Below are 1,089,877 nucleotides of genomic sequence, written 5' to 3'. Positions count from 1 at the left end.
TTAAGATGCAACGAGAAGAACTTCATCAGACGTGGCCCCTCCATCTTGAACTTCTCTGCCTCCAGATTCAAGAGCCAAATAAACTTCTGTGGCATTCTGTTACAGCAGCAAAAACATTCTAAGACAATACCTAAGGTGAATTAAGGCAGCTCCCATAGATGTTAGCACCTAGAAGTAATGCAGTCCTCATTCTGGCTTTAGGGAGGCCATCAACATGGTGATTAGCTCCTCATCTGCTCACCTTAAAAAGATGCCTGCCAGTTCAACAGGCCAAACCCAGAGAGTTCTTCATTAGCCTTCCCATTTCCCATTCTTAAATACCTATAAACACTCAAAGGCATCCCGACAGTTCAGGAAAAATAGCAGTTTGAAAGAGGAAGCCCAAGAGAAACTGAATAGGAGCATCATTCAAGTTCAGTGATTTGTTTTTTTTTTGTTTGTTTGTTTGTTTTTTTTTGAGACGGAGTCTCGCTCTGTCGCCCAGGCTGGAGTGCAGTGGCGGGATCTCGGCTCACTGCAAGCTCCGCCTCCCGGGTTCACGCCATTCTCCTGCCTCAGCCTCCCAAGTAGCTGGGACTACAGGCGCCCGCCACTACGCCCGGCTAATTTTTTGTATTTTTAGTAGAGACGGGGTTTCACCGTTTTAGCCGGGATGGTCTCGATCTCCTGACCTCGTGATCCGCCCGCCTCGGCCTCCCAAAGTGCTGGGATTACAGGCGTGAGCCACCGTGCCCGGCCGTGATTTGTTTTTAAGAACAAAATCTAATTAGTAGGCACACTGGGATTTAAAGAGCTATTTAATCCATAGATCAAGAATAGGAAACAATCAAAGAAATGACTAGTGTACATAAGACATTAGTTTTGGAAATTAAAAATATGATTGCTGAAATAAATATTTTAATAGAAGAGTTGGGGAGCAGAGATCTAGAAAACCTCTCAGAGCATAAAAGCAAAAAGTTGAAGGGATTAAAAACTATGAGCAATAAAAATAAGAGATAACAGGAGCATCAAACCAGGAAGTCCAACACCCAACCAACAGAAGTGCAAAATGAAAGATGCCAAATGAATTCAGAGGAGACAATTGTCAAAGAAACAACCAAAGACATTTCCCAGAGCTAAAGGGAGAAGTGAATTTCAAATTGAAAATACAAAATGGATGGAATAACAACGACTTGCACCTAGACATGTTATTGCTAAAAATGATTCTTTTCATTTATAAAGTCTTTATAAAACACATTAAAATAAAACTGAAGTTTACAGGAAAAGAAGTGGAGGTTTAAACATAACATAGTTATGTATAATTTTGATATGTATGTATAAATTTGATATATAATATATAAAGAATATATTATATCTTATATAAAATATATAATATATAATTATATATTATATATTTATATTATATATAATGTATAATTATATATTATATATAATATATAACACATATATAATATATTATATATAATATATATTTTACGATATATAATATGTATACTATATATAAAATATAAAATTATAATATAATATATTTTATATATAAAATATATTATATTATATATAATTATATTATAATTTTATATTTTATATATATTTTATATATAACGTATAATATATATTATTATATGTTATATATAAAATATATAATTATATATATTATATATTATATATGTTAATATTATATATGTATTATATAATATTATATGATATATGTATTATATAATATTATATTATATATGATATATTAATATCATATGATGTATTATATATTATATTATATATTAATATTATATTATGTATTATATAATATATTATATATTATATATTAATATTATATTTTAATATTATATTATATTATATATTACATAATTATATAATATATGATATAATTATATAATATATAGTATAACAATTATATATTTTATTATATATTATATATTATGTTACATAAAGATATATTATATAAAAATGTAATTATATATTATATATAAATCTTATATATAATATATAATATACTATATATGTTTTTATTTAGTATATTTAATTTAAATATATAATATATTAATTAATATTAATATATTTATATAATATATTAATTAATATTAATATATTAATATAATATTTAAATATAATATAATATAGTATATGCTAATATGTTATATATTTATATATTTATAATTTATATATTTTTATTTCTATATTTATTTCTATATAATATATATGATATTTATATATTATTTTGTTTTTATTTATATATAAACGTATATTATTTATATATAAAATATATAATTTATAATTTATATATAAAATATATAATTTATAATTTATATATAATTTATAATTTATATATTATATTTATAGTATATTAATATTATTTATATATTATATTTATATAAATATATAATAAATATATTTTATACATATAATGAAACGACACAGGCATATTGTTTGTAAAAGAAACCTGCTTGGCTGGGCGCGGTGGCTCACGCCTGTAATCCCAGCACTTTGGGAGACCGAGGCGGGCGGATCACAAGGTCAGGAGATCGAGACCATCCTGGCTAACACGGTGAAACCCCGTCTCTACTAAACAATACAAAAAAAAATTAGCCGGGCATCGTGGCGGGCGCCTGTAGTCCCAGCTACTCGGGAGGCTGAGGCAAGAGAATGGCATGAGCCCGGGAGGCGGAGCTTGCAGTGAGCTGAGATCGCGCCACTGCACTCCAGCCTGGGCGACAGAGCGAGACTCCGTCTCAAAAAAACAAAAAGAAAAGAAAAAAAAAAGAAACCTGCTTGCTTGAGCATTCTAACTGGATGTAATTAGCAGTGATCGCTTCCAGGGAGTGAGGTCTGGGTGTGGGAGGCATGGGGCAGTTAAGACATTCATGAGCATTGAGTGAAAATGATTATACCAGTGTAACCATCTCCCAGGTCAAGCAATGCACATCGCCCGTAGCCCAGAAGTTCTGTTCATGTCTATATCCAATCAGGACTCTCTCTCTTCTCCTCTAATCTGACTTCCAAATTTTAAAGAATTTGCTTCCAAATTTTAAATTTCCACAAAGGAAAAAAAATCTTCTGAAATTTTGTTTGGTATTGCATTGGATCTATAGATCAGTTGCATGGTCTAACACTAACTAACATTTTAATAATATTTAATTGTATAATCCATGAACATGATATAGTTCCATTTATTAGGTCTTAATTTCTTTCAATATTTTATAGTTTTCTATGTAATAACCCTACACTTTCTGCATTAGCCATAATTCTAGGTATTTGGTATTATTTTATTCTATTACAAATGACATTTTTAATTTAATTTTTTGACAATCTATGCAATTGATTTTTAAAATATTGACATTGTATCCAGCCACCTTACTAAACTACTGTTTAATTTAAACATTTTATCCGTAGATTGTTTTGCATTTTCTATACACATTAACACAGCATCTGCAAATAAAGGCAGTTGTAAACCACTTTACCTTTTATTTCATTTTCTTCCTGGTTATACTGACTAGAACACCTTGAACAATGTTGAATAGAGGTAAGATTAGTAGCATTTTTATTTCCTTTTCAAGTTAAAGGGAAAAAAATTCAACATTTCACTGGTAGGTTTGATTTTTGCTGCAGTTTTATGTAGATATCATTTATCGGATTAAGGAAGTTTTTTGTTCTTAGCTTGCTGTATTAGTTCATTCTCACACTGCTATGAAGAAATACCAGCGACTGGGTAATTCACAGTTCCACATGGCTAGGGAGCCCTCAGGAAACTTACAATCATGGCAGAAGGCACCTCTTCGCAGGGTGGAAGGAGACAGAATGAGAGCTGACCAAACAGAAAGCCCCTTATAAAACCATCACCCCCATGATTCAATTACCTGTCACTGGGTTCCTCCTATAACATGTGGGGATTATGGGAACTAAGATTCAAGATGAGATTTAGATGGGGACACAGCCAAACCATATCACTTGCTAAAAGATTTTGTGTGTTGTTGTTGTTTATCATAAAATGGTGGTGAACTTGTAACTTTTTTTCTGTTTGTTGAAACGATTGTGTGGTTTTTCTCCTTTATTCTATGAATTGATTTTGGAGTGTTCACTAATCTTGCATTCCTAGAACAAACCCAATTTGGTTGGAACGTATGATTCATTTTTTTTTATCACCAGGTCCAGTGTGCTAATATTTAGTTACCATCTATTTTTAATTTTTGTATCTATTTTCAAGGATGAGATTAGCCTATAATTTTCTCTTTTTGTACCAATTTTGTCTAGTTTTGCTATGAAAGTAATGCCTCATAAAATGACTTGGGAAGTGTCCACTCTTTTTCTCTTCCCTGGAAATGTCTGGGTACATTGGTCTCACATCCTCTTTAAATGGGTGGGTAGAAGTCTTCAGTAAAGCCATGATGAAGCTGAAGTTTTATTTGTGGAAAAATTTAAATTATGGTTTCCATTTCTTTAATATTTATCTGGCCATTCAACAGCTAAGCTAAGACTATTTCACTTGTCTGCTAACATTTTAAATCTTGTCTTTAATTTCCTTTAACATATCAGCTAAATTATCTTAAAGTCTGTATCTAATAACTCTATAATCTGGATATCCTGTGGATTTGTCTCTATTGTTGTTTTTCCTCTTAATTGTTTGTATTCAGATATGCTGCACCTGGTTGGTTGTAATTGCATGCTGGATGTTATATGTGGAGAACTGTAAAGATAAAGTCTAAAATGATGCTATTATCTTCCAGAAAGGTGTTTTGGTTTGCCTTTAGTACACAGCTGTGCTAGGGGAAATCCTGCCCTCCTCACTTTACCCTCACCACTTAATGAAGTTGTTTGCACCCAGCCGTCAGTGTTCTGCTTTCTGATGGACTTACTCCCACAGGTACCCACTCCAGATCTCATCGCAAAGCTTTTTTGGTGGGATCTAAACTTCAACTTAATCCCCTGGCCACGTGACTGTCTCGAAAGTTCTACTAAGCTTGACAAATTTTAGCTGCCTCTTCTGAATCTGCAAATACCTCCAGGGAAAATGTGGCCCTAACTGCCAGGTCACCTCTCTGAGCTTCCTTCTTCTTCCATCATCTAGCTCCATAATTCTTCACTGAGAACTTCAGACTATTTTTCTTTTACATTTTGTCTAGTTTTTCTAGTTGTTATCAGGAGGAGCATGGTTCTGAATCTAGACTGCTATCATTGCAAGCAGAACGCTGTCATCCAGTATTATCTGATTTTTAACTATGCACATGTACTATTTTGATTTAAATCAAAACCAAACAAAATTAGGAGTAAGAATTAAAGAATCAGAATTCCTGTGGACAAAGGCTTACAAATTTGCCTTTTTAAAACATCCTGAGATGTTTTAAATTTGAGAAGCAATACAATTTGAGAAGCATGATCTTACACCATTACTATTCACCAATAACTACACACTGAAATTGTCTATCAGTTAAACGAGCTAGGAGTACAGTTCCAAAAGTGTCTAGGTCACAAAAGAAAGTTAGTTGGGGGTGTAGGTGAGGTGAGAGGACTGTACTCCTTTCAGGAAAAGTGGGGGTGAGTGAGAGGGGTCATGTAAAAGGCCCTAGTCAGGAGGAAGGGCCTAGTGCTTGGCAGGTGTGTGGATGTGTGGATGTGCGTGTAGACGGATGGAAAGAACTGGATTTCTATGGCAGTGGCTAAAAGGATCGAGATCACAGGATCAGGTCTTGTCCCTAATGAAATGAAATCGACTCCCTGCTACACTAAATACAAAAGTCTGTAGGGAAGCAGTTTGCATAGCAATCTATACTGAAAAGAGATTCCTCTCCGGTTAGATTGAATTCCAAAAGAAAACACATCCATGATGGGTGAAAATAGAAAAACATCACAGTCAAATGAGAGTGGCTCCTACATCACAGATGAGACCCTATCATAATGATGTCTGGTATGGAACGGGAGCCACCAGAAACCAAACCAAAACAAAGAGTGTGAACCCCAAGTTTTGGACACTCAATGAATGGAATAGAATATTTATGCTGGTAGCACCCAGAACAAAGCCGGTGGCTGCAGAGACGGGAGTGACTGTTCATTCACTGCTTCGTGGGCTCTGTGTTATATTTGGAGTCAGCGCACCCATTCCTCTGCCTTTTATTTAAAAGAATTAAAACCATAAACCAAGAGTCCCGCTCTCCTGTGTGTTTGTTTTTGCTCTGACTCTGTGTTTGACTGCTTGAGAGAGGCAGGCCATGGCTGGAGCGTCACTCACAAGCACATGGTTTCTCTGACTCGGCTCCTTCCTTACCAGCTTGGGAACTGGGAGTAGAGGGAAGAACTGGTTTAATGTTGGCACCAGTGGGTATTAGGTGCCATCACATTTGCCTTTCTTTTGACTTTTTCTTTTTTTTTCTCCAGGGTTCTATAGGGGAGAGCTATGGGGATAGGATGAATATCATGTTGGGTGTTTTGACTTCTATTTTTCTCCATTTGCAAGTTACATTCTCTCCCCCAGTGACTGAGAGGGAAGGAGCTTGCTCCACATGGCACATGGACACGGGCCGCTCTGGCAGCTCACCCTGAGAACAAAGGGATTTGCGTAGGCCTCAAGGGGCTACCTGAGAGTAATAGACCCAGGACGGTGACTGATTTCACAGTTGATCTATGGTGACAATCCTAAGATAAGGGTTAGAACACTTGGGTGCATCTTGGGGCAAACCCCTTTACCTCTCCATTTTAATTAGCTAATATACCTGTGTTGCCTCCCTAAACAGAATTGTGAAGGTAAATAGGATTACAATGCTAAAGCAGTGACTTACACTCTATCAAAAGCCAGACTGAGAGGAGCAATGCTTCTGGAGTACAGTGTACTGCATCATGAATATACTCTCTTTTTCTTTTCCCAGACATTCTTTAATTTATTCTTCAATTAAGTCATCTCATTAAAGAAAGCACCTGGGCATTACAATATTGCTCCCCCACTTCCACCTACCCCCTATAGAGTCATTCTTGCTGAAGGATCCTTTGGCTTGGCACACAATGAAGAAAGAGTATCAAAAATGGTACATAAAGCATGGTGTGGTCTCTACTCCAGTTCTAAGTAACACTGCATTCTAGTTATGTGGTGTTCAGAAGAGATTTTTTCTCTTAGTGTCAGGAATCGCTTATACTAAATCATTTTATTCTCCTGTTATTAACCTTGACTCAAGGAAGTGATCTGGCTTTCACTTTCATGTTGGTTGCTAGAAAGCTTAGAGCTAACTCTGGAGTTGTACCGCATAGAAGATGCAAGCGAGGACATCCAAGCTGGATTGCAGAGCGAGGACTGGGGCTCTACCACTTACCAGCTGCATGATTTGTGGCTGGTTACCTAACCTGTCTGTACTCTTTCTCCAACCAAAAATGGGGATTACTATAGAACTAACCTCATGGGATTGTTAGGAAGTTTAAATAGCTTCATATGAGCTTAGAACAGTGGCTGATATGTATTAGAGCTTGTAAAGAAAATAAACTCTTCAATATGCATTTCTGTATTCACCCTACTTGGAGCTCCATTATATGTCCTTATCTTTGCTTTATATTTTTTGTTTCTTCTCTATTTTACTATTTCCATGGCTAATATGCCATTATAGATGTACACTGAGATTTTAAAAAATAATTCCTCTACTGTTAGATAAGTTGTAATGCCTTCTTATTATATTTCATTGCAATTAGCATCTTTGCACATAATGCCTCTATATTCCTGGTAATTTCCTTGGAATAGATGCTCAGGATTAGAATGACTGCATCAAAGGGTATAAATGCATTTGTATCAGTATATGTATTATTCTTCTATAAGCAGTAAGTAAAAGTACTGATTCTTCACAGTTGCATAACATCAAGAATTAGCTTTAGAAAATAACATAAAATCAGAGGCTATTTTAAAATGAGAGTTTCTTCTAGTGTGGCCCTCAATTTTGGAAATTCCAAGGACCCAAGGGGTTCAGAACTTTTGTTTCCTCATTGAAGATGATAAGTGTGATGAATGCAACAGTATTTTCCAAGTGCTAGAAACTCAATGTTACCAACTGGCTCGTTAAATATACTGCTTATGTCACTTTTGTGAGCTGCTATTTTGTGATATTAGTATATTCGCATTTTCCCACATTATTATAAGCAGTTTGTAAAAACTTCATTGTCTCTAATGGTATAATATTCCACAATATGAATATGTCATGTTTTACTTAGTCATTCCTATGTTGTCATTAAAGCCTATCCAATTTTTGGTTATTATATATGATGCTTCAATAGACATCTTTGTGCATAAAGTCCTTCCATGATCTAGTCATTTTTGTTATACTAGATTGCAAAATAGAGTTACTGGGCTAAAGCATGAATATTATCAGGCTCTTGATTCATATTGTCAAATTGTATGAAGAACATTAGAGAGGCAATTTTAGAAACATAAAGTAATGTGATTGGGGAGGAGGAAAGGGTGTTTCATTTATCTAAGAGGAAAGCATCCCTGCAGAAACTGACTTACAGTGAAGCGGATGAAGTATGAGCTGCGGGCCCTCACTGGCATGCCCCTGCCTGGGCTTTGGGCGGAACCCCAACAACATGCTCATCTGATCATAAATTGTTAGTTTATTTAAGCTGATGAAGTAAGACATTTTAACTCAATTTTCAAGACTGTTGTCTCTTCCCACTCCATCTTCTACTTCAACACACCCCCGATCAGGTCAGTGATATAGAAAAGTTCATGGGCATTTTGGGGATATGCGTAAGAGGAAGTTGAGTACCCAATTTTGTTTTTATGATTTTTCTTAAAAAGAATCCCTAAAAATTATGTGAGATTTCAGGCCCCACAAAACTTGGATCTGCATCTGCATTTCCATTTAAGATAGACAAGTTGAAAAAATGCCAGGATCTGTTTATCAAACCCTATGGAGTACATATTTCCAGCCAAGCATAACTGGTTTTAAGAAAAGCCAGGAGTTCTTCTCTGGGCCAACCTTTGCATACCAGAGCAGGATGAAACCTCTTGAAATCCTGTGCTGTTGAAAGCTGGCTTTCCTGGGCAAATGAAGAAGAAGTCTGCCAGAGACTGGCCATTGAGAGGAGAGGAAAGATTCCACCAGCATCCTTGCTCTGGATTCTAGAAATAGGACCCAAATTTCTTTCATCTGGGTGGCTGTGTCCACAGCTCTTGGCACCATCCCAATGATCACCCTAGGGGCAGGGCTGGCCAAAGCACCAGGTCAGGGCCAGTGTTCAGTGGCACTCATTGTGCCAAATGGAGATCAGAAACTACCTGGAAGTGGCCAGGTTGCTCAAAATCCAAGATCTGGTCTACTGGAGCCGGCCAACTCCATCTTTTAGGGCTTGGTTAGAAACACAGAGTGGAGAAAGACGAAAAAGCAATTGCATCATCACATACTACTCTTTTTCCCCATCCAAAGTCTTTTGTTTTTCCTTTACTCTTAAAGGAAAATGTGCACTTGCAATGGGACAAAAATAGATTGAGGAAGAAAAAGAGATGGTGGTAGGGACATTCAAGGCCCATTGGACATGGAGGGTAAGGGAGAGACATGTAAAGCTGGCCAAAGGGCAGGCATATGTCCTTGATTTGGGGTAGCAGTCTCCATTCTTAACGTTCCTTCCTGTTGTCTTGATTTGGGATTCTGAATGGATGAGACAGATCTCTCTCCTTCACAGCCCCATCTTTGCCATTGTAAAGAAGGGCTATAAAGAGAGAAGACAAGAGCTGAGTTTGAGAGTGAAGCATGGTGAGGGAAATAATAGGAGGCCAGGGGCTTGGGAAGAAGAGATCACAAACTTCACTGAGTGCAGGGAGAAAGCCACAACTTTCATTTTTGAATTTCAGTTACATGCAAAGTTTTGATACATTCAAGCAAAAATAAATTTCAAGTTTAAGTCAAAACTCTGCTTACACAATAATAAAAAAGTAAACAATAAATATACAAGCTAAAGCTTTCTAAGAATTGATTTAAAAACCCTATCAGAAAGCAGTGTCTCCTTCAACTCACCCCACCCCTGCCCCCAGCACCGGGTTCCAAAGCTCCAACGCCATGTCAAAGGGAATATCTAACCCCAGACTTGAAGGAGAGGGAAAATCTCTCCTAGTCCTTGGAATGTAATTACCATTAAGGTTGAAAAACGAGGGCGATGAACAGTAGTGGCAGGTTTTTTCAAGTTTATGTAAACACTGGCTGCAGGGAGAGGGCTGAGACGTTGGAATCAAAGCATCCTTGTCACATCAGTGCTTTAAATCTCTAAGCAACTCCTTGAAGATCATCTGTCCTCTGTGAGCATAAGCAGCTGATAAAAGATGCTGCTAAGCTCACTTCTTATCTACTCTCACAGGCAGACTGCCCCAAAGTTGCATCTTAGGGAAACCAGCCACTGAATGGTGCTTGGAGATGCCTTCAAGCCACAGGATGGGGCAGGCTTCTGGGGTGCTTCCCGCAGGTGTACTGGGCTCAGGAAGGACCTAGTTCTCCTAGGGTGAATCATACTTGCTTCCTTAAATCTCCTCCAGGGCCACATTTGTTATCTTTGGTAAAATGAACTCCTAGGGTTACCAAAAAAAAAAGAAAAGAAAAAGCAAGAGGGATACAAGCTACCTGTGGAGAGTGAATGGGTCTGCATCCTTGACTTAAAGATCAGGAATCTGTGACTTGAGCACAAAGCAAAAGCTTGGCCCAGGTCTCCCCCTGACCTTGTCCACCAGAGAACACACTGAAGTACCCTTTTATTTTATTTATTGAAGTGAGCTCAGTACCCCTTGTGGGCCTGATTTGGTGGCTTAGTTTTCTGGCACTGCTCTTCAGTATTAATATTAAACCATCAAGACAAACCTGAAAGGGGAGGAACAGTCCCTTAATCTCAAGTCAGAAAGCAACCAATGACCATTAACCATGCAGATCTTTCAACTGAATGATTTCAGCCAGTTAATCCAATTTCCCCTCAATTGAAGGAGATTTGAGACAAAAACAACCAATGTAAACTACCTAGCATAGTGTCAAGTCATCAATAGATGTTGGTTCCTACTTAACACCTGTCTGAGTTTCTTTTGTGTGAATGGCTCTTGGATCACCTAAGCTCAAAGGAAAGCATGGCATGTAGGGTAGCTGGGGCAAGATGCAAGATTTCACTTCAGCTATTGAGATAGGTATTGTTAGATCAGTTACTAAAATTAACCTTGGAAAACTTTTAAAAATGAGTGTATTAGTCCATTTTCACACTTCTGGAAAGAATACCTGAGACTGGAAAATTTATAAAGGAAAGAAGTTTAATTTCCTCACAGTTCTGCATGGCTTGGGAGGCCTCAGGAAACTTACAATCATGGAGAAGGCAAAGGGGTAGCAAGACACCTTCTTCACAAGGCAGCAGGAGCAAGAGAGAGCACGGGAGAAACTGCCACTTTTAGAGCATCAGATCTCATGAGAACTCCCTCCCTATCATGAGAATAGCATGGGGGAAACCCCCCCATGATCTAATCCCCTCCCACCAGGTCCCTCCCTCTACACATGGGGATTACAATTTGAGATGAGATTTGGGTGGTGACACAGGACCAAACCATATCAATGAGGAAAAGTGAAAATCAGAAACAATTTCTTTACAATGGCATGGGGTCTATTATTCCTAATGAAAAAAAAATATATATATATGTATATTTATAAAGTTTCTGATGACACTGGCAAAGCAAAACAGGCAACATTAGGTTTGGCCATGAGCCTGAGATTATGATCTGATAGATTCATTCCATTCTTTCAGTATTATCTATTCTGGATGTTGAGTGTTAAACCTGGAATCATGTAAAGAGTCTCACATGGGCCATCTTTTTACTTTCTTTAAACATGATGCCAAAACCATACCAACTGTGTAGACTACAAACACTCTTAGGCAAAGCAATCATTCTAATTTAATCTACCAAGTCAAAATGCGATGATCACAAAAACAGTTTTGAACTGATTTGTCTATTCTAGTCAAGCAAGCATTGATTCCTTTGTTCATCCACTGATTATTCACTTAATATATTCCAGGAACTGTTTTAGCACTTGAATACAGAGATAAATAAGACCTAGCCACTAACCCACTGTTCCCCACAAGTGCACATGTAAACACGCAGACACATACGTGCATAGTATACTATAGTCAGAAGGGGAGATGTTCATATAAAGGAAGAATCACACCAGTCTGATGACTAGCTTAACAGAGTGTCCTGCTGGGCCCCTGTTAACTTCAATAGAGATGGCACCAGGTTCAAGAGGTGAAAGGAGAGAACCCAGAGCCAGTGAATGAAACATAGAGTTTATTTGGGGGAACTTACAGGGCAGTCCAGTGGTGCCGGGCTGGACAGGAGAACTGCAACTTCTTATCTACTCTTATAAGAAGCATGCAGTTTATATAGCATTTTCACTTAGCACCCTCCTGTCAGCAACCTTCATGTGGCAATCCTCATTTCTTAAGTTATTGCTGTCAAGTGCATCTACTATGCACAGAGATGTGCCTGAAGTTTCTGAGACCACAGGAGAAAGGATTGCCAACCCATCTGGCCAAGTCTTTATAGAAGAGTTGACCTTCAGCTGGCCCTTAAAGCAGCCGGTTTGGTTTGCATGTCTAAACTTCCACCCTAGCCAGCCAAGCAAGGACAGCCCTGGTATCCAGAGAGAAGCTCACCTCTTGCTGGTATGAGAATGTGATGACAGAAAGAAAGAAGAGTGGAAAGGAAGTCAGAGAATATGGACTGACATTTTAAAAATATCTTCTAAAGTACACTAATATATGTAACTTCCTTGGAAATACATAAAAAGGGAAAAAAGAATTTTTGAATGGATAGAGGGATAGATAGATGTAATATAAACCACATAAAGTTAAATGTATTGTAGAATCTGAGTGAGTATACGGGTGTTTGTTGTACAAGTCTTTCAACTTTTCTGTATGTTTAAAATTGTTCATAGTAAAATGCTGGAGACAATCACCTTGTATAAAGCTTCCCTGAAGAATATATGTGATTTTAGATCTTATTTATCTCTCATTAGTTGTCCATAGCCATTTTAAGATGTCCATGAAGAAATACTTTTAAAGGGTTTTATTCTAATTCTTTCTTCTGAAAGCCCTCCAGAGAATAGATTGGGACTTCTTTGATATCTAGGGAATCCATGGACTCTAGAACAAGAACTCCTGATATAAACATTTCATTTAGAAATTAAAAGAAATTTAAATTAAAGAACTCCTGATATGGACATTTCATTAGAAATTAAAAGACAATTAAAATCAGAATCTAGATACTGGTGACAGCTTCCAATTGCTAAGCCTGTAGAACCTTACTTATGGATTAAAACTAGGTGAAGACTTCCAGTTCAATGTGACAGACTGATGACAAATATTTACCTCCTCTCTCTCCCAAAATTCATCTGAAATGACACAAATGATATAATTAAAAAATAAATTTGCTACACCTTGGGGAACAGGAAAGGATACCGCCAGTAGACCATATGTTTGGGAGAATTTCTGGAAGTTAGAAATCTAGTAAGATCAAACTGATAGAGAAATCAGAATGAAACAAACTGCAACAATAAAAAGGGGCTGTTGCAGGGAACAGAGCTGCTCTTCCCAAGGATTCTAGAACCTCCAAACTCAGAGAATACTAGCACAGGAAGGTGGAGTAGTCCCTGGCTACAGGGCAATCCTCAGAAAAATTAAGTAAAAGACTGCTGGTAGAGCAGTGGGGCTGCTGTCCCCATGCACCTCTGCATGTAGATGAGAGGCCTGCCTTGGTGTCTGCCAGCTTCCCGTGGAGGCAAGACCTCTCTGTTGGGAGGAGGGGATGGAGAGGAAATTTTTGAGTTTGGAAAAAAGAGAAAACTAGAGCAGAGCTCCAGGAAATTCTAGTCCTTTATAATGGACCACGCAGCGTAGGTGGATAGGTAAGAAATGGGGCTCTTTCAGGAATGAAAGCCCTAAAAAGTTTTCTAATAGCAGGGTAAAGTCTTCCTTGTTTTGGCAAGGTTATAAGACCCTGACTTCCCTCCCTCTTTCACTCTAAAAGAGAAATATGCCCATTATGAGGCCCAACCTTTAGTCATTCCTTCCATTCGGAGAGAAATCTAGTATGAATACAAATATGCCCAAGAAAAATGCAATCTATGCATTTATAAATAAAAACGGTCAATTAAAGATTACTAGACCTTTGAGAAACACCAACACCAACGAAAAGAGCCAAAATGAACAAGCAGAAAAAATGTTGAAGAAATTGAAAAAAGCAAAAGTTACAAAAAACAGAAGAGAAATTTCTAAATAGCATCCTCAGAAGCTCTCAGGAGGATGTTTTATTCATGGAAAAAGAGCAAGGTGCTATTTTTAAAGTAGTAATAAAAAAAGAAGAAGTAATTGGTCAAAAGAAATGCTAAAATGTAAAGTAATAAAATGGACCATCCAAGGACCAAATTAGAGATCTGGAATATAAAGAAAAGAAATTTCCCAGAAAATAGAATAATAAACAAAGAAATTTAAAAAATTACAAAAAAGGCTTAGGGAATATATTTAGAAGATTCACTTAATAGAAATTCACTAAACTATCTACTTAACAGAAAGAGAAGAAAGAAAAGGCAGACTGGAGAAGGGGGACCAAATTAAAGAAATAATAGAGGACAATTTTACTGAAATGAATAAAGATTTAAGACCTCACTATTGACTACTGAACAAAAGTGATGAATAAAGAAATTTACCTAATTGTATATTATATTTCTAAACTAATCTTGAAGATGAAAGAATGAGTTATTTACAAAGGAAATAGTATTTGACCAAGGCCCAACTTCATTTTTGCAACACAGAATGCTGGAAGACAATGAAATTATTACTTAGCATGTAGGCTAAAATTAACATGTTTAAAGAAAGGCAAGGGCTTTAAAAGTTCATCATACATGTGCCCCTTCTGAAAAAAAAAATGAAAGAGAATTCCTCAGCAAAACAATAAGTAAAATCAACAAAGAGGAAGACTTCAAATAAAAGCCTTGCTGGTAAGTAAACATAATGGCAGAAGATTAACTAGGGCTAAAGAATTGTAATGTGGCTGTGATTTTGATGCCATTGTTAGTAATATTAAGGCAAAATATTTTTAAAAGGTGAGCAGTCTTGAAATAAATTAGATATGATTTCAACTACACACAAAATTTGTAGGGGCAGAGACTAAATATATTATACCATATATGGTATAGTCATATTTATATGGAAAATTATGTGTATACTTATTTATGCATCAGTAAGTTTGGAAGTATATTTATTAATGATTGTCCCAGGGGTGTGCAGACTTCCACTTTTACTGTTTAGACTTCTATATTAATAGATTTTTAAACAAGTTTGTGCTGCTTTTATAATTTAAGTACCCAACAAATACATTTCCATGTTTATAAAAATGTTAAGAACAGTCACTCAAGTAATTAAAAGATAGTGCTCACCAAAGAAGATTTACAGATGGCAAAGAAGCATATGAAAAGATGCCCCACATCATATGTCATTAAGGAAATACCAATTAAAACAATACATACCTATTAGAATTGCCCAAATCAGAACACTGACAACACCAAATACTGGCAGGGATGTGGAGCAACAGGAACTCTCATTCATTGCTGGTGGGAATGCAAAATGGTGCGTCTACATTGGAAGACAGTTTGACAGTTTTTTTTCAAAATTAAACATACTCACTTACCACAATAAGTTTCCTTGGTATTTACTCAAATGAGTTGAAAATTTATGTCCACACAAAAAACTATAAACATGGATGTTTATAGCAGTTTTATTCATAAATGCCAAAACCTGAAAGTCACCAAGATGTCCTCCAGCTGGTGAATGGACAATATAAACTGTAGTGCATTCAGGCAATGGAATATTATTCAGGCTAAAAAAAAATGCACTATCAGGCCATGGAAAGACTTGGAGGAAACTTAAAGGCATATTACTGAGTAAAAGAAGTCAATCTGGCAATCCGAAAAGGCTACATCTGTTTGATTTCAATTGTATGACATTTGGGAAAATGCAAAACTACAGAGACAGTATAAAAAAAAAATTCAGTGGTTGCTGGGGACTAAGGAGCAGAGAGGGATACATAGGTGGTGGAGCACAGAAGGTTTTTAGGGCAGTGAAATTATTCGGTGTAATACTACAATGGTGGATAGCTGTCATTGTGCATTTGTCAAAGCCCACAGAATGTATATCAAGAGTGAGCCCTAATATAAACTATGGACTTTGGATGATAATGATGCATCAGTGTAGGTTCGTCGGTTGTAATAAATGCAGTACTCTGGTGGGAGTTGTTGATAGTGAGGGCTGTGCATGTGTGCAGGCAGAGGGCATACAGGGACTCCGTACTTTCTGTTCAATTCTGCCAGGAACCTAACACTGCTCTAAAAAGTAAAGTCTGTTTTTAAGGAAAGCAAATAGTGCAAATTTTCAACTCGCCTAAGGGGGAAGAAAAAGAAAAAGAAAACTCCATACAACCAGTAAACACAGGAAAATGTGAAAATGGTAGAGACACATGGTAAATAGAATATATAAAATAACATCGAAGTAATTAAGTCCAAGTACATTAAAGATCAAAATAAATGAGAGTAGATCAAATTCCTATTTTAGAAAACTGTCTTATGCTATAATACAACTAAAATTAACTCATATAGAGGAACTGAAAGTAAAATGATAATCAAAGAGATGCCAAGCCAACATTAACACAAAGAAAACAGAAATGACTATTTTAGTGGTAGGCAAAATAGATTTAGAGGCAAATGGCTTTAAATAAGAAAATGAGATTTTTTTACAATGCTAAAAGACAAAAATTCAAAATATAGATAAAATAGTTGTGTACAAAAAAAGTATTGCATTGAAATATATAATGATGCTGATGATAGTATTAGCACTAATTCACAAAATTACAATAGTAGTGGGAAAACTTTGAAAGACTTTTTAAAAGTAAGTATACAGAGGATTGAACAATTTAGTTTGATATTTGAATATATATCTGCATATATATAGAATTTTCTATCTCCAAATTAGAAAATTCTTTGCAAATATCTATGGGAATAAAAATTGATTGTGTAGTAGGCCACAAGAAATCCCTATAAACTCCACTAACAGAAGTCACTCAGGCCACATTCTTTGACTACAAAGTAATGACATCAGGATTATTTTAAGTTTTGACACACAAAAAAACTATCCACTTGCAAATTTTTAAAAACTTCTAAATGAGGCCGGGCGCAGTGGCTCACGCCTGTAGTCCCAGCACTTTGGGAGGCCGAGGCGGACGGATCACGAGGTCAGGAGATCGAGACCATCCCGGCTAACATGGTGAAACCCCGTCTCTACTAAAAATGCAAAAAATTAGCCGGGCGAGGTGGCGGGCGCCTGTAGTCCCAGCTACTCGGGAGGCTGAGGCAGGAGAATGGCGTGAACCCTGCGGGGGCGAAGCCTGCAGTGAGACAAGATCGCGCCACTGCACTCCACTGGGCGACAGCGAGACTCCGTCTCAAAAATAAAACAATTTAAAAAAATTAAAAAAAAAACCTTCTAAATGATTCTTGCATTAAAGACAAAAACAAAATTGAAACTTTAAACTATTTAGATAATGAAAACATAATATTTTGATATCTATGAAATGTGTCCAAAGAGTGCTCAAAGAAAAATCAATAGCCTGAAAACAAATAAACTAAACATTCAATAAATGAAGCTAAAAAATTAAATGAGGAGGCGTTTTGTTTCTGTTTTTGTTTTTGTTTTTTGAGATAAAGTCTCACTCTGTCACCCAGGCTGGAGGGTGCTAGCATGATCATGACTCACTGAAGCCTCAAACTCCTGGGCTCAAGTGAGCCCACCTCAGCCTCCAGAATCGCGGGGGACTACAGGCTCACACCAAAACGCTCAGCTAATTTTTAAAAATTTTTTATAGAGGCAGAATCTTGCTATTCTGCCCAGGCTGGTCTTAAACTCCTGTCTTCAAAGGATCCTCCTGCCTAGGCCTCCCAAAGTGCTGGGATTATAGGTGTGAGCTACCACAGCCAGCCTAAAGAAGAAATTAACTAAAAATAAGAACATAAATTAATAAAATAAAAAATCTACAGAAAGAATAGATCATCATAAAATTAAAGGCCATTATTTCTAAGGTCAGTTAAAAAGTTAAAGTTCTGATGTGTCCAGTCAGGAGAGAGACAGAAGAGTGAGCACACAGTTGCAAAAATTACAAGTGAAAAAGAAATACAACTACAGGTAGGTAGGAGGTTAATTTTACCAGTAAATACTATGTACAAATACCATGTAAAGCTTTAAATTACTAAAATTGTTGTAAAGATTTGAGAGGCATTAGAAAATGCACAAATATCTAAAAAGTGTATCAAGTTGGGAGTTGGAGAGAGACCACAGTGTTTTGTTTTGTTTTTTGAGACAGAGTTTCACTCTTGTTGCCCAGGCTGGAGTGCAATGCACGATCTTGGCTCACCACAACCTCCGCCTCCCAGGTTCAAGTGATTCTCTTGCCTCAGCCTCCCGAGCAGCTGGGATTACAGGCATGCACCACCACGCCCAGCTAATTTTTGTATTTTTAATAGAGAGGGGATTTCTCCATGTTAGTAAGGCTGGTCATGAACTCTCGATCTCAGGTGATCTGCCCACCTCGGCCTCCCAAAGTGCTGCGATTACAGGCATGAGCCACCGCACCCGGCCCCAAAGTGTTTTTGTAAACAAAAGTTATAATTGTCTAACAATTGTCTACCTAGAACATTCAAGAAACCACTTTAAAAAGTATTAGAATTAAAACACAATTTCAAGGAGCTGGCTGACATAGAACAATATGGAAAAATTAATAGCTTTACTATACACCAGCTCAAAAATGTAACATTTAAATTTTTTAAATCTCAATACTGAAATCAAAGATATTATGAGAAAACTACAGATCAATATCTCCCATGAAGGTAGATTTAAAAATTCTCAGCAAAGTATTAACAAATCAAATCTTGCAATATGTAAAAAGAATAATACAGCACAACCAAGTGGAGTTCTTCCCAATAATGCAAATGTAGATTCACATTTAAAAACCAATTAATGCATTTCACTATATTAGCAAACTAAATAAGGAAAAGCTTATGCTCATATCAATAGATGCAAAAAAACCATTAGACAAAATCAACATCCATTTATGATAAAAAGCTCTCAGCAAACCAGAAATCAAGAAGGATTTTCTCAATTTGATAAAGAATATCTACAAAAATTGTGCAACTAACATTATACTTAATAGTAAAAAACTGAATGCTTTCTCCCTAAGATTGGAAACATAGCAAGGATGTTGGTTGTTTTGTATTCTTTTATGAGATTTTCAGATAGGTATGAAAGACAAAGGAGAGATTGAGAAAGGCAAAGTTTATTATACTCTCAGGTCCTAGAGATAGGAGGCATGGCAATCCACACAGGGTCACATGGGAAAGTCATTGGAATAATCAGGAGGCAGAAGACAGGAGAAGGGGAAAGGTTTAGGCCACTGCCTTCATTGGGGTTTTTGAGACGAAGGCAAGACAGAGCAGGGTGAACAGTTTAGGACTGGCTACCTTAAATAATTTTGGCAGGCTTTAAGCCACAGAGGTGGTCCCTAGTTGCCTGGCACCTGGCTCTCAGATGGTTAAAACAGAGGAATATTGCCATCTGGGGTGTACAGCCAGTTAGAGGAGATGTGGCTGTGAATTAGTGAGTTTGCATATTAAAGGCATGCTCCTGACTAAATTGGCTAGCCCCAGGAGGGGCAGTCTGGCCCTGGTCAAAAAGGGTTTTTTGTTTGTTTTAGGATATGAAAACATTATGATAATATACAGGAAATTAAAAAATATTTACAATACATCAACTTTTGGCACTCTTATTCAATATAATACTAGAAGTCCTAGCCAGCACAATAAGGTAAGAAAAGGAAATAAAAGACATATGAGTTGGAAATGAAGAAATAAAACTTTCCCTATTTGCAGATGAAATGATTGTCTACATAGAAAATCCCAAGAATTCACTGACAAAAATCCTCGAATTAATAAGTGAGGTTAGCAAAGTTGCAAAACTCCAGAACAACAAACAAAAATCAACCATGTTTCTATAGAAATGAATATGTAAAAACAAAAATTAGGAAATGCAATACCAGTTATAATTACTCCAAAAAATGAAGTAGTTACATATAAATCTAACAAGATATGTACAGGATTGGTATTTTGAAAATTACGAAAAGCTGATGAAAGAAATCAAAGATTGAAATAAAGAGACATACCATTTTCATGGATTGGAAAACTAAACATAGTGAAGATGTTATTTCTCCCCAAATTGGTCCATAGATTGAATGCAATTTCTATAAAAATCCCAGTAAGGTAATAAGACAAACTTATTCTAAAATTTCTGTGAAAAGACAAAGGAACTAAAACTTGAAATAGAAGAAAAAAGGGAAAAAAAATCCACTTTACAGACTTCCTACATGGCTACAGTAATCAATAGTGTTTTTCTCTGAAGATAATTTTGAGGATTATAAAAGATAATATATGTTAAGAATGTAGATGGGTACCTTGCACACAATAAGTGCTTAACACATGGTATGTATTAATCAATATTTTATAGCTCAGGAAGTGACATTTGAAAGATGTAAAGTAAAACGTCCACTCTAGATAGTCAGTGTTAGGGCCAGAATTTGAGCTAAGACCTCTTGATTCCAAATCCCAGGCTACTTACCACCATACTGTAAACATTACCAAAAAGAAATTACCATTCTAAACACCACTCTAACCTTCCCACTCATTGAGTCTTATTTGTCCATGGATGATAGAAGTCCAAGATCTCTTCAGATATCCCAATTTGCAAATAGTGGAATCATTTGTGGTCCCAATTTTTCTGGCTATTCAAGTTATTTTATTTTTATTAGTGTTTTTTCTTGCCAGGAAGTCAATCCAGTGGTCATACTTGACTCCTTCAATAATGGTACTCTGATACATATTTAAGGAGCCAAAAATCCCATTCTGTAAAACATAAAATGCCTTGTCCCTTTCCTATAAATGATTCATCACAAGTATTATTATCCCAACAAGCCCATGATCAATAGGAACATCTTCATTTGTGTGTAAATGACGCCCGTCTTCTCGGGCCAGTGCTTTCTCTCACTCCTGCACCTGCAGAGACTAAAAGAGATTAAATGGGTCTCCTCAATACATCCAATGAAATATTGATTAAAGGTCTAGTTAAATAAGTGTATTAATGTGGACTTAAAGCACTCAAGTGAGTAAGAACACCCCAAGGGGAAACGTTTCTACCAAGAAAGTGAGACAAAAATTGGATACTTTGAAAATGGTGAGAATGTTCCTGGGTACACAGATCCTTTTTGCAATCTCACACAGCAAAGCAGGACTTTTATCAAATGATCCCAGTGATAAAAGCCTGGCCCTTGGAGGGAGGGCTAAGGTGGAAGAGGGGAGATGTTAAAAATGAAATGAACAGTAGGCTAGCAATGACATTATAAATTATTTCTCATCCAGCTCACTTAAAATTATACAACTTTTTACTCTCCCCTTTTATTTGATCTCCTTCGCATTCCCACCCAATACAAATAGAAATGAGTCACTATTCAGGGAAGGAAAAAAAATAAGAAGAAAAAAGATTCTCATCAGCCCTGAAGGAGCCACAGTGCCTACAATTCACTAAACATTACTACTCATATTTAGTTTCTTTGATAATCATCTCAGACTTAAATTTTTCTTATGATTTTTGGGGGTGCACTTAGTCTTCTTTTTAGAATCCAGAGAGCCCATTACTATTTCTTTTACTCAGATATTAAAGAGCCAAGGGACATAAGAGCTGAAAGAAATCTTATAGAACTTTCAATCCTTTTAACTTTCCAGATGAAGAAATAAAGGTCTACGTAGGTAACATGATTTGTCTAGAAACTCACAGTCTATTACTAGCAAAGCCCAGTCAGGTACAGGATTCTTGAACACCTACCAGTGGCCCTAGATGGAGGACAGCATCACCCCCCAGAGAGCACTGTTAAACAGTGACTAAGGGGGTGCTACTGCCCTAACCACTAGGCATGCTAAATGTCTTGCATTGTTCAGGGCACTCCTCGGAAGAAGAGTTGTCCTCCCAAAGATGCCAACACAGTTCCCATGGAGAAACACTGACATTAGTATCCCTCCCTCCACCATACCATGCTGATTTCTTATGACCGTTTTCCCCTGGTATTTCTGTGGGCACTACTATTATCAGTTTTTTTAATATAATCTTGCAGCTTCTTAGTAAAGCTCTGCTAACATCTCAGTGCCCAAGATCAATTTCCCTTTCTTCTCTAACTCCAGAATGAATTCCTTTCCTCTAAATGCCAGAAAAGGAGGACCTCCCAAATAGTGTCTGTGGCTGAGACAGCCTCAGTTCCATACCAGGGAGGAAGGCCTTGAGAGTATCCCAAAACTGTATCAAATATGTGGTAGTTTCTGTCCTGTCTCTTGTGCCTGGCTTTAAAACATATAAGAACTTTCCAGATTTATTTTTTGTTTCAACCATGGGGATGTGATATCAACCTATATTCTACTAAAACTAAGTCCTGAACATCTACCAGCACTCTATGAACTGAAAACTTAGAATGAATCATTTTATACACCCAAAGCCCAGAGCACATCCCAAATGATGACCAATGATATCATGATTCTCTCAGAGGCCATTATTCAGAAAGAGCTGCCTTTGTCCATTCGGTTTCCAATAGTCCTTCCCCATTTGCGAAGCAGCTATCTTCATCAGGGCAGAGTCCTCATGGATACTATGATTGTTTTGGTTGAAGGGGCACAGATCTCACTTTATAATTTAAATGCTTGGAGGAGATGTTGAGCTTCTTTCACGTTCAAAACAATGTCAGCCAATAGCTGGACAGCTTGCAGTGTTATTGTAGATGATATAATCTTGCTTTAAAGCATCTTATGTCTTGAAAGATATTTATCTCCTACCTGGCAGGAAGAATCGAGCCACAAGGGCTTAAGATTCTTGGTGACACATCGTTCTACTGAAACCTGAACATCATGGAGACAGTTAGATTTTAACAGACAAAAACCAGGTAACTGCCATGTTGAGTAATTATCAGTGCCAACTCCTCTCAGAAGGAAGAAAAACACCAAGAGCTGCTGAGAAGAATTTAATGAAAAAATAGGGATTTGCACTACAAACTGAGATAAAAAGAAGACATAGTTTTAAACTTGAAGTTATAAATAATAATTAAGCCTGTCTTACCTCTTAATAGAAATAAATTCCCAAAGAAAAGTCTGTGAATAGATGTGAAAGAATCTTTTATCTCATATTACTGAACTCTTCCATACTACCAATAAAATACCTATTGCCTAGATTATTTATTCAATTTTCATATCACCATCATTTGATGGCATGCCGGGATACAAGGGAGATCAAAGATCAACAAGAGGCAGTCTTCTTCATCTGCTCAGAGTCCACATGGAAGAAATAAACAGGTAAAAGCTCATAAAAATAGTATAGTCAGGACTACACAGGGAACTTTATCACCCCAACCTTGAATAGGCTACAGAAAGAACTGGAATCATGTCAGCAGATTTTTAAAATCTGGGATAGAAGTGGGGAAAAGGTTGTCATCCTTCAGAAGTAAATTATCCTTAGATAAAGCCCAAACAGAAAAAAAACTCTCTCCCACATCACAGTCCCAAATGTGCATAGAAGGTTGAGAATCCACACATGGCCACTTTGCTGCCAGTCACTGGGGACTACAGAAGGAACGGAACAGCCCTCGGGGCATTCCGGGTGTGAGGGCAATCTGGCCTGACATTTCTCGTGTGTTAGGAGTCAGGGTGAATAGGGCTGATCTGGCTGACTAGGCGGGTCTCCCCTGCCTGCCATCTTCTGTGCTCCGTCTGATAAGATGACTGTCTCAGAAGCAAAAAGCAATGCCCCAGAGGACCCTGTCTTGTCTCTGACTTGTGTGGGTACCATCCAGAGACACAGGAAGGGCTTTTCCAGCCAGTAGGTCAAATAAATCTTACTGTCTACAACCCCAAGCCAAGCTACTAACTGGGGTCTAACTTTTTTTTCACAAGTTTAGTTTTATTTCTCTAACATAATACCTTTCACTGCATAAATGGGTCAAATGTTCCAATTAATGGACAAAGATGGTCATATTGGGTTTAAGAAGAAAAAGATACAGTATGTAATTTATAACACGCATGTCTAAAACATAAGGAATAAAAAAGACAAAGTAAAAGATAGTTATATACAATATATATAACATCTTATATATAGTATTTACATATATTCTATGAAAACAATAACCAAAGGAGTGTTGGTGTGACTAGTATATCAATATTAAACTAGGTAAACTTTAGGGCAAAAATTGTTACTAGAGATTAAAAATATGCTATATGACAATAAAAGGTTTGTTTGACCAACATGTATACACCTAAAAATATGGCCTCAAAATATGTAGAGAAATGTTTACAAAGCAAAGAGGAGAACCAGACAAATCTATAGTCATCTCTCTCAGAAACTGATTGTTATTTGTGATTATGTTATTGAAATCTTCTGTTTTCTTACAGACAGATAAACATTAGGAAGAACATAAAAGACATTAACAACATGATTATATACTTATATCAATAGGCATATAAAGAACTCTACCAAATTCAAGTCTTTTGATCACAAACGAAATATTTTTTAAAAAGGAATATATGACAGGTCAAAAAGAAACTCTCATCAAATTTGAAATGATTGAAATCATATGGAAAATAAGAAAACACCCATATATTAGGAAATTAAGAAATATACTCCTAAAAAATCTGTAGGCCAAAGAAGAAATCATAATGGAATTGGAAATTAAGTCTGAATGTAATGCTAACAAAAAATGTACTTTTAAAACTTGTGGGCTGCAGCCAAAGTAGTTGTAAGAGGGAAAATTATAGCCTTAAGTGAATATAGTAGAAAATAAGAGCAACCTGCTGTTTTTCTGATCAGTTTTGCCAACTGATTTCTTGATCAATTTTGTTAGTATTTTCAAATAGCAAACTTTGGTTTTGTTTATCCTTTTTATTTTATGTGTGTTTTCTATCTTAATAATTTCTACCCTCATCTTCATTATTTCTTTCCTTCTACTTTATTTGGATTTATTTTGCTGTCCTTTTTCTAACTTCTTAAAATAGATATTGGTTTAAGTCAAACTGCTTCTCAATCTCCCCTGAAAATTATGCTGCAGTCCCTGGAGGAAGCCAATTACAACTCATCTGTCTGGGAACTGAACAACATGTCAATTGGCTCAATTCAAGTTAAAAATGTTCATCAAGAATTTCATCTTTCTGGCCAGGCTCGGTGGCTCATGCCTGTAATCCCAGCACTTTGGGAGGCTGAAGCGGGCGGATCATGCGGTCAAGAGATTGAGACCATACTGGCCAACATGGTGAAACCCCATCTCTACTAAAAATACAAAAATTAGCTGGGCATGGTGGCACGCAGCTGTAGTCCCAGCTACTCAGGAGGCTGGGGCAGGAGAATCTCTTGAATCCAGGTGGCAGAAGTTGCAGTGAGCCAAGTTTGTACCATTGCTCTCCAGCCTGGCAAGAGAGTGAGACTCTGTCTCAAAAAAAAAAAAAAGCAAACAAAAAAAAAAAAACCATTCATCTTTCAAAACAATTCCAATTTTTCCAACAAAACAATGTAAAATAAATGACATGAGAAGGCTAACAGCAAATCATACTGTGTCCCAGTCCGAAATTTTTTTAAATCAGAAATACATATCAGAAAAATATAACAAGGACCAAAAAAAATTTTACAGGAGACCTTATTAAAAACCTCAGTATTTGAAACTATGAAACAGGATTCACTCTTTCTGGCACAGTAGGGTATATCAATGAGTCTACCACAGTGGCTGGAAGAGTAGCAAATATTTTCTTCACCTCTCCATGAAGATAAAGTGATACGGCTGTAGGACTCATTCATGATTTTATAGAGAGATGCCATCCGGATCTGAATATGAGATCAACACTCATTCCACAGGCCAGAGTCGTGTGGAATATTCCCCTCAATCATTAATCATTTCTTAATCATTTTTCAAGCTAATAATAAGTATAAAAGCAATCACTAGAAACAAATGAACCTATCTCCCCCAAGCAGACTGAGTCATTTCCCTTGATTCCTGAGAAGTGTCCAGAGGCATCTAAATATTGCTAAGTTTCTCCATGTCTTCTAAGCAATAAAAAAAAAAAAGAAATCACAGTTCATTTCACATTGAGTAATTGCCCAACTATCCATCAGCTCTATCTGAAAGAATAAAAATACACGCAACTGTGACATTCCTGCCTTGCTAATGTTAAATTTTCCCTCTTCTGGAAGGTTTTCAATTAAAAAAAAAATCCCTTGGGGTCTTTGGAGGTAAATAATTCTGCCTAAAGGATGATATGTACTTGGGATCAAGGACAGGATGTTAGAAGTGTTGGGTTTAGCTTTGTCACCACCAAATTATGTGACCATAACACTGTAAATGTATATTTTTCACTCATGTGTCTAGCCTTCCATGTAGTATTTCAGGGATGCCAGTTCTTTTCATCTTGTGCTACCATCTTCTAGGATTTCCTGAGTCTTCCCCAGGATCCTTTGCATTCAGCTAATGAGTGAGAGAAGAGAACTGTGCTGAGCTTAAAATGACTCACTTCACCTTTGCCCACATCCCATGGGCAGTCATGTACTCTAATCTAACCACATGTTTGGGAAATGTAGTTTTCCTGGGCTCCCAAGACAAAGAAATGAGACAGATGAGCATCTAGGCTGTCTGCCATAGTGAGGAAGCATGTCAGTCAAGCCCTCTGGCACCCAGTGTCATTATCTAAGATGAGCTAGTGGAACAAAAGGATCTTTAAGTTCACACCCATTTCTTGCATTCTGTGATTCTCAAAGATGAGAATATCCCTAGCCTGGGTTCATACATCTGCTAGTTGTCATAAAAAGGGTATTACTACTCTGCTATTATCACAGACTTTTCTTCAACTTCTTGATATGGCATTTGTCTTCAACTGCCATTCAAAAAATTAAGAGAATACCGGTGATAAAGCCAGCTGGGCTATCACCAGCAAACCAAGAGTCCCTCTTAGCCCTAGTATTCTATCATCCATTGAATCATGCTCCTCATTTAGCAGAGAAGTTATGTAAGAATTCCTGGGATTAGAAAAATCATGTAGGTTTTTTCCCATGGTCTTGGTAGCAGTGATTTTACACAGGCTGAGCTCCATGGTTACTGCTATGGTTGCAGGAGAAAAGAGGTTAATGATGTTACCAGACTTAATGTGTGTGTTTTTCTGAAGATCTCCAAAGCCTGATTATCTCCATGGCTGAGTAACATTGCTGAGATGAGCATAAATTAATAATTTGACATTGATGTGTATCTGAAAATTACTATCAAGATATGAATAAGCATTTAAATCAAAAATAAATGTGAAATAAACTGGTTAACTAGAAAATAAATCAGCCCTATGCAATTTCCCCTCGTGTTTTATTTTCTTTATTTGTTTTACATTATTAAGATAAGAGATAGAGAGTATCAGTCCTAATGATTTTTTCCACTTTACTTTATCATAATAATTAGCCCAGCTCTCTTGTTTACATATTCTAAAAGTCAATCTGAGAAAAGGTTTAGATAAGATAACACATTTTTTACCTAGGATCATGTGAAAAGAAACAGGTAAGTGCATTTTTTAATAGATATCAGATGTGGTGTTTTCACAGCTAGAACTGCAACTGTGTATCAGAAAAAGATTTTTTATATATCAGTATTTTATGAAACTTAGTTAATAAAGGAGAATTTGCAAAAGAAAAATGTTAACATATGCTTTTAAAGCGCCTTTTTTTGGTCTCATTTTATAATTTAACCTTAAAAAAACAACTGTTTCCATAATATTTGTTTGTGTACAAACTGAAATTTGTATGACAGAATTTTCCTTAGAAGTGCCTCTCTGGAGATTATTAAATTCTATGCATGCATTACTGAATATTCAAATAGATTATCAGTTGACTAATGTCACCTTGAACCAGAGCCGGGCAGTTTGATTATCTAATGGGAACTAAAGCACCCTGATAGGATATGGTGAAATTCTCATTAGCACAAATCTGTTTTCTTTTAAGTGTTTTTTGTAATATATACATCTAACTAGTCAGCTGAAAGCCAGTAAGTGTATTAGGCTGAAATTCTGAAACCAGTTAATGCATCACACTATACCATGACCACATTACAATTATCCTAAAAATGTAAGGGTCATTTTATCAATTAATATAATTTTTAAATTAAAAATTCAAAGGAGAAAAGATCATGTAATTATCCCCATAAAAGACAAAAAGAATTTTGTTAACAGTCATCAACGATTCCTGTTTTAAGCTCTTTCAACACTAGAAATAGGAAGATATTTTCTTAATGTAGTAAAGGAAAGCTTTCCAGATCAGCAGCAAACAACAAATTGAGGCGAAACACTGTAGTATTTGTATTAAAGTCAGAAGCAAGCCAAGGATTCCCACTCTCACCACTGTTATTCAACACTGTCCAGTGACTTTTGGCCAAAGAAGTAAGTCAAGAAAAAACTAAGTGTAAATGTTAGAAACAAAAAGAATCAGGCAGTAGAGCATAGTCCAAATTAATATCATCTCCTTTTTGTTTGTCCTTGTTGTTATAACTACTTCTCTGGGTTCCTAGTTTAAGTCACAGGTCTAACCCCTAGCCTCTGACTATTTTATACTTGAGATTTTTTTAAATGTTTTCTTTCTTTTTAAGTCACTTAGTGTTGGAGTTGGAAAATAAAGACATAATGCACTTGAGCTTAAGTCTCCCAAATGGAGTTTCTTGGAATGCAAGTATTGAGTATGCCATGGAAATGAGGTTCTATGGCTAAATAAGTTGAGCAAATTCTACATAAAACAGGATTCTTTCCCTGCAGGACTTTTCAGAACCTATAATATGCAACTCTCTATTCTGAATATCTCAGAGTGAATATCCCAAATATATCGGATCACAGAGCCACCAATCCCTTTTTTGAGAAGTGTCTCAAGGGGTCAGTGTTCCAAGAAACACATACTGGGAAACATGCTTCAAGGCTCATCCCCCCATTTCACAGACAGAAAACTGAGGTCCAGGGAGAGGCCGTGCCTTGCTACAGGATTTTCTGTCCATCGATAGCGAGGCAGAGACTAAAAGCCTGCTCACTCCTCTCAGTCCCATGCTGTCTCTACCACATCCCGCTGCCTCTCTGTTTGGGAGGCTCCTGTGTCAGCTTGCGGTCCCCAACCCCACCCGGTATACTTAGGTGCTGAATTAGTCTGCTCTGGCTGCTGTAACAAAACACTACAGACTGGGTGTCTTATGCCATAGAAGCTTTGGTTCTCACAGTTCGGAGGGCTAGAAGTCCAAGTTCAAGGTGTTGACAGGGTTGGCTTGTTAGGTGGGTTCTTCCTTGCTTGCAGATTACTGTCTTCTTGCTGTGTCCTCACGTGGTCATTCCTCAGTGCACACACCTGTCTGTGTCCCACTCTTCTCTTCAATAGGACACCAGTCATATGAATTAGGGTCCAACCATGTGGCCTCATTTTACCTTAATTACCTCTTTAAAGGCCCTATCTCCAAATACAGCCACATTGTGAGGTACTGGGGGACTTAGGGTTCTTCATTTGAATTTGGAGGAATACGATTCAGCTTGTAACAGGTGTCATTTCTCAGTGTCTGAAGTGCCCTGTGCTTCTCTCAGATAAAGCACAGAGCTCAGTGAGTATGTGTGAATATGATATCTGTCTCCCCTAGTAATCTATGAGCAATTCAAGAACAGAAACTGTGTTGATATCACTATCAACAATTCTAGTACAGATCCTAGAATTTGCTAGACGCTCAAGCATGTTTGTCGAATACTGAGTACATAAATTGTGAAGTCAGAAGACCTGACTCCATCCAATCTGTGTTCTACAACAGTGTGATCACCAAGGCAAATGGAGATAATAAGTACCTCCCATAGTTTTGGTGAGAATTCAATAAAATATACCCCTGGCAAAGTGCCTAGCACATAAATAGAGCTCCATAAATGTTAATTGAATCTGAGGTTGTATCTTCTTCCCAGAAGTCTATAAAAAACTAATTAATAATAGTAATTGCAAATGCTTAGTAATTAAATTGCTTTACGAAAACAGTAATATTGAGGCATGCTAATCCAGGCCACACAGATACATAAAGGATTTGTCATCAACAACAATATTTCATAAATTTTATCTCACAGGTTGAAGCCAATTTCAAAACTGGGTAATGAAAAGCCTCTTAGCCAAGGACTCTGTTTCCTCCTGACACGCTGTGGAGGACACCATGCGACACCTTTTTAGGCAAAATGATGAACAACTTGCATATTTCTCTGCCTCCTAGGGAAGTGGAATGTTGGGTCTGTGGCATTTTTGTTAGGATATTTCCAGTTTAGGGACTGTAGTCAGCAGAGAACTTTTTAAAACTTTAATGTTATTCAAGGAAAAGATTCTGCTGTAGTTTTAATCAAAGAGGCATGCTTGGTGAAAAGAGATCAAGCACAGGACACAACAAAAATCCCTGGAGGCTCAGAAACCTATTTGCTCTACAGAGCAGTTCTCTATTGCCCCAATAATGCTGCATGGCAAACTGCCCTGTGCTGCTCAGATCTTCTGCTGAGGGGACTAATGGTCTAAGCTGCTACCCTTCTTTATTCATCCCCAATTTCCCGTGGAGGCCATGCTTCCCCCAGGCTGCTACCAGCCAGAGACTGAGCCCAGTGAGGCCAACATCTGTGATACGCAGGGTTCCTCAGACAGTGACTTCCGCTCAAGGACTACCCATCAGGCTGACCAGAATTTTCCTAGAACTGTGCTACAGTCTGAGACTCTTCTATTCAATCCTTCCTTTCCTCTCTTTCGTCACGGAAATAAGACCTGCATCTCAGGCTGAAGTTTCTCCTCACCTCTCTCTCTTTTTCTGCTTTATCCTCCACAGGCATTTCATCCAAAAAATCTCTTGCACATCTAATTCCATGTTGGCTGGCATCTGCTTCTCAGATGATCTAAATTAACGCTTTCCCCAAAGTTAAATCACTTAAAGCAATAAGCATTGCCTTTTCTTTCCCCAGAGACAGGATGGTGCTCTGCCACCCAGGCTGGAGTGCAGTGACACAATCACTGCTCACCGCTGCCCCAACCTTGCAGGCTCGAGCAATCCTCCTGCCTCAGCCTCCTAAATAGTTGGGATCACAGGCACGCACCACCATATGGCTATTTTTCCTTTTTCTTTTTTGTAGAGATGGGGTCTTACTATGTTGCCCAGGTTAGTCTTGAACTCCTGGGCTCAAGCAGTCCTCCCACGTTGGCCTCCCAAAGTGTTGAGATTATAGGCATGGGCCACCTCACCCAGCCAGCATTTCTTTTTTTTTTTTTTTTTTTTTTTTTGGTAAGTCTATAGGTTGGCTGGGCAGTTGATGTTGGCTGGGCTTGCTCATGCATCACAGTCAGATGGTGGGTCAACTGGGCACAGAATGGTTGTAGATGACCTCAGTTGGGAGACTTCAGCCTTTCTGCATGTGATCTCTCATCCTCTGGTTTGTACACATGGCATTATCTCAAGAGATAGACTATAAGTGCTCAGGCCTCTCAAGATCTGGGCTTGGAACTTACATAAAATTACTTCTACTGCACTCAAGTGGCCAAAACAGGAGGCCAGCCCAGAAATAAGAGTAAGGAAACATCCCACCACTTACTAGGAAGAGCTACAAGGCCACATTGCAAAGGGCATGGCTATAGGGAGGGAATTGCAGCCATTCTTGCAATCAGTTCCTCACACCCCATTTTCTGGCATTATTCCCAAACACGTTGACCATGTCCGTTGCTAATAACTGCCTTGCCCTTTGGAGAACTGTCCAAGTGGACTTGCCCAGTAAGCTTCTCTGGTCTCTTCGCTTGGGCTTGGGTGCTCATCACAGGGGCTAGCCATCTCCTGGGCAGAACTCCCAGCTGATGTAAGCCACGTTAAGTGATAAACACAGCCCTTAGGAGCTGTTTCTAGTGTTCCAGTCTTCCTTGTGGGGAACTTGAAAAGGTTTACTCTGAGTGCAATGAGTCTCTTTCCCGTCTGTTCCCTGTCACCCCGCATCAGTTTCAGGTCAGGAATGCTAAGAGAAAACAGGCCACATTGGCATTTGAACTCAACCTTACTTTCCAGAGGAGCAAACTGACAATTAGGACCAGGACCTGCATCAAAAAAGAGCAACACAGCATGAAGTCTGTCTAATTAGTCATATGAACAGAGAGCTTCCCCTCCACTTCCTCAAGAACATACGCTTGTCAGATCTTGTAAGGGAGGCTTTGCTCCCTGACGTGCTATTGAAAGGGGATTGGGAACAGGTAGTTTCATGTTAATACCATCAGTGCCTCTCTCTGAGCCACAAAATATTCCTCTAAAAATTACTTTCAGATTTTTCGGGGGGCTTCTTGAGTTGCAAAGGAATTTGTGAAGTGAGGCTTTAAATTACACTGCAAAAATGGACCTATGAAGAAAACCGAGCACACTGTTCAAAACCCCAAACTTTTGAATACCTTGTCTCATGTTAATGGGAAACTGAGCAAGATGAAGGATTCAAGACGAAGGCTGGACATGGGCTGCTAATCCTGGGGACTGGATTGTTTAAGCTTCTGCACTTTATATATTTTTTCCCTTAAAAAGTTTAAGTGCCATTAAAGGTCACCAGACCTGTCGTCAGAAAAGATTAGAGAAGATGTCCATGCAGCACCTTGCTGAGGCAGCTCCAGGCATTGCAGAAACAACTCTCCTAGTTTGGAGGGGCCATTGAGACCCAGACCTCAAGGAAGATAAGCTCGGAGTGGGTATGATGATATCTAGTTGCTGCCTCAATTCTCACAGTGGGATGGCTTGGCATTCCACAGTGCGTTTGTGTTTTATTTCTTTCAAGCCTCAGCTTTCTGGGCAAGCCATATCTCTCTCTGCAGGCAGCTCCTGACCCAAGCACATTGTGACCACACGACTGTTACTGCAACTTTAGTCACTAAAGTCACTTATTTTCTTATTTGGAATTCATGCTCATCATGTATAAAATGACTCTCTTTCCTAGAGCCACAAGCAGACAGACACAGTTTATGTTTGCATTAAATTGCTAAGCAGAGATGCATACAGGGTGTCCCATAGTGTGAAGAATGAGAGGCAGAGCATAAGAGTCCCTTCCTCAGGGACCTCCCTTCACTTTCCCAACTCTCTCTTTCACAGCTGGATAAAGCCACTCAATAAAGAAATTCTTGCCTCACCAATTCTAGCTGGCTTTGTGGGTTAGTTAGCTAGGTTGCAAACTCCTAGGAAACCTTCCCAGGCAACATTTCCACACCTTCCCCATGTCTCTAGTGCATAGTACCTTGAGGTGACCATTTCCTTCCATGTCAAATTCACCTGTGGGTCCAGAAGTAGGAGCCTCTGTTGTACCAGCTGTGCAGCCTGGGACACCTGGAGGCAGTCACTACATTTGCCCAAGGAAGGAAAAGAGGGAAGCACAGATACACATATGTGGACCTAATCATTGCTACAAAAGAACAGAAACTGTACACTCTGAAGCTCTTCCATTGCACTGCCCAGATATTTAGTTTTGATGGGGCCACCATGGGCCTGCCCAAAGAGGCTGACTTGCCCAAGTGCTGAAAGGTTCTCCTCTTAAAGTAGCCTGGCAAAAGGGCCTCTTGGGACAACATTAAAATGGAGCTCCAGGGCCTCAGCATGGCTCTCTATACTCCAACCCTGCTGTCTCACCTGCTCCCAGAGAATGGTTTGTGATTGGGATGAAGCTTCTCACAGAGGGGGGTCACACCTGCCACTTCCACTTGCTGGCAAACCCCACACTCACTCCCATCATCTGACTTCAGCCTGTTCTCTCTAAGGTCACCAATTGCCTCCCTAATCTCCAAATCTTTGACTCTTTTCTTTGAGTGTTTGCTGCTAGTAGGCACCCTTGACTGTCTTGAAATGCTCTCTTTCCATTAATGTGTCCTTCCCCTAGGACTCTTTCCCTCAAATGTCTCACCAGCTCATGTGGTTTCCAGCTTTTGTCTCTTTGAGCCTGCCTCTCTGTGTAGTAACTTACTTTAAAATATTTCTGTATGTATGTGTCTATGAGGCATATGCATGTGGTTAGCTAGCAGTTGAAAAGCTCAAATGAAGAATTCACACCCTTAGTGAAGGGAATGGAGTGAGTGCATGACAAACACTTCTAACGTTGTTATTAAACCCACATTAGAGGGAGTACTGTTTTGCACAAGTGCCTTTAAAAATCATTTTAAATCTGTGGAAAAAGTGGCATATAAGATTAATGGTTGGCTAGAGAGATTTTATGGGCTCCACTACCCTTGCAGGGATGAAGTACAATGAACACTTTGGCTGACCCTCAGTTTACCTCTCTGCCCACCCTGCATCCATCTCCACACACATTTAATAGATGACTTTGTTGCCTGCAAAAACAGAGTCCAGAGGGTGGCTGCTCCTAGCATCAGAATATCATTGCATCTACCTCATAAAGAATTTTTTTAGTGCCTAAGGATAGAACAGGGCTTCTCCAAGCTTTCAGGAAAAGCCTTTATAATTGTTTTGCACCTGCTTAAATGTTGAGATAAGCCTATCTGAGACTTTACTTTTGTTGTACCATTTGTACCATACCATCTTAAAGAAGGATGGGGGGAATAAGGAGAGGACTGTAATAGCCTTTTCCCACCACTGATCCACAGAGGTTACCCCAAAACACTGACAACTCTTATTTCTACTCTGTTTATATGGCTTCACTGCAGTACCACTCTAGCTTGTGGTTCATTTATGTACAGATGTTCTGATTAACACACATTCACAAACTTTCATACCACACTTGCCATTTTTCCCACAAATGGCTCTCTATCCTGACTTCATGTTTCTATGCATGGTAAAGCCATTCTTCTATTCAATGAGGTACAAATACTGGGAATTGTCTGGACATTCACCTCTCCACCTTCCCTTCCCTTCCAGACCTCACCCCACTCCCCCAAAAAACATCTTTGTAACCAAAGGTTTGTTAGGCCTTCTTTAGAGACTTCTCCCTCATCTGCTTCTTGTGTGGCCCCACGTCCTGAAATCTAGACCACCAAACAGCCACCCTGTTCCCCACCCACAGTTCCCACTCTGTCTATCCCTCTTTTCACCTGTGCTGGGTTAAAACCCGCAAAGTTCACAACTCTATTCCAACAGGATAAAACTCTCTATAAAACACCTTCCTTCCTTGATTATCTTCAACCTGACTTTTTTGCCTTTTGATGCTTATGTCCTCCTCTAGAATTTCTCCTTATTTCTCTTCACCCATAAATCCTATTTATCTGTCACTTCCAACTTAAGTCCACTTGTGATCTCCCCAGCCTCACTTTTAGAATTTAATCACATTCTACTTTTATATTACTAGGTGTTCAATGATACATCCACCAAGGGCAGGAGCAAAGTCCTACCCTTCTTTCATTTCCAGATGCCTAGTACATCTATCAATTATGTAACATTCACTCAGCAAACTTTTACTGAATACATCCACATGCTGGCACCTGAGGTGCAGCATCTGAGATGGGGTTTGATTTCATGTAACTCATGTAATTCCAGATTTATATAATTCATATTTGTGTTCATATAATTCCTCAAATGCTGACACTGCACAACTCTGGATTATCCAGAGGGCATGCCTTATAGAGTAACAAGTTTCATGCTCTAGGGCTGCTATCATTTTCCTCACTTATTAATAAGCCACTGCTATTCATCTGACAGAGAGGTGGAGGCATTTCACTGTGATGAGTGTCCTGTGGCTAACTTGTCACCACAAATCCAAGAGCCAAGCACATTCAGGAGAACTTCCTTAGCACTAATTTTCTCTCCGCAGCATTTGCAGGATTACATTGACTGTCCTGAGAGAGTATTATTCAAAGGAATGTGAAATAAAAGGAAGGGAAAAATCATGGCAGAAATTCATCCTGAAGCATAGCTGGGCTGCCGCATTATTAGATAGTATCTATAAAACCACAAAGGACATTAATAAAACATTTCAGATACTGTAAAAATATTTCATGTGTATTAAAGAGTATAAACCATAATTATGAATAATATTATGACAATTATTATCATTATTAACGGTTACCATTTATTGTCTTTTGGATGTCGGAGACTGTATATATATTAAATAGTTTTATTCATCACACAACTCTACAAGGTAAGTTCTAGTATCCCCAATGTACGGGTAAGACAACTGAAGTTCAGAGAGACTAAGTAACTGAGTCACAGACTTTCCACAGCTAGCAAGAGAGGGAGCGAGGATTCACACTCTGTTATGTCTGATTTCATGTTCTTTTGAATGTGTTGCTTATCATGGCTAGTTATTGTATTTTTACATTATAGTATGAGGATATATTGAATGTAAGGGTGATCTATCTGGAGCATATATTGCCCTGTTGATTAATAAGATTGATTCATACAAGTAAATTATATTATCACTTAACACAAACTTGTTTTACAAAATACCTTTCTTGACCACCAGAGTTGATTTACATAAGAACATTTTAGATATTATATTCCTTATTTACCAAGATCACGATATTAAGCAAAGTATACCAATCTGCATTAGATCAGTTTATAAGTCACATACGCAAACAATTGATTCCTTTAATTTATAATTATATCTCCTTTTCGATTTATTAAATATGTATTGCTGGTTACAGAAAGAAGGTCTGGATACAAATTAAGTGGACTCATTTTATTAGCAAAACTTGTCTAACTTTTCATCAGAAACTTTAGATATTAAAAGACAACAGAATTGCATTATCATTGATATTCCACTTTCTAATTTCATCCAACATTGCAATGGAATGTTGAATGAAAAAACATACCCTGACCAACCTAGAATTTTACAGTTGGTGGAAATCACCTTCAAAAATAACAATGAAACTGTCACAGTCACGTGAAGACTAAGAATTAGGTTTAAATGTAATGTGATATCCCAGACAGAATCATGGAAGAGAAAAAAACTAAAAGCTGAAGAAATCTGAATAAAACATAGACTCCAGTTAATAACATAATAATGTTTTAATAATGGTTAATTATTTTTAATAAAATTTACCATACTAACATGAGATGTAATAATAGAGGAAACTGGGTATGGTATATTTGAGAACTCTGCACTTTCTTTGCAAGTTTTCTGTAAATCTAAAATCTGTTCTGAAAGCTAAAGTTTGTTTTAAAAAATAAAGATGCCATAAAGACAATGTCAGACAAACAAAAGCTGAAAAAATACATTGTCATCAGACCTGAACTAGAAAATTACTAAAGGAAGTTCTTCAGACTAAAAGAAAGAAACCTCAGATGAAAGCATGGGACTTGGGGGAAGAATTACGAGCACTGGAAAAGGTAAATGTGTAGGAAATTGAAAAATAATGATTGTTTAAAACAATATCAATAATATTGTCTTGGGTCTGTGACACATGTAAAGACAGATCCAGTCTTTGGCTTGAGGGGAAAGCAGGTCCCACTGCCATAAGTATATATTGTAACTCTTTCTTCACACCTTTCCCAAAGGGACCTATGACTACTTAATTTAGTGACAGTGCACCAGGAATGGAAAAAGTAACAATAATACCAAGACCTTTCAGAAGTTATTAGACCTTGAGTTTACATTAATTTCTGGTGACCCAAAATTTCACTGTGGTCCACTGGTCCAAGTGAGAGGTATATGAAAGTTACCCCTAAGGTGATAAATGAAGTTTGGGCCCTAGTCAACCTTAGAATAGACCTAGAGGATCCACCGCTTCACCCATATTGCGTAGTTGGAGGACACATAATACTAGGGAATTGGAGACTATCCTTGTTGGCTCCCTAAATAATGTAAGGGCTATTGTGGTAAGAAGGGCCAAGTTGAAGACCCTGAGACTATCCCTTTCTGCCAAAATAGTAAACCAAAGTAATAGTACATACCTGGAAGACTTGCAGAGATTAATGTCAACATCAAAGAGTTAATAGATGCAGAGATGGTGATTCGTTATACATCCCCATTTTAACCCATCATTTTTTTGGCTTCAGCAAAGGCCAGAGACAGAATGACTCCATTTGGATTGAGATTATCCTTAAATTAATAAAGTGGTGTATTAATTACAATGTAATTCCAGATGTGTGTATACATCTACACTACCCCTGTTGGATGAGCAGTTTGCAAGTATTTTCTCCCATTCAGGATGTTGTGTCTTCATTCTGTTGATTGTTTCTTTTGCTATGCAGGAGCATTTTAGTTCAATATAGTTTCAATGTCTATTTGTTGTGTTGCCTATGCTTTGAGGTCTTAGTGATAAAATATTTGCCTGGACCAATGCCTTTAAGAGTTTTCGCTATGTTTGCTTCTAGTAGTTTTATAATTTTGGGTATTACATTTAAGTCTTTATCCATCTTGAGTTGATTTTTGTATTGGTGAGAGACAGGTCTAGTTTCATTTTTCTGCATACAATTATCCAGTGTTCCCAGTACCATTTATTGTAGAAGATGTCATTTTCCCAGTGAATGTTCATGATGACTTTGTCGAAGATCAATTGGTTGTAAATATGTGTATTTATTTCTGGGTTCTCTATTCTGTTCCATTGGCCAATATGTCTTTTTTTTTTTTTTTTTTTTTTTTTTTTTTTTTTTTTTTACCAATACAATGCTGCTTTTGGTTATTATGGCCCTGCAATATATTTTAAAGTCAGGTAATGTTATGCTTCCAGCTGTGTTCTTTTTGTTCAGGATTATTTTGGCTATTCTGGCTTTTTTGTTCCATATTAACCTTAGGATGATTTGTTTTTTATTTCTCTGAAAAATTATATTGGTATTTTAATAGGGATTGCATTGAATTTAGATTTCTATTTCTATTGGCAATATGATTGTTTTATCATGGGTTGGAAGAATATTCATTCTTGGAATGTCTTTTCATTGGTTTGTGTCATCTATAATTTTGTTCATCAGTGTTTTGTAGTTCTCTTTATAGAGATCTTCCATCTCCTTGGTTAACTGTATTCCTAGATATTTTTTGTAGCTATTGTAACTGGGATTGAGTTCTTTATTACATCAATCACTTGTATTAATCAGTATTTGTGTACAGAAATCTTACTAATTTTTGTACATTGATTTTGCATCCTGAAACTTTATCGAAGTCATTTATCAAATCATATCTAGAAAACTTTTGAAGATGCCTAATATAAGTTTTCTAGGTATAAGATTCTATCATCAGCAAACAGATAATTGACTTCCTCTTTTCCAATTTGGATGTCTTTTATTTCTTTCTCTTGCCTGAGTGCTCTGGCTAAGACTTCCAATACTATGTTAAATAAGAGTGGTGAAAATGGGCATCTTTGTATTGTTACAGTTCTTAGGAGGAATGCTTGCAATTTAGGAGGAATTTTGCCAATTTAGTATGATGTTGGCTGTGAGTATGTTATAAATGGCCTTTATTATGTTGAGGTAGGTTCTTTCTATGTCTAATTTGTTGAGTGTTTTTACCAAGAGATGCTGAATTTTATCAAATGCTTTTTCTGCATCTGTTAAGATGATTGTATTTTTTCCCCTTCATTCTGTTGAATCATGTTTATGATTTATATATTGAACCATCCTTACATCCCTGGTATGAATCCCATTTGATCATGGTGTATTATCTTTTTGATATGCTGTTGGATTTTGGTTTGCTAGTATTTTGTTGAAGATTATTACATCTATGTTCATCAGGAGTATTAGTCTGCAGTTTTCTTTTTTTGTAGTTTCCTTGTCTGGTTTTGGTATCAGAGCAAGACACAATTAGCTTTCACTTGGTAGGAGCAAGAGTATAACTTCACTGTCTTTCCTCAGGGCCATGAGAACTCTCCTGCTCTCCATCATAATATTGTCCACTAGGTCCCTGATCATTTTGACACTCCAGAGAACATCATGCTGCCCCATGATATTGATAATACCAAGTTGACTGGACCTGGCGGGCAATAAGTGTAAGTATCTTAGCTGCCTTAGTAAGACATAGACATTCTAGCAGGTGGAAGATAAATCCCATGAAAATTCATAATTCCTGCCAGTTTCAGATGTTCAGGAACATGCTGGTGAAAAACAGTAGAACATTTTGGTGTAAATGAAAGACAAGTTCATTCACCTTGTTTGGTAGTAAAAATGCTTAGTGGCCATATTTACATCTTGAAGGCAGCAGGTCCCACATTTAAATTTGATGCTTCAAGTCTTTTACTGAGTTACTTGTAAGACTGCTAGTTTTGAGAAGCCTCTTTAGTTTGTCCAAGCTGGAGTGTAAGCTGCTCTGCAATTCAGATCTTCTGAACTTCCAGAGAAAATAATGCTTTAAGTGTCTGTTGCAAATTAGGATGCTATGTGGCCCTTTGGCAAGCCACAATAGAAGGATCCTATACAGATCCTAAATCTTGGAACATAGCCATAGTCCTATTCTGCTGATATATATATTTTTCCTTTTGAAAATAGCTTCTCACTTGCTAATGGGTATTGGAAGAGACTGAATGCTTAAGTATAGGACACAAATGACTATGCTACAGAGCCACTCACATTGAACTGAAGTGTTGTGTATCCCATGAAGCCATAAATTGGGGAGGGCACAAATGTAGTGCACCATTAAGTGGGAATGGTATATATAGATTTGGACTTGAACAGGTCTGGAAAGCTCAAGTAAAATGCTTGAACAGGTAGGTGTCTTAGAGTACCTGGGCACTTTTTCAGTGAATCACCACTTCTTCTTTAGTACATTTTATGGTTGCATGAAGAGTTCCCTATGGCCAGTCATTGAAGGAAGAAAACGCTTGACCCTGGTCTACATATAAATCTGCATGATCAGCTGTTTCCAACTGTGAGTTCCAGCTAAGACATTAATGTTCCACTCTAAGGAGGCCTTACAGACAGTGAAGAAGGGAACTCTCAGTGGAAAAACAAATTTAAGCAGTATATTCTGTTGTTTACTTTGCTTAAGAGATGTCCTGAGGTATAGATCTACACTTATTCAAAGGCAATGGCAATATTGCCCAATTAATCAAAGGCTTAGAAAGAATGAGGTTGACTGCAGGAGGCATATGGGAGAGGTGGTTGCATTACTTAGAATGACTATAGAATATATCACCTGGTGATTCTACACTTTGAAATGAGTAGTCATGGACTTTGAAATGACTGATGGGGCTTTGTGTTTCCCTTTCAAGGATGGGTAAGAGTCATCATTGGTATGAATGATGGAAGCATGCCTGGGAAATAAATGTAGGTAGGAATGTGAGAACAGATGCTGAGTAGCAAAAGAGGCAGATGGTGATGCTCATTTGTTTGCCCTCTGATCCATTTCCCACCCTTCTCCTGCTCTGTTTCATAAGGGGGCAAATTTGGCAGGTTACATTTCCAAGGTTCTCTTTATAAACGGATTCTGGTTAGTTGACCAATGGTGGAGACAGGCAGAAGATCAGGCCACCTGTAGAAGAATTTCTCTCCGTCTCTCTCCAATTAGGACAGCATCTCCAGCAGTGGCTGCTTCTCTGTGCATTCATCTCTAGTCTCATAGCTTTCATTGTCATTCCAGTCCCTGTCACATGGCTCACCTAATTTCTCCAGTTATAGAAGTGATAGAAGCTTCTTGGTATTACTAATCTGGGTTGCCTCCCCATTCCCTATTTGGCTTTTGCCTTTTTCAGTCTCTGTGGCTGGATCCCCATGTTAAATTCCCTCTATTGAGCTATTGTATGAGCTCTGTTTTCCTGACTAGAACATAGCTAAAACATGTAAATATGTTGCTCCTCAGTGAATTCCATTTCTCATGCTGCACAGTAGCCTCAGCTGTGTGCTATGATTCATCAGGGGCAATAGCAACATCAAAACATGTCATTAGTTTAAACTACTATATATTGACATTTTGCCTCTAAATCCTTATCATAGCTAAACTGATGAGTAAAGAAATATATGCCCAACAGGCTTTCTTGGTCAAGTTCTTTCTGGTCAAAAGAATTTATCATCTGCATTTCTGCCATTTTCTTTCCCTGATAGAACCTATACAAGTTATCTATTGCTGTGTAACAAATTATAACAAAACTTAGCAGCTTAAAATAATAAACATTTATTATTTCATACTGTGTCTTAGGGTCAGGAACCTGGGTACAATTTGCCTGGTTGGTTCTAGCTCAGGATCTCTCATGAGGTTGCAGTCAAGCTGATTGGCAAGATTGAAATCATCTAGAAGCTTGACTTGGGCTAGACGATCTGCTTCTAAGCTAGGTTACTGGCAGGAGACTTCCATTTCTAGCCACGTGGGCCTCTGCATAGAGCTGCTCATAATATGGCAGATTGCTTCCCAACAGAGGTAGAGATGAGAGAGGGAGGGAGATATATATACATATATATTGCAGTATTTTATAACCTAATCCTGGAAGTGACATGCCATCATCTCTACTGTATTTATTTATTTATTTATCTATTTATTTTTTGAGATGGAGTCTCGCTCTGTCGCCCAGGCTGGAGCGCAGTGGCGCAATCTTGGCTCACTGCAAGTTCCGCCTCCCGGGTTCATGCCATTCTCCTGCCTCAGCCTCCCGAGTAGCTGGGACAACAGGCGCTCGCCACCACACCCGACTAATTTTTTGTATTTATAGTAGAGACGGGGTTTCACTGTGTTAGCCAGGATGGTCTCAATCTCCTGACCTCGTGATCCACCCGCCTCGGCCTCCCAAAGTGCTGGGATTACAGGCGTGAGCCACCGCGCCCGACCAACCCCTACTGTATTGTTTTGGTCACACAAGCCAATCCTGGTATAATGTAGGGATGAGGAGGCTGCACAAGGATGTCATACCAGGAAGTGAGTTCATTGGAGCTATCTTGGAGGCTGGCAACTACAGAACCTATAATTAGTCATCAAGAAAGATCCATCTCTAAGCCTTTTTGACATTATATATAATTTTTTATATCAAGAAAGCTGAGGCTAGTAGGAGAAAGAGAAATGAAACATGCTTTGATGTCAAAATAGTCATGCAAATTCTGTTAACTAAAGTTTCTATATGCCTATTGTAACCTTCCAAAATATCCTTTGTTAGCATCTGTAATTTTCAAAGGGGAACTTTATATCTGTTATTTCATTTGTGCGTCACAAAAGTGCCATGAACTTTAACTACAATTAATTTTTAAAATACCATGAGGAAGGCTATGCAGATGTTTTTCTCTGCCTCTTACAGATGAAAAAGACTAAGGCTCCCAGACCTACTCAGGTCACTCAGAAGGAGCCAGGAGAATCCCAGTTTTCTGACTCCTAGTCTGGCAGCCTCTTCACTACACTTTGCTACTTTATCTTTTAAATGTAAACAGATTTCAAATTTGTTAGGTTTTTGTTTTAAAACAACACTCCACAAAGGACTCAAGGTGGTTCTATTTATTGGTGTAAAATCACTAATGTAAAATAAGACTCATAATTGGTCTCCTGGATTATCTTTCCAAAGCAACAGTTAAACTGGTTATCTCCCTTTTAAGAGGGCCAGTCTGTGTACTTAGCAAATCCACATAATTTATTCTAAGAGGTCTAAGGGGATTTTCATTTTCAGGTTTCTTTTACTCTGAGGCCTTTTAAGTTAGAAGGCTAATCATTTTGCATTGTGGTTAGCATCAAGTGAAGAATAGAAGGCTCTCTGTACTCGCCATTCCCAGCCCTGACAAGATAGGGGTGTGTGTGTGTAGGAGAATATTACTTTTTTTTGCTATCACCAACTATTTGAGAACATTCAAGATAGTCCTCCCTTTCCAAAGAAAGACTGTCATCATTAAATTCCATCTACTTGACTTTTTCTTTTCCAAATAAATTCTGCTAATTTAAATGAAAATAAAAATGCCTATGAAGACCTCATCTGAAGCAACTAGAACCTAGAATAATGGTAGATTGGTAATTCCTCAACATGCCCTGAACTTCCATGTAACCTCTAAATAAAATGTTTCCCTCCACTCACCTTCTGTCGTGTAAGAAGCAGATGGTCCTTATGGTCCTGGCTTACACAATCAAGTGCACAGATCAATGAGAGAGCTGGCTTTCTGTCATTAACAAGCATAAAAAAAAGAAAACGGGTAGTGCTTTTCCAGTCATGTGATCCACAGCGTCACGAATGTGGTTTGAACAGGGTGTCTGACACATCACACGTCACAGTGCAGATTCCCCACTCAATTAGGGACATGAGTGTTCTATTTCCACAGCTGCTCAATTCTCCATCTTTCCAGGCTCTCAGGCTGTCTGCTCCTTGCTGTAACTGAAACCAAAGTTTTGATTCACATTCTGTAAGCCCCAAGCCCCATGTTCACTAACAGCCCTTCATTCCTCTCTTTCTTAGTTCTAATATAAGAGTTGCATGTTTTTGAAAGGTTAATTCTTCAGAAGTTTTCCACAGTTGGAAATAAAGATAAAAAATCTGAGATAATTGTCCATCAAAGAAAGGACACAATGGGGGGAGGAAGGAAAAAGAAATGAAACAGTAAAAGGGCTTAATGGAGTTTTATAGAAAGGATTGGTTTGCTACTACATGGAGGATATAAAACCCAATCTGTCCTCTTTAAACCTATCTGTACATGAGTAGATCTGGCAGGTCCTAAATGCACAATTCAAATGGGAAAGACGGCATCAATTTGCTTGCAATCAGCATGCCTAAGTCACTGCCTTCATGTAAAGTCAAGATGCTATAAGCAGCATTCATTCTCTGGAGATTAACCAAAAAATAAATAATCCTTCAGCCATAATAATTAGATGATTAATGACTTTTTAAAATATGCTGTTAATTCTTTGTCAAATAAAAGTTACCTGAATCCCATCAGCACCAAGGTTAACTGTCTGGCTAATAATACCCAGTCCTCCATGAATTTGTCATTGAATCTCTGTTAAAGCATCTAGATCAGCCGGGCGTGGTGGCTCACGCCTGTAATCCCAGCACTTTGGGAGGCCAAGACAGGTGGATCATAAGGTCAGAAGTTTGAGACCAGCCTGACCAACATGGTGAAACCCTGTCTCTACTAAAAAAATACAAAAATTAGCCGGGCGTGCTGGCGCAAGCCTGTAATCCCAGCTACGCAGGAGACTGAGGCAGGAGAATCCCTTGAACCCGGGAGGTGGAGGTTGCAGTGAGCCGAGATCGTGCCACTGCACTCCAGCCTGGGTGACAGAGCAAAACTCCATCTCAAAAACAAACAACAAACAACAACAACAACAAAAACAAAATCTAGATCAATGGATCAATGGTTCTCAAAAGAATCAGAGGAGAACTTATTTCACATGCAGATTCTCATCCCCCTGCAAAAATGATTCTAATTCAAGTGGGGGAATGATCAGAGAGGAGATCCTCTGAGGCATTTTACAACAGGATATTAGAAGAGTAAATGAAAAATCCTCCAAATGTGGTCCATGGACCAATAACTCAACATCACCTGAGAACTTGTTGAAATGCAGAATCTCTGGACTGACCCAGACTTAGTCTACATTTTAACAAGATCCCCAGGTGCTTTGCATGTAAATTACAGTTTAAAAGAACCCTTCTAGAGTCAGAGTCAGCAAACATTTTCTGTAAAAGGCCAACTAGTAAATATTTAAATATTTCAGGCTTTGTAGGCCATGTGGTCTCTGTCACAGCTACTCAGCTTTGCCACTGTGTTGCCAAGGCAGGCAATACAACAGGAGTCTGCAAAGCATGGCCCATGCAGGCCAAGTCTGGCCACTCACCTGTTTTTGTGCAGGTTACTAGCCAAGAAATGTTGTTGCATTTTTAAATGGCTGAAAAAACATCAAAAGAAGACTAATACCTTGTAATATTTGAATGTTATATGAAATTTACATTTCTATGTGACAAATTAAATTTTATCAGAACACAGCTATATTCATTTGTTTACATATTGTCTATGGCTGCTTTTATGTTACAAAGACAGAGGCAGACAATAGTGACAGAAATCATATGGCTTGCAAAACCTAAATATTTACTATCCGGCCCTTTAAAGAAAAGGTTTGCCAATCCCTCCCATAAAATTTTATTTTTGGACACTGATGTTTGAATTTTGTATAATTATTATATGTCACAAAATATTAGTCTTCTTTGGATTCTTTTCCTAACCATTAGAGAATGTAAAAATCATTTTTAGCTCTTGAGCGGTACAGAAACAGGCAACATCTGAAGCAACCCATGTTCTGCAAAGGTTCATTTGAGAAATACAATCCAGGTTTCCTGAAAAGAAAAAAAAATATTTTTATGCAAAGTTTCTCAATCTTGGATATGGTTGTCACATTCCAGAGCCTCAGATTCTTCTAAAACGAGTTTGACATTAGATTATCTCTTATTTATTTATTTATTGAGATGGAGTCTCGTTGAGTCACCCAAGCTGGAGTACAGTGGCATGGTCTCAGCTCACTGCAGCCTCTGCCTCCCAGGTTCAAGCGATTGTCCTGCCTCAGCCTCCTGAGTAGCTGGGATTACATGCACGCACCACCACACCTTGCTAATTTTTGTATTTTTAGTAGAGATGGGGTTTCACCATGTTGGCCAGGCTGGTCTCAAACTCCAGGCCTCAGGTGATCCACCCACCTGGGCCTCCCACAGTGCTGGTATTACAGGTGTGAGCCACTGTGCACCCCCCACCCCGCCCCCCCCCCCCACCCTTACTACATTATCTCTGAGATCCCTTTTCGGCACAGACTTTTTCTCTTCCTACCACTTCCCCCACCTTGCTTTAATTCTCAGCCTCCTAATTTCTCTCCTGCTAGCAAAGGGCCATTTAAATTGTTCCGGAAAGAAATAAGGTTTGGAGGACAGAATCTGCTGTGACAAATCCTCACTGACTGCCATTTTTGGTCATTGTGGGGATTTGCATTGTGTCTGTTACTCCAGTCTTTTTTAAATTATGCTGGTGAATAAAGATATTCCTTCCTGCCTTTCCCACCTCCCTTGCACATGCTGGTGAACCACTATCGATGGTCTCCCCAAGGCCACTGTCCCTTCTCTTGTCAACAGTGATCTCATTTCTCCTAAATGAATTCAGCCCTTGTCTGGTCTCAGTCCTGTGGTTTTGGAGGACTTCCCCTGCCCCAGATTCTAGGTGCAGGCACTGATTTGATTTGATCCCAAATCAGGGTCAATAAGATGTAAAGATATATTTCTTGGACTCCTTTCTCTGCATGTGCTTCTGTGAGAGAGAAACTATTTTCTAATGGGTACAAACAAGGAGAAATATGGCCATGAGACCTGCTGAAGCCATCTTGTGACCCCAGAGAGAAGTCTGACTAAAAATAGCACCAACTCCAAGATGCCAGAGATGAGAAATAGAGAGGATTTCCTTTGATCCTTGGATCACATTTCACCTGAAGCTATTTTTAAACTAAGTGGATGGGCCAACAAATTTATTGTGTTATTCAAACCAGATTGAAAATAATTTCTCGCTATTCACAGTATAGAATCCTAATTGATGTACACATTATCTCAACTAACTCCTCTTCCTTAAAAGTTTTGTTTCAAATACTTACATTTTATCTGATCATATGTAAGTGTTGCCCCATTTTCTCCCCTCCAAAAGAGTGAATTCCAGGTGGAGTTCTGTCAAACTTAAAATACAAAGATGACTGTGGTGCAACCCAGATGAGAAGAAGCTCCACCAGAAGTTGAATCCTTGAAGGCAAGCAAGGACAAGACTCCAAATTTTTTTCCCTGCTCAAGGCCAAATAAAACCATGGTGCGAAATTCAGTTTCAGTTCTCAGAGCAGTTTTTCCATCTTCACGATCATCACTAAAAAGCCCAATATGTGTGAGCCACCACACAGGAGAGGTATAGTTGCACAAATTAGGAAACCAGAGGTAGAAAACGAGAGAGCTTTCTGCTTTTCCCAAGGAGTGTTCATGTAGAAGGGCTTATGTCAAGCATTAATTTGAAGTCAGGATTCAAAGACCTGACCAACCGTGTGGCTCTGGACTTGTTACTTCCTGACCTAGGCTTCAATTTGCAATTTCTTCATCCATAAGATGAGAGGTGGGGTGGATTTTACTGACCCTTCTGGTCTTTTCAAACATTCTGAAATGTCTTGGTCCTTGCTCTGTAGCAAGACAAGCTAAGGAGAGTCACCTCAACGGTGCCCTCTATGTAGAGTGTATATGGGGGCAGGGAGTGGGGTGTTGTTGGTAGCTTTTCTGCAGTCATGCATGCTCCTGCAGTATCCATTCTTGAGAGAAACAACAGACTTATCAGAACCAGAAGCCACCTTTTTGGGTTAAGGGTGTGATAAGAAATGATGAAAGTTACAAATTGCAATGTGGTATTTTCTGTGTCATCCCAAAAGCTTCTCAGCAGAGATGGGGAGTTCCTGTTTCTTTTTCTCTAGTCAAGTAAAAAACTAAATGTGGCCAATAGAAAGAATGTAGTGCCATAAGGAAGACTCAGAGTTCAGCAGCCTCTTTTTTTTTTTTTTTTTTTTTTGAGATGGAGTCTTGCTCTGTCACCTAGGCTGGAGTGCAGTGGCACAATCTCGGCTCACTGCAGCCCCCGCCTCCTGGGTTCAAGCAATTCTCCTGCCTCAGCCTCCTGAGTAGCTGGGGCTACAGGTGCTCACTACCATGCCCGGCTAATTTTTGTGTATTTTTAGTAGAGGCGGGGTTTCACCATATCGGTCAGGCTGGTCTTGAACCCCTGACCTCAGACGATCCGCCCACCTTAGCCTCCCAAAGTGCTGGGATTACAGGTGTGAGCCACCACGCCCGGCCAGAGTTCAGCAGCCTCTTAGGGGTGCTTGGTTAAAATGTAAATTCCCCCCACTCTTCACTTCAACTCCTAGGGCCCACAGTCCAGGGTCTCTGGGTGGAGCCAAGAAATACACACAATTCTTAGGTGCATTGGATTCAGATAGACCTTGAATCATGCATTGAAAAATCACTGTCCTAAGAAATGTATTTCTTCAGAATTTTAAGAATAAACAATAGTCATTTCTAATAAATTCTGTTCTAAATACTTACAAAAGTGTGGCTCATTGGATCATCCTTGCAAAGCAGACAGTATTTATTATAAAATAAAATTTATGAAATTTATTTGAAAATGAAACGATGTATATAAAAACCCCTCCTACAGGCTTTGACACACATTAGGTCTCACCAGATGTTAGTTATAGGATATATTTAACAGTTATACAACATAAGAAGTGACCCAAAGGTAAATGACAAGAAGTCATGCTGATTAGCAAATGTACTCAGACCCCTACCAGGTATGGTATCCTCCACCCCTAGGTGCCTCGTTAGATGCAGAGGAATGTTCTGAGGTTTTCTGTCTGTTTTCCTCCCAAGTAGTTGAGTTGCCATCAGTGTCAAAGTATTTTCAGGGTGCAGAAGAGTAGGGGCTAATAGAGCTGGGGGGTAGGAACATAAGAACCTTGGGAGAAAGGCAGACATTAGTTTCAGTCTGTGCTCCACCACATATTTGCTGTGTAATTTACAGTAAGTTACATGACATCTCTGTGCTTAATTTCTTTATCCGTAAAATGAGGAGCATCAGATGACATAATCCAAGTAAGTTGCTTAGGCTACTTCCTGACACATACAAGCTCTTATTATTATAAGTCACTTGCTTTACATGTCAGAAGGAGAGAGTCAATCCAAAAACAGGGCTAGGCTTTCAGGGACACTGGAGAGCTGGAGCCAGTCCTGGCTCAAGCTGAGCATGATAAGAATCCCCAGGCAGTTCATAGGGTTGGGCCCTGTGCCCAGCACATCCCACTTAACGACCATTCACAAACATTCACTACTTAGAAGGTCACTTTAATAATTAGCCCTGCTTTGCTAATTACACTTTACTGATTAGAAGCTATGCTGACAATACTGGAGTTGCTGTGAGTGCTTCTTTCTTTTTTTCCAGACATCTGAAAACAATAGTGACTGATTTTGATGCTGAGCTTTTATCTTTAAGTGGGGCATCAATAGGGCATTGCGCTGGAAATGCAAAGAAAAAAATGGGGACCAGAAGATGCTGTTATGAATCGCACCCCCTTTCCTCTAAGCCTAAACCTGGATGATCTCCCCTTCCTGACATAAATATCCTTTAGGATTAGGAGACAAGTTGCCTGCTTGTAGATCTTTTAAAAGTCTGATGTTGGCCTGGAGCAGTGGCTCATGCCTGTAATCCCAGCACTTTGGGAGGCTGAGGTGGGTGGATCACCTGAGGTCATGAGTTGGAGACCACCTGGCCAACTAGGTGAAACACCGTCTGTATCAAAAGTACGAGAAATTAGGCGGGCGTGGTGGTGTGCGCCTGTAATCCCAGCTACAGGAGAATAACTTGAACCCGGGAGGCAGAGGTGGTAGTGAGCCGACATTGTGCCACTGCACTCCAGCCTGGGCGACAAGGTGAGACACCATCTAAAAAAAAAAAAAAATCTGATGTTTGTGGTTTGCATAAACGTTTTGCTAATAACACACATGGAGAGCCCAATCTGTGCTCAGCATTCTACTGTTCTACTGGCACCGCTGTGAATCGTGCATGACGGTCCAATGAAGTTCTAGTGCTCATCCTTTGAAATGCCTTGCCCAAAGTCACATAGGTAGTGGATGCTGGGGGTGAAACTTGAACCCGGTCAGTTGCGGGGAAAACCAGCAAATCCTTAACCACTGGACCTCTTTGAAACATTTGACCGTGGTCTTTCTCTTCCCTTCCTTTTTAATGAAAAAGGGGGACTTAAAAAAAAAAGCAGATACAATTCTAGTGCGTTGGTAGTAATAACACCATTTAGCGCGCCAGGTCCCTGCATTACACTTCAGATGCCTCATCTTATTTAATGTCTACAACCTCGAGTTATGTATCTATCTGGACCAATTTTACAGATGAGGAAACCGAGATTCAGACAAGTTCAGTGATTTGCTCCAATGGCACAGAAGTTGGTCAGGGTCAGATGGGAAGCTAGAAAATAAAATTCTAATAACTCGTCAGCCTGAGAGTGGCCGGGTAGAGAAGGCCGGAGCCACCAGGCCTGCCTTTCTCATAGCTCCCCAGAAAAGCTGCAGCTGGCCGGGACCGGCGGTGGCCTCAGGACCCAGCCCCCAGCCTGCCCTGTGCTAATGGGGGTAAAGCTCGGCCGGCGCCATCCTGCAAGCCCTGTCTGATAATAGCTCTGATTAAATGGCCGGGCAGCCAAAGGAAGGCCCCCGCCGCCGCCAGCGACACCGTCACCGCGCCGACCAAGCAGGGACCTGCAGCGGCGGGGCTTCTAACTCGGCGTCTGTGTCCCGACCCCACTGCAGCGGCTGGAGCCCAGAGCACTGTCCTGGGTGAGAGGCTGGAGCGCCGCGGGCAGAGCAAAGGTTTTGGTTCTGCCTCCGCCACAGTCAACCGCTTGCAGGGACCCTGATAGCGTTGGCTTGGGAGGGGTCTTTAGAAGTCAGAATCCACTTCTGGATCCTGGCGTACCGCGCAGTAGTCTCCTGGGCTCTGGGCCGCCTTGGTCTCTCCAAGGTAGAGGTCTGGGACCGACGACAGCTGCTAAGGATGGAGTGGGTAAGCGGGATAGAGAACCCACGGATCCCCGACCCCAGTGGCGAGAGCGCGCCTTGCAAGCCTTCGGGCTCGGGGTGTCGGCGTCTCTCCATTGCAGAGGAAAGTGCTTCCCGCCATCGCATCGACCTAACTGGAGCAGCCTGCATCGAGCGCTTGGCCAGCACCTGGCATCATAGAAGACGCGCTCCACATCCCGCCACCGAGCAATCCGCACAGCCTTTCGGAGAGCTCCGGGCCATGGTCACACCCTCCCTCTTCACAACTAGGGAAACTAAGGCTCCGAGCAGCCCAGATAGCCTAGGGTCACACGGCCCGCAGAGGACACAGCTGGCTTCGAACTCTGACAGTCTGCCTACAAAATTTGGGGTAACGCGGGAGGCCATGGGTGCTCCGGTAAGGGGCGCACTGACCTGAGCGCAGGCCAAGTGAAAGCACAGACCTGCACTGAGCGATGCGCGACCCCCCTCACCACCTTCTCCCCCGCCCCGCGGCAGTCTCTGTTGCACCAGAGGAACCTGCAGAATACTAGGTAATTATCTTCAGAAAAGAAAAAATAACATTACAAAGGCCGCCCGGGCCCGTTGTCCACGTGCGGCAGAAAGACCTTTACTTGGCCCGCCTTCTTCTTCCCCTTTGCTCGCCTGGAGAGTGAAGGGCTGGACTTGCGGGTCACAGCTGCCTGTGTTCTTCTAAAGCCCAGAGTCCCTATGGGCCGACAACAAAGAAATGCACATGTTTCTGGGCTCTGGGGCTGCTAATATTATTTACAAACTCACCAAGAAAATCCAGCCCTCTCCTCCGAACAGCTTCTTCTAGAACAGAGATCTGACCAAGTTAGTGCTAGAAACCGAGAATAAGATTAATTGAGGTTAAGATAGAAATGGAGGTGAAGATTGAGAAGTGAACAGGGTTGGGTCACATAGACCAGGGTCGCTTCCCGCTCCACCCTGATTTGAGCAAGTGAGTTCCTTAGCCTTCTGAGCTTCATTTTCTGCAATTTAAAAATGTACACAATAATGGTACCCGACTTATATTATTATCAGCATCATCATATATTTCATGGAAAGCCTCTAGTGCAGTGCCTGGCACATGCTAAGCGTGGCTCAATGCTCTCTGTAATGCACTGAAAAGCTGGCATCAGGGCTTGAAATGTACGCAGACACCCTCAAAGTACATGAGTTAAAGAAGGAAAATCCAGCCCTGAGGCCTGTTGTGGGCCTCCAGCAGTTCTAGCCAGGGCATTCACAGAAAACAGCCCCACTGTCTGTGCATCTGCATAAAGCCGCTCTTCTACTTAGTGGTACACGGTTTTCTTCCCCCACTGCAGAGCTTCTGAGACCAACCTACAGACCCCAGAGAAGGCTGCTTCTCAAACTCCTTGAGCGCAGGGTTGACACTGGGGCTCTTGAACACACCTCCCTGATCAGATCGAATTTATATCATCCCTAAATCGAAAAGGGAGCTTTCCCCAGTTCCAGGGCTGGCAGGCAGTAGTGTCTGTGAAGTCCTCTGCCCTTACACGGAGACATTGTTTCATTTAATTTTCACAACAAACTCTTTGATATAAGGACATATGACTATCAGCAAACATATTTGACAGATGTAAAAACAGAGGCAGCATAGCCTGGTGCTAGACCCCAACATCTTCCTCCACAACTTTTATTCAAGTTGTTTATTTCCATTAAGCCATTACACCCCTACAGTCTAAGAGTTCTTTAGCAAAAATATTGAGGGAAATGTAATGTATGATTGCTATACGGACACTTTTTAAAATACATCTCCCAGCTAGGCTTTGAACACTTGAGGGGCATGGATTATATGCAAATTGTCCAACTCTGTCCCCACTCCCAACAAGCCAGTGCCTGATGAATGAATACCAACAAATGTGAATTTTTCCTTAAGTCTTCATCACAATTTGTACTTCTTGTATTTGTTTATATGTTTATTATCAGTGTTTCCTACCAGACTGTGAGTTGCACAATGCAGGAATTTTAGGGTCCAGATCACTACTCTATTCTACTCCCAGAGCCTAGCACAGTATCCAGCTCAGAGTAGGTGCTGTGTAATGCTGGATGACTGAACAAATCCTCTACATTCGTTATCTTTTATTACACGCATACATCTTTGTTTCCTTGCATACGACATGTTTCAAGTCGTCTGGAGCACGTCGACATTTGGGAATAGGCATCCAAGTGCTTACAGTATGAATTTTGCCACTGTTGGGAGTAAGATGAGGTTCAATCAACTGCTTCTGGAATGACTTACTGTGGGAGCTAGCAGCAGAGACCTTGCGGGGCTGCTTCCTGCCTGGGTCTTCCCCACCTTGATCTCTCAAAACTCCTTACAAAAACAGCTGACTCTGGCTCCCGGAAAGCGAAGGTGAGAGGTGAGTGCAGGATGTGTGGGGATGCTCTAGCAGTCACCAGAGGGGACAGTGCACAGTTGCTGGTGGAAGGCTGGATCATTTTCCCAAGTGAAGCGATTCCAAAGAGAAACTCTCACTTAGTTTGAGTTTGTTTTTAAACACCGGAGGAACTGCGCTCAGGAAGAGCCCTCGGGCAGCCTGTTTGGCTGCAGCGTGCGCCATCCACGCAGGTCCCACGCGTCCGCCCGGGCAGGCCAGGGCACCCAGCCAACAAGACCTTCATCTCGAAGCAGGAAACGTGTCCCTTGTCCGCTTTTCTCCCCCTCTTGGGGTTCCAGGTTAATAGTCCCGTGCGCGATGCAACGGTAGGAACAACGCTTTCGAAGCCACAGATTTGCATTGGAAGCCCGGTTCTACTGCTTATGATCTGTGCAATTTCGATGAAATTCTTAACTTTCCTGACAGGCCCGGGACCGGGGTGAGAACCCACAATTTAGATGTCAACAAACTCAGTTGTCAAGAAAAATATATTTTAATGCAGTAATTCTAAAAGTCAAAATTCATACAAAAATCATGATATACAAAATAAATAGTATACGTCAGCAGCCGGGCCCTTGGGAAGGCGGCGATTGCCCAAGAGGAAGGTTGCAGAAGGAAGGTGGGAGCACGCGTGGAGGAGGAGAAGGAGGGGAAGGAGGAGAAAGGAGGGTGCAGGAGTGTGAGGAGAGTAGGCCTGGCTTCCAAGCCCACAGGATCAGAAGAGATTTTTCTTTTCTGTTTTCTTTTGCAGTTCTTGATCACGCTGCGAGTTTTGCACACAATGTTAGCACGCTGATTCTTCCACTGCCGGGAGGAGGCCCGGGGCTCTGAGGGCCGGTCCCTGCGGTAGTGAGCTCGTGGGGGATGAACGGGGAGCGAGTGGCCGCGGGGAGGAGCGAGAGGGTCGCAGCCCCGAGGGCTGTCCTGTGAGCAGGCTGCGGGGCCTGGCGCGCGGGGACCCGGGGAAGACGCTACAAGGCCTGGAGGCGCCGCGCCTTGGGACCCGGAGGAGGCCCAGGGCGGACACGTGGGGTGGCCTGGGGTCCCCCGCCCACGTAGCGCGGCTGCTGAAACTACATGTGCCCTGGGCTGCCCGCCGCCCTGAGCCTGAGGCCAGGCGGGTCAACGTCGCAGCACCGCGGGCTTCTGCCAGAAGGACATTTCCCCTCACCTCCTGACCACATCGGCCTTGGAGATGGGCGCGAAGCGCCTTACGCCCACAAGACATCCCTTTATCGGCTCTATAGCTGGGCGAGACTGAGGTCTCGGACGGAACGCGCGCACTCACACCCCATCCAGGAACTTCAGTGACACTCAGGGGTGCTGGCTCTTTGCTTTGCCCTTCGAGCAAGACTTGGGTAAGGGCTCCTCGAGCTTTCTGGTGCGGAGGCTTCCTGGGTCGGCCCGAGGCCTGTAGGTTCCCGGCCACTTCTTGCAGCTTGGCTGCGAGGGAGCGCTTCTCCGGGACCACTTTGGCTCGATAAACTAAAACCCGCGGGGTGTTCGTCGGAAGGATCCTGGGAGGCAAGGCTCAGACCCGCCCTCCCGACTCGCGGTGAAATCCAAGGCCGCGCCGCGCGCTCCCCACGGGGCACGGAGCCGCGCGCTGCTCTCGGCGCGCCCCGGGAACGCGCCGCAGCGGCCTTGGAGGGGCTGCAGTTCCTCTTCTCACTGTTCTTGGGAAGTCTTTCCTTTTCCGTAAACCTAATTTAGGAATCCAAAGGCACCGAAGCCCGTTAATGTCGCTTTTAAAGTGTCTACCAGAAAGAGCTGGAGGGAGGCTGTGGACAGGAATCTCCGGCCATGTTCGGGAGTAGACAGATGCCCTTGTGCTGAGAAGCGGGTCTCCCTTCTCCCATTCTCTCCTGCCGCCAACGGTGGCTGCCAGGCTGTGCCCTCCGCTTGGCACCCTGCCCCGCCGTCTCGGCTCTGCTCTCGACCACGGCGCCTGCGGACGGTTGGTTAGACCTGCCGGGACCGGTCCCTGCAGCTCCCAGCTAAGGGAGCATTCGTTAGCATTCGTTAAGCGAGGGACCATTGTCCAAAAGCCGGAAACCGATTACTTCCTGGACAGTTTTGGGGGTCGACTGTCTTCTGAGTTCCGGGAGCTACAAATGAGAATTTGAAAGAGTGGTGTATATAAGGAGACATCTTCCAGTCTTCCATATAATCAAATTCCATATAAACAAACTCAGATGTATAACAAAATTTTACATTCTTAGGCGCCAAAGTTTAAACGGGATGTAAATAACAATCCAATACCCTCCTGTGGCCCCAATGCTCTTTGTACATTCCAAAACTATCTACATTATATATGAGCACCCGAGAGACATGTTTCTCCAATCGCGAATTTGCAGTTCAAAATTAAATATGATTAAAATTCTGTATTATGCTTTACTTATGTTGGGTTTATTGTGAGTGTTAGGCTTTTTATACACATTAGGGCATTAATCCAAAGAGCTATCTTCCAGGTAGGAATGAACTATTGGCCCTATTCTAACGCAGATGAAGAAACTGAAGCTTTGAGAGGTTTAGTAACCTACACAAAGTCTCCGGGCTAATGCGTGTGTTAAAGTTAACATTAAGACTTCAGCAGCTTCCGCTGCCAGCAGTCAGCCTGAGAAGGGCCTAGAGAGATGTGTTAACGTGCTTGTTTTGTTCCAACCCCCGGGTGGTTTTACCTGTTAACCTGCGCTATCAGTGGCGTTTTGAAGGGACCTCAGAACTCCCCACTCTCCGCTTTGGGAAGGCTTTGAATCATCCTTCGACAGCACCTCTCTGCCCAGAACCGGTTCCCCGTTTTTATGGCATCATATTGATTTGCAAAGGCAATAAATCTAGGAGGAGGGACGGTGTGCCCCCGATAATAATGTTGCAGCATATGTTTTACTGCCGAGGTTTCAACACCAACAAGATGCATAGCCTAGAGATCCCCAAACGGGTCACCCGGATTTGTTTAAAGTGGCCTTTTCAATACCTCTCGTTTGCCGCCTGCCTCCTAACGATCACTCATCTTTTCTTGTATAGTATTTTACCTGTAGTAGGATGCGCAGTCGGGGTTTCCTGCACACAAGAGACACAGAGCTGGGCTAAGGCCGCGTAGGCACTTGGAAAGGAGGAGGAAACAGATTTGTGGCAATTCAGTTTTTCCCTTGCTTCATCAAATTTTCTGAAAATGTTCCTCTCATGATATTATTCATATTCCAGTCAAAATCATTGAGGTAATTAAGAAAAGACACAGTTGTTTTCCTCTGTGTAGAAAAACAATCAAAAGGGTTTTTTTATGAAGTATAATTTTGCGGCAAGTTTTTGAAAACTAAATTCAGCTAACAAGGTTTGCCACACCCTGTTGAAGCATATATCAAGGTCTAGACTAACCATAACATTCCCCGACCTTCCAAAATCCCCACTTCTTGAGGGAAATCTTTCTTTCTGGACAAATCCTAAGCATTTGATATAGGAAAGGAATCAGTGTGTGCCTTCCACTCAATACAAAGAAATGTCACTTACATTGAGAAGGTGTGTCTGGGGAGAGACAGGTTGGGGCGGGGGACTTTAATAACCAAAAAAGGGGTCTGGATTGGGTCTGGGTTGTCCAAAACCAGCAAAAAATTTAAGAATAGAAACGGATCCTCAGATGCATCCTGCGGTTTAATCTGAAAGCCCTCTGCTTGCCAGCCGTCGTTAACTCTACTCTGGCTCTTCAGCTAACAGCCCAGCCACAGCTGCAGGGCCAGGGGCTGATGAGGGTCGGGGCCCGGAGTGTGAGTCCTGCCCTTCCGTCTGCTTCTAGCCGCTGAGGTGGACTGGGGGGAGATGCGCGCTCTGCCACGTCGGGCCCTGTTTTTCTCTCTCAAACGCACATGGAGACCGGCTAGAAGACAGCGTAAATTCCTTCCAGCACCAAAGTCTATGGTTTTACGAATTTCCTCAAACATTTATAAATCGACACTTCGAACTTCGATAGTGATATGAGAATGCATTTTTTAGTCACCTTCATCCAGCACCTTGTTAAAAACTATTGACACACGATGACCAAGACAGGCTGAAATCACGACTCTTCCAGATGTCATCATTTTGTTCACACAAACGTTTTCGACAGCTATTTTAACTTGCCGTTTTCCCTCACAAATTTATTTCAGGAGTAGGGGGTGGTGCAGTGAAAAGTTGGAGTTTTAAAAATTATTATTATTATTTTAATTTTAAGACCCACGAAGAGGCTTCTAATAGCCAGACCGACTGGCTGGAAAAGAGAACAAATATTTACATATACAGCTTGAGTGTGTATGTCAGCCTGAGTTTACACGGCTCCAAGCGAAGCGGATTACCCTGCGAATTCGGAGAATTTGAGTTATTCAGGCTGAGCAGGGCTAACAGGACGCCCTCCAACAAGGCCGTGGGAAGTCCTCGTCACAGCCGCCTTTGTAAAACCAGAGGGGTCTGTGTCCGCTTAGTCCGGGCGCTACCATAAGGTTCGCACTCTCCCACTACGCGTCGCGTGGTTACCGTAGAGCTCCGCGCCCTGACCTTCGCCTTCTCTTCGGCAGCCGTCCCATTTTCCAGGGTCCCTCTAGGGAAAATAGGAGCCCCAGGCTAGAGACGCACTGGTGAGGAGCAGAAGCCACGGTTCTGAGAGCAGCATCCTTTGCCAAATGCCCGCAGCTCTCGCTAAGCTTATCTTTTTCAGGGCTGCATTTGCTCAGCCCCACTGTCAAAGAGATCAAATTTGGGACCATCGAATGAGAGTCCCAGCCCTGGGATCTGCCCCGAGTATGGACCTGGCCAGTTGGCGCCGGCTCAGAGGCGCCGGATTCTACTGAGCGCTTCCCTACTTTCTTTTGGAACTTTGAGCGCAGGTAAGAAAAAGAATGGAAAAAGCGAGAACTCCCGAGGCTTCCACTGGTCTGGTCATAGCTTCCCCAACTGGGCCATGCCCGGATCTCGGGCGTTAGGCCGCGGTGATGTGTCCTCTCCCGACAGCGCGCACCGCCCTCCCGCCCGGGGCTGTGAGACCAGGTGGGGATGTCCATGGCTGCTGCGTCAGCCTAGTGGTGGCACCCTTTTCCCTGAACCTGTGCTGGGGTACCGAACAGCCGGGGCGACAGGCCACGCGGGCGCCGCACCCTGGGCGCGCCCTCCGCGCCCGGCCCGCGGCCCCGCCCCCGGCGGCGGAATCAGGAAGCGGTGACGTGAGACGGCGCTGACTGGCTGCGGGCCTCCGGGATCGCCGCCGCCAGCAAATTAAGGCGCAGGGCAGCGAGCGCCAGGGCTCACTGTCCGTAGTTCCGCGCCGCGCTCCCCACGCCAGCGTCCTAGCAGCCGCGCTCGGCTGGTGGCCACCTCAGCCTGGGACATCCCGGCTGTCCCCAGCCCCAGAGGGAGGAAGGACGCGGAGGGGATGCTCCAGGACCCCAGGACTTTGTGCAGTTGATGCTCGTTTCCGCCTTCGGGCTGTGCAGACTGTCGTCCTGCCGAGCGCCCCGGGGCGTGCGCACCCGCCGTAGTGCTCGGTGGGCCCTCTCCTCTCCGGCTGCCTTCGAAGTCTCTGCGGCTCTGGGGCTTTGCGGTGGGGAATAGAGGCCAGTGTGCAGCTCTGGAGTCGTTGGAGCTGACACTTCTGGAGTCCCTGGCCCCGCTGTGACTGCTCTCGGAAACTTTGAGCTGTGTTTCGGGTCTTTGTCTCCCTTGGGGAATCTGGACGGCAGTTCGGACGACCCCGTCCCTGGCCAGGACCGCGTGCTGGGGACCATGGAGTTCACGGCGTCCCCCAAGCCCCAACTCTCCTCTCGGGCCAACGCCTTCTCCATTGCCGCGCTCATGTCGAGCGGCGGCTCTAAGGAGAAGGAGGCGACGGAGAACACAATCAAACCCCTGGGTAAGTTGGGCTACCCGGCTGTCCGCCGAGGACTGGGGATGCTGCGCATCCGTCTGTGCCCCTGGCTGCAGGCGGCTCGCAGCAACGTCTGATGCTCAAGCCATGAGCCATACATCGCGGGTGGGAGATCTTTTTCTTTTGGGTCCAAGTTTTCTTTGGAGGCTTCAGTCTGTTGAATGCTGTGAATGTGCATCTTATATCTGGGCCCGTCGGTCTCCTAAGTTGTCTAGAATCCATATATCAGATCAGACATATGGTGTGTGTGTATGTTTGTTGGGTTAAAAACATTCATGGAAAAATAATAATAAAACCCCTTTTAAGGCTCAACAGGATTTACTGTGCATGTAACACCTGCTTGTGCGTTTGAAACGGAGACGCTAAAGGACTTCATAAGAAACCAGTTTAATTTTGGTTTTCCTCTGACTTGAATAGACAAAACAGAGCAAGCTCTTTGAAACCACTGTAAAGCAGAATAAGCCAGTTCTCCCTACACGAACCATTTTATTCACTGAAGCTCTAGACTTATCACCAAGACATCATTTTATAACTGTCGTCATTTTCAGTTGAGGTTGGCAAAAACACTAACCAGTAACCATTTCTCAAATTCCTCTACTTTTAGTTATGTTGTTTGTTTAACAACCTTTACCATTTATAGAAGACACTAGGCTAGGAGTAAAGGGAGAACAGGGATTATGTTCTTCTTAACACTAGTGAATTACATGGAAAAGAACCACCCCAAGATAAATATTTAAGAATCTCTTTACAACTGAGGGAAAAAGAAGTGTTCTCATCATTGCCTCGTGGATCCCCAGGAAATAATTGTTACACAGCCTGATCGTCTGGTATCACTACAATGTGAAAATCAGATAGCAAACTTAAGTTAATTTTTCTTTTTTAACCCTCCCCAATTTTTCCTTTCTTCTCTCTGTCCTTCCCACACTTAACATATCACATCCAAAATAATGATAACATGAAAAAAAGGAAGTGTTAGAGATCAAAAATAAGGTGTTTGGGCTTAAAGATGAGAGAAGTAAAATTCCTGTAGCTACTTGAAACCAAGGAAAAAGAAACTAGTAGATCTGTAGAAAACAGAATGTCAAAAAAAAAAAAAAATCTGTCCTCTAAGTTTTCACCCCCTTCCCCTGGTTCTTCCCACCCACCTCCCATCTAAATCTAAACCTGCCAAAGAATGGAGACAATCAATCAAACAAAATCCAATTGTTTAGAAAAATATAACTAACAATTTCAAAGTTATATTGTGCGACTTCTCAACATTATACATTGCTGTTTAGGGGCCCCTGAATTCTTTGTAAACATCTCAGCTTGTTACATAGCAGGAAAAGAGGATTCCCGACAGAAGTGTAGACAGCAAATTGGGAAACATGCCAGCCCCAGCTGCACTGTCATTTCAACATTGCTTCCTTCTCTCTTTATTTTTCTGAGAAAAGCCACCTTATATCGAAAATTCTAAATCTTGAACTTTAAAGCCATGCCCAGCTCACAACTCCAACCCTACCCCCATGCCCACACACACATATAGGCACTAGTATAAAATGCATGTCCCTCTCCTGGCTTTTGAGATGGGCTCTGAAAGAACTAGCAGGCGTTCTTGTCGCTTACACTGGCCAGTTCAACAGAGGTGACTGCAAGCCAAGGACTCTATCAAGAGAAACACCTAAAAGTTCTGTTAAGAGAGAATGTGGGACTTTTGTTGAAGCAAACTATAGAGTGGGGAGGGGGATTCCAGTGTGTCCCAGGATTGCCCTTTTAAACATACAAAGTCTATTTAAAGGAACAGCTTCAGTCTGCTGAAGCATTTCTATTTCATTTTCTTCCTCTCCTACTTCCCATCCTGATGCATTGGTCAGTCTGGGGCTTAGGGAGTTTGCCTCTTTCAGTTGTCAGAAAAAAAAGTCATTAACACTACTTCTTAATTCCCTCCGAAGACATTATGTGAATGTGTTTCTGAAAATATTAGTAGAAAATAAGATTTTGTTATGGTATGGTTTCCTTTCGTTAATCTGAAAAAAATCAGGATGGCATTTAATTTGATTATTCTTAAGTTAAAACATTTTCATGGGTTGGATTATCATTGCATGAGAAGTAAAAGTAAAACCACTCTGTTTCCTGTTTTCTTCATGTACGGATGTGTAGGAAATAAAACACCTTATGATCTGTGCGTGTCCCATATGCCCACACACATCATGTACATGTACATACATACATTTAGAACTGGCTTTGATTTCTTGAGGGCACTTAAGAGATCAACTTCACATTGCAAATTCAAGTAGTTTCTTTTTTAAGGGATGGAAGATAATTGGGACAATTACAGAAGTCTCCCTGTATTCCATCAAAGTGACTGGTGTAGTCCCAGGCCCTTATCAGCTGTGGGGGAGAATGTTTGGTTCATAGGCAGCAGTATTCCAACCTGGTGGTGGATGGCAGAGCATTCTTCTCACTTTAATACACTGCTGGTCTGGATTTGAGGTTGTTGTCCTCACTTCTAGGACCTTTCTGGGAGAAAGAAAAATTTTATACCTCACCCCTCAAGTAATTGTTCTAAGCCTCTTCTGAAAATGGCCCACAGAACCTGCTCCTGTGATTTAGCAAGCTGTATGCTAGCATCTTTCATAAGATCTCAGGCTGGGAAGAATATTATAAAAATGTTCTAACTCTCATCATAAAGCCTAGAAAACTGAAAGTCAGGCACAGAGGTGAAGTAACTGATTTTTTGTAAACCACATTCCCCATTTTTCTTTTACCCTCCTATCCTCCTTTCCTTTTCTCTTATGGAGAGAGGGCTCCAGGAAGGAAGGAAAGTTCCTCTCCAGGTGAGGAAGGTGCTGATCTCTTCACTCCCTTTGTCTCCGTTGAGAAAAAGTTCTCCTGGTTGTCAAAGAGGCAGGACTGGCATCAGTTCCATGAGCTACGAAGTCTAGAATTTGGGAGGGGTGACAATAGGAATATTTGCTTTTCATCCCTCATGATCATCACCCTTCCCTTCTTCCACTCTTACATTTTTATTTCCCAAAGTGGGCTGCAGTACTGGTGGTGAAAAGCAGTCATTCTAGAACTCACTAGCTTGGTCAGGAAACACTGGGCATGCTACTCCGTGGGAATCCCAGGTAATTTTATACAGTGATGATGGGTCATCCCTACAGCCTGCCTGGAGTTTCTGAGCTTAACTTTTCCTGAGTCAAATCCAAGTGACCATTTGGTTATGCTGTTCTTTCCAGATCTTTCCTTGTTGAACAGTGTCAGCTGTCATTCACAATTCTCTTTACCTCCAGAGCAATTTGTGGAGAAGTCGTCCTGTGCCCAGCCCCTGGGTGAGCTGACCAGCCTGGATGCTCATGGGGAGTTTGGTGGAGGCAGTGGCAGCAGCCCGTCCTCCTCCTCTCTGTGCACTGAGCCACTGATCCCCACCACCCCCATCATCCCCAGTGAGGAAATGGCCAAAATTGCCTGCAGCCTGGAGACCAAGGAGCTTTGGGACAAATTCCATGAGCTGGGCACCGAGATGATCATCACCAAGTCGGGCAGGTAGTTGGGACTTGGGGGTTGGGGGTTGGGGGTGGAGAGTCAGGACACTCCCTGGGTAGTTGAGGGTGCTTCCAGGAACTAGATGAGAGCTGGCTGGTCATGGAGCGGAGAGACAGCTTGGCTCCAGGGCAGCTGCTTTCCACCAGCTTGCATTAGGAGCTACAGGATGTCTAGTCATTTGCGTTCTCAGGATTTGGTCATGGGAAGCCCCACCCTGGCTTTGTTGAGAAGGGCACAGGGACCAGGGAGACACACTAACCCCGAAGGGTGTGGTCTGCTTTCCCTGGAGCTGGAGAAGGTTTGGCGGGTGGAGGGTCGGGATCTGGAAGGAGGAGGAATTTGTGCCTGGGTGCCTGGTGAGCTGCTGGGTGCTTCTAGGTAGGTGAGTAGCTTCCCTTTTATCAGCCTCAATTTGCAAAAGCTGCCAGCTCCCATTAAAAACTAAAATTAAAACCTGGGCGGAAGAATGAAATTTGAAACGATAAAATTCCCTGTAGGAAGGAGCACTGCTCGGGGCCTCTTGGCGCCAGAGCCGGGCGGGCTTTGGCCAGGCAGGAAGCTGCAGGGCTGCAGGGAGGTTGGGATGGGGCAGAGGCTGGCAAAACTTGGTGGCTCTAGCTCTTGGGACTACAGAAAATACCTGCAGGGCATCTGAGAAATCCTTCCCAGAAACCTCTGCTTTTGGCTTTTATTTTGCAAGAGCAGAGTTTTCTGGCTGGGATGCGGGTGAGTTGTGTGACTGGGTCAGCTCCAGGGACTTCGGGTCCTGGGACACTTAATGTGCTTGATCGTTAAAATGCATGGGATTTTCCCTAATCACAGACCTTCTGGAGTTAACACATACCCCCACCCCCACCCCCACCTTTTCACCTAGCAATTAACACCTGCTTAAAGGTGACACTTAAAATTATCTAGGCTTGGAAGAAAACCCTGTCTCTGTATTCACTTCTCTGAGGCTTTAAACAAAACAAAAGAGGGGTTTGTGGACCGGATAGAGAGGGGAGTCAGACCCTTTCCCTCCTTCCCTCCCTCCCTTCCTCTCTTCCTAATTCAGGTCAGTTTATTAGGCAGCATAAACAGGGCCCATTCTCTCTCTCTCTCTCTGTCAGGAGGATGTTTCCAACCATCCGGGTGTCCTTTTCGGGGGTGGATCCTGAGGCCAAGTACATAGTCCTGATGGACATCGTCCCTGTGGACAACAAGAGGTACCGCTACGCCTACCACCGGTCCTCCTGGCTGGTGGCTGGCAAGGCCGACCCGCCGTTGCCAGCCAGGTTCGTGCCTCCAGATTTTTCACTGAGAAAACTGTTAGTGCATCTGTCAGAATGTTTCTGGCTTGTGTGAATTTTAAGCAAGTGTATTTTTAAAGCAGCGGGCTCTGGCAAGAGAGCATTCCAAGCCTGGACACTCCAGGATTGACTACACAAAACATGGGCTAGGCTCTGAGAAAGGTAGTTTGTGCATAGAGAAAACACTGTCTTTAAGTTTATGTTTCGTTAGGCAGTAATTCATTTCAAAGTTTTTCTTAAATTTCAATTTGAGTATTCATTAGAAATGTGGACCCATTTTGTATAAATATAAATATAGACATCCTCTCTAATTGCTGCTTAAAACCAGAGTGAATAAACCTACTGATGAAATGGTTGTCCTAAAATCCTTTTTAGAAGAGTGTATTTTAGTAAAATCGTTGCTTACAGTAAGTATTTGTTAATCATATGGTTATAACTGCATATAATAAACAACATTTAGGTAAAATTCAGTTGTTTTTGACCAATAAAGGTTCAGAGATTTTTAAGTAAAAAAATAAAGCCAAGTCTTATTTTCTCCCTTTATAATTTTAGTGGATGAATGTAATTCAATAACTGGTTCTTTTACATGAAACATTCCTCAGTTAACATATTAGGGATCATGCATATTTACTCTTGTGAAATTCATTGCTAATAATACAGTTTTTCCAGGAGTACCATCCTTAAAAAAGCACATGCAAACCTTTACTGTTATTATTTTAACTAAATGAGAGTTCTAACAGGAAAACATATACTTGCTTATATGAAGAATAATAGATGAAGTTACAGGAATGTAACTGCCTACTTTAATACAAAACAAAACATATTAGCTGACTTTATGTTTGGGATTTTAAAACCCAGCCTCATAGCTTTTCTTTAATGACTAATTTTTGTTGTTTATGTTTAATGACTAATTTTTGTTGTTTAATGACTAATTTTTTGTGATTGATTGAAAGTTTGTATCAGAGCTAAGAACTTATTTAAATGTACAGATTTGGGAACTGTTAAGTTACGGCTGGTACTTTGTGTCTAGTCTGGAGTCATAGTCAAGGCAGAGAATCAACAGACAATTACACATATGGTTCAGATAGAATATTCAGCTTAATTAGTAGTTTATTATATTATTGAGTTTATCGTATGCTAAGTGCACTAGAAAAGAGATTAAAAGCAATCTCTCAGAGTTTTCCATTCTCGGAAGAGACCAGAAAGGGCGTCTTCCCAGCCCTTTCAAATCAGTATATTAAATAACAGTCAAGACTAAGAAAATCTAAAAAACAATTGCTATTAGTTTTTTTTTAGTTGAGCAAGATTCACCAGTTTATAATAGATATTAAAATTAATAAAATTAGTGTTCTCTTCTATTTACTGTTAAATAGTTTACTATTATTCTTTAGCTACCTTCCAAACTTTTCAATACCGTTTTAAACCTGAGAGAGTATTTTGGCAGATTCCTAACCATTTTCTACAAGCAAACCCTCTTTTTTTTTTTTTTTTTTTTTGCCCTCCAGTCTTTCCTCTAAGAAGTTAATCACTCTTATTAAACATACATTTTCTTCCTATCTGAAGGTATGGGGAGCTGATGCAGGCCAGCAGGACTTTGGAAATATGACATGCCTTGTTTATGTTACTAATCTGTTCTGGTTGGAGAAAAAAAGTGTGTACCAATACACTATCTTAACTGAAGCATGTTTAAGCTATTGCTGGAATTTTAAGTCTCTGGGGGACTTGAGAGGAGGGGCTTCCTGTATATTTTTTCATTAATCCTAGTTCAGCTTTTTTAGATTGATATTAAATAAAAATGTTTAGCTTATTATGGGATAAAAAATAGATAATTTAGCAACTATTCTTTATTATTATTAAAATAAATAGTTTGCTACTTATCTATCTCCATAAGAGAAAAACGAAGAACTTGGGAGATGATAATTTTTATACTGATGGCAAAAATTTCCCATGGTTTTAGGACTTTGAAGCATTTTAGTTCAGGCTGAAGTTCATTGGTCAGTCATTCCTAATCGGAAGAAATAATGCTTGACAGTATCACTTGATTGTAATAATAAGCAAGATATTACTTATGATCTAAAATAATGTTACCTTTTCATATAGGACATCTCCTTTTCTTTAAAGTACATAATATTTAATTACATTAATATTTTATTAATAGCCATTACATGTGGTGAATGTGATCCTTAGAGAGGGAACATTTCATCAACTTTAGGACTTTAAATAATTTTGGACTTTTTTAGAGGGAGGAATGTGGTTCTGATCAGTAAAACAATTGCACCTATAAAGCTACAGTCTTGGAAGGATGGTACTTGAAAAGTGGTTGTGTTATCAAAGAATAATTGAAAGGCAACTGTGAGCAATCCTCCTAAAAACAGTGGAATTAACAGGCAGACAAATGCCTGAAGCCTTTACAGTTCCTCTGTAGGTCTGGTAAGAGTCTTTGGTGCTGTCAACCTTTTTTGTGCATTGCTCCTGGTGGGCTTTGTAAGTTTCAGCATTTGTACAGAATTCTTCTATTCGTAGTCCTCTGTGTGACAAACCATGGAACAGATTTCTTGTTCTTTACATGAATAATGCAAGAAAAATTTTATGACTTCTTATCCCTTGCTTTTGCCCTAGTAAAAATATTTATGTTTAATTGTAGTTATAAGGATCCTATATAAAATTTAGGTGTAAATAACCTTTTACGTGGATAAAGGAATTTGTCCTATTAAATCAAGGATTTTGCTTCCCCTTCATTAGTTCTGTAGTCTCTCTCTGACTTCAGAAAGACTTAAGTCAAGAAGATACCAGGATGGGGACTTACAAAGAGCTGCATTTAAGGCGTTGTCACAGGTAGAAAAAGTGACCTGCATTTAACTGTGAGTGCGTAAAAGATGTGAGAGCTTTTTTTTGGCTTACACTGTTTACAGATAAATAAATTGAATAATGTGAAGTGTGTCTAGCTTGTTTTAACTCTCATTTAGTGAGCACATAAACAGATAATGATGAAAGCAGTAGTGTTTAATGTAACAGGAAGAACAGAATCCTAGCTGATCGGTGGACTACTGGGAGTTCTCCATGTCCCTATATTAAAATTGCTCCATCTTATATTTACAAAGAACACAAACTTTAAAACTTTAAGTTTAAATAAATGGATTCTCTAAAATTATTTTCTCTTTTAAATTATTTATGTTTTCACTGTTATTTAAGAGATGTTTATAATAGGAACTCATGCGATTAGTGTAAGCTAGTTTTTCTTTTGAAAGCACCTTCAACAAGAAGATTTTGCGTTTGATCGAAGCAGACCAGTAGTTGACTAGATAGATGAAAACACACACACACACACACACACACACACACCCCTTTAAACAATGCCTTGCTCAGCTTTTAATAGAAAATTTGTTAAGTATTATCTCATTTAGATAATTGGTACATGAAGAAATAATTAGACATTTTTCAGTTGTTTTGACATTGCAATAGTAATAAATTTGAGGTATATAGGGCAATAAAATTTCCCACTTATATATGGTTTATGTGTTCCCTTAGAATTAGAACATTTTATAACCTACAGAGACAGACTTTTTAAAGAAGTCTCAATAAAGTTTTCTCCTAATTTTCTTAGGCTCTATGTGCATCCAGATTCTCCTTTTACCGGTGAGCAACTACTCAAACAGATGGTGTCTTTTGAAAAGGTGAAACTCACCAACAATGAACTGGATCAACATGGCCATGTAAGTACCATGCCTTGGACTGTGCAGGTTCCCTGAGGTAGAATGGACAGGTCGCACAAAACTGTCTCTCTCTGAGTCCCTTCCTGCCTTCCCTATCCCCTTCCCACCTTCTATCTCTGAGTCATTTTATGGGAACATTTATGTGTTCTTCAGGGGACCTTGACTGATTTTGTAATAGGTCATTTACGGGAATGCTGTGTGCCATTTCTATGCAAGAAGGTCAGGGATCTTCTGTTCCATGGAATTCCTAAGGCTTCTGAAATTGCTGTACCACCCGAGCCAACTAAACTAAGGGAATATACATTTTTGGAGGCTGCTACAGCCTGTTGTTGGGTTAAGCATCTAATTTCTGTCAGCAGCATAGCAGATAATAAAACTTAGAGAGAATAGGGCTAGGACCTCTGATGGGGGTTTCCCAAAGTGTAGTCTATAGAACATATGTATGTGAGATGAAATAACAAAAGGATTTTATGTCCAAATCAGTTTGGGAAAGTGCTGTTTACTCATTATGTAACCATTTTTTTTTGGAGAGTTTCATGAATATTAAAGCATAAAGAAGCCCTGTAATTAAAAACAAAACAATTTGATTTTGTGTCAGTATAAAGTTTATGAAAATGTGGAAAAAAGAAAAATTAACTCTGTGTTCTTATCAGTAGTTTAATAGAACAAATAGTCAATGATGCAGGTCCTTACATATTTGATAAAATGCCTTTTTAAGGCATTGCTGGGATGTTACTTCATGCTGTTAAATAAAGATACACATAAAAATTCTGTCTTAGATTTTATGCTAAGAAAACTTTAGATGGACTTCCATAATTTTTTTCTTCTTTTAATAATTTTTAATTGATACATAATAATTGTACATATTTATGGGGTACATGTGATATTTGGATACATATATACAATGTGTAAGGATCAAATCTATGCAATTTAGAGGAAGTGTTTGAAGACCTTTCTCAACAAAGATGGTCATAAGGAGATAATAAGAAAGTTCTAGGTTTGGTTTCATATGGTTGGATTAAACCTGGAACTAAATAAATCACTTTAGGCGCTAGCACTATCCCTCTGCCCACAGGAGACTGTGTTTATTACAACCAAGTCAGGGTACCCACTTAACTCACGACTCTACTGGTGGTGCTGTTGGGATATTGGAAGTAACTTAATATGCTTCTGTTTTTTTGTGTATTGAAAAAGAAAGATAGTTGATCTTTATCTTTAAGGTTATTGGCATAATTTTCTTTTGTTTTTTTTAACATGCTTCCACTGATAAATTTTTTTTCAGTTTAGAATTTATGAAGTATGGAGTGATTTTTTTGTAGGTCAGTGATCATTCTTAATGTCATTTATATTAAAATTTCTTGAACTTTAATGGAAATTTTTGCAGGGAAAGATGGAATTCTTTTATGATTCTAGAATTTTCTATAAGTGAAGCTTTTAGAGGAATTATTTGAGTCTTTCCAAAAAGACTTCAGAGTCATTTTGAGATCCATTGTCCATAATTGAAATGCTTTCCTTTTAGCATCAGCTTCGTTGGGTAGTAATAGCTCTAAACCAGATTTCAGAAGCTCTAGGGTCTAGCCTGATTATACCAAGATTATACCTTAAAAAACTGGTTAGTCTTAGATGGTTTCTTATATGCATTTTAGCTTTAAAACTTTTATACTGGCCAGGCACGGTGGCTCACACCTGCAATCCAGCACTTTGAGAGGCTGACCTGGGAAGATTGCTTGATCTGAGGAGTTTGAAACCAGCCAGAGCAACGTAGAGAGACCCCATCTCTATGAAAACAAAACAAAACAAAAAATTAGCTGGATGTGGTGGCATGCACTTGTAGTCCCAGCCACTTGGGTGGCTGAGGTGGGAGGATCACTTGAGCCTGGGAGGTCGAGGCTGCAGTGAGTTGTGGTTGTGCCACTGCAATTCAGCCTGGGTGACAGAGCAAGACCCTGTCTCAAAAAAAAATTATATTTAATATAACCCTTTGTCACCAGAATTAGTGTGTTCTGAAACCTATTAATACAAGGAAAGATTTTTAGATCTTGTGTTGTTAAGCTAGCTTCTTTGAATAGGTTCTGAAGAAGCCTCTCTTATAGATGCAGTTTTAGTTTCAGAAAAGGAAACTTTCATATTCTCAAGAATTATTTCTTGAGTGAAGCAGAGTCCACGTTTCTATTAGTGTTCCTTAGTCTTCAAGTCACAGGAGGGCTTGAGCAGAGATTCAGGGAGCTCTGGGGTCTTAGAGGCTCAGTCTGGGGTCTGAGTCTGTCCAGTAACCTTTCCCAAAGGAAATTAACCTTCAGGTGGTAGAAGTGGGGAAAGAAGCAGCTTATTTAAAGCTTAGGGCTTGTTCCATTTTGGTATGTGTACGTATGGGTGGGTGGGTGTGATTTGAAAATTCTTCCTATCTTCCCAGTAGAATATATGATGAATGTTAATTTTTTTTTCTTATATTAGTGATAGGAGGAAAATGTTTGGTTTTGCTGCTTCAACTTTATTCAAGTATTTGGCTGAGGATCAATCGCTTGAAATCCTTTGAATAAATGTATTATGCAAACAGATCATATTATCATTCAAAAACATTATTTTGATTCATTTAAAGATCTCCTTTGTTTCAGTTATTCCTGTTCCAGTTTGAGATCATAAAAAGGCAGCATGTTCAAAATTCAATCGCAGTTAAAACCCCGTAACTTTAGGCTGGCTTACATCTCAGCACAGAGAGCGAGCGATTATATATCAGTTATCCCACAGTGACTAGTATTCAACTCTGCTAAAGTCAATCGGCAGAAACACTCATGCCCCTTGCCCAGGTTAGCCAAGAAAGCTGGGGAGCCATCAGTTGCATGACTAGCAGCAGCAACCAGCAGAGAGTGCCATTGCTCCTGCCAGGCTGTTTATAGTCAGATGTCTCCTGAGAGTCCCGCTTTCTGCTAGCTCCTTGGAGAGGAGGGCATGCAATGTGAGCCCTCTCATCCCCGGAAAGACATACCCCCAAATTTTGCAGACTTAGATAGCTGTCTGGGTGACAGGAGGGAAGATGTGGGAAACCTTTTATATCTGAAATTGAATTTTATTGCCCTGATTCATAATGGCTAGCTTTTATATTTTATTTAAAAGATATATGAAAAATACTACCTATTGGCTGCCTTGTTAACAAGGGTGTGTTTATGATTTCTGAGTACTTGGCAACTTTTACTAGCTGCAGAATGGAAGATGGCTATCATGATTCAAGTTTGGTTTAATAACTAGAAGTTAGAAATCAAGGAAGCTGTCATAAATACTCCTTCTATTACTAATAATAATACAGTTCACATTTACTGAGCACTTCCTGTTTCCTCTGTGCCAGCCCTACAAGGTTAGTACTGTTTCTGCATATGAGAAAACTAGGAATTGGGGAGATGAGATCACCTGGCTAAGGATTAAAGGACTAGAAACTGACAGATTCAAAATTTTTACCCAAGTCTGTCTAACACCCCACTGCTTTTCTAAACTCTTTTATTTTTTTCTCCATAAATAATAATCTGGCCTCTTAGAATATGTGATTTCTTATTTTAGAAAATTTAGACATGCGTCCTTTGGTCTAACTAGACTAGCAAACCAAAAGTATTTAAAAGACGTGATTTTTAAAAATAGGTAAAACTTATCCTTCAGATGACCTCTCCCCTTACCATTTTAGAAAGGACACTTGAAACAACCTGTGTGGTTTGCAGTTGTTTTGGTAAAATGTGATTCACAACAATGACTCTGCAGTATCTTGTGAAAATGATTTGCCTTAAGGCTGGAAAGGGTAGATCCATATCTTAAAATTGACTTTGAAATTGTAGACCATTTGGTTCTTTCTTGCCTCACTGTAATTTGGCCTGTTTAGCAGTATAAGTATGTAAAATTCAGTACTTCCCATCTTTTTGTTGTAGATAATTTTGAACTCAATGCATAAGTACCAGCCAAGGGTGCACATCATTAAGAAGAAAGACCACACAGCCTCATTGCTCAACCTGAAGTCTGAAGAATTTAGAACTTTCATCTTTCCAGAAACAGTTTTTACGGCAGTCACTGCCTACCAGAATCAACTGGTGAGTGTACAGTTCACAATTTAGTTCCTGCATAAGAGAAGGATTTAGGAGGTTCTTATATTTTCTTGGAGAGAAGAGATATCCCAGTACTCAAAATGGATGTTCACTTTGCAGAGAGCTATTGAGTTTCAGGGCTAGGAACTCTAAGAGTGTGTTGAGTGACTGTGTATTACACTATAGTTTCTAGAATCTCTACATTATGGGTCAGGTTTTTAACTGCCCACTTCCCCACCCACACCTACCCCAATCTGCCTTCTCACATTTTCTTCTCCAGAAAGTTACTTGCCTCCTTTTCCTCCTCCTGGTAACATGTATAACCATGTTCTTGTTGCTTCATAAAATTTAAAAGTTCAGTTTCTCTGCTCAATTAAACACACCTATTCTATCCAACTGCCCAAACTGCTGATACTTTAGATATTTTGTAAGGTTTATTCAGCTATAATTTAGGGTGAGATAATTCTGGTAAAATGATTTTAAATGTCTTTTTAGATAGTAAACCATAGTATGTAACATCAAGATATCTAATTTATATTATTGAGTTATATGCAGGGTGAGTATCCCTAATCCAAAAACCCAAAATCTGAATGCTCCAAAATCTGAAACGTTTTTGAACATTGACATGACACTCAAAGGAAATGCTCACTGGAGCATTTCAGATTTTAGATTTGTGGATTAAGGATGCTTAACCTGTAAGCATAATGCAAAATTCCCAAATCTGAGAAAATCCGAGATCCAAAATACTTTTGGTTCCAAGCATTTCAGATAAGGGATACTCAACCTATGCTTTTTACTCTCTGTTGTACATCACATTTAAAATTAATGCATTTTTGGCCAGGTGCGGTGGCACATGCCTGTAATCCCAGCACTTCGGGAGGCCAGGGTGGGTGGATCACCTGAGGTCAGGAGTTCGAGACCAGCCTGGCCAACATGGTGAAACCGTCTCTACTAAAAATACAAAAATTAGCTGGGCCTGGTGGCAGGTGCCTGTAGTCCCAGCTACTCGGGAGGCTGAGGCAGGAGAATCGCTTGAACCTGGGAGGCGGGGGTTGCAGTGAGCAGAGATCTCACCACTGCACTCCAGCCTGGGTGACAAAGCGAGACCCCACCTCAAAAAAATAATAAAATTAAAAAAAAAAACTTAAATTAATGCATTTCTTCATCCATAGGGCTTATTCCAACTTAGTAAATATTTATCAAGGCCATACTAAGGGCCATGTACTGATAGACACTTCCCATACATTTTCTTCTTTTGTGCCCAGCGTAAGCTTAAGGGGCTGTGGCAGTACTACACTCCACAGGTGAGGAAGCTGAAGCTAAGAGAGGGTGAGTAACTTCTCTCCATCAGAACGGACCAGAAATAGAATTCCTTTTCATACACTTCAATATAAAAGGAAGTCACATGCTCAGTTTACTTGACACATTCAGTTGTTTATGACCTCTCTGTGTCTTTGTATCTTGTGTTTGTTTCATTGGTCATAGGTAGCCAAGACTATTGCTCTCCTCTTGTCTTGATGTTGTTAGGTTTTGGGTTCTGAGTGAGTAGCTATTAGATGCTGCCTGGTAGATGGCTCAGAGTCCCGGGGAGGATGGTCACCTGAAAGCGAGGTGGTGTGGAGACCCTCGGGAAAGGCAAGATGAAGCTGACATCACAGCCAGCCTCACACAAATGAGGTAGTAGAAGCCTGGAAAAGGGATGTGGGCAGATGGCCAGAGTGGATGTATGTAAGGCTTACTCTCCTAGGATTTCTATACAACTTTGAGTAGATTTCATTTCACCAGTGGCTGCTGTTTTCCTTACCTAGATATTAGGGCCAAGAACTGACCAGACCATTTTAGGGGATTGCTGTGAAGATCAAATGTAGTTGTGTGTGTAGGCTTGTTTAAGCCTTTGGAAGCTGTAAGGTGCTCTGTAAATAAGACATGTGGTTATGATGGGGCTGTCTCAGAAATGTCAAAAAAAGAATTTGTCACCATTTGTATTTTAAAATTTTAGTGGTGTATTAATGAGATAGAGAAATTAATGCGTAATTGTTATCATGCCGATCATCTTACAGTAAAGGCAAGTACTGTAACCTTTGAATTATCTCCAAGATCATAACACAGGAGTGGAAACATTCAGAGAATGCCCAAACTAAAAGTTGGGGTTTAGATGGAAGCCTACAAAGGCCTAAAGCACTAATGCTGTTTCTCTGCGAATCTGGAACACTGAAACCAGCAATCCTGTTTTTAATTTATTTGAGGGCACGTGGAATGCAAATATCATAGGCTCCAAAAAGATTCCGAAAACATTCCATTCATTTATACTAATTGATTTCATAGCTTTTATAATGTACACCATGCTAATATATTATAACAATTTAAATTTATGCTCACTTAAGAAACCTTATTGATGTTTGGGAATGGCATAGACACTTCTCATGTGGAAACCTCATTGCTTTTATCATAATTCTTTTTAAAGAGGGCCAAAGCAGGAGGAGGTAAATTGTTTTCCTCTTTATTTTTTTTAGTGAAAATTATAGAGATGAACAAAAATTAAAGTTTCTAGTAAACTTTAAAGTATAATGCCTGAGATTTGGTTTAATAGGTGAGAGACCAAGACTGCGTAAGTGTTGGCGGGACCTCTCATATCATAGGAGGGTCTTATTTACATAATACAAATAACAACTAACATTTGGGTACTTACTATGTGCAAGACACCACTTGAATTCATAATCATACTTGATCTTCTCAATGATATCATGAGATAGGAACAATCGTATTTTTATTCAGCATCGTACAGTTGGGGTAATTGAGGCACTAGTTAAATAAGTCATCTGAAGTGACCTTGCTCCTCCCATTGCAGATTTGAATTCAGGTGGTTAAGATTCAAGAGGGAGTGCCCTTAACCCCTAAGCTGTGAGTGCCTGCTGTTCCCAAAGAAGCAGAACTTCACCCTCTCTCAGCTCTTGGCCCTGATAGACTCTGAGACATTGATTTTAGAGAGCATCAGCTCTTTATGCTCATTTTTTTTTTAAACAAATGTGCTGCTCACACCACACATCAGCAAGTGTAACACGATGATGATCATCCTTAACAGGAGGTCAGAATATCTGCTAGTACTCGCTGTATCCAACTGGAACCACATCTTTAATGACATTTTCTAATTTAATTCTTGTTTTTCTACTTGATTTTTTATTTAGAACAAATTTCAGATATACAAAAAACGAAACAAATAGTAAAATGAACCTCACATGCCTTCCACCCAGATTCAGCAATGCCAAATTTGCTTTCCCCCAAATTTTCTCTTTCCTCCCTCTTCCTCTCTCTATATGCAAACGTACTTCCCCTCTTCCTTCCCAGTTTCTTCCCTCCCCTTTTGAAACTAAGTTGCATGCCTCCTGACACTTCTAAACACTCTTTAAGCATATTCTGACAATGAGAACACTATTTTTGTAATCCCAACATCTTTATCACAGCTAAGAAAATTTATAAGAATTTGTTCTTTATATCACCTAGTATTCAGTTTATATTAAAATTTTCAGGATAGACCAACTGCCCCTAAACCCCCTCTGAACTAGGATCCAGCTAAAATTCATGGTTTGGATTTATTACTTTTAATTTAGAAAAATCTTTCCACATTTTTTTCTAAACACCTCATTTAATTCTGACACTGTATGCCTTGAAGAAGGCCCCACGAGTCCCATTTTGTAGAATTAGAAACTGAGGTCAGAATGGTTAAGACATTCACCCAAGGTCACAAATCTGGTAAGTGACAGAACCAGTACGAGGTTTTTGATCTTCTGGGTTTTAATTCCTCCTTTTTGGTGGCATCATGATAGATTGCAAGGCCAAGGAAGTGACCACTGACAGTGTCATCAAAAACTGACTTTGAAAATATGGGTAATGAAAATAGCTGAAGATACTAATATGCACATTTCAACACAAGTTGCTCCTTTGGCAAGGTTTATTTCTAATTAATATCATAAATGGGATCAAAATCTAGCCATCAGTGCCCAGCTATTCTTTCTTGCATTAAGTATAGTATTAATATGATTAGTATGTCATTTCATTGCTGAGTAACCACAATGGAAGTGACTAAATTCAGAATTAATTTTCTCATAGATTCTACTATGTCTGAGTTTATTTTTCGATATCCACCTTTAAAACCATAGCCGCTTGCACAAAGCCATATGCCTTTAAAATAGAAATCCAGTTAATAGTCAACAATTTGATTTTATATCCTGACAGGGCAGTTTCGCAAATGGTTTATGAACCTCATAAGACCAATCAAAATTCCTCTTGTAGGTGCTCAGTAAACATATGTGCAGTGAATAAATGAACTTGTGGGTTAGCATTTTCATTAGTCCTATGTCATTTTCTAAAGTTATCCTTGACTCTTTCTAGGCCTTCTACCATCTACTGTGACTTCACTTCTCTACCAAGTTTGTGTAGTAAGTTTCCTATAGCATACAATAATATATCCTGCAGCATATAATAGCCTATAACATATAATAAATATATAGGAAATAAAGTAAATATATACTAGGTATAGTATTAGAATTTTTTCACATACAAAGAACAAAGAGGGAGAAGAAAAGAGAGGAAGATTTAAAAATTCACATTTAGGACCACTTTCATATATCTTAAGCTTTGGATATGACTGCTATTTTTATGTGTATTGAAATCCAAGTCAGAGTTTCCAAAACAATTTGTGAAAAAATTCCTCATTTATTGTGCCTTGTAGTTTCATTTGTAAGTAATGAAAGTAGGACCTTTTATTTGCTATTTCTTTCTCTGGTTTTTGTGAGGGAATGATTGCATTTCTTTACATTATTGGATAAAAGCTAAATACATTACACTTTCAACAAACTATTTTATAATTTAAGATTGAAAGGTCATGCATTGTTTTTGAGCAGGCAGACCATTGCTGTAGAGTTGAAGTGTAGGTCAAGTTTCATTTTTAAATGCCTTTGGTCAGATATTTTCCTGATAATTGGAGAAATGGTCTCTGAGGGCCAATTTTACCTTGTGGCTGGGAACCCTAGCTGGATTCAGAGTCCAGTGATATTATACAGAATAACCACTGCAAAAGGTCCCCTTCTCTTTTGCACAGCAGGTAGTGTCAAAATCTGCTCTCCACACATTTACTTAAAGATAATAGAGATGCCAAAAGAGTGAACATTTTGGTTAGGAATTGCATTATGTTCTATATTATTTAAATACACGAAAAAGCAGGGTTGTGTTTTGGACTGAATTAGTAACTTGGATATATGTAGACCCACACTAAACAGTAGCATTTCTTAAGCACATACTACTAACCTTGCTTGTTAGTGTTTTCTCTTGATGAAGTGAGAAACATTGCTGCTTTTAAGAAGTTGTGAGTTATAAAGAAGCCATATCTCTGGTTTCTGTACATACAATGTTTGGTAGCTGATTTATTTTTGATACTTCTTTTAGGATTACTTTTGATAAACGTGATTTGTTCAACAACATTACAAGCTGCAGGCATCCTCTATTCGGACATGAATGAAATGGTGTCCACCTGAAATCACTGTCTGTAACTCAGCTTCTTTTTCTCATTAGTTCTCAGTGTTGTTTTTTTTTTTTTCAGTTATCCCAAATTTCATAAAGAGATGTAAAACTACACCTTAAAAATGAATTTCTATATAGCTACTGGTCTTTATTTAAATATTGTGGCATAAACTCTATGTCTGACCTTTTAAAACGTATGATTACCTAGAATGTTAAAATTTTGCTATTTAAAAATTATTTTATCTTAAAATTTAAAAAGTGAAATGCTTTTCCTGTAAATTCATGGTTTCACTTAGTTCATAATTGGTGAAAAGGTGAGATCATATTTCTCACTGTGCTTGTTCTTGAGGTAAAGCTCAACAAATACTTGTGGGGTTCTTATTGTGGACACCCTAGTAGATTCAGAGTCTAGTGACAGTGGGCTACAAGGAACATGGTGGGCTCACAAAGAAGTTTAATCCACAATCTCTGTGCTGCTAATTATTAATACCCCATAAAAGCTGTTCAGGAATGTGTAGCATCAACCCAGAGCTCCCATACAATTTTAGTGATAATAGATCCATTCAGTTTTTTCCTGTTCTCACGTGCAAAAGCAATTATTTTCCCTAGAATTAGATTAAATAGAAATAGAGAATGTAATTGTTTTGAATTCTTTTTCTAATTAGTGCACTAAAACTAAATCATTGCTGTGGCTAATTGGTAAATCTGGGTGTATAAGAGCACCTGTACTATTCTTGCAACTTTCCTGAAGTTTGAAATTATATCAAAATGTAAAGAAATTTCCACTGATACTCCTAGGATTTATGAAAGTTGGATTAAAATGATATTAGCAGTAGATAATTCTCATAATGAGAGAAAATTCGAAGACATTTGAAAACTCATGTTGAATTTAAGTTACTCCTTTGCTCAAAGTATGGCAGTATTATTAGATATGGTGACACGTCAATTGAGCAACATGTGTTTTGAGAGTATGTATTTTCTGTGGTATTAGAGCACTGGAGAATTTAAGATAACTTCTCAATCATATTATGAGCCAATAGTCTTTATCTTTTGAAAAAAGAACAAGAAATGTGATTTTCAAAATTCTTTTCAGAGATAAAATATGTCAAAAGTCCATCTTTAATCATTAGAACAGATAGGTAATACCTTCTATCCTTTTCATTTGTAAAGACTCAGAAAAAGCTTGATATGATTCATATCTTAGAGAGATGGCTGTAAAAAGTTCTTTCAAAATGAATTTTTTATCAGATATATTATCTGTTGTCTGTAGAAAATTTTATCCATTGGCAAGCCTGTTTACTTTTCAATTTTATAAATGTGCTATTTAAAGGCAGCCTTACCTTTATTGCTCCACCTCACAGTTTCAGTTTGAAATTTTCATGTGGGTTTGATTTACCCTTAATGTCTCTAACTGTTTGTTGGAGGTGGTGCCACCTTCTTTAGCATCATTTAGAGCCAGTTCCAGCTCTGATTAGCTGTGCATGTCATCCGACATCTAGCGCAGTGCATGTGCATGGTGATTTATCCTCATTATTTGCTGATGAATTATTGTGAAAGCATATTAATGAACTATAAAGTACTGCAGAAGTAGAACGCATTTTAAGTATAGTTGTTCATTACAAAGAGACATAGCTCATGTCCTGGAGGATTTAAAAATCTTGTTGATATTTGTAATCGTAGACTGTATCAATTGCCTGGGCTTTAGAGGATGTTTATAATTTATTTCAAACAAAAAAATATTTTCCCCTTCCCTCCCAAAACTGACTTTCAAAAACAAGTCCTAGTCGGAATAAGTGGATGAAACAAGGCTTCATTCTTCAGAGAGTGGTAGCTGTGTGTGAGAAGGTTCTCTATAAACTCTTTCCTGTATCTCTCTTCATATATATGTCTTAGCTGTTGCTGTCCATGAGAACAGGTTTCTGATTTATGTAGTTTATTTGCTTCCCTGTTTACCAATGCTCATAGCATAGCTATTTTCTTCTAACTGCTCAGCAGTGAATGTTCATGGGCTAAAAATGAGCATTTCTGAGGCACTGTCAAATGTTTTTTAAAATTAGTATTATCAAAGAGTTAATCTTATAATTTGCCAGTGTTATTGATAGAGGAGTCTTTCTGGCTGGGTTAGTATGTGAGGTTTCATTTTAAGTGAGGCATAAATAGCTTCTTTGCAGCTTGTGCCTTGGTTCTGAAAGTGTTCAGAAACCATGAAAAAGAAAAAACCACATTTCTTTTGAAATGAAAAAAGAAATTCCTCACGTGTTAACAGTTTAAAGTGTTCTATAGATATACTTTGACTGGGGAGAAAGTTGCTTTTTGGCAAGAGTATTTCTTCTTTTCTTTTGAGACAGAGTCTTTCTCTCGCTCTTGTCGCCCAGGCTGGAGTGCAGTGGCGCGATCTCGGCTCACTGCAACCTCTGCCTCCCGGGTTCAGGTGATTCTCGTGTCAGCCTCCTGAGTAGGTGGGATTACAGGCTCATGCCACTATGCCTGGCTAATTTTTTATTTTTAGTAGAGACAGGGTTTCACCATGTTGGTCAGGCTGGTTTCGAACTCCTGACCTTATGATCTGCCCACCTCGGTCTCCCAAAGCGCTGGGATTACAGGCGTGAGCCACAGGCACCCGGCCTGGCAAGAGTATTTCAAACTATCTGTTTTGATTGTGTATTCCTTACTTTGAAAGAAGAAGACATACCTGTAACTTTTTTCCCCTGTTAAGAATCTTTAGCATGCATTTCTCTCTAGAGATGAACATGGGTTCTAATTTTGATACTGAGAAGCTATGATTCCATAAAGGTTTTCTTGGTTCTAATTAAGTTACTGACCAGCTGAATCTTGGCCCTTGTGCTCTTTGAGTCTGTGTGTGATTATCTGTCGGATAAGACCATGGGCTAGATGGTCTCTCAGCTTCCTTTCAGCTCTAACAATTCCAGTATTTTCCATGTTGAGTATCTTTTAATCAATGTTTCCTTTATTTTCTTGTTACAACTTAACGTATTCTCCTTCAGAGTCATGGTGCATATAATTTCATGGATCTTTCTACACTAATAGTAGTACTATGGGAATTCTGAATACCACAGCATGGACATTTAATATTTTAGACTGTGATTATTATTAGAATGTGTTTTTCCATAAAAACATAGAGTTTATAAATAACATTTCATGGAGGGATAACAAAAGATGGACTAATTTGATTCTGATTTAGTCAAATGGAAAGGGAAATAGGAGAAAATTTGTATTCAGAAGGCTTTATGTCATGTATTTATGTCATGTATATCAATATCATATTGAACATGAGGCTATTATTGGCCATTTTACCTTTTATCTATTATGGTATGTATATGTACTCACAGTACTAAAAAAGATGTCACCAAGTCAGATGCATTCTTACTTTCATTCTCTACCGATGCTGGAATTCTGCATAATTCTCCCATTTAGGTGGTTCTCCCATTCCTCTGTTCAGCCCTAGCCTTTGACATACTATGTAATATATTAAATACTGCACACCCCAGTTCACATCTACTTTTGCCTCAAAGGCTCCCTTCCCTAATTGTATCTATCTGTCAACCTCCAGCCTGTCCTCAATACCTCCTCTCTGAGGCCTTCCCTTACCATCCCACCTGGCTGGGATTTGTCCCTCTTGTGAACATGTGTAGCATTTTCCACCCTTCTCAGGACACTGAGAAACATTAAGATATTCTTGGTGTGCTATGGAGAATGAACAAACTATTTCTGATTTTACTTCCTTGACCTCATAAATGATACTGTTTTGTACCCATTCTTTCTCCAGATAACGAAGCTGAAAATAGATAGCAATCCTTTTGCCAAAGGATTCCGGGATTCCTCCAGGCTCACTGACATTGAGAGGTAATGAGAATTTTCTGTTTACTTTCTTGTTCAGATAAGATCAAGAGAAGAGGGAGTTTGTAACAACACACTCCTTTCGACACCAGAGAATCATAACCTTACTATATATAGTCTTCTATTCTCTGCACCCCATTCCTTGTACATATGCAACTGCTTAAGTCTGACAGCTACTGTGACTGGATCTATTATATGCTTAATTTCTGAGTGAAATAGTTTCTTTGGTCAGGACATTTATTCTACTATAAAAAATAGGGCTTTGTTGTTATTAAAGACTTAGTCCTCTTGACATTCTTAAGCTTCGTGTCTCAATGAGTGGCAGTCTATAGAGAAACAGAACCGTGATAGCCTTTTACCTTCCCAAGTAGATATATTTGCTAACACAAAGAGTGTAAGGGTAGTTGGGAATTTTGAAACAAGGAGATGTAATTTAATTCAAGGTCACATAATTTTACCAATGTAGTAGACTGCTTATATTTAATAGGAGAGACATCAGGCAGGCCTCAGGACCTCTAAGAAGACAAGTGAAATCATGTGCCTGTAACTTACCCTACTTTTTACTCAATTAAAATGGTTCATGCAGTTTGAGACCATTGAGGTGATGAGTAATGACTATATGGAGATACATATTTTGCCCAGTATGAATGTCAAAAATTGTTTTTCAAAGAGAAGATTTTTAAACCTAATTGATTATTTGTACTTCTTAAACACACTAATTCTTTTATGTGGTCCAATGTCTTAATTGACCAGGGAAGTTCCCTAGCCACCAGAACCACTGATTTTCTTATCTCTACATCTGTGTAATTTCCCTACTAACTGCTGCACATTTCTGCTGCACTCTTTGTTACCTATATAGCCACATCTCCTGACCTCAGCACTTCTGTCTAATCTATCTTGGCAACTCAAATTAAAAGATAATTACATATTTTAACAACCTCTGTCTCAGCCTTCCTAAGCCTTCCCAAATGGCAGAATGTGAGGGGGAGGTTTGATTTAGGGGAACAGACTTAGAGGCTCAGTGGGGAAGCAGAGGAGCAAGCAGGAGAGGCTGAACATTGGCCAGGAACTATGGGATTTGAGCAGAAAAGAAAGATTAAATAGTTGGAGAGCTTGACAAGTTGGTTGGAAGTGTTGAGATCAGGAAAAGAAACTTGAGCTTGTGATTGAAAATCCATTGCAAAGTCCAGAGAGAAGGCAAGTGGTAACTCAAATTAGGTGGGATACAAGTCACTGAGAATGTGGTACCAGCAGTATGGACCACAAAGGAGTCCACTTGCAAAAGGCAACTTCATTTAGGCATGACTTTATTTCCTGTTTCTGAGGGCCAGAAGCCCTGCTGCAGACCGGGTTTATGTAGTTGGGATTGTTATAAGTGAACTTTTTCTCAGTTTTATTCAGGTATTAAGTAAGAATGGAGACAATGATGCAGTGGGGTGATAGTGATCCGTTTTTATAGTGTGTGTCGTATTTTCTGTCTCAGACCATGGGGGTACACGTGATATATTGGGAGAAAAAAAAAGTTAGGGCTTAGAGTCTCACCTCTGCCTTTTCCTGGGTGAGTGATCCTGGAGAAGTCACCAGACTTCTGAGTCTGTACGCTCATCTAGAAAATGGAAAAAATAACCCTGCTCACCTCAGAGGTTTATTCTGAGAATCAAATAAGCTGGCATTTATGACAGCATTTTATAAATCTAAAAATGTAAAATAATTACAAGTTCTTCATCTTGTTATATGAGCATTTCATCTAACAACTTTTATCCCATGTAACTCTATGTTTCATAGTCTTAATAAACTACTCCTAGAGTAAAAATAGCCTTGTAGTTGCACATTGGTTTACAAGATAGGAGGTACTCAGTCTGACTGCTCTTTACAACGGCAGATTTGATAATGCATGTGGCCACATTTTCCACTTATTGGATAAGCATCCTGATGTGGGAGCACTCACATGTACATGAAGCTAAGTAGCTTTCAATGGTCTGAGGGCAAAGACAGCACTCTTACATGACTAGCTGAAAGTTTGCAAGATGACCTAAGTAGTGTGAAATTGGCCGAGGTTTTGGATTTCATTTCCAGATATTTAAGTCTGAATTTTTCATAAACAGCCTTTGGGGATGGGACAAATCAGATCAATTGATCTTTAGAGACCTAAAGAAATTAAATTAGTCTGGAGTCAGTTACTGCACTAAACCATCTAGTAATTGAATTGCTCCTTGTAACTGATTGAAAACAGCCCTATCCTTAACAATATAGGGAGCTTTTCTTTATAAGAGATCTGAGAGAAAAACACATATTTTTATGACATGATGACAGATATTGCACTTTTCTAACCTAATTGAATATGATGTTATAAATATGTGACCTTAATGATTTCAAGTTTCCTGTTTCAGATTTACAGCTTAATGTGTGGGACACCCAAACAAAAATGCCTTTGGGATTGGATCTGTTTGCCTGTACCTCTAAATTCACAGTTTTAATCCTTCTACAGCTACACGAGCTTTTGAGATACTCTTAAAGGTGTTTTAGTTTTCTTGCTCTAATTTTACTAGCTCCCATTGAGGTACTTGAATGTCTCACTTTGTGTGTAGCCTTACTCTTCAGGGACATCGTCTTCCTCATTTCTAAAAGAAAACCCACCTCACTGGCAAAAATAGAAAGTGTTTTCATTACTGCTTTGTAATATACCTACTGTGGTCAACCGAGAAGCAAACCAAAAGCCCAAAGGGATATCTTTGTATAATCTAATGTCTAGTTTCTCAGATTGGGGAAACAATTATTGGCTGGTTCCGTATAATAACAAGCTTTAGACAGTCATTCAGTTGGCATTTTATGTTTCTTTTCTGGGGGCATGCGGTTCACTTTGTCCAGTACACAAAGGCACAGTGTTCCTTCTGAGAAAAGAAAAATAACTGGGAGGAGTTATCTATGTTTTATTCAAAATTAAGTTTCTTTTATTAATTTTTTTTCTTTTTACTAAAAGAGTTTGTGTGCATTGCCAAAAAATCAGAAAATACGGACAAGTAAGAAAAAGCATAAAAAAGCAGTTAAACCCCATTTCCTTAGAGATGACCTCTGGCAAAACCCCATTATATATTCTTTCAGATACTTTCTTATGCACGTATGAACATTTACTTCCTTTAAAGTTTATCTGGTCAACCATATTATTTTTAATTATTTCCCCTTAATATAAATAGATATATGTCTGCAGCACACTTTTTATTGGCTTTCTAATTTTCCATTATGTGCTGTAATTTATTTGACTAATCCTATGCATTAGTTGTTTAGGTTTCTGATTTTTTGCTGTCACAAATAGTGCCAGGAGGAAAATACATATCTTTACACATCTTCTTAATTATTACCATAAGATAAATATCCACAAATTAAAATGCTGAGTCAAAGGATGTTTTTTTTTTTATCATAGTATTATTTTTAATTGTTTAAAAATTTGGAAAAGGAACCCAAATATTCAATAATAGGAGAATGGTTTAATAAAATTCATAATCATGCAATGGAGGTTTTAGAAATTGTGTTAAAATATACATAACATAAAATTGACCATTTTAACCATTTTAAAGTGTACAATTCAGTGACATTAAGTACATTCATGATGTCACATAACCATCACTGCTATCCGTTTCCAGAATGTTTTCATCATCCCAAACAGAAACTCTGTACCCATTAAAATAACTTCCAATTTACTCTCCCTTCGAGACGCTGGTAATCTGTATCCTACTTTCTGCATCTATGAATTTATCTAGTCTGGGTACCTCATGTAAGTGGAAAGATGTATAGTCATGAGTCACTTAACAGAAGGGCTGCATTCTGAGAAATGCATTGTTTGGAGATTTTGTCATTGTGAAAACGTCATAGAGTGTATTTACACAAACCCAGATGGTACAGCCTACTACACACGTAGGCTATTTGGTATGGCCTATTGATCCTAGACTATAAACCGTACTGTGCTGCATGTTACTGTACTGAATACTGTAAGCAATTGTAATGCAAGGGTAGGTATTTATGTACCTAAACATTAAAAAGGCACAGTAAAAAGACAGTGTAAAACAAAAAAAATGGTACACCTGTATAAGGCACTCACCGTGAATGGAGCTTAAGGTCTGGAATTTGCTCTGGGTGAGCGGTCAGTGAATATGAAGGCCTAGGACATTACTGTACACTACTGTAGACTTTATAAACACTGTACACTTAGGCTACACTAAATTTATGAAGAATATTTTTCTTTAAGAATAAATTAACCTTAGCTTATTATAACAGTTTTACTTTCTAAACTTTTTAATTTTTTTAACTTTTTGACTCTCCTGTAACATTTAGATTAAAACATACACATTGTACAACTGTACAAAAACATTTTTTCTTTATATCCTTATTCCGTAAGTTTTTTCAATTTTTTTCAATTTTTTTTTTTTTTTTACTTTTTAAACATTTTTGTTAAAACCTAAGACATAATCACACACATCAGGCCTACCCTGGGTCAGGATAATCAATATCACTGTCTCCCACCTCCACATCTTCTGTCACTGAAGGTCTTCAGGGGCAATAACACACATCTCCTGTAATGATAATGCCTTCTTCTGGAATACCTGCCAAAGGATCTGCCTGAGGCTGTTTCACGGTTAACTTTTTTTTTTTGATAAGTAGAAGGAGTACACCGTGAAATAATTATAAAAATTATAGCATAGTACGTATACAAACCAGTAACATCATTGTTTATTATCATTAATCAAGTATGATGTATTTTATACAAACGTGAGTAACATGTTGTGTTGCTGCATTATGATGGCTATGATGTCACTAGGTGATAGACATTTTTCAGCTCCGTTCTGATGTTAGGGGACCACTTTCATATATGTGAAACGTTGTGGGCTGAAACATTGTGATGTGGCACATGACTGTATATGTTTTTAAGGCATTTTATGCATACTGCCAAGTTTCCTTCAGGAAAGGTTGTTCACAGCAGTTACCATTCCTTTACATCTTTGTCCGACATGATCGTTGTCTTTTCATCTTTGCCAGTTTCGTAGGTGAACATTTGTATTTTCTCCTGGGAATTGGCCTGTTTATGTCCTTAGGTTTTTTTTTTTTTTTTTGGATTGTTCACCTTGTTCTCTAAATGAGCTGTAAAAGCTACTTATGTATCAAGAGTATTAGTATTTTATTGTTCATATATGTTGGAATCATTTTACCAGTTTGAAAATTAGCTTTTTATTTATGCTTTTGATACATAGATGGTTTTATCACCAAATCTGTTGCTCTCGTTCTTTGATTTCTATCCTAGAAAACTTTTCTCACTCCAAAATAATACAAACATTTACTATAGATTTTTTAATCATCTTACTGCTTTTTAGTTTTTCATTTAAACCTTTGACTTGTGTAGTATTTATTTTGGTAAACATTATAAAATAGACATACAACTTTATATTTTTTACAAGTGGCCTGAATACTATTAATATGTATTTACTAATGTATTCATTTCCCACTTATTTTTCATTCTCCCTTTGTCACATGCTGTACCAAATTCTTATGCATACTAGTTCTTACAGTCTCTTTGTTGAGCTGCCAGTATCATATGGTTGTAATTTTCATAAATTGTAAATATTTGATATTTAAATATCTGATATGGCAAATCCCAATCGTTTTTACTTGTCATTTTAAAAGTTTCTTGATATTCTTTGATCTTTATGCTTCCAGTCTTTGAAATCTTTTTGTCAGGTCTTCTACATAAATGTTACAGGAATTTAGCTTAGGCTCGTGTTGAATTTATATAATAACCTGGGAGGGAAAATCGATATCTTTACAGTGATATCAGTATTCAAAGACACATATTCCTATTCTCATCTATGAATATGTAATATGTTTGTCCTCTTTCTGAAATCTCCTGTGTTATGTAGCACTTTGCCATTTTCGAGTTTGTACGTTCTGCACAGATGTTCTTAGGCACACATCTAGGCCTATGAGAGCTGCTCTGTCTGATACAATAGCTGCTGGCCACAGGTGGTTAGTGAAGATGTGAAATAATACTGTTTAGTGTGCAAACACACAAACAGGTTAACTAACTACCAAAAACCACTAGAATTTGAAGACTCAGTATGAAAAAAATCATTTAAAAAATATCAATTAGATATATTGAAATAATAATTTGGGTTATTATGTTACATAAAGTATATTTTTGTATTTTTTTTAATGTGGCAACTGGGCGTATCTAAAATTACATATGTGACTCACATTACATTTTTATTGGAAAACACTAGAGAGATTTTTGGAGATGCTTACTTTTGTAAAGAGAATTTTAAATTAGAAATCTGCCTAATTTAGTCTGCAAAAAGCTGTTGATTCCTGTGTCTCTGGCATTGTGCCATTTTACTGAACTTAAAAAATCAGTTTTAATAAATTTTCATTTTAGTCTCTTGTGTTTTCTAGTTAAATTGCTATATCATTTGCAAAAATGATGATTTTATCTCTTCCTTTCTAGTAGTTATACTTTTAAAAATATCTTTTTCTTGTTTTATTACACTGATTGAAATTTCTGGGACACCATTGAAGGATAATAATAGTTGGTATTTTTCTCTTGTTCTTGATTCATTGCATATGGTTTTTGGTGGCTGTTGGTTTCAGAAGAATATTCTTTATTATACCAAAGCAATAACTTTCATACCTAAATTAATAATTTTTATCTTAACATTAATTGAATTTATAGTAAATGCTCTTTTAACATCTATTGATATTATTTCCTTTTTTAAAAATTTTAAATGACATTATAATATAGTCATATTGTCTCTGTTGAACCATCCTTATATTCCTGCCTGGAATTTTTTTTTTTTGGAAACAGAGTTTCGCTCTTATGGCCCAGTCTGGAGTGCAGTGGCGCGATCTCAGCTCACTGCAACCTCCACCTCCCAGGTTCAAGCTATTCTCCTGCCTCAGCCTCCCTAGTAGCTGGGATTACAGGCATGTGCCACCACGTCCAGCTAATTTTGTATTTTTAGTAGAGACAGAGTTTCTCCATGTTGGTCAGTCTGGTCTTGAACTCCTGACCTCAGGTCATCCGCCTGCCTCGGCCTCCCAAAGTGCTGGGATTAACAGGCTTGAGCCACTGCGCCCAGCCCTCCTGCCTGGATTTTATTTGTTTTTCTTAAATTACTGGATTTAAACTACTTATATTTTATTTAAGACCTTTTGTATCAATCTTGAAACAATTAGTTGGTTTTGTACCTTCTCTTGTCAGTTGCTGGTATTGGTTTCTGCTAATTTGTTCAAATTAATTGAAATCTTTTCCTTCCTTTTATTGTTAGAATCAGTTTGAAAAGCAAAGAAATGATCATTTACCTGAAGATTTTATCAATCTTGTCCATAAATTCACCTGGGTGCAGTATTCTTTTGGGGAATACCACTTTAACAACTTTTTTAGTCTGTTCCATTGTTTGTTGGTCAAATATATGTTAATGTCTGTCCCATGTAATTGTTTTTGTCTCAAGTTCTACTTTAATCTTATACGGCTACCCTTTTTAAATTTTTGCTTTCTTTTGTTTACCCTTTAATTTTTAAAAATCCATAGGACTACAGCAATATTCTCTCTCTCATCAATATCCTGTCATTTTCATTAAGAAGAAAACAACCCTTTCTTGACCCCATTTGTCTTTTGAATTACTGACTTTCCCAGTTCTCTGCTCCTTCTTAAAGTTCCTCAGAAAAACTTTTGTATGTTCTCTTTTCCCATTTCTTTCCTTCCTTTCTGTCTTCTACTCTGCCTCTGAGACATTCATCCCCACTACCCTCTAGTCCACCCTTGTCAAAGTCACCAGTGACCTCCTCATTGCTAAACCCAGTGGTCAGTTCTCAGACCTCATCTTCCTTGGCCTGTCAGCAGCCCTTGGCACAGTCATTCATTCTGCCCTCTTTCCTTTCTGGGCTTCCCAGACCACTCAGTCTTCTGTTTTTTATTCCACTTCATTTACCATGCTTTCTGTGTGTCCTTCATTGGCTCCTCCTCATCTCATTCATCTGTAAACACCATGTGTTCCAGACCTTAGTCCTTGCACTTCTCTTCTCAGTCTACATCTGGTCTCTGGGTGCCCTGTCTCGGTTTTATGCCTTTAAGGACCAAAGCTGATGACTATTGAACCTACATTTCTGGTTCTGGCCTCTCCAGATTCAAATATCTGACTGGCTATTGCTTTTAATTTTCCCTGTCCCCCTAAGAGCACCTCAGAATTCACACACCTGTAACTGGCTGCCTAACCACACTCCTCCACACCTACTCTTCCCTTACTGTTCCCATCATAGCTGCTCATAACCGCATCCTTCCCAGTGTTCTGGCCGAAAAACTTGTAGTCATCTTTGACTCTTCTTTTTCTCATATTTTACACATCCAAACATTAACTCATCTTGTCAACTAATCCTTCTAGTCCAGAGGAGTCCAACTACTTACTGTCTTCACTGCTACCACTCTTACCTAGGCCACTGTCCTTTCTTTCCTAGATTATTACATTAATTTTCTAACTGATCTCTCTGCCTCCACTCTTATTGGCCTTCATTCAATATTGGCCTTATTTTTATTCAATACAGCAATCAGAATAATCTTTCCAAAGAAAGGAAGTTTGATCACATTGCTCATACTCAGAGCCCTCCAATTCCTCACCTTCTAATTTAGGGTACAATCCAAAGTCCAGACAAGGCCTCAAAGGTTCTGTAGAATCTACCCCACCTGACCCAGTTGCCTCTCTGAACTCTCCTCTGCTTGCTGGCTTCACCACACAGACCTGATTACATTTCTTGAACATGGCGAGGGCTGTCCCAGCCTGAGGGTCTTTAACCTTCCTGCTGGATTGTGCTGCACTGCACAATGGTCAAAGCCTTTGTGTTTTGTTTCCTGACCATATCCTCAGATCCCAGAATAGTGTCTGGCACACAGTGAGCACCCAAATATTTGTTGAGTGAGTGAATGATGTGTCTTTATAAAAACAGCATACAGAATAGCTGCATTTTTAAAGTCTTATCTAAGGGTCTTTATTTTTCAACAGAAAAACTTAACCCAGCTTCAAGCATTATGATAACTGATATGTTTGGTGGTGCTTCTTTGAACCATTTCTGCTTTCTGTTCAATATAGCTATTGGCTTTAGTTTTTAATCTTTTTCTGTCTTTTGTTATATTTATCAAGTTTTTTCCCTTTATTATTAACAATAATGGCCAACACTCCACATGTGCCATGTGTCAGACAATGGGCTATATATGTATTTTTTATTTCAAAATAATCATATAACAAAGAAACTTATTCTTATTTTGTAGATGAGATCATGAAAGCTTCGAGATACTAATAATTTATCCAAATTCACATGATTTGTGATAGCTGAACCTTAAACCCAGTTTAGTTCATCTGAAACCAAAATCTTTTCTCTAATCTTCATTATATTTCTTTTTAATAATTATTGCCTTTAAATTCCAGTAGGACATCATTGTAACATTGATATTTCTCAATTTTTTGCCAAGAATTAAAGTATATATTTTGTTATCCTATAAAATAGGATACTACTCCTCCCTCAGCCAGTAATTTTTGTTTAAATAATCTGGGACTTAAAATCAGATTTTTAGCCCTTGGTCTTTCTTATCATCTTTCTTAAATTATTTTCTTAACGAACATCAGGATTGTGATAGATTGGCCACAATTATTTTTAATTTAATTGCAGGCATATTCACTGTTTACTGCTCATTTCTTCTGTACTCTCTTCAATTATTGGAATTGTGTTCTGACTTTATTGTCAGTTGTTGGTAAACATTGAGTAATTGGTTGAGGAAGGATATAAGTGGGTCATCTTCTTTATGAGTTCTTGCATAACTGAGAGGCTCCATTGCCGTTATGTATGAACATGACTAGAGTCACAGTCCTTTTGCTTAGAACTCTTTTAACCTTCCTTTTAAGTATTGTCATCTAGTTTTGAAGTATTGTGGAATAAAAGCTAATGCCAAACCCATTGTCTTTCTTTGTTGGAAACTTACTTGTTTCTTCTCTGTCTGGACAAAATGTTTCTAGAAAGTTTTCTCAATCTTTGAAATTCAGAAATTGTATCTCTGTTCAGTTGTAGTGTTTTTATTAGTATTTAAATATAATTGAGCCTTTACAATTGAAAATTCAAGTCTTAATTGAGCTCAGGAAAATTTTCTTCCTTTCTTTTTCTTTTGATATTTGTTTTTTTTTTTTTTTGCCAGACCGAAAGTGTATATTTTGTTGTCCTATATAATAGGAAATAGAGATTTTTTTTTGTACTTCTCCTCCCTCAACGAATAATTTTTGCTTAAATAATCTTGGACTTAGAATTTTATTCATTGGTCTTTCTTATCATTTTTTAGAAATTATCTTCTTAAAGTTAATGTAAACATATGTTGCATCTCCTTAATCTATTCCCCATTTATCTTCTCTCTTTAGATTTTTACTCTGAATTTTGGGAGAACATCTTATATCTTCTAATTTGCTGATTCTGTTTTCTGCAGCATCTAATATTCTGGCTTCTGTCTTTACTGAGTTCCTTTAAAATGTGAGAATTTCTGTTGTGTTATTTGTAAGTGTAATTTTACATGCTCAGATTGTTTCCTTTTCATGGCTACTAGTCCCTATTTTATTAATACAGGGTCTTCTTAAATCTTACTAAAATTTTAAAAGCACAAATTAGAGATTTTAAAATGTGTCCTTCTGTTTCTTGCAATAAGTCTGCTTCAGAAGAAGTCATTTGTTCTGCTCTGTTAATAACTTTTCTTCTTTTGAACTGTTGAATATTTTGTAATGTCCAGTTATTTTTCTTTAGCTCATCTGTAGAATAGAATGTCTGTTTAATATTAGGAGCTGAAATTGATCCTGAGTAAAAGCCTGAAGCTGTTTGTTAGATCTTCCAGGTATAGATTGAAGAAGGGGCAATGCATTTATTGCCATTTTACCAATGTGGAAATTCTGTTTAAGTTAGAGAGTTGTCGCAGATAGATAAGGAAGTAGTTTCTGAAAAAGGAGTGTTGACCTGGCATTGATGTGGCTACCCTCTCTGTCTCAGCAGCTAGAAACCAGCTGGGGCAGTGCTGGTTCCCTCACCTAGCACAGCAGCCTTATGCCCTCCTCCAGAGCTGGCCATGGTGATGGCCCACACTGTTCAGTGTGCCAAATACACCATGTGCTGGCTGGGAGGGCTGCCGTGGGATTCCTTCCTCCTAGACTCCAGCTGTGTGGCAACCTGTTCCCCAAAGAACTGCTCAAAGATCTGCTTTCATCTTTAACCCCATTTGCTCCAAGTTGGGGTTTTGATGAAGTTCCAACAGAAGCCTTGTTTATTTCCACCCCGGGTATCTTTCTTCCTTATGTGCTGATGGATGGCATGCCGGCTGGTGCTGCCCTTACTCCTTACCTGTCTGTGGCTGAAATATTTTAATATATAGTTGGCACCCTCCCTCATTTCTTGAGTTTCTCTTGTTTTCTTGTTCATATTAGTAGGTCAGGGAATTAAATATAAAGGCTTATATCACCCTATTGGTCCAAAATTCATGCTAAGAGTCTCTATAAAAGTGACTTTAAAACCACTTGCACTGAATAAAACTTTCAAACACATGAAGTTTGGACATAAGCCCAGTGGGATTTGGCCCTTTTTGCTCAGAGCTCAAGTGTACTCTATTAGTTTAGGTGAGGAAGGAGACTTTAGGAAAGCAAGTTGCAAATCTAATATTCTGGGAATTTGTGGAAGTTTTATCTACATCAACATAATGAAGAAGTAAATGTTTTGGCAGAGTTGCTAAAGAAGTTCATGGTTGTGAATAATTCCTGGATCTTTCATAATAATTTATGGTGCTGGAAAGAAAGTGGTGTTTGGTTCTAACACAGCTCTAGGCTGGGTTGTAGAGTTTTCAAAGCGTGTTTCCTTAGGAGCAGTGCAGGGTCAGTGGGGCACACATCTAATCAGGTAAATAGCCTAAAGCAGGGGTTGGCAAACTGCAGCCTGGCACCTGCTGGGTACAGCCTAAAGCTAAGAATGGTTTTTTACCTCTTTAAATGGTTGGAAAAAATTTTAAAGTAATATTTCCTGACATGTGAAAATAATATGAAAGTAAATTTTATTGCTTACCAATACAGTTTTATTGGAACACGGTCTGTTTTTTTGTTGTTGTTAAGTATTGTATGTGGCTGTTTTTGTGTTACAATGACAGTGTTGAGTATATGTGACAGAGACCATATGACCTGTAAAACTTAAGATATTTACTATATGGCCCTTTACAGAAAAAAGTTTTCTGCCCCCTGCTCCCACTGACCCACAGTGTTCCCCTTGAGACCCACATTCTGTAAGAGGAGTCACAGAGCAGACTAGGCTTCTGAGATAGAGGAGGACAGCTGCATCACCTCTGCTTGGAGGGATAGGATCCAGGAATACAGTGGTGCTTAGATGTATCTTAGTTCAACTGGGCTGTTATAACAAAAGACCATAAACAAGGTAGCTTATAAACAACATTTATTTCTTACAACTCTGGAGGCTGGAAAGTCCAAAAGCAAGGTACTGGCAGGTTTAGCATCTGGTGAGGACATGCACTCTGCTTCATAAATGGTGCCTTCTTGGTGGAAAGGGCAAGTAAGCTTCCTCAGGCTCTTTCATAAGGGCACTAGTCTCATTCATGAGGGCTCCACCCTCTCATCCTAGTCATCTCCCAAAGTCCTGACCTCTCAATATTGTCACATTGGTGATTAGGTTTCAACACGTGAATCTTTAGGGGACATAAATGTTCAGACTATAGCAGATGTCAGAACAAAGAGACAGAAATCAAGGAGTGTAAATTGAATTTTATTTCTGGAATATAGAGCAACATATTATAATATTATAATCCTGTAAAAATGGAAATAACTTTAATTATTAGTATGTGCTTTATTCTTTCTCACATATTAAAAAAATAGTAAAAACATATTTTAAAATTATATACTAAAGTGTACCCTGGTATTTTGATTTTAAACTTCCAGAATATAATTAATTGGTTTTCTAAGAAGTATGTATTTTGAAGTTAGAGTGAAATTTAGGAGTTACCTAGTTTATCTTTGTCATTATAATCACACAGCAGTTGGGGCCCCAGGAGCTCAAGTGACTTGCCCAGTGCCACACGAATAGTAGAAGACCTGGGGCTAGAACTCAGGGTTTTTTGCAACTAGTACTGGGATTTTTCAAAACAGTTGTTTTAAAATTTTTACTTTTGTTTATATATTTACAGATTTATAAATCATTAAAACCATAGTAAATCTTCAAGATTGTCTAATCCATTCCACCACGTCTTTGTTTTATAGAAGTTCTTTACTTTATGGAAGATACCAAAGCCCAGATATAGATAAAGAATCTGAATGCACAGCTTCTTGGGAAAGAAATAATTTTCTTTAAATCTTTTGCAAAGATAGACTTAGTATAAAAGTCTGCATGCATAAAATGGAAGCAGATTTGCTTGGTAGACAGATTAAAGTCTGCTTTTGGGCCGGGCGCAATGGCTCACGCCTGTAATTCCAGCACTTTGGGAGGCCAAGGTGGGCGGATCACCTGAGCTCAGGATTTTGAGACCAGCCTGACCAACATGGAGAAACCCCGTCTCTACTAAAAATACAAAATTAACCAGGCGTGGTGGTGCATGCCTGTAATCCCAGCTACTCGGGAGGCTGAGGCAGGACAATCACTTGAACCAGGGAGGTGGTGGTTGCAGTGAGCCAAGATCGTTCCATTGCACTCCAGCCTGGGCAACAAGAACAAAACTCCATCTCAAAAAAAAAAGTCTGCTTTTAAATAAAGTATGTTAATTTAATAAAATCAAAATCTATTGACAACAACAGTAAGAAAGAAGGAATGGCGTTTAACAGAACTAATTTTTTTCAAATTATAGAAGGGGTCACCACAAAATATTTAGTTAGCAAGATGTGTTTCTGCACTTAAAATGCTACTCATTTATCCACAGCTTTTTAGAGGAAGCATTTATTTTATAAAACCGTATGAACTGGAAGTGCCGGACCAGTGAGTCTGATGGAGTAGAGTTATTCACAATTAACTTACGGTTGTAAATTATCCTTCTTTTCTTGCTGTGTCTTTCCTTCTATCTGTGTATGAAGAATATTTGTTGCCTGCCTCACAGTTTACTGATGTTTATTTCTAAGCTGAGTAATCTGTACTTTGTCAGAATTTTTTATATGGTTGTCACAGCCATACAACTTAGAAAACTAAGCATAATAGTTTTTGGGTTTTTTCAGTGGTACAGTTTACTTATTTAAGTTTCTAATGATAATACAAAACCAGAAATGTATATTACTGAAAAGAAAAATCAGTAAGATTAAGTCAAATAATTAAAAATAAACTAAAGCCTAAAAGCTTTTTAAAAGATTAAGTTAGAGTCATTTTGTTTTTCCAAAATGGATTGTATATTTCAGTTCTCAAATTAAAATTAATGATTTATAATACCTCCTAAATTGTATTATCTAAAGTTTTCATTTATTAAATATTTCGTGGAAGTTACGAATATTGATACATTGTCTTCCAGTAATTTATAATATATCTGTATCAATCTTTAGAAAAATATTGTGACAAGGAGTTATTTACAAAGACTCAGTAAGATGTGATGTAAAAATGAACAAATTAATGAGCAAAAACAACATTATATATTTTGTTTTTTATAAATTATATTTGATTTTCATGGATTTGACATTTTCTCTTTGAACACAGTTTTGCCAGGTCTATATTTAGGAGAGAAAATGAGAATGTAAATTGAAATAACATTTAATATTAATTTCTTCTCTGGCATGTATAAGGAAGGAAGGTTTAAACAAAGCATGGCAAGTTATAGAGACTGGTAGTCTCAGTTTCATCTAAAATGATTATCATCATGTAAGCACCTTCTGGAACACATAATCTCAATGCTCAATAATAACAATAAAGATAATTTAATTTTGTTATCTATAAACATTTATTGAGCACTTATGTGTCAGGTACCAATTAAGCTCTCTGTGTATTAATTCACTTAATCTTAATAACTCTAAGAGCTTTATCATATTGATATCCTTATTTTACAGATGAGAAAAGGGAGGCATGAAAAAGTGGAGTAATTTGCCCGTGAGCACACAGCTGGCAAGTAGCTGGGCAGGGTTCAAGATATGCAGACTTGCTCCAGCAAACATGCCCCTAACCACTTCACTAGGGCAGTGATTCTCAGCAGCATCAGCAGCACCTGGAACATATTGAGCAACACCTTCTCAGGCCACACCCCAGACCTACTGAGACAGAAACTCTAGGATGGTGCTTGGCAATCTGTCCTTTGATGAGCCCTCCAGGTGCTTCTGGTGAACACTAAAGTCTGAGAACCCCTGCCTAGATCAAGAAAGTAGTAGTATTACTTTCAGTCAAGGGCCAGCAGCGTAGTAGTGGAGACAGACCTGAAAACGTATAATTGCCATCAATCTAGTAATTGCAGTAAAGGAGGATTGTATTAGGAACAATGGTGTTGCAAAGGAGAATGTGAGGGGAAGGGAAAGTTTTGCTTTTTGAGCATTGAGAAATTTGCACTTTAGTTTCAAAGCTAGAGGAAGGGCAACCAGTTTCAGTACTGATAAGAGTGCAGGTTTTGCTTGTCTAGAGGTTGAATAAGTAGTCCAAATGACTTCAAATGGTTCTGAATGTTTTGGCAGAGCAGGATAATCATTGTAGTGATCCTCTGTTTTGCCCATTTTCTGGCCGTGATTGTGTCTCTGACGTGTGTACCATTTCTGAAATTGATGGTTACAAAGTAGTCAGAGGAGATGTTTTAAAGATCAAAGAAGGTAATGATGCCCTTTTTTTTGCCTAGAAAAAATATTTAGCATTAGATGTTAGAAAGACTGACCTTCAATAAGAGTACCCACTTTATCTACCTTATTAAATCCAAAGTTAAGTCTACTAAAACTACAGTCTGTTGCATTGGGATGTGACAGAATTAGCATTACAAGATAGTGTCTTAGCTTGTGATACCTAAATCACTTGACCTGTTCGGTGAGCCATTCTCATTTTTCAGGGTACAGTATTTTAGAAATTCTCACAGTGGGCTTCCAGGCTAAACAGATTCTTTGCACTTCTCGTTCTGCTGGAAACAGGGATTAGACATAAAGTAAACATCATGGCCTGACTACTCTTTGTAACATCTTCGAAGAGATGGCCCTGATATGCACCACTGTTTTCAATCACTTAGGCAATAATTCAATTATGCCATCCTTTATATAAGAACTGCCATTGCTTTCAGTTCACTTCCAGGCCTAACACAAGTAAATCACTTCAATAAAATCCCTCTTTTCCCCTCCTAGAGACTAGCGTAAGTAATGATACCAGTGATCTAGCAAGGGCAAAATGAATATAATGTTCTTTCAGAAAAGCAAAATGTTTCACTGTGTTACTTGGGAAATTATTTGTCTTGTGTGTGTTATGTGAAAGATATTTAAATGATCTTATTAAGTGGGCTTTTTAGAGATGTAACTATTACACTCTTTTTTTAAAAAACAAATTAAGTGCATGAATTTAGCAGTTATGTGCAATTTGTGGGAAGAGGAATACACCTTAGAAAAACACCATCCAGAATTTGGGCCCATGGACAGCAAATCCTTTATAAATGTACAAAAAATATCTTCCAAGATATTGAAACAAGTTCTTTTGCATGTGAAAATAACCACCTAATTCTTTCCTACGTTCATGTAAAATTTTGTTAATATGACTTATGCTTCAGACTTAAAGGACATCAGCTTGAATGTATGTTATAGTTGTTGTTTTATTAGCGGTTGCTCAGCTCACTTGACTTTCTTCTTAATGACCTCAAAAGATGGTCACTCTCTAATATTGTAGTAAATTAAGCCTTTGAGTAAATAACATCAGCTGTTTAGGCTGCTGGGGTTCAACATTATCAGGTGTTTGTATATAAAGATTAAAATATATGGCAGCTGGTAAATTAATTAGGGTCCGTGTTATGCCAGATTATCCTCCCCATTAACTTTTGCTTTGAATATATTCACCAGTACCTCTCAGTGAATGATAAAATGTTTTCATTTCAACAAGCCTAACTCATGGGATTCAATAAGTCTGTTCAAGGGATATTTAAAAATAGGTTACACTTTTAAACAAGTGATAATGGACTCACTAGAGCTTAACATTTCTCTTTGATGTCAGATATAGTTTTATAATAGAACTGCAAGTAATATTCTAGTCAATTTCTCCACCGACTTTAGCATTCAGTCACTGAGAAAAATCCTGTTTGGACCACATTATTCTGAATTAGGATTATACAGACAGGCAGAATAAATTGGAAAAAATATAATCTAAGAGGATAAAATATTTTTACCTGTTTTAGATATACTTTTAAAGGCACTTATATTTACCATCTTCTATGTGCCAGACACTATTTTAGGGAATTCAAATGCATTTTCTCATTTAATCCTTATAGTAATACTTCTTATTGTTATTCTCTGTTTTATTTTTATTTTCCATAGCACTATTATCAACATCTAACATACTACATGTTTTTCTTATTCTCTCCCCCACTTTTCACCCCAACTCCCAGTCTTCCCTTTACCCTCATCACTCATTAGACAGGGAATTTTTTTTTTTTTTTTTTTTTTTTGCTATCTCTGCAATTCCTTGTTCATAGTAGTGACTCAATACTTCTTTGTCAATGAATGAGTGGCCCTGTGAGGCAGATGTTAGGCTCCCCAGTGTACAAATGAAGAGAGGTTAAGAAAGTAACAAAGTCAGAATGTGAAAATGGTTGTAGATGATCACCTACTCATCTATTCATTCATGCATTTGATAAGTGACATTAAAGCCCATGATATTTCCAATATATTGCACTGCTTACCATACATAAATTACATTGATAAATCAGCATAATTATATTTTTTAACCAACTCATTATAATGGGTTCCCAAAGTACCAATGTTAGACCAGCAGTTCTTTTGTTTTTGTTCATTGATGGGTTATCATAGTCTCATTTTGTAATGTGAAATTAATTTTAAATAAATAATACATACATCCAAAATTCAAAAGTTATACAGGAGTATATGGTGAAAAGTATCCATCCACACACCTATCTTCCATTTCTAAACTTGCCTGCTCATTGGAATCACCAGGGGGGAATGTTAACAATTACTGAAGCCTGTCTCCCACTCCCAAAGATTGTGATTTAATTGGTATGGGAGTGTGGTGTCAGCTTTGGAATTTTTAGAAGTTCCCCTGGAGAGACATTGCTTTTAGTAAAGGTAAAGCCACAAGGGCCAAATATACCCTATTTCCTGAAACAACTAAGAAACATACAAAATATGCAAAACAATGTTTTTTATGACACTGGATATCAGGCAACAAAAGACAATAATCTCTGAGGGATGGGAAACAAATGAGGTGAGCCCTGTGATGATGCAGCTTATTTCCTGAGGGGGTATAGACCATGGCAGTGGGGGAGAATACAGGCAGAGCCCACCAGACTCCCTGAGTTGAGAGGTCAGAGCTGAGTTTGCAGAGACCAAAACAGTGAGAATTCATAGGACAGACAATAGAAAAGGTGAAAGCTGCATGGAAAAAGCACTCAAAGATCTACAGAGGATCCCTAAAGAACTCCAAAGATTTATAGAGGATCCCTTTTGAGTGTTCAGCTGAGATTTGCTAAGGGAATCCATACGATGAAACTACCAGAGGCTGCAGGGAAGAGTATCTGAAAAGATTAGGGGGAAACAAACAGTAACTTGTGGTCACCCAGGGATAATGCCTGATGTAATCAGCTGGACTGGAAAACCTTGTGATTTAGAAGGCATTTGGTAGACTATTCAGAAGGGTTTTGCTTCAGTAGTGAGGAAGAATTAGCCCTCAACTAAATAGTGTTCCAGTCCTACTTAAAATATCTTGAAAGCAAACTCCCAAAGGATCAAATTATTTCCAGGTAACTTAACTATATCCCAAAAGAAACCTCAAGACATGTCTTATATTTATGTCCTTATAAATAGAATACAAACATATTCAGCACCTGACAAAATTCACAATGCCTAGTATCTAATTAAAGATTACCAGGAATGCAAAGATGCAGAAAAACATGACCCATAGTGAAGAGATAATCAGTTGAAACTAATTCAGAACTCACATAGATATTCTAATTAATAACAAGGACATTCAGACACTTAGTATGATTGTATTCCATACATTCCAGAAATTAAGGAGAGATGTAGAAGATTTACCAAAAATCAAAGTCACAATTCTAAAGATGAAAACTGCAATGTATAAAATGAAAAATATACTGGATGGGATTAGTGGCAGATAGACACTGCAGATGAAAAGATTAGTGAACTTGAAGATATAGTGATAGAAACTACCCAAAATGAAACACGAGGAACAAAGATAAATTTTTAAAAATTGAAAGAGTGTCAGTTGTGGGAAAATTTCAAGTGGCCTAATATCTGTGTAATTGGAGGCCCTAAAGGTGGTTGGGAGGTGGGACAAAAAATATACCCAAAGAAATAATATCTAAAAATTTTTCAAATTTAATGACAATTGTAAACACAATCCAAAGAAGCCCAACAAACCCAAGCTCAAAAAGCATGAAGAAATAATACCAAATTATGTTATAGTCAAATTGCACAAAACTAGTGATATAAAGAAAATATTAAAACAGCCAGAGAATGATAGACGTATTACATAAGAGGAACAAAGATAAGGATGAGTACAGATTTCTCATTAGAAACAAAGTAAATTAGGAGACAGTGAAGCAACATCTTTAAAGTACAGGTGCTCTTTGACTAACAATGGGGTTATGGTTGGATAAACCCATCATAAATTGAAAATATCATAAGTCAAAAGTGTCTAAGTCCAGATATAACACCATCATAAGCTGAGGACTGTATTGAATGCCTACTGCTTTTGCACCATTGTAAAGCTGAAAATTTGTAAGTTGAACCATTGCAAGTTGGGGATCATCTGTACTGAAAGAGAAATCAAGTCTGTTAACTAGAATTATTTACCCAGCAAAAATATCTTTCAAAAAAACAAAAGCAAAATAAAGACTTTTTCAGACATACAAAAGGCGAAGAATTCACCACCAGGAAACTGCAGTACAGATGTTTTAAAGGAAATCCCTCAACCAGAAAGAAAATTATACCAGATGTCAATCTGGATGTAAACAAAGGCATGAAGAGCACAGGAATAAGAACTACATGGATAAGTAGATTAATTTTTTATTATTTAAATATTTTAAGAAGATAGTTAACCTTTTAAACAAATATAATAATAATTAGAATGGAGTTTATATAAAAATAAAATGTTTGACAAGAATGGCACAATGGCTGGAAGGGAGAAATGAAAATATATTATTTTGAGGGCTTATACTAACTTGAAAGATTTAGTATCACTTGAAGGTAGATTGTGACAACTTAAAGATATTTACTATAAATCCTAAGTCATTTACTAAAATAACAAAAGAAAGTTATATCTAATAAACCAACAAAGAACATGAAATGAAATCATTTAAAGAAAACCCAAAAGAAAGCAAAAAAGAGGAAAGAGATAAAAAAGAACAGATGGGACAAATAGAAAACAAATAGCCAGACTTCAACTTAACTATATCAATAATCTCATTAAATATAAATGCACTACACATCTCAAAAAGCAGAGATTGTCAGTTTGAATTAAAAAGTAAGACCTGATTATATGTTGCCTACAAGAAATGTGCTTTCTATGTAAAGACATAAGTTGAAAGTAAAGCAATGAAAAAAAGTAGCATGTTAACAATAATTTTGAAAAACTTAAGAGTTGTATTAATATCAAAGTAGATTTCAGAGAAAAGAATTTTACTAGGGATAAAGTAGATAATTTCATACTAATAAAGAGCTCCATTCTTCAAGGGTAATATACAGTCCTACATCTTTATGTCTGATAGAAGTATAAAAAAACAGACAAATATACAATAATGGTTGGAAATTTTAATATCCCTTTCTTAATAATTGATAGAGCAAGTAGACAGAAAATGAGTAAAGACCCAGAAGATTTGAACAACAGTATCAACTAACTTGACCCAATTGATGTTTAGAAAATATTATCTAAAATTAGGCCAGGCACGGTGGCTCACACCTGTAATCCCAGCACTTTGGGAGGCTGAGGCAGGTGGATCATGAGGTCAGGAGATCGAGACCATCCTGGCTAAAATGGTGAAACCCGGTCTCTACTAAAAATACAAAAAAATTAGCCAGGCGTGGTGGTGGGCACCTGTAGTCCCAGCAACTTGGGAGGCTGAGGCACGAGAATCACTTGAACCCGGGAGGCAGAGCTTGCAGTGAGCTGAGATTGCGCCACTGCACTCCAGCCTGGGCGACAGAGTGAGACTCCGTCTCAAAAAAAAAAAAAAAAAAGAAAATATTATCTAAAATTAGCAGAATATGCCTTCTTTGCAAGTATACACTACGCAAAAGAAGTCTCAATAAATTTAAGGGCATTCAAGTCATACAAAGTGGGCTCTCTGACCGTAATGGAATTATATTAGAGAAAATAACAGGAAGATATCTCAAAAGTCCCCAAATATTTGAAAGTCAAATAACACATGTCTAAACAACCCTTGGGGGAAGGAAGACATCAAGAGGGAAATTAGAAAATATTTTGAACTGAATAAAAATGAAAATACAACATATAAAAACTTGCAGGATTCTGCTAAAACATTACTTCCAGAAAATTTATAGTGCTACATCTCTGCTTTAGAAATGAAAGGTCCCAAATCAATAACCTCATCTTCCATCTCAAGAAACTAGGACAATAGTGAATGAGACCCAAAGCAAGTAGAAGAAAGAAAATAATAAATATCAGAGTAGAAATTGATGGAGTAGAAAACAGGGAAGAAGTAGAGAAAAATCAATGAACAAAAAGTAGAGATTAATAAAATTGACCATTTGGTGGCCAAACTGACCAAGAAAATAAGGGAAGAAAATATAAATTACCATAATCAAGAATGAAAGGAATAATATCACTACAGATTCTACAGGTATTAAAAGGAAAGATAATAAAGGAATATTATGAATACTTACAATTAAAATGTTAACAATTTAAACAAAATGGACAAATTTCTTGTAGACAGAATCTACCAAAGCTCATTCAAGAGAAAACAGATACTCTGATAGTTTTGAATTTGTAGTTAAAAAACTTTTATAAAGAAAACTCTAGGTCCAGATGGTTTCACTGGTGAAAGATACCAAACATTTAAGGAAGAAATAATGACAATTCTACCTGAAATCTTCTAGAAAATTGAAGAGGAGGGAAGAGTTTTAACTAATTCTATGAGACTAGCCTTATCTTGATACTAAAACTAGAGAAAGACCAATATTCTTCATGAATATACATGGAAAAATTCTAAACAGAATTTTAGGAAATTGAATTAAAAAAACGATAATATGTCATAAATAACTAGGGCCTAGTTCAGGACTGCAAGGTCGATTTAACATTTGAAATTCAATGGATGTAATGACCATGCTGACAAACTAAAAACAAAACTATATGATTGTCTCAACAGACACAGAAAAAGCATTTAGCAAAATTCAACCTCTATTCTTGAAAACTCTCAGCAAACTAGGAATAGAAGAGAACCTTTAGTCTAGTAAATTGTATGTACAAAAAACCTAGAATGAATATTATATCTAATGGTGAAAAATTGAATGCTTTCTGTAAGATAAAGAACAAGTTATTGATGTCTGTTCTTTTTTTTTTTTTTTTTTTTTTTTTTTTTTTTTTTTTTTTGAGACGGAGTTTCGCTCTTGTTGCCCAGGCTGGAGTGCAATGGCTCAATCTTGGCTCACTGCAACCTCCAGCTTCTGGGTTCAAGTGATTCTCCTGCCTCAGCATCCCGAGTAGCGGGGATTACAGGCATGGGCCATCATGCCCAGCTGATTTTGTATTTTTAGTAGAGACGGGGTTTCTCCATGTTGGTCAGGCTGGTCTTGAACTCCCGACCTCAGGTGATCCGCCCACCTTAGCCTCTCAAAGTGCTGGGATTACAGGCGTGAACCACTGTGCCTGGCCCATTCTTACCACTGCTAATTCAACATTGTACAGGTAGTTTTAGCCATTGCAATAAGTCAGGAAAAATCAAAGTCATTGTGATTGAAAAGACAGAAGTAAAACTATCTTTGTGTACAGGCATCGTGAATATCTATACAGAAAACCCAAATCTCCAAAACCCACTAGAACAAATAAGTGTTTGGCAAGTTCACAGAATACAAGATCAATATACAAAATAAATTGTATTTCTATCTATTATAAATGAATATCAGAAATTGAAGTTAAAAAGCAATATTTACTATAATACGAAGTAGGGAAAATCTGGAAAGGATATGCAAGACATATATACTTAAAACTACAAAAACATTGTTGAGAGAAATTAAAGAAGACCTAATGAAACAGAAGGATGTACTGGTTCATGATTTGAAGGATGCAATATTAAGATATCAGTTATGCACAAATTGATATGTAGATCTAAAATAATCCTGACCAAAATCACAGGAGTCTTTTTTGTAGAGATTGACAAAGTAATATTAAATTTCATATGGAAATGCAAAGAACTAGAATAGCCAAAACAACTTTGAAAAAAAAGATAGAGTACTAATACTACCTAATGTCAAAAGTTCTAACACTTTTATTCAGCTACAATAATCAAGACAGTATAGTTTTGGTGTCAAGTTCCACGAACACATCAATAGAATAAAGAGTCCAAGAGTAGACCCACATGTATGTGATGGAGAAGGGACAGTCTTCTCAACAAGTAATGTTGAAATAATGGGATATTCATAAGCACAAAAATAAACAATTCATAACTCATTCATATATAAAATTAACTCAAGATGAATCATAGACACAAACATAAAACCTCACACTATAACACTTACAGAAAAAAACTAGGAGAAAACTTTTGTGGTCTTGGGCTAGGCAAAGATCTTAAAATATGGCACCAAAAGCGTGATCCATAGAATTACAAATGGATAAATTGCACTTCATCAAAATTAAAAACTCTGCTTTTGAAAAGAAACTGTTTAGGAAAGAGAAAACGCAAGCCACAGCCTAGAAGAAAATATTTGCAAATCATATATTCTATAAACACCAGTGCCCAGAATATAAAAAGAAATCTCAAAACTCAGAAAACAAATAACCTAATTTTTTAAACAGATTATTAACAGCTAGAAATATGGAAGCAAATAAGCACAGAAAAAGATGTTCAACATTGTAGTCATTAGGGGAACACAATTAAAAGTATGATGGAATACCAGCACATGCATATTACAATAGCTAAAATTAAACATTGACCATATCAGGCATCAGTGAGAGTATAGAGGACCTGGAGTTCTCATACACTGATGGTGGGAATGCTAAATTGTATGACTACTTTGACAAATAGTTTGGCAGTTTCTTTAAAAATTGCACATATATGCAATTTAGTCATTTCATCCTTAGATGTCTTTCCAAGATAAATAAAAGTATATGTCCATTTGTTAAAAAGTATGCATGAATATGTGTAGCAGCTTCATTTTAACATTCAAAAACTAGAAACAAGTCAAATATCCATCAATAAGTGAATAAACCATAATATATCCATGCAATATAATGCTACTCAGTACAAGAAATATTAATGTATGCCCCAACATGATAAATCTTAAAATATGCTGAGTGAAATAAGCCAGATAAAAAAGAATATATTAGCTAAGATTTCATCTTTGTAAAAGTTTAGAAAATGCAGACTAATCTGCAAGAACAGAAATTATATTAGTGGTTTCCTTGGAAAGGTTTGTTGCGATGGGGACCATGGAGCATAGGAGCTTGAGGAAGCTAGCTTTTGTAGGTGTTAGATATTTTTGTTATTGTGCTTGTGGCAGTGGTGTCAGTGGTGCGTACATATGCCCAAACTGATCAAACTATACACTTTATTTCTATTTTTATTTTTTTAAGATGGAGTTTCACTCTTTTGTCTAGGCTGGAGTGAAGTGGCACGATCTCGGCTCACTGCAGCCTCTGCCTTCAGGTTCAAGCAATTCTCCTGCCTTAGCTTCCTGAGTAGCTGGGTTTATAGGTGCCCACCACCATGCCTGGCTGATTTTTGTATTTTTAATAGAGACAGGGTTTTGCCATGTTGGCCAGGCTTGTCTTGAACTCCTGACCTTGGGTGATCCACCCGCCTGGGCCTCCCCAAGTGCTGGGATTACAGGTGTGAGCCACCGGCCCCGGCTCCGGCCCCATACACTTTAAATGTGTGCCACTTTTTGTATTTTAATCATATCTCAATATAGTTTGTTTGTTTCAAGATCCCTAGTTGATTCAAACATACACACAAATTTGAGAATCACTACTCTAATCCTTCAAGTCCCTGATTTCACCCTGCAGAGGCAACCTCTTCTAGGCAGTTTCTTGTTCTGGAAACTGGAACATTCTAGAAATCCTGTGCACATGCAGGCATATATGAACATACATATCCTGTGTTCTAACTTCACAAATGGTAGCATACTTTACATAACATTCTGTATTTTACTTTTTTCACTTACTATATCTTGAAAATTATTCCATATCTATACATATGGAATGACCTCATTCTTTTTGACACCTATGTGTTAATGCAGTGGATCTGGATCCTAATTATTTTGACTATAAGAGGTGGTACTTTATTCTTACTCTAAAATAATTTGAGAATAGAGATGTAACTTAAATAGTTGCAGAGTTAATTTTCCTTTTAGGCATATCCTTAAGTCCTCATAGTCATAGTCATACTATATATTATAAAATGCCTTCATCTATGTGGGTATATAAGCTTTCTACAACACCAAATTTACTATGAATTAGGTAGTAATTTTTCACAGGTAAAGTTTGCATATTTATGTGAAATGTTGACAAGTGTTAACATTTTAAAAAGTTATTATGACATTTTATTTGCTTTGCTTATTCCCTCAATATGAAATGTGGTGTTTGGTTGTCCTTCCTCATTTAACACATATTTTATAAGTCTTCTTTTGTCCTTTGCTGGTCAATTTGGCATTGGTCTTTGGGCCACAGCTGTTCCAGAAATGTGTGCCATGCAGACTAATCTGTTATCAGTATGCACTTTTGGCGAACAAATTGGCTAAAATTGTACTGGCTTTTTTTTTTTTAAAAGCAGAAGGTCAAATTGTCCAATGCCAAATTTTTTTTTTATTTTTTAAAGTTAACCTCACTGTTTGGTTGATAGACTATGTTACAGGAGGAAGACCATCTACAAGACAATGTACCAATTTACCTAGAGGCTAAAACTCCTTATTGGTCATTTGTGTTTTCTTCATGGGTTTTTTGTAATTTTCAGTCTTACAGCAACAAGGATCTTAGTGTTCATTACCCAAACTATCTATATTGTACTATAATCTATGAATTTGTTTGATTTCTTGGTGAATATTAGAGTCTTTCGCTGACTAATGATAATTTGAACTTTTTGCCAACATTTCATTGGTTGTTGGATCAGTGCAATTTGTATCAACTGAGTATTTGTTTTGTATTTGTTAGCTGATGAAGTCAGTAAGAAGAGTCATTGCAGCTCCTTGCAGTAAATTCATTCACTCATTATTTTTCACATCATGGAATTTCATATTCTTGTGGTCAGGTTTCATAGCTCCTGTTCACCCCTTTGTCCTTCATTTTAAAGTATTTCAGGGGATTGTCCTTGTCCTAGTCAGTCATGTTTGCTTGCAGTCATACACCTGAGGTCATGTCTCTGAGGAGTCACTGTACAACAGAATAAATGTACATGTTTTGAATTTCATCTTTCTGTGCAGTGGTTGCTTTTTGGCTGAGAAAATGGTTTTACTGATTAGTGAGTTACCTCTAAGACCTCTCTGTATCTCTGAGTCCTTTACATTTTACTTAACCTGTGATATGTCACTCTAACCTAGGGAAAGTGTGGAGAGCCTGATTCAAAAGCATTCCTATGCACGCTCACCCATCCGTACCTACGGAGGAGAAGAAGATGTCTTGGGGGATGAGAGTCAGACAACCCCAAATCGAGGTAAGGTAGTTTCCAAGGCCATGGAATTGCTGGGAGGCAGAGCACCTAAAGGAGAATGGGGGCAGGTCGTTGATGAGATGGCCAGTCCTCAGAGTACACGATGCCGGGAAAGGATTTCAGGAGCCTCCTTGGGAAGGGAGAGCCCCGACACTGATCCTCACAGATTTCATTATTTTGCCTTTGAATCATAGGCGATGATGCTGCCTGCAGGTTTCCTATGGTTTGTTTTTTTTTTAAGTGAAAGAATACTGAGCCTTTGAGTCAGGGATCAGGAGTTACTTGTCCATGACTTAGTACATAAGAGCTGTTGAACTTTGGGGGCAGTCACCAAGTCCTTCTGAACCTCAGTTTCATAATCTGAAAGTCAGGGAATATATCTGTTCCATCTATGTCAGGTATAATTTGTTAGAATCAAAGACCAAAATAGAAAACACTTTTAAAAGAGGATTGTCCTAATGAAGGATATTACATAGAGGAAGTGGCCCCAGTGTTGACAGCAGGAACTGAACAAAGTTTCTCTGTTCCCAAGGCTTAGAGAGCAGCCCTCTGCATCTGGGAAGAGAGTCCAGAGAAAAGAGCCCAGAGGGGCTCCATTCTGGGAACAGTAAAGTTCGTATGGGGAGAGAGTCCTCTGCATTGTTTTATGTCCTTAATATGAAATTATATAATCTGTGAAAACATAGGACATTTCTTATTACTCAGTCCAAGTGAACCACTAGTATTACAGTTGACTCTTGAACAACACAGTGGTTGGGGAACCAACTCCTGTGTGGTCCAAAACGTGCATATAACTTTTCACTTCCTAAAACTTAACTGCTAATAGCCTACTGTTGATCAGAAGCCTTACCTGTAACATAAACAGTCAATTCACACATATTCTGTATGTTACATGTATTACATTCTGTATTCTAATAATCAAGCTAGAGAAAAAGTTATTAAGAAAATCATAGAAAGGAAATATATTTACTATTCCTTAAGTGGAAGTGGATCATCATAAAGGTCTTCATCCTCATCTTCACACTGAGTTGGCAGATGAGGAAGAGGAGGGGTTGGTCTTGCTGTCTCGGAGGTTGTAGAGGCTGAAGAGGTGGAGGAGGTGAAAGTGAGGCAAGAGGGGTCAGGCCTACTCAGTGTAAATTGTAGTGAAAAATATCTGCATGTAAGTGGACCCGTGCTGTTCTAACCCCTGTTGTTCAAGGGACAACTGTATACAGTCAGAAAATTCATTGTCAACTCTATTCTAAATTTCTGGATGCTGTGGTGGGAAAACTTACTTTCTTAGGTTCTCACAACAGTTTTGGAAACCAGACAGCTTGGTAGATATTTCTTACATTCAGCCTTCCTTAGGACACTACAGAGGTCAGAACAGATATCAGGTATTTGCAGCTTTTTTTAAGAGAATCAGGTCATTACCTGCAGGCAGGGTATTAATGTTTTGGCCAGTCTGTGGGAGTGTACAGGCTATCCAATGAGTTGTCTTTTTCCATTTAGTAAATTCTCTATTCCATGCAAGGTGTAAATATCATCTTCTTACCTAGAAAAGTAGATTTGCCTCGTGACAGATCTCATATGTGTTTGTCTTTCTAAATTACAGACGTATTAAATATTCTTAAACACAAATTGATCTTTACAGATAATTTAATTCTTGATCTGTACATTGACACAGTGTTTCCAGTCTAATGAGTGTTTTTCCTTACAGGGTCAGCCTTTACAACATCTGATAATTTGTCTCTCAGCTCCTGGGTATCATCTTCTTCCAGTTTTCCTGGGTTTCAGCACCCACAGTCCCTGACTGCTCTTGGCACCAGCACAGCATCCATAGCAACACCCATTCCTCACCCCATCCAGGGTTCTCTGCCACCATATAGCCGACTGGGAATGCCTCTGACACCATCGGCCATTGCCAGCTCCATGCAAGGGAGTGGCCCCACATTCCCTTCATTCCACATGCCGCGATACCATCACTATTTTCAGCAGGGGCCCTATGCTGCCATTCAAGGACTACGCCATTCCTCTGCTGTGATGACGCCATTTGTATGACTCTTCTAAAAATGGGAGAATCCAGATCCAGAATGTGCAAGTGGGTATGGAAATATAGGACAGGGCTGGGTGGGTGGGATGTGGGGTATCGGAGCAGGGGCTTTCCAGGAGACACAGGACCTATCAAAGAGGAGAGCCAGACTCACAATAAAACCTACCACTGAGGGAATGCACCACGGACCAGGATTCATCTGAGGGACAGCTCTTGGGTTCAGGAGAGAATCCATGTAAAGTTCTCAGCCAGCCTGAAAGTTTACTAATACAAGGCTGATGAATCTTAAAGTGCATTATTCCTCATGGTTAAAACGCTGTGTTCATGCAGTAATGTATAAAATCATTGTGTGTAGGGTTTCTTCCTGCTTTTCACAGGATAAAAGAATCTTCAAAGAGGCCATACTATATAGCATACTGACCATAATGACTAACTGAAGTCAATTTATCCCTGTAGAAAATGGGAGCCAGTAGAGAAATATTTGTAGTGCTGTAGCATAAGCATGTTTAGTTTTCTTTTATGTTAGTCTGCTGGGGAAGGAGCTGAGATAATGCTAATGCATCCTGTTTTGTGGATGAATACACGGTAATGACCTCACAAAGTTCTGTTTGTAATATTGAAGGGCCAGTAACCAATAAGCTCAGTTTTCACAGTCTTCTTTCTTCCTAGTTCTCTTTATTGCAAATACTTGCCAGAGTTAGGGTTGGGGCTAGAGTTATGGAGGAAAAATCTTCCATATACAGTTTTGAAGCAAGAGCCTCTCTATATTACACGGTAAAACTGAAGTTTGATTTTTCTGGGCTGCATTCTAAACACACTACTGACTAATTCACTGAGGAACACTCCAAAGCCTAGGCATGATGTTATGTGAGGCTCGCTTTCACTTACAGCTGCAACAGAAGGATGGTTGTTCTATTCCAGAAGGATTTCTCTGCCGTTGGTGCCAGAGATCCCTTCATTTTCACTTCAGTTTTGGAAGACCTTGTGGATGTTAAAATGCATCTGGACAAATTCTCATTTTCAGTAAATCTGCTTTGTTGTTGCTGCCGCTGATTGACAAGGATTTGAGAATGACCATTCTAAATGCCAGGATAGCCATGATTTAACTTATGTTCCTGAGTGGAAATGTGTCCATACATCTAATTTGGCCTTTTTCCTTACTGTGTTACATTTAGTGACTCCTTTACCATTTTGCTAGGTCTGTAATCTTAAATTGCTTGATAATGGAATGGCTCCATAACTGAAATGTTGGCAATTCTTATAAGTAATCTAAAGCATTCTTCCACTTTATTTTCAACTTTTGCTATCTTCTTAAGCCTTCCTTTAATGTTTATAATAGTAACAAATATTTTAGTTATATATGACCTGTATATTGTTTTTGAACAGCATATATATATATATATATATGCATTTACAGTCAGGGTAACACATTTGGCATTTTGCAACAATTTATTTCCCTAATAACATAGTTTTAATGAAATTAATAGTTTTTCAACTTTAGATTTAATGCACTTCAACTACAGGATGCAACCTGTCGTCTTAGAAAATTTCTCCAAAACTCTAATTTAATTTTTATATGTAATATTCATTCTACTCTTCTTGCTACAAAAGTATTGAATCTGTTAAAAGGGATGGGAAATATTTCTACTGACAGTAGAAGTGTATTTGGGGGGAAATGCAATATACTTATCACATCAGACTCCCGTGGGATTTTATTTGGTGGTTTTAATGTTAGCCTTTTTCATATCACATGCCTTTCTGGGCACTTCCAGCTTGTGAAACAAGGCATCATGGCACAGCCTGTCTAGGTGATGCTGTTGTTGGATTTTGCCCTTGCTATTCTCCACTGTACTCCAAAGTTTACTTACAGAAAAGCATGGGCTGCGTTAACAAAGCATCTCACGATCCTACAGCAAACACTGTGGGCCAATTTTTAACTTGTTGCATGTTATGCTGTAGTATCCATAGGTAGTTTGTTTTCAAACAAAGTACAGGTGTGCATTTCTTTAAAAAAGCAGTTATGAGTAATGTTTAAACTATCCATAGAGCTAGGATAGGGGTTTACTATTTAATAGCTGGCCTGTTGCCAGTGCTCCTTTGAATATAGAGTACTGCTGCTTAAAGCAGGAATAACAAAAGATGCTGTTTTACATAAGGCTACTCAATACCCTGATAAATTACTGGTCTACTAAGGTGAATCTGTATCTGAATTTTATTTTCAAAGAGGATGAAAAGATTGTTTTAATACATACTGTTTTGACATTTCTACCAATCTGTGTGTCTCAAAGAGATTTGTGTGTTTTTGTTGAATATGGTTTTACCTAGTATTTCCTGACTTCATAATTTTATTTTGTAATTAAGCAATATAAGACTATAAATAAGAGTGCTTAGAGAAAACAAAGACTAGTCAGACCTAAAATTCTAAATTGGGTATATATTTTTAAGTATTATTCGAACCAGAGAAAAGAAGCACAAGTGAAATAGAGCTTAACCTCATCAGAGTCACTTGATCCATGGAAACCAAGGGGTAGAAATTTCCCCTCCCTGGGCCTTTCTGAGGTATCCTGGTCATTGATTCTTATTAAACCCTTGGGAGTTTAGTATTTAAAATTCCAAAGCCCATTCTGGCAAAAGTAATTTCAAGAACTACCTATTTAATGGGAAAGCCAATTGAATAATAAAGGCCATGAATTATAATATATTTAGAATATATTCAGGGTTCCTCCCACGACTCCCCCCGCCCCCCGAGTATATTATAGTGTCAAAAAGCATGGCTAATGGGAAGTGCTGCTAAAAAGAGGTCCTGCCAGACCTGCTTTATCTAATCCTGAGGAATTAATTCAGAACTTAATAGGTTTTGCAGTTGTGGTTTGTTTTTAAAATATCAATAATTCTGAGTAGATTCAAGGTCTTTTTTTTGTTTTGTTTTGTTTTGTTTTGTTTTTGAGACGGAGTCTCACTCTGTTGCTAGGCTAGAGTGCAGTGGCATGATCTCGGCTCACTGTAACCTCCGTCTCCTGGGTTCAAGCAATTCTCCTGCCTCAGCCCCCTGAGTAGCTAGGATTACAGGTGTGCGCTACCATGCCCAGCTAATTTTAGTATTTTTAGTAGAGACAGGATTTTACCATGTTGGCCAAGATGGTCTCGATCTCTTAACCTTCTGATCCACCCACCTCGGCCTCCCAAAGTGCTGGGATTACAGGCATGAGCCACCACACCCGGCCTCAATTTTTTTTTTTTTTTTTTTTTTTTTTTTACTAACTTAGTCTTCTCCTCTCCTCTGTCTACCCTTAGCAATATATAGGTAAACATATCCAGCTTGTCTAACACATCACAGATTATTAGTTAACAAGGTGTAGATTAATGAGCTTATATTGTATTGCTGGATCTTTTGAGTTAATAACAATGGTAACTTGTCCAGAAGGCCTATCATCATTCCTAGTAGGTGGGCACAGAGTAAGAGATATTAAGAAGCTTCCTGATGAGTCATCATCTAGCGAAGGCCCTGTGTAGGGCTTTATTATAGGAGTTACATTGACTTCTGGGGCATTCAAAGGTCTCCCCTCTTATCCATATCTCTGTCATTTTGCTTCTCCAGCCACGACAACACACTTTCCTCTCCAACTGCTCCCTCCCCACCAAAAAAGAAGACCCTCTAAAAGGCAAAGGAATAAATATTCTTAGAAGTAAATTATCTTCATCCCATGCTGCCTTTTTCAAAGAGGTGTTAGGATATTTATCCTATTTCTGTATTTCACAGTAGCTTTTCAGGCTGTCCTGCTTATATATAAGCTGATTTATATTGAGAAAAATCACTTTTGAATAAAGAGGATGAAATGACTTTACACCCCATTAAATACTCAGTCAAGCTTAGCCATGACTCAGTAACTAAAAAGTTCAAAAAATCCAGTTATGTAATGTGCAGAGTAACAAATTGCAAGAAAAACAACTTAATCTTCCAGTGACTAAGTAAGAAAAACTGTTGTCACTATTAAACATGTAGGAAATTGATAATTATTACAAACAAAGCAATACTCTACCCTAAATCTAGACAAATCACTGGACAGATGATAAGATTTTCAGCTTTCTCCTTTAAAGAGCTGTGCCAATGTACAGATTTTTTTGTAAACATGCAAAGGGAAGGTTACAAACTCCTTAAACTTTAAAAAACCATAAATCCTTTCTTTGCTACTTATATTCTATGCCAATTATAATATTCCAAGACTTACCTTTCTTCAGAATGCTTACATATGGAAAGGTTTATTTATAAATATTTGATAGGTAAATATTCCATATGTATTTTCTAGCCCGTCTTTCTCTGTCCCTCCCTCAAATAACTTCATTACCCTCTCCTTTTTAAACGAAATATCTTGATAATAAGAAAACAAAATCATTTTTTTGTGAAATAATACATATGGACAAAAAATACAAGTTGTATTTTACTTCTGGTTCATTAAAATATTGTGTTTAGTTGGATTTTTTCCTCCTTTATTTTCAGAAACATAAAAGAAATTGTTTTATTTCCTAAAGGATAAAATTGGATATAGCCTCTTTAGTAGACACTATCACAGTTCTGTTGTTTGCTGTGTTCATTTGCTTAATGAATTGCGTGAGAACAGTCACTGTAATGAAATATGTGTGCTGGGGGTGGGGGGAAGGGCATGGGAAATGTTTTATGAAAAAAAGTTATAAGCCTAATACTATGAAGTAACATCTAATGCAGTTCTTTTTAAGTGCAATATATTTATTTCTGCTAGAAATATATTATCAACCTTATGTAATATTTGAAGCATTACATATTATTTGTAAACAGCTTAAAATTATATATTACCCCAATTGTACATAAGTACAAATGTGTGGATATTAGTTTCTTTCATTAAAAGTGGTGTTTTTTTAAAAATACATTTGCACCCATTTACACCTTTCATTCACTGACACTGTTTTATGATGTTTGGTACCTGTTTCCTCACCTGACAAAAAGGATTAGATAAGATTGTGGGTCCCAGCTGGCCACTCACAGGCTGGACACAGCCCGGGATTACTGCATAGTATTTTGAGTTTGTCTTTAGTTGCATTTGAAAGCCTTGGAAAAGACATTGCTCTCAAGTTCCCACTATTTTCCATTTTCTGCACCCAGTCCCCTTCATTCGTGTATGCTACCCAATGAACCCTCAGAATCACATGATTTTGCACCTCTCTGTACTGAATTATACTGAAGACTCCATAAAACTTAAAAACGCCTGTATCTCATTTCAGCCATGAGCACTTGGATATGCTGTGATGATATTACACAAAGCAGAATGACACCAAATAAGATTAGCCAAATTATAAGTCTTAATCCTCCTTCCACATGACAGTCCTTCAAAATATTTGATGTTATCATTACCCCCTGCTTTCAAAAGTCTACTCTATTACCCTTAATTTTTTTGTGCATGCCTAACACCAACCTTTTAGAAATCTTTTATTTGGAAGGATTTCATGCTTAAGGAAGAGTTGCAAGAAGACCATAAAGAAACTCTGTACACCCTTTATGCAGATTCACAATTGTTAACCTTTTGCCCTATTTACTTTATCATGTGCATTTACAGTGAGTAGTGTGTGCATAAACACACATGCACATGCATGTGTAATATATACAAATTATTTTTCTGAACCCCTTGAGAGTAAGTAGCATGTCATGCCCCATTATCTCTAAATAATTGAAAGTGTATTTCCTAAAAAAAAGATTCCACTAAATAATCACAGTAGGGTTAGCAACTTCAGGAGATTTAACAATGATGCAGTACTTTGACGTATCATCTGTATTCCAGATTTGTCAAATTACCCAGTAATGTCATTTGTAGCATATCTTTTCTTCAGTACAGATCCACTTCAAGATCACATATTGCATTTAGTCTTCATGCTACTTTAGTCTCCTTAAATATAGTATAGCTCTTCAGCCTGTCTTTGTCTTTCATGGCAAAAGGATTCCTATTGTATTAGAAATCATGAATTCATACTGATACCTCCAATTCCAATGCACTCCCACAGAGTCCTCTTTTCTTGCTTTGCCCCATTCGATATCTGTATGGAATACAGTGGAAGAAGGCTCAACAATTACCTCAACGTATTTATTTACTCAACTCTACCATACACTTAAAACTAATTTCAGATTGCTTCACCTGTACAACTACAATACACAAACCTTCTAAAAAGAGGTCAGGGTTTGTTTGCGTTGTTTCCGTGCTACTCAACTAACAGTATATAGCCAAATGATATGTTCAGCAGTTACTTTGATTAATTCATTTTTTGTCCTCCTGGATAGTTATGTTACTCATGCGCAATACAAGTGGGTTTATTTGTTCGGTTTGTTTGGAGTTTTAATGGATCTTTTCCTTCCTATTTTTATTGATATTTTTAAAAAATAGAAAATAATGTGCTTTCAACAAACTCATAGATCTAATAAGTGATTATGGCAAGGTTGAATTATAGCAAGGTTAGAGGATACAAGATTAATACTTTAAAAGACCGTTGCTTTCCTATATACCAGAAATGAACTGTTGGAATTTGAAATCAACAGTTATATCATCACTAAAGAAGGAAAAAACAACAAATAGATATAAACAAAATATTCACAAAAGCTATATAAGGTAAACTACAAAACTTTGATGAAATAAATCAAAGAAGATCTAAATAAATGGAGAGATAGTCCATGTTCATGAATAGGTAGACTCAATATTGTGAGGATGTCTGTTCTTCCCAACTTGATCTATATATTCAGTGCAAACACAACCAAAATTCCAGCCAGTTACTTGTGGCTAAGAACAAACTGATTCTAAAGTTTATTTAAAGGCAAAATACCCAAAATAGCCAACACAGTATTAAAGAAGATAAGCAGTCAGAGGACTTACACTACCCAACTTCAAAACTTACTACAGAACTATAGTAATAAAGAGTGTACTATTGGCAAGAGAATAGACAATTAGATAAATGGAACAGAGAGCCCAGAACTAAGCCCACATAAATATGGTTAAATGATCTTTGACAATGGAACAAAGGCAATTCAGTGGAGAAATAATAACCTTTTCAACAAATGGTACTAGAACAACTGAATATCCACATGCAAAATAATAAGTCTAAACACAGACTTTAAATCTTTTGCAAAATTAACTTAAATGGATCATAGACTTAAATACAAAATGCAAAACTATAAAATTTCTAGAAAGTAACAGGAGAAAATCTAGGTAGTTTTGGTTTTTTAGGTACAACACCAAAAGTACAATCCATTAACAAAAAAATTAACATGATGGACTGCATGAAAATTAAAAACTTCTGTGAAAAACATTGTTAAGAGAATAAAATGACTAGCCACACTCTGGGAGTAAATATTTGCAAAAACATATCTGATAAAGGATTCGTATTTCAAATATACAAAGAGCTCTTAAAACTCAACAGTAAGGAAAAGACAAATTATGGGCAAAGGATCTCTCTGAACAGATACTTAAAGATATACAGATGGCAAATAAGCATATGAAAAGGTGCTCAACATCACATGTGATTAGGGAGTTGCAAATTAAAACATGAGCTACAACTACATACCTATTAGAAGAGCTAAAATTCAAAACACTAGCAATGCTAATGCTGGTGAGGATGTGGGGCAATAGGAACTCTCATTCATTGCTGGTGGAATGCAAAATGGTACAGCCATTTAAAAAGAAAGTTTGTCAATTCCTTTCAAAACTAACAAAGTCTTATCATATGATCTAGCAAGTATGTTCCCGGGTATGTACCCAAGTGAGTTAAAATTTTATGTCCACTTAAAAATCTGCACATGACTCTTGACAGCAGCTTTATTCATAATTGCCAAAACTTAGAACTAAGATGTCCTTCAATAGGTAATGGATGAACAGTCTGTGGTACATCCATTATCCATACAATGGAATATTTTTCAGCAATAAAAAGAAATGCACTATCAAGCTGTGAAAAGACTTGGAGGAATCTCAAATACATATTGCTAGTGAAAAATGAGCTATACACTGGGCGGTTCTAATTATATGACATTCTGGAAAAGGCAAAATTACAGAGATGGTAAAAAGATTGGTGGTTTCCACGGTTTGGGGGGAAAGAGGGAGAAATGAAGGGATGGCGCACAGGTGATACTTAGGCCAGTGAAATAACTCTGTGATGCTACTGTAGTAGTAGATACATGAAATCATGCATTTGTCAAAACTCATACTACTGTGCAACTCAGAGTAAGCTGTAATGTAAACAATGGACTTTTTGGTCAATAATGCACCAATATTGGTTCATCAATTGTAACTAATGCACTACAATAATGCAGTAGTTTAATAATAGGGGAGACTGCCAGTGTGGGGGAGAGGGGATATATGGGACTTCTAGATTTTCTACTCGATTGTTCTGTAAACCTAAAACTGCTCTAAAAATAGCCTCTTAGTAAAACAACAACAACAATGAGATACCGCGTAAGAACCACTGTGATGGCTATAATTATAATTACAATAACAAGTTGGCAAGGATGCGGAGAAATTGGAACCCTTATATATTGTCGGTAAGAATATAAAATGATGTAGTCTGGCCATTCGTGAAAAGGATAAAAAAAGGTTACTTACTATATGACCCAGCAATTCCACTCCTAGGTGTACACCCAGGAAAAATGAAGAGGTATGTCCACACAAAAACCCGTACACGAATGTTCATAGCAGCATCATTCATGATAGGCAAAAAGTGGAGACAACCCAAATGCCCATCAACTGACAAATGGATAAATAAAATGTGGCATATCCATATAATGGAAGATTATTCAGCTATAAAAAATGAAGTATGATAAATGTTACAGCATGGATGAACCTTGAAAACAGGATGCTAAGAGAAGCTGGTCAAAAAGGATTACATGTTATATGATCCCATGCATGTGAAATGTCCAGCATAGAAATATCCATAGAGATGGAAAATGGATTAGTGCATGCCAGAGGCTGGAAGGAGGGAGGAATGGAAATGACTGCAAGTAGGTATGGGGTTTCTTTTAGGAATAGTGAAGATTTAAATTCTGTTAACACTTATAACTAAGACACTGCACTAGCCCTTTAAATATTTCCAAATTTTAATTTTTTAAAAAAAAGTCTACCTTGCTTTTTTTGAACCCAGGCATACAGCCTTAATTAAGAAATATGAAAGCTGCAAAACTCGATGGTTTTTCTACTAATGGATTATAAATTCTCACTAATAAGTATCTCAAAAAGGGTTTCAACGGATGGTACCAAAGATGAGAGCATTTTAAAGTTTCATATTTATCTTTAGGGGATGGGTCCATACTTATGCGAAAGCAGAGCTCTGCTGCCCCCAACAAGTCTGGTGGTCTTGATGTAAACACTTATTATTTATTTAGGGCTGTCTCACTCTCCTCCTTATTCTCTAGTTGCCATTTAGGCTACTAGTAGATAGAAGTAATTAGAAAATAGGAACAAGGAGGCCCACCCTACTTAGAGACTGGGCAGTGCAGGTGAGAAGGAATCAGAGGAATAAAGTTCAGGGATAAGGGGGAGGCCAGGTTGGGGCTGGGCCGAAGAGATGAGAGAGAGATGAGCTCAGCCCTCTGGGTGGGCAATGACAAGTGTAGGTACTAGAGGACAAACTGTGGGATAGATTGCAGAGTAAGACCCTCAGGGTGGAGTCTGAACACATAGCTGGAGGCAGAGGAGGAGGGAAGGAAAAAAGTGGTAAAAAGAGATCTTAGTACAGGCCACTGTATGACTTAGCAGGTGCATCTACCTAAATATTTGTACAAATACCAACTAGAATCAAGTAAGTTTAAAAGACCTTATTTAGGCCATGTCATCCAAAGTATTTTATAGTTGAGGAAATCAGAACTAGAGAAACAAAGTAAATTGGCCAAAGCATACTGGGCCTAGTCTAGTGATATATCTTCAACTCTATATTATAATCAAAGTTCAATCTTAAATCAACCTAAAATATTATATTATGTAAAATACAGCACACAGATTCATTATGTATCATTGGCACTTTTACTATGTTTTGCATTTAATCTGCCCATAAATATTCTGAAACTCATTCTTTAAATCATTTCCTGTTTGCCCCAAAAATACTCATCTCTAATCCTACTGTAACATCATCATCTACATTTCTGTTACATTAGGATTAGAGACAAATTCTGTTTATAAATAACTCTAAGAACAGTTTTTATATTTTATTTTCATGTTGAAAATCAGTCAGATTTGCTTCAGCCTCAAAGTGTTTATGTAAAATTAAATGAGCACTGGCAGCAAGCTGCACTTTTTTTTTTTACTAAATGGGGAAAATGGACTAACATAGTAGAGGCTTTTGCTTATTAATATTGAATGTAGTAATTCTTACATTAGTTACTTTGGTGGTAAATAAAAATAATCTCAATATGATGGAGTTTGTACATGGTATATTACCATCAAATCCAGGGAAAAATGGATTTTGTAGATTTGGGGATGTGGTACATGTATATAAGTATTGTTGTGTATATGTTGGTTAAGTCATTTAACAGTGATAACTGAGTACCAATCTGGTTCAAATGAATGTGCATATACTATTGAATTGTGCAGTCTCTCTACTTGGAGCTGAAAGAATCTCCCAGTTAATTTATGGATCACCTCCCTCCCTTTGAATAAGACACGCCTTTATAGGCATGTCTTATCTGATAAAGGCCTGGAGTTGTTTATAAGGTATGTCGTATCTGACATAGGCCTGGAGCACTACACGACCGGGGCATGGGTGGCTTACAGAGCTCTAGTTTTTTGGTTTTGGGGTTTTTTTTGGGGGGTTAGGAGTGGGGAGTGGATAGCCCCCTCATGGACACAGAAAATAGATTGGAACTCTTGGAAATTCCAACTTGTTATTACAGATGCCTTTCTTCCATAGTCCAAAAGACAGCATTATGCAAAGTATCACTTACAGATGCATTTACATCTAAGCTTGCTGTATGCTTCACGGCAAGTTGGTGTCTTTCCACTTTCTCCTTGATGAAGACCTGCATCCAATATGAATTTAAAGAGGCTCTGTAAAGTAATTCGACAGCAGCAAATATGCTATTTAAAAATGAGTCAATCCAAGATATGTAAATCCAAGAAAGGTTTTAGACTGAAGCAGTTGTTTTATAAAATACACACGTCCAAAGACACTTTTTTTAGTGGAGGCAACTTGCTGAAGAAGAATTTGAAAGGATCTTTTAACATTTATAAGCAGACCAATTTGAAATTACCTAGAGAATAAGTAAGCTCCAAGAAGAACATACCTATGGCTATCCTATTTTTGAAGGCAAAAATGGAGCTACAAAATTAAACAAAGGATGTATTTCATGTTTGAATTTGTAGAAAAAGTCTTAGAAAGGTATAATGAAAATAAATAAAATTACTAAATAAAATAACTATGAGATCCTAAGAATTTTGCCACCATCTTTGGGAATAACTAATGCTGATAAAGTACAAACTAATACTTTGGTGCCAATTCCAACTCCTTGCACGGTACAAAGGGGGAAAAGTATCTTAATGCATAAGAAATTATGAGACAGCACAAATAAAAACCAATCTTTTATGCAGAAAGTTTCAATTAAAGTGAAATTCATATTTTAAATTACGAAATTATAACCGGAAAAGTTTGTAATGTTTTCAAAATGGTCTTCGCTAAACCACCTCTATCTAGCCTGGAGGCTAGAGATGGAACTTAACTATCCACTTAAATTATATCTATGTATTTGTGCAAAGTTAAAACTTTAAATCTAATAAATTATTCGAATCAATTAAAACAAAGTCATTATTATTTGGAAAACTAAATCTTGGCCATGATGAATATGTTAATTATTTTGACATATGAAATATGCAATGTAATTTTTATGTGGGGTTACATTTGGAATTTTCCTACATTTCATATTTAGTAAATGGATTTATTATAAGAACAGTGATTTTTTTTAAAGAATGAATTTAATAAGTAACTAAGTTTTGAAATTTTGATTTACAGATCATTATTGCCATCTGCTGGTTACATAGTTTAATTGCATTTTTTAAAATTCCCAATTGTTTTACTAAAAGACAAAGGAAAAACTGAGGCAAGTTTTAGATATCCATAACCGGATTAGAGATTTCTATGTAAGACAGATAATTTGCAGCCAGGTGCAGTGGCTCATACCTGTAATCTCAATACTTTGGGAGGCAGAGGCGGCAGGAGTGTTTGAGGCTAGGAGTTTTAGACCAGCCTGGGCAACATAGTGATACCCCATCTCTACAAAAATAAACAAATTAGCTGTGTGTGGTGGCCTGCACCTGTAGTCCTTGCTACTCAGGAGACTGAGGCAGGAGGATCCCTTGAGCCCAGGAGTTCAAGGTTTCAGTGAGCACCATCACACTTTAGCCTGTGTGACAGTGAGACCCTATCTTGAGAAAAAAAAAAAAAAAGCTAAATCATTTGCAGCCAACAGACACATGAAAAAATGCTCATCATCCCTGGCCATTAGAGAAATGCAAATCAAAACCACAATGAGATACCATCTCACACCAGTTAGAATGGCGATCATTAAAAAGTCAGGAAGCAACAGGTGCTGGAGAGGATGTGGAGAAATAGGAACACTTTTACACTGTTGGTGGGACTGTAAACTAGTTCAACCATTGTGGAAGACAGTGTGGCGATTCCTCAGGGATCTAGAAGTAGAAATACCATTTGACCCAGCCATCCCATTACTAGGTATATACCCAGAGGATTATAAATCATGCTGCTATAAAGACACATACACACATATGTTTATTGCGGCACTATTCACAATAGCAAAGACTTGGAACCAACCCAAATGTCCAACAATGATAGACTGGATTAAGAAAATGTGGCACATATACACCATGGAATACTCTGCAGCCATAAAAAATGATGAGTTCATGTCCTTTGTAGGGACATGGATGAAGCTGGAAACCAGCATTCTCAGCAAACTATCACAAGGACAAAAAATCAAACACCGCATGTTCTCACTCACAGGTGGGAATTGAACAATGAGAACACCTGGACACAGGAAGGGGAACATCACACACTGGGGCCTGTCGTGGGGTGGGGGGAGGGGGAGGGATAGCATTAGGAGACATACCTAATGTAAATGATGAGTTAATGGGTGCAGCACACCAACATGGCACATGTATACATATGTAACAAACCTGCATGTTGTGCACGTGTACCCTAGAACTTAAAGTATAATAAAAACATATATAAAAAAACATATATATATATAAATCATGAGGCATCTCTGTTTCAAAGATGATAAGATAATGCAAGAATATATTGCATCTTATCTAATTATAATGTGCTATTTTAATTGTCAATTAATCATAGATTAAATTATCAACCTAACTGCTTTAAGTTATTGTCATTGGTTAGTATACAGCTAAAATGTGACTCAAATAACCATTCAAAATAATGAGGTCAAAATAAGTGACCACTGTTACAGAAGCTGTAAAAACATGAAAACATCCATGATTCTATTCAACTGCACATAAAACTAAGTGTCATGATTTCCCTCTTATATACAAATCTACTCCTCTCCTTAGTAGGAGTAGATACATAATGATTTAGGCAACTATCTCTCAGTTAACTAATGAACCTAAAACATGTATTACTGTTTAATAATTACTAACATATCACTTGATGACAAAGAAACCAAGTGAGCAAAATATTAATTGGAAGTATTGGCAAAAATAGCAATTACTTTTGCACCAACCTAAAAATACTCACGAGTGCACTATAGGATGGCCGGTCTAGAACATAATAAAGGAACATTTGTTTAAGCATGTGGTGTGTTTTTGATGCTTTACAAGCATTAATTCATTCAATCATACCATCAGTAAGACAAATATAACTGTCTTCATTTTTCAGATGAGGAAATTAATCCTAGAGTGGCTAAATTACCAGCTCAAGGTCATACATTGGTAATCTTCCTATATGAGTCCCCTGTGTAAAAGATTTAGAGCAGCACATGGCACACAGTTAATTTTGTGTGTTTACTAAACATATGAATCATAAAATATATCCTGCTTCTTTTTTCCTTTAACATTATATCATGACTATTTTCCTATATCATTAAATATCCATGCAAAATGACTTTGGTGGCTGTAATGCTTCACTATATGAATGTTTCATAACTTAGTGTTTGATACTGAGGCCACTTCTATTTTTTAACGATATAAATAATAGCACAATGAACATTCTTATAAAAAGATTAATTTTTTAAATGATAAAAATGACCAGATTTGTACTTTCATGGGCTAGACCATGGGTAAGAGCATTTTGTATCCCACCAGGACACCAAGTGATGCAAAAGGCAATTGGAAACTCCAGAAAAAACAAACTGACCAAAAAGAAAAACAATAGCTCCACTTCACTTATTGTTCCAAAAAACATTAAAACAGTCATATTTTAAAATAAGGTGCTTTATTTTGAGTTTGCCTAGCCATTCAAGAATATATTCTCATCAACCACAGTAAATACTTTGTATTTTAAATGCAGTATTGGACAGATAGAATTTATTAGCTGTTAAAACTTGGGCAAATAACTACATCCTGATGCTTGATTTAAAATTTGCATACAGTTATTGCATGAATTGAGAAAACATTTTGAGCACCAAACACAATGCCAGGAATGTAGAAATGCTCCTTGAAAAAAATCTCCCAAAACAAAAAATGAGCAGTAGTAGCACTTACTGAATTTAACTGAGTGACAAGATAAATAGTACTGTCGGTTAAGTGCTCTAGACCTTCAGAAAAAGCATAATTAATATGGGCTGGAGAAATGGGCTGGGGCTTGGAAGGTGACAGCTTTCAGATGGGCAGGGAGAAAAGGATGTAAAAGCCAAGGGATGGCTTTTCCACATGAATAAAGGAATTCAGCAGTTATGATGTCTCAGGCTGTGGACTTCACCTGAAATGACTGAGATGGAAGATTTTGTGCCCGAGGAAGTGGGAAATTAAAGTTGAAAAGGTATATTGGGCAAATATTGAAGGCATTGGTGAGCAAGCCTAGGACTTGATTTGTGGGCCACGAACATTTTTGTGCTGTGTTGCATCAGGAAAAATTAACCTGGCCACAATGAGCCATGCTTTAGACTGGTGAGTTAGGATATGGGAGTTCAATGTGATCCATCATCAAACAGATGGCAAGTGAAGCGGTGTGGGCTCCAGCATGTGGCCCGTGACAGAGGACATGGAAAATGTCAGTGGCCCCAGTGCATCTGTGCCAGCCGCTTTGGCCTCTTGTAGGGCTGCGCGGTGACTGGGAGGTAAGCGCTCCCCTCTTAGTTGGTCCTGGCTGGTGCTGAAAGCGCTTGAGCACACCGCTCCTAGGGCCGATGACTTCTGAGGAACCTCATTGGAAAAGCATTTTGCTCTAAGATTCAGTAAACGCTGTTCCGTGCCAAGGAAGTGGCGTCAACCTGAGGCTCTGGGATCAGACCCACCGGACTCACGCCGGCTCTGCCACGTGTTGCCCGCAGTCTCCGCCCGTTCCCTCCGCGTTGGCAACGGGCACTGACTGCCCGATACCTCAGCGATCGTAGAGACTTTCCTAATGCCGGGCGCACCACCGGCGGGCCAGCGGTTCCGTTGGCTTCCCTGACACACTTCCTACAGTCATTTCTTTCAGCTGAGATCTTCCCCTTTAATACCTCGTTAATTAACGTGTAACCTTTTGGTTAAAATGTCAGAGCTAAGACTAAACCTGAAGAAAAGAATGAAACCACAGGAAGTTCTTCAGACTTAGTCGCCAGCAAGGTTATGGCCCGAAGCGGTGCAGGGGCGGCGCGCCGGGAAGCTACTGGCAGAGCTGTGCGCACTGGGGGGTGCTGCAAGCGCTGGGGAGAGTGTGGAGAGGCTGCGTGGAGCTGCGCGCTCGGGGTGGGAGCTGCACTCCCAATGAAGCGCGTGAAGGGCAAGCGGTGATGGGTTCTGCGCCAGTGGGGCTGGGAGCGTGTTGGGGGCTGTACGTGGGGCTGCGCGCAAGGTGAGAACTGCGCATGTGGGCTTGGGGACTGCGCGCACCGAAGGCTGCAGGCGCTGGGGAGGGTGTTGGGGGCTGTGCGTGGGGCTGCCCTCACCGGAAGCTGCACGCTCGGGGAAGCGCAGAGGCGGGGTGCTGCGCGCGCTGGGGAGCACGTGGGGGGACACGCAGGGGGACACGCAGGGACTGCCCGCGCGAATGGCTTCGAACGCATGCGCTCCACCCTACATTTCACAGTCGCCATGACGACCGGGAGGTCCGCTCGTCAACGGCTAGTCAACGGCTGCGGGGACAAGTCCGTTGAGGCTGCCAGGCGAGTCAGGCCTTTCTGGACCTCGCCTGACTCGGATGGGCTGTGCCTGAAATTGACCCAGCTCCACTAGGGATTATGAAGAAACAAGGAGTAAACCCAAAGCCGCTGCAATCTTCCCGCCCCAGCCCGTCTAAGCGGCCGTACGGGGCCTCCCCCGCCCGGGAGCTGGAGGTGGAAAAGTCGGCCCTAGGCGGCGGGAAACTGCCAGGGGGCGCCAGGAGGTCCTCCCCGGGGAGGATCCCAAATCTGAAAAAGCGAAAAGGCTTGGAGCTAAAGGTGGTGGCCAAGACCCTTCTCGACCCCTTCCAGTTCGTCCGTAATTCCCTGGCGCAGCTCCGGGAAGAGGTGCACGAACTGCAGGCGCGGTGGTTCCCCAGCAGAACCACTCTCAGCATCGGTAAGGAGAGGGCAGGAGAGCCCTAGGAGGGAGCCGCATGGCGCTTTTCTTGAGTCTTGAAGGAGATCAGTTTAACAAGCAAGGGTTTGTGGGTGCCTAGTAGGAAATAATAGCAAGGTCTGAGTAGAAAGAAGTTGGCCAAAAATCTTGTCATTGAACCAGAGGAGAGAGAGAGATAGGGAGTATATTGGTTTGAAGGGCTGTCAGATCGCAGAGAGTGTTTTAAGGTCTAGGAGTTTTAAAGGCTGGGGGCAAGGATCAAGGGAAGAGGATGAGATTAAGATTCCAAGAGAGGAAATAATTAGTGGAGCAAGTCTTGGAATATTTGGAGGGGTAGAGTTAAGGGCACAAATTTGATAAGCTAACTGTGGAAAAGAGGAGAGAGACTTCCTTTTCTGAGATGGCAGGGAGTAGAAAAGCGAGAATTACTATATGGAGAAATGTTAAAGTGGAGATAAAAGAAGTTGGGAGTGCTGGCGTCTAATGGTCTTTGTTTCAGTGAAGTATGAGGCTGGGTCACCTTCAGAGGTGAGATTGATAGGATGCCGGGGTCCGGGGGACATGCTTCTGTCACAGCTTGGAAAGGGCATGTGATAAGCCCTTCAAGCATTTAGAATACTGGCATCGTTACACCATATCATTTTTTTCAGATGTGGTATGTGGGTTAAGGGAGGGAGTGAGAGACACAGAAAGATTTTGAGCATCTTTGGAAAGCTAGATGAATTTGGTACTATATTTGACCTTTTCCTTATATATCATCTGAAGAGTTTTTTCAGTGTATATAATTGTTAGGAGAATTAGAAATAGGATACAAATATAGTTGAACAGGATAGTCTCTGTATATTTTAAAATTAATGAAGCCTAATAAACAGTTATGAGCATCTTTACAACCATTTAAAGTTTTCAACCTTTTAAAAATTATAGCAACCGTGCTTGCAGACAGTCCAAAAATACACCATGGGCCATACTTTGCTTATCCTGGTATAAAACAAGTAAATCTTCCGGGAAGTGTTTAAGATAAGCCCAGGACAGTTAGTAATATAGGAAAAGATCTGGGTAAGCATGGTTGAGAATTTCAACATTGCAATTTTTTAATTTTTAAAAATTTAATTTCTTCAATAATTATTGAATTAATTTGCATTTATTTTGTTAGCCAAGTGAAGTAATTTTTGAATTTTTAAGAGGCTATTATTGGTGGTTTATAAGATGACTTGCCAAGTATATTTGGGATAACCATAAGAAATACTATTATAAAATCTCAGAAGGGAGGTAGGACTTCTGGAATAGCCAAGAAAATGCACTCCTCCATGACGACAATGAAAATACTTGGAAAATTATCAAAATCATTTTCTTCAAACTTTGGAAATTAACCAAAGGTTTACAACAATCTAAAGGGCATTAATTCAAGAAAAGCTGCTGAACCTCTATAAGAACAGCAGAGTTTGTGGTGTTTTAACTTGTTCTATTCCCCACTCTTCTCTCTCCAGGGGAATTGAAAACAAGCAATTCCCCAACCAAACAGGGGCACAGGCTGCGTTTGCAGCTCCTGTAAAAGCTCCATACCCAGAGCAGTGTCTCCCAGCTCCCAGGTGAAGTCTTATGTATACATGGGGCGTTGGCCCACGTGACTCCAGACTAGTCTCCTAGGCCATCTAGTAGCTTCTAGGTCTGGGCTCTTGCAAAGAGCTTGCAATTCATCAAGGGTTGAGCTGCACATTGGGGCTTTTAGATGTGCTGCTGAGGAAGTGATTTCCTGCGTTTAATCATCTTCTGATGAATGGTAGAGAAACTGATCTAGAGTGGCTCCTCTTGGTTAGAACTAGCTGAAGCATACTGTATATACTTACTTCTTTTAAAAATTTCTTATAAAGGAATAGAAAATAATACTGAAAAAAAAACAAAAAAGGTCACAATCTTCCATAATTCCATCACTCTTACCAATTACCTGAAGTAAAAAAACCCTCTCAAGTTTCTCCCTTTACTTGTCGAGCCCTGCTGCAGAGAGGTAAGCTCTGTTCAGAATTTGCTTTGTGTCCTGGATTTTTTCCTATGCTCATAGAGACAGGATTAGCTGGCTGTCTTGCTTTGTGTGCTATCTTTCTAGACATGTAAAATAATACATTTGAAATACTTGTTTTAATGGTATTTTATAATAAAGCAGCTATTAATAACTTTCCTTTTTTTTTTATTCCAGCCATCTTTGTGGCAATTCTACATTGGTAAGATTTAGTTTCAGTTTGAAATATTTAAAAACTTTTGAATTAAAAATCGCCATCACTCTTTGCATACAGTAAAACAATAACTTCTGGCTATATTTGTAGAACATCTTTATGTGCACCAATTTATACATGTATTTTGCTTTTTTACAAACCTCATATGTGAAACAGCATTTACAAAATAGATGCATTAGGGGAATAGTAACTTACGAATTAAAATATTTTTGCTTTACCAAATAATTCACCACACGTTTCTTTAAATATCTGGCTTCTCTAGTGTATTTTGCATGTGTAGTTCATTTAAAACCTTCCTTTATTTTATGGTAATTATATGTTGCTAGTGAAATAACTTTTTTTTTTTTTTTTGAGACAGAGTCTTGCTCTGTCTCCGAGGCTGGAGTGCAGTGGCGTGATCTTGACTCACTGCAACCTCTGCCTCACAGGCACCAGTGATCCTCGTGCCTCAGCCTTCCAAGTAGCTGGGATTACAGGTGTGCACCACCACACCCAGCCAATTTGTTGTATTTTTGGTGGAGACAAGGTTTCACCATGTTGGCCAGGCTGGTGTCAAACTCCTGGCCTCAAATGATCCACCTGCCTCGGCCTCTCAAAGTGTTGGGATTACAGGCATGAGCCACCACACTCAGCCAGTGAAATAACTTTGGTGATAAAGTTTTAGTAACACCTGCCAATTGGAAATCAGGTAAAAAAGAAGATAAAGATTCTGCAGTGGTTATATGGTTAAATGGCTCTGAGTCTTTCAGTGTGCAAGTCTGTGTACATTATTTTACAAAAATGTTTATAAAAATTTGTAAAATAATACTTCCTTCTGGAATATTTTCTTTTTACCTGTGCTCAGTGATTTCTACCCTTGGAAGGTATGAGATCTGCTCCTATGTTCTGTTGACACAGTGCTGCTCTAGACATTTAGTCTGCAGGGAGCTTTTGATGTTAGAACTGAGGCTGCAATGGTAGGGAATATTCCTGCAGTTTTTGGTAACCTGGCATATAGCCTACATGTAAAGAAGGGTTAGTGGAAAACAGGGTTAATATATGGAACTTTGCTTTATTTTCAACTTCACTGGAAAGTACTGACTACATAAGTTAGCTATAGCATAATTGTTGGCCACAGCTAATTTTGTTTATCACATATGCTCCTTTCTTCACTGCCGACAGCTGTTGAGTTTCACTACTAAAAGGTCTTCAAGTACACACCTGTATTCTTTGGCACTTGAAAGTTGATCCCTTATGTGATATTATACTTATTGTAAGTCTGCTTTGATCTAAGGTAATTTTATTTAAAATTATATTCTGAACCCTTTTCAACAGTTACGGAGGTATTTCCCAAGGCTGGTACATTAGAATCACTTGAAACTTAAAAAACAAACACTAACCTGCCTCTGTTCTGATTTAGAGGCCTGGGATGGAAGGAAGGGTGAAAAAAGCCACAAGAATTTTAGATATACAATTAAGGTGTTTTTTTTGTTTGTTTGTTTTTTTGAGATAGAGTCCTCTATCTGACTCCCAGGCTGGAGTGCAATGGCATGATCTCTGCTCACTGCAACCTCCACCTCCTGGGTTCAAGAAATTCTTCTGCCTCAGCCTCCCTAGCAGCCAGGATTACAGACATGCACTACCATGGCTGGCTAATTTTTGTGTTTTTAGTAGAGACGGGGTTTCACCATGTTGGCAAGGCTGGTCTCGAACTCCTCACCTCAAGTGATCTGCCCGCCTCGGGCTCGGGCTCCTAAAGTGCTGGAATTACAGGCATGAGCCAACGCACCCGGCCACAATTAAGCTTAAAAACCACTGAGTTAAGGAGTTTCAGGTGTGTGCCATACTGGATTATAAATGCCTAAAAACATACAAGTTAGTAGGCAAATTATAAAATTAATATTATAATAATTTATTGTTTTCTTTTTTATGGCTTTCTTATTGCTTATTTTACTGTTAGTTTTGAAACTTGTTCTTATTGTAATATGATACTTAATTTTTTTCTAGGTTACATTTAGTAACACTTTTTGAAAATGATCGTCATTTCTCTCACCTCTCATCTTTGGAATGGGAGATGACTTTTCGCACTAAAATGGTTAGATTTCTTCTTCTAACGAATTAATTTGTGGTTTAAGAATAGCGAGACTATGAGGTAGAAATGTATTAGGAATTGAAATGAACTTTTGGTGAATTGCACTGTTTCATAAGCTATAACCCAGGTTTATTATTTAAATAGTAAAGTGTTTGAGATTATTTTTCTTTTACTTCATTATCTCTCACCCTTTCCTAATGCAGACTTCTTTTTAAGATAATAAAGATGAATTATAATAGCTGAGGAAGGAGGACAAAGAAAGCACTGAAGAAGTGATAAAGGGGAATGAAATGAGATGTTATCAGAAATTGCTTTCTCTTTGGCTACAGTTAGGAGATCCCATGTTTTACCTGGGCCTTTTAATGATGACGATTATTATTTGGCTCTCTTTTGATTTCAAGATAATCTCTTCTAAGAGATAACTTTTGATATAATTTTTAAATAATTTTCTGTTTTTCAATACTTAATCTTTAAAATGGAGTTTTCTGCCGTACATATCTCACATAATTATTGTGAGGAGTAAGTGGGATAGCAAATGCCAAAATTGCGCAATTTTACATTTAGAAGACACCACAACCGTCCATCTTCCAGATCTGCTCACAGCTGGTCGGGCGCCTAGTGAAGCATTGAAACTGGCTCTCCTCAGTCTAGCCATTGCTTTTTGTTTAAATTATGGTAAAACTTAGATTTAAATTTGTAATAAAAAATTTCAATGTTTATCCTTTAAGCATACAATTCAGTGAGATTAAGTACATTTATGTTGTCTTGCAACTATTACCACTGTCCACATCCGGAACTTTTTGCTATCCCAAACAGAAACTCTACCCACTAAACACTAATCACACCCAGCTCTATTTTCTGTCTCTATGATTTTGCCTATGCCAGGCCCCTCAGTCACTGCTTTTTAATTTTCATCCCTATATTGCCCCTATAAAGTTTCAAAGCATTGGATACATTAACATATGTATGACATTTGAACATTTTAAAGGTATTTCCAAAGACAGAATATAAAATATTATTAAATAAAGAGCGTAACTGTGGCAGAGTCTGGACTTTGGTGACAGATCGCTGGATTCTAATAGCAGTTCTGTGCTTTATTGTATGATGGCTAGTCAGGTCACCTCTCAGATTCTCAGTAATCTCGTCTGCTCAATAGAAATAATGCCAACCTTAGAGGGGTTTAGGGAAAATGAAGGGAGATAATGAATGGCAACACATAGCAGAATACTTAACACAAAACAATAGCTGTTATTAGTAACTTATTTATATATTTAATATTTCCCTAAATATAGTCTTTTGCATATTAGATATCCTTTAATTGTTGTATTGCTTTGTTATCCTCCTAAGCAGAAAGGAAAATTCTTTATGAATTCATATTTTGCCAATCAACTATGAGGTAATGGCCTTTCAGACATCAGCTAAAACAGACCTGTAATTTAGTAGTTACTCGTGTTGGATGAGGCAGATATGATTATAGCATATAGCATTTTTTAGGGAGAATGCATTTTAAACAATGTGGCCCTTTTTTGCTTTTAGATTTTAGGAGTGAAAGCAAGAAATTGTTGGGGAAATAAGACACAACATGCTGTTGTTAATCCATGAATTTTAACTCAACAGCACTTTTACTATCCCAATGAAGCCTTTATTTTATATGCTGAAGTATAAGACACTAAAATAAGCTGCTTTTTAGTACATAGCATTTGTGAGCAACAATAGTCAATTGACATTGAGCTTTCACTTTGCACAGAGGATTAGATGGAGCTATGAATTAAGCTAGAAGCACTGGATTCCTTGCTCGTGATGCTTATGGTCATTATATTTTATTTCCTAAGAGCATGGGAAAAAAAGTAATTTTCTATATGCAAAGTTGTACAGAGGCATGAAGGCATCCCTGTTTATGATAGAATTAATCAGATATCAACCTTCAAGCATCTCAAATGTGGGGGATAAAACCAGATTTGGGAAAATCAAACATATACTGTCTACACATTTTAAGACATTATTAGAGAAACTCTTTAAATTGTTTGACCATCCCTCCAACTCTTTAGTTTGAAAGCCTATAGAAAATTTGAAAGAATAGTACAGTGATCACCTGAAAATACGTGTTCTTTAAAGTCCAAGAATGCAAAATAGCGAGGAGTGATTAAGAAGTCTTATTATTAACTTTTTTTTTCAGAAAAAAAGTTCTAAAGAAGTGATAAAAATAAATATTTTAAAGTTTTAATTCCATTGACAATATGTGCCTTTTTTTTTTTTAAAAAGGGACTTTATTATTCCTACTTCAAGACCATCATTGAAGCACCTTCATTTTTGGAAGGACTGTGGATGATTATGAATGACAGGCTTACTGAATATCCTCTTGTAATTAATACAGTAAAACGCTTCCATCTTTATCCAGAGGTGAGTCATAATTTGAGACAAATAATATTTGTAGAGTGATCCTCTTTGTCAGATAAAAATAGTAAGCACAATCTTGTTAAGAAAGGGAGGGGACGTTTCAGGTTTACTAATTGTATGTATCCTTATAGTTGAGTAGAGTATCATAAGTTCCTCTCTTAAAATTTAAAGACCCCAGAAACTGTTCTCTCATGAACTCAAAGAATGAAACTTAGTGTGTAAATAATGGCCAGGGTAATAGACAAGCCAAATGGAAAAGAGAGTCATGGGAGCCAAAAAGTTCTAAATAGGGATGGGCTTTTGGCTTTGGACACCTCATGGGTGAGCACGATGACCACGTGAAGGGACAGTGAGAGTGATGAGCTTGAATAGTGATCTTGGAGTTACGTTAGTAAAGTAAGATTTATTTAGTCACACAGCCAGAAATCTATTACTATTTTCCAACACTTAGCCTAAAAGAGTATGGTTGTTATAGTAGTCTATAAATGCTAGAAATTTGAAAAACGGAGACAAAATTAGTGAACTCAGTTTGTGAACTCAAGATAAATGCTAAATTTGACACCATAGTAAATACTACTGTTGAGTTTAAAGTTGTCTCAGAATCCAGCATATTAATGAAAAGTTACTGCTTTCTAGTCCTTTATTCATATTTTTATAGCTTTTAAAAATTATTATTCTTTAGATTTTGAAATGCTTAAAGCTACAGACTTAGAAAATAATATTCAAATATGTGTGATCAACCATTTAAAATAAATAAATGCTAATCTTTGTCATTTTTGCATCAGCTATTTTAAAATAATTAAAATATTATAAATACAGTTAAAATCACCTTTGTTCTGCTCCTAGTCCAACTTATACCTTTATTAAAATTTGGTGTGTGTATCCATCCAATCTCTGTTTTCAGAGATTGTTTTATTATATGCTTTTAAGTCCACATAAATGATCTCATACTGAATGTGTCACTGTAGGATTTTTTTCTTCAAAATTGCATTTTTGAACTTTCTGTATATATATATTTCTTTAATTTTAACCGTTTTATGAATTGTAAAGTTTATGTATTTCCCCATCTTAATATATTATTTCCAAATTTTTGATTACAAGCAATGTAATCTAAAATGTACATTTTTGTATGGTTTTCTTCTGTATATGTGCAATATTTTGTCTAGGATATATACCTAGAAATGGAATTGTTGTTATACAGTGTGTGCTTTTTCAGCTTTACCAGATATTGGTAAATTGCTGTCTGAAGCAAATGTGGCAGTTCACACTGCTGTCTAGAATTTTCTCATATCCTTATTAGATTTTGAGTTGTCAGACCCTGTGATTTTTACTCTTATGATGGCTGTGATATGCTTTTTTGTTTTAATTTGTACCTCCCTTATTATTTATGGGGATAAATATATTTCCATGTTTAATAAACATTTGGATTTGTTCTTCTAGCAACAACATATATAAATCTTTGTCACCAAATCAGCTTTTTTGAGGTATGACTTACATGTAATAAAATGTGCCAATTTTGAGTGTACCATTCTCTGAGTTTTGACAAATGTATGAAGCTATATATCCATGACCACAATTGAGTTACAAAACATTTTCGGAATGCCAAAAAATGCTCCATTGTGGTAACTGTCTTTTCCCCCATTGAATTAATTGTCTCGGTACAATCGTTGAAAATTGGTTGACCACATTATATGTGAATCTGTTTCTGGACTCTGTTATTCTCTTGATCTATAATTATGCCAATACCACACTGTCTTGATTACTGTAACTTTAGAATAAATCTTGAAAGTAGATAGTTCTCCAACTTTTTCCTTTTTAAAATTGCATTTCTATCTAAATATTAGGGTCAGCTTATTAATTTCTCAAAAAAAACCTGCTGTGATTTTGATTGGGATTATGTTGGATTTGTACATGTATTTGGGAAGAATTGACATCTTAACAATATTGAATTTTCCAATCCACGATCACGGTATAGATCTCCATTTTGTTGATTATTTTTAATTTGTCTCAGCAATGTTTCGTATTTTTTCAATGTACAGTCTTCCCCAGTACTCTTTTATTATAAATGGTATTATTTTAAAATTTTTATTTTTCCATTTTTTGTTGCTTTTGAATAGAAATATAGTTGATTTTGAATATTAACTTTGTACCTGCATCTCGATGAAGTCAGTGGTTCTAGTAGCTTTTTTGTAGAATCCTTTGGATTTTTCTATGCACGTGATGATATATTCTGTAATTAAAAGCAGTTTTACTTTCCAGTAGATATACCCTAAATGTTTTTAAACAGCTTTATTGAGGTATAATTGACATATGATAGCTGGTCATATAGATGAAGTGTAAAGTTTGATTAGTTTTGGCCCACCTGTAACACCATCACCAGTCAAGACAATGAGCATATCCCTCATCCCAAAGTTTCCCTGTGCTCCTTGGTAATCCCTCCTTCCTTCATCTCTCTTTGCCCACATCCCATCCCTAGGAAACCACTAATATTCTTTTTGTCATTATGGTTTAGTTTGCATTTTCTAGAATTTTATAGAAATAGAAACAGAGTTGTTCTGTGCCTAGGTCTTAATGTATGCAGTTGACTGAGTGATGACACAGATAGATCAGTGCCGCTAAAGAAGAATTTATGAGTAATAATTTCTTGGAGAAGAGGACAAGTCACATCACACAGAGCCACAGGAGAAAGACAGTTTGGTCAGGCAGAAGCAGGACTGAGGGTAAAGCCTAGACCATCACTTTTATTGGGGTTTCTATGGGAAAGGCAAAACCGGGCAGAGTTTAAAAAAGAAAAGAAATAAACAAAATCAAAAGACAGTTGACAAACTGGGAAAAGATATTTGTTTGGTTTCTTTTTGTTTGTTTTGAGACAGAGTCTCACTTCATTGCCCAGGTTGAAGTGCAGTGGCGTGATCTCGGCTCCCTGCAGCCTCTGCCTCTTGGGTTCAAGCGATTCTCCAGCGTCAGCCTCCGAATAGCTGGGATTACAGATGTGCACCACCACGCCTGGCTAATTTTTATATTTTTAGTAGAAACGGGGTTTCACCATGTTAGCCAGGCTGGTCTCAAACTCCTGGCCTCCAGTGATCCTCCTGCCTCGGCCTCCCAAAGTGCTGGGATTACAGGCATGAGCCACCATGCCTGGCCAGGAGAAAATATTTGTAATATATCTCACAGATAAAGGGCTAATACACCTAATATATAAAGAACTCTTAATTCTTTATATATTTAGCTTCTGGAGGCTTCAGGTGTCAATTTGGTGATGAAGAGAGCTGGAATGATGGCACTCTCATTCCTACAACAAGGAAAATAGCTGGACAAACTGCAATATAACACCTATTCTTGAACCCTTCAGAAAACTGAGGTCAGAGGACAACCAACGCAAAATTTCAAGAAGGACAGTTGCCTGCAGAAAGCACAAAGAACTGAGCATTCTGGAATAGGAACTGCTTGACTGAGATAGATGCTTTTGAATGCCATATAAGCTGGTACAAAGATTAAACCAGAAATTTTTTTAATGAACTGCTACAGGCTTATTGTGAGCTGGTATGAAATGTGAAGGTGAGCAGACTCTGTCAGGGAAGATTGGGGAAGTATTTAGAGAAAGCTTTCCCTATGGTGCTGGCTAGGGGACAGGAAAAGCAATCATTGCTCGGACTCTACTCACACCCATGTTGTGAAATCTCTCCTAAGGAAAAGAAAGCCATGATCTGCAGGGAGAACGGTATCAAACCCATTGTCTGAGGACACTGGTGGGTATCCAGTGAAGCTGGTGAAAGAGAACAGGCAGGAAAAAAAAAAACCTAAATGTTAAAAAACAGTCACATTCCTTGAGGAGGGAACACTTATGAAGGGTACAGCCCCCAAATAACAAATTCACAGTACCTGTCTAAGATTGAGGCTTAATTGGAACATCAGAAAACCTGTCACTCTTCCCCCATTACATTAACAAGCCTTTGGTAAAAATCACAGTGGAATGTGACTGAGTGAGTTTTGCAAGGCATTTTCTTTCTAGGGAGCAGCAAAAAGGAAAACCCAAAACCAAGTTCAAAACAAGGTACCACTAGAGGAATTTGAAATCACTAGCGTCCATAGCGGCAACAAACTCCAGCTTTGCTAACTATAGCAATTACAAACTTCAAATCCAGCCCACCCTAACTAGATTAACACAAATCCCTACAATAAAGACCTAACGGTAAGAAAGATGTTCTTAATTTCAAGCATAAAAATACTGACCTCTATGTCTACTGTCTTATACAACATGTCTAACTTTCAGCAAAAATTATGAGGCATACCTAAAGGTAAGAAAAAGCACAGTCCAAAGAGACAGAGCAGTCATCAGGCGGACCCAAAGAAGATACAGATACTGGAACAACTGGACAGGAGATTTAAGTAACTATGATTAATATTTTAAACACCCAAATGGAAAAGACAGATGATATGCAAGAGCAGATAGATAATTTTAGCAGAGTTGGACACTGTAAGAATCAAAGGGAAATGATAGAAATAAAAAAAAATGAAGTAAAAATTGCCTTACATGAGCTCATCAGCAGACACAGCACAGCAGAAGAAATAATCAATGAGTTTGAAGATAGGTCAATAGGAATGCAAAGAGAAAAAAAAGTGGAGGAAGGAAATGATAGAACATCTAAGAGCTGTGACACCATATCAAATATTCTAATATATGCATAATTAGAATCTCAGTGGGAGAGGAAAGGATGAGGAAGAATAAACATTTGAAAAATAAGTGACTGAGAATTTTCCAAAATTAGTGACAGATACCAAACCACAGATCCAAGAAACTCAGAGAACATCAAAAAGGATAAATATCAAACAAATGCATGAATGAATAGATAAACAAACCAAACATGCATATGCAAACCTAGGGGTAAATGTAAACACATTAAAGAGTATGAGACAGAGACTATCTCACAAAGCCTAAAATACTTATCGTCTGGCTCTTTATAGGAAAAGCTTGCTGACCTCTTATCTAACAGAATGAATAGACTAGGGATATAATGTGAGTTTCTTGGGCAGCACCAAGGGCTTCATTTGAGGTGGATGGTCTTGAATTGAGAACAAAACCAGCCAACAGAATTGTGTTCCTCCAGCTATAATCAGATTCCCAAGTATAAACATGGAGAAAATGGAGAGTTGGATTTAATCATGTCAGGTCAGCTTTCCCTTGGATGTAGAAAGCCAAAAAGAACATTGCTCGTGGCCTTCCAGCAATGTCAGCAGCAACAACAACAAAAGCCAGACAGTCTTCAAATTTACAACTTTTCCTGAAGCAGTCAGGGAGCTGAGGTCACAGGGCAATCAAATAACCCAAAATAAATTAAAAAGATAAAGCATGTGCAAGGAGAACAGAAACAAGCATTTAATTACATGGGTCATGCCACTAGACACAATGGTAAAGAATTCAGCTCAAATTGTTCACCAGTCAGTCGGTAAATGCCTAGTGTGGGTTAGCAAGGGTATTTGCAATTGCTTACAGACATTTTTACACAGACCTCATAAGGTGCTGACAAAAGATTAGCAAGAGTGCTCAGAAAGCATCCTCCATGGTAAAGCCTGGGAGAACAGGAGCCACTTAAAGAAAGGCAGGAAACCCACCCACCCCCCTCTTCCTTATCTCCCCTATAAGTCTTACACTCTATTATCTTAAACTGCTGGGGGGAAGGTAACAATGTCCTTTTCACATTACTGGTACAAAAATAGGCCACAGGCCCTGATATGGTCCTTGAGCCTTTTGCTAACCCCTTGATGCCCGTTTCCATATCTTCTCTCTCCAGTTATCCCAAACCTCCTGTCCCCCTTTCACTCTCAGCAAATGACCTTGTTTTCTACTGTTTTCCCGGGCCTATTATGTATTTCCTAGCTGTATCCCAGGTGCCTACTTCCTGGAATATGGAGTTGATTCAATATCATATTTGTTGAATGAATGAAACTATGCAAATTTCCTTGTGCTACATACTCAGTAGTCAATAGATACAACCTAAGCACAACCAAAATTAGGTTTATCTGTATCCTTACCTGCATTTGGTATTGTCACTATTTTTTATTTTACTTATTCTTACACATATGTAGTGATGTATCATTATGGTTTTAATTTGCATTTCCCTATTGGCTAATGATGGTGTACATCTTTTTGTGCTTATTTGCCATCCGTATGTGAAACGTGTCTTTATGTATTTTGCTCCATTTCTATTTGAATTGTTTGTTTTATGAATTTTGGATCTTAGGATGTTCCTTACATATTATAGATGCTAATTATTTTTCATATATATGGCTTGCAAATATATTTTCCCAGTCTGTAGCTTGCCTTTTCATTCTCTTAAACAGGGTCTTTTGTATAGTGTTGTTGAGTTTGTCTCAATTTTGGGGGAATTTCTGTCTAGTTCTTCTATCAACTAAAAGAATTAGTTGAAAATACTAATTCTAGTTTTTTGGCAGAGGGATTCTGAAGTCTGCTAGTAAAATTAGGTATATGTACATTTCTCCATTGACACCTATCTGTTTTTCTTCACATATTTTGTAGCTCTATGTTTGGCGCATATGCATTTAGGATTGCAGGGTCTTCTTGTTGAATTTTTTAAAAAATAATTTAACGATGACTTTTTCTTCCTTCTCTGATAATTTTGCTTCCTCTGAAGTGTGCTTTTTTCTGATAATGACATCGTCACTTCTGCTTTCTTTTCATTACTGTATGTATGATAAATTCATCATTGTCCATCCTTTCACTTTCAGCCTGACTTTATTATTATATTTGAAGCAAGTTCCTTGTAAACGGTTGGGTAATATTTTTAAATCCAATTTGTCAGTGTATCTCTTAATTGGTATGTTTACCAATTGACCACTTACATCTAATATAGTTATTAATATGTTAGAGTTTAAGTCTGTGATTTTATTTTGTGGTTTCTATTCTTGGTTTTCAATTTCTGTTTGCTTTTATTTTAACCTTCTTGTGGCAGAACATTTCATTTGAACATTGTTTAGAGTTATATTTTGATTTATCTATTTTTTAAATATATCACTTTACAAAGCTTTTTTTAGTGGTTCTAGCGATTGTATTAACACAATTTATTACAATCTGTTGCTGCTGTCATTTTACTGTATGTTTTAATCATCAAACTTATTTTAAACTCAAGTTTTACACACATTTTATAAACTCAGGAAGAAAGTGAAAGCCTGTTTTATTTTATCCATGTTTTTTATTTCTTCCTCTTTGATGTTCCAACATTCCTTCTTTTATCATTTCATTTCGGTTTAGGGGATTTTCTTTAGCTACACTTTTAGAATAGATGTCTGTTGTAAAAGTTCTGCTGGCTGCATTTTTTTTTATTATACTTTAAGTTTTAGGGTACATGTGCACATTGTGCATTTTTTGTTTAATTTTTAAATTTTTTTAAAATTTTTTTTAGTTTTTCTTAACTCAGAGAATGCAGTTGCTTTTCATTACTGAAGGATATTTTTGCTGGAGATAGGATTCTGGGTCGATAGTTCCTTTCTTTCAGCATTCAGCAAGTGTTGTGCCATTTTGTTCTGGCCCTCCATAGTTTCTAATGATAAATCTGCTGTTAGTTGAATTCTTTTTCTCCTTTAGGTAAGGTTTTGTTTCTCTCTTGTTGGTTTCAGTATTTTTTTAAATTTAGTCTTCAAAAGTGTATCAAAGTATAATGTTCAAAGTTCAAATGTTTTCTAAAGTATGTTGTGTTTTAGTGTGGATTTGTTTAGATTTTTTCTGTTTGAGATTTGCTCAGCTCCTTGAATATTTAGGTTTATATCTTTTGCCATATATAGGAAGTCCAGTCATTATTTCTTTTTCTTTCTTTTTTTATTTATTTATGTATGTATTTATTTATTTATTTTGAGACAGGATCTCACTCTGTCGCCCAGGCTGGAGTGCAGTGGTGAAATCTCAGCTCACTGCAACCTCTGACTCCTGGAATCAAGGGATCTGCCCACCTCAGCCTCCTGAGATGCGCAACCACCATACCTGGCTAATTTTTCTTAATTTTTTGTAGACATGGGGTTTTACTATGTTGCTCAGGCTGGTCTCGAACTCCTGGGCTCAAGCAATCTGCCTGCCCTGGCCACCCAAACTGCTGGGATTACAGGCATGAACCACCGGGACCAGCCTCAGTAATTATTTCCTTGAATTCTTTTTCAGCCCTGCCTCTTTCCCGTCTCCTTCCAAGACTCCAGTGACATGAATGTAGGATCCTTTGTTAAAGTTCCACAGGTCCCTAGGGCTGTTTTGTTTGTTTATTCTGTTAGCATCTGATTTTTCTCTTTTGCTCAGATTGAGTAATTTCTATTTTTCTGTCTTCTAGTTTACTGGTTATTTTCTTCTATCTCTGCCATTCTCCTCTTGTGCCATCCATTAAGGTTTTTTATTTTGATTATTTTATTTTTGAGCTCTGAAAATTTTGACTTTTCTTTATGTGTTCTATTTTTCTGCTGACACTTTTTCTTCTTCCAACTTCTATTTTAGGTTCATGGGATACATGTGTGGGTTTGCTGTATAGGTAAATTGCATGCAGTGGGGGTTTGGTGTATGGAGTATTTTGGCACCCAGGTAATAAGCATAGTACTCAATACGCAGTTATTCAGTCTTCACCCTCCTCATACCCTTCACCCTCAAGTAGGCCCCAGTGTCTGTTGTTCCCTTCTTTGTGTCCATGTGTACTCAGTGTTTAGCTTCGCTTATAAGTGAGAACACACAGTATTTAGTTTTCCGTTCCTGCATTAATTCACTTAGCATACTGGCCTCTAACTCCTTCCATGTTGCTGCAAAGGACATTATCTTGTTCTTTATAATGGCTGCATAATATTCATGGGGTATATGTACCAACACATTTTCTTTATCCGTTCCACTATTGATGGCATTTAGGTTGATTCCATGTCTTTGCTATTTGCTATTGTGAATAGTGCTGCAGTGAACATACATGTGCATGTGTCTTTATGGTAGGCTAATTTATATTCCTTTGGGTATATACCTAGTAATGGGGTTGCTGGGTCAAATGGTAGTTCAGTTTTAAGTTCTCTGAGAAATTTCCAAACTGCTTTCCACAGTGTTTGAACTAGTTTACGTTCCCACCAGCAGTGTATAAGCATCCCCTTTTCTCCACAACCTCACCAGCATCTGTTATTTTTTGACTTTTTAATAATAGCCATTCCGATTGGGTTAGTGTGGTTTTGATTTGCATTTCTGTAATGATCAGTGATGTTGAACACTTTTTCATATGATTGATGGCCACATAAATATCTAATTTTGAGAAATTTGTGTTTATGTCCTTCACCCACTTTTTTTTTCATGTTTTAAAAAAGTGACATTGTATTATTACTATCCACAGGTGGGGCCTGCATGATGTGGTAGGTATGCTGGGCTCAGGGGACATGTGGGCTGTGAGGAGGAGATGATGACAGAAAGGCTGGAAGGAAAGGGGGTGGGTTTGAAGGCCAGGCCCAAGGGGTCCTCAGGTCCACTTCTGGGAAGGGACAGCCTTGAGGAAGGAGTCATGGCAAGCCACAGCTAGGCCACCAATCAGATTAAGAAATTTTGGGAAATCTAACTGCCCATCGCTGCTGACATCCAGTTTCTTCATGCGGTCAAGGACACCGGGGTCCTTCTGGTTCTTTGTAAAGGCAGCCAGCTCTGTATTCATGAAGCTTAGGAACTCCGTCTTGGAGAGATTGCAGTTGTAACCATCCTTTCCAGCATACTTCTGGAAAACAGCAATCAGGGACTGAATGCACCGCACAGTCTCTGTAGGGCTGGAGATTTTTGCCATGTTGGAGCTGAGCAAGGCATGGGAGGCTGTGACTGGGAGTGGCACGGAGTACCCATTTTTTAATGGGGTTTTTTTTTTTACTTTCGATTTGTTCCTTATGGATTCTGGATATTAGACCTTTGTCAGATGAACAGTTTGCAAATATTTTCTCCCTTTCTGTAGGTTGTCTGTTTACTCTCTTGGTAGTTTCTTTTGCTATGCAGAAGCTCTTTAATTTAATTAGGTTGCATTTGTCAATCTTTGTTTTGTTACAATTGCTTTTGGCATCTTCGTCATGAAATTTTTGCCAGGGTCTATGTCCAAAATGGTATTTTCTATGTTTTCTTCTAGGGTTTTCATTGTTTTAGGTTTTACATTTCAGTCTTTAATTCATCTTGAGTTGATTTTTGTGTATGGGGAAAAGAAAGGTGAAGTTTCAGTCTTCTGCATATGGCTAGCCAGTTATCCCAGCATCATTTATTGAATAAGAAGTCCTTTTTCCTATTGACTTGTGTTATCAGGTTTGTTGAAAATCAGATGGTTCTAGGTGTGTGACTTTATTTCTGGGCTCTCTATTCTGTTCCATTGGTCTATGTGTGTGTTTTTGTGCTAGCACCATGCTGTTTTGGTTATTGTAGCCTTGAAATATAGCTTGAAGTTGGGTAGTATGATGCCTCTGGCTTTGTCCTTTTTGCTTAGGATTGCTTTGGCTATTTGAACTATTTTTTGGTTTCATATGTGTTTTATTTTATTTACTTATTTATTTATTTTAACCTTATTTACGTTGAAGGAGTATCCATATAAGTTTTAGAATAGTTTTTCTAATTATGTGAAAAATGTCATTGGTAGTTTGATAGGAATAGCATTGAATCTGTAAATTGCTTTTGGTAATATGGTGATTTTAACAATATTGAATCTTCCTATTCATGAGCATAGAATGTTTTTCCATTTGTTTTTATTGCCTCTGATTTCTTTCAGCAGTGTTTTGTAATTCTCATTGTAGAGATTTTTCTCCTCTCTAATTAGCTGTATTCCTAGGTATTCTTTTATAAGTTTTTTATTACTTTTCTGTGGCTATTGTGAATGAGATTGCATTCTTGATTTGGCTCCCAGCTTGGACATTGTTGGTGCATAGAAATACTACTGACTTTGGTACATTGATTTTACATCCGGAAAGTTTGCTGAAGTTTTAAAAAGACACATCTAGGAGCTTTTAGTCAGAGACTGTGGGGCTTTCTAGGTATAAAATTGTATTGTTTACAAAAAAGATAGTGTGAATTCCTGTCTTCCTATGTGGATTTATTTTCTTTCTTTCTTTTGCCTGATTGCTCTGGCTGGGACCTCCAGTACTATGTTGAATAGGAATGGGGAGAGTAAACATCCTTTTGTTGTTCCAGTTCTCAAGGCAAATGCTTCTAGCTTTTGCCTGTTCAGTATGGTGTTGGCTATGGGTTTTTCATAGATGGCTCTTATAATTTTGAGGTATGTTCCTTCAATGCCTACTTTGTTGAAGGCTTTTAAAATGAAAGGATGTTGAATTTTATCAAAAGCCTTTTCTGCATCTATTTAGATAATCATGTGGGGTTTTTTTTTAGTTCTTTTATGTGATCAATCATAATTATTGATTTGCCTGTGTTGAACCACCCTTGCATCCTAGGAATAAAGCCTACTTGATTGTGGTGGATTAGCTTTTTGATGTGCTGATGGATTCAGTATGCTAGTATTTTGTTGAGGATTTTGCATCTATGTTCATCAGAGATATTGGCCTGAAGTTTTCTTTTTTACATTGTGGCTTTGCCACATTTTGGCATCAGAATGATGTTAGCCTTATAGAATGAGTAAGGGAGAAATCCCTCAAGTTTTTGGAATAGTTTCAGTATGATTGGTATCCGCTCTCCTTATATGTCTGGTAGAATTTGGCTGTGAAGTCATCTGTTCCAGGGCTTTTTCTGGCTGGTAGGCTTTTTATTGGTGATTCAGTCTTGGAACTTGTTATTGGTCTATTCAGGGTTTTCATTTCTTCTTGGTTAAATCTTTGGAGGTTATATATTTCCAGGAATTTAGCCATTTCTTCTAGGTTTTCCAGTTTGTGTCCATAGAGTTGTTCGTAATAGTCTCTCAGAGTTTTTTGCTTTTCTACAGGGTCAATGGTAATATCTCTTTTGTCATTTCTGATTGTGTTTATTTGGGTCTTCTCTCTCTTTTTCTTTATTAGTCTAGCTGGTGGTCTATTAAATTTATTCTTTCAAAGAACCAACTTGTGGTTTTGTTGATCTTTTGTATGGTGTTTTGTGTCTCAATTTCATTCAGTTCATCTCTGATTTGGTTATTTCTTGTCTTCTGCTAGATTTTGGGTTGTTTTGCTCTTATTTTTCTGGTTCCTCTAGGTGTGATGTTAGGTTGTTAATTTGAGATCTTTCTAACTTTTTGAAGTGGGCATTTAGCTCTGTAAATTTGCCTCTTAACACTGCTTTAGCTGTGTTCCAGCGATCCTGGTATGTTGTATCTTTATTTTCATTAGTTTCAAAGAATTTCTTGATTTCTACCTTAATTTCTTTGTTGACTCAAAAAGTCATTCAGGAGCAGGTTGTTTAAATTCCATGTACTTATGTGTTTTGAGAGATGTTCTTAGTATTGATTTCTGTTTTTTTGCTGAGACTATTTCTCTGGTAAACTTTTCAATTTTTCCCTTTGTTTTAAGCATGCTCATTAGAGTATATTTATGATTGTTGCTTTAAAATCCTTGATAATGCTAATATTTCTTTCATCTCAGTATTGGAATCCATTTATTTCTCATTCAGTTTGAGATCTTTCTGGTTCCTGATGAGTGATTTTCACTTGAAACCTAGACATTTTGAGTATTATGTTATGAGACTGGATTTTATTTAAACCTGCTATTTTAACTAGATACCTCTGGTATCACTCAAGCAAAGGAAGGGGAAAAGGGGGAAGGCACCATCTTGTTGCTTTCAGGATCACCTGAGGTCAGGAGTTTGAGACCAGCCTGGCCAACATGGTGAAACCCTGTCTCTACTAAATATACAAAAATTAGCCAGGCATGGTAGTGGGCACTTGTAATCCCAGCCACTTGGGAGGCTGAGGCGGGAGAATTGGCTTGAACCCAGGAGGAAGAGGTTGCAGTGAGCCAAGATCACGCCACTGCACTCCAGCCTGAGTGAAAAGAGTGAGACTCCATCCCCAGAAAAAAAAAAAAAGCCCAGGGAAGGTGGAAGTCTAGCTTCCCCACTTGGCCTTTGTTTATACGGTAGGGGTAGAGCCACATTTTTTTTACTTTTGACTTTTTGGGTACTTTTTGTATATTTGTCTTAGTCTGTTTTGTGCTGTTTGAACAAAGTATCTGAGACTAGGTAATTTATAAAGAATAGAAATTTATATCTCACAATTATGGAGTCTAAGAATTCTGGAGTCCAAGGAAGTCCAAGATCAAGGCACCAGCAGATTTGGTGTCTGGTGAAGGCTGCTCTCCGCTTCCAAGATGGTGCCTTGATGTTGCATCTTCTGAAGGAGAGGAACACTGTGTCCTCACATGGCAGACAGTAGGAGAGTAAGACAGCTTTAATCTCACTCATGAGGGGGGAATCTTCATGGTCTAATCACCTCTTGCAGGTCCCATCTGTTAATACTATCACATTGGCCATTAAGTTTCAATACCTGAATTTTGGATGGGACACATTCAAACTATAGCAGTGCCCATTGGCATTTCTGGATTGCCAGCCTCTTTAACTCCAAATCTGAGAAAATGAGGCACAAAGAGAGCCCACGGAACTCATAACCATATGAGTTATGGTACATTTCTAAATGTACATTTCTGCTTCTGGGCTCTACTCTATTGCAGTTATCTATTCGACTATTGCTATGCCAATATCATAGTGTCTTTTTACATTAGCTTTATAATACAGCAACAATTGATAGTGCAAATCCTCCTTTTTCAAGAATACCTTGACTATATTTGGCCCTTTGCATTTCTGAATAACTTTTAAATCAGCTCATCAAAGTCAACAAAAAATATGTTGGAATTTTGACTGGTAGAGCATTGAATCTATAAAGCTTTTTAATATCAAAACATGCGGTGTTTGGTTTTTTTGTCCTTGCGATAGTTTGCCAAGAATGATGGTTTCCAGCTTCATCCACGTCCCTACAAAGGACATGAACTCATCCTTTTTTATGGCTGCATAGTATTCCATGGTATATATTATTATTATTATTATTATTATGAAGAGAATGTATTTACCTCAATTATCTCTTTGTTTTTATCTTTTTTAAGGTAATCATAGCTGCCTGGTATCGCACATTCATAGGAATAATGAATTTATTTGGACTAGAAACTAAGACCTGCTGGAATGTCACCAGAATAGAACCTCTTAATGAGTTCAAAGCTGTGAAGGCATGTTTCCTCCAAAAATGCTGTCATTTGTAAACATTCATAAACATTTAATAATATTATGATTCACTTTTAAGAATTATTGTAAAATTCTGTTGTTGATTTAAAAAACATTAGAACTGACTCACCTCAATGAGTATTTTTACATTTTAAAGTAGTTTTCTGAGAAGGCTGTGTACTTAAAAATTTGAGTATAAATTTTGGAATTTGAGTATTAACGTATCCCATTGTAAGGCAATCTTGACTATAAGTTAGTCTTCTATTTCAGAATGAGAAGATACAGAAAGATGTTTTTTGGGGTAGCTTCAATATATAAATTTTGAGGATACATTAAATAGTCAAATATCTATTTGTAATAGCTAATGTATAAATTTAATTATGCATACATATTTGAAAATTGGATATGCCATAATAGATTGATTTAGAAATATTACTTTTTTATATATGCTCATAGTCCATGAGTAGTATTAATAAAACTCTTCCTATTTATCTTCTACGTTGGTTTCTTTGTCAAAGAACCGCTTTTGGAATCATCTAACAGCTTTCCAGGATACATAGTGGTCACTTCCATTTAAGATGTTTGCATTTCAGTACTTTTACAATTCAAGTATGGTGCTGTCCCTTGAGACTCCCGTTCAGAGCCACTTGTATCTATTTTCATAACACTAACACTGTTGTTTTTTCTTTATTTCTTCAAATTCTTAACAACATGACTTACTATATTTTATGAATAAATTTTTAGACTTGTTTGTAACAACATTCAACTCTTGGGACATAAACTAAATCTATTTTCCTTACATTTTTTACTGATTCCCTCAGTAAAATAGAATTGATGAGGATGTTTGAGGGGCAATTACACTTTTTTGTGTACAATGTAAAGGTTTGGAGAAAATGCCTCATAAAATGAAAGACTTTGCAATGATTCAGTCAGCTAGAAGGTGTGACCCTGTCTGAGTGGTGAAAATGATCACCTAAGTATGGTATTAGTTACATTCCCAATAAGTGATAGGTTAGTGTTTGGCACTTTGGACACAGAGAAGAACCAGCTAGACGTGGGGCCTTATCCTCATAGAGTTTATGCTGTAAGGGGGCTGTTAGCAGTTACAATTGTGATGGATATTACAAATAAGAAAATAAGGTTACCGACACTAGGAGTAAGAGAGGATAAGTATTTTAAGAATAGGGAATAATGTATTCAAATATGCTGAAGCAAGAGAGAACTGAAAAAAGGCTAGAAATCCTAGAAGCGATGGAGAAGAAAAATGATGTGAAATGGTGCTGGGAATATAAGCAAGGATCAGATCATGAAAGGGGTGCACTGGTGAAGGATTTTATACTTTATCCATTGAAGAATTTTAACAGAGTTCCATTTTAAAACATTATTTAGTCAATGGTATGGAAAAAATATTAGTAAAGGAACAAAAGTAGGTTAAGGGAGGCCAGGTAGGAGACAATTATATTCTCAGCAAGTGATTGCAGGAAAGATAATGTGGAAATGCCTGGATGTGAGAGAGATTTTGGAAGCAGAATGGACAAGACTTGGTAATTGTTTGGTAAGAGAGGAGAAGGTGAATGAAGAATCATGTGAAACACAGTTTGGTTTCTAGCTTAAGTAACTGAGCTCCTTTGAGTGATAGGAAACATTTGAACAGCAGCAGGTTTGTATTGTTATGTTTCATTGTGTATTCATGAATTTGAGGTACTTGAGAGACCTCAGAGTGGGGACATCAAGTGGCTATCTGGGTATAAGAATAAGGAGAAAGTTCTGGATTAAATGTAGAGTTGGAGTCATCTGTATATAGATCATTGGAGCCACGGATGTAGAAGAATTTCCTTATGGAGAATATGCAGATGGAGAAATGAAGGGGGGATATGACAGAGCCTAAGGTGTTCCAATATTAAAGAGTGGTACATAAAACAAGAGAAGTTACTAGAACTGACTGAAAGGAGTGATCAGAGAGGCAGGGGGAATCAGAAGGCCAGCTTTCAGACCTTGGCTCCAGCCAGTTAAAGTGAAATAACCTTTGACAAGTTGAATATCTTATGTTCTGTTTTCTCAACCGTAAGAAAAGTATTTTTATACCAGCTAATATCATAAACTTGTTCGGAGAAAAATGTGGGATGATTGTTAAGTACATATTGCCACACACACACACACACGATCTTCTATATGGAATATACTAAGATTCTAGCTATACATAATAATGGATCAAATGACTGGATCATTTCATATAGACTAAAGCTGTACCCTAAAGTCAAAACCATATCTTAACTCTTCCTAGAACCTAGAAAAAGATAAAAATAATGTAATGGATTTTCTTTTGTATTCATTAAGTGGTTCTACAGACAGTTCCAGACACTGAACACTAGCAGCATCACCTAAATAAATGTGAATCCCCAACAAATCATTACAGTATAATAGTAATTCATTAGAGGAAAGTATAAATGCAATTATAAAAAGTATAAAGTATAAGTGTAACTATATAATTGCTCATTAGGGTGAGCTTACATATGTGTATGTGTATATATACACACACATATATATACACACACACATATATATGTGTCTGCAAGCACACACACACACAAACTGTTATAAGGGTAAAGAATTAAACACAGTGGCAATCTGGAAAGCAAATGCTTTCAGCAAATTCATGAGCTCTTGATTGCAAAGCACTGAGATAATTATGCCCAATTGCTTTAGAGTCATATATTCATTAAACACTGATTATCTGTATCTTTTCAAAGGATTGGGAGATCCTGCTTGCTTTTATGTTGGTGTAATCTTTATTTTAAATGGACTAATGATGGGATTGTTCTTCATGTATGGAGCATACCTGAGGTAAGACTACTACTGAATTAAGGGACCTTTCAGTGGGCTTTTACAGACTGGCTGATATTCGTTGATTAAATGAAAAGGAAAATTAATGAGATTGATTCATATCAGGAAAGTTTGTGGATTTACTTGATTTTTCAGAAGCTTAACCAATATCATGTAACCAGAAACTGGAGATGTCACTAAAATTCTATCTCAAAGTCGTCCCTTTTATTCTGTTGTTTAAACAGATTTCCTAACAAAGTCTTTAATGGAATATCTCCTAGTTCATGTGTAAAATTAATAAAACATTGGAGGAGATCTTTGGTTAGCAGTAGTAGCAGCTTATTTCTAATTGTATTCTCTAAGGATGAAATTAAGAAAGCAGTAGGAAAAACTGTGAATCACATGTGGCAGGCACTTACATCTGCTAGCATGTCTGTCTTGATAAGAGTACCACGATGAAGCAGCAGCGAGACCAGTCTCAGGTGATAAGTTGAAATTAATCTCAATGGTCATGTGTTTTGCCCCCACACTTAATTGCTCCCTGAGATAGCCATATCAGCTAGTTTTTGCCAATGAAAACTAAGTTGAAGTCAGTTTTGGTTACATCTAATAAAGTATCTGCCTTTCTCACAAAAGGACAGACTTAGCTGCCCCTTCTCTGTTTCTTCCTGCTTTTATTGCACTAGGATGTCATGCCCAGAACTGTAGCAGTCATCTTGTGACCATAAGGGAAAGGTCATAAAAATAGCAGATATATCTGGCCTACCATCCTTCTGCTGCTGAACCAATGCCAACAGATACTTATCTTTCATTTTCTTGTTGGATGATACAGTAAACAACATCCATATTGTGTAAGCCACTTTTGTTAGGTTTTCTGTTTCTTTCAGTGGAGCATATTCCTAGCTGAATCATCAGATTTCTTTACAATGTTATTCTTATCGTGCAAAATATTTAAAATTAAAATTAAAATTAATTGATAGCTTTACTCTTTCAACAAATATTTATTGAGTTTTCATGGGGCTTATGTCAATATAGAGATTAGTAAATATACACACTCTTTGTTTTAGGAAGTTTTCAGCATAAAAAAAGACTAGCATAGAATCAATGAAAACTAGTGACATAGTCAGTATTGTGCCAGGGATACTATCCAGCATGGTATATAAAAAGAAAAGTAGTAATAAGTATAAGGATTGGAAAACTTGAAAAAAAAGAAATGTGTTCTTAAAAGTAGATTACATCATGTATCTAGAAAAATGTTAAAAGTTTATGGATACAGTATTTGCAATAATAAGAAAATTTACAATGTTACTAGATGTAAGCATTAATATTAAAATTCAAAATTATAAATTTTATACTTTAGCATCAAATAGAAAATGAAATTTTGAAAGGATGCTATTTAGAATAGCATTAAAAGCACGATATTCCTCAGAATAAACCCAACAAAAGATACATATGACAGCTATGGGAAAATGATTAAAACATTCCTGAGATATGTCTAGGAAAATCTAAGTGGAGAGATATTCCACATTCATTGATTGAAGACTCGATATTAAAAAGCTTTATAGATTCAGTGCTCTACAAGTCAAAATTCCAACATATTTTTTGTTGACTTTGATGAGCTGATTTAAAAGTTATTCAGAAATGCAAAGGGAGAAATACAGTCAAGGTATTCTTGAAAAAGGAGGATTTGCACTATCAATTGTTGCTGTATTATAAAGCTAATGTAAAAAGACACTATGATATTGGCATAGCAATAGACAAATAGATAACTGCAATAGAGTAGAGCCCAGAAGCAGAAATGTACATTTAAAGGCATTTGATATATGGAAGAGTGGGTATCGCAGATTGGTGAGTAAGGACAGGCATTTTAATAAATAGTGCTGAAATAATTGGGAGATCATATGGAACAAGGAGAAATTGGAACTATATAAGTAATAAATCCAAGTTGGATTAAACACTCAAATATGAAAGACAAATTTATAAAGTGTTCAGCATATAATATAGAAAAAGTCACTTAGAATAAGAAATGATTTCATAAACAAGATAGAAAAATCCAGTCATGAAGAAAAACTGATAAATTTGATGAAAGGAACTTCAGTTCCTCAAAAGAACTGTAGGATAAAAAATAAACTGCAAAGTGAGTGAAGATATTTACAAAGTGTATACCCCACCTACTATCCAGAAATTTCATTCATTAATTTGATAAATATTTATTGAAAGACTGTTGTGACCAGGAGCACTGTTCTAGGTGCTTGGAATACAGGACAGAAATCTCTGTCCTTGTGAAGTTTATATTAGAGTGGGAAGATAAGGAAGAAAGACAACCTGATAGAAAAATGGACAAATTGTTTATGAACTGATATTTCCCAGAAGAATACCAAATGGTCAATAAACATATGTAAAGTTGACCACCATCATTAGTCATAAAGAAAATACAAATTCAACCACAGTGAAATACCAGCTCACATCTAATAGATTGATAAAGGAGCTTTCATCCACCACAGGTGGACATATAAATTGGTACAACTATTTTGGTAAACAGTGTACATTATCTGATAACGTTCAAGATATAGATACCTTGTAACTCAGTAATTCTAATTTAAAGTATATATTCCCAAAAAAGTGTTGCACATGTGTACTGGGAAGTACATGCAATAATATAGTAGCATTATTTGCAATAGCTTCAAACTGGAAACAACCCAAATATCCATTAACAGAGAAATGAATACATTTTGGTTTATTAACATGGTGGAACAGTATACAATAATGAGAATGAATGAACTATGCAGCTACACACAACATGGTGGAATCTTACAAATATAATTTTGAATGAATGAATCCAGGTACGAAATTAAAAAAAATACTCCATACTTCCATTTGTATGTTGTTTAAAAACAGATTAAAGTAAATCATAGTTTGATATGTATATAGAAATGGTTATGTTGATGATCTCAAAAATCAGGTCAGTAGCTGATTCTTATCTTGGAGGCTGGCAAGTGGAGACTCAGTATAATAATTTCTCTATTTCAGTTAATTATATGGTGACTACATGGACGTTCCTTTTACAATAGTTCTATAAGCTAGAAATGTTATGCACTTTTCTATATGCCATATAGAAAAAATATAAGCTCATTAAAGTATTTTGAGGGAAAAGGATTGCTTTGAGATTGTGTGGGCAGCTTTAAAAATGTTCTTTTTTTAAAAAAAGTTCTGTTTTTGGGCTGGGAGCAGTGGCTCACTCCTGTAATCCCAGCACTTTGGGAGGCCGAGGCGGGCGGATCATGAGGTCAGGAGATCGAGACCAACCTGTCTAACAAGGTGAAACCCTGTCTCTACTAAAAATACAAAAAAATACAAAAAAAAAAATTAGCCGGGCGTGGTGGCGGGCGCCTGTAGTCCCAGCTACTCGCAAGGTTGAGGCAGGAGAATGGCGTGAACCCGGAAGGTGGAGTGTGCAGTGAGCCGACATCGCGCCACTGCACTCCAGCCTGGGCGACAGAGCGAGACTCAGTCTCAAAACTAAAAATAAAAAAATGAATAAATGAATAAATAAGTTCTGTTTTTGAAAATGGTTTGTATTTCTTATCTTTTTTGTTTTTTCATATGGAAAATGTTACACAACAATGACTAAAACTTTAAAAATCAGTATATTTCATTAGGAGGGCTACCGAAGAGGTGCTAGTCTCTCTAAATTGGTTATATAGTCCTGGAATATAAAATACAATATTAGGCTCTATCTAGGCTTTAATAAGGATATACAGAGTCAACGAATATTGACTGAAGAGGTGTCATCAAAACTGTGAGGAGATTGGAAACTGGCATTCGAGGAGCAAAATAAATAGAAATTTGGGGAAAACTTTTGTATTTGTTACCATGGCTACCCTCCCCACTGACACTAACTGGGAAGGTAGATATGCTACTTCTATTCTTTTGGTGGCTAACCATAAAATTTTAACATACAGATATGATTTGTTCAAGTATAAAATACATTGATATCTTTCCCCTTCTTCCAATCAAACAAGGAATCTTGGAATGCTTTTCTTCAAAACATCCTCTTGTATCTTTTTTTCTATTATTATTATACTTTAAGTTTTAGGACACATGTGCACAACGTGCACGTTTGTTACATATGTATACTTGTGCCATGTTGGTGTGCTGCACCCAATAACTCGTTATTAACATTAGGTATATCTCCTAATGCTATCCCTCCTCCCTCCCCCCACCCCATGACAGGCCCCGGTGTGTGATGTTCCCCAAACTGTGTCCAAGTGTTCTCCTTGTTCAATTCCCACCTATGAGTGAGAACATGCGGTGTTTGGTTTTCTGTCCTTGCGACAGTTTGCTCAGAATGATGGTTTCCAGCTTCATCCATGTCCCTACAAAGGATGTGAACTCATCATTTTTTATGGCTGCATAGTATTCCATGGTGTATATGTGCCACATTTTCTTAATCCAGTCTATCATTGATGGACATTTGGGTTGGTTTCAAGTCTTTGCTATTGTGAATAGTGCCACAATAAACATGTGTGCATGCGTCTTTATAGCAGCATGATTTACAATCCTTTGGGTATATACCCAGTAATGGGATGGCTGGGTCAAATGGTATTTCTAGTTCTAGATCTTTGAGGAATTGCCACACTGTCTTCCACAGTGGTTGAACTAGTTTACAGTCCCACCAACAGTGTAAAAGTGTTCCTATTTCTCCACATCCTCTCCAGCACCTGTTGTTTCCTGACTTTTTAATGATTGCCATTCTAACTGGTGTGAGATGGTATCTCATTGTGGTTTTGATTTGCAGTTCTCTGATGGCCAGTGATGAGCATTTTTTCATGTGTCTGTTGGCTGCATAAATGTCTTCTTTTGAGAAGTGTCTGTTCATATCCTTTGTCCACTTTTTGATGGGGTTGTTTGATTTTTTTCTTATAAATTTGTTTAAGTTCTTTGCAGATTCTGGATATTAGCCCTTTGTCAGATGGGTAGATAGTAAAAATTTTCTCCCATTCTGTAGGTTGCCTGTTCACTCTGATGGTAGTTTCTTTTGCTGTGCAGAAGCTCTTTAGTTTAATTAGATCCCATTTGTCAATTTTGGCTTTTGTTGCCATTGCTTTTGGTGTTTTAGTCATGAAGTCCTTGCCCATGCCTATGTCCCGAATGGTATTGCCTAGTTTTTCTTCTAGGGTTTTTGTGGTATTTAGGTCTAACATATAAGTCTTTAATCAATCTTGAATTAATTTTTGTAAAAGGTGTAAGGAAGGGCTCCAGTGTCAGCTTTCTACATATGGCTAGCCAGTTTTCCCAGCACCATTTATTAAATAGGGAATCGTTTCCCCATTGCTTGTTTTTGTCAGGTTTGTCAAAGATCAGATGGTTGTAGATACGCAGCATTATTTCTGAGGGCTCTGTTCTGTTCCATGGGTCTATATCTCAGTTTTGGTACCAGTACCATGCTGTTTTGGTTACTGTAGCCTTGTAGTGTAGTTTGAAGTCAGGTAGCGTGATGCCTCCAGCTTTGTTCTTTTGGCTTAGGATTGTCTTGGCAATGCGGGCTCTTCTTTTGATTCCATATGAACTTTTAAGTAGTTTTTTCCAATTCTGTGAAGAAAGTCATTGGTAGCTTGATGGGGATGGCATTGAATATATAAATTACCTTGAGCAGTTGGCCATTTTCACGATATTGATCCTTCCTACCCATGGGCGTGGAATTTCTTCCATTTGTTTGTATCCTCTTTTATTTCATTGAGCAGTGGTTTCTAGTTCTCCTTGAGGAGGTCCTTCACATCCCTTGTAAGTTGGATTCCTAGGTATTTTATTCTCTTTGAAGCAATTGTGAATGAGAGTTCACTCATGATTTGGCTCTCTGTTTGTCTGTTATTGGTGTATAAGAATGCTTGTGATTTTTGCACATTGATTTTGATTCCTGAGACTTTGCTGAAGTTGCTTATCAGCTTAAGGAGATTTTGGGCTGAGACAATCGGGTTTTCTAGATATACAATCATGTCATCTGCAAACAGGGACAATTTGACTTCCTCTTTTCCTAATTGAATACCTTTTATTTCCTTCTCCTGCCTGATTGCCCTGGCCAGAACATCCAACACTATGTTGTATAGGAGTGGTGAGAGAGAGCATCCCTGTCTTGTGCCAGTTTTCAAAGGGAATGCTTCCAGTTTTTGCCCATTCAGTATGATATTGGCTGTGGGTTTGTCATAGATAGCTCTTATTATTTTGAGATATGTCCCATCAATACCTAATTTATTGAGAGTTTTTAGCATGAGGGATTGTTGAATTTTGTCAAAGGCCTTTTCTGCATCTATTGAGGTAATCATATGGTTTTTGACGTTGGTTCTGTTTATATGCTGGATTATGTTTATTGATTTGTGTATGTTGAACCAGCCTTGCATCCCAGGGATGAAGCCCACTTGATCATGGTGGATAAGCTTTTAGATGTGCTGCTGGATTCGGTTTGCCAGTATTTTATTGAGGATTTTTGCATCATTGTTCATCAGGGATATTGGTCTAAAATTCTGTTTTTTTGTTGTGTCTCTGCCAGACTTTGGTATCAGAATGATGCTGGCCTCATAAAATGAGTTAGGGAGGATTCCCTCTTTTTCTATTGATTGGAATAGTTTCAGAAGGAATGGTACCAGCTCCTCCTTTTACCTCTGGTAGAATTGGGCTATGAATCTGTCTAGTCCTGGACTTTTTTGGGTTGGTAGGCTATTAATTATTGCCTCAATTTCAGAGCGTGTTATTGGTCTATTCAGAGATTCAACTTCTTCCTGGTTTAGTCTTGGGAGAGTGTATATTTCCAGGAATTTATCCATTCTAGATTTTCTAGTTTATTTGCATAGAGGTGTTTATAGTATTCTCTGATGGTAGTTTGTATTTCTGAGGGATCGGTGGTGATATCCCCTTTATCATTTTTTATTGCATCTATTTGATTCTTCTCTCTTTTCTTCTTTATTATCTTGCTAGTGGTCTATCAATTTGTTGATCTTTCCAAAAAACCAGCTCCTGGATTCATTGATGTTTTGAAGGGTTTTTTGTGTCTCTATCTCCTTCAGTTCTGCTCTGATCTTAGTTATTTCTTGCTTTCTGCTAGCTTTTGAATGTGTTTGCTCATGCTTCTCTAGTTCTTTTAATTGTGATGTTAGGGTGTCAATTTTAGATCTGTCCTGCTTTCTCTTGTGGGCATTTAGTGCTATAAATTTCCCTCTACACACTGCTTTGAATGTGTCCCAGAGATTCTAGTATGTTGTGTCTTTGTTCTCATTTGTTTCAAAGAACATCTTTATTTCTGCCTTCATTTCGTTATGTACCCAGTAGTCATTCAGGAGCAGGTTATTCAGTTTCCATTTAGTTGAGCGGTTTTGAGTTAGTTTATCAATCCTGAATTCTAGTTTGATTGCGCTGCCATCTGAGAGTCAGTTTGTTATAATTTCTGTTCTTTTACATTTGCTGAGGAGTGCTTTACTTCCAACTATATGGTCAATTTTGGAATAAGTGTGGTGTGGTGCTGAGAAGAATGTATATTCTGTTGATTTGGGATCGAGAGTTCTATAGATGTCTATTAGGTCTGCTTGGTGCAGAGCTGAGTTCAATTCCTGGATATCCTTGTTAACTTTCTGTCTCGGGGTTCTGTCTAATGTTGACAGTGGGGTGTTAAAGTCTCCCATTATTATTGTGTGGGAGTCTAAGTCTCTTTGTAGGTCCCTCAGGACTTGCTTTATGAATCTGGGTGCTCCTGTATTGGGTGCATATATATTTAGGATAGTTAGCTCTTCTTGTTGAATTGATCCCTTTACCATTATGTACTGGCCTTCTTTGTCTCTTTTGATCTTTGTTGGTTTAAAGTCTGTTTTATCAGAGACTAGGATTGCAACCCCTGCCTTTTTTTGTTTTCCATTGGCTTGGTAGATCTTCCTCCATCCTTTTATTTTGAGCCTATGTGTGTCTCTGCACGTGAGATGGGTTTCCTGAATACAGCACACTGATGGGTCTTGACTCTTTATCCAGTTTGCCAGTCTGTGTCTTTTAATTGGAGCATTTAGTCCATTTACATTTAAAGTTAATAGTGTTATGTGTGAATTTGATCCTGTCATTATGATGTTAGCTGGTGATTTTGCTCATTAGTTAATGCAGTTTCTTCCTAGTCTCGATGGTCTTTACATTTTGGCTTGATTTTGCAGCGGCTGGTACTGGTTGTTCCTTTCCATGTTTAGCGCTTCCTTCAGGAGCTCTTTTAGGGCAGGCCTAGTGGTGACAAAATCTCTCAGCATTTGCTTGTCTCTAAAGGATTTTATTTCTCCTTCACTTATGAAGCTTAGTTTGTCTGGATATGAAATTCTGGGTTGAAAATTCTTTCCTTTAAGAATGTTGAATATTGTCCCCCACTCTCTTCTGGCTTGTAGAGTTTCTGCCAAGAGATCAGCTGTTAGTCTGATGGGCTTCCCTTTGTGGGTAACCTGACCTTTCTCTCTGGCTGCCCTTAACAATTTTTCCTGCATTTCCATTTTGGTGAATCTGACAATTATGTGTCTTGGAGTTGCTCTTCTCAAGGAGTATCTTTGTGGCGTTCTCTGTATTTCCTGAATTTGAATGTTGGCCTGCCTTGCTAGACTGGGGAAGTTCTCCTGGATAGTATCCTGCAGAGTGTTTTCCAACTTGGTTCCATTCTCCCCGTCAGTTTCAGGTACACCAATCAGACGTAGATTTGGTCTTTTCACGTAGTCCCATATTTCTTGGAGGCTTTGTTCGTTTCTTTTTATTCTTTTTTCTCTAAACTTCTCTTCTCACTTCATTTCATTCATTTGATCATCCGTCACTGATACCCTTTCTTCCAGTTGATCGAATTGGCTACTGAGGCTTGTGCATTCGTCATGTAGTTCTTGTGCCTTGGTTTTCAGCTCCATCAGGTCCTTTAAGGACTTCTCTGCATTGGTTATTCTAGTTAGCCATTCGTCTAATTGTTTTTCAAGGTTTTTAACTTCTTTGCCATGTGTTCGAACTTCCTCCTTTAGCTCGGAGTAGTTTGATCATCTGAAGCCTTCTTCTCTCAACTCCTCAAAGTCATTCTCCATCCAGCTTTGTTCCATTGCTGGTGAGGAGCTGTGTTCCTTTGGAGGAGGAGAGGCACTCTGATTTTTAGAGTTTCCAGTTTTTCTGCTCTGTTTTTTCCCCATCTTTGTGGTTTTATCTACCTTTGGTCTTTGATGATGGTGACGTACAGATGGAGTTTTGGTGTGGATGTCCTTTCTGTTTGTTAGTTTTCCTTCTAACTGTCAGGACCCTCAGCTGCAGGTCTGTTGGAGTTTGCTGGAGGTCTACTCCAGACCCTGTTTGCATGGGTGTCAGCAGTGGATGCTGCAGAACAGTGGATATTGGTGAACAGCAAATGTTGCTCCCTGATCATTCCTCTGGAAGTTTTGTCTCAGAGGAGCACCCGGCTGTGTGAGGTGTCAGTCTGCGCCTACTGGGGGGTGCCTCTCAGTTTTGCTACTCTGAGGTCAGGGACCCACTTGGGGAGGCAGTCTGTCTGTTCTCAGATCTCTAGCTGCGTGCTGGGAGAACCACTACTCTTCAAAGCTGTCAGACAGGGACATTTAAGTCTGCAGAGGATTCTGCTGCCTTTTGTTTGGCAATGTCCTGCCCCCAGAGGTGGAGTCTACAGAGGCAGGCAGTCCTCCTTGAGCTGCGGTGGGCTCCACCCAGTTCGTGCTTCCTGGCTGCTTTGCTTACCTACTCAAGCCTTGGTAATGGCAGGCGCCCCTCCCCCATCCTCGCTGCCACCTTGCAGTTTGATCTCAGACTGCTGTGCTAGCTATGAGGGAGGTTCTGTGGGCATAGGACCCTCCGAGCCAGGTGCGGGATATAATCTCCTGGTGTGCTGTTTGCTAAGACCGTTGGAAAAGTGCAGTATTAGGGTGGGAGTGACCCGATTTTCCAGGTGCCTTCTGTCACCCCTTTCTTTGATTAGGAAAGGGAATTCCCTGACCCCATGCGCTTCCCAGGTGAGGGAATGCCTTTCCCTGCTTCGGCTCATGCTTGGTGCACTGCACCCACTGTCCTGCACCCACTTTCCGACAATCCCCAGTGAGATGAACACAGTACCTCAGTTGGAAATGCAGAAATCACCCGTCTTCTGCATTGCTCACGCTGGGAGCTGTAGACTGGAGCTGTTCCTATTCAGCCATCTTGGCTCCACCCCCAACCAACTCATCTTACTTTGATTTATCCACATTTCCCCAGTTCCTCAATGTACAACTGGTCGTTGCTGCTCACCCATTCTTTCTTTCAATTTCTTCCTCTTTGAAGTTCATCCTTTGTATTTTCTCTGTGAAACTTTATTAAATGGTAAATCATTTCCCATGAGCTTTCCTCTGCTGTTTCCTTCCTTTCTTTCTTCATTAATTCAACCAATATTTATTAATCTTCCAAGTGTGAAGCTGGGGATATAGTAATGAACAAGACAGATAAAGAACCTGTCCCTGTCCTCATGGTGCTTAGAATGTGTTAGACTAGGGAAGTGGTGTATGGAGGGAAGATAAATGGAAGCATAGAAACACTACACAGATGTGGGATTGAGCATCTGCATTCTCATACACAGACATGATCACAAAAAGGCAATTTAAGAAATGGTTTTTGGCCAGGTGCGGTGGCTCATGCCTGTAATCCCAGCACTTTGGGAGGCTGAGGTGGCCGGATCACTTGAAGTCAGGAGTTTGAGACCAGCCTGGCCAACATGGCGAAACACCGTCTCTACTAAAAAATACAAAAATCAGCCAGGTGTGGTGGCATGTGCCTGTAATCCCAGCTACTCGGGAGGCTGAGGCAGAAGAATCGGCTTGAACCAGGGAGGCAGAGGTTGCAGTGAGCCGAGATCGCGCCACTGCACTCCAGCCTGGGTGACAGAGCGAGAGTCTGTCTCAAAACAAAACAAAACAACAACAACAACAACAAAGGTTTTTATCTTTCATCTGAATTTTGTATTCTGCGTTATTGCTTCTCTGGGACTCAAGTAAAGAATATTTGCAGTAGTTTAGACAGTTCTAAGTTAATGCTACGTGAAACTGTTAGAATCTTGTCTTCATCTCTCAGTCCCTTAAATCCAATTTCAAAAGATAAAATTTGCTTTTATTCAGAGTATTCAAAGGATGTGATCTAGACTCTAAAGTGCTAGCCTGCTTCTTAAAAATGATTTTATGTGGCCGGGCGCGTTGGCTCACAATTGTAATCTCAGCACTTTGGGAGGCCGAGGCGGGTGGATCACGAGGTCAAGAGTTCGAGACTAGCTTAGCCAACACGGTGAAACCCTGTCTCGGCTAAAAGTAAAAAAATTAGCCGGGCGTGGCAGCATGCGCCTATAATCCGAGCTACTCAGGAGCCTGAGGCAGGAGAATCGTTGGAACCCAGGAGGCGGAGGTTGCTGTGAGCCGAGATTTCGCCACTGCATTCCAGCCTGGGCAACAGAGCAAGACCCCGTCTCAAAAAAAAGATTATGTTCACACCTTATGTATTTTATTTAGAAAGTATTTTAGCTATAATAAATTATACAATTGAGATTAATTTATACATACACTTTTTAGAATTGTACATTCAGAATTTAAACTTCAACCACATGGGTATGGTTTAGTACTATTATGTTTTAAATATAGAAAACTGTGATTTTAAATTCTGAGTTAATTTTGTGAAAAATTCACTGTATTTTACATGAATTTTGATTGTATACTCTATTTTTTTTTTTTTAACAGTGGGACTCAACTGGGAGGTCTTATTACAGTACTGTGCTTCTTTTTCAACCATGGAGAGGTTTGTTTTCTAGAAAGCAATTTTTAAGAAATAGAAGAGGCTGTAGAGGAACAAGGAAATATACTCATCAAAACAATATTTAATTGTATACTACTTATGACTTCACAATATTTTAAAGACCCTCGTGTTGTAAGTTGATATTTTAATCATGTTGATTGAAATGTTTAAATAGCTAGAATTTCAAACATGAAATCTCTTGCCTTAATTTTAGTAAATATGTACATATACATATATTCTGTAGAGAAAAGGAAATATTGTACTTGTTGAGTTGAATCATATTATGCACATTATCTGATTTATTCCCACTAAACTTTTTTTGTGGGTGGTGGTAGCCTCACCATACAAGTTATGAAATTTGAATTTAGAGAAAGTTAAGTTACTTATCCACATTCCACATTTACTACATGATGAAACTGGATTTCCCATTCTATGTCTGTCTGCCTCTAAAACCTCACATATATATTAATTTATATTTTATAAATTATAAAATTATAGTTATATTTTATAAAAACTTATATATTATATATATAACATATATATTCAACTTTTTTATTGTGGTCAGAATAAGTAACATATGATCTGCCCTCTTAACAGATTTTTAAGTGTACAATATAGTATTAACACAAAGTTGTATAGCAGATCTCCAGAACTTATTCATCTTGCCTAACTGAAACTTTGTATACATTGCACTCCCCTTAACAACAATGAAAGAGGCCTCAGGCCTGACAGCAGGGATACAGTTAAGACACTGCCACCTGCTCCCTCACTGCTTTCTGTTACATCATGCTGTCTGTTCAGTAATGCAAAATGCTGAATTCAAAATAGACATTAACTTACTAATTCAGCCCAATGAAACATAGTCCACCTAAAAAAGAGCTCATAGAAGCTTATTTCAAATACAATGGATTCATTCAACAAATTATTGAGTACATAGCATGTCCATGCTCTGCTAGATGCTGAGGATATGGCAATGAAAAAGAGAGAGATTCTGACTACTAGCTCTTGGGAGCAAAACATTTAATATGTTATAACACAGGTTACATAGGGTAGAAGTACTTTTTTTTTTTTCAAGATGGAGTCTTGCTCTGTCACCCAGGCTGGAGTGCAGTGGCGCTATCTCAGCTCACTGCAACCTCTGTCTCCCAGGTTCAAGCAATTCTCCTGCCTCAGCCTCCTGAGTAGCTGGCATTACAGGCATGTGCCACCATGCTCAGCTAAATTTTTGTATTTTTAGTAGAGATGGAGTTTCACCATGTTGGCCAGGCTGGTCTCAAACTCCTGACCTCATGATCCACCCACCTTGGCCTCCCAAAGTACTGGGGATTACAGGCGTGAGCCACCACGCCCAGCCAGGGTAGAAGTACTTTTATCCATTGCTTTTGGGTTAATTTTTAAAAATCAGTTAGGTAAAGGAATCATAAAAATTATACATAAAAGCCTTATATATATTATTTTAAAGCAAACAAATGCATTGTCACTCAACAATGTGCTGTCATAAAGACAAAGGTTTTTCTCTGAGTGTTCCAGACAACTGTTGGTATAAGTTGACTTTCTTATATGTATCATAATTCCTCTTCCAACATTTACAATTTTGGTATCTTGGAAGAGAAGCAATAACTTTTAAGACTCTTGCAAAATAATAAGAGTTCACATTCTTTCTAGAATTTCAGAATTTTTGATGGAAAATTTTTCCAATACTCTGACCCATATGTCTTAGAAGTAATTTTAAAGTTTGTATGAAAATTTAATACTTTCATTACATGCATCACATTTGTAGTTCCCAAATACTTCTAGTTGTTTTTAAAATATATACTTAACCTTTTTTAAGGTACATTTTACAAATTCTGAGGCAATCATAGCTATTCGAAGTGTGTATTTATATTCATTCATACTTGTTATGTAGAAACTCTCTCAGTGCTTGCAAATGACCTAGGTGACATTTGTTTAGCTATTTGTCTTGGCATGCATATATCCCAAAGCCTGGGATGCCAAGAATCATATGCCAGGATCATACTGCGGGGCTGGGCTGTGGATCTAGTTGGTCAGTCCCAGAATTCTCACAACTCTTATACGTACAATCTTATTTGTCCCTTGGGTTTCCTTTTGCTCGGTCTGATATATCTGTTGCTGGTTTCTGGACATGGTAGTTAATTGCTCTCTACATAATGGCCTCATGAGTTAAGAGAGCTTCAAAAACTGAGAAGCTATGCCAGACACTCAGAAATGGGATCTAGTGAGCCTAGTATTAAAATTACTAAAACAAACTCACCCCTGGTTTTTTAATATGTTTGTTGTAGTAAACAGGATGTAAAGTGGGCATTTTGTTGATTGCAGGCCACCCGTGTGATGTGGACACCACCTCTCCATGAAAGTTTTTCCTATCCTTTCCTTGTACTTCAGATGTATATTTTAACTTTGATTCTCAGGTAACTTTGATTTGTAAAACAAAGGCAAATAAATTATAATTTAAGTTTCTTAAAATATACTTCAATTCAGCACTTTGGGAGGCTGAGGTGGGTGGATCACTTGAGGTCAGGAGTTCGAGACCAGCCTGGCCAACATGGTGAAACCACATCTCTACTAAAATACAAAAATTAGCCAGGCATGGTGGTGTGCATCTGTCATTCCAGCTACTTGGGAGGCTGAGGAAGGAGAATTGCTTGAATCCGGGAGGCAGAGATTGCAGTGAGCTGAGATTGTGCCACTGCACTCCAGCCTGGGCAAGAGAGCAAGACTCCCTCTAAAAAAATGTAAATATATATATTACATATATATACTTCAATCTATGAAGTTGTAATTACCAAATTTAGACCACTTTTTAGTTATTTTAAAAGTAAATTGAGTATAGAGTTAAGAAAATAATTCAAAATTGCTATGTAAAAATTGCTCTCCATTTAAGAGTGTAGGCTACAGGTTTTAGATAACTACATTATGTTTTAATAAACCAAAAGGTATGTGTTTGTATATAGTTTGCCAAGATTCAAAAGTTTTTGAGAAACAATTACATTTTCTCTTCACAGTCTAAGTACTCTGACATTGTTTTCTAACCTGTGGTTTTGATAACTGTGCCATGAAAAAAATGTTCTCTGGGCAAATGAATTTGGGAAATGCAGAGTTAGATGGATAAGGAGTACATATGTTCACATATTTATGAAGCATTTCTGAACAACCAATGTTTCTAACAGGACAACCAGTTTCATTTCAAACTTTTTTTTTGGATACACTTTTTTTGTAGGGATTACATTTATAAGCACTTTAGATATTTAAGAGGTCTGAGAAATGAACAAAAAACCCCATAAGTGGTAGAATAGTATAAATAACCTTATCAGAGAAATAAGTTTGATAGAATACTAATGAGAACTCTCACTGAATGAAATAATGATCACTATCTCCTCCAAACTCCCAGAGGACCCCATTCTTCACCTACTAGTCCCTGGCAGATTCTGCCTTATATAAAAATCATTTGTTTGTCTTCCTTGTTTTTTAAAACAGTAAACTTATGAATCTTCCACACATACACAAATCTTTATATATTTATTTAGAGATGAGGTCTTGCTCTGTCACCCAGGCTGGAGTGCAGTGGCACGATCGGCTCACTGCAACCTCTGCTTCCCGGGTTCAAGCGATTCTCCTGCCTCAGCCTCCCAAGTAGCTGGGATTACAGGTGCACGCCACCACCCCCAGCTAATTTTTGTATTTTTAGTAGAGGCAGGGTTTTACCATGTTCGCTAGGCTGGTCTCGAACTCCTGACCTCAAGTGATCCACCCACTTCAGCCTCCTAAAGTGCTGGGATTACAGGTGTGAGCCACTGTGCCTGGCCAATTATATGTATTTAAAAGTACTACTGGAAACAGGGACCATGCCATATTTATCTCTTTAACCACAGAACACTGCACACGTCCATGCAAATATTTGTGGCATTCAGATAAAGCTAATTGAAGAGTGGTAAATAGTAGTGTACTGGGGTGGCACAAACCTTGAGAATGGAGCAGGCTAACTTCTGATTTCTTACCAACCTGACAAGTATATTCTGGGGTTGAATTTGGATTTAGGAACCTCTCCTCATTCAGATTTCTATAGCTTTGCTCGGCACTTTGCCTTCTCTCAAAGATTAGGTGATGGAAGCTGCCCATTCTTCATCACCCCTTGCTATTCATTCCCAGTTTAATTCCTACGAAGGTGGGTTATTTTTATTTTTTTGAAGTGATATCAGTCTGGTCAGTCAGGGGTTTCATGGAATAAAATGTCTTAATGAGAACATTTAGGGTTGTATCATTGAGGGCATGTGCTATACTCTGTGTCTTAGTCAAAAGTAATTTTTGTCTGAAAAATATAAGATTACAAAGTACATAATGAGTATTTTATGATAATATTGTAAACAATATGAACATTTAGAATTTTGTTTTTGAAAATTTATATATGATTGTACAAAGATTCATCAAAATCCAATACAGAATTTATAAAAGGAAGAGTTACAGTTTTATTATTTATGTAAAATGTTTGTGTTTCTTTTTTCATATCTAAAAGTTACTGTAATTCTCTGTGGTAAAAGGTATTGGTTCCCAATACATCTCAGTAATGCAGAATGGACAATTTAAACTTCCACATGCTTCAGCTGAATTCTAGAATGATTTTTTAATTTTTTAAGATTCCTTTTCCTTAAATTTTTCCCATAGTTTTTAACTTATTACTTTGTCAGCACTTATATTTCTCTTCAATGTTTTTTGAAGCACAAAAGTGGTGGTATACAAAAGTTGTTGCTACACATACAGGAGAAGCATGTTGAGGTGTGCAGGGGTAGCGCCGCATCCTATTTTCTGACCTCCTTGCTGGAGTAATAAATTTCTAATGTCATGCATATGTAGAGGAAAAAGAGCTTTTGTATTTAAAATATTTAATGGTAAGTTACAATGTTAATTTTAAAACTCTAATTTTGATTGTTTCATGCAAGGAATGAAGTATTTCAAGTTCTTTTTAGTATACTTTAAAAAGTTAACTATATTTTGTTGTATTATAGTAAAGGTAATGGAATAATGTAGATTTTATCATTTTGCAATTAGTCTTTCTTTTCAGTGACAGCCCATTTTTAGGGTGAAACTTACTGGTATCAATTCTCTCTATTAAGGACCTCAAGCAATGATAGAAGGCCCTTCATTGCACTCTGTCTTTCCAATGTTGCTTTTATGCTTCCCTGGCAATTTGCTCAGTTTATACTTTTTACACAGGTAAGATGATTTTTTTAAATTAATTTTTATTTTTATTTTAAGTTCTGGGGTACATGTGCGGGATGTACAGGTTTGTTACATAGGTAAATGTATGCCATGGTGGTTTTTGCATCTATCAACCCATCACCTAGGTATTAAGCCCAGCATGCATTAGCTGGTTTTCCTAATGTTTTCCCCACCCCATCCCTTGACAGGCCCCAGTGTGTGTTGTTCCTCTCCCTGTGTCCATGTATTCTCATTGTTCAGCTCCCACTTATAAGTGAGAACATGTGGTGTTTGGTTTTCTGCTCCTGTTGCTGAGGATAATGGCCTCCAGCTCCATTCATGTCCCTGCAAAGGACCTGATCTTGTTCCTTTTTATGGCTGCATAGTATTCCATGGTATATATGTACCACATTTTCTTTATCCAGTCTATCACTGATGGGCATTTGGGTTAATTCCATGTCTTTGCTATTGTGAATAGTGCTGCAGTGAAGACATGGGTGCACGTGTCTTTGTAATAGAATGATTTATATTCGTTTGTGTATATTAATTAAGTTGAATGCAAGATGTACTTGGTTGTTTCCATAGAAATTTTTAAATATGGTTACATTTACGCCCTAAAAGATTTTCAAAATAGGGAATAAAGTTTACTTAAAGGTATGATTTTTATGAAATAATATAATTCCACATTCTTTTACTGTATTGGTTAGTTTGACAGATTTTAAGGCTCGACATGTGAAAGACTTTTTCTATTATTTTTATTCACAAATGTTATTTTTGGTGTTTGAGATAATATCTGTATATATCTACCTATAGATTTTCCTTTTGTCCTGAGAATCATTCTGGGTGCCAAGCTACGCAGCATGCTAAGGGCCAATCCTACTCTTCACAGCAGGACGTTCTGCTTCTAATTCAGCTAAATGTTGGCTGTTTTGTCTGTAGAGCAGAATTTTACCTGGAACCATTTCTGCGAGCTTTAATCATAAAGCTCATCATTGCTTAAGTGAGCTGAGCCCATATCCTGTTTCTAAAGCAACTACATAACTAGTAACAAAAAACTGAACTGGGGAAGCAGAGAGTAAATGGAGAATTTTGATGACATTTCATGATACTAAGATTTTCCATCAGAGCTCCTTCCTACATAACAAATGCTGATGATAATAATAATATTCTATATTGGAAGTGAGAAATTCTGCCAAGAAGTCTCATGCTGCCAATAGCCTACAAAGAATGAAATTATAACCCCAGCTCAATTGGTGCTTCATGTTTAAAGTATTCCCTCTGTTTTACTTCATAATAGTTGGCCCCTTTCAGGTTATAACACAGACATTATTCTATGGTTTTCATTATTTGCACATGCCAACAGAGTAGAATAGATTTTTAATGAGCATCATTTCATTGCAAGCAAATTTATTAATCCAGTGATACTGATGAAACTAAGAAGCTCTTTGGGGCCGGGCGCGATGGCTCACGCCTGTAATCCCAGAACTTTGGGAGGCTGAGGCGGGTGGATCACTTGAGGTCAGGAGTTCAAGACCAGCCTGGCCAAGATGGTGAAACCCCGTCTCTACTAAAAATACAAAAAAATTAGCCGGGCATGATGGTGGGCTCCTGTAATCTTGGGAGGCTGAGGCAGAGAATTGCTTGAACCCAGGAGGTGGAGGTTGCAGTGAGCCGAGATCGCGCTACTGCACTCCAGCCTGGGTGACAGAGTGAGACTCAGTTTCAAAAAAAAAAAAAAGAAGTTATTGGGTAAGTTTGATATTGCTGTTAATGATTTTCTAGTCATTCTCTGGATATATACTAGTCTTTTATTTTTCTTTACTAGTGTATATAGTTTTGTTTGTATGTGTGTGTTTCATGCTTACAGAGGGATAATTCAATGTTATTTTCTGGGAGTACTTTAAGATTTTATTCTTAATTGTGTTTTTCATAGATTAAGGTTAAAATTAGTTCATTGTGCAACCACATCTGGCTAATTTTTTAATTTTTTGTAGCGATGAGGTATCACCATCTTGCCCAGGCTGCTCTTGAACTCCTGGGTTCAAGCAGTCCTCCTATCTTGGCCTCCCAAAATGCTGGGATTATAGGCGTGAGCCACCATGCCTGGCCCAATTTTTTTTTATGACTTCTGTGCTCTCCTGGAATTTTCAATCCTATCAGTTACTTCCTTGAACATTTGAAGCATAGTTTAAAGATATATCTGATTATGCCAGAGAAGTGTTTGAGTGATCTCCAAGCTAAGAATAGTTTTTATATATTTAAAGGGTTATAGAACAAAAGTAGAAAAAGAATATACATACAAGAGACTGTATGTGACCAACAAAGCATAACATATTTATTATCTGGCCTTTTATATAACAAGTGTGCTGATCCCTGATCTAAATCTTTTGTGGATCTATTTCTATTGTGTTAGTGATAGTGTCTTATCTCCATCTATGCTGGGTTATTTTTGATGTGGTGCTGGACATTATACATGAAAAATTGGAGAGGCGAGTAAAAAGCACTAATAAATCTTGAACCACTTTTATGCAATCAGATTGAGATGATCCATAGATGGGTTTCAGTCTTTCTGAGGGCTGCTTGATTTCTGGTTCACTATTATAGTATGGACTTTTGAAACTCCAAACTAAAGCACCCTTCTTGGTGCACTCTGACTGCTGAATCTGCTGAAATGCCTGCTCAGCTTGTTGGTCTCCCAACTGCCTCTCAGCTGGCAGGCATCTGCCTCTGTTGAAATTGGCAGATACCTCTGGGAGAAAAGTGGCCCAAAATGTCATGCTCATCGGTATAGATTGCCATCTATCTTTTTAATTCCTCATTTGCTTTGTTAATAGTCTGTGGCTTTTATACATATTTTTAAAATATTTTTATTTATATATTTATATTTTTCCTAGCCATTCTAGTTCTTAGTGGGAAGGTTGGTTCAAATTCCTTTGCTTACCATTATTAGAACTGTAGCCCTCCTCTTATATTTACTTTGCCTGTGAATAGTAAAGTGTTAGTTTTCTATACTTTTTTTCACTTTTGCTTTTTTATATTATTTCAGATAGCATCATTATTTCCCATGTATGTTGTGGGATACATTGAACCAAGCAAATTTCAGAAGATCATTTATATGAACATGGTAACATTTTTAATATATATAAGTCAAATATTAAGATAGGTTCTCAGAGTTTATAAAATCGAAGTGATTCTGTTTTATAGGGTACCTCCTCTTTGGTAATATTTAATACATATGGTATTGGTGATATCCCGAAGGAAAACTGGAAATGTATATTATAGATGACATATTATAACAGATTATACTTTCAACTGGACTGTAGATGTGTTTTATTCTCTAGAACTTTTATTTTTATGTTTTACTTATTATTATTACTACTTTTAAAACTGCCTTTTCTTTCTCAGACATGAGATTTTTAGCATTTTGCCTGAATATGACACTCTAACTGAAATTTTATATTCTTGCAATTTTGTTTTGGGCTTAGGTCCCAAACATAGCTTCCTTAAAAACATAAAAAGTTAGTAAAGCTTCATAAATAATAGAAGTCCTGAAGTCTAACAAAAATATGATTAGTAAAACTGGTATTTATAACTAAGTCTTTCTTATTATATTACTCCATTGTTAAAACAATAGAAATCATAGACTTATTTTTCATTGTTCCAAGTAGCAGATGGAGAAAAAGTTAAATTCTGCCAGATAGAGTTTATGGTCTTGAATTTTAATACTTAGAATCTAGCAGTGACTTGAAATTCTATTATCATTTGGCCAAGAGTCGTTCATCTTTATGCAAATAAATTTGCATTAGAAATGGCTATATACCTACAAAATATGCATTATGCCAATATATGTAATAACCATAAAATGTATTTTTTTCTTTTTTTTCAGATTTCAGTTACCCTTAGTTTCATTTTGATGTTTGGAAATTCAATGTACTTATCTTCTTCTTATTCTTCATCTTTGTTAATGACGTGGGTAAGTGTTTAGTTCATAAAGTTGGGTTTTTTTAACCTGCCAAATAGCATGTTTTCCTGTCTAAAACAGGTATAAGAGAATAAATAGGCCCTTTCCTGATTATCACTCAACATGACAAAATTCTTCCCAAGCAAAGCTTTTTATCTATCTTATCCTTGAAAAATATTATAGTAGGAAGTTTTTCTTTTTAAGACAGTGCCCAAGTAAATATTTAAAAATGATCATAAAGTAATAAGACTTACTTTAATCATATCCCATTTTATGACAAAAATGACTTCTTTTCTCCTAAGTCACTTGAGGATGTTAAGTACTCATTGCAGTGACACTGCCATTGCCCAGAACATTTTTGGAACTTCTCTGAGTTTCCTTCACAGACTATGGCACATTCTTTAGTATGTCTTGCCTTTCAAGAGTGGGTTTGATCTTTGGAAATGACCAAAATTTTCTGAATATTTTGTGTGATTGGGCTGGGTAATACAGATCTTGCTGAAACGATGGTGTGACAGTAAAGTCATAAGACCGATTATTTTGCACCTATAACTAAATTATTTCTGAAGGCAGTTTAGAAAGTGTAGTTCCAAACTACTTTGAGCGATGGCAAGATAATTAGAATAAATGTGCAGTCTCTTCATGGGAACTACATGGAATGACACTCTTTTGGATATGTGTTTGGAAGGGTGGTTTAGTAAATCAGTTCTATTACATTGTAGTTATACTTCTGATATCTATAAGCCAGAACCTAGAATATTGTCCTGTACCTCCCATCTCCACACTGATCAGAAATGATACCAACTACGGTAATGCCAAAATATAGCACTTTTCCATGTATGGTGCAGTGATTTAATCTTTTGGGATTGCCCTTATGTTTTAACATTTTTGCTTTCCATATCCTTTTTCCCTCATAGTAATCCCTCCTCTTTCTCTCCCAGAAAAAATGCTCTTTCTTTCCAACATTTTGTCAAACTATTTCACCATTACAGAGTAGAGGACTCCTAATAGTGTGCTCATCTACCTCATTTAATGAAAACTTTTTTATTTTGAAATATAGTACAGATAAAACTGCATAAAGCAAATGTTTTGTGTGCTGACTTAGAGCTGGCTAATACTGATGAGTACAATGTCCCCTTCGTGTCTGCAGGGATTGATTCCAGGACACCCCCAACCCCTGTGGATACTAAAATCTGCAGATGTTCAAGTTTCTTATATAAAATGGTGTGTTATTTGCATATAATCTATGCACTCTTCCTATATACTTTAAATCATCTCTAGATTACTTATAACGTCTAATGCAATATAAATACTATGCAAATAGTTGTATACTGTATTGTTTTTTCATTTGTACTTTTTAAACTGTTGTATTATTATTATTTCAAATATTTTCTATCTGCTGTTGTTTGAATCTGCAGCAACTGGAACCCATGGATGTGGAGGGCTGACTGTGTTATGTATTATGTGGCAAACATTCTTAAACTACCATTATATCAAAATTATAACTTTCTAAATGAGTGTAGAAGCCTCCATGTGACCTGTCCCAAAGCACTCCCTTGTACTGCCCTAAAACGATAATGACTATCTTGACTGCTATGATAGTAACTTTCCAGCATTCCTTTATAGTTTCATCACTTAAGTTTCTCTTTTTAGCTACAAGTTTCCTGCATATCTGCCTGGTTTTATCCTCATGAAGTTTATTTGTTGAAGAACCACAGTCATAGAACATGTGGAGGATTTCATGGTCCAGATTTTGCTTTTTGAGTTCTTGTGGTATAGCTAAGCATGTTCCTTTGTCTCATGGTATAGCTTGATCTATTAGAAATTGGATCTGAAACTTGGATTGCTTCAGGCTTGATCACTTTTGCAAGTCTTTAGTATTGTTCTTTCATTAAAAGGCACATAATGTCTCTCTTTATGGTACTAGCCTTCAGTGCCTTATGCTGGATCTGTTAATTCATTAGGGATTGCAAAGTGGTCACATTCTAATCTGTCATCTAAAGTTCATTTAGGAAAAGTAAAGTAAATGTTGATTTACCTCTTTATTTGCAAGTTTTAAAAATAATGAATTGATTCCCTGTCATCTTCCAAATGTGGGCTCTTTGGGCTGTGTATGTGTGTGTTTAGGTTTCATTAGGAACATAGGGATTTAAACATTTTTGATGTATTTCAAGTTAATTGAAATTAATATCTTTACTCATTCTCAGATTGTTTCTCTGTTGACCAGGGGAGCCTCTTTATATTTCTCCTAAGTTCTCTGACATGACACTGGTGGTCTGATAGCATACTTGTGTCATGTATGACAAGTTTTTCCAGGTCTCTCTTGTGTACTCCTGCCCAAAACCTGGAGGAAGCCATTCCTGCAAGGCACCCTTCTTGCCTTTATTGGGGAAATGGTGTTTTAAGACTGCAGTCTGGGACCCATGGATGCTCATTGCTACTAAGTAGGTCATTGTTTCTAGGCCTTATTAGTGGGCAGAGCTAGGAAATATTATAGGTTGCAGGCTCGCTCTCTTTCTTTAAAAATATACCATGAAAATATGTGTGTGTGCATGTGTGTGTGTGCATGCATTTATGGTAAACTAGCTCACAAGTTCTGATGGGTATTTCCAAATCAAATTCAAGAATATAGGGTTTTTACTTAACTCTTTCTATCCTGTATTTGTTTTTTTGTTTCGCTTGGGTCTCAAGAAGCCAGGGGATGATAGAATATCATATATCCATTTGCCTTCTCCCAAAGTGTATGCATGAGAATTGCTATACTGCACCACGCACATGATTATGAGAAATAAAGAATTTTTTGCATATCCTTCTTTCATTCTCTTCACCCATTTTTTTTACTAATTCTGTATCTATATTGTCAGAACATAGAGTATTGCATACTGTATTTTCTGCCTTATCAATCTTATTTCATGTTTTTATGTGAACAAATATGCATTTATTTATCACCAGTCTTTATGTCGTTATCTCCTAGTTATCTTGGTTATTTTAGTCTTGTTCTACAAGAGAATTCCTTCAATTCTGATGTGTTTGTCACAGTTTGTTTTGTCGCCTTTTACTTGAAAGTGAAGTTGGCTCTATGTAAAATTCTTGTCTCTTTTATTTTTACTTTTTCTTTCTTTTCTTCTTCTGTTTTTTTTTTTTTTTTTTGAGACGGAGTTTCCCTCTTGTTGCCCAGGCAGGAGTGCAATGGTGCAGTCTTGGCTCACTGCAACCTCCAACTCCTGGGTTCAAGAGATTCTCTTGCCTCAGCCTCCCGTGTAGCTGGGATTACAGGCGCCTGCCACCACGCCCAGCTAATTTTTGCATTTTTAGTAGAGACGGGGTGTCACCATGTTGGCCAGGCTGGTCTCGAACTCCTGACCTCAGGTGATCTGCCCGCCTCTGCCTCCCAAGTGCTGGGATTACAGGTGTGAGCCACCACACCTGGCTGTCTGTTTTATTTTTTGCTTTGAGTACTTGTTTTACTTCTGTCCAAAAGGGTTGTTATTAAAAGTGTTACAAGTTTTGATACATTATAAACGTATCGCTTTCTCTTGAATACTTTTTATCTTATTTCTTTTTTTATTTCTAAAAGTTTCTTCTCTTCACCTTTTATAGCTCTTAAGGCATTATTATTATGTTCATTTCCTCATATTCCTTCTAGTTTTTTATGTCTGAAATTATTTTTGTTTTATTTCAAATTATTTGATTTCTGTCAGCTCATTTCTCAGTTTTTCTAATTTTGATTTGTGTCATTCTTTCACATATTTTAGTATTTTTAAATATCTTATTTTAAATGGCTCATTTTGAAATGTAAGTTTTGCTTAATTGTTTAGTCTTTCATCCTTAAGTAACTGCGTTAGCTATAGGATTTTTCAGAGAAGCCCTTTATCAGGTTAAAGAAGTTCCCTTCTGTTCAGCTTGCTGAGTTTTTTCAAAAATGAATTTTGAAGATATGATATCATATAGTTTCTCTTTTCTGTTTTGTTAATGTGCTGCATTATATTGGTTGATTTTCAGATGTTGTGGCATCTTTGCATTCCTTGAATAGACCTCACTTTGGTCATGCTGTTTTATTATTTTTTGTTGGATACAGCTTCCTAAAATTGTACTTATGATTTTGCACCTAAGTTCATGACAATAATTGGTTCATAGTTTTCTTGTGACATCTTTGTCTTATTTGGTATCATGGCAATGCTGGCCTCATAAAATGAGCTACGAAGTGTTCCCTCTTCTCCAGTTTTCTGAAGAATTTGTGTAAAATCCTTATGATTTCTTCCCTAAATATTTGGTAGAATTTACCAGTGAAACCATCTAGGACTTTCTTTGTAGGAATGTTTTTAACTACAAGTTCCATTTCATTAATAAGGTATAAGGCTATTCGTGTTATCCATTTCCTCTTGAGTGAACTTTGGTTGTATCTTTCAAGGAATTTTTTTATTTACGATGTCAAATTCATTGACAAAGGCATAATATTTTATTTCTTTTATGTATCTATAGTATCTGTAGTGATAGTTCCTCTTTCATTCCTGGTATTAGATGTTTGTGTTCTATTTTTTTTTTTCTGATCAGTCTGGTTAGAGGTATATCAATTTTATTAATTTTCTCAAGGAACCAGCTTTTGTTTTCATTGATTTGCTCTACTGTTTTTGTTTTCTGTTTCATTGATTTCTACTCAATCTTTATTACCTCATTTCTTTTGCTTACTTTGGGTTTTGCTCTCCTTTTTTTCTAGTCTTTTTTTTTTTTTAAAGGTATAAAGCAAGGTCATTGACTTGAGACCTTTCTTGTTTTTTGTTTTTTGTTTTTAAACACAGGTGTTTAGTGCTATAAACTTTTCTCAAAGTACTGCTTTATCAACATCCCACATATTTTGATAAAGTACATTTTTAAATTTATTTCATGTTGTCATACATTTTACTTAAACGTGATATAGAAATCTCAATAAATTTTTGTTTTTATTTAAACAGTAAATTACCTTTTAAAAGTATTTGAAATTTTTAAAATGTTATATATTTACCCTGTAGTTACCATTTTCGGTGCCTTTTACTTGTGTACAGCCAGATTGACTTACTGTATTCCTGCTGTCTGAAAGACCTCCTTTAACATTTCCTTTAGTGCAAATCACCTGGTCATGAAGTCTTTATTTTGCCTTCGTTTTTGAAAGGTATGTTTCCTGGGTGTAGAATTGCAGGTTAACAGCACTTTTTTTTAAGAATTTAAAAGATGCTGCTTGACTTGTCTTGTTGTTTGCATTTTTTTCTTATGAAATCTGTTGACATCCCTACACTTTTGTCTGTAAATAATATGTTACTTCTCTAGCTATTCCCAGCTAGAGATAAGATTTTCTCTTTACCACTGATTTTGAGCAGTTTGTTTATATAATGTGCCTTACTATAGCTTTCTTTATGTTTCTTGTATTTAGGATTAATTGAAATTCTTAGATCTTTAGGTTTACAATTTTTATCAAATTTGGAAAAATTTTGGCCATTATTTCTTCAAATATTTTTCTGCCTCCCCACCTCACTTTCATTAAGGGACTCTCATTACATGCATATTGGGCTGCTTGAAATTGTTCAGTGGTTCATGGAGCCTATGTTTATTTTTGTTCTTTATTTAATTTTGGATAGTTACTATTGCTGTGTCTTCAAGAGTTCACTAGTTGTTTTTCTGCAGTATCTAACCTGTTGTTAATCACATCCAGTGTATTTCTCTTTTAAGTCATTGCAGTTTTCATACTAAAAGTTCATTTTGGATCTTTGAAGTATTTTTGTGTGTCTAGTTAACATGTTCTTTCTCTGTTACCACTTCTTCACCATGTGTAATACAATTATACTAACTGCCTCAGTGCCTCCACCTGCTAATTCTGTCATCTGTGTCAGTTTCAATTAATTGTTTCTTCTTCTCATATCAGGGTTGTGTTTTCTTAAGTGTTTGCATGCTTGGCAATGTTTACTTTGATGCCAGGCTTTGTGACTTTTACCTTGTTAGCTGCTGGATTATTTTCTTATTCCTATAGATATTCGTGAGCTTTTTTCTGTGATGCAGTTAAGCCACTTGAACATAGGCTGATCTTTTCAGGTCTTGCTTTTAAGATTTGTTAGCTGGAATTAAAGTACTGGTTAGTTTATGGCTAATATTGCTGCTCTCTGAAGCAAACTCTTCTGTGTAGACTACCTGATGTGCCCTTTGGCTGCACTATTTTATATTCCCACCAACAGTGCATAAGCATTCCAATTTTTCTACATTTTTGCCAAGACTTGTTACTTCTGGTTTAGTTTTGGTTTGTTTTGTTTTATAATGACCATCCTAACAGGTTTGAGGTGGTATCTCATTGTGGTTTTGATTTACATTTCCCTGATGATAAGTGATGTTGAACATCATTTTAAATACCTGTTGGACATTTGTATTTATTCTTTGGGGAACTGTTTATTCAAGTCCTTTGCTCATTTTTAAAAGAAATATTTGTGTGTGTGTGTGTGTGTGTGTGTGTGTGTGTGTTGCTATATTCATCAGAGATACTGGCCTGTAGTTTTCTTGTAGTATCTTTTTCTGGATTTGGTATCAGAGTAATGCTGGCCTCACAAAATGTGTGTAGAAGTGTTCTCTTCAGTTTTTTGGAAGAGCTTGAGAAGGATTGGTGTGAATTCTTATTTAAATGTTTCATAGAATTCTCCAGTGAAGCCATCTGGTTCGAGGTTTTCCTTTGTTGAGAAATTTTTTATTACTGATTTAATCTCCTTATTATAGATCTGTTGAGTTTTTTTTGTGTTTTCATAATTTACTCTTGGTAGGTTGTATGTTTCTAGAAATTTATTTCTTATAAGTTATCTAATTTGTTGGCATATAATTGTTCATAGTTGTCTCTATAATCTATTTTGCTTGGTATTTTAGTTTTTTAGGGTAAGAAAGTAAATGTGGTTCCTGTTATACAAACTTGGACAGAAGCAGAAGTTTCATTCTGATTGATTTTAGTTACTTTGGGTGAAACATTACCATGTTTCAATGAGGAAGATATATATATATATATATATATATATATATATATATATATAAAATTATACTCAGAAAATACTTCCCACTATTCCTTCCAGCACATTCTCTCCACCTTTCTTTTCACCCTGTTACTGTCTATTCCCTGTAGGTAAGAAATCTCATTAGTTTTCTGGTTGACCCATTTAGTTGGCTTTTTAAAGTACTAATAACTGTTACATGTATATTTTTTATATCTCCTCTTCTTATATTAAAGATAGTCTTTTGACTTTTTTTTTTTTTCATTTAACAACCTATCCTGGATATCAGTTCATAGAGATTTTCCTCATTCTTTCTGGTAGTTTCCTAGTGTTCTGCTTTGGATTTACTGTAATTCAGTCACTCTCCTATGTCTGGGCATTTAGGTTGTTGCCTAACTTTTGCATTTACAAACAATGTTGCAATGAATAATCTGATACGTTTATATTTTCCTATTGGAAGTTTAGTAATCCTGGCTAACTTTGGGAATTTCTGCACCAACTAAATGATAGAAAATTGGAGTCCAAGTCTAAATAATACCCAAGTCCGAGAATTCAGTTTCTCATGAGAGCACTGTTTTCACCCCAAACTTGGGAATAAACAAATAACCTATCAACTTGTAGAGATGGTAGGTGAAGTATTCTTAGTCACTGTGTGTCTTAGTCAGTTTGGGCTGTTATAACAAAAGTACCACAGACAGGGTGGCTTAAACAACAGGAATTTATTTCTCACAGTTCTGGAGGCTGAGCAGTTCAAAAATCAAGGTGCCAGCTGATTTGGTTCTTGGTGAAAGCCCTTTTTGTGGTTTGCAGACAGAAGCCTTCTTACTGTGTCCTCACATGGTAGAGAGAGACATCAACTCTCTAGTCTCTTGTAATACAGGCACACTAATCCCATTCATGAGGGTTTCACCCTCATGACTCAATTACTTCCCAGAGGCCCACCCTCCAAACACTATCACACTGGGGATTAAAGATTCAGTCTGAATTTGAGGTGGACACAAATACTCAGTGCATAGCACTGCAGGTATAGTTTTGAGGACCCTAGCTTTATGTATTAGTCTCAATTCCAACTTCTTACCTTGCATAGACCCAAGGCCTCTTCTGCTGCCCTCCCCCTTACAATACAAGGCTATAGTTGGAACCTTATTCTACAGGCCTTTATAAAGACTGCCAGGGGTGGTAGTTCTCTGCTGATTAATACTGTATTTTTTTAAAAATAATCTTTTTTCTAGCATCGGAGAAGTTCTTTCTCTTTCACATGAGTATACATTTTTTAAACATGTTTAAATATTTTATTCGGCAATTTGGAGAGGAAGGATTTTCATGTTAGTTTAGTTCACGAACGTTGCTGGATAACTGACATACAGACTTGCATGGATGCTCTCATCTGCTCACATACCATTTATCTTTGTAGAGGAATTATCCTGCAGAAAATGGACAGGGTATTTAAGTGAGGAAATAACGAGGCAACTTTTTGACACACAAACCATTTAACTTTCACCTCAAGGGAATTTGCCAAAATTTGTCAAAAATTTGAAAAATCAACAGTTAAGGAGGAAAATGGCTGGTGATAGCTGAGATGGAACAGGGTGGCTATATAATTTTTGAAATGTACCATTTATACAAAATATAAATGTTAATTGTATTGAATTGTTTCATTTTCCCTTATGTGCATTTTAGGCAATAATTCTAAAGAGAAATGAAATTCAAAAACTGGGAGTATCTAAACTCAACTTTTGGGTAAGATTCAATGTTTTTAATGCAGTTTATTTAAATTCTACTTTTTATTTCTGTAAACTGAACACAGTTAATATGCTTTAAAATGCTAATGATTTATAGTTAATAAATAGCTACTGTCTTAAAAATAGTTACTATCTAAGGCAGATAGATATGTAAAGAAATAGTCCTTAGCAAGGACTAGAAATCATTTTCAGGAAGTTAGCTCACATATTTCACAACTAACTTTCAGGCCACTCTTCCTTTATGTTTCATTCTGCTATATCCATACAGCCTTGCTTTTTAAAATTTGTTTGTCTTGAGTTTCTCTCTTTAGCTTCAATTAACCTTCCCTTCAACATAACTCAAGTTTGTAGTTTCTTGCCAGCTTTCTCCTTTTCTTTCCTCTGCATCTGTCCATCATCTGTCTCTCTTTCCTTCTGCTTCCAACTTCAGACTCCATTACTTTTGTCCTTTTAACATTTTCCTTATGGTCTCCCAGCCCCTTCTAATTTGAACTCAGCCACTACCTAATTTTTGTTTGGCTTCTTCCCAAATATGCAGATGGATGGCCCATATTACCTCCATGGTTTCCTAGTAAAATAAGTTATTAGGCAGGTAGTGGAACTCCTAAATTCTCTTAATATGAGACAGACAATATTCTTTTTCTCTGGTCTGTGATGTTCTTCTATTAAAAAATAAACCCTGGGCCACACACACTGGCTCACGCCTATAATCACAGCACTTTGGGAGGCCAACGTGGACAGAGAGCTTCAGCCCAGGAGTTTGAGACCAGCCTGGGCAACATGGCAAAACCCCGTCTCTACAAAAAATAGAAAAACTAGTTGGGCATGGTGGCATGAGCCTGTGATCCCAACTACTCAGGAGGCTGAGGTGGGAGGATCGCTTGAGCCCTGGAAGGTTACAGTGAGCCATGATTACCCCATTGCACTCCACCCTGGGTGACAGAAGAAATGAACTGTATGTTTACATGTTATATATTGAAAGGATAAGTCTGGAAATGTTACAAGTTGAGGAGATAGGTTCCTACCCACAATACAAGAGAACAAAATGGAAGGAGTTGCTATTTTCTTCTTGTTGGAGGCATTCTCCCATCCTTTATGGTGAAAATATAGAAAGATTTGTCCACTAAGTTGTTGAATGAATGGCATGATGCTTTTTTTGTCTTTTTATTATTCTTTGTTGGTTCTACCAATTTGACTCTTTACCCAGGCCACCTGTCCTTAGGCAGGCAAGCTTTGTAGAAATTCACATATTGACATTACACTTGTAATATATAATTCTTTCACTTCAGAAAAATTGAGCAATTTAATAACTCAAAAGGAGGTCAGAATTTCAGTTGCAAACTATTGAAAAATGACAATAAATAGAAGAGTGTCCATAAACATCAAAAAAAATTCTGCCAAGGCTGCACTCAAAGGAAAATTAACTGTCTTCATTTTCAACAACATTTTCAGTAGTAGACTGGAAAGAACATGAATTGACTAAGTTTTAAAATCAAGAATATCAAAGAAACAAAAAATCTAAGGAGGGAAAAGTTGAGATTTAACCAAATGTTCAGCTTACATGTTTTTTAAGCCCCCTAGGTATTATTTTCTGTTTTTAGCTCTGTATATCTTTGGCAAAAATAAGTATTTATTACACACAACCTGAACAAGGTATTTTTAGATCTAAGTGATTCATTTTAGAGTTTAACGTCAATAGAAGCAAATTCACTATTTAATGGGAGACTCCAGTTTTTGGTAACAAAGTAATTATTGAATTGAGCTCATGCTGAAATTTACAAAATTTACAAAGGGGAACTTTGTGTGCATCATGAGGCATGAGAATCATTACAAGAAGGGAAATGGAACCTCCAAGATAATCTGAAGCTCAGTACTAAGGCCAGATAAGGATAGTATGAGAAAGGATATTCTTACTTGTGAGCATAGATTCAAAATTTCACCTAGATTAAAAACATTCCTTACACACAAAAGTGTAAAAGATTAGTAACTCAAGAACAGCCATATATGTGATAAAGATAATCCACTTGTGATAAATCTGGCTTATTCTAGGAATCCAAAGACGTTTCTGGAAAATCCAAAAATGTAAGTTATCACACTAACAGATTAAAAGAGAAAAAATCTTATGATCATCCCATTAGATGCAGAAAATAAAATTGATAAAATTGAACACCCATTTATAATGAAAACATGTAACACGATAGAAATAACAGTTTTCTCAACCCAGTAAAATTCTTCAGCAGTCATTAGTCTTACCGATAATAAGGTATTTAGAGTGTTCTGTTTAAAATCAATATAAAGATAAATGTGCTTTTTCACATTTTATTAAAGGTCCAAACTAGCCTAGTAATGCAAGAAAAGTAAATAACAGGAAAAGGAAAGAAACAGAAAGAAGCAAAATTTATTATAGTATTATATTTACCTAGAAAGAATAAAATAATTGACAAATTATTAGAAATTAGAAGAATTCAATACCATGGCTAGATATAAGTTTAATATTAAAAAATCAATTGCATTTCTATTCTTTGGCAACACACAGAAAACATATTTTTTTAAAATATGCCTTATGTATTAGGAAGAAAAATGCATAGGATCTGAATGAATCTAACAAAATACATACAGTATTTGTATGGGGAAATTTATTTTAAAATTTCTAAGATATAAATAGAAAAATAAAACACATTTATATGTATGAAGGTTCATGTAATTCAGTTCTCCCCAGTTGATGTTCAGATTCAAAGCAATTTCAGCAAGATTGTCTTGCAGGTCACTTTTCACTAAATGATGCTGGAATAGTCTATCTATATGAAAAAAACCAGATGTTATACACAAATATCAGTTCCAGGCCTAGCCATTTTGAATGTTCCTAAGCTGGATGTCTTTTTGACATGTCTTTATAAATTTATAATGCTCCAGGCTTTTCTTGATTTTCCTCGTGCTAGCCTTGGAATCAGCCATTTTTCCAAGGAGCCCTGGTTCCTTTTAGAGGAGAATGGTATTTGGAAACCAAGACCTGAGTGGTATGTGCACTCATTACTACCAGTGTGTCCTTGTTTCTAGGCCCTTTCACTGCACGTATGTGCACACGTGTGTGTGTGTATGAAATAATTATTTCATAATTATAGCTCCAATCCCAGCCTAATGCTATAGAAAGGCAGACTAGTTAGGTACCTCAGAACTCACAGAAAAACACTACAGGCTGCCATCTCCTGAAACTCCATCCAGTGGCAGAAGACACTCAGAAAGAGGGTCCAGGGAAATGCTCTCCATGCTGTGGGTCTGGTATCTACTATTCCCTCCAAGAAGGCTGCCCATGCAGGTAGCAGCAGCAGGGATCTAACAGATGCCCTGCTAGGACTAGGCAGCCCAGGAAAGAGCCCTCTGCTCTTTACCGACCTCCTAGCCCACAATCCTGGTGTCTCTCAACCTCCACCTCATGGCAACAGGACATGGGAAGTACATTCTTCCTACATTGGTAGCATGATTTGAGGCTGAGACGGAGCACCAGGGCACCAGATGAATCAAGCTGACCAGAATAGCACTGGTACTGCAAAGGCTCTGAAAACTAAACTGTCATTGTAACTATAGCAAACAGAAGTAGGCCAGGACTTGCATGATAAACCTAAAAACAAAGTGACTGTCTGCTGAAATAGAAATTTAAAATAGGATCCACAGTCTCTAACATAAAAAATGTACTGGACACAGTAGAAAAACCACTCATCATAGCAAGAATGGAGAAAATAACAACTTGAATGAGAAAAGACAGTCAACAGATGTCAACACTGAGATGAATAGGATGTGGGGATTATGTGACAAGGGTTTTAAAGCAGTCATCATAAAAACACTTCAAGGAGCAGTTTTAAATACTCTGGAAGCAAATGAAAAGGCTATAAAATCTCACCACAGAATTTTTTTTTTAAAGAACAACTTGGTGATTATAGAACTGAAAAATACAATAACTGAAATTAAAATTTAATAAATGGACTTGGTAGCAGAGTGAATATTACAGAGGAAGCAATCAGTGCTCTTGAAGACAGAACAATAGAAATCTCCCAATCTAAATTGAGAGAAAATCACAGGAAAAAGGACAGAGCCTCTGGGACCTATGGTGTAGTAACAAAAGATCTAATATTTGTATCATCAAAATTTCAGAAGGAATGGAAAAAGAGAGTGGGGCTGAATAGCATTTTAAGAAATAATTGCTAAAACTCCCCAAATGTGGTGAAAGACACACCTGCAGAGTGAAGATACTGAGCGATTCCCAAGTAAGACAAACCCAGAGAAATCCATGCCAAGATACATTATAAGTTAACTTTTAAAATGAAAAGAAAAAAATCTTGAAAGCAGGTATGGAGAAATGACACATCACCTACAGGGCAAAATTGAGTTGAATTGTAGCAGACTTCTCAGGTGAAAGTAAGGAAGCCAGAAGGTTGGGGCAGAACATTTGTCAAGATGAATTACATATCCAGTGGATGTTTCCTTTAGGAATGAAGGGGAAATAGACATTCTCTAATCAATGAAAATTAAGATAATTTGTGGCTAGCAGAGAACCTTAAAGAATGGTTAACTGAAGTTCTTTTGTAAGGTTTGTGGAAGACCAGATGGTTGTAGATACGTGGTTTTATTTCTGAGTTTTCTATTCTCTTCCATTGGTCTATGTGCCTGTTTTTGTACCAGTACCATGCTGTTTTGGTTATTGTAGCCTTGTAATATAGTTTGAAGTGAGGTATCCTGAGGCCTCCAGCTTTGTTCTTTTTGCTTAGGATTGTCTTGGCTGTATAAACTCTTTTTTGATAGCATGGAATCAACCCAAATGTCCATGAATGATAGACTGGATAAAGAAAATGTGATACATATATACCATGGAATATTATGCAGTCATAAAAAGAAATGAGATCATGTACCTTGGCAGGTACATGGATGGAGCTGGAAGCCATTATTCTCAGCAAACTAATGTAGGAACAGAAAACCAAACACTGCATGTTCTCACTTATAAGTGGGAGCTGAACAGTGAGAACACATGGACACAGGGAGGGGAACAACACATACTGGGGCTTGTCAGGGGAGGGTAGGGGAAGGGAGAGCATCAGGAAAAATAGCTAATGAATGCTGGGCTTAATACCTAAGTAATGGGTTGATAGGTGCAGCAAACCACCATGGCACACGTTTACCTATGTAACAAACATGCATATCCTGCACATGTACCCAGAACTTAAAATTTAAAAAGTTCTGGAAACAAAAAGGAGATGCAAGAAGGAATCCTAGAATGTAGGGAAGAAATATAAAACAGCAAAATAGATACACAGAGGGGTAGATATAATAGACTATTCTTCTCATGAGTATTTCCTTTCATGTACTTTTTTTGCTTTATTTTGTTATTCTTTATTTAGATTTTTAAGTCAAGGATTTAATTCATTTATTTTCACTCTTTCATTTTTATTGCTAAAGCTTTTGAGGCCATGAATTTGCTTCTTATCCTTGCTTTAAATGTCTTCCTTAGTTTCCATATGGAAATGGCATTTGCCTGCCATGCTGCTGCCATCATTCTATTTTTCACCTTTCTGAATCTGTTTTTGTTTGTCTTCCCTGTGTAGCATAAATGGAGTCTGTCTTTGCTTTGTGAGATAATGTGAAAACCTTTGTTGTAAGTTTTATGTGTATTTGACTATATTTGCTTTGTTTCTGTATATGATTCTCCTTTATTTTAAACTTTTTGAATTTAGGAAAGTTACTGTTATTTCCTCAATTGTTGCATATTTGAAACTTTTTAAAATAACGTCTGTACTTGAATGACAGATTGGCCAGATATAAAATCCTTGGTTCTCAATTTTTAAAGTTTCTTAAAAATGCATCTACACCACTGCTTTGGTTTGTATGTTTCTTTTAACAAGTCTGATGCTAGCCAAATTCTTCTGTCCCTTATAAATTATGTGACTTTTGTGCCTGGAGGTTCTGAGGAATTTTTCTTCATTTTTCATAGTTCTACTGAAAGATGTCTTGAGTTAGTTTACCATACCAGATTAATTTTTTCCAGTACCCCCTGGATCCTTTCCAAATGCCGATTCAGGTCTTCTTTTATTTCTGGAAAGTTTTCTTGGATTATAATTTAAACACTAGTTTTGATTCATTGCTGTGGTTTTCTTTTTCAGGCACTCCAGTTATAATTATGTGCCTTTCTTCTATTTCTACCACTTTCTCTGATACTTCTCACTTCTTTCTCTGGTACTTCTCACTTCTTTCTCTGGTATCATTTTCATTCTTCATCATTGTTTTAGTGCCTTTACTTCAATTCCTTCATTATTTGAATTTTTCTTTTTATCATCTTGTGATTCAGTTTTTATTTTTTTTTTTTGATAGTATTCTCCTTTTCTTCCATTCCCTTTCTATGTCTAATAAACTATTTCTTTCTTTCTGCTTTTTTCCCCATTTCTGTTCTTGGTTTTTGAATTTCTTGTTTAAATTGCTTTTTTAATATTTCTGAATGCTCGTTTGAGGATATTTAGTTCAACTTTTAATTCTGCATAATTTTCTTCTGTTTTGTGAGATTTTATCGTTCAGTGGTGTGGATTTCATTAGCTGAAATATTTGACTTTCATGTTTGTTATCTTTTTAAAGAAGCTTTGGATATTTATATAGGCATTTTTTCATCTATTAATTATTTTGTGTTTTCTAGTCCAAGTGCAAACCTCTTCTGAAAATGTAGCATAGTGTGATTTTTTTCAATGAATAACTTTTTTCTTTTTTTGTGCATGATGGCAGTAGTGATGGATAGTCTTTTGGTTTGGGTTCTCATTTTTCCTGCTGGATACTTTTTCCTTCTTGCACTCCCCTTTTTATCCTCCTTTCTTTCCAGAAATGATGCCTTTCTAACATCAGTGTTTTTGTCCCTACTCACTCTTAGGCCCTGCTCTGTACTCCCATTTACCAATCTCCCAGAGCTCTTTTTACACATAGGATGGACTTTTCTCTTTCTTGGGTTATTTTATTTCCAATTTTGACCCCTGTCTTTCCTTTTCTTCTTTATCCTTCTATGGGTCTCCCCTCATTCTCTGCAAAGGCTTAGGTCAGGGACTTGAGGTATAACTCTATAGATTCGTTGCCTCCTTTTCGATTCATAGGTAATTTGAAGTTTTTTTGCCATGTATGTGGTTGTATTGCTCTACTTGTTGGTTGATATATGCAGAGATTTGAATTTAGGCTGCTGTAACTTTCCCCAGGCTAACCAGAAGTACACAATTGTTCCCTTTTTAATCAAGGCTAGTCAAAAAATAAACAACAACAACACAGAAGCCTCATTGCCGTTCTAGTTCATATTCCTCTTTCTTAAAGGAAAGCTTAAGTTTTCACATTTCAAACTGTTATTTCTTGAAGATGGGCTCATATATTTCCACAGGAGTGGTAGAAGAACTTTTAAGGTAGTGTTTTAAAAAATGGATTTTCAGCTGAGAAATAATATTTGGAAACAAACACATAAACACTCCCTTTTCTTAACAGAAATCAAAAGGAAGTAACCTTTTAAAACTTCCTTTAGATTGGCTGGGTGCAGTGGCTTACGCCTGTAATCCCAGCACTTTGGGAGGCCGAGGTGGGTGGATCACGAGGTCAGGAGATCAAGACCATCCTGGCTAACACGGTGAAACCCCGTCTTTACTAAAAATACAAAAAATTAGCCGGGCGTGGTGGCGGGTGCCTGTGGTCCCAGCTATTCGGGAGGCTGAGGCAGGAGAATGCCGTGAACCCGGAAGGCGGAGCTTGCAGTGAGCAGAGATTGCGCCACTGCACTCCGGCCTGGGGGACAGAGCGAGACTCCGTCTCAAAAAAAAAAAAAACTTCCTTTAGATTTGGGATACGTATAAGCAGCCACTTTTCCGACGCACACGGGGTTTTTTCTTTGTTCAAATCCCCCCTTCCTCTGTCTCTGTACGGGGAGCTGTTTTCTTCTTCCTTCTTTCTTTCTTGGCTATTAACCTTTCACTCCTTAAGACAAAAAAAAAAAAAAAAAAGATTTAGGATATATAGAATTCTAGTGTTGCTATATATTTTATACCAGTGTCATCAGTTTTAATTCTTTGCTTTTAAACAAGATTTTCTAAAGGAACTTTTTTAAAAAAACTTCACCATTTATACCTCACATAATTAAATTTTTTCTATGTCATTTATAGATATAATTGAATACTTTAGCTGGGTGATTTGTAGGTTTAAATACTGGACTTCTATTTTATTTTCTAGCTAATTCAAGGTAGTGCCTGGTGGTGTGGAACAATCATTTTGAAATTTCTGACATCTAAAATCTTAGGCGTTTCAGACCACGTAAGTACTTTTTAGGTAAAACATAAAAGTTCTTATAAATATGTAGCTGAATGAAAACTTTGAAACCATCTATTCCTATCTCTTCATTTTACAGAGGTTAAGTGCCTTCTTTAAGGTCTCTAGACGAGTTATTGGCAGAGTCAACAATAAAGTCTTGCAGTTCAGTGATCTTTGCAACCCACTAAAAAGAAAAAATATTCATGAATGCTGACTTGCCCTTTTAGTAAAAAAAATACTAATAGTTTGTTAAGTAGTTATTTGTTTATATTTCAGTTAAAATACAAATAATTAGTTGTTTACATCATAAGTTATCCATTTATTGCAGATGTTAACATATGGGAGGCTGTCCCCAGCTTTGAAAATATAGAACTCTTAAAATCTCAGTATTGTTTTATTTATTTATAACTATGGACTAAAATCAATGTATGATTTGATGTTTTAAGGCCTTTCTTGTTATATAAAAAGAGAATGTTAAAAAATTTTGATCTTTTCATTTTCTAGGAAATAAATGCAGAGCATTTATCTCTCATGTAGTATTTCTGTTTGTTAATGTTTTAAAGAGTAGCCCTTTTCAAGGCCTAAGTCCCTGCTTAACTAACTGGTTTAGGGAATAGAAAACAATGCATGAATCTACTTTTTATTTCTAGCACTTTCTGTTTAGAAATAAGCATACATGAGTATATCATACAATAATCAATTTTGAAATTTACCTCATTTAATGCTATCCAATTAGGGCCCTATTTGATGCTGAAATTATGTACTTTGGCAAGGGATTATAGTATTACTTCTCTAAAAGGTCAAATGCTGTCTCTATGCAATATAACATGCAACATGTTTATATTAAATAAAATTTCTAAATGTAAACATTTGCCATTTATTGCTAGTTTTGCATGGTGGTTTATTAGTTTATTTGTTGCTGCTGTTCTCTGGCATGTCTGACACATTTCCCCATTCTCCTTTCCTTTTTATTGTTTTTAACTTTATTATATATGTCTTATGATAAACTTTATTTAGACCTTCTAAGTTATTTATTTGTCTGTTAAGTTTGTTCATGATTATGTTTCTTGCCTTACTTCACATTGACCCCCAGCTCTTTACAAATCTAAATCTTTTTTTTTTTTTTTTTTTTTTGAAACACAGTCTCACGCTGCCACCCAGGCTGGAGTGCAGTGGCCAATCTCGGGTCACTGCAACCTGCACTTCCTGGGTTCAAGCGATTCTCGTGCCTCAGCTTCCTGAGTAGCTGGAATTATAGGCACGTGCTACCACACCCGGCTAATTTTTGTATTATTAGTAGAGATGGGGTTCCAGCATGTTGGCCAGCCTGGTCTCAAACTCCTGACCTCAAGTGATCCGCCTGCCTTGGCCTCCCAAAGTGCTGGTGATTACAGGTGTGAACCACCATGCCTGCCCTACAAATTAAAAAAAAAAAAAATGCAAACACACTTCCTTGGTAGTCCTGAGTGACTTCCTTTATGTGACAGTTAGGAGGAATACCTGAAATTATAGTGGTTTGGTTAAATTACTGTTAGTCACCAGGCCTATTCTAAATTAGAAAAATAAAGTGCAACTCTAAATTATCCTTGAGTAGTGGTAGATTAGGAAAAATAATTGAATGAAAACCACTCATAATCATCAAATTTGTTATAAAATAATTTCTGTCACTATAAAATAATTTGAATTAAGAGTTTACTTGCCAAATATTTTCCTTTTTCTGGCCTTCTGAGGATGCTGTGGAAAAATAATTGTCTCACCAAGAGCAGGTTGTAAATAATCAGTAGAAAAATAGAAGTTCTGCATTGGGTTTGGTTGTTAGTATCTACTTTTAGCCTTGGAGATCAAATAGCTAAGTCAAAGATAAAAGTGGTATGTATAATTGTTGTAATTCTTATGAGGATCAGGTCTCATATTCAATGGTTTGAATATATGTCTGTAAAACATCAAGAAGTACCAAATATTGTAATCAGTCTGCGAGGCTTTGTGAAAATGACAGTGCACAGAAAGCTTATGACCTACAATGTATGTTGAAAGAGATTAAGTAAAATAGTTTTTCATGATAAATTGTCTTATTATAAAATGTAATTAACTACATGGTGGTTTCTTCTCAGCAGATATTGATTTTAGCTCACTCTTTATCATCTTCTCTTTATTTTTTCTGACTTCTTTCTACTTTTCATTTTTCATGATATTTCTCTTTATTTTCAGTTATCTTGAGAAGTCAGCACATGGTATATTTGGTTCACTGTAGTTTTTTTCTTAGAGGGATGTCTAAATACATTGGATTTATCTGCTCTATAAACTTTGTTATTCTTACATCAATAAAGTATTACTGGCTGTAGGCTATAATCATTTGTGTAATTTTAATTCATTTTACTTTATTTTCTCCCAGATTCGCCTGAGTGATCTTATAGCAGCCAGAATCTTAAGGTATACAGATTTTGATACTTTAATATACACCTGTGCTCCCGAATTTGACTTCATGGAAAAAGCGGTATGAATGTTTCCTTTTTCCTTCTTTACTAATATGAGTTTTTGCTCTAGGTTTTTTTAAAATCTGAAACTCAAAATTTTTGCACAGAAACAGTCAACTTATTTTATTTTTTTTACTGTAACTTTTGCTAATCTACCTTCCTCACTTGTTTTTTTGTCTGTTAAAAAAAAAAATAGCCTCTATCTTATAGAGTTATTGATGATGGTTAAATGAGATAATCGGAGAAGAGTGTTTAACATACTATATGACCCATAATAATTACTATTATTACAAATCAATTACTTTTAATAATCTAGGCCACTTGGAAATATGGGACCATTCAGGAAAAAGTCTAAATTCTTGTTTCTGTTTTTAAGAAATTCAGTTTTATTACAGTTAACACCCCAAATATTATAACATTTTTAACAAGATGTTATCAAGAAAGGTATGCTACTGATGAGTTTTAATGAACATATAAAAATTCATTTTAAATTATACAAATGCAAGGTATTATTCTTTTTAAAAAGTTAATGTTATAAAGCTTTAAAATATAGGCTGGGCGTGGTGGTTCATCCCTGTAATCCCAGCACTTAGTGATGCTGAGGCGGGTAGATCACTTGAGGTCAGGAGTTTGAGACCAGCCTGACCAACATGGTGGTAACTCCATCTCTACTAAAAATACAAAAATTAACCAGGCATGTTGGTGCATGCCTGTAGTCCCAGCCTGAGTAGGAGGCTGAGACAGGAGAATTGCTTGAACCCTGGAGGCGGAGATTGCAGTGAGCTGAGATTGCACCAGTGCACTCCAGCCTGGGTGACAGAGTGAGACTCTGTATCAAAAAAAAAAGAAAAAAGAAAAAAGAAAAAAAAATTGGCCTCTTTGTAGAATCATGGAACACAAGATCAGGAAGGGCTCTTAGAGACCATGCCATATAGTTCTTTCATTTGCAGATAAAGAAAAGCTTAAAAGATTTGCCTAAGGCACACACAAGCCAAGATCAGGACATGGATTCTAATGGATTCTAGAACTCTCAATCCAGGGCTGTTTCCTCTATTTGTAGCTTAATTTTCTTCATAGAACATAACAAAGTTGCTACTGGATTGATTATTCCTTGTGTAATCATTATGAATTCTGAATTAGTGGTAAATAATAAAATTTTACATCCTTCTCTTATCCATCCAACCAGTCATCCCATTCATTCAAAAACTATTATTGACCACTAGTTATCCATGAGGCAGTTTGCTATAGCACGACAAAGAGGAAAATGAACTGGTTTCTTGCTTTTAAGAAATGTATAATTTAGTTACCTGGTAAATTACTCCTTATCATCACAATAACAGGTCATCAGAATTAGTTAGCCAATGTTATTTCTGTACTTATTCATAGTTTTAGTCATTAACTTTGATTAGCTTTCTTTCTTGTTAGCTCTAGTTTCACTAATGAAAATAATGGAGCTGTGTAGTACAGAAAGTTACAATGTAGGACCCAGGGATCGGTAAACACACATTTTAAAACTTAGTATTATGTAAATAAAAAAAGAAAAGAAAAAATAGATATAGCAATTCTAGTTTTATTAAAATAATAAATTTTTCATTAAATTTTTGGAATACTTTTTATAACTATTTTTATAATTTTAATTATTTTATTAAGGCATGGAAGATAATAAATATATATTCTGCTGATGACAAAGAAATTTAACCTTTTACTTTTAAGGAATGTTATCATGGCACTTAGTTTGACATAGATGTTTACTAATTTAATGTAAAAATTGTAAGTAACTATTTTGAATAATTTGGTATATTTCAGACTCCACTGAGATACACAAAGACATTATTGCTTCCAGTTGTTATGGTGATTACATGTTTTATCTTTAAAAAGGTATTTTTAAACAAATTATTATTTGTTTTTGGCATCAATATAAGGACTATAATAATGCAAATTGCTCAGAATTCCATGTTATTTTTAGGATGAACTCTTTCTGTCTCTAAAAGTTTGCTTTTTGTTTAGATCTTTCATCATCGATCTTTTTATAAAAAGCCATGATAAAAGGTATTCTTATTTTTTCTCTCAAAAGATATATACCAGTCACCAACTGTGTATCAAGGACTACATTAACATTGTAGGTACACCCGGACAAATAAAACGTGGCCGCTCCTGTCTTGGAACTTACAATCCTGGATTATTGGGGGTGGGGGTGCAAACATGAAGCAAATAATCACACAAATGTCTAAAGAATTAAAATTTTTATAGGTGCTATGATAGAAAAGTCCAGGGACAACAATGTTAATATCTTTCAAATATAAAGCACGGTGAAGTCTTGATCTGTTTTGAGTGGGCCTGCGTAGAAGAAATTTGTATAGCTAATTAAAAAATACTTTTCTACATGTTCACTGTTTTCATGACAGAAGAAAAGAACATCTCAATGAAAAAAATAATCTTTAAAATACCACTGGTAGGTTTTCTTGGTCTGGGTGGAGTTTTAGCTAAAAGCATGGTTAAAGACAGTGGGTATTTTTTTAAACAGTCTTGAGCCATCTTTATTTATGTTACTTACAAGCTATCAAGTCTTAAGCCAGTATGTATTTATTGTATACTTTTAAGCAGATAACAATAACGCAATTTCCCTACCACCATACCAGTTGTGTTCTTGTTGAAAGTTTTCTGTATTTACAGTCAAATTGCATATCTTCTCTATGTAGTTTTAGTTGCCACACTTCTCACTCCTTTGTTTACACAGAGATGTGAATAATTTAGGAGTGAGAAAGGCATCTCCCTCGACACCTCTGTGGTTTCACCCTTGATCCAGTTCCCTGCGGACCACGTGGAAAGAGTCAGGATAAAGGAAACAAGGAGGAATGAGTAAAATGTGAGCAGGTTTACCGCCCTGCATCATTTTGGCCCATGCTGGCTTAGAATGAAGATTTTCTCTACTGGCCTGTTTCTTTTCCATCAAGGCAAAATGTCGAGTTATTCTTCTAAGGCTCCACTTAGAGGGACCAATGCATGAATTAACTATTCAGTGGAGAGTCAGCAATGTGAGAGAAACTGATAGCTAGATCCGCAACTCCTATATTTTAAAAAATTAAGATCCAAGACTTATAAATACATTCCTAGTTTCCAGACACACCACAACCTGAATTATGCATGTGCACTAGCAGGGGCATGTGCATACACACACACACACACACACACACATACACCCACACACACGTCCCTGCAGCCAGTCAAGTTTCATACACACACACACGCACGCACACACACACATACAAACATCCCTACAGCTAGCCAAGTTTCATACATGCATACACACATACAGACACACACACACAAATCCCTGTAGCCGGCCAAGTTTCATACACACACACACACACACACACACACACACACACACACACACTCTTTCTCTCTCTCTCTCATCCCTGCAAGCCAGCCAAGTTTCACTCCTTCCTTTCTGCTTTCTTATAAACCCCCCAGTCTTTATTTGTCCTATTGCGGCTTATTTTTCACCCCAAGGATACTTCTGATGGTCATTTAGTTTTCAATGATGTGAAGTCACTTCTCGGAAGGAGAAAAGGAAGGCATCTTATAGTATGACTGTCCTGTTCCTGAGGACTCCCTTAAACATTAAAAAATACTTCTTTCTTTGGCGGAGTGTTTATATAAATGAATCAGAGCATTTTAAATATTGCAGTATTCCTTACAAAAGTTTCATTGATTTGATTCTATTCACAGACTGTTCGTGATATTTCGTGTGTTTTAGCTACAAACATTTATCTAAGGTAATTATATCATCATTCTTTTTAAAACATACAGTATTCCATTATTAAATAACATACTATAACATTAATTTTTCAAATGAATATGCATTAAACTTTAGCATTATGATTAAGAAAGGAGATATGAACCAAACTTAAATGTTTCCTTAAAAATATTATTCTTACAGATTTCTTATATGTATTTGGACTTGTTTTGGAGATATTTATATTTGTGAACTAACTCAAAGTTTAAATTGATAAATTATAATATATATTAGAATTTAAAGTCAGTAAGCTAAAGATTTATTTATTTATTTTTTCATTATTATTATACTTTAAGTTTTAGGGTACATGTGCACAATGTGCAGGTTGGTTACATATGTATACATGTGCCATGCTGGTGTGCTGCACCCATTAATTTGTCATTTAGCATTAGGTATATCTCCTAAAGCTATCCCTCCCCCGTCCCCCTGCCCCACAACAGTCCCCAGAGTGTGATGTTCCCCTTCCTGTGTCCATGTGTTCTCATTGTTCAATTCCCACCTATGAGTGAGAATATGCGGTGTTTGGTTTTTTGTTCTTGCAATAGTTTACTGAGAATGATGATTTCCAATTTCATCCATGTCCCTACAAAGGACATGAACTCATCCTTTTTTATGGCTGCATAGTATTCTATGGTGTATATGTGCCACATTTTCTTAATCCAGTCTATCATTGTTGGACATTTGGGTTGGTTCCAAGTCTTTGCTATTGTGAATAGTGCCACAATAAACATACGTGTGCATGTGTCTTTATAGCAGCATGCTTTATAGTCCTTTGAGTATATACCCAGTAATGGGATGGCTGGGTCAAATGGTATTTCTAGTTCTAGATCCTTGAGGAATCACCACACTGACTTCCACAAGGGTTGAACTAGTTTACAGTCCCACCAACAGTGTAAAAGTGTTCCTCTTTCTCCACATCCTCTCCAGCACCTGTTGTTTCCTGACTTTAATGATTGCCATTCTAACTGGTGTGAGATGGTATCTCATTGTGGTTTTGATTTGCAGTTCTCTGATGGCCAGTGATGGTGAGCATTTTTTCATGTGTTTTTTGGCTGCATAAATGTCTTCTTTTGAGAAGTGTCTGTTCATGTCCTTCACCCACTTTTTGATGGGGTTGTTTGTTTTTTTCTTGTAAATTTGTTTGAGTTCATTGTAGATTCTGGATATTAGCCCTTTGTCAGATGAGTAGGTTGCGAAAATTTTCTCCCATTTTGTAGGTTGCCTGTTCACTCTGATGGTAGTTTCTTTTGCTGTGCAGAAGCTCTTTAGTTTAATTAGATCCCATTTGTCAATTTTGGCTTTTGTTGCCATTGCTTTTGGTGTTTTAGACATGAAGTCCTTGCCCATGCCTATGTCCTGAATGGTAATGCCTAGGTTTTCTTCTAGGGTTTTTATGGTTTTAGGTCTAACGTTTAAGTCTTTAATCCATCTTGAATTGATTTTTGTATAAGGTGTAAGGAAGGGATCCAGTTTCAGCTTTCTACATATGGCTAGCCAGTTTTCCCAGCACCATTTATTAAATAGGGAATCCTTTCCCCATTGCTTGTTTTTCTCAGGTTTGTCAAAGATCAGATAGTTGTAGATATGCAGCGTTATTTCTGAGGGCTCTGTTCTGTTCCATTGATCTATATCTCTGTTTTGGTAACAGTACCATGCTGTTTTGGTTACTGTAGCCTTGTAGTATAGTTTGAAGTCAGGTAGTGTGATGCCTCCAGCTTTGTTCTTTTGGCTTAGGATTGACTTGGCGATGCAGGCTCTTTTTTGGTTCCATATGAACTTTAAAGTAGTTTTTTCCAGTTCTGTGGAGAAACTCATTGGTAGCTTGATGGGGATGGCATTGAATCTATAAATTACCTTGGCAATTTTTGGAATTCCTCCCTCCCTCCCTTCCTCCCTTCCTTCCTTCCTGCCTTCCTTCCTTCTCTCTCTCTCTGTCTTGTCTTGTCTTGTCTTTCCTCTTCTCTTTTTTTTTCTTTTCTCTTCTCTTCTCTTCTCTTCTCTTTTTTCACAGAGTCTTGCTCTGTCACCCAGGCTGGAGTGCAGTGGCATGATCTCTGCTCACTGCAGCCTGGACATCCTGGGCTCATGCAATCATCTCATCTCAGCTCTGCCAAGCAGCTGGGACTACAGGTGTGCATCACCATGCCCAGCTAATTTTTGTATTTTTTTGTAGAGAGGGGGTTTCACCATGTTGGTCAGGCTTTTCTTTTTCCTTCTTTTTTAACTTTCAGAGGGGGTATAATTATTTGTGTTCCTGAATATTTATGAATTTTCTTCTAAACTTATTGTTAAAACTATTTATTGTATAACATTTTTGGATGCTTTTAGTAATGTCACTAGCATAAGCAGATGCCAGCAAAATGTATCATATCAGTCACACATAAGTAAATTGCTACAAGACTCAAGAAGTAAATTGTGAAGAAAATTTCCTTCTGAGGGAAATATGATCTCAAATGACATGTTTTTTAGTGTTCAACTTTTATTTTAGATGCAGGGGGCACATGTACAGGCTTGTTACATGTGTATATTGTACCCAGGTAGTGAGCATAGTACCTAATAGTAATTTTCAAGTTACATTTTATATTTGTAAATAGAATATTTGATTTTATTTTGTGACTTCTACTTTATAGAATAGTTTTAGATTTATAGAAAAATTGTGAAGACAGTAGAAAGAATTTCTATGAACTCCATACTCCATGCTTGTATTTTTAATAAACAGCTGTGTATGGTTGTCAGAAGAGCTAATTAAGCTCTTAGGTGCATCTGTTGAAATTGTTTCCAAAATAAAAGGGATAATAGACCCATTCTATATTGTTCAGGACAGATGGAGCCCAGGGAAATGTGTCTTGGCATTCTAAAAAAGAATGAATGGGGAACCCTGGACACTGTTCCCATAAGGAGTGCATGAAGGGACTTGGGATATTTAATTGGATAATAGAAGATTGAAGGGTATGTGGCAACTGTCTTCATATATTGCAGAGGGTGTAATGTGGAAGCGACAGACTCGGAGGGGTCAGTGGATGGAAGATAATTACTCAGAATATGGAAGTCTATGTATTGATTACATATTTGAAAGTGACAGGCCTGTTGTGTAGGGGCAGAGGGTTCCAGGTTAAATCTCAAAAATAATAATAGCAGGGGCTAGTAGTAATACATTCTGAAAAACCAGTGTATCAGAAAGAGAGGGAATACTCCCCTCTCTTAGATCTGCTCCCCTGGGTGCTGATTGTAAGTAGCTTTGTATGTTTTATTTTAGAAAACACATATAGAAACACAATATTTTTAAAAAATAGAATTGTATTCTTCTTATTCTGCAACTTGTTACTTGTATTTAATAGTGTGTCTTGGGCCTCTTCCTTGATCTTCATTATATTTTATAATGGTCTTAGGATTTTATTGTTGACCATCATGCGTGACTGCCTTTCCCATATCAATGAAAGTTTAGATTATATATAACTTTTGTCATAAAAAAAACCAATGTTTTGAGGATTGAACATCCTGGTTCGTGTATCTTGGTACACTTATTCTAAGTATTTCTATAGTATAAAATATTTGAATTTGGACTGCTGATTATGAGGCCTGCATATTTTAGAATTTGTTAAAACTGAGAAATTATAATGATGAGAGTGTCCATTTCTCTGCAACTCCACCAACATCGTTATCAAGCTTTTAATTTTTTCTGATAGGTAAAAACAATTCATTTTATTGTGTAAATTCTTTGTCAGTGGAGTTTTGCAGCTTTTCATGTGTTTGTTTACTATGTTTCTTTTTGACCTTTAAAAGTTGTTTTGTGGGTTTTTTTTTTGTTGTTGTTGTTTTGTTTTGTTTTGTTTTTTTGTCTCGCTGCTGTGTATGCAGTGGCACAATCTCTGCTCACTGCAACCTCTGCCTCTGGGGTTCAAGCAATTCTCCTGCTCCAGCCTCTGGAGTAGCTGGGATAACAGGCACCCGTCATCACACTCAGCTAATTTTTGTATTTTTAGTAGAGACAGGGTTTTGCCATGTTGGCCAGGCTGGTCTCGAACTCCTGACCTCAAGTGATCCAGCCACCTGGGCCTCCCAAAGTGCTGGGATTGCAGGCATGAGCCACTGTGCCCAGCCATGTGTTATGTTTTTGCTTTTTCCATAGACGTAACATTTTGTCTCTTATGTGTATTACATAGTTTCTTCCAAGATGTCAACTTATAGTTCATTTATGGTCTCTGCTTTGTAGAACTTCAAAATTTCTGTACAATCACAGTTATATATTTTTTCTGGGTTGATATGTTGCTTAGAAACACTTCCCTAAACCAAAAACATGAAAATATTTTTTTCATATTTTCTTTCATAAGTTTCTATTCACATATAGGTTATTTATTACTCTTGCATTAATTTTGTGGTATAGTGACATAGAGGAGTCTACCTTTCCCCCTCTAATGAGGTATTGTCCCATCACAGTATTGCATAAATCTTTTTTCCAAAAGTCAGCTTTTATCACTTACCAGTTCTCATTGTACTTGAGTCTGTTTTAGATTGTCTCTTATATTGATCTTTTAGTTTATAGGAAAGCTGCTTTACTTTTTTTTTTTTTTTTTTTTTTTTTTTGCAACACGTTTTTATCTAGCCACGTTACCAAACTTTCTTTCTGGTTCTAATAGTTTTTCCATTGATGCTCTGGATTTTCTAGGCAGGTTATCATATAATCTACAAATAGTAATAACTTTCTAATATTTATACTTCTTTACTTTCTTGTCTTGTGTATTAGCTAGAACTTCCAGAACAACTTTGAATTGCAGTGATGATGGGCTTGCCCTTATTTTGTTTCTGACTCTAAAGTGAAGAATGCCTTTAGTGTCTCACTGTTTCATTTGCTGTTATTATATAATAGATAGCCTTTATTTCATTAAGAAAGTTTCCTTGGCCAGGCGTGGTGGCTCACACCTGTAATACCAGCATTTTGGGAGGCCAAGGTGGGCGGATCACGAGGTCAGGAGATTGAGGCCATCCTGGCTAACATGGTGAAACCCCGTCTCTACTAAAAATACAAAAAATTAGCTGGGTGTCGTGGTGGGCACCTGTAGTCCCAGCTACTCGGTAGGCTGAGGCAGGAGAATGGCGTGAACCCAGGAGGCGGAGGTTTCAGTGAGCTGAGATCACGCCACTGCACTCCAGCCTGGGTGACAGAGTGAGACTCTGTCTCAAAAAAAAAAAAAAAGAAAGTTTCCTTTTGGTTTATATAAACCAGGATAATTTTAAAAATTAAATTAAAGATAGATGTTGAAAGTGTATAATGTGTGAATTGTAACTCAATAAAGCAGTAAAAAATGAATGTTAAATTTTTAAAAAATGGCTTTAAAAATATTTTGGGGATTATTTTATATTTTTTCTCCTTATTAATAACTACACTTGTTTTTAAAATTTGGTAAGAATGCTTAACATGTGATCTACCCTCTTAATGATTTTTTAATTGTATAATACAGTATTGTGGACTATATGTATAACATTCTATAGTCTATCTCTCGAACTTATTCATCTGGCTTAACTGAAACTTTAAGCCTGTTGACTAGTAACTCTCCATTTCCCCTCGTCTCATCCCCTGGTGACACCATTCCACTCTTTCACTCTTTTATAGTCATTTGACTTTTATAGTCAAAATGACTTTGACTATTTTAGATACCTCATGTAAATGGAATTTTGCATTATATACCTTGTGGGGTTGGCTTATTTTGGTTAGCATAATGCCCTTCAGGTTCATCTATGCTGTCTCACATTGAAGAATTTCCTACTTTTTTTTTAGGCTGAACAATATTCCATTGTTTATGTATGCCACATTTTCATTATTCATCTGTTGATGGACATTTAGTCAGTTTCCACATCTTGACTACTATGAATAGCACTGCAGTGAACATGAGAGTGCTAGTATCTTGTTGAGATTTTGATTTCAACTGTTTTGGATAAATACCTAGAAGTGGGATTACTGGATTTTATGGTAGTTCTACTTTTAATTTTTTAAAGATTTTTTTGGTGAACCTCCATCCTATATTCCATAGCAGGTGCACCATTTGAAATTCCACCTGTGCAGGGATTTCAATTTCTCTACATTCTTGCCAACACTTACTACCTTTTTTTTTTTGGATAATGTCTATCCTGACATGTACATTAGAGTTGTAATCTTTCTGCTGGTAGAAGGTCTTGCTTCAATGGTGATAGCTTCTGACTGATCAGGTGGCCGTAGCAATTTCTTAAAATAAGACAATGAAGTTTGCCACATTGATTGACCCTTCCTTTCGTGAAAAATTGCTCTGTAGCATACAATGCTGTTTGATAGCATTTTACCAACAGTAGAACTACTTTCAAAATTGGAGTCAGTCCTCTCAAACCCTGCCATGCTTTATCAACCAAATCTATGTCATCTTCTGAATCCTTTGTTTTCATTTCAACAGTGTTCACAGCATGTTCACCAGGAGTAGATTCTATCTCAAGAAACCACTGTCTTTGCTTATCCATAAGAAGCAACTCCTCATCCATTAAAGTTTTATCATGAGATTGCAGCAATTCAGTCACGTCTTCAGGCTCTACTTCTAATTCAAGTTCTCTTGCTGTTTCCACCACATCTGCAGTGACTTCCTCTGCTGAAGTCTTGGACCCCTCAGAGTCACCCATGAGGGTTGGAATCATTTTTAATATTATATGAGAAGAAAACATTCTAAGAAAATGACAGATAAAGTAGAAAATAAGTTGGAATCAACTGCTTCCCATCTCTTATTGATGTCAGTATTTTGACCTCCATCCATGAATCACAAATATCCTTAATGGCATCTAGAATGGTGAATCATTTCCAGAAGATTTTCAATTTACCCAAATCCATCACAGGAATCACTATCTATGACAGCTATAGCCTTATGACATATATTTCTTAAATAACAAGACTTGAAAGTTGAAATGACTCCTTGATCCAGCCTGCTTTCCTGCAACCTTAATCTCCTTGTCAATCTCTATCAGAGCTCTTGGGTGACCAGCCGCATTGTCAATGAGCAATAATATTTTGAAAGGAATCTTTTTTTCTGGGAAGTAGGTCTCAAGAGTGGGTTTTAAATATTCAGTAAATCATGCTGTGACAGATGTGCTGTCATCCAGGCTTTGTTGTTCCATTTGTAGAGTAGAGGCAGAGTAGATGTAGCATAATTCTGAAAAAAGGCCTCAGGAATTTCAAAGTGGTAAATGAACATTGGCTTCAACCGAAAGTCACCAGCTGCATTAGTCCATAACGAGTCCATTCTTTTTTGGATTTTTCATAAAATCAGCTTTTGGTTTTATTCCTTATATTTATGAAAGTTGTTCTCCATTTTATTAATCTCTGCTTACATGTTTATGTCCTTAGTTTTTCTTTTGGTGCACTTTTGTTGTTTTTCTGTGTCTAAAGTTCACATCATTTATTATCAATCATTATTGTGTCCTAGTAAATACATTTAAAGTTATAACTTTTTCTCTGAAGAAAATGCACACTGTATCCCATGATGTGTGTAGCATTACCATTAATGTTGATTTCTGTGTAGTCTGTGATTTGAGTTTTGATCATTTAATCCAAAATCACTTAGAAGAATGTCTTAAAATGTCTAACTAGTTTTAGGCCAGGTGCGGTGGCTCATGCCTATAATCCCAGCACTTTGGGAGGCCAAGGCGGGCGGATCACGAGGTCAAGAGATCGAGACCATCCTGGCCAACATGGTGAAACCCCGTCTCCACTAAAAATACACAAATTAGCTGGGCGTGGTGGCACGCACCTGTAATCCCAGCTACTCGGGAGGCTGAGGCAGGAGAATTGCTGGAACCCAGGAGTCGGAGGTTGCAGTGAGCCAAGATTGCCACCACACTCCAGCCTGGCAACAGTGCGAGGCTCCGTCTCAATAATAATAATAATGATAATGATAATTTTTAAAAATGTCTAACTAGTTTCTTCTGTTGTATATTTTGCCTTTAAAATTAACTTGCTATTTATTGAGATGGATGTTCAGTTTTAGTAAATGCTCTGTGAGGATTTTTTAAATGTTCATTTCTTATTTAGGGGAAGTTCAAAGTTACATGTTATATCATGTTATTAATAGTGCTATTCTAAATGGTCTCTTATTTTTCTACTTTTTCTGTTTTCTTAGAATGCTATCTTCACATGCAACATTAAAAATGAATTTTTCAAAATTGTCTCATAATTTTAATAGTGTTTGCTTTATATAGATAGTGCTGTTGTTCATTGCATGATTATTATAGGATTGTACTTTTATTATAAAGGATATTCTTTGCTTTACTTAGTGGTTTTTTGCTGTAAATTTTTCTTTGTGTAAAATTAATATTGCCACCTCTGCTTTCTTTTTTATAGATTTTCCTGGTTTACCTGTATTTATGCTTTTTTTTTTAACATTTTTGTGACATTTTGGTTTAGGTATATTTCTCATTGTTAGATTTTTTCTATTCAAATTCCTCTAATACTCGTTTTCTAATTGGTGAATTTAACCCATTTTCATATTAACGGTGATAACTGCTGTGTTTGTACTTCTCCCTGCCATCTGATTTTATGTTTTCTATTCATCATGCTTTTCAAAAATTATTTTCTTGATACTTGCTGAATTGTTAGCTATATCCCATTTCTATATTTCCTGGTGGTTTCTCTTAAATTATTAGCAAATATATTCATCTTGATATTAAGAATTCATCAGCATCTAAAACCTGTTACCACCAACGATAGTAGCTAACAGTTATTATTTCCTGTGTGTCTGACAGTATTTTAAGCTTCTTACCAGTATTAACTCAATAAATCTTCACAGTCACCTTGTGAGAAGGGAGTCAGTTATTCCCATTATTTACAGATGAGGAAACCAGTAAGAAGGTAAGTAATTTTCTGAAAGGCACACAGCCAGTGAGTAGTGGAGGCAGAATTCATACTCAGGCTCTGTACCTAGAGACCTGCTTGCTTCAGCACTGAGCTGTTGGAATATTTCTACTTGTCCCTGCCTAGACACCCTCTCCTTCCAGGTTATGCTGAAATTTACTTTCTAGATTGTTGTCTTATCTGTTATGTTTTAAGAAGTCTCTAAACATTTACATTAAAGACACCAGCAATCTTTGGACTTGACTTCAAATTTTACTGATTTATTTTTCCTTGACATGTAGAATTGGCATGCTTTCTGGGTGCTTTCTTACCTGAAAAATGGCTTTATTTTGCCCTCATATTTGATTGATAGATTGGTTAATAGATATTTGTGAGTTTCATTCAACATTTTGTTGACATTGCTTCTTTGTGTTCTAGCATTGAGCATTACAGATGAAAATTCCTATATAGTTTTTCTCTCTGGAAATTCATAAGGTTTGGAGGGGTGATGTGTGTGTTGTTGTTGTTCTCTTATTCTTTCACTTTAGCCTCTCTTTTTTGAATTTCTGTTATTGCTTTTATCATATTATCTATTTCTTTTCTTTCTGTGTTCTCAGAGAATATCATCACTGAGTCTTTAATACTGTCAGCTTCAGCTGTGTGCATTTTGCTCTTCAACTTTCTTTTGAGGCTTTAAATTAGGCAAATATATTTTTCTTAGAATTTCTGAAAACTCCTTTTCACTGGAGCTTATTTTAATTATATGGATGCATTATCCTCTTAAACTTCTGTGAAAACAATAATTGGAGTTTTCATTTGCATTAGCTGTTTCATGAAAGGTCAAGTTTTTTGCTTATTTATTTTGATGTTTCCTTTTCATGATATTCGTGTCTTGGGATTTGGTTGTATATTCACATTTTTAATTAGCTACTTGATTTAAATAAAGTATCAGTAGTTACTTTCAGGGTTCTTGGTGATTATAATAATTACTCACCTACCAGGCTTCTTCCTTGCATGCAGCTCACTACAGGAATCTGTTGTGCCTAGAAGATTTCGGGACAAGTGGGGAAACCACACTCCGTTAACTGCATACACAGGGAAGGAGCTACGAGGGAGATAGAATAATTTGGTCTCTACTATTACCTTAAGAGACCTTCCCCTGTCTTCGATTTAAAAAAAAATTACTGCATACAAAGGGTAGGAGCTACAAGGGACATAGAATAATTTGGACTCCACTACTACCTTAAGAGACCTTCCCCTGACTTCTCTTTTAAAAAACCTATGGGTCTCTGCACCCCTGAACTTACTTTCTACACCTATTTCTCTCTTCACCCCCAAAATCCATATTAGAATGCCCCTGCAGGCTATAAAGCCTTTCATAAAAGTAAAATACCCAGTCTTTTCAAGAGAACAATAAAATAGGCAGTCTCCTACCTCTTGTCTTACTCTAATATAAACTCCATGAAGATAAGTATTGTCTCCATACTGTTCATGCTGCACAGCAGTTGCCCTTATCTGCAGGGCGACGCATCCCAAGACCCCCAGTGGATGCTTGAAACTGCAGAGAGTAACACACGTGATTGCCACCATCGGAACACATTTCTGTGCACGTCTTCCACCCACAGATTTAATGCCTTTTCCGTCTTAACTAAGCACTCATCATGGACTGTGGCCATAACTTTTGCAGTTTTAGATGCAACAGCAAAACTAACATTAATTTTTCCTTCTTCTTCACAATTTCATGGGTAGATTTGTTCTTACCGTAGATCTTAGCAACCTCAGCATATGATGTTTTTTCTTTTGAGAACTTTCACCTTTTCCCTTAAAGAAAGCACTTTACAGCTTCTCTTTGACATATCTCAACTGCCATCATCACTGCTCTTGAACTTTGGGGCCATTATTAAGTCAGAAAAGGGTTACTTGAAAACAAGCACTGAGATACCACCAGAGTCCATCTGATAACTAAGATGGTAACTACATGACTAACAGGCTGGTGACGTATACAGCATGGATATGCTGGACAAAAGGGTGAGTCATGTCCCAGGTAGGATGAAGCAGGGTGACTTGAGATTTCACTATTCAGTGTGGTGCACAATTTAAAACTTAGGAATTGTTTATTTCCTGGAACTTTTTTCATTTAATATTTTTGGACTGCAGTTGACCACAGGTAACTGAAACTGTGGAAAGTGAGGATCAGAGGATAAGCAGGGACTGTGGTATTCATTTCATTGCACAGTGCCTAGAATACAGTAGGTGTACTATAAATATTTTGTAAAGGGACAACTTTGCTGAAACTGAAAATATTTATGTTTTACCCAATAATTTTTCTTCTGGAAATTTATGCTACGGAAATATTCAGAGATGCTTACAAAGTTTTATGCATGAGTGTCCGTGTTATTTGTAATTGTGAAAAATGAAAATAACTCAAAAGTTTAACAGTGGTCATCTAAAGTACTGTATACACTGTATATATAGGTCGAATAGAAGGTCATCCTATTCATTTATTAATGAGAGGTACAATCTCCAGGGATCTGTAAAATCTATTTTGTCTTAACCAAAGAACAAATTTTTGACATATCTTGAATAGGATGACTATAAATTATGACTATAAATTATGACTATAAATTATGACTATAACTTTTAAATTGTTATAATTTTTGTACTATTATCTGATATTTTTATTTTTATGTATGTTCCTAAGTAGTTTAGAGATAGTCACATTTTAAAAATCTAAGATCAAACAAATGAAGCTTATTTTTATGTATTCATAGTATAAAAGACCTTCAGTAAATAGATAATATTTTTGTTTTATTCTAGAAAACAGCTCCTTGAACACAGTGAGGTAAAGCTTTCATTTTAATCTCTGGTAGACTTGTGTATTAAATTCTAGTTTGAGGGTAATTGACAAAGGTATAACCTTGCTGCTGATGCACCATCAGTAGTGAGTTGTTCAGCATTTGTGATAAATTTCTGCCGATCCTTCTCACTCTTTCATCTGCTGTTACTTTTGAATAGTAATAAGGATTTAAAAGCTAGAAGGCTGATTTATGACTATAGTACAGAATTAAATTAAATTGCATTCATTTAACAATAACAAGCATTTGGTTTCTAGCCTGCTGAGCTAATCAGCTACAGTCCATTAGGGCAGGCACCCTTCGCCCTGTGACTGGTGGCCATCTGCCACCATGTAGATTTGCTGGTCAGTAAGTGACAAGCTCAGAAGTGTTGAAGGATACAAAAGATACTAAAGTCATGTTCCTGCCCTTCAGTATGTGTAATTTTACAAAGGAGACAAATAAGACAACATTTTATATGGTGTAAAATTATTTTGTGGCATACAAAGGAAAAGATCAGTGTGGGCTGGAAATATTTCCTATTTGATAGAACTTTAAGTGGGTCTTGAGGTAAAGGTCAAATTTACAGGAGTGGGTAACTGAATTTGAACTTAATAGAGATAGTTTATGACACATGTTGAGTATCCCTTATCCAAAATGCTTAGGACTAGAGGCGTTTCAGATTTCAGATTTTATTGAATTTTGGAATATTTACAATGTAGTTACTAGTTGAGCATCCCTAACCTGAAAATCCAAAATCCAAAATGCTTCAATGAGCATTTGTTTTAGCATAACCTTTGAACATCATATTGGTACTCAAAAGTTTCAGATTTTGGAGCATTGTAGATTTCAGATTTTTGGATCAGGGATGCATTAGTAACTTTGTCACTTTACAGTGAGGCCCACTGTGTTGGTCCTCCACCTCCTCACACCACCTCCTGCTCTCCCTAGCTCCTCTGCCTGCTCCATTTTCTTGCCAACTGCACTTATTGCCTTACAGTAGACTATGTAATGGATTTATTTATTTGTTATTTCTATGTATTGTCTTTCATTACTAAATGTAGTTAAATGTAATACAAGGACAGAAATTGCTCACTGCTGTATCCGAAGCACCCAGAAGAGTACCTGGAACATAGTAGACATTCAATAAATTATTGTTGAATGAATACTGATAGGCTTATTACTTAGAAGATCCTTGTCTTAATGAATAATATAGTTTTAATATACTTCATTAATTTAAAAATATGAAAAGTAACAATGTGATTTTGTCTTATTTGTGTTTTTATAGCTGGCTTTTCACACATTGCAGTTGTTAGCGTTTACTGCCCTTGCCATTTTAATTATGAGGCTAAAGATGTTTTTGACGCTGCACATGTGTGTTATGGCTTCCTTGATATGCTCTCGACAGGTAAGGGATTCATTCTTGTATAACAATACTATAAAAACTATAGCAGCTATACTTAGTAGTTACCGTGGCTTTGCTGACTAATTCAAAATATAAACACACTAAGTGTTTTTAACTTAACTAAGTTAAATGATTTAAAATATTACTTCATGATTCACTATAAGCAAGAAAAGCAATTTCAAGTGGCTTTGAAAAGTATTTCTGGATTTTAATTGATATTTCTATAACAAGTGATTAGGCAAACATTTCCCCTCTGTTAATATCCTGTCCATGAACACAACCTTTTAGAGTTCAGGTTTGTGTAAGAGTGCCTGGCACAGTGGCTCACACCTGCAATCCCAGCACTTTGGGAGGCCGAGATGGGCAGATCACTTGAGGCCAGGAGTTTGAGACCAGCCCGGCCAACATGGTGAAACTCCATCTCTACTAAAAATACAAAAATTAGCCGTGTGGTGGCGAGTACCTGTAATTCCAGCTACTTGGGAGGCTGAGGCAGGAGAATCGCTTGAACCTGGGAGGCAGAGGCTGCAGTCAGCCAAGATCGCACCACAGCACTCTAACCTGGGTGACAGAGTGAGACTCTGTCTCAAAAAAAGAAAAAGAAAAAAAAAGAGTTTCCTGGTGGCCAGGCACAGTGGCTCACACCTGAAATCCCAGCACTTTGGAAGGCCTAGGTGGGCGATCATTTGAGGTCAGGAGTTCAAGACCAGCCTGGCCAACATGGTGAAACCCTGTCTCTATTAAAATACAAAAATTAGCCAGGCATGGTGGTGTGTGCCTGTAATCCCAGCTACTCAGGAGGCTGAGGCAGGAATATTGCTTGAATCCGGGAAGTGGAGGTCGAAGTGAGGTGAGGTTGCACCACTGCATTACAGCCTGGGAGACAGAGTGAGACTCTGTCTCAAAAAAAAAGAGTTTCCTGGTTCACCAAAAGTACCCTGAAATACTCATCCAATACCAGAGTAGATGCAGAGTAATTGCCCTAATATGGTCCTGTTTGGCTTGAAGAATCTATAAGAAATTCTGGGGTTCTATCAGTGTTATCTAACATACAAAAGAACTAGATAAATTGCTAGAATATTGGGCCTAAGGTACTTCTACAAACACCTCACTTAGTTTTTATTATGAGTGTATAGCCTTAAAATATCATAATGCCTGTTTTCCTGAGAAGAATCTATATATATCATGCTAATAGGGCTTCCCTGTCTACTAACCATGTCCACAAAAGGCAGCCAAGGATGAAAGGATTTAGTTCTAAGATGTTTCACAGTTGTGATTTGTTTATTTTAATCCTTAGTAGTAAATTAGTACTAGAAGGATCAGGTATATCTTCCTTAATTCTTCCCAGGGGAGAGAAAGTCCCATTTTCACCTGGGCCCTGTAATGCCAATATATCCGTTGCTTTAGAAACAATCGGAGATGATAATTCTGTATACATGTGTGCTGATATCAAAGGGTAATTCACGTTGGTTTGAGTAACAAGGTGAGAATTTATTGTTGACCCTATAGTACTCTTCATATAAGAACTAGAAATAAATGGTTTCTTTCGTTTCAGCTCTTTGGCTGGCTTTTTCGCAGAGTTCGTTTTGATAATGTTATCTTTGGCATTCTAACAGTGATGTCAATACAAGGTTATGCAAACCTCCGTAATCAATGGAGCATAATAGGAGAATTTAATAATTTGCCTCAGGAAGAACTTTTACAGTGGATCAAATACAATACCACATCAGGTGTGTAGGTATTTGGTTATATGCTAGTTTTATACAAACATACAGACACATTTGTGTATACTATATATAATTATTGTCATTTCTGATATATGTATGTATGACAGATTTACAGATAGGCATTCATACTCTCACAGACTTTGAGCAGACTATTGCAATGTCAATCAATTAAACCCTTCCAAAAGGCAATTTTGCACCCCCTTTAAGCCCCTCCCAGATAATTATCAAAGAATTTAAATCAGCACCAGGAAATTAATGATTTTTCACAAGTTATGTCCTTTAACTCTCAGACAGCATTATAGCATTTTAACCATAACAATGACAAATCAAAGAAGTAAATCTTTAAAAATGAAATTTCACACCTTGTGCCAGACTACAGCAGAAGATACTTTTGATGGTGGGGAGTTAACCGGCACCGCTTCTGTCACTCCCATCAGTGCTGTCTCCTCTAATTCTGTAAAACAGGTCATTGGCAGAAGAGTTAAAATCTTGGATATTCTATTTTCTTCACTAAATCATCTCACAGAGATACTATACATCCTACTTTTAAATACTCCAAAATTTTCTTTTTAGCTTACCTTCTTTTCTTCCTGTCTTTATTCAGAACTACCTCAAGCAGATAGATATTTTTAAATACCTTTCCAGAGAATAAGTCTATAACATTTTCTGTAACTAAATTTGTAAATCAAAGATTATTTTTGATATTTAGAAACTTACTCTGGCACAAGTTCTTCACTATGATTTATTTAAATTTTCTTATGACTCCTGAGCTTGTTTCCTTTTATTTCTTATTTGATAGCCACTTTTTTGCTAATTAACCTTCATTAAGGTAAATCTTTATAAGCTTTAAGTAAGATATTTGGTCTATAGCTTTCAAAGGGTGTAGGTGACAGTGCCTCATTAAACTGCCAAGCCAGTTTAATTAGAATTTTAAAAGTAATCCCCAGCTGACTTTTTCCACATAGGAGCTCAAGGTAATCACTCCCTTTCTTTACTCTCCCTTGCCTGCCCCTCCCCAGTTATAGCTATTTTTCCCAAGCTTTTAAAAATAGCTGCCCTTTTAATCTTTTCTTGTGTCTTTCTTTGTTCCGGTGTTTGTATTGGGTTCCTGACAGAGAGCCTACATTTGGCAACTTATCCTTCTAAGATAACTGCCACAAACCCCTGTCTCACTTTTAGATGCCTCGTCTTTGATCTTCTTTTCAATCTGTCTTATTCTCCTTTTAATTACTCTTATTGTGAGTTATCTCATGGTTACCACATATTAAAAGCTGTAGGAAGTTTTGTAGTATTAGTGGAACTAGTGCTTATATTGAGGTCTGCCATATACGGTTGTATAGTTTGTGCACTGCACAAAGGTGACCAATTGAGAGGATAAGTGAAAGCTTAAATCCAGCTTGTGGTCCACTCATCAAGCCAGGTATAATGGGGCTCTGTCAAGTCAGGGGAATACCTTTTTCTAATCTGTGTAGTAGGCTAAATGGAGACTTCCATACAGTGATAGGAAAATATCTGATTTTTCCTTGTTATGCTCATTTACTTCACAGCCAAAAAGATAGAAAGTGGAGTGGGAGGGTATTTCTTCCTCTCTGTCTGCCATAGGTGACAACTCACTGGGTCCAGCTCTTGCTGGACAGGTGTGCCTAGTTTTTTTTGGAAGACCCTGGCCCTGGGCTTTCAATTCTTCTTACTCAGCATTTCCCAACCTTAGCACAGTTGACATTGAGGCTGTCCTATGTATTACAAGAAATCCTTGGCCTCTATCTACAAGATGCCAACAGCATCTCCTCCCTCCTCCCCATAGCATGACATCGAAAAATGTCTCCAGAAGTTGATAGTGCTCCCTAGGGAGCAAAATCATGCCTGCCTGAGAACCACTTCTCTAGCTTAACAGCTTGTCATCATTAATTATTGAGTCTCCAATAATAAATACACATTCTTTGACTAGCTTACATATTTTCAAATTTGAGGCATATAAAGAAATTTTCATTCAAAGTTGCATTTAGAATGCTTAGTTATACTGGAAAGTAAACTCTCAGGGTTCTCAAAGTTTTTAATTTATGTGGGTACAGAGCAGGTGTATATATTTATGGGGTAGATGGGATATTTTGATACATTGATACAGGCATACAATGTGTAATAATCACATCAGGGTAAATGGAGTATCCATCACCTGAAGCATTGATCCTTTGTGTTACAAACAATCCAGTTATACTCTCTCAGTTATTTTTAAATGTACAGTAAAATTTTGTTGACTACAGTCACCCTTCTGTGTTACCAAACACTACATCTTATCCATTCTATTTTGTTGGTGCACATTAACCATCCTCACTTCCCCTCCACCCCCTCACTATCCTTCCCAGCCTCTGGTAACCATCATTCTATTCTTGATCTCCATGAGTTCAACTCTTTTAATTTTTAGCTCCCACAAATAAGTAAGAACCTGCAAAGTTTGTCTTTCTGTACCTGGCTTATTTCAATTAATGTAATGACCTCCAGTTCCATTCATGTTAATGGATAGGATCTCATTCTTTTTTTTATGACAGGATCTCACTCGTTTTTATGTCTGAATAGCACTGCGTTGTTTCTATGTACCACATTTTCTTTATCCATTAACCTGTTGATGGACACTTAGGTTGCTTCCAAATCTAGGCTATTGTGAGAAGTGCTGCAATAAACATGGGAGTGCAGATACCTCTTCTAAATATTTATTTCCTTTCTTTGGGGTATATATCTAAGAGTAGGATTGCTGGATCATTTGGTAAGTCTATTTTTAGTTTTTTGAGGAACCTCCAAACTCTTCTACATAGTGGTTGTACTAATTTACATTTTCACCAAAAGTGTATGAGAGTTCCCTTTTCTCCACATCTTTTCCTGTCTTTTGGATAACAGCCATTTGTTATTGCCTGTCTTTTGAGTAATAGCCATTTTAACTGGAGTGAGATGCTATTTCACTGTAGTATTGATTTGCATTTCTCTGATGATCAGTGATGTTGAGCACCTTTTCATGTACCTGTTTGCCACTTGTATGTTTTCTTTCGAGAAATGTCTATTCAGATCCTTTCCCCATTTTTAAAGTGGATTTTTAGATTTTCTTTTCCTACAGAGTTGTTTGAGCTCCTTATATATTCTGGTTATTAATTCCTTGTCAGATTGGTAGTTTGCAAATATTTTCACCCATACTTTGGGTTGTCTCTTCACTTTGCTGATTGTTTCCTTTGCTGTGCAGAAGCTTTTACACTTGATGTGATCCCATTTGTTCATTTTTGCTTTGGTTGCCTGTGCTTCCCAGGTATTTACTCAAGAACTCCTTGTCCAAACCAAAGTCCTGGAGAGTTTCCCCAAAGTTTTCTTGTAGTAATTTCAGAGTTTGAGGTCTTAGATTTAAGGTTTTTTTAAAATAGATATTTAAGTCTTAATAAAGTAGATAATTTAACTTTAATAGGTGAATATAGCAATAACAATGTAGTATCTACTAAAAAAGAGTAACTTCCCTCCAAAAAAACATTTACAAGCAATGGACTTATAGATTTCCTTCAATAATCAAGAAATGTGAAATATCAACAAAATGTTCAATGACATAGAAAAATGGGGGGGAACGAAATTTTTAACAAAACTTTTGTAAATCTGATATATAATCTGATAATGGCAACAGTGAAGAAAATTACAGAACTTCTTTCAGATAAACATATGGAAAATCTTAGAAAAACTTACCAATATATTAATAGAAAGTAATATAAAAATCAGAATAAATATCATAAAATTATTGAACAAAACTCAAGATTGATTTCTGATTAAAAAGAAAAATACAGTTATAGGGAAAAGTGGAATTACTAACATCTAACTAATGTATTAAGGATGCCAATCTAAAATTTGCTAATAGCATCATATTTAAAAAATAATAACTATTAACATGAGAAGGAATGTAAGATTTTTTTTTTTTTTACTTTTTTTTTTATTATACTTTAAGTTTTAGGGTACATGTGCACATTGCGCAGGTTAGTTACATACGTATACATGGGCCATGCTGGTGCGCTGCATCCACTAACTCATCATGTAGCATTAGGTATATCTCCCAATGCTATCCCTCCCCCCTCCCCCACCCCACAACAGTCCCCAGAGTGTGATGTTCCCCTTCCTGTGTCCATGTGATCTCATTGTTCAATTCCCACCTATGAGTGAGAATATGCGGTGTTTGGTTTTTTGTTCTTGCAATAGTTTACTGAGAATGATATTTCCAATTTCATCCATGTCCCTACAAAGGACATGAACTCATCATTTTTTATGGCTGCATAGTATTCCATGGTGTATATGTGCCACATTTTCTTAATCCAGTCTATCATTGTTGGACATTTGGGTTGGTTCCAAGTCTTTGCTATTGTGAATAATGCCACAATAAACATACGTGTGCATGTGTCTTTATAGCAGCATGATTTATAGTCCTTTGGGTATATACCCAGTAATGGGATGGCTGGGTCAAATGGTATTTCTAGTTCTAGATCCCTGAGGAATCGCCACACTGACTTCCACAAGGGTTGAAATAGTTTACAATCCCACAAACAGTGTAAAAGTGTTCCTATTTCTCCACATCCTCTCCAGCACCTGTTGTTTGCTGACTTTTTAATGATTGCCATTCTAACTGGTGTGAGATGGTATCTCATTGTGGTTTTGATTTGCATTTCTCTGATGGCCAGTGATGATGAGCATTCTTTCATGTGTTTTTTGGCTGCATAAATGTCTTCTTTTGAGAAGTGTCTGTTCATATCCTTTGCCCACTTTTTGATGGGGTTGTTTGTTTTTTTCTTGTAAATTTGTTTGAGTTCATTGTAGATTCTGGATATTAGCCCTTTGTCAGATGAGTAGGTTGCGAAAATTTTCTCCCATTTTGTAGGTTGCCTGTTCACTCTGATGGTAGTTTCTTTTGCTGTGCAGAAGCTCTTTAGTTTAATTAGATCCTATTTGTCAATTTTGGCTTTTGTTGCCATTGCTTTTGGTGTTTTAGACATGAAGTCCTTGCCCATGCCTATGTCCTGAATGGTAATGCCTAGGTTTTCTTCTAGGGTTTTTATGGTTTTAGGTCTAACGTTTAAGTCTTTAATCCATCTTGAATTGATTTTTGTATAAGGTAAGGAAGGGATCCAGTTTCAGCTTTCTACATATGGCTAGCCAGTTTTCCCAGCACCATTTATTAAATAGGGAATCCTTTCCCCATTGCTTGTTTTTCTCAGGTTTGTCAAAGATCAGATAGTTGTAGATATGCAGCGTTATTTCTGAGGGCTCTGTTCTGTTCCATTGATCTATATCTCTGTTTTGGTACCAGTACCATGCTGTTTTGTTTACTGTAGCCTTGTAGTATAGTTTGAAGTCAGGTAGCAAGATGCCTCCAGCTTTGTTCTTTGGGCTTAGGATTGACTTGGCAATGCGGGCCCTTTTTTGGTTCCATATGAACTTTAAAGTAGTTTTTTCCAATTCTGTGAAGAAAGGCATTGGTAGCTTGATGGGGATGGCATTGAATCTGTAAATTACCTTGGGCAGTATGGCCATTTTCACGATATTGACTCTTCCTACCCATGAGCATGGAATGTTCTTCCATTTGTATCCTCTTTTATTTCCTTGAGCAGTGGTTTGTAGTTCTCCTTGAAGAGGTCCTTCACGTCCCTTGTAAGTTGGATTCCTAGGTATTTTATTCTCTTTGAAGCAATTGTGAATGGGAGTTCACTCATGATTTGGCTCTCTGTTTGTCTGTTGTTGGTGTATAAGAATGCTTGTGATTTTTGCACATTGATTTTGTATCCTGAGACTTTGCTGAAGTTGCTTATCAGCTTAAGGAGATTTTGGGCTGAGACAGTGGGGTTTTCTAGATATACAATCATGTCATCTGCAAACAGGGACAATTTGACTTCCTCTTTTCCTAATTGAATACCCTGTATTTCCTTCTCCTCCCTTATTGCCCTGGCCAGAACTTCCAACACTATGTTGAATAGAAGTGGTGAGAGAGGGCATCCCTGTCTTGTGCCAGTTTTCAAAGGGAATGCTTCCAGTTTTTGCCCATTCAGTATGATATTGGCTGTGGGTTTGTCATAGATAGCTCTTATTATTTTGAAATATGTCCCATCAATACCTAATTTATTGAGTGTTTTTAGCATGAAGGGTTGTTGAATTTTGTCAAAGGCCTTTTCTGCATCTATTGAGATAATCATGTGGTTTTTGTCTTTGTCTCTGTTTATATGCTGGATTACATTTATTGATTTGCGTATATTGAACCAGCCTTGCATCCCAGGGATGAAGCCCACTTGATCATGGTGGATAAGCTTTTTGATGTGCTGCTGGATTCGTTTTGCCAGTATTTTATTGAGGATTTTTGCATCAATGTTCGTCAAGGATATTGGTCTAAAATTCTCTTTTTTGGTTGTGTCTCTGCCCGGCTTTGGTATCAGAATGATGCTGGCCTCATAAAATGAATTAGGGAGGATTCCCTCTTTTTCTGTTGATTGGAATAGTTTCAGAAGGAATAGTACCAGTTCCTCCTTGTACCTCTGGTAGAATTCGGCTGTGAATCCATCTGGTCCTGGACTGTTTTTGGTTGGTAAGCTATTGATTATTGCCACAACTTCAGATCCTGTTATTGGTCAATTCAGAGATTCAACTTCTTCCTGGTTTAGTCTTGGGAGAGTGTATGTCTCAAGGAATTTATCCATTTCTTCTGGATTTTCTAGTTTATTTGCGTAGAGGTGTTTGTAGTATTCTCTGATGGTAGTTTGTATTTCTGTGGGATCGGTGGTGATATCCCCTTTATCATTTTTTATTGTGTCTATTTGATTCTTCTCTCTTTTTTTCTTTATTAGTCTTGCTAGCGGTCTATCAATTTTGTTGATCCTTTCAAAAAACCAGCTCCTGGATTCATTAATTTTTTGAAGGGTTTTTTGTGTCTCTATTTCCTTCAGTTCTGCTCTGATTTTGGTTATTTCTTGCCTTCTGCTAGCTTTTGAATGTGTTTGCTCTTGCTTTTCTAGTTGTTTTAATTGTGATGTTAGGGTGTCAATTTTGGATCTTTCCTGCTTTCTTTTGTGGGCATTTAGTGCTATAAATTTCCCTCTACACACTGCTTTGAATGCGTCCCAGAGATTCTGGTATGTTGTGTCTTTGTTCTGGTTGGTTTCAAAGAACATCTTTATTTCTGCCTGCATTTCGTTATGTATCCAGTAGTCATTCAGGAGCAGGTTGTTCAGTTTCCATGTAGTTGAGCGGTTTTGAGTGAGATTCTTAATCCTGAATTCTAGTTTGACTGCACTGTGGTCTGAGAGATAGTTTGTTATAATCTCTGTCCTTTTACATTTGCTGAGGAGAGCTTTACTTCCAAGTATGTGGTCAATTTTGGAATAGGTGTGGTGTGGTGCTGAAAAAAATGTATATTCTGTTGATTTGGGGTGGAGAGTTCTGTAGATGTCTATTAGGTCCGCTTGGTGCAGAGCTGAGTTCAATTCCTGGGTATCCTTGTTGACTTTCTGTCTCGTTGATCTGTCTAATGTTGACAGTGGGGTGTTAAAGTCTCCCATTATTGTGTGGGAGTCTACGTCTCTTTGTAGGTCACTCAGGAGTTGCTTTATGAATCTGGGTGCTCCTGTATTGGGTGCATATATATTTAGGATAGTTAGCTCTTCTTGTTGAATTGATCCCTTTACCATTATGTACTGGCCTTCTTTGTCTCTTTTGATCTTTGTTGGTTTAAAGTCTGTTTTATCAGAGACTAGGATTGCAACCCCTGCCTTTTTTTGTTTTCCATTGGCTTGGTAGATCTTCCTCCATCCTTTTATTTTGAGCCTATGTGTGTCTCTGCACGTGAGATGGGTTTCCTGAATACAGCACACTGATGGGTCTTGACTCTTTATCCAATTTGCCAGTCTGTGTCTTTTAATTGGAGCATTTAGTCCATTTACATTTAAAGTTAATAGTGTTATGTGTGAATTTGATCCTGTCATTATGATGTTAGCTGGTGATTTTGCTCATTAGTTAATGCAGTTTCTTCCTAGTCTCGATGGTCTTTACATTTTGGCTTGATTTTGCAGCGGCTGGTACTGGTTGTTCCTTTCCATGTTTAGCGCTTCCTTCAGGAGCTCTTTTAGGGCAGGCCTAGTGGTGACAAAATCTCTCAGCATTTGCTTGTCTCTAAAGGATTTTATTTCTCCTTCACTTATGAAGCTTAGTTTGGCTGGATATGAAATTCTGGGTTGAAAATTCTTTCCTTTAAGAATGTTGAATATTGGCCCCCACTCTCTTCTGGCTTGTAGGGTTTCTGCCGAGAGATCCGCTGTTAGTCTGATGGGCTTCCCTTTGAGGGTAACCCGACCTTTCTCTCTGGCTGCCCTTAACATTTTTTCCTTCATTTCAACTTTGGTGAATCTGACAATTATGTGTCTTGGAGTTGCTCTTCTCGAGGAGTATCTTTGTGGCGTTCTCTGTATTTCCTGAATCTGAATGTTGGCCTGCCTTGCTAGATTGGGCAAGTTCTCCTGGATAATATCCTGCAGAGTGTTTTCCAACTTGGTTCCATTCTCCCCGTCAGTTTCAGGTACACCAATCAGACGTAGATTTGGTCTTTTCACATAGTCCCATATTTCTTGGAGGCTTTGCTCATTTCTTTTTATTCTTTTTTCTCTAAACTTCCCTTCTCACTTGTTTCATTCATTTCATCTTCCATTGCTGATACCCTTTCTTCCAGTTGATCACATCGGCTCCTGAGGCTTCTGCATTCTTCACGTAGTTCTCGAGCCTTGGTTTTCAGCTCCATCAGCTCCTTTAAGCACTTCTCTGTATTGGTTATTCTAGTTATACATTCTTCTAAATTTTTTTCAAAGTTTTCAACTTCTTTCCCTTTGGTTTGAATGTCCTCCCGTAGCTCAGAGTAATCTGATCGTCTGAAGCCTTCTTCTCTCAGCTCGTCAAAGTCATTCTCCATCCAGCTTTGTTCAGTTGCTGGTGAGGAACTGCGTTCCTTTGGAGGAGGAGAGGCACTCTGCATTTTAGGGTTTCCAGTTTTTCTGTTCTGTTTTTTCCCCATCTTTGTGGTTTTATCTACTTTTGGTCTTTGATGATGGTGATGTACAGATGGGTTTTTGGTGTGGATGTCCTTTCTGTTTGTTAGTTTTCCTTCTAACAGACAGGACCCTCAGCTGCAGGTCTGTTGGAATACCCTGCCGTGTGACGTGTCAGTGTGCCCCTGCTGCGGGGTGCCTCCCAGTTAGGCTGCTCGGGGGTCAGGGGTCAGGGACCCACTTGAGGAGGCAGTTGGCCCGTTCTCAGATCTCCAGCTGCGTACTGGGAGAACCACTGCTCTCTTCCAAGCTGTCAGACAGGGACATTTAAGTCTGCAGAGGTTACTGCTGTCTTTTTGTTTGTCTGTGCCCTGCCCCCAGAGGTGGAGCCTACAGAGGCAGGCAGGCCTCCTTGAGCTGTGGTGGGCTCCACCCAGTTCGAGCTTCCAGGCTGCTTTGTTTACCTAAGCAAGCCTGGGCAATGGCGGGCGCCCCTCCCCCAGCCTCGCTGCCGCCTTGCAGTGTGATCTCAGACTGCTGTGCTAGCAATGAGCGAGACTCTGTGGGCGTAGGACCCTCCGAGCCAGGTGCGGGATATAATCTCGTGGTGCACCGTTTTTTAAGCCGGTCCGAAAAGCGCAATATTCGGGTGGGAGTGACCCGATTTTCCAGGTGAGTCCATCACCCCTGTCTTTGACTGGGAAAGGGAACTCCCTGACCCCTTGCGCTTCCCAAGTGAGGCAATGCCTTGCCGTGCTTCAGCTCGCGCACGTTGCATGCACCCACTGAGCTGCGCCCACTGTCTGGCACTCCCTAGTGAGATGAACCCGGTACCTCAGATGGAAATGCAGAAATCACCCGTCTTCTGCGTCGCTCACGCTGGGAGCTGTAGACCAGAGCTGTTCCTATTCGGCCATCTTGGCTACTCCCACTATAATTGTTTTTTATACAAAAGTACCAGGAAGTAAGCATTTGGTCTTCTGATATTTCAAGAGATGAAATGGAAGCCAGATAGATTTTGATGTATGTCTAGTTATGACCAAATTTATACATGTTATTACTCCAAAAAGTACTACTAGCAAGTAGTGAAATGATTTCATGACATGTATAAATGGTGTCAAGTCAAATGGTAACTCTGAGAACTTAATTAAAGATGATCTGAGGGAAGAAAACAATGTTTTCCTTTTTTTATGGCACATCCACAGGACTACAGTTCACCAGCCACAAAAGTCATTGGAAAAAATGTCCCATGAGACTTGCCCTTCATGGCAGTCTCTCAGCTCCTGGCATTTCACATTCTTGGAACAGATGTGACATTTTACATTCTTTTTGTTTCATGTGTGTCTGTAGTCCTGCTGTTAGCATGGTGCTCTAGCATAGCAGGAAGCTTTAGTGAAACAGCTAAGAGGGCAGGCTCTGGAACTTCCTAGCTGTGCAGTCTTGGGCAAGTCACTTAACTTGGCTGTGTCTCTTCATCATCTACAACAGCAGTCTGCAACCTTTTTGGCACCAGGGACTAGTTTCATGGAAGACCATTTTTTTCCACAGAACTGGGGGGTAGGGGGTGGTTTCTGGATGAAATTGTTCCACCTCAGACCATCAGGCATTAGATTCTAATGAGTGCACAACCCAGACCCCTCACATGCTCAGTTTGTAGATTCTACAAAGTAAGAACAGAGGACCTACCCCTTAGAATTGTGAAAATTAAGTTATTTCTTGTTAAAATATGGAGCACAATTTCTATCACCAAGATAGCATTTAACAAAAGTCAGCTATTATTGTAGTAGATAATGAATAACTATTGAGTTAATAAAAAGAATGAGGTCCATGGTCATGTAAATAGGCATCATCCTTCTTAATTTGGGTTCACATATTAGAGGTAAGTTTAACTTCTGAGTTTCTTTAATACATTTAATTGAAGAATATATCCTTTTTTTTCAGATGCTGTCTTCGCAGGTGCCATGCCTACAATGGCAAGCGTCAAGCTGTCTACACTTCATCCCATTGTGAATCATCCACTTTACGAAGATGCAGACTTGAGGTTGGCAGCTGATGAGTATTTCTTCAAGACTCACTTGGCGACTCCCAATTCTTAGGAATTGGGAAAATTTTTACACACACACAGACACACACACACACACACAAACTCATCCTCATTTTCGTACTGGAAGTTAAAAAAAAATGACAATAACCATCCAGAAATGACAATATGTACCTGTTGCCTCTGGAGCAAGCAGACCTCTGAAAACTGAAAAATGCAAAAGCCAGTTTTTTCCAAAGTGACAAATGTGTCACATATTTATGATGTGTGCGTGTATTCCAGTAAAACTACTAGGTAGTTGGAAGAGTAGGTAGGATGGATTTTACTCACAGCCATGGTTTGCCAACCCCTGCTCTACACCACAAGCCCCACTCTGATTTAAGAAATGATTTCTAGATCTTACTGGTGGCCAATGACTAGCTTTTTGTGACAGGTAGAAAAAGTACATGAAAGTTGCTATTATATAGTACGTGCTTTCATGAAAATTTAGAGTATTTTTGCTAGTCGATTATGAGAACTCTAGTTTCCATTGATGTCTAAAAGTTTTGCTTTCCTTAAATGGCTGGTTTAAAAAATTATTTTGGTTATTCTAGTAGTTGTCAGGGTAATCATTTTTAAAAGTGGATTTTTGGCCTATTGTTAGAGGCAAATGTTTAAATTATTTAAAAGTTTTAGGTCTTCTGTCTAGGAGCCAGGGCTTGGAGTCAGACACCTTAGAAGTGTACCTGATGCTCTCTCTGTTCTACTGTGGTGAACTGGCATGGAAACCACTGTGGTGACTGAGCATCCCATATGCTTGAAATTCTAAGCAACATCCAATGCATAAGTGATAGTTTGTCAGGATTTTGTAAGAATTCCCACTACGGTCAAATCACCTATTGTACCATATTTTGGTGACCATCCCCATTTCTCAAGATTCTGTGAAGGTGCTTTTCCTACCTCTTCTGATACCGTGGATGTCCATTGTCTAAGTGTTCTACTTGATACACTAAATTTCAATTCATTTATTTGTCAGAGCTTCTTTAGATGAAATTAAGCATTGAAAGATGTGTTTTCACTACATTCAGTCTCTGTCAGAATATATTCTCTGAAAACTGTGTGAATTATGAGAAGAAAACTGTATATCCTAAGCTGCTCTCTGCTACCCAGTACAACTTTAGACTATCTTATACAGTAATGAGCAGTATATGCAAAATTAAATTGCTGTAAGTTTTATTACATTCAAAATATAAGTAGGAATGTGGAAACTGCCATCCCCAAAATAGTTGATGCTGTTTTGAGTCATGTATATCAGTGTTCCATCCAGTGAGTATTGAGATTTCAATTTGCTAGTAAGATTTTTTTAGTCTATTCTATTATCATTTATTTTAAAATCTTTTAAACTATTGTTTAAATTTAAAGGGCTCGGACAAAAATAGTTTATTCTACATATAGTCGAAAATCTGCCAAAGAAGTAGGAGAGAAATTGTTGGAGTTACATGTGAATTATTATGTTTTAGAAGAGGCATGGTGTGTTGTGAGAACTAAGTGAGTATTAACCCTATGCTATCTGATATGGTACATTTTTGAGCAACAAATGTTTCACTTTATTACAGTAGTCCTGATTCTTTAAGAATTTTTATTTTAAATTTATTAAAATAATATCCTGGTACCTTAGTTTAAGTTATTTCATCTAGGGACGTAAAACTATACTATCAATGAAGTAGAATTTAATTCCAAACATTATAGTATATTTAATATCCTGATTTTTCAATTTAACATCTTCCACTTAGCTTTTTTCATAATTTTTGAAATATTTATGAAAATTTTTATTAGATATCTGAAATATGGATTTGAATTTACAGCAAAGTGAGATATTGGCATTCTGTATTATAGCTGAATTATATTGGATTTATAAGACTTAAAAGAAAAGTGACAAAACCCAAAATGACATAAGGAAAACATTCCTAATTAAAATTTTTTAATTTCTGAATTTTGAATCTCTAAAAATCATAAAATTCTAAGATGTGTAATTGATCTTATGAGGACTTTGTTTAGACTCCTAAGCACAGATATTAGCTGCTGCACATGACAGGAAATTCAGGCACATTAATTGTCTCCTAGAACGACACATTGGCAATCAGAAGAACAAAACAGGTTCTACAGTCACTTCAGTATATCATTTACAATGTGCAAAAGGTTTCAGAGATGCAAACTGAAATGAGAAAGTATGAACAATACTCTGAAAAAAATAAGTTAATAGAAACCGATTCAAGTAGGTCCAGATGTTGGATTTAGCAGCCAAAGACTGCAAAGCCACTATTACAAATACATTCAAAGGCTTAAGAAAAATGTATTCAATGAATTAAAAGAAAACATGGTATCCATTAGTGAAGAGCTATGGAATCTCAGCAGAGAAATAGAAACACTCCAGCCCCCACGGAAATTCTAGAGCTGAAAAGTATAATAAATGAAATGAAAATCATTTAAATGTACTCAACAATTCTGAGATGAAAACAGAACATTTGAACAGAAAATGCAGTGAATTTGAAGATAGATCAAGAGAGAATAGTTAATCAAAAGAACAGGAGCCAAAAAGATTGAAAAATAACCAAAGTCACAGACCTATGTAACATTAAGTAGTTCAACACATGCATAATTTTAGTATTAGATGTAATGAAAAAAAGAACATGACAGAAAAAATATTGAAGAAATGTTGGCCAAAAATTTCTCATTTGATAAAAGCTACTAACTGAGAGATCTGCTAAGCTCAACAAATCCAACTGGGTGAAGCCCAAAGAAAACCAAAGCAAGGAACATTATAGTCAAAACGGTAAAATCAAAGATTAAGAGAAAATCTTGAAAATAAGAGAAAAAAATTATATGCTATATAAACATCTGACTTCCCAACATAAATAGTGGAAATTATCAGACACTGGAATGATAATTCAAAGTGCTGAAGAAGAAAAATCAACAATTCTATATTTAATGAAAGTATCTTTTTAAAATGGAGGCCAAAAATATTTTTCAGATCAACAAAATCTAAGATAATTTGTTGGTAACAGATTTATACTTCAAGATGGACAAGAAGTTCTATCAGCTGATGAGAAATGATGCCAGATGGTAACTCAGGTATACAAGAAATACTGTGATGCGCTGGAAATGGTAAATATGTGGATATTAATCACTATACGTTTTTCTTCTCTGAAAATCTTTAAAAGACATTATTTAAGGCAAAGGTGATACCATTATATTTTTTAGTTTATGACAGAAATTAAATATACATGACAATAGCACAAAAATTGAGTAAACTGTGGAAATGTACGATTTACTAGAAATAACCCAATTTAAATGGTAAGTAAATCATGATATGTTAAAGATGCTTGTTGTCATCCCTATCAAAACCACTCAAAAAATAAATAAAACAGTGGGGAAAAAAAGAGCATAATGGCAAGCCTAGACATGGATGAGCCTGGATACATTAAGTGAAATAAGTCAGCCACAGAAAGATGAATAGTGCATGTTGTCACTCATGTGGAAGCTCAAAGAAGTAGCTCATAGAAGTAGAGTAGAATTGTGGTAATTAAAGGCTGAGTGGGAAGGGTAGGGAGGAGAAGAAGATACGGAGAGGTTGGTTAAGAGATACAAAACTACAGATAAATAGAAGGAATAAGTTATAGTGCTCTCTGGCACTGTAGAGTGAATATTAGTTAACAGTAATTTATCTTTATATGTCAAGAAAGCCAGAACAGAGGATTTTGAATGTTCCTAGCACAAACAGATGGTAAACATTTGTGGTGATGGATATCCTAATTACCCTTATTTGATCATTACACATTGTAATTATGCATTGAAATATCACTCTATACTCCATAAATATGTACAAGTATTACTTGTCAACTAAAACTAAAAGGGGAAAAAACCTAAACATATAACTAACTTAAGACCCAGCAGTTGTATTGGGCATTTTTTCCCAGAAAGGTGGAAAGTTATATTCACACAAAATTCTGTAGAAAAATGTCTATAGCAGCTTTATTTGTAATAGCCTAAACCTGAAACAACCCAGATGTTTTTCGCAAGGTGAATGATTAAATAATAGTGATCTATTCATACCATGGAATACTGCTCAGCAATAGGATCAAACTATTGATACACTCAAGATCCTGGATGAATCTCCAGAGAATTGTTTGAATGAAGAAAAGACAATCCCCAAAGGTTACATACTGTATGATTCCATTTGTATAACTGTCTTCAAATGACAAAATTATAGATATGGATGATTTGTGGTTGCGAGGGGTTAGGGTGGGGTAGGAATATGGGGGGAGTATAGTATGTGTGGCTATACAAGGGATCTCTGTGGTGATGGAAATGCTCTCTATCACCATTCTATCAATGTGAATTATCTGGCTGTGATATTATACAAATGTTGAAGATGTTACCATGGCGGAGGACACTGTCTAAAGACTGTACAAGAGCTACTTGTATTATCTCTCACTTAATGTGGATCTCCAAATGTCTTGAAATAAAAAGTTTTTTTAAAAAAACAAAAGAGCACAATAGCAAGCCTATATCAAACCATATCAGTAATTTCAAAGTGAAAGAGGACTAAATTCTTCCAAACAAAAGGTGGAGATTGGCAAACTGAATACAAGAGCAAAACCTATCTATGGACTGCCTGCAAGAGGTGCATTTTAAATACAGATAGATATGTATATTGGCTGAAGGAAAAAGAATGGAAAAGATATCATGTGAGTAAACATTAGAAAAGCTGAAGTGAAAAATGTATAAATATCAGAGAAGATAGATGTTAAGACAAAGAATATTACTAGAAATGACTATGTTTTATAATGCAAAATAGTTCAGTACAGCAGAAAGATACAATAATTTGAGTGCATATGAACTTAAAAGAGAACTTCAAAATATATGAAGCAAAAATTGACAGAATGCAAAAGGCAACAAACAAGATTAAAATGGAATTATAAAAATCACTCAATCCAAAATAAGGCAGAAGAAGTGGAAAAGGGAGATGAAGATCAGATGGAACAAAGAGAAAACACCGAGAAGACAGACTTAAATCTAACCATATTAATTATGACATTAAGTGTAAATGGACTTGTGGTAGGTAGGCTGAATAATGAGCCCCCCATGATGGCCATGTCCTAATTCCCAGAAATTGTGAATTACGTTACTCACATGGAAAAAGGAAATTTACAAATGTGATTAAATTAATGCTCATGAGATGTGGATATTATCCTTATTATCCAGGTAGGACAAATGTAATCACAAAGTCTTTATAAGGAGGAGGCAAAAGAGTAAGAGATCAAAAAGGCGATGTGATGGTAGAAGCAGAAGTTGGAGTGATATAAGGCCACAAGCCAAGGAAGGAGGCCAGCTTCTAGGGCTGGAAAAGGCAAGGAAGTGGATTTTCTTCTAGAGCCTCCTGAAGGATTGGAGCCCTGCCAATACCGTGATTTTAGACTTATGAGCTCCAGAATTTGAAAGAGAATAAATATATGTTGCTTTAAGCAACTGTTTGTGGTAATTTGTTATAGCAGCAATAGGAAACGAATATAGCTCTAAACACCACAAATGAAAACCAAGAATTGTCAGATTGCATAGCAAAGCAAGACCCTACTATAGGCTACTTTCAAGAAATTTACTTAAATATAAAGAAACGAAGAGGTTAAAAGTTAACAGATAGGAAAAGGACATGTGATGCTACTACTAGTCAGTGAAAGCTGGGGTGGCTGTAATAACATCAAAGTACATTTGAATGCTAAGAATATTATCAAGGTTAAACAAGGAATTTTAAATGAAGAAGGGATCTATATTTCAAGAGGATGTAGCAACTCTGAACATTTATGCACTTAGATAAGAGAGCTTCAAAAATATGAAACACAACTGATAGAACTTTAGGAAAAAATAGACAAATCTACAGTATAGTTAGAAATTTTAATAGCCATGTCTAAATAATTTGTAGAACAAATAAAAAGAAATTTGGCAAGAATGTGGAAGACTTGAATGACGCCATCAACCAATATGACCTAATTGACATTTATAGTACACACCACCCTAGAACAGCAAAATAGACATTCAAGCACACGCAGACTATTTATCAAAAAAGACCATTTTCTAGGCCACAAAGCAAGTATTGACACATTTAAAATACTTTAGATCATGTAAAGTACAATCTCTGACTACAATGAAATTAAATTAGAAATCAGTAACAGAATTCTATATGGAAATTCCCTCAAATGTTTAGAAACTAAGTAATACACTCAGATAATACATGGTCAAGAAGAAACAAAAGGAGGGTTAGTTTCAACGTATGTTGACCTAAGGGAAAATGAGAACACCATCCCGCTATTTGTGGGATGCAGATACAGCAGTAAGAGATTTGTTTTTATGTTGAATGCCCATAATAGAAAAAGAAGAAAGGCCTCATATCGGTCACTCAGCTTCGCCTTAAGGAACTAGAAAAAAAAGAATAACTAAACTCCAAAGTAAGGAGAAGAAAAGAAAGCATAAAGATCAGAATCAAAATCAGTGTGTATTTCCTCCCAAAACAGGGAAAAGTCAGTAAAACCAAACACTGATTCTTGAGAAGATTAATAAAATTGATAAATTCCTACCCAAACTAAAAGATTGAAGACAGAAATTACTAGTATCAGGAATAAGAAAGATTTTATCACTACAGGAATCTGAAGAAATGAAAAGGATAATGAGGGAATTTTAGGAACAACTTTATTCCACTAAGTAGGACAAAATAGATAAAATGGACAAGTTCCTTGAAAGGTGCAAAATCAAAGCTCACTTAAGAAATAGAAAATCTTATATCTATTACCTTATTATGAATGACCTTGTATCTATTAATAAAATTATATTTGTAGTAAAAAGAATTGTCACAAAGAAAACTTTAAGACAGATATCTTCACTGGAAATAATTCCAATTCTACAAACTATTCCAGAAAATTCAAAAGGAGGGATTACTTCCCAACTGGTTCTGTGAGGTCAGCATTATCCTGATACCAACATGAGAGAAACATTACAATAAAAGGAAACAACCAATCAAAATTTATCATGAACACATATGTGAAATTTTTAAGTAAAATTGCAACAAATGAATCCAGCAATATATTAAAGAAAGACAATATATAATGTGCAAGTGGAGTTTATCCCAGGAATGCAAAGTTGTCTCACTATTTGAAAACCAATCAGGTGAATTCACCATAGTAACAAACTGAAAAAGAAAGACCGCATCATCACGCATCATCCTCTCAGTACATTCAGGAAAAAGTATTTGACACAATTCAGTATCCATAACTGATTAAAAACCCTCAGCAAACTAGGAGTAGAAGGTAACTTGCTACTAAGAATCTAAGAATATAAAATTTCTAGGAGAAAATATGGAAGAAAATTATTGTAACCTTGGATTAGGCTAAGATTTCTCAGATACAGTAACATAATCATGATCCACAAGAGAACACATTGATAAATAGGACTTCATTAAAACTGTAAACCTCTGCTTTTTTATAAACAGTGTTAGGAAGAATTAAAAGATAAACCACAGTCTGGGAGAAAATATTTTCAAAGCCTATGTCTGATAAAGGACTTTCTCTAGATGTATTAAAAACTCTCAAAACCCAATAATAAGAAAACAACCCAATTAAAAATGGACAAAACAGGCCGGGTGCAGTAGTTGGCTCACACCTGTAATCCCAGGATTTTGGGAGGCTGAGGCGGGTGGATCACCTGAGGTCAGGAGTTCGAGATCAGCCTGGCCAACATGGCTAAACCCCATCTCTACTAAAAATACAAAAAGTTAGTTAGCCAGGCGTGATGGTGGGGGCATATAATCCCAGCTACTCGGGAGGCTGAAGCAGGATAATTACTTGAACCCAGGAGACGGAGGTTGCAGTGAGCCGAGATTGTGCCGTTGCACTCCACTCGGCGACAGAGCAAGACCTTGTCTCAGGAAAAAAAAAAAAAAAAAAGGACAAAAAGACAGATGGCAAATAATCACACAAAAAGATGCTTGATGTTACTAGTGATTTGTGAAATGCAAATGAAAATTACAGTGAGATGTAACTAAACACTTAATAAAATAGCTATAATTGAAAAAAAAACTGCCAAGTGTTGCTGACACTATGGAGGACTTAGAACTCTCATACACCAGTGGTGCAAAAGTAATATGGTACAACCACTCTGCAAGACAGTTTAGCAATTTTAGAAAAAGTTAAACATACAACTACTGTATTTATTAAAATAAAAGAAAGCATATATCCATCCCAGTAATTGTACACAAATGTTCATAGCACTTTATTTTCTGTATTAGCCCCAAACTGGAAACAATCCGCTTATTTATCAGCAGATGAATGTATAAACACACTATTAGAATATCCAAACAATGTAAATATTACTAATAAAAATGAACGGACTATTGTTACAGCAATATGGATGGATCTCAAAATAATTCTACTGAGGACAAGAAGCCAGACAAAAAAGAAAGCACACAATAATTAGAATTACAAAAGGGCAGAAGTAAACTTTTGGGAGAGATGGATATGTTCATGATTTTTATTGTGGCTGCTGTTTTACAAGTATATACCTATGTTAATATGTATCCAAGTGGATACTAAATATGTGCAGCTTATTGAGTAATTATTGAGCAATTACGCCTTAATACATCTGCTAAAAAAAATCTGGCAGACTTTTACCCAGAATATACAAAGAACTCTCACACCTCAATAAGAATCAACACAAAATTTGGCAAAATATTTGAATAGAAATTTCACCAAAGAAGATATTTTGAATCATCCATAACCATACTATAATGATTAAAATTACAAAAACTGATACAACTTAAACTCTCATGCATTGTTGGTGGAAATGGAAAATGGTGCATCTACTCTGGAAAACAGTTTTGAACTTGCTTATAAAGATAAATCCACACTTAATCATACATAACCATGCAACCCAGCAATTCCACTCCTAGGTGTTTCCCTAAGAGAAATGATAACATATGTCCACAAAAAGCCTTGTCCATGAATGTTTATAGTGGCATTGTTCATGGTCACCAAAAACTCAAAACATCTCAAATGTTCATTAACTTGCAAATGGATAAACAAATTGTGTTCTCTATATACAATGAAATATTATTTAGCAACAAAAAGGAAGGAACTACTGAACCACAACAGAAGTTGTAGGAACTACAGCTCAGATATGAGTATCAAAAACATGCTATGGTAAAGAAGCCAAAAATGAAAAGACTACATAATATATTTATATGAAATTCTAGAAAAAGAAAACTATAGCGCAGAAAGTACAGTAGTTGCCTGAGGCCATGTTTGGGGAAGATGGTAGATTGCAAAAGGGCACAGGGAACTTGTGGGAGTGATGGAAATTTTCTGTATTACGATTGTGGTAGTGCTTACACATCTATACACATTTGCCCATACCTGGCAAACTTTACACATAAAATAGGTGAAGTTTTATTGTGTATAACTTATACTTCAATATAGATGTTAAAAAATTAGAAATCAATTTTGTCTGACTCCTTCCCTTTAATGACTGCCATCCAGGATTACTCTCTAGGGAGGAAAGTGTCTCATTTAGCCCAGTCATAGAGCCACCCAAAATGGGAAAGCATTGAAGAAAACAAATTGCCATAAGAGTCTCCTGTCCCTGCCTTGGATCATTTCATGCTAATCCAAGGCAGTTTATGCTAAAAAATGTTAAATTTATCAGGAATTCGATTAGGTTTTAATTTGTCTATTTTACTACAAATGGGCCTTATGTTTAGATGGTGATGGCACTTGGAAATTATATTTATGTTTGTTTCATCTTGAAAGTGTGCTTTTACATATATATTTATGAATGTATATTGAAGCTTTATTATTAGGATATGTCTTTCATTTGGTTAAATGAGATGTGAAAATGCAACATGCTTAATTTCATTCTATTTTTTAAATTTCTAAACATTGAAATTGTTTTTTGAAATGACGCTTTAAAATATTTAACTTATGAAATAAATTTGTCTCTGAAAATCTAGATGTTGTGTTATGTATCTATTTTCTCTAGACAGGAATACATTTCTAATATGGATATATATGTCTGTCTTTTTTCAGGCCTGGTTGCAGTATGCTTGAAATCTGTGATGTGGAAGACCCTTCCAATGCAGCTAACCCTCCCTTATGTAGCGTCCTGCTCAAAGATGCCAGGCCTTACTTCACCACAGTATTTCAGAATAGTGTGTACAGAGTATTGAGGGTTAACTGAGAAGGAAACTACCCATTACACTATGGCACAATGTGGTGTGTCAAAAACAATCACCCTTTGGCTTATTTACATTAATAAAAATCACAAGCTTTAATAACAGACACTTAAAAATAAGATAAAAATGGATTGAAAGTTTCTCTGATTACTAAAAGGTAAATTACTTTTCTGTTCATTGAATGTCAGCCTTATTAAGCTTGTCATATAAGTTATTAAATCATTCATGTCATACTGCATAAACAAATGTTCATTTCAGAATTTTAAAGAAAAATGTATATAAAAGAACAATGAATTTTAATAAATCAAGGGTACGTAAGTCCTTTTTCATCCAACTAGGTGAATTGCTTCAGATTTTCCCTAGTACCAGAGTGTACCTGCTCAAACTCTTTGAACCACTTAAGGGAGAAGAACGCAAGCTCTGAAATGACATCCTTAAAATGCTGATACTGATCACAACCTCTTTACCTCTGTGAGCAAATTGTAACAGTGTGTCTTTTAAGGTGTTTTTATTTCACCAGCCCTTAAGAAAGATCTCTAATACCTTTTAATACTTTTTTTTTATAATTTCAAGTTGAAGTGTTTTTAAAAACACCTTGTTTTGTAACGTTTTGAATCTCTTGAGATGTATTTACCCCACTAGATACATATTTGCCACTGGTTAGTTCTCCATCTAAGCTCAAGAGGTTATTCATCTCTCTTTAGATTCCAATGGTTTTTCTTTTAACATCCAGGTAAAATAGAAACTGCTATGGTATACAACCAAATTTTGGGGTTAAACATAATCAGAAAAGAAAATCCAGTTAAATTTATGAAGTGAGATTTTCAGATCCTAGATCTTGAATAAAGCAAACGGCTTTTCATCTTGATGGCCCCAAAGCTTGTTGGTCATGGTCTTTATTTCTGGCCACTATCATCTTCTTAAATAATATATTTTTAAGCCCTCATTTATTTTTGGTTTTGGATGAGGAAAGTCATGTTTTCTAAGTCCTCTCCCCTAATAAAACCTACCCAACAATAGTGCTTTGAAAAGTGGTAGTTATCTTGAAGATAGATACTCTTGCCAAATGCAAAGATAAACATTCTTTTTGTCTGCTTTATAAATATGAAATATGCCAGATCTATAGTATTTTAATGTGCATCTACTTTAAATGAGTCATCTTGGGGTTTTTATAATTCCCTTACATTCTTGCCCCTCTACACTTGAAATAACAAAATGCCTTAATTTTATAGATTAGTTCTCTTATAGCAGACAGGCAGCTATATGCAGCAAAACCAATAAAGTTATTTTTCAACTTTAATAGTTGTAAAATGTTATAACAGAATACATAACAGCTAAGAAAACATGCCACATTTTATTTTAGCATTTTCAAATAATTTGTTTTTGGTGTAAGCACAGGATAAAAAAGGAGAGCGTCAAAGAAAAGAGACTTAAAAAAATAACATTCATAAAAATTAACAAAGTATATTTTGGATGATGTTTTTACAGGAAATAGTTTAAGTTGGTAGAATTTTTAAAATGGTACTGTATTAGCTAATAAAATATTCAGTACATATATATGTTTGGATTTATGCATTAAAAAACTAATAAAATTATTTCCAACTTTTGTATTTGTAAATTATTTTGGTACAGGAGACAAAGCATCTAAGAAAGCATGCCGCACATTTTACTTATTTTAGCATTTTCAAATAATCTGTTTCAGTGATGTGTGGGACAAAAAAGGAAAAGAGACGTAACACCTAACATAAAATTAAAGTAACACATTTCAGATGATGTTACAGTAGCAAAGACTTGTAACTAACCCAAATACCCATCAATGATAGACTGGATAAAGAAAATGTGTCACATACACACCATGGAATACTATGCAGCCATAAAAAAGGATGAGTTCATGTCCTTTGCAGGGACGTGGATGAAGCTGGAAGCCATCGTTCTCAGCAAACTAACACAAGATCAGAAAACCAAACACCATATGTTCTCACTCATAAGTGGGAGTTGAACAATGAGAACACATGGACACAGAGAGGGGAACATCACACAAGGGCCTGTTGGTGGGGGGCAAGGGGAGGGAGAGCATTAGGACAAATACCTAATGCATGCAGGACTTAAACCCTAAATGACGGGTCGATAGGTGCAGCAAACCACCATGGCACATGTATACCTATGTAACAAACCTGCATGTTTTGCACATGTATCCCAGAACTTAAAGTAAAATAAATTTTAAAAAGTCAGTAGAACTCAACAAAAAATGGATGAGCTGTACTAATAAAATGTTCCATACACATACGATGTTTTCATATATATTTATGTTATTTTCATGTACTAGCTGTGTTAAGTAACTGTAAAGCCCTTGAAGATCCTGTTTTCTGTCTTTTCTCATCCTTCACAATGCATACATTTTGAAATTGAAATTGTTCTCATATAAAGGGAGAAATAGGTTGCTGGGCTTACTAGCCATGTTTACACTGGCAGTGCTCTTTCTTAGCCATTTAAAAATGATTCTGTATAGTCTTACACAGAAGGCAATATACTATGATGGAAATAGTGTGAGCTGTGCAATGAGATGTATCGAAGTTTGAATACTGCTTCCATTAGTTAGGTACCTACCATGTATTCAAAAGATATTCATTAAACACTTACTGTATGTCAGGCACCATGCTATGGTTGGTCATGTTACTTAACTCCATGAGCTTTCTTCACCTGTAAAGCAGAACTCACAATACCTACTTGGCGGAGTCATTATGAGGATTAGTGAAACAAAGTTTTGAAGTACCTGGCACATAAAGGCACTCAACAAACATTAGTTTCTTCTGCACTACCCACTACAACTCACTAATAACCATTTCAGTAATATCAAGTTGCAGAGTGAGGTTAGCTCATTTCAGAATTCCAAATAGTCTCCCCTTTATTTGATGTCAACAAATAGGAGTACTGGGCTGCAGCTTGTTCTTATACAAATTGTTCTACTGAATTCTTGCCTGTATAAATTTTATTTTTTATTCTTTTGAAACATGAGGAGATTTTCACTTAATTCAATGAAGCTTTTTCCATAGTTTCTAGGATCCTATGTTTGCACACTAATCTGCAACTATGGCTAGAAGTGAGGTGCACACAAGCTGCAACAATTCCTTCATCTGCTTCATCCGGTTGTCAGAAGCAAATGCACAGCTTCAACAGTATCTGTGTTCTACCACTTTGCTGCTGATAGACACCAAAAATCTGAGTACTTTAATAATAAAATTATGTTTATATTTTTATACATTACATGTTCCTATTATACACGAAGGACAAACTCACAGAAAAATTAGTTTTGAAAAAAACAGGACATTTTAAAGAAGGGGACAATTATATATATACATACACATAGCAGCAAAAATGGCAATAGCTCAAAAGTGGTTAAGATATACATACAGACACTGCAATGAACATCTTAGTGCATACTTTATGATTTTAAAGTTATTTCCATAGGAAAGATTTCATAAAGTTAAATTTCCTTAAAAAAACTGTGGACACCCTTAAAGCCTTCAATGCAGTTAGCCTCAAATTACCTTTGCAAAGGTATGTGTGCACCTTTTGGATTGTATGCACCACCAAAAGTTAGTGTGTATAACAATGCTCATTTTACAACACTCTCACTGGGATTAATTAGCCTTATTAAGAATATATTTTGCTAATTTGTGAGGCCCAAAATAGTATTTGTTATTATTCTCATTTGTATTTGTTCTATGTCCAGAAAAACTCACCATATTCTTTAGAAAGTGTATGTCTCTGAAGCTCTGTATGGGTTCATATTCTTTAATTCATCGAGTCTGTTCATAAAGGATGGGGATTGAGATAAGGGGAAAGAAAAATCTTTGAAAATTCTTAATAAGAGAAATATAAGGACATTTTCAAAAGGACAGGTATATATATATAACTTCATGCACAAAAGTCAAATTTAAATGGGTCAAGGACTTAAATGAAAGTAAAATGTTTAAAGTCTTAGAAGAAAATAGGGAAATACAGATTAAAACCACATGGTAATATTTACATTCAGATAAGAATTGGTGAGGACAGGGTGCCACAAGAACTCTCATGAAATTATAGTAGGAGTGTAAATTGGTACAGCCACCTTAGAAAATAAGTTGTTAATTCCTAATAAGTTTTAAAGTATGTAGTCTCTGCAATTTATAGTGTCACCCTAAAGAAATGTTGTTACAAATATACCAAGGAAACCAATTACAAGAATCTTCATGGAAGCATTATTTGTACCTGAGGAAAAAAAGCTGAAAACAACTCAAAGGCCCACCAACAGAATGGATAAAATGGATATTTCCATACAACGTAATATTGTAAAGGAATGAATGTGATCTACAGTGACAAGCATCAGTGGGAACCAATGTCAAATAGACTGTTAAAAAACTAAGTCATCAAAGGGGATGTGTGTGCATGTCAATATATATGCCATTTACATAGGGCCTAAAAGCAAACAAGACAATATTATAGAAGATATAGTGTGGCAAAACAGCGAAAGCATAGGCATAATTAATTCAAAACATAGGCTGGTGATCACTTCTAGGAAAGAATGCAATACAGGAGAAGCCCTGGGTGCTTCAATGTTAATATTCAATTCCTTGGTGTTAAGTATACAAGTGTTCATTTTATAATTCTTTAAAATGTGTGTGTATATATGTATATAATGCTTAATATATATTTATACTCTTCAAAGTAGGGCTTTGATTCCTCATCAGTGGTTCTTAAACCTCATGTTCTCTTTAGGTAACTCTGGGAGCCTAAATAAGCATCAAGAGTTGTTCTGATGACACGTCCAGCTATTCAAATAAATGTTCAAATTGTAGATTTTATTGTTTCCATTTGTGCAATGTATTTTTTTCCTTCCAACTTCTATTTTAGGTGCAGGAGTACATTTGCAGGTTTGTTATATAGGTAAATTGCATGTCATGGGGTTTGGTGTACAGATTATTTTGTCACCCAGGTAATAAGCATCGTACCTGATAGGTATTTTCTCAGTCCTCGCTCTCCTCCAACCCTCCACCCTCAAGTAGGCCCTGGTGCCTATTATTCCCTTCTTTTTGTCCATGTGGGCTCAGTGTTTAGCTCCTACTTATAGGGAGCACATACAGTATTTGGTTTTCTGTTCTGTGTTAGTTCACTTAGGATACTGGCCTCCAGCTCCATCCATGTTGCTGCAGAGGATGTGATCTCATTTTTTTATATGGCTGTACAGTATTCCATGGTATATATGTACCACATTTTCTTTATCCATTCTGCCATTGATGAGCATTTAGGTTGATTCCATGTCTTTGCTATTGTGAATAATGCTGCAATGAACATACATGTATATGTGTTTTTATGGTAGAACAATTTATATTCCTTTGGGTATATATCCAGTAATGGGATTGCTGGGTTGAATGATAGCTCTATTTTGAATTCTTTGAAAAATCTCCAAACTGCTTTCCACAGTGGCCAAACTGGTTTACATTTCCACCAGCAGTGTATAAGTGTTCTCTTCTCCACAACTTCACCAGCATCTTTTTTTTTTTTTTTTTTTTTTTTTACTTTTTCATCATAGCTATTCTGACTGGTGTGAGATGGTATCTTACTGTGGTCTTGATTTGCATTTCTCTAATGATTAGTGATGGTGAACATTTTTTCATATGCTTGTTGCCTACATGCACGTCTTCTTTTGAGAAGTGTCTGTTCACACTTTTTGCCCATTTTTAATGAGGTTGTTTGTTTTTGCTTGTTGATTTAAGTTCCTTATAGGTGCTGGATATTAGACCTTTGTCAGATGCATAGCTTGCAGGTGTTTTCCTCCATTCTGTAGGTTGTATGTTTACTCTGTTGATAGTTTCTTTTACTGTGCAGAAGCTCTTTAGTTTTATTAGATCCCATTTGTCAATTTTCGTTTTTGCCGCAATTGCTCTTGGCATCTTCATCATGAAGTCTTTGCCAAGGCATATGTCCATGGCCTTTCTTGTTTTCTTCTAGGGTTTTGATAGTTTTAAGTTTTACATTCAAATCTTTCATCCATCTTGAGTTGATTTTTGTATATGGTGTAAGGAAAGAGTGGTACGGTGTCTTAAAAATTACCAGATTGTGTTTCATAGGATTTTGAAAAAAAGATGTCATTCATAGAAATTGCATTAAAATTCACATCTCTCAGGATGTGTTTCTTCATCTGTACATAGGTGATAATACCTACCTCATAGAATTACGAGGATCAAGCCAAGTGTTCCATGTCAATGTGCATTATTAAGGGCTACACATGTGATCCACTTTAATACCACCAGACAATAGGCCAACTTTGAATTGGATGTTAATAAAAAAGCTATGATGTATTCATAATCCAAAAGAGCAAATAAGATTATTTATATTTGACTTAGAATAATTTTTTGAGGAGCTTTTGCAGCTACTGACTTCTTTAGTATGCTTGCCTGAGATTAAAATAGATATTGACTTCCTTATTGTGCTTTTCTGAGATTAAAATTCTTTCATATCCTTTGAGCCCATATAGATAATGGCTTTTACTTTTAAAATTTTCTTCCAAGAGATACATATAACTCATATGTAAATATTGAGATTATTCAGATGAAGCTGCAAAGCCAGTTCACAGACTATACTGGATTGAATCATATCCAAGAACCTATGAATTTTATTTAAAAAGCACCTCAGCTATTGAAAAGAGCAAGACTGTTTACACAGCTTCATACAGACCTAAGAAATACAATGGAGATCATACATGAGAGTTATTTCTTTAACAAGGATGGTGTGGCAGCCACAAAAGTACACCACCTTTAGGGTACTCCTCTGAGAACCTGCTGTCCAGCTGCAGGGAGCAGAGGTAACTGACAGCCTTCAACTGTAGCGCCATCAGCATGTGCATGGCATTCACTCTGGGTCACATTCTTCCTGGGTAACCCCCAGCCAATGACTGAGCAAGGAAGATATACTAGTCTGTTCTCACATTGCTATAAGGAAATACCCAAAACTGGGTAATTTATAAAGGTAAGAGGTTTAATTGACTCACAGTTCAGCATGGCTGGGGAGGCCTGAGGAAACTTACAATCATGGCAGAAGGTGAAGGGGAAGCAAGCCACCTTCTTCACAAGGTGGCAGGAGGGAGAAATGAGCGCAGGAGAAACTACCAAACACTTACAAAATCATCAGCTCTCGTGAGAACTCACTACCACGAGAACAGCATGGGAGAAAACACCCCCATGATTCAATTACATCCACCTGGCCTCTCCCTTGACATGTGGGTATTATGGGGATTACAATTCAAGATGAGATTTTGGGTGGGGACAGAGCCAAACCAGATGAGAAGGGTACTGTAGGGCCTGGCTGTTTCAGCCCAATGCTGAACTGCTTCATCAGGCAATCTTTGCTCTGAAGCTGCTCACTGAGCAAGCCAAGCCCTGGTCAGCCGTCCTTTGCAGCTGGAGGCTCTCCCGCTTTCTTCCTCTTTCATAGATGTCAACGGGCCTCACAGCTGAAGGCTTTACCCACCCAGTCCTGCTCCCCATCCTCTAACAGCTATGACACCTTCCTAGTTTCACCCCTTCACCCGTTCCAGTTTTACATAAGTTTTCCTCACTACACAGAGATGGTGTGGTGCCACCAAGATCATTATTCATTTTACAACCTTACTGGGATCCCCTGATGATATCCCTCTGAGACTGCAGCACAGTAGACCCTGGCAGAAGACAGGACCCTGTACCTATAAGATGCCTTTTCTATCTCACAGATCCAAACCATTGTCAGATTTTAGAGTTCCTAGTATGGAGAAAAGTCCCTTGGGAACAGTAGAGCCTGGATTGAACTCTTTTAAAATAAGTAGGAGGTAGGCGCTTGTGGTCCCAGCTACTCGGGAAGCTGAGGCAGGAGGATCGCTGGAGCCCAGGATGCAGAGAAACACGATTGCGCCACTGCACTGCAGCGTGGGCAACAGAGTGAGACTGTCTCAAGAGAAAAAAAAAAAGTGAGTGTGCAAAATGTTCATTTTATGTATACTTAGTGCCATCTGCTGGCTATGAAATATGATAGCATTTGTCATGAAATTACAAAAAGTGTTAAGGTGCTAGTTTGCACGTTTTCATGGAAAATGGGAGAAAGCAAGAGAACTCAAGGACATGCACTACATTTTAGTTTTGTTTGAGTTGTGATGATCTCAGTGGCTCTTCTCTCCCTCACCCACCCACCTCTCCTATTTGTTCAATCTCTCTCCCTCCTCTGGTGCCTTAAAAGGGTCTCCATGCTTTGCATCCCTCCTCCACTCCACGATCAGGGACCCGCCCGGCATCACACGTTCTGCTTCAGCAACAATGAATTGCTGGAAATTTCCAGCAACTCTTTTTCCTGCCAGTGCTCACACTGTACCCTTGCCTGTTAAGGTCTTACATGTCTTCCTCCCACACCCCTGCCTCTCACCTGCTCAGATGTCCCCTCCTGCCAGCAGCCAGTCCTGACCATCCCCTCTGTGCTCTGCTAATGCCACTCCACCTGTCACATAGTTCGATCATTTAAAAATGATCTGTTTTCCTTTGAAGTCTTTCATTGAACTCTGAATTACTTAATAAAAGGGTTTGTATATTATTTATTCCTGTTTTCCACCCGACACCGTACCTGGAACATAGCAGATGCTCAGCAAACATTGCACAAAAGAATAATGTGGAAAATAAATGGTTAAAACATAGAAAAATTTTAAAGATAGGGTATTTGGGTCACTTTTACTGTTTTCTGTCCCTACAATATGGCTGAATCATCCCCCATATGGCTCAACATTTTCTTAGTTCTTTTAAAAGTACCCAACACTATATTGAGTGCTCTGGGGATCAAAATAATAGTATATATATTAAGGCTGGGTTTGAATCCCTGCTCTACCATTTACTAGCTGGGCAATTTATATAACACTTTAAAATTTCATCATCTGTAAAGTGGAAATATTAAAGGTATCTTCTTCAAAAGTGACATTTGGAAAAAAAAATAAAGTAATACATGTAAAGCATATGAGATTCAGTAAGCACTGGGTTAGTGGTGAGTTGTTTTTGTTGTTATTGCTAAGACCCAGGAACCCATTGTTTGAAGATCAGCATAGAGCACTTACTGGTTGGGTGGGATTTCTGTTCTCTACTCAATGGTTTGTTTATTCTTTAGAGACTGTCCCCTCTAGAGTCTATTATTAATATTTTCTTATGCCAATTTATGGGAGTTTTACTATTGTGCTGTTTCTCTAATAATAGCTAATTTATATCTTTAATTTTTAAAAGCCATTATGCTGGAAACAGAACATTCATACAAACAATACATGAATGAATGTAGGTTATACTGCAAAATAGCTGGTTACTATAATGTAGTGGTATTCCATGGCTTTAAGTTTAAAAATAACTTCACATTTACTAGAGTGGACTTACCCTCCAGGCATAAAATTTTAAAACCCAACAACTCCAGGCCTCCAGAGTCTTTACTTCCCACTAACTTCTCACCAGTGAAGGCGAAGCTAATGAAAAAGGATAGATGACTGCTTCTCAATTGGAAATGGATCCAAATACCATCAAGGGAATTGGTGTTGGGTATACAGATTTTACCTACTGTCACAGGCTGGCTGGGTGGAGGATGGGGAAGGTGGTGGTATCGGTCTACTTTTAGAGTTTTAAATGTTTCTCTGAATTCCTGTAGCAGATAATTTTGAGAAAATTTTGCCTAGAGAAAGAGTCTGAAACCAAAAAGCTAATCAGAAGCAAAGGTTTGCAGCTTGGATCTTTAACATTAATAAGTCTATTGCTTTTTCCTACCTCCCACTCCTGCTACCTGAAGAAGGTGAGTAGGAGGGGAGGGATTTTGAAAGAAGAGGGATGTGGAGGGAAAAGGACATAAGTGGTGGTTGGGTAGATGACAGATAGTGGTTGTCTGCCTGCCACCCATCTAGGTATGTCTCCACGGGTGGCCTCTGCTTTTGCCCACAGGGGACTCATTCACGCACAAAGGAAGATGACAGACAATTGGCCAGAACATAGAGCACTGAAATGAAACACAAAGGCCACTCTTGGGCCTCTGTGTTTCATCACAATTATGTTAGTTTGCTAGGGTGCCATCATCAAGTACCACAGACAGGTGTCGGAGATCAAGGTATCTATCAGGAGGGTTAGTATCTTCTGGGATCTTTCCTCTTGATTTGCAGATAAGTGTTTTCTCCCTGTGTCTTCACATGATCTTTCCTCTATGCCTGTTGTGTCCTAATCTCCTTTTCATATAAATTCACAGTTGAGCACATAACTCGTATTTAATACCATATGTTGGAATAAAAAGCCTTATAGCAATGCATAGGATAGAAATTCTTTTCTTTAAAACTTAGTTTGAGTATTTTGCAGTAATGAAAAATGGTCCTGACATACAGAATGCCATCTAGCTTACACCTGCATGGGGCATGCATGGCATGAGGCATGCAGAAGAAAAAGATGAGCAATCCTTACCTGAAAAGAGACCACCCTCTCCTTTAATGGGAGGGGAAATTAAAGAATAATTTAATGGGAGGGGAAATTAAAGAATAATGCCCATAGTTTGCTGCAAACACTATTGCTCAATTTAATACTGTAATGGAATCTACAATGTGTGTACAATCATTGTTAACTATACCTTTATTATCTTTATAATGTTGAGGTAAAGAGCTTTCTGCTATTATGCATTAATAACTCCATCCCTAATGCCATCATGGTTCTAGTGTCCAGGGAAGGAGTCTGTATTAGTCTGCTTTCACACTGATATAAAGAATGCCAACAGAGACTGGGTAATTTATAAAGAAAGGAGGTTTAATTGACTCACAGTTCTGCATGGCTGGGGGGCCCTCAGGAAATTCACAATCATGGTGGAAGACAAGGCACATCTTACACAGCAGCAGGTGAGACAGAGAGAGAGAGAGAGAGAGAGAGAGAGAACGAACCAGGAAGTGCCACACTTTAAAACCATCAGCTCTCATGAGAACTCACTCACTATCATGAGAACAGCATGGGGGAAACCACCTCCATGATCCAATCACTTCCCACCAGGTTCCTCCCTTGACATCTGAGGATTACAATTTGAAATGAGATTTTGGTGGGGACACAGAGACAAACCATATTATTTCACCCCTGGCCCCTCCAAAATTTCATGTCCCTTTCAAGTTTCAAAACCAACCATTCCCTCCCAAGAGTCTTAAAGTCTTAACTCATTCCAGTATTAACCTGAAAGTCCAAGTCCAGAGTCTCATCTAAGACAAGGCAAGTTCCTTCTACCTATGAGTCTGTAAAATCAAAAGCAAGTTAGTTACTTCCAAGATACAATAGGGGGCCAGGTGCAGTGGCTCACACCTGTGATCCCAGCACTTTGGGAGGCCGAGGCAGGTGGATCACCTGAGGTCAGGAGTTCAAGACCAGCCTACCCAACATGGTGAAACCCCATCTCTACTAAAGATACAAAAATTAGCTGGGTGTGGTGGCCGGCGCTTATAGTCCCAGCTACTTAGGAGGCTGAGGCAGGAGAACTGCTTGAATGTGGGAGTTAGAGGTTGCAGTGAACCGAGATCACACCAGTGCACTCCAGCCTGGGTGACAGAGGGAGACTCCATCTCAAAAAGAAAAAAAAAGATACAGTAGCGGTACAGCCATTGGGTAAGTATTCCCATCCAAATGGGAGAAATTGGCCAAAATAAAGGGCCCACAGGCCACATGAAAATCTAAAACCCAGCCGGGCAGTCATTAAATCTTAAAGCTCCAAAATGATCTCCTTTGACTCCATGTCTCACCCAGGGCACGCTAATGCAAGGGGTGGGTTCCCATGGCCTTGGGCAGCTCCACCCCTGTGGCTTAGCAGGGTACAGCCCCTCCAGCTGCTTTCATGGGATGGCATTGAATGCCTGTGGCTTTTTCAGGTGCAAGGTGCAAGCTGTTGGTGGATCTACCTTTCTGGGGTCTGGAGGATAGTAGCCCTTTTCTCACAGCTCCACAAGGCAGTACCTCAGTGGAGACTCTGTATGGGCGCTCCAACCCCACATTTCCCTTCTGCACTGCCTAACAGAGGTTCTCTATAAGGGCTCCACCCCTCTAGCAGACTTCTGCCTGCTTTTCCACACATCCTCTGAAATCCAGATGGAGGTTCTGAAAGCTCAACTCTTGTCTTCTGAATACTCACAGGCCCAACATCATGTGGAAGCTGCCAAGGTTTTGGGGCTTGCATTCTCTGAAGCAATGCCCTGAGCTGTACCTTGGCCCCTCTTAGCCACAGCTGGAGCTGGAGTGGCTGGGATGCAGGACGCCATGTCCCAAGGCTGCACAGAGCAGCAGGGCCCAGGGCCCTGAGGACATTTTCCCTCTTAGGCTTTTGGGCCTGTGATGGGATGGGCTACTTTGAAGATCTCTGAAATGCCCTGGAGACATTTATCCCATTGTCTTGGTGATTAACATTTGGCTCCTTGTTACTTATGCAAATTTCTGCAGCTGGCTTGAATTTCTTCCCAGAAAAATTTCTACCACATAGTCAGGCTGTACATTTTCCAAATCTTTATGCTCTGCTTCCCTTTTAAATGTAAGTTCCAATTTCAAACCATCTCTTTGTGAGCGCATGTAACTGAACGCTTTCAGAATCAACCAGATTACCTCTTGAATGCTTTGCTGCTTAGAAATTTCTTCTGCCAGACACCCTAAATCATCTCTCTTAAGTTCAAAGTTCCATAGATCTCCGGAGCAGGTGCAAAATGCTGCCAGGCTCTTTGCTAAAGCATAGTAAGAGTGACCTTTACTCCAGCTCCCAATAGGTTCCTCATTTCCATCTGAGACCATCTCAGCCCGGACTTCATTGTCTATATCATATATCACTATTAGCATTTTGGTCAAAACAATTCAACAAGTCTGTAGGAAGTTCCAAACTTTCATTCATCCTCTTGTCTTCATCTGAGCCTTCCAAACTGTTCCAACTTCTGCCTGTTATCCAGTTCCAAAGTTGCTTCCACGTTCTCAAGTTATCTTTATAGCAGTACCACACTACCTTGGTACCAATTCTCTGTTTTAGTCCGTTTTCACACTGCTATGAAGAATACCACCAGAGACTGAGTATTTATAAAGAAAGGAGGTTTAATTGACTCATAGTTCTGCATGGCTGGGGAGGCCTCAGGAAACTTACAATCATGGTAGAAGGTGAAGGGGAAGCAAGGCACATCTTACCTGCGGCAGGCAACAGAGAGAGAGAGAGAGACTGCAAGAGAGAGAGAGAGACAGAAAGCGAGTGAGCGAGAGCAAGCGTCAGGAAGTACCACACTTTAAAACCATCAGCTCTTGTGACAACTATCATGAGAATAGGATGGGGGAAACCACCCCCAAGATCCAATCACCTCCCACCAGGTTCTTCCCTTGGCACCTGAGGATTACAATTCAAGATGAGATTTCAGTGGGGACACAAAGTCAAACCATATCAGAGTCTTCCTCTTAAAATTCATGGAAAGGTCATCTCTATCTAATCTCTCTCTGATGCTTCTTTTGGCAGTATCACTAAAGACATTTCCATCCCAGAGAGTAGATGTGGAGGATGTCAGATTCAAAAAGAAAAAATTATTTGTCATTGGTTACAACCACAAAACCATTTACTATAGTTTTAATATTGTGAATATCTGTTCTGATCCCAAGAGATCATCAGTCAAGTAGAGAAAAATAGAACAAACTATTTCTAGAGTGTCTAAAGCATTCATTCTATCATTTTAGTAGATGATATACATGAACATCAACATCCAGTCATTTCCTGAATAAGACAAGACATTATAATTTACCTTAGAGTGAAGCTGTTCTCATAGAATTTACATTGTGCAATTTTGCTTTTTCACATGAATAAATTAGGGGCTCAGGAAGTAGAAGGACAAATAAGGCAGAGAACAAGCAGGAAAAATAATTGAGGTAGGACCAGTAATCCATGGAGGATCCCCAAGTTCAGGTGAAAGCATAGAATATATCTGAATGTGAGAGTTGAGCCAAAGATAGACTCATTTAGCCATGGACTCACTGATGTGTGATCAAAGAAAAATAAGTCTGAAGAGCACTGGAAACCCAGGCAACAGTCATGGAGGAAATGGATAGTCAAACACTAGTAAAAATAATAATAATAGCCATCATTTACAGGCTTACTCTTTCCTAGACTCTTTATATATTATATAATTTAATCTTCAGGACATCTTAGTAAAACTGTTTTGCAGATGAGAAAATTGGGTCTCAGAGATGTCAAGTGCCTTTCTTAAGGCCCTCCAACTAGACAGGGGCAAAGCTTGCCATTAGATTTGGGCCTGTCTAATCCATTAATACAATCAAACAAAACCACTGTGTCCTGGATGGAAGTCATTAATTTAAAGGGAAGTAGAACTAGACACCTAGAAACTAAGAGATCCAGGAGTTCTCATTGTATATTTGGGACTAGGTGGTAGAGGACATGAAGAACAAGGAATAGCTGGCTGGGAATGAAAGCACTGACCCTCCTGCAAGAGAAAAGTAAGACAGAAACCGTGTAGTTGAAGAACCCAGATTCCAAAGGTTATCTCAAGCATTGTTTCAAAAATTGTTGACCAAGCAAATTACTCAGCTCTTCTCATCCAGAACCTTCTCGGGCTTGGTGTAGACCTGGAATCCAGGGCAGGACTGAACCTCAGGGATGGGGACCAGTGTCCACCAGTGCACACAGTGGAGAGGGGAAGGGAAGAAAGCCAAAAGGCCATTAATTAAACCCAGGGACTCCTGGCTCCCAGCAGGATCCTATTCTTTCTCTTCCCACAGTAAGAAGCTAGTGGGGAGATACAGACGCCAGGTGAATCCCTCAGCTGACTAGTCAGCTGTAGGATAACTGGGAAAGTGAGAGGATCCTGCATCCTCTTGAGGAAGTGCAGCTTTCTGCTGTCCAGGCTCTGGAGTCCCTGCTAGATTTGCTCACACACAGGACTTGCACTGGGCAGAAGTCTGTGGCACATGCCTTCAAAGCATTCCATTAGCTGGAATTTAAAATTCTCTGACGGAAATCAGAATCCTGTCTGAAGGCAATTTTGCAACAGTGTGAGATGTGCATGAGGCTCCTGAGGGCCATGGAGCTGTTCCAGGCAATTCGATGAATGGAGCGTTCAGCCGGACAGGGCAGGCACTCAATTTAAAACATGCAGGTGAATGACTGATGGGACCTCTTGCTCAAACATCTCGAATGCATTTTGCCAGGCTCTCCAAGTGTGTAAAAGTCTTGGAAGATAACATGAAATTGCCTTGACTGCACTCATAAAATGGCTGGATGTAAATGCCCTTTAAAAATAAAAAAAATAAAAAAACTAAAGAGCATTTTTAAGGCTTTTGCTTCACAATAGGATGAAAATGATTTGAGCTGGGAGCACGATGATGTCAGTGAAGTGTGGCTCAGCCACGCTTTTGGTAGTTAATGCAGTCAGAGACACAGAGAAAGTCAGAAAACCTATTCTAAAATGATGTCTTAATGCAAAAAGAAAAAGCAGTGATGTGTAAATAGATACTGAGTTGTGTATTCTATTACGCAGTTGAAGGAAATTGAGATCAGAACTGCCATTCTAAGAAAGAGTTGACACAGATTCTCCATTTCAGTTTCTTTGAGGTGCTTAATAATCTGAGTTTGAATACAAAGACACCTGACTTTCCCATGCCTTGATTTACCTATCTCTGAAGCAGAGAAGACACAGTGTGGCCACTCCATGATACTCCTGTGTGTAGTGTTTACCTTTCTCAGGCATGAGATGGCTGCAATTACAAGATGGTTCTCAGAGATGTGTTGGGTATTTTTATCATACTTGTTTAAGACAAGAAAAATGTTATCCCTCATTCCAAGAGTATGAAATTCAATTTTAAAGCAAGGTCACAAATTTTAAAAAAATTATTATGTTCCTTCTATGTGCCAGAATTTGTGCTAGGAGCTCAGAAGGCAGAGAACATTCTCTGTCCTTAAGGAACCTCAAGGAGGAGACAGACATATAAACCAGCAATTACACTAAGTATTGTAGATATAGGTGGCAGTAGTAGTACATGTTTCCAGAGTGTGAACATAAAAATGGGATACCGGATCAACATGATTTGTGTGAGGTTGAAGCTACCAATATGCAAATGAGTCCCAAGTAGATGCCAGAAAACGCTTACCTAACAAAGCTGTTTCCACCTCTCCCAGTGAAAACAGAAGTCATCCCACAATGTCTCTAAAATTCCCACTATCCAGCATTCTTAAAAGCCCTCCTAAAGAGGGTAGGATAGGAGATGCGAGTTGTACATGGAATTCAATAATTATTAGATGTTAAATATTACTGAGACCGCCATTGCCGGCCAAGATAAAGTCAGCCCTCTATAGCCTGTCTCTCTCACAGATTACAGCTAAAAATGAATACAGAAAGAAACTATTTAAGGACTCTGAAAAGTAAACACCAGAAGATAGTTTGAAAGTCAAAATTTGAAGAAAAACCAGTATTAGGATGAGAATCCTGAGTTATTTTTGCTTTTGTATCTCACTGCTTTGAAATGAAAATGGCCCTAATTATGGAACTGAGCAGTAGGAGCAGACATCAAAACTCAGAGAAATCTCCTTTGTTGAACCAAACAGATACAGAGACCTCTGTAAGCTGAAAAGTGTAGAATATATTCCAAGGCTTTTTTTCTTTCTGTTTTTCCCCTCTTTTTTCCTCCTATCTCTAAGCGAGGAGTGGCCACAGTCTAGAGCTTCTCTGCAGCAGTTGTGGCATGAACACCTGAAACACTGAGAAAGCAAACAAACAAACCACTGTCTCTCTTGTCAGAGGATCTTCAAAAGAGTTCCCTAACATCCCAAGTGGATGGGGGAAAATTTTTGTTTTTGTTCTCTTTGTCTCTCCAGTTGTGTGGAACTGCATAACAGGGTGGTCATTATGGAGAATCAATATTCTCTAGAGGATTTTAACAGGACTCAGAGTCTCACAACATAATATCAGATTGTCTAAAATACAATCCGAAACTACTTAACATACAAAGAACCAGGAAAATGTGACCAGTAGTCAAGGGAAAAACCACTAACAGGTGCCAACCCACTCCAAAACAGCAAAACACATTCTTTTCAAGTACCTATAGAGGACACATTCTGAACCATTAAATAAACCTTAACAATTTTAAAATAATTGAAATCATACCAAATATGTTGACAATAATATGTATGACCATAAATGGTTAAAGAAAAAAATAAAAAATCAAGGATATCTAGAAAATACCTAAACATTTGGAATTTAAACAACAAAGTTCTAAATAACGCATTGGTCAAGTAAGTTTCAAGGGAAATAATAAAATATTTTAAAATAATTAATAATAAAAATACAATTTATAAAAAATTGTGGAAGTGCTTAGAGAGAAGAAAATTATAGCACTAAATGCTCATATTAGAAAAGGAAGTCTCAAATCAATAACTTAAGCTTCCACAGTGAGACATTAGAAAAAAAGAACAAACAGCTGAGCACGGTGGTTCACCCCTGTAATCCCAGAACTTTGGGAGGCCGAGGCGGGTGGATCACCTGAAGTCAGGAGTTTGAGACCAGCCAGGCCAACATGGTGAAACACCTTCTCTACTAAAAATACAAAAAATTAGCTGGGTGTGATGGCAGGCGCCTGTAATCCCAGCTACTGGGGAGGCTGAGGCAGAAGAATCTATTGAACCTGGGAGGCGGAGATTGCAGTTGAGCCAAGATTGTGCTATTGCACTCCAGCCTAGATGCTAAGAATGAAACTCCATAAAACAAACAAACAACAAAAAAAAGAAAAAAGAACAAACTAAACCCAAAGCAAGCAGAGAAAATGAATTAACAAAAATAAAAACAAAAGTCAGTGAAAATGAAAGCAGAAAAACAATAGACAAAGCCAATGAAAATATCAATAAAATGCATAAATCTCTAGTTATACTAAGCAAGAAGGAGAGAGAGAGAGAAGACAAAAGCTATCAATATCAGGAATGGAAGAGTGGATATCACTACAGAAAAACAAATGACTGTATTACCACAAATTTGTGTTTAAATCAGGGTTAAATCAGGAATTAAATGGACTAATTCCTTGAAACATACAAACTACCAAAGCTTGGTGAAGAAATTAGATAACTTGATTTGTCTCATATCTATTAGAGAAATTGAATTTGTAGTTAAAATACTTCAAAAAAGAAAACTCGACGTCCAGATGGTTTTACTGAGTAATTCTCCCAAACATTTAAGGAAGAAGTAACAAATCTATATAATCTTTTCTCAAAAATAGAAAAAGAAGGAAATACTTCACAACCCATTTTATTAGGCTAGAATTAGACCAGCATTAAAACCAGACCAATATCCCTTATGAACATAGGTGAAGTAATTCTGAACAAAATTTTAGTGAATCTATTCCAGCAATATTAACAAAGGATAATGTACCATGACTAAGCAGGATTTATCTTGGGAATGTAAGGCTGGTTCAACATTTGAAAGTCAATCAATATAATTAACTATATTAACAGGTTAAGAAGGAAAACCACGATTGCTTCAGTAGATACAGAAAACACATTTGAAATTTTCAATATCTATTCATGATACAAATTCTCAGCAAACTAATAATGGAAGGAAATTTTTTTTAAACTGATAAAGGGCATGTAGAAAAAACTGTATAGTTGATTTCACACTTAATGGAAAAAGACTGCATTCCCCTAAAATAGGAAACAAGAGAAAGACTTTTGCTCTTACCACTTTTTTACAACATTGTTCTGGAAGGCCTAGCCAGTGCAATAAGGCCAGAAAAAGAAATAAAAGGCATTATGTAGAAAATTCCAAGGAATCTCTAAGAAAGCTCTAGAGCTCATAATCAAATTGACTAAAAAGATCAATATATAAAAATTAATTTTGGCCAGGCATGGTGGCTCACACCTATAATCCCATCACTTTGGGAGGCTGAGGCAGGCAGATCACTTGAGGTCAGGAGTTCGAGACCAGCCAGGCTAACATTGTGAAACCCCATCTCTACTAAAAATAGAAAAACTTAGCCAGGCGTGCTGGCACACACCTGTAATCCCAGATACTCGGGAGGCTGAGGCACGATAATCACTTGAACCCAGGAGGCAGAGGTTGCAGTGAGCCAAGATCATGCCACTGCACTCCAGGCTAGGCAACAGAGCAAGACTCCATCTCAAAAAAAAACAAAAAAAACAAAAAAAAACAAAAAAAAAACAAATGTATTTCTATATACTACCAATAAATAATTTTATTGAACTTTTACATTATGCCATTTATAATAGTGCCATAAAATAAAATATTGAGAGTAAATGCAATATCCGCAGGATCTATATGTTATAAACCCTGATTTAAAAAAAAAAATCCCAAAGAAAGGCCAAATAAATGGGAAGATATACTGTGTTTATGGGATATTCATAAGATGTCAATTCTCCCCAAATTTATCTATAGGTTCAATGCAATCATAATCAAAATCTCCACAAAATTATTTATATATATTGGCAAGCTGATTCTAAAGTATATAGGGTAAAGCAAAAGAATGAGAATAGCAAAACAAATTTGAAAAAGAGCAAAGTTGGAAAACTCATACCACTTTATTTCAAGTTAGTGTAATCAAGCGTGATATTGGCAAAAGGATAAACACCTAAGTCAATCAAATAAAATAAAGTCCAGAAATAGACCTATATAAATATGGTCAACTGAATTTCTAAAAACATACAAAGGTAATTCAGTGGAGAAAGGATAGTCTTTTTAACAAAATTAATGCAAAATGAATCATAGAGCTAAGTATAAAATGTAAAACTATAAACTTTTAAAGGAAAATATAGGAGAAAATTATTACATCCCTAAATTAGGCAAAAATTCTTATATTAATAACACCAAAACAATACTTTCAAGGAAAAAAATTGGTAAATTAGAATTCATTAAAAATTAAGAATTTGCTTTGCAAATGACATTGTCAAAATAATGCAAAGAAAAGCCACAGACCAGGAAAAAACCATCTGTGAATTACATATATGACAAAAGACTTGTATCCAGAATATAAAAAGAACTCTAAAATGCAACAATAAAAACACAAGGAAATTTTTTAAAGAATCAACATTTTGAACAGACACTTCAACTAAAATACATATGTATGGCAAGTAAGCGCATGGAAAGACAGTCAACATCAATAGTCATCAGGGAAATACAAACTGAAACCACTACCTGCCAATTAGGAGGCTAAAGTTTAAACACAATATGACAGTACAATGTATTAGTGAGGATTCAGGCCACTGGAACATTTGAACAACAGTTTGGTAGTTTCTTATAAGAAACTTAAATACACACTTACGATCTGATCCAGCAATCTCATTTTAAGGTACTTATCCAAAAAAATGAAAACTTATGTTCATATAAAACCATTATGCAAATGTAATATAGCAGCTTTATCCATAATCACCCAAAGCTGGAAACAACTTAAATGTCCTTTAGTGAATGGATACACAATGAATAAGCAAATTCAACCATAAAAAGGAACAAACTATTGATACATGCAACATGGAAGATTCTCAAATTCATTATGCTAAATTTAAGAAGCTAGGCTCAAAAAGCTACATATGGTAATCCATTTACACGCTACCCTGGAAAAGGCAAAACTACAGGAAAGAAGAACAAATCAGTGGTTGCCAAGAGTTTGGAGTGAGAGAAGTTGCCCCAAATGGGGGACAGTTAGAAGGAACACTTTGGGGTCATAAAACTTGATTGGGGCCCAGGCGTGGTGGCTCACACCTGTAATCCCAGCACTGTGGGAGGCTGAGGCAGGCAGATCACGAGGTCAGGAGATCAAGACCATCCTGGCTAACACAGTGAAACCCCGTCTCTACTAAAAATACAAAAAAATTAGCCAGGCATGGTGGCAGGCACCTGTAGTCCCAGCTACTTGGGAGGCTGAGGCAGGAGAATGGCATGAACCCGGGAGGCGGAGCCTGCAGTGAGCCGAGATTGTGCCACTGCACTCCAGCCTCGGCGACAGAGCGAGACTCCATCTCCAAAAAAAAAAAAACAAAACTTGATTGGGATCCAAAATCATACAACTATACACTAAAATCAGTGAATATTACCTTATGTAAATTAAAAATTAGGAAATCAAAAGAAAAGCATACATATAAAAAAGTTTTTTCTAAGCATTTCTCATTTGTAGAGTGTCTTAAGTATGTTGTATGTTGTCTCATTTCACCCCCATAACAAATCTATGAAAGAGGTACTTTTATCCCCATGTTAACGTGAATAAACCCAGGTTTGGAAAAGTCGAGAAACATACTTACTGTCATATAGTTAACAAGTGAGCAAGCAGGGATGTGAAGCCAGATTCCTCTGACTCCAAGGTCTGAGTTCTTCCTCCTGCACAGTGGTCAATTGGCTAGATCCACATAAACAGCATGCACAAACTCACCACTCACACATACATACCCACAGACACACACCACACAGATGGGATACATCTCACAATCACATATATGGAATGAGTGATATGCAAATATAAAATTGCATTATTTTTATATTATTCTTATTTTATATAAATCCTACCACGAGGCATAGTCTGTCTCATTCATTCATTCATTTATCCATCCCTTCATTTATTCCCTCATTTCCTCAGGAAATAGCTTCCTTTGTGGCAGGTGCTATTCAAGACTCTGGAGATACAACAGTAAACAAAACAGAATAAACTCAAAAACTCTAAAATGCAACAATAAAAACCAAGGAAATTTCAAAAAGGATCAAAGTTTTGAACAGACCTTTCAACTGAAATACATATGTAGTTAATACACACAAAAAAACAAGTAAATAACAAGTGGGAGATCTGGTAGTGACAAGTGCTACACTAAAGCAAAGTAAGAAGAGTGAGTAAGAGGAGGAACTGTTTTAGAGACAGTGACCAGGGAGGCCTCTCTGCGAAGGGGAATTGAAGCAGAGAATGGATGGAAGTGAGGCAGGGAGTATTGGGAAGGTCTGGCGGAAGGTTTTTCCAGGGCACAGGAATAACCAGGAGAAGCCCCTGAGGCAGGAGTCGCTTGGCACGTTTGAGGTACAGCCAGTGGGCTGCTCGGCTTGGGTGAGCTTGCAGGGCTGAGAGTGGGAGGAAGCCAGGGAAGCTGTAGGACTTTCCTACTTACGGTGCGTACTTGTAGCTGTTCTTCAATTCTCCAGTATAAGTGTATCTCCCTGGTTAATTGCAAATTATTTACAGGACCATGCTTTCTATTTTTTAAATGAATCTCAGTCTGTAACTGGCACTTCACTGGGCATGGAGCTAATGCCAAATAAAAACGTGATGGTTGATGAGTGCTGTTCATACACATTTCCCAGTGGTTCTACCCCCGGGAGGCAGCTATGTGATCAATAAATAGGATGCTAGGAGAGTGGGAATTTCCAGCAGTGCTTCGTACTGTCACCTTTGAGACCTATAGAGAGTTCTGCTGAGGGCAAGGTTTTGTGGTATAGGAGGTCATCCTGATGAGGGTTTTGTTTTTGTTTTTGTTTTTAAATGGTGGCTTTTAGCGTAAATTGGCAGGGATTGATCAGGTGTTTCCTCTGGGCTAATGCTCCTTGGGGATCATGGGATGTGGTCTGCACCCTCATCTGAGAAGGTCCAGTAATGGCAAGGCAGTCACCAGGGGACCCATGTCCTCAGAGGACCTGGCCCCTCGGAGAAACTGCAGGTTCACTGGGGGAGATTATCAGGATTTTAGACCTCAGGATGAAGAGACACACTCCAGGAGGGGCTGTGGATAGTTACTACAGTGCCCCAGAAAGGTGTCAGGGTAGTGCATGGGGAAAGTCCCCCAGGGTCCTGGCCAGCTTAGAGGCAATGGGGAGGAGCATGCTGGGTGACTGTGCGGGGTCCAGTCATGATCAGCCTAGCTCCTGAGGGGCTTTGCGTGGCACAGGTGTGAGGATAAGAGCAAAGATTCCAGTAAGGAACAAAGAGACAGTGAGTCTCTAGGAAGCCTGGACTTTGATTTAGCCAGACTTGGGTTTGCAGCCTGGTTCCTGCCCAGGGTAGAGTAAGCTCCTGTCACCACCACCGCCATTACAGGGGAATCCTAACAAATCTATGAGAGCCAGAAGCTACACACAATGCCTGGTGCTTAGTGCTCACCATATACTTGTCCTTGGATAGCCAATATCAAGTTAAATTTGCCAGAATTGTCACTCTGGGCCAGAAAGAGCTGTGTCCTGGCAATGGTGGCAGGGAGTCACCAGCAGGATCGGGTAGGACCCATGGTCACCACAGTGGCTAGTGCTGTGAGGAGGATGGAGATGAGGGAGAGTTTGCTCCCATAGGGCAGCACCATGGTGGGGCCACTGAGACTGAGACCAGCGCACTAAGGGCTGGGCTGGCGGTGGCCCCTTTGCACAGGCAGAAGAGCCTCCTGGAAGAGGACTCAGTCTGGGCCCACTATGGGGGCTGACTTCTTGTAAGGAACGGAATAGAGCACCAGGGGAGAACACCTCCCACATGAGGTGGTGCCAGAGCAAGACGCTGGACCTGACAACAAAGCTTTCAGTGGTGAAGACAGCAGAGACTCCAAGCTCCCTGTGAAGGAAGTGACTCATCCCGTCCCTAGGCCAGCTCCTTTCCTAAGGAGGAAAAAGGTGAGAATTCCAAAAAGAAAAACTCTGTCAGTAAATTCTAACATGGGAGGTCTCAAGGAGCCCTACTCGGCCCCCGTCCAACAGCCAGTAACACAAAAAGCTGGCTGCTCAGAGACCACAGCACAGTCTGTTCTTAGGACAGAAGAGCAGATGGGTGGCACACAGGCCATAACCACCAACATGGAGTTGCTGTGCCAGGTGGAGCCAGGGCCTCACTCCTGCACCCCATGCAGCTGTGACAGCTGGTGGCGGGCATTCTGGTGACAAGTGAGCCATGAGCAGGCTTGCGTGGCACAGAGAGTGGGCTTGTTCTTACATACCCATGAGACACCCTCCGGAGAGTCCCAGAAATACTGGCCTGGAGCTTACAGGTGGAGGAGGTGTGAAGGTCTGCAGATGCAAATGAGGCCAAGCAGTCAGTGAGATTTAAATTGGTCCTGTTAACCTGACCTCATTTGTATTCTCAGTATGAAGACGCTTTGGGAAGATAAGGCAAGAATAGTGATGATCAGTAATAGCATCTATTTGTTGAGCACCTATTGCAGGCAGGCACTAGGCTTAATACTCTAAACGTATTTTTTTACTCTTTATCCCAACCCTGAAATAAGGACATTTGAGACAGGAGGAAACAGGCTGAGCATTCATGTAAAGGTTGCGGCAGCATCTGGGAGAGGTGTGGGAAAGCACAGGAACAGGACCCAAATGTTCACAGCAGAAGCAGTCCCTAGCAGGGGCCCTTCTCTGGCATGCTCGCTGCTCCCTCTGGACTCGGCAGGAGTCTCCAGGCTCCAGGAAGGACATGGGGCAAAGCTCTGCTTTTTGACCTGGGCATCTCATTTTGAGGGAGTGGTGAGTTAGCCAAATGGGGCATGGAAATGACTGTGAAAATGGAATGGCAGCTGGAAGAAGGTCATGATCCAGTAAAGGGCATGAGGAGGGCAAACTGCAAAAGCCTGAGGCACTGCAGGGATGGGAATGTTGAATGGTATAACGGCACATCAGGGTTTCCATGACTTTGATGCAACGGGAAAGCGATTTTCACCTCAGACTCAAACTGGAAGTTTTTCTCCCCACCAAAAGGCAGGATGCCAGAGAAACAGACCTTTTCCCTCCTGGGTAAGAGTTTGGTGTTTCTCCAGTGCTCCACTCTGACCTAGCAGGGAGCTAGCAGAGACCATCGCACAGTCACCTCATCCAGCAGAGGATTTTCCACATGTGCCATGGGCTCTGTTCCTCAGCGACTTCAATAACAGAGGTTTAGCATCTGGGGGGTGCCAGGCTAAAGGAAGTCAATCAAGCTTCTTGTTTTGTGTTTCATTTTGCTTTTACCCTAGCATTTTCCAGAGCCTTTAACATGCTAAAACGAATTTGTCACTCACCAGGAGTGGAGATGCAGCCGATCCTGAATTTATCTGAAAAATGAAAATCTTTATTTGGAAAATGCTTATTAACATCTTAGCGAATTGGCGTTCTGGGGAAGATGATTTAGGAAAATCTGCTCTATGCATGTCACTGCCTGCTTCATGATTGCTTACTGCTTAATTTGATGCAACTTTTTTTTTTAACCAAAAGTCAAATAATAACCCAGGTTTACCATTTGCAAAGCTTCTCCCTACTCCCAACACACACACCTTCCTCCTTCTTCCTCTTCTCCCTTTCCCTCTCCCTCTCCTTTTCCTGCCCTTTACTGTACAAGAATGCCTTGAATAAACAAAACCTATAAAAAAGGAATATAAATTTGGCAGTGATTATTTAATTGGCCTTTGATTTCATGACAGGCAAAAATAAGTTGGGCCTCATATATATATATATATTTTTTTGCAAAAAATGATACTTTAAATACTAAAGGATTTAAAGGATGCTTGGTAAATATTTGTTGGCTTAATTCATGAAACATGTGGATGTTATGTGAAAATACATTATCTGTATCCCAGGAATAAAAAAAAAAAATATCCTTTTTCTGGCCTAGAGCATAATACTTCAGCCCTGGGGACCCCGCTCACCTGCTATTCTATGTATATGGTGCCCCCTGCAGCAGCCCTGGGCTCATTACAAGTAACACTGATTCTTAGGTGTTTTTTGCCTTTTTACCAATCTCTTTAGAGGAAGCAGATGGAAATTTAGAATTTTAACAGGGAATGTTTACCTGAGGACAGAAGCTAGATGAAAAGATCAGCTGGCACCCAGAACACATATTTTTCCTGACAATCCAGCCAAATGTGAATCCAGGCACTCGGTGTAATTCATCAGAACAAAGCAACACTGCAGGCAGGTTATGTGGTACCCACTTGCCTTTGTAATACCGCCATGCTCAATTCCAAACACAGCCTGTCAATTCATCAGAGCAGGACTGGTGAGAAAGCCAAGGCTGGCAGCAGGTTTGGTGCCACCTCTTGGTGCCAGAGCCACCTGCACACAGCATGGAGCAGCGGAATAGCCAGGGTGCCCTGGAGCCAGTTCCTTCCAGAAGCCAGCAGCCCTAGGGCTCCTCTATCCCACTCCCAGCAAGAAGGAGCTGCCATGACTATGAAGGCAGGAAGAGGAAGCTCAGACCAGGGGAAGGCTTGGGCTGTGTCTTAATTCTTCTCTGGTCCCCAGGGCCCAACACAGTTGTCTGGTTAATACTGCATTAAATGCAGCGAATTGATTCTAGCCCCAGTTCCACTAAGAAATTCCTGAGTGATCTCAGAAAGTTACTTCTCTTGGAGCCTGCAGCACAACAAACCACTCAGAACTTAGTGCTATAAAACAACAGCAAGCATTTGTCATTACTATCTTTCACTTCTTTAGGGGTTGATGGGGCTCAGCTAGGCAGTTTTTGGTCCTCATGCAGTGACAATCAGACAATGGCTGGGGCTAGAGTTCTCTTGAAGGCCTGTCCATTCATACTCTCTGGTGCCTGACTTGGGAAGACCTAAATAGCTGGCGGCTGGAACAGCCGGGGCTCCTCAGGCACCTCTGTCTATTACAGTGTGCTCCCTCCATGTGGACTCTCTGTCAGGGTAGCTGGACTTCTTACATGAAGTCACCTGTCCCCGGAGACAGGCTGGTGGAAGTCAATAACCCATTGTGATCCAGCTTCACAAGTCAAGCAGTGTCACTTCCACCATATTATATGCATGCCGACAGTCAAAAGTGCTACCCATGTTCCAGGGCAGGAGATAGGTCTCTCTTCTTGATGGGAAGAATGTTAAAGAATTTACAGACTTGCTTTGAAACAGAGACTTAATTTCTCCATATCCTCTAAATGAGGATAATAATACCTCATGGGCCAGTTTTTTTTGGTGGGGGGGATGGAATGATACTTGGGGCTAATGCAGATGAACTCGTGTGGTGAAAATTAAGGTGCAGTCCAAACATAAGAGATGGACAATTAGAGCTGTCTGAAGTTTCAAATTCTTAAACCGGAACATGTTATAATCTTTCAGAGGCCGAAAAAGTTTTCTTGTTGGCATTCTTCTCTTCAATAAATAAATCACCTGAGTTGCAAAAATACAATTTTCCCCATAAGATCAACAATAAAGCCATTTTGAATGAGAGAGAAATATAGCCTGTAAGTAATTTTTGCTTTTTCCTAATTTTCTCTTGATCAAAATAAGGTTGCCCACCATTGCTATGCGTCTTGTTACACTCACTGCCAAGGCTCAATGTCTTGCAAATGTTGCTGTGTATAAATGTTTATAGTGGAAAGGATTTAAGAACGAAAATGAGTTGTCATTGGCCTATTTATCATTAAGTACAATTGACATCTGTACTCTATTTGTATAAGTAAGATAGGTTAAAATTTGTTCTGTACCCACTTCCATTACAATGCCAATGACAAGTTATTACACTCATTTATTAGTTGGAACTCTTGGTTGCAAAGAAAAAAAAATCAAGGCTAAAACCACAAAAAAGGAAATGTAGGGGGGCCTCAAGCACTGGGGTGTTGGAATGCGGCTGGAGGGTCTGGAACCAACAGCTGACGGGAAGCAAGGCTCTCCAGGATTCATTCAGTCATCTAATGATTCATTCTCTCTTCCTCCCCCATCCTTGTTTCTCACTGTCTGCTGCACTCTACTCTGCACACTGATTATTTCTATATTTCTACTTCTCAGCCAACATGACAAGCAGAAGTGGCTGCTCCATAATCTTCAGTTTTGAGTCTGTCATTCACCAGGCTTGCCCAGGCTAAATTAAAACTCTTAGCTAAAGGTTCAAATTCTTGGGAGAAACAATGTTGCCTGGTTGTGCAGGGGCCAGTATCCATTCAGGGCTATGTCACATAACACAATTGTGCTGCAGGCTCCTGGGCATAGAAGGGGAAAGAGTGCTGCTGGGGAGGGCCTAAGGGATTCTTGGTGAAACGGAGAGCCACTCCAGAGGGTGGCAGCTACAACGTATTTACACACACACTTTCCTGCTCTGCTAGACTTGTTTTGTTCTTCTCTATCCTCAATATCAAGCCCAATCCATAGTAGGTAGTCAATGCATGCTAAGCTTTATAAGTGGAAGTTCTTACAGTCACATTTCTTAAACAGCAAAAGCACCTAGAGCTCTGGCGCACTTTGAGAATCTTGTGGTAATTAGCACACTAAATGGTGTTATCTCTTTTAAGTCCATCTTCATAATTTGAAATGTAACCCAAAGGCACATGTTGATGTCTGAAAACAAACTTCTCTAATGTAATTATGCCTCTTTAATGAAATATCACAAAATGCATTTTAAGTGGTAATGGAATGGGGGAAAAGTACATAATGATCAGGGAAAGTATGCAAACACAGTATTTAGATATATAGATATGTCTTTGGCTTACAATTTAATAATGCTAATGTATGTCTTAGTGTCTGCGGACTAGAGATGCAGTAGGGCTCTACGAAAAGTCCATTCATTTGAAGTAATAAAGATTTGGGGGTAAATTATTGGGAGATAATTGAAGGCCAGAGGAAAATATGCAGTGAAAATCTAGCAATCAGAGCTAGACATTCTCAAAGGTAATCAGAATTTTGTACCAATCTCGTTTTATTCAAAGTATCCCATATTTTTTGAGTTGGAAGGGATTTAGGGAAACATGTATTTCATCCCCTCCTGGTAACAACCAGTGACTTGGCCAAAGTCACATCAATGTCTTGGAGGGTCAAGGGACCAAAATGCCTAAGTGGAGGCACACATGTCCTAGAAGAGTTGGCTCATTCTTTCCCCCATGGCTTGCCATTTATTCCTTTAAAGGGGGAAATTCTCAGCTTGGAGTGATTTAATCTTATGCAACAAATGCTGTGGCTCCTGGGACTTATGTAGTCTTGGGAGGCAGCAGAATGCCCCAGAACGTATCTCTACAGGCTCACCCACAACACTGATGTGTTTGCTTTGTCACCATCTATTTTTCCTGCCCATTTTCCAGGAAGGCCCTAAGCTGGAGCACCTGACACACACTGCCAATGTCTAGCTTGATGCACCTTCCAGCTACCTTCTTCAACTCAGTTACATAAATATCTTTCTGCCTAGGTCTGTTTTCCAGGCCAATGGTTCCCAGCCATGGTGGTATCACAGCACACTGGGGTGTTGCAGTGAGCTGGGGTGTAAGCCATTTGTTACTAACAACAGAGTTCCAAAGTCTGCTAATGACTTCCTTTGTGATATATAAAGAGAATTCAAGTTAATCCCCATAATTTGCCACACTCAATTGCACCGAACATACTTTCTTAGGATGGGCTGTGATTCTTAGCATGGGCTCTTAGCATCTTTATTTTCAAGGAAGCAATTTTTAGCTTTTCAGGGAAAAAAACTCATGTTGTTATCTTTTATGAATTGTCCATCTCACAAGACAGTGTAGTGTCAAGGGTTAGGAACAGTGGCCTGAGTTCATACCCCAGCTCCACCCCTAACTAGTGATATAACCTTGAGCAAGTTTCCTCAGCCTCTCTGAGTTCTTTCTCCTACAAATTGAGGATAATGAAAGGATGCATCTTGTAGGCTCCTGTGAGAATTAAACAAGGTAGTATATGTGATATCCTGAGACAGTCCCTAGAACTTGGTAAAGGCTAGTTTTGTAGGGCTGTTTTTATTTGCTATTGTAAGGCTTTTCCCTTTTCTGGGGGTTTTCCTTGATGGTGTATCAGTCTTCTTATTTTGGGGCATAAAGAACAAATGTATCATTAATGCTTTGTATCATGCCCATACACAAATCTATGGGCTGGCTAAGCCTGGATTTCTTTTGTTTTCTTGACTTTTAAAATTCCATGGGCCTGTTTCTTGGCTGGCTCCAGAAATGCATCTTGTGTTTGAGTAACTCCAGGAAAAAAGGGTATTTGAGAAAATTTTCTCCAAGATATTTCATGACTCTTCACCAGCTCTCACTCTTGCACCTTGATTCACTTCTCCCTTCCTCCATCCATCATCTTCACGCTCTTTCTGTTTCTCTTCCAGGGAGAGGGGAGATAGGGTGAGTCCTGCTCAGGTTGCCTGCGCTGCAGCCAAGCTGGGGCCGAGCAGAGGAGACAAGCGGGGGTCTGGGAGGCAAACCTCTGGCATCCCAGGTTAAAGTTTCAAATCATTTTCTAGCCAATACTGTATATCTACTGTGCCCTGTGGGATACATTAGCATTCATGAGCTAACCTAATTGTTGTAGAGGCTACAAAAGAGGAGCTCAAATAGAGATCAGTGCCAGGAACGAAGTCCCACCTTTGATGTGTGAAACCCACTTCCACATTTTGACTTGTGATCAGAGAGACATTCTGCATTATTTGTTACCTCATTAACTTTTCCTTTTACTGTACAGACCTTGGGTAAAGATAAATTTACTTTTAGATAGATATGTTAAAAATCTATCATATCATAAGGAATGAGCAAAGAGGTCATTTCTCTTTTCCCTAAAGCTGTGGATCTCAGGCTCCCCACTTGGCAGAATCACCTGAGAAACTTCTAAAAGGTACAGATGCCATCCTTTTCTGATTGCATTCGCCTGGAGTGACATCTGGGCACCAGCATTTCTCAGAGCCTCCTAGGTAATTGTAATGTTGCCAGAGCTGCAGGGATGAGAGGCAGCGGCCTATGGGTATCCACTGAGCGTGTCATTACTCCTTTTGTCCCCCACTTTCAGGTTCCAAAAAAAGGGTTAGATGACACCAGCTCTGAAATAGTGTAACTCCACAGATCCCAAAATAATATATCTGTGTAACCTCTTAATAAAGTTTTATAAATAGTACATGTTCTATTGTTACCTACCTCATTCTCTTGGCAAAAATTTTAAGACTTGTTTCCAAGATTCATCTTAAACTACTAAAACAGAATTATGATGGACATTCAATAGCTATTCCTCCAAAATATGACTCTAAAAAAAGGGGGGGGGTGCTGGGCACAGTGGCTCACGCCTGTAATCCCAGCACTTTGGGAGGCCGAATTGGGCAGATCATGGGGTCAGGAGTTCAAGACCAGCCTGGCCAAGATAGTGAAACCCCGTTTCTACTAAAAATACAAAAAACAGGCATGGTGCTGGGCGCCTGTAATCCCAGCTACTCAGGAGGCTGAGGCAGGAGAATCGCTTGAACCTGGGAGGCAGAGGTTGCAGTGAGCCGAGATCGCGCCACTGCACTCCAGCCAGGGCAACAGAGTGAGACTCTGTCTCAAAAAAAAAAAAAAAAAAAAAAAAGCAAAAAAAAAAGGATGAAGGATAAACTGTGGAAATACGACTCTTTTTTTTCCCACGATTTCTTAAAATTTTGTTTACTTTTTCTGAATGTGTCCTTCACAAGTGTATAGATTATTAAATATTCCTAATAGAGGAATATGAGAAAATATTTGTCCTCAAAAAATGGAATACAGGATCAAAAAGTTAAAAAAAATTGAAAAACCTTTGCCAAGTGCAGTGGCTCATGCCTATAATCTCAGTACTCTGGGAGGCTGAGGCAGGAGGATTTCTTGAGCCGAGGATTTTGAGGCCAGCCTGGGCAACATAGTGAGACTCCATATCTATAAAAACACACATACAAAACAAAAAAAACCCCTTAAGTTAGTGAGAAGTGTGACCTCCAAACACTCAGAACTGATTCCTTTGGAGTAATGACCCTTAAACCACCTTTCAGGCCAGCATTTTGCAAGGTGTGGTCAAGATCCGTGTGCATCACAGTCCTCTGGCTAGAAATGCAGACAAAGACCTCACCTGAAACTCATTCTCTAGGGACAGGAGCTGATGAAGCGCATCTTAAGCAAGCTTCCTAGATATTTTGCTTGCCTTTATTTTTTATAGCAGCATTGCCCTCTTTAAAATAAAATTATGCCTGGAATCCCAGTGAATAAACTAGGTGAAGGGATGATGCAGGCTTGGGGTTCAGCAGTGGCCTGTTCTGGGGCTCCAGAGAAGTTTCCCTGAGGCATCATACCCAGCCACACGAGGGACTCCAAACATCAGTGTCACCTCTGCCTCCAGCTTCCAATGAGCTGCCCATCCCTTAGCTTTCCTCCTCTCCCTCCATCATGTCTTCATTCCCTGGGCTGCCTTTGTTAAGGTCCTTGGTCCCCTGGTCTCGCTATACTCTTTCTCCTTTAATCGTCTTATTTGCTCCATGGTTTCTGGATTGCATGCATTTGTCCAAAATAGTCACAGCAGAAAAGAAACTCAGAATACATAAGGTTGGAGTGAGACAAATTAATTTTTTTGAACGTTTGCATTTAACACACTGAACAGTGGAAGTTTAGCATCCCATCATTTCATTGTTTACCCACTTTGGCTGGAGTGGGCTTCAAAGATAGCCAAGCATTCTCTGGCTGTTCAGGATTGCTATGGAGGGCTGAATCTTGTATTACATGGTTGTCTGCATTATGTAAAGTAACTAACATCAGATTCTCCATGCAAGTCTAATTCTCATGAAGAAAATAATATTGCAGATTAGAACTTTGAAGCTGACATTGAAGGAATTGTGTGTCAGTTCTTACAGTCCTAGTTGTGCTTTTTTTTTTTCATGAGAGATGAGGAAAGGAGAACAAACACCAAGTCTGCGTGTGAATTGCAGTGCTATGATAAGCATAGATTGGGCAGTTCCAACTAGCTCTCAAGGCTGTTTAAGATCCAAGTGTGACTAAATGCTGATCGCACAAAGCAAGACACATCATTTGAAACAATCACTGGGGGGTATTATTGTGGCATCTCTTTGGGGGAATCCAGAGGCCCAACTTAACCCTCTCTTACTTCCACACATTGAACAACTGAGTATTGAGAGAGGCTCAGGATGAGGAAAAGCACACTGGCCCTAAAATATCATTAATATCGTTACCCAGCCCCGCAACCCCAGTCACCCCCAACCAGAGGTGGAAACCCTCAAAACATGGGTGGAAGTCCATGGACCAACCATGGAATTTTGGGCTGTGTGCTTAGCTGATGCCACTTCTTCCTCTGTGTGCTTAGCTGATGCCACTTCCTCTTTTGTCCATTGCATCCATAAAAGAAGCCATTTTGGGTAGGCCAGAAAGGATGGGAATAAGCTCTTTTTTTTTTTTCTATCTTCTATCCTCCAATTCTCTCATTAACTCAGGGCCAATGGCAACTGGGAATCACTTGTTTTGATTCCTCCTGAGACTGCACAGAACACACATGGCATATTCCTCCCAAAGCTGCTAGAAATCTAGCATGGTGTACACTGCTCTGCAAGCAAGATGCCAATGCTAGAGCGCAATTTCACTGCACTTTATACTTCAGCTCTTGTCAGAGCAGCCTTGACTCCTCCAGACACAATGTTCATAGTTCAGGTGCAAAAATCAGGTGCTGGAATTCATGTCAGTTAGTTTTCTTTTAAAAGCAAAAGACTCCTTATCAGCAACTCCTCCCTAATCTGTTGCCTGCTACAAACTGGATACTGTAGTAACAGGGAGTTCTTGGCTGGCAAAAGTAAAAGTAGGGAGTTCACCCACTCCAGCATTGCTGAGCAGAGTGTGCTTCAGGTCATCTTGCCATGGCAATGAAATGTTTCCAGCTATTTCCTTAAGGTTCATTTCCTAAGAACAAACCATGATTCATGGCAATGGGTGGACGGGCGGGTGAATTGAATTAATGCCTGATTGGTAAGTAAAACAACTAAATCTCTTAGTTTTAAAATATATCTGCAAGATTACTCTAAAGTAACTATAGTTTAGAAATGTACAGTGAATACTTTGAAGGTCTAGACTTACACCAATCTGTTTCCTAATCATTAGGAATCTGTATTAGAGTTCTGTCAGTCAAGATTTGATTCACTTATTTATTCAACAAATGTACTATGCATGTAGTGTGTGCAGCTACTGCCCTAGGCACTGGGGATGCAGTATTGCCTTCAAGGAATTTACATCTAATCTATTACTTAATATATTCAAAATGGGAGAATCTTTGCTTGAACCTATTAATAGTAATGAGGTCAAGTACAATTATACATATTTTCCAGAGTTAACCTTTCAGCTGGTCTCATATTTGTCCTGTCATGCTCTAAACATTGTATTACAGGTGTGCCATACCTCATCCTTCCTGTTAAATCAGCAGCCTCCCAGCCCCTAGGATTTCTTCCCGTCCACATTCTTGCTGTCATCTCAGCCATCCACACCACCCACGTCACAAATTTACTCCCTCATAACATATCTACTTGCACAATGTTCCTCAAATCCTGTTTAAAATCCATTAGTGTTTTGCTCAAGAACCTTCACTAGTTTTTTATTTCTAAATAAAACATTTACCCTTCTTTAAGGCCCTAAATCTCGAGTCATTTAACGTAATTAAACTTGTTTTCTGTGATTTAATTAATTCATTTAATCACATAATCAATCATTAACCAACAAAGATTTAATAGGCACCTATGGTATATGTGGTGGCCCTGAGCCACCAAAGGTATTGGTAGCAGATGCTGTGGTGGCCACCCAGATTCCTCCTTCAGGTCTGAAGCCCTCCTCCCCTCAGCATGACAGGGGTGTTGGTGGCTGAGGGCTTCCAACTCAGTCCCTCTTTGGCAATTGCTCTTGGCTGAAGGGAGCTGCCTTCCCGCGGTTACTCCCGCTCACTGGAAGCAGTCAGCACTGATAATAGGTTGATGTGAATGTCAAAGGTTTGGGATCTTTACTGCAACTTGCAATGAGTTTGAAGGGGCATCCTAGCTCCAGAGTTCCCTATTGGATTGGACTGAAGTTCAACTTCTCTCAGCCCAATTCCACTTTCCTCACCCCATAACAGTCTCAAGAAGCTTACAGTCTAACAAGAAATCAGACAAATAAGTAGACAAATAAAACAGTGTGGTAAGTAAGGCTCATGCCTGTAATCCCAGCACTTTGGGAGGTCGAGGTGGGTGGATCACCTGAGGTCAGGAGTTTGAGACCAGCCTGACCAACATGGTGAAACCCTGTCTCTACTAAAAATACAAAAATTAGCTGGGTGTGGTGGTGCGCGCCTGTAATCGCAGCTACTCGGGAGGCTGAGGCAAGAGAACCACTTGAACCCGGGAGACAGAGGTTGCAGTGAGCCAAGATTGCACCATCACACTCCAACCTGGGGGACAAGAGCGAGACTTCGTCTCAAAACAAAACAAAACAAAAACAGTGTGGTAGGAGATATGACAGGGGAAGGTCTAGGTTACAGGAAGAGAAGAGTTCCTGCAGGATCTGAGTTCTAAGTGAGATGTGAAGACTGAGCCAGAGTCATCCAGGAGAACTGGCAGGGCCTGGGCAGGACAAAAGGGTGGCCATCCAAGATAACAATATATGTGCATGTCCAGGGAAGAGAGGGCATTGGGCACTGAGGAATGGTGAGAGGCACTGGGAAATTGTGAAGGGCACTAGGGAATGGTGAGGGGCACTGGGGAATGGTGAGGGGCACTGGGGAATGGTGAGAAGCACTGGGAAATGGTGAGGGGCACTGGGAAATGGTGAGGGGCACTGGGAAATGGTGAGAGGCACTGGGAAATGGTGAGAAGCACTGGGGAATGGTGAGAAGCACTGGGGAATGGTGAGAGGCACTGGGAAATGGTGAGGGGCACTGGGAAATGGTGAGAGGCACTGGGAAATGGTGAGAAGCACTGGGGAATGGTGAGAGGCACTGGGAAATGGTGAGGGGCACTGGGAAATGGTGAGAGGCACTGGGAAATGGTGAGAAGCACTGGGGAATGGTGAGGGGCACTGGGAAATGGTGAGGGGCACTGGGAAATGGTGAAGGGCACTGGGAAATGGTGAGGGGCACTGGGGAATGGTGAGGGGCACTGGGAAATGGTGAGAGGCACTGGGGAATGGTGAGAGGCACTGGGAAATGGTGAGGGGCACTGGGAAATGGTGAGGGGCACTGGGGAATGGTGAGGGGCACTGGGGAATGGTGAGGGGCACTGGGAAATGGTGAGAGGCACTGGGAAATGGTGAGAGGCACTGGGAAATGGTGAGGGGCACTGGGGAATGGTGAGGGGCACTGGGGAATGGTGAGGGGCACTGGGGAATGGTGAGGGGCACTGGGGAATGGTGAGGGGCACTGGGGAATGGTGAGGGGCACTGGGGAATGGTGAGGGGCACTGGGGAATGGTGAGGGGCACTGGGGAATGGTGAGGGGCACTGGGGAATGGTGAGGGGCACTGGGGAATGGTGAGGGGCACTGGGGAATGGTGAGGGGCACTGGGGAATGGTGAGGGGCACTGGGGAATGGTGAGAGGCACTGGGAAATGGTGAGAAGCACTGGGAAATGGTGAGAAGCACTGGGGAATGGTGAGGGGCACTGGGAAATGGTGAGAAGCACTGGGGAATGGTGAGGGGCACTGGGGAATGGTGAGAAGCACTGGGGAATGGTGAGGGGCACTGGGGAATGGTGAGGGGCACTGGGGAATGGTGAGAGGCACTGGGGAATGGTGAGGGGCACTGGGAAATGGTGAGAGGCACTGGGGAATGGTGAGGGGCACTGGGAAATGGTGAGAGGCACTGGGAAATGGTGAGGGGCACTGGGGAATGGTGAGAAGCACTGGGAAATGGTGAGGGGCACTGGGAAATGGTGAGAGGCACTGGGAAATGGTGAGAAGCACTGGGAAATGGTGAGAAGCACTGGGGAATGGTGAGAAGCACTGGGGAATGGTGAGGGGCACTGGGGAATGGTGAGGGGCACTGGGAAATGGTGAGGGGCACTGGGGAATGGTGAGAAGCACTGGGGAATGGTGAGGGGCACTGGGGAATGGTGAGGGGCACTGGGGAATGGTGAGGGGCACTGGGGAATGGTGAGGGGCACTGGGAAATGGTGAGGGGCACTGGGGAATGGTGAGGGGCACTGGGGAATGGTGAGAAGCACTGGGAAATGGTGAGGGGCACTGGGAAATGGTGAGAGGCACTGGGAAATGGTGAGGGGCACTGGGAAATGGTGAGAAGCACTGGGAAATGGTGAGGGGCACTGGGAAATGGTGAGGGGCACTGGGGAATGGTGAGGGGCACTGGGAAATGGTGAGGGGCACTGGGGAATGGTGAGGGGCACTGGGAAATGGTGAGAGGCACTGGGAAATGGTGAGAGGCACTGGGAAATGGTGAGAGGCACTGGGGAATGGTGAGAGGCACTGGGAAATGGTGAGAGGCACTGGGGAATGGTGAGGGGCACTGGGAAATGGTGAGGGGCACTGGGGAATGGTGAGGGGCACTGGGAAATGGTGAGAGGCACTGGGAAATGGTGAGAGGCACTGGGGAATGGTGAGAGGCAAGGCTGGAGAAGAAGGGGCAGGAAGAGGGTGTGTGTCATAGATCCTGAAGGCCTAGTTAGCCATGTCAACAGATTTGGAAGTGGTGAATGGTTTTCAAAACAAGGAGTGACAGGATTCGATTTGTATATTGGAAACAGCTCTCTGGAAGATTGATGGGCAACAAGAGAAGATGCGAAGAGGTCAGTTAGAGCTGCTGCTGAAGACCATGGGAAAAATGACTGTGGATCATGGCATTGAGGGTGGAAAGCAATGAATTGATTTGAGGACCATTAATGAGACAGAATCAGCAGGATGACTGCCTGGATAAAGGAATAGGGGGAATGGTAATGCCACTTGCTGGAGTAAGGAGACTGGAGGAAAAGCAGGCTTGGGCTTTGGGGTTTCAGGTGACTAAAAGACACCCCATCACAAGGAGGAGCCCCTCTTCTGGACACAGCCAACCTCTCTTCCAGGGGATGGTGCTCCCTCTACTAACTAGCTGCTTGGTCATCTCTCCACTCTTCTGGCTGCCTTTCTACAGTCTTAAGCATGCCCAAATGACATGGCTGTTATCTTCATTAGAACTCTCCACTAAACCAGCATCTCCCCAAGGCAACCACTAGATCTCTCTCCTTCCTTCATGCATAGACATCCTTGGCAGAGTACCTTATACTTGCTATCTCTGCTTCCTCAGAGGCTTCTAGGAGTCCTTGTGCTTTCCACAGAATGATTTTCCAGTCACACTCAAGTTAACAGAAGTCTGGCATCTTCATCTAATACTGCACAGAACTGCTCTAACAAAGATGGTTAAAGACCTCCATGTTTCTGGTTCACAGGACACGCCAGTCATTATCATGTCAGCTGACCACTTCCTTCCATTGATTTCTCTGACCCACATGCTCCTGGGTTTTGTGATCTCTCTGGCTGCTCTTTTCCAGTCTCCCTTACAGATATCTCTTGTTCACAAACATCGATGTCCTCTAGAGTTCAAAAACTAGGCTCTTTTTACCTCACACACATCCCCTGGGTGATCTCATTATTGTCTTTTTGTTGAAGATTTCCAAACCTGTGTCTACAGGCCAGCTCTCCTCAGTCTCAGACCCATACACCCACCTGCCTGTTCAGTGCTTACACTGGGGTAAGAAGCAGACTGTTTGGTGAGTCTGAGGGTATGTGGCAGCTCCTTCTGATGGTGCCCAGTTTCTCCATTGAGTAGGAGGCAAGGCCATGTTTAGGGGAGTGGGAGTGGGTAACATGGTAGCAGGTTTAAGAGACTAGTGGACATTTGCTGTATCTTCTTGGGAGAATGGAACTAGGAGAATGTAGAAGGCAGTATGTGGGATCCAGTTGCTAATGGAAACTATGAATCCATAGGGTTCCTGCCTTCTATGTTGTGGGATTTCTCCAGCACTCCAGTAAATAGCATGGGTACGGATCCAAAGTTGGATAGTAACATTCTGCCACGTGGATGAGACAGACGGACCAAGCAAGGAAAGATCCCGGCAGAGGGAGTTGCAGTGACAGGCCCTGGGATGAAGACAGAATACCAAACAGACTTGGAGACAGTAGAGGATTGGATGTTTGAATTTTAAAATGCAGAGGCAAAGCCAGACTGGGGTGATGATATGGTGCAAGGTGAGACCGTAAGTATTGGTCAATGACATGAAGTGGGAGTGCAGGTCCCTGGAGATGAGGATGTCAAGGGGCTGAGAGGCTCAGTGTTGAAGTCATTCCTAGCACTGGTAGGAGCTGGAAGGACTGGGGCCAATGCTGGTGAGGTCAAGGGGGAGCTAATGGGCAGTCTGCACAAGACACTAGTGACAAAGAGCAGAGATAAAAAGGAGTTCAGAGGAGTTTTCCAGGAGGGAGAAAGAGGGCTTGGGGAGGGAGGGAGTGGAGCTGTGGGAGAATGAACCTGTCATAGGAGAAGGGTCTTCTGGGAAGGGGTGGAAGCTACAGAGAAGAGCTGAGTGTATCAGGAACAGATCGCTGACCCCAGGAAGCATAAGGCAAGGTTGAGTAGAGGGAACAGCTTAGGAGTCAGAGGATACATTGTGTGATACATCCAGGTTCCCACCCTAGATAATGGAGGTAGGAGATTGACCAAACGGTGTCCAACTGAATTGGTCCCAAATCTTCCTGTGTCTGGGGGCAGGTGAGAGGAAGGTTCAGGCCTCTGAAAAGGAGTCAACAGAAGCAAGCTGGAGGAAAGCAAGTTCTGGCCCAAAGAGGAGGCCAGAGGTAGAATTTTTGCCTCCCAGTATTCCTAAAGCCACCTTCATAGTAGGGGGAACTAAGTACCCTTGGGGGAGAAGCCTGCTCTGGCCCAATTAGATTTGGGGAACTCTGAAAGCCAGGCTTCAGATGGGGTAGTCTAGGCATTTCTTGTTCCACTCATTAGTTACCTCATTCATTCACTCTTTAATCCATTCACTTATTCCTAAAACGTACATTAGTTGTTTCTTCCCTTCCTTCCTCATCTGAAGAGGCTTAAAGTGTTCATATTAGCACCGACTGTGTGCCAGGCACTGAGCAAGGGTTTTTAGAAATATATAGCTCCCTGATTACACTTCCTTTGCCATGTTCCCTTCTATTAAAACAAAATCTAGCCTTCCAGCATGGCCTAGACCAAATTTCACCTATTCCCTGAAAACTAAATCACGTTGGCCATCATCTCTTCCCTTTGGAAATCTTTTAGTACTTATTCTCTGAATCACATATTTTGCTATATATGTTTTTCTAGCTTACCCTGCCTGTCCAATGAAACTGTAAGCCCTTGGGGATGGGGATTTAGTATATGAATTTTAAGTGTCTCTAATATCTACTAAAGACACAGTAAGCCCTCAACAACAGGAATTACATTCTAAAGAGACATGCCTCTCTGCAACAGAGTGGTTCTTGATGATGCACTATAACTAGACCTAATAATGAACTCTGAGTTCCTCAGGAACACTCATTGGAGCATGAACAGTTTAAATTACAAGGTCAGCTCCAGGAAAGACAGAAGATAAAATGTGAAGAGCAATAGAGTAGCAATTTACATTTGTTCTCATCAGACTAAAAGAATATATTATAATATAGTGTCAAGTTAATGCTGGAGCTTTGGAAAGTAGAATGTTACAGACATATTTTGTTGCACCCATTTTAGGTTTCCAAGAAGTGTGCTGGAATTATGCAGGTTCCTCTCTTGGAATGAGCAACTGCTTAGCAAGACAAATGTCAGATTCTAGAACTTGACCCTAGGACACTTTTCCAATACAGTGATCAAGTGACCTAGTTCAAGGAAATGACAAATAAATGTCATGGATTTCTCATTCAGCTGTCACTCTATGGGTAGGAGAGCAAGTAGGAGGAAAAGGGGAATATTTAGAAGTTCTAAATGGGGCCTTTAAAATGCCAATGTGGAGACATAAGAAAACTGGTTCCCAACATAGTCTTCCCTTGACCAAATTTACTTTTTTCATTGCCCATCTGACAATGTTTCCCTGATTCCTATACCTTATTATCACTAAGCTTTATTTCTCCACATCTTGTTTTCTTCTATGATTTTATGTTCTTGCTTTTTATTTTATGCTCATTTCCTCCTTATAATCTCCTCTGTCTCCATCCCCAAAGTTTAAAAGATATGTCTTTTTAATTAAACATTTTTATTTCAATGCCCAAAGTGTAACTTGTAGTGAGAAAAAGACTCGGCTTGCACCCCAGGGGCCAGGGCAGCAGCAATTCTTTATAAGTGGTTGCCCTTTCAGGTTCCTGTCCTTAAAAATCTGTCTGCCCTGACCCAGTATTTCTATAGCATCATGCAGGAAGTACCTTTCTGGTGCATCTGGAACTCCCAGAAAAAAAGCACATTAAAGCTGGTAATTTTAATGCTTAATTTCATTATAATCTTAGATCCGTTCATAGATCATCCATGTACAAAATGTTTTTTTAATATGCAGCTTTCAGTTTGCCAGAGATTTTTTGTTTTTTAGCATCCACCGCTATGTGTGGCAGGCACTGGTCTACAGATACATATAGAAATTAACTGCATTCCCATTCTCTGCTCTTGTGGATCTCGTTGTACTAAGGATAAAATGAAATCTGGCACATAATCTTCCATGACTGTTCTGGTTTCCATTCCTCCACCCTTCCTGTGTGAAATGCCTCCCTTTTGGGAGGGGGCACGAGGAGTTGCCTACTATTTTATCCAGGCCTAAGGACCCATGAGATGGGCAACATTTGTAAAGCATCTGTGGAAAGCAGGAAACCATTCAGGCACATCAACTGCCCAGAGAGCTGAGAAGCTTGAAGCCCAGCAGGCCTGGCTTAAAGATCACGTGGCTGTTCTTGCTCTCCCGCTCAGAGTGGCATTCTCCCCTTGCTATACCCCAACTTGGAATGTCAACTTCAGGTTCTGGGAGGACAGAAGTTTGCCACTCTCCTTAAACGTCATCCACTACTTTGAACACTTATTGAGCAACTACCAACATCCAGACAATTTGAACATTCACTGAGCAACTACTTGGATATATGTAATTGTTAGATGCTTTACACACATTGTCTTATTTTTTACAAACCTGTGAACTAGATGTTTTTGTTGCCTCCATTTTAAGAATGAAGAAATCCAGACTCAAAGAGGTATAATACCTTGGTCAAGGCTGGTATGGGTCAATGTAGTGGCTGCAAACTGGATCTAAATTGACCGTGTTTAAGAAAAAAACAAACAAAACAAAAAAACCAAAAAACTAATACCTCACACTGCCCCTCTCCGCATGGTTGCCAAGCCGAGAAGGGGAACTGACAAGCACTTGTGGAACTGCATTCATTCACTCACTCATTCAACAAGTGTTTTCCTGGTACAAACGGTACCAGCTTAAGGGAGGCAGTTCCTGAATTCAGGGCCTATCACATAAAGTAGACACACAGCAATCTAATAATTCAAATGTTGAACCTCTTTTTCCATGCGTCTTTCTAATCATTAAAAAAAATCCATCATTTGTATTATTTTTATTTATTTATTTTTTTGAGATGGAGTCTCGCTCTGTCGCCCAGGCTGGAGTGCAGTGGCGTATCTCAGCTCACTGCAACCTCCGCCTCCCGGGTTCAGGCGATTCTTCTGCCTCAGCCTCCCAAGTAGCTGGGACTACAGGCGCCTGCTACCACGCCTGGCTAATTTTTGTATTTTTATTAGAAACAGAGGTTCACCATCTTGGCCAGGCTGGTCTTGAACTCTTGGCCTCGTGATCTGCCCGCCTCGGCCTCCCAGAGTGTTGGGATTACAGGCGTGAGCCACGGTGCCCGGCCAGTTATTCGTATTATCTTTAATAGGCATTGAATTAGCTTTCTTTTAACTGAATACATTCAACATTAATCCCAGAGGTAGCATTGAGTTCAGCTGACACAATGTTTCAGAATCCAAGCCTTCTGCATCCTACTTTCAACCATTATTTTTTAAACCAGTGTATAAAAATAGTTGTTCTTTGCTCCAATAAAGACATTGGAAAATCCAAATTCATAAACTAGACAGGGTATGAGGGAGTATTAATTAGCATGGCAAACACCCTCCCTTTACAAAATAATCCACTGTCTCTTAAAAAGGCTAACAATGAACGAATGCTGGTATTAGTAAAGAAATCACTGGGCAAAGAAACAAAGAGCGAGAAAGCCACGTGAAGTCCCTGGAATTACAATAGAGATAAGCAGAACGATGGGCCTTGATTTACAACATTGGGACTTAAAGACAACTTTTTGGAACAAGCCACTGGGCACGGCCAGGAAAGGAACCTCCCAGTTGTAATCCATGCTGTTGTAAGACTGTGTGCAAAGAATGCAGGGGTGGAGGGAGAATTGGGATCTACCTGGGTTTCTAAATTTTCCCGGGTTTAATTTACTCGTGCATTCTGCTATGTAAAAGAAAACATATTTTCGACTAAAATCTCCTATCTTATCAACGCCAAGTTTTCCTGCTTCCTATTAAGCAACAAGGTTACAGCAAGTGTAACAAACTGAATGTACTTATTGATGATCTTTCCTGCTCCAGCCAATCCATCCTATCACCTTCAGCCTGGCTCCTACCCTGGTCTTCAGTTTACACTTGTGCCTCGTCCCTTATCAGCTCCCCATGAGATTCCAGGCTGCTATTTTAATACTCTGTTACTATCTTAAATCGGGTCGCACCCGTTCTTCTTGTCGGTGAGTGAGGGGCTGCGCTCCAAGTTGCGCGACCACACTGCGGGGAGTAAACGGAGACGGTGACTTGATTGCCACCCGCGCGCTTCACATCGGTGGGGCCGACCAGGCGCCCAGGGCGCACGCACAGCGCCCCTAAGTGGCCGCTCCGGGCGCCTTCTCCCTGCCCCGCCGCGTCTCGCCTGCGCGGGCTCCAAGCGCAGCCTTAACAGGCTCCGAAACTTGAATCAGCGCCCCGATCCCGAGAGGGCTCTTCCTTCGGCCCCATCACTCCCACAATGGAAGGGCGGCCGCCTCCGGAAGGCCGTCCGCCCCCGCGTCCTCGCACCGGCCGAGCCCCGCGCGGGCGCCGAAGAGGTGTGGGTAGCCGGGCGCCAGAGGGGTCGGGCCCCGCCTGCGCCGGAAGTCCGCGCGTGCGCGCTGGCCGGCCTGGAGCGCGCGTCCGGCGCAGAGGGGCGGCGGGGGCGGGGCCGCGGCCGCTCGCAGGGTGTCCCCGCCCCCGCCCCCCGGCGTTCCGCGGTCGCCGTGACAACCGGAGCGGCGGCAACGGCGGCGGGCTAGCAAGTCCGGCGCCGCCTCCCGGCGGTACTGCCAGCCAGGCAGCAGCCGCCCGGCCTCCACGATCTCCCCGCCTCCCGGCCCGCGGGGAGGGACGAGCCCGCCCTCCACCCTCCGCCCGCCCGCCCGCTGGAGAGTGAGCTGCGCCCAGCCGCCCAGCCAGCCCGCCGTTCTCTGGCCGCCGTCCGGGCGCGCGCAGCGAGCGGGCGCGACTATGCCAAGATGGTCCTGCAGGCGCGGAACAAGCACCGGGAGGCGGCTCCCAAGCCGCCCCAGCCACCCCGCGCCTCACAGTCGCCGCTGAGGGGGGCGTCGGACGTCGGCGCCGGGGAGCCGGGGCCCGAGCGCGCGCCCCTGTCCCCGGGGCGCAAGGGCGCCGCGGGCAGGAAGGGGCCCCGCGCCGAGCCCGGCGCGCCGCCCGCCGGGGGCGGCCTTGGGGGGCGCCTGGCCGCCCGGCTGCGCTGGGCGCTGGGCCTGCGGCGCGCGGGGCGCGGCCGGACCTGGACCACGCTCCTGTTAGGTGAGCAGCCCTAGCGCCGGCGCCGCCGGGACGCGGAACTTTGAGGCGCTGGCCCCCTCCCCTCCCCTCCCCTCCCCTTCCTTCCCCTCTCCTCCCGCTTCCGCCGCGCCGAGCCCCGCCAGCCGGACCAGCCAGTTTGCAGCCCTCTCCGACTTTTTCTCTGGGACATTCTTACCTTCTCCTCCCCGCAACTCCCTGGCTCAGCTCTCCTCGCACGCTTCCCACCCGCGCTCTGCCTGGGCTTTAAAAGAATGGCCCGGGGATCAACAGCTGCCCGGCCTGGCCGCGGGCAGCAGGTCTGCGCTAACGAGACTTGAGCGCTGCTGATTGGTACGACTGGCCGCCTTCCCGTTATCTCGGCCTCTGACCGCCAGGATGGTTTGCTTTGGCTTGGAAACGATTCCGTGGAGCTCAAAGCAAACGCACGTTCCATGTCGTAGAGAGTTGCTTAAACTTATAATTAAATTTTAGCGTACTTTTTTCTTCCTGGCCGCAAACGCCGCTGGTGGCACTTTATTTGTGATTCCCCTCGACACGTCACTTTCTAGGTTGTGTTGTGTTTGGGGCGCCCGAGCCTTAATCCTCCCTGCTGCCCTTGGAACCTTTGGTGAGGAGGGCTCTCCTCCCCTCCCTCTGCCATTTACCAAATGGATGATGTGTAATGATGTGCTGAAAAAAAAAAACAAAGTTGACGCATTCGTATGTTTCGGACTGACTTCAGGTTTCCTCTGTTTCCTGGTTGAATTTTGATAAGGCAAGTTGTAGCAGTTTGGATAACAGGCCTAATTTTTCTAAGTCAACTAGTGAAATGCTGTTACATTGCTTTTTTCTATATGCCTCAGTGGGCTTTTCGCTACTGAACTATTTAATTACTGTTGATTTATCCCTTAGTATATTTTCAGATTCCCTTGGTGACTCAAAGTTCCCTTAGCCAGGAGTTGGGGTCCAGTATAAGTCAAGGAATAGGACACAGCAAATTGGCTTCCCCTGAGATCACAGCCACAAATAAAAGCCACTCAGTCATAAAAAGCCAGTCATCTCTGTATGTTTTAATGGGCTCAAGAAGGTTGTTCCTAGGGTACTTTTTTTCCCCCCATTGCCGATTCAAGCCTAGAAAAACCAAGTTTGTTTTTCTTTGTTTGTTTGTTTGTCTGTTTCCAGCACATTTCCCCCCGCCCCCTTTTTTTTTATCTCAGTAGCAAGCTTGAAAAGCTGGCTAGTATGCAGGTTAGAAAAGCTCACCTTGGGGAGGCAGCACGATACAGTGGATGAGGCAGAGCCTTCAGATCTAGTACACAGCGGTTCAGTTTGGTTTAAGTTTCAGGTTCCTTTGTGAGTCTTTCGTTCTCTGCTAGTGGGGGGTTATCACATGGCGAATTTACTCCACAGGGATCCACAGGATCTGTTAAGGATCATAACTAAAAGGTGTGGGTGATACATGGGAAGATACTTTGTGTTTAGAGCACTTGACACATTGTAGTTGTTGTAATAAAAGAAAGTGTGTGATGCTGATTTGAGATCTGATGACAGAATGGAGTTGCATTTTTATTGAATGACTAAACATTAACCACTTTGTAGTAAAATATAGAATGGCATTGCTTCTTCAGGGATGTTACAATAACAAATCTTAGAATAATGATATTTATTGCTATTTTCTGCATATTTTCTTTTTTGATTGCGTTTCCTTTGAATCTTCTTTGGATGGATGCATGACTTATATTTGGATGACTTACCTTTGGATTTAGTAATTCCCATACCTAAATACAGTTTTGTATTAATGTAACAGTATAGCACGTTGCTTGACTTGCCCCTTTGAGCATTGAAAGGAGGTACAGTGAATGTGGTAGATTGTATTTTTGGGTGTACCCTGGACCATGGCCATCAGATATATGGAAGTTGGATGAACAGACCCAGGTCTAGAGACTTTCTGTCCTTGTTAACCCTCTGCATGAGGCCCCAGGGCACCTTGAGAGATGATTCTGCTGAATGATTGGACCTGGGTTGCTTCTTTCTCTGGCTCTGTACCGTCATAAACTGATGTCAGACCTATTTCTTCCCCACGATTATGCCCTGCCACAGCGTCAAAAAACCACTCAGATCCTGCAGAGAGGAGCAGAGTTTAGACATTTTTGAAAGCTGCCTTATTTCCTGTTTTCTTCCCCCCTCCCAGAATGAGTGAGAGTTGAGCTGACATTATACAGTATTTCAATGTGGGACTTTAAAATAGCTGTTTGGTTTTCCACATTGCATTGCATATTCTTTTGTTCATCAAGAGTTCATTTGTAACTGATCAAAAAAAGAACAATTATAACAACTAAATATTAAGCTAGACAGAAATGGATTCATTTCTATTTAGAAAGTAATTTTGTAACTTAAAGCTCCGTGATAGAAACACACATTTTCAAGAGTTAGAAACTGTCTGGGGCTTTCCTCCATAGGTTCTAATCACTGATGAGGAACTCACTGCCTTCCAACATGGTCTTTCCACTGTTGGGCAGGGTTAAGCATTGTTGAAAAGTCTCTTTTCATAAATATATGTTTTTCTTATTGTGGGGCATTATTTGCTACTTATTTAGTGCTAATATTTGTAAAGAGGGGTTCTTGACATGTTTATTTTTAGAAGTTTCAACCTGATAGCTTCCTCATGCAGAGGTGGCTGTGACATAGTAAGAACCTTGACAATGTTTCCCAAACTTTTTTGACCACAGCTGACATTGTAACAATACATTTTATATTAAACCTGTTCACACTTCCACAATGCAACTCAGTACATATATGCATAAGTCTATATGTCTGTTGGTCTATTTATGTATGCCAGTGCTCCGTCATGGAAACAATTGTGGTAGTAAAAGATACACCCATTAGACATGCAAACAAAGCATGTCTGTGGTGAAAGACTAACATGAGATACTATATACACAACAATAAAACAAGAACCTGAGTATGGGAAAAGTGGATGATAAAAACTACCTTTTCCCCCCTTTGCATTAATCCTGTTTGACTCATTCCCATTGCCCACCTGGTTCCTGTGGTCAATGGCAAGGGTACACCTGCTATAACCTGGTTCCTTATTGACAAGGCTTTGCAACCTCAGCATTGTGGCATTTTGGGTGGGATAATTTTTTTGTTGAGGGGGCTTTCCTGTGCACTGCAGGATTTTAGCAGCATCCTTGGCCTCCACCTACTAGATGCCACTGGTATCTCCCCAGTAGTGACAACGAAAATGTCTCCAGATTTTGGCCATTGTACCCTGGGAGGCAAAATTGTGTCATTTGGGACCACAGCTTTTATTCTCTACAGCTTACGAGAACCTTGAAGCCCATATGGTAGGAAACACTTGCGACTTCTTAGAGGCAGAAGTGGTCAGAAACTGGGTGGAGGCAGAGAGTTGAATCTAGCTGTTGGGGACTAGATGGGGGGAGCAATGTGGTGTGGTAGAAGCAGCATAGCCATATCAACACTGGCCTGCATTTGAATCCTGTTTCTGCATTCGAGCTGTTCTACACTCCTTTAATATTTCTCACCCTTAAAATGGGAATAATAAATGCTTTGTCTGATTATGGTAAAAAATAAATGAGATAATACATGTAAAATAGCACAGTAAGTTCATTCATAGTCAGTCATACCATATCATTGAGCGTCTACTAAGCCAGATGCTAGTTGGTGGGGTAAAATGTAGAATGAGACTCTGTCACCCCTACCTTCATGGAACTTACATTCTGGAAGGGGGGATGGTAAATAAATGAAAATAATTGCACATTGTGAATGAGTGCACTGCAGGAAAGAAACAAGCTGAGATAGAAAAAAAAGGAAATACCCTCTTTAAGTAGGGTCAGGAAAGGTCTCTGGGGAGGTAGCCTTGAAGCTGAGACCGATAGAAAGAAAAGATGTCAGCCGAACAGAAGAGTATGACAGAGCTTAGCATGTTGAAAGAAGAGAGGGTGGAGGTGCATCAAAGTGAGATGGGCATGGGCCAGATCTTGAAAAGGAGCTTGGGTTTTATTCTCAGTGCAACAGGAAGCCATTGAGGAATGCTCAACAGGAGGAGAGTGACATGATTAAATTTTTACTTTGAGAAATCTGCTCTTGGGAAAATGGGTGGTTGCACTACAAGGACAAAAGTGGAGAGACCCATGAGGAGGCTGTTCACGGACCTAGCAAGAGGGTTGCTGGCCTAGATGAAGGCGGTGGCTGTGGAGATGGAGAGAAATTGGTCAATTTGAGTTGTATTTTGGAGGTGAAAATGATAGGACTTATGAATTGGGCTTGGATTGAGGGAAAGGAAGGAGTTATGAATACTTTGTACATTTTTGGCTTCTCTAATTGGGTAAATAATGCTGGCATTCACCAAGATAGTGAAGACTAGGGGTATGGATGAGGGAATGGGTTTGAAGGAAAAGGTCAAGAATTTCGTCTTGGACATGTTACTTTTGGGACATTTGTGAGATGTCCAAGTAGAAATGCCAATCAGTGGTGGGATATGAGAGAAAAGGTCTGAGTGGAGATGTACTACAGGGAGTCATCAGCAAATAGGTGGTTTTCACATTAATGGTAATTGAATTTGTATTCCCATTGAACTTCTATTTCCATACTTAGGGGAACAATAGCATCTTATACTGATAGGGGGCTTACTCTTTGCCAGGCTTTGTTGGAAGTGCTTTAGATGAACTCATTTAACTGTTTACTCAGTCCTCACCATGACACTATGATTACTGTGCTTGTTTTACCACGTGGGGGGAATCTGAGGCACAAAGATATTAAGTAACTTGTCCAAGGTCACCCCTAGAATGTAGAAGGGCCAGGATTTGACCCAGGCAATGTGTTTCCTAAGTTCATGCTCTTAACTAGTATGCTATATTTCATCTCCTCTAAGGGGACAGTACAGCAAAAGAAATGAAACCCTAGAGTCCAATTCTGAGAAACCCTAACATTTTGTGCTCAATAAATGTTAGTTTTCTTGTTTCTTCCTTCCCCAGGAAAAAGAAGGAAAAGAGGGTCATACTTAGAGATACAGGAACAACAAGTAGAAAGAGCATATTAGGGGTGGCATAAGGGCCAAGAAAAGCTAAGGAAGCATGAGGCACAGGGACACAGGCCATCTTGGTGTGCTTGCTTTCAAACAGACACATAGACCCAACTGAGCACCAGCTGTGAGAGTGTGTTTATGTTAATTCATAGAGGTTATGCCAATGGGAATTTGGGATTTTAAAGAATTTCTTTAATGTTTACAGCCATTTTTTTTTCTTTCTAAGATAGACTTCTGGCTAACTCTAAAGAATGTTTATAATCACCTAAACATATTTTATTATTAACAGATACAGTTAGAAGTTTTCTGAATATGTGATGCTCATTAGCATCCAAATAACAAATTTGATAAGTTTAGTTTATGTAAATATAAGCATATGTTATCTATTTGTGATTGATTTTTGGCCAATAATATGGCATCAATACTGAAAGCACATACAGTTTTATTTATGTACATATGGGTATTTGGATGTTGCTAATATTTGAACCGTGGCTGTTATGCATTGTAAATACTTATCCTATTAGGCTGTATTAATTTCTCTTAATGAGTGTGTTAGGTATATTAATGTTTCTTAAAGTTCATGCTAATGAGGCAAGTTGTTACTTAGTAACCCCGAGGGATTGGTTCAAGGACCTCCCTCCGATATCAAAATCTGCAGATTCTCAAGTCCCTAGTATAAAATGGCATAGTATTAGCCTATAACATACACACATACTCCTGGATACTTTAAATCATGCCTAGATTACTTAGAATACCTAATAGAATGTAAATGTTACTTATATATTTGTTACACTGTATTGTTTAGGGAATAATATCTGCATGTGTTCAGTACAGATGGATTTTTTTTCCGCCTACTATTTTCAATCTGAGGTTGGTTGAATCTGCAGATGTGGAACTGACAGATATGGAGGACTGACTAAATCTACATTGTCATAGAGACCATAAACCTGTGTACATAGTTCCAAATGGGGTAGCTTTAGGCTTTATTATTCATATGTTTAATCCTAAATTCCTGTTTTGCTAGTTCTTTTGCCATCAGCTTGTACTTCAGCCAAACCATTGAGACATTACTCTTCCAGGGGAAGAGGCTGCTAGTTTTATTTAGTTACTGTTAGAACTGTTTAGTTATAATGGTTACTAGTCATCAAAGCTAGTAAAAATTACGTCTATATCTGGGTCTAGATGTTGTTTAATCTCATAAAGGGCAGTTTCATTTCATAGGGAAGATCAGTTCTCCATGGAGGACCTTTCATAATTCAGTCAAGAATCACTGAATATAAATACATTTAAAAAGCAGAATAATTTATTTTCAGAATACATAAATCTACAACTATTGTAGCTTGATTTTGTGCTTTAATACTGCTTTCTATTTTCTCAGCATTCTCACTATTATTTTTTTCCTGAGAGCTCTTAATAGCTGTTTGTGTTTTTCTGGCATCTTTCTCCATATTTGTGGCTGATTGTCAGGTGTGTTTTTCAGCACGATCACTATCACATAAAGAATGTTTGGATGGCATTTTGTAATTTTAACTTTATTAAAGCAGCAATTGTTAACATAATAGCGTAGCTGTCACCAAGACCACTTACAGAAGTTCTAGTATGGTTTATTGTACTGATCATGAAAACGTGTGATTTTATCTACTAGTTTACAGTAGCACTAATTGTAAACACAGTTTATAAGTCACTTGACCAGTTACTTTTGAAAACTTGTTACCTAGACAAATTATTAGTTTAGGGAGATTGTTGTAATTGAGAAGAGCGAGGCTTTATTAATATTTTTAATACTAAAATTTGTCCAAAGTGCTACTACTCTGCCCTTTGGGCAAATACTTTTCCTATTTCCTAACAGTAATTACTACTTTTTATAATATAGCTTTTCAGTGTTGGAGTTGTCAACAGCAGAATCTTTTTCTGCGGGTTTTCATATTAATCATAAAGTTCTTATGTAATTGTTTTCCGCTAAGTTTAAAAAGTTGTTGTTGTTTTTTGAAAATGAGACCTTATTTCTCACTCTTTTCTCATCTTTCATATCCATGGGAATGTTATAAAAATGTAGAACTTAAAGGTTACCCTCTTAGAATTTTCTTGGTGAGAAAACTAAAATAGGGCCAGGTGAATGGCCCAATGTAATTATTGAGTTCAGCAGGTGAAGTTTGGGATTGAAGTTGAGTTCTCTTGTCTTTGTTAATTACATCCGTGTAAAATTGTAGGTTTCAGATCTAAAGTCTAAGGCATCTGTCAAAGGCACATTAGTGGGAAGTTGACCTCATGTGTCCCATGACCCTAGAGCTCTTTTGACAAGAGCTTTACTGGCTTCTGGTCATTTGGGGGAATCACTCTTTTATATCTTTATGGTCAACCTGTCAGTCTCTGGGGTTTTTTTATATGATTATTTTTGAAAACTATTTAATTGAATTTTTTTGTGTTGGTTGGCTTGGCAATGATATAACAACACAGTAAAATAGTAAAAAACTGTCACAGTTTTCTTAGTCACTTAAAAGATAAGCAAGATTTGTGATACCCAGGGGAAGCTTGCAATTTGAGGGGAATGCATATCTTACCATTGGAATGGGTTATCAGTTAATGAACTTGTTAAATCTCTTGCTGAATATGATGGGGCCTGGACGTGTGTTGTAGGTGTGTGTGGTTCTCTTTTTACTCTAGTGGAGAGATGCAGATTCTACACTTTTTCCATTAGGTTTACTAAAGTTTTACAGCTTCCCTATGCATGCTCAGAAGCAGATCATATTATCTTGGTTGTGTATCTTATCTAGCCATTTGTTCTTAAAACAATAAAATGCACTTTTTTAATAAGAAGAAAGTTACTTTATGAAAATTACTAATGTAGATTACTGTTTGATTTTGAAATGTTTGCGTCAAAGTCATTCGAATCAGAGCAAATCCATTTCGAATGGAGGCTGAGTAAAATAAGGCTGAGACCTACCAGGCTGCATTACCAGAAGGTTAGGCATCCTAAGTCACAGGATAAGATGGGAGGTCAGCAAAAGGTACAGGTCACAAAGACCCTGCTGATAAAACAGCATGCGGTAAAGAAGCCAGCCAAAACCCACTGAAACCAAGATGGCGATGAAAGTGACCTCTGTCATCCTCACTGCTCATTATACACTAACTGTAATACATTAGCATGCTAAAAGACATATCCACCAGTGCCATGACAGTTTACAAATGCCATGGCAATGTCAGGAAGTTAGGCTATATGGTCTAAAAAGGGGAGGAACCCTCAGTTCCAGGAATTGTCCCCCCCTTTTCCAGAAAACTCATGAATAATCCACCCCTTGTTTAGCATATAATCAAAAAATAACCATAAGTATGAGAATACTATAAGTATCCTTAGTCCAGCAGCCCAAACTGTTCTACCTATGGAGTAGCCATTCTTTATTCCTTTACTGAATGAACTTGCTTTGGACTCGCCCGGAATTCTTTCTTTTGCAAGATCTAAGAACTCTGTCTTGTAGTCTGGATCAGGACCGTTTTCTGGTAACATTTGTATTCATATTATGTGAGGATAAGACTTTTAAGGGAAATTAGAATTTATTGTCTTCAAAACACTTACGTTGAGTAGTTGTATTAAGTATTGCCTAATTTAATATCTGTACATATATACATATTTAAAATATGTGAACATTTACTTAGTGTATTTCTCTGTTTAGAAGCCTAATTATATTCCGCTTTGGGATGGTGATATATACTTTCCATGCTCTCCTGTTTTCATATACTGTATTCACTTTAAAATAAATCGTTTTGTCCTTGATGCTCTTGTGATTTCTAAGGCATTTCCTCCTGTGTGCTAGTGCATCCTCTTCGTTGAATGTGCTTAACATCTTCGAGCCTGAGCTTGGAGTCAGAGAAACCCAGCTCTCCTCCAGGCCTTGCTGTATCCCAGTCATGTGCCCCTGAGCCTCATGGGAAAATAAGACCCATATCTGCCTCAAAGGCACCCCTAGATCATTTTTGCTTAATATGTGAAAGGGCTCTCTAAACTGCAACTGACAAACAGATGTTAGACATTTTCATTGTAATTAAGTTTTCTAATTTTTTCTTAACTGTTGGAAAGCACAGTTTTGCTTAATGCAAAATATATGGAGGAGATTCTGATTAACTAAAGTTGTGCTTAAAACCATCATCATGTAGACCACTGATTTCTAGATCTTACTAGGGGCAGTAGTTTCTTCAGATCATGACTGAATTTTATTTTTATTTATTTATTTTTTGAGACGGAGTTTTGCTCTTGTTGCCCAGGCTGGAGTGCAATGGCGCAATTTTGGCTCACTGCAACCTCTGCCTCCCAAGTTCAAGCGATTCTCCTGCCTCAGCCTCCCAAGTGTCTGGGATTACAGACATGTGCCACCATGCCCAACTAATTTTTTTTTTTTTTTTTTTTAGTAGAGACGGGGTTTTGCCATGTTGGCCGGGGATGGTTTCGAACCCCTGACCTCAGGTGATCCACCCGCCTCGGCCTCCCAAAGTGCTGGGATTACAGGCGTGAGCCATGGAGCCCGGCCTTCATGACTGAATTTTAAAAGCAATCTTGCTTCTCACTTTGAAACTCAATATCTCTATTAATAGAGTACATTCCTTCTTTTCCAATTCAAAATAGATTTCTTTCCCTATTCAAAATAGAAAACAAATTAAAACTGCCAAACCTACCAAGGCTTTGTAGTTCGGGGAGCAGGAAAATCAAAATGAAAACAAAATTCTCAGAAAATAGCTGTGCAGTCCACCTGGGAGAGTACAAAGCCCAGCGTGTTAGTGATAACAGCTGTAGGTAGCTACTCAAGGTCGTTAAGTGCTAGGGATGGAGACAACCAAAGAGAAAACCCTCTTTTTTTTTTCTTTTTTTTCTTTGAGACGGAGTTTTGCTCTTGTTGCCCAGGCTGGAGTGCAATGGCGCAATCTCGGCTCACTGTAACCTCCACCTCCTGGATTCAAGCGTTTCTTCTGCCTCAGCTTCCTGAGGATTGAGCAGCTCGGATTACAGGTGCTTGCCACCACACCCAGCTAAATTTTTTGTATTTTTAGTAGAGATGGGGTTTCATCATGTTGGCCAGGCTGTCTTGAACTCCTGACCTCAGGTATCCACCTGCCTCGGCCTCCCAAAGTGCTGGGATTACAGGCATGAGCCACCATGCCTGGCCAACCCCTCACTTTTATACTTGGTGAAAATGAGACTCTGAGAGGCTGAATAACTTGAAAGTCATCTAAAACCTAAGGAATAGTTCTTCTTAAGAATGACTTTCTTACGAGGGAAGTAAAAGAATTTGAGTTCTTTCCCTTTCTTAATCATTATTTTCAGCTATCACGTTTTGCCAACCTCTCCCTCAGTGTATCTTTTGAATTTACTAATATATTTCCCTTTTCCTTATAAAGCCCATTTCATCACTAGTCTCCAGGTCATCTTACTCCTGGATTGTTACTATATTCTTCTCATTGGACCTTCTGACATAATGACACTGCTTCTCAAAGTTTGGACTGTATAAAGTCACCCAAGGATGTGTTAAAAATGTAGATGTCCAAGCCCCAAGTGAGATCTATTGAATCAGGATCTCTGAGAGTGGGGGCCCAGAAATGCAGGCTTAACAAGCTCCTCCTAGGTGGGTTTTCTTTACCTTGGTTGCACAATCACCAACCCCCATGCCAGACATAGTAATGTGGAAAGCTCCCAGGTGATTCCAGTGTGCTGTCAGTGTTGAGACACTGCTCTTTAAAGTGTCTATGAATCACCTCAGGCATCTTGTTAAAATGTGGATTGGGAATCAGGAGGTCTGGAATGGGACCTGAGACTCTGCATTTCCAGCTACTCCCAGGTGATACAATTACTACTGGTTTCCAGGACACTGGGAGTAGCAAGAAGCTGATTCTCACATTACATTTTGTGAAGAACTACCTAGATTGTGCCCCAGTCATTCTCTGTACCAATGATAATCAACCTTGACTGTATGTCAGAAGCACTTATGAATATATAAAAAAAAAATCCTGGAGTTCAGATTTAGGGGCCCTGGATTTATACTCAGACACCTCTTATCTTTAGTGCCACTGATGATTCTAATGCAATACCAGAGTTTGGACCACTGTGGCTCTCTATTGCTGCATTATGATGTTGTCTTTGAAACTTGCTTGGTTTCTCTGTTGACCAATGTCAGTGCTTCTCAACCTTCCACATAATGGCATGCAAAGAAAATGGTAATATTTGTGTGGCACAGTGGGGTAAATAGATGGTATCTTCAAAACCAGGAGGTTACTGGCCCCAGGGACTCTGGCTTTCTTATTCTTGGCACTTCCAGGCCTACTAGCTGGAAAAATCTGGCTCTTGCTGTTCTTGGAGTGCTGAAAGCCTGATGTACTGTGTATATAATGAGTGGACCTTCAGTAAATATTAGACATTATTATCATTCATATTCTATATCATCAGTATAAGTGGTGGGAATTCTTTTATCCAAGTCCAATATCTGGCTGTATTGTATTTGTCTTTTCTGGCTGTTTGCCATAAATCCACACCTAAGTTATATCCATGTCTTGAGGCTGCTACTCCCACCACCTCCCCCACCCACCTCTTCTTAACCATCTTAGTAAACCGTGCCCTAAGGTCATTACTGATCTGCCTTCTCAGGTTTCTTATAGTTCTTAGACTTTATGCCATCTGCTTGAGTGCTTAATGTGTTCTCTTATTATTTTATGTACCTAAATCTTATCTCTCAAAGATTTTATCTTTAAGGGCAAAGATATTGGCTATGTTTCTTTAATGTTTTTGGTTCCTAGGAAAACGTGTTGTGCATCTAATAGGCATTTAGATACTTGTTGGCTTTGAAGCTACACAAAGCAATCCACACAAAAATCTAGGCACTAGGAGGAGGAAGAAGCTGAGCTTGTGGGATCTGTGACTGCTTTCTCTTTCTCAAGCTGGATCCTAAAGAATGTCTTTTCATTTGTTCGCTATACAGAAACTGGGCTTTGATTCCAGGTACTTTAATTGTATTGTATATATAAAAATAGATATTTACCTTCATGTAATGGGAATGCTTCAAATAATTTGGATTGTTGAGAAAGTATCTTTATGTGTTAAGATTTTTGTTTAATTGAGTGCATTCTATAATTTATCTTATATGGTTGTAGTTAATAGTAATGTAACCGTTTAACTCAGCGAAGTGCCAGGCATGATACTAGGTAGTGTAAAGATGAATTATACACAGACTCAGCCTTGAGGCCATTGCATTCTAGCAGAGGAAACTGGTATGTGTGTAACTAGCTATTTAGGTGCTGTAATCGTGGTATTATAGCTAGGATAGCTGGATAAGCAATACAAAATGCCACATTTGAAGTCTTTTGATTTTGAAGGACAAATTACAGATTTTTAAGGCAGGAAGAAAGGCACAGAATCATTAAAGCACTTGGGGTTTTAGGGGATTGTTGCCCAGTGCATCTAGAATGAAGGGTGTGTGGTGGGATTGACTGGAAATAGGCCAGTGTGGGCTACATGTTGTGTGTAATGGGAAGTCATGGGGCTTTTCAAGCAAGGGGATGTGATGCTTAGAGGTGTATGTTTCGAAATTGACTTCACCCCCTAGGATGGATTGTACTTGTGGGGCAGGGAAACCAATACTGATGACTTCAGCTTCCGGAAAGAAACTTTAAAACTCAAAACGAACCCTTGTAACAGTGAGAAATGGCTAGTAATGTTAGGAAGGGATTGGAAATAGAACTTGTCAAGCTTGATTTGAAAACTTTATCCAGATAGATTTAAGGAGTGTCCTTAACTTCTTTTTATGTCATTTTGTCACTTGAGGGTTAGTAATGCCAAAAGTCTTTAGCGTGCTTTAGGTACAGATGAACCTCAATTTAGGAGTAGGTTGAATTTTTAAGTTTTCACTTACTCAACATGATAATGTGTATCATTTTGGACTTAGAATACATTTCTTCGGCCGGGTGCGGTGGCTCATGCCTGTTATCCCGGCACTTTGGGAGGCTGAGGCGGGGGGATCACAAGGCCAGGAGATCGATACCATCCTGGTTAGCACGGTGAAACCCCGTCTCTACTAAAAAATACAAAAAATTAGCCGGGTGTGGTGGCAGGTGCCTGCAGTCCCAGCTACTCAGGAGGCTGAGGCAGGAGAATGGCATGAACCCGGGAGGCGGAGTTTGCAGTGAGCCGAGATCAAGCCACTGTACTCCAGCCTGGGTGACAGAGCAAGACCCTGTCTCAAAAAAAAAAAAAAAAAAAAGAAAAGAAAAGAAAAAGAATATATTTCTTCATATAAATATTGTTACAAGACAAGGTCATTAAATGCCCAGCATAGAGAAGGAGGCAGCTCTGTCACAGTGGAAGGAGCTCAGGCTGGGAATTAGGACACCTGGGTTCAACCATCTCTAGCCACTTACCAGCTATGTGCCTTGGAGGGAATAGCCTCTTAGAAGCCCATTCTTTCATTTGTAAAATGCTGATAAATACTCACAAGATTATTGTGAAAATCAAGTTTGTGAAGGTGCTTTATGAATTTTAAGGCAAATACTATTTATGAAGTGCATGTGTAAGAGGAAAAAAAGTAATTTTTTTAACTTCTGGATGGGAACGTTGATTTGTGGTCAGAAACACACCTTGGTGGCTGCAGTTGTGGGAGAGCAGCCTGCAGGTTACAGAGAGGCACATGGAGAAGCCCACCCTGGCCTCATGGCGCCCTCGCACCTTGGGGAGGAGAAAGAGAAAGGACAGTGAGTCTCAAACTTTAGCTTGCCTTAGACTCAACTGGGGAATCTTAAAATTACAGATCCCAGCATTCGTACTTCCCAGTGACCCTCAGGACGGCGTCTAGGAAGGGCCCTGGCTTGGGGTAACTGGGAGGGGAAGGGGTAAGAGCAGGTGGGGGCCCGGGTGCTGGTGGGAGATGGAATGAGGTTTGGGGACTTGGAGGATGGTTTGTTCAGTGTCTTCGTCCTTTCCACCTGCCCTGCTCTCTACCGGCCAGACATGGGGGCCTGGGGTGGGAGAACTCCCCTCCCCACTTGCCCAGGACACTAGATATGCTGGGAAGAACGATGGCTTCCAGGGAGCTGGGGCAGGAAGGAAATGGCCACAGGGAGCAGGCCGGCTGGGGACAGGGAAATCTCTCCGAGGGGAGTGTCCGCCCAGCCGCCAGCACCAAGGCGTCCGGGACCGGGACCTGGGACCCGTGCCCCACTGCGAGAGGGCAGGGAGCTGGCTGCCTGTAGACCAGGTGTCTAATCTGCACAAAGTAAATGGGGGCTCCATTGGTGAAAAAGGATGATGTGTGTGTGTGTGCGTGTGTGTGTATCAAAATATATTCAATTGAGGTTATTAGGACATGATTTTGGATTATTTCATTCCTCCCCTTAATTATATCAAGCTTTATGCATTAATTCAGCAAACACTTGAGCGTGCTCAGCTTTGTGCTAATAAGTACTGTAGTAAAGTTTGGTAAATGTTGTTTCTACCCTCAGGGAGTTACAATCTGTTTTGTTTAAACAAGAGTCTAGTAACAGGAGATGAATTATTTTCAGTAGAGTCCTCTCAAATCCCGTAAGACTGAAAATTGATATAATGTGTCATATAGTCTGGTGAAAATTTTCTTTAATCAGAAAGAGTTAATGCAGCATCCTAGAGAGTCTAATTTAGCTTTAGGTTGTAGGTAATTTCTGTGCTTCCAGCAAAATTATGAACCTTACAAAATTCTTAGCCATAAGGATTGTGATTTTTTGAATTAGGTTACACAGCAAACCTTTCCTTGAACACCTTTTTCTTATAGAATAGGTTTGGATTTTTTAAAAATATATTTTATGTTCTGATTTTTTAAAATGCCATATTTATCTTGGTTCCTTAGAATGTAAAAAAAATGGCATATGTGTTTAAGTGGAAATAAATGGATTATCAATTTTGTTACACTCTCAAAAACGTCGATAAACACTGGAATAAACTTAGAGAAAATCATTTAAAATATTATTTTTTTGTAGGCAAGAAGGCTAGAAAAGCTCTTTAGGGGTGCCTTCAGAAGTTTTTGTCATTTTCCGTTTTTATTCTTAAATTATATGCTCACAACTCAGTATTTGCTTTACTGGGACTTTCATGTTCAAGTGACATACATATGTGTAATGTATTTCAATTTTTAAGTAAAATATATCTCCAAATTTTATATAAAATTAATAGCCTCTATAAAATATACTTCCTATATCAACAGATGAATTGCAGCATTTTTTTCTTTCATATTTAAGATTAAAAAAGTAAGAAGGAGGGGAGAGTAGGAATACTTTAGGGTAAGTAGGCCTAGGCTTTTGTTTCATCTGTTCCATCCTCTTTCTACAACAGCCATGCAGTGCAGGGCAGAATTCCTGAGTCCAGCCTCCCTTACTGGGTTTACTTGGTGTGCATTCTTATGCAAGTTACTCAACTACTCTGTGCCTCAACTTCTAGTCTGTATACTGTGGAAATATTTGTACATATGACATAAGGTAGTTGTGAGGATTTATCTGGCTAGTACAAGTAAAGTACTTATAAAGTGTTGGGTGTGTAATAAGCATTCAAGTGTTAGCTCCATTGCTCTCATCATTGTTACTGAGTTGAAATGAAAAAAAGGAATTCAAAACATTGGGCAGATGATGAATGGACCCTGGAGACTGTGAAAGAGTGTCAGGAACTCCAAGTGTTGTCCTTGTGTATTGTCTAAAAGGCACCAGAGGCCTCTTGCACCTCCCATCCTTATTCTGAGAAAGCAAGGTATTTTAAGGACATAGAGGGATGATGACCTTGATAAATCCTAGTTAGCACTCCAGAATTGTGAAGGTCAAAGGCCAACTTAATGGCATAATAGGAAATGCATTGCTGTTAAAGTCAGCAGAAATCAAGAATGCCCCCTTTGGAAGGCAGCTATGCTCACCACTATACCACCAACGCCAAGAGTGCCCCCATTTACCAGAATTGTTTAGTAATATTCTAGAAGTTTATTGTTTTTGTCAGGAATAAGAAACTAATAGTAAAATTATAAAACAGGAACAAAATTATTATATGTAAATAATACTGTTTAAAATGAAGAATTAGGGCCGGGTGTGGTGGCTCATGCCTGTAATCCCAGCACTTTGGGAGGCTGAGGCGGGCAGATCACCTGAGGTCAGAAGTTTGAGACAAGCCTGGCCAACATGACCAAACCTTATCTCTCCTGAAAATACAAAAATTAGCCAGGCATGGTGGCATTTACCTGTAATCCCAGCTACTCGGGAGGCTGAGACAGGAGAATCGCTTGAAACCAGGAGGCGGAGGTTGCAGTGAGCCAAGATCATGCCACTGCACTCCAGCCTGGGTGACAGAGCAAGACTCCTCAAAAATAAAATAAAATGCAATAAAATGGAGAACTGAAGATAAGTTTAAAAAACTATATGAATTAACAGTTTAGTAAATGAACCAAAAATAAATACATTGCAAAATAAATACTCTTCAAAAATAAATGCCTTAACAATATCCAATAATGTATAATAAAAAACATTTTATGAATATTAGCAGGAAAAAAATGTTTAACTCCCAGGAGAAACTTCATAAGAAATGCATATGTTAACAATACCTGTAGAATTTTTCTCAAGGACTATCGAAAAACAGTTTGAACAATTGAAGATATATGTTATGTATATATACACATACCTATATATACAACATATGTATATACCCACACCACATTTATGGATATGAAGGCTCTATATTGTAAACGTGTAAATTCTTCCCAAATTAATTTTATAAGTGAAAATCCAATTATAACCTCAGAGTGATTACCAAAGTAGAAGCATGGCAAGTCTTCAGTATGATAAAAGTTGCATTTACATTCAATGGGAGAAAAATAATTTATTCAGAAAATGATAGTTGAATCATTGTGAAAATAAAGACCAAATTTTATTATGTTAGGATTATTATTATTTTTTTTCTTTAGAGACAGGGTCTTGTTGTGTCATCCAGGCTAGAGTACAGTGGTGTGATCATAGCTGACTACAACCTCAACCTCTTGGACTCAAGCGATCCTCCCAGCTCAGCCTTCCTGAGTAGCTGGGACAATAGGCTCGTGCTTTGTAAAGACCTGATCTTGCTGTGTTACCCAGCCTAGATTTAAACTCCTGTCCTCAGCTGATCCCCCTACTTCCTCCAGCCGAGTAGCTGGGATTATAGTCATGAGCCTGGCAGATAAAGTTTTTAAAGACAGAAACTAAAAGGAAGCAAATGGTAGATTTGTTAATAAGAAAAAAATTTAAAATTTCAAAAGATCAATATATCTTATTAAAAAAAGTCAAATGACAAACTAAGTTAGATATTTGTAACTTCAATTATCTAGAAGTAACCATTCGTATTTCCAAGGCAAAATGGATTTTTAAATGAAAAAATATAACTGACTTTAAGAATAAAACAATAAGATCTGATCTATTTGGTTTTCATTTTTCTTTCCTTCTCTTCCTCCTTATTCTTCCTTCCTCCTCTCTTCTTCCTTCTTTCCTCTTCCTTCTCCTCCTCTTCTTCCTTCTTTCTTCTTCCTTCTCCTTCTCTTCTTCCTTCTTCTTCTTTCTTTTTCCTTCTTCTTCCTCCTACTTCTTCTTTTTCTCTTTCTTTTGTTTTTTTGAGAAACAGAGTCTCAGTATGTTGCCCAGGCTAGAGAGCAGTGGCTGTTAACAGTCATAGTCATAGCACACTGCTGCAGCCTTGAATTCCTGGGCTCGAGATGATGCTGCCTCTGCTTCCCCAGTAATGGATACTACAGGCATGTGCCACTGTATCTGGCCTGGGTTTCCTTTCTAGGAGTATTTTCATAGGTTGATTCCTTAGTTAAGAGTTATTTAATCAGAAGCCTGCCATCAGCTGTATCTTGTGAGATAAGAAAATTGAATGGTGTCTTCCAGGTTCATCTTAGTATGTTCTTTCTGCTTGGACAGATAGCAAGGTATTGATTTTCATATGAGACTGATTTTATTACTAGCTTGTTTTCTCTCTCTTACCTTTTCTTCTCCTTTACTCATTTCATTTTAAATTTGTTTAAAGACACGGGTTAATATTTGTCATAAAATTTCAGGCATTGCAGCAGTATATCAGAAGTGGTAGTTCCCTTTTTTCTTCCACCCCCAATCCTGTACCCCTCAGCCACCATATTTCTTTATTCTAAGTTATCCTTACCTGTTGATTCCATTCCTCTCTCAGTTCTATTAGCAATAGTTTCCATCTAATGGTTTCTGTCTATTAGCGGATATTAGGCCTTCATATATTTTGTTGAATGAGTGAGTGAGTGAAAATGGTGGCTGTATGCTTAATTCCCTTATGAGCTAGTCAATCACAATTTTAAACGTAGCCCTGGGACTTTTTTGAAGACCCAGTATTCTTTTTTACACATTTCAATATTTGACATGCTTTATCTTTGAAATGGCTTTTCTGTAAGATGAACATGTTTATGCTAAAATTCTAATTTAAATTTCTTTTTTCTTACAGCTGTTTTTGCAGCAGTGTTGCACTGGTAAGATTGTTTTTTTCTCCTATGGTATTTTATGCAGACGTTTATAACTTGCTAAAGCTATTTCCCATACATTTAAAGGAATAATTTCAGCATGATCAGTATGAATATATATTACATGTAACACAATAGTCTGAAAAACTAGTTTAATTGATAAATCAGGGTCAGAATAATATAATTGTTTAATAAAAAAGAGATTCATTATTAAAGAGGCTATATTTGAGACTCCACTCAACATTAATATGTTCATGGTGAGAGAGAGATTAATTTATTTAATCTTCTAGATAGAAATATGAATTTCATTAGATGTTTCTAAAATGGTAACCCAATGACATTTACAGTTTAATCTATACTTTTATTGTACTTCACTTAAAATATTCTGGTTCATTTTAATTTTAAAATCTAATTTGATTTTTTAGAGAGGGAAATTTTAGTATAAATGCAATACATACTGAGTGAAAAAAATATAGATACTATTGTATTTGAGTGTTATTACAAAATTATCTGCAAGTTAACTGATACTTTTATTTTTGCTTTTAGCTTACTTTAAAAAATAATACTTAGAGTGTAAGTTTTAACACTATTGCTTTGTTTTGTTTTTCCAGGAGCCATATAACACACCTCTTTGAAAATGACCGTCATTTTTCTCACCTCTCAACATTGGAAAGGGAGATGGCTTTTCGCACTGAAATGGTTAGTTTTTATTTGGGATTTCATCATAGTACTTTAGGAATTTAAAAACATTTAATATTTTTTATTATGGAAAATTTCAAGATGTTCCAAAGTAGAAAGAGTAGATGCTCCACCTTCTACAGCTGACAGCCACAGCCAGTTTTCCTTCATCTACACCCCCACTCACTATGTCTTTTTTATTTTTTATTTTTATTTATTAATTTTTTTTTCGAGACGGAGTCTCGCTCTGTCGCCCAGGCTGGAGTGCAGTGGCTCCATCTCGGCTCACTGCAAGCTGCACCTCCCAGGTTCACGCCATTCTCCTGCCTCAGCCTCCTGAGTAGCTGGGACTACAGGTGCCTGCCACCATGCCCGGCTAATTTTTTTTTTTTTTTTTTTTTGAGACGGAGTCTCGCTCTGTCGCCCAGGCCGGACTGCGGACTGCAGTGGCACAATCTCGGCTCACTGCAAGCTCCGCTTCCCGGGTTCACGCCATTCTCCTGCCTCAGCCTCCCCAGTAGCTGGGACTACAGGCGCCCGCCACCGCGCCCGGCTAATTTTTTGTATTTTTTTAGTAGAGACGGGGTTTCACCTTGTTAGCCAGGATGGTCTCGATCTCCTGACCTCATGATCCACCCGCCTCGGCCTCCCAAAGTGCTGGGATTACAGGCGTGAGCCACCGTGCCCGGCCAACTATCTCTTTTTAAAGGGAATCCCAGACATTATATCATTTCATGCTTTCATACTTTCATAAGTGTCTCTAAAGATAAGACTTTGTTTTAACTATGGCACAAAACCATGGCACAAGACATACTGGAAAACATTTAACAATATCCTTAATATAATCAAATAGAAATCAGTATTTAAATGCCCTGTTTGGCACTTTAAAAAAAAAAAAACAAAAAAACAGTTGATGTGTTTGAATAGGATCCAAACAGTGCCTACACATTGCATTTAGTTGATGTGTATCTTAAGTCTTTTAATATGTGAATTTCTTTACCTGTTTTTGTTTTGTTTTCCTGCTATTTGTTTGTTGAGAAATCCAGCTGATTTGTCCTATAGAATTACCCACAATAATCCTCATTCTTCAATTATGTTCCTGTATCCCAAGTTTCCTGAACATTTATGGATCAGAAGATTTGACTTATTTTCTGGCAGGAATACTTCCTAGGTGGTGCTGTATACTTCTATTGTATCAGGCCAAGAGGCACATCATATCTGGTTGTCTCACTTTCTGTGATGTTAAGAGTGATCACTGGCTTTAGGTATTGTGATGCTGATTCCTCCTATAGCCTAGCCATCAGCCTAGGTTAGTTATTTCATTATCCTTCTCAAACTGTGGTACCTAATCTATCATTTTTTTCTTTGCACTTATTAGCTATAATTCTTCTATTAAGAACTTTCACACAATACCTTTTGATTTCTCCCTGAGGTATATCATAGAGGAAAGTCAGAAAGATGCTTTATTCTTTCTTTTTATTTACTAATATTCAGAAAAATGAGTAGCTTCCCTAGCATCTTCTAGTAGTGATCAATGGAGTACCTTCTTTTGGAGTATCATTATGATATGATGGATTTTAACATATTTTGTAAACTTTCCTGTCTTTAGCTATTAAAGCCCTTGCAGCTCTCCTTGTTTGCCCTTGATGTGACCTCACTAGTATCCATGGCTTCCTTACTTTCAGGTACTACAAGACATTTTCTTCTCAGACCTGGCATCAGCCAGTTTTCCCATGAGCCACCATTTCTGTCAGTGGCAGATGCTCATTGCTACTAGATTGGCCATTGTATTTTGGCCTTTTTACTGAAGAGAATTAGGCTACAAAAATTTTTTTAAAGAGAAAAGAAATCATGAATTTATATTAATTTTTTAAATGGAAACAAGATTAGATTTTTTTTTACTTATTTGATATTAATCTTTTAGTTTGAGAATCTTGGTTTCAAATTATTGATTTGTTAGGAATAAAAGTACCAAAGGTATAATTAAAAATGTGATTACTGAAAAGAGTTTAAGATTTTCTTGCAGTTCGCTTCTTCACAGGGCAACCCCCAGAATTGGGGCTCAGCCCAGGAGGCCATGTGGGTTCTTGGCTTTGGGCAGGAAGGAATTCAAGAATGCTCCAACAGAGTAAAGTGAAAAGAAGTTTACCTTAAGAAAGTAAAGGGATGAAAGGGTGGCTGCTCCACAGGCAGAGCAGCTGTGAGGGCTGCTGGTTGATTGTTTTTAAGGTTATCTCTTCATCATATGATAAACAAGAGGTGGATTATTCATGAGTATTTTGGGAACAGGGAGGGGAATTCCTGGAACTGAGGATTCCTCCCTCTTTCAGACCATACAGGGTAACTTCCAGAGGTTGCTATGGCATATGTAAACTGTCATGCTGCTGGTGGGAGTTTCCTTTAGTATGCTAATGTATTATAATGAGCACTAAGGATGACCAGAAATCACTTTAGTTGCCATCTTGGTTTTGGCAGGTTTTGGCTGGCTTCTTCACCGCATCCTGTGTTATCAGCAGGGTCTTTGTGACCTGTAACTTGTGAAACCAGTCCTGCCAAGTTCCTGGGCTCCATTTTAACCTTAGGATATAGTCCACTAGGGATATACAGTAAAATTACAGTATCTTAATGTTACTTGAAATCTTCTTCCAAGTTGATAAATAGTTAATTCCTTTCTTTCATTTTTATTTTGATATTTAGGGATTTTTAAATTTTTGTTTTATAATTAAACATATGTTTCCAAAATCAAACCTACAAAAGAAGGAAGGTATAGTTTCCTAGGGCTGTCATAAAGAAGTGCAACAAGCTAGGTGGCTTAAAACAGCAGAAATATATTCTCTCACAGTTCCAGAGATTAGCAGTGGGACATTAAGGTGTTGACGGGCATCTTGTCTCTGAAGGCTGGAGGGGAGAGTCCTTCCTTGTCTCTTCTCAGCCTCTGGTGGTTGCTGGCCATCCTTGGAATTCCTTGGCATGCTGATGCCTCACCCCAGTCTCTGACCCCTCTTCACATGGCCTTTTCCCCTGTGTGCCTGTAGCTTTGAGGCCAAATATTCCTCTTTATGTAGGTACATCAGTTGTGTTGGGTTTAGAGTCCACCTTAATCCAATATGACCTCATCTTAACTTGATCACGTCTGCAAGAATCCCATTTCCAAATAAGATCACTCCACAGGGTCTGGTGGACATGAAATTTTAGGGGACACTATCCAAATCAGTACACAAGGAAACATAATTTTAAAAATAGTGGTATCAGAGTCGATACATCAGAGTATCAAGACCATTTTTTTCTTTTTCAATAAGTTTCTGGATAGGCATATCTCTTTTGTATTTGTGAGTCTTAAACCCAGTTTAAACTTTGGCAGCTACTGGTACTGGCTACCAGGGCAGCTCCAGGGAAAACTGAAGATGCAAATACAAGACGTAGATTTATCTTGTGTTTCTGTCTTCCCTCATACTGCCACTTAGACTCTCCGTTAGGCTTCTAGTATTTTCTTGTTTTTTTTTTGTCTCACATATTATTTCACCCTTGCTATCTTTCCAAAGTAGTGTGCCAAGCTAAAAACTGTCTCTTTTCTTCAAAAGAGGACCACTCCCCACCCTTATCCCCAGTCGCACAGGGTTCTTACCTTATGCTGACTTGATAGGAGGGAAAATAATCTGTAAAATTAGGTGGCACCCGAGTGAAATTCATATGTAATAATACATCAGTGTGTAGCCTTCTCAACACATTTGCATTTTTGCATGTAAATCCGGAGGAAAAATGACTGATAGTGTCATTTTGGGGATTAAAATAAGCAGTTAGAGGAGTATTTTTGGCTTGAGATTTCTTGGTTCATGATAAATTTTAGTTCCATAATAAACCACTCACTCTATTCATAAGATAGCATTTTCTAAGAGTGATATTAGTATAAGTAATAGGATTTTCTAAGTTGAAGTATGCTGAGTCGTATTATTTTTTAAATGCTGAAACTTTTTGAAGCTATTTTGCATTCAGTTATTTCAATTAAGATGCATTTATGTGAAAATACATAGTTTTTTCACAACTTTAGGATTTATCAGTGATCAGAAACCTGTGAAATTCATTGTATTAATAGCTATTACTTAATTGCTTTGTTTTTCAAAAACAGTGTATTTACTTAGAAGTGGCATCATAATTATGTACCTTTTGTTATTTTAATTGAGCATATCTTTATTTCAGGGACTATATTATTCCTATTTCAAGACTATTGTGGAAGCACCCTCATTTTTGAATGGAGTATGGATGATTATGAATGATAAACTGACTGAATACCCCCTTGTCATTAATACATTAAAAAGATTCAATCTTTACCCTGAGGTAAGGTACTTTTTCCAATTGTGATTTTTCACTTTTGTAAAAACTTTTTTGTATTAAACGCTGATTCTAAATCTAAGATATAATTCAATATATTAAATTGTATTTAATTTTTTAAAAGAAAATATGTATCTTGTGGAGGAATATGTAAAAAAGATCATTACTGATTTTGAGGAGAGGGCTTTAATTCTGTGGGGAACTGTTGATTTGATTGCATTGTTTAGAAAATATAAAAACTAGATTTGGTGTGCTTACAGGGATTATACCAAGGGAGCGCTGTTACTTTTACATGTCATTTGTTAAATGTTTTCTTCCCTTTCCTCATTTAATTGAGTGCACTTTCTTGAGTGGGAGTGGAGGGAAGGTGAGCCCAATCCAGCAAGTGGAGATGACATTTGGCCTCTCCTTTATCCTCCTTGCAAAACTATAAATTTGTTGATGTGGAACTCTAGTTCAATAGAATATATATTTTAATGATTTTGTCAGAAGGCTTTCCAGATAGATATTGAACTATCCACCAGCAGTGTTTTTGAAACTACTTATTTACCTGCATCTTTGTTAATTGGATAGACAAATTGGTCACGTGATGTATTTCATTCATTGATTTTATATATATATATCAGTGTTCTCTATATATGTATATATAACACACATACATATATACATAATGCATTTTTACTTTTAAAAATAATTGCCAATTCATGCCTTTCATCTATATTTCTGTTAAAATTTTATAAGTTCATTTATTATATACTGGATATTAATATAATGCTATATAATGAAACATTTTCCCCAGTTGTTTGCCCTTTAGCTTTGTGTATGATGTCTATGTATTTTTTTCTATACAGAAATATATCTTTGAATCTTTTTTGTCTTTTATACATACATGTAAAAAACTTCATTTTTATAATCATAATTTTTTTTAATTTACATTTTTAATTTATCTGGAATTGGTTTTGATGCATAGTGTGGGGTAGGAATCTAACCTTGAATTGTTTTTTGAAAATGTATTGTGTGTAACCTAACACTGATGAGGTGTCCATCCTCTCTCCACTGATTTGAAGTAAGCTTTTTTCTTTATATGCAAAATTATTATACATACATGCTTGCACGTGTTTCTGGATTTTGTGCTCAGTATTGCCTTAGGTTGAGGTCCTGGAAAGTGGACTTTGAGATGGAGATTTGCATGCAGGAAGTAGTCGAGGGAGTGTCCTTAGGGCCAACACCTGAAGGGGGATGAATGAAGCAGAATGAGGTAGGAGGAAGAGGAGAGCTTTGATACAGTCACTGTGAAGGCCTCATCCAGTCCCTGGGCAGCTCTGGATCTGGGATGGCTTTGCAGAGTTGTCCTACCTTGTGAGAAGGGCCCCTGGCCTTGATGTCTTTCCCTATTGACTAGTCGGTCATCAGATGCAGATTGCCCGTGGGTAGGGGATGTCACCTTGAGTGAATTTACTTTCTTCAGCCATGGGCAGTTCCCATGGAGGGACACAGCTTCAAGCTTTCAGGCACCAGTCTTCTAACCAGCTGGAGGAATGAGTGCCTCAGCCCGGAAGAGGGAATCTGGGGTGGCTTGCCACCGCTTGTACCATGGTTATTGATCTGTCTAGCCATTCTTGTGCCAGTATCACACTATTTTAATTATTAAAAGTGGTAAGACTTAATATCTGTTAAAACATTCCCTTTAATTTTCTTGTTAGTTTTCTAGATACATTTTAGACACTTGGAATTTTGACTGGAATTATTTTATGTTTATGAATTAATTTGAGGGAGAATTCATATCTTAAATAATTCGGTCTATTCCAGTAGACCCAGTATCTTTTACTTGTGCAAATCTTCTTTTGTGTCTCTTAGTAGAGTTGTAGAGCTTTTGAAAAACATAAATTTAGCACTTTTTTTTGGCCCATATTTTGTCCTTACCCATGGATGAACAATTGAAAACTGACCAGTGAAGAATCTGCCTAGGAGATTCTGAGCCTTGTTTTACTACATTTAAAGGGAGCCAAGTGGATGGTATGGAAAGGGAAAATATGGTAATTGTCAAAGTATCTCAAAAGTATTCTAGTAATGAAAATTGTTTAGTATATTTTCTTAAGATGCCTCTGTATTTTTTAAAATAGGTAATTTTGGCCAGTTGGTACCGGATTTATACCAAAATAATGGACTTGATTGGTATTCAAACCAAGATATGTTGGACGGTTACCAGAGGAGAAGGACTCAGTCCTATTGAAAGCTGTGAAGGTAAGTTTCTTTCTGTAATATTGTCCAGTTATCTGTTGTAACATAATAAACTTATCTAGCATAATAAACTTACACTGTAAACTTAGTGGTATAAACAACACCCATTTTATTATGCATATATAGATTCTGCAAGTCCAGAATTTGGGCAGGCTTTAGCGGGGCTGGTTTATGTCCATGATTTCAGGGACCTCTGCTACTAAGACTCAAATGTCTGGGAAGGCTGGAATTAACTGAGAGGCTACATTGCTCACATTTTGGCTCCTGGGCATGGAGGACTGTGAGGCTGAGCTCAGCTGGAACTCTCAGCTGGGACACCTACATGTGGCCTTTCGGGGTGACTTGGGCTTTTTGAAAGCAAAGTACCTCAGAGTAGTAGTAAGGCTTTTCCTATGGCAGCTGAAGGCTCCAAGCTGGACACTGTATGACCTCTTATGACCTAGCCTCAGAAGTCACATAGTGTTGCTTCTGCCATACTCTGTTGAAAGAGTCACAAGCCCAATGAAACTCAAAAATGGGGGCTATAGACCCCATACCTCCAGAGGAGGCGTATCAGTGAATTTGCAGCCCTGTTTTAAAACCATCATTGCTAATTACCCTGGTCTCATCTATGTTCTGCAGTAGTGTTGTGTTTTCATGTGGGAACCAAGGCAGCTATTTAATATATCTGGCAACCATTTTCAAAATGAACACAATTTAATATAAATTGCTAGACACGTAAGGTAATTTGGGTTAATGTGATTAGAACATATGTTTTGTTTATTTTTAAAGGATTGGGAGATCCTGCTTGCTTTTATGTTGCTGTAATTTTTATTTTAAATGGACTAATGATGGCATTATTCTTCATATATGGCACATATTTAAGGTAAGAATATTTTAGTATGTGTTTATAAGATATACTAAAATAAAATAGTTGATTAGTTAATAGTTAATCATTGATTAATTTATAGTTCAGTTTTATGAAAATATCCTAAAATATCTTATTATCATAAAATTCATTATTTGCATGATTTCACCACTGCCATGGCCCATCACACTTAAGATAGTTTTAGAGATGTAAATAGAATTGGGAATACTTGATAAATTTAATTACTTTTTTTTTTGAGACAGGGTCTCACTCTGTCACCCAGGCTGGAGTGCAGTAGTGTGATCTCTGCTCACTGCAACCTCCGCCTCCTGGGTTCAAGCGATCCTCCCACTTCAGCCTCCTGAGTAGCTGGGACTATAGGTGCACGCCACCAAACTCAGCTAATTTTTTTGTATTTTTTGTAGAGACAGGGTTTGCTATGTTGCCCAGACTAGTCTCAACTTCCTGGGCTTGAGTGATCTGCCCATCTCAGCTTCCAAAGTGCTGGGATTACAGGCATGAGCCACAGTGCCTGGCATAAATTTTGAATATTCATAGGCATTTGAACATAAGCAATATATATTCCATATATTGTTATGGAATATCTAATATATTGTTATGGAACAGTATATTCCATTTGCTGTATGTACGTGTATACGTGTGTGTGCTGAGATGTGTGAAGTCTTACTTCTTACTGTAGTTTTGGTGTAAAAAAAGTCTGTAGACTACTGCTTAAGGTAACATGAGGGAGCAGCTTTTACCTTAGAGCATTTGGGTCTTTCTAGATGGCTGTCTGTGGTTCTTCTTCCAATGTCAATGGCTGTAGATGGTTTCAGCTCCATCCAGTATATATTGTTTACATAAAATATAAGGGAAAAGACCACTCATTATCAAATGATATTAATAGCTCTTTATTAATGTTAAAGTAGAAGTATCTTCTATGTAATATTTAGAAGTGTCTTCTGTACAATATTTAGTATCTGACCTGATTTACTTTACAGTTGAGCAGCATTCCTAAAACTAAAAGACTAATTTTTTAAGGCTTTTTATGTTTACTTCTTTTTTGCCAATTTATTATTCTGTATATATGTTTGAAGTATTTTACCTTGAGATTATCTTTAGAATTTTCTTCCTTGCTGCTTATTGATTCTTTGTAGTACAGAATTATGAGAATTGTATATGATTTTCAATTTGGGATAATGAGTTTGAATTTGCTATTATCGCATTATCTCCTTTCCTTTGGAAGTGTGGCATTTTCAGTTTAGTACCTCAAAGATGTGTTGAGTTTCTAGCCCACCGTTTGAGTATCTAGCAGTTACTTGATAAGCATTTGTCAAAAGAGGAAGCTGTTAGAAGATCAATGTAAAATATATTTGCATATAGATTTAAGACACTTTGATGTTACTATTTCTGACTTAGGTCTAAGAAAATTCTTTTGTTTAATTGGGGAGACTAAAATAAAAATGCATGATTAAAAGATGATTGTGAAAGATTTTGTTTTTGAAACAAGATGCAGGGAAATAAGTTAAACCAAAAGAATATGGTAATGAGAAAAGGAGGCTGACTTGAGGGAAAGTGGGCCTGTGTGCTTGCATCGTAATGAGCCAGAGGGAGAGAAACTTGGTGGTGTCTATTCATTTTGCTGAGTACTGCCCATCTGTCTATGGGTAGCTTTATTACATTTGGGAGATTAGATTTTACATAAGAGAAGTTAAAATATGAAACATGGCATTACTGCTAAGCTGCTAATCTGCACTTATGCTACCCTTTTTTTAAAAAAATATGGGGTCTTGCTATATTGTTACCCAGGCTGGAGTCTAGTGACTATTCACAGATGTGGTCACAGAGCACTATAGCCTCAAACCACTGGCTTCAAGCAGTCCTCCTGCCTCAGCCTCCCAAGTAGCTGGAACTACAAGTGTGTGCCACCATGCCTGGCTACTTTTTTAATTGAAAGAAGAATTTGTAAACATCCGTTAAAGCATTCACATTTTCTTGTAATGCTTGTTATAACTGTTTTTTCAAAGGCAGAAGGCACAACATCTACTGAAGAGAATAAAAGTTCCTGGTTTTGGTTGAGGGGTTTTTGGTGGTTTTGGCCCTGACCTGACCTAACCCTGTGGTGCCTGGTAGACAGTTTTTTGTCTACATGGGAGATGCATATTCAGTTGTTCAGTCAACACACACTATTCATACCAAGTAGTTTCTTAAAACTCTGGGCTCTGAGAGCATGGGAGTGCAGCAGGGTGTGTGTGAATGGAAGATAGACAGGAAGGAAAAATTAAGTGCTTAGAACTTCAGAGGCAGGAGAAATTTGTTCTGCATGGAGGGGCTACTTTAGTGTGACCTTGTAGAATCAGAGGTATTTGAATAGGTGGAAATAAACCATGAAGATAAAAGCATACCAGGGAGAGACAAAGGCCAAAATCTAGTATGTGGAAAGCAGGTAATAAGCAGATCAGTTTTGCTGGGATGCATGTTCTTCAGGGAGTGTTGTGGAGGATTCAGATTGGAACAGAGGTTGTGCTGGATGATGAAAGGCCTTGGTAACTGACTGGGTTGAAACCTATTCCAAAGCAAGTGAAATAAGTACAAAAATTGACCAGTATAAGAACAGGATTCAAGCTGAAGTATGATCTCATAGAACACTTGACTTTCCCCAGTCCCCAAAGTCAAGCAGTGACTACTTCAGCACAGTGTTTGTCAAATTGCAGGGCATCACTTATTAGAGAGTTTTAAAATTGATTCAGTGGGTTGAGCCCATTTCATTTTAGATGAAGAAAAAAAAATGCTGCAAAGTAAATAATATCATATACCACACTAATAAGGATAGATACTATTTAGAGAAACTTCTATTTGCTATAAATATATATATACACACACACACACACACACACCACACGTGTGTGTGCTGAGTTGTGTAAAGCCTTCTTACTGTAGTTTTGGTGTAAAAAAGTCTGTAGACTACTGCTTAAGGTGGCATGAGGGCAGCTTTTACCTTAGAGCATTTGGGTCTTTCCAGATGGCTGTCTCTGGTTCTTCCAATGTCAGTGGCTATAGCTTGTTTCACTCTGCCCATTTGACTGCTTTGTGCTTTAGCTGGCCCCTTCTGTGTTACCCAACTCTTGGACCCCATGGTGGTCTGCACTAGCAGCACATGTTTTCATTTTTCCAGCTTTCCTTTTGTGTTTGTGGGCTTTTTCTTAACCCGGAACCATCTCTTTAGCTCTATTCAAAGGCATCGTTAACTGAAGGTTCTTTCCAAAATTGATCCTGATGTATATTATTTTGAATAGAGTCTCTTATCACTTCTTTTCTATCAGTGTTTTTCATTGCATTTTTGTATGTTTTTTGACCTGAAGTACATTTAGAGGTTTCAGATTACTAGTTAGTTCTTAATATTTTCTTCCTTGATGGTTAGTCACCCTTGTAATTTTATGAAAGGGATAAAGCTGCAGACTTCTTAAAATATGGGTTAAAAATAAAGAGGAGGGTATCTAAAGTTGTTTTTAGGATTAAAAAAATAAATTGTATTATGTACTGAGAAATAAAAGTTGAGATTTGTCTAGCAGGTTAGAAATTTGCAGGCAGATTGACTGTGACATTTTAAATTCAGAAGTATATTTGTTTTGAAATAATATACATATAAGTTTTTAGAAGCCAGGTAAGCCAGTCCATTTCGCCAGAAATGGAAGAAGGGAAAATAGAAAACAGGCAAATGGTGAATGGAGCCAGGCTGCCAAGCTCTAACTTGAGGAGATGAAGTGAGATCTGTTTTGCAAACACAGCCTACTCATGGTATAATTCTTTTTCTGGAATTCTCAGTATTTTAGTATTTTTTTTAAAATACTCATTGTTAATTATTTTTTGAAGCTGTATTGATTTATACTTACGTTATGTATTTCATAAGATACCCTGATATTTCTTAGCCACAGACTAACAGTTTCTGAAGGCCAGTTTCTTAAGACCCAGTGTGTGGAAATCTCTGTTCTGCAAGTAAGAAGGAGCATTGGTTGTTGGACAGTTAGAACTTTCCCCCTAGTTTCTTCTGGAGGAAATTCATATATGCTTAAGTTTCTCTTATTGATAAATACAAAAAACTTTTGGTGTTGGACTCTAAGGCAGATATCAAGCAGGTGATACTAAAACTTTTATTCTTTGCACTTTAGTGTGATTTTAGTATTATTTTGGAGTTCGGGGTTAGCTAGGTTATGGTGCATTGTTGAGGAAGAATAGATTGGATAGTGTATTAAGCTGTTAAATAATGTATATGTTTAACAGTTCTCTGGAAAAATACATATGTCTATAAAGTTTATTATAAATTTTACTGCTATGTAAGGATGAGTGCAAACAATAACAGGGTTTATAAGCAGGAGATTTTTTCTTTCTCTTTTGAAAAGGGTGCCAGAAATACTCTGACTAGCTGAAATAAAAGAGGGAGTACAATACTGAGATACAGAGGCCTGGTGGAATCAGAGAATCATCGAAAAAAGTGCCTTTGTTTAAGGCTCATTCCTTTGTAGGTATTAGATTTATCCCTACTGGCTGCCAGTTCTTTGCCTGTTGCTGTCCTTCAGGCTTGCTTTCCTGGTTCCTTCCCATCCGCCTCAGAATGTGTTCATCCCTTACCTTCTCTCTCACATGACAAAATTAAGACAAAACTTTTTTTTTTTTTGAGACGAAATCTCACTCTGTTGCCCAGGCTGGAGTGCAATGGTGCGATCTCAGCTCACTGCATTTTCCACCTCCCGGGTTCAAGCAATTCTCGTCTCAGCCTCCTGAGTATCTGGGATTACAGGCGCGCACCACCACACCTGGCTAATTTTTTTTTTTTTTTTTTTTTTTTTTTAGTAGAGACAGGGTTTTACCATTTTGGTCAGGCTGGTCTCAAACTCCTGACCTCAGGTGATCCACCCACCCCGGCCTCCCAAAATGCTGGGATTACAGGTGTGAGCCACTGTGCCTGGCCAATAAAACTTTTTAATTGGACTTCCCTTGGGTCCCCTTGCTACCCCCATCTAGTCTCCCACCCCTTCCTCCTCTCCCCAGCAGCGAGGCCCTGGTCCCATTCACCTCTCCCACTGCTCTGCTTGTGCAGCTGCTTACTTAGCAGCCCTGCCTTTGATTGCTTGATTTGTTTTGAATCTTAGGATGGTGAAATGATGCCTGAAACCACTCAGGGTTTTCACAGACCAGGCCTGTGGCTGGCCAGAGAGGACTCTGGTGCTGTCTTTTTGAGCTTCATTTCTTTGTATCGTTCTCCCCTGATTACTGCTGCCTCTGTCTTCAGAGTTCCTACTACTCTCCTTAAAACTGGAGCTGAAGAATAGACAAAAATTCCTTTGCCTAAAATAAGAGAAATATGGTAGAATTATAAAAGTACTTAAGTTGATTTTTAGATCTTATGTTAGACTCTGAGTTCTTTCCCATTCAGTATCCTATCTGAGGTTGCCCCCAAAATAACCCATTAGATTTTTAGACTCTTCAGCCTTTGATTCCATTCTAGAACAAGTGCCATCTGAGGAGGTCTTCTGGAGAAAACAGTGGGCAGTGAGTGTGGCTGATGAGTCATCCTGGGGGAGACAGAACAATGCCCCTGCGGAGTGTCTCATTATTGACTGACAGCTGCCCAGTCACTGCTGCCTACTTGGACTTTTGTTTATTGTATCCCATGCAATACTTTTACTGGAACTTTACTTTTAAATTATCCCTTCAGTTTATATTGAGGATCTTATAAGAAACAGCTGTGTGAAATTTCTTACTTTATTTTATGCATTGCTATCATATGAGTGTATTATCTATGACCCAGTAAATAAATAACCAGTAAAATACTTTTTTATGTGTAAAATGTTATGACTATGGAATTGTGTAAAATCTTTATATACATGTTTAAAGATTAGTAAAATGAATACTTATGTACCCATGACACAGATTAGAAAAATAAATAAATTATCAGAGCTTTCATACCCTTAAAATTCCTTCTTAATACATTCTCTTTCCTTCCCTCAACCCTCAGAAGAAATGACATCCTAACTTTTGGACCAATGTTTTCCTTGTTTTTCTTTATGATTGTGCCACTCATGTGTTTACCCTTAAATATGGTGTGTTTAGTTTTGAAAAACTGAGTATCAGGCACAAACCTAGCTGCTTAAGGGGAGGACACTATTGCCCTTGTTAGATGAAAGTTCCCAGAAGAAGAGAATTTCTGAGTCATGGTCTTTAGGTTCCCTGAGGGAACTTTCTGAGGCTGTCAGGAGCGCAGCTGAGCTAGGGGAGGGAGCTGAGCTGCCAGGTATTGGAGTGGCTGGTTAAAGCGACAAGCCAAAAGTGAGAGTTAAGCCTTTAATCATTTACTGTAATGGTATACGTGAGATGTGACGATCAGGATGTCTCACCCCCATCAAAAGGGAACAAAAGGCTCCTGTAGTTTATGGTTCTTGAAGTGATGGGGCAAAGGAGAAGGGCTAGGAGCCAAAGAGTGCAGAGTCTGAGTCAGAGTGGGGAGCGGCCTGTTCAAGGAGCCCCTCTCCGCCAGGCCACAGCAGAGAAAAGGACCAGGAAATAAAGGTGCCTGGGCTAGGAAGGCAAATATAAGAAGAGCTTTATCACCCAGAAGTGGCTGAGTCATTGACTGCAACTCCCCTGAGAGACTACAGTACACTGGCTCTGCACCAAGCCTGGTGTGTGAAGGGCTTCTTTTCCCTGTGAGGCCTGTCAGGCAAAGCCTTGCATATGGCCAGGCCTGAGAAATCCCATATAGGTTTTCAACCAGGAGCCTGATTCCTCAGGACATCAGTAGGCAACGTCATGAGCCTGGGATAAATGTAGGACTCAGTCGGTAGGGACATCTGGCAGAAATGTAGTGGCCAGGTACTGAATATCCAGCAGAAATATCATGAGGGGAAGAGCTGTTCCCTCTTTCTAAATTCACCACTGTTTACCCTGGCTCTCTGGAGCATATCAAAGCAGAACAACTTCTGTGAGTGATATAAGTGTCTTTAACTGATGCCAGCAGTAAAGTATGTGGAGCCAAGATAAAATACAGACAAGAATCTGGTCCAGGCTCATCCAGGCTCACACAAATAAAATGTGGAGATTTTGGGCATGAGTCAGTACTTGGTTCTGGACTGGCTACCTTCCATGGTTTGTGTACATCTGTCCTTTTGGCATCCCATTGGGATTTCCTTGACTGCTCTCCCCTGTTGGATCCCCTGTGCCCTTATCCTGTTTGTTCCTCTTTCTTGGTTTATTTTCCCTCTTTGGTAGACCTCATCTTCTAGTAGGTAGGTCTTGAGAGTAGATAGCTGGGAAGTAAACATTTTATGAAACTTTGCAAAATGTGTTTATTTGCTTTCGTATTTGGTTCACTGTTTGGCCGAGTGTTGAACTCTAGACTTGAAAACATTGTTGGTTGCTGGCCGGGCACGGTGGCTCACGCCTGTAATCCCAGCATTTTGGGAGGCCGAGGTGGGTGGATCACAAGGTCAGGAGATCGAGACCATCTTGACTAACACAGTGAAACCCCGTCTCTACTAAAAAATACAAAAAAATTAGCCAAGCGTGGTGGCGGGCACCTGTAGTCCCAGCTACTCAGTAAGCTGAGGCAGGAGAATGGCGTGAACCCAGGAGGCAGAGCTTGCAGTGAGCCAAGATTGTGCCACTGCACTCCAGCCTGGGCGACAGAGCAAGACTCCGTCTCAAAAGAAGAAAAGAGAACATTGTTGGTTGCTTCAGATGATGCTATTCAGATGTTCCTAAGTTATTCAAATTTCTAAACCTTTGTATGTGACCTTTGCTTCCCCTTCCTCTCTCTGGAAGATTGTAGAATATCTTCTTTGTCTCTATGGTTCTGAAATTTCAGAGCAATATGTCTCAGTGTAGATCTGCTTTCATGTGTTCTCTTGGACACTTGATGGGTTGTTTCAATCATGCCTTTGATTTCTGAGAATTTTCTTGAATTATTTCTTTACTTATTTTATTCCCTTTGTTTTCTGATTCAGAACTTTTGTTTGGATGTTTGTAGTTTCCAGTCCTCTAATTTTCTTTTTTTTCCCCCCATTTTTAAGCTCTTTGGCTTTGTTCTACATTCTAGAACATTTTATCAGCCTTATTTTTTCCAACCTTCTACTGAGTTTTTATTTTTCATTATCATGCTTTTAATTTCCAAGAAGTTTTGTTTGTTCTATAAACATTCCTTTTTAAAAAATAGTATTTTATTTTTGTTTCTTGGATTCAATAAATATTCTCTCTAAGGGTATTAATGATGTTTTTACCCTCCCAGAATAACCTTGGCATCTTCTAGCTTGTGTGTGTGGGTTTTTTTTGTTGTTGTTTTTTGTTTTGTTTTTTTTTTTTTTTTTGAGCTGGAGTCTCGCTCTGTTACCAGGCTGGAGTGCAATGGCACGATCTTGACTCACTGCAACCTTGGCCTCCTGGGTTCAAGCAATTTTTTCTTGCTTCAGCTTTCCAAGTAGCTGGGACTACAGGCACGCACCACCACACCCAGCCAATTTTTGTATTTTTTAGTTGAGAGGGGTTTTTACCATGTTGGCCAGGATTGTCTCAATCTCTTGACCTGGTGATCCGCCCGCCTCAGCCTCCCAAAGTGCTGGGATTACAGGTATGAGCCACTGTGCCCGGCCTAGCTTGTTTTTTTAAACATCCTTTGGTCTCTACCTTCCATGTTAGGTGCCTTCCTTAGATGTCTGGCAAACTTAGGCTGTCATGATTAAGGCTAGAAGACCAAAAAAAGCTGTATAGAAGCTCTAAATTGTGGGTGGAATCTGTTAAGGTTGAGTTTTTATATAGTTTGAATAAATGATGTGAGCAGAACTTAGAGTGACTGCCAGTTCTTTGGTTTGCCTTTAAATGTAAAAGAAAATATAAAGTAACAGAGGTCTTTTAGGGTTGTAAAAGGGAGGTGCAGTGTTTTATTAGGTTAACTGAAATGGAAGATTATAGATGATTTTTAAAGAAGTGATTGAGTAGAGGGAAGAACACCTAAATGAGTTTAAGAGACTCTGTCTTCTATGTGAGAATGGAATAAGGTAGTGTTTGCAAGTGACCCAGAAGAATGCTTGCCTTCCAAAATATTTTTTGATTGAATAAATTAATTAATAATAAAATATTGAAAGAAAAACTTAGCTTATGGTTGCCATATATGAAAGGCACAATAAAAACATATTATCTATCACATAAGCTTTACTAGCGTTTACCAATTTAGGAAGTATTTTTCCAATGGACTCATTCTGAAGCTTTCCTTCTGCAGATTCCAATCTTCACTGAAGACTGTTTTTGATTGCAGAAGTTCAGTTCATGTATGACGCTTATGTGCGAGGCTCTAAACTCTTTACTATCAGAAACTCATTTAATCCATATGGTTTTCCCATGAGATAGGTAAACCGCTTTATAGATGAGGAAACTGAGACACAAGGATATTAAATAACTTTTCCGAGGTCACAGAGCTAGTCACTGGCAGAGTAGGGATTTGAGTACCAACAGTGGCTCCAAAACGTGTGCTCTACTGTCTCTGAGAATACATTTTAAGTGTTCTTTCCACAGCAATTAAATTGTCTGCAGCTTTAGTTAATTTTTGTTTAAAGATCCTGCATAATGAAGAAAAAAGTGTTTATTTCATTGCCAAAGTAAGTGGTATTTATATTTCATAAAAAGTTTTACTTAAAATGTTTTAAAGATACATGACACTAAGAAGGATCTAGACTTTCCGTTCTCTTTTCTGTTCTGATGTTCCAGAATATTACTGTTCTGTAATAATTCATTTCCGAAGGATTCTGAGGTCCCAGGATTTTGCTGTTCTTCAGCTGATATTTCTGTATGCATTGTTTTGGTTTGATAGGTGGAAGTTTACTCTTTCTAATATTGCCATTTTTCAGGATCCTATTGTGCTCCATTTTTAGCTGTCATACATGTAATTTTATAATTATTCTAATAGTTTCCTCAGTTAATTTTACTTAGACTCATTTATTGAACTAACGACACATTGGAGGGAAAGGTAACATACTGCATGTTGGGGGGCGGATTCTTAAATGTCTGCTTTTGTGATTACACATTTCCCCGACTCCTCATTCTCCAGGTAAGATGACTGTAACTCCATACCTTCGCATGATCTGGTAGTTTGTAGTTGGTAATTTCAGTATGGAAAGTTTTTCTTTTTTTTGGAAGGTTTTTCTTTAATGGTTTTCAAGCCAAGGTTAAAATATACTGTATTATTTCTTTTGGTGGTGAATACGAACAGCTATTTTAATGTTATCTGGAACATTTTTATGATTTGTTCCTTAGAAGTATTTTTTGGCAAAGATCAAGAGGTCTCCATGTAAGTTAATTGAACAACTTTCTTTCTATTAATGTGCTCTACAATGGGTATGTTAGTTATTAGTATGTTTTTAAACTGAATTTTCACTGCTTTGTATATACATGCATATCTTTTGGCATTATTCAACTTTTTATAATCAAGTACGTCAGTGGTCCCTTGCCCCATCTGTCTTCCCCACCCTGTGTATCCCTTTGTCTAGGGAAAGCCACTTTCAGATCTTTGGAAACTCAGCAATTCTGATACGTAAAACCATAGTCCGCAGTTACATTATTATGACTGTAAAAATATTGCTTACTGCTGAATTAAGTGGTATAAATAATTGTTTATTTGGTAACTTAAAATTTTTCCTGTGGTTAATTATTGCTAATATTTTGTTTTCCTTGGTGTTCTGTATGCTGATTAATTCCTCTCCAGATCTACAGCTGAACTGTAAACACTTATTTTGTACTTTGTCAAATGTATAAAATCCATTATTTCAATTCTCCCACTCCTATCCCCTGGGGCCTCCCTCCTGGAGCCTCTGTCTCTGGTTCCATCCTAGACCCGTCCTTCCCTGGGCTTCCGTTTAGCGATTCCCTTGGAGTTTTGTTTACCACCATCCTGAGAATTCCCCTTTCCTCTCTTGCATTGGATTCATTGTGTTTTGGACCCCAGGTTGGTCTCTTTCTGGTCTGTTTCATCCTTTTGAGGATCATATCCTCAGGTAATTTCCAAGAGAGTCACAGAGATAATTTTAAAATACATTTGTCTGACATGTTTGAACATTTCCTTTTTTATTTTTGTACTCAATTACTGGTTTGCCTGGTTGTTGATTTTTATTTTTCCTCAGACTTTTAAAGGCTTTGTTCGACTGTATTCTAAGATGGAGTGTAGCTTTTCAAAAGTCTGGTGCTATTCTACCATTAGTTCCTTTTGTGTGTGGCTAGTTGTTTTCCTCTGGCACCTTTTGGGTTCATCTTTCTCTCTTTAGTCCCGTAAAAGGTCATGATGTGGTAGATATTATTTCATCCTTCTCATCGCATACTTTGTGCGCTCTATCTGGGCACTTACTTTCTTCACTTTGGAGGAAAACTTTTTTTAGTATTATTTCCCTAATGACATTCTCTTCTCCATTTCTTTTTTCCTGTTTTCTTGAAAGTTAGTGATTGGATATTGGACTTCTTGAAGTCGAATTTTCTCAGGGTTTTTCTCCCTTATTTTATTTTTACATTTTATTGTCATTTCTGTTAGATTTCCAACTTAAAGAATCTTGAGTTTGAAAATTTCTCTGCCTGTTGCATTGTCTTTGTTACCTCTAGGTCCCCCTTCAATTTGTATTAGTTTCTATTTTTCACATTGGAAGCTTCCATCCCCACAGCCTGCTGATTCCTAGCTTGACATTTGTATCTAAGAATGAGGAGCTGGTTGGAAGATTGCAAAGTGGATGGGTCTTAACTGACTAGTGGCTTTTATTACAGCATGATGAGGGTGTAAACTGCTTTGTTTGGGGAGACCCAGGCTCCTTTCATCTTGTTGCTTTTTCGTTTACCAGCCTCAGCTGCTTCTGCCTGTGGCCAGAGTCCGGGAGACATATCTGATTCTTCACGTCAGTGCAGAAGTGACACCCAGTGCCATTGACTACTCCTCCCCCTCACCCCTGGTCATATGCAGACACTTATGCATGAGGGCTGAGCACACACTTTCTGAGGCAGGGTCAGTGTTCCCTTTTCCTTACTTCATCCCCTCTCTGGCGATGAGGTCGCTTTTTGAAGAGAACTTAAATGATCTTTTTCACGAACTCTACATTTAATGGGGGCTGCCCAGAGTTCCTGTGGCCCCTCTGATCTGTTCCTGATCTCCTCCCCCTCTTTTGAATTTTTACCGTTGTCTCTACCCAGTTCTTCATTGTTTCTGAGCTTTTGTGAGAAGAGCCTGGACGTCCTTTTGTAGACATAAGTAGTCAGCAGAAAATGCCTTTTCTTCCACATAAGGAACCAGCTAGTCAGAGGACAATACCTTCATCTTCCAATTTTCTGTTCTCTGTTATCTTCTTTGGTCATTGGAGGTTCAGAGTGGTTTCTCTGATATCTGAGAGATTTTTTTAAGCTGCTTTATTTCTAGATATGTTCCAGAAGCCCTGAGGGCCTGGATGATTAGTCTGTATGTCAAAGCCCTTTTTAATTTTGCTTGATGTCCCCCTTTACATCTGGAGTGAATAGTCATCATTAACACAGTTAATCTTCCTACCTTCTCTTCCCGTGATCCAACCAAGTTGCCTATGAAGTATTCTTAGGCTCTGTAGCAGAATGGAATAGTGTTTTGTATTAGTTTTCCACTCTTCCACTGCCCTCTACCTGTTTTAAGGAAAAGTTGAATTTCTTAAATTTTATGCCAGTTTTGCTTCCATTATTTTGCATGATATTTTCTTATTCTTTATTTTAAAAAAATCAAGCATTTGCTGCTTATACAGGCTGGATTTTTGGCCAAAAAACACATCTTAAATAGGCTGTGAATCTACCATCTCAAAGTTTTCCAGCTACTTTTTTTTTTTTTTTTTTTTTTTTGAGACGGAGTCTCGCTCAGTTGCCCAGGCTGGAGTGCAGTGGCGCGATCTCAGCTCACTGCAAGCTCCGCCTCCTGGGTTCACGCCATTCTCCTGCCTCAGCCTCCCGAGTAGCTGGGACTACAGGCGCCTGGCACCACGCCCAGCTAATTTTTTTTTTTTTTTTTTTTTTTTGTATTTTTAGTAGAGACGGGGTTTCACCATGTTAGCCAGGATGATCTTGATCTCCTGACGTTGTGATCCGCCCGCCTCGGCCTCCCAAAGTGCTGGGATTACAGGCGTGAGCCACTGTGCCTGGCCTTTTTTTTTTTTTGAATTAATATTAACTTGGCCTGCTAACATATCTTTAATCAAACCCATTTGGTCTAGCAGTTGTGTATGAATATTTAAAAGATAAGTATTTTTATTTAGTATGCATAAATTGATGAAAGTTGTTGGTTGGCAATATTGGCATCTTTTCTCCAAAACCTTCCCCTTTTTATGTCTTCACTCTCTCAGCAAATGACACTTCTGTCTACTCTAATGCCCAGCCTGACCTCTAAGAGATAGCCATGACTTTCCTCTTTCCTCTGTAATCCAAGGAGTCACAAAATCCTATTATTACTGTCCTGCTTCAGAGTATCTCTGGCGTCCTTCCACTTCTCTGCCAGCCCATCCTCCTGGGATGACTCTGCATCAGCTCATGTGGCTCTGCTCCCCACCAGTCTTGCTCCCAGGCTGCTCTGCACACTGTTGTCAGTGTGGTCTTATCATTTGAGGAACTGTGATGAGGGCAGTGCAGCTGGAGAGCAGAGTGTGGGTAGGAGGAAGAATAGTGAAAGGAGTTGAGGTGTATGCAGGGGCCAGATCCTGCGAGGCATTTCGGATATGTTTTGGTGTTTGGATTTGACCTTGTGGGCAGGGATGCCATTGAAGGGCTGTGTGCATGGAGTGGGATTGGGTCCATTCATTGTTAAAGACAACACACTCTGCAGTGTAGAGGGAGCAGGCTTTGGGTAGGGGGTGTCGGAGGCTGTAGCAGCCCAGGGGAAGACGATGGGAGCCTGAGCTGGTATGATGGTGGTGGGATGGAGGGAAGTGGACAGACTCTGGAATACTAGGAGGGAGGCTCCAGGGGAAGCATTTGTTCAGAGGAGAGTGATATTTCTAGGCAGGAGAAGGAGGAAGCATCTGGGAAGAGGCTGCAGTTGTTGGATAGGTAGTTGTTCACCATGGAATGAAGGGCCTGGAGCACACAGTGGAGAGGTCTGCGTAGGAGTTGAGGAGTGTGGTGTTTGGGTCAGAGCAGAGGCTCACCTGAACACATGGTCCTGCCTGGTTTTTGGGCCAGTACCAAGAGCAACAATGACATGAGGTGTGGTGTGTTTGGCTGCAAGCTTTCAAAAAAGGAATGCCAGCAGTCTTTTGATTGAATAGTTCTATTTTCAGATACCCTTTCATTTTCTTTCATGGACAAGACTTGGTGCTAGGCACCATGGGTGAATTGAGGAGTTCACAATCTAATAAGTAAATAACTTCAGTTAGAATCGGCAGATAGAGAGTTAAATTAACGGCGTTAATCACTTGCTTGAAACAGACTGGAAAGGACCAAGCTGAGAACTTTTCTCACCCTTCCCGATTCTTATCCTCATTCCTCATCTTTCTTTCCTATCTCTTTACTTAGTAACCAGTGAATCCCCCCCACCGCCCCCCCCACCGCCGCCATGAGTATAGGGGAAGGTTCTCAGCTCTGAACCAGGCCTGCTTGGCATTTCTTCATTGGGCTAGGAAGGTGCCCAAGCCTTCAGTCTCCAATTTAAGATTGGAAATTATCTTAATTTGATTATTTCCAAATTTTTCTCCATTTTCTCTTTCTTAAGCATTTATACAATAAGAAAATCGTAAGAGTTATTTAATATAGTTTTGAATTAACTCTGATGGCTTTTTTCTCTTCAAAAGTTTAACTTTGGATGGTTCATCATTTTTGTAAATAGAGATAAAAATCTCAATGATTAATGAAACCTATCAAAACTTGATAATTGATTTAAATCTATACAACTGTAGTAGGTAGGAAAGAAGATAATTATAGAATTCTTAAATTTTAGAACTGGAAAGTATTTTGAGGTCCTTTTTAACTTTATTTTTTATTATCCCTTCATTTTATATCTAAGAAAAATCAAGGTTTAGGTGAATGAGATGTATGAGTAAATGTGGTAAATGTTTAGCAAGCTTAGAATGTTTTAAAATTTGCACAGTAGGAGGTTTCATATTTTCTGACAGTCATATTGCAGAAGAGACTTTTTTTTTTTAACCACTAGGGAATGCTAAAATATCAACTGATCAACTATAGTGGGGAGAAAAATTTAAAAATTTTAGGTATTCTGATTGCTGCATCTTTTCTGTTTAGCAAAATAAAAGGACTTAGTAGCCTCTATGGATTGGGGCGAGAGGGTGGACATGGAGAACACCATTTTAGATTTGTTTCAAGTCACATCATTTCACAGTGTTTCTAACTCAGAACATTCCTTGGAGATAAATAAATTTTATTCTCCTCCTCTAGCTTTGCAGTTCCCAAAAGTGTATAGAAAAAAATCGGCCTCTTTTGTTAGTTAAGTAAAGCTGGGCCCATATTCATGGAAGATGTTGGACCATAACCTGTATTTTAGTAATTTGGTGAAAAAGGAATGTTGTCACCGTGGCTCTGCCCTCAGGAAATTGTCCAACCTCAGAGCCTCCCAGGTTGTATGGCAACTGAGTGAGGGTATGCGACTTCTTAGGCAAACCTCATCCTGAGATTTGGTCGGGGAATTGGATTTTTTTTTTTTTTTGAGACGGAATCTTGCTCTGTCGCACAGGCTGGAGTACAGTGGCACAGTCTTGGCTCACTGCAAGCTCCACCTCCTGGGTTCACGCCATTCTCCTGCCTCAGCCTTCCGAGTAGCTGGGACCACAGGTGCCCACCACCACGCCCGGCTAATTTTTTGTATTTTTAGTAGAGACGGTTTTCACCATGTTAGCCAGGATGGTCTCGATCTCCTGACCTCGTGATCCGCCCGCCTCAGCCTCCCAAAGTGCTGGGATTACAGGCATGAGCCACCGCGCCCCGCCAGGGAATTGGATTTGTGAGTCTTTTGTTCTTTCTCTACCTTTACTCTGCCATTTAGAAAATTAAAGTTATTAAATTTCCATTTTGATTCCTCGTTGTTCAGGGAATTTTTAAAAGGAAATTTTACATTAAATTCCCCAAGTGTCATTTTTTTTAAAAACTCATCTTTCGTGTTTTAGGTTGTTTTAGATTCTAATCAGAGAATGAGGTGCCTTTGCAACTAGATGTTCCAGTGACATAAGAAAATGATGTGTAATCTCTGTATAGTCACGACATTGAGCTTGTTGATTATCTCCTTCAGATCCCTAATATGTTTCCTTTAGCTTACTTGACCTGTTAGATTATGAAAGAATTAAAATTTTCTACTGTGATCAGATTTTATCATGTTCTCTTTGTATTTCTAGAAGTTTTAACTTTTAGTACTTGACTCTTACATTGGTTGTCCAAAAAAATTTTTATTTTTTGAGACAGTTTCACTGTCACCCAGGCTGGAGTGCCACGGCGCAATCTCAGCTTATTGTAGCCTCCACCTTCCCGGTTCAAACGAATCTTGACTCTCAGCCTCCTGAGTAGCTGGGACTACAGTTGTGCGCCACCACACGGCTAATTTTTTTTTTTTTTGTATTTTCGTAGAGATAGTGTTTCATCATGTTGGGCAGGCTGGTGTCGAACTCCTGGCCTCAAGTGATCCACTTGCCTTGGCCTTCCAAAGTGCTGAGATTACAGGCATGAGCCACTGTGCCTGACCCCAAACATTTTTATTTAAAGGAATACAGTTAGAATTGAGTAAATGGAAAGAGATATACTGTGCAACTGAATGACCATCATATAAATGACAGCCCTTCCCAACCCAAATTATATATAAATTTAATGTCATTCTGATCAGAAGTCTGACAATTTTTTCTTGGGTGGGGGGGCAGGGTTGGGAGACTGGTTCAGATGTTATATGTAAGAATAAGTTGGTAAGAATTACCTAAAAAATCTTAAAAATAAGAGTAGTTGGGGGTGGGTAGCTTTTTAAAATCATGTGTTAAAATTACCATAATGCTACAGTAATAAAAATAGTGTGATAACAAAAAAAAAAATACAGAATTAAGTCAGTTGAATGAAATAGAACAGAGTCTAGCATTGTAAGAAATTAAGATAAAGGCTGAATTTCATTTCGCTGGTAAAAGGGATGTTTACTTGATAAATGATTTTAATATAATTGGCTATTTCAAAGAGAACAAAATTAGGGAGAAAGAGCTAAGTGGAAAATGCAATTTATAATATTAGAAGAAATTTTAGGAGACTATAGTTTTAAGGTGTGGAAGACCTTCAGAGACAAGACAGGAAGTGCAGAAGAAATAAAGGAAAATATCAACATATTTAAATACATAAAAGTTTAAAAATTCTTTCTGATAGAATACGCCGCAAATTAGATCAGAATACTTTGTCACACATATGTGTTAACTTAAAATAATCAAAAGGATCAGAATCTAAATAGCGTTTATTCAAGCACAAAGTGTGAGGGTAGACCACTCAGGAACACGAACTCCAAAGGAATGAAGTCAGACTTTGGAAGTAAGGAAGTTTAGGTTTCATTTATATAGGCAGAGGCAGAGACATTTTTAGCAGGAATACAACATTATTCATACAGGTTGGCACATAGTCACAGCAGTTTGATTGGTTATAGGTGTTATTTCTTTTGGGGAAGGGTACAGTTAAAAACATTTTTTTTTTTTACAGAGAGTATAATAATGATGGGTTTTCTATAGTCTGATCTAAGCAAAGTAAAACAACACAGGGAAAATTAATCTTTAACAGGGGTTATTAACTACGAAGGCAGGGTCACACCTGTAGTTTCAGCTACTCTGGAGGCTGAGGCAGGAGGATTGCTGGATCCCATGAGTTCGAGGCTGCAGTGAGCCATGATTGTGCCACTCTACCCTAGCTTGGGTGACAGAGTGAGACCCAGTCTCTGGAAAAAAAAAAAAAAAAAAGGCAGGAAGGTTTTGTGCCTGACATTGTTTAATTCTCTAGTCATTGTACTGAACAGGAAAAATAAGAAAGCAAGTTAATCTATAATCTGAGAACGGAAGTTGTAACCATATGTGACTCAGATCACAGTCACATCTCTCTCAAGGCTTAAAGGGGTTGTTTTTTTGGACAGCTTTTAAATGTTATTTTCACATTTGACAGTCAGAGGTTTGATAACCTTAATTTTTAAGTAGGGAACAGTCAAATAGAAAAATAGACAAGAATATGAATAAGCAGTTCACGGAAGAGAAAATGCATGTTGTCAAAACAAAACACTAAAATGCTACTGCATACAAGTAGGCAGTGAGAAAAGGGTTTTCACCTATCTAAGGAGAAAATTTGAAAAGCACATGAGTCTGCACGAGGGGTGGAGAAACGACCTCCTGCATACTCTGTGACAAGAGTGTGGACTGCTGCAGTGCTTCCGGGCACAGCTCACATCCTTTGACTCACGTGTCTCACAGTTAGGTCCCTCCTGCCGAAACAAACGTGCCAGCATTTACATGTACGAGGATGTTTAACCATTTTTTATTATAGCAAGAAACTGAAAAATATTTATATGCCCGGTAATATGGAATGGACTAAATAAATATATTTGTACTATACAGTATTTGCCATCTATAAAAATAATCCCTTTAAGTTTACATACATTGATTAGGAATAATCTTTATGCTAGAATAATTAGAAAAGGAACAAATTTCAGAGAGATGTTATATTGATCACATAGAAAATATATGTTTGTGTGGTTAGAGAGAGAGATTTGGAAGAACAGACACATACTAAAATGTTCTTAGGTGAATAGGATTGGGAGAGGGTAGTGAGAAAATCACTTTTTTTCCCCTATAAACTTCTATATTTTTTGTCTTGTTAGAGTAAGTTCAAAACACTAAAATGTATTTATTTGTTTTTTAAACCGTTAACTCTATCTTAACCTTTCTAATGTCTAATCACTTGTGATGAAGCCTGGGCCTAGCCTGTGTGCTTCTCTTCTGAAGAAGATGTGGTACACCTTTCAGGAGAGAACCCTGGCGTCCACTTCCTGGCCTGTACTGCTTTCTAAGCTCCTCTGTCTGATGCTCTCATTTCAGTGATCCATCACTTCAGACACTTTCTGGCTTCAGTTTCTTTGCCCCTTTATATTTCATTTGTGCTGTCTAGGCTGATAATCGGTAGGCAAAAATCACACAGTCTTATGATTACTGACCCTGTAGATTTGTGTTCTGCAGCCTCAGTTGTTCCCCTAAGATATCCCAGCAGCACTGTGTTTTCCCCAGTTACCACTCTCCTGAAATGTGAGTGGTATTTCAGACATTTCTGTCTTTCCTCAAACGTTTAATGCTGCCATCGTTTCACTCTGGCAGCGAGTGGCTGTGTCTTCTGCTCTGTGGGGAACATGGAAGCTCCACAAAGTACTTACCACTAATATGCAGTCTTCCTCCTCTTTTGCCAAGGCAAACAGGCCACCTGTGCTGGGGTCCCAGCCCTACCTGTCTCCTTCTGGATACTCCCTACATGGATTATCCCTGCTGGCCATTGCATCTCTTCCTCTTTTCCTCATTGATACATCACAAGAGTAAATACAAGGCCTTTGATGCCTATACCATCTGGTTCTTTGTTTCCTCTCTGACCTCTCTGTGGTATACTTATAGATAGAGAAATAAAAGGAAGGTAGATAGAGAAAAAGAAGGAAGGATATTTGGGTAGAATAATGAGAAAGCAGCATGAGCTAAAATGAGTGAGAAGACCTCAAGAGTAAAAATGCAGAACATGATGAAATAAACCTAAAGATAGCCTTATGTCCCCTACCCAGACTTGGGGGACAATAGGGAACATATTTCACTCTCATCTGAGCAAATGAAGGTTAATTGTTAGAACTACCAGATTATACCATTGTAATTTCTTACCTAGAGTTATAAGCCTGATTGTCATACTTTGATATTTGTGTTCTATTCCAGTTTTTGAAATCAAATGAAACATAAAACTTTATAAATTGGTATTCCTCAAGTGTATTCTGCAGAAAAGTAGCTTGGGGATGGGATTTGGGAAATATAAAATTAAATCTTTAATGTGTGGAAGTGCCTTGTGAATTTCTAGGAGCAGGTAGGCAGTGTGGGGTTTTCCATCCTTATGACCATGGATCCCTTTCCTTGCACGTCTTTCTCTCCCTTTTTCCTAATGTATGTCATCTGTCCCAAGGAAAGCAGTTTGAGAAATGTTGAAGGACATAAATAAATATGAGGTACTAAAGAAAATAAAAAGAAATATCAGGTTGCGTGATGTACAGTAATATGACTACTAAGAATTTTCTATTCCCTTTCAGTTTGCGTGCTTTTCTGAGTCTATACATTTTGAAGGTAGCAAATGATTTTTAAAAAATGAGAAAAGATTATTTTGACTAATGATCTTTTGGAGGAAATAAACTATTTTGTAAATAAGCATAGGAGAGTTCTAGTATGACTATAAAATCTTATATAATACCAGTGGTTATGATATTATGTGTTTTAAGGTTTTTCTTAGGATTGACCTGAATTTTTGTTATTTGAGTTATGTTTTCTTCTTTTCCAGTGGCAGCCGATTAGGAGGCCTGGTTACAGTGTTGTGCTTCTTTTTCAATCATGGAGAGGTAGGTAATCAAAAACTATTCTCAGAATTACTTCTGGAAATGCAGTTTTCTTCTTTAAATTTAATCTATAATGGCATTCTTTAAATGTTTGATCTTATTATTTTGATTCAAAATTTAAACACTAGCATTCATTTGAGTTAACTTTTCATGACCATTGTACTTCTTATGTGATATAAGGCTTAGTAATTTGATGAAATAATGGGTCTGTATCAACTGTATCAATTCTGTTTTTTTTTTTTGTTGTTGTTGTTGTTTTTGTTTTTGAGGCAGTGTCTTTTTTTGTTGCCCAGTCTGGAGTGCAGTGGTAGATCATAGCTCACTGCAGCCTCAAATTCTTGGGGTCAGGTGATCCTCCTGCCTCAGAATCAGCTTCCAGAGTAGCTGGGACTACAGACGCTTATCACCACACTCAGCTAGTTTTTTAAATTTTTTATAGAGATGGAATCTTTCTATGTTGCCCAGGCTGGTCTTGAATTCCTGGCCTCAAGCAATCCTCCTGCCTTGGTCTCCCAAAGTGTTGGGATTACAGGTATAAGCCACCACGCCTGCCCTCAAGTATCAATTGTTTGTATAATTTTAAAACTGTGAAAGCTAACAATTTAGTTATAATGGAAGTAGGTGGTAATTGATACAACTTTCTTTTGTAGGGATAACTTTTTGTTGCAGAAACTACACAGCATATTCTTATTTTAATGTATTAACATTTGATACTCTTTTAAGTACTTTTTGCAAAATATTTTAGTGTTCAAGGGCTTTCTAAAGACAACAGTATTGTAAAAAATATAGACTCTGGATCCAGGTTGCCTGGGTTCAAATCCTGACTGCTATGTGGCTCTGTGACCTGAGCAAGTCATTTAATCTCTCTTTGCCTTAGTTTCCTCTTTGTAAATGGGCATAATGATGTTACCCACCTCATAGGATTATTGCAGAGACTAAGTGAATTCATATGTGTAAATGCCTAGAGCAGTGTTTGGCACATGGTAGCTGCTATGTAATTGTTAGCTTGTGTTATTACTGTTATTGACTAATTAACTTAGTTTAAATTCTACTATAAATTCAGAATGTCAACGTTTCTAGATTAATCATAGTTGTAAATGAATTTCTAATACATCTGTCTAGATTTCTTTCATGATAAATTTTGTATGAGGGAGAAAAGAATAAAGGTCAGCTTGCTTTGTGTGAAGTGACTTTGTCCTTCCATGCATTTTATACACTCAGTGCCTGCTGTATTTGAATATGCACATGTTTTAACATGTGCTATAACAGTAATCATCTCCAAACATAATGCAGAGTCAATGCTGGACTTCTTTTTAGTCAGCGAGTTACTAATGGATACTTAGCTAATATGTTCTTAGTATTTAGAATCACAGAAATGTAAAGCTAGAGTAATTGACAAGTGGTTGCAACATGACATCAGTTAATTGGTATAGTATGTGTTTAAAAAAAAAAAAAAGATTTGGTTTTTCCTGACTGTGGATCCTGCACATTGTGATAGTGTGGACCATGAAGCACTTTGAGCCACAGATTCTGAGGGAATGACCTAAGAAACAGGGAAATAACCATTTAATAATGGAAGAAAGAAGCATTGTGTGTTAACAATAAGGTGTCAGAGGAAAGAGGTTATTCAAAATTTTGGAACCTAGACCACCAGGAAGACCACTGTTTGTAAAGTGCAAAGGTCTATCGTGCTACCCTCAGTGTATACTATGGTTTTTAATTCTTCGTCTTACGTTTTCTTATAATTTTGATACTCATGTGGCATGAACATCATTCCTTACAAAGTTTTCTTAAATTTTAACAATGGAATTCAGACTATTCAACTGGCTTTTCAGGCTGATGAATTGTCTTTTTGATACTTTTCAGCTACTTGGTGTAGCTGAAAAGCATGCTTAGACATCACTTTTTTAGGAAAAGGTAAACCGAATATCATTAGAATTAGAATTTCAGTTTTACTGAAATAGTCAAGTAGATAATTTTACTTACATGTAAAATTACTTGTGAAAATACAGGTAATGGCATTAAAATTGAGAGCATAAACTGCAGTTTTGGGTAAAATATTGGTGAGAACTCAACATATTTTCGTTTTAGGTAATGAGATCTTCAGACCCTATTTTTTTCTGATTTTTAAGTATATACTTTTTCTATGGACAGAAATATTTACTCTGGTAGTACCTATTTATGTATTTAGTGAGCTTTTGTAGAGCATTGCTCACTGGAAATGCCACTGGGTTACTAACCGGTACCTTACTTTCTTAGGAGAGTTACTTTGATCACATGAGTGATTGGTTTATGTTGCAAAGAATAGTTCTCAATTGTTACTTGCATTTAAGTTCTATTTCCATTATGTAGTTTGCTGTGCACTACATGTGAAGATAGCATAGGTTTACTTTTTTAAAATTTTCTTTTTCCTCATATGGTTTTATAAGGGAAAATTTTTGCCTGAACAAATTATTTATAAAATGTGTAGCATGAATAGCTTAATAGATTATTAAATAAATTATTTAAAACACATTTAAAACCTTCAAATCCGAAACTTGTGAAATGCAGTAAAAGGGTTTATAATAATGATCAGTAATGTTGAGGTTATACATTCTATAATAAAAACTATGCAGATGTTTTCATTGATCAAGCTTCTTTAGTAAATTTCATTCAGTCACAATTGAGAATTTTTGCAAAGATGAAAGCTAGCAATTTTGTTTTGCCTTTAAAATGTTTTCTTTTACAAGATGCACACAACATGTGTTGATGGTGCAGGGTTTTGGCATGCTGATAGAAAAGCACATGAATGTGTATTAAGAAAAACCTGAATACTGTATTTTTCTCCAATTTTTTGATTGTTAGAAATTCTTTTTTTGTGAAATAGGATTGTTTAGCTTTTTCATGATAAGATTAAAAAAATTATTATGAAGCATGATTGATGCTGTTTTATGTAAAAGATGTTCACATATATAAAGATGTACACATATGAAGAGGAAATTCCTTACTTTGTGTTTTTTAAAAATAAATACATTTTAAAAAAGTAATTCAAAGTAAATGAAAGGATTGCCCCCGAAAGTACTTCAAAGTAAATTAACGGATTGCCTCCAAAAGTAATTTAAAGTGAATGAAAGGATTGCCTTGAGGTTCATATCTAATTAAACCATTTTTATGACCTACAACATATTTCTGACCCATATTTCTTAAATATTTTTCCACTGAACTGAGACTAAACTATAAACATACATGTTCCTAATTATTGAAATAGTTATGCCATTTATATAAGATTTGGAAAAGAATTCTTAGAGCACTTTGAAAACAATCTCATTAATTCTTATTCTTATATGGTAGGTATGTAGTGAACATTCCAATATCATAAAAATGGAAGCACTTAAACATTAAGTGATTGGCTCAAGGTTACCCAGCAGGGAGATGATTTTATTTATTTGTATTTTTAAAAAATTATTTGTTTTAACTTACAAATAATAATTGTAGATATTAGTGGGGTACAGTGTGATGTTTTGATTTATGTATACATTGTAGAAAGAGTCAATCAAGCAAGTTAACATATCTATTCCCTCACCAACTTAGCATTTTTTGTGGTGAGAATGCTAAAAATCTCTTAGCAATTTCGAAATATGCAATACATTAACTGTAGTCACCAAGTGGAACAATAGATCATTAAAACTTATTCCTCCTGCCCAACTGAAACTTTATATCTGTGGATCAACATCTGCACATTACCCATCTCTCCCCTGAGCCTCTGGTAACTACCTTTCTGTTCTCTGTTTCTGTGAGATTGACTCTTAGATTCCACATATAATTGAGATCATACAGTATTTGCCTTCCTGTGCTTGGTTTATTTCACTTAGCATAGTATCTCTGTCAGTTCCATTCATAGTGTCTCAAATGACATAATTTCCTTCTTTTTTTAAGGCTGTGTCATATTCCGTTGTGTATGTATAGCAAATTTTCCTTATTAATCTCTTTATGGACACTTAGGGTTGCTTCCGTGTCTTGGCTATTGTGAATAATGCTGAAATGAACATGGGAGTGCAGATATCTCTGATGTACTGATTTCAGTTCCTTTGTATATATACTCTGAAGTGGGATTGCTATTCTATTTTTAGTGTTTTTGAGGAAACTTACATAGTTTTCTAAAATGACTGTATAAATTTACATTCCTACCAACAGTGTGCAAGAGTTCCCTCTTCTCCACATCCTCTCCAACACTTATCATTTGTCTTTTTTGATAATAGCCTTTCTAACAGGTGTAGGTTTCTCACTGTGGTTTTAATTTGAATTTCCCCTATGGTTTGAGAAGCTGAGCATTTTTTTTTTTCATATATCTGTTGGCCATTTGTATCTTTCCTTTTGAGAAGTGACTTCAGATTCTTTGCCCATTTTAAAAATTGAGTTGTTTTGTTGCTATTGAGTTATTTGAGTACCTTATATATTTTGAATATTGGCCCCTTATCAGAGGTGTGGTTTGCAGATATTTTCTCCCAATCCTCGGGTTGACTGTACACTCTGTTAATTATTTCCTTTGTTGTGCAGAAGCATTTTAGTTTGACGCAATCCTATTTGGCTATTTTTGCTTTCCTTGTCTGTGCTTTTGCAGTCTTATCCAAGAAATCATTGCCCAGATCAATATTGTGGATCTTTTTGCAGAGAGAGGATTACAAGTTTCCTGATTCCCCATTAGTCTCTCCAAATACGAAATTCTTAGGGGAGTAGCATTTCAAAGAAGACATCACTATAATTTATCTTTTACAAATGAAAGGTGCAGAGACCTTTTCTTGCCAATTTGTGGACCTCTTACTTCGTTTTTCTTTCATTCTTTCTTCCCTTCTTTCCAGTGTTGGTAAGGTTTTGGTAAGGTTGGTAAGAAAGAAAGTCCCTTCTTCCCAGGTACTTTTTGATGCTTGAGATGTGCAAGTAAAACAAAGACTCCTATCCTTGTGAACAATCATGTGAATGAAGTGGGATAATCTTCTACCTTAAAGCAGGAGAATACTGGGCAGTAGCAAGGATGAGCAGAAAGTGATAGCGGATAAGGTCAGACAGTTAATAATTGGAGGTAGGATAGAGTGGGAGCAGATTTCTGTAGGTCATTATAGGGTCTATTTGGAGTGGATGGAATGCCACTAGAGGATGATGACTAGTAGAGTGACATGATTTAAATTATGTTTTACATGAATTTGGGAAACAGTGTAAGTACAAGATGTATAATTTTATGAAGGCTATTCACTGGTGTGTCTATGGATTTGTGAACTTATTAAACCTACAGTAACTTCAAAAGTTCAATAAAAACAGAGCATGTTAATCTTAGCAGCATATCTGCTGATGTAAATTTGAAAAGCAATCTACAATAGAAAAGTAGCCTACAACATCTGTTATGACCTTGCCCAGCTGGATTTCTGATTTTGTCTCACGTCACTCTTCAGGCTATTTTTGATTGCTTTGCTTCAGCCCTATTGGCCCTTCTTTCTTCTGTTTCCAGAAAGGACTATTCCTTTTCCTTCCTCAGGGCCTTTGCACATGCTGTTTCCTATGCTTTGTATATGCCTCTGCGCCCCTCATCTTGACGTGTGCCTAATTAACGCCTAGTCATCCTTCACAACTGGGCATTTCAGTTTGCATCTCAATGGTGTTCTTAATTTCTTCCTGCAGATCTGGATTTCCATCTGACATAATTTCTCTTTAGTTTTAAGAATTTTATTTAGCATTGTGATAAAGATCTGCCAATAAGTCCCTTAGTTTTTGTCTGTCTAAAAATGTTATCTTGCCTTCATTTTTTGAAGTATATGTTTGCTTAATAAGAATTATAGGTTGATAGCTTTCCCTTTCAGCACTTTAAAGATGCTATTCCATTATCTTCTGGCTTCCACCGGTTTATAAGAAGTCAGCTATAATTCTTATTGTTCCTCTGAATGTAATGTGTCTTTTCTCTGTTGTTCAGAGATTTTCATTATATATTTGGTTTTTATTGGTTTGATGGTGGTAAACCTAGACGTGCTTTGTTCATTGAACACTTTTGTTTTCTGGGTTGGTTTTTATTTTTAATCAGTTTTGGAAAATTTCTAGCCAAGATCTTCTTTTTAAATACTTTATTTTCCCCATTCTTCCTCTCTTCTTCTTTGGGGATTCTAATTACATGTATGTTCAACTTTTAAAAAATACTATCTCACAGATTTTTGACACTGTTCCTTTTTCTCCCATTTTTTTTTTTCTCTCTATTCCTCCCTTTGGGTATTTTCTCTTGCCATGTATAGGAGTTGGCGGTGCTTTATTCTGATGCATGCAGTCTGCTATTATCACTATCTGGTAAATTTCCATCCCTCCCTCCCTCCCTCTCTTCTTCCCTTCTTGCCTTCCTTTCTTCCCTCCTTCCCTCCCTTCCTCTCTTTCCCTTTCTTCCTTCGTTCCTTCTTAGAATTTCCATTTATTCCATAGAGCCTCCATTTTTCTGTTGAAATTTCCTGCCTCTTCATCTCACTAATATTTTTCTATACGTTTTAAAATCTAATTATTGTAGTTATTTTAAAGTCTGTTTTCTAATGCCAACACCTACATTATCTTGGAATTTAACTCCATTGACTGTTTTTTTTCTCTTGATAATGGGTCATATTTTCCTGCTACTTTGCATGTCTCATAGCTTTTTATTTTATGAAGACAATTTCTGTAAAAGAATGATGAAGGTTGAACTAGATAATCATTTTTGCTTCAATTTCCCTAAAAAGGGAACATCTTTTATGTCAAGCACCTAGGAAGAGAGACTGAGAATTTGGATCCCACATGAAGCCCTGCCAAGCAGGGCAGTAGTATAGTTTTAATTTGTTTTAGTTTACTTCCAGTTTCAAATGAATTACAGTGATTTCTTTTTTCTTTGTCTCAGTCTCCAACTTTCCAGGTGCTTAACTCAGGGGATGATTCCTTTGATCTTACCATTCTTTAAACTGGGAAGGGGTTAGTTTTCAGCTTTTTAGTTAATTTTAATCCATCTCCAGATTCAGCTGTGCCAAGGCCCCGAAACCAAATGCTGTGTGAGATTGTGATCTCACAGAGTTCTGACTCTCCCCCACTCCTCTTTATCTGCCAGATTCATGTGTGTGTATGTCTGTGTGTGTCCCAGGTTGGGGGAGGGGTGGCTGTCACAACAAATACTCATTTTTGTGTTTGTACCTTTTTCAGATTCTTATTTATATGGTTAGAAGTTGTTTGGTTCCAGCAAAGACTCTCTGCCTATGGCAGATCCTTACCTAAATTATGCAGTTGTTCCCAGGTGTGATGGTAGAGCCAACAGCTGTTCTGTATCTTCACTTGGGCTATATCTAGTTTCACTGTAAATCTTGTACTAAAAAGGCAGTACAACAAAAGTGCATTTTTCTTTACTGTTTTTTCTCCGGCTTTTTATTTTGAACAAATTGAAACTTACAGAAATGCTCTAGATTCAGTTTCATTTACCAGTTTTAATATTTTGACACATTTGCTGTCTCTCTTATACAAACACTGACACAGACATTTTTCTAATCCGTTTGAAAATGAGCTGCAGATATGATGCTGTCTCACCCCTAAATACTTCAGTATATATTGCCTAAAAGCAAGACATTCTACATAATCACAATACTGTTATCATACTTGAGAAATTTAACACTAATAATTACACAGTAATACCTTAATACAGCCCATATTCTCATTTTCATAGTTTATTCCCATAAATTCTTTGATGATTTTATTTTGGATCCAGAATCTGATTAAGGATCGTACATTGCATTTAGTTGTCATTTTATTTGGAAAAGTTTATCTCAAACAGTTTCTCTTTGTTTTTTCATGGCATTAACATTTTTGAGGAGTCTAATTATTTTGTAGACGTCTCACAATTTGGATTTGTCTGATTGTTTCCTCGTTAATAGATTCAGATTAGAAGACTATTTTATTTTATTTTATTTTATTTTGAGACAGGGTCTCACTCTGCTGCCCAGGCTGGAGTGCAGTGGCACAATTTTGGCTCACTGTAGCCTCTGCCTCCCGGGTTCAAGGATTCTCATGCCTCAGCCTCCCAAGTAGCTGGGATTACAGGTGTGTGCCACCACGCCTGGCTAATTTTTATACTTTTATTAGAGACAGGGTTTCACCATGTTGGCCAGGCTGGTCTTGAACTCCTGGCCTCACGTGATCTGCCTGCCTCAGCCTCCCAAAGTGTTGGGATTACAGGCATGAGCCACCACGCCCAGCCAGATTAGACATTTTAATGAAGAATATGGCACATATGATGTTGTGTCCTTTGCTTTGCATTACCTCTGGAGGCATGCAAAACCAATTTGTCCTGTTATTGAATTTACAAAGTTAAATCACATGGTTAAGGTGGTGTCTGTCATGTCTCTATTATAAAAATGCCCTTTTTTCTTTTAATTAATAGGTGAAATGAGGGATGATACTTTGAGACACTTGAATATCCTCTTCCCCCATAACATTTACCAACTGATTATGCATCCACTGATGATTCTTGCCTGAATTAGTTATTACATTAGCCATTGCAAATGGTAATTTTCTAATTCTGCCATTTCATCTACATTTAATGGTGTTCTATAAAGATAAATCCCTTCTCCTGCCATTTTATTTTATTATATTTGCATAGGGTTTTTTTAATTCAATGTTTTATAATCCATTGCAGTTCTTTTTGATGCTCCCATTGTCACAGATTTGGCTGGTAGTAGTCTCCCCACATTTTAATGATATATACTTTTCACACATTAAGATTTGTATATTTTAACTGTTCAGTGGATCTTTACATATGTATACAATCTTGTATCCAGGAACTAGATCAATGCATAGACTATTTCCAACCCCCAGGCAGGCTCACCTCTGTTCCTGTCCAATCTGTATCCCTCCCCATCCTTCAAAACTCTTCTATCTCTATCACTATTGATTAGTTTTGCCTATTTGGGGGCTTCATGTGAGTGGAATCATACTTTCTTATGCCTGAAGTCTTTCTCTCAACATATGTCTGTGATATGTATCCACATTGTTTTCCAAAGTGCTTGTACCAGTTTTCACTCCCATTGGCAATGTACGATAATTCCAGTTTCTTCTATCAATACATCCTTGTCAGTGCTTGGCTTTGGCAGTCCTCTTAATTATAGTCATTCTGATGAGTGAAATGGTACCTTATTATGGGTTTAGTTTGCATTTTCCTGATGAGTAATGATATTGAGCACCTTTTAATATGGCTTATCGGATTTAGATACTCTCTTTTGTTTAATACCTAAGTCTTTACCCATTAAAAAATATTTGGGTTATTTTATTCATATATGGGAACTCTTTGTCAATTCTGTGGAGTTCTTTATAGAATATATGTTCTACAAGTACCTTCTCACCACTTAACGACCTGTCTTTTCCTCTTTTTTCGTTTTTTGATTTTTATCTTTGTGTACACAGATCTTTTTGAGGTTTTTTGATGAAGTTCTTAATTTTCATGAAGTTCCATTTATCAGTCTCTTATGTTGAGTCCTTTTTGTGTCTGATTAAAAAAATCTTTGCCTACTGTAGGTCATGAAGGTTTTCTCATATTTTCTTTTAGAAGCTTGAAGAAAATATAAGGGAAAACCTTGGTGTAGCTTTCACATTTTGGTTTGTAATCTGTCTAGAATCTTGTATACAGTATGAAATAGGTTCCAGATTCCTTCCTCCCCTACCCCACCCCAAATAGGATGTCCAGTTAACCTAGTACCACTTGTTAAAAAGAAGATTTTTCCCCGCTGAATTGTAGTGGGCCTTGTATCATAAATAAAGTGACTATATAGTTTTGGATTTATTTTTACATTCTCAATTATGTTCTATTAGTCTGTTTATCTTCAAGCCAGTATCACACTGCCTTAAATATTGTAGCTTTATAAGTTCAATATCTCATAGTGAAGATCTCCAACCTTGTTCTTCGTCAGTATTGCCATAGCTATTCCAGGTCCTTTGTGTTTCCATATAAATTTTAGAATCAGTTTGTCACTACTTCCCTCTCTTTCAACACATACACAACTTGCTGGTTGTGTTTTGGATCTCTAGATTAATTTAGAATGGACATTCCTGAATATACTAAATCTTCCAATCCATAAACAGATTTATATTCGTCTCCTTTAATTTCTCTCAGGAATGTTTAATGTTTTTCACATATTTTATTAATCTCTAGATATTTTATGATTTTGGCACTATTTTCTGCCCTTTTGATATATCTCACTGGTGTCTGAACACTTCCTTTCAAACTCAAAAAGGTTCCAGAAACAAATTATTCTGTAATACACACAAAATAGTTTCAAAGTTACTACACTAATGTCATTACCAATAACAATCCTACCAAGTATGGTTCAGTATTTCTCCAGTTATTTTTCTCCTAAGAGTATATTCTACTAAGGAGGTATAGTCAGAATATAAAGGTTAAATAATTTAGAAGCAACCTGAATTGTTTTTATTTCTCCATGTTGTATTATCATTTTGACAGTGCAATTTGAATCATTTGTTTCTGTTTCTATTTATATTGCCTATATATCTTGGTTAATGCTTTCATTTTGTAGTCAGAATTTTGGTTATGTTGATAACCTTGAGCAGTGTAGTTTATAACCACATGATAAAGGTGGTAGAGTTGATACTGATAACATCTTGCCAGATATATTTTCTATTTTAGATGAATAAGCAATGGTCAAGTTCGAGTCATTGCAACAATGGATGGAAACATGGAGGTGTACTCACCGCTTTTTCAACAAAGTTTCACAAAGGTTTTTTGTAAATTTGGATAGGATATACTGATATCTTAGATTTTCAGAGACAAAAAGATCAATGTTTTCTGTCATACAACCAGCTGAAATTCTTTATAAAGATAGTACAGTTTAAAATAGCATTTACATATCACTGACACATTAAATCCTGTGTGAGCTAAAATTGTATTATAAGTTCAGATTGAAATATGTAACTGGTTAATTGAGCAGCTTATCAGTACAGGCTGTGCATAATATGAAAATCTGCAGTCTGAAATACTCAAAAAGTCCAAAACTTTTTGAGTGCCAACATGACTCTCAAAGGAAATTCTCATTGGAGCATTTCAGATTTTGGTTTTTTGGATTAGCGATGCTCAATCAGTAATTAAAATGCAAATATTCCAAAATTTGAAAAAATCTGAAATCCAAAACACTTCTGGTCCCAGGATTTTGGATGAGAAATACTCAACCTGTGTATGGTACAAAAATAGACCAAAACTCCAAGAAAGCAACCAGGCTTACTTATTATCAAGATACAGTGCCCTGAGATGCACAAAGCTTACTCCAAACTAAGGGTCTTCCTAAATAATGGAACTGCCCTAAGTAGCATCAAACAAGAGATACTCAAGCCATGTCTCTTAAACCTAGCATGTTTATGGTTACTATGTGGACAGCAGGATTCTTAACACCTATAACATTCTCTGAAGAGAGGTAGCATAACCTTCATGGTGCCAGCAGTCTTTTAAGGAAGCACTCATAAATATAGTGTTTAAAGCATTATTATAGTTAATATTAAGCAATATAAAGCAATAGTATAATCAGTATAGAAAAGCAGCAGGCAGAGGTGGGTAATTTGTTTTAAACCTAAACATTATAGTAACAAGTTAGGATTGATCCAGCAAATGGCAACTCTAGTAAAAACTCTTGGAATAAATCTTAAACATGATCTGTTTGATACTAATACTAACCACAATTTATAACTCACTAGTCAATTGTTCTTCTATTTATTTTGAAGTTATGAAGATAAATCAATTAGATCATACTGTATTCCCAATATTATAAGTTAATAGTTTGAAAATAGAGATTGGAAAATTAAGCTACTTTTGAGATTCCTTAGTTATTGATTCTTCAGTGAATGATTAAAAATTATTAAGCAGAAAATAAAAGCCTATTAATATCTACACAGTATTATGTTGCAGTATAATCAGTGTTATGAAATGTGTGCTAAAAATTATATACTAGATAGAAGTTTGTGCAACATAAGATTTTTATTGAATTTATTTTCACAATAAATGTATTTCTTATACTTAGAAACAACATACATTTGTATAACCCTTTTTTGAAGCAGTTCACATGTATATTTCCTTTAATTCTCAAATTTCAAAATAATGCCTTTAAAAAGCATTGGCATTTTAAACTGTCACACTTTTTATTTTACATTTAAAATGAGATAAAGAAAAAATATTTATTTTGTTGAAACGTAAGGCATGACTAAACCAAATCTCTTCACTATTTTCAAATTATATGGCATCATCTGGAATGGCAATTATGTTTGTACCAGACCTAGTAAAACACGTTGTGTTATTGGAGAAACAATAGAAAGCACTTTCATGGACATTTGAATTCATGTACTCAGAATTTTGGAGGGAGAAGACCTTGCCCTTCATTACAGTCCTGTAATTGGGTTTTCTTGTCCCTGCTTTCAGAGGATATAATTCAGTTTTGGTGAACTGAGTGACTATAGCTATTAAAAGCAACGAATTTTGGAGAAATGATAATGTCATTGAATGTGGGTAACAAATGTGGGGGAACTGTCTGCATGAAGAAAATTCTCAAATTGTACATTACATGGTTGGAATACTTGCTTGTTTGAATACTTGTTTTTGTACAGAGACTGATGACTTTACAAATTTTGATCATACAGGCATACTTCAGAGATACCGTAAAATGAATATCGTAATAAATCAAGTCATACAAATTTCTTGGTTTTCCAGTGCATATAAAAGTTATGTTTACACTGTACTATAGTCTATTAAGTGTGAAATAGCATTATGTCTAAAAAACAATGTACATACCTTAATTTAAAAATAAGTGGCTAATCCCAGCACTTTGGGAGGCTGAGGCAGGCGGATCACCTGAGGTCAGGAGTTCAAGACCAGCCTGGTCAACATGGTGAAACCCTTTCTCTATTAAAAATACAAAAAAAAAATTAGCTGGGTGTGGTAGTGGGTGCCTGTAGTCCCAGCTACTCGGGAGGCTGAGGCAGGAGAATCGCTTGAACCCAGGAGGTGGATGTTGCAGTGAGCCGAAATTGCACAGCTGTACTCCAGCCTGGGCGGCAGAATGAACTCCATCTCAAAATGCACAAACAAACTGCCAGTGATCACCTGAACCTTCAGCAAGTTGTTCAGATGGAGGGTCTTACTTTGATGTTGATAACTTCTGACAGAGGGGTTGCTGAAGATTGGGATAGCTGTGGCAATTTCTTAAAATAAGATAACAATGAAATTTGCTGTATTGATTGATTCTTTCTTTCACAGAAGATTCCTCTGTAGCAAGTGATGCTGTTTGATAGCGTTTTACCCACACTAGAACTTTCAAAATAGGAGTCAGTCCTCCCAAACCCTGCCACTGCTTTAGCAACTAAGTTTATGTCATGTTCTAAATCCTTTTTTGTCATTTCAACAATGTTTACAGTATCTTCACCAGTAGTAGATCCCATTTCAAGAAACCACTCCTTTTGCTCATTTAAGAAGCAACTCCTTATCCTTTAAATTTTATCATGAGATTACAGCAGTTCAGTCACATCTTCAGGCTCCATTTCTAGTTATCTTGCCATTTCCATCACATCTGCAGTTACTTCCTCCACTGAAGTCTTGAGCCCATCTAAGTCTCCCATGAGGGTTGAAATAAACTTCCAAAGTCCTATTAATGATGATATTTTGGCCTCCTTCCATGAATCAGAATGATTTTAATGGTATCTGAAATAGTTAATCCACTCCAGAAGATTTAAATTTCATTTGTCCAGACTCATCAGAGGAATCACTATAGCAGCTAGAGCCTTATGAAACATATCTCTTAAATAATAAGACCTGAAAGTTGAAATGACTCCTTGCTTCATGGGCTGCAGAATAGATGCTCTGTTAGCAGGCATGAAGGCAACATTAATCACCTCATCCGTCTCCACCCGAGCACTTGTGTAACCAAGTGCACTGTCAATGAGCAATAATATTTTGAAATGAATCTTTTTTTCTGAGCAGTAGGTCTCAAGAATGGGCTTAAAATATCTGGTCAATCATGCTAAAACAGATGTGCAGTCATCTAGGCTTGTTGCTCCATTTGTAGATCACGTGCAGAGTATATTTAGTGTAATTCTTAAGGGTCCTAGGATTTTTAGAATGGTCAATGAATATTGGCTTCAAGATAGTCACTGGTTGCATTAGGTCTAACAAGAGAGTCAGCCTGTCCTTTGATGTTTTGAAGCCAGCCACTGACTTCTCTCTGACTAGGAAAGTCCTAGATGGCATCTTTTTCCAGTAGAAGGTTTTTTCATCTGCCCTGTTGTTTAGTGCAGCAACCTACCTCAGTTATGTTAGCTAGATCTTCTGGATAACTTGCAGCGTCTACATCAGCATTGCTGTTGTACCTTGTACTTTTATCTTACGGAGATGGCTTCTTTCCTTAAACCTCATGAACCAACCTTTGCTAGTTCAAACTTTTCTTCTGCAGCTTCCTCACCTCTCTCAGCCTTCATAGAATTGAAGAGAGTTAGGATCTTGTTCTGGATTAGGCTTTGACTTAAGGAAATGTGGCTGGTTTGATCTTCCATCCAGAACATTAAAACTGTCTGCGTATCAGCAATAAGGTTGTTTCACTTTTAATTTCCTTCAATAATTTTTCTTTTGCATTTCTGACTGTTAGGCATAAGAGGCCTAGCTTTTGGCCTCTCTCGGCTTTTGACATGCCTTCTTCTCTAAGTTTAATCATTTCTAGCCTTTGACTTAAAGTGAGAGATGAACAACTCTTTGTATTAATTGAACACTTAGAGGCCCTTTTAGGCTTATTAATTTTCCTAATTTTAATATTGTGTCTCAGGGAATTTGGAGGCCCGATGGGAGGGAGACAGATGGGAGAGTGGCTGATTGGTGGAGCAGTTAGAACACACACATTTATCCATTAAGTTTGCCATCTTATTGGGCATGGTTCAAGGCACCTAAGGCAATTAGAATAGTAATATCAGAGATTACTGATCACAGATCACCGTAGCAGATATAGTAATAATGAAAAAGGTTGAAATATTATGAAAATTACCAAAATATGACACAGAGACATGAAGTGACCACATGCTATTGGAAAAATGGCACTGATAGACTTGCTTGATGCAGGGTTGCCACAAACCTTCAATTTGTGACAGACGTTATCTGTGAAGCATGGTAAAGGGCAATGAAATGTAGTTTGCCCATGTATCTTACTGTCAATCATACTGAACTCTCCAGTTAATCTAATAAACTAACAGCTTTTAAAAATTGCATTCTAGTAACAACAGTATACATTATCAGGGGACCTTTTCAATCTTTTCAGCATTCTCTTGTGTGAGTAGTTCATTCATAAATAGATATGTATGTCAGTTTCATAAAGGATGGTGAGCTTGTTAGAAAAGAGCAGTAAATTGGCTCAGTCTTTCTATAGCAGCACTAGAAATATTCAGTAGTCTGAGGTACAGCGAAAATATAGGAAACACTTATTTCTGACATGGTCTTTGTCATTCTGTGGAATCTTTTTAGGTACCCGTGCTTGCATTGAAAGACATCATTATTTTAGTGTGACTTAATAATATCAGATTGCTTGCATTTAATTGTATGCGGTTTTCTGTCGATGGAAGGATGAACTTACTAATATGTTTAGTCTATATACAGTAAAATGACATTATTACAACTGTGATAGTACATTGCTTAATTATGTCCAAAGTGAGCTTTTCAGAAAGGTTTATACTTAACAATTTCAGGACTTTTGTTACTTAATTTGATTACACTGCCTACTTTTAAATATTTTGCAACCCAGGGCAGCTTAGGCAAAGAAGTAAAACCAAAAATGGAATATTCCTTTGTAGCAGCACAGTGAATGAAAATACTAAAATTGATGACTAGAAAGAGTTCTCAAGTACTGGTTATGGATAGTTTTGCTGAAATTCATGGGAAAGAAGACAAACAATAGATAAATAATCAACTCAAAATATTCTAAAATTTGGCAGAACGTTTTCTTGCTGGTACTTTCCTCCCTTTCCTTTTAAGATGTAGTTGCATCTTTTTTGGTATTTTCTTCCTGACAATTCATGATATTAATGCTTTACATGATCTTAAGCCACATGTGTCTCTGTCAGTAATATTTGTCACATGCTAGTTTTGCTGTTTATGGAATAAAGTCCAGTAGTTTGTTTTACAACACACCGTTTAAATTATTTGTTAAAAATAATTTTATTTATAAATAGCAATTTTTACTTGGAATGTCTTAGTAAATTTAGCAAGTATACTATACTACAAATTTTTTTTTTCAGTGTACCCGTGTAATGTGGACACCACCTCTCCGTGAAAGCTTCTCATATCCATTTCTTGTTCTTCAGATGTTGCTAGTGACTCATATTCTCAGGTAACTTTGACTTAACCTTATTTCTTTTTGCATTAAATAATTTTAACTAAAATTTCTTAAGCTTCCATAATAAAGTGAACATAATAAAATAATTAACCAATATGATGCTGTTATTAGTAAAAATATTATAAGAGTGTAACTTAAAAATAGTATCAAAAACATTTCTTCTATCAGCCTTCTGTTCCTCCTCCTTTTTCTTGGTAGTCTACAGTGATTGCTTGAGAAGGAACAAATTGCTTTCACTTCTCCTGTCATTTCCACTTTCTCAAGTCTTCTTCTGTTACCACTGTAACCTCTTGAAAATGAGCAGAAAGAAGGTAAAGGCTGGTCATGCTATAGTGTATCCTGTAAGATACAATCCTTTGGGGCAAAGGATAATTCACAGAATTCACACTTCTCTCCCTTTCTGCTGACAAATATTGAATATAGCTGCCTTGCTCCAGAGGGTAAAAAGGAAACCAAATGGGGGCTATGGAAAAATGGAACAAAGCATGATAAAAATCTGAAGATGACTCAGACTGATAACTCCCTTCAGTGATCCTCCGAATTCAGAAGAACTTTGTTGAAGGCTGTTATGCCAAACCCTTTGGGCAATCTATTTCCCTCTGATTGTTACAGCAAGTATAGAACCATCACATGGCTTTTAGTCTCCTATGTAGTAGTGTCTTTAGACAGACCCTTCATAGAACATGGGATGGGTAATGTTTTTGCATTAGCTTTTTAAAGTCTGTGTAGCTCCAGCTTTATTGCTGTCCCCTAAACTCCTCTTTTATAGGGTTTAAAACTTCTTTAGCACCTTCAAATAAGGTGAACCTCTATGAATTCATAACCTTTAACTGTGCCCTGTTGGTTCTGAGGCATCTTGAGCAATGGTCCCTTCTCAAACATCTCTGTAAGAAGTGTTGTGCTGTAGGAGTCTTTGATTCACCACTACAGATGCTGTTTTTCCACATTCACATTCTTGACCGTGGCTTTTTTCTCCAGTATAGTGCAGACAGCAGACTGCCCATCAGTCTCTAGTTCCTTCCTGCTTTTCTACCTCTGCTCCTGTCTTAAATCCAGCAAAGGCAAACCTTTGATTCTTCTTTCACTCACTGATCCGATCTGTCCCTAAGTGGGCATGGGGATGCTGCTCCGGGGACTGAGCGCTGCTTCCTTTAGTCCATCTGTACCATAGAAGGTAGTGTTAGTTTCCTGTTGCTGTGTAGCCCATCACCACAAACTGGGATCTACTATCTTGGAGTTTTCTAGCTCTGAAGTTTTAAAATCAGGGTATTGGAGGTGCAACCCTCTTCCTGAAGGCACAGAGTGGGAGGGGAGAGAATCAATTTTCTTGGCTTTTCTAGCTTCTAGAGGCTGTCTGCATTTCTTGGGAGGCTGCCTGCCTTTCTTGGGAGACTGCCTGCATTTCTTGGCTTGTGGCTCCTTCATCTTCAAAACCAGCAATGGTAGATTAAGTCCTTCTTTGTCAGTTCACTCCAACCTTCTCTTCAGCCTCTCTTCTGCTTTTAAGTACCCTGTGGTTACATTGGGTCCACCTGGATAATCCGGGATACATTCCCTACTGTGAGGCCAGGTGATTAGTCATCTTCATTCCATCTGCAGCCCTAGTTCCCCTTTGCCATGCAACATGACATGTCCACAGGTTCCAGGGATTAGGACACAGGTATCTTTGGAGGCCATTATTCTGCCTACCAGGATGGGGCCTCTTCAGTTGCTGTTTCCTGCCTTCAAGAGCTGCCTTCTGTTGGGTTCTTCTCTGTTTTTGGCTCCAGGTGCTTCTGTGACAAGCTTTTTATGTTTTCTTTAGTCTCTTATCATTGTCTTTTTCAGCCTTACCCACGTCTTAATACCTGTCTTTACTTTTTGCTGAGAAGTTTTAGAGAACTTTCCTTTCTTTAGAGCCTTCTTCATTGTCTCTGTTTATATTCCAGTTGGCATTTCTGTTCTCATATTCCAGGCCATCTGAAGCTGCATCAGCTGCTGCTTTCACCACTCCTGGTTCAGATCCATCCCATCTTGATCTTCCTCGCCATCTTCATTGGCAGCTTATGACTTCTGATTGCGATGGCTTTCCTGGTTATGCCCCTTAGTTGTCATGGCTCCCTGCTTGCCTGCTGTGGCTATCTATGACTGGTTGCTTGGAAGTGTGGGCTTTCATTTTGCTTTCTTGGACACTGCAGTCTTTTTAGGAGGGAAAACCTGCTAAACCTCCTTTCTTGAAATTTTGGCAGACATCTTGTCTTTTTTCTGAAGGATAGTAACCTTCTCTCTATTGGCCATCTTCATCTTCTGATATTTCATCCTTATTACTGACATTGTCTCCTTTGGAAGAGCAGCCATTTCCTTTAGGTCTTGGTTTCTACCTATAGTTGACATATTGTGACATTAGAGGGAGGTGGTGGGTGGCGATGGCTTGGTGGAGGCAAGAAGAAGCTGAGCAGTGTTGATGCAGGCTGCAGTGCTGAGGATACTGTTACAAAACCAGAAAAGAGACTATTCCTTAATGCTAGGAATCATTTATAAATAAGGTTAGTGGTATGTTTTAACAAATTGGTTTTGTCCAGTTTTGAATTTTAAGCATTTTTAGAAATTCAGTTTATATACCCACCTAATAGTAGCACAGCTTAGCTTTTTCTTGGTTGTTCTTAGCTTTTTTTTTTTTTTTCATTCTTGGCAATATTTATGTTTCCATTTCTGTTGTCTTGGGTCAGAGCTATTTTGATCACCAATTGGATTTTCTTTGTTTTCTGTTCACTCCTATCTCCCCACAGCGCATTCTTTATCCAACTGCCAGATTGGTATTAAATTCTGCTTGGAAATCTTAATGTCTCTTGTTACCCATAAAATGAAAATCATATTTAGTATTCAAAAGCAGTAGAGAAATGCTTTATTTTAGATAGTGGCTTTCAAACTTTTGGACTATGATCTATGAGAAACAAGAAATAAGTTTTACACTGCGGCTTAGTATACACATACATGTATGCACACAGCTGAAACAAAAGTTTCACAGAATAGAACCCCTCGTAAGTAGGATATAGTCATATATATTCTGTTTCACTCTGCTGATCTGCATTTTTAAATGCTGAATTTTATTCCATAAGTTGATTTCATAACTCATTAAAAGGTTATCTGGAGTTTAAAAGTACTTTTGTTGGATTAAAATAGCAGAGAGGGATGTCCTTTGGAGAAGGGATACTTGGGGAAGTGAAGAAAGGCATGTCATAATGGTGCTCTATGCTCCAGGTAGGTTTATCTAGCCAGGATGTCTTTACTGTATCTGAGCTGCATACACCTCATCACCTCAGTATATCAACATGCACACTCCACTTCTGTGAAGATGGACATGTGTGGGGGCTTTGCGTTGGCTCACAGGTTTAGAGGATAAAATCATCTTACCCTCCTAAAAATCTCCTAAATTACAAGTCAGTACCAAAATGAGATCTCTAAAGGTTGCTTCAGAATGGACCCCATATCTTTTCCTCCACTTAACTTTTCTGTGTTCTCCTACCTGTGCCAGACCCAACTTTTTATCTCACATGCTTACAAAATCTCTCTCAGCCGCTTACCTCTTATTCTGCATTATTGCAGTAGTTGTCTGCCTAATACTTAGCACTTAGAATATGCTGCTATCATCTTTTTGTAGGCATCTTCTGCCTTCCTAATGAATCTGTTGAATCAGTATTTTTAAATATTCAGTCATGGATTCACCAAAATATAATTTGAAAAAAATGTTCATGGATATACTGACCCACCCTCCTTCTCTCTGTGTTATTGTTAGCAAATGGGTATTTACCTTTCAAAGAAAATTGTTGTAATTGAGTATCAGGAGGTATAATTTCTAACCCATTGGTTCATTTTATGTTTAGGTTGTGTTATAACCAGATCATATATATTTCGAGATTCTAATTTGCAGCAGTTTGGAGCCATGCTAGACTATTTCGTGTTTAAACTTACTAACACTTATTTTATCTTTTCAAGGGCTACAAAACTTTATAGAGGAAGCTTGATTGCACTCTGCATTTCCAATGTATTTTTCATGCTTCCTTGGCAGTTTGCTCAGTTTGTACTTCTTACTCAGGTGAGGTGATTATATTTTAAGCTGTTTTAAGCTTAGCATGTTTGACTATGTGAGCTCATTTGCATAAAATTACAACTGAGATATTCTATGGTTCTAAGTCCTAAAACACTAAAACATTTTCTAGGAAAAATGTTTTTCTAAAACATTTTTTAGAAATATTGAACAAAAGAAAGTTCAGGGTAGAGAAATATGTTGGATTATTTATTAATGATTGTTAATTATTTACTTCCTAACATAATGCATTTATTGAACTCAAATTTGTAAGAATGCTTATCTTTGTTATTCAGTATCGTTAAGTGCTTAAAAGAGGACTAGTGCTATAACTTCAAGTATTTCTCTTAAGTTAACTATAGTATTTCTGTTACCTAAAATGTTTCTTTTATGAATAGTTGTGTACATTCTTGCATGTAGAATAAAGACACATAGGATTACAGGATAAATAGCTAACCAGTTCATCTCTTATAAAATTCTCTCTACCAGTCTGGAAATTTATCTATTGTCTTTCCATGTACTCTTGCCCACTATAAATGGAGGTAGCTTGTTGAGAGAGGGAGTAAATTACATATTCATTTTTCTCCCTGCGTACTATTTTTTTTTATTGTACTGATATATTTGTATAAAGCAGTTGAAGAGTTGCTTTTTTTTTTTTTTTTTTTTTTTTTTTGCGATGGAGTCTTTCTCTGTCGCCCAGGCTAGAATGCAGTGGCGCAATCTCGGCTCACTGCAACCCCACCTCCTGGGTTCAAGCGATTCTCCTGCCTCAGCCTCCCAAGTAGCTGGAACTACAGGCACGTGCCACCACACCCAGCTAATTATTTATATTTTTAGTAGAGACGGGGTTTCACCGTGTTAGCTAGGATGATCTCAATCTCCTGACTTCGTGATCCACCCGCTTTGGCCTCCCAAAGTGCTGCGATTACAGGCGTGAGCCACTGCGCCTGGCTGCTTTTTAATATTTTTTAGAACATCTTGCTTGGGAAATGAAGTTAGACTTGGATTTGAGTCCTAATTCTATTCACTAGCCTCTTAACTTGGATAAAATAGTTAACTTTTCTTAGTTTAGGTTTTCTCATTTCTGAAATAGAGATAATAAAAGAACCTACTTTATTGGGTTGTGGATAGGACCAGATGAAGTAATGTATATGATTCTTAACACAGTACCTGGTACTTAGTAGGTGTCAGTAAGGTTAGTTGGTTTTATCATTATTTTTTAAAATAGGCTCTATTTGTACTTACTTTTTACTTTGATCTTGTCTTGTAGACTCCTTTGTCTAACTTAGTTCGATGACATTTTCAATCAGTTTCTGGTTTAAAATTGTCTCTGAGATTGTCTCTTGAAAATTCTACCCTGTAAATGTACTGTGTGTTGCTTAGCCCTTGGGGTGAAAAGGGAGCATTCTCATTGCTTCCTGATAGTGGAGACTGCCTGCTTTTTTGTGGAGGTAAGGGTCAGGGGAGGTATTTTGCCTCCCTGTGGGGCTTATGTTGAATAATAACACACACTTCCCCACAGTTGTTATGTCATATCAGGCACCCTAAGAAATGCAGTGTTCTCCATGGGTAACTCTGAATAAAGGGAAACTTTGTTGTTTTTCTCACTAATGGAAAAATTTGTTGTAGATTGATTTAGAGATTAAAAACTTGATGAATGAAACTTAAGTTATATGTTTAAGTATTCAGCTATTTTGCAATCTGTTTATGCTATGCTTTTGTAGTAGGACGGGAAGAATTTAATTTGAATTGCTTTCTCTATGAGGAAGGGTGTAGAGGCATTGTCTGCTATATTACCTCTATGTAATAGATACTATACCATCATTTAATCAATTAATTCATCTAAATAATTCCAGTACTCTTAGAATTATTGATATATAACATACAATTTTCTTCCAAATGGAAAAGAAAGTTAAAAATACCTTTGCAGCGAAAGTACTCTTAATTTGAAATTGATAAATTTGATTATAACTAACTCTTGAATATTTGTATTAATGAAAGAACATTAATGGAGATACTTGTAAAGAGTGACTAGCAAGCAGAAATTGAGGTATTTTTATGCACACATGCATTGCATAATTATTTTTCAGTTAAATGTACCTTCCCCAATTATGTATTAGTTGTCATGTTATAATTACATTTTCATCTTTTTTGATTGGACAAGGCACTTTTTAATTGTACATGTTGACAGTAGGGTTGACCTGAAGTTAAAATGAGTATTGTTTTGGACAGTTGACAAAGTAGACAATTCACATGATTGAGAAAGCTGTGTGTCAGAGAGAAAAATCAACCAATATTTTCTATACTAATATATTGACTATATTTAATAATAAATTGTCAGATAAAAGGAAAACAGAAGAACTCACTCTGTGTGTAGATATAAATCAGTTGAAACAACAGTAAATATATTCTTCATTCTTGTAGCTATTCATTTTATCTTTTTTACTTCTAATTTCTTTTTAAATTTCAGATTGCATCATTATTTGCAGTATATGTTGTCGGGTACATTGATATATGTAAATTACGGAAGATCATTTATATACACATGGTAATAATTTTTTATTGTTCTTTTCCATTTAGTTTGCCCTTAAAACTCCTGATTAATATTTTATTTGTTCATGGTTGAAACTAGTTGTAACAATTTCATAACTAAAACAAATGTTGTTCAAACATTGTGATATAATCAACAGACCTCATTTTGATAGACCACTCACAAAAATTTAATTTGGGTCATATTATCTGATTGAAGTTGTGCCCAACTTATGCAGTATCAGTAAAAGAAATAATTTATGAAACGGAAACATGGGGCTGATATATTATCCAGGAGCTGTCTGTTAAAATGAAGTAGAAGGGCCCGACATGGTGGCTCATGCCTGTAATCCCAACACTTTTGAGAGGCCAAGGTGGGGTTCACTTGACGCCAGGAGTTTGAAACCAGCCTGGGCAACAGAGCCAGATCTCATCTCTACAAAATAAAAAATTTTAGCATGGTGATGCATGCCTGTAGTACTAGCTACTTAGGAAGTTGATGTGGGAGGATTACATTAGCCCAGGAGGTTGAGACTGCAGTGAGCTAAGATCACACCACTGCACTCCAGCCTGGGCAACATAGCAAGACCATGTCTCTACAAAAAAGAAAAAAAGTTCATTAACTGAGCGTCAACTGTCAAGGCATGTGGAATACACCAGCATTCATATTACTACATTCTAACAGAGTGGGGGAAAGAGGGAAGACAGAAGATAAATAATAAACATAGTAAATGGGTAAATTATGTAGGATGTTAGAAGGTGATAAGGATTTGAGGCCAGGTATGGTGGCTTGGGGAGGCTGAGGCAAGAGGACATTTGAGCCCAGGAGTTTAAGACCAGCCTGGGTGAGACCCCATCTCTATTAAAAAAAAATACAAAAAAAGATTTTAGAAGAAAGAAAAGGTAAGGGTAAGGCAGATCAGGAGCACCAAGATCAGGGGGTAGGAGAATGGAAAAATCAAATGAGGTGGTCAGGGCAGGTCTTCTTGAGAAGGGGAGTAGAACAAAGATTGGAAGAAGGAGAAGGAGTTAGCCAAGTAGATATCAAAGAAACTGATCTCTAGGTTGGTGGAACAGCTGGAACAAAGACCCTAAAGCTGGTTGGTTGATGTTCTTGAATGGTTATCCTTTAAAAACAAACATTGTCTTCTCTCATTAGTTTTTATAATTTTGATGTTTTCTTTTCCTGTTAATTTTACAGTTGTCATAATATCCCATTATTTTCATTTTCTTAATAATTTATACATATAAAAGAACATTTATAATGTGTAAGGAAGTTATAAACACGGTCATAAAATAAACAACCAGGAGCCTACTCTCCAAATGGATAATAGAACTTTATTGTTACTTTTAAGTCCTGTATGCCCTGAGCTCATCCCCTCACTGTTCCTAGAGGTAACCACTATTCTGACTTTTTGAATTGTAATCAATTTGCTTTTCTTTATAACTTTACAATATGTGGATTACTAAATAGTACATATTTTTATTATTAAATGTTCACATTCTTTGTAAGGTTTATGCAAATGGCATTATTTTATAAATACCATTTTTTCACTCAGATTTCTGCTACTTACATGTAACTAGAATTCAAATATTTTCACTGCTTTATATTTTCCATCATATAAATAAAGCATAATTCATTTATTCATTTTCTTGTTGAAGGACATTTAGGTTCTCTCCTCTCCCCCCAGCTTCTTATTTTAGTTATAAATAATGCTGTACATTCTTCACATATCTCCTAGGGCACATATGTTGAGAGTTTCTCTAGGGTATTTACCTGGTAGTAAACTTGTTGGGTGGTAAATTATGTACATGTTCAACTTTATAAATACTAAATTGTTTTTCTAAAATGATTGGACTACTTCCAACAGCAATATATAGCAGCTTATGTTATTCTACATCCTTTTTTATTTTATCAATCTGGTTCGTGTAAAATGGTATCTTGTAACCTTAATTTGCATTTTCTCTGATTCATAATGAAGCTGAGCATCTTTTGGTTTGTTTATATGCCCTTCATGTTTCCATTGTTGTAAATTCCTATTCAGATCTTTTACCAGTTTGTCTTGTGTCCAAAAGAAAATGACATCTATTTTAGTCAATGCAGTGTAATCCATTATTTTTGTTATTTATGTTGATGCTCCAATTGTTCCACACTTGTCCAACTATTTAAGCTGACTTCTCTTTCCTTTTAACATGTCCTCATCATGCTTTGAGCACTTTTAAAAAGAAATTAATAAATGTTAAGTTTCATGAAATGCTTTACTACATCTGTTTAGATGAATCGGTGTATTTCCCCCTCTTCAATCGGTTACTATAATGAATTAACATTAATTAACTTTCTAGCATTAAATAAACTTGCTTTTCTGGGCTAAACACAATTTTTGCATGTCGCTGGATTCACTTTGCTGTCATGTTGATAGGATTTTTACATCCTTGTTCATGAATGAGTTAGACAGTAATTATATATTTTTTAGACTTGGCTTATTTTTTCCCCAAACTATTTAAAATAGTTTTTTATTTTGTAGTATAAATCAGATTAAATGTTAAGCCTTCAGAGTTGGCTGGTCACATAGGCAACTATGGCTGAGGGCCTTGACTCAAAGTTATAGTTATAAAATTATAAAATTACACAATGTAGTTTGCAGCAAAACCTACTTTGGGTAAATGATACATACTTTATTATATGACTTACTGTTTTCTATCTTCTTCCATTATCGTTTTATAAATTCCTAAATTCTTATAGTTATAAAAAGAAAAAAATATATAGAATTATTTCCAAAAAATTATTTTTCCATTTTTTATTGTGGTAAAATACATGTAACTTAAAATTTACCACCTTAAGCATTTTTAATTATACAGTTCAGTGATATTAAGTACATTCACATTGTTTTACAACCATCACCACCACCTATTTCCAGAACATTTTTCATCTTGCAAAACTGAAACTTTATACCCATTAAAGTCCTTATTCTTCCATCTTCCCAGTCCCTGGAAACCACCATTCTACTTTCTGTCTTTGTGATTTTGACTACTTTATATATGTCATGTAAGTGAAATCATACAGTATTTGTCTTTTTGTGACTGGCCTATTTCAATTAGCCTACTGTCCCAAGTTACTTCTATGTTGAAGCATGTCAGAATTTCCTTCCTTTTTAAAGCTAAATAATAGTCCATGGTGTGTACACAGACACACACACACACGCACACACACACACGATTCTGCTTATCCATTCAATCTGTCCATGGATACTTGGATTCCATTGTGTGTACACACGTGTGCACACACGCACACACACACACACACGATTTTGCTTATCCAGTTCATTCACGGATACTTGGGTTACTTCTGTGTTTCAGCTATAGGAAATAATGCTGCTATGAACATGGGTAAACAAATATTTTTTGAGATCTTGTTTTCAGTTGTTTTCAGTATGTACCCAGAAGTGGAATTGCTGGATTGATCATATGGTAAATCTATTTTTTAAGGAACTGCCAAACTTTTCCATAGTAGCGGTACATTTTACATTCCTGTAAACAGTGCACGAGGTTCTATTTTCTCCATGTAATCACCAACATTTATTTTCTGCTCTTGGATGGTAGCCATCCTAATAGGTATAAGGTGATATCTCACCGTGGTTTTTGTTTCTTAATTAAAAATCTTTATTTTTCAGAGAAGTTTTAGGTTTATAGCAAATTTTTTTTTTTTTTTTTTTTTTTTTGAGACAGATCTCGCTCTGTCGCCCAGGCTGGAGTGCAGTGGCACGATCTCGGCTCACTGCAACCTCCGCCTCCCGGGTTCAAGCGATTCTCCTGCCTCAGCCTTCCGAGCAGCTGGGATTAGAGGCATGTGCCACCACACTCAGCTAATTTTTGTATTTTTAATAGAGATGAGGGTTCACCATGTTGGCCAGGCTGGTCTTGAACTCCTGATCTCATGTGATCTGCCCACCTCAGCCTCCCAAAGTGCTGGGATTACAGGCATGAGCCACTGCACCCAGCCAGGTTTATAGCAAAATTAAGCAGAAAATACAAAGTTCCCATATACCCCCTGCCCCCAACCATGCACAACCTACCCCTCTATTGACATCCCGCACCAGAGTGGTACATTTGTTACAATTGATAAACCTACATCACACATCAGAATCACCCAAAGTCCGTAGTTTACGTTAGGCCTCACTTTTCTACGGGTGGTTGTTGTGTTTTGTTTTGTTTTTTTGATACAGGATCTTGCTCTGTTGCCCAGGCTGGAGTTCAGTGGTGCAAATATGGCTCACCACAGCCTTGACCTCCTGGGCTCAAGGGATCCTTCTGCCTTGGCCTCCCAAAGTGCTAGGATTGCAGATGTGAGCCACCACAATCGGCCTGGATTTTGACAAATGTATAATGACATGTGTCAACCATGTAGTATCTTGTAGAACAGTTTCACAGCCATAAAGCTCTTCTGTGCTCCACCTATTCATCCCTCCTTCCCCCTAACCCATGGCAGCCGCTGATCTTTTTACTGTTTCCATAGTTTTGCCTTTTGTATAGTGTCATGTGTTTGGAACCATACAGTATGTAGCCTTTTCGTATTGGCTTCTTTCACTTAGTAAAAAGCAAATAAGTTTCCTCCAAGTCTTTTCATGGCTTGATAGCTCATTTAGATCTTGATTATTATTAACATTTTATTAACATTATATGGATGTACCACTGTTTATTTATTTGCCTATTGAATAACTTGTTGGTTAACTCCAAGTTTGGGCAATTATGAATAAAGCTGCCGTAAACATCTGTATGCAGGTTTTTACATGGATGTTTCAGTTCATTTGAGTAAATACCAAGGAAAGTGATATTTGGATGGTATGGTGAGAGTATGCTTAGTTTTTAGGAAATTGCCAAACTGTCTTCCAAAGTGGCCATACCATTTTGCATTACCACCAGCAATAAATGAGAGTTCCTGCTGCTCCACATCCTTGTCAGCATTTGGTGGTGTCACTGTGGATTTTGGGCATCCAGTAGATGTGTAATGGTATCTCATTGTTTTAATTTGGTTGAACATCTTTTAATATACTTTTTTTTGCCATCTGTGTATCTTTTTTGGTGAAGTGTCTATTAAGATCTTTTGCTTATTTTTCCTTGGGTTGTTCATTTCCTTATTGTCGAGTTTTAAGAATTCTTTGTATATTTTTGATAACAGTCCCTTATCAGATGTGTCTTTTGCAGATATCTTCTCTCAATCATTGTCCTGTCTTTCACAGAGCAGAAGTTTTTAATTTTAATGAAGTTCAGCTTATCAATTGTTTCTTTCATAAATTGTACCTTTGTTCTTTTATCTAAGAAGTCATCACCATACCTAAGGTCATCTAGGTTTCCTCCAATGTTATCTTCTAGGAGCTTTATAGTTTTGCAGTGTGCATTTAGATCTGTTGTCTGTTTTGAGTTAGTTTTCATGAAGGGTGTAAAGTCTTATGTCTAGATTTATTTTTTTGTATGTGGATCTCTAGTTGTTCCAGCACCGTTTGTGGAAAGGACTATTTTTGCTCCACAGTATTGCCTTTGCTCCTTGGTCAAATATCAGTTGACTATATATGTGAGTCTATTTCTGGGCTCTGTATTTTGTTCCCTTGATCTGTTTGTGTCTTCTTTCACCAATATCACACTGTCTTGATTACAGTAACTTTATAGCAAGTCTTGAAGTGGGGTAGTGTCAGTCCTCTGACTTTGCTCTTCTTTGGTATTGAGTTGGCTCTATACTGGGTTGTTTATATCTCCATATAAACTTCAGAATCACTTTATTGGTAACTTGCTAGGCTCATTATTGGGATTGTGCTGAATCAAGTTGGGAAGAACTGACATCCCTTCAATATGGAATCTTCCTGTACATGGAATAACACTTCATGTATTTATAAAGTTCTTTGATTAGTTTCATTGAAGTTTTGTAGTTTTGCTCAGATAGGTTTTTTACGTAGTTAAATTTGTATCTAAGTGCCTCATTCCAGGAATGCAGGAATGTGTTGATAATAGAAATTCTATTAATATGATTTATCACATTAGGAAGTTTAAAAAATCCATAATAATTGCCTTTGATATTATAAAGGTATATGATAAAAGTCAACATCTATTTTTGGTGTTTAAGACCATAATCAAGTAAAAATAGACGGATATTTCATTGAAATTTAAGATACCCACACCTCAAAAGAAAAACTAGTATCACATAAAATGATGAAGCCATAGAACAATTTCCTATTTCCATTAATGCCAGAAGCATGGTAAATATGCCTACTGCCTCTCTCATTACTTAACATTATTGCAGAAATGTCAGCTAATACAATTGACTGAAAAATAATTCAAAGGAAAATGTAAAAATATCATTGTTTGTAGTTGATATCATTTTGAATACTTGAGAAATCCAAATAAACTACTACTGGAAACAATGAAATCATATTCATTGATGCATATTTAATATAATTTTTCTGTATACAAACAATCAAAATATGAAGATTCTTGATAAAACAGCAGCAAAAATAATATGCTTTAGAATAAACTCAAGAAAATATGCAGGAATCTATACAAAGAAAACTATACTTGCTAATGCATGTAAAAGAAGATTTAAAGAAATGGAAGGAACATGTATTGCTTTGGGATCTGAAGATTTGATGTTGAACAGATATAACTATAAATAACACGTTATTGAATAAAGTAATTTTAATTAAAATTTTAGTTTTTGAAGCTTAATAAGTTGATTCTGAAATTCACATGGAAATTGATATATATGGATCAAAAATAAAACTTCTAGAATATGGATTATTTTATTTTTAGTGCCTTTTAAATGACAGATAAATCCAAAGACCTAAAGGAAATGAAAGATAAATTTGCTAACATAAAGATTTAGAAAATAACCATAATACAAAAAATACTACAGAGGTCAAAAATGAACTGAGAAAAATATTTACAATATGTTTACTTGATAAGGGGCTAGGTTCTTTTATATATATATATATATATATAAATATATATATATATATATATATATATTTATATACAAATAAACATATATATTAAAATATATATATATACTTTAAGTTCTGGAGTATATGTGCAGCAAGTGGAGTTTTGTTACATAGGTATACACGTGTCATGGTGGTTTGCTGCACCCATCAACCCGTCATCTACATTAGGTATTTCTCCTAATGCTATCCCTCCCCTAGCCCCCCAGCCCCCAACAGTCCCTGATGTGTGATGTTCCCCTCCCTGTGTCCATGTGTTCTCATTGTTCAACTGACAGTTATGAGTGAGGACATGCAGTGTTTGGTTTTCTGTTCCTGTGTTAGTTTGCTGACAGTTATGGCTTCCAGCTTCATCTATGTCCCTGCAAAGGACATGAACTCATCCTTTTTTATAGCTGCATAGTATTCCATGGTGTATATGTGCCACATTTTCTTTATCCAGACTATCATTGACAGGCATTTGGGTTTGTTCCAAGTCTTTGCTATTGTGAACAGTGCTGCAATAAACATATGTGTGCATGTGTCTTTATAGTAGAATGATTTATAATCCTTTGAGTATGTACCCAGCAATGGGATTGCTGGGTCAAATGGTATTTCTAGTTCTAGATCCTTGAGGAATTGTCACACTATCTTCCACAATAGTTGAACTAATTTATACTCCCACCAGCACTGTAAAAGCGTTCCTATTTCTCCACATCATCTACAGCATCTTTGTCTCCTGACTTTTTAATGATCGCCATTCTAACTGGCATGAGATGTTATCTCATTGTGGTTTTGATTTGCATTTCTCTGATGACCAATTATGATGAGCTTTTTTTTCATATGTTTGTTGGCTGCATAAATGTCTTCTTTTGAGAAGTGTCTGTTCATATCCTTCACCCACTTTTTGATGGTTTTTTTTTTCTTGTAAATTTGTTTAAGTTCTTTGTAGATTCTGGATATTGGGGCTATGTTCTGTAATATATGAAGAGAGCTGTTAAGGAAAATAATGAAATCCCAGTAGACAGATGGGCAGTGGGAATAAGCAGTTCACACATACACACAAGACAACATAACCAGCAAATAGAATAAAAGGTGCTGTGTCTCATCTACTATTAAAAGAATGGAAAAGTGAAACAATGAGGTAACATTTTTTCCCTACTGGATTGGCAAATATTTAAAAGAATAATACAGTGTTGCCAGAATATATATCCATAGGAACTCTCCTGCCCAGTTGGTGGGAAAGTGAATTGCCACAATCTTTTTGTAGGCCAATTTGTCAATATTTGTATTGAATTTAAAAATGTGTATATCCTTGATCCATCAATTTCACTTCTAGTAATTTATTCATAAATGTACTGACATGCACATAAGGTATACACATAAGGATGTCTATCATAGCAGTGTTTGTATTGGGAAGATCCAAACAAAACAAAATAGAAGTGGAAAGCACTTAAGTGTTTCGCAGTATTCGGAGGACTAGTTAAATAAATTAGGATACATCTATAGAATAGAATACTTTTACCAGTTCTTAAGCAGAATGTATTAGATTGGCTTGCATGTGTATGGAAAGCTCTCTGAAACATATTACGAATAAAAGCAAGAAATAGTACAGCTTGTGGGGTAAGTGTCCATTTGTGGTTTTACAAAATATATAAACTAGAATTTATACATGTTGTCTGGAAGGATAAACAGGAAACTGTTGATGATGGTTATCTCTGGGAGTTTGAAGTGTGAGATGGAGAATGGGCTGTTTTATAGTCCCTTTTCAACAGTTTGAATTTTGTTTATTATGGGCATGTGCAGTTTTCACAATAAAAAACAAAGGTTTTTTGTTTTATGTGCATTACTTATATTTTTTTCTTGGATTTTTCCAGATTTCTCTTGCACTTTGTTTTGTTTTGATGTTTGGGAACTCAATGTTATTAACTTCTTATTATGCTTCTTCTTTGGTAATTATTTGGGTAAGTATTCCTTAACACTTATATGGCTGTTTTTGAAACTAATGGTTTAACAATTTTTTCTTCACTGGCTTAGGATTCATCAGGGTTTTCTGTAGGAACCATCTTAAGTGTCTTACTGAATATTCTAGATGTATGGTGTTCAAGTACTCAATTCTAAAACAGGGAAAAAAAAAACAAGGAAAAATTAGTATCATTTCAGAAAAGTTTCTATGCTTTCTTCTCCCTTCCTCCTTTGCATTTTTAATCCTACTCCTGCTCCACTTTTTGAACCCCTTTCCTCTCATTGCAATCTTGTAACAGCCACCCCTCTTCATTCCACTGTGCTCAGAAGATCAAGGCCTTGGTTACTTTTTCTTCTGTTTTTTGTTTTGTTTTGTTTTTCTTGTTTTGTTTTTTGCCCCTTGTCTACTTGTATGGACTATTCAGATGGTTTAAGTAAGGTGATGATTCAGTTTTATTTTGCTAAATCACTACCAAGAACAACTTTAGATTATGGAGAGATTATTTTACAGAATTAGAACAAATTGATGGAAGGTCATCTAATTCTTTCTGCTACATATGGCAGGATGACTTTGTTTTTTTGTTTGTTTGTTTTGTTTTGTTTTTTTAAGGTGGAGTTTCACTCTTGTTGCCTACGCTGGAGTGCAATGGCGCAATCTTGGCTCACTCCGCCTCCCAGGTTCAAGCGTTTCTCCTGCCTCAGCCTTCCAAGTAGCTGCGATTACAGGCATGTGCCACCATGCCCGGCTAGTTTTGTATTTTTAGTAGAGACGGGGTTTCTCCATGTTGGTCAGGCTGGTCTCTAACTCCTGACCTCAGGTGATCTGCCCACCTCGGCCTCCCAAAGTGCTGGGATTACAGGCGTGAGCCACCATGCCCGGCTGGCAGGATGACTTTGTAAGTCTAAAAGTCTTCTGAAATTTTAAGACTGCCTTATTTTTGGTGGATTTCCATTAAAATGTTTTGCAGACTTGTTATTCCTTATGTTTAAAGTACATGTGCTTTAGTTTCCCTGTGACTTTAAAAGCGTATTGCACTGTCGTAATTGGAATATATTCGACTTCTTGAGTAATTAAGTTACTCAGATCATTTGGGGTTTCTTAATTTCTAGAACCCATTACATTTGAAACCTCCATTTTCATTTATTTTACAAATGATATTTATTTAAAAACCCATTTTTCGGCCAGGCGCAGTGGCTCACGCCTCTAATCCCAGCACTTTGGGAGGCTGAGGCAGGTGGATCACGAGGTCAGGAGATCGAGACCATCCTGGCTAACAAGGTGAAATCCCATCTCTACTGAAAATACAAAAAATTAGCCGGGCATGGTGGCGGGCGCCTGTAGTCCCAGCTACTCAGGAGGCTGAGGCAGAATGGCATGAACCCAGGAGGCGGAGCTTGCAGTGAGCTGAGATCGCGCCACTACACTCCAGCATGGGCAACAGAGCGAGACTCCATTTCAAAAAAAAAAAAAAATACCCATTTCTCAAAAATATGCCTCTTCCCAGTGTGGGCCGCCACCCTTTTCAGGTTGTGCCTTGAGTATACTTAGCTACAGAAATTAGCAATTAGCATGATGCTATATTTTCAACAACAACAACAAGAAAAATCATAACTTTGGGATTAATAAGTATAGTTCTTCAGTTCTGTGTTCTCTGTTTATTATTAGGAAAGGTGACAAAGTACTCAGTTGTATATTTTACATATGTATTTTCTCATGTACTGCTATCACCCAGGATAAAGTATATGAATCTTGGTACTATGGACAGGGAAACCATTGAATCGAATATTACATACAAATAAAATCTAATTTAAGTACATTTTGTAGGAAATTTCTTTTCAGTTCTATATGTCAGGTATGCTGCTAGATGCTTCACACTGAGGTGTGCCTTAGGTACGAATTAAGCATATTTATGTATATTCCATATATTTTGGTGTATAAAAATAAATGATAACAGGGAATACAGCATGTTTGTGCATATTTAACTATAAACACACATTTGCATATATTTATAATTTCACTTTGAAACCTGAATTGTATCACATTTTGTATTCTCAGGTATTTAGAAACTTCCAAAAAGATTTAATTTGGTTTGAAGTATTTATGTTTTGATCTCTAATCATATTTTTGCCATGTTTGAAGTAGTTTTAGCTCCCCAAGGGTAATACAGTTTGGAAGCATTACCACCTGAAAATACTTCAGAGAAGTATTTAGTTGATCCATTAACATTTCATTTGCTGTTTACCCTAAGAGTCAGTAATTTTTAGCTAAAGGAAAATCTTATGCCTGTATGACTACTGTCCAAAATTCTGAAAATGTTATATACCTCATGGCTCAGAGATAAATCAGATATGTCAAATCAGTCATAGACATTTACATATGGTGATTCCTTTTTCAACTTTAAAAAGTCACGCATTCACCTAATTGACTTTGGATAATAGGGCTATACCTTGAAGTCACTGACTCTAGAAATGAGCATGTGGATGGTATGTGGAAAGTCAACCATGTGCTAAATTTTAGATACTTGAGAATCTTATTATTTAGAAGAATTTTTTGGTACTTGAATTTATGTCTATAAGTATTAACTGTGTATACTATGTTATTTTTCTCTACTCAGGGTATTCTGGCAATGAAACCACATTTCCTGAAAATAAATGTATCTGAACTTAGTTTATGGGTGAGAATCAATCTATTTTAATGCTTATGTTTTTTCTTCTCTAAAATATATCATTGGTTTTATGTTTTACTTTTAAGAAAATGATCTATGCAACTCAGGGGATCCAACAGTTTTATAGTATTTTAGGGCTCAGTTTTAATGTACCAAATTGCCCTTTTTATGAAACAAGTTAAAGTTAATCCTGGGTATGTAGTTTAAAAATTCCAGTTTTATTTATTACTCATGTTTCATCTGAGAAACAGTGCATGTATAAGAAACTGTTAAAGGGAATTTAACTGCAGTGGTTGTGTAAATCTTCTATAAAATATATTAATTTTGATAAGATTGTATGATTATATTTTTATTTTTAGTTACTGTCCCTTGATTTTGAGCAACATGCTTGATTTTAAATTGAGATGCATTTTCTAGCATTTTCTCTTGTAGATAGTAATATGTATTTCATGTATGATTAAAGCATTTATTTTTTTCTTCCTAGCCTATGTCTGTGGAATATGAAGCATCAAAGTTATTTTTGTTTTCTTTTGTTTAGGTTATTCAAGGATGTTTTTGGTTATTTGGAACTGTCATACTTAAATACTTGACATCTAAAATTTTTGGTATTGCAGATGACGTAAGTGCATTTTTTACTTAAATTTGAAAGACTTGAAAAGAATCGAATAGGCTAAGAATAAATTGAGTTATTCAAGTATCACTATTAAATGAAATTCTAGGATGAAGTCTGTTCACCTATTATTTTATTTAATATAATAGAAAGTAAATGTAATTGTATATAGATTTTCGTTCTCCAAAATTAGTTTCTTAATCTCTTTTTTTATTGGTCCTTCTATGTCACTAAAATTTTAACGCAGGAAAACTGTAGATAATAGATTAAAGATCGAATTTTAAGCTCTATACAGTCATTTTTCTCTAGCTTCTTTGTAACTGGTAAAGACACCATCTTTAGAGCCTTAATTGGAGATCGTATTATAGTCTCATTCTTTTTTCTCTCCAGTTTTCAAGTCATTACTTGTAAAAGGCTTTTATAAGCCTTTATAGATAATGTAATCCAAGTGAGTCTTATTTAGAGAAGATTTTTGTTTATTTTTGGTATTAGGGTAGAAGGGAAGATAAAATGGAGAAGTCTGTCTTATAATTTTAAAGATTCTCTCTGTCCATAATTGCTTTGCCTATTTTATTTTGGTGTTTTAATCAGCACATCCTAAGTCAGGAGGCTATCAAAGATTTAATTTAAAAAAGCAGCACAAGAACCAACATGGAAAAAATAAACTATTTTTTTCCTATAGTGTATTTTTATTGGTGATTTTCTTCTTTCTGTACTAGATTAATGCTATGGTTTTGAAACTGGGTTATGTGAAGTCCTAGGACTTCCCAGGAATCTTCCCTGAGGGCTGTCTACTCCCCTGTCTCCTAGCCTCTCTTTTACCCAGGGCAGTTTAACCTCAATCTCTTTCATACAGGTTTTCATAAGAACAAGGGTTATTTTTGCTTAAAAGATTGAAAACACATGGACCATTAAATGGTTGGTCTACAATCTGTGGAAAGATTTTTAAAACTATAAAACTATAGTTGAAAATGTATTTATTCATTCATTCATTCATTCAGTACCTCCTGTGTGCCTGACAGTGGAAAGTATGCTAGAGATACCAAACTGAGTAAGGTATGGTCTAGCGGAAAATTCGGAAAATAGGAACAATTCCTAGCAGTTACAATACAGTGTAATAAAGGCTATGATAAAAAATGACGTACAGAGTGCTGCAGGAATACACAGGAGGAGCATCAGGGAAGGATCCTGGAAGTCAGCTCTGAGGATGAGAGCTGAAAGGTGGGTAAGTCAGCCAATATGCAGAGCGTGATCAGGAAGACAAGTGAAATAACCCTAGTCCTGCGTTTATAGAATCTGTTTTACTCACTGGGGGAACATGAACCAGTTAAGGTATTAATTCAGGTTAAAGCTATTATTGTCATTTTCTGTCATAGCCTAAAATTATGCAGGGCCAAAAAAGATGCTATAAACTATGTTATTTGCAAATTAGAAATAACTTAGTTGTAACTTTAGTATTTTTAGAAATACGTAACGTTGATTAAGGGCATTGGCTCATAAATTCTTAATTTTGACATTGGTTAAAGGAAGATAGTGGCAAGGCTACCCAGCCTTTTATTTCCTACTGAGTTCTCTACTTTTACTGATAGTGCCTCTGAGCGTAGGTTTTTAGCTGTCCGCCCCAAATCAGGTCAGCCTGTTCCAGTAGTACAGGTTCTTTTTATGAGTAGCCACACTCGGTCCTGCCCCCTTCAAAAGAACTGTTGGACTAACAGTATGGGGGAGATGGGGGTGGTGCTGAGGTGGATGGGAGCAACCTAGGTAAAAATGCCACAGACTCCCACTGTTTTTACCCACAGTTTCTCAGTTTTTTATGAATGAATGCTTCCCACATTGTTGCTTCCTTTTGGTTAATCTCTAGAACCTGATATGAGTGTTTTTTTTATAATTTTGTCCAATTTTAAAGTGGTTTTGGAGAATGGGAGTTACCAGTTTCTTCACTCTGCCGTATTTGGAAGTTGACACATTTTTTTGATATATGAGTGTTGATCTAGTTTGTATCCTGGGATAAACCTCACCTGCTCAAATGTAGTATTTCTTTTCTATATTGTTGGATTTGGTTGGCTAATATTTTTAAGGTGTTTTTCGTCTATTACTCATGAGGAATATTTGTTGTAGTTTTCTTGTAATGATTTTGTCTGGTTTTGGTTTCAGGGTAATGTCATCTCCTAAAATTATTTGCAAGTGTCCTGTCTCCTGTTTTCAGAAAGATTTTTATGTAGAATTGGTATTATCTCTTCCTTAAATGTTTGGTAGAATTTAACAGTGAAGCCCTCATGGCCTGGAGCTTTCTTTATGGGTAGGTTTTTTACTACAAATTCAATTTCATTAGGAAGCTCTCCAGTTCATCTGGAGTGAACTTTGGTAGTTTTATGTTCTTAGAGGAATTTTTCCCATTTTATATATGTCATCAAATGGATAATGCTTTTTAAATTTAGTCAGTTAAAATTCTTATTGGAATTTTTGTGTATATGCATATTTGGGAAGTGATCTTTTTGTTCTTTGGTTGACTTCTCCTTATTTGGATTTGGAATTAATATTGGTCTTCTATTAAGAGCTGTTGTGGGTTTTTTTTTTGTGGTCTTTTTTTTTATTTTTCCTACTTTCTGGCAACTTAGGAAAGTTTTTTTTTTTTTTTGAAAGTTTAGTAATTCAATGTTAACCATCTCAGTCTAGGGCTTTTTGGGAGGGAAAATACTTGATTTCTATTTCAGATATTTGAATGCTTTTTGTTCTATTCAAGTTTTCTATTTCTTTTTGTGCCAGTGTTGGTGTTTTATGATTTTCCAGAAATGTATCCATTTTACCTAGGTTTTACAATTTATTAGCAAATTGTGTAGCCTATTCTTCTTACTATGTTGAGTCCATAGTTATTTCTCCCTTTTTCATTTTGCTTTTTGTTTGCATCATTTATTTCCTTCATTAGATTTGCTCTAGAGGTCTATTGTTTTAATATTTTTAAAGTTATATCTTTTTTTAGTCCTCTTTGGTTTTATTGTGTTTCTCTTTGTCACCAATTCCTGTCCTCATTCTTATTCTTACTTCTTTTTGTTTCCTGTCTTCTGATGCCCAAGGGAAATACTTAGCTCTGTTGTTTTTACCTCTCTTATTTTCTGATCAATGCTTTTAAAGCTAAAATTTTCTTTGTAAGTATGTAGTACTCTTTTATGTATCTTATAGATTGTCTATTTGTGATTTTTTAAAAGGTTAAGTTTTATGATATTTAACTTCTAATCAAGAATTTTTAAAGCAATTTCTAGGTATTTTCTAGTTGTATTGCATTTATAATCAAATATATACATATTTTTGGAATTTATTGTTACATGGTATGTGAATATTCAAAAATATTTCACTTGTGTTCAAGGATAATGTGTATTCTCTTTGTGAAGTTTATATTTTCTGTTTGTGAGCTAATTGATTGTATTCACCTTTTATGTTAACTTTTGTCAGCTTTTTTATTCAAGGAGGCAGTGTTTAACATTTGCAATGAACACTGTCAACTTTTCTATTTCTTCCTTTAGTTTTTGTCAGTTCTTATTCTGTGTACTTTGAATCCATATTTTTAACTGCAGATATGTTGGCAATATGTATAATCTTGCTTTTTTGTTAATTTTACTAGCATATAATATTTATTGTCTCTTTTCATATATTTTTTGCTTAAATTCAGTTTTGTGAGACATTATAATTGCTAACAGATTTCTTTGTTTTAAACTTACCTGGTATATCTTCTTCCATTCTTCTGTTTTCAACCTTTCAGCATACTTTTAAGTATTTCTTTTGGTGACAATATAATATTAGATTTTTTCCCTTAAGTCCAATTTAAGCATCTGTCCCTTAATTAGTGAATTTATGCTCTTTACATATATGGTAATTGTCATAATACTAGGACTTATTTCTTTCATTTTGTTTGGGATTTGTTTTCTTATGCTATTTTAGGTGCTGTATATTCTTCCTATTGATTTCTTATGCTTATCAGCATACATTTCTTCTCCCAACAAGACATAGTATTTTGAAATGCTTCATCACATACCTGCCACCATCTAGTTCCTACTCTTACCCTGTTCCTTCTGCTTCATGTAGATATCATATAGAATTTTAGTCATGGTTTGTCCTAGATATAATTTCTCCTCTTTTCTTTGGTTGTTGCTTTTTTAGACTATAATGAACTTGAACATTTGGCAAATGTTTTATGTCTTTGTGCCCTAGTTTTCTTATTTATAAAGTGAAAATCCACCTTCCTCACATGGCTTTTTGTGGGAGGTAAATGTGGCAGTGTGAGTGAGAATCCTTGATAACATGTGAATAATTATATGAGAGGTGATTATCAGTCAAGAAGTACCTTTTATTCCAGTACCTGCCCATTTCTACTTCACTCAAGTACTCTTTTCAATCTCCTTTTCAGAATTCGTATTTCTTTTTCTTTACCCCATAGTCCTTTGTGCTTTTATGATTAAAAGAAGTCTGTGTGTGTTCCCAAGCCCAGAGCTGCTGGTAGGCTCCAGCAAGGGAGATGCTGTGCGGCCTGTTTCACCAGGTTTAGCACAGTAAGCTGGGAAAACCCAAGGGAAAAAGCCTTTGGGATGTCGATGAGTGTGGAAGGTAGGGTGTCATTGGAGCTATCACTATTCAGCAAAAGAAGGGAACTGTGAAGGTGGAGGATATAGCATTTCCTTCTTTAACAAAAGCAGGCTTGGTGTGGGAACAGTGGGCTCTATAATGTAATGAAAACTATTTTCAGATACTATTGAAATTAAAATATATTATTGCAGTGTATGGCTTAATATAATGGTAACTTTATTTCTTACCAGGCTCATATTGGCAACTTACTAACATCAAAATTCTTTAGTTATAAGGATTTTGATACTTTATTGTATACCTGTGCAGCGGAGTTTGACTTTATGGAAAAAGAGGTAAGATGTGATTTCTAGTTCTGTTTCCTAAGGTTTTGGCCCATACATTTTTCATAAGGAGTGCTCCTCTTATATCAGACTCTTTATGTGCTGTTATCTCAGTTTGAAGGAAAAGGAAAATCTGGCAGCTTAGAGGAAGATTTTTCTGTTTACTTTAGTGCAGCTCCCTGAAATATATGGCCTTTACTCATTTTGATAATTTAGAAATACACATTCAGACTAGCAGTGGTTTTCTAGGTGAGTAAACACAGAGGCATTTCAAGTTGCCATTTTTCAGTGATAGCATTAATTTAGTCAAGCTCTCAAACTCTTACATTTCCACTCATTTTGTGGTTATTTAAATAGATATTTGCTTTGAAACATCAAGTCCAAGCTTTTCATTCCAACAGCATTTTTCTTTCTAAAACTGTATTCAGAGATTTAGAAGGAAAGCAGAGAGTAGTTTAGTGGATTGTGAGACAGAAGCCTGTAATTTTGCTTGATGTTCTTGAACAAGCAACTCTCATTCGTCGTGTTATAGTTTACTAGTTTCTAGTAGCATGCCATAAACAGATATTGTGAAGACAAAATGAGATAATACAAAGGAAAGTACTTTGATATTTTAAATAAGTAAATATTTAAATAAATAAAATATTAATTTGCAATACTTTATGAGCTGGTTTAGTTCGACAAGCATGTATATATGTGCATTTTTAACACCATCCATGTGGTACTGATTAATTATATTATCTGTGTCACTCCTTCAGAGTGGTATGTGTATGTATATGAAACTGGCCAACAATACTCTATTGACATGTTAGTTTCCCTCATGATCCCACTGTGTTAGCCCAGTGTCCAGAGTTCCAGACCAGTGGATGAGAGGGCACCACACAGGAAACTTTTATCTACCGGCCATTTGGAGTTGAGTGTGTTCTGCAGAGGTACTGTTTACTCCAGTGGCCTGTCAGTCTTCATTTATTGTGTTCCGGCAAATGGTTTTGACACACAGTGGCTGACAAAGGTATATGAGTTTTAGTGTTAAACCTGCTGAAACAAACAAAGGAAGCATATCTTGCAAGACATTGAAATGCATGTTCATAGGGGTTCAAGACTCCTTCAAATATTAGAGAATTAGGATGTGGTGAAGTTGTTTAATGTTATTGAGAACATCATACATACTGCTACAGTCTGAGAGTATTAAACATAAGCTATGTGATGAAAGAAATAATTTATTGAGACATAGCATGACTTCAGCTAATTTGAAGAAAATAGCAAAACTGTTTCCAGCATACCATTCCTCATCACTGTAAGTATCTTAATTCATAGGGACTGTGCTGTAGAGACAGAGTACTGTCAGTTCAGGGAACATATGTTCCAATTATGGTACACCTATACAGTGGAGAAGAGGGGAAAATTTAACATGGTATTTCCTAATATGATATCATACTGACATGGAAAGATGCTTAAGATATATAAGGGAGTAAACAAAATGATATAGTCTTATTAACCCATAATTAACACACATAAAAGTAAAAAAAGTATAAAAGCAAAATTTTAACAGTGGTTTTTTGGGTGGAGAGATAATTGAGAGGTGCACAGGCTCACAATGTGTAGGGCTTTGTTATTAAACTTATTTCTATTTTTTTTCTGCTACTAAAGAAAATGTAAAAGCCTTTTGTTCCCCTCAAACATAGATCATTATTTTGTTTATGCGTGAGAAAGTGTGTGTGTGTGTGTTTCAAGGATAATATTTTTATCCCCCACAAAATATACAGGAAAAGCTTATTCCATTTAAGGAGCTTTACATACCTTAGATGAATATTAAGTTGGTCTCTCTAGTTAGATAAGTAGCATGCAAAAAGTGAGCAGTAATCTCTTCAGTGACATTTCACACTTACAGGTGTTTGGGTACTGTATTTTTAGTGTTTCAACTCAGCATTTTGGGGAAGTTCATTTCTATGGAAATGCACCTTCCTTTTTATGATGGCAGTCAGTGAGTAGATTGGTGAATGTTCATATTTCTCTACTTTCAGAAATTTACCTATTTCATTATTTGAAATGAAATTTTGTTTGGTTAAAATGTTTCCTTCTAACAAAACATCTCTTTGAATTTCAGACTCCACTGAGATACACAAAGACATTATTGCTTCCAGTTGTTCTTGTAGTGTTTGTTGCTATTGTTAGAAAGGTATGTCTATCACTTAAGAGCTCTTTCTTATAATAGAATATTTTCTTGTTTTTACATAGTAGTCGCATATACTTGGCCACATTTATCTGATACAACGTTTTGTATGGGCTTACTGTAACATATTCTATGTTTTCTTAATGATAGCTTTTGATAGACATTTATATAGCTTCAAAATATTCTATCTGCTAGCATAAAACAGACATCAGAAAAGGATGGCTCAAGTTCCGATAGTCATGTATTTTGGAAGGCATGATCAGAGACCATATTGACCCAGATACAACTTGCCTGTGTAAATTATTACTGGCTTTTACCTTTAATGTAATATTTCCCTAAAATATTTAAAATATACCTAAGTGATTTGTGCAGTGTGCAATAACTCCTGGATTGTGTTTATTATTAATCAGAAAGAAAAAACAGAGTATTTGCAATGTGTTGATGAACTAGATAAAATGTTTAGGTCCCCAAGTTGGCTTTGACGATAAAATTCAAAGCCCAGATATAAATAAGATCAAAGCAAGTGTGATATTCCCTCTCTTTTTTTCTTTAAGAATTGTGCACTCTGTAACCAAATGTGTCTTAAGAGAATGAACAGAAGTTAATCTGTGATGGAAAAAGAGACGACAGACCTTAAAAGTTTCCTGATACGTGGCCAGTGATTTCTGTGTTAACACAATGTCATTTATTTGTAGAATATTCTGTATTATAACAATTGTTCATATTATATATTTGTACTCTGCTTTGTATAGAACATTTTCACATGAGTATTTAAATTGGTTATTCAACAGCCCTATGGGGTAGACAAATGTTATCTCCATTTTAACATACAGAACTGAAAGATCAAAGATGTTGTTAGGAGCCTCGCATCATGTCCACTTAAAAGCAAGGGAAGAGTGAGACTCGGGCTCTGCACCTTCCCCTATCGTTGGGCTATGTCTGGTATTCAGCTGTGTACTCCGACAGCACTTTTAATCTCTAATCAGTTAAGAGTCAGTTCCTGCTGTGTGCTAGGCTTTGTGTGTGCTTTGCACTTTTGTATAGTTTATGTGGGTTTGCACCTAGTGGGTACTCAAAAAATACTAAGCATTGGCCATCCAGAACATATGCAAAAGACAGCAACCTGAGTGGTGAGAGATGATGAAAACTATTAGCTAGGCTGTTTCGTTTAAAGAAGAAAAGATGTAGATGGAAAGCGGATAATTACTTTGAAATATGGTAAAAGCCTGTGCCTTGAAAATAAGGTTACACACAATCTGGCTCCTTAGAATCATGGCCAATTCCAGGAGGTATGACTTTTGACCAGAACTGATCTCGACTGATAAGGAAAGTGTTATAGATTCAAGCAGCAGCTGGTGGATTCTAAGGGCTGGATTACAGCCTGTCATCAGTGTTGTAGAGAATATTTGTACTGGAGATACGATTTTAGATTAGATGACCTCCTCATTATTGCTGAATATGAAAGCACAGTGACTGTGTTTTGAATGCTTCCAGCTGTGATTATCAACCTCTGAGCCAGCTCTCCAGTTTTCTGAGTGCACTGTTAAGAAGAGGTGTTGCCAACAACGTTGGCATGGTGGAAGCAGCGCTGAATGTGAATTTGAAGCCAGAAGATCTGGTTTCAAGACTGCAGTGCTTCTTAGTAGTTGTCTACCTACAGGGCAATCATTTAATCCATATGAACCTGTTGCTCATTTACAAAACGAGGATGATATAATCTACCCAACAGGGTTGTTGAATATTAGCTTTGATCAGATACTATACAAATATAAGATTATGTTGTTGTGATTATTATTTTCTGAGTTATCTCTATACTTATATTTTCATTAAAAGTTATTTTACAGTTTAGAAGATACTTTATTTAAAATATCATTTTTCCCAACACAGCTTTTCTAAAGTGTTTCAAAATCTATTTACAGATTATTAGTGATATGTGGGGTGTCTTAGCTAAACAACAGACACATGTAAGGTAAATATGCTATTAAGAATTTTATTACCTCCTCTGTTCATTTATTAAATAGATATTTACAGTGTATTAATTGTATACTTACATGTTGTGTACCTAATATTTGATAATTGATGTTTTTATTGTGGTCATTTCCCTTCCTGGCATTTCTTCTTATTTCCTATCTGTGCAGAACACAGCACATCACTTATTCATCCTTCAGATGTTATCCAGTACAGTCTGACAGTAGCCCTGCACATAATCTACACTCAAAGGACACAGTTTTGTACTTCATTTCAGCAGGGAAAGTAAATTATTACGTGAGTGGTTTTAGGACCAGTGGACTGCCTTTTTGGAAATGAGCAGGGAAATATAAAACTGGATTCATACCTCACTTTTTACAGAAAATAAATTTCAGATGAACCAGAGAATTATGTATAGGAAAAAAAAAACCCAAAATTAACCAAGAGGGTTTGTTTATAACCTGAGAGTTAGAGAGGCCTATAGCATGCTTGGTATTTTCCACCATCACACCCTTTGTCTTACTCTCTTACCATTTGTCACCCTTTGTACTTAAATGTTGATGTGTGACCCGTATCTCCTGAAGGGAGCGATCATTTTTGTTCAACAGTTTATATACAGTGCCTGCAAGATAGTAAAGGATAGTAGTTGAATGAGTATTTACATATGACTAATGAACATGAAAAGGTAGTCTTGATCCTATGGTAAAGCCATTCAGGTTAAAGTGAAGACCTTTTCACTTCTTATATTTCTAAAAATTAATAGTATATCCAATGCTTGCAAGAGTGGGAGGTAGTAGATGGGAGGGAAGTTTGGCAATACACAGTAAAACATATAGTGGGCCTGTCCTTTAGCCCTGCAGGTTCCACCAGTGCAAGTGTACCCTCTAGAGATGCTCACAGAAATACAGAGATGATGGGGAGAGATGCCTTTTGTAGTATTGTGTGTTATGTGAGAAATGGAAACATCCAAAATATCTACTATGATACATAGAGTGGAATGTTAGGCTATCTTTCTGGAAATAGGTCCAGTATACATTATTGAATTTTTAAAATTGCCAGTGTGTGTGTGTATAGGATAATTATACTTCTCTTTAAAATTTAGAGATTTTTATGTGTTTGTGCATAGAAATGATCCGGAAAGATAAATCCTGTAATTATTAAGAGTGGGATTAGAGGATGGAGTGAAGGTAGTTTTAACTCTACTTTTATTCTTTTGTGGGATTTTGGGGGGAGAAGGATTGTCGAATGTGTATGTATCTATATTTTCTTTTTTTTAATTTTTCTTTTTTTTTTTTTTTTTTTGAGACAGAGCCTCACTCTGTCACCCAGGCTGGAGGAGTGCAGTGGCACGATCTCGGCTCACTGCAACCTCCGCCTCCCGGGTTCAGGCGATTCGTCTGCCTCAGCCTCCTGAATAGCTAAGACTACAGGCGACCACCACCACGCCCAGCTAATTTTTGTATTTTTAGTAGAGACGGGGTTTCACCATATTGGCCAGGCTGGTCTTGAACTCATGAACTCGTGATCTGCCTGCCTTAGCCTCCCAAAGTGCTGGGATTATAGGCATGAGCCACTGCGCCTGGCCCTATATTTTATTTTATAATTTGAATATACACACCCTTGTATTATTCCCTCACCTCCAAGTCTCTGCCAACATAATGATAAATTATTGCACATACTCCTGAGAGAATCCTTGTTCTCATTTAGAAACAATTTACTGTAACATATACAGGTATATGTTTATACCTGTAACATTTGAGTTGAGGGCTAAGGGGGAAAGAAAAACGTTCTGGTTTACAATGCCGAAATTTTTCATTTGAGGTGAAATTATTTTTGAAGAGCTCAGGAAGAAGCTACAAAGTTTCAGCTGTAGTATGCAACTCTGGAAGAGGAAGGTGGAACTTCTCACAGAAACAAAGCTGTCCCTTCAAGAGTAATAACTCACCTATAGAAGTAATTATAGGAAACCATTGAGCTTCATGGAGTTGTCAGTTCAAATAGGATCAGAGCTCTTTTTTGGAAGAGGAGTGGCATGTTGACATTTTATTTTGCATAGCTACCAAAGCCAGTGTAAAAAGGAGAAGAGTAGGACATAAATTTTAACTATCAAAGACATGAATGCCAATATTCTCTTTACTCAAAGACCCAGGAAGTAAAGTGGGATAGAGACAGCATGATGTAGTAAAAAGTATATTGGCTCTGAAGTCAGTCAGAATATAGTCCTGGCTGCCACTTACTAGCTCTGTGATTCCTTTCCTTGGCTGTAAATTGGGGTAATAAATGGTTGTAGGATTAGAGTTAATGGAATGTACTAAGCATATTAACATTGTAAGTACTCAACAAATGGTAACTGATAGTTTTTACTTGGTGTGAAAGAAGAATAAAGAACTGTTTCATCTCCTTCACTAGCCCCTTATGTGTCCTGAGTTTGCTAATATATCAGTCTTTTTGAGGCTAGATTCTCAAATTAGATTATATGCTACCTGGATTAACAGTTTATTGATACACTTGTTCATTCATTAAAAATGTTGAGCTCTAAGTGTCAGGTATTACTCTAGGTCTTGGGAACATATCAGTGCTTAAGAAAGAGAAGGTGTGTGTTGTCAACTCACACATTTCTGTCTCTGACCCAGACTTCTCCCTTGAACTCAGATTTACACATATAACCACGTATTTGTTATCTCTACTTGGTTGCCTAGTGAAAATCTCAAAGGTTTTTTTCATTCCATGCTTTGCTGGGGTATCACCAGTGAGGGAGCTGGGACACCACCGTGTGCCTTTGTTGTCCTAATAAATACCCATGTAGTCAAATAGGATATAATACAACATTGTCATTCTTCATAAATTTTCTTAAAATAGTATAGCACCAGTTTTGGCATGTGACTTTTAGTTATTTTGATTTGCCTGTGTGTGTCCTGAGAGAATGTTATAGAAGTTGTAAAACTCCTGTTTGCAAGATGAAAATGCAAATATATGACGTAAGTGCTTCAATAATGAATTGATGGCAATATATTTTTTTCTGTTCCAGAAAACACCAGTTTGATCATGGAGAGGTAAAGACTTAATATGACTATAATTTTACTTATCTTAAAGTTGCATGCATTTGGACTTTCCTTTCTAGTTCCAGTTTCTAACTTTGTTGGCAATTGTCAGCAATCATCTTGAAAATAGCCTGTTATGTGTTTTTATGAGAATGCTATATGCAGATTCACTGACTATTCATTTGTTAAAATTAACTAGGAAACTCATATGTTCTGCTCTGATCATCTTTACACTAATGGCAGTTGATTTCTGGAGCCCATTTAGACATATGTATGAGGTGTCTATTGCATGATTGGAAATCACTTTCCTCTCTGCTCACCTTGCTTGAGGCCTCAGAGATGTGATTGGTTACTGCTCCCATCTCCTAGTTGTCCAGTCTGGTTTTGAGGGCAGTTCCAAGGTGGAGCCCTCAGATCTTGAGGCAGCAGTCATTTCTTTTACCACTGTCTTTTCTTGGTCTGATGGTAGCATCAAGGTTGATTAAAAAATGTGGGCTTTATTAACCACAGGTTTGACTCTGAGAATCACAGAAACACTTGCCTTAATGACTTTATAATTTTAGCCTTCCACTAAAATGGAACAGTTTGAAAGTGAATTTTAAGAATTGTTTTCGAAGTTTCAGAAACCTTAGTAGTATTTTTTGTTACTAAGGAGAACGTACCCCTTTCTGCATATTGCCAGTTTAGTATTCTTAAACTTCACAAACAGTAGGAGTAAAAAACATTTTCTTCTTTCTTTCAGCTGGTTTACCATGCATTGCAATTGTTAGCATATACAGCCCTTGGTATTTTAATTATGAGACTAAAACTCTTCTTGACACCACACATGTGTGTTATGGCATCACTGATCTGCTCAAGACAGGTAACATGTTATGTTGGAGTATAGCTACTATGATAATTTTAGCCTTTATTATTGAGTGGCCCTAAAATAATGAATTACAAAGTCTTTTAAGTGATTATAGTTAAAGCTCTTCATGGTTTTGTACTTATCTTTCTTAAAGGGTAAGGGCCAAAGCTGATCATTTTCTATCTTTCTAAAGATTTAAAATAGTTGTTGGTGTACAACTAATACCGATTTAGTACAGACTGAGTTCATGAGTGATTACTGCAGGTGCTGATAGAAAGCAGAGCTTAATTGTACAAATAATAACTTTTTTTGTTTTGACATTCATATCACAAAGAAATCTAATAATTTCAGGTTATAAGTGCTTGAAAATTATATGTTCTTTTTTTAGTATCAAACTTATTTTTTTTTCAGTTGGTGCAATTTGTGTGCACATTCTTGACTTGTGCTTTTTAAAATTTAGTTTAAGCCTTCCTTGGTGGTTTGCTGCTTATTTTTCCTGGATAGCTGCCTCCTTGTTCTGTATTCACAGATTTATGCTTCTCCATAGTGTCACCTTTCCATCAGTCAACCAGCCTAGGTACAACAGCAGCACCTCCCTTAGACGTAGCAGATAGTCACTAAGCACCTACACTGCGCACTCTAGGGATGGAGGAGAGAGTAGTAGACAGAAAAGTCAAAAGCCAGTGTTTATAAGCCCTCAAGAAACTTGAAATCTAGCTCTGTAGACATGTGGAGAAAGATCAAGAGAACAAAGTGTTGTTATGGAGTGTGGACTATTTGGATGTGGAAAAAATTAGCCAGCCTTGAGGTTCCCAATCAGTATGTTGTATTATGTTAGAAAGGCACTACTTTCTACCTTTCTGACCCCTTCAGGCTGGCACAGGAAAGGAGGCTGGTTGGAAGCCTTTAATCTTGAGTCTTATCCCACAGCATGACTGATGATATAGGTTGGTGCAAAAGTAATTGTGGATTTTGTCGTTAAAAATAGCAAAACCCGCAATTACTTTTGCACCAACCTAATAGAAAGTGTCACCCAGGGCAGGTTTTCCAAGTGTGGGGTTCCTGCTGGTCACACAGGACCTCACATTCAGGACCCTGAACTTGATTGAATGTTTGCTGCTGCTGTTTTGAACGTCTTAATTTTTTAACAAGAGACCCCACATTTTTGTTTTGTACTGGGCCTTGTAAATTGGTTGTGGCTTTACTTGAATCTGGGAGTAGTGAAAGCAGGTTGAGAAAAGAGCTTCCTACATTGTGTTCCACTTATATGAGGCTGATGGTAGAATCCTTTTGATCCCAAAGATTATTATTTTGGGGCTTTTTCTTTAGGATAATTAATCCTTTATTTGGGACTCTAGCAGAGGCCTTATTCTTCTCTGGGAAGAAGTTTTGCATAACAGATGCATACTACTTATACTAACAATTACCAATGTATTCTTAATTTGGTTTCAGCTATTTGGATGGCTCTTTTGCAAAGTACATCCTGGTGCTATTGTGTTTGCTATATTAGCAGCAATGTCAATACAAGGTTCAGCAAATCTGCAAACCCAGTGGAATATTGTAGGGGAGTTCAGCAATTTGCCCCAAGAAGAACTTATAGAATGGATCAAATATAGTACTAAACCAGGTAAAAAAAAAAAAAAGAAAAAAAAAGTCATATTATTTAGCTGTTTTTCCCACAATTTTATATACCACTGCAAACTCTTAAACCCTAGTTACTTCCACTGATCTCACTCTTTCTATGCAATGTTGCTTTTAGAATATCTAAAACAAAGGAGATATCAATCCTGTTTAAATGGTTTGCAGGGGAAATGTTATACATATGTTCTTAGTAATTTATTCTGCCATTTTTTATAGATTTTAATTTTTTCAAAATTTATTCACAGTCATAAATGCCACATTTAAAATAATTTTTCCTGTGCTTATTTTCTTAATGAATTTTTAATATTAGTCCTTCACATTCCTTCTTGAAATAAACTCATGGAATGTGACATTTTATTCATGTGTGGAAAGGGAGACTTTGTTGTCATCTGAGTATCAAATGATTGAATACTAAATCATCTTCCAGAACTCCTTGTTACTGTAAAGCTTTCCTAGTCCATTTGATACTTCTTTTTTAGATTCAGGAAAGATTTCTAAGATTTTTTCTTTAAAGAAAGAAAGAAATCTTTAATGATGAGATGATGAAGCTCTGTTTTCCAAGGAAAATAGTTTACCCAGGCCTGGCTGCCAACTGCTACTTTATCAGCCATCTGACTTCATGCTAGTTCTGCCATTGAATCTTGAAGTCATGAACCTGCTGGGCTTCCGCTCTGTTACCTGTGAAATAATTGATTTACACTTGAAGGAGACACCTTCTCGCCTTCACTGAGTGTCTTCCTGAGACATTCCTCTTGCCTTCCAGATGCAGTGTTTGCGGGTGCCATGCCCACGATGGCAAGTGTTAAGCTCTCTGCACTTCGGCCCATTGTGAATCATCCACATTATGAAGACGCAGGCTTGAGGTCAGTGCACAGTCTTGCATCATCAAAACAAACCTCCCATGCAAACAGACAGTGAGTGGAGGACACCAGCAAAGTAATAAGGAATGTTTCAAAAGGATATGATGAACTGAGGCTTATCGAGTCAGGGAGCAGAAAGCTGAAATAAGACCGCTAAGCTCTAAACAAATCCGTTAAAGCTTCACAGGGCAGGAAAGTGACAACTTTGGGGGCTCTCTTCTCTACCAGGCATATAAACGAAGTCATACTATAGCACTTTCCCACAGGTTAACAGGGCTCTAAAATGTCCAAGTCCTTTTCATCCTGTAACTCCCTGGGGAGTTTAGCTTAGAGTGTTTATTAAGGTTTTCTCATAGGTGATTTTTCTTGAGTTTGGAGAAGTCATTTGAAATAGAATCCCATTCAAAGAGGAGTTTATTCTGGTTTTCACCAGTATAGCCTGTTAGAATGATCTTGGGTGTTTTATGTTTTTTTAGATTTTTTTGAGACTTTAAAAAATAATTTAGAGATGTGTTGTCCAAATTTTTTTTTAAAAATTTAATTTTTCTTGCAGTTTCTAAGGCAGGTGAAGCTATTCATTTTCTAAGTGATTAGGTGAATCTTATTAGCATCTTCTTTTTCATAACAATGGCATGTACATTCACAAATAAGCTTTTTCATTAAAAAATCAATCTCATCAAGCTAATTTCCAGACCAATTTTGTTAAATAAGTTTAGTTTTTCTTAAATCTAGAAATAAAATGAAGAACCATTTAATGTGAATTATTGTTGATGTCTAAGTTGGGACTGTTGCAGCTTCACAGTAGTCCTATAGTTGTGTTTGTTGTAGTTCATCCCTGTTCACACACAGGGTACCTTACTCTTACATGTGATAGCGAAGTGAAGAATTTAAGACAAATAAATAAGTGAACAAACACAAAGAGACCAAGTTTGGGAATGTAGGGGTGTGTTAAAGGTCACCCTCTTCTCCACAACTTGTCCTCCTCCTGCCTTCTGCTTTTGACCTCACTGATGCCCCTTAGCGGGAACTTCCATGGGGAATTTCCTCCTGACTGGATTCTTCTTCATCGTCTTCTAGTCTAATTCAGTGCTTTCTTCCAAATGTGTTATTGTATCGTTTTAGTCTTGAAAATTTTATGCCCAATTATTTTTCTTTAAAGAGCCAGAACAAAAATAGTATACTCAATGTATAGTCGGAAAGCAGCCGAAGAAGTGAAGCGAGAACTGATAAAGTTAAAAGTGAACTATTACATTCTAGAAGAGTCATGGTGTGTAAGAAGATCCAAGTGAGTATCAACACAGTTAACATTTTATAATCATAAGACATGAAGGTTAATTCAAGCACATGGCACATGCTTTGCTGGTGGCGGGGGTGTGTATATAACATAAAGTATACATGGAAAAACTTCTTCTTTTTTTTTTAAACAGGCTCTCACTCTGTTGCCCAGGCTGGAGTGCACTGGCATGATCTGGGCTCACTGCAAGCTCCACTTAATTTTTGTATTTTTAGTGGAGATGGGGTTTTGCTGTGTTGACCAGGCTGGTCTCAAACTCCTGGCCTCAAGTGCTACTCCTGCCTTGGCCTCCCAAAGTGCTGGGAGTACAGGCGTGAGTCACCACGCCTGGCCTGAAAAAACTTTTTAGATAATGATTTGGAGACTTTCTTTTATAGTCTTTATAAATATCTTTTTTTTTTAAATAATGATTTGTATGTGTATACTACCTTAAAGAGATTTTATTGGCACTAGTTGATAATCTCCCAAATTGTTCATATTTGCCTTTGATGTTTTAAAAGAAACTTTTATTTAAAGTTGGATGTATTTTCTTTCAAAAGACTTCCAGGGTCTGAAACCAAGTAATGGGGAGTCTCTTTTGGTGAAGTCAGGCAGCTGAGCACCAGGGGTCACATTATCCTTACTGGGTCTCTGTGCTACACCATGTCCTGTCGATGGATGGGATACCCTGTCAGCAAAAACTCAGAATGAAATTTTTCTTTCCTGGTGTTTCACATCTTACTTGAATGGGAAAATGACTCTACTGTGACCCACTTTCTCTTGGGTTTATAGTTTTTAAGTTTCTATTTCCACAGAGATGTTTACTAAGCTGAGTATAGCTCCAAGTGACAGTAAGATCTTCAAAGCAGATGTGAATCTAAAGCTATCTAGAAATGTGGCACGTAAGTGACTGGACACCAGGTGACAGTAGCCTGCTTTTAAAGTACCAAAACATTCACTTCATGAAGAGCACAGTACAGGAACAATTTTATCAGAAATAAACACTATTTTATGGAATAATAATATTTTTTAAATTCTTACTATTCTGTAACTAAACAAAAGCGTTCAAGAGATTGCTATATTTGTGGCTTGATCACACTTTCCCACCATATATTTCAATGACACATATGGTATTAAGACAACATTGTTAAATACTGAGTCGTGAGTGAAAAATAGTTCTGTGACATAGTATCTACAGCTTTGCTCACAAGGAAACTAAAATAATTGTTGATTATAGAATGATTCTCCTATGAACGTGTGCTACGTGGTTTGAATTCAGTCAGGATTTATAGAAAATGTTATTTTGTAATAATTCAGAAAATGTTTTAAGCGTTTGTGAATATGTATATGAAATTCACATACTCACCTTTAACATTGTTATATAAATTTAGGACAGAAAAGTTCTAAGCATCTCATGACGATCTTAGGAAATTATATGAAATGAATGATAGGCTGACATTTGCAATAGGAAGAACTCAGTTCTTAGCATAGCTTTCTACCAGAATGGGGATCTTCTTTATTTCTTTGGGCTTCACTCTCTTGAAACAACTGTAAGTTACTGGAACATAAAAATAATTTTCGTAACCTTTTTTCTCCAAGCTAACAATGAGCCTTTGAGAGTTCATATTCTGCCTAGACCCCTGCATAGAGTTTGAATATGTGAAAGTTGCAGAGGCTTTGTGCTGTAGAGTGTTGGGAGAGCTCCCTGGATTTGCATAGCTCTAACAGTCTCATGTTTGGGTAGGCAGAGCACTGTTTTACCCACACAAGAAGGGATATGAAGGCAAATTCAGGATGTATGGCAATAAACTTTGCACACTAAACAAAATCAGCAGACATTGAACTGACTTCAAGTCACTTACGAGCAATCAGACTGAGAGTTGGGGTGCAGAAGAGGGTGTGCTGGATTTCCCCATCTGGACCTTGACTTGCCATTTATTGTGTCTGTCACAGCAGGAGTTGAGTGGGAGGAAGCTACGAAAGTGACTCTCTCATCTGTTTTCCCCACTCATTAAAACAACACTCTCCATCTAGTACAAGATCTAAGCCAGGCTGATGACACACTGTCAGGAAACCTTGGACAGGTCCACTCTGCTTCAACCTTGACACAAAACAAAAGCTGTGCTTTCTGTCCTGACAGGGAAGCAAATGGGGAGTTCAGATAGGAGAGGAAAGTGAAGAATGACTAATATTTATCTAGTGTTTACATTTAGAGTAGGAAGTTTCTTGACAAAGCTTTCTGCCTGGTTTGGGACCTTCCTTATTTCCTTGGCCTTCACTCTCCATTTCAGTTATGATCAGCCTGAAACCCCTGTAGATTGCTGGGACGTGAAAGTATGTTGGAATGGGGGAAGCAGATGGGGAACTCAGTTAGGAGAGGAAGGGGAAGAGGGACCAATATTTATCTAGTGCTTAATCTGTGCCTGGCAATTGGTGAGCACTATGTTTAAATGATCTCATTTACAAGTGGCTTAATTGTATGGCTTGATTATTCCTTAAATATTTGACACTGTGTTTAAATATAAACACTCAAATATATTTGCATGCAAGTTGTAGATTAGTTTTAAATTAACTACAGTTCTCTGCTTTCTTTTACTCCAATAATAGAGTTGACATAGAATACATGTATTTAGAAGGAAATTATTCAGATTTTCACTAATGCTATTTGCAGATGGCTGGCCTGGGGAAACCTTGGGAAACTCAGATGAGGACTAAATAGTGTTGCACAAGGCAAACAGAGCTCCCCAAGACAGCTGTTTGCCCTCTCTTTTTCCTAAAAGCTGTTGAACTCAGGAAAACTGTGGGTCGTTCTCTACTTTCTGTGTGTCTCACTCTCTGCCACCGTGGGCCCTCAGTGTTGTAACAGTTCAGCCTTGACGTGTATGAGAAAATTACAAGGTAGAAAACCCATGCCCAGCCATATGATCATAGGTGTTCCATGTGAGTAGAAACCAGTGTCAGCAAAGGTGTGCAAAAAGTGTGCACTTGAGCCCTCTTCATGGGAACACTCACTGGCAAAACATTTCTAGGGGATAGTTTGATGAAGGGAAGGTAAGAAAAAAATTGTGCAGTCCTTTGGCAGAGTGATAATGTTGCCTCTAGAGCAGGGGTCTCCAAGCCCCCGGCCATGGACCAGTACTGGTCTGTGGCCTGTTAGGAACCCAGTCTCACAGCAGGAGGTGAGCGGAGGGTGAACAAGCATTACAGCCTGAGCTCTGGCTCCTGTCAGATGAGTGGCAGCATTAGATTCTCATAGGAGTATGAACCCTATTGTGAACTGCACATGCGGGGGATCTAGGGTACGTGCTCCTTATGAGAATCTAATGCCTGATGATCTGAGGTGAAACAATTTCATCCCAAAACCATCGCCCCCACCCTCCAGCCCATGGAAAAATTGTCTTGCAGGAAACCAGTCCCTGGTGCCAAAAAGACCGGGGACCGCTGCTCTAGAGGTTTAGTTTGCAGAAGGGAGCTCTGCACAAGACTGTTTGTAGCTGCATTGCTTTATAATGGCAAAATGGGAAACAATTAAAGTATCTGTCTGTAAAGAATTGGTTAAATAGTACATATGAGAACTAGCAGCTTTTAAAAACAGTAGAATAGATCTTTATGCACTGAGATGGAAAAATGGTTCCACGTTTTATTGTTCAGTATACAGTCCCAGAATAATTCCATTTTTGTAAAAACAACTCAAGAGCATCTGCCAGGGTTTTCCAGAGGGACAGAACTAATAGGATAGATGTGGCCGGGCGCGGTGGGTCACGCCTGTAATCCCAGCACTTTGGGAGGCTGAGATGGGCAGATCATGAGGTCAGGAGATCGAGACCATCTTGGCTAACACGGTGAAACCTTATGTCTACTAAAAATACAAAAACTTAGCTGGGCGTGGTGGTGGGCACCTGTAATCCCAGCTACTCAGGAGGCAGAGGCAGGAGAATGACGTGAACCTGGGAGGTGGAGCTTGCAGTGAGCCGAGATCACACCACTGCACTCCAGCCTGGGCGACAGAGGGAAACGCCATCTCAAAAATAAAAAAAGGATAGATGTATATATGAAATGGAGTTTATTAAGGAGTACTGACTCACACGATCACAAGGTGAGGCCCCACAATAGGCCATCTGCAAGCTGAGGAACAAAGAAGCCAGTCTGAGTCCCAAAACTTCAAAAGTAGGGAAGCTGACAGTGCAGCCTTCAATCTGTGGCTGAAGGCCCAAGGTCCCCTGGCAAACCACTGGTGTAGACCCAAGAGTCCAAAAACTGAAGAACTTGGAGTCTGATGTTCAAGGGCAGGAAACATCCAGCACAGGAGAAAGATGGAGGCCAGAAGACTCAGCCAGTCTAGTCCTTCCACAATTCTTTTGCCTGCTTTTATTCTAGCCATGCTGGCAGCTGATTAGATGGTACCCACACAGATTGAGGGTGGGTCAACCTCTCCCAGTCCACTGACTCAAACATTAATCTCCCTTGGCAACACCCTCACAGACACACCCAGAAACAATACTTTGATCCTTCAATCCAATCAAGTTGACACTCAATACTGACCATCACAGCATCTATGTATATAATGATATCTGTGTCTGTATGTGTGTCTGACATTGGAGAAAGATACAGCAGATAGCAAATATTGTATGTTCTCACTTATAAGTGGGAACTAAGCTACCAGGATGCGAAGCATAATAATGGTACGGACTGTGGACTCGGGAAGCGAGGAGTGGGGTGAGGGATAAAAGACTACACATTGGGTACACTTTACACTGCTCTGGTGGTGGGTGCACCAAAATCTCAGTAACTGCCACTGAATAACTTATCCGTGTAACCAAAAACCACTTGTTTCCCAAAAGCTATTGAAATAATTTTTTTTTTTTTAAAAAGGTCCAGCAGGATATATGCTGGATTGTTTATAGAAGTCACCTCTGAGAAATGCTATTGGAGATGATGGTGACTTTCATTTCTTAAAATGTATGTAGGTCTATATTTTGATACTTTTATAATGACTGATTATTATAAATTAAAGGTGTTATTTAAAAAGGGAAAATGATGTACATACCTGCTACGGTGTTTGCCTCATGGTGGAGAGTGAGGGAGGGACTGCTACTAAACATAAGAGGGACTTGGGAATTTTTTTCTCTTATTTAAAAATAAAAAGGGATGCAATTATGACAAACATGAGCAGTTGTCAATTCTCTATAATTTTCCCATGTTTTTCTGTTTTTTAAAATTCCTCAAAAGGTAGATAGCAGCATCCAACAGTTATATCCATAAAACTGTTCTTGATTTAAGATAAATGGTACTGTTATTTTGAAGGACTTATTTAGGCAAATGTCATATGCCAATTTATAAAGATATGTTGCTTTTGAGATTTAATTATGTGTTTAAGATGTATGCTCAACACTACCAGAATTTCTTTAAATTGATTCATTCTAGAATATCGACTGTCCAATTTAAGATGTTTTGACCTACTGATTTTTTTACTTTATGACAGTGTTAAAGCCATATGCATTCAGTAGAAAGCATATTTCAAATACCCATACAACCATTCTGTTTTTCAGTGTCAGTACAGCATTCAATAAATTACATGAGATATTCAATGTTTTGTTGTAAAATAGCATTTGTATTTGATGATTTTGTCCAACTGTAAGCTAATATAAGTGTTCCTAGCATGTTTAAGGTAGGCTAGGCTAAGCCGTGATGTTGGGTAGATTAGGTGTATTAAATGCATTTTCAACTTATGATGGGTTTATTGGAACATACCCCATTGTAAGTTGAGGAGCATCTATACAATTAATGCAGCTTCCCTGTGAACTAAGCATATTTGTTCATTATAATTTTTTAAATCAATGTCATACGTTTTTCTGTGTGAATGGTGCTAGATACCTGGTCTCTCATAATCCTCACAACAAACCTATGTCATGGTTGTTTATTTCCCCATTTTACAAATGTGAAAACTAAGACCAAGGGAAGCTACCTGCCCAGAACCACATTCTTGATAAGTAGCTGAGGCAGAGTTTAACTGAGGTGTCTCTTTCCGCAACACCTGGATATATGTATCTACAGGTCTGTTTCTTTCCTTATAGTCACCTTTGCTGCATTGACCTTGTCCTAAGGTGAGTCATGGCAGCTTATAAAAACATAAATAGCTATGTAACAGGATTGTTTAAAAACTAAAGTAATTTAAGGGGAAAAAAGGAATTGAGGTCAGGAATGTAAGAAGTGCTCTGCTTTCTCTGCAGTTATATAATGCATATTGATTTTTAACATGTACATTCATTTTTCTAGGCCTGGTTGCAGTATGCCTGAAATTTGGGATGTAGAAGATCCTGCCAATGCTGGGAAAACTCCCTTATGTAACCTCTTGGTGAAGGATTCCAAACCTCACTTCACCACTGTATTCCAGAACAGTGTTTACAAAGTCCTAGAAGTTGTAAAAGAATGACTGCTACATGACCTGCTGCCTACGGAGAACTACATCTGTAATGGTTTTAATGTTTTGCTAAGTCATGTGTTGTTCATATCCCAAAAACTTTTATAGGTAACTGTTTTCAAATAGAAAACGTTTTATTTGGTCAATTTGAATGTCATTCTAATTATAAAAATGACTTACACCTTTATCAATTGGTTACTATTTCAATGCACCCTTTAAAATTTGCTATGCAAATGAGTATATGCTTGTACTTGACTTTAATATTTGTGCTAAAGTGAGCAAAGCTACCTGTATAAAGAAAACACAGTGGGTTGTGACAAGGATGACATGAAAATACAGGACAATTCTGACAATGTAGGGGCTGATTTTATAGTGTAAGAACTATTAATGCCCCTTGCTTCTTTTTTCTGCCTCTTGCTCTTGTCTTTTGGACATTTCAGTGATTGTAAGTTCTTCGGTCATGTCAGCCCCTGTCATCAACTTGAGTTACAGTAGATGGGGCAGACATGGAGTGTTTGCTATATAGAACTATCTGTTTGTTTTACTTCCTTGTGCGCTTTTTGTTCTCTGTTCTCTTGTTAATGAAGCTTTTCCTGCCCATTATTAATCCAAACTCTTGGACCTTGTGGTTAGGAAATTCCCTTAACTTCCAGCCATATGGCATTATCGTGTCTCTTTCTCTCTCTCTCTTGCTCTCTCTCTTCTCCTCTTCCCCATATTTTCTGTCAAATAAGTACTGTTTACTCATTTAGTTGCTTATCAAGTACTTATTCTTGGTTTTAAAAAAAATTAATGGTAACTGTATTTTTCTCATTTTTAGCATTATTCAAATGTTTATATTTTAATACCTTTAAACCACTTTAAAGTTTTTTCATGTTTAATTATAGTTTTAAGAAAAACTATTTTGAACAACCCCAAATATAGTGCATCTAGAAACTAATGTATATTTGATTAGACATCATTTATAGTGGAACAGTAGACTGTAGTACATGGTAATTTTTCTTTTACTATTAAGATACAATAAAACATGACTAATTTTGCTGTCAAAAATGTAAAGAATAATGATAAATGGAGTTTTTATATTTTACTTTTAAGATTGCCTGTCTTTAATAAGACAAAGCCTTAAGCCTTATGTTATAATTTTGGTTCTAAAAACCATCATTTCAGTATAAGGAATAAGTATATTTCGTCCTCCTCTTTAGTTTTTTTCTTCCTATTTATTTTTATTTTGAAAAATTTCTACACCTTCTTTGAATTCCTTGTATGAATTTTTGTTTCTTAGAAGTTAATTTGTGTGAAATGAGATTCTTCAAAACGATGAAACCTCATAGCTCTGAGAAAAGGTTTTAGGGTTTTAAATTCTAAGCAAAGCGTGACTATGGCTGACAGACTACACATTTAATTATACAGCTTCTCTTTCTTAACCACAGGCAGATTAACCTCATTGTGGATTGTCCTTCAGACCTTAGTCCTCAGGCATGGTTTCTGGTGCCCACTCCTGGAAGCCGCTGTTCCCTTTCTACCTTCTTACCAGAGCCCAAGGGCAGGCCTGGTCCCGGGGAAGCAGCAGCTTGCTGACATAAGTCAGCTGCAAAGGCTGAGGAGTGTGCCCTCAGAGAAGCACCGCCCCCCAGTCTTGTGCCAGCGCCTAGAGCCGCAGCTCCCAGGGATGCTCCTTCCCTGGAGGCAGCCCAGGAGAGGGACTCTGGCAGCGTTCTTCAGATTTGTGGCCACTGTTTCTCATTTGCTGGTTGACTGTTTTTATTTCTTAGGCTTTTGCTAGTTTTAGAAAATAGGGAAGCAGCCCTTGATTTGTGGATTAAAAGCAACATTTGAGCGATGATGCACAACAGTCCAGGAAAATGGGCGGTGGACACTTGAGGCTGAGGATGGGAGTTGACATGAGCAGGGAGAGGGAGGTGCGCGCTGCTTATCTGTGATTGTTGCTCACCTGAGTGTGGCTGATTGTGTACATCCAGCAGTTACAATTTTTAAAAATTATACTTTTACATTTATTTTATATTTTTCTCACCCCCAGTAATTTCCTTCCAAAGAAGTTCACATGTAATAAGTAGAAATTCTGTATAGGAAAAAAGCATTAAAAATACTATTATAACTGCTTCATTTGCTGGGAACCATTAAAAGTAATATAAATTAGCTTTTTCCAGAAGGATCCTTTTGTAGCAGTGTTTATGAATGTAACCCCCAGCAAAATATGGCTATATATTAGGGGAGCCAGTTTGGAGCAGAGGCCTGAAGGTCCCTGCTATGCAGCCGTGGCCACAGCTCGCAGCCCAAGCACTGTGGAGCATCCACACCTTTGATGGCAATGCAGATTGGTAGCAGGTTCCATAGGCGTACAAAACAGTATTAAAGCTCAGTGTTTTGCATATTGTTAGCATTTACAAATATTTTTGCTTTAGTATGAGGAAAGTAAGGATGGGCAAAGAAGCGATCAAAATAGCTATTGCTACAACATTTTCGAAAACAAAGTTGGGGCTGTATTTCTTTAAAAAGATAAGCCTCTAAAAATGCTTGGCAAAAAAAATATAGTGTTAAAATAGGCCAGTGATATTAATGAGAAAATGAAAGTATGTATCAGGAATAAAGTGATATTGCATAGGAGTATTGTATTTTTATGAATTTTATGCCAGTTGTTTACATGTACTATATATGTTAAATTAAAAAAAATCATGAGTAATGAGGGAAGTGTTTTTCTTGATTGTTATTTTCATTTTCACCTTGATTGTGATCAAGTTCAGCCTCGTTTTGTAGTCAGATAGCCATGAACTGGTTTGAGTCAGATGGCAGTCCTGAGAAGAGAGGGAGGGATCATAAACAGTGGGGGTAGACTCTTTGGTCTTGTTGTTGGTAGTGGTAGGTACTGAGGTTATCCAAACTTTTCCTGTATTTGTGGTAGAGTCACTTACATTCCTTTTTTATCCTTTTCATCAAGGGACACAGTAATTCATTCAAACTATATATTGGGAATAATTAAAGGGTTGCTAAAAGCTGTTTTAATGTATTTAAAACATACATTGGTATCAACATTTTCTAAATTGTAACTCAATGTGTTTACTTGATACAAACATCAACTCTTGGTTCTTTCTCTATGTAGGAAAGACATTTCAGCTCTGTTCATTCCTGTATAATTTCTTAACACAATGACACCTTGATTCTGACATCTTTGGGGAGTGAGGTGTTCTAATACAGTGGTTCTCAAAATTAGCAGGCATCAGCATCACCTGCAAGGCCTGTAGTTTGCTGGGCCCCACCACAGAGGTTTCTGTTTCAGTTGGCCTATGGTGGGGCCCCAGAACTTGGATTTCTTAACAGTTCTCAGGTGGTGTTGATGCTGTTGGTCCAGGGACCATACTTGAGAGCCTCTGCTCTAATCGATGGGAACAGACTGGCTGGATGACTGGCCTCCAGGGGGCGCTCCATTCCTGACAGCACATCCCGCCAGAGCTGGTTGATGGACACTCTACCGGGAGCTGAATTTTACCACGTACCTTCTTTGCCTGTTAAGGGCACTGCTTCAATGAAACTTGCAAGGAGCAAAGAACAGATTAGGTAATTTTTAATTGGAACACTGATATGAGTTATAGGTTATTTAAATATTTTGAAGCTGCAAACTGCCCCTTGTTTCTTTTCAGTTCAGAGATGGAAAAGGAGTGAAAATCCTTGAAATAGAACTTCCTTTTGTAGGATTACTTTGCCTAGAAGACAATAGATAAATTCAGTGATGTGTGGGGATTGCAAAAATTCATTTTCCACTTTATTACTTTCGTTTTGGCACCAGAAATCCGAATCTTCTTCCTTTATTAGAGGTCAGCCAATAATCAGCGCTAGGTCACAGATTGCTTGCTTCTCTCTTCTTCCTCCTTTTTCTCCTGCCCCCAGTTAGAAGTTTCTAATTTGAATCAATAAAATTGTTCTCAGTGCAAAAAAGGAGCTACTTTTAAACTTCATTACATTCCTGATGTGGTCTTTATTTCACAGCATTGTATCAGGACAAATACGTTTTACATTAGAAGTTGAAAAGGATATTAAGGTACAAAAAGGTCTTGAAAACTTTCCTTTTACATTTCCTCCCGTGAGAGAGATTTTAAAATTCTGAATGAGCATATAAGAGTTGAAGACTCGATTTGATTGTAGTGTAATTAAGAGATAGTTTTCTTTTTTTTTGGCAAAGAGATTAGGATAACATTGATACTGGCTTCACTTTCAAAGCAATGTTTTCTATAGTTTTCTATACACAATTATCTTTAACCCAAAACTCTAAGTATGCACAGTGTTGTCAAAATGACTTTCAAATAAATGGTAGCACTACATGGTATTCTGCTTCATAGGCATGTTCTTTTAAATGCAGCATAATATCATTTCATTAATTTTTTTAAGTACCTGGTGGGCTTTTTTCCTGTAGGCAAATTTAATATCTAGGCAGGGGGAGTTGAATTTTGCAGACTTCAGCTCGTTTGGTTGTTATGCTGATTACTCTGACACCCTTAGTCCTTATACATTTCTGAAAAAATAGATATGAAAATAAGAAATGGCCACTGCTAAGTAGATTTGGGATCATGTCATGAAAACTGGGAAAGAAAGATGCCTGCAGGCCACCTCTGGCTCTGCCCCCTGCTGCTGATATCCTGGTCTTTGCCAGGCTCCTCAGGTCTTCACTCTGGTATCCGCTTAGTGACCAGACTTCAGATTCAGAGGCCTCCCTCTTGCTCTGGAAAATTCTCTTCCCAGAAGAGTACAATTTGGTAATCCCTCGAGCCCTTTACATGGGTAACGAATTTGACCTTTTTGAACAAAGACTTCTATGGCCGTAATTCTCAAACTTCTCTGCACATTGGAATTACTTGGGGAGCTTCAAAAAATCCTGAAGCCTTTTTCCCACCCTTAGAGATGTGTGGCCTGAGATTTGGAATTTTTTTTTAATCCCCAGTAATTCTAGTGCCCTAGGGCTAACAATTTTAGAACTTGCCCTCCCTACTTCACCTCTGAATAACAAGGTTTCCACGTCTCCATCCAGTCAAAGAAGGAATGGTAAGCAAGTGTCTATCATGTACACTTTATTAATCGTGATTATTAATTTCTACATTATTTCTAATCATGGCACCTAGTGTTGAGTAGACTCTTTAGGAAAGAATTCTGTCTTCAGTTATGGATGCTGCCAATGGCAGGGCAAAGGGGGAGAGTGGCAGTGCAGGTGCCACGTATTTGTAAGCCCTGATTAGAATATGAAGAAGAAATGGGAATATAGCAGCAAAAAGAAAAAGAATAAAAATCACTTTGAAAATTTAATGTGTGAGGAATAATGTGTCTTCTCTGCAGATGCTTTTTGCCCCTCCTGGAATATGCTTTTCTTAGTATGTATTTCAGATGCAACTCAAATGTCATCTCCTCTGTAAGGCCTTTCCTGACTGCCTGCCATTTGGTTGAGTGCATTGCCTCCCACTGCCCACGTGCCTATAACCCCCATGCACACATTTATCAACATGACTTTTCCCCCACTCTATTGTGTTCTTCATAAAAAGAACATGTCTTACTCCATTCTGAATCCACAGTGCCTTCTAGCACAGTTCCTGGAAAGTAGTACTGCTTAATGATTTTTTGAAATAAACCATACTTTATTCAACAATGCAGTAAATTCCAGATGGCAATAAAAGTTTTTAGGACTAAAAGACAGTTTATGTTCTCCAGCCATGGAGAAGAAATAACAAGGAAATTCAGGACAACATCATCAGATGAGATAAATATCGTAGGGGAAAATATCCTTGTCAAACAGCTAAACAATAATTAACCTCATAGCATATCCTTGGTAGGTACTTTCAGACATGGCTAGTGACCATATGAATTTATTGGAAGGCAATATGATAAAGACACATACATCTGTCCAGGGGCGGGACTCATTGACCTGATTTCAGTGTGTGGCTCAGGATACTGTGGTGACCAGCCATAGACACATTTGCTGCTGAACAGGGAGCAAGGAACTCTGGTAATTTGATTAAAAGTCTGGGAAGAGGGATTTTCCAAAGGATGGGAAGGTACTGGTGTGTTATTATTGGGTGTAGATATTAGGGAAAACAGATGACAACAGTTGCACAATTAATATTGTCATAATAGAGACCAACTACGCTGGAATCCATAATCCATCCTTTACAATCTTAGTGAAATAGGGCATGTTTCTTGAACATCAGTTTCTTTTAAAAGAATATGGCTTTTAGGATAGTAATTAGAAACGAGAAATAGACAAAGAAACAATCACAGCAGGAAATTTTAATATACCTCTCCTTAGAAATTGAGATAATAAGCAAAAATCAGTAAGGAAATGCATGATTTGAGTAATAAAAGCAACTTGATTTAACAGTCATATGTAGAACTGCACCCAACAAGTGAAGAGTATACATTCTATTCAGGTATATGGGACATTTCCAAGAATTGACAGTAGAACATGAGCTCCTGGCCAGGCACAGTGGCTCATGCCTGTAATCCTAGCACTTTGGGAGGAAGAGGCAGGCAGATCTCTTGAGCCCAGGAGTTTGAGACCAATCTGGGCAACATGGCAAAACCCTGTGTCTACAAAAAAATTAGCCAGAGTGGTATGTGCCTGTATTGCCAGCTACTTGAGAAGTTGAGGTGAGAGGATCACTTGAGCCCAGGAGGTTGAGGCTGCAATGAGCTGTGATTGTACCACTGCACTCTGGCCTGGGCGACAAAGTGAGACCCCTGCCTCCAAAAAACCAAAAAAACTTGAACATGAGCTCCAAGAAAGCATGACTTTTTGGCCTATTTCGTTTACACCTGTAACCTAAGCATCTAGAACAGTACCTGGCACATGTGGGTGCCCAATATTTGTTAAAGGAAGTAATTGATCATACCTGGAGCCAAATGGCAATTCTTGGGGAGGAAAAAAACAACCTTAAGGACTGAAAATCCTTTAGTTGGAAATCACAAATGAAACAGTTTTAAATATTAATTCATAATTTATGATGAAAATTTGAGAAAAAATAGAACAATTATATGCTACAAATTGCATGTGGAATATGACTAAAGCAGTTCTAGAGATACTTTTTTTTTGGACTTTAGTCTAAAATGCATTCATTAAGCCAAAAATCAATAAATATCTGTATCAGGAATATAAGTAACAGAATAGTTCCCCCACCCCAATTTGAAGGGAATAATGAGCAGAAATTGATGAAACAGAAAACAGATCAACAAAGTCAAAGTTGGTGTATTAGTCCTTTTTCACACTGCTGATAAAGACATACTTGAGACTGCGCAATTTACAAAAGAGGTTTAATGGACTTAAGTTCCACATGGCTGGGGAGGCCTCACAATCATGGCCGAAGGCAAGGAGGAGGAAGACACATCTTACGTGGATGTCAGCAGACAGCTTGTGCAGGGAAACTCCCCCTTATAAAACCATCAGATCTCATGAGACTTATTCACTATCACGAGAACAGCATGGGAAAGACCTGCCTCCATGATTCAATTACCACCCTTCAGGGTCCCTCTCACAACACGTGAGAATTCAAGATGAGATTTGGGTGGGGACACAGCCAAACCATATCAGTTGGTTATTTGAAACCTTAATCAGGAGATAAGAGAGAAGGTATAAAAGATAAGGAATGGCAAATTACAGAAGCTGCAGAGAGTAAACAGGTAATGGGGATATTATAAACTGTCAATAAATTTGGACACTTTGATAAAATGTCTAAATTCCTAGAAAAAACAGAACTGATCCAAGAAGAAATAGAAATAACAGTCATCCCCTGGAAAGAAGTTGGATTAACAACTTTTTTAAATCTTCCCTTGAAGAAAACAACATATCCAGTTTTATAAGCTTTTCCTACTGAACATTCAAGATACTGATTATTCCAGTCTTACACAAACATCCAAAGAATAGCAAATAAACTCATTTCTTTATTTAGGTGACTGCAACATTAATACCAAGAGCACAGTAGGGTCAATGCAATAAAGAAAAATTGCATGTCTATTGCAATCATTAATAAAAATGTAAACAAGAACCTAGTAATTTAACAAGATATAAAAGTATCATTTCTTAAATTTATCTAAAGTTTTAATCAAAATTTCAGTAAGACTTTTTATGGAGCTTGACAAACTAAAATTTTTACAAGTAAAGAAAAGTCAGAAGAACATGAGATATGGGCATTTTTCCTATAAGATGTCAAGATTTATTACAAGACCTGTAGAAGTATTGGCACAGGAATGTTTTAAAAACTGACTAATAGAGCAGAATAGATGGCTTGGGAGCAAGTGTGCATACATTTAATAAATGAGGCTGTAATAATTGATTATCCATATCAAAAGCAATGGTATTGAGTCCCTACTTCACATTATACACAAAAGTCCCCAGATGAATCAAATATCTAAACATGAAAAGCAATATTGTAAAACTTAGAAGACAATATAGGATAATATCTTTACCTTCTCAAGGAGATTTCCTTAAAGAAGGACTTCCTGAGACCCAAAAAACACTACCTGTAAAAGATCAATAAATTCACTGTTACGGTTAATAACTTCTGTTCACTACAAGATATCAAAAAGAGTGAGGTAAGCCATGATGTGTTCAAGATATTTGCAACTTGAGTACCTGACAAAGATTAGAGAATAGAGAACTGCAAACAGTAAGAAAATGCAAAGAACCCTTTAGAAAAACTCCAAAGACATGAACATTTCACCAAAAAAGAAATATAAACAGCTCATAAACATTAAAAAAACCCAACCTATTCATAATTAGGGAAATGCAAAATGAAACAATATTTATAACTCCTAACATTGGCAAAATTTTTAAGTATTGAGAAATGTGGAACATCATGAACTCTCCTTTACTCCCAGTGGAGGGTAACCACTTTGGAAATAAATGGCATTACCTAATAAATACAACCCAGCATCTCCACTCCTTAGATACATACCCCAGAAAAATTCCTACACGTATGCACCAGGAGCATGTTTAACATGTTCACAGCTGCATTGTTCAAAAAAGCAGAAAACCCAGAAATCACTTGAATGTGTGTCTGGAGTAAATAGTAGAGAGGATAAAGACATCGAGTATAATCATCTAGTATGATCCTATGGAATATGTAAAATGGTAAAATAGCGATAGGCAACAACATGGATGACTCAGGAAGATATTGTTAAGGAAAAATATGTGTATATAATTTGCAGAATAATACATGTGATGTGAGTTTGTTTATAGTGTCTTATTTATGAGGCCAGCAGTTGCTACGTAGGATAATAAAACCACAGAGTATTAGAAGAAAGTGTTTGCCGACAAAATTGAAGCCAATATCTTCTTTTTTACAAATGAAGAAACTGAGACTCTGGGAGGGAAAGAGATTTTCCCAAGCTCACACTAATATTTAGTAGTACAGCTGAAATTAAAAAATTGGTCCCTGGGTCCTAACCAAGAAACCGCATTCACCATGGGCTTGGGGATATACTGAATCTGCTCAACACTTAGCTGTGTGAACCAGCACAAGTCAATTACGTTCTTGAAATCACATTGCCTCCTGAGTGAAATGTGTACAAGAAATAATGAGAATCTCATATGGCTGTTAGGACATTTGCATTGAAGTACTGTATGCAAAAGTTTATAGTCCAAATGTAATGAATCCTGGTTCTTTACATCCTACCCATGATAGCAGCAGACAGGGAGAAAGCTGAAATGGTATGGTGCCATCAGCCGAACACACACCCAGGCAGGAAAGCACCATACTCCAATGACAGATAAAGAGCCCAGGACCTCTCTGGGTATGCTTACACACAGGAGGGCATATAGGTGTTTCTAATTAAGTGTCTTTATGCCCCTTGACTTTTGCTTTTGATACTCATGCTGAATTTATTTCTATTTCTGTTTCCAGATGACTAGACATTCACTTTGCAAATAATTGTTGTGACTCTATGTTTGCTCCAGACACAGAGCTTTTATTGTCACCCAAAGATGCCTATGGGAACCAAAAGAATCAAGCTGAACCAAGATTTCTGCCAGAATCAATTTCCTCAAGCCAGAAGGCTTTATCATTCAGTCTGTGCAACGGATTTTTTTTTAAATAAAAACAGACTTCTTTGTTGATTTCTCCCTTTACCCCGCCTCTCCTTGCCCCTTATTTTGCCCTGACTTTGGGATCTCACCCTGCGTGGAAAAGGATTGGAGGGCATTCCTACTTTAGGGGGCAATATGTGACTCCATCTCTCAGCTCTGACTCAGGACCTTTGGCTTGGCCCTAAGCAGAGGTGTGGGAGGCTGGGGCTCTCTGATGCCCACACAGGGTCATTGGGAGGTTGGCCGAAGGATACCAAGCAGATTGCTGCCCCAAAATATGACTCCCTTGCCTATCCAGGTGTCTATAAACCTATCATTAGAAACACAGTCTTTAAGACTCATTTCCAGTACTTTCTGAAAAAGAGAGCAAATTCCCCTGAAGGCATAACATACTAAGCCCCTCTCAATCAGCAGTAGAGAGAGGCTGGGCCAGTGGAAAGGTCAAAGTCATGAGCCAGGTGCACCCGGCTTCTAATTCTAGCTTGGCCATTTACTATCTGAAATCCTGAACTTCTGCGAGCCTGTTTCCTCATCGGAAAGTATGGAATCAATACTACTGAGCTTGCATGCTTGTTGTGAGAGGCAGGGACAAGAAACCCAATGCAATGCCCAACACTCACATCAAAGGGATCCTATACATAGACACCATGATTTTCAACATCTTTGTGGAAAGTCTCCCTTCTTAAGGAGGCTGGATGGAGAAGGCACAGCATTCTTCTTAATAGACATCCACATTGATGTGGGTCTAATGCTAGGGAGTGATGTCAGGACTCTGGACACACTGTGTTCTGAAGCAGCAAACAGGCAGCAAAAAGACAGCTGAGCCAATGGGACAGGAGCAGCCTCTGTCCTGGCCAAGAACTGTCACTCAGCTCTCCACAAACCAGGAGCACCGTCCCACCCAGGATGACTTCTGGGCAAGGCAAGGCCTCCACGGGTCCCCAGAGGAACACGTGGCATATGTGAGACTCGAGTCAGACTGGAGTGCATGTTAAGGCAGGGAAGAGGAGTGATGTGAAAGGAAAGGGTTGACAGGTAGAGCCTTCAATAAGATGTGGCATGCCTTCACTGGAGAAGCCAGGAGGATTTCTGACTACCATCTCACAGGAAGAGAATGTAGACCAAGGACCATGAAGGGAACTTTGTAGGATTATGGAAACTTCATCATGTCCTTCTGATGTATTTCTGTGCTTTTCTGAAGGGTTCAGTGATTTGCCCAAAGTTATTTGAATCACCCCATAAGGGGCAGAAGCATGTCTCAAACCCTCTGGTGGAGCTTTCGTTTCAAATGGGGAGAGAAAATCTAGGTTTCATTTGAAGAACTGCCATTTAGACTCCTAGGCTGGGGAAGCACAAGACAGTACTCAGCTGAACAGCTTGCTGAGGAATATGGGCTGGGAGAAGAGCTTGGAAAAATGCGTGGCAGCCTGACTTCACCCATGAGGGTCAAGAGGTGAGCAGGGCAGAGGGGCTGAAACACTCAGAAGAGAGCAGCCCAGACTCAGACTCCTCAGACTGGGAACCAGGGGAGACTAAAAATCAGGGAAGAATGGGAAACTGGCCAGAGAGGAAATGCTGTTTACATCCAGGCCGGAGTTTCAGGCCTGGGAAGGCAAAGAAGACCTAGGGCGGCAGAGTCCAGTAGACCTTTCTGCAACAATGGCAGCGTTCTACAACTGTGCTGTCAGTAAAGTGGGCACAAGCCACAAGTTCTTATCAAACCCTTGAAATGTGGCTAGTGTGATCGAGAAATACTTTTAATTTTATTTAAATTCAATTAATTTAAATTTAAGTTTAAATAGCCACATGTGGCTAGTGGCTACCACATGGGACAGTACAGCCCTAAAGAGTCAGGCTGTTTAAATTTTGCAACAGCAGAGGACCCTTGAATTGATTATATTTGATAGAGTAAGGGTGGACAGCTCCTGAGACTCAAGTTCAGGCAGGGAGGTCTGGGACCAATTGAGATGGACGTCTGTGCTGGAAATTCTAAGAACTGACCCACATTAGCTGGAGAAAGAAGCCATTGTTCCCTCCCATGCCTCCCTGCTTCAGCCTTTGCCTTTACTGAAGACTTGGCACTTGGCATCTCTCACTCATTGGTCAGGTGACAGGTGTTACCTGCCCAGTAACTAGTCCTTACCCCCTCTTCCTTCCACTCAGCTGGGAATCCTCCTCTGTGCTCCCCTAGCACCTGCAATGCCTCACTTCTAGTCTGCTCTTTATTTGCTTGACTAGCTCTACGCTGCACATAGCAGGTCCTCAGTGAGAGTTTACTTAGGGCTGACAGGGGTCACATGATAGAGCATCACATTCTTGCTATATGACCTCAGGCGAATTAATAACTTTTGAGCTAGCTGGGGAATATTCTTCATGACAGAAATAGTAGGACTTCATTTCACATCTGTGTTCCAATTTAACATACTCAGATTGAGCACCTGCTGCATGTCAGGCACCAGGCATTATAGAATGAGTAAGTCAGACTCCCTACCATCAAGGAGATCCACAGTTAAGTTCAAGGACATACAAGTTTTATTAAAAGCAGACTGGTTAAGAGCACATGTCTTGGAGTGGGTCAGAGCAGGGTAGGCAGCCTGGCTTTGCCATGCTCTAGAGGCAAAGGCTGAGTGATCTTAGGTGATGAATTCACTTTCTCAAGTTCTGTTTCTGTGTCTGTAAAATAGCATCATGATTCTGTCCGGCCCAGGTGTGAGGTTTAAATGAGATCTTACTTTTCTTACCAAGTTACTGCCAGCTCTCAGTGCTTAATCTTCCATTTAATATAACAATAAAACCAGCTGGGGATCCTGACACAGGTCCAAGTCTCGCTCTTGCTGGCCTTTGATCACAGCAGCAGCATCTTTCCTATGGCTGTTCTCTCCTCCTCACCCTGCACCGCAGGCAGCCTGTTTTCCTTTAAGCCCTCCAAACACTGCCAACTCAAGACGCAGCATGTCACAGACTTGCACTGAGGTTTGGGACAACTGGAAGCACTGGGTCACAGTTACTGCCATCATGTTGTCATTTCTGCCACAAGGAATTTCTTGCTGACTATGCTTCTTCCCCGGCCCCTGCCCACTGCCCTTCTGTGGGGCACTGTCTCTTGCTCCCCCTCGCTTTCATTCCTCCACTGCTCAAGAGACCCCACCCCCACTTCCAGTCACTGGAAGCCACTTCTGGCCAAATCCTAGATTCCTCTGCATTATGCAGGACAATTTATTTCCTTTTTGTCTTACTTTCTTATCTAGGTTATCTGTTCCTAGGAGGCTTCCTGTTCATAATCAAATGTGTCAATTCAGTTGTTTTTCCCAGTCAGAAAATCAGAACTCTTTTTAAAGATTGATTCACTGACCATCAAGCTTAAGTAGCAGGCAGCTTCAGAAAATAACATTTCCTCACCCCCTTCCCTTTCCTTAATCCCAAATTCTCTAGGCACAAATGAGCAAATCTGTGGGCTGGGTGGGTCTGATTACTAACCATTTTTAATACCGCAAACCCCTGAGGTTTTCTTTTTGTGCATTTCTTCCCAGGTGCCATCCGGAATCATTTCTTACTGTTCCTCTTTGCTTTTTATTGAGAATAGAAATAATTCACCCACACATATGGAGATAAAATAGTCTTTTGGAGGGGAGAGGGGAGAAAGTGAATCTTCTGTCAAAATAGTCTGGGCCCCACATCTGCCCCTTTCACTCAGCCTTTGCTGAAAGTGGGCCTGGCTGGGTGGGGTAGCCGGGGGCTCTGCTGAGCACAGCGTCTGTCATTCCCAGCAGAGCCAGGGCTGTCTTCAGAGCTGGAGCACAGAAGTGACTAAGTGATGACAGAGAAATAGCTGCCAATTCCAAGTAGAACTGCCACCTCTGAGGAGGCACAGCATTGTCTTTTCAGATGGCATTTTCACAATGAGCTAGCTGCAGAGCCTGAGGCCCCGATTGGATTCCTGTCCAAATGCCCAGGCATCCACTAATTCACAGAGTTGTAGAGTTTTACGCTAGGAAGAAACAATCAAACTTGATAGTGAAGGGCAAAGTTGTAGGCCGTGAGCTTGATTTGGAGAGATAGAAAATTCCTAATGAAAATTTAAAGAATACCAAGATTTCTGGGTGAATGCTGAGGAAAGAAGAGTAGTCTTATTCTAGAGACTTCAGTATTAGCTGCTGCTCTGACACTAACATCCTGTGTGATCTTGGACAAGTTCCTTACTTCTCTGGGCTTAAGTTTTCTCTCTTATAAAGTGAGGACATAGGATGAGATTAATAATTTTCAAATTGTGTTCCAAGGATCTTGTAGACAATATGTTGGGAAAATCCTGGGATCTATAACATAGAATAGTTTGGTAATGACTTTCTCAGAAACTTTAATGTGCTAATATGCACCCTGACTTTCCAGAACAAAGTTAAAGTGTAAGTTTTCATAAGCAACTAAAAAGATTCTAATGGAAAAGATGGCATCCAAGCCACTGTGTCCTTATTGACACAAATGATGCTTGTTTTGGACATCTGGCTACACAGTTCAGGAGGGTGGGGAGAAGCTAAAGCAGGTGGAAAGACGAACAGCACAAGTCTTGAAGACGCAGAAAGTGAATCCCATGAGAAGAGAAAAGTCAATAGTAAAAGGATGTTAAATTAAAAGGAAAGATGAGTAAAAGACATTGGATTCATCTCCATTTATATAAAGGACTTTAATGAAGAATTGGAGATTGTGGAGGACCAGTTGAGAAAGAGGTACTTAAAATTTAAATATTTAATAGTAAGAAAAAAAAGTCCATATTTGTTCACGTTATTACCATTCCCAGTGCTCTTCATTCCTGTGTGTAAATACAGATTTCCATTTGGTATCATTTTCATTCTGCCTGAAGGATTTCCTTTAACATTTCTTAGAGTGTGTGTCTAGTGGTGATGAAGTCTTTCAGCTACCGTATGATTGAAAATGTCTTTATTTTGCCCTTGCTTTGGGATATATTTTTACTGGGCATAAACTCTAGGTTTACAGTTTTTTCTCAGTGCTTTAAAAATGTTTCTCCACTGTCCTTCTACTTTCACTGTTTTCAAGGAGAAATCTGCTGTAATTCTCGTCTTTGTTTCTCTGTGTGTAATACATTGTTATTCTCTGGATGCTTTCAGGATTTCCCCCTTTTCACTGGTTTTAAACAATCTGATCATATGTGTCTTGGTATAGTTTTCTTTATGTTTCATTCAGCTTCTTTGATCCATAGATATACAGTTTTCATGAAATTTGGGAAATTTTCAGTTATTATTTCTTAAAATATGTTTTCTGTCCACACCTCTCTCTCCATTATCTCTTGGAGGCTCCAACTGCATAGGTATTATGCTCTTATAATTGCCCTGCAGCTCACTGATGCTTCTTTTTTTTTCTTGCATTTTTTTTGTTATTATTATACTTTAAGTTTTAGGGTACATGTGCACAATGTACAGCTTTGTTACATATGTATACATGTGCCATGCTCGTGTGCTGCACCCATTAACTTGTCATTTAGCATTAGGTATATCTCCTAATGCTATCCCTCCCCCCTCCCCCAAACCCACAAAAGTCCCCAGAGTGTGATGTTCCCCTTCCTGTGTCCATGTGTTCTCATTGTTCAATTCCTATCTATGAGTGAGAACATGCAGTGTTTGGTTTTTTGACCTTGCGATAGTTTACTAAGAATGATGATTTCCAATTTCATCCATGTCCCTACAAAGGACATGAACTCATCATTTTTTATGGCTGCATAGTATTCCATGGTGTATATGTGCCACATTTTCTTAATCCAGTCTATCATTGTTGGACATTTGGGTTGGTTCCAAGTCTTTGCTATTGTGAATAGTGCCGCAATAAACATATGAGTGCATGTGTCTTTATAGCAGCATGATTTATAGTCCTTTGGGTATATACCCAGTAATGGGATGGCTGGGTCAAACGGTATTTCTAGTTCTAGATCCCTGAGGAATCACCACACTGACTTCCACAATGGTTGAACTAGTTTACAGTCCCACCAACAGTGTAAAAGTGTTCCTATTTCTCCACATCCTCTCCAGCACCTGTTGTTCCTGACTTTTTAATGATTACCATTCTAACTGGTGTGAGATGGTATCTCATTGTGGTTTTGATTTGCATTTGTCTGATGGCCAGTGATGATGAGCATTTTTTCATGTGTTTTTTGGCTGCATAAATGTCTTCTTTTGAGAAGTGTCTGTCCATGTCCTTTGCCCAATTTTTGATGGGGTTGTTTGTTTTTTTCTTGTAAATTTGTTTGAGTTCATTGTAGATTCTGGATATTAGCCCTTTGTCAGATGAGTAGGTTGCAAAAATTTTCTCCCATTCTGTAGGTTGCCTGTTCACTCTGATGGTAGTTTCTTTTGCTGTGCAGAAGCTCTTTAGTTTAATTAGATCCCATTTGTCAATTTTGGCTTTTGTTGCCATTTCTTTTGGTGTTTTAGACATGAAGTCCTTGCCCATGCCTATGTCCTGAATGGTAATGCTTAGGTTTTCTTCTAGGGTTTTTATGGTTTTAGGTCTAATGTTTAAGTCTTTAATCCATCTTGAATTAATTTTTGTATAAGGTGTAAGGAAGGGATCCAGTTTCAGCTTTCTACATATGGCTAGCCAGTTTTCCCAGCACCATTTATTAAATAGGGAATCCTTTCCCCATTGCTTGTTTTTCTCAGGTTTCTCAAAGATCAGATAGTTGTAGATATGCGGCGTTTTATTTCTGAGGGCTCTGTTCTGTTCCATTGATCTATATCTCTGTTTTGGTACCAGTACCATGCTGTTTTGGTTACTGTAGCCTTGCAGTATAGTTTGAAGTTAGGTAGCATGATGCCTCCAGCTTTGTTCTTTTGGCTTAGGATTGACTTGGCGATGCACTTCTTTCGTTTTGGGGGGAACAAGAGGAGGGATCCTTTTTACTTTCATTGTTTCACTTTAAACAGTTTCTATTGCTATGCCTTTCAGTTTAGTAATCTTTACTTTAGAAATTTCTAATCTGCTGTGGATGCCATCCAGAGTATTTTTTAAATCTAAGACATGATAGTTTTCATTTTCTCAAATTTCATTTGGATCTTTTAAAAATATCTTCTATGTCTCTACTCAACTTTGTGAACATACTGTAGTACAGTTACAACAAATGCGTTAATGTCCTTTTCTGCCTGCTCCATCATCAGTGTCAGTTTCTATTGATTGATTATTCTCATTCTGGGTCATATTTTTTAGCTTCTCTGCATTGCACATTTGATAACCTTTGATTAAATGTCAGACATTGTGAATTGTACCCTGCTTGGTGCTGATTATTTTTATATCTCCATAAATATCTTTGAACTTTATTCTGGGATGCAGTCAAGTTGCTCTGAAACAGTTTGATCCTTTTGGGTCTTGATTTTGTCATTGTTTATGTGGGTCCAGAGCAGTTCTCAGTCTAGGGCTATGTATTCCCTACCACTGAGGTATGACTTTCCTGAGTACTCCACCAGTCTACCACAATTTATGTTTTTTTCCAGTCTGGCTGGTTAGAACAGGCACTATTCACTATCCTGTGTTTGCCCTGGACACTGTTCTCTGATCCTTCCAGGTGATTTTCCCTCAGCCTCAGGTCATTTCCTTAAAAATATATGCTAATCAGTGCTTTGCTGAATACTTGAAAAGGAACCTCCACAGATCACTCTCTGTGCAGTTCTCACCTTTTTGGTACTCTGTCTTGCAAACTCTACCTCTCTTCATCTTTCTAGACTCTCAGCTATGTTTCTTGACTTCAAGGAATCTGTCAAGTTCTATCTAGGCTTTTTCTCCTGATGCTATAGCCTGTGAACTCTCTGAAAAAGGTATTATGGACAATGACAGGGCTCACCTCATTAGCTAGTCATCTCAGGAATCACTCTATTTGTTGTCTAATATCTAGTAACTTGAAAACATTTATTTCATATATTTTGTCTGTTTTTCTTGGTTATTTCAGTAAGAACATATATACAGTTCCTGTTACTCTATATCTGGTGGAAACAGAAGTTCTTAACTTTATATTTTAGCAGAAAGTTTAAGTTAAATGTAATTTTGTTTTTGCTACCACTTATTATAAAAACAAAAATCATTGAATTGAGAGACCCAGGAATATTGTAGGGTCCTCATGTTTGGAGATCTTAACAAAGGGGACAGATGGCATTAGTTATGGGTGATTGTTTATTAAGAATTCCTTCTGATGTATGTGACAGAAAATGAATGCAAACCTTCAGCAAACACGCACACACACACACACACACACACACACACACACATAGACAACTTTTTGGCTTAATACAACTTCTGGGAAGTCCAAGGAGTTGGGCCAAGCAGATCTATCACTCAAAGTTTGAATGACAGTTCCAAACACACATGTTCTGTTGACCTGTGAGCCAAGATAAAGAGAACAATCCTCTTCTCTACAGAAATAGTCTGATTATCCCTGTTTGAGTCATGTGAACACTTCTGGATTAATTAGTTTCCAGAGAAATAAATATTTCAATTACTCTGTGAGTTTAGTTTAATTTGGATTTTGTTCTCTAGCCTCTCTGAATTCCCTGACTCCCCACCTATCTCCATGATTGACAATCTCATTAGAATCTCATGCAGTGGGGGAGGGACCCTGGCTAGTCAAAAATTTACCTGTGAAACAACAGGGAGCTATATCAGATGATCTGGCAAGATTTCCACCTACTCTAAAAATTTATAGTTCTAAGGATCAAAATGTTATTAAAAGGATTTGAAAAATGTCAACTATAGGGCTTCAAACAATGCATTATAAATTGATTCTCAAGAATCATTTCTTAAATCTTTAATGTTTTTCTAATTTTTAAAGTAATACACGCTTATTATTAAAATTTTGGACAATTGAGAAAATCTCACTACTCAAAGAAGACCCCAATAACATTTCAGTGTATGTCTGAATTAATAAATAACTTGATTTATTTGAATTAAAAGAAAGAAGACCTTAATAAAGACTGTGAGCGCTCTTTATTTTACATGCTTATAGGTGGAGTTGAACAACAAATCCTGTCATTTATGCACCCAGTAAAAATGAGCAGATTTTTCCATTAATTCTGGCATATGTGCGCTTGTGAAAGTCTTATGCCTCTAATTACTTGCTAGTGTCTGCTCTGCCCTGTGCACTGCTCAATAAGATGCACATCATTCAGATCCAGTCATTGTTGCTGTATTCTATTGTGTCCAAGCTTCACTACAATTTGCATTTTATCATGATATATTTCAGAAGAATCTTTTTATTTATTTATTTATTTTTTAATTATTATACTTTAAGTTTTAGGGTACATGTGCACAATGTGCAGGTTAGTTACATACGTATACATGTGCCATGCTGGTGTGCTGCACCCACTAACTCATCATCTAGCATTAGGTATATCTCCCAATGCTATCCCTCCCCCGTCCCCCCACCCCACAACAGTCCCCAGAGTGTGATGTTCCCCTTCCTGTGTCCATGTGATCTCATTGTTCAATTCCCACCTATGAGTGAGAATATGCGGTGTTTGGTTTTTTGTTCTTGTGATAGTTTACTGAGAATGATGATTTCCAATTTCATCCATGTCCCTACAAAGGACATGAACTCATCATTTTTTATGGCTGCATAGTATTCCATGGTGTATATGTGCCACATTTTCTTAATCCAGTCTATCATTGTTGGACATTTGGGTTGGTTCCAAGTCTTTGCTATTGTGAATAATGCCGCAATAAACATATGAGTGCATGTGTCTTTATAGCAGCATGATTTATAGTCCTTTGGGTATATACCCAGTAATGGGATGGCTGGGTCAAACGGTATTTCTAGTTCTAGATCCCTGAGGAATCACCACACTGACTTCCACAATGGTTGAACTAGTTTACAGTCCCACCAACAGTGTAAAAGTGTTCCTATTTCTCCACATCCTCTCCAGCACCTGTTGTTTGCTGACTTTTTAATGATTGCCATTCTAACTGGTGTGAGATGGTATCTCATTGTGGTTTTGATTTGCATTTCTCTGATGGCCAGTGATGGTGAGCATTTTTTCATGTGTTTTTTGGCTGCATAAATGTCTTCTTTTGAGAAGTGTCTGTCCATGTCCTTTGCCCACTTTTTGATGGGGTTGTTTGTTTTTTTCTTGTAAATTTGTTTGAGTTCATTGTAGATTCTGGATATTAGCCCTTTGTCAGATGAGTAGGTTGCAAAAATTGTCTCCCATTTTGTAGGTTGCCTGTTCACTCTGATGGTAGTTTCTTTTGCTGTGCAGAAGCTCTTTAGTTTAATTAGATCCCATTTGTCAATTTTGGCTTTTGTTGCCATTGCTTTTGGTGTTTTAGACATGAAGTCCTTGCCCATGCCTATGTCCTGAATGGTAATGCCTAGGTTTTCTTCTAGGGTTTTTATGGTTTTAGGTCTAACATTTAAGTCTTTAATCCATCTTGAATTAATTTTTGTATAAGGTGTAAGGAAGGGATCCAGTTTCAGCTTTCTACATATGGCTAGCCAGTTTTCCCAGCACCATTTATTAAATAGGGAATCCTTTCCCCATTGCTTGTTTTTCTCAGGTTCCTCAAAGATCAGATAGCTGTAGATATGCGGCGTTATTTCTGAGGGCTCTGTTCTGTTCCATTGATCTATATCTCTGTTTTGGTACCAGTACCATGCTGTTTTGGTTACTGTAGCCTTGTAGTATAGTTTGAAGTCAGGTAGTGTGATGCCTCCAGCTTTGTTCTTTTGGCTTAGGATTGACTTGGCGATGCGGGCTCTTTTTTGGTTCCATATGAACTTTAAAGTAGTTTTTTCCAATTCTGTGAAGAAAGGCATTGGTAGCTTGATGGGGATGGCATTGAATCTGTAAATTACCTTGGGCAGTATGGCCATTTTCATGATATTGATTCTTCCTACCCATGAGCATGGAATGTTCTTCCATTTCTTTGTATCCTCTTTTATTTCCTTGAGCAGTGGTTTGTAGTTCTTCTTGAAGAGGTCCTTCACATCCCTTGTAAGTTGGATTCCTAGGTATTTTATTCTCTTTGAAGCAATCGTGAATGGGAGTTCACTCATGATTTGGCTCTCTGTTTGTCTAGGAATGCTTGTGATTTTTGCACATTGATTTTGTATCCTGAGACTTTGCTGAAGTTGCTTATCAGCTTAAGGAGATTTTGGGCTGAGACAATGGGGTTTTCTAGATATACAGTCATGTCATCTGCAAACAGGGACAATTTGACTTCCTCTTTTCCTAATTGAATACTCTTTATTTCCTTCTCCTGCCTAATTGCCCTGGCCAGAACTTCCAACACTATGTTGAATAGGAGTGGTGAGAGAGGGCATCCCTGTCTTGTGCCAGTTTTCAAAGGGAATGCTTCCAGTTTTTGCCCATTCAGTATGATATTGGCTGTGGGTTTGTCATTGATAGCTCTTATTATTTTGAAATATGTCCCATCAATACCTAATTTATTGAGAGTTTTTAGCATGAAGGGTTGTTGAATTTTGTCAAAGGCCTTTTCTGCATCTATTGAGATAATCATGTGGTTTTTGTCTTTGGCTCTGTTTATATGCTGGATTATATTTATTGATTTGTGTATATTGACCCAGCCTTGCATCCCAGGGATGAAGCCCACTTGATCATGGTGGATAAGCTTTTTGATGTGCTGCTGGATTCGGTTTGCCAGTATTGTATTGAGGATTTTTGCATCAATGTTCATCAAGGATATTGGTCTAAAATTCTCTTTTTTGGTTGTGTCTCTGCCCGGCTTTGGTATCAGAATGATGCTGGCCTCATAAAATGAGTTAGGGAGGATTCCCTCTTTTTCTGTTGATTGGAATAGTTTCAGAAGGAATGGTACCAGTTCCTCCTTGTACCTCTGGTAGAATTCGGCTGTGAATCCATCTGGTCCTGGATTCTTTTTGGTTGGTAAGCTATTGATTATTGCCACAATTTCAGAGCCTGTTATTGGTCTATTCAGAGATTCAACTTCTTCCTGGTTTAGTCTTGGGAGAGTGTATGTGTCAAGGAATTTATCCATTTCTTCTAGATTTTCTAGTTTGTTTGTGTAGAGGTGTTTGTAGTATTCTCTGATGGTAGTTTGTATTTCTGTGGGATCGGTGGTGATATCCCCTTTATCATTTTTTATTGCATCTATTTGATTCTTCTCTCTTTTTTTCTTCATTAGTCTTGCTAGTGGTCTATCAATTTTGTTGATCCTTTTGAAAAACCAGCTCCTGGATTCATTAATTTTTTGAAGGGTTTTTTGTGTCTCTATCTCCTTTAGTTCTGCTCTGATTTTAGTTATTTCTTGCCTCTGCTAGCTTTTGAATGTGTTTGCTCTTTCTTTTCTAGTTCTTTTAATTGTGATGTTAGGGTGTCAATTTTGGATCTTTCCTGCTTTCTCTTGTGGGCATTTAGTGCTATAAATTTCCCTCTACACACTGCTTTGAATGCGTCCCAGAGATTCTGGTATGTTGTGTCTTTGTTCTCTTGGTTTCAAAGAACATCTTTGTTTCTGCCTTCATTTCATTATGTACCCAGTAGTCATTCAGGAGCAGGTTGTTCAGTTTCCATGTAGTTGAGCGGTTTTGAGTGAGATTCTTAATCCTGAGTTCTAGTTTGATTGCACTGTGGTCTGAGAGATAGTTTGTTATAATTTCTGTTCTTTTACATTTGCTGAGGAGAGCTTTACTTCCAAGTATGTGGTCAATTTTGGAATAGGTGTGGTGTGGTGCTGAAGAAAATGTATATTCTGTTGATTTGGGGTGGAGAGTTCTGTAGATGCCTATTAGGTCCACTTGGTGCAGAGCTGAGTTCAATTCCTGGGTATCCTTTTTGACTTTCTGTCTTGTTGATCTGTCTAATGTTGACAGTGGGGTGTTAAAGTCTCCCATTATTAATGTGTGGGAGTCTAAGTCTCTTTGTAGGTCACTCAGGACTTGCTTTATGAATCTGGGTGCTCCTGTATTGGGTGCATATATATTTAGGATAGTTAGCTCTTCTTGTTGAATTGATCCCTTTACCATTATGTAATGGCCTTCTTTGTCTCTTTTAATCTTTGTTGGTTTAAAGTCTGTTTTATCAGAGACTAGGATTGCAACCCCTGCCTTTTTTTGTTTTCCGTTTGCTTGGTAGATCTTCCTCCATCCTTTTGTTTTGAGCCTATATGTGTCTCTGCACGTGAGATGGGTTTCCTGAATACAGCACACTGATGGGTCTTGACTCTTTATCTAATTTGCCAGTCTGTGTCTTTTAATTGGAGCATTTAGTCCATTTACATTTAAAGTTAATAGTGTTATGTGTGAATTTGATCCTGTCATTATGATGTTAGCTGGTTATTTTGCTCGTTAGTTGATGCAGTTTCTTCCTAGTCTTGATGGTCGTTACATTTTGGCATGATTTTGCAGTGGCTGGTACCAGTTGTTCCTTTCCATGTTTAGCACTTCCTTCAGGAGCTCTTTTAGGGCAGGCCTGGTGGTGACAAAATCTCTCAGCATTTGCTTGTCTCTAAAGGATTTTATTTCTCCTTCACTTATGAAGCTTAGTTTGGCTGGATATGAAATTCTGGGTTGAAAATTCTTTTCTTTAAGAATGTTGAATATTGGCCCCCACTCTCTTCTGGCTTGTAGGGTTTCTGCCGAGAGATCCGCTGTTAGTCTGATGGGCTTCCCTTTGAGGGTAACCCGACCTTTCTCTCTGGCTGCCCTTAACATTTTTTCCTTCATTTCAACTTTGGTGAATCTGACAATTATGTGTCTTGGAGTTGCTCTTCTCGAGGAGTATCTTTGTGGCGTTCTCTGTATTTCCTGAATCTGAACGTTGGCCTGCCTTGCTAGATTGGGGAAGTTCTCCTGGATAATATCCTGCAGAGTGTTTTCCAACTTGGTTCCATTCTCCCCATCACTTTCAGGTACACCAATCAGACGTAGATTTGGTCTTTTCACATAGTCCCATATTTCTTGGAGGCTTTGCTCGTTTCTTTTTATTCTTTTTTCTCTAAAGTTTTCTTCTCGCTTCATTTCATTCATTTCATCTTCCATTGCTGATACCCTTTCTTCCAGTTGATCGCATCGGCTCCTGAGGCTTCTGCATTTTTCATGTAGTTCTCGAGCCTTGGTTTTCAGCTCCATCAGCTCCTTTAAGCACTTCTCTGTATTGGTTATTCTAGTTATACATTCTTCTAAATTTTTTTCAAAGTTTTCAACTTCTTTGCCTTTGGTTTGAATGTCCTCCCGTAGCTCAGAGTAATTTGATTGTCTGAAGCCTTCTTCTCTCAGCTCGTCAAAGTCGTTCTCCGTCCAGCTTTGTTCCGTTGCTGGTGAGGAGCTGCGTTCCTTTGGAGGAGGAGAGGCGCTCTGCTTTTTAGAGTTTCCAGTTTTTCTGTTCTGTTTTTTCCCCATCTTTGTGGTTTTATCTACTTTTGATCTTTGATGATGGTGATGTACAGATGGATTTTTGGTGTGGATGTCCTTTCTGTTTGTTAGTTTTCCTTCTAACAGACAGGACCCTCAGCTGCAGGTCTGTTGGAATACCCTGCCGTGTGAGGTGTCAGTGTGCCCCTGCTGGAGGGTGCCTCCCAGTTAGGCTGCTTGGGGGTCAGGGGTCAGGTACCCACTTGAGGAGGCAGTCTGCCGGTTCTCAGATCTCCAGCTGCGTACTGGGAGAACCACTGCTCTCTTCAAAGCCGTCAGACAGGGACATTTAAGTCTGCAGAGGTTACTGCTGTCTTTTTGTTTGTCTGTGCCCTGCCCCCAGAGGTGGAGACTACAGAGGCAAGCAGGCCTCCTTGAGCTGTGGTGGGCTCCACCCAGTTCGAGCTTCCCGGCTGCTTTGTTCACCTGAGCAAGCCTGTGCAATGTTGGGTGCCCCTCCCCCAGCCTCGCTGCCGCCTTGCAGTTTGATCTCAGACTGCTGTGCTAGCAATCAGCGAGACTCCGTGGGGTAGGACCCTCCGAGCCAGGTGCGGGATATAATCTGGTGGTACGCCGTTTTGTAAGCCCGTCGGAAAAGCGCAGTATTCGGGTGGGAGTGACCCGATTCTCCAGGTGCCGTCCTTCACCCGTTTCTTTGATTAGGAAAGGGAACTCCCTGACCCCTTGCGCTTCCTGAGTGAGGCGATGCCTCGCCCTGCTTAGGCTCGCGCACGGTGCGCGCACCCACTGACCTGCGCCCACTGTCTGGCACTCCCTAGTGAGATGAACCCGGTACCTCAGATGGAAATGCAGAAATCACCCGTCTTCTGCGTCGCTCAGGCTGGGAGCTGTAGACCAGAGCTGTTCCTATTCGGGCATCTTGGCTCCTCCCCGCTTTCAGAAGAATCTTATATACATGCAGGAGTGGTGAGGTATGTGTTGAATGAAACCCATGGTTAATTTTGTGTTGATTCTACTCATCTATTCCTGCATGCATCCTTCATTTACTCATGTATTCAATTACTTTTTATGGAATTCATACTATGTTCCAGGGACTTACAGGGTAGTTGAGAAGTAAATGTGAACAAAACAGACATAATTTATTTCTGCTCATAGCTTGACATTTAGTGGAAGATATGGAAAAAAATAAACAAGTCCACGAAATAATTGCAAACTTCCATAAGTGCTATGAAGGAAGCAGAGTGTTGAGACTTACAGAATTTAGACAAGGCAAGGTTCTTCTCTGCTTTAAACCTCCCAGAGCTCCCCATGGGCTGGGTAATGCAGTTCCAAGTCCTTAGCATGGCATTCAAGGCTCTTTAAAACATCACATCTTGCCTGATGTTCCCGGCCACTGATGCTCTCAATACTCCAGGCACAACTAATTACTGGCCACTCCCTGGACATGTGTGTTGTGCCAAGGAGCTCAGATATTGACCTGTCAGTGATAGGAGTGGTTCTAAGCATGATGGTGACACAATCTCATCCAATGTACACTGTCGATGGTAATTCTGCAGAGTGTGTAAGAGGGCCTGGTCAGGGAGAGACACGAGAACCTGTTAGGAAGCATCAGTTAGGGCTTCAGCAAGAGGATGGCATGGCCTGAAATGTGAGTGGGAAGGATAGATCTATGAGATACCGAAGTGATCCATTCTTAATACTCTGTCATGGATTGGCTGTGAGGGCGAGGAGAAGGGGATAGCAAATGACTTCCAACTCCTAGCCTTGAACAGGTTGTTGAGCTGCAGACTGAGGCAGTAAAAGTGGCAGAAAAGTGGTCTTAAGATGGTAATACTCCTTTAATCAGTGTATAAATTCTCCCAGAGAAAAGTAAGAAATAGTTTTTTTTCCTCTGGGACTGGTTAGAATCTTACGAGAAAACTATCCAGACTTCTTGCCAGTGGTGCTTGCACATCAAAGGGCGTGGCAAGAGGATTATGTTACGAGCCTCTCATCTGGGGGTTCACGACTGTGATCTGCAGGCTGCAACTTGCTTGTAGATAAAGAGCTAATTTTTCTTGCATTTTTAAACCAGGAAGTTCTCCATAGAATTCCTACTTTTCATATTTGAAAAAACAAGATGATTTGCTAGTGTTCTGACATGACAACAGTTGGCTGAAGTTGAGGGGTCACCTTCTTCTTACAAAGGCGTCTGCAGCTTTGGTTCACCACAAACCTCACCACTCCCTAATGTCTATCTCGACTGCAGACTGAGTCCTCAGTGACTGCCATGTTTCAGGGCCCCTGTGTGATAAGTGCAGGGACATGGAAGTCTGAGACCACAGAGCACATGGGTGATTACGGCTGTAAACACACAATCAATCTTCCCTAATTGCCAAGGAGGCTTGAATTTCCTCCAAGGTGCTCCACCAGCTGCCTTTCCCCTGGTAGTGCTCCCAGGCCATAGCTGCTCTCCCTACTCCCGTGTCTCTCCCCAACCAGTGTGTGCTGGTGTCTTGGTTGGATTGAACTCAACACTGCACCCTGTACCAAGGAGTCCTGCAGGTTAACTGCAGCCTATCAACTATTTAAGCACTATTAACAGTAATATTTTCCATATTAACAGGAACAAGTATCAACCACTCATTATATTCTAGGCACTCTTCCAAGGGCTTTGCATGTATACAGGACTCCTTGAATGAACCTGGGGTAGACACATTATTCCCGTCTTATAGATGTGGAAACACACAGAGAAGTACCTTATGCAAGGTTACATGGTGTGTGATTAGTGAGAAAGAGGATGCTAGATTAAACCCTTGGCAGTACTGAAGTATCTCTTGACGTGTGCTATTGTTTTTAAATACAATACTGTTATTTTTAAATAAAAATTATTCCTGTTTTGTTTTACTGATTTTTCAAGTTTAGCGATGCATACTTGAAATCTTCCAATGGTCACATCAATCTGAAATCACTGATTCATTCTAAATGGTGTGCCATATGGAGCTTTCCTGTCCTGTGTCTTTGTGCACGTGTTTCTCTCACAAGAATTGTGGTTCCCTCCTCCTCCTCCTCCCATGCAAGTCCTGAGTCACATGTCCTCTGTTCTGGGCAGCTTCTGTAGCAATTTGCATATGTCTTTTACAGGTGGCATGGCCACATTTTCTGAGACAGTCTTGATTTTAAATATTTGGCCCCATTGTTATACTTTCTCATAACTTGGAGCCAGATTGTGGATCCTTGATTCAGAATATGTGACTATGAAATGTTTATAGCCCTTTCTATCTGTATTGAGGTTTTACAAAATTATGTACAAGTCTCCCCTGTGAGACAGTGAAGTCTTTCAGAGCAGAAATCATGTTTTTCTCATTGCACATTGCAGCATGGAGCCCAGCTTGGGACTTACACATAAGACAAATGGTATGGAGAATATTGCATGAAGTGGCAAAAAAAAAAAAAAAAAGGAGAAAATCTTGTACCTTTCTAGATCTCAGTTCTATGTCCTTTTCTTTACTTAATAGCTCATACGGTTTCCTTTTTCTCTCTCCCTTCAAACCAGCTTGGTTGAAATGATGGAAACTCACTTTGAGGCTGATTACAGCTTTGTGTGTTACCTCCCTAGGCACTTAATTTTCAACCAGCATCAAAGGCCTCAACCAGAAGCACCCATATATAAAAGGGCAGTGACCAGAATCCCAAGTGGGTGAGGGAAAGTGTGTAGTAAATGCATAACCATGCTGAGTTTAGAGCAGCGGTTCTGAGCCAGGGGTGATTTTTTTTCCATCCCTCCTCTTCCACTCCCCCGTCCTGGGCAATGTCTGGAGACATTTTTGGTTGTTACAACTTGGGAAGGGGAAGATCTACTGGCATTTAGTGGGTAGCGGTGAGGGATCCTACTGCATATCCTACAATTCACAGAATAGCCCCACAACAAAATATTTCCCAGACAAAAATGGAAATATTGCTGAAACCAAGAAACCCAGGTTAAGAGAGTATATCGGTTTCCTGTGTGCTGCTTCCAGTGCTGCTGTCACAGTGTTCCACAAACACAGTGGCTTAAAACAATACAAAGTTATCATCTTACAGTTCTGGAGGGCAGAGTCTGAAATGGGTCTCTCTGGGCTAAAATCAAGGTATCAGCAGGCTGCATTCCTTCTGGAGGTTCTGAGGAGAATCCATTCCCTGCCTTTCTTTGCTTCCAGAGGCCACCATATTCCTTGGCTTGTGGCTCCAGTCCTCCATCTTCAAAACCAGCAAAGTCTGCCAAGTCCATCTTAGGCTGGTGTCTTTCTGGTTCTCCCTTATCTACCTCCTTCTTCCACTTACTAGGACCCTTGGGATTACATTGGGTCTACCCAGGTAACCCAGGATAATTTCTTTGTTTTCAAGTCACCTGATTAGCTGTCTTCATCCTATTTGCACCCATAATTTCCTTTTGCTGTGTAACCAGCATGTTCACAGTGTCTGAGGATTAGGATGTGAACATTCTGGTGTGCCACTACTTTGCCTACCGCAGAGGATCTGCCCTGGTTAGGCAAGTATTGGCCACAACTCAATCCTAAATCAAGCCAGTAAATACATTTATCAAGCCGGTAAATACATTTGATTTACGATTGAGTTGTGGCCAATAGTTTACTTGACCAATGTTCAAGTCATTTCAATAATGCCCAATTACTATAATGTGATTTCACCAGAATTAAGTGTAGACCGCTCAAACTATGTAATTGATTTCATTTCCTTTCAATTAGAGTTACTCACTGACCAAGGCCTGCCACATGACCTCCGATGGCATTGTTTTCTGAGCTGTAGAAGCTGTTAACAGCTCTGAGCTCAGCCACGCCTGCCTCTCACTGTGATTACCAAGTGAGAGGCTTATACACAAGGATTAATAGCCAAATGGAAAGGAATATGCCTATTAATTAAGTGCCAGATGCAACGACTTCCAACGCAGAGATAGGAGAGCCCAGAGAGACTTCGCTCTCCTCTGAAATTTTAAGACACCAGCCTAAATCTGCCCCTCAGTTACAGGCAGAGTGGGGGTGGAGAGAAAGAGCCCTGACTAGTCTCCCCTGAGAAGGAGGCTCAACCAGGTGTGCTTACCAAAGGGAACAGGGACATGCATGAGTGAGTGCACAGGAACATGGACCTTTAAGGCCCAGTAACTCGGCCCAGTAACCTGGCCCACTAATAAAACATGGCCAGGCGGATGCCCTGGGCTCTGACCAATCAACGATCACTAGACAGTGCTCCCTTAACCCAACTTAGACAATTAGGTGAAAAAAAGACTGGCTGACATGGATTTAGGTAGCCCCAGATTGCACTCTTAGGAGGCATGCAGTAATTTGGGGGCCTTGGGCAAAAGGATCATCCACATAACCTCTGCCTCAGACAACTGCCTTCTACAGCCTGCTGGGGCCTGCACTGGGGCTCCCCACTGCCATCCTAAAGCCTGGTGTTCCAGCCCACTTCAAACAGGGTAGGTGCCTACAAACTAATATTCCCTGGAACATACAATGGTCCTTATTTTAGGAGCACGGTAGGAACACAGCTATTAGGTTGGTGCAAAAGTAATTGAGGTCTTTGCCATTACTTTTCATGGCAAAAACCACAATTACTTTTGCACCAACCTAATACAATTGCAGGCATGCTCCAACTCTTGACAGGAAGACTCTAGCGCTGCCTTGGCATGCAATGGAGACTGTGGTGCTGTTGTCCTTGACCTTGGGGTGTCACGTGAGCCCAGATAAATATTCTCCTTTAGAAATGGCAATATGATTTATTTGAAAGTGTACAATGAACATGTGCTTCAAATGAAAGAATCAGGATGATACTGTCAGGGCTCAGCCTGTTAGGCTAATGCTCTGCAGGGAGGTAGCTTGGAAATTGCTTTTAGCATGAGAATGGGCCACACAGAGTAAAGAAAGAGTGCTTGCTGGCAGCCAGAGGTCTCCTGTCTCTTCACCTTCAATGTGCATGTGCCTAGGATGCCAGCTACAGTTGGCAGGGCTGTCGTTAGTGAATGTTGTTGCTGGATGCTGACCTCACGGGCTGTCTGGGCCTGGAGAGTTGGCTTCCTTTCATTTGCTATTGGCCTGAACTCGCTGTCCCTGGCTCTCTCTGCTCTATCTAGGTGTAAGCTAAGAAAGAAGAGCAGACTCCCTAGTGCCCCCTACAGTACAGAGTGAGGCAAGTCATGGTTGAATTAAGAGGTGTGGTGATTGGTTGAGTAGTTGTGCCTCACTGGCACTAACAAGTGCATTACTGCCAACCTGGAGGAGGATTTCAGAGAGGTCTGGCCTGGAGAGAAGGGGTGAGGCCTCAGGAGGGGATGACATCGCCATATACAGAGCTGACCAGCAGCATATCTTGCCCCCTGAAGTTTTGGCAAAGGCCCAAAGTCTCCCATGTGCACCCATCAACCCCCCTTCACTATATGGGAGTGTATTAGTTTCCTATTACTGCTGTAAAACAACTATCACAAACTTAGCGACTTCAAGCCACACAACTCTATTCTTTTACAGTTCTGGAAGTCAGAAGAAAGCAAGGTGTCAGTGGGGCTGTGTTCCTTCTAGATGCTTCAGGGAGAATGTATTTCTTCATCTTTTTCAAATTCTAGAAGCACCTGATTCCTTGGCTCAGGGCCCCCTCCCCACCTCACTCCGACCTCCTGCTTCTGTTGTCATATCTCCTACTTATTCTGATCTTGCTTCCCTCTTATGAGGACCCTTGTGGTGACCTTGGGCCCACCTGGATAACCAAGCATACTCTTCCCAGTCCATGGTCCTTACTTTAATCATATCAGCAAAGTCCCTTTTATCATGTAAGATAACAGGTTCCTAGATTAGTGCGTGGACTTCTTTTGGGGGGCTCTTACTCACCCTGCAACAGGGGACCACAGCTGGTGGTGTGTGATGGGAGACCACAGCACACCTGCACAATTTGGCCCTGCAATGGCATCTCATCTGACCCACACTGGAAACCAAATCAAATGCCAGCACCAGCACCCCCTTGCTAGTCTAGGCCCACATTAGCAGCTCTCTAAGTTCTCCCTTGCGCTTGAATCTGCTCATCTTCACCGTCCTGGCCAAGTGACCTTCCTGCTCTTTTTCTCCTTCTTACTTTTTTCTTAATGCCCAGAATGGTTGTGTTATGCCATTTCCCTGATTCTGTTTAACCTTGGATTCTCTTATCCATGCTCTGCCCCTCCTCCCTGTGGCCCCACCACAATTGAACATTTCCCCAGAAAGCTCTCCATGGTCCTACAAATTCTGTAAAGTGTGAGCATTTCAATGCTCACATGGAAAGTCACAAGTATGTGATCTCTGGAAGCCAAGGACAAAACTTGAGGACAGCAAGTGTGAATGGGGATGAGGTCACAATGCTTCCTTCTGTCTTTTAAGCAGAGCATCATGCAGGATGAGCAGGGGCAGAGAAGAAATGGAGCACCTTGAATGACGTGGGGACAGAAAGTAGAGAGCTTTGCCATAGGCTAGTGTGCCCCAAAGGGAAATCTGCTTAGGAAAGACTTGAAAATAAATGAGGAACATTCAGTGGGAATCGGGGGAAGATGCTGATGAGTGACTCTGCTCAGAGGTCTTGTCTCTTTGACACAGACAATAATTGCTTAAGACATCCGGGGACACCCCCAGAAAGCAGGTTATGAATCCAAGACAAGAGGACCAACCAGAAAATAAAGACCAGGAGACTGGGAGGGTGAGCTTGGATTGGAACGAAAGGTGGTAGCAGCAGGGACAGACCAAAGAAAGGAAGCAAACACAAACATCTGGCTGCTGTGTGAGACACTAGGCTGTCATGAACAAGCTGTGTAATTGGAAATTGTCTACCTCAACAGTCAGTCCTTTTCTCAAATGACATAAAAATGATTTAGCTAGAGGTGGCTGAAAAAGAATTAATTCCCTGGGAAAAAGGAAAGAATAGATTCTGAAGCATGGCAGGGTGAATGCCAGGTGGCCAGGGTTTGGGGAGTGACTGAGGGGTAAGGGATGGGGTCCCTGTGTGTGTAATGATCACTCCAGGGGCCTTCTGGAAAAGAGAGCAATAGGGCTATGGCTGAAGGAGCACATGGGGCAAAAATGGTGTCTGTTTTGTTTGGAGGCTGCTTGAGTGCCGTTGGAAATGACCCAGCACCGGCAGGTGATGACAAAGCCAGGGAGAGGAGATGGCCTGGACCTAGCCTTTGCTCTAGCACCGGCTGTTTCCTTTAGCAGAAGCCAAAGATTCCTGACTCCTACCCTCCAAGGATTCGCTTGATTCCAATCACTGTCTCCATCCTTTTGTTCATTTTCTGCTCCCCCATTTCTGTTCTAAACACTCTCATACCAGAGGGTCTGACCCACCATTAGGCACAGACGCCTGGGTGGGTGGCCAAGGAGGTGGAGAGAAGTGTCAGGGAAGGGAAGCATGAGGGCAGGGTTGAGTTGAGTCAGGGATGGGAGATGAAACAATAGGCAATGAAAAAATGGGTGGGGAGAAAGTGGTTTTGGGGGCTTAGGGAGTATGGGTTATGGGTCAAGCTGGCAGGGGGTGCAGGGGACAGAAGCTGTGAATAGGCATGAGGAACAGGGAATTCACAACCAGCCTGAGAGTGAAGCAGAGAGGAGCCAGTTCCTCCCACCTTGAAGAAGTAAGGCCCTAAATCACTCAGCCCCTCAGACAGCACCCCCAGAGGTGCATTGGCTGCAGCCTTCACAGGGCCCCCAGGGCAAATTCTTCCATTTGCTTTCTTGTTCTCCTCTGGATCAGTTCCAAATGTTTACCCCCTCCCCACTTCCACCCCACTCTGTCCCTTTCTCAACACAGACTGTACTTAAAAAAAAAATCCAAAAATCCTGTCTGAATGTGGTGGCTGTTGCCTGTAATCCCAGCACCTTGGAAAGCTAGCTTTGAGCCTGGGAGTTTGAGACCAGCCTGGGTAATAGGATGAAACCTGGTCTCTACAAAACATAGAAAAAAATTAGCTGGGCATGGTGGTTCACACCTATAGTCCCAGCTACTTGGCAGGATGAGGTGGGAAGATCACCTGAGCCTGGGAGGTTGAGGCTTCGGTGAACTGTGATTGCACCACTGCACTGCAGCCCGGGCAATAGAGTGAGACCCTGTCTCAAAAATTAAAATCCCAATACAAAAAATCCCTTGAGAAATGATCTCCCTCAGCTTTCTTTATGAATTAATTTGCATCGAAATCACCCTAACCCTTCCTTTTGGTGCAGAAACTAAAATACATCCCAGTTTAAGATCTGTGCTCTCCAAGAGGCTTGATCCCCTCTTCTTCCTCCCTTGCCCCAACACTTTATCCTGACACTCATATGTCATCAAAGTCTCCCAGGAGTCTCCGTTAAGTTGTAGGCTGCTGAAGTCTCCTCTGCCCTTGACTGTGGTCCATCTCTCTCTGGTGACATCCCCTTTCTCCTTCATTCTCTGCCACGCATCTTTTAGAAGTTGTTTACTTTCTCATCTACCACTCAACCCGAACCAGGGCCACTTGCCTTCTGCTCCCTTGACTGCTAACACCACCACTGATCACATCTACCATCTTTAATCTGTGGACTTTTCATGCTGTATCTTCCCAGGTTTCTGCCCTTTTTACTACATTGACCACGCTCATCTTCTTGACGCTATGCTGCAGCTTCCAAGACATCCTACACTCCTAGTGCTGCCCTTTCAGCTTTGCCTGTCGCTTTCCCGTCTCTTGCCTGGGCTCCTCTGCCCACCACATTCATGATGATGTTGCTCAGGGTTCTCCCCTTGACACTTGCTTTTTCCAGTCTTTGCCTACTCTCTGTGATCTTAAGGGCCTCCATGCTGTTGACTCCCAAGCATTTATCTTTGTGTATTGCATCTCCGTGAGCTTTAGATTTACACACTCAACTGTCTGCTGAACACATTTGCATATTCCTTAAGCTTCCCCAAATCAGCATGTCAAAAACTGAATTCATAAACTCCCTTTATTCCCCAAACTGGCTTTTATTACTCATTTTTGCTGCAAAATCACCATCCACCTAAGTTTCTCCCACTATGTTGTCCCCCCAACATCCAACCAGTCACCAGATCTTGCCACCTTTGTCTCTCGTATATTTCTGGCAGCTGTCACCTCTCTCGCACCCTATTTCTGTGGTCCTGGTTAGGCTCAGGATCCATGGCCTCTCACTGGGGCCATGACAGTGGCCTCTCACTTAGGGTCCTGTGTGGCTGGCTCCTGCAGGCTTCTCCAGACTGCAAGTCTATAGAGCAGATCTTGCCTTCTGTGCCCCAGTGGCTTTAAGGGGGCTGTCTTTACTGTTCCCACTTTTATGGCTGGTAATTCCCACCACACACCTTGTTTCAGTGCCTATTCATTTGCTAATTGGTTTCCTTATGTTGATGTATTAGTTTGCTAATGCTGCTGTACAAAATACCACAAACTGACTGGCTTAAAACAATAGATGTGTATTCCCAAACAGTTCTGGAGAGTAGGATTCTGAAATCAAGGTGTCAGCAGAGCTGTATGAGTCCATTCTTGCACTGCTATAAAGAAATACCTTAAACTGGGTAATTTATAAAGAAGAGGTTTAATTGGCTCATGGTTCCATTGGCTGTTCAGGAAGCATAGTGGCTTCTGCTTTTGGGGAGGCCTCAGGAAACTTACAATCATGCAAGAAGGTGAAGGGGAAGCAGGCACGTCTTACATGGCCAGAGCAGGAGCAAGAGAGAGAGGTGGGAGGTACCACAAACTTTTAAACAAAGAGATCTTGTGATAACTCACTCACTATACCATAACAAAAGGGATGGCTCTAAATCATTAATGAGAACTCCACCTCCATGATCAAATCACCTCCCACCAGACCCCACCTCCAACACTGGGAATTACAGTTAGATTTGAGATTTGGACAGGGTCATATATCTAGACCATATGATTCCATGCTGCCCCCTCCCAAATTTTATGTCCTTCTCAAATTTCAAAATACAATCCTGCCTTCCCAACAGTCCCCGAAAGTCTTAACTTATTCCAACATTAACTCAAAAGTCCAAAGTTCGAAGTGTCATCTGAGACAAGGCTAGTCATTTCCATCTATGATCCTGTAAAATAAAAAAACAAATTAGTTACTCCCAAGATACAGTGGGGGTACAGGCATTGGGTAAATACTCCCAAAAGGGAGAATGTGGTCAAAATAAAAGGGCTACAGACCCCATGCAAGTCCAAAACCCAGCAGGTCAGTCATTAAACCTCAAAGCTCCAAAATAATCTCCTTCGACCCCACGTCTCACATCCAGGGCACACTGGTGCAAGGAATGGACTCCCTCCCAAGGCCTTGGGCAGCTCCAATCCTGTGGCATTGCACGGTTCAGCGTCTGCGGCTGCTCTCAAGAGCTGATGTTGAGTGCCTGCAGCTTTTGCAGGTAGAGGGTGCAATCTGCTGGTGAATCTATCATTCTGGGGTCTGGAGGATGGTGACCCTCTGCTCACAGCTCCACTTGGTAGTGCCCCGCTACCCAACCCCACATTTCCTCTCTGCACTACCCTAGTAGAGGTTCTCCATGAGGCTCTGCCCCTGGAGCAGGCTTCTGCCTGGACATCAAGGCTTTTCCATACATCCTCTGAAATCCAGGCAGAGGTTCCCACACCTCAATTCTTGCACTGTGTGCCCCTGCAGGCTTAACACTATGTGAAAGCTTCTAAGGCTTATGGTTTGCACCCTCTGGAGCAGCCACCTAAGCTATAAATGGGTCCCTTTGAGCTACAGCTGGAGCTGGACTGGCTGGGATGCAGGGAGCAGTGTCTGGAGGCTGTGTTGGGCAGTGAGGCCCTGGGCCTGGACCAAAAAACCATTCAGTCCTCCTAGTCCTCTGGGCCTGTGATGGGAGGGGCTGGCACAATGTTCTCTGAAGTGCCTTCAAAGCCTTCTCCCCATTGTCCTGGCTGTCAGTGCTTGGTTCCTCTTATGTAAATTTCTGCATCCAGCTTAAATTCATTCCCAGAAAAGAGGTTCTTCTTTTCTACCACATGGCCAGGCTGAAAATTTTACACTTTTACACTCTGCTTCTCTTTTAAATATAAGTTCCAGTTTCAGGTCATTTCTTTGCTCATGCATGTGAGCATAGGCTGTTTGAAGCAGTTAGGTCATATCTTGAATACTTTGTTGGTTAGAAATTTTTTCTGCCAGATACCCTAAATCATCACTCTCAAGTTCAAGGTCCCACAGATCCTTAGCTCTTTGCTAACACATAACAAAAGTGACATTTTCTCCAGTTGCCAATATATTCCTCATCTCTGTCTGAGTCCTGGGCCTCATTGTCCATATCACTATGAGTATTTTGGTCACAACCATTCAGGAAGTCTCTAGGAAGTTTAAACTTTCCCTCATCTTTCTGTCCTCTTCTGAGCCCTCTGTACTCTTCCAACCTCTGCTCATTACCTGATTCCAAGGTTGATTCCACATTTTTAGGTATCTTTATAGCAATGCACCACTCCAAGTACCCATTTTCTGTATTAGTCTGTTCTTGCATTGCTATAAAGAAATACCCAAGACTGGGTAATTTATAAAGAAAAGAGGTTTAATGGCTCACAGTTTTGCAGGCTGTACAGGAAGCATAGTGGCTTCTACTTCTGGGGAGGCTTCAGGAAACTTATAATCATGGCAGAAGGCAAAGGAAAAGCAGGCATGTCTTACATGGCCAGAGCAGGAGCAAGAGAGAGAGTCGGGAGGTGCCACACACTTTTAAAAAAACAGATCATGGGCACTCTCCCACTATAAAACCAGTACTAATGAGGGATGGTGCTAAACCACTCATGAGAACTCTGCCCCCATGATCCAATCACCTCCCACCAGGCCCTACCTCCAACACTGGGAATTACAATCTGACATGATTTTGGGTGGGGACACAGAGCCAAACCGTATCAATGGCCATGCTCATGCTCCAGTTTCTGTGGTTGCAGGCAATTCTTGGTGTTCCCTGGTGTGCAGTTACATAACTCTAATTTCTGCCTCTGTCATCACACAGCATTCTCCCTGTATTTCTGTGTCTTCACATGGCATTCTCCTCTCTGTGTGAGTCTCTGTGACTCTTCCTCTCTTATAGGGACACCAGTCATATTGGATTAAGATGCACCCTAATGACTTTATCGTAACTTGATTACATCTGCAAAGACCTTATTTCCAAATAAGGTCACATTCTCAGGTACCAGGGTTAGGATTTCGGCATATCTTTTTGGAGACACAATTCAACCCAAAACGGTTGGGAATATCTTTCTTATATTTACTTGCATGCCAAGTTCTTTGTTAAGATTCAAATCTCCTCTCAGGTTTTCTTTCCTGCAGGAAGAATTCCCAAGATGTCTTGCTCCCATTTCCATCTTGGTGGCACCACCATATCACATTGAAGTTATATTTTTATATGCCTTCTCCCCTATTGGACCACTAGCCCCTCAAGGCCAAGGATATTCATATATGCCTAGGGAAAAGCCTGGTGTCTAATAGATGATATTCAAAGCAGAATTTAGATTTTGTGTGTGTGTAGTTTAAATCTATTTTTTCTTCATTGCGAGTTCTTATTGTGAAAAGAAAAATTATGTTTTCCAAATCATATACCCTGAAGGCACCCAAAAATATCCATTGGCATGTAGAAATAATACATTAAAATATCTATTTACATATTTTATCTCTTCCTTTAAAAGCTTTTTGTCAAATGTGTATTATTATGTTTATATTATATTTTGTACATAGTACAGATATAAAATCTAGAAATATTAATAAGTAATCAATAACATTAGTCAATAAATACAAATATTGGCACATGCTAACATATATCTCTATGTTTCCCTTTTAAATGATAGCAATTACTAATTTAAAGTGGCTTCACCAGGGTAGGCAAAAAAATCACATTTGCAAAAACACTCAGCACTCCGGCTCACATTCAAATGACCCATCCTCTTCTCTGATCCATCAGAGCCTCAACTCCTGTTGTACTGAGCCTTTGGTTTTAAAAAATTAACATTTTCCACTCCAGCCTGGGCTATAGAGAGAGACCTTGGCTCAAAAAAGTAATAATATTTAAGAATACATGAGACTTAATACCTCCAGGAATATTTTCATAAAATTTTTCTTGTGGAAAATGTCAAACATTGACACAAATAGGAGATTAGTAAAATAACCCCCTGTGTGCCCACCACCCAGCTTCAGCAATGAACACCCAGACAATCCTGTTTCGGTCACTCCCCACTCCCACCCCCGCATCAGTTACCCCTCCTCCCACATTATGATTTTTCAAAAAGGTTTGTTGAAGTATGATGTACATGCACATGTATACATATACACAGGCACAGAAAAGCATATGCTATAAAATTAAAGCACAGTGAATTTTCATAACCCAAAACCATTTGTGTAAATGCAAATCCCAGATACCCACCTCGTCCTATCTACTGGTCACTATCTCCACCCTCCGCCCCACTCTCCTCACCTCAACAGCATGGGTTTATGATTTTCTTTTTGCTTTTGTACTTCATGTAAATGAAATCATACCCATCCTGCATTATTTGAAGCTAATCCCACAATCATATGATTATATTTGTAAATATTTCAATATGTGTCTCCAAAAGATAAGAACTTTAAAGAAATGACCACAATACTGTTATATAATTAGATTTCTACCCTCTGTATTTCCCTATTCAATCTTGGCTGCCACAATCAGACAGACAGAAAATGTAAGGTCACTTTTTTCTTGCATCTGCAGGGGAAACCTTAGCAGCAGATAGTAATTATTCTAGTCTGTCAAATAGATGCAAATGTAATTGAATTTTTAAAGAGATGTGTTGTTAATACCAACATATCACTATCTCTGGGAATGAGTGGAGGAGAGAGTTGTGAGGGTCATTTACTGCCAGCAGTGTCAGTTGGGGCATGGGGCAGGTTGTTTACTGCGCCATGTTCTCCTCTGCCCCTTCGTGAGGTTTTAGACACACCAGATTCAACAATGACAGGGCTGGGGATCAAATGTCTCCACTCACACCTGTGCTGGTTGCTGATGTTTATTCTGTAGTGTGTTTCTCCTAAGGTAATTACAGAAAGTCCTCTTTGGGGAATTGGAAGAGCTGGAATTGGGGGAAACTGATCCTGGTTATGACTTCAGGTGAGGATAAATCTGCTTGTCCTGCTGTCCTTGATGACTGCACCGTAGAGGAAGAATGTATCTTTTGAGCATTCATGTCAAGGATCCTTGACTGGAGAAATCCCTCTACAGCTGCATTCAAGGCATCTTGTAAAATGTATGGGTAAAGCAGAGATCTGCTGAGGTTCTTCACTTGTCAGAGACATAAGTGCCCTTGACTCAAATGCTCCAGCACCCTGCCCTCAGAAGCTTCTAGAGCCCTTGCCCTAATGTTGGTTCTATTCTAAGTCCATGAATGGAGCCTCTTGTTCCAGTCATGTCAGCCTGTGGAACTCAGTTCTGCCAGATTTTCACAGAAAATGCAATCACACTAGCATTGTGTGAGCCATTGGCTTAAGGCTGAGAGTGCAAGTCAGAGGCCACACCACCTCCCAGACAGCCTCCTCCAGCTCCAGACTTCTTCCCCCACCAGAAAGAACTTAGGGGCTCATTCCCTCAGGAGCAAACACATTCCTCTCTTCCCCAGGATGAGTCATCCCACTGCCTTACTTTCCAAATCCCCTGCCCGCAGACTCTCAGCCAGTTTTCAGACTGACTTGTCAATGATTCATGTTCAAATATTACAGAAGTCATAATAAGTGGTCAATAAATATTTCCAGAATTAAACTCTCCCTGCAGGTTGGCTATTAAAAGAGGAAAGAAACTAACATTTGCTGGGTGCTGTTATATGCCAATCATGATGCTACAGTCTCTCACAAATAATATCTTACTTAATTCTCTCAACAGCCTTGTGAAAAAGGCACTATTATCCCTGTTGGAAAGATAAGGAAACTGGCCAGGTGCAGTGGCTCATGCCTGTAATCCCAGCATGTTGGGAGGCCGAGGCTGGGGGCAGATCACTTGAGGTCAGGAGTTCGAGACCAGCCTGGCCAACATGGTGAAATCCCATCTCTACTAAAAATACGAACAATTAGCCAGATGTGGTGGTGCACGCCTGTAATTCCAGCTACTCAGGAGGCTGAGGCATGAGAATAACTTGAGCCCAGGTTGGGGAGGTTGCAGTGAGCTGAGATTCTGCCATTGCACTCCAGCCTGGGAGGCAGAGCACGACCGTCTCAAAATAAATAAATAAAAGGAAACTGATGCTTAGAGGGATGAAGTGATTTGCTTGCGGTCATCCAGTTAGTAACTGAGGACAAGTGCTCAGATCTCTGTTCTCACAGTCTTACACAGTAGTTGTATCACTGTGGATAACTTTGTCCAGCTCAGGTTGCTTGGAATGCTTCCACAACATCCCCTCTGAGTGGGTGTCCAGTCTTGGCTTCTTTGTCTATGAGGGTAGAGGGCTCACCTATTTGAGAAGCCCCATTTCACTTGCGAAGAGATCTGTAGCTAAAAACATCTGACTTATATTGAGCTGAGTTATAAGTCTTTGAAACACTAATCACTTGATACGTACTCCTTCTCAAAAAATAGCACACAAAAAATAAGATCACACAGGGCATGGTTGCTTATGCCTGTAATTCCAGCACTTTGGGGGGCCAAGGTGGGCAGATCATGAGGTCAAGAGATAGAGACCATCCTGGCCAACATGGTGAAACCCTGTCTCTACTAAAAATACAAAAATTAGCTGGGTGTGGTGGCAAACGCCTGTAGTCCCAGCTACTTAGGAGTCTGAGGCAGGAGAATTGCTTGAACCCAGGAGGTGGAGGTTGCAGTGAGCCGAGATTGTGCCACTGCACTCCAGTCTGGCAAAAGAGTGAGATTCTGTCTCAATAAATAAATAAATAAATAAATAAATAAATACATAAATAAGATTACTTTTTAATATGTGAGAAGAGTCTTGTGTTCTCAAGACCAAGATGACAAGTATTCCAATCCTACTAACACTGCTGAAACTTACATAAGCATACTACTTATGAGCAGATAAGGATTGCTGATCAATCAAATAATTCAATGATAACCAAAAGATGGGAGTTCTTCATTAGATATCAAAGTAGACAAGTGGTATTTGTTTGACTCAACATTCTCTGCTTTAGGAAATCACCTCTTTCTATGTGGGTTTGAGGGATCTGTCAATCATATTGCCTCATCCTCTTGGCAGATACGGGATACCACTCAACTCAGGATGGCCACTCAGAATAGTCCCTTCTCAGGCACTGGGCTGGGTTCTAAAATCTGGGGTATCTCATGGCTCAGGCCAGTCTCATTGTCTTTCTCTATCTACTCTCAATCCTTAGGTGATGTCCAGTCCCATGGTTCTAAATATTATCTAAATATCAGAAACTTGCATATGTTTTATATATATATATATATATATATATATATCTGTATAACTCTCTGTTCAATATTTCTCCGTGGCTGTCTAACTGGCATCTTACATTTAGCATGTTTGAAACTTAGCTCTCTGGCCCAGTGTGTTGACTCACAACTGTAATCCCAGAACTTTGGGAGGCTGAGGTGGGAGGATCGCTTGAGATCAGGAGTTCGAGAACAGCCTGAGCAACATGGTGAAGTCCTGTCTCTACAAAATATACACCACTGGGCATGGTGGTGCGCACCTGTAGTCCCGGCTGTTTGGGAGGCTGAGGTGTGAGAATTGCTTGAGCCCTGGAGGTCTAGGCTGCAGTGAGCTGTGACGGTGCCACTGCACTCCAGCCTGAGTGATAGAGCGAGACTCTGTCTCAAAATAATAAGTAAATAAATAAAACTGAGCTCTCTAGATCCACCTCACTCATTGTATGCCTCTCATAATTTACCACATTTTGATAAGCGGCAACTCCATTTCATCACTTGGAAAAACTCTCAGAAATCACCTTGAACTCTTTGCCTTCTACACACAATCTATGAGCAAATTCCACCTCTAGCTTCAAAATATGCTCCAAATCATACCTCTTTAAATCTCTTGAAATATTGTGATTTTGCTGGAAACCATGATGACAATTGCATCCATAGCATCAGATAGGAATCTGATTCCCTGACCCTCCCTTGTTCTCTGAGGAAGAGAAAAGCAGCCCCTGATAACTGGGATCTGCCTGGCAGTCACACACAGAACACTCACATTCAGACAAAGCCACTCTGTGACTATGATGGATTAAGATAAAAACAAAAACATTGTCCAGAAGCAAAAGTGACCAAACATCTTCCTAGCTTGGTTAATATGAGTGATTGCTGCTTCTTTACCAATCAAATTTTCAGCCTCACTCTGTTCTTTCCACCTTCAAGATAAGAATGATTAAGATACACAGCTATGGATTAGCCTGATGGCACCCAAAACCCCACTTCCTTAATCCCCACTCTCAAATCACCTGACAGGATCCTAAACCCTGCAGTAAGTTACACCCATTTTTTTAAACCGAGACATTCCACACTTCTCCTTATTGCAACAAATAAATAAAACCAAACTACAGACTGGTGGTCTTTGGCTGGAGGACACTCATACCCCTACAATCTAATCTCTGCACAACATCATGTAGAACCTTCTAAAGCATCGGAACACATCACTGTTCTGCTGAACACCCTTCCATAGCATCCTGTCTCACTCAGGGCAAAGTACAAAGTCCTTATTATAGTCTATAAGGCTCTATATGATAGCCAACCCCAAACCCCAAACCTCATCTCGTACTACTCCCTTCTTTGTCCTTGACTCTCTAGAGGCAATGGTTTTCTTGCAGTTTCCTAAGCATGATGTACAGCTTCCAATCTCAGGGCCTCCATATTTGCTGTTTCCTAAATCTGGATTACTCTTTCTCCAGATGTGGATATTCATGGAGCTTACTTTCTCACTTCCTTCAGGTTTTTGCTTAAATATCAATATTACATCGTCAGAGAGGCTGTCCCTGCCATCCTATCTGGAAAGAACCCCTCACAATGACACCTTATCACCTTACCATACTTTTTTCTTCTTTGTCACATATGTCATCACATGACATGTTACATCTCAAAATCTTAAGCTTCAAGAGGCAGAAGAGTGATTGTTGTCACTGCTGTACCTTCAGCACTAGAGCAGTATATGCCACACAAATTAAATTAAGGTTTATTGAATAAATGAATTAATAAATAAATCTGAAGGTGGACACATGGACTAAGCTAGGCCAATAAGAATCCTTCCATGAGATACCCTCCAGGAGCACTGGGAACAGAAAGCTCTTCTTTTGCCAATCACAATTCAAGGGTCTAAATTTGAGACTGCCAGTGGCCTTCTTTTCTACCAGGGGTGGGGTGGGGAGACTGCTGCTGAGAGTGAAGTCAACATTCTGAGGGAACGAGGTGGAAGGAGGGCACAAGACAGCCCTGATAACATCACTTGAGCCCCTGGATTCAGCTGGGCCTAAGGCAGTTCTACTACAGACTGTCCAATTATTTGAATCAATAAATGCTATTTTATTGCCTAAGTGAATTTTTTTTTGAACAGAGTCTCACTTTGTCACTCAGGCTGGAGTGCAGTGGCGACATCTCAGCTCACTGCAATCTCAGGCGATTCTCATGCCTCAGCCTCCTGAGTAGCTGGGTTTACAGGTGCACACCATCAAGCCCGGCTAAATTTTGTATTTTTAGGAGAGATGGGGTTTTGCCATGTTGGCCAGGCTGATCTTGAACTCCTGGCCTCAGGTTAATCTGCCCGCCTGAGCTCCCCAAAGTTCTGGGATTACAAGCGTGAGCCACCACGCACAGCTATTGCCTAAGTGAATTTAAGTCACTTGAAGCAGAAGGAGTTCTAATTAATACAGACACCTTCCTAAAGTATGGCTTGTGGGTTTGACTATGATGTTCCGGGTACATCCAAGTGACAACACAGGGCAGAACAACAGGCCTTTATCTCCTCGTTTTTTAGACTTCACACTTCTGTGATCACAGCCTGAGATGATGTTTTTCTATTGGCCAGCATATCACAATGTTGGTGCCTATTGAGCTGCTTCTACAGAGGTACCTTGTTTCCTGGAAAAAAAAAAAAAAACAAACAAACTCCTCCTTTACATCCAGGTGCACATTGTGGAGGGCTAGATGGTTTTTCCTTATTGCTTAGGTGACTATTTCTATGAAAGAATGTCAATGACATCACCTGCAAGACAGGTTCTACTTTCAACAGAGGAAGAGTATCAGTATGCTGGGCCTTTGTCCAGAGAGAGAACAAATTCAGACTGACTTCTATGCAGGTCTTAGAAAATGCCCAATGGAGGGAAATGTCAATGGGAGATCCTTGAATGGATAAGCAGTTCATCCACTTCTCCATGCACACCATCATCCCATTCATTTACAGAAGCATTGTTTCGGAATTGTCTTAATTATTTGCCTGAGGCTTTCATCAAACAAAGATAATTGCAAGATATAGTCATTATTGCATTATCTCTGCAAGACACAGTAAAAATATTATTGCATTCACCATCTATTACATTTCCACGTTAACTAAGTCACAGGAGAAATGACATTTAAAATTAATACAAGAGAACACTTGGCTTCTCCTGAGGAAATGGCATGCTTTCTCCTTGTGATACTAAGAATAAAGTAACTGATTCTGCTTGCCTTTCACATTGGCTCCTGGGAAGCTCAAGGTCAGTCTTCTTTTTTTGTTTGTTTGTTGAAGCTTAACTGTAGACATTCTCTTGGCTCTGAGGAGGGTGTCTGTACATTTCATTAGCTTTTTTGCTTTGATTCTAGTCTCCTAATTTTAATAGTATTTTCTCCAAATCCTGTCTTTATTTTTTCTTTTTTAAATCATAATTTCATTGAGTATGTTCTTGTCACTATGACCTAATTTTGTGCATGTGTTTATAACAAAGCCCTTTCAGCTGGGTCTGGAGTCCTAACACAGCATTAATCATGAGGAACTAGATAATAGCTCTTGGACAAATTAAATGATCTCCTGAGATCTCATTTTCCTCACCTGAAAAATGAGGTCATTGGGTTCTTTCAGCCCTAACTTCCTCCTTAATTGGATAGAGACCCAGAGCATTGATGGATTTCATTTTCTTCATAGATGTACACATGGGCATCACCAGACTGTTCCTCATTCCTGCAGTGATGTAGCTGTCAGCCACGAGACTTACATTTGTTTTAGAGTTTTGCTCAGTTTTTAATGGAATGCATCTCTAACCATCTGCATTAGTCTTCTCAGGCTTCTGTAACAAATTTTCACAAACTAATTGGCTTAGCCAACAAAAATTTATTCTCTCAATCTGGAGGTCAGACGTCTGAAATCAGTATAACAAGACTGAAATCAAGGTGCCAATAAGACTGAGATCCCTCTGCAGGCTTTGGGGAGAATCTGTCCCTTGCCCCTTCCAGCTTATAGTGGCAGCCAGTATTCCTTCATTTATGACTACTTCACGCCAATCTCTGTGGTCACATTGCCTTCTCCTCTTCTTCATGTGTTCTCTTAAGGACACTTGTGATTGCATTTATGACCCACCTTGATAATCTAGGATAATCTCCTCATGTCAAGATCCTTAATGTAGTCACATCTACAAAGACTCTTTGTCCTTACAACATTTACAAGTTCTAGTGGCTAGAACCTCATATTTCTGAGCTAACTTCACCATTTTATACCAGCCTTGTCAATGCCAGGAGCAAGGACAGGAGATAAGTGGTTGCAGTGGCATTTCAGCCTCCGAATCATAGCTGTGACCTTTGTAAAATCAATCATAGAGATGGTGTCAATGGGGATGGCTCCAACATTCTTAAATGCATTGAACTTTTTCAGGCAAAGAAGATAGAGAGCAAGTCTATGGATCTAGGGTCTAGGCTTCCTGTTAAGTACACGATGAAACCCTCAATGCCCCAGCACCCTGCTAGAGACAGGAAACAGATGACCTGTTCAAAGATCTTTTGTTCTTTTCTCCTCTAGGTCACTATTCTGAGTGAGGGTGGTGTGGGAGGGAAAAACTGCAGAAGCAATTGAAAACCTTCCATAGGCAATGTTTTACTGGAAATGTAAAGTTCTCAGATCCATGATCTACCAGCTCCCAAGACTTTGGCTTTCGGCTTTCTGCTGTCTCTCTCTCTCTATCTCTTCCTTTTTCCGTGCACACATGGCTGATAGGTAAGATTGTTAATAAACATTTTTTTGATTTAAATACATTAATTCAAAGTCCCAGTCTCAAAACTCGTTACCTGGTTTTTCCCTGTATTACACTGGCAAGTCACTACACCTTTCTGGACCTCAGTTTGCTCATTTGTAACTTGAAGGGGATGAGCAGTGAGGGCACAGGCAGGAAGGGATATGCAGCATTGTGAAGACTGCATGATGTAGTGGAACAACCCATGCATCAGAGCCAGGCAGACTAGAATTAGAAACTTGGCTCTGACACTCTGCTAGTAGGGAGCTCTGAGCAAATTACTTTTCTCTCTGAGTCACAGGCTCCTCATCTGTAAAATGGGGATACCAATTGGTATGAGAATTCATGGAGGTAAATTGTCTTGTATAGAGCCTACACATAGGCATTCTCTGTTATCTATATCTAAATCTAGAACTATCAAGGATATAGATAGATAGCTATAGGAAAATTGTGTATATGTGTGTGCATATGTGTGTATATATATATATATATATATATATATACGCACACACATATATATAATAGGATGTCCATAGGTAATATCTATCTATCTATCTATCTATCTATCTATCTATCTATCTATCTATCATCTATCTATCTATCTCTCTATCTATCTATCCATCCATCTGATATGGCTTGGCTGTGTCCCCAACCAAATCTCAACTTGAATTGTATCTCCCAGAATTCCCACATGTTGTGGGAGGGACCTAGGGGGAGGTCATTTAATCATGGGAGACAGTCTTTCCCACGCTATTCTCGTGATAGTGAATAAATTTCATGAGATATGATAGGTTTCTCAGGGGTTTCTGCTTTTGCTTCTTCCTCATTTTCTCTTGCTGCCACCATGTAAGAAGTGCCTTCACCTCCTGCCATGATTCTGAGGCCTCCTCAACCATGTGGAACTGTAAGTTCAATTAAACCTCTTTTTCTTCCAGTCCTGAGTATGTCTTTATCAGTGAGAAAATGGACTAACACAGTAAATTGGTACCAGGAGTGGGGTGTTGCTGAAAAGATACCTGAAAATGTGGAAGCCACTTTGGAACCAGGTAACAGGCAGAGGTTGGAACAGTTTGGAGGGCTCAGAAGAAGACAGGAAAATGTAGGAAAGTTTGGAACTTCCTAGAGACTTGTTGAATGGCTTTGCCCAAAATACTGATAGCGATATGGACAATAAGGTCCAGGCTAAGGTAGTCTCAGATGGAGATGAGAAACTTGTTAGGAACTGGAGTAAAGGTTACTCTTGTTATGTTTTAGCAAAGAGACTGATGGCATTTTGCCCCTGCCATAGAGATTTGTGGAACTTTGAACTTGAGAAAGATGATTTATGGTATCTGGCAGAAGAAATTTCTAAGCAGCAAAGCATTCAAGAGGTGACTTGGGTGTTGTTAAAAACATTCCATTTTATAAGGGAAGCAGAGCATAAAAGTTTGGAAAATTTGCAGCCTGACTATGTGATAGAAAATAAAAACTCATTTTCTGGGGACAAATTCAAGCCAGCTGCTGAAATTTGCATAAGTAGTAAGGAGCCTAGTGTTAATCCCAAGAACACAGGGAAAGTGTCTCCAGGCCATGACAGAGACCTTCACAGCAGCCCCTCCTAACACAGGCCTGGAGGCACATGAGGAAAAAATGGCTTTGTGGGCCAGACCCAAGGTTGCTGTGCTTTGTGTAGCTTATGGACTTGGTACCCTGTGTCCCAGCTGCTCCAGATGTGGCTGAAAGGGGCCAATGTATAGCTCAGACCATGGTTTCAGAGGGTGAAAGTCCCAAGGCTTGGCAGCTTCCATGTGGTTTTGAGCCTGCAGGTGCACAGAAGTCAAGAATTGAGGTTTGGGAACCTCCGCATGGATTTCAGAAGATGTATGGAAACACCTGGATGTCCAGGCAAAGGTTTGCTGCAGAGGTGGGGCCCTCATGGAGAACTCTGCTAGGGCAGTGTGGAAGGGAAATGTGGGGTCAGAGCCCCTACACAGAGTACCTACTGAGACACAGCCTAGTTGAGCTGTGAGAAGAGGGCCACAATCCTCTAGACTCCAAAATGGTAGATCCACTGACAGCTTGCACCGTGTGCCTGGAAAAGCCACAGACACTCAATGGCAGCCTATGAAAGCAGCGGGAGGGGGGCTGTACCCTGCAAAGCCACAGGGGCTGAGCTGCCCGAGACCAGGGGGAACTCACCTCTTGCATCATTGTGACCTGGATGTGAGACCTGGAGTCAAGGGATCACTTTGGAGCTTTAAAATTTGACTGCCCTGATGGATTTCAGACTTGCATGGGCCCTGTAATCCCTTTGTTTTGTTCATTTTCTCCCACTGGAACAGCTGTATTTACCCAATACCTGTACCCCCATTGTATCTAGGAAGTAACTAGCTTGCTTTTGATTTTACAGGCTCATAGGCAGAAGGGACTTGCCTTGTCTCACATGAGACTTTGGACAGTGGACTTTTGGCTTAATGCTGAAATAAGACTTTGGGGGACTGTTGGGAAGGCACAATTGGTTTTGAAATGTGAGGACATGAGATTTGGAGGGGCCAGGGGCATAATGATATGGTTTGGCTGTGTCTCCACCCAAATCTCAACTTGAATTGTATCTCCCAGAATTCCCACGTGTCGTGGGAGGGACCTAGCGGGAGGTAATTGAATCATGGGGGCCAGTCTTCCCCGTGCTATTCTCATGATAGTGAACGAGCCTCACAAGATATGACGGGTTTATCAGGGGTTTTCACTTTTGCTTCTTCCTCATTTTCTCTTGCCACCACCATGTAATCAGTGTCTTTTGCCCCTCACCATGATTCTGAGGCCTCCCCAGCCATGTGAAACTGTAAGTCCAATTAAACCTCATTTTCCTCCCAGTCTTATGTATGTGTTTATCAACAGCATGAAAACACACTAATACACCATCTATCCATCCATCCATCTATCCATCATCCATCCATCCATTCATCCTTGCATCCATCCATCCATCCATCCATCCATCCATCCATCCGTCCATCTATCCATTCATCCATCCATCCATCTATTGGTAGCTCAAATCCATACCTTGCTTCAGACACTGATGAGCTGCTGAGAACATGACAGAGATCAGTACAAGAAACTGCTACTTCCTAGAACTCTCACCCTGAAGTGCTTAAAAAACTTTTCATTTTAGAGAAGTTCTAGATTTATGAAAAAATTATGAAGATAGCACACAGCTTTCCCAAATGTCCCACACCTGGTTTCCCCTGTTACTAACATCTTACAATGTTAGTACATTGTTACTAACATCTTGTGGTATATTTGTCACAATTAATGAACCAATTTTTGATTCACTATTATTGACTAAAGTTCATAGTTTTTAAAAGATTTACTTAGTTTTTTCCTAATGTCCTTTTTCTGTTCCAGGATTCCGTCAGGATATCACCTTATAAACTTAAGGTGATATAAGTTGTTGTCATAGTTCGAATTGTATCTCCAAAAAAGATATGTTGAAACCCTAACTCCAGTACCTCAGAATGTGACCTGATTTGGAAATGGAAATAATGTGGATGTAATTAGTTAATATGAGGTCATACTGGGGTAGGATGGGTTCTTAATCCAATGACTGGTTTCCTTACAGGAAGAGGGAAATTTGGACACAGACAGAGATGGAAGACAGAGATGGAAGCAGAGATTAGAGTGATGCTCTGTGAGCCAAGGAACACCTGGGGCTATCAGGGGTCAGGGAGGCAAGGGAGGATCCTCCCCTAGAGACTTCAGAGGGAGCTTGGCCCTGCCAACACCTTGATTTTAGACTTCTAGCCTTCAGAACTGCGAGGTAATAAATTTCTGTTGTTTTAAACTACCCAGTTTGTGGCAATTTGTTATGGCAGCCCGATGAAATGAATACAGCCACCATGTTTCCTGAGGCTGCTCTTGGATGGGGCAGTTTCTTAGGCCTTCCTTCTTTTTGCTGACCTTGACTGTGTTTTCCTTTAAAGATGTGGGAGGGGTAGCAACTGAGAAGGGCACAAGCAGGGATGAAGGTAGGGTTATCTGGATGGTGGTTACAAGGATGTGCCCTCTTTGTCATAATTCATCCAACTGTATACTTAGGATTTGTGCCCAGTTTTGTATGTGTTCTGTAGTTCAATAAAAAGTTTACTTCAAAAGGTATTGTTGGTCTAGATAGAAGACATTGGTAACTTTGCTTCTGCCAATAAAGGAAAATGACTAAGGCAAGTCTTGATCATTTTAGGAGGTTTATTTGCCAAACTTAAGGACACGCACTCAGGAGACAGGTCTATGCCTTTCTCCCAAGATAATTTTGAGGGTTTCAAATTTAAAAGGGAAAAGGTGGGATATTGAAAAATACAGTTTTCATGTGGGAGGGGTGGAGGGGGAAAAGAGTCATTCATGCTTTTGTCTGGCTCAGTGAATCTGCATTTTTACATAAGATAACATAGACAATAGGGCAGAGGAAACAATCAGATATGCATTTGTCTCAGGTGGGCAGAGGGATGACTTAGAGTTCTTTGTCCCCCACACCTGTGAAGGTAAGCATTCAACTTACATTGCAAAGGAACTTCCTTGTGGGTAAAACTTGAGGGAGGCATGTAATTTTTCACTTTTGTAGTCATCTTATTTAAGAACCAAAATGAGAGGCAGGTTTGTGTGACCCAGTTCCCAGCTTGACTTTTCCCTTTGGCTTAGTGGGTTTGGGGTTCAAGGATTTATTTTCCTTTCACACTTCGAAGAGGTTGTAGATCAACTGTGATTCTAAAAGTAAAATTTATTCTTCTGTGTCAGTTACATTTGTCTTCAAGACAGAGAAATCTCAACTCAAGCTGGTTTAAAAAAGGACTTTATTATCTCAGGTACCAGGAATTTGTGAGATAGGCACATCTCAGTGGCAGCTGATTTGTTGGCTTGGTGATGGCAGCAAAGACCCGGGTCTTACTCTCTCAGCACTGGCTGTGTCCTCAGGCTGGAATGTGATGGCTGCAGTCATTCCAGACATCACATCCAGACCCTTAATACTCAGTGTCGCTTCCTGTGAGTCTCCCTCAAGAGCCAGGGACCTTTCCAGCAGTTTCTCCCTCTCAAAAAAGTTTTCCCCTCAGGCTGCCTCCAGTCAGAAGTGAAACAGAGAATGAAGAATCTCAGTATTGGTAACAAATATTGTCTCAATGGCTGAAGGGGAGAAAAAAGCAAACACCTCCTCTAAATATCTGGCCCCAACCCTGAGTCTTCAGAGCAGGCCCACACTGTCACTCCATCCTGAGGAGGGTGAGTGGCGATGGGGTCTTGGGAGCTGGACAATGGTCGTGACCAAGAAATCCATTGAGTAGATGCTGTTATCATCCCTACTAGATGAGAGGAAACTGGGCTTAGTGAAGGACAGTAACATCCCTGAGTGTTCAGTGCCAGACTCAGATTTTGAATCCAGTTCTTTCTCACTCCAGAAACTTGTTCTTCACCAGTGTGAAGCACTCACACTGGACTCATACCAGATCTTCTCCCCTCCTGCCCCAGGGAGAGCAACTGCAGACTCAGCCCTGGCATGACGCTGCTATGGCTTGACAGGGGTCTGGGGTCCCCAGGGAGACCCCTGGCACCAGGCACAGGGCGACCTGCAGCACAGGGGAGCCTCCGCACAGCAGCCTCTCCTCCCCACCATGTTGATATCAACCTCAGTTTCCTTGCTCAGCTCTTTCATTTCCTGCTGACTAGAGCCCTATCCTGAATGCATGCCCAGCCCCCCAGCCCTGATCTCTTCCTCAACTCTTGTGGAAAAAAAAAGTCAATATATTAATTTAATTGAGTAAAATGAGTGTTCATTTACAAAAGCCAGCCATGCAGTCTGCTAGTCAGAATGAAGAGTGTATTGAAACAAACACATACAAACACTCTTCAGAAGAAAGGAAGGGGACAGCACGCCTCTCTGGGAGGCGTTGCATTTCTAGGAAACCCACACACGGAGAGTCTGAGCTAAGCCACTCTGGGAGTCCAAATATGTCATAATCTGCTCCCCAGCACTCACAAAATCATATTTTCATTACGAACAGAATACGTGTTTATTATAGAAAGTCAGTTGAGAAAGGAATAAAGAAGAAAAACCTCTATCATCCTACAACTCAGATATGTGCGCATGCTTGAGTGTGTGTGTGTTTACAGAATCGGAGTTATACATTTATTATATACTAAAAAGTATATTGCATATATATTTACAAAATTGGACACACACTCTTAGCTACCTTTTGTGAAGTTATTTTTAATATTTGGATAGTTGTATTGTTTTGTGTAGATCAATATTTTCCAAATTTGGCCGTGCTTCACAATTGCCTGCGGAGTTGAAACATTTTTGCAAATTCCTGGGCTCTTTCCTGCATGTTATTGCATCAGAATTTCTAGGTTTAGAAGTCTGCCTTCTTTGCCAGGCACGGTGGCTCACACCTGTAATCCCAGCATTTTGGGAGGCTGAGGCGGGTGGATCACTTGAGGACAGGAGTTCAGCACCAGCCTGGCCAACATGGTGAAACCCCGTCTCTACTAAAAGTACAAAAAATCAGCCAGGCGTGGTGGCAGGCGCCTGTAATCCCAGCTACTGTAGGGGCTGAGGCCGAAGAATTGCTTGAACCCGGGAGGTGGAGGTGGCAGTGAGCCAAGGTCGCACCATTGCACTCCAGCCTGGGCAACAAGAGTAAACTCTGTCTCAAAAAAAAAAAAAAAAAAGAAAGAAAAAGAAGAAGTCTGCCTTCTTATAGCCCTCCCTGGTGAATCTGATGCAGGCCATCCTGCTGTGACCCATTTTGGGAACCACTGGTGTCCTTGTGCCCTGGTAAGCAGTGAGAAGTGGCACCAGGCACAGGGCCACCTGCAGCACAGGGTGAGAGCTGTCACCTTGGAAGAGCCCAGGAAGGTACACCTGGCCAAGTACCCTTCCAGTTCTCTCGTTGAGGGCAGAGCATTAGCGCAGCCTCCTGGAGCTGACGGAGACGGATGACCCTGGGAAAGAAGAAAGGCTTATTGAAATGTATAGGGACCTGGGTCTTCCTATTTGCATAAAAGGAAGGAATGTGTGACCTCACTGTGGTCATTTCTCATAAGATATAGTCTACCTCCCGCCTCGGTTCTTCACTTTGTACTTAATACCACCACAAATAGCCTTTTATTTTGGGTGACAGCTCTGCTTCATTCATCTTCTCCAACTCTTCCCTAAGGGCTGGGCCCTGCTGCCTCTTCTGGGTGTCTGTTTTGAAGTGACAACTGGCATTGTGGCCACTCCAGCTGAATGTGGACAGCATCTTTGAGCACCTGACTCAAAGCCTCCCTGGAGGCTTTAGAATTACTCTAGTGACTCTGCAGCCATTTCAGTTTTATGATTCTAATGGGCACCAACATGTTCTTCCATATCTGTCACCAATTCTACCCTGACGGCCGCCTCTCAGCCAACTGACCCCTCTGCCTCTGGTCTCCCTGGACTCCTCGAGTGGGTGGACCAGTCCTCATCAGGTGTGTGTAGTCTGCTACCTGGGCACTCACTATTGCTCCGTCCAGCTTTTCTGAGGCTGTGCCTCTGACCTTGACCTCCATCCCCTTCCCAGACCCCCAAATAGTGCAGTGACACTTGTCCCAACATCTGGGGCCTGGCTGCCACACTCTCTCTAGAAGCCCTTGTCTTGTCTTCCACTGCCCTCTCCTCAAGACTGTCTGCAAGGAGGCAGGAGTGGGCCACCTTCTTTGTGTCAGGTTTTGGATAAGGGGCCCTAAGGGCCACCATTTTGATCTCAGCTTGGCTCTGTGCTCTTGCCACCCCCACACCCCCATGCATCCAAGTCCCACCACCTGTCAGAACATTACCTTCCTGGCCCCACCCCATCAGAATTGTGGCTCATCAGTGGTCAGTGGCTACACTGTCCATGCTGAGATCCAGATCCTTTCGGCCATCAGAATGATTGTCATCTTGGTGGCCCCATCTTGTGGTTCATGAACCAAATGTAGACCTTCTAACTTCCCAACTCCTATGGAGCAGTGGTTACGGGTCTCTACTGTCCAGGAGTGGGGGGCAGGCCCAGGTTGTGTGTCTGTATGGGGGACTCAGGCTCTGCCATGTGACCTGCAGCCGTGACTCCCAGGCCTGATTCCCCAGTGACTCCTGCCACCCACTGACCCTCACTGCTGGAGTCCTGCAGCAGAGCTCCTGGCATTCCAAGTCTTTTTCTGCTGTCAGAGCATTTCTCTCTAACCTTGCTCAAAGAAAGCTGGATTCAGATCATATTCAATGGTCTCAGACAGAGGCTGAGTAGGAAAGTGGTCCCATAGAGGTCATGACTCAAGAGATATCAGCCTAGGTCCTTCTCGGACCTCCTGATACCATTTCCATGATTAGAGAGTCTTTCTTTTGAAACAGAAGCCATTGACTCTTTTGAAGTCCCCACTTAAATACAAATATTAGGTTGTATTAAAAGTAATGGCAAAAACTGCAACAGCTTTTGCACCAACCTCTAATATGTTGAGATGAATCATGCCTTAAGCCTTTCTCAGGGGGTGACATGGGCAGGACTGGGGCGGTGCTGTATGTACTAGTTGACAGGCAAAGGAAGCAATTTTTAGTTCTTTCTGAATTAGAATTCACAGTTTATGTGTCAAGAACTGTGCTAAGTACTTTCCTATGCTTCATTTCAGTTAATTTCATTGGCATATCACCACGTACAGCTAATATCAGCATCTGCATGTTGCAGACCAGGAAAATGAGATCCAAAAAGCATAAGCAAAATGCCTTAGTCACATAGCCAGTATGTGGGGTAAGGGTTTTGAACTTGGGCTTCCTGACATCTTGCTCCATGATGTGGGACAGCAGTGATATTTCCCTTCCCTCTTCTTTCTCTCCTCCCTTCCAAGCTGCAGTACAACATTTACAAATTCTGCCGTCTGCATCCTTCCCTGATCCGCTTGTGGTCTATGGCTGTCACCTCCTGTCCCACCTGTCTTTTGCCCCTTCATCTCTCCCTGCCCCACCATCCCTACCAGTCCCTGGCAAAGTTTGCTGTAGCTTTCCACCCTTTTCCTTGAGGAGAGACAAATAGGCCTTGCAGTGTGTCCAAGGAGCCACAGTGTTTCTGAGGAGGGTGGTGGGGCTCAGGAGGGGCTACAGGAACAGTGGCCATTATAATAGGGCTTTCAGGACTGGGCTAAGCATGGTGCACACACAATGCCTTGACTTTTGTCTCTTAATCATTTCCTGGTCCATTTGACTAGTTTCTGCCATTGAAATCCTTTAATAAAGGGTCATTGTGCTTCTTTCCCAAATAGAATTGGGTATGTCATTCCAAATGCAGATAGGAGCCCCGCCTTTTAGTCAGCATGTACAGTGCCACTGTCCCTGCAGCTCCTCATTCTCTCCTAACAATAGCAGCCAGGTGCTGCCAAAAGCATGACTCCGCACAGCTGGAGGCCTCCAGGAGGCACTGGGGCTCGACACCCTCTCAGGGAGCGCTTGATTCGTTGCCTCACATTTGGGGATCTCTAGGCCAATCTGGGGTGGAGGGTAGACTGATGATGGAGCCCCAGGGCCAGAGAACTTAGTGATCTGCCTGAATTTGCAGCCTTCCATCTCATTCCTTGAATCAGACCCTTGAGGTAGGGCGCCGGAAGCAGCTAAACTCTCTGGAAGACGTTACCCCTTAGAAGAGGGCTTCTCAATCTTCAATGTGTGGGAATCATCTGGGGATCTTTTTAAAATGCAAGTTTAGATTCAGCCTGAGAGTCTGTATTTTTACTAAGCTTCCAAGAAAGACCAATGTTGCTCCAAGGGCCCTGTTTTTTACTAGCAAAGGCTCAGGAACTTGCTCAGTATGGTCACTTTGACCTTTAATTACTTATGTGTGGGACTAGGGCCTGAATTTCATTGTCATGAAGAGTTCCATGCATTCATTCATTAATTCATTCATCCAATAAATATGCAAAGAGTGTCTACTATTGTTTTGGAATGATAATGCCATAGGGACGAGAATAGAATATACCTGATTGTAACTGGTCAGTGGTGGAAGCAGGCAATTAAGCTGATAATTAGGTATAGTGCACCAGGTGAGATAAGTGATAGAGGAAGTACTTCCCAGGAGCAGGATCCTTGAAAAATACATCTATTGCTGAAAAAAGCAGAGGTAGTTGGAGCCAGGAGAACAGAGGAAAAGGGAGAGCCAATGGTCTGCTTAGCCTTGATGGAGCAGTAAGTCCAGAAAGGGGAAAGGGAACCAACATGGCCTGCTGGGGTCATTTAACTTGGTACTCACATGGGACCTGGGTTTTCCTGTTAGTTTCTCATGCAGGGAGAGTTTGCCTGGCTCTGCTCACTTTAAATTATTCTCTCCCTACTCCCTTCCTCCCTCATTCACCATTCCTAGGGTCCTCAGAGGATGTTACCCAGAAGCTCCAAAGATCCAACCCTTTCAGCTTTCAGTGGTTTTAAGCAATAAGACAAGATGGTCTCACGGTTTAACTGAGGTTTCATTGAACATCCCATGAAATAATCCATTTCTGACTATTGCGGCCCTTGCGCAATTCCAGGGGTAGGACCTGGGGACAACATTAAATGACACCCCCACCCCCAAATTATCCCTCCTTTTTTTATTTTAACCGGTGCCCATTTTCATCAGGTCTCTACCCAGGAATCTTTGAATTCCTTGTAGCAGCCTGATGGTAGGGTGAATCTTAGGGTAATGTGAGCTCAAATATGACACCACTATGTTTTAAAATATTAAGTAATTTAGTTCTTACAAGAAGATCCTGACAGGCAATATTATTGTTTCTACATTACATTTGAGCAAAGGGAGGTGCACACAGATAAGCACTGCAACTTTCCTAGCATCACTGGGCTGGTGGTGGCCAGCATGCCAAGGCTCCCCTTAGCTGACTGGGTGAGGACCGTCCTCTAGTTCCAAGAGCACTGGGCTGGGGTGGGAAGCCAGATTCCAGTCTCAACTTTCTGCTTGTTGGGAAATTTACTCACTTCTCTGGGCCTCAGTCTTCTCCTCTTTCAAGAGAAGACTGTGTATCATTAGGGCTCTTGCCAGCTCTAACTCACCATGGCCCTTACAGGTATGAGTTGTTATAACTTTAGTTATCAATGATCAGTTAGGGGCTGACAATAAGGCCCCTTTGCTGCACTCAGGGGAGGTTGAATGATGAGGAGCCTGCTTTGTTCTGCACTGCTTCCTGCCGTCTTGTCTTCCTGCCTCCTGCCTAGGCTGTTTCTGAAGCCTGTTCCTGGCTTGCCCCACCTAGTCCAGCTGTCTTGGCTTTCATCTCTGTTATGGTTTGGATGTTTGTCCCCTCCAAATCTCATGCTGAAATGTAACCCCCAATGTTGGAGGTGGTGGCCTGGTAGGAGGTGGCTCCCTCATGAATGGCTTAGCCCTATCTGCTTGTTGAAGAGTGAGTTCTTGCTCTGGTAGTTCATGTGAGATCTGGTTGTTTAAAAGAGTGTGATACCTCCACCTCTCTCTTGCTCCTGCTCTGACCATGTGACACATTGGCTCCTCCTTCACCTTTCACCATGGTGTAAGCTCCCTGAGGCCTCCCCAGAGGTGGGTGCCAGCACCATGCTTCATGTAAAGCCTGCAGAATCATGAGCCAATTAAAGCTTTTTTTCTCTATAAATTAGCCAGCCTCAGGTACTTTTTTTTATAGCAGTGTAAGAATGGCATAACACAAAATTAGTACTGAGGAGTTGGGCATTGCTAAAAAGGTACCTAAAAATGTGGATCCAGCATTGGAACTGGGTAATGGGCAGAGATTGGAAGAATTTGGAGGTTTCAGAAGAAGACAGGAAGATGAAGGAAAGTTTGCAACTTGTAGACTGGCTAAATGGTTGTGACCAAAATGCTGATAGAGATATTGAAGTCCAGGCTGATGAGGTCTCAGATGGAAATGAAGTTATTAGGAACTGGAGTAAAGTCACCCATGTTATGCTTTAATGAAGAGCTTGGCTGCATTTTGTCCAGGCCCTAAGGCTCTATAGAAGTTTGAACTTAAGAGTGATGGCCTAGGGTATCTGGCAGTAGAAATTTCTAAGCAGCAAAGTGTTCAAGAAGTGGCCTAGTTGCTTCAAACAGCCAGTGTTTATATGTGCAAGCAAAGAAATGACCTGAAACTGGAACTTATATTTAAAAGGGAAGCACAGCATAAAAATTTGGAAAATTTTCATGCTAGCTGATATGGTTAGGCTGTGTCCTCACCCAAATCTCATCTTGAATTCCCATGTGTTGTGGGAGAGACCTAGTGTGAGATAATTGAATCATGGGGGGAAGTATTTCCTGTGCTGTTCTTGTGATAGTGAATAAGTCTCATGAGACCTGATCGTTTTATAAAGAGGAGTTCTCTCTCTCTTTGCCTGCTACCATCCATGTAAGACATAATTTGCTTCTCCTTGCCTTCCACCATGATTGTGAGGCCTCCCCAGCCATGTGGAACTGTAAGTCCATTAAACCCTTTTTCCTGAATAGATCACCCAGTCTTGGGTATGTCTCTATCAGCAGCATGAAAATGGACTAATAAACAGGCCATGTAGCAGGAAAGAAAATCATTTTCAGGAGAGAAGTTCAAGCACGCTGTGGAGCAACCACTTGCTAGGCAAATTAGCCTGACCTAAGGGGAGCCAATTGTTAATACCTGAGAGAATGGGAAAAAGGCCTTGAAGGCACTTTAGAAGTCTTGGGGTGGTCCCTTCCATCATAGGTCCAAAGGCCTAGGAGAAAAGTGGCTTAGGGGGCCAGGCCTACGGCCTTGCTTCCCTGTGCTGCCACACTGCTCCCTGCATCCTGGCCACTCTGGCTTCAGGCATGACTCAAAGGGGCCAAGGTACAGCTTGGGCTGCAGCTCTAGAGGGTGCAAGCCATGCCTTGGCAGTTGTCACGTGATGTTAAGTCTTCAGATGCTCAGAATGTAAGCATGAATGAGGCTTCCACCTAGATTTCAGATGATTATGGAAGAGCTTGGTGCCCAGGCAGAAGCCTGTTGCAGGGTGGAGCCCCAACAGAGAAACTCTACTAGGGCAATGGCAGGGGGAAATGTGGGATTGGAGCCTCTACACAGAGTCCCCACTGGGACACTGCCTAGTGGAGCTATGGGAAGGGGGCCACTGCCTTCCAGATGCCAACATGGTAGATTGGCAGCTTGCAAACTCTGCCTGGAAAAGCCACAAGTACTCCACTCCAACTCTTGAGAACAGCCATGTGTACTGCACCCTGCAAAGCCACAGGGGTGGGTCTGCCCAAGGCCTTGGGAGCCCACCCATCATACCAGGGTGCGGGACATGAAGTCTAAGGGGATTATTTTGGAGCTTTAAAACGTGATGACTGTCCTTCTTGGTTTTAGACTTGTGTGGTGCCTACTGCCCCTTTCTTTTGGTGAATTTCTTTCTTTTGGAATGGGAATGTTTACCCAATGCTTGTGCCACCATTGTATCTTGGAAGCAAATAACTTGTCTTTGATTTTACAGGCTGATGGTGGAAGGAGAATGAGTCTCTGATGACTTTGGACTTGATGCTGGAAAGACTTAAGACTTTGGGGGACTACTGGAAAGGTATGATTGTATTTTGTAATGTGAGAAGGACATGATATTTGGGGGCCAGAGGTGAAATGATATGGCTTAGATGTCTGTCCCCTCCAAATCTCATGTTGAAATGTAATCCCCAATGTTGGAGATGGGGCCTAGTGGGAGATGTTTGTGTCGTGGGGGTGGATCCCTCCTGACTGTCTTAGCCCCATCCCCTAATGATGAGTGAGTTCTTGCTCTGGTAGTTCACATGACATCTGGTTGTTTAAGAGAGTGTGGTGCCTCCTCCCTCTCTCTCTTGCCATGTGACATACTGGTTCCCTGTCACCTTCTGCCATTATTGTAAGATTAGTGAGGCCCTCAGCAGAAGCAGATGACAGCATCATGCTTCCTGTAAAGCCTGCAGAACCATGAACCAATTAAATCTGTTTTATCTGTAAGTTACCCAGACCCAGATACTTGTTTATATCAATGCAAGAATGGCCTAATATAATCTCACTTGCCACCTCCACTACTAAGCCATTCACAACTTCTGCTTTCAGATATCCATCTATCTGTTCATCTACCCTTCCTTTCATCCATCCATCCATCTATCCATCCATCCATCTATCCATCCATCCATTCATCCATCCATCCATCCATCCATCCATCCATCCATGTTACCCACTTCTTCCTGATTAAGCTGTCAAATTAGGCCACCCTGTTTTTTCATGTCTAGATGAGACGAATTTAAAGCCCTAGCCCAAGGATTCTGGAGTATCCAGAGCCTCACAAGATTTTCATAAATTCCCAGGGGGCTTATTAATTGTGGTCACTTCTGGCTCCAGCTTCCTTATTCTGAGCAAATTCAGTCTAGGGATCCCCATGCTTGTGGCTCATATCTTCCCTGTTTGGCACCCCATTAACTCAGTTATAGAACTCAGCCATTTTTCTTAACATTCACCAGTCCAACCATTTACATAAGGCATTCACATTGTGAATATCTTGTAGGTATGGAATAATTTTAGCTCAGAAAAGGAAATCTCAATGTTACATATTACTATACCTAAATATCCCATGGTCATTTCCACAATTTGGGCTCATTCAACCTCATACTTGATTCCTTTCCTAAAATGAAGTCTGATGACAGCTGTTAAAATAAGATACATATTTTTTCCTGGCTCCAAATGTATTCAACAGGAATTTATTTTAGAGTGGTCCAGGAACTGGGCCAGGCACTGTACCAGGGGCTGGGGATATTGATGAGTCATGCCTGACTCATCCCTGGCTCCAAGAAATTTACAGTACAGTGGGGTGACAGTCACATGACTAGGTAACTGCTGAAGGTGTTCTGGGTGTGCGCATGGTACAGAGGCAGCTCAGAGGGAGGAGGAGTCTGCTCGCCCTCTTGAGTCCAAAACTGCTTTGATATTTGAACTAAGTCTTGAAGGTAGGTATTCATCAGGCAGATGACAAGAAGAAGAGATTTCTAGGCACAGAGAGCAGCCTGGACTAAGGTACAAAAGTATGCTGCTAAATGTTCACGTACCTGTTCTTGAAAAAGAAAAAGCCTAGTGTCTGCTTATTTGTAGTGACTTCTGATTTCCACGGTGTAAATATTCCCACCCAGGTTGATTTCAAGCTACCAAAGCAATGTCACTGAATGCAGAGTAGGGAAGAGATGTGCACCCTTGGTCTCCATGAGCTGGTAAAAACCTGTGCCCACACCACTGAATGCAGAAGAGCTGAACACAGAGGGGTGCTAAATTTTGCCCACAGAATGTAACTTCCTAAAGTCAGGGACTTTTGGTCTTTGGTTTACTGTTCCCTACCACTCTTAACAGTAGTCTGGGATAGAGTTGGCACTTGATAAATATTTGTTAAATGAATGAATGAATGGATGGAGGCTGTTATAAGGCCTATAATGTGTGTAGACTTTCGCCCCAAGGGTATAGGAAGTCCGGGAACATTGCTAGAGGTAAGGAGGGCCCTGATGAGTTTGGAGATTTACACTGATTGTTGTGAAAGCAGTGGGGAAGTGGAGGAGTACAGTGAGGTGACACTGGTGACAGTCAGAAGACTACTGCAATAATCCTAGCAGTAGTTCATTATGTCTGATAGAAGAGGGTGTGTGGGAACGGAGAAAAGGCAGAGATTTTAAATAGGATCTGATGTCATCAAATTTGCATTTTAGATTAATCACTTTGCAGTACTGTGAATGACTGGGCCTTTATTTCCTCCCCTTGAATTGTTTTGTTGTTTCACTTGAATCGTTTCATTGTCTAATCCACGCTTCCCTGGTTTTTGCCTCCGCTTGGTTATGCAGGACACTTTCTCCCCATGGTTTCCAGAGGCTGTCATTGATGAAAAGTCCTGACTGCTACCATACTGTGGCAGCCCTGTCGTGGAGTAGACATTCGTTCTGCCAGTGTTGTGGGACTCATTTCCCCAGAACCTTGAACTTAAATGTGAAATAGAGTGGTGCATGCAACATCTTTCCTTTATCAATGATAGAAATGATAGAAACAGTAGGTGCAATGAAAGACAGCAAGGGGCAGGTCCTCAGGAGTGGTTGGTCTCCTCTCCTGCTGAAGTCCTGTCTTCTGCAAGCAGGCTTGTTGCAAGTAGCCAGTTTGTTGCCCCGGGCCACCCTGATTCAGGCCTTTGGAGATTTGAGGGTCAGCCGCACCTCTTTCTCCATCTGTGTTATATTTTGTCAGAGGGGGACAGAGTAGTCCTAATGCCTCACAGACTTCTAGTGACCCTGCCTGCCTGCCCCCAGGGTTTAAACGGGAGTCCATGGAAACCGACTCAGGGGGCAAACACGAGTGACCAAGACTACAATACTGTGAGAGCTGCCCCTCTTATTTTGAGGAGAAGGTTTGTCTTACTGGGCCAATCTCATGCACCCAGCTCCTTCTTCCCTTAGTGGGAGGTTTCTCTCTTCTGCCGAGAGCAAGTTCACCCTGACATGTCTGCTGGACAAGCGTAGACACTACTGTGCCTAGTGGTGCATCCTGCTGAGGGTCATGCTAGATGTTGAGTGCAGCTCTGTGTCCAGATCTCATTCCCTTTCCTTGACTTTGGGGCTTACTTTTTGCAGGTTGACCCTCAATCTTTCTTGGTCAGGAATGCTGTAATTCCCAACTTTGATTTTCTCCTTGTTTGGGTTAGAGTTACTTAGGTCAGGCTAAGGGAGAGACTAATAGGCCAGGCGGGAGTAACAGAGTGTTGTGTGGTGCAGAGTGGGGCTGCTGCCTGGTCCCTCCCTCCCCAGGGCTGGCTTTCTAGTGAAGGGGGAGCAGAGGTTTTAGACCCTTCCTAACTCTCACTTTTGGCTATCGCTGAAAGGGTCTACATCCCCACATTCCCTGGGCTTTGAAACCAGCTGACTTCTTGCTCTTTAATAAAGAAAATTCACCAGAGGTTTATTTAATAACAGTCCACTCTCCCACTGTGCCTGCAGATTATTTGGCGATTTGGCTAGTTGAACTGTCAATCTTAGATTCTTCTCATTTGATTTCCTCCCTAATGTCATTGTTTTTGGGGAGACTCAGATACTTCAATATAGTACAGCTTTCCATGTTATAAATTTTAAAGACTGAAAGTTTTTAATAATACTGGCTGGACTTTCTCCATTTAGGGCAGGCATACCTTATTACTTTATTTATTCTACAGATTTTGGAGTTCCTCCTTTTCCATAGGTGAGCTTGGAACTGAGTGCCAAACTATTTTAGACTTATCCTGAAAGGCTGGGAGTGCAATGCCACAGACACCACTGAGCAGGGGAGCCACTTGCTTTATAATTTCTTAAGAGAGATTGCTTCTTAAGGAAGCAATAGTTCTATTTGTCTCCCCAGTGACCCATTACTTATTTCCAGAGCAAAAATCAATCATCCCTGTTGCTCCTGGGGTGATATCGGAAATCTTCAGGAAGAAAGATGACACTACTTCACAGCTATGACAGTTGTGAGTCACGGGGACTTGGATGTGTTTCCAGTGGGCCCTCTGATGTTACTGGCCAGTGGGCATTGCCCCAGGCCTGCCTTCCTTGGGCTGAGGAGCTGGCCTGGCCAATTGCCTGTTCCCTTCAGCTGCTGGCTTCTGGGCTCCAAATAGCCTCAAGCCTTTACTGAAGATAGAAACAGGAGGCGCAATGAGAGGCAGCAAGTGAGAGGATTTGTGAGGCATCAGCTGGGATATCCTATCTCACATGGGACTCCACATCTACCACGCTTTCCACCTGCCACTTTGCCATCTTCTCCAGGGCTTGGCTTGGGAATAAGCCTTCTCACCATCCCTCCTCCCATCTGCTCTGTTTTGGAGGTTGAGTCCACAAAGCCTTTTGGCTCTTAAACTCTGTCAGGACAATCACTCCCTTTCTTAGAGACATTCATTGGCTTTGATGATGAGGGTTCTGGGTTCCTATGTTACCGCAGCCCATGTTTATGGGTACTTGTGCTCAGAGCCTCTTTCACCTTTGCTTGGAAGGGTCTTATTCAGGCCTCAATGTCCCACAGTGGAAGGGCTCAGTCTTGCTCCTGGGTGGAAAGATGACACTGAGGCCTGGCTTTAGTTCTCCCATCCCCAGAAGAAGAGAAGTCAAAATCTTTTATCTTTTATTATTATTATTTTTAACCAGCACCATGATTTCCTTGAAGACCTCCCATGTGGTCTAAAGAATTTTTCAATTTGGCATGGGTTTTGCTGCAGGAAACTTTTTTTTCTAACTGTAACCTCCAAATCTCATAGTAACCTAAAGAATATCCCAATAATTCACCTAGCTTACTCTCCTTTTCCCTAGAGTGCAAATCTTGCAAAACTATCTAGTGCTTATTCATACCCTTTTCCCAAAGTTTTTACCTCAAGGCATCTGCTATTTTAGGTAGGAAGAGGAGAAGCCCATATGATCATGGTTTTCTAGATCACTTATCACAGTCTAATTATGCAATTGTGCAACTGAGTTGTCTCAATCAGGCAAGACATAGTGACCTTGACCACCCAAGTCAGGTCAAGGAAAAAGGGGCTTATTATAAACATAGACATGGAAAGAAAGCACTGAACAACGGACAGGTTCTGAGATATCTCTGTGAATAGTTTCCTCCAGGCTGTGCGCTCTGCCTCCTGTCCCTCCGCTATCCTCTCATCATTTGCATGTCTGTCTACAACTGTGCCCTTGTCCTTTCTCCATGAGCTGACTTCCTCTGTTTACTCACGGGTCCTGCTGTTTCATGGTTTTGAGATGGTTCATTGTGACTTATCTCATTTGAATTCTACATCATGAACTTTGGGTTTCAATTCCCGTTAACTGGCTTATCTCTCAGCCATAGTGTGCTGACCAATCCATCGGCATCCACCTCTGCCTCATCTGTTTTGGTTGGGAGGTGGAGGCCGTGTGGGACAAAACGTAGGTCCAAGTATCCAGGGCTATGCAGGGTATTGTCCCTCAGTAGGGACTACAAGCATGGCAAGCACATTGAAGTGGATTCATCCCAGCATTAGTTTTGTTATGATGAAGATTGGAGCCTTTCTCTCTCCTTTTCAAATAAAGGCAGGGAAGGAAGGTGGGTCTGTAAAGCAGGTGGACTCTGGGCATTGCTGTGGGTGCAAACTTCCCTTAGGAAGAGCCTGGTGATTTGTGAGGAAATGACCTCATTGTTAAAAAGAAGAATGCATCCAGGATCCTTATTATGTCTGCTGAGAATGACCCTTCATGGACTCTGGAATCTGGAGCAGGTGGGGAGAGAGGTCAAGAAGGGCTGTTTCTCCTTTAACTCTCACCCAAGCTTGCCCAAAGGGGACCATGTGACTGGCATTCATGGGCTAGTCAGAAGAGAGAAATGTAGTGCCCCTCTGTCTTATACCTGCTAAGGATGCTAAGGGGGGTGTGTCTTGAGAAACAGTATATAGAATCTGATGGGGAACAAAGGGAAAGATTTCTAGAGATCAAGAAAAGAGCTGCACAAAAAGAAAACACATTTTCAGTGGGGAGCTGTTTCCTTCCATGTGGCGCTGTGATTATTTTAGCCTCTGGAAAGAAGCTCCCTCACTCCTACCAGGGAAGAAAGAGGGGCTTAAGTCGCTTGGATTGAATGTGGAAAGATTCTACTGAGCATGCTCAGCTCAGCCTCGCCCTCTTTTTCATGGGGGGAGCTGTCCATAGGGTCAGAAGTTTCTTCCGCGTCTCTGTCTCACCTGAGCAGTTCACTTCCTGCCACAGGAAAACCTGTCCCGCATCAGCCCTTCCAGAGATTTTGTGGGTGTATCAGGCAGGATAGGCTAACCAGTGAAACAAACAACTTCCAAACATTCCGTAGCTGAGCAAAAATAAATGTTTGTTTCTCACTTATATCACCGTTCAATGAGGATTGGTGGTAAAGAAACAGGCTCTATTCCATGCAGTAATGCTGAGACCTAGTGTTCTTCCATCTGGTGGCTTTGCCCTCTTCTAAGCCCTGAGAGTCCTCTTCATTCAGCTTGCAAATGAGGGGAGGGTGTGAAAGCATGAAACACACTTGAGAAATTTTTATGGACCATATTAGGAGGGTGCGCAGAATTTTTTTCCACGTTCCATTGGCCAAAATTCAATGACATGAACAGAGTTAACCATAAGGGAGGCTGAGAAAGATATAGTGTAGTTGTGCCTGGAAGAGGGGACAAACACAGGCATGGGTGAACAGTAGCTGTTTATGCCACAGTGGGGAAGACCAGTTCCAGAGTTCATTGTTAGCAGGCTTTCTTGCCTGTAGGCACAAGTCACATTTGTTAGTAATAAGGGTGTTGTTTTAGTCTCTTCTCTGTTCTCTTTGTTTTATTTTATAATCTGTTCAAGATGCTCATGAGGAAAAAGGAAGTTATATTTGGACATCTCAACTCCAACATTTTGTGCATGGCCTAGGAACATTGAGAAATATAACAAAGCAGTTGGATAAGAAATTGGGATATATTTTGGACATTAATTTTCTTTGAACTTTTAATTACAAGGTGAAGAGAATATGATTTTGGACTTCAACTCCTTTGGGGTTTAATATCTTTGTACATTAATCATTGAACTTAATCATTTAATTTTAATTTCAGAAAATTCATGATGAGAAGGAGTTTATATTCAAATTTGGAACATCTTGTAATTGGTATTTTATTGCTGGAGTGTCTTTTTTTTTTCTTTTTTTTTTATTATTATACTTTAAGTTCTGGGATACATGTGCAGAACGTGCAGGTTTGTTACATAGGTATACACGTGCCATGCTGGTTTGCTACACCCATCAACCCGTCATCTACATTAGGTGTTTCTCCTAATGCTATCCCTCCCCTAGCCCTCCACCCCACAACAGGCTCCAGTGTGTGATGTTCCCTTCCTTGTGTCCATGTGTTCTCATTGTTCAACTGACACTTAGGAGTGAGGACATGCAGTGTTTGGTTTTCTGTTCCTGTGTTAGTTTGCTGAGAATGATGGTTTCCAGCTTCATCTATGTCCCTGCAAAGGACATGAACTCATCCTTTTTTATGGCTGCATAGTATTCTATGGTGTATATGTGCCACATTTTCTTTATCCAGTCTATTGATGGACATTTGGGTTGGTTCCAAGTCTTTGCTATTGTGAACAGTGCTGCAATAAACAAATGTGTGCATGTGTTTTTATAGTAGAATGATTTATAATCCTTTGGGTATATACCTAGTAATGGGATTGCTGGGTCAAATGGTATTACCGGTTCTAGATCCTTGAGGAATCACCACACTGTCTTCCACAATGGTTGAACTAATTTACACTCCCACCAAAGTGTAAAAGCGTTCCTATTTCTCTACATCCTCTCCAGCATCTGTTGTTTCCTGGCTTTTTAAGGATTGCCACTCTAACTGGCATGAGATGGTATCTCATTTTGGTTTTGATTTGCATTTCTCTAATGACCAATTGATGATGAACTTTTTTCATACGTTTGTTAGCTGCATAAATGTCTGTTTTTGAGAAGTGTCTGTTCATATCCTTTGCCCACTTTTTGATGGGGTTGTTTTTTCTTGTAAGTTTGTTTAAGTTCTTTGTAGATTCTGGATATTAGCCCTTTGTCAGATGGATAGATTGCAAAAATTTTCTCCCATTCTGTAGGTTGCCTGTTCACTCTGATGTTAGTTTCTTTTGCTGTGCAGAAGCTCTTTAGTTTAATTAGATCCCATTTACCAATTTTGGCTTTTGTTGCCTTTGCTTTTGGTGTTTTAGTCATAAAGTCTTTGCCCATACCTATGTCCTAATGGTATTGCCTAGGTTTTCTTCTAGGGTTTTTATAGTTTTAGGTCTTACATTTAAGGCTTTAATCGATCTTGAGTTAATTTTTGTATAAGGCATAAGGAACGGGTCCACTTTCAGTTTTCTGCATATGGCTAGCCTATTTCCCCAACACAATTTATTAAATAGGGAATCTTTTCCCATTGCTTGTTTCTGTCAGGTTTGTCAAAGATCAGATGGTTGCAGATGTGTGGCATTATTTCTGAGGCCTCTGTTCTGTTCCATAGGTCTACATATCTGTTTTGGTACCAGTATCATGCTGTTTTGGTTACTGTAGCCTTGTAGTATAGTTTGAAGTCAGGTAGCTCGATGCCTCCTTGCTGTAGTATCTTAATGTCGTCATTGAATTTCACTGTAGAACATATGATGGTCTATATTTACAGTGACCATATAATTTATCACCCAAACTAGATAGTTTTGAGAGAGAAAGGAGGCTATATTAATAATTTTGCTGGGATAACAGGCAAAAACCTGGACTGTCTTGGGTGCATTGGTGTGTATGGTCACCCCACTTATATTGGACAATGTGGAAGGGCATACTTAGGAAAGAGAAATGGAATAAGCAATGGATTTGCACTCTTGTAGAAATTTAATTAGTAAATTTTCTGACCCACATCAGAGCTCCCTGGGGATGAATTCTAACTTGTCCACTGATGTTCCCAAAAGTATCTACAGAGAAGCTGTATGAGTTAGGGTCCATCCAGGCAAAGAAAGAGAAACCACACTAGGTATTTTAGATAGAGAGACTCAATGCAGGGAACTGATCCCATGGCTATGGGAGGAATGAAAGAGCAGGAAAGAGAAGTAACATAGAGAGTCTAACTGCAGAAAGCTGCTAATATTCCTAAGACTGGAGGAACAAAAAATAAAGGGTAGAGTTATCCTAAGAGTTCAGAGGAGGCCCCAGGGCTGATTCTGGGACTCTGGGGGTGAGCTCCATGCAACTGAGGACAAATAGTGCCTGGATGCTGCTAGTAACTGAGGAGATGGCAAGGCTGGGGCTTGGAGGAAGAACTGCCCACTGCCACCCCCCAACTCCCACTCCCGCAATTACGCTCTTGCTTGCTTCCAGTCTCCTGCCTATCTCCTTTTGGCAGACAGGAAGTCAATGATTGAGGTAGTCTGAGAAATTTGGTTTGCAAAGTACTCACCCCACCATCAAGAGAAGTGAATAAAAGGGTGGCTTTGGAGCTGAGAAACAATAAGGAAACAAAGGGTGCAGGTGCAATGGTTGGCACTGGGGGAGTGCCTGTTGAAGAGGGAGCAGAATGCTCTTGCTGGAATTTCTGATCACTGAGGATCACCACAGGCTTAAACTGAGCATGGGCTTAGGAGTTGAATGCAAATGAGTTAAGAACAAACTGTTAGGGATATCAGGGGTGGGTTCTTCTTTTCCATTCCTGATGTCTTCTTTCACTGTGGAGATATCACATTCCCAATTCCTATTTGCCCTTCAGTCACTCTGATGAAAAGGAATGGCTGAACCATGCATCATGAATTTGCAGAGAATAAACCAAGCATGCTTAGCTCTGCCTTCCCCTTCTCTTGGGAGTAGGCTGCTTACAGGAAGCTGATGTTCTCCTCTGCCCCTCCATGTGTAAATATTACCTGTGCGTTCATTAAGCTAATATTTATTGGTATCTACTCTATTTTGGGTGTGGTTCTGTCCTTGGGAATACAACATTGAATAAAACAAAGATCTTTGTCTCATGGGAGATATCAACAATAAACATAGCCAATAAGCACATTGTACAGTATGTTAGAAGGCAATACATACTACTGCAAAAGAAAAATGCCAGATAGTCGGGCATCCAGATTGCTGGGCTGGCAGCTGCAGTATTAAACAATGTAGTCTAGGTGGGCCTCTCTTAGAAAGCACCATGTGGGCAAAGATCTGAGGAAAGCAAGGATGTTGGACAAGCAGATATCTGAGGGAAACATATTCTCAGAAGGGGAACTGCTCAAGTGCATGGGGAGGTGGCTCAGAGGCTCATTCTGACAAACACGAGTGCTGTTTGTTGCTCAAACTCAGAACCCTGGCAAATGCCATCAACTTTGAGGTGAATCTTGACTATTCTCTTCCTCAATTCAAGCAATCACCTGTCCCCAGTGTGAGTAGGGCATTGGGCTTTTGCCTCCGGCAGAGGCGGGTTTAATCACCAGGTGAACCTGCTGAGGTGTTTGTTGCCTGGAACGAAGCCTCAATCAGCATTGGCTATAAGTTAGCGCTTTCACCAGCTCTGCAAATGGATACAAACAGTCCCTTAGCTTGCCTGCCTCATCCAGCTCAGCTTTGTGTCCAAGAGAACAGTGTTACAGCAACGGCTGTCTATTGGCAAAGAAAGGAGCACACTGCTTTTCTTTGAAGAATCAGTCTTCCGTCTCCAAAGCATGGTCCAAAACTAGGATGGGAGTGGGGAGAGTGGGGAAGGAGGGGCCAAGTCTGAGAATCCTGGGGGTCTGTGAGGTCAAAACTCTTTTTACAACAGTACTAAAATGTTACTTGCCTTTTTCATTTTTGTTCTGTCATGTGTACAGTGGAATTTTCCAGAGGTTACATGGCATGTTATAATGCAACAGATTAAGTGCAGAGGCAGATTAAAATACTTTTTTTCTGACCACATATTTGTGAAGACTGATTTTCCTTATATATTTCCATCAAAACAGCATATTGCAACAGATTGAATGCAGAAGATATGAAAATCTGTCTTCTATTAAGTCAAACTTAAAAAGATTTGCATAAAGTTAAAACAATGTCACTTTTCTCACTAAATTTTGTTGAAAATAGTTATTTTCATACAAAAGATATTTATGTTAATATAGTGAGTTTATTATTGTTATTTGTAAATGATTTATAAACAAATATTTTTTCAGTTTTAATTTTTAACATGAATGGATTATAAATATCCATGTAAATATCAATGCATACAATACACATAAGCAATCATAAAGGACTTGTTTGGTCTTTTTGAGGCCAAAATATTTAAGAATGGCTGCTCTAGAGTGCTTTGATAAGGTATCACATCAGCATGTGGGTATAGCCCTCAAAACACCTCTGCAGAGGTGTCCTTCCTTGTTCCAAGACATCACATCAACACATGGCCATATTTCCCAACTTGGCTCTTGTTTGGGCATTTATATGCATGCATAACTACATTAGATTAAAGTCCATCTTTATGTGAAAAAAATGCATTTAAATCTCTAGTGGAAAGAGGAAGAATTAGAGATGTCTTGAGTTTTACTAGCAGATATCTAGATGGTTAGAAGAAGCAATAAAGTTGGACTCAGGAGATAACATTCGTGTTCCAGTTGGACCAGGGGAAACCACTTAGATGTAAGCAAAGGAGGCCTACACAGTTCCTGGCCATGAGGAACTTGAGCTCTGACCCCCGGGGATGCTCCTAAGTACCAGCCCATTGAAGAGTTGCACCAGAGCCACCTGGATGAATCGCCTGGGTGAGTTGCTATAAATACAGATTTCCATGTTCTACCCAGAACCCAGTAAGTCAGAATCTCTGGGGTTGGGGGTTCAGAAATCTGGATAAAAAATAAATTCCTTGAGTGATTCATGATGCAGCCAGGTTTGAGAACATTGGATTGGCCTCCTTAAAGTCTGTCAGATAGTTATGATGATGTTTGAGTTACACTCTTTGCCCCAGATAACTCTTCCAGTTGCCTACCATGGGCCCAAAGTCCCAAGCTTTGGTGATTAGTTCTTTGGAGTTAGGGCAGCAATATCTCCAGTGTTCCCTATATAGAGGATGAATCCTCTCCTGAGGAATGCTGTGTTCAGCTGTGCTCTGGGGCTAACATCACCGCATAGTGGGGTATTATGCACTTCAGATCTCCACTCTGGGGGACAAGGAAGGGCAGAAAGAATGAAAACAAGCAGGAGGAGACTCTTTGGATGAATACTGAAGTGGGAAACCAGGAGCAAAACTTAAGGATTCCAGGTCCCCTTGGCAGGCAAGAAGAGAACAGAAGATGGATATTGATTTCTTCTGAACTGACTCACAAGGCTCTGTGGAGGGGCCAAGTCATTTCTGCAGACTTTGAAAAATGTTGGCATCAATGTTCCTGCTATCACTGGATGCTAATGATAGATGATGGCTCTGAACACAGAGAAGGATCTTTCAGCTGTCTCTGCTGTTTTCTGTATGTAACCAAGACCCAGTTGATCACCTCCCTGTTTCTAGTCTGGCTCCCTTCTCTGCACTGCTTCCAAAATAAACTGAACACCCTTGAACCTGCCACCTAGAGCAAAAAAGAGACTCTGCCAGCCTCTCTCTGTACATCTCCTCCCTCTCCCCACAAAGATATTTCAATCTGGACTCTTATAAAAAGTGATTTCCTGCTTTGCTTTAGAGTTTTGTCACTGATATGGTTTGGATCTGTGTCCCCCCCCCAGATCTCATCCTGTAGCTCCCATAATTCCCACATGTTGTGGAAGGGACCCAGTGGGAGATGACTGAATCATGGGGACAGGTCTTTCCTGTGCTGTTCTTGTGATAGTGAATGGGTCTTACGAGATCTGATGGTTTTAAAAATGGGAGTTTCTTTGCATAAGCTTGCTCTTTGACTGCTGCCATCCATGTAAGATGTGACTTGCTCCTCCTTGCCTTCTGCCATGATTGTGAAACCTCCCCAGCAATGTGGAACTGTAAGTCCAATAAACCTCTTTCTTTTGTAAATTGTCCAGTCTCAGGTATGTCTTTATCAGCAGTGTGAAAAACGGACTAATACAATTACCTATGTGTGCATTGCTAAATATGATAATTTAATTTTGGTTAGTTTTGAATTTCATATAAATGAGATCATATGTTATCTTTAATGTCTCTGTCTTTGACCTTTATATTATGTTTTTAAAGTTTTTTTATGTTGCTGCAAGCATATGCAGTTTCTTCATTTTTTTGTTGCTGTAAAGTATTCCATTGTATGAAATACACCATAATTTATTTATCTATTCTACTGCTAATAAGCATTTGTTTTGCCTCCAATTTGAGGCTCTTATAATTAGTGCTATTACAAATATTTTTCATATCTATTATGGTGCACATAATTCACACTTCTGTAGGGTGTGTACTCAGTGTGGAATTTCAAGGTCACGGGAAACACAAATCCTTAGTTTTACTAGTTTAAGGCACATAATTTTCCAGAATAGTTGTACTAATTATTCTCCAGTTCACACAAGATAAGCATTTCTGATGCTGTACATCCTCAGCAACATTTGATATTGTCAAAGGTTTTAAGTTAGGCCAATATGCATACTCATATATCATTGTGATTTAATTTACTTTCCCTTGCTTTTTAATGAGATTAAACACCTTTTCATAGTTTTTTGTCCATTTGGATAACTTCTTTTCTGAAGTTAATTCTTGCCCATTTTTCTATGTCTTCTACTGTCTTTTAAAATCTTTTTCTTACTGATTTGCAGTAGTTTTTATATATTACAAATACTAGATCTTGGTCAGTTATATATTTTGCAAATGTCATTTTCCATTCTATAGCTTGTCTTTTCACATTTTTAATATATTTTGATGAACAGAAATTTCTACTTTTAAATAATTAAATGTATCAATATTTTCCTTCATGAGTACAGTGTTTTGTGTTTTGTCACATTATTTTTTCAGCGTCCTATTGTCTTGTGAATTTAGGTCTATAATCCACCTGGAACCAATTTGACATATAATCCAGTAGGTTTTCAGTAAATTTTCTCCCACATAAATGTCCAATTTTTTATATAATTGAAAAGAACACCCTTTCCTTACTGCTTTGCAATGTTACCACTGAAACAAATCGTTTACCTATATGTGGGCATCTTTCCCTGGACTCCTTTTCTATTCCATTTGCTAAGTTGTCTACTTTAGCGCCCATACCACAGCTTTCATTATTATTCTTTCATGATAAGTTTGATATGTGGTTAGTTAAGCTCTCCCATTTTTTTCCTTTTTAGTCAACAGTGTCGTGGCTATTTTTGGCCCTTTGCATTTCCATATAAATTTTAGAGACAACTTACCAAGTTCTACCAAATTCCTCTTGGCATTCTACTGAATCTTCAGAGATCAATTTGAAAATTGATTATCTTAGGATATTCAGTTTCTGAACAATAGTCATGATATATTTCTGCATTTCATTAGTTTTTAGAATATATCTCAATAGTATTATAATTTCTCCATAGAGATTTACATACCTTTTTATAAATTTACTCCTACGAATTTCATTTTTTAAGGCTATTGTAAATAACGAATGCAGGAGCTCATGGAACTTTACCCTAAAATATGGCTTCATGGCATTATAATATATTTTGAATTAAAAGGCCCTTAGAGATCAGCAGATGCTAGAAGAGATTTCCCCCCCCATCTACATAAAGACTGGACCAGTTTTCAGTTCTCTTACCAGGGAGAACAATTGTTTCTCCTCTCCCTCCTCCTGCCTCTCAATCATGAAGTTTCCTTATCTGCCTAATTCTAGACTTACCAAAGAAGAAAACAATGACTTGCGGTCCCTTCCCCGAGTTTTCATTAACTGAACCCATATCACAAGAAGGAAGACTAAAGTCTATCAACAAACCTGGACAGACTTTTGTCACAAACAAAAGTCTGCTCTGTGAGTCCAACAGACTCTGTCCTGGACCATTGTTTTCTTCAAGCACACCAAATTCCTAAAAATCATTTATTATTCCCCTAAAATCATCCACGCTTCCCCATCTCTCTTTCCCCTAAGAAGAAGGCTCTACAAGCATCTGTACCCATTGAAGTATTGGCCAATCACTCCGATTTTCCCCGTGTGCATAGGAGTAATAAATTTTATGCTTTTTCTCTTATTTTTCTGCCTTTTTATGACTTGATTTTTCAGTGAAGCCTCCAAGGGCAAAAAGGAAGCTTTCCCTTCATTGCTACAAAACTTTAAAAATTAAATTTTTTATTTATTGCTGCTATGTGGAAATAATATTGATTTTTGTATCCTGCAACCTTATTAAACCTTGTGATTAATTCTAATAATTTATCTGTATATTATTTTGGATATTCAGCTATATATTTATATCTATATTGTCAGTTTTTATTATTTATTATGAATCCATATACCTTTTATCTTATTTTTTTTTCTTGTTTTACTACATTGACTAGGATTTCTTACAATGTTGAACAGAAGTGTTGATGCTGGCATTCTTCACTCATTCTTTATTTCAAAAGGAACATCTTCAAAGCTTCACCATTAAGTATAGGTTTCCTGTAGCTTTCTTGCAGATAAACTTTAAGGTTTAAGAAATTGTCTTCTATCCCAAGTTTGTGAATATCTTATAATTGGAGCTCAAAAATTTTTATCAAACATTTTTTTCTGCATCTGTTGAGTTTATATATTGTTTTATCCTGTAATCTATTAATGTAACGAGTTGAGTGATTTTCTAATAGTAAGCCAACATTGCATTCCTGGAATGAAACCAGTTTTGTCACATATGTTAGCCTTGTTATATTTTGCTGGACTTGATTGGTAATTTTTTTTTGGAATTTTTGCATGTATTTCTGCGGCAAAATTGACTTGCAATTTTTTTCTTGTAATGCCTTTGTAGCATTTGATATTGAGGTTTTTTTAGCCTCATAAATAATCTGAAAAGTCACACTTTTTCTATTTTACTGAAGACTATAAAATTGGTGTTGCTTTGTCCTTAAATTTTAGTACAGCTCACCAATGAAGACATTCTCTTTCTTTAGCAGTTATGCTACTATTCTGATTTTGTTTCTTCTTGGGTCAATTATATGTTTTCCCATTCATCTATATTTTCAATTTGTTTTGACATAAGCTTGATCATAATATCCTTTTATTATCTTTTGATTGACTCTAGGATCTATAGTGATATCATTTAAAGAATACTGTTTATTTGTGCCTTCTCTCTTTTTCTTCCTTTGATCAGTCTCACCAGAGGTTTATTAATTTAATTTTTTTCAAGAACAGAATTTGATCTTTGTTGAGGCTTTTTATTATGTTTGTTTCTTATTTCATTAATTTTACTCCTATTCTTATTATTTTATTCTTTCTACTTCCCTTGAGTTTAATTTGGTAAATGTTTCTAACTTCATAAGATAGATAATTTGTTTATTGATTTTTAATCCTTCTCTTTTTTCTTTAAGTATTGTTTTATTTGTATCCTATACATTTAATACATAATACTTTCATTAACATTCAGTACAATTGTTTTCTAATTTTCATATGCTTTCTTCTTTGGCAATAAGTTGTTCGGAAGTGTATTTCCTAACTTCCAAACCTATTTGAATTTTCTAGTTATCCTCTTACTCTTGAGTTCCAGCATAATTATAACATGATCAGAAAAACTAGACTATATGAATTCAATCTCGTGGAAGTGTTGAAGCTTGTTTTATGGCCTAGCATGTGGTCAACTTTGGTAACTGCTTCATGTGTGCTTGAAAAAAATGTCTGTTCAGGGGTGGTAAGGTAAAGTGCTCTTCCTGTGTTATTCATGTTGCTCAAATTATCCAGATCATTCCTGATTTTTGTCTGCTTTAATGACTGGCATTAAGTGTGATAAAATTCCCCATTAGGGTTGTGAATTTTTCTATTTGTTTCATAGTTCTGACAACTTTTAAAAGTATATATTTTGAGGCCATGTTTTTAAATGCCTGGAAATTTAGAATTATTACTTCATCTTATTAAACTAAAATCTTTATCATTACGAAGTGTCCCTGTTTAACTCTACTAATACTTTTTGCCTTAAAAGGTATTTAGTCTTTATTAATATAGCCTTACCAGCTTTCTTTTAGCTACAGTTTCCATGGACTACCTTGATCCATTCTTTGATTTTCAAACTTTCTGTATCCTTGTGTTTTAGGCATGTCTTTTGTAAACAGCAGACAGTTATTTATTTTTTAAAAAATCAGTCTGATAGTCTTTGATTATTAACTGGGGCATTTAATCTCTTTGCACTTATAATTACTAGTAAGTTTGGATAAAAAAACCACCATCTTCCTATGTGTTTTCTGTTTATCCCAGCTGTTTTATGTCCCTGTTTCTCTCTTTTCTTGCTTTCTTTCAAATTGTTTGAGTGACTTATCACTCAGCTTTCCTTCTCTTTTACTCTGAAAGATGTATGTTTTTGCATTTCTACTATTTTAGTGATGACCCTGAAATTGTAACATGCATTCTTGGTGTATCAATGACTAATAATCCACATTTTGCATGCAAGATAATTCAAGGAACTTGAAACTAACTACATTTAATTGCCTCTCGATTTCTATGCTATTGTTGTGCGTAATAATGTTTTTTTTGTTTTTTGTTTTTTTTTTTTCCAGGCAGAGTTTCCTTCTTGTTGCCCAGGCCAGAGTGCAATGGTGCGATCTCGGCTCACTGCAACCTCCTCCTCCCAGGTTTAAGTGATTCTCCTGCCTCAGCCTCCCAAGTAGCTGAGATTACAGGCGGCCCGCCACCATACCCGGCTAATTTTTGTATTTTTAGTACAGACGGGTTTTCACCATATTGACTGGGATGGTCTCGAACTCCTGTTCGAACTCAGGTGATCCGCCCTCCTCGGCCTCCCAAAGTGCTGGGATTACAGGCGTGAGCCACCATGCCCGGCCGTGTAAAAATATTAATATTGAGTCACCTCCTTGGAACAGCTTTGGAGTCTCCGAGCAATCTGAAAACCATGAGACCAGCTGATATAAGACTCCATCCACTTTAACATTCTGTAAGCCTGGAATTGCACTTTTAAAATGTTAACTGAACCAGCCTGTTGCGGATAATGTATTCTTAAAATGCAATTGCAGAGAAATGAGGCATGGGTTTTTCATGTTTCCAAAAACACAGAGATTGGCACCTAAACAGTTACGGCCTTCTCCCTTCAATTAAATGCAATTGGAAAGCTTCAGGGGACACTAGTCGATCTGCATATAAGATGAGGTACATTCAAATGATGACGAGAAAATTGGAGTTGCCAGCAGGTCTGTAGCTCACCTAAGATAATTCTAGAAGAGCAGAATCACTTTATTTCCTGCTAAAGATATTTTTGTTTTCCTTTTTTCTCTCAGACTCAGGCTTGTGGCCTTTTCTGATTGACACTGTGAATGCAGTTGGAAGAGGCAAGGTCATTTCTGTATATGAGTATACAGAATTTTCCAAATGAAGCTAGGAAGTTTAAGCTGCGTGTTGGGCTGATTTAAAAGGGCCACTTTTTTCTCATGATTATCCACAAATGAAAGTCATTAAAAAGGTGTTATCATTTTCTGGGGGAAAAGGTGGGAGATGTTGCTTAGTGAAAGTAAACTTCAACTAAATTATGTTCCACATGCACCCTGCAAGTAGAGAAGTTTTTACCATTCATATTTAATTTAGTTCAGTAAAGTAGAGTCACTTATTTTCTATAGTATGGCTGAATATAGTAAGCACACCTACTCTGGCTCTCCTAAATTTTCTCCTGTCCCTGATGCCATGCAATAATGTAACCGTAGACTTTTTGACATCTTGGTGCAGGAAGTAAGCACCTTTATTTTAGGTATCGTCCTGCTGGCTTCTCTGATTCCACATGGGCATCAAAGGCTACAAACAGTAACGTCACAGCACTAAGCTTCTAATTTTCTCCAAGAGCTCAAACTGCATTTCTCAGTTGGGAAATGATATTTCTCTGCATTCATAGTGATAGATAGGGAAGTCACACCTCTAAAGGGCAAATGACTCAGCATTAAGTCACTGAGTCATTGGTCCCCTGGGGAAAGAATTCCAGAAGCTCTCAGTCTCTGGACACAATCTCAGAGATTCCTCCCTGTGTCTGGGAGGAACCACCAAGATCCTCTGCTCCAGCCTGATTTTGTCCCCATCTTGCAGATGAGACCATCAATGCCCAGAGGTGTGAAATGATTTGTTCAAGGTCACAAGACTATTAATTACCAGTTCTTCTTTCCTTCCTTCCTCCCTTCCTCCCTTCCTCTCTCTCTCTCTTTCTCTCTTTCTCTCTTTCCTTGAGACGGATTCTCGCTCTCTCGCCCAGGCCGCAGTGCAGTGACGTGATCTCGGCTCACTGCAAGCTCCGCCTCCCAGGTTCATGCCATTCTCTTGCCTCAGCCTCCTGAGTAGCTGGGACTACAGGCGCCAGCCACCATGCCTGGCTAATCTTTTTGTATTTTTAGTAGAGACAGGGTTTCACCGTGTGTTAGCCAGAATGGTCTCGATCTCCTGGCCTCACGATCCGCCCACCTCAGCCTCCCAAAGTGCTGGGATTACAGGTGTGAGCCACTGTGCCCGGCCAATTACCAGTATTTTCATAATGCTTAAATCATGTTTCTCCAAGCTCAGCAAATACATGGAAATGACAATTCCAGAATCCTTACCAATATAAAGCAAGTTTCATTTAAATGGTAGATTATCCTGCAGCAACCTGTACCATTATCTTATTGATCTCCAGTCTTCTCGGGAAATGAGAGAGACAGCATCACAACTAAAAAATCATGTTCACAGTTTCTACAGATCACAACGCCCCTCACTCCACTCTCTCCTTCACTTTGAGACTCTACTGATGGATGAGGTAGGCATGTAATGTATTTTGCAGACCAGACTTGACAAAGAATTAAAGCATCTGTCAAGAGAACCTGGTCCTCCTGTTTTGCCATGTAGGACATCTGCCAGATTTTGCTCTGTTAATTGGCTCCTATGCAGCCAGCTATTTTAGCAACAGTTCCGTGGGTCTTCTGTGGCACATCTTGATTTAAAGTGAAATGTTGAAAAGCATTTCTCAAATGCTCAAAGCTTCCAGGGTTGCTCAAGTTTAGCTGATTGGACAGAGAGGGAGGCAGCCTTCAAAACTGTTGTGTAGAAATAAAACTAGATTATTCAGGCTCCTCAAATTCAGAGAATAATTCTCCGAGAGATGGTGAGTGAGGAGTCTGATTTCCTCCTAAAGAGATACTTTCCCTAAGGTCAGATCGAATTGAAAAGAGTTTATGAAAAAAAAAAAAAAAGCCCACATGACCTTAAACACGCAGACTTTGAGTTGACACCATAATGAGGAATGGAGTGCTATTAAAATATACTGAACAATTTAATGACTCCACTAGCAGTATGCCAAAAAAAAAAAAAAAGATTTAAGCTCTGAATAATTCTGGGAAGGAGGATTTTGCCAAGGAGATTTTAATGTCAAGAATATACGTGAAGCTAAAATAAGGTGTTCACGTGCATACCGGAGCCGTGGGTGGGATGTATATATGATCAAATGAAATTATTTCACTTCCACTTGTGGAAAAATCTGATAGGAGAAATTGACTAGAAAACATTTAGTCATATTTCACTTGGATTATGCTCATAAGTACCAAACTCCAGATCTGTCAAAATAAGCCCCACCAGCACTTCCTGGCCGAGGTGCTAGACAAAGGCTGTGACAGGCAAAAACGATAAAGATCTTAGAGAAACATTAAGCCTGGAAAAGCCGCAGGAACCTAGCTCCTAACTAAAGAGAGTGTTCAGGGATTTAAAAACGGGAAGACTTGTCCTTGAGGTGTGAGGAATGGAGCCCAGAGTGGCCCAAGTGTTAAATACAGAGTGAGAGGTCTCAGAAAGCCTCAAGGACAGGCCGGGCGCGGTGGCTCATGCCTGTAATCCCAGCACTTTGGGAGGCCAAGGCAGGCAGATCACGAGGTCAGGAGATTGAGACCATCCTGGCTAACACGGTGAAACTCCGTCTCTACTAAAAATACAAAAAATTAGCCAGGCGTGGTGGCGGGCACCTGTGGTCGCAGCTACTCGGGAGGCTGAGGCAGGAGAATGGCATGAACCCGGGAGGTGGAGCTCGCAGTGAGCCGAGATCGTGCCACTGCACTCCAGCCTGGGCGACAGAGCGAGACTCTGTCAAAAAAAAAAAAAAAAAAAAAAGGCCTCAAGGACATGTGTGTTCTAGGGACCAGCTCTCAGAGGCTGGAAGTCAGGGGCCCATGGCTTTTTAACACAACTTGTTTTCTATCAGAACCAGTATCCCTTCATTTCACCTTGTTTTGGAGGGCCAACAGCATGCCCTTTCCACAAATCATTTGTTGATGGAATAGGAGATGCACTTGGCTGCTGCCAGCACACCCATCTGCAAACCGAGGCTATCTGCAGAAGAGGTGCAAAGCACCAATGCCTGGAAATGAATTTGTTGGCATTTCAAGGACAAACACTTTCTTGGCTACAAGCACTGAACCTCCAATCCAAAACTGGGGGAAAAATATGGGCTTAATTAAGTCTTTTATTTTCTTCTATTGTAATGAGAATATTCATGTATAACCCAGCTACCTTTGTCCCCTCTGCTTGCCTGTCTACTCACTGGCTCCAAGCCAGGACCCTGGACCACTAATGCCTGTGTTCACTGGGTTCAGGTGCTGGCCAGTGGGAAGGAGGGCTGGGAATGGTGGGGAAGGAAGGCGTTTCCTTCCTGGCTGGCATGAATAACTGGGGAGTTCGTGTTGGCCAATACTTAAGCAGTGCATGCAGTCATTAGAACATTTGTCTTGTGCATCTCCCAGGTAATGACGAGGGTGGGGTGAAGTTGGCTCGGGTTCCATGCACGTGCCCAAGCAGGTGACAAGGACCTGGGAGAGCTGATGGTGCTCAGCCTAGCACTGGCACTGCCCTAGGGTCTAGATGAATTCTGGCTTGGACAGAATCTGCATCTCATGCCTCTCAGTTCTCTCCCGGAACGTCATTCTGGAATCCTGTGATCTTTGCTCCCTGGAGAAAGTCAAAATAAAGCAGGGAGGGAAATAATTTGACCTAATGAAAAGGCAAGTAGACATGTTAAGAGACAATAGTTATGAAAAATGTATTAAATGTCAGACAACTGTGCCAGGCACTTTACATGTAATACCCTGACCTTCCTTCTCCATGACTCACAGCTCTCCTTCTCACTGGTCAGCACCAGAGCCCAGAGGACAGAGACATCACAGGCCAACAGGTAGACACTGCTATTAGCCCTGTTTTACAGATGAAGAAGCTGAGGTTTACAGATGTTAAATAACTTGCCCAAGGTCACACATCGCTACGAATAAACAATGGCAAGATATAAACTTCAACCACTGGCATTAAGCCCAAGACTTAAATCATTCTCCTCTTGTATCTCCTATGGAATTCTCCACCTACCCTCTGTGGCTTATGCAGGAAAACAGCTGAAAAACAGCAGAAAAACAGAAGAATGACAATAACTGTGGGAGGGATTTAATTTCAGCTCTGCTAATTATTCATATAAACTCAATGATGCTATTAACCATGTAAGATTTACTTTGTTTATCTGTAAAATGGTAATAAGGCTCCATGTCCTATTATTGTCATAGAATTGTATTGAGGCAATTCATGTGAAGATGCTTTGAATAAAAGCAAGGTCTTCTAGATGTGTCATGATTAAGGCGGTTTCTATAGGAGGTGTTGTGGTATAGGAAAAAGCACATCAGCTGTGGCCTGGGCCAGGGTTTGAATCAGCCATGTTAGTGGAATCTTTCTGACTCTCAAGCCTCTCATCTATAAAAGGGGGATCCTGTAACCTGCTGGAGAGTTTGGACATGAGAAACCCACATGTTGGCAGAATCCCAGTGCAATGGCCATCAGTGTGTCTGACCCATGCAAGAGCTCCCCTTACCTGCAGGGGAAAGAGATGGAGCTGCTGAAGACACAGTAGATGAGGGGGTTGATGGCACTATTCAATGCTGGCAGGTTCTGAATGATCACAGAGGCATAGAAACGCTCCTGGGTGTCTGGAAGGAGGTTGAAATTGTCCAAAATGTCAAACAGGAAGTATGGACTCCAACAGCAGATGAAGGCTGGGGGAGAAGAGAGCCATTAGCATCACAGCAGGTAGCAGTTGAGGGGTCTCTTTTGGTTGGTCCTGACTGGACTTTTACCTGAGAGGTTCTTTGGGACCTGGAATTTCTCAGAAATATTGGAGTTTGATGTTGTTTGGAGCATTGATGTCATATTCACTTAAACACATACACACATATATATGGACACATCTTACAGACATGTTCCTAAAACTGAGCAAAGGTTGTAGAGCTTCTCTATCTGTAAAGAAGGGTCAAATTTCTACTGCTGTGGATTCTTTATAGAAACCCCAGGAACAAGTGACTATGGCCATAGCCTCTCATCAAACACAGGGATCAGGAAAAAACAGCAAAATACTTTGAAGACTCTCTAGGAAAAGACAGAAGAACAGGAAGCATTTTGACCACGTAGTGACTACTGGTTTTAGGTTATGTCAGGGAGAAGGGGTGATCACAATATTTTCTAAGCACACCCCAGTTTAATGACAGTGTTCTCTTTCACCCCTAAGTTGGCCTCTCCAGAAAACACCCACACTATGCCCTTCTCTAAATCCATTAGTATGTGTGAGACACCAGTTTATTTGGCCCCAAATTCTCAAAAGAAATGGATGAAAGGTGGGGATTCAGGTGTGATGGTTAATTTTGAGACTACTTGACTGGGCTGCGGAGTGCTCAGATATTCGGTTAAACGCTATTCTGGCTGTGTATGAAGACGTTTCTGGAGGAGAGTAACATTTGATCTGGTAGAGTAAGAAAAGCAGATTGCCCTCCCCTGTTTGTGGGCCGCATCCAATCTGTTGAAGGCCTGAGTCATAGAAAAAGGTTAAGTAAGAGAAGATTCACTCTGCTTGCCTGTCTTCGAGCTAGGACGTTGGTCTTCTCCTGCCTTCACACTTGGAATCAAACTGAAATGTACCCCATCCATTCTCCTGGTTTTCAGGCCTTTGGACTCAGACTTGGACTAGAACCTACACCATTGGCTTTCCTGGGTCTCCAGCTTCCAACTGCAGCTTGGGAATTCTCAGCCTCAGTAATCACCTGAGCCAATTCCTTCTAATAAACCTCTCTCTCTCTCTCTCTCATTTTCCTCTGGAAAGCACAGACTACGACACAGAGCTAAACACTCCTAAGTTGACTGGAAATACACGCATCTCTCATTTTCTCACCATAAATTCTCCACTCTCCTTCTCCCACTTTCTCATCCATAGAATTTTTTCTCGGAGTAGAAGTTTGGCTTCCTTGGCTGTCTGCATGCAGGGACAAGCTTTCCGTCATAACTGTGTAATGTGGATTCTGTAACTTGTTGGGAATTTTGGAATGATAAACTGACTCATGTTTCCCCTCTCGACCCCAGACCTTGGCAATGTATTAAAGAGGAGCAATTCAAACACAAAACCCACTAAGTGTTCTGGATCCTGATTAATTAACCCAAACACTGGCGCTGAACAGTATTTGGGGCACTAAGGGGGCAAATGGCCTTGTGTGCTTGGGTGTTTCCATGTGTGTGTAAGTTGGGTTGGAGGATTCAAGTTTTCACAGGGATACCAGTCCTCTGGCATGGTACACGCAGCCCAGCCAGCAAAGATTTGTATCTACTTTGAATGTCCATTCATGTAGAGGAGAACCCTCTATATAGTTATCCCTGACTTTGTTTTACACATAAACACAGGTATTTTAAATAAATATTGAAATTTGTAGAAATGCAATTCTGTTGTAAATGGAGGAAAGATTACTTTGTTTAATTCAAAATTTTACAAGGATTTTTTCTTTTTGCCGGCTGAGAAAATCAAGTCACTGACAGTAATACCGCTTACATTTTTTTATGTCTCCATGAAAATACACCTGTATTGGTTTTCATTGTGGCTGTTATTATGTCACGGTGTAGGTGTGACTACTTCATTATTCTTCTAGTGTAGCTGTGCTTATGTTTTTACACATTAAAATTGGTATACATTTTAATTAATAAAAATAGTATTGTTTCATTTTAGATTATTTTCTTATTCCTCTTTTATATTATTTTTTGGGCAATATATTAATGTTTAAATGATCATGGTAGGTAGTATAAGTAGGCATTTTATTTCAAGGTGGGAAAGGGACATTACAAAGTGTTTGCTATAGAAAGGGCCCTTTTGGTCTGGTAGGGCTGTCAATATTTGCTGACCCTCTAGAGGGTGTTCCTGCTTGCTGACTGAAGGGATCCCACAGGGCCTTGGAGTATGGTTGCTGATGATAAAGGGCTATGCAGGCTCTGGGACACACTTGTAAACATACATTTTCCAACTCAACATCCAGGGAAGGTGCATCTGTGCTTCTGACTATCTGAGAAGACAGAGGAGTCTTTGATCCACTTCAGAAGCCTCTCAGAAAGTTTTTGAGCCCTGGTGGGTTGTATATGTTTTATCCCAGTTCCGCCTGCAGTGTTGTTTTGTGCCTACGTCCTGCTGGCTGAGTCATGCTGCATGTGGTCTGTTTGGCATTTTGCAGTTGCGTTTCAGAAAGGTGAGAAGACTGTTCTGGTGCTTTGACATGCAGCTAATGGGAGATCTATACTTCCTTGGAGCTTCAAGAGCTGCCAGAGGGGCAAGGAGGGGGTATTTAAGCTAAATAAAAAAGAAAATAGCACAAATCCCTTTCCTTCTTGCATAGTTTCATTCATTCATTCATTCATTCATTCGACAAATGTTAATTGAGCAGTGTGTAGGAGACCCTATTTTAGGTCTTGGTGATAATATAAGTAACACAAAAGCCAAAGTCATTGCCCTCATAGATTTATTACTCCAACAGGGGAGACAGACTATAAGAAAATCAATCTATATCCTGTAGTGTGAGGTAGAACCAAGAAGAAAAATAAGGCAGAGTAAAGACTAGAAAAAGGATATTTAAAAAGACTTATCAAGGAGCCCTCAGGGAGGTGGCGTTGTTGGGGAACAAATGAGATTAGGAAGTAAGCCGGGGCACCACCGGAGAGCAGAGCATTTCAGACAGGAAATAGTACAAGGTGACTTTATGAGTCTTAAGAGTAGAGAGAAAGGAAAAGGAAAGGGCAGAAGACAGGAGGGTGGAAGGACAGGTAAGGTGCCATAAGGGGGAAATTTGTAGTGAACCTAACATCAAATATTCAGATAAGGTGGAAAGTCACTTCTATCTTCTTTTTCCTTGTGAACCCCAGCCCTGGGGAACAGTGTGTCTTAAAGGAAGTGACTGAGTTAGCTGGTGATGTGAGCATCCACTTCAGCTAGTTAGGTCCTAATCAGATTTTCTCCAAATTATTCAACCCATAGCCTTGGCAGGCAGCTGTATTCATAAGGAGAGGGATTAGGAACCAAATGTCAGCCCTTGAAGGAACCATGAATGGGCTGATGAGTTTCACACATTCCTTTCTAAGCAGACCGATGTAGAAGTGCCTGCTGGCAAATTCCTTTCTGTCACCAGGTCCCAGGAGCAAACTTGCTTTTGGGACGTTCATACCACTTTACAGCTCAAGGAGGGACATTGCTTACCAAGAATGATGATGATGCTATACTTGATAGCCTTGATTTTTGCCTTTGAGATGAGTCCTCGGTTATAGCTGCTGCACAGTTTCCCATCTGTAGATACAAGAGGGGAATAGTAAGATGAAGTGTTCAAGATGTGACAGTTTCTGTTTCAGCCAATAGGAACATTAAAGGTTAGACTCCAGTTTTCACTTATATCCTGTGCATTTATGCCCAGATGGCCTTCCTTGGAAATTTTTAGATTAAAGTTGGTTCTGGGCTGGTTTCTGGAGAATGCTCAGTTTACACCTTAATATTATATGAAAATGGTATGGAATGCTCAGACTCTCTCAAGAGACTTGGTCAGATGGCCTGAACAGCTGCAGCTGAAATTAGACTATGTGACCATGCAGGAGCTGAGGGCTTCCCTGAGGAGTGCTACTCTCTAAGCCCTGGCTATGCTGAGACACCCATGTGGCCACTTTAGCAACCTAGGCAAAGTTACTTTCTAAAATGGTTGCCCCAGACAAATACATTCATCAAAAAAAAAACAAAAAAACAAAAACAAAAAAACGCTCTCAAGAAAAGCTCAAGCCAGGGGTATCAGAACTCTCCAAAATAGGAGCTTGGATATACATTTTTTTCATGTAGACTGTTGTCTGATGGTGAACACTGAGGGGTAAATATAAGAATCTACTAGATTGATGAGGACAGGGGCTTTGTTTTTCGCACTCCTGTAGCCTAAACACATATTCAATGACTAACACAAATATGTTGAATGAATCAATAACCACGTCTCATTAGTCGAGCAGTGGTAAAACAAAGAGATAAGATTAGGCTAGGCAGGATCCAGTGCAATAGGTCTTAGTTAAAGTAGTGATTACCTATAAATTTGGGGATAAAAATGTCAGATGTGGTGTCCCTTTCCTCATGGAAGAGTTTCTACTGTCAGGGCTTCCACCAGCCCATATGCCACCTTTGTGAAGTTTTGGAAAAGGGGCCCTTGCTCTGATAAGCACAGGCCTGCCTAGAGCACACATTCAGTGAGGGAAATATGAAGAGAATGCCAGCCCCACACAACTCTCAGCCAGGAGCCACCCAGTGGGGCTCAATGGGCACAACCCTAGTGGTGGCCCTGGTCAGAGGCCCACTCAGTGCGTCGAAGTCACATGGAGTAGGGCAGCTGTGCACTAGAAAGGCAAACTGCTGTGCTCCATTGTCTTCACTGCACTGCCCAGCTCTCACGTTTGAAATTTATTTTAATGCCCATGGAAACCAGTCAGATGTTTACCTTTGCAATATTCATTCAATCCCACCTCCAATCTGATCTAGTCCAACCCCACAAGTATAGCACATCTGCTAAGAGATAAGGGCTGACTAGAAGGGCTGAAATATAGTACTTGTTCTCTAAGAATTTTCAATCCAGCATGAAAGATCACACACTCTCCATAAAACTGGTTGAGATGAGCGAGATGCTGCTATGGTTTGAATGTCCCTGCGAAAACTCATGTGTAAATTTAATTGTCATTGTAACAGTATTGGGAGGTGGAGCCTTTGAGAGGTGATTAGGCCACCAGGGCTTGGCCCTTATGAATGGATTATTGCTATTATTGTGTTATTGTGGAAGTGGGCTTCTGATGGAATGGACGAGTTTGGCTTGACGTTCTCTCTGTCTTGTGTGCTCGCTTTCGCCCTCTGTTTTCTGCCATGGGATGACCTTTGCCAGTTGCAAGTGCCCTGCTCTTGGATTTCCCAGCCTCTAGAACCATAAGCCAAATAAATCTCTTTTTTTAAAAATAAATTTCCCAGTCTGTGGTATTCTGTTATAGCAGCAGAAAATGGACTAAGACAGATAGAAACCAACTGTGGACAGAGGAGAGACCCATCCTTCCACCACTGTGCTGGGGAGGCTGTGTGGGAGATGCAGAGAGCATCAAGTGAACTCAAATGACATAAGAAGGATTCCAAGACAAAGGCGGGGTGCAGCGTGGGAATAGGAGAGGTGGGAGGCAGAGAGTGAACATCCTCAGCCAAGACATGGAACAAGAAAATGTAGGATGCGTTTTAACCACAGTGAGTCATATTGCTTGGCTGTAGCCTACAAATGCGTGGAGAGTGGAGGAGAGAACTGAAGGCAAACTGGGGAGGCCTTGAATGTCTTTCTGAGGAGCTTGGGCTGAACTCCTGAGGCGGCCGCAGGCCATTGAAGTTTCTGAGTGTTTTTGTAGTGTGAACATTTACTCATTGCAGAGGACAAATGATTTTCAAGAGTAACAGGAATAGGGGCTCTTTAAGTACAAAGGAAAACTGCTAATTATAATTAATTCATAGTTCTTAAAGCATACCCTGTAAGGCCACTCCTAACTACTATTAGGGTCTTCAAATTATTCTGTGCGTTTCATGGGACCACGAACCTCCGCCTTGTAAGAAAGCAAATGCTTCAGAACATTTAGAGCAGTGATTCTCCATTGGGGGTGATCTTGCTTTACAGGGAACTTTTGGCAAAGCCTGGACACATTTTTAATTGTCACAATTGTGTGTGCATGTGTGCTACTGGCGTCTAGTGGGTAGAGACCAGGAATGTTGCTAAACATCCTTCAATGCACAGGGCAGCCTCCACAACAAAGAATTATCCAGTCCAAAATGCCAAAGGTGTCAAAGGTGAGAAACCTTGATTTCTAGGATGGGATCTTGGGAAGGACACAGGCTTTAAGATCAGACTGGAATGCATCCTCCGTCTCTACCAATTACTAAAACTTTGTAAACTTAGGCAAATCGTCTAAAGTTCCCGGCTTCAGTTCTCCCATTTAAAAATTGAGGTGTAGAACACCTAACTCACAGAGTTACTTTGAAGATTAACATAAAATAATATATTCAAGGAACCAAGCCCCAAGCTTGGATGTTGGATATCTTATCAGTTGAGATGAATGCAGTTTTAACAGTATTTCAGGTGGAAGGTGAGCCATCTTTATGAAAGTGAACAGAAGGTATTATTACGTTTGATTGTCTATTATACAAGGTTGTTATCTGTGTAAGAATTATGTACAGCAGAAAATGATCTGGGTGAGATTATACCCATGGGCTGCAAGTAAAGAAGACAGCAGACCAAATTATATTCTTTCAAAGTGTCCCCACTGGCTGTTCCTAGGCAACAGCTGGCCCCTAAACAGTATGGCTCTGAAGACTAAGTTGGTCTTTCAGAAAAGTTTTCGAGAATGACATTTGTGCTCTGAAATCCCTTTAAAATGGAAACCCGCAGTGCTTCCCACAGGGCAACTGGGTGACAGTATAATCATCTACCTGCCCAGAGATCAGTGAAAAGCATCTTTAATCTGACCATTCCAGGAAATGCAAAGCCTCTAGCTTCTAAAGATGGCCCTTCAGAGAGAGCTGAGCTACGAAATGCTGGTAATTCTCCTTTATTGGGAGATAAAAGGATTATTTCTACTCAGGCCTTGGTGCTGAGCTGCAGTGAAAAGCAGTTAAATTCAGCTGTCACTGTGCATTAATCGGGCTTGGGTAGCCTGAAAGTGGCACGTCCATTCGATTTGGGACTGGGAGAAGCACACTGATGTGGACTGTTTTAGTTCCACAGTATATCCCTAATGGGGACACATGCTGAAAATTTAGTCTCCAAATGGCCATTTCTGGCTCTTCACCTTCCCAAGACCACAGGCCTCTTACAGAGCCACTGGGAACCCATTCTTCATGCAGGCTGAGCACCTGAAGTGGGAGCAATTGGTACCTTGGGATTTCAAATGGAAGCAGAATTGTTTCCTGGGAGGTAGTGGGGGGAATTCATCTGTGGACCTATAAAGAGTGCAGGTGATTTGTTTAGAAACATGGAAGTCTAACTGGCAATATTTTAAAATAAATATGCTTCCTATATTAGAAACTTTGTGTATGTTAGGTTGATTTTTAAAAACTTCAACATTATTTTTAGCAGTTTTTCCTGATTTCTAAAATTCTTGAAACTTGAAATTCATTTTGAACAGTAACATTCTCTTTACTAATATAGCTTGAATACCCCCTGAACTCATCAGTTCAGTATTTTAAGCACATTAGGTCTCATCTGTTTAGCTGCAGGACTGCAGTCAGTTTCTTCCCAGGGTGTCTTTGTCCCTCTAGTTTTTCTGAGAGACCCAAGGAGGTGTCTCAGTGTTCCAGGATCCACCCAGGCCACCGCCTGTGCCTCTATGGTGACGCTCTCTGGATCCTGCTTTCTAGGCTCGCTGCAGCTGCCCTGGGCTGCCCCAGGTCACTTCACCCAGACCTCTTCTTTGCCAATGACTGCCTCTTGAGGGGCTCCGGCTGGGCAGCAGATGCTCCACAGCCACAGTCACTTCAAAGCCACATTGTGAGTCCTCTTCATTATTGCTCTTGACCCTGAGCAGTTGCTTTGCTCTTCTGCTCCACCTCTCAGGGCCTCAGTTCTGTCCCTGGGCTGTGGGTTATTCAGCACTGCTGCTCTTCCCGGGGATACCTGCTCTCCAAGTTCTTCTGCCAGGAAGCAAGGGAATGGCCTCTCTCCTCTGTGCTGTGCTATTCCAGGAGCTTGCAGCAGACTCTCTTGAACTCCCAAGAGTTTCAGCTTCTTTAGCCCACCACACAGCGTTTTCCTCCCTAGATGCTGACAAGTGGCTAGACTGGTTAGGTGGGAATGTTCTTCTGTGACCCAGAACTTACATTTCCCTTTGACCTTAAGGCACTCGTTGTGCCTGACTCTGTATTCTCCAGAATGTTTTCACATTCAGGGATCTTATTGTCCCTTTCTTGTCATCTGAGGTGCTCCCTCTCTCCCCATTAGCTGGGCATGGCTGCATATCTCTGAACCTTCAAGTAGGAAAGTATTTTGCATTCCCTTTCAGGAGGTTTTTAGCCCAGAGCCAACTGTAAATTGTAGCTAGATATGAGAAGATTTCACCTAACCCACCAGATAGCCCTTTCTATACCTCAGCACCTCAGCTCAAGCAGAAGCAGGAGCCCTGACAACCTAAAATAATTATGCAAAGACAGACGAGCTGTTCACAAAACCCATTCCTGTTTCCCCAGGGCACACAACTAGACTACAATTCCCAGCCTGCCTTCCAGCAGTGTGTAGTCATGTGACTAAGATCTGCCTAAGGGACGCTGGGAAGAGTCAATGTCTACCACCCCAAACCTTGCTCAGATACCTCTCCTGAGCAGTCCTCCACTCTCTCTCTTCCCCTGCCCCTGCTTGCTGGAGGGAGGTGCTGAGGAGTACCTTAGCAGCCCTCTGTTAAGCGTGGCAGAATCTCCACCTGCTTGAATTTCTGAATGACTGTGTGGAACAATGCCTTTCCCTCTGGTCTTTATTGCCAACTGGATTTTAATTAAGACATAAACTTCTATGTGGTTAAGGCTACTGATATTTTGGGTTTACACAGCTGCTAGTGTTTCCCTTCTAAAGTAGAGATTGGTACCTCATATGCAGTGCTGTCTTAATGAAAACCTGAAACATGTAGCATTGGATTTGTGGGCAGGCAGCAGGTAGCAAGGAAACTGAGGTTTCCATTTGTCTATTGTGCCAATACCGCACTCTGACTTTACAATGCATTTCAATATTTGGTAAACCGAACTTTCTCTACCTTGTTCTGCATCTCTAGGAATGTCTAGGCTACTCATGTCTCTTGAATTTTCCTTGTCTATTTTAAAATAGGCTTGTGAAGCTCAATAAAATGTTTCAATTCAATTTTGATTGGAAATTTATTAACTTGTAGATCAGCTGGGGAGATTCAACGTCTTTATGATATTGAACCTTACTATCCACGAACATGTCATAATCTTCATTTATTTGTATCTTTATGTTTTTCTGTCACATCTTTTATTAAATGTAGTTAATTGTAGAGAAGCCATTTTATTCACAGTTACTGATGAAGAAGCTGATATGGACAGCAGTTAATGGGCTTCTCTTAAATTTTTTAAGCTAGAAAGTGAATAGGGCTCTAACCCAATTCCTAATCCATAGCTTTTTTTCTTCACTCTAGTATGCCTCATTTAATTAAAAACATGGAATTTGGATATAGCATGGATCATATCCACCAAGCCATGATAGCTAGACATAGTTATAACGAGAAATTTGTCTGTTCCATGGGTACACTTGCCCATGCAGTAAATGTTCTAGTTTGTACAAGTAAATCCTCCTGGACATCAATAATATGCTCATTTATGAAAGATAACATACAGGATTGGAAACCCCATCTCCTCCACGTCTTGCCCTCCATGCTTGTTTATGGGAAAGTCTTTAGATAATTTATGATACAGTTCTTTTTCTTTTCCTTTCTGTCAGCCTTTGACTGGGAGAAAATAGACATATTTGCCAGTAAGAAGAGTGGTTCTCGCACTAAGGATGGCTTGAGCTTTTTAGCCAGTGTTTACAAAGTGAGCTTCTGTTCACACTAATCATGGCTAATGTCCCCTTGTTGATGAGCAATAATCCTGGCATGCGGACCCAGCTGGAGATCCGATTTACCTGCCAACTCCAGAGCTGCTTGGCTGTAATGACAGATGGGAAATCAACTGTGTTCCTTTTACGAATAAGATATAGAGAGCATATAAGCTTCTGAGAATACCAGCTGCCCTCATTTCGGGATGAGGTCACTAATGGTAACTGAAAAATAGATATAATGGAGATATAAAACTATATTAAAGAATAAAAAGTGGCGGTAGCCATTTCCACCTTTGGGAGGGAGTAATGGCATACTCTATATCAGTGGGAAACAGACCTCCAAGTGGCTTTGTACAGTTTCAAGGACTGGAAGTCAGGGGAGCCCAAGAGTGCAAGGACTGGCATATGTAGTAGCAGGAGACATGGGAACTTTGGAGAGAGCCAGGAAGTCAGCCTCCCTGGGGGGAGGCATGCTGAGGAAGGTGGTGAGCAAGGGCGGTGCTGCTGTGGAGGGAACAGGAGAGCTGTAGGAGGTGAGACAGTGAGAGTGAGTGCTCAGAGGGACAAGCAGGGAGGAGCATGTCAGACCCATGGAATTGGCAGAAACCACAAGACAGGGGTTTACACCAATCTGATTCGTCTGAAAGTACAGGAAGACCTTGGCTACCTCCACAAAATTGGTCTCCACACTGCCAGTCATGACTCAGCCTTTAGATTTTAAATATATCAAAACAAAACCTTCAAGAGATGAGGTAGGAATAGCTCTCTGAAGGCAGAGCTCTGGAGGGAGTGTCCAGGAAAGGAAGCCACACCCAAGACCCTGAGTTTGTGTTTTTAATTTTTAAAAAGTCTTGTCTTTATGTGTGCATTCGATATGTGTGCATTTGAATACCAGTTGTGTCACATGCTACCTGTGAAAACAAGCAAACTGCTTAACCTTAGAGCCTGTCTTCTGTCTGTGAGAGACAGTTAATAACACCACCTCAAAGAGTTGTGGATTAACCCATTTACTGTTTAGAAAAAAAAGTGCAACTCACTGCCTGTGCAGTATTCTCAAACGGGAAATGGGTTAAATGGGAAATGGGCAATGGGCCATGGGTGAAATGGGGCAAACAGGAAATGAGTTAAAGGGAAGAACACAAGGAAAGGACCTAGCAGTGGCAGACAGGAGCTGCTCCATCTGTCCCTCTGACTTGTCTGTCTGTGTTGAGATGAGTGGACGATGGCTTTGAGTGGGCCTTAGAGGGTCTAAGCATGACATTTATACAGAGAAGTGCATGGCAAATATATGTTTTGTGGGGCCTGACTTGATGGTTTTAAAAAATGAATATACATATATACATCTAGGATAATATTGGCTGTTTACTCAGGCTAAAGGGCCACAGGGCAATTGTTTCAATTGTATGATTTAGGTAACTGTAGAGAATTTTAACACATGGCTAAGTGGAAAACAGAAGAAAACAAAAATCACCTAAAATTCGACCACTCAGAGATAACTGCAATAACATTGATAACATTTAGCTTCTTGATATTTTCCATCTCCCTCTCTCTCTAGCTATCATCTGTCTATACAGGCACATATATATTCCGCTAAGTAAAAATATGTGCACATATCTATAAAAGGGATACCATACTGCTTTCTTTTTCTTAATGTACTATATTGGAGAAATATTTCTATGGCAATAAGTACACTCTCTATAATAATTTTTAGAGCTGTAGCATTTAATTGTATGGCTATATAATTATTATGCTCAGTTCCCTCATTGTAGGATATTCAGATCTTTTCAGTTTTTCATGAATATAAACAATATTTCCTATATTTTTTTCTTTCTCTTTCTTCCCCCCCGCCTCTCTTCTTCTACCCATCTTTCCTTTCCTTTCTTTCTTTTCCTTCCTTCCTTCCTTTCTCCCTCCCTCCCTCTCTCTCTTTCTTTCTTCTTTCTGTCTTTCTTTCTCTTTCTTTCTTTCTTTCTTCTTTTCTTTCCTCACTCTTTCTCTCTCACTCTTTCTTTCTCCCTCATTCTATCTTTTGTTCTTCGTTTCATAAGGAGTGTATTTCCTTGTAGCATATGATACAACAATCTAATATATGATTGTTTCCATATGGGCAGTTGTCTCAACATTAGTAATTAAACAGTTTCTATTTCTCTATCAGTTTAAAATACTTCATCACATTCTAAATTCCTGAGGTTTCCTTTGGCATTTCTGTTCTGTTGGATTTCCCTGTCCATATAATTCTCTTTCAATGATTTTAGTATTATAATTATAGTACTTACTGCATTTATTTGATATCTGATAGAGGAAGGATGTCTTCATCCAATTTTTTTTTTGGACAAATATTCTAACTTTTAACCAAAGCCAACTGCACTGAATAGAATGAATTCACTTGTGTTTATTCTCTCTGATTGCTTTTGCTCTTCCAGAAAAACCAGGGTGTGGAGACTGCACCAGTGGAAGGGAAGCACTAGGATCTGCATGGGGGCTGGAATTAGCCCCAAGCTGAATGACTGGGTCTTCGTGGGTTGAAAATTTCCAAGCAGCCTAAGCACATCTCTTGGTTACACTGGTCAGTCAGTGTGAAGGTCAGCCACCTATGACTCTGTGTCTCACTGGACCAGATTGTCAAACCTGGTTGAACATTAAAAATGCCTGAAGAGCTTTTCCGAAATAATAAAATCCATGCCCCACTCCAGATGGAGTGAATCAGAATCTCTCAGGGAATGGTGTCTGGGTTTCGGTGCATTGTAAAACCTCCCCAGGCGATTCTACTGTGTAGCCAGGGCCAAGACCCAAGGCCCTAGACTGTAAGCTGCCTATAGTCAGGAACCATGCTATTCATTCTTTGTCATTTCCAGTCCCTGTACCACTCCTGACATGCAGAAGAGTACAGAAGAATTGAACTGAATTCAGGTGAAGAACCCAGACTTATGTATCTCCACTCATACTTCTAGGGAAAGAGACACAAGTTATCAGTGCCCGATAATACTTGTGCATCCTCTTGGTGGCCTCACAGTCTTATTGGAAAAAGTAGCTTTAAGAGGGAGAAAACAAGCTCTGTCTTGGTCCAACAAAAGTTTAGCTCACAGTCTGAAAAGAGGAGGGCTTAGGGAGAATCCAGTCTATCCCCTTATTTTAACCTCTTGGAGCCCAGGGATTAGATAACTTTGCCAGGTGGCACAGCTCTTAGTGGTACATCTGGAACAGAAAGTAGCTCTTCTTATTCCAGATATTTGTGGTATAGCTTGTTGTCCTTGTGTGAGTGCATATAAGTGTGAGTATGCATTGTTAGTGTGTGTGAGACTGAGTGTGTGAAGGTGTGTGTATTTGTGTATATGAGCCTACATTGTGTGTATGTGTGTGCACAAGGAATGGGAGGGGTGTGGAAGCTGAGCGGAGCCAGTCTTCTTCTGCAGACCTATCACATTATAGCAACAGAAAACTAGAAGCCCTTTCTTCTTTTGGCCCCTTGGTTTGCTGTGTTTTCTCCAGGTTGACCTTGGTCAGGTCCAGTAATGTTTTCCTGGGAAGCAGGGTAGGCTTCCAGGGCTCAGAGTCTATTGCATACGAGAGGCTCTGCATTCAGGTTTACTGAGAAGGAATGTGGGGAAGAGTTGTAGTAGGTGGTCTTAGGCTTCATCTGGTTTGAATTGGTGTGTCAGTTGGGAAAGCATGGACTACCGTGCCTTTACTGGCTAAGGGTCCAAGATTGTTCTATGGACAGATGGCAGCTTTATGTATCTGAAAATTCAAGCCAATCAGAAAAGCCTATGCTCATCTTTGCTGAAGGTGTGATGTCCTCCTTGGACAGTCTGTCTTTTCTTATCTGTGTCCTCCAAGGTGCTTCTTTGCTAGATCTGAGGCTGGGGTAACCCTTGGATCCTAGGTCAAAGGCTAACTCTCTGCTGGCATAGCTTGACCAGGTCCAAAGTGCCCCCTTCCTTCTCCTAGATTTCAGGGAGGTCACATGGGGGAAGACAGAGCCCGCCTGTGACAGCCTTTGGTGGGTCTGGTCTGCCGGCTGGGTCCTGATATGATCCTGTATGCTTGTGTATCAAGGAGTCCCTAGCTCACATTTGCTAGAAGAAAACCTCTGGAGAAGCAAATTAGCCAAGAATTGGGCCATGCAGAGTAGAGACTTACCTGAGCAGTTGGAAATCACTGTTTCGTAGGTTTTGCTTTTAATCCAAATAGTTCGGATCACAATGCCATACATGATGCTGCAGAAAGAACCAAAGGTAGTATTAAAGTGACTGGTGGATCCCTACTGTGAGGACACAGAGAAGACCACTCCCACCTCCCCGAGTGCAAGGTGTGAAGGGACAGATCTTTTAACCATGCCTGCCCCCTTATACTTGCTGTTCATAGAATTGCAACTGAAAGTGACCATGAGGATCCACTGGATGGAGTTACTTCTTTCTTAAGTGAGGAGGCTAAGACCTGGTAAAGTTATGCAGTTTCCTCAAGGTAGCCCAAATGGTTTGAGGGAGAGCTGTGATTAGAATCCAAAAACAGGCCTTAGAGTCAGAAAAACTTGGGTCTCCTCTACTTGTCTGTTGTACAGTCCTGACTTTAGACAGTCTTTTAAATGACATCTATGATCCCTGATTCTGGCATTCATGGCTTTGTTGATCCTCACCCCTTTAGTGTGGGAAGAGCAGGTGACTTGCCTCTAATCAATGCAATGTGGCAAAGGGGATGGGACTGATTACATAGAATGTAGTGCCTGTCTTGTTGGTGTCTCTATGCATTGCTGGCTTTGAAGAAGCAAGGTGCCATGAATCCCACAGCTGCAAGAAAATGAATTCTGCTAAGGACCTGAGGGAGCTTGGAAAAGAGCCTCTCCCAGTCCAGCCTCTGATGACCCCTGCCCTGGATAAACAACTTGAATGGCTGCCTTGCATGAGCAGAGGACCCGGTTAAGCCACGGCCAAATTCTTGACCCACAGAAACTGTGAGATAACAAATGTATCTTGATTTAAGTCACTAGGTTTGTGGTGATTTGTAATGCAGTAATAGATAACTACTACACTGAGCCTCAGTTGAGGTTCTACAAAATGGTGTTAACAATACAGACCTCTCGAACTTTTTGAGTATCAGATGTGACAATATTTAAAGTGCCAAGTACGGTGCTGGAAAATTAGTAGAGACTAATTTCCTTTCTCCTCTTTTTTGCCTATTTTTTATACTATATCACACCAATTCTTACATGATTTAATCTGTGCCTAACAGGAAAACAAAGTGTTAAGGATTCAAAAGTGTCAGCAAGTTTTCTATCCTAGGTACTCTTTGATAAATATAAAAACTACTCTTCTTTAATATTACTTGATATTTTGACTACATTAAGCATCTTGACTAAAAACTTTGGGACAAAGCAATGCTTTATTTTAAAACTGTGTATCTTCCCTCTTGAGAATTATTTTAAAAAATCAGAGCTTCAGTTTGCAGTAGCCGACAAAGCACTAATTGCTTTTAATGATCTTTAGAATATAACTTAATTAATGGCAATGTTAAAATCTCTGCTTCTTACTGCCTTTTCCCATTCTTGCTGAGTGAACCCCTCCAAGTGCTCCAGGAAAGCTCAGGGACTTTTTTGGAGCATCTCCATTCTTTCTTATATAATTGCCCAGGGACTATTTTTGCAATTTGTATGCCTGCAGTAAAGAAAAAATGAGAAAAATGTTATTAGTGAGTTCAACCCTAAGTTGACTATTTGCTAGAACAGGGAAACTTCTTCCCCAGAAAGTGAAATACTGTGCAAGGTAAGGTTACACTCACCATGGAAAGTTAATGGTTATGTCAATTGCAACCCCAGTATTTAATTGACCAATAATTCAAATATTTATGGTTATCAACCATGTACACAGGGGAAAAGTTAAGAAATGTCTTATGCTTTAGGGATTTGGGCCTAAGTCACCCCTCTTTTTACTTAGGGCCAATCAGATGAGTGAGAACCAGTACCAGCTTTTCTGTTAGCATGGCGAACACCTAATAACTAGGGTATTATTGCCAAATCAGACTACTTCTTGGAGCTTAGTGATCAAGCATCAAAGAGACATCTGCGTTGCTGTGTGTCCCCATTTTTTTTTGGACACAGGGTTTTGCTCTCTCACCCAGGCTGGAGTACAGTGTCAGGATCATAGTTCACTGCAGCCTTGACCTCCCACCTCAGCCACCTGAATAGCTGGAACTACCAGTGTGCGCCACTATGCCCGGCTAATTTTTGTATATTTTATAGAGACAGGGTTTCACCATGCTGCCAGGCTGGTCTTGAACTCCCGGGCCCAAGAGGTCCACCTGCCTAGGCCTCCCAGAGTGCTGAGATTACAGGTGTGAGTCACCACACTTGGCTTTGTCTCTTTTCCTTTTTCCTTTATCTGATCAATCAGATTGCAGATAAGTTTTGTGGATTGTCCCTGCAAAATGACTCCATAATCTGTACCTTCCTCTCCATCCAGGTTTTCAGCATTAGTGGAGACCCTTACAATCTCTCTTTATTCATTTTGATGACTACTTTTATTGTGGGCCCTGTGATCCTCTTTGACCTTGGACCTTATGCCCATGGCCAGTGCTGGCCAGGTCCCTGGGGCGCTTTTACCCACCATGGCCATGTATTCTATCCACAGGGCTGCACCAACCTGGCATGGGGCTTTCCCACAATGTGATCCCATTTCCTAAGCAAAATAAATGAATTTTTCTCACATATGACAAATCAATGATCCATGACTAATGTGCTTTTTCCACTTTTTTTTTTTGCAATTGTCGGTTGTGAATCTCTTCTGCTTCTATCTTTATCTTACAGAGATGAAAATGATAAGAGAATGAAAAATCAATTAGGTAGCAAGAAAATAAGCACAGCTAAAGTAAAGCAATTACACCAGGGCTAATAACCTCCCCAGCAACAATTAGACAGTTATGTCAAGTGAATTTCAAAACAACTCCTGTTGTTTTGACCCAGAAAAACAATGTATTGCCTTTGCTGTCAGTCACTATGGTTTCAACTCCTGGGAGCCTGATTTAGTGGATGATGGAACAGCTACATCTTTATTCATACGCAGCTCTCATGAGAGTTTGCCACCAACAATACAACTGCCTCTCTCTCTCTCTCTTTCCCTCCCTCCCTTTCTTCCCCCCTCCTTTCTTTTCTCCCTTTCTTCTTTCCTCTCACATATATTTATGGAGGAGCTATCATATGCCAAAAACTGATCTAGGCATTAGATAGCCAGAAATTTCTATATTAGCAGTATGTGTACACGTGTGTTTGTGTGTGTGTGTGTGTGTGTGTGTGTGATGTGTGTGAGAGACAGAGAGAGAGAGAATGAGAGAGGGAGAGAAAGAGTAGAGAGAGTGACATGACACATCTGTTGTTCGGTGCAATTTATTGCGTTATTCATTCAATCTAATATTCACCAACTGTTTAGTGTGTGCTGGATGTGAAATCCAGAAATGAAGAGGCCACAGTCCCTGCACTCATGAGATACAGTCAAACTGCCATGAAGTCTAGATGACGACATGGACAAAGTGAGGTTGGAGGTTAGGGAGTGAGGACCTGAGGTGCCTCTTGGTCCAGGGTTGGCAAGGGAAGCTCTACTGTGGAGTTGGTATTGGAAATGAGACACAAGGGATGTGAACTAGTTGGGTGAAACAAGGCAAGGTGAGCTTGGCAGAGTGTTCAGGCATGGGAGTGATGCACATGGGCCAGAGGGGTGTTTGTTCCATGGCTGGAGCTGGGAGTGCAGGTGAGGCATCAGCAGCTCACCATGAAGCAGCCAGGGAATCTTTGAAAAAAAACAAGTAGATCTTGTCCTAGCAGATACTTAAATGCATACGAAGCTGGGCAATAAGTAAAACAATGAGGTATTTGTGGCAGAAAAGCCACTGAGTTAGTTATTTGTGCTTTTTCTTTTTTTCTTAATTACGTCAATCACTACTTTTAATAATCAAAAACAAAATAAAACCATACTCAATAGAGAGGCAAATGACAAATTAGGAGAAATATTTGCAACATATGCAAAAAGAAAAAGGTTATTGTATGAATAATTTCTAAAGATAGAGAATAGAGAAAATAAAAACATTTAAACAAGAAAAGTGGCATTACTTTCAATGGCAAAGTCCGCAATTACTTTTGCACCAACCTAATAAGTACTTTAAAAAAAACAAAAATGGCAAAAAGCATATAAAATATATTCAATCTCATTTGTAATGAAAGAAATGCAAAATAAAACAACTAAGATATGTTTTTTTTTCTGTCAATTTGGTAAATGTAGCATATATAGCATGCATGAAGGAGAATGAGGCATGGTGAACACGAGTGAACACTTTCCTTGAGCTGTTTTCCTTGTCTATTTAAGCTTGAAATGAAGAATTTAACCTTACTCAGAGAATTGAGCCCAGGGGGCCAGAATATAGGTAATAAAGACAGAATAAGAGTTGAACCTTATATCTGAGATGAAATTGTAGCACCTATGCCAGGTACTAGTTGGAAACAAGTTCCTCACAAAACTCGCCCCCCCAGGGCCTGGTCTTGTTTGAGAAGATAGTTGTTGCTGAAGGAGGTAGAGGATGTTAGTCCCCAAGAGAGAAGTTGTTTCTTCAGCAGCAGGGAGCCACGAAAGAGGGAAGGTGATGGAAGAGGAGCCTCTTGTCAGGTAGGAAATGCTTCAGAGAAGCTCAAGGATGGCTGGAGGTCATGGCTGAGTTTTCATGACCGTCACGGGCTGGAAGCAAGGAGCTAGGATCTGGCCTTCCAGAGGCTTTAGCTTGGTGAGAGCTGAGGGAAACCAGTTTTTGAAATCATTTCCCTCAATCAGCAAACACATTGTATTTTGCCCTTTCAAGGACACGAAAAAGACACACTAGCTAGCCCACAGGCAAGTTTGAGGAGAAGTCCTGGTGGAAAAAGCAGCCCAAATTAATGGGGAAATCATAGATACAGGATAACCTGAGCTGCGTGGTCCATGTGCTGCAGCATCCACTCTGCTGAGCGGGGACTTTGACTGGAGTTCATTTCTTGAGTTGATGGGAAATCAATCAGCAGTGAAGCCAGGACATGTGCTGCCACTGAAATCGATGCCTCAGTTGCTCAGGATGACACAAGCCACTTTCTTCCAAATGCTCTCTGACCGCTGTGGCTCACTTGCCTGTCTCCTCTGCCATGGGCCCCTTCCCATGCGCTGTGACTTACCTTGGATAGTTGTCTAAATAACCTTTTCTCCTTCAAACTTTCTCTCAAGCTCAGCTTGATGGAGTGGAGGGCAATAAGTCAAAATAAAGTGTTGGTGTTAAGTTGTCCATTCAGCAGAGATGACTGGACAACACCCCATTTTGGAAAGGCTGCTGGGTTGGCTTTTGAGGTCACTATGTGCTTGCCCATCTCAATCTCTGATGAGGGGGCGGGGGCAAGGCAGTTAACTTCTTTTAGTCTTAATTCTACTCTTATGAAAAATTCAGGGGTTTGACCATATGATGGATAACGTTTCTCCCAGCTATAGTATTTTATTAGACTAAAGATGAATAATGAGCAGGAAAAGGTGACTCCCACTGTATCAGAAAACACTTGAAAAACATGCCACCAGCTTAGTAATTAAAGAAATGCATATTAAAACAATGAAATACTTTTTAAACTCTTAGGTTGGCAAAGATTTAGTAAGGTAATAGTGCTACCTTCCATTGGGTCAGGGGAGCAGAAAACAAGAGCCCTTGTATGGTATTGCCCAGAATATACCTTTTCTACAAGTGATCTTAGCTAACAGGCCAAGAAGCAATACAGCTTTTCTCAAGGGCAGCTTGTGACTCTGCATCAAAAGTTTTAAAATGTGCATCATCTTTGATCTATACCTTTGATCTAGTAATTCCACAAGAATGAGTTATGAGGAAATAACCAGAGACTCATGTACAGTTTTAAGTACAAGGATTTTTATCACAGCTCTCTTTACACTATCAAAAACAAAGGCTGATAATCTTCCTTTGCTTACAATGTGTTATATGACACACTATGGCAGGCTTAGACCTACCCAAAAGGTGCAGCATCATCATGGCTCAAGGATACACACAATGTGCCAGGTCTCTTCCTGTAGTCTCCCACCCCATCTACACATGCAGAGCCCATTTCAGAGGGTGATCCTGCCACATGGCATGGCCAAGTGAGACCCTACCTTGACCAGGTTGTTGTGCTAATCTCTGTTGAAAGACCCTCTACAGCTCACCATTGGCTGCAGGACAAAGGACTTCCTATGACTTTTTTGCCAAGGTCATTCACAACTGAGCCTCCCCCAGTCACTGGGAGGAGCTCACTGCCAACTTCTGTCCCACTGGCACTGTGTACCTGTCCACTCTGCCTCTACACTCACTCTGATTTCTGGTCATCACAGACTCTGCTTCCTCCCCACTTCTCCCTTATCCTACCTGAATCATTTCCTCCTTCAATGGTGGCTTCCAAAATATATTCCCTGCCATTATCTGACTCCACTGCATAGACAGTTTAGCATATTAGTGCATACTGAGTTTTGTGTTCAGTTTGTTTCAAGTATGTCTATCTTTTCATTTACAAAATCCCTGAAACTGGTAATTTGCCTTATATTTGGAAGGCTGCGAGATATAAAAGAAATAATATGGTATGATTTCAGAAAAACCTGGATATCAATCCTGTTTGATGTTGAATAAGTTACTTAATCACTCTGAGCTTGAGTTTCATCATTCATTAAATTGGGGCAATGGAAATTATTTCACAGGGTTATACTGTGGCTAATGTGATAATTGTTAGCTATTTAGCACAATGCCTGCCCTATATACCCAGTAATTGTTAATTCCCTTCTCCTTACTCTACTTTGAAGAAATTGGGCTTAGCCTATGGTAGCTACACATAAAATCTTGTGGCCTGGTCAGTTCCCTCAAGGGCACTAGGAAAAATGGGTCTGTTGGGGAGGAGAGCAACAGCTGGAGAAACAGGAAAGCCCCCCCCGCCCCACCCCCCCGTGTGGTCCTGTCCTGACGGCTTCTTACCTGATGATTGTCAGAGGGATGAAGTACACCAGGAAGGCCACGATGGTCATGTATGGGGTCCAGTAGGAGTCGTCAGGCCACAGGGCCCAGCACTGCACTTCACCGTTGGACAGTGTCCTCTTCCCAAATATGATCAGGGTGGGAATGGAGAACAGAAAAGACAGGCTCCAGGCGATCACAATGAGGACCCTGGCTTGCTTTTCTGCCCAAAGAAAAGAGAGGAATGTCTGGGTATGTGGCAACCATTTTTGGGAGCACAATGGAGTCTGCTATAGAAAAGGATCACTGTGGGGCAGCCACCCTGGACCTCAAAGAACCTCCCAGAGCCTCAGTTTCCTTCTCTGTAAACAGGGATACAGTATCTCCATACATTGTCAATGTGAAGATTACAAAGGGAAGCTTGAACAGAAGCCAGCACATTGCCTGGCCTAAGGTTGGTGCTTTTTCTTTCCTGATTTACCCATCTGACTTGAGATGCTGACGCATCCATTCCTGCAGTATTAGGGAGCTCAGTTTGTACCATGTACATTTGGTAAGTTGCGGTGCAAATGCTGAGTTGTGTCTACCCATATGCAGTCTCTTGTTACCAGGCAGGGCTACAGCCTTTGGTCCACGTGGCATCTTTTCACTGTACCCAGCACTGCAAAGCACTGGGACAGTTTTTGAGAGTTATTTGCCAAATGGGAAGGAAACTTCTTTCTTTTTTTTTTTTTTTGGTAGGAACATGGGTGGACTTACAAGGCAGAGAAAGAACACTGAACTTCGTTCTGGAGAGTAGGGTGCATTCAAAACCAGCCCAGAAACCTGGTAGCTATGTCTGCACACTGGACTTTAGTTGCAATATTCTGACCTTGGCTAAACCATGCAGTCTCAGCCTCATCTTTTCTTTAAATTGGTATAAAAAATACCTGCTCTGGCCACCTCAGCTGGTTATGATGGGGCTGGAGAGAGACAATTAATACATAAGCAAGTACCTTTAAAATACACCCGTTGTTATGATGTGATGCTTTCTGTCAAGCTGTTGTTGAAACTCTCATCTTAATCCCTCACCTAGCTGGGCTTTCTGTGCTCATTGGCTCTGGGACCTTCTTCCAGAAATAAGAGGCCACCTTGCTCCCCTACTTTCAACTTGGAAAGCAGGTGTGTGTCTTTGGGTGGGGTTGGAATGTAGAGTCAGGTGGTGTTGTTCGACAGTGTGTTGACTGTGGTCGAGCTACAAGAAGTGAGAAAAATCTAGAGGAAACTAGGGACTCTATTAAAATCCAAACCCAAAATATTTAGGAGAATAATATCTAGGGTTCTGTTCTTCCTGAATTGTATGCACTGAAAAGAGATATTAGATTCATGTAGAAAAGAGTTGTTATTGGCCCACTGAGCAAGCAGGAGTCTTGGGGTAGAATTATAATAGCAATCTGATTAAGGTCTTTCCTGTTCCTTACATGCAACCGGTAATCCACTGGGGACAGGGGGAGAGGTTTTCCTGCCTGCATTTGGAAACTCGAGTCCCTTGATGTTAGTGATGACTCACAGGTGACTGACACATTAAGTGGTAAACATTGGTCAATTTAATAATTACATGAAAATTAGTAATTAAAATCCTAGATAACAATAAAAAAACCCCAAATTCCCAAGAAGATTTCAAGTTAAGTCTTTTCTCCCTAGGTGGGCTTGCTTCAAGTAGGAAGTCCAGCAGAGGTACCAGCCCTTCTGCTTTCTATCCTTGTCTGCTATTCCTCCTCCTCCCCCAGGTTGCTATCCACATTGGGGTCTCTCTGGAGCTGGGGTACAGGGAACCAGGAGGAGGAAGAAGACAGAGTTCTTGCTTGACTGCTGCTGTCATCAGAGGGCTTTGTGCTCTCTGTGCCTGGCTGCATCCAAAGCTGATTCTTGGTCCCCTGAGGAACTTTTCTGGGTCCTTTGGAAATTATCCTGTGGGGTCTTGCTGGTGGCCACTTCCTTGACTTGGGCAGTGACCTTCCACCCTCCCTGGTGACCTTCAGGGAGGCCTCTTTCTCTGGCAGAAATGTCTGGGGCAGGATCTTTTTTAACACAGCCTCAGGCAAACTTCATGATGCAGGTTTTACATCAGCCCCCTGGGCTAGGACCACAGCGCCAGCCAGCTTCTCTTCAACATTCTCAGGTGTGATGTAGTCATTGGTCCACAATGCTTTCAAATGCAGGGAACATGTCAAGCTCTGTGAGTCATCATGTGAAGCCCTCTCACTAGACTTAGTTTATGTAGACATCGAGTCACCTGTGATTAGGACAGTATGAAAGGTGAGAGACTGAGAATAGTGTCAACATCTTCACTGGATGAGGGCCATGGCCATATGGGCACAGACATATGGGGAGGTGTTGTAGAAGGTAGTCTAGACTGATAGCATGAGCATCAGAGAAACAGAGAGGGCATGCGTATGCAATACTGAAGGAGAAAAGGCCTGGAGGTGGTCTAGAACGGTAGGAAAATGTCTTCACCACCACCAGGCCATGAGGTACCTAAAAAGGAAGGTTGAGGAGCATCCTCTTGAGATGTCTTAAGGGAATCAGCCACCTCAGGAGGCAGGAGGTGGAGGGAGCCTCCCATTAGGAGTTTGATGGCATAGGGGAGCTGGTCCCTAAAGGAACAGAGAAAAACCAGGCGTGGAGAGAAGCAGTGGGAGTTCAGATTAAGAAAGAAGCAGGGTGGGATGAAGAGGGCAGGTAATAGGACTGGAGGGGGTTCTTCTTGATGGTGGGGGTGTGAAGCCTGATGGGTTTCTATGGTCCTGGGTGACATTAGTAGCTGCCCCCTGTGCTCTTGTTCTTTCAATGGTTAGAATTCTAATGTCATCTTCTTCTATAGGTTCCAGGGCACTCTTAAGGGCAACGTGTGACTCCTGGGCCCCACAAAGTTTCCACTTGATGGATGAACAGTGCATTCACTTTTGAGAGGGATGGACAGGGAAGAGAGTATAGAATCATACTTTAGAATCAATTCTACCAAGGTCTCCGAAGATGTTTCCCCAAAGGCCCAGCAGGGTATAGGCTTGGAGCTGTTTTTCTCTTACTGGTGCTGGGGCTACACTGTGAAAGCCCCACTCTCTTAGGCTGTGACGCAGCTGCCACAGCAGGGAGACTGATGGCCTTCCAGGCAGCTGAGCCCATTTGCCATGAAGAGTGACTTCTCAGGGCTGAAGGATCCAGGATCGAACAGATGAAATGCAGGTTTGCATATAAGGTAGACTGTCTCATGTTTCTCACCCCCGGAAAGTCAGACTCCCTCTTCCATGTGCTCTTGTCCATTTCTGTACTTCTCTGCCGCTTAGCCTTCCTCTTTTCCATGTAACTCATTTACCTTTTTATAAAATCGTATAAGTTACACACATTGATTATAGAAACACTAGCAAATAAAAATAAGCGAAAAGGAAAAAAATCCATAGTGGCACCAACCAGAAACGTCAAGCTTAAATTTTGATAACGCATGCATATATAATACATAGATTACACATTTAGAAATGAGATCATGATACAGATCCTACCTTGTAACCTAATTTTTTTCCTCTGAAAAGCCTGTTATGACCATCTTTTCCTGTTAAGAAATATGAACTTGTACAAGTGGCATTTTTTTTCAGGTAGTAAGATCCTTTCTTCAAATATAATTTTATCTCGAACCCAGTATAGGAAAGTGTTGAAAGCTCAGGTATCTTTGGTTGAAACTGAGACAGCCAGCAGCTCCCAGATCTGCCCTGGAGCAGGCCAGCAAAATGAGCCCTCTGGGGGTCACTGTGGGAAGTGCAATTGGAAAAGCACTGATAAATAACATTTTTTCCGGTGGTTATACTGTACTCCAATTTTATCAATAGCCGATTATTATCTAAGTTGTTTTCCATTTTTTATTATAAATAATTTATATTCATCTATTTTTCTCAGTTCTTGTTATTCCTTAGGATAAACTCTTAGAAACAGAAGATTTATAAATTTTGACAAATATTGTTACATTTCCCTCAAAAGTGCCTACTATTTATGGCTCTCACTGTAACAACAAAAGTACCAATTTCCTTATACTCTCCTAATAGTTGGATAATTCTTCCTTTTAATCTTGTTATGTGGTTGGTAAAATTTTGTATCCAAATGTTCAATTTTGCAATTCTTTAATTAGTAGTCAAAATGAATATTTCTATACATTTTCTATTCATTTATGGTGTTGTTTTTTTTTTTTTTTTTCTGGTGAAGTCTTGCTCTGTTGCCAATGCTAGAGGGCTAGAGTGCAGTGGTGCCATCTCCACTCACCGCAACCTCCGCTTCCCAGGTTCAAGCGATTCTTGTGCCTCAGCCTCTTGAGTAGCGGGATTACAGGTGCATGCCACCATGCCCAGCTAATTTTTGTATTTTTTTAGTAGAGACAGGGTTTCACTATGTTGGCCAGGCTGGTCTCAAACTTGTGACCTCAAGTGATCCACCCACCTCAGCCTCCCGAAGTGCTGGGATTACCGGCGTGGGCCACAGCGCCTGGTCTCATTTATGTTTCTTTGTTTCTTGTTAGTCTGTTCATGCCCTTTGCCCATTTACTCAATTAGAATGTTTTTATTTCTTTGCCAGACTTCTTTATAAAAAGGATATTTTTCTTTGCCTGTTACATAAAAATATTTTCCATTTATAATTTTGCTTTTTAAGTTTGTTTATGGATATTTATTATTTACATAAATAATTTAAATTTTTATGTAGTAAAAAACTATATTTTCCTTCTTGCTTCTGCTTTTGATATGGTTCCTGGAAAGGCCTTTCCTTCACTGAAATTATGAAGGTGTTACCCAAATATTCTTTTACTCCTTTTATGTTTGAAGTGTTAATTTTTTCAATCCAACTAAAATTTACTTTGTTATTAGCTATGGTGGGTGGTGATCTAATATTCTGAAAAAAGGCCAGACAGCTATTTCAACACCGTATACTAATTCATTTTTTGCCAACTGATTTGAAATTTTGTATGATTTATATGTGTTATTCTGGTTCCAGCATTGTTTTAATTATCAAAGTTTTATATTACATTTTAATATAACACTGCATATTTCTCTTTATTATTTTGATATTTTTCTAATTATTCTCATATTCATTTTTGGTGAAGACCTTTAAAATTGTCAACTTTTCTGGAGTTGCTGGCTAAGAAAAATACTGCTTCAGTAAATAGCAGTAAAAAATAAATAAAATATGGCCTCCCCTCAGTTAAGCGGCCATTGCCTTGTGCCTGCACAGCTACATTTGACTCCCTCCTGGTTTCTCCCTGCTCCATGACTCTCCCAGAGAGCCCTGCCACTCTCGGGGAATCTCTTCTTTCTACGGCTTTCTCTCAGCTGAGCCGCATAAACTCCGAACCCTGCCTCTCAGCTGCCCTTAAATTCTGACAAGCTGCGGTACTAAAATGACTCCCGCGTTGGGCTTCCTGGAACCTCTCGTGTCGCGTTCTCACCGGCTGCCCTCACCCTATAAACTTGTGAGTATCAGTTCATCCTCTACAAGGCCAGGGAGTTCTCCCGGGGGCTGAATTATACATTATACACTTGGCTTCCGTGTTTCATCTGCTCCCTCGTGTGCTGGGAATTCTTAGAAGTTTCTGGTATTTGGATGGCTTCTTTCCTTGGCTCTCATTCCAGATGCAGGTCTCCCCCTGTTTTTAGATTTCTTCAGTGACTTTCGTTGGGCCTGGGCAGAGGAAGGCAGCTGGCTAATGTGTTTCTAAGCTTTCATCTTTCCCAGAAGCTACTGATGATGAGGATTTTCCAAGCACCTTATGTTGAGCCTCTCTTAATTTTGTAGTGAGGGAATAAGTTGTTTTACATCTTTAGAAAAGCACTATAATATTAATTGCTGCCTTTCTGATAATTTAGGACACTCTTGATGATATTACACAGTGTCTCCCAGAACTAGACATATTTTCCACGAGCAAACAGCTAATTTTTTAACCTAGTGAATATGGTGAAACATGTAATTCATCATGTCACCCTCTGGCTATGGGTCTCAAGTCTGTACCTCTAACAAGTTTCCTGGGACTTCCCTCCTGCAATTTCCTATACTTATTTTTCCTTCACTTATATTTCTTCACCTTAAAATACTTTGGCGTCGATGTCCTTTTGTCCACCACATTCAACCCTTTCTAAAGTCGGCTAGGCATAAACAAATAGATGGATAAATAAGTGTATCACGGGCCAGGTGCAGTGTCTCATGCCTATAATCCCAGCACTTTGGAAGGCCAAGGTGGATTGCTTGAGCCCAGGAGTTTGAGACCAGCCTGGCCAACACGGTGAAACCCCATCTCTACTAAAATACAAAAATTAGGCGTGGTGATGCACACCTGTAATCCCAGCTACTCGGGAGGCTGAGGCACAAGAATCACTTGAACCTGGGAGGCAGAAGTTGCAGTGAGCTGAGATCGCGCCACTGCGCTCTAGCCCGGGCGACAGAGTGAGACTCTGTCTAAAAAAAAAAAAAAAAAAAAAAAAAAGTGTATCACAAATCCATGAATGTAAACCAAAAATAAAGTTATAAGGCCCCCCAACCTTCCGAATGGATTTCCTCCTCAGCCAAGGCTCTTTTAAGATTTAACCTGAGAGGCTGTTCCAAGCCATGATGGGCAGTGCGGGTTCAGGTGTGTCTCATTATACCTCTCCAGCGTTAACATCAACACAGACTTTAAGTCTGATGAGAAACATTTTACAACATAGTCTCCCTGAAGAGGAAACCTAAAAGTTTCCCCTGCAAATAAGAAGTTTGGTCTCCACAATTCTTTGTCTTAACTCAGACATTCCTTTTTGTTGATCCCAGGTCTTTAGATAAACTCAACCAATTGTCAACCAGAAAAAATTTAAATCTAACTATAATCTGGAAGCTTCGCCCACCCCATCCCCCACTACCCAACCCTGCCATTTCGGACCAACCCTATGTATTTCTTAAATGTGTTTGATTGAAGGTTCATGTCGCCCTAAAATGTATAAAACCAAGCTGCACCCTGACCACCTTGGGCACATATTCTCATGACCTCCTGAGGGCTTTGTCCATTGTCACTGATATTTCACTCAGAATAAATCTCTACAAATATTTTACAGAATTTGATGCTTCATTGACACATTTTTGCATACCTATGTCACGAAATGTCTCTCCTATCTCCCCTGCCTCATCAATTTCCTGCCTCCCCTATCATAATAACTAGGGCTTTACAGTGCCCAGAAAACTTGGTACAGGTCTCAACCCTTCACAAAACAGACACACCAAATGACCGAGAAGAAACCCAGGAAACAAGTATATTTTCTATTTTTAAAATTAACTTCTAAACCACTTTATTGATGTATAATTGGCATATAAAAAGCTATACATATCCAATGCATACCACTTAATGTGTCTGGAGATATGTATACATTCCTGTAACCATCATTACAAGCAATGCCATAAATGTATCCATCACCTCCAAAGGCTTCTTCCTGTCCCCCTTTAGTATTGTTTTGTTTAGTTTTTTCCTTTTGTGGCAAGAGCACTTAACATAAGGTTTATCTTGTTAGCAAATTCTTTTTTTTAAATTATCATTGTACATGTGAACAATGTGCAGGTTGGATACATAGGTATACATGTGCCATGTTGGTTTGCTGCACCCATCAACTTGTCATTTACATTAGCTATTTCTGCTAACGCTATCCCTCCCCCAGCCCCTCACTCCCTGACAGGCCCCGGTGTCTGATGTTCCCCACCCTGCGTCCAAGTGTTTTCGTTGTTCAGTTCCCACCTATGAGTGAGAACATGCAGTGTTTGGTTTTCTGTCTTTGTGACAGTTTGCTGAGAATGATGGTTTCTAGCTTCATCCATGTCCCTGCAAAGGACACAAACTCATCCTTTTTTATGGCTGCATAGTATTCCATGGTGTATATGTGCCATATTTTCTTAATCCAGTCTATCATTGATGGACATTTGGGTTGGTTCCAAGTCTTTGCTATTGTGAATAGTGCTGCAATAGCAATAAACATACGTGTGCATGTGTCTTTATAGTAGCATGATTTATAATCCTTTGGGTATATACCAGTAATAAGATTGCTGGGTCAAATAGTATTTCTAGTTCTAGATCCTTGAGGAATCGCCACACTGTGTTCCACAATGGTTGAACTAATGTACACTCCCACCAACAGTGTAAAAGTGTTCCTATTTCTCCACATCCTCTCCAGCACCTGTTGTTTCCTGACTTTTTAATGGTCACTATTCTAACTGGCATGAGATGGTTTTTCATTGTGGTTTTGATTTGCATTTCTCTGATGATCAGTGATGATGAGCATTTTTTCATGTGTCTGTTGGCTGCATAGATGTCTTCTTTTCAGAAGTGTCTGTTCATATCCTTTGCCCACTTTTTGATGGGGTTGTTTTTTCTCTTGTAAATTTGTTTGAGTTCTTTGTAGATTCTGGATATTAGCCCTTTTCAGATGGGTAGATTGCAAAAATTTTCTCCCATTCTGTAGGCTGCCCATTCACTCTGATGGTAGTTTCTTTTGCTGTGCAGAAGCTCTTTAGTTTAATTAGATCCCATTTGTCAATTTTGGCTTTTGTTGCCATTGCTTTTGGTGTTTTAGTCATGAAGTCTTTGCCCATGCCTATGTCCTGAATGGTATTGCCTAGGTTTTCTTCTAGGGTTTTTATGGTTTTAGGTTTAACATTTAAGTCTTTAATCCATCTTGAGTTAATTTTCGTATAAGGTGTAAGGAAGGGATCCAGTGTCAGCTTTCTCCATATGGCTAGCCAGGTTTCCCAGCACCATTTATTAAATAGGGAATCGTTTCCCCATTTCTTGTTTTTGTCAGGTTTGTCAAAGATCAGATGGTTGTAGAAGTGTGGTGTTATGTCTGAGGGCTCTGTTCTGTTCCATTGGTCTATATCTCTGTTTTGGTACAAGTACCTTGCTGTTTTGGTTACTGTGGCCTTGTACTACAGTTTGAAGTCAGGTAGCTTGATGTCTCCAGCTTTGTTCTTTTTGCTTAGGATTGTCTTGGCAATGCAGGCTCTTTTATGGCTCCATATGAACTTTAAAGTAGTTTTTTCCAATTCTGTGAAGAAAGTCATTGGTAGCTTGATGGGGATGGCACTGAATCTATAAAATACCTTGGGCAGTATGGCCATTTTCACTATATGGATTCTTCCTATCCATGAGCATGGAATGTTCTTCCATTTGTTTGTGTCCTCTTTTATTTCCTTGCGCAGTGGTTTGTAGTTCTCCTTGAAAAGGTCCTTCACATCCCTTGTAAGTTGGATTCTTAGGTATTTTATTCTCTTTGTAGCAATTGTGAATGGGAATTCACTCATGATTTGGCTCTCTGTTTGTCTCTTATTCATGTATAGGAATGCTTGTGATTTTTGCGCATTGATTTTGTATCCTGAGACTTTGGTGAAGTTGCTTATCAGCTTAAGGAGATTTTGGGCTGAGACAATGGGGTTTTCTAAATATACAATCATGTGGTCTACAAATAGGGACAATTTGACTTCTTCTTTTCCTAATTGAATACGCTTTATTGCTTCCTTTTGCCTGATTGCCCTGGCCAGAACTTCCAACACTATGTTGAATAGGAGTGGTGAGAGAGGGCATCCTTGTCTTGTGCCGGTTTTCAAAGGGAATGCTTCCAGTTTTTGCCCATTCAGTATGATATTGGATGTGAGTTTGTCATAAATAGCTCTTATTATTTTGAGATATGTTCAATCAATACCTAGTTTATTGACAGTTTTTAGCATGAAGGGCGTTGGATTTTGTTGAAGGCCTTTTTTGTATCTATTGAGATAATCATGTGATTTTTGTCATTGGTTCTGTTTATGTGATGGATTACGTTTATCAATTTGCATATGTTGAACCAGCCTTCCATCCCGGGGATGAAGCCGACTTGATCATGGTGGATAAGCTTTTTGATGTGCTGCAGGATTCAGTTTGCCAGTACTTTATTGAGGATTTTCACATCGATGTTCATCAAGGATATTGGTCTAAAATTCTCTTTTTTTTGTTTTGTCTCTGCCAGGCTTTGGTATCAGGATGATGCTGGCCTTATAAAATGAGTTAGGGAGGATTCCCTCTTTTTCTATTGATTGGAATAGTTTCAGAAGGAATGGTACCAACTCCTCTTTGTACCTTTGGTAGAATTCAGTTGTGAATTGGTCTGGTCCTGGACTTTTTTTGGTTGGTAGCCTATTAATTATTGCCTCAATTTTGGAGCCTGTTAATGGTCTATTCAGAGATTCAACTTCTTCCTGGTTTAGTCTTGGGAGGGTGTATGTGTCCAGGAATTTATCCATTTCTTCTAGATTTTCTAGTTTATTTGCATGGAGGTGTTTATAGTATTCTCTGATGGTAGTTTGTATTTCTGCGGGATTGGTAGTGATATCCACATTATTATTTTTTATTGCATCTATTTGATTCTTCCCTCTTTTCTTCTTTATTAGTCTTGCTAGCAGTCTATCAATTTTGTTGATCTTTTCAGAAAACCAGCTCCTGGATTCATTGACTTTTCGAAGGGTTTTTGTGTCTCTATCTCCTTCAGTTCTGCTCTGATCTTAGTTATTTCTTGCCTTCTGCTAGCTTTTGAATTTGTTTGCTCTTGCTTCTCTAGTTCTTTTAATTGTGATGTTAGGGTGTCAATTTTAGATCTCTCCTGCTTTCTCTTGTGGGCATTTAGTGCTATAAATTTCCCTCTACACACTACTTTAAATGTGTCCCAGAGAATCTGGTACATAGTGTCTTTGTTCTTATTGGTTTCAAAGAACATCTTTATTTCTGCCTTCATTTCACTATGTACCCAGTAGTCATTCAGGAGCAGGTTATTCAGTTTCCATGTAGTTGTGCGGTTTTGAGTGAGTTTCTTAATCCTGAGGTCTAATTTGATAGCACTGTGGTCTGAGAGACAGTTTGTTGTGATTGCTGTTCTTTTACACTTGCTGAGGAGTGCTTTACTTCCAATTATGTAGTCAATTTTGGAATAAGTGCAATGCGGTGCTGAAAAGAATGTATATTCTGTTGTTTTGGGGTGAAGAGTTCTGTAGATGTCTATTAAGTCTGCTTGGTGCTGAGCTGAGTTCAAGTCCTGAATATCCTTGTTAACCTTCTGTCTCGTTGATCTGTCTAATATTGACAGTGGGGTGTTAAAGTCTCCCATTATTATTGTGTTGGAGTCTAAGTCTCTCTGTAGGTCTCTAAGGACTTGCTTTATGAATCTGGGTGCTCCTGTGTTGGGTGCATATATATTTAGGATAGTTGGCTCTTCTTGTTGAATTGATCCCTTTACCATTATGCAGTGGCCTTCTTTGACTCTTTTGATCTTTGTTGGTTTAAAGTCTATTTTATCAGACACTAGGATTGCAACCCCTGCTTTTTTTTGCTTTCCATTTTCTTGGTAGATCTTCCTCCATCCCTTTATTTTGAGCCTATGTGTATCTCTGCACATGAGATGAGTCTCCTGAATACAGCACACTGATGGGTCCTGACTCTTTATCCAATTTGCCAGTGTGTGTCTTTTAATTGGAGCATTTAGCCCATTTACATTTAAGGTTAATATTGTTATATGTGAATTTGATCCTATCATTATGATGTTAGCTGGTTATTTTGCCCGTTAGTTGATGCAGTTTCTTCCTAGCATCAATGGTCTTTACAATTTGGCATGTTTTTGTAGTGGCTGGTACTGGTTGTTCCTTTCCATATTTAGTGCTTCCTTCAGGAGCTCTTGTAAGGCAGGCCTGGTGGTGACAAAATCTCTCAGCATTTGTTTTTCTGTAAAGGATTTTATTTCTCCTTCACTTATGAAACTTAGTTTGGCTGGATATGGAATTCTGGATTGAAAATTCTTCTCTTTAAGAATGTTGAATATTGGCCCCCACTGTCTTCTGGCTTGTAGGGTTTCTGCCAAGAGATCTGCTGTTAGTCTGATGGGCTTCCCTTTGTGGGTAACCTGACCTTTCTCTCTGGCTGCCGTTAACATTTTTTCCTTCATTTTAACCTTGGTGAATCTGACTACATGTCTTGGGGTTGCTATTCTCGAGGAGTATCTTTGTGGTGTTCTCTGTATTTCCTGAATTTGAGTGTTGGCCTGCCTTGCTATTTTGGGCAAGTTCTGGATAATATCATGAAGAGTGTGTTCCAACTTGGTTCTGTTCGCCCCATCAGTTTCAGGTACACTAATCAAATGTAGATTTGGTCTTTTCACATAGTACCATATTTCTTGGAGGCTTTGTTTGTTTCTTTTTAATCTTTTTTCTCTAACCATGTCTTCTCGCTTTATTTCATTAATTTGATCTTCAATCACTGACACCCTTTCTTCCACTTGATTGAATTGGCTATTGAAGCTTGTGCATGCCTCACGAAGTTCTTGTGCCATGGTTTTCAGCTCCTTCAGGTCATTTAAGGTCTTCTCTACACTGTTTATTCTATTTAGCCATTCGTCTAACCATTTTTCAAGGTTTTTAGCTTCCTTGCAATGGGTTTGAACATGCTCCTTTAGCTCGGAGGAGTAGTTTGTTATTACCGACCTTCTGAAGCCTACTTCTGTCAACTCGTCAAAGTCATTCTCTATCCAGCTTTGTTCCATTGCTGGCGGGGAGTTGCAGTCCTTTGGAGGAGAAGAGGCGCTCTGATTTTTAGAATTTTCAGCTTTTCCGCTCTGGTTTCTCCCCATCTTTGTGGTTTTATCTACCTTTGGTCTTTGATATTGGTGACCTACAGATGGGGTTTTGGTGTAGATGTCCTTTTTGTTGATGTTGGTGCTATTCCTTTCTGTTTGTTAGTTTCCGTTGTAACAGTCAGGTCCCTCAGCTGCAGGTCTGTTGGAGTTTACTGGAGATCCACTCCAGACCCTGTTTGCCTGGGTATCACTAGCAGAGGCTGTGAACAGCAAATATTGCAGAACAGCAAACATTGCTGCCTGATCCTTCCTCTGGAAGCTTTGTCCCAGAGGGGCACCCACCTATATGAGGTGTCTGTTGGCCCCTACTGGGAGATGTCTCCCAGTTAGCATACACAGGTGTCAGGGACCCACTTGAGGAGGCAGTCTGTCCATTCTCAGAGCTCAAACGCCATGCTGGAAGAACCACTGTGCTCTTCAGAGCTGTCGAACAGGGACGTTTAAGTCTGCAGAAGCTGTCTGCTGCCTTTTGTTCAGCTATGTCCTGCCCACAGAGGTGGAGCCTATAGAGGCAGTAGGCCTTGCTGAGCTGCAGTGGGCTCCACCCAGTTTGAGCTGCCGGGCCACTTTGTTTACCTACTCATGCCTCAGCAATGGTGGACGCTCCTCCCCTAGCCAGGCTGCTGCCTCACAGTTCAATTTCAGACTGCTGTGCTAGCAGTGAGCAAGGCTCCAGACCTCCTGAGCCAGGCATGGGAGAGAATCTCCTTGTCTGCTCGTTTCTAAATCCTTGGGAAAAGTGCAGTATTTGGCAGGAGTGTCCCAGGTACAGTGTGCCCCAGCTTCCCTTGGCTAGGAAAGGGACATCCCCCAACCCTTTGTGCTCCCCAGGTGAGGCGATGCCCTGCCCTGCTTTGGCTCACCCTCCATGGGCTGCACCCACTGTCCAACCAGTCCCAGTGAGATGAACCAGGCACCTCAGTTGGAAATGCAGAAATCACCTGTCTTCTGCATCGATCATGCTGGGAGCTGCAGACCAGAGCTGTTCCTATTTGGCCATCTTGGAACAGATCCCCAGCAAATTCTTAAGTATACAATTTAGTATTTTTACTCATATGTCTTATGCTGTACAGTAGGCATAACAAGCATGATCAAAATAAATTCATTTTAATTGCACACAACACATTGATATGTTCTTCATGTAAAAATTACCACCTTGCATATAAGTTCCTGTGGTGGTCACACCACTGGTCTAACTCCCATAACTAGAAGTGAGGTCAAATGTCAAGTTTTGTGTGTTTTTGCAAATAGTTTTTTATTTTTCCTGGAGTTTTCTTTTGTGTGTTCTCTCTTTCTGCTCCTCTCTGTCTTTCTGTACACAATATCTAGCATTGTTTTGAGTTTTTGACTTTAATGTTATCGTTCACATGGATTTTTGTGCATATTGTTTTTGTCACTCAGCATACAATATGGATATGTTCATGTTGATGCATATTACTGCCCATGGCTCTACCACTTCCACATTGAGAGGCAGGCTATATAGCATTTGAGGGCGCTGGAGCTAGACCCAGACTGTGTGGGTTCAAATCCTGTTCCTGCACTTACTAGCTGTGACCTTGGGCAAATTACTTTCACTCTTGGAACAACGATTGCCTTACCTGTAAAATGCAGATAATAATAGAGCCCACCTCACAGAGATATTATGAATATTAAAATATTTAATATGTATGAATCAGTTAGAATCATGAATGACACCTAGTATGCAATCAATAAACAGAAGGTACTGAAACTTCTTCCATAGACTAGTTAGCCATTCCTCCACTGAGACACACCAAGGTTAGCGATGAATTCCTGCTATTGTAGGCAGTGCCACAATATACATCACATATGTATACATGCACACGTGTGGGTGTTTCTCCAGAGCAGATACCAAGAAGTCATATCAAAGGGCTGCACATTTTATATTTCAATAAGATGTGTTTACTTATACCCCTGTCAATAGTAAATGAAATTACCCTATTTCACTCCACTTCTTGTAGATCCTTGATGACGTTAATTATATTTATCCTAAAATTCTGCTACTTCTATTAAATTTGCTTCCCTAGATCCAAATTGTGTGGAATGAGATTTTAAAGGTATTATCTGTTTTCTACAGTTTGGATTTTGTCACTTTTTAAATAATATTTGATTGCACTCATTTTTGTGGTCAAGATTTTTTGTTAGGTTCTTTATCAGTTTTCGAAGTTATCTGGAGGAAGGGAGAACAGGTTGCTAAACAATGGCTTTGTATTTGCTTTCAGGGTGTATGGAGGAGAGTGGTCTCTGATTGTGGGCAGAGCAGTAGGCAGCTAGTCTTGTGAATATGTACTCACCCTTCCTCTAGGGCATTACTGCTCCCCAGGGCCCCTCTCTGCCTCTTCAAATCCAGGGAAACTTGCTGTGATTAATCCTCTGTGTTGTACTTCAGAAATCACCTTGTCAGTTGCCTCGGGTCCTCTCCTACACTCCACATTGATGCAGCCTGTTCAGGAAGTGCTCCTAAGGCCTCCCATCCCACTTCAGCATCTCCTAGGGGTTTTGTGGGCTGTGTGGTCTCAGCCTTCCCTCTGACCCATCTGCTTCCTTTTCTTAGGGATCCCTAACCATTTCTGGATCAAAGAGAGTTTCCTTATTTTTTTTTCCCAATACGATGATCAATTAAAAACATCTTTCCAATTATTTCTATGGTTTTGGATAAGGAGAACAAGGTGTTTGTTTCTGGAAAATGAGAAGTTAGTGTGGGAGAGTTCATTTCTTTGGACAGGTATGCATGTCAACACTGCTCTAGAGGAAAAAGATGGAAGCATCAGCATCAAGCTGAATGGTCACAAAGTGGGTCAGCCACCCACCTTCCTTAGTGGCTCTGGGCTGTCCATGGGAACCATCGGCATTTTTCCAGGCATCTAAGTTTTCTTTTGTACATCTTTTTAGACAATCAGACCCATGAAGTGAGGAAAGAGGTGGAAGAGGAGAATGAAGAGAGAAGAAAGAGAAGGAAAGAGGAGGAAGATCACTATTATTAAGAGTAAAATATTAGTGAAAATGATCCTACCCTCACTCAAGGACAGTTCTTTATGAAAGAGCACCTGGTAAAGCCAGCTCACCTCCTTGAAGGAACTTCATGGGGTAGACGATGGCATGGTATCTGTCTATGCTGAGGGACACCAGGACGTAGGTAGAGGCGTAGAGCAGCACAACCTAAAGACAGAAATGAGAGGAAGCTTATGACTTCAGAGAGGTGAGGGAAGGCACATAATGGAAAGAATAGCACCTTGTGTTATTTAGAAATCTGAGAGGTGAACCAAAGAAGGGGTGAGTGTTGGATTAGGAAGGGAAATAACTCTCTTACATGGACAAGAGAAAGGGAAATACTGGGTGAAAGAGGGCAGTTTCCCAGCAAAGACCCCACCCTCAAGCCTGGAAACCAGTGGTCTTAAATGAGAACAGGTATTCCTGTTTTTGTGCCCAAAAAGTTGCCTTTTGGCCAGCTACATGCCCCTATCCTGTACCCATATAAACCCCAAATCCCAGGCTCCAGGAGGAGATGAGCAGACGAATGGCAGAACAGCATGGCAGAGAAGGAGAGAAGAGAAGGAGGGTCTGAACACTAAGAAGAGTTCAGCTGGGGACAATCAGACAGGAGAATGGCCCTGGACAGCCAAACTCCAGGGGAAGATCATCTTCCCACTCCATCCCCCTTCCAGTTCCCCATCCATCCCACTGAGAACCACCTCCACCACTCAATAAAACTCCTGCATTCATCCTTCAAGTCTGTGTGTGACCTGACTCTTCCTGGCCTATGGACGAGGACATGGCCACCAAGAGGGCACTGAGCTGGTTACCACTTAAGCCATCTGCAGATGGCAGAGTTAAAACAGCACTATAACACTGGGGCTTCAGGAGTCACAGGCACCCACCCCAGACACTACTGTGGGGCCGGAGTTCAATGCACTTGCCCTGGCTCCTGCACCTACCCTTCTGCATGCTCCCCCTCCTATAAGGAGTTTGAGCTTGAGGAAGCTGAACAGAGAGCCATACCCCTGTCCCATGTCCTGTGATGGATGGACCAGGGAACTCTCCCTTTTCATCTCCACACCAGGAAGCAGAGTTTGGTTCCTGGTGCTAGAATTTGTACTGCTGGCCATGATGAGTGACAATGCTTCAGTTCTTTCTTGCTCACTTATTCCCTTGGCCTCTTGGAAACTCCATATTTCAGGATCAGTCCTTGACATTTGCATGGTACATTTGTTTGGAATTGACTTTTAAAGCTAAACTAATTTTTTCTGCCACAATTGACATTCCAGAATAATTAGAAACAAAAGTTCATTTGCTTTTTATCAGTGGGAGTCAAGAGATGATAGAAGGGTTCCGGTTTTAGGGAGCCTATGTGCGGTGTTGAATCATTTATCATCATCAGCACTGACACCATCAGAGAGCTCCCCTTTTTCATCCACTTCATTAGGCTCAGGATCTGGGTCTCCTCTTCCTTCCCACTGTCTCTTTTATTAACTTTACCCACACCTTTTAATTATCTGTGTACAATCTTTTTTTGCATAATTAGCAGAAAGGGAAATTGGGATTTAAGAAGTTAATTTCTCTTATGTGAAGAGCATATTTAGAATGTGATTAAATGAAATATATTTGAAGGGATGATCAAGGTGGACATTTTTCAGGTAACTTGGAGCCTCATTTCTATCAAGAGTCTGGCTGTATCTCCACTTTGTAACATTAGGTTCAAATCCAGAGGGAGTAGAAGAGTAACTTGTAGATTGAAGTCTAATGGAGAGCATTTACTTCACTTTCTTCTTGGCAGTTATCTTTGTTCTGAATTCGTGCCTTTTTGTTCTTTCTCTGGCTCAGACAAATAACAATCAAGCACATTGTGGTTCTTTATGATTTGTTATTTCTACAAATGCATCTCAGCACTAATGTTGTGAAAGCCACCATAGGGAGGAGGTTCTGAGGAATGATTAGAAATTGAAGGCTCGTAAGAAAGAATGAGATAATGTGCTTTGCAGGGACATGGATGGACATGGATGGAGGGCATTATCTTCAGCAAACTAATGCAAGAACAGAAAACAAAATACTGTATATTCTCACTTATAAGTGGAAGCTAACTGATGAGAACACACAGATACATAGAGGGGAACAAAACACACTGGGGCCTATAGGAGGGTGTAGGGTGGGAGGAGGGTTAGGATCAGGAAAAATAACTAATGAATATGAAGCTTAATCCCAGCACTTTGGGAGGCCGAGGCGGGTGGATCACGAGGTCAGGAGATCCAGACCATCCCGGCTAAAACGGTGAAACCCCGTCTCTACTAAAAATACAAAAAATTAGCCGGGCGTAGTGGCGGGCGCCTGTAGTCCCAGCTACTCGGGAGGCTGAGGCAGGAGAATGGCGTGAACCCGGGAGGCAGAGCTTGCAGTGAGCCGAGATTGCGCCACTGCACTCCAGCCTGGGCGACAGAGCGAGACTCCGTCTCAAAAAAAAAAAAAAAAAAAAATACCTGGGTGATTAAATAATCTGTACAACAAACCCCCATGACACAAGTTTACCTGTATAAGAAACCTGCACATGTACCCCTCAACTTAAAATAAAAGTTAGAAAAAAGGTTTAAAAAAAGAAATTGAAGGCTCCTCTGAAAACTAAAAGAAAAAATTATCTCTTGGGAAAAGGTGACAAATAGAGAAAGAGAAAAATGGAAGACTAGCTTTAAGAAAAAAAAAATCGATCGTCTACTTAGACAAAACTGGGGTTTCTACCTGTGATCCATGAATTTAAAATTATTAAGGCTGGCAACAAACAGAGGAGGAGGTGGCATCAGAGAAGGATGAAAAAGAAAGCACACAATGGCAGAACCCTGTGGAGTGGAACATCATGGTGAGGTTATAAGGATCTTGGGGCTCTGTGGCTGTCTTGAGGGAGGTGACAGGCACAGTTCAGAATCTGGAGCAGGAGGAAGAGCCATAAATAAGAGTGTCCAGAAGAGCAGTCAATGTTGATAAAAAGATGCTGACTTTGAGATACAATCAAAAGAGTATTTAATTTCAGAGATTAACCATCTTCAGGCATTTAAGGCAGGGTAAAAAAATTTAAAAGTTACCTAAAAGAAATGCATCTTAAATTATCATACCTCTTTCCCACAAAAAGTAATGCCAGAAAACACTATAACAACATGTTCAGAGTTTTGAAAAAAAATTGTGATTCAAGAACTTTGTAAATATGATTTCTGTGCCAAGGCACAGAACAGTTTTCTCAGATATATAAGAAGGAAGAAAATATAATATTTTATAGTCTTCCTGGCATACTTCAGCTAATTGAGAATTGAATTAAAATTAAGAATTCAAGAAGAGGGAAGAGCATAGAATAATAACAACTATGGTAAGCAATGAAGTTAGAAACACATGAAATGCTTACAAAATAATTATAAATATGACTATGGAACATTTCAGGAAAAACTTAAGGGAGTTGAGTGAAGGGACAGAGTACAAAGAAAGACATCATGTTCAATTTTGTTATGTATTTTGGGTCTCTCTTTTGTTTTTTAACCTTGATAGAGATATATTAAAGCTAAAAGTTAAAGATAAGCTATGATAGAGTAAAATAAAAATGGAGAAATTTTAATTAGTTTCCTATGGTGGCTGTAACAAACTACTACAAACTTTATGGCTTAAAACAACATAAATTTATTCTCGCACAGCTCTGGAGACCAGAAGTCCAAAATTAGTTCTACTGGGCAAAAATAAAAGTTTGGCAAGCCCATGAGTCCTCCAGAGACTCTAGGGGAGAATCTGCCCCTTGCCTCTTCTGGCTTCGGGTGACTGCCAGCAGTCCTTGGCGTGTGACCATATCGGCCCAAGCTCTGCCTTTTCCTCTTCTGTCTGTGTGTCACACTCCCTTCTACCACCCTGTTATGATTACATGTGGGAATCACTGGGATAAACCAGAATAATCTCCCAGTTTTAAGATCTTTAATTTGATTACATTTGTGAAGTTCCCTTTTCTTATATAAGGTAACATCACAGGTTCCAGGGATTAGGATACGGATTTTGTGGTGGTGGTGGTGGTGGGGGGTAGGGGCGGGGAGCTTTTTTCAAGCCTACCACAATTGATAATCAAATAAAAAGAAAAAACAAGTAAATAGCAACAAACAAACAAAAAACCCTTAATATAGAAAGACTAAAATAAGGAACTGAAATTACACCAAACCAAAACACTATTTGTCGCAATACATGTGAATGACTTAAGGTCTTTCATTAAGAAAATAACTTATTTTAAAACTTCCCTAAAATCTAATTCTATGCTGTTTAAAAGAGAAAAATTTTAAACCACATCACTTAGATATCTAAGTGTGGAAATAGAGGGATGGCCAAAGGTATATCAAGAAAGTAAAAATTAAAGAAGGCATTCATTACAACATTGCTATTAGACAAATTAAATTCAAAGCAAACAGCATTTCATGTGATAAAGGATTATTTATATTGATAAAAGATACAACACATGATGGCAATAGGATATTCACAAAGTTATATGTAACAAGTAACATAATGCTAAATATATAATGAAACCGTTCAAAGTTTTACAGAAGAATAAACAAAAATATACAGATAGAAAAAAATAGACTTCATAACATAAGAATAGTACACATTGCTATAAAATATCTAGACATTTCAAAAATTGGCGATATACTAAACTACCAAGAAAAAAAACCCTCTCAATAGCTCTAAAAAGTAAGACTTACGCAAATCACATATTTAAAACAATGAGCAATGAAGCAGAAATTAGTAACATGTTTTTTTAAAAAATACCACTTGGAAATTTAAACACCCTCATAATTAACTCGAGTCAAGAAGGAAATCAAAGTACAATTATAGTCAATTCATAAATGTCAACAATGAAAACTCTACACATCAACAACATATGGGATACCATTTGGAGAACAGATGGCAGCTTGAGGACATATGTCTGAATTCTCACTACCCCACCCCTTAATTCTGACAGAAATGACCTAGGAAATATAAAACTAAAGAAAATCTTGCACAGAGAAGTGAGACTTAAATGCTGGAAACAGAGAAATTTTACTTAGCAAAATGCCAGATTGTATTCATATAAAGGAGGATCCCTGGACTGACTTTAAGAAAATAGACTTTATTTTTCAGAACAATTTTATATTTACAAAAAATTGCAAACAACACAGAGGGTTTCCCTATGACTCCCTCCCATCTATATACTTTTCCTTGTCATTAACATCTTGTAGTTCATTTGTTAAAACTGATGAACCAATATGGATATATTATCATTAACTAAAGTCCATTGTTTATATTAAGGTTCACTCTGTGTTGGACAGTTCTATGGGTTTTGACCATTGCATAATGTTATGTACCCACCATTATAATATCAGAAGAGTTTCACTGTCCTAAAAATCCACTGCTTTTATCTATTCATCTCTTTCCTACTCCAAATCTCTGGCAACACTGGTTTCTTGCTCTTCTACAGTTTTGCCTTTTTGAGAATGTAATATAGTTGAATCATTTAGTATGTAGCTTTTTCAGACTGGCTTCTTTCACTTAGCAATGGGCATTTAAGATTCCTCCATGTCTTTTCATGGCTGGATAGCCCATTTTGTTATATCATTGAATAATATCCCATTTAATGGATGTACCGCAGCTTATCCATTCAGCTTTTGAGGAACCTCTTGTTTGCTTCCAGTTTTTGGTGATTATGAATAAAGCTACAATAAACATTCTTCTGTGGATATAAGTTGTCAACTCAACTGAGTAAATACATAGCCTTACAATTGCTGGGTTGTATGGTAAGACCATGCTTAGTTTTGTAAGAAACTGCTAAATTATCTTCCAAAGTGACTGTACTATTTTGAATTCCCAGCAGCAATGAATGAAAGTTCCTGTTAATATTCATCCTCATCAGCCATTGGTATTTTCAGTTTTTTTTGAATTTTAGTGATTATCTAATAGATGTGTAGTGTTGTCTCACTGTTGTTTTAATTTGCAATTCCCTAATGGCATATGATTTTGAGCTTCTTTCTATCTGTTTACTTGCCATCTTCTTGGTGAAGGGTTTATTCAGATCTTTTGGCCGTTTTTGAAATGAGTTGTTTTCTTATTGTTGAGTTTTAAGAGTTCTTTGTACATATTTGGATACAAATCCTTTATGAAATATATATTCTGCAGATATTTTCTCCCATTCTGAGGGCTGTCTTTTCATTCTCTTAAACAGTGTCCTTTGCAAAGTTGTAAATTTTCATAATGTCCAACATTTCAATCATTTTTCATGGATTATGCTTCTGGTGTTGTATCTAAAAACTCATAGACAAAGAGTAGGTCCCTTAAATCTTCTCCTATGTTATCTTCTAGTCGTTTTATATAATAGTATTGAGCATTATGTTATATCTATGATCTAAACTGAGTTGGTTTTTGTGAAAGGCATAAGGTCTACATTAAGTTTTTTTTTTTTTTTTTTTTTTGCATGTGGATATTCAACCACTCTTTCAACTAAGACAGCCATTCTTGAAAAGGCTATCTCTCAATGCCTTTGCTCATTTGTCAAAGACTAGTTGACTATCTTTTTGTATGTCTATTTCTGGGCTCTCTGTTCTGTTTCATCAATCTACTTGTTGATTCTTTTACCAATACCATGCTGTCTTGATTATGAAGCTTTATAGTAAGTCTTAAAATCAGGTAGTGTTGGTTGTTCAAACTTGCTCTTTTTCTTTAATATTGCATTGGTTATTCTGTGTCTCTTGCCTTTCCATATGATTTTAGAGTTTGTTTATATTGATAAAATATCTCGTTGGGACTTTGATTGGAATTGTATTGAATTTATAGATCACGTTGGGCAGAATAGACATCTTAACAATATTAAGTCTTCCTATTCATGAACATGGAACATCTCTTCATTTATTTAGATATTTGCTTTTTTTTCCATCAGTTTTGTAGTCGTCTTCAATAGATCTTGTATATATTTTGTTAGATTTACACCTAAGTTTCATTTTTTGGTGTTCACATAAATGGTATTGTGTTTTTAATTTCAATCTCAACTTGGTAATTGCTGGAAAAAAACAACTGACTTTTGTATATTAACCTTCTATTCTTCAGTGTTGCCATTTTTTTGCCTACTAGGTCTGGAAGTTTCTTTTTTGTTTGTTTTTATTTTTCTTGTCTATTCTTTCAGATTTTAATATAGAAAATTACAAATTTATTAACAAAGACATTTTTATTTCATCTTTTCCAATGTATAAACTTTTTATTTACTTTTCTTGTCCTGTTAAATTATCTAAGACATCTAGTTCAGTGTTGAATGGGAGTGGCGAGAGAGGACATCTTTACCTTGTTCCCAGTCTTAGGACAAAAGCACCTAATTTCTTGCCATTAAATATGAGGTTAACTGTATGGTTTTTTTAGATGCTGTTAATGAAGTTGAGGCAGTTTCTCTTTGTTTCCAGTTTGCTGAGTTTTTATTATAAATGGATGTTGAATTTTGTTAAATGCTTTTCCTGTGTCCATTGATGGAAAAATCACATAATTTTCCTTCTTTATCTTGTTTGTGTGATAGATTATATTAATTGATTTTTAAATATTTAACCAGATTTTCATGCCTGGAATAAATCTCACTTGGCCACGGACTATAATTCTTTCTATACATGATTATACCTTTAAACAAAAATTTAAGTTGCTAATATTTATTGAGAATTTTTGCATTTATGTTCATGAGGGATATTGTTCTGTAGTTTTCCTTTCTTTTAATATCATTGGTTTTAGAATTAGGGCATTTCTGGCCTCATGGAACAAGTCAGCAAGTATATGAATTAGGAATGGTTCCCTTTTCATCTGTTTTCTAGAGAAGACTGCAGATAATTGTTACCATTTTTTTTTTAAATGATTGACAGAATTCACTAATGAACCCATCTGGGCCTGGTGTTTTCTTTTGTGGAAGATTATTAATTATTAATTCAGTTTCTTTAGTAGGTATAGGCCTATTCAAATTATCTATTTCACTTTATGTGAGTTTTGGCAGATTGAGCTTTTCAAGGAATAGGTTCATTTCATCTAAGCTATCAAACTTGTGGGCATAGAGTTGTTTATGGTATTTATTTATCATTCTTTTAATGTCCACAGAATCAGTAGTGATGACCCCTCTTTCATTTCTGATATTAGTAACTTGTGGCTTCCCTCTTCTTTTTTTTTTTTCTACTCATGCTATCTTTTTTTAAATTTTATTTTATTACTATTATACTTTAAGTTTTAGGGTACATGTACACAATGTGCAGGTTAGTTACATATGTATACGTGTGCCATGCTGGTGTGGTGCACCCACTAACTTGTCATTTAGCATTAGGTATATCTCCTAATGCTATCCCTCCCCCCTCCTCCCACCCCACAACAGTCCCCAGAGTGTGATGTTCCCCTTCCTGTGTCCATGTGTTCTCATTGTCCAATTCCCACCTATGAGTGCGAACCTGCGGTGTTTGATTTTTTGTCCTTGCGATAGTTTACTGAGAATGATGATTTCCAATTTCATCCATGTCCCTACAAAGGACATGAACTCATCCTTTTTTATGGTTGCATAGTATTCCATGGTGTATATGTGCCACATTTTCTTAATCCAGTCTATCACTGTTGGACATTTGGGTTGGTTCCAAGTCTTTGCTATTGTGAATAGTGCCGCAATAAACATACGTGTGCATGTGTCTTTATAGCAGCATGATTTATAGTCCTTTGGGTAAATACCCAGTAATGGGATGGCTGGGTCAAATGGTATTTCTAGTTCTAGATCCCTGAGGAATCGCCACACTGACTTCCACAAGGGTTGAACTAGTTTACAGTCCCACCAACAGTGTAAAAGTGTTCCTATTTCTCCACATCCTCTCCAGCACCTGTTGTTTCCTGACTTTTTAATGATTGCCATTCTAACTGGTGTGAGATGGTAGCTCATTGTGGTTTTGATTTGCATTTCTCTGATGGCCAGTGGTGGTGAGCATTTTTTCATGTGTTTTTTGCCTGCATAAATGACTTCTTTTGAGAAGTGTCTGTTCTTGTCCTTCGCCCACTTTTTGATGGGGTTGTTTGTTTTTTTCTTGTAAATTTGTTTGAGTTCATTGTAGATTCTGGATATTAGCCCTTTGTCAGATGAGTAGGTTGCAAAAATTGTCTCCCATTTTGTAGGTTGCCTGTTCACTCTGATGGTAGTTTCCTTTGCTGTGCAGAAGCTCTTTAGTTTAATTAGATCCCATTTGTCAATTATGGCTTTTGTTGCCATTGCTTTTGGTGTTTTAGACATGAAGTCCTTGCCCATGCCTATGTCCTGAATGGTAATGCTTAGGTTTTCTTCTAGGGTTTTTATGGTTTTAGGTCTAACAATTTAGTCTTTAATCCATCTTGAATTGATTTTTGTATGAGGTGTAAGGAAGGGATCCAGTTTCAGCTTTCTACATATGGCTATCCAGTTTTCCCAGCACCGTTTATTAAATAGGGAATCCTTTCCCCATTGCTTGTTTTTCTCAGGTTTGTCAAAGATCAGATAGTTGTAGATATGCGGCGTTATTTCTGAGGGCTCTGTTCTGTTCCATTGATCTATATCTCTGTTTTGGTACCAGTACCATGCTGTTTTGGTTATTGTAGCCTTGTAGTATAGTTTGAAGTCAGGTAGTGTGATGCCTCCAGCTTTGTTCTTTTGGCTTAGGATTGACTTCGCGATGTGAGCTCTTTTTTGGTTCCATATGAAGTTTAAAGTAGTTTTTTCCAATTCTGTGAAGAAAGTCATTTGTAGCTTGATGGGGATGGCATTGAATCTATAAAATACCTTGGGCAGTATGGGCATTTTCACGATATTGATTCTTCCTACCCATGAGCATGGAATGTTCTTCCATTTCTTTGTATCCTCTTTTATTTCATTGAGCAGTGGTTTGTAGTTCTCCTTGAAGAGGTCCTTCACGTCACTTGTAAGTTGGATTCCTAGGTATTTTATTCTCTTTGAAGCAATTGTGAATGGGTGTTCCCTCATGATTTGGCTCTCTGATTGTCTGTTATTGGTGTATAAGAATGCTTGTGATTTTTGTACATTGATTTTGTATCCTGAGACTTTGCTGAAGTTGCCTATCAGCTTAAGGAGATTTGGGGCTGAGATGATGGGGCTAGATATACAATCATGTCATCTGCAAACAGGGACAATTTGACTTCCTCTTTTCCTAATTGAATACTCTTTATTTCCTTCTCCTGCCTAATTGCCCTGGCCAGAACTTCCAACACTATGTTGAATAGGAGTGGTGAGAGAGGGCATCCCTGTCTTGTGCCAGTTTTCAAAGGGAATGCTTCCAGTTTTTGCCCATTCAATATGATATTGGCTGTGGGTTTGTCATAGATAGCTCTTATTATTTTGAGATATGTCCCATCAATACCTAATTTATTGAGTGTTTTTAGCATGAAGGGTTGTTGAATTTTGTCAAAGGCCTTTTCTGCATCTATTGAGATAATCATGTGGTTTTTGTCTTTGGTTCTGTTTATATACTGGATTACATTTATTGATTTGCATATGTTGAACCAGCCTTCCATCCCGGGGATGAAGCCGACTTGATCATGGTGGATAAGCTTTTTGATGTGCTGCAGGATTCAGTTTGCCAGTACTTTATTGAGGATTTTCACATCGATGTTCATCAAGGATATTGGTCTAAAATTCTCTTTTTTTTGTTTTGTCTCTGCCAGGCTTTGGTATCAGGATGATGCTGGCCTTATAAAATGAGTTAGGGAGGATTCCCTCTTTTTCTATTGATTGGAATAGTTTCAGAAGGAATGGTACCAACTCCTCTTTGTACCTTTGGTAGAATTCAGTTGTGAATTGGTCTGGTCCTGGACTTTTTTTGGTTGGTAGCCTATTAATTATTGCCTCAATTTTGGAGCCTGTTAATGGTCTATTCAGAGATTCAACTTCTTCCTGGTTTAGTCTTGGGAGGGTGTATGTGTCCAGGAATTTATCCATTTCTTCTAGATTTTCTAGTTTATTTGCATGGAGGTGTTTATAGTATTCTCTGATGGTAGTTTGTATTTCTGCGGGATTGGTAGTGATATCCACATTATTATTTTTTATTGCATCTATTTGATTCTTCCCTCTTTTCTTCTTTATTAGTCTTGCTAGCAGTCTATCAATTTTGTTGATCTTTTCAGAAAACCAGCTCCTGGATTCATTGACTTTTCGAAGGGTTTTTGTGTCTCTATCTCCTTCAGTTCTGCTCTGATCTTAGTTATTTCTTGCCTTCTGCTAGCTTTTGAATTTGTTTGCTCTTGCTTCTCTAGTTCTTTTAATTGTGATGTTAGGGTGTCAATTTTAGATCTCTCCTGCTTTCTCTTGTGGGCATTTAGTGCTATAAATTTCCCTCTACACACTACTTTAAATGTGTCCCAGAGAATCTGGTACATAGTGTCTTTGTTCTTATTGGTTTCAAAGAACATCTTTATTTCTGCCTTCATTTCACTATGTACCCAGTAGTCATTCAGGAGCAGGTTATTCAGTTTCCATGTAGTTGTGCGGTTTTGAGTGAGTTTCTTAATCCTGAGGTCTAATTTGATAGCACTGTGGTCTGAGAGACAGTTTGTTGTGATTGCTGTTCTTTTACACTTGCTGAGGAGTGCTTTACTTCCAATTATGTAGTCAATTTTGGAATAAGTGCAATGCGGTGCTGAAAAGAATGTATATTCTGTTGTTTTGGGGTGAAGAGTTCTGTAGATGTCTATTAAGTCTGCTTGGTGCTGAGCTGAGTTCAAGTCCTGAATATCCTTGTTAACCTTCTGTCTCGTTGATCTGTCTAATATTGACAGTGGGGTGTTAAAGTCTCCCATTATTATTGTGTTGGAGTCTAAGTCTCTCTGTAGGTCTCTAAGGACTTGCTTTATGAATCTGGGTGCTCCTGTGTTGGGTGCATATATATTTAGGATAGTTGGCTCTTCTTGTTGAATTGATCCCTTTACCATTATGCAGTGGCCTTCTTTGACTCTTTTGATCTTTGTTGGTTTAAAGTCTATTTTATCAGACACTAGGATTGCAACCCCTGCTTTTTTTTGCTTTCCATTTTCTTGGTAGATCTTCCTCCATCCCTTTATTTTGAGCCTATGTGTATCTCTGCACATGAGATGAGTCTCCTGAATACAGCACACTGATGGGTCCTGACTCTTTATCCAATTTGCCAGTGTGTGTCTTTTAATTGGAGCATTTAGCCCATTTACATTTAAGGTTAATATTGTTATGTGTAAATTTGATCCTGTCATTATGATGTTAGCTGGTTATTTTGCTCGTTAGTTGATGCAGTTTCTTCCTACTCTCGATGGTCTTTACATTTTGTCATGGTTTTGCAGTGGCTGGTACCGGTTGTTCCTTTGCATGTTTAGTGCTTCCTTCAGGAGCTCTTTTAGGGCAGGCCTGGTGGTGACAAAAGTCTCTCAGCATTTGCTTGTCTGTAAAATATTTTATTTCTCCTTCACTTATGATGCTTAGTTTGGCTGGATATGAAATTCTGGGTTGAAAATTGTTTTCTTTAAGAATGTTGAATCCTCTTCTTTTCTTGATTAGCCTGGCTAGAAATTTATCAATTTTATTATCTTTTTAAAGAAACAGCTTTTGGTTTCATTGATTTTTCAGTATTGAATTCCTGTTTTAAATTTAATTATTAATTTTTTCTGATTTTAATTAAATTTTTAATTGAAAAACAAAATAATATACGTTTATGCTGTATAACGTGTTTATGTATACATGTGGAATGGCTAAGTAAAGCTAATTAACATATTCATTACCTCACATACTTACTCTGCAGAGAAAATTTAAATTCTACTTCAATTTAATAATTTATGCTCCAATTTTTATCATTTCTTTTATTCTGCTTTCTTTAGGCCTACATTTCTTTTCTTTCTCTAGTTTCCTAAGGCCTAAGATTAGTTTATTAATATCACATTTTTTTATTTTCTAATATATCCATTCAGTGTTATAAATTTCACTCAAAGAACTGCTTTTACTGCATCCTACAAACTATGATGTTACATTTTCATTTATTTCAAAATATTTCTTGAGATATCTTCTTCAATTCACTTATTACTTAGAAGTGTGTTGTTCAATCTCCAAACAGTTTGAAAATTTTCAGCTATCCTTCTGTTACTGATTTTTAGTTCTATTCTGTGTGTTCTGAGAGTATACTTTGTGTAATTTCTATTTTTTTACATTGTTAAAATGTGTTTTATGGTCCATATGAAGTTTCTCTTGATGGAAATCGCATATAAGTTTGATAAGAAGATATATTCTGCTATTACTGGATGAAGTATTCTACAAATGCCAATTAGATCCATTTAATTAATAGTTCAGTTCACTTTAACTGATAGCTGTTCAGTTAAATTGTATTTCTCTTTGCATTCAACCCCCCGCCCCTTTTTCTTAGACAGAGTCTCACTCTGTCACCCAGGCTGGAGTGTAGTGGTACAATCTTGGATCACTGCAACCTTCGCCTTCCGGGTTCAAGAGATTCTCCTGCTTCAGCCTCCCGAGTAGCTGGGATTACAGGTGCGTGCCACCACATCTGGCCTATTTTTGTATTTTTAGTAGACACGGGGTTTCACCATGTTGGTCAGGCTGGCCACAAGCTCCTGACCTCAAGTGATCCACCTGCCTCGGCCTCCCAAAGTTCTGGGATTACAGGCATGGGCCACCCGTGCCTGGGCTGCATCTCTTTTAATATTGTCATTCAGTTCACTTATCCTAATAAGTGGTAATAATGATTACCAATGCATTATTGCTATTTTTGTGTCGAGCAACTATCTATAGGTCAATTAAGAGTAAGAAAAGTAGCTTTAATTTGCCTTCATTTATTCCTTCTCAATTGCTCTTCCTTTATATTGATTTGTGCTTATTATTTTATCATTTTCCCCTTTATCTGAAGAACTTCTTTTAGCATTTTTTGTAAGAAAAGTTTACTTTTGAGAAATTTCCTGTTTTTGTATGTCTGAGAAAGTCTTTATTTCTTCTTCACTTTTGAAGAATAATTTCACTTGATAGAGAATTCTAGGTCAGGGGGATTTGTATTCTTTTCCCACTTTAAATATTTTATTATACTATCTTCTTACTTGGCTGATTTCTGATAAGTCAGAGGAAATTCTTATTATTGTTTATTTATCTGTAAGTTTCCCCCTCAACTTCTATCAGGATTTTATCTTTGTCTTTGGTTTTCTGCAGTTTGAATATGATATGCCTAGAGGTACATTTTTTCTGACATTTATTTTGCTTTGGTGTTCTCTGAGCTTCCTGGATCTCTGGATTGGTGTTTGCCATTAATTTAGAAAATTTTTCATCTTTTATTTCTTCAAATACTTCTTCTGCTCTTTTCTTTTTTTGGTATTTCTGTTATATGTGTGTGCTACACTTTGTGTAATTGTCCCACAGTTCTTGGGAATTCTATTACATGTTTAAAAGTAGATTTTATTATTAGAGCAGTTTTAGATTAATAACATAATTGAGCAGAAGTTACAGATTTCCCATAAACCCCCTGTCCCCCATACACAGAGCCTCACTCACCATCACGCTTCCATGCAAGAGTGGTATATTTGTTACAGTGGATGAACCTACATTGACACATCATTATCACCCAAAGTTCATAGTTTACATTAGGATTCACTCTTGGTGTTATACATTGTATTTTGACAAAAGTATAGACATGTGTCCACTGTTATAGTATAGTACAGAGTAGTTCTACTGCCCTTTGTTCCCCCTCTGTGCTCTGCCTCCCTCTCCCCAAGCCCTGGCAACCACTAATGTTTTCACTTTCTCCAGAGTTTTGCCTTTTCCAGAATGTCATAAAGTTGGAATCTACAGTATGTAGCTTCTCAGACTGTCACTTTTGCTTACTAATATGCATAAATTTCTTCCATGTCTTTGCATGAGACACGTAACCTTTAAATAAGCTTGACAGCTCATTTCTTTTTAGCACTGAATAATATTTCATTGTATGGATGTACCACAGCTTATTTCTCCATTTACCTACCAAAGGACATCTTGGTTGCTTCCAAGTTTGGAAAATAGGAATAAACATGATATAAACGTTTGTATGCAGGTGTTTGTGGGAATATATGTTTTCAACTTATTTGGGTAAATACCCAGGAGCACAATTGCTGGAATGCATGGTAAGAATGTAATTTTGGAATAAACCACTAAACTGTCGCTGAAGTGGCTGTGCTATTTTGTATTCCCACTAGCAATGAGTGAACGTTCCTGTTGCTTCACATTCTCAATAGCATTTTGTGTTGTTAATGTTTTAGATTTTGATTATTCTAATAAATATGCAGTGCTATATCATTGTTTTAATTTGCAATTCCCTAATAACAAAGATATTCATAAGTATATGAGCATCTTTTCATTTACTTATTTGCCTTCTGTGTAATTTTTTGGTGAGGTGTCTGTTTTTTTGACCATTTTAAAATCAGATTGTTCATTTACCTATTGTGCTTTAAGAGCTCTTCTGCATATTTTGAATAACAATCTTTTATCAGGTATGCCTTTTGCAAATATATTCTCTTTAGTCTGTGGTTTGCTTCTCATTTGCCTTTTGCAGAGCAGAAATTTTAATTTTAATTTTAATAAATGCCAGCTTATCAGTTCTTTTTTTCATGGATCATGCCTTTGGTGTTGTATCTAAAAAGTCATCACCATACTCAAGGTCATCTAGGTTTTCTTTTATGTTCGTTTTTGTCATGGATATAAGATCTGTGTTTAGATTTATTATTAGGCGTGTGGATGTCTTCTTGTTTCAGCACCATTTGTTAAAATTATGACCTTTTCTCCATTGTATTTTGCTTTTTTGTAAATATTGGTTGACTATATTTTTGCCAGACTATTTCTGGGCTTGCTATTCTGTTCCATTGACCTGTTTGTTCTTTCACTAATAGCACACTGTCTTAATTACTATAGCTTTATAGTAAATATTGATTTTGGGAAGTATCAGTCCTTCAAATTTGTTCTTCACCTTCAATATTATGCTGACCATTCTGCATGTTTTGTCTTTCACATAAAGTTTAGAATCAGTTTGTTGATATCCACAAAATAACTTGCTGGGTTACTGACTGGGACTGTGTTGAATCTACATAGAGTAAGTTGAGAAGATCTGACACCTTGACAATATTGAATCTTCCTATGTATACATGGAATAACTCTTTATTTAGTTTTTCTTTGATTACTTTCATTCAAGTTTCGTAGTTTTCCTTGTATAGATCTTGCACATATTTTATTAAATTTATACCTAATTATTTCATTTTCAGGTGTGCTAATGCAGATAATATTGTTTTTTAATATCAAATTATACTTGTTTATTGCGGTTATATAGGAAAGCAATGAACTTTTGTATATTAACATATTCTGTAATCTTGCTTTAATTGCCTATTAGTTCTGGGAGAGTTTTTTTGGTTAATTATTTTAGATTGTCTGCATAGACAATCATGTCACCTGCAACATTTTATTTCTCTCCTCCAATTAGTGTGTCTTTTATTTCCTTTTTTGTCTCATTGCACTAGCTAGGACTTACTGTACAATGATGAAAAGGAATGTGAGAGGGAAATCCTTGTTTTCTTCCTAATCTTAGCAAGAAAGCTCATAGTTTCTCACTATTAAATAAGATGTCAGATGAAGGCTGTTTTGTAGATGTTATTTTTCAAGTTGAGGAAGATTACTTTCTATTCCTAGTTTACTGAATTTTTTTTGAAATCATAATAGGTGTTGTAATTTGTTAAACACTTTTTAAAAATCTGTTGTTATAATCTTGTGACTTTTCTTCTTTAGCCTATTGATATAATGGGTTACATTAACTGATATCCAGTGTTGAACCAGTCTTACTTTTTTGGGATAAGCCTTACTTGTTTGTGGTGTATAATTCTTTTTTCTTTTTTTAAGAGATAGGGTCTCACTCTGTCACCCAGGCTGGAGTGCAGTGGCACAATCATAGCTCACTGTAGCCTCTAACCCCTGGGCTCAAATAATCCTCCTGCCTCAACCTCCCAAGTAGCTAGGAGTACAGGTATGCACCACCATGCTTGGCTAATTTTTGTATTTATTGTAGGTACAGTGTCTTGCTATGTTGCCCAGGCTTATCTCAAGTGTAGAATTATTTTTATAAATTTGTTGGATTGACTTGCTAATATTTCTTGAGAAATATTGCATCTATATTCATCAGATATATTGATGTGTTTTTTTCCTTGCAATATTTTTGTCTGCTTTTGGTATTAGTGTAATGCTGACCTTATACAATGAGTTAGAAAATATTGCCTCTGCTTCTATATTTTCAATGCAACTGTAGAGACTTGGTGTAGTTTTCTTTCCTAAATGTTTGGTGGAATACTCCAGTGAACCCATCTGGGCTTGATGCTTTCTGTTTTGGAAGTTTATTCAATAATTAATTCCTTTAATACAATTAACAGTATTTAGATTGCCTATTTCTCCCTGTATGAGTTATAATAGACTGTATCTTTCAAGGAATTGGTCCATCTTAACTAGGTTATAAAATCTGTGAGATAAGATTGTTCATAATATTCCTTTCTTAACGTTTCTAAAATTTTATTTTATTTTCAATTGAGCCAGAATAATCGTACATATTTATGTGGTACGATATGATGTTTTGATATGTGTATATATTGTGTAATGCTCAAATCAGGGTAATTAGAATATCCATCATCTTAAACATTTATCATTTCTTTATGGTGAGAACATTTAAAATCCTTTCTTCAAGTTATTTTGAAATATATAATACACTATTGTTTTTTATATTCACCCTGATGTGCAATAGAACACTAGAACCCGTTCCTCTATTTAACTTTAACATTGTACTCATTGACCAGTGTTCTCCCATACCCTCTTTCACTTACCCTCACCAGCTTCTGCTAACCACCATTCTACTCTCAGCTTCTATGAGATCAACTTTTTAAGATTCCACATATCAGTGAAATCATGCAGTAGTTTTCTTTCTGTGTGTAGCTTATTTCACTTGACACAATGTTCTCCAGGTTCATCTATGTTGTCACAGATGAAACAATTTCTTTCTTTTTTATGAATGAATAGTATTGCATATTATGTATATACCAAGATTTTTAAATTCATTCATCCATTGATGGACATAGATTGTTGCCATATCTTGGCTATTATGAATAGTGCTGTAATAAACACAGGACAGCAGATGTCTCTTTGACATACTGATTTCATTACTTTTGGGTTTATACCCATTAGTGGGATTGCTGGATCATATGGCAGTTCAATTTTTAATTTTTCAAGGAACTTCCATACTGTTTTTATAGTGACTGTTCTAATTTACATTCCCACCAACAATATGTAAGAGTTTCCTTTCTCCACATCCTTGCCAACACTTGTTATCATTTGTCTTTCTGTAGTAGCCATTCTAACTAGACTGAGGTGGTATCTTACTGTGGTTTGGATTTGTATTTCCCTGATGACTAGGGATGTTAAGCATATTTTCGTATACATGTTGCCCATTTGTATGTCTTCTTTTGTATATATATTTTTTGAGAAATGTCTATTCAGGTCATTTGCCCATTTTTTGGATTGGGTTTATTTTTTGTTTTTTGCTATTGAGTTGTTTGAGTTTCTCATATATTCTGGATATTAACTCCTCATCAGATGCATAGTTTGCCAATAGTCTCCCATTCTGTAAACTGTATCTTTACTCTGTTGATAGTTCTTTTGCTGTGCAGAAGCTTTTTAGTTTCCTGCAATCCCATTTGTATACTTTTGCTTTTGTTGCCTGTGCTTTTTGTTTTCCTAGATGGGGGTCTCACTATGTTGCCCAGGCTGGTCTTGAACTCCTGGGCTCAAGCAATCCTCTCACTTCAGCCTCCCATGTAGCTAGGACTACTAACTCATGCCAATATGCCTGGTTATTTATTTTTATTTTTACTTTTTGTAGAGACAGGGTCTTGCTATGTTTCCCAAGCTGGTCTCAAACTCCTGGTCTCAAATCCTCCTGCTTTGGCTTCCCAAGGTGCTGGTATTATAAGCATGAGCCACTGCACACAGCCTATGTTTTTGTTTGTTTGTTTTGAGACAGGGTCTCTCTCTGTTGCCCAGGCTGAAGTGCAATGGTGCTGTCATGGCTCACTGCAGCCTTGACACCCCGGGTTCAAGCAATCCTACTACCTCAGCCTCCTGAGTAGCTGGGACTACAGACACACACCCACCATGCCTGGCTAATATATATATATATATATAAATATATATATATACGTATATATATACATATATATATATACATATATATAAATATATATATACATATATATATACACATACACACACACACACATATACACATATATACACACACATATATACGTATATATATACACACACACATATATATATATGTACATATATATGTGTGTGTGTATATATGTACATATATATATATGTGTGTGTGTGTGTGTTTTTGTAGAGATAGGGGTTTGCCATGTTTCCCTGGCGGGTCTTGAATACCTGCGCTCAATCCATTCACCAGCCTCAACCTCCCAAAGTACTAGGACTATATGCGTGAGCCACCATGCCTGGTACTATTTTTTAAATTGAGTTGTAGATGTTTCTAATATATTTTGGATATTAACCCTTTATCATATGTATGGCTTGTAAATATTTACTCCCTTTCCATAGGTCACCTTTTCATTTGATTCATTGTTTTCTTTATTGCACCAGAGTTATTTAGTTTAATGTTGTCCCACTTGTCTATTTGTGGTTTTGTTTCTTGAGTTTTTGGTGTCTTATCCAAAAAAATCACTGCCAAGAGAAATGTCAAGGAACATTTCCCCTGTTTTTATCTAGGAATTTTATAGTTTAAGGTCTTACATTTAAGTCTTTAATCTGTTTTGAGTTGATTTTTTTCTGTATTGTATAAGTTAAGGGTTAAATTGCACTCTTCTCATGTAGATGTCCAGTTTTCCAACACCTTGTTGAGGAGACTGTCCTTTCCCCATTGTTTATTTTTGGCACCACTGTTTATTTTTGGCATCACTGTTGAAGATCAGTGGACCATACATACATGGATTTATTTCTGGCTTCTTTATTCTGTTTCATCTGTCTATATGTCTGCCTTCATGCCAGTACAACACTGTTTCGATTACTGTAGCTTCATAATATATTTTTGTAAGCAGGAAGTGTGATGCCTTGAGCTTTGTTCTTTCTCAAGTTAACACTGGCAATTCTGGGACTTTTGTGATTTAATTTGAATTTTTGATTTTTTTTAATTTCTGTAAAACATGCTGTTGGGATTTTGATAGGGAATGCATTGAATCTGTAGATAGCTTTGATTTATAGACACTTTAAAGTATTAAGTCTGTATATTTATGAAAACAGGATGCCTTTCCAATTTTTGCCTAGTTTAATTTCTTTCATCAATATATTATAGTTTTTTTGTATAAGTCTATCACCTACTTGATTAACTTCATTTCTACGTATTTTATTCTTTTTGGAGTTATTGTAAATAGATTCTATTTTTTTTTGGATAGTTCATTGTTAGTGTATAGAAACATTACTGACTTTGCATGTTGATTTTGTATCCTGCAACTATAGTAAATTCATTTGTTAGTTTTAACAGTTTTTGGTGGTGTTTTGTGTTTTGTGTATATATATTATATATTTTATATATTATCTATATTATATATAACTTATAACATATAATATATAACATATAACATATATAATATAATATATAACATATAACATATATAATATAATATATAACATATAACATATATAATATAATATATAACATATATAATATATAACATATTATATATAATATATAACATATATATTATATTATATAACATATTATATATAATATATATAACATATAACATATATAATATAATATATAACATATAACATATATAATATAATATATAACATATAACATATATAATATAACATATAACATATAACATATATAATATAACATATAACATATATAATATAACATATAACATATATGATATATAATATAACATATAACATATATGATATATAATATAACATATAACATATATGATATATAATATAACATATAACATATATAACATAACATATAACATATATATAACATAACATATAACCTATAACATATATAACATATAACCTATAACATATATATAACATATAACATATATTATATATAACATATAACATATATTATATATAACATATAACATATAACATATATTATATATAACATAGAACATATATTATATATAACATAGAACATATAACATATATTTATAACATAATACATATTATATATAAATTATATATTTTATATATATGTAGGATCAGGTCATCTTCAAACAGAAAATTTAAGTTTGTCCTTTCTGATGTGAATGCCTTTCTTTTTTCTTTTCTTTTTTTCTTGCCTTACTTCTTTGGCTAGAACTTCCAGTACTATGTTGAATAGAAGTTGCAATAGTGAGCATTCTTATCTTGTTCCTAATCTTAGAAGAAAAGCTTTTAGTTTACCACTGTTGACTGTGATGTTAGCAGTGGACTTGTCATATGTGGTCTTTATTTGTTGAAGCACTTCTCTTCTGTACCTAATTTGTTGAGCATTTTTACTACAAAAAGATATTGAATTTTGTCACGATGTTTTTCTGCATCTATTAAGATGATCATATGCCTTTTATCTTTCATTTTGTTAATGTGGCATGTCACATTTATTAATTTGTGTATGTTAAACTATTGTTGCATTCCAGGAATAAATTACACTTAATCATGGTGAATAATATTTCAAGTGTGCTATTGAAATATGTTTGCTAGTATTTTGTTGAGGATTTTTAAACCTATGTTCATCAGGGTTATTGCCCTGTAATTTTCTCATAGTATCTTGTCTGACTTTGTTATCAGAGTAATGCTGACTTTGTAACATGAGTTTGGAAGTAAACACTTTTTTCACTTTTTTGGGGGAAGACTTTGAGAAAGATTGCTATTAGTTCTTCTCTAAGTGTTTGGTAGAATTTTGCAGTGAAGCCATCTGATCCTGGTCTTTTCTTGGAATGGAAACATTTTATTACTGATTAAATCTCCTTAGTATTGGTGTGTTCAGATTTTCCATTCCTTCAATACTCAAAGTCTTGGTAGTTTTTGTGTATCTAGGAACTTATCCATTTCCTCTAGGTTATCTATTTTTTTTTTTTTTTTTTTTTTTTGCGCACTGCAACTTCTGCCTCCTGGGTTCAAGCAATTCTCTTGCCTCAGCCTCCTGAGTAGTTGGGATTACAGGGGCCCGCCACCACACCTGGCTAATTTTTGTATCTTTAGTAGAGACGGGGTTTCTGCATGTTGGTCAGGCTGGTGTCAAACTCCTGACCTCAGGTGATCTGCCTGCCTCAGCCTCCCGAAGTGCTGGGATTACAGGCATGAGCCACTACGCCTGGCTGACATTTAGTTTTTCATAGTCGCTTGTTATGATGCTTTTTGTTTCTATGGTATCAGTTGTAATGTCTCAGCTTTCATTTCTAATTTTATTTGAGTTTTCTTCTTTTTCCTAGTTATTCTAGCTAAAGGTTTGTCAATTTTATCTTTTCAAAGAACTAACTCTTCATTGATCTTTTCTATTGTTTTTCTATTCTCCATTTGTTTTCTTTCTTCTCTAATTTTTATTATTTCTCCCTTTTTATGAAAGGGAAACCCTGACTCTTCTTCTTCTTCTAGTTACTTAAGTTGTAATATTAGGTTATTTATTTTAAATCTTTTGTTTGATGTAGGTATTTATTGGTATAAACTCCCCTCTTAGACCTGCTTTTGTTGCATCCCATAAGCTTTGTTATGATGTGTTTTCATTTTCATTTATCTTAAGATATTTTAAATTTTTGCTTTTAATTTCTTCTTTGACCTATTGATTGTTGAGGAGTCTCTTGTTTAATTTTCACGTTTGTAACATTTTTGAAATTCCTTATATTATTGATTACTAGTTTCATGTCATTGTTTTTGAAAAAATAATTTATATATTTCAATCTTAATTTTGTTGTGACTTGTTTTGTGGCTTACTCTATGATTATCCTGGAGAATGTTCCTTGGGTGCTTCAAAAGATTATATATTCTGCTGCCACTAGGTGAAATGTTCTATATGTGTCTATTAGGTCCATTTGGTCTAAAGTGTAGTTTAAATCCAATCGTTCTTTACTGATTATCTGTCTAGATAATCTGTTTATTAAAAGTGGGATTTTGAAGACCTATGATTTTATTGCAGTCTATTTCTCTCTTCAGGTCTATTAATATTTGCTTTATATATTTAGGTGATCCAGTGTAGGGTCCATATATATTTATAACTGTTATTTCTTCCTGATGAAATAATCCGTTTATTATTATGCAATGACCTTATTTGCCCTGTTTTACTGTTATTGACTTAAAGTCTATTCTATGTGATGTAAATGTAGCAACCCCTCATCTATTTTGGTTTCCACTTGCATGGAATATCTTTTTTCCATTTTTACTTTCAGTTATATGTGCCCTAAATTGCCATTTTAATAATTATATTCTGGCTATCATATATTTTTTTTCTGTCTTCCACTCTTTCTGCTTTGTGTGTTTTTTTTCCTTTCTTCTATTTTTCCTGTCTTCTTCTGTGGTTGATGCTTTTCTCTAATGGTATGCTTTGATTCCTTACTTTTTATCTTTCATGTATCTACTACAGGTTTTGCTTTGTGGTTACCTTGAGACTTACAAAGGAATGTCTTATAACGAGCGATTTTAAAATGATAACTTAACTCTGATTACACACAAAAACTCTACACTTTTACTCTACCACCCCCATTTTAGTTTTTGATGTCACAATTTAAATTTTTTATATAGTATATCCCTTAACACACTACAAATATACCTCATTTTGTCATGATTTACTTTATTGTTCTTCACAGATAGTGCATTTTTTTTACAAATTGAAGGTTTGTGGCAACCCTGTGTTGAGCAAGTCTGTCATTTTTCCAGCACTATGTGTTTATTTCATGTCTGTGTCATATTTTGGTTATTTTGAGCTTTTTCATTATTGTTATTATTACGTCCATTAAGGCTATCTGTGATCAAGTGATGTTTGATGATACTATTGTAATTGTTTTGTGGTGCTGTAAATCACATCCATATAAGGTGACAAACTTAACTGATAAATGTTGTGTGCATACTGACAGCTCCACCAACTGGTTGTTCCTCCATCTGTCTCCCTCTCCTCAGCTGTTCCTATTCTCTGAGACACAGTAATATTGAAATTAAGCCAATAAATAGCCCTGAAATTGTCTTTAGGTGTTCAAGTGATAGGAAGAGTCACACATGTCTCACTTTAAATCAAAAGCTAGAAATGACTTAGCTTAGGGAGAAAAAGCATGTCAGAAACCAAGATAGACCAAAAGCTTAGTTTTGGGCCAGTTAGCCAAGTTGTGAATGTAAGGGAAACTTTCTTGAAGAAAAGTAAAATGACTACTTCAGTGAACACACAAATTACAAGAAAATGAAACAAGCTTACTGCTGATATGGAGAAAGTTTTAGTGGTCTGGATATATGATCAAACTAGTTGCAACATTAAGCCAAAGCCTAATCCAGAACAAGTTCTTAAACTCTCTTCACCTCTATGAAGGCTGAGATAGATGTGAAAGCTGCAGCAGAAAAGTTTGAAGCTAGCATAGTTTGTTTCATGAGGTTTAAGGATGGAAGTTGTCTCTGTAATATAAACATGCAAGGTAAAGCATCAAGTGATAATACAGAAGTTGCATTAAGTTATCCAGAATATTGAGGTTAGATAACTGATGAAGGTGGCTACAGTAAACGATAGTTTTTCAGTGGAAACAAACAGTAAAATACTAGAAGAAGATGCCATCTAGCGCTTCTATAGCTAGAGAGGAGAAGTCAATGCCTGGCTTCAAAGCTTCAAAGGACATCATGATATTCTTTTTAACAGCTAATGCAGGTGGTGACTTTGAGTTGAAGCCAATGCTCATTGATCATTCTAAAGATCCTAGGGCCCTTAACAATTAGACTAATCTACTGTGCCTGTGCTCTATAAATAAAACAACAAAGCCTAAAGGGCAGCACATCTGTTCACAGCATGGTTTACTGAATATTTTAAGCTCCCTGTTGATATCTACTGCTCAGAAAAAAAGATTCCTTTCCAAATATCACTGCTCATTGACAGTGCACATTGTTACCCAAGAGCTTTGATGACGATGAACAAAAAGATTAAACTTGTCTTCATTTCTGCTAACACAACATCCATTTTGCATCCCATAGATCAAGGAGTAATTTTGACTTTCCAGTGTTATTATTTAAGAAATACATTTTGTAAGGCCATGGCTGCCATAGATAGTAATTCCTCTGCTGGATCAGGACAAGGGAAATTGAAAACCTTCCAGAAGGACTCACTACTTAGATGTCATTAAGAACATTCATGATTTATGGGAGAAGGTGAATGTATCAACATTTACAGGAGTGTAGAAGGTTGATTCCAACTCTTATGAATGACTTTGATGGGTTCAAGATTTCACTGGAGAAAGGTACTGCGAAAGTGGTGGAAATAGCAAGAGAAATAGAATTAGAAGTGGAGTGTGTACATGTGACTGAATTGCTTCACTTTCTTAATAAAACTAGAATGGATGAGGAATTGCTTATTATGGATGAGCAAAGAAAGTGATTCCTTGAAATGGAATCTACTCTTGGTGATAATGCTGTGAACATTGCTGAAATGATAACAAATAATTTAAACTAGTACATAAACATATTTGATAAAACAGTGGCAAGATTTGAGAGAATTGACTCCAATTTTGAAAGAAGTTCTACTCTGGGTAAAATGCTATCAAACAGTATTGCATACTACAGATAATTTTTTATATGTAAGGAAAAGTCAATTGATGCAACAAACTTTATTGTTGTCTGATTTTAAGAAATTGCCACAGCCACCACAACCTTTGGCAACCACCACCCTGATAAGTCAGCAGTCATCAACATCAAAGCAAGACCTTCCAACAGTAAAAAGGCCAATATTTGATGAAGGCTCAGATGACTGTTAATCTTTTTATTTTAGCCATTAAGTATTTTTAAATTAACATGTATACTTTTTAGACATATTATCACACATTTAAAAGGCTACAGTAAAATGTAAACATAACTTTTATATGTACTGGGAAACAAAAATATTGTGATTAGCTTTATTGTGAAATTTGCTTTATTTAGGCATTCTGGAATTGAACCCACAATATCTCTGAGGTATACCTCTATTGTAGCTATTATTATTTTTAATAGTTTTGTCTTTTAGCCTTTATCCTAATGATATCAGTGATTTACACACCACCATTACATTATTAGAGTATTGTAAATGTACTTACTTTTAACAGTGAGTGATATATACTTTTATATATTTTCTTTCTTTTTTTATTATACTTTAAGTTTTAGGGTACGTGTGCACAATGTGCAGGTTAGTTACATATGTATACATGTGCCATGCTGGTGTGCTGCACCCATTAACTCATCAATTAGCATTAGGTATATCTCCTAATGCTATCCCTCCCCCCTCCCCCCACCCCACAACAGTGCCCAGAGTGTGATGTTCCCCTTCCTGTGTCCATGTGTTCTCATTGTTCAGTTCCCATCTAAGTGTGATAACATGCGATGTTTGGCTTTTTGTCCTTGCAATAGTTTACTGAGAATGATGATTTCCAATTTCATCCGTGTCCCTACAAAGGACATGAACTCATCCTTTTTTATGGCTGCATAGTATTCCGTGGTGTATATGTGCCACATTTTCTTAATCCCGTCTATCATTGTTGGACATTTGGGTTGGTTCCAAGTCTTTGCTATTGTGAATAGTGCCACAATAAACATACGTGTGCATGTGTCTTTATAGCAGCATGATTTATAGTCCTTTGGGTAAATACCCAGTAATGGGATGGCTGGGTCAAATGGTATTTCTAGTTCTAGATCCCTGAGGAATCGCCACACTGACTTCCACAATGGTTGATCTAGTTTACAGTTCTGCCAACAGTGTAAAAGTGTTCCTATTTCTCCACATCCTCTCCAGCACCTGTTGTTTCCTGACTTTTTAATGATTGCCATTCTAACTGGTGTGAGATGGTATCTCATTGTGGTTTTGATTTGCATTTCTCTGATGGCCAGTGATGGTGAGCATTTTTTCTGAGGAACTGGTACCATTCCTTCTGAAACTATTCCAATCAATAGAAAAAGAGGGAATCCTCCCTAACTCATTTTATGAGGCCAGCATCATCCTGATACCAAAGCCTGGCAGAGACACAACAAAAAAAAGAGAATTTTAGACCAATATCCTTGATGAACATTGATGGAAAAATCCTCAATAAAATACTGGCAAACCGAATCCAGCAGCACATCAAAAAGCTTATCCACCATGATCAAGTGGGCTTCATCCCTGGCATGCAAGGCTGGTTCAATATATGCAAATCAATAAATGTAATCCAGCATATAAACAGAACCAAAGACAAAAACCACATGATTATCTCAATAGATGCAGAAAAGGCCTTTGACAAAATTCAACAACCCTTCATGCTAAAAACTCTCAATAAATTCGGTATTGATGGGATGTATCTCAAAATAATAAGAGCTATCTATGACAAACCCACAGCCAATATCATACTGAATGGGCAAAAACTGGAAGCATTCCCTTTGAAAACTGGCACAAGACAGGGATGCCCTCTCTCACCACTCCTATTCAACAGAGTGTTGGAAGTTCTGGCCAGGGCCATTAGGCAGGAGAAGGAAATGAAGGGTATTCAATTAGGAAAAGAGGAAGTCAAATTGTCCCTGTTTGCAGATGACATGATTGTATATCTAGAAAACCCCATTGTCTCAGCCCAAAATCACTTTTATATATTTTCATGTCACTAATTAGCTCGCTCTTTTTTTTTTCCTTTAGCTTGAAGATTCTGTGTAGAATTTTTGGAAAATAGGTTTGGTGGTGATGAACTCTTTCAGCTTTTGTTTGTCTGGGGAAATCTTTCTCTCTACTTGATTCCTAAAGGACAGCTTTGTTGGGTAAATATTTTTGGTTGGCAGTTTGTTTTTCCTTCCTTACATATGTTCTTCTAGTCTCTCCTGTTCTGCAAGGTTTTTGCTGAGAAATTTTCTGCTAGCCTTGTTATAACTCTCTTATATGTGATTTGCCTCTTCTCTCTTGCTGTTATCAGGATTTTCTCTGTTTTTGATTTTTGACAGTTTGATTATAATATGTCTTGGTGTAGTCTTATTTTCATTAAATCTGATTAGAAACTTCTGACCTTCTTGTACACCTGGATATTTGTATCTTTCCCCAGATTTGCAAACTATTCTGCTATTATTTCTTTAAATAATCTATATTTTTTTTGTCTCTCTCATCTCCTTCTATAACTCCTATAACTTGTATAATATAGTTTGGCTATGTTCCTACCCAAATCTCATCTTGAATTTTAGTTGCCATAATCCCTACATGTCATGGGAGGAATTCAGTGGGAGGTAATTAAATCATGGAGGTGGTTTCCCCCATGGTATTCTCATGATAGTAAGTTCTCATGAGATCTGATGGTTTTATAAGGGGCTTCCCCTTTTGCTCAGTTCTCATTCTTCTCTCTCCTGCCACCTTGTGAAGGACATGTTTGCTTTCCCTTCCACCATGATTATAAGTTTCCTGAGGCCTCCCCAACCCTGTAGAACTGTGAGTCAACTAAAGCTCTTTCCCTTATAAATTACCCAGTCTTGAATACATTCTTATAGCAGTATGAGAATGGACTAATGCATTGCACATTTTCTCTTTTGATGCTGCCTCATAAATCTCTTAAGCTTTCTTCATCTTTTCTCATTCTTTTTTCTTTCTTTTTCTTTAGTTGTATATTTTCAAATAACCTGTTTTTCACTTCACAAATTCTTTGTCTACTTGATAATTTCTGCTGGATGCTGTCTAGTGCATTTATTATTTCATTTATAATGTTTTTTAGCTCCAGAATTTCTATTTAATTAAAAAATAATTTCAGTCTCTCTCTTTAATTCTTTGTTTTGGTTGTACTGTTTTACTGATTTCATTGAATTGCTTCTCTGTACTTTAAGTTCACTAAGCTTTCCTAAAAAAATTATTTTGATTTTTTTGGTCAAGCATTGCATATATCTCTATTTCATTGGGGCCAGTTACTGTAAAATTACTGTGTTCTTTTGATGATGTTATGTCTGTTTTTTTATGTTTATTTTTGCCTTATGTTGATGTGTGTGCGTTTGGTAAAGCAGTCAAATGCACACACATCAATATAAGGGAAAGATAAACATCAACAAAACCAAAAAGAATCACCTTCCAGATTTTATGAACTAGTTCACTATGGAAAGACCATGCCCTATGAGGGAGGGTTTGTTGGGTGGGGTAGCATCAGTGATGGTGCAGATTTGTAGTCTCTGTGTAGCTTTTTCAGCTCAGGTCAGAGTTGATAAAGATCATAAGGATCCTCAGTGGCCAAAGCAGTGGATATTGGCAGTAGCAGCAAGAATTGATAGGGTCTTCAGTGGTGATGGCTGCTAAGGTTCTTCTGATCTTTCCCCCCACCAGGGAAGCTGGAGCTGAGAAGATTTCTCTTGGTACTAGATCTGGCTTGTAGGGCCTCTCTTAGTGGCAGTATCACCAGTGTCTGATGGGTGACACTCATGGAGTAGCCATGAAACTGAGGTCTGATGCATGGGCTCACATGGAGAGATTATGGCTCTGGGATTAGAATGGTAATGACATTGGTGCTCAAGGTGCAGATGCCCCTTCTGCTGCATGGTATAGTATGTGAGGCATGAGTGCACATGCAAAGTAGTGTGGGAGCTGAGAACACAGTCTTTCAGTGGCTTCAGGGTTGGGGCAAGGCGTAGCTTTCTATGGCTGAGCTGTTGCCCAGGGCACAGGTGCCCCTGCTGTAATGTTGGTAATAGTATACGTATAAATTAGTCAAGGAGACAAGAATGAGAGCACAGGTATGCACAGAATTATAATGGCTCTGAGGCCTGGATGGGGCTAGCTCTCTATGGTGGTTAAGTCAGTGTCTGGAGTGTGGACACATGCAGGCAGAGTTTAACACTGGGGCTTGGAGTGTTAACTAGCTTACTATGGTGCTGGCTGTGATGTTAAAAACATGGGTGAGCCCAGTGTAGTCAGACTATCAGTCTGGAGTGTGGGCATTCCCAGGGTGGCCATGGCTCCAGGGCTGGAGCTTACACATGGTTGGGAGAGGTGGTGACCCCATTCCCAAAGCAGCTCGACAGCAACTGCTTCTTGGGGGATAGGAGGAAGGTATAGCCACATCTCCCCCTCTGGGGTTCTCTTGCAGGAATGACTGTTGGTTACTCAGTGGGAAAAGATGCTAGTGTCTCCTGTGGAGCAGGCCACTAGAGACAATGTTGGTCCTTTCTGTGTCTAATACTGATAGCTTCCACCTTTCTTCTTTGTTCCTAGCCAAATCATGGCCTCTTAGGTGTGCCAATCACACCAGCAATTCTTTCTATGTGGTTATTCTCCATTTTTTCCTTCACGATGTTGCTGCAAATTCTTTAATGGGCCCTTGAGTCCTCTCTGGGCTATTTTAGTTTGTGAATAGCTGTCTATACTTGAATGCTTTGGAGGGATGAATATCTCCTACTCCATGATCTTGGTGATAGGTCCTAAACAGAGATTTTCTTACATTCTAGAAACTATTAATTCCCCCATTCATTGCAGAGGAAGTCTGTGTGAATGTTGGAGCATGATTTTGACACTTAGCCAGGCAACTTACAATTCTGTCTTTGCCCTCACTTCCTGCTTGCACAAAGCCTCAAGATCATTCACAGGTTACAGCTCAGTGCCTTCTCTATTTTTTCCTTAGGATGAGCATAGTCCTGGGCATATACCTGGTCTTCTAGATTTTTGGGAGTATGTCAGAGATTTTCAAATCCCCTATGGATATCTCATTACTCAGCGTATGTTCTTAAGCTTTGGTTAGTCTGTTGTTTTCCCTGACTATTATCCAATACCTTTGTCATAAGCAAAGTTAATCAATTGCCTGTAACTGTTTTGACGAATGCCCAGAGGAGAAACGTTTTTCACAGTGGGTGAGTTCTGATTTAAGTAAAATAAAGACAGCCTTGCAAGTGGAGTCTTCCAGAGAACTGCCAGACATGTCAAATAATGGCAATTTCTTGGGAATTTGAAAGGGCTCTGTCCCTGTTTTGCTTTCTACAGTGGCTGCCAGACAATTTGTTTTCACTATGAATGAGAGCTATTACTTTTTAAGGCTGTTACAGAGTTGGATACTGGGGGCTGAGAATAATGCAAGCCAAAGCACCGCAAAGCTCATTTTTCTCACTGAGATTCAGCCATTTTCCTGAATAAATGCTCCCTGAGTAATTGCAAGTGTTTGGTTAATTTCCAGAGTTTTACAAATTTGATTCTGATATTTTTTGCCAATTTTCTTGCTTCCTTTATAGAAGAGAGAATTATCAGAATTTCTTTCTCTATCGTTTTCCCTATGTCAAAAGATATATTTTATATATAGTCTTAACATTTATTGTAGATACAGTTAGAAAAAATTTTACTGACATGAATATTTCTAAATCAAGAAGACATTTTAAAGTTAACAATTGGGAGAAACCATAGGTTATCAAATGCTTTGGAAAAATATGAAGATAGTGTGGTTGCCAACCTCCAACATGTCGAAAATAATCCTTACTTCCTAGTTTTGTGGTTCTTCTTTTCCCATACTGAATCCAAGTTGATTTGTACAACCAAAATAATCATATGAAAGTGATGGTGTATGACCTTTGAGACTAGTTCATAAATATGTTGCCACTTCCACCTCAGTCACTTGAATAGGTTATTCTTGGAAAAGCCAGCTACTATGTTGTGAGGACACTAAAATGTACCTATAGAGAGGCCCATGTGGAGAACTGAGTATTCCACTAAAGCCAGTACTAATTTACCACCTATGTGAGTGATCCATCTTGTCCAGTCCCAGCCAAGCGTTCTGATGACTACAGTACCACAAAGCATCTGACCGAACCTTTTGATAAGCCTTTATCCAGATCTGCCTAGCCAAGCTGTTCCTGAATTCTTGACTAATAGAAACTGTGAGATAATAAATGTTTATTGTTTTAAGCCACCATGTTTTGTCATAATTTGTGTATCAGCAATTGATTGCTAATATAATAAGCAATTGAAAGCATTTATTTACAAGGAAGCAAATATCCTCAGAAAGAAATTGAAATATGTTTTTAAAAATTTCCCCTGAGAAAATACTAGCCGTACATAATAGAAAAGGCTCTTTCAGACATACCAAACTTTCAAGGTTATATTCAGAGCACAAAAGAAGATTGTAACTATTCCATATTCATTTTCTGAATATGGAATAACTTCATTACCATGACCTGAAAATAATAAAACCAATGAAAAAAATTAAAATTTTACTTATGAATATATATACAAAGATCCTAAAAGAGTCTACTAACAAATGGAATCTAGCAGGATAAAGCTTTCTAGAAATGCATTATATATACATAAAGCTATAATAATTTAGACCTGAAGTACTAGCATCAGAATAAAAATATATTAATAAAAAATAATCTTAAGAACTCAGAAACAGCACATCAAACCTAATACCAGTTATGAAATAATCCATTCCTTCCAGACTTAGTTGAAGTGTCTAAATCTATATTATAAACATCTAATGCATATTAACAAGTATGTATATATGTAAATATGTATATATGTAATATTTTAAATCAAATATACATATGATACATAAATATGGCTTACAATGAAGCAGATTGACATTTGAAGCATCAATATCTTTAATCTAAAAATAGATCTTAGAAAAACTAAAAAGTCTCTCAGTTATAAAATCATTCAAAAAGGAAAATAGGAAATTTGAGAGGAAGAAATTCAAATGCCAATAGATACTTTAAAAAGTATAATTTAGGCAGTAATTCAATAGTTAATGGTTATGTTCCAACAAATTCCCCTTGGTTTACAAAAAAGAGCAGTAGCCAGCGTTGAGTTCATTTGAGAAGTGAAAGGTAAATATAATTAACAAACTTTTTGGAGATTATCCACAATATGCCAAAATCCTTAATATTGACCCAGACATTTTATTTAACATTTGAAATATGAATGCTTTATGTCCTTAGCATTGCTCATTTGTGGCTCGTTTGTGTTTTCTTTATATAGATACTATTTTTAGCAAAGGAAATACATTAAAAATCAAATTTTCATTGCCCTTCTACCCAGGAGAAAGCGGGCAGTTTGATGCATAGGAATGCAAGGTTTTATATGATTTTCCTTAGATAAATCTAAAAGCTAACTCTGGTATCAGTTTGTCTCATCACATTTGGAAGGTGTGACATACCTGCAAATAGCGGACCACTCGGCAAACCAGGTCAGGTGCCGTGAAGTCTCCAGTGAATCGCCAATTAATATCTGTCAAGATGTTGACCAGTCCTGTGAAAGAATCTAACAAAAACGTACAAGTGCTTACATTCAGGGTTTATTTTTATTTTTATTTTTCAAATTTGCAGCTAAGCCACAATAGAAATGAAATCCTGGGGAGGTTCATTTTTAATTTTTTTCCTTCCTGCTTTATCAGATGGCCACTGAGGAAATGCAAAGCAAGGTAGGAGTTCTTTGACTTATATTACTGAAGCTTCTTACCACTTAAATGTAACCACCTAGGAAGAATTTCAGTAATGACTGAAGAGGAATCATGCTAATCATAGAGTTGACTTTTTAAGTCACAGAACAGAAGTTTTCGGGGTATGTAGGTCTGTACTAAAGAAAGCACTGTGTGAGAATCAAGAGGACAAAATTGAGAAAAGCAAAATCGTTATCTTTGGAGAATACTTCAAAATTCCCCTTACTACACCCATTATTTTGCAAATTGGACCTCTTGTTTCTCCTTATGCCCAGTCTTAGTGCCCCTCCTCCCAGTTTTCTTTGCTTTCTTCTCCTTTCCACTTTCAACCTCTACACTTGGGAAACAGCAAGTGTATGATCTATCCATTTAATTAATATACTTGGTTGAATTACAGAGGCACTAAGGCCAAGATCAGGACATTTTTCCTCTTGTGGGCAGGTCATCTGTACTCAATTCTATAGTTACAGATTGTACAAGCTGTGCAGATGTTTATAGCAGAAATGGCAAGATAGGCTATATGTCTAAAAACTGCCCCTCACCCCTCCATGACAGACATCACTAATTTATCACGTAATCCAGAATCTTTCTCAAAAGAGTGCTGCAGGCAAGGTTGCAGAATAGAAGGTTCCACTGATCGTTCCCTCTTCCTCCCTCAGCAAGGACACTAATTTAGCAACTATCTACACACAAAAAAAGTAGCTTTGTAAGCACCAAAAATCAGGTGAGCTCTCATAGTGCTTGGTTTTAACTTCATATTGCTGAAAGAGGCACTGAAGAAGTAGAAAAAAAAAAAAAACAGTTTTAAATCTCTGACGCCACCCCTCTCCCATCCCCCACCAATGGCAGCAGGGTGTGGAGAGCATTCCTAGGTGCCAGGGGAGAAAAGCACAGCAATTGTGAGGCATTGAACTTAGTGCTGTCCTATTATAGCATAAAAGAAAACTGGGCCAAACTCAGCTGATGCCCCACCCCATGGAGACAGCATTTATATTAGCTCTAGCCAAAAGGAAATCACCAATCCTGGTGGTCAGAACTTGAGTTCCCACAAGCCTTACCACTGCAAGCTAAAGTGCTCTAGGGCTCTAAATACACTTGAAAGTCAGTCTAGGCCACAAGGAGTGCAACTTTCAAGCAAGTTCTAGTTCTGAACTGGGCCCAGAGCCAGTACACTGGGGAGGCACATGGACTACTGAGATACCAGCTTGGGTGGCTAAGGGAGTTCTGGCACTACCCCTCCCCTAACCCCAGGCTGCAATTCTCACAGCTCCAAAAGAGGTCTCTTTCTTCCACTTAAGGAAAGGAGAAGAAGGAGAAGGAAGGAGTAGGAAGGATTTTGTCTTACATCTTGGATACCAGCACAGTCACAACAGGAGAGGGCACTAGTCAGCTCTGAGAGGCCGCCTTTCCAAGCTCTAGCTCCTGGATGGCATTTCTAGACATGCCCTAGGCCAGAAGGGAAACTACTGCCTTGAAGGGAAGGACATAGTCCTGGCAACATTCATCACCTGCTAACTAAAGAGTCCCTGGGCTCAGAATAACCAGCAGCAATACCCAGGTACATTGAAGACTTTGGATGAGACTCTGAGACTTGCCAATCAAAAGTCACCAAGTGGCTGAACGGATTGAAAAAACAAAAGGGATTCAATGATCTGTTGCTTACAAGAAACACACTTCACCAATAAAGACATAAGGCATATGTAGGCGGAAAATAAAGGGATGGGAAAAGATATTCCATGTCAATGGAAACCACAAAAGAGCAGGGCTAGTTATGCTTATATCAGGCAAAATAGATTTCAAGACAAAAACTATAGGAAGAGATAAAGAAGGTTACTATATAGTGAAAAAGGGGTCAATTCAGCAAGAGAATATAACAATTGTAAATATATATGCACCCAACACTGGAACACCCAGACATATAAATTAAATATTGTTAGAGCTAAAGAGAGATATAGACCCCATACAATAATAGCTGGAGACTTCAACACCACAATTTCACCATTGGACAGATCTTCCAGACAGAAAATTGGTAAAGAAACACGAGAGTTAATCTGCGCTATAGACCAAACAACAGCTGTAGAATACACATTATTTTCCACAGCACATGGGTCATTCTCAAGAGTAGACTATATGTTAAATCACTAAAAAGCCTGAAAACATTAAAACAAAATAAAATAATATAATATGAAGCATCATCTCTGACCATAATGGAATAAAACTAGAAATCAATAACAAGAGGAATTTTGGAAACTATACAAATACATGGAAATCAAACCATATGCTCCTGAATGACTGGTGGGTCAATGAAGAAATTAAGAAGAAAATTTAAAAGTTTCTTGAAACAAATGATAATAGAAACACAACATACCAAAATCTATGGGATACAGCAAAATCACTAAGAGGGAAGTTTATGGCTATTAGTACCTTCATTGAAAAAGAAGATAAACTTTAAATAAACAACTTAATGATGCATCTTAAAGAACTAGAAAAGGAAGAGCATAACAAACTCAAAATTAGTAGCAGAAAATAAATAATAAATATCAGAGCAGAAATAAATGAAATTGAGATGAAGAAAACAATACAAAATATCAATGAAACAAAAAGTTGGATTTTTGAAATGTCATGCAAAATTGACAAACCTTTAGCCAGACTAATAAAGAAGAGAGAAGACTCAAATAAATAAATTGTAAATAAATTGGAAATTACAGAAGAAAGGAACAAATTCCTAGATGCATACAATGTACCAAGATTGAACTATGACCAATAACAAATAACAAGAACTTATAATAAAATGTCTTCCAATAAAGAAAAGTTCAGGAACTGATGGCTTCTCTGCTGAATTATACCAAACATTTAATGAAGAACTAATATCATCTTACTCAAACTATTCTGAAAAATAGAGGAGGAGGGAATACTTCCAAACTCATTCTACGAGGCCAATATTATCCTGATACCAAAACCAGACAAAGACACATCCAAAAAATCAGAGTCTGTATTCACATGAAACAGACAATAATATTCGTTTTCTGCTTTGCCCATGGCTATGTTACCTCTTCAAACATCTGTCATAATAAGGTCTGAAGAGACATGGACCATCTGAACATTCTGTAGAATATCACATTGATCCATTTACATCAAAGATGTCATTAAGAGTCAACAAGAAGTGTCTAATACATTAGAGGCATTGGTAGGACACATACACTCTGGAGGGTGAGAGACAAACCCTGTGAAAATTCAGGAACATGCCACATCGGTAAAGTTTTTAGTGGTTCAGTAGTGAAAGTCTGCTAGAATACCACTCCCACCACTGCATTTTCAAGTAAAAGTTAAATTGCTGTATCTTACATTCTCAATCTCAATAAATAGAGCAAGATACCTGGTAGGCCTCTTTGTGTTTTGGAGGCAACACATTCCACATCTAGGAATATTTTTGGTCCCATATACTGAACTACATAGAAGTCTCACAGCTTTGAGTGGGCCTGGAGCAAGAAAGCAAGAAAGGGCTCTGCAGCATGTATGGGCTGCAGTATAAGCAACCCTACTACTTGAGGCATATGATCTGGTGGACCCCATGGTGCTGAATGTGTTAGTGGGGAAAGATACAGTTTGGAGTTGATGGATGCCCAAGCGAAAGAATCAGAATGCAGGCCCCTAGGGCTCTGAAGCAATGCCATCCATTTTCAGTACAAAGTTATACACCTTTTGAGAAACCCTTCCTAGAATGTTGCTGAGCCTTGGTCAAGATGGAACAGCTGATAATGGGGCACCAAATGTATTTGGAACTGACCATTATGAGCTAGATTATTGCCAATGCACTAAGTCATACACTCAGACGTGTCCCACAGCCTTCTATTGGAAAATGGAAATGGCACATCTGGGATCAAACCCATATGGGACTAGACTGGCATGAAGAGGCTGCATGAGCAAGTAGCACAGATGCCTCCATGTCACCCACCAGGGTTGTACCAGTGCCCTTGCATAGCTCACACTTATGGCTATATGGGGGTTCTCTATGACTAGCTGAAAGGGAGGTAAAAGGCCAATCCTGGCTGACAATGGGTTAGTTCCTTAAGTAGCTGTAAAGCAAAAATAGATGATCACTGAAGTACAGCTGAATTATGGGGTAGCCTTGGAAGACAGTGGAGAAGGAAGGTCTTCCCAATGAATGAAGCTGCAAGCAATGAATATGGTTATCTATTCGTGTGGAAGAAAAATTGGCCTAAGGTGTGAATATATGTATAGGTTTCTGCACAGTAGCCAATAGTCTAGCTGTGTGGACAGGGACCTGAATGAAAGGGACTTGGAGATTGGAAACAAGAGTCTGAGACAGAGACATGTGGTTGGGACTATGGGAGTGGGCACAATGTGTGAAGATTTTTGTGTCATGCGTTTAACACTAATTGGAAAGCATCAAGTACACAAGAAGCACTGAAAAAACAAATAGACAAGATAACTTGTCCAGTTGACATTATCCAGGCTTTGTCTTTGGATTAAGTACTGGCATGATGGGCACATGAATCGAGTGGCCACAGTGGCAGAGAGCAAGACTACTCATTAGCCAATAAAATGGACTACCAATTATCCTGGTAAATCTAGCTACTGCTGATTTTGAATGTCCAACTTGCTAACAAGAGAGACCAACAAGGAGCCCTCAATAGGTTACTAGGTCTTCAGGAGATTCGACTGGTTGATTTGTGGCAAGTTGACTACATTGGTTCCCCTCTGTCCTGCATCAGCCAGCTGTCCATCCTTCCAATGATGCACTTATTCTGGGTATAAGCTTTCCTTTCCTGATCTCTGAGTCATAGTCAACACAGCTAACTGTTATCTGGGGGCTTTTAGATTACCAAACAAGAATGGAAATCCCACAACATAGTATGTGATCAGGGGACCCACTTAATTGTGAAGGGGGTGTAGGATAGCTCTTGATCCTAGAACCTACTGTTTGTATTACATACTTCACCAGACAGAAGTAGCTGTACTTTTAGAGCCCTAGAATGAACTACTGAAGGAACATATGAAGTGCCACTTAAAGGTAATGCTCTGAAAGTTTAGGGTCCCATCCTTTAAAGTGCAGCATATGTGTTAAATCAGAGCCCACTTCATGGTGTTGGGTCCCTAACAGGAAGTATACATAGGTCTTAGAATCAAGGGGTACAGGAAGAAATGGCCTAAGTTAACATCACTCCCATTGACCCACTAACGGGCTTTGCACTTCTTCATCTGCACCTCTGTGCTCTTCAACTTGGAGGTCCTGGTCACCAAAGGAAGTGTACTTCTGCCAGGGAACATAGCAAAGGTACCATTGAACTAAAAGCTATGGCTGCCACCAGGGCACTTTGGACTCTTTGTGTCTAGGGACTAGCAGGCAAGAAGAGGAGTCACCATCTTGGCAAGAGTGATTGGTAGTGACTAGCAGATGGAGGTAGAGCTGTTTTTACACAATGAGAAAGGCAGGCATATGGGGAGAACACAGGCAATTTACTTGTAACTGTCAAGTTGTGATTGATGGCAGACAATTAGTGGATGGGGCCAGGGATGTTAAGCATCTTCAGCAGGCCCCCAACACAGGGTTGTTCAGATTATTTATGCTCTAGGGTGCCCTGCCCCTGCTGTTGTGGAAGGGTGAATGGGGGCTGAAATTGAGTCTTCATTATTGTCATGCAGACATACATCCTGGTTGTACAAAGACAAGGCAAGTATTGACTCTTTTCTGTACTACCCATGGGCTGTACCCTAGTATTAAATTATCCAGCTCAGAATTCCAATCATGCCTCTGTTGAGAAACACCATTAGGCTTTATGAGAGATTTGTGGTTTCTGTGCAATTCTAGTCAGACAGAGAACTGGGCAGAACTCTGCTCAGAAATAGAGTATGCACTTGGCTGGGTTCAGGCTCTTAGAAAATCAAACAGCTGAACAACAAAAGAAACTGCAACTTTGGGGATTAATCTAGGATACTCATAATTTCATTTCCAATAGTTTATTTTTATTGCTATGTTTCTGCTAAAGAGCAATAGTAAAAATGGAAAGTCACACTGTCATTTGGTTAATTGCTTTCTGAATATTGGAAAATGAGGTTTACTAATGTTAGAACAGAAGGAGCTCAGGGTATGGCATGCAGCAAGTGCTGAGAACATGCTTGAATGAATTGCCATTGTGGTTTGAAAAGGCTTTAAGAAAAACAAAACAAAATAAAACTTTTATTTTGAAATAATTAGAGACTCACAAGATGTTACAATAAATGGTACAGAAAGGTTTCATGTGCCTACCGCAAAGCATCCCCCAATGGTGACATCCTACATAACTCTAGGTAGACTTCATGGTTTAAAAGAGAATTACTACCCTTAACCTGACTTCTCTAGAACACAGAACATGATTGTGAGGGGTTATTAAGCAGTTATTATATCCTTGGCAAGGTTCTAAGTAGTTAGAATCATTAACTTGTTTAATCTCACAACAAACTGAGATAAAATCTCCATTTTATAGATGAACAAAATAAGAAAGGTTAGAACATTTTAAGATTTCAGAGAAAGTTAGAGGTGAAGCTGGGCTTTAACCCATACTATAGAAGTCAGTGCTCGACTGCCTTCAACACTGCCTTTTATTGTTTTCATTTATTTCTTTTTAGATTGATGTTGTGTCTTTTCTTCTTTATTCCCTAGACTAATGTGCAGATATGAGTCCCTGTCTTCTTCTCATCCCCTCATTCCCTTCTTTGGTTGCCCTTTTTATCTTTTGGCCCCTTCTACTTATAGGGCTATTCCACCCACAGAAGTTGCTTTTGCTCCTTTAGAAAACTAGGGAGATAAATCTCCCTTTTGTGCATCTTTTTTGGTGGGGAAGTGGTACAGGGTATTGCTGTCACTCAGGCTGGAGTGCAGTGGTGTGATCATGGCTTATTGCAGCCTCAACTTCCCAGGATCAAGTGATCCTCTTGCCTCAGCCTCCTGAGTAGTTGGGAACAGTACGTGACACCACACCTAGCTAACTTTTACTTTTTAAAAATTTTCATAGAGACGGGATCTCACTATGTTGCCCAGGCTGGTCTTGAACTCCCGGGCTCAAGTGATCCACTCACTTCAACCTCTCAAAGTGCTAGGATTACAGGTATGAGCCACTGCATCTCGCCCTTTCTGCATCTTCACTGTTAACAGAATAAAGCTGAGTCCCACAGCTTAGAATAAAAGCCTTCCACTATTTGGCTTTGCCTACTGCTACAGTTTGAATGTGTGCCCAAGAATTGGTGTGTTGGAAACTTAATTCCCAATGTGACAGTGGGGCCTAATGGGAAGCATTTAGGTTGAGCCCTCATGAATAGATTAATGCCATTATAAAAAGTGAATGGGCTCATCCTCTTTCTCCCTTTGGCCTTCTGCCACGTGAGGATCTAGGCAGCATGCAAGGCACCATCTTGGAAGAGAATGACCTAACCAGACACTGAACTTTCTGGCACCTGGACCTTAGACTTCCCAGCCTCCAGAACTGTGTCCTAATAAATTTCTGTTTATAAATTATACAGTCTGTGGCATTCCATCACAGCAGCACAAAACAAACTAATACAACTACCTCTTGTCAGGTCCCCATGTGGCATTTCAATGTTGAACACCATATTGATCATACATTTGTGCATCTAGATAGGTGTTCCCTCTGCTTGAAATACCCTCCCCCCATTTTCCAGCCTATTGAATTCCTATTTTTCTTTCAACACCTAGCTAATATGTCCCATGCTCCAGAAGCTTTCCTTGACCATTCACATGGTATAGTTCACCATACAATGTTATGTGACCCTCTGAGTCTTTCGCCTGTCTGTATTTGCTTTTTATTTTTCTACAGTTAACAAAAAAAGCATTGGCAAGCACATGGGATCTATAATCCAAAGTGTCAAAAGCTTGGAGAGGAAAAATCCTATGACTGTTCTAAGCTATAAGAAAAGTCCTTACTGAGAAGGTCAGATGTGAGCAGTCATTGAGAGCTGTGAGTTGTGATTGATCAAATAGGAATGTCATGAAGATTTTCATGGCACAAATGGACTGGATGAATGAACGGAATGGACTTGGGAGTTACTTGGATATTCTCTTTTGGCTTACTGATTCCTTAATTTTAAAAAACGGAAAGATTATTTTGTTTCTCTAGACCTAAGTGGTTATGTAAATAACAATAATCTATTCTGTTAGAATCTATTTTTCCCCTGGAGCTCAATCTTAAATAAGCCTATTTCTGAAAGTAGACTATCAGTGGAATTCTGCCACCGCATTTGTTAGTTGCTATTAAGCAAATGATGTTCAATGCTGATCAGTAAAAAGCTATTTAGTTACCTAAGTAATTGAGCACATTGCAGATAAACTGCTCCTAAATGATAATTAACAAGACCTTGGGAACAAAGGGTACACTTTAAAGGCTTAATCACCTCCATGTATTACTCTTGCTTTTAAAAATTTGTCCTGTGAAAGATCTTAGGAAATTTTAATACTCAGAAAAGCCGAAGTAGAGTCACAACAGGCTTTATTGTCCTTTGAGTGTTTCTTGTAAACATGAATGGGGTTCCAGTTGGAGCACAAAAGCGGGTGGACAAGGAAGAAGTCAAGAATGGGGCAATAGCTGAGCTTTTCAGTGAGGATTGGTCAGGTGAGAAAGGAATGCAGAATATTGATTCTAGGCACATATAACAGCATGAACAAAGTTATGGAGATGAGAAACTACTTGGCTTGTGTATATTAAGCATCTGTTTGTTATTGCTGAAGCCTAAATAGGAGCTAGGAAGTGGCAAAAATGGGTCTGCAGAAACAAGAAGAATCCAGACTTCTGGGTCTCACATGCCAATTAAAAGAGGATGTATTTTTTTATACTGTGAGAGTTGTTGAATGTTTATGTCTCCAAACATGTATTATAAATAGATTTCTTTAGTTGCTGTGGTGAGGATCAATTTGTTAGGTCCAATACTGGAATTACCATTTAATTAGGAAACTATGCAGAAGTTCAAGGAAGAAACGTATGTTAAATAACTGTAGGAATGTAGAGAGGATGTACATTGTGAAGCCTAGGACAACATTAAAAGAAATAGAAAAAGAGGCATAATTAATAAGCCAATAGTGGAGACAAAATGAAATCATAAAAAGCTCAATTAATCCAGGCTGAAATAGAAGGAAAAAAGGAAGAAAAATATAGATGGAACAAATAAAAGCAAGAAACCAGTGGTAGATTTCAATCCAAACACATCAATAATAACATTACATGTAAATTGCCTGAAACCCCAGTTAAAATCCAAACTCATTAACTTTTCATATTAATGATCCTATCCTCCTCTCTCCTCAGACTCACTTGATAGCACCACTGTCTGCTAGGGACACCCAAGCCAGGAACCCATAATACATAGTAGACTCTTCCCTCTACCTCACATTCAGAACATCTCAATACTCAGTCACCGCATCCTCCTTATTTTACCTTATTAAGTAGATCTCAAATTTGAATCCTCTCTGTATTCTTACTATTATTTGGCATACTCTAGGTACTGATGATTTCTTTCTTGAACTTCCGCAGTTTCCTAACTAATCTAAATGGTAATTCCAGTGCTGGACCTGCCAAATTGATCTTCCCTGCAGCAAGTAAAGACTGAGTATTAGATGTTTTATATAATATTATACAAATTCTTACATATTGTGAAGACTTAGACATTCAAATTCCTCATAAACTTTGTGCTATTGTTATCAGACATTTAAATTTTACATGGGTTATAAATCTCACTGCTACAATTTTTCTTCAAGTAGTCAATTACATTTTAGAGTCATTTAACATTAAGAAAAATGTGGCTTTTAATATTAATCTTTATTTTTACTATTTTCAGAGTTCTTCACATCTCTCTGTAGATAAAATTTCCGGTCTGGTTTCACATTCCTCTGTCAGAAGAACTTTCTTTAATGTTTCTTAAAGTACAGGTCTGCTGGTAAGGAATTCTCCCATTACAAAAATTTTGAATAGTCCTTATTGTATCTTCATTTTAAACAGGTATTTTTGCTAGATGTAGAATTCTGGGTGATAGTTGTCCCCCCAGCTGGCTTTGAAGATATGTTTTATCATCTGGCTTTAATTGCTTCAGATAAGAAGTCAGCTATAATTCTTGTCTTTACCTCTTTATATTAATTTAATTTTTAAAATGACAAAATAAGTGTACATATTCATGGGGCTACATGGTGATGTCTCAGTACATATAGTTATCAGAGTATAACTGGCATATCTATCATCTCTAGCATTTATCATTTTTTTGTGAGGATCATGCAATATTCTTTTAGTTATGTGAAACCATATATTATTGTTAACTATAGTAATTCTACAGTAATATGGAACACTAGAACTTATTCTAGTTCTATCTAGCTGTAATTTTGTATTCTTTAAGAATTTCTCTGATTTAATATGTTCATATATTTTCCACTGTCTTCCTTCAATTTCTTCTTTACCTTTATTTGGTACTTTGGATAAGTTATAGCTAGCTTTTTAAAATTTATTCTGCTTCAGGTTATTTAAGAATTTTGGATCTATGATTTGATGCTTTCATTATTTTTGGAGAATTCCAGCTATCATTCAGAGATTTCTTTTGCCCATTCTCTCTTCTCCTTCTGTAACTTCAATGACATATATTTTAGACTATTTGATATTGTCCCATCATTTTTAAATACTTTGTTCTCCTCATCCACTTTCTTTGTCCTTTTCTTACTGATTTTCACTTTGGGCAATTTTTATGGATCTATCTTCAGATTACCTAATTCTTCCTCTGGCTGTGTAAAGTCTACGATTCCTAGAATTAAATCTGTGAATTACTATTGTGATTTATTTCCCCCACACATTTCTACTTGAATCTTGCTTATAGTTTTTATCTTTCTGTGAAATCACTCAACTGTTCATCTATGTTGTCCACTTTTTTCCCCTGGAAACTTTAACCTATTAATCATGGTTATTTAGTAGGGAGAATGTTTTAAAGTGTTTATTTTGAAATCATTTAAGACCCATATTAAAGTTGCAAAAATAAGACAGAAGTTTCCCATGTACGCTCTACCTGGTCAATATCAGTATAATGATGAAAACCAGGAAATTGACATTGGTATAATACTGTTAACTAAACTATAGAATTATTTGCACATCACCAATTTTTACAAGCATGTCATATATCAATGAAATTTAATCTCACATACATATAAGGTCATGTCACTAACACCACAGTCGGGATAGAGAACAGTTCTACAACTGTCGAGAAATTCCCTTGTGCTATCCCTTTATAGCCACACTCCCTACCCACCCATTTCCTAGCAAACACTAATGTGTTCTTTATCATTATAGTTTTGTGATTTTAAGAATCTTACGTAAATGGAATTACAAAATATGCAACCTTTAAAAATTAGCTTTAAAAAATTCATCATAGGCCGGGCACGGTGGCTCACACCTGTAATCCCAGCACTTTGGGAGGCCGAGGCGGGTGGATCACGAGGTCGGGAGATCGAGACCATCCTGGCTAACACAGTGAAACCCCGTCTCTACTAAAAATACAAAAAAATTAGCCGGGCGTGGTGGCTGGCGCCTGTAATCCCAGCTACTCGGGAGGCTGAGGCAGGAGAATGGCGTGAACCCAGGAGGCGGAGCTTGCAGTGAGCTGAGGTTGCGCCACTGCACTCCAGCCTGGGAAACAGAGTGAGACTCCATCTCAAAAAAAAAAAAATAATTCATCATAATGCCTTTGAAATTCTTCTAAGGTGTGTGTATCATTTGTTTGTTCTTATTGCCGAATAGTTTTAAATTGTATAAATGTATTACAATATGTTTATTCACTCACTGAAATATGTTTGGGTTATTTTCAGTTTTTTGTTATTTCAAACAAGGCTGATATAAACATTCATGTACAGGTTTTTGTGTGAATATAAATTTTCATTTCTCTAGGACAAATACTCAGAAGTGGAATTGTTGGGCCACAGAGTAAGTAAATATATGTTTAACTTCATAAAAAACTGCCCAGCAGTTTTCCAATGTTGCTGCACCACTGTGTACTCCCACCAACAATGTATGAGAGAGACTGTGGTTGCACACACTTTCTAGCACTCAGGACTGTCAGTGTGTTTTCTTTTAGTTGTTCTACTAGATATGTAGTGATATTTCATCATGGCTTTATTTTTCATTTCTCTAATGACTAATCATGTTGAACATCTTTTTATTTTCAATTTGTTCATTTTTCTTTTCTTTTTTTAGAAATGATTTCAACTTTAATTTAGATTCAGGGGGTACATGTGCAGGCTTATTACATGGGTATATTGTGTGGTGCTGAGATTTGGGGTACGATTGATCCCATTACACAGGTACTGAGCATAATGCCCAATAGCTGGATTTTCATCCCTTGCTCTAGTTCTTCCTTTTCCCCTCTACTGTTGCCATCTTTATGTCCATGTGTATCCAAGGTTTAACTCCCACTTATAAATGAGAACATGTGGCATTTGGTTTTCTGTTTCTGCATTAATTCACTTAGGATAATGGCCTCCAGATGCATCCAAGTTGCTGTAAAGACATGATTTCATTCTTTTCTACGACTGCATAGTATTCCATTTTTTAATCCAATCCATTGATTGGCATTCAGGTTGATTCCATGTCTTTGGTATTGTGAATATACATAGTGCTATGATGAATATATGAGTGCATGCGTCCTTTTGGGAGAACAGTTTTCTTCTGTTTGGGTATATGCCCAGTAATGGGATTGCTAATTCAAATGGTAGTTAAGTTTTTTGAGAACTCTCCAGACTGCTTCCAACAGTGGAAGAACTAATTTACATTTCCATCAATAGTGTATAAACTGTTGAACACTTTTAAAGGTGCTTCTTTGCCATCCATATATCCTCTTTCATGAAGTATTTTTAATGTATTTTTCTTATTCATTGTAATTATTTTATTTAAAGTCCGTGTCTAATAGCTCCAACATTGGAGTCATGTCTCTGTTTGGTTCTGTTGATTGCTTTGGCTGTTAACAGTGGGTTGCATTTTCTTTTTGAGTCTCATGCATTTTGATTAAATGGCAAACATTTTGTGTAGAGTATATCAAATATTGAGATACATAGTATTTATGCATGGAAATGGGCACACTTCTTTAAGGTTGTTAGAGTGGGGTATTAAATCAATCTGCTTAGGAGTCTAGCTAGACTTGAGTTTTGTTGTTAGTAGGGTCATCCTCAGCCTCCTATGGGCTTCAGATTTTTCTTTGGATTTTCTATTAGCATAGTAGCTGAGACGCTGAAGGGTTTTAATGCCCCACTCTCTGCTTTCAGCTGTGCCTGTTTTGCTGTAATACTGCTACTGCTTGTTACTCAATGCTTGCTACTGGTGGTTTTAGGGCTTCTCTTTTGTCCCAGTTCAGCCACAGACCCATATAGGCCAGTGTGCCTGGGCCTTAGGGGTGGGGTATTCTCAGTGTTCCAATTCCTCCTCCCCATGAAAATCAAACTCCTGCCTTGTATCTGTGATGGGTGTTGCATATGAGAGAATTTCATGTCCTTACCTAGAAGTAGGAGACTTCCAATGGTATTGGTGTTGCCATTTCTGGCCTCCGTCCCCAAGGGATAGGGTTTTCTCAGTCATTTATCTGCCTTTATTAGTGCTCTGTGGGGCAACAGTGTTTGTTCCCACACTGACTTAAGTTTTTTGTTTGGGGAAGTGTCTAGGAAGGAGGGTAGTATTTCATACCTTTCCTGTAGGTGTGGTCTAAACTCTCCTGCACACTTGCGTATAGTCTCTGTAACAGCTACTCAAATCTGCCATTGTAGAGTGGAAGCAACCATAGACAATTCTGTAACTGGATGGGCCTGGCTGTAATCCAATAAAACTTTATTTATAAAAATAAGCTGCAGGATGGATTTGGCCTGTAGGCTGGAGTTTGCAGACCTCTGGTCTAGAGAATAAATTCCAAATGTCCTACTGTGACTTTCCTTCTTCTCAAGTCTGATCTTTTCTCATTCTATTTTAAATTTGTACTTTAAGAAAAACACTTTCAACCAGCACATTAATAATAGCAGCTGTTTAACTGATTAAAACATTGGTTAAAGAAATAACGCATACATACAAATCTACCCTAAAACATTTTGATAAAAACAAACATGCCTTTGTCGTTTGTTTAATGTAGAGCCAAGACTTTGATTTGATTTGATTCTTTTTTGCATAAAATACACTCACAATTTATCTTTTATAATTTCCAGTTTGGGTTTCTTTAAATTGGAGTAATCAGTTGACATACCAGCAAAGCAATCTAAGGCAGAATCTCATTGCAGAGATTTTTATAATGTTCCTTCATCTTTCATAGTTGCATCTCCTGAGCTTAGTTCTATTGCAGTTCACTAAAAAAAAGTCAAGTCTTTCTAAAGGGAAAGCATATAAATTGACAGGTTTGTTAAGTCTAATAATATCCTGCTAGTCATGGGAGTTTAGTTAGTCAGGGTGTTTGCTGAGAGAATGGAGAGCGTTGAGTGATCAGTTGAGGCAGTGAAGAAGATGCAGTTGAGAGTTTCCTTGGCCATACCCAACTGTTCACTCTGCCATGCCATTTCTTTATGCTGCTCCATTGGTGTGGGAAGCTCTTTATACACCTCTACCTGAAGAATATCCATTTCCTCAAGGTTTAATTCAAGGTTACCTCCTTTATAACACCTTTTCTGAGTACTGAGATTGGCTTGGTTATTCCCACTTCTGTGTATCTTCCTACCCTACTATTATAGTACCTATAATACATGAACACATTATTTTTTTTTGTATTTCTTTCCTATTCCACTATACTATGGGATAACAGAGATTATTATTTTTAGTTCAGCTCTACCTCTCCAGGCCCTAAAACTGTGATATTACATAGTAACAGCTTGGTAAATTTCCATTAAATGAAGTAGTACATTATTACTGCTGTTGCTTGATTGGCTGACTGTAGCATGGGTGATTTCATACAGCAGATGGAACCACATTAATCATCTCGTTCAATGAAGATTAAAATAATGATTACAGAATAAAGATGCTGGAAGGAAAAGTGTGATTGGAAATTTTGATCCCTAAGCAGATTTCTAAAAGAGCTCCCTGCATTTTAAGATCTCTGCTAGATTGTAAGCTTCTGATTGGCAGTGGCTGTGCCTTGCTCATGTTTATAGTTTTATCTTTTTTCATAGTGCCTGGCAAGATACTCAGTGCTTGCTAGATAAAGGAAGAAATGTTGTCCAATTAAACATATTTGCAAACTTCCTTAAAACACAAAGGTCACTAGTGTAGGATTCACCCTGTGTAAAGGGCAAGTTGAGTCCCATGTCTTAGATTCCTGCTTTCTCTCAGTTGCTGTTTGCACTTTCCCCTGCATAGCAGAGCCATAGAATAATGAATACGTAGCAAGCTGAGTAACTCTTTTTCTTGAGATGACTCGTACATGAACATTTGTCACACTAAATAAGGGAGATATTGAATATAAACACAATTTTTATGAAGACATTGAAATTTCTGATAATATAAGGTCCTTTTATCCTTAATTGTGGTGTTGCAGATGACCTCTGGCTTTCCTGAAGGGACACTGTGGGTAACAATATCAACTGTGTATCTCAGAGTATGCAATGCTTCCAGCTCAACTCAATGTCTTTAGTGTTGTTTTTAAAGCGAGTGTGTATATATAATAATAGCTTGCTTGCTTTTGGTTGCACAAAAAACTATTTTTGATATTGATAAAGGTCCCTCTTCTACTTTTCTTTTTTAAACACTGAATGCTGAGAACACTGTAAATGGCACAAGTCTTGAAGAACTTGTGTGAAACTTTGTTTAATGATAAAACTGAATGGCCCAACCTGATGTCAGGTACTTAGCCAATTAAAATTATTTCTCCAAAAGTATATGTCTATGTTTTGGGCTCATTTTACAATATTAATATGATTCTGGCACTGTGTCCTTCGCCAAGATGAAGTACCAGCTAAGCCTAATGGTCTAAACTGTCAACTCCCCGGCTCTTTATTAATCCTGGGGAAGTGGCTCACACCTCAGTCATTACTGCTCAATTAGGTAAATAATCATCACATTTATTCTCATTAGAGCACTCTCTTCACAGAAAGCTTTGGTCCTAAGATTTTCAATTAGTCTTAACAAGTTACAAATGCCGCTAGTGTCTCCCTTTCTCCATTAGTTCCCCCAACCAAATAAAAAGCTTGTGTCTAATTAAGGAAACCCAAGTCCTCGTAAAACTTACTCTCTTTGCCTCTGTTGTATTCAGAAACCAAGAAGCTCATTAAATGAGGCAACTGGCCTACCTGAGTTGTTGGTTATTGCTGGGCCACAAAAAACTCCTGTGCTCATAAGCACAAGCATCAGGTTCAGCAATAACAGGTGTTTTCTTAAAACAAGACATTGAGCCTCCACTATTTCTCCTCCTCACTCCACTTAAGGGGAAATTTCTTGAGGCATGGTAGCATGTAATTATCATTGCACAAGATCATTGCACAACATGGGGCTCAAACTGACTCTGAATATAAGACATAGACAACTTGTTTTCTCTTTTAAAGGATGCTATTTTCCTAATAAAAAGAATTCACAGAAATGATCTGGGATGTTTAGAAATCCAAGAGAAGGAGAGGAGAGTTCCATTTTCACTTATCCAAGAGGCAGGCTCTTCAAATGTCTTTTTCCCTTTGCCCAAGGAGAGCTAAGGGGTAGCAGGCTGAGATGGAAGTGGTAAATTGTAACAAAAAAATATTTGTTTCTCATCTCATTCTGCTGCAATCAGGTACACGCTTGTACATAGGGAAATGAGGCAGACATAGAGATATGCTGCTCAGATCCCCCTTCAAGAAAGACCTTGCTGTCCAGCTGTGAGGTATATGGTTTGCTGACATCCTCCAGCTGTTAGATTCCTCAGGGTTTGCCTCAGCTTTTTAGCTGGGATCATGCTATTCTTGGTACAACCTCTACCAATGACTAAGTTATAGTAGAAGAGTCTAATCATTTATACCCAACATGGAAATCCTAAAGGATTCCTGAGCTGCCAGAGACTGTCAGGTTAATGTCAGGCTCTGATGGGTCCTCCAGCCCAATCTTACTTCTTCCCTTTGCTTTCACAGGAGTGACTTCTCCCCAGATTTTTGTATACCTGACTCTGTTTCAGCATCCGCTTCCCAAAGAATGCAGTGTGAAGCAGGAGGTAAGGGAGGAAGGGGCCCAAGATCATTTCATTTTCTAGGGGTGGTCTTTGTGGTTGCCTCTGTTGCATAATGTAAGATCTTAGCAAAAATCCCATTTATTCAAAACTAAAGCCAGTGAGAAAGCTACTAGGATGCTAGAAATTACTACGTGATGATGACTGCTATGCTGAGTCTGTCTGTCAAGTAGCCTACATGCCTATGTTTAGGCATCACACTGGCTCCTCTTAGAGGTCTAAGAATCACTGATTCTTTGTAGAGATGTTATTGAGGACATTTTAGTGCTGTTTCATCAAAGTACTGAATATAAAGCTCCGTAGTATCAGTTTTCTTGATCAAGAAACATCTTGCTGTGCATTTCCCTCAAGATTACAACAAATTATATTTAGTCAGTTTTGCCCTTAGTTTTAGCCACTAACTAGGAAGCACAAAATAAAATATGATGGGTTGCAGTAACTTTGCAGTAACTCTAAGCTTAAATTTGACTTTTTTCCTCTGCAGTTATGATTTGATATTTTCCATGCCCTTTCTATTTCATTTCTTATTTTTCATTGTGTTGGGTATGTTCTTACATGCATGGGCAGTACACAGCATGGCTACTGGAGCCCGACTGTGGGATTTTGAATGTTGGCTCTGCTACATGACAGCTGTGCTATCTTGGGCTTGCTACTGACCACACGGAATCCAGGGCTCTTTGTAAAATTGTAATAAGAATGCCTGATTTATAGGGCTACTGTGAAGGTTAAATGAGATAGTTTATGTAAAATGTTTAGTAAAATGCTTGCCCTATAAAACCTGGGTAGCTGTTGTTGGTGCTGATGCAATGAATAGGGCCAATAACTAGACAGAGAGCTGCAAGAACTGGGGATGAGATGGTGTGTCTTAACATAAGTCCTAGACTCCTTGCCAACTTGCTAGAATAATGTTTTCTGCAAAAATTGACACATAAGAAGTAGAGGCTTTCTTTAAACTAGATCTAAAATGAAGACTGGCTATTTTATTTGCTATAATGCATGCCAGCTAATCCAATATATTTGATTAACACACTTGATCAGTCTAATATATTAGATTCTCACTATGGAAACAGTGGTGATTAAATTAACTGATGGCGGATAAGGTGAAAAGAACTAAGCCAATCCTTGAGAGACTAGAACACAAGATAGATTAGTTCAGGGATTGGGCCACTATTTATTAACAGGATTGCTACTTATGGGGCAATTCTGTGTTAGGATAGATGGTCCTGTGCAGGAAATTTGGCATGCCTGGGCTGTGCTTACTAAATGCCAGAAGTAACCCCTGCTGCCCCAGTCTTTGTGATAACTCCAAATATCCCACCATTTCCAAATGCCCCAGGACTGCTTCCTGTGAAGAACTATTGAGGTGTGGAAGGACATCTAGTGGTAGATTGGGAATATGACCCAGCATTTCTAGGTCAGTTTCAGTTTATACCCGCCATGATTATGCCTGTGGCCCTTTCTCTTAAATATGCCATGGTTTTACTTGGCTCATTGGAGATGGCTGATTCCTGGCCTGGGGCTGGGAAAAGGACAAGATAAGCCTGGAACATCATGTTGTGCTGGCAAGTGAGGACATGCCCAAAAATGCTGAGAAACATGTCAACAGAAACACGCACCAAATTGTAGGGCTCTTGCTGACCCCAGTCAGCAATCTAGGCATAAAAAGAAATAACTATGGCAACAAATTATAACCCACAGAATAAAAGAAGAACCTATGATGTAAATTTAAAAATGGGAGAGAAGGGAAATTTCTTCCTTAAAGTAGAGAGACTGCTAATAAGTATAGAAGAAATAATGAAATTAGAAAATCATCATTTGGAAACCTTTATAGCATTGATTCAGACAGGAATCTACACTGTATGGTAAGTGCTGTGAGTGAAAGTTTAAGGAGTATCAGGATGGCTATGTACTCTTAAAATACTTGTCAGTTGCAAAAGGAAAAATAGTATCTTTACAGTGGAGAAATCTGACAATAACATCACTAGTAATGGGACAAATTGATATACTGTGTCTGCTGATACTATATACTAAGAGGAACATAGCATCATTCCTGGTGTATAACTCTCAAAAGCACATAACCTTAATCTATTCAGAAGGAAACATCACACAAACCCAAAGTGAGAGAAACTCCACAAAATATCTAACCTATGCTATTTAAAAATGTTGATGTCATAAGATACAAAGAAAGACCAAGGAACTGTTCTAAGTTAAAGAACACTAAACGTACATGGCAACTGAATACAATACATGATTCGGGGTTTTTTGTGCTAAAAAGGATGTTCTTGGGATAATTGGTGACATTTAAAGCAGGTTTGCTGATTACCTGGGACATTTTTAGATGGATGGATAGGTAGATAGGTAGGTATTATAGATAGACTGATAGAGGAAATGATAAAGCAAATATGAAAAATATTAACATTTCAGGAATATGTGTACAGGGTACATGGGGGTATTTGTACTACTCTTGAAGATTTTCTGTAAACCTGAAATTATGTCAAAACAAGAAGCTAAAAATGAAAAATGTCCTGGTTGGGAAGACACATATGGTTGCTCAACCCATAGGGGAAGAGCTGGCAGAATATGATGGCTGTGACCTCTGCACGGTACTGAAGATATGGGCAACATGTTGAGCAAGGGCTGCTGTTATATTGAGAAGTGAGCTTTAGAATTGTTCAGCAAGTTTCTTCTTGTTCAGACCAGTATAGGCTTTCCTGGTAAGCTACTGTGCAATGTATTTGTTAATTATTAGCTCAGAGAGAGATTCAGCAAGTGGGCTTACATCTGTTCCCATGAAACACCATGAACTTCACACTCTCTGGGGAGGTCTAGGACTCAGAAATATAGATGTTAGTAAGAGCAAACAGACATAACAGATAACACATACAAAGTGCCTACCACATGCTAACCACTGCTGCAGGCACTTTCTATAGAAGAACTAATTTAATCATCACCATAACCCTATGGGGTAGATGATATTTTTACAACCTCCATTTTACAGATGAAGAAACTGAAGCATAGACCTGGTGAGTAACTCACCCAAGTATTAGTATGGAGGGGAGCTGGGATTGAAACACCAGTTATGGTCATTCCAGAGGATGAATGCTCTCTTCACCACTCTCCTCTTCTGCTTCCTGAGGGGCTCTGAGCAATGAAACTCTTCTTTCCAGATTGTGCTTATAAAGCAAACGAGGTGTCCAGGATTAGACCTCTAGAAGAGTCTGAGCTGTTGTACCCCATACTGGGGCAAAGTAAGTTGTTTGTGCTGAGTGGGGAGTGGAGCCAAAGCTCAGAGGAGGCATCGGAAGGTAGGAGCAGATATGCGGAGCAGACTAGCAGAACAGTCGCATGGCCAGAAGAAAGCTGGAGGGTTGGGCCGAGGTTGGGTCACTAGATAGCAGAGTGAGAGGAAGCAATGCCCAGCCTAGTGGGTGGCTGATCAAGGCAGAAACTGGGGGGTCAGTGTAAGAACAGGCTGGGCTTCAGAGCCAGAACTCATACACAAAATATTCTGGATTTATTCCTTGGGAAGGCTGTGTTCCAGTGTGTCTGATAAGGCCTTGGCCTCATCTTTCTGGTGGCACTCACCTTTCCCAAAAAGTAGCTAAGCCTAATCTTTGTCACTAAGGAAGTGGGGAACAAACACTGGCCGACACCTGCATCCCAGGCTGTGTGCTAGGTATTTAACATGTATTATCTTACTTAATGCAATGTTTTGAATAAGTGTACCTGAGCCAAACTGCCTACTGTGCACATATATATTAGGTTGGTGCGAAAGTAATTGCTGTTTTTGCTACTAAAAGTAATGGCAATTACTTTTGCACCAACCTAACAGAAGGAGTGACTATTCAAAGTGTGCACTCAACTTTCAGTTCAGTGAAATTTGGATTGTTTATTGGAGCTTGATGCAATTGTAATTAAATAGAATAATATAATTAGATAATTTTCACTGTAAGTGCAATACAAATATAGGTACTCAAAACACCACAGGTAGTAGAAAAAGCAGGCATGCTCTCATCGAACCAACATGGCAATTTTTGCGTACAACAGGAAGCATCAAACTCAATGAACTATGGAGGCCAGCTCAGGCACAATTATAGACATAATTTCTTAATCATCGTAACTATCTGAAGAAGGCAATCATATAATTTCAGCCTTTTGTGGTTATTGTAGGATTTAATTCAGTAAAGCATATAAAGCATGTGGCTCAGTGCCAGCCACAAGGGAGGCCCTGAATGCATGGCACCTGCTCTGCTCATTTTCTCAAGAGAGAAATGAAGCTTAGTGAATGTAAGTAATATGTCGAAAGCCACAGAAATAACAAATGGCAGAGAGAGGATTTGAATTCAGGTCGCTAGACTTTGTCCTCCATTTTTGTGCAGCTTTCAAACTAAGAATAACTTTTACATATTTTACTGGTTAGAAAATATTTTTTAAAAAAGAAATATATGCCCAGGCACATGAAAATTATATGAAATTCAAATATCTGTGCCATAAAAGAAGTTTTAGTTACACAGCCATGCCTGTTTGCTCATGGCTGCTTTCATGTTACAATGCCAGAGTTGGGTAGTTGACACAGAGATCATAGGACCTGCAAAGCCTAAAATATTTAATATCTGGGCCTTTACAGAGAAATTTGGTTGACCCCTGTCCTAGACCTTAGACCCCTGCTCTTTCCATTATTCTCAAGTGCCGGTGGATCCAGATCGGTTGTGACATTGCTTAATCTCCTGGCATTCTTGGGGAATTATTAAACTGCCATGTAGGTTGCATAAATGCTCCCTGCTGGCTTGAATAGGAGAGTTTTGAAGGTGCCAGATGGGAACAGATTCCTTTCTTTCATCTTAACAAAAATCCAATCTCACTCTCTTTCATGTTCAAGAGCATTTGATTAATTAGGACAGGAAGTAGGGGGGCGGTGGGGAGAACAATCCGAGCTGTTGAGCTGGACTGAGCTGGCAGTTTCAGGTGCTCTCATTTCAGCTTCTCCTCCCCATGTCTAGCAGGCTCCCTGAACTCCCAGCTGAGTGTAATCAGAGGCTGTGTAATTGGAGGGTGAATGCACAGGCTTTATATTCAGAGACCTGTATTTGTACTGTGATTCCCTACTTGCTAGTTGTATGGTTTTGCACAAGTTATTTAACCTCCTTCGGTCTCAGTTTCTGCAGGTCTAACATGGGCATAATGAGAATACCTATGGCTTTGAGTAATTTGGAGGATTAAAAGCAAACATATATGAAAAGATTTTTTTCCCTAAAGAGGTGGCTCAATGAGCATTCAGTAAATACTAGCTATTACTATTATTTTTTTTTTCTGCCTGCTTGTCAGTAGGGAAGGAGCTAAGTTTCTGATCCTAGTTTAAAAGCCCTTAAAGGTGTTTTTAGGACATTTAAAAAAAGTAATACCTGCACATAATACAAAATTCAGGTAGCACAAATAATAAAAATAAGCAGCTCACAAAATGATGTATCCTGGACTGTTCAAGGCAGCAGTATTCATAGTAGCCCTAAACTGGAAATGACCCAAATGCCCACCACTAGTGGAATGAAAAAAGCAACTGTAGTATGTTCACACAGTAGAACACCATTCAATAAGGATAGTAAACTGTCTGCAACTATACGCAGCAATGTTGATGAATCTCCTGAATCTAATGCTGAGCAAAAGAAGTCAGAAACAAAAGCACACATACTGTAAGGTTCTATTTATGTAAAGAATTAAATCATTCTACGTATTTGCTACTTTGTATCCTTGACCTAAATCTCTGCATTCCTCCCTCCCACCCTGACTGACTCTGGTAACCACTGTTTCATGTATTTGTAATGAACAATCCCCAAACAACAAATGTTGGTGAGGATGAGGAGGAATTGAAACCTTTGTACACTGCTGGTGGGAATATAAAACTGTAGTTGCTTAGAATGCTAACCACAGTGTTACCATATGACCCAGCAATTCTGCTTCTAGTTACATACCCAAGAGAAAAAACTGTCCACACAGAAAGTTGTACATGAATGTTTATAGCAGCATTTTATTCCTAAGAGCCAAAAGGTAAAAACCACTGAAATAATCATCAACTGATGAACGGATAAACAAAATGTGCTATATCCATATGATAGAATATTATTTAGCCATAAAAAATGAAATATGGATACGTGCTACAACAAAAATGAACCTTGAAAGTGTTAAGTGAAATAAACCAGTCACAAAAGATAATATATTACATGATTCCATTTATATGAAATGTGGAGAACTGGCAATTTCATAGACATAGGAAGTAGATTGGCAGTTGGCTAGGGTTACGGAGGATGTGAGGTGGGAGTTATAGCTAAAAGGTATTTGCCTTCTTTTTGAGGTGATGAAAATATTTTAAAATTGACTTTGGTGATGGTTATACATATCTGTGAATATATTAAAAGCCACTCAGTTTTATACTTTTAATGGGTGAACTGTATTGTTATGTGAATATTTTAATAAAGCTGTTCATAAAAAGAAAAAATAAAATATAAAATTAGGTGAAGCCTGTCTGGGCCTCAGGGCTTACTCTTGGTGGGGGGAAGAGGTGGTACTGGGAATTGGTAGGAGGGGGCATAGAGGCAGATGGTAACATTTCTTGATTTGGGTGCTAGTTACACTGGTATCTTCTGTTTGTGAAAATTCATCAGCTGATACTTGCGTGCACCGGATTGAACTTCATACTTCAATAAAAATAATAAAAACTAAAATTAAGAAAGGCACCCTTCTCCAACCATTGTTAGTCACTCAGTTCTTTTTTCAGAAGCAACCACTCTTACATCAAACAGAGTCTAGAGACAGGCTATTCAGAGACTGAGGTACAAGAACATGTGTTCTTGTGTATATTGTATTTCTTGTCTTATTTTTATTTCCCGAGAGCAAGTTTTGATAAACCTAGTCCTGTGTCCAGTTGACCACCTACTACAAAGGGGGTGTAGACCTCAGAAAAGGACAGGGGGAGAAGAGGAGATGGGTGGAAGTTCTGATCCTAGGTGACCTTCTTGGACATGGCAAGGTTTCAACAAATGTTCATGAAACTGTCAAAGTTTTATGAATTTAAGGGCTTCAAAATGTCCAGGTTTTCTTCTAGTGCTGGTCTGACATCCAGATTAAGTCTCTCATGTCTATTTTGTGTTTGAAACTCCAGGAATCCCTTTGGGCTGCCCTGATCCCCAAAGCCTTCTATTATTTTTTCTTTCTTTTTAAAATTCATTTAGAATTTTTTATTTATGTTTAACTTATTTTTATTTTTGTAGAGACAGGGTCTCGCCATGTTGCCCTGGCTGGTCTTGGACTCCTGGCTTCAAGCAATCCTCCTTCCCCAGCCTCCCAAAGTGCTCGGATTGCAGGTTTCCTTCTTTGTTTTTTTGGACAGGGGCGTCTCTTTATGTTGCTCACATTGTAGTGCAGTGGCTGTTCACTGGCATAATCCCACTGCTGATCAGCATGGGAATTTTGACTTGCTCTGTTTCCAACTTGGGCTGGTTCATGCTTCCTTAGGCAATCTAGTGGTCACCTGCTCCTGGGATAGGGGTAACCATACTGATGCCAAACTTAGTACAAACATCCGATCCACATAGCGCACTATGAGCTCCTGGGCTCAAGTGATACTCCCACCTCAGCCTCCTGAATAGCTGGGACTACAGGCGTGCACCACCACACCTGGCTGGTCTTCTGTTCTTGATGAGCACTCACCTGGGTTTGTAATTCAGAATAGCATTCAACTTCTTGGTGAAAGTATTTTCCTCATTTCAAAGTTGTGACATGATGGGATATTTGAATCTAGGACCACCATAAAACACTGGGGAAGACAGTCTCGTATTTCTGGGCTTTTATTCCTCCTGATCTTTCTACTTTTGGCAGCATCAGCATCTCCAAATGTTAGTCATCCTCTAAGGCCCAATACAAGCTCCACCCACTCTGTGAAGTCCCCATCGTGTTGCCCTGGAGGACCCTGATTTTTGCCACTTCCTGTAGTGCTTCTTTAAACACTCATCAATTACTATTGATTGCTGACTATTTGGTTTCAGACACAATGCTATGTGCTGAGAATGCAAGGAAGGAAACTCCATTCCTATCTTCAAATTGCTCACATTCTAGTGTTTCAGGGAGTTGGGAAATAATTAAAATACAGTGTTGCACGATATTTGTCCAAAAGAGGGATGATTGGCAAAATCTTCTGGGAAGGAAGCAAGCGGACTAGGCAGGCTTCACAGAGTGCCTGTTCAGCTTTGTGTCTTGAGGAATGAGTAGTGCTTTGCTGGAGAGATCAGGTGAGAGAAGGGCATCCAGGTAGAGAGAGCAGTGTGTGCAAAGGCATGAAGTAAGGACCACAGGTTGTCATTTACTTATCATTTAATATGTCATTGAGTTTACTAGTCTTTCCAACTAGATTGTGAGAGACTCGTGGAGAATATTCCTAATTCAGGCTTCTCATTCCCCTTCCCCCAAACATCTAGTAAAATTCTGGACACTCATAATTGTGGCAGGCCAGGTGTCACTGACAACTCTTTCAGTACTGACTGAGTGGTTAAGTTAAATATTAAAAGCCAGTGCCCCTGTACGAAGGCTGGAATGTAACAAAAGCCCATCAAGAGTTTTACCTAGGCCTTTCCTGGGACTTAAGGCATGACAAAATAACAAAGGAATTCTTAACAGGACCCATTTAGGATTAAACAAGTTTCACTGGGGGTCTAAGGAAACTCCTTAGGCCTCCACAAACAAGTTTATTGGAGGTCTGAAGGAACTCCCAAAACCTCTGTAATTTAGCAGGAGACAAGATAAGGGTAATCCCCCCAGCACCTGGACCCATTTAGATTAAGTAAATTTACTGAGGCTCCAGAGGAAGGTATTTAGGACTCAGACCTTGGTTATAGATTAAAAGAAGTTAACCATTTACATCTTTAGATGAATGCATACCTTACACGTAGACATATAGTTTGGAAGGTATATAAGCTCTGGAAAACTTTGTAATTTTAAGTTGGTCTGGCAATAATTTCCAGGCCTTCTCCCCGTCACCGGTTGCAGAAAATAAAACTCTCTTCCGAAGTTTCCACAGGACTACCGGCTGGCCCAGCAGGTGTGCCATGCCATCGCCAACATCTCTGACAGTAGAAAGACTTCTCTGGGCAAACGTCACCCCCACTTCCAGTTGCCTCAGGAACACAAGTTGTTTGAGTGACTGCGGGAGACGGTCCCGAAAGGCTTTGTCCACCAGACCCACTCTGGATCCCATTCAAAGAGGTGGCAGTGACCCTCATTTACCAACTGGCAGAGAGTCCCACAGTGATCTGTGCCCAGATATGGCAGGGCTGTGCAAAACAGGCCCTGGAGAAGCTAGAAGAGAAGAGAACCAGTCAGGGGGACCCGAAGGAGTCTCCCACAATGCTCCCCACTTTCCTGTTGATGAACCTCTTGTCCCTGGCTGGGGATGTGGCTCTGCAGCAGCTGGTCCACTTGGAGCAGGCAGTGAGTGGAGAGCTCTGTCAGCGCCGAGTTCTCCGGGAAGAACAGGAGCACAAGACCAAAGATCCCAAGGAGAAGAATACAAGTTTCGAGACCACTATGGAGGAGGAGCTGGGGCTGGTTGGGGCAGCAGATGACACGGAGGCAGAACTAATCCGCGGCTTCTGCAAGATGGAACTGTTGGATGGCAAACAGACACTGGCTGCCTTTGTTCCACTCTTGCTTAAAGTCTACAACAACTCAGGCCTCTATAGCAACCCAGACCTCTCTGCAGCTGCTTCACCTACCCTTGGCAAGTTCTGCATGATCAGTACCACTTTCTGCAACTCCCAGCCTCATCTTCTGTTCACCATGCTAGAAAAGTCTCCACTTCCCATTGTCCGGTCTAATCTCATCGTTGCCACTGGGGATCTGGCCATCCACTTTCCCAATCTGGTGGACCCCTGGACTCCTCATCTATATGCTCACCTTCAGGACCCTGCTCAGCCAGTGTGGAAAACAGTGGGGCTGGTGATGACTCCACCTGATCCTCAAGGACATGGTGAAGGTAAAGGGGCAGGTGAGTGAGATGGCCATGCTGCTCATCAACCCTGAGTCTCAAATTGCTGCCCTGGCCAAGAAGTTCTTCAATGAGCTCTTCCACAAGGGCAATGCAATCTATAGTCTCCTTCCAGATATCATCAGCCACCTGTCAGACCCCGAGCTGGGGGTGGAGGAAGTGCCTTTTCACACCATTATGAAGCAGTTCTTCTCCTACATCATCACCAAAGACAAGCAGACAAAGCCTGGTGGAAAAGCTGTGTCAGCGGTTCCACACAGCCTAAACTGAGCAGGTGCAGCAGGACCTGGCCTACTGTGTGTCACAGCTGCCCCTCACAGAGCAAGGCCCTTGCAAGATGCTTGGCAATTTTGACTGTTTTGGAGATAAACTGTCAGATGAGTCCATCTTCAGTTCTTTTTTGTCAGTTATGGGCAAGCTACAACATGGGGCCAAGCCTGAGGGCAAGGCTATAATAGATGAATTTGAGCAAAAGCTTCAGGCCTGTCATGCCAGAGGTTTGGATGGGATTGAGGAGCTTGAGATTAACCAAGCAGGTAGCCAGAGAGCCCCAACAGCCAAGAAACCATCCACTGTTTGTAGGCACCAGCCTCTGGCTTCTGCAGCCTCAGACAATGACTTCGTCACACCAGAGCCCCGTCGTACTACCCATCGGCATCCGAACACCCAGCAGCGAGCTTCCGAAAAGAAACCAAAAGTTGTCTTCTCAAGTGATGAGTCAAGTGAGGAAGATTTTTTAGCCTAGATGACAGAAGACAGGACACCCAAGAAAATAACCCCCATTCTCAGAGCATCAGCTCGCAGGCACAGATCCTGAGAAGTCATCTTGCCTGTTCCTTTCCTCCCTGTGCAGGGTAACTTGTAGGGTGACCTAGAATTCTAATTCTGTTCCCCTTGTAGAATATTTGCCTGTCTCCTTTTTTGAAAAAAAAAAAAAATACATACACGATCTTTAAAATGCAAGGCCTTTCTCTTAAATTAGCCTAACTGAACTGCATTGAGCTGCTTTCACTTTGGAATATATGTTTGCCAGTCTCCTTGTTTTCTAATGAATAAATGTTTTTATATACTTAAAAAAAAAACTCTCTTCCTCCCCAGTTCATCTGCATCTCATTATTGGGCTACAAGAAACAGCAGCCCGACCCTATTTGGTCCAGGAACAATATTGGATAGAAATAAAAGACTAAGGGCAAACACAGAAAGAGTCATCTTAAAAGATTTAATTAAGTGCCTGAATTTAAAACATTCAACAGATCCCCATTCTTAGAATGGAAATTTCTCATCAGCCTTGGAATATGACGGAAACCTTCTAAGGATACGAAATTGAACTTTAATTGTGTCAGTTATTACAATAATCAGGGCCAAGCTGTGATTGGCAACTTGTCTCCCTTGTACTTTCTGCCCTTACTCAACAACCCCCTCTTGGGCCCCCAGGGCTTGCCTCTTAGGAAGATGTGAATTATTTTGAGTGTAATTGGGCTTGGCCTATGATATAGTCATTATCTGAATCCATTGTTTGCCAGGTAATTGCTTTGTGACTTTGGGCAACTTACTTAGATATCTTGGGTCTTAGTTTCTACCTTATAAAATTAGGGTGGGTATACTTACTTTGTGAAGATTAAATGTCCCACGTGTTTGGAACATTATAGGCTCCCAATAATGAACATCTTCCTTTACCTCTCCTCACTTCCCCTTTCTACCCCCTTCCCTTTATCCTTGAAAGATTTAGAAAGAGATTTTTAGGAAAAGGGATAAGGAGCTAGAGAATCAAGAGAAATGTTAAGACATTTTGCTGTGTACTGTGTTTCATGCCTTTTTCCACACATTCCCCCATTCCCAGGCATTAAGACTGAGGTTGAAGGTTTGGGGTACAACATCAAACTGAGAGTGGCCACACAGAGGCTCAGCTTTGTTTGGGTCATGAACATTGCAGAGGGAGAATCAGGTATTATTTATTTGGGAGAAGAGACCATTCAGGGGGCATGGCGCCTGTCACACACTCTTTCAAGGGCTGTCACCTGGGAGAAGCATTAGACTTTGGACTAATTCAAGGCTGGGCTCAGGGTCTTTTCTCAGTAATATCTTAGAGTTTCCAAGTAGCTTGCCTTAGAAGGAGGTGATTATCCCATCACTAGAGGTTGTTAAGTAAAGATCCTCAGTTCCATTGGTCACAGATTCAGGTACTGGGGGGAAGATGAATGCAATGGCCTATGCTATGCCTCCCAGACATAAGTGTCTAGGATTCTATTGTGATTGACAAATATGCCCCCTTCCGCCAATCCCACTCCCAGGCAGGATATTTCCCCCACTCCAGCAAAGCCTCTTCCACCTGCTCCCCCAGCACCTCACGCACACAAACTGAAAGAGTTCTCAGTTGTAAACAAATCAAACTGGTGAACTCATTCTCCAGGGCTAGTGACTGAAGCCACTTACTCTCTCAACAGCATTTTAATAGGGACATCAAACCTTGGCCCAGGAGTGACTCAGTAATGTAGGAATTCCCGGTTGTATGGCATGCAGAGAGGAACAGAATGGGCTGGCAGCTTGCCCAAGGTCACACAGCCCAGAGTAAATAAAACCCAGCTGCCACCACCCCTAGTCTCATGCTCTGGCCCCGTCCTGAGGCTGCTTTCTGTCTGGTCACCCTGGGGACTTCCTGCCCCAATCCCAAGCTGTGCTGGTGACTGTGGCATGGCCTGAGTGTGAAGTGGCTGTGATGGTGAGACCTGAAATAGTCCTCCCTTGCCGCCAGACGCTGGCATGAAGAATAGCAGCTTCACAGAGGTTTGATCAATAGATATTATGCGAATGCTTAGAGCAATAACATTCCTCTCCATTACCAGGCTAACACTCCCAGTAAAAAGTATGCCTTGATCCTGATGGTTTTATATTTTCTGGTTTGTCAGACTGAGATCAGGGTCTAACTGATGCCTATATGAAAGCATAACAGGTACATGACTGGCAGAGGTCCAACTCCTTTTTCTCTGAATTAGAGGCCCTTTTGCTGTGAGCTGGCAAGAGCTCCAGCTCTGTGCATGTCAATTATGTTCTCTGGCCAAAAGCCTTGCTGCACAGTAAACATGACTGGAGGCACAGTGAGCCTCATTTGTGATACGGTCCCCATATAAAGAAGGCAGAGAGGCAGCAGTGTCCAGATCCCTTCTTTAACTCGTCCCACCCATCACCCCAGGTATAGGGTCCTGGAATCTGAGCATTCATTATATATTTGTTTGTAGTTGTATAATAAAAATAAGATTTGTCGTGTTCTAAAACTGAAGTTAATTGCTAGTAAAAACTCCTACTCTGCTGGATATCAAAAACTTAATTGCAGTCAATTAAGTGTTTACTCTTTGTCCTTGTAGTCATCTTTAAGCTTTAGAAAACTCATGCGGTATCCAGTCACATGCGTGCGTGGGTGCTCGTGCACGTGTGTGTGTGTGTGTATGTGTGTGTGTGTCTAAGATGCCTGGTTCTTGGTATCATCTGTTATCATTGACATCTATTAAGATATCTCTGATTCCACCTTGCACTTAGCTGTCAGCAGATCAAAGTGGTGCCTCCTTGTTCCAAATGCAGGGCCTTCTTGGGCCACGGGCTTTGTCACAAAGGCATGGCTCTTGTTGCACAGAATAAGTACATTCTTCTGATCCCTGCACCAGGCTGCAGGTGCAGAGACCCACAAGTGGCTGTTTCAAGCTCTCTGCCTAGACACTCGCATAGGCATTTCTTCTCACTTTCAATATGCAGAAGAGGGCCCCTGTGCCTTACTCGCTCTCTGGACTGTCTCTTGAGAAAGTGGGTAGGGTGGGTTACAGATGCCCTTGCTTGTGATGTTCTCCAACCTGCAGCTCCTATTTCATGCCCCAAATCCTCTTCAGTGTCTGCCTTAGGGTTAAGGTCTCTCTCTTAGAAATGCCTCTTTTTTTTTTTTTTTTTTGTTTTTTTGGTGGAGTCTTGCTCTGTCGCCAGGCTGGAGTGCAGTGGCGCAGTCTCGGCTCACTGCAACCTCCACCTCCCAGGTTCAAGTGACTCCCCTGCCTCAGTCTCCTGAGTAGCTAGGACTGCAGGTGCGTTCCACCATGCACAGCTAATTTTTGTATTTTTAATAGACACGGGGTTTCACCACGTTGGCCAGAATGGTCTCGATCTCTTGACCTCGTGATCCACCTGCCTCGGCCTCCCAAAGTGCTGGGATTACAGGCAAGAGTCACCGCACCCAGCCAGAAATGCCTCCATGTTTAAGCTCTTGTCTCCTCCTCCCTGCATACTCCTCACTCTTTCCCATTCTTGGATCCAGGTAGCCTGGTTTTCATTTTTCCTTCTAAATCACTTGAAACTCAAGACCAAGAAATAGGCTACTTTGTTTTTCTCATTTCCTAATTAACCTGCATTGTGGCAGTAAAAACCTCATGATACAGTTTTCCAAATAGAGAATTATGTAATGATAGAAATGCTAAGACAGGGATGGGTGGAGGGAGAACACTTGGTTAAGAAGCAAAAATATTACAGCAGGTCTCCCCTTATCTGTGAGGGATATGTTTGAAGAGTTCCAACTGCAGATAGTACTGAACTCTGTATATACCATGTTTTCTTTTATACATACATACATAACTATGATAAAATTTAATTTATAAATCAGGCACATAAAGAAATGAACAACAATAATATACTGATACCATATGATAATGATAAATATATGCTGTAATAAAAGTTATGTGAATATGGGGTCATTCTCTCTCAAAATATCTTACTCTATTGCACTATTAACTGAAACCATGGAAAGTGAAACTATGGATAAGGGAGGACTACTGAATACAGCTAGTTTGATTCTTTCATTGCTTACAATCTTTTTTGATCAGAATTGCAGAGAAAATTAAGCTCCATGGAAAATAATTTGAGCTTTCATTTTCTCAATTTTTCCAAGGTTGGTATTGAGGTAGAAACATTTTGGAGGCACAGGAAAGAAATAACTGATTGTATCGATGGATGCTTTAGTGAAGTGGTTCTGAGTGTGTAGTCTGAGGACCTCTGAGGGTCACTAAGACTCTGAATCCATTAGGCAAAAACTATTTTTATAATTAATACTAAGACTGTATTTGTCTTTTCACTTTCATTTTCTCATGAGTGTACTATGGCTTTTGGAAAACTCAAATGTATAAACATGAACACCTGTGTACACACAGAAATCAGATGTGCAAAGATTGCATATATTGGGAATATCAGATAAACAGTATTACATAATATTTAAAAATAGGCCGGAGATGGTGGCTCACACCTGTAATCCCAGCAATTTGGGAGACCAAGGCAGGAGGACTGTTTGTGACCAGGAGTTTAAGACCAGCCTGGGCAACAGAGTGAGACCCTATCTCCAGAAAAAAAAATTAGCTGGGCTTGGTGGTGCACACCTATAGTTCCAGCTACTTGGGAGGCTGAGATGGGAGGATGGCTTGAGCCTAGGAGTTCAAGTCTGCAGTGAGCTGTGATCATGCCAGTGCACTTCAGCCCTGGTGACAGAGCAAAACTCTATCTCTAAATAAATAAATTAATAGATAATATATTGAAAGAAATTAAGCAGAAAATTGCAAGTTTGATGAAAGAGGAATTCTCTAATTGACTAGATAAATTTAAGAACAAAGTAGAACTTTTAGAAATGAAAAAATAATTGTAATAAAGTTAGAATCTCAATGAATATGTTGATTATAAGGTTGGAACCAATAAAAAGAGAAATAGTAAACTTGATGATTGGACCAAATAAATTACTCAAAAAGCAATAGAAAGAGACAAAGAGATAGACCAAAGAGAAGTGAAGAGGCATAATGAATAGGATGAGAAAGTCCAACAAAAATCCCACTGGAGTTCCAGAAGAAGATAATAAAGAGAATGTGAAAGAGGCACTATGGTAGTGACTAGGAATGTTCTATAATCAGTAAAGGATGCCAATATAGTTGTCCCTTTGTATATATGGGGTTATTGGTTTCCATGGATAGCCTTCCATGGATACCAAAATCCCTGAAATAAAATGATGCTGTGTTTGCATATATTAACCAAGCTTAAATTATCTCTATATTACTTTTAATTCCTAATACAATGTAAGTTCTATATAAATTGTTGTTATACTATATTGTTTAGAAAATTATGACAAGGAGAAAGTGTGAACATGTTCAGTATAGATGCATTTTTTTCTGAATATTTTCAATTCACAATTGGTTGAATTCATAAATGCAGAACCCATGGATACAAAGGGCCAACTGTACTCAGATAATGAAAACATGACAAAGTCCTGGTTTTAAATAATACATACCCTTGTCAAACAATGTCATAGCTTTAGGATGGGGAACTGGTTTTACAGAGATGATGGATGTTGTTTTGAATCACAAACCTGATTGATTATTCATCATGAGCAGAAGGCCTTGGGGATGAGGGATTCCCAATGGGACAACTAGTGTTTCAAACAGGAAGAAGGAATGGGGAGACTTCATCTGAGTCCAAGGGTAACACTAGAAGGAAGTCCAGCCATCTGCATTCATTTTGACAGTTCAATGGACATCTATTGAATCCCTGCTAGGTGCCAGAAAGTCACCCAGCAAAATTGGGGTCCTTCCCATTTCCTCTGCTCTTCCTGCCCCTTTTATCCTGAGGCCCACTGCTACCAGACACAAGGTTAGGCACATGTAGACTTGCTCTCAAAAAAGAAGAAAAAGGAAGCACCTAGAACATAAAAACATAAAATTTTAAAACAACAATAAAATGGTATACCAGACAAATATTAATTAAGAAAAATCCTGTAGTGATATCAATGTAAGATAAAAATCTTTTTAATGCTAAAAGCATTACTAGAGATAAAGAGAGATACTCTATATTGAATACTAGTTAAATTCACCAGGAAGATATAGCAATTCTAAGCCCATTAGAATAAATAAAGTAAGAAAATAATAGAACTATGGGAGAAAAAGATAAATCCACCACCAGAACTTCAGATTTTAGCAAGTTCTCTTATTTATTTAAAGATGGAATACATAATAATAATCAGCAAGGATAGAGCAGATTTTAACTACACAGCAAACAAACTTGACCTAATGTAAACATACAAACTAATACTTCTCAAATCGGCTGAACACATGTATTCAAGGGTACATAGAAGAGTATCAGATTATTATATATTAGACCATATGTCATTTCATCTGATTCAAAAAAACTAAAACATACAGGAAAGTAAGCTAGAAAATGATAACAAAAATATAACTAGACAAGCCTGGTACTTTTGAAAATTAAAAAGCACACTTCTAAGTAACAGTTGCCCAAAAAGAAATCATAATAAAAATTATAGATTTGTTGATCATAATGAGATAGTAATGAAAATAACACATGATCTAATCTTCAACAAAGCTGATACGAGGTTAGGAGTTCAAGACCAGCCTGGCCAAGATGGTTAAACCCCGTCTGTACTAAAAATACAAAAATTAGCCAGGCGTGGTAGTGGGTGCCTGTAATCCCAGCTACTCGGGAGACTGAGACAGAGAATTGCTTGAACCCAGGAGGCGGAGGTTGCAGTGCGCCAAGATCATGCCACTGCACGCCAGCCTGGGTGACAGAGTGAGACTCCATCTACAAAAAAAAAAAAGAAGACAGAGAGAGAGAGAAAACAAGTCATGGGGAAAAGACTCCTGATTCAATAAATAGTGCTGAGATAACTGGCAAGCCATAGGCAGAAGATGGAAGCTGGACCCCTTCCTTACACCACATACAAAAATAAACTCAAGATGGATTAAAGATTTAAATGTAAAACCCAAAACTGTAAAAACCCGGAAGACAACGTAAGTAATACCATCGTGGATACAGGAAGGGACAAAGATTTCATGATAAAGACACCAAAAGGAATCACAACAAAATCAACAATTGACAAGTGGGATCTAATTAAACTTAAGAGTTTCTGCACGCAAAAGAAACTATCAACAGAGTAAAAAGACACCCTACAGAATAGGAGAAAATATTTCAAACTCTCATTTGACAAAGTTTTAATATCTAGCACTTATAAGAAACTTAAACAAATTTACAAGAGAAAAACAACCCCATTAAAAAGTGGGCAAAAGACATGAACAGACACTTTTCAAAAGAAGACACATGCAGCCAACAAGCACATGAAATAAAGCTCAATATCACTGATTATTAGAGAAATACAAATCAAAATCACAGTGAAATACCATCTCACATCCATCAGAATGGCTATTACTAAAAAGTCAAAAAATAACAGATGCTGGTGACGTTGCAGAGAAAAGGGAAGAATTATACACTGTTGGTGGGAGTGTAAACCATTGTGGAATGCAGTATTGCCATTCAAAGAGATGAAAGCAGGGCTACCATTTGACCCAGCATTTCCATTACTGGATATATACCCAGAGAAATATAAATCATTCTACCATAAAGACACATGCATACAAATGTTCATTGCAGTACTATTCACAAGAGCAAAGACATAGAATCAACCTAAATGCCCATCAATGACAGATTGGATGAAGCAAATGTAGTACATATACATCATGGGATACTATGCAATCATAAAAAGAATGAGATCATGTCTTTTGTGGGAACATGGATGAAGCTGGAGGATATTATGCTTAGCAAACTAATGCAGGAACAGAAAACGAAATACCGCATGTTCCCACTTACAAGTGTGAGCTAAATGATGAGAACTTATGAACACAAAGAAGGAGACACAAGACACTGTAGTCTACTTGAAAGTGGAGGGTGGGAGGAGGGAGAGGAGCAGAAAAGATAACTATTGGGTACTGGGCTTAATATCTGGGTGATGAAATAATCTATACAACAAACCCTTGTGACATGAGTTTACCTATGTAACAAACATTCACATGCACCCCCAAACCTAAAAAAAAAAAAGGAGAGAGATTGAGAGAATAGCACATTATAATTTGTGAGATGATGAAACTAAAAAATCCTTGAGAAAAACTTATGGTTCCTAACTGCTTATATTAGAGAAGAAGAAAGTGAAAATAAACTATCTAAGCAACTAATTTGACAAGTTAAAAAAAGGTGCAATTGATTTTGCCAACAATGGCAGAGTAGGGAACTCTAAGGTTCCATACATCCAGCAACAAATGCTGGCAAAAACTGGTAGAATCAACTTTCACAGAACTAGGAAACACAGTGAAAAACTAACAACAACCAGGGGAAGCTTAATGAAGAAAGAAGCTGCTGCATTGTGGTAAGAGGGTGTTAGAGAATTTAAAATTGCCTGCTTGTCACCCCTCTTCCCCAGAGTAATGGTGGCCATGAAAATACTGTTCCAGTTTGCTAATGTCACAGGGGACAGTATAGACTTTATTCTTGAAGAGTTTTGGTTGTGTGTTTTGACTGTCTGGCAGCTCCCTGAAGGATCAGTGCAAAGTGTGCCTTTGTTTTACCTAACTTAGAATATTCCCAGGGTCCCTGAAGGATCAGTACAAAGTGTGCCTTTGTTTTACCTAACTTAGAATATTCCCAGGGTCATAGAGCTTCCTGAACCACATTTGCTAAAAAATATTTAAAGCCAAAGGAATTGTCCACAGCAGCTTGGAGCAGGTGATAACAGTCAGGACAAACAATAGATCAAGAATCCTAGGAAGAATGAGGTTGGGAAAGAAGATATATGGGGGAATAACAATTTTCAAAAGCACTAATATGTACAAGTAAATCAAAGAGATCAAATGCATACTCAGGACTGAATAAACTCTCAAAAAAAACATGAGAAGACCCTGAGCTTTCACCTCTGGGTATCTTAGAGGAAGGCAGAGAGATAAAGGGACAGAAAGAATATTTAAAGAAATAATGGCCAAAACCTTCCCAAATGACACAAATCTACACATGCAAAAAGCCTGATGAACTCCAAGGAGAAACTTACAGATATCCATACCAAGACACCATGTTACTAAATTTCTGAAAGACCAAAGACTAAGAGACAATCTTAAAAGTAACAAAAAAGAAATGACTTGTCATGTACAAGAGTGCCTCCATAAGATTGACAGTAGGTTTCTCTTCAGGAATTATGGAGGCCATAAGGCAATGGGATAACATATTTAAGGTGCTGAAAGAAAAATAATCCTGTCAATCAAGAATTCCATATCCAGGATTTACAGAGGCTCACGGTGGACAGGAGGCAGGACTAGATTGCAGCTGTCACTTAGATGGACAGAGCAGCATGTGGAGTCTTGCTTCATGAACTCTTGCTCCAGAATGACTGCAGGAATAAATCAGGAAAGCCGAGAGAACCCACAGACCCTCTGCAGGAAGCAGATTGTTCCTGCAAGACCTAGGAGACACCCCAAATCCTGTGAGTGCCCAAACTGTGAAAGTGGGAAAGGGAGATTGTCCACCCCCAAACACACACCGTCACTAGGTAACCTAAAGGTCTAGATGACAGGAGAATATTCTGACCATACCTGGAGCTAAGTCAATTTAGAGAGCCAAGTGAAATACAGGGGTAGAGGAAGCAGCAGGAAAGCCCTGTGGGCTCTGTGGGTCCCCTAACAAGCCATTTCTGCCTTGCCTCACAGGGGTCCTTGGGGAGTGCTGCCAGAGGCACTGGGAAAAGGCTACAAGGAGAAGGAAACCTCCAGCTGAACTTCGTAACAATTGCTACCAAACTAGAAGTCTCCTGGACAGAACTTGGGGGAGGGTGTGTATCTGGTATGCAGACTCCACAGGTGGGGAAGTACTGAAGCTCTACTTGCTTTCACAGCTGGGAGGCAGGTAGCCTGGGACAGGTTCTCAGCCCTGCTCACCCACTGCCTGGAAACAAACTCAGTGCTGTTGGCGGGGCATGGTGGGAGTGAGACCGGCCTTTTGGGTTGCTTGGGAGCTGGGTGAGGCCTGTGACTGCCAGCTTTCCCCAACTTCCCTGACAATGTGCATGACACAGCAGAGGCAGGCATAATCCTCCCAGGAACATAACTCCATTGACCTGGGAACCACACCATAATTACCCACAGCAGCTGCACTAAGACTTCCCAAGGAGAGTCTGAGCTCAGACATGCTTAGCCCTGTCCCCAACTAATGGTTCTTTCCTACTCACCCTGCTAGCTGAAGACAAACGGCGTATACTTATGGGTGTTCTAGGGCCCTGCCCACCACCTGATCCTCCCCATACTACCACAGCTGATGCTCTCTTAAAAACACCACCTCCTGGCAGAGGCCAACAAGCACAAAAATAATGCATTAAACAACCAAAAATAAGGAACTTCACAGAGTCCATTTCACCCCCCTGCCACCTGCACCAGAGCAGGTGCTAGTATCCATGGCTGAGAGACCCACAGATGGTTCACATCACAGGACTCTGGGCAGACTCTGGCAGTACCAGCCTGGAGCCTGGTAGACCTGCTCGGTGGCTAGATCCAAAAGAGAGATAACAATCACTAGAGCTCAGCTCTCAGGAAGCCACATCCCTAGGAAAAGTGGGGAGAGTACTACATCAAGGGAATACCCTGTGGGACATGCAACTAAAAAATGGAACAAAGGACTTAAGTGACATTTCTCTGAAGATGATACACAAATGGTTAACAAGCACATGAAAAAATGCTCACCATCATTAATTATTAGGAAAATGCAAACCAAAACCACAGAGATACCATTTCACAGCCACTAGGATGATTATAATTTAAAAAAGGAAAATAACAAGTGCTGGCAAGGATGTAGAGATGTTAGAACTCTTGTACATTGCTGATGAGAATATAAAAAGATGCAGTCATTGTAGAAAACAATTTTGTATTTACTTAAAAAGTTAAACATAGAATTATCATATGACCCAGCAATTTTACTCCTAGGTATATAGTTAAAAGAATAGAAACCAGGTTTCAAACAAATATTTATGTCTGATTGTTAATAGCAGCATCATTCCCAATAGCCAAAAGCTGGAAACAACCCAAATGTCCATCAGTGGATGAGCTGATAAATAAAACATAATATGTAATAATGGAGTATTATTTTTCAGCCATAAAAAAATGAAGTATTGATACATGCTGCAATATGGATGAACTTTAAACATCTTATGCAAAGTGAAAGAAGCCAGAAACAAAAAGCCACATATTCTACCATGATTCCATTTATATGAAATATTCATAATGGGCAAATTCATAGACAGACTCATGGTTGCTAGGGCTGGATGGGGGGTGTGGGGAAGTGACTGTTTAATGGTTCTGAGGTTTCCTATTAAGTTTCCTTTTGGGTTTTGGAGCTAGATAGATCTTATAGTTGACCACATTTTGAATGTACTAACTGCCGCTTAATTGTACACTTGGTTAATTTGATGAATGATATGTTATATAAATTTTACCTCAATTAAAATAAAAAGATGTTAGAAAAAGAATAATGGTATATAAATCAATTTAAATCAGAGGAAAGGAGATGAAGAAGACAAAAGCAGGGAACAAATAAAAACCCCAAATATAATAGAAAGGATCAATCAAGCCAGCTGAAAAAGTATTTGTGATATAAATTACAAGAAAAAAAAGAAGCCAAAAACAAACTATTTGATGTAAAAATCAGACATTCAACTATAGGTACAGTAGAGACAGAAAAAAATAGTATAACACTATTGACACATTTATGTCAGTAAATTGAATGCTTTAATAAAATGCACACATTCCTAAAAAATAACTTGCCAAAAATAATTTGAGAAGAAATAGAAAACCTGATTGTTTTTGTAACCCTAAAGAAGTGGAATCTGTTAGTGTAAAATATTCCTAGAAAGAAAGCATCAGGCCCAGATTGTTTTACCTGTGAATTCCACCAGGCATTCAAGAAACATCTCATTTTGGTCTTTTACAAAATCTTCTAGAGAATAGTGAAAGAAGGTATTGCCTAATTGATTTTATGAAGATACTATAGTACACAAAAGGCAAGATTTTATGAATTTCTTGTTCAAGATGCTTTGATTTGATTTTGGCTCTTTATGCCTCCAAAAATGCTCTCTCCTGGCCTTCAACCATAATGCTCCAATTTCCCATTTATTTATTTATCCTTTCGTTCAAAAACACTTGTTAAATGTCCGTAATGTGCCAGGCACCTTTCTAGGTGCAGTGAATAAAACAGATAAAAATCTTCCTTGGACAGAGTTTCCATTCCGGTGGTGGGATATAGGCAGTAAACATAGTCTGTGTTGGACTAAGGAAACTTGAGTTCAAAAGAGAACTCCTGGAAGGAGATATCACTTCAGGGGTCATCCGTGTAGAGACACTTTAAAAGCCCCAAGACATGATGATGTCCCTAAGTACAGAAGAAGATCCAAGCATTGATCTGAGGGGTAGGGACTCTATTAATATGAGAAATATTAATAAAGTCAGAAATAAGAGAAGGAACCAATAAAAGAGACTGAGAAGAAGCAATTCATAGGATCGAAGCAGACCAGGAGAGTTTGGTGGCTAGACACCAAGTAAAAAAGTATTTTCAAGAAGAGGGAGTGGCCAGTTGTGTTGAATACTACTGTCCGTTCAAATAATCGACCCTCGGTTTAGAATATGAAAGTTACTGAAGGGTACTTAAACCAGAGCCACTTTACTGGCAGAAGCCTGGCTAGACAATTTGAATGGGAATGGGAGAAGAGGAATTGACTACAGTGAGTATGGACAATTACTGCAAGAAGTTTTCCTCTAATGGGTGGTAAAGAAATGCAGTGCGAGATGGAGGGAAAAGTGGGATGAATAAGCTTCTTCTTTTTCGTTTGTGTTTTCAGTGTTTGAGAAAGAACAGCATGAAAAATGTGGATTTTAATAATCAGCAGAAAGAGAAAACTTAATCGGGGTTGGGGGAAGATTTTTGGAGCGAAGATCTAGAGTAGGTAAGAGGTGGTGGTGTCTAAAACATGAGAAGATGGTTTAACCTTGTCACATGGAGAGTTTACTCATACTTTTCAGGTGAGAGGCAGGGGATATGAATGCTGATATTGGCAGCAAAGGTATAGAGAGGCCAGGGAGTGAGGACATTCCCTTCTGTTGCTTCAGCTTTCTCAGTGGAGTAGAAACAAAGTCATCTGGTTGAGGAGAGGATGAAAGAGGAGGTGCTAAAAAGTTAGAAGAGAGAGAAAGTAAGAAAGAGTTCAGGGCAGTGCGAGATGTAGGATGAAATACTGCTTTCTTATCCTGTGAAAATTGCGAATATTTAAAAAATTCTAATGATAATTTTTGGAGAATTCAATGAACCGTAAGGGAATAAGCATATGGTTGCTGGGTAGAATCTGTGACTTATTTGAGTTCTAGGTTATTAAAGTAAGGAGAGAGAGACCTTATGTCTACAAAAATAAAAAATACAAAAATGAGCTGATTGTGGTACTGCATGACCATAGTCCTAGCTGCTTGGGAGGCTGAGGCGGGAGGATCACTAGAGCCCAGAAGTTCCAGGTTGCAGTGAGCTATGATGGCACCACTGCATTCCAGCCTGGGCAACAGAGTGAGATGCTGTCTCTAAAATAAATAGATAGATAAATAAAGTAAGTAAGTAAGTAAGCAAGGAGAGTAGGTAGGGTGTGTGTGTGCATGTGTGTGTTTGTTTCCAGCTTTGTTCGCCAGTGTGGGTACAAAGAGAGAAAAAGCAGGATTTTACCAGGGTTGTAGTTTTGCCAGTAATATCATGAAAAGAGGCAGGGTGAAGGAAGTTGAGGATGTGCAAAAGAGACTTATAAAAATGACTGTGGAATTCAATCTGGGTAAGGAGAGAAAAAACAGATGAAGATGAGTATAGCATAGTACCTGCTGTAAAGGAATTCACAGTATTGTGTGTCAGACAAACACATAAATAGATACCTTTATTATATTGTATTATTATATGAAGACTAGAGGAGACGGGGAGGGCAGAGAGGTTGTTTCAGGGAGGAGGGAGTGATCAGATGTGTCAAATTCTGCTGACAGCTTAACCAAGATGAAGACTGAGAACTAAACATGGGTAAGTTATTTGTGTAAATTATTCTTACTCAAAATATAAAAACTAGAGGAAAGTAGAAAGTTGGGAGATGACAATCTTATATGTTTTATCACCATCAAAACAACTCTTATTTACATTATTAAATGATCCTTCTCATCCCTGTCTTTAATGTGAGGCTTCACTTTTTTATATAGCTGGAGTTTATGGTGCATATATAATTTTCTATTCTGCTTTTTATTCATGTTGAGATTTTTTTATACTATTACAATTTTATTGTCAATAGTTTTTAATGGAACATAATATTATTTGTGTGGATTTACCATCTATTATTTAACTGTTCTTTCAATGCTGGATATTTAAGTTGTTTACGGTTTTCTGTTGTTATAAATAGCCCCGTAATGAAAAGCTCTTTGCCAAAAGCTTTATCAGCAGTTTTAGATGACTTCCTCAGGGGAGAGTATCAAAACCTTAACTACTGTTTCAAAGAAATGAACATTTGAAAACACTGTTTTAGGATTTTTGAAACTAACTAATCAAGCACTACTTTTCATAAGCCCCATTCTGTTTTATCTGGATTCTGAGCAGATAGCTCTCACATTTTCAGCTCTTATATTCTACTAATCACTTAATTTATTCTTTGGAGGGAAGGCATAAGGTATGTAGAAACAGATGTATTTCCAAACATATATTGATGTATTCATTTATTAAGGTCAGCAAAACAGAGGAGGGGAAGAGGGCTCCAGGATAATAAACAAGAGAGATGGCCCTGCCAAGAATGGCACAACAAATTTGCCTTTATTTTAGCTGTGTCTTCTGGGGTGGTCTCTTCTCCAGCATGGTCATCTCTGCCTCCACACATGGCTATGAATGGAGACCAGGGAGGGGATAGAGTCACCCATGAATCATTCCTCAGGTGCATGACCCTGATGAGGGCCAAGGGAGTGGAGAGACTCTCTTGAGGTTTTAGTCATCATCTGTTGTTTTTGCCTACCCTAAAAATATTTCTTCTTCTAATAACACTATCTCAATTATCTTTCCCCCAACCAGGTCTTCATCCACATGGTTTAGGTGGTGGTGACTCTCTTTCTCCTTAACCAGGGTTATCTTATGACCTAGGGCTGGCCAGAGTAGTCCATCCATGGCCATAGTGACTGGTTACTCACTCTAAGGGTGGTGTAAGCCTAGTGCTACTGAGGTCCCTTGTGGGGAGATTGCATAACACCATCTCAGAAAAAAGTACAGCCAAGAGGGCAAGCTAAGAGAGAAAAATATAAGGCCAATAGGAGGTGACAGAGAACACACTTGCAGGTAACACGGGTTTTCATGGAGACTGAAATCTGTTAATTATTATCAAACTTTGTGGTCATTTAGACCACCTTCTTGAGAAACACTGTCCTCTGAGGACACTCGCTCCATCTCAGTATTGAAGAAATCATCAATCTAATCTCACATAATGGGATGCTGCTATTTCAACATCCAGATCTCCCTTCAGAACAAGCACCTTTAGTGCTTTTTCTCTTGTGAGTTTTGAGAAGACTTACTTTTCCCAACCAAAGAAAAGATTATTTTTGGAGTAATAGAGGTTTTCCTTGCTGATTGCCACTCCCAGTCTGTGGGCCTGGAGAGGGCAGGTTAGATTTGAGGAACTTATACCTTAGTGTTTTTTTTCAAAGCTTGAAATGTGTTAATATTTTCGACCCTATCATCCATGCTGTTCAAGACACATATCTGGAAGTTGAGGCCTGCCTGTTTCTCCATTCCCATCCATCAGTCATCATCTGTTTTCTAAAAGCTTTTTGAATGTATCCACATTTATTGCCTTGTTTGGTTTAGAGTAGCATTCTCAATTCTTACCTTGCATCACAACTATCTGGGGACCTTTAAAAAATTGATACCCAGATGTCACTCTTAAATACAATTTATCTGGAATGATATTCAACATCTGTAGTTTCAAAAGCTCTTCAGCCATCTCTAATATCTAGCTAAAGTTGAGGACCACTGGATTTGAACCTAACTTTAGATCTTCATCATCTTTTCAGGGCTATTAAATTCGTTTCCTAAGTTGTCAACCTGCCTCCTCCAATCTGGTTTCTTTCCCATCTGTCCTCCATTCATTTCCAGGGGAATATTTGTAAAACACCAATCTGATTCTGTCACTCCCATGACTATGACTCCTCTGTGACCCTAACCTCTGCATAGCTTTAAAGACAACCTCATTGTCCATCTCCTCAATATCATCTCTGTCCCTTCCCCCTCCCAGTTTTCTATAGCAGTACCAAAGTAGTCCTCGGCATTCGTAAGAGAAATATCTCAAGACAGTTGTGAAACTCCATTTTCTGGAAAGTCATGTAATTTTATCCCATAGAAGGCCATAACTTATAATGGAAAAACTGTGACTTCCACACAGATTCTATAAATGCAAAAGTAATGTAATTTAAATAGCAATGAGTGTACTTTGTCATGAAAAGATCCTCCACAAAAATATTGCATTACATCTCTATGATAGCACTGACCAAGAGTGATGAATGATGTTAATTATTCCTATTGAGTCCACATTTATATACAGGTGTGATCATGAAAAGCCGTCTCTTCACAAAGAGAATCTAAATTCTGCAAAGAAAAATATTTCCTAAAAATTTGAACTAACTTTTATTTTGCAGGATAGGCTATTGCAAAGCCTTGATAGTACTTTTGCTCTGCAAGGATTCATTTTTTCTTTTTCTTTTTCTTTTTTTTTTTTTTTTAAGACAAAATCTTGCTTTGTTACCCAGGGTGGAGTGCAGTGGCGTGATCGTGGCTCACTGCAACTTCCACCTCCCGAGTTCAAGCAATTCTCCTGCCTTAGCCTCCCAGTAGCTGGGATTACAGGCAACCGCCATCGTGCCCGGCTAATTTTTGTATTTTTAGTAGAGATGGGGTTTCACCATGTTGGCCAGGCTGGTCTTGAACTCCTGACCTCGTGATCCACCCACTGTGGCTTCCCAAAGTGCTGAAATTACAGGCATGAGCCACTGCACCTGGCCTGCATGGATTCTTAAATGAGTCAGTGACCTGTTAACACTCTGTTAACCACCGTTTCATCATTCATTTGTCTAATTTTTAAGTTGATGAGCAATTTTTGAATTGGTTCAAGAAATTATTAAAACAGCTTCACAAATCACCTTTACTTTTACCAAGTGCTGTATTCACATGCAAACTTTTAGATGTGTTAATATTTTTCTTCTTTGTCATTTATCCAGAACTCTCTTTTCTGTCCAAGAACTACCAATTTCACTCTTAACGGCCACCACCATCATTAGGAATTAGCACCCCTTTGTGGCTACTCATTTTGTGAGTGAGCATGCATATGTGCTGATAAATACCTGAACAGAAGTCTAGTTGAGATGTGACTGCTGGTGGTCCACAGCCTCATTTGCTTGTTTAGTGATGTGTTATACACCCTACCTTTCAAGCATGAGTGAGTCAAATTCAGCCTCAGTAAAATTAAAATTAATGAAATGTCATAGAGCTCTGGTATCACAAATAGGGCAGTCCAAAAGCAACCGTGGAAATTCTCCCCAGGTTGCCTGCATGATGAATGAGTGAGGACAATGAGTTTTCCCCATGTCAGGAGGTGGGGCTGCACCTGATCTCAACTTCCCCTGAATCTTAAGCTGGCAGTGGGTGGCTTTCCTAAGCAGCTAAACAAATGACATCAAAATCATACCCTCTGGTGCCCAAGTGGTCCAGTTCCTGCCCCCACCACTAGCTTCCCCTCACTGGTAAACTTGCTTTATCTACTGATATATTAGAAAGTTGAGCAACTTCTTGATGAGTGAGAAAGGGAGCTGGGCCCCTCTTGCAGAAGGTACACTCATGACCTGTTCCAGCATTCCCCAGAGTGCGAGATCAGAGAAATGTGTCCTTTCTTTTCTTGCTGACATTTTCTGTGTCAGTCTCATCAAAAACCCTGTCTTTAACTCATAACCAGTGAGGTGAACTTCAACCGGAGCCCTGTTACATGATAGACTTTTAGTATCAGTTGTGAATTCTACAAACTGAGAATTCCAAGTGTTGCTATTTTTTTTTTTTTTTTTTTTTTTTGAGATGAAGTCTCACTCTGTCACCCAGGCTGGAATGCCGTGGAGCCTGGCTAATTTTTTTTGGTAGAGATAGAGTTTCGCCATGTTGGCCAGGCTGGTCTTGAACTCCTGACCTTAGGTGATCTGCCCGCCTTGGCCTCCCAAGGTGCTGGGATTACAGGCATGAGCCGCTGCACCTGGCCTTGTGTTGCTTATTTTTATTATGATGCTACATTGGCCCATGCTGTCTTGTGTTCCTCTCTTTTCACACGTTCTATTCATCTGCCTATAATTTCTCCTTCCTTTGGCCATGTGGAAAACTTCATTTGTCCTTCAAGATTTATCTGTGCACTATTAACCCCTCAGCTCCTGGCCCTCATCTAAAGTAGTGAAAAACCAATCTCTCCTTTGTGCTACTGAAAGATGCAACTTACCTACACAGTTCTCAGCACTGGGGCATTGTTTTCCAAGATTGGCCCACTCTCTAGGAGCCAGCGATTTACCATACTATTTATTTTTTCTTGTAAAATCACTTCTTTGAATTACATAAGTAATACATATTGGTGGAATAATTAGAAAGTACCAAAAAGCAAAATGTAACCCAGGGGTACTTTTAAATATTTCATTGATACCATTTTAGGTTTATTTAATAAAAATGGCCTAATGCACTACCAATTTCTTAAAACCTACTTTCTTTTCTTATTGGAAAATTTGGTAACTCATTGTTATTTTTATTTTCATTTATTTAGTTTTTGGCAAAATTAAACATTTAAAACAGGTTTACTGGTGAATTGCATTTTGTGTGTATCTTACTTGTTCCTATATTTGTATTTATTCTTGTATTAAGTATTTATCTTCTACTTATTGATTTGTAGAAAGTCCTTTTTTAGTGAGTATATTAACTCTTGATCAGCTATGTAAATATTATTTATATTCTAAACATTTAAATCCGTTTATAATTCTATTTGTATTAAAAAAATCTTTACAATTTAAATTTTGTAAATTTTATATTTTGCAGTAAAATCTGTTAGTCTTTTGTAAGGATTTCTGCCTTGGTATCATGCTTAAAAAATCTTTTTCTATGCGAGTTATTGAAATTCTTTTCCTAAAAATAATTTCATGGCTATATTGGAAACTTTAACCTATTTTACTATATTCTCTCCTGCCCCTCTCCTCTCCTACTTCCTTTGGTGAATGTTTATTAGGTTTCCATTCTGTCCAGGCACTCACTTTTTTTTGGTACTGAAAATGCAGTCAACAAGGATGACATGGTTCCTGCCTCCATGGAGTTAACATTCTAATGAGAAAAACAGATAACAGACACACAACCAAATAGATATAGATTATAATGTCACAGAGTGATAGTTGCTATAATAAAAAATGAAGAGGGAGGAGCTTGAGAATTAGGTGGGGTGTGTCATGCACATGAGCCAGAAGGCTTCTGTATATTACTCCTGGGTTTATGACTTCTTCATAGTAGGCTGAGATCTGTTAGCTTAAATGCCCACTAGCACCACGCTCAAATTTTTACACATCCAATTGTTTTAAACATAACCAGATAAACAGATATTTAACCATTGAGAGCCTTCCTGCTTTGCATACTCTACACACCTATGTCCTACATTTGCTAGCCATAGATAAGCCCCAAAGTTATAAAGACCCCAAGACACTGCTATCCTTTAAAAGAACATTGAGCAGAGATCAGAAACAGGCTCTGAGGGAAGACTGTTCAGGCCAGAGGGAACAGCAAGTACAGAGGTCTTCAGGCAACACAGAGTTAAGTGTGTTCAGAAAAGCAGGAACATCAATGTGCTGGAGACATGATCCCTTTTTTCTCTATTCATTTCAAATGCACTTAAAAAAATCCTAGGTTCTTATATATATTTGATTTGTTTCTGACCATTAATTCTGTTCCCTTACCAGGAACATTGAATGGATTTTCAATTATTAAAGTTTTAAAATGTCACTCAGTAAACTTGTGCGATTTTCTTCATGTAAGTCATCACAATTCTTTTAAAATTTATTCATGACCAGGCACGGTGGCTCATGTCTGTAATCCCAGCACTTTGGGAGGCCATGACACTCAGATCACCTGAGGTCAAGAGTTCCAGACTAGCCTGGCCAACATGGTGAAACCCCATTGCTACTAAAAAATAAACATTGAGCCAGGTGTGGTGGGTGGGTGCCTGTAGTCCCAGTTACTTGGGAGTCTGAGGCAGAAGAATCACTTGAACTGGGGAGGCGGAGGTTGCAGTGAGTTGAGATCGTGCCATTGCACTCCAGCCTGGGTGACAGAGCAAGACTCTGTCCCCAAAACAAACAAAAAAGTTTGTTCATATGCATTTTGTATTTTGATTGTTCTTGAATATTTAATCTTTTGTTTTTTAAGATTGTATTTTCTAATTGGTTATTGATAGTGTACAGAGAAGCTAGTTGCTTTTTATATTTGTTGGTTTTATAATCATCTTCTTTAATTACATGTCTTATTAGGCCCAATGATTTTTCAAAAACAATCTTGTTTTTTATTCTTAATCATATCATTTCCAAATTGATAATTTCATTTTTTCAGTTATATCTTTTATTATGTTGTTTCCTTATTGAGTTGAATTAGCTAAATTACTCAGATAAATTCTTTAGTCACTGTTAATAAGAGCCATAGATACAGACTCTTTGTATGTGTTCATTGATCTTTTTGATTTTTCTCATCTTTCCAGAGGGGGTCAATTTTTTCATGATCTTTCAATCTTGTGAAATTCAGGGATTCAACCCCTCTCTGGGATTGAATATGCTTTGACTTTTTTATTCACAATGAGATGGAAATTTCAAGGCACAAAGGGGAAAACTGAGAACAATCAAGGGGTTTCCCTCGTCTTCACTCCATCTCAAGTACAAGGCCAAGCAGTCTGTAGGCATCACTAGCACTGCAAGTACCCTTTGTGAGGTTCTCAAACGGTGAAGGTGGTTCTGGACTGTGGGTTGATAAGGCTTCCTGGGAGAGGCTCAGAAGGGGTTTGTTCAGAGCTGAACCTCTGAGTGGGTGATGACTATAGCAAAGAAGAGCTGGGAGGGGTTTGGATTCCTGTATTAATGTTCTTAGGTCAGAAATTGTGGGTCCACTATAAATTCTAATTTAACTTTCATTCTTCTCTTGGGAGCTGGAGGAGTAAATTTCTCTCTATTATTTAATAGAAATATAAAAGGTAAGCAGAAATGCTTTCTAAACAAAAAGGGGCTGCAATGAAAATTTACAGACATTTAATCTTCTCTCTTTGTTCCCATTTACAGCTTATGTGAGAAGAAACGCAGGGAGACAGTTCAGTCACTGCAATCTTCATGCCCATCAGTTTCTTGTGAGAAGAAAACAAGTACGTATAGCTATCATGGGTCTGAAGCCCATCAGAGGGGTTATTCCCAAGGGTCTTTCATAATACCAAACTGGTAACTGAAATTATTTTCTTCAGAGATAATGTCACTCCTGTTTAATTGCTTGGATGGTTCCTGAAAAACCTCAGGTGAACAGACAAAAGGAGGGGGAGAATTTTCTCCAGTTCCATTTGGCCAGATCAAAGTCCAGTTATTTTTAAAGATTAAGGCAAGAGCGTCTGCTCTACCTGGAGCTTCTGAGCTTTGTCGGGGGATGAGGCACTGCACGCCTCTCTAGTTAGCATCACTGGCTCAGGTGGGAACTGGCTCTGCCAGCGTGCACCCCACATCATGTACCCAGCTCAGCCCAGCCCGCCTCCAGCATGCCTCCTTGGCCCAGAATAGATTGGGAGGATGTTCTGATACCCTGTTCCAGCGACAGGGTCTGGTGCATTTCCTCTGTAACTGGCACCTTGTACACCTTTTATTTCCAGCTCTTGGTTTGGGGGTTGAGAATGAAGTTTTGATGGGTATCTCTTCCCATCTCTAAATGACGAGTTAATGGGTGCAGCACACCAGCATGTCACATGTATACATATGTAACTAAACTGCACATTGTGCACATGTACCCTAAAACTTAAAGTATAATAATAATAAAAAAAACTTACACCTCAAAAAAAAAAATAAAGGCAGTTTTTTGTTTTTCTTCCCAGATGGTGGTTTTCCATCTCACCTGTTCTGAATCTGGCAAGAAAGCCTCAGGTTTTTTTTTTAACCATATGGATAGCACTCTTTCCTATCATCAGGGATTTTTAAAAAATCATTTCCTCCACTTTTATGTTATATTATTTCAATAACGATCTTTGGGAGAATGGCAGTTACACTCACATAGGCTCAATTAGTCAAGTTGAAGTGGAAGAAAGGGCACTTTAATGTGTGGTGAGGTGCTCCCAATCCTTGTATTTAATAGACTGCTCTCAGCTCAAGGCTTTATACAAATAAAAATGATCTGTGAGATTGACTGAGTGCATATGCAAATCAGAAGAACCACATGCTCTTTACTGATGTCATGGATTCAGTCATCTGTTCATTCACTTGCTTATTTGTTTGTTGACTGAGTCACTTAAGAGTATTGTTGAGAATCATGATCAGCACCGGATGACAAAAGTGAACAAGATATTGTGGTGGTTGCTACATGAACTTATCCAGGTAGCAAAGTGGTGTCCAGCTATACACACATTGTACATACATCATTGTCCTGATTTTGATATCAAACTAGAGTTACGTTAAATGTTATGCAAAAACCATTGAGGGAAACTTGGTCAATAATACATCAGGCCTCTTTATTTTTGCAATTTCCTTTGAATTTATTGCTTTTTCAAAATGACTTTTTAAAAAGTGAACAAGATAAACATGATCACCCTCCTGGAGATCCTGTTTATAAATGAATTTTAAAAGGCTGCACATGTGTTTGAAGATAGCCTCCACTCCTTTTGATCTCCCAGCTTTATTAAAATATAATTGGCAAATATGCATCATTAAAAAAAACACCTTATTTTTCAGAGCAGTTTTAAGTTCATGGCAAAATCGAGTAAGTGCAGAGTTTCTATATACTCTCTGCTCCCACACATGCACAACCCCCACTCCCTGCTCTCAATATCCCATACCAGAATGGTACATTTCTTACTATTGATGAACCTGTATTGACACATCATCATCACCCAAAGTCCATTGTCTACATTAGGGTTCACTCTTGGTGTTGTACATCCTATGGGTTTAGACAAATGTACAATGACACATATACACCCTTATAATAACATATGAAATAGTTTCACTGCCCTAAAAATCCTCCATGCTCTGCTGATTAATCCCTCCCCCTCCCTAATCCCTGAAAGCTGCTGATTTTTTTTTTTTTTTTTACTGTCTTCATAGTTTTGTTTTTTTCCAGAATGTCATATACTTGGGAATCATAATATGTAGTCTTTGCAGATTGACTTCTTTCAATCAGTAATATGCATGTAATTTTCTTTCATATCTTCATGGTTTGATAGCTCATTTTAGTGCTGAATAATATTCCATTGTCTGGATGTACTATAGTTTGTTTTTCCATTCATCTACTGAGGACATTTTGGTTGCTTCCAAGTTTTGGCTGTTATGAATATAACTACTATAAACATTCATGTGCAGATTCTTGTGTGGGCATGAGTTGCCAATTCATTTGGATAAATACCAAGAAGTGTGATTGATGAATTATATGGTAAGAGTATATTTAATTTTGTGAGAAACTGTCAAACTGTCTTCCAAAGTGACAGTCCTATTTCGCATTCCCACCAGCAGTGAATGAGAAATCCTGTTATTCCACAGCCCCACCAGCATTTGGTGTTGTCAGTGTTCTGGATGGTGGCCATTCTAAAAGATGTGTAGTGCTATGTCATTGTTGCTTTAATTTGCATTCCCTGATGACATATGATGTGGAGCATCTTTTCATATGTTCATTTGCCATCTGTGTATCTTTATTGGTGAGGTGTCTGTTCAAGTCTTTTACCCATTTTTAATTGGGCTATTTGTTATCTTATTGTTGAGTCTTAGGAATTCTGTTATATTTTGTACCATAGTTGTATTAGTCTGTTCTCATGCTGCTAATAAAGACGTACCTGAGCCTGGGTAATTTATAAAGGAAAGAGGTTTAACTGACTCACAGCTCCACATATGATTTAGAGGTCTCTCAATCATAGTGGAAGGTGAAGGAGGAGCAAAGTCATATCTTACATGGCGGCAGGCAAGAGAGCTTGTGCAGGGGAACTCCCATTTATAAAACCATCAGATCTCGTGAGACCTATTCACTACCACAGAAACAGTATGGGGGAAACTGCCCCCATGATTTAATTATCTCCACCCGGCACCACCCTTGACACGTGGAGATTATTACAGTTCAAGGTGAGATTTTGGTGGGGACACAGCCAAACCATATCAATAGTCCTTTATCCGATGTCTGTCTTTTGCCAATATTTTCTCCCAGCCTGTGGCTTGTCTTCTCATTCTCTTGATCCACTTTCTTTTTACTAACAATCTGGTGAAAACAGCTGGTATGGGGCGGAAAAGAGTCTCTCCACTAGATTTTGCCCACATTCTGGGGACCTCACTATGTTCTTAACTACAGGAGCAGTTCTGTATGAGGGCTGTGTTTGGGAGCACAGGCTCTGGGATGCGTTAACTTATATATGAGTCTTGCCTCAACTGTCTATGAGGTGTGCAGCCTGGGTAGATTACCTAGTGTCTCTGTCCTTCAGTATCCTCAATTGTAGATGTCTCAAAACCAACACTTACCAACTAGAGTGGCTGTCAAGATAGCGTGATCTTATCCCGGTAGAGGATTTGGGACAGTTGATGGGACATAGTAAATTTTACATAAATGTTATTATGGGTATTCAGACAAGCATTGTGACATCCATTTTGGCTATAGTATCTTAATTAATAAGTTTCAGTTTTACAAGTATTTTCCCTTCTTGGAATATATGTGATTTCAGCAATGGTTATGAAAGTTGTATCTGCATTCACCCTCTGGCAGCAGTGTTCTGAGAGCTCTGTGTGTGTGTGAGTGTGTGTGTGTGTCTGTGTGTGTGTGTGTGTGTGTGTGTGAGTCTGTGTGTGTGTGGGTACTTAGAAGGGTTTCAGAGGTCCCTTTCCTTTTTTGCTCCTTTTCCATGTAGAAATTAAATGGATCATCCATTTGGGTAGCTTGGTAACACTTTGCTGTCTATTACCGTTGAACATCTCCCTCATCTCACCCCACAGGCACAGACATTTGCGGTTTTATTTAATCACTCTTTTCCAACAAAATGAGGACTTTGCTACATACTATGATACTATTTGTTTTGTACTTTCCATGTAATATAATGATGGTAGTTATCACTCCCATTTATTGGTCACCTACTGTAACCTAGATACTATGCTAAGCACTTTTCTTATATCACCACTCTCCATTTTAAAAACAGGTAAGGTGAGGCTTAGCCAGTGAATTGACCTGTCAAGTTCACCCAGCTCATTAGACATAGAGCTGGGATTTTACCCCAAATTCTGTGACTCCACGCTCTTCACCACTATGTGCAGACCACCAGATACTCCACTCCAGAGATTCTCAAAGCATAGTCCCAAAAGCACATGAGGAGGAATAACTTTGAAGGGGGAATTAAAAGAAATCCATCTTCCTGCGTCCCACCTCAGATCTAGGAATCAGGCTGTCGTCTTTCTCTCCCTCTCTGAACCCACCTTTTCCTCACAAATGTTTCACACTTTATCAGAAGGAAGAAACCTTTCCGATCCTGGGAGGAGAGAACAGATGTCAGGAAGTAAAGCTATGTGGGCTTATGGGTAGAAATGAATAAGTTTACATCCAACTATGAACAAAGGCTGCCAAACTCTAGGGAGAAACTTATATAACATGCATTCTTTCTCCAGAGTTCTTAGGTTTATTTTTCTGAATCTGTTTCTGTGGCAATATGGCTACACTGTTCAGAAGTTTTCCTTTATGCTAGCTATAGTGTTTTTCAATATCTAGTTATAGGAGATAATAAAAAGAAAGTCAATATTAATTATGCTTTTGGAGAAATGAGCTAGTAATTCAGGTTTGGGTGATTTTGAAAGCAAAGGTGAAAGTGAAAGTATAATGGATGATTTCCTTTCTTGATAACAACATATTTATTTAAAATAAAAGACTAACTCAGTGTGGAAGATAGATGGGTTTCGGTTCAACCAAATGGATAATTTTTCTCTCTGACCTCTGTAGAAATTGAGTTAGCTTCTTCATGTGATTGTTATAAAGACAGTGATATATTCATAACAGAGCCTGACAGATGGTAACAAACATTCATATTATTTTATTATAATTATTATCACTATTATTGTTATAAATTATAGCTGATAAAAAGTGCTGAGCGGGGTGCAGTGGGGGTGCACACCCAAAGCCCTGCTCCGGAGGCTGAGATGAAGGGATTGCTTGAGCACAGGAGTTCAAGTCTAGCCTTGGAAACATAGTGAGATCCCCCTCTCAAAAAAAGGCTGGATAGATCAAGTGCAAAAGAATTCTTTTGGTAAAGAATTTCAATAGAGATTTGAAATGGAAATCCCAGTGACCTATTTCTACTTCAAATGTCTGCTAAACATAGATAATTACAATTCATCTTTATTTATTTATTTATTTATTTATTTATTTATTTATTTATGCTATTTAGAAATCTTGTGCCCCCTTCCTCCTGCACAGAAAGGATGCTTTGTTCAAATTCTTAGGCACTTGGTGTCCTCAGGGAGATCCTGTCAGTGTGATGACTCTTCTTGTTTTGACAGGAGCTCCAATCTGTTAGATGGTATTTTGAAGCAGGTCTTTGGGTAAAGGACACCTAGACCCAGTGAAGGTCATGGTGATTATTATTGGACAATGGGACATCACTCTGCTATTGTAAGTAATTGGGGTCAAATGAAATCTTCCCAGAAATAGTAACTGTGCTGTGCCTGGCTGATCCTGGATTCCCAGAAGTTCTCCATTCATGAGTAAATGAGGCACATAACAGAGAATAACCCCTTTCTGCCAAGCAGCCTAGAACTGAGCAGCATTATCTTGGGATTGCTGCAGCCAGGATGGACGGATTTGCTCTGGCTTAATTTGTTCACAGTTTCCAGAGGGAGCAGTGCTTTCTTCTCCCTTTAAAAATGTTTATTCGAATTTGGTGACTCTGTTTGCAATTTGGCTGGGAAAGGCCACTGTGACACAGGTCAAATAATGGGACACTCACTTCAGGCTAAAATGGCCTTCCTCACCTCTCCAGCTGGCTGACTCTTCATTATCTTTTAAAGCTCAAAGGAGGCATGATTTCTTCTAAGAGGCCTTGCCAACTCCTCCCAGACTGATCTTCTAGTGGCTCAAGACACTTCCCTCCATGTTGATGCTGACATACGGAACTGTCATTATCTGCAGCCACACTCCCATATCTAATGGATCTCCAACACCATCAGTTCCTCATCTTAGAATAGCTCAAGTCTGCCCACTTTTGTCCATCTTCTTGCCATTGTCTGGATTTAGACCACCATCACCTCTCACTTGGTTTGCTTCAATTACCTTCTCTTTCATACTGGCCCCTGCAATTCTGTCTCTACCCTTACAAATCTAAATATACCATAGCCTTGTTTAAATCCTTTACATGTAACTTCCAGAAAAACTAAAAAGTCCAGATGAGCCCCAAACAAATCAATATAAAACAGAACATAATAAGCATGCAAAATCTTTTCCTCCAGATATAACAACTGTTAACATTTAGCTGCAGAGATTTCTAGACCTTATTTTCTATTTATACACATATAGACATATTTTTCCAAAGTAGAATTGTACTAAGTATTAGATTATAACTTGGTTTTTTTACATATACCACATATTACAGTTTATTACCCTACGGATGGATTTTATCCACATTATTCTATTGTATTTCATTATAGGTATGTTTTGTCCATATAAGCAACTCCATCATTGTTTTATTCTTAAATACTTTAACATTTTTCACTTTGTAATGAATATTGCAAATTACACCCTCATTTAGAAACTATTATACCCATCCTTAAATAATTCATTGGGAATTTTTTTTTACTAATGAAACCGTTCCATCTTTTTCTTTCTCCTTCTCTTCCTTCTCCTTCCCCTCCTTTTCCCCCTCCTTTTCTCTATAAAATAAAATAAAAGGAATGGTTGAGTTAAGGATTTATACATTTATATATATTCTTTTCCTGGTATAATATTTGCAATATCATTTCATTATAGCTACATTGTACCAATTATGCTTATCTATATTTTAATAATTTCAGAATTTCTATACCATTATTTCTTTAGTCTTAGGACTTTAATTCTGTTCCAACTCTCCATTGGTTCTGGAACACCTTTAACTATTTTTAAGCATTTAATGTTAATGTCATCTTTTTAAAAACTGTTGCTTTCATACATAAATTCGGCGGCATATGAAATTCCTGAGTCACAAACTATTGTCTTAAAACTGTAGATGTTTTTCCATGATGTTTTGATATATTTGTTTTTACAAAGAAATCTAAAGTCACTGTGCATATTATAAATACATAATTTTGTGCTACCTGAAACTTTGGGGCCTTTTTCTTTAACCTTTCTAATTGCAGGGCCTGGCATGCAGTTGGAATGAAATAAGTGTTAGTTGAGAGAATGAATAAGAATGCTTTGGCAAGATGTGATGCTGAAGGTGGGAGGGAGGTGGGGTCTCGTTCTAATTACTGTGCTTGAAAATGGTGAGCCCTGGGAATTTGTTCACACAAGACTCCTCCTCCGTCTTTTATTAAGCTCAGGAAGGGTTTCTTCTATTGTAGGTTTGATTCTGCTTCTTTTCCATTTATTCCGGTTTCTCTTCCAGGAACACTCGTTGCTATCTTCCATTCCTATTTTGTTGTTTTCATTTCCTTATCCTTTCCTTTGACGTTCTGGAAATGCATCTCAAATTTGTCTTTCCAGGAATGGATTGGGTGTTATGCAACATGAATTACACCTGTTTTGATCATTATTGCCTCAAGCATTGCTCCTTGATCATTCTTGTTCTTTCTTACCATCCTATTCCTTTACCCTCCCTGCCTTTTTGCTTATGCCACTGTTCCTATTTATGTCTTCCTACAACTTTGCATGACAGTAAAACATTTCCTTGAAATATATTTTTCTAGTCACTAAGGTATTTACATATACATAATTTTTTTTTCAGAGATATCCTTTTCTTTTGAGCCTTCCAGATGTTGTTCCTTTTTCTTGGTATAAAGTGTACTTATACAGTTCCAAATTATTTATGGTTTCTCTATTTTTTTCTCAAAAATAGTATCCAGATTTCTTTTCCGACTTGATGATTAGAAGCAGATATGTGAATAAATTACTCTTGCCCCTGCTTTCTGTTCATTGTACAGTGAACAAATAAGACTTTTTCCTGACATGCATCTGGAGGCAGGTCAAAGCTCCAGGCCAACTCCAAGTTTCTGATGGGGTCTCTAGCCAATGGAAGGCTTCTTCTCCTTCAATTGCCTGACTCTTCAGGACTCTTAAATACTGCAGTTAAGTACATGCACACTCACTCCCCATCCCCCATCACACACACCAAACCCCACACATCACACACAACTCTCAACATGGTACTGTTACTCAGAGAACTTTTCCCAACTCACATATTCAGGGCTTTATTTGGGGAACTACACATTGCATCATATCTTATGTCTGCCCCTACATCCTGCCCATATTTCCCCATGGGACTTGTTTTCTCTTCCAGAAAGTGGAGACTGGTATAGAGTCCACATTCTGCTTGCCTCACAGCCTAGTAGCATCTACAGCTCAGCAACCCCTGGTCTGGTGGGCCAGATCCTGACACACAGGGCTCCATGCTTCTGCCTTGCCTTTGTCTGGCTCCCTTTTTTTTTTTTTCTCGGAATCTTGCTCTGTTGCCCAGGCGGGAGTGTAGTTGTGCAATCTTGGCTCACTGCAACATCCACCTCCCGGGTTCAAGCGATTCTCCTCCCTCAGCCTCTTCAGTACCTGGGACTACAGGCGTGCACCACTACACCTGGCTAATTTTTGTATTTTTAGTAGAGATAGGGCTTCACCATGTTGGTCAGGCTGGTCTCAAACTCCTGACCTCATGATCCACCCGCCTCGGCCTCCCAAAGTGCTGGGATTACAGGCGTGCGCCACCATGCCTGGCCTTGGCTCCTTTTTTTTTTTTCTTTTTGAAACTAAGTGTGGCATGGGCATGGAGGGCTCCTTGGCTTGGTGTTTCCTAATGCAGCTCCATCTGCCTTACAATTAGTGTCAGTTCCTCTCTGATTCTGACATTAGACTGTCTGTCACTGGTGGTTTTCCATAATAATGAGTTTTCATTTTTCCCATCTTCTAGAAGTGAGAAAATGAGACAGGTTGCACTGAGGGCTGTTAGCCAGACAGAGTCTCGAACTGGAAGTCCATCTAGATGTTTTGCATAAGAGAATGGAAACAATCTGTCTGTGATTTAGGGACATACTCTGGCAGCAATATGGGAATACAGTTTCAATCCTCATTAACAAAACAGGTATGAAATACATATTTATTTAGTAAGGTGCCAGCTGTATGAAAAATCCATTTCTTATTTCCCATAATGTTTCTGAAATGTCTTAGCAGTGCATAGAGACAGCATGTCATCATTTTCTAGGGACTGTGTGTTATTGCATTTTTCCTAGGGAAGATCTTTTCTAGGTCACCTGCTCCTTCACTAAAGCTCTGACCAATCTAGCTTGCTAACCTGTGACTCCATTTTCCTAAGTCCTGAGAGAGAAAAACGCTTTGCAGCAAATTATGCCAGGCATCCTTGTGTCTAAATGAAAAAAGGAAAAAGCCTCCTTCCTTCCCTCTGTTGAGAAGTGCACGGTCCACATATGCATGCACAGCATATACTGTGAGGGTATTTGCAGTCCCTTGGGTTGCTTTGATAACTGGCCAGGTTGCTGTTCTATTTTTCCACATTCTATTAATCCTCCTACAGGCAGTTATTAGGTATTGAGTGCTCACACACCCCTGGCATAGTCACCACATGCCATTAGCTCCAGATAAACTTCCAGAAAAAAGTCCATCCCCCACTTCTCTCAGCTGCCTGCCAACGCTGGACACCTTCTCACCAAGCCAGCAGGACAGAGAAAAGCCTGGGCTTTAAGATCAAACAAACACAGCTTCAAATTAGGACTCTGTCACTTCCTGTGTACTGGGCACTTTGCTGAGTATGTGGTTTCTCATCTGTAAAACAGAGAAAGATGATTATCTCCCAATCTTTCTATGTTATATGTTTGAATTAAATAAGGTACTCTCCATGAAGTGCTTGGACTTTATTTCCATTTTACAAATGAAGTCTCAGAAAAATGTCATGACTTTCCCTTTTGGTGCAGCTATTAAGAGACAGATCCTGCTACTTCTCAGTCCCTGCCCCTCAGCTGCTGCCCCTTTGGGTTCCAGACTCACAAACACAGAGGCTCAGCAAAGAAACCTGCAACTGCTTTGTCCTTTGCTAGTCCATAATTATTCTACAAACACCAAGATTCCTTGATCTTCAATGTAGGTCTACCCTTAACAAGGAAGAGGCTGTATTGACCTTCCTATTGGGCCCTGGAGACTTGCCTGAGGTGTTTAGAAGCCTAGGAATGGATCATATCAGAACAGCCCAATCACCTAAAACAATCCTCTAAAAAAGAGGTCTTTGAGTAGGGTCAGGGCCTCCTGTGGGTCTCTGGGACCCCTTCGGGGGATCTGCAAAGTCAAAACTATTTTTACAGCAATCCTGAGCTGTCCTTTGTCTTTTTCATTCTCATTCTCTCTTGTGTGTAGAGTGGAGTTTTCTAGAGGTGGCATCATGAGTGATATCACAGCTGAATGGAAACAAGCATCGAAGAGATTTGCAAAAATGTGAACAATGCAAGCTGCATTTTTGTCATTTTGGAAAATATGAGTTATTTAGCATAACGTATTACATTTATGTTAACATTTTATTATTGTTATTTACAATGAATTTATAAATAATATTTTTAAAGAATTTTCCACTTTAACTTTTAAAATGATAAATATCTGTAGAGATAACTTAATCTGCATCCTCAAAAATTCTTTTGGGTTCTCAATATTATTTTTAAGAGTGTAAACTAGAAAGTTAAAAACTGCTGCCCTAAAATATGTCATCAGGATAAGGTACAGTTGGATTTGCCCATCTATTGTGTTTATTCCTGTGCTTATGCACCCAGAAGGGTCACAGTGGCATTTTTCCTGGTTCAGGGGATTCCAGATCCTTTGAGTAAAGAGAAGGGCAGCGATTTGACTTGTCTGATGGCACTCAAAATTCTCCAAGCAGGATGTGTCCTCATGAAAATGCCTTTGGTGATGGAGCTCAGGCCTGCTGAATTTGCACACTGATTAGCTATTGTTCACTGATGAGCGGCACTCAAATGACCATTATACATTCTGAAATCCTAGGCTTGGAAGCTGTCCTTTTCCAAGATGAGACCCTGAAGACCCTACTGGGCTTCATTTTGAGCTTGGACAGTTGGGAGCAGAAGTAGAAGTTCTATGCCAACTGGTAACTCCTTAGTGACTGTCTCTGGGGGTCCCAGGGTTCTCATTTGGATCATTTTCCCTCTCAATTGCTTCTCAAATGCCCAAGTCTTCCACCATCTTACATTTCCCCCTCATCTAACCCTTTAGAAAAGGAGCCTGATAAATTAATTTATACTGAGGTATACTGACTGATAAGACTTGTTATGTGGCCGGGCGCAGTGGCTCACGCCTGTAATCCCAGCACTTTGGGAGGCTGAGGCGGCAGATCACCTGAGATCGGGAGTTTGAGACCAGCATGACCAACATGGAGAAACCCTGTCTCTATTAAAAATACAAAACTACTTGGGGGTGGTGGCACATGCCTGTAATCGAAGCTACTCGGGAGGCTGAGGCAGGAGAATCGCTTGAACCCGGGAAGTGGAGGTTGCGGTGAGCTGAGTTCGCGCTATTGCACTGCAGCCTGGGCAACAAGAGCGAAACTCTGTCTCAAAAAACAATCAAACAAAAAAGACTCATTATACATCCTCTCCCTGGAAATTTTGTATTTTAGCAAATGAATGTGTCCTATCTTCTAGAATTTTAGGCTTTAGAAAGTAAATGAGTAAAATATCCCTGGCAGTGAGGACTTTCTGGTGTTTATTAAAGCATTCCAAAGCAGGCACTGCCTCGCTTCTTCACCTCTAAGGGAAGCACTCATTAGCAGAGCAGTGACTGTAGGACTCCTGTAATCTGCCCCTGACACTCTGGTCTTGGTGCAAAGCAGGCAATGGCAAGTTAGAGACTTGGGATACCCAGAGGCTGAGAAAGGAATTAGGACCCTTAAGCTGTGATGCTCCCATTCCAAAGTGGCAGGAATTGCACAGCAGGTGTACAAAGGGGAGAAGTGGCCTGTGTTGGACATTTACAGAGGAGGAGAGATAAAGGATTGTGAGGGGATACCTGGCCAGCGGTTTAAAAAAACCTGGTGATATCATAATATTCAATGAATTCATCATTCATTGAGGACTCACATATCAGACATGGTCCTAAGAACTTTTCTTCATGATCCACTGTAATTTTCATACTAACCTCATGAAAAAGGAATTGCTTTTATCTCTATTTGACAGATGAAATAATTGAAGCAGAAAGAAGTCAAGCAATTAACTTGCAAGATCTCCCAATAGAAAGCAGGAGAACGAGGATTTGAACCAGAAACTCTGTGTCTTCATCCTGCTCCCAATATGTACACTCTTCTGCTCTTCTTAAGTCAAAGTTGAAGTCAGAAGGCAGTGATTGCCCAATAATGTTCAAATTTTTCCATGGCACCAAGTATAGTGTCTGGAGGGCTGTGTTATTTGCCATCATTTTATGGGCTAGTAATTATATGTCTGTCCATTTCCTCTTTTGGAAGATGAATGGCAGTGTTTTGTTATAGTCATCTCACGGTCCAAGCGGCAAGACTCTCCAGTGACAGAGTTTAGAGCATGCTTTTCATCTCAGGTGTGTTTTCCAATAAGTGGGCACTGAGGCATAGATCACCCATTTGCATACTGAGTCCTGGACAGCTCATCTCAAGCATAATTTGTTGTACATCCTGGTGGACTCAGCTCTGGAGGCCACCCTCTTTCCACTCTTTCCCCAAGGTTTTTATCCTTCCTTCTTTGAATTTAACCAATACCATCTCCCTCATTCTGACTTTTATCTTCCCTCGACTTTCTTCTCATGGTAGTACATCCTAGAACTCCATCTGCTAACTACCTCCAAGCTGAACACAGAGGTTCAGCTTCCCAGGTGCTATTCACCACCCAGGTGCTGCTCCTCATGGATCGCCCTCCCATATGGTAGCCTGAGCATCATGGTGCCCCTGGGCTAGCTACAAAGATGAACCCAGCACATCTTTGGAGTAACAAAATAGGCGAGGCTTATGGTATCTGCAGTAGCACACAAGCTCCAAATACAGCTATTTTGTATTCAGGGCTGCTTTGATCTGAGGACTCTACCATCTCAACACGTGGCCTCCAAACTCACAGCTCAAAGCAGAGGGACAACCATCTAATAGGGGCTTTTCACAGTCTCAGTCTGGGAGTGACATAGTCCCTTCAACTCACATTTCATTGGCCTGAACACATCACATGACCCCATCCATGGGATATTGTGAACATGTGGCATTACTTCTGCCACAAGTTTAAGATAAGGCCAGACAGAAGGTTCTGTAGGGCTGACTGACAATTCCTTGGTAGAGGTGCCAAGGTGAGGGTTTTCTGACTCAAATGTTTTGCCGCTTGGGCTACCTTATAAACCACTTGGGCCTGATTGGCTGTCAAAAAGAGCATTTCTTTGGGAGAAAAACTTTCTGGGCTCACATTCTCATCTGCTTAGTTCCAGAGCAATGCTGGCTTGGGATAGCATAGCCTTTCCATATATGAGTTTCCTGATTTTTCTAAACTAGGTAACTTTTCTTGCTCCGCCTTTCAAGCAACCTAAATTATGAGGCCGTCATATCTCTGCTGTATTCAGAAGCATCAGCCAGACAGAGCAGAACCTGCCACAGTGCAGAATTCCTGCTCTGACAGCCAGGCTCCTCTCATGCTCTTTCTCACATCAGGTGTGCTCCTTCAGATAGAGGGAGTATGATGGAATTTGTCATTTGTGTTAATCTGGGCACACATCATTACTGTGAAGTATACCAGCCTGGGATGTGGGGTGGTGTTTCTTTCCAGAGATCACTGCTGCTGGGCTGAGATGGGAGATTTGTGATCCTGGTACAATTTCTTATAGATATGCTTGTGGTCTTACATCCTTCCAAATAATAGCAAATCTCCATTCATTTGATTCCTGGTATCTATGGCACTTCTCAATGCACAGCTTAAGTCTGGGGCAGCCCACCTACCCACCTAGCCCTGACCCTGGCTCTGCTTCACTCCTGAGGCAGGTCAGGGGCAATTGACTGGGTCTAGGATGAGTAACCTGTAGACCCCCACTAGGTAAATGAGCCCAGCTTGGAGCTCACAGTCCAGCTCTGATAGTGGGCACCTACCTTCTCCTCAAGTTTATCTTCCAGGAGATCTATCATCTTTGGAAACTGAGGGAGCTTTGTAGATGCTCTAATATGTGAAAGTCCTTCTACAGGAGAGTTTTACGGTCACTTCTGAAGTGCACCATTGGATTGACTTATTCTTAACTCATGTTTCTATTTAGGCTTTACACTGGGATTTCTATAACCACAACCAAGTACTGGCCCATTGCACAATTCCAGACGTGTGGTCACTAGTCTCCAAAGATGGCCCCCAATGAGCCAAGTTTCATATTATTCGCACCCTTGTGTGGTCCCGTCTCCCTGAACCCTGGCTGGAGCTGGGACTCATCCTCAACCAATGGAATGCGGCAGAATGGACATTTCATAATTTCAGAACCTGGGTCATAGGAGTCCTTGCAGCTTTCGCCTGGTCCTCTTGGAACCCAGGTAGCACCAGAAAGGGAGTTCTGGAGAGGCCCAAGTGAGGAGGAACTGAGGAACTTTCCTGGCGATCTTTGCCAGACTTCCAGCGGACAGCTGGCACCAGTGCCAACAGTGCCAGTCAAGCCATTTCTGGCTGAGTCTCAGACAGCATGGAGAAAAGATGAGCCACCTCACTGTATTCCACTTAAATTCTTGACCCTCAGAAATATGAAAGGCAATAAACTGATGTTTTAAGCCACTAATATTTGGGATGGTTTGTTACACAGCAATCAATAACCAGAACAAGGACACATGTTCATGTGAATGATGTTCCCTGAATGTGTCCAGTGGACGTGGCGCCTCGCACATAGTGCCCTGTGGCTTTGAGATCCTGTTTCTTGAGATTTCTGGAGGGATCCGGGACAGGCCTGGGATGGGCCTAGGTCAGATGGTTAGTTTTCCAGATTTCCCATCTCCCAGTCACGGACTATGCAGAGCTTTGCCAGCAATAGGCTTATTTGGGAAGCCTAGTTCCATGCTCTAGAGTTGGAGCATTGACTTCTGCACAGGAGAGTGAAAACACCAGCCTCTAAATATTGCATCTGGATCCCCACTGTGCTCTGCAGAGCTTCAGCTCCCACAGCCTTCCCACTAAAGATTTGGCCTTCATTTCTGACACCTACAAATTTCACCTTCTGCGTTTGACCTAAATCATTAATATTTAAAATATGCATAATATTATATTATTATTTATAAATAATACATGTCTAATTTTCAGTGAGATTACTGATGGCCTACAAAGGAGGAATTCTAGAGGCTGCTCCATCTGACATTTTAACTTGAATTCTCAATGTTTTTTCTAGAATATTTTTGGGCATTTTCCTCCTACATCACAGGACTGTGCTAGCAAAACTACGAATATACTGACTCCTAAAAGAGGCAAACTCATTTAGAAAAGTGAGATTATGTCCTTGGTTTCTAAATTATTTAATTCACAGTTGTATTCTATTGTTCCTCCAGGACAGATCTGACAATTGAAATTCTGTATACTGTAGGAACCAGTGGTGGTGGCTCCTGATCAGAACAGTAGCCGCTCTGCTCAGTCTGTGTTCCTTCTTAACAATCACAGAAGGGCGGTGTCCTTAAGATTACACCTGCTTGTAATCCACCTCTAACAGACAACAGCTAATGGAGCTGGGCAGCTCACATGGATCTCCTAGATAATGTAGAGGACTTTTCCCCCCATTTAGATTTTAATGAAACTAGCAGAAGGAAATTCAAGCTGTACCATCCAGTGAGAGAATTAATATACTGAAATGTAGTCTTTTGATGGATACCCAAATGAGCACGTGGCTATCAGGGCAAGAAAATGGAGAGAAAAATAATTACAGAAGAAAGGAAACTGCAGACAGAGCTGAGGTGATTATAGAAGCCCAGTGAGAAATGAATAAAATATTTTTTCTCAGAAGTAATTAAGTAGCCTTTTTAAACCCCCAACTTTTATTTAGACTTATAAGCTTAAATACATCTCTGTTTCGGTTGTTCCTCTGCTCAGGGATTTCAGGGATGATCCAGTGCTCTAATTTATTCCATTCCAACTCCTGCTCCTGGTTGTTGGAAGATTCCATAGTCTGGCCTCCACCTACTCTTAGAATAGTGGTTCTTAATTTTTGAATCACCAGGTACTTTATAAATTGTGGATGCCTTCACACAACAGAAAAATAGATGGAACATTGTAACTAACTGCATGCTCACTGCACCACTGTGTTTATATTATTAGGCTCATTACCCAGCTTCCATAATTAAATTAATTTGAATTTTGAATAAAATAACTTTGGCTACAGTGTGAAGAAGGCATAGAAAAGCACAACAACAAAGAAAACATGAAAAATGGAAAAGTAGAGTGGAGAAGGCAGGAAAGTCTTATAGTTGAGTATCTATGGTTTCTGACAATTAATTAAATTAATATTATGTAAGTATATATCATGTGTTAGAGCTTTGCTGTATGCTGAGTGCAAGGGGAAAGCAATTGTATAAAAACTAAAACAAAACAAAACAAATCCAGTCCCTGATCTGCAGTGGTTCACAGTGGGAGAGATAACGTAAATAAGCAGCTTTAATACAAAGCAGATTGTGAATACTGAAATGGCAAAGAGAAATACCAGTCAATCATTATGGGGAAATAGAGATCAGATCATATGAGGATATTTGTGGAATAGTTAATGGGGAAAGTAAATAATGGGGATACCTGGGTCCCACCTTCAGAGATTCTAATTGGTTAGAGACAGACCCAGCCATCTTTTGCAAACCTTGGCAAGGCTCCTCTATTGATTCAAATGTGTAGCCGGTGTTGAGAAGTGCTGCTATAGGGTCTCCTTTTCCACCACTTACAGGGAACTGTGGGGCAATGGGAGGAACACTCCCCTAGGAAGCCTGGGCACAAGTCTCAACCACCCAAACAGTGACAGTAGAGAGCAACAGCTAACATTTCTTGAGCAGGCTCTGGGCTAGGCATTTTATGTGCATCGTCTCAGTGTTTCTCAGCACTGGCTGCAAATTAAAATCACCTGGGAAGCTCTGGAAAAGTACTAATGTCTTGGTTTGGCTTCATACCAATTAAATCAGAATCTTTGGTGTGAATGTGTAGGTGTATTTTAACTATGTATTTTTTTTTCAAATCGAAAGCAGTCACTGTTTATTAACTGACAAGATTACAAAAATAATCATGGCAGACACCTTATTTTATCCTTCTAATGAGCCCATTAATCTGGTCTTCCCTGTTGCCAACATCTCCACCTCTATAAAATGAGTGGTTTTTCTCTTCATTCCATCTCATAGAGAGGATAATTTGAAGGGGTACAGGAAGTTATTTGCTTCTTTGAAGTGTTTCCAGCAGTACAAATTTCATGAATCAGATCCTCCACGCAGATGAAGCCAGATCAAGCAATCAAATTGGTATCTATCATGGCAGTTCTCTTCTTATTGATCTTGCCATAACAATGCTTGTAGATTAGTTCATTTAATGACTTCAGGTTTGGGTACCCTCGTGCAATATATGGTTCTACAATCCTCAGCATGCTAAGCTTGTTGAGCTTAACAAAGCTTCCATTGAAGATCTGACAAAGGCGAAGAAGCTACAACACCTTTTGGACCTTTGGGCTCACATCATTGATATCTCTGATCCTGATGACAAATGCCAATTTGCGTTCTGCAGGTACATAGAAGTGGTCAGCTTTTCTTGCCATCCTAGCCATTTGAATTTCAGTTCTGTCCCATCTGCCTGTACTCCTTGTGATAGTGTTTCACTTTTTCATCAATAAGCTTCCAACTTGCCTTTGGAAGCATCTCTTGAGGCAAACTTGTTTCTCAGGTGCTTGATCTTCAGCTCTGTGAAATTCCTTTGCTTTTTCTTAAGGGTTTCTGGCACAGCAGGAAACATTTCTTCTCTTCAATAGAATTTTAACTATTCTTGCAGTTGATGCTTATAGGCAGAATAATTGAGAATCACTAGACCCCAATGCTATAAAGGTCTCTTGTGCTTGTATTTATGAACCTACTCCTGTATGAAGTCTTTGTTCTCTAGCCAAGGAAGCCTGTGTCTGCCATTTTCTGAAAACACTGCATACTTCTAGGCATCCTGTTTTCTAGGTTAGAATGGCTTCCCCACCTATCTCTGTGGGAAACCTGCCCATCATTTAAGATTCATCTATTCTGGAAAGGACTTTCTGAATTCTCTTCTTAGAATACAATTTACCTTCTTTGAAACTCTTTTAGCTCTTGCTAAAACAGGAATATAGGAAGTACAAATGGCAGTTTAGTCACTAATATTAGAATCTAGAAACAGTTAATTCACAGAAAATAATTCCTCTGCTCCTTTCCTCTGCTTTCTTCCCTAAAGGGAGGCCACTGTAGCTTTAGTCTTAGGAGGTTGGGGTGAGGATCAAAAGAATTGGGAATAATCCAAAAACTCATCCTCTACAAACCTACCCAACTTTTCAGATTTGGTCAGAAGGTGGCCTTTCTAATATATTGCAAGTAGGAAGGGTTTTGGATACAGCAATTTGAGACTGAAGAGGGATCAGGGATTGAAAATCGTGGAAGCTATGGCTTGAGTTCCTAAGGTCAACAAGTACCTGAATGACTAGAGAGCTACTGCAGGTGCTTGCAGCACCAAAATAGGTGTTTTGCAGGAGCTTGCTCAGGAGTCTGAAAGCTTTAAGAATTTTTGGAAGCAGCAGGAAATCAGCTGATTTCCAGGAACTAGCCCAGAAGGTGCTGATAATCTCACGTTTGCCATCTGCTCATGTTCTGTTAGCCCTGCTACAGAAGAATAATGGTTTCTCCTTCTCATCTTTTTTTTTTGGTGGATATTCTGTCATAATGCTTAGTAGAGTGTTAGGACATATAAATATTTTTATATTCATCTTTCATTCATTCATTTGGTTCATTCATTGCTTCAACAAATATTAATTGAATAACTACTGTTCTAAGTTCTTGGAGAATAAAACAAAGATCCCTGTCTTATAGTGAGGTTAGGCAAACAATCAGTGGTAAATTCAATAAATAAGTAAGTTATAGTAGAATAGAATGTGACAATTGCTGTGAAAAAGGGAAAAGTGAAGCAGAGTAAAGGAAGTCAGGAACGCTGTGGTCTGGGGCTGGTGGGCTCTATTCATCAGGTTGGTCACAGAAGGCCCCAAAAGAAACTGACATTTGAAGAAAGATTTGAAGGACATGAGGGAGTTAGCTATACAGACTATGTCTAGCTTCTGTCTGTGCAACAGTGACCATACTGTTATTGTCCAAGAACAGTAAGCCAAAGAAACCTGAATTAAGAGTCACTGGAAGTTGTAAAACTCTTAATTATTAAAATTGAGAACAGGTAATAATTATTAATGTTAAGAGTTTTTGGCAGAGTTCAGTCAGAATGGAGTCAGTAATTGCTGAGCAAGGGCACAGTTGCACAGGACCAAGTTGTGGTAGCTGTATTTTGTCACTCTATTCCTGGGGATCCTAAAAGTGTAACCTCCCCCAGGGACTCCTGAGAAACGTAATGAGGCCGCCAAATTCTCAAAAGTGTTTTGAACAGATACTTAGTTACTCTCAAGCCTCTTGAGGAGAAGAATGACCCTGCAACTCCTGGCTCCTTATTCCTTTTTCCCTCACAGGCAAGATGGTGGAATTCAAAAGGAAGATCAAGCTGGTTACAATTCAGCTAGAAGACCCTGGGGAGGCCACTTACCCTCTCTGAGCCTCATTATCCTCTCCTAGAAAATGGGAATATTTACCTCAAAAAGCTGGTGCAAGGGTGAAAGCAATGATAACTTTAAAGGTCCTGAAGTTTACTGCTCACCACTCACCTTCCTATGTGAATATCAGGGAGGGAAACACAATTGCAATTTATTTGATCTGTGTACAATCCCCTGAGTTGAATGGGATAGGCTAAATGTATAACTTCATAACTACTACTTTTCTCAGGCAGTGTTAAAATGTTTTTAATACTCAAAGATATTCAAAAGGTTTCCAATACTTGGGCAGAGGCATCTTCTGACCTGCTTTGGAATCTAGGCGCTGACTGCCAGGTGCCCCAATCCCAAAGCCCTGAGAAAAATCTAATTTTTCCTTCCTCTAACTATAAGCTCCAGCATGTTTGGGACTCTGTCGTTTTCCCTCATAGCATTTGCACTGGACGTTGGGATTACCTCCCCAGCATCTATTTCTCCTGCTTTTGTTAAGTACCCTGGCTTTCAGTTGAAGTATCCATCTTACCTGTTCAGCCCATGTGTTTTGGGGAAGTCTGAATTTTCAGGAGTGAGACATTTGACTTCAGCCTAAGCTCATCAGTGTAATTGCATGTCTTGTTCCATGGATTAGTTCAAATATGACCCTATAACTTAGTTATGTCAGTGAGGCACATGCACAGGCTTGTCAAGCCCTGCTGGGAAGGGTTCCTTCCTATATTTCTAATAAAACTTGCAGAAATCACATTTTATCTCTTTGCATGTGGAAGAGAGTTCCCATGAGTTACTAGCAGGCATTTGTTATGGGCTGAATTGCATCTCCCCTAAATTCATATGTTAAAGTCCTAACCTCCAGTCCTTCACAATGTGACATGCTTAGAGATAGGGACTTTAAAGAGATAATGAAGAAAAAAAGATGAGGTAATTCTGGGTGGGCCCTAATCCAGTATAACTGGTGGTGTCCTCATAAGAAGAGAAGATTAGGATACAGACATGGACAGAAAAAAAGCCATGTGAAAAAAACGGAGAAGACAGCCATCTACAATCCAATGAGAAAGGCCTCAAAATAAAATTAGCCAACACTTTGATAGAGGACTTCTAGCTTCTAGAACTGTGAGAAAGTAAATTTCTGTTGTTTAAGCTGCCCAATCTTTGGTATTTGTTACGGCAGTCCCAGCAAACTAATACAGCATCCTATAACCAGCCTTGGGAGCAAGGCTTAGGATGAGACTTCTCCTCTGCCCTCTACCACTGCTGCATTGCTGAGGCAAATAAAGTCTAAAGCTTACTCTATCACTGAGCTTTCGATGATGAAAGCAAAATTATCCTTTTTATTGCTTTATTATTTTACCTGTAATTTGTAATCAAATCCACTGTGGGTCCTTAGCACCTGGAACCATGCCTCGCCATAGTAAGTGGTTAATACTGTTTGTTGAATTACGAAAGCAAAGCAGGAGTAAATAATCACAGTATGGAATTGTCCTAAGTTGACTGTGGAAACTGAGTGAGGCAGGGAACAACAGGAGAATGGGAGTCAGCTTGTTACTATAGTCTATTTTCTACATTCCTTCTGCATGGGCCAGAAGCCAGCTATTTCTATTATTAAGTGACAAGCTGATTCATAAAGGTGACTGACACTCATTACAGCAAAAGTTGTTTAATTAGTTGGCTTCTGAAGATGTAAGAATCCCCCTCAACTTTTGCAGTTGGAAATTTCTAATTAGAATCAAAGGACCATTAGAACCAGATCAGTTCTGGCTTCCTAAAGATCATGGAGATAACCCTTGTAATTTTAGAAATGAGAAAATGAAGGTTTAACAAGGGTAAATGCCTTTCCCAGGTCACATATTGTGCTCTGAAGCAAAGGCATGGAATATAAAGAAACCCAATTTTTCTAAGAAAGAAAAAGCTTTACTGGGAGAACAGTTATTCTTTTTAGTTGAATTATTCACATAGCGATAGGACAATGCCATTTTTTCTCCTGTTTGAGAGAAACTGATTTTCTCAATGAACATGGCCCACCCAGCTCTTCTTGGTGGAGGAAACAATGATGGCATTGTGCAGCTAGTGTAGGAATAATCCAAATAAAAGATATGTGCATTTATTCAGATGTTAGCCAATTAAAAAACTTTCAGTAGATGGGTGAAACATATGAGACAGAGAGAGATTTCCTAGCATTGAGTTAAAAAGAGCACAAAAATATCAGAAAAAGAATATATATTCAAAAAAACTTTAGCTCAAGAAACCCTGAAATTTTAGCGCATATTTTGCATTCTTTTTACATTTTGGGGACACTTTGACAGTATGGAATTAAAGGTGAAAGACGAGATAATAAGACATTAGATAGGTTGTGAGAAGGGAAACACCAAGAAGCTGACAGAAATAAAAAGGCACCAGATAATACAAAGGAAGAATGTTTTAAAACTTTTCATAGACAAAGCAACCTTTAAGATACTTCAGAAACAATAAAAAGTAGAATTAGCACTGCTAATCATTGAATCAAAATCAAATTATTGATTAATAAAGTATAAATTATTCTTCCCACGTAGAAGAATAGGACCAAGATATTTAAATGATGACAGAAAGGCCAAAATTACTAACATATAGACAGACAGTTAGAGTTCCTGAAGATAAGATTAAAATAAATGGTAAGTAATCTGTATTCAAAGACATAAAGAAAATAACCTACGAATTCACATTAATCAGCAGATCAAAAGAGCATATGGCAGCTCAGAGAACTCACATAACAGACGACCAAAAAATAGACATAACCTGGTGAAAGCATGAAATCTAAAAAAAAAAAAATCAGAAACAAAAGACAAAATTGGATAACCTATCAAGAAAGAAATCTTGGACTGACTTTAGATTTTTTTTTGGTAACACAAAATACCAGAATTAAATGGAGCAACATCTATGGAGATTTGAGTTATGAATTCAAGATTTCTATACCCATCTAAATCATTATTGTTGTGGAGTGAAGAAAAAGGCTCATAAAGAAATGCCAGGTGTTTATAATCTTATCCAATGACTTCTTGAAAAAAAAAATACTACCCAAAGTACTACAGAAAGTTGAGAGCTGTGTCGAAACACAGGAACCAAGAATGGGGAAGAAAACTCTTGATAAGTATTGAAACACTCAAATATAGAAATACACATTGATAATTATTTCAAGTAAAGTCACAATGAAGAAGATAAATGCCAAAACAGTTACAAAAATGTGATATTATTTAAAATGCTTAGTTCGGTGCTTGGCAAACAAGTGCAATAAAAAGAAGATAGATAAACATAATATTAATATCACATTAGCAAAGTTTAAAGCAAAGCTAATAAATGAAAAGACTTATGTGTGTGTATGAGAGAGAGAGAGAGAGAGAGAGAGATCAACATACATACACAAACATACATTAAAGATATGCTAATCAGGAGCCTTTAGGAACCAAATAATAAACCATTGAAATGTATAAAACAAACATTGATCAAAAATACTAAAAGATGAGAGAAAGTGTGAAAGGCTTTTCTTTTCTCTCTTTTTTTTTTTTTTTTTTGATATGGAGTCTCATTCTGCTGCCCAGGCTGGAGTGCAGGAGTGCAGTGGCGTGATCCCTGCTCACTGCAACCTCCACCTCCTGGATTCAAGCGATCCTCCCACCTCAGCCTCCTGAGTAGCTGGTATTACGGGCGTGCACCATCATGCCCAACTGATTTTTATATTTTTAATAGAGACGGGGTTTCACCATATTGACCAGGCTGATCTTGAACTCCTGACCTCCAGTGATCTGCCCGCCTCAGCCTCCCAAAGTGCTGGGATTACAAGCATGAGCCACCACGTCCAACCAAAAGTGTGAAAGTTTTTAATAGCACTTTTAGTCATCTATCATACGTTAAACAGGCAAAAAATATGTATATAAAAAGAGACAATATAGAGACCATAATTAGTAAAGGCAAATTCAAAAGAATAAGTACAAATAATGCATTGAGAGACTGAACATATAGACAATGGCCAGACCATATACATAAAATAGAACTCTTATCCACAACCTGCAGCAACCAGCTCAGGAAGCCAAACAATACCACCATAGCAATTAGCCCAACAAACCCAGAACTTGGTTCATAACTGATAGCTCCTTTAATTGTTTCCCTTGCTTCTAACTTAGGACCAATAGGAGAAAGGTAAATATGCACCCTTAAGCAATCCGATAAGATGCTGTGCTTCAGGTCAACTTCCCTAGGCCAGCAGCCTCCAATCAGGGCATAGCTGAGACCCTGCCTTTTTTTCCCCCTTGCAAAGCTTTTCCACTCAGCCTTTTGAGTCTCTGTCAACACAAGAAACTGTGGGCTGACTCCCAAACTCTGAGTAAATAGCCATTGCTTGTTCTCATTTGGATGGTCTTTGTTTAATTCCACAGCAATAAATTGTGTCTTACATTTTAGTATACATTAAATATTTTTAAGATAATAATTACATATTAAACCTCAAAGACACTCTTAATAAGTTCCAAAGAGCAGAAGTCCTTTCAGAAATATTCCTTGACTACAAGGCAATAAAATTAAATGTGAATTACAAAATATTAAAGAAATGGTCACGTAGAAATTAAAAAAAGACAGCAAAAACTATTAGTTTTTTTGGGTGAAAGAGGAACTACTTCAACAGTAAAATATTTAGAAAATAAAAAATAACATGTCATATAAATTGTATGAATTCAGAAAAAATTCAGTCTTCAATATTTTCACTATGAATAAAAATAAAAATAATGTATTGAGAATGCAACTCAAAATCCAGGAAAACAAGGACTGAAATCCACACAGGAAGGTGGCAGTGAACTCCACAGACGGACCTGGACGCCTCAACACTCCTGGCCTTACCTCCCTTGCTGAACGTCTCAAGTTTCTCTGCGTTCAGGTAATGTATAGGAGGGTTATGAGGGCAGAGAATTCCTAAGCTCATTAGTAAATTGCTCTTCAGAAAGTGCTTTGAAGCAAAGCTAATTTCCTTTCCCAATATGAGAAGATTTGGCCCTACCAGAAAAAGGAAATGATTTGAATGTGCGCCAAAAAATATGTTTTCTTTCTTTTCTTTGTTGAACACTCATCGGGAGTTACTCTTATTAGTTCCGCATTTTTATTGCATTTGAATAAAACAGACAAGTAAGTCTTAAAGATGGTAAATGAATAATTTTAATTGGCACTTTAGCTCATAAAATATAAACGGTTATTAAATTCATCCAGAAAATTGTTAGAATGGAAATTCTAAGAATTACAGAATGTGCCAAAATAGTGGCTTCAAGATCTATTTTCTTTCTAACCTCAAGATTAAGTCTACAGCCAAGATTCCTAATAGAATATATAGAGAATAATTAGTTAAGATTTTTTTTTGAAGGGATCAAAATTGTGGAGAAGTGGAGGTAAAACATAGAAGAGCAAAATAAAAACACGTGCTCTATTCGAATGTTCTAAGTGATGTGTTTTCTTTTCATGAATGTGTGAATACTGCTCTGGGCATTGTAGGGGGAAAAATAAGACAATCAAGTGTGGGTTCTTCTCTGATGCGCTGGCTAAAGTGAAAAAAAAAATGCTTTATTTATTTATTTATTTATTTATTTATTTATTTTGAGACGGAGTCTTGCTCTGTCACCCAGGCTGGAGGGCAGTGGCGCGATCTCGGCTCACTGCGAGCTCCGCTTCCCGGGTTCACGCCATTCTCCCGCCTCAGCCTCTGGAGTAGCTGGGACTACAGGCGCCTGCCATCGCGCCCGCCACCACGCCTGGCTGATTTTTTGTATTTTTAGTAGAGACGGGGTTTCACCGTGTTAGCCAGGATGGTCTCGATCTCCTGACCTCGTGATCCGCCCGCCTTGGCCTCCCAAAGTGGTGGGATTACAGGCATGAGCCACCGCGCCTGGCCGCTCCTTTTGATAATAAGCAAATTACCAGTAGCTGGCTAAGTATCACTAAGGGAGGAACGGAGAGAATCTCTGCTCTCAAAAAACCAGTTATGATTCTGTAGCTACTGCAAGTCAACTAGGGTTTTGTTTACAGGGACCTTTTTGAATAAGACTTAGTGTAGGTCTATGCTAGCGGGTTCTAGAGCATTTGTCCCCCGACATTTTCCATCATCTTTTAACTTGGGTAACCAAAAAAGACATTAGCCAATTCAAAAGCCACAAAAGTGCCTTTCTTTGATGCAGTAAGTCCACTTCTATAAACTTTTTCTAAATAAATAATACAGAATTCTCATACAAATTTAATTATGAGAATGTTTATTGCAGGATTGCTAATAGCCTAAAAATGGGAGAAAAGCATAAACAGCCAGCAATAGGAACTTATCTACATAATGGGACAATCATCCAATGGATCACTGCAGCCTATGGAGGGTGTGAAAAGTGCAGTCTGCCAAGATAATAAGTCATTAGAAGAGAGCGTAGCACTCTGGAAGAAGCATTCTCAAAGCAGGCAATGGGTGGACAAAAAGAGATTTGTTGTCTAAACTTCTCAGTTCTGGATGGAAGTAAAAGTATGGAGAACAAGCTATGCCAGAGACTGTTCCTTAATTCTATTTCTCCTTCTTCCTTAGGAAAAGGAAGCTGGTTTTATTCTGGCCAATGGGCCTGGGTTAAAAAAATAATAATAAATGAAAATATTTCCCAGGCTTTTTTTCACTTAGACGTTACCATTGAGATGCAAGGAAAAACTAATGGGTGGGAATTCTGGCAATGCCAATTAAGAGGAGGACAAAGAGCTGATATGAGCCCCTCTGTCCTTCCTCCCTTCTTCCTTCCTGCTGGCTAGAATTTGGGCATGATGACAGATGTTCTAGCAGTCATCTTGAACCAACCGCCATCTGTACCATGAGCTGAACTTGAGGGTGACAGTCCTTTAATACAGTAGAAATACAGAGGAGCCTGGGTTCCCAATGGTAAGAAAATGCAGCACGAGCCCTGGATTACCTACGTCCGGACTTCTTTACATAAGATAAAAATAAATCCTTATGAACTTAAGCCAGCATTATTTGGATTTTATGTTATGTGCGCTGAATCTAATTCCAGCAGATTCATCAACTCAATAAAGAAAAGACCAAATGGAAGTAAAAATGTTCTTCAAAGAATCACTCAAGACTACTGGTCTTTAATTAGGAAGGTGTTTTCAAGATGTGGGTCATGGTGAAAAAACATCATTTAATTAAAAACATCTGTATTGCCTTACCTGACAATGCCTATTAGTTCTTATTATTCTCCCTCAGAAAAGCCAGATATAATGTCTCTGAATTTAGTTTTCTGAATGTTTGTTTCATTGCTGATGTCAGTTGAATCTTATGATTTAAGCATATAGGGGAGGAAAGAATTTCCCTGTACTCTCCTAGGTTCGATAGCTGTGTCTATGAAATAAACTGACAACAGGCAGATTAATAAGAGAGAAGGCATATTCATTTTAATATTATGTTCATGGGGTGCCACAGGAAAATAATGAATACTCCTAAAAGAGATTTGAGAGCTTACATACTGTGTTAACAGGGGATGGGGAGGGGTGATGTAAGTCACTTAGGGTGGAGTAAATGATTCTGGGGAAAGATGAATGGGTTTTTAGAAGAATCAATGGGAGATATAACAGTTTATGAAAAAGTTTTTCTGTAGGTGGTGTTGACTTCCAGTTTCCTGTTTTGTGATAAAAGTGTATCTTTGCTGATTAATAAAACTCCCAGGGAGAGGATATATGGCAATTGAATTTCTTTTGGAGGATCTGTTTTTAGGCAGCTGAGTTCCGAAAAAGTCTCTCTTGCATTTGCTGTTGAAGTGCTATCAGCTCAAAATAATCAATATATGAAAGCAGCATATTTTGGGGTGGCATGTCCTGAACTCCTTTAAGAATGGTATATGACAAAGTCTGGTCATTCTTTAAAGCAATGCTTGAGAGTCAAAGACACACCTGAGCAAAGTGTATTGTCCTGAATAAAAGAGCAAAACAAGGAAAGAGGTTTGCAGTGAAATTCAAGCCTTTTGGAGAACTTTCACTCTTTAGTAAGTTACTTGAAGGAGTTTAAATTAATCATTTCTACAGTGAATGAAATAACTATAGCAGTAGCATTCACAGCTAGCATTTATTGAACAATAATATGCCTCTTACTATACTAGGCACTTTATATTCATTATCTTATTTAATCCTCACCACAACTCCAAGAGGTATTCCCATTTTTTGGATTGGGAAATTGATATTCAGAGAAATTGTCACTTTTCATAGGTCATAGGGCTCAGAAGTAGAAATGCTGAGATTCAAACTCATGTCTGAATAACATAAAACACTGGCAAAGCAAAATGTGAATTCAAAGAGGTGAGTTTGTGGAAAATGTTATGTTTCAAAGAGTGATTTAGTATATTATTTTATAGGGGAATAGCCATTCTTGAAGGTGTGAAGTCGTATCTCCCTGATCTTTGGATTTGCATTTCCTCTAATGACTAATGCTAATGAACATCTTTTCATGCTCTTACTTGGGATTTGTATGTCTTCTCTGAAAAAAACTTCAGGCTTAAATCCCTGTGTGAGGATTAAATGAGATGATCTACAGAAAGCATGTAGCACAGAGCCTGGTGCATGGTAAACACAAAGTTTAGTTTCCATTATTGTGGCCATGTTTGCTAGTGACTTTCCCTGCCACCCTACCTTGCCTACCCAGTACAATCGTTGCACTGAGTTATACTACCTCTGCAGTATTCATCTGGGAACATCTTGCTTTCTAAACATATCCTTCCTTCCTTCCTTCCTTCCAGCTCTGTTGTTCTGGTGCTCTCGTTACATCCGCCTTATGACTTTGGGACAACCTCCGGTTCCTTGAGCTTCCACTGTCTCTATGTCTTTCTGACCTTCCTTGGTTTGCCCTCTCCACAACAAAGTTATTTTCCTTCCCTTACTGTGTTCCCAAGTTACCAGCAAAACCTGGCCATGGGTTAATTTAAGTATGTGTTTTCTCATTTCATACACCTTGGGTGGCTTTTGTAGTAATCTGCATCAAAGGTGATGGTGGCCTGAACAAAGCTAGCAGAAGAGGGGCTGTGCTAAAAGCAAAGCCTGAACTTCTTAGCAAGACATATGAAGCTCCTATTATCTCCCCACCCCACCTTTTGCTACTACTACATTTCTTCTAGCACCTCTGTTCCCTGTTACAGACTGAAGGTTTGTATTCCCCTAAAATTTATATGTTGAATCTCTAACTCCCAATGTGACTGTATTTGAACATATGACCTCTGTGGAAATAATTAAGGTTAACAAGGGTGGGGCCCTGATTCCATAGGATTAGTGAGCCTACAAGAAGAGACGGCACATAACTTGCTGTTTCTCTCTCTTTGTGCAGAGGCATTGCACAAAGGCCACATGAGGATGCAGTGAGACGGTGACATCTGCAACCCAGGAAGAGAGCCACACCATGCTGGCACCCTAATGTTAAACTTTCAGCCTACAGGACTGCGAGGAAATAAATTTCTGTTGTTTGAGCCACACAGTTTATATTATTTTGTTATGACAGTCCCTAGACTAAAACATCTCCCTTCTTGAGGCTAAGAGGAAAACACCTATAAAATCATAAGTATATTTATGAAAGCATGTTAGCATTGCAGGAATGCATTAACAATAGCAACATCATTTAATTTTTTAACTTTTAATTTAAAAAATTTTTTAGTAGAGACAGGGTCTCACTATGTTGCTCAGGCTGGTCTTGAACTCCTGGACACAGGGGATCTACTCACCAAAGCCTCCCAAAGTGCTGGGATTATAGGCGTGAGCCACCACACCTGGTCAATAACAGCATCTTTATGTGAGAACAACTCATCCATGCTAAGCTTGAGCCAGCAGCCTCTTTTAATATCATCCTAATAGAGCCAGTATCATGTCAGTGTTTCTTCCCCTCATATGACCAATTCATGGTCTTCTGATAGAACAATTCTAGAAATAAGCAGATATGAATATGTGCTTATCTTGACTTTTCTCCTTAATCAGATGGTCATCTGAAAATCATGAAGATTTCGGGTTATATGGGTTACACTTTCCATCATTTGAAAATTTTCCTTTATATTTTTGTTCTCACTGTTATGGTCTCTGAGGCGTGCAATAGTTCAGATTTCTTTAAAAATTATACTAATAAAAACAATAATAAACACATTAGGAGAAGAAAATCCTAATATAAGATATTCTTTGAACAGAAGGGATTTTAAACCTTGTCAAACATATGATTTGTCTAAACCATTGTAAATGTTAACCTCCCCAACTTCTTGGCCTCACTTCTCACAATCCACCAGTAAAGATTAATATTCTACCTCACAAATTGAAGGTGGGTTCATACTTCAGAGGTGGGCTAGAATTTTATAGTGGCACACTTTTCAAATTCTGATGTTTAAATTTTATATATCAGTTGTTGTAAGAAAGTCACCCTTGGGTCAAATCTGGCCTGCATGTGTGATTTGTTTGATCAGCACAGTGTTTGACAAAAATTGATTTTAATGTCTTTAGGCAGGGCATTCATTCTCTGGTTTTTATCTCTGTTTTCATTCTGTCTCTTCCCCTTGGCTCTTTTACATGTTTACATTCATTGCCTGCTTGATTCCTAAAGCCATTTGAGATTGCAACCCCTGCCCTGGATTAATGTGATATATTTTGTAAATAAACTTTGTATTGAAATAAAACACATAAAGAAAAGTATACAAAATCATAAGTATATAATTTGGTGAATTATTACAAGAGGAACACGCCCACGTAACTACAAGCAAGATCAAGAAATAGAACATTACTAGCTTTAGAAGCCCTCCTGTCTTTGTATTCCTTTCAAAGCAAATTCTAAGACACAGATAAAGCTACAAGTGATTCCAAGAATCACAGCAAATTTATAAACTTTTGATACACATATGTAGCTGCATTGGCTTACTTTTACTTTGTGTTTTGTTTTGTTTCATTATTTTTTATCATTTTACTTTACCATCCTTTTCCTTTTAATTTTAACCTGCATCATTTTATTTATGGTGTACACCTTTTATAAACAAATTAAAATAGGTAATTTAAAAATCTACTCTGACAATCTTGTTATTTTAATGGGAATATTTAGTCCATTTACAATTAATGCAATTACTGATACATTTGAGGTTAAGTGTACTGGCCTATTCTTCTTACTTGTTCTAATAATTCTAATATTTTTTCTCTCCTGTCTTAACTTAGATTGATTTTATATAATATGTATGTATTATAATTGGCCCTTTTTATCTGTGGGTTCCACATCCATGGATTCTATCAACTGCAGATTAAAAATATTAAGAAAGTATAAAATAACAATACAATAATAAAATGATACAAATTTTAAGAATATAGTATAAAAATTTTTATATAGAATTTACATTGCATTAGAAATTATAAGTAATTTAGAGATGACTTAAAGTATACAGGAGGGTGTATGTAGGTTATATGCAAATACTATCTATTTTATGTAAGGGACTTAAGCATCCTCGAATTTTTGTATTGGCAGGGGATTCTGGAACTAATCCTCCATGGATACTGGGGAATAACTCTATATATAAACATATATATTTGCATATTCAAATACTGCATTTTATACCTTCTTTAGCTTGCTAGTAATGTCAGTTTTCATAATTTGGGAGGATTACTTTAGAGATTTTAACACACCTCCTTGACATTAAAATCTAATAGAAATTAGTACTTTTACTACATCCAGGCAATCCAAGGACTTTAACATCTTTAACTACCCAGATCTCTTTATTTTGTTTCATTATAATCATGCATAATTTTGTTTTGAATTTTATTATGAAAAAAATCTTAAACTTACATAAAAGTAGAGAGAATAGTATAAAAAAAATAAAGAATCCAATGTACTCACCACCAACCTCCAACAGTTATCAATATCAATTTTGTACATCTATACATCTCAACCCACCCCCAGCCTCAAATTATTTTGAAGTAAATCCCAGACATGTTATCAGTTTACCTATAAACATTTTGGTATGTATCCTTAAAAACTCCTGAAGCATAAAATACATCATGAGCTAGCATAAATATTTTCATTTCAAATTCAAGATTATGGGGCTTTTACTTAGTCTTATCATTTCATGTGTTTTAATTCTCTTTATATTTGTTTGTTTGCTTGCTGTTGTCCTTTATGGTGCTTTATGTATTTGTGTTTTGATGTCTTTAAAGAGTTTGGGAAAATTATTGGCCACTATAAGTGTTGTTTCTATCCAGTCTGGGCTTTATCTTTTTCTGGGAGTCCTTTTCACTACTTCCATATGCTTTTTATTTTCTTTTTGTATTTTTTGTCCTTTCTTTTTTCATGCTTCAATCTAATTATTTTCTTTGGACCTATATTCCAGTTCAATGATTTCTTCTTTAGCTACATTTAATTTGCCGCTAAGTTTAACTATTGTATTGTAAGCTTCAGTTGTAATTGTCAGTTCCTAAATGTTTTGTTTTATTCCTTTCTAGGACATTCAATCTTCATTATTTTAAAATTTTAGATTCCAGGCATATGTGTGCAGTTTTTTACACAGGCATATTGTAATACACAGGTGTATTGTAACATATTGTAACTAGTGGAGATTGTGATTCCAGTGTACCCATTACCTAAATAGTGAACACTGTAACCAATAGGTAACTTTTCAACTCTTATTCACCTCCCACCTTTCTCTCTTTTGGAGTCCCTAGTGTCTATTATTTCCATCTTTTTATCTATGGATGGATATTTAGCTCCCCCTTATGAAGGAGAACATATGTTATTTTATTTGCTTCTGAGTTATTTTACTTAGTATAATGGCTTCTAGCTTTATCTATGTTTCTGTAAAGGACATGATTTCATTCTTTTTTATAGCTGCATAGTATTCTATGGTGTATATATACCGCAGTTTTTTTTTTTTTTTTTTTTATCAAATCAACCATTGCTGGAGACTGAGCTTCATTGCCTGACTTTGCTAGTGTGAATAGTGCTGCAATGAACATATGAGGGCAAATGTCTTTTTTATATAGTGATTTCATTTCCTTTGGGTAGATACTCAGTAGTGAGATTGCTTGGTGAAATGGAAGATCTGTTTCAAGTCTTCTGAGAAATCTCTATACTGTTTTCTATAGTGGTTGAACTAATTTACATTCCCTCAAAAGTGTGTAAGTCTACCCTTTTCTTCACAGCCTTGCCAGCATCTATTGTTTTTTGATTTTTTAATAATAGCCATTCTGACTGGTGTAAGATGATATCTCATTGTGGTATTACTTTTAATTTCTCTGATGATTAGTGATATTGAGCCTTTTTTCATGTGTTTGTTGGCTGCTAGTATTTCTAATTTTGAGAAATGTCTGTTCATGTCTTTTGCCCAGTTTTTAATGGGGTTGTTTGTTCTTTCTTGTTGATTTGTCTTAGTTCCTTGTATATTTTGGATATTAGTCATTTGTTGGAGAAATAATCTGCAAATACTTCCTCTCCAAATAGGCTGTCTATTTGTTGATTATTTCTTTTGTTGTACAGAAGCTTTTTAATTTAAATAAGTTCCACTTGCCTATTTTTGTTTCTGTTCCATTTGTTTTGGGGGTCTTTGTCATAAATTCTTTGCCTAGTCTAATGTCCAGTAGAGTTTTCCCAGGTTTTTTTCCCTAAGATTTTTAGTTTCAGATCTTACATTTAAGTCTTTGATCTATCTTGAGTTAATGTTTGTATATTGTCATAGGTAGGGTTTCATTCTTCTGCATATGGCTAGCCAATTTTCCCAGCACCATTTATTGAATAAGGTGTCCTTTCCATATTGTTTATTTTTGTCAGCTTTGTTAAAGATGGGTTGGTTGCAGGTATGTGGCATTTTAACTGCTTTCTCTATTCTGTTTCATTGATCTGTGTGTCTATTTTTGTACCAGTATCATGCTGTTTTAGTTACTACAGCCTTGTTGTATAAAGTCAGGCAATGTGGTGCCTCTGGATTTTTTCTTTTGCTTAGAATTACTTTGGCTATGCTAGGCACGGTGGTTCACACCTGTAATCCCAGCACTTTGAGAGGCTGAGGCTGGCAGATCACAAGGTCAAGAGATCAAGACCATCCTGGCCAACATGGTGAAACCCCGTCTCTACTAAAAATACAAAAATTAGCTGGGCATGGTGATGCGCACCTGTAGTCCCAGCTACTCAGGAGGCTGAGGCAGGAGAATCTCTTGAACCCAGGAGGTGTAGGTTGCAGTGAGCCAAGATCGTGCCAATGCACTCCAGCCTGGTGACAGAGCGAGACTCCATTTCAAAAAAAGAAAAGAATTACTTTGGCTATTCAGGGTCTTTTAAAATTCTATATAAACTTTAATCTTGTTTTACTAATTCTCTGAAAAATGGCATTTGTAATATGATAGGGATTGTGTTGAATCTGTAGATTGCTTTGGGAAGTATGGTCATTTTAATGATATTAAATTTTCCAATCCATGAGCATGGGATGTTTTTCCAGTCATGTGTGTTATCTACAATTTCTTTCATCACTTTTTGTAGTTGTCCTTGTAGAGATATTTCATCTCCTTGGTTAAAAGTATTCCTAGGTGTTTTATTATTTTATTTTATTTTATTTTTTGTGGCTATTGTTAAGATCAAGTTCTTGATTTGGTTCTCAGCCTGAAGACTACTGGTGTATAGACATGCTACTGATTTTTATATGTTGATTTTGTATCCTGAAAATTTATTGAAGTTGTTTGTTAAGTCTAGGAGTCTTTTGGAGTCTGTAGAGTGTTTTCTAAGTATACAGTCATGTCATTACTGAACAGAGATAATTTGGTAATTTGACTTTTTTTTCTAGTGTGGATTCCTTTCATTTCTTTTTCTTGCCTGATTGCTCTAGCTAGGACTTTCAGTGCTATGTTGAATAGGAGTGGTGAATGTGGACATCCTCATTGTGTTCCAGTTTTTAGGGATAATGCTTTCAATTTTTCCTCATTCAGTATAATGTTGGCTGTAGGTTTGTAATAGATGGCTCTTATTTTGAGGTATGTTCCTTAGATGCCTAATTTGTTGAGGGTTTTTATTATCAAAAGATGTTGGATTTTATTGACGCCTTATTGTATTGAGATGATCATATGGTTTTTGTTTTTAGTTTTGTTAATGTGGTGAATCATGTCTATTGATTTTATTGATTTGCATATGTTGAATCATCCTTGCATCCATGGAATAAAACTCACTTGATTGTGATGTATTATCTTTTTAACATGCTGTTGGATTTGGTTTGCTGGTATCTTGATGAGAAATTTTGCAACTATGTCCATCAGGGTTATTGGCCTGTAGTGGGTTTTTTTGTATTGTTGTTGTTGTGTCCTTGTATGATTTTGGTATCAGGGTGATACTGGTTTTATAGGAACAGTTAGGAATTGCTTCACATTCATGTTTTGGAATAGATTCAGTAAGATTGGTACCAGCTTTTCTTTGTACATCTGATAAAATTCAGCTGTGAATCTGTCTGGTCTTGAGATTTTTTTTGTTGGAAGATTTTTTATTACTGATGTGATTTTATTACTTGCTATTGGTCTATTCAGGATTTCTACTCTTTCCTGGTTCAATCTTAGGGGGTTGTATGTTTCTGGGATTTATCCATTTCCTCCAGGTTTTCTAGTTTGTGTGCACAGAGGTGTTCATAGTCATCTCTGATGATTTTTTTTTATTTCTATAGTATCAGTTGTAATTTCACTGCATTAGTCCATTCTCACAAGGCTATAAAGAAGTAACTGAGACTGGGTAATTTATAAAGAAAAGAGGTTTAATTGGCTCATAGTTCTGCAGGCTGTGCAGGAAGTATGATGCTGGCATCTGCTTGGCTTCTTGGAGGGGCTCAGGAAGCTTACAATCATAATGGAAGGCAAAGCGAAGAGGGAGCAGGCACATCACATGGCCAGAGAAGAATCAAGAGAGAGAGAGCAGGGGGGTGCAACACCAGATCTCACAAAAGCTCATTCACTATCATGAGGGCAGTAGGCTGGTGCCCAAGGGGGATGGTCCTAAACCATTAATGAGAAATCTGCCTCCATGATATAATCACTTTCCACCAGGCCCTACCTCCAACACGGGGGGATTGTATTTCAACATGCGATTTGGTCTAGGACACACATCCAAACTATGTCAATCATCTTTATCATTTCTGATTGTACTTAATTGAATCATCTCTCCTGTTTCTTGTTTCATCTAGCTAGAAGGCTGCCAATTTCATTTATCTTTTCAAAGATCCAACATTTTGTTTTGTTGACTTTTTGTATCTTTTTTTAAATCTCAATCTCATGTCATTGTGCTCTGATCTTTGTTATTATATTTCTTTTTTTTCTGCTTACTTTGGATTTGGCTTGTTCTCGCTTTCCTTGTTCCTTAGAGGTGTAATGTTAGGTTGTTAATTTGAAATCTTTCTATCTTTTAGTGTAAGCATTGAATTCTATAAACTTTTCTCTTAGAACTGTTTTCACTATATCCCAGAGGTTTTGGTATGTTGTATCTCTACTTTCATTCATTTTGAAATGTTTTTTATTTTTGTCTTAATTTTATTGTTTACCAAAAGGCCATTCAGGAGCAAATTGCTTAGTTTTCATGTTCTTGTGTATTTTTGAAGGTGCCCGTTGGTTTGATTTATAATTTTATTCCACTGTGGTTTAAGAAAACACTTGATATGATTTCAGTTTTTTTTAATTTATTGAGAATTGCTTTATGGCTAAGAATAAAGTCAATTTGGGAGAATGTTCCATGTACAGATGAGAAGAATGTATATTTTACAGTTATTAAATGAAATGTTCTATAAATGTCTATTAGGTCCATTTGGTCTATATATAGTTTAAGTCCAGAGTTTCTTTCTTTCTTTTTATTTTGTTTCGTTTTGTTTTGTTTTTTTAGGAGACAGGGTCTCACTCTTTTGCCCAGGCTGGATTGCAGTGGTGCTTACTGTAACCTCAAACTCCTGCACTCACACAATCCTTCCAGCTCAGCCTTGCAAGTTGCTTAGACTACAGGCATGTGCTACTATGCTTAATTAATTTTTATTTATTTATTCATTTATTTATTTTGTGGAATTGGGTCTCAGTATATTGCCCAAGCTGGTCTTGAACAACTGGCCTCAAACAATCCTACCACCTCAGCCCCTCAAAGTGCTGGGATTACAAGAGTCAGTTACTGTACCCAGAATAAGTCCAGAGATTTTTTGTTGATTTCCTGCCTTGATGATCTGTCTACTGATGTCAGTGGAGTATTGAAGACCACTATTTTTTTTCTATTCATCTTTGTTCTTATATGTAGTCGTAATTTTTGTAAATCTGGGCTCTCCAGTGTTGGTCGTGTATACTTTACAATAGTTCAATCTTCTTGTCGTTTGAACCTTTTATCATTATATGATGCCATTCTTTGTCTTGTTTTTTTATTGTTGGTGGTTTGATGTCTGTTTTATCTAATATAAGAATGGCTACTCCTGCTTGCTTTTTTTCCCATTTGCATGATATATATTTTCCCACCCCTTTACTTTGAGTCTATAGCTGTCTTTAGTCAGTAAGTGGATATCTTGTAGGTAGCAGATAGTTGAGTCTCTTTTTAATCCAATTTTCCACTCTATATTTTAAGTGGAATATTTAGGCCATTTGCATTCAAGATTAATATTAATATGTGAGGTTGTGTTCCTGTCACAGTGTTGTTACTTGGAGTTTCAATTGTGTTGTTGGTTTACAGGATCTGTGAGCTTTGTATCTGTGTGTCCTTTTATGATGATGAGTATTGTTCTTTTGTTTCCATGTTTAGAACTCCTTTGAGCATATCTTGTAAGTCTGGTCTAGTATTGACAAATTCCCTTAGCATTTATTTGTCTGGTTAAGACTTGATTTCTTCTTCATTTATAAAGCTTAGCATGGCAGGATGTGAAAATCTTGGCTGGCACATTTGTTCTTTAAGGAGGCTAAAAATAGGCCCCTGATCTCTTCTGGCATGTAGGGTTTCTGCTGAGAAGTCCACTATTAGTCTTATGAAATTTCCTTTATAGGTGATTAGACACTTCTCTCTGGGCACTCTTAGGATTTTTTCCTTCATGTTGACTTTGGATAGTCTGATGACTATACGTCTTGGTGATGTTCTTCTCACGATGTGTCTTCTAGGAGTTTTTTGAGTTTCTTGTATCTGGGTTTCTAAATCTCTCCCAAAACCAAAGAAGCTTTTCTGAATTATTTCCTCAAATAGGTTTTCCATACTTTTTCTTCTTCACCCTTTGAAATACCTATAAATTGTAGGTTTGGGTGCTTTACATAATCCCGTATTTATCAAAGGCACTAGGCATTTCTTAAAATTCATTTTTCTGTATATTTTTCTTACTGGTTTAATTCAAAAGATGTCTTCTAGTTCTGAAAGTCTTTCTTCCACTTGGTCTAGCCTATTGTTGAAGCTTTCACTTTTATTTTGTTTTTCCTTCAATAATTTTTAAATGTCCGTTTCTTTTATTTTAGTGGTATCTATCTCTTCTTGCATGTCCTGAATTGTTTTCTTTGTGTTGGTTTTCAATTTTTTCTTGGATCTCATTGAGCTTTTTAAAAATCAATATTTTGAGCTCTTTACCTGATATTTCAAATATTTCATCTTGGTTAGAATCCATTACTGGAGAGTTAGTGTGATCCTTTGGGGGTGTTGTAGCACTCTATTTTATTCATACATTCCGAGTTATTTCTCTGGTTCCTTCTCATCCAGATAAGCTATCTCTTCTTATTTTTTTTTAAATTTGCTTTTATTTGGATGTGACTTTTTTCCTCATCTGAGGAGATGTCTATAGTTTATGTTGTGTAAGGTCCTTTGGATTTGGTTCTGGGTGCTTTCAGTGGCAACGAGTCTGTATAAGCGTTTCTTGGTAATGGGTAGTCTTTGTATGGTGGCTTTCCCAAATGCTGGTTGTAGTAGCCGTGTACTGGGTATGTGAGGAGGCTCACTGCCTCCTATAAGGCTGGGTGGCAGAGGTCTCAGGAGGCTTATTACATTTTCCAGTGCTGTGCAGTTATGTCATCAGATTTCTTTTCTTTTCCTTTTTTTTTTTTTAATTTTTTTTAGAGACAGGGTCCCACTTTGTTACCCAGATGGGAGTGCAGTGGCATGATCTTGGCTCACTGCTGCCTTGACCTTCTGGGCACCAATAATTCTCCCACCTCAGCCTCCCTGGCAACTGGGACTACAGGTGTGCATCACCATGCCTGGCTAATTTTAAAAATTTTTTGCAGAGATGGGGGTCTCACTATGTTGCCCAGGTTGGTTACGAATTCCTAAGCTCAAGTGATTTGCCGGCCTTAGCATCCCAAAGTGCTGGGACTACAGGCATAAACCACCATGCCCTGCCTAGATTTCTTTCTTTCTTTTCTTTTCTTTTTTTTTTTTTTTTTTTTTTTTTTTTTTGAGACAGAGTCTGGCTCTGTCATCCAGGCTGGAGTGCAGTGGCACAATCTCGGCTCACTGCAAGCTCCACCTCCTGGGGTCATGCCATTCTCCTGCCTCAGCCTCCCGAGTAGCTGTGACTACAGGCGTCCACCACCACACCCAGCTAATTTTTTGCATTTTTAGTAGAAACCGGGTATCACCGTATTAGCCAGGATGGTCTCGATCTCCTGACCTTGTGATCTGCCCGCCTTGGCCTCCCAAAGTGCTGGGATTACAGGCGTGAGCCACTGTGCCTGGCCCCAGATTTCTTATTGTATTGTGCAGTTCAACCTCCAGGCCAGTAGGTGAAGCTTATGGATAAAGTTCAGCTGCAGCTGACTCAAATGGATATATACTTGATTCTTGTTTACTGGGAGAAGTTCTGCTGACTTGGGCAATGGGCTGATCTGTGAAATGCACAGTGGTCTGAGCTCCCTGCTTAGTTCTGGAGTGGGGGCCAAGATGGGTGGGCTAGACTAAGCAAGCTCTCCTACAGTTCTCCCAATGGCAGGCAGAAGCATTAGCTCTGAGGCAGGGTCTGGTGGGCAGCTGCCAAGTGCCTGGAGATGTGCCTAGGCATAGAGTCTGGAAACCTCCACTGTCCCAAGTTCTCTGCACAGGAAGTGGGGGAAGCTTAAATTCCTAATCTAGAAGAGTTGGTGCTTCAAATGCCTGGAAATATGTCTGGGCATCGAGTGCAGAGAGCTTTGCTCTACCAAGATCTCTGCACGGAGGGGCAGGTCATGCTTCTAATTTAGACAATCAGGTGTGTCAAATGCCTGGAAATATGCCCCAGCAAGGTGGAGAGAGACCACTACTGCCACAAAGTTTTCCTGGGGAATGTAGGAGTAGCTCAAGCTCCTGATCTGGAGGAGCAGGTGCACCTCGAGTTGGGTGATATGTCTGGGGAAAGAGCAGAGAAACTGCAGCCACAAGGTCTTTGCATGGGAGGAAGAGGTGGCTCAAACTCCTAGTCCATTGGGGCAGGTGTGTTAAATGGCTGGAATTACATCCAGGTGTGGAGTGGAGGAACTGCCACTACACCAAGTTCTTTGTGTGGAAAGGGAGTTCTTTGTGTGCTCAAGCTCCACTGTTAAGGGGGCAGGTGCACCAAAAGCCTGGAGATAGGACATTCAACCTTCAATCTTATTTTGTAGCTTCTAAACAGATGAGCAACAGTTATAAATTCTGTATCTTGATAATGCCAATAGATGGATCTCTTGTGCAACTCTTCGTTATCTATTTTTCTCCTCGTTTTTCATCAATTATTGTATTGTTGCCTTCCTGGTTATTTTTTAATCAAGTGCTGAACGTTGTGCATGGAAAATTATAGTTAATTTGATGATGGGATAATGCCTTCTTCCTCCAAAGAAGATTTATTTTTGCACTGGCAGATGGTTTGTGTGCATGCAGAGGTAGATCATCTGATTTCATTCAGGTTTTGGGTTGTATTTAATTTTTTGGTGAGGGCTGATCCATTTTTAGTTCACTCTTACTTGTAGGTTGTATCTTTTCAGCAGTACCAATGGAAACCCTGGAATGTTTATCAAAGCCAGTATGCTTTGGCAAATTAATTTTTGCCCCATCAGTCCAGTGAAACTGCCCAAAGCTCTACTCAGGTTTTCAGCCTTCCAGTTTCTGCTTTTAAATCAGCTAATACTTTAAGGGGATAGTGGTGTCAAATAATGTATTTATCTCATAAAATTTTCTGCTCTATGAAATCTTGGCCCCTCAAGTCTTAATTGTCTTTGGCAGCTATGTGATACCTTCTAACAAATGTTTAAATTTTGTCCAGCTTTTCTAATTATTGTAGGTAGGCGTATTGGCCTAAAACCACTTCAAAATTTTTGCAAGCACAGCACATAATATATGATATGGTTTGACTCTATGTCCCCACCCAAAACTCACCTTGAATTGTAATAACCCCCATGTGTCAAGGGCAGGACCAGGTGGAGGTAATTGGATCATGAGGGCGGTTTCCCTATGCTGTTGTTGTGATAATGAGTGAGTCTCACAAGATCTGATGTTTTATAAGCATCTGGCATTCCCCCTGCTTGCCCTCACTCCACCTTGCTGCCTTGTGAAGAAGGTACCTGCTTCTCCTTTGCCTTCTGCCATGATTGTATTAATAAGTTTCCTCAGGTCTCCCTAGCAATGCAGAACTCTGAGTCAACTAAACCTCTTTCCTTTATAAATTACCCAGTCTCGAGAATTTCTTCATAGCAGTGTGAGAACAGACTAATACAACATACTATTGAGTTATCACTGTATATCTTATGGTTTTATACAATTTAGAATAATTTATTTTTAGCCATGACATATGTAACTATAAATATGAATGTGTATTTTTCTTTGTCTGTTTATCATTGTAACTAGTTCCAGGGTTCTTTTTTAGGGAGCAACTTCCTTTGTTAAAAAAAAAAAAAGCCTGATACTTGTTTTTTGGAAGTTGTGGGGTCTCTGAGATCACGGTTTGGTAGTGGTAAGAACAAAGCAAAACAAAAACAGAGGAAAGTATTAAAATTTTTTGGCACAAGATACTAGACATTTAGAAGAGAGAGCAGAATAGTGAGGCTGAAGCAAGGTAAAACTGAGACATTTCTTTTTTTTTTTTTTTTTTTTTGAGACGGAGTCTCACTCTGTCGCCCAGGCTGGAGTGCAGTGGCATGATCAAAATGAAACATTTCTGATGTCAGCTGAATGTTCTGAGAAAATGAAATATTTGCTCTTAAGATATTTACTTTTCTGTGATACAATATCATTATATTACCTGAAATATTCAGAAAAGTCCTTTAAACAAAGAAAGTCATACTTTTGTGGATGATTTTAAAGAAAATAAAGGAAAGGAGGGTGCTTTGAGTGCCTCGTTAGGGACAGCATGAAACAACCGCAAAAAAAGAGGAGCTCAGAAAGATGAGATACTGGTGAGAGAGAGCAAGAATTTAGTGGAAGGAGGAAGCAAGAAGCAAAAGAGAAGTAAAAATATAAATTCCACAGAATTTGAAGAAATCTTAAGGAGGACATTGACATATGATGGGGGACTCAAACCACATTTTTATATATGTCTCAAAGCACAGGGCCCCTCAGTTGATGCCTGGGTAACTTCTATATGCATACTCAAGACTCAGGTATGTATTCTCACCTCCTTTACCAAAGGATCTGTGATCATGCTAAAATGTGTATGAAGGAAATTTCAATAATATATAAATTCAATCTCAGACCATTGAGCTTCAGTCTTAGACCTTTGGCAATGTTTTTCATTTCAGGAATTCTTCATTTAAAATGCTTCTGACCTGACCCCTAGAGTTTTTCTAGAAACAATTAACAAATAAAAACACTGTCCAGGAGATGTACATGAAATTAAGCCCAGATTAATACAACGATGATGAATTAGAACATACAACTTTTGTCTTTGATAATATGTAGTGAATTTTCAATTATCATTTGTTTATTGTTTATGAAAAAACTTTAAATTTCAAGCTGATATTCTTGCCACCTCTAAATCCTTTCATTCTGAAAGAATATGTAGTTCCATACAACATGCATTACCACACTGTAATCGAAGAAATATAATGAAAATAAGCTGTGGCATCCTCATCCAGGGATATTTGCCTCTAAGCATTTGCTGGATGATCCTAATTACCTCTACTTCTACGGTTATAGGAGTGAAAAATTGGAGTTCTTGTTGGTAGGAAAGATTGAAGAAACTTTCCCCCATCCCAGGTTCCATCTTCAGAACTCTTGCTCCTTTTACCTTCTCTGTATTTTTCACTGGTGCCTTGGATGTTTACCCTGGCCACTGCAGCCCAGCTCAAGCAGGTGGGCTTGTTATACTTTGTTAGAAAGAAAAAGGGGAATTTCAGGTTACTAACAATGTATGGCTAAGATTCTCTTGTAAGTTACAGTGTCATAAATTTTTGAAATATTATGGCTCAAGACTAAATTCTAAAGAGCTCCACTACCATTACTACAGCTGAGATAACAGTACAGGTTGAAATGTACCAAATAGCCCTTTCTGAAAGTCATTTGCCGTCACTCCTTGTAAGCATTTAATATTTAAATTTTTCCTTTTGCATTTTTTTTTCTATAGTCTGATCCAAATTAAGCTAATATAACAGCCATCTTGCTCCCAGAGCTTAGGACTCCAAGTGTGGCTTATGCTGGACCTTCTGTGAATCTCATTTTCTCACTTTCTTTCTGGCCTGTAGAACAGGACTCTTTCCCTGGTTGTGTTTTTCTTTTCCTTTTGAACATGAGCTCTACTCATGTCTTTGGGGCCCTAACTTTCACAGATCATTTTCTTCCTTGAGAATATTTCACCATTCCTCTACTAGGTGTGCTGTGCTCACTCTTCTACTGAATGGTCATTTCCAAAGTCTACACTTAAGCATCCCGATCCTTGAGATTATATTACTTCATTATACTACCCCCAGTAGTGGTGTTACACATCATTTGCATTTCAAAAGCAATGTCCACAGGCTTTAATCTGCAAAGTACTCAAGACTTAACATTAATAATTTAATAGAGATAGTGCTGGTACATTTTCTGGGATGTATTCCTTAAGCTTATAATGCAGGATGATATGGTAATATCACCTTAGTGAACTATGGAGGCTACTGTGTATAAAAACAGGGAAACCCTATAGAACCATTTGGTGATACTGATAATGATATTTCCATTAGTGTAGTGAGTTACTTTTATAATGAAATCTTAGAGGCATTCATATGTGTTAAGTATGCCAGAGGAAATATTCAAATATAGGTTTTATATTCTTTCAGAAATTATTCCCAAATTGACCGATGCGTTACATTTTTTTTTTTTTGATAAAATTCATTAAAAGCAGGAAGCCATAGGGACTTCACATATAGCTTCCTGCCTCTCACTTGCATAGTTACTTACCTGTGATGGCCAGCTGAGTCACAAAGAAGGTCATTCTTGACTTCTTCTTTCTCCTCCATGTGGAAAAAAGCACAACGGAGTTTCCAACAATGGTAAAAACAAAGAGGACCCACAGAGTTATCAATTGCTCAGTCTGCAAGAAACAGAGAAAAATAAAACCAGTGTACCAGTGAGAACTGGAGTTCTTTACAGAATGCCTGCCCCAGGCTGGATTTCTTCCTCCTAGCCACATATCCCTACTTTTGGAAGCTCTACTCTCAAGAAAACAATGACAAAATGGTCTTCATTTACACCAGCTGCAGAGTAAATTAATGCACCTTTTAAAAATCTTTTGGAAATATACGTCAAGAGACAAAAAGTTTGTATTCTTTGGTCAGGTAATTGTAACACTATGTGAAAAGTAGGTCAAGATGTGAAAAAGAACACCCCTGTCAGAAATATGTCCATGTTTATTATAAAAAGAAATTAGAAATTGTTTAAAGATAATAGGGTAGCTAAGTAAATAAAGCACTTCAATTCAGTGAACTATTACAGCATAGCTATTAACAATGACAACCATGAAGACTATGTAGCAATATTAAAAATACCTATAATGGTAAGTGGGAAAACATGATAAAATCATATACTGGGTATGATTACAACTCTGTAAAATTATATACATAGCAAAAAGGCTGAAATACAGTAAAATGTTAAAAGCAGTCATATTAGGGTGTAATTATGGGTTATCTTTTGTTCATTTGACAGAATTTTATAAGACAGTAATATTAAAGTTCTACTGAAGAATGTTTCTGTGGTTTGAATGTGTCCTCCAAGGGTTTATATGTTGAAATTTAATCCCCAAAGCAATGGAGTTAAGGTAGAACCTTTAAGAAGTGACTAGGTCATGAAGGCTGTGCCCTCATGAATAGATTAATGTTGTTATTGTGGGAGTGGATTAGTTATTGCAGGAGTGGGTTACTGATAAAGGAATGAGTTCAGTTCCCCTCCCTTGTCCCTCTCTCACCCTCTCACTTTCTGCCATGGAATGATGCAGCAAGAAAGCCCTCACCAGATACCAGCACCTTCCCAGACCCTGGCACTGTAGAAATAAATTACTTTTCTTTATAAATTACTCAGTCTTGGGTATTCTGTCATAGCAGCATGAAACAGATTAAGATAAATGATTAATTAGTAAAAAAGAAAAAAGCGAGAATGCTATGAATCTGACAGTCCTTCTAAGAAATATTTTTTTTTTTTTTGTGACAGAGTCTCACTCTGTCACCCAGGCTGGAGTGCAGTGGCATGACCTTAGCTCACTGCAAGCTCTGCCTCCCAGGTTCATGCCATTCTCCTGCCTCAGCCTCCCAAGTAGCTGGGACTACAGGCACCCACCACCACGCCCGGCGAATTTTTTTTTGTATTTTTTAGTAGACACAGGGTTTCACCGTGTTAGCCAGGATGGTCTCAATCTCCTGACCTAGTGATCCACCTGCCTCAGCCTCCCAAAGTGCTGGGATTATAGGTGTGAGCCACCGCACCTGGCCTTCTAAGAAATTTTTTATGAGCATCTTCATGAGTCCTACACTTTATCAATCTGATATTTAGGCTCTCCATCCTGGATTTACAGATCAGTTTCTGAGATCCTAGGTGGAGGTCAGGGCCTTGGAACTGCAGAACTGTGGAAATGAGGATAGGCATTGTGGTGATGTGGGGGGAGGATGAGGGCTGTACAACTAGAGTGGGAGGATGACAGGGTTGGAGAGCTCTGCAGATATATCGTGTCCAGCATACATATGTCACTTCCCACTTGGAGGCAGCATCTTTGCTCAGCTTCAAGCCACACACTTTTTCTCTGGTTCTTTGATGACTAGAGGGGTCATATCCTGCATAACTCATTTCTCTAGCAGTCTTGAAATGGGTGATAAAGCATCAAGAATAAAAACTAATTGTTATGCAAAGGACCGTACTGAGTGGAGGGAGTGAGTTTTTGTAAGAGAATTCTCCCATTTGAGATAGATGGACAACAGTGCTGTCAGTAGCAGACACAGCAGGAGAGGCCTTTGATGTCGTAGACTGACACTTCCCATTCAGGTGGTGTGCCAGCAGTGGGACATAAACAAGTGATTTGAATTTGGAGGACCTCTCTTAAAAAACACTGGAACAACTTGCAGACTAACCTAAGCAGCCAGGTGGCTTGGAAGTCTCCATCAGAAGGTCTCACTGACACCATGGTGCTGACAGATGAAACAGTTGAGGGACAGGGTTGGGGATAATGTGTCTATGTTCCTCAAATTGTTCTAATATAATATTCTATCAGGGAGGACGATGGTGCCCTGGGGGTGTCTAGGTTCAGGAAAGAGCCCATCAAGCAGGTGGCCTGGCAGGTAAGGTATGACAGAAGGCCATCAAATACTTTCAGTCTCTGGAATGAGCTTTGGTGTGAATGGCCCAGGGCAGTGCTGTGACACAGGTTCTGGGCCAGCCCTCCTGTGCCAAGCTCTTCAGTAGTTCTCTTTCTTCCCTATTCCTTGTTAACATTCTGAGTCTTCTAGGGAAGCACCCCAATTTTCCAGAAGCTTTTCCACCTGTGTAGCATGAGCTTGGCTATGAGCAGCTGCACATGGCAGAGGCCTTTGGAAAGTGCTTCTCAAAGTATGGTCCATGGCTAGGGTAATTATGTAACCTGGTTTGCCTAGGATAGTCCTAGTTGTCAACTGCTGTCCCAAGATAATTATTTAAATTGCCCTTTCTCTCTCAAAAAGTGTCTTTGGTTGGATAGTCAATTATATAATCACCCTATCCATGGTTCCCAGTGAGTGGGCTCAAAATATCATAGCCCAGTCTATATCAATCCCTAAAGGTGAATTACTCTCTCTCTCTCTCTCTCAGCTTTGAAAGATTTAGGGGATTTAGAGGTTTGGGTTAGTTCATGATGTGATATGGGGTCCCTGGAGACCTTTCCAGAACTGTGCTCATTGAATATGGCACTTCAACGCTAGAGTTAAAGGAGTTCACAGCTCTAGTGGGTCACCTATATCTACTTCCGCAACCCCATGCTGGAGGCTGGGATGGCCTCACCTTTCTGGCTAAGGCCACCCTACATGTCTTTGGCACTGCTAGGAGGCTGAGGAAGTGTTTCAGCACACTATCCAGCTGGAAAAGAGGTGCTATCTATCTCTTCCGCTGCTGCTGTTCATCCACGTGGGAGAAGAAACTGAATCCACAAGGCCCTGCATACCTCTACTTACCTTGTAGTTGCCTGATGTTGCAACATGTTCATGGATGTAGGGTGAAGGGTGTCCTGAGGTCAAAGTTAACAGCAGTTGACTGGAGCTAAAACTGTCAAAGGGGCAAAGTTCCATCCTCACCCCTGTGCCCAAAATGACAGGAAAATACAGCTGTGCATCAATCTTCTATGGCCCCTGCCAGCTGGAACCATCCTCCAGGAATGGGTAACCAAAAAGAATGTTGGCATTTCCCATCCTAGTAAAGGGAAGATTGAGACCCAGCTCTCCCTCAGGTTGGGACTTGGTCTGGGGATGGAGGCAGGGCAGAACTTGAGCCTACAGAATGAAGAGCTGAAAGGGTCCCAAAGGATTGTGTCAAGAAGTGGAAGAAATCAAGAGTTTAGGACTATGCAGACGATCTGCCTGACACAAAATATACAACATAAAAAGTGCACAATATATATACATACACATTACTTAGTAATCATAGAGTAAAAGCCCATATAATTATTACCAACATCATTAAAAAAAAAAAAAACCTTTATCAACACCAGAAAGCCCTTCCTGTGCCCCATGTAAAACTCTATTCTGTCTCTTCTAGAAATTACCTCTAACCTGATTTCTACTTATTTAATATTTACTGTTACCACTTATACATGCATCCAAAAAGAGTGCTGCCTGTTTTCCAGCTTTATAGAGTAGTTTTATGCTATGTGTTTCTTTTGTCTTGACTCTTTGGTTTATGATTGCAATATTCGTTCTTGTGATTGCAAAGAGCTGCAGGTTTTTCATTTTTATTCCTATATAGTACTCCATGGTGTGACTATGCTGCGATTTATTGATCTCATGTATTTGATAGACAGTTGGGTGGTTTCCAGTTTGAAGCTATCAGAAACAATGCTATAGGGTACCGTACTTTTTTTCTCTAGTACATATTCTAGGTATGGAAATGCTGGGACATGGGAGAAACAAATCTTAAACTTGACTAGGATATGCCATGATGCTCTCTTTAGTGGTTCTGGGTAGCTTTACAGTTTTCTTCACATTTTTTATTCCTAAGTGTTTTATATTTTAAAATTTCTATTTTAAATGACATATTTCATTTACACCATTGTATTTCTCTAACTGGGTAATGTTGGTTTATATAAAAATAACTTACTTTCATATATGTACTTTGAAGCCAGCCAAGATATAAATTGTTTCACTAATCTTAATTGTCATTTCATTAAGTCTTTTGTATTTTTAGTGGAGATTATCATATCAATGGCAAATAATTTTCTTTCCGACTTTCAAAGATTATTTATATTTCCCATTTTTTTGCATTGGTTAGAAGTTTCAGAACAATGATGAGGTTATAATATGATAGAAGGCATTCTTGTTATGCATAAAATCAATAAGGTTTTCTCTGGTGGTTTATCTATTATGGTCATATCATGTGAGCTTTGTAAATATTTGCTATGCAATTCTTTACATAACATTTCTGCAATTATTTTTATACTGTTGATGAATTATCTAGATAAGATCAATTTTTGATATTTTTTATCTCATTTGTGATCAATTTTAACATTTTGTATTTAGTATTAGGATTAGTTTATTTCTAACTAGTAGTAGCACCATTTCAGTTTATACTTATAAATAAAACTGTTGCATATTATTATTTAAATGATTTCTATACTAATTTTAAAGTTTACCTTTTATTACTAATAATTTTTGTTTACACATTTTAATGAAATATTTTTATTTGGCTTGTGATTTTATGTCTATTTCATCTTCAATTACATAACTTACAGTAAGTCCTCACTTATCATCATCAATAGGTTCTTGGAAACTGTGACTTTAAGTGAAACGAACTAGCAGGCCCAGAATAACATCATTTCCTTCAACATTATGCCATTGATAAGAAAAAGAAAAATCACTGGTTTTATTATATGTAGTTTCGCTTAAAGTCACAGTTTCCGAGAACTTATCAAAACACTCGGATGATAAGTGAGGGCTTACTGTTCTTTTCTTTCATAACTCTTTTTGCCTTGAACTATTTCCTAATATTAATTTTGCCATACTTGATTGAATCATATTTCTATTTTAATGGTATATCTTTGTTTATCTATATATTTCTAACTATGTTGTTTCATTTGCTACCAAGTATTTCTCCTGTAAGTAGAATATAATTTTTGTTTTTGACTTAAACTGACAGTCTATTTTTAATAATGACACTGATTCATTGTAATTTATTGTGTAACTGATATGTAAGATCTTACAAGGTTTTTAAAGTTTGTTTTTGTACTTTAAAAATATTTTCTTTGTCATTTGTGTTTTTATTTTAATTTGTTCACTAGTAATTTGAAACAGTTATTCTCTTTTATCGCATGTTAACTTTAAAAAATTTAAGACATTGAATGCTTAATTTTTAAGTAACCATTAAAAATCATTCAAATTTGACTTCACACTGAGAAATAAAATTAATTAAGAGGCTTTAAAACTATTTTATTTCCCCAACCCCAGGTTCTGTTAAAATAATCTGTGATTTTAAAATTTAGATTATTAGCATATTCTAGTATAACATACTTCTCTTTTCGGGAGATCATATTCTGCTTTCCATTGTTTACAGTGAAGTTTATAAGAATTTCTTTTTTTTTTCTTTTTTCTTTTTTTTGAGACAGAGTCTAGTTCTGTCACCCAGGCTGGAGTGCAGTGGCGCAATCTCGGCTCACTGCAAGCTCCGCCTGCCGGGTTCACGCCATTCTCCTGCCTCAGCCTCCCGAGTAGATGGGACTGCAGGCAACCACCACCATGCCCAGCTAATTTTTTGTATTTTTAGTAGAGACGGGGTTTCACTGTGTTAGCCAAGATGGTCTCGATCTCCTGACCTCATGATCCACCCTCCTGGGCCTCCCAAAGTGCTGAGATTACAGATGTGAGCCACCGCGCCCGGCCACTGTGTCCCTTTTCTTAATGCAATGTCCTTTCAAGCTCTGCTGAGAATACAAGTAAGAGATTTTCCAAGATTTACTCCTGTTTCTTTTAGGGGATCTGTTTCATAAAGAGAAGCATGTTAATGCCTTAAAGCAATTTCTTCTTTAAAAATTGCAATTAGCTGGTCGTGGTGGTGCGTGCTTGTAGTCCCAGCTACTCGGGAGGCTGAGCCAGGAGAATCGCTTGAACCCGGGAGGCGGAGGTTGCAGTGAGCTGAGATGGCGCCACTGCACTCCAGCCTGGAGATAGAATGAGACTCTGTCAAAAAAAAAAAAAAAAAAAAAAAAGAATTGCAAAGCCTTGTATCATATCCAGCATTTTTTCTGAGCCTGGATGGTGCTGGGGGATGGTTTATTTCTTGCACTTGTCCAGAACTGTATTGGTCTCTGTTGAACTTTCATTCTTGGATGAAGAAGGAAGAGAAAAGTTAAAGCACTTGTGATGTTTCTTTGCCAGATCAGAAATCCACGTCTCCATGGTGGGAGAGGTGAGAACAATGTCTGGGAGCAGCCAAAGAAGGAGGCAAGGGTGGAATGTGAGGAAGATAGTAGATACAGGACTGTTTTCCTTACTGAGGCTCTGTCTTCACTGGCACCATCCATGGCCTCGCCCAAGTTTTACTTAGCCAGCTGTCCACACTCCTTTAGCTGGGAGAAGGCACTGGCCAAAATCCTTTTTTGTGAGGTCTGCAGCATTCAGTAAACCTCCCACAGAAATTTGCTCACTGGAGATGGCCCCAGCCTCAGTGGATGGACTCTGAGGAGTGGAATCCCCTGGGGCTGGTCTCTTCTCTACTGACCTCCCCAGGAAGGCCTTTACTTCCTGTCAGAGAGCAGACGAATCTGTTGGCCCCTCCCTCAGAATGTCTTACCTACTCTACACCTTGTGGGCATTCCTCCAGTTTTCCAGCAGGTGGAAGGGAATAGGGAAGTCATCGACCTTCCCTATTTTCTACTTCTGATATGGAAGCCTTTTCAACTGAAATTACATTCTGATAGCCTTTTGGATGAGAATTGGAAAGAGGAAGAGAATAAAATCAGTGAACTCAGGGTAGTTTTGCATTGGAAGTCAACGTTACATTTTCAGACTATATCTCTCTTTCATGTTCTCCTTTCCTCATATAAATACAGGCAGGCCATGTTTCCAGAAAATCAATGCTGAAGTGAGTAAATGGTCTGCTTTTCACATAGAGCGTCGGCATTGATGACTCTGGCAGCAAAGTTCACATTTCCAGAAATGAAGTTTCTGCCTAATGGAAGAGGCTTCTGGTCCCCAGTGGGCAGAAAATGGCTGCCTTCTTCATCTTTGTAGAGTACAATCCGAGCCAAGGGATCCAGTCTTTTCAAAGTAGTCCCGGGGCTCAGATCTGCATTGTTGGAAGTTCAGAGTGACAAACACTGCATATCAAATCACCCTGGTTTGATGTATCAGTGAATTGGAAATCATTCCCAGGGGCTGGTGAGTCAGTGATCCCTTGGACTGGGCTTTTGTTCTTGGACTATGCTTTGGGATGGTAAGTCCGAGGAGCTCTGTAAACAGGTTGGAGTCTATTTTCCTTTGATTGGCTGATGTCTCTAGGGCAGGCTGAGCAAATCCTATAAATCAAACCCTCCCCACCTCCACATCTTTTGGAGTTTTCTGTTGGAAGATAATCTCACCTTACTTCATAGGCTTCAGAACACTTCCAGACATAGGAAGCCTCCCCGGGCAAATGCTTTTGGGGTCTTCCTAAGAGCCATGTTGATTTATCTGTTTATGAATTCATCTAACATCTATTAATTTCCTACTCTATGCCAGACACAGTGTAAGGCGTTGGTGCTACAAGAGAATAAAACAGGTAGAGTGTGTAAGTTATACTCAGTCAAATTTAAATCCTGTTTCACTGACTAGTACAAGGGTCATTAAGTATGAAAACACTCAGCTGCTTGCTCCTTTATTCGCAGCCGTATTATGCGTGCATGTCCCCCTCCCCACCCACAGGCACACAGAGACACACACAAATCCCAGGATAATCTGGAGAGTCATGGTAATGGGGACTGAGGAAACAATTTCAGAGGAGTGAGAATATCACAACTAGGTGAGCCTCGTGGACGAAAAGTTGATAGGCTTTGAAAGCAACCTGACCTGGACTCAGTTTTTGCTACTTGCTGGATGTGTGATAGGTTGTAAGTGATAACCTCTCTGACCTCTTATTTGTAAAATGAGGATGAAGACAAAACCTATCTCAGGATAGTTGTGATGGGTAGATAAGATGATGAAGATGGAGATTTTTAGCTCAGTGCCTGTTACATAGTAGATATGCAATAAAAATTGGTTTATCTCCTCCCTTAGGTTTGTGGACTACATATGTACATTTGAGGGGTGATAACTAACTCACTGCCTTTTCAGAGTGATGCTTGAATTCACCCTGTTCACCCTATTTTCGGTACCAGTCTATCGGAATTTCACTAAGCCTAAGAAGCATTCTCCCTACCCACCCCCCACCACACTGTGCTGATGGTGTCCCAACACAACCCCCAAACTATTGCAGAATATAGTTGGGCATAAAATGCCCCCTAGTGGTGATGTGAGGCAAAATTCCAGCCAGATGGTCCAATACTGAGTGGAAATAAGAAATGTATTTAAAATGTTTCAATAACTAAAGATTGGCCTGTTCTCAGCTCAATTACATGGTTGCTGGCACATGACTGATTGGCTTTTCACCTCAAGTTAGTCAGGCTACACAGTGACATCAGTTTTCTGCAGACTTAGAGAATTGCAAATTGGGATTTAGAAAGATGAATTGCAGGGTTCCTTTGATGATGGTGATGCTGCCACAGGGCTGATAGCTGGGATGTGGCTCCATGAGCCATGCTTCCAGAGCCAAAAGGATGCCCATGCTGGCAGGCACTAAGCCTGGGTCACAACTCCACCCCTGGCATCTGTCTGGCCCGTAGAAGGTGCTTAATAAATCTCTGTCAGATGGAAACTTGGTTGATGACAAGTGCAAAGCTACTTACAAGAATCACAGAAAAGGTCATTTGAAATGGGAATTATCTCAGGAAATACAAGACATTAGTTACTCTAGTTGATTCTGGATCTGTCAGGCTAGTCTGGATTTATCCAGATCCAAGGAATAGTGATCTCCTTTTTCAGTTAGGTGCTGAAAACTGGAAGACAAAAAGCCTAAGTATCTTTAACAATTATAGGGTGAAAGGGAATGAAATAATTTGAGTGAATCACATTAATCCAGTACATGGCTTACTGAGTTTGTAATGTATGTAGTAGGTGCACAATAAATATTTTTGATTGATTGCCATGTGCCAAGCATCATTTAAGAAGGCTTACATATTGCTCACTTAACCATAACAACCTGACCAACGAGTTATCACTGTCCTCAATCTTATAGGTAAGGAAATGAAGCTCAGAGAAGTTACTTACCTGGGTTACTGGCTCATTAGGTGATGCAGCTGGGATTTGCATGTAGTTTTGCTTAACTGGAAAGACCATGCCCTGCTTACTCTAGTAGTTTTCTGCCCCAATTTTGGTTTAAGATAGTGAAAGTTGCCTCATTTACTTTCAATTTTCAAGGGGGAGACAAATCTTCATTTTCTTTCTGAGCCAAAACTTGCCTGAAGCTGGGTTTCTGGGGCTGGGTTGGATTCATGACTGTCTCCCTCAGGACTGAGCATAAGGTCCATGCATTGGAGGAATGGAGGGACTCTATGGCAACATGTGGCCTCCACACAACAGTAGTGATAAATGTCACACAAGATGCAGCTACATCAGCTGTCCTGGGAGTCACAAAGCTTTCCGTGCCCCTCATGTTTTCAGGGTTTGTTTTAGGAAGGTTGTTATGTATGTGATGTTGAAGATGAATATCTCTAACACAGGAAGGAGCAAATATCTGCCATTTTCCAATACAGGAAATAAAGTATAAGAAAAAAGGTTTCAATGATTTGGTGTCACTTCTCAGTGAGAAGACAATGAAATTCTACTGCCCTGTCCCTGAGACTTGTGTGGCTTCCATCATTCACAGCACCAGGCTCTGAGGCCTACTCAAAGCCTCATTAATTTGCTTAGGTGAGTTGGCAATATCAAGTGCAAAGATTGAAAATCTCTAATTTTATTAGGGATCAGTCACAGTGTAACACAGAGACATACATGGGCACCTGATTTTAAGTGAAACAGGTAGGAGCAGATAGCAAAGTTCTGTGTTCCTGAAGCTGCTTAATTAGACTTGGAGAATGAGACACAATGTGAGGATGTGGTGACCCCTGGGCAGTAGCTGGACAGTTGGTAATCTGTCATTCAGGAGGTCATCCCAACTTCTTCCCACATCTCACCCTACCTGCTGCTACAGAAGCAATGCCAGGTGGTCAATAACCAGTCAAGGTCAACAAGGAGGCCTGAAGCTAGGACTGGGCTAGTTCAGGAGGGCCTGCCATTTTTCTCCCTGACAGCCATCTCCTTCCGATGATGCCCCTTTTTAAAATCTGTCTCTCCTCCACTCCCCTGCTATCAACCCCTGAGTAACCCAACTGGGAGGCCTGCTTGCAAATACAGTTGAATTATTGTCATCACGACCTCCTGTTGGCATTTACGTTTTCTAACTGCTTTACCATGAACTATGGGGATTCTATCCTGGATTACCCAGGATTGTCATCAGTTACAACACTCAATTATGAAAATATGTATGATAAAATTTTTTAAATATTCACAAAAAAGTAAGAAATCTGTATACAGCTACATATAAATGTGGTTGTTAGCTCAAGTTTTAATACCTTTGTAAGGCTTCTCATATCACTTTAACAAGGGTCTAGAACAGGGATGGAGAGAGATTACACCCTCTGCAATGCCTCTAGACTTGTCTGGAGACTGGCAAGACAAGCTGACAGAGGCCTTCTTCATGAAGAATAGGGAATGTGAATGGGATGGGAGGTGCAGTTGAAGCCTAGGCCTGTTGAATTGGAGAGTGGGGCTGTGGACCACGATTGTTCCAAGTAGTTGTGAACTGAGAGTCATTCTGTGAACTCCCATGTAGTATGGCAGAGGGAAAGGCATTTATCCAGAGGAGAGAGCCTTGGCTTACATGTTGGTGTAGAAATGACACTCAGGCCGGAAGTGGGAAACTCTCCTGAAAATCATGGAGCTGGAGACATGATTATACTGGTTTGTAATCTGTACAATCAAATTCCATAAACATTTCTGAGAATCTAGTATCAAAGTTCAACATACTTTGGGGATAAAAGGGAGGCGAAGACAAGGAGCTTATAGTCTGATGGTGGAGGCAGGTACGTCAACCAGAATTTTCAATGTGAACTTCTATGATAAAGATGTTGTAGAAACCCAAATAAGGAACATGTAATAGAACCTGGGGAGGAGCTGGTCATGGTTGGTCAGCAGGTATAGCCTAGAGAGACTGTTATGTGAGCTGAGTCTGAAACAATGAGTAGAAGTAGCCAAGCTAAGAAGTAGGGTGCCTGGCAACAGCGTAAGTGAAGGCAGAGAGTGAGAACTGCAGGTTAGTGAGGACAGATAGTGGCCATTCAGGCACTTTTGAGGTAGTAACAGCAGAGAAAGGTTTACAATGAGCAAGCTGGAGCTCGGTCTGAAAGCCAATTATTTCAATAATGGGACAAGGTCCAGGGCCTGTGTCATTGTCCGGAGTTAGAAGAATCTGCTGTCAGGAGGAGAGATTCTTGTCCATCTGCGATCTTCCTCAGTTGTCTTCACCTGAATTGCCTTTGCCTTACCTCTCAACACCATGATTACAAGTGACAGAATGTAATACTAGCACCTTCAGACTGGGACTGTACAGGAAAGTGATTCAGTGGACTCTGGATTACTGCCTGACATTGATTTCTTAGTTTAGTCTCCAGGACATGTTGAATAACTGCATTAGTCATTTCTACTCTGACCAGAAAGACATAGTCATTGGTTTGGAGTTTTTATCATCAGTACCATGGGCCGTAGATCATGCTTTATTAACAATGTTAATCTCCCACATCCTAAACGTTCTCATTTCGATCAGGGCTTGGCATGTGGGACTGCACTTGCGTTACTTTCGAATTCAGTTTTCTGGTTACTGGTGAATCCTTGAATTTCACCAGAAACAGAAATGCCAATGTTCTGCAATCATTTTAACGTGAATCTCTTCTTGCAATTTGTTCTTGGATCGCAAGAGGACTTCCAAATTAACCACTAATAGCATGTATTGAAAGCTTTGAAACAATTAAATTCTGAGATTCCATCTGAATTCCCATAATATAGCAAACCACAGATGTTAGAAATCATTTGGAAACCCACTGGGCTTCAAGTCTATGTAGTAATTAATATTTGCTGAATAAACGAATGAAATGTCAGCTACATAACAAGAACTGAGATTAACATTTAAATTGCTATTTAAGCACTAGACTCTTGAAATATGGAAAACTAACATTTGAGCAAATTAAGTCCAAATCTCTACAATGTCGTAGGAACCAAAGTAATTACTATATAATAAAAATACCCAGAATGTATTATTCCTGATGATCCACGTAATTAAAATAATAAACCTTCAGGAATTTGTTTTCTGTTCTGGAGGTGCTAATAAAAAGGGAAAGTGTCTGAGAAACTTTCCCCTGGAGGGCCCACTTTGGCTTGGACCTGGTATTTAAAATCCATCCGGGAGACTCAAAATCAAGTAGCCAAAAGAAACCAGGAGGAGCGAACACATGCATGGGCAGAAGCAGATGTAAGGACCAGGGAATGGATTTGAACATCCTGGGAGATGAGAACAGTAGGGGAGGGGGCATGAGAGAGGCTCAGCAGAAGGATTCCTGCTACAGAGTCTGGAATTGCTACTCTTGCAAGCTTTGTTTTCTGTGCATCTAAGTTGGGTGGTTGGGTAGCAAAATGTAAAAGGCTAATGAGTTGGTGTGCACTCAATTCATACAGCCAGTCATCTGCCTTGGTTTTCATTGGCTGTCTTGTTCCCTTGCCTGCATTTCTGGATCCTTTAATGTGCTCTCTGGGTCATGCAAGCCTCGCTTGCTTGGGTTCATTTCTGGGCTTCTGCAGAGTAAATAGATTCTTCCTATTTACTGTCATGGAAATACAATGCACACAATTTATTTGAGAGGTGGCATGGTGTATCTTACATGGTTATTTTGTCGTTTAGAATAATAAATATAATATGTGCTCACTCTAGAAAATACAGTAAGCTTTTACACAAAGATAAAATAAAAACCATCTGCAAAGTAACTTTCAGAGAGAATTTCTTACTTTTCCATCTTGGTATTTGTTTCTTCTATATTTTATGAGTGTATATAAAACTTGAAATATATTATATTTATTGTGCTTTTAAAAACCTTTAACATTGCACAAAGAGAAATGGTTATTATAGTTGCATAATATTCCTTAATATTCCATTCTATGGTTATATCACAATTTTATTATTCCATTGCTAGAAACTTACTTTTTAATAAAACAACTTAATGCAGTCTTTGTTTCTGTCTTTGAATGTTTCTTTAGTATACTTATGGTATAATCCTACAAGTAGAATTACTAAGCAGTGCCTGAATACATCATTTAAGTTTGCTGTATATTACTAAATTGTTCTCCAGAAAAATTGGGTTAAGTTGTTCTGATTTACTCTCCCACAAACAGTTTTACAGAACTGTTCTGTGCTTTATATATTATTTTGCTTTGATCTTTATTTGATATATCTCATATTATGGTGAATTATTGAGTTTGTATTGTTCAGACCACTAATAAACAATATTTTTTCACACATTCTTTTAACTCTGTATTTAATCTAAAATTGTTTTTATTTCCCATGCCCACTTTTCCATTAGAAATATTATTTATTTTCCCTCAAGGGCTCTTTACATATTAAGGACTTTAACCATGTTATATTTTTATATAATTAATGTATATACTATTAGCTATAATATTATATATTTATTTTTATTGCAAATAATTTTCTTAGTTTGTTGTTTCCCTTTAAATTTTTGTTTTTAGGCTTGAATAATGCTTGCTAGTCCTGAAATTAGTGTCATCATTATATAATTTTTCTAGCTATTTTGTAAAAATTTAGTTCCGCAATCTAGCTGAGATTTACAACTTTATATAAGAACCATTATTCACCCACTACTTTTGTTGCAAAAATACTAGTTCCTTTTTTACTAACTGTGGTAGTTTCTTTGTAACATTAAGTTCATATATGTACCAGGACTTTATTTTCAGTGCAAAATATTTCTTATTATTGATCCATCTGTCAATTATTTTGCTAGTTCTGTAATGTTTTGCTTACTGTGGATATACATTTATTAATAACTAATAGGGAAACATCTTTCTTCCCCATAGTTGTTTGTGTTCAAATTTCTGAGCTTTTCTCACCTATTTTTTAAATAAAAATTTCAAATTATTTAATCAATTTAAAACAATCACATTGAAGTTTTGATTAAAATTATTTCAAACATTATATGCTAATTTGGGGAGAATTGACATCTTCACCAAATTTAATCATCCTATCTTGAAGCACCTCATGTCCTTCCATGTATTCTATATATTTCAGTAATGCTTCACCTAGAGAATTAATGCTATCTTAAATTCGAATAGCGCTTTCCAGTTTATAAAACACTCTCGTTTTTTCACGATCCTCTCGACAGCTGAGCAGAAGCTCCAACTTGGATAGTTAGAGATTGCAGTTCTTGTCCTGACTCTACCATCTACCAGCTATGTAACCTTGGGAAGGTCACTTTACTTCTCTGGGCCTCATCTGCTCAAAGAGCTAGTTCTGTTTGGTTGTCTGGTAGGCTCTTTCAGGAAAACACATAACAGAGTGTTTTCTGAAGTGTGTGCCAGTGGTCATTATTAGAGGTAATATTGTAATGCTCTGTGGTCAAATAGACTTGGAAAATGCATATTAAAGAATTAAACAAGTTTCTTTTCTTTCTTTCTTTTTTTTTTTTTGAAACAGAGTCTCGCTCTGTCGCCCAGGCTGGAGTGTAATGGTGTGATCTTGGCTCACTGCATCCTCTGCCTCCCGGGATCAAGCAATTCTCCTGCCTCAGCCTCAGCCTCCTGAGTGGCTGGGACTGCAGGCACCTGCCACCACGCCTGGCTAATTTTTGTATTTTTAGTAGAGATGGGGTTTTATCATGTTGGCCAGGCTGGTCTCAAACTCCTGACCTCAAATGATCCACCCGCTTTGATCTCCCAAAGTGCTGGGATTACAGGCGTGAGCCACCATAAACAAGTTTCCTTACTGTAAGACTTCTCAGAGAGTTAAATGGTGAATGCATCCTCTAAGTATATAATGGTGTATAATATGTGGTGCTTCCAAAATTCTTTATTTCATATTCCCCTGACAACTGCTTAAGAACTCTCATAATTAGAGTTCTGTGGAACAACTTTTGGGAAGTTCTGATATGGTGGAAAGAGCATGCGCCTTATCTGGGTTATAATTTTAACCAATATCTGGGTAAAAGTTTTTGGATTATTAACTATTATGTGAACTTATCTTCTCAGAGCCTCACTTTTCTTCTCTCTAAATCAAAGAGGATAATGCCTGTCTCAGAGCTTTAGGAGTTGCATTAGACATTACCGAGCACCAAGATTCCCTGCCTTTCCGAGCAGGAGGATTACATTTCTCTGCTCCACTGATACCAGACGTGACCATGAACTTACTTTGGCCAATGAATAGTGAGTGGAAGTCATATGTGTTATTTCTGGGCAGAAGCTTATGAGAGCCAGGGCAAGGTTCGTTACTCTGTATCTCTCTAGCTCTTGCTCTTCTGACTTCAGTATTATGGAAGCCTTTGTTGACATGGGGCTTCCATCAACTGGTTCCCTGAGAGATTACAATACACGGAGTCACCCTGTTAACCTGTGATGGACATGGGACATGAGTAGGAAACAAACATTAAAATATTATGATTTTAACCCACTGAGAATATCCAGTTATTTGTTTCCTCAGCATAAGCTTGCTTAACCTGATTGATGAATGAAATGATCAATAGAAAAGACTGAGTGGCCTGATAGAATTGCATTCATTACATTATTCTAAGTTTTATTTTAGGCTGATAGTTTCTGTGTTCTTGAATACTCTTTGCATTTTAATCTTAACCTAGACCAAAAATCCTGAAAAGGGACTAAATACATTGGAAAAGGAATAAATGTATTCTTAGCCAAAAGAATATCTTCTATCTGCATGGGTTGCTCTGTGTTGCTAAGGGTTAGAGTCTACAATAATACGTGAAAGATGAGAAACCTGCATTTGAGCACTCACAATATTCCCTGACATTTTTTATTAAATTATGACTTGTGAATAATGCTCCTTGTGTGAACACCTTCGTTCAATATCTTTATGTGAATGGAATTCTGAGTGCTGTGGGGATATCTTGGGTCTGATTCAGAGGCCTGGGTGAATCGTGGCTGTAGCCCAGCAAAAGAGTTTTGGCTTCTTTAAGGAACTCCAAGAATCCTTTAGACTCTGTCCAGAGGGCATGAGGAGTAAGAGTTTATTTTACATTAATATTAACCCCCCTAACATATGTTAGGGGGGTTATAAGAAGAGACACTTGAGGGATGGAACTCAGAACTCTTTTACTTAGAATGGTTTTTTTTGCTAATACTTGGAATCAGTTTATTGAAGAAAGAAGTTCTGATGAGATAAAAGAGGGATGGTGAGAAAGGGGGAGACAGAACTGTTTTTTAAAAACTGAGCGTGCAAAGTCCAAGCTGAATGCCCTGGTAAGGATGAGGGCAAGCAGTTAAGGCTGGGAAAAGAGAGGCTTGTGAGAGGGCAGGGAATCTTCATGAGGGTTCTTGTGAGTCTTGTCAAAGTTATGATTGCATCTTATTCCTTTCCAACCACCTACTCCTGTCTTTAGAAGGAGGAAAGAGTCCCAGGAAGTTTCTTTTTTATTTATCTTTAGCAATGCATGACTAGCCTGGGTGGGTGGAGAGTCTTTGAGGATGGAGTGTCTGGAAAGGTGGAGAATCTGAGTAAGTGGAAAGGCGGGGAAAGTGGAGAGGCCAGGAGGGTGAAGAAGCTGGATGAATGGAGAGTCTAGGAGGCTGGCCTTTGATGGGGAAGAGCATCGGTCCTCCCCTACCTCCCACCTTCTCTGGGCTTGGAGAGGATTGTCACAGATTAGTAAGCAGAACTCCTCCATGACTACCCCCCTTTCTCCTGTCTCTCAAAACTCTTCCTCCCACATGAGAACTGGCTCCATTCCTACTTCACCATCCAGGCAGGGATGGTGGTTATTGTTCTGTACCCAGGGCAGAAATGCCTGGGGCTAGAGCAGCCCTGTGGTGTGCTGAAGGTCCACACCTGCCTGCCAGGTCCAGAGCCCATGGCTCCAGCTCACATTTTGCTTGGATGTTTTAAGCTGTCAGGAAAGGATGTGATTCCTTATGCTTTTTGGAGGAGAATAAAAAAATCTTCTTATTGAGCCATCATGAAAAAATGAGCAAATGTTTTGGGTAGTTTTTTGAGCTGATGTTTTCAGAATGGTTTTAGTATTTTTTCATAAAATTACATAAGTGAATGGCATTGTTATTATCTGGAATGTAGAGAATCATTTGAAAAATGTAAGGCCCTTTTCTTTGAGGAGGGGGAGAAACTTTTACTTTCTTGGTTACTCAAAACCATACAATCTAGTCTGAATCAGTTTTTATAAGAATCTATTCAATCTCTTTGTAATGTAGATAATAACAAGACAAAAACCATGGGCAGATCCAGCCTCTGTACCCTCCAAATGTGTAATAATGCAATGTCTGCTTGACTCTCTGGGGGCCATGTTTTAAGATCTTGGCTTCAATACTGTCAATGTCGTATTACACTTAGTATTTATATCAATTAGGAAAGTATTCAGCTTAGCAGTGGCTTAAACAAAGATTTATTTTTTTTCATATAATAAGAAATCTGAAGATATGTTGCTGCTGAACTCAATTTGCTAAGATTCCCTTGGCTTTTTTTTCCTGTGGTCACAAAATGGCTGCTGCGGCTCCATGCATTATGTCTGAATTCAAGTCAGGGGGACATCAGAATGCCAGCAATATCTTTCCGCTTTCATCAGAAAAGGAAAAATCTTTATTAGAAATCTCAGAGACTTCCAATTAAGCTTCCCAAACTGTGCTACCTTTAACTGCAAGGGAGACTAGGAGAGTGAGTACTTAGCTGGGAAAGTGAGGAGGAGGTTGAAACTAAGTATTGTTTCAACCAAATGTCATCCTGGGTTACAGAAACCTGTTCTCTTTTCCTTTCCCTTTTCCAGGCTTGTGTAGTGCCTCTACTCACCAATCCTACGGATTTTTCCCAAAATCCGATAGCATCATCATTATTCCTCATCATTACTAAATAATATAGAACATGGCTTACTGTGATGTCACGAATCCCTCCCAAATTATGACACCTATAAATTCAAGCCAAATGGTTGGTGAATAAGGATTAAGACTTTATCTACCCAAATTCATTCACATGAGCTTATTGAGATATTAGCAGTAAACTTGTTTTACAGATTATTTCTTGATATACTCTTTCACTCAACAAAATATTTACTGACCTTTTATCTGCTGTGTGTCAGTCACTGTACTAGGAATAGTAGGATCTAAAGGTGTCCCTAAATAACTGACATCTAGTCTGTGTGTGTGTGGGCATGTGTGTCTGTCACTGTGTATTTGTATGTGTCCATGTGTATGTGCTCATGGGTGTGTGTGTATGCGTGTGTGTGTGTGTATGTAGGTGAACATGCATGTCAAGAGAGGAACCATATTGCACAGAGATTCTAAGTGCTTTAGGAGCAGAAGGGTAGTGATGTGATGATGCTGGACTACTGAACAATTCTGAAGCCTTCCTAGAAGAGAAGGCAATTGAGGTTAGCGTGATATCAGAAGAAAAAGGTGTGAGAAAGGCATATCCAGAAAAGGTAAACAGGACCCTGTATCCTCAGACTATGGTAAGACAGTCAGTACAACGTGGTCCAGGATGTGAAGAGAGGAGTAGAGAAGGTGATTGGGTCAGAATGTGAAAGGCCAGTAGGCCAGGCCCAAGGATTTGGGTTTTATCTGCCAGAAGGTAAGGATCAAATCTTTAAAGCCATGCATTATACCCTCGACCCTGGGGGCGTTTCTGTTGCCTATTGAGGTAATTAATTCTTGCCAATGGAATTCAGTCAAAGTCATGTGTCATTTCAGGCCAAAGACAGCAAGAGAAAATTTACCATCACCCCTGGAAGCCACTTGTTCTAGAAGGTGTAGCTACAAGTTGACCTGTTTGCTACTGTGATATGAGGGAACAATAAACCTCTGGTGTGTTAAATCACGGAGATTTAGGGTTTGTTTTTTACTGTTGGAGAGCTTAACCTATCCAGACCAAAATCAGCTCAGAATTCTCTTTCTTTTCTTTCTTATTTTATTTTTACCTTATCTTAACTTTTAGGAAGTTTACACCTTTAACTTCCCTCAGACTTTAGTTTCATATCTGCTCAAAGAAAAAGAATGCTATTTTAAATCCCCCTAGAGCTGATGGGAGGTTCAAAGGTGATATTGTGAAATCATATTGCAAACTGTAAAGTGCTGACAAGAGTAATAGATCTATCATTTTTAGGCAGCCATCAATATTGCCTAAGTGGGAAAACAAGAAACTTGATTATTCCTTACAACTTCCTCATGACCTTGGGTGATTTTGCCATCTGTGGCCTGGAAAATCTTCACAGCAGAGAAGAAGCCATTTCTTTCTTTCTCCAGATAGGGCATAATTTGCTCTTTCTGCAAATAGCCTTTCATGTAGTGGGCCATTAAGTTTGCTTAGATAATAGCTAGACATAATATCAGGATGACAAAGTAAGAAATGGAAATTTTCCCTCTATATCTATATCTTATTCTACATTTTCATGGTCTCATTTTTTTTTTTTAAAAAAAAGAAAAGAAACAGCTTAATTCATGACCATTGTTTGAGGACCACCTGCATATCGAAGCTGTCCTGAAGTGCTTCCACCTGCAGTGGTCTCTCTCAGCATCTTCCGAAACTTCTTCCTTACAGCTAATGCTGCCTCCTCACCTCTCAGTAGTTGTCTTGAGAAAAGAGTGGAATGACGAATTCCTGGGACTCTAATTATGAATAATGAACACTCCTGGGGGCCGCTTGCTGTTCTTTAAGGCTATACAAGCATTCTCTCACTTAACTATTCACAACAACTCTCTACAGGACATGCAATTATTAGCTTTGTTTGTTGGATGAGGAAACTGAGACACCGGTGGAAGTAAAGTGCCCAAAGTCACTCTGCTAGATGGTGTGGCACTGGGATTTGACCCCAGAAGTCTGGCTCTAAAGCCTGCTCTCTGAGCCACACTGCCTCATTGAAATGATGGAGAAAGCTCAAAAGCCTGAGTTTACTTGGGGGACTGAGAGGTCCAGAGAGAAGCTCAGTTTATTTAAGAAAAATAGTGTTAGATTTCTTATCTACCTGAGTGCATGGCTTGAAACATTCTTACTTCATCAACAGGAAATTATTTGAAGGATGGCAGAATGACATTGTCAAGCATGAATGGATGTGCTTCTTTCCACTTCTTTGATACACTGTCCACCAGCCCAGGCAGCCCCACTGTCCTCAGACTGCACTCTTTATCAATGCAGATGGACAGAAACAAGTCAGCACTGGGCTTTCAAAATACCTCAGTGAGGATATCTTAAACAGCTGGAAGAGAAATGGGTTTTTTCTGTTGCAAGAGGGTGTGACTTTTGAGCATTCAGAACAGAGAGCCTGGAATAATAAATTCGGAAGAACACTGTGTCATCAATTTCCCCATGACAGGGGGGTCGCTGAGGGCGATGGAAGAGTTTGATGGCGCAGCAGTGGTGTCAGATGCTGGGGAGATGCGAGGCAACTGAGACAATGACAAGAGGGTATTGGATTGCCCCCCTCCAAGGGTTAGCAGGAAAAAGCGGAGGAAGAGAGAACATTTGCTACATTTGGGGAGCACAGGATTGGAAGGGCGCTGAGGTCCACTTACTGTGTAGGGACCAGGGAAGTACAGTCTCCCAGATTTTCCCATCTATCATGAGGTGGAAGTTGTATAGCGTAGGTGGCTATGTGGGATGAGAGAGGGCCAGAGATGCTCCATTTTGTTTTCTGCAGCCCAAAGTTGGTAGCAGTCAAACTTTCTATTCTTAGGAAGGAGGCAGAAATTATCGCTGGGATTGAGAGACAGGGATTCAAGCACCCTGTACCAGGAGAGAATGTGGCCAAGGGACATTACCCCAGAAAGCAATGTGGGCCTGACACAGGTCGGATGGGAACCCAGATGAAAGTCCAGAACGAGGATGACCACATCTGAGGGACAGACAGGTCTTGTTTCAGCTGATGCCAACTTGCTCAGATCCCTCAGTAGATCAGACTCTCTTCACCATCCATCCTCTACCCCCACTCCCCCCCGCCACACACACATACACACACACACACAGAGAGAGAGAGAGAGAGAGAGAGAGAAATGCACTACAGAAGCACTGCCCCTGGAGTTAGATGCCTTCCCGAAGCCAGAAAATGTGAAAACTCTTCCTGGGCTGAAAAGCTCTGCAATGACTAGGTTTATTCTGAATTAGCTAAGATTATGCTTCCTGCCATCAAATGTATTAGTAATGCAAAGAGAAATTTAGCTGAGGAAGATTTCCTTTTCAAATACTAGCGTCTATAGTTTGGAAATTGTGTGCCATCCTCAGCCTTTCTCATTTGTGTGAAGTGAAATTGGACACACTGCACGGTAGAGTTTACCCAGGGTCAGGGATTGGAAAGCAGAGCACTAGGTCTGGGTAGCAGAACTGGCAGGAAGGAATAATATGTTTAATAATGATTTAACCGAGCAAAACTGGTAGTAATTTCCTTAGGAGCAGCCACAGTATTCAACTGTAGAAACTCAAATTGAACATACTGAGCGAGACTAATTAGAAAAGAATAAAAAATGCATGATGTAAATGCAAGACCTCTCGTTACAAATTGCAGGAGATACATTTGGGGGTTGGGACATGAGGGATTCTGGATTCCAGGAAGGACATCCCTGACACTGTCCTGGGGCCAGGGCAGGAAGGAGCTCCCTTGCAAAAGCATAGCGTGAGATAATTGGGACATGCGTTGAGTTGAAATTTGCTTTTGTTATATTAATGGAGGAAGAGTGTGTTAAGAAAATTAACAGTAAGGCAGCGTGGCAGGGAGGGTGTACAAACAAAGGGAACAAACTGTGTCAAATCACCCTCAAGCACTTAGAAGCAACCATTTACATATAAACAATAGACTAATTGTGTATCACTTGTAACTATCCACCGAAGGAGGCGCAATAAAAGATTGTTATTAGGTGATATTTAGCAGTCTTAGTTCATGTTTCTGTGCTCACCTATGAGTAATAAAACTAAGTTTCATTTACATTATTTTATAATTTAGATAATTCACTAATCAAGACAGGTCTCCCTCCCAGTTACTTCTAATTAGGTTTCTCATTAAGTATCAGAGATTCAGGAAACATTGCTGGTGAATTCACCAGCAAAATTAAGGGCTTTCTGTGTGAAGAGTTTTGTATTTGTTTTGCATTTGGACAGCCTTATATTCAGATACCTCATTTATTTTCTGATGAGCTGGTTCCCATTTCCCCTTGAAAACTTCTGGTAGATTCTTGAAACGCATATAATTCCTTAGTGCCAAGACCTAGGTCTTGAAGAGGTGAGCTGGATGTGATCTTAAAAGCACACAAAACTGGAAACTGTGAAGGGAGCCAGGGTCTGAGCTGAGAATCTTGAACCCAAGACCACGTAGGGTTAGTTACACAAGGCCCATGGTGGAAGATGGGATGGGTGAACCCACCCTAGACCTCCCTGCTCATTTCCAAGAGCCTCACATGCTTAGGAAGGTAGAGTAGGTTAGAGGGGTGGAAGCAGAAGCCAGAATTCAAGGGTGGAGGTGGGAGGAAGGAACAGACTCTAAGCCTGTGAAGGAAGTGCCAGTAAGATCTAGACGGGGTGCTTTGTCTCCTCCTGAAAGAGCTTTGGAGTTCAGAGGATAAGAACTAGAATGTGAGATGGGAAACGAAGTCAGGAGCCTAGGTAAGTGGACGGAGCAAGACAGCTGAGACTAGGTAAGGCTGCCATGCAATAGAGATGGATTCCCCAGGGCTGGACCAGGTACTTGGTACCAGCTCATGGTGCCTCAGCTAATTCCATACCCCACCCACTGGAATCTAGAACCGACTTTGGTCTCATTGGCTTAGAAATGGAATAGGGACAAGCTGAACATGCTTGCAGAAAGGGACCTGGGTGAGTATAGAGACCAGGCAGGGTAGGGGCTGATGGGTGGAAACTTGGTTAATGAGAGCCCCCACCCACCTCTGTCACAGGGAATACATGCTTTCTGTTGCTTATTTGACAAAATGTTGGTAATTGGAAGAAAAAACACATCACAATTTGTTTATGCAGTCAATGTTTATTGAGTATGACTAACATAGTGGTAGGTCCTGGGAGAAAATATGAAACAAATATAAGGCATTCATTTTACTCAAGGAGCTTGAGGACTGTAACACATTCAGCCAACACATATGGAAATAGCAGTTTAAGACAGAACTGCATTAAGTGGCAAGAAGAGAGGTACAGTCCGTGACACTAATGAAGCTCAGGGAGGGATGAGTCAGGGAGGGATGAGTCAAGGAGGGCTTCATGGAGGAAGCAACCCAAGCTGAGCTTTATAGACTGGGTAAAATTGAGATAAACAGATGAAGATGGAAGGCAGGACCGGAAGGAAAGATACACCATGGATTGTGAGAATTAAATGAGATACTTCACAGAAGTCACTTGCTAAGTGAGTCTTGCTATGACTCTTGGCACCAAGAATGCCCAAAGTAAATGAGACGTATGGTTGTTGCTGTTATTTCTGTGACTTTTACTGCTGCTGCTATTTTTATTTTCATGCTATTTTTTTTACTGCTTTTGATGAAGGCAATGGGGATTAAAGGGGATACATCTGGGAGACAGTAAAGGGAGCATGGTTTCGAATTTCTTCTCTAGAAGTATGTCAGATAAAATGAATTGCAGTGAACAAGGGCTTGCATTGGAACTATTTCTGTATCAACAATGCATTAGAATTGCTTGTGCCCAAAGGGGATCATAGAAAAAAAGTTACACTAAGAAATATAAGCTAAGTTCTCACAAATACCACCAGTAATCACTGTGTAACTAAAAATCACAGGGTTTTAGTCAATACACGTATCTCTCAAATAATGAATCTGAGCATTCTAAGCTCCTGGCCAAACACAATTCCTGTCTTTCTGCTTTTCTCCTTGTCCAGTGGTCCAGCCGTTTTGCTGCAAACATATCAATAGGAATCAGCTAGAGATGCTGTGATTCTCTTTAGTGTCTGGCGATGATGTTGCTAGGATAGAGAGGACAAACACTCATAGAGAGCAAGGTGGGATTTGTTTCTTCACATATTCCAAATATCCCTGTAGGTGCTATATTCAAAAAATGGCAAATGAGATTTCAGCTGAGATTGATTCTTGCCAGAGTCTCAGAATAACCACCTTATTGCTGATTTTATTCCCTTTGCAATGGAGGGCCTCTCTTCATTCTGCTTGCTATCATGTTCTAAGAATATCAAAGAGGCTACACAGGCAGCAATACTGAGTGGAGTCCTGTGCTTCCTGGGTGCACACAGCCTGCCAAGACAGACTCTCTGGGTCTGCAGGCTGATTTCATAAAGGGGATTATTCAGTCGACATTAAGTGGCAACAAACTCTAATTTTACTTTCTAAGCTACATCGTGGAGCTGTGCAGCTGGGCTGCGTATGTGCATATGCATTAGGAGGTGATTCCAAGGGACAGGGTTTCACTGAAGCCAGTGGAGGAGTAGTTTGCTCAGGTTCTGCTTTGCTGCAGGATCATTAGGGCCCTGGAAGTTTAAGTCTGACTCCTGGGACAGCACCCTGCTGAAAGTTTTATTCTGAATATTTGCAAAAGAAGTGAACTTCCAGTAGGGAGGTGGATGTTACAGTAATGCTATCTCATTGTGTAAAAACCAAATCATTTCAAGAACATACAGAGGATTAACAACAACAACAACAACAAAACCCAACAAAGCAACAACTAGAATCTTTTTGAAGTATTTTTTCTTCAGTGGAAAGGACCAGTTTGAGACCTGTGAATTATTGCAATGACTAAACATATCGTTAGACAGGTGTGAAATAACCTGACAACCCAGCATTCTGAGGCAAGAAGCAGGAAACTGTTCTTTTCCCAAATGTGCGGTTCATTTCTGTCCACAAGATCTTGTTGCGGAATAAGAAACAATACAGTATTAGCTTAATGAAGATCCTTCCTCAGTGTGGCCCTTGGATACTTTGAAGGTGAAACTCACCAAACTCTCTGTCCTTCATTTGTTCTAGGAGGTAATTTGTTGCAAATGGTGGCATCATCAACTACCCTCAAAGAAATATATTCCTCACTGATGTTTAATGAAAAGGATCATCAAAGAAAGTGTCGTCCTTCCTGCCTTATTCAATGTTGTTTCTCATCATATCAGTCACTGTCCTGGGGATTGTGAGCTTTCCGCATCTCTGGTGTTCCTAGCAAAAAACTCATAGCTCTAACCCCTACTAGAAACAGACATTTCAAGTACTGCTATAGGATTAATTAAAAGTGCTTTCACCTAAGGAAAGGGGGAAAGTAAAAATCATCCACTCATAAATGTTACTCACGATTCACACATTTCCAGCAGCATCAGAAAGAAAAACGTCACCTGTATTCCTAAGAAACTACAATCTAGGTCTCTGCACACTACAGCTTGTTGTTTTAGCACTTCAGACTTTTAAAAATCCTTTTTAGTAAAGAAAATAACACTCATTCACAATACTGGCTATGATACTTCAATTGACACTCTTAAGTTCCAGCAGTCTCATTGTTATAAGTCAGTGTTCAGAGTCGCAGGCAAGAAACTTACCTTAAAGGAGTAGTAGAAGGAACCCCATTCCTTTCCTTCCACCACTTCAGTAAAAGTCACTGTTTCAGTGCAAGCCACTGGGGAAGAATCCAGCGTCTGCCCGGTCCCACTGGAATCGAAGCTGCCCTCTGTGAAGTTGGCTGGCATGGCTCAGGCGGGGTTGAGCCTCACTGTCCTTGCTCCTGCAGCTGAGTGAGGGAGTCCAGCTTGCCTCCTGAGAGCTGGGCAGCAGCTGCAGCTCTGCTGAACGGAGGCACAGAGCCCTCCCTGAGCCCACCTCACTGAAGAGCTCTGCCTGATGACAGGGAGGATCTACGTGCTGCTCTCTCCTTGGCAATTACCACCAGGTAGCCAGCATAGCACAACCCTCATCACCCCACAGTCCCACCCAGGGCCAGGGCCCCACCCCAAGAGCAAGGTGGAGCTCCCCATAGCCATCGACATGGCTCCCTGGATGAGACCCCTGTTCTGTTTTGCTTTTCCTTACTTCCACGGTGGACCCCCACTTCTGCTCCAGCTTCAACAATAAAGGAATTTGGACTAATCAGTAGGTGCATGAATTCGGGTCATGTTTCCACTTCTGAAATCAAATTATAATTATGCATTTGTTTCAGCTGAGGTTGCTTTCTGACTTAAAGCCTCACCTTGCCATCTACTGTGTCATGTGCTCTTATTTCCGTAAGTGTAGGCAAATAGTACGTTTGTATTTCACACCCTTAGTTCTATCTAGGTGTTCACAGGGCGGTTCTCAGAGAAACATGAGGTCTGTGTTTGTCAATAAGCTACAACACCTTGTGATATGACTGGGAGGGGCCTGGTGAAGATTCTTACTGCTTTCAGTATATTCACCTCAGCTTCTACCTAGGACCAATACTCAGGGCGAGGGTAGAAAGGAGGTAATGCAGCATCCTGGGCACCACAGACAGGGCTAGGCGAGAATACTAACAGCTATTCCTGTTTCACAAAAAACCTGCAAAGCACATTTACACGTTCTTTCATTCAGTTTCCCAAACAACCTTGTGAGATAGGCAGGGAAGGTATCTTTATGTTCTCCTTTATGCTAGCAGAGAGTGGCTCCAATAGGTGAAATGACTTGCCCAAGATCCCGCAGCTGCTGATGTAAATGAGCTGATAACCCATCTCCAGAACTTCCTAGACAGTGGTGCTTTTACTGTAACAGACTGGTTTGCATCAAATCTCAAATGTCTATGGGGCATGAAGGTAACATGAATGAGGGTAGCAGGCCAGGTATAAAACAATGGGAACTAAGCTGCTTATATGACAACCAAGCACAATACCTGATTCCTCACATTGAGAACACTCTGTGAACCAACCAGGTCCAGCCACTGGTTTATGGCACCTGGAATAAGAGGTAGTAGCTTTAGTGGCCACCACTAAAGAACCTGGCCCCCATGAGATCTCCTGGGGAAGCTTTATTATAAACCATCGAGCCCCAAGGAGGGCACAGTGCTCTAGCAATGAGAAGGCATTGAGTCTATAATGAAGGGCAGCAAACAGAAGTGAGTTGTGTAGAAAACTGGATAAGCTGTGGACTCTTAAGGAAAGGTTCAAAACAGGACAACAACTCAATAGCAAAACAAGTGCAGCATATTCCAACTAACAAATGAGTATGAAGATAGGCTCAACCATATTAAAAATTAAGGAAAATAACTAAAACCAGTAAGAATGTTTACCTATTATTATAGTGAAAGCTAGCGTGTGGCTATCCCCAAGTGCTGACAAGATTGAAGGGAAACGGGTGTACATCTTTACTTCTGGTGAGAGTTAGTTGATGTGGTAATTTTTGAAAAGCAATTCAGCAGTATTTAGTAAAGCTGGAATTACATATCCTCTAATGCATTGTTCCATTTCTAGATGCTAATAATTTTTCATCTCTATCTGGGTTACTTACATATGCTCAATTCACATAAATTCTTTGCACTACATACTTAAAACATATGCACTTTTCTGTAGGTATGTTTTACTTCAAGAAAATGTTTATAAGACAAAATCTGTGAGGAACTCCTGGGAGAAGGTAGAAGCTGGTTAGGTCACAGTGTGGTAGGGGCAGAGTGAGAGAAAGTGGCAGATGCCATGGACAGAGAATAGGTGGGGAGAGAGAGCTTTCTGGTTGTTTCCTTTTCTCTCCATTCATGATCCAGATAGACCATTGTTTAACCTGTGGCCACCCAAGAGAAACATTTATGTATCTATACAAGCAGTCATGCAAAATGATGCCTTCGCAAAGTATTAAAGAAACGTATCAGAAGCAACCTAAATATTCATGATGTCAAAATCAATGAATCATCCCAAACTGGAAACCACCCAAATGTCCATCAACTGGATGAATAAATTTTCATGTAGTCACACAATGAAATACTATATAGCAATAAGAAAATGATCTGTAGCCAAAAATAACATAAATGGAACTTACAAACATAATATTAAGCAAAATAATAAATATGGTTGTTTCCTTTTTTTTTTTTTTTTTTTTTGAGATGGAGTCTTTTTCTGTTGCCCAGGCTGGAGTGCAATGGCACGATCTCGGCTTACTGCAAGTTCTGCCTCCTGGGTTCACGCCATTCTCCTGCCTCAACCTCCCAAGTAGCTGGGACTACAGGCGCCTGCCACCACGCCTGGCTAATTTTTTGTATTTTTAGTAGAGACAGGGTTTCACCATGTTAGCCAGGATGGTCTTGATCTCCTGACCTCGTGATCCACCTGCCTCGGCCTCCCAAAGTGCTGGGATTACAGGTGTGAGCCACTGTGCCCAGCCCTTTCATCTTTATAAAGTATAACTGTGCATGTATATAACACAATGGAATACTATACAGTAGTTAGAAGAAAGTTGAGTGGACAAGAAGACAAACTAACATGGTATAATGATTAACTGTATGTGTCAGTTTGACTGGGCCATGGAGTGCCCAAATAGTTAAACATTATTCTGGGTGTGTCTGTGAGGTGGCTCTGGATGAGATTAGCATTTGAATTGGCAGACTGAGTAAAGCAGATTGCCCTCCCTAATGTGAATGGCTCTCATCCATTCAATTAAAGGCCTGAATAGAATAAATAGGCTAATTCTTCTGTGAAAAGCGGGGAACTCCTCTTGCCTGACTTCTTTGAGCTGGGACATTGTTTTTTTTCTGGCTTTTGGGCTTGAACTGAAACATCAGTTCTTCCTGGGTCTCAAGCCTGCCAGCTTTCAGACTGGAACTACACCATTGGCTCTCCTGGTTCTCAGGCCTTCATACTCAGACTGGAACTACACATCAGCTCTCCTGGGTCTCCAGCTTGCTTTCATGCGCGTCCGTGTGAAGAGAGCACCAAACAGGCTTTGTGTGAGCAACATGGCTGTTTATTTCACCTGGGTGCAGGTGGGCTGAGTCTGAAAAGAGAGTCAGCAAAGGGTGGTGGATTATCATTAGTTCTTATACGTTTTGGGATAGGCGGTGAAGTTAAGAGCAATGTTTTGCGGGCAGGGGTGGATCTCACAAAGTACATTCTCAAGGGTGGGGAGAATTACAAAGAACCTTCTTAAGGGTGGGGGAGATTACAAAGTACCTTGATCAGTTAGGGTGGGGCAGGAACAAATCACAATGGTGGAATGTCATCAGTTAAGGCGGGGCAGGGCCTTTTCACTTCTCTTGTGATTCTTCAGTTACTTCAGGCCATCTGGGCGTATACGTGCAAGTCACAGGGGATGCGATGGCTTGGCTTGGGCTCAGAGGCCTGACACTTGCTGCTTGCAGATCTTGGGACTTCTTAGTCTCTATTAATTGTGTGAATGATTATTTCATATTGTATTCCCTATAATAAATTTCTCTCTCTGTTTCTCTCTCTCCCCCCTCCCTACACACACACACACACACACACACACACACACACACACACACCCCTCCTATTAGTTCTATTTCTGTTTCTCTGGAGAACTCTAATACACATTCTTACCTGAACTCATTTGTAGAAATTCTGTCTCTTCCTTTTCTAGATGAAGGTCACCTTTCCCAGGTTACTGAGTCCCTTCTTTTCTGCTAGGAGAAGCTTTGCCTCAGTCTCATATCAGCCACATACTACTGGGAGATACTTGGTAAGAACATTTTTAAGTTTTGACCTTTCTAGTGTGACAAGCTTTGCCCATGATACAGGCATTTTAGCTTTAGCAGGGATGGAGAGTTCTGGAAGAGAATGCTCAAGGTTCCATGGATCCCCCCAGCTTCCTGCTTCATACATTCACTATGGGAGCCCTGGCCACAATTTTTATATCCTTGAACAAATACATCATTTTCCTGTAATGCTAAAAGAGAAGAGTTCATAAGCTTTGGAATAAAAGTTATAGGCAAAATATTTAAACTTGTTTTTTATATATGTATTTTTAATGGTTATTGGGGTCCATCTCAGTAGGGATTGACACTCTGCCTCATTGCAGGGAAAGTCCAAAAGTTTCTGTTAGTGCTATGTAAATGAGAAAGTTCTGGAGCTTGCAGGTATTTCCTGACTGTCCACAGTGATGCATTTGTTAGCTAACATTTTGTTAGTTGGCCTTTTCATATATGAACTGTGCCCTGGGCTGTCAAAATGATCTGGATTCAAACTTGGCTCTGCTATGTCCTGTCTGTGAGTCCCTGGATTATTTACTTAACAGTTCTAAGCCTCTTTCTTCTCATCTGTTAACTGAGAGACTGTGGTGCCTGCATCATGAAGGTATTGGAAATCAAATGAGATCTAATTGTCTTCCTTCTTGTCTTCTGCTTAATCGTTACTATTTTTAAAAATGTGAACAATTTTTCCTTGACTCTTTCTTTAGTCTCCAAATTCCTGAATGGAGACACTGCACCTTTTCTCCTTGTATCCTCTGACAAGTTTGAACTTTACCAGAACCCTGTGATCCTGGAAAACAGAAAAGGTTAATAAATGCCCCCACTGCTTTGTGTTCCAGAAAGGGCTTTGTGCAGCTAACCATTATTCCCCATGTGACTTAAATCAGATTCACCAATGCTGCCTTGTGGGCATTGATATGGTTCAAATGTTTTGTCCCCTTCAAATCTCATGTTGAAATGTGACCTCTAATGTTGGAGGTGGGGCCTGGTGGGAGGTGTTTCGATCATGGGGGTGGATCCCTCATGAAGGGCTTGGTGCTGTTCTTGCAGTAATGAGTGAGTTCTTGATTTTAGTTCTCATGAGATCTGGTTGTTCAAAGAGCCTGGCACCTCCTCCTTTCTCTCTTGCTCCCTCTCTTGCCATGTGGCGTGCCTGTTCCTACTTTGCCTTCTGCCATGATTGTAAGCTTCCCAAGGCCCTCACCAGAAGCAAATGCTGACACTATGCTTCTTGTACAGCCTGCAGAACTGTGAACCAAATGAACCTCTGTTCTTTTTAAATTACCCAATTTCACATATATTTTTGTAGCAACACAGAGTAAATAGCCATCAACACTTATAACAAGGCCAGACGCAGACCCTCTAAATTCCTTTTGTTTGTCTCATAAATGATATTAGCTAAGCTGTTTTGTCCCCACTGATCAATCAGAAAAAAATGCAGGCTAAACCAACTTTGGTTAAGATTCTTTGCTTCTCCTAGGCTGAACTTTGTCCCGCCCTCAGCCTCAGCCAGCACACAGCTCCTCCTCCACAGCCTCTCCCTGGAGTACGCTGCAGAGTTCAGGGTAAAATATTCCCTCATCTACTGGCAGATCGTGTCACTCCTGTCATGGTACTTCTCCACACCTGGTTCTTTCTAGCCTTGTCTATTCTTTCCTATGAAAGAGAATCTCTTTTTTCCTAACCCTTGAGATACTTCCAGATCTCATGATAAGAATGTTCTCCAAACTACAACAGCCCCTTTCTCCTTACTGTAATGGTCCAGTCTCCCTCTTGCACTAATCCTTTCGAATAAAGTCTCTTTATTTTATTTTATTCTATTTTAAGATGGAGTCTTGCTCTGTTGCCAGGCTGGAGTGCACTGGCGTGATCTCAGCTTATTGCAATCTCCGCCTCCCGGGTTCAAGGAATTCTCCTGTCTCAGCCTCCCCAGTAGCTGGGACTACAGGCCCATGGCACCACGCCCAGCTAATTTTTGTATTTTTAGTAGAGACTGGGTTTCACCATTTTGTCCAGGATGGTCTCGATTTCTTGACCTTGTGATCCGCCCGCCTCGGCCTCCCGAAGGGCTGGGATTACAGGCGTGAGCCACCCACCGCACCCAGCCTGAATAAAGTCTCTTCTTACCTAAGTGCCAAATTGTTTTTGGACATTCTCAGAGTGTTTAAAAATGCATGCTGTATTGAATTAAAATATGTTATTAGCTCAAAATTCAATCACAAAAACTGTATTAAGCAATTAATATATGAGGAATAAGTTGTATCAGATTTTGCCAGAGCTTCCCTGACACATGCAAATTCATGGTTTGGTTGGGTAGAATAGACACAAATGCTCTCAGTTAAATAACAAAAGAAGAGTAAAATAACACAAGCATAGTAGGTGATAAAGGCAGTGTGATTAATCTCTGAGTAGCAAAGAGAATTATTCTTTTGAGTTCCAAGGAAGCAGAGCTCATAGTTTTGAGGTTTAAATTTGGGCTTGGGTGTTTTTAGTAACTTTGGATGAAGAACACAAGTTTTATTTTCCCACCTGAGTGCAGAATGGTAAGTGTGGATTGTAGAGCAAAGGAAATTAACTTCCACCAGTGGGATTTTGATCCTCTGATATCAGAATGTGTCACAGCCTGCAGAGATTAAATTTCTCAGCATTAGGTGTAAACAGACACTCACTCCCATGACTTTGCTTTCAAAAAAATTAGCTGACATTTAAGCTTGAAATAGCCATGTTGTTGCACCCACTATTTAATTCAGATATATCACAGATGCTGCATTTGGATGTTTATTCTATAAAAAAAACTGTGTAAAAGTGGATTGGTTGGAAGAGTTGTAATTACTCAGATAGGATCAGGAAAGAATATGGGAGAAGGTAAAGGGGGAACTCCATCTCACCACTGTGCTGGGTGCCTGAAAGATGTCACAACATTTAATTCCCATAATATTTCCTTAAAGTAGGTGCATATTTCCCCATAGTGAAGGTGCGGAGAGCTCTTGGTAAGGAATAACTCTTCAAGTAGAGAAATAAGATAAGAAATGACCATTGACTTTCCACACCAGTTAACTTTTCATAGTACCTTAGTTTTGGCTTGGAATTCTGATATGGTGGTGAGGGTTCTAAATCATTAGTATGAAATAAGAGTATCCTCAGCATAGCATTAAACAGAAAATTGCTTTGAGGGCAGAGAAATTCTTGGGATCCTGCAGAAAAGACAAATGTGGTATATTATATTTAGTAATTGCTTGCTGTAATGGGTACAAGAGGTTATACCTGTTACAATGATTAAGAAATACAGTCCCTAAAGAAATGGAATGCAATGTTCTACTTAAAGGAGGACACTAGAATAAATATGATTTCACAGTCCATACTTTTAGGGTTGTATTTTTCTAATTATAACACCAAACTGTAGTTCCTTTAAATAAATACCTGAAGATGTAAAGACACAACTTATATTAACTGCTAATGTATTCCTCAGTGCCCAATTGTGATTCTTATATTCAGCTCTGCATTCTGCTTTTTAATTCCACTTGTTGTAGATTTTTGTATTAAGGTATATATTTTAGTGTCTCTTTGTTCTGCTAACATGAAATGTGTTATGATTTATTCAATCATCCCTATAATAAAGATTAAAGTTTTTTCTGAGTTTCCAGAAACAGCACCGAACAAACATTCTTGAGCTCTTGTCTGATTATTTCCTCAAAATATTTTATTGAAGTACAATTGCTATTACTACATCTTCATCAATTCCTTCTTTTTCTTTCTTAATTTTGCTGTCTTTAAAAAATCTGAATGCTTGGATTAAATACTTAACGTTTATTTTCATTCATTCATATTTATAATTGAAGCATTTAAGGCAACGAATTTTCCTCTGAATCTGCTTTTAGCTGTGACCTGGAGAGTCTGATATGTGGTATTTTCATTTTCATTATTTTCTACAATAAATACAATGTGTGTCTGATTTCTTCTTAGACCAAAGAATTACTTGGAAGTGACTTCTAAATGTTTATATTTTTGTTCAGTTTAATTTCAAGTTTTGTTTATTTCTTGAATTATATTTTGAAGGCAAGTTCTATCTTTTGAAATATTTTAAAACATTATATATATATGTTCAGTTTTTGAAAAAATACCTGGAATTCTATTTATAAGATAATTTCACAAATGCCTGTGTGTGTGCACATGTGCGCACGCACACACACATATTTTTAGAAGCATTTTATTAGGTACTCTTAGTTCTACTGAAGTCTCTAGAATCTCATTTCTTTACCTTTTAGCTTTTGTCTACCTAATTTGTCAAAGGCACAGAAAGGTTTGTTTATGTTTTCCATTATTATTGGGGCCCTGTGTTTCTCTTTGTATTTCCTCTAGGTCTACACTGTACATTTTGATGCTGTATTGTTGTCATAAAAAGATTCATGACACACGTGATTATGTTGAATTTGTCAACCATCAAGTAAAAAGACTCTCATATAATTTTTTCACCTTGGATTTTGATTTGTTATAAACTAATTTTATGTGCTGATATCAGTTAATAATTGCTTTTTAGTCCAAGTACAGAGATCTTAAAAAAAGAGCAATTTGAACAAAACAGAATGCTTGTTTGTCTTTCCCTCAAGAAAGATAGAGTCAAGGTATTGTGGTGAAGACACAAGGTAAATAACATGATCACCTTACTTTGGGCCTAAGAACTAGAGTTGGTAAGTTGCAGAACCAAAACTTTCAGTCATGGAAGTCTCCAAAGCTATTGTTCTTAACCCTTTTATTACACTAAATCTGCAGAGCTATTATAGTGTTCATCATAAAGAAACAAACTAGTTTTAGAAAAAAAAGTGGTTGTACCAAGGAATCCTGTATTTCAAGGATAAACAAGTTTTACATGCATTCAGTAAAAGTGAGTCACTAATAAAGAAATACTATATTAATTTAGTAAGTAAATAAAAAAACAGTATCTTGAATTTTTTCTTTACAACATTATATGCCAGAAAATAATTTTTACAAAGTCAAGTTTGAATTAATGTAGGAAAGCAATGGGGAATTAGTGGTAACATGAATCAAGGGGTGGTGAAGTGGTTCCAGGATATCATTAGTGACCCAGGCTCATCGTATCTTCTTGCTCTGTTTTCCTTGATGAAGTGCTTCCATCTTTAAGGTCACCATATGGTTGTAAGATATACATTTCAGCTTCATCGTGTTTGCATTCCAGCCAATGGAAGAAGGAAAGGGGAAAGACAAAAGGGAGCTCAGCTCTTTTTAAAGGAATTTTCCTGGAAGCCCTCCCAGTAACTTCCACTTATATTTCACTGGTCAGAACTTAGTCACATAGCTTCTCCTATTTGCAAGGGAGGCTGAGAATATGGTCACGCTCTATAAAATCAGGATTCTTTAAGTAAGTCAGATAAGCAGACAAATCCCTTGGTATGCATGGAGGATTTGTTGTAAGACTCCCGTGGATGCCAAATCCAAGATGCTCAAGTCGCTTATATAAAACGGTGTAGTATTTGCATATAACCTATGCATATCCTTACATATACTTAAAATCATCTCTAGATTAATTAAATACAATGTAAATGCTAGGTAAATAGCTGTTATACTGTATTTTTAAATTTGTATTATATTTTAGTTTCTTTTGCATATCTTTACTGATTCTTTTATTCTCTACATTCTGTAATCATTGGCATTTGGTGTCTCTTGTAAATATATTTTACTTATTGTTTTGTTTAATATGAGGCTATCTTTCTTTTAATAAGAGAGTGATTTAACCATTTGTATTTAGTATTAAACATCCTGTGTTTGGTCTCTCTATATACTTCCTGATTTTTACCTTTGTTTTCTGTCTTTTACTGCTATTTAAAATATTTTCTTTAGTTTTAGTATTACCTTTGCATTTTTTCTTTATGTTATCTTTCTAAGGTTTTCTTTAATTCTATTTTCTTCTGCAACATGAAAGATAATACAATTTTTTTTGCTCTACTGATGTATATTTTTACAACTTAAAAATTTTGACTAAATTTCAGACTGCTAGTTTATCAACAACAGGAATAAGACATTATTTATTGGATTCCCCTTGTGAAAATGGGAAAAGCAGCTCATATGCATTTCTTCCCACACTGCTCCCTCGGCCTCTTCTCAAACCAGTGGAATTTTTGATGCAGGATCGAAGTTAGATATGGTGCATATTGTCTTCCAAGAAATATCACATGTATACTTTGTCTAGACATGATATTTACCAGATCAACTGTTACATAATTTGATATTAAAGTGGATTCATTGCCCACTATAAGTACTTCTGTATCTTACTTATGTGTTTGTGAAGTCTAAATTTTGATTTCTACCTAAATTAGCTGGACAATGTCTTTAAGTAGTTGCTTGACTTCTTGATTCTTAGCTACTTGTATATTTGAGAGCTTCCATTAATTCTAACTTGACTTTGTAGACATTGTTTTCTGGCATTTAATGTTGTAAAGAAGAAATCCAGGGTACTATTTTTCATTTACTTATGAAATTAATTAATATCTTTTTCCTTTTTAAATGACTTACTTCTACTGAATGCATATAGAGTTGTTTATTTATCTTTGAAATGCAGAATTTCTTGGTATAATCACTTATTTTTTACAAGTTGTGTCGCTTTGTGATGAACACTTTAGCTCTGCAGATTTAGTATAACAAAATGGTTAAGAACAAAGGCTTTGGAGACTTCTCCAATAAGTTTTGGTTCTGCAGTTTACCACCTGTAGTTCTTAGACTCAAAATAGGGTGATCATGTAATTTATTGTCCAGACTCATAAATTTGAGAATAAAATGGGTATTTTAGGTAGTTTACATGCAGTAAACCAGAATTGTCCTAAGCAAACAAGATATCTAGTCATCTTAGCTCTAGGGATCCTTTGTAAAATGGAAATTATAGTTCATGCTTCCTAGGGTTGTTGTGATGGTTCAAGGAGCTGATGTGTGCTCAGTGCAGTTGTGGTACATTATTGCCTGATATTTATTCTTGCTAATGATAGTATTATTTATGTTTAGAATTCTCTTCAGCTAAAAAGACATTTTAAATAATATCTTTAATATTTTTATGTTGATTCTCCTCTGCACCCCAAGAACACTAATTATCCCTACTCTGTTCCTCATTTTATGTCATCTGTATCTATCTATCATCTATTCTCTGATCACCTTAATCTCTTTCTCCTTTTTCTCTGCATTGTCTGTGATGTCTTTAATCTTCATCTGATCAACACTAGATTTGGGTCTCTATTCTCTTTTTCATTCTTTTTAATACCAGTTACAATTATGCAAACGCACTATAAATTACTCAAATTATTTCTTTAGTACTACCATCTTCCTTTTAATCTGTCTTCTTATTCTAGCATCAGTCTTTTATCTCTAGTTAGACCTCAGTTTCAATACTAGTACAATGGAACATAACATCAAACTTAGAGGCTCATTTATAGGACAAAATGATATAAAGCACTTAGAATAATGCCTGGAATATAGTCAATGCTCAATATTATCATTTTAGAGTTTGTTTTTTTAAAAAAATTCCTGCAGCTTAAACTATTTTCATATTTTTGAAGTAATTTTTTCCAAAGTAATAAGCTTTATTTTTGCATGTTATATCTACTTAAATTTTTACATTATTTTTGCAGAATTGTAAAGTCAATTCTACATGTTTTTCTAAATAGCTTTATTATAATATATATATCATAAAATTCACCCATTTTAAGTACACAACTTAATTAACTTCTAGTAAATTTACAGAGTTGTGCAACCATCGCCACAATCCAATTTTAGAACATTTCTCTCACGCAAATAGTATCTCTCAGGCCCATTTGTAGTCATTCTTTATATCCACTCCAGTCCCCGGCAACCACTAATCAGCTTTTTGTCTCTGCAGATTTATCTTTTCTAGACATTTTGTAGAAATTAAATCATAAAATATGTGGACTTTGTGTTGGATTTCTTTTGTGCAGCATAATTTTCTGAAGTTCATGCATAGTGTGGCCTATATCAGTACTGTATTACTTTTTATTGTTGTAAATTATTCCATTTTGTGGCTATATCACATTTTGTTTATCCATTTACCAGTTGAAAGACATTTGCGTTGTTTCCACTTTGGGGGTATTATCCATAATAAACATTCACATACAAGTCTTTGTGTGGCCATCTTTCATTTTCATCTCTCTTGGAGAGACTACTAGGAGTAGAATTGCTGATTTGCATGGTAACTTTGTGTTTAATTTTTAAGAAATTGGCATACTGCTTTCCAAAGTGGCCACACCATTTTACATTCCCACCAGCAATGTATTAATGAGCGTTTTAGTTTTTCCACATCATTGACATCACTTTTATTGTCTGTTTTTTTGATTATAGCCATTTCAGTGATGAGTAAGTGTTATTTCATGTGGTTTTGATTTGCATTTCCTAATAGCCAATAATGTTGAGCTTTTTTTCAGGTGCTTATTAGTTATTTGTATATCTTCTTTGATAAAAATATCTACTAAAATCTTCTGTCCATTTAAAAATTGAGTTGTCTTTTTATTGAGTTTAAGACTTCTTGATTAAATCTGAATTTCAAATGTGCTGTTCTCATTTCTCTCTTTACACGCCTTATAAAAGAATCAGGTTTACACAGTCTTTCTATTTCCATATGTTGGTGTGGTGGGTATTTTCTTCCTGAAAAGAGCAGGTTTATATTTGCATTGTCACCTAGACTGAAGACTGTAGGAAAGGAGAAGGAATGGGCAATCAGATCTCTGGGACTTTTCTTCGTGCACATTTTCTCATATTTTAAACTACTTAATCTGATACCAAATCATGAGACTATACAATAGAAGAAGTAACCTTAGAGTTACAGGTTGCTCTCTTAAATGCAGGATGAATCTGCCTCATTCGTGAGAATCTGAATTAGAGACAGTTGTTTTCAATTTTGGTTAGATGTTGAATCACCTGGGAAGCCTTATAAACCACCAAAACCTGTGCTCTCCTCCCAATTTAGCTGTAACTAGACTGTGTTACAGCTTGGGCAATGGGGAGTTTGAAACATTCTTCAATTGTAATGTGCAACCAAGGTTGAGAAGCACTGGGCTCAACAAAGGAAGAGCACCTGCAGGTTTTATCTGTGTTGAGGATAGACAGCATGTCCCTACATGTTTAGTTGGCAAGTAAATTGGTCCTTGTCTCTATTGTATGGCTGCATGGGCACCGGCCCTCGGATTCATAATGTGTGTATGGGCATGGAGTCAGAGGGAGAAGGCGCTGCAATTGAGAAACTGCCTGCTCAGTGAAAAGTGATGAAAAAAGACACTTGCTTTCCCATCCAGCTAAACCACTCCTCAACATGTCCTACATGCAGTGGGAAAAGGGGCAGAAAGTGTTGCCCTCTTATCTATAGCTCATCCTTTTCTCTACTTACTTTCTATAACACTACATCAGTGGTTCTCAAACTCAGAAGTGTTTTAGAATTACCTGGGGGAGTTAATAAAGAATAGGGGCTCAGATTCATCAAGTAGACAAAAGCCTGGGCTTCTGCATTTTAACAAGTTCCCCCTGGTGATTCCGATATATACCACAACTTTGAGAATCACTGCACTAAGATATTTTGTGGGGAACTTTCGTTAGTAAGAGTCTTAGGTGATATCTATGCTGTTTTCATGCATAGTTGGATGTGATTCAAATGCAATTATATCTAGTAAAAATTTCTTGTGCTATCTTTTTACTTTACTTGACAACATATGTATTGGACCATATGAGAAGTGATCAAATTGCTGCCCTGATTCGTAACAGGCAAACTATCAAAGTCAGCTGTTGGAGAGTGTGGGGGTTCTGAGGAATTCTGAGATGTCCATTGGAGCCCTGGTTAGGGGAAAATCAGAGATGAGAGGTTTATATCATGACCCCTGACTTCAAATGGGATCATGTCAGGCACAGCTGGGCAATTGCGGTTCCAGAGTAAAGGTCCGTCAAAGTTCTCAGTTCATGTCAATGATTTCACTTTCCACTTTTATATCATTCTCAAATATAAAAGCTTTTCAGCCAATTATTTTCTCTTATCTGAACTACTAACCTTTTTTTTCTTCCTTCTCTCATATGTGACAAAATTTTATCAGAATCAGAACATCATGCTCTTGTATTGTCACACTAAACCATGTTTTAAATTATATTGCTGCCAAGAATCTTAGAAATATCCATATTAAGGTACATTTGCTGAAAGCAAAATTAACAAATCCAGTCTCTTGTCACTTACAGAAGATTCATTGCTCTAAACCGAATGCATGCTGATTGATTATATGTCAGCTAAAAAGGAGGTTCCTTCTAACTTAGTAGAGCAATTGGGCCTGTCCAAGAATGGCCTTTATTCACCACTGCAAGAGAATGCATCTGCTGTTTGAGCTATAGAATGCATCCGAGAGAGAAAACAGAAATTAGCCCTCTGAAGGAAGGTGACAAGAAATGTACAATCCCTGACCTTAGCAATTCCAACCAATTACAGAGTTTCTGTAAAATTAGTGAATTGGCACTCAAAATGTCCCTTGGCAACATACTCATTGAACTCTGTGAGATGAAGGTGAAATCGCTGCCCCAATTTGGCGAAGTCGGCTGTTGCTGGGATGTGGACTATCTGGGGACATTTGAGGTGGCTGTTATATCCCTAGTTAGTGTAAAATCAGAGAAGGGGGTAATAGCAAGTTAGAATTATGTCTTACCCAAGGCATAAGGAGTCTATGAAAACAATAGATTCCTGCTCTTTATGTATTAGGTCCCCTTCTGATTAACCATTTGGCAGGAAATCAGAGCTATTGTGCTAATTTCAAAGACCCTCTCCCCAGGGCAAATGACGTGGTTGATGTATTATCCCAGAGATTCAGAAGGCAAAATTACCAATGCCCATGTGTATCTAATTGGGGTTGGAGTAGAAGAAAAGCATCTGAAAGGATTCCTTATTGCCCTCTGCACTTTCTTGCTCTGCTTATTCCGTAGCTCTTCCTGTCTCAGACCTATACCATTATACCTCAGACCTTTCCCTTGCATTCTTGGGCTTACTTCTGCTTGATCCGGGCTCCTCCAACTTCCCATTTATTTCCTAATCTTGTTCTCTCTCTGTCTTGTTTTTTTGACCTAAAAATTAGGTTTAGGAAAACTTCCTACACCTTCTTTGTTGGGATGTTCTCTGGACTAATGACTCCAGGCGAGACCACCGTTGATCATGAACTCACTTTGAAACAGAAGCTGGGTTGGTAAGACTGGAGCTACTCAGGAAGTTTTTCTCCTTTATTCTCTATCAGCTCAATGCCAAATATACTCCCTAATGGATCTGGCCCCTCTTCCTGAATGTGGTGGTCTGCAGCTATCCATACAGTCTTGGGGCCCTAGAGATAGCATAGAAAAAGCACAGTTTCATGACAGGTGGGTAAAGAAGTTTGCCCACAACTTGAGGTAGAGCCTATATGGGTATGACAAGGAGACTGTGGCCATGACGGGATTGAAGGAGGCATCTTCATGCTTTTCATCTTACCTAGGACAGAAATTGAGAACCTATACTAATACATCACAGCCACCTTCTTTTATTTCATTTGAGACATGAATAGTTTTTCATAGGTACACAAACACACACATAAAAATCCAAACAGCAAAAATAAATAACAATGTTCAAATATTAAGGGCTTTAAATGAAAGTGTTTTGACTCGATATAATTCTTAAGAAGTGACTTTCAAACACTACTTTTAGATACCGCAATTTCCCTTCCTTTTTGTGGAAATGAGAATAGCTCTTAGAAGAGGCACTCAGGCTTCTCAAAAATAGTGACACAACCTATTCATTTAATCCACTCTCTCTATAAGACTGAAATAATTGGCTGGAGGTTTCAAGCGGGATGTTCCTGAGGCTTCTCCAAAGTTTTTTCCAGATGCCCTACCCCTTTTCATCCTTACTACTTTTTTTTTTTTTTTTTTTGAGAACAGAATAGGGCCCTAAAAAATAAAATAATAAACTAGAGCAGATACTAAAAAGATGTTGTTATGTCTTATCCCTTTAAATGTACTATACATTTCTTGGGAGCCAGGAATGTGACTTTACCTCCCTGTATTCCCAAGTCACCTAAGTAAGTGATTCCACCATAGAGGCCTTCAATTAGTATTAACAGAATATGTCATGTTGTCATATGTAACACCTCCCTCCCCCAGCCTACCTGCTATCTGCATCTGTTCAATTAATGAGTTCTGCCAATGCTCCTTTTTAACAGTTTTTAAACTATCTATTTCTCCCCATCTCCATCATGAAAATCACACTTCAGGCTGCCATCATTTCTCACCTTAATTATTGAAACAGTCTAACACAGTCTCCTTGCTTATCACTCTTGGTTTTGAGTTTGATATCCTTTATCTTAGCCTCATATAGCCCTGTCATATTTCTGCCATTGGTAACAGAGGCTGTCCTATCTTCTTTTCTATTTTCTGGGCTTCAGGATGAGATTGGTACACTTTTGTTACAGAGTGAACATCTGTTTAATAAGTATCAGTGGAGCCACCTCTAGCTGTTTAAGTGATTACAGGTGGGTGCTTGAGAGTTTAATGTTTAGTGGTTGGTCCTGTTTTTATCTACAGGGGCCACTGGGTTCAGTCAATGCTGAAATTAATTAGAATGACTAAAAGATGAAGCCACCGTGTTAAACCTTAGCATAAACGCATTGTACTTAAACCCAGAAAATGGTAAAATTTATAGCATGAAATAACAAAAGAAGGGAGAAAAAAAATCTCTTCTTTTTCTGATATTTATTACATTTCTTCTATGGATTAACAAGGTTAGGTGCTTTATATATGTGATCTCTTATAAAATCTTCAGAAAACTATGCTAGGTAGATATTAGCCTTACCATTTCACATATGAGGAAATTGAGGAAAGAGTAATATACCCAGTCAGCTATGGAACTGTGTAGTCTGATTCCATGTCCACAGTCCTTCTGGTACTATGCAGTTGCCTGTGTGGCTGCTCCAGACTCTCTTCTGTTGTGTATGACTTGTAATTTAAACATTATCTTTATGGGCTTTTCAGAACTTTAAAGGGCATAAAAAGTCACCTACAGTGAGTCAAGAAACCTCTCTGTCAACAATAACACATTACTCAAGACAGATCAATACCCCTGGAACTGGTATCAGAAGCAAATCAAGTGGAGTGATATGGCTTCCTTTGAACAGGTCCATTATGGAACATGGAAGTGCTGTGTGGTGAGAGCTATAAAGGCTGGTCAAGTCATATACAAATAAAAATCAGATGTGACAGTAACAGAACAGGCAGCCCCGTTTCCTCTTTTGCAAAGTTGCTGTTCGTTCAGAGAGATGAGTCCTAATGTATTATACTCCAGGGTTGTCACATTATCTGAAGCAACTTTAAATTTTACATTATCAACTCGGATGCATGAAACAAAACTTTCTTTACAAGATAAATTAACATAGCTCTTTTGTTCTATATGGGACAAGACCCAAAAGACTCTTAACTTCTCATTTCAGAGTAATTTATTTTAAAATTTAGTCTGCCTGAATGATTCTCTTTCTACTTATTTTTCTTCCATTTATCTGACATAATCACTTTCTGAGTCTCTGATATGCGGATGTGAATTCCTGATGCATTCCAGCTCTTCATTCTCTGCTGTCCTTTGAGCTCCTTTTTGGGGGAAGCTTGGGAGCTTTTTGAAGTCTCTTCCAAGACCTGAGATGAGTTGGTTTTGCTATGCTGTGCCCCTATTCTGAGCCCAATGCTGTCTACCCACGTTGCTGCAAGGCATTCTTGAAGGCCATCTCCTCTCTGAGTTCGAGGCAGGAAGTGTGGGGCAAGTCCTTTCTACATTCAGATCTCCAAGCCTATTTTATCCACCCCATCAATGGGTCAACCCTGTAGGAAGGGAAAGCCAGGAAGCAGAGCCCAACATTAGCATCTGCTGTCTTCTCCATTCCCAATCCTCTCTAGAAAATGTTCTGATTTTATCTGTGTGCGGGGAGGAAACAACACTCAAATAGATTTCTCCTTGTCCTGCCTCACTGTATAAACTGCTGGCTTCAAGGCCATCAGAAATTTTCTCAAGAATCTGACTCTAATAATTAAAATCTAGGTCTTTTAAACTTGTGTTTTTGCTTCTATGGCTTTACAAAAATGTCATTCAGAGATTCAGTAATTTTCTTGTTCTAGGTGGTGTCTACATTGCAAAAATGACAGAGCAAACAGGCAGTTATTCTTGCATCTCATTTGCTGGTGTATTGGTTTTAGGATACACTCGATAGCAAGGAGCAGAAGACTTAACTCACAGTAGATGAAACCGCCAAGCCATGTATTGTTTATACCACAAAGAACAGAAGCTGGGCAGTATCAGGGTGGGTTTGGTAGCTCAACAAGTCCCCAGGACATCCAGACTCCTTTCATCCTCCTCTATGCTATTTTTATCATGTTGCCAATGTCTTCCTTCACGATCACAAGTTGGCAGTCAGATTCCTAATAATCATATCTTCAATGCCAGTCCAAATCAGAAAGCAAGGATGGTAATGGGTTTAAAAAAAGGCGGGGAGGAGGCTAGGCGTGGTGGCTCATGCATATAATCCCAGCACTTTGGGAGGCCAAGACAGGCAGATCACTTGAGGTTAAGAGGATCACTTGAGGTTAGGAGACCAGCCTGGCCAACATGGTGAAACCTCATCTCTACTAAAAATACAAAAATTAGCCAGGCGTGGGGGCAGGGTGCCTGTAATCCCAACTACTCGGGAGGCTGAGGCAGGAGAATCGCTTGAACCTGGGAGGCAGAGGTTGCAGTGAGCCAAGATTGCGCCACTGCACTCCAGCCTGGGCGACAGAGCGAGACTCCGTCTCAAACAAGAAACAAAAATCAACAACAACAAAATAGGTCGGAGGGTGGGGGAGGATGCTGGTGGTAGAGGAAGACATTCTTCTTCATCTGTTTCTCTGTTCAGAGAGGAAAATATTTTCATGATGCTTATGAAGATGATGACAATTATCTCTTTACATCCTACTGGCAATAACTAGGTTATACAGCAACCCCTGGCCTTATGAAAGGGGTCTTGAAAAATGAGTGCCTGGCTTTTAAAGACTTGGCAATGGGACACAGAAAGGAAGAAAAGTGTTGAAAATGACTGTAGAGTAGCTGAGTTGGGTAATAGCTGATAACGGCTACAAGGAAGCCCAGGAGAGAAGCAACTTCTTGATGTTGCATCAACATATTGTTGTTCTTTATGTCAGAGCTGGGCACACTCCCCACTCTCTGTGCCTGCTGCCTGTCCCCACATTCACTGATGGATTATGGCACTGAGAACCACTGTGTCTTAGTATACCTTAGAGTTTTTCTCAAGGTAGTGCCATGAGAAGTTGATCAGATTGGCTTAAAAGGTAAAACTTAGATTGCATTTTGGAAATTATTAAGAAAAATAATACAAATTTTGGCTTAGTTTCACTTTAAATATGAATCTCCAACCTACTTTTTTAAAATTATACTTTAAGTTCTGGGATACATGTGCAGAATGTGCAGGTTTGTTACATAGGTATGGACATGCCATGTTGGTTTGCTGCACCCATCAACCTGTCATCTACATTAGGTATTTCTTGAATGCTATCTCTCCCCTAGCCTCTAACCCCCTGGCAGGCCATGGTGTGTGATGTCCTCCCTGTGTCCATCTGTTCTCATTGTTCAACTCCCACTTATGAGTGAGAACATGCAGTGTTTGGTTTTCTGTTTCTGTGTTAGTTTGCTGAGAATGATGGTTTCCAGCTTCATTCACATCCCTGCAAAGGACATGAACCCATCCTTTTTTATAGGTGCATAGTATCCCATGGTGTATATGTGCCACATTTGCTTTATCCAGTCTATTACTGATGGGCATTTGGGTTGGTTCCAAGTGTTTACTATTGTGACTAGTGCTGCAATAAACCTACGTATGCATGCATCTTTATAGTAGAATGATTTATAATCCTTTGGGTATATACCCAGTAATGGGATGGCTGGGTCAAATGGTATTTCTGGTTCTAGATCCTTGAGGAATCGCCACACTGTCTTCCACAATGGTTGAACTAATTTACACTCCCACCAGTAGTGTAAAAGCTTTCCTATTTCTCCACATCCTCTCCAGCATCTGTTGTTTCCTGACTTTGTAATGATCGCCATTCTAACTGGCATGAGACGGTATCTCATTGTGGTTTTGATCTGCATTTCTCTAATGACCAGTGATGATGAGCTTTTTTTCATATGTTTTTTGACCACATAAATATCTTCTTTTGAGAAGTGTCTATTCATATCCTTCACCCACTTTTTGATGGGATTTTTTTTCTTGTAAATTTCTTTAAGTTCTTTGTAGATTCTGGATATTAGCCCTTTTTCAGATGAATAGTTTGCAAAATTTTTTTCCCATTCTGTAGGTTGCCTGTTTACTCTGATGATAGTTTATTTTGCTGTGCAGAAGCTCTTTAGTTTAATTAGATCCCATTTGTCAATTTTGGCTTTTGTTGCCTTTGCTTTTGGTGTTTTAGTCATGAAGTCTTTGCCCATGCCTATGTCCTGAATGGTATTGCCCAGGTTTTCTTCTAGGGTTTTTATGGCTTTAGGTCTTACACTTAAGTCTTTAATCCATCTTGGCTTAATTTTTGTATAAGGTGTAAGGAAGGGGTCCAGTTTCTGTGTTTTTTGCATATGGCTAGCCAGTTTGCCCAGCACCATTTATTAAACAGGGAATCCTTTCCTCATTGCTTGTTTTGTCAGGTTTGTCAAAGATCAGATGATTGTAGATATATGTCATTATTTCTGAGGCCTCTGTTCTGTTCCATTGGTCTATATATCTGTCTTGGTACCAGTACCATGCTGTTTGTAGTATAGTTTGAAGTCAGGTAGTGTGATGCCTCCAGCTTTGTTATTTTTGCTTAGGATTTTCTTGGCTATACAGCCTCATTTTTGGTTCCGTATCAAATTTAAAGTAGTTTTTTTCTAATTCTGTGAAGAAAGTTAATGGTAGCTTGATGGGGATAGCATTGAATCTCTAAATTACTTTGGGCAGTATGGCCATTTTCACGATATTGATTCTTCCTATCCATGAGCATGGAATGTTTTTCCATGTGTTTGTGTCCTCTTTTATTTCCTTGAGCAGTGGTTTGTAGTTCTTGAAGAGGTCCTTCACATCCCTTGTAAGTAAGTTGGATTCCTAGGTATTTATTCTCTTGTAGCCATTGTGAATGGGAGTTCACTCATAATCTTTCTCTCTTTTTGTGTATGATTGGTGCATAGGAATTCTTCTGATTTTTGCACATTGATTTTGTATCCTGAGACTTGGCTGAAGTTGCTTATCAGCTGAAGGAGATTTTGGGCTGAGACAATGGGGTTTTCTAGGTATACAGTCATGTCATCTGCAAACAGAGACAGTTGGATTTCCTTTCTTTTTGAATACGCTTTATTTCTTTCTCTTGCCTGATTGCCCTGGCCAGAACTTCCAATTCTATGTTGAATAGGAGTGGAGAGAGAGGGCATCCTTGTCTTGTGCTGGTTTTCAAAGGGAATGCTTCCAGCTTTTGCCCGTTCAGTGTGATACTGGCTGTGGGTTTGTCATAAATAGCTCTTATTATTTTGAGATATGTTCCATCAATACCTAGTTTATTGAGAGTTTTTAGCATGAAGGGGTGTTGAATTTTGTCAAAGGCCTTTTCTGCATCTATTGAGATAATCATGTGGTTTCTGTCATTGGTTCTGTTTATGTGATGGATTACGTTTATTGATTTCCATAAGTTAAACTAGCCTTGCAGCCCAGGTATGAAGCCAACTTGATTGTGGTGGATAAGCTATTTGATGTGCTGCTGGATTTGGTTTGCCAGTATTTTATTGAGGATTTTCACATTGATGTTCATCAGGGATATTGGCCTAAAATTTCTTTTTTTGTTGTGTCTCTGCCAGGTTTTAGTATCAGGATGATGCTGGTCTCTTAAAATGAGTTAGGGAGGAGTCCCTCTTTTTTTGTTGTTTGGAAAAATTTCAGAAGGAATAGTACCAGCTCCTCTTTGTACCTCTGGTAGAATTTGGCAGTGAATCCATCTGGTCCTGTGGTTTTTTTGGTTGGTAGGCTATTAATTACTGCCTCAATTTCAGAACTTGTTACTGGTCTATTCAGGGATCAACTTCTTCCTGGTTTGGTCTTGGGAGTGTGTATGTGTCCAGGAATTTATCCATTTCTTCTAGATGTTCTAGTTTATTTGCATAGAGATGTTTATAGTATTCTCTGATGGTGGTTTGTCTTTCTGTGGGATCAGTGATGGTATCCCTTTATCATTTTTTATTGTGTCTATTTGATTTTTCTCTATTTTCTTCTTTATTAGTCTGGCTAGCGGTCTATCTATTTTGTTAATCTTTTCAAAACACCAGCTCCTGGGTTCGTTGATATTTTTAAGGGTTTTTCATGTCTCTATCTCCTTCAGTTCTGCTCTGATCTTAGTTATTTCTTGCCTTCTGCTAGCTTTTGAATTTCTTTGCCCTTGCTTCTCTAGTTCTTTTAATTCTGATGTTAGGGTGTTGATTTTAGATCTTTTCTACTTTCTCCTGTGGGCATTTAGTGCTATAAATTTTCCTCTAAACACTGCTTTAGCTGTGTCCCAGAGATTCTGGTACACTGTGTCTTTGTTCTCATTGGTTTCAAAGAACTTATTTATTTCTGCCTTGATTTCATTATGTACCCAGTAGTCATTCAGGGGCAGGTTGTTCAGTTTCCTTGTGGTTGTGCAGTTTTGAATGAGTTTCTTAATCTTGGGTTCTAATTTGATTGCACTGTGGTCTGAGAGACTGTTATGATTTCCGTTCTTTTGCATTTGCTGAGGAGTGTTTCACTTCCAATTATGTGGTCAATTTTAGAATAAGTGCCATGAGGTGCTGAGAAGAAGGTATATTCTGTTAATTTGGGGTGGAGATGTCTATTAGGTCTGCTCAATCCAGAGCTGAGTTCAAGTCCTGAATATCCTTGTTAATTTTCTGTCTTGTTGATCTGTCTAATATTGACAGTGGGTTGTTAAAGTCTCCCACTATTATTGTGTGAGATTCTAAGTCTCTTTGTAGTTCTCTAAGAACTTGCTTTATGAATCTGGGTGCTCCTGTATTGGGTGCATATATATTTAGGATAGTTAGCTCTTCTTGTTGCTTTGATCCCTTTACCATTATGTAATGCTCTTCTTTGTCTTTTTTGATCTTTGTTGGTTTAAAGTCTGTTTTATCAGAGACTAGGATTGCAACCCCTGCTTTTTTTTGCTTTCCATTTTCTTGGTAAATTCTCCTCCATCCCTTCATTTTGAGCCTGTGTATGTCTTTGTCTGTGAGATGGGTCTCCTGAATACAGCACACCAGTGGTTCTTCACTGCTTATCCAATTTGCCAGTCTGTGTCTTTTAATTGGGGCATTTAGTTTGTTTACATTTGAGGTTAATATTGTTAGTGTGAATTTGATCCTGTCATTGTGATGCTAGCTGGTTATTTTGCTCATTAGTTGATGCAGTTTCTTCATAGTGTTGATGGTCTTTACAATTTGGTATGTTTTTGCAGTGGCTAGTATGGGTTTTTCCTTTTCATATTTAGTGCTTCCTTCAGGAGCTCTTTTAAGTCAGGTCTGGTGGTGACAAAATCTCTCAGCATTTGCTTGTCTGTAAAGGATTTTGTTTCTCCTTTGCTTATGAAGCTTAGTATGACTGGATATGAAATTCTGGGTTGAAAATTATTTTCTTTAAGAATGTTGAATATTGGCCCCTACTCTCTTCTGGCTTGTAGGGTTTCTGCAGAGAGATCCACTGTTAGTCTGATAGGCTCCCTTTTGTGGGTAACCCGACCTTTCTCTCTAGCTGCTGTTAATATTTTTTCCTTCATTTCAAACTTGGTGAATCTGATGATTATGTGTTTTGGGGTTGCTCTTCTCGAGGAGTATCTTTGTGGTGTTCCATGTACTTCCTGAATTTGAATATTGGCCTGTCTTAGTAGGTTGGGGAAGTTCTCCTGGATCATATCCTGAAGAATGTTTTCCAACTTGGTTCCATTCTCCCCATCACTTTCAGGTACACCCATCAAACGTAGATTTGGTCTTTTCACATAGTTCTATATTTCTCAGAGGATTTGTTTGTTCCTTTTCTTTTTTTTTTTTTGTTATTTATTATACTTTAAGTTTTAGGGTACATGTGCACAATGTGCAGGTTAGTTACATATGTATACATATGCCATGTTGGTGTGCTGCACCCAGTAACTCGTCATTTAACATTAGGTATATCTCCAAATGCTATCCCTCCCCACCTCCCCACACCCCACAACAGGCCCCTGTGTGTGATGTTCCCCTTCCTGTGTCCATGTGTTCTCATTGTTCAATTCCCACCTATGAGTGAGAACATACAGTGTTTGGATTTTTGTCCTTGCGATAGTTTGCTGAGAGTGATGGTTTCCATCTTCATCCGTGTCCCTACAAAGGGCATGAACTCATCATTTTTTATGGCTGCATAGTATTCCATGGTGTATATGTACCACATTTTCTTAATCCAGTCTACCATTGTTGGAGATTTGGGTTGGTTCCAAGTCTTTGCTATCGTGAATAGTGCCACAATAAACATACATGTGCATGTGTCTTTATAGCAGCTTGATTTATAATCCTTTGGGTGTATACCCAGTAATGGGATTGCTGGGTCAAATGGTATTTCTAGTTCTAGATCCCTGAGGAATCGCCACACTGACTTCCACAATGGTTGAACTAGTTTACAGTCCCACCAACAGTGTAAAAGTGTTCCTATTTCTCCACATCCTCTCCAGCACCTGTTGTTTCCTGACTTTTTAATGATTGCCATTCTAACTGGTGTGAGATGGTATCTCATTGTAGTTTTGATTTGCATTTCTTTGATGGCCATTGATGATGAGCATTTTTTCATGTGTCTTTTGGCTGCATAAATGTCTTCTTTTGAGAAGTGTCTGTTCATGTCCTTTGCCCACTTGTTGATGGGGTTGTTTGTTTTTTTCTTGTAAATTTGTTGGAGTTCATTGTAGATTCTGGATATTAGCCCTTTGTCAGATGAGTAGATTGCAAAACTTTTCTCCCATTCTGTAGGTTGCCTGTTCACTCTGATGGTAGTTTCTTTTGCTGTGCAGAAGCTCTTTAGTTTGATTAGATCCCATTTGTCAATTTTGGCTTTTGTTGCCATTGCTTTTGGTGTTTTAGACATGAAGTCCTTGCCCATGCCTATGTCCTGAATGGTATTGCCTAGATTTTCTTCTAGGGTTTTTATGGTTTTAGGTCTAACGTTTAAGTCTTTAATCCATCTTGAATTAATTTTTATATAAGGTGTAAGGAAGGGATCCAGTTTCAGCTTTCTACATATGGCTAGCCAGTTTTCCCAGCACCATTTATTAAATAGGGAATCCTTTCCCCATTTCTTGTTTTTGTCAGGTTTGTCAAAGATCAGATAGTTGTAGATATGCGGCATTATTTCTGAGGGCTCTGTTCTGTTCCATTGGTCTATAACTCAGTTTTGGTAGCAGTACCATGGTGTTTTTGTTACTGTTGCCTTGTAGTATTGTTTGAAGTCAGGTAGCGTGATGCCTCCAGCTTTGTTCTTTTGGCTTAGGATTGACTTGGCATTGTGGGCTCTTTTTTGGTTCCATATGAACTTTAAAGTAGTTTTTTCCAATTCTGTGAAGAAAGTCATTGGTAGCTTGATGGGGATGGCATTGAATCTATAAATTACCTTGGGCTGTATGGCCATTTTCATGATATTGATTCTTCCTACCCATGAGCATGGAATATTCTTCCATTTGTTTGTATCCTCTTTTATTTCCTTGAGCAGTGGTTTGTATTTCTCCTTGAAGAGGTCCTTCACATCCCTTGTAAGTTGGATTCCTAGGTATTTTATTTTCTTCGAAGCAATTGTGAATGGGAGTTCACTCATGATTTGGTCTCTGTTTGTCTGTTATTGGTGTATAAGAATGCTTGTGATTTTTGCACATTGATTTTGTATCCTGTGACTTTCCTGAAGTTGCCTGTCAGCTTAAGGAGATTTTGGGCTGAGATGATGGGATTTTCTAAATATATAATCATGTCATCTGCAAACAGGGAAAACTTGACTTCCTTTTTTACTAATTGAATACCCTTTATTTCCTTCTCCTGCCTGATTGCCCTGGCCAGAACTTCCAACACTATGTTGAATAGGAGTGGTGAGAGAGGGCATCCCTGGCTTGTGCCAGTTTGCAAAAGGAATGCTTCCAGTTTTTGCCCATTCAGTATGATATTGGCTGTGGGTTTGTCATAGATAGCTCTTATTATTTTGAGATACGTACTATCAATACCTACTTTATTGAGAGTTTTTAGCATGAAGTGTTGTTGAATTTTGTCAAGGCCTTTTCTGCATCTACTGAGATAATCATGTGGCTTTTGTTGTTGGTTCTGTTTATATGCTGGATTATGTTTATTGATTTGCGTATGTTGAACCAGCCTTGCATCCCAGGGATGAAGCCCACTTGATCAAGGTGGATAAGCTTTTTGATGTGCTGCTGGATTCAGTTTGCCAGTATTTTATTGGGGATTTTTGCATCGATATTCATCAGGGATAGTGATGGAAGATCAAATGAATGAAATGAAGTGAGAATAGAAGTTTAGAGAAAAAAGAATAAAAAGAAATGAACAAAGCCTCCAAGAAATATGGGACTATGTGAAAAGACCAAATCTACGTCTGATTGATGTACCTGAAAGTGACGGGGAGAACGGAACCATGTTGGAAAACACTCTGCAGGATATTATCCAGGAGAACTTCCCCAATCTAGCAAGGCAGGCCAACATTCAAATTCAGGAAATACAGAGAAGGCCACAAAGATACTCCTCGAGAAGAGCAACTCTAAGACACATAATTGTCAGATTCACCAAAGTTGAAATGAAGGAAAAAATGTTAAGGGCAGCCAGAGAGAAAGGTCGGGTTACCCACAAAGGGAAGACCATCAGACTAACAGCTGATCTCTCGGCAGAAACCCTACAAGCCAGAAGAGAGTGGGGGCCAATATTCAACATTCCTAAAGAAAAGAATGTTCAACTCAGAATTTCATATCCAGCCAAACTAAGCTTCATAAGTGAAGGAGAAATAAAATCCTTTACAGACAAGCAAATGCTGAGAGATTTTGTCACCACCAGGCCTGCCCTAAAAGAGTTCCTGAAGGAAGCACTAAACATGGAAAGGTACAACCGGTACTAGCCACTGCAAAAACACGCCAAATTGTAAAGACCATCAAGGCTAGGAAGAAACTGCATCAACTAACGAGCAAAATAACCAGCTAACATCATAATGACAGGATCAAATTCACACATAACAATATTAACCTTAAATGTAAATGGGCTAAATGCTCCAATTAAAAGACACAGACTGGCAAATTGGATAAAGACTCAAGACCCATCAGTGTACTGTATTCAGGAGACCCATCTTATGTGCAGAGACACACACAGGCTCAAAATAAAGGGATGGAGGAAGATCTACCAAGCAAATGGAAAGCAAAAAAAGGCAGGGTTTCAATCCTAGTCTCTGATAAAACAGACTTTAAACCAACAAAGATCAAAAGAGACAAAGAAGGCCATTACATAATGGTAAAGGGATCAATTCAACAAGAAGAGCTAACTATCCTAAATATATATGTACCCAATACAGGAGCACCCAGATTCATAAAGCAAGTCCTTAGAGACCTAGAAAGAGACTTAGATTCCCACACAATAATAGTTGGGGACTTTAACACCCCACTGTTAACATTAGACGGATCAAGGAGACAGAAAGTTAACAAGGATATCCAGGATTTGAACTCAGCTCTGCACCAAGCAGACCTAATAGACATCTACAGAACTCTCCACCCCAAATCAACAGAATATACATTCTTTTCAGCACCACACCACACCTATTCCAAAATTCACCACATACTTGGAAGTAAAGCTCTCCTCAGCAAATGTAAAAGAACAGAAATTATAACAAACTATCTCTCAGACCACAGTGCAATCAAAGTAGAACTCAGGATTAAGAAACTCACTCAAAACCGCTCAACTACATGGAAACTGAACAACCCGCTCCTGAATGACTACTGGGTACATAACGAAATGAAGGCAGAAATAAAGATGTTCTTTGAAACCAACGAGAACAAAGACACAACATACCAGAATCTCTGGGACACACTCAAAGCAGTGTGTAGAGGGAAATTTATAGCACTAAATGCCCACAAGAGAAAGCAGGAAAGGTCTAAAATTGACACCCTAACATCACAATTAAAAGGACTAGAGAAGCAAGAGCAAACAAATTCAAAAGCTAGCAGAAGGCAAGAAATAACTAAGATCAGAGCAGAACTGAAGGAAATAGAGACACAAAAAACCCTTCAAAAAATCAATGAATCCAGGAGCTGGTTTTTTGAAAAGATCAACAAAATTGATAGACCGCTAGCAAGACTAATAAAGAAGAAAAGAGAGAAGAATCAAATAGACGCAATAAAAAATGATAAAGGGGATATCACCACCGATCCCACAGAAATACAAACTACCATCACAGAATACTATAAACACCTCTATGCAAATAAACTAGAAAATCTAGAAGAAATGGATAAATTCCTCAACACATACATCCTCCCAAGACTAAACCAGGAAGAAGTTGAATCTCTGAATAGACCAATAACAGGCTCTGAAATTGAGGCAATAATTAATAGCTTACCAACCAAAGAAAGTCCAGGACCAGATGGATTCACAGCCGAATTCTACCAGAGGTACAAAGAGGAGCTGGTACCATTCCTTCTGAAACTATTCCAATCAATAGAAAAAGAGGGAATCCTCCCTAACTCATTTTATGAGGCCAGCATCATCCTGATACCAAAGCCTGGCAGAGACACAACAAAAACAGAGAATGTACGTTCCCTTTCATACATTTTTCTCTAATCTTGTCTTCACGCTTTATTTCATTAAGTTAATCTTCAGTCTCTGATATCCTTTCTTCCACTTGATCAATTCGGCTATTGATACTTCTGTATGCTTCAGGAAGTTTTCGTGCTATGTTTTTCAGTTCCATCAGGTCATTTATATTCTTCCCTAAACCGGTTATTCTAGTTAGCAATTCCTCTAACCTTTTTTTTCAAGGTTCTTAGCTTCCTTGCATTGGGTTAGAACATGCTCATTTAGCTTGGAGGAGTTTGTTATTACCCATCTTCTGAAGTCTTCTTCTGTCAATTTGTCAAACTCATTTTCCGTCCAGTTTTGTTTCCTTGCTGACAAGGAGTTGTGATCCTTTGGAGGAGAAGAGGTGTTCTGGTTTTTGGAATTTTCAACCTTTTTGTGGTGGATTTTCCTCATCTTCCTGGATTTATCTACCTTTGGTCTTTGATGTTGGTGACCTTCAGATGGGGTTTCTGAGTGGATGTCCTTTTTGTTAATGTTGATACTATTCCTTTCTGTTGGTTAGTTTTCCTTCTAACAGGCCCCTCTGCTGCAGGTCTGCTGGAGTTTGCTGGAGGTCCACTCCCGACCCTGTTTGCCTGGGTATCACTAGCGGAGGCTGCAGAACAGCAAAGATTGCTGCCTGTTCCTTCTTCTGGTAGCTTCTTCCCAGAGGGGCACCTGCCAGATGCCAGCCAGAGCTCTCCTGTATGAAGTGTCTGTCGACCCCTGCTGGAAGGTGTCTCCCAGTCAGGAGGCACAGAGGTCAGGGACCTACTTTAGGAGGCATTCTGTCCCATAGCAGAGCTCAAGCACTGTGCTAGGAGATCTGCTACTCTCTTCAGAGTCACCAGGCAGGAAAGTTTAAGTCTGCTGAAGCTGCGCCCACAGCTGCCCCTTCCCCCAGGTGCTCTGTCCCAGGGAGATGGAAGTTTTATCTATAAGCCCCTTACTGGGGCTGCCGCTTTTCTTTCAGAGACGTCCTGCCCAGAGAGGAGGAATCTAGAGAGCTCCAATCTACTTTTTAATAACTAAATACCTTTGGAAAATTAGGTCTCTCAACTTTGATTCCTTCCTAAATAAAATAAATCTTAGTGAAGAGTAAATACTAACATGCATTTAGAGCAGCTGGAACATTGTAGGTGCTCAATCAATGTGAGGATACACATCAAATGACGGGAGCGGTTGGTGTGCTCCCAGAATTGAGAGACAAGGACCCCTCAAAGATGGTGGAAAAAGGCAAAACTCACAGAAGGGTTGTTCATTTTGTATGCACTTTGGAGAGTGGGTAAGGTTAATAGAGAAAGTCAAGATGGCATTCTGGATATAAGAATAACTACAGAAACATGGTAGAGACAATTTGAAAGTAAAAGTAGAAGAGTGTAGATTTCAGACTGTTAGTAGAGGTTGATAAAACTTAAAAACTAAGTAGTTGACTGTAAAGGGTTCTGAGTGACAGGCTAAGAAATCTGAACTTAATTCTGTGGGAAAAATAAAGGCATTGAAGATTTTTGAGCAAGAAATTGGTGTGATACCCTCTCAATTGACTTGAGAGAAATGTTTCTTTCCTTTATCATAATATTTAAAGACAGAATTTTAGTTGATCGTTTAAAAATTGCCAGAAAAAAGGTCAATGGTTAAAAAAATAGATGTTGACCTACTTGTTCTCCAAAGTAATGTTTTACCTTTGGTCAAGGTATTGATAATGTTGGTTTATAAAGTTTAGATAGTGAAATGACACACAGACAGAACTATTTATTACAAATGTACACGGTGAAACAGGGCTTCATTCTATAAAGAGTTGGCTTTATTTGTTTGCTATAATCGTTTGGACATAGCATTTGATATTGAAATTGACCTATAGTTGGGGGACTCTGGAAACAGATTTACTGATTATGATCTCAGTTCTGTGACTCTTTGTTGTGTGATTTTAGGTCGTTACTTAACCATTTGTGCCTCGGTTTCTTAATGTACAAGCTGGAGATAAGAATAGCACCCAGCTTTACAGATAAAGCACTTCAGAATTGACAGAGTGTGGCAGATAATAGGTGCTCAATAAATGTTAACTTATTATTGGTAATTGTTCAACTCAATTTGTAAATATTTTTTACTCCCAAAATGTTTCATTTAGTGACAATCTCATTTTCAGTGAGCCATGATGTCATCTGCCTGGAGAAGAAGAAACTTGAATTTATGGAGTATTGTCTATGTACTCAGTAGTATTCTCACAACAACTATTTGTTAAAAACTTATGGTACGTGGAGAACTGTGCCAGGTATTTTATACATGTATTTATTATTTCTACCTTGCTGATGAGGAAACTGAGGCACAAAAAGGGTATTAAGAAGTTTACTTAAAGTCACATTCACCTAGCTAGTAAAGAGTGGAAATAGAATTCCAACTGAGGTACATACAATATGAAAACTCAAATTATTTCCACCTAGGACATCATGGAAAACACTGGGTGCTGCGGGTTAGCAGGTCTGGGTTGTATTTTGAGTAGCAATCCTTAACAACTATGTAATTTATAAAAATGAATGTAGTATTATTGCCCTGCCTGTTCCAGAGTCGATGTGAAAATTAAATAAGGTAATCAGTGTGAAAGTACTGTGAAAGCATGGTAGTGCAAGACAATTGAATGACATTTAAGTAAATAAAAGATATCATCTTTATCATTGTCAATAAATATATGTAGTAGATTGGAAAATTTCAGAGAAAATTGGGAACCTCGTGTGAACTTGTACCAGGCATTTCTAGCCTTGGCTTCACAGTATTCCTTGGAAAGTTAAAAATGGAAGAATCAATGTATAGCATAGATCAGGACATGAAAGGAATTGGGTGGAAAGTAGGACAGGCAGGACTTTTGAAAGAAACACACAACATTATCTTAGAATACCATTTACCCATAATTTGGATGAAATGGGTTTTCTCTACACAGTTGACACTTGATTATCCACATGAATTAAAACCTCAAGTGAAAAAAATTAATTTTATTTTGTAACTCAAAAGATGGAATATGTCTTAAATGGCAACACATGCCAAGAATTAATTTGAGCTGCTTGGAATATTTTGAAAAATTAGAAATGTATAAACACAGAACATTTTTATATATTCACTTTAAAGACCATATGTTGCCTGGATAAGAATATATTAATCTCTTCATTGTTTTTCAGTGATTTGCTCGTAATGGGACTTTAATCATTAACAATTTATGATCATTTTCTAGATTCATATCACCTCAAGTTTCTCATTATAATTTTAATATATTTTAGAAGAGAATAAGTCAAATAGTACATATATATTTAGCATCTATTTTAAAATATTTCAGAGTTCAAAGGCACCTTAAGCTCTTATAACATGTTGAAACCATAGAGTCCTGTTTATGTTGGAGTTGTGTGCTCTGATCTCTAGCAATCTATGAACTCTGGAACAGAGAGGGTTGGTAGGTAGCAGAATGGCCCCTTCACATACATGGACATATTGCTGGTCATACATTCACTATGCTGACATTAATAGAGGATACATATAGAAAGATGTATTTTTTCCAGTTTGTAGCTCCAGGTTTTTTTTTGGAGTCTCACAAATGAGCCGGATGGCAAATGAGGTCTTCAGTCAGGTGTAGAATTTAGAAGAGAAAGAGAATGGGATGACATTTTGGAGATAGATTATCCACTTTTCTTTGAAGAAGCTTATGGCCAAGAAAACATTAACAAAGAAACAATTTATATCATTCATGATTTAAAAAATAGGAACAATTTTAGTTGTATTTTCTTCATCTATGTTAGGCTTTTCGAAATAGAAAAAGTGCTTAATCAAACCTTTAAATATACTACCAGAAAGATGACCAGTCCACAGATACTTTAAATTCTGTTAGTACAAAGATTGCGATAATAGAATCACCAGCCTCTCTGGCTTCAGGGCTAAGGGGCCCTTGACATGGAATACCTCAGACTGACCAAGAACCATTCATTATAATGTCTCACGGGACAACCAAATAAACGATGTGGGCTTGTTTTAGTTAAGGTTCTGTAGAGGGACAGAACTAATAGGATAGATGTGTATATAAAGGGATTTTATTAAGGAGTATTGACTCACACAATCATATAGTCCCACAGTAGGCTGTCTGCAAGCTGAGGAGCAAGGAAGCCAGTCCGAGTCCCAAAGCTGAAGAACTTGGAGTCCGACGTTTGAGGGAAGAAAGCATCCAGCACAGGAGAATGATGTAGGCAAGAAGACTAAACCAGTCTCATCTTTTCATGTTCTTCTGCCTGCTTTTATTCTGGCTTGCTGGCAGCTGATTAGATGGTGCCCACCCAGATTGAGGGTGGGTCTGCCTTTCCCACTCCACTGACTCAAATGTTAACCTCCTTTGGCAACACCCTCACAGACACACCCAGGAACTATGCTTTGCATCCTTCAATCCAATCAAGTTGGAGTGCAGTGGGGTGATCTCAGCTCACTGCAAGCTCCGCCTCTTGGGTTCACGCCATTCTCCTCCTTCAGCCTCCCGAGTAGCTGGCACTACAGGCACCTGCCACCACACCCAACTAATTTTTTGTATTTATTTTTTTTTTTTTTTAGCAGACACGGGGTTTCACTGTGTTAGCCAGGATGGTCTCAATCTCCTGACCTCGTGATCCACCCACCTCAGCCTCCCAAAGGGCTGGGATTACAGGCGTGAGCCACAGTGCCCCGCCTAATCAGCTTAGATTTTTGCAATTATTCCTTACATGTTTGCAATAATTTATTAGATGCTTGCAATAATGCCCTTCAGTGTCTTTGAGCCTGTATTTCAATCTCCTTTCAGTTCTTCAATTTTTATCTCTGCAAAGAGAAAGAATGGTAAATAAGAACAATTCTTTTACACAGTTGTTAGAAAGATATGCTTTTTTTCTGAGATCTTATGAATTAGGGGAAGGGAAACAAGATGTCAACTCAATGAATAATTATGAGGAAACAAAGTAGTCATATTATTACAACTTTGCATATGTGTAACACATTTAGAAGATCCCTCAAGGGTTACAGAAGAAAGGAATAAGGCACTATGGTTGTGCTCAGAGAATCTAAGGTATCATGAGCATAGGAATCAATTTGAGAACCATATAAAACATATTTAAATGCAAAAAAATATGCTCATGTAGCAACTGTGGATTCCATATGAGAGCCAAAACTCTATTAAGGGTTTTACATACATTATTTTATTTTATCCTAATACCAATGCTATGAGGTAGATATTAGAAGAAAATTGATGACCAGGGAGATTAAATAATTTGTTCAAGGACACATAAATAGTAAATGGAGAGTCAGGATTCAAACCCAATTGTCTGACATTAAAGATCCTGTTATGAACAGTGCTCTAGGAGGATGGAGAATTTGCAGAGATGTTGCCTTCTTCCTTGTGATTATTGCCCTTCTCTTTTCTTGCATTTTGTCTATTGGTCTGTAAGCTTGATGAGGTTGGTGATTGCATCTGTCATATTTTCAACTGCATCCCAGCACTGAGAACAGTGCTTGCTACATAGTAGGCCCTTGATTGTATTTGTTGAATGAATGAATGAAACGATGAATGAATATCTTGGTTTCCTTGATGACTTTGAATTGAAAGAGTGTTTCAGAAGAGCTGGACTCTGAATATGAAAAATACTTAAGAATTCTTTAACCAGTTAGTTTCATGTATATTTTCCTTCTACATATGCACAAAAGTGATACATGATTGAAAACCTAAGTCTAAATAAATTTTAAAACAGCTCTTTAAATGGGTGTAAAAATTTCCTGAGTCATAAGGAACTTTATGTGTGATTTAATTAGCAGTGTTTTTCAATTTCTTAGTGGTACAAACAACAACTGTATCTCTTCTGATTGATTGATTTGTAGAGTCTGTGACTTACCCACACAGTAGCCAGGATAATTCTTTTTTAAGTTTAAATCGACTGTGTTCTGTATCCTATTCATCCCTTCCGGGTAGCTTCTCATTTCACTTAGAGACATTGCAAAGTTTTTCACATGACTCACATGGCCCCATTGACCTTCTCCCTCTCTGATCTCAGCCCCCTTCTGACCCCAGACCAGCGTCCTGCCAGTGTCACTGGCCCTTTGCTTTTCTCCTCAACATGCCACACAGCTTTTGCTTCACCCCTTTGCACTTGCTCTTCCCTTGACCTGCAATTGCTGTTTTCATAGATGTTCCTAAGATTCTTATTGTGATCTCTGCTCAACTGTCATTTTTTCAGAGTCTTTCCTGATCACTCTGTACTCCTCCATCTCTGTCACTCTCTGCCTTCTCATATGCTGTGTTATTCTCTATAGGGCCCTTTATTCCATGACCTCCTATGGTGTATTTATTCGTGTATTGTCTGCCTCTCTCTTGCCTCTCCCCTTCTCCTCCCACTAGAATGTGGGCTCCATCACAGCAGAGACTGGTTTTGCTCTCTGTTGTGTCACCAGTGTCTAGAACAATGCCAAACACAGAGGGTTATAAATAACCACTTGTTGAATGAATTGATGAATGGGTAAATAGATGGATGGATAGGCCTCTCTAAGACCAGCACCGGTCTTGTGGGAAAACGTGATACAAAGATAGAATACTATGGGCCACTTTATTGTTGGAGAGGTATATAATTTAAAAGGCCAGAGGGTGAATATACATACTTTGTACCTGAGCGAGAGCTTTCAGGGTCAAAATTCAAGAATCCAAACTTGTTATCTGGTTCAATGGGAAATGACAATAGAAAATGAGGGAAAAAAACTACCTAAGCTGCATGGTCAGCTGGGTAGTCAGACAGCTGAATAAATAAGGTTTGAGAATTTTTCAGCATCAGAATGGACAAAGCTTGTTTCCCTTGAGCACTGGCTGAATTGGGGCACAGTGACCTATGTTACTATATTACTAATTACAGTAAACAACTCCCGTGGTTTTTATTCCAAGCCTATTCTACCCTTATTTGGTCTCCAATTTTCCTCCTAGTCTTGGAAATAGTCACAGAGTTCTATTATTTCCAGACACTCTTGACAGGAGCTGTGTGTCAGGGACTTTTGCTAACATTTCTCAGCTTCAGACCACCCTTACATACCTAACATTTGAAGGCAGGGCTAAGCATTCTGTGAACCCCATTCCAGCTTTGTGAGAGGACTCCTCCTTAGGCTCTGCCATTAGGGAATTCCAGAGGGAGGATGCATGAAAGAGGGAGAGAGGACTTGCTGCTTCGTGTCTTTTCCTGGTCACCTTAGCAACACCACAGCAGTAGTTGTTCACCCTGGCAGTGGCAGTAAATTCTAGGAGCAGTGGTTCTCCATTTTGCCTTGAGAGCTTGCTTCGTGGTATCCTCTCAGGGATGGTGGCACTGGCATGGGGCTGCAGGGGGCTGCTGCTCTGAGGTCTGAGGGCCAGCTCCTCAGAAGGCTCCCACAGGCCCCTGAAGAATCACCCCGGCACCAATTAGGCAGCGAATGCCTTCCAGGAGGTCTCCACCCCAATTCCTTGGGACCCCTTCTGTAAGCATCTAAGTTTTAATAATTGCAGTCCCTTCTCTTTGCCCTTCCAACTCGAGGGGGTAGTTACATCTTCCTGCAGTTACAACCTCTATACTACCTCAGCGTCTCATGTTTGCACTTTCAGTTCTCCAATACCTGATTAACTATTCTTTGAATTAAATTCTCTCTGTAAAAATAACTGGCATGGTCACTGTCTTCTGACTGGATACTGACCAAGGCCAGCCGAGGAAAGGAGAACTGGCTGATTGATAGAGAAGTATGTGTTTCTTTTGTTATCATTTCAAGTTGGCATCAGAATTTTCCTTCCAAATGAGGTCCCACCCTCTGATACGACTCAAATACCATGGATAGTGTGTCGAGAGGGAAAGAGACAAAATTAAAAATAAATGGATACAGAATGCCTGTTATAAAACAAATGATATTGGACAATGAAAACCATAAGATAGAACTGTCTGAATTATAGAAGTTAACATTATTTTAAAATAAGCAAATGTGAAGGGAATTCTTAAAGGAGATGATTCAAAATAAATTATTGAAAGAGATAAAAAGGATTCAGATGTAAAATGCCTTCTATTTCAATTGTACATGAGAGTAGAAAAGGGTAAGCAGAAGTCAAATTATATTGCACATTTTGTCTGATGGGCACCATCAATAGATTCAGTTGTGTATTTCATGTTGATAGACACATTTAAGCTTTCTCCTCTAAAATAAAGGCTCTAAAAATTATAAAGGTAGCTCATCTTCATATCCAGTATTCAAGGAGCCGGCAATCAAATTGCTCTTTCCTTAAACACAGAAACAGAATTATTTTTCATTACTTTAAGTCACTAGTGATATATATTTATTTTAGAATAATCAGGAGATTCAGATAAGTCAAAAATACTACCATCCAGATAACATTAACATTAATATCTTGGTTTATATTCTCTAGACATTTTTATGTGCTTATATATTTATGTATATGCCTATTTAGGTAATATAAACAGGCATAGCCTGTTTCTTTCCTGCAAGTATATCATGAATATGTTCACCTCATCTGTAAGTATCACCCACTAGCTCTGCCAACTTAGTGCTTGTTTTCTCTCAAGTTCATCCCCCACACTTTCCTGCCCTGTTGTGAATCACAGGGAACTATGTTTTCCAGACTCGCTTGCCTCTAATTTCCAGGCAGGTTCACCAATGGGAGAAGCTGGTGGAAGATTGGAAAGGATAAGGCAGCATATTTCCTCGCCTTCCTCTTTGCTTTGAGTGTTACTTTTGACAACAACTGAGCCTCTTAGTTGACTCCAGAGAGAAGGACACCTCTTTTCTCTTTGGCCCCAGGTTCCAGTGAGACATTACTTAGGTACCTAATGGGACCCCAGCTCCCACAGAAGGGCCTGCACTTCTAGGTTCAGTAACACTACTCCTTCCTGTCATCAGTCCCAGCTCAGGGGTATTGGCAGCTTCCCACTGTTCTAATCTCTGCATTGTCTCCTCATCCCCTGTTTGGCTTCTTGGTTCTTCTGTCACTTGCATAACCAATTCCCTGACAGGACTGTGACTGACAATGACCCTGCTGCTGAAATGGTTTCCATTTTATGGATATGCCCTAATACATTCAAAATTGCTTCCTTATTCAATATTTGGAATGTTTCCATTTCATGCCATTATAAACAAAGCTACAGTAAACGTCTTTGTCCATTAGTCTAATTGCACGTTATTGATAGTTTCCTAAAGATGAAATTGCTCTGTCACAGGGCACATCTTTGACTTTTTTTAAGTCAAAATTTTCCCACTTTATCTCAGTATAGCTTAAAATATTTTAAATACTTACCAAAAGTGAGAAATAGTAATGAGGATGATGACAATGATAAAATGATAATAACTGACATTTTACGAGTCCTTACTATGTGCCAGCCTTTCTTCTAATGTAACTATGTGATCAACATGTGTTAGTCCATATTAGGATAGCATGTTTTCTCGGTCCAGATTTATATAAGAAAAAATATTTTCTCTAATTAATCATGAATGGGGTTTGTAGGAGACACTTAAATGAAAACAGAATTCATTGACATTTTAATTGAAATGATTTTAATTTATAGGCTAATTGGAGAACAACCAAAATCTTTATGATGGTGTTTTAGTCAGGTTAGGGTACTATAACAATGTATCACAGACTACTAGGTGGCTTAAACAACAGACATTTATTTTCTCACAGTTTTGGAGCTGGAAATCCATGATAAGGTACAGCTACAATTCAGTTTTTGCCAGCAAATTCAGTTTGTGGTGAGGGCTGTCTTATTGGCTTGTAATTGGCCACTTTCTCACCGTGTTCTCACATGGCCATTCTTCCTTGTGTGTACATGGAAAAGAGTAAGTGAGCTCTCTGGTGTCTCGTTTTATGAGGACACTAATTCTATTGGAACTTCATTTAACCTTAATTACTCCCACCCAGAGTAATTTTGAAAGCTCTAACCCCCAATATGGCTCTATTATCCCCCAAATAGAGCCATATTGGGGGTTAGAGCTTGCTACATAGAAATTTTGGGAGGATACAAACATTCAGGCCATAACACATAGAGACTTTCAATCCAATGCATCTTGTTTCTCCAATGTTATTCATGTTTTCTTGTTGGGTATTTCAGGAAGATCTTCTAGTATTTTTTGCATTATATTTCTTATAAATAAATTCACTAATATAGAATATATTTAAGGGTGATCAATTGAATTTTGCTTAGTTATTGCTAATATATTGATGTATACTGCTTTTTAATTAAACAACTTACTGAATTCATTTATCCACTCTAATAGTTATTTAGTTGGTTATTTGTATGTTTTATGGTATAAAATGACAGCATATGAAAATAATAGTAACTTTGCCTCCTCTTTTATAATATTTATACCTCTTAATTTTTTAATTTGCTTTCTTGTTTTGCTTTTTGGTAGGAGCAAAGATCTTATTGCATTGGCCAAAATATCCAGAGCATTATTGAATAAGTCAATCATAAAGAACTATATTTTATCTATAGTAGAAGAGTCTCTAGGATTTAATTCAAATATAGTTATTTTATCCTTTTATTGCTTCAAGTGTCATTTTAGTATCTTTTTTACAGTTTTTATTCTTTGATTCAGTTGTATGATGAATTAAAGTAACCAATCCTTAAATACTGAATTATACTTTTACTTATGAAGTGAATCTTACATAATCATTGTGCCTGTTTTCCCATTTGTTCTGAGATCCGTTTCGTACTCTTCCTCTACTCTACTGGTTATCTGTGGAGGCAACCTTGCAAACTACATTTCTTAGGCTCCCTCACAAACAGGTTTTTGATTAAGTTTGGCTAGTGCATTTCTCATCATTTTGCCAAGTTCTCAGTGTCTTTTTAATCTAAAGATGGAAGCTTCAGAGAGCTTTTATCTAAAGATGGAAACTACATCTTAGGACATTTTCTTCTACTATTTTTTGACTATTGCTTTATTACTTTCTTTTTTATATGTTGCTTCTCCAATTACTATTACAGGTGAATGAGACCTCCTGACCGTTTTATCAGTGTTTTTTTTCCCCAATTTTTCAAATGTGTTAAAATATATATAACATAAAATTTACCATTTAAACAGTTTTGGATGTACAGTTCAGTGGTATTAAATACATTCATAATATTCTGCAACCATAACCACCATCCATTTCCATAAACTTTTCCTTATATAAAACAGAAACGTTATTACCATTAAAAAAAACTCATTTCCCCCTTTTCTCCAGCCCCCAGCAACTACCATTTTACTTTCTGTATCTATGATTTTAACTACTTTAAGTACCTCATATAAGTGGAATCATACAGTATTTATCTTTTAGTGACTGGCTTATTTTACTTAGCATAATGCCTTCAAGCTTCATCCATGTTATAGTATTTGTCAGAATTTCCTTTCTATTTAAGGCTGAATAATATTATATTTTATATATTACTATAGGTTGGTAATATATAAATATAAACAGCAACTTGCTTGAGTTGCTTCGATGTTTTGGCTATAACAATCCTGTTATAAATAAGGGTGTATACATATCTCTTAGAGACCTTTCCTTCAATTCTTTTGGATTTATACCTAGGAGATAAATTGCTGTATCATATGATAATTATATGGTTAATTGAGGAATGGCCATATTGTTTTCTACAGCAGCTGTACCATTTTACATTCTCATCAACAGTGCTCAAGGGTCCAATTTCTCCAGATTCTTTCCTATTTTGCTATTTTCTATTTTTTTTATAGTAGCCATCCTAATTGGTATGAATTAGTATCTCATTGTAGTTTTGATTTACATTTTCTAATGATTAGTTATATTGAACATCTTTTCATATGCTTATTGGTCATTTGTATATCTTTTTTGAAGCAATGCCTATTTGAGCTATTTGCCCATTTTTAATCCGATTTTTTGTTTCTTTGTTCTTGTGTTTTAAGAGTTTTGTATATATCCTTAATTCCTGGATATAAATTCCTTATCAGTTATATAATTTGTGAATATTTTCTTCCTTTCTGTGGATTGCCTTTTCTTTTTGGAGACAGAGTCTCACTCTGTTGTCTAGGCTAAAGTGCAGTGGCACAGTCTTGGCTCACTGCAACCTCCACCTCTCTGGCTCAAGGGATTCTTTTGCCTCAGCCTCCCAAGTAGCTGGGATTAGAGGTGCCCGCCACCATGCCCGGCTAATTTTTGTATTTTTAGTAGAGATGGGGTTTTGCCATGTTGGCAGGCTGGTCTCGAACTTCTGACCTCAGGTGATCCACCCGCCTCAGCCTCCCAAAGTGCTGGGATTACAGGCGTGAGTCACCACGCTTGGCCTGATACTGTCCTCTGATGCACAAAATTTTTAAAATTTTTATGAAGTCCAGTTTGTCTATGTTCTTTTGTTGCCTATGCCTTCGGTGTCATATCCAAGAAATCATTGTCTAAGCCAATGTCGTGAAAATTTTGCCATATGTTTTTCTAAAAATTGTATTGTTTTAAGTCTTACATTTGGGTTTTTGATCTATGTTGAATCAATTTTTGTATATGTTGTTAGTAATGGTCCACTTTCATTTTTTTTGCAGGTGGATATACACTGTTCCAAGCAGCATGTGTTGAAAAGATTTGTCTTTTCCCCATTAAATGGTCTTGGTACCTTTCTCAAAAATTGACCATATATGAGTGGATCATATATTTATTTCCGGGCTCTATCTTCTATTCCATTGGTCTATATATATGTCTGTTTGTTTGCCAGTACCACACTGTTTTAATTATTGTAGATTTGTAGTAAGTTTTGAAATCAGCTGTTTTTTTTTTTTTTTCAAGATTGTTTTGGTTATTTGAGATTACTTGAGATGTCTGGTAAGTTTTAGGATGGAGTTTTGTAATACTGTGAAAAATGTCATTGAGATTTTAACAGGGATTGCATTGAATCTCTAGGTCACTTTGCCTAGTATTGGCTGCTAGTATTTCAATGAGGGTTTTTGCAACAACATCTGGAACAGATATTGAATGTAGTTTTCTTTTCTGTCTAGTAGTGTCTTTGTCTGGCTATAGCATCGGGGTAATGCTAATCTCACAGAATAATTTAGGAAGTGTTCTCTCCTTACTTTTCAGAAAAGTTTGAGAAGGATGGTATTAGTTCTTCTTTAAATGTTTGGTCACATTCACCAAATCTTCTTAGTAGTTATAAGTCTATTTAGATTTTCCATTTCTTCATGATTTATCTTGGTATGGTTTATGTTTCTAGGAATTTGTCTATTTCATTAGGTTATACAATTTGTTGGTATAGAATTTTTCATAGTACTACATTACAATCCTTTTTATTTCTGTAAAATCAATAGTAATGTCCCATTTCCATTTCTCATTTTAGAAATTTGAGTCTTTTCTTAGTCCATTCAGCTAATGATTTTTTAATTTTGTTGATCTTTTTGAATAACCAACTTTTGGTTTAATTGATTTTCCCTGTTATTTTCCTTTTCTCTATTTCATTTATCTCTGTTCTAATATTTATTTTGTCTTTCCTTCTACTAGCTTTTGTTTAATTTGTTCTCCTTTTTCCATTTTTTAAGTCATAAAGTTTGGTTGGTGATTTGAGATCATTCTTATTTTTTAGTGTGGGCATGTATAACTTTAAATATTGCCCTTAGCGTGGTTTTCACTATGTTCCATGCATTTTTGGCATGTTATGTTTTCATTTTCATTCGTCTCTAAATATCTTCTAATTTCCTTTGTAATTGATGCTTTGATTCATGGTTGATTAAGAGTGTGCTGTTTAATTTCCACAAATTTGTGCATTTTCCAGTTTTAATTATATTAATAATTTCTGACTTCATCCCATTGTCATCAGAGAAGATACTTAGTATCATGTCTGTCTTTTCAAATCTACTGTGATTTTATCTGTGACCTAACATATAAATGTCCTATATGCACTTGAGAAGAATGTGTATTTTTTTTTTTTCCTTGGGTAGTGTTCTGTATTTGTCTGTTAAAACTAATTGGTTTATTGTGTTGTTTACATCCTCTGTTTTCTCACTTATCTTTCATCTGATTGTTCTATCAGTTTTTGAGAGTACAGTAGTGAAATCTCCAACTATTATGGTAGAACTGTCTACTTTTCCCTTCAATTCTTTTGCTTTATATATTTCTATGCTACAGTCTGTCATTAGGTGTGTATAGGTTTATAATTATTATATATTCTTGCTATATTGCCATATTAAGTCTTTGATAATGTCCTTCTTTGTCTCTCATAATCTTTTTAAATTTAAAGTCTATTTTGTCTGATATTAGTATAACCACCTCTTCTCTCTTTTGGTTACTATTTGCATGAAATATAATATTTGATCCTTTCACTTTCAACTTATTTGTGTCTTTGGATGTAAAGTATCTCTTGTAGACAGCATATAGTTAGATCATGTGTTTCTTTAAAAATAATCCATTCTGTCAATCTCTGTTTTTTATATGGAAAGCTTAATCCATTTACATTTAAAGTAATTACTAATAAGGAGGGACTTATTTCTGTCATTTTGCTATTTTTTTATGCTGCTTAAAGGTTTTGGATGCTTGACTTTTCTGTTCCAATGCTCTCTATGAAATACTGCACATATATGCAGAATTTTAAAAAGAAGATTTGTGGTTTCTCTTGAGAAGACATAAAGGTATAATGTTCAGAAATCCAGATTCTTTGTTTGGACTCTATGGGCCTGTATAAGCATCAATGACTGACTGCTAACATGTTGCTGACTACTGATTTTCTCATACTCTTTGCTCTTTACTATTATTTGCTATGTATCTGCCATAACTCTCAAAACCTTTAATGACCTCGAAAGTTCTCCAGTAAAACTATGTGATATTTGTATAACCTGTTCTAACTTTCTGTTTAGAAAAATGAACCATATCTGCATTATTGCACACTTATCCCTTGACATAAATGTCTTAATCAAAATAAACAAAAATACTAGCTATTATAATTGCCTATGCATTTACCTTTATTACTATCTTTACTTCTTCATCTAGCTTTCAGTTTTGTCTGATGTCATTTCATTTCACCTTGCAGGACTCCCTTAAGCACTACTTGCAGAACATTTCTACTGGTGACAAACTCCCTCAGTTTTGCTTATCTGGGAATGCCTTAATTTCTGCTTCACTTTTGAAGGACAGTTTTGCCAGATACAGGATTCTCGGTTGACAGCTTTTTTGTTTGTTTGTTTGTTTGTTTTTTAGTACTTTGAATATATTGGCTGACTGTCTTCTGTTTACCAAAGTTTCTGATGACAAATATGCTGATAATATTATTGAGGATCCTTTATATGTAACCAGCTACTTCTCCCTTGCTGCTTTTAGGATTCTTTCTTTGTCTTTGTATTTTGAAAGTTTGATTACAATGTGTCTCAGTGTGAATATTTTTTTAGTTCATCTTACTTGGTGTTTGTTGAGCTTCTTGAATGTTTTTATTTATGTCTTTATTCACTTTGGGGAAGTTTTCAGTCATTATTTTTGCAAATATTCTCTCTGTTCCTTTCTTGTTCTTATGGGACCCCTACAATGCATATATTGGTCCACTTGATGATATCCCAGAGGACCCTAGGCTCTGTTCATTTTTCTTTAATCCTTTTGTTTCTCATACTCAATAATTTTTATTGTCCTATCTTCAAGTCCTCTGATTCTTTCTTCTACCTGCTCAAATCTGCATTTGAGTCTCTGTAGTAGATTTTTCATTTTAGTTATTATACCTTTAAGCTTCAGAATTTCTCTTTGTTTTCTTTTTAAGTTTTGTCTTTATTAATATTTGAACTTATTCATACCTTGTTTTCTTGACTTTCTCCACATCTTCCTTCAGTTATTTGAGAATCTTTAAGACATTTTTGTTAAAGCCTTTGTCTGGTAGATTTGTCATCATGTCATTTTTAGGGACAGTTTCTGCTTCTTTGGCATGTGCCATATTTCCTGTTTCTTTGTATGCCATGTAATTTATTGTTGAAAAGTGGGTATTTGAATCTAATAATTTATCTAATTATTGTAACCTCATAAATTATCTAATAGCAAATCAGATTCTCCCTCTTCCTCAGGGTTTGCTTTTTAAAAAGTTGTTCATTGTTTTGCTTTTTGGGTTGTCATTGACTGTATTTGTGCCAATGATTAGCTTGAGGTGTAAACTTAAAATATTTTCAGGCCTTTCTGAGTCTGCAGTTTTCTCTAAACATGCATGATCCCTTTCCAATTTTCCCTGTATATGTAGTTGTTTCTCAGTATCTTAGTGTTTCATGTCTGGCTCCAAAAGTTGGAAAAAGAAAAATAAAGAAAGGGATGAGAGGGTACTGGTCTTTTAAATCCTGTGAAAGTCACTCTAGCTAGAGAAAGAGGGGTTTGCAACAATGGGGAAATGGCCACTCATATCTTTGTCTGTACCTCTGTGGTCAGAAGCAGCAATTAGCAATCCAAATACAGATTTTAGGTATTTGGAGGATTTGGTCCCTATTTTCCACTTTGGTTCCTGCAAGTTGTATACATGCTGCTCCCGAAATGTGCACAGCTGCCTGTCATGGGGCCTTGGGTGGGGATGGGTAGCTGTTCAAATATGTTGTCCTAGACAAAAGGGAAAGGCAATCTTCATGCTGGGTCTGTTTTATTCCATGAGGAAAAGGTTGGTTGGCTGTAAAGTGTAGGAAGGCATTTCAGTGGAATGCATTTGCAGGCTACAAAGCACATTCCTTGGCTTCTTTCCCATGCATGTGGGTACAGACAGAAGTTGTCTGGAGCTGTTTTCACCTTCTTTAAGTGGTAGTGGGAGCACTCTGTAGTAAGTGCCAGGCCTTCTATTCCACATGCTGAGAATGCTCGCTTCCTGAGATAACTTACAAGTTTGAGTCTACCCTAATATTTACTCCCTGGACAACTTCACCTTTATCTCCCATTACGCAGCTTGTACAGAGTCTGTGAAGCATCAGGCAGAAGCTACCATCTGATGCTCGTGATTTTCATTATTGAAGTCCATGCAAATGGGTTCACATCTATTTCCAATTAATTTTTCAAGCCTCCACCACCTATAGCACAACATTGGATGTCTCTCTTTCAGAGTTTTCTTCATACTGTGTCAGAACTCCCAGGTGACTTTAGATCTATAAGAAATCACTTTGGTCTTCACACCCAGGACAAAAGTCCACTTCTACTTTTCGCTGCTAAGTGATGCATATTTAAAATTGCAGGTAGGATTGGAAATCCTACACTGAATCCTACACAGTGATATGCTCTCTAGTCCAGATGCCTGAATGAAGAGAGGACTCCCACACTCCCCAAATGCCAAGTTCAACTAAGCAGGCCTCATCTTAGGTGCTTAGAGCTCTGCTTTTTCAGCTTTTACACCCAGCCTCTTCCCAGATCCCCATCCAAGATCATGAGCTCTGCCTGGATCAGGCCTTGTTCTGGTGTCCTTCCTCTACTGGATGAAGAATTACTGGCCCCTTCTGTCATTATGGCTGTACATTCAAGCAGTAAGATTAGATTCTCAAAACCCAAAGGGCCAAACACAAAACTACTCACACACACTGCACAAATTATTTCATTCTTGTGAATATCAAAGATGTAATCTATCAGAGGTAAGATATACATTATTATATACATTGTATCACCAGTATACAGTAATGGCTTAATAAATCATAGTATAAAAGCATAATAAAATATGAAGCTTTTTTGGAGACTTTTTAAAAAAATATGGAAACTACTTGACATAATGTATAGTTCAAGTAGATTATAAAATAGCATGATGACAATATTAGTAAAATTTGAATGTAGAATGTGACACATACAGTTAACACAAGGGAGAGTGGTGGAATAATGGATGATTTATTATCATCTCTTTCAAAGGTCCTTTAATATTGCTGTGATACTGTCTTTTCTACTAAAAATCAGTTACCTAGTACTTGATCTAGCTACTCAACCCATTTTTTTCTTTCTACTGCCTATTCTCTGAAGCGAGTGAGCTTCCCAGGCTGCCTTGTCCTTTTCCAGACCTCCTCTGCTCTGACTTCTACCCTCACCATGTAAGTGTTGGCATATTTTCAATTGTCTCCAGGTGCCACCACCACCACCACCACCTTCTTGGTAAAGATTTTCTTGGATCTTACTTACCTTGACCTTTATATAAACTTAATGCCACAGAGTAATCCTAACTTCTTCGATTTTTCTTCATGTATTGTAATTGTAAAAATCCAGCCATAGAGATAATTTGAAAGAATAGTGCAATAGTACAATGCCCTACAACCAGATTCAAAACTTGTTTCTTTTTGATCATTTGCTTTCTACCCACCCTGTGTGTGTGTTATTGTTGTGATCATTTTTGCTGAACTATTTGAAAGTAAGTTACAGACATTAAAATATCTCACTCCTAGATACTCCTTCATGCAACTCCCCCAAAGTAGGGCATTTGCCCACTTAGCTATATTATCACATTTAAGAAAACTAATAGTTCTCCAATATTATGTAATATTCAGTATACTGTCATGCACTGTTCAATGACGAGGATATGTTCTGAGAAATATGTCACTAAGGGATTACATTGCTGTGTAAACATTATAGAGTATTCTTACAGAAACCTAGATGGTATAGCCCACTACACGTCTAGGGTGTACAGTATAGCCTATTGCTTCTAGGCTACAAACCTGTACAGATCTTATCATACTGAATACTGTAGGCAACTGTTACGTAATGGTAAGCATTTGTGTATCTAAACATAGAAAAGGCACAGTAAAACTATGGTAATGTAATCTTACGGGACCACCATCATATAAGCAGTCCATTGTTGACTGAAATGTCATTATGTGGTGTGTGACTATCTAACAATTTATTCAGTTATCCAAGAATGTCATTTGTTATTGCTGTGTTTTTAATCAGGGTCTAATCAAAGTTGATATATTTTACTTGGATATAAAGTCTCATTTTCTTTTTTCTTTTTTTCTTCTTTTGATTTTATTTGTTTGTTTTACCTGGTAGACATAGAGGAGGATCTAGCTGAAACTATAGTACCATATTAAATGATACAATGGACTAAATATGAAAAGCTACCTAAAAAGTGTCTGTTAGTATTTTTAATTAGGAAATATTAAATAATACAAAGAAAAATAATGCCAATGAGTGGTAAACTAACCTGGAATTAATAAGGGTATTTTGATTGCTGTAGCATGAACTACTTGAAAAGAAATAAAGCTTGAAATAAATGGTGATCTGCAGATGTTACTAAAACATCTTTCAAATTGGTGGAGTCCATTAGGGACATTTTGGCACTTTTGACTTTCTAACATAACACATTTGAAATGAACCACTTTTACCAATTTGACCATTTTCACTTGTTGCTTTACTCAACTGCTCATGTTTTCCTACTACTTGCTCACTGACATCTTTGGTAAATAAACCCTGATACTCAATGCTAACCTTTCAGCAGATACAATAAGTAGAAAACTTCACTGACTTTTTGTTGTTATCAGAGAACATTACCTAAACATTTATCTGCCTATTGTGGTTACTCCTAGGTATTGCATAAAATCAGTTAAATAAATGCCATCACCAAACTATGGATAGGCAGTTTGGTCAGAGTGACAGACTCAGCAGATTGAGCACCTCTACTACTTACCTGCTATGTGACTTTAGGCAAGTTGTTTAAACTCTCCTTGCCTTGGCATCCTGGTTGTAGTGAAGATTCTATAAAATGAATGAAGAGTTTGACATAGCAGCTGGCATGTAGTCAACTCTCTTTCTTTGTATCTAAGTCTCTATACCTTTTTTTGTCATGACATTGTCATTTTTTGATGAGTCCAGGCCAGTTATTTTGTAAAATGTTCCAACTTCTAGATTTGTCTCATTGTTTTCTTGTGGTGTTATTTGTTCTTGTATCTATATATTTCTGGTAAATTAGAAATTATGTCTAGAAGCTTGATTAGGTTTGGTTAAACATTGTGGGTAAGAATTCCTCATGCTGATGTTGCTTATGTATATAGTGAGTTACATCAGGAGCTCCATCACCTCAGGTTGTTGCACTATTCATAATGCTAACTTTCATCATTTGATTAAGATGGTGGCCACAAGATCTCTCCATTGTAATGATAAATTTCACCATTTGCAGTTAGTAAGAAAGCAGTCACATGATACTTTGGCATGGAAGAATATCTCCCACTTCTAATGGTTTTAGCATCCATTGATAAAGCCTGCCTAAATCAATTACTACATTGAGGGTTGAAACATAGTGATTTTATAATTCTACCATTTCTTCTCCACTTATTATCTCATAGTATTCTGTATAGAAGAGCCTTCATGTTTTCCCTTTTTATCTTTATTATTTTTTATTTTGAGGTGGAGAGATGGTATCAGTAGGGACTCAGGATTTTTATTTATTCAATATATTACAAACCACAACAGTCCATCTTTTCTGATGCTCATATTTTATCAAATTTGATGCTGAATTTATCCTTGCACTCTTTTTAATCTGACTCCTGGGTCCTTTGAACATGTTCCCATTAGTTTTTGAGTGCTTTCTTGGTTTCCACTACAAAGGATGTCTCAGACTCACCTGTGCATTCTCTGTCCCAGGTCTAGACTCAGTCATTCTCCAAAAAGCTTAGCTCATATTAGGGGGAATGGTAAAATCCAGGCACTGGCTATGTTCATGGCTACCTGGATGTCATTGCTTCTAGATCCTGTAGATGTCAATAGTAGGAAATAAGAATTATAAATGCCAACTGATATTTCTATTACAAAGTTTTATCTTATCTTTTTGTACATGTATTTCTTCTTTATTAAAATCCTGTTTCCTAATAACATTAATATATTTACTTATTTGCTTTAACCTACAATATACATATAGTAGTTTCCAATTTATAATACCATTTTATTTAATAGCAGTAAACCTAAATTTAGTTTAATTACCTGAGTAAAAATTGAGCCCGAGTGAAATGTAAGCTCTCTTGGCAGTTAATTTTGTTCTTAGAGTACTATGTGTTATACTAAAGCTGTATAGTTAGAGTTCTGATCCAAGAGTTACTTGAAGTACATTTTTACGGGCAATTTTGTTATTAATTATATATACACACACACACATATATATATACACACACACATATGTATATATATACATACACACATACACATGTATGTATATATATACATACACACATACACATGTATGTATATATATACATACACACATACACATGTATGTATATATATACATACACACATACACATGTATGTATATATATACATACACACATACACATGTATGTATATATACATACACACATACACATGTATGTATATATATACATACACACATACACATGTATGTATATATATACATACACACATACACATGTATGTATATATATACATACACACATACACATGTATGTATATATACATACACACATACACATGTATGTATATATATACATACACACATACACATGTATGTATATATATACATACACACATACACATGTATGTATATATATACATGTATTTAAATTCATTTGTTTCTGATTGTATTCAGTTTTAAAATGTACTTTTCTTTTTGATTTAATTTGATTTTTGAATACATGTAAAACATTCATATAACTTAAAGGTCAGAAATAAAAGAAAAGCTACTGTCAGATTACTTTTAGAAGTAACCATTTTCATAAGTTTCTGGTCATTGTTTCTATGTTTCCTTTGGCAAATATAAACATATACACATATATACTTAATTCTTATTTCCTAAAGACAATTAATATCTTTGTTTTCCTTTCTTCTTACCCAAAAAGTAGGATGCAACAAACATTGTCCTATATATATATTTTTTTCACTTAAAAGTATGCCCTAGGAACCATTGCTGTGAGTTTGCAGCAACCACATTCCTCTTTAATAGATGCATCATAGCCCACTGTGTGGGGATACTATAATCCTTTATTGAAGGATTTTTGTTGCTCAAATAATGCCATAATTCATAACCGCACACATATACTTTTTCATATTTTCGGAGGTTTATTTTCAGGGTAAATTCCTAGAAGTGAGATTGCTGAGTCAAAAGTCATATGTAAGTTCGTTAAATATTTCCAGATTTTCTTCTGCGGGCAACATTTACTTCCTCGCACTCCTCATTTAATTATCAGGATACTGATGTTTCTGCGTTTTTATCCTGACTCTCTGACTTTTTTTAATTATTCACCAGGGATAATTCTTCCTTCTAGTTATATTCTTTATTCTTACTTCAATAGACTTCTGTTGAGTCTAATGCAAAGTACCAATATTTGAGAGATAAACAAGACACAGCTCCTGCTTTCAAGGAGCCCACAGTCTTAAGTAGATAATCACCTGCAAACTGATCCTGAATCATAAGGACTGCTGCACTGATTAGAGAATAAACAAGGTATTGAGGGATTCTGTGGGGGATCCAGCCTGAGGTTGTTTTGGAAGTCTTTGAAGAGGAGTAATCTTTAACATAGTTCATGTGGGAAGTGAGGAATGGCAAATAGATGAACAAGATTTATAAGTCAGGACATTGTGATAGAGACTGGGGCATTGAAGGGTGGGAGAGGTTGTGAGGCTGACACACCAGGTGTGTGTGAAGAAGCATGGTAAGACAGGCTGGACAGGTAGCTGGAGGGTAGTTAATGAAAGATGTTGTATGCCAATATATGGATTTGGATTTTGATATCACAAAGCAAGTAGAAAATGGGATATAATTAATGTTTAAATGAATCTATATCAGATTTGTGCAAGATGGCATGTTAAGTAGTTACTGAAGATAAAAAGTCAAGATACAAAGATACAAAGTCAAGAAGTCCATAGGTGCATTTTGAGACAAATAAACCATTTAATTGTATACGCACAGGGCACCATAGAAGCACAAAAACAAGACACTGAATTCTGAGTCTGCTCTATACCTACTACACTTCTCAGATTCTTCATTTTTTATGAAGTGGTTTAAGCCACAAATCTGGGCAACATCCTTGGCACCTCCTCAGTCCCAACCTCCACATCCAATGCATCACCAAGTCCCGTTGATTTCAACTTTAAAATTGATCTCAAAATCTTTCTTTCCCATTGTCCTCGTTCTAATCATGCCTAGACTATCAGTCTCCCTTCTTCTACTCTTTCCACCCCCTGACCCATTCACGACAGCTCGAGTGAATATCTACATAAATCTGATCAGCTTTCTGATCCTCTAAATGCTTACATCTTCCCACTGCAGTTTGAATAAAGTTCAAGACCTTTAACTTATCCCATAAGTACATATAATCTGGTTCCTCTCACACCTTCCAGTTCAAGTTGAGCAACTCTTCCTCTTTTATTTATTTACATTTATATTTGTATTTTTTTTGAAATGGAGTCTAGTTCTGTCACCCAGCCTGGAGTGCAGTGACATGATCTCAGGCTCACTGCAACCTCCGCCTCCCGGATTCAAGCAATTCTTCTGCCTCAGCCTCCCAAGTAGCTGGGACTACAGGCATGAGCCACCATGCCGAGCTAATTTTTGTATTTTTAGTAGAGACAGGGTTTCACCATATTGGCCAGGGTGGTCTTGAACTCCAGACCTCAAGTGATCTGCCTGCCTCAGCCTCCCAAAGTGCTGGGATTACAGGCATAAGCCACTGTGCCCAGCCTTCTACTCTTCCTCTTAATTACCTCCATTGGGTTTCTTGCAGCTTCTAAAGCATGCAAACCTCTTTTCTACCTCCAGGCACTTATATATGCTGCTCACTCTGTCTGGAGCACATTTCATCCCCCATCTCTACACACAGCTGCCTTCTCCACAGGTTTATGTCACTTCCTCAAGGAGATCTTTGCCAACCCTTGATCTGCATTCTTCTATACTTTCTCGAAACAGAATGGACTTTTCCTCTATGTCTAACAGGGATGAATTGCTCTATCACACTCAGAGTGTAAGAAATGTCACATCTGTATTATATTCTAAAGCATATACTACAGTTCAGGGTTTCCATTTACCAAGAATGAGAATTTATTTAGCCTGGAAAATGGGAGAAGTGCTCTATTCCCTTGATCTGTATTGTTAATTTGGTTGCTTCTGCTAAATGATGCTGGATTTGAGGGTTGCCTTTCATCAACTACTGATCCAGAAATGGAATACAGATACGCCTCTCTATCACCCAAAGATATGATCACCAGGGTCTTTGCTAGGATACCAAGTTTTGGCAGTTCGTATTTATGTCTCAGAATTACCACAAACCAGTTCAACTGAAGGTCTTCCTACCACAGGAAAATAACTTTAAAGAAAGATGTAGCTAGTCCAAATAGAGATGTGTTGTGATTTTAACACTAGATATTGAAAAGTTGATGTGAAAAAAGAATGTAAAATTTCTCATTAATGGTTTTATACTAATTACATGTTGAAATACTATTTGCAATATTGAGATTAAAATCTATTATCAAAATTAATTGTGCTTTTTTTTTGTTTTAATGTGGCTATTAGAAAATGTAAAACTACATATGTAACTGATATAACAGTTCTATTGTATGATGTTGTTCTACATCTTCCAGAACAGAGGCCAGGACCCTATCCCCATTTAGTTGCTCCACTTCCAGGGCCTGGGAGCCCTAACCTACCTTACACAAAGCCTGAATGTGTTTTGAAGGGAGAGAGAGAAAAACTACCTTTATACTTTTTTTCTAATAAGTCAGCTACAGAAAAAGAAAGGCACAGGGTAATTTATTTACTAAATTATTGCTACATCATTATTCTGGCATAGTAGCCTTATCACAATCTGTTATTATATATGAATTCTTTGTTTAATGTTTGACTCAACCACTAGACTGTAAACTCCATGAAGGTAGAGATTACTTCATTTTTGTTCACTTCTATCTCTCTGACACTTGCATAATTTTGAGTAAGGATCACAATATCTGTGGAATAAATTAATGGTGGTATAGTGAGGGAAGGTTGTTAAGAGGCAAATCTTTGAGTTAAATTCTGAAGGATGATTCAGAGTTAGTTACATGAGGAAGAAATAATTACATTTCAGACAGAAAACAATATATAGGAAAGATGGAGCCTTGACTCAACTCCCCATCCCTACCTTCCACTGCAGAATCATGATTGGCAGGGGTCAGATCGTGGATATCTTTATTTTTTCAGCAGGTATTGATATTGTTTCTTATAAAAGAAAATAAGAATACTACGTTTGTGATGTTCTTGGACTATAGGCTGGGGGAAAGAGGTAGTTACATAAAAGGCAAGAGATTGTTATGCTGTGAATTGAATTATATTTTAGGGTGAGGGTAAGAAGTACACTTTGTGGGAGACATCTGTGCTCAGACATGGAAACCAGATCTGACTGTATTTGAAGTCTCCAGCTCTGCCTGAGGTTAGCTTCTCTGAGCTTAGGGACACTTGTGTTTAATCCCTTTAAATAAGTATTAGGTTGGTGCAAAAGTAAATATGGTTTTTGACATTACTTTCAAGGGCAAGAACCACAATTACTTTTGACCCAACCTAATATCAAGGACTGGAGGGTCAGTCATTTATAAATTCTAACTGTGGTGCTCACCAAATCTGTGCAGAAGCAAAAAATGCAGAACAACCAACATTATCTGTTTGTTAGTAACACTATGGACACATCATATCAACCCGTGCTAAATTAATCTTAGTATTTTTAGCAGCAACACATGCATTCCTGGCTGCTACCACACAAAATACTGGCCTTTGGCTGGGTCCCAATAGCTGGCATGCTACCTCTCCATTTCTTTATGCTTCATCCCTAGTGCTAGAGGTCTTACAGTTCTCCTGGCTGTAGCCAGCAGCACGATTCAAATTATGTGGGGTCTTCAAAAAGTTCATGAAAAATGCATATGATGGAAAAATTATGCATGAATTTCAAAAATATTTTGCACCAAAATAAACTGGTACTAACTTTTTATAACATGTATGAACAGAATCTAGTTTGAGGCACTAAGAAAGATAAAACATCAGTTTGAAAAGAGCCTCTGTCAGAGCAAGATGAATTCTGCTAAAATTGAAGCAAGAACAAACATCAAATTTATAGTGAAACTTGAGAGAAAGAATGGTGAAATCATCGATGCTTTATGAAGAATTTATGAGGACAATTTCCCAAAGAAATCAGCAGTTTACAGATGGATAACTTTTTTTAAGAAGGAAGAAGTCAATGTTGAAGATAAGGCCTACAGTGGCAAATTATCCACATCAATTTGTGAGAAAAAAATTAACCTTGTCTGTGCCCTAATTGAACAGGACTGACCATGAACAGCAGAAACAATAGCTAACACTATAGACATCTCAATTGGTCCAGCTTACACAACTCTTACTAAGAAATCAGCTGCAGATAAGAGCAGAGCTTTCAGTGGAAATTTTTAAAAAGGAAATTCAAGATCCTGAAGCATCTCTTTAAAGAATTGTAACAGATGAGGAACCATGACATTACCAGTATTATCCTGAAGACAAAGCACAATCAAAGCAATGGATACCAAGAGGTGGAAGAGGTCCAGTCAAAGCAAAAGCTTTTGCTGGTCAAGAGCAAAAACTATCACAGTGGTCATGGCAATACTTTTTTGAGATTTGCATGGCATTTTTTCTTGTTGACTTTCTGAAGGACCAAAGAATAGCATCTGCTTATTATATTTTGAGAAAGGCCAAAGCTTTAGCAGAAAAATGCCCAGAAATCTTCACCAGAGAATTCCTTTTCACTACCACAATACTCCTACTCATTCATCTCATCAGACAAGGGCAATCATGTGAGAGTTTCTATGGGAAATCATTAGGCATCCATGCAACAGTCTTGATTTGGCTCCTTCTGACTTTTTTTTCCTTATCTGAAGAAAGATCTGAAAAAGCCACCCAGTTTTCTTCTGTTAATAGTGTAAGAAAGGCTGCATTAACATGGTTAAATCCCAGGGTCCTCTGTTCTTTAGGGATGGACTAAATGGCTGGTATCATCACTTACAATATATTGAGTCTTGAACTTAATGTAGTTTATCTTAAGAAAGAAAATATATATTTTTTATTTTTATCAATTCCATTTTTTCACACACTTTTTGCGGTCCCCCTGTAGAGTCATTGTCTGAGTCCCTCAGCCCTTAAGTCTGGTATTGTTGTGACTGATGGCTTCCTATGGCTGCTGTTGCTGTGCTGCCGTCACCTACCACAGCCTCTGAGGAGCAAACCTCAATAGTGACATGATTCTGCATTTCTTTGGAAGTCATTCTCCTACTCAGACCTAATCCAGGATACAGGCTCTGTATTAGATTTTTATTGTTGCAGTAACAAATTACCACAAGTGTTTAGCACTTAAAACAACACAAATGTGTGAGCTCATAGTTGTGTAGGTAAATAGAGCACATGGCCTAGCTGGGTCTTTTGCCTTGAGTCTCACAAGGCTAAAATCAGGGTACTGGAAGGACTATCTGAAGCCTCTGGGGATGAATATGCAACCTCTGCCTCCTGGGCTCAAGCAATTCTCCCACCTCAGTCTCTGGAGTAGCTGGACTACAGGTGCATACCACCACAGCCAGATAATTTCTGTATTTTTATTAGAGATGGAGTTTAGCAATGTTGCCCAGGCTGGTCTCAAACTCCTGAACTCAAGCAATCCTCCTGCCTTGGCCCCCCGATGTGCTGGGATTACAGGCATGAGCCACCATGGCCGGCCTGCTCTCTGCTTTCAAGGATATATTTGATTGTGTTAGGCCTACCTGATAATCTAGGCTAACCTTCCTATTTTAAGGTTCATAACTTTAATCACACATGCAAATTTACTTTTGCTGTGTACTGTAGCATATTCACAGGATTCAGAGACAAGAGCGTGGACACCTTTGGGGGCCTTTCTGACTTCCACAGTCTCTATGTTTCCCTTTGTTCTCACTGAGTGAAGAGGTGAGGTCCCTTCTCATAATAAAAAAGGCTACACTTGTTGTGAGCCTGCTAAGTTGGGCTACATGCTTTACATTCAGCATACCATTTAATTCTTGCAAGAATTCTAGAAATTTCATATACTTATCATTTTATGACCCACTAGAATGTAAGGCTCCAATGGGGGGACCAATCAAAAGAAAGTCTGTGTTAATAATCATACTGATAATAGATAATACTGTGGGTGCCATGGAAGGAAAGCTTATGGGAGTTGGCTCAAACCCTAAGAGTCGTTTATTCTAAGTGGTTTCAGAGTGTTGCTGGGGTGAAAAGTCAGCACTTTGTTTAACTTATGATGGAAAACACATTCATAGCTAGGACGGCAACAGCCACAGACAGTGCAGCAGAATCAGACTCAGGGTACTGGGAAAGAATGAGCTCAAGAGGAGGTAAGTTGAGGGCAAGAAAGGAGGGTTTGAGGGGTAGATTAAGGTAGTTCAGCACTGAGTCTGTGAACATAAATTGTTAGAGCCTACCCTTCACAAGGTGCCTAGTGAGTGGCAGGGGTCAATGGATACAGATAGAGGCTTAAAGGCTTAAGGCGGGACACTGGAAGGGCACCGAGAACCTCATCTTCTCAGAACAGTTTTTGTGGAATCCCTTAACTAGCCAAAAGAGCTGAATTACTTGCAGCTATTATAAAGCATTCCCCTGGGATGATCTTAGGGGGTGCTATAAAAATATTAAAGATAAACCAACACTCTAAATGTTTAAGGAGAAAAAATTAAAAATAATATGACCAACAAAACACAAACCCCTCAAAACAGCTTCCTAAAACAGTCTGTGAAAAGGCTCTGCCTCCAATAGTACGCTTAATCTACATCAGAAAGAATCTTTTCTGCATGCTATTTCCTGTTGCTTTTTTGTAATAACAGAACTGAGTCCACTAAGATGTCCTGGTCATTGCCCCAGGTCAGGTCTCACAAGAGCCTACCATGGCTCCTGAGAGGTGGCAGAAGGCTCCTGTCTCCATGGCACGAATCTCACCTAGGTAAAAGTAGCAGATGGAAACGTGAATCGTAGAAAGACATGCTAAGATCTTATTTTAAGCCTTTGCAGTTAGAGAAGAAAATTAATTCTGGCCATCTTCCCAATCAGCAGAGTGATCCTCTCATTAAGATCATTAAATAAAATCTTTTCAAATAAATTGATGATGGAAGAAAGGAAGAGACTGGACTCTCTTAGTGGGGCAGGGGGAAGAAAAAAAGAATTATGACTGTTGTGAAAATGTTTTCTTGTTTTGTGTCATTTTTTTTTCTGAGAAACCAGCCTGGTTCAGAGAAACAAGTGCCCTGTCTCTAGAAGTTTGGGTGCACCATTGCACCATAAGGTGAGCCTAGTGATCTAGGACAAGTCACATGTCTGCCTTAAACCCCTAACCTTTTCTGTAAAAATTGGCCTCTCTCTTCTCCCAACCTGTTTAGGCAGTTTGCAAACACAAACATTAGCTATATTCATCATATGGAACCGGCAAAGCTTTATATAAGACTCAGTACAGCATGAGGGCTGATAACAGCTGCCATCTGCAGAGTGACTATGCAACTAGGAATTGTTCCAAGCCGGAAGTTCTGAACGTTCTCATTTCATGGCATCCGTAGTAATAGTAATTTTTCCATAGCACATCTAGGCCAAAAGAAATACCCGTCATATCCATTTATTAAGTAATTATGTCTCAACCACTTAATACATATTTATGTCCTGATAACTTGGTAGAAATTTGAAAAAATAATATGCATAAATTGAAAGAAAAGATAATACTTTTATTACATTCTTAAGTAACACAAGAGTTACTAATGGCATGTGTGCACCTGTTGGGGGCTGTACAATGTCTGGAACCTTGGAGTCAAGATCTGACACCTCCACCCTCATTTCCGGCTCCACATTGATTTTGGGATGGTATTTGCTTTTCATCACAGCAATAGCTGAAAACCCAGTGCTGTGAAGATATACTGCCATCAAAAGGAATGCGGTGTGATCTAACGTTGAAACTGAACTACCTCAAGCTAGTAGTTCACTCAATGACTGACAGATGTCAGTTATCCCCACATTTCCCTTGAAAATGTTAAATGTTCCAACAACCCTTTGCAAGTTGACTGCAGTGCCCTAGGACATATTAGTACATGGGATGGGAATCTCAGATCTAAGCATCTAAATTATATTAACTCTTTTTATCCTCACAGTAGCCCTGTGATTTATGTACTGTTCCTATCCCTATTCTCCATTTTGGAGATGACACTGAGGCACAGAAATTTTAAAACTTGCCCAAATTCGCACAGCTATGAAACCAGAATTTGAAGCCAAGCATTTTGGCTCTAAGTCCTTACATTGCATAAGTACAGAGGTCGGGGATCAGGGACGCTGGATTCCGTTTCTCAGGATTTGCGTGACCTTGGGCAAGCTAACTGACTTATCTAGGGCTCAATGTTCTTTTCAAGTAAAAGGGGATAATAACCATTGTCTTAAGGATTAAATGAGATAACACGTGAAGATCTGAACTTAGTGCCTGGCACAAAATCTTTACTTAAAACTAGTAAAATTTCACAGAGGGGTTCACTGTGTCCTTTCCCCCAGTTTTTCCCGTAAGAACTCTGTGAGATGTAAGTTAGTTTTAAGAAGCCAAATCACAGAGCGAATTCAGAGGACTTTGCAGTAAATTTGTGATTAATTGCTCACAACCCTAGTATCGTCCCAAACCTCCTACCCACCTGGGCTTATGTAGAGAAGGGGAAGCCTTGAGCTTTCAGGGGAGATGTTTCCTATCCACACATAATAACATTCTAAGGCACTGGTAGAAAAACATCAAATATTTTGGTTGAAATGCTTTGTTTTTTAATGACACAAAGGGAGAGTGAAAAAGCTGTTGAGTTCCCCTTATCTGACAAAATAGAAGAAATGTCACAGTGCAGTCCTAGGGACCCCCTTTTTTAATAGAATAAGAAAAAGAAGCCCAAAAAACAAAATACAAAAAAAAGCCTCCCACTTATTAAAATACAAAGACCTAGGGGAAAAAAATCACCCCCTGCCCCCTAACCAATTTCTTTCTGCTCCAAAGTCTAAAACTGTTTTATTCACGACCTCCAAATGAATAAAAATCTGTTCTGGCGCGGCTATTCATCTCCACAGGCAGCCCAGGGTAGCATCCCACACAGCAAACTTCCCTCAGAGCCTTGCACTCATTTCTGAAGCTTTTCTTACACATGAATTATAATATTCTGTTTCAGTTAGCAATGGTTTTGATAGTCGTGGGCTTCTTCTCTGTGCTACAGAGAATAGTTTAACAGGAGGAGCTGAACCATGAAATGAAGCATCCCATGCGTTGAGTCTCGCGCGGCTCTGCCACCCAACAGTTGTGTGGATTTGTAAAGTCTCACCTTCGTGCATCACCATCTCCTCATCTGTAATACTGGGATAAAACTATTCCCCCTCACCCCCAGTGTCATTGGGAAGATTATCTGTGATAATATATGTGAAGACGAGCTATGCAGTAGACATTGTATTGCCGTTGTCTCAAAGACATTCTGTTGATGTTTTCTCAATGCTGGAACATTGCTTTCTTCCCACCTCTACTCTCTTAAGAAAATACAGGAATTCCTGGGCTGTTTTCTTCAAGGATGCTAATTTTTCCTACCTTAAGCGTTTATTTGCCTTACAAATATTTGTCTGTTTTCCCTCATATTAGTATATAAATTGGGTTTTAAACTTAAAGAGTTTGTGTGAGCTATGATCTGCACAGAATGTATTCATTCGGCTCTTTTCTATTCCCTGGAAATGGACACTGCCGAGATCATTTAGAAGTTATAAAGACATTTAGAGTTATAAGACTTACGAGGACATTTAGAAGGATAACATGAAGGATATTAATGAATATATTCAAATTATCTTTCAAAACAATTTCTTACAAAGTAGGTTTTTTCAAGCCATCTTTTCCCCCTTAGGATAAGTAACACTTAGGAAGTTTTACCGTACAGTATTTTCTCTGTTTCCTTTCCTTCTTCTCTGGGAAGCAGTAAACTCAAGCCTAAATGAGGCTCAAATAATTTTATGCTTAGAAATAGCTGGGGAAATTTTAGCTTTTGATAGCAGAGATTGATTGATAGAGGGAAAGGTGATTGGAATTTTATAAACTTCCTTTCTCTTACTTGATAGGTTTAATTTGGGGTAGCAGTTTGGTCTAGTTTCAAGTACAGTCTTGCACCATGTAATGGCGTTTGGTCAGCAATGTACTACATGTTACAATGTTAGTTAACATATTACAATGTTATTCTCATAAGATTATATGACCACAGTTTTACGTACCTTTTCTCTGTTTAGACATGTTCACAATGTCTAAACAGAGAAAATACACAAATCCTTACCATTGTGTTACAGTTGCCTACAGTATTCAGTACAGTAACATGCTATGCAGGTTTGTAACCTTGGAGCGACAGGCTATAGCATATAACCTCAGTGTGTAATCAGCTCTACCATCTAGGTTTGTGTAAGTACACTCTATGATGTTCGCACAATGATGAATTTGTCTGAAAGCATCCCCATTGTTAAGCTAGGCATTGTATAGAAATACAAAAGGCAGGAGCCTGCAGTTATGATATTTGGCCAAGATGTGGCAGTAATGGCTCACAGGTGGTGGTGGCATGGCCTATACTTCAATAGAAATGATGTTACCAATAAAACAATAATAACAATGCTTTCAGTATGTTGGGTACCATGTTCAACACTTCTTATGAGATTAAATCATTTAATTATTATGCAACCTTAGGAGGTAGGCATAATAATTATCTTCCTTTTACAGATGAGGACATTGGGGGTTAAAGAAATTAAAAATTTCCTGAAGATCACAGGGCTTGCAGCTTACAGGGTCAGGATGGTTCTCAACCCCTATTTCATATTAATCTTGGAGATATTTGGAAAAACAAAACAAAGTATCTGTCTAAACTTATTTTTTAAAGACTGATTGATTAGATGGAGGTGGAACCTGAGAATTTTAAAAGCTCAGTGAATAATTTGTCTAATTCTTGCTCCCCAGTCACAATGTGCCTGAGAAGCAAGAGTTAGGATCTCTAGATGACTGCTGATTTACAGCATCAACTAAACATTCTACTTATAAGATGCTACCTAATTGTGATTGTTATACTATTAATCTGAACAAGAAATACTGATTTATTCTAGATGCTAATAAGAAGCTTATGTTCCAAATAAATTCATCCTTTAATTTATTCTGCAAATGATTAAACACCTACCATGTTCTTGGCTATCCTGGGGCTACAGATATTTAAAAAACATTATTCTTGCTCTGAAGAATTATTTAGGCTAATGGGGATAGCTCGAAAAGTTGAAAATACGATATACTGAAAATTTGGACAGATTTACTTTCTTTAGGTTAATAGGCTTATTGAACGCATACTTTGTGCCAATCTTGGGGAAACAGAGATGAATGGAACTGTCACTGCCCTCAAGGAGCTCACAGTCTAGCTCAGTGTTCCCCAACCTTTTTGGAACCAGGGACACGTTTGGTGAAAGACAGTTTTTCCACGGACAGGCAGGGGATGATTTGGGGATGATTAAAGTGCATTACATTTATTGTGCACATTATTTCTATTATTATTACATTATAATATATAATGAAATAACATACAGCTCACCATAATGTAGAATCAGTGGGAGCCCTGAGCTTGTTTTCTTGCAACTAGATGATCCCATCTGGGGATGATAGGAGACAGTGACAGATCATCAGGCATTAGATTCTCACAAGGAGCACGCAACCTAGGTTCCTTGCATGCGCAGTTTACAACAGGATTTGCACTCCTATGAAAATCTAATGCCGCAACTAATCTGACAGGAGGGAGGCAGAGGTCAGGTGGTGATGCAAGTGATGGGGACCAGCTATAAATACAGGTGAAGCTTAGCTTGCTCACTGCCACTCACCTCCTGCTGTGTGGGCCAGTTTCTAATAGGCCATGGATAGTACTGGTCCATGGCGTAGGGTTGGGGATCCCTGGTCTAGTTGAAAAGACTATGCATGACAGTCAAAATACCACAAGTTAAATCCTATAATAGTTATGAACAAGAGCCATGCAGCCCAGAGGAGGGAATGCCTGGGGGACATGAGGAGTGTGAACCCCAAATATCTGAGATAGGTCTCAGTTAATTTAGCAAGTTTATTTTGCCAAAGTTGAGTACACGCAGCTGTGACACAGCCTCAGGAGGTCCTGACAGCATGTGCCCAGGCTGGTCAGAGCACAGTTTGGTTTTATACATTTTAGGGAGACATGAGACATCAATCAACATATGTAAGATGAACATTTCCTCTGGAAAGGTGGGACAACTTGAAGCCGGGGAGGGGGCTTCCAGGTCATAAGTAGATAAGAGACAAATGGTTGCATTCTTTTGAGTTTCTGATTAGCCTGTCCAAAGGAGGCAATCAGATATGCATCTACCTCAGTGAGCAGAGGGGTGACTTTGAATAGAATGGGAGGCAGGTTTCCTCTGAGCAGTTCCCAGTTTGACTTTTCCCTTTAGCTTAGTGATTTTGGGGCCCCAAGGCGTATTTTCCTTTCACAGGAGTCACGGACTTGGGTAAACATTTGCACGTGAATAAGAAGAGGAGGCAAGGCAAAGCCTGCCTCATGGAAGAAGCCCTATGGGCAGGGTCCCACAAGCACAGATAGTCCACAATTGGCCAGAGTTATTTAAGAAGTGGTGAGAAGTTCACAGTTATTGGGGCTTGGAGTGGGTTGCCATTGCAAGTGGGAGAGCCCACTAAGATGCCCCTTGGCAGGAGGGGCCCAAACAGTGACCTAGAATCAGCCCAAGGAAGCCACCCTCTTTAGTTTTTAATCCAACTATAAGTCAGCCTGAGTGGAAAAGATGTGTGCTGATCTCATACATGTGGGGAAGGTTGGACTGGAATGATTCTCTCCTCCACTGGATAGTAACAACTAACATGCAATATTTATGTGAGCTGGATTATAAACATTTTGTGATTGTGTCTATTTTTCAGAGCAACGCTGTGAATTAGGTAATATTGTCATCTCCATTTTACAAATGTGAAAACAGGCATAGAAAGGCAAGTAACCTACTCAATTTCGCATAAAGAACTAAGGCCATGATCTGAACTCAGCAGTTTGACTTCAGAGTCCACACACTTTGCCATCATTACAATTACCCCTTGGTATCCACAGGGGATTAGTTCTAGGCCCCCTGTGGATACCAAAATTCTCAGATGCTTAAGTCCTTTATATAAAATGCTGTTGTATTTTCATATAACCTATGCATATCCTCCTTTACACTTTAAGTCATCTTTATCCAATCCTTGCACACTCTCAGGCCCACTATTTCTAACCCAACCATCCCCCAAACATCCATGAGAGATGCTTGTCTGTTTGAACTTCTCAATCATGGGGCACTCACTTCCAATTTAGGCAGACTATTCCTTCATAGCTCTTCTCTACACAGATTTGCAGCTAGCCTCCCTCTGCAATGGCAATCAATCTTGTTCTTTCACTGCATGACAGTCCTTCAAGTATATGGGGACACACATCATGTCTTTCATAGATCTTATCTTCCCTTTATTTCTTAAACAGCTCCCCATGTGACAATACTTTGATACCTTTACCATTTCAGGTATCCATCACTGAACTTGTTCCAGTTTTTCTGGATCTCTCAGTTCTTAGTTGGATCCAGAATGGAACCCTGTAATGCAGCTAAACTCTATGATGGGCTCAGCACACCTTGGAAATATGGCCTTACTTTTCCCTGATACTGTATTAACCTAAGATTTATACTAACTGTATTAGACATCATGCACCATTGTTAATTTCCACTGAATCTGTAACCAAATAAGCACGTGGCTGGCTGATAGGGAATGGCTCTCATTCAATATGGTGGTCCATGTTAGACCCTGGTTCTACTGTCTGATACACTAATTTCTACTTCATGGATTGGGGAAGCCAGACTAATCCTCTCTACACACTCAAGCGAGGGTACTTAGGTCACCATAACATTGCTGTCCACATTTCAGTCATTAATAAAATATTGCCCAGAACAAAAATGAAGACTGAGCCAACCATCAAAAATTTTATTTTCTTTAAAATTCTATTCTCAAAGATAAGGGATTAAGACAAATTGTCATGCTGAGTACAGAAAACACGTTTTCAACATGTTCTTTTTATGAATTGTGACCTCTATGATAGAAAGTGTCTGGGCAATCTTTCAAAACCATTCATTTTGATTTATACTTTCATTGAACTACTATTTCAGTTTTTATTACCAAAAAAATAAAGGAAATATGTATCTGGCAATTGTGATATTTTGCTAACTGAATAGTTATTAGAATAATTTCCAGCTCTCTTTCATTTGGACTTTTCTTATTATGGTATTATCTACAGTAACCTTTCACGTAAAGAGGGAGCATAAATTCCTAATACACTTTTGCATTTTGTTTCTTAATAAGGTTAGAGAATGATTTTTTAAAGTTTCATCAAAAGTCTGTTCATTTCCTTTCATGATGAGGTATGTGAATAGAATAATTTTATCAAACTAAAATTTTCCATAAAAACTTGGGTACTGAAATATTTATTTTTCCATTGTGGATGAAGAGCTGACTTCCTAGACTATTCAAGTACCCACAGTAAAGAGAACAATGTAGACTGCTGTACATTTCTAAACCCAGGGAGATCTTAGCCTATTCAAGAACCATTTCATAGGAAATTATGGCAATTCAATAAGAACCATACGGCGTAGCTTTCTCAAGTACATCAGAGCCTCATTATATAACCATAACCCTAATTTGAGATATGAAGGATAAATATAAGAAAACATGAAGGATGTTTACCAGTTCAGTTACTCCTGTTCCCCTGCTTGGTTTTTCATGTTGCATAAGTCCTATCCATGCCCAGGGCTTCTTGAGTATTCTCAAGTCTTATTCTCTAAGGGAGAACTTCTCTATGGAAGGAACTTTTTTCCCTTCTGTCTTATCCTGTTTTGTGCTGCCGTAAATACCATAGAATACCATAGTTGGGATAATTTATAATGAAGAGAAATTTATTGGCTCACAGTTCTGTAGGTTTGGAAGTCCACTATCAAGGTATCAGCATCTTGTGAGGGTTTCCTTGCTGTATCATTCCATGGTGAAAGGGCAGAGAGAGGGCAAGAAAGACAGAGAGCAAGAGGAAGTGAACTCACTCTATGTATTAGTCCATTCTCACACTGCTAAAAAGATACTACCTGAGACTGGGTAATTTATAAAGGAAAGAGGTTTCAACTGAGCAATTTTCAACTGAGCAATTACTATGCAGTGTGACGAGCATTGCCCCAGCTGAAAGAGTGGGCACCATGGGGCATGTGGAAGAAGTGAATAGCCTAGAGGAGAGGGTAGGAGGCTCTCCCAGAGAAAGGGAAATTTAGGTCAAGAAAAGAAGGCTGGCAGGTAAAGGAGCCTCCGGGGAGGCAGGGGACCATTCTGGGCGTAGGACTGGCATGTGCAAAGGCCTGCAGCTAAGGCAGTACGTGATGTGCAAGGATGGGCTGGCCAGAGGAGTTGAGGGGTAGATCCCTCATGACTAAATGCCTCTTAAAGGTGTCGCCTCGCAATATAGTTACAATGGCAATTAAATTTCAATATGAGTTTAGGAGGGGACAAATGTTCAAACCATAGCACCTTCTATATGTCCCACTGCAGAGAATGCTGGAAATATCCCTTTATTGTTCTCTAGACCTTTATTGTTCCCTAGACCTTTCCCAGGAAAGAGAATGCCCAAGGGTTGCCTCTTGGTCAAGTGGTTTCAGAGAGGTTGAAGCTAGTTACTCTATGCACTAAACATTCCAGGTCGTGGAATCCTGCCACTTTTCTAAATCATCATTTTCTGACAATGTCAATACTCCTCGCTGTGAACCTCTCAAAGGGTATAAAACTTGGAAAAAGAGTAGAGGTGGTTGACAGAAACCACATCATGGAAGGCACAGTCACCTACTGATTTCCAGTAGGAGGACAACCCTAGTCCCATTAATTTTTTTGTTTTTTTGGGAGATAGATATTCTTTGTCAAATTAAGTTCCCTTCTATCCCTATTTGCTAAGAGATTTTATCATAATTTGGTTTTAGCCTCATTAATTTTTTTTTGCATTTATTGAAATAATTATTTCTTTAATTTTTTTCTGTTAATGTATAGAATTACATTGATTTTCAAATATTAAACTGATATGGTTTGGATTTGTGTCCCCACCCAAATCTCATCTCAACTTGTAATTTGATAGTATAATCCCCACATGTCTGGGGAGAGGCCTGGTGGGAGGTGATTGGATCATGGGGGTGGTTTCCCCCATGCTGTTCTGCCACTGTCAGATGCAATGTTCTATACATGCCAGTTAGGTCAATTTTTAAAAATTTGTCTCTCTGATCTTGTATATTCTTACTCATTTCTTATTTTTAATTCTATTTGCTTCTTATATTGTTTTTCATATTTAAAAATTCCCAAATCATTTTTAGAAAGTAAGTAGTGAGGATTAAATCTACCAGAGAATATGCCCTAATACCAGGACATTGTCATAAAGGAAAAAAAATAGGTGGGCTACTGGTTCAGGTACAAGCAGGTAAATATAATTCCATGGACAGTCAGAAACTGAGCCATGTATTTGGGGGAACTTAATGTAAGATGGTACCATGTCAATGAGGGAGAAGATATATTATTAATAGAAGCTCATGTGTAAAGAGCTATATATCATTCAAAATACAAGAATTAATTCCAGTGAATTATAAATATTAAAAGTCAAAATAAAGATAACAGGAAAAAAGTAGAGGAGGTTATCTTTCTGACTTCAGGTCAGACAGATATTCTTAAAGAGGACCTTAGAAATATAACTCACAATGTGAAAAATTAAGATTTTATTACATCAAAAATGGAGATTTCTATCAAATGAAAACACCATAGACAAAATTAATAGACAGACAATGGATTGGAGGAAGATACTTGTCAAAACTAAGACTGACAAGAGATTAGAATTTAGAATATTTGAGATTTCTTCCAAATCATTCGGGAAAAATCAAAACACCAAAAGGAAAAGTAGACAAATGTGTATACTCAAATCTCAGAAGTGAAAAATTAAATGGCTCTTAAGTATATGAAGTGACAGTCAAACTTACTAATTAATAAGATGTGAATTATGACAGTGGTGAACCACTACATTATACTCATTACATTAACAAAAGTTAATGACAAGTATTGGAAAGAATGAAAGGAAATTAACCACATGGACAAGTAGATGATAATGAAAAATGGTACAGACAATGTGGAAAGCAATTCAAAAGTACTTTGGGAAGACAAGAATATATATTCTTATATATTATCCTGTGTCCCAGCTAAAGTTTTGCAGAGGTCCATAATGGAAAGCTCATGGGGGATGATGTTCATTGCCTTATTCCTTGTGATAAAAAAATCCTAAATAATGTATAATCATAATGTGATATATGATTACTTGGGAAGGAGGAAAAAGGGAATGAAGATTGGGGATTTTAAGGAAAGAAACATGGAACAAGAATCAGTCCTGTGGAAAATAAACAAGACATGGTCCTTCCATGTGTGGATGATGGCAGTTAATGTTTCATGAGTGGAGAAGTGCGATAACTTCAACTCTTCATTTTGCAGTTCCAAAACAAAACAGACAAAACCACCCCAAAACACCCTTTGACATATATCTTTGCAGACCAGCCTTGTACATGTTAGGGAAAGCTTCACCAAATTGGTATGTTAGATTAAAAAAAAATGCATTTTAAATTTTCATACATTTTGCCAGGCAACTTCTTTATTCGCTGTTTCAAAATTTTTTCTTACATAGTCTTATTAATTTATACCTTAGGTTGAATTTAGAGTGAACTAATCAGGTTCTAAAAGAAACCCATGGGGATTTATGTTCGAATTGCATTCTAATAGGGAATCGCAACTTAGCATTACATTAAATTAATAGCTTAATTTATGGGTAATTGACCTACTTTCAATCTGAGGAAATATAAGCATAAAACTAAGAAGAAATTATAAGTGAAAACATTAAAATGTTAATGATGATTTTTCTTGGATAATGGGACTACATGTACTTTTTTCCTCTGTCCACTTTTCTGGGTATCCAAATTTTCTTTAATATGCACACTCTACTTTTAAGTGAAAGCATTTATTTAAAAACTGAACCATACACTAATAGAGCTGAGAGGGATGGTTATTTTCAAAACTAGTTTTTTTCCTTTTTAATGAGAAGAGAGATTCAGGAGCCACATTTTAAATGTTAGAAATTATTCATCAAAGTTGCATTTAATGATTACAGAAATAAAAAAAATTGATATCATAGTTTCAGTTGAGTAAAACTACTTTCCTTGTTCATGAAGTAATGTTTTAAAACCAAATGGGTCTCATTATGTGGTGTGGTCCCTGAGGACAATGTTATCAAGGTTCTCTAATGAAGCATGGAGCAACCGTTTCTGTTTTTGGTTCTAACATATTTAATGCTCAGAAATAGCTAGAAGGCAAGAGGAGTAGATTCCAACTGGGAGACATCAGCTCATCCTGTCAGGGCGATGAACCGCAGAGTGCAGTACTTTTCCAAAAGTGAAGAAGAATAAACTTTGGGGTTGTACTCTTTCCTAGCAACAAATACAGCAGTATATCAAAAGTCCACTTTGTAAGTTCTTTCTGAACAATTGGGAATATCTACTGAAGTCTGTGACTACCTAGAAACTGAAGATGAGGCAGCTGCACATCTGTACATTTCAACTCCATCCTAATTCTATTAATTTTGAAGGGGTGGTAATAAAGAAGGAGAAAACTGGGAGTTGGCAAGGGGCACGAGAGACACAGAAAGTGAAAAAGCATGTAGATGTGTTGTAGCAAGGAGCCAAGTCAAGGAACTCTGGGCGTAGCACTGCTGCATGGGGTCTGAGAGGCTGGAGGGAGGTAAGTCAGCTGTATGAGTGGTTTCTCCCACTACTTGATCCAGAGTGTTCTGCAGGAAGCAACAGAAGAAGCTTCCATTACAGGTGAAGTTCCATTACAGGTAACTTCCATTACAGGTGAAGTTAAGGGCTCTATCATAAGCCCTTTACCTGAGATGAGCAGAATATGAAATTAGAAGGCATAAATATTGGACTTTAACAAGCAAAAGTGTTAATTTTTGGACTTTAATTTCCCTCTGAAATTTGATTAGGGGAGCAGTTTTAGTAATCAAATTCAAGATATCTATCTATTTGGCATTTTATTCATTCATTTTTATTCAAAACCTCTGATATGCTCTCTGGATGTAATTTGGCATGAGAAATAAAATAGAGGACAAATTTTCAGCCTTGGGAACCAAATGACCCTGGGGTTGTCCTAATTAATTAGCTGTTCTGACCAATTGCTGAATGTGGTGGAGGCAAATTACAATTGGCCATCAGCACCCTCATGAGGATACATAGAGACGCAGAGGTCAGTGCTGGAGATGGGCTTAGTGAAGGTGAAGCAGGTCTGTCCTGTAGACCTGGGCCACTCTTCTCCCATGAGGGAGCAGCCGTATTCATCGGTGACAAAAAGCTTAATGGTCAAGCTCAATAGACTAAGATAAAAATGAGCTTGGCAGTGGAAGGGTAGGGGGCTGGTACCATTCTCTCCCTTCATACGGAGGGACATCCATAGGCATTACAAGCCTGCTTCCCAGAGTAACTGATTTGATTGGTGAGTTATATAGAGGAAACACACCTAGTCTCTCTCTCCCTTCCCTCTTGGGTGAAGCTGCCCTTCGGAGCAACACTTCCCTCTGCTCTCCCACATTGTAATTCTCACTTCTTAGCAGGATCAAGAATCTACAGGAAGCTTCAGGAGCTCTGCTCTGGTCCAGCTTGTACTAAGATAGATATCTATTTAGTTTGAGTCACTTTCTTCTATCATTTCCTTGCTCTAAGCTCCCTTGGGACCCATTCTTCCTGCAGACAGCAGGGACTCTTACTTTCCTCCATGCTTTCCATTTTGGAAGTGGCTACTCCCCTCAGACCCTTTCCTACCAAGGAATTTCCTGTTTAAAAGCCCACTTGACCACAGATATAAGTGCTCTTCTCCAACCTTGCCTCTAGTAGCCATTTCCAGGAATAAGAGAGTATTTTGTTTATTCCTTGACTTATTTTTCACTTGAGTGAATATCAGTACATGGGTATTGTAGAGGCCAAGTGCAGTGTTCAACACTTGGCCTGTGTGAACACAGGGAATCATGGTACTACTACACTGAACAAAGACTTTCAACTACCATGCATTTTCATGGTCATTACCTGAGTTATATTCATCCTTTCGTAACCTGTGGATGAAGAAAAATGTCAAGGAAGATAGTCTGTAGTCTCTCAAGTGTGTTTTATCATCTGATGGTCTATTAGCTTTTCAATTAAGTAGAAGATGTAAGCTGTTGATCTGAAGGGAACATGGACCAACCCCATGGTGTGGTATGCTGTGGCCAGGTTGTACTGGCTCAGGAGAGAGTGGCTGTGGGCACCTCTTACAAACCCTGCACTTAGTGACATCGCTTTGGTAGCTTGAAAACAACAATGATTAGGGCATTTACACTAAGAAAATTGGCAAATATGACAAATCAAGGCTTTATGTAATGGTCAGTCTTTCCAGCACCCCACTTTCTCCATTGCTAATATCTCCACAGCAGTTTTTTTATTACAGGGTTTAAGTACATATCATAAACCAGTACTGAATTTGATGACTGAGAGTTGTGACTTTATTTAGCTATCCATATCTTTGAACTTGGAAGGAGAGTGAGAGACTGAGAGGGAACTCAGAGACAAGACCTGCTCATTAGGTCTTTGGAAGGCATCCCATGTGGGACCTTCCCTCTTTCAACCAGCTCTCTCCCTCTCTACAGTCCTCTGTACTTCTTTACCTCTTCATTCTCACCTCCTTTCACAGGACATGCTACTTCTTTCCATATGATAACAGTTGCCCCATCAACTCTCCCCTGCTCCCTCCCCATGTCTAACAAATGCTGACCCCCAGTCTTTATTTAGCTCTATGTGAATGAAGCTTTTCTCTATCTGGGCTTTCCTTGGTTCTGAAGAGGAAAGGGATATCTTGCTTGTTGGAGGATATGGGAGGGAGTAGCTGGCTTAAACTGCATATCTGCTCTCTCCAACAATGAGACTATAGCTTGTTTTCTCCTGAATAGCCTGAAGGAAAATACAACTACCAGGATTATGTATATTCTTCCAAAGAGTAACTACAGTTGGCTCATTTGAGGAACTAAAATTCACCTATTCACAATGACATTGACTTTACTTTGGTCTTCAGCTGAAGGTGCAAGAACCCATCCCTGTCACAAAGGCCCATGTTAATGGAGCCATCAGAAATAGCACTCCCTTCATCAGAAATGTCCTGTATGCGCTTCAGTTCAGGCATGGTTGTCGTGATATCTTATTGTGTTTTATTCGTACGATTTGGGGCTCCCACACAAGTATGGTGGGAAGGGGCGGTTCTCTTTAATATTAGCAAAGAAAACAAGCAGGCATTGCAGGTTTCAGAGCACTGATTCAGCTGCTTAAAACAAGTCCCCTCTTAGCCATATGAAAGGGACCACCTCTAAGTAATAGCCATTGCAGCTCTATGTTCATAGCACTGAGTGCAGTTTCTCCTCAGTCTCTGAAAAGCTGGAGAAAGCCTATTAGAAGGAAGCCTCCTTATAAGAGATTCTACTGTAGGCCCAGACCTACTCATTCACCATTCTGCTAATCTAGAGAGTGCAGTTAAAATACAGCTTTTTTCTGTAAAACCCACTTTAGTTTATCCCATGCAATTTTCAGGAGGCATCCACTTGCTAACGATTAATACTCAACATGAAGAGGATTAAATACTTATACAATTCCAGCCGTCAAAAGGAGATTAGAAAAATTATTCTATCTTTTGCCTGTTGGCTTCGAAGTACCCACAGTACATTGTTGGTGGCTGGTGATTTTAGTTTCCAGTTAATGCAATGTCAAAGAACTTTTAAAAAGTAATATTTTACTTTTAATGATGCAGCATAATATAATAGGTAAGAGCAGGAATTTTGGAGTGAGATGTCTGAATTTGAATTTTTTACCCTGTTAGTTATTAACCATGTGACCTTGAGTGACGTACTTAACCTTGATGTGTCTCAGTTTTCTCATCTGTTAAAGAGAATATTTTATCTCATATGGTTGAACATTAAATAAGTTAACAGTCACAGAGCTTTTAAGAATAGTCCCCACATATAGTGAAGGCTGTATAGGTGTTGGTTAAATAAAATATATTTTTAAAAAATAATACAAGTCAGTTTGATGTGGAATCTATTTTATGTCCCTGAGAATTTTTTTATGCTCACAAGAAGCAATGAGAGGAAGGAAACAAATGATCTGGAGATAAAGAATATTTGATTCTCTCTTGGCTGTGTGGTTTGTACCTAGATGCATAAACATATGATGTCATCCTATGACATGATTTGATAGCTCCCAGTAAGCTACTCAATTCTGAAGAAGATCGGAAAATTGCTCCTTGAGTCTCATTATAAGGCTTCCTCTCTGAACTTGTGTAGGCTCTAGAAAAATAAGGTAGTCTTTGGGGCCGCATACCACCGCCAGTCATCCTTGTGTCTCTCAGAAATACGAATAATAACAGTAAACTTAAAATTCCTAGCTACTGCATTTAGCAACAAAGTGAGTAAAAAAAAAAATCTGTCACTGCCCAAGGGGTTCACCTTGCCTGCTGCCTAGACAGAGCCAATTCATCAAGACAGGGGAATTGCAATAAAGAGTATTTCACACAAAGCCAGCTGTGAGGGAGACCAAAGTTTTATCATTACTCAAATCAGTCTCCCTGAGCATTCAGGTAGCAGAGTTTTTAAGGATAACTTGGTGGCTTGGGGGAAGCCAGTGAGCCAGGAGTGTTGACGGGTCAGAGATGAAACCACAGGGAGTCGAAGTTGTCTTCTTGCGCTAAGTCAGTTCCTGGCCGGGGCGGGGAGGGGGCACAAGATCAGATGAGCTAGTTTATTGATCTGGGTGGTGCCAGCTGATCCATCAAGTGCAGGATGTGCAAAATATCTCAAGCACTGATCTTAGGAGCAGTTTCGGGGAGGGTCAGAATCTTGTAGCCTCCAGCTGTATGACTCTTAAAACATAATTTCTAATCTTGTGGCTAATGTTAGTCCTACAAAGGCAATCTAGACCCCAGGCAAGAAGGAGGTCTGCTTCAGGAAAGGGCTGTTGCCATCTTTTTTTAAACTATAAACTAAGTTTCTCCCAAAGTTAGTTCAGCCTATGCCCAGGAATGAACAAAGACAGCTCGGATGTTAGAAGCAAGATAAGAGTCGGTTAAGTTAGATCTCTTTCACTGTCTCAGTCATAATTTTGAAAGGCAGTTTCAAATCTTCATGACATTTAAAAGATGAGAAACTAAGACTCCTAAGGATTAATGATTTTCTAGAGCCAGGAGAGTAACATGATCCAACCAGGTCTGTATCGCTGATGTTCTAACTATGGTGTCATGATTTGTACTGTGCATCATAAACTGAGCTTGAAGAGTATCTTAGTCTGTCCTTGCTGCTATAACCAAATACCTTAGACTGGGTAATTTGTAAACAACAGAAACTTGTTTTTCACAGTTCCGGGGACTGGGAAGTCCAAGATCAAAGCACTGGCAGATTCAGTGTCTGAGACTCAATCTTTGCTTCCAGGGTGGCACCTTGTTGTTGCGTCCTCACATAGTAGAAGGGGTGAATGCTGTTTCATTGCAGAGATAAAGGGCAGGAGGGGAAAAGGGACTAAGATTCTTCCTTCAGCCTCTTTTTATAAGACCACTAATCCTATTCATGAGGATGGAGTGCTTATGACTTAATCACTGCCTGAAAGGCCTTGCCTCTGAATACCATAGTATTGGGCATTAGGGTCCAACATATGAATGTTGGAGGTACACATACATGCAAACCATAGCAAAGAGAAATGTTAGATATGCCCATTGATATTGTCTTTAGGGTACAGAGGCAAAGGGGTGAACATCCAGGGCAGAAATCAGAATATGCACAAGTAGAAGACATTAAACTTCAAATCTATTTACTTGTGATTTTCCAGATGTTCTGACCATTTCCTTCCTATATTTACCTTCTCTACTAAGAGAAAGTACAGTTTTGATGTAAGTGAAAATAACAATGATTCAGCTTCTTCATTCTTTCCATCTGCCAAGTGATGTGTCTTGGGGTTTCATTGCTTTTCAGAACCACCTCCACTTACACACACACACACACACACACACACACGTCAAACTTCAATTTTTTTCAAATGCCATTTTCCATGGATTACTAGCACTTTCTGCTTTCCACTGTGTAAGATTGTGGCAAAGTTTTTATTTACCATATGGAGTTTACTCTGCTTAGCTAAAGTTTATTCTGCTTAGCTGAAGGCATTAACTTAAGCTGTATTTTTATGTAGTTTCTTTCCATGGAAATTGATACTGCAATTAATCAGTGACTACACATGAGTCCTCCATCAGGCAATGTTGTAAATTCCAGTTTCTAGGACTTCTGGATGAAATGCTGGATGACTAACTTTCTCCCAACTTTCTCCCATCTTTAGCCTTGCTAACATGGTAAAGTGTGCTGGTTTACAAACTATGTGGAGTAGATCTCTCAAGGTAGCGCTGGGACCAGTCAGTATGCATTAGCATGGGCCTACAGTTGTGACTAATGCATCTCTTTTATTTTTTCCAGAATTTTTATTGTGATAAAATACACATATACGTTACTCTCTTAACTATTTTAAGCATACAATTCAGTGGCACTAAATACATTCATAATGTTGTGCAACCATCACTACCACCCATCTCTGTAACTTTTTACATCTTGTAAGATTAAAACTCTATAGTCATTAAACACTAACTACCCATTCCTCCCTTCCCCAGCCCCTGGCAACCACCATTCTATTTTCTGTTTCTAAAATTTTGACTACTCTAAGTATCTCATATAAGTGGAGTCATACAGTATTTGTGTTTTTGTGCCTGGCTTATCTCAATTAGCATGATGTCCTTATGCTTCATCCATGTTGTAACATGTGTCAGAATTTCCTTTCTTTTTAAGGCTGAATAATATTCCATTTTATGTATTCACCCCATTTTGTTTATCCATTCATCCACTGATGGACCCTTTGGTTGGTACATGTTTTAGCTATTGTGAATAATGCTTTTATGAACATGGTTGTACAAATATTTCTTCGAGACCCTTCTTTCAATTTTGGGGGTATATATCCACAAGTGAAATTGCCGGATCATATGGTAATTATATTTTTAATTTTTTGAGAAACCACCCTACTATTTCCACAGCGGCTGTACCTTTTTACATTCCCACAAACAGAGCACAAATGTTTGAATTTCTCCACATTTTTTTTTTTTTTAGAATTGGCAGAGAGAGACTTTGTTTTTCATTTTTTATTTTTTTGACAAGATCAAATCTGTATTTCTGAAATATGATTACAACAGCATACAGATGAACTGAAGAATAATTTAAATAATCCAGAAGAGAAGTAATGATAATCTGAAGGGCTATAACATAAAGATCTCATTATCACTTTTTGGCATAAGAGGCTGTGTTAGTTTGCTAGGGTGGCAATAACAAATACTGCAAACAGAGTGACTTCAACAAAAGAAACTTATTGTTTCACAATCCTGGAAACTAGAGATCCTAAATCAAGGTGTTGGTAAGGTTGGTTTCTTTTTTTCTTTTTTTTTTTTTATACTTTAAGTTTTAGGGTACATGTGTACAACGTGCGGGTTAGTTACGTATGTATGAGCCATACATATGTATGAGTCAGGTTAGTTACAACATGAGTCATGTTGGTGTGCTGCACCCAGTAACTCGTCATTTAACATTAGGTATATCTCCAAATGCTATCCCTCCCCCGACCCCACAACAGGCCCTGGTGTGTGATGTTCCCCTTCCTGTGTCCGTGTGTTCTCATTGTTCAGTTCCCACCTATGAGTGAGAACATGCAGTGTTTTTTCTGTCCTTGTGATTGTTTGCTGAGAATGATGGTTTCCAGCTTCATCCATGTCCCTACAAAGGACATGAACTCATCATTTTTTATGGCTGCATAGTATTCCATGGTGTATATGTGCCACATTTTCTTAATCCAGTCTATCATTGCTGGACATCTGGGTTGGTTCCAAGTCTTTGCGATTGTGAATAGTGCCACAATAAACATACGTGTGCATGTGTCTTTATAGCAGCTTGATTTATAATCCTTTGGGTATATACCCAGTAATGGGATTGCTGGGTCAAATGGTATTTCTAGTTCTAGATCCCTGAGGATTCACTACGCTGACTTCCACAATGGTTGAACTAATTTACAGTCCCACCAACAGTGTAAAAGTGTTCCTATTTCTCCACATCCTCTCCAGCACCTGTTGTTTCCTGACTTTTTAATGATTGCCATTCTAACTGGTGTGAGATGGTATCTCATTGTGGTTTTGATTTGCATTTCTCTGATGACCAGTGATGATGAGCATTTTTTCATGTGTCTTTTGGCTGCATAAATGTCTTCTTTTGAGAAGTGTCTGTTCATATCCTTTGCCCACTTGTTGATGGGGTTGTCTGTTTTTTTTTCTTGTAAATTTGTTGGAGTTCATTGTAGATTCTGGATATTAGCCCTTTGTCAGATGAGTAGATTGCAAAACTTTTCTCCCATTCTGTAGGTTGCCTGTTCACTCTGATGGTAGTTTCTTTTGCTGTGCAGAAGCTCTTTAGTTTAATTAGATCCCATTTGTCAATTTTGGCTTTTGTTGCCATTGCTTTTGGTGTTTTAGACATGAAGTCCTTGCCCATGCCTATGTCCTGAATGGTATTGCCTAGTTTTTCTTCTAAGGTTTTTATGGTTTTAGCTCTAACATGTAAGTCTTTAATCCATCTTGAACTAATTTTTGTATAAGGTGTAAGGAAGGGATCCAGTTTCAGCTTTCTATATATGGCTAGCCAGTTTTCCCAGCACCATTTATTAAATAGGGAATCCTTTCCCCATTTCTTGTTTTTGTCAGGTTTGTCAAAGATCAGATGGTTGTAGATATGCAGCATTATTTCTGAGGGCTCTGTTCTGTTCCATTGGTCTATATCTGTTTTGGTACCAGTACCATGCTGTTTTGGTTACTGTAGCCTTGTAGTATAGTTTGAAGTCAGGTAGCATGATGCCTCCAGCTTTGTTCCTTTTGCTTAGGATTGACTTGGCAATGCAGGCTCTTTTTTGGTTCCATATGAACTTTAAAGTAGTTTTTTCCAATTCTGTGAAGAAAGGCATTGGTAGCTTGATGGGGATGGCATTGAATCTATAAATTACCTTGGGAAGTATGGTCATTTTCACAATATTGATTCTTCCTACCCATGAGCATAGAATGTTCTTCCATTTCTTTGTATCCTCTTTTATTTCATTTGTAGTTTGTAGTTCTCCTTGAAGAGGTCCTTCACATCCCTTGTAAGTTGGATCCCTAGGTATTTTATTCTCTTTGAAGCAATTGTGAATGGGAGTTCACTCATGATTTGGCTCTCTGTTTGTCTGTTATTGGTGTATAAGAATGCTTGTGATTTTTGCACACTGGTTTTGTATCCTGAGACTTTGCTGAAGTTGCCTATCAGCTTAAGGAGATTTTGGGCTGAGATGATGGGTTTTTCTAGATATACAATCATGTCATCTGCAAACAGGAACAATTTGACTTCCTCTTTTCCTAATTGAATACCATTTATTTCCTTTTTCTGCCTGATTGCCCTGGCCAGAACTTCCGACACTATGTTGAATAGGAGTGGTGAGAGAGGGCATCCTGTCTCATGCCAGTTTTCAAAGGGAATGCTTCCAGTTTTTGCCCATTTAGTATGATATTGGCTGTGGGTTTGTCATAGATAGCTCTTATTATTTTGAGATATGTCCCATCAATACCTTGAGAGTTTTTAGCACGAAGTGTTGTTGAATTTTGTCAAAGGCCTTTTCTGCATCTATTGAGATAATCATATGGTTTTTGTCATTGGTTCTGTTTATATGTTTGATTATGTTTATTGATTTGCATATGTTGAACCAGCCTTGCATCCCAGGGATGAAGCCCACTTGATCATGGTGGATAAGCTTTTTGATGTGCTGCTGGATTCGATTTGCCAGTATTTTATTGAGGATTTTTGCATCAATGTTCATCAGGGATATTGCCCTAAAATTCTCTTTTTCTGTTGTGTCTGTGCCAGGCTTTGGTATCAGGATGATGCTGGCCTCATAAAATGAGTTAGGGAGGATTCCCTCTTTTTCTATTGATTGGAATAGTTTCAGAAGGAATGGTGCCAGTTCCTCCTTGTACCTCTGGTAGAATTCGGCCTTGAATCCATCTGGTCCTGGACTTTTTTTGGTTGGTATGCTATTAATTATTGCCTCAATTTCAGATCCTGTTATTGGTCTATTCAGAGACTCAACTTCTTCCTGGTTTAGTCTTGGGAGGGTGTATGTGTTGAGGAATTTATCCGCTTCTTCTAGATTTTCTAGTTTATTTGTGTAGAGGTGTTTATAGTATTCTCTGATGGTAGTTTGTATTTCTGTGGGATTGGCGGTGATAGCCCTTTTATCATTTTTTATTGTGTCTATTTGATTCTTCTCTCTTTTGTTCTTAGTCTTGCTAATGGTGTATCAATTTTGTTGATCTTTTCAAAAAACCAGCTCCTGGATTCATTGATTTTTTTGAAGGGTTTTTTGTGTCTCTATTTCCTTCAGATCTGCTCTGATCTTAGTTATTTCCTGCCTTCTGCTAGATTTTGAGTGTGTTTGCTCTTGCTTCTCTAGTTCTTTAAATTGTGATGTTAGGGTGTCAATTTTAGATCTTTCCTGCTTTCTTCTGTGGGCATTTAGTGCTATAAATTTCCCTCTACACACTGCTTTGAGTGTGTCCCAGAGATTCTGGTATGTTGTGTCTTTGTTCTCGTTGGTTTCAAAGAACATCTTTATTTCTGCCTTCATTTCGTTATGTACCCAGTAGTCATTCAGGAGCGGGTTGTTCTGTTTCCATGTAGTTGAGCGGTTTTGAGTGAGTTTCTTAATCCTGAGTTCTAGTTTGATTGCACTGTTGTCTGAGAGACAGTTTGTTATAATTTCTGTTCTTTTACATTTGCTGAAGAGTGCTTTACTTCCAAGTATGTGGTGAATTTTGGAATAGGTGTGGTGTGGTGCTGAAAAGAATGTATATTCTGTTGATTTGGAGTGGAGAGTTCTTTAGATGTCTATTAGGTCCGCTTGGTGCATAGCTGAGTTCAATTCCTGGATATCCTTGTTAACTTTCTGTCTTGTTGATCTGTCTAATGTTGACAGTGGGGTGTTAAAGTCTCCCATTATTATTGTGTGGGAGTCTAAGTCTCTTTCTAGGTCTCTAAGGACTTGCTTTATGAATCTGGGTGCTCCTGTATTGGGTGCGTATCTATGTAGGATAGTTAGCTCTTCTTGTTGAATTGATCCCTTTACCATTATGTAATGGCCTTCTTTGTCTCTTTTGATCTTTGTTGGTTTAAAGTCTGTTTTAACAGAGACAAGGATTGCAACACCTGCCTTGTTTTGTTTTCCATTTGCTTAGTAGATCTTCCTCCATCCCTTTATTTTGAGCCTATGTGTGTCTCTGCACATGAGATGGGTTTCCTGAATACAGCACACTGATGAGTCTTGAGTCTTTATCCAGTGTGCCAATCTGTGTCTTTTAATTGGAGCATTTAGCCCATTTACATTTAAGGTTAATATTTTTATGTGTGAATTTGATCCTGTCATTATGATGTTAGCTGGTTATTTTGCTCGTTAGTTGACGCAGTTTCTTCCTAGCCTCGATGGTCTTTACAATTTGGCATGTTTTTGCAGTGGCTGGTACCGGTTGTTCCTTTCCATGTTTAGTGCTTCCTTCAGGAGCTCTTTTAGGGCAGGCCTGGTGGTGACAAAATCTCTCAGCATTTGCTTGTCTCTAAAGGATTTTATTTCTCCTTCACTTATGAAGCTTAGTTTGGCTGGATATGAAATTCTGGGTTGAAAATTCTTTTCTTTAAGAATGTTGAATATTGGCCCCCACTCTCTTCTGGCTTGTAGAGTTTCTGCCGAGAGATCAGCTGTTAGTCTGATGGGCTTCCCTTTGTGGGTAACCCGACCTTTCTCTCTGGCTGCCCTTAACATTTTTTCCTTCATTTCAACTTTGGTGAATCTGACAATTATGTGTCTTGGAGTTGCTCTTCTGGAGGAGTATCTTTGTGGCGTTCTCTGTATTTCCTGAATTTGAATGTTTGCCTGCGTTGCTAGATTGGGGAAGTTCTCCTGTATAATATCCTGCAAAGTGTTTTCCAAATTGGTTCCATTCTCCCCGTCATTTTCAGGTACACCAATCAGACGTAGATTTGGTCTTTTCACATAGTCCCATATTTCTTGGAAGCTTTGTTCATTTCTTTTTATTCTTTTTTCTCTAAACTTCTCTTCTCACTTCATTTCATTCATTTGATCTTCCATCACTGATACCCTTTCTTCCAGTTGATCAAATCGGCTACTGAGGCTTGTGCATTTTTCACATAGTTCTGGTGCTTTGGTTTTCAGCTCCATCAGGTCCTTTAAGGACTTCTCTTCATTGGTTATTCTAGTTAGCCATTAGTCTAATATTTTTTCAATGTTTTTAACTTCTTTGCCATGGGTTCGAACTTCCTCCTTTAGCTCGGAGTAGTTTGATCGTCTGAAGCCTTCTTCTCTGAACTCGTCAAAGTCATTCTCCATCCTGCTTTGTTCCGTTGCTGATGAGGAGCTGCGTTCCTTTGGAGGAGGAGAGGCACTCTAATTTTTAGAGTTTCCAGTTTTTCTGCTCCGTTTTTTCCCCATCTTTGTGGTTTTATCTACCTTTGGTCTTGGTGATGGTGACGTACAGATGGGGTTTTGGTGTGGATGTCCTTTCTGTTGGTTAGTTTTCCTTCTAACAGTCAGGATCCTCAGCTGCAGATCTGTTGGAGTTTGCTGGAGGTCCACTCCAGACCCTGTTTGCCTGGGTATCAGCAGCGGAGGCTGCAGAACAGCAGATATTGGTGAACAGCAAATGTTGCTGCCTGATCATTCCTCTGGAAGTTTTGTCTCAGATAAGTACCTGGCCGTGTGAGGTGTCAGTCTGCTCCAACTGGGGGGTGCCTCCCAGTTAGGCTACTCGGGGTTCAGGGAGCCACTTGAGGAGGAAGTCTGTCCGTTCTCAGATCTCCAGCTGCGTGCTGGGAGAACCACTACTCTCTTCAAAGCTGTCAGACAGGGACATTTAAGTCTGCAGAGGATTCTGCTGCCTTTTGTTTGGCAATGCCCTGCCCCCAGAGGTGGAGTCTACAGAGGCAAGCAGGCCTCCTTGAGCTGCAGTGGGCTCCACCTAGTTCAAGCTTCCTGTCCGCTTTGTTTAGCTACTCAAGCCTCGGCAATGGCAGGCACCCCTCCCTCAGACTGACTGCCACCTTGCAGTTTGATCTCAGACTGCTGTGCTAGCAATGAGCAAGGCTCCATGGGCATAGGACCCTCCGAGCCAGGCATGGGATATAATCTCCTGGTTTGCCATTTGCTAAGACAGTTGGAAAAGCGCAGTATTAGGGTGGGAGTGACCCGATTTTCCAGGTGCCATCTGTCACCCCTTTCTTTGACTAGGGAAGGGAATTCCCTGACCCCTTGTGCTTCCCGGGTGAGGCAATGCCTTGCCCTGCTTTGGCTTATGCTTGGTGCACTGCACCCACTGTCCTGCACCCACTTTCCGACACTCCCCAGTGAGATGAACCCAGTACCTCAGCTGGAAATGCAGAAATCACCCGTCTTCTGCATCGCTCATGCTGGGAGCTGTAGACTGGAGTTGTTCCTATTCGGCCGTCTTGGCTCCATCCCCCAAATTTCTCCACATTCTTGCCAACAATTGTCATTCTCTGTTTTTTTCAATAGTAGCCATCCTTATGGTTGCAAGGTACTATCTCATTGTAGTTTTGATTTTCATTTCCCTAAAGATTATTGATGTTAAGCATCTTTTCATGCACTTATTGGCCATTTGTATGGCAACCAACAGGTGAGTCTCTGGGCCCCACATCTGCTTTGAATTTATCCTCTTTATATATTGCCTTCCTCATAATATATAATTAGCAGGAAGAGCCCAATGGCTAAAAATACTTTGAACCGGTAGTGTGTGAGTGAAGACTGCAGTGTTGAGTCACAGATCAGCATAGAGTTTCTGTCAAAAACAAGCAATGTCTCCTTAGGAAAATTACTTAATTTTCTGAGGCTTCATTTCGTGATTTACAAAAAGAAAGAGGTTTGACTAGGTAATCTTCAAATTTTTTCTCTTGCTATAACTTTGTGTGATTCACCAAGGCTAATTGAAAATCACTTAATGTCAGCAGCACAAGCTGTAATTAAAATAAAGATGTAGACAGCAACATGAGAAGGGAATGTCAGTGGTAGCAGATGTCAGGAAGGAAGCACAATACATTAACACAGTTGGCTCATTTTACAGGTGAGAAAACACAACCATGTGACCAGGGTGGCCAAATCACCCCTTGAAATATTATTGGACTTTGTCTAAATTTTCCATGTTGACTAGGAATTCAAACAGAGGAAAGGCTTGATGCTGTTGATTTAGAAAGAATCGTAGAACACAATAAGGTAGAAAATTTGGTAGGTGCTCCTTTGATCTCCGAGTGAAATCATGACAATTGCTCACCTTGATTTGCTGCATAATTTCCTGTGGGCAAACCCACAGAATTCCTGGAATTTTGTCCTTGGATGATTAGACAGGTCTGAGAAGCTCAAGAGCTTTCTTCATTAAGATCAGGAGAAATAAACGGTAAAATCTAAGTATATTAGGGTAGAATTTTAGAAAACATAGTGAGACCTGAGTTTCCATATTTGCTTCATATTAGGGCAGAAAGCCTACTTTTTGAGAATTTCTACCTTTCTATCTGCCTCTATGTTTTTTTAATTGCCGGAAAGAAGAATTGCAGAGTGCCAGAGGTACAGGTGTGAACTTTTAGTCTTTCAAAAGCCAATTAAATATCCCCATTAAGATGACCAGCCACCATAAGGTAATATATACATTATTAATTAAAGGAGAATGAGGCAGGGTACAGTGGCTCACACCTGTAATCCCAGCACTTTGGGAGGCCAAGCTGGGCAGATCACTTGAGGTCAGGAGTTCGAGACCAGCCTAGCCAATATAGCAAAACCTCATCTCTACTAAAAATACAAAAATTAGTCCCCCAGGTGTGGTGGTCCACACCTGTAGTCCCAGCTACTTGGGAGGCTGAGGCAGGAGAATTGCTTAAAACCGGGAAGCAGAGGTTGCAGTGAGCTATCGTGCCACTGCCCTCCAGACTGGGCGACAGAGTGAGACTCCATCTCAAAAAAAAAATAAATAAATAAAATAAAATAAAATATAAAGGAGAATGAGTCGAAATGTATCTGACCCAAATATGTCAACATCCCTAGTTCTTCCAGACCGACATTTTCATAGATCTCTATGGAACGCTACATGAAGGGTAGACACTGGCCAAACAACAGGCTCCTCTGAGTGCAAATCAAGAACTCAGACTGTCTTGTGTAAAACAAGAGACAGCTCTTTGGAAACTCTGTGATTTGGTCCTTTCTTTTCATCTGAGTGCTTTTGGGAGGGGAAAAAATTGCTTCATATTAGTTGCATAGATCTCATTGATCTCACTTCCATGCAGTGATTTTTCATTTTTATGACTGAAAATTATTGAAGTTCCCCCGTGGCCCAAAGGCTGAGGAGGTGGTCCTCAGACAGCCAAGAGCAGACTGGGGTAAACAATGCCCTGCCAATTAATGAGTCCTGCCTCATTACTTTGTGTAAAGTTTCTCAGGTGGGCAGTTACCTCGTTAATTTCATTTTAGCAGAATGAGAGTTAAGAGACCTTGATGCAAGTGCACTGCTCCCTTCAATCATTTAGTCAGAATAGCTTTCAATTTGCAGGGAGTTGCATAAGGAAAAGGAGGAAGATTGAACTTCTTAAATTTTTTGAAGGCAACATACATTTTATAGACATCATATTGTGGAATAAAGAAAGTTGTCAAATGAGGGGTTTCTTAATAAAGTTGCTTTGCCTGTTATTTTGTTTAGTCTTTTCTCTTGACCAAATTTCTCTTTGCTTCTAAGAAGAGATAAGAGTAGAGGACTGGAAGGAAGAGGGAGTGAGGGGTCAGAAGACCTAGGCTTGAATACCTATCTCAACCTCCAAATCCTACTCTCAAACAGGGGGAATGGGTGATATTTTCCATTACCTCACAAAGTTATGTTGAGACTCAAATGAAATAATGTCAGGAACAGCAGTGTTTAAGATGATTTTTTAACATTCACAATTATAACTTGTTTTTCTTAAGGAGAAGTTTGAAGCTCTTCTCCCCCTTTCCCCACCCAAGAGAAATAGGAGTTCATATGAGGGTGTCAGGGTTAAGAACATTTTATTGCTCAGTGAGAGTGCATGGAATCTCACTGCCTGGTGAAAAGCTGAGCTCTTTTCTGGAGTTCCTCAGTTTCACTTGGCAAGAGTTAAACCCCAGGAAAGCCAGCTCAGCATTCCGTTTCTATCTCTTTGCAGATGCTTGGGTACCACTTAGACCACAGGCACTGAGACACTCCTAGAATTTGAGTGCTGACAATAGCAAAGACTTGGAACCAACCCAAATGTCCAACAATGATAGACTGGATTAAGAAAATATGGCACATATACACCATGGAATACTATGCAGCCATAAAAAATGATGAGTTCATGTCCTTTGTAGGGACATGGATGAAGCTGGAAACCATCATTCTCAGCCAACTATCGCGAGGACAAAAAACCAAACACCGCAAGGACAAAAAACCAAACACCACATGTTCTCACTCATAGGTGGGAATTGAACAATGAGAACACTTGGACACAGGAAGGGGAACATCACGCACCGAGGCCTGTTGTGGGGTGGGGGGAGTGGGGAGGGGATAGCATTAGGAGATATACCTAAAGTAAATGACGAGTTAATGGGTGCAGCACACCAACATGGCACATGTATACATATGTAACAAACCTGCTCGTTGTGCACATGTACCTAGAACTTAAAGTATAATAACTATATATATAAAGAAAAAAAAAGAACTTGAGTGCTGAATTTTTCATGGCCAATGTTTACTAGTATGTATATCTCTACCATTCTAGTGGATCATTGCATTCTCAAATAGGAAGGTACTTGAAAGTTTAGGTGCATAAAGGCTAAAAATTCAATACAAATCATTCTTAAGAACAAAATCAATTTCTTTGTAGTACCATGAATTTTGGCAGATTAGGGGGTTCACACTAACTGGTATTAGAATCAGTAAACCCTTCCCTTGCAACTGCCTTAAGAAAGTCAGAGACTACACACACTATAGAGAAAGGATTCAAAGAAACCTGATGAAAGGTAAATTAATAGAGCGTTGACCTTGAGCCATTTACTGCAGATAATCTCTTTCTGCAGCCCACCCTGTCAATCCCCCACCCATATCCCCTTGTCTACCTGAGCTCTGTACTGTCGGAGGGTATTTTCTGTCTGCAGGAGTGTGTACTGCAGCTCACCTACCCCGATTGCACAGCAAGTTGGAAGTGCCAGATAGAGTCCTAGGAATGACTTTCAGCAAAAGAGTAATGCGAATTGGTATCAGTAATTGAAGAATCTAGGTGGCAGGTGTACAATGTAAAATTCCTGACACTTTTCTAAATGTTTGAAAATTTTCATAATAACATGTTGAGTGAGATGGTGTTATAAAATGCATGCATGGGAAAATATTCAACATATGTTGATCGATAAAAGTGAATGAAAGTTACAAAACAGTACACACTATGATCACAATATTGTATATATAAAATGTGTGTATATATATATACACATATACACTGAGTGTCTATATATATATAGTGAATGTGTGTATGTAGACACTCATTAAATAGAGAGACATGTAGATGGATAGGTTTGTACATGCCACTTTCAGTACCCTTACTTATATTAGATACAATATTTTTGGAAGGAAACACAACAAAAAGATAGCAATTGTTGGCTATGGGTAATGACCATACAGATAATTTTAAAATAAACTTCATATTACTTCTCTGTACCTTCTAAATATTCTATAATGTGTTTATTTATATAGTCAGATTTAAAATATTATTTAGTAATTGTGTTTTGAACAGTGTTTAGTGATGGGGAAAACCAAGTTATACATGGTTGTTGTTCTTTGGTACAATTACAGTTGAAAGCCATATATGTTATGTTGGAAGGTTTTACGATCTTTTTATTGCTGGTAACTGAGGGGAAAGAGATAAAAGTGTGTTAGAAGTTAAATCACAAAGGTAATAATGCTTGTCTCTAAGATGTACTTTTAGGGGGATTTTTTTTTTTTAATTCTAAAGCTTTTTGTTTGTCTTGATTTTCTACAAAAACACTTATTATTTTTACCATCAAACAAAATATTTCATTTTAAAGGGAGAAGGCCTAAGTTTTTATTTCAGGCCCAACAGCATTTGTATCTATGCTTCTCATAGGACTGTCATGAGTCAAATGAAATTATAAATGAGAAAACACTCTTTTACAAATGTAGAAATGTAGAAATTATTATATAATATGTTATTATAGCACATTAAGTTAATTTTTTTTACAGCTTTTCAAACTACAGAGGTTATTTTAAGCATTAAGAATATGAGGCTCTTTTTACAAATAAATCTTCAGGCTCTACTGATTCATCTTTCATGGGACTCATTTTTCATTGAATAGCCAGAGCATAACAAGCTTCATATATCATTAAGTGAAGAGCAGTAAGAATCCATAGCAGGGGAGAATTTTATTAAAGCTGTGCATGCCAGCGCTCTCTTTCTTTTCACACTCAGAGCCTAGAACAATATTAATTAATGGAAACACATCCAACATTAGGTAAACACGAAATTGGTAAGCAGAGGCAACTGTGAGGAACCTTTATATCCCATGGAGTATGTGACGGTTTACCTACCATCAGTTCTTTCCCTCTCTGTACCCACATGCCAGTCCTTGGTTGAGCCAAGGAGTCTATTCTTCCACCAGCTTGGATCTGGGCTGGCCTGATTGCTTGGGCCAGTAGAATACAATAGAAGTGTTAGAGGTGTTTGAACCAGATCGACTCCATCTTGAATAGGAACTGATTAAAATGAGGCCGAGACCCGCTGGGTTGCTTTCCCAGGAGGTTAAGCATTCTTACTCACAAGATTAGATAGGAGGTCAGTAAGACTGGTATCACAAGATACAGATTATAAAGACCCTGCTGGTAAAATAGGATGTAGTAAAGAAGCTGGCCAAAACCCACCAAAACCAAGATGACCACAAAAGTGACTTCTGGTCTTCTTAGCTGCTCATTACACGCTAATTATGATGCATTATTATGCTAAAACACACTCCCACCAGGGCCATGACAGTTCACAACTGCGATGGTAACATCCAGAAGTTACCCTTTATACTATAAAAAGGGGAGGAACCCTCAGTTCTGCAAATTCTTCACTCCTTTCCTGGAAATCTCATGAATAATCCACCCCTTATTTAGCAAATGATCAAAAAATAATCATAAAAGTAGCTTGCCAGCATCCCTTGGGGCTGCTCTGCTTATGGAGTAGCCATTTTTTGTTCCTTTACTTTTTTAATAAACTTGATTTCACTTTAATCTATGGACTTGCCCTGAATTATTTCTTGGATGAGAATCTAAGAACCCTTTCTTGGGGTCTGGATTGGGACCCCTTTCTGGTAACAGAAGTGATGTTGTGCTGATTTTGCTGCTATCCTTTCGCAGGACTGGCAACGCCTGCTTCCTCCTCTGAGCTGTCAAGTAGGAAGTCCGGGCTGCTCTGCTAGAAAGAGAAGTCATGTGCAGGAGCACTGAGGCATCCCAGGTGTGACACTCTTCCACCTAGAGCATTCCGTCTCTCATCCTCTGCCATGTGTAAGTCTTCTGCCTTAGCTGGAAAACTGTGAGGTCATCCTGCTATGTTAGTGACCAGGTTGGCAATTTTAATTTCTGTTTCCAGAGGAGCATTGAATGGAGTGGATGGATCAGGATGCTCCTTTGGCACTAGCTCTGAGCTGCATTCTCCTATCAGCTTTGTCAGTAATCGAGCCCTTGAATTCATTTATCTATGCTGTCTGATTTCTTAACCTAGAGATGGGAGTGGAGAAGAGGTTTGATTCATTATCATCCCCTCAAACATCAACACTTGAGGATTTTCCTTTATCTACGTAAATAGGAATATTGCCGGGATAAATTCTAGCGTGAATCTCTTGTCACTGATTTTATCTGCACTGTAGGAAGCCATTTCAATTACACACCCATGTCTCCAGGTCAGCTGAGCATTCTGATACAATTTGCCCCAGCCATACAAGTGTAATGGGCTCCGAAGCTTTAGCTTGTAGGCAAAACACACATACATTTTATCTTTAATATTAATGTAAAAACTGCTGTGCTTCTATTAATGAAAAAGAAAGTTCCAGCTTTCAGCTGTTAATATCAATGAGTATTGATAATTATACACTGTAGATAATTACAATCGCTATCATTGTGCATTAATATTTTTTAAATTTCCTGAAGTAATAGGGATTTTGACAATAGTGGTAATATTGGTGCTTGCCAATTTGTTCATTTTTATTTATTTACATATTTATGTATTTATTTTGGGGTCCGTGTAAGTTGCAAGTGGTGGTTGAAATGTATCAGGAAGCCAATTCTGTAATAAAATATTGTTATAGATAAAACTCTAACCCTACAAATTGAAAAATACATGAGCAATACTTTATGTGACATGGCCTTGAGCTGACTGCAACCAGCTTCAATGAGGTAAGTATAGAAAAAAGTCTGGCTCTGTATAGCAAAGGTGGGTGGTTTATAAATATGTGGGCATACTGTGTGAAAACTGATAAACAGAGTTACTCATATCTGTCCTCCCTAGCCATCAACTTTCTTATTGTTTAAATCTCTGTTCATTTCCTGAATACTGTCGGACACTACCCCATTTGTCTCTCCATCACTACCTGTAATCCCTGCTTTTCTGTGCTTGTTACATAAAGGTCATAGCTTCATGAGCTCTTTAGACAGATACTGATGATTATGTTGAAAGTACTTTGAGAACTAGTAATGTGCTACCCCAAATAGTCATTGTTTTGTGTGTGTTATCCCATAGCATGCATTAGGAATTGGTGTTTTAGAATGGGCATGCAAATTGTACAAGATGCTGCAGTTATTACTAAATGATACTGGAATGCAAAACTTTGTTTCTCTGATTCTGAAGGCCATGTTTTGAACCACTAGATTAGAGGGTCAAGCAATTTCTTGGAATTTTACTCTGAATTCTACGTAGACCATTTTCATGTGTATACCTCCTCTGAGTCACCCTCAGGTAGGGACATTTTGTTTTCCATTCAACTGATAGAAATTCTAATAGGCTTAATAGATGTTTTTTCTTTTCTCTTCTGCAGACAGCATACATTCCTTGCTCCCATTATCCGTTTACATTTAATCTGCCCAACATAAATTACTTCCATTTTCACTTCCTCTTTTTCACTTCTCATCTTTATCATAAAAGAGGTTCCTGAGCCTGCCAACTGCTATTTCCCTCCTCTGTCCATAGCCTTCCCATTGCTTACTCTCCTCCCTGCATATTCCTTCCCAATGGCATGCAAACAATCCTCTGATACTCAAATCAAAAGCAAAAACAAGAACAAACAAATAAGCACAATAACTCCTTCTACCTATGTTTCCTCTGCCTGTTCTACTTCTCCTCCTTTCACAACCAACCCCCTGAAAAAGGTTTTGAAATATTCTGTCTCCATATCCTCATGCAACATCCACTCCTGAACCTATGGCAATGTGGGTTAGTCCCTGCTTCCCCTCTCTGGCCACCCCATGGACATGGCTCTCATTTGTTGAATCCCACAGGCACCTTTTTGTACATGGCTCATTTGGGCTTCAGCACTGACTCTATTTTCAACTCACTCTTGGAAAGACACTTTCCTTGTCCCCCTTCCTTGTGCAAAACATCCTTGTGGTTTCCTTATGCTTCTTTAGACTCATTTTCTAGTCTCCTTAGCAGGCTCTTTTGTCTCTCAAATGTTTACATACCCTCTTTCTTTAGTGCCTTTTCTCCTTTGCTTTCTCTGGACTTGTTTTGAATACACCCCCACTTTCTGTTTATATCACTAGGACCCTACATTCCAGTGACAGCATTCAACCTAGTCTTTGCTTTTGGTCTTGCCCTAGTGGTCATTCTGAATGCAAACCTTATCATGCCACTTTCCTCCTTAAAACCCTTTAAAGGTTTTCTTGTGCATGTGGATGAAATTCAAATTACTTTCCAGTGTTAAAACTTTTGAGCTTGGCCAAATTAATGTTGATATACAGAGTTGTAAACTAAAATTCCGGCAGGGTGGCAGGGTCCTGTGGAGAGGATTCCTTATTGGTGTTTTTTACGGATTGAACCTGTAATGCATGTTCCTATTGTTATGAATTTTAGGACGCTGGGCTTCTTTAACAAATTAATCCCAAGTGCAAGACATTTATTTCTTCTGTACCTAATGACCTGAGGTGGGTATTACTTTTTGACAGGAAGGTCTCCTTTATTTGGGATTCAGGGAGCCCCCGCCAAGGGCCTCATCATTTTTGGCATCCAACTGACAGAAAGTTTAAGGGAGCCTGGGGGAGGCACCCATGAATTCCACTTCCTACTCTTCGTGTAACTATTCACACGACTGTGATCATCTCTAGATGGAACGGGGTTGGAAAATGTCATTCCTGGGTGGAAAGCCACTTCCCATGGATAACCCTGCACTAACAAAGAGAAATCTGTCCACAGCAATCCTTCTCTGCTGAACCTGGTAGTGTCATCTTTAGAAGTGAAGACACAATTAACACATGGTCATTTCTTCATTATATCGTTGTTACTAAAAAAGAAAAAAGTTAAAAATAATTGCCGAGAGCTCGATATGTGTAACAGGTAGGTAAAGCAGTGATTAGGGTGGGCATGATTCTTACTCTTTTGGAGGTCTGGGCAGAATGCTGTGGAAATACGGTGAGGGCATAATGCATGCAGTGATAGCAAGGGACACGATGTGTGAGCTTATGTTTGATCACTTTCACTCTCAGGGGCGAGGCTATGTAATTTACTTTGTCATTCCGCACTCAACATCAAATAATATTTTGGCTGATCCTGCTGCTCCCATTTTATATTAGGTAATTGAAAGACTGAAACTTTTTCTTAAAGAGAAACATGTCATTCTCTAAACAGAGCTCATTCAGTATTGTCGATTGAGATTGTAGGAACCTTGTATACTCTGCTTTCTGAGGAATTTCACTGGAACTCTGACTCCAGCCAGCATGAAGCTCTCAAACCATGAAATAAGTCTAAACTCTACTGAGAATTTTCTCTCCTTCACAACAATTGCTTCTGAATAGAGATAAGCCTTCAAAATTTTCCTTGGATATATTTATCAACAGGGAACTGCCCCTAAAAATGTTTCTCCCACAATCTTGCATTCTGAGACAACGGAACATTAGTATTTAATAATTACCACTGGTAACCTGAAAATGCAAATTCACTTCTTACCACAAAATCAGAGTTAATCACTAAAATTATGCCTACCTCGGAAAACCATTTGAGCAGACACCTACACAGGAGATGCAAAAGGCTTGTGTGATGTTGGGCAGGTTACTTGCTATAGTTTGAATATTTGACCCTCCAGATCTCACGTTGAAATTTGATCCCCAGTGTTGGAGGAGGGGCCTAATTTTGGTCATGAGGGTGGCTCCCTCATGAATGTGTTGGTGCCATCCTTGAGGTAAGAATGAGTTCTTGCTCTGTTGGTTCTTGCAAGAAGTGGTTGTTAAAAGGAGCCTGGAACCTCTCCACCCCTCTCACTTCCCCCCATGCCATGTGATCTCTGTAAATGCTGGCTCCCCTTCACCTTCCGTCAGGATTAGAAGCAGCCGAGATCTTCACCAGATGCAGGTGCTGGTGCCATGCTTCTTGTGCAGCCTGCGGAACCATCCACCAAATAAACCTATTTTTAAAATAAATAACCCAGCCTTAGGTATTCCTTTATAGCAACACTAATGAAGTAAGACATTACTCAACCTCAGTGTGTGTATATATAAATTGGTGCTAATAATTGCTACATCACAAGCTTGTCATGAGGATTAACCAAGATATCCTCTAGGAAAGCACCTTGCACAGAAGAGATGCCCCAGTAAAGGTTAATTTCTTTCCTTCATTCCTTTTCTTTTTTCCTCACTCTCTCCTTTCTTTCTTCCCTTCCTCCCCTTTTCACTCTCACTTCCCCCCTCCTCCCATCCCTTAATGGTAGAGCTGGAGTCTGCAGGAGAGGACCATTGAGATTTAGAGAGGGGAAACTGACTCTGAAAAGTCAGAGGCCAGTGCAAAGGAGGACAATAGGGAGAGGAATGGGACTGAAAGCAAAAGGTAAATAATGAAAAAAAAATAGATTCTGCAGTAAGACAGTGTCATAGATTGCATACTTCCTACAATCAGCCAGAAACTCTTTCTGGCCAAGTCAGAAAGCATGTTAGTACCTAGAGAGAAAGAACAGAACAGGATCTCCCCGCTAGCCCATCCTCAGCTGCCTGTCATCCACCTTTTTCCACAGCCCTTTGTAAAGGCTTCTTGTTTGGAAAGTTCTTTATCTTCTACTTTGCGTGTGCCTCTCAACCTCCTATGTATTTTTCAATGCTCAGCTTAACGATGCCTTAGGTTGTGGGATTTATTTTTGCAAGTATCCCCCCCCAGCATCCTGCTAAACTTCTGATATGCATTTACTAGTTCAGTTCAGGTCCAAAAGAATTTGTTGTGTCTCCCATGTTCCACGTATGAGGCCAGGGGATGGGTGTGAAATAGTCTCACTCCCAAAGCTATGCCAGTAGGGGAAGAGGTTCCCAAAACCCAGTCCCTACTGGACATACTGCATCAGAATACCTGGGGAATGTTTGTTAAAATGTATATTTCTAGGCCCTACTCCCAAGAATTCAGATAAGGCTGAGGCTTAAGTATCTGTGATGTAAGAAGTTCTCCCAGCTAATTTTGATGGGCAGCAACGTTTAGGAACTTAAGTAGTAAAATCAAAATAAACAATTTGAGAATATTGTCTATGATGAGGTTTGGATTGATGGCATTCTGTGTTGCCAACTACGGACTGGTCCAACAATGTCTGAGGACAATTAGGTGAGTTTACATTTTATTCCATTGTCTTAAATCTTCCATTCCATTTAAGGCACTGACATTTCTTCTGGTGCAGGTTTGTCATGCAGAGAAGGCAGATGGGCAAGCCACTGTCATTTGACACGCATGCCAATAGCCTTGGTGAAAAGGACATGTGGACTTTCGACTTCTTTTGGCTTCTGCTCTGATGCCTGGAGTCTAGCTGGCTCACCACCATGACACAGGGGTTGCCACCGAAGACTCAAGCTGTAGGCGGCAGCCTTCTTCTGCGTTCTGTCTGTGGCAACTTTTCTGCTGCATGTGTCTCATTTTTCTTGTTCTCATTCTCTCTGTCTTGGAATCCCGGCTTCATACCCCAGGCCACGACTTCTGATGTTCCTCCCCTTCTTTCCCTGGCTCATCATTGTCCTTCGCTCACTCTGCCCTTGACTGTGTGCAGCCCTGTTCTGGGTGAGACTCCTTCTTCCAGGCAGGTAGACACAGTCTCCTGTGCAGACAAAACCCACTCCCATCACTACCAGAGGAGGGGGCTTTCTGCCCACCCAGCCCTTCCCTGTAATTCTGCAAAGGCAGTTCTGTCCTGAGTAACTTGTGGCTTTCATGGGAAGCTAAGAAGACGTGCCTTGAGGATCCTTTCGTGTCTCTGCAGAGAGCAGTATTCTTTAACGGGCTCCCTGAGGAGCACAGAGTACTTGCAAGCCAGTGAACAGGAATGAGAAAATTTCCAAGAGAATTGTCCATGGCTGCATTAAAAGTGATTTCTGTTCCTTTGGGGAGATAGATGCCACTCCAGATGAAGTGGGGTTGAAAACTCTGCTCTCTAAGATCCTGAAGTTGAAATACTTCTTCCTGGGGTAAATCTGAAAGTCTAAAGTTTCAGATTTATGAGAAGGTTTATGAAACAGAACAAATACAAAAGCAAAAACCATTTTCCTGAGAGATTTAATGGAAATTGTTTAAATAATAACTGGAAGAGAATACCAGGATCACAGAACATTAAAAAGAGAGCATCGTTAGAAGGTCAAGCATCTGCAGGAGGCAAAGACTGCCACATCTCTTTGAAACACACAGAGGAAGAAGGCTTTATAACCAGGGCTAGGTGGCCTTGGGTCATGCCCGTTGGACAATTCTAGAGCAACCACGATGGGTACGTGGGTTCAGCCCGACCTCTTATTTCTAGGGGGACTTGTCATCCCTTTCTTTCCATCTTATTGTCTGTGCTTCCAAGTCGTTCTGAGAGAGAAAGAATTTGAGAAAGAAAAACTGATAGAAACATTGGCAACTGTCTAAATTTTCTGGGGTTCCCATAACAAATTACCACAAACTGGGTGGCTTAAAACAGTATACATTTATTCTTTCCCAGTTTGGGATACCAGAAGTCCAAAATCAAAGTGTCAGCAGGATGGCACGGCCTCTGAAGGCTCTAGGGGAGAAGCATTCCTTTCCTCTTTCAGCTTGTGGGGGCTCCAGACATTCCTTGGCTTGTAGCAGCATCGTTCTCATACCTGTTTTCATCTTTGCATGACCTTCTCCATATGTTCTCTTCTTCCCTTCTAAGGATACTTGACATAGCATTTGGGGCTTGCTCTAACTTAAGATTATCTCATCTTGTGATCCTTAACTTAATTACATCTGCAAAGACCCTTTTTCCAAATCAGGCCACATTCACATGTTGTAGAGGACGTGTCTTTTGGAGAACTACCATTCAACCCACCACAGCAGGCTGTGAGAAAATGCCCTCTATGATAACATTTAAATGAAACCCGAGCTCTGTTTCTTGAATGGTGCAGCTCAGAAGTTGACTCCGAGTACCATTGCTGGTCTGAGTTGTCTTCTGTCATTGATTCAAGGGTCACTTGCCCCCTTCCTCACAGCTGTTCAAGCACACTGGCCCTCTCTCAGGTCCCTGAATTCACCAAATCCCTTACCTTGAAGTCTTTGCACTTTCCTCAAGGAAATCCCTGAACAGCACCCTTTTTGCACAGCTCACTTCTCACCCTGGAGTTCTCATCTGTAATGATTACCTCTTCCCAGACAGAACTTCCCTGACCAAGCTGGTATTATTATTGTTTTTAATCATAAGCGGTTTTCTTTAAAGCACTGACTCCAATTTTTCAATTATTTAGATGATCAGTCTCCCCCATGCCCAATAATTTGAAGTGTCAAGTGGACAAGGAACGAGTTTACCCTGTTTACCGGGCACATCTAACACCAGGCACGGTATCAGGTTCTCGAAAAATGATAGCCAAAAAGTAATGGACTTAAGGTAATGAGTGAATGAGCACATAATGTTTGTGACATCATTTCCCTTTCCTGTTTGCACTTCTTTCATCTTTTCCTGGACTTGGCTTTTCCAAGTGACTATCTAAAACCTTATTCCTATCTTCATCTAATCATTGTTAGGATGATAACTGATGAGGCCCTCATGCTTGTGCTCCTAAATAGTTTACGGTTGTATCTCTCTTCTATTGTAATTGAGATTGAAACAACTAAGCAGGTATTTCTGTTGCACCAAGTATGTTGGCTGTAGTGTTTTGTCGTCATGACAGTTCTCTCCAAGGATGGGCATCAGGAATCAGAGGGAGAGGGGGTCATGGCCCCAAGGGCAAATGCCAAGCCTGTGAGGTATAGCAGTGAACGTGGTAAGCAGCCAGCCTCATGCTTCTAATTGGCTTCTGAATTTTCCCTGCTTAAATGATAGCACCCAAGGTAGCCTTAAGCTCTTATACATTTCTCCAGCTTTGGTGAATATTCCTTTATTAGAACTTTCTTTATTGTCTTTATAGAAATGATATATTCTCATTGTAAAAATCCAAGCATTAAAAAAGTATGAAGATGAGAATTTTTAAAAAATTCACCCAAACCCCATCACTGAGAAATATAATGGACATTAGATAAGCATGATTTTAGGCAATTCTCTGGTACCACATAGAGATATACCTTCCTTAGCATATATATGTAAGGAAGGTATATATACATAAGGTCTCTCTAGGTATATATATGTATATATATAAGGAAGGGTGCATGATTAGGTAAATAGGCTGAGAAGTCATCTTCATAACAATAGATCATACTTTACATAAAATAATATTTTTGATAAGGTATGAAATTTATCTTTTCATGAATTAAACAGAGGAAAATGAAATTGATTTGAAACAAGTATTTGCTGAATTTCAGGGCTTTTTTTTAATGATAGAAATATGAGATTCCAGATGATCCAAAATCAAGAGAAAAATGTATTTAAAATGACATTTAAGATTATTTACTGTTCAGTCTATATTTTAAAAGAATCTATAATCCCCAGCAGTCCTTTTTACCCCCAATGTCTTCATTCTGGATTTCTTTATTTGGGCATATAGGGACTGTGTTCCTTAAAGTCTTATAAGATTAATTGCCTTAATTTTTTCATACACAATTAATATTTATCATCTTCTTAGGTTGTTCTAAATCACATGTCTCAAGAATCTACCCTTTTTCCAGACACCCACTTATTGGGATTCTCGCTATCCTCCAGTCTGTATTGCTTATATGCTTCCGTAAAACTATTACTTTGGAAATTTGCTTTTATTGCTTTCCCATTTTGGATTTATATTTTTTAGATACTAAGTCTTTCTCTTTCTTAATGATTTTTAATTGGTAGAGCATATTTTCAATTAACTCCTCACCATGAAGATAGGAAAGAAAAACATTTCGAAGTCATTTCATATATAAAAGAGCCTTTATTTATTTAAAAGATAGTTTGGCTGAGGTTAGAACCTATTTTTCTAGGTTCTCAGTGGACTTTTTCACATAAAGGCACTATCTAAAGGCATTTCTTGTTGAGAAATTTTTTTGTATTATTATTATTTGGAAATTAGGCGGTTTTTCTTCATTTATTTCAATTGATGTCTAATTCATATATGGTGAAACATTCAGAGTTTTATAGTTTGGTGAGTTTTAACAATTGAGTATACCAATGCAATACTACCCAAAACAAGATATAGAATATGTATGTCCATCAGTCTCCAAATTCCTAGAGTCAACTCCTGCCCCACTCTGACTAGCTGTAGCCACTTTTCTGATTTCTAACACCATAGATGAATTTTGCCTGTTCTAGTACCTCATATAAGTGGAATTGTCCTGTATGTGCTCTTCTGCCTAGCTTCTTTTGCTCAGCATAAATTTGAGATTCATTCATGTATTGTATATTTTAGAAGTGCATTCCAGTTTGTTGCTGAGTAATATTTCATTGTATGACCATACAACAAGCTGTTTGCTGAATATGTATTGACAGATATTTGGATTGTTTCCAGTTCCAGAGTATTGTAAATTAAAACTGCTATGAACACTCTTGTAAAAGACTTTCACAAATGTTTTTATTTATTTGAAGTAAATACCTAGGAGTGAAATTGCTGTCATAAGGTAGGTATAGGATTAACTTTGTTAGAAGTTTCCAAATAATTTTGTAAAATTATTACTATTTTACATTCCCACCAGCAATATGTGAGATTTCTAGTACCTCCATCCTTATCTTTGCCAACGTAGGATTGTTGGTGTTTTAACTGTAGTCATTGTAGTAGGCATATAGTCCTATCCATTACAGTTTTAATTTGCATTTCCATGATGATATAAATTTTGAGCATCATTCTATGAGTTTACATACATCTTCATTTGTGAACTATCTGTTTAAATATTTTGCCCATTAAAAAACATTACATGTATGGTGTTTATGTACATGTTTTGATAAATTTTAAATTTTATAATAGATTTGCATATACTTTATGGTAGTAAATGACAAAATACAGTAGCATCTACACATATTTTATGCATTCATGACATACCTAACTTTTTGTTAATTTTTTGGATGTTTCTAGGCTTTATAGTTTGTCAGTTTTTCAAATTGTTACGAACCTCAAATATGTTTATTGAATAAAACACCCAAATATAGGTGGTCCTGCACAGTTCAAACCAATGTTATACAAGGATCAACTGTGCTAGATGTAGCTTTATCTACTTGACCCTATCTGCTACCCCTCCTGTATTCAGTTTCTTTCTTCCCAAAATTTGTTAGTATTTCTTTCCTCAGATGATGACTCTCAATTCCACGCCTTTATTCAATACCAATTCATAATTTTAAATTTCTTTGCTTTTATTTAAATGTGGTCTTTGAAGGAGTTGGCAAATTGCATTTTCCAGGAGGATCACAACAATATCTTCTAGCCTGCATGCTCTTCTACAGTGTTAATTTGTCATTCTCCCATTAAGAGCTGGCATCTAGAGCTTGCAATTGTCTCAAGAGGTGGACTGGATTTAGTGATTTACTTGTAACCAAAATAATTTGGCAGGGGAGAAACGGTGAAATCTTCAAGTCTAGTTCAGAAGAAGTAATGCCACTTTTGCTTTGACTTCTTGAAGTGCCCACTCTCTGAATGTCCCCTCTCAGGATTGTCTCTCTCAGAATCTATTCACCATGCAGTGAGAAGCTGCATAGAGAGGCTGTATGGAGGTTCCCACTCAGCCTAGTCTTCAAGTTACCTCAGCCTCAGTCTCGTAGTAGACACATTAAGGAGGAAGTCCTCCAATAATTACAACCTCCAGCCATTTTACTATTTAACAGCAGTTCTTCGCTGCTAGCTCCAAGTATATTGTGGATCAGAAAAAAATTACCCCTTGCTGCTCCTGTCTAAATTTCTGACTCATAGAATCCAGAATATACTTCAATAAAAGTATAATTGTTAAATGTCATTTCTTTTGGCATAGCAACCTCTATATTTTGTTTATTTTTAAACTTTTAGGTTCAGAAGTTACATGTGCAGTTTTGTTATATAGGTAAACCCATGTCATGGGGGTTTGATGTACAGATTATTTCCTCAACCAGATACTGAGCCTAGTAGCCGATAGTTACTTTTTCTGCTCCTCTCCCTCTTCCCAACCTCCACCTTCTGATAGGCCCCAGTGTCTGTTGTTCGCCTTTTTGTGTCCATGTGTTCTCATCATTTAGCTCCCACTTATGAGTGAGAGCATGTGGTATTTGTTTTTCTGTTCCTGCATTAGTTTGCTAAGGATAATGGCCTCCACTTCCATCCAGGTTTCTGCAAAAAATATGATCTCATTATTTTTTTTATGGCTGCATGGCATCCCATGCTATATATTTACCACATTTTCTTTATCCAGTCTTCCGCTGATGGGCAATTAGGTTGATTCCATGTCTTTGCTATTGTGAATAGTGCTGCTATGAGTATACACGTAGACGTGTCTTTATGACAGAATGACTTACATTCCTTTAAGTATATACCCAGTAATGGAATTGCTGAATCAAATGGTAGTTCTATTTTTAGCTCTTTGAGGAATTGCTACACTGATTTCCACAATACTTGAACTAATTTACAGTCCCCCACCAACAGCATATAAGCGTTCCCTTTTCTCTGCAACCTCACCAGCATCTGTTATTTTTTGACTTGTTAATAATAGCCATTCTGATTAGTGTGAGGTGATATCTCACTGTGGTTTTGAATTGCATTTCTCTAATGATCAGTGATGTTGAGCTTTCATTCATATGCTCGTTAGTTGCATGTATGTCTTCTTTTGAAAAGTGTCTGTTTCTGTCCTTTGCCCACTTTTTAATGAGGTTGTTTTTATCTTATAAATTTGTTTAAGCCCCTCACAGATGTTAGATATTAGACCTTTGTCAGATGCATAGTTTGCAAATATTTTCTCCCATTCTGTAGATTGTCTCTTTGTTGATAGATTCTTTTGCTGTTCAGAAGCTCTTCAGTTTAATTAGATCCTGTTTGTCAATTTTTGCTTTTGTGTGATTGCTTGGAATCTTTGTCATGAAAGCTTTGCCAGTTCCTATGTCCATAATGGTATTGCATAGGCTGTCTTCTAGGGTTTTTATTGCTTTTGGTTTTTCGTGTCAGTTCTCTTGAGTTGATTTTTATATATGGTGTAAGGAAGGGGTTCAGTTTTAATTTTCTGCATATGGCTAGCCAGTTATCCTAACCCGATTTATTGAATAGGGAGTCCTTTCCCCATTGCTTGTTTTTGTCAGCTTTGCCAAAGATCAGATGGTTGTATATGTACAGCCTTATTTCTGAGCTCTCTACTCTGTTCTGTTGGTCTATGTGTTTGTTGTTATACCACTGCCATTCTGTTTTGATTACTGTAGCCTTGTAATATAGTTTGAAGTTGGGTAGTGGGATGACTCTTTCTTTGTTCTTTTTGCTTAGAATTACCTTGGGTATTCAGGCTCTTTTTTGTTTTCATATGAATCTTAAAATAGGTTTTTCTAGTTCTATGAAGGGTGTCATTAGTAGTTTGATAGGAATAGCATTGAATCTGTAAATTGCTTTGGGCAGTATGAACATTTTAATGATATTGATTCTTCCTCTCCAAGAGCATGGGATGCTTTTCCACTTGGTTGTGTTATCTCTGAGTTCTTTGATCAGCGTCTGTAATTTTGATTGCAGAGATCTTTCACCTCCTGATTAGCTTTATTCCTAAGCATTTTATTCTTTTTGTGGCAATTGTGGATGGAATTGAGTTCCTGATTTGCTCTTGGCCTGGCTAGTGTTAATGTATAGGAATGCTAGTGATATTTGTACATTTATTTTGTATCACAAAACTTTGCTGAAGTTATTTATCAGCTTAAGGATTTTTTGGTCCAAGACTATGGGGTTTTCTAGATATAGAATCATGTCATCTGCAAACAAGAATATTTTGACTTCTTTTCTTCTTATTTGGTTCCCCTTTCTTTCTTTCTTTTGCCTGATTGCTCTGACCAGGATTTCCAATACTATGTTCAATAGGACTGGTAAGAGAGAGCGTCCTTTTCTTGTGCTGGTTTTCAAGGGGAATGCTTCCAGCTTTTGTCCATTCAATATGATGTTGACTGTGGGTTTGTCACAGATGGCTCTCATTATTTTGAGGTATGCTCTTTTAATACCTAGTTTGTAGAGACACTTAACATTAGGGGATGTTGAATTGTATTGAAAGCCTTTTCTGCATCTATCGAGATGATCGTGCAGTTTTTGCCTTTAGTTCTGTTTATATGATGAAACACATTTATTTATTTGCATATGTTGAACGAATCTTTCATCCCAGGGGTAAAGCCTACTTGATCGTGGTGGATTAACTTTTTGATATGTTTCTGGATTTTGTTTGTTAGTTTTTGTTGAAGATTTTTGCATCAATGTTCATCAAGGATATTGGCCTGAAGTTTCCTTTTTTTGTTGTGTCTGTGACAGGTTTTGTTCACAGTATGATGCTGTCCTCATAGAATGAGTTGGGTAGGAGTCCCTCCTACTCAATTTTTTTTGAATCGTTTTAGTAGGAATGATGCCATCACTTCTTTGTACGTCTGGTGCAATTCAGCTATGAATCCATCTGTTCCTGAGCTTTTTTCGTTGATAGGCTATTTATTACTAATTCAATTTCAGAGCTCATGATTGGTCTGTTCAGAAATTCAGTTTGTTCCTGGTTCAGTCTTGTGAGGCTGTATGTGTCTAGGAAGTTATCCATTTGTTCTAGATTTTCTAGTTGGTGTGCCTAGAGGTGTTTATAATAGTCTGGTAGTTATTTGTATTTCTGTAGGGTCAGTGGTAACAACTCCTTTGTCATTCCTAATTATGCACATTTGGATCTTCTCTCTTTTCTTCTTTACTAGTTTAGTTAGTGGTCTGTCTATCTTTCAAATGTTTTTTGAAAAACCAGCTCCTGGATTTGTTGATTTTCGGAATGGTTTTCCATGTCTCAATCTCCTTTAGTTCAACTCTGATTTTGATTATTCGTTTTCTTCTACTCACTTTGGGGTTGGTTTGCTCTTGCTTCTTTAGTTCTTCTAGTTGTTATGTGAGATCTTTCTAACTTTTTTATGTGGGCATTTAGTTCTAAAAATGTCCCTAATAATACAGCCATAGCTGTGTCCCAGAGATTCTGCTATGTTTTATCTTTGTTCTTATTAGTTTCAAAGAACTTCTTGATTTACACCTTAATTTCATTATTTACCCAAAAGTAATTCAGCAGCATGTTGTTTAATCTCCATGCAAATTTATGTGTGTGTGATTTTCTTCATTTTGAATTCTATTTTATTTCACTGTGGTCTGAGAGTCTGGATGGTATAATTTCAGTTTTTAAAAATTTGCTGGAGATTATTTTATGTCTGAGTGTATGGTTAATTTTATAGTATGTGCCATGTGCAGTTGAGAAGAATGTATATTCTGTTGTTTTGGGGTGGAGAGATCTGTAGATGGCTATCAGATCTATTTGGTCCAGTGTTGAGTTAGGTCCTGAATATCTTTGTTAATGTTCTGTCTCAATTATCTGTCTTATACTATTAGTGGGGTGTTGAAGTCTCTTACTATTATTGTGTGCGAGTCAAAGTTTGTTTGTAGGTCTCTAAGAATTCGCTTCATAAATTTGGGTGCTCCTGTGTTGGATGCATACATATTTGGGACACTTACATCTTAGTGTTGAATTGAACCTTTTACCATTATTTAATGCCCTTCTTTGTCTTTTTTGATCTTTGATGGTTTAAAGTATGTTTTATTTGAAATTAGGATTATAATTCCTACTTTTTTTCTGTTTTCCATTTGGCTGATAGGTTTTTCTCCATCCCTGTATTCCGAGCCTATGAGTGTCATTAAATGTAAGATAGGTCTCTTGAAGACAGCATACAATTGGGTCTTGCTTCCTTATCTAGTTTGCTACTCTGTGCCTTTTAATTGGAGCATTCAGCATGTTTACATTCAAGGTTAGTATTGATATCTGTCAATTTAATTCTCCCATCAGGTTGTTAGCTGTTTATTATGACAACTTGTTTATGTGGTTGCTTTATAGGGTTACTGGTCTGTGTACTTAAGTGTGTTTTTGTAGTGGCGGGTAATGGTCTTTCCTTTTCACGTTTACTGCATCTTTCAGGAGCTCTTGTAAAGTAGGTGATGTGATAGTGAATTTCCTCAGTCTTTGCTTGTCTGTAAAGGATCTTATTTCTCTTTCACTTATGAAGCTTAGTTTGACTGGGTATGAAGTTCTAGGTTGGAATTTCTTTTATTTAAGAATGTTGAATATAGGCCTCCAATCTCTTCTGGCTTATGGAGTTCTTCTGAGAGGTCTACTGTTAATCTGATGGGCTTCCCTTTGTAGGTGACCTTTCCTTTCTTTCTATCTGACTTTAACATTTTTTCTTTCATTTTAACCTTGGAGAATCTTATGATTATATGTATTGGAGATGACATTCTCATGAAGTATTCTGCAGTGGTTCTATGCATTTTCTGAATTTGAATATTGGCCTCTCTAGCTCGTTTGTTCTAGAGAACTAGGAAGTTCTCATGAATGATGTTCTGAAATATGTTTTCCAAGTTGCTTTCATTCTCCTCATCTCTTTGAGGGATGTCAGTGAGTCATAGATTCAGTCTCTCTCTATATAATCCCATATTTCTCAGAGGTTTTGTTGATTCCTTTTCATTCTTTCTTCTTTATTTTTGTCTGACTGTCTTATTTCAGATAGCCAGTCTTCAAGCTCTGAGATTCTTTCTTCAGCTTGGTCTATACTTCTGTTAATACTTATGGTTGCATTATGAAATTCTTATAGTGTTTTTCAGCTCTATCAGGTCAGTTAAATTCTTTTCTATACTGACTACATTCTCCTGAATCTTGATGATCTTTATTCCTCTCCATATTCTTAATTCTATTTCTGTTATTTCAGCCATATCAGTCTAGTTAAGAACTAGTTCCCCTTACTGGAGAAGTAGCATGGTCATTTGGATAAAAGACTGGTTTTTTGAGTTGACAGAAGTTCTTGCACTGGTTCTTTCTCATCTTTGTGGGCTGATGTTTCTTCAGTGCTTGAAGTTTCTACCCTTTGGGTTTTTTTTAATTCTATTTGATGACCCTAGGGATTTGATTGTGGTATAAGGTGGGTTCAGTCAACTGGCTTCATTACTAGATTTTAGGAGGCCAAAGCTCAGCTCAGGACTCCTGGACTGTGTGCTCTAACTCTCAGGGACTGGTATCTGGCCTGGCTTTGATCTCTGGCTCCTCAAGTTTAGGAACCTGTAGTGTTGGAGGGGCCAAGGTGCTCCCAGACCACTGGTCACAACACTCCAATGGGTGGTGCCAGCCAAAATGCTTCATAGGCTGGTGGTAGTGGGTTCTATCCTGGTTTCCATGTGCCAGCAGCAGGAGGAGCAGCAACGCACAGTGTACAAACTGGTCAGCTACAGCAGGGTGCTACAGGTGCTGGGGTGCCAGTCTCCTCGTGGGCTTTCACAGCAGCAGTGGTGGCAGTATGGATCGAGGGTTGAGGGTCCCCACCAGAGACTGTGTGAACATTCTCATTGGTGGTGGTGTTAGCATGGGGGCGGGGCGCTGGTGAGTGCAGGACTGTGTGCAACCTCTGTTTATGTTCATGTTGGTGGCAGTGGCTGCTCAGGGCTGGGGGTGAGTCTGCTATTTTCCATGCCTACTTTCATGCTGGTGACCCTGGTGCAGGGGTGAGATGCTGGAGGGATGGGGCTGGCAAGCTCTGTGCCTGCCAGTACTTTCATGACAGTGGTGATGCAGCAGGGGGAGGGAGGAGCCATGATGTACTCACATCAGCAGTAGTGGCATGGCAGGGTGCACACGCACATGCATTCTAGCGGGGAAGGGAAGGCTTGGCCTGCCTGTACACACACATGCTGGCAAAGCGATGTGGGTTGGCTGTGGATGAGTACCTGCAGGCAAGGCAGCATTGTGGAGGCTGCACTATGGGGAGGGCACAGGCGGGCTGGTACATGTCCATGAGCAGGGGGACGGTGCTCTGCTGGAACCTCTCTGCTGGAGCACTCTGCCAGTCAGGCACAGTCTGCCAGTGCAGGAGATATGATGCAACCCCCAGGAGGTAAATTGGGGCTGCAAGTAGGTGCAGCCAGACTTGGTCCCTGGGAGAGGCCAGCCTACTCAGAGGTGCTCAGGCCTTACAGGCCCTGTCTCATGGTCAAGACTGCCTTGCCTTGCAGAATTCAGGTCTGACAGTTCCCCTAAGCCTAAAGTCTCTTATGGGAGCAAGTCGAGCCTAGTGGGATGGGCATCCCTGATCATGCTCCACTACAGATGATTCGTCTCCAAACCCTTTGGGCTCTACCCTGGCTGCAGTTCTGTCCCTACTGCTTCCCTAAGCAGCTTTCCCTGCCAACTCAAGTGTCCATAGTGGTCACAGAGTCTCCTCTTGCCAGAATTCCAGAGTCCTACAGTGAAGGCAGGTTATTCCTTGCCTGTTCAACTCATGCTATCCACAGGAGTCATTGGGGGTCAAGAAGGAGTCCTGGTGCATGGTAGTCCCATGCAGGGTTCCAAGCTTCCTCACTCTTCAGCCCAGCATCTGTGTCTTCCCTACAACTACTTTCAATACCTTCCCTCTGAAGTTCTGCTAAGAGTGTGCCAGTCTTCTTGATGTCCCAGTTCCTCAGTAGGAGATGTTCCTCCTGGTTGCATCCAGTCAGCCGTCATAGCAGGAATCCCTCAATGCCATCATTTTTGAAGTGGTTTATAATGTAGCAATTAATCACTAGAACAAAAGGAGAAAAGACTATAGGTGTTCACTTTGCTATTTTGACCCAGGAGTCTCATAGATTCCTTCCAGTCATGACTGTTCCTCTAAGCAAGATATTTTGGAAGTGGGAAGGCAGCAGATTTCCATGAAATGGGGAACATATTGAGAATATTTATCTGGTTTTAATTCTGATTCTAGCTTGCAGTTGAACTTGAGCAAGTCAGTTCATCCTTGGGACTCAATGTTTTCATCTAAAAATTTAGACAACTGGGTCATGTGTTGTATATTTTCATTGCCTTTTATAGGTACACCTTCACCCTTCTGTATCTAGCTCTATCTGGGAGGTTGATCTGTAAAAATAGCATCCATAGGTCCCTTGACTTTCTGATTTCCAATTGAGTTTGGCCTATGGGCAGCTCTGGCGGTAGATTGGAGAAAAGGAGGAGATTGATGTTGAATATCTATTTCCTCAGCTCTTTCTCTGGGTTACTGTTGAGCTGGCCATGTCCCTCAACTGAGTTAACAACTCCTCTCCAGTTGGTACTCTTTATATGACTCTCTCCAGGCAGGTAACCACGTCCTCCCCTTACTCCTTCAGGCTTAAGGGTGGTGGCTGCCTCTCACTATTACTAAGTCTGGGGTACTGCATTTATCCTTCATCATTTCCCTACATGCTTCCCATCTCTTTGTAATTAGTGCCTTTTAAAAACTCTCCTGGAAGTATCCTATTTTAGACATGCCATCTGTTTCCCGTAATGAACCTAACTGGTACATTTCAGATCACCTCTAGTATTCCTACATTTAATATTGTATAATTCTATGAAGGAGACTTTTACCAGGCTTTATTTTTTTTTATCAATGCAGAAACCAGTGTTGAAAAGTTTCAATAATCCTGGCAAGACATATAGAACACATTTTTGTTAGCCAGTGCCTACACAGCTTGTAAGTACATCAATAGCCATCCATTTTCACCATTCACTTGATGATGATGATAATGATTATTATTATTTTTTTTTTGAGATAGAGTCTCGCTCTTTTGCCCAGGCTGGAGTGCAGTAGTGCCGTCTCGGCTCACTGCAAGCTCCGCCTCCCAGGTTCACGCCGTTCTCCTGCCTCAGCCTCCCTAGTAGCTGGGACTACAGGCACCTGCCACCATGCCTGGCTAATTTTTTTGTATTTTTAGTAGAGACGGGGGGTTTTGCCGTGTTAGCCAGGATGGTCTCAATCTCCTGACCCGGTTATCCACCCACCTCCGCCTCCCAATTATTTTTAAAAGAATCTAGAATTGGCTTTTTCTGTTGCTTCCACTAATGTTTAGTTTTTTGACAAAGAAAATTCACATAATGAACAAAGGTAGAATTGATTGTATTAGTGGCTGTCATTTTCAAAGAAAATGCCCTGTGAATGGTAGTGTGGCTAGAACGAATGACATGAACCGTCTGTCCTTTCTCTGTCATCCATACAAAAAATTGTTTTGTTTGCTTTGCAACTGCAATATATTTCCATTTATAGTTCTGCCCTCTTCTTAAAATCTCTGTTAAGAGAAATTGATCATTTATACAAATGCATAAATTCTCAGGACCATCAATTTTAAGATTTTCCTTGTGTTGGGATTTTTAGTGTTTACCTGAAGTAAATTAATAATATGTTAGGATATAGAAATTTTTTTTATGTAAATATATAGTTGGATTGTAACAAAATATGGACAAAATGTGGAATACATAGGATAGAATATAATTATCATGAAAGCAGTGTTCTCAATATTTGAGGCATCTGACAATTTACTTTCATGGTAAAGTACTGCTTATTCTTACTGAGATTAATTTCCTAAGGAAGCAGGTATTTAATCTAATAATTTACATAGCAAGGAATCTTCAATTGTCTTCAAAAATTAAACTGATAAAATAGCAATTAGAATGGAAAAATTTAAAAGTCATTTTCCAGGGTATGGAAGGTCAAATAGGAAATACTAAGTAAGAGTATTCTAAATTGTAAGGCTTTATTTAGTGTATTTATATCAAATATTTTATAAGTAGAAAATGAATTCTATTAATCTTGCCATGGGTCACAAAAAAAACCTTTAATAATTTTTTCAAAGTGGAAAAGGATACAAGTTTCATCTGACACAATGCAATTAAACCAGTATTTTAATCATCCAGAGAATTTAAAGATGCTTTTCTTAATGAATGATGACACAATATAAAAAAAGTCATCAAAAATATTTAATACCTTTTAATGATGATAAAATTTGAATTAGATATAAAAATAAATGAGCTTTTTTAACACAAGAAACTTAAAACTAATTACCAATTAAATTTAAGAAAAGAGAAAGAAAATAATATTATAAAGAATATTAATAAATTAAAAACAAAAACTAAGAGTAGATATGGTAAATGCATATAGCAGTTTATTATGGAAAATTGTGCAACAAAAATACTTAGAAATCTTAGTGATGGTTAAGCTAAGAGAAGATAAAACAGTAATAGACCATCTTGGGGATTTTAAAAAGGAATAAATACATCATCAAGCACAGAGTTTTAAAAGTTGATAGGAGGCTATTACAAATAAATCCCTATAGAAAATTTGAAAATCTAAATGAAAGTATTAATATTTTTTGAAAACACAAATTACTAAAATTTATTTTATAAGTAAAAATCCAGAGGAGAATAAAAATTACGAGAGGAATTTCAAATATTGTTAAGCACCCATAAAACTTTCTAGATATACACAATGTATAGGAGTACACACACACACCACTCATACACAAATCTGGCAATTATCCATGGAGATACTCTGGTAGTATGATGGAAAGTTAACTTTCAGTTAGTTTTGCCCTAGAAGAAAACCTAGGCAATACCCTTCAGGACATAGGCATGGCTAAAGACTTTATGACTAAAACACCAAAAGCAACGGCAACAAAAGCCAAAATAGACAAATGGGATCTAATTAAACTAAAGAATTGCACAGCAAAAGAAAATATCATCAGAGTGAACAGGCAACATACAGAATGGGAGAAAATTTTTGCAATCTACCCATCTGACAAAGGGCTAATATCCAGAATCTACAAAGAGTGGGCAAAGGATATGAACAGACACTTCTCAAAAGATGACATTTATGCAGCCAACAGACATATGAAAAAATGTTCGTCATCACTGGTCATCAGAGAAATGCAAATAAAAACCACAATGAGATACCATCTCACACCAGTTAGAATGGCAATCATTAAAAAGTCAGGAAACAACAGATGCTGGAGAGGATGTGGAGAAATAGGAAAGCTTTTACACTGTTGGTGGGAGTGTAAATTAGTTCAACCATTGTGGAAGATAGTGTGGCAATTCCTCATGGATCTAGAACCAGAAATACCATTTGACCCAGCAATCCCATTACTGGGTATATACCCAAAGGATAATAAATCATGCTACTATAAAGACACATGCACACATATGTTTATTGTGACACTATTCACAATAGCAAAGACTTGGAACCACTCCAGATGTCCATCAATGATAGACTGGATTAAGAAAATGTGGCACATATACACCATGGAATACTATGCAGCCATAAAAAATGATGAGATCATGTCCTTTGCAGGGACATGGATGAAGTTGGAAACCATCATTCTAAGCAAACTATCACGAGGACAGAAAACCAAACATCGCATGTTCTCACTCATAGGTGGGAGTTGAACAATGAGATCACATGGACACAGGGTGGGGAATATCACACACCAGGGCCTGTCATGGGGTGGGGGGCAGGGGAAGGGATAGCATTAGGAGAAATACCTAATGTAAATGACGAGTTGATGGGTGCAGCAAATCAACATGGCACATGTATAACCATGTAACAAACCTGTACGCTGTGCACATGTACCCTAGAACTTAAACTATAATAAAATAAAAAAAGTTAACTTTCAGTTTTGTATTGTGTGAATATTTCCAATGTATAAGTATTTCTATAAATAAATCTGTACAATAGGATTTTCTCAAATTGGGGCTCTTGGATCCCAGGGAATCCTTAGATGTATCTTTGTGGATTTAATTAGTTGTTTATGATATTTCTTTTAATGCATTTATTAATTTTTTTGAATAGGGGCAATTTTCACATCATCTAAATTGTTAAAGTTCATATAACAGTGAATAATGGAAAAGTGTTTTATCTGCACATTTTCCCCCATTTTAACATGTATTTCCAATGGCTACAATTTTTATTTTAGAGTTTTATTATCTACATACAAATTACTACCAATAGAGATTCTTATTCTTTCCTTCCTTTTTATATACATATTCCATGCATTGTATTCCACCTGGCTTTCTTCATGAAATTAATCTGGAAACATTTTCCATATTAGTACACAGAGAATGCCATCTTTCTTTTACAAACCTGAATAGTGTGGTAATGCATGATGATATAATAATTTTAAGAGTAGTGCCTGGTGTAGAAACATCTGGATTGTTTCCATTCATTTGTTATTTCAAACAATGCTGCAAAATGTAATCTTACATGTATACATGTCAATAATTTTGAGTGTCTGAGTTTCACTCCCACCAGTGGAATTTGGAGACCAAAGGATATTTGCAATTTAAAATTTAATGACTATAGTAAAATTGTTCTCCATGGAGATTTTTAGCAATTAACACTTTTACCAACAATATATGAAAGTGTCTGTTTCATCACAGTGGAAAAAGGCGCTCAGATTGCAGCAAGCTTGTTGGGCAGAGGAAACAAATATTGGAGTCAAGGACTACTGTGTTGACCAATGTTTGCAGGGGAGTATACTGAAGAGGAGGTGACAAAGAGAGGACCTCCAGAAAATCACATAGTGATCCTTTTGTGTCTTTGGTCAAATACTCAGCTGTGTGCAATAAGAGACTCCCCAAGACATGACAGAATGATGGTATTCAAGGGCTGTGAGATGCATAGATATTCCAAAGTCCACATAATGGTGGAAAATAATGGAGTTTTGACCAGCCAAAGTAGTGACATTGCACCGAACACCTGGGCATTAAGTTAAGAAACAAAAACATTACTCCTAGAAGTAATGCTAATTAAGCCCTGTCATAAAATCTATTCTAGACACAGCATAATGCAGTCCCAAAATAATTCTTGATAAGATGAAAGACCACAAAATCCAGACTTTTAACAATGTTGTATCAGCAACGTTTAGAATTAAGCTAAATAATATATTAGACATATGAAGACACAGGAACAGGCATCCCATAACCAGAAGAAAAATGTTAATAGAAAAAGAAGAAAGCTGACGTAGATGTTGCATCAACATAATGGCCACTACAGAAAAAAAACCAGTGGCTTAAAGACTGATCCAAATGCACTTTCAACAATAAACAGATCATCCAGACATAAAATCAATAAGGAAACAGTGGATTTGAACTATACTTAAGACCAAATGGACCTCACAGACATATAAAAGATATTCCATCCAATAACAGCAGAATACATATTCTTCTCAAGCGCACATCACCATTCTCTAGGATAGATTATGTTAGGCCACAAAAGAAGTCTTAACCAATTTAAGACCATTGAAATCATGTCAAGTAGAGTTTTTGACCACAAGGGTGTAAATCTAGAAATCAGTAACAGGAAGGAATTCAGAAAAGTTACAAATAAAAATTAGACAACCAATGGGCCAAATAATAAAAAGAGAAATTTAAAAATATCTTGAGACAAATGAAAATGGAAATACAATAGACCAAAACTTATAGAATGGGGCAAAAACAGTTCTAAAAGGGAAGTTGATAGCAATAAATGCCTACCTCAATAAAGAAGAAAGATCTCAAATAAACAACCTAATATTACACCTAGAGAAACTAGCAAAAAAGAAACTAAGCCCCAAAATAGTAGAAGAAGGAAATCATAAAGATCAGAGCAGAAATACATAAAATAGAGATGAAAAAAACAATCAAAAGTTAAGAGTTGGCTTTTTGAAAAGATAAAATGGACAAATATTTAGCTAGACTTAATGAAAAAGGAGACATTACAACTGATACCACAGAAATGCAAAGAAGCATAAAAAAACTGAACAATTACACCCCCCAAAATTGGATAACCTAGAAGAAATGGACAAATCTCTAGAAATATACAATCTACCATTACTGAATCATGATGAAATATAATCTGAACTGACTAATAATAAGTACAAAGATTTAATGAGTAATAAAATGTTGTTCATCAGTGAAAAGCCCAGGAACTGATAGTTTCACTAATTCTATCGATTTTTATTCTTATTCTTTCTTTTTTGTTCACATGAGGTCTTGCTCTGTCACCCAGGCTAAAGCACAGTGGCATGATCTTAGCTTACTGCAACCTCTGCCTCCCAGGCTCAAGTGATTTCCCTGCCTCAGCCTACCAAGAAGCTGGAACTACAGGTGCACACCATCAGACCTTGTTATTATTAAATAATAATAATAAATAAATAATAAATTTTTTGAGATGGGGTCTCACTATATTGCCCAGGCTGGTCTCAAACTCCTAGCCTCAAGTGATCCTCTTGTCTCAGCATCCCAAAGTGCTGGGATTATAGGCATGAGACACCATGCCTGGCCTACCAAATGTTTAAAGAATAATTAATGCCAATACTTTTAAACTCTCCCAAAAAATTGAAGAGGAAGGAACACTTCCAAACTCAGTTTAGGAGACAAGAATTACCCTGATACTGACACGTGAAAATTTCCCCCTAACCCCCTCGCAGGGTGTGAGATGGGGGTGTGGCTCGCTTCTTCAGTGCCCCACTGCTCAAACACCTAGGAGAACATACAGACGGGCAGGCTGTGGGGCTCCAGTCCCACAGCAGTGCCTAGGGGTGAATGTTATGGCTCCTGAAGCCCCAATGGGCGTGTATTACAGGATGCCCTTTTAGTTTGCCATCTATAGGTGGCTTGTGTTAGTCAGCTCAATTAGACTCCCTACCTTCTTGCAAGGACAGAGGGCTTTCTGTATCCCGCGGTTTCTTGCCTTGGTGTATTGGAAGAATCAGATCACACGTGGGCTTAGAGAATGAATGCCAGGTTTTATGGAGTGGAAGTAGCTCTCAGCAGATGGGGGAACCAGAAGGGAGATGTTTTTCCCTTGGAGTTTGGCCGGGTGCCTGACTCTTCCTCTACCGCTCCAGCCAAACTCCACGTCATTCCACCAGTTGATGGCCTGCCGGCCTGCCAGTGCCTGTTGGTATGCTCTTCTGCCGGCGTGCTCTCAATGACCAGCCACTTGTATCTTCTTCCACCGATGCGCTCTTCATGACGTCCAGCCACTTGTGTATCTGCCTGCTAGGGTCTCCGGGGGTTTACAGGCACAGGATGGGGGCATGGTGGGCCAGGGAGGTCTTGGAAAATGCAACATTTGGGCAAGAAGGCAGGAATGCCTATCCTCACCTAGGTCCATGGGGGTGAGCCCTAGCCAGGGACCACACCCTCCCTCTACCCAGCACTTCTCTTCCCTCTTTCCACATCATTTAAAGGGGCCATGCTCTTACCTTCCCAGCACTCCCATATCAATACTAAAAACAGACAAGGAAGCTACAAGAACAGAAAATTACTGGCCAAAATTCCTAATTAACATATATATAAAAGTTATCTACAAAATATTAGGAAAGTAAATTCAACAGTGTATGGAAAGGATAATACACTATTACCAAGTGGGATTTATTCTAAGATTCAAAATACTTTAATATACAAAAATTTATCAAGGTGCTACACCACATTACAGAACAGACAAGAACCATATGATTATTTCAATAAATACAAAAACAGCATTTGACAAAATTCAACACCACTTCATTATACAAACTCTCAACAAATTTACTTTAGAATAAATGTTTCTCAACACAATAAAGGCCATATATGACAAACCCAAAACTAATATCATACTCAATGGTGAAAAGTTGAAAGCTTTTCCTCTAAGATTAGGAACAAGAGAGAACGGCTACTATCACCACTTCTATTCAATATATTACTGGAAGTCCTAGCCAGAAAAATTAGGGAAGAGAAATAAATAGAAGGCATCCAAATTGGAAAGGAAGAAATTAAATTGCCTCCATTTTTAGATGACATAATTTCATATATTAAAAACCCTGAAGATTCCCTCAAAACTTTTAGAGCTAGAAAGTGGATTTAATAAAGTCGCAAGATACAAAATCAACATACAAAAATTAGTGACATTTCTATACACTAACAACAAACTATCCAAAATGGAAATCAAGAACACAATCTCATTTATAATAGTATCAAAATAGAAAAATAAATTTAACCTAGGAGATGACAGATCTGTCTGTACACTGCAAACTATAAAACATTAATGAAAGAAATTGAGGTAACACAAATAAATGGAAAGTTATTTTATGTTCATGACTTGGAAGAATTAACATTGTAAAGATGTCCGTAATATCCAAATTGATCCACCGATTCAATGCAATCCCTCTCAAAATTCCAACATTTTTCAAGTAAATAAAAAGCAATCCTAAAATTTCTATGAAACTGGAAAAGATTCCAAATAGCCAAAGCAATCTTGAGCAAAAAGAACAAAGCTAAAGGCAACACACTGCTTGGTTTCAACGTCTACTTCAAAGCTACAGAAATCAAAACAGTGTGGTGCTGGCCTAAATACAGACATATAGACCAATGGAACTGAATAGAGGGCCCAGAAATAAGTCTACACATTTACAGTCAATTGATCTTCAGCAAGTTGTTAAGATCACACAATGAAGAAAGAGCAATCTTTTTAACAAATGGTGTTGTGAAAACTAAATATTCACATGCAGAACAATGAAATTGGGCCCCTATTTCACCTTATTTCACTCTTATAATCCAATTTCACAATATCCAGTGTATATGAAAAGGTGTTCAACATCCTAATAATCAGAGAAATGTAAATTAAAATCTCAATGAGATTATCACCTCACACCTGTGAGAATGACTTTTATTAAGAAAGACAAAAAGCAGCAAGCATTGTCAAGAATCTGGTGAAAAGGGAACCCTTGTACACTGTTGGTGAAAATGTAAATTTGTACATTCATTATGGAAAACAGTATGGAGTTTCTAAAAAAGTTAAAAATAGAACTATCATGTGATCTAGCAATCCCACTTCTGGGTATATATCCAAAGGATATGAAAGTAGTATGTTGAATAAATATCTATACTCTCGTGTTTATTGCAGCATTATTTGCAATGGCCAAGATATGGAATCAACCTGGATGTCCATCACCAGATAAACAAATTTTTAAAAATGTAGCATATACACAGTGAAATAGTAGTCACATTACACAATGAAATAGTAGCCAGAAAAGAGAGAAATACTGTTATCTGTGACAAAGCAGATGAAAATGGTGGGCATTATGCTTAATGAAATAAGCCAGATACAGAAAGACAAATACTGCTTGATCTCACTTATATGTAGAATCTTAAAATAAAACAATTGAATTAATAGAAGTAGAGGGCAGAATGATGGTTACCAGAGGCTTCAAAAAGGGAGGTGTTTAGGGGAATAAAGAGATGTTGTTTAAGGGTACAGTTTCAGTTACACAGGAGAAATGAGTTCTGGAGATCTGTTGTACAGCATAGTGACTATAGTTAATAGTAATAGATTGTATACTTAGAAATTGCTAGGAGAGTAGATTTTAAATGTTTTCATCACAATAAAAGAGGGACTCCTCCCTAACTCATTTTATGAGGCCAGCATCATGCTGATACCAAAACCTGGCAGAGACACACACACACACACACACAAAAAAAAAAAAAAAAAAAGAAAAAAAGAAAACCTCAGGCCAATATGCCTGATGAACATTGATGTGAAAATCCTCAGTAAAATACTGGCAAACTGAATCCAGCAGCTCATCAAAAAGCTTATCCACTACAATCAAGTCAGCTTCATCCCTGAGATGCAAGGCTGGTTCAACATAAGCAAATCGATAAATGTAATCCGTCACATAAACAGAAGCCACATGATTATCTCAATAGATGTGGAAAAGGCCTGCAATAGCATTCAACATCTCTTCATGTTAAAAACTCTCAATAAATTAGGTATTGATGGAACATATTTCAAAATAATAAGAGCTATTTATTACAAACCCACAACCAATATCATATGAATTGGCAAAAGCTGGAAGCATTCCCTTTGAAAATCTGCACAAGACAAGAGTGCCCTCTCTCATCACTCCTATCTAACATATTATTGGAAGTTCTGGTCAGAGCAATCAGGCAAGAGAAAGAAATAAAGCATATTCAAATAGGAAGAGAGGAAGTCAAATTGTCTCTATTTGCAGATGACCTGATCCTATATTTAGTAAACCCCATCATCTCAGCCCAAAAACTCCTTAAGCTGATAAACAAGTTCAGCAAAGTCTCAGGATACAAAAATCAATGTGCAAAAATCATAAGCATTCCTATACACCAATAATAGACAAGCGGAGAGCCAAACCATGAATGAACTCTGATTCACAATTGCTACAAAGAGAATAAAATATGTAGGAATACAGCTAACAAGGGAAGTGAAGGACCTCAAGGAGAACTACAAACCACTGCTCAAGGAAATAATAGAGGACAACAAACAAATGTAAAAACATTCTATCCTCATGGATAGGAAGGCTCAATATTGTGAAAATGGCCATACTGCCCAAAGTAATTTATAGATTCAATGCTATTCCCATCTAACTACCATTACATTCTACACAGAATAAGAAAAAAAATACTTTAAAATTCATATGGAACCAAAAAAGAGCACACATAGCCAAAACAATCCTAAGCATAAAGAACAAAGCTGGAGGCAACATGCTACCTGACTTCAAACTATACTACAAGTTTATAGTAACCAAAACAGCATGGTGCTGGTACAGACATATAGACCAATGGAACAGAAGAGATACCTCAGAAGTAGGTCTATATATTGGTCTATAGAGACCAATGGAACAGAATGGAGACCACACACCTACAATCATCTGATCTTTGACAAATCTTTGAAAAACAAGCAATGGGGAAAGGATTCCCTATTTAATAAATGGTGCTGGGAAAACTGGCTAGGCATATGCAGAAAATTGAAACTGGACCCCTTTCTTATACCTTATACAAAAATTAGCTCAAGATGGATTAAAGACTTATATGTAAATCCTAAACCATAAAAACCCTAGAAGAGAACCTCAGCAATACCATTCGGGACATAGGCATGGACAAAGATTTTATGATAAAATTGCTAAAAGCAATAGCAACAAAAGCTAAAATTGACAAAGTGGATCTAATCAAACTAAAGGGTTTCTGCACAGCAAAAGAAACTATCATCAGAGAGGACAGGCAACCTACAGAATGGTAGAAAAATTCTGCCACCCACCCATTTGACAGTTGTCTAATATCCAGAATTTACAAGGAACTTAACTTTACAAGGAAAAAACAAACAACCGCATCAAAAAATGGGTGAAGAATATGAACAGACACTTCTCAAAAGAAGACATTTATGCAGCCAACAAACATATGAAAAAAGCTCAGCATCACTGATCATTAGAGAAATGCAAATCAAAACCATAATGAGATACCACTTCATGCCAGTCAGAATAGCGATTATTAAAAAGTCAAGAAACAACAGATGCTGGCGAGGCTCTGAAGAAATAACAATGCTTTTTTTGGGGGAATGTAAATTCTTTAAATCATTGTGGAAGATAGTGTGGTGATTCCTCAAAGATCTAGAACCAGAAATAACATTTGACTCAGCAATCCCATTACTGGGTGTATACCCAAAGGAATATAAAGCATTCTGTTATAAAGATACATGTACACGTATGTTTATTGCAGCACTATTCACAGTAGCAAAGACATGGGACCAATCAAAATGTCCATCAATGATAGACTGGATAAAGAAAATGTGGTACATATACACCATAGAATACTATCCAGCCACAAAAGGAATGAGACCATGTCCCTTGCAGGGACATGAATGAAGCTGGAAGCCATCATTCTCAGCAAACTAACACAGGAACAGAAAACCAAACATGGCATGTTCTCACTCATAAGTGAGATTTGAACACATGGGAATACATGGACACAGGGAGGGGAACAACACACACCAGGGCTTATTGGAGGGCAGGGTGGGTGGAGGGAAGGGAGAGCATCAGGACAAATAGCTAATGGCTGTGGGGCTTAAAACCTAGGTGACGGGTTGATAGGTGCAGGAAACCATGTATACCCTTGTAACAACACTGCATATTCTGCACAGGTAACCCAGAACTTAAAGTAAAAAAAGAAAAAATGGGATTTACCAGAAAAAAAGAAAAAGAAAAGCCTCATCATCCAAATCAAAGTACAGGAAAAAAAGCCATAAGAAAATAAAAACTAAAACTAAAAAACAGAGCCTAAATTATTGGAGGAAAGCATCAGGTGAACATATGTGAAATGGGAGTTTCTGAAGAAAAGGAGAAAGAGAAAGAGGCAGAAAAATATTTGAAGAGATAAGTGCTTCAATTTTTCAAAATTTGATGACAAATGCCATCCTATATGCCCAATATTCTAATATATGTCAAATAGGATACACACACACAATCACAAATAGTTATTTATCTCTCTGTTTGTCTTTTTCTTTCTCTCACTTCCCATCTAGCCACATGATAGTCAACTTGTTTAAAATAAAAGATAAATAACAGATTCTTAAAATAAAGAGAAAATAATATCTTAAAAATAACTTGAGGAAAAAATATGCTACATACAGGGGCACAATGCTAAGAATTACTGCTGACTTTTTAATAAAAACAATGTAAGCCAGTAAATAATGGAATGACATCTTCAAAGTACTGAAAGAGAAGAAAAAAAATTTCTACGTAGACTTCTGTATCCAGGAAAATATCTTTCAAAAAGTACAGGAGAAGAAAAAAATTGTGTACTTACAATTCTGAATCCAGAAAAATATATTTCAAAAAGTAGAGGAGAAATAAATACATTTTAGATAAACAAAATCTAAAATCATTCATCACCATTAGACCTGTGCTAAAATAAATTCTAAAGGAAATCCTGAGGCTGAAAGGAAATGCCACGACATGAAAACTGAGATCTACATTAAAAAAAAATCAAAAGCATTGGAAATGAAAAATAAGTAGAGAGATTTGGCTTTTTCTTGTTAAAATATTTTCTAAAAGACAATTGTTTATTTAAAGCAAAATTTATAGCAATGCTGTTGGAGGTTTATTGCATACATAGGAGTAAGATACATGACAACTATAAACCAAAGGAAGAAAGGAAGTAAATGAAAATATAATGTTGTCCAATTTCCTAAATTATACATGAAGTAGTATTGTTAAAAGGTTGAAGATACTTATTATAACTTCTAGAACAACCACTAAAAAACAAAACATAAACTAAAAATGAATAGCCAAAAAGCCATGGAGGAGAAAAAATGCAATATAAGAAATATTCAGTTAATTGTTTAACAGCAGAGAATATAAAATAATAGAAAAAAAACAGGATTTAAATAAAAAACAAGTAGTACAATGATAGACTTAAACCCAATCTTATAAAAAAATTGCATAACATGTAGAGTAAATAATTAATTAAAGGGCAAAGATTTCCAGATTGAATACAAAAGAGTGATGGGTTAAAACTAAAAGAATTAAATAAAATGCTAAAAAGTCATGCAAACCCTAAAAGGTAAACTGGAGATGTTATGTTAATATTATAAAGATGTACTTCAAGAAGTGTGTTTCTTGAGATAAAGAGGGAATTTCATAATGATTAAAAAGTTCATCATTCAAGAAGAAATAAAAGCTATGAATGTTTGTGTACCTAATTACAGAGCTTCATGATACATAATATAAAACTAAAGGAGAACGAGACTAATATACAATTATATTTGGAGATTTTTAACCATTTTCTCAAAGATTTAGGATAAATGTGACAATGGAAGGGTGTCACTCACCAGTAGTGTGCAAATTAGTGTTCCCACTGTGGTGTCAAAATCATTTCCCTCCTAACCCAGGGGAAGCACACATCCTCATATATATCTGTGGCTGACTGTGTTATCAGTGTTTAATCATAATGGCAGGACAATCACTTGTCATATGTTCATCAAGTGCTGAACTTGACATGCATCCCTTTAGATCTAGGCAAACACATCCTCTATGTGCCCTGTGCTCTTTTCTATGGAACAATCAAATTGATAAACTTGGAGGCCTAACAACTCTATCCTTACCTCACTTCTTTAGAGAGGGGAAATATACCCAGAAGGGCAGCTAGGAGAATTCGGAGACATACTTTTAAGGACACAATGTCTACAAATCTTCCATAAAGGAAGTAATGAAAAGGCAGACTCATACATAAAAAGGAAATATCTTCTTTTAAACCACACTACTCATGATAGTCAAAGAAATAGTCATAAAATGTGTATACTGAGCTAGAAATAAACCTTAATAGAAATATTTTGGAGAAATGTTATATTTAGCCTGCTTCCTGTAAAACACCATTATTGTGAGCTTAGGGAGTAGGCAGAGGGACTTCTGCTCAGCTGGGAATGCAAGCATCCCAAAGGCAACTTTGTGGCTGAAAGCACAGCTGGCATGTGTTCACCACTAAAAGCCATTCTGGGAGAATTCCCAATGTTTTATTCAAATCTCTGTCAAAGAGAAAAACAGTCAGACCTGAAACAATGGACAGTTCTACCTGGAAAGCTGAGCTCTCGAACAAAAACACTACGAGTGTGTTCCTGACATTTATTTTATTAAGTGAGGGAGTGAAGTTATGGGCAGAGAGCAAAAATAAAAATAATTATTAAGTAAATATACATTTGACTGGTAAGAAAATCAGTACTTCTGCACGTCTCAAATTACTACTTTTGTCTCATTTTATAATTATAATGTTACACATTGTAAGAAATCAAATAGAGAACTATAAAATGGAAAGTTTAGAAAACTCTGCATTTATATACATACCATCCTTTCTATTTTTCTTTTAATTTCCCTTTGTTGTTAGGCGGCCTCAATATAAATTTTGGTTTCGCTATTTAACAGATGAATGATGTTGGGAAAGCTAATCAAGTCCTCTAAGCTTGATTTCTCTCATCTGTAATAATGTTGATGGGACCTTGCTGATAAGGTTGTTTGGCAGATTAATAAAGACAATACATGGAAAGTGCTCAATAACTGTTGGTTATTATGGTACATTCAATATTACACATATTATTATATGTGTAGGTTTATTTATATATTCCATTTTATAATTTCTTCTATCACTCACAATATCCAAATAAACTTCTTAGAGGTCACCACAAGTTCGCTGGAGAAACGGGGAAACAAAGATGCCAGTGGAAATCTTCCATTTAGTTTTAGCCTTTATTTGTTAACATTCTTCTGTCACAAGGTCTTCTCACCCTTGCCAATTATAGAAAGCCATTAATTTGAAACCCATTAAAAGCCACCTTATGATCAAGAAAGGATCAAGCTGAATTAAATTTTCCAGCCCAGGAATATTGATATAACTGAAACACAAGATGGAAAATCTGGACTTGAAGATCCCAACTAGCCTGCGTGTTCTCAAAGCCATGTGCTGAGAAAAGACCCCACCCTGTTCATTTTAAGCCTTGTACTTGTACTTTCCTTTGAAAACATTGAACTTTAGATTTATTTGACTGAAAAACAGATCTTAAATTTTCCCCTCAAAGATTTTTAATTAGGATATTTCCAACTAATTCCTTTTATTTTAGGAATGGAAGTAAAAGCAAATGTATACTAATTCTGTCATTGCTTGTTTAGAAGAGAATGAGTAGATGCTTATCTACATCAATAGAAAATTAAGTAACGATATAAAATTATAAACACAGCTACTAGAAAAACACAAACGTCCCAAATAATCAGAAAGAAACACACATACGACAAAGAAGACCACTTATTGAAAGATAAAACAATGAAATACATACTAAAAGCAAAAAAAAAATGAAATAAGGCATGTGTGAAAATAAGACTGAATCACACAGCAACACCTGAAGTTGTGCCGGACATAAGAGAAACACCTAATGAAATGACTATGAAAGGAAAAAAAAATGAATGAATAGGCAAAGACATGAGGGGCAAATGCAGAGGAAAAGGAATCTCTGATCTTAACACATCATAGGCCTGAATTCAAACCAGAATAATTAAATGAGAAAAAGAAGGGCACTTTATAATGGTAAAAGTTAAAATCAGTAATAAAATCTATCATTTGCAAATATCCATGTACCAAAGAACAACACATCAACCATCATAAAGCAAAATATATAAGAAATACACAGAGCAATGGGCAGAAACACATCATTAGATAGAAATTTCAATTCACTGCTCTCAGACTACAATAGTTCAAGTGGGTTAAAACTATATAAAGATAAACAAGCCTATATTAGTTAAGTAATAAATTACTTCTACCTTATATTGTAAATTTAATAAATACGTCTATTTAATGTTGAATCCTGAGCTAGGAAACAGAGTCCGTGAAACAGTCGCAAAAGTTGACCGCACATTAGACCACAGATAAAACATCAATTTCATCCCTAAGCAGAAATGTACAGATACTAACTAGAAATTAAGTACAAAAATAGAGAAAGTAAAAACAAGAATCTCTAACACCTGGTATTTTAAAATTTCTCTTAAAGGACTTTTTGTTAAAATAAAACATTTTAAAAATGTTAATTAAACCACCAGCTTAAAAATTATGGATACAGTTAAAACTATTGTCAGAGAAAAAAAGTATGGTACTAAATACTTATATCAATAAGTAAGAAAGAATGAAAATATGTGAATGTAGCCAGAAATAAGAAGTCAAAGAAAATATTAAAATATATGGAAAGCTTAAATACTGAATTTAATTAAGTATAAAAATAAATAATACATTATAAAACATAAAAGGGTAGAATACATAAATCCTAGAGCTAGTTGTGAAAAAGAACCAAATGATAAAACAAAATATAAACATGTAAAATATAAAAAATATAAAATACAAAATATAAGAAATTCACAGTGCAAAAATTAAAAAATATAAAAGACAGTAGAAAAATATTTTAAAATATGGAAAAAACTAAAATAATAAGAAACTTAATTTATGCAATGAATTTGAGAACCTACATAAAAGAGATACATTTCTAGCAAAATATAAATTTTAAATAATTTTAAAATAGAAATTGTCCTGAACAGACTAATTGCTACAGAAGATATTTTAAAAGTCACAATGGAACTACTTCTAAACAAAAAACAGCAGGTTTAAATAGTTTCCTAAGGTAATACTGCCAAAACATGAAGGAACAGATGATTTTAAGCCATGTAAAATATTTTAATCTAGAACATAAAAAAAAATTATTAATTTTTCAGCTTGTGTAAATATTGTTTCAAAAATCCTACAAAGATTAAAAAATAAGTGAATCACAATATCAATGTAAAAAGTTAATAAGCAAATTAATAGCAAAGAAATGTAGTAGTACTTTAAAGAAATTCATACAGCAAGAACAAGTGGACACAATTCTAGAAATAAGATAATTGATCAATATTAAAATACCTATTAATAATCTAAAGGGGAAAATGGTCATAATATTATCCTTGTAAGTTCTGAAAATGCACTTGATAAAATTCAACATCTTTTCTTGAATAATATTACCACTATACATTATCCATTTGTCCCTCCGCCTGATGCCTCTACCATCCCATTCTGAAACGTATTCTTTGACTAACCATTTTCACCGTTTCCAGTGCTAACAGTTCACCTCTCCATCTTCAGTTTCTTGGTCTATTGCTATAATCTCTTTCCTAGTCTTTTGAATATCTCTTTCCTCTGGGATCCCTTATGATATATCTTACTCCTCAGCTTAAAATTCTTTAATGGCTTTCCTTTATACTTAGCACAGGATTCATGCCCTTAACATGGTCTGTGAACCCTATATGACCTTATGTGACACCACTTCCACATAACTCCCTGTGCTCCCAGCCATCATGATCACCTTTCTCATCCTGGAACTTCTCAGGCTCATTTCTGCTTTAAGATTTTTCAATTCAACATTTCTTACTGAAAGCCTTTTCCCTGAATTATTTTTGTCATTCAAGTTTCTACTCAAATGTCGTTTTACATAATTTTTTTCTAACTGCTTTCTCAACAAGCTTCCTTCTCCTGCCAAAGTCCCCCTTTGTATTCTGTTACATTCTTCATAGAACTTTATCTAAAATTACCCAATTATTTGTTATTGTCTTTCTCCTCCAATTAGAGTGGAAAGCTCAATGTAAGTAGCATCATTCATTTTGCGGCCTGAAGCCAGGGCAGTGGCATCCTGCATCTGTCAGGGACAAGAGGATGGGGTCTTTCAGTCTTTTCGCTGGGTTGAGGCAAGCTTAGGACCTCTTCAGGAAGTGGCTGCCTTTGCAGAGGATGAGGCTTGTTTGGGGCAAGTAATGGATAAACATGAATAACACAATTGTCAAACAATAGTCCTGATTTCAAAATCACAGTATTTAAAATTGAGTATAGTAAACATATTTAAAATAAATACAAATCTTGGCCGGGCGCAGTGGCTCACGCCTATAATCCCAGAACTTTGGGAGGCCGAGGCGGGTGGATCACAAGGTCAGGAGATTGAGACCATCTTGGCTAACAAGGTGAAACCTTTAGTCTCTACTAAAAAAAATACAAAAAATTAGCTGGGCATGGTGGTGGGCGCCTGTAGTCCCAGCTACTCGAGAGGCTGAGGCCGGAGAATGGCATGAACCCGGGAGGCGGAGCCTGCAGTGAGCCGAGATCGCGCCACTGCACTCCAGCCTGGGCGACAGAGCGAGACTCTGTCTCATAAATAAATAAATAAATAAATAAATAAATAAATAAATAAATGCAAATCTGAAGGAGTATAACCGGTAAATATTAAAAATAAGTTTAAATCCAAAACCTCAACACTCAAAAATGTTTCAGTAAGCAACAAAAGCTTTAATGAGGGAAAAAAACAAACCTTGTTGGTAGGTAACAAGTGTTATCTGTATGCACATCATTTCTCTTTGTTCATAAAGACCATCCTTTTATTATTTATGCACAAAAATCCACTCCATGTTTTCCTTCCCCACTTACTTTTTTTTTCTCTTTCCTTTGTTATTTTTTCTCTTTGGCTTCTTTACATAAATTGATGATTAGATTAACATCTCTGGAAAACAGGGCTAAGATGCTATGGTTCTGAACTCGTAACTATTCCATCAGATCTGACATGTGGTAATGTTTTTCTGTGGGAAGGCATTTCTATAAATGCACTGGATTTTAAATAAACCAGCTACAAGACAGGAATATTTGTATGTATATGTGTGTGTGTGGCAGGTATAGAAAAACATTGGCTGTTCTCTTTTTCGTTTTCAAATTTCTCTACTCCCCATGAAATTCCTCTGGGGTATATTAAATAATGAAAAAAAATCACAATAGCTATAATTTAGTAAGCTCTTCTGTCAGAATATGCACTCTTTTGTCATCACAACAATCCCATGAAGGAGACATGAAACTGATTAAATGATGTGCTCCAGGTGACATAGCTGACATTAATAAGTAGATAAAGCAAAATAATCAGTGATAACCCCACAGCCAAAGTGCCTGGGCTCTGAGTTGGAAGACCTTAGCAAAGTAGCTTCCAGTGATATAAATATACGGGCCTTTGGATATATCTCTTGTTCTTCAAAATGCTTTTCCTACTAATTTGCAGATGCTTGAAATTTTTAATAGACTTTATCTTATAGAACAGCTTTAGAATCATGTATATATTGAGCAGAAAGTATAAAGCGCATCTTAGTACAGGATGCTATAACAAATTACCATAGTCTGGGTTGCTTAAACAAACATATTTCTCATTTTTCTGGAGACAGGGAAGTCCAAGATCAAGGTGTTGGCAGATTCAGTCTCTGGTGAGGGTATTTCTCCTGGTTTGTATGCTTCTGTCTTCTCATACCCCACATTGCAGGAAGAGAGTGAGAGAGCTCTCTGGGGTCTCTTTTATAAGAGCACTAATCCCATTTATGTGGGCTCTACCCTCATGACCTAATTACCTTCCAAAGACCACACCTCCTAATGTCACCATATTGAAGACTAGGATTTCAATATTTGAATTTTAAGGAGACACCAAACAATTGATAATAGAAAGTTTCCACATAACCCTTTCCACCATACACACAGAGCCCTATGAATATCCCAAACCAGAGTGGTACATTTATGACAATTGATAAACTTATATTGACATACCATTTTTACCCAAAGTATATAGTTTACATTAAGGTTTACTTTTGGTGTTGGACACTCTGTGGGTTTTGACAAATGTATACTGACATATATTTACCACTACAGTATCATACAAAATAGTTTCGTGCTGTAAAACTCTTCTCTGCTCCACCTATTCACCCCTCCATACCCCCTCACCTCCAGCAACCACTGATCTTTTTACTGTCTTCATTTTATCTCTTCCAGAATGTTGTATAATTGGAATCATGTGGTGTGTAACCCCTTTAGAATGGATTCTTTCACTTAATAATATGCATTTAAGATTCCTTCATGTATTGTCATGGCTTGATAGCTGATTTCTTTTTAGTGCTGAATAGTGTCCCATTGTATGGATGTACCACAGTTTACTTGACCATTCACCTACTGAAGGACATCTTGGTTGCTTCCAAGTCTTGGCAATTATGAATAAAGCTGCTATAAACATTCATGTGCAGGTTTTCATATGGACATGTTTTCAATTCAGGAAATATCTCCTGCTCTTCAAAATACTTTCTATACTTACTTGCTTGTGCTTGAAATTTTTCTAAGGAGTTACAGGAGCTTCCATTTTGAAATAATTGAGAATTACAGTGCAAAGTCTGTGGCAGAGGTGATGCTCTGGGTCCACACTGACATATATATGACTACATCTGAAACTTTCCTAAGAGTAGATGTTAGGACAGCTGTGTATCAAAAATAAAATTACAAAAGCAATTTCCAGAAATTGCAAAAATGTAAAAAATAAGTGAATCAACTTATATTACACAATTTTTATCCTGTATGTTATTTAATTTGTTGCTGAGGCCAATTTTTTTTAATTCTCCTCTTGCCTTATCCTTGTGACTCTGTCTCTAGATGTCTTCCTTTGGAACTGGGCAATTCATAAACTTAGCTTCTGGCTTCCAAGCTCTTCCTGACCAAATGATGCAGCAGAGTTTTGTCTTTTGTTGATACAAAGATAGAGAATATTCACATCCATATTCCACCCCTCAGGAAACACTAACCTTTTTTTTACATTTAAAGGAAAAAACCTCAACATCATTTTAAATCCTTTTATTTTAAAAAGATCGGTGTGATTTATGTATTTGAAAAGGCAGAACAGCAACACTGCTGCAGATACAGCATTGCTCACCAAATATTACTTGTACATCTCTATATTTCCCAGGTTCACTGGCAGCTAAATTAAGGACACATGACTAATACTATTCAATTGGCTATGAATCAAAGTAAGATGACACTTCCAATCCAAGAAAGGTAAGAGTGGATGGGAGTTCTTCATATACTGTCTTTTTTGCAGAAACCTGGAAGCCAAATGTAGAAATGGCTGAAGAGCCTGTCTGCTGAGTCATTGCATAGAGGATAGCTACTCTGCTGGGTATTACACCTGCATCAGACTTCTCAACTTGTTACTGCATCATAGCCTAGCCTAAGCTGAATAATATAAACTCATCCAAAATCCCAAGGTGGAAGTCTTCCTCTCAACACTGTCTCTCAGTTTTCCTTCTAGAAGGGAAACAATGTTACCACTTTCTTAAATATTATTCCAAAGATATTCTATGCATTTGCCAGGAAATATATTACTTCTCTCTCTCAAAAAAAAAAAAAAATAGCATACATAGTATTCTGCACCTTGTTTTTTCCCCTTTACAATATTTCTTAAGGATTATTTCATAGCAGTGAAACAGAGCTTACTGACTCTACTGATTATATTTTGTATCTTCCTACTGTTTCATTTTATCAATTTAACAATTTATTTAATATTGTAGGTACAGACATTCAAATTATTTCCATTTTTATTACAAACGTACAAACATTGGCACACTGCATAATCTGTTCTTCAATCATTTCATACGTGATACAAATGTGTAGATCATGTAGATCTATAGACTAAAGTCCTAAAAGTGTAATTGGTGGGTCAAAGGGATATGTATATATATATAAAATTTTGGTGGCTACTGCCAAAATTTTCTCCATAGAAATTGTACCAATTTACGCTCCCAGTAACATCATATGAGAGCGTCTCTTTCCATTCAACCTTACTGATGACATTAATCCTTCCAATCCATGAGCATGGAATGTTTTTCCGTTTGTTTGTGTCATCTCTTCTTTCTTTCAGCAGTATTTTGTAGTTCTCCTAGTAGAGATATTTTAGCTCCTTAGTTAGATGTATGCCTAGGTGTTTTGTTTTGTTTTGTTTTGTTTTTGAGATGGAGTCTCTGTCTGTTACCCATGCTGGAGTGCAGTGGCATGATCTTGGCTCACTGCAACCTCTGCCTCCCGGGTTCAAGCGATTCTCCTGCCTCAGCCTCCTGAGTAGCTGGGACTACAGGCACACACCACCACACCCAGCTAATTTTTGTATTTTTAGTAGAGACAGGGTTTCACCATGTCAGCCAGGCTGGTCTGGAACTCCTGACCTCAGGTGATTGATCTGCCTTGGCCCCCCAAAGTGCTGGGATTACAGGTGTAAGTCACTGCACCCAGCTGGAATTACATTCTTGATTTGGCTCTCAGCTTGAACATTATTAGTGCATAGAAATGCTACTGATGTTGTACATTTATTTTGTATCCTGAAATTTTACTGCAGTCATTTGTCAGATCTAGGGTCCTTTTGGCAGAGTCATTAGGGTTTTCTAGGTATAGATTCATATAATCAGTGAAGAAAGATAGTTTTACTTCTTCTTTTCCTACACAGTCAATGCTATTCTTACCGAACTACCAATGTCATTTTTCACAGAATAAGAAAAAGCTATTCTAAAATTCATATGGAACTTCAAAAGAGCCTGAATAGCCAAATCAATCCTAAGCAAAAAGAACAAAGCTGCAGGTATCACAGTACCCCACTTCAAACTACTCTAAAAGGGTATGGTAACTAAAACAGCATGGTATTGACACAAAAACAGACACATAGGTTGACAGAACAGAATACAGAACCCAGAAATAAAGTCACAGACTTACAACCACCTGATCTGCAACAAAGTTGGCAAAAATAAGCAATGAGGAAAGATGTATCTATTGAATAAATGGTGCTGGAAAAACTGGCTATCTAAATGCAGAATAATGAAACTACCTATTACCATACACAAAAATTAACTCAAGATGGATTAAAGACTCAAAATGTAAGATCTCCAGCTATAGAAAACATAGAATATATCCTTTAAACATCAGTTTTGGCAAAGAATTTATGGCTAAGTCCTCAAAACCAATTGCAACAAGAACAAAAATTGGTAAGTGGGGCCTAATTAAATTAAAGAGCTTCTGCACAGCAAAAGAAACTATCAGTAGTGGAAACAGCCAACCTATAGAATGGGAGAAAATATTTACAGACTATACATCAGATGAAGATCTAATATCCAGGGTCTAGAATAAATTTATATTAACAAGCAAAAAAAACCCCATTAAAAACTGGACAAAGGACATGAACAGACACTTCTCAAAAGAAGACATATAAGTGGCCAGCAAACATATGAAAACATGCTCAACATCACTAATCAGAGAAATGCAAATCAAAACCAAAATGAGATATCATTTAAAATCAGCCAGAATGTCTATTACTAAAAAGTCTAAAAATAACAGATATTGGTGGGGCTACAGAGAAAAGGGAATGTTTATACACTGTTGGTGGGAATGTATATTAGTTGAGCCACTTTGGAAAGCAGTTTGGAGATTTATCAAAGAACTAAAATAGAATTACCATTTGACCCAGCAATCCCATTACTAGGTATATACACCCAAAGGTAAATAAATTTTTCTACCAAAAGGACACATGCAACCATATGGTCACTGCAGCACTATTCACAACAGCAAAGATATGGAATCAATCTAGGTGCCCATCAACACTGGCTTGCATAAAGAAAATGTGGTAGTATGTACATAGAATACTACACAGTCATAAAAAAGAGAGTCATGTCCTTTTGAGCAACATGGATAAGGCTGGAAGCCATTATAAAGTAGAAAATGTAAATCAAATACTGCATATTCTTACTTATGAGTGGAATATATTAATAAATAGTGGGTACACATGGACATAAACATGGAAACAATAGACATTGGGGATTATAAGAGGGTGTCAGGAGGGAGGGAGCAAGGCTTGAGAAACTACTTATTGGGTACTGTGCTCACTACCTGAGTGACAGGTTGAATTGTACCTCAAATCTCAGCATTATCCAATATACATTTGTAAGAAACCTGCACACATATTCACTGAATGTAAAATAAAAGTTGATCTGGAAGCAGACTTTTCAGTGGAAACCTTACAGGCTAGGAGAGAGTGGCACCATGACATATTTAAAGTGATGAAGAAAAAAAAAATCCTTAAATAGTATACCTAGTGAAAATGCCCTTCAAACATGAAGGAGAAATACAGATTTTCCCAGACAAAACAAAAGCTGAAGGATTTCATGAACACCAAACATTTCCTACAAGAATCCTAAAGGAAGTTCTTCAATCTGAAAGACAAGGGTGTAAATGAGCAATAAAAAATCATCTGAATGGGTAAAACTCACTGGTAATAGTAAGTACACAGAAAAACACAGAATAATATAACACTGTAATTGTCGTTTATAAACTATTCATATTTTGAGTAAAAAGACTAAAAAAACAATAAAAAACAATAACTACAGTAACATTTCAAAAAATAGAATGTGCAATTAGATATAAATGAAAACAACAAAAAGCTAAAAAGCATGGGGACAAACTTCAAGTGTAGAGTTTTTATTAGTTTTCTCTTTAATTATTTGTTAGTTTATGTAATCAATGTTTAATTGTCAGTAGTTTAAAATAATGGATTATAAGATATTATTTGCATGCCTCGAGGTAACCTCTAACTAAAAACTGTACAACATACACATAAAAAATAAAAAGCAAGAAATGAAAGCATACCGATAGAGAAAATCACCTTCACTAAAAGGAAGATGGGAAGGAAGGAAAGAGGGAAAAGAGGACCACAAAACAACCAGAAAACAAGCAACTAAATGGCAGGAGTAAGTCCTTACTTATCAATAATAATATTAATGTAAATAGACTAAACTCTCCAATTAAAAGACACGGAGTAGCTGAATGGATGGGGAAAAAAAAGACCCAATGATCTGTTGCCTACAAGAAACACTCTTCACCTATAAATACACACATAGACTGAAAATAAAGGGATGGAAAAAGCTATTCCATGCCAATGGAAACCAAAAAAGAGCAGAAATAGCTATACAAGTATCAGATAAAATAGATTTTAAGACAAAACTATAAAAAGACACATAGGAGATCATTGTATAATGATAGGGTGAATTAAGCAAGAGGATATAACAACTGTAAATATATATGCACCCAACACTGGAGCACCCAGATATATAACACAAATATTATTAGAGCAATAGAATGAGATAGACTCCAATACAATAATAGCTGGAGACTTCAATACCACACTTTCAGCACTGGGCAGATCATCCAGACAGAAAATCAACAAAGAAACATTGGACTTAATATGCACTTGAGACCAAATGTACCTAATGGATACTTACAGAACATTTCATGAAATGGCTGCAGAATACACATTCTTCTCCTCAGCACATGGACTACTCTTAGGGCTAGGCCATATGCTAGGCTACAAAACAAATCTTAAAACATTCAAAAAAAATTGAAATTGTATCAAGTATATTTTTTGACCATAATTTTCTGAAGTAAACTAGAAATCAATAACAGGAATTTTAAAAACTATACAAACACATGGAAATTAAACAATGTGCTCCTAAGTGACCAGTGGACCTATGAAGAAATTAAGAAATAAATTAAAACATTTCTTGCAACAAGGCAGGGCGTGGTGGCTCATGCCTGTAATCCCAATACTTTGGGAGGCTGAGGTGGGAGGATCACAGGTCAGGAGTCTGGAACAGAACTTGAACTTGGCCAACATGATGAAACTTTGTCTGTATTAAAAATACAAAAATTAGCCAGGCATGGTGGCACACGCCTGTAGTCCCAGCCACTTGGGAGGAGGCAGGAGAATCACTTGAACCCAGGAGGCAGCGGTTGCAGTGAGTCGAGATCGCACCATTGCACTCCAGCTTGGGTGACAGAGCAAGACTTCATCTAAAAAAAAAATTCTTGCAACAAATGATAACACAACACATGAAAACATATGGGATATAGTGAAAGCAGTACTAAGAGAAAAGTGTACAGCTCTAAGTGTATAGCTCTAAGTGCCTGCATCAGAAAAGAAGAAAAACTTCAAATAAACTGCCTAGTGATGCATCTTCAAGAACTAAAACTGCAAGAACAAATGAACCCCAAAATTAGTAGAATAAAAGAAATAATAAAGATCAGAGAAGAAATAGATAAAATTGAAATGAAACTAAAAGCAATCATTCAGGAAACTCTCAAAGACAGGAGTGGGCAAAGATTTCTTGAGTAATACCCCACAGGTATGGGCAACCAAAGCAAAAAGAGACAAATAGGATCACAACAAGTTAAAAAAGCTTTTGCACAACAAAGATAACAATCAACTAAGTGAAGAGACAGCCCATGGAATGGGAGAAAATACTTGCAAACTACCCATCTGACAAGGGATTAATAACAAGTATATACAAAGAGCTCACACAACTCTTTGGGAAAAAAATCTAATAATCTAATTTTTAAAATGGGCCAAAGATCTGAATAGATGTTTCTCAAAAGAAGACATAAAAATAGCAAACCGGCATATAAAAAGGTGCTCAACATCATTGATCACTATAGAAATGCAAATCAAAACTGCAATGAGATATCATCTCACCCCAGTTAAAATGGCTTTTATACAAAAGACAAGTGATAACAAATGCTAGCAAGGACGTGGAGAAAAGGGAATCCTCATATGCTATGGATGGGAATGTAAATTAGTACAACCACTATGGAGATCAGTTTGGAGGTTCTTCAAAAAAACTAAAAATAGAGTTACCATATGATCCAGCAATCCCGCTGCTGGGTATGTACCCAAAAGAAAGGAAATCAGCATGTCGAAGAGATATCTCCACTCCCATGTTTATTGCTTTACTATTCACAATAGCCAAGATTTGGAAGCAACCTAAGTGTCCATCAACAGAAGGATGGATAAAGAAAATGTGATACATATATACAATGGGTTATTATTCAGCCATAAAAAAAGAATAAACGTCTGTCATTTGCAACAACACGGATGAAGCCGGGGATCATTATGTTAAGTGAAATAAGCCAGGTACAGAAAGACAAACATTGCATATTCTTACTTAATTATGGGAGCTAAAAATTAAAACCATTGAACTAATGAACATAGAGAGTAGAAGGATGTTTACTAGAGGCTGGGAAGGGCAGTGGGGAGGATGCTGCGGGGATGGCTAATGGATATAAAAATATAGTTAGATAGAATGAGTAATATCTAGTATTTGATAGCACAACAGGTTGACTGCAGACAATAATTATTTTACATTTTAAAATAAAAGTATAGGTGGATTATCTGGAACACAAAGAAAGGTTAAATGCTTGAGGTAATGGATACCTCATTTACCCTCATGTGATTATGACATATTGTATGTGTGATCAACAACATCTCTTGGACCCCATAAACATATACATCTATGATATACTCACAAAGTTAAAAATTAAAAATTAAATAAAACTTGGAAAAAATATACAAAAATACCCTTACCAATGCACTGTCATCACATATTTTTAAATTAAACATTTTATTTTAAAATATTGTAGATTCACATGCTGTTTTAAGAAATAATACAGAGATCCCATATGTTCTTTACTTTGTTTCCAATTGTAACATCTTACAAAGCTATAGTACACTATCACAACCAGAGTATCCATATAGATGCAGTCAGGATACATGGTACTTTCCATCACTCCAGTATCTCTAATACTATAGTGTCATAACCACATCCACTTCCTTCCCATCCCAATCCCCTCTGTAATGCCTGGCAGCCACTCATCCGTTTCTACAATCTTGACAATTCAAGAATGGCATATTAATGGAATCATGCAACATGTGACATTTTGTGGTCGACTTTTTTTTCTTGGCACAATTCTCTAGAGATTCATTCAGATGTTTGTATGTGTTAATCATTTGTTTCTTTGTATTGCTCAGTAGTACTCCATGGTATGAGTGGAGTACTACTTAACTCCACATTTAAGATTTATACATTAGAGGATAACTGGACTGTTTTTCATTGGGGGCTCTTACAAACAATGCTGCTACAAACATTCATGCACAGGTTTAAGTGTAGACGTAATTTTTATTTTTCTGGTGTAAATGCGAAGGAATGCAATTGCTGAGTCATCTGTAGTTGCATGTTTATTTTAGAAAATTGTTTTCAGTGGGCTGTACCATCTTACATTCTGCAAGAAATGTATGAGTGATTCAGTTTTTCTGCATGTTTCCCAGCATTTGTTGTTGTAGCTACTTTTTATTTTAGTGGTTCTGACACGTGTGTATGATATCTCATTGTCATTTTTAATTTGCATTTCCCTAATTGGCAAGGGTGTTGAACATGTGTTTATTTTTTATCTGTGTATCTTTTTTGGTGAAGTGTTTCTTCATGTTTTTTTCTCCAATTTTTTAATTGGATTGGATTTTCTTTGTATTTTTTAGACCAGTTACTCTTATTATTAACATCTTATACTAGCATGACACACTTGTCACAATTAATAAACTAATATTGATACATTGTGTCAACTAAAGTTTATATGTTCACATGTTATTCAGATTCCCTTAGTTTCTACCTAACATCCTTTTTCTGTTCCAAAATTCTACTCATGACACCACATTACATTTACAATAGTCCCCTCTCATCTGTGGGACACACTTTCCAAGACCCCCAGTGGATGCCTGAAACTGTGAATAGTGTCAACCCCATATACACTATTTTTTCCCTATACATACATAACTATGATAAATTATAATTTATAAATTGGACACAGATTAACACTAAGAATAAAAATTGCTTGTTTTTGTCAGGTTGTTGAAGATCAGGTGGTTGTAGATATGTGTTCTTTTTTTTTTTTTTTTTTTTTTTTGAGACAGAGTCTTGCTCTGTCACCCAGGCTGGAGTGCAGTGGTGCCATCTCGGCTCACTGCAAGCTCCGCCTCCCGGGTTCACGCCATTCTCCTACCTCAGCCTCCTGAGTAGCTGGGACTACAGGCGCCCGCCACCACGCCTGGCTAATTTTTTGTATTTTTAGTAGAGACAGGGTTTCACTGTGTTAGCCAGGATGGTCTCAATCTCCTGAACTCGTGATCCCCCCGCCTCGGCCTCCCAAAGTGCTGGGATTACAGGCGTGAGCCACCGCACCCCACCCAATGAGTGGTCTTATTTCTGAGTTCTCTATTCTGCTCCATTGGTCTATGTGAAAAAATATTAGAAAATTTTAAAGAGTAATTGAGTATAATAAAATCAGAACATAAAAATGATTAATAAATTTGATTCTATACAATTTAAAAAATATTCCTTATTATAAAAACTAGCATAAGTAAAGTCAAAAGTAAACACAAAGCTGTAAAGAAATATTTTATAAATTAAATCAGAAACAAAAGTGTAGTTGACAAAATAGTTTCTAAAAATCCATAACGAAAGACTAACAATCATAGAAAATTAGCAAAGAATATGAATTGAGGATGTATAGAAAAGGAAAAGGAAATATAAATGGTTCTTTTTAGAAAAATATAAATTTTTCTAAACTTAACTGATTTTCTTCAGTAATATCTAAATTTTCCTACTAGAGTAGGAAGCCAAAACAAGGGCTAAGTCATGGCAGTGGTGGTGATAATACTGAGAAAGAGTGTGATAGCTATCCATAGTTAGGAACCAGGAAAAGTAAAGACAGATCCTGCTGTGCAAGGGCACAGTAATTCACATCACTCACAAGACAACAGTAAGGATGATAGATGACAGCTCAGGAGCATAGGAGGAGCAAAGGCACCAGGTCTCCTAGATAGGGCTGGCTTCATGGGCTTGTGTATTCATTCTCACGCTGCTATCAGGAAATGTGTGAGTGGGGTAATTTATAAAGAAAAGAGGTTTAATTGGCTCCTGGTTCTGCAGGCTGTACAGGAATCATGGCTAGGGAGGCCTCAGGGAACTTTTACTCAAGGCAGAAGGCAAAGCTGAAGCAGGCATCTTCATATGGCCTGGAACAGGAAGGGGTGGTGGGAGGTGCCACAGACTTTGAAACAACCAGATCTTGCAGGCACTCACTCGCTATCAAGAGACCAGCACTGAGGGGGAAATCTGCCCCCATGATTTAATCACTTCCCACTAGGCCCCACCTCCAACAATGGAGATGACAATTCCGCATGAGATTTGGGTGGGGACACAGACCAAAATCATGTCAGCATGCAACCAGCGCAGTTGCTCAGGGTCCCACTCAGAAGATTCCCACACTTAGTGTGTGGCCACCACATTGAGATTCTTAATCATTTTTTTTTAATAATTTGTGGTTTGTAAGTGAAGGCAAATGGGACCATGGGGCATACACCAAGGGGTTCAAGTTTAGACTTGTGTGCAGTGTGGATTCTTACCACCTCCCCACTCTCCTCTTCCCCACCTCCCACTTCCCCCATATTGATTCTCAGACTCCCATCCCTCCAAACCTTGGCACCCTAATTATACCTGGCTTTCTCCTCCTTGCCCTGACTGCTGCCATCCTCCTTCCCCTCTTGGGCTCTAGGCACTTGTATAAAAATGGCTGGGGTCAGCTGTGTGCGCCCCATGACATCTCAGTGTGGGCACGGAGGTGCTGTCCCTGCTCCCACTTGCCCCGTGGTGTGTCTGGCCAGCCAGAGGTCATGTCTTGGCTAAAGTCCCCTCTCACCTATCCTTAATCCAAACACCAAGCACATCCTAGCATGGAGATCTTTGGGTTTTGCCAATCTTCTATGGATTGGTGTGGCATGTTGTGGGAAGGAGAGAGACCTGGATGTACGTCCCTAGACCCCACCATAGGCCAAGGCATGACACACTGGTCCAGCTGTAGGCAAGAGGGGGAATCTGGGAGCCATCAGACCTGAGTGAGGGCACAGGTGTCCCACATTATGTGGTGGGGCTCACAGGCAACTGGGAGGGACTGTATACACCCTGGGAGAAACCTTGTGCTCAGTGGCACCCCCTTGACAGCCTCCATACCTAGGAGACACTTTCTTCCTATTTCCAACCTCCTTAAGCCTGGCCTGTGTTTGTCTTTTCTGGCCAGTTTAAAGCATCTTCCAGTGACAAGCCAGGATAGCATTATTTGGGACTATTTTTGTAGTTCCACTTATGAGTTAATGTGTAAATATTTACATTTAAAATGGGCATCATACAATATAAAGATGTATACTTAAATTCATGTTAATAATTAAAAATTCTGACTTTCTTTTGCTTAAATGACTTTAAATAGCATTTAGAAACACCATGATGGGCTCCAGAAGAAAGAAAAATGCTTCATTTATACCTTTAATGACACTTTACTCACCCTGATATTTGAACAGAAGGCCTTACATTTTCATTTTGCCCGAAATCCTAAAAATTATGCAGCCATCCCTGTCCCAGGCTCTTGATAAATCCACAGACAGACTTGCCTGGATGGAAGGGGCTGGACATGAGGCAAGAGCACCCTAGAATAGAAAATCCTGTCCCAGCCTCTTTACATATTTATCAGCCACCCAAGGGGAGCAGGAACAACTTTTTAAATGTATGTAACAGGAATGTAACATGAGGCTTTTAACCCACAAGGCAGTCTCAATGGCTAACAGTTCATGGCCAAGAGTTTTCATCTTCTCAATGCCAAGAGCCCTCAGATATGAACAAAACTGTATATAGTTCATTCTCAGATCCAAATTAGTAGAGTCAAAGGAGACATGGGAATTTTGATAAAATCTGACTGGTCCAGAATAGTTCCCAACAATTGTTTGTATGGGCTCTGATATAATTTGGCTGTGTCCCCACCCAAATCTCATCTTGAATTGTAGCTCTCATAATTCCCACGTGTTGTGGGAGGGACCCAGTGGGAGGTAATTGAATCATGGGGGCAGGTCTTTCCCGTGCTGTTCTTGTGATAGTGAATAAGTCTCACAAGATCTGATGGTTTTATAAATGGGAGTTCCCCTGCACAAGCTCTCTGGCCTGCCGCCATGTAAGATGTGACTTTCTCCTTTGTCTTCTGCCATAATTGTGAAACCTCCCAGCCATGTGGAATTGAGGGTCCATTAAATCCTTTTTTTCTTTATGAATTACCCAGTCTCGAGTATGTGTTTTTTTTTTGTTTGTCTTGTTTTTTTTTGTTTTTTTTTTTACACTTAAATGCTCTAAGTTTAATAAAGACTTTTTTAAGGTGGGGCGTTCTGAAGGACAGCCATAAAAACCATTAAAGGTTTGGGCAATATATGCACTAATCATTCTAACAGCGATTTCTCAGGCTCTGTTCCTTTCTTTTTTTTTTTTCTTTTATTATTATTATACTTTTAAGTTTTAGGGTACATGTGCACATTGTGCCAGGTTAGTTACATATGTATACATGTGACATGCTGGTGCGCTGCACCCACTAACTCGTCATCTAGCATTAGGTATATCTCCCAGTACTATCACTCCCCCCTCCCCCCACCCCACAACAGTACCCAGAGTGTGATATTCCCCTTCCTATGTCCATGTGATCTCATTGTTCAATTCCCACCTATGAGTGAGAATATGTGGTGTTTGGTTTTTTGTTCTTGCGATAGTTTACTGAGAATGATGATTTCCAATTTCATCCATGTCCCTACAAAGGACATGAACTCATCATTTTTTATGGCTGCATAGTATTCCATGGTGTATATGTGCCACATTTTCTTAATCCAGTCTATCATTGTTGGACATTTGAGTTGGTTCCAAGTCTTTGCTATTGTGAATAATGCCACAATAAACATACATGTGCATGTGTCTCTATAGCAGCATGATTTATAGTCATTTGGGTATATACCCAGTAATGGGATGGCTGGGTCAAATGGTATTTCCAGTTCTAGATCCCTGAGGAATCGCCACACTGACTTCCACAATGGTTGAACTAGTTTACAGTCCCACCAACAGTGTAAAAGTGTTCCTATTTCTCCACATCCTCTCCAGCACCTGTTGTTTCCTGACTTTTTAATGATTGCCACTCTAACTGGTGTGAGATGGTATCTCATTGTGGTTTTGATTTGCATTTCTCTGATGGCCAGTGATGATGAGCATTTTTTCATGTGTTTTTTGGCTGCATAAATGTCTTCTTTTGAGAAGTGTCTGTTCATGTCCTTCACCCACTTTTTGATGGGGTTGTTTGTTTTTTTCTTGTAAATTTGTTTGAGTTCATTGTAGATTCTGGATATTAGCCCTTTGTCAGATGAGTAGGTTGCAAAAATTTTCTCCCATTTTGTAGGTTGCCTGTTCACTCTGATGGTAGTTTCTTTTGCTGTGCAGAAGCTCTTTAGTTTAATTAGATCCCATTTGTCAATTTTGGCTTTTGTTGCCATTGCTTTTGGTGTTTTAGACATGAAGTCCTTGCCCATGCCTATGTCCTGAATGGTATTGCCTAGGTTTTCTTCTAGGGTTTTTATGGTTTTAGGTCTAACGTTTAAGTCTTTAATCCATCTTGAATTGATTTTTGTATAAGGTGTAAGGAAGGGATCCAGTTTCAGCTTTCTACATATAGCTAGCCAGTTTTCCCAGCACCATTTATTAAATAGGGAATCCTTTCCCCATTGCTTGTTTTTCTCAGGTTTGTCAAAGATCAGATAGTTGTAGATATGCGGCGTTATTTCTGAGGGCTCTGTTCTGTTCCATTGATCTATATCTCTGTTTTGGTACCAGTACCATGCTGTTTTGGTTACTGTAGCCTTGTAGTATAGTTTGAAGTCAGGTAGTGTGATGCCTCCAGCTTTGTTCTTTTGGCTTAGGATTGACTTGGTGATGCGGGCTCTTTTTTGGTTCCATATGAACTTTAAAGTAGTTTTTTCCAATTCTGTGAAGAAAGGCATTGGTAGCTTGATGGGGATGGCATTGAAACTGTAAATTACCTTGGGCAGTATGGCCATTTTCACGATATTGATTCTTCCTACCCATGAGCATGGAATGTTCTTCCATTTCTTTGTATCCTCTTTTATTTCCTTGAGCAGTGGTTTGTAGTTCTCCTTGAAGAGGTCCTTCACATCCCTTGTAAGTTGGATTCCTAGGTATTTTATTCTCTTTGAAGCAATTGTGAATGGGAGTTCACTCATGATTTGGCTCTCTGTTTGTCTGTTGTTGGTGTATAAGAATCCTTGTGATTTTTGCACATTGATTTTGTATCCTGAGACTTTGCTGAAGTTGCTTATCAGCTTAAGGAGATTTTGGGCTGAGACAATGGGGTTTTCTAGATATACAGTCATGTCATCTGCAAACAGGGACAATTTGACTTCCTCTTTTCCTAATTGAATACCCTTTATTTCCTTCTCCTGCCTAATTGCCCTGGCCAGAACTTCCAACACTATGTTGAATAGGAGTGGTGAGAGAGGGCATCCCTGTCTTGTGCCAGTTTTCAAAGGGAATGCTTCCAGTTTTTGCCCATTCAGTATGATATTAGCTGTGGGTTTGTCATAGATAGCTCTTATTATTTTGAAATACATCCCATCAATACCTAACTTATTGAGAGTTTTTAGCATGAAGGGTTGTTGAATTATGTCAAAGGCTTTTTCTGCATCTGTTGAGATAATCATGTGGTTTTTGTCTTTGGCTCTGTTTATATGCTGGATTACATTTATTGATTTGTGTATATTGACCCAGCCTTGCATCCCAGGGATGAAGCCCACTTGATCATGGTGGATAAGCTTTTTGATGTGCTGCTGGATTCGTTTTGCCAGTATTTTACTGAGGATTTTTGCATCAATGTTCATCAAGGATATTGGTCTAAAATTCTCTTTTTTTGTTGTGTCTCTGCCTGGCTTTGGTATCAGAATGATGCTGGCCTCATAAAATGAGTTAGAGAGGATTCCCTCTTTTTCTATTGATTGGAATAGTTTCAGAAGGAATGGTACCAGTTCCTCCTTGTACCTCTGGTAGAATTCGGCTGTGAATCCATCTGGTCCTGGACTCTTTTGGTTGGTAAGCTATTGATTATTGCCACAATTTCAGAGCCTGTTATTGGTGTATTCAGAGATTCAACTTCTTCCTGGTTTAGTCTTGGGAGGGTGTATGTGTCGAGGAATTTATCCATTTCTTCTAGATTTTCTAGTTTATTTGCGTAGAGGTGTTTGTAGTATTCCCTGATGGTAGTTTGTATTTCTGTGGGATCGGTGGTGATATCCCCTTTATCATTTTTTATTGCGTCTATTTGATTCTTCTCTCTTTTTTTCTTTATTATTCTTGCTAGCGGTCTATCAATTTTGTTGATCCCTTCAAAAAACCAGCTCCTGGATTCATTAATTTTTTGAAGGGTTTTTTGTGTCTCTATTTCCTTCAGTTCTGCTCTGATTTTAGTTATTTCTTGCCTTCTGCTAGCTTTTGAATGTGTTTGCTCTTGCTTTTCTAGTTCTTTTAATTGTGATGTTAGGGTGTCAATTTTGGATCTTTCCTGTTTTCTCTTGTGGGCATTTAGTGCTATAAATTTCCCTCTACACACTGCTTTGAATGCGTCCCAGATATTCTGGTATGTTGTGTCTTTGTTCTCGTTGGTTTCAAAGAACATCTTTATTTCTGCCTTCATTTCGTTATGTACCCAGTAGTCATTCAGGAGCAGGTTGTTCAGTTTCCATGTAGTTGAGCGGTTTTGAGTGAGATTCTTAATCCTGAGTTCTAGTTTGATTGCACTGTGGTCTGAGAGATAGTTTGTTATAATTTCTGTTCTTTTACATTTGCTGAGGAGAGCTTTACTTCCAAGTATGTGGTCAATTTTGGAATAGGTGTGGTGTGGTGCTGAAAAAAATGTATATTCTGTTGATTTGGAGTGGAGAGTTCTGTAGATGTCTATTAGGTCTGCTTGGTGCAGAGCTGAGTTCAATTCCTGGGTATCCTTGTTGATTTTTTGTCTTGTTGATCTGTCTAATGTTGACAGTGGGGTGTTAAAGTCTCCCATTATTAATGTGTGGGAGTCTAAGTCTCTTTGTAGGTCACTCAGGACTTGCTTTATGAATCTTGGTGCTCCTTTTATTTTGAGCCTATGTGTGTTTCTGCACGTGAGATGGGTTTCCTGAATACAGCACACTGATGGGTCTTGACTCTTTATCCAATTTGCCAGTCTGTGTCTTTTAATTGGAGCATTTAGTCCATTTACATTTAAAGTTAATAGTGTTATGTGTGAGTTTGATCCTGTCATTATGATGTTAGCTGGTTATTTTGCTCATTAGTTGATGCAGTTTCTTCCTAGTCTCGATGGTCTTTACATTTTGGCATGATTTTGCAGCAGCTGGTACCGGTTGTTCCCTTCCATATTTAGTGCTTCCTTCAGGAGCTCTTTTAGGCAGGCCTGGTGGTGACAAAATCTCTCAGCATTTGCTTGTCTGTAAAGTATTTTATTTCTCCTTCACTTATGAAGCTTAGTTTGGCTGGATATGAAATTCTGGATTGAAAATTCTTTTCTTTAAGAATGTTGAATATTGGCCCCCACTCTCTTCTGGCTTGTAGGGTTTCTGCCGAGAGATCCGCTGTTAGTCTGATGGGCTTCCCTTTGAGGGTAACCTGACCTTTCTCTCTGGCTGCCCTTAACATTTTTTCCTTCATTTCAACTTTGGTGAATCTGACAATTATGTGTCTTGGAGTTGCTCTTCTCGAGGAGTATCTTTGTGGCGTTCTCTGTATTTCCTGAATCTGAACGTTGGCCTGCCTTGCTAGATTGGGGAAGTTCTCCTGGATAATATCCTGCAGAGTGTTTTCCAACTTGGTTCCGTTCTCCCTATCACTTTCAGGTATATCAATCAGATGTAGATTTGGTCTTTTCACATAGTCCCATATTTCTTGGAGGCTTTGCTCATTTCTTTTTATTCTTTTTTCTCTAAACTTCCCTTCTCACTTCATTTCATTCATTTCATCTTCCATTGCTGATACCCTTTCTTCCAGTTGATCACATCGGCTCCTGAGGCTTCTGCATTCTTCATGTAGTTCTCGAGCCTTGGTTTTCAGCTCCATCAGCTCCTTTAAGCACTTCTCTATATCAGTTATTCTAGTTATACATTCTTCTAAATTTTTTTCAAAGTTTTCAACTTCTTTGCCTTTGGTTTGAATGTCCTCCCGTAGCTCAGAGTAATTTGATCGTCTGAAGCCTTCTTCTCTCAGCTCATCAAAGTCATTCTCCATCCAGCTTTGTTCCGTTGCTGGTGAGGAGCTGTGTTCCTTTGGAGGAGGAGAGGCCCTCTGCTTTTTAGAGTTTCCAGTTTTTCTGTTCTGTTTTTTTCCCATCTTTGTGGTTTTATCTACTTTTGGTCTTTGATGATGGTGATGTACAGATGGGTTTTCGGTGTGGATGTCCTTTCTGTTTGTTAGTTTTCCTTCTAACAGACAGGACCCTCAGCTGCAGGTCTGTTGGAATACCCAGCCGTGTGAGGTGTCAGTGTGCCCCTGCTGGGGGTGCCTCCCAGTTAGGCTGCTCAGGGGTCAGGGGTCAGAGGCCCACTTGAGGAGGCAGTCTGCCCGTTCTCAGATCTCCAGCTGCGTACTGGGAGAACCACTGCTCTCTTCAAAGCTGTCAGACAGAGACATTTAAGTCTGCAGAAGTTACTGCTGTCTTTTTGTTTGTCTGTGCCCTGCCCCCAGAGGTGGAGCCTACAGAGGCAGGCAGGTCTCCTTGAGCTGTGGTGGGCTCCACCCAGCTTGAGCTTCCTGGCTGCTTTGTTTACCTAATCAAGCCTGGGCAATGGCAGGCGCCCCTCCCCCAGCCTCGCTGCCGCCTTGCAGTTTGATCTCAGACTGCTGTGCTAGCAATCAGCGAGACTCCTTGGGCATAGGACCCTCCGAGCCAGGTGCGGGATATAATCTCGTGGTGCGCCGTTTTTTAAGCCCGTCGGAAAAGCGCAGTATTCGGGTGGGAGTGACCCGATTTTCCAGGTGCTGTCCGTCACCCCTTTCTTTGACTAGGAAAGGGAACTCCCTGACCCCTTGCGCTTCCCAAGTGAGGCAATGCCTCGCCCTGCTTTGGCTTGCGCACGGTGCACGCACCCACTGACCTGCGCCCACTGTCTGGCACTCCCTTGTGAGATGAACCCGGTACCTCAGATGGAAACGCAGAAATCACCTGTCTTCTGCGTTGCTCAAGCTGGGAGGTAGACCGGAGCTGTTCCTATTCAGCCATCTTGGCTCCTCCCCGCCTCCAGTATGTCTTTATTAGCAGCATGAGAACTGATTAATACAGGCTCCTTGAAAAAGTTTGATGCTGGGACATCAAAAAGTTTGGCTTTATTCCAAACCATGGTTATCAAAGACACAAGCCACTCATTGGTTTACTGACCGGTTAGACCCTCAGTAAGTCAGACCATAACTATTTTAATGATTCAAGGTCATCATTATTAAATCAAATATGTGAAGTGAGAAGCTACATGAGATAGAAATTTATAACTTTTCTCAAAGAGAAAGAACATTTAATAGTAAATCCTATATATTTAGAATAAGTCTCTAGGATGACCCTGAGGCAGGCCCAGGGCTCTCACTCTTGGGTAGTTGGGGCAGAAGACCACTGTGTTTTACTAAGGGATACTAGGGAGGAGTATCTTCAAAGAAGGGAGGGCTAAAGATCTTTATTTTCAAGCTCCGAGTTAGTTAAACACATCCATTGGACTGAGTGATCCTGACTGAGGCCAACCAGAAGAAGGCACTGGGGTCTCCAAAAGGAAATAGACCGTTAAGTGGGGGACACCTTGATTTGGGGCTCCAGGCTCTATACTAAGATCAGATCTACTGTAGGAAAAGCTGGTTTGGGACCTGCCTTTGGCTCAGATCATGTCCCTTCCGAATCTAGCTGCCTGGATGCTGTGAATTTGCCTGGAAGAATACCCACATGTCCACAGGCTGAAAGAGCTGTATCACTGCAGAACTGGAGCACTGGGAACCCAGGTTTACCCTGTCATGAAGCACCCCTAGCTGAGAGTAATGCTCAGGAGCCAGACATTTTCTCCTGTATCCTGAGGAAACACTGTTACTTTGGATGGTGGCCATGACCCTCTGTGTTTCTGCAGTTGACTAGATCTTGATTTGAGGCTCTGGACTTCCTATTATTGCTGCATGAATGTGTGGCCGTAACAGTAGCAGCAGCTGTGGATAATGTTCCCTTTAAGCAAACTGACCAGACATTCTAGTGTCTTCGGCAGGAGTGTTAGTGACAAGATCTGATGCTTTTAGACTAAGTAATCACTGACTCTGGGATTCTTTGCCCTGATATGGAAAAAGGAGATTGAAAGAGAAAAATAGATTTTCATAATCAGCAAGACAGGGAACTGGAATTATTATAATATGAACTTGAAATGTGAATTTTTCATTATAAATTGGTGAATCAAGATGTGCCACTTAAATATAATGTTGTATTGTATTAGTTTCCTCTTGCTGTTGTAACAAATCAATATACATTTAGTGGCTTAAAGTAACACCAATTAATTTGTTCATGGTTTTGAAGTTCAGAGTCCTGAAATCAAGGTGTTGTTCGGGGGGCAATCTTTCTGAAGGCTGTAGGGCAGAAGCCATTTCCATGCCTTTTTACAGCTTCTAGAGGCCACCTGCATTCCTTGGCTTGTGGCTTCTTCCTTAATACTCAAAGCCAGCAGTGTAGCATCTTCAAATCTCTCTTTTTCATCCTCACTTCTCCTTCTCTAACTCTTCTGCCTCCCTCTTGGTGAAGACCCCTGTGATTTCTTTGGGCCCACCAAGCTAATCCAAAATATTATCCTCATCTCAAAATCTTTAATCACATCTTCAAAGTATTTTTTCCATGTAAGGTAACATATTCAGAAATTCTGGAAATTTAGACGTGGACATCTTTTGGGGACCATTCTTCAACTTACCACAAAATGATGACACTCTTTATTCCACCTGTAAGTGAGGGACTGAGCATTTGCCTCACACTAAATGCCCCGAGGTTGCTCTGCTGTGAGAGCATCTGTGCCTCCTATTCATTTTTCATTCTGCTTTTACTGCTTAGCATACCTCTCTCCCTTTAAGGCTGTTGATGTTTATTTCTTGTTGCTTCTAGCTATGTCATTCCTAAATTGCTGCTGCTTGAGAAATCAGAGAGGAAAGCTTTTTGGTTGCATGACTATAATAAATGAAAATAGATTTTTTAATTCAGGCCTGAAAGACATACCTGTCAACCAAGAGGGGCACATCTTGTCTGTGTAGCTTACTTGATATGGAGTATTCAAATGGAAAATAGCAAAATTCCTGAACTACTGTAATTAAGGGATGTTTAAAAGTATACAAATTGATAACAAGACATTTTCCCAATTTATAGCTTTTGTCATATTGCCTTGATGATTTTTCTGGCATCTTTTAAATATCTATTTACTAGCAATTATGTAATTAGCATTTTGATGTTTCTGTTTCAATAGGAAATCAAGTTCTCTTAGCCCTTTTTCCATATTGTGATTGGTAATAGTGTCTATTAACGTCCACTATGCAAGCTGCAAATTGTAAGATGTGTCTACATTTTATTTTTTACGTCCTTCTCCTAGTTATCACAATTGGGATAAATGAGGATTTTAGATCCAGATTGCCCTTATTAATAATGGCAATAATTACATGTATTAGTTTTCAAAAATTTTTTGACATTTTGCCAGCCTTTATGCTGTATTAGAGCTATTAAAAAGAGAACATAGCTACTTAGTCTAGATTGTGGTGGTAGAAACAGAGAATGCACACTGAAGTATTTTGTTTTGTTAGTCTGTTTGCTTGCTTTAAAGTAATATACTATTTTTAATTTTTTTTAATATCTTAGTTTTAAATAAGTCAACTAAGCCATGCTTCTTATGGAGGAAAACATATTAATAACAGTTATTGCACATTGCTATGGTTTGAATGTCCCCTCCAAAACTCATGTTGAAATTTAAGTATCATCCTAATGTTATTAAGAGGTAGGATCTTTCAGAGGTAATCAGGTAATAAGGGCTCTGCCTTTATAAATGGATTAACATTGTTATTATAGGAATGGGTTAGTTATCATGGGAGTTCAGCCACCTTTTTCTCTCTGTCTCATGTGCTTGCTTCCACAATCCACCTTTCTGCCATGGAATAACCTCACCAGATGCTGGCACCATGTTCTTGAACTCCCCAGCCTCCAGAACCATGAGCCAAATAAACTTCTGGCTTTTAATTAATTACCAAGTGTCTAGTGTTCTTTTGTAGCAGCAGAAAACAGACTAAGACAGACATTAAATATAGGTTTAAGCAGTTTCATCATTTTATATCTATATGTTTATAGCACATCTTCACTTTTCCTGAGTTAATTATTTTATCTATTTATTTATTTCAGTTGGCTCAATTACCTGTCTCACTGGAGAACATTTTATAAAGTTCTTGCATATCTCAGAATATCTTAATGATCTCATAAATCAGTTATAGCTTGGCTGAGTATAGATTTTTTTTCCCCTTAAAAGGTATGTATGCAAGACTTGCCTTAAAAATCTCATAGACCAACAATGATAGACTGGATTAAGAAAATGTGGCACATATACACCATGGAATACTATGCAGCCATAAAAAATGATGAGTTCATGTCCTTTGTAGGGACATGGATGAAATTGGAAATCATCACTCTCAGTAAACCATCACAAGAACAAAAAACCCAACACCGCGTATTCTCACTCATAGGTGGGAATTGAACAGTGAGAACACATGGACACAGGAAGGGGAACATCACACTCTGGGGACTGTTGTGGGGTGGGGGGAGGGGGAGGGATAGCATTAGGAGATATACCTAATGCTAAATGACGAGTTAATGGGTGCAGCACACCAGCATGGCACAAGTATACATATGTAACTAACCTGCACATTGTGCACATGTACCCTAAAACTTAAAGTATAATAATAATAAAATAAAATAAAAATCTCATAGAAAAGTTTCATTTGTATTTAGTATTCAGTGTGGTAAAGAACAAAGTTTTGGTTCTATCTTGATTTTTTTTCTCTATAGGTGATTTTATTATTATTATTATTATTATCATCTGATAGTTGATGTCCTTTTCCTGGTAAGATTCAATTTTTTTTTCATCTTGGACAACTTCTACTCAATTATTTATTTTATTTTGCTTCTCTTTGTCCTCAATATTATCCTCCTGCACTACCTATATCATGTATGCTGGATCTCCTAGATCATTTTTCCTAGTCTCTTGTCATTTTGCTTATCATTATATTGTTATCTTTATCTTTTTCCTCTTAGTTCTGAGACAATGTTTTTAGTGCAATTTTTGCCATTTTTTGAGTTTCTTTCATTATTCAACTTACTAGTCATTACTTGCATAGTATTTTTTTAAAGTTATCGATGAAGTGTATTGTCTGAAACAATTTTTGTGAATATTGAATATTTATTTTCCAACATTTTCTGCCTACAGTCAGTCATCTGGGATCTAATTGAAAACATTAACTAAAAAAATTGACATTTATTGTAATTTCTTAACTTTATTCCTTTTCTTTTGAACTGCTGAATCTTTTTACCTGCTGGGTTTTGTTTATTCATACATACAAGAGGGTCAATGAAATGTTGCAGCCATGCCAAAGAACCTTCGTCATTTATGTGCAATCTAGAGGTCACTGATGCAGACCCCCTCACCCACACTTCCTGTCCACTATGACAGGAAAGCATCCAGGCCAAGTATAACTTTGGAGTGAGATCCACAGCCTTCACTCTGGTACACTTCTTGAATCAAGGTCAATGTTTTTCACTCTTACAGCCACTCTTTCATCCAGTCCACACCTTTTTAAGGTAGAACTCTGGTAGGGATTTACATCCACTTATTTCTCAGGTGCATTTTCTCTTTGTGTATGGTAAGATGTAGGGGCTTGCCATTTTCTTAACCCAATTGCCTACTCTCCAGCCTTTTGAAAGTCTGAATAGCTCTCTTTTGGGGATCCACAGATCTTTATTACATCTTCTTGATTACTTCAATGGATGAGTCAGAGAGAAAAGAACCATAAGGGTGATCAAATTATCATTGCAAATGAAATCCCCAGGGCTTCTTGTACTAGAGTGGCTCTGATAACAAATTAGATATGTCACAAAATTATAAACTCTTGCTAATCAAACACTATCCTTCATGGGCCACATTTCTGGGATTCTATGTGGAGGTTATCTGTACTATAATAAGTCTCTAAGATGATGTGACGCTATTTCATTTTATCACTCTCTTTGCATCATCCAAGTTTTATTTTTTTTGTCCTCCATGTGTATTTGTCCATCAGCTTCTTGCTACCAATTTGTTGACAACTAAAATGAGAACTATATTTTCTTGCTGATTTCCAAGTTGCTTAGAAAAGATGCCAGTCTCCTGCCTAGACCCTTGTTTTATAATTAGTTTAGGGTTATGCACATCATAGATGTCACTACTCACTGACTACCTCCTCCTTAATTGCTGTCATCATTGCCTGATAGACCATCTTCAGCATGGCATAAGTCGTATTTGACAATTTTCTCTGCTGTTGAATCATCCTGTTAAAAGTATTTGGAAATCTCATCCTTAAACCAGAACTACCACCTTCCCCAACTCTAACTCAGCAAGGTCTTTTAAGCAAAATCACTTCACTTTCTATTTTCTTCTCTTTTCTTCTCTCCCTCAGGGAAGTTATGAGTCAGACAGACCTGAACTTAGAGAAAGAGGTTGGCTGAGGTTGGGGCCTTTCATCTTCTAGAGAGAATGAACTGTAGAGAAGGGGAAAGGGGAGGGACAATGTGGGAAGGGAGAAGGATAAAAGTGATGGGTTTCTAGTGTTTTGAGGCTCGACTTCTGTAGTGTGGTATCATCATTTAATTAGACATGTTGGAAGTTTTTAGATGGTCAGACTTTCTCACAATCAAATGCAAATAAGAGAACCTTCGAAGCCAAATTAAAATGCTGTTTTGGACAGAAGTACGTTTGGTTTATTTGTGCTGTGGTGCCCTGTTGAAAACACTGCCCGACTTATTGAATTTATATACAAAAAGAATTGTAAGGAAAGAAGGACACTGGCATTCACTGGGTGTCTTCTACCAGTCAGACATTTAACATGCCCTCTTACTTGATCATTTTCAATCCAATGCAATAGGATTTTCTTTACACAATTTTGCAGATGAGGCCCAGGGGGTTAAGTAATTTGTCAAAGGTCACAAACCTAGTAAGTGCCAGATGCAGGGTCTGAATTTCCCAATTTTATGAGCCCGTATCATTTCTCTCAATCTTCCTTCACCACATTGGAGCTGAGGTCAGCAAATTACGACACATGGGCCAAATACAGCCTGCTACTTATTATTGTAAACACATCTAAACCCACCCATTTACATATTGTCAATCACTGCTTTTGTGCTATAAAGGTAGAACGAGTAGTTGTGACAGAGACAGCATGACCCATAAAGCCTAAAAGTTTGTCAGTCTCTGTATTACGGCAGGTAGTATGGCCCAGTGCTTCTCAGATTTTAATTTTCTCAGGTTTTAATTTAATTTTAATTTAAAACACCTGGAGACCTTATTGCCATTCAGATTTTGGTTTAGGAGATCTGAGGTGGGGTCTGAGATTCAGATCCATGTAACTGCACCATGGATCATACTTTGAGTAGAAAGGATGTATTCAGTAACAGAATAGCCTAAATGTAATTACTCACTTTTCTCTGAGATTCCCTGGGTTGAGAAGAGAAAAATACCTCTTGTGGTTCCCTTCCAGGTGAAATAGTTATTAACTAATTGGGTTCTGCCTCATTCAGAGAAGAATTACTGTCAGCAGGAAAGAAAGCCTGTGTTGGCCCCACCACGCGTCAGCTGTGGGACCTTGAGAAAGCCCGTGTAGCCCCAGGCTTCCTCTGATGACATGTAGGTACTAATCTTCCAGGTGTATACCTGTGGTTCTCACCCGTGGCTGCACAACACGCTTCCCTGGAGAGCCTTGAAAACATTCCAGTGCCCACCCTCAGAAAACATGACATCATCAATCTAACACAGAGATTCTCCTCCTTGGCTTCAGTCACATGGAGGGCTTTTAAAAAATTCTAATGCGGCCAGGCATGGTGGCTCACACCTGTAATCCCAGCACTTTGGGAGGCCAAGGTGGGCGGATCACAAGGTCAGGAGATCGAGACCATCCTGGCTAACACAGTGAAACCCTGTCTCTACTAAAAAATAGAAAATAAAATAATAATAATAATAAAAATTAGCCAGGCGTGGTGGCGGGCACTTGTAGTCCCAGCTACTCGGGAAGCTGAGGCAGGAGAATGGCATGATCCTGGGAGGCGGAGCTTGCAGTGAGCTGAGATCGCACCCCTGCACTCCAGCCTGGGCGACAGAACGAGACTCCGTCTCAAAAAAAAAAAAAAATCCTAATGCCTAGGCCAACCCAAATGAAATATGTCAGAATCTCTGAATGTGGGAACAAGACATCGGCACTTAAAAAATCTTTCTATCTGATTGCAATGTACAGCCAAGTTTGGAGATCACCAATCTAGGGTGAAGGCTGGACATTCAAGATTACAGTCGTTACTGTCGTATAATTCCAAGATGATTCTAATGTGCAAAAAGGATTGAATGCCACTGATCCATACTCTCACACGGTATTGTGAGGAGCAGGAGAAATCACGTAGTAAACAAAGTTAACACCTCAATCGTGAGGCAAACTAATATCCTGTGCTTCCCACTGTGATGCTCGGACAAGTATGCAATATCATTTCTGTGATCATCCTGCCCGCAAGGGCATTGCCATTAGCAGGAAAACTGAAACTGAGAAACATTTTCAGAAATGTACCATGTACTGTAACTTCTGAAAACGCCAACGTCATTTATGAAAGACAAAGAAAGATAAATGAGCAATTCCTGATTAAAGGTGGCTAAAAAGATATGGCAAATAAAGGCAGCATATGAAAACTAACCAAGAAAAAAATGTTATAAAGGACATCATTAGGCTAACAGGCCAAATTTGAATATGGACTGTGGATTAGACAATAACTTTGTGTCAATTTTAACTTTCTTGATATCGTACCATACTGTAATTATGTAAGAGAATATTTTGTTATTAGGAAATACACACAGTAAAGGTTACGAGTAAAAAGGCACGGTGCCTGCTGCTTACTCTCAAATGGTTTAGGGATAAATCATATATGTATATATTATATATATTACATATATAGAAGGAGATTACATATGAGACAGTGAGTTATGTAGCAAGTGTGGCAAAATGTTAGCAGGTGGTGAACCTGAGTGAAAGGCGTGTAGGAGTTCTTTACATATTCTTGCTTCTTGCAACTAAGTCTGGGTGAAGTGAGCATGTGAGTATATTATATTATTTTCTAAATCATTTTATTATTTTTATTTTTGTGGGCACATAGTAGATGTATATATTTATGGGGTACGTGAGAGGTTTTGATACAGGCATGGAATTTTATAACTTTTCTGTAGATTTTGAATTATTTTAGCAACAAAAGTTAAAAAATACAAAGTAATACTTTTTTTTTAAAGAAACCATTTGGAAATAGCCTAGATGTATGGTTATTAACTATGCAAGTATAAGGCACAGCCATAGGGAAGAGAATAATCCATGGCTATTCACAGATACTGTTCCAAGTTCCTTTCTCAGTTATACATCTGGTTTACTGCTGGTTGGGTTTATGTGAAGGACACTGAACCTCTATGCCTCTGCCACCCAGGCACAGAGTACAGGTGCTGAGGACAATGTGCCATAGACATGGAGGGAGACTGGTGGTGTCTTAGCCCAGCACAAACACAGGAAGCACGAGTGCGCGACAGTGCCACCTCCCATGGAGGGAAGAATTACTTTTGCTCATTTCTGCTCATTTCAATTCTGCTACTTTCAGAAAGGCATCACTCACAATGCCTTTCTTCTTCCTGGGTTCAGGTGAAAGGGTGCTTGCGTGAATGCCATGGTCAGAGCAGTGAGAGTGTCATTGCCAGAATCCTTGGCATGAAAGCAAAAGGAAGAACATACAGAAGAATTGGAGGGCTTTGTGTAGCTTCCCCACCTTTGTAGCCCTTGGAATGCACCTTGAAATAGTGTTACAAAGAAAGCGCCATGCACCTGAACTCCTTCATATAGTCCTCTTTTTATTATCATGGAATTTGAGGCAATTGTTTTAGATGCTGTTACTTCTCAGAGTCTGAGAATTGGCTTCTTTTTCTCCCCCTTTGTCTTGGTGATTTGGTTACAATGTGAAGAGTCACTGCACCAGCTTGCCAAAACTTCTGCAGCTGGCTGGAGATTGGGCTCTCAGTTCCTGCCAATTTATCTATAACAGTGAACAGTTCTTGATACCCAGGCTCCTAATACCATTAGTGTTCCGGCCTTGAAATACCATGGTGCCTTGAGTCTTATTCCGCAGGCTCTTACGAAGTTTCTCATTTTTGATTCTTTGCTTTGTCTTTTCCTTTTATTTCTAATGTGATTTGGGTCTATTTCCCCACCCAGATCTCATAGCAAAATGTAATCCCCAGTGTTGGAGGTGGGGCCTGGTAGAACGTGATTGAATCATGGGGGTGGATTTCTCATGAATGGTTTAGCACCATCGTTATGGTGCTGTTCGTTTGATAGTGAGACTTCTTGTGAGATCTGGCTGTTTAAAGGTGTGTGGCACCTCCCTCCTCTTGCTCCTGCTCCAGCCATGTGACGTGCCTGCTTCTCCTTCACCTTCTGCCATGATTGTAAGTTGCCTGAGGGATCCCCAGAAGCTAAGCAGATGCCAGCATCATGCATCCCATGCAGCCTGCAGAACCACAAGCCAATTAAACCTCTTTTCTTTATAAATGACTCAGTCTCAGATATTTCTTTATGGCAATGCAAGAACAGACGAATACAATCTCCATGCTAACTCCTTGGAAACTGAACAACTGTTAGTTTAATTTCCCTAACTTCATTCAGAGGAGAAGAATGAAGTTTACAGTGATTAAATAATTTATTAAGGTCATGCAACTAGTAAGTGAGGCAGTCAGGATTGAACCCAGCCCTAGCTGACTCCAGATCTGTGACCTTGCTACTATATTATTTTTCTTAAAGCAGAAATTCCCTCTTCTACTTGTACTCAGAGGGATAATGATATGGTTTGGATGTGTGTCCCTTCCAAATCTTGTGTTGAGGTGTGACCCCCAATGTTGGAGGTAGGGCCTAGTGGGACATTTTGGGTCATGGAGGAGGATTCTTCTTGAATGGCTTGGTGCCCTCCCTGCAATAATGAGTGAAAATGAGGTCATGCTAGACTTGGCTGTTGAAAAGATTGTAGCACTTTCGCTCTTTCTCTTGCTCCAACTCTGGCCATCTGATACAACAGCTCTCCCTTTGCCCTCCACCATAATTGTAAGCTTCCTGAAGCCTCGCCAGAAGCCAAGCAAATGCTGGCACCATGCTTCCTGGATAGGCCTGCAGAACTGTGAGCCAATTTATAGATGTATTTTCTTTATAAATTACCTAGCCTCAAGTATTTCTTTATAGCAATGCAAAAACAGATTAACACAGATGATACCCAAAAAATATATCTAAGACTTATCTTCCAATTCACAAATTAGGGAGCCAGGGCTGGGTTTGTGTTTGATAAAGTTACTAAACCTAAATGAAAACCTGCCAGAAGTGAGATGAAGGCTGGGTATGTCTTCTTCCCTTCACTGAAGCTGACTATTCCTTTGGGGTGGATAGAAAAGATAGTGATGTGATTCCAATGAAAATGTAATTTCCTTACAAATACAGTAGGAGGTGATTTGAATAGGAAGCCTCATAAAAGATAGTATTGCAACCTTTAAGCAAGGTCTCCTCTGCAGTAGATTCTGCTTTTCTCAAGTCTGGACACTAGGTCTGGTTGAAAGTCACTCACCTGCAGAGACATACAGAGACAGCTGAATGCAGCCTGCTGCTTTCAAGCTAATCCTTGCTTTGGTTGCCAGAAAGCTCTTTTCTAGCTTATTTTATGTCAGTATCTGACTTCCAGTTATGAACGCTGAAAGAACCTTTTCAAAACCTGTGCTACCCAACTCATGCTTTCAAAAGGCTGAACCTGCTCTTCCACAGATGGTCCCCACCCTGCCTCCCTGCAATAATTCCCCATGGCCACAATGGGTCTGAAACTCTAACCCTCTGCCTCTAGCTTGGAACACTTTTCTCATTCTCTTTCATCTGACATTGCCCACTCTCTTGAGAAGTGGTCACTGCATTTGAACCAGTCTCTTGTAGATAAAGATATTAAAGCCCAAGGGCAGGATGGACTTGTTTGAGGTCAGACAGCTAGTAGATGATATTGATAGAATTAAAAGCTCAGATCTTGACTTCGTGAGAGTGCCTTTTCCCACTACCTTATGTCTTTGAACCAGATGGTTTCAAAAAAGGGGCAGCCTGGTGGGTCTAGACTCTGGAGTCAAGAAGACATGAATTAAAGCTCCAGCTCCACCACTTGCTAGTGGTGGGACATTGAGCAAATAGATGAAACTTTCTCTGTCTTCATCTCTGTAATCCCTATGAGAATGGAAGGATTAAAGGAGACAATGTATACAAGTGCCGATAAATACAGTTTCTCAATAAATGTAAATATCCATCCTCTAGCCTTCTTCATAAATGCCTTACAGTGGTCGATCTTCCCTCCTCTTTAGTATGCTTGAACCTCCACAAGGACAAGTGTGAAGTGACAGCCTCACCCGTGTGAGTGTGTACATGATTCTGAACACCTGATGTATTATTTCCTAGAACTTTAAATAGTACATAGGTAAATTGCAACTATGCGAGCAGGGAAAGGCATTTTTAAAGGCCACATAGAGGTTTAAAAAGTTAGTGTTTACTTCATTTTTTTAAAGTGAGTAATAGGACCCAATATCCTTTCCTTGATTAGAAAAGGAACCAGCTAAATATTTTGCCCAATCCACAGTGCTAATTGGCATCAGAACCAAGAAAAAAATTCACGTCTTTTGATCTTCAGGCCTTACAGCTTTTTAGGCACCATATAGGCTAGAACCTATTATTAGAGAAAAGCATTTGTATTTTAAGAAAGTTATTTTACTTAAAAGCTAACCAAATTGGGAGCATAATGAGTTGCTCTGTGATGGACTTTTATTGTTATTATTATTTATTTAACTCTCAGAGTAAGGTTGTATGTCTTTGCAAATACTCTTGTCATTCTTTTATTTGTTAATTTCCTGCTAGCCTCCATTAATTTATTGCTTTTCTTATTCAATCTAGGACTTTTTTTCTATAGACTTGCCAGCAACAAGCATGTTTCACAGTTGGTAGAAGCAAAAACTCCTACCAATCCTGCCAGCTTCGTTGCTATGGTGACAAATGGTTTAAGTAAGTCTCATTTATTTGAAAATATATTTAGAAATAATTGAGCCCTCTGAGAGCAAATTGTCCTGAATTCCTTCTATGGTAGTGCTTGGTATGTTTCCTTCAGGGGACCAACAGCCTTTGAAGGAAAATTCTCTTAATCATGGTAACTTGGTTGCATATATATGAGATTCCACATTCCTTGATTAAACCTTGGGCTGGCAGGACACGTCCCAGGCTCAGCAAATACCCGCCTCAATCACACACCACTGGGTATCAGGAGAAGTTTTGCTTGGTGGATGTTTTTCTCTGTACTAATTATAAATTGGAATTTGATGTTAATTAGACAAAATGTGATTAGAACAAAAGTGAATGCTAGAAGCCTGACAAAGCAGACTTTAGAGAGAAAAACGGGATAAGTACTTTCTACTTGGCCAAAAGAGAAGGGGCAAGGCAGTCTGCATAATCCTGTAATCACCCGCCCATTCTACAGATAATCCTTTCTCTTGTGGATTCCTTAAACTGGTGCCTACTAACGCCCCATTAACTCCTATGTAAATAGGAGTATTAGGCCCATTTGGCACTATGGATAATAATTTATTGGGGGCATGCTGTGTTCCAGGACTCTACTTACAGCCATTATCACTTTTAACTTCCATAAACCTGTGTGGAAAATACGATTTTTGTGCTTATTTTACAGATGAGAAACCTAAGTTTCAAAATGGCTGTGTGACTTGCCCAGCATGCTGGGCACTAATACTTGGAGTGGGATTCAAATATTTGCCATTGGGTGCTAGCTCCCTGCACTGCCTTAACATGAGCTTGGAGGCTGAAGCCAGGTTCTCCCAATTTGTGTCTTCCTGGGATAAGCAGACTCTTGCACTTCACAGTCTGAGGAAGGAGGTTAGCTATCTCTGCAAGGAATAGACAGAGGTAGGAGAAACTTTGAAGCCTTGAGGCTCCTCAGGTTATTTCACTTGGACTTTTGGCACTGAGATTACGTGTGTTTCCCATCTGACTTAACAGTAATACTCAACCTATATTTTTTACCCTCCTTTTCCAAAGTGCTGTTATCTCATATGTTGAGAACAGAAAAGAATAACTGTCCTTCTCAGGCATCAGTGGCGGCAGCATAGCTCAGGGTTTGAAAGCCTGTGCTCTAGAGTCATGCTGAGGACCTTCAAATCCCAGCTCCCACTTCTCATTAGCTGTGTCATACCTCCTCATGCCTTGGTTTCCCTATTGATAAACTGGGAATGTTAATACCGCCATCCTCATGGGATGCTTCCGATGGTTAAAGGGTATGCATAAAGTCATTAGAACGTGAAGTTCATAAAGCCAGAACCTTTTGTTTATTACCTCTTTATTTCCAGTATTCAGCACATTTCTGTCACTCAGTAAATACATATTGAATAAATAAATTAAAATGTTTAGGACAATACTGTCTCGGTGTTCTTGGCTTCCTCAGTTATGCACTAACTGGAGCATTATTCTTAGATATTCACTTGTTTACTTAATATTCCTACTTAAATTTATCATAACCATTACATGTTTAATGTTCAAAATTATACTTCTGATGTTTTCTAATCTCTAGGCTTCTACTGATCTTTCCCCATTGCAGAGGAACAACACCGTTACCTCTCTGGCTACTCAAGTCAGAAACCTGGAAGTCGTCTTTCATTCCCCTCCCCTCCTTTACCCACTGTATGAGCAAATCCTATTGATTTAATTTCCAAATTTGTGCAAGAAACTATCTTTCATTTAGAGTACACTGACATCACCTTTTACCTGACCATTATCATAATATCATAATTCTTTTTCTATCTCTTCTTTTGCTTCATTTTCACCCAATTCATCTTCAAACAACAGTGAGAGTGATCTTTTAAAAGCATAAATTAGTTAAGAGTCATTCAGCTCCTCATAGCATTTCAAATAAAATTTGTCTCTCCTACCTTTGCCTGCAAGACCTCTACATGTTCTGGCCCTTGTCTGCTTTTCCAGTCTCTGTTTGTGCCATTGACTTCCTTGGCCACAAGGTGCAGCCACATAGACATTGACTTATCAATCAATGTCAGCCTTTAGTATTATGAGAGTACCAGAACTTCATTTTTGCAGTAATTTTTAGAACTCTTCCCTCCCTACTCAATCCCTTCAAGGCACCCCTTAGAGAACTTGCACCTGACTGCCCATGTTCAGGCCATGGCCTTCACATTCCTGCCTCTTCCACGTCAACAGGGATTTGTGCACAGTCATAGACTCTGTATTGGTTGGAAGAAGAGCCTCTTGCTGCTGAAGTATCTGTGCCTTCACCATTTTATTTAACGCAAACAGCTTCTGCTCTGCGCTATGGACAAAGGCCAGGCAATCCCTCCTCCTCCAAATGGCCAACCTATTCATTTACTTTCCCTTGAATGCCAGCAGGATTTTCTTTCCAGACACTAAGCTTTTTGATCTATGTGGTATCCATTACTAATTTTTGCTAATATCCAGTTCTCCTTCACCTTCAGGTACATGGAGAATTCCTGCATGCTTGAATATAGGGGTGGCCCTGTAACAAGGTCTTTGAACTAAATGTGGTTGGAAATAACATGCATCACTTCTGGGTAGAATAATTTATGAGCTGGTCCAAGGCACATCATGTTATTGTCCTCTACTGAGTTCATCAGGGAAATATATTTTAAGATGGAGGCTGTATAAGTTGGAGTTCCTGAGCTAGGAGTCACTGTCAACCTGCTTTGGCCATCTAATATGAAGAAAAACTAGAACTTTATTTTCTACTTTTATTTTAGGCCATTGAGTTTTGGGGGTTGTTTGTTACTGCAGCACAGACTAGACTGTTTAGACAAATAGAATCTGAAAATGTTACCCACTGCAGCCCTAGGCCATTTCAATGGGTTGTGTACCCTGCTGGGCACAGAAGTCTGAACATCAAACACTGTTTCCCTTTTTCCTCTCAGACACTGATCCTGAATCCTTGCCTGAGAGCTCTTCCTCCCCTCATGTCTAGTCTGACTCTTTCCCAAAGGATTTAGTAACTAATTGCATGGAAACCTTATATTTCTAGAAAAAGTTTTCACTAGCCCACTCTGGATCGTCTCTGGATTTACATACAGTTAAGGATAAAAACTTTATTTTTTCTTTTCTGCTCATAATTTAGGTCATAGAAGCAAGAGCAGAAGCTGAGAGGACCATTGGGGATTATAATCCCAATGTTCTTTGAACATTTCCAAATTTGTATTGAAATGTGGCCAAATCTGTTACTACTTGGCTTGAGAGAAGTGATAACTCTGCATGATAAATGAAAAAAAAATTAGGTACCTAATTGCCAACACTATGAACTACCCATGTTTGCAAGAAGATGTCAATTATTTTTCTTGGCCAGAGCCCTTGGAAGAAGTTTTCAAACGTGGAGCAGTTTGTGGTAACATCTGATCCTCTATTTAGTTGAACATGGAGCTTTCTGTAAACACTTCCCTATGGTTTTGGTTGTCTGCCTCTTCTGGATCATGTTTTCTAAACCTTTCCCCAACAAACTATATTCCTGGGGTGTCTAACAAATTAACGTAATGAACCAATTGGAAATTGATCTGTCTATCACTGTTTTCCTATGCAATTTAAAGAAAGCCATTTCTTCCAAGTCTTTCTGGAAGTTTCTTTTAGATTTACCTTCAGATTTAAGATAAAAATACAAACCACCACATGTTCTCACTCATAAGTGGGAGTTGAACAATGAACACGTGGACACAGGGAGGGGCACATCACACACAGGGTCCTGTTGGGAGGTGGGGGTGAGGGGAGGGAGAGCATTAGGACAAATACCTAATGCATGCGGGGCTTAAAACCTAAATGACAGGTTGATAGGTGCAGCAAACCACCATGGCACATGTATACCTATGTAACAAACCTGCACATTCTGCACATGTATCCTGGAACTTAAAGTACAATTAGAAAAAATAATAATAATAACAAACAAACCACTGTGGGGATACTGTAGTATTTTCCAGCCCCTGGTGGTGGGTTTTGGTGAAGCAGCCACAAGCTCATCCTCAGCCACATTCAGGCCAGTGTGGCAGTTCAGGTTGTGACTATGAAAGTGGAAGGCCTTCCAAGAGGACCTCTTTAGCTTCTTCTGTGACTCACCGAACGGGTTTGTACCATCACTGTGGAGCCAAGGGGCAAAGCCATAGAACCACAGACAGAGGCAGTGATTTCCATTTTAACTTCACTTCAGAGGCACCAAAATGCTTCTGAAAGTGCCACAGAGTTCAGGATTCCACATTAGACTTAAAGAACCTCAGTTTCCAGGTATGACACCAGGAATCTCTATTTTAAAAGATTCTAGGTCGTTCTTATAGACAGGTTGGCTCTGCTCATAAACAGAAGATTATTGGAAGTAGCACCAGACTTGGAGGTAAATTGGTTTCAAATTTTGGTTCCATCACTTTGGAGCTATGTGTTTTGAGGAAAATTATATTCTTGATATAACAATATAATTAATACATTAATTCTGGATACATTTAAATTGTCTGAATAACTTTTCATTGGTACAATGCTATCTGTTTCATTAAGCTGTTGTCAGAACATAATTTTAAAAATAGAGCATATGTGACAGCAAATAGCATGTTCCCTGGCACATCATGGTTGAATAATAATATAAATCTAAACCTTTATTCACTTGTTTAGCAATTTTATTGAATACTACCAATAATATCATCATCATGATCATCATTATCAGAAGTGATAGCAGTAGATAGTAGTAACAGTAGTATTTACTCTGTGCCAACCCTTGTTCTAAATGCTGTAAACATATTTCTTTTACTTAATCTTCATACTACCCCAATAAGGTTACATTTGATCGTTCTCATTTTACAGATGTGGAAACTATGACATTGAGATGATAAAAACCTTACTCAATTTCTACAGGGAGTAAATGCTAAAGCTAAGATTTGACTGTAAATTGTTAGACCCTACTTACTGCCACTGTGCTCAGAGCTGAGTGTACTGTGCAGGCATGTGTACCAGTGTGGGAGACCTACAGTAAGCAATGAACAGGCACGTGATTGGAAGGAGGAAAAAGCTAAGAATGAAACAAACACGGAATCAGAATGGTGAATAATGAGGTGGGTGTGATACTGATTTAAAGAGAAAGGAGTTGTCATGGCCCAAAGAGGTTATATTTACTCTGGAACCTGAAAACTGAGAGGGGGGTGCCATGCTGCAGGGGTTGGGAAAAGCATTTCAGACCAAGAGTATAACAGTGTGCAGTCGTTGGGTTGCACCAAGCTTGGTGTGTTTGAAGATCAGTGTGGCTGTAGCTTGTGCCCAAGAATGGCACAAACTGATTAGAAAAGTGGACAGGGGCCAGAACATGTAAGAGGCCTTACAGGGCAAGGTAGGAAATACAAATTTTATTTGAAATAAAATAAACGAGGAGCTAAATGACTCTAAACCAATTTATTCTTTTCAAAGATCACTCTCACTGCCGTTTGAAGAATAGATTGGGTGAAAATGGGGCAAAAGAAGAAGCAGAGGAAACAATGCAATATGATGTCAGTGGTCAGGTAAAAGGTGATGGTGATTTACTCTAAATGAGAATAGATTCTAGTCCTATTCTAGAAGTTAAATCAATAGGATTATCTAATAATAATATTCTAAGAGGGGCATAAATGTGGAAGTCAAGAATATAGGTATGGTAGGGGGAAGTCAAGGGGAACAAATGCAGTCTCCTAGAGAATGGGGAGAGAGACAGATTGAAAAATATGAGAACGTGCAAACTATACCTGTGATCCAAGGAGATTTTAGTTTCTCCAACATTCAAGGGATAGAAACAGTTAGAAGACTCAGAAAAAAAGAAAAATCAGCCATAGAGATCTGAGAAAAATTGGGAATATGCGCCATAAACCAAGAGAGAATGTGTTGAAGCCCTAGAGAGTTGTCCCTGGTGTGCAATCCTGCTGGGAGGTGAAGGAGGATGGAAACTGGGAAACATGCATTTAATTTGGAGAGTCCCACTGATCTTTCATATACAGTATCAGTGTGGTCAGGAGCAAAATTCAGAATAGGGCTATTTCACAACTGAATGGAAGGAGGTATCAAGATGAGGTTTCAAGACCTTTGGCGATAAAAGGGATGAGAGAAATGCGGCAATAGGTGAAGCTTCTGTTGAGCCACAGATATTTCTTTTTCTTTCTTTCTTTCTTTCTTTCTTTCTTTTCTTTCTTTCTTTCTTTCTTTCTTTCTTTTTTTCTTCTTTGTTTCTAAGATGGGAAATATTAAAGGCTATCTCAGTACTGCAGAACATGATCCAGTAGGGTAATCATAAAGATACAGTGGAGAGGTATAAGGAAAAAGAAGGAGGCATTAAAAGAGAGAAGGACTTGTTCAGGTGACGGGGCAGGGGTCTAGATCTCAAATGCGGCATGCGGGCCTTCAAGAAAGGAAGAACTGTTTATCTGTAGAAACTGTGGAGAAAAGAAAAACTGCCAGAAGATGTTGATAGATCTTCAGAATTGGTCGTGTTACCATGAAGAAGAGCTCTTTTGAAGATTTCAGGTTTTTTCAGTAGAAAGAAGTACATGTTGCAAGCTCAAAATACAGTAGCAAGAGGAAGGTTGGGGGTTTGAAGAGGAAGAGAGGTGAAATAGTTGCAGATGAATGAGGCAGATCACCTAGAACTGAATAGAACATATGGTATGGTAGAAAGCCCATTTGGAGCTGGTGATGGTTAGTGTGGAGAGACTTCAGCCTGCCCAGGTAATTTTTTTCCAGTAATACTGGCCTGTGAGTACAGACCCAATGGTGGCAGTTTTTAAATTCATCCAGATTTTTGGATTTGTAAAAGCACATATGAGGGGGGAGAATGGATAGGGAGCTCAGAGTAGTGTTATCCAAATTGGATATAGAAGAAAATGAAGAGAGAAAAGACTTTATGTTAGAAGACAATGGTTTCAGGAATGAATACGATAAATTGCCTTCATACTTTGTAAACAGGTCTTTTTTCTCTAAGTTAAAACATTTTGGGCATTCTTCTTTTTTTTTTTTTTTTTTTTTTTGAGACAGAGTCCCACTCTGCTGCCCAGGCTGGAGTACAGTGGCACAATCTTGGCTCACTGCAACCTCTGGCTTCGGGGTTCAAGTGATTCTCCTGCCTCAGTCTCCTGAGTATCTGGGATTACGGGTGCCCACCACCACACCTGGCTAGTTTTTGTATTTTTAGTAGAGACAGGGTTTCACCATGTTGGCCAGGCTGGTCTCAAACTCCTGACCTCAGGTGATCCACCCACCTCAGCCTCCCAAAGTGCTGGGATTACAGGCATGAGCCATACCGCGCCCAGCTGAGAACATTTTCTTCTACAGCTCCTAAGCTCCATGTACTTTGGAGATCAATATAAAGGGTGTAGGTGAAGACTGAGTACAGTGTTATTTACGCAATTGAGCCAGAAGGCTACAAGGTTGTGATTAGAGAGTGGGGTAAGGCATTTGTAATTCCAGCAGTGGCTTCGATCCAGAGTGTGACCTTGAAATTGTTACAAGTTAAAGTGAAGGATGGAAAGTTATTTGAAACAAGAAGATAAAGAAATTAAGAACACAGAGGCTTAACTGGGTCATCCACACAGACACTGAAGTTCCTAAAAATGAATACAGGAGTTGAGATGGAAGGTAAGACTGTACCTTACCTACCAATGTCATTACCAAAGGAAGGGGAAGAACCGGAAAATCAACTGATGAAAGCAATAAGGAGAAGAGATGGTAAAAAGATTGTCCACAACAGATATAGACCCAATTGTTGAAATACAAATGACAGTTCATTCTGCAGGGAATTTTAGGATGTTTGATGAGGGAGGGCTGCAGTATTGACTATAAGCCAAAGGTGACTTTAGTAGGCAGAAAAACTTGAGGCTACTCAAGGTTGGAATCACTGGACACATAGGCCGGAGGAGATCCTACATTTGCCTGCCACATCAAGAAAGGATTCATAGAGAAGCTAATATTGCACTTGACTTGATATGGGGAGAAAGACAAAGTGTCAGTCATATAGACAAGGAGAGGGAAGGCACTAAGGGGAGGACTCAGCATGTGTAGACATTGGGACAAGAAAGAATATGGTATATATTCAGTATTGCTTAGTGTAGATTATTAGGGAGTAGAGTTGGGGAGGGGTAAGGAGAGGCCAGATCATGGAGAGAATTGCATATCATTTTCAGAGAGCTGAGATTTATCCCGTATCTAATGGGGACCCACAGAAACATTCTGAGCTGCAGCGGATTATAGTCAGACTTGAACCTAGATGCAATGTTGAGGTCTGATTGAATGGAGTTAGGCTGAAAGAAAAGGAATCAGACAGGAAGCTCTAAAATAGTTTTGGCAAGACCTGAAGGGGCCCAAAAGAGGAAAAATAAAGTGTAGATTTAAAAAAATAAGGTGAGAAATTATAGTAATGTTTAGGAATAAAAAATGGCAAGTTATTGTCTGAATTGTTACGGGGTCAGAAAGAGGGAAGCCTGTGGTAACCAGAAGGTTCCAGGTGCACGAGTGGTCTGAGTGCTGTCCATGAATCCAGGAAAGATGGGGGAGAAGCAAAGTAGAAAGTAGTGACTTCTGCTTGGTAGGTGTTGAGTTTGAGGTGCCTGGAAGAGCTCCAGGTGGTTACCTAAGAGGGATGGGATTCTAGAGGAAGAGAGCCCATCTTTTCCATTTGCTCTCCCAGAAGAGCTAACAAATTTCAATCACTTCTGGAGCCTTCTAGAAGCAAATGTCTCCCCCTGTCTTGTTGACCTGAATTGAACTATCTGCCCTTCCAGAATCCAACATGGTGGCTGGATATGGAATGCATTGATTTTTTTTTTTTTTTTTTTTTTAAAGACAACTGGTTATCCCTGGAACTGAGAGTGGTTAAGTTTTAATCAGATCATATGGCTGACCTTGGGGAAAAGGCAGTTTCCTAAAGGAAACTCCATTAAACGTCGAGTACATGGACCCTACACCATTGCGAGGCACAGGAAAAAGTAATAAATAAATCTCTACCCCATCTTCCAAGGGTCACATAGACCATGGCATCACACAGAAGGGAATTCTACCCCTTTCTAGGGGCGCTGAGAAAGCCTCGATAGAAGAGATAATGATTGACTTGGGTTCTTCAAGACTGTGAAGAGGTTTCCCAAACAAAGAAAGGGGATGAACAAGAGTATTTTGATGAAGTGCTAAAAAGCCAGAGGCCCAGACAATAAGGCCTGATTGAGCTTGTGTAGGGAATTTCCCTCACCTGTGATTCAGGTACCTTCCGGTTTTGGCAACAAAGTGTCTTGTTTCTGTGCAGAGAATGATATAGCATTGTCTTAAACCATTTCATTTATTTTTATTTATTTATTTATTTATTTTGAGACTGAGTCTCACTCTGTTGCCCAGGCTGGAGTGCAGTGGTGTGAGCTTGGCTCACTGCAACCTCTGCCTCCTGGGTTCAAGTGATTCAGCCTCCCAGGTAGCTAGGATTACAGACATGTACCACCATGCCCAGCTAATTTTTGTATTTTTAGTAGAAATAGGGTTTCACCATGTTGGCCAAGCTGGTCTCGAGCTCCTGACCTCAGGTGATCCACCCGCCTCGGCCTCCCAAAGTGCTAAGATTGCAGGTGTGAGCCACCGTGCCGGGCCACTTCATTTAATTTTTATTATGACTTCTAATTTTAATTTCATCTACTTTTGACAGTGGAAAAAGGAAAGGGATTGTGTGTTACATGAGGTTATTGAATATAACTGCTGTCATTGTAGGTTTTGCCCAGAATGACTCAAATTTGGACCCAAAGGGTAACATGACAGTTGTTTGATAGTAGCTTTGGGAACTTGAAACACTTAATCTCTCTGTACCTCAATTTTCTCCTCTAGGAAGTGAGAGATAATAATCTTTCCTTCAGGCTCATTGTTAGATTTACATACTGTAGCATATGCAAAGTATCCTGTGGATTGTATCTTTCTACTCAAATTGGAACAACCACTATTATTATCATTATAACTATTATTATTATTGAGGACCAGGGAAAGATGAACCAAGAGGAGCAGTTATAAGACCTTTTTTGGAAACAAGGTTATAGTGACCAGACTACAGGCTGATGAAGCATCAGATGCCGGCCTTCGGAGCAGGCTGACCACATTGCCTCTCAGTCTTTTGGTTACATAAGAGATAATTCATCAACTGATTCCATCAAGGACACATGTGCCATAGCCACACACACACAAACACACACACACACACACACACACACACAAAGAAAGCAGAAAATTGTCTTTATGAGTGGCACAAACTGCATTTGCTTTATGGAGCTAACAATAACTGAGTTTCTACTCTGTGCAGAGGACTCTGTGCTACGCATTTTCATGTTATTTAATTTAGGCTTCAAAACAATCATGTGTTGGTTCCATTTACAGAACAAGAAACTGAGGCCTAGAATGTACAAAGTTACACCAGTAGTAAGTGGCACAACCAGGATGAAAGCTCTGAGTCCAAACCCAGGCTGTTTCTATTTTATTATTGTGCATCTTCTGCAGTGGTTCTCCTAGTGTGGTCCTGAGAAGAGCAGCATGAACATCCCCTGGGAACTCACTAGAAATGCACATTTCTACACCTATGGAATCAGAAACCTGGAGGTGGGACTAGCAATGTGTTTTAACAAGCATCCTGGAAACAGGATATGGGAAAGGTGAAATCAGAGTGTAATGGAAGCAGACAGAAGAGTGGAGGGTGAATAGTGAGGAAAAGCAGCTTTGACTTAGGTGGGTAGGCCTTGGGCAGGTGGAGGAATACAAGATTGGAGAATCTTTCCAAATGGGACAAGTGTGATCAGAAGTATAGAGGCAGGAAAGAAGGGCTGTGTTTGGGAAATGGTGAGACAAGGATATTGGTGCCTTCAGCTTGTAAGGAAAGAGTGGGAGATGGATTAGCAGAGAGGGCCAATGTGTGTAAGGAGTTTCTGTTTTATTCTGTAGCCACTGGAAGTGGTCAAGGGTTTTAAACCTGTGCCTTTGCATTCAGAGCACTGGCAGAACCCAGTGTGTCCCCAAAACCGAGGCTTACAGTTTACACAGGTTTGTCTCCACCCAGGAGCACCAAGAATATCTGGAAGTGAATGTCACTTCTTGAACACCTAAGATGTGGTAGCCATCTTGTTAGATGTGCAAAGGAAAATAAAAATATCAGGACCCCCCACATTCTTAGGCAAAAGGGAAGCTCAAGCCAGGAGGCTGATTCATTGCAACACCCTCTTCCAAATGAATAGCTGTTACTAACATCAGCCAGACCCCATGGAAAGATAAAAGCCCTCAGGCTGCCCTCACAGATTATTCATAGGTAAATTCTTTGCTGGCCTCCCCTAGGCAAGGACATGTCAATAGCAACTTTAGATCTACAATCTAAGTCTAGCTTCTAAAACTGCACACTGGTAATGCCCATTACAAGCTTAGCTTCTCAGGTGCCGAAAAAAGACATGATGAGACCAAACATTCTCACCTACCCAGAGGCAGCTACATATTGACTCTTCTTTACTCATTTTTTCCCTTCAGATGGTCTTCTTATGAAAAATGTAGATTTACTGGACACTAACTAAAATCTCACAGAAATGTAACTATGCACCTTACTGTCTACCTATCTGTCTTCCTACTTACCGCCCCATATACCCACCCCCCTGCTTTAAGGGAATGTATATAATACTAAACCTCTGAAAATCTCTTCTGTAGAGCCCCCACAGATGTGTCTGTGGCTTGTGTTTTTCTCAGATGTGCCCTAACGCTGGTTTAATAAACACAAAATGATTGAAACTTATGTCCCAGTCGTGGTGCAGAAGAAGGAAGCGAGGCTCAGAGAAGTCCATGCAGGAAATGCTTTGAAACAACAGAGTCTGAGATGCACTAAATAGTCAGGACAGGTTGTGTAGGCTTTCCATCCATCTATCCTGTTATCTCGCCGTCAGTTCATCTGTCCATCCTGGGCTCAGCTTCATGAAGGATTGGAAAAGGATCATTATGTATTTGCCTGAGTCCTCCATGCTTACCTTGGTGCCTTTCCCTCTTCTTATGGCATTGTAAGTCTGTCCTGTTTGCAAATCTCTAAAGTAAGTCACGCACACCAGTCAGCCTTTGAATCAACCACTCTAAATGCCAGTCCATCCTCCTCCCTTCCTTTCTCTATCTGCTCTTCACTCCTTGGCTTCCTACCACTTTTACTTCAATCTATGCCTGCCCTCCCAATCCCTGTCCCTGGGTCTGTGAACCTCCCGGACCTCTTCTTTGGTTCCTGTGGATTGTTTCCACTGCCTGCTCTCCTCATATTGGACCTTCATTTATTCTTAAAGCATTGCATTAGCTCTCTCAGGACCCCTGCCGCTGGCATTTCCTTAGGAAGAATCACTGAAGTCTCCTAAGTCCGGGCATCCCAATCTGCTCTAAGATACTGAACTAGCCACTCGTAGGACTAGCAAATTTTGACAGTGATAACCCCACTGCTTTATATCTCAGATTTGCTAATGGCAAGCTGCCATCTGCTATGCTTTCTGTTCTTAGTCTCATTTAAATTCCTCTTTGCCTGCTGTGTTGCTAGCATTAGGCCCTGACCCATCTTTTTCTTCCCGAGGTATAATTTGTCTTACTTCCTGAATTCTCCCTGGGGTACAACCTGATCTTGTTTCTTCTCTGCTTTTGGCTTCAATGCATCCATCTCAATACCTCTGAACTTGCCCCAATTCAAGTCCAAACTAGGACAAGGCCCTGGAAAAAAAAAATAGGCTGGAGGTGAACCTGAAGATGCAGAAACTTGTTTCTTTGCCCTCCCACAGCCTTTAAATCTCTGAAGAGGTAGAGGGCTAGGTCAGAGAGAGTATCCTGTGCTGAACTGAAGTTGGAGACACCATCGCAGACTTATTTTCTATCTAACGATGTCGAAAGAGAGTAAGTGCTCAATACATTTGAGATCTTCTTTCCTTCTCCTCTTAAGGAAATGATTGTAAGTAGAAAAGCACATTTTGACAACTATGGGAAAAGGAGCTATTTCAGGGCAGCTTTACATTAATTAAAAATTGGAGACAGTCTATTGAATTCACTGTACTTCAGCAACCCATATCAAATGAATTATAATCTTTTAATATCAGGAACTTTAATAAAAAGGAGTGAGGCCTAATTAAGATACAAGGGTGAGGTGACAGCAATGTCAGTAATCATAATCATGATCATCATACTTGCTAACACTCATTCTGCATTTACTGTTTTACTCTGTTGCATTGCATTTACTATGTTACATTATCACTTTGCAACATAGTAAAACCCCACTCTAAGCTTCAGAAAGGGCTAGAGGTTCAGATGGAGAAAAGGTGGCACAGCATGAACATGGGGCTTAGGCCATGGAAAGTTGGCTGGCTACACAGAAAGACCCTTTCAGAGTGAAATCACCTTCCTACATTAACTGATGTTGAGGGCCTGGCCCCCTGCCACATAGGCTCATAAAAACACCCTTGTGCCTGTATCAAAGTTAATTGGATTTAGAAATGCTGATTTAGGCTGAGAAAAAATAAAGTACTGAAGACTAATGAGTAAGTCAGAATCACAATTTATTCATTTCCAGTAAGGAATAGCTGTCAAACAAAATAGATATTCATGTCAGCCTGACCAGCCTGACCAGCACATTCCCTCCCTGAAGGGAAATCCGAAGGAAAGCTACCTGATCATTAGGAGGAGCATTGGTGAGCCAAGGGAGTTGGGTGTGATTTCACTGTTGATTAGTATCTGGCCGGGTTAGCCCAACACAGCAATTTGTTTAGTTTTTCCATTGTTTCGTTTCCCATTTTTTTATGCAGATAAGGATGTAGAGACTATTGTTGATAAAATAAGCAATACAAGCACTAGGTGTGGGATAAACTGGAGACTCCACATCTAGTTTAAAGGGAACAGATGCTACTGAGATTCAGCCAAAAGTTGCCAAGTGGGAATTTAGGAGTTTTCAGGTCTTCAGGTTTCCCAAGGGAAGTCACAGAACTGGATTTTTTTTTTTTTTTTTTTTTTTTTTTTTTTTTGGAGACGGAGTCTCGCTCTGTCACCCAGGCTAGAGTGTAGTGGCGCAATCTTGGCTCACTGCAAGCTCCGCCTCCCGGGTTCACGCCATTCTCCTGCCTCAGCCTCCCGAGTAGCTGGGACTACAGGCGCCCGCCACTATGCCCGGCTAACTTTTTTTTTGTATTTTTAGTAGAGACGGGGCTTCACCGTGGTCTCGATCTCCTGACCTCGTGATCCGCCCGCCTCGGCCTCCCAAAGTGCTGGGATTACAGGCGTGAGCCACCGCGCCCGGCCAGAACTGGATTTTTTTCCCCCACAAAATTGTCTAAATCTTAACTATTGTGTGGGCAGAAAACACCTCTCTATAGGTTGAACAGGGCCTGTGGGCTGCCAGGCTGTTACCTCTGGGCTACAGCTGGCAGCCAACACCTCCTCTGCAAACCACGTTACTCTGTGCTGGTGTCTGCAGGGTGACAGGTCTCCATCAATATAAGCAGGATCTTTTGTTCTCTTCAGAGGCTTCTAAGGATAGAGGCAATAAGAATCACATATGAGGCTGTAATTATCCAAATGGCCCTTTTACCACTAAATTCCATCTTAATAGATGTATCTAACAGGCTTTTGATCTCCCTCAGGGTACTGCCTCCTGATTAAAAGCCCTTTATGCCTTTTAAAATTCCTCAGCCAGTTTTGATGTTCTATGCCAGCTCATTTGGCTGCCTTTCTCCACGTCTTTCTCATGCCCACTGGGAGTACGCCAAACTCAGCAACAATGGGCTCCAATGGGCTCACTCCCATTAGCATTCTCCCTTTTCTAGATGCCTGCATTCCCACCAGGTGCTTGATGCAACCTGTCCTGTAAACACAAATGCAGTCGCACTCCCTGTCTGTTTGGAAGCCTCGTAACAAACCCAAGTGTTCAGTTCTTCCCCTCAATGACTCAAACATTTTTCAACAAAAGTAATAAACCAGTTTGAGCCAGAAGAAATATATTTTTAAAGCTATTGAACCAGAATTCAAAATACCTTTAAAACTGAACCTGAACCCAGCCAAAGTTTTATTCTGTTTGGGACTCTGATTCAGAATTTTGAGAGAGGACCTTAAGTCAACAACTCCAGCAGAGCAATCTAGAAGCCTCTTTGTCTGATTCTCTCCTCTGGTCCCCAGACAAGAGCTCATTTCCCTTTAGGTTATGACTGAGATACACTGGAGGGTCATAAGCATTTTATCCTCTCACTCTCATGAGATTGCATGTTCCTTCTTGACATCTGGGGACACAACTCACTCAGCTTGATGCCAAGTGTAGAATAGGACAAATGTTGACAAAATAAATTGTGATGAATTCCAAGAACCTGAACCAAGAATTCTGCATGGTTCTGGTATTTACTGCACTTACGCTTGCCATCTGTACCCTAAGATTAAATCATAAAAGACCTGAATTCCCCTAATAAGATCATGTTTGTGTTAATAACTAGCCTTTTTTAGAGAATGAGGGAAATCTCTTGAACTAACTAACTAGTCATTTCTTCTTATAACCTGGATTTCTAAAACATAAAAACATTTTCTAAACACATGAAGATAAACCAGATGGAAAAATTAAGCTGAATTTAAACCTCAAGTTGTTTCTTAAAATGAAACTTTTGCAGCATATGTAAAAGGTACAAAAATAATTTCAGAAAAAGAAAACACATTATCCTTGGATTCTCAGACTATGGCAACTGTCACATAGACCACCAAAGGCCAAAGGTGGTAGCCAGGACATGAAAAATGTTACAACAGATATATGATGGTCTGAATATACGAGGGGAGAGATGGAAAAATGTTAAGTGCCAACGTGCATTTTGAAGTATATGTTTCTGGAACTAGACCTCATTCAATATCCAGGCTCTGGAGTCACCAGCAGAAAGTTCTCAGCCCAGCATGCCTTGCAAAACCTAGAAGATATTTTGACCACATGGTTCCTGCTTTCAAAATGGAAGCAGGATACAAAGCTGATCTAACTTAGCTCAAAAGACTTGGGTGGACAAATATCTCAAGTCCAGAGTGTTCGCCCGGTGCATCTGGCTTACCCTCCACAACTCCACTCACACCCCGACCCTCACAGGAGCCTAAGCCTCAGGCTGAGCAATGAGAGTATTAACAGGGAGAAAGAATATTCTTCATCTCAGTGGGTGATGCCTTTCTCCAACAACTTGCACAAACTGCAAAACTGAAAGTCATTTTTTGACACCTTCTTATCCCCAATCATTTATTTTTAATTTAATTTTTTATTTTTAATTTTTTAAAATTTTTGTCAGTACATAGTAGGTATATATATTTATGAAATACATGAGCTGTTTTGATACAGGCATGCAAAGTGAAATAAGCAAATCAGAGAGAATACGGTATCCATCCCTTCCAGCATTTATCTTTTGAGTTACAAATAATCCAGTTACATTCTTTAAGTTATTTTAAATTATACCATTAAGTTATTACTGACTATAGTCATCCTGTTGTGCTATCAACTAGTAGGTCTTATTCATTTTTTCTATTTTTTTTTTGTAGCCATTAACAATCCCCACCTCTCCCGCAACCCCCCACTACTCTTCCCAGCCTCTGGTAACTATCCTTCTACTATGTCCATGAGTTCAGTTGATTTGATTTTCAGATCCCACAAATAAGTGAGAACACATGATGTTTGTCTTTTGGTGCCTGGCTGATTTCTTTTAACATAATGGTCTCCAGTTCCATCCATGTTGCTGCAAGTGACTGGATCTCATTCTTTTTTATGGCTGAATAGTACTCCATTGTGTATATACACCACATGTTTTTAAATTCAGTCATCTGTCAATGGACACTTTGGTTGCTTCCAAATCTTAGCCAATCACTTATATCCACTTCAATCTCTCCAGAGTTCATTCACTTCCCTGCAGTAGTACTAGCTGCAGTGGTAGTTGAGTGGGTTTGTATAGGAGCTAATAACATGAACTAGACCAGATTGTCTGGTCTGTGTTTGAGTCTTTGTCTTATTAGCCATATGAATTTGCAAAAGTCACTTACCTTTTCAGTGTCTCTGTTTCCATATCTATAAAATGGGAAAGATATATAAATAACTACATCATAGAATTTTGAGAAGTAAATAAGTGAATACATGAACAACATGCCATAGTGTTTGTGAGACTTGCTTCTCAAGACAAGGCAGCTTCTTCAAACGCTGAAACTGGCTTGAGAACTCACGGGACTTAACCTTTGCAGGGTCTTCAGAGATGGAACATCAAGGATTTATCAAAATATGACAGATCAGTGTTTGCACATTTAATTGTGTCACTGTTGGCCTCCAGGTTCTCAGAGGGAACGGAACAAAGATTTATCACCAACATTTTATTGGATCATGTGTCAGGCCACTTTTGCTTCTTCATTAAACTAAATTAATCCCACTGAGTTACAGCATGTGCCTGGTTAAAAAAAAAAAAAAAAAAAAAAAAAAAAGCAGACCAAATTCCCTTTACTCAAAAATCAAGCCTGGCCTATCCTATCTTTCCAACATAATTTTCCATGACACCTGGATGAAGTTTGCTTATGGGATCTCCAACTCTTGCTCACCTATGGGCAGCACGTCAGTTGAGTCCCCAAATCTAGGATTTGGTTTTTATATTTTAGCCTCAGACTGGATACGTATCAGCTCTTCCAGTGATGGTCACTTCCCGTAATAGATTTATTTTGACCAGATACCCATGAAACCAAAGAGTAAATTGGATTATGTTGATTTACTATACCATCATAGGAACGTTTGGTGTTTTTGTTGCAGAGCCTCCTCTTGTCAGCATTAGTAGTAACAATAATGCAAATAGCTCTTCCTTATTGAGCATTTACTGTGTGTGGAGTGTTTCCTATGTATAATCTAGTTTAAAACTCAATAGCACCATTAGCTATGTCTTTTAACCCCATAGAAAATGAAAATGAAGCAATAATAGCTTAAATAATTGTCCTGAGGTCATAATACTAGTTAAGATTCTTTCAGTGTCTAGAGATAGGAAATCAACCCTTGCTTAGGAAAAGAGGGACTTAGGAGCCAGGGTGGAATTGGCTCATCAACCTGGGGAAGATCCTGTAGAGCTAGTCAAAGGAACTCCTGGGCCAGGAAAAAAGTCAACATAGAATTTGAAGTCTCTCTTTTAGTCCCTCTATATCCTATAGAGACATTCTCAAAGAAATGCTGCAGGGATCAAGAGACCCAGGGACAGAACCTAAGTACTCTCCATGCTACTAGGGGATGATAGCTCCTTCCCTCGGTTCCTCATTCACCCCTGCCTGTCCCTCTAAGGACCTTTTTTTGCAGATAGACTCTCAGATGTGATAGGCTGCTGTACCCTCGCCTCTAATTAGAAACTTCCAGGGAAGAGCTCTGATGGGCATGTGGTGATTCACGCATCTTTTCCTTGGACCTGTCCAGGAAGATATTGTACAATGAGGAGGTGGGGAAGAGGTTGATCAGAGGAAAGGAGACACTCTGTTACGAAAGGATATGGCAATAGGAGATGGGAAAATGAATGCAGCAACAAAAAAGAGCGGTTTTAGCATGCACGACATTTGGACCCTAATGAAACAACATTAGCACTACAAATCCACCTGTTCTTATTCAAAAGCCGGCTGCTGTTTTATCTGCCCTGTGCCCTTTCATTTCCCCAAGGGCCTGGCATGGAATAGGCTCTTAATGAACGTTTGTCAAACGGCCTTAGTTTTGATGTAAATTCACAGGCACATCCTGGGCATAAATGAATCCAGAGATATTGATTTACACCAGGCCTTGGAAGGCCAGATCATAAAACAGTTGGTTAAAATTTCAGATTCCCTTTTGTTTTTATTAGTTCTCTATTTTTGAATTATTTTCCTGTGCAAAGAGAAGGGTTGAAACCCTGAAGTTGAACTTGAAGCTCACAATGCTTCCAGTCACAGTACCCTCTTTTTTCTTCCCAGAAGCAGGCTTTTCTGGCCTGGGGCCGCTATCTACTATTATTTCCATCATCTGAACTTCAAGTACCATCACAGAAATGAGTATCTGAATTCTGAAAAGCCCTTCATGCTCAGCGCTCAGTCTTTTCTGATGAGAAATCAGAAAAGACTGCTAATGTGTTTATCCCAAGGGAATAAAAATATCTGTGAAATGAGGGACTTCAAATTCTATGTTGACCTTTTCCTTGGCCCAACAGTTCCTTTGATTGAATATTATTTGCTGTCAAACTTGACCTGAATGGAGGCTAGAAAAAAATCCTCTATGGAAACCACTTTCAGTTAGATGAGAGTTACTTTGAATACGTGGAACTAAAATCTCAGAAATCACCTCACCTAATTACCTACACCAGGCCAGGCCTGGCGCTAATTTTCTAGGCAAGCCATGTCTTTAGAGATGGATTGGATAAGTGGCCTTTTTGTGCAGCGAGCTTCATCTGTTGGACAAAGGGGAGCAGTCAATAAATATTGGGCCAATTTGAGATAACTGATTGGAGAATTACTGAACTAGTGAGTTTACTTAGAAAGAAAAAGATAGTGCTATCCCTGAGTATTTTGTTGTGTGAAAATGTTTTAAAACAAAAACTCTGATTAGGTTACTCGTAAGGGCTAATCTAGCTACAGTTTACTTATGCCCCAAGCTTCTGTGCTCAGGACCTGAGGCTTGGTGTTTAGTGCAGTGTGCAGCTTGCTGCCTGTGATTCTTTGCAATGAATATAACCTTTGGGAAAGACAAATGGGCTTAGAAAATAAATACAAGCACTGCTTCAGATGCTAGGTGTCTTCATCATCTTCAAGGAAATCTTGGTTTTGACACTGATGACTCCGAGTTTGTGCCATGATAGGGCACTGTGGAAAAGTGAACTAACATTACCCAGTGTCCTCCTGACACCCAAGAGATAATAAGGACTTTCTTTCAGTAGCAGCTTTGCCAGTACCACTTTGTCCTTTTTCAGGTATCTTTTACTAGTACCACTTTTTCCCTTATTTTTTTCTTGTTATGAAGTGTTGTGTCAAGTCTTTATGGCTTCCATCGGTGGTATGCCACTTGCTAACATTTCACCTTAAGAAATAAACTCTTCAAGCTGCAGTTTCCTCATTTATAAAAAACAGGATCATAGTAGTGACCTCATAGAGTTGTTGGTGAGGAGTAAATAAGTTTCGGTGGGCACAGGCACCTGGCAATTAGTATGCACCTAATAAATAATAGCTATTATTACCGTTCAGTATTAAAAAGCCAAAGATAGACACTGTGATCTGAAAGGAAAAGCGCAGGCACATTGTAATGTTAAAAAATAAATAAATAAATAAATTAATTAATTAATTAAAAAAGCACTCCTGTAGGCCGGGCCGGGCTTGGTGGCTCACGTCTGTAATCCCAGCACTTAGGGAGGCCAAGGTGGGCAGATCACTTGAGGCCAGGAGTTTGAGACCAGCCTGGCCAACATGGCAAAACCCCATCTCTACTAAAAATACAAAGACTTAGTATGGGCATGGTGGTGCACACCTGCAATCCCAGCTGCTTGGGAGGCTGAAGCAGAAGAATCGCGTGAACCCGGGAGGCAGAAGTTGCAGTGAGCCAAGATCACGCCACTGCACTCCAGCCTGGGTGACACAACGAGATTCTGTCTAAAAAACAAAATAAAAATAAAGAAATGCTCCTGTGAATTTATACATTCAAGATCTTACAATAAAGGGTTTTATGTAAATCATAAACAGATAACATATTCAGTGACCTATTTGCATGGGGCTTAACATGATGACTGGTCCATTATTGTTATTATTAGGAAGTTTTATCCCCTTGTATTCCCATGTATTTCCATCCTTAATGCAATCTGCTTATGTTAGCATTCACACACACACACACACCTTTACTTACGTGGGTTGGTAAGCACATTGAGGGGACAGCCTGTCTGGGCTTAGATAACTGGAGGTTAGCAAGATGTGTTTTAATTTGGAGTGGCTCAATTGTTGCCTCTGTATACATCAAAATGTCTTTCACAAAGTCCAAGAAACTCACCCATACTTTCCTGTTTATTCCTTGTTTTCTTTATCTATTAATATCTGACAGAATGATGAATAGTTTTGGAGAGGTGAAGACCCACCTGATCTAAATGTGGTCCCACAACTTCAGTCTATCTCTGACCTCTTTGGAAGACACTTATTATTTATTCCTTTGATTTATTATTATTCCATTGATTCTTAAGCTAGGCTTTCCTTCGGGCAGTCATATACACAGGAAAATTAGGTTTCCAGTCACTCTCTTTATAAACCCGGTGTTCCTTAGTTTCTTTCACAATTTTCTTATTAGCATGGTTAGTTCAGTATAAGTCTCATCCCCCATTACTAAATTGTACTTCATGCAGTAAGAAAGTAGGTAGTAAACGAATGAGTCCATCTTTTTCTGAGTTTCTTGTGTACCTCACTAGTTCTTCACTTCTTTGGGTTGCTTTGCCCATGAAGATTTCAATAAAATTGTCTCTTTCAATAAAATTGTCTCCAATTGCCATAACGATATAGTGGGAAACAAAGCAGTATATAGTATTTTCTCCAGTTTCCCCTGACTCCAATTGCTAGCTTCTATTAAAATGTTTCTGATTTGTCTTTCTTTTCCTATATAAAAGAAGACAAGTCTATTCTTGTCCTACATTTTTGTATAATCCCTCACCACTCAAAATGAATAGCCCCCAATTATTTAGCTCCTCAAAGTATCTTAGACTCAAACTTATTTTTAACACATTTTGCTAAAGGTTCATGATAATTGTACAGCAAATTACTTAAAATTGTATATTAGACATCCCTGGGCTTAAAAGAGCTCGACTCATTCTTGTCACCAGTGTTAATCTCCCACCAATATCCGGGGCTGTTCTCTCTCTGAATCTTTATCCCCCTTTGTGTAGCTCACTCATCTTCAACATCCTGGTAAATGTCTTGGGCAAAGCATTTTTATTACCTATGAGCATTATCCCCGCAGCCTCATCTTTATGACCTAGTGCTGGTGTTCCTGTCACAGACACCAAGTTCTCCCTGAGAGGAATTGTATGATTGGCTCTTAAGGAAACCATCTTTTTCTCTTTAAGCACTTGGAAAAGGTTTCCTATTCTATTTGCGGTTGTTGTTTTCAGCTAGAGTTTTCTTCTTTATTTCATGCAATCTGTTTTAATATTTGTTCCATATGGCTGAAATCACAGCTACTGAGTTGATCTTCATCTGTTTCAATAAAGGAGAGATAATTCTTGTCTTCATTCCGTTCTTCTTCTACGTGGAGCGTAGCTGAATGATACCTTGCGTGCTCTGGCCAATGAAGAAGTTTTACTCTTTCTGAATTTCCTTTTGGGCTGGTTATGGTGGCTCATGCCTGTAATCCCAGCATTTTAGGAGGCCGAGGTGGGAGTATTGCTTAAGGCCAGGAGTTTGAGACCAGGCTGGGAAACATAACGAGACCCTGTCTCTACAAGAAATTAGCCATGTGTAGTGGTGCACACTTGTGTTTCTAGTTACTTAGGAAGCTGGGGCAGGAGGATCATCTGAGCCCAGGCGTTCGAGGCTGCAGTGAGCTATGATAGAGCCACTGCACTCTAACCTGAGTGACAGAGAGAGAGAGAGACTCTGCCTCTAAAAAAGAAAAAATAATATTTTCCCTTTAGGTTCAGACAAAAAATGCTCTCCCAGGATAACTGCTGCAGGAGTTACTTATGTGGGTGTCCCATCCTCCTCAGTTCCCTTGGACATTTAGCCAAGGATAAGTCTAACTAGTGTCTTTTCTAGCTTTTTCTAAATTGACTTCATTCTTCCTCTTGCTAATCCCCAGTTCTCCCTGACTTTCTTTACTTTTTTTCCCCTGACATAGCTAATGTTTTTTCCATATACCATTCGCATTAGTTCATTATTGTCCCTCACCATATCGTATGGCACCTTCTTAGCTTAACCATACATCTTTATTCATTAATGGATGTCAAAGCTCCACTTTTATACTTTACATCCAGCCGATAGTTCTTGTCAATAGACCAAAGAAACATAATTATAATACACAAACAACAAGAATAGGATTGTATAGTTAATTCATTTAACAAACATTTATCATGAACTACAGTGTGTGACACATTTTGGTAAGCCCTGCATGAGATACATGACAAAATTGATATAAATACTGCCTCCAGTAAGTTTATAGTTCAGTAGGAGGAAAAATAAAACATACATGATGGGAAAACCATAACAGAAATTAGACAGTGGCAAGGGCGTTAAATTGGTACACATAAAGTACAGTCCTGTGTTGCTTAACGATGGGGATACATTCTGTGAAATGCATCTGTGGGTAATTTTTTCTTTGTGGGAACAACACAGAGTGCACTTACACAAACATAGATGGTAGAGCCTACTACACGCCTGGGCTATGTGGTATGGCCTAGTGGTCCCGGGCTACAAACCTGTATAGCATGTTATTGTACTGAATACTGTAGGCAACTGTAACACAATAGTAAGTATCTATGTATCTAAACAGAGCTAAACATAGAAAAGTTACCTTAAAATTATGGTATTATACTCTTACGAAACCACCGTCATGTTTGTGGTTTATCATTGATCAAAACATCATTATGTGGCATATGACTGCTGAAGAAACAAAAGTTTGTGAATCTTCTAAATGACCTCCCCCTGCTGTGGATGTTTATTCAGAACGTAATACTTGGACGGCTAATTTCTTGCTAGGGTGTCTGGATCTAACGAGGCAATTAAGAAAAGGGATCCCTCATGTTGATGTTTCTGAATGCCTCTGTTTTTCTGACCGTCAAAGGAATTGTATCTTCTTCAGAGATTTCGTCAGCATAGAAGATGGAAAAGACATTTGACTTGGCTTAAAAAAATCCCTGCGTGCAAATTCTGTTTGCTACCGAATAGAATCATGACTAATATAGCCACATGCTAATTATCTTATTTAACTCCTCTGAAAGCCATCTGTATAATTGGGAGAACAGCAGAATTGTTGTGATCAAACAAATTAAGTGAAAATGTTTCAAAACGTATAAAGCACTTGGAATTAGGTGTATTGTTAATATAACTAAACGAAAAATCTGTAAATATACATGAGAGAATAGAACTCCAGCTTTAAGCAACAAAGAACTGTGAAAATATGAGTGGGAGAGTCATCATTCTGCCCATTTTGAATGACTTCCTTTAGATTTGCTTACATCTATCCTCATGGACAATTTTTTTGCTGTACATACGATTTTTCCTGTTTTGTTTGCGCTACATGCAACATTTATCCTTCCAAGAGTATTCAGGGTGCATAGTGATTTGTTCATTTTTAGGCTATGCATGAAGACTCATTTAACTCAGATATAGAGTTGCTTTTATGAAAGGCATGAAATATAGTAGCTAGGCCAACATGAGGTCCTCAGTAGATAATATAAGTAGTGATATAATAAGGCTTTGCCTATACAAATTTTTTTCATCATAAAGCCCATATTATGACTATAAAATACACTCTAGTGATCTTAAGTAGCTAAAAAAATTCTAATACAGAATGTGCTTTTTATGTTCATCAATTGATTAATATAAACAAAATTTGCTGAGAGAAGGTAAGAAAGAATTATAATCACCATCATAGTCGCACCTTGTATATTAGAAGTAATTCTAAGTAATTATTGATGTACACCTCTCCAAAATCTTATCATAATTTATAGCCTAATTATTGTCCTTTACACCTGGAAATAGCATCAAGCATTTGGCACGTTCATCTTAATTTGATTTCAATCCTCCAAGCCACGATGTTATTTTGTCTACTTCTACTACACTGACAGAAAAGAGTTTTATAACTTCTTCCTCTGGCCTGTTCAAATATTTAACAAAGAAACTTTCTCTTCATTGTTAATTTTACTTTTGATCATTTCTTTTATGTTAAAATCAAAACTGAAGACAGTAATGGACTATCATTATCTTTAAATTAACATGTAATACATCCTCAGATAACTAAATTATTAATTGTTTTTATTCTTCATATCCTCCTTTACTCTTCTCTCAAGTGCAGGATGAAACTCACCCTTAATGTGACTTACCCTTGTCTACTCTTTCCCCTTACCAGATGTATATAAAACCTGTGGTTATGCACTGAAAGCTCCCAGTTCCAATACTTCTCTAGCCACAGCCATGCTCTTTGACAAGGCTAAGGCAGATACAATCTGGCACTTAGCATCATTCTATTACGTGTGTACATGTGTACATGTGTATGTGTATATACACAACTCTTTCCTGCTTCACAAAAATGAACAAATGGTGCTACTTCTGGTAGTGGTAGTGTGGTGTGGGATGATTCTCTTCTCAAGACAATGAGTATAAGCTGGAAAAAAAATTAAATAAAATTTAAGGGCACAGGTAATAGACTAAAGGGAGGCAACAACTTGAAATTGTTTAGTCAGGAATCATGGATTCTTCATTGGTTAAGAATGATTTGTGGACTTACACTGTGGCCATTTCTATACCTTCCACAAGTAGACAACTAAAATCCACAGCTTTAGTAAGCATAGAGGGTAGAGTCAGTTTGGAGTTGGTTTCAGAGCAGTGAAAAGTTTAACAGGGAGATTTTGGAAATGAGAGCTAAGAGATTTATAGAAGTACAGATAAGAAGTGCTTCATGTATGCCTGTCTGACTGATAAACAACACACATCTAAGTGAGACTCCAGGGAACCTAGCAAGCTTGAAGAGCCATACAAACATGTTGTTTGCCTTTGAATATATTCTTCACATTTAGGATAGCTAAAACTAAAAAGACTTACAATGTCAAGTGTTGGCAAGTTGTGGAGCAACTGAAACCCTCATATGCTGTTAGTGGGAATTTAAAACAATGCAGCCACTTTGAAAATTATGTTGGCAGTTTCTCAAAAAGTCAAAAATAAACTTACCATATGACCCAATGATTCTATTATCCAGTAGATATAAAAACCTGTATCCACTAATCAAATGTATGCTGATGTTTATCATTGCATTATTCATAATAACCCCAAACTGAAAAGAACACAGGTCCATGAGTTGCTGAATGGATAAACAAAATGTAAGTTATCTACACAATGAACTGCTGCTCAGCAGTAGAGAAAGAACAAGCTATTGAAACACGAATAATATAGAGAAAACTAAGAAACATCATGCTAGGTGAAAGAAGCCAGGTACAAAAGCCTACGTGCTCTATGATTCCATTTATATGATGTTCTGGAAGAGGTAAAACTGTAATGACTCAAAGCAGATCAGTGGTTCCAAGTTGAATGCTGGTGGCCTGTATTGATTGTCAAGGGGTATCAGGGAATTTTTCTGGGTGATAGAAATGTGATTAAACTTGATAATCATGGTAGTTGCATGACTATATGCATTTACCAAGTCTTCAAACTACAAATTTAAAACGAGCAGGTTTTTATTGTACGAAAATTATATCTCTATTATCTCTGTAAGCTTTAAAAAATGGATTAAAGAGCTTTATCTTATTTCCTAATAATTTCTGTAAGTGAACTGTGGTGTCTAGAGGCCTCTAATTTTTTTATTTTAAAGTCTTACTTTATGATTTATAAATTGCTATTCATTACTACTCATGCAGTTCTTTCTATTTTCTCCTTATTTATCTCAAAATCTGTTTCAGTCTCTGGGAAAACCATAAAAATGCTTGTATAGAGCTATATAAATAAAATTAAAATCTGAGATCCAGATTTATTTATATTATATATTTATAATATATATTATAAATTTAATTTATTAAAGACAATTATTGATGACATAATCTGTTTATGATCTACTATGATTTCTTATACTTTTTCTTCTGTATTTTTCAAGCATTCTTTACCTCATAAGATCTACTTATAAGATCTACTTGTAAGAAGACATCTTAAATTTGTGTTGAAATGCAATTTTTTGGCCATTATAGCATTAAGACAGCCATTTTATGTTTAATTTTTCCCAATTCCCAATGGAATACCTGTGGGAATTCAGAAAATGATGATAATTTGTAACTACATCTTAAACTAGGTCTGACAGTCAACATATTGCCAGACCATAGGGAGCATTTTCACTAATTAAAAATGTATGAAACATAAATGAGAATTAGAATGTGAAAGAGAGATTGGCATATGGTTTTCACCTGAGGTAAAGTAAATATTCTTTCCTGAAGAATAAAGAATATAAAATTTCTCGCATAACATCTTTGCCTGTGAATCAGAAACTCAAGCCTTTTCAGCCTCAAACGGGAAACCCATTTCTCTGCTGCCATAACTTATTATTTTGAAGTAGTGAGACACTGCCCCTTACCCACTCCAAAATTTCTCTTAGTCAAGTAGCTTCAGAGATTGCAACCCTCAGAAAACAATGAGTTAGACAAAGCAAGTGAAACTTGTGATGCTTTGTGATGCTTTGATGCTTTGTGTATTGTTCTGAGGAGGGAAATGCCACAAAGCATCCTGCATCAAATATTTTTGTATATTCTACCAATGGTTTATGTTTTCCAAAAAAAGAAGAAGTAAAAGTACTTTTTTAAATATATCACTAATTAGGTAAAGGGAAAGCCAAGCTACAAAACCTGACTGCCGTCAAACACTAAATCCATCTCCTTTTAAAGACTTGGAGAGAATCATACCACAAAAAAAATAATGATTTTACAAATAAATCAAGCTTTAAAAAAATGAGAACATGAAGCCATTACAAGAGAAGAGATTAAAGAAAAACAGAAATGTTAAGGGAGATGAATGCTATAAGGAAACTAGACAAAAAAATCCAGCACCTGAATTTAAAAACCTCCATTAGAAGACAGAATTTGAAATTCAGAATCTTGAATCAGGGATATAAAGGTCAAATTTGAGAAGCTGCCTTATGATGCGGGGGGAAAATAACAAAAAATTGGAGGGAAGTTAAAGATCATAGTAATAGGAGGATGATGAATAAAAATACAATTTCAGAATTATGAATTCCTTGAGAAATAAATCAAAACAGTTGGAATAGAAGCAGAAACACTAATATATAACTAAATAACACTTGATTTGTTGAAAATATAACTGAGAATCTAGGTGTTAAAAAGAAAAGTTCTGAATTCCATACATACCTAGAAAAAATTAAATTGTGAAAAAATAAACATCTCAAACACATCTTTAAATATAAGGAAACAACACTAAGATATCACTACACACATATGAGAATAGTTAAAATGCAAAAGGAGAAAAAAGCCCTGATAATACCAAAATTGATAAAAATTCTGAGCAAAAGGAACACTCATTCATTGCTGGCAGAAAAGCAAAATAGTATAGCTACTGTGGAAGACAGTTTGGCAGTTTCTTACAAAGCTAAACATAGTTTTAACATGCAGTCCAGCCACTGCACTCTAAGTATTTACCCAACGGATTTGAAAACATTATGTCCATACAAAAACCTGCACATAAATGCATACAGCAGCTTTATTCATAATTATGAAACACTGGAGGAAACCAAGATGTCCTTTAGTAGGTGAATGTGTAAACAAACTGTAGTACATCCATACAATGGAATAGTATTCAGAAATTAAAAATAAATAAGATAATGTTGATGGCTCCAAAATGGCTGAGTAGAAGCATCTGGCACTCACCTCCTTCACAAAGAACAAAAACAGCAGTAGATAACCACACTTTGACAAGATCATCTAAGAGAGAACATTGGAATCCAACAGAGCAGCAACAAGTAACACCTAAGGCAAAGAAAGAGAGGGAAATGAAAGAGCCTGTCAGCCAGGATTGTCTAAAAGCCTGGAAAGTCTTCCCTATGTGGGGAATGAGTGAGAGACCCCCAGAATGTCACATATGTCACATTCAAATCATGGACTCCTGCCATCCTAGCCAAGAAAGAGCCCCTCAACTCTTGCAGACCCTGAGACTAACACAGGGAATTGCCTGGAGACCATACAACAGCACTGCTTCAGAGAGGGGGTTCAGCCTAGATCCCCCCCCAAACTCTTTGAATCCTAAGCAGCTGTAGCATGGTGCCATTTTAAAAGCCCAGACCCCACCAGACTGCATCCTGCCCTGGGGCCCAAGAGCCCCCGCACCCCCATATCCCTGGTGCCCCCATTGACATCCTCTGCCTGCAGCCACTGCCACTGCTGGCTGTTGCTGCCAGGACTAAAGCATGAGCCATTGGCAGCAACCCTGCCACTCTCAGCAGTGGGTCTGCCACACATTTTCACACTTCTTAAGGACAAGCTCCCATGCCTGAATCTGACACTACTGCACATTGTTGCCACTGAGTATCAAAGACAGCCCCAGTGGCAGTGACCCCAACCCCCCAGCAGAGGGGCCACCACACATTTGGACTTGCCATGAGGACAGGTTTTCCTGCCTGTAGCCACCAGTTGGGGTAGAAGCACATGTTCCCCAGCTGCCTGTCTATGACTGCTGCCACTCAAAGCAAACTTGCCCTCTCTAGCAGCAGGGCTACAATGCTGCCACTGCTGTTCCACCTAAGCCATCCACCAGAGGCCTGGTGATGACCCTGCCTACCACAGGTAGCATCCATATGCACCACTGGTGGACCTGAGGATAGGCCTTTCCAGCCAGATTCTCCTCCCTCAGTGCCTGTGCACGTTGTCCAGGAGCCTTGAGACTTCCCTGCCCATCCAATCACTGATGGCACCTGAGCACTGCTCCCAGGGGCCTGAGGACAGATCTACTTAATCCACTACTACCATCATAGATGGCACCCACCTGCATGTGCTGCCTATGGGCCTGAGGACTGGCATATCCAGCCTGATGCAGCCACCACCAACACCAGTGTGGACCACTTGGTGGGTGGAGGGTTATCCAACTACTACTACTGTCATTGCCCACACCATAACTGTTGCCCAGGGGCCTGAGGGCCTTTGCACCCACCTGGCCCACTACTACCATGGCCAACAACTGAGCAAGCAGCCTAGAGGCCCAGGAATCAGCCCACCTGGACCCACAAACATCAGTGCCAGCATATGCTACCCTGGGGCCCAAGGACAAACACGCTAGGCCTGCCCACTGCCACCACTGGGACCTGAGAACTGGCCTACCTGGCATTCTCATCCCTAGCAAAACTTCACTAAAGCCTTCATTAACAACCGCACACTGAGCCATTGAGGAAATCACAGATACCAATGATGATGTTTACAGCCAAAGAAATTATATGGAGACCACACTACTGCATGCACCTTGAATCAAAGCCAAAGTGCTGTACCTATCCAACACCACATACACATCTTCAGGAAAAAGTCTTGCCCTACAAAAGCAAATTCAAAAAAAAAAACAAAAACAAAAATGGAAAAAGTAACTGTTACAACAAGTACACCGATATCAATGTGAGGATATAACAAGCAAAAATATAAGGAAATATAATTCCTCCAAAGGAACACAATAATTCTCTGGCAACAGATTCCAAAGAAAAAGAAGTTTATGAAATGCTGGAAAAAGAATTCAAAATAGTACTATTAAAGAAGTCAATGAGATTCAAGAGAACAGAGATAAGCAATACAAGGAAATTAGAAAAATAACTCAGGATATAAATAAGAAATTTACCGAAGATATAGATATTACTAAAAAGAAACAAACAGAAATCCTGGAGCCAAAGAATTCATTGAATGAAATAAAAAACATATTCAACATCTTCAACAGACTAGATCAAGCAAAAGAAAGAATTTCAGAATATGAAGACAGGTCTTTTGAAATAACCTAGTCAGATGAAACTTTTTAAAAAATTAAAAAAAAAACAAAGTATATATAACATACAAGACACCATAAAGCCATCAAACATTCACACTTTTAGTATTCCAGAAGGCAAAGAGAAAACCAAATGTATAGAAATACTGTTTAACCAAAGAATAATAGCCAAAATCTCACCAAATCTAGCAAGAGTTTTAGCCATTCAAATACAGAAAGCTCAGGGATTTCCAAATAGATACAGTTCAAAAAGGTCTTTCTCACGGCACTTTATATGCAAGCTGTTAAAAGACAAACGGAGATTTCTAAAAATAGCAAGAGAAAAGCATCTAGTCACTTATAAGGGAACCTCATTAGACTAACAGTGGATTTCTCGGCAGAAACCTTACAGGCCAAGAGAGAATGGGATGATAAATAAAAAATGCTGAAAGAAAAAAACTGACAGACAGGGATACTATATCCAGCAAAGTTATCTTTCATAAATGAAGGAGAAATAAAGTCTTTCCCAGATAAGCAAAAGCTGAAGATTCCTTACCGCTAGACTGGCCTTAAAAGAAATGCTTAAGGAGTCCTACACGTGGAAACAAAAGAACAATGTCCACCATTATGAAATACATAAAAGTATAAAACCCACTGGTAGAGCAAACACACAAATATGGAAGAGAGGGCTGAAATATTTCCATTAAAGAAAACCACCAAATCACAATGAAAAACAGTAAGAGGGAAAGAAAGGAACAAAGAAAATACAAAACAACCAGAAATCAATTAATAAATTACAGGAATAAGACCTCACGTATCAATAATAACCTTGGATGTAAACAGATTAAACTTTTCACTTAAAAGACATAAATTGGGCCAGGCATGGTGGCTCACGCCTGTAATCCCAGCACTTTGGAAGGCTGAGGCAGGCGGATCACAAGGTCAGGAGATCGAGACCATCCTGGCTAACAAGGTGAAACCCCATCTCTACTAAAAATATAGCTGGGCGTGGTGGCGGGTGCCTGTAGTCCCAGCTACTTGGGAGGCTAAGGCAGGAGAATGGCGTGAACCTGGTAGGCGGAGCTTGCAATGAGCTGAGATTGCGCCACTGCATGCACTCCCAGCCTGGGCGCCAGAGCGAGACTTCATCTCAAAAAAAAAAAAGAAAAAAAAAAAAAGACATAAATTGGCTGTATAGATTTCTTTTTCAAAAAAAGCATGACCCAGTAAAATGCTGCCTACAGGAATTCATCATCTGTAAAGACACATATAGACTGTAAAAAGATGGAAAAAGATATTCTCTGAAAATGAAAACCAAAGCAGACAAGAGTAGCTATACTTGCGTTAGATAAGACAGACGACTCAAACACAGTAATAGGTGGCAACTTCAATACCTCATTTTCATCACTATACAGATCACTTACATAGAAAATAACCCAAATTGGATTTAAATTGCACGTTATGTTAAATAGACCTAACAGACATCTATAGGGCATTTTATCTAACAGCTACAGAATACACATTCTTCTCATCAACACATAGAACATTCTCCAGGATAGACCATGGTTGAACACAAAACAAATCTCAAGAAATTTTTAAAAATCAAATAATATGAAGTATCTTCTCAGACTATAATGAAATAAAGCTGGAAATCAATAACAAGAGAAACTTTGGAAATTGTACAACTACATATAAATTAAACAACATGCTCCTGAATTACCGTTAAGTCATGGAATAAATTAAGGAGAAAATTTCTAAAAATTGAAACCAATTAGAATTGAAGTGCAACATACGGAAACCTATGGGATATAGCAAAAGTAGCACTGGGAGAAAAGCTTATAGCAATAAATGTCTACATCTAAAAAGTAGAAAGATTTCATATAGACAAGCTAATGGTGCACTTTAAGAAAATGGAAAAGCAATAACAAACCAAACCCAAATTTAGTAGAAGGAAAGAAATAATAAAAGAGCAGAACTAAACAAAATAGAGACTAAAAAATATACAAAAAATTAATGAAACAGAAAGGTGGTGTTTTGAAAAGATAAACAAAACGAATAAACCACTGACTAGAATAACAAAGGAAAAAAGAGAGAAGACTCAAATAAACAAAATTAGAAATGAAAAAGGAGACATTACAGCTGATACCACAGAAACACAAAAGTTCATCAAAGACTATTATGAAAAGCAATATGCTAACAAACTGGAAAACCTAGAAGAAATAGACAAATTCCTGGACAGATACAACCTACAAAGATTGAATCAGGAAGAAGTTGAAAATCTGAAGAGACCAATAATGAGTGGAGATAAAATCAGCAATTAAAAATCTCCCATCAAAGAAAAGCCCCAGACAAGATAGCTTCACTGCCAAGTTCTACCAAACTTATAAAGAAGAAATAATGCAAGTTCTTGTCAAACTATTTCAAAAAATTGAAGAGAAGAGAATCCCCTTTAACTCACTCTCTGAGGCCAGCATTACCCTGTTACTGAGCCCAAGATACAACAAAAAAGAAAAATCACAGGCCAATATCCATGATGAACATGAATGTAAAAACCCTAAACAAGCTACTAGCAAACGAATCTAACAGCATATCAGAAAGATAATATACCACGATTAAGTGGGATTTATTCTCAGGATAAGGGGTGGTTTAACATATGCCAATCAATAAGTGTGATAAATCACATCAACAGAACGTAAGACAAAACTGTATGATTATCTCAACAAACACAGAAAGTGAATTTGGTAAAATTCAACATCTTTTCATGATAAAAACTGTCAACAAGCTAGGTATAGAAGGAACCTATTTCAACATAATAAAGCCTTTATCTGACAAATTCACTAACTTCATACTGAATAAGAAAAAGCTGAAAGCCTTTCGTCTAAGAACAGTAATAAGACAAGGATGCCCACTTTCACCACTCCTACTCAACATAGTACTGGAAGTCCTAGCCAGAACAATCAGGCAGGAAAAAAAGAAAATAAGGCCTCCAAATTGGAAAAGAGAAAGTCAAATTGTCCTTCTTTGCAGATAACATGATCTTATCTTATACTTAGAAAAACCTAGACTCTATCAAAAACTCTTTGATCTGATCAATAAATTCAATAAATAGCAGGATACAAAAATCAACATTAAAAAATTAGTAGCATTTTTATACACAAATAATGAACTAGTTCAGAAAAAAATCAGGAAGGCAATTCTATTTAAAATAGCTACCAAAAAACCCCACATCTAAATAAATTTAACTAAGGAAGTTAAAAAGCTCTGCAAGAAAAGCTACAAAATACTGATGAAAAGAAAAGGACATAAGCAAATGGAGAGACAATTTATGCTTATGAACAAGAAGAATTAATATTGTTAAAATAATCATATTAAAGCAATCTACAGATTCAATGCAATCCCTATTAAAATACCAATGTCATTTTTCACAGAAATAGAAAAAAAATCCTAAAATTCATATGGAACCAAGGAATAGCTCAAATAGCCAAAGCAATCCTGAGCAGTACAAATAAAGCTGGAGATATCACACTACCTGACTTCAAAATATATTACAAGGCTTTAGTAAGCAAAACTGTATGGTACCGGTATGAAAACATAGATGAATGGAACAGGATGAGAACCTAGAAATAAATCCACACATTTACAGCCAAATGATTTTTGATAAAGGTGCCAAGAGCATACCTTGGGGAAAGGACACCCTCTTCAATAAACAATGCTGGAAAATTGGATATGCATATGTAGAAGAATGAAATTTGACCCCTGTCTCTCAACACATAAAAAAATCAACTAAGTACGGATTAAAGACTTAAACATAAGACCAGAAACTATAAAACTACTAGAAAAAAACGTAGAGTAAACACTTTATGACATTGGTCTAGGCAAAGATATTATGGCTAGTACCTCAAAAGCACAGGCAACAAAAACGAAAGTATGCAAATGAGACTATATTAAACTAAACGGCTTCCACGCAGCAAAGGAAACAATCAACAGAGTGAAGAGACAATCTGTTGGATGGCAGAAAATATTTGCAAACTATTCATCTGACCGGGACTAATATTGAGAATACATAAGGAACTCAACTCAGTAGTAAAAACACAAATAATCCTTTTAAAAAGTGGGCAAAGCACATGAATAGACATTTTTCAAAAGTAGACATACAAATGGCCAATACATTTATAAAAAATACACAACATCACCAATCAGGGAACTGCAAATCCAAAACCACACTGAGATTCTATCTTACCTTAGTCAGAATGAGTATTATTTTAAAAATAACAGATGTTGATAATGATGTGGAGAAAGGGATCTCTTATACACCATTGGTAGGAATGTAAATTAGTGCAACCACCATGGAAAACAGTATGGAGATGTCTCAAAAAACTAAAAATAGAACTACCATACAATCCAGACATCCCACCAGTGAGTATTTATCCAAAGGGAAAAGAGTCAGCATATCAAAGGGATATCTGTACCCCCATGTTCATTGCAGCACTATTCCTAATAGCAGACATGAAATCAATCTAAGTGTATATCAATGGAAGAATGGAATAAATAAAATCTGGTATATCTATATTTACACAATGGAATACTATTCGGCCTAAGAAAGAATGAAATCATGTCATTTGTGCAACAAAGATGGACTGGAGGCCATTACATTAACTGTAATAAGCCAGGCACAGAAATAGAAACATTGCATGCTCTCACTCATATGTGAAAGACTGAAAAGTTGATGTCATGGAGGTAGAGAGTGCAATGATAGTTACCAGAGACCAGGAATGGTGTGTGGGTCAGAGGTGGGAGTGAAGAGGGGTTGGCAAATGGGTATAAATGTACTGTTAAGTAGAAAAAAGTTCTACTGTTTGATAGCCAAGTAGGGTGAATACAGTTAGCAACAATGCATTGTAGATTTCAAAATAGCTAGAAAAGAAAATTTGAAATGTTCCTAACTCATAGAACTGATAAATATTTGAAGTAATGGATATTCTAAATACCTTGACTGATCATTACACCTTCTATGCGTGTAACAAAATATTACATGCACTCAATAAATGTGTACAAATATTATGTATTAATAAAAACTAAATGAAATTATAATTTAAAAAGAAAGAAATTAGCTATCAAGCCACAAAAAGACAGGGATGATTCTTAAATGCATGTTGCTAAGTGAAAGAAGTCAGACTTACAAGTCTACATATGGTAGGATTCAAATTATGTGACATTCTGGAAAAAGTAAAACAATAGTGACAGTAAGATCAGTGGTTTCCAGAGTTGCAGAAGAAGGAAGTGTTGAATAGGTGAAGCACAGGAGATGTTTTGGGATGGTAACATTATTCTGTATTATATTGTAATGTATTATGCAATTATTAAAATCTGTAGAATTTTGTAGCACAAAGAATTAACACTAATGCATGCAATTAAAAAATCCTTTGGGAGGTCAGCATATCCCAAGATGAAATGCAAAATGTAACAAAACAATCTAACTGTATTACATATGTATGAAATAATCTCACTGAAAGAAGTGGGAATAAGAATTTCTGAACCAAGTAACTTTGAAAATGCTAGAATTTTAAGGTTAAATGCAAATGAACCTGCATACAGACACTGTAATTTAGTAGATAAATTTGATTCCTACAAAGCTACAGGTTAGCAATACTGATACCACCATATATATAAATAATTAAACAGCATATAAATAGATGCCAGGTAGTGGAAACCAGATTTTTCCCTGTTTGAGTGGAAAGTCACAGACAAACAACAGGAAGAAGCTAGAATGACAAATGTAGTAATGGATTTCAGTTAGAGACATCAATATGAACTCATGTTTAGCTTAATGTTGACGTAGATGGTTACAGATAGAAATATTTATAGATATACATACATGGTTTAGTATACACACATATGTTTCCTCACTCTGTCAGCTGAGAGAGCTTAGAAATAAGAGCATCTCAATATCAGTGAGCATACCTAGCACCCAGATCTTGATTTCTAATACAATTTTCCAGTAAAAGGAACTAGGGCTCTGGAGAGGAATGGCTGATTCTTTGACAAGGGCTAGAAATATGCAGACTGAGCCTGGGGCATTTTATAGTACCAGAAAGAAAGAAATGGTCACCAAAAAAATAAAAAGGAAGGAAGAAAGAAAAAAAGGAAGGAAGAAAGGAAGGGGAAAGGAGAAAAAGAAGGAAGAAAGAAAAAAAGACTCACATTGAAGGGAGTGTCAAAGGAACAGCATCCAAATGAAAGAACTCTCAATGGTCATGGTTGGAACAATCTAAACCACAAAATAAACAAAGTGGTATTGGATTATTACCCGATATGTAAAATCTATATCAATGAATCTGTACAGATATAAATAAATGAACAAATACATAAATACATTGAAGGAAAGAGGCAAATTTATAAAGATGAAATCCTAATGAATTATGTAGATACTCCTCCCTCAAGAAGATGGAACGTAACTCCCCACCCACTAAGTGTGGGCTGCACACAGTGAGTTCCTTCCAGAGTGCAGCATAGAAATGGGGGAAGTAAGAGTAACTCTTCAGTTGAGAAGCCTGACAAAAACTACCTCTGCCAGGTGATCCAGGTTACCATAAGCAGTGATGAGTCATGCTGAAAGAGTGTGCACCCTTGACATGATGTGATGAGAATGGCATTCTGTGTCTGTAGTCTTCCTTTCCAAACCCCATAACCCCAGGCTAATCATGAGAAAAGCATCAGACCAATCCCAATTCAGGGCTATTGTAAAAGCTATTTAACTAGTACTCCTTTATACCGTCAATGTTATAAGAAAAACAATAAGGAAAGTCTGAGAAACTGCCACAGCCTAGATCCTTGAACAACAGTTGATCCTTGAACAACACAAGGGTTAGGAGCACTGACGCCCTGTGCAGTGGAAAATCCACTTATAATTTTTTTTTACTAAGATAAAAATATAACGAATTTATTCAACCAAAGTTTTACATGACACAGTAGATGTTAGAAATGAAGACCCAAAGACCCAGGGAAAACTGTATATTTTTATGAACAATCATGCAAAACTGTGACTGGAGGAAAAAGGCATATGATCCTGTGGTAAAATAAACTCATTAGGAAGGACTGTTTGTTCAGACTCTTCTTGGACTCTAGGTACAAGACAGGACTGGTCTAAATGAGGGTCATAAGATCTACTTTCCAGGAAAGTAACTATGAGAATTCTTTAATGGCCATACTTCATGGGAGAAAGGGAGAAGATTGGTAAACAATATTGCTACTTCTGTGGATATTAAGTAAATGATGTGGACAATCACATCCAAAAATAAATTATGAATAGATTAAGGACTTTCGGGTGGGGAAAACTTTATCATATAAAACATTTTTTATTATACTTTAAGTTCTGGGGTATATGTGCAGAACATGCAGGTTTACTACATAGGTATACACATGCCATGGTGGTTTGCTGCATCCATCAGCCCATCATCCACATTAGGTACTTCTCCTAATGCAATCCCTCGCCTAGCCCCCCACCCCCCACAGGCCCCAGGGAGTGATGTTCCCCTCCCTGTGTCAATGTGGTTTCATTGATCAACTCCCACTTATGAGTGAGAACACGCAGTGTTTGGTTTTCCGTTCTTGTGTTAGTTTGCTGAGAATGGTGGTTTCCAGCATCAACCATGTCCCTGCAAAGGAAATGAACTCATCCTTTTTTATGGCTGCATAGTATTCTGTAGTGTATATGTGCCACATTTTCTTTATCCAGTCTATCATTGATGGACATTTGGGTTGGTTCCAAGTCTTTGCTATTGTGAACAGTGCCACAATAAACACACGTGTGCATGTGTCTTTATAGTAGCATGATTTCTAATCCTTTTGGTATATACCCAGTAATGGGATCACTGAGTCAAATGGTATTTCTGGTTCTAGATCCTTGAGGAATCGCCACACTGTCTTCCACAATGGTTGAACTAATTTACACTCCCACCAACAGTGTAAAAGCTTTCCTATTTCTCCACATCCTTTCCAGCATCTGTTGTTTCCTGACTTTCTAATGATTGCCATTCTAACTGGCGTGAGATGGTATCTCATTGTGGTTTTGATTTGCATTTCTCTAATGACCAGTGATGATGAGCTTTTATTCATATGTTTGATGGCTGCATAAATGTCTTCTTTTGAGAACTGTCTGTTGGTTTCCTTTGCCCACTTTTTGATGGGGTTGTTTGTTTTTTGTTGTAAATTTGTTTAAGTTCTTTGTAGATTGTGGATATTAGCCCTTTGTCAGATGGATAGGTTGCAAAAAATTTTCTCCCATTCTGTATGTTACCTGTTCACTCTGATGATAGTTTATTTTGCTGTGCAGAAGCTCTTTAGTCAAATTCATTTGTCAATTTTGACTTTTGTTGCCATTGCTTTTGGTGTTTTAGTCATGAAGTCTTTGCCCATGCCTATGTCCTGAATGGTATTGCCTAGGTTTACTTCTAGGATGTTTATGGTTTTAGATCTTATGTTTAAGTCTTTATCTATCTTGAGTTAATTTTTGTATAAGGTGTAAGGAAGAGATCCAGTTTCAGTTTTCTGCATATGGCTACCCAGTTTTCCCAACACCATTTATTAAATAGGGAATCCTTTTCGCATTGCTTGTTTTTGTCAGGTTTGTCAAAGATCAGATGGTTGTAGATGTGTGGTGTTATTTCTGAGGGCTCTGTTCTGTTCCATTAGTCTGTATCTCAGTTTTGGTACCAGTACCATGCGGTTTTTGTTGCTGTAGCCTTGTAGTGTAGTTTGAAGTCAGGTAGCATGAGGCCTCCAGCTTTTTTCTTTCTGCTTAGGATTGTCATGGGTATGTGGGCTCTTTTTTGGTTTCATATGAAATTTAATGTAGCTTTTTCTAATTCTGTGAAGAAAGTCAGTGGTAGCTTGATGGGGACAGCATTGAATCTATAAATGACTTTGGGCAGTATGGTCATTTTCATGATATTGAGTCTTCCTATCCATGGGCATGGAATGTTGTTCCATGTGTTTGTGTCCCCTCTTATTTCCTTGAGCAGTGGTTTGTAGTTCTTCTTGAAAAAGTCCTTCACATCTCTTGTAAGTTGGATTCCTAGGTATTTTATTCTCTTTGTAGCGATTGTGAATGGGAGTTCACTCATGATTTGGCTCTCTGTTTGTCTGTTACGGTGTATAGGAATGCTTGGGATTTTTGCACATTGATTTTATATCCTGAGACTTTGCTGCAGTTGCTTATCAGCTTAAGGAGATTTTGGGCTGAGACATTGGGGTTTTCTAAATATACAATCATGTCATCTGCAAACAGGGACAATTTGACTTCCTCTCTTCCGATTTGAATACCCTTTACTTCTTTCTCCTGCCTGATTGCCCTGGCCAGAACTTCCAATATATGTTGAATAGGAGTGGTGAGAGAGGGCATCCTTGTCTTGTGCTGGTTTTCAAAGGGAATGCTTCCAGTTTTTGCCCATTCAGTATGATATTGGCTGTTGGTTTGTAATAAATAGCTCTTACCATTTTGAGATATGTTCCATCAATGCCTAGTTTATTGAGAGTTTTTAGCATGAAGGGTTGTTGAATTTTGTTGAAGGTCTTTTCTGTATCTATCAAGATAATCATGTGGTTTTTGTCATTGGTTCTGTTTATGTCATGGATTATGTTTATTGATTTGCATATGTTGAACCAGCCTTGCATCTCAGGAATGAAGCCTACTTGATCATGGTGGATAAGCTTTTTGATGTGCTGCTGGATTCGGTTTGCCAGTATTTTATTGAGGATTTTCACATCGATGATCATCAGGGATATTGGCCTGAAATTTTCTTCTTTTGTTGTGTCTCTGCCAGGTTTTGGTATCAGGATGATGCTGGCCTCATAAAGTGAGTTACGGAGGATTCCCTCTTTTTCTATTGATTGAAATAGTTTCAAAAGGAATGGTACCAGCTCCTCTTTGTACCTCTGGTAGAATTTGGCTGTGAATCCATCTGGTCCTGGACTTTTTTTGGTTGGTAGACTATTAATTGCTGCCTCAATATCAGAACTTGTTATTGGTCTATTCAGGGATTAGACTTATTCTTGATTTAGTCTTGGGAGGGTGCATGTGTTAAGGAATTTATCTATTTCTTCTAGATTTTCTAGTTTATTTGCATAGAGTTGTTTATAGTATCCTCAGATGGTAGCTCGTATTTCTGTGGGATTGGTGGTGATATCCCCTTTATCATCTTTTATTGCATCTATTTGATTCTTCTCTCTTTTTTTCTTTATTAGTCTTACTAGCAGTCAATCAATTTTGTTAATCTTTTCAAAAAACCAGCTCCTGGATTCATTTATTTAAGGGTTTTTCGTGTCCCTATTTCCTTCAGTTCTGCTGTGATCTTATTTATTGTCTTCTGCTAGCTTTTGAATTTGTTTGCTTTTGCTTCTCTAGTTCTATTAATTGTGATGTTAGGGTGTCAATTTTAGATCTTTCCTGCTTTCTCTTGTGGGGATTTAGTGCTGTAAATTTCCCTCTACACACTGCTTTAAATGTGGCCCAGAGATTCTGGTACATTGTGTCTTTGTTCTCATTGGTTTCAAAGAACATCTTTATTCTGCCTTCATTTCGTTATTTACCCAGTAGTCATTCAGGAGTAGGTTGTTCAGTTTCCATGTAGTTGTGAAATTTTGAGTGAGTTTCTTAATCTTGAGTTCTAATTTGATTGTACTGTGGCCTGAGAGACTGTTTGTTATGATTTTCGTTCTTTTGCATTTGCTGAGGAGTGTTTTACTTCCAATTATGTGGTCAGTTTTAGAATAATTGCAATGTGGTGCTGAGAAGAGTGTATATTCTGTTGATTTGGGGTGGAGAGTTCTGTAGATGTCTATTAGTTCTGCTTGGTCCAGAGCCGAGTTCAAGTCCTGGATATCCTTGTTAAATTTCTGTCTCATTGATCAGTTTAATATTGACAGTGGGGTGTTAAAGTCTCCCACTATTATTGTGTGGGAGTCTAAGTCTCTTTGTAGGTCTCTAAGGACTTGCTTTATGAATCTGGGTGCTCCTGTATTGGGTGCATATATATTTAGGATAGTTAGCTCTTCTTGTTGAATTGATCCCTTTACCATTGTCTAATGACCCTCTTTGTCTCTTTTGATCTTTGTTGGTTTAAAGTCTGTTTTATCAGAGACTAGAATTGTAACCCCTGCTCTTTTTTTGCTTTCCATTTGCTTGGTAAATATTCCTCCATCCCTTTATTTTTAGCCTATATGTGTCTTTGCATGTGAGATGGGTCTCCTGAATACAGCACACTGATGGGTTTTGACTCTTTATCCAGTTTGCCAGGAGATATTTAGCTTGTTTTCATTTAAGGTTAATATTGTTACGTGTGAATTTGATCCTGCCATTATGATGCTAGCTGGTTATTTTGCCCGTTAGTTGATACAGTTTCTTCCTAGCATTGATGGTTTTTACGATTTGGTATGTTTTTATAGTGGCTGGCACTGGTTGTTCCTTTCCATGTTTCGTGCTTCTTTCTGGAGCTCTTGTAGGGCAGGCCTGGTGGTGACAAAATTTCTCAGTATTTCCTTGTCTGTAAAGGATTTTATTTCTCCTTCACTTATGAAGCTTAGTTTGGCTGGATATGAAATTCTGGGATGAAAATTCTTTTCTTTAAGAATGTTGAATATTGACCCCCACTCTCTTCTGGCTTGTAGGGTTTCTACTGAGAGATCTGCTGTTGGTCTGATGGTAACCCTTTGTTCATAACCCGACCTTTTTCTCTGGCTGTCCTTAACATTTTTTCCTTCATTTCAACCTTGGTGAATCTTAAGATTATGTGTCTTGGGGTTACTCTTCTCGTGGAGTATGTTTGTGGTCTTCTCTGTATTTCCTGAATTTGAATGTTGGCCTGCCTTGCTAGGTTGGGGAAGTTCTCCTGGATAATATCCTGAAGTGTTTTCCAACTCATTTCCATTCTCCCTATCACTTTCAGGTACACCAATCAAATGTAGATTTGGTTTTTTTCACATAGTCCCATATTTCTTGGAGGCTTTGTTCATTTGTTTTCACTCTTTTTTTCTCTAATCTTATCCTCTTGCTTAATTTAATTGACTTGATCTTCCATCTCTGATATCCTTTCTTCTGCTTGATTGATTCAGCTATTGATACTTGTATATGCTTCACGAAGTTCCCATGCTGTGTTTCTCAGCTCCATCAGGTCATTTATGTTCTTCTCTAGACTGGTTATTCTAGTTAGCAATTCATCTAACATCTTTTCATGGTTCTTAGCTTCCTTGTATTGGATTAGAACATGCTCCTTTAGCATGGAGGAGTTTGTTATTACCCACTGTCTGAAGCCTACCTCTGTCAATTCATCAAACTCATTCTCTGTCCAGTTTTGTTCCCTTGCTGGTGAGGAGTTGTGATCCTTTGGAGGAGAAGAGGCATTCTAGTTTTTGGAATTTTCAGCCTTTTTGCTCTGGTTTCTCCCCATCATTGTGGATTTATCTACCTTTGGTCTGTGAGGTTGGTGACCTTCAGATGGGGGTCTCTGAGTGGATGTCCTTTTTGTTGATGTCAATAGTATTCCTTTCTGTTTATTAGTTTTCCTTCTAACAGTCAGGCCCCTCTGCTGCAGTTTGCTGGAGGTCCACTCTAGACCCTGTTTGCCTGGGTATCACTGGTGGAGGCTGAAGAACAACAAAGATTGCTACCTGTTCCTTCCTCTGGAAGCTTCATCCCAGAGGGGTACCCGCCAGATGCCAGGCAGAGGTCTCCTGTATGAGGTTTTTATCGGCCCCTACTGGGAGATATCTTCCAGTCAGGATACACGGGGGTCAGGAACCCACTTGAAGAGGCAGTCTGTCCCTTATCAGAGCTCGAACTCTATGCTGGGAGATCCACTGCTCTCTTCAGAGCTGCCTGGTAGGGACGTTTAAGTCTGCTGAAGCCATGCCCACAACTGCCCCTTACCCCAGGTGCTCTGTCCCAGGGAGGTGGGGGTTTTATCTATAAGTCCCTGACTGGGACTGCTGCCTTTCTTTCAGAGATACTCTGCCCAGAGAGGAAGGAATCTAGAGAGGCAGTCTGGCCTCAGTGGCCTTGCTGAGCTGTGGTGGGCTCCGCCCAGTTGAAACTTTCAGGCGGCTTTGTTTACACTGTGAGGGTAAAACCACCTACTCAAGCCTCAGCAATGGCGGACGCCCCTCCCCCCACCAAGCTTAGTGTCCCAGGTCGGGCTCCAATTGCTGTGCTGGCACAAGAATTTCAAGCAAGTGGATCTTAGCTTGTCGGGCTCCGTGGGGGTGGGACCCACCAAGCCAGACCACTTGGCTCCCTGGCTTTAGCCCCTTTTCCAGGGGAGTGAATGGTTCTGTCTCACTGGCATTCCAAGTGCAACTGGATTATGAAAAAAAACTACTCAGTGTCTGCCCAAATGGCTGCCCAGTTTTGTGTTGGAAACCCAGGACCCTGGTGGTGTAGGCACTGGAGGGAATCTCCTGATCTGCGGGTTGTGAAGACAGTGGGAAAAGCTCAGTATCTGGGCCAGAGTGCATGGTACAGTCCCTAATGACTTCCCTTGGCTAGGAGAGGGAGTTCCCTGACGCCTTGCACTTCCTGGGTGAGGTAACACCCTACCCTGTTTTGGCTCACCCTCCTTGGGCTGCATCCACTGTCCAACCAGTCCCAGTGAGATGAACCAGGTACCTCAGTTGGAAATGCAGAAATTACCCACCTTCTGCATTGATCTCACTGGGAGCTGCAGACCAGAGCTCTTCCTATTTGGCCATCTTGGAGACTCTCTCCATCTATAACTTTTAACTTCCCCAAAACCTAACTACTAGTATACTAGTTGACCAGAGCCATACCGAGAACATAAACAGTATATAAACATATATTTTGTTATATTTATTATATACAGTATTCTTTCAATAAAGTAAGCTAGAGAAAAAGTTACTAAGAAAATTATAAGGAAGAGAAAATATATTTACTATTCATTAAGTGGAGGTGGATCATCAAAAAGATTATCATCCTCATCATCTTCATATTGAGTAAGCTAAAAAGGAAGAGGAAGAGGAGGAGTTGGTCTTGCTGTCTTAGGGGTGGCAGAAGCAGGAGAAAATTTACATATATGTGGACCCTCTCAGTTCAAACTTGTGTTATTCAAGGGTTAACTGTATATCATGGAAGATGTTAATAATAGGGGTAGCTGGGTGTAAAGTATGTAGTTATTCTGTATTGTTTTCACAATTTTGCTGTAAATCTAAAAATGCTCTAAAACTTTTAAAATTAAAAATGTTTTTTAATTAATTATTTAAGAAAGAATTAGTATTGGTTTAGGATTCAACTTTGTATAAAAAAGTTACAAAAAAAGGAGCAAAATTAATGCAATTTTGAAAGGAAAAAACATTGGTTCCCAATTTTTATAGCAGACATTGTGTCACTTCTGTGTAATAGCAAATAACTTTTTCATTTAAATCTAAAAAAAAAATTATGTTTTTTTTCAAAATATTACCAAACATATTTTGGTTAATAGAATAAAAGAATTAATGTAAAGAATCCAAAATTAGGAAAATATTTATTAAAAATTGGGAAGTTTAAAAAAATCATTTAAATTCATTCTTGAAACAAAATATTGTCAAGATAATTATAAAACATTAAAAATGTGACAAATTATTCTTAAGAGTGTAGGAATGTAATACAAATAATAATTGAATGTCTGAAATCCCTGTTTAAATGTTAAATTGTAATCACAGACTCTGTAATATGTTGGAAAAGTTCTGATCAAAATTTTTTTTCAAAAGTTGCTGATTTTCTTTCCCTATATAACAGCATTTGAATGGGTGCTATTCCCTTCACAATATTTTCAATCACAATTTATTTGCTCTTTTTCTTTTTGAGATAGGGTCTTGCTCTGTCTCTCAGGCTGGATTGCAGTGGTGTGATCATAGCTCACTGTAGCCTCAAACTCCTGGGCTAAAGTGATCCTCCCACCTTGGCCTCCTGAAGTGCTGAGATTACAGGTGTGCAACACAGGGCCTAGCCTCTCAATCATGAGTATTATATACTGGACTTTTATTAAAGGTAAAGTTAACACACATAGGGATTATAGCTTTCAAAACACTAGTGGTAGGAGAACAGATGTTTCATATGTAGGACAAAAAGAAATGAGCAAGAAATTAAAACAGAAATATAAATTCACAAAAATATAACCAAACACATTGTGTGACATTAATGGTAGGTGGTTAAAAATTCCCTAATAGATGACAAAAAGTCGTATTTTTAAAAAAATCTAAATGTAAGCAACATATAGGTAACACAAAATGGCACAAAAATATTAAAGAAAAAAATCATTAAGTGACCACAGAGAAAACCTGGGACAATATTACTACTAGCAAAAAGACAACTCAAGTCAAATATTACTAACTGAATAGAGTTTAATTTGCATTGATAAGGGGAAAACAAAATTTATATATATACTTTCTGAAACATATAAAGCAACATCTGAGAATATGGATAAATCAGGAAAAATGAACTTTTTTTATTAAAGGAAAACTTTACCCCATCATTTACAATTTTTAAGTGATTAAGACAGCAAACAGGAAAAAGAATGACTATTTGCGCATTTGCTTTGCACCAGGGCTTATGCGTAGTGCTTTACTTCATCATCTTAGCTAAAGATAACAACCATGCATTGCTTGAGAACAGAGATACTTTCTGAAAAACATGTCAATAGGTGATTTCGTTGTCTTGCAAAAATCATAGAGTATACTTGCACAAACCTAGATGATATAGCCTATCATTCACTTGGGCTATATGGTATGGCCTATTGCTCCTGGGCTACAAATCTGTACCGCATGTTACTGTGCTGAAAACTGTAGGCAATTGTAACATAATGGCAAGGGTTTGTGTTCCTAAATGCATTTACTATAAAAAAGGTCCAGTAAAAATATGGTAGCATAATCTTATGAGACCGCTGTCATATACGCAACTGATTGTTGAGCAAACATCATTATGTAGCACATGATTGTATATGTATAATTAACCCCATCTTACAAATGATAATACTGAGAGGTGTTTAGTAAACATGAGTGAAGGTCCATAGCAAGAGAGTGGGAGGGCCTCGGTGCAAAGGTGATCAGCCAGGCTTTAAAGCCTGCCATTTGACTCCAATGCTCTGTTTACATAATACAAACAATAGTAACAGCATGTGTGTTCCTAATGAGGTATGTTTCAAACAAATTTCTGAGTCTATGTGAAATTGCAAACTATGTAATGCAATTGCTATTCAATGATTATATGAAACGCATTTCTGTAACACAATAGAAAAAGCATTCTTAAAGTTTATTAAAAATTAAGTAAATAAAATTAATCAACCCAAGAGGAAATATTTATAAAATATATTCCACATTTTGAGGGCAAATGTAAAATCAAAAGACATATCGTGAAAACAAGTCATATAAAAAAATTACATATTGTGGTCAATTGGTAGTTAAAAATAAAATTCCTGGTTTTAAATGTTTCCATTATTACTTAAAAAGAAGCAATGCAAATCCATTGCAATTTAACTCAAAATTTAAAAATAATGGTAAAATCAAATTAAACTGGAAGAAGAAAAATTATTATGAGAAATAATATCTTGAAAATATAAAATTACAATTTACAGATCTAAGGGTGTTTCACTAGAAAAAGGACAAAAAATGGCATAATTGCAAGTTTATACAAGAAAAAAGACATAAATACACCAAATTAGAAATGAATAATTAGATAAGTTATTAGGAGGATATTGAAAGCATTTATGAGTCTGTAGTGGTCAATGTTTTGATAATATATTCACAAAATTTTGATGAGATGAATTATTTTCTAGGAAAATGTGAATTCTAAAAATTGAGTAAATTAGAAACATAAAAAAGATCAAAAACTGAGGAAGAAGTTAAAAACACTCTCAAGGAAAAGTACCCAAATTTCCAAGCTGTTTAAGTGAATTTAATCTTCTCCAAAGCAAATATTTTGTTATAAACTGCCCCATGTAAAAACAAATATAATGTTTCAAATTCATTTAAAGACATAAAATTAATTAATAATTTTGTTCCCAAATGGAAAAACTATAGAGTTCTTTCATCTGTTAAAAAAGTCATAAATAAAGTAATCACAACTTGCTTTCTGTAATATTTTAAATAAGTAATTCAGTATGCCTCAGCTGGCTTCATTCCAAAAACATAGGATTGAATACTAGAAAATCTACAAATATCTCCTCATTTGGTCAAAAAAGACAATTATTTAGTTGGTTACATGAGTAAAAAAGTAACAGTATTTATAAAACCAATTAAGAAAACCTTAGTCCAATAGCCAGCAATCACCGTTTAAAATGCAACAGAGATATTTCCTTAGAATCCAGAAACAGGAATAAGATGAATTCTCTCAGCATGAGTCATTTAGTGTTGTTTCTGCATTTCCAACCAAAACTACATGAAAATAATCAGAAATAAGAGGCATATCTGGTGACAAATAGGCAAAATTATCATCATTCGCAGGTTATATTATATTTAGCCCTAGAATTCTCCTTCCAAAAAACCTCCAGGAATCACATGATAAATGAGATTATAATTTTAAAATATGAAAAATTAATATCTCCCATACTTCGGGTAAATGGAATGGGAATTTTAACAAGAAAAATCCAATTATAGTAGCAATAATGTATGTAAAAACTAGAAATAATTTTTAAAAGGAATATATATGACATATATAACTGCAAAATTTACTGAGGGACACGAAAGGAAATGAATACATGGAGAGACTATCACACTCTTGAGTACTGAAAATATATTGATTATTTTTGTAAGCTAATAGGTTTAATGTCCGTTTCTTCAGAGTCTCAATAAGTCTTCTAAAATTGAACAAGTAATTCTAAATTTGAAAAACAGTAATTAACTCAAAATGGGTTCCAACACTTCTTATATGCGTATATTTCTTTAAATTCTGCTCTAAAATGTATTATATTAATTCAGACTTTCGAACTGATTCTTAAGCTACTTGTTTTGCTTGCTACTAAATTAATTTCCTAGTCTGAAACTTCTCATACTAGACTAAGCATCAATTAAAGAAAAAAATCTGGCAACAACACACTACTTATAGGAAAGGGTCAAAACAATGAACAATGTAATAGGCACGCCAAGAAACAAATGCGTAGCTCTACGGATGGGCAAATTATGTCATCTCTCTTAAATTCAGTTTCTTAGCCTGTAAATCGGGGATGATACCTACCCAACTGGATCTACGCGATGATTAAATTAGATAGCATCTATAAAATATATACCATAGAGTATACCTATAGTTCATACTTAATAAATTTTATTCTCTTCTCTTTTCCATTTCAATTTTTCTCTCCCCCGGTCCAATCAACCAGTCTCTTTCACTCACTTCCTTTATTGCAGGGAAGCTATAAGTCTCGTAGCTCAGTAGCAGTGATAATAATAGTTAGGCAATCCAAATTGGACCCAGCAGAAAACATGACGCTCAGTTGGCCTTTGATTCTGACTCACACCCTCTTACTAAGTGTCTGGGCTCAAGTATCTTATGTGTAAAATATAAGTTAGTTCTATAAAGTCAACAGAGTCTATACTAGATCATCTGTAAAGCTTCCTTTTAACTCTATGATTTATTATGGGCAGAAGATGTGGTAATGACCTGCTCCTGTCCTTTTCTCTGGGTTCTTGCTCACGCTGACTAGGTAATGGGCTTAGATTCTTGACCCAATGTAGACCACTGGAGTCTTTAAGAAAATTATTGAGTCTGACTTGTGTCCTGTGTAATCATCCTGTGAACTTCCTTTTACATTTTATGCTTTTTTTTCTTGACCTTCAGTCAGATCCTTGGCATGAGAATCTGCATTGGATTTGATAAGATGTAATCAAGTATCAAATAAATAAATAAAACCCAAGTGATTCTGTCCCAAGAAAAGCAGAAAAAATATCAAGCTGTGGGAGAGAACAGGACATGCATCTTAGCTTACCGTTTCCAATACTGGCATATACATAACATGAGTCTTTACATCTCCAAAATAAATATCAAAGCAACTGCTGAAAGCCAAGGTTAGGAAGGAAGGGCAACTGCACATATATTTGGATAAAGTGTTTGTTATTTAAAATGAAAGAGAGCTTCAGAATTAGCAAGAGCTGATGCTCTACAATTGTTTAAAGTAAGTCTGTGTTTTGCCTATGTTCAGTTGAAGCCATAATTGTGGAAATGGATAAAAAGTCAGGAAACCTGAGTTCCAATCACCGGTCTGTCACCAGTGCAGTCAGAGAGTTAGACCAAGAAGTGGGACAACTGGTCAGTTACTGAGGTCAGCAGTATACATGGGGCACTGAAATACTGCAGCTCTAGACTGTCTTGGAAAAGTAATGAAATGGAACAAAATGTGTTGACCAGAACTCCTTTCAGGGAGATTACTGGATGTGCTCAAAGGGAATATTTGATAGGCTTCTTGGGGTGGAAGATGAATATATTCAGTTCTCAAATAAATGTTGAATAAGCAGCTCATTTTTAACATGATCAAAATAGAATCTTTATTTCTATCATTACTATCTTTTCTCCCAGTCTTTCCTACCTGAATAACTAGTTCCAGTTTCTTTTTTTTTCTTTCTTTTTTTTTTTTTTTTTTTTTTTTTTGAGACGGAGTCTCGCTCTGTCACCCAGGCTGGAGTGCAGTGGCGCGATCTTGTCTCACTGCAGGCTCCGCCCCCCGGGTTCACGCCATTCTCCTGCCTCAGCCTCCGGACTAGCTGGGACTACAGGGGCCCGTCACCTCGCCCGGCTAATTTTTTGTATTTTTAGTAGAGACGGGGTTTCACCGTGTTAGCCAGGGTGGTCTCGATCTCCTGACCGCATGATCTGCCCAACTCGACCTCCCAAAGTGCTGGGATTACAGGCGTGAGCCACTGCGCCCGACCCAACTAGTTCCAGTTTCTTAAGCCCAAAATCTAGTTGATGTCCTGGTACCTCTCTATAGTACCTAACCATATCCAATCCATCAGCAAATCCTGCTTCTTAGTCATTCATTTTCTAAAGTGTTAATTCTTACCAGGCTAGTCATTTATTTCTTTTTCATACCCATGTGGTAGGTCATTTTTGTTTCTTACTTTATTGTTAATTTCTAGTTTTATTGCATAATTATCAGAGAATGCTGTGTATGTATGTGTGTGCACATATACATATATGTGCACATATACATATATGCACATATATACATATATGCACAAATATGCATATATATACATACACATATAAAATTTGGAATTTACTGATGTTTTATTTGAGGCCTATTCATTAATCAGTTTCATAATTGGTTCACATGTGATTGAAAATAAGTTTCTTATTCATTATATATTTATATCCTTATGGATTTTTTTGGTCTTTGAACTGTGAGAGTACTCTGAAAATATGGTTAAAGTTCTGTGTTTTCAGTGTGTTTATTGTATTTCTTCTTTTCCTATAGTTTTTGCTTTATGCAAGTTGATGCTTTGTTACTAAGTGCATAACTCTTAATAACTATTCCATCTTCATCATAAATTTTAGCCTTTAGAAGTGTAAAGTGCCTCTCTTCTGTCTTATTTAATGTTCTTTGATCTGAATTCTATTTTTGTCTAATATAAAAATTATGACCTCCACTTTCTTTTTCCTTAAATGTTTCTGGTACAGTTTTTAGCATCCTTTTGTATTTAACCTTTCTGAATCATTCATTTTAGATACGTTTCAGGAGTAATATAAAGCATTGGGTTTTGCTTAGTCTGCAAATCTTGTTATTTAATATCTGAGATAATATAATGTATGTTTATTTATACAATAAAAATCTTTCACTGTGTGTTTGTTTTCCTTGCTCTTCTGTCAGGAGGGGTATTTGTATGTGATCTGTGTGTGTGTGGTGTGTGTGTGTGTGTGTGTGTGTGTGTAGAAAGTAGAAAGTGTTGTAATTTTACAAGAAAGTGAAAGATCTCTGCAAGAAGAACTACAGAACACTGCTAAAAGAAATCATAGATGACACAAAATAATAAAAAAATCATTCCATGCTCATAGATTGGAAGAATCAATACCCTTAAAATGGCCATGCTGCCTAAAGCAATCTACAGATTCACTACTCTTTCTCTCAAATACCAATGTCATTTTTCAAAGAATTAGAAAGAAAAACTATTCTAAAATTTATACAGAACCAAAAAAGAGCTTGAATAGCCAAAGCAATTCTAAGCAAAAAAGAACAAAGCCAGAAGCATCATATTACCTGACTTCAAACTATACTACAAGGCTACAATAACCAAAACATCATGGTACTAATATAAAAACAGACATATAGATCAATGGGACAGAATGGAAAACCCAGAAATAAAGCCACACATTTACAACAACTGATCTTTGACAAAGTTGATAAAAATAAATAATGGGTAAAAAAAATACCGTATTCAGTAAATTGTGCTGAGATATTTGGCTATCCATATCCAGAAGAATGGAACTAAACTGCTACCTGTGACCATATACAAAAAATTAACTCAAGGTGAATAAAAACTTAAATGTAAGATTTAAAACTATAAAAATCCTAGAAGAAAACCTAGGAAATACCCTTCTGGACATTGGCCTTGGCAAATAATTTATGATTAAGTCCTCAAAAGTAATTGCAACAAAAACAAAAATTAAAGGGGAACCTAATTAAACTAAAGAGCTTCTGCACAGCAAAAGAATCTATTAACAGAGTAAACAGGCAAACTATAGAATGACAAAAAATATTTGCAAACTATGCATCTGACAAAGATCTACTATCCAGAATCTATGAGAAACTTAAACAAATCAACAAACAAAAGCAACCCCATTAAAATTGGCAAAAGTCATGAATGGATACTTTTCACAAGAAGTTATACAGGCAGCAAACACATATGAAAAAATGCCGAGCATCACTAATCATCAGAGAAATGCAAATCAAAACCACAATGAGACATCATCTCACACCAGTCAGAATGGCTATTATTAAAAAGTCAAAAAATAACAGATGTTGGCAAGGCCATAAAGAAAAGGGAATGCTTATACACTGCTGGTGGGAATGCAAATTAGTTCAGCCACTGTGGAAAGCAATCTGGAGATTTCTCAAAGAACTTAAATCTGAGGACCATTTGACTCAGCAATCCTATTACTGGGTATATACTCAAAGGAAAATAAATCGTTCTACCAAAAAGACACATGCACTCATATGTTCATTGCAGCATCACTCACAATAGCAGAGACATGGAATTAACCTAGGTGCCATCAACAGTGGATTGGATAAAGAAAAGTGGTAGAAATACACCATGAAATACTATGCAGCCATAAACAGGAATAAAATTATGTCCTCTGCAGCAACATGGATGCAGCTGGAGGTTATCCTAAGCAAATTAATGCAAGAACAGAAAACCAAATACCACGTGTTCTCACATATATTTTTGTTTTTGTTTTTACTGTTCTCACATATAAATTGGAGCTAAACATTGGGTACACATGGATATACAAATGAGAGCAATAGACATTGGCAACTGCAAGCGGGGGAGAGAAGGGCCAAAGGTTAAAACTCCTTTCAGAACTCTTTGATGAAGTCCTGTGATCACTACCTGGGTGAGGGGTTCAACTGTAATCCAAACCTCAGCGTCACACAATATACTCGTGTAACAAACTGCATATGTACTCCTTGAATCTAAAATAAAAGTTCAACTAAAAAAGAAAATGTAATTTTATTCTAATTGTTACTAACACCTTTACAGAATATACTTTGTCCTCTTTCTTTAGATAAACTCACAGATTCCCATTTCCCCATTATGACCAGTAGTGAAATTACTGTAATTTTTTTCTCCCTTCCTTCCTTCTCCCTCACTATACTGTTTTAGTCACCTAGTATTGCCTTAGTGTTATCAAGAGTGCTTTTAAACATATTTAACTTCTATAACTAGGTGTTGAGTTTCAAAGGCTTTTCTTTTACTCCCAGCTAATACACATAACACAATCAATAAGTTCTTACATTTCACTTAACCTTCCCCTCACGTCCTACATTTTTGCTAATTTTATTATCTCTATATTGTTAGAGCACAAAATGTTTACCTATTTTTGTTACCAGATACCTGTGTTTTAGTTGAGTTCCATAGTTAAATTTATTAAATGATCACTCCCAGACTTTATATTGAAGCTTCTCCAGTCACATGAGTTTGTCTAATGCTCATTCTCTAACAGATTCTTCAGGAAAGGTTCATTAGATCAGTCTTCACAGGATCTTTCCATATTCATAAGTATTTGTATGGGGCCTTTATAATTAAAGGATATTTTTAATGACAATAAAAATTCTGTTTCATATTTTTCAATAAATACCTTAAACATGTTTTTTTCATTGTTTTGTATTTTTGAAATTTCTATTAAAAAAAGACTGTCAGGATATCATCCAAATATCATTTCCTTTTCTTTTTAAATAGCATAGCTCTTTGCCTCGATTCTCAGTTCTTTTCTTAAAACCGTTTAGTTTTACTAGGGTACATCTCTCTGTTCTGTGTTTGGGGTTGTGTTTCCAAGATGTATGATGTGCCCTTTGAATATAAAATTTCAATTCTTTTATTTTAGGGAAAAATTGAGTTTTCTTAAGATTTATTCTCTTCCACAGCTCTGCTTCAGTATCACCAATTATATGAATATTTGATCTTCTTTCCTTTTTTTTTTATTATACTTTAAGTTCTGGGATACATGTGCAGAATGTGCAGGATGGTCACATAGGTATACACTTGCCATGGCAGTTTGCTACACCCATCAACCCGCCATCTACATTAGGTATTTCTCCCTAATGCTATCCCTCCGCTAGCCCCTCACCCCTGACAGACCCCCATGTGTGATGTGCCCCTCCCTGTGTCCGTGTGTTCTCATTATTCAACTCCCACTTATGAGTGAGGACATGCGGTGTTTGGTTTTCTCTTCTTGTATTAGTTTGCAGAGAATGTTGACTTCCAGCTTCATCCATGTCCCTGCAAAGGACATGAACTCATTCTTTTTTATGGCTTCATAGTATTCCATGGTGTATATGTGCCACATTTTCTTTAACCAGTCTATCATTGATAGGCATTTTGGTTGGTTCCAAGTCTTTGCTATTGGGAACAGTGCTGCAATAAACATAAATGTGCATGTGTCTTTATAGTAGAGTGATTTATATGTCTTTGGGCATATACCCAGTAATGGGATTGCTGGGTCAAATGGTATTTCTGGTTCTAGACCCTCGAGGAATTGCCACACTGTCTTCCCCAATGGTTGAAACTAATAGACTTTTTTTATGCATAACTTGCCCTCAAATCCATTTTATTTCTTCTGAAAAAAATTCCCTTTATCCTTTACTTCCCAATTTTCACCTTTTTCCTTTATTTCCCATGTTGCCCTTATGTTTTCCATGATGTCTATCTTATATACCTTCTTATTTGTGTTTTATTTCAGAATTTCATTCCTTTTCTGTGTATGTCAGTCCCTCATTTCATATTTGTTGCCTAACTGTATCATTTCATTTGTATTGCCTAATCATATTATTTCTAAGTTGTTCTGGTTCTGATATGTGCCCTTCTTTCAAAGCCACATTTTTAAAATGTCTTTTGAATCATTAGGAATATGGTTACATGTTTTGTCTGCTTTGTGGTCCTGTTTCTGGTATGCTTTCATTATCTATCAGAATGTCATCTGGTATGTTTATATCTACTTTTCTTTTTGTGATTCTGTACAGGGTCTTATCATATTCCTTCTTGGTTTCCATGTTTCAACAACTAGATTTTTCTGTGAGAGAAAGGGGATGGGCCGTGGTGGTTTCACAACTTCATAGCTCAAGAGCTTCTTAACTACTACCGAAAGGACTGGAACATGGTCTCACTGCCTTGCCAGCCTTCTCTCTCTCTCTCTCTCTCTCAGAGCTGGATCTGGGTCAAGAATGTTTTCTGTGTTTGGAGTCCTATGTTTTCTAGAGCTCCAATGGCCTTGCCGTCCTGGGAAATGCTCTCATCTTTAGATAGAATGATTTTCTTGCTCAGTATTTACCAGGATCTCTTTCTTTTAGGCGTCTCTCTCCCTTAATCGCATCATTGTCTTGCTCCATTTTGATTCTGTATCCATGAGGTGAGGTTTAGACCCGTTGGGAGGAAGTTTTTGCCAGATAATTTTGAGAGCAAAGATAAGCCCTTTAGACTATCACAGCACTGACCTGTCTATATCCGTGTGCAGTGTTTTTTTTTTCCCCTTTTCCGCAACTTGGAGCCCATAAAGATATTAAACAATCTTTGCCCATCATTTTGCTGAAAATATAGTCTATAGGATTTTTTCCCTTTGCTGTCCTAGATGATCCACTTGGTTGAAGATGACTGGGGAGGATTTAAAGCTTGCATTATTATGATCCCACTGCTCTAGTGTGATATGTCAAAACTTAAAATAGGTCTTAAATTCCAGTTTAAAAGTTTCCACCATCCTCAAGATGGAACCCACATTCTGTACTGCAATTTACAAACTTTTACTCAATCAGGCTGCTACTAACCTCTGTGACCTATTTCAGATCGTTCTCTCCCATTCCCTACACTCCAGAGCCACTAGCCTTCTTTCTGCTCCTCAAACACAGAAACTCATTCCTTGTTAATATCTGTCCTTGGAGCGACATCCTCTTCTCAGAGCAATCTGCCCTGCCTTGCAATCTAAAGCAGTCATGCAATCACCCTCTCTTATTATACTAGCTTAATTATCTTCGTATTGTATATCACAATCTGATCCTTTTCTTCTTTATACATCTGTTCATGTTCAGTCTCCTCCATTAAAATGTATGTTCTATGAGAGCAAGGACTTTGTCTGGTTCATTGCTCCACCCCTCATGCCTAGAACAGTACCTGGCACACTGGCAGTCAGGAAATATTTATGGAGTGAAAGAAGGAAGAATGAGAGGAACAGGGGAAAACAAAGGCAGAGTTATATAAAGATGATTTTGCTTTGAATTCAGAAAAATATGAACTTCTATTGCACTTCAGTCATCTATTAGCATAATAACCTTGTAAATCTCTAAAAGAGTCATTTCCCTAAAACATAAAATAGAGGGCAAATGACATCATTTTACACTATTTGGGTGCACATTAAATAAGATGATATACACAAAAGCATCTAGCAGAGGAATTAATATAAAGAGGTTTTCTTTCTTTTCTTTTTCTCTCACTCTCTCATCCTTCCTTCCTTCCCCAGTGTATCCTCCTGTTACTTATACAAAGACAAAGTTAACTGAGAAATGCACATCTTAATGACTTTTTCAAATATGAATTTTTTTCTTCAAGAAGATCTCAGGCTAAATCTTCGGACACAATGAATTCCTTTTGCTGAATCAGGCGCGTACAATTCTTTTTTTTTTTTTTTTTTTTTTTTTTTTTGAGACGGAGTCTCACTCTGTTGCCCAGGCTGGAATGCAGTGGCACAGTCTCGGCTCACTGCAACCTCCGCCTCCCATGTTCGAGCGATTCTCCTGCCTCAGCCTCCCGAGTAGCTGGGATTACAGGCGCTTACCACCACGCCTGGCTAATTTTTATATTTTTAGTAGAGACGGGGTTTCACCATGCTGGTCAAGCTGGCCTCGATCTCCTGACCTCGTGATCCACCTGCCTCGGCCTCCCAAAGTGCTGGGATTACAGACGGTACAATATTTTTGACTCTGCATTGGATCATGTGCCTCACGTCTATATTTGACATTGCTTCTGCCTTCTGTAATTTATAACTACACTTAGATAGATTTGATCTGGTTGTCATTTCAATCCTGGATAGTTCAACTAGTATATGAAAAGGTTCATTTGACTCTTTGCTATCTTACAAGACAAGTAGAGAAAAAAAAATTGCAGAGAGGAAAAGGCTTTCTTCTGAATCCCTTCTTCCTTTTGACTTAGAAGCCTTTGCATACTAGTTTAATTAATTGCAAATACCCCCAAACATGTCATCATTCATACATTCTTTGATCTAAAGAGTCATTCCTTCCTGGGCAGTAGTAGCACATCTGATAATGTCTTACTAGAAAAGGCTGAGAACCATAAGTGCTATTAGAGAAAATGTTGCTCATGCCATTGCTGTGGTGGTTTGAGGAATAAAGACATAAAGTAAAAATTATTAGAAGATCAGATTGGCATTTCAGAACTAAATTTTCTCCGACACCCCCATTTGCAACTTTAAAAACAGAACTGAAATATTTTGGTAACAATCTTGTGTCCTATTTTTATTTATGTTGCTGTTCTTTCCTCTAGTGTTTTGAGCTGAAAATTTAATTTATTTATTTGTCTTCTCTCATTTTTATTGAAAAATGTGTTTAGAGCAAGGAATTTTCATAAATCTGTCATTTCAGTTTGTGTTTTCCCTTTCATCCAGGAGATTTGTTTGTTTGTTTGTTTGTTTTTGAGGCAGAGTCTCACTCTGTCCCCCAGGTTGGAATGCAGTGGCCTGATCTCAGCTCACTGCAACCTCTACCTCCTGGGTTCAAGCAATTCTCATGGCTCAGCCTCCTGAGTAGCTAGGATTACAGGCATGTGCCACCACATCCGCCTAATTTTTGTATTTGTTTTAGTAGAGACAGGGTTTCACCATGTTAGCCAGTCTGATCTCGAACTCCTGGTCTTGGCCTCCTAAAGTGCTGGAATTACAGGTGTGAGCCACCATGCCTGGTCTACATCCAGGAGCTTTTAATAGAATTTTTTTTTTTAAGTTCTGGGATACATGTGCAGGTTTGTTACATAGGTATACACTTGCCATGGTGGTTTGCTGCACTCATCAACCCATCATCGACATTAGGTATTTCTCGTAATGCTATCTCCCTCCCCTAACCCCCCACCCCTCGACAGGCCCTGGTGTGTGATGTTCCTCTACCTGTGTCCATGTGTTCTCATTGTTCAGCTTCCACTTACGAGTAAGAATATGCGGTATTTGGTTTTATTTTTTTATTTTTTTTATTTATTTGAGACAAAGTTTCGCTCTTGTTGCCCAGGTTGGACTGCAATGGCAAGATCTCAGCTCACTGCAACCTCGGTCTCCCAGGTTCAAGTGATTCTCCTGCCTCAGCCTCCCAAGTAGCTGGGATTATAGGCATGCACCACCATGCCCGGATAATTTTTTTATTTTTGGTAGAGACGAGGTTTCTCCATGTTGGTCAGGCTGGTCTCAAACTCCTGACCTCAGATGATCCACCTGCCTCAGCTTCCCAAAGTGTTGGGATTACAGGCATGAGCCACGGCACCCGGCCGGTGTTTGGTTTTCTGTTCCTGTGTTAGTTTGCTGAGAATGATGGTTTCCAGCTTCATCCATGTCCCTGCAAAGGACATGAACTCATCCTTTTTTTATGGCTGCATAGTATTCCATGGTACATATGTGCTGCATTTTCTTTATCCAGTCTATGATTGATGGGCATTTGGGTTGGTTCCAAGTTTTTGCTATTGTGAACAGTGCTGCAATAAACATTGAGTGTGATGATTCCTCAAGGATCCAGAACCAAAAATACCATTTGACCCAGCAATCCCATTACTGGATATATACCCAAAGGATTATAAATCATTCTACTATAATAGGAATTGTTTTAAGGTCTAGATAGAAGAGACTTTCCTTTTGTTGCTACTTTTGTTTTTGTAGCAAATTATAGTTTTGTTGCCTTGTGACCAGAAGGTGTGCCTTACAATATTTCTGGTTTTTAAGAGTTACTGACATGTTCTTCATTTCCTAACACGTGATCCATGTCATGTGCACCTGAGAAGAATACATATACTCTATTATCATGTTGTACGGTTTGATGTACATCCACAAGATCTGCTCAATCGATTATGTTGTTTAAATTGTCTATCTCATTTTTTTGTCAACTTTATCTATCTTATACTGTGAGAGGTATATTAAAGTCTCCTATTATTAGTGTATTTCTAAGTAAGTCTCCTTGTCCTCCCTGTAGTTTTGTTTCATAAAGATGATTGCTATTTTATTTGTGCATATAGATAGCCACAGGTATTTTATCTTCACTGTGAACTGTAGCCTTTAGTGTTAGAAAAAAAAAAACACCTTCTTTGTCACATCTAATGTCTTTGGGATTTAATTATTTTTCTGACATTAGGATTGCTAACCTGCTCTTTTTGTTTCCATTTGCCTGGTATAAATGAGTCTGTTTCTTTATTTTTAGCTTTTCTGAATTACTTTGTGTCTCTTGAATACACCACAGAGTTGGGGTACATTTTGTGAACTAAATTGAGCATCTTATTCTTGTAATAGATAAGTTGATTTATTATGACCAATATGTGTCATCTTCACTATCAAAATATTTTATGATTATATGTATTTTATTTTGTATGCTTCTCTCTATATGTGTATTCTTTATAGACATGTGAATATAGATAGATGATGTAAATATATACTTTCCATATATTTCCTTTTTAATATAAATATTGTATATTTATGTGCTTATGTATTTTAGATATATATTCCAGTTTTTGGCATTTAGGAATATTTGTAATTTTGTTTTATTAACTAGTTTTGCATTTATAGTTTTTTACATGTCCTAATCCCCCCCTTATTTTTCTTATTTAACCTTTACTATTTGATATATCACGGTTTTTTTGTTTTGGTGTTTGGAATCTGTAAATACCACCGATTAACATATAACAATAACTTCATCTATTTCTTAGTTCCCTCTCCCTTCTATTTTTATTTATTATTTATTTATTTATTTATTTATTATTTTTTGAGACGGAGTCTTTCTCTGTCGCCTAGGCTGAAGTGCAGTGGCACGATCTCGGCTCACTGCAGGCTCTGCCCCCAGGTTAACACCATTCTCCTGCCTCAGCCTCCTGAGTAGCTGGGACTACAGGCACCCGTCACCATGCCCGGCTAATTTTTTTGTATTTTTAGTAGAGAAGGGGTTTCACCGTGTTAGCCAGGATGGTCTCGATCATCTGACCTCGTGATCTGCCCGCCTCGGCCTCCCAAAGTGCTGGGACTACAGGCATGAGCCACCGCGCCCGGCTCCCTCTCCCTTCTATTTTTAATGAATGCTTTATTTCTACTTTGTCATAATATATAACATTTGGATATTGTTTTTCTATACTTATTCCAAACTTTATTTTATTTATATATTTTATAATGCTTTATCTTATTTATATATTTTATAATGCTCACTGATATATAAACATGTATATACTTTATATATTATATATATTATAATATATATATATATATTTTATAATGCTCATATCAATGCTTTGTCTGAATTTTCCCCAGTCATCACTCTGTTGGATGAAGCTCATCTCTCCAGTAGATTAGGAAGGTCTACTTAGGAAGGAATGATTGTCTCAGTATTTCCTAAATTCTTGTATGTTAAAAACTATATATTGGTTGATGCGTGAAGGACAGTTTGGCTGTACATAAAATCCCCGGTTCACATTTTCTTTCACTGAGTTTTCTGAAAGTGCTGCTCCATTGTCTCCTTGCTTTACAAGTGGATGTTAAAAGGAATTAGTCTAATTCCTTTGTCTTTGTAAATTATCCATTTCCCGGAGGAAATGGATATTGAGGAAATTATCTGTATTTTTGGTAATTTGTCTAGAAGATGTCCAGAAGTTGGTCATTCAGCTTTAATCTTCTCAGGTACACAAGGAACCATTTCACTGTGTATGGAAAGTTTTTGTGAATAATAACTTCAGTTACTAGATAACTTCTCTTCCATTATTTTTCTTCTTTATGTATTCTGATAATATGAATATTACTGCTTCTCTAGCAGTTGTCCATTTCTATGACTTTCTCTTTGACTTTTTTCTAAAACTCTCTTCTCTATGTTATGTCTTTTTCCTTGATTGCCTTTCACCTTTCTTCAATACCTTTTATTAAATTTTCCTTTATGATATATAGAGAGAGTGACATGTCTCACTATGTTGCCCAGGCTGATCTTGAAACTTTAGGCTCAAGCAATCCACGTTCCTAGGCCTCTCAAAGTGCTAAGATTCAAGTCATGAGCCACCACACCTGGCCATTCAAATCTATTATCTCTTGGCTACTTGCAATTTATTTCTTCATTTCTCAGAAAATTGTCTTTTTCTTCCACTTCTTTCCTGAGTTAGTCAACTCTTTTATATTTCTCTCTTCTTCTTTGTCCATTTCTGCTTTTAGATTTAATCTTTCTTTCTTTCTTTTTTTTTTTTTTTTTTTGAGATGGAGTCTTGCTCTATCACCCAGGTGGAGTACAGTGATGCGATCTCGGCTCACTGCAACCTCTGCCTCCCGGGTTCAAGCAATTCTCCTGCCTCAGCCTCCCAAGTAGCTGGGATTACAGGTGTGCACAACCAAGCCCAGCCAGTTTTTGTACTTTTTTTTTTTTTTCAGTAGAGATAGGATTTCACCATGTTGGTCAGGCTGGTCTTGAACTCCTGACCTCACCTACCTCAGCCTCCCGAAGTCCTGGGATTAAAGGCATGAGCCACTGCACCCAGCCTAGAATTTCTGATTCAAGGTGATCTTTTATTTTCACTAATGACTCATTATATTTGATTCTATTTGATCATCAACTTAGAGTTACAGTCTGTTTTATGATTATTATTTTGCTTGTATTTTCATTACTTGATATGTGTAAAATTTTGCTTCCTGATTTTTTTTGCATTAGTTCTCCATGTGCTTTCATGTCTGATATAAATTTATAGTTTTCTTCTATTTCTTTCCTGAGCTCAATTAACTTCCCTTTTATTTATTCTTGTTGTCTTTCCATTCCTGTTCTTAGTTCTTGTTTTTCTGAGTCTAAGTAATTTTTCCCATACACAAACTTTTTTGTGCAGTTTGGAGTGTTATACCTTTTTGTCAGCTTCATGAATGCTTTTATGAAAAGGCTTTTAATCAGCAGAGACTTCTATTTACTGATTTTTTGTAGTAGTTTTACATGAGTGCAGTCTGATTTTTTTTCTATTCCTACTCATATTTTTGACAGTGTGGAATGTTTAAAATCACATTATTCTGTCACTTATGCTCCCCTCTGTGTAGTTTCTTTAATGGATGGAAGGGACAGTGAGCAGAAGACCAGTCAGGTGTCTTGTTTTGCTTTCATTTTCTCAAGTTCCTTAATTTTCACCTCTTGTTTCATTCGTTCCTTTCACTGTATTGTCTCTCAAACATACTACACCTTCGCCACGTATCTAGTTCTTCCTCAGAAGCAATGCTTCTCTGAGGCTTCTCTTCTTCAATCCCACACCAAAGAGCCCAGGGAGTGGATGATAAGGGAAAGAATCACCAAAGGTCTGTGGCTAGGATTAGCATGTAAAAAGTCTGTGGATAATGCTGTGCCAGTAGTGTTAGCAGAAGACACATTATGTTAGAGGCTTCTCAGAGATGATCACAGGAATTGATAAAAAGGAAATTGTTGGAAATTGATACTAGAACTTTGCAACATGCCTAACGCTATTCTGCTATACATGAAAGCTACTACCCAACACATTCATATGCTGCACTGCGTTTGCCTAGGATTTGAGATCATGTTTTTCTTTAACATCTCATATTCTAAAACAGTTTGTTTGATGTCTTTGCTCTATAAGCATGTAATATGGGTTAAATGTATCCCAATGAATAGAAATCTGAATAGTTCCAGCTCCACCAAACATGCAGGTATGGGTAATTCAAAATTAGATGCAGTAAAGAATCCCAAATATATTATTATTTCTATATTGCTATTTAGAAAAATTCACCTTTTCTTTAACTTAGAATAAAAAAAAGAGCTACTATGGGACTTGAAAAAGTGAAATATTGAATTGTGAGAGTCATTCCTTTTTTTCTTTTTCTTTTTTTTTTTTTTTTTGAGACAGAGTCTTGCTCTGTCACCCAGGCTGGAGTGCAGTGGCATGAACTCAGCTCACCGTAACCTCCGCCTCCCAGGTTCAAGTGATTCTCCTGCCTCAGCCTCCTGAGTAGCTAGGACTACAGACATGCACCACCACCCCTGGTTAATTTTTTGTATTTTTAGTAGAGATGGGATTTCACCATGTTGGCCAGGCTGGTCTTGAACTCCTGACCTCAAGCGGTCCACCTGCCTCGGCCTCCCAAAGTGCTGGGATTATAGGCATGAGCCACCATGCCCGGCTGAGTCATTCTTTCATTAATAAATATTCTTGAGTTTTGCACAGCAGGCATTGTATCAAGAACTGCATGAACAGTGGTGAATATAGCAAACACAGCAGAAAACAGAGGTATCTGGCTTAGGAAACATTGCTATTGAAGCTGTGCATTAATTTTCTTTTTTTTTCTTTTTTTTTTAATTATGCTTTTAAGTCCTAGGGTATATGTGCACAAAGTGCAGGTTTGTTGCATAGGTATACATGTGCCATGTTGGTTTGCTGCACCCATTAACTCATCATTTACATTAGGTACTTCTCCTAATGCTATCCCTTCCCCTGCCCTCCCACAACCCAATGACAGGCCCCAGGGTGTGATGTTCCCCGCTCTGTGTCCAAGTGTTCTCATTGTTCAATTCTCACCTATGAGTGAGAACATGCGGTGTTTGGTTTTCTGTCCTTGTGATAGTTTGCTCAGAATGTGGTTTCCAGCGCATCCATGTCCCTGCAAAGGACATGAACTCATCCTTTTTTATGGCTGCATAGTATTCCATGATGTATATGTTCCATGTTTTCTTAATACAGTCTATCATTGATGGACATTTGGGTTGGTTCCAAGTCTCTGCTATTGTGAATAGTGCTGCAATAAACATACATGTGCATGTGTCTTTATAGTAGCATGATTTATAATCCTTTGGGTATATACCAGTAATAAGATTGCTGGGTCAAATAGTATTTCTAGTTCTAGATCCTTGAGGAATCGCCACACTGTGTTCCACAATGGTTGAACTAATGTACACTCCCACCAACAGTGTAAAAGTGTTCCTATTTCTCCACATCCTCTCCAGCATCTGTTTCCTGACTTTTTAATTATCACCATTCTAACTGGTGTGAGATGGTATCTCATTGTGGTTTTGATTTACATTTCTCTGATGATCAGTGATGATGAGCATTTTTTCTTGTGTCTATTGGCTGCATAAATGTCTTCTTTTGAGAAGTGTCTGTTGGTTTCCTTTGCCCATTTTTGGGGGGGTTGTTTTTTTTCTTGTAAATTTGTTTGAGTTCTTTGTAGATTCTAGATATTAGCCCTTTGTCACATGGGTAGATTGCAAAAACTTTCTCCCATTCTGTAGGTTGCCTGTTCACTCTGATGGTAGTTTCTTTTGTTGTGCAGAAGCTCTTTAGTTTAATTAGATCCCATTTGTCTATTTTGCCTTTTGTTGCCATTGCTTTTGGTGTTATAGTCATAAAGTCTTTGCCCATGCCTGTGTCCTGAAAGGTATTGCCTAGGTTTTCTTCTAGGGTTTTTATGGCTTTAGGTCTAACATTTAAGTCTTAATCCATCTTGAATTAATTTTTGTATAAGGTGTAAGGAAGGGATCCAGTTTCAGCTTTCTACATATGGCTAGCCAGTTTTCCCAGCACCATTTATTAAATAGAGAATCCTTTCCCCATTGCTTGTTTTTGTCAGGTTTGTCAAAGATCAGATGGTTGTAGATGTGTGGTGTTATTTCTGAGGCCTCTGTTCTGTTCCATTGGTCTATATCTCTGTTTTGGTACCAGTACCATGCTGTTTTGATTACTGTAGCCTTGTAGTATAGTTTGAAGTCGGGTAGCGTGATGCCTCCAGCTTTGTTCTTTTTGCTTAGGATTGTCTTGGATATGGGGGCTCTTTTTTGGTTCCATATGAAATTTAAAGTAGTTTTTTCCAATTCTGTGAAGAAAGTCATTGGTAGCTTGATGGGGATGGCATTGAATCCATAAATTACCTTGGGCAGTATGGCCATTTCACAATATTGATTCTTCCAATCCATGAGAACGGAATGTTCTTCCATTTGTTTGTGTCCTCTTTTTTTTCATTAGGCAGTGGTTTGTAGTTCTCCTTGAAGAGGTCCTTCACATCCCTTGTAAGTTGGATTCCTAGGTATTTTATTCTCTTTGAAGCAATTGTGAATGGGAATTCACTCATGATTTGGCTTTCTGGTTGTCTGTTATTGGTGTATAGGAATGCTTGTGATTTTTGTGCATTGATTTTGTATCCTGAGACTTTGCTGAAGTTGCTTATCAGCTTAAGGAGATTTTGGGCTGAGACGATATACAATCATGTCATCTGCAAACAGGGACAATTTGACTTCCTCATTTCCTCATTGAATACCCTTTATTTCTTTCTCTTGCCCAATTGCCCTGGCCAGAATTTACAACACTATGTTGAATAGGAGTGGTGAGAGGGCATCCCTGTCTTGTGCCAGTTTTCAAAGGGAATGCTTCCAGTTTTTGCCCATTCAGTATTGGTTGTGGGTTTGTCATAAATAGCTCTTATTATTTTGAGATATGTTCCATCAGTACCTATTTTATTGAGAGTTTTTAGCATGAAGTGTTGTTGAATTTTGTCAAAGGCCTTTTCTGCATGTATTGAGATAATCATGTGGTTTTTGTTGTTGGTTCTGTTTATATACTGGATTACGTTTATTGATTTACGTGTTTTGAACCAGCCTTGCATCCCAGGGATGAAGCCCACTTGATCATGGTGGATAAGCTTTTTGATGTGCTGCTGGATTCGGTTTGCCAGGATTTTATTGAGGATTTTTGCATCAATGTTCATCAGGGATATTGGTCTAAAATTCTCTTTTTTTGTTGTGTCTCTGCCAGGCTTTGGTGTCAGGATGATGCTGGCCTCATAAAATGAGTTAGGGAGGATTCCCTCTTTTTCTATTGATTGGAATAGTTTCAGAAGGAATTGTACCAGCTCCTCCTTGTACCTCTGGTAGAATTCGGCTGTGAATCCTTCTGGTCCTGGACTTTTTTTGGTTGGTAAACTATTAATTAAATTATTGCCTCAATTTCAGAGCCTGTTATTGGTCTATTCAGAGATTCAACTTCTTCTTTGTTTAGTCTTGGGAGGGTGTATGTGTTGAGGAATTTATCCATTTCTTCTAGATTTTCTAGTTTATTTGCGTAGAGGAGTTTATAGTATTCTCTGATGGTAGTTTGTATTTCTGTGGGATCCATGGTCATATCCCCTTTATCATTTTTTATTGCGTCTATTTGATTCTTCTCTCTTTTCTTCTTTGTTAGTCTTGCTAATGGTCTGTCCATTTTGTTGATCTTTTCAAAAAACCAGCTCCTGGATTCATTGATTTCTTTAAGGGTTTTTCGTGTCTCTATCTCCTTCAGTTCTGCTCTGATCTTAGTTATTTCTTGCCTTCTGCTAGCTTTTGAATGTGTTTGCTCTTGCTTGTCTAGTTCTTTTAATTGTGATGTTAGTGTGTCGATTTTAGATCTTTCCTGCTATCTCTTGTGGGCATTTAGTGCTATAAATTTTCCTCTACACACTGCTTTAAATGTGTCCCAGAGATTCTGGTACGTTGTGTCTTCATTCTCATTGGTTTCAAAGAACATCTTTATTTCTGCCTTTATTTTGTTATTTACCCAGTAGTCACTCAGGAGCAGGTTGTTCAGTTTCCATGTAGTTGTGTGGTTTTGAGTGAGTTTCTTAATCCTGAGTTCTAATTTGATTACACTGTGGTCTGAGAAACTGTTTGCTGTCATTGCTGTTCTTTTACATTTGCTGAGGAGTGCTTTACTTCCAACTATGTGGTCAATTTTGGAATAAGTGCGATATGGTGATGAGAAGAATGTATATTCTGTTGATTTTGGGTGGAGAGTTCTGTAGATGTCTATTAGGTCAGTTTGGTCCAGAGCTGAGTTCAAGTCCTGGATATCCTCGTTAAACTTCTGTCTCGTTGATCTGTCTGATATTGACAGTGGGGTGTTAAAGTCTCCCATTATTATTGTGCGGGAGTCTAAGTCTCTTTGTAGGTCTCTAAGGACTTGCTTTATGAATCTGGGTGCTCCTGTATTGGGTGCATATATGTTTAGGATAGTTAGCTCTTCTTGTTGAATTGATCCCTTTACCGTTATGCAATGGCCCCCTTTGTCTCTTTTGATCTTTCCTGGTTTAAAGTCTGTTTTATCAGAGACTAGAATTGCCTTTTTTGCTTTCCATTTGCTTGGTAGATCTTCCTCCATCCCTTTCTTTTTAGCCTATGTGTGTCTTTGCACTTGAGTTGGTCTCCTGAATACAGCTCACTGATCGGTCTTGACTCTATCCAATTTGCCAGCCTGTGTCTTTTAATTGGGGCATTTAGCCCATTTACATTTAAGGTTATTATTTTTATGTGTGAATTTGATGCTGTCATTATGATGGTAGTTGGTTATTTTGCCCATTAGTTGATGCAGTTTCTTCCTAGCATCGATGGTCTTTACAATTTGGCATGTTTTTGCAGTGGCTGGTACCGGTTATTCCTTTCCATGTTTAGTGCTTCCTTCAGGAGCTCTTGCAAGGCAGGCCTGGTGGTGACAAAATCTCTCAGCATTTGCTTGTCTGTAAAGGATTTTATTTCTCCTTCACTTATGGAGCTTAGTTTGGCTGGAATGAAATTCTTGGTTGAAAATTATTTTCTTTAAGAATGTTGAATATTGGCCCCCACTCTCTTCTGGCTTGTAGGGTTTCTGCAGAGAAATCCACTGTTAGTCTGATGGGCTTCCCTTTTTGGGTAACCCGACCTTTCTCTCTGGCTGCCTTTAACATTTTTTCCTTCATTTCAACGTTGGTGAACTTGACGATTATGTGTCTTGGGGTTGCTCTTCTCAAGGAGTATCTTTGTGGTGTTCTCTGTATTTCCTGTATTTGAATGTTTGCCTGCCTTGCTAGGTTGGGGAAGTTCTTCTGGATAATACCCTGAAGAGTGTTTTCCAACTTGGTTCCATTCTCCCCGTCACTTTCAGGTACACCAATCAAATGTAGATTTAGTCTTTTCACATAGTCCCATATTCCCATATTTCTTGGAGGCTTTGTTTGTTTTTTTTTCTGTTTTTTCTCTAAACTTCTCTTCTCTCTTTATTTCATTCATTTGATCTTCAATCAGTGATACCCTTTCTTCCATTTGATGGAATTGGCTATTGAAGCTTGTGCATGCGTCACACAGTTCTCGTGCCATGGTTTTCAGCTCCATCAGGTCATTTCAGGTCTTTTCTACACTGTTTATTCTTGTTAGCCATTCATCTCATCTTTTTTCAAGGTTTTTAGCTTCCCTGCGATAGGTTCGAACATCCTCCTTTAGCTCAGAGAAGTTTGTTAAACTTCAGAAGTTTGTCTGAAGCCTACTTCTGTTAGCTTGTCAAAGTCATTCTCCATCCAGCTTTGTTCTGTTGCTGGCGGGGAGCTGTGATCCTTTGGAGGAGTAGAGGTGCTCTGGTTTTTAGAATTTTCAGTTTTTCTGCTCTGGTTTCTCCCCATCTTTGCGGTTTTATCTACCTTTGGTCATTGATGTTGGTGACCTAGAGATAGGGTTTTGATGTGGATGTGCTTTTTGTTGATGTTGATGTTATTCCTTTCTGTTTGTTAGTTTTCCTTCTAACTGTCAGATCCCTCAGCTGCAGGTCTGTTGGAGTTTGCTGCAGGTCTACTCCAGACCCTGTTTGCCTAGGTACCACCAGTGGAGGTTGTAGAACAGCAAATATTGCTGCCTGCTCCTTCCTCTGGAAGCTTTGTCCCAGAGGGGCACCCACCTGTATGAGGTGTCAGTTGGCCCCTACTGGGAGGTGTCTCCCAGTTAGGCTACACGGGGGTCAGGGACCCACCTGAGGAGGCAGTCTTTCCATTCTCTCAGATCAAACACCATGCTGGGAGAACCACTGCTCTCTTCAGAGCTGTTAGACAGGGACTTTCACGTCTGCAGAAGTTTCTGCTGCCTTTTATTCAGCTATGCCCTGCCCCCAGATGTGGAGACTATGGAGGCAGCCAGCCTTACTGAGCTGCGGTGGGCTCCGCCCAGTTTGAGCTTCCCTGGCCACTTTGTTTACCTACTGAAGCCTCAGCAATGGTGGACACCCCTTCCCCTGCCAGGCTGCTGCCTCACAGGTCAATATCAGACTGCTGCACTAGCAGTGAGCAAGGCTCCTTGGGCATGGGATCCGCCGAGCCATGTGCAGGATATAATCTCCTGGTGTGCCATTTGCTAAGACCATTGGAAAAGCACAGTATTTGGGTGGGAGTGTCCCATATTTCCAGGTACCATCTGTCACAGCTTCCCTTGGCTAGGAAAGGGAAATACCCCAACCCCTTGCACTTCCCAGGTGAGGCGATGCCCCGCCCTGCTTCGGCTTGCCTTCTGTGGGCTGCACCCACTGTCCAACCAGTCCCAGTGAGATGAACCAGGTACCTCAGTTGGAAATGCAGAAATCACCCATCTTCTGCATCGTTCACACTGGGAGCTGCAGACTAGCGCTGTTCCTCTTCAGCCATCTTGGAACAGAATCCCCGAAGCTGTGCATTAATTTTCAAATTTATAACACAAACATGATACTACAGAACTCTTCATCTTCCCTATTCTGATTCTTAATGGCTGTCAAGGAAGTTTCCTTAATGCCCTTTAGGACTCGTAAATACTGCTCTTAAAAAGGACTGCAATAGTCCACAGATGAACCACAACCCTCGTGTGCATTCTTTCCCACAAACTACCATTTGTAGTTCTTCAATTTTGTTCATATGCTGAGAGGATCTAAAACCACACTTAGATTGCAGTCCCTATGTGCACCTCTGTATTCTACCTTTGGTCCCACCACTTTTTTTTCCTTTGTGCCATCATTTATTCTCTTCAAATCACAGTGCTGTCTTCTCAGAAAAACGGGTTTGGACCATGGCATCTCTCATGCTCCTTCTAGGGCATTTACCCCTGGGCAAAGTGCCCTGACTCCTTCCTGGGAGCATCACACTTTGTGTAGCCTGAGCCCTCAACCATCATCATTATATTCCTCACCGGGGCAGAATAGCTTGGCAAAGGGAAATGTTTCATCTAAGATTGCACAATGCTCGTTCAGTAACTTGGCAGTGTCTCAACATGGAAGGTTCCCAGGCATCTTAAGAGAGCATTTCTCTCAGCTCAAATATTTGAGATTTCTGGTGTTATCTCTTTCTGATTGTTTCTTCCCTTAGAGTCATTTTCTTCTGTGCTGCTTTCCCTCTGTCCATCAAGAGTAAGAGAAATACAAGAGACAGTTCTGTCTTCCCGCAGTGTCCCTGGCTGAGTAGCACCTCCCTCCAGCAGGGGGTGCCTCTGTGTAATTTTTGTAACACCTGATGACTGATGTACAATTGTTCATGTTATCGTTGCTTCTGGAAGGCATAAGAAAAAAGTTCCTTTCTAGAGCATTGGTTTCCTCCCTAGGTTTTCTTCTGCTCTCAATCACAAGACCCAGTCATCCTTGGAAGTAAAACAGATAAAATTCCTGCATTACAGAACATTTTAAATGGGTATATATTAGGAGTCATTTTCTTTCATTTTAGGGCTGATATTTCTAAAGAAATCACTGGTTTTTCTAATAATCATTCCCATTCCATTGCTTTTTGCCACCAGGCACATAAAGCCTTGACAATACAGGTGTGTTTTAATATAACTTATAAATAATAAATAGAGACTCCCAAATCTCTGTCCAATTCTATTAATAAAACATATGACTAGTTCTCAGAAAGTTGCACATTTAATGAGGGGTCCACACACTTTATTCTCAAAAGTCTTTTTTCTAGATTTGAACAACCATTCTTCTCCTGCAATTTTGGTGAGCAGGAAATTACAGCCAAACCTCTCTGTCTTCATCCATTTGTGCTTCTAAGAAAAAACACCACAGACTAAGTAATTTATAAGAATAAAAATTTATTCTTAATGGCTCTGGAGTCTGAGAATTCCAAGATCAGGGTGCCAGTAGGACGGGTGTCTGATTAGGGCTGCCCTCTGTTTCCAACATGGTGCTTTGTTGCTGATCCTCCAGAGAGGACCAACACTGTGTCGTCACGTGGCAGAGAGGGCAGAATGGCCAAAGAGTTTCCTTTAAACTCAACCCCTTTTGTAATGGGGTGAAGCCCTCATGACTTAATCACCACCTGAGGCCACCTCTTAATACTGTTGCATTGAGATTCAGTTTCAATGTGCATTTTGGAGGGGATACCATCATTCAAATCATAGCACTCCCATTCTGCTGATGATATATTTAAAAGCATTTTGCTGTTTGGGGAGTAAGGCACTATTTCTGAGGACTCCTAGGAGTCTTTATGTTCTAATGGAGGGTTTAGGTCTCCTTCTAGCCAGATTCTATCCATTGTAAAATCATCAATACAGCAGAACACCCAAATGCAGATAAAAGCATCATCATTCATGAAGACCCAGTAGCTCCTAAACATATGGTTTCTTGGGTAATATTCAAATGGAGAACACCCAGGAACATGAAGGATATTTCCTACATTCTTCTCCTAAGTTTAGACCAGACACAGAACTTTGTGCAAACATGAAGAAAAGCTTGAGTATAAACAGACGCAGAGTCCACTTATTCAGTTAGGTGTGCTGAGGATCACAGTCTGTGCTAAAATATCAGGACCCAGCAGAATGGAGAGGGCCAAAAAAAAGAGAGCTCTATGTTATCTTTTTTATATCATGAACCAGCCCTCAGGTAAGCCTGGCCAAATGGATGTCAAAGTCTCATTAACTTCATGCATCAGATAAGTCATTCCTACCTTGGAGAAGAGCAAATGTGGATAGCTCAGTATTTTAGAAGCATCACCTTTAAAATTCTCCATGTTTAAGGGGAAGAGAAAAACACATCTTATAAAGATAAAAAGATTAAATGTTTCCCACTAATATGCTTCTGTGAGTTGCTTAAGGTGAGTACAAAGCATGAACATTGAATGCTCAGAACCATAGGTATAAATTGGAACTTCTTGAAATAAATCAGTTGCAGAGTGGCATCACAGCAAACCTTAAACCAACAGCAAAACACAGAAAAATAATCAAATATTTAGCTCTGCTCTTGAGAATTGTATTAGGGTTCTCTAAAGGGACAGAATTCATAGGATAAATGAATATATTGTGGGGGGAGTTTATTAGGAGAATTGACCACACGGTCACAAGGTGAAGTCCCACAATAGGCTATCTGCAAGCTGAGTTGCTGGGAAGCCAGTCTGAGCCCCAGAAACCTCAAAAGTAAGGAAGCCGATAGTGCAGCCTTCAGGCTGTGACCAAAGACCCAAGAGTCCCTGGCAAACCACTGGTGTAGGTACAAGAGTCCAAAAGCTGAAGAACTTGGAGTCTGATGTTCAAGGGCAGGAAGAATCCAGCACAGGAGAAAGATGCAGGCCACAAGACTCAGTTAGTCTAGTCCTTCCACATTCCTTTGCCTGGTTTTATCATAGCTGTGCTGGCAGCTGATTAGATGGTACCCACGCAGACCAAGTGTGGGTCTGCCTCTCCTAGTCCACTGACTCAAATGTTAGTCTCCTTTGGCAACACCCTCACAGGCACACCCAGGAACAATACTTTGCATCCTTCAATCCAATCAAGTTGACACTTAGGATTAAACATCAAGTTGACACTTAGTGTTAAGGAGTATCCACGGATGGACTACTTGCGTTGTATTGTATGCCCCAGACCCCCCAACCCCTGACCCCCACCATGGGAAGAGGGAACAGACACAGTTCCTATTCCTCTAAACCACATTAAGTTTGGTTCACCTATGGGGCATATTTTGTTTTGTTTTCTTTTAAAATATCCTTTGGACAACTTTATGCTTCCATCTATCACCCTGAATCCTAGGTGAGCAGACAACCCTCAACAGGATCACGCCTCCTCCTCACTTAAATCCCAGGCTAATGTGTGTGTGTGTATATATATATATATATATATATATATATACATATATATATATATATATATACACACACACATATATATATATATATATATGTATCTTGAGTAACTATCTTACTTTATGTCCCTTGAATACCTGTAAATAAATACATCATCTAGAATTAGAAGGACCCAGTTAGACTTCTAAGTCTATGGCTTTGCTAATTCAGAGTGTTTGTCTCTGACTACTGCAAGGGCAATGGCGGAACACTTCTTTTAGATGAATCAGAACTACTTTTTCCTTTTTCTAATTAAGACTCATAGAAGTGTAGACATACATAGGCAGTCACCAACATTAACAGGTTAACCTGAAAAGAAGCCATACCAAGACCCATCTGAAACAGAAAGGAATCCTTTAAATATTTAAAATAAATATTTATATATGTGAATATTTAAAGACCATGTTGCCCCCAAATTAGGAGCAAATGGTGAATTACTAACATACTGACTTTCAATTCTATTGAAGCTACTTTTCCAATGAAATGTTTAAAGGGTACTGTTGGAGTGTTAGAAATAGCTATTCTGATTGGCATGTGTTTGCCCACACGATGGCCTTTCCCATGTGCCAGTATTGGCTGGAGACAGAGGTTGGCTGCAGCAGGCTGGATTCCCCCTCCGCCCTCATTCCAAGCCAAAATAAAATTTATATATATACCCATATACATACATACATATATAAAAATATTTATTTATTTATATTTATGTGTTGTCATGGTAACCAGATTTGGAGGACTCTACAGTGGAGGGCAGAAGGCTAAAACATGCCAAACAAAGAAGAAAATGTATCCATAACAACAAGGGTGATTCCAGAGATAATCATGTGGGGGCTCAAATAAAATCTGATTCAGGTATGAGTGCATTTTCATTTGATCTTATTCCTGCTATTGCCTGCCCCAGGAATTCCTTTACCAGCATCAAGGCTCTGAAAAGCTAAGAAAATTGGTCTTGACTCCCACTTGCTAACCTTTGTCCTGGGGGCCCATAGCTCAGTTGTAAAGCACCTGATTCCTTTATCAAGCAAGTTGTCTGCATCGAAATTCTGAACTAGATTGACCCTGGCTGGAGTCTTCAAGACCTTTCAAACATTTCTACTCAGGACATTTCAAGTATTTGTACAGAAATGAAAACACAGATAATTTGATTCAGAAGTTTGAGCTTTTAAGTCACATGTATGCTAAACATTTCCAAATGGGAAAGTGTAGCTGGTGACTATACTGGCTTATTTGATCCAAAAATGTTTATGAAAAAATAAAGAACTTAAATTTAAAACATCAATAATTATAGGACTCTTCCTCTAGTTTTCCTTGTTAACTGATGGGCTAATTAGCAGAAATGGCCATCCACTGCAGGATAAATCTGTATTTGCTCAGAATACCATGCACGTTTATTTCTGCATCTCCTCTTTCCCCTTGAGTTGCAAGTTTCATTGAGACCCAAGAGAAGAGACCACTGGACAAGTGTTAGCAAAGTCTAGAATTCTATCAATCTACAAATATTTGCTCATCACTTACTATGCATAAGACTGATGCTAGGTAGGCAGCTGGGGATAGAGATGTGAGGAATCTCAATCTTTTCCTATTGTAAGGATGCATCTTATTTACCACCTAAATTTTCCTAAAAAGTACTTACACTTTTGGCTCAAAGATTCTGCAAAAACAGTACAACAGAGACCCTATTCTTCCCCGTTGCAACATTGACCCCAGAGTTTAGGAAATGAGGAAAGAACAAAGAAGGAGGGTCAAGGCTGAAGATAAAATTCCTTATGCTCAATCAACATACTGAAAAATAGGTTCTTTGCTTTTTTTCCCTGTTCTCCATCTTGCAAAATGAATCCCCAGTGACATTTCAAGCCTTCAATTACAATTAAAGTTCTTGAAAACAAAATTCTGACAAAGTCAATGAGAATAAAACATCTCCCTCTGTGTCCCTCTCTCTCTCTTTTTTTTCCACTTAAATTTCCTATCAGAGTGTCCACTTCAAAGGTTTTGTCAGTGTAAATTAAAAAGACTGCTGTGTGCTATGAGCTTTAGTTCTGGAACTACGCAATACCAACAAAAGGAAATGAATTAATCAGAGCACTATGCTATGGGAGTCTGAGCTGGATACTTCAAATTTATTTCCCAGTCCTTGTTCAGCTGTGGGGAAAAACAGAAGGACTGTTTACTTTTTGCCAAAGTTGTCTTGATAGTTTGTTTTGGCAAGTATTAGGAAACTGCAAAAGTTCCTTAGGAAATTACAATTAGGAAATTGCAAAAATTACATTAACATGTAAGAGATAAAAAATTGCCAAGTCTCAAACATGTGCATATGAAAGTGCCTGAGTCAAGACACTACACCCTAGAAGCCTAACCCGACCTGTGCCTGTGATTTTGTGGCGTGAACCAGATCAATTGCAAGCCCATCCCAAAGGAGACCCAGGGTCCTCTCCTTGACCAATTGAATAATGCCCTTCAGAATGCTGCCTTATTGGAGGGAAACTTCCTTTGTTTACCCTGTGTCTAGCCCTTCCACTTTTAATCAGAGTGACTCACTGACCTTACTCTAGAGTGAACACTCTCTCCATTTCCAGGTGTTACAGGCTGAATTGTACTCTCCCCTACCCCCAGATAAAACCATGTGTTGAAATCCTAACCCCCCATATCCCAGAATGTGACTGTATTTGGAGAGAGGATCTTTAAAGAGACAACTAAGTGAGAATGAGGCACAGAGGGAAGACCATGTGAAGATACACGGATAAGATAGCTATCTACAAGCTAAGAAGAGAGACACGAGAAGAAACTGATCCTACCTGAATCTTGGACTCCCAGCCTCCTGAATGTGAGAAAATAAAATTCTGGTGTTTCAGCCACCCAGTCTATGGTACTTTGTTTAGGAGCCCTACAAAACTAATATACCAGGCAAGCAATAAACTCAACTCTTTGTTGTTGTTTTATACTTTTCAGCTCTGTTGTTCTTTGTATTTTGATCGACAAATGTTACATTATATTTTGTTACAGACAGTACTAATATATAGGACTAACATTTATGAAACATTTATAGAATTTTTGAATAAATTAAAAGCATAGGGATGAAATATATGTGTCAAAACTTGATTCATGGCAAAGTATTAATATTGTGATGAGAAATAATAATGCAATGGTTATATCAGAAATAGAAACACTGACATGTTAAATGTAGGGAGAAGACGAACATAAGTATTAGTAAAAATCATCATCCTAAAACAAGTCACTATTTTAGTAGGGTTGAGAATAAGCATTGCCATAGGTTTTCCTTTTTAATATTATTTTATTTTGGATAACAACCTAACAAAGCAACATTTTTCAGTATATGTGTTGTTATACTTATTGCACATAGAAACACATGTGGGTATAAGGGTGAATGTGAACATTTGGTAAAGAGGAAAGGAATTAAAATCCAAAATTATATCATCCCAGAAATAAAATACATAACTTCTCAAAAACACACAAAGCAGAAGTTTTTAGCTTAAACTGTTTGGGTGAGTCTGTGGTTCTATGAAAAATGAATGCATATGTACATGAATGCAGATGAATGCAGATGACATATTTCTGAGGGAAGGATATAAATATTTTTGCAGCCTCTTAAATAAGAGCTGTTTCTGAAGAAGAGAAAGAATAATACACCTAGTAATTCTGACATTTACCAAATTCTATTTGTATTAAATACAAATATTTGTTAAATATTACATCACTAGATCTGGCTTGGGAAGCCCTGTATTTGTTGGAGGTCCAGGTGTGTATTTGTTTATCTACGTTTGTAGGATAAACTGTCATCTATCTGAGGTGTGGCCTTACCTAATGTTTCTGGGCATCTGTCAGATAACAAAATTATAACTTAAAGGCCATAATGCTATGAAATGTCATCTCATCCTATTATTAAAATTTTCAAAGGAGAAAAAGGGAGGATCGGAAAATGGGAGTGTTCAGGATAACACAACTGGAATGGCCATACTCCTACTTTCTCAATGTCTAGTAAAAGGCATTTTACCCCATGGCATTAAAGGGTTGAACAGCCTCCTTTTCTGCCTTCAGAGAATAAAGTGTGCTTTCACCCGACTCCCAAGGTGTGGTTACCACCTACAATCAAGCCCCCGTTCTCCCACTTGACATTTCTGAGGTCCCAGGCAAAGTGATTAACTTTCCTAAATAACCTATCTTCTCATATGTAAAATAAGGACAATCGTAATGTCTATCTTATAAGAGTTGTTCTGAGAATTCCAGGAGCTAGCAAACATAAAGCCTTGAGAAGACACCCTGCCCATAGTATGCGTTGTGAAAATGTGAGCTCACTCTTTCTCTTATTTCTACCTAGGTAAAGTCCCCACTGAAGTTGTCTTGAAGAGTGAAAGTAACCTTTACAAAGATTACATGAGCAGGACTTTGCCTGCTCTCTCCCATAATTCTGTTCCCTTCCCAAAACAATTCTATGATTGACACATGATCAAGGGACCCAACAGAGAGACTTTTATCAGGGAAGACCAAAGACACTGGTTGGCACATTTGCTATTTTTCCTGTGAGTTTTCTCTTCTTACCATTCTCAGTAGCCTTCCAATTTGACATAAAATGGAAACCTCATGTGACCTCTGTGAAATGGCATACTGAGCTGGATTATTACTGTTCACTTTGGACTTGGGAGAAATGATGGGAGTATGCTTTTCGTGATTTGGCTTGAAAAGAGACATTCTTTCATATGTTAAGACAATATTCTTAGATTCCTATTTTATTAAGAGTTTTTAAAAATTTTTGGAATGAATAATGAATTTTACCTAGTCTTTTTTTTTTTTAGTATCTACTAAGTTGATTGATAATTCAGGCTGTCACCTTTGATCCACTGATGGGATATCTAGGATAATGGATTTTCTAAAGTTTTAATCATGCTTGCATTACTTAACAAACCCTGAATTAGTCACTGATTTTTTTTCCTTTTTGTATACAGCTGAATTTAATGTACTAGTATTTTATTCCAAAATGTGGCATATATATTCATAAGCGAGATGGATCTTTGCCTGGGTTGTATTTCTCAGGTTTTGGGATGGGAGTTACGCTACAGATGCAAAATAAAACTATATTTTCCTGTGTTCTGGGCGGTTAAGTATCATGGAGATAATACATCCCTTAAAAATGTGAAAGTTCATCTGAAAAATGGTCTAAGTCTGGCATCTCTTTGGAAATAGTCCGTGAGCAACTTTTAAAATTGTATTACTAGCTTATTGATTGATAGAAGCTTCCTGCTCCTTCTTGAGTCAATTCTAGTCATTTCTATTCTCCCAGGAATTTATTCATTCATCCAGATTCCCAAAAACTTTAGCATAGAATTGGCACATGAAAACTTAATCTCCTCCAAATCTTAGGTTTATCTAATTTCTCATTTTCACGGCGATTATTTTTCTTTAAATTGCTATGCCACAGTTTTGTAAAAAAACAAAACAAAAGAAAAAAATTGATGAATTCAATTATTGATCCGTCTCTCATTTAAGGTAGAAATAATAATAACATGTATAGTTTGGCAGACATTAGACTGTATTAAAATTGTAATAATTTATGTAATTATGTATTCTGACTACATATACATATATGTACATATATATATAAAATCTTATATAAGAACCCATAAAATAATTTTGAAGATTTCAGGAGTAAATTTCAGGGAAAAACAAAATAAAAGGGAGGCAATAAAAATTGTGCTATAAGCAAATGTTATATGTTAGGGAAAATTTGAGATGTAAACATGCATTTATTGAATATTTATCATGTTTTGAAAACTTTCTAGGCACTTTCTGACATAAATATTTAAACATTGTTATGCTTTACCCACCATAGTGCTTTGCACATGTGCATTTAAAAAATAAAGTAAATTAATGAATGAAAAAACAAAAAGAGGGAAAGAATAGAATAGCCCTGCTAAGCACTGTAAGTACTTAAAGCTTTTCTCTCATGGAAAGCATTAATTCAGCAGCCAGACAAAAACATAAATCTTCCTTCTCAGGGTATATCTTAATTATTCTAAAATTTACAATTCAAGAATTTTTGCTGATGAAAAGAACACAGGATGAATTACTGCAAAAATATCTGTTATAATTTCAAAGCAACGTTTGTTACAGAAGTAAGTCTGGTAAAAATAGGATCCTGACATAAGTAGCTCTTGAGAAATATTCAGAAGCCTCTCTTCTGAATATGCACCAGCAGAAATGAACTGCACTGGAACTACCCTAGGTAAAGCCCTCCACACAAAATGAGGAAGCCACCAGTGATGCCAGACTCTTCCTTCCATGACCTGTGTTTTCACTTTAATTCCACATAGCTGTGAAGTCCATGATAGCAGAGAATATCAGAACTCCACTGGTAACTACTTGTAACCATGGATAAGCCATTATTCCCTCCTATAGCTCTGTTTCATTATTAAAAATTATAGGGGTTATACTATTCTGCCTATAATTTTCTTTCCAGTTCTAACATCAAATGAGTTTTTGAATCAAATTGCACATAACATTTCAGCTCTAATGCAGTGAGAGGTCTCTGTCAGGAAAATCCTCCAAGAAGCATTCCCCAAAACCCCCATTCAAAAATAACCTTGATATCCTCTGTCTTTCCATCATAATTATCATAATTATAACCCAGCAGCACTAAAGAGGTGGTGGGATGTTTCAAGCTTAATTGTAAGGAGTAAATACTTAAAAGATTTATACTGATTAAACTTGTCTCTAATTTGAAACATCTTTTCTAATCCCTTCCTTATCAAGGTATCTCCTATAGCCATAAGAACTCACTACCCACAGTTAGCAGTGGGAGCCTTTATCAAAAGAGGCTCAAGAGGAATGAAAAAAAAGCAAAATGAAATAGACCAAAGTAAAACAAAACAAATTCCTTAATTGAACAACCTCATTCAACAATCTATTCTGCTTCTTGTCGCCCTGAGAACCCTATGACATCTGGTACTTATGCTGGAGGTCTTGAATCATTTCTGGATGAACATGAATATCCTAAGCTATTTAGCAAGTGTGTGCATCCATGTGCACACCTGCACTCACACCCACAATACAGCTTAGTTCAACTTACATCCTCTCCTAGAGCCTCTATGCACATATCTTATACGCACACAAAGCATATAACAAAATGCCATCAACTTACATATCTGGGCTCAGTAATAGATGAACATTCTAACCTCTTATCATATGCTAAAGGAGAAAGAAGAACGTAAGACACATGGGTTTGAAACATCCATAAATCCAAACTTTTTTGCAACAAAATGGGGCATCTGTTAGAGTTCAGTCTATTTCTGTTTGAGCAGCCTCTTTTAGTCTTCTGTAGCAATTCTGAGTTGGGCTTTAGATGGACTCTATGTGGTATGGCCCAACAAAACAAACTTTCCTATTAACTTATTACCTACTTTTGCATATGATATTACTAAATTCTTCTCATAGATTTCTCATAAGTGCCTCTGATATATACAGCCCATGACTGATCCCCTCATGTGATTTTTTACTCTAATAGTGCCTGGCACCTAGTTCATATTCAAATAATGTTACTTGACTAGAATGAATACACTTTAACTTGTGACATTCATTGTTTCTTAATAATTTAGTAGATGCATTTTTCCTTCTCATTTATAAGTTTCCCCCCCAGCAAGTTAGTAACATATTACCTAAACATATTTTAGGTAGTATGTTGTTGAGAAGGTGGAAGTTCTTGCGGTAAATCCGTTTTCAATAGAAGTTATCCTTTGTAAAATGAATGTATGATTTATTCTACAATTTTGTATTTTTACATCTTTGGATTCTTTAACATGAGAGTATATAACCATAGCTGAAGTTACCTGTCACATAAACAGATTTGTGTTGCTCCATTGTCATCCCAGCGTCTACATGTTGAATGTAAGGGATGCCAGTAAAGTGGGTAGCTGGGAATCAGCCACATGCATTACGTTGTCTCCTGAAAGGTCGAGCAGCACCATTTAAATTTCAGTGAGCAATTTTCACCTTATCTATGGAAGTATGCTGAGATGGTGTATTAGTCTGTTTCCACACTGCTGATAAAGACATAACCAAGACTGGGTAATTTATAAAGAAAAAGAATTTTAATGGACTCACACGTGGCTGGGGAGGCCTCACAATCATGGCAGAAGGCAAGGGAAGAACAAAGGCACGTCTTATATGGCAGCAGGCACAAAGAGAATGAGAGCCAAGTGAAAAGGGAAACCCCTTACAAACATCATCAGGTCTTGTGAGACTCACTCACTACCACGAGAACAGTATGGGGGAAACTGCCCCCATGATTCAATTATCTCCCACCAGGTCCCTCCCATAACACATGGGAATTATGGGAGCTACAATTCAAGACAAGATTTGGGTGGGGACACAGCCAAACCATATCAGACAGTAATTTGGTGGGACTAAAGTCACAATCATTATTGCCTTTAAGTAATGAATAATATATAATACATTTCAGCCTTCCAAGATGTTAGAGCATTTTATTTTTATTTTAATCAGTGCAGAGTGCAGTTAGAAAATCTGTCAAAATTATTTTATTGACTATGATTATATAGTGAACAACTCAAATTATTGCAGCATTTAGAAAGAAAAAACAGGAGGTATAAAGGGATGAATAGCAGTTTATAAAACATAGAAGGGCAGCATGACCTCAGCAAGTACATGCAAATGTTTTCAATCCTGCATTTTATACCAGGAAATCAAGAGTTATGCATTATGTTTTTATATATTGTGTATTATGTTTTATGTATTAATTCTTTGAACAAAACCAATGATTTGCCTAAAAACTAAAACTGGCTTTCCAAATTCAATTGTAGAGTGTGTTGCTTTTCTTTGTGTTAGACCAGAGACTTAAAACTAAAACTGTCTTACTAAGAGAAAGGGTGAAATGTGATAAAAAACTGCGTATTTGTTCCTACCTCACTCACTCACTCACGCATTCATTCATTCATTCATTCAAGTCACAGGATCATCTCCAATGTGCAGGGCCCTGGGTTAAATGCCAGGGATAGAAGGTAAGAAAAAGGAGCGTGTGGCTACGCTCATGGAGGGAGCCAGAAAATAAGCACTTACATAAATAAACAAAATTTTGTCAGCTTGTGATAAAAGCTACAAAGAAACTAAGCAGTGTGGGGTGATAGATACAGTGATCTACTTAGATACTGTGGCACAGGAGGACTTTCTGAGGAGGTGACGTTTGTCCTGGAGGAGGAGAAGGGGAGTTGTGAGCACCCTTTCTGGATATCTCATCAAATGATCTGAGGATCTCATTGGCCATCACAGACAGTAGATCATACATGACAAACATGGATATGTAAAGATATATCATAACCGTTTAACATCCTCACCACCAAAACAATAAGCTGGTGGGGTGGATGAATATATTAATTAGCCTGATTGAATCTTTTCTATAGTGTGTACATAGATCAAAACATTACATTGTACTTCATACATATACATAATTATTATATGATAGTTTTTAAAAATTAGTAAAAAAAAAAAAAGAGTCCATCTGGAATATGTAACAACCCCAAATACAGAAAGGACACTAGAAAGTGCACTCAGATGAAACAGAGTGCAGGATGTTAACTGGTAGCATTGGTTATTGATAAAGCAATCCAAGCTTTTAAAAAATGGTACTTGCTGGCAGAGACAGATAGGAGCAAAGGATGCCAGAGGGAAGCACTGATTCTCTGCACTTCCCCCTGACAACTCAGCAAGGCCACACAGCATGGCTCCTTCCAATTACAGTTAAGATAGCCAGTTAAAGGTTTGTAGCGGACTTTTGCTGTTTTTTGCAACTCTGTTTCCCCTCATTTTCATTTCAGTAATTGCACTCCTTTTACCTTTTAGGAAACCTTCTTTTCCCTGTGGTGTGCCAGATTGGTGAGGATGTGAATCACTGTGCCCTGCCTGACCTTTCCAAGCCAGGCTAAGGCTCTGATGTGGGGGTTTGAATCTTGAGCAGAATAATCTGAGATGAAAAGTCATAGCTGGAGTTGCTTCCTTCCAGCACCAGCACCGTGATGTGACTGTTACCAATTCCTGGTGCACGTAGCTAGAGAGTAGCCCTGGTTTCTACCTTGTTTCTGACCTAATCTTCATTGCAGGATTCCTGTCAGTACTATTAACCATTGAAATCCTGCCAATAAATTGCTCTTTTGTTTAAATTATTGGGAGTTGGCCTCTATTGCCTGCAACCAAAATCTCTCATTCTTATACTTCTCAACAGAGCAAACTGCTATGCATCCTTCAGCTGCAAGGGATTGAATGCTATCAACAACCATACAAGTGGAGAAGCAGATGCTTCCCTAGCTGAGCCTCAGGTAAGAACCCAGACCTGGCCAACACATTAATGGCAGCTTTGTGAAACCCTGAGTTGATCTCTCTAGGTCATGCCTGGACTTCTGATCCACAGAAAGAGTGAGATAATAAATGTGTGTTGTTTTGAGCTGTTGAGTTTGTGGTAATTTGTTATATAAACAGAGACAGAGGAACGAGTTAACAATACTATGATCATACAATGAACCAATTATGGAATGTAGAATTTTCCATGCTATAAATAACTTTGTATCTGCAAAATATCAATGGCTTCACAAAAGGAAACAAGGGCATCATTAAAAGAAAAAAGAGAGAGAAAGAGAGAATTAGAATTATAACCCAATGCATTGTGTCAAATTTGTATGGATGCTGATTCAAACAAACCAATTGTAAAAGAGATATTTTGAGAGAATTGGAGAATTTAAATATGTACTTTATGGAATTTAAATATTAAGTGATATAAAAGTAGTATTGCTTCTTTTATTAGGTATAATATGATATGGTAATTATGGTAAAAATAATCTCTATTACCAACACATACTGAAGTAATTCTGGGTACAATAATATGTAGAGATTTGCTTTAAAATGATTCAGAAAAATACAGTGATAATTGATGATGTTGGGTGATGAGTACCTGGGAGTTCATCATACTATCCTCTCTACTTTTCTGTATGGTTGGAAGTTTCCATTTCAAAAGTTAAAAAAATAAAACACAGGAACATTTCTTGAACAGTGTAACAGAGTAAATAAAATAAATGAAAGAAATCAAAAATGAAAGAATTATACCTGAAAGAAGACTGAGAGTAGACAATATATCCACTTAAATATGTATAGATGAGTGCAATTGTCTTATCGAAATTGATTGATCTTTTATATTTTTAAAGCAATGATCTATATCGTAAAATGAAGGAAGGAAAAGGAAAACGAAAAGAAAAAAGGAAGGAAGGAAGGATGCAGAGAGAAAGAAGAAAGAAAGGAGATCAATGACTGATATTTTAAAATTTCTTCTAAAATTTAAAAAGCAGAGATTCTTGAGGTTGAACACAGAGCCTATGTCTTCCATAAAATAAAAACAAAGGACAGTTACTTTATTATTGATTGTGAGCTCTATATTTAGCTATAGGTGTGTTTATATTTAAGTTAAAGTGTATATGTGTGTTATGTGTGTGTTTACATATAAATTTACAAGAGGTGAAACTAAATGGCCAATACCCTTTAATATTGTCAAGGCCATGAAAGGAAAGAAACACTGAGGAACTCTTCCAGACTAGAGAAGAAATGAAAACTAAATGAAATGTGGGATCCTAGACTGGATCCTGGAAAAGAGCAGTAGTGGGACAATACTAAGTTTTTACAATTGGAAAAATTTGAAAAAAGTCTGTAGATTAATGAATAGTAACATATCAAAGCTAACTTCCTGGTTTCGATAATTGTACTGTGATTATGAGAAATTTGTTATCATTTAGGTAAGCAGGGTGAAGGGTATATAGGAACTATTCATAATATTTTGGCAACTTTTGTAACCTAAATTGTATAAAAATGAAAACACAACAAAAAAAGAATTTGAAAATTTGAAAGATTGGTTTAAAGAGAGACAAGAGAATAATATTAAAAAAGATTTACCAATGAACAAATCCAAATGGCCAAATGTAGGGTACTGAAATTCAACACACAACACCGATTAAGATAGTATTGGCTTAGAAAAATAAAATACTTCAGCGTGAATTTTTTGTTTTGTTTTCGTTTCTGTTTTGAGATGGAGTCTCACTCTATCTCCCAGACTGGAGTGCAGTGGTGCAATCTTAGCTCACTGCAATCTCTGCCTCCCCGGTTCAAGAGATTCTCCTGCCTCGGCTTCCCAAGTAGCTGAGATTACAGGTGCCCACCACCATGCCCAGCTAATTTTTGCATTTTTAGTACAGACGGAGTTTCACCATGTTGGCCAGCTGGTCGCGAACTCCCGACCTTTAGTGATCTGCCCATCTTGGCCTCCTAAAGTGCTGGGATTACAGGCGTGAGCCACTGCACCCGGCCAACTTAGGTGTAAATTTAATAAAATATGTGCAAGGCTTATACTCTAAAAACCACCAAATGTTGATGAAATAAATATAAATGTATGTAAATAAATGAGGAGATGAAAATGCCCATGAATTGGAAGATTTGATGGAGTGAAGATGTCAATTGCCCCCAAAATGATGTACATATTTCCTATGCAAATCTCAACAAAAGTTTGTTTAAGTATAGACAAGATTATTATAAAATGTATGTGAAAAGGCAAAGGAACATGTATAGCTAAAATAATTTTTGAAAAGGGAGAAAAAAGTAGGAGAAATTAGTCTATCCAATTTCAAGATGTATTATATTAATATAACTATAGTAACTACAGTAACCAACGCTGTATGCTGTGGGCAAAGGGATAGACACATAGGACAATGGAGCACAACACAGAACTCAGAAATTGATCCACACAAATATTTCCAACTGATTTTTTACAAAGGTGCAAAGGCAATTCAATGGAGGAAGGATAACTTTTTAAACAAATAATGCTGGAGCAATTGGACAACCATAAGTGAAAAAATTGAACTTCGACCTAAACTTCACACCTTGTGCAAAAAATTAACTCAAATGGATCATAGATCTAAATGGAAAATGTAAAACAATACAAATTTATTTAAAACAGGTAACATTTTCAGGATTTAGTGCTAGGCAGACTTTTTAGATTTGACACCAAAGGTACGACCCATAAGAGGTGAAATTGATAAACTGGATTTCATCAACATTAAAATCTTTTGCTCAGTAAAAGGCCCTGTTAAGTAGATGAAAAGACAAGCTACAGGGTGGGAGGAAATATTTGCAAACCATATATATGTTAAAGAAATAGTATCTAGAATTCTAAAAAACTCAACAGTTAAAAAACAGAAAAGGAGCATAAGACCCGAAGGGACATTTCACTGAAGAGGATATGCAAACGACGATAAGCACAAGAAAAGATGTTCCATGTCATTAGCCATTTAGGGCAATTCACACTAAAATTATAAGAGATAGCACTAAACATTTATCAGACTGGCTAAAATAAAAAATAATGACAACAACAAATGCTGGCAAGGAGAAATTAGATCACTTGTACATTGCTGATGAGAGTTTCAAATGGTACAACTACTCCTGAAAATAGTTTTGCAGTTTCTTAATAAACTAAATATGTAACTACCATACAACCCAGCAATTGCATTCTGGGGCATTTATTCTCCAAAAATAAAAATGTACATTCTTGCAAAAATCTGTACACAAATACTCATAACAGCTTTATTCTTTTTTGTTTGTTTTTGAGACGGAGTCTTGCTCTGTCTGGAGTGCAGTGGTGTGATCTCGGTTCACTGCAAGCTCCGCCTCCCAGTTTCATGCCATTGTCCTGCCTCAGCCTCCCGAGTAGCTGGGACTACAGGCGCCCGCCACCCACACCTGGCTAATTTTTTTTTTTTTTTTGTATTTTTAGTAGAGACGTGGTTTCACCATGTTAGCCAGGATGGTCTCGATCTTCTGACCTTGCGATCTGCCCGCCTCGGCCTCCCATAGTGCTGGGATTACAGACGTGAGACTCTGCATCCAGCCAACAGCTTTATTCTTAACAGCCAAAAACCATAAGCAACTCAGATGTCCTTTGGTAGGCAAATGTTTACCAAACTGTGGTGCCTCCCTACCAAGAAACACAACTCAGCAATAAAAAGCAACAAATTATCAACAAGCACAATTACTTGGAAGAATCTCTAGAGAGTTATGCTGAGTAAAAAGGACCAACCTCGAGAAGTTGCATACTCATTTATATAACATTCTTGAAATGAAAAAATTATTGAAATGGGGAACAGAGTAGTGGTTGCCAAGGTTTAAGGAGGGAGAAGTGGGAGGGAAGTAGGTGTGACTACAAATGGACAGCACGAGGAACATTTTCTGTGATGGAGTGTTCTGAATCTTGACTGCATTAATGTCAACATCTGGGTTGTAATGTTGTACTATAGTTTTGCAATATGTTGCCATTGGTGGAAACTGGGTTAACAGTACCTGTGATTTGTCTGTATTATTTCTTACAACTGCATGTGAATCTACAATTATCTCAAAATTAAAAGTTTAATTAAAAATGGCAACAAAATTACTGTGCACACATTCCCAATGCATCACTTGCGCTCCCAGGTATATACTAAAGAGAAGTGAATGGTAATATCCAACATGAAAAACATACAAGGATGTTCATAACACCTTTATTCATAAGAGCACCAAAATGGAAGCCCTCAATGCCCATCAACAGAAGACACGAGAAACAAATTGTGACATTTCCTAACAATGTGATATTATACAGCAATGAAAAAGAACAAACTACTGCTAAATGTGCCAAAATAAATTAATATCCCTAAGATAATGGTGAATTGTAAGTGCCAAACACAACTGAGTACATACTACATGAGTCCACTTTAGAAAAGCTCAAGAACAGGCAAACTGATTGTAGAAAGAAGTCAGAACACTGGTTACTGCTAGAAAGAGAGCTATTGATTGGGAAGAGGCACAAAGCCTATATCTTCACCTGAGTAGTGGTGAAACATGTGTATATAAACATAAAAATGTTTTTATGTTTAATATCTTTGCCTTTGTTTATGTTGAATATCTTTGCCTTTCATGCATTTAAACTAATTAAAAGAAAAATACCAAATCTTTAAGAATAAAATGAAACAGATCAAAAATACTGTGCTAGCCAAATAACAAACTTTGACAGCCTGTAGCCTAACTCTGTAACCTGCAGTCTAGAAAAACTTTTCAACTCAGTTTAGAAATATCACAAAATAGGAGAATCAGTTGGATATCAGAAATTAAATTAGAAACATGGCCATCAAGCTTCCATCCAGCTGTACATCTCGGGGAAGCATGAAACCAGCACCTCAGTGAACAGCTGTTGGGGCTAAGAACAATTACCGTCTCTGCAGTAAGCTCTACCATGAAATAAATAATGGCACCTATGGAGAAACAACAAAACAAAAATAAAAACAGAGCACTAAAAGGAAAAGCAGAATTCATTCATGCTAAAGACTTAAGAGAAAGTCTCTGAATGTGATTCCTTTTTTTTTTTTTTAACTTTTGTTTTAAGTTCAGGGGTACAAGTGCAGATTTGTTACATAGGTCAACTTGCGTCATGGGAATTGGTTGTATGGATTATTTCATCACCGAGGTATTAAGCCTAGTACCCACGAGTTGTCTTCCTGATCCTCTCCCTCCTCCCACCCTCCACCCTCCACCCTCCAAAAGGCCCCAGCATGTGTTGTTTCCCTCTGTATGTCCATGTGTTCTCATCATTTACATGATTCTTTACTTGAACTAGAATGGAAAAAAAAACAAAAAAGCTTCCTGAATAGCATCAGAAAACCTTGACTTCTGTGAAAGAACAGAACGTCTAAAGAAAGACAACAAAGTTAAAAAGCAGTGAAAAACATTGAAAAAAAATCAAGCTGGATCCTGTAAGAAATTAATCCCAGAAAAGTAAATATGTAAGAGGAAGCCATAAATACATCATTAGCACTGATAGAGTATAAATGATGCTAAGGTCACTGCAATCATTGATACAGAAGACAATTTTAACTGCTCTCCCAGAATTCAGAGAAAGGACAAAGCAAATGAAATGGTAAGACAAAAAAATGGAGGACAAAAGAAACAAAAGCAACAGCAACCAACAAAAAGTATGGACTCAATGTATAATTATAGTTTGTATTAAGGAAGAAACCAGGGCATTGTAAAGAAGCAACAAACACGTAATTGCAGAGAGTACATCAAGAAAAATAAATGAACCAAAAAAGTCCAATTCTGTTTTATGCAGACAGAAAGTATTATACTTGTACCAGACAGAATTGAGAAACATAGATGCACACCTAAATATATACTCACAGAATATTTGAATAAGATGGATTTGTTTAAAAAAAATAAAACTCTTTTTCTTAAGAACTGCCAGAAAGAAATTATAGGCTATCTAAAAAGGAAGCCAATTCCACTAGAAGACAAGGCTGCAACAGCTGCAGGATTCTGAAGGGAAAAGGTTGTGTCTCAAGAATTTTATGCATAGCTAAGTTTCTTTCCATATGTGAAGACAACAGAATGATATTATTAGATATATGAGGGCTTACCTTGAAAAAACTATTCTTGGAGACATATCTTCACTGACAAAAAAAAAAAAAAAAATTAATGAAAACCCAACACAAGGATCTTGCTGGAATGGTAGAAGCCAGCACCTATCCTGAGGGGTGGTCAAGAGACCCACTCCCAATGTACCAGTAAAGTCTGAGAAGATAAATCACCCTAAAGTCCCAGAACCAATTGAATTGGCTGTGTCTATTCCACTCAAAATTGGTGAGGATACATACCCCCTGGCCTAGTGATAGACTTTTATTTTTTTCTTGAGATGGGGTCTTGCTCTGTTGCCCCAACTGGAGTGCATCACATAGCTCACTGTATCCCACCTCAGCACCCACTTCAAGTAGCTGGGACTACAGGCCAGCACCACCATGCCTGGCTACTTTTTTGTGGGTTTTTTTTTCTTTTGTAGAGATGGGTCTTGCTGTGTTGCACAGGCTGGTCTGAAACTCCTGGCCTCAAGTCACCCTCCTGCCTAAGCTTCCCAAAGTGCTGAGACTACAAATATGTGCCACCATGCCTGGCTAAGGCTTTAAAATAGACAGTTTCATTATGAATTATTATTTCTCATTATCATAATAATTCTATGGTTGAACAAAAAATAGCCCTTAAATTAAGCCTTTTCCTCAGATCCAGAGGTTAATTAAGTATGATTATAAATGTACCCAAAGCAGAATCTAATCCTATACACAGGAATGAAATTTAGTAAAATGTTAATCTAGTTATGATTACTTCACAGAAACAAAATAACATTGCTTTACAAATATTACATATTTATTGTAGAAAAATCAAGGAATATAGATAAGAATAATAATCTAACCAGAACTCCAACTCTCAAAGATTATAACAGTTTCAGCTTGAAAGTATTCTTCCAGATTTTTGCCTCTGTAGGTCTGTATGTAAATATTCAGAAAAAAAAAATTTTTTTTTTTTGAGACAAGAGTTTTGCTCTTGTTGCCCAGGCTGGAGTGCGATCATGCAGTCTTGGCTCACTGCAACCTCCGCCTCCCGGGTTCAAGTGATTCTCCTGCCTCAGCCTCCCGAGTAGCTGGATTACAGGCATGCACCACCACGTCCAGCTAATTTTTGTATTTTTAGTAGACACGGGGTTTCTTCATGTTTGTCAGGCTGATCTCGAACTCCCGACCTCAGGTGATCTGCCCACCTTGGCCTCCTAAAGTGCTGGGATTACAGGCGTGAGCTACCACGCCTGGCCAGAAATAAATGTTTTAAAACATAGGCTTATACATATAGGCATACATACATACACATATAAAAACTGCATTTGTCCCTAACAATACAATTTAAACAACCTTATGTATCAATACATACACTTCTGTAACATTATCTTTGCAACATAGTATTACATTGGGCAGTGGTAACATAATTGCTAAGTTAAAATCTAAGTTGTTTTTTTTTCCAATTTACACTACTATAAATAATGCCATAATAAATAACCTTACAACCCTGTGCATATCTCTGAAATAGACCCTAGTATACATTAATAAGAACTTAATCATATGGTAAAGAAAGATCATAAATCACTGAAGAAGCAAATTTTTATGAGACAAATATGTGGAAAAATAACTACTTGGGGGAAAAAGCCTCTGAAGATTCTTGCTGTATTCTATAGACCACTAATACTTCAGATCCTTTAAAAGATTATAAGTGAAAGAGAGAGAGAAAATCGGCAGAAAATCTCACCAAATAGTGACCTAATCTCTGGGCAGGAAATGCTTTCTCACACATGTAAAAAATAAAAAATATCACAAAAATTACCCATTAATTTGACATCTGACAGTAATTTGACAAATAAGTTTAAAAGTCTGATGTGTTAAATTATTAGCATAATTTTACAAGGAAACAATAAGCAGAGTAACTGGTTGTGGTGGCCTACATCTGTAATCCCAGCACTTAGGGAGGCCGAGATGAATGGATCACTTGAACCTAGGAGTTAGAGACCAGCCTGGGCAACATGGCGAGACCTCTATCTCTACAAAAAAATACAAACATGAGCGGGCGTGATGGTGGTGCACCTGCAGTTCTAGCTACTTCGGAGGCTGAAGTGGGAGGATGGCTTGAGCCTGAGAAGTGGAGGTTGCAATCAGCCAAGATTATACCACTGTATTCCATCCTGGGCGACAGAGCCAGACCTTGTTTCAAAAAAAAGAAAAAGAAAGAAAAAGATAAGCAGAAAGAGTACTATTTGTGATATCTGGCTAATCCTCTTTATGTATAAAGGAGATTTACAAATCAACAGAAAGACAGACATTTCCAGATTTCCCATAGAATAATGGTGGTGGCTTAATATTCTTTTTAAGAGATGGGATCTCACTAAGTTGCCCAGGTTGTGGCTACCACAGGCATGATCATAATGCACTACAGCCTCTAGACTCCAGGGCTCAAGTGGCCCTGCTGCCTCAATGCATACAGTGGTGTTCACATGCAGTCCCAGCACAAATAGCTGAAACTACATGCACACACTACTGTACCTGACTAGTGGCTGCTTAAATATCTTTTCTCACATTTAAATAAAAAGAAAGAACAAGAAGAAGAAGAAGCCAATATTGAGAACAAATAATCATGCAGAGTCCATTTCTACAGCATGGCTACAAGACAGAGACTACTAAAGATTTCAGTTGACATGAAGTTGGAAAATAAACACCTGAAAGCAGCAGAGGCCACTCTAGAGCCTAACCTGAGTTGAACAAATACAATATTCAACCAGGGATCCGCAGAAGAAGACAGCCATACCTGTGTAGGACAACTTTGCAAACAGCTTTGACATCTGGTGGCTCTGAGCCCAGGCTAAATGAAGCAAAATGTTGGCAATTATTGAATCTAGGCAATGGGTATATAGTTGATCATTATATTTTCTTTCAGTTTTTCTCTATGTTGGAAATTTTTCCAACATAGGCAGGTGGATCACAAGGTCAGGAGTTCAAGATCAGCCTGGCCAATATGGTGAAATCTCATCTCTACTAAAAATACAAAAATTTGCCGGATGTGGTGGCATGTACCTGTAGTCCCAGCTATTCAGGAGGCTGAGGCAGAAGAATCACTCAAACCCAGGAGGCAGAGGTTGCAGCGAGCCAAGATTGCACCACTGTACTCCAGCCTGGGCAGCACAGTGAGACTCCGTCTCAAAATAAAAAAGAAAAATACAACTAGGTCATTTAAAATAAATGTTCAATCTTTACGTGTATCAAGGAAATGCAGGTTAAAACATGATGGGGTTTTTTTTGCCAGCAGTTATTGTATTTATGAATGCAATAATAATACTCAGGTGTAGAGAGGCTGGCCCTCTTAGGTGAGTGAGGTTAGGAATGCAAATGAGTCAAATCTTGCTGAAAAGCAATTTAACAAATTGGGAAAACCTCACTGAAAATAAATTTAGAACAATATTTCCAAAAAAGTATTTAAATTCATAACTATTGATTACATAATTTCACCCCAGGTTAAAGTTATAATCATAGATTTGAAGGAAGACTGTGTAAAAAATTCATCCTTATTTATAATAAATTTGTAAACATTCCAGATGTTCAAGGGTAAGATAATTATTTTTAAATTATGATATTTTCCATATGGTAGTTTCCATATGGTTTTTGGAAATCAAAGGCATATTTTCAAATGGTTTTGATGACATGAGAAAATGCTATTGCTTAAGTGTTGAATGAAAAAGAGCAAACTAGAAGATTATGTATAAAATACACATTACAATCTCTATATATGGTCTTAACGTGGTTATCTAAACATGACGGATTTGCAGATAAATTTTATATATTTTTCTGTATATATAAAAATGCTTTATTATAATCATACATTATCATTATAAATGAAAACTAAAGTTAATACATCTCTCTTAATTTGCATAATCCTGCTTAATTTGTTATAGTAAACTTCATGTGGGCATCATTCTAGAATCATTTTACATTAATCTTTTTGTTCTATTATCAATTCCCCAATTAAAGAATCTCAACAGGCATTGTTAAAAAGATATATTTATGCAAGAGAACCCAATTGGCAGCTTCCAGAAGATCCTCTGCCCATATGAGCAGCCTGGATGATCAAAGGCTCCTAGCCCGTGACACTCTAACAGCTGCTGCTTCTCCAAGTGAATATGATTCTGTGTGTAACGAACATCAGGTTCCCGCTAATCAAGGATTTTTTTGAAAACCTTGCTTGACAGAGAGAACTACATTCGCCCCTCCAACAGCCCCATCTCAAGAGCCACAAAAGTCTTAACTAATTCCAGCACCAACCCAAAAGTCTTAACTAATTCCAGCACCAACCCAAAAGTCTTAACTAATTCCAGCACTAACCCTGGGGAAAGGGAGGAGGTAACAGAAGCGGAAACAGGGAAATTCCCAAAGATACCCTGAGGTTCCAGCTCTTCAGACAGGCTAATGAGGAGGAATAATAAGTGAGGACTGTGAACAATTAAATAACAGATTGCTTCTAACAACCATTTGCTCCAAACTAATCACATTTTCTTTCAATTTCTTTTTTGGCTCTAATTTACTAATGCTAATCCTTAAAAATACAACTCTTGTCTCCAGTGTTAAGAAATAGTTAAACCGATGTGGCTGCCTCTTGGTTCCAAGCTGGAGTAGGTACACTACAGGGAAGAATCCTAGTCTGAGGTTCTGTGCAGTGGTGAAGTCAGTGGAGCAGGGCGGGCTGGAGAAGAGGGGTGTGGGGCACTGATCTCCCAGTACCCCATTAGAACCAAGGAAAAGGCCAGGTGCAGTGGCTCACACCTGTAATCCCAGCAATTTGGGAGGACAAGGTGGGCAGATCACAAGGTCAGGAGTTCAAGACCAGCCTGACCAACATGGTGAAACCCCATCTCTACTAAAAATACAAAAGAAAAAAAAAAAGTAGCCAGGCGTGGTGGTGTGCACCTGTAATCCCAGCTACTCAGGAGGCTGAGGCAGGAGAATTGCTTGAACCAGGGAGGTGGAGGTTGCAGTGAGCCAAGATCATGCCACTGCACTCCAGCCTGGGTGACAGAGTGAGACTCTGTCTCAAAAAACAAAAACAAAAACAAACAAGGAAAACAGGAACTGCAGTTCCAAATAAACTTTGCCTGCATAAGATAAACGTACAATTCTTTTCCTCCTCCTCATCACCCTCCTTCTTCCTTAAAAATCTATTTTGCATGGCTCTTTTGTTTCACAGAGGCACCCTGCTACTGGCAATAGTTACCAAGAAACATGAGGTTCCTGGGTAAAAATAATTATTTCAGGTCCGCTGTTGGTGAGCTGTTGGTTGCTACTTAGGAGCAATTATAGCATAAATCTCATTTTGAACCTCTTTTGGCAAGTAATATCCATGAAAGCTATGCTTCTAATGGAGGAAATTCCTTTACCTTCCTTAACTGAAATTAACTTTGAACGCCAAAAAGTTCAAATGGAGATTTTCTCAAAGTTGATGACAAGCTAACCTACGTTATCCAATCTCCCCCACCCTTAAGCCAGGTTTTCTGAACACGGCTCTTCATTTTCCTGATGTGTAGACCCACAGGGTTTACTTAAATATATAAGGTTCTATACACCACGGTCATAAGCTGCTCTGATTTCTGAGTTCCTGACTTTTGTAGATTTTCTTCCCGCTTTGTGTTCAATTTCTCTGTAAATATGCCTCTGCCTTCAGTGTATCTGCCTCTAAAGGCAGTTTCCTTATCTCTACCTACCTTTCAGCTATCAATCAGAGCGAGAAAGGACCTTAGAGATTCTCTAGTCCTGTGTCCCATTTTCCTCCCATCTAAAGGGGCACTGTAAGCATAGCATTTGTCTTAGATATCCAGGGGATCTGAATTCTGTCTTTGGTAAGCCACCCTGCCCCATGAGGTCTCTGTGAGTAATAGATGGAAATCAAGCCCAGTGCCTTTTGTTTTCACCCATTGCAACTTTAGCCCAAAGAAGTAGTCTTTTCCTGACCAATAGCATGCGCAGCCATGCGAGGTAAAGTTGTCGCCTTAACTCTTCCCCATGCCCACCCAGCAAGTAGGAGGAATACTGGTCTCAAAAGCCAGGCTCCAGGATACATTGCCGGTTTTGTTTCTAGTGGCTGGAATCACTGGGCACCAGAAGGTCAGAGGGAGTTCATTCTTTCTTTTCCCTTCTACACCCAGGTTGCCCACGTAGGAATCAGACCTGATACCCACGACTTCAGATACCCCAGGGCCATTTCCCTCCTGTGCTCTCTTCTCTGACATTCCTGCCCCACTATGGACTTCTGCGGTGCTGAGGTCCAGGCAAGCACAGGACTTTCTCCTGCTCTGTCTCTTTCTACATCCATCTCCTCCGGGACTGTTTTGGGAGTGCAGGCGGAGGGGCATTTTCAAATGAAAAGAAGGAAGACAGCCTTAAATCTCTAGACTTAGCCACACAGTCCAGTCTCAATCTACCAGAGTCAAACATCATTGTTTAGGTTTTTAAGCACAGCTAACAGGCAGCTACTTAGTGTTTTTTGGGGTTTTTTGTTTGTTTTTTGGTTTTTTCCCCTGGTTTCTTTTCTGGGTCTTGTGCCACATGGATCTCACCTATTTTCAATGGTGGGATTGTGGTACCATTTCATAATTCTGCTATCCTATCATGATGTCCAACATTGGAAGTGGTTATCTAAAATCCTTAACAAGAGGTAGGGTTTTAGCAGCTCTAGTGGATATATTCAGGAGATGGAGGAGGAAGTCTCCTACACAGGAAAAGTCACCAGTGTTTAGAACTAGAAGGACAACACCTCATGTATGGCACTCAGGACCCTGGTATTTGCAGATAGAATGTTTTATTTTGAGAATAAGGACAGCTTGGTCAAAATTTTGAATGACAAATTTCATGGACAACAAGTTTCTATAAGAGAAGGAAATTCTCACATTAAAATGATCAGAAATGTAGTACGTGGAATTTTTAACCTTTGGACTTTTATTGCTGGACACTGTTAGGCAGTGCTAAGTTAACAGCCCTGCATAGAGTTCTCCTTTCTGTCCGGATCCAGGAAGGAATCCATTAAATTTGTCCCCAGCCTCTCTCAGTCAGCAGCATCCTGGGCTGGCACGTTAGCACTGACCTGTTCATTAGATAGGTCCACACAGGGTTCAAGCCACACAGTCATGATCTCCTCAATGGCAAAGTAACGCTAATATAACTATTGGGAATCATGTTATTGAGTGTGCTCACTTGTCAAATGCAGGGGTCAGCAAACTTTCTGTAAAAGGTCAGATAATAAAAATTTTAAGCTTTGTGATCCAGACGAACTACTCAGCTCTGCAGTTGGCAAGAAAGCAACCATCAATGATGTGTAAATGAGTGGCATGGCTAGATTTGACCCAGGGCCTCAGGCTGTGGCTTTCCCCTGACCCATGTCTAATTAGAGTTGCTGCCGTTACAATGACAGTGCAAACTAGTGTGTCATTCTCTCTTCTTTCTCTTTAAATAAAGCAGAAAAGTGAATTATCAATCTTTCCCAATTTTCCTTCCACATGACTCAAAAGGTAAGACAGAAAGCCCACGTCCACATAGAATGGACCTCTTTGGTCCATTTGCTCGTTTATTGATTCAGTACTTCTGCGTTGCAAGCATCTTGCAGCACTCTTTTAGGTCCTGGGGATACAGTGATCAGCAAAACAGGTGTCCCTTGCAGAGTTTGTGTTATAGAAGAGGCCAACATTAAACCAGCAATTCCACAAATCTCTGAATAATTTTAAGTCACCATTTCTGTATGTGACTGGAAAGAGAAGAATGAGGAGATATGACAAAGTGTTCAAGGGTCACATAATCCATGCTACAGTCATGGAAGGCATTCTGGATAGTGGCATTTACATATGAGAAGATTATGCTCAGAATTGCAAGTTTAAAATACATTATTTCTATAATCAATAATACTATAAATGCAATTTTATTCTCTTCCATTTTCTCATTTTATTTAGAAATAGATGAGGCTGCCAGAGGGATTTTGACAAGGTAAAGACATTACCCAAATTTAATTATGGTTTCAAATATGTGATATAGACAAGTTCTTAATATTAATCACATCAATCTCAGATTCCGTCAAGCTATCAGAAATCAACAGCTTTTAGAATAGGTTGTAATAATGTTTGAACTATATTCCAAATCATTATGGCCACAATAATCCATTTCATTTAATAACAGAATCTTTGAGGACATAACATCAGCTTAATGATTCTAAGCATTCTGCTCTTCCATTTCTTCATTCATAGTAAGGACATTTCTAAGTATAAAGACACACACACACACACACACGCACAGGCACACACACACAATAAGTTTTAGTATTTGGTACATTAAAATATAAACTCTATATTAAAAAAGACATAAAATTATTAAAGACAAGCAAAACTGGAAAAAGGTGTAGGCTAGGAGAGGCAATATCTTCACTATATAAGAGCTGATGCAAATTAGTAAAACGTTTAGAAGCATCCCAACAGATGGTTGGAAAAAGAGATAAGGAGTAATCTATCTGACACGTATTATGTATTTGATAAATATTTTTGAGTGGATAAGTGAAAAAATAATTGACAAAATAAGAATTAAAAATGATCAGTAAAATATGGAAAAAGTTTCAATCTAACCAGATATTTAAGAAATACAAAGCAACAAAATGCAATTTTTCATCTGGTGACAAAAGTTAAAAATTATGATAATCCCTACTGTATATGTTGCTAGTGCCCAAGAATATTTGAACCCCTTTTACAATGGTTGTATCAAAAGTTCCAAAAATTGGCAAACTCTTTTACCCAACAATTACAAATGAAGGGATTTGGGTCCGATTTTAAGGGAAAAATGGATGTGTATTTTAAAATACATTTATAAGCATTTTCGACATAGTATTATTTATAAGAGTGAAAAAGTAAAGCAACCTACACTTTCATCAATAAATAAGTGGTGAAATAGTCTATTGGAATCCACAAAATGAAATATTATGCAGCCATTTAAAATTATGATCTTCAAGATTATTATCAATACTGAAAATGTTCAAGATAGTTTATCAAGTGAAAAGGCTGTTTATAAAACAATGTATAATATGTCCATATATATTCATATTCATTTATACACAATTAAAAATATGAGAAAACATTTGGCAAAATGTTAACAGAATTTATCTCTTGTTAACATTATCTTTACTCTCAAACAGAGAGTTTGAGCAACAGCTTGTCTGGAAAGCAAACAGCTTATCTGGAAACTCCACAGTTTTTATCATGAATATGTATTGTATTGATAACAAAGAAGAATTAATTTAATGGTTTTGTTTCCAAAAAGTTAAAAGCAACATTGGTAAGCTTCATTCGGTGCCCATTAGGAATATTCTGCGAGCAGACAACAATGGCCTTGCATTGGAAACTGTGAAGCAGCTCTTTCAAAGCAAAGCCTGTGAGTGGAAATCTGGACATAACAGGCAGCCTGGCAGGTGCTGAAATGCATCCAGTGCCAGCTCCTCTGGCTGTTTTAGGGATCCTGGGGTTCATGGCTCTGTGTAGAAGAATGAAAAGCATGGCAACATTTGGCACTTGAGCAGCTTCATGATGGAATAACTCTGTGAGAATAAAAAATAAGGAGGAAGCTTTGTCCTTTTCACTTAGAAAGGGAGAGCTATTCTTTACAGCACCATGGGGATTGAAATAGCAGCAATGAATGTCCTTAATAATGTGCACAAAGATATCACTGGAAATGGTGGATCTTGGTGAAAGCATCAAGACTAGAGACGTGACAGCAGCAGAAGCTTCTTGTAGAATCTTGTTTAGAGGGACAACCCCAAGCTCCTGACAGAGAGAGGTGAACAACGGATATAATAAGCATGCCTAGGACTCTTTTTTGGGGGGAGGGGCCCCCCTTTTGGGAGGCAGCAGTGGGAGAAATCAGCAGTTGGACTTTGCCACTTGCTCCAGCTTGTCCTTCTTCTTGATGGCATAGAAGTTGGAGAAGCCCTTGGCAAAGATATTGAGCTGATCTGCCAGACGTGGAATGGGGAATCTGTAAATAACTGCAAGGTAATATGGTTTGGCTGTGTCCCCACCCAAATCTCATCTTGAATTGTAACTCCCACAATTCCCACATGTCATGAGAGGGACCCAGTGGGAAGAAATTGAATCATGGGGGCAGGTCTTTCCCATGCTATTCTCGTGATAGTCAATAAGTCTTATGAGATCTGATGGTTTTCTAAAGAGGAGTTTCCCAGCACAAGTTCTTTCTTTTTGCCTGCTGCCATCCATGTAAGATGTGACTTTGCTCCTTCTTGCCTTCTGCCATGATTGTGAGGCCTCCCCAGCCGAGTGGAACTGTGAGTCAATTAAACCTTTTTTCTTTCTAAATTACCCAGTCTTGGGTATGTCTTTATCAGCCACATGAAAACAAACTAATACACAAGGTTAAGTAGATGTTTGGGAGGATTAAGAACATCATATTTTACACTTTGGGAGGCCAAGGCAGGTAGATCACTTGAAGCCAGGAGTTCGAGACCTGCCTGGCCAACATGATGAAACCCCATCTCTACTAAGAACACAAAAATTATCTGGGCATGGTGATGGGAGCCTGTAATCCCAGCTACTTGGGAGGCTAAGGCAGGAGAATTGCTTGAACCTGGAAGGTGGAGACGGCAGTGAGCCGAGGCTGTACTCTAGGCGGGGTGTCTCAAAAAAAAAAAAAAAAAAAAAAGACATCATATTTTAGATTGTGAATACATGTTATTTAAACTCAGGTTGATGAAGCAAGACTCATACCAGTTACACTAAAGAGATCAGTGGTCTCAACTTATCTCTCCAACTGAGTCTTAAATTTTTACAATTAAATGTATGTTGCTAGAACTAAAAATTACCCCAGTTTGTGTCTTAGTTATTTCCTTCAAATTGTAACTATAAAAACATTGGAATTTAGAAAATAGGAGCAGTTTATGCGGGAAAGTTGTCATGGATTAAAGATGGTCACAAATTATTTGGCATTCTTCTAAACAAATGGCAAAGCCTGTTTAACCACACTCCCTGAATCAGGCCAGCCTGTAACTTCTTTGACAAACACTGTGCAGCCAAACTAATGCTAGGGCACTTCTAGGCCTAGTTCCTGAGAAAAGGCTAACAACTTCCTCCTAAGTCTTTGGGAGTCTCAAGAAGCCATGTAAGAAATCCAGCCACCCTACTGGAGATACCTTATAGAGGGCCCTGAAACTACCTGGGATGGGGGCAAATTTGAGCTCAGCATTCAGGCTGTTCACTGAGACATCAGTTATGTGAGTGATGTCTCTTGACGCCTCCAGACCAGACCAGGTGCAAGCTGACTACCACTAAATCAACCTAGTCATTGCCATGTGAAACAGAAAAATTGCCCAATAGAGCCCTGCCCAAATTCTGGATCCCTGAAATTGTGAGCTATAATAACAAAAAGAGTTGTTGTTTTAAGCCATTAAGCTTTGGGGTTTGTCATATAACGATAGATAACTAGAACAATGTTATAAGCTTCATCTTCCACAGGGTTGTGCCCAAGAACCTCCTTTTGCCCCACATCTTGCTGGAGCTTTTCTGTTTGTGCTCTTTGTGTAGATTCCCCTAAGAGGATATAGGCTTTATTTTCTGGAGAGTGCCATAGGTGTGTCACCAGGAAGTACAGGAACAGCTCCATGAGTGGTAGAGAAGGAAGTCCCCTTAGCAGGACTTTATATCCCTTCTCCCCTTAGAAATCCATGGGGATCCACTTCACTCTGCACTCACCCCTTTCATACAGGATGTTCTCATCTTGGTTTCTCATTGAGTGGCCCCTCAGTGCCTGTATCAGAGGACTGCCTTAGCTAATTAGAGAAGATGATTCTATCTGATGGGACTGAATGGCTGAGTCTGAAAACCCCCCAAACTTTCGGATTATTTTCTGTGCTTATTATGTGACTTTTTGTTCTGTTGAAAATAGCTAACTTTTATGTAGGTCATTTTCTTAGTTGTAAAATGAAAATAATAACATCTACCTTTCAAGTATCTCAGGATTATTGTGAAAGTCAAGGGAGATGAGGTGGGTGGAAGCTCATTGTAAGCTATAAAATGTTATGTACTTGTAATTTGTTATTATTATTATCATTACTGTTAAGGAATTAGTAAATTATAGATAGTGTTGGAACATGTGGGCTTAGCATTGTGTGATCTTAGGCAATTCACTTAACATCTCAGCAATTTTCTCATCCCTAAGAGTGTTTACTAAATAAATATCTATAAGGTTCCATCCAGCTCTCAAATAATATGGCTGTGATTTTTAAGAACCTATTTTAGCACAGGCAAGGTAGTGCATGCAGTGTGTTCAAAGACGAATGTAACTTCATCCCTGCTGACTTGGAATTTATAATGTAATTGTTAATATAACTCATACTTTAAAAACCAAATAATTCAAATCAATCTTTTAAACACGGATTCCCTGGGAGGAAATTTTCCAGATACAGAAGCATAATATGCTGGATGTCTTCTGTCTGCCCCTGCAGACCCACTCTGTAACCACTCTCAGCCTTGGTAGGCTGACGTGTGTGAACTGCATTACTGTGCTCTCTGGCCTCATGGCATCTCACTGGGTTCTGCCAGCTGAAAGACCCAGCAATAGATGAAGAGAGAGAGAAGAAGAAGGTAAGGGTATTTATTCTCCTAGCTCCTCCTCTTCGGGGTCATCTCGGAATACCTGTTCCCTTGACCAAAGGATGTCTCTCAAGACTGTCATCCTCACATAGATCTAATCATCCAGGTTCTGGAAACTTCTCTCACCCCTTCCTCCTTTGCCCTAGGGATGAAAACAACTCAGCAGCAATGAACCCTAGAATACTTCACCACCCCTTTTGGGGTAGGCAGCCTCTGTAATGGACTGAATGTTTGTGTCCTCTCAAAATGTATATGTTGAAATCCTAATCCTCAATGTGATGGCACTAGGAGGTAGGCTTTGGAAGGTAATTAGGCCAAGACAATGCAGTGCATAAAGGGATTGGTGCCCTTATAAAAGAGACCCAAGAAAGCCCCTTCACCTTTTCCACCATGTGAGGACACAGAGAGAAGATGGACATCTATGAACCAAAAAGTGAGGCCTTGCCACATACCAAATCTTCTGGAGGCTTGATTTTGGATTTCCTAGCCTTCAGAACTGTAAGACATAAATGTTTGTTGTTGTTTAAATCCCCAGTCTATGATAGTTTTGTTATAGCAGCCTGGACAACTAAGGTAGCCTCTAAGATGGCCCCCAATGATTCCTGCTTTGCAGTAGTCACACTGTTGTGTGATTCTCTCCTCTTGAATGTGAGTGGAATTTATTAACTCACTTCTAACAAATGAATAAAGAACATGAGCTAGGATGTCACTTCTGAGATAAGTTTATAAAAAGGCTTTGACTCCTGCCCTGGCCACTCTCTCTTGGATCACTTGCCTTGGAGGAAGCCAGCTGCTATGACCTAGAACAGCCCTGTGGAGAAACCTTTACCTCATGGGATCAAGACTTATTCACACCAATGTGAATGAGCTTGGAAGCCACTTCTTTATCCCCAGTCAGGTCTTTCAGTGAGACTGCATCCCTGGAGGATAGCTTGACTTCAATCTTGTATGAGACTTTGAGCCAGAGACAACTAGCTAAACTGTGCCGGAATACCTGCCTGAAAGAAACCATGAGGTAACAAATGTTTGTTGTTTTAAGCTACTAAGTTTTAGGGTAATTTGTTATACAGCAATAAATAACTAAAATACTTTGTGATTTTTTTGACATACTTGCTATACTTTGTAAATCATCCTTTTATTAAGTATGCTGGGATTATGCATAAAACAATATTTCTGGGCATATAAGAGAAATGAAATACTCTTCTCAGGTTCATTTCCTCTGAAGACATGAGAAGAATAGATAACGGTTAAATATAGAAATTTCCCTGAGTCTTTGAAGACCCTAAGTTCCTTGAAATAATTTGGATTTATTTTCTAAGTATGGTAGATGGGAAGGATTTAAAAGATCTTTTTAAGGAATTTAAAATCTTTTTAAGGACTTAAAAGAGAAATAGCTCCTTAGCATTGAGATAAAAAACAAAGGTCGTAGAGTTTTTTTTCCAAGAACATCCTGAAGCACTTAAGTACATTACATCTAAGGTGACAGACTTTAAACTAAAGTGGCCATGGGGTAAATGGTTGGTGGGATTCTTCAAAGAATGGGCACTTAGTGCCCCAGGCTTGGGAGCCTAGACAAGAAGAAAGAGAATCTCTTTCATGGAACTTCACCCTCCTTTATGGGACCTCATGAGCCTTGGTAGTTGAGATATCACTAGGGCTAAAGTAGTCGAGAGACAACGGAAAGTCAAAGAGGACCTATGACATTATATGGTGGTGACAGCAGCAGCAGAAAATGACCCTACTTGTTTCTGTGAGACTACCAATGGTCTCCCCTGATCCCCCAACCCTCCACAGATACTTTAACCTGCAAAAAGGTTTTGTTTGTTTTTGTGACAATCCAGGGAACGTAGAAGTGGGGATCATGGCAACTCTTACTTAGATTTTGGAAAGTTTTTTTAAAAGTGACATTCAACATAAATGACGTCATTCACCTGACCTCACCCAAGTCAGCAGGGATCTCTGATAAGGCCCCTCTTGGTCCAAATCCTCCCAGGTTTGGTTGAAGATTCAGACAGTATTTGAGCCACACACATTTTTAACTTGATGGGATTGGTATTAAAGCTCTACTGTGAGACAGGAATTTCATTTGTTATTCTCTAGAGAGCCTGCTAATTGCACATTTGTGGTTTTCATTTTTCTTTGAGGATCAGATTTTGTTTGAAATGACTCATTAGAGTTTTTACAACCTTTTCCCTCATTCAAAATTTTGGTTATGGAGAAAAAAGTTTATCTCTGAAAAGAGGATGTGAATCTTTGTGATGTAAGCAAAAGAAAAAATAATCTTTAAAGCTGGTATGTGGCCTCATGCTCCTCTCTAGTGTTTGTGACCTACATGGTGGATATCTCCTCTCCAAGGACAAGATTGGATAGAGTATTATAAATATATTAGTTTTTCTACAATAGTCATCAGTGCTTAGCACTTGTAGGACTAAAGATGATGTACATCACTGACCTATTCATAATACTTCACAAAGCAAAAGGCATGAGGTGAGCTTTTTGGTAAAAGAAACCAGTTTGTTAGCCTTTTCACTGGTGTTAACACAACCGAGAGTTAGGACAACTGAATTCTGTGATAGTATAACAAATTTGGGATGGTTTAATATGGCTTTTCCCCTCTTTTGGTCACTTAGCTCACCCCTTTATGTTGGGAACAAAAAATATCACACCAACGATACATGGCCCAGTAACACTAGTGATGTGGGATAGATACTCAAAGAACAGTGTATCCACAACATTATATGACAAAGTACTGGTTGGCGTGCCACTGAATGGGTACCATGACTATCTATTAGTTATCTCTAAACGAAACATCTTGGCTGTGCACGATCAATCTACAGGCTTAGCTACCCCCAAGATGGTTAGGATGGTGTCTTTGAGGCTATTCCTGGATACCAGGCTAAGTTCGTACCCTTTCAAAACCTGCAAATCTTCCTCATTTACAATCTTGTTGGAATTTTTCTGTATTCTATTGACGTGATCATTTAGCTTCTGTCTTTCTCCTGCAACTGGTTACTGAGGATTTCATTTGGTGTGTAGAGGCCGTAACCAATTATATAAAAAAGGCCCTAAATAATAGTCTTATGGGTATCTCGTTACGAAACAATGAAGAAAGGCTCTAATACAGAACAGTGTGGCTTTAGACATACTCACTGCAGCCCAAGAGGGAACATGCACAATGATAAAAACTGAGTGTTGTGCCTGTATCCCAGATGAATCAGATAACATCACTAAAGTAATGGCTGATATAAAAACCCGAATAACTAAACTTTTAGATACAACAGTCTCTCCAAGTGATTGGGTAAGTAGCTGGTTTTGATACTGAGAAAACTGGTGGAAAAAGCTTTTACTTATTCTAGGAATTATAATCATTTGTTGTGTTTTGTCCTCTTTTTGTCTTCACTGCTGCTGTGGCATTTGTTCACAATGGAGTCAATATACAACTAAAGAAACTAAAATAATGGTTACTCAAATAAATTGCATTAATTAAAGATGTAGTCTGGTAGCCTGTCTCAGGTTACAAAGTCACTTTCCTCATGCTGCTTTAAATTTGTCCTATGCCCTATCAACTTTATAGCTTGATAAATTCCTCCTGCCATAAGACACGACACTCCGTGAATGAGCCTTTCTAGCAATGTAGGACTAAGTTCTTGAACATAAAAAGAGCCTGTAAAGGCCAAAAGAAATCTTTTCTTTTTTCTCTCTGAAGGTTCACTGAAAAACTCAACTCACAAAAGGCAGATTAATTAGAGAAAAGGCATACAAATTTATTATTAATGCGCACATTGGCAAGAATTAGAGTGATTACCCGTTCTTCAAGGAATACAGAAACTTACATATCATGATTGAAGTGACAGAAAGGGCTCAGAGCATGGCCCAAAACAGATTATGGTGGTAAATCAGATTACAGTGGCAAGACAGGTTATGGGAGGGAGAGAAGAGGAAGCTTGGCTAGCAAAGATGGTCTTGTTATGTAAATGAAATCTCACTGGTAACAGATCTCAAAAAGAATACGTGGCAAATGTTTCTTTCAGATCTTTAAGTGTGTCAGGCTCTCAGTTAATCTTTTCTAGATCAGACAAGGGAAGGCCTTCAAAGAAGTCCTCACTGCATCAATGCAGATTTTGTCTACAAACGAAAATCTTGCCCACAAAAGACAGCATTACAGGACTACTGTCTGCAGGCCCTCTGGTCAGCCATCTCAAAATATTTCAAAGAAATATATTTTGGGGTAAAATATTTTTATTTCCTTCAAGCCAAAACTGTTTGAGTTTATCCATGATGCTGTCTTTGAAAGATCTCAATTGAAAGAGGGAAATGTGAAATTAAATAATGCAAACTTAAAGTAAATTAAACCTAAAGCTGCTGGAACATTAAATATCCTGAGCCTCGTGGCATGCAACTGCAAACTTCTACACTTTTTTCTCCTGTTTCTAGAAATAACTAATACCTAAGATGCCAGAGATAAGACCCCCTCAGATCACTACCTCTCCTCATGAAATAATAAAGCAATATTCCTTGGAATGTATCAATCTATAGTCATTCAGATTGCTGTGGTGTGTATACCTGGTATAGTATAAAAATGTTTAATACTGCTGGAACTTCTCTGTTTCTGCCTATATGATTGAAACTTTAACCTCTTCACTTTGGAAAAACTGACCTATTCATTTGGAGTCAGTGCTTCTCCTAAAGCTTCATGCTTGAATAAGCTCTATACTTAATTGTATTTTATTAATTTTATTAAGATTGACATCCTTGCACCTTGAATTGTGTAGAATAGCCGATACTTGTTATAGTTAAAATAAGTGTGATTAATGTAAAAAGTTAAATAGAATAAGGAAACTCCCAGGTACCTTGTACCCAGTTAGGTGTATCACTTTGGCTAAATAAATGACTATTATTTTATAGTGATCTGTGATTCTATTTTGAGCATGTGTTTTAAATCTTTTATATTTGACCAAATTTCCAAAATCGAAATTCCAAATTCCTATTTTGTTTTTGCATTTTACTCAAAAGGTAAACAAAAATCTTTACTATCTCTTGTTAATACAACACAAAAATGTAGTTCAAAGGAGAAAAACCAAATTTTACCTTTACATTAGTATATTGTTAATACTAAAGCTAATTTGAATAAAGCCTTTTAAACAAATCTATCCCATCCCAATCAGTTTTGACCAGAAGGTAAGATTTCCATAAACCTTTTATAATGTTTTACAATTCTTCCCATTCTCTTTCTTTACCAACTTTCTATATCCATTTAGTTCTATCTAGCATTTACAAATATTTTCCATTTAAATCAACTTTTATAAACTTCTAAACTGGGCAAAAATTACTTTTCCTTGAACAAAAACCGTATTCCCTTGCCTTCTTATAACCCCATCACCAAAAACACATTCTACTTTCCTTGTACACCTTGCATATAGAATTTTTTGACATCTAGTAGTTTTAATCACATACATTAATCACAATGCTAAATCTTAGTAACTAATTTTTAGTGAAAAACCTAGGAAGTAAGCAATTTTAAGTATGTACCAGATGTAGAGCTCAGGACAAAGGACAGAGCTGTGAAGACAATGCCTGGAGGATCTAATTCCTCTCAGCATGCCAAGAGACACAGCTAGACTAGGGAGGATGGGGCCCAGATATCCCCAGGTCTCACCATGGCCACTTATCTAGACCTCAAAATCTAAAGGCTCAAATCCAAAGACATTAGCTCACAGAGAAATTAAGCAAGTATCAAAAATAATAGAGAAGCAATGTTTATGACCTTAAAACATCTGTCAGAGACAGTTTAACCCCATCTGACCTATAGACCCAGGCAAAAATGTCTCAATTAACTTCTGAAGATGTTTCTATTTTATTTTATCAATAATTTTATAATGAGGTTTATCAAAGATAAATAAAGGCATATGTATGTGAAAAGCACTGGGGCTAGTTAATTTATTATGAGTACTCATTTAATCTTTAAGTTAATTTGGTACCATTTGTAGACTATATATAAATATATGTGTAGACATATACATATATGCAGACACAACACATAATGTACACATATATGCAGACACAACATATAATGTACACCATATATACATGTACACATAAAATACAGACAGACAAAAAACCTCATAGTTTTGATTTTAGAATTTTAGATATGAGACTGGTAAGACTCATTAGTTTAAAAGGACAGTTGGATTCAAACTCTGCCTTTGTAAATGGAACAAGTTAAAGGTTATTTGTCTCACATGGCCCGAGCTCTTACTGAGTTTTAGAGAAAGCAGGGTAGCAATTTACATCTCAAAACACAGAAGAAGAGAATTCAAGCATTTTCAAGAGGAGTTTGGGTGCGTTAGAGGAAGATTAAAAGTGGATGCCATGGTAAAACAAAATTATAGAAATTTACCATGGGATTTTATAAGGAGACCAATTTCATTTAAATAAGTAGCTTTTAATTTAGTTTCTGTTTTCCAATTAGGCCACTGAGCTCAGGGAAGAGCCTATTAAGGAACAAGGCCAACAAAGTACTTGGAGGTTTTAGGGCCCAATAATTTAAATATGTAAAAAGCAGGTGCAGTTGGAAGGCAGAGCATTTAGACCTTTAAAATAAAAGATTTCACTGATTCCCAGGTCCCCCAAAAGAGGGAAATGCCAGGGGACCAGGCCACTCAATGCTTTCAGAGTGTACTTTGTTTTGTAGGTATTTCCCTAAGTGTTTAAATCATGTCCTTTCTTATCTAAGCACACAAATGAGTAGCCTCTAGTAATATTAACCATTTATTGCAAACAACTGCTGTCAGCCACCTCTAACCCTGTAGTTCTCAGTCAGCCATTATACCTAAGGTCAAATTCTCTCACAATACAAAGTAATGTTTGGTATCCCTCAAAGCCAAAGAGATCAGGTAATGTGATACAAAAGAGGGTAGAGTTTTAGACCTAAAAGGAATCTGTGCATTTACAAGTTTTGTGGTTCCACGAGAAAAAACAGAAATTTTTCCCCAAAAAAGAGGAGCTTATGGCATTTTTTCTGTTTTCCTTGAGGGACCCTAGGCTGTAAGAAATTTCCTTTGTAGGTCCCTTCATGTGGCATGAGGGTGGCAAGAGAAAGGAGACACAGACAGAAGTAAATGGGAGAATGACTGTTAAAAAAAACAAGTGAACAGGCCAGGCGCGGTGGCTCACGCCTGTAATCCCAACACTTTAGGAGGCCGAGGCGGGTGGATCACCTGAGGTTAGGAGTTTGAGACCAACCTGGCCAACATGGTTAAATCCTGTCTCTTCTGAAAATACAAAAACTAGCTGGGCATGATGGTGTGTGCCTGTAATCCCAGCTACTCGGGAGGGTGAGGCAGGAGAATTGCTTAAACCCGGGAGGTGGAGGTTGCAGTGCACCAAGATCACGCCACTGCACTCCAGCCTGGGTGACAGAGAAAGAGTCCAAAAGAAAAGAAAAGAAAAGAAAACAAAGAAGGAAAGAAAGAAGAAAGAAAGAAAGAAAGAAAAGGAAGGAAGGAAGGAAGAAAGAAAGGAAGAAAGGAAGAAAGAAAGAAAGAAAGGAAGAAAGAAAGAAAGAAAGAAAGAAAGAAGGAAAGAAAGAAAGAAAGAAAAGAAAGAAAGAAAAAGAAAAAGAAAGAAAGACAAACAGAGGGACCAAGCACATACTTTCAGATTTCAGTCAATGAAAAATATTTTAAAAGAGGGTACAAAAGAGAAAAAAGAAAGATCTTTATATATATATAAAGAGGTTGATATATACAGGTTGGGGTGTGTGTGTGTGTGTGTGTATTAAAATATTTTATATATATATATATATATATATATAGCTTGGATAGAAGCTTTTAATTAAGCTGGCTTTTAACCAGAGAGCTCTTCAAAAATTTTTTTTTAATTTCTTAATATCATATTTTAGTCAAGACCAACAGCTTGTATTTCTGGCTTTTGAATTTTTTAACCAAAAGTACCTCCCGAGTGAAACTAATAAGCCTTAACCAAAGTTATGACTTAACCAAAGACACAGGAGGCATCTCCAGAGAGATGAATGGGTATGCCAAAAAGTCAAAAGTCACACAAATATCAAACCAAAAGAACTGGTTCCCTGACAGGGAATCAAACTCATGTCATGTAATCTGGCAATTACCAGACTACAAGGTGGGAACTGCCTTCATTATTAATCCCACAGAGAATCTAAAGCAGGTGGTCTGAGCTTACAAATAATTTTAACTTAGTTTTAGATCAGATTAGTGCTCTTCAATTTGGCCAAGGTAATTTTTAAGGCTAGCCATGTCATTATTATGTCTTTTCTAAAAATTTGGTCTTTCTTTCAGTTGTTTAAAATAAGAGATCTCTAAAATCATTGTGGGTTTTCTGTTTTTTATAATTTAGGAGTCTAATTAAAAGGATCCATCTTCTGGCCATTGACAATTAAAATTTTGAATAGTGTACTTATTCTAATAGTGACTCAATCCAAGCCTCTTCCTGTAAAGCCTAGAATGTAATTTTAATTCCAACCCCTCCCTCCCCACCCTCAACGCTGCTAAATGCTCCCAGAAATAGGCTAAGTTAGCAAAAAAACTCTTGTTGCCACAGGTAGTTAAGGATGATGTTTGCCTCTGATAACCCAAAAGTTTGTGGGGGCCTGCCAGTCACAGATCCACTAATCTGTGACACTGGGTAGGCCCTCCTGGGGTTGGACTTTCCCAGCACTATCCAGGCACCAAGGATTGAGATGACAAAAGCCCTTATGGATGGGACTCCTTCGGACAAATCCTCCTGAGAACTTGACACATTCAGAATAACAACAAAAACAAAAAACCCTCAGGTTCCCAGCCATTTTCAGACTGACCGCCTGATGTAACCTGAAAAGCATCCCCACTGGATGGTGAAGACCAAGAGAGAGTGCCCCCACTTGGTCACAAATGAAACTCACAAAAACACGAAACAAGGCAAGACAGAGCTTTATTCGCTACCCCTGTTTATGAACAACACAGAAAGACGAAGACAGAACAACAACAAAAAACCTTCTTAGAGGAAAGAACCCAAACAATGTGAATACTTGTACTACAAATTACCAAAAAGTACACCAGAGTTGCTACATCAAGACTAGTAGCACACAAATCCTTTTCTTCATAATAAAAATCTTGTAGCGGAAACAATGAATTTTACTATCCACTCAACCAGATTGCACAGAGAGAGTGGCTGGGAGCCTGGCTAAGAAGTTTTCACCCTTACTCTATCTAACCAGGTCCTGGGTTTCCTTCACTGTGGCTTCCAGAAGAGTGGGGCTTTGATCATCCTACTCACCGTGTCAGACTGTAACAAAGGGGAAGTTCCCCTTGGCCCTCTGAAGTTTCACTGAAAAATTAAGTCACAAAAGGCAGATTAATTGGAGAAAAGGCATACAAATTTAGCTGATCATAGTTTTTTGTGGCACTGAAGCCTTGAGAAGGAAGACCCACTCCTCCAAAAGGGTGCAGAGGTTTATTCACCATCTTGGGGTTACAAAAAGAATGTGGGATCAGAGTATGGCCAAACACAGGTTGTGGTAGTAAATCAGGTTTTAGTAACAAGACAGGAGAGACAGAAGAGACTTGGTTAGCAAAAGTTGTCTTGTTAGGTAGATGAAACCTCAGAGAGAATAGATAGTAAATATTTCTCTGAAGATCTTTAAAGGTGTCAGAGTCTCAGTTCATCTTTCCTAGATCCAGACAAAGAAAGGCCTGGCAGCATTAATGCAGATTTTCTATAGGTGCAAATTTCCCCTGCAAAAGACAGTTTTTCAGGGCCATTTCTGTTTGCTAGCCCTCTGAAAGCTATCTCAAAATAAGTCAAAAATATATTTGAATGTAAAATATTTTGATTTCTCAGATATCACAGTAGTAGGAATTCTTAACGTTATTTAAAATATTCTCTTTGGCAGATATTTGATATATGCCAAAATTAACAAGCATCCAGTGGTATGGGAGAGTATGGGACTAGAATAAGGCTGTTTGGATGAGTAAACGGCTTAATGTTCTCAGGCTGAGATAGTCCAACATTTTTTTTTAATGGTGGCAGCCTTGGCAATGAATTCAGAATATGGCAAAACCTGCCTCTTGCTGGACAGTTCTTCAATGTACATATATCACAGGTAGTCCCTGCTTCTCCCTCTTTTTCTTCATTTGCATGGTTGACTTCTCTCCTTTCTGATTGATAATTGTTTTGCTTAGTGATATTCAGGCTCATAACATATTATTCACAATTCTGAAGTTCGCAAAGCTCTAAATACTCAAAGTAGTGTAAAGCAAAAATAAAATCATAAACCCAGCCACTTGACTGATGAACCCCTCCTCTCAAAAACGGCATTCCAAACAAACCTTAAAAAATAACTCTGGCCATGATGAGAAGTGAGTGTCAAACATGTCTCATTTTACTTTTCTCCTTTCATTAGCCCATTCTCATGCTGCTAATAAAGACATACCCAAGACTGGGTAATTTATAAAGGAAAGAGGTTTAATTGACTCACAGTTCACCATGGCTGGGGAGGCTTCAGAAAACTTACAATCATGGTGGAAGCGGAAGCAAATACGTCCTTCTTCACATGGTGGCAGGAAGGAAAAGTGCTGAGCAAAAGGGGGAAAACTCCTTATAAAACCATCAGATCTTGTGAGAACTCACTCACTATCACAAGGACAGTAGCATGGGGATAACAACCCCATGATTTAATTACCTCCCATCAGGTCCCTCCCATGACACTTGGGGATTATGGGAACTACAATTCAAGATGAGATGTGGGTGGGGACACAGCCAAACCACTCCCTTTGGAATTCAGGCACAACTGACCACCATTAACAGAGATCTTAAAACTAACAAAGCGGACTCTTTGTAGCAATAAGACACCAGCATAACAGATAACAGGCCCTGAAAGAAATCAAAGAATTTTACCCCAAAATACATTCCTTTGACATATTTTGAAATGGCCCTGCAAAGCTGTCTCTTGTGAGGAAAATCCGCATTTTGTAGCAAATTATTTTCCCTTTCCAAGTCTTTTCCCTGATCCAGGAGAGAATTAACTAAGAGTCTGGCACCTTTTTAAGTCTGATAAGAAACATTTACAATCTATTCTATTAATATCTGAAGCCTGCTACTTAGAGGCTTCAGCTGCATAATAAGAACCATGGTTTCCACAATCCCATATCTTAACCCAGACACTCCCTTCTACTGATTGTAGGTCTTTAGATAATAACTCTTTCAACCAATTGCCAATCAGAAAATCCTCAAATCCACATATGACCTGAAAATTTCCAATTCAAGTTGTCCTGCCTTTCTGTACCAAACCAATATATACCTTACATGTATTGACTGATGTCTTATATCTCCCTAAAATATATAAAATCAAGCCATAGCCTGACTACCTTGGGCGCATGTTCTTAGGACCTCTTGAGACTGTGCCTTGGGCCATGGTCACTGATATTTGGCTCAGAATAAATCCTTCAAAGATTACACAGAGATTGACTCTTTTAGTCAACAGTTTTAGTAAATTGAGAGCAACTCTGACATGAAAGAATGTAAAGCTATACTATTTATTTATCCTGCTTAGTGAGGGATTCATACTTTCATTGCACAGACATTGATGATTTTCATAAAATTATGCTGAGGGTGTTACATAACGTATGGCATATTTATTGTGTTCAAAAAACACAACTATCTAAATTCCAAAGCAAGTCTGGCCCCAAGGGCTTCAGATTTGTCATAACTCAATCTTTCAAGCTTGGAAACTATTCTATCTCTTTAAAATGTCTTTGCACTTCTCCGCCTTGATCCTTTATGTGTCAGTGTTAAGGGATGAGATGATTCTCTCAGAGAATCATTTTGCTTCCCTTGTTTGCAAGTTAGAGGTAACTTCTCATTGTAACCCTATAAATTGTAAATTACAGGTGAGTTGTAGATTTGTGTAAAAGGGGAAGTGGGATGTTAGTAAGGAGGAGAACAAAGAAAAGGAGGAAATTCTTCAAGGGGTAGCTGATCTTTCAAGGATGACAAAAGTTCTTCCTTGAACTAGGTAACACTAGGGTTCTGGATGGAGATAATTGCAAAGAGGCATAAAATAGCCAGGTATCTGCCAAGCCCATTGTGTTCATTTCTCTCATGTCTTGAGCCATCTGAGTTTGTCTGAGCAAATTTTGGGGTTTGGAAGTCATGGCAAAAATTTAACTTGGTCTGGGATAAAATTAGATATAATAATTGCTTGGATTAAATCCAGTTAGAGGGCTCAGATGTCTGACTGGGTCAGAGAGAAACTGGTAGTAAATGGCAATTTCTGCAGTAAATGAGAATTTCCAGCTTTTGGAAATTCTCAGGGATTTTGTGTTTTATCCCCTTTGTTTCTCATTCTTGTGTATTCTGGTACGGGAATATTATTGGCTACATTGATTAAGCGTATCTAAGAACAAAAGCCAAGACTCAATTAAAAATGGGATCCTTAGTTTCTGAAGATCTGGATGCTTTATCTTCTGTCCACACCTACCTTTATATGTAAAAGTATTAGATATTGTAAGCAGCAAATGCTTACAAAAACGGTGAAATGTTATTAATGATAATTAAAAATTACAGTGAGGCATTCCAAATGAACAACACTGCACTTTAAGAAGTGCATCTAAAATTGAGGTCTCTTCAATTAGGCTCACCCAGGACACCTACTGATGTGCAGAAGTTTCTAAAGAGATTTTAATTGTTTTTTTTTTTTTTTGAGATGGAATTTCCTTCTTGTCACCCAGGCTGGAGTGCAATGGCACAGTCTCAGCTCGCTGCAACCTCCGCCTCCTGGGTTCAAGTGATTCTCCTGCCTCAGCTTCCCAAGTGGCTCGGACTACAGGTGCTCGCCACCATGTCCAGCTAATTTTTTTATTTTTAGTAGAGACAGGGTTTCACCATGTTGGCCAGGTTGATCTTGAACTCCTGACCTCAGGTGATCCACCTGCCTTGGCCTCCCAAAGTGCTGGCATTACAGGTGTGAGCCACCGTGACCGGCCTAATATTTTTATTCCCTCTTTTAAAATACTCTTTACAAAAGGTAAATAAAAAGCTTAAGCAACAAATGGATTTTAAAAAATTGAAACTGCAAACCTTTGGCTTAGTTATTATCCCAATGAGGCAGGAGAATAGGACCTGGAGTCAGGGAACCTGAGGACTTCCTAGAACTAAACCGAATGGAAACACTTCAGCAATGACAGGAATGTGAATGGCTTTGCAACTTTACTTCATCTTCTCTACTTACATAGGGTGCATACCAAGTAAATGACTTTATAACTTGACTTTATTCTCTTCATTTACATAGGGCATACACCAAGTAACCAATTGAAAACCTCCAGAGGGTATTGAGACCCAGCAAATTCTGTAACTGAGGCCCTTGAGCTGCTTGCTCAGGCCCACTCCCATCCTGTGGAGTGTGCTTTCATTTTCAATAAATCTCTGCTTTTGTTGCTTCGTTCTTTCCTTGCTTTATTTGTGTGTTTTGTCCAATTCTTTGTTCAAAATGCCAAAAACCTGGACATCCTCAACTAGTAACACCACCCCAGAGGTTAAAAAAAAAAAAAAAAGCTGGAGAAAGTGTTTATAAAATGTATGCCCTCAGGTAAAGTAGGCTGGCTTCTTTTTCAGAGCATTTATGTTTGTCCAGGCATAGAGAATGCTTTCTTTGCTCCGTTTATTAGCTCCACTCTTAACTTAGTAATTTTAGCCAAGAAACAGAAGCTAAGTTAAAAAGACCACCTAATGAACTAACACACCTTCAAAATACACCTTTTTGGTATTTAGCTGGCTATTTCGAAACACTTCTGTAAGTGTTTACACTTATATCTATACAGTAGGCAAGGTATAAAGGATAAAGAGACACACTTCCATCCGTAAATGAAATCTCCATTTGTAAGGCTGTTTGACTCTCTCCACCTCTCTGTACTTCCTCTGGAATAGAGAAAGGATTGTGTCACTAGAAACTCTTACAATGAAGAAAGCCTTGCTTTAAATTCACATAGCCAGTCTTGCCTCTGTTTACAGTGATTTTCCCGGCCATCTTGTCCTAAAGCATTTAAATATACCCTCCTTCTTAAGTTTAGACAAATGATGGTATGTAGGCCTGAAGTCTCAGCTCTGTGCTTTTGAGATGTAAATTTTCTACCTTGGTTTAACTAAGCCATCCTTTTGGAAATGAAAATTTGGGGTAAAAATTTTAGATGGTTCTTAAAAATAATATAAGTAAAGCAGCCAGTGATTAAGTTAAAATAAGGCTAAATCTACCAACGTTTGGATGGACCAAAGGTATATATGTTAGTCCCCCAACACTGCAGAGCCCCAAACCAGTCTGCACTATTTACCCCAGTTTGAAGAAATTTGAAAATTCAAAAAGTGTAAGATTACAAAGAGCAACCTAGCTAACAGTCACTTAGGTCAATAACTAGATGAGTCAATCAAGAAAAGAATGAGTCCCTTGACTCAAGCCCCTGCTGGCATGGGTAAAATGGAGAGGTGGTATAAGAAACTCTTCAGAGTAAATGTCTTTTGGGAAAGATGAATGAGCTGACGTAATAATGGGCGATGGTTTGTGACAAGATATGTCTGGGTGCGATGAAGTCTTTTCTCCTGTAATAAGAGTAAAATTTTTCTGATTGCTGAAACTCACTAAGAAGCAGAGTTCCTTTGAAAAACCTGTCTTAACACAGAGAAGGGGAATTCAAAAAGCATTGCTCTTCTTACTTATTGGTAGCAATAATATACCAAAGCAACATAATTTGGAGTGATATTTCCTGAACTCCTTCCATGGCTAACTTTGTTTAATTAATGTATGAGTCTGTTTTAATACTGCTGATAAAGACATACCAGAGACTGGGCAATTTACAAAAGAAAGAAGTTTAATAGACTCACAGTTCCACGTGGCCGGGGAGGCCTAGCAATCATAGTGGAAGGTGAAAGGCACATCTCACATGGCGGCAGACAACAGCAGAATGAAAGCCAAGTGAAAGGGCTTTCCCCTTGTGAAATCATCACATCTCATAAGACTTATTCACTACCAGGAGAACAGTATGGGGGAAACCACCCCCATGATTCAATTATCTCCTGTCGCGTCCCTCCCCCAATACATGGGAATTATGGCAGCTACAATTTGAGATGAGTTTTGTGTGGAAACACAATCAAACCATATCATTCCGCCCCTGGCCCCTCCCAAATCTGATGTCCCTTTCACATTCCAAAATACAATCATGCCTTCCCAACAGTCTCCAAAAGTCTTAACTCATTTCAGCATTAACTCGAAAGTCCACAGTCCAAATCTCATCTGAGATAAGGAAAGTCCCTTCTGCCTATGAGCCTATAAAATCAAAAGCAAGTTGGTTACTTCCTAGATACAATGGGGGTACAGGCATTTGTTAAATACAGCTGTTCCAAATGGGAAAAATTGGCCAAAACAAAAGGGCTACAGGTCCCATGCAAGTCAAAAATCCAGTGGGGCTGTCAAATCTTAAAGTTCCAAAATGATCTCCTTTGACTCCATGTCTCACATCCAGGTCACACTGATGCAAGAGATGGGTTCCTACAGCCTTGGGCAGCTCTGCACCTGTGGCTTTTCAGAGGATAGCCTCCATCCTGGCTGCTTTCATGGGCTGGCATTGAGGGTCTGCAGCTTTTTCATGTATACGGTACAAACTGTTGGTGGATCTACCATTCTGGGGTCTGGAGGATGGTAGCCTTCTTCTCATGCCTCCACTAGGCAGCGCCCCAGTGGGGACACTGTGTGGGGGCTTCAATCCCACATTTCCCTTCTGCATTGCCCTAGGAGATGTTTTCCATGAGGGTCCCACCCCCACAGCAAACTTCTTCCTGGACATCCAGGCATTTCCATACATCCTCTGAAATCTAGGTGGAGGTTCCCAAATCTCAATTCTTGATTTCTGTGCACCTGCAGGCTCAATACCATGTGGAAGCTGCCAAGGCTTGGGGCTTGTACCCTCTTAAGCCATGGCCTGAGCTTTACCTTAGCCTCTTTTAGCTACAGCTAGAGTGGCTTGGACTCAGGGCACCAAGTTACTAGGCTGTACACAGCAGCGGGGCCCTGGACCTGGCCCACAAAACCATTTTTTCCTCCTAGGCCTCTGGGCCTGTGATGGGAGGAGCAACAACTGCAAAGATCTCTGCTAAAACATAACAAGTCACCTTTGCTCCTGTTCCCAAAAGTTCCTCATCTTCATCTGGAGCCACCTCAGCCTGGATTTCATTGTCCATATCATTATCAGCATTTTCATCAAAGCTATTCAACAAGTCTTTAGGGAATTCCAGACTTTCCCAAATTTTCCTGTCTTTTTCTGAGCCCTCCAAACTGTTCCAACCTCTGCATGCTACCCAGTTCTAAAGTCGCTTTCACACATTCAGGTATCTTTTCAGCAGCACCCCACTCCCAGTACCAATTTACTATATAAGTCCATTTTCACACTGCTGGTAAAGACATACTGGAGACTGGACAATTTGCAAAAGAGAGAGGTTTAATGGACTTACAGTTCCACGTGACTGGGGTGGCCTTACAATCGTGGTGGAAGGTGAAAGGCACATCTCACATGGTGGCAGACAAGAGCAGAATGAGAGCCAAACAAAAGGGCTTTCCCCTTATAAAACCATCAGATCTCATGAGACTTATTCACTACCACAAGAACAGTATGGGGGAAACCACTCCCATGATTTAATTGTCTCTCACTGGGTCCCTCCCACAACATGTGGAAAGTACAGAAACTACAATTCAAGATGAGATTATGGTGGGGGACACAGCCAAACCATATCAATTAACAATTCAAATATCATTGTTAATAATGAGTAAATTAGATGAATGTAAATGACATAAAAATTCATAAATGAACTTGTCATCATTTCAAAAATCTTTTTCAGAAATTTGAAAATCTTAAAATCATGTTAATTTAATAAATACTCATTAAATGTCTGAGTCATTTTTAAGTTAAAATATTGAGACATTAATTATTAAACATGTTCAAGTTTATGTACTTTGACTTCTTGTTTTTATATAGTATAGAGAAGCTAAATATATCTGGGTCTAGTAAAAACTATAAAAATTGTGTTAGGAGGAAATATGTCTCTAAAATATATAAAATACTTTTTATCTACAAAATGCTGATAGTTCAAAATTGAATGCTGCAGTTTAAAATAGCTTACATCCTAGGTTTTCACTAGAAATTAATGTTGCTTGAGTTTTAAAAAAATCTAATATGGTAATTAAAACAACTTCTTATGCAAATAAAGTATGATGTGTTTTTGGTTAAGTGACACTTACATAAAAGGTGTGTTTTAGTTATGGAAAAAGAAAAATACATAATCTTCATCTTAAAATAGAATGATTGGTTCTTCCAAAATGAAAAAGAGAAAAGGTTGTAGAAGTTTGTAAGAGATCAGTCTTAGGAAAGGAATTTTATTTGTGATCAAGCTGGCTAAAATTAGAGGGAATTATTTTTAAGTTTTTCTAAAAATTGAGCATTAGTATCAAAAGTACACTGATGTAAGGCTAGAGTTTGGGCACCTGTTTTGGAACAACTCGGTTTTCTGGGAGCATTGATCTGTTCTTAGTAGAAAATTATGAGAAGCTTTTCTTTACATTTTAGGTAACTGGTCTAAGAAACAAAATCCATGTTTCATCAAGACAATTTCTTGTGCTTTGTGCCTTTAACATTTTTTGTCACTTGGTTTTATTTCACAATGACCTGTGATTCTACTTTGATCAAGTGTTTTAACCTTTGGCATATTTGACAAACTTTCCAAAATAGAATTTCAATATCAAAAATCAAGTATTTTTATCTCAAACTAACTCGGGATGTTACCGAGGGCCCCTGAAGCATCCAAAAGAAAGGTAATAAACAGACTTCATTCATACACTAAATTATATGGGAAACAGTGTCAAATAATAAATAATGTTTAACCTTTTTTGAGTTACAGTTATATGAATGTCACTAATATGTATCTCAAAATTGTATTAAATTCCTGAAATTCAGATATGTCTTGTATGTGTCAGTCATAATTATGGTTATTATATTAAATTATTGTAGGCCACAGAAACAACCATTTTTTGGTCAATTGTGTCTTTATCCATGATCATTTTAAATCTTGTTGTCCATAGTTGGTTGTTTGATTCTCGTGCTTTTTCTGAAAGCTCCTTAGAAAACATTATAATCCTAAAGTGTTGTGTCTTCAAGGTGGTTCTTGGAAAAAATGGAAAGGACACTGTTAAGCACTCCTGAATACAGTTTTATTCTAACTTTAGGATAATATTATTTGGGCTGGGTAAGAATTCCCAGAACTCTACTGAAGGACTGGCTGGTTTATAAAATTGCTAACCCAAGCAGGACAATAACAATTTAAATACTAAGAAAGTACTTTGGCAGATTTTCATGCTAAGTCAGCCAGAACTGAAATTGTTAAGATATGCATCTTGAATGAACTTCATGATCCAAGTTAAATGACCTATAAAAACTAATTTAATAAATAGTGCCATGCACCTGAATTGGAGAAACAAAATTGGTATTTAAGAACAAATAAATCCAACGTTCAGCTTGGATTCATGAAGATCCTGGATGGCCACATGGTCCTTTCTGAGTTCTTAAAACTTCCATTATCAAAAGCTCTGTACTCCATGTCTCATGATGGAAGAGATAAAATGATACAAATATATATTTTTTAAAATTAGTGTAATGACTGTTCTAAATTGCTAAAATGGTATATGACCAGTGTTTGGTTTGTCAAACCCATAATCCTAGGAAGACAATAAAAATTTTAGGTATATTTCTGCTACCTAATGGGCCATTTGAACATTTCTAGAGGGATTTTTTTCAATTGCCACTTTAAGTGCATATTTTATGGTTGTATAGAAGCACTCCCCTGTAGCAGGGCCAATGCTGTAACAGTAGCTAAAATATTTATAGAAAATGTGTTTCCTTCATGGGGCATTCCTGAAAGAATCTCTTGCAATAGAAGTATTTGTTTCACTGGAAAAGTTTCAAAATAGTTAAATAAAGCATTACAGATACAATAGTATTAGGCAAAGCTAACTAAATCAACTAGATTGTCTTGGTCAAAGGTATTATAGATTGATGACAATTAGACACACTTCCAGTGGAAAACATAAGTTGATCTCTTATGAAATAGTCACTGTCAAGCCCATGTCCCTACATGACTAAATGCTGAAGTGCTTTAATGAATTATGCCAAAGTGTATTTTCACCAGGTAAAGGAAGGCTTTCATGATCTACCCACTGAGGACATTCAGACCCTTCATGATCTAGAACTCAGAGATTGGGTATTCTGGAAATGGCATCAGAGAAAGACTGCCCTTGCCATACACATTGCAGCAAGACTTCAGGGCTTCCAACTTGGGGTCCGGAATCTCATGTCTCAGAGGGTTCCTTCAAACTCTTGGAACTGTACACCCATTGGAGACCTTAGGTAAAGCTAATCATGGAAGTTTCTCTCCAGAAACAGACAGCATCCTGGACATGGACAGCTTCCCTAAAATCATGGATAAAGACTTTTCTGCCATTATAAAACTCTTACCTCCTTATCTTTTTATTGTTTATGCATCCATGAACAACTGGTAAAGAAAGGGCTTTGTGTTCACCCATGTGGTATACTTTTATTTGCAGAGGATTTCACAACTAACCTAATGCATGGTCAACCTTACGCTTTATGGATGGAAGATGAAGGGCAAATATAGGCTAGGCATTTCAGTGAGACATTTGTTGCTTCAAAATCAGTCATAAACAAAACATTGGTCCACTCCTGTTTACTTTTGTCAAAGGTTTAAGAGACCATTGACAGGAGGCCTTCAACTTTCTAGGTGGGCATTATTTGTTAGGTCCTTTTATTCATGGCTTAGAGTAAATATAAATGAGGCAATGATTAAAAATGTGTTTTTCATAATAGTCTCCACAGAAAATTTTGCTGCAAAGGCTATAGTTACACAACAGATTTCTTTACATTCTCTGATAAAGGTTTAGTAGATAATAGAATAGTTCTAGATTACATGGTAGCTGAATAAGGAGGAATCTACGCAGTTGCTGACACTTCTTGTTACACATGGATGAACACATTGGGTATTATAGAGGCTCAGTTTCAGAGTTCATCAATAGGCTGCTTGGTTAAAATGGGTAGACTCCTAATGTGGCTCATTCTTTGATTTGTTCAATTTTGGATGGTTTTATTCATGGGGACCCTAGCTATGAAGCATACATACAACAAATGCTTGGTCTTGATAGTCATAATAGTAGTCTCCTTGGTGCACTGTATTCTTTCAAAAGTTTTAAATGTTTGCATGCAGCCATCTGTAGAATGTCAACTGGCCTCTCTTCAGTTGGAATGACAAAAACTCAAAGAAATGTATAATCATGAGAACAGAATAATCCATGAATGATGAGTTGAGACCAGAACCCTAAAATGGTGGTAACTGAGAATAGCACTAAAGCTCTAAATTGTGGTCACATTCTCACCTAGACAAAAACCTGTCCCAAAGGGGAGAATATTAAACAAAATTATCAGAGGCCATTGTTTTGGACTGAGCTCCTTCACTATGCCCCAGTAGACCAGACCAAACTGAAATAGAGCCACTTGTGCTCACTGCCACATAATCAAATTGAAATTTTAAGGACACAGATAGACTCCAAAACAGATGGAAGCTGAGACAAATATGACTTGTGAATTCCATAATGAGACTAAGTCCATTTATAATAGTGACAGAGAATGATGTCAATGCCTAAAGTTTTGGCCAATCTTTCAAAATTGGAAAGTTGACCAAAAGGGAGAAATATTTCAATGTAGTTTGGCCTGAAGCTGCTTCCATACATATTTTAAATTTGGCCTAAAGTTTTGCCAAACATGGTGTGTAAACAGACTGCAACCTACTCTTGTAAAAAGTAGCCAAGATTCAGCCAACTACAGGCAGTCAAGTGTTCAAAGCAGGTTCAAATAAGGCAAGTGCCCAGCTATAACCAATTGTGTTAGTCTGTTTGCATTGCTATAAAGGAATACCAGAAGCTGGGTAACTTATAAAGAAAAGAGGGCTTTTCTTGTTTTTGTTTGTTTTGTCTCATTGTTCTGTGGGCTGTATAGAAAGCATGGTGTTGGCATCTGCTCAGCTTCTGGTGAGGACCTCAGAAGGCTAACAATCATGGCAAATGGCAAAGGGGGAGCTGGTGTATCATATGGCAAGAGAGACAGCAATTTGGGGGTAAGTGCCATGCTCTTAAACAACCAGATTTCATATGAACTCATAGAGTAAGAACTCACTCATTACTGTGAGAACAGCAACACCTATCCATGAAGTCCAAAACCCAGCAGGGAAGACATTAAATTTTAAAGCTCCAAAATAACATTTGACTCCATGTCCTATATCCAGGGCATACTGGTGGAAGGGGTGGGTTCTCAAGTCGTTGAGCATTTCCACTCCTGTGGCTTTGTAGGGTATAGCCCATGTGGCTGCACTCATGGATTAGAGTTGTGTGCCTATGGCTTTTTCATTCTGAGGTCTGAAGGGCAATGGCCCCCTTGCCACAGCTCCACTAGGCAGTGCCCTGATAGGCACCCTATGCGGGGGCTCCAACCCCACATTTCCCCTCAACACTGCCCTAGTAGAGGATCCCTGTGTGAGTCCTGTCTCTGTAGCAGGCTCCTTCTTGGATAACTAGGCTTTCCCATACATTCCCTGAAATTTAGGTAGAAGCTGCCAAGCATTCTTCAGTCTTCTATACTGTGTACCTGTAGACCCAAAACCATGTGGAAGCCACCAAAACTTATAGCTTGCACTCTCTGAAGTGGTGGCCATAGCTTCTGTGAGCTGAGGCTGAAGCTGGAGTAGCCCAGATGTAGGGAGCAGTGTCCTGAGGCTAAGCAAGGAAGCAGCACCCCAGGCCTGGCCCCTGAAACCATTCTTTCCTCCTAGGTCTCTGGAGCTGTGATGGGAGGAGCTGCCTCCGAAACTTCTGAAATGCATTCGAGCTCTTTCACCAATTGCCTTGACTTAATAGTCACTTAGTCCCATTTTGGTAATGATAATCCCTCTAGCAAGTGACTGCCCCACAGCCTGCTTGAATTTACCACCTGAAAAGGCTCTTTCTTTCTCTACCACATGTCAAGGCTAGACATTTTCTAAGCTTTTACACTCTGCTTCTCCTTTCAATGTAAGTTCCTTCCATCTATGAGCCTGTAAGATTTTTAAAAAGTTATTTAATTCTAAGATACAATGTTGATACAGGCATTTGGTAAATATCCCCATTCCAAAAGGGAGAAATTGGCCAAAATAAAGGGTCAATGGGCCCCCACACAAGTCCAAAACCCAGCAGGGAAGACATTAAATGTTAATGCTCCAAAATAATGTTTGACTCCATGTCCTACATCCAGGGCACACTGGTGCAAAGGGTGAGCTCCCAAGTCCTTGGGCAGCTTTGCCCCTGTGGCTTTGCAGTGTAGAGCCCCTGTGGCTGCTTTCATGCATTGGAGTTTAACTCCAATACAAGTTCCAAATTTTTGTTCCTATATCTGAGCATAGGCTTTTAAAAGCAGCCATGCCATTTCCTGAATGCTTTGTTGCTTAGAAATTTACTCTGCCAGATACCCTAGGTCATTACTCTTAAATTTGAACTTCCACAGATCCCTAGGGCATAGACACAATGCAATCAAGTTCTTTGCTAAGGTATAACACAGGTGACCTTGGCTCCAGTTCCCTGGAGTCAATCTGGACTTCACTATTAACATCTATATCAGCATTTTGGTTACAACAACTTAACAAGTCTTTAAGAAGATCCAAGCTTTCTTTCATCTTTGTCTTCTACTGAGACTTCCAAACTCTTCCAACCTCTGCCCATTACCCAGTTCAAAAGCTGCTTCCACATCTTCGGGTGTCTTTATAGCAGTGCACCCCTCCTAAATACCCATTTTCTGTTTTAGTCCATTTGCATTAAGGCTGAGTAACTTATAAATAAAAGAGGTTTATTTTGGCTCATGGTTCTGCAGGCTGTACAGGAATCACAGTGCTTGCATCTGCTGGGCTTCTGGTGAAGGTCTCAGGAAGCTTACAATCATCGCAGAGAGCTAAGGGGGAGCTAGTGTATCACGTGGAGAAGGAGAATGTAAGAAAGACAGGGAAGGTTCCACAGTGTTTTAAACAAGCAGATCTCATATGAACTCATAGAGTTAGAACTCACTCATTACTGTGAGAACAGCACTGAGCCATTCATGAGGGATCTGCCCCCATGACCCAAATACCTCCAACTAAGCCCATCTCCAACACTGGAGGTCATGTTTTAACATAAGAAGGGGACAAATCCAGCTGTTTCTGCAACCCACTTCCATTTTCTGCACATCACTTTCTTTTTTCTGTCTGGAAATGTTATGCAACCAGGTGGCAGTCCTGAAGTTGCTCTGAACCTGATTTTGTTCTGGAGTCTGCCCAATTCATGAATCATTCTTTGCTCAAACTCTATTAAGTGCAATTTGTCCAAAGTTTTGCTTTTAACAAGTCAATAGTGCAAAGAGAATAAATTGGAGGGAGTTGAGAAAGAAGTAGGGGGCCCAGGAAAGGCTTTTGCACAGGTCTCGGAGACACTCTCAGAACAAAGGCAGGAGTAGAGAATAGAAGAAAAAAGTAAAGCAAGTTTAGAACAGAGAATCAAAGTGCCCTGATGGAGATTGGATATGATGGAGAAGGGGAGGAGTTAAATCTAAGTAGTTGATGGTTGCCAGTAGAGCAAAGTTCACTAACTAGAAACTAACATTTGAACAGCTTTGATAGCTGATTGCTCCTTATTTGAAATCACAACCATCTAATCTTACCAGGGTGAAGACCCCAGCCAACTACAATGGTTGTTAGCCATATGGGAAGTGCATGGAATCTGGGGTTGGCTCACCTCAGTTCTTTATTATAACCTCAAAACTAAACCTTAGTTTATTTCTCTGAAGAATCTACAGCATGCCCGAATGTGTGCAGGATGCATACAGTAAGTAAATGAGGTTATGTAGGTAAAATATGCTGCCACTTACAAAATGGGAAAATAAATGTTAGTTACATCTGAATAAGGATTCTTTGGCTCAGAGAGGTTAAGTATCTCCTCAAGGTTACATTGCAGTGACAGATCTAGGACTCTGATGCAGGATCTCTTCTCTATCCCCAATATCCCTGGAAAGAGATGACTATGTGGACTTAGGCTGACATTATACAGCATGGAACAGAGATAATATGAAGTGCCTCATTCACATCATTCCATGTTTTCCCTAACATCGCTACTATTAAGAGAAGATCAGCCCTTTGCCTTGTATTATTTATTGTCAATTTAAATCATAAGTATACAATCTACCACTAGCCTTTAAATAAAAAGGAGAGTAGGAAGAAAGATGCCTCAAAATTAGAAGCACGACTTGACAGGATAAACAGATACAATTCTCTTGAGAGTGCTGTGTCTCATTTGCCTTAGGTAATTAACTTGCTACAGACACTGAGAGCCAATTATTTGATTCAATAAGTGATTCCCATTCCAAACTATGGATAGCTATACAAAAGATAAGTTTATTTTTAGGTTTCCCAAAAGTCTTACTTTATATGTTTCTAATTGGTACCAGCTGTTGCATCTTCCCTGTCAAACTCATGGCTCTGAGCTATCAAGAGCATTTTCAGTCACTGCCAGCTTTCAAATATGGCTGATACTGAGTCACTGCAGATGACTTCACATTGAAATTAACGTGCTAGATCTGATAGGTTAACTGTATATCTAAGCTGGTGTTCACTTTTTCATAACTACAGGAAAAGGCAATCTGATGTTCTGAATGTGGAATAGGCAGGGGTTACAATTCTGCTTTGGCTACTTATTATTGTTATGACCTTTGAAGACTGCTAAACTTCTGTGAAGGTTAGCAATCTTACTTTTAAAATGGAAATGATTTTTTGTAAAGAGGTTGGCAAATTGTCTGGCACATAGTAGGTGCTCAATTAATGGGATATATCTGTCCTCACACAGACAGAATGTCTGTGCTTCAGTTATAAGAGCCTTACAAGTTTTACTCATTTACAATTCTCTTTCCCGTTCTTCTCTAGATCCTCTTCCCATCCACCTTCATCCTCAAGGACTATTGTTCCTTCTCCATAGGAGTGGGGCGAGGCCTGCTCAGGGCTCCCACATAGCCTTTTATGTCTAATAGTGAGCTAGGAACAGGGCATGGTTAGCCAAAACTCATGAAATCTCAAGGTGATTAACAAGGTTATATCACACATCTTATCAGCAAGGCAGGGCTTTGGGAGTTATTGGGCCTAAAACATTGTCCTTGCTAATATTGATGGTTTGTATGGTAGATGGACAATAACACACAAACCAAGTGAAAATAATAAATATAAGAACTTTAACCAAGTCTTGAGTGGAGGTTAGCACACTATCCTACTCTGTAACAACAAGAACACCAAAGTACACCGCATTCATCATTTAAATTTGAAATTAACATAGTTCCTATAAAGCCACCAGTGCCAGTAATAATAGGTCTTATGCCAAGACCTTCCTCATTATTACAATTCTACTTTTAAAATTCCCGTGGTAGCCGGTATCTGAAATTGACCAGCCCCCAAATCCTCCCCTTCCTGTATACCCATGTCACCCCTTACATCGACAGGAGAAACTTACTTTTCCTTCCCTTGATTTTAGACTGATCCTATGGACACTTTGACCAATAGAATACAATGGAAGTGACATTTTGGTCTTCTGAGTTGAAAACTGGCATTTCAGCTTTCTTCTTCTTAGGATGCTCATTTTTATGTTGCTCACTCAGAATCTATCTATCTTTCTAGAAGTCCAAGCCATGTGAAAAAGCCATGTGGAGTTGGTAAGTTCAACAGCCCCAGCTAGTTCACAGCCAATAGGCAACAACTACTAGCCATAAGAATGAGCCATCTTGTATGTTCTAGCCCCGTTCATCTTTCATCTTTCTATAGTCAAAGTCAATATCACATAGACCAGGAAAATCACCCAGCCCAACTGAGTCAACTTAAGAACTTTTAGGGATAATAAAATAATTGTTTACAGTAAGTAAGTTTTGGGGTGCTTTATTATAGCAACAGGTAATTGAAATAATGACTATTTTGGTGAGTCTCACTCTCGTGTCCTTTTGAAACTGCATTTACACAGAAAATATCGGTTTTGATTGAATTATGTAAGAACAAATTCTAAAACCTCATAAAATCTTTCTTCGATTATTTCTTTATGTCAAATCCTTTTGGCTCAATGTTTTATGAGACTACTTGGACAAATCTTAGGCTGATTTGTTTATTTTGCTTTGTTTTAAACCTAAAAACAGGCTTATACATTTGGTTCACATACTTGGTTTATACTTTCAGTATAAAGACTAAGGAGCAGATTATAGGCTATGAGTTCCTTGAGTTAGAGACTTTTCTACCTAACTTTGTACATACAGTCTTACCACAGGTCTTAGCACACGGTAGACGTATAGGGAATATTTTTGATTTCCCTTATATGAGGGTTTTCCTATCCTCTACCCAGGTTAACTTGGCCACATGGCTGCAAATGTATTTTCCAATTCCACTCATCAAGAGTCACTTGTCATGTTTTGCTTTTAACGTTTCTTGAATTATTACTTTAATGACTCTGTTCCATTCCATAGCTCCCCAGTCTGGCTCAGTCTGAGTCAGCAATTCTCAAATAAAATGTCAAATGCCATCTAAAATACTTTACATGTTTCTCTCTAAATAAAACTGAAAACAAGAAACGTACTTTAAAAAATGAAACTCAAAGTGTTTTTTCTCACTTACAAATACATTCGACATGGGTTATTGGTAGGAAATGACTAAGAAAAATTAGGCCAACTAATTCCATCCCCTTTTCCCGCTCCCGTTTCATACCATTTTGGTATGCATGTGTGAAAATAATAATGATAGCTAACATTTATTAATATTAGTTATTAATAGCTGAGCTGCTAAAGCTCCTACTATGTACCAGGCTCCAATATAGGTGTTTTTCATGTTTAACCCATTTGTTCCCACAATAATCTTATGAAGTAGGTGTTATGATTGTCTCCATTTTGCTGGTAGGTACATTGGGGCACAGAAGGGTTAAATAAATTGCCTTAGGTCACACAACTAGGATGCCCGTGTAGATGGGATTTAAACAGGAGTAGTCAGGTTTTAAATCTAAACAGCTAAAAGAGTCAATCTTGAATATCTTATCCAAAGAAAATAGGACATTAGTGACCACTGGAAGGACACACTTTGCCATGCACTTCCAATAATAAGTATAGCCATGCTTACAAGGTCAAATGGTGTTCCCTTCCAATGAAGCCAAAATGAGAGTAGCCATATTTCTTACGTAGCACTAAACTGTAGATGAGAAAAGTATTGAAAATTTCTATTACCATTGCCATTATCAAATATGATACAAGTGTTTCACATGTGATAAGTAGTTATTTAAATTAAATATTTACAGATGTATATAATATGTATGTGTCCAGGTATATGTGTACATATGTGTAAGGGTGTGCATATCCACCTATACTTACAGGGGTATATATTGAGAAATACATAGGCATATGTGGATGTGTAGGAAATGTCTCAGACATCTACATATTCATTATATACACTATACATGTAAGGATAGTATGGCTAAGCTTATTTTTGATCTTCATTAAAGGATTGATTCTAACACCTCTCACTTACGTCTTCATGTGCTCCAGGCCTTACCTCTCATTGCAGCTACCTCTACAGGGACAGGTTCTGCACAGGCTTCTACAAGTTTCTTGCAGGTGCAGCCTACTATTTTCTTGTTTATGCCCTCCATCACTGTCTATCCTTGGGCATCTCTGGGACAACTAGTACTCACAAATGAAATTTGGGGAAGCAGACGTCCTGTATAGTGACCCCGACCAGTGATGGCTGGCAGTGGACAGACAAATGCTTCCCTCTTTATTACCCAGTCTGATGAGTCTCAGATGCATTTCATGTTTCCCAGAGGTTCTCAGTATGAGGTGACCAGTCACTCATTAGGTGGCCAACTCATGGTGCAGGCTTGTGTTGGATTTCCCTCCTTACATTTCATTTCCCCAATCCTTGCCTCTCCTCTCTGCAGTCACATTCTCAAATAAACTCCTCATAAACCTTTACCTCAGATTCTGCTTTGAAGGACACTAGGCTGAAACAGGTACTAGTTAACATATTTTCTTTATTCAATTATTTATTTAATGGGTAAAATATAGCAAAAATCAGAACTTCATATAAGGTTATAGGTCTCATTGCCTGTCAAGGGTCATCATTTCAGTTTATAGCTTTTAAAAATAAAATAACTTCCTGTGGCAAAAGTTTTGCAGGTTGGAAAACATTTATCGCAGGCCAGCAACGGTCTGGTGATCAGACTTGCTGAAATAGTGATTTATGTCAATACTTCTGGAAAACAAATTGAAGTCATTCTCCAAGGCAGATCCCAGTTTCAAGAAAAATTATGTGGTATCATATACAAGTCCTTGGGGACATTATGACTTTTAAAGGGCATGCATTTTATTAAATGTATAACATAGCTATGCAAAATATTAATGGAGGTGCTATTGACTCATGCAGTATATAATAATAAAAGATGAGGAAGATGATGAATGACCATGGAGTGATATATTGTGATTCCACTGTCAAGTGACAGCTTCTTTTGCTGAATCAGTTTCAAAATCAGGATTCTTCTCTGCCTAGCAAGCAAACTTTGCCATTTCTAAGAGGCCATTAATGATCTGGGGAGTGCGGAAGGAAGAGAGAGGTCACAATGTCATCATAAGACATCTTGGTTATCAATTGCTTAGGATTCTCTAGGGCAGGGTTGATATTCAGTACAAGCGATATTCTCAGCGGGGTAATTCTCGGTTGTGAGGAGCTATCTTCTGCATTGCAGGATGTCTGACAGTATCCCTGATGTGGGCCTATTGATTGTTGATAGAATCACCACCACACAAATCATGACAAACAAAAATATTTTGGAATTGCCAAACATCTCCTGTGGGGCAAAATTACACTCCCACCCCGCCTCCTGCAACCCTCCATCTCCCATTGATAATCACTGTCTTAGGGCACTGCAGATACTGAGTGATTGGTGTGATGGGATGCCATACACACAGAATGGGGAGTCCAGGACTTAGGACACTGACCTTGGGCAATTCGCTTAAACTCTATGGGTTTCGGTTTCGAGTAGAATGAAGTAGATATGCAGAAAAATGAGCAATAAAGGGGAAAAGTTGCCAGGATAGAAATACATAAGGAGGCCGCTAGGACAACGTGGGAGGTCAGGAAGGTTTCATGTTGATAGTGTTGCTTTGTGGAGTTCCCCAGTCATTGCGAACTTCATATCTTATTTATCTCTAATCTGGTATTTGGCACATAGTGGATGCATAGTTCCAGATATTTCAGTCATGGTGTCTGCACTCAAGACCACTTTTTAACTAAAAGAATTCACCCATAGCCCCTGCTGAATGCATAGCCTCTCTGAATGTGAAAGTCCCTCCACCTCTGCCATAGTTGACTGGACTAAAGGTGGTGCCTGTGACGAGGGCAACCACTCTACTGGATGGCAGCAACTGTGAGAAGGGGTGAGTGGGGCCAATCAGGTTATCTCCCTTAGGAGGATGAACTTCAAAAACACAACCCAGGGAGAGCCAGCAGTAGTAGGAGCTGAATCTAAGCATACATAAGAACACTGAGAGCATCCAGACAATATGTAAGAAAAAGATATGAGGAAGCAGAAACTCTGAGTACTCAGAAGCTTCCGTATGTATATATTCACATATGGAAATGGACTTATGGGGTTGTCGATGGAGTTGCCATGTCTTTACGTGGGAAGCTCTTTCTTGCCTTTCCTATCACGGCTCAAACGTGGTCCCAGGGAGGCAGTTTGCTCGGGCTACCTGACTAAAGGTAGCTCAGCTCCCACTAACTGTGCTCCATCACAGAGTTTGTTTTATTGTCTTCAGGAGACACCACCACCATAACTATCTTAGGCATTTGAGTGTTTGCGTGTTTTTTTGTTTTTGTTTTTACCTCCCTCCCCTAACTTACTAAATGCAAATGTACTAAATGAGATCCTGGCTCAACAAAAGCGCAGGATCTCATCTGCTTTGTTCACTACCACTGTAGTTCCAGACCTACAATCATCTCTGTTACTGCAACATTCAAAATATATTTTTGGAATGAATTAATAATAACTTTGAAATGAAGAGGAAGATGGCATGAATCACAAAAACTCTTTGGAAATTGTGTCAGAATTTAATTGATTATTTTCATATGCATTATCTATTAATAATAAATACCTCATATTATAAATTCATTTGTGTTGTTTCTCCTGCACATTTCATTAAGTGTTGGGGATTGTAAGAATGAAAGTATTGTCAGAAGGCAGGATGAAAAAAAAAGTAAAACACAAATTGAAATTGTGTTACCATTACAAATTGGCTAAATCAGGCCAGCCTCAATTTCCACTTCCCTGTGCCCATCCATGTGGCACTGTGGAGACTGAGTCCAGAAACAGACAAGGAATGAGTCCCCATATCATGTATCCATGTATAGACCAATGAGGTGGTTTATGGGTTTACAGGTGTTCCTATATATACTAATTTCATTTCTGTTAATAGAGTCCCCACATATGACCATATGCGTGGACAGATAATCCCACCTGTTCCAATCATAGTACCCAATTTCCCATTGCCCCATTAACTGGAGCACAGGGTGGGCTTCTGTGATGATTAGTTTTATGTAGCAACTTGGCCAGGCAATAGTACCCAGTTATTTAATCAGCCAATCATCTAGATGTTGCTGTGAAGATATGTTATAGATGTGATCAACATTTAAAATCAGTTGACATTAAGTGAGGAGATTATGCTCAATCATGTGGGTGGGCTTCATCAACCAGTTGAAGACCTTAAAAGCAAAATTGACATTTTCCAGAGAAGAAATCCTATCTCAAAACTGCAGCATTAACTTCTGCCTGAGTTTCCAGTCTGCTGGCCTGCCCTACAAATTTCAGACTTGCCAGTCCCCATAATCATATAAGCCAATTCCTCAAAATAAATCTCTTTACACACACAAATGCATGTGCACGCACACACACACACGTCCTTCTGGTTCTATTTTTCTGGAGCACTCTGATACGGTATGTGACCAAGGTAAGTGAATCAGAGTTATTCCCCAGGATTTTTGAAAGCCTCTGTCTTCTCTGATTGTGAATCTATAAGGACATGGCCTGGAGAAAGTGCTCTATGCAGGATAAGCCGGTTTGAGACCAATGAGACCAACACACAGTGATGCAGAGGCCAGAGATGGAGGCCAGGAGTCTTGACAGGCAGAGAGAACCCCAGTCCTAATTCTGTTATTCCTGAGGCCAGCTGTAATATCATTCTTCCTGGTTTATGTGGGCATCAAATCCTCTCTTGGCTTACACTTGTTTGAAATCCACTTCCTTCACTTTCAAGCAAGTTATTGGGATTGCTGGGAGGTCAGCGCTGAGTCCTAGTTTGTTTTTCTGGGTGAGTTTCTTGAGATTACTTGTAGGAAAATCTTAAGTCTTTGAAGCTCATCAAAAGTAGTGACTGATGACATATGTTCTCATTTCCCATGTTAAAAAAAACAAAACAAAACAAAACTATATAGGCCCAAACAAACATTGTTTTCAAGCCTAAACAGATGCTAAGGATAAATTTCAGCCACTCCCTGTTGTAAGGCACTTTGCCATCTGCAGCCCCTCTGCCTGAATAGGTCATGTTTATATTATATGATCCCCCCTTTTGTCAGAGTTGATTAGAGCAAGGCTGAGTATTATACCCAAAGAGGCACATAGAGGCTGGCCTGTGACAAATGACTTGTGAGATCTGGCTCAGAAAGATGGGCTGTGATACTCAGGTTTTATTCTTTGGATTTTGGGTATAGGTAATTAGAACCCTGGGTTAGAAGTAGGAGTAGATGGTAAAGCAAACTCATGATGTTGAGGCAAAAACATGGAAATTTAAAATGTATGCATATAAGATGAAGGAAAAAGAGCAGGAGAAGACGATGCCAGTTGGTAGAGAGAGGAGCATTTAGCAGATGTGCAGTGAGAAGCAGGTGCCATGAGAGGAGGCTGTGAAATTGAGTGAGTTCCAGTCCCTGTTCTCATAAGGTGCAATGGTGCTGAGCTCCCTGCCAAGGTAAATACAAGTTCCGTCACCTGAGGGATTCTAAGCTTAGCCTCTGTCCGTTAGAACCAAACAAGTCCTCCTGGAATATGTTCAATGTGATTGGAAAGTGCCTAATGCAAAAAGACCCTCAGAATGCAACATCTTAACTGATAACAGAACAAGACATGTCTTTCAAATAGCAAAGCTACTTAGTTAGAAATATCAACTGGCAGAATGTAAATTTCAAATTGTCTGTTAATATTTACAGAGAGAAAACAACTCTCAGAGACCCTTATTTCTTAATTAAATGATGTTTTCCTTCTGTGAATACAAAAATTGTACCGTATTTTAAATAAGTATAACATTGATTTATGTTATTAGATAGTTCATAAATTTCATTTTTGTTCTTGCAGATTTTTTTAAACAAGAAAAAATCCCACAAAACATTGCATTTTAAAATGACAATAAAATTTAGGGCACAAGGTAACTGATACCTAACTCTAAACAGATTTTTGAGAAAGAAACAGGAAAAAAAAATTTGATCAAGTAAAAGCAAAAGAGAAAGAAATTTTCCCAGTCTTAGCTAAAAGTGAGAAGGATGTTGAAACAAACTGGGAAAGTTAAAAAGATATATGCAAATCCTATAACAGGACTTGTTGTCATTATCCTCCTAAACAAGGAATGCAAATTATAATGTAAATCCAGAGACATAATCTGAGAATAATCAGAGATCACCACTAGCCTACACAGGTTGGGAATGGCTTTCTCCACAGGGACTTAGTGTCTGACTGTCCATTTTTGCAAGATGAATGTCTTCGGGTGCCATAATAAGGCCATGCCATCTGGTTACGATAATGGCCCATGACGACCAAAGCGATTCATAAATTATAATTGAACTACAATTGAATGCAGTCAGCATGTAACAGGACTCATTCCACTCACTTCATTCTAAATTCAAGCCTAGAATTGTGAATGCAAAAGCCAAAAGGCTGGGGTGAGTGTTCTACCAGGAATCTTGTTCGTACCTTCAGCTTCCTTTGTAATTTCTAATCACAGGTGTCGAGGGCCAAATCTTTACAAAATTGCCACAGGATAGTAGTATGCCCAGTGGGCAGATTTTTCTAGCATTTTAACAGTGAGGGTCAAGTGATGGTAGTCAACAAAAATTATCTATTCACTCATTCATTCATTCATTTAATAAGCATTATCTCATTGATTAACTGTGTACTGGAAATTGTTACATAGGGGCTCACAGTCTCACAAAGGAGACAGTTGCTTATAGATTATCTAAGACAATGCACTGTAATAGAAGTATGCTCCCAGGGTTCTGTGGAAATTCCTAGAGGTATGTCTAAAACAACCCAGAAGGGTCAGAGAAGGCTTCCTAACTTTGGTGAGTGATGGCTGAGTCAAGTTTTACATGATGAAAAGATGATATATAATAGCGGGTTCAAGCATGCCCAGAGCTTGCTCCTGCATGATGGCTCTCATGCCAGACTTCATGGGCTTGTGGGTTGGGAACTCTAGTAGGATTTCTGTCCTGGCTGGAACTGGATTTATGGATGCATGGGCCTATTCCTCCATGACTTTGCATGTTCCTTTTGTCTGGAATGTTATGCTACCCTTTCTTCTTTTTCAAGGGCCAACCCAACATTCTCCTTCTCTGAAAAAGCCTTACCAACACTTACAGATGGCACGTCACACATACATTTATGTTAGAGCTCAATTGTTAGTCTGCTAATGGCAGAGCAAGCATTTTCAGAACTGGCATAGAGTTAGCACTTGATTACGCTGGGTGAATGAATGAATCAATGAAGGAATAAATGAATGCTTATCATCACATCAAAGTGCACCTGTGGCCTATAATACTCATCTGCCTTCTAAGACTTCAAGATGGCCCTTGATGGCCATTAAAAACCCAATTCCTGCCCACAAAGAGCTGAGAGGAGTAGGGAGTATACAGTAGGACCTGGCTCCAGGCAGAGGGGCAGGAAGTGAAGCTATGAGACCAAAGCAACGTGAATAAATTTGTAACTGCTGGGTAGATTTCAATCACTACCCAATTAAAAACATAAATTACTTTTGAGTTGGTTATCATTCTCCCAGCTACATGCTTCATTTCATTAATTCATGGGAGGATCCTGATGTATCTGTAACTTACTAAGGGCTGTTCTTAGGAATTTTTTTACTCAAAATGTATGATAATGTAGGTGGAAACTTGAGAGCCACTTCCCTTTAAATTCTCTCTGTGCAAAAGCCTTGCTCAGCAAATGATTGATGTAAATGAAGTTTCAGGGAAATGAGAAATGCTTGGAGCACAGAAGACTTTTGAAGGGAATTGACTCTGAGGACCGAGAAGTACCCAGTGATCCAGACCACAGCATGCTAATTCTCCACAGAGGTGCCATCGTGGTAGTTTCTATTTGCCTGCTTTCCATTCAGGATTTTGGCTCCTGATCCAACAGTGCCTGTGAGGCTGTGGTGCAGACCATTACCCTAACACAGGGAAAGCCACTCTGAACTTCTTGGCAAGGTTCTTAATCTTATGCCTCCTTTCCCCTCTCTTTAAAATGCAGATAATAATAGTATCTACTCCATATAGTTGGGTATAGTAAACACTATAGGTTTGTTAAATCGATTGTTTAAAACAATACAGTTCCTCTAACACCGAACGTCTTTCTTCTATCCCTAGCTCTAACATTTTCCCTCTCTCCTAACACTCCTTTTCTCCCTCCAACTCCTTATACCTGGCTATCATTTCTTTAGTAAATATTTCCTCTAAGAGGCCTTTTCTGATTCCCACCAGCTATGACAAAATTTTGCTGCCCATCCTATGGGATTCTTAGCACTGGATGCTATATGTGAACATTCGTGATCTAGGACTGTAATTTCTTGTTCACTTTTCTAGATTCCCCCCATTAAAATATAGACTAAGAGAGTACAAATTATGCCCACCGTGCTCCTCATTATATTGTCAGCATTGAACATAGAGTATGATCTATTGCGAGCCTCAATGAATGTGAAAAAAAGGTAATTTGAAAAGCAGGAAGAAAGGGAGAGATAGTGGGATAGAGTAAAGAATACAGGAAGGGAGGGGAGAAAAAGGGATAGAGGAAAGGAGGGAAGGAGAGAGAGGAGAGGGCAGATAGAGAGTTGGATCCCTAAGCTCTGTATCCTACACACAAAAATTCTAGGCTCTCAGTTCCCCCCACCTGGCACTCTTGCACTGCCCTGATATCACAGGGACCAAAGATACTAAGTCAAAGGAGAAAGCCACAAAGACTGGATGAGATGATGCAATTGGAGATTCATTGCATCCTTAGGATGCACAGTCCTAATTGACTGACAACAGCAAGCACTGCTTGGAAGAGAAAAAATGGAGCATCTTGCAGCAGAGTTCTCAGTCCTGGTACAACTCCTCCAGCTCCTGTGGGGGCTTCCTCTTCAGCTGTGCAGAGGTAGCCCCAAGGTTTCCTAGAGCAGCCTCAAAACAGACAACAAAGACCAACAGCTAATCTAGAAATTATTCATTATCCGTAGGTAGGAGGTAGGAATGCCAGCTCACAAAATCAGGTGCGCAAAAAAAAAATTACATCTCTTTATTTTATAGAGTTCGGCCCAATTTTTATTCTAGCATTTCCCTCATCCTAGGCATCTTGTGAAACTTGACCTCAGTAATCCACGGGGTTAAGCCATGGTTCCTGGAGTCAGGTGGATTGGTCAGGTGGCAGGTAGAGACATCTGGTATGCGGTCCTGGGCATACCTGGGAAGATACATTGTCCTTGTTTGTCTGGGGCCTTGGGTAACCAGCCTAGGACACCTGTGGTCCTACCTGTGGAGACAATCCATCTGGCATATGGCATTCTTCTCTGAAATCATGGCTCCTCACCAGGATACTGCTAGAAAGCTAGGCTGATCTCCATGCTCCAGCAGGCCTGTATTCCCTGCCTCTCTCCTGCTGCAGCCCTGGTTTTTGTGGACTGAGTGGGAGGACACAGGTGAGTCCCATTCTGTTTTCTGCCTCTTCAGTTCACTCTGCCTCAGCCACCCTTCATACTTTTACTTCTTTCAAAAACCCTCAAACCCTCTGTGAAGGCTTATAAGGAAAATGCCAGCTATTCTTGCCTGTGACTTCTGATTTCTGCTCTGTCACTTACTTTATCTGTGCCGATGAAGCCCAGAACAAACAACCTGCCTGCATGGGGAAGACAGAACAAGGAAAATCAGAGGCAGTGAAGCCAAACAAATGAAATAAATTGATGCCTCAAAATGTTATCTAGCCATTCGAAGGCCCCAAAGCATGAGATCCACAGATTCTCACACTCTACAGAGATGGAGGGTGGCGAGGATGGCGATCTCCCAAGACCTCATATATAATCCTCATCAATTCAGTCCAAAAATGTAGGTTCCAATGCCTGGCCCTTCTGTATGTGAAAGCCATGTGTGGCTTACTGTCTCTCAGCTTGCGTTAACATTCCAGGGCTTGACCAAATGAAAGGGCAAAAGAGGGTACACAGCCAAATTAGCTCAGTGCCTCACATGCCTTTTTCTGGCAGGCAGCTGCCATTTAGGGGCCCCTTGCTGGGAAAATCCATCCCTTAGTACCAGCTGCAACCTTGTATTTATGAGTGAGTCAACCTTTTACCAGCATCACTTGGAAGATGCACACAGTGTTCCCAATTTTAAAAATATAGTTATTTGGCATCTATCCTTTACCCAGAGCTGATTGAGAGTTGTGTTTTCTCATTGCATCAACGGATTCCACTGCTCTTGGTGTGAAAAGATGACAGATGCTGATGCTGTTGCCGTCTGAGTTAGTGAGCCTGTCTGCAAAGCCTGAGAATGTTTGCTGGAAAGGGGCAAGTGTATGTGTGTATGCAAACACATGCAGACACCCAAACACATGCATGTAGACACACATCAGCATGTGCAGCTTCATGGATGGTGTAGGTGTAGGCCAGGGTAGGCCTTACAAAATCTTCTTCAGATATCTAAAAGTGCATTTTTTTTCTGGCTTATTTCTCTATAAAACAGTCCCTACATTTCAGCTACATTTCAGGATTCATTTCTCTTTTGCCTTATGTTATTGGCTTTCAGAAGGAAGCATCCCAAATAAAAAGCAATGCTGCATTTTCATCATAATTGATTCAACCCATAGGTTTGTCAGCTTTGTCAAAAAACTTATGTATCTTTTTTTTTTTAGACGGAGTCTCACTCTGTCGCCCAGGCTCGAGTCCAGTGGTGTGATCTTGGCTCACTGCAAGCTCCACCTCCCGGGTTCACACCATTCTCCTGCCTCAGCCTCCTGAGTAGCTGGGACTACAGGCGCCCACCACCACGCCTGGCTAATTTTTTGTATTTTTATTAGAGATGGGGTTTCACCCTGTTAGCCAGGATGGTCTTGATCTCCTGACCTTGTGATCCACCCGCCTCAGCCTCCCAAAGTGCTGGGATTACAGGCGTGAGCCACCGCGCCCAGCCAAAACTTATGTATCTTTTAACCCCAGTGTCTACACCAGAGCCTGGACCTAGGTGGTACCTAAAACAAGAAGGTATTCCTACCAACACCATTTTTTTTTTTGCATTAGAACTTTCTGTCTTGCAGACTTCTAGTATTATTCTATTATTACTACTAGTCTTATATATTAAACCTGTGTTTGTTGCATGCCTGTGCTGAGATGTTTCTCTGTATATCTTTCATTCCTCAACATGAAGTGCAAAATTGAAATTGTTTTTCTCAGGGGGATTAAACAACTTGTCCAGGTCATGCAGCTTGTGAGTAGCAGAGTCAGGATCTTCCTAACTCCAGAGACAGCAGTGCACCACGATCACCTTAAAAAACTAAATTGTTGGATTCACGAGAGCGAGCGCTCGAAGGGGCCTAAAGAACATCCAACCTCTTTTACTTTCAGATAAGAGTGCTGAGGGCAAAACATATCAAGTGATCTACTCCATGAGGTCCCACAAATACTTTTGGGGCAAGCCTGTGTCCCTCACCTGTACTTGTAACAAATTGTTACTGATCCTCTGCAGAGGACAAGGAGCTCTGCCGAATAGTGTGGCCCACATAATATGTCTAAGTTGGAGCCCCTGCTCTCAGGCATTTGTTGCCTGCAGAAAAATAAAGAACATCAACGAAATGCTTTCCCCTCCAGAGAGAGTGATAGGCACAAAAGGAAATCTTTATGGTGTCTGGAAAGTATGGTTACAGGAGTATAGCCTAGCCCACCCTAACGAAAGCATCATCCTCCCTTGCCCTGCCAGACATGACAGAGCAATGCTGGACTGTGGCTGCTCTGGCACATGCAATAGTGCAATGCCCGGCTCTCCTCCTGCAGGAGGGAGGCTCTCTTTCTCAGGAGTGGGAGAAAGGAGGGAAAAGTTATGGAAAGGCTTCCTGCGACATATTTATTTTCAGTTAAGTCTGACCCACAGGAGAAAGCAGATCATCGAGGACTTAGTGTGAACTACGATTCAGAAATCATTGCTGCCTCCCATCAAGCAGGGCACAGGGTCACCTGGCCTCTCTTCTGCCATCAAGTCACTGTTGGAAGAGCTTTGTAGTCTTCAGTTTACAGTAGGATAAGAGATTCCTAAAGGCTGTCCTGGAAGTGGGCCAAACTTTCAACTCTACCCATTGATGAAGGGGGAAGGGAGTTAGGAGGACTGGGTGACTAGCAGATACTTTGGAAGTTCTCTCTTGAAAGGAGGTGGTTTCACTTGATCAAATTTAATTCTGGAAGTAGCTCAAGTACGAGGGTTATGAAAAAAAATTTTTGGGGGGATTAAGTCAAACTTTTATAAATAGGAATGTGCCTGATATCTTGATTTAAGCCACAAATAAATTTCTGGCACACACTGTGTTTGAATGACTGTCCAGATAATAACCAGGTTGCCTACTTGTATGCAGGATCATATTCCAGATAAGATGTAGTGGGTTACCATCTTACTTAAATCTTCAGGCAGTTCCCATTGCCCTTGGAATAATGTTCAACCACCTTGTGAAGACTGATGAGTCTGTGGACAAACTTCCCCCATTCCTCATGCCCCTACCCAGGATCTGTCCTACTGGTTTGACAGACGTCAAAAAAACACACAACTATAAGTCAGGAGTGGAGCATTGGTGACAGCTTTAAAAATATTCCTTTGCTACTTTCCATATATAATTTACACTGTATGATTGAGAGCTTTTCATTTTTAAGAAGATGTTTATAACTTTAGAGCAAGTCAGTGTTGCTAGAGAAAACACAAATCTGAAAGATTTTTAAATATCAATTTTTATAAACACATGAAAAATCCTGAGTTGTTCTGTTTGGTACTAGATGCTAGCCAGTGTATGCTACCCAATGATCCTGTTCTACAGAGACTCTGGGCAAACATCCCTGAACCAAAGACTAGCTAGAGGCTCACTAACCCCACTTCCTCTATCTGGGCATGTGGAAGACTGTATTTCCCATCGGTCCCACAATTAAGTTGTATCCATGTGAATGGATCTCATCAGTGGAAAGTAGGAGGAAGCCAGGTACACAACGTGCAAATGGCACTCTAAAGCCCTTAGCGTGATCCTGTCTTCTCCGTCTCTGCCTTTTACTACAACTTTGGAAAACTGAAGGACCCTGAACTCCTGAATTACCACAAGTAGCTACTCAACCCTCCAGACAGAGTGATAGGCACAAAAGGAAATCTTTATGGTGTCTGGAAAGTATGGTTACAGGAGTATAGCCTAGCCCACCCTAACGAAAGCATCATCCTCCCTTGCCCTGCCAGACATGACAGAGCAATGCTGGACTGTGGCTGCTCTGGCACATGCAATAGTGCAAAGCCAAGCTCTCCTCCTTCAGGAGGGAGGCTCTCATTCTCCCAGCTCAGGAGTGTTGCCTGCCAAGGGCTCATAGCTGAGTCCCTCTCTAGGAATTGCCCTCAGCCAAAGAAAACTTCCTCTTCCAAGGTTATGACCCCTCTCCAAGATCAGCTTCATCTTATCATTGCCCTTTTAGGGTTTGCAAAAGCCTAGATTCCTTGCCTCAATTTGACATTCCTTTGCAGGGCTTCCCCTGTTCCAGAGCTGCCATGTGGTTTGCTGAGGCCTCTTCGGCAACTGCCTTGCAGTTTAACTTTTCCTTCTGTCCAATCGTGCTTCCTAGTTGTGTTCCCTCACAGGGTAATTCCTGTATTGACTATACCCCAACAAGCTTCCTGCATGAAAATGTGTCTCAGGGTCTACTTCCCAGGGAACCTGAACAGTGACACCTCTTATTCCCACAAGATATTAGGCTTTCTCTTGTTTGAGAATAACCTATCTAAGACGTTCTGCTTTGGACAATTTTGCACTCCCATCCCTGCTGAGCCAACCTGCGTTGGTCGTTGACATCAAACATAGTCCAAATATTTTCTCCTCCATCTCTGCTGCTCTTTGACAGGCTTCCTGCTCCAGGCAGTTCTTCACTCTCCCCGTACCTCCTCCACTGTGGCATTTCTCCAAGCTATTGCAGTCGTGGGCATGGCTGCTGCCTGGTGGACAGTGAGCTCAAGGAGCAGGTCTGAGTCTTCTGTGTAGCCACAGGGGTTATCTCAGTGCCTTCCAGGCCTGGTCCTCAGAGCTGTAGAGAAACCGTCACTCCGGGGCTCACCACGAGTGGAGGGCTTTGGGGAAGCCCACCATGGCACCATAACTTCTTTAGATATTAGTTTGGATTTGTTCTTTCTGTCTTGAGAGATTTGGAAAAGATGAGAGGTGTTTGGCCTTGTTTTCTATAGTATTTTTACTTTCACCAGCCTCTGGCCAATTTAGCAGTACTCTACATCTGAGTTGCTGGAGGGCAGCTTTTCTTCCTAGTCTTTAAGGAAATCTAAACTCACTGAAGCTATCCCATGAAGAAGGAGGAGAGAGAGGTGAGTGCCTTGGAGAGAGTCCCAGTACATAGAAGAGAATGGAAGCCAGGGGTTTCCCCAAATACCGGGGCCTATGTTCCTTCCCTGGCAGCCTGATGAGGAGTGGGCTGGCTGTGGTCCCTACAGAGGACTAAAGTTCAGACTGTGCACTCGTGAGAGTGAGGAGAATGTGTATCAATACAGGCTGATATTTTATGTCCTGGTAGCCCAGCATCTTAGAAGCTCAAAGTCAGATTGTATTTATTCTGAAGACAGTCTTATGACATTTCTTGTACAAGAGGGTTTGTGGTTAGAATTCACCCTGAATATACAGATAGTCAAACTGGTTTAGGGTGAATTTCTCTGAGAGTAAGAATATTATTTTAACCACCTGACTTTCTCTCTCTCTTTGTATCCTAGCTAGAGCCCTCTGAGATGAGTAACGCTTTCTCAGAGGCTTAACAATCCTCCTCCACTCCCTTTGTTCTCCTAGCAAAACATTTTTATAATGTAAAATACCCTTCCCACATCCGGCATATGATACTGACCTCAGGAGCATTCATCTGAATGTATGTCTCCAAGTTTATTTACAGCCTGACTTGTAAATAAAGCTAGGTGACTCTTTCTCTCCTAGAAGCATGGAAGAATGTATGGGATTTAAGAGTGTTGGTATGCAAATGCTGCTTTTGAATAAAGGAGACAAATAGATTTGCAGTCTTGACAAGAGTCACCTGTCCTGGGAAGCACACATGATATCTGGTACTTTAACCACCTACATAGTGATTTTGTGCATATGCAGGTCACTGATACTGGAGAAAATAATAATAGCTGTGACTGTTTATGGGATAGGAGTGCTTCAGAAGAAGGAGATTCAATTGGCTAGAGATTGGAGCTAATTCTGTACTATAACAAGCATATTTAATTGAGAAGTTTGCCTCTTCAAGCTCTAATGAGGTATCCATAAATTCACCCAGACAATGCCATGATAATTGAAGGTATCATGAGATGAATAAATTAGACCTCCCAAGATTCCATCAGCAAGAAGAGCTTTGACCTTCTCCTTCCCCAGGTGGGGTGACTTTGCTCTGTTCTCCCCTCGAGTCATTTTTCATCCTTCTCTGCCTTGCTCTGTGCTCCAAGAGGCTGAGCTGTAAGGACCACATCATGGGTCTCCCTGTCCTTTAGGAGAAGACATCTGCACAGTAGGAGACACCAGCAGGAAATAGGGAGGCATGAAGGATTGGGAATTTATTTCCTTGGGTCTCTGTTGGGTCGCATGTTGACAGTGGTATGTGCCTCTCCGGAAGGCTGTGGGTCCTCTCTGGGGATTGTCTTCCTTCCTCACCTACAGCCACAGCTCTTTCTAACCACTCCACCCCCTTGCCTGGACAGCTCTCAGGGTAGCAATGACTCCTCAGTGTGAACAGCTCCAGGGCCTCACCATGCCTTATTGGTATTCTCTAACCCTACTCACACGTTTATGCGTAGCTTCCTCCTTAAACCCTCCTCTATTACCCCTATCTTGCTGTGCAAGCATCATGATGATATATTATCCTTAGCTCCCCATGCCTGCCAAAGGTAGGGGGCAGCAATATGGTAGGCACAGTAGTCTTCCTTAGAAAACCTTGGCTTTATATCACATCATCACATCACACCATATATTACATCACAATATCCTATTGATATTTCTTATATTAACAAACCTCAATCTTCTAACCATATTTGTCTGCCTTTATTTTTCAAAGGCTTATATGTGCTCCCAAACTCATTTTTGACTATGAAATACAGATGTTTCTTTGAAAATTAATGGGTCCAAGAATACTGTCTTGTTTTGACAATATTCCAGGCCAATATTCCTCACCCAGTATTAGCTGATGCCTTTGCTCACCAAGCTTGTGTCGCCACTATGTAATTCTCCTGCCTCAAACATCTTTTCTACTCATCTCTACATCTTCACAGTCTACTCTTTCTTGCACAGTTGATATCTCTTCTATTTATTCATCTGTCTAGCATATTTTGAATGCCTGCTAAAGTGTCTGCTAAATGATAGGCCCCTCAATAAAAGAGGCGTACAAGAACCTTCCCTACAATTTCATTCTTCTCTTCAGTGCCCCCAAATCTCCGTGTTTGTCCTGCAATGATCACATTCTACTTTGCTCTGTGAGAGTTGTATCCATGCCTGTCTTTGCCACCAGACTGTGTGCTTTCTGAGGATAGAAAATACAACTTGATCTTTGCCTTCTCCTCTTAAGAATCACATACATTCAAGTACACAGAATGCACTCAGTTCATTCACCTCCTCTCAGCCAGCAAATGCCCTGAGTGTCTGATCTGATGTGGAAGACTGCTTTGACAGGCTGAAATCTTTTGTCAGATATTTCAGAGTTGACAAAACATAGGTTCTGACCAAACTGAGCAATTTAGGCATAAAACAATATTATTAACTCCAGAAAGGGGATTTCAGAGGGAGCTGGAACAGAGAAGTTGCCCAATCAGAGCTGTCCTGGTCACAAAATAAGTTCAGCTCCCCAAACTTTTCAGCCCTGATTCTACCCAAAGCCTCAAATAACTAGCCAGGATAGTTTTCATCAGTCTGAAAAATTTACATAACTTCTGATAAAGTCTAGCCCAAACATTCCTCTCACACTGGGCTGACTCATACACCCAAAATATGTCTGACCAGTGAGGTGGAAATAAATGATTCTTATTGGCTTTTAACTATCATTCTCCCCAGCTCTGTTTTCCTCAGTCCTAGGGGCAGATTCTAATTTGGTACAGAAAAAAAAAGTACTCCTGCCAATTCCCATCCTGGAATGACTGAAGAAAAGAAAATGCATGTGATTATTTTAAAGGTACATGTATTTATTTTAAAGTGTCCTTCACAACCTCCACCCCGCTCCACACCCACCATCACCCTCATCACCATAGAATTGTTTTAACCTAATTGCATCTTGGAATTATGCCAGTGCCTCATGTAAATAAAAGCAAGGAGATTAAACACCCTGCAAAAAATGAGATTAAGAATAACACCCATTTTTCAGAGACTTTCAGGAGAAAGTCCTTTCTGCTTTTCTATCAGGAATAGATGTAAATTGACGAAACAACTGCTTTGATATAACTTATGTTAGAAATACTGCAAAAGGTATAATTTATCCAGTTTTCATTTCTAAACTGGATTTGAGAAAGGTTACAGCCAATGTTTACACCCTACTTACAAGAGCGTAGGTGTCCGAGAGACACAGAAATTTTGTTTAACCCTCATTTCTGGTTTCATTTCATGTTCATGCCCCTCTTGGCCTTCTCCTTTTCTTCTGCTTTTATCTTGTCTTGGCATATTTTCTGTATCTCTGATGGCTTCCTAAATACTTTACAGAAAAGGGAAGCGCATACCAAAATTTTAATAATTTCTCCTTTTGAACCCTTATCTGTCTACCTCACAACAGATAAGTCAAATCATTCAAAGTTAACAGTAATTACCCTCAAAGCAAGGGCCAAGATACAGGAGCACATATTCTGCATTCTCATATGCAGAGGCCAGATGGAGAAGGGGAGAATCCATCTGCAAACATTCGTCACACTGCCTCACCGCCCACTTCCACCCTCCAAAATGATATTGCCTCTATTTTCTCCAAAGCCTGATTGGTGGCCAGAGAGAATTGATGTTCTTGACCTAATTTTTATAGGAATTAAGGGTGAAAACACAGGTGCACACATTAATCTCTATATTAAGGGATATCTGGAAGGCTCTTAGATACTGACATTGATTCATGCTTTTGCAGTAATTCATAATTGAAAAATGGAATACATTGATTCTGTCTCGACACCTTACCATTTAAACTGTGCTATACTTCTTCCTTATATCTTAAGAGAATAATTTGGAAAACGTAACATAAAATGCTGAAGATGGAAATTACCTTTCAAGTCATCTATTCTAAGTACAAACGTGTATGCACATGTATTTTTAAAAATTCGGTTGCAAAATTAGCTTATACTTAGTATAAGAAAATCAGATTGGCCTGGAGTGTAAGAAGTAGAATGAGTCCTCTCACTCTCAGTCATATTTCCCAGAATAAGCACCATTAATAGGAACGTTCATTCATTCATTAATGCATGCATTTATTCAAAAAAATGTCTATTGAGCAACAATTACATGCTAGGCTCTGAATTAAGACAGGGAGAAAAAAATAAACACATTGATATAGAAAATAATATTAGCTGATGAGAGAGAGAGTGACAAGCAAGGTCATTTTAGATAGTGTGTGACTGCATGGGAAAGGGAGCGGCAAATACAGAGCCCTTCAGGCAGGGGCGCGCTGGGTATGTTCTAGCAACATCGAAGAGGCCTCTGTATCTATGATGTTGTGAGGAAGAGGGGGAGTGCACAACACGAGATTACAAATGTCAACAGTAGGCAGATTTTGTAGGTATTGAAGCACTGTGTGGAGCTCCGTTTGCTTTCTAAGTGCAAGGAGAAGAAATGAGTGGTTTTAAATGGGAGTGTGGCAACTTTAATAGCGAAAAGCTTTTATGTGGAAAGACATGATCTAGGAAGATGCCTGAACATTTATTTATAAGGAGGCACCATTCAAAGGGCAGAACTGCCATATATAAACATAGATGACCGTTTTGTAGTATTTATGCTTATAGCTGTTTCCTGTTGCATTAAATCCTATAATAGTCTTAATAGCAACAACAAATAACAAAGCTGGACTAGCCAACTCAGCAAGATCTATCTGACGTCTTGCCAGTACCTGAGATCACACGCGGATCATCCAAATGAGGCAAAGGGATGCACGTTCTTGCACCACTAGAACAGCCTATGCCTTTTCTTTATGAAGTTACTAATATCTCTGTATATATTTTTATGATATTTTTATTTTGAAATAGTTTAAGATTCACAAGAAGTTTCAAAAATAGTACAGAATTTCCATGTGCCCTTCACCCAGTTTCCCTCAATGACAATATTTTGCATAACCATAGTACATGTCAAAACCAGGACATTAGCGTTAATATAATACTGTTAACTTAGGTACCGACATTATTTGGATTTCTTCAGGTTTTACAGGTTCTCTTTAAAAACTATCTGTTGACCAGGCACAGTGGCTCACGCTTGTAATTCCAGCACTTTGGGAGACTTAGGGGGGCAGATTACCCAAGGTCAGGAGTTCAAGACCAACCTGGCCAAAATGGCAAAATCCTGTCTCTACTAAAAGTACAACAATTAGCCGGGAGTGGTGGTGGGCACTTGTAATCCCAGCTACTCAGGAGGCTGAGGCAGGATAATCACTTGAACCCAGGAGATGGAACTTGCAGTGAGCCAAGATCACGCCACTGCACTTAAGCCTGGGCCATAAAGGGAGACCCAGTCTCAAAAATAAATTTAAAAAATTGATTAATTAATTAAAATTGTTTATTTATATTTGGAGAGTGTATAATAATATGAAATTGCCTCCTACATGTAGATGCAAGTAACCACCACCATAACTGGGATGAAAAACTGTCTCATCACCACAAAGAGACTCCCTCCAAATATCTCTTAACTGTACTTTTGTTTGGTCACATGTAAGCTTTTGTTTTATGAATACACCAAGGCTGGACATGAAAAATACTTTAATTTGTGCTTCTTCTTTTTTTTTTTTTTTTTTGAAACAGAGTCTTGCTTTTGTCACCCAGGCTGGAGTGCAGTGGCGCCATCTTGCTCACTGCAAACTCCGTCTCCCGGGTTCAAGCGATTCTCCTGCCTCAGCCTCCTGAGTAGCTGGGATTAGAGGCACCCGCCACCACGCCTGGCTGATTTTTGTACTTTTAGTAGAGACGGGGTTTTGCCATATTGGCCAGGCTGGTCTCCAACTGTTGACCTCATGTGATCTGCCCGCCTCAGCCTCCCAAAGTGCTGGGATTATAGGCGTGAACCACTGACCCTGGCTTGTGCTTCTTTATTTAACATTCAGTTTATTAAAATCTGTAAATCTACTTAACGCAATGTTTCTAAAGATTCAAACATCATAAATATTTATTTCTACATTTCATGAATTATCTTAAATATTTACAACTTGATTTAAATGTAATTAACAAAATTCCCTAAACCATCTCAGTGCAATCAAGAGTTTAATTTATCAACCTCTTTTAATTGTTCAATCACCTTCAAAACAGAGTATCAGCATGGTTTCAAAATTTGTTTCTGTACTTTTTACTTACCCTGATAGATAAGTAACAATACTGTGCTTTCTCACACAAACCTGTTAAGATGATAGGTTCTGACCTAATTAACTGATCCCTGGTCATGGCATGAGACTTGCTTGTGTCTTCCAGGGTCTCTCAAATCTAGACAGATCCTCAAAACACCCTCTTTTTCCAATAAAACCTCTCTTATAAATGGAATTTGCAAGCTCATGTCTTCAAACAAAACAAAGACAAAATTTTAGATTTTTTTTTCTCCCTGGCCTGCATTGCAAAACTCATTTTCCTCTCAAATTTATTCACAATTTTGATACAGTTTGTTAGCATTTTTGGAAACATGGGTATGCTTTAATCACATATTATTAGAAGGCTTATCTAGGGTTTTTCAATTCAGGAGATGAGAATCCAGTCCAAGGAGACTGCTTTCTCCCTCTGCTTGTCCATCATATTGATACACTCTGTGGAACAACCTGGTTGTTCCCTGTCCTTCTGATTCTTAATAAAATCTCTTCTTTTCCCAGAAATATCTTGCTTGCTCACAATTCCTTAATCTACCCATTCTTGCCCACATAGGTAAAGAAAAATTCAATATATACTTCATAGGAACAACACTCACTCACCTATATCAACTATCCCATAGGCATTATAATTAACAAGAACAGTCACATATTGTTATATTTTTATTTTTGTTTTATAGCTATCATCCAGTCCTTTTTACTAAATGTCATTTGTTTTTAGGCTTTTTGATGGAATTGCTACAACTTGGTGCATGCCTGCTCCTAAAAGAAATACTCAGGAATTGTCTCATAAAGTCCTCACCTACTGGCAAAAACAAGATGTTCTACTCCCAGGTTGACTTTTTCAAGCCCCAAGATGTTGAGTCAGCCATTCTCCAAGGATCTCGATTTCCTTTTAATGGAAAATAACATTAAACACCAAATATAAGCCTCGCTGTCCCACATGCGTATTGGGGACAAGATGAAACCTGCTTCCAGGCTACTTTGGCAGCAGAACTGAAAAAGGCTTTTTTTCCAGATATATGATTTCTCATCGACAGGGTTGCACAGCCCTCTTTATTGTTCGTGTAAATGACACCCTTGGATCTGAACAATACACACCAGGACAATTGTGTGCAACAGTTCTACAAACTGATATTTCTAATTAAAAAATAAAAAGTAAAAAAATTTCTAATGCATTTCTCATTAACCAGGATACGTACATTTTAAACTCTCATTCAGACAGATATTGCAATGTGTTTGCTTATTATTTGCTTTTGTGGGTCACGCAAAGCCTTCCAATTTGCTGTTAGTTGGCATTTGATGTACCTATTTCCAGACTTCTTATATACATATACAAATTTGGACACATGCAGATAGTATTGTGGTTTTGATACTTGTTTTTTTAAAAATAGAATTCTACTCTATAAATTGTTCTGCAAATTATTATATCTGACCAGTATAATTTTCTGCAATGATGAAAATGTTCTATACCTGTGACTATGGAGCCCTTAAAAACATGGCTAATATGAACAAGGAACTAAACTTTTCATTTTATTTTATTTCAATTTACCTAACTTCGAGTCGTTAGTAGAAGTTACATGCAGCTAGTTGTTAATGTATTAGACAGCTCAGTTCTAAAGGATCATATAGATTACCTTCATGACCTGAGACAGGAAAAGATTTCTTAAGTAAGATACAAAAACCATGGAGTAAATGAGAAAATATTTGTATTATATTAAAGCTAAGATGACACAAGATGGCTCACATCTGTATTTCCAGCACTTTTGGAGACTAAGGCAGGAGGATTGTTTGAGCCCAGGAGTTCAAGTCCAACCTGGCAACATAGAAAGACACTATCTCTTCAAAAAATTAAAAAAAAAAATAGCCAGGCATGGTGGCACATGCCCATAGTCCCAGCTACTGGGGAAACTGAGGCAGGAGGATCATTTAAGCCTAGGAGGTTGAGGCTGAAATGAGCCAAGATCACACCACTGCACTAGAGCCAGAGTGACAGAGTGAGAGCCTCAAAGAAAAAAAAAAAACCTAAGAAATTTTATGTAGAGATACCATTAAAAGCATTAAAAGAGTAGAAAAAGAACCACAGAATGGGAGAAGATATTTGCAACACTGTTAAGACAAAGGGCTTGTATACATAATATATGATGAGCTCCGATAACTCAGTAAGAAAAACACAGACAATCCAAAATGAACAAGGTATAATAAGCCCTCACTTAATGTCTTTGATAGGATCATGGAAGCTGTGACTTTAAGCAAAAAATAAAATATAACAAAACCAATTTTACCATAGGTGAATTGATATAAGTAAGAGTTCAGTTCCTGGCATATTACTGGTGACAAAAAATCACCAAACTTCTAAAAAAAAGACCAAAATACATTTAATATTAAACATTGAAATAAATGTGAGCTACACATACATTTAGGAAAGATTAATAAAAACAATATAAGTTCATTCACTTATTCCAATTCAGAGTCTCGGGTGCTGGAGCCTCTGCAGGGGCTAAGGGTGAAAGGTGGAAATACACCCTGGACAGGACACCATCCCGTCGTAGGGCACACTCACACCCACACCCACATTCATTTGGACTGGGACACTTTAGACTGTCAATTCATCTAATGTGCACATCTTTGAGATGTGGGAGGAAACTGGAGGACCTGGAGAAAATGCATGCAGACATGGGGAGAACATGTCAACCCCACATAGACAGTGACCCCAGCTGGGAATTGACTTTTTTTCTCTTAAGGTTATTATAAAACAATGTTATTTGAGGACTTGCTGTATTTGTACAAGCCCTTGTCTATAAAACTAACTCAGATGGCTAATACACATTTGAAAAGGTGCGGAATTTCATTATTTCATTAGTCATAAGGAAAATGAAAACTAAAGCTCTACACATTCCAAAATGGCTAAAGTTAAGAAGAGCAATATTATCGAGTGTTGATAATATTGTGGAGCACCTTGAATGCTTATGCATTGCTGGTAGGAATGTAAATTAGTACAACAACTTTGGGAAACAGTCTGGCATTATCTAATAAAGTTGAACATAGTCATTCCCTATGAGTAAGCACTTCCAGTCCTAGGTATAAACTGGATAGAATTGCTTTGTATAGAGACACAAAGACATATGCAAGAATGTCCACAGCATCCTTACACATAATGGCCGAAAAACTAAAAACACCTCAAATGTTAGGACTACAATGGTAAATTGTGTATATTCATAGAGTGATATTTTAATCAACAATAAGTACATTAGAATTGCAATTACATGTGATGGCAAAAGTAAGTCTCACAAACATAATATTGAGCAAAACAAGGCACATATGAAAGAATAAGCCTGCTTATATAAAACTCAAAGATGGGTAGAACTGAACTATGGTATTAGAGATTAGAATACTAGTTAACTCAAAAAGTGCCAGAAAGTGGGCTTTTATGACGCTGGCTATTTATTTCCTGGCTTTATGGTAGTTACACAAATGCTTGCTTGATGATACTTTATGAAGAAGGACATTTCAGTTTTAAATACTATTCATTATGTGCGTTATTCTTCAATAAAAAGTATTTTTAGAAAGAGATATTAAAATTTGAACCCCAGAGAACAATTTGAGAGTGACCATTTCCTAAAGCAACTGTTATTACTTTTCAAAACATTTAATATTGGTATAAACAAATAAACAAATACAGTCTCATTATAGTTTGCATTTTATGTTATTAATAATTTTACTAGATATTTGTATTCTGCATCTGTGAAATGCTTATTCGTAGCCTTTTCTCATATTTCTATGGAATATTCGTCATTTGCACAATGATTTATAAGAATAAAATTGTATATTTTGTTCTATTGTAAAACTGTTGTATAGTAAGGATTGTGCCCATTTATCTGTCAAACAGGTTGCAAATATTTCCCCCAGTCTGGCATTGAATTTTGTTTGTAGTGTGATTTTCCCATGCCAAAGTGTTTGTTTTTATTTTTTCTGCAGTCACTTTCATTATATCATTTAGTTTATGGTTTCTGAGGTTTTAATTGCTTATAATAGCATCCCCACTCCTAGATTATAGAAAATATTTCCCTGTTTTCCTCTAGTATTTAAATAGTTAAATTTTAAAAAATAGAAATATTTTATGCATCAGAAGTTTATTTTTGTTTATGATGGGATACTAAGTCTACATTTTTCCTTATGTCCGTCTGCATGTCAATTGTCCAAACAACATTTATCGCATGCATGACTCATGTTGTCTCCACCAATTTGATTCTCATTTAAATATGTGTATATTTACATATGTAAATATATACATATATATGTATAGATATATATTAGATTCCCTTACGTACTTGAGTTTGTGTCAGGATTCTCTGTTATGTTACTTAATTTATTTACCTAATCTTGTACCTATGCCATGATGATTTAATTACTCTGGCTAATCAGGCTACAGCCCAGGCACTGAAATATAAAATAGCAGGTTTTGCTTAATGTTTTGGCTTCATCACTCATATGTCTGGCTTATAGGTGCTATTCCGTGTGCTTCTGTCTCCCCATGGCATCTCATCCTGCAGAGTCTCTGCCCGTGGACTCTCTTTTCAGAAGAGTAGTCAGAAGTCTTAATATCTTATGTGGCATAAGGCTTCTAAGCACAGAAAAGTGTGTGGTGTTAGGTCTTTTTAAGGTATAACCTTGGGATTGCCACCACAGTACTTTGCTAACAAATCTTCTGCTTTGTTAGGAAGTCACAGGTTAGTCACATTCAATATGGAAATGACTACACATGGGCATTATACCAGGAGGAGTGTCCATTGAGTGCTACCTTTGCAGACTAGCTACCACAGTGGGTATCCTTGTCTTAGTCTTATCTATAATAGAAATGTCTTAAGTCCTTCATTACTATTTGTTACTGATTTCTAGATTTTATCAAGATTAAAAAGGGATCTACAATCCACAGAGGTTTGTTTTCTTTTATCGGAATGGTTGCTAAATAGTATCAAATACAATTTGAAATTTATAAAGATAATCATTTGGTTTTCTCCTTTAAAATACTTATGCAATAAACTCTATTAACAGAATTCCTAACCTTGAATCCTTCTTCTCTGCCTGAAGTAAATGCTCCATGGTTGAGATGCATTATTCCTTAATACACTGTTAGATTCTATTTGTTAGTATTTTATTGAAGAGTTTTCCCATTATATACATGAGACTGACTATAATTTACTTTTGTGGCACATTTTGTAAGTCCTTCACTTTGTAAATAAGGCATGTGAGATCAGAGAGGTGAAATGAGTGTCTCAAGTCAGCAACAGAACTTATACAGACAGCCCCTGACTTAAGATGTTTCTACTTATGATATTTTTGACTTTATCATGGTGCAAAAGTAATACACATTCAGCTGAAACTGTACTTCAAATTTTGAATTTTGATCTTTTCCTGGGCTAGTGATGCAGCTGTCTCAAGCCATAGCTCCCAGTCAGCCACGAAATCATCAGGCCAAACAACAGATATTCTACAATGTATAAAATGCATTTTTGGGCCGGGCGTGGTGGCTCACACCTGTAATCCCAACATTTTGGAGACCATCCTGGGCAACTTGGTGAAGCCCCGTCTCTACTAAAAAAAACACACACACAAAAAGCATCTGTACTAGAAATAATGCCTTCTGTGGATTGAAGTGAACAATAATTTATTCTATATTTCAAAATAGCTAGAAGAGAAGATATGAAATGGTCCCAACACACAAAAAAAGATAAATGTTTGAGTTGATGGGTATCCTAATTACCCTGACTTGATTGTTAGAAATTGTATACATGTATACATATGTACAAACCTGCACTTTGTGCACATGTACCCTAAAACTTAAAGTATAATAAAAAAAATAAGAAATTGTATACATGTATCAAAATAGCACATGTACTCCATAAATATGTACAATCATTGTGAATGAATAAAAATGAATAAATACATAAATAACACCCTCTGAGTCCAATTAAATTAGTTTCCTACTACATGATGCTGCCAGTTTCTCAAAATTTTTAGGGTTACCTATTTGTTTGTTTTGATTTTAGGACAATTTCAAAATCTTTTAGAATTACAGAACTCAAGAAAATGTTCAGTGTAGTTCAGTTAATATTTACTAACTGTAAGTTATTCAAATGGTGTTTAAATCTAATCCATCTTCTGCCAGATCTGTGTAACAACACATATTATTAGTAGCAATAGCTTATTTCCCCTGGTTATTAATCCATAGGGATTCTCAAGACTTTGAGACCCTGTAGACCACATGCAGTTAAGACTACAGAGCCCTAGATTGGTCTCACCTGAGTTTTCTTGGGGTGGACTCTGCTGTCATGTGGCATATATCATAATCTTCCCCCCATCTGCCCACATGCATGTAAGTTGTATGCAAGGCCACCTAGAGATGTAACTTCATATATGCCTCACAGCAATGCTTACTTACATCTGTGCCTGGAATTACTCCAGAGCAAGTTGAAGTTCCAAAGCCATTCTGTGAGTTTGGCAGTATTGCTGGGGCCCATGTATTGCATGGCATAAACCTTTTGAAAATGATTATCCTTCTTACTCTCCAAAGGTGGTGAAAGATTCCAGGCTATCTGTACCATACCTCAGGGTATGTTACCATCTCCTCCTCCTCATTCACATATCACCAGTGGTCCTCATATCAGACAACTCCTAAGGACCCACCCCATTAGCGTATCAGGTATTTGGGGGCCATCCATGAACCTTAACTTTGGCTCAGAATGGGGCCTCTACTATGTATGTTGTTTTGTGTGTGTATATTTTCTTCAGAGATTTAAGAGCAAGGAGAGAAAAATAATCTGTGTAACTAAATCTATACAAACTCAGCAGACAGCATAAAATCAAAGGCTTAACCATCTTCACATACTCATAACTCCATATGTAAAGTATATAAGTAGGCAACTATCTGGTGATTTTGCTCAATAGATCAAATTACAATTTGTAAGATTTAGACTAAAACTCATGCTTTAAAAAACAGCTCAGATATTTTGAAATCAGTTAAGAGACCACGAAGTTATGTGCATTTAGGCTTGTGTGAAGAAACTAACCTAAACTAAATAAAACACCAGCAATAACAGCAACAAAACATTTTCAAGAAATCTATAGGATTTGGCTTCAAGCCTTTTGCGTAAGATTTTCATTTAAAGCCAAAGTCCTCTGCAATGAATGCAATAAAATCAGTGATTACTTGGGCTAAACATTTGATGCAATTTTGTCTCCAAGTGTTTCAAAATATCAAAACTATTTTTGCCATCTTAAAATATCAAAAGAGAACTAGGTTCCTTTAAGTCACTATTAGAATTAGTACAATTTAGAAAAGAATTGCTTGGCAAAAAACTGTGAAGGCAGATTAGTTTATTCAGTACTTGAAAAGATTAAAAAGCAGCACTACTTGGAGAAGTGTGGTTCTGGCCCCCAAATAAAATTATAAATCCCTGGAATTGTATGGAGAGACTTTATGTAGACCAAACCGAACAACACAATTAACTTAATACATGATAAAGCAAGCTTTTCAACACAAGTCTATACTTGAAGAGAAAGGATTATTTAATAAGTAATTTTAGAACAATTCAATGACAGTTTTGAGAAGAAAAACACATTCACACCTTTTCCACCAGACATAAATAAAGCCCATGCATGAGCACAAGCTGTTTCATCCACCAAGGAGGCCTCCTCTTGACTGTCTGCCTCCCACGCATCCTCCACCACCTTCCAACACCTTCTGTGTGGTTCCTTCCTAATTTCCTTTCAAAAACATAGATGCATCTTATTCTCTACCCTCAATTCATGTAGCTAACTGTCCTATGGCAAATACAGTATTACATTGGAATCATTTGCAGCCTCCTAAATAGAGGTTTTATTTCAGTTCTTTTAACTTTTGCAACTCTAGTACCTAAGTCAGCATTGGCCACAAAATAGGCATTGGAAGAGTCTTTCATGAAAAAATGGCACCAAAATATACAGGATAATATGCACCAATTAAAATTCCAAGCATGATTTAACAAAAGGTTTGTAAGGAATAACTTTATAAGAATAGACTGCAAAAGCATATGTACAATCAGATTACAGCTATGAAAGAAGTCTAGTTTCATAAACTCAAAAATAAAACTATAGAAATATATGTGTGTATTAGGGCAATTAAAATATTCTCCATTGTTTCATTCATTATCTTTTCAAATATGTTTTTCTAACCACAAATGTTAGCCATGGCCTCAACATAACTATAACAGGTTGTTAGAATGAGACTCTTTCTATAACTGGTTTCAATTGAAGCACCAATACAATACATATCAGATTACAAAAATGAGGGAGAGATGAAGGCCTCCCAGGCAGTGGGTAGCTTCCAAAGTGTCCACTCGGAAAGAGTTGACATGCTGTTCTCTGGCATTGGGAGACACGGGAGACTGGGGCCTGACTCACAAGAAGGAAAAGGAAAACCAACTATGGGCTGTAGACTCAGCCTGCTCCAGAAATGTTGAGAAAAAAATAGGCTTAAAAAATTATGTATTGAGATTTGGCTGGTCTCCTAGAGTTTGCATGGGGCAACAGATGAGCTTTCCCATGGTGAGGAGGCTGTGGTGGGAAGCTGTGGTGGGGCTGTCTAGAATTCCTCCCAATCTGGCCAGGTAAAGGGGTAAGGAGACCCCTACAGGGAAAAGATTTTAGGAAGTGCACAACATCAGGTGACCAAAGGCTGAGAAAGGAGTCTCCTTGGCCACTCAAATTAAATATGTTTCCCTTTGGGTCAAGGAAACTGCAAGAGGGAGGGTTCCAGCAAGAAGCCTTCAAGAGGTCCTCCTGAGGACTTTATGGAAGACGCAGTCCACTTTACCAACTGCAGGGGCCCACAATGCACAAAGCTTCTTCTTATTATTTTTCTCCCATCTGCCTTCCCCACTGGGACCTTGCTTGGAATAATCAACAAGTGATAGAGAAAGTCAACAGGACCTTGCTCCCTGTTCTGAGAAGTGGATCCCAACTGGCAGAGGGAAAAAGGTGTTATCCTGAAGTTAATTGTGTCATTTTGATGACTACAAGGAGTTGGACCTCATAAACTCTGAATTGAGAGCATTTGCTTCTTAAGGAAATGTTGCACTATTTCCTAAGAGTGAGGGGGAATTCAAGAACCTGCAGAAAGAAAGATTCCCATAGGTGGCCAGGCAGGGTGGCTCACGTCTATAATCCTAGCACTTTGGGAGGCCAAGGCTGGCGTATCACGAGGTCAGGAGATCAAGACTATCCTGGCTAACATGGTGAAACCCCGTCTCTACTAAAAATACAAAAAATTAGCTGGATGTGGTGGCGGGCACCTGTAATCCCAGCTACTCGGGAGGCTAAGGCAGGAGAATGGTGTGAACCCGGGAGGCGGTGCTTGCAGAGAGCTGAGACGGTGCCACTGCACTCCAGCCTGGGTGACAGAGTGAGACTCTGTCTCAAAAAAAAAAAAAAAAAAAAAAAAAAAGAAAGAAAGATTCTCATAGGCAAAAGATGACCACCTCTGAATAAAGATAAAAATAAAACTGTGTTTTGATTCCAGTCCACACATTGATGTTGTTCAGTATGTCAGCTGCATAAGAAAAACCTGTCACTCACCTTCCTTCGTGCCCAACAAGTCATAAAAGGAAGCTATCCATGTATGAAAGTCTGTTAAGTTTTGTTTTAAATATATTTAAACCCGCATGTACCACCCAACACTCTACAATATTTTATTTGCCTTTGGATGAGAAAGCTCAGATCACTGAATGTAAGGTAGGGAAGCAAACCCATAGGTCATTGTTTCTCACCCCCTCATTTTACAAATAAGGAAATTCATGACAAAGAGAGTTGAAAAAACATGCCCTCAACACCTTTGCTGGTTAATAGCAAAATGACTTCTGACACTGTCTTCACACTTCCTTTTCTGATCAGCTCCAGGATTTCCACAGCCTGCTGGAGCTACACCCCCAGTCTGAAAGAATCCTGAAAATAGAAAAGAAGTGGGCAGTTTTCCTAACAATGCTAATCAGAAGTTACAGTCTTCTGTAAATGAGTATCAGAGAGGTTCTCACAAAGCAAGCTTCCAGGGAATGTAGGAAGTTAATTACCTTCCTCTATAATTCATTAGTCATCGTCCTTGTAACCTGAGGCTGTTTGAAATACAACTTGTATTTAGTAGCAAAGATTCAGAAGACTTGAGGCGTTAATATTCCCAAGAGAGTCTCTTTTATCTAGTTTATTATCTTTTCCTTTGACAGGCTTAAACAACTTTTAAAATCTATCCTGTGTTTAGTTAAAAAAAAAAAAAAAAAAAGACAGCTAAGATTACGGAAGAAGAATGTTCTGATTGGAATGAATAATTACCTAATATGTCTCCTTCAAATGAACATGAAAATGAGTTTACATATTAAGTAGGATAAAATTGAGTAGGCTTTCAAAAACAAGTTGAAGAAAGGATTGTCTGTCTCAAAATAACTCCCTCAGTGGCTGTGGCTGCACCATTAAATGAACTGCTTTGGGGTAAAGCATTATGACCCCCAAAGCATTCCGGGAAAATGCAAATCTGTTACCTGGAAGGGTGACATCACCATTTCCCAGTGTCTTTCAAGGAGAGCAGGGGCACCCAGGACACAGACTTTTGACTGGTGTTGAGTTGGGAGGTGAAGAAAAATATTCTGGTTACAGCGAATTGCCTCAGAAAGACAGACTAATAAAGTACCCAGAGTAGCAGAAGGGGAAGAAGGAAGGCAGAAAGTTGAGGATGAGAAAGAGAGTGTCAAAAATTTGACATTTCCTCAGGCCCATGAGAAGCAAATGTTTTTGGTGTCTTTCCTTCTCTAAGCTTCTTCTAAGCCCTCACTGAATTCTAAGGAAAATTCATATGCAAAAGATACATATATGATTGTATATGTAGTTTTTGCCGAGCCAGTCATTTGGTCAACAGATATTTACTGTTTTCTATACACTAGGCAGTGCTGAGTGTTGAGACATAATAGAAGTAAGGTTCCTGCCCTTAAGGAACTTACAGCCTAAGGAAGACATGGACAAGTAAGCAGGCATTGACACTACCTAGAACTATCCTTGACCCCAACAGTGTGAGATTTTGCATGTGCCTATCTGCCTGTCTACCCGCCTCACAGTTTAAGAATATGAAATAAACTTCTAGCATTAAGGAAGGGGTCATTTTCTTTTTTAAAATTCCAAATGGTATAAAATTGGTCTTATACACATTAGTCTGTAATTGTGTTTCAGTCTGCCATTTTGAAACAAATTATAGCCCAAACAGAAACTAAACAAGGTATTGACCTCACAGAACTCTGAGCCTCACTTCTAATATGAGATTATAGAAACAACAACAGCAATAAATCACTTCTAATATAAGATTATAGAAAAAAAAACAAAAAGCAGACAAAATAAACAAATGAAAACCTCCAAACCATAAATTACAGGAAAATGTGCTGACAAGTGGGGATCTACATTCACAAGGGCAATGTAGCAGTGGGGTAGCAGAAGTCTCCATGGCGGCATTACCTGAACAACCACTGTGGAAGCACTGGCTGAAATTGTGGGCCATGTCGGGGCCTCTCTGAAAATGGCCCTCCTGCTTCCTGCAGAGAACAGTGAAGAGATGCATGAAGGTGGTGGGCAGTCTGGGGAAAAGCTACTGCTGTCACCAAGTCTGCCACCTTAGAAGTCTGGTCAAGCCACTATGGAAACCCAGGTGTGGGAGGCTAACTGTCCAGGAACACAAGAAAATGACACAGAAATGGGTACCCCTGAGAAGGGTCATGTTTGTATTTTAAGATGGTTTTCCAGAAGTAATGCCCAAAGACTGTTGCTCAACTGAGGAATGGCTTTAAAGGTTAACACTGGGTATGGGAAATAGTCATCTACTTAGTATCCAGTGGGACCCTAATCATTTACACTGAGGGCAGTAGAAAAATCAAGTGATAGAGAAGGCTCTTTTCTGGGAATTAAATGCAGTGAGACAAGGCAGGAGAAAAAATTTGGGTACCCACAGCAGGGAGGATGTACTATAATCAGAAGAACTAGCTCTCGTATTATTGCAGAACTGGGCAGAGGGCAGGAGCCAGAACATGCATTATGGATCAAAGAGTCACGAGGCATCAGTGGTGTGATTAGGAAGTGAATCACCTCCAACAGGGTGTTTACTGTGGTTCAGGGCTTTTTAAAACTAGAGCTTCTGTCCTTGATCCTTTTGACCTTATACTTAGGCTGAAAGTTAGTCTTCCCACCAGAAGGAGGGAGTGCAAAATGCAAGTCACCACTGTAGGAGGGCAGAAGCCAGTGATTACAGTCTGAGAACATGAAAGACAGAAAGCCACAGCATGTTTCCAGGTTGCTGGTACTCAGTCAACAAACAGGAATCTGTGCCTCTCGTATACCAGGCTGACAGTGCAATAAACCATACTCAGAAGGTCCTTCCTTCAAGGAGTGTACATTCCATGAAGGAGTTTATTAGCTGTCTTAGTCTTCTCAGGCTGCCATAACAAAATACCATAGACTGGGTGACTCAAACAACAGACATTTGTTTCTCACAGTTCTAGAAGCTAGAAGTCTGAGATCAGGGTGCCAAGTGGGTTCTGGTGAGGGCCCCTTCCTTTATTGCAGACAGCTGTCCCACTCTATGTGCTCCTATGGCCTTTTCTCAATGCATTTGGGAGGGTCTGGGGGTGGAATGATATGGTTTGGCTGTGTCCCCACCAGAATCTAATGTTAAATTGTAATCCCCAGTGTTGGGGGAGAAAAGTGGTGGGAGGTGATTGAATCATGGGAGCAGATTTCCGCCTTGCTGTTCTCATGACAGTGAATGAGTTCTCTTGAGATCTGGTTATTTAAAAGTGTCTACCCCTACTCCTTCGCTCTCTCTCTCTCCTGCCACCATGTGAAGAAATGCTTGCTTCCCTTTCGCCTTCCACCATGATGGTTAAGTTTCCTGAGGCCTCCTTAGCCATGACTCCTGTACAGCCTGCAAAACTGGGAGTCAATTAAACCTCTTTTCTTTATAAATTACCCAGTCTCAGATAGTTCTTTATAGCAGGGTGAGAACAGACTAATACAGAACTGTTTTAAATGACCAGCTTCCAACAAGGAATTATGAGACACTCAATGAAACAGGAAAGGACACAGGGAAAAAGCGATCAATAAAAACTGCCCCTGGGCCAGGCTTGGTGGCTCACACTTGTAATCTCAGTACTTTGGGAGACCTAGGTGGGCAGATCACAAGGTCAGGAGTTCAAGATCAGACTGACCAACATGGTGAAACCCCGTTTCTACTAAAAATACAAAAATTAGCTGGGAGTGGTGGTGCGCACCTGTAATCTCAGTTACTCAGGAGGCTGAGGCAGAAGAATTGCTTGAACCTGGGGGGCAGAGTTTGCAGTGAGCCAAGATCATGCCACAGCACTCCAGTCTGGGTGACAGAGCAAGACTCCATCTCAAAAAGGAAAACAACAACAACAACAACAAAAATTAAAAAAAAAAAAAAACTGCCCCTGAAAAAATCCAGGCTTTCCACTTGCTAGGCAAAGATTTTAAATTAGCTATGTCCCAGGAACTAAAGTAAATCATTTCTAAAGAAGTAAAAAAATATATGAGAAGAAGTTTTCACCAAATAGAGATTCTCAATAAAGAGATAAACATTATTTAAAAATAGAAATAGGCTGTTTTTTATCCCAGTTATGGTGGTGGTTACTTGCATCTTCATGTAGGAGGCAATTTCATATCACTGTACACTCCCCAAATAGAAATTTCAGAAATGAAAAGTATAATAACAGAAATGAAAAATTTACTAGAAGGGATCAACAGTAGATTTGAGCTGGCAGAAGATTCAGCAAACTTCAAGATAGCTCAATTAATATGTCTAGTCTTGGAAACGACAACAAAAGAATGAAGAAAAATAACCAGAGCCTCAGAGACTTGTGAGACACCATGAAGTATAGCAACACATGTATAATGAGAGTCCCAGAAGGGGAGGAGAAAAAGGAACAGAAAAAAATTCTGAAGAAATAATGGCCTTAAACTTCCCAACTTTCATAAAAAGCAATAATATACACATCCAAGAAACTGAAACAAAAACACACAAAAAATCCATACAGGATAAACTAAAGGAAATCCACACCTAGGTACATCATTATCATCTGCCAAAAGACAGAGAGAATTTTGAAAGTAGCAAGACAGAAATGACTCATCATGTACAAGAGATCCTGAATAACACTAACAGAGAATTTCTCATCAGCAGCCCTGAAAGACCGAAGGGAGTAAGATAACATATTAAGTTCAATGTAATATATCATATTGAAGACTAAAGGACAAAAAACTCATGATCATCTCAATAGAAGCAGAAAAGGCATTTGACAAAATCCAACATCCTTTCATGATGAAAACACCCAACAAATTTGAAATAGAAGAGACTTTCTCTGTTTAAGGGCATCTATTAAAAACCCAAAGATAGCAACATACATAATGGTGAGTAACTGAAAGCTTTCTTCCTAAATCCTAGTTATAAACTTTACTAGAATGTCTGCTCTCACCACTTCTATTCAAGATTATTAGTGGGCCAGTCACAGTGGCTTGAGCCTGTAATCTTAACACTTTGGGAGGCCGAAACAGGAGAATCATGTGAGTCTAGGAGTTTGAGACCATCTTAGGCAACATGGCAAGACCTTGTCTTTACAAAAAATTAAAAAAAAATAGCCAAGCATGGTGGCACATGCCTGTGGGCTCAGCTACTCAGCAGGTTGGGGTAAGAGGCTCACTTAGCCCAGGAGACCAAGGCTGTAGTCAGTGGTGTTCACACCAACTGCTCTCCAGCCTGCGTGACAGCAAGAGCCTGTCTAAAAAAAAAAAAAAAAAAAAAAAAAAAAATACTGGAAGTTCTAGCTAGAACAATTCAGGGATAAAAAATAAATACATACAGTCATCTAGATTGGAAAGGAGCAAGTAAAACTATCTCTTGTCACGGATAACATGATCTTGTATATAGAAAATCCCAAGGAATTCACACACACATACACAAACACAAACTGTCAGAGCTAATAAATGTGGTCAGCAAGGGAGAAAGATACAAGATTACAAGATCAGTACATGAAAATCAATTGTATTTATACTCACTAGCAATGAACAGGCTAAAAATTCCATTAAGAAAAATTCATTTACAATAATATAGAAAAGAATTAAGTAAGTGGAAAGACAGTACATCTTCACGGTTTGAAAAGCTTGATATTATTAGGATGGCAAGACTCCCCAAATTTATTTACAGATTTAATGTAAACTTTATTAAGATCACAGCAGCTTTTTTTTTCTTTTGCTGTAAGCCTTGCAGTCCTGGACTCTTCTTTTTTGGGAGGTTTTTAATTCAATCTCTCTTATTATAGATCTGTCAAGATTTTCTATTTCTTCCTGAGTCACTTCAGACAGTTTGTTGTTTCTAGGATTTTGTCCATTTCATTTAGATTATCTAAATAGTTGGCATGCAATTGACAAGCTAACTAAAATGCAAGAGATCCAAAATAGTCAAGATAATTTTAAAAAAGAAGAAGAAAGTGGGAAGATTAACTAAAAAGCTACAGCAAAAAAGATACTGTGGTACTGGTATGAGGATAGACACACACATCAGTGGATTCAAAAAAAAGAGCTCAGAAATAAATCTTTACATTCCCTGTCAACTGATTTTCAAGAATTTTCAGCAAGAGTTACCAAACAATTCCATGAGGAAAGAAAAGACTTTCCAACTCATGATGCTGTAATACCTTGATAGTCACATGCAAAAAAATAAAGTCAACCCCTTACCTCATTGCCTGTATAAAAATTAATTCAAAATGGTCAAAGACCTAAAGTTAAGAATAAAAATATAAAACTCTTAGAAGAAAAACAGGCATAAATCTTTGTGACCTTGGATTAAGCAGTGGTTTTTAGGTATGACACAAGCACAAGCAACACATGCAAAAATATATAAATTGGATGTCTTCAGAAGAAAAAACGTTTGTGTTTCAAAGGACACCATCAGGAAAGTGAAAAGATAATCCCCCAAATAGGATAAAATACTAGCAAATTATGGCTGATGAGTCTAGTATTCAGAACATATAAGGAGCTTGTACAACTCAAAAATAAAAAGACAAATACTTTAAAAATGTGCAAAAAGATTTGAATATACCAATGGCCAATAAGAACATTAAAATATGCCAACATCATTAGTCATTAAGGAAATGCAAATCAAAATCACAATGAGATAACATTTCACACTCACTAGAATATTTATAACAAAAAAATGGACAATAACAGGTGTTGGTGAGGATGCGGATAGAATAGAACCCTCACACACTGCTGGTGGGAATGTAAAATCATGCAGCTGCATCAGAAAACATTTCAGAAGTTCTATAAAAAGTTAAACATAGACTAGGGCCAGCAATTCTACTCCTAGTTACATACCCGAGATAATTTAAAGCAAATATCTACATAAAAATGTGTATGTGAACATTCATATGAGTACTATTTATAATAGCCAAAAAATGGAAGCAACCTTAATGTTCAATTGATGAATAGATACCTATACATAGTATAGATAATATATCTATACAGTGGGATACACAATATACATAGTATATCTATACAGTGGGATTCATCTGTGAAAAGGATGAAGCATTAATACATGCTACAACATGAGTGAATCTTGAAAATATTATGCTAAGTAAAAGAAATCAGTCACAAAAGGCCACATATTATAAGATTTTATTTATATGAAATGTCCAGAATAAAAAAGTTTCATAGAAACAGAAAGTAAGTTTAGTAGTTTCCAGGGGCTGAGGGAGAGTGGAATGGAGTAATGGGCAAAGGGTTTCTTAGGGGATGATGAAAATATTTTGAAGTTGCATGGTGGTAATATTTGCACAACTTTGTGAAAATATTAAAAACGAATTGTAAACTGTAAACTGGTAAATTTTGTGGCACGCGAATTATATCTTTAAAAAATAATACAGTGAGATGATGTAGGGCAGACAGGGGATGACTCTAGAGGCAACTTTCACGTGTAGCTGAGAGAAAATGAATCCCCAAAGGAGATTTCCTTAGAGTTCGTCATTTTAACAGGAAAGAGGCAATGTAGAGTTTCAAAAGCAGGGGGATGTAGCAGTCCCCTGATCTCTATTTTAAATTACTCTATTTTGTCAGCAGAATAAAGTTAAAGTTATCATCTAAGAGTGAAGCAGAAGAAATGTGGGGAGGTTTGAGAAGAGAAAGTGTGACTACGTAGTGTGTTTGGGAAGAGGAGAGCATGATTTAACGAGAGCCTACCTGAGGTTTGTGGTCATAAATTTAAAGTAAGATGAGGTGTTCTGATTTTATGTTTTTCTCCAGCCACACTCAGTCAATTGAAGCAAGCAGTGAGTAGGTGGAGACATAACTAGGGCTGGCATTTTCCTCGTGAGTGTAATGCACTCTTGAGAGTGGATATGAGCAATACATGACAATTCATGGCATCTTAGTGGGATAACTATGGGGCAGGGATGAAAGGAGGTTAATGGACAGAGAAAATGTATTAAAGTTAACGGCTTGAGTGTTACTGGGGGTTTTAAAAATTATCTGAGTAAGAGTAGTAGAGGGAGTTGGCTAGAAATGTGGGAAGTACAGATGGTCAGAAATTGTGACGATGGAGATTGAGATTCTGCAATTATTATTAGAAACAATGTTTAACGTTTCTCTCTGGATATGAGTGGCTGGGAATGGGTGGAGGACAAGATCATTAAACCAGAAAAGATAGTTTAAAATATTGCTGAGCCATTAAGTGCTTAAACTTGCACGATGTGTGCTTGGAGTGGAAAGAGGTGCACATTTTCAAGTCTTCCTCTAGCAATGGAGAAAGGTGTCTATTGAAGGCTACATATGTGATTAGTATGCAGGCGGCTGGAGACTGGAGGACAAGGGATTTTAGGATGGTAGTTAAGACAATGATGAGAATGCTTATGGGGTCTAGACTGGACCGGGCTTCACCTACAGAAAGAAGTGCTGGTGGACCAAGCAAAATGGTGGTCACACAGGGCTGAGGAGTCACAGATAAACCTGAGTCTCTACTGTTTCTAGGAAGCAGGATCCAACTATGCTGTCCTTTTCCCCACCCAGACACCACATTTCAGCAAGGTAAGGGGTAGAAGATGACTTAAAGTCAGTTTGTGCTGACTTAGCACACGTGTCAATCATTTCTTTAGCATCCATTTCTTTTAATAATTTATTCTCAGAGTTGGGGTTAACACACAGATCTCACTGAAGTGTTTTGAGCCTTAAATAATTAAACTGGAGAAATTAGACAACAAAGTTGTCAAATGAAGGCTGAAGTTATAAACCTGTTCAGCCTTCATGTCCTAGTTAATTCAGCCTTGAGGACTCCAGCTACCAGTTCAGAAACAATAAGGAAACCAAGAGATTGACTCTATTTCATCAAATATTGAGGAATATTTTTGTAACATTCAAAATCTGATGGATCAAAACTAAGAATAAGGTAGAAGGGACAGGGAATTTAAAAAAGCATTCCGAAGCATTCTAAAATGCCTAGTAATCATAAAGCTACAACTTGGTTTAAATCAGGTTTTCCCATGCTTGACTGTGTGACCTTTGGCCATTTTCTTTACCACTTTGGACTTCAGTTTTCTTACCTCACTTACCTCAATAACATGTTGTCAATGGGTTCGTGAAATAATGCACTATTGGCCATATATTTAATGGTTTAGTTATATACAACCCCATACTTTAAAAAATAGGTAGAAAAATAAGAGTGTTAAATTATTTTGAAGGATATGTGATGTACACTGTTTCTTTCTTTGCAGGTTGAGTAATCTCACAGCAAAATAGAAATACATTCCCCAAATCTACATGCTGGCTTGTTAGAACTTTATCTCATTAGCCATTTGATGTTATCTCCTACACTGATAAATTTTGAGCTGTTTCAACCTAGACTCAAACAGGCTGTAGGAGTAGGTAGGAATGGCTCGGGAGGCAAAAGGATGGTTTTTGTGCCTCAATAGACTTGTCTGAAGATTTGGGGTAATCATTGGTAAGACTGTGGTACATTCAAGCTGCATAGAGCCAGGGAATGAAACTAGATAATATTTCATGGTTCTTTTTTGAACTTTGGATAATGAGCAAGAATTTTCATTATTACACATTAATTCTGGAAGATGCCTTTTCTAATGGTATTTGGCATCTCCTTAGGGCCTTTATGTTGATCAGTTGTTCACATGCCACAAGGCAACTCCACTTGCTGTTGCTCTGAACTCACAAGACCGATGTTTGAATTGAGGACTTTACTGCTGAAGTTGCAGGTGCAGGAAGGTGGGGGAGGGGTGTAGAGCTGTGTGCTTAGCTAACTGAGCCACCATCTAGTCAAGCAGGACTGACTCCAACAATTAGTCCCAGCAATGTTCATTTCCTTGGTCTGCTGAATACAGCCACGAGGCACTCAACAAAACTTTTTTTTTTCATTGCTCCGCAGGCATTCTTTAAAAATGTTAGCATCTAAGTATCCATTTTTGTGTTCCGTTAATATGTATTGATCCACCAAATAATGCCTACATACCCAGTGCTTTCCCAAAGAGAGAGAAAGTAGTGCCTGCATTAGCAAATGGGCCTATGCCTATATCTCCTATTCAGTGTTTGGTATTTAAACTGTATCTTCTTTAAAGAATTGAAATTTTCAAATATACCTCATTTGTTCCCAAAGCTGATGTTTTCCAAGTTTTTGAATTAGTCAGTCCCTTTATAAGTTAATCAATCCAACAAGATCACCAAGGATCCCATGCAAATGAACAAAAGTAATCATCATGGGATATAATTTATTAAAATAGTTTTAGTTGTCCTCTCTTTATCTGCCCTGCTCCTAATTTTTGCCACAGGGAATCTAGGTCCTTTAGGGCTTCCTTCTGTTAGGAATTTGGGTAGAGCTGAAAGCAAAAAGACCCATGAGTAATGGCTTTTTTTCTGAATTTATAAAAGCCAAAATTCTTTGAGAAGATAACGTTAAGTGTCCCAGAATCTGATCACAGCGATTTAAGTTTTTCGAGAGCAAGAAAAGAGAGGGAACATTGTCCAAGGCTCGAGAGGAGAAAAGGTCCCTTGGTCCTCAGCTAGGCCTGTTCCTTCCCCCTTGCAGGGTCTCCTCTGCAAGGATGGTTACAGAGTTCATCTGAGGAGGTGGAACCTTGCTCAAGCCTACCAAGGAGAATGCTGGGCCTGAAAAAGTCAAATGGTGTCTCCATAGTAACCAGTAGGGCCTGAGGTGTCAAAGCAATGCTGCGGTATAATAGAAAACCCCAGGCCTCTTAACTAACTATTGGAGTGGGAGGAGATGGCATTGAATAATACCTGACTTGCAAACCTTTCAAAGGTGGATGGGTACTCAGATTCATGATTAAAATGATGTTTAAAAAATTATAAAGCAGTATTTCTTACACATCTGTTTGTGGACTAGGATTCATTTCTACTGCATTAACATTGCATATGGCTTTGCAATTTTCAAAATTATGTTCTTACTTTAGTTAATTTATGCCTTAGAATAAATATGTGAGTACACATTATTATCAGCTTTGCTTTACAGATCGGGGAATTACGATTCACAGAAGCTCAACAACTTGCCTAAGAATACAGAGCCAAGTGGTGGCAGAGTCAGAACTTGAGGTCAGATCCATGTGCCCCTGAAGCCCACATTCTTTTCAATATGGCGTGTTGCCTTTCTAATAGGGAAACTGGTTCCATTTGTTAAGTACTATTGAGGAGATGGCTGGAGTTACTTAAATATAACTAAATTGCTATTTTAAGCCATAATTAGCAATAACAAAATGAGACCTCAATCACAGGTTCCCAGGGTCGCTGTGGAATCAGCTTACTCAGATGTTTCTACCCAGCTGCTCTCAGACCCAAGCTCCTTTTCAGGCCATGAGCATTCCTCTCCTCTTCAGATAAGCTGCCTCCTTGTGTTTTATCCATTAGGGTTGCACCACTGCTCTGCAGTGGGACAGTCTCGACAGGTTTTTCCTTCCCTACTGCCCCAAATACAAACAAAGGGCTTTGATTCTTCTCTAAGCATTTGAGTAATCTACAAGGAAATAGTGTGCTCATGACAGCATACAACAGGAAATTGTTATACAGTTATAAAGTTCTTACAGCAGTGATCCTTTCTCTCTTCGCATGGCAATGTGTCCTGTTAGCCTGAAAACTTCAGCTTTAATCTTGCTTCCCAGGGTGAAGATATTATCAAGGTAGACTATTAAGTGTCATCACTTTCTCACTGTTCATCTATGCCCTCCTTGGGTTTACTTCCCACACTGTTCAACCTAGAATCCATGGCACATCATTTTAACATTCTTATTCCCTTCCTCCACTCTCCTTTCTTCTTACAAAACACTAGCCCTGAATGAGCCCGCTATCCTCCTTTCTTTTGCCTACACCAGAGCAGCTGAACATAGCTGCACAAAATCTCACAACCCAGATGATGGTTTCACTGAAAATTCATACTTTACATGAGCCCTCATTAGTACCAATCAATCCGGTTACATTTATCCAGTCTTTCAATTCCTTAAAAAAAATGACTTCATACCTTCTTCTCTCTCCTTCAGCCTTCTAGGCTCCTTCCTCTCTCAGATAATGGCAATGCCTCTTACTTCACTTTCCCAATTTCACACCCAAAGCACCTGCATCCGCCTTCTCTTTCTTCCCTCTATCCCTCTCCCTACCCAAGACCCATGCTCCATGTGTATTCCCTCTGCCTCCTCCAAGCCATCATCACGTTGTTCTCCTGGGCCATCATTTCTCTCTATTAGGAATCTCTCTTTTCACATATAATTACTATTAAATTATAATTGAATAATTATAATTGAACCTCCCAACTCTTTCTGATCCCAAATAACTCTCCATTTCTCCTCTCAGCACCACAGCAAAGCCTCCAAAGGAGCTGTTCATGTACATCATACCTCCCCTTTCCTACCTTCCATTGTCTCTGAAATGCTACCCACTGCCCTCCAGCAAATCTTGTCAAGGTCAACAATAACTTTCATGTTGCCAAAATCAGGAAGCAGTTGCTTTTCTTCACTCTTTCCACAGTTTCAGCCCCACAGATGATTGTCCCACTCCCGAAGCACTGCTCTCTTGACTTCCTTTTCAGCACATTCTCCTGGTGTTCCTATTAATATCTCACTGGCCTCAGTATTATTGGTCTTCTCCTTTTCTTTTCCTGAAGAAAGTATAGCATTTCCTCAAGGTTCTCTCTGGGACTCTTCTCTTCACTGACACTTTCTTCTGAGTTAATCTCATCAATTCCCAAAACTTTAACTATAATAAATCATATGTTCCAATTCCAAAGTAGTAGTTCATCCTTGTTGAGCTTCAGACATTGATATGGCACCAATCTTTCCAGTGAAATTAAATGTCAAAACATTTCTTTAGATTGTTCAAGCCGCAAATCTAAAAATTATTCTGTTTCTTCCCTCTCCTTGCCTTTGACACAAAATCCATTAGTAGGGAGGTTTCCCACCTCCAAAATCTCTTCACCATCTTCTTATCTGTATCTCTCTTCTTATCTCTCTTATCACTGTCATCTCTCACCTGGATTTTTGTAACTGCATCCTAACTGCCCTCACCTTCCCAATCCTGTCACACTAGAATGAATTATCCCATAATGGCAAAAATAATCCTCTTAAAACAGAAATCAGAGCATCTAACCCCTGGGTTCTGAACCCTCCCAGGGCTTGCCCTTTCCCTAAAGGAAATCCAGACTCCTTATCCTGGCCACACACTACTGCTGATCTGACACGCTTTCTGACTCTGTCCCATGCCCCTGTTACATTTTGTCAGCTTGCTCCAGTTCCACGGAACTTTGAAATTCTTAAACATGGCTTTTTTTCCCATCAGGACCTCTGCATGTACTGTTCCTTCTTCTGATAACTTTCTCCCTCCAAACTCATCTCCTGGCTCTCATTTCTCAAAAATCTCAGAGAGGACTTCCTTGCCACCCCATCAAAAATCTTCTAAACATCACCTTATCTCCTTCATTCTTTTGACTTATCAAGGTTTGTAATTGTTTTGGTTCTTTGTTCAATGACTTGATGCTGCCTGTTTCTACCACAGAATTTATGCTCAATCAATGCAGAGACCGTGGCAGCTTTGTTTGTTCTTGTATCTCTGAGCACTGTGAGGGATACATAGAAACTTATAGATGAATATGTGCCAACTGCAGCAGACAAACACTCAGCAGACAAACGGTGGAAACCAGGAAGCCAACTTTTGGCATTGAACTTATAGGACAATCAGATCTTTCTTCAAATTCCATCATCCGTCTACAAATATGGCTTCCTCCTACATCATAGACAGGGACAAGCTTCATCACAGCAGCCCAGGGGTCTGCTAAGTACAGAGGCACTGGCCCAGCTGGACTAGACTAGATAGTGCACTTTCTTTGACTTCTTGAGCACAGACCCCAAGGAGTTCCATTATGTCAGATCGTGTGCATGAAACTCACTCTTCCCTGTTAGCAGACTGACTGACACCTATGTTGTAACCTATAGGTCTGTCATGGCTGACCATCTGCTGTGTCTAACTAACAGTGTTAAGACTTTTAGCATCTTCATGACCAGGTCAGGAATCCAGCCCTTCCCTAATCCCTGATTTCATGGCTTATCCTTAAACCATTATGACAATTAGTGTCAACTGAGTCAGTCCTAAAATATTTGGCTGTGTTGCAGTGCCAATAAGATTATAATGACTGATGCCTTTAGAATTCACCTTGGCCTTGACTGTATGTGGCCAATAAAATCATTTATTCCAAGACCAAATAGCTATTTCAGCATGGGGCAGAGTGTGTTTTATTACTGATTTCTGATTGGGTTACATCTAGAAAAATGTTCTAGACTTTTGTATTTCAAAATATATACCTATAAATTTTAAAATTTCTGAAGCATGCCTGATTTAGAGAAATATAGGAGAAATACCTCTCCCAATAACAAAATGGATTGAGATCTATGGTACTTCCATACAAAGGAATATTACTCAGCAATAAAAAGAAACAAACTACTGATAGATGCAACAACATGGGTGAGTCTTGAATGCATATACTAAGAAAAAGGGTCAGATTCAAAAGGTTCCATACTGTAGGATTCATTCATATGGTGTTCTGGAAAAGACATAACTGTAGGAACAGAAAACAGATGAGCGACTAACAGGGATGGGGGGGTGAGAGTAGAGATAATTCACCACAAAGAGATATGAGGAAATTCTTTGAGATGATGGAACTGTAATGTTCCATGAGATTTGAGGCAGAAAATCTCCCCATTAATGGGTTGTGTGTTGAAAGGAAAGGAGAGGGAAGAAACAGAATAACTTTTGGATTCCTGGCTTGAACAATGTGAAGTGTTTTGACATTTAATTACATGGAAAACACCAGTGCAGTATCAATTTCTGGAGCTCAACAAGGATGAACTACTACTTTGATTATGGTACAGTAGTCCTTATGTATTTGAGGTTTTGCTTTGCTAAGTTTTAGTTCCATGAGGTCAATATTAAATGGAAAATTTCAGAAATAAACAATTCATAAGTTTTAAATTGTATGCCCTTTTGATCGCATGATAAAAGCTCTTCCAGTCCCACACCATCCTCACTTTGTCCCACCCAAGATGTGAATCATCCCTTTGTCCAGCATATCCAGGCTGCACACACCACCCACCTGTTGGGTCACTTAATAGCCATCTTGGTTATTAAATCAACTGTTAGGGTATTGCAGGGCTTGTGCTCAAATAACCCTTATTTTACTTGATAATGGTCCCAAAGCCCAAGAGCAGTGATGCTGGTATATTGTTATAGTTGTTCCATTTTTCAGTAATGATTGTGTTAATCTCTTACTGTGCCTAATTTATAAACTAAACTTTATCACAGGAATGTATGTATAGGAAGAAGCATAGTATATATACAGGGTTTGGTCCTAGCCATGTTTTTGGGCATTCGCTGGGGATCTTGGAACATATCCCTGGAGGATAAGAGGGGACCATGGTATTGGTGACACAACTGTATGCCTGTTATTATTAGTTTTATGTGTCAACTTGACTAGGCTATAATCTCCAGTCATGCTGTCAAACGCTAATCTAAGCATTGTTGGGGAGGTGTTTTGTGGATGTGGTTAACCCCCACGATCTGTTGACTTTAAGTAAATTAGATTATCCTTGATAATGTGGGTGGACCTCATCAATCAGTTGAAAGGACTTAGAGCAAAACTGAGATTTCCTACAGGAAGAAGAAATTCTGCTCCAGATCACAGCACCACAGCCTCAGCTGCTGCCTGAGAGATTCCAGCCTGCTCTATGAAGTTTGGACTTGCCAGTCCTCATGATCACATAAGCCAATTCCATGGAATACATATATATGTGTGTATATATATATACACACACACACACACACACATATATATATATGCACACACACACACATATACCCTGCTGGTTCTATTTCTCTGGAGAACCCTAGCTAATCCAATGTGCTTATTAAAATACATAGAAATATACCATATGCCCCATAAAACGGCAAATTTTCCTAAATGGAACTTATACCACAATCAACTTGATTTTAAAAAAACTAATCAGGATTCTGTTTGGGGATGTAAACAGAAACAGCGTATGTGTGTTTATGCCTGAGCGTGCAGAGGAACATGTGTTTGAGACAGCGTACATGTGAATATATGCAGTGTGTGCCTTTGTAGGTATCTGTATTTCTGCAAGGGATATGAGAAAGGTGTTTGGGTTAAAAAAAAATCTTTAATCCTGAAAGTGGAGTGATAAAAACAAGGTATGTGTCTGTAGTCTGAGCTGATTAACAGGTTGTTCCACAGCTAAAGGAGGAGGCCTCCATGCAGCAGGACCTCAGTTGGTTTTTGTCAGTGTGCTGATGAGTGCACTGGGGTAGGAAAATTAAATTCAAATTAATCTATTTGTTGAAAACTTCCTACACACAAGATGCTGTGCCAAGTGGTTCAAGGTAAATAAAGGTGAATAAGATGTGGTTACTGCTCTCAATGTTCTCATAGTCTAGTAGAGGACATTTTAACAACTCCACAGATAATCATAATTCCTGACACAGGGTAAGAAACATCAGCCAGATAAAGAAAATTCTATGGAATGCAGAAGACAGGATATCACATTTAGATGGAAAGGTCAAAAAGCCTTCTCAAAGTTGTATTTAAGCTGGACATGAAGAAGGAATAAGATTTTGAGAAGCAGAAAAACAGATGAAGCAGAGACTATTTCAGGAAGAAAAAAAAATGCTTTAAGAAATTTTTTTTAAAAAGTGCAGATCCAGGAAAACATGGGCTGCAGGAACTGAGAGCTCCGGCAAGGCCAAAGAGACCTCAAGTCTCTTATAAATAAGTCCAATTTATTTATTTAATTCAACAAGCATTTGTTCAGGACTTCCAATGTGCCATTTGACTAGAATATAAAGTATTAATATATGTTAAAAAGTGAAAGATAAGACTAAGAAAGGGAAGGCTAAGGTAAAACAGACAGAATTTTAATTAGAAACAGCTTTAAAATGTTCTGTTTCCACTTAAGGAATGAATGAACCCAGACGTAAAATGGGTCACCCTGCCCCATAAGATCTGGTAAGATTTGCTCAAGCCATCATTCCACTCCCTGTTAAATGTCCAATGTCCTCCCCAAGAGGTTTGTGAATTCTTGGGGTAGGTGGTCTTTTTACTTCTCGCTTAGATTGTCTACTGCTCTTGAATTCTTGTTTTCACATTGTGCCCTGCAGCTATTGATTTGTGTGTCTTCCACACCTCTCTAGCCATCCCTTCTTATCTCAGGAACTAGGCTCCTGCCATTTTCCATTCATTCTTGCATCATCAATTTCTCCCGCCCTTCTGTATTATTCCAACAATACCATGGTATCTCCAAACTTAAAAACCCTTAATCTTATGTACTGCTCCAACTATTGCCTGAATTCTCTGCTACCATTTATGGAAAAACATTTTAAAATTGTCTGTTCTCAGTGTCTCCACTTCCTCCCATCCCATTCTTGCAATTTAAAAATAAATATATGGTTAAACATTTATCAAAATAATGGATACATATAGATTAAATACATTAAGTCACTGGCTTTGTCACTGGGGTGCTCCCAGATGTAAGTATCTGGGGTTCGTGTGGCTGCTCAGACTTGGAGGGAAGATGACTGTAACTCTAGGTCAGAGGCAAGGCAGTGGGATCAGGCTCGTCTGCCAGCCAGCGATCTGGAAATAGGCTAAGGAAGGCAGACTGAGGATCTCGTGCCGTATGTAGACTGGCACCAAACCCTCTACTTTGCCTAGTGTGCCTTATTTTAGCATCTCTCTAGATCTTTCCTTCTAACATGGATTGTGCTTGAGGAGGTTAGAGTTGTCATCTAGCTGTGTGGAAAGAGGAAAGGAACCTGAGTGAAAAGGTTCAGCTGTGCTGTGTACAGAACTGCAAACAAGCCTCACATCTCTGGGTGGAGGAATCTGGAGAATAAAAACAAGAAGCTGCTATCACTTTCAGGGGTGGAAAAGCAGAGGTGAAAGACCCCTGCTGCTGTTTGCAACTGTGAGCAGGAACCCAGGACTGCTGTCTGTGGAAGCTGCTGCTGGCGAAGTCCCCACCAAATACAGAAGAAAACGTGGCTTCTCCCTCCCCACTTTCTTCTTTTTCATTTTATTTTATTTTATTTCATTTCATTTTATTTTTTGAGACGGAATCTCCCTCTGTAGCCCAGGCTCGAGTGCAGTGGCGCGATCTCGGCTCACTGCAACCTCCATCTCCTGGGTTCAAGCCATTTTCCTGCCTCAGCCTCCCAAGTAGCTGGGACTACAGGCATGCACCACCACGCCCAGCTAATTTTTGTATTTTAGTAGGGGTTTCACCATGTTGGCCAGGCTGGTCTGGAACTCCTGACCTCATGATCCGCCCACCTCGACCTCCCAAAGTGCTGGGATTACAGGCATGAGCCACCACACCCTGCCTCTCCCTCCCCGCTTCCTTTTAATCTCCCAATTGCCTCCCACTGGCAAAATCTCCCCTTTTGCTCCTCCAGTATTCCACTAATTTTGTAATAAATGCCCTGAATTAAAGATCTTTTAAAAAAAATCTCAAAGTGATTGTATTTATCCAAAAGAATTAAAAGCAGTGACTGGAAGAGATATTTGCACACCCATGTTCATAGCTAAAAAGTGAAATCAACTCCAGTGTCCACTGAAGGATGACTGGATATGCAAAATACGGCATGCATATATAGTGGAATACTCTTCAGCTTTCAAAAGAAAAGACATTCTGACACATTCTCCAAAATGGATGAACCTCGAGGATATTATGCTAAGTGAAATAAGTCAATCACAAAAAGATAAAAGACAAATACTGTATGATTCCACTTATATGAGGTACTTGGAGTAGACAGAATCTTAGAGACAGAAAGTAGAATGGTGCTTGCCAGGTGATGGGGAGTGGGGGAAACAGGGAGTGTTGTGTAACGAGTATAAAGTTTCAGTTTCACAAGATGAAAAGGATGATGCAGATGGATGGTGGTGATGACTGTACAACCTATGAGTATATTTAACACCATTTAATAGTTTAAAATAGTGAAGGTGCTAAATTTTACATTATGTGTATCTTACTACAATTTTAAAAATGGAAAAAAAAATCCTGAGGTGGTTTTCATTTCTTGGTTGGATATTGACATACCCTCCCACTCCCAGCCCAGTTACTCTGCAACACCTACCATTTTGTTAGTCTTCATGGAACTTGCTGCTCTCTGAAATGACCTTGTTTACTTTTGTTTATTTACCATCTGTTCTCCCCCACTCAAGGGTAAGGATTAAGAGAGTAGGAATCTTATTTTCTTGTTCACCTCTGTATCACTAGCACCTAGAATAAAACTTGCTTCACAGCAGATTTTAATAAATATTAGTTGAAAGAATGCACACACACGAAAGGAGCCTTACACATTTTTCTTGATTTCCATAAAAAATAAGAAGGATCAACAGAATTCCTTTGTGCTGTACAGACTTTACTGATGAGTTGGGAAATAGAGGACCCCAAGTTTACATCTTGGGGTCAGTTTTTACTTTAAATCTCTCAAACACACCAATCTTCATCCTCCATTCTCTGGTCTTCTGATGCCCTCCACCCCACCTGTCGTCGGGGAATATCTATCCAAATTCATCCGGTGGAAGAACAGTTCCCTTTTCTCCAGCCCTGACTCCCAAACTCAGCTCAGGGCTTACCACTGTAACTCCAAACACTCATCAGTGTCCCCTACACAGACTGTCTCCTCTGGGTGTCCCCTTCCCACCTCTCTGCAATGGAAAGGTAGCAGCAGAGGGTTCAATTTTCTCACTGATATGAAATATGCTTCTTCTCTTAAAAGGCAAAATAACAACAATTTGTTCTGGTTTAAAACTACTTTTTTATATTATAAGTTTGCTTTTAAGTAGACACTAAATTACAAATGTGTCCTCAGATATGGAGGATAGTGACATGTAAGGACAACCCTACCTATTCTGTATCAAATAATACATTTTAAGGGAAATACAAGAAAATAGAAATATGTAGCTCAGCTCCCTGGCTCTTCTCTAAATGCATAGGCCCATTACAAAGTTAAATTAAAGGAAGGACAGCAGTGGGGGACCTGTGACACTTACTCCTTCCATCTTCTGCTTTCACGAACAAAACTCAACTCAAGTTATTTCTAAAGTCAGAAAAATTAAAACTCAAAGAAGTACCTGTGCATATATGTGTATTACACATCTTAATGGAAGACACACAATTCCAAACATTATTTGAATGTACATCCCTCAAGAAATTCACAGACTTGAGGAGCAATCTTCAGACAAGGTCGGAGACAGAAGTTCCTTTATCTCTGAGAACCAATCGCTGGGCCCGCCACTGCTAAAGGCCACTAAGAGAGAACGGAAGGGGACAGGGACTGAAGGCGGGCAGAGGAGAGAAAAATAGAAAAGAAAATAGGATTGTTTGAATACCACCAGCAATCGCCTCGGGCACATTTTCCTGCCTTAGCTGCGTGAGTCAGCCTGGCCGAACAATCTAAAAACTTCACAGGCCGGGCAGGCTGCAGGGTGCGGTGCCTACTTAGGTCCACCGTGGCCCACATGGACCTGCGACACTGCAGCCGCGCTTTCCCAGGGCCTGGGGCTGCGGGCGCCTCCCAGGCCGGTTCAAGCCACGCACCTCAGAGCGCACTGGAGAAAGTCACTACCTTATTTGCACACTAGTCATTACTGCATCCTCATCACCTCTTGGAATGAGAGTTGAAAATTTAAGCAGAGGATTTCTTTAATCAAATTCAAATGCTTTGCATAGCAAAGAAAACCGGGTCAAGGAGCTGCCGCTACAAACAAGTTCCAATTCTTAGCTAGAGCCAGGGGATAAATGTGAGCAAGTCTCCCCCTAGTGGACAGAGCGCGTCACCTTTCACTCGCAAAGACTGCCGCATCTGGGTCAGGCAGAAATTCAGGAAGAGCCAGGTGAGAAGGTGAGCTGGGAGGAGAGGAGGTAACCTTGTTATTGGAACCCACAGTCCCGCCTTGCCTTCTCAGATTTTCTTTTCAGTGGAAAAGCAAACTGCGTTGAAGTTTTTACACATCGTTTGAGAATGCTTACTCTTAAAATGTTTGTTCCTAATTCGTTGAATATGACTATATGTCTCACTATAATGGAGGGTAGCAGATCTAATGTCATTTTCTGGACTGGTTTTGAAAGGCCTAGGTCACCCCTGAGGGGGCACTCTATTTGGGGACAAGCTAAGGAGGACTGTGGCAAAGAAAGAGTGACTGGAGAAAGATGATCCTGTTTCCATGGACAAAATCAGTCCCAATGTCCTTGCCCCATGAGCAGTGACAGGTCAGCGACATCACCAGGCTGGCAGGATCCCAGGGGTAGGTTGTTCTTGCATCAGAGTCTTCCGGCCGACCCCACCCGCGTGGCAACCAACAGTCATGCTCTCTATCCTTTGCAAAGATAGACTGGACGAGCTGTCTCTGTCCAGACTAATCCTGACCAGTCTTTCCACAGTCTTCTCCAGCTATTTCTGGCCTTCAGTAGGGAAGCTTAGACTGAACTCCATAGAACAGACCTCAAAAGAGTTTCTAGGATCCTAAAATGTATGGAAAATATATATGTATGTGCACATGTTTAAGTGTATATATGAGTGTGTGTGCACGTGTGCATTTGTGCAAACTTTCTATATGCAAGCTTGCAGACTGTGAATTCATTCAATTTTCAAAGTATCTGTGGCCCAGGAAACATTATAAGTCACCCCACCAGTAAAACAAGCCATTGCAGTGATTGAAGTGCCTGGGCTGTGGAATTTGAGTGCCCAAATTCAAATCAGACTGAGATTCCTTGAGAAAGTAACCTAATAGCTGCAGCCCTTAGTTTCCTAATCTATAAAATGAGAATAATAATATAGTACATAATAATAACAATAGCACTTTATCCATTGAATTAATGGAAGGATTAAATGATATAATGCATGCAATGCACTTAGCGATTTACTTGACACATATTCATTGTTCAGTAAAGTTTGGCCTTCATTATTTATAATGAACCCCTTAAATTAGAAGCTGAGAAATGTTAGGGTCTTTAAAATTCCAGTGTGGGTAGCATACATTTTTCAATAATTTTGTGATTTTGGGATGAGATACAAGAATTATTTTTCTTTTGATAAAAACATATTCAATCTCTTTGGAACAATAAGTATGGCTCTATACAGGGTAATAAACTAGATGATAGAATTATAAATTTTAAAGCAAGTAGAAGCCTGAGTTATTACTAGTCATATCTCCTTCAATTCTGCTTTATAGGTGAGGTTATCCAGATACATCATGAAAATGACCTGCCCAGGCTATCCTGATGTTATGGCTACAGTTCAGGACCTTGATTTTTAATTATTAGCTGGCTTTACCACAGCTCTCAGAGGCCTTCCCCTATCTTCATGAGATTCTCAAAGGTCCATTAAAGAAAAAAATTGAGAATGGTTGTCCTGTGGGAAATAGACCATCATTCAGGTCTCTGCTCAAATCCCTGGCTTCCTGTTCCCTATGGCTCAAAGCGAGTTTTCTTCCTCTGAGAACTCTGTATATCACCATCTTATTACCATTTATCTCAGTCTGAAGATGCACATCATACTCCATTTTTCTCTTTGTTCCCTTAGATTTCAAACATCTTGAAAACAGGAAACATGACCTCGTATCTAATAGAATCTGACAAAATATTTCACAAAGAAAAAGATAAAAGGTATAATACAAAGGGATTAGAAAGCCGTTTATCTCATTGATGAACTCCAGCCTGAAAAACTCCAGAGGACCTAAGAAAAGTCCATTTCCCATTGCTGACTTCTTCTCCTCTCCTGGAAACAATATGAACTGGACAGACTGTGAGCAAAGCCAACAGCACAAATAAGGCTAGAGAAAAAGAAATAAAAAAAAATTGGACCCATTTTTATCTTGGGGCCAGGACTCTAAGATTTCAATGGGGCAAAAGATGAATGATTCATGCCTACAAATAGAATATATATGGCAGGAGCTTGTTCATAGGAGTATGACAAAAACTTTGTTTCTAGGCCTGGTTCCTGGACCCGGATCCCACATGAAAGAGCAAGACCAGGTGCCTGGCTTGGTTACACATCAGAGATTGGACAGGAACTAAAGGAGGGGGTGAAATCCCTAGCTCTGAAGGTTAGAGGACTTGAGGGCAGAGGTCAGGTTGGACATTATAGGGTCTTCTGTTTCTAGTCTCCCCAGTCTTGGCTTCTACTCCCATTTCCCTTGCTTCCTTCCTGCACCCCAAATTGGGTCATGATAGAAAAGAGATAGCCACACTTTCTGCTAATGCAAGAATTGTCTAGATGAAGCAAGAGTTCTCAGCCTGAGCTTAAATAGTTCTTTGATTCCCCCTGGAAGAATACACACAAAAAGTGAGCCCCAAGAACATTTGCATATTTGTCTGGGTGGAGGATTTATACATTTCATAGGATTCTCTAAGAGGTCTGTGACCCAAATGAGTTGAACGATGGCTGCTTTAGGGTCTCTCAAATCTTCACAGCTCCCCAAACTCTCCCACAGAAATTCTATTTCTTTTAGAGTTTTCGCTCAGAAGGAATATTTTTTGAATCTATTCCCTGACTTATGGTGGTTTTCACAAAGGAGACTTGCCTTGTGTCATAGACCAGGGACTGTAGACACCAGTGTGTTAGGGAGGATTCTCTAAAGTTGCTGTAAATTCTAAGCTACCGGCAGACAATGCAGGATGTCTGGAGAAACAGATTGCCTGAGATCCTAAAGGAGCCTAAATAATTCACTAACCCAAGAGAAACTCCTGAAGCACATAGCAAACTTATTGACCCCAGAGTGTTCCTTTGACATAACAGACACAGTAGCTTAAAGAAAGTATACGGTAATATGTTGACTGATAATCATTAAAAAATAACAGTAATTTATGTCTTTTTCAATCAGGTCTTTATCTTGACAGAGGGCTGAAAAAAACTTGCCTTAATTTATCTGTAAATTGTCCAGAAACCTGCTTTTATATAGCCGGAGAAAATGAGTGATGAGTCTGTCCCTTTGACCAAAGGAACTCACAACACAGAAGAAAAGAATATCGTCAAGATTCTGCTTTCAAAGACCGAGAATTTACAGTGTGTTGTTAGAGGTTATGGGGTTAGTTAAACACTAAAAGTTATTTGAGAGTAGCAAGCGATTGATTTTCCATGGGATTTAGCAATACTCTAGCCTATAGTAAATTGCAGATGTTGCTGGAGTACCCAGAGGCCCAACAGTGACAATAGTAGAGTACGGCCTAAACACTAGAGAGGCTTTACTTATTCAAATAAGAGTATTGGAAACATGGGCATTTTTGTCTTCTCTTGTGTTAGATGCCCAAATCAGCAATACTATATCTTCCTTCCATCCACCCAGTCTTCTGCACAAAATCCATTATCTTCTTGGACCATTGCATTTCAATGGAGAAGAAAAGTAAATGTCAATGAAAATGGAGACTGGGGAATTGAGAAACTGTATCTCAAAAGATGCTGTTGCAGACTGAGTGTAACACCTGTGGAAGACACTGCTGGTTGCCTGCCTAATATCCACTATCTCTTCTTTGCAATCAGACAACCATTTTGTTTTGAAATAGTTTTTTTTAATTGCATTTTCCAACTCTTCTCCAACTAAGAATGGTCATCTGATATTATTCAGGCCACTGAGATGCAAGCATAAATTGGAAAAACTTTCCCACAAGGTGCTGACTCAGCTAACATGTGCCTTTGGGGACCTTTGTACTTCCTCTTCTTTCATCCTGGAATGGAAACAAGGTGCCAAAGGTGGAGCAGTCACCTAGTGGCATGAGACATGTGTGAGAACAAAATTAAGATGCTGGTGATGGCTGGGCAGAAACATAGAAAGTGCTTGGGTCCTTAATAGCATCACGGAGCCATCATATCAGACCAGGACCCTCTGACTCTAGTCTTTTTATTATATAAGAAAAATTATATCCCATTAGTCACTGATTAATTAGGGTTCCTCTTACTTGCAGCCCAATGCAATCACAATGGATGTAAATGTCCTTATTCTCCTGATGCTTTGGGGCTCCATTAGCCTCTTGAAACACAGATGCACATCTAGGGAGAGGCAAAATATAGTAAAACTATGGTTTTCCTCTCTTGGTTATGAAATAGAATAAGACTAAGTTTCTAGCCCCAGGTGACAGGGATTCAAGAGAAAAGTTAATTTTCATTTTAGAAAAAAATGAATTTTTTTTGCACATTTGACTTTATAGCTTCTGAAATTCATACATGCTACAAAAACACAGTATAAGAAACAACTTATATGCAATACCATACAGTGACACTGTTTAAGTTCATCAGCTTTTACAATTAGAAACAGACTCTCACTGGCAGCATCTTCTTCCCTAGGTCCCAGTCTTTACTGTTTGGGATCAATCTTTACTCTCTCTGCTAAGATATTTCTCCTGTCTTCCGTTTTCTCCTTGTCCTAGAATCACAAATCCCTGTCATGTCAGCTGACCAAAAGTCCAAAATTCTTAATTTATTAGGGATGATAACTTATCCTCCTGCCTTTCATCCTCTCCCATCTCTTCTGTTTCATAGTGAAAGAATTATTGCTATGTTTTCCTGAATCACATGAATAGTCTCCTGTTTCTTCACTTTAGCTTTCCTTTAGAAACTTCTTAAATCTCTGATCAAATGTTTAGGATGGGATCAGTTCAAAGTGTATGGGCTTCCCTCCTCCCAACCATGACTGTAGGCTATAGGCCTAAGGCAGTGAAGACATGCAGGGGGGCACACTGGAATCTTTATTCTCTTCTATTCCAAAGTAAGCCCTGGGGAGGATAGGGGTTTTTGTCTTCTTTTAATAGAGATATTTACATAGATCCTGTCAGCAAAAGAGTCTCAAAGATCAAGGATGGAGAAGCACAGTTTAACTGGAAATAATAAGACAAAACCAGTGATTGGAGCTTCCCCTCTCACCAACTTTGTGTCAGAAACCAGAATTTTACCCCAAGTCCCTTCTCTCTAGCAGCTTTATGGGGCCTGTGGCTCTTGCCCCACCTCAATTTTTCACACCATCAGTGGCTCTTGGCTCAGGTATGGGCTGGCACCTCCCCTATATTAGTGACACTTCAATTTCTCCTGTCTTCATGGCCAGAGTTCCTCTCCCTGTTGAAGTGGCCAATTACCTGACAGCCATTGTCAGTGGGTCCAGCTGAGTCCCGGACTTTCTTCTCACTGGCCGCAGTCAATGTGTCTTGGGCCATGTCCTCAAGAAGTACTTGTTTTCCTTGATAAGGTATCAGGGCAGAACTGCAACAGGGACGCTATCTTTCACCCTGTCCTCATCTAAAACACACACACACACACACACACACACACTGCAATGTTGCAGCAAGGTGGGGTGTCCCGCTCCAGGCTGGTCACTGGATTGGGTTACCTCCCTTACCCACTCTTCCCAGGAAACATTTCCAAACCTCTGCCCTTACCATCTCCGCTGGAAGTCAGTGTAAGAAAATGGCTAAGAGTAGGGGCTTAGAAGCTCATAAAGTTACATTTAAGTCCCAACTTGCTGCTTTTTTCTAAGCTAAGAGACTGACAGTTACTTAACTTTTCTGAAACTCAGTTATTTCATCTTTAAAATGGGATTAATGATGATCCATGCTTTTTAAAGGTTAAATGAGGTCATATATGTTAAGTACTTAGTACTAAGGCTGGCATGTCATAAGTGTTGAGTAAATTGGTGCTTCCAATGATGGAGTTCTTCCTTTTCCATTTACTCAGAGGACAGGAATTCAGCAAATTCTTTCTTCATGTATTTCTAGCTAGTGGCCTCTCTGCTGTGTTTCCCCTATTTTATCTGCCAAGATAAAAGTAAAAAAAAAAAAAAAAAAAAAAGTTTGTGGTTCTCTGGTCCTGTCTCCCAGGTTCTCATCTCTCCCCAGCTGGGTGGATTCTGAAACTTCTGTCCCTCGCCTTGGAAATTCCTTTTCCTGTTCCTTTTCAACACTACTTGTAATGTTTAAACATAAAAAAATGAACCGTGGAATATAGAGGCTTGGTTTCCCCATCAGTTAGGCTGGTTATGTTGTTGGAGTGGCAGAGGGCTCTTACCATGGTTGTGGAGGAGTAGGTAAGGCAAATAGAGAAGCTACTGGCAGATACAGTAGCTGGTAGATACAGTAAGTCCCATAAAAAATACAAAGAAAAGATCTGGAACTCAGGTCAGAAAAGACAGCCATGTAAAAGTGTCACTTGAAAGGATTTAAACACTCAAGTAGGATTTAAACACACAGAAAATGGATGGAGAAGGCCATCTAGGGAGAAGGTGAATTGACAGCAAAATGCCAGAGGCTGGGAATTCTGGAGTTTACCTAGTTTGGCTGAATCAAAGGTTAAATTTCTGGGTTATGCAAGTAAAGATTAGCCTCAGATATTAATATCTGGCCAAGCCTTTTTTCTTTATGTGCGTTATTCACTACAATTGGAATCTAGAAGAAGTCTCTTCTAAGAAAATATAGGAAAGTTGAGAAGAGGCTGAAAAATCAGACTGGTGACCTAGGATCATAGAAACTGGCTGGATTTGCTTCATGGAGAATGTTATATCCTGGTAAATGGGAAGTTGCTATAATGTGTCCACATAATGCTGTTTTGATATACATATGTACTTACACACATGAGCCTATATATATATGTATGTCTATATGTGTGTGTTTATCTATTCAAACATGCATACCATATATATACACATACACACACATATCTATTCAAACACGCATACCTTACGTACATACCTTACATGCATGTAAAAGATATATATCATATACATATATATATATATACACATACATACAAACACATATACAGGCATTTAAGGTATCATGTTAGAATAGATATATGTATGTATATAGACATGTAGACACAGACATAAATATGTAACTGAATTACATATATGCCTATGTGTTTCTCTCTAGTTGGTGAGATTACGGGAAATTTTAACTTTTTCTTGAAGACTTCTGCACCAAATGTATTATTTTTATAATAGGAAAAATGGCTGCTAACTTTCTTCTTTCTCAACTTCCCTTGTTTTGCAAATATTCAATGAGGTGGTCTTGTGTGGACAAGAAGCCCAATAATAGAATAAATGGAGCATTATAAAACAAAAACAAAATGACATTTTATTATTTTAATGCTTAATTTGGCTATCTCAGGGAACTTGTGGAAATAGAAATAACATTAGCTAAATAATATTCTACCCACAGCAGAAAGATTTAATTAAGGAAATTGCTCCAGGTTGCATTTTCAGAACAGACCTATGAGATCTTTAAAACCTGATTTAACAATCCCCCTGAGCCAAAGGAGCAAATTGAGACTAAAGATGGTAAGCTTTGTGGGTGCTCTTCTCCCTTCAGCCCCATTCCTTCTCCACTTCGATCATCTCTGACTCCTTGATAACAGAGATGAGCTGAGTGAGTTTTCACCCCAGTTGCCTAACATTCTTAACTTTCTCTGACTCAGCACATCTGAAGAATGCTACAACTGGAGCTCTATAACTTCACTCACATTATCAGAACAGTTTTGCACAGAATATTGTTCATTGCACATGTTGAAACAGAGAATCAGTGAGTTAAAGAGATGAGGCCGGGAAGATAGAAAGGAGTTACCATACATGGCCTTGAAGGTCTTTGTAAAGAGTTTTGCATTATTCTAAGTGGAGCCACTAGAAGAAGCCACTGGGGATCTTCAGCAAGGCAGTGACATGATCTGGTCAAAAAGGTCACTCTTGCTGTTTGTGGAAATTAACTGAAGTGACACAGAGTGGAAGCACAAACACACCAGTTTAGTGACAGTGGTCTAGGAAAGAGAAAATATATTACACACACACTCTCACACACATACCATGTATAAATAAATATATACATATAGATATATATTTACATAAATACACCGAAACAGTAAGTTGGTGCAATAGTAATTGTGTTTTCTGCCTTTGAAAGTAATGGCAAAAGCCACAATTACTTTTGCACCAACCTACTAGCTACACATAAATATCTTTCTGTTTACTTTAAATAAACGGCCACTACATTTTGCTTTTATGCAATTTTTTCTTGTAACAATTATTTTTCTCATCTACTTTTCTGAAAATCATTTTTGACAGGTATATAGTATTTCAATGAATGGACATGCCATAGTTTACTAAACTGATTTCTTATTCTTGGCCATTTCCTTTTTTGCTTTTATTGTTAAGGATAATAATTTCAAAAACGTCACTGTCAAAACATTGTTGAACATGTCTCTGATGATTTCCTTAGTGTTTCTATTAAACGTGGAACTGGATTTTCCATCTTTTTAGAGTTGTGACACAGATTGCCAAACTGCCCTCCACAATGTTTGTCTGAATTTATACCCATATCAGAAGTGAATAACAATTTTTTACATATTCTCCTCTTATAATTTACATTAGCCAAGTTGATAGACACAAATGTTGTAGTTATTTTAGTTAGTAATTCTTTGATTATTAGTGAGGCTAAATTAGATATAGTGCCCATTTAGTTTATTTCTCTGTGTATTGTCTTTAATGAAAAGCAGAGTTAAGAATCATAGGGTTCCTTAAATTATGAATTTAGGAATATATACGATATAGAAAAACTTCCCCCCATCAGTACATTCTCTGTTATTGCAATTATTTCTTAGATCAGTGTGCAATCTCACTTGGTGCATGCTATCTAATAAATACATTGAGCAACTCTTCAAGCAGTATCAATAAAAGAACATGCTCTAAAAGTGGGTTCAAGTTACTATCTGGTATGTGAAGCATGGTGCTTAACAAATGATTCTGGAACACTCTTGAGAATCCCATGCTGATCTTATGTAAAATTAATTGAACAATCAGAGTTTGTGGTCCTCTGATGAAAGAAGGAGCCCCAAATTGGCAGGCAAACTGTGTGAGTGAGAAAGTAGTGTCTCCAAGAGATTATAGAAAGAGCTCTGAAAGCACATCCTTCACCATGGTACCAAGAATTGGATGAATTCAGCCATGGAATCATGCAGTGTGAATCCTCATTGAAATATAGTGGTGGCTAGCTACTGGTAGAGAGAACGGTGTCACGCTCACTTTTTATTGGCAGAAAATTTAAAACCTAAGAATTTTAAGGGGCTTATCAGTTGGTGAATGTGAAAGCTGAGAGGCTGATAGTAAGATAAGAGGACGAATTTGTGGTTTTCATTTTGAAAGTTCAGTCTTGAGGTTTTATTGACTCAGGAGCAAATAAACCATGCAATGAAGTTCCAACTTGGAGTCTTAATAGTTTTTTACTTTAAACTAGTGTATTAGTTTTTTCTCCCACTGCTATAAGGACATAGCCAAGAATGGGTAATTTATAAAGGAAAGAGAATTAATTGACTCACAGTTCCACAGGGCTGGGGAAACCTCAGAAAACTTACAATCAGGGCAGAAGGGGAAGCAAATACTCCCTTCTTCACATGGTGGCAGGAAGGAGAAGAATCAGTGCTCAGCAAAGGGGGAAGCCCCCTATAAAACCAACAGATCCTGTGAGAACTCACTCACTATCAGGAGAACAGGATGGCAGAATCACCCCCGTGATTCAATTATCTCCACCTGGTCCCTCCTATGACACATGGGGATTATGGGGACTACAATTCAAGATAAGGTTTGGGTGGGGACACAGCCAAGCCATAACAACCAGCACAGCCTAAAGTGAGGTAAGGGAGGTATTGGTATGGTCTATGAGTTTCTTTTAATGAATATGAAAAAGGTGAAAATCCATTCTCTCATATATTTTCCTTATTGAATTCTGTGAGTTTGTTGGAAACTAAACACTGATATTTCATAACTTTTATTTCTTTAAACGCTAGTGAATCTTGGGTTTTGGGTCCCTACTTTAGTCCTGGGTTAAGAGGTGAGGTCAGATCTCAGCTGTTGACACTTTACAACAAATCACCGTACTCTCCAAGGACATCATTTAAGCACTATTACATGTCAAGCCACATCATGGGAAAATGCATTGTACTGAAATTTTGATCTATTCTGTCCCAAGGGGAATGTAATAAAGTCCCAGAAGGATGGCGCCTTTAGCCAAAAGGAGAGAAAGGGAATAATATTCATTAAGCAGCTTCTATGTACCAGATCCTCTATTTGTGCTGCAAATGTTTTATTGCAGTTAATTTTCATAGCAATTTTCTGAGATAGACACAGATATCTCCATTTTTCCTGACAAAAGAATTGGGGCCCAGAGAAATTAAATAGCAGGTGCAAGGCCCCAGTGTTAAAAGTAAATTTATGTCTGTGTGACTTGAAATCCTATGAACTTTCTACTGCCCACCAACATTGTGGATTGCAGGATCTGGGGAAACACTCCCCTTTCACTCAGGGAGGAAGAGAGAGGGGGCAGGAAAGAGTAATTCATGAAATCCCAAGCCTCATACCTCAAACCTGGAAGGAGTTCAACAGGCTATTTAGCCCAACTCCTCCCTGTACAGTAGACAATATAGAGGCCCAGAAACTTAGGCTGAGTTCCCTGGAGGAAGAGTCTGAGATGGGGGTTAGTTTAAAGGAATGAGGAAACAGGATAGAACAGGAGAAGAACCTAACCATACATGTGGACTCCCTGGCTCATCTCTAGCTCCCAAAAATGTGAGTGAGGCCATTTTGGATGCTCTAGCCCCAGTTGAGCCTCCTCAGCTGACACCATGAAAAGCAGAGATGAGCTGTCCCCACTGAGCCCTGCCTGTATTCCTCACTTAAAGAATCATAAATAATGACATGGTTTTTGTCTCCAACCACTAATGATATAGACAGGAGATAGGGAAATAGTGGGTAGAAGCGGGCGGTTCCCTGGCAAAGGCCCCACCCTCAAGCCTAGATACCTGTGGCCCTCAATAAGAGCAGGCATTCCAGTCTTCACGCCCAAAAAGTTGCCTTTTGGCCTGCCACACCCCCTATCCTGTGCCCATATAAACCTCAAACCCCAGACTCCAGAGCAGACCAGCAGGTAGGAGAGGAGGATACAAGCAGGCAGACGGCAGAAGGCCGCTGCAGAGAGAGAAGAGGAGGAACATCTGAACGCAGAGAGGATTTTGGCTGGGGGCGATAGGGGACGGCTCCAGGCGAAGATCATTTTCCCACTCCATCCCCCACTTCTGGCTCCCCACCTATCACGCTGAGAGCCACCTCCATCACTCAGTAAAACTCCCGCATTCGGCTGGGCGCGGTGGCTTACGCCTGTAATCCCAGCATTTTGGGAGGTCGAGATGGGCGGATCACGAGGTCAAGAGATCGAGACCAGCCTGGTGAAACCTCATCTCTACTAAAAATACAAAAATCAGATGGGAGTGGTGGCGCGTGCCTATAATCCTAGCTACTTGGGAGGCTGAGGCAGAAGAATCGCTTGAACCCGGGAGGCGGAGGTTGTAGTGAGCCGAGATGGCGCCACTGCACTCCAGCCTGAGCAACAGAGAGAAACTCTATTAAAAAAAAAAAACAAAAAAACGCTTCCGCATTCATCCTTCCAATCCGTGTGTGACCCAATTTTTCTGGGACGCTGGACAAGAGCTCAGGATACAGAAAGCTGTCACATTGGCCCTCTGCCTTACAGAAAGGCAAAGGGTCCATTGAGCTGGTTAATACTCAAGCACTCCACAAAGGGCAAGGCAAAAAGGGCACACTGTAACACATGCCCACTTTGGCTCCTTCACTTGTCCGTCTGCATGCTTCCCCTCCAGCAAGCGGCTTCAGCAGCGGGGTGATTGAATAGGTGAGCCAACCCCCTTCCACCCCGCCCCCCTCCGCAGTGCACATCCTGCGAGGGGGATCAGGGAACGCTCCCGTTTCACCAAGTTTGGGATTGCTTTTTTGTAGTAATTGATAACTAAAGCATCTCCAAAGCCTTTATCTGATGAAAGAAGGAGAATTCCCTAAAGCAAAATCTGATTACAGTTTCTAGTGAAAGTGTATGTATCCTGGGTGAGAAAAAAAAAATGTTAGAGTCACTGGGAGATAAGACCTTGGACTTGGTGCTTGGTGCTTGGTGCTTAAGCTCTACAGAATTGACTTTCCTGGGAATACGTATCATTACCTTCCTATTATCGCAGCCCTCTTTCCTGAAACTCAGCTTCTAGAGAGAGAGCACTGGATAGGCCTAGCCTGGGTTAGAGGCTTGTCCGTTATCCAGGGATTGAGTATCCTCCAATCGGATACTCGGTTGCAGGAAGTTGCACCTGAAGCTCTGTGACAAAGGAGCTACGTTCATCCCAGTGGAAGGGTCCTGAAGAAAGGAGCTGTCGCCCATTGCTCCTCTAAGCCTCAGACCTTCCGGGGTCATCTCTTCTGAAGCCTGATTGTGTGACTTATTTTTAGATTCCAATACTGTCTTTCAATAAATTCCTTTGCTACTTGAAATCTAAGAACCTTACCTAATACATAAATCTTGACAGAAAGTAGCCTTGTAATATAGTTCTAATTTAGCACATAAGGAAATTGTGTTCTCAAGAACTTTAATTGTTTAAGATATATAGCCAGAATCAAAGTCCAGGCATTCTGAGTTTCACCAATGCCTTTCCTCTAATCCCAAAGAGAAGCAGGTATTGGAATAAATTTTTTCATTTTTCATATGGGAATAATGAAGTAAACACCACAGGCGGGGTGTTTAATGTCTTCAGGTATAACCCAAAGCCCAGTTCTAAAGGAGTGCAAACCTCAGTACTGATGCTTTTTAATATTCAGCCTTATCTCAGGAGATGCCTAATTAATGAAAAAATCTAAATTATTTATTAAGTCGTCACCTTATGTTTTGAATCAATAGTAAAGAAGTGCATTTGCTCCCTTTACCAATTCACTTAGAAGAATTAATAAGAATCTAGATTTTAGTAAAAGAGTTCATTGGGAAAGTTATAAGTTATTCTCCCTACCTAGCAGGTTTAAGCACTGAGTCAAAGGCCTCGAGGTACATTTGTGAGATACTCTTAAAACCCACACAATAAAGTGATTTACATTTTTAAGAAACATTAAATACTGTGAATCGATTATTTATGAGTGTACTTAAATTAATTTCTGCTTTCTTTCTCTCTCTAATGATTTCCCTCAATTTTCTCTGTTGAAAGTAGTGTTTCTCTTTATTTCTCATTATTTTATCTGTCATGTACACATGCTTTCCAAACTTCAGACATATTCCCTATTTTACACAACATATTCTGGTGTTTACTCTAGCCACACTCCTTATATTTTTATAGGCACTGGTTCTACTAGTTTTGCATTTCTGAACTTTTATAGCACTTTCATTCTGGCAATTAAATATGGTTTCTTACACTGTTATTTCCACCTGTGCTTTCAGCTTCAAGATTATATTTTCACTGATAGCAGTAAATCTTTTTTTCTTCTTTTTCTGCCTTACAGTTCACAACATATGAATAAAACAAGGAAATTTTTTCATTTATCGTTTCTTCAACAATATTTATAAAGAGCTTTCTATACATGAGGAATAGTGCTTGGGCCAGGTCACCAAAATGAGCCATTTGTGGCTCAGATGAATGAATGACTATACGTCTCAGCCCTGTCTATTCAAATGTCCTATCCCTAAAAAGAAGAATTAAACCAGTTAAGGTCTTATGAGTCTGAGGCACATCCAAATGACACACTCTAAGATAAAAATTCACAGAACTTAGACAAAAAAAAAAAAAAAAAACAAACAAACAAGAAAATGCTCAGTGTATCCCTGGGCATCAGAGAGGACACAGATCTGCACCGGGAATCTGAAGACCTGAGCTTTGGCTCCAGTTCTGCTAAGACCCGTTTTGTTACAATGACAATCCACTCAGCTACTCTAAGCTTTGGTGTCTGAAAAGCCAGGATGATGGAGAAGACATTCTCTAAGTTTCCTTCCAGTTCTAAAATTCTATGAACAAACAGCAAGGTAAAATTCCTCCAATTTCTAGCCAGAAATAACAGAATGAAATTAGAAAAGTTAAAATTAAGGGTACTTGATATAATTCCCCTCAGTAAAAACTTAATGGAATATGGAATTGTTCTCAAAGTGGTGAGTTTAAAGCTTCCCTGGTTCAAGACATTTAAAATAAATCCTGCTAAGTTACATGGCGTATATTCTCAGCACTTCAACAAAGCTTTTGAAAACACGTGAGAAAGTAAAGGAAGGAAACAGATAAATGAACATTTTTCTTTCTAGAATATCATTGTATAAATGAATTTCATCAGTCCCCAGAAATATACAATTCTTTGCTTCTTAAACAGAAGCCAAAGAAATGAAATAATGGTAGAATAGACTTGCAAAGCACTCAGAGTGAGAAATTTAGAAATTAACTTTTTTTTTCTCCTGCAAAAGCTGTGAGGCCTGCAGCTTCACAACATCAAATGCATTTGCTGTTGTGTACAACATATGAGAAAGTTAAGGAGGCACAGGAGTGAACAATATATCAACATAACAATAAGCCTGAGTGACAAAGTAGTTGAATAGGAGGAAAATATTTTTGGAGCAAAGTGGTAACGGTTGCAATAAGGCATGAGATAAATTATGTGAGATCCATTTAGATGAAGAGACCGAAGTGGAAAAAAAGCAGCAGCAGCAGGAGTTGAACATGAGCTTACACTGTGTTAAAATCCAAGGACTGGGGAAAACTCCCTGGGCAGCAGAGGAAAAGTGCCCAGGAACCAAACCAAATGCAGGAGAGCAGAGCCTGTTTGAAGGCACATAGAGGATTTGGATCATCGAGGCAACACACAGAGAGAATTAATGAGTCAGAGCAGAGTTGGAACATAAGATTTCCATAATGTTATTTTACTCTCTTTTCAAAATTCAGTATTCTTCCTTGGAAATTTGTACCATGCCCCCTAAATGAGCTTCCATATAGCTTCACAGGAGAAACATGAACTGGTTCCAAAGAAGCAGAAGGCATGAAAATTAAAAGTAGATGTCCAAAAATGTGGCCTCAAGTGTAGACAGCTGTGAAATAAAGCAGAAGTCCGAAAGCCTCCAACTATAAGAAAATATATTCTCAAATGTACAAAACTCTATTAACATATAAGTGAGACAATGGTAACGTTACACCCTAATGGAATCGAATTCAAGTTTACACAAACATCAAGGTGGTTAGGCTTTTTAAGTCAAGTCAGAAAATTCAAACAGATAACTCCCCTGGTAACAATATCTCAGACACCTTATCCATGCATTGTATTTCATATCTGCTATATTAACTTTTAGGAATTTCTATTTGTAAAATGGCCAGCACAGAATTGGGATAAGACTTCACTAAACCTTAACTGAAATATATGAAGCACATTGGAATTGGTGGATGAATTGAAAGAAATGTTCAAAAAGAATCTTACAGAAAGATAGAACTTTCTCCCTGAGGTCTGCATGGATGAGGCTGTTTTAAAGTAGCATGCATTGAAACTGTCAGGCCTCAGAGCCCAGGCCAGGCCATTGCATCCCCTGTGACTTGCACGTATACATCCAGATGGCCTAAAGTAACTGAAGATCCACAAAAGAAGTAAAAACAGCCTTAACTGATGACATTCCACCATTGTGATTTGTTCCTGCCCCACCCTAACTGATCAATGTACTTTGTAATCTCCCCCACCCTTAAGAAGGTTCTTTGTAATTCTCCCCACCCTTGAGAATGTACTTTGTGAGATCCACCCCTGCCCACCAGAGAACAACCCCCTTTGACTGTAATTTTCCATTACCTTCCCAAATCCTATAAAATGGCCCCACCCCTATCTCCCTTCCCTGACTCTCTTTTTGGACTCAGCCCGCCTGCACCCAGGTGAAATAAACAGCCATGTTGCTCACACAAAGCCTGTTTGGTGGTCTCTTCACAGGGACGCACATGAAATTTGGTGCCGTGACTCAGATCGGGGGACCTCCCTTGGGAGATCAATCCCCTGTCCTTCTGCTCTTTGCTCTGTGAGAAAGATCCACCTACGACCTCAGGTCCTCAGACAGACCAGCCCAAGAAACATCTCACCAATTTCAAATCCAGTAAGCAGCCTCTTTTTACTCTCTTTTCCAACCTCCCTCAGTATCCCTCAACCTCTTTCTCCTTTCAATCTTGGCGCCACACTTCAATCTCTCCCTTCTCTTAATTTCAATTCCTTTCATTTTCTGGTAGAGACAAAGGAGACACGTTTTATCCGTGGACCCAAAATTCCGGCGCCGGTCACGGACTGGGAAGGCAGCCTTCCCTTGGTGTTTAATCATTGCAGGGACACCTCTCTGGTTATTCACCCACGTTTCAGTGGTGTCAGACCACGCAGGGACGCCTGCCTTGGTCCTTCACCCTTAGCGGCAAGTCCCGCTTTTCTGGGGGAGGGGCAAGTTCCTCAACCCCTACTCTCCTCTCTCCGTGTCTCTACCCCTTCTCTGCTTTTCTGGGGAAGGGGCAAGTACCCCTCAACCCCTTCTCCTTCACCCTTAGTGGCAAGTCCCGCTTTTCTAGGGGGCAAGAACCCCCAATCCCTTATTTCCACACCCCAACCTCTTATCTCTGTGCCCCAATCCCTTATTTCTGTGCCCTGACCCCCCTTCCCGCTTTTCTGGAGGGTAAGAACCCCCGAACACCTTCCCTCCATGTCTCTACTCTCTCTTTTCTCTGGGTTTGCCTCCTTCACTATGGGCAAACTTCCACCCTCCATTCCTCCTTCTCCCTTAGCCTGTCTTCTCAAGAACTTAAAACCTCTTCAACTCACACCTGACTTAAAACCTAAACGCCTTATTTTCTTCTGCAATGCCGCTTGACCCCAATACAAACTTGACAGTAGTTCCAAATAGCCGGAAAATGGCCCTTTGAATTTTTCCATCCTGCAAGATCTAAATAATTCTTGTCGTAAAATAGGCAAATGGTCTGAAGTGCCTGACGTCCAGGCATTCTTTTACACATCAGTCCCTTCCTAGTCTCTGTGCCCAATGCAACTCGTCCCAAATCTTCCCTCTTTCCCTCCCGCCTGTCCCCTTGGCCCCAACCCCAAGCGTTGCTGAGTCTTTCTAATCTTCCTTTTCTACAGACCCATCTGAACTCTCCCCTCCTCGCCAGGCCAAGCTAGGTCCCAATTCTTCCTCAGCCTCCACTCCTCCACCCTATAATCCTTTTATCACCTCCCCTCCTCACACCCGGTCTGGCTTACAGTTTCGTTCCGTGACTAGCCCTCCCCCACCTGCCCAGCAATTTATTCTTAAAAAGGTGGTTGGAGCTAAAGGCATAGTCAAGGTTAATGCTCCTTTTTCTTTATCCCAAATCAGAAGCATTTAGGCTCTTTTTCATCAAATATAAAAACCCAGCCCAGTTCATGGCTCATTCGGCAGCAACCCTGAGACGCTTTACAGCCCTAGACCCTAAAAGGTCAAAAGGCCATCTTATTCTCAATATACATTTTATTACCCAATCTGCTCCTGACATTAAATAAAACTCCAAAAATTGGAATCTGGCCCTCAAACCCCACAACAGGACTTAATTAACCTCACCTTCAAGGTGTACAATAATAAAAAAAAGTTGCAATTCCTTGCCTCCACTGTGAGACAAACCCCAGCCACATCTCCAGCACACAAGAACTTCCAAACGCCTGAACCACAGCAGCCAGGCGTTCCTCCAGAACCTCCTCCCCCAGGAACTTGCTACAAGTGCCAGAAATCTGACCACCAGGCCAAGGAATGCCTGAAGCCCAGGATTCCTCCTAAGCCGTGTCCCATCTGTGCAGGACCCCAATGGAAATCGGACTGTTCAACTCACCTGGCAGCCACTCCCAGAACCCCTGGAACTCTGGCCCAAGGCTCTCTGACTGACTCCTTCTCGGCTTAGCGGCTGAAGACTGACGCTGCCCAATCACCTCGAAAGCCCCTTTAACTCCTTTTAATTATCCCCACCTGCCCAATTCCCTTATTAGGCCGAGACACTTTAAATTATCTGCTTCCCTGACTATTCCTGGATTATAGCTACATCTCATTGCTGCCTTTCTTCCCAATCCAAAGCCTCCTTTGCGTCCTCCTCTTGTATTCCCCCACCTTAACCCACAAGTATAAGATACCTCTACTCCTTCCTTGGTGACCGATCATGCACCCCTTACCATCTCATTAAAACCTAATCACCCTTACCCCGCTCAATGCCAATATCCCATCCCACAGCATGCTTTGAAAGGATTAAAGACTGTTATTACTCGTCTGCTACAGCATGGCCTTTTAAAGCCTATAAACTCTCCTTACAATTCCCCCATTTTACCTCTCCTAAAAACCAGACAAGGCTTACAAGTTAGTTCAGAATCTGCACCTTATCAACTAAATTGTTTTGCCTATCCACCCCCAGGTGCCAAACCCATATACTCTCCTATCCTCAGTACCTCCCTCTATTACCCATTATTCTGTTCTGGATCTCAAACATGCTTTCTTTACTATTCCTTTGCACCCTTCATCCCAGCCTCTCTTTGCCTCACTTAGACTGACCCTGACACCCATTAGGCTCAGCAAATTACCTGGGCTGTACTGCCTCAAGGCTTCTCAGACAGCCCCCATTACTTCAGTCAAGCCCAAATTTCATCCTCATCTGTTACCTATCTCGGCATAATTCTCATAAAAACACACGTGCTCTCCCTGCTGATCGTGTCCGATTAATCTCCCAAATCTCAATCCCTTACAAAAGAACAACTCCTTTCCTTCCTAGGCATGGTTAGTGTGGTCAGAATTCTTATGCAAGAGCCAGGACCACACCGTGTAGCCTTTCTGTCCAAACAACTTGACCTTACTGTTTTAGCCTAGCCCTCATGTCTGCGTGCAGCGGCTGCCGATGCTTTAATACTGTTAGAGGCCCTAAAAATCACAAACTATGCTCAACTCACTCTCTACATTTCTCATAACTTCCAAAATCTATTTTCTTCCTCATACCTGACACATATACTTTCTGCTCCCCGGCTCCTTCAGCTGTACTCACTCTTTAAGTCCCACAATTACCACTGTTCCTGGCCCAGACTTCAATCTGGCTTCCCACTTTATTCCTGATACCACACCTGACCCCCATGACTGTAGCTCTCTGATCCACCTGATATTCACCCCATTTCCCCATATTTCCTTCTTTCCTGTTCCTCACCCTGATCACGCTTGATGGCAGTTCCATCAGGCCTAATCGCCACACACCAGCAAAGGCAGGCTATGCTATAGTACAAGCCACTATCCCGCCTCTCAGAACCTCTCATTTCCTTTCCATCGTGGAAATCTATCCTCAAGGAAATAACTTCTCAGTGTTCCATCTGCTATTCTACTACTCCTCAGGGATTATTCAGGCCCCCTCCCTTCCCTACACATCAAGCTCGAGGATTTGCCCCCACCCAGGACTGGCAAATTAGCTTTACTCAACATGTCCCGAGTCAGGAAACTAAAATACCTCTTAGTCTAAATAGACACTCTCACTGAATAAGTAAAGGCCTTTCCTACAGGCTCTGAGAAGGCCACCACAGTCATTTCTTCCCTTCTGTCAGACATAATTCCTCAGTTTAGCCTTCCCACCTCTATACAGTCTGATAACAGACCAGCCTTTATTAGTCAAATCAGCCAAGCAGTTTTTCAGGCTCTTAGTATTCAGTGAAACCTTTATATCCCTTACGGTCCTCAGTCTTCAGGAAAAGTAGAACAGACTAAAGGTCTTTTAAAAACACACCTCACCAAGCTCAGCCACCAACTTAAAAAGGACTGGACAATACTTTTACCACTTTCGCTTCTCAGAATTCAGGCCTGTCCTCAGAATGCTACAAGGTACAGCCCATTTAAGCTCCTGTATAGACGCTCCTTTTTATTAGGCCCCAGTCTCATTCGACACCAGACCAACTTAGACTGTGCCCCAAAAAAACTTGTCATCCCTACTATCTTTCATCTAGTCATACTCCTATTCACCATTCTCAACTACTCATACATGCCCTGCTCTTGTTTACACTGCCGGTTTACACTGTTTCTCCAAGCCATCACAGCTGATATCTCCTGGTGCTATCCCCAAACTGCCACTCTAAACTCTTGAAGTAAATAAATAATCTTTGCTGGCAGGACTATGCTGAATCTCCTTAGGCACTCTCTAATCAGATGTCCTAGGTCCTCCCAATTCTTAGACCTTTTATACCTGTTTTTCTCCTTCTCTTATTCCATTTAGTTTCTCAATTCATCCAAAACCGTATCCAGGCCATCACCAATCATTCTATACGACAAATGTTTCTTCTTACATCCCCACAATATCACCCCTTACCACAAGACCACCCTTCAGCTTAACCTCTCCCACTCTAGCTTCCCACATCGCCCCAATCCCACTTGAAGCAGCCCTGAGAAACATCGCCCATTCTCCATACCACCCCCCAAAAATTTTCGCTGCCCCAATACTTCAACACTATTTTGTTTTATTTGTCTTATTAATATAAGAAAGCAGGAATGTCAGGCCTCTGAGCCCAGGCCAGGCCATCGCATCCCCTGTGACTTGCACGTATACATCCAGATGGCCTAAAGTAACTGAAGATCCACAAAAGAGGTAAAAACAGCCTTAACTGATGACATTCCACCATTGTGATTTGTTCCTGCCCCACCCTAACTGATCAATGTACTTTGTAATTTCCCCCACCCATAAGAAGGTTCTTTGTAATTCTCTCCACCCTTGAGAATGTACTTTGTGAGATCCACCCCTGCCCACCAGAGAACAACGCCCTTTGACTGTAATTTTCCATTACCTTCCCAAATCCTATAAAATGGCCCCGCCCCATCTCCCTTCGCTGACTCTCTTTTCGGACTCAGCCCGCCTGCACCCAGGTGAAATAAACAGCCATGTTGCTCACACAAAGCCTGTTTGGTGGTCTCTTCACACGGACGCGCATGAAAGAAACCAAACCATTCTTGAACATGAGCAAAGATAGATGAAGTGATGCCATGGATGGATGCCTGCCCAAAGCACCTACCTTGCCTTACAAACTCAGTAGGTGTGGGAGAAGACACATGGGACACAAGGCTTTTTAGTAGGATTAACACATAGGACAATAAGAGTAAGCAAAGATATACTGGAAGTATACTGAAATACCTTATATTTGTGCTAGGTTTTTTTATGTCATGAAGTTCTTTTATGGAAGCTATAACTGACATTTTCCATATGAGTAAATTGGGGTTTAGAGAGATTTCTAATTTAACCAACAGTGCACAGGCTGGAAAAGAGATCTGTACCCAGGACTTGACACCAAGTTGAATGCTCTTTCCATTCTGTTGCCTTCTTTCTTAATCCAACGGAGTCTGCCGTAGAGGAGAACTGGGACATTATTCAAGGGATTTGCACTAACACAGCCAAAGATACTTGCTGTGGAGTTTATGCAATCGTAAGTCAGGAAGTCTCAATCCGTACATCCAGAAATGTACTGAGGCAGGCAGGGCACGAGAAAGAATCATCTATGTGTTCTACCCTGAGGACAGCATGTGGGTAGGAAAGGGAAAGGAAGGAATTACACATTTATTGAGCACCAACATGTACCAGACACTGAGCTAGGTATTCACATGTTATTGATTTTATTCCCACCCTAAGTAGTAGGTCTTATAGATCTTATTTTATAGTGGAGGGAACTGAAGATCAGAGAAGTTGAGAAACATTCCAAGAATTACCTAGCTAGAGGGCAGTGGACCCAGGATTTAAAATGAGTGGGACTGACGTCTAAACCTCTGCTTTCCTTTATACCATATTGCCTCACAACGTGCATGCATATTTAAGCTTTACGGATTGCAAAATGCTTTCACATACTGAATTTCTCCTGACCTGAAGCACAGGGCTCACAGTTGGACCCCAGTCTTGGTAGAAGGAAAATCTGGCAGGGAAAGGAGAAGGTGCCGGTCCCTTCTAAAACCAGAATCAGAGTTTCCTTTGTTGAAGAGAGAAGCAAACTGTGTCATTTTACCAGGCTTCATCTTCTCTGTTATACTTCACGACATGCTCTGTATGTAAGTAGTACTTGTCAAGCACAGACTTCAGAGTTTATTACAAACAGTGGGCTGGGTCTTGCACTAAAGACAGAACATCTCTTATTAAAGCATGGTATATCATTTTCTCTTCAGACCATGAGGACTGAACCGAGCCCAATTACAAAACGGTATCCCTGAAAGCAAAATGCCAGTGAGTATACAGTTGGAGATTGCTTTCTTCTGGGCAGGGTCAGGGAAAATAATCATGACCCAGCATGGAAATGTTAATTTACTAAATACGCATGAATAGGCAAAGAGAGAACTTCTTGTCTTCTGGCTCCAAATCCCCCCTCCACCCCTTCCCCTTATCTCTTACCCACATGGTATATTGTGTTCATTAAGAAAACAAAACAGAGTAATGAGTCAGTGATCTTCATAGATTAGATAAACAAATAGACGTTTTCCTAAAGCATTGGGCTAACTTATACTAGCTGTTGTTGCAATCTCAAAATATCAATGGCCTAAAACAATCAAAAATTTATTTCTCACTCATATCAAATGTGGATCACATAAAGCTTTTTAGTTGGTGTTTTCCCCACATAGTGACTCAGGCATCCAGGTTTCTTCCACTTTGTGGCTCCTTCTTTTGGATTCTAATTTGCCCTGAATTTTATCCCTTGGGCTTTGTGGGAAGAAGGTGGGAGGTTCATTGTGGGGAGACACACTAGTACACTAGTACGTAACTACCTTAGCCCAGCAGTAAGAAAGTCAGAACTTCTGCTTAAATTTTACTGTCTGGAACACAACACATGGCAAGCCTAGCAGGCAGGAAGGTTAGAATATGTTGAGAGGCACTGCATAAGAAGTCTTCACTCCCTCTCCAAGGGACACAACAGAGAAACCCACCAGTCCCTGCATTCAGCTCAAGCCCAGGATTTGTGGCAATGTCTGGTTCTTTTTTGCAGACCAAGACATAGCTCCTCTTGGTCTGGCAATCTAGGAACAAAATGACAAATTATTGGCCCCTCTCTGCCACCCCCTCACCTGCTGGAGCAGGGAAAGGATTACTGCACCATAACTTTCATTCAAAAAATGGAAAGCAATGATGCCACAGCTCTTTGTCCATCACAGTTAAGGAATTACTCTGGGCAGACATAGGAAGAGTTTCTATTGGAGAGACAGTGTCCTTGATTGTGTTCTGATTCCAATCTGTGCTGGAAGTCCATTGTCCACCAACCTCAGGGGTCCTTGGATCCTTCTGGGAGGAGCCTCCTTGTCCATTATTCTTCTTCTCCATGTCTAAAGTGGGGGTTGGGGAACAAGCCCTCATTTGGGGGCCATAGTTTTTGAGGCCTGCTTCCTGCTTATGAATGTTTGGAGGTCCAAGATGGATGTAAGTCTTCAACAATTGGAGGCTGCTCAGGCTTGCAGTTTCTCTAGCAATATGGTTTCCTCAAAAACTTAGTAGACAGTGGTGCTTTGGCAGCATATAAACTAAAATTGGAACCATACAGAGAAGATTAACATGGCTCTTGAGCAAGGATGACATGCAAATTCATGAAACATTTAATATTTTTTAATAATAAAAATTTAGTAGATTTATAATTGATTTGCTTCCAGTGATTCCCCTCCCACTTCATTACTGTGCCCTGTGTCAGTAGCCAGACCTAAAATGCTTTCCTAGACATGGGCTTTTTACAGGGTGAACACACTTCCTGATTTAACCAGAGATAAGGGGCTCCCTAGAACCTGGGGCTTTCAGTTTATTGGTCAGCCTACTTTTTCATGTCCACATATTTCTACTTTTCCTTCATCCCATACTTCTTCCTCTCTCAATCTCATGGCTGCTACCTTGAGGCTATCTGGAGCAATCCATGGGAAGACCACACCTTGCAAAATATTAATAGGTTTACTATTATTATTAAACTGGTTACTATTTATTAATAGTTTGAGAGATAACATTACTCAAGCATTTCTAAACTTTATCTTTTGTTAGTTGGCTTTTCTAACACTGGCAAATTTCTAAACCTTCTCTATTACTATTCTCTTTCATTTCTGCTTGTTCATCTACCAATTCTTCTGGAGCTCATCTTTCTAGAATCTTACCTTGTTAACTGCAGCCCATAATAGCCAATGCAGATGACCACTATGAATAGCTAAAATGCTTTCTAACCATGTCTAGAGTCAGAAGACATGTGACTCACCCCCTCAGTTATCACAGACAACAATTTTCTTTTGCCTCTCTGTGTGGCAAGAATCATGGTCTTTCTGGCCTCTGGTTTGGTTTTCTTGCTTGTGACCATTTAACTATTCAGCTGATGCCTCCTATTTTGGGGATCTTTATGGCAGCATTCCACTTAAACACATCAATTTCTACCTTCGTTAGAGTAGAGAAGGCAAATAGCCATATTGGACACTCCCCAAATCTCAGTTACTTAATAATTTTCTTCCTCATTCATGTCATGGACTGATGCTGGTCAAATGACTGTTCCCCAAGTGCTGGCTCAGAGATTCAGATCTCTTCCACTATGTCATTTCACCACCTTGGATTCAAAGAGTCAGTGTAGAGTGGGAGACAGGATGCAGGAGGCACAGCAGGCACTTAACTGCATCCACGTTAAAGGGACACACATTCCTTCAGCTCAGATTCCATTGGCCAGACAATAGCAAAAGAAGCCAGAATGTAGTGGGGACATGAATATCAAAAATCATACATGGAGTCTCCTCTCCTGCTATAGCACAATGAGATGGGCCTTGGCTCTGTCTACTCCTGAGGTTCAGACCTCTACTCTCTCCCTACATTCCATGATGAAGAATTCCTTTTTCTCATTCATAATTGCTACTATTATTCCCCATCCCTCAGTGTTCCTCTTAGCCAATTATACCTGTGGAGTAGGTATAATTGTCTGTCTGCTTAGGTCCTCCTTCCTTAGATACATCAATGATGATATTATAAGGCCTTTCCATTTTAGAGGATCTCTACTAATCACTAAAAATCACAGAAGACATCACAGAAGCAGCCATGTGCAGACAAAGTTCTGGGAGCCTTAAAAATGTCTACAAGCTTGATCCTGGTCCATAGCTCTTCACTTAACATTGAAGCTGACTATTGGGAAGCCCCCTGGACTTGTACTCTGAACTATTGTTCACGAAGGAAGATGCTATCAGATTTCTTCCTTTTCAATATGAAAGGTGTATAAAAGTAGAGCTTTAAATGACTGCCAGAGAACTCCCTTGAGCAGCTTTTGCATGAGTATGTAACACAATGCTGCTTTAACAAATGGATTCCAATCTGCTGCCCATGGTGATAATAGCTCACTTTCACTGAGCTGAGCTTTTTCTATCCTCCAGGCATCCTCCTAAGTGTTTTACATTTTTAAACCTATTTAATATTCATAGAACTGCCTATGTTATAAACTATTATTATCCCACTTCACAGATTTTTTAAAATGAGGCACAGAAATGATAAGCAGCTTGCCCAAGTTCATATAGCTAGTAAGTTGGTAGAAGCAGAAGTGATATCCTACTGCAGAGTCCATACTTATAACCATGTAACAAGCTGCCATAATATCAGTGCAAAACTTTTAAAAATGGGAGGATTAATTTCCCTTCATACTTCTTTTCTTGGCCAGTTTGAAGAAAAGGGGATTATCCATCATGCTTGGGTCTGCTGCTTTCTCAAAAATAACTTAAATAGTCTTTCCTCTGAGGTCACCTCTCAAATCTTAAAGCATCTATACTTCTTTAGCTCTTATAAAATTTCAAATTAAATAACTTTTATATGAATATTTATTTTATGCCTGCTTCTACATTAGACCAACACTTCTCAATACTGGTCAAAGTGTGATCCTCAAGCTAGGTACAAATAACTCATCTGGGTGCTCTTTAAAATGCCAATCCTTGGGTCCCACTACAGATTTACTGAATCAGAATCTTCAGGAACTGGATTCAGGAGATTATTATTTAAGCAATGCCATAGGTGATTCTTAGGCACACTAAAATCTGATTATTACTGCTTTAGACAAGTGTTTCTGAAATGTGGTCCACAAACCAGCAGCAAGAGCATCACCTGGAAACTTGCTAGAAATTCAAACTCTTCAGCCCCACCCAGAACTACTGAATCAGTAACTCAAGGGATATGGCCCAGCATTCTGTGTTTTATCAAGCTTCCAGATGATTCTGACAGGCTAAAGGATGAGAACAACTGCTCTAGACCATAATGACCTCAAAAAGGTTTGTTTTCTTCCTATATCACCAGCACCTGGCTAGCTCAATATCCAACATATAGTAGATAATAAATATTTGCTAAAGAATATGGATAATGAATAATCAGTTAAAATGGAACGCTAAGGAAATAATCCCACAACAGGAAAAGATCCTAGTATTGTGAGTCATTATGGATTTGTTCTGAAATCATCTAAATCTGACTGTCTACTTGGATCATACAGTGGAAAGATGCTTGCTTCTTACTCTCTCTCTCTCTCTCTCTCTCATTCTCTCTTTGCTCTTGCTAATAGCAGGTTAATGGATTCATCTGGACCATCAGTCATAAGTTAGTATCTTTCTGCAATTTAAATAATAGCACCTTGCTTTTTTTTTAATTTGATGGAGTGTGAGGAATATGGAAAGTTAATATGAAATTAATTTTATAAGTCATTCACAAATTTGAAAAGCCTGGGGTCACTGCATGTGCAAAAATTCCTGTACCATAAAATGATATCTGATTTAGAAACAGATTAAATCCTTACATAGCATTAGGCAGTAGGGGGAAAAAAGGACATAGGTTTAAAATACTAGTTCAAGCCTATAACATACAATATGCCAAAATATTATATATATAGTGTGGGTATATACATACACACAAACAAGACACTAAACATTTATTTTATATATGCAATATGTGCATATGTATGTGTATATGTAGATAGATAGACACACAAAAATGTTTTGTAAAAATAAATGAGCACATCTTGATCAGGTACAATATGGAGTAGATGCAGTTCAACCTATTCTTCTCACTAATTACAGTAAAAATCCCTGGACATTATATGTAAAGCAAATATAAGAAGACTGATAAGTAGAGGGAAAATGGCAGAACACATGGGGACCTTGACAGCTGAGGAAATACATGGTACCAGAAATCCCATCACCAGTGGAAAGTAACCAGGAACTTCCCCCACTCCTGGGGTGGTAATGGAGGCCCAAAGGAGAACCTGAACTTTCACCACACCTGGCAGGAACAAAGGGAGACAGACCTCTTTCTCCACCTCTCTAGTGTCAGAGGAAGACTTCTAAAACAGAATATTTAAATAAGATCAACAATCTTGTAACATAATAGCCAGGATGTCCAGAATACAATAGGAAATCACTTTCACACTAAGAACAAGAAAAATCCCAACTTGAATGACAAAAGACAATTAACAGATGACAACTCTAAGATTATATGGAAGTTAACATTATCTCACAAGGATTTTAAAGCAGCCATCATAAAAAATGCTTAATGAGTAATTACAAACACACTTGAAACAAATGCAAAAGAATAAGATCTCAGCAATAAAGGGAAGACATAAAAAAGAACCAAATGAACAATTTAGAATTAAATAATACAGCAACCAAATTACAAAACCTCAATGGGTAGATTCAACAGCAGAATAAAGAGGGCAGAAGAAGAATCAGTAAACTGCAAAATAGAACAATAAAAATTACCTAATCTAAATAACAAAGAGAAAATAGCTGGAATAAAATTAACAAAGACTCAGAAATCTGTGGTCTATAAAAAGGATCTAATATTTTTTTCATTAGAGTTCCAGAAAAAATAGAAAACAGAAGGGGATGAAAACAATATTCAAAGAAATGACCAAACATTTCTCCAATTTGGTGTCTTACTCTGTTTTGTGTTGCTGTAACAGAAATGCAAACTTGATACTGGGTAATTTACAAAGAACAGAATTTATTTCTTACAGTTCTAGAGGTTGAGAAGTCCAAGATCAAGTCCAGGATCTGGTGATGGCCTTCTTACTGTGTCCTCACAAAGCAAAACGCAGAAGGGCACAAGAGAACAAATGTATTCCCATAAGCCCTTTTTGTAGTAGCATTAATCCATTTATGAGGGTAGAGCCCTCATTACCTAAACACTGCTCAGAAGGTCCCACTTTCCAACACTATTGCACTGAAAATTAAGTTTCCAACACGTGAATTCTGAGGGACACATTCAGACTATAGTGTTTGATAATGACATAAATGTAGATGTAAAAAGCTGACTCATCTCAGTTAGGATAAATCCAAAGAATTACACAGCAAGATACACTATAGTTAAATTTCTGAAAACTAGACTACAGGGGAAAATCAACTCAAATGACAGCAGATTTGTCATCAGAAGTGAATAAGAGAAAGTGACACAATAATTTGCAGGTATTTAAAGAAAAGAGCTGTTAACCCAAAATTCCATATCCAGCAAAATTATTCTTCAGACATGAAGGAGAAATCAAGACATTCTCAAATGAAGGAAAACTAAGAGAATTTGTCACTACAGACCTACTGGGGAAAAAAGTGGTACCAGGAAATTCTTGAAACAGAAAGGAAAGGGTAAAAGAAGTAATCTAGAAACATCATACAAGAATAAAAACACAATGGCAGGGCCCAGCACAGTGGCTCACTCCTGTAATCCCAGCACTTTGGGAGGCCGAGGCAGGTGGATCACCTGGGGTCAGGAGTTAGAGACCAGCCTGCCCAACATAGTGAAACCCCATGTCTACTAGAAATACAAAAAATTAGCCAGGTGTGGTGGCAGGTGCCTGTAATTCCAGCTACATGGAAGGCTGAGGCAGGAGAATCGCTTGAACCCAGGAGGCAGAGGTTGCAGTAAGCAGAGATTGTGCTGTTGCACTCCAGCCTGGGCAACAAGGGTGAGACACCTTCTCAAATAAATAAATAAATAAAAGTTAGAAAATGGCAAGTGTAAATATGAGTAAGTACCATAGACTTTTCTTTTCTTTGGTTTTTTAAATTGTGTGATGTTTGATCCAAAAACTATAACATTATTTTATATGGTTATCAATATATTTAGAGGAAATAGCTAAGGCAATTATATTATGAACAAGAAAAGGTAAAGGAATTTAAAGTGAAGTAAAGTTTCTACAGTTTACAAGAACTAGCAAAATGTCAATATCAATAGACTCTGATAAGTTATGTATGTATAACAAAACACCTAGAGAAATTACTTTAAATTTGTATATAAAGAGATGTGCTAAAATACACTATTAATAAGTTAAAAAAATATTCAATCCACAGGAAGACAGAGAAAAGAAAAACATGAAATGGCAAATCAAATTATAAGCTGCCTATAAGAACCTTATTTTAAATACAGCAATATAAGCAGATTGAAAGAAAAGACAGCATTTTCTGTAATAGCCCCAAACTGAAAACAATAAAAAAGTGAATGGTTAAATGTCCCTGAAAAGATGAATGGTTAAACAAACTGTGGTGTGTCCACACTATGGAATACTACTCAGTAAGAAAAAGGAGAAAACTATTGATACATACAACAACTTAGATAGATCCCAAGGATATTATGTTGAGTGAGAAAAAGCCAATTCCAAAGGACACATACTGTATGATTCTATTAGTATGATATTCTTGAAATTAAAAAGATTATAGGAATGAAAAACCAATTAGTGTTTGCCAATAGCTCGTAATGAGGATTGAGAGAATTAGTGAGTGTGACTGTAGGAGGGTAGCAAAAAAGAGCTCTTCATGGTAATGGAAAATTCTGTATTTTGTTTTCTTTCTGGTTACATGCATTTGTGTATGTGATAAGATGGTATAGAATTGTAAAGAAACATTGTAACAATACTAATTTCCAAGTTCTGATGTTGTACCACAGTCATGTAAAAATAATCATAGAAAGAAAATGAATAAGGGTACAAGGTACTTCTCTGTACTAATTTTGAAACTTCTTATGAGTTTGTAATTCTTTAAAACCAAAAAGTTAAATAAAAAACAAATTATCATAGTTTATGTATATTTTTATTTGCTATCTTTCTTTGAATTTTTTATTGTGGGAAATACACAATACTAAATTTATCATTTTAAGCATCCGAAGTCTACAATTCAGTGGCATTAAGTCCATTCACAATGTTGTCCAACCATCACCACTATCCATTTCTAGAATTTTTTATCAGCCTAATCAGAAACTCTGTGCAGATTAAATGATATCTCTTTTCTATCCCTTCCACCCAGGCCCGGTTAACTTCTATTATGCTGTCTCTGTAAATAATTTGCCTACTCTACATATATCATATAAGTTTATTCATACAATATTTTCTTTTTATGTCTGGCTTATTTCCCCTAGCATAATGTTTTCAAGGTTGATATACGCTGCAGCTCAATTTAGAATTTCAATGTTTTTAAGACTAATATTCTATTATATGAACATGCCACATTTTATTTATTGATTTATCTGTTGATGGGTAGTTGGGATGTTTCTACCTTTTGACTATTGAGAATAATGCTACAGTGTTTTAAAAACTGCATAGCAAAGGAAACAAAGTGAAGAGACAACTTGCAGAAGCTCAGGTCACTAAATAGGAAAAAGAATCTCATAAAACCAATTTTAAAATGTGCAAAATATTTGAATAGACATTTCTCAAAAGAAGACATACAAATGGCAAACAGACATATGAAAAGGTGCTCAAAATCATTGATCAACCGATAAATAGAAATCAAAACTATAATGAGATAACATCTCACCCCAGTTAAAATGGCTTATATCCAAAACGCAGGCAATAACAAATGCTGGTGAGGATGTGGAGAAAAAGGAACACTCCAACACTGTTGGTGGTAATGTAAATTAATACAACCACTATGGAGAACAGTCTGGAGGTTCCTCAGAAAACTAAAAATAGAGCTACCATACAATCCAGTAATCCCACTGCTAGGTATATGCCCCAATGAAAGGAAATCAGAATATCGAAGAAATATCTGCACTCCCAAGTTTATTGCACCACTTAGATCTGGAAGCAACCTAAGTGTCCATCAGCAGATGAATGGATAAAGAAAATGTAGTATATATACACAATGGAATACTATTCACCCATAAAAAAGAATAAGATCCTGTCATTTGCAACAACATGGATGGAACTAGAGGTTATTATGTTAAGTAAAATAAACCAGGTACAGAAAGACAAGCTGCATGATGTCACTTATTTGTGGAAGCTAAACATTAAAGCAATTGAACTCATGGAGATTGATATGGTTTGGCTGTGTCCCCTCCCAAGTTTCATCTTGAATTGTAGCTCTCATAATTCTCACATGTCATAAAGAGACCCAGTGGGAGGTAATTGAATCATGGGGGTGTGTCTTTCCTTTGCTGTTCTCATGATAGTGAATAAGTCTTATGAGATCTAACGGTTTTATAAATGGGAGTTCCCCTGCACAAGCTCTCTTGCCTGCCTCCATGAAGATGTGCCTTTGCTCCTCCTTCACCTTCCACCATGATTGTGAGGCCTACCCAGCCATATGGAACAGTGAGTCTGACGGACCTCTTTTTCTTTTTAAATTACCCCATCTCAGGAATGTCTTTATTAGCAGCATGAGAACAGATTAATACAGAGATAGAGCATAGAAGGATGGTTACCAGAGGCTGGGAAGGGTAGTGAGGAAGTAGGGGAGAAATGGGAATGGTTAATGGGCACAAAAAATAGTTAGAAAGAATGAATAAGACCTAGTTTTTGGTAGCACAACCACGTGACTGCGGTCAAAAATAATTTAATTGTACATTTTAAAATAATGAAAAGAGTATTATTGGATTGTTGTAACACAAAGGATAAATGCTTAAGGTGATGGATACCCCATTTACCCTGAAGTGATTATTATGCATGGCATACCTGTGTCAAAATATCTCCTGTAACCCATAAATATGTACACCTATGTACCCACAAAAATTAAAAAAACAAAAATAATGCTACTATGGACATTGTTGAAAAAATATCTGTTTGGGTCCCTGACTTTAATTCTTTTGTGTATGTACTTGGAAATGAAATTGTGGAGTCATAGGGTAATTCTGTTTAACTTTTTGAAGAACTACAATAGTTGTTTCCAAAGTAGCTGCACTATTTGATACTGCCACCAGCAGTGCACAAATATTCAGATTTTTCCATATCCTTGCCAACTCTTATTTTCCTTTCTTGAAATAAATAGTAACCATCTTAATGAGTGCGAAGTTGTAACTCGTTGTGATTTCGATTTGTATTTCCCTAATTTATTAGTGATGTTGAACATGTTCTTATTGGCCATTTGCTTACCTTCTTTGGAGAAATGTTTATTCTACTCCTTTGCCCATTTTTTAAATTGGGTGGTTTTACGTTTTTCAGTTGTAAGAGTTCTTTATACGTTCTGGGTATTAATCCCTTATCAGATGGACAATTTGCAAATACTTTCTTCCATTCTGTGAGTTGTCATTTTACTCTCTGAATAGTGTTTTTTGAAGCATAAAAGCTTTTAAATCTTGATGAAGTCTAATTCAGATATTTTTTCTTTGTTGCCTGTGCTTTTGGTGTCATATTCAATAAATTATTACCAAATTCAGTTTCACGAAGATTTACTCCCCTGTTTTGTGTTATAAGTTTTATAAATTTAGCTCCCATATGTAGGTCTATCTAGTTTTAGTTAACTTTTGTATATGGTGTAAAGTAAGAATCTAGCTTCATTCTTTTGCCTGTGGATAACGAGCATCCCCAGCAATATTTGTTGAAAAGATTGAGATTGCCTTTTCCCCACTGAATGGACACAGCACTCTTTTTGATATCATTTGACTATATATATTTGTGAGGGTTTGTTTCTAGGCTCTCAATTCTATTCCATTGGTCTATATGTCTGTCCTTGTACTAATACCACACTCTTGACTACTGTAGATTTGTAATGAATTTGAAAATCAGAGAGTGTGAATTCTCCAATATCTTTCTTCTTTTTCAAATTATTAGGCTTTTCAGGGTTCTTTCAGATTCCATGTAAATTTTAAGATAGGCTTTCCTATTTCTGCAAAAAATTTCATTGGGATTTTAATAAGGATCTCATTGACTGAACAGATCACTTTGGGTATTACCGTCGACTTACAAATATTGTCTTCCAGTTCATACATAGAGTATCTTTTCATTTACTCATGTCTTCCTTAATTTCTTTCAGCAATGCTTTGTAGCTTTTCCTTCTTGTTAAGTTTATTACCAAGTATTTTACTCTTTGTTATTCTGTTGGAAATAAAATTATTTTCTTGATTTTCTTTTCAGATTTTTCACTTAGTGTCTATATGCTATATTCTTAAACTTATACAATAAACACTATTCATGTCATTAAATGACTTTCAATAGTCTGACTTTTAACAGCTACATAAAGTCCTATTTGACCACAACATAATTCATTTATCCACTCTCTAATTTTGGCATTTAGTTGTTTGCAATTTTTTGCTAAAATATATAAATCTACAAAGAACATTTTGTTTAAAATTTTTGTTTACATCTTTCATTGTTTCCCTTTGGTAAATTTCTAGAACTAAAGTACTTAGGTAACAATATAAGCATTTAAAATATGATAGATGGATAACTAATGATATGTCATATATTTGTCTTCCAGGAAGAGTGTATCATCTCATGTCATCCCACAGTGAAGAAGAGTTATTGTCTGAATTCATCATACCTAGGGCTGTTTATTTTCATTTCTAAATGTACCTTCCAATTTGAAAGTGAGAATATCTCTTTATTTCAATGAACAATTATTTTGTTTTTAATGAATAGAATAATTTTAATTCCTTATTGCCTATGTGTATTTCTTCTGTTAATTATGTATTAATACTTTATACATTTTAAGTTGATATACTTTACATATGTGAATTGACATTTTTAATATATTTTCTAAATATTATAATATATTTGAATATTAATGATATTAATCCGATGTTTGGGGCAGGTAAGCTAGCACATCTATATCATGCTCTAGGATAGATTGCTGCCTCAACCAACACTGCTTCTACAAAGCGCCTTTTCCTCCCTGTCCCTCTCTGGCAGAAGAGTGCCCATTACTGCCTCTAATCACCTGTGACAACTCCCAGCCCTTAGTCTCTCTTTTGTCTCACTCCTTCTTTTGTCTCACCTTCCTGTGAGCACTGGCAGCTGTCTTGGTTGTCTTAATCACATGAACACTACACAGATACCTGTACAGAATCAGCACAACTTAGTACAATCAAATAGATTAATAATTCTCAAGATGTGGCTGGGTATATTTAGGGTAAGGGAGTCACAATTTCACAAATTTTCACTTTAACAGTAAGAAAAAAATGCCTTACATGTTATACGTTAAGTGAGATAGTAAAGGTTATTAAAATTAAAAAGACATAATTGAGAACTATTTGAATTTTGGTAAGATATTCAGTGAAATCACAATTTAAACAAACACAGAAAATTGGAATTCCCTTAATACCTAAAAATAGTGATTTATTTTCATCATATGATTAGTATTGTCTTGAATTGTCAAGTTTCAATTTCTGTTAATTTTTGCATCACAAATTACCATCATCCTATCTGGCTGTTTGATTGTTGATCATTTGTTTAACCCTACAATATATAAGAATGTATACTTAAATTAACATTGCTTTTTACATATAATAATTTATTAAGCTCTAGCACTTCTGTGAGTGCAGAAACCATCTCCAGTTTTGCTCATTTTATCTGCATTCCGTAACACAGCTTCATATTCAAGAACCGCTCAGTAAATATTGGAGCAATAAATGAAACTATCTACATTTTAGTTCATGCCTTATAGCTGATGTTAACTATAGTGAACATTTGTTGTTTGGGACACTCACCATTACTGCTTCGGAGTGTCACCCAATCGTGCAAGTCTTATGAAGAGGCAGAACTCTGCCGCTGACTTCTTAGCAAGGATTGTGGGCCCATGACTTAGGGTCTACAATCAGATGTGTCTGCCTGGGAATTTGACTCCCTGAGGAGTGGCATAAGGGTAGAGAAATGATCAAAAACTTTTTCATAATAGTCGTTGAATCTTCAGTGTTACAGCAGGAGCAGCAGCAATCTGAGAGTCTTGTGGTAATAAGCGCTAAAAATCCCATTCTTGTGCAATGGCCTTGACTATGTTTTAGGTTCTTTCTGTCTTTCTTTATTTTTTCTTTTTCTTTGTTTGCTATATAGTTATAATCACTTGAACCTTGCATGTTTTATAAGCTTTATTCTCCAGTCTTTTTTCATCGTTCTTTAAATTTCCAAATATTCATCTAAAACATTCATTTTTATACTTACGCTAGTCTAAATGAGTTTCTATTTTTCACAATCAAGAATCCTTATAGAAAAAAAAAGATACTGGCAGTGGAATCCAAACAAAATACTTTCAGGGGAAAGGAAGAACTTGCTGTTGATTAAGTGAATTAATTAATACTATGCCTAAAGTAAACTCTTAGTATTCACACATTCTAATCTTGCAATTGGTGGCATTCTGTAGCAAGCTATGCATTGAATTTTAAAAATTAAAAAATGCAGTTGTTAAAGACAATGCATTGTGTGACATCACTGCTCCTGCCATAGAAAGTGAACTTGAGCATGGGGCATACATGGACTCACAGTGGGGGAGTCCACTAAGACTGCCCAAGGAGTTCAGTCACCTGTAGTACCTGGCTTTCTTAAGTACTTTTTCCTAAAATGATTTGCCTGAAATGGAACTGGTGGTCAAGGCATCACTTCTTATATTCTCTTTTTTAATGATCATTCCTCCACCTTATAAAATAAAGGCTGACCTCTCACATTCCATCCCCAATCTTCTTACTATGGTATATTGTACCAGATAATTGTAATAGTAATAATAATAGCAATAATACTTTTATAAAATAAAGGGACAAATAGAATAATTTTTAGAATCTAATCTGCCTTTAATCAAGGCACCATAAACCTGCAGAAAGCCTATTTGAATAGTATTTTCCTACCTCATAGATCAAAGTGTGGTGTTAGAAACTAGACACTTTGGCTCATCTTTGAATGTTAATTGACCTGCTTCTTCGATTCTGTAATGAAAGTAAAGAATTCTTTGCCCTGTGGAAAGATTTGTGACTAAAAGGCAAAAAGTGCATCAGAAAGAAATACTTTAGCCAGGTGACAAATTTTGGCAAGCTCGTCTGCCTAATTCCTCTATCTTCAAGTAAACTCAGAGATAGAGATGATTTTTTATAAGGTCATACATTAACACACTAAGTTGAATTGAAAAATTAAATTATATTTCCTTTCTGACACAAAATAATTCTGATTTGACTGAGTATTTCACAACAAGATCTGACTTTACCAGGGTGGTTATATGACAGGAACATCCCATTAAGTGAATGAGCTGCATACGTCATTCTAAAGTTTAGTTTTAAAACATGTTTAAAAGGTTTGTGATAAGATAAAATATTGCATTGTCAACAACACTAAAATGATTTCTTTTCATTTTCCAAACTGTTCCAAATTCCTTTGGGTTAAACAAGTGCCTCAGGGTGAAAAAGTGATAGGAATATTCACCCGTCATTTTTAAGCCTACATAAAATCTTGAGAAAGTAAATGAATTTAATGATTGGATAACAAATTCTTTTGTTACAGTCAAATATTTTGACTATAAAAAATTGAAAGAACATCTAATCAAGTTGTCAACTGAGAGATCATTAAAATAATTTGTATAACAATTCAATACGTGTGTATGACATATAACTTGGAAAATGTTCAAATAACTGTGTGTGTTTACACATGTATACATACACACACAACTACAACAACAGCAATAATAAACCAAAAAACTTGTTGATATAAACGCTATACCATTCTGGTGGCAGTCAGGCTGATCCTAGTCAATATGCAACATTAGAGGCAAACTGATGATTAAATGATTTCCATGCTGGTTGCTTAATAATCAATGCCTTGCTGCCTAGGTGCTGTTGCCTCTCTTCCAGGTTGATTTAGAGTTATATCCAGTCAGTGAAGTGGTGTTGTTGTGTGGGGTAAATACCCTGGGTTTGTTGTCTCGTGCCAAGAAGACTTAGGATATGGACACACACAAGGAGTGGGTTTAGGAGCAGAGGTTTAATAGGTGAAAGAAAGAGAAAGAACAGCTCTCTCCTTTCTAACAGACAGGGCTTCTAAAAAGGAAAATCCGACCAGTGGCAGGGTGCTCCAGATTTTATAGGCAGGCTTGAGGAGGCAATGTCTGATTTACATAGGGCCCACAGATTGGTTCCATTAGATGTGACATTTACATAGTGCACAAGGAAGGTTGGCCATCCCACCCTAATCTTATTATGCAAGTGGACTTTCCACTTGGCCAGCACCATCTTGTCTGCTCCTTACTGTACACGTGGCTGGCAAAGAGAAGGGAAGATGGACCTGCAATTTTGAACATGCGTAGTCCCAGGTAGCCTTTTCCTGTTGGGACAGCTGCTGGTATTCACCTGTGAAAGCATCTAGCTTGCTTGTCTATGTCTGTAGCTCAATTTTACAGGGTTCTCTTTATTAGAAAAGAAAATGATTTGGGGGCTGTTTTTCATTAAAAGGAAAACCTTACCAAGGAATCCCATACCCTCACTATCCACCTAAGTAATTTCTTCTTAACTCCTATATCATCAGTACTAGTACTGTGCCAGTTATTAGATATGTTTAATATTGATATGGTTTGGCTCTGTGTCCCCACCCAAATCTCATCGAGAATTGTAATCCCCATATGTCTTGGGAGGGACCGGATGGGAGGTGATTGGATTATGGGGGCAATTTCCCCCATGCTGTTCTTGTGATAGTGAGGGAATTCTTACAAGAGCTGATGGTTTTTAAAAGTGTTTGGAAGTTCCCCCTTCTCAGCTCTTCTCTCTCTTGCTGCGTTGTGAAGAAGGTGCTTGCTTCTTCATTGCCTTTTGTCATAATTTTACGTTTCCTAAAGCCTCCCCAGCTATGTGGAACTATGAGTCAATTAAATTACCCAGTCTCAGGGAAGTTCTTTATAGCAGTGTGAAAACAGACTAATACAGAAAATTGGTACAAGTAGAGTGAGGGTTCTGCTGTAATGATAACCTGAAAATGTGGAAGCAACTTTGGAACTGGCTAATGGGAAGAGGCTGGAACAGTTTGGAGGGGTTGGAAGACAGGAAGATGTGGGAAAGTTTGGAACTTCCTAGAGACTTGTCGAATGGTTTTGACCGAAATACTGATAGTGATGTGGACAATAAAGTTCAGGCTGAGGTGGTCTCAGAGGGAGATGAGGAACTTCTTGGGAACTGGAGCAAAGGTCATTCTTGCTATGCTTTAGCAAAGAGACTGGCAGCATTTTGCCCCTGCCCTAGAGATCTATGGAACTTTGAATTTGAGAGAGATGATCTGAAATTAGAACTTATGTTTAAAAGAAAAGCAGAGCATGAAAGCTTGGAGAATTTGCACCCTGATGATGCAGTAGAAAAGAAAAACCCATTTTCTGGGGAGAAATCTAAGCCAGCTACAGAAATATACCTAAGTAACAAGGAGATGAATGTTAGTCACCACAACAATGGAAAAATGTTTCCAGGGCATGTCAGAGATCTTGGCAACAGCCCCTCCCATCACAGGCCCAGAGAGAGGCCTAGGAAGAAAAATCGTTTTGTGGGCTTGGCCCAGGGCCCAACTGCTGTATGCAGCCTCTGAACTTGGTGCCCTCCATCCCAGCCACTCCAGCTCCTGTAGCTAAAAGAGGCCACAGTACAGCTTAGGCTTCCTAAAGAGGTGCTTCAGAGGGTGCAAGACCCAAGCCTTGGGGGCTTATATGTGTAATTGGCCCTGCAGGGGCACAGAAGTCAAGAATTGAAGTTTGGGAACCTCCACCTGTATTTCAGAGGATGTATGGACATGCCTGGATGTCCAGGCAGAAGTCCACTGCAGGGTCAGAGCCCTCAAGGAGACCCTCTGCTAGGGCAGTGCAGAAGGGAAATGTGGGGTTGGATCCCCCACACAGAGTCCCCACTGGGGCACTGCCTAGTGGAACTGTGAGAAGAGGGCTACTGTCCACCAGACCCCAGAATGGTAGATCCACAACAGCTTGCACCTTGTGTCTGGAAGAGCCATAGGCACTCAATGTCAGCACATGAAGGAGGAGTTGCCCAAGGCTGTGGGAACCCACCCTTTGCATCAGCATGTCCTGGATGTGAGACATGGAGTCAAAGGAGATTATCTTGGAGCTTTAAGATTTAATGACTGCCCACTGAATTTTGGACTTGCATGGGCCTATAGCCCCTTTGTGTTGGCCAATTTCTCCCTTTTGGAATGGGAACATTTACCAAATGCCTGTACTCCCATTGTATCTTGTAGGTAACTAACCTGCTTTTGACTTACAGGCTCATAAGCAGAAAGGACTTGTATCAGATGAGATTTTGGACTTTGACTTTTGATTTAATGCTGAAATGAGTTAAGACTTTGGGGGACTCTTGGGAAGGCATGATTGGTTTTGAAATGTAAAAGGGATGAGATTTTGGAGGGGCCAGTGGTGGAATGATATGGTTTGGCTCTGTGTCCCCACACAAATCTCATCTTGAATTGTAATCCTCACATGTCAAGGGAGACACCTGGTGGCAGATGACTGGATTATCATCAGGGGCAGTTCCCTCATGCTGTTCTTGTGATAGTGTAACGCTATTTGAATTCCAGTTTCCCATTAACCAATCACCAGTTGGTTTCAACAACAATTGTTAAGCATTATGTGAAGCAATCATTTATTATAATTTATCAAATGGAGGTTGTTTTTGTTATTGTTTTCTGAGATGTGTCTCTTAAGAGAGGAATGGACTTTATCATGAACTTTTAGGGAAGTGGAGATTTTTTTTTTTATTATTTTGTTAAAAAAGTGAATTAAACAAAAGCTTAACACAATATCTTTACTTGAAGAAAAAAAGGCTGTTAATTGAGAAGTAGTTTTGATTGTTATAATTATCTCTGAATTTACAATTTTAAAAACACATGGGAACTGTTTTAAATTCTTAGCCCTAAATCCAACTCATCTTACGTGTTTGCAAATTAGTACATTTCTTCCTATAACTCTTGATATATATGCTATCTACATGATTTGATGTTAGTTTAAGTATTTTTCCTGCTTGTGAAGGTAAAATATGTTCACTAAGGAAACTTAAGAATACAGAAAAACAAAGAAAAATTTACCCACAATCCTGAAGCCCAGAAATAAATATTTATTAAGATCACAATTTATGTGTGTTGCCTTTATTAATAGCTTATTAAAAATACCATAATGCTAACAAAATGTAGAAGAATATTTTTAATGCTTACTGGCTCCTCAAAGGAAAGCTTAAAACATAGCTTAAATTAGATTTTTGTTGCTATTAAAGAGAAGTATGATAGAATAATCAATTAAAAAAATTTTGATAACATTATGGTAAAATTACCTTACACTGATATTAATATTAATATAGTTGACATTAATTATCATATGTATATTATAATTAAAATTATAACATTTACTGTGTAGATAACAATAAATATTAATATAATATGTTAATGTAATTTTTATTGATAATATTAATGTAATATAATTTTATCACATGTAAAAATATTATGATGCCATTACATTATAATAAAATTATGGGGGCAGGTATAATAGATATATGAGTTTGAGGAGGAAAAAACTACATGAAATTTCTGATTGTTGATATCATTTTATTTTTTGATATGGATGATGGAGGGTATCAAGTTGTTATGATATTTTGCATCCACTGCTATATTAAAAGAGTAACATAATTTTACTGTAAAATGTCAATATTTTAAATATGCTGGAAATAATTAAAGTTATCATGTAATTATTTAAATTTATGTTGAGAAACGTAGGATGTCAAATTAGAATATGTGAGATGCACCACATTATTTTAAAAGTTATTTTAGCAAAATTTTAAAATGTCAAGTTGTACTATCATGTAATCTCATAAAGAGAATAAAGAATTCAAGCTCAGTAAGTATGATGTCTGTATCTAATAGTTCTGAACAGCTTGAAGCTCACACTCTTAAATTCTGAGTTCAAGGCATGGACTCTAATCCAAAAGTACCTTAGTCTTGCTAAAATCGTTTCAATGGTTGCAGCTATAGAGCTCAGGTAGCTGAATACCATTCAAGTTAGATCTTGTATATTGCTGAATTATAACATCAGCAGCTTCTCAAAATCTCTCTGTGAAAGAATTGGACTTAATGGAGAACTTCGGGAAACTGGAGAACTCTAATCGACAATTCTGAACCCTTTGCCGGCTGAAGCAGCCCCTCTGCTTGACTGATGTGGCTTCCCTTGCCTGAGTTGTTACCAAATGAGAGAAAGTCAAATCTCCTCATACTGCAACCCATACCCACCTCTCACCATCTCCAGACTATACTTAAAGTTGTAGCTTAACCTGCCCCGGAGGTCATTACAAAATTAAAGAAGGGAAATCTTACATATGGAGGACTTAGATTCTGTATCTGAATGTTCATTGAGGTTACACAAGTGCGTGTAATTGCCAAAACCCACCAATTGTACACTCAAGTTTTGTGCATTTTATTATATGTAAATTTTAACTTTAAAAGTCTGTAAACAAATATTTCACACTACTAACTAATATGTATGCTGAACTTTTAGGGGCATGTATACCAAGTCTACAACTTACTTTGAAGTGCATAAAAGAAAAGCAGATTAAAGAAAGATAGAATAGAGAAATAGAGACGTGATAAAACACATGATAAGTGTTAATGGTAGAATCTAGGTAGTTGATATGCACGTGTTCACCAGAAAACTTTTTTGTTTCTTTATATTTAAAATTTCCCATAATAAATGACAAAAAAATAATAACTACTAATTTTATAGACAAACTAAGAAATATTTATAGAAATTTTTTCAGGGTTGCTTATTTAAAGAGTAAGGAAATCAATTTTAAAAATTAGATTAAAGCTGATTTTAATCTACACAACTGAAAATAATGGCCACTCATCCATTCCCAGACGTGGAACTCCCTAAATAGAACAAATGTTTAAATTTGAGAGAGGATACTACAATCATAATCATAAAACATACGAGGTATCTACCTTCTATTCTTTCTCAAGAGATTTTGGGGAGCTTATTGGGATCAAGTAATAAATAGTTTTGACTCTAGACCACAGCCTAGTGGGACCCAAATCTCACTCTGTAACTATATTACCTGTTCTTCAGTGCAGAGGTGGAAAGAAAATCCACAAGCAAAATTCCTCTACCAAGTTCCAAATCCATGAATGAAGATATTATAGTAGAAGGGTAAAGTAGGAGCCCTGAAGCTCCCTCTTCCTTTCATGTCAAATAATATAAAAACAACACTGCATCACTGTGTGAATTAGGGTTTAGTGGCAATTTTTATCTTGAAACCTGAAGGGCTGGCAGTTCTCCCCATAGCCCCAATTATCTAAAGTCATATGTGTAAAAGTTGTATTACAAGTTCGATCATGTGGAATTATTTTAATTATAGCTAGGAACTGTAACAAACGATATAGTCTTGATACGTGGTAGGCAATTATTAAAGTGACAAATGTTTTCTTTACTGCTTCCCACAAAAGAAGAATAACCAAAAGCATTATACTTTTACCTGACAGCGACAGCACTGCATTTTACACCAGGATTTCATCTCATCTGCAGATATGTATCACAATTTATTTAAGGGGAACATCCCCATTCTAAGGCAATGGTTACTCTGGTCTGTTACATCAACAAAATCATTAAAAGAGTAATGCTTCCATGTTTTACTGCTTTTTTTTTTTAAGATGGAGTCTCTCTCTGTCACTCAGGTTGGAGTACAGTGGTGCAATCTCAACTAACTGCAACCTCTGCCTCCTAGGTTCAAGAAATTCTCCTTTCTCAGGCTCCCAACTAGCCGGGATTACAGATGCCTGACACCATGCTCAGCTAATTTTTGTATTTTTTGTAGAGACAGGGTTTCACCATGTTGGCCAGGCTGGTCTCGAATTCCTGGCCTCAAGTGATCCACCCACCTCAGCTTCCCAAAGTGTCAGGATTACAGTCGTGAGCCACCACACCCAGCCAGTAATGCTTCTATTAAAAGACTCAGTAATGATTCATTGAGTTGGAAGATTCAGTGATTCCATTGAATTTGGTATACTTCATGCCATTAAGTAAACGGACATAAAAAAAGCTTACAGTATTACCTGCAATTATTGATCATAGTTATCTAGAAAATATAGAGATGCTTTTGCACACTATGGCTAGGGAGAAATATGGATGAAATTCAGTTGATGCTCTCATGTTACTAAACACAATAGTAAAAGTTAATAGAAAACCACAGCAATGCTATACAGAAAGGACTACTAGGGCCTCAGATTGCTCAGAAATGAAGGTTTAGTTCATCCCGTTGGCTAAAAAGCACCAGCCAGCTAATGTATAGAAAGTAAAGAAGAATTGAAAGAGAAAGTAAACTGGGTAGAGTAGCAAGAACATGCAAATACCAGGGAGCCACAGCCTCATGATCGCCTGCCTAAAAGTATGGCCTGCCTGAATCCTTATGTCTCAAGTATATATATTTTCCATTTATTTCCATTCCATTTACTTCCCCTAGCCAGGGTTTATTTCCCCTAAATTCCATTTATTTCCCTTAGCCAGGGTTCTTAATGTTGAACGTCACGATATAGTTTATACTTGTGGAATATCAAGAATGATTATGAAAAAAAAACAAAACAAAACAGAGGAGAAGTGAGCACCACCAAGATCCTAGATTTGGAGTAAGATGCAACACTTGAAACTTTAGATGTTTTCTATTCAGGAAGCAGTGAGTAAGATGACAGCATTGTCTTTGGAAAGGGAAATGATGCATGCGGTTTTGGGGCTGATAAAGGGAGTAAGTGGCGGAAGTTCACTTCTCAATACACAGGAAGACAATGAGACCAGTTGCTCCCTCTCCATACCCCTGACAGCTAGAAAGGAGCTTAACCCAATTGATGCTCCCAATGGAAAGACACTGAAACGGTGAGAATTATTCACAGAAGTGGTGATGTTGAAAGTTCAGCCATTTAGTAGTTTCACCTGTCCAGGGGTGACAGCACAAATGACAGCATTTTGAGACTTTTCTTGTGGTGTAAACTTGGCCATATTTCCTACAGCCTAACTTCCCTTAATTGCTATCTATCCTCTCAGGATTATTCTATAAGACTTCCCACGAGATTCTAAGCTGTCTGATATAATTACAATAAATTCATTTTCTTAAGTTATCCCAGCATCAGTGTCCATTGTTTAAAGCCAAAAACCATGACTCAGGAAGAAATTTATCTAATACATTTCATTTAAAAGAATTACTAAACAATGAAACTACAATATTCTCACAGGTTTTTATCCCTAAAGGGTAGAAATATGTAAAGAGGCAGGATATTAAATCTTCTACTTCACCTAAGGGGAGAAATGCCTCGTAAATACTCACACCAAATTTCTAAGTCAAAGAGATAAGAAATTGAATTGTTATTTTGGTGTACATTTACTTAATTATGAAAGAATTTAGGAATTTTCATATATTTATTTGCTCAATATATTTTCTCCAAACAGTGTGTATTCATACTTACTATGTATTTTTGGTATTAGATTGTCTTTTATTACCAGTCTCTCTTACACTCATGTACACAGATAACCGAATTCCAGCCTACAACATGTGAGCAGAAGTAATGTGGGTTACCTTCTACCCTATCCCTGAGAAACCACCCATGCATCATCCTTTATGCCCTTCCCTGTTCATGAGGCTCTTGTAGGTTACACTGTGAATTTCAAAGCAGCAAGAGTGAGCCTGGTTTGCTGAATGCTGCTTGCCAATTACAAACACTCATTTTGAACTCTGTGTGAACAAGAAATAAACTTCTCCTATCATTTTGCATTTTCCCAGTTGTTTATTGGGACTTACTCTAGCTAAAAAAAACTCTTCAGAATTAAATATAGAAGATTAAATCTAAAACATCATAAACAAATGGATAATAAATCCACCAAAGAGAATTATTTCTTTCAACAATATCTGGGTATAAGCAGGGTGCTAAATTTAGGTAGGTTTTATTCTGTTTTCTTCTATCTGGATATATATATATGTATATATATTTGCAGGAGTGTCTCAGTAACTGACAGGACATTTGTCTCAAGTGGTGTCTTTATGTCCATTCTGGGTTTTCCTTCAGGGAGACAAACCCTGCAGAGAATCACATCAGTCACTGACATAATGACTCAAGACAGTGAAGTCAACATTCATTGCCATATTCCCTCCTGGGAAATGTTTCTGAGTGCAGGTCACACATGTTGATCTAGCAGAAAATCCAATCTACTTCCTCTCTAAGGTAGAGTAAAAATCAAAAGAGGCAACTTTTTTGTTTTTTTTTTTTTTTTTTTTACAAAGCAGAGACACATCAGTGTGGGTAGAATAGCCTAGATGCTCTTCCTCCATAAGGAATGCAGATTCCCAGAACAGTAGATGATCTGGTCAAGGGAAGTGCTCTGTCCTTATTTAGGTTTATAACTAGGAGTGAAACAGAACCATTTTCCAAAGTCATATTGTGTTTCTGATGCTTCCTGGGACCTTATAAAGATACAAGATACACAAGGTCTTGCTTGTCTTCTGGAAACTGCTTGACCTAGGGGCCAATATGCATAACCTGTACTGCAGGAATCCAGGAGTAAAACTATCCACTGAAAGAGATTTAAATCCCTAACAAAAAAACACAGCAACCCAATTCTGTTCTGCTTCTGCCTTTATGTGATCATGATCAAAAGCAGTCCTGATGCTTCCTTTTTGTCAGTGCAGGTTCTTGAGACATTAGGTTCCCTGTCCCCTGTCTTCACACTTCCTCCCCTGCATCACTCTGGCAGAATGCATCACATAGAATTCTAACTCTTATGTTCTCTGTATTCCCTGTAAGTCTGCAGGTTCCTCAGAAGCAGGGACAAAGCTATATCCATCTTTGCATGTTTGGTACCTAGCTCAGTGCCTAGCATGCACTAAAGACTCAAAAGTTGGAAATATCAATGCCTGCTTGAGTTAAATAATTTAAAAGTTGGAAACAATTTATCATTATGCACTCAGAAAAAATATATAGTGAACGAGTAAATGCATGATTTATCACATCAAATGTTTCCATATGGGTGGTAAATATGTTCAGGAGAGTCACAGACTCAGAGCTAGAGAAATTTTATACCTGAAGCATCTCAGCATTTCTCCTTAAGCTCTGAACTGACTGGTTGACTTAAATTTATTTCACATTCATTTGGCAGTAGCATAAGGAAAAAGGTCCAAACAAGGAAATTTAGAAGTGGTCATAAGAATCGGGAAGAAGAAGCATAAATTTACATCATCTCGAAAGCTACTTAGAGGGATGTCGTGACCATGGGTACATGAAGGCTGAAACTGGTTCACTGTTCTGAGGTTTTGCAGTTAGAAGATCTATACAGACTGTGAGTGAAGGTCACACACACTCAAAAGGCTCTACTAATGGGTCAGTACCTAAGAAAAGGACAGTGCCAGATTTCCCCAAAATTGTCCTAAAATGACAGAGAAGACTGACAAGGCAGGATATGGCTGAAGATTGCATAAAGTGAATTTCTATCCACTCTGAAAAGAATAATCTTGGGAAGGTCCTGAACGTCTGGTAGCCCTCCTTCTTTAAAAGTCAAATACTTAGATGAATGGCTCATCAAGTCCTTGACAGTTATATTCCTCCAATGAGGTCTCCCTTTAAGATCTCCAGTGGATGTTCTGAGGTCAGTTGAGCTCTCAACTTAGGAGGAAACCCAGGCCTACACCCCAGTCACCTTTTAGTGAGTATCAGAAAAGACTCTAAATACTCCACAAAACAAGTAGGCAGAGACATATTAGCTTACTTGCATATTTACCTTAAGTCCCTGGTATTAACCCCCTTACTGTTGACTGCCCAGGTGGGAGATGCACTTCTGGCCTTGTGGATGAGATTTAGTTATAGTTAATGATGCTCTATAGAGAGAAATATATGGAATCACAGCACTCTAAAGTGAATAGTGAAGTAGTTGCTCGAGCACACACAGAGAGCAGGGTGTGGTGGCTCACACCTGTAATTCTAGCACTTTGGGAGACCAAGGCAGGTGGATCCTTTTGAGCTCAGGAGTTTGAGACCAGTCTGGACAACATGGAAAAACTCCATCTCTACGAAAAACAATGCAAAAAATTAGCTGGATGTGGTGGCAGGCACCTATGGTCCCATCTATTCGGGAGGCTGAAGCAGGAGGATTGAGGATCAATTGAGCCTGGGAGGTTGAGGTTGCAGTGAGCCATAATGATGCTACTTCACTCCAGCCTGGGTAACAGAGCAAGTTCCTGTCTCAAAATAACAACAAACAAACAAAAACCAAAACAACTACAGAGTGTATGAAATAGACCTTTGCCTCATGTTCATGTCATAGTCTGTGATCCATATAGAATCTGCAGAGAACTGAGTTTTGGGGAGTAGAATCATCTCTTTTCTGCTTATTTTGTCACTGTTTTAATAGGGACAGGTTCTTTGATCTTGAGTCATGTGGCTGTTCCATGACTCCATGTGGCCACCTTGCTCATAGTCAGTGACACAAATCTCTCCCTTTAAGACCTTACCTCTCTTTCCTCCTCCTCTTCTCCTCAAGCCTTGAAGCTCCTTATTTCCCTTCTTCAGGGTTCTGTCTTCTCAGGTCATCTGGTTCCTGTCTTGATGTGTGGTAGGAGCAGAAAAAGGTACGAATCTCAAACCTTGCTAATGTCATGACTTCTGCACGATAGATCCCGTCTTTATGCTTAAAGTGTTCCTGTTTTTTTCTCTGCCTGCATATTTTATGGCTCAAACATCAGTATGTCTGAAGTGTGGAGATAGTAAAAATAACGGGTAGAACTGCTTGCCCCCAAACATGTAGTCAGGCACAACTGTAAGTTTAAGAAACCAGTAGTGGCAACCAGGAAGCCAAAAGACTGTGAATAAATGAGTGAACTTCCTTCTAATGGAAGTAAGGAGACAGTTGGGACAAGACAATGGTGACTGATCATATGCCATCATAAGAAAGTGAGGGACTTGCATCCGTCAGAGCCATCCCTGGACCTTCTGTAAACCTCCTTCTGCTTGGGTTTGGACCTCCAAGATTTTATCCTGGAAACTCCTTGTGCATGATGAGTTCAGCACATAGGATTAAAAAAAATAATAAAAGATTAATTGGTAAATTTGGTCATTAATATTAATTTGGTCAAATTTGGTCATTAATATCAATTCAATTAACATAAGAAGGAAAGAGAAAAAACATTTTGAGAAAGAAACAGCATCAAATATCCCCAGAGAAATTAAGCAGGGTGAAGGTGGAAGTCTACTATAAAGAGGCCAGTTGTTTCTGATACTCCATCCTGACTTGGACTAATCAGTCATTCAAGAGGGTGATGGTAATCGTAAGTGATTCTATCTTTGTGCTTTGAATACAGCAAGATTTGAAATATCTTCCTGTGAAGAAAGGAAACGTCAAGTGCTATCAATCCATGTGCCAGGGGTCAGAAATGTAAATTAATTCAGATATTAAGCAGCAAAAATAAATACATGGAGTGGTCAGGCCAGGTATATTAGTGTTAGGACCTATGGTGAACAGGAGAATGTGTGCTCCATCTAAACGCTGAAATTTACTGTCTACCATTTTTAATTTTAAAAAAGTATTTTTTTAATTATCAAAAGCTGCTCCTGATACTCTGCTGATAAAATAAAATAAATTAGTGAGTCATGTTGAGCCTTCTGGTTAGTGGAGTGCGACCTCTGAAATTAGTCTATCAGTCTGGATAAATGGAGCTTCCCAGATTTCTCTTACTGTATAAATCTTCTTATCCCTATTTCAAGAGCCCAGCATCTGATTGCTGAAAAACAAAATTTAACCTAAATATAGATAAGATTTTCTCTATAAAAAATGAAGGGAAGTATTATGAACATGGTCTCTTTTTTTCCATTGTTTCAGCTGATCCCTTGGTTGGGACCATCTTCATCTCTCACCAGCCCGCAGAACTTGTGGCTCCCCCACCTTCCCATCTCCTCGTATCTTGGTGCCAGGATGATTTACCCAAAGTGCCCATCTGATTCAAAAACATTTTGTACTTCTCAGTTGGCTACAAATTCAAGTACAGACTCTAAGTATAATATTTTTGCAAGGCCTTTTGCAGCCACCAAATTTCAAAGATTTTCTAAGAACCACACTTTATTTTTTCGCATTTAACATATCCCTCTCTGAAATCTGTTTGTCTTAAAATCGCTGGCCATATGACGGTCATGATGTGGTTATGATGTAGTTGCCACTGCCTGAGGACACACATCAGAATTCGTAGAACTGGCTTGAGTAGCTTGGAAAAAACACCAGCAGCAACAGTGAAGTGCTCCTTTAAGAAATGCCACATCACTGTGTTTTTCGTGGTACACACAGATACTGTATGAAAATGCAGGACTTCAATGACCCAGGATGCCAAATAGAAAGATATTTTAAGCATTCTTGAACCAATTTATTTTGCTTTTATTTTCTTTTCTATTTATGCATGAGAATAATACATGATGTCTAGTTCTAAAAGAATTCTTCGATGAAATAAAGACTTTTAGAGTAGCAGTTTCCTTGGCTGTGTTCTTTCTTTCTGAGTGCTGTGTAGAATAATGGTGCATCTTACAGTGGATGATATTTTCAGATTTGATTAAAATAAAATATCCCAATCTAATCATCCAATGAATTCCTCATCTGTCCTTCTGTAAACCTTTTACGCCAAGTCAACCCTCACCACAAGTAGCTCCTAATCAGAGCTAGGTATGTTTTTGCCTTTGTTCATTCCATTTACTCTATTGGAATTTTTTTAGCACTCATCTCCACTTGTTGCAATTCTACTCATTCTTTAACAGGTAGTTTAAATGTAATATACTCCATGAAATCTTTCCCATGTAACCCATTTATTAAAGCCTCCTTCAGGCTCTGTAAGTACATCTATTAAACTTCAGATATGGTAAACTCTTTCGAAGTCCTCCTACATCTTGGGCACAATGGCAGACACTTGAGCATGTGTTGTCTCTGTTCATCGTCACAATAACCTTTTGGGGTAGGAGTTAGCCCCCATTCTTCACATCAGTTCAGCTTAAATTTAGAGACAACAGTTGTCTTATACAATTTCATAGGCTCTTAGTAGTAGGTGGTAAACACAAACACAGGCCTTTGGGCTCCAATTCTGGTCTATCATTGAATGCCAACTTCCTTTACTGCCTCCCCAGCCCATTTGCATATTAAATGCATTGCATTGAATTTAATTGAATGTGAAATACAAAATGTCATTCAAAACTGTTTTTTGATAATAAAGTTCCAAATTTATGTGAAAAACAAGATAAAGTATTTCAAATTACACTTTTTCATTATTAGGCTAATATTCTTTGTTGAACCTCATTTGCTTAACAAAAATTAGAATTAAGTTTTATTGTACAAAAAGCACTACAGAAGCTTAGGCTTATAAATAACATAATTATTTTTCTTGTTCCTTCGGTTATTTTTTAAAATAATAATGTGGAACTGTGGAAAATTTAACCACAACAACCAGTTTACATTCAAAATGTTAAAATAAAAGAAATAGAATGCTGCCTGATGCTTGTGGGAAGAGTGAGTTACGGAAAACATAAAAAGCCTTTCTTGCGAGGAGGAGGAGAGAACCAATTTCTTTTTCCCAAATACAAGGAGAAATAACTGCCAGTATATGCCTAAAAACATCAAAGACTTGAATCATAATTCTTCCTAATTTTGTGACCTTGGGCAAGTTACTTAACCTTCTGAAAAATCAATGTCCTCATTCACAGAATGAGAATCAATGAAACCACCATTATAGCGTTGCTTGAGGATGAATTGATAATGGTACATAAATTCAAGGTATTATTATCATTATAGAGGCCAATTATCCAGAGGGCATTTGGCCATATCCAGAAGGGGGGCTGTGATAGAATTTGATTGCTGTTTAAAACAAACAAACAAACAAAAACTCTTGCTGTTGTGTAGAGAATAACTTAGAAGTAAGTAAAGAGTTGGATACAGAAAAATGACTATGGTTTTCCAAATAAGCGATTACTGTGGCCTTAACCTGGGTCATAGCAGTGAAGGCATCTCAAGTGCTTACAATTCAGATCATTTTAGAAGACAGAGTCCATACAATTTGATATTAGATTGCTTGTGACAGGATCTGGAGGAATATAAAACCAACAACCGCCTCCAAGTCTGTGGATTGAGCAACTCTGTAGATGGTAGTACAAGTAATTGAGTTGGAAAAGACAGAAAAAATGGGGAATAACTCAGGTTGAGGGGTAAGAGATGAATTAAAAAATTAGTTATAGAACAAAAGTCCACTTTTAGAAATTTCCATATAGTTTTCAAAACTAAAATTCATTTTTATTTTAATTTTGATGATTTGTTTATCTCTGTCCACATCTGTAATGCTGATCTAAATAAAGAGTGTTTTCTTCTCCTCCTCCCTTGGATGATAGGCAATGCCTCAAAGATCTTCTTCCTAGCTGATTTGTTCCCAGAAACCATTTGGTTTTTCCTTCTCCAGCTTGCAGACATTGACTAACTATAGAGTTGAGTCAGCCACCTTGACTAACTCTTAAAATTCTCCTTGCAATTTTCCCTGCAGGAATAATAATTCTGGTTCAGGAATTTAGGGTCTTTAGAGTGGGTTGGCTCCTTTGTAGAACCTGGAGGCAGGGCTTGTTTTAGGGCTTGGAAAATTTAATTGCATCTCTTGTCATGTTAAAGCACTTCCCGACCTCATACCTTCCTCACTCCCTTTCCAAATCACTTTCTCAACAAAACCCATATTGTTCTGTTTGACAAACTCTTTCCTGATTGATTTATTAACATAAATTCAATTGTTACCTTATGGTCGCCATAATAGCAGTTGCAATTTCTATTCTACCTTGCATTTGTAATAATCACCATTACAACCAGCATCTGAGAATCCTAAGCTTTCCCTCCCTTGATTTGTCCAGGCAGAGTCGGTCTGCCTGGCCATGACTGATGTGCAGTGGAATGGGATGAACTCTTAGTAGATTACCTCCTCTCAAATTCTGTAGATTACACATTTAATATTTTGCAGAAAACCAAAAGTGCTTGCTGCTCATGGGGCTATTCTCATTTACTGAAGTCTTATAGCAATACCCACATTTTAGTTGATCTTATTCAGCTGAGAAGCCAAATAAGCAGAAATGGTCTCAGATTTACCGGGAAAAAAAACTACAGCTGCTAGCTTTCAGTGAAAAAGGGTGCCCTGTGCAAGGGCATCTAACATATTATCATATGTCAGCCACAGGAGTGGCTTGTTTTAAATGAACCTCTGTTCAGGAGGTAGAGTGCTGTGGTAGAAAAGGCTACAGCCTTGGGTTATTGCCTTCATTCTGGCACTAACTAGTGGAGTGAATTTGGACAGGATGCCTCACTTCTGTGAGTCTCAAATTCTTTGTATGTAAAATAAAAATGTTTAACTAGATCAGGGTTTCTTAACATCTGCATTATTGCCGTTTGAGCCTGGATAATTCTTTGTTGTTGGGGACTGTCCTACACATTGAGGGACGATTAGCAATGTCCCTGGTCTCTACTCACTAGATGTCATTGGAACCCTCTCTCCCCAGGTTATGAAAACTAAAAATGTTTCCAGATATTGACAAGCACCCTATGGGGGCAAATTACCCTGATTAAGAACTTCTGTACTAGGTGACTATAGGAGGACAATACATTAAGACTTAAAATAAAAAGTGTTATAAACCAGCCAGTCCCCACTTCCATTGGTGTCTACTATAAAAGTTTTTTCTGACCTAAACATAACCACAAGTGGAACTTTTAAATGGATGTATATCTTCTAAATTAATGTTTAAAAGTAAACAAACTATTATTTATTGAAAATAAATAGCAAACATCAACAAAAATACGCTATGTAACATCATGTGGCCATTAATAAAGAATGTTATAAAACATACTACATATATATCTCAGAGCACAAGACAATATCAGATTTAACATACCAGTTAAAACTGAAACCTAAATGACTGCATACATCTATCAAAAGGCAAAGACACTCAGACTGTTTTAGAAAATGCAAGGCTGGTTCAATATACACAAATCAATAAATGTAATCCAGCATATAAACAGAGCCAAAGACAAAAACCACATGATTATCTCAATAGATGCAGAAAAGGCCTTTGACAAAATTCAACAACCCTTCATGCTAAAAAACTCTCAATAAATTAGGTATTGATGGGACGTATTTCAAAATAATAAGAGCTATCTATGACAAACCCACAGCCAATATCATACTGAATGGGCAAAAACTGGAAGCATTCCCTTTGAAAACTGGCACAAGACAGGGATGCCCTCTCTCACCACTCCTATTCAACATAGTGTTGGAAGTTCTGGCCAGGGCAATTAGGCAGGAGAAGGAAATAAAGGGTATTCAATTAGGAAAAGAGGAAGTCAAATTGTCCCTGTTTGCAGATGACATGATTGTATATCTAGAAAACCCCATTGTCTCAGCCCAAAATCTCCTTAAGCTGATAAGCAACTTCAGCAAAGTCTCAGGATACAAAATCAATGTACAAAAATCACAAGCATTCTTATACACCAACAACAGACAAACAGAGAGCCAAATCATGAGTGAACTCCCATTCACAATTGCTTCAAAGAGAATAAAATACCTAGGAATCCAACTTACAAGGGATGTGAAGGACCTCTTCAAGGAGAACTACAAACCACTGCTCAAGGAAATAAAAGAGGATACAAACAAATGGAAGAACATTCCATGCTCATGGGTAGGAAGAATCAATATCGTGAAAATGGCCATACTGCCCAAGGTATTTTACAGATTCAATGCCATCCCCATCAAGCTACCAATGCCTTTCTTCACAGAATTGGAAAAAACTACTTTAAAGTTCATATGGAATGAAAAAAGAGCCCGCATCGCCAAGTCAATCCTAAGCCAAAAGAACAAAGCTGGAGGCATCACACTACCTGACTTCAAACTATACTACAAGGCTACAGTAACCAAAACAGCATGGTACTGGTACCAAAACAGAGATATAGATCAATGGAACAGAACAGAGCCCTCAGAAATAACGCCGCATATCTACAACTATCTGATCTTTGACAAACCTGAGAAAAACAAGCAATGGGGAAAGGATTCCCTATTTAATAAATGGTGCTGGGAAAACTGGCTAGCCATATGTAGAAAGCTGAAACTGGATCCCTTCCTTACACCTTATACAAAAATCAATTCAAGATGGATTAAAGACTTAAACGTTAGACCTAAAACCATAAAAACCCTAGAAGAAAACCTAGGCAATACCATTCAGAACATAGGCATGGGCAAGGACTTCATGTCTAAAACACCAAAAGCAATGGCAACAAAAGACAAAATTGACAAATGGGATCTAATTAAACTAAAGAGCTTCTGCACAGCAAAAGAAACTACAATCAGAGTGAACAGGCAACCTACAAAATGGGAGAAAATTTTTGCAACCTACTCATCTGACAAAGGGCTAATATCCAGAATCTACAATGAACTCAAACAAATTTACAAGAAAAAAACAAACAACCCCATCAAAAAGTGGACAAAGGACATGAACAGATACTTCTCAAAAGAAGACATTTATGCAGCCAAAAAGCACATGAAAAAATGCTCATCATCACTAGCCATCAGAGAAATGCAAATCAAAACCACAATGAGATACCATCTCACACCAGTTAGAATGGCAATCATTAAAAAGTCAGGAAACAACAGGTGCTGGAGAGGCTGTGGAGAAATAGGAACACTTTTACACTGTTGGTGGGACTGTAAACTAGTTCAACCCTTGTGGAAATCAGTGTGGCGATTCCTCAGGGATCTAGAACTAGAAATACCATTTGACCCAGCCATCCCATTACTGGGTATATACCCAAAGGACTATAAATCATGCTGCTATAAAGACACATGCACACGTATGTTTATTGCGGCACTATTCACAATAGCAAAGACTTGGAACCAACCCAAATGTCCAACAATGATAGACTGGATTAAGAAAATGTGGCACATATACACCATGGAATACTATGCAGCCATAAAAAAGGATGAGTTCATGTCCTTTGTAGGGACATGGATGAAATTGGAAATCATCATTCTCAGTAAACTATCGCAAGAACAAAAAACCAAACACCGCATATTCTCACTCACAGGTGGGAATTGAACAATGAGATCACATGGACACAGGAAGGGGAACATCACACTCTGGGGACTGTTGTGTGGTCGGGGGACAGGGGAGGGATAGCATTGGGAGATATACCTAATGCTAGATGATGAGTTAGTGGGTGCAGCGCACCAGCGTGGCACATGTATACATATGTAACTAACCTGCACAATGTGCACATGTACCCTAAAACTTAAAGTATAATAATAAAAGAAAAAAAAAAAAAGAAAAGAAAATTGAGCTATACTCAGTCTATACTAACAGGTCTAGAAACAAAATAACAAAGTTAGAAAAAGATCTACAATAATTTATCTGGCAAAATAATAAAAAGGACAAAAATAGCAAAATTAATTTTAACCAATCTACAAGTCAAAGAAAAAATGATCACAACAAAGATAATTTCATAATAATAAAAAGTATAGGATGAAAATATGAAATTAGAATGAAAGGCATAAACCTTCATTCAGTCAATAACATAACACCAAAATATATTAAGCAAAAACTGTAAAACAAAAAAGGAAAATAAATTGACAAGATCACAATAATTATGAGAAACTTTTACACAATATTATTTGTATTTGAGTAATTAACTAAACCAAAATCAAGCAAGGACATAGAAAATTGGAGTGATTAATTGAGATGGTTAAATAAATTAACATTAAATTTTACAAGGGTTATATAATCATTTTATGGAACTGTGAAGTGATTATCTTAAAACTAATTGTCTATTAAGCCAAAAATGAGCCTCTGTTCATTTCAAAAAGTTGTAAATGTATAGGCCATATTATTTGATGGCAAATACTAAAATTATAAAACATAAAAAATAAAGAAGGAAAAAAAAAAGCCTAACAAATTATTTCATCAAATAAACAATTAAAAGTAGAGTTGGCTGGGCATGGTGGCTCAGGCCTGTAATCTCAGCACTTTGGAAGCCTGAGGCGAGAGGATCACTTCAGGCCAGGAGTTTAACACTGTAGGGCGTGATGATTATGCTTGTGAACCACCACTGCGTTTCAGCCTGAGCAACAAAGCAAGACTGTCTCTAAAAAGAATACATACATACATACATACATGCATACATACATAAAAGTAGAATTACACTCTTTGGAAAATTATGAAAAAGAGGACACCACACTTTTTGGGTTTTTTTGTTTTGTTTTGTTTTTTGAGATGGAATCTCGCTCTGTCGCCAGGTTGGAGTGCAGTGGCGCGATGCAACCTTCGCCTCCCGGGTTCAAGCGATTCTCCTGCCTCAGCCTCCCCAGTAGCTGGGACTACAGGCGCATGCCATCACACCCAGCTAATATTTGTATTTTTAGTAGAGACGGGGTTTCACCATGTTGGCCAGGATGGTCTCCATCTCTTGACTTTGTGATCCGCCCACCTCGGCTTTTCAAAGTGCTGGGATTACAGGCGTGAGCCACCGCGCCCGGCCGAGAGAACACCGTACTTTAAAATGTATGTAATAACAGACTTTTGCTGGTATTGTGGTAAACAACTATGAAGCTGGATAAAGTGTGTGTTGCCACAATTTCAGGTGCTGGGGAGCAGCCTGCACAACACTGTGATTTTGGCTAGAAGGGACGTATGGGAGGTTAGCGCCACATGCATCCTGGGTTTCTCCTGCGGCATTTTCCAAATGGAAATGGAGACTCAGTGTACAGCCAAATACGGCGTGGGGAAGGAAACAGACACTGGACCACTAAAGTGTATGAGATTGTGGATCATGTGTCTGAGAGAAGAGGGATTCTGAGAAGGATCCCTAGAAGGCTTAGGGAGGGGGTCCCTATCCCACGCAGAATCCTATACAGCACAGGTACTGAGCAAAACTCTAGAGGCCTAGCAGAGAGCAGCTCCTGGTAGAAAAGCTAACAGGGATTTCTGAGGTTGCGCAGAGCTAGGGAGATGCTAGAGTTCTGATGGCCAGAGGGGAAAGACACTGGTCAACACCCTAGGATTTCAGCTGACATTCAGAAAGGTCAGCAAACTTGAGGATGGGCCAGATTATTCAAACTTATGTGCCAAGGAAAAAGAAAAAAAACAGAACAGAGCACCTGAGACCCATGGGACCATGGTAGATAATACCACACATGTAACTGGAGACAAAATACATAGCTGAAGGGATACTGGCTGAAGATGTTCTAAAACATAAGAGATATAGCTAAGCTATGCTCACAGAAAAATCTGTTGCTTTATGGAGTTTAACTATACTTGAAGAAAAAAAATAACCAAGGAAACAGTAGCAGAAGAGACATTATTAATTGAATTTTCCAAGTTCTCCCCTGTATTTGGCACCTTATCTCGTGGTCATGTTGGGGCCTTGAAACTACTTCTGGCCAATGAACTCTGAGTAGACAAAATTTCTATCCTGGACTGAGGCAGTTAAGAGACTGTGTCTCTTCCATCTCTTCTTACTCCATGACTTCTTACCATGATGGCCAGTGTTTCAGATGACGCAATTTCATCTGATGTGGAGGAAGGCTGGCCAATCTCAGTAGACTTTTCATTTGTGGCAAATAAATCTTTGTCAGGTTCAGTCACTGGTGTCTGTTCATCATTGCAGTGTTAATTACTCAATGGTTTAAAAGTTAGGAGAATACAGTCAGAAAGGCTCTTAGAATAATAAGAAGAAAATAATTCAAAACACAAGCATAAATCACTGTATTAAAAGGAAGTGAAAATGAACATTTTTCTTTTAAATCCTTAATCAAATAAGCAAAGCTAATCAAGAATAAATGTCAGACATAAATCAACGTTAGTATTAGTTCCCTTAGGGCTGCCATAACAAATTACCACAAACTGGGTGGCTTTACACATGAATGTCTTCTCTCAGAGTCCTATTCAATTAAACCTGCAAAGACTCTATTTCCAAATAAGGTCATGTTCACCAATACCTCCTAGTGTATTAGCCCGTTCTCATCCTGCTAGGAAGAAATACCCGAGACCGTGTAATTTATAAAGGAAAGTGGTTTAATTGACTCACAGTTCTGCATCACTGGGGAGGCCTCAGGAAACTTACAATCATGGTGGAAGGGGAAGCAAACACGTCTTTTTTCACATGACAGCAGCAAGGAGAAGTGAAACAAAAGGGGGAAAAGCCACTTATGAAACCGTTAGATCTCATGAGAACTCACTATCATGAGAACAGAATGGGGGAAACTGCACCCACATTTCAATTTTCTCCACCTGGTCCCTCCCACAAGATGTGGGGATTATGGGAACTACAATTCAAGATGAGATTTGGGTGGGGACACAGCCAAACCATATCATCTAAGGTTAGGATTTTAACATATCTTTTTGCAGGACACAATTTAACCCACGACAGAAGGGACATGGTGATATGGAGTAGATTTGAAAAATGGTGAGACTATGGCAACGCACAAAAAACACGCTAAGAAATATGTGACTTTCTGGAAGCCTATTAATTACCATAATTAACCCAAGAAGTAGTAAAACCACATTGACCAATGTTATCAAGAACTTTGGGTGCATTAGTGATGTCTCATCACACCCCCTGGGAAAATGGAATGCAGTATGGCTTCTAGAAGCTACAGGTGAAAATCAAAGCAGACATCTATGCAAATTCTCCTTGAATGGCTTTAAGGTTTACAATAATTGACTAGAATCTGACACAATATGATAATGTGGCAGGCAGAAAATAATTATTTTAAAAGAAAACTATGACTTAAGCAGATGACAAGGAAATTCAGAATGATTTTTCATAGGGAGAGATTTGCTTTTTTTAAAAAAAAAAAAAAAGAAAGAAAGAAAATAGCTTGATTGATCTTTTTGAGAAGAGTAAACCCTCCTTTTTCTCAAGCTAGCCAGTAATGGAGAAGCATTAACAAAGAGAATTAAATTGCTCTGCAAAAAAGAATAATAGGCATTTTGTAGTTGTCCACTGGTGTATCAAGATAAGACTTAGGAGTCTGGAATAAGGGACACAGGTATAAGAAAAATGATCCAGAATGAACATATCCCTGCAATGTGACAGTAGTTAAGGCCTATGTAGGGACGTAGCCCATGAGAAATGTCCTGTATTGGGAAATTGCCAATGAACTAATTAGAACAACAATAGAGGATTCCTAATATGAGGGCATTTCTTGAACTTTGTTGTAATAACACCTGTAAATATGAACTCCCTTCACCCTCAAATCTTCAGTAAAAAATCACACAAAGATCATATTCTGGAGGTTCTTTGAGAAGATGAAGAAAAAGAGATGTCTTACTTGCAGTTAGGCAGCATGAGATAGAGGGCTGACCATAAGATCCTGGAATATCATTTGTGGAGTGACACAGAATTCGAATGCTCACAAGACTTCATAGCAAGATATGGCAGGACAAGTTCCCCACCAATCTAAACACAAAAGTACACTTGAATGTCTCCAAAGTGTTACCACATTTTGTCTTATGAAGGTTCAAGCTCTTTTATTTGGATATTAAATGAAAGGGTGACTACAGAAGCCCCGAATATTTGAACACATTCAGGTCCAACAAAGGGGTCCATGAGAAATGTGGTTGGCAAGTCATGGAGGCATGCTGGCTGTGCCATCTGCCCAACTACGACCTGTTCAGAGAAAAGGATTCAAAGACCCACAGACGTGCTCAGTTTCAAAGGCAGGCATCCTCTCATCACACGACTAGATGCCCCAGACTTCCTTTCTCTGATGCTTGTCAAGTATTTACATTATATAATTAGTTCTGTCTTGGATTCTAAGTCCCTTTACTCTGCTTTCTCATATTTCTGGCCTTTCATGAAAGGGTGCTTATATCTTATGCTTTAGACAAGTACCTTTCCTTCATTCCACAAATGTTTATGAGTACCTACTCTGTGCCATGAGCTTGCCGGAGGATTGGGGATAGGGTGGAAGGAAAACATAATCCCTACCTCCACAAAGTTTGCATTCTAAGAAAGAGAGAGACAACAAATTAGTAAAAAAAAAAAAAAAAAAAAAAAAAAATTAGTATCAATTCACATAGCGGCAAGTGCTATGAAGAAAGATAAAGCTGGAGAAAAGATCAGAAGTGTTGCCAGAACGTCAAGCTTCCCTGAGAAGGTGAACTTGAATACTAAATTAAGTGAGAAAATGAGCAAACCAGAGAAAAATGTTTAAGGACACATGAGCCAATGCAATTATAAAAGAGAAAGCAAACAGATGCAGAAAAAATAGCAAGAGGAATAAGAAAGACAAGGATAATTTTAGCATTAAAGGCTATAGTTTACTATGAAGATCTGGGAGATGCAATATTTTTGCCCCCAATAACAAACACCACATTAACCCCTGAGTCAAGAGGGTTGGTATTTTGAAATACAGTATTAGTCAGCCATTGACTGCAGGCTGACTCCAGGAGAAGAATATAGTGGCTCTCAAGGGGCATGACTCACAACCAAGATACTTTCTCAGAGAAGGGTGTATCTGTGAGCTATTTGTTGCTAATACTCACCACTCCAAGGGATGTGTGCACCAGCCAAGTAAGTAGAGTCTGGGCAGGTCACCCACAGCTTTAATAGAATCTACTACATTAAGAACTAGCAATTTTTCGGCGTTGGAGAAAGGAGATACAGATTTAAAGCCAATAAAGTATGTGAAGACTCTGTAGTCCTAAACATAAGTCAAAAATATTGGCATGAACTCATAATCTGTTATTTTCTATCTATGTCCACCAAAAAGGCATAGAAATAATTACCAACATAATAGTAACAAGCACCCCTATTACCCAGCCTGTGTTTCCTCATTACCATTTCACACTAAAGGAAATCAAGGCTCCTTTGAGAAATAATTGATTCCAGCTCTGGAACAGTAAATGTACAACATAATCCTGGACTGTCTTATTCTAAAAAGCAAGGAAGCTCTTAGAGACCACTTAGATCATCTCAAAAGAACCAAAGAGTCAATTTAAAGAGGCCCCCACCAAACAAATGTGTTACAACTCAAGCATTAATATTGAAATACAAAATTTTTGTTAAATTCATAAATGTATTATTACAAACACTACCCCACAGACACATACACACACACTCACACACACACACACAGACTCCCTCATTGGTCAGCTTTGGAGGATGCTAAAAATCTGTTGTATTATTGCTGTCAACTCAGCACCATGACCACACTCACTTCTAAAGCTGGAAACTACATTTCCAAACATCTATTCTGTATTAATTTGTTAGGGCTGACATAACAAAATACCACAAACTCAGTGGTTTAAACAACAAAAATTTATTTTTTCACAGTTCCGGAGGCTGAAAACTCACAATTACAGTGCCAGCAGGTTGGGTTTCTCCAGGGCCCCTCTCCTTGGCTTGTAGATGGCTACCTTCCTACTGTATCCTGCATAGTCTCTTCTCTAGGCTCTCACACCTTTGGTGTCTCTTTCTTTTCTTTAGGGACACCAGTCTATTGGATTAGGACCTGCTCATATGACCTCACTAAACCTTAGTTGCCTCATTAAAGGCCTTATCTCCAAATACACTCACATTCTGAAGTATCAGTGGGTAGAGTTTCAACATACGAATTTCAGGGGACACAATACAATCCCTAATATTTTCTAGATTAAACTTTGCCAAAGGAAGAAACTGAGGTTTAGAAGGAGCATGTGAAGCAAAACCATATTATTGGAAGTAAAAAACATCCACTAGTGGTGGCTTCCCAGACTTCTCCATGCTCCTCCACTTTGTGGTCATTCTGGGTAACTCAAAGTCATCGTGGCTTCTTGGACTTTGCTGCAAGCACCTGTCTACCCACCCAATGTGCAGGCCCAAGTCATTCTTGAATTTTTTTCTGATTTCCTGACTGAAGTCCTTCTGACTTCCAGTCCTCCCTCCAGCTCCACTCACAAAGATGTAAACCCCAATTCGTATTCTAAAGCCCCTCTTCTCATAATACATACAGTGGTAGCTGTTTGTTTATGACAGTAAGAAATATATATCTGGTCTTTGTCCTAGTTCCTGACACAGAGCTTTTAAAACCACTGGATTTCCTAAGTGGTGGAGATAATGGGAGCATCTTTGTTTTTCATAACAAGTCCCTTTCAATCATACCTGATTTATGCTAAATAAGTGGCCCTGGATGGCCTCTAGAGAGCCTCCAAATGATGGCTTGTTGCCAGAAGAAACAGCCACATGTTGAGAGGGTTGAAATTTTCTGCCCCACTTTGTCACTTCCAGGGAAGGGGGGGGTTGGAGATTGAGTTCAATCACCAATGGCCATTGATGAAATCAAGCATGCCTGTGCAATGGAACCTCCATAAAGCCCCTTAAACAATGGGGTTTGAAAGCTTCCAAGTTGGTGAACACGTGGATGTGCTGGATGAATGGTATGTACCGAGAGGGCACAGAGGCTCTATTCCCTGCCTCCATGCCTTGGCCTGTGCAGCTCTTCCAAATGGCTATTCACTTATAGTATCCTTTACAATAAGCTGATACTAGGAAGTCAAATGTTTCCCTGAATTTTGTGAACCATTATACCAAATTATCAAACATAAGAGGGAGTCATGGGAAGCCCTGATTTATAGACAGTTGTTATATATATATATAACACCATCTAATCAATGGTGTTACCCAAAAGTTCAAAAAAGCTGAAATAAATTTGAACAAACCTCTAGCTTTTACAGTCAATACACAGAAAATATAGAAGACAGAAAAGCATTTCAAAGGCCACCGCAGGGATACAATTAGAAAAACCCATACTGAGAAAAATGTAGTTTCCCCCTCGACAACAAAAATTACATAAACTAAAGAGATGAAGAGATAAATCATAGCTTAAAAGTGATTTAAGAATCATTTGACTAGTTATAATGCATGGGCTTTATCTGGCACCCAATAAAATCAACAATTAGTTTGTTTACTCTAATTAAAAGAAAATATATATATATATAATTAGCAAAAGTATTTTCCATGAAAATTGGATAATATAAACTTTGGATATTTGATTATATTAAAATTATTGTTAATTATTTCTCATATGATAATGGTATTATAATACTTTTAAAATCCCTATCTTTTAGAATAATGTGCTGAAATATTTACAGGTGAATTAATGTTACATTTAGGGTTTGATTCAACATGATCAGGAGGTGGGAGGAAAAGCGGGTAAGGGTACAGATAAAATAAGAATAAGTTTGCTTTTGAGCTGTTACTTGTGGAAACAGCTCTGTGGGTGATGGGTAACGGGCACATTTAAGTTCATTATACTCTGCCTAGTTTTGCATATGTTTGAAGTTTTCTAAAACTTTTTATAACTAAAATAGTTTTTTTTTTTAAGCCAGGTTGTGTCAGATAAGCTACCAAAATTCCTGAGAACATTATATAAGGGCACAAAAATGTATTAACAGATGAGCACTCATCTGTCTCTGCTAAAGAGAATGTTATATTTGTACACATAGATGCCCTCTTTTTAAAGAAAAAAAAAGATTCTTTTGAGCTGAAAAAGAGATAAGTCAAGCAATGAAGTCAGAGATGGTATGGAGAGGGGGAAAGAGAAGCCACAGGGGGTGGGACTCCAAAAGCCACGGAACCTAAAGAATTGGCATGAGAGGGTCTCTGCAGCAGCTTCTGGGGGAAGAGAGCCAGGAGATTGAGAACAGCTTCTAGGGATTATGTGTGGGAAATGCTTTAATGTTCTTCAAGAACTTACAGTGAAAAATGGAACCCTCTCCTAATTTAAAAGAGAATCCATCTGGCTGCTTTCTGAATGTGGATGCACCACATGGAAGACAAGAGGAAAAAGAGGAATCAGGGATGAACCCTGCCTTGAGGCATGAGTGCCTCTGTAAGTAAAAATGCCATTTTCATTGTTGGGGAAGGCAGGCATTGGGGGTGAACTGAGATATCACTGAAGGTTTGGTTACAAGAACACAAGCTCCCCCATGTACCCAGGTATAAGGGGCATCTCGTGTGAATCCAGACCTTACTCCACTGTTGGAAGAGTCAGAGAAGAGGGAACAAGGATGTCTATACTGGAGATCAGTGGAGCAGATACTGAAGAGCTCAGCCTGATACTGAGAACTCAGGGGGTTCCAAAAACTCACTGCAAAGTGCTGCAAGTCTCAAAAATCTCTATGAAATTTCAAGCAACTATCTGAGGCTCTAGGAGTGAAGTGGGTGGTTCTCAAACGCTCCCCAGAAAAATGCTGTGAATCTCCCATCTGCCCCCTGTCAGTCTGTAACTGTCTGCAGAGGATAATGGCTTCATCTTTTTTCTTGCCTTCTTAATCTTGTGTGTTTCTCTCATTAGAAAATTCTAAACTGGGACCATTCAAGCAAGGAGATTACAAAAGCTATAGTTCCCATCTTTTTCTCAGCAATGCAGAGGGCATATTCCAAGGAGATGGTCATGATGTCTGGCTGATTATATATAATTCAGCAAAAATAGGTATTGATGAGTGGAGAGAGTCAAAATTTCTGTTTTATTCATACTAATGAAGATTCATAAGACTGGAGGTCAAGAGTGAAGCTGAGCTAAATATACACATTTAAGTCATCAGCACATAGATGGTATTCATGTTGGTCTGCTCTTGCCATGTAACAAATTACTTCAATTGAATGGTGAACTTGTTCTTAGTCCTCTAGGTCAGAATGACACAGTGTGGCTGAGTTTTCTGCTTGGGGTTTCATAGGTTGAAATCAAGTTGTCATCTGAGCTTAGTTCTTGTCTTGGCGGGGAGGTTGGGTAAAAATCTGCTTATAAACCCATTCTTGTTGTTGACAAAATTCAGTTCCCCGTGGTTGTAAGACTGAGGTCACTATTTCCATGCCACTGTCAGTAAGAGGATACTTTCAACTCCTGGAGGACACCTGCAGACCTGCCATATGGCCCCTCCAATCTTCAAGCTAGTGACTGTGCATCAAATCCCTCTCATTCTTCGTATCTCTGACTTCCTTTTCTGAAGCCTGCTAGAGAAAAAGACCTGATTTTAAGGAGTTCATGTAATTGAGTAAGGCCTACCTGCAAAATCTTTTTATCCTAAGGTCAACTGGTTTGGGATGTTAATTATATCAGCAAATTTTTGTTTGAGTATCTGAAGAAGGTGTGTGTATACTAAAGGCTGGGAGTATTAAAGAGCATTTTAGAATTTTCCCTACCATTGTTTTTAAAGCTAAGGGGGTAAAGATATGTTAGTCTCCCGGGGATGCCCTAAGGAATTACTGTAAACTTGGTGACTTGAAAAAAAGAAACTTGGCCAGGCACAGTGGCTCACGCCTGTAATCCCAGCACTTTGGGAGGCCAAGGAGGGCGGATCACCTGAGGTCGGGAGTTCGAGACCAGAATGACCAACATGGAGAAACCCTGTCTACCAAAAGTACAAAATTAGCCGGGTGTGGTGGTACATGCATGGTCACAATTCTGGAGGCTGGAAGGCTGAAAAATGAAGGCATCAGCAGGGCCATGCTCCCTCTGAGAGTCTGAGTAGAATCCTTCCTTTCCTCTTCCTTGACCCTGATGGTGACCACTGATTCTTGGCAGTCCTTGGCTTGCAGAGGCTACATCCCTGCAGTCTCCACCTCCTTCATCACATGGCATTCTACTTGTGCGCTCTGCCCAAATATCCTTCTCATAATGACATCGGTCATGTTACTTTAGGGCCCATCCTAATAACTTCAAGGACTCTATTTGCAAATAAGGTCACACTCACAGCTATTCACAAGTATTCATAGGTATTCAGAGTTATGACTTCAACATATCTTTTAGGGAGAAAAATTCAACTCGCAACAGAGGATAACCTAGAGAGTGAGGATATGAATGAGTCCTTGGGCATTTCAGTATTTAGAGGATGGGAAGAAGATGGCGCTCTGACAGGGGGTAGGAGGAAAACCTGAACAGTACAATGTCCTGGAAGACAACTGAAGATGTGTGTTTCAATAAGACAGTGTGATCAACTTTGTCAAATGCAACTAATAATTTGAGTAAGATAAGGACTGAGAAATTGATTTAGCATGGTGGAGGTTATTGGTGACTTTTAAAAAGTAATTTCAGTGAAGATGGTGGTGCCATAACCTACTTAGAGTGGGCTTTTTTCTCGCTCTCTTTTAATTGAAAGTTTATTTGTGATATCTCTGTTCTAACAGAGTGGGCTTTGAGAATTGGGGATGAAAACATGCAAACATAAAGTGAACAACATTCTTCTTATTATTGTAGGATATATTTACAATGCTTTGTATCAAAAATGAATAAACTACCTTCTGATTTTAGGCATCAATCACACTCACATTTGATAATATAACACTCTAAAAAATAGATCCTCTTCTGCCAACCTGACCTAGAATTTCCAGCCAATATGTCAAAACAGAAAGCATGTATCAGAACTGTGTCTAGTAGTGAAGGAAAAAAAATATTGTTTCTACAGCAATAAGATTAGATACTTAGAAATGGAATTTGTCAAAAAATATCTTGGAGCTTATGAGATAACAACAAAGAGGCCCAAATACCAGATCACTATCCACAGATGAATAGTTCTTATATATACATGCAATTATAGATTAGAAAAATAAAGAAAAATTCTATTTGCAATAGCAGTGGTATGTATAAGTATATGTAAATGTGTATCAATATATCCATGTATGTGTAAAACATATATATTTAGAAATGTACAAGATATTTAAGACAAAATTACAAAAGTGTATCTATTTTCTGAAGAAAAGGTGAAAGCTTGAAGATGAATAATAACTTTCCAGAGTTGGTAGGAGGGGAGGATCGCAATGGCATGGTGGGATGGATTATCTTTTGATCAGAAGGTTATTATTTTATATTCAAAAATATGAGGGAGGCAGTAAGGATTGCACATGACATTAAATCATCCAACTCTATATTAAAAACATCTCAAATATTCAGTCAATTTTATACGGCTTGTTTATATCAGTAGTTTTCTAATCTGACTGCATAAGAGGATCATTTACAGGCACTTTAAAAAAATATCAATTCCCATATCGATAGATTCTCATTTAATTAGTGTGGAATGGGGCCTGGACACTAATACTTTCCAGCCCCACCTCCCAAACTATCTTTTTCTTCCATTTATGTAGGAGTAGTTTTTGCAGACAAATCCTCTTACTGAGAACAGCTATTTAAACGGAATAAAACACAGAAATAACTCTTTCTGTTTGAAGTCATTGATGAACAGTTCAAGCAGCTAAGACTGAAGAAAAATCCTAGAAAGATGGGAAACAGCTGTATTTTTTCTTGTTGTCACTGTTTCGTTAGTTAGTTAGTTAGTTAGTTAGTTAGTTAGTTAGTTAGTTAGTTAGTTTTTGGTATGTGCTTTTTATTTTATTTTACCACCCCTTGGGGTATTTGACAATTCATGTCATGGGGCATAGAGGCCAAACAAAAATCAGTTTCATAAACCCTGTGGCCATGCTGAAGGGGGACAAATGTGACAGGGAACTGAAGGGCCACAATCCTGGAGAAATGAAAACCATACATAATTGAGCCCCAAATGCATGTCGTTTCCTATTATGACATTTGTCAGTTATTCAGTGGTGCATGTACCAGGAAGAGTTGGGGAGGGGCTCGAGGCAGTGCCAAGAAACAGTAACAAGCATCATCTGCGAGTCTACAACACTGAACAGAAATTCAGACAGCCTCATGGAACCAGAGAGATGAAAATGAGTTGAGCCTGCTAGGGAGGTCAGGCCACTGTAAATGTCCCAGGCTTTTATTGCGATCACTCCAAGGAGCTATACCCTAGGAGTAAGGACAAACAGAAAATATATGAGCCCTCAAAAAGAAAAGCCTCAATCTTGGCAATGGATGCTTAGATTAAGGTGATCCTCCTATATTCTACCTGCCTGCCAGAAAAATATTAAATCCACTCTAGAGGAAGATAAAATGTTCCAGAGTCCCATACTATTTTTCATGGATAATACCTAGCATTCAAATTAATAGCATGCCGGGAAACTAGACCAGATGACTAAAAGGCAAGAGAAAAAGATACAAATAAAACAGAAACAGACCATAGGTAATTATGATATTGGAGTTATCAGAAATGGATTTTAAAATAATTATGCTTAATATGTTCAAGAAAAAGATAATTAGTTCCTGTGAACTAAAATATATGGAAGAAAATCAAATGACAATTCTAGAACCAAAAATAATGCAAGCTAAAATGAAGAATTCACTGAATGAATGTAACAGCAGGTTACACAAACCAGAAGAGATTAAAAAATTGGAAGGTACTCAGTAGAAAATATCTAGATTGAATCTCCTACACACACACACACACACACACACACACACACAGTGAAAAAATGAAAGAAAGTAACATTCTAATGGAATATAGTGAAAATGTCTAAAATGTATAATTGAAATCTAAGAAGTGAAGAGATAATTAAGCAAAAAAAAAAAAAAAAGACAAAGAGTTGTCTGAAATAAATGAAAAATATAAAGCTACAGATTCCAGAATCTCTTTAAACCCAACCAGGATAAATACACCGAGGCACCTCATAATAACATTGCTAAATTCAAAAGAAAAAGAAAAAAATCTTAAAAGCAGCCAGGTAAGAAAGACGCATGACTTCTGAGAGCAGCAATAAGACTAACATTTGAATTTTTAATAGAAACAACAGAAGCCACCAGACAAGATAATGACATGGTTACAGAATAGAAATAAATTTTTTTTGTTCAGCAAAAACTAAAGCCATTCATTGCAGTAGAAGTGTACCAAAAGAAATATTAAAAGGAGCTTATCAAGCAAGCTAAGGCAGAATGGAATGGGTGTCACAAGCACAGGAGGAACGTGGGCAGATTGAATAAATATATTTTCAGTGATAATAATAATAATATCTTGTGAGGGCTTAAATAAATGTAGAATTAAAAGACATGACTATAATAGCACAAAATGTCAGAAAGGATCAAAGAGTTGTGAGCTCCTTGCATTACCTGGAAAATGGTAAAGGCGCTAATTTAAGGTGGATTCTCTTAAGTCAATGACTGGCCTCACCATGTGGCTGTTTGGCCAGTTTCTGAACTTTACATGAAATTATACAGTATATATTCTTTTGCAAACATTATTTCCATGAGATTGATTCAGGTTGTTACATATAAGAGCAGTTTGCTCTTTTTCATAGATGTATAATATGGCTATGTTAACAGGTGCATACAAATTTATATCTTTTTGTTAAATTGAAATTTTTATGATCATAAATGTCTTCTTTACTGCTAGTAATATTATTTGCCTTAAAATTTACATTGTCTGATGTTAGTTAAGTGATGTCAACTTTCTTCTGGTTACAGTTTACATACTTTTCTTTTCTCATTTTTCCCTAACATTTCTGTGTTCATATATATATATATGTATATATATACGTATATATATATATACACACATATATATGTATATATATTTATATATATACACATCTATACATATATACATATATATATACGTATATATATTTATATATATACACATATATATGTGTGTATACATACACATATATATATAAATATATATATATGAACACAGTAAAAAAAAAATACACCAGGCTGGAGTGCAGTGGCATGATCTCAGCTCATGGCACATGGCAACCTCTGCCTCCCAGGTTCAAGCAATCCTCCCACCTCAGCCTCCCAAATAGCTGAGATTACAAGCATGTGCCACGACACTTGGTAAATTTTTGTATTTTTAGTAGAGAAGGGGTTTCACCATGTTGGCTAGGCTGGTGTCAAAATCCCAACCTCAAGTGATCCACCTGCCTCGGCCTCCCAAAGTGCTCGGATTACAGGCATAAACCACCACACCCAGCCTATATTCTTATATTTAAAGTTTATTCTTGTGAGATTTTATATTGAATAATATATATATTTAATTATATATATAATCTCACAAGACTATATAAAGTTTCATAATAAACTATGTAAAGATTAAATTAAAAACTATCTACATAAAAATAAATTATATGTATATATATGAAACTTATTTAGTTTGTCTCAATCTAGTACAATTACTAACATATTTGGATTTAAATATTCCATTTTACTATTAGTTTTCTATTTGTCTCATCTTATGCTTGTTCCTTTTTTCTTCTTGCTGTCTTTTGGATCAATCAAACATTTAAAAAATTCCAATTTCTGTTTTGATTAGCTTGTTAGTTGCATATTCTTTCCTTCTTCTCTTAGTGACTATCCTAGAATGTATCACTGATTTAAGAGAATCTACCTTAAATTAGCACCTTTACCATTTTCCAGATAATGCAAGGACCTCACAACTCTTTGACCCTTTCCAACATTTTGTGCTATTATTGTCATGTCCTTTATTTCGATATTTATTTGAGCTCTCACAAGATATTATTATTATTATTGTCACTGAAAATATATTTATGCAATTTACCCACATTCTCCTTGTGTTCAAGCCATTCATTCTATCCTGCCTTAGCTTGCTGCCATCTGAGATCATTTCTCTTCCTCCCGATAAGCTCCTTTTAGTATTTCTTTTGGTAGAATTCTGCCACAATGAAAAAGTTTCATATCTTGACGCAGGTGATATATGGGCAAAGTCACTCTTTAAATATCCATGGAGATATACACTTAAGATTTCTGTACTTTACTGGGTATATATTCTGTTTCTATTTTTAAAATTTAAAAAGAAAAATGAAGAAAAACAATGTCCTCAAAAAATCCTAATGGGTCCCAGCATTGAGACCCACAGAGCTCTGTGACACCTGGCAGTTTGCTGGTGTTTGTGTTTGCTCGAACCAAGCACTGGGCATGAGGCTCCACCTCCCAACTGGACTAACTGCCGCCTTGGTGATTCAGGGCACTGCGGCACGCCAAGTGCACTGCATATAGCAATACTGATGGAGACCCCTCACCCAAATATAGGTCTGGAATCCTGCTGCTTCTTGGACCCATGAAGTTTTATAGCTTCCACCCGACTCATAAAATTCTTCCTTTAGAAAATACTAGAATATACCAAATATATATCCCATTACACCCCTTCCCCTTAAGTAAGTCTCAGCTGTTTCCTCCCACAAAAGGAAAAATCCTAGAGTTCTAAGACCTGTATGTACTAAACCTCAGCAACCTTTATCTTGCCCAAAGATTTACAACTAAAAATATCACTTTCTTCTCTTCGGTCCACTTCGACTCTTTTTGTGGTTCCTGATCAAAGACCCCAATCCCAATCACCCAGATCACTTTGTATATGGGAAGACACAGCCTAATTTGGTTCAACCTGGTGGTAAAAGTCTCTGCTTCTGGCCACAGATATTATTTGATTCATCTGGGAGAAAAGGAGTTGGGTGATCATATGTAGAAATCTAGGAAATGCCTCCTTGAACAATTTAATAGCCCAACTACTTATTCTACAAGTGTAGCAAGGATTACAAACCTTAAGTGCCTTGGACTGGTGCAGTGACTGGACAGATCTGGCCAGTCTTCAAAGATGAGCTTTCTTTTTCAATCATAAGCAAAGGATTCCGACAGAGCTGGTACAGTCTTTTACAGGGATCTGCTTAATGTGTGTATTGATGCATATGTTTGCTCAAGATGCCACTGAGTTTCCTCTCCCTGTGCTTGTGAATAGGGAATGCTCCTGGAGAAAAATGTGCTTTGTGTTTCTGTCCAGATTTATTTATTGATTGATAAATTACACTGTGTTTTCGGAAATTGAAGTGGTGCATGTTAAAATAAAAGGAAAACATAGTGGTGGAACATAATATGGGAAGCAGCTGGAGCATCTTAAGATAAAAGGGGGAAATAGAAATGACAAAGAGTTTTTAAAAGAATGAATTTCCTCTTCATCATCTAAACAAATGAAAACGTATCTTTTAGGATCCATTGGGAGAGATGGATTTTGACAACACTTATGTTCAAAGCACTTTGGTATGATGGATAGGCATCTAGCTTCTGCTGTTAAGCAGCATTGTGGTCCTGAGTAAATTATTTTTGCTTTCTGTGCCTCAGCTTCCAAATTCCAAACAGCACAGAAATAATCCACATAGATGACTTCTACATGCCAATGTTCCAAGCATTTTACATATATCCCCTCATTTAATTATCACAATGAGGTGAATGGTATTGTCATTTCTACAGATGAGGAAGCTGAGGCACAGAAAGGCGAGCTGGCCAGCCCATAGCCACACAGCTAGTAAGGGGAAGAGAAGAGATTTAAACATAGGCTCTTTGGCTCAGGGCCTGTGCTCTTATATGCTTAAAGTTCCTCACTTCACTTAAAGCTCTTCACTTAAAGTTCTTCACTGGGCCCCTGGTTGCCACCAGGATAAAGTCTCAAGTCCACAAAATAGAACAGATAACCTTTCACAGTGGAGCCTAATCACATCCTCTGCCCGCATGGAGATTCTCATCATACGCTCCCTGAACATCACCTGTGCCCTTTCTTGCTTGGGCTCTGCTCTTGCTCCTCCCTCTGCCCTGTCCCCACTGATCACCCACCCCTTCTGATCTGCTTTATGGACTCCTACACTTCCTGCAAGTCCCTGGAAAACCGTATTTCCTCTCAGCAGTTTCTTTGAATTTCCTGGTTAAAATTAGGTCACCCCCTGTGTAAGATCCCATACAACTTATCTTGTATCTATGTTGTAGTGTTTGCCACTCGGTATTGCATCATTTAATATATGAATCTATTTCTCCTGTCCGTCCATGGATCAGAGATATTGGGTTTCTTCTCTACCAGGCTAAGGAATTAGTGGTACTGCCCCAAGCACCGTGTTGAGAAGGATTCTGAGGCCATATTTGAGCTCAATGGGAAAATGTTAAATGCAGACTTCATAAGGGTGAGGGCCTTATCTGACTTTTACACCATGGTATCTTCAATGTCTGGCTCAATCTGAGCATATAACAGACATTCAATTAATATTTGTATGAACGAATGATAGATTAATAAGGTCTGCTTAAGAGAGGTAAAATTGATGACATTCATGTCAGATATTTTACTCTTCTTTAGTAATCGCTCAACATTTCAAGGGCAGAGACCATGTCTTATTTATCTTAGCATCTTTGAGGTCTCATTTTGTACATTGAATACAATATTATTGTTGTGTAAATATGTTGTTGAGAGTGCTTAAAGCTTGAAGGGTATGCTGATGCATGGCATGGAAGAAAACTCAGCCATGTGACTCACTCCTTCCTCTGTCCTGTAATAAGCCAAATGGAACACCAAAGAAAGATGTTTTCTGTGGTTGAAGATATGTTTACCAGTGTGTGACTCTCTTGCCCCTGCATTGTGAAATAGCAGCAGGTCTGCCTGAGGTTTAGAATGAAGAGGAAGGCAGCAGCTACTGAGGGGGCTGGGAGGTTGGGAACCACATTTTGCTTTCATGGTTTTCTCCTCCACTCCTAAGGAGTATCTTCAGGCCATCACCTACTTACGGATGCATCTCCACTCATGGCTCTGTGTTAGTCATCCTGGGGTGTCGCGGGTCGGGGTGGGGATTTGTCCCAGAAAAAAGCACAGCTCTCTAAGGCCCTCTCTAGGTCCTTGGAATTTGAAGTGTTGTGTGTTTAGTTGTGTTCTGAATCTTCTTTCTCAAAATTGCTATATGATAAGAAAAGGGAGTTTAGTCCTAGAAAGGACAGATGGCTGAAAACACATTTCTATCTTTGATAACAAACCAAGGCCAGGTGAGAAGCTTCCCCTCAAGATGCCAACTTTATACCCCTGTGTCTCCTGGGTTCTGGAATACTGTTACACACCAGCCAACTATGGATCCCATTCCTCAGAAGGCACCAGTAAGTCACAAGGGAAAAGACAGAAGATCCAAAGGGAGAAATTCTAAAGGGTCTCTGGATGGTGCAGCAGCACCTGAGCAACACTGAGCGGCTAAGTGCACAGTGCTGTCCCCAAGGTGTGCATGAGCTCCTGGAACACGTTCTATTTTTAGATATGCTCAAAAAAGCTCCTCAGAAAAGATGTGAACAATAAAAGTTTTGTTCTTCACAGGAAAAAAAAAGAATGTGACATCTTTTTTTTTGTTTTAATTGGCCTGAATTGGAATGTATTAACTTAAAAATAATTTGTGACATTCTTTGAGAGGTTCTGGAAATCTTTGAAGTGTCATAATATCAAAGATAGTTTGGGGAGAGCAAGTGTTTCCTCTTTTCTCATCTCACTCTGAGACTCACAATGAACTCACTGTGGAATGTAGAGCACAGCCTGCCCAATATAAATTTTACAATGAAGAAAATGTTCTATATTTGCACTATTCAATACAACAGCCACTGGCCACATGTGGCTACTGAGCATTTGATATGTAGTTAATGTGACCTTATCTTACTCTTCTCTTCCAAATGGGTTTTAATAATCCAGCCAGGCAAAATTTCTTCTTTCCTCTTAGTACATACACTTATCTACAACTCCAGGCCATGGTAGCTAAGTCTTATAGATAAATTCCTAGAATCTCAGGACTTCAGCGTCAGGGGCTATACCTGAACAAGAGAAGCTGCACAGCCCCTCCTACTTTTAACTGTTTGGCAGGAATATCCTGAACCCATGGTGCCTGCTATCTCCCTCTTCAAGGCCAGCTGTTATTTGAAGAGCTGCCCTGACCACAGCCAGTGACATTGCTCAGACTCGCTCAGCCCCTTATGGTGCTGTGATCACTGTCCCTCCTCCATTCTGGGATCCATGATGCCCACCTTCCCTACCTTGGGTCCCTGCAAGTAGCCCTGAAAATAATCTCACCCATGTTCCTCTTTTTTTTTTAATCTTTTTTTTTGGAGACGGAGTCTCACTGTTGTCACCCGGGCTGGAGTGCAATGGCGTGATCTCAGCTCACTGCAACCTCCACCTCCCAAGTTCTAGCAATTCTCCTGCCTCAGCCTCCCGAGTAGCAGAGATTACAGGCAACTGCCACCACACCTGGCTAATTTTTATATTTTTAGTAGAGAGGGGGTTTCACCATGTTGGCCAGACTGGTCTCGAATTCCTGACCTCAGGTTATCCACCCGTCTCAGCCTCCCAAAGTGCTGGGATTACTGGTGTGAGCCACCGCGCCCAGCCTCTTGTTCCTCATTTTCCAGGAGACACTGAAACACAGAAAGAGGGACTTGTGTTAGCCCTCATAGAGTTAATGTGGCCCTTCCAGAGTTAACTCTCCCGTTGAAAGCATGACCCTTCACTCAAGTTTCTTATCTACAGCCCCTTCCATGCAAGACCATCTCTGATTGTTTGGTACCCACTGATAACCCTTTCTGTGCATTCCTCTAGCACACATCCAATAGCATCTATTTTGGCCCAAAGTCATTCATCGTTACATTAGTCTTTTCTTAACCAGAATGTAGAAATCCAGAAAGTAGAAACCATTCCTTTAACTGTCTTCCCATGCAGTGTCAGATAAAAATGACAGATTTTGCCCTGACTCCTAAAGTAGTAGCATGTACCCTAAAAGGAAAAAGAATGTCATCGCATCGATTCTTCTCCTCTGGTATATACTATAGAAGAGAAATATTTGCTTAAAATTCCTTTGTGTCTAAACAATGCTTTTGATACATCGTGTCCAAGCATAGATTTAAAAATTAAAATTCTTTGGTCTATTTTTCCAACATGAGTCAGTAAATCCAATCCAGCAAGCATTTATTAAATTCAGAGACCTTATACTATAGTTTAAAGGGCAATACTTTCACACATGAAGGAGATTGAGATTAATATGATAGAATGTAATTTACTTCAAGTATTTATTGCATGCCCACTATCAGCCAAAAAATGTGTAGCTCAGAGCTATTCAAAGTTGGTAGCAGCTAAAGTTTCTAATGATCACTTTATCAACATGGCGAGAATTAAAATAGACTTTATAATTCTTGATGGTAGAAATTAGCAAGGCTGATAGGAGGAAGAAGAGGAGGAGCTGCCAGGTTGTTCATGTGGAAATGCAATGGATCTGCATAGGCCTTGGGCAAAGCTGAGGTTATTTACTAAGAAGTGGGAATTTCATTATTTGGAAGTGAAGACCAACAAGCCTGACCAGAGAGATGAGACCAGACTGGACTAGCCAGGCAATGGCTAAATTTATGAATAGCAGAGGGACAGGCAGAGCTGTCAGTGACATATGGGGGTAGTGGAAGAATCACTCTGGTCCAGGAGCCAGTTGATGGATGCTTTGATTATGGTGGTGCAATGGCAATACAGAACAAGAGATTTCATCCATTTTAAGATTAATTGCCAGAATAATTTAAATACATATTGTTTTATGGAAGAGTTTTAGGGCAGAAATGGAAGATATTTCCAAGTTTGGAGGTTGGGAGAATGGAAGGATGTTCCACTGAAAAAATAAGAACTAAGAAAGGAAGTGAGAAGTTAATGTGTTAAGAATAGGACATATTGAGTGTGTAAAGATAATGGGCTTTCAGATGGAGATGCTAAGTGAATTTCAAAATAAGAAACTAGAACTCGAATTAGAGGTCAGGATGAGGACAGTGGCTTTCATATCAAGCAAGTCTACCTTCCTCTCCACCCAAAAACACTTTCTTCTTAGGCTGTGTGATAAGGAAGTTAGAATATGGTTATACTGAGGCCACTATCTCAAGGGGTCTCCGAGGTGCCTTCTTAAGTCTTCGCAGGTTGTTCAAAATCAGACCAGGAGTTGCTTTATGAGTTGCCCATAAACAGAGGGTCTCAGTTTGAGCCGAGAACTGGACCTTAGAGGAGAGTAAGAGGTTCATCTCCTGTACACATCCAAGGGGAGACCAAGTGTTGGGGACTGAAACTGGGGAAGGAGAGCATTCACTCTGTTCACTCTATGGCTTTCTGGTATGAATTCTAATAAGGTAATCCATGCTCCCCAATTCTTACATATCTGAGACCTAAGTAGGTGTGATGGAGAGCGCATAAGTTACCAACAATAGTCTCACCTTCAGAATTCCTGGAGTTTCACACTCCAATCCATTCCCCCACTGCCTGCACCCACCCACTCTTCCACCTACAGGCAGACTTTTAAGGTGACCTGCCCTTTCTGCATGGCTGCCATGGAGGTTCTTTTCTAGCAGAGAAGGGATATCTCTATGCCACTGCCTTGTACCATCTCCTTCATTGTAATGTTGTCTCTTCAAACCCAAAGCACGTGCCTGTGATGGTTTCTGTACTGGTGCCATTCCAATTCTTTCCTGGTCTGTGGTATTCCTTGCCTGCCAACCATTTGGATCACCCAGCTCTGCCATTGCTCCAGGCAATGAGTGCTGACTTTGTGGGAAACACTTGCTCTGTCTGAAGCCTCGCTTGTGTCAGTTCCAACTTCTCATAGTCCTTTCTGCCATTTCTGTCCACACTGCTCTAGCTGAGACAAAAGAAGACCCTGCCAGGTTGCAGTGTTGCAATTCATCATAGACGTCCAAGTGCAGGCCATGCTACCTTAGCTCATCTCTATAGTATTGTGTGTCTAATCCTTTATTTGAGTCACCTTCTGAGATTCTTACTAGGAACCTGAGACAAAATCTCATTGAGTACAACAACAATAAGTGTGGTATCATTCCATGCCATACCCAGAATCTTTCCTTTCCTACTACATCCTTGCACAGAGCTCTAGCACCAGGTTTTCTCCAAATGCACGGCAATTTCACTGCTTAGCAAGGGCATACTACATGCAAGGTTAAGGATATGTCTCTTGTCACAATTCTCATGTGCAAGACCTACTGTCAGCTTGGATGTATGCAGTCATTTTCTCTGCCTAAAGACTCATGGACTTTATGAATAAACTCATAGGAAGGCCATCTTCACCTTTATTTCATGCCAAAGTTTTGTGGAGTACACTCAGCTTAGGTACACACATGCACTCACACATACATATTTACACACACTCCATAGTCTTGACGACAATAATAGTAATAAGATTAACAACAATCAGGGACTCTACTAAAGGCAAATGTTTCCTTTCAGTAACAAGGAACATGTGTTTCGAGAAATGTAACCAGCTTTATACAGGATTATTTGACTGAAGCCAGTTGCCTAATCTTATGTAAAACATATCCTATTTTCCCTGAAATCCTTGATATGAAGTGGAAATTAGTTTAAGATAATCAGTTTCAAAATAAAGATTAAATCATAATTCATTGCCCTACTTGAGCCCCAAAGTCCCTTGGTCCGTACTTTCAGTCATTTCCAGTCATTTATAAAAAGACAAAACACTGCTACTTTGATAATCCTGCTGATCACTTCAAGCTGCCCTTTATGAGAGTGAAAATTATGCTGGTTCCAAAATATTATCTGATAGCTAGATGGATCCATTTTTTTTTACTGCCAGTAAAATAATAACTTGGAAGAGAGCAAAGGGAGAATAAATCCAAACTGTAAGTTATGAGAATAAGTTGGACCATATCACCTCCCTGAGAGTATGACTTATTTGGCTGATAATCTTTCAGGAAGTGCATCAAAATACAGCAGGGGCAAATTCTGATTTTTTTTTTCTGACATAGTATGAATTGTAAAAGATGGAAAAACACCGAGACACAAAAAGTATAATTCACTTATTGTCATTTGACACCAACTGGAGATAGCTAAATTGTTCTAGCAATTTTTCATACCCCACAGTATGTCTAGGTAAAAAGAGCTGGCTCATGCTCAGAATTTAAATCAAGGCAAAACTTTTAAATGCTTATCCTATCTAAAAGGTCACAGCTTCAAAATATTGTTCAGAGAACTTGCAGTGAAAGCAACATAAAAAGGAGAGCAGGGATAGAAAAAGGAATCCAGTGGGCAAAAGATGCCAACTGTTCCCAAGAGAGTCCAGTGCGACCATCGCAACAGGTACCGGTGGAATTACCATGGTTATTTGTGGAGCAGTCATATCGTGAAAAGTAAATGTGGACATTTTTGCCGTTGTTGATGAGAGATGGAGTGGAGAGTACTATATTTGTAGCTGCTTTGAATCTGTGACATTTATATTCCTGTAAAGTCATATCTATCCCTAAAATCTCTGGAAGATTCATCATACACTACACAAATTTTACCAGGAAATATATTTGATTCCAAGCCTGTTGCCCTCATACATTGTATTTTCTGAAGTGCAAAATCAAGTCAAAACCCCACCAAACAGCTTAGCTCACTCACCATCTGCTACTATTTTTCTAGTCTTATCTTCTTTTGTTCCTCCCTAGCCCCTTCATATAAACCCTCCACACCAACTGTGAATGTGTTTGTAATTCCCTGATCAGGCAATACCATTTCCCATGTGGATGTATTCTCAGATGCAGTTCTCTCTCCATCCTACAGTCAGGGTTCCAGTGTGAAGCTCCATCCTCCTACATCTAGCAGGTTTCTTCCAATAGATCTTGTCAAGGTTCCCTTTGCACATTTTAGCCAAGTGAAACTATCTCCGCTGCTGCACCAATCCCAATATTGCACATACAATGAGGCTTACAAGTGATGCTATTCCTGGTCAATTATTGGATCTCCAGTTTGGGGACACTGGATCTTGGCTGGGCTGTAGTATTTTTGGGGAGTTTACATGCACCTGTAGTGTACAGAACTGAGACCGGCTGCATCTCAGGTTGAAGCAAAATGAAGTGGTCAGGCACACACCATCAACATGGTGTAGCAAGCTTAAAGCACAGGAAGGGAAAGGATCCAGGTTTAATCCAATAAGATGGAAGTCAGAGAAACAAAATGATCCCTGAGGTTAAAAGCACAGTCAGAAGGAACACCTCGAGAAAAACCCTGCAACTATGAGCATAGGTGAAACCTAAGGGCTTCAGGAAATAGAAAATATCTGCCTTCAAATAGCTTGGATTTAAGAGATGCAAGTCAGAATACTCATTAAACTGCTATAATTTTAGTTCAACCTCAGTGACTCAACACACACAGTGATAATCTTCTATGTTTAGTTCAGTCCCTAGTGCACGGATTTCCCAGTGATTACAATGCCTTTTTTGAAATTTGTCTAGTTGGAATCCCAAAGAAAGGTCATAATGTGCTAACTCTTTCAAAATGGGTTTTAACATTGCGTTATTGTGATACCTAACCTCCTTGTTCTTTTAAATATTGTGGCATAGACACCTTTTTTATCCTGGGCTATAATGGGAAATATTTTTGGAGTTAGGCTAGGCTGGCCAACCCTCATATTAAAGCTTAAAGACAATGTAAGTTTAAAGGAATGTAAGCATTAAGGAAATATAAGCCAAGTCCCTCAGCTCATGCCACAGGAGCATTTTCCTTCCGGTGCTGTTTCAGTTCCTTGAGAAGTTAAACGTGCTTTGTTTCAATATTGTGATGTAACCTTGTCATCAGTAAAAGCAATCTTTGATGTCAGCTCAGTATTCCACATATCTCATAGTGCTGAAAATGTCCTTGGTGAGCAGCTCCCCAGGCCTCTGTGTGGAGTCCCTGAGGGATGGAATGACTGCCATGCATAAATTGGCTCTGCTGAATGGTAACACTTCTGGCCCATGTGGGAAATGTGGATACGTATCAGCAGTAGTCCTTCTGAGGATTGATATCCTGGACTGGTGGAAGGCGGGGATCTTCCCCTCAATGTAATCTTAGCTATATCTGTCCTGGAGTTTATCTATACTCATAATTGGACCAGGGTTTGTTTTGGGGACTAAAGATTGGAACAGAATGAGAAATGTTCCAATTTTACTGGTGGTGTTTTATTATCACTCCATTTATTGGTTTGAAAAGTGTCATCAGTAAATCAACTAATCCCAGGCCAGCTTGAGGATGTGATATATGAAACAATTTAGAAATCAGCAAGGTGCACCTAGAATTATATTAAATTTAAATTTTACTGTAAAACTATTATCCTCTCTAAACACTCACTTACAATAAATACTTACGGGGGGACCTGCATTTACTGGTCACTGAGCATAAAGGCAGATTAGGGGAACTAGCTATAAATCTGGTAAATAAGATCATGGAGGCCGGGCGTGGTGGCTCATGCCTGTAATCCCAGCACTTTGGGAGGCCGAGGTGGACAGATCATGAGGTCAGGAGATCGAGACTATCCTGGCTAACATGGTGAAACCCCGTCTCTGCTAAAAATACAAAAAATTAGCAGGGCACGGTGGCGGGTGCCTGTAGTCCCAGCTACTCGGGAGGCTGAGGCAGGAGAATGGTGTGAACCTGGGAGACGGAGCTTGCAGTGAGCCGAGATCGCGCCACTGCACTCCAGCCTGGGTGACAGAGCAAGACTCTGTCTCAAAAAAAAAAAAAAAGATCATGGAAGCCCAGATCGCCTTTGATAATCTAGAAGACCCATTCTTCTCAACTTTATAATTCAAGGAAAGCTTAGGAACTTTATAGACGCAAGTTCCTTATCTTGTTTTTTTGTAGATAACACTTGTGATTAAGAAGTTCAAATTTTAACACATCTAGTAAAGATTTTCTGACATCAAAATGTTGATGCTCTGTTGAGCCCTTCTCTTCACTAACTTGTTAGACCTAACTCAGTAAGCCTAGAGTAATTCTTCCTCTTTTAGACAACATACCTCTATGTCTTCAAAACCACAAACCAGGCAGTTTATTGAATGTCCCCTTACCCTGGCCACTTACACCACTTGTTTCATTAGCAAAGGGTAGGCTGGAGGTTCTCAAGCTAACACATGATGAAGGAGCAGGAAGCCTTTAACCATGACTCTGATATCCTTGACCACTGTTAAGTTTTCTTATCACCTTGAGAATAAATCTGTCCAGAAAATGATGTAGGTTCCCACTACTGTCATCTGTACTGATTCTTCCTTAGCCTCTGATTTGGTATAACATGAGTGAAGATGCATTGACCTGAGTTACCAATGTCTTTACTCAATTTGTTCTTATTTATTTTTATTTTTTAAATTTTTTGTAGAGACAGGATTTGCTATGTTGCCCAGACTGGTCTCAAACTCATGGCCTCAATTGATCCTCTCACCTCAGCCTCCCAAAGTGTTGACATTACAGGCATGAGCCACCATGCCCAACTTGAATTTGTTCTTTAACAACAATATGATGGTCAGTTTGGTGCAGACAGTTATGTGACTCATAAACATGAAGTGAGAAATGGAGCTGTCTTCTGAACGTGATTGTTTCTAACTTATATCGTAGTGACTGGATCCTACTTTCCAGTTGTGACTGAGAATAGGTGTATGTACATAATTTTCTGTTTGTTTGTTTATTTATCATGGTGAAATACCAGTGACCCTAATACATAATTTCCATTATTATCTCACTATTGTCAAAAAGAATGTCTATGATAACAAGCTGAAGCCAAAATCATTAGGTTTGGCAGATGTCCTCCAAGGCTTAGTATGTTTATTTTTCTAACAAGAAGTTACACAGTTACAACCATTTTTTGCAAATATTTGCCCTGAAAGATTTATTAAGAAGTAGATTGCTTTACATTGAAGTTTCTATTTTATATGCAAAAATTCCTGGCAGAGTGTCTGATACTCAATAAATGGTCACCATCAGAAGGATGAGGATGATGCTCGCAATGATGCCAGAGACAGAGATGTCATTGCCCTTTGGATACATCATGTGTTGCCCTCCAAAGAGTGAAAAATTAAAAGGCATATATGAAGCAGCAAATTAACTCTATCTGAAAAAGCTGAATGTGTGTCTTTTGCATGATACAGCATTAGCTTAAGTTCCAAAGCCACCTAACAGAAATGGCTATAGTGTTTGGTTGGATCTATTTTTGGGTGGCTTATCAAATTATTCTTCACTATCAGACAGACTCAGATTCAGTGTTTGACAGCAGCTGAGTATGTGGCTCCTTAGATGTTTTCTAGAGGGATCTAATTAAAAGAATAAGGTGGCTTTTTTTTAGCAGAGAATGCAGACTACCAGGCCTAGATCTGAACAGGAGTCGGGGGAAGAAGCTGCAGGCAGGCGAAGCCACATGGTGGGGCGTTGGAGGAGGAGGGCCTGGAACCTCAAGGAAGGTCCCCTCCTCTGAGAGTGGAGTGGCACCATGAGAATAGCCAGCAGGAAGCATGAGTTACAGAGATGGAAGCTCTCTCTCCATGATGCCCTGCTAATAAGTCACGAAGATAACAGACCTGGAGCAGCTTTACCAGTGCACTTTTTCAGGAATCGGGTAATTAGCTTTCTTGGCAATCACTGGGTATACAGTCCCCTTTCTGAGCACTCTTTGGGGATGTCTAAATGATAGGGCAAGTGCCATTATTCTAGAGTTGTATTAAGTTTGAACAGAAATCACTTTGACACATGTGAAACATTGAGTGCCTCAAGGTTATTTGGAGACATGGACTTCCTACCTGACCTCCACGTCTGAGTCCTCATTCACTGCCTATAACTGTGGGTGTTATAGAGTCATTACAATCATAACTCAATAAAAATTCTGCTAAACTATTCAGTGCCAGACTTTTTATATGCATTATCTGATTTAAACTTTATACTGATTCTTTGGTAAATATTCTATATTAGCTACATATTGAAAATAAAAAGAGGCACAGAGAGGTTAGGTAACCTGCCCAAAGTACATAGATGGTGAGTGGCATGGTGGGGATTCCAATTCAGTGGCTTGATTTTAGGATTAGTGCCTCTCTGGGCACAAAAGAGACACTGTCAGTGTGTGCTGAACCATAGTGGCAACCTCCCATTTCCCTGCTCTCCTGAAATGGCTCTGAACATGTTGGCAGACTCTCTCCAAAGCTCACCACTCCCACAGATTTTGCCCTGATTCTGCCAGTGCTGAGACTTGGTGAAAGACAGAAGATTCTTTCTGATTCATTCTTAGTGTAACTGCCATCTCTCAGTCACCTTCCAGAGAGTCATGGGCAAACTATCGCTGTTGCCTAACTGACCTCCTCTCTCAGCCTCCAGTTTCACACCATTGAATTTTTGTGGAATCCACTGGAAAGATGCACTCCACCCTTTTGTAATCCATCCTCCCAAGGCTTTCCTTGCATATCTCTCTTTATTTACTTCTAGTCACACAAGAAGTGTCCTTGGCATGCTTTTCGCAGACAGTCCTTCAGTTCCCTCAAGTACTTTCTTGCATAATTCTTTATACCTAAGTTGTCTGCCTGCAGTGTTTAAATAATAATCTGGTTTCCTAAGCAATATCCATATTCCCCATGTAAATTTTGGACACTGTTACTTAATTAAGTAGAAAGAGTACTAAGAAGCTGACATTTATTGAACACTATTTTGTGTCAGGAATTCTCCTAGACAATATATCCATGAAGGTGGTAAAGAGTAAATCAGTGCTTGCAGTTTCTATTATTTCCATTTCACTGATGAGAAAAGAGATACTCAGAAAGGTGACACCACTGAACCCAGCTTGTACAACTAATAAATTATGACACAAAAAAAAAACTCAAACCAGCCTTACACCAAACCCATGTTGCAGCCATTACAGTTGTGCTTCTTACACCTTAATCAGCACATGTGCCACCTGAGGGTCTTGTTAAGATGCAGATCCTGATTCAGAAGGTCTGGGGTAGGACCTGAGATTCAGCATCCATGATGAACTTCCAGATGAGAAAAGGCTGTTGGTCTATAGGTCCCACCTTGAGTAGAAAGGCTCTGTAGCACTCAGCTAAGTATTTCTTCACCGATAGTGAAAAGGTCATCCTCAGGCTAATCCCTTCTAGATGCTGTGAATTCCATGTCAGTGAGTAAATATGAACACATATCAGCTTGATCAGGACAGTAAATATGAATGCATATCAGCTTGATCAGGACAGTAAATATGAATGCATATCAGCTTGATCAGGAAAGAAGGTGCAGCATGGTGTTTCCCAAAGTTTGCTCCTTGGATCATTTGCACAGCATTCCCTGGAGCCGCTGCTAAGTGCAACCATCAGCCCAGCCCCACTGGACCAGACTACTGGGAGACAGGACTTGAGAAGCTGATGAAGGATAAGCTTCCCAGGCCCTTCTAATGCACATTCAAGTTTGAAAAGAACTGAAGTAACCTTAGCACCAGGTGGATAAAGATGATCATGGAAGCTCCTTGGGAAAGACCTGCAGACAGAGGACCCAGAATGACATCTCCCTGAAGGCAAAAGAAAGCTTTTTCATCTGTGGTGTAAAAAGTGGGATTAAAGGAACTCCCTCCCCTAGCCAAGAGAAGCCATGAGGGACTGTCCCGTGAGGAATGGTGCATTCTAGCCCAGATACTACACTTTTCTCACAGTCTTTGCAACCCACAGACCAGGAGATTCTCTCAGGTACCTACACCACCAGGGCCCTGGGTTTTGAAACTGGGCAGCTGTTTGGACAGACACCGAGCTAGCTGCAGGAGATTTTTTCATACCCCAGTGGCCCCTGGAATGCCAGTGAGACAGAACCATTCACTCCCCTGGAAAGGGGGATGAAGCTAGGGAGCTAAGTGGTCGAGCTCAGTGCATCCCACCCCCCATGGAGCCCAGCAAGCTAAGATCTACTGGCTTGAAATTCTCGCTGCCAGCACAGTAGTCTGAAGTCAACCTGGGAGGCTCAAGTTTGGTGGGGTAGGGGCATCTGCCATTACTGAGGCTTGAATAGGCAGTTTTCCCCTCACAGTGTAAACAAAGCCACTGGGAATTTCGAACTGGGCAGACTGCACCGCAGCTTGGCAAAGCCACTGTAGCCAGGCTGTCTCTCTAGCTTCCTCCTCTCTGCGCAGGACATCTCTGAAAAAAAGGCAGCAGTCCCAGTAAGGATCTTATAGATAAAACTCCAATCTCCCTGAAGCAGAGCACCTGGCGGAAGAGGCTGCTGTGGGCACAGCTTCAGCAGACTTAAACGTTCCTGCCTGCCAGCTCTGAAGAGAGGAGCAGATCTCCCAGCACAGCACTTGAGCTCTGCTAAGGGACAGATTGCCTCCTCAAGTGGGTCCCTGAGTCCCATGCCTCCTGACTGGGAGATGCCTCCCAGCAGGGGTCGACAAATGCCTCATACAGAAGAGCTCTGGTTGGCATCTGGCACATGCCCCTCTGGAACAAAGCTTCCAGAGGAAGGAACAGGCAGCAATCTTTGCTGTTCTGCAGCCTCCACTGGTGATACTGACACCTCATACAGGTGGGTGCCCCTCTGGGACGAAGCTTCCAGAGGAAGGATCAGGCAGCAATATTTGCTGTTCTGCAGCCTCTGCTGGTGATACCCAGGCAAACAAGGTCTGGAGTGGACCTCCAGCACATTCCAGCAGGCCTGCAGCAGAGGGGCCTGACTGTTAGAAGAAAAACTAACAAACAGAAAGGAATAGCATCAACATCAACAAAAGCCACATCCACACAGAAACCCCATCCAAAAGTCACCAACATCAAAGACCAAAGGTAGATAAATCCACAAAGATGAAGAAAAAACAGCGCAAAAAGGCTGAAAATGCCAAAAACCAGAACACCTCTTCTCCTGCAAAGGATCACAACTCCTCCCAGCAAGGGAAAAAAAACGGACAGAAACTGAGTTTGATGAATTGACAGAAATAGGCTTCAGAAGGTGGGTAATAACAAACTCCTCAAAGCTAAAGGAGCATGTTCTAACCCAATACAAGGAAGATAAGAACCTTGAGCAAAGGTTAGCAGAATTGCTAACTAGAATAACCAGTTTAGAGAAAAACATAAATGACCTGATAGAGTTGAAAAAACACAGCATGAGAACTTTGTGAAGCATACACAAGTATCAATAGCTGAATCAATCAAGTGGAAGAAAGGGATATCAGAGATTGAAGATCAACATAATGAAATAAAGCGTGAAGACAAGATTAGAGAAAACAAATGAAAAGGAATGAACAAACCTTCCAAAAAATATGGGATTATGTGAAAAGATCTAACCTACGTTTGATTGGTGTACCTGAAATTGACGAGGAGAATGGAAACCAAGTTGGAAAACACTCTTCAGGATATTATCCAAGAGAACTTAGCAATATAACCCAATATAGAACCCAATATAGCAAGACAGGCCAACATTCAAATTCAGGAAATACAGAGAACACCACAAAGATACTCCTCAAGAAGAGCAGCCCCAAGACACATAATTGTCAGATTAACCAAGGTTGAAATGAAGGAAAAAATGTTAAGGGCAGCCAGAGAGAAAGGTCAGGTTACCCAACAGCAGATCTCTCTGTAGAAACCTTACAAGCCAGAAGAGAGAGGGGGCCAATATTCAACATTCTTAAACAAAAGAATTTTCAACCCAGAATTTCATATTCAGCCAAACTAAGCTGCATAAGTGAAGGAGAAATAAAATCCTTTACAGACAAGCAAATGCTGAGAGATTTTGTCACCATCAGGACTGCCTTACAAGAGCTCTTGAAGAAATCACTAAATATGGAAAGGAAAAACCAGTACCAACCATTGCAAAAACATACCAAATTGTAAAGACCATCAACACTATGAAAAAATCTGCATCAACTAACTGGCAAAATAACCAGCTAGCATCATAATGACAGGATCAAATTGACACATAACAATATTAACCATAAATGTAAACAAGCTAAATGCCCCAATTAAAAGACACAGACTGGCAAATTGGATAAACAGTCAAGAACCATCAATGTGCTGTATTCAGGAGACCCATCTCACGTGCAAAGACACACATAGGTTCCAAATAAAGGGATGGAGGAATATTTACCAAGCAAATGGAATGCCAAAAAAAAGCAGGGGTTGCAATCCTAGTCTCTGATAAAACAGACTTTAAACCAACAAAGATCAAAAAAGACAAAGAAGGGCATTACATAATGGTAAAGGGATCAAAGCAACAAGAAGAGCTAGCTATCCTAAATATGTATGCACCCAATACAGGAGCACCCAGATTCATAAAGCAAATTCCTAGAGACCTACAAAGAAACTTAGACTCCCACACAATAGTTGTAGGAGATGTTAACACCCCCACTGTCAATATTAGACAGATCAATGAGACAGAAAATTAACAAGGCTATTCAGGATTGAACTCAGCTGTGGACCAAGCAGACCTAATAGACATCTACAGAACTCTCCATCCAAAATCAACAGAATATACATTCTTCTCAGCACCACATCGCACTTATTCTAAAATTGACCACGTAATTGTAAGTAAAACACTCCTCAGCAAATGCAAAAGAATGGAAATCATAACAAACATTCTCTCAGACCACAGCGCAATCAAATTAGAACTCAGGATTAAGAAACTCACTCAAAATCTCACAACTACATGGAAACTGAACAACCTGCTCCTGAATGACTGCCCGGTAAATAACAAAATTAAGGCAGAAAGAAATAAGTTATTTGAAACCAATGAGAACAAAGACACAATGTACTAGAATCTCTTGGACACAGCTAAAGCAGTGGTTACAGGGAAATTTATAGCACTAAATGCCCACAGGAGAAAGTGGGAAAGATCTAAAATCAACACACTAACATCCCAATTAAAAGAACTAGAGAAGCAAGAGCAAACAAATTCAAAAGCTAGCAGAAGACAAGAAATAACTAAGATCAGAGCAGAACTGAAGGAGATAGAGACACAAAAAACCCTTCAAAAAATCAATGAATCCAGGAACTGGATTTTGAAAAGATTAATAAAATAGACTGCTAGCCAGACTAATAAAGAAGAAAAGAGAGAAGAATCAAATAGACACAATAAAAATGATAAAGGCAATATCACCACTTACCACACAGAAATACAAACTACCATCAGAGAATACAATAAACACCTCTATGCAAATAAACTAGAAAATCTAGAAGCAATGGATAAATTCCTGGACACATACACCCTCCCAAGACTAAACCAGGAAGAAGTCAAATCCCTAAATAGACCAAAAACAAGTTCTGAAATTGATGCAGTTAATTAATAGCCTACCAACTAAAGAAAGCCCGGGACCAGATGGATTCACAGCTGAATTCTACAAAGAGGAGCTGATACCATTCCCTCTGAAACTATTCCAAACAATAGAAAAAGAGGGACTCCTCCCTAACTCATTTTATGAGACCAGCATCATCCTGATACCAAAACCTGGTGGAGACACAACAAAAAAAGAAAATTTCAGGCCAATATCCCTGATGAACATCAATGTGAAAATCCTCAATAAAATACTGGCAAACCAAATCCAGCAGCACATCAAAAAGCTTATCCACCACAATCAAGTCAACTTCATCCCTGGGCTGCAAGGCTGGTTCAACACACAAATCAATAAATGTAATCCATCACATAAACAGAACCAATGACAAAAACCACATGATTATCTCAATAGATGCAGAAAAGGCCTTTGATAAAATTCAACATCCCTTCATGCTAAAAACTGTCAATAAACTAGGTACTGATGGAATGTATCTCAAAATAATAAGAGCTATTTATGACAATCCCACAGCCAATATCACACTTAATAGGCAAAAACTGGAAGCATTCCCTTTGAAAACTGGCACAGGACAAGGATGCCCTCTCTCACCACCCCTATTCAACATAGTATTGGAAGTTCTGGCCAGGGCAATCAGGCAAGAGAAACAAAGCGTATTCAAATAGGAAGCCAGGAAGTCAAATTGTCTTTGCTTGAAGATGACATGATTGTACATTTAGAAAACCCCATCATCTCAGCCAAAAATCTCCTTCAGCTGATAAGCAACTTCACCAAAGTCTCAGGATACAAAATCAATGTGCAAAAATCACAAGCATTCCCATACACCAATAAAACACAAATAGAGAACCAAATCATGAGTGAACTCCCATTCACAATTGCTACAAAGAGAATAAAATACCTAGGAATCAAACTTACAAGGGATGTGAAGGACCTCTTCAAGAATAACTACAAACCGCTGTTCAAGGAAATAAGAGAGGACACAAATAAATGGAAAAACATTCCATGGATGGATAGGAAGAATCAATACCGTGAAAATGGCCATACTGCCCAAAGTAATTTATAGATTCAATGCTATCTCCATCAAGCTACCATTGACTTTCTTCACAGAACTAAAAAAAACTACTTTAAATTTCATATGGAACCAAACAAGAGCCCGTATAGCCAAGACAATCCTAAGCAAAAAGAGCAAAGCTGGAGGTATTATGCTACCTGACTTCAAACTATACTACAAGGCTACAGTAACCAAAACAGCATGGTACTGGTACCAAAACAGATATCTGGACCAATGAACAGAGCAGAGGCCTCAGAAATAATGCCACACATCTAAACTATCTGACCCTTGACAAACCTGACAAAAACAAGCAATAAGGAAAGGATTCCCTATTTAATAAACGGTGTTGGGACAACTGGCTAGCCATATGCAGAAAACTGAAACTGGACTCCTTCCTTACACCTTACACAAAAATTAACTCAAGATGAATTAAAGCCTTAAATGTAAGATGTAAAACAATAAATACCCTAGAAGAAAACCTGGGCAACACCATTCAGGACATAGGCATGGGCAAAGACTTCATGACTAAAACACCAAAAGCAACGGCAGCAAAAGCCACAATTGACAAATGGGATCTAATTAAACTAAAGAGCTTCTGCACAGCAAAAGAAACTATCTTCAGACTGAACAGGCAACCTACAGAATGGGAGAAAAATTTTGCAATCTATCCATCTGACAAAGGGCTAATATCCAGAATCTACAAAGAACTTAAACAAGTTTACAAGAAAAAAACAAACAATCCCATCATAAAGTGGGCAAAGGATATGAACAGACACTTCTCAGAAGAAGGCATTTATGTGGCCAACAAACATTTGAAGAAAAGCTCATTATCACTGGTCATTAGAGACATGCAAATCAAAACCACAATGAGATACCATCTCATGCCAGTTAGAATGGCAGTCATTAAAAAGTCAGGAAACTACAGATGCTGGAGAGGATGTGAAGAAATAGGAATGCTTTTACACTGTTGGTGGCAATGTAAATTAGTTCAACAATTGTGGAAGACAGTGTGGCAATTCCTCAAGGATCTAGAACCAAAAATACCATTTGACTCAGTGATCCCATTACTGGGTATATACCCAAAAAATTATACATTATTCTACTATAAAGACACATGCTCACATATGTTTATTGTAGCACTATTCACAATAGCAAAGACTTGGAACCAACCCAAATGCCCATCAATGATAGACCGGATTAAAAAATGTGGCACATATATACCATGGAATACTATGCAGCCATAAAAAAGGATGAGTTAATGTCTTTTTCAGGGACATGGATGAAGCTGGAAACCATCATTCTCAGCAAACTAACACAGGAACAGAAAACCAAAAACCACATGTTCTCACTCATGAGTAGGAGTTGAACAATGAGAATACATGGACACAGGGAGGGGAACATCACACACCAGGGCCTGTCAGGGGGTGGAGGGTTAGGGGAGGGATAGCATCAAGAGAAATACCTAAGGTAGATGACAGGTTGATGGGTACAGAAAATCACCATGGCACATGTATACCTATGTAACAAACCTGCACATTCTGCACATGTATCCCAGAACTTAAAGTATAATAAAATATATACTCCTGCTTTCCTTGGATTAATGTTAGCACAATATATATATTTCCTTTCTTTTTTTTTTTTTTAATTCTGCCTGTATCAATGCATTTTAAGTGAGTTTCTTGTAGGTTGTAAATAGTTGGGTCATGGTTTTAATTCACTCTGACAACCTTTGTCTTTTAATTGGTGTTCTTAGAACATTTATATTTACTATAATTATTAATATGTTAAGGCATGAGTCTGGCATTTTATTTTTTGTTTTGCTTGTTCTGCTTTTTGTTTCTCTGTTTCCTTTTTCTGGCTTTCAGCGAGTTACTTGAAAATTTTTTAGAATTGCATTTTGGTTCATCTGTAATAATTTTTAGTATATCTCTTTGTATACCATTTTCATGATTGCTTTAAGTATTACATTATATATACGAAATTTATCACAGTCTGCTGGTGTTAACCTTTTACCTGTTCAAACAAAATATAGAAACCTTATCTCCTTTTACTTCCCTTTACCCTCTTCTGTTTATAATTATTTCAAATAGTCCCTTCACATATATTTAGAACCATATCAGACAGTGTTATAATTTTTGCATCAACTGTCAAACATAATTTAGAAGACTTGGTCATGAGCAAAAATTGGAATTAAGGCTGAAAGGGCTAGTTATAAAGTTTTAGCATCAGAAGGGATCCAACAGATTAGGTACTGACAGGAGAAGTCACCTAAGAGATGTCAGGAATGAGATTGTTCTCTGCTCATTATGAGGAAGGAGTCACCCATATCAGTAAAAACATGATGGATATTAAATCTTGAATTGGTAAACAATTTAGATGCTTTCTTGGCAATGCCTATAATGTAGAGGAATAGAAATAAGCTCTTATTTGTGTGGCATATTCTCCATGCATGTTAATACCCATGACATAATCTGCTCTCATATGTGGCCTCAGAGGGTACGTAAAGACAAGTGTGATTCAGTCCCTGCTCACAAGTGAGTGCACTGAGTGCAGAGAGCAGTTGTAATGCCAAGGTCAACCTCTGGTCTCCAACTTTGTGCCTCATCTTTTCAACCAGCCCTGAAGCTCCCAGATGTGATTGTGCATCAAAACACCTGAGGGGGCCCCACCCCAGACCTACTGAGTCAGGATCTTCAGGGGGAGACCTGGTCATCTGTATTTTTAAAAACAATGCTGCAGGTGATTCTTAAGCAATCGATCTATGGAACCACGTTTGGGAACCACTCAACTAGACTGTGTGACATGAGCCGCTTATTACTCAAAGGGTCATCTGGAAACAGAAGAAGTAAATAGATTGGAACCCTGGGACCCCTTCTGAAGACAGGAATGGCAGCAGGCACATTTTAGGGTCTTCCCTGCAGTCCTGCTTTTCCTTGGAATGTTAAGATTAGACATGAGGTTCCATAGCAGCTGGAAGTGGGAACATTTAAGAAACTTTTCATTTGAGAAACTGATAGAAAGCATAGCTCAGAACCTAGCTGGTTTATTAGCAAGATCTTCATTAACATTAAAGGATACATTTAAATTTCAATAATTCTAAGATATGGAGAAAGTGGAGGAGGCTGCTTCAGCTGTCGATTTAGAATGAGCTCTTGGTTTAAGTCCTCACTAGCTGTGTGGCTTTGGCTAAGTTAGCTAACCTCTGAAATGTTCAGCCACCACTCCAGAACCTAAAAAATGTCTTAGGAAGGTTCTGTGAGGAAAGATGGGTGAAAGCATGCAGCACATACTAGGTACTCCCTATGTTTAGCTGAAGTTGAATCTGAGGTTCCTTAGAACAGTGTAGATAGGAGACAGGAAACAGGAGTTTCCTTACAGCTGCTAACAAGAGCAAGACTCCGAGATTTTGCTTTCCTCTCAGGGGGTCTGGCCTTCCACATTGACAGATGAGCAGGAAACCAAGCAGCGGTATAGAGGAGCCTCCAGAAGGTTCCCAAGGGAAGCAGTGTCAGAAATTGTTTTACCATTTAGAAACTCTCCTTGGAACGTCTCTTCTTGTGCTTCTCTTTGAAGAATATAAAAGTTCTAATGAACTGATTTTATGCTAAATTTTATTTGGCTGTTGTTCTCATCAAAGGAACCATAAGAACATGTTATGGGGAGGGTGGGTGGCGTAGAGCCCCGTGGAGAAAGGATTTGACCAGGGAGAAAGGGGCATGGGAAGGGAAGTAGAAGTGTTGAAGTCAACTTCGACTGGACTCACAGCATTCCCCATCCATGGGTTTAGCCCATCGTGTGGGGAGATGAACTTGTGGTGCCCACAAAAGGTGAAAGGTTTGCTTCCAGAGGAACTTATTTGAGCTGGGATGAGTGGCCCATCTCAGTTAAGTGGGGAGCCTGTGTTATCAAAGCGCCCTGAGGAAGGAGGTAAACTTTCCTCATCAGAGTAGGGGGAAATCATTTTAGTAGGAGGAAAATGTGCTGTTTCTATGAAACTAGTCTGTATTGTTTCTCAAAGAAAACAGTCTCACTGTGGCAATAGCAACTCACCAGGAAATCAACTGTGATTCTCATTGATTCCCCTGATTCCCACCCTGCCTAGTGAGAAACACCCACTGTGGGGCAGAGAAATAGCAATAGGGGTGAGTGATGGTTTCCACTGCACCCAATTTGCATGGATACTTTTGCATTTTGAGAGATCTGCTGCCCTGTCATCAGGGTCTCTCCTCTCCTCCCCAGGACCTGGGTCAAGTGTAAAAGCACAGAGAACTTTTCTTGGTCAGTCAGATTCCCTAAGAAAGATGGACTGCTCAGAAGAAAGATGGGGACATAGAATATGAAAAAAAAAGTATGGAAAACTTCTCAGCAGAGAGTAGACAGTAACTTTTGGGATTTGGCAATGGTGGAATGGCTGACATCAGTTCTATGGAGTCACGGAGGCTCATCAACCTCTTGAGACTCTCTCTTTCAACAAGAAGAATGCTGTTTTTCCTTTTGCTGTGCTTTAGTTGCTTGGTGCCCACCATGAAGTGTTAAGTTTACGGAGAGAACGCTTCCAGCTCACACCTATGACTTCCTCCCCTGAGTTGCACATATCCTACTGGAATGACTGGGCTGCAACAGATGTAGGACCATTGGCCACATGGTACCTGTCCTGCTGCTCCCAGATGCCTCCAACATCCTGTTCCTATGATTGGTTCAACTTGCCACCTACACTCAGGCAGGGTGAATTCTTTTTCAGAAGCAGCCATCGCTCCTTGCAACCTGACTTCTGTCACCACATCTTCCCTGACCCAACAAATCCACCAGGACACAAAGTATGCACAGAATCCAAGTTCTATTTTTTACCATTTTCCTCTTTGACCTTCTGTGCAAACCAATCAATCACCAGTGCAAATGGATACGAGAAAGCAGACTATAGTCAAATCCAAACAATTTGCACTCCATACAGATTTTTGCTACATTAAAGGAAAAGAAAATCTACATCAATTTGAAACTGAGAATGATGGCATCAAAATACCACAAATATAATATAAGACACAGTGGGAAAAAGATTGTTTTGTGACAGGGATTGGAGAACCCAGGATCCACCTTTCACAAAGGGAAGCATGTGTGGACAGGAAATGAGTAGGACTCCCCAAACACCCCCAGCCACAGAGAGCAGGAGCTGAAGGTGAAGGCAGTTTATTGCATGGTTGCTGAGAAATAAAAGTATACCAAGACCAGCATGGGAAGCAGCTAACTGTAGCATTTACTCCTAGCTTACTCCTGGAGCAGAGGGCATACTTAGTAAAACACTGGAATGCCTACTGCAGTCATGACATGTCAAAGAGGGAACATTGTCCTAGCTGACTTTGGTTTGAAAAATGAATTCTTCGGTATAGCAAAATCTCACTGTGCTGTACCTCTTAATCTAGCTCTCTTCCTACCCCCAATAGACAAAGCTATCTAAAAAGACAATGTCTACAAACAGAGTCTGTCTAAAGTTTCCCTTCTTCCTTTGTCTGAACCTGAACTGTTTGACAATAATGAAATCACTACAGTCTCTGCGTGAAGCCACTTCATTTTCCAGACCAGAACAAAGTGACATGGCACTTCACTTGGTAAGGTTGAACAAACGAAGAGAAATCCTCCAGCAAGGTAGGACCTACTAGATCAAAGGAAACATACAGGTTAAGATTAAGTGACACCCTGTGGTGGCCATGAAAATGTACCACTCAGATCTCCTGTTGTGTGATGGTCCCAGCTGCTGCCCACAGGCTATTCCAGTCAGTGACTATGCACGAATGCAGCCCCATTCGTGCAAGACAAGGGACTCTTAATAGGTGACTTTGGCTAACAGCCTCACTAGCAGCCTCGCCAAAACCTTCTTAGACCTCTGCTATAGTCTGGGATTCTCCCACTGGCTTCTCCTTCCTTCTCTCTCCTGAATAGGTATCAGATCTTGTGGTTGATAAGGCACTTTGCACCTTCTCTGGTTCCATCTTCTTTAGTCTTCACAGACATTTCCCTAAAAATCCTTTTGCATATCTATTCCTAGCTTGGAGTATGCTGAGCAGAGGATCTGAACTAAAAAACACATGAAACAAAATTGTTAGAAAAAGCATCAGGTTTTGAAGGAAACTGCATAAATTTACAGGCGCTAACCCAAAACCAGGCATGATTACATTCAGATGATATACACAATTGCTTAAAAATTTCCAAATTTTCAAATTTTCCAGAGAGATATGCTGAACAATAGAAGCTACCAACCCAGTTAATCTAAAGGCTGCCTTGTTCTTGCAGAATTTGGGGGAAAAGGATAGATTTAAAAGACATAGAGAACAGACCAGAGAGAGCCAATGCATGCATTATAAGTAAACTTAAGAGAAATAAGATAGAAGATGCAAGGGAGAATTAATCATTAACAATATAAAAAGATAGTTTTTCTGATTCCTTGAGATTAAAGAAGTGACTTTTCTGCTCAAGATTCTAGCAACACAAGAAACAACAGGAGTGAAAAGCCGTGTTTTTCAATTGTCAGAGGGCTCCCAAAGTGAACTATCATGAACTCCAATCATGCTCCCTGCTAGTTTAAGAGCAGAAACAACTCAAAGAGCTGGACTAATTTATGGTTCCTGGTCAGGCATTCTAAGAGACTTAATACCAGCTGTAATGTTGCTAGGAAACCTACCTCTGAAATCATCTATTAAGTGACATGGCAGGACCATTAGTTATAGGCTATCAGATCACAATAAATCATAGGATCTCAATTTGATGTGTTATTAATCTAGGTCAGTCTGAATTTTATAGTTGTAATTTTATGATTTGATGTGTTGTTAGTCTAGGTCAGTCTGAATTTTATTGTTGTGATTTTATAATTTCTTTTAAAAACTAGGTTACTGTGTTTTTTAAAACTTAATATTGAATCTCAAAAGATATCTTTTTAACAAACCCTCTGATAAGACTTTGTTGATGAGACTAGAATATATGACTGGCTGCTTAGGGATAAGGCACAGTATTTGGTAGTGAGAATGTCACCACCATAATTCACTCAGCTCTGCCTAGCCACATGTAGAGCCCATATATAGTTATTGATATCTTCAGGGTTACCTTCAGGTCTGAATTAAAGTAGAATTCTACTATCACATTTCTCTTTGAGGACAATTAGGATATGATATATTCAGTATTGTTTTTTTCCAGAAGGAAGAGATCTAGTTGTTAATCATTAGTATCTTCAGTGCTCATGTCTAAAACTCAAGTGCAAATACATGCCTCTGATGGACAGGAGAAACAGGAGCTAGCAAACAGATTGCAGTTTCAGACTATCATGGTTTAGCCATTACCAGTAGCTATTAATGTGTAAGTTATATTAAAATGTATATGTCTCATTTCACACACAATAGTACCCATGATAATTATACTAAAGGCTCTTGATCCTGATTTTAATAAACTAACCACTTTTTATAGAGTACATTAAAATCCCATACTACATGATTTAAGATATATGCATTTTTTTTCTGGTGACTCAAATATTCCTAGTTAATAAATAGCTATTACCATATAAATACACTATACAGGAATTAACAATTTCAAAGAATTAGGTTTTCAAAGAATTTCCAAAGAATTGGAACAAGATCAATTCAACACTAAAATAATCCTGAAAAAAGTCAATACTTCATATTCGCATTTTC

At 38.7% G+C, this 1,089,877-nt stretch overlaps 3 protein-coding genes, 3 long non-coding RNA genes, 1 other non-coding gene and 6 pseudogenes across 19 annotated transcripts, besides 25 other annotated features; 7 read left to right on the top strand and 6 right to left on the bottom strand.

Moving 5' to 3' along the window:
- Positions 53,620–54,430: an enhancer, noted in NCBI's record as "H3K4me1 hESC enhancer chr7:35298519-35299329 (GRCh37/hg19 assembly coordinates)". NCBI's record gives its function as "activates a minimal SCP1, AML or CMV promoter by ChIP-STARR-seq in naive H9 embryonic stem cells {active_cell/tissue: H9 hESC(naive)}" and the evidence as "EXISTENCE:reporter gene assay evidence [ECO:0000049][PMID:30033119]".
- Positions 54,431–55,242: an enhancer, noted in NCBI's record as "H3K4me1 hESC enhancer chr7:35297707-35298518 (GRCh37/hg19 assembly coordinates)". NCBI's record gives its function as "activates a minimal SCP1, AML or CMV promoter by ChIP-STARR-seq in naive H9 embryonic stem cells {active_cell/tissue: H9 hESC(naive)}" and the evidence as "EXISTENCE:reporter gene assay evidence [ECO:0000049][PMID:30033119]".
- Positions 55,243–56,054: an enhancer, noted in NCBI's record as "H3K4me1 hESC enhancer chr7:35296895-35297706 (GRCh37/hg19 assembly coordinates)". NCBI's record gives its function as "activates a minimal SCP1, AML or CMV promoter by ChIP-STARR-seq in primed H9 embryonic stem cells {active_cell/tissue: H9 hESC(primed)}" and the evidence as "EXISTENCE:reporter gene assay evidence [ECO:0000049][PMID:30033119]".
- Positions 56,055–56,866: an enhancer, noted in NCBI's record as "OCT4-NANOG-H3K4me1 hESC enhancer chr7:35296083-35296894 (GRCh37/hg19 assembly coordinates)". NCBI's record gives its function as "activates a minimal SCP1, AML or CMV promoter by ChIP-STARR-seq in primed H9 embryonic stem cells {active_cell/tissue: H9 hESC(primed)}" and the evidence as "EXISTENCE:reporter gene assay evidence [ECO:0000049][PMID:30033119]".
- Positions 59,238–110,908, top strand: TBX20 (T-box transcription factor 20). 3 transcript variants are annotated; one of them, NM_001077653.2, is made up of 8 exons: positions 59,238–59,844; positions 63,135–63,387; positions 64,497–64,661; positions 68,281–68,389; positions 72,301–72,459; positions 81,758–81,834; positions 108,756–108,868; positions 110,568–110,908. In NM_001077653.2, the coding sequence occupies exons 1-8, from the start codon at positions 59,718–59,720 to the stop codon at positions 110,906–110,908; spliced, it is 1,344 nt and encodes a 447-aa protein (NP_001071121.1). In that variant the 5' UTR covers positions 59,238–59,717. The 3 variants fall into 3 exon arrangements, with proteins under 3 accessions (NP_001071121.1, NP_001159692.1, XP_016867945.1); NM_001166220.1 differs by lacking the exons at positions 108,756–108,868; positions 110,568–110,908 and having other exon boundaries at positions 81,758–81,838; XM_017012456.2 differs by lacking the exons at positions 59,238–59,844; positions 63,135–63,387; positions 64,497–64,661 and adding an exon at positions 66,174–67,537.
- Positions 59,741–60,317: an enhancer, noted in NCBI's record as "H3K27ac-H3K4me1 hESC enhancer chr7:35292632-35293208 (GRCh37/hg19 assembly coordinates)". NCBI's record gives its function as "activates a minimal SCP1, AML or CMV promoter by ChIP-STARR-seq in primed H9 embryonic stem cells {active_cell/tissue: H9 hESC(primed)}" and the evidence as "EXISTENCE:reporter gene assay evidence [ECO:0000049][PMID:30033119]".
- Positions 62,856–63,421: an enhancer, noted in NCBI's record as "H3K4me1 hESC enhancer chr7:35289529-35290094 (GRCh37/hg19 assembly coordinates)". NCBI's record gives its function as "activates a minimal SCP1, AML or CMV promoter by ChIP-STARR-seq in naive H9 embryonic stem cells {active_cell/tissue: H9 hESC(naive)}" and the evidence as "EXISTENCE:reporter gene assay evidence [ECO:0000049][PMID:30033119]".
- Positions 63,422–63,989: an enhancer, noted in NCBI's record as "H3K4me1 hESC enhancer chr7:35288961-35289528 (GRCh37/hg19 assembly coordinates)". NCBI's record gives its function as "activates a minimal SCP1, AML or CMV promoter by ChIP-STARR-seq in naive H9 embryonic stem cells {active_cell/tissue: H9 hESC(naive)}" and the evidence as "EXISTENCE:reporter gene assay evidence [ECO:0000049][PMID:30033119]".
- Positions 83,570–84,436: an enhancer, noted in NCBI's record as "VISTA enhancer hs466". NCBI's record gives its function as "enhancer in: facial mesenchyme[3/4]" and the evidence as "EXISTENCE:transgenic organism evidence [ECO:0001131][PMID:17130149]".
- On the top strand, positions 127,163–233,349 carry DPY19L2P1 (DPY19L2 pseudogene 1; annotated as a pseudogene). Its single transcript, NR_002833.3, has 22 exons — positions 127,163–127,618; positions 129,813–129,837; positions 131,836–131,923; positions 134,183–134,320; positions 148,379–148,498; positions 151,244–151,337; positions 163,064–163,250; positions 165,456–165,547; positions 168,248–168,347; positions 171,379–171,456; positions 172,219–172,305; positions 180,969–181,028; positions 189,260–189,340; positions 191,730–191,831; positions 193,618–193,689; positions 195,544–195,590; positions 207,270–207,294; positions 208,575–208,694; positions 210,247–210,421; positions 221,392–221,491; positions 222,893–223,018; positions 231,598–233,349. The product of NR_002833.3 is annotated as a DPY19L2 pseudogene 1 (transcript).
- On the bottom strand, positions 143,634–144,163 carry S100A11P2 (S100A11 pseudogene 2; annotated as a pseudogene).
- Positions 202,256–276,552, bottom strand: LOC105375228 (uncharacterized). Of its 2 annotated transcripts, none has more exons than XR_001745162.3 (3): positions 276,417–276,552; positions 210,781–210,872; positions 202,256–206,010 (listed from the first exon to the last, which is right to left on the bottom strand). It is a non-coding gene; the product is annotated as an uncharacterized LOC105375228 (long non-coding RNA). The 2 variants fall into 2 exon arrangements; XR_001745164.3 differs by lacking the exon at positions 276,417–276,552 and adding an exon at positions 235,487–242,505.
- Positions 254,620–255,356: an enhancer, noted in NCBI's record as "H3K4me1 hESC enhancer chr7:35097594-35098330 (GRCh37/hg19 assembly coordinates)". NCBI's record gives its function as "activates a minimal SCP1, AML or CMV promoter by ChIP-STARR-seq in naive H9 embryonic stem cells {active_cell/tissue: H9 hESC(naive)}" and the evidence as "EXISTENCE:reporter gene assay evidence [ECO:0000049][PMID:30033119]".
- Positions 255,357–256,094: an enhancer, noted in NCBI's record as "H3K4me1 hESC enhancer chr7:35096856-35097593 (GRCh37/hg19 assembly coordinates)". NCBI's record gives its function as "activates a minimal SCP1, AML or CMV promoter by ChIP-STARR-seq in primed H9 embryonic stem cells {active_cell/tissue: H9 hESC(primed)}" and the evidence as "EXISTENCE:reporter gene assay evidence [ECO:0000049][PMID:30033119]".
- Positions 275,014–275,243: an enhancer, noted in NCBI's record as "active region_25838". NCBI's record gives its function as "activates an Ori minimal core promoter by ATAC-STARR-seq in GM12878 lymphoblastoid cells {active_cell/tissue: GM12878}" and the evidence as "EXISTENCE:reporter gene assay evidence [ECO:0000049][PMID:35858748]".
- Positions 275,294–275,963: a silencer, noted in NCBI's record as "silent region_18094". NCBI's record gives its function as "represses an Ori minimal core promoter by ATAC-STARR-seq in GM12878 lymphoblastoid cells {active_cell/tissue: GM12878}" and the evidence as "EXISTENCE:reporter gene assay evidence [ECO:0000049][PMID:35858748]".
- DPY19L1 (dpy-19 like C-mannosyltransferase 1) lies at positions 275,297–384,457 on the top strand. 3 transcript variants are annotated; one of them, NM_015283.2, is made up of 22 exons: positions 275,297–275,520; positions 294,742–294,766; positions 295,369–295,456; positions 299,633–299,770; positions 301,888–302,008; positions 302,777–302,870; positions 323,397–323,454; positions 339,733–339,824; positions 343,806–343,905; positions 346,367–346,444; positions 355,268–355,354; positions 357,971–358,030; positions 358,560–358,640; positions 363,440–363,541; positions 365,637–365,708; positions 367,622–367,671; positions 370,699–370,723; positions 371,454–371,573; positions 373,011–373,185; positions 373,963–374,062; positions 375,219–375,344; positions 381,609–384,457. In NM_015283.2, the coding sequence occupies exons 1-22, from the start codon at positions 275,442–275,444 to the stop codon at positions 381,763–381,765; spliced, it is 2,028 nt and encodes a 675-aa protein (NP_056098.1). In that variant the 5' UTR covers positions 275,297–275,441; the 3' UTR covers positions 381,766–384,457. The 3 variants fall into 3 exon arrangements, with proteins under 3 accessions (NP_056098.1, NP_001353602.1, XP_011513548.1); NM_001366673.1 differs by lacking the exon at positions 275,297–275,520 and adding an exon at positions 275,853–276,241; XM_011515246.4 differs by lacking the exons at positions 275,297–275,520; positions 355,268–355,354 and adding an exon at positions 275,853–276,241.
- Positions 275,994–276,163: a silencer, noted in NCBI's record as "silent region_18093". NCBI's record gives its function as "represses an Ori minimal core promoter by ATAC-STARR-seq in GM12878 lymphoblastoid cells {active_cell/tissue: GM12878}" and the evidence as "EXISTENCE:reporter gene assay evidence [ECO:0000049][PMID:35858748]".
- Positions 285,107–285,807: an enhancer, noted in NCBI's record as "H3K27ac-H3K4me1 hESC enhancer chr7:35067143-35067843 (GRCh37/hg19 assembly coordinates)". NCBI's record gives its function as "activates a minimal SCP1, AML or CMV promoter by ChIP-STARR-seq in primed H9 embryonic stem cells {active_cell/tissue: H9 hESC(primed)}" and the evidence as "EXISTENCE:reporter gene assay evidence [ECO:0000049][PMID:30033119]".
- Positions 308,982–309,580: a silencer, noted in NCBI's record as "fragment chr7:35043370-35043968 (GRCh37/hg19 assembly coordinates)". NCBI's record gives its function as "represses an EF-1alpha promoter that drives an FKBP-Casp9 reporter gene in an ReSE screen in phorbol 12-myristate 13-acetate-treated (for megakaryocytic differentiation) K562 erythroleukemia cells {active_cell/tissue: K562(+PMA)}" and the evidence as "EXISTENCE:reporter gene assay evidence [ECO:0000049][PMID:32094911]".
- Positions 340,019–340,088: a silencer, noted in NCBI's record as "silent region_18092". NCBI's record gives its function as "represses an Ori minimal core promoter by ATAC-STARR-seq in GM12878 lymphoblastoid cells {active_cell/tissue: GM12878}" and the evidence as "EXISTENCE:reporter gene assay evidence [ECO:0000049][PMID:35858748]".
- On the bottom strand, positions 364,730–371,112 carry LOC102724723 (uncharacterized). The gene is made up of 3 exons (XR_001745166.2): positions 371,032–371,112; positions 368,202–368,292; positions 364,730–364,909 (listed from the first exon to the last, which is right to left on the bottom strand). It is a non-coding gene; the product is annotated as an uncharacterized LOC102724723 (long non-coding RNA).
- On the top strand, positions 372,504–372,578 carry MIR548N (microRNA 548n). The gene has a single exon (NR_031666.1). It is a non-coding gene; the product is annotated as a microRNA 548n (primary transcript).
- On the bottom strand, positions 435,006–655,120 carry NPSR1 (neuropeptide S receptor 1). 5 transcript variants are annotated; one of them, NM_001300935.2, is made up of 10 exons: positions 654,779–655,120; positions 628,654–628,786; positions 534,773–534,876; positions 501,475–501,568; positions 485,736–485,937; positions 478,878–478,954; positions 468,356–468,442; positions 464,675–464,855; positions 463,916–464,015; positions 463,360–463,773 (listed from the first exon to the last, which is right to left on the bottom strand). In NM_001300935.2, the coding sequence occupies exons 1-10, from the start codon at positions 654,923–654,925 to the stop codon at positions 463,726–463,728; spliced, it is 1,173 nt and encodes a 390-aa protein (NP_001287864.1). In that variant the 5' UTR covers positions 654,926–655,120; the 3' UTR covers positions 463,360–463,725. The 5 variants fall into 5 exon arrangements, with proteins under 5 accessions (NP_997056.1, NP_001287862.1, NP_001287864.1 ...); NM_207173.2 differs by lacking the exons at positions 463,360–463,773; positions 463,916–464,015 and adding an exon at positions 435,006–435,262; NM_001300933.2 differs by lacking the exons at positions 463,360–463,773; positions 463,916–464,015 and adding an exon at positions 435,006–435,262 and having other exon boundaries at positions 534,773–534,843.
- NPSR1-AS1 (NPSR1 antisense RNA 1) lies at positions 479,007–966,826 on the top strand. Of its 3 annotated transcripts, none has more exons than NR_015356.2 (5): positions 479,007–479,177; positions 544,898–544,996; positions 584,522–584,601; positions 589,943–590,054; positions 593,530–594,476. It is a non-coding gene; the product is annotated as an NPSR1 antisense RNA 1 (long non-coding RNA). The 3 variants fall into 3 exon arrangements; NR_033664.1 differs by lacking the exons at positions 479,007–479,177; positions 544,898–544,996; positions 589,943–590,054; positions 593,530–594,476 and adding exons at positions 555,066–555,264; positions 743,477–743,626; positions 895,666–895,759; positions 962,491–966,826; NR_033665.1 differs by lacking the exons at positions 479,007–479,177; positions 544,898–544,996; positions 589,943–590,054; positions 593,530–594,476 and adding exons at positions 555,066–555,264; positions 895,666–895,759; positions 962,491–966,826.
- RN7SL132P (RNA, 7SL, cytoplasmic 132, pseudogene) lies at positions 559,619–559,914 on the bottom strand (annotated as a pseudogene).
- Positions 561,293–563,285, top strand: NCAPD2P1 (non-SMC condensin I complex subunit D2 pseudogene 1; annotated as a pseudogene).
- RPL7P31 (ribosomal protein L7 pseudogene 31) lies at positions 601,856–602,235 on the bottom strand (annotated as a pseudogene).
- Positions 650,572–651,407: an enhancer, noted in NCBI's record as "OCT4-NANOG-H3K27ac-H3K4me1 hESC enhancer chr7:34701543-34702378 (GRCh37/hg19 assembly coordinates)". NCBI's record gives its function as "activates a minimal SCP1, AML or CMV promoter by ChIP-STARR-seq in primed H9 embryonic stem cells {active_cell/tissue: H9 hESC(primed)}" and the evidence as "EXISTENCE:reporter gene assay evidence [ECO:0000049][PMID:30033119]".
- Positions 652,244–653,081: an enhancer, noted in NCBI's record as "H3K27ac hESC enhancer chr7:34699869-34700706 (GRCh37/hg19 assembly coordinates)". NCBI's record gives its function as "activates a minimal SCP1, AML or CMV promoter by ChIP-STARR-seq in primed H9 embryonic stem cells {active_cell/tissue: H9 hESC(primed)}" and the evidence as "EXISTENCE:reporter gene assay evidence [ECO:0000049][PMID:30033119]".
- Positions 657,742–658,941: an enhancer, noted in NCBI's record as "CDK7 strongly-dependent group 2 enhancer chr7:34694009-34695208 (GRCh37/hg19 assembly coordinates)". NCBI's record gives its function as "activates an origin of replication core promoter dependent on BRD2, BRD4, P300/CBP, MED14 and CDK7 cofactors, with strong dependence on CDK7, by STARR-seq in HCT116 cells {active_cell/tissue: HCT116}" and the evidence as "EXISTENCE:reporter gene assay evidence [ECO:0000049][PMID:35650434]".
- Positions 660,871–661,456: an enhancer, noted in NCBI's record as "NANOG-H3K27ac hESC enhancer chr7:34691494-34692079 (GRCh37/hg19 assembly coordinates)". NCBI's record gives its function as "activates a minimal SCP1, AML or CMV promoter by ChIP-STARR-seq in naive H9 embryonic stem cells {active_cell/tissue: H9 hESC(naive)}" and the evidence as "EXISTENCE:reporter gene assay evidence [ECO:0000049][PMID:30033119]".
- Positions 760,412–760,913: an enhancer, noted in NCBI's record as "H3K4me1 hESC enhancer chr7:34592037-34592538 (GRCh37/hg19 assembly coordinates)". NCBI's record gives its function as "activates a minimal SCP1, AML or CMV promoter by ChIP-STARR-seq in primed H9 embryonic stem cells {active_cell/tissue: H9 hESC(primed)}" and the evidence as "EXISTENCE:reporter gene assay evidence [ECO:0000049][PMID:30033119]".
- Positions 799,026–799,603: an enhancer, noted in NCBI's record as "OCT4-NANOG-H3K27ac-H3K4me1 hESC enhancer chr7:34553347-34553924 (GRCh37/hg19 assembly coordinates)". NCBI's record gives its function as "activates a minimal SCP1, AML or CMV promoter by ChIP-STARR-seq in primed H9 embryonic stem cells {active_cell/tissue: H9 hESC(primed)}" and the evidence as "EXISTENCE:reporter gene assay evidence [ECO:0000049][PMID:30033119]".
- Positions 876,029–876,218: a silencer, noted in NCBI's record as "fragment chr7:34476732-34476921 (GRCh37/hg19 assembly coordinates)". NCBI's record gives its function as "represses an EF-1alpha promoter that drives an FKBP-Casp9 reporter gene in an ReSE screen in phorbol 12-myristate 13-acetate-treated (for megakaryocytic differentiation) K562 erythroleukemia cells {active_cell/tissue: K562(+PMA)}" and the evidence as "EXISTENCE:reporter gene assay evidence [ECO:0000049][PMID:32094911]".
- Positions 992,278–992,337: an enhancer, noted in NCBI's record as "active region_25837". NCBI's record gives its function as "activates an Ori minimal core promoter by ATAC-STARR-seq in GM12878 lymphoblastoid cells {active_cell/tissue: GM12878}" and the evidence as "EXISTENCE:reporter gene assay evidence [ECO:0000049][PMID:35858748]".
- Positions 1,015,740–1,015,842, top strand: RNU6-438P (RNA, U6 small nuclear 438, pseudogene; annotated as a pseudogene).
- Positions 1,087,450–1,088,280: an enhancer, noted in NCBI's record as "OCT4-NANOG hESC enhancer chr7:34264670-34265500 (GRCh37/hg19 assembly coordinates)". NCBI's record gives its function as "activates a minimal SCP1, AML or CMV promoter by ChIP-STARR-seq in naive and primed H9 embryonic stem cells {active_cell/tissue: H9 hESC(naive and primed)}" and the evidence as "EXISTENCE:reporter gene assay evidence [ECO:0000049][PMID:30033119]".

This window comes from Homo sapiens, chromosome 7 (genome assembly GCF_000001405.40).
Source record: "Homo sapiens chromosome 7, GRCh38.p14 Primary Assembly".
In the NCBI taxonomy this organism is placed as follows: domain Eukaryota; kingdom Metazoa; phylum Chordata; class Mammalia; order Primates; family Hominidae; genus Homo; species Homo sapiens.
The sequence above is the reverse complement of the archived record's forward strand: the minus strand, read 5'-3'. Positions and strand labels throughout refer to the sequence as shown.

Excerpts from the sequence above, each read along its gene's own strand:
- DPY19L1 (NM_001366673.1), top strand. The coding sequence starts at position 275,944 with ATGGTCCTGCAGGCGCGGAACAAGCACCGGGAGGCGGCTCCCAAGCCG. Across the intron at positions 339,825-343,805 it reads CTAGTGACTCATATTCTCAG|GGCTACAAAACTTTATAGAG; the intron begins GTAACTTTGACT and ends TATCTTTTCAAG. Across the intron at positions 365,709-367,621 it reads TTGTTGCTATTGTTAGAAAG|ATTATTAGTGATATGTGGGG; the intron begins GTATGTCTATCA and ends ATCTATTTACAG.
- NPSR1 (NM_001300935.2), bottom strand. The coding sequence starts at position 654,925 with ATGCCAGCCAACTTCACAGAGGGCAGCTTCGATTCCAGTGGGACCGGG. Across the intron at positions 501,569-534,772 it reads GAGTGGTCCGCTATTTGCAG|GTTGTGCTGCTCTACGCCTC; the intron begins GTATGTCACACC and ends TTCTGTCTTTAG. Across the intron at positions 468,443-478,877 it reads AGTGATTTCCAACTGCTCAG|ATGGGAAACTGTGCAGCAGC; the intron begins GTAAGTCTCTAC and ends TTGTATCTACAG.
- TBX20 (NM_001077653.2), top strand. The coding sequence starts at position 59,718 with ATGGAGTTCACGGCGTCCCCCAAGCCCCAACTCTCCTCTCGGGCCAAC. Across the intron at positions 59,845-63,134 it reads GAACACAATCAAACCCCTGG|AGCAATTTGTGGAGAAGTCG; the intron begins GTAAGTTGGGCT and ends CTTTACCTCCAG. Across the intron at positions 81,835-108,755 it reads AGGCTCACTGACATTGAGAG|GGAAAGTGTGGAGAGCCTGA; the intron begins GTAATGAGAATT and ends ACTCTAACCTAG.